The 1,045,610-nt window shown below is 40.1% G+C and overlaps 14 protein-coding genes, 1 long non-coding RNA gene, 2 other non-coding genes and 6 pseudogenes across 56 annotated transcripts; 10 read left to right on the forward strand and 13 right to left on the reverse strand.

The window, feature by feature from the left end:
* The first annotated feature begins 469 nt into the window (after positions 1 to 469).
* Positions 470 to 72,448, forward strand: LOC105475347 (solute carrier family 26 member 5). 3 transcript variants are annotated; one of them, XM_011730523.2, is made up of 21 exons: positions 470 to 609; positions 1,466 to 1,593; positions 3,574 to 3,702; positions 22,839 to 23,043; positions 23,529 to 23,668; positions 30,912 to 31,022; positions 32,437 to 32,603; positions 33,479 to 33,643; positions 36,347 to 36,499; positions 46,673 to 46,755; positions 51,484 to 51,631; positions 52,522 to 52,635; positions 54,050 to 54,127; positions 55,448 to 55,543; positions 55,759 to 55,865; positions 62,333 to 62,402; positions 63,548 to 63,640; positions 64,306 to 64,413; positions 65,064 to 65,264; positions 66,018 to 66,072; positions 68,228 to 72,448. In XM_011730523.2, the coding sequence occupies exons 4-21, from the start codon at positions 22,892 to 22,894 to the stop codon at positions 68,419 to 68,421; spliced, it is 2,235 nt and encodes a 744-aa protein (XP_011728825.1). In that variant the 5' UTR covers positions 470 to 609; positions 1,466 to 1,593; positions 3,574 to 3,702; positions 22,839 to 22,891; the 3' UTR covers positions 68,422 to 72,448. The 3 variants fall into 3 exon arrangements, with proteins under 3 accessions (XP_011728825.1, XP_011728829.1, XP_011728826.1); XM_011730524.2 differs by lacking the exon at positions 470 to 609 and having other exon boundaries at positions 659 to 1,589; XM_011730527.2 differs by lacking the exons at positions 470 to 609; positions 62,333 to 62,402; positions 64,306 to 64,413; ... (1 more) ...; positions 66,018 to 66,072; positions 68,228 to 72,448 and having other exon boundaries at positions 657 to 1,593; positions 63,548 to 63,632.
* A 2,227-nt stretch (positions 72,449 to 74,675) lies between these two features.
* On the reverse strand, positions 74,676 to 97,059 carry LOC105475351 (proteasome 26S subunit, ATPase 2). Its single transcript, XM_011730532.3, has 12 exons — positions 96,800 to 97,059; positions 90,598 to 90,635; positions 89,626 to 89,707; positions 88,435 to 88,534; positions 80,874 to 81,005; positions 80,022 to 80,094; positions 79,334 to 79,429; positions 78,471 to 78,635; positions 76,629 to 76,716; positions 75,217 to 75,419; positions 75,022 to 75,118; positions 74,676 to 74,934 (listed from the first exon to the last, which is right to left on the reverse strand). Exons 1-12 carry the CDS (start codon positions 96,867 to 96,869, stop codon positions 74,777 to 74,779), a joined length of 1,302 nt encoding a protein of 433 aa, XP_011728834.1. The 5' UTR covers positions 96,870 to 97,059; the 3' UTR covers positions 74,676 to 74,776.
* Positions 90,645 to 96,789, reverse strand: LOC139362775 (small ribosomal subunit protein uS14-like). The gene has a single exon (XM_071094732.1). It carries the CDS (start codon positions 95,973 to 95,975, stop codon positions 95,814 to 95,816), a length of 162 nt encoding a protein of 53 aa, XP_070950833.1. The 5' UTR covers positions 95,976 to 96,789; the 3' UTR covers positions 90,645 to 95,813.
* A 2,992-nt stretch (positions 97,060 to 100,051) lies between the features above and the next one.
* On the forward strand, positions 100,052 to 133,776 carry LOC105475349 (DnaJ heat shock protein family (Hsp40) member C2). Of its 3 annotated transcripts, none has more exons than XM_011730530.3 (17): positions 100,052 to 100,330; positions 102,637 to 102,827; positions 106,762 to 106,837; positions 115,283 to 115,381; positions 116,350 to 116,491; positions 118,494 to 118,574; positions 119,397 to 119,462; positions 120,082 to 120,173; positions 120,251 to 120,372; positions 121,295 to 121,444; positions 126,438 to 126,526; positions 126,619 to 126,688; positions 129,274 to 129,458; positions 130,197 to 130,297; positions 130,416 to 130,523; positions 133,214 to 133,368; positions 133,644 to 133,776. In XM_011730530.3, the coding sequence occupies exons 1-17, from the start codon at positions 100,267 to 100,269 to the stop codon at positions 133,716 to 133,718; spliced, it is 1,866 nt and encodes a 621-aa protein (XP_011728832.1). In that variant the 5' UTR covers positions 100,052 to 100,266; the 3' UTR covers positions 133,719 to 133,776. The 3 variants fall into 3 exon arrangements, with proteins under 3 accessions (XP_011728832.1, XP_070950834.1, XP_070950835.1); XM_071094733.1 differs by having other exon boundaries at positions 102,726 to 102,827; XM_071094734.1 differs by lacking the exons at positions 100,052 to 100,330; positions 102,637 to 102,827; positions 106,762 to 106,837 and adding an exon at positions 115,659 to 115,705 and having other exon boundaries at positions 115,297 to 115,381.
* A 147-nt stretch (positions 133,777 to 133,923) lies between these two features.
* LOC105475348 (peptidase, mitochondrial processing subunit beta) lies at positions 133,924 to 149,651 on the reverse strand. Of its 2 annotated transcripts, XM_011730529.2 has the most exons (13): positions 149,503 to 149,651; positions 148,309 to 148,449; positions 147,488 to 147,574; positions 146,311 to 146,440; positions 142,569 to 142,767; positions 142,103 to 142,182; positions 138,537 to 138,649; positions 137,190 to 137,333; positions 135,828 to 135,988; positions 134,593 to 134,678; positions 134,424 to 134,512; positions 134,192 to 134,267; positions 133,924 to 134,114 (listed from the first exon to the last, which is right to left on the reverse strand). In XM_011730529.2, the coding sequence occupies exons 1-13, from the start codon at positions 149,599 to 149,601 to the stop codon at positions 134,050 to 134,052; spliced, it is 1,470 nt and encodes a 489-aa protein (XP_011728831.1). In that variant the 5' UTR covers positions 149,602 to 149,651; the 3' UTR covers positions 133,924 to 134,049. The 2 variants fall into 2 exon arrangements, with proteins under 2 accessions (XP_011728831.1, XP_011728830.1); XM_011730528.3 differs by lacking the exon at positions 133,924 to 134,114 and having other exon boundaries at positions 134,115 to 134,267.
* A 99-nt stretch (positions 149,652 to 149,750) lies between these two features.
* Positions 149,751 to 151,450, forward strand: LOC139362776 (uncharacterized). The gene is made up of 3 exons (XR_011622072.1): positions 149,751 to 150,064; positions 150,504 to 150,615; positions 151,267 to 151,450. It is a non-coding gene; the product is annotated as an uncharacterized lncRNA (long non-coding RNA).
* A 42,049-nt stretch (positions 151,451 to 193,499) lies between these two features.
* LOC139362618 (large ribosomal subunit protein uL23 pseudogene) lies at positions 193,500 to 194,079 on the forward strand (annotated as a pseudogene).
* Positions 194,080 to 196,396: 2,317 nt separating this feature from the next.
* Positions 196,397 to 242,588, forward strand: LOC105475363 (N-acyl phosphatidylethanolamine phospholipase D). 11 transcript variants are annotated; one of them, XM_011730554.2, is made up of 6 exons: positions 196,706 to 196,893; positions 218,191 to 218,500; positions 222,374 to 222,428; positions 227,263 to 227,356; positions 231,729 to 231,843; positions 241,548 to 242,588. In XM_011730554.2, the coding sequence occupies exons 2-6, from the start codon at positions 218,207 to 218,209 to the stop codon at positions 241,671 to 241,673; spliced, it is 684 nt and encodes a 227-aa protein (XP_011728856.2). In that variant the 5' UTR covers positions 196,706 to 196,893; positions 218,191 to 218,206; the 3' UTR covers positions 241,674 to 242,588. The 11 variants fall into 11 exon arrangements, with proteins under 11 accessions (XP_070950082.1, XP_011728856.2, XP_011728851.2 ...); XM_071093978.1 differs by lacking the exon at positions 222,374 to 222,428 and adding an exon at positions 203,502 to 203,607 and having other exon boundaries at positions 196,836 to 196,893; positions 226,710 to 227,356; XM_071093977.1 differs by lacking the exons at positions 196,706 to 196,893; positions 222,374 to 222,428 and adding exons at positions 196,945 to 197,361; positions 208,945 to 209,062 and having other exon boundaries at positions 226,710 to 227,356.
* Positions 203,620 to 208,933, forward strand: LOC105475364 (large ribosomal subunit protein eL19-like; annotated as a pseudogene).
* A 2,661-nt stretch (positions 242,589 to 245,249) lies between the features above and the next one.
* Positions 245,250 to 270,018, reverse strand: LOC105475362 (armadillo repeat containing 10). Of its 2 annotated transcripts, XM_011730547.3 has the most exons (7): positions 269,679 to 270,018; positions 269,219 to 269,322; positions 260,630 to 260,778; positions 257,712 to 257,846; positions 252,053 to 252,229; positions 247,794 to 247,865; positions 245,250 to 246,833 (listed from the first exon to the last, which is right to left on the reverse strand). In XM_011730547.3, the coding sequence occupies exons 1-7, from the start codon at positions 269,828 to 269,830 to the stop codon at positions 246,579 to 246,581; spliced, it is 1,044 nt and encodes a 347-aa protein (XP_011728849.2). In that variant the 5' UTR covers positions 269,831 to 270,018; the 3' UTR covers positions 245,250 to 246,578. The 2 variants fall into 2 exon arrangements, with proteins under 2 accessions (XP_011728849.2, XP_011728848.2); XM_011730546.3 differs by lacking the exon at positions 269,219 to 269,322 and having other exon boundaries at positions 269,692 to 270,018.
* LOC105475361 (quinone oxidoreductase pseudogene) lies at positions 253,770 to 256,086 on the forward strand (annotated as a pseudogene).
* Positions 269,959 to 543,079, forward strand: LOC105475890 (F-box and leucine rich repeat protein 13). Of its 18 annotated transcripts, XR_011621591.1 has the most exons (22): positions 269,960 to 270,438; positions 290,488 to 290,591; positions 291,052 to 291,142; positions 315,747 to 315,814; positions 316,419 to 316,567; positions 317,616 to 317,725; positions 319,933 to 320,100; positions 375,245 to 375,340; positions 381,372 to 381,504; positions 419,754 to 419,806; positions 425,354 to 425,454; positions 438,141 to 438,270; positions 466,948 to 467,046; positions 467,575 to 467,692; positions 467,794 to 467,956; positions 477,240 to 477,359; positions 478,097 to 478,223; positions 501,488 to 501,571; positions 520,741 to 520,875; positions 530,567 to 530,730; positions 537,152 to 537,371; positions 539,262 to 539,397. XR_011621591.1 is itself a non-coding variant. In XM_071093958.1 (21 exons), the coding sequence occupies exons 1-21, from the start codon at positions 269,962 to 269,964 to the stop codon at positions 533,512 to 533,514; spliced, it is 2,832 nt and encodes a 943-aa protein (XP_070950059.1). In that variant the 5' UTR covers positions 269,959 to 269,961; the 3' UTR covers positions 533,515 to 533,962. The 18 variants fall into 18 exon arrangements, 17 of the variants coding, with proteins under 17 accessions (XP_070950059.1, XP_070950073.1, XP_070950068.1 ...); XM_071093958.1 differs by lacking the exons at positions 537,152 to 537,371; positions 539,262 to 539,397 and adding an exon at positions 533,373 to 533,962 and having other exon boundaries at positions 269,959 to 270,438; XM_071093956.1 differs by lacking the exon at positions 537,152 to 537,371 and having other exon boundaries at positions 270,175 to 270,438; positions 539,262 to 543,079.
* LOC139362488 (transcription factor NF-E4-like) lies at positions 367,210 to 374,521 on the reverse strand. Its single transcript, XM_071094064.1, is given in 6 exon segments — positions 367,210 to 367,524; positions 369,399 to 369,408; positions 369,664 to 369,847; positions 369,850 to 369,929; positions 370,106 to 370,200; positions 374,432 to 374,521. Coding segments are annotated over 6 exon segments (774 nt in total).
* LOC105475358 (leucine rich repeat containing 17) lies at positions 382,748 to 438,571 on the reverse strand. Of its 2 annotated transcripts, none has more exons than XM_071093984.1 (4): positions 438,211 to 438,571; positions 416,350 to 417,256; positions 411,552 to 411,707; positions 382,748 to 383,680 (listed from the first exon to the last, which is right to left on the reverse strand). In XM_071093984.1, exons 2-4 carry the CDS (start codon positions 417,119 to 417,121, stop codon positions 383,619 to 383,621), a joined length of 990 nt encoding a protein of 329 aa, XP_070950085.1. In that variant the 5' UTR covers positions 417,122 to 417,256; positions 438,211 to 438,571; the 3' UTR covers positions 382,748 to 383,618. The 2 variants fall into 2 exon arrangements, with proteins under 2 accessions (XP_070950085.1, XP_011728846.1); XM_011730544.2 differs by lacking the exon at positions 382,748 to 383,680 and adding an exon at positions 406,115 to 406,846 and having other exon boundaries at positions 438,211 to 438,569.
* LOC105475357 (family with sequence similarity 185 member A) lies at positions 441,051 to 609,352 on the reverse strand. 3 transcript variants are annotated; one of them, XM_071093985.1, is made up of 9 exons: positions 608,752 to 609,352; positions 606,602 to 606,711; positions 599,253 to 599,345; positions 595,491 to 595,629; positions 583,135 to 583,176; positions 577,874 to 577,969; positions 567,817 to 567,951; positions 544,440 to 544,501; positions 441,051 to 441,143 (listed from the first exon to the last, which is right to left on the reverse strand). In XM_071093985.1, the coding sequence occupies exons 1-9, from the start codon at positions 609,200 to 609,202 to the stop codon at positions 441,066 to 441,068; spliced, it is 1,206 nt and encodes a 401-aa protein (XP_070950086.1). In that variant the 5' UTR covers positions 609,203 to 609,352; the 3' UTR covers positions 441,051 to 441,065. The 3 variants fall into 3 exon arrangements, with proteins under 3 accessions (XP_070950086.1, XP_070950087.1, XP_011728845.1); XM_071093986.1 differs by lacking the exon at positions 441,051 to 441,143 and adding an exon at positions 525,362 to 525,680; XM_011730543.3 differs by lacking the exon at positions 441,051 to 441,143 and having other exon boundaries at positions 543,537 to 544,501.
* Positions 518,738 to 518,843, reverse strand: LOC112425559 (U6 spliceosomal RNA). The gene has a single exon (XR_003016679.1). It is a non-coding gene; the product is annotated as a U6 spliceosomal RNA (small nuclear RNA).
* A 270-nt stretch (positions 609,353 to 609,622) lies between the features above and the next one.
* Positions 609,623 to 800,793, forward strand: LOC105475354 (coiled-coil domain containing 146). 4 transcript variants are annotated; one of them, XM_071093973.1, is made up of 19 exons: positions 644,180 to 644,198; positions 651,687 to 651,853; positions 743,021 to 743,103; positions 747,046 to 747,255; positions 761,303 to 761,360; positions 763,124 to 763,300; positions 765,770 to 765,843; positions 766,755 to 766,982; positions 768,565 to 768,751; positions 779,895 to 779,990; positions 780,687 to 780,857; positions 784,603 to 784,691; positions 784,783 to 784,947; positions 786,260 to 786,484; positions 788,369 to 788,597; positions 793,214 to 793,342; positions 793,857 to 793,994; positions 798,640 to 798,888; positions 800,250 to 800,793. In XM_071093973.1, the coding sequence occupies exons 2-19, from the start codon at positions 651,698 to 651,700 to the stop codon at positions 800,451 to 800,453; spliced, it is 2,868 nt and encodes a 955-aa protein (XP_070950074.1). In that variant the 5' UTR covers positions 644,180 to 644,198; positions 651,687 to 651,697; the 3' UTR covers positions 800,454 to 800,793. The 4 variants fall into 4 exon arrangements, with proteins under 4 accessions (XP_011728837.1, XP_070950074.1, XP_011728843.1 ...); XM_011730535.3 differs by lacking the exons at positions 644,180 to 644,198; positions 779,895 to 779,990 and adding an exon at positions 609,623 to 609,809; XM_071093974.1 differs by lacking the exons at positions 644,180 to 644,198; positions 743,021 to 743,103 and having other exon boundaries at positions 651,722 to 651,853.
* LOC139355378 (mortality factor 4-like protein 1 pseudogene) lies at positions 653,471 to 654,781 on the reverse strand (annotated as a pseudogene).
* Positions 685,621 to 689,857, reverse strand: LOC105475355 (fibrinogen like 2). The gene is made up of 2 exons (XM_011730542.2): positions 689,115 to 689,857; positions 685,621 to 686,936 (listed from the first exon to the last, which is right to left on the reverse strand). Exons 1-2 carry the CDS (start codon positions 689,725 to 689,727, stop codon positions 686,230 to 686,232), a joined length of 1,320 nt encoding a protein of 439 aa, XP_011728844.1. The 5' UTR covers positions 689,728 to 689,857; the 3' UTR covers positions 685,621 to 686,229.
* Positions 800,794 to 815,841: 15,048 nt separating the features above from the next.
* On the reverse strand, positions 815,842 to 924,262 carry GSA (gamma-secretase activating protein). Its single transcript, XM_071093976.1, has 31 exons — positions 924,116 to 924,262; positions 910,497 to 910,573; positions 909,016 to 909,072; positions 901,555 to 901,624; positions 901,193 to 901,246; positions 892,506 to 892,594; positions 886,906 to 886,975; positions 885,649 to 885,698; positions 880,995 to 881,099; positions 880,515 to 880,574; positions 878,721 to 878,764; positions 877,733 to 877,818; positions 865,525 to 865,602; positions 863,794 to 863,871; positions 858,014 to 858,106; positions 857,668 to 857,885; positions 855,715 to 855,784; positions 855,090 to 855,172; positions 852,002 to 852,055; positions 835,033 to 835,161; positions 834,134 to 834,192; positions 833,399 to 833,430; positions 831,007 to 831,068; positions 828,462 to 828,557; positions 826,150 to 826,220; positions 825,541 to 825,635; positions 819,388 to 819,507; positions 818,511 to 818,572; positions 817,220 to 817,321; positions 816,960 to 817,059; positions 815,842 to 816,530 (listed from the first exon to the last, which is right to left on the reverse strand). The coding sequence occupies exons 1-31, from the start codon at positions 924,222 to 924,224 to the stop codon at positions 816,439 to 816,441; spliced, it is 2,565 nt and encodes an 854-aa protein (XP_070950077.1). The 5' UTR covers positions 924,225 to 924,262; the 3' UTR covers positions 815,842 to 816,438.
* On the reverse strand, positions 865,609 to 877,180 carry LOC139362475 (small ribosomal subunit protein uS5 pseudogene; annotated as a pseudogene).
* Positions 924,263 to 931,645: 7,383 nt separating the features above from the next.
* LOC112424887 (small nucleolar RNA U13) lies at positions 931,646 to 931,751 on the reverse strand. The gene has a single exon (XR_003015823.2). It is a non-coding gene; the product is annotated as a small nucleolar RNA U13 (small nucleolar RNA).
* A 23,154-nt stretch (positions 931,752 to 954,905) lies between these two features.
* Positions 954,906 to 974,875, forward strand: LOC105475892 (beta-1,3-galactosyl-O-glycosyl-glycoprotein beta-1,6-N-acetylglucosaminyltransferase-like; annotated as a pseudogene).
* Positions 974,876 to 1,045,610: the final 70,735 nt, after the last annotated feature.

Genomic DNA, 1,045,610 nt, shown 5'->3' on the forward strand with positions numbered 1-1,045,610 from the left:
TTTTTGAAAAAAACAAAAACAAAAAATCCCACACTTACATTGTCCTAAGGATTTCCTAAGTTTTCGAATGTTCCTGTACGAATCCGAGTCTCTATAATGACTGTAATTGAAAAGATAAGTCAGGGTTTTCTTTTGGTTCTTTTCCATTTTAAAATCATAAAACGCAATGTTTTCCACTTGAACGCTATACCTTAAGTATTGTGCTTGCTTCAGCCTCGAGCCTCTACTGACGTTCCACCTCAAGGCGACAGGAATGCCACCTGGAGAAACTCCTGGGCCGTAGAGGAAGAAAGCCGGTCTTATCAGAGTACTTTTGCTCGTCAAGAACAAGGTGTTAAATTCCAAGCACACTTTGGAAAGTTCTAGGTGCTTGGGAAGAGGCCCCTAGGGGGCAGGGATGCCCGCGCCCCGGCGTCCCACAGCGGAGGGTGGCTGCGGGGCCTGGCTTTGGTGGGGCGGGGCGGGCTTGTGTTACCCGGAGGCACCGGGCGCAGCCACCACTGCCCGCGGCGCCTCCTCCTAGAGCCGCACCTGGAGGCAGCGCGCCCGTCGAAGAGGCAGCGGCTGGGGAGCGCGGCGGGGCGGCTCCGCCCAGGGCAGCCCGGGCTGGTGAGTGCGCGCGGGGCCGGGGGTCGCGGTCCCTCGGGAGGGGGCTGAGCTGAGGCCCGCGGACCCACCCGAGCAGGGGCCCTCGCTGTCACCGCCTCTGCCTCTGCCCCTCTCTCCCGGGCTCCATGCCGCGCCCTTTCCCTAAACGAACAGACGACAGGGCTGACCTGCCCGCACTCTGCTGGTCTCTACGCCGGGAAGGAGAAAGTCTCACGAAGCGCTTTCCTTTGCAATCCCCGTCCCCTCGCCCTCTGCAGCTGCACACAGCATTTTTACTTCACGTTTGCCTCCTCGAATCCCTTCGGCGCTAATCCAGCCCTTTGCCGTTTCCAGTTTGGTTTTCATCTTTTTCTCGCGCGCCCTGGCTGTGCTCCGAAACACCCTCCTCTTGCCCTACGGTGGCCGGCACCAGACTCCTTGGGTCTGGCCTGATTTGTATCCAAACCGAATTACCCAAAACTAAGCCCTCAGTTCTGCCTCTGGCCCTCTCTCCGGAGACCGGCCGTGCCTCCTCCTGTGCCGGGCCGGGCTTGCCCGGCTTTGGCTGCCCCGAGCTCCCAGGGAGCGAGGCTGTGGTCCCGAGACTGGGCCCTCCGCTCAGTGCCGGGCAAGGCTCGAACCCCGGGTCTTCTACTTCTCCGCTCACGAAGGGACTGGTCAGAGCCTAACAGCCCTAAAATTTGGTATTGGCCCCCTGCCGGGAAATCCTTCTCCCTGCTAATCAGGCATCGCGGCAGCTGCTCTGCCATCATAGAGGCTCTGACACTCTGGACTCTCGAAGCTCGCGGCAGTGTTTATTTTTACGAGAGATTTAGTTGATCAGGAACCAATTGACTTGGTTAACTGCCTCATCTAGAGCGCACCTGCGCCGGGCTCAGCCGGGAAGGCGTGCTGGACGTTCTCAATGAGCTCCGAGACCTACAGAAGAAACAGCTGCAAGGATCCGATCTGCTAACTGTGAAAAAAGCCTCCGATACGCTGTAGGTGGGCAAAATTCTTTTCCTAGCTTCGATGAGTACTGTGGATTCTAGAATTTAAATAACATTCATGGAGACTCTTAAAACAACAAAAAAATGGCAACCTTTTGCGGGGACTGACTGAGATTTAGCTTTTTCCTATCTGAAAAGTGAACAGTGTGCACTAGATACAAATGTATTGTCTAAAGTGTAGGAATCTACAGCATAGAAATGCAGGGGAATTCGGAGTATGCAATAGGAAGTATCAACCTTTTTGAAAATGAAATTTAAAATGTGTTTTTGTCAGGCATTCCTTCTAATTACTGTAGTATTGCTTTGTATCAGAAGACTTTCAGACAGAGAACAGGAGGGAGGAGAGAGAAATTCAAACTAATTTGCATTAGAAAGAAAGTTAGGGCGAGGAATTCCTAGGTAAGGTTGCTATAGCTCATATCTTAAGTGCACTGTTGGAAAGCTTTCTAGTCTATTAGGTAACACCTGAAGCCCCAATTACGTAGCATTTCTTTTTTTCTCTCTCTTTAACTACTCTGAAACTGTACAGAGTTACACGTTCCTCATTAATTTATGAGCGAAACCAAAAGAATTGACTCAATCCAACAAGTATTTGAGGGCCTTTCGAGTAGAGGCGCTTTGCTAAGAACAGAAGAATGAAAGACTAAGGAAATTTCTAACAATCAGTGGATTGTCTTGTGAGGTGTAGATGCAGGTGTACACTGCCTATTTAACTGACAATCAAAATCAGTTGAGTTTTCATCTCATTCTAAATATCATGTGTTGCCCCCTGGTATCTTAATTTTTCTACCGTTGCAGGTAGTCTGCATTTTAGTAACCCAAGTGAAACAGTTTTCGAGGGAAATCATGATAAATAAGAAGTACATCCATATTCCCAGGTGTTCTCATTACCATTACATTAATAAAGTTAAAATCAAGAAAAATGAGATGATGATTTTCCTTTCTTTTGGTTTCAAACTAGTGAAATCTTGCACAAAAGAAGACACAGCATGAATAAATTTAATAATTTTGTGCCTCAAAGTATATTTTATGTAAGTCTATTCTTTTGGAGGATAGATCTAATTTCATGAACTCTTAATCCTTTTGAAGGCTAGTTCCAGGACCAACTTCATAAAATGTTTTATTGTAGGTACCAACAACTGTCAACATCATTATCTTCTCCCCACTTTCACCTTTGAAAACAATTGTATTCTAGAGGACTATGAAGGAGGGGACAGGTCTCTTTCAAAATCTGGAGAACACTAGGGACTTTATCCCCCCCAAAATAAAAAAGCACACCCATTCAAAATCTTGTACACCTTTCAGAGGATTCCTGGTGCCCAGGTTGTGAGAGCTTGCTTTAGAACGGGTCAGCGAATTAGTCAGAGGGTAGGTAGGTGGAGGGAAAGGGAAGTGAAGCAAGATGTGGGTAAATTCACAAACTGAGTGGATATGACTTAATTTACTTTCAAATGGAATAAATACATGGTCCCTTGAGTAAGTATTCTGTGAATGGGAAGTAATAATTGTATTATTTGTAAAAGACTAAAGACAGATTGGCCTAATTTTTTAATTGATCAAGGTCAACTCTTATCTTGAACATTATGAGTCTCTCATTTTTCTACTTTTCTTGCTCTTTTCAAGGCAAGTGCTCTAGGAGGATTTGCTCCCAGTACTGATGATGCCCCATTCGGGACACAATCTCTCATATGCAAACTTGTAGTCATGAATTGCTACATATGGGAATGGTCGAGTTCAAAAATTGAAATATATGTTTTTCACACCCTAGCAGTTCACCCTTAGGAAGAAGATATAATTATATATAATTAGCCTATCCCATGTAAACCACTCTGATAGCAGTAGCTGTGCCTTGGAAGGGAGTGGGTTGATATTAGGAATGAAAGGACAGCATTAAGAAATATTTTAGACATAGCTTCTTTCAAAAACACAAACCAGCAACTGCTGAATTAACTTACTTTTCTTCTTCTATATATAGGGCCAAGGAGCGAGCTCTACCTTCTTTAGCTCTCAGCCCCAGTAATCAAGGTTTCAGTGAACTTCACTGGAGCTCCCAGTGGGGGATCTTGTCCCCTGTCCTGACTTTTGTGCTGCACATTGGATCTGGGTAAGTAGACAGCCTCCTCGAACTAGTAAATTGGAGAGTGGGTCAGAGGTAGTGATGGATTTTATCCAGATCAAAGGATTCCTCAAAATTTCCAGAGATCTGAATCACACACCACTACTTGGAAGAAAACTATAAGAGAGAATACCAGAACCATCACACCTTACACTTACCTTTTAACTTGGATCGGGATCAGCCTAAGATATCCTTAGCTATCAACCAGCTTTGACTTACCGTATTCTTGAGTGGCAACTAGGTGGTGGGCCAACAACCCTAGAATGTCCTTGAAAGATGCTTATTGGATTTGTAAATTAATGGAGATCATGGTTTTAAGCCAAGCTCTGCCACTAACCAGGCATGTGGTCTTGGGCAAGTCACATGTCAGTTAAATTCTTTGGACCTTAATTTTTCTATGTATAAAATGAGGGTGCTATATGGCACCAGTGGTTCTCAGCAACTAATGTATAATTCCATTGCATTTGCATTGCCTGGGAGTTTATTTAGAAAAAAAAATACCCAACAGAGATTCTGATTAATTAATCAGATTTATTTTGAGGATAAAGTCCTTAGTGTTCCCTAGATTTTGAAAAAGACCTGTCCCCTCCTTCATAGTCCTCCAGAATACAAATGTTTTCAATAGTGAAAGTGTAGGCCAGGCTCAGTGGCTCACACCTGTGCTCCCAGCACTTTGGGAGGCTGAGGCGGGAGTACCATTTGAGGCCAGGAGTTCAAGACCAGCTTAGCCAACATAGCAAAACCCTGTCTCTACTTAAAATACAAAAATTAGCCAGGCATGGTGGCGCATGCCTGTAATCCCAGCTACTGGGAGGCTGAGGCAGAAGAATCAAACCCAGGAGGTGGAGGTTGCAGTGAGCCGAGATTGCGCCACTACACTCCAGCATGGGCAACAAGAGCGAGACTCTGTCTCAAAGAGAAAAAGAAGAGTGATGAAGGTGGGGAGAAGATAATGGACTGGCATAGGCCCAGGCATCTTTATTTTTTAAAAGTCCCCCCAGCAAATACTAATATCCAGTCAGGATTGAGAAAAGCAGGCCCACAAAATCCCTGGTAAACATAACCTGGCCCAGCATTGCACCTCCTCAGTGGTAACCAAACCTAAACATGCCTTTCTCAGAAGCAGTCCAGATCAAGCCATTTCAGGTTATTCAGGGGAGCTGCTGTGCCTGCTCACCTTTTTGATATTCCCACAATGCTTTGCTGACTTTGCAGCACCCGGTAGTTTTTGACAGTCTGAATTAGGTGTAACTCTGCCTATCCAGGATGATCAGCTGTTCCTAAAGGTCCCCAGAGACGATAACATCTCTGCTCTGGGTATCCATGCCAGTGTTTAATAACCTCTTGCAATTTTCTCCTTGAAGTGATCTGTGACTTGTTGAGGTGGGGAAGAAAGGTGTCAGCAGGGGATAAGCATGATCACCTTGATCGTCGCTGAAATGTGAGCTTCAGTGTCCAAACTGAGATAAAAAATGATCCTCACACCTTCTCAAGTAGTTGAAGACTATTGAGTTACCAGGGAGAGGAGAAAAAGAGCACATTGTTTACCTTAATTATTTCTTGGGACCTAATCATGTTGCCATTACACTGTAAATTCTGTAGATTTTCACACTTGGAAAATTCTTCTAGAGTTAGCACTTACTATATTGTAATCCATGAAATGTATTTGTTTACCCTACTCTTCTTTTAATCTCCTAATACTCTTCATATCCCAAAGACAAAAAACTGTGTGTATATGTGACTGTCAGATCAGTAAGAGAGACAGACATCAGTTGACCAAAAATGGAAAGGAGGAAAAACTGACAAGGGTAAGAGGCACGTGGGTTACCAGGAGCTACACTTAATTTCTCTCTTTTCTTTCTCGATTAGTCTTATCTCTGCTATAAGCCTATTCTCAACTTGCTGAAATGCAGGCAGATTACCATATCCCACCTGCTCTGTTGGGAGCAAGCCTCCCAAAATCTGGCCATAAACTGGCCCCAAAACTGGCCATAAACAAAATCTCTGCAGCACTGTGACATGTTCATAATGGCCCTAACGCCCAAGCTTGAAGGTTGTGGGAATGAGGGCAAGGAACACCTGGCCCGCCCAGGGTGGAAAACCGCTTAAAGGCATTCTTAAGACACAAAAAATAGCATGAGCAATCTGTGTCTTAAGGGCACGTTCCTGCTGTGGCTAACTAGCCCAACCTATTCCTTTAATTCAACCCAACCCTTCATTTCCCATAAGGGATACTTTTAGTTAATTTAATATCTATAGAAACAATGCTAATGACTGGTTTGCTTTTAATAAATATGTGCGTAAATCTCTGTTCAGGGCTCTCGGCTCTGAAGGCTGTGAGACCCCTGATTTTCCACCTCACACCTCTATATTTCTGTGTGTGTCTTTAATTCCTCTAGCGCCGCTGGATTAGGGTCTCCCCAACTGAACTTGTCTCGGCATGCTCCGTGTTGACAAATGTGGGCTTGTGGCCCTTGATTCCCGCATGTTCCCTGCAGCCTTCCATACACAGTGCATGCAGTACTGTCTCCAGGGGTGAATTGGCAGCCTGGACACACTTGGTCTAATCCAGCGTTGGCCAATCCCAGGGCCTGACTTAATTCTAAATCACAGCTTAGGTTGGAGCATATTTTATTTTTTCCTGGAGTGGAAAGCTATTGGCAGTAAAGTTTTTACCTCTGTATCTCAGAGGAGTGGCCTTTACCTGATGTCAAAAATCCAATGCAGACCTACAAAACCAGCTCAGCCCCCACCTCTCCAGCTGCCTAGAGCTGGTTGTACTCATTGCCAGTAAAAAACAAACAAAAGAAAACAAAATTCTAGGATTGGAGTCGTTTTATATGTTCATTGCTGATCGTTGTTCCCAAAGATTTAGTAGTATTGGGCACATGTTCTGTTATGTCATAATTTATTCCTGACCTACTTCTTAAAATGAATTAAAGTAGGAAGAAATATACCAGGAAAAGGTAGATTTGTCATAATTTCAACTCTACTGGAAACTTAATTATTACTAAACTCAATGGCCCATTTATGTGTTTATAAATAAAAATGTATCCTCCCATACATCTAGTTTCTTAAGATAATAAGAATAGGGTCGTGCTAGTCCTTAGGATTATCATTAGTTTGCTTTTTAAATCTTTACTTCCAAAAAGCAACACAATTTTGCAAAATAATTAGAAATGGTAAAATTTCTTAGCCAGTCCCTGTTTATTGAACACTTTTAACAACATCCTCAAAGGTAACAAGGGTTTTCATTGCTTCCTTTCTTGCATTTTTGTTTCCTTCCTTTCTTCCTAGAGTCATTCATTATCCAACAAATATCTAATGAGTTCCCCCATGCCCCTGACTTCACGTAGGTTACATTCTTATGAAGAAGGGAAGGGAGACAGAAAATAAAGAAGTAAACCATCATGTAGGTTAGATAGTGTTAAGTGCTATGGAGAAACATATAGCTCATAAAAACATGAGACTGTCTGGGAGTACAGCATCCTGGCCAGACATGTGCTTGGCATGTTCATAAAACAGCAAGGAGGCCATGTGCGGTGGCTCATGTCTATAATCCCAGCAATTTTGGGAGGCCAAGGCGGGCGGATTGCTTGAGGCCAGGAGTTCAAGACCAGCCTGACCAACAAGGTGAAATCCCATCTCAACTAAAAACACAAAAATTAGCTGGGCGTGGTTGCACACGCCTGTAATCCCAGCTACTCGGGAGGCTGAGGTGCCAGAATCACTTGAGCCCAGGAAGCAGATGTTGCAGTGAGCTGTGATTGCACCACTGCACTCCACCCTGGGCAACAGAGCAAGACTCTGTCTCAAAACGAACAAACAAACAAACAATAGTAACAGACAGCAAGGAAGTCCATGTGGCTGGAGCAGAGTGACAAGGTGGGAAGGCGAAGAAAATGACCCCAGCAAGGAAAGGAGCAGTGGACAAGAGTTTGAGAGGGTGCTAAAGATCATACAGGACCCATTTTCAGTGGGATACTTGTAAAGTGATGTGAAGATGGGGTTTCTTACTGTTTAGTTGAAACAGCAGCAGCCTGTGTTCTCTTTCTTCCTTGTTATACCTCCTGGATAGTCCCCCCGGCTTTCCTTTCCTCTCCAAATTAATCTCTTCCCATTCCTCCCCTTGTGCTTCCTTTCCCCCTAGGCTGGCTGCAGAGAGGGCTTCGGTTTCCCTTTCTCCTTGTTGCCCTGAAGATAAGCCTGCCCCTCCTGTTCTAAGAAATGTGCTGCTAGTTGCTAAATAATAAAAACTGTCAGGTAGCACCCCAACCAATAGTCATGAAAGAAATCTTAATAAACTTATGCAAAATATATTCCTTGTTTACACTACAAACCAGACACAAAGTGGTTGTGTTATTGTTGAGCTGAGTTGAGCCTGTGTGTTTTGTTGGGTCTGCACATTGTTTCACAAAAATGTGGATTGGTTTCCAACATTTAAACCAATGTTTAATGAAAATTGAGAAATTTTTTATTAAAATGTATTTTCAAGTTTTCATTCCAAATTGATGTCCTTTATGAAGTTCTAGAATAGGCAAAACTGATCTATGGTGATAGAAGTCAGAACTGTAGTTGCTGACATGTCAGAGATTGACTGGGTAGGGACACGAGGGAAATTTCTAGATAATGAAAGATTCTATTTCTAGTAGTCTGAAATGCACCGTAAACTCATACACTGATCTGTATAGTTCACTATGTGTACATGAAATCTCAATATAGGTGGGCTCGGTGACTCACACGTGTAATCCCAGCACTTTGGGAGGCTGAAGTGGGTGGATGGCTTGAAGTCAGGAGTTCAAGACCAGCCAGGCCAACATGGTGAAACCCTGTCTCTACTAAAATTACAAAAATTAGCAGGGTGTGGTGGCACATGCCTATAGTCCCAGCTACTTGCGAGGCTGAGGGAGGAGAATTGCTTGAACCTGGGAGGCAGAGGTTGCAGTGAGTCGAGAGTGAGACTCCATCTCAAAAAAAAAAAAAAGAAAAATTTTTAAAAATTATAACTAATATTTTAACTGACAAATTATAATTTTATACATTTATGGGTACAATGTGATGTTTTGATATTTGTATAAAATGGAGAATTATTAAATCAAGCTAACATATCCACCAACTTGCTTACTTACCTGGTTTTTATAAGATATTTGAAATTTACTCTTAGTTATTTTAAAATATATAGTCGACCCTTGGTCTCCACAGGTTCTGCAGATAGAGAGGGCCAACTAGGGACTTGAACATCTGCAGATTCTCATATCCATGTGGGGTCCTGGCACCACTCTCCTGTGGATATAGAGGGCTGAAATCACGGTTATGATTTCTATCACCATAGATTAGTTTTGCCTATTCTAGAACTTCATATAGAACATGAGTTTGGAAGGAGAACTTGAAACTACATTTTAATAAAAACTTTCTCAATTTTTAAATGTTGGAAACCAATGCAAATGTTCATGAAGCAATGTGCAGACTCAACAAAACACACAGTCCCCCTGCTGTGCAGTCGCTCTCAAAACCTATTCTTGTCTGTCTGAAACTTTGTACCCTTTGATTAACAATTCCCCACTCCTTCCCTCCCACCCCTCACCTAGCCTCTGGTCAACACCATTCTACTCTCTACTTCGGTGAGTTTTTTAGATTCTACATGTGAGATGATGTGGTATTTGTCTTTCTGTACCTGGCTTTTTTCATGTAGCATGATATCCTCCAGATTCATCCGTGTTACCACAAATGACACGATTTCCTTCTTTTTAAAGGCTGAATCATATTTTACTGTGTCTATAGACCACATTTTCTTTATTCATTCATCCATTGATGAACACTTAAATTGATTCCATGTCTTGGCTATTGTGAATAACGCTATAATGAACATGGGAATGCAGATATCCCTTTGACATATTGATTTCAACTCCTTTGGATATATACCCAGAAGTGGGATTGTTGGATCATATGGTAGTTCTATTTTCAGTTTTCTGAGGAACTGTGATACCATTTTCCATAATGGTTGTACTAATATACACTCCCACCAACAGTATACAGGAGTTCCCTTTTCTCTGCATGCTCACCAACACTTGTTATCATTCATCTTTTTGATGAAGGCCATTCTAACAGGTGAGGTTATACATCATCGTGATTTTAAAGTGCATTTTCCTAAATATTGGTAATGCTGGACATTTTTTCATGTACCTCTTGGCCATTTCTGTGTCTTTTGAGAAATGTCTATTCTGGTCCTTTGCCCACTTTTAATTGTGTTGTTTGTTTTCTTGCTATCACGTTATTTGAGTTCCTTGTATATTTTAGATATTAAGCACTTGTCAGATGTGTCGTTTGCAAATATTTACTCCCATTCAGTGGGTTGTCTCCTCATTTTGTTGTTTCCTTTGCTGTGCAGAACCTTAGTTTGATGCCATCCCGTTTGTCTGTTTTTGTTTTTGTTGCCTGTGCCTTTGGAGTCATATCCAGAAAATAATTGCCTAGACCAGCATTATGGAGCTTTCCCACATTTTCTTTTAGTAGATTTATAGTTTTAGGTCTTAACATTTAAGTCTTTAATCCATTTTGAGTTGGTTTTTGCATATAGTATGATAAAAGGGTCCAATTTCATTCTTCTGCATGTGGATAGCCAGTTTTCCCAACACCATTTATTGAAGAGACTGTCTAAAGGAAAGTTTTAAATGGAAGATCTACGCAACATTCAGCAATACCTGGATAGCAACTGACCACTTAGGGGTTGGCACATGCTTTCTAGATTAGCTCGGACACCTCGTCCACTTCTGTCATTTTCATTACCTACTTCCTTGTAGGTGGTATTGGTTTGTGATTCCTTTGGTAGACGCGTAGCAGTTTGGGTTTCAACTATCAGTGGGGAGCAAACCTGAAGTCGTTTAAGGCATCTCATGAGGAAACTGGATTTTAATAGAGCAATGGCTTTAAATTTGTGAGGAAAAATGATTTCGAACTTAGAATCCTATTGTCAATAACTTATCAAGTGTGACAGTGAAATGAAGACATTTTCAGACATTCAAAGACTCAGGCCGTTTACTTCTGAGTACCTTTTCTAAAGCAGTTGCCTGAGGATATGCTCCAGAAATGAGGGTATAAAGCAAGGAGGAGGAAGATGTGGAATTAGAAAGAGTGGAGCTAATCCACAATTCCAATGAAATAAATTGTAGGTTGACAGACGTTCACCAGGCTTAGAAAAAAATTAATACAAATTAGGGCAGATAGTGAGCTCAAGAAGAATGACTTTAAGAAGAATTAAGTAAATTTCCTTTTATAGATAGAAGTAGCAACGAACAATATTTGCATAGTTATAGAAATAATAGGAATTCAGCCTGGCGCGGTGGATCACGCCTGTAATCCCAGCACTTTGGGAGGCCGAGGTGGGCAGATCATGAGGTCAGGAGATCGAGACCATCCTGGCTAACATGGTGAAACCCCGTCTCTACTAAAAATACAAAAAATTAGCCGGGCGTGGTGGTGGGCGCCTGTAGTCCCAGCCACTCGGGAGGCTGAGGCAGGAGAATGGCGTGAACCTGGGAAGTGGAGTTTGCAGTGAGCCAAGATCGAGCCACTGCACTCCAGTCTGGGCGACAGAGCAAAACTCCATCTCAGAAAAAAAAAAAGAAATAATAGGAATTCTTCCTGGTCCAAGTGCAGCGGTATTTACAACTAATTGATCACAACCAGTTACTGATTTCTTTGTTCCTTCTACATTCCCACTGCTTTACTTGACTAGCCTAAAAAAATGATGATGAGGATGATGATGATGATGATTTTGGGACTTCTAGCAACCTAGAGGGCTAAGCTGACTCATTCAGATCTTCCTCCAGGACAAACACACACAAAAAAAGGATAAAACACAACAAATGTTCAAATAACCTTGAAATAAAGACTGTCAGAAAGATGCAGAGAAAAATGTTTAAGAAAGAACAGTAATAGTAAGAAATCTCACATGCAGCCCGAACCGTGGGAGTTTTTCTGTGGGATATAGACCCTGGAGTGTTGAATGATGAGGTTGTATCATTCAAACCTTGGCAGAAAATTTGGCTTCAGGCCCACAGGAGACCAGGACCATGGAACTGAAACACTGGATAAGCCTGGAGCTCTAAAGACCTGTCTAGTCCATTAATAGAGTATTAGGCAAAGTCTAACCACTATTTAGGGAAACAAGGAAGTCTTGTAGGCCTTGAGTGAAAGTTAAAAAAAGAAAGTCACCCTTGAACAATCAGAACCCTGGGCCAGTGCCTCATTCAGAAATTGGGTTCAAAATTATACTTCCTCTATGAATAAGAAGACTCAAACCATATTAAACAAACACCAACAGTAGTGAAAAGGTCCAGGACCCACTAAAACCGCCAGAACCCTGGCAGAGTAGACATGAAAGCTTCTAAAGACACGTCACAACTTAAGTGTACATGGAACATCCACAGAACCACTCCTCCCCTTCCACAATTAAATATGAGCTCACAATTTTAAAAACCTACAAATCACTGCAAGGGAGTGTCAGCAAACAGAACAAGCAGAAGAATCAGATCCCCAAGAATTTAAAACAATGGAAATAGATGAACAAGATCACAAGTGTGTTAAAAATTATTAAAAGAATAAAGAGAATTGAAAACAAAAGGAAAAATGGAACACCATGAAATTAGAACAAGCCGATTTCAAAAAGTATAGAAATGAAAAATATAGACATTAAATTTTTTAAAAAACGTAATGTCCTACTTAAACAACGTATTAGAGCCAAAAGTAGATTATTAAACTGGAAGCTAAATCTGAGAAGACTATCAACCCAATGAGATAAAAAGCTGGAAAGTGTAAGAAGTTAAAGCACACAATGACATGAGAAGCTCCAACAAATGTCTAATAGAAATTCCAGAAGGAGAGAGAAAAGGGAGAATAAATTGGTATATATTGGTTTTATAGGTAAAGGAATTAAAAATAGTAATATAATTTAGCAAAAATATAAGTGAGTAAGGAGACTTAAATGCTAATATTTCAGCTGGGTGCAGTGGTTCACACCTGTAATCCCGGCACTTTGGGAGGCCAAAGTGGGTGGATCACTTGAGCTCAGGAGTTTGAGACCAGCCTAGGTAACATGGTGAAACCCCGTCTCTACAAAAAATACAAAAATTAGACGGGTGTGGTGGCATGCACCTATAGTCTTAGCTACTCAAGAGGTTGAGACATGGCAATCTATTGAACCCAGGAAGTGGAAGTTGCAGAGAACCGAGTTCATGCCAGTGCACTCCAGCCTGGGTGACAGAGCCAGACCCTGTCTCAAAAAAAAAGTTAATTTTTCATGGTAAGCGTTCGTGAATAATATCTAAACTTGATAAGTAAAAAGAACAGCCATATGATTTTATTACTTAGAGCAGTAGTTCTCGATTCCAGAAAAGATTGGGAAATGTATCCTGTGGATGGAGAATGCTACTAGCATTTAATGTCAAGAACAGAGATGCTAAATGCATAGAACAATCCCACACAAATCCCACCTGAAATACCAGTTTCCCTTTCTGAGAATTGCTGATTTAGAGTTAATAATAAACTCACCAGAAGAATTAATATCAAAAATGATTCTAAGAAAATGGTGGCTGGCTACAGTGGCTCACACCTGTAATCCCAGCACTTTGGGAAGCCAAGGTGGGAGGATCACTGAAGCCCATGAGTTCAAGATCTGCCTGGGCACCATAATGAGATCCTTTCTCTATGAAGAAAAATTTAAAAACTAGCCAGCTGTGGTGGTGCATGCTTGTGATCCCAGTTACTCAAGAGGCTGAGGCAAGAGAACAGCTCGAGTGCAGGAGGTTGAGGCTGCAGTGAGCCATGATCACACCACAACACTCTAGCCTGGGTGACAGAGTGAGACCTGTCTGAGGAAAAAAAAAAAAAAAAAGAGGAGAGAGAGAGAGAGACAGGCAGAGAGAGACAGAGAGAGAGAGAGAGAGGGAGGGAGGGGGAGAGAGAGAGAGAGAAAGAGAAAGAAAGAAAAAGAAAGAAAAGAAAGAAAGAGAAAGAAAGAAAAAGAAAAAAAGAAACAAAAAAGAAAAGAAAGAAAGAGAAAGAAAGCAAGAAAGCAAGAAAGCAAGAAAGCAAGAAAGCAAGAAAGCAAGAAAGAAAGAAAGAAAGAAAGAAAGAAAAGAGAAAGAAAATGGTTGCTTCAGGAAATAGAACTCACATTGGGAAGAATGGGATGGAAAACTATTGTTTTTCATTATTAGTTCTGTCATAATACTTGCAGTTTTATCATGTGTATATTATTTTGGCTAAAGGTTATTATTTTAGAAAAAGAAATAACTAGTCAACCAGTAGATTCTCCTTTCATTTTTGCTTAAACTAGAGAACATTTTTCTATTAAAGTATCTGTCATTCAAACCTAAGCACCACTTTGAATTACTGAGCTTTTTACCTCAAAGAAAATTCTAAGGGCATATCTTGTGAGCATTAAAGATCTTTCAAGCGTTTCTAGCTGGAAAATAAATCTTGCTATTTATTAACTTACGGAGTCACAGCAAATTAGTGCTGGAAGGGATTCAACTTATTTAGTGGTATGGAGTAATTTCTCCATGGCAGAGTGATTTTGAGCAGTTTTGTATAGGCCAAAGGAGGACTGGGATACAGTCAAATAGCAAGAGCCCATGGCTGCAAATTGGAACCTGCATCCTGCCTTTCATGGACTTTAAAAATCTAATCCTACTTGACCTCTGCAGTTTTATTTCCTGTAACCACCCAAAGCACGATTTCTACCAGTACCTTTGGTATTCCATGAACATGTCCTATTAGCATTTACCTTTTCACATCTCTGTGCAAAATCACGTGCCTGCCTTTTTGTCTTCTATTCATTATTTGAGAGCCACTTCAAATTTAGCATCCTCTCCAAAGCCATCCTCTGGAACAGCAGGCAGAAGCCAGGACCTGTGGTCACCCTACTTAGATCAAGTAACTCGCCAGATGTCCCACCATAGTGGCAGAACCAGGACTTGAATTGAGATCTATGTGATTCCACAGCCTGTACTCCCGGCTGCCATTTACAGATAAGGAAATTAGGATACAGAAAGCTTGTATATCTTGCAAAAAAACATGCAGCTCTAAAGTGCCAGTTCTGGCTGGGTGCGTTGGCTCATGCCTATAATCCTAGCACTTTGGGAGGCCAAGGCAGGCAGCTTACCGGAGGTCAGGAGTTTGAGACCAGCCTGGCCAACATGGTGAAACTCCGTCTCTACTTAAAAAAAATTAGCCAGGTATGGTGGCACACGCCTGTAGTTCCAGCTACTTGAGAGGCTGAGGCAGGAGAATCACTTGAATCCAGGAGGCGAAGGTTGCAGTGAGCCAAGATTGCACCATTGCACTTTAGCCTAGGCTACAAAAGTGAAACTCCATTTCAAAAAAAAAAAGTGCCAGTTCCAGCCTTCAAACACAGTCCTCCTGAACCCTAAGCTATGCATAAGGAGTTGCCTCTATGGATATTAACGTGTAAGAGCCCTTTGGTAGAGGAATTTAAGGGGAGAAAACCACAATCACTTTTGCACCAACATAATATAAAAGAAGAGGGAAAGTACGGGCACAGCACAAGGCTACAGGCTATGGCAACCTTGGCCCCTGCCACTCACTCAAGATCATTCAGCCAACCAATGTCTGGGAAACAGCCGCATGCCAGGCTGTGTACTTGATGCTCAGAAAGAACAGTCCTGCCCTTAACGAGCTTACAGTCTACATTCAAAACCAGCTTGCATAGGTCTTAGGGCCTTTTGCTCTTTCTACATTTTGAGCCATCATAATTAATCAATGATAGTTAATAAGGGAAAACAGATAGGTAATATATTCTGGTTATGCTAACAGTCCAAAAAGTAATAAGAATAGAAAGCAGCTTTTTCAAATTCCTTTTAGGAAAAGCTGATACAGTCATAAGTGAAAATATGTTTTTTCTGGGTTCTAATTCATGAGACTTTTGCTATTTGCTGTCTACATTATAGAAAAGTTCACATCCTCTTATTCAGGGCAATGTTGAAAAAATTCATAATAAAATTTATTTTTGTTGTTTATATTGAGGCCCACAGAGAAGTCATGTGAAAGATATAGTAAGCTTGGGCATGTGCTTGCATATTTGGGATTAAAAAGTTAATATATGCATTATTAAAGTTATAAATGTGTAAATTATTTTGAGTAGATGGGTGAAGGTCCTTACTCTCTTCTGATGCCTCCAGTTCACAGAGAAAAATACTATTTCAAAACTTAAAGAAAAGCATTACTTTACTGATGATGGCTCTTAGTTTCAGACAACTGAATCCATTCTAGCTAGTTTAAGCACCAAGAGATTTAATTGGCATTTTGAAACTTGCCAAATACTGTTCCCAGAATGTTGTCACTGGAAACGTTTAAAGATAAGGAAACATAGAAGCAGAGAATAGTATAGTTGTTTCCAGGGACTGGGAGGAGAGAAAAATGGGGAGAAATTAATCAAAGGAAATCAAGTTAAAATTATGCAAGATGAAGAAATCCTAGAGATCCACTGTACAGCATAGTACCTGTAGTTGACCACCCACTGCTGTACACTTAAAAATGCACTAACAGGCCGGGCACAGTGGTTTACACCTGTAATCCAGTACTTTGGGAGACCAAGGCAGATGGATCACTTGAGGTCAAGAGTTCGAGACCAGCCTGGCCAACATGGTGAAACCCCATCTTTAGTAAAACTATTATACAAAAATCAGCCTGGCATAATGGCGTACAGCTGTAGTCCCAGCTACTCAGGAGACTGAGGCAGGAGAATCGCTTGAACCGGGGAGGTGGAGGTTGCAGTAAGCCAAGATGGTGCCACTGCACTACAGACCTGCAACAGAGCAGGTCTCTGTTTCAAAAATTTTTTTTTTAAATTCTGACAGTAGGTCTTGTGTTCTTATCACAAAATAATAATACATAAAGAGAAAAGCAAACTTTTGGAGGTGATGGATATATTTATGGCATACATTCCTCCAGACTCATCAATTTGTATACACTAAGTATATACAGCTTTTTGTATGTCAGTCATATCTCAAAGTGGTTTAAAAGTTAATAAAGATAAGGAAACTAAGACTCAGAGGCAAACTTTGTATGTTAATTCAGCAAGCATTTTTCAGCCCTAAGTACCAATCACTGTACAGAAATTAGTAGTATTGCGTTTCTCCTTTCATGAGGCTCACAACTATTTTCCCAATAGGCTGTGCATCAGTCTCACTCCATGAGCTTTAAAAAAATACAGATTCTAGAATTACTAAATTAGAATCTCTAGAGGGGGCTGGGCATAGTGGCTTATGCCTGTAATCCCAGCACTTTGGGAGGCTGAGGTGGGCAGATGACCTGAGGTCAAGAGTTCGAAACCAGCCTGGCCAATATGGTGAAACCCCATCTCTACTAAAAATACAGAAATTACCCGGCCATGGTGGTGGGCGCCTGTAATCCCAGCTACTTGGGAAGCTGAGGCAGAAGAATCGCTTGAACCCAGGAGGCAGAGGTTGCAGTGAGCCGAGATAGTACCACTGCACTCCAGCCTGGGCGACTAAGCAAGATTCCGTCTCAAAAAAAATAAAAAACTATGATGAAAAATGTTCTACATTACCTTAAAATTCCTCCCTTCATAGCTGTGGGGAAATAGACCTTGAAGCTCTAGGTCAGTTTGCTTTGCTATCATTAGTATTTTGTGTTTGAGGACCTGCCAGAAGATGCGTCCATTTAGGTAATCCTAGTAAGTGACTTTTCTCATGTAAGGATTTGTGTACTTTTACAATTTGGTGATTTATAATTTCAATCAGCACACTGGAAACTCTTTATCTGTCGTATAAGAGTCTGGTTATTTGATCTCCTAGTATTGGTTCCTTGGTTACTTTGCCTCTCTGCCTTTGATAAGATGGTTATTGATAGCCTTCGAGGCTTTAATTATTTAATCGTTGTTGATACAAATAAAAATTCCCCCAAAAGGACAGCCTTTCATTATATCTTCTTCTCCTTTCCTTTTCCAGTTGAAATGTCCTTGAACTACCAACCAGCTCTCTCAAAAAGGACATAGATTAATAGCCAGGGTGCCAGTATCTCAAAAATATTTGAGAAGTCGTCTCTGTGTCTCTTCCTAACCTACAGAGAGTTAAGGTTGCCAGATTTAGCAAAGAAAAATACAAGATACCCAGTTAAAGTTGAGATAAACAAAGAATATTTTTAATATAATTATATCCCATGCAATATTTGAGACATACTTATACTAAAAGTTTATTTCTTGATTATCTAACATGCAAATTTAACTGAGCCTCCTATATTTTCTCTGGCAACCCTACAGATAGTGCATATCTTAATGCTTTAGAAAATCCATCTAATGTTTTGAGATCTCAATTTGAGATTTGCTTCTAATTGAAACCCACAAGGAAATGGTTGTGACAGTTAAGACTGCATTTGCCTGAAGTATAGTGGATGTTACACGACCCACCTCCATACAACTCTCTTTTGTTGTGAGAATATAAGCATAGAAACAAGACTTTGCTTGAGAGACCTAAGCCAAATAGTACTGTTTTGTAATTTGTATTATTTTGCAGACACACATAAGTAAAGATAGTGCTACGATGCATTGCGCAGAATTTATGTACACCCTATTTAGTTTTTTTCTTTTTGTTTGTTTGGGCAGTGGGCACATGGATGGGTGGGTGAGGGTGTTTGTTTTGCCATCTCCTGAGTCAGTGGTTTTGAGCCTTAGCTGTACAATAGAATCACCTGAGAGCTTCTTAAGCTCTCAATCCGTGTCTGCTTTGCAGACCAATTAAACCAGAATCCCTGGAAATAGAGTCAAGCATCAGTATTTAAAACTGCCCAGGTGACTCCAATGTGCAGCCACGGCTGAGAACCAATGCCCTAAATGAAAATGGCAAATTTGAAAAAGCTCTTTTTACCACTAAATTATGTCCTTATTTTAATCCTCTTCCAAACTCATTTCATGTACTTTTCAGTCAGCATATTATGGCAATTACATTTATTATTTTGTATTATATCTTCTATATATGATGTATAATATCATAAAGCTTACTTTAAAAATGATTTCACGTGGCTTTAATCATGTCACTGATTCAGTATTAGTTTCTTCAACATCTATAATTGACTTTCATTTTCAAATATTTCTTTGTGATTTTTCTTACGTATTTTTCATATGTATTTCTCTCTCTCTCTCTCGCTCTCTCAGATTCTAAGCCAGTGATTCTCAACTTAAACGGCATATTAGAACCATCTTAGGATGCTATAGAGAAATGCCCAAGCCTGCCTCCTGGAGGCCATGCTATAATTGGTCGGGTGTGGAGCCTAAGCATTAGTGTTTAAGTACCTGAGGAAGTTCTGGGTTTAGCCAGAGTTGAAAGTCAGTGTTTTCAATATGTCAAGTACCTATCTAGCTGATCAACTGCATGTCCTGGGGAACTTTTAATACATAAATATAATTGCTCTGCTTAATGAAATAGAAGAAATTTTGAGGTTCTGGGAGAAGGAGAAATAAGGGAGTGGTAAGTGACCACCCTCTTGTCTTTATACTCTCAGATTCATGGGTGTCATGAGGAATTCCTGATGTTGGGGATAGCCAAAGGACTCTCAAGACTAAAGATAGAGATGCCTCCTATTTTAAGTGTTTGCTGTGCTTCAGTGTAAACCATTCTATTGCCCTGAAATCTCCAGAAAAGATTGCCACATACATGGGTAAGGGACACATGCTTACACCCACAAGTAGTGAATACCCATTGTTCGGGCCTCACCCAGTGGAAATCCTAACTGTGTAGGTTCAGGGTAAGGCCCTGAACCCAGTAATTCAAGCCCTCCCCAGACCACTGTGATGATTGGCCACATTTGGTCACCACTGCCTTGTAGGTGATAAAACATCCCTAGACATGATCATCATAATTCACCCAGTCGACAGCTGAGCAAACTCCTGTGGGGTAACAGGAAAATCAATGGTAAAACTGAGTTTCTGCAGCAGGAGAAAAACCAGAGTCTGATTCTTATTAAACCTTCCTCAGGTCTACCAGTTCCTTTTCTCTTCGAGTGGCCACATGAAGGAAGAAATTACCTTTCTGAAGTAGGACAAAAGAAGACTAAGAAGATGATGCCTACAAAGAATAATAATAAAAGTTTAAAGCAGATGTAATCTATAAGATGAAAGATTAGACAGGAAGCATGGCATGCATTATCAATAATCATAACATATCCATTCAAAGATTTCATTCACCCCCCAGTTACTCAGCACCTGCTAGGATACAAGTGCTGAGATAGGTCCTGGGAATTCAGAGTATGATATTGTCTCAAGGAATTTACAGTCTAGAAGAGTAGATTAATGATTCTATTAGAATAGAAGAATGGAAGAGTATACAAAGTAATATGCATAGGCCCATTTCATAAAGGATTGTAAGTGAGGGGAGACTTCACAGAGAAGCAGAAGACAGAACAAGGGTTTGGAAGATAGAATGATCAGGCTGTGGGGAAAATGGAAGGAGTGAAGGGAAAGAAACAACATCTCTTATTAGAATGAATTGAAACTCTAGATGGGCACAGAGGCATAAAGCAGCATGGTATGTTGCCTGGATGACAAATGGTTTTATAATGATGTCATGTAATGATCTGGAGGAGTTAGGGCAGGTGGAAGCCAGTGGTAGGGTTTTGATGTGTTGAACTCCACTCACACATCATCCCAGTCATCCTTGTATTTTGATGAGTTCCTAGAGTGGCCCTAAAGAGCTGGATGAGAGGTGGCCAACCCACCTTGCTAGTCTGAAACAAAAAATGTATAATCTTTATTTCTCGGGTTCTGCAATATTCTCTTTCTCCAGATTTACCATTTCTTAGTTCATATGAGCTGCTATAACAAAATGCTACAGACAGAAATTTCGAAACAATAGAAATTTATTTCTCACAGTTCTGGAGTCTGGGAAGTCCAGGAACAAGGCACCAGCTGGTAAGGGCCAGGTGTCTCTGCTTCCAAGATGTTGTCTTATTGCATCATCCTCTGGAGAGGAGGAACACTGTATCCTCACATGGCGGAAGGGACAGAAGGGATGAAAGGGGGTGAGCCCCCTCTGCTAAGTCTTTTTATAACTTAATCCCATTCGTGAGTGTTCTGGAGCCCACATGATCAATCAGTTCCTAAGGACCACACCTCATAATACTGTTGTATTGGGGGTTAAGTTTCAACTTGAATTTGAAAGAGACAAAAACAGTCAAACCGTAACATTTTAATATCATCCTTAATAGTAATTGGTTGCATTTGCTCCCATAATTTTTTTTATAGGCTCTTGAATTTTCAACCTCTTTCAACATAGGTATTTATTTTGCATAATATTTTGTGGTAGATCATACACAACCCTGATTTCAATTTGTTTTGTTTTGTTTGAGATAGAGTTTCGCTCTCATCACCCAGGCTGGAGTGCAATGGTGCAATCTCAGCTCATTGCAACCTCTGCCTCCCAGGTTCAAGTGATTTTCCTGTCTCAGCCTCTCAGGTATCTGGGATTACAGGCATGTGCCACCACTCTCAGCTAATTTTTTTTTTTTTTTTTTTTTTTTTTTTTTTTTTCCCCCAGTAGAGGCAGGTTTTCTCCATGTTGGCCAGGCTGGTCTTGAACTCCTGACCTCAGGTGATCCACCCACCTCGGCCTCCCAAAGGGCTGGGATTACAGGTGTGAGCTACTATACCCAGCCTTGATTTAAATTTGAATGTGATTTTATTTTGATGAAAACCTGAGTTTTCACTGTGAAGGAGTTGTATTGACCAACATTAATAGCCCTCACAATTCCACAGTCACCACACAAGCACTTAACCATGCGTTCACGTTAACCTCTGCCTGCTCTGCCATTAACTTCCTTCAGTTGGGAACACTGGCTTTAGTTGTTGTGCTTTTAATATTTTATTATGAGGTATGTAGTTCGAATGTACAGACAAGTACAAACAATCATGTAACAAGCACCAGTTTACTTACTAAGCAGCATAATAAAATCTTCATATTTTGCTGTCTTTGTGCCAGTTCTTTTTTTATAAACTAAAACATTGCAGATACAGTTAGTAGAAGTCCTCTATTATCCCTTCTTAGTCTCATTTCCCTCTCTCTAGAGGTGAAACCAACCTGATCTCAGTGTTTATTGTTGTCAAGAGTGGTTTTATACTTTTACTACAAATATATGTAATAACATATACTATTATTTTGTTTTTAAACTTTAAATAATTGAATCCTCTCAGTATTCATCTGTGCCTTACATTTTTGTTGAACATTGTCTCTGAGATTTGTTGATGACACATATAGATGTAGTGTGTTTCTTTTAATTACTATATAGAATTAAATTTATGAATATACCAAAATGTATTTTTTACTACATACAAGTAGACATTTAGATTTTTTCCAATGTTTCACTGTTATAAGGCTGCAGAAAACATTCTTGTACACATCTCCATATGCACAAATATGTTGTATTTTTATTCTTTAATCATTTCTTTTACTCATATAAGTAGTATCACTATGTAGCAATGAAAAAAACTATCAGTCATTCTAATAATCAAAAACATGACAATGTAATCAACTTCAAAACAATATTAGAATAGTGTGCTGATGTTTTAACTTATTGCCTTTCACAAAGGTCACCAGCAACTTCCCTCAAACAGACATATAAGCCTCAGCCCTGAACCATGGAATAATTTAAAGAGTAATCAACCATAAATATAGAATTGGAAGAGAGGCTAATATAGCTTTAAGAAACATTGAGTCAATTTAAGGACTGATCGTACACTTTTTTTCTATTTCCTTGACATATAGCTGGTCAAAATTGACCTGATTTGCAATTCCTCTTATGTGGACCTAGAGGCAACTGACTGTAGTATTTAGCCATTGCACTTAATATGAGCTTTTGTTAAAAGTACACACATTAACCATTTATTGCCCTGGGAGGGAATAAGTCACTTTTTTTTTTTATTGATTTTGATTTCATTAATTACTGCCTCCTATATACAGATCAATCCATTAGGTCCTCTGGGGTGTCCAAAGAAAGCCTCAGAAGAGCTTGGAACACCACAAAGAAGAGATGCTTAGGAAAAGTCATCAGTAGGATTTTGGCATGTAAAATGGATTTTTTCTTTTTTCCCCTAGTAACACTCAGGAAATGCTTGTCTCCTGCTATTAATGAATGATTTCAGAGTACTATGGATCATGCTGAAGAAAATGAAATCCTTGCAGCAACGCAGAGGTACTATGTGGAAAGGCCTATCTTTAGTCATCCGGTCCTCCAGGAAAGACTACACACTAAGGACAAGGTTCCAGATTCCATTGCGGATAAGCTGAAACAGGCATTCACGTATGTTGCATTTTAACCTGTTTCTGTTATTGTATCATTTAGTTATGAGAGGCGCAAGGTCAGATGTGTAAAGAAAATCTGTTTGGTGAAGTGGAGAAAAAAATGAATGCTGAGCCATCATGGTTTGCAAAGCTGTTCACGAGGTTCAGTCAGTGTTAGATATCTGTACACAGGCTTCATCATGAATTTCACCATATTTATTGAATTCCTACTATGCCTTTTGTCTGTGTAAATGTTAACATAACCAGCACGCTTTCTAATTCTCCACCCACCTTCAAAATACCTTTTGTGTCCCAGGAATATTCCAGCCACTCTCTTTTTTTCCCCACCCCTGACTCCTACCCTGTCTGGCAACATCCTGAATCACCAAGTGGAAATTTTTCCAGATTGCTCCTGGGAATAAGGAATGGAAAGTGCTTTGGTTTGAATTCTACAGAGATGTTTCTCATTTATAACTTTATCTCTGTCTGTCTTTGTCCTTTCAGATGTACTCCAAAAAAAATAAGAAATATCATTTATATGTTCCTACCCATAACTAAATGGCTGCCAGCATACAAATTCAAGGAATATGTGTTGGGTGACTTGGTCTCAGGCATAAGCACAGGGGTGCTTCAGCTTCCTCAAGGTTAGTAGATCTTTCTTTCCCCCCTCGCTGTCCTCAAACAAATGCTTGACCTTCTGTTTATTTCATCATGATTGCAAATTCATAATTTTTATCATATCTTTCTAGTAACCTTTACCTGTCTAAAGGTATTCTTCAGAAACATGTAATCCTTAAACCTATAATCTCAGCACTTTGGAAGGCCAAGGTGGGAGGATCACTTGAGACTGGGAGTTGGAGAACAGCCTGGGCAACAAAGTGAGACACTGTCTCTACCTTTGAAAAAACAAACAAAAACAAAAAACACAGCTGGGCATGCCTGTAGTCTCAGCTACTTTAGAGGCTGACACAGGAGGAGCATTTGAGCCCTGAAGTTCAAGGCTGTGAGGAGCTCTGATCATACTACTTCACTCCAGCCTGGGAGACAGAGTGAGACCCTGTCTCCAAAAGAAAGCTCCAGGGATATTAATAGTAGAAAATGGTGATACTGTTTTGCAGATCAGTACATTGGTCGGGCATTATCTTGCCACTTGCTAAGTCAGTCACTCAAGAAACATTTTGTTGTTATGGTTGTTTTGAAGGTTTGTGGCTTCTGAGTCCATATTCTAATTACAAGGGACCATGATATGCTAAATTCCTGTAGTATATTGCAGCAACCCTGTGATTTTATGTGTCATATAAGAACTTAAGAAAATATTCATTAACTTATTCATTAATTTATTCATGTATTCTAAATAGTACATGTTTATTAGGCACCTACCTGGCTCACTGTCCTCATGGAGCTCACTAACCATCTAATCAAGGCATGAGATGCTAAGCAGAAAAAAGCACATAGAAAAATTTTAATTACAATGATAAGCACAATGAAGGAAAAGATAAGGTATTGTGAAATAAAAATAGTGGATCTAGGGCTGGCTGTGGTGGCTCACGCCTGTAATCCCAGCACTTTGGAAGGCTGAGGTGGGTGGATCACCTGAGGTAAGGAGTTCAAGATCAGTCTGGCCAACATGGTGAAACCCCATCTGTACTAAAAATATAAAAATTAGCTGTGCATGGTGGCATGTGCCTATAGTCTCAGCTACTCAGGAGGCTGAGGCAGGAGAATTGCTTGAACCTGGGAGGTAGAGGTTGCAGTAAGCTGAGATTGTGCTACTATACTCCAGCCTGGGCAACAGAGCAAGACTCCATTGGGAAAAAAAAAAAAAAAAAAAAAGAATAGTGGATTCAGGAAATGAGGTTTGAGCTGAGACCTGACTCAGGTCAAGAATAAGAGAAAATGCATTTCAGGCAGAAGGAATAGCATGTGTGAAGGCACTGAGCAGGAAAAGAATTGGGTGTGGGACAAAGAATGAATGGAAAAGCATTGTTCTAGGAGTGTGAGGGAGCAGGGGGCAGTGGCAGGTGAGGTGGGCACAGGCAGGCCTGCAGAGTCTTCTTAGGCCATTTTTGGGTTTCATTCTGAGTGCAGTGAAAAGCTATCAGCATTACTTTTTATTTAGGTTTTCTTTGTGCATAAGTCTTCTCACACTGCTAATAAAAACATACCTGAGACTTGGCAATTTATAAAGAAAAAGAGGTTTAATGAACTCACAGTTCCATGTGGCTGGGGAGGCCTCACAATCATGGCAGAGGGCAAATGAGCAAAGTCACATCTTACATGGTGGCAGGCAAGAGAGAGCTTGTGTAGGGAACTGCCCTTTATAAAATAATCAGGTCTCATGAGACTTACTATCATGAGAACGGCAAGGGAAAGACCCACTCCCATGATTCAGTTACCTCCCACTGGGTCCCTCTCACAACACATGGGAATTATGGGAGCTACAATTCAAGAAGAGATTTGGGTAGGGACACAGCCAAACCATATCACTCTGTAAGAGGTCACTGAAGACTGCCGTGGGGGGAATGGATTTGGGTAGTGGGAGGGGTACCAGAATGGATGTGAGGAGACCAGGTAGAGGTGACAGCAGCTCATGGTAGGCAAAGGTGATAATGGCTTGAACACCTCTAGGTCAGCTGTCCAAAAATCAATTCCCTTGTAGCCAGTTTCCAAAAAATTGTCAAAAAAAATCACTTCCCCTAATGAGCAATTGGCTTTGTTTTTAATTTTCCAAGTGACTGATTTACCATATTTATTAAATCTGTTATACAAAATCTTGCAGATTTGGGACAGATTCCCACAATCATTTTGGTGCCATCACCCCAAGAATAGATAAATGGACAGATTCAAAGGCAGAGGCAAGGGCAGGGTGAGAAGCAGATAAGGGCTCAGTATCCAAAACAGGAAGCAGAAGTCAAACTGACATTCAGTCAAGCTGGACTGACGGAGCTGCAGGAATGTCTGCCGGCAACCACGCAAGCTCACACTCGAAGAACTCCTCAGGATTCTGCCTAGTTGAATTTTCACCGTCATTCTGCAAACTTATCTTCAACCAGCTGACCTTCTTCCATCTCGAACTAGAATGCTGGCTGTAAGAATGGAAAGAATTGGAAAGACATATATTTTGTAGGTGAGATCAGCAAAACTGGCTGCTGGATTAACTTAGAAAGAAGGAGGAGGGCGTGTCAACAATAACTTTAAGACAACTGGGCTTATGGGTTGGATGTGTGGAGATGGTGAAGAAGAGGGATGGTCAAGAATGACTTCCAGGTTGCGGTTTCAAACACCTGAGGGATGGAGGTGTCAATTGCAGACATAATAAAGATGACAGGACTGGGTATGGTGGCTCATGCCTGTAATCCCAACACTGGGAGGCCGAGGTGGGTGGATAACCTGAGGTCAGGGGTTCAAGACTGACCAACATGGTGAAACTCCATCTCTACTAAAAATACAAAATAAGTCAGGCATAGTGGCACACACCTGTAGTCCCAGCTACTTGGGAGGCTGAGGCAGGAGAATCGCTTGAACCTGGGAGACGGAGGTTGCAGTGAGCTGAGATTGTGCCAGTGCACTCCAGCTTGGGTGTCAAGGGCAAAACTCCATCTCAAAACATAAAAAATAATAAAAAAGATGACAGGAATAGGATTGAAGAGTAAGTCTGATTATGTTAAATTTGAGATGCTTGTGAGATAGACAAGTAGATATTTCATGTTTGTATTTAATATATGATGAGCCCAAAAGAGAGGGAGGGGCTAGAGATATCAAGTGTGGAATCTTTGACCTATAGAAAGCATTTAAACCATGGCAATAGACCACGGCACCTAGGGAGAGAATGTGGAGTGAAAAGAGAAGGGAGCTAAGATCAAGCTCTGTCCAACATTAAAGACCCAATACAGAAGGAGGAAACAGCAGAAGAAATAGAAAAGTATCTGGAAAGGAAAACTAGGAGTGTATATTATTACAGAAAGGAAGAAATTATTTCAAATCAGGGAATGATTCAGTAGGTGGAACACTGCTGAGATACACAGATCATCCCACAATCAAATTTGCATTGGAAAGGTATTTTTCTGCTCATTATTAATGAAGATAGATAAGTATGAAAAACAATATAGCAAAGATAGAGGTCTAAAAGGAAGTAAATACATTTCTTGTGATTGATAAATAATTTAAATTACCAAAAAATTTTGTGTTAAGCATGTCAGAGTGAAAGTATGCTCTTATCTCGAATTGTCTTAAAAATTCCTCTAAAATGACGATGAAAGGGGAAATGGTATAAGCTAGCAAGGAGGAAGAGCATGAGAGAGCAGACACAGTGGAACAGGAGAAATGTATATATGGCAAGCAGATGGACAAGTGGCAGCTGAATCATTAGAGTAGAGAAGCTTAAATGTAGGTACGTACACTACAAAACACTGGGAAATTGGAGGCTCCAAGTATTGTGAAAGCTGTAAGTCAGGCAGAAGGCTAAAAGCAAGGGAACTAGTTCAAAATCTTTGCAATCAGTAGCATCAATACACTCAGGTCCCCACATCTACATGATGCAGTGGATGGTAGGATAAAAATACCAAGAGATGTCAGGAAAGTTACCTAAAAGTCTGCACACTGAACTGTGAGTCAACAAAGTCTGTTCCCTTGCTCTACTTTGTTTGCTTCAAAGTGCCTGCAAAAAATCGTATAGCCCAAAGCAGATGGTGACCTATAAAAGACCCATAGTGACAAATAGAGGTCCCCCAGTAAAGATGCTGGCTGGCCACCCAGTTTTCTTACAATAAGGCCCATCAGTAAACAGAGAGCCAATACACATGAAGCTTCAAGAAAGAGACCAAACCATTCAAAAAAGAATTCATAAGGAACAGAAATAACAGGGCAAAATAAAAAACTTTATAGTATCCTAACAAAAACACATTGAGTCTCTGAAACAAAAACAGGATGCTATTTTGAAAAGAGCATTCAGAGAACAAGAAAGAGCTCATAGAAATCAAAAATGTGATAGCTGGAATAAATATTTAGTCAGGGTTGGAAGACAAAGTAGAGGAAATCTGGAAGTAGAAGAAAAAGACAGTAAGAGAGAAAACATAAGAAGACCAGAGGATCAAGCCTGATGTCCCATCATACATCTAATAGGACTTCCAGAAAGAAAGAAGAGAGTAAACAGAAGGAAGAAATGATCAAAGAGTAATCCCCAGGGCTGAAATACATGTGTTTTCAGACTGAGAGGAATCATAAAATACCCAGCAGAATAAATGAAAAATAAAACAAGGCACACCATAGTAAAATATAGAATACCAGGAATCAATAGAGGATCTCAAACTAGAAAGAAAAAAAGTCACATAATGAAAAGCTGAAAAAGTAAACATAATGGAAAATTAAGTTTGCATCTAAAATGGATAAATTGAGAAATCATGATACAAACATATTTAGAACAGTGTTTCTCAACTTCATGCCATTTACCCTGTTTGTTTTTGGGGGCCTGTCTTGTGCAGTGTAGGGTGTTTAGCAGTACCCCTGGCCTTCACCCACTAGATGCCAGTAATACTCACCCCCTCCCCCATCATCATAATCAAAAATGTCTCCAGACATCCCCAAATGTCTCCTGCCAGAAGTGGGGGTGGGGGAGCACTCTCCTTTGAGAATGCTGATTTAGGAAAATGGAGGTAAATAGAGAAAAACAGCTCCACGAGTTGGAAGTCATTGGCTCTGAGGAGCAAAACCTGGAGGAAGAGGGGTAAACAGAAAAGAGCTGGCTTTTCCAGAGAGCCTTTGCTGCTTGGCTTTTTAAATCGTATGCATGCATTTCTTTGCTAGAAATAAATTTTGTTAACAACATTCAAGTGACCGTGTTATTATACATGAAGTTAGGATGCTTTCCCAACTCTTGTTTTGCTAAAGCTGTCTCCTCCACAGCGTAACAGTGCATTAAATGAGTTTTTTAGTTGTCCCAGAAATTTGGCTGAGCCCCCAAAGCTGAGAACAAAGAGTGCTTATTGCCTATACATTTGGAAGAGGGATGCCAGTCAATCTATCCCGAACTATGAATGAATGACCCAGGCTCTCTTGAGTGTGTCACTTTTAACAGAATATATGAGGGAATGAGAAGACTGACTTGGAATGAGAATTTTCCAGGGAGAGGTTAAAACCCTATCCATTTCCCCTCCACCTGTAGTCAAGTAAGGAAGGACTGCAAGAAAGCTACTCAGAGCGCTGAGCCCCACCCCTGGAGTTTGTGGAGACTGCTGCCTAATTCTTGCATGAAAAAGTCCGGCTGCTCTAAAAAATAAAGTTTTTAAAAAACTTTCAAGTGAACCTGCACGTGGATGTTTATAGCAGCTTTATTCATAATTGCCAAACCTTGGAAGCAATCAAGATGGCCTTCAGTAGATGAATGGGTAAACTGTGGTACATCCAAACAATGAAATATTCAGTGTTAAAAAGGAATGAGATATCAAGCCATGAAAAGACATAAAGGAACCTTAAATGCATATTACTTCGTGAAAGAAGTCAACCTGATGTAGCTTAATACTGTATGATCCCAATTGAACGACATTCTAAAGAAGGCCAAACTGACCAGGCACAGTGACTCATGCCTGTAATCCCAGCACTTTGGGAGGCTGAGGTGGGCACATTGCCTGAGCCTAGGAGTTCAAGACCAGCCTGGAAAACATGGGGAAACTCGGTCTCTACAGAAATTAGCCAGGTGTGATGATGCACACCTGTAGTCTCAACTACTAGGGAGGCTGAGGTGGGAGGATTGCTTGAGACTGGGAGGTTGTGGCTGCAGTGAGCCGTGAACATGCCCCCGCACACCAGCCTGGGTGACAGAGCAAGACTGTCTTTAAAAAGACAGTAAAAAGATCATTAGTTTCCAGGGGATGGGGGGAGGGAAGGATGAATAGGCCACAGAGAATTTCTAACCAGTGAAACTACTTTATATCATACTATCATGGTGGCTACCTGTCATTGTACATTTGCATAGATTGTACCACACCAAGAGTAAACCTAATGTAAACTGTGGACTTTGGGTGATAATGATAGGTCAGTGTGGGTTCATCACTCGTAACAGATGTGCCCCTCTGGAGGGGGATGTTGATAGTGGGGGAGGCTGTGCATACATAAGGGCACGGGATATATGGAAAACCTCTGTATCTTTTGCTCAATTTGCTGTGAACCTAAACTGCTCTAAAAAGTCTATTTTAAAAAAAATGTGTCAAGGATGATGTGAACTGCCTAGGACAGCAGAGTGAGGGAAAGAGTCCTCCAGAGGGTGTGACCTGCACTTCCAAAGTTTCTTGGGAGTTAAATGCCAAGCTTTCCCATTGGATAACTGGGCATCCTGAAAGGTAACGAGGCTTGGCTCATTTGATAGGTACCTGCCCAAGAAGACTGCCTACAGGATGAGCATACGCCAGCCGAAATTACCTGGAAAGCCGTACCTTCTGATAAGAGTTGGAGGGAGGATATCTAAGAGTCAGGAGGAAGGAGCATTACATAGTTAGGGCATAGTAACTGGGAGTCCTTTATTGCAAAGGGGTCTCCAGAGAACCCACAAAATCACCCCATTGGAGAAAGAGCTCGCATTTGTGCATCAACACCAAATTACGATGGCACCCACTAAGATAAGACTTTTTTCTGCTTTTATCTAATTTGTGAAAGAATAAAGCAGAAAAAAAAAATCACCCACTGGCAAAAAGGAGATGACAATGGAAACTGTCTCAACCTGGACTCTGTCAGCACCAAGGTAAGATGATGTGCAGGATTGGGGTAGGGTAGGTTGCAGCTTAAATTAAGATGGGCTTCACTCGTTCATCAGAAATAAAGAACCAAGAGAAAAACACATGTAACCCCTCTGTCTTCTAATGATCTCCCATTTCTGTTCGGTTTTTAATCCCACAGGCTTAGCCTTTGCAATGCTGGCAGCTGTGCCTCCGATATTCGGCCTGTACTCTTCATTTTATCCTGTTATCATGTATTGTTTTTTTGGAACCTCCAGACACATATCAATAGGTAAAAGCTTATACTTGATATTCTACTACCTTCCCTTGTGTATTTCCAGCCTTTGCAATGTGCCAAGGAAATAGCATGGTCATTATTAAAAATTGTCTTAATAACAACTTTTGTTACTGCATGCACGACAGGTGCTTTAAAAACCTACACTCGGCCAGGTGTGGTGGCTCACCCCTGTAATCCCTGCACTCTGGGAGGCCGAGGCGGGCAGATTGCCTGAGGTCAGAAGTTTGAGACCAGCCAGACCAACATGGTGAAACCCCATCTCTTTGTAAAAATATAAATATTAGCCAGGCTTGGTGACGGGTGCCTGTAATCCCAGCTGCTCGGGAGGCTGAGGCAGGAGAATTGCTTCAACCCGGGAGGCAGAGGTTGCAGTGAGCTGAGATCGCACCACTGCACTCCAGCCTGGGCAACAGAACAAGACTCCGTCTCAAAAAAAAAAAAAAAAAAAAAACTACACGCCTCCCAAGATTTCTAGAACTTACAACTTTCTTATAATCTTGGAATAATAAAAAAGACAATTTTCTTGTGTAAAAGGGCAATTGTTGAAATCTGTGAAATGAGATAAATGCTTCATTTCATAATGTAATTTGCCAGCATCTGGTTTTTATTTTTATACTAATGGTAGTATTTCAAGTTCCTAATCGCTCTTCATGTATTTCATTTTTGTCGTATTTGGGGCTCTGAATTGTACATATTTTCAGTTTATCAGAGGCATATGGATTTCATAATAGTCCTGGTATTGCATAAGGCTACCACCTAGCACACACACACTTTCCAGATATCTACTGTTTGGTAACAAATACCCTCAAAATGTAGCAGCTTTACAACAACAATCATGTTTGTATCTTCCATAGTGCCTACAGGTCAGGACTTGGGAAGGCCTGGTCTGGATAATTCTTCCTCTCTCCCTTTTTCCTCCCCCTCTTCCCTCTTCCCTGCCTTCCTTTCTCCATGCAGTCCCAGGAATTCTCCACTTGGCCTAGTTGGAGCTTTCTTACACATGGTGACTTGGCTTCAGCAGAAGGTGGAAGTTGCAGCCCTTTTATTACCAAGCCTCGGAAGTCACACAGCTTCACTTCTGCATTCTTTTGTTTACTAACAAGTCAAAGCCAACCCAGATTCAAGGAGAAATTAGACTCCACCTCTTGATGGGGAAATATCAAGAAGAGTAGGTGGATGGAAGATATTGCTATGTCTATTTTTGGAAAATACAGTCTGCATGCACACACACACGGTTGCTCACACACCAGAGGCAGGACACTAAAGAAGGGAGCATAGCCTTCTTTCAAGCATGACTTCTTGACCTCAACTTTGTCTCTTGGTGTACTGGCAAAAACCCTATCAGATACTCTGAATTAGATAGTGTCCTTGAACCCTGAACAGGGATCTTCATGCTTCATTATTTCAGGTCCTTTTGCTGTTATTAGCCTGATGATTGGTGGTGTGGCTGTTCGATTAGTACCAGATGATATAGTCATTCCAGGAGGAGTAAATGCAACCAATGGCACAGAGGCCAGAGATGCCTTGAGAGTGAAAGTCGCCATGTCTGTGACCTTACTTTCAGGAATCATTCAGGTAAGGCTCAAAGATGGGGAAATGGACTGTCTCATTTGTTAACCTAACAGGTATCTATTGAGAGCTCTTAGCTAGTCTTCCTACACGGTGGGCGGGGTCTGCTGGAGAAACCCCAAAGCTCCGGGAGTAACTGCAGACCAACTGCATGCCTTATTCACAACTATGAGTGACCAGCAAGCAAGCTTCAGGTGGATGCTTTAAAGATCCCAAAAGCAAGACAAGTTTGACACAGCAGGATTGATTAGTGCTGGGAGAGGGTATTCCTCTCTGCTTGGAGGGAACAGCCAATGATCATGATCATGCACTTTAGTCTACATGATGAAGCATGCCCCCAGCTCCATGAGAGACAGGGAAGGCATTAGTGTGGCCAGTGCACTGTGGGACACCAAGCCACTCCAGACTTTCCTCTGTTTTCTGTATAACCAGTGATTGATTTGTTAGCTACTTACCCACTTCATGTACAAGTTTGCAGTATTAGAAAATGGTTCAGAGGCTGGGCGCAGTGGCTCACACCTTTAATCCCAGCACTTTGAGAGGCTGAGGCAGGTGGATCACAAGGTCAGGAGTTCAAGACCAGCCTGGCCAACATAGTGAAACCCCGTCTCTACTAAAAATACAAAAATTAGCTGGGTGTGGTGGCATGCACCTGTAGTCCCAGCTACTCAGGAGCCTGAGGCAGGAGAATCACTTGAACCCGGGAGGCGGAGGTTGCAGTGAGCCGAGACCGTGCCACTGCCTGGGTGACACAGCGAGACTCCATCTCAAAAAAAAAAAAAAAGAAAATGGTCAAGAAAGAACTTGTATATTTGCTGTGGGTCTTAACTTCCTGACCTATCATGTGATTCATTTGTTTCTTTGTCATTTAAAAAAAATAGTTTTGCCTAGGTGTCTGTAGGTTTGGATTTGTGGCCATATATCTCACAGAGCCTCTGGTCCGTGGGTTTACCACTGCAGCAGCTGTGCATGTCTTCACCTCCATGTTAAAATATCTGTTTGGAGTTAAAACAAAGCGGTACAGTGGAATCTTTTCAGTGGTGTATGTAAGTAAGCAACTCCCAGACATTCTGGTACTTGTTTTTTCTTCTTTATTTCCCCCACTTCTCTTCTGTATCTCTTTTTACTTTCAAGACTAATTTTTCTTTTTCTCCAGTAATTTCCATAAAAAAGGAAAAATTCATTTATTCTAAGGTTTTCTGAAAAGAGTGTTACAAAGAGGACTAAACCTTAAAATCTCTATTATTAATATGTGATACTGCCCACTTCACAAGGAATTTTTCGCTAGGTCTTTATTTGGTGACTACACCATCACTCTAATTAGGTGAAGAGAGAGCTTTTTCTTACAACCAAATCATAGTCTTTTTGGAAACTAACAAATAATTTAAAGGCATGAGGGGAGAACATCTCTCTCTCTCTCAAAAACTGCTAATTCAGGCCGGGCGGGGTGGCTCACGCCTGTAATCCCAGCACTTTGGGAGGCCGAGATGGGCAGATCACGAGGTCAGGAGATCGAGACCATCCTGGCTAACACGGTGAAACCCCATCACTACTAAAAATACAAAAAAATTAGCTGGTGTTATGGCAGGCGCCTGTGGTCCCAGCTACTCAGGAGGCTGAGGCAGGAGAATGGCATGAACCTAGGAGGCGGAGCTTGTAGTGAGCCGAGATCGTGCCACTGCACTCCATCCTGGGCGACAGAGTGAGACTCCGTCTCAAAAAAAAAACCAACTGCTAATTCAAACCGGCAAAAAAAAATAAGGCTGTAAAAGATTTAACTAACATAAATCTTTTAGTTACATAGACCCCTTACCAAACTCAGAGAAAATATAAATTATTTGCAAGCACTTAAGGAACAATGGTACTAACTGATCATGTTGAAATTGATCATGTGAAACTGATCACCAATTCTAAAAATTCACTGTTTTTTCACACAGTGCAATATAATTAAAAATCAAAAACTAAACATAGCTTTAAAACTCCCACATATTTAGAAACCAAAAAACATTTCTAAATGACCCATGAATAAAGAGGGAATTAGGAAATAATGAGCATTAATTGATAGAAGTACTACATATCAAAACCTCTGAGATGCTGTTAAAGCTGTCCTTGGAAAGAGGCCTGTAGTCTTTGTAGGTATTTATGTGCTAGGCACTGGGTGCCAAGATGCAGCTGTGAGCTGAGAAGATACAGGCCTTTCCCTCTGGAACTTTCAGTCCAGTGGGAAGATAGTAAACCTTTAATTGCATACATGTGTAATCAATTACAATTTGTGTTGCGTGCTATGAAGGAGAAGTACCAGCTGCTCTGAAAGTTAAATAGGGAGACCTTGAGATTAGGGGTCTAGGAAAGGCACTTTGAGGAAGTGACATTTAGATTGAGTCATTGGCCGGGCACGGTGGCTCAAGCCTGTAATCCCAGCACTTTAGGAGGCCGAGACGGGCGGATCACGAGTTCAGGAGATCGAGACCATCCTGGCTAACACGGTGAAACCCCGTCTCTACTAAAATACAAAAAAAAAATTAGCCGGGCGAGGTGGCGGGCGCCTGTACTCCCAGCTACTCGGGAGGCTGAGGCAGGAGAATGGCGTGAACCCGGGAGGCGGGGCTTGCAGTGAGCTGAGATCCAGCCACTGCACTCCAGCCTGGGCAACAGAGCCAGACTCCGTCTCAAAAAAAAAAAAAAAAAAAAAAAAGATTGAGTCATTGACTGGTTAAATGGAATCAGACTTTAGGAATATTCTCTAAATAACAAAATTCTTAGTCTCCCGTAATAGCTGTTACCGTACTTCTTACTCTGAGACTTCTCGAAATGCCTTGTCACAAAGGAAATAAACATACTGAGTACTCTAGGCATCGATAGGAAAGGGTGCATGGCCTGGGCTGAGCAGGAAGTCTACTTTATTGGGTTTCAAATGAGAATTGACTATATTTGAGGTGCCCGGTTGGTAACCCTGGGATATAATTAAGTGGATTTCTTCTCTAGTTCTCCTGGGTTCCTTTCCCAGACATCAGCACTCTTGACTTCAAAGTCCTGCTAACAATACTTTCTCCTTCTTTGAGCTCCTAAAAGCTTTTCTATGTATTTACCTTTGGAGTACTTTGCTATCAACCCTTAATTCTTTCCAAGTGCTCAGGACTCAGCTTCAGGGTTCCTTTTCTGAATTTAATATTACATTGAGACATCAGCATATGATAAGAATAATTGTTTGATAGGAATAACTATAAGGCTGGGTGCAGTGGCTCACACCTGTAATCCCAGCACTTTGGGAGGCCGAGGTGGGCGGATGACTTGAGGTCAGGAGTTCGAGACCAGCCTGACCAACATGTTGAAACCCCATGTCTACTAAAAATACAAAAATTAACTGGGCGTGGCAGCAGGCACCGATAATCCCAGCTACTCAGGAGGCTGAGGCAGGAGAATCACTTGAACTTGGGAGGCAGAGGTTGCAGTGAGCCAAAATCATGCCACTGCACTCCAGCCTGGGCAGCAGAGCAAGACTGTGTCTCCAAAAAAAAAAAAAATAAATAACAACTATTTAAAAAAAAAAAAGAGTAACAACTGTAAAGTTGTAGACTGGGTAAAAATACCTCCTAATTGGTGGAAGCTACAAAGAGAGATTTCAGCCTGAGAACTTTTAACTAGAAATACCCAGTGGAATGGCTGATGTGAATTAGTGCACTAGACAGTCTCTGTCTCTCTCAGGGGCAATTTCTTGATGTAAACATCCAGCGTTCACTGTGTTACAGAGTACAGTTGCTGTGTTGCAGAATGTTAAAAACCTCAACGTGTGTTCCCTAGGCGTCGGGCTGATGGTTTTTGGTTTGCTGTTGGGTGGCAAGGAGTTTAATGAGAGATTTAAAGAGAAATTGCCGGCGCCTATTCCTTTAGAGTTCTTTGCGGTAAGTCACCTTGGGTCAATGACCTATTCAGCTTCTACGACTGCATTTACTTATTTCTGTAAGGGATTTTGAAGTGGATGAAAGAAATTTTTTGCTCTCAATTCTGCCAAAAGAAGGTTACAATTTGTCGAAGAAATTTGACAAATTCATTGACAAGAAAGTAAAAAGAAAAAGCCTTAAAACATAGACACAGATGATTTTTTAAATTATATGTAAGACTATACATGAAAATTTTAACATTAATTATAAGTGATGGGGTTATGGAAGATTTTCTCCTCAAATTTTTGTTGGCTAATTCTTTTATAATGAGCACATATTACTTTAGTAACCAAAAAAAAATCCATTTCCGTTTTGACAAAGCAAAGGTTCCCAAACTTTCTCCATCCCTTGACACTCCTAAGCCAAAAGAAATACCTCACAGTTCCATTTATTAAGTAGTTAGTTCCAAACACTTTAATAATATTTATGATTAACAACTTCATAGTTGTTTTTAAAAATATGCACATAAATTGGAATAAAAATATTTTATTATGTTAAGTAACCACAATTATTTAATCATGGAATGCATATGCCTGATGGAAACTGCATAGATCCTCAAATCTCAGAATCAAAAAGGGCACTGCTACCCTCATTTCCTGTTCACATGAATATGTATGTGGTTCCTGCTTTTTCATCACAGCAACCACTGAACACCCAGCTTTGCAAAGATACGGCATTATTGAAAGGAACACAGTATTCAAACTGTGAACTACTGCCAACTAGAAGTTTGCACAGTGCCCAATAGATGTCACTGTTTCACTGGGGACCTTTTAATATCCAAAGTGTCCCATAGAGTGCCCTTGGCATCCTGGGACTTGTTTGCACATGTGTGGGAGCTACAAGGAGAAGAAATGAAGAGTAGGCTGGGTGTGGTGGCTCCACACCTGTAATCCCAGCACTTTGGGAGGCCAAGGCAGGCAGATCACTTGAGACCAGGAGTTCGAGGCCAGCCTGGCCAACATGGTGAAACCCTGTCTCTACTAAAAATACAAAAAATTAGCCAGGTGTGAAATGCACTTGTAAACCCAGCTACTTGGGAGACTGAGGCATAAGAATTGCTTGAACCTGGGAGGCAGAGGTTGCAGTGAGCCAAAATCGCACCTCGCACTCCAGCCTGGGTGACAGAGCAAGATTCTGTCTCAAAACAAATGAAGAGTATGTTTGGGGGTAAAGGACTGGCAAGATGGCCGAATAGGAACAACTCTGGTCTGCAGTTCCCAGCGAGATCAACACAGAAGGCAGGTGATTTCTGCATTTCCAACTGAGGTACCTGGTTCACCTCATTGGGACTGGTTAGACAATGGGTGCAGCCCAGGGAGGGCAAAATGAAGCAGGGTGGGGCATCACCTCACCCAGGAAGCACAAGGAGTCGGGGAACTCCCTCCCTTAGCCAAGGGAAGCTGTGAGGGACTGTGCTGTGAGGAACAGTGCATTCTGGCCCAGACACTATGCTTTTCTCATGATCTTCACAATGCACAGACTAGGAGATTCCCCTGGGTGCCTACACCACCAAGATTCCCTTGGATTTCAAGTACAAAACTGGGCAGCTGTTTGGGCAGACACTGAGCTAGCTACAGGAGTTTTTTTCATACCCCATTGGTGCCTGGAACACCAGTGAGACAGAACCATTCACTCCCCTGAAAAGGGGGCTAAAGCCAGGGAGCCAAGTGGTCTAGCTCCAGCGGATCCCACTCCCACAGAGCCCAGAAAGCTAAGATCCATTGGCTGGAAATTCTCGCTGCCAGCACAGCCGTCTGAAGTCGACCTGGGATGCTCAAACTTGGTAGGGGGAGGGGCACCTGCCATTACTGACTTGAGTAGGCAGTTTTCACCTCACAGTGTAAACAAAGCCACCTGGAAGGTCCAACTGGGTGGATCCCACCATAGCTCAGCAAAGCTGCTGTAGCCAGACTGCTTCTCTAGGTTCCTCCTCTCTGGACAGGGCATCTCTGAAATAAAGGCAGCAGCCACAATCAGGGGCTTATAGGTAAAACTCCCATCTCCCTGGGACAGAGAACCTGGGGGAAGGGGCAGCTGTGGTCACCGCTTCAGCAAACTTAAACATTCCTATCTGCCATCTCTGAAGAGAGCACCAGATCTCCCAGCACAGCATTCGAGCTCTGCTAAGGGACAGACTGCTTTTTCAAGTGGGTCCCTGACCCCCGTAACTCCTAACTGGGAGATACCTCCCAGTAGGGGCCAAAGACACCTCATACAGGAGACCTCTGGCTAGCATCTGGCGGGTGCCCCTCTGGGACAAAACTTTTGGAGGAAGGAATAGGCAGCAATCTTTGCTGTTTTGAGCCTTCACCGGTGATACCCAGGCAAACAGGGTCTGGAGTGGACCTCATCAAACTCCAGCACACCTGCAGCAGAGGAGCCTGTCAGAAGGAAAACTAACAAACAGAAAGGAATAGCATCAACATCAACAAAAAGGACGTCCACACAAAAACCCCATCTAAAGGTCACCAACAGCAAAGACCAAAGGTAGATAAATCCATGAAGATGAGGAACAACCAGTGCAAAAAACTGAAAATTCCAAAAGCCAGAATGCCTCTTCTTCAAAGGATCACAACTCCTCGCCAGCAAGGGAACAAAACTGGATGGAGAATGAGTTTGATGAATGCATAGAAGTAGGCTTCAGAAGGTGGGTAATAACAAACTTCTCCGAGCTAAAGGAACATATTTTAACCCAATGGAAGGAAGCTAAGAACCTTGAAAAAAGGTTACAGGAATTGCTAACTAGAATAACCAGTTTAGAAAAGAACATAAATGACCTAATGGAGCTGAAAAACACAGCACAAGAATTTCGTGAAGCATACACAAGTATCAATAGCCAAATCAATCAAGCAGAAGAAAGGGTATCAGAGATTGAAGATCAACTTAATGAAATAAAGCTTGAAGACAAAATTTGAGGGAAAAAAAGAATGAAAAGGAATGAACAAAGCCTCCAAGAGATATGGGACTATGTGAAAAGACCAAACCTATGTTTGATTGGTGTACCTGAAAGTGACGGAGAGAATGGAACCAAGTTGGAAAACACTCTTCAGGACATTATCCAGGAGAACTTCCCCAACCTAGCAAGACAGGCCAGCATTCAAATTCAGGAAATGCAGAGAACATCACAAAGATGCTCCTCACGAAGAGCAACCCCAAGACACATGATCATCAGATTCACCAAGGTTGAAATGAAGAAAAAAATGTTAAGGGCAGCCAGAGAGAAAGGTCGGGTTACCCACAAAGGGAAGCCCATCAGACTAACAGCAGATCTCTCTGCAGAAACCCTACAAGCTAGAAGAGAGTGAAGGCCAAAATTCAACATTCATAAAGAAAAGAGTTTTCAACCCAGAATTTCATATCCAGCCAAACTAAGCTTCATAAGCGAAGGAGAAATAAAATCTTTCACAGACAAGCAAATGCTGAGAGGTTTTGTCACCACCAGGCCTGCCTTACAAGAGCTCCTGAGGAAGCACTAAATATGGAAAGGAACAACCGGTACCAGCCACTGCAAAAACATACCAAAATGTAAAAACCATCGATACTGTGAAGAAACTGCATCAACTAATGGACAAAATAACCAGCTAGCATCATAATGACAGGATCAAATTCACACATAACAATTTTTTTTTTTTTAAACAAAGTCTTGCTCTTGTTCCCCAGGGTGGAGTGCAATGGCACGATTTTGGTTCACTGCAACCTCCACTTCCTGGGTTCAAGCAATTCTCCTACCTCAGCCTCCTAAGTAGCTGGGATTACAGGTGCCTGCCACCACGCCTGGCTAATTTTTGTATTGTTAGTAGAGATGGAGTTTCACAATGTTGGCCACGCTGGTCTCGAACTCCTGACCTCAGGTGATCCGCCTGCCTCAGCCTCCCAAAGTGCTAGGATTGCAGGCATGAGTCACCACACCTGGCCCACACATAACAATGTTAACCTTAAATGTAAATGGGCTAAATGCCCCAATTGAAAGACACAGACTGGCAAATTGGATAAAGAGTCAAAACCCATCAGTGTGCTGTATTCAGGAGACTCATCTCATGTACAAAGACACACATAGGCTCAAAATAAAGGGATGGTGGAAGATTTACCAAGCAAATGAAAAGCAAAAAACAAAAAATAAAAATAAAGAAAAACAGAGGGTTGCAATTCTAGTCTCTGATAAAACAGACTTTAAACCAACAAAGATCAAAAAAAGACAAAGAAGGGCATTACATAATGATAAAGAGACCAATGCAGCAAGAAGAGCTAACTATCCTAAATATATATGCACCCAATACAGGAGCACCCAGATTCATGAAGCAAAGTCCTTAGAGACCTACAAAGAGACTTAGACTCCCACACAATAATAGTGGGAGACTTTAACACCCCACTGTCAATATTAGACAGGTCAGTGACACAGAAAATTAACAAGCATATTCAGGACTTCAATTCAGCTCTGGACCAAGCAAACGTAATAGACATCTGCAGAACTCTGCACCCCAAATCAACAGAATATACATTCTTCTCAGCGCCACATCACACTTATTATAATATTGACCTCATGATTGGAAGTAAAACACTCCTCAGCAAATGCAAAAGAACAGAAATCATAACAAACAGTCTCTCAGACCACAGTGCAGTCAAATTAGAACTCACGATTAAGAAACTCACTCAAGGCTGGGCGCGGTGGCTCAAGCCTGTAATCCCAGCACTTTGGGAGGCCGAGACGGGCGGATCACTAGGTCAGGAGATCGAGACCATCCTGGCTAACAGGGTGAAACCCCGTCTCTACTAAAAAATACAAAAAGCTAGCCGGGCGACGTGGCGGGCGCCTGTAGTCCCAGCTACTCGGGAGGCTGAGGCAGGAGAATGGTGTGAACCCGGGAGGCGGAGCTTGCAGTGAGCTGAGATCCGGCCACTGCACTCCAGCCCAGGGACAGAGCGAGACTCCGTCTCAAAAAAAAAAAAAAAAAAAAAAAGAAACTCACTCAAAACTGCACAACTACATGGAAACTGAAAAAAAGGGGCCTGCTCCTGAATGACTACTGGGTAAATAACAGTATTAAGGCAGAAATAAATAAGTTATTTGAAACCAATGAGAACAAAGACACAACATACCAGAATCTCTGGGGCACAGCTAATGCAGCGGTTAGAGGGAAATTTATAGCACTAAATGCCCACAGGAGAAAGTGGGAAAATCTAAAATCGACACCCTAACATCACAATTTAAATAACTAGAGAAGCAAGAGCAAACAAATCCAAAAGCTAGCAGAAGACAAGTGATAACTAAGATCAGAGCAGAACTGAAGGAGGTAGAGACAAGAAAAACTCTTCAAAAAAATCAATGAATCCAGGAGCTGGTTTTCTGAAAAGATTAACAAAATAGACCATTAGCCAGACTAATAAAGAAGAAAAGACAGAAGCATCAAATAGACACAATAAAAAATGAGAAAGGGGATATCACCACTGATCCCACAGAAATACAAACTACTGGCCGGGCACGGTGGCTCACGCCTGTAATCCCAGCACTTTGGGAGACCGAGGCAGGTGAATCACAAGGTCAAGAGATCAAGACCGTATTGGCCAACATGGAGAAACCCCCTCTGTATTAAAAATAAAAAAAATTAGCTGGACATGGTGTCCCACGCCTGTAGTGCCAGCTACTAGGAAGGTTGAGGCAGAAGAATCGCTTGACCTGGGAGGCAGAAGTTGCAGTGAGCCAAGATCAAACCACTGTACTCCAGCCCGGGCAACTGAGTGAGAATGAGACTCTGTCTCAATAACAACAACAAAAAAAACTACCATCAGAGAATACTATAAACACCTCTATGTAAATTAACTAGAAAATCTAGAAGAAATGGATAAATTCCTGGACACATACACCCTCCCAAGACTAAACCAGAAAGAAGTTGAATCCCTGAATAGACCAATAACAAATTCTGAAATTGAGGCAGCGATTAATAGCCTACCAACCAATAAAAAAAAACTCCAGGACCAGACGAATTCACAGCCGAATTCTACCAGAGGTACAAGGAGGAGCTGGTACCATTCCTTCTGAAACTATTCCAAACAATAGAAAAAGAGGGAATCCTCCCTAACTCATTTTATGAGGCCAACATCATCCTGATACCAACACCTGGCAGAGACACAACAACAAAAAAAAGAAAATTTCAGGCCAACATCCCTGATGAACATCAATGCAAAAATCCTCAAAAAAATACTGGCAGACTGAATCCAGGAGCACATTAAAAAGCTTATCCACCATGATCAAGTCAGGTTCATCCCTGGGATGCAAGGCTTGTTCAACATACGCAAATCAGTAAACATAGCCCATCACATAAACAAAACCAATGACAAAAACCACATGATTATGTCAATAGATGCAGAAAAGGCCTTCGAGAAAATTCAACAGCCTTCGAGCTAAAAACTCTCAAATGAGGTATTGATGGAACATATCAAAATAATAAGAACTATTTATGACAAACCCACAGCCAATATTGCACTGAATAGACAAAAACCGGAAGCATTCCCTTTGAAAACCAGCATGAGATAAGGATGCCCTCTCTCACTACTCCTATTCAACATAGTATTGGAACTTCTGGCCAGGACAATCAGGCAAGAGAAAGAAATAAAGGGTATTCAAATAGGAAGAGAGGAAGTCAAATTGTCTCTGTTTGCAGGTGACATGATTGTATATTTAGAAAAACCCATCATCTCAGCCCAAAGCCTCCTTAAGCTGATAAGCAACTTCAGCAAAGTCTTGGGAAACAAAATCAATGTGCAAAAATCACAAGTATTCCTATACATCAAAAATAAACAGCCAAATCATGAGTGAACTCCCATTCACAATTGCTACAAACAGAATAAAATACCTAGGAATCCAACTTACAAGGGATGTGAAGGACCTCTTCAAGGAGAACTATAAATCAGAGAGGACACAAACAAATGGAAAAACATTCCATGCTCATGGATAGGAAGAATCAATATCGTGAAAATAGTCATACTGCCCAAAGTAATTTATACATTCAATGCTATCCCCATCAAGCTGCTATTGACTTTCTTCACAGAATTGGAAAACACTACTTTAAATTTCATATGGGACCAAAAAAGGGCCCGCATAGCCAAGACAATCCTAAGCAAAAAGAACAAAGCTGGAGGCATCACGCTACCTGACTTCAAACTATACTGCAAGGCTACAGTAACCAAAACAGCATGGTACTGGTACCAAAACAGATATATAGACCTGTGGAACAGAACAGAGGCCTCAGAAATAATGCCACACATCTACAACCATCTGATCTTTGACAAACCTGACAAAAACAAGCAATGGGGAAATGATTCCCTATTTAGTAAATGGTGTTGGGAAAACTGACTAGCCATATGCAGAAAACTGAAACTGAACCCCTTTTTTACACCTTATACAAAAATTAACTCAAGATGGATTAAAGACTTAAACGTTAAGACCTACAACCATAAAAACCCTGGAAGAAAACCTAGATAGTACCATTCAGGACACTGGCATGGGCAAAGACTTCATGACTAAAACAAAAAAAGCAATGGCAACAAAAGCCAAAATTGACAAATGGAATCTAATTAAACTAAAGAGCTTCTGCACAGCAAAAGAAGCTATCAGCAGAGTGAACAGGTAGCCTACAGAATGGGAGAAAATTTTTGCAACCTGTCCATCTGACATAGGGCTAATATCCAGAATCTACAAGGAACTTAAACAAATTTACAAGAAAGAAATAACCCCATCAAAAAGTGGGCAAAGGATATGAATAGACACTTTTCAAAAGAAGACATTTATACAGGCAACAAACATATGAAAAAAAACTCATCATCACTGGTCATTAGAGAAATGCACATCAAAACCATAATGGGATACCATCTCATGCCAGTTAGAATGGTGGTCATTAAAAAGTCAGGAAACAACAGATGCTGGAGAGGGTGTGGAGAAATAGGAATGCTTTTACACTGTTGGTGGGAGTGTAAATTAGTTCAACCATTGTGGAAGACAGTGTGGCGATTCCTCAAGGATCTAGAACCAGAACTACCATTTGACCCAGCAATCCCATTACTGGGTATATACCCAAAGGATTATAAATCATTCTACTATAAAGACACATCCACATGTGTTTATTGTAGCACTATTCACAATAGCAAAGACTTGGAACCAACCCAAATGCCCATCAATGATAGACTAAATAAAGAAAATGTGGCACATATATACCATGGAGTACTATGCAGCCATAAAAAAGGATGAGTTCCTGTCCTTCGCAGGGACATGGATGAAGCTGGAAACCATCATTCTCAGCAAACTAACACAGGAACAGAAAACCAAACACCGCATGTTCTCACTCACAAGTGGGAGTTGAACAATGAGAACACATGGACACAAGGAGGGGAACATCACACACTGGGGCCTGTCCATGGGTGGGAGGCATAAGGAGGGATTGCATTAGGAGAAATACCTAATGTAGATGACGGGTTTATGGGTGCAGCAAACCACCATGGCACATGTATACCTATGTAACAGACCTGCACGTTCTGCACATGTATCCCAGAACTTAAAGTATAATAAAATTAAAAATTTAAAAATTTAAAAAATGAAGAGTATAGGTGTCTGATCCAAATTATAGCAAAAAGTTCTAGCTATGAAAACAACTGGCTGGTGTAGCTCACAAGGAAACCAATACCTTCAAACTTTTTCTTTTTTTCAGTCTTGTCTATATGGCATTAGTACCTTTTAACAGGCAAAACAAAACAAAATGTATCTCTAACAGTTTCAAAACCTCTTCTCTCACTGGGGCTAGGCACAGAGTTCCCGTTTTGACTTCGAGTACAGCAAAAGGTTCTGAGCACCCTTGCGAGGGAAAGAAGGCAGGCAAGCCCCAGTTATGAAGTAAATGACACAGCTTGCCTCTCCTGCTTTGGGTTACTAATTCTGTTTCCTAGATTCCCTTTAAAGACTTTTCCATGTTTCCCAGGGTAATGGTTTCCCAGAATTCTAGAAAGTTTAGGGACAGCGTCTTTATGACTCCCTTTAAGTGTCAAATTTATTTTTTATTATAAAAATATTTTTTGAGTTTTACATTCAATTTTATAATACATCTATTTGTGTTGATAAGAAAACAATGGTTTAAATTACTTACCACTGTATAAAAGTAAAGCTCCAGGAGCTTAAGCCATATATATTGTGTGGATTTAAATATTCGAGGCACTCTCCTAGTTAGAGATGCACAAAAAATGCAATTAAGGGTGATGAAAATAATTGTCTTCAACAGAAAAGGATCCTTCCATCAAAAGAGCCAGAATCCCCCATGCCCCTGGTCTCCCAGGCTGCTGTTTCTGATAATAAGCTTACCTTATTATTTGTTTCCTGCAGTGGCCCTCCTCAGGAGGGACTGGCTTCCTTCCCTGGCCAGCTCTGATTTCTTCTCTGTTGGATAACTCTCTCAGAAAACTCTATAGGCAATAGTTCCTGGGCATGGAGCAAATTGCTATCTCACCTTTTGTTATGTTTCTCTTGTAACTCATTAGGGATTGTACTTTACACCCCAAGTAAATCTATGCCCTGCCAATCCAGGATGGCCTTATGTACTGTGACCCTCTGTTTGATGTACAGTTCTACCCTTACTTTGTAGCTGAAATGGGAGGAGACAGCTATGGGTTGCTGCTGGGGCCCTATCACCACACTTGGGGTTGCTGTCCTGGAAACAGGATCACCAGGAGGATTCTAAATCCAGACGTATGTTTTGTAATCATACAGTGTCATTTTACCACCCTCAAAGTACAGAGTTAAATATCCTTTATTTATAACGTTGTGGCCACAGACTCATTTCACCACCCTAAAGGTAAGGTCAACGTTTGAAAGGCTTTATGACCTTTTTCTGTTGCAGTCAATTAGCCAGACACCTCAGTGGAGAAAAGGACAAAGCATGAAGAAAATTCCAGGACATAAACTGTAGAGTTCATTTTAATTATGTGGGGTGGGTCATTAAGAGAAGTTAGAATTGTTGAAGCTAATGGTAATTCTTTTTAAATCTGAATGTTAAAAGTGAGAATAGATTTGACTTGACTAACATATTTGAAGCTGATTTTTGCAGTATTTGAACATTCATCTCTAAAGGTGCATTTGGATTTGTGTCTTTTTAGGTGGTAATGGGAACTGGCATTTCAGCTGGGTTTAACTTGAAAGAATCATACAATGTGGATGTCGTTGGAACACTTCCTCTAGGGTAGGAAAGTAGTTTTAAGTAACCATGTGACTGAAATAATCAATGGATCTATTGCCTCTAACTCTTACTTTAGTACCCTTGCAATGAAAAATAATCATTGGGTGCATTTTATTTTTAGTATTATTGTAGTAAAAAACACATAACAAAATTTTGTCTAAATCTTTTTTTTTTTTTTTTTGAGACGATGTCTCACTCTGTCACCCAGGCTGTAGTGCAGTGGCACCGTCTCAGCTCACTGCAACCTCTGTCTCCCGAGTTGAAGCGATTCTCCTGCCTCAGCTTCCCAAGTAGCTGGGATTACAGGCGTGTGCTGTCACACCCGGCTAATTTTTTTTTTTTTTTTTTTTTTTTTTTTAAGACAAAGTCTCACTCTGTCACCCAGGCTGGAGTGCAGTGGCGCGATCTCAGTTCGCTGCAAGCTCCACCTCCTGGGTTCATGCCATTCTCCTGCCTCAGCCTCCCAAGTAGCTGGGACTATAGGCTCCCGCCACCACGCCCAGCTAATTTTTTGTGTTTTTAATAGAGACAGAGTTTCACCGTGTTAGCCAGGATGGTCTCAATCTCCTGATCTCGTGATACACCCGCCTCAGCCTCCCAAGTGCTGGGATTACAGGCGTGAGCCACCGCGCCCGGCTAATTTTTGTATTTTTAGTAGAGACGGGGTTTCTCCATGTTGGCCAGGCTGGTCTCAAATTGCTGACCTCAGATGATCTGCCCACCTCAGCTTCCCAAAGTGCTGGGATTGCAGGTGTGAGCCACTGCGCCTGGCTTTTTTTTTTTTTTTTTTTTTGAGACCGAGTCTCACTCTTTTGCCCAGGCTAGAGTGCAATGGCATAATCTCGGCTCACTGCAACCTCTGCCTCCAGGGTTCAAGTGATTCTCCTGCCTCAGCCTCCTGAGTATCTGGAATTATCTGTGTGCCACCACACACAACTAATTTTTGTATTTTTAATAGAGACAGGGTTTCACCATGTTGGCCAGGCTGGTCTCGAACTCCTGACCTCAAGTGATCCACTCAGCTCAGCCTCCCAAAGTGCTGGGATTATAGGCATGAGCCACCGTGCCCAGCCAATCTTAATCATTTTTAAGTGTACATTTCGGTAGTGTTAAATATATTCCCATTATTGTAAAACAGATCTCCAGAACTTTTTCACCTTGCAAATCTACAACTCTGTACCCCTGAAACAAGAGCTTCCTCTTTTCTTCTTCCCCCAGCCCCTACTAACCACCATTCATCTTTCTGTTTTTATGAATTTGACTTCTCTAGATACCTCATGTAAGTGGAATCATACAACATTTGTCTTTTTGTGACTGGCTTATTTCAGTTAGCATAGTGTCTTCAGAGTTTGTCTATATTGTAGCATATGACAGTATTTTCTTCCCTTTTTAAGGCTGAATAATATTCCATTGTGGATATATACTGTATTTTATTTCTCCATGCATCCATTGATGAGCATGTGGGTCGCCTTTACCTCTTGGCTATTGTGAATATTCCTGCTGTGGATATGGGTGTGCAAATATGTCTTTGAGACCTTTCTTTCAGTTCTTTTGGGTATATACCTGCAAGTGGGATTGCTGGATCTGTTTTTACTTTCTTGAGAGGCTTTCATACTGTTTCCCATAGCAGTTACACCATTTTACAATCCCACCAATAGTGTGGTTTTCTGTTTTCTTTTGTTTTCCTAAATTTAATAGTTTTAAAAATCTCTCCTTGACTGACATAGGATTTAAGAGCAAAACAACCTAAATCCTAGCCTGCCACGTACTAGCTGTGTGACCTTAAGCAGGCCACTTATCTTCTCAAAGCCTCGTTTCCTCGCCTGCCAGATGGGCGTGGTAATTAGTGCTTATCTCAAGGGCAGTTGTGAGAACTACAGGAGATAATGCATGGAAGGCAGTGAGTGAACACCTGAACACACAGCATTCAAGTCATGTGAATTACTTATTAGTAATGGGTTCTAAGACTGTTATTTCAATGAGTTTTTAGTTTCTAATCATGTTACTTCTTTGCTTCATCTATATTTTCTAACTGTACATTTTAGAAACATATTATTGGCCAGGCATGGTGGCAGACACCTATAATCCCAGCACTTTAGGAGGCCAAGGCAGGCGAATCACGAGGTCAGGAGTTCCAGACCAGCCTGGCAAACAGGGTGAAACCCCGTCTCTAGTAAAAATACAAAAATTAGCTGGGTGCGGTGGCAGGCGCTCCTAGCTACTTGGGAGGCTGAGCAGGAGAATCACTTGAAACTGGAAGGCAGAGGTTGCAGTGAGCCAGGATCACACATGCCATGGCACTCTAGCCTGGGCAATAAGAGTGAAACACATCGCAAAAAAAAAAAATATATATATATATATATATATCTCTCTCTACTTGTCACTATAATTTCTACTTAATACCTTCCTTTTCCTATTGCATTGTACTCAAACATACTGCTTCCCTTCTATATGTGACAGCTTAACTTAAAAAAAAAAAAAAGACTTTACATTTCTGGAAATTGGCTACCCAGAAACCTTATCTTTCTGGAACATTGCCCAAAACCAAGTAGGTAACAAATACCTACCTACCTATCTACATACAATCATACCATTTCAGTTACCTGTGAGTCTTATTGCTCCACTGATAACAGACTACCCCAAAACAGTGACTTAAAATAGCCGCCATTAATTTGCTCATAATTATTTAGTCTAGGTTTGGCTCAGTTGGGTGGTTCTTTGGCAGGTCTCACTTGGGGTTTTTTATGCATCTGCAGATGTCTGCAGGTGTGACTAGTGTTGGAGGATCCAAGAAGGCTTCACTCACATGTCTGACACTTCAGCTGGAGTGACTGGAACAGGTGAGGGCTGGCTGGCATGTTCTCTACAAGTGGTATCTTCAGCAGCATTGCCAGACCTCTTTACATGGGGGCTCAGAGCAACAGGAAAGAAAAGCAGAGAATTTACCAGGCCTCTTAAGGCACTCATACAGCATCACTTCCACCACATGCTGTTGCTCAAAGCAAATCATGAGGCCAGCCCAGATATAGCTGGAGGGGAAACAGATTCCACATCTAGATTGGGGGAGTGTCATGCACATGTAATTACGTATGGGAGGAATGGAAGCAAACTACCACGCTTCTATGTACACATACATACACATATAAATGCATCTACTATAGACAAGCAGGTTCTTCGTGGTTTTGTCATACTTGGTAGATGAGCAGTGCATTTTGCAGTGCTCAGAAAGTGACAGTTGACTATTAAAGATCCCAGTCATAGCACTGTATCCTGTTTTCTTGTTTGTTTATTTACTTTCCTTAACTCATTCCAAAATATGTCCTTTTCTTATATTCTTATTCCCTTAGGCCCAAACCTGCTCCTAGGCCTTCCCTCTTAGTTCATGCCTTTGCAGCAAACAGCAGGGAAGGACAACAGATTTTATAGTCAGACCCCCCAGGTTTGACTCCCTGCTCCATTTTGGAAAATCACTTAACGTCTGTCAAAATCCATTTATTCATCTATAAAATGGGATAATAGTGGAACCTATGTAATGGGAGTGCTGTGAGGAAAAATGAGACGACTTATGTAAAGTATGTAGCAGGTAAACTCACCTTAATAGACACTAGGTTCCTTTCCCTTTCTTCCGCTCTTTCCTTACTCCATGACGTGAAACATCCCTTCCGTCACTGCGCTATGACGTAGTAAGAGAAATAGCTGTAGCCAAGCAGGTTCTTCATGGTTTTGTTGTACTTGGTAGATGAGCTGCTTGTCCTTGTACAAGTTGCTGAACCCCACTATGCCTCATTTTCTTCATCTGTAAAATTATAATGGTGCCTAGTTCACTGGGCCATTGAAAATAATTAAATGAGCACAGAACCTGGCAAAGAGAAGGCACGTAATGAATGCTTGTTATTGTAATAATTATAATTATTAGTATCAGTTAAGTTATTGCTATTATTGTTTAGCCCAATGCCTTGAATTGGAGCAGAATGTCTGAAAATTCCTATTGCCCACTTCTCCCCATAACATGCTAGGGAATCCCTATTCTGTTTCTTTAGGATAAGAATCCCAGACTACAAGTATGTACCACAAAAGCTGGGTTCTCCATTGTGGGATTCCAGGAGTCATACTTTTGTCTCCTCCAAATTCAAAAGATTCCTAGGTGACACCCAAGGAGTATAATCTTCTGCTGCTCCCTTCCCGTGTTACAAACTCAGCTAATTGGTTAGGAAAAAAAAAAAAAAAAAAACAGGAAGAGGTAGCAGACTCAGAGTCCTTACATCAGATGACAAGGGGGAGAAGTATGGGGTGCCTAGCATTGCCAGGACATTAATTCTCCTCTAAGGTAGCCCTTAGACTACGCTCCTCCCCATCCCAGGACTTGGGTTCAGATGCCTGGTGGCATCCGAGCACTTTGCTGACCCTCTCTTCTTCCTGCTTTCTGTGTCTTACACTTGCCATTACGGTACCATGAGGTATGAGGTTACTCCTTTTATAAATAAAACGGCATCTGATGTCTTCTGATAACCCATCCAGGTAGAAAGCTGCACTCTGCAGTTTGAGCCTGAAAAGATCCTCTCTGTGTCAAGGAGGGCCCTCCTTTTTTGCTAACCAGAGCAAATAAGTACCCAAACATTGATCACCTCATTTGCAGATAATACCCCCCTAAAATGCTTCCCTGCAGTCGCAGGGTTTTTTTTCTTTTCCCTTGTGGTCACAACACAAGTTAAAGTCAGCTTGACTTTTCAGGCTGCTACCTCCAGCCAATCCGGACACCAGCCTCTTCCACCTTGTGTACGTAGATGCCATTGCCATAGCCATCGTTGGATTTTCAGTGACCATCTCCATGGCCAAGACCTTAGCAAATAAACATGGCTACCAGGTTGACGGCAATCAGGTAAAGATAATCAGTTTCCTGCAGATGTTTCATAGCAGTACAATCACCAGCGTCGATTGTGGAAGTCACAAGAACTAATCTATCTTGGTAGAAAAACTTTTTTTTACTGGTGATTGTTGTATCTGAAGCATGTATTTATTCAACCTGTAATGTTATCCCTATTCTTAAAGCTCACAGCTTAGAATTAAATGTTTTTCCAGGGCGTTTTTGCTCCCCAGGAAGGCTTATCTTTGTTCATTAGAAGTTGGGTATATGATTCATCACTAACTCCACAATATTCTCTTTGTCACCTACTTTATAACACAGCCATAGATAAGGTGTTTAATCCAAACACTGTGACCTATAATGTTGACATAACAATGTCTATTTCAATACCTTATGTGTTCTAAGGAGAAACTAGATGCTCCACATTCATCTGAGATGCAGTTGTCAAACTAGAAATACCCAAAGTAAACCTAAGAGCAGGACTCGCCCCAGGAAGACACTGGCATGTATTCATTGACGAGCAATAGCCCAGGCATTAAAAAGATGCCAAGAGTCCTATACAACAATAACTTTCTCTTCGGCAATAAAAATAGTTTATCCCTTTTCGTGCAGTTTTCTTCTTAAGCATTAAGAAGATTTTGTAGAGGATGTGTTTGGAAAGAAGGAGGCTAAGCAGGGAGCTCAGCATTTATCTCTGACGAAATAAAAATTCAAAGCGTTTCCTCCCCCCACTGTAAAATATGCCATAATTCCTATTTTGAACTCATGCTAAACAAATTCTTACATCTGAAAGGAAAATGAAGAGATAGACTGTAGTGCTGACAATGTGTATTAAATGGGCTATTACGCTTTTTTTTCCTGAAGAATGACCTATCTCTTTTGTGTTTTGTTTCTACATGGAAAAGGAGCTCATTGCCCTGGGACTGTGCAATTCCATTGGCTCACTCTTCCAGACCTTTTCAATTTCATGCTCCTTGTCTCGAAGCCTTGTTCAGGAGGGAACTGGTGGGAAGACACAGGTGTGTAGATAACAGGCCTCTAAGACCTGGTGATATGGGTGGTAATTAAATTTTAATCTTTTGATTATATTCTGAACCCAAACAAAGCTACTCTGCCGGCCGGGCGCAGTGGCTCAAGCCTGTAATCCCAGCACTTTGGGAGGCCGAGACGGGTGGATCATGAGGTCAGGAGATCGAGACCATCCTGGCTAACATGGTGAAACCGCGTCTCTACTAAAAAATACAAAAAAACTAGCCGGGCGAGGTGGCGGGCGCCTGTAGTCCCAGCTACTTGGGACGCTGAGGCAGGAGAATGGCCTGAATCCGGGAGGCGGAGCTTGCAGTGAGCTGAGATCTGGCCACTGCACTCCAGCCTGGGCGACAGAGCAAGACTCCGTCCCAAAAAAAAAAAAAAAAGCTACTCTGCCTGCAGATCCATGCTCCAATGAGCTGTATAGTGAATCAGAGAAAGGCATGGTTGGTTGAAGTGAATCACAAGGAACTGAATCTATAGGAAAGAGGTATATTCTCCAGTTAAATTGGAAAGTTATGCAACGCTCGGCTACCAGTCAACCTCAAAGTTCAGACATGGGATGTTGTTCATGAAAGCCTGAGACTGAGTGTGGGCAGTATGCCAGCACCATCCAGTAGAACTTTCCACAGTGATGGAAATGTTCCATATCTGCACTGTCCAATATGGCAGCCACTAGCAACATGTGGCTCTTGAGCACTTGAAATGTGGTTAGTTCGACCAAGACCTGACTTAATTTTTAAAAATGTAAATGGCCGGCAGGGTGCAGTGGCTCACACATGTAATCCCAGCACTTTGGGAGGCCTAGGCGGGCGGATCACGAGGTCAGGAAATCGAGACCATCCTGGCCAACATGGTGAAACCCTGTCTCTACTAAAAATACAAAAATTAGCTGGGCATGATGGCGGGCGCCTGTAGTCCCAGCTACTCGGAAGGCTGAGACAGGAGAATCACTTGAACCTGGGAGGCAGAGGTTGCAGTGAGCCGAGGTTGTGCCACTACACTCCACCCTGGCAACAGATACTCTGTCTCAAAAAAAAAAAAAAAGAAATGACCACATGTGGCTACTGGCTCCATTATTGGACAACAGACACTTATCTGAACTCTTCTGGTGGCCTTTGTGGGTCTCAGATTGACACCAGACATCTTTTCCCCACCTCCGGAAAGGGCATTTTAATTAGGATATTTCAGCATTTCAGCTTCCATTTAAAAGCTGTAAGAAGAACCAAAACTTCAGAGAGGGAGTGGGATGGAGCTATAGGTACGTAGTGGTTTAGTTGACTTATTTGAATGCTTATTTTCTTGATCTTCCCATAGTAATTATCAAAAGAATAAAACCGACTTATGCCCTGCCTCTTATTCAGGTCTCCTAAAAGCCCCCTCCATGTGTCTTCTCCCATTCAGCTTGCAGGTTGTTTGGCCTCATTAATGATTCTGCTGGTCATATTAGCAACTGGATTCCTCTTTGAATCATTGCCCCAGGTGTGTATAATGTGGACTTGGGTGAAGTTTTTTTCATGTGTAGAGATTTTGCTATTTTATTTGTTTATGTTATTATGGCTATATTAGGGTTATTTACTGTAACCCTCACAGGATGGCATGAGAAAGGGCCAAGGCTAGGACCAAGATCTTGCTCTGTAACCTACTGACAGCTGCCTGCAGGAACTGGGGAAAGCCATCTTAACTCCTCTGGGTCTCAGTTTCCTTATCTGCAGCGTCAGAGTTTGGACTGGCTGATCTTGAACGTCCCTTCTCTCTTTGACCTTCTATGACCTTATACTTTCATAAAAAAATCTGAGGTGGCCTATACTCATAAGATAGTTACATGATGATACATTTAATCTAGTAGAGATCAGAAACCATATAGAGTAGAGACGATCATAATGTAGAAAGACCATAGGTGAAATAATTCCTTGAGTACCAAGTTTAATTCTGAACCTCTTGGCCACCATGCAGGTTTGCTATTAGGATATCAGACTGATTTCCGGCCGGGTGTGGTGGTTCACACCTGCAATTGGCATTTTGAGAGACCGAGGCGGGCGGATCACCTGCAGTTAGGAGTTCAAGACCATCCTGGCCAATATGGTGAAACCCTGTCTCTACTAGAAATACAAAAATTAACTGAGTGTGGTGGCATGTGCTTGTTGTCTCAGCTACTCTACTCAGAAGGCTGAGGCAGGAGAATTGTTTGAACCTGGGAGGCAGAGGTTGCAGTGAGCCAAGATTGCACTACTGCCGGGCGCGGTGGCTCAAGCCTGTAATCCCAGCACTTTGGGAGGCCGAGACGGGTGGATCACGAGGTCAGGAGATCGAGACCATCCTGGCTAACACGGTGAAACCCCATCTCTACTAAAAAATAGAAAAAACTAGCTGGGTGAGGTGGCGGGCGCCTGTAGTCCCAGCTACTTGGGAGGCTGAGGCAGGAGAATGGCGTGAACCCAGGAGGCGGAGCTTGCAGTGAGCTGAGATCCAGCCACTGCACTCCAGCCTGGGCCACTGAGGGAGACTCCGTCTCAAAAAAAAAAAAAAAAAAAAAAAAAGATTGCACTACTGCACTCCAGCCTGGGTGACAGAACAAGACTTCATCTCAAAAAAAAGAAAAAAGACTGATTTTCCAAGGCCCCTTTTAGCTAACCAGGTCCTGAAAATCCAAGTGTCCATGGCTTCAAAGCTACCATCAGTGCCATATAGGAAGTGAGTAGGGAGAAGACATGGGGAGGACAGCAGGAGGACAGTGAGGAACCAGCAAAGGGTACTCTGTGGACACAAGAGGAGAGGCATGGGGGATGTGCTCTGTTTCAGGCTGTGCTGTCCGCCATTGTGATTGTCAACCTGAAGGGAATGTTTATGCAGTTCTCAGATCTCCCCTTTTTCTGGAGAACCAGCAAAATAGAGCTGGTAAGTAACAAAGGTGATGGCTATGTTAATATGTCATAGAGCAAATATGATTATGCTAAGAAAAATGTGAGAAAGATAAGTTAATGCAGTTGTTATGTGCAGTATCCAGTTAGGCAAGGTAAAAGTAGCATGTGTGTGTGCACAGTTAGTTGCGTGTTTGCCTCTTGTGGGATGTTTAACATGGTTCTTCATCAAGCTTTCTGTCTTTTGCTTAGACCATCTGGCTTACCACTTTTGTGTCCTCCTTGTTCCTGGGATTGGACTATGGTTTGATCACCGCTGTGATCATTGCTCTGCTGACTGTGATTTACAGAACACAGAGGTGAGTGCCCAGATTTGAATGGGTGTGAGTATCCCGGCAGAGATTACAATGCTGACTTTGAGTGTAGACCAAAGTTTAAGTTGGTAAAAGTGGAGCCCTTTGATGATTTCTAGTTAGTATGAGAGGGAGTTGTAACACTCATGTAGACTAAATGAACAAAATGCCAATTAAAAAATTCCATATACTTTTGCCAAATGCTCTACTGTGTCACAATTTATGCTCCCATCAATGGTTATGTTAAAAGAGCCTATTTTCCATCATTGTTTCTGCCATTCCCGGTCTAGTGCTATGCAGGTTTATTTACCCTCTTGCAGTTTGTTTTGGCACCAGGTACTGACATGGGTTTCAATGACATGAAGCAAACTCTGACACCAAGTTATCATTTGCAGTCCTTCCATTGTCCTTTCCTCCACCCTGAACCACTATCCCTGTTATCTCTTCTCCCTAGTAGGAAGCTGAGCCCACTAGGGAAAGTATAAAATAACTTTTGAAAACATATGGTTGGGCACAGTGGCTCACGCCTGTAATCCCAGCACTTTCGGAGGCCAAGGCAGGCAGAACATTTGAGGTCAGGAGTTCAAAACCAGCCTGACAAACATGGTAAAACCCCATCTCCACTAAAAATACAAAAAAAATTAGCCAGGTGTGGTGGCGTGCACCTGAAATCCCAGCTACTTGGGAGGCTGAGGCAGGAGAATTGCTTGAACCCAGGAGGTGGAGGTTGCAGTGAGCCGAGATTGAGACACTGCACTCCAGCCTGGGCAACAGAGCAAGACTCCATCTAAAAATATATATATATATTTATGGGCTGGGCGTGGTAGCTCACACCTGTAATCCCAATTCCAGCACTTTGGAAGTCTGAGGTGGGAGGATCACTTGAAGCCAAGACCAGCCTGGGCAACATAGCAAAACTCTGTCTCTATCAAAAAAACAAAAACAAAAACTTTTTATGATAAATCACCATAAAGGTGAAAAGGAAACATTGTCATAGAAATAGCCTGGACTGGCCAGGTGCAGTGGCTTTTGCCTTGAATCCCAGCACTTTGGGAGGCTGAGGTGGGCAGATCCTGAGGCCAGCAGTTCGAGACCAGCCTGGCCAACATGGTGAAACCCCGTCTCTACTAAAAATACAAAAAATTAGCTGAGTGTGGGGGCGTGCACCTGTAATCTCAGCTACTCAGGAGGCTGAGGCAGGAGAATCGCTTGAATCCGGAAGGCGGAGGTTGCAGTGAGTCGAGTTCGTGCCATTGCACTCCATCCTGGGCAACAAGAGCAAAACTCCATCTCAAAAAAAGTTTAAAAATAAAATAGAAATAGCCTGGACTTTAGTCAGGTCCTGGCAGTACCTCTGTAAGCTCTGTGATTTTGCATACCTCTCAGAGCCTGTTTCTGCATCTATAAAATGGGACTAATACTTTCTACCTCATATAGTTACAATAAGGTTTAAATGACAAGGCCTACAAACAGCCAGCACAGTGCCTGAAAAGTGCCACACACTCTCCCAATGCCAGTGCCCTTCCCGCTTTCACACAGGGAAATGAAAATGAAGCTAGTGTGTTTTGCCTGTGGTTGCAAATCACATGAAATCTTCAAGTTGTGACTGCGGTGTGTTGAAAGGGCACTTTATGAGGATGTTGACCCCTTATCTGCAGGATGTCAGGATGCTCCCTACCCTCAAGGGTGGGAAATGAGCTCTTTCATCATCACAAATGACATAACAGAAAAATGTTAAGAATATGTGGGATTCTAAACTCAAGATAAGAATTTAACTACTTTTAATAACAAGTTCCAATACTGTTGCCCATATTTATCTAAAAGAAGTGTTTCCCATTTTTATAAAGAACATTATTAGTATATATAAGAGTTCTTTATCTCAGAACTTTGGTGAACATTATGGTTTTAAAATATCTGTAACTTTTGGCCAAGTGTGGTGTCTCACTCCTGTAATCCCAGGACTTTGGGAGGCTGAGGCAGGCAGATCAGTTGAGGTCAGGAGTTCGAGACCAGCTTGGGCAACATGGTGAACCCTCATCTCTACTAAAATTACAAAAGTCAGCCAGGCGTGGTGGCGGGCACTGCAGTTTGGGCTGGGCACAGTGGCTCACACCTATAATCCAAGCACTTTGGGAGATTGAGGCAGGTGGATCATTTGAAGTCAGGTGTTCAAAACCAGCCTGGCCAACATGGTGAAACCCCGTCTCTACTAAAAATACAAAAAAAGTAGCTAGGTGTGTTGGCGCACACCTGTAATCCCAGCTACTGAGGAGGCTGAGGCAGGAGAATAGCTTAAACCTGAGAGACTGAGGTTGCAGTGAGCCAAGATCACACCACTACACTCCAGCCTGGATGAAAGAGTAAGAGCCCATCTCAAAAAAAAACTAAAAAAACTCCAGTTTGGGCAATCTGGTAAAACCCCATCCATACCAAAAGTACAAAATATTAACCAGGCATGGTGGTGCACACTGTGGTCCCAGCTACTTGGAGGGCTGAGGTGGAAGGCTCACTTGAGCCTGGGGGGCAGAGGTTGCAGTGGCAGGTGTACTGGGGAGGTGTACTGCCACCATGCCCAGCTAATTTTTTGTAATTTTTGTAGAGATGGGGTTCCACCATCTTGGCCAGGCTGGTCTTGAACTCCTGACCTCGTGATCCACCTGCCTCAGCCTCCCAAAGTGCTGGGATTAGAGGCGTGAGCCACCGCTCCTGGCCTCAATCAGCATTTCATAATCCATCTTCAAAAAATTAGAATATAGGCCAAACACAGTGGCTAATCTCATGCCCCTAATCCCAGCAATTTGGGAGGCCAAGGCAGGAGGATTGCTTGGGGCCAGGAGTTTGAGACCCGCCTGGACAACATAATGAGACCCTGCCTCTACCAAAAAAAAAAATTATTTTTTATGTTATTATTTTTAGAGACAGAGTTTTACTTTGCCACATGGGCTGCAGTGCAGTCGCACGGTCACAGCTCACTGCGACCTTGAATTCCTGGGCTCAAGGGATCCTCCCATCTCAGCCTCCCATGATGGGCACACACCATCACACCTGGCTAATTTTTAAATTTTTTGTAGAGATGGGGTCTCACCATCATGCTGAGGCTAGTCTTGAACTCCTGGGTTCAAGTGTTCCTCCCACCTCAGCCTCCCAAAGTGCTGGGATTACAGGTGTCAGACTTTGCACCCAACCTACAAAGTTTTTTTTTTAATTTGCGAGTTTGTAGCGGTGCACACCTATAGTCCCAGCTACTCAGGAGGCTGAGGCACAAGGATCACTGGAGCCTAGGAGTTCAAGGCTACAGTGAGCCATGATCAGGCCACTGCATTCCAGCGTGGGCCACAGAACAAGATCCCATCTCTAAAAAAGAAATAAGCAAATAATAAAACAAAAGTAAATTTTTAAAGCTTAGAATACACAGTTATGAGTGCCTCAACAGGTGTAAGCAAGGTAGAGTGTGATAAGCATAAGAAATGCCAAATAAAACCCCATGGGATTTCATTAAAAGAGACTTTCTTGCTCTTGGTGTCATTAGGGAAGTAGTGAGGACTTGGCCTTCACTGGGAGCAATAGTATTGCAGAAATGGTGTGCCAGGGCACTGCAGATCATCAGGAAGGCCTGTTCATCTTCTACATTTGAAATCCTCATCCTTTGAGGCCCAGTCAGGGACCTCAACTTCCCCTGGGTACCCACAGCAATGCTCTCTGATCCTTCCCCAGCACCTTGCATGTGTCCATCTCAGCTAGTTGTGTACTTGTGATCCATGTGCCTATCCCCTGCTCTGCCTCCCCTGCGGCACTGGATTGCAACACATGGACGGCACTTTGAGTCTCTTAGAGGTTTTCTCATAATCGCAAACTCAGCTGAGAGCCTTGGCTCCTTATCTACAGTATCAGTCCTCAGAACCATATTTGTCCACAGATATCACTAGACTGTGAGCGTCTTGTCTGTAAAAGTGATGTTCCTGGAGTCTAGTACCAGGCACATTATTTGTGTTCTCTGAATGCTTATGGAGGGAATCTATACAGCAAAACAGCTAACACTTGTGTGGTATATTCTAATTTACAAAGTACTTTGACATTCATGCTAAGAAGCACCAGGACATAGTAGCAAAACTGTGGAATGTCAAATCAAAGACCTTGAGCCATATTCTGGCTCTGCCAAGCTTTCTCACCTTGAACAACTCACCTAATCCCACTGAGCCTCAATTGCTCATTTACATGACGGCAGGATTGTTAATAATGTTAACTATTATTATAATATTAATTATTAATAGTGCCCAGTAGCATTGTTCAAAGGATAGAATAACAGGTGTTCAAGATGTATCTGTCGTTATTACAGTGTCTAATTTGAGCCAGATGGTCCTACAAAGAGTTAGGAATTAGGAGTGGGCACAGTGGCTCATGCCTGTCTGTAATCCTGACCCTTTGGGAGGCCGAGGTGGGTAGATGACTTGAGGTCAGGAGTTCGAGACCAGCCTGGCCAACATGATGAAACCCCGTCTCTATTAAAAATACAAAAATTAGCCAGGCGTGGTGGTGCACACCTGTAATCCCAACTACTTGGTAGGCTGAGTCAGGAGAATTACTTGAACCTGGGAGGCAGAGGTTGCAGTGAGCCAAGATTGCACCACTGCACTCCAGTCTGGGCAACAGAGTAAGACTCTGCCTCAAAAAAAAAAAAAAAAAAATAGGACTCTCAAAAAATAATATTTAAAATCCATTCAGACTAAATTAAGAAAACTTCTATGCTAATTTGAGATTTTCATTTTCTCCCCACGCCCTCAGTTGACTACTCCCCTACCATGAGTCAGTGATTCTTGCTAATAACAAACAAAAATTCCCTCTCCTACTTTAGAGTTAGAGCAGAAAGACAGTTCTGTCTACTGAGTGGCATGAGGAGAACTTGTGTTACATATATCCCTGGCATAACTTGAACTCTGCGATATTCAGAGTTGCCTCCACCTCTAAATGCCTGAGTCTTTTGTCCTGACCAGATCATATTTGTGGTATGTTGTTGCAGGGAGGGGAGGTATAGGGTGTGTGATATGCATTGTGTATGTGGTGTGAGGTATACGTGATGTGTGTGTGTGTGATGTTATATGTGAGGTGTATGTGATACGTGTATAAGTGCATGATGTGTATGTATGTGTATTGTGTGTGTGTATGCATGTGTGTGGTGTGTATTGTGTTTCGCATGAAGGTTGTATATGCAGGTGTGTGTGTGTATGTATGTGGGATGAAGGTTGTATATGCAGGTGTGTATGTGTGTATGTATGTGGGGGGGTGTGTGTGTGGTAAGAGGGGTATATGGTGTGTGTATTGTGTATGGTATTGTGTGACATGTAGTGTGGGGGGTATGTATGCATGTGTGTGCATGTATGTGTATTGCCTGTGTAGTGTGTGCATGTGTGTGGTGTGTACACATGTATGTGTGTGGTGTGTGTATTATATATTGCATGTGTGGTGTGTATGCATGTGTGTGTATATGTATGTAGGGGTGTGTGTGGTGTGAGGTATATAGTATGTGTGTATTGTGTATGGTATTGTGTGTGCCATGTAGTATGTGTGTGTTTTGTATGCATGTGTGGATGTGTATGCATGGTATATGGTGTGATTGTGTATATTGTGTATGTCTGGTGTGTGTGTATTGTGTGTCTTTGTGGTGTGTATGCATTATGTGTAAGTATTTGTATTGTGCATGTGTGTGGGGTGTGTATGCATTGTGTGTATGTATGTGTGTGGTGTACATGCATTATGTATAGATGTGTGTATTGTGTATGTATGGTATGTGGGGTGTGTATACATTGTGTGTGTATTGTGTATGTGTGTGGTATGAGGTGCATGTGGTATGTGTGTATTGCACATGTGTGGTATGTATATGCATGGTGTGTATGCATGTGGGGTGTGTGCATTGTGTAGTATATCCGTGGTGTGTATGATGTGTATATGTGTAATATATTGTGTGTATATTGTGTGTGATATGAGGTATGTATGTATGGTGTGTGTACATTGTATGTGTGTGTATGCATGTGGGAGGTATTGTGTATTATACATGTGGTATATATGCATGTGTGTATATATATGTGTAGTATATCATGTAATTGTGTATTCTGTATGTGTGGTGTGTGTTTATTGTGTGTATATATGTGTGTGGTATGTATGCATTGTAAGTGTGTGTATTGTGTATGTGTGTGGTGTGTGAGGTAGGTATTGGGATGCATATGTGTAGTATGAGATGTACATTGTGTGTGCGTATCATGTGTGGTATGTATGTGTGTGTGTGGCATGTGATGTGTATGTGGTGTGATGTGTGTGGGGTGTGTTAGGCTTGGAATGGCACTGGGGACATAATATGTAAGGATCAAGCATTCCCAAATGCACTAGCAAACCCCAACCTGACGCAAACATACACAACCTCCTGTTGAAATCACACGCTGTGCCTCAACACAATGGTATTTAACACTCTCTGTCTTCAGTCCGAGCTACAAAGTCCTTGGACAGCTTCCTGAAACTGATGTGTATATTGATATAGACGCATATGAGGAGGTAGGACCTTTTTCTATCATTTAAAAAGGTTGTAAGCATGTGATGTGCTTGGCTAAGTACCATTTTTACCCAGGACAAAAAGTAGGGGTAAGGTGGGAGACATAGTGGTCAAAGTGAAAAGTCTGAGCTTTGATCTACTGTATGGATTCAATTTTATAATTTATACTATGCATTAACTACTCAATTTCCAATATTTATTTTTCCTCATTTTTTAATGGGAATAAGTATATATTGTGGAAATTAAAGTATATATTTATACAGTATTGAAACTGAAAGGATGGTTTGTGTGTGCATGGTTTTTTTCTGATGAATGTAAACCAGTGGTAAAATAATTTTAACCATGTAAAATGTAGGTGGTGGGGCTGTGGAATTCTCCCACTTCATTTTAATGGTTAAAATTATGGCTTCAGACTTCCTTGATTTTGAATGTTCTTTTCTTCTGTGGAATCTCAAAGATTTTTACAAAATATTTTAAAACTAGTTTTGTCTGTCTGTCTTGTCTTATGCTTGGGAAGAAATTCTCAGACTCATGCTAAGGTAGTAGAAAATGAGGAAACAAAATTCACTCTAAGGTAAAGGTGTTAGAATTGCTATTTTTTTCCTCGATCCAAAGAATTATATGCAGGATTACTTGTTTCCAGCCTGCCTCCCAGAGTTCCACGAGGATTCTTGATAAAATATTCACTCAGTTTCACTTGTGTCCATTTAGGATCCTTCCTGTGTCTGTGAATCAAACCAGTGTAAACCTCTGTTCACTTTATTTGCCTGCCTCTCACAGTCTGGGCAGCAGCCTTCCATCTCCTATCCATTTTCTTTTCTGTTTTTGAGTATTTTTCAGTTTCTTCTTTGTGTTTAATGGTAAAAATAAAACAAAGACTGACTTTTAAAACAAATGGAAAGATGCGCATGTTTAAAAGGTCTCTGTCAGTTCTGTTCAGAGCATGAGTAGATAAGAGTGACTTCTTTTTTTATCTTTGTGTGTGTGTGTGTGTGCGCGCGCGCTAGAGTGACACTATTTTAGCTAAGCCCTGAAAAGGAGACCTTAGCAACTTCTGCATTCATTTTCTATTTGGAGTGGGGAGGCTATGCAGTTTTCATTCTGAAATATTTCCATGTGTTAAATTCAGCAATATTTTACTCTTCAGGTGAAAGAAATTCCTGGAATAAAAATATTTCAAATAAATGCACCAATTTACTATGCAAATAGTGACTTGTATAGCAATGCATTAAAACGAAAGGTGAGTCATGAGAAATTGATTATTTCTGAGGGTGGGATTTGTGGGTTGACAGGGATATAAGGATCACTAGAATACCCTTGTATATACTATTTCATTTTCACTTTGTTTCTCCCTTTTATTGTAGTAAAAGATACATAACATAAAATACACTATTTTAAGCATTTTCAAAATATACAGTCCAGTGGGTGGCATTAAGTACATAAACATTGTGCAGCCATCACCATTGTTCATTCTCTCTTATCATATATATATATATAACTTTCCAAAAAAAATTTAAGAAAAAGTGAGAAAATAAGTTTAGGTTTCTTACTCTTGGGATCATATAGATTCCTATGGTCATATTTAGAACTCAACCCTACACCACCCAGTATATAGGAATACCTCCCTGTCAACCCACAGAGTGTCTTAAATATAACAACCTAACAGATCTGAGCCTGATAAAGACTGCTCTAAAAATTATCTTTAATACTTTAGCTTCTGGTTGTCTTGAATAAAGACTGAGAATAAGAAAGGCTACTAATGCCTCTGAGGGAAAAGCAGTGCAAGGGTTGGGGTGATAACCTGACACAGAAAGCAGTTAAATGGGGAGATTTGAAAGGGAGTGGCATTGGGGTGGGTCTCTGAGCGCCATGAAGTGATTTTGCTTATGTTGCTCTTCTGTAAAGACTGGAGTGAACCCAGCAGTCATCATGGGAGCAAGGAGAAAGGCCATGCGGAAGTATGCTAAGGAAGTCGGAAATGCAAATATGGCCAACGCGACTGTTGTCAAAGCGGTGAGTGGTCTTTTCATTGAAATATTCCCTTCTGTCTTGTTCTTCAGTGACTTCCATCTTTACTCATGACTGAAGTTTAAACACAGTATGAAGTTACTAAAAGAGGAAGGTTTAGAAACCACCTAAGTATCCTCTATATTTTATAGGCACCTGATAAGGTCAGTTATGAGGATGTTTCTGAAAAAAGTAAGGAAACATCATTTGAAAAAATAAAAATTAGGCAGTACTTTAACAGATTTTACCATTAGCACTTTGTCGTAGATTGATTCAGCTGATAGTTTAAAAAGCTCAAAGGCTGGCTTTTGCTGTTCAGGCATGCTAATGTGTGAGCCGTCGTACTAAAGTTAATGGAACTATTTTAGAAGTTAGCGGCAAATGGATAGATAACTGAGGAGAGTGGATTTTGTTGGACAAGAAAAAAAAGAGGAGGAGAAGGAAAAAGAGAAAATAAATTGAGTTAAAATGGAAAGTTATACATACATCCTTTTTTTGTTCAGTTACAAGGCTGGAATATGACAAATATTTTACAAGGGGTCTGGTAGAGTCAGTAGCTTAAGAATACAAGGGTAGATTTTCCATTATAAATCTTTCTCACAACCAGAAATGTGAGTTGTTCATAGAATTCTGATTTGGTTTAATTTTTGACACAGGATGCAGAAGTAGATGGAGAAGATGCTACCAAGCGGGAAGAAGAGGATGGTGAAGTAAAATATCCCCCAATAGTGATCAAAAGCACATTTCCTGAGGAAATGCAAAGATTTATGCCCCCAGGGGATAACATCCACACTGTCATTTTGGATTTCACTCAAGTCAATTTTATTGATTCTGTTGGAGTGAAAACTCTGGCAGGGGTAAGCATCCTCTTGAATGAGTCATTTAACACCTCTATGTCCAATGTCATACTATCAGCAAAATCAGGGAGGTGGACTAGGCTTTCTTCTCAACTCTTAAAATTATCTTCTGTTGCCGTTTATCACCTTTTGATTATGGAAAATTTCAAAAATATATAGAAGTAAAGATTTTAGTATATTGAACCCCCATGAACAATCACTCAGCTTCAACAATTATCAACTTATGGTCAATCTGGTTTCCTTTATAGCTGATATCCACTTTCTCTTCTTTTATTTTGAAACACATCCCAGTCATAACATCATCTGTAAATATTTTAATATCTATTGCTACAAGAATATTCGTTTTAGAAAACATTGCTGTAATATGCTGGGCTACTCAGGAGGCTGAAGCAGGAGGATTGCTGAGCTCAGGAGTTCAAGACCAGCATGAGTAAAATAGTGAGATGCTGTCTCTTAAAAAAAATTGTTATAGTTTTAAAATTATAATATTTTTAAGTTAATATAATAGTTTTATTATACTTAAGTAAAATTTAACAGTATTTTTGCTACCCCTTATTATCACTGCCCACATAAAAAGCAAAAGAAATACAAAATTATTTTTAATTGATTAGCTCAAAATACATCATTATTGAAGCAAAGCAGCTCAAGTGAATGAATTAGAGTGTCTTCTATCACTGAAAAACAATGGTAAAAAGAGACTTTCATCTGGCACAGAGTAAAGAGAAACTAAACTTTATTTCAACATTATTACAGATTGTAAAAGAATATGGAGACGTTGGTATATATGTATACTTAGCAGGATGCAGTGGTGAGTATACCTCTAAGATGGGGTGAAGCTTAATATTTCAGTTTTGTTTCTCTTATTTAAACAATTGCACTTGGAAATGTCCTGAATTTTAATTATTTTATAAAAATGAAAATTATTCCTCTGAAAAATCACTCTAAAGCCAGCTTTGAAATTAGCCACATGGAGGCATTCATATTACAAGTTACTTGTGACAACCCTCCTGAACTGGAGTTGGAGGAAAGGAACCAAGAAGCCATCGTTTATTCTAATATTAATGGCTGCTATAAATATAGTAATTATAATATATACATTACTACAGTAACAATTATCTAATGACTGCCATAAACAGTTACATATAATCATTCAGGTTGCTTGTTTCTCTGTCCAATGGTTTGGGAATACTTTGCCTGCTATTTTTGTTTTATATTACGTTTTGATTAAAACAGTGCTTGAGGCCGGGTGCGGTGGCTCACACCTGTAATACCAGCATTTTGGGAGGCCAAGGCAGGTAGATTGCCTGAGCCTAGGAGTTCAAGACCAGCCTAGGCAACATGGCGAAACCCCGTCTACTAAAAATACAAAAATTAGCCAGACATGGTGGTGCATGCCTGTAATCCCAGCTACTCGGGAGGCTGAGGTGGGAGGGTGTCTTGAGTCTGGGAGGCAGAAGTTGCAGTGAGCCAACATCACGCTACTACACTCCAGCCTGGGCAAAGGAATGAGAACTTGTTTCCAAAAAAAAGAAAGAAAAAGAATTTTTAAAAAAGGAGCCAGGCATGGTGGCTCACACCTGTAATCCCGGCACTTTGGGAGGCTGAGGTGGGTGGATCACCTGAGGTCAGAAGATCTAGACCATCCTGGCTAATATGGTGAAACCCCATCTCTACTAAAAATAAAAACTATTAGCCTGGCTTGGTGGCACATGCCTTTAGTCCCAGCTACTTGGAAGACTGAGGCAGGAGAATCACTTGAACCTGGGAGGCGGAGGTTGCAGTGAGCCAAGATCACGTCACTGCCCTCCAGCCTGGGTGAGGAGTAAGACGCTGTCTCATAAAAAGGAAAAACAAAAAAAGTAAAACAGTGCTTGAGGCTGGGTGTGGTGGTCACGCCTATAATCCCAACACTTTGGGAGGCCAAGGTAGGAGGAGTTCAAGACCAGCCTGAGCAACATAGTGAGAGCCCATCTTTATTTAAAAGAAAAAAAAAATTAATAATAGAAAAAGTGCTTGAAAATGAAATCTGCATAAAGATGCCAGTTTTCACCTGTAAGATTACCAAAAATCAAAAATAAATGACAACATGCTCCATAGGCATATGGTGGGAAAACGGGCTTTCTCAGACTTTACTGATGGTAGCACAAAATGCAACAGCCCCTATGGAGGGCAGACTGATATTAGCTTTCAAAATTATAAGTGCATTTACCTTTCGACACAGAAAATCCAGCAACATGCTGCATATGTTCAAAGTGACACATGTATGTTGTTGACCATCACAGCATTGTTATAAAACAAAAGAAAAAACTCAAGTACCAAACAAAAGGGACTAGTTAAATAAACTGTGTACATCTATACAATAGAATATGATGTAGTGATAAAAAATTAAGCAAAAAGGGTTCAGAATTAGATATATATGTTATATTTATAACATTAATATATATATTTTTATTTCTCACTTTTCTTATCCCCAAAACAGCTTTTTATATATGTGTGTATATATATGTGTGTGTATGTATGTGTATATTTATATATGTTTATATTTATATGTGTGTATGTGTATATATATATATTTCCCATTTTTCTTATCCCCAAATATATAAAATATGCTGTTTTGGGGATAAGAAAAGTGAGAAATAATAATACGCATTTATTTATATTTACATAGAGAAATCCTGGAAGAACACACAAGAAAGTAGTTTCCTGGGATTGCGGGTATGATGGGTGGAGACAGGAATTGGAGTGAAACTTTTCCTATAGCATTTTAATATTTAAACTATATGTGCTTGAACCCAGGAGGTGGAGGTTGCAGTGAGCTGAGATTACGCCACTGCACTCCAGCCTGGGTGACAGAGTGAGACTCAGTAACAAAAAAAAAGCACTATATGGAAGTGTTACCTTTTTTTAATTGTTGAAGACTGATACCCAGAGTGTGGACTAATTTTCTTTTCTTCTTTTAATAGCACAAGTTGTGAATGACCTCACTCGGAATAGATTTTTTGAAAATCCTGCCCTATGGGAGCTGCTGTTCCACAGCATTCATGATGCGGTTTTAGGCAGCCAACGTAGAGAGGCACTTGCTGAACAGGAAGCCTCGGCTGCCCCTCCCCAGGAGGACTTGGAGCCCAATGCCACTCCTGCCACTCCTGAGGCATAGATGAGGACCTCACCCTAGGATGGGGTTATAAGCCTCTCGTGAAGTTCATAATTTACACGTTTTAAATACTAGACACTAGATTTTTTTTTTTCCTAAGGGTAAATACTAGTAGTCGAGGCTTGATTTGGAGGGTGAATGACGCCTAGCAAGATGTATCGTACTTGTGTTTTTTTAATTGAATATTTCAAAGATAAATTGGCCTGCTGCCTGCATTTATTATGGAGAGGCATTTCTGCTACATTTTAGTATTATCTTTGTAAGCTAAGCACTGAAAAATTTATTTCAGTTAAGTACTTTTAACCTATGAATAGGATATGCTGTCGCCAGATAATTAGTGGTTCTTTGTTTTTGTACTTGTTGGTCTACAGACTGTCTATAACTAGTTATGTAACAGAAGAAAGAAACTGCAATTTTCTAGAAGTTCTTGTTTTAAAATAACCTTTTATTTATTATAGAAGCAATATAAATGCATTGAGGACATTTTTGAAAAAATAGACAAGCAAAAATAAGAAGATAAAACATTGTATTTCCACCAGAGATTACCACTGTTAACATCTTAATGTCCTTTCAGATCTTTTTCCATGCATATACATTTACATTTTTAACCAAAGTAAGACCACATCTATAGTGTTTTATAACCGATTTTTCTTTAATCAACAATCTCCACTTTCTCATTCCAGCACATTTTTTTGCCTTAGACCATATTTAAATTTCCCCAATTGTCCCCAAATTTGCAGTTGGTTTGTGCAAACTGATATTCATTCTATGACCTTACGTTGCAACTGGTCATGTCCTTTAAAGTCCCTTACGTCTATTTTAATCTAGCACGGTTCCTTTTTTATGACATTGACTTGTTAAAGAGACTGGGGCAGCTGTCCTGTAGAATCCTGTCTTGTGAATTTGCCTACTTGCTTTTTCATGGTGTTGTTTAACTTATTTTTATATTGCCTTTACTACCTGCAATCTGAAAGTTATATCTAAAGCCTTTATAGATTCAAATTAGAGCATTTTGTGCTAGATTATATCATAGATAAGATACATGCTTCATATCGCATCACTTCAGAAAACACGTAATATCTAATTGATGTACCATTAACTAATCTAGTGATCTAAGCTAGATGAGTGGATCAGCATGAGTCTGATCCTCCAGTTAGATTTTCCCCTTTGTGACTACAGACTTATCTGTGTGGTATTCCTTTGGCATTGAATGAATGTCCAGTCCCCCACTAGCCATTTACCAGGAGTTTTAACATTGGGTGGTAATTCTTTGCTAAATCATTAACTTTATTAAGGTTTGTGAGTAGGTTGTCTAGTTCTTTCATTTCTTCTGCATTTATTAGTTGATTGTTCTATGTGAACTATAACTTTCCCTTCTCCACTTGAGCTGTTGGTCATCCTTACCCACCTATAGTTCTACTAGCAGGGCAGGTTGAATGCTTTATTATTTTCATTTAATTATGAACTTCAAAGTAAATAACTGGTTTATTAGATGGTGACAAATTAGTGGGGTTTTTTTAGAGTTCCCTTTTCTGGTGTGATGGTGGTCTTGTGAATTTTGAAAGTTTTAATGGGTTTCAATCCATTATGTTCTTTTTGATGCTCAAAGTGTCATGACTGTGGCCAGTATAAGTCCTTAAAAGCTTTGTTATTGTTGCTACACATGAAGTAGCATTAAAGACCATGTTTTTAAGAAAACTAACCCCCAAGTGTAACTTAAATCTTCCTTAGAAGTTCATAACAACTATCAGTTCATTACACATCAAACTCAATGTTCAGCCTAGGAATAAGCATAATGCTCATCATACTCATTCCACAGTAACATGGAATGTCAAAGGTTGGAGGAGGATACCTTTAAACCAATTTGTCACTTTCAGTTGTTTGTAACTATCAGCTCACTATAAATCAAAGCATAGGTATTAGCCAACCTGTCTAAGGCCTCCTCTGCTAAGAGTTCCTGCTGATAGTGAGTTTGTTTTTTCTTTAATATGTTGTCTTATTGACATCTTGTTATAGTTTTCATGAATAAGATACTGCCAGGAGAAAGTAGTCAGATCCCAGTGGAATTGTTAGCATGGCCTACTTGCAACGAAACCCTGTGTATGTGTTCATGTTAACTCCTATCAGGTTTCTCACTGTCTTTACTAATTTAATTCAAAATAAACTCCTCCTTTTAATCAAAACTTTAGCTAATTCTAGAGTGGAATTTAGATTTGCTTAGTTATTTCCTTTGCAATCATCACATGAGATCAGATACATCTGCATTCTGATACAGACTGCCTTCTGAAAGAGCATGTAGTTGTAGAACTTCAGCTTACACTAGAAACTTTTGTAAAAGAGCCCATATCATTTCAGCCATTTAAGTAGAATTTAAGGATTTTAAACTATGTTAAAATACTTTGGCCGGGCGCAGTGGCTCACACCTGTAATCCCAATACTTTGGGAGGTCGAGGCGGGCAGATCACGAGGTCAGGAGTTTGAGACCAGCCTGGCCATCATGGTGAAACCCTGTCTCTATTAAAAAATACAAAAGTGAGCTAGGCATGGTGGTGCACACCTGTAGTCCCAGCTACTCGGGAGGCTGAGGCAGGAGAATGGCTTGAACCTGGGAGGCGGAGGTTGCAGTGAGCTGAGATCAGCAGAAAATGAGTCTGCTGTCTTGTGTAGATGAAGAAGAGAGGGTAGCAAACCCAGCCTGGGTGTCAGAGCCAAGATCCGTCTCAAAAAAAAAAAAAAAAAATTCATTGCACATTCTTTAGCACCAGCAGATACCGTGCTTGATAGATTGAAAGTAGTGTACAGGCTGGGCGTGGTGGCTCACACCTGTAATCCAGCACTTTGGGAGGCCGAGGCGGGCGGATCATGAGGTCAGGAGATCGAGACCATCCTGACTAACACGGTGAAACCCTGTCTCTACTAAAAATACAAAAAAATTAGCCGGGTGTGGTGGCGGGTGCCTGTAGTCCCAGCTACTCGAGAGACTGAGGCGGGAGAATGGCATGAACCCAGGAGGTGGAGCTTGCAGTGAGCAGAGATCGTGCCACTGCACTCCAGCCTGGGCAACAAGAGCGAGACTCCATCTAAAAAAAAAAAAGAAAGAAAGTAGTGTACAAAAAAAGGTATTTGTCTGTTACACATTTGTATTTAGCTTTACTGTTAAACTTTTAAACCGTTTTGAATAGAATTGTTATGTATATTAAAAGCACCAAGTCTTAAGGAGGGAAATATATTTTTGTTTTATCATTTTGCTTAGCATCTGAGAACGAGTGCATTTCAAAATACATTTCATCTGTATGTAAATATGTCAGAATGTTTTACTTAGAATTATTTCATACAGTGAAAATTTCCTGACCTTTTTTGTCTTACAGGCTTATCTCTGCCTTTCAAGGAAATAATGTGTAAGCCCACCTGTTCTTTCTGGGCCTTAATAGCTGCTACTGTATCTTCTATGTTTTTCCACCCTGATTCAAATTCAGGTTCATATGGTCCTATCAAAATGGGTATAATCTACATAATCTAAGGACTAGCCTTATTTTATGGCAATATATGGGAAAGCACTGTTTTGAAGAAGGTCCCGTAAAGAAAAGTCCTTTGACCTTCTCAAATCCTGTGCGGTATGACAGTGGTTGATCTCTGTCTCATGAATCAATGGAATATGTTTGAAAACGTTTGTGAAACAGGGCCCAGGAAATTCCAATCTATGTCTTAGACACTGACTCTGTATCAGTATATGGCAGCCGATAATGGGATCCCAATTGCCAATCTCATCTGCAGTGGAACCCGAGAAACTGTTAAGGGTATGGATCCTCTTCAAGCCCTGGAATAGCTCATTTTGTAGTTCGCAGGAAACATCTAAAACATCCACTCCGTGTGGTTTGATCCTGTGTCCTTACCTGTTTAGCAGAGAAAGACAGTACCAGCCTCTGAGTGTACACTTTTTGAGAAAATGAGTCTGCTGTCTTGTGTAGATGAAGAAAAGAGGGTAGCAAACCCAGTGAATCTGTCCTGGGGTGGGTGGGTGTGTTTTTGTGTGTGTTGGGGGGTGGGGGTGTGCCCTTGTGTGGGGATGAGGGAGGGAAGAGTATGTGGTGGGGAAGGCTCTATTATGTCTGCCCCTTTAAAGATAGTAAATCAATTTAAATTCTAAAATCAAACAGAACTTCCTCGGTGTGAGCCTGTATGCTTTACTGAGTGCAAAAAATGCTATTGGTCCTTTTTAGTGCACCTCACCCTTCAGGAGTGCCTTTAGGATTCAGGATGTTTGGATTCTTACTGTTCTGAATGCTCATAAAAGTTTGAGAACTGTGAAAGTATTATGGAATTCTTCAAACCAAAATGCAGGCAATGGTTGTGAAGCCCCTCCAATCCCAACAACACAATGGTAAAAGCTAGCCCCACACCAGGTAACGTGCCTGCTTAGTGACTTGGATTTTATCAAGTTTGAGCATCTTAAAACTCCACCTGGCCTTTGAGAAAGGTGTACCAGGCTTTTCATTGTACTGGTATATTGCATTTCACTTTACCTAACAGATAAACCTCAGAAGCATCATGAAAATTGAGTTTTTTAATAAACCTAATCACATTTTAATGTTGTTTTTAAACGGGATTCTACAATATGTATTTCTAAGGTCATAAATCCTTTGTATTCTAACTTAGCACCCTGACACATATATATATGTGTGTGTGCATCTACACACATGTATATAGACACATCTATTTTAGGTGGAAGAAGTTATTGGTAAATGTCTGTTTCATCTTTTTAAGTAGGGTACAAACATGCTGACCTAGACAATGTTGATGCTACCTGCATAAATATGCCTTGACAGAAACACCCAAATTTTTCAAATAGTTGATTTTATATTTGATGTGTAGCCAATTAGATTTTCCTTATGGACCTAAATTAATTATCACAATAGTCACTCTGTATCGTTAGAACAGAGTATGCTCAATACTATCTAATTTGAGTTGTCTTTAATTGGTATATATGAGCATGTGGCCATTACAAAGTGGAAAGACCTGAGAGTGTGTTCTAAATGCATACATTTATTTAATCAAAACATTCAAAAACATACATCTTCAGTCATTTTCTTGAGTATATTTTATTGTAAGCATAACCTGAAAATAGTTTGGTCTATTTAATTCCTCAAGAAAGACTAGAGCAGGGTTTAAAAAGATGAATTTTTCTGATCAAGTTCATAAAAATGAAAAATCAAGAATGTTGGTTGGATTTTATAAAGGGCTTTAATTTCTTGAAAACTTTCATAATTTTCCATATTTCAGTGCAACACAGCATTTTCTAGGTTGTCAACTTTTTCTATTGTAAATTTAAAATGTGTCCAACTTTATTTTGCAACTTATTTATGAATATCGAACTTCAATAAAAATATTCATTATTGTGCTTTGGTCTTGGCATTGGGGGAAGGGGTAATTGTGGTAGAAGATAGGATTTGGTGGTGGTTACACAGGAGATAATTTTAAAAAGATCTGTTGAGGATTCTAATATAACCTTTATTTTTAAAATACCTAACTGTAGACCAGAAGCCTAACAGACATTTTACCAAAATTTTAAACTAATTTGTAAAATGAAAGTAATCACTTTTCTGTATGAAGCCAATTCCGGATTTTCTAAATTAGATCATATGTACACACATCTTTTTTTTTTTTTGTCTTTTTTACTACTCTTTCACCTCTGGCTGAACATTTTTCTTTCTGCTTTATTGTATTACTTTACTGCTCATTAAAATCACTAATTCTTCCTGATTAATTTGAAATCAAATTGCAATGCAAAACATATACATCCAATGTTTCTCTTACTTTAAAAAAGATTTGGCCAAAGCTTTTATTATTCAACATGGTGGTGGGAAACTATCATAATGCATGTGGTCAGAAGCCTAAGTGAGCTACTTTGATGCGGGACAGAAGAGGATAATAGGAGCATAGGTAATGGAGCCGACAAACTTGGACCAGAAACCCAGCTTTGCCACTACAAGTAAGTAGGAAAGTTTATGAATCCATTAGATGAAGATCCATTTGATAATCTTCCTCAATGGACAGATGGGAGGATACAATGAGAATTTCTATGTAGAGCACCCAGCCAGCATATGCCCAGGATATAAGCCATCTAAGCAAGCACTCTGTTTGCTGTGAAACCCTTAAATGGGAGTGGGTCAAAAAAACAGTCAAAATATATTCTAACAAGCTTTTCTGTCTAATAACATTAGAGATCACCTTTTATTATAAGAAGAGATATGGAAACATACAATTTTGAAGCCATTTATTTGTTTATGAAGTGGTTATTAACAAGTCTATGTAAGGTTAGGATTCCAATCTAAAGTTTTCACCTGAAAGCCTTCAGGGTTCAGTTGTATGTCATGTAACGAGGAGTAGCACTGAATTTGGCATAAGACTTAATGACCTTATTTACAGCTTCCAAGAAATCCTTCTCGGTAGCGATTTTTCGCCGTGCTCTGATGGCAAACATACCAGCTTCTGTGCAGACGCTTCTAATCTCAGCACCTTTCAAACAAAAAGAAAATAAACAGGCTTAATTAAAGCAGCCTGAACAGACAGACCAGCAAATATAAGCAAGAACTTTCTACTTACCAGTGCTATTTGGACACAGTCGTGCTAACAATTCAAATCTGATATCTCTTTCAACACTCATCGAACGAGCGTGAATCTTAAATATGTGGGTCCGACCCTAAAAATGAGAGAATTGACAAATATGAAAATGCAAAAAACATCACAGGAAGAAAAAACTTCAAAAATCCCTTTCCTAAAATGAAATGATTTTCTTACCTCTAGATCGGGCAGGCTAAATTCAATTTTTCTATCCAATCTCCCTGGCCTCATCAGTGCTGGATCCAAAGTATCAGGTCTGTTAGTGGCCATCAGCACTTTAATATTGCCTCGAGGATCAAAACCATCAAGCTGATTGATCAGTTCCAACATTGTTCTCTGCACTTCATTGTCACCTCCAGCACCATCATCAAACCGAGCCCCTGAGAAGACAAAAGATAAGCTCTTCAAGTCCACTCAGAGTAGCACTATGCATGACCTGAAAGTACCATAAATCTCAGCTCAAATTATGCCCTCCGGAATAAGTGCATATCCCACTTTGAAGCAAATCCTGTAAGAACAGCCTGCGTTATACAAAACTAATTAGAAAGTGAACCTTTGCTTTCAAAAGTATTCATCACAGATTTACTTAACATTTTTTAAACTGCCTATGGGGCAGTTTTATGTTTTCAAAGTCTACCACATTTATTACTTAATTTGAACCTCTCAAAACCTCATGAAGTACACAAGGCAAGAATTATTCCCTTTATAAGATAAGAAAACTGAGGCTAAGAGATTAGTCAAAATAACTTGTCCTCAGGAGTTCGAGACCAGCCTGGCCAACATGGTGAAACTACGTCTCTACTAAAAATACAAAAATTAGCCAGGCATGGTGGCAGGTATCTGTAATCCCAGCTACTCAGGAGGCTGAGACATGAGAATGGCTTGAACCAGGAGGCAGAGGTTGCCGTGAACCAAGGTTGCGCCACCGAACTCCAGCCTGACCAACAGAGTGAGACTGTGTCTTTAAAAAAAAAAAAAAAAAAAAAAAACCTGTCTAGATTTCATGGCTAATACTGTATTTCCTGTGCACTAAGAAAAACCACCACCAATTGAATTATGCCCCAGTGCTTTCTTATGACATTAGATGATACTTCTCAATTTAGGAGTTGTTTAAAGTGTGGAAATAGGTGTTGTATGAATGAAATCACATATAGGTTGAGCATCCCATATTTGCAAATATGCAAAATCCAAAATGCTTCAAAATTTGAAACTCTTGAGCCCCAACATGATGTTCAAAGGCAATAGTCATTGGAGCATTTTAGATTTCAGGTTTTCATATTTGGGATACTCAATCAGTATAATGCAAGTACTCCAAAAGCCAAAAGCCAAAATACCTGAATTCTCAAACATTTCAGCTAAAGGATATTCAACCCATTGCACAAAAATAAAGGCTCTGAAAAATGGCAATGGTATATAATGTTTCTTCTTCCCTTTACAGTTTAGCAGTACTACTTATTAGATCTGTGGCGCCAGTGTTTCAGAGCTCATAGAAGAGTTATTGTTAAAATTCTGTATAAGAATTAACATATCACTTTAGAGTTTTCATGAAACCGAATCCTAAAGCAGTTCTCTTAACATATCATTCTCACCTCCAATAGCATCAATTTCATCAAAGAAGATAAGGCAGGCTTTTTTTGTTCTGGCCATTTCAAAGAGTTCACGAACCATTCGAGCCCCCTAACAAGAAAAATGATTTATTAATTCAAAATTGATTTTAAAATATTTTAAAGTAAATATAAAGTTACGCTTCAAACTTTTCAATATTTATTTTTAACAGTATTCTCACTCATTATTACCTAAACTTTTTTTATTTTTTTGTTTTTTTTGAGATGGAGTCTTCCTCTGTCGCCCAGGCTGGAGTGCAGTGGTGCAATCTCAGCTCACTGCATCCTCTGCCTGGGTTCAAGTGATTCTCCTACCTCAGCCTCCCGGGTAGCTGGGATTACAGGCATGTGCTACCAAGCCCAGATAATTTTTGTATTTTTAGTAGAGATGGGGTTTCAGCATCTTGGCCAGGCTGGTCTTGAACTCCTGACCTCATGGTCTACCCGTCTCAGCCTCCCAAAGTGCTGGGATTACAGGTGTGAGCCACCACGCCCAGCTGTTTTTATTTTATTTTATTGTTTATTTTTTGAGACAGAGTTTCGCTCTTGTTGCCCACGCTGGTGTGCAATGGCACAATCTTGGCTCACTGCAACCTTCGCCTTCTGGGTTCAAGCGATTCTCGTGCCTCAGCCTCCCGAGGAGCTGGGATTACAGGCATGTGCCACCACACTCAGCTTTTTCTATTTTTAGTGGAGATGGGGTTTCTCCATGTTGGTCAGGCTGGTTTTGAAATCCTGACCTTAGGTGATCTGCCCGCCTCTGCCTCCCAAAGTGCTGGGATTACAGGTGTAAGCCACCGCACCCAGTCTACCTAAACTTTTTTTAAAAAGACTGAAGTTTGCTCCCCAGTCCACCAAATTAATCTTGCTAGCCTTAAAATATTAAGTCATTTGCATGATTCTGTATCTATTAAATAGCAATAGGTTTCGGATCTGATGAGGTCAAATTAATAGTTAAATAAAGGAACCATTCTAATCAGTAAAACTTGAGTAAATAAAAGCATCTGATCTATCACTTGGAATTCCTGATCATTGAATTTGACTTGTAAGTTTTAATTAGGGAATAAAAGGATACTTCAACTCATGCAGCTCCGTATCTAATTCTTACTGTAAATATACGAATCATCAACAGGTTTCAGATACAATACGTATAGCCCTAGACTTATTCTCTAAATATATATATGTATATGGATGTCTACAAACATACAGACAACCTATGCTCTCACTTTCTCATTAGGACTGAAAACACTGCCCCTGAAGTAAAAGTATACTTTTGAATTCACTTACCAGGCATTTCCATAGAAAAGCCACATCTGTAGAAAATGTCATCCTTCTGAGGAGGGGGCATACTGGTTAAAATTTTAAGTGGTTGTCTATTTCCAAATGACCACAAAGGCAGCTTCTAAACTACTAATTACAATCAAGAAGTTTCAGGTCTCAGGCCGGGTGTGGTGGCTCATGCCTATACTCCCAGCACTCTGGGAGGCCAACGCAGATGGATCGCTTGAGCCCTGGGCCGCATGGCAAAACCCCATTCTACAAAAAATAGAAAAATTAGCTGGGCGTGGTGGCATGTAGCCATGGTCTCAACTACCTGAGAGGCTGAGATGGGAGGATCGCCTAAGCCCAGAGAGGTAGAGGCTGCAGTGAGCTGAGATCACAACACTGCACTCCAGCCTGAGCAACACAATGAGACTGTCTCAAAAAAAGAAAACAGAAATTTCAGGTCTGGATCCCTCGATGCAGAAGTGCCATTTTTAATTTCATTCATACTGTAAAATCTTTCACAGGGCTATATATTCTTTGACTATGATAAATTGACTTTACCTCACCGACGTATTTCTGTACAAGCTCAGATCCAATAACTCGAATGAAGCACGCATCAGTCCGATTAGCAACCGCCCGCGCACAGAGTGTCTTGCCTGTACCGGGTGGACCAAAGAGCAGCACGCCCTTGGGAGGCTCAATGCCAAGGTTTACAAACCTCTCTGGCTGTGATAGAGACAGAATTTTCACACTTACCACTTCTGTATAACAAAAATCAGACTACTTCTACATCAACAAAGTGCTTTTATGTTTAGTCTTTTATCCTGAAAACCATACTTTAATATTTAAATCAAAATTATTAAGTCCACAATCTACATACTTGGACTAAGTAAGAAATTTTACTTATTCTAAGACATAAGTTCTAAACTGGACTCATATCAATACATAAGACTGAATGGCTTTTAAAAAGCGCTTCTATTATCCAGTCTTAAAATATTTTCCTAATTTTAAAAAATTATGGTGTTTAAGGAACACAATTATCTGGTATTCAATATCCTAGTTTTCCATTATCCTCCCAAGTTTAACCTGCTTCAACTTAAGCCCCTTTCTTCTCGATGTCTTTTGAAGAACCAGTTTCTTCTATAATAGCCTGTAACATATTTAACATATTGCTAAAGGTTACACTGAGCCTCCTCTGTCACTGTAAACAGCAGATCTTTCTTTTTTAAATATACTTGACCATTCAATCCTTTTTGCTTGCTCTCCCCTAGAACTTACCAACTCTCCACACCTCCTCTCTCCACCCTCTCAAAAAAATTCTCATTAGGGAAAATAGTAAAAGCCATCTAATATACAAGCAATTTTAGTGCTCAATACACAAAAATTTATACAAAGAAATTTAAATACAACACTCAGCTACTTACATGAAGTAATGGGGTTTCAACTACTTCTCGCAATTTCTCAATCTGTTCCTTACAGCCACCAACATCACTGTATGTGACATCAGGTTTCTCTTCCACCTAAGAGAGGGACAGAAATGTACAACATACAGTCACAGGCCTTTTGGATACTGTCCAAATTCAGTAGAATAGACCTAATACCTTAAAAGAAAAATCAAACTCACAAGTGAGAATCTTAATAAAAATTGAATACATTGCCCAGTGCCCTGGTACTACTTGCTGTATTACTTATTATGACACTAATGAATGAAAGACAAACTAGTAAAATAAAGACAGGTGAGAGTCTGTCTCAAAAAAAACAAAAAATACTGCCAGGCTCAGTGGCTCACGCCTAGAATCCCAACACTTTGGGAGGCTGAGGCAGGCCAAAAACTTGAGGTCATGAGTTCGAAACCAGTCTGGCCAACGTGGTGAAACACCGTCTCTACTAAAAAGACAAAAATTAGCCAGGCATGGTGGTGGGCGCCTGTAATCCCAGCTACTCGGGAGGCTGAGGCAGGAGAATCGCTTCAACCCAGGAGGCAGAGGCTGCAGTGGGCCAAGATCACATGACTGTACTCCAGCCTAGATGACAAGAGTGAAACGCCATCTCAAAAAACAACAACAACAACAAAAACACATAGCCTTCCTTTTCCCTCCCATAGTTTCTTACCTGCATCATGGTAACTGTTGGGTCAATCTTAGGAGGCAATGGAATGTGAATTTGATATTTATTTCTGTCCACACTAAGGAAGTAAAAAAGACAGTCACTAATACATTCTTTAAGCTTTCAAAGTGATTTTATGTTTAGTCTTTTATCCCCAAAACCATACTTTAAGAAAACAAGAGAGAGACAGAATCCCTAAGGTTATATAAAGAGAAATAAAGAGAGCATGAAACCTGAGGATACTAAATTATATGTCTAATGTGGCAAACAAGAATTACAGAGAAATACAAAAATAGCCTGTGGAGTGCGCACATAGGTAGAGTTAAAAGTAAGGTAAAGAATGCTTTGGCTTAGCCAGGTGTGGTGGGATGCACCTGTAGTCCCAGCTACTGGGTAGGTTGAGGCTGGAGCATCACTTGAGCCCAGGAGGTCAAGGCTAAAAAAGAATGCTTTGTCCTAACAGCAACCAAACCCTTGAGGAGGGAGGGGAGATTTTTTTTAAATTTACTGAGTGAATTGTTATGGATTCTATAGACATTAACACACTTGGCATCATAACTATCCTAAAGCAAGTAGTCCCCCAACCTATACCATGTTACCGTAAATAGACTGGTAACCTCAACTCTGAAATTTGAAGCCATTCATAATAAACAACAGTAGGAGTAGGGGAGTCAGGGAAGCTGATGGGATGTTAGAAAGCAGATGCAGAAGAAAGAATTTTCAACTATAGTACATTACTAGATCATCCCTTGGTATTCCAAGGAACTCAGTTCATTTATTCACCACAAACCCAAGGATGTGAACGTGAGACAGCATCCTTAGTGAAAAAAAAGTATTTATTGTAAATAGAAATCTTACCCCACTCTCATCCCTTCTTCAATGTCAGTAGGTGCCACTTGATCACTAAGGTCCACCACAAACTTGGCAAACTGCTTTACGTTGATAATGTATTTTGGGTCCTCCGAATCAGCATTGATTATCTTTGTACACCTAACACAGCAAAAAGCTTGATTAGAATAAGGAACCTAAGCCACTAATAATTAATTCAACCAACTAGATTCTATCCTGAGTGTGCAAAATATAGGTATAAACTGGAACTACAGAAACTGGGACATTGTTAAAGATCCTTTTCTGTACTCAACTCTGAAGGTCCATTCGACTTTAGCCAAGCCATAAAATTTTCAAATACATTCTCCTGGAAAATTAAACCCAAATATCTCATCATTAAGAAGTTATCTGATTTCTTGATTTCCATAATTTATATTCCTTTATTATTAGTGATGCTCCTGTATATCTTAAGTTGCTCTCGTTTTCATTTTCCCTATAAAAAGATGGTCTTGTCTTACACCAAATTCAGTAATAAATGGGTTTTCATTCTTTTCCTGAGTTTATACTTTAAATCCGTTTTCTTTTTATTTTCTTTCCCTCTCTCTCTTTTTTTTTTTTTTTTTTCTTTTGAGATGGAGTTTCACTCTTGTTGCCCAGGCTGGAGTACAATGGCATGATCTTGGCTCACTGCAACCTCCGCCTCCTGGGTTCAAGCAATTCTCCTGCCTCAGCCTCCTGAGTAGCTGGGATTACAGGCAACTGCCACCATGCCTGGCTAATTTTTTTTTTAATTTTTAGTACAGACGGGGTTTCACCATGTTAGCCAGGATGGTCTTGATCTCCTGACCTCGTGATCCGCCCGCCTCGGCCTCCCAAAGTGCTTTTTCGAGACAGAATTTCACTCTTGTTGCCCAGGCTGGAGCGCGATGGCGTGATCTTGGCTCACTGCAACCTCCGCCTCCTTGGTTCAAGCAATTCTCCTGCCTCAGCCTCCCGAGTAGCTGGGATTACAGGCATGCACCACCATGCCTGGCTAATTTTTTTTTTTTTTTTTTTTTTAGTAGAGATGGGGTTCCTCTCGAACTCCCAAGGTCAGGCTGGTCTCAAACTCCCAACCTCAGGTGATCTGCCCACTTCAGCCTCCCAAAATGCTGGGATTACAGGCGTGAGCCACTGTATCCGGGCTTTAAATCCATTTTTATTGTTTTTGCTACTTTTTTTTCTTTTTTTAACTGAGGCAGTAGCAGCTTTTTTTTTTTTTTTTTTTTTTTTTTTTTTTTTGAGACAGAGTCTTGCTCTGTAGCCTAGGCTGGAGTGCAGTGGCATGATCTCAGCTCACTGCACCCTCAGCCTCCCAGGTTCAAGCAGTTCTCCTGCCTCAGCCTCCCAAGTAGCTGGGATTACAGGAACGCACCAGCACGCCCGGCTAATTGTTTTGTATTTTTAGTAGATATGGGGTTTCACCATGTTGGCCAGGCTGGTTTCAAATTCCTGACCTCAAGTGATCCACCTGCCTCGGCCTCCCAAAGTGCTGGGATTACAGGCATGAGCCACTGCACCCAGCCAGTAGAAGCTATTTTTAACTTAATTATATTCATTTCCATATGGCCTGGTAAAAATGAATTGATAATGCCACGTACATCACAGTATAAAAGTCAACTGCCTTTCCCCTTCTATAGTATCTATCTACTAAAGAAAAACAAAAACAAAAAACAAATCACATTAGAAAGCTGCTACATATGCAAGAATTACAGAGAAATATAAAAATAGCCTGTGGAGTGCACACATAGGTAGAGTTAAAAGTAAGGTAAAGAATGCTTTGACTTAGCCAGGTGTGGTGGGATGCACCTGTAGTCCCAGCTACTGGGGAGGCTGAGGCTGGAGCATCACTTGAGCCCAGCAGGTCAAGGCTAAAAAAGAATGCTTTGTCCTGACAGCATAATTGTTTGAAGGACTCTGTTTTCTGTTACCAACCACGTTTGCTATGGAAGAAGAATTATGCCTATTCTCTACCAAAAAAAAAAAGAGGCTGACCAAAAATCCTGAAAGGAATAACAAGAACAACAAACAGCAATAATACCAAACCCCGGGGAGAGGAAGAATCTGATTTCCAGAGGTGACACATTACATTATTTTAAATGTCTAGTTATCACCAAAAAGTTATGAGATGCAAAACATTATGAGATGCATTTTCCCTTATGTATGACATTATGGCTCATACATTAAGGGGGAAAAAAGCAGTCAATAGAAATCGTCCCTTAGGAAGCCTCGATGTTGGTGTTATTAAACAAAACTTTTTTTTTTTTTTTTAGACGGAGTCTCACTGTTGCCCAGGCTGCAGGGCAGTGGTGCGATCTTGTCTCACTGCAACTTCCGCCTCCCAGGTTCAAGCAATTATCCTGCGTCAGCCTCCTAAGTGTCTGGGATTACAGGTGCCTGCCACCATGCCCAGCTAATATTTTTATACTTTTAGTAGAGACAGGGTTCACCATGTTGGCCAGGCTGGTCTCGAACTACTGACCTCAAGTGATCCACCTGCCTCAGTCTCCCAAAGTGCTGGGTTTACAGGCATGAGCCACTGTGCCCAAACAAAAACCTTAAATCAGTACAAGAAATATTTTCAAAAAGCTAAAGGAAACCATACTTAAAGAGTTAATAAGAATGATGAGAAGAATGTCTCACCAAATAGTGAATACAGATAGAGAAATTAGACTGGAATATCATTTGGCCATAAAAAAAACTTCCAGCCATTTTTGAATATGGATGAACCTTGAAATATGCTAAGTGAAGGAAGCCATATACTATATGATTCCATTTAGATGATATGTCCAGGATAGTCAAATTCATAGACACAGAAAGTAGATTAATGGTTGCCAGGGGCTGGGAAGAGAGGGGAATGAAGACTTCTAATGGGTATCAGGTTTGTTTTTGGGGTAACAAAAATATTCTATTCTGGAATTAGTGATGATAAATGCACAATTTTCTAGATATTCTAAAAATCACTAAATTGTACACTTTAAAAGAGTGAACCTCATGGTATGTGAATTTTATATCAATAAGATTGTTATTTAAAAATTCATAAGCTGGCCAGGCAAGGTGGCTCACACCTGTAATCCCAGCACTTTGGGAGGTTGAGGTGGGCAGATGGCTTGAGCCTAGGAGTTCAAGACCAGCTGAGGCAACATGGCAAGACCCTGTCTCTACTAAAAATAAAAATAAAAAACAGCCGGGCATGGGGTGGTGTGCACCTGTGGTCCCAGCCACTTGGGAGGCTGAGGTGGGAGCCCAGGAAGCAGAGGGTGCAGCGAGCTGAGATCATGTTACTGCACTCCAGCCTTGGTAACAAACTGAGACCTCATCTTTAAAAAAAAAAAAAAAATTCACAAGCTAAAAATTACACATACACAAATTTTATCAAGATTTTTAAGCAAAGAGTATGAGACTAAAATCAATGGAAACTTTTTCAAATAATCTTTGCTTTCTTTTTTTTTTTTTTTTTTTTGAGACGGAGTCTGGCTCTGCCGCCCAGGCTGGAGTGCAGTGGCCAGATCTCAGCTCACTGCAAGCTCCGCCTCCCGGGTTTACGCCATTCTCCTGCCTCAGCCTCCCAAGCAGCTGGGACTACAGGCGCCCGCCACCTCATCCGGCTAGTTTTTTGTATTTTTTAGTAGAGACGAGGTTTCACTGTGTTAGCCAGGATGGTCTCGATCTCCTGACCTCGTGATCCGCCCGTCTCGGCCTCCCAAAGTGCTGGGATTACAGGCTTGAGCCACCGCGCTCGGCCAATCTTTGCATTCTTTAAGGCCTGGGATCTTGCAGGAGTGTGGGGCTCTTTAGCTAGTCTGTCTGTTATGAAAAATCTATATGAAAAGTTTCCCTCTAACTGCTTTACGAAAAAAAAAATTCCCCTCATACGGACTAGAGAAACGTACCTAAATTTTTTATTTTTCCATAGAGAGATAACATATTACAACCATGATATAAGAGCAGAACATTCAACACACACACACCAATGAAAGAATAAAGATGAGATCCTTGAAATCAAAAACCTGAGTTTTTTTTTTGTTTGTTTTTATTTTGGTTTTTTTTTTTTTGAGACGGAGTCTCGCTCTGTCGCCCAGGCTGGAGTGCAGTGGCCGGATCTCAGCTCACTGCAAGCTCCGCCTCCCGGGTTCACGCCATTCTCCTGCCTCAGCCTCCCGAGTAGCTGGGACTACAGGCGCCCGCCACCTCGCCCGGCTAGTTTTTTGTATTTTTTAGTAGAGATGGGGTTTCACCGTGTTAGCCAGGATGGTCTCGATCTCCTGACCTCGTGATCCACCCGTCTCGGCCTCCCAAAGTGCTGGGATTACAGGCTTGAGCCACCGCGCCCGGCCAAAAAACCTGAGTTTTTTTACCTGAGAAATTAAAAACCTGAGTTTTTTACCTGAGAAATTAAAAACCTACGAGAAGAAAACTGGGAGGAAAAAAACCTCAACAGAAGAATTCAAAGATAAAGAAAAGCTCATAGAAAGTAAAGTAAAAAGGCAAAACAAAGGAAACCAGGAAAGAAAGAGTAGCATATTAGAGGAGCAATCCTGGAGGCCCCATATCCAAATAAGAGAATTCAGGAGTGCCGGGCGCGGTGGCTCACGCCTGTAATCCCAGCACTTTGGGAGGCCGAGGCGGGCGGATCACAAGGTCAGGAGATCGAGACCACGGTGAAACCCCGTCTCTACTAATAATACAAAAAATTAGCCGGGCGCGGTTGTGGACGCCTGTAGTCCCAGCTACTCGGGAGGCTGAGGCAGGAGAATGGCGTGAACCCGGGAGGCGGAGCTTGCAGTGAGCCGAGATCACGCCACTGCACTCCAGCCTGGGCGACAGAGCGAGACTCCGTCTCAAAAAAAAAAAAAAAAAAAAAAAGAGAATTCAGGAGTAAAGGTCCAAGGAAATGGACGGAAAGAAATTAACAAATAGTTTCAAGAAGATTTGCCTTACTAAAGGATAAGAGAGCCCAGCACAACGGATGAAAACAGGCCAACACCAAGGCACATCACCATGAAATTTCAAAAAGAGAACAAGAGAAGACTCTAAAATTTTCAGAGAAAAAATAGGCCACATATACAGGACTGAGGATCAGAATGGCTTCAGAGTAACACTGGGAGGCAAAGGACAACAGAACGACACCTTCAAATTTTTGAAGAGAAAAGAACTTTATACTCGGCTAAGATACTTTCAGACATATGCAGTCTCAAAATATTACCTCCCAACTGACCCTTTTCCAGGAAGCTACCAGAGGATGTATTAGACCTAAATAAAGGTGTAAGGAAACCAAGGAAGAAAGACTAACAGTACACAAGCAACAGGAGGGAGGCAAAGGGAAATCTCCACAGTAGAGAAGTCAGACAACGATTGTCATTAAACAGGCATAAAGGACAACTGGTCCAAACCAAAGCAGTTCAGGAAGTGCTGGGAAAAACTTAAGGAAAATGAAACCGAGAGAACACCAGATGCAACTGAGGTATAATTGAGAGAAAACTAACAGATCTAATGCATCTGAAGAGCAGCTTAGACAATCAAGAGAAAGCGGGAGGTTGAGTTTATAACATATGCACAGAAAACCAGGCAAATGAAGAAACAAGACATTAAAACAACCACCACCAAAATAAGTGGCACAAGAAAGGAAAAGCAATCACAGCTTACCACTTGGCTCTTTGTGAATAGTATTTACATAGCCATAATCATATAAACACTGAATACTGATCTAACCAAAATTATAACAGAATTACACCAGAAGGATGTTGGGATAGGAAGGGTGTGCCTTCAACATGAAGGCAGAGGAAACAAAACAAAATCCTCATCTTCCATTGTGGGAAGCCAAAAGATAATACCTAAAACTAAAAAATCAAGAAGCAGGAATCTACAATACACAAGATATAGCAATATCCATTAGAACCATGAAAGCGAAAACCAAAATAATCAGCTAAAAAAGGTGAAAATGAGTGTCTGTAGGGAAGAGAAATTGGGAAATACAGTTGTTATTATTTAACTATTTAACTCTTTTTTTTTTTTTTTTTTTGAGATGGAGTCTCACTCTGTCGCCCAGGCTGAAGTGCAGTGGCACAATCTCGGCTCACTGCAACCTCCGCCTCCCAGGTTCAAGCAATTCTCCTGCCTCAGTCTCTCCAGTAGCTGGGATTACAAGCGCCCACCACACCCAGTTAATTTTTGTATTTTTAGTAGAGACAGGGTCTCACCATGTTGGCCAGGCTGGTCTCAAACTCCTGACCTCAAGTCATCTGCCCGCGTGGGCCTCCCAAAGTGCTGGGATTACAGGCATGAGCTGCAGTGCCCAGCCTGAACTATTTAACCCTTCAAAAACCATAATAAAACTAAAAAATGGATAAATAAATAAATAAATAAAGGGAGAAAAGATGGAAATTGGGAGGTAGGAAGGGTGAGTAGATGGGAAAGAAAAATAATCTTTAGCTTTTAGGAACTAAAAATAAAAACAAAATTTTTAAAAGGATCATAAACAGAGAATATGTTTATAGCCTTGAATTGGGCTAGGCTTTTCTGAGCAACATTAACACCCAAAAGGTATAATGGAAATACTGGTATATTTTATCTCCTAAAAATGTAAAACATTAGTACAACAAAAGGTACCAAGAAGTTAAAAGTGACTAGGGAAAAATACTTGTAGCATTACTTAAGAAAAGATAATAAGTATAATATATGAACTGTTTCTAAAATTAACAAGAAACAACCCAAGAACATGAGTAGTCAAAGAAATACAGAGGTTTAGTAAACACAAGAAGTAGCTATCACACTAGTAATCAGCACAGTACAAATTAAAATTATTTTCCCTCAAATGACAAAAGTGTAAAAATTGAAAACTGCATATCTTACATTCATCAGACAAATGGATATTTGCCTCAAATCCTCTCGGTAAAAGTATAAACTGGTCAAAGCAATTGTCACAGGATTTTAAAACTGTAATATCTTCGACCCCTAGAATTCCACTTGTAGTAAGCTAGCCTACAGAAATGTATGCACATACACTGAGAAACATTTAACATGAATGTTCACTACAGTGCTGTGTATAATAACAGAAATTGTTATAGCCTAACATCTACACATTATGCAATTTTTTAAAAACATGAGAAAAAAGAAATAAGTGTACCTATATTAAAGACACAGATTCCCAAAACATGTAGTTATGTCTAAAAAACAAAAAAAAATCAGGATATGTTTCTTGCATGCAAATACACACAGGAAGATACACAGAAAGAGGATTAGGAGGGCCAAACTATTTCAGTACTTATGTTTGAGGAAAGGGCAACAGGAAAGCAAGTAGGAGAAGGGAGTTTTTCACATCTTGCTCTACATCTTTTTGTATCATTTAAATCTTTTAAATGAATACACCTTCATGTATTTTTGAATAATTGTTTAAGGCATAAAATTTTAACCCCAGTTTTGTAGAAAGCTTTATTTACTTGGAATTTGGAATAAAAATACTTTATGAACTATTATATTATCCCCGAGACTCTAACATTAAGTGCTTGAAAATACAGACAAAGGGAAGTTGCCACAGAGCACCTGTGCATACCTGGCAACCTGTAAAGGCTGTTCACTCTGGAGTGTCTGCTTATCTGCAGCCAAATCCCAGAGTGCTGGTGGGGCCAGGCCAGTGTCAGATTCTTTAATACCTACATAAAGAAAGATGACAAAATTTACTAAAATGTAATGCATCGCCCTAAAATAAGCTTTCTGAACCTCGGCCCTCCTGACATTTTGCACTGAATTTCGTTGTGTGCATTATAGGCTGTTTAGTAGCATCCCTGGCCTCTCACCACTGGATGCCAGCAGCACCACCCTCTCTCAAAGTCATGACAATCAAGAATGTCTCCAGACATTGCCCAGTGTCCTCCGGGAGCGGGTGGGGGGTGTGGCAAAATCACCCCAGCTGAAAACTACTACCCTGCCCTAAAGTAATTGTCAAGCCAAAAATATAATGCCACATTTGATATTTTTGTGTAGGTCAAATGTAAAACTTCATCATTCAAGTTCCCCCAAAAAATGTTTCCAACTTCCAGGAAAGAGCCCAATTACTTCGAGCAAAACTATGCTGTGGATCTTATTTTTATCCAAAAAAGTTTTTCGACTTGTTAACTGAAGTTTACTGAACTGGGTTTTGACCAACAGAAACATTACTGGCTTAGAAGATGGTATTGTTGGCCGGGCGTGGTGGCTCAAGCCTGTAATCCTAGCACTTTGGGAGGCCGAGACGGGCGGATCACGAGGTCAGGAGATCGAGACCATCCTGGCTAACATGGTGAAACCCCGTCTCTACTAAAAAATACAAAAAACTAGCCGGGCGAGGTGGCGGGCGCCTGTAGTCCCAGCTACTCGGGAGGCTGAGACAGGAGAATGGCGTGAACCCGGGAGGCGGAGCTTGCAGTGAGCTGAGATCTGGCCACTGCACTCCAGCCCGGGCTACAGAGTGAGACTCCGTTTCAAAAAAAAAACAAAAACAAAAACAAAAACAAAAACAAAAAAAAAAAAAAAAAAGAAGATGGTATTGTTTCTTATTTCTTAACTGCATAAGCATTAAACCTGGTTGTAAAAAGCAGTGAAAGATATGGTTAAATGAGATCAGATCAAATTTCTTAACAGAAAGGAAGAATAACGATTTTTTAAAATCTGTAATCATAAAGGAGTAAAATCTGTAGTTAAACTCTTTTGATATTATTAACACATTACATTTAAAGGAAGGAAATGGGAATTTAAAAATACATACCAGTGAGCTCATTAATTTTCTTGAGAAGTTGCTGAATGTCATCTTCAACTTGCTTGATCTGCCTAGAGTAAGTGCTCTGACCCTAGGTGATGAAGGTCAGTTTAGTTAGAATATCAGGATATCAACAATTTATTAAACTACAGGCAAAAATTATTTTTAAGTTACAATTTCAATAGCTATCATTATCCCAAAACTTGTGAAGTAGAGAGGTGTTCCTGAGCCAATATTTCCCCCTAAATACACAATCCACTATTATGCAAGATAACAAATGAAAATCATGGCCAGGCATGGTGGCTCATGCCTATAATCCCTGTACTTAGGGAGGCTGAGGCAGGTGGATAACCTGAGGTCAAGAATTCAAGACCAGCCTGGCCAACATGATGAAACCCCTCTCTACTAAAAATACTAAAAATTAGCCAGGCACAGTGGCAGGCGCTCGTAATCCCAGTTACTCAGGAGGCTGAGGCAGAAGAATCCCTTGAACCCGGGAGGTGGAGGTTGCAGTGAGCCAAGATCGCGCCACTGCACTCCAGCCTGGGTGACAAGAGTGAAACTCTGTCTCAAAAAAAAAAAAAAAAATTGTGTGAAATTATGCAAAACTACTGACTTCTATGCATTAAAACTTCATTTCCAACTAATTCAGTAATACTTGTTAAACATAGTAAACACATGTAAATTATTTTAAATATCTTTCAATATAGTATCACATTTTAATCATGAATAGGATTAAAATAATACATAAACTGAGACATGCCAAAAACTCTGATCTATATACTTCAGGTAGGTAACTTCATTTAGTGAAAATTACAAAGAGCTGCCAAACATTCTAAGTATTTCGTTTCTTTTTATTTTTTGTTTGGTTTTTAAATTTTGGTTTCTTAACTTCTTCTAATTATTTTGGAAGGACAATACCAAAACAGCTTTTATTTCAACATAAAACATCTATAGTTTGTAGACACTGAAAGGACTTACATAAGTTTTTAGCAAGGCAATATCCCCCTCATCCAGAGCTGAAAGAAGAGAGACAATACATGAGATTCAAAAAGAAACTACAATTAACATTTTCAAAAAAAGAAACAAAAAGAAAAAAAAGAAACTAGAGCTGATCAACTTTTCTGTTCGATTCAAATTGTTTTAATTGAGGGCCAAAACTCAAGCAAGATTATGATGATATAAATCCAATCAAATAGTTCCTGGACTCAAGTAATTTTTATCTAACTGGGAGGAAGACAGATTTTTAAAAGTACATAATATACATGATTACCTATTTTATATAGTATTATGTAAAACACATCCATTAAGGATCTTGGTTAAATTATACCATATTCATACAATGAAATACAACGCAGGCTAGGTGTGGTGGCTCATGCCTGTAATCCCAGTACTTTGGGAGGCCGAGGCGGGCATATCACCTGAGGTCAGGAGTTTGACACCAGCCTGGACAACCTGGCGAAACCCCGTCTTTACCAAAAATACAAAAATTGGCCTGGCATGGTGGCACATGCCTGTAGTCCCAGCTACTCGGGAGGCTGAAGCTGGAGAATTGCTTGAACCCAGGAGGCGGACGTTGCAGTGAGCCCAAATCACATCACTGCACTCCAGCCTGGGTGACCAAGAGACACTCTGTCTCAAAAAGAAAAAGGAGATCCAATGCAGCAATTTAAAATGGTAACAGAACACAGGCATAGAAAGCAATCCAACAAATGCTATTCAGTGAATCAGGTAGGTTTAAAAAAAACCATATAATGTGCATATATTTTGTTTTTATATAAAAATCACTTAAAACACATGTGGAGAGTAACCTGAAATGGTGTTCTACGGTGGTTATCCGGGATTTCAAGTGATTTACAGTTAATCTTTTCTATTCACGAATTCTGCATTCCTGAATTTGCTTAGTTGCTGAAATTTATTTGTAATCCCCAAATCAATACTCATGTGCTTTCATGGTCATTTGCAAATAGGCAGAGTGGTAAAAAATTTAAGTTCACAGCTAAGAACAAGTCACTCTAACTTCTTGTTTCAGCTTTACAAAGATGACTAGAAGATGGAGACGGTAGGGGAAATGTAATGTAATCCAAGCAGTTCAGGCTCTGGGGCCAGGTGGACAGGGTTTGAATGCCAGCTCTGGCATCTGTTAGTGGGGTGACCTCAGCCAAGTCACTTAACACTTCTGAACTTTGTTTTCTCTTTTGCGAAATAAAGAAAAAAAGAATCTACCAGGATGAGTTGTTTTTAGGATTTAAGATTATAATCAGCCGGATGCTGTGGCTCACACTTGTAATCCCAGGCTGAGGCAGGCAGATTGCTTGAGTCCAGGCGTTCAAGACCAGCCTGGGCCACATGGCAAAACCGTGTCCCTACAAAAAATACAAAAATTAGCTGGGCATGGTGGTGTGTACATGTAGTCCCAGCTACTGCGGGGGCTGAGGCAGGAGGATTGCTTGAGCCCAGGAAGTGACAGCTACAGCAAGCTGAGATCGTGCCACTGCACTTCTGCCTAGGTAACAAAGTGAGACCCTGTCTCAAAAAAAAAAAAAAAAAGGATTATAATCTACGTGAGATGTATATATATATTTCTCCTAGGAGCAAGTGTTCAGTACTTCCTAATTCACGGTTCACAGCAACTGTATAGAACATATCTATCATGAAAAACAAGAACCAATCATACGATCATACATATTTTAAGGAAAAAAACGGCAGGCCTTTTTTTTTTTTTAAACTAGGTATGAGGAGAGGTAGGAAAAAGCATGCTTAGGTAATAGCAGCTAGACCAGGTAAGCTGAAACACAGTATACACATTAGGCAGTAATAGGAAATTAAGTAGATGGAGGTTTGGGGCTCTAGTGAGTTAGACCATAAATTCCAGAATGAGGTAATCAGGGCCACTACAGTCGACATTATAGGAAATGTGCCTTAGAAAGAAATAGTTCGCCAAGATATGAACAACAAATTGGAGTGAGGCCACTCAGAAGTCATAAGAACCTAAATAAAAATGGTAGCAATGAAAAGAGAAAGGAACGCTTGGATTAAAAAAAAAAAAAAAAAACCCTCAGAGGTAGAATCTACAGCACATGGCAAATGACTGAATGTGAGAAGCTGAGGGGAGAGGATCAAAGCTGATGCCCAGGCTTCGGACCTAGGTGCTACACAATAGACGTCACAATAGAAAGTGGTTGGCAGGGAGATACGAAGTTCAGTTTTAATTTTCTTAAGTTTGTGGTACTATTACCAGAGCAGAAAAGAGTTAACATAGCATGAATAATTGCTATCCTTTGAAAGGCCTGCTTATAAGGTTGGTTCTTGGCTCTTGTCTGAGAACAACGATTTCAGAGGGTTCCTACCATTCCCAGAACTGAAAAAGGTGGTTCACTGTGCTTAAAATGTTTATACAAACTATAGGGTTTATGCAGAACATTTATCTTCCTTCAGGGAGTCTAGAATTTTGGTATGTGCTAGGCAGAGATGCCTACATTACCACCCCATAATAAAACCCTTGGTGCCAGATCTCTAACAAGCGACCCTGGTTTGCAACATTTTACACAAATTGTCACTACCTGTTGCTGGGGGAATTAAGCGCATCCTGTGTGACTCCACTGGAAGAGGACCCTTGGAAGCTTGTGCCTGGTTTCTCCTGGACTTGGCCCCATGTGTCTTTTCTCTTTGCTGATTTTGCTTTGTATTCTTTCACTAAAATACATCATAGCCATGAGGATGACTACATGCTGAGTCTTGGGAATGCTCTTAGCATATTCCTGAGCCTGAGAGTAGGCGTGGAGACTATCCAACACGCCAGCATATCCTGATGCAGCATTCTAAAAGGCGGAGAGAAATCTGGCTTTAGAGGTCAGATGCTAGCTTGAGGATAAAAAGGTTGACTAAGGAAGCATATAGAGTCCAAGACCAGAATGGATGAAATTAACAGAAACAAAACTTTAGAGAAACTACGTGAGGACACAATGAAGGAAAGAAAAGAAGCAGGAGGATAAACGGGAAGGTTCAGCAAGAGAAACCAAGATAGGCTCAAAGGCTCAACAATGTCAAAAACACAAGGATTGGGATTGAGAAATACTAAAGATCTGGGAATTAAGAAACTATTGATCAGTTTCAACAGATTTATAGAGATAGAAACTAAAGTGCAATAAGTTTAAAAATAAAATAAGAGCCTGGCATGGTAGCTCACCCTTGAAATGCCAGTACTTTGGGTGGCCAAGGTGGGAGGATCACTTGAGCCCAGGAGTTTGAAACCAGCCTAGGCAACATAACAAGACCCTGTCTCTACAAAAAAAAGAAAAAATTGTTTAAATTAGCATGGCATGGTGGTGCACACCTATTGTCCCGACTACTAGGGAGGCTGAGGCAGAAGAATGGTTTTAGCCCGGGAATTCCCAGCCTGCAGTGAACTATGATTGTGCCACTGCACTCCAGCCTGAGCGACAGTACAAGACTGTCTCTAAAAATAAATAAATAAGTAGTAAAGAAATGTACTGTGGGCGAATAGTAATAGCTGCTATAAATCGAGATGATCATTGTATGAGACACCGTGATTAGAGATATATATTATTATCTAATTCTATATAAACCTGTGAAGTAAATACAATTATTTCTACATTACAGATAGGAACAACAGTTTCACAGAATTTATTAGACAAAACTCAAAGCCAAAATTCAAACCTAGGTCTTTCTAACTCCCAAGCCTGTCCTTTCTGCCACTTTTAGGCAGTGAAAGAAAAAAAAGAAAATGACTTGTAACTTCAGAGAGCAGGAAGATTTTCTCAACTATGTTTTTAAGATAAAATGGATATTAGCATGTTTACAAGAACAAAAGGGAAAAATTCCATAGGACAACAAATAGAAGAGGTAGTGACTGAAGAAACAAAGTCCCAGAGGAGGAAGGCATAAGATCAAAAACAGAGACGGGAAGGTTGCATATAACAAAGTGATACCACTTCCTCTAAGGCAGAATTAAAACAGAAAATGGAAAATGTCAGAGAAGTTAAGAGAACTCTTAAGTGGATTCTCAATCTTCTCAGGAGAGAAAAAAGTCATCAGTCATGAAGAAAGAGACTGAACTGAGGACCTGAAAAACTTGTAAAAGGCTTGAAATAACCACTCAAACAAAGTGAGTCAACAGGAGATTCACAAAAACTTAACTGCAATTAGGACCAAGTTGAGATCTGAAAGCTTAAATTGAAAGTAACTTAATCAGGCCAGGCGCGGTGGCTCAGGCCTGTAATCCCAGCACTTTGGGAGGCCAAGGCGGGCGATCACCTAAGGTCAGGAGTTCGAGACCAGCCTGGCCAACATGGTGAAACCCTATCTCTGCTAAAAATGCAAAAATTAGCTGGGCGTGGTGGGGGCGCCTGTAATCCCAGCTACTTGGGAGGCTGAGGCAGAAGAATCACTTGAACCCAGGAGGAAGAGCTGAGATCACACCTCTGCACTCCAGTCTGGGGAACAAGAGCAAGACTCCATCTCAAAAAAAAAAAAAAAAAAAAAAGGCAGGGGGGATAGGTATGAATAAACGCACAAGATCCTATATACATGTTAGTCATAACTGTATCCAAGGAATAAATGCGTTAATATTTTTACAGAATAACAAACCCAGAGAAACACACAGATCACTGTGCACAGATCAAATGATAAATCTCTGTGTCTAACTTTTCCAATAAATACTGAGTATCTCTGACATTTTCAGTGTCCTAAAATATTTTTAAAAGAAACAGTAGAATGAGATGAAGGTAGAAAGGAAATGCTTTCTTTTGGGGGAGGGTGTAAATGGAACAGGGTGCAAGGAAAAGATGAAGTTGTTAAGAAAGGGAAAAGTAAGAAGAAACATAAGAAATACCAAAAGAACATTTAAAACTAGCTTAAGGAACAAAAGGAGAAACAGCATAAAGATGAGATTACAAACGGGACTACTGGGAAGAAGTTATATCCAAAAATGGTGCGCATATCTCATGCACTGTAAGTTAAAGTATCAACTGGTACAATCTCCATGGAGAGTAATTTGGCACTTACAAAATCAGAACTCCATTTCTAGAATTCATCCTACAATTTGCACTTGTGTACTTGGTAAAAGTTATATAAACAAGATTATTCATTTTTTTAAATGTTTATTTTAAGTACAAAGAACTATCATGCTTCTTCATTGGGTAGATGCCTTGGATAATCCTTTGAAGGAAGATTATTTAGTCCAACTTAATGAAAGCAATATCCTTCGCATACTGAGGAAAACCCTGGCGGCACATATTGAGGCACATCAGACCGTGCCGGTTTGAACAGACACGACAAGAGCTATAACCCTGGCCGAATTTTCGCGGGTGGCTCCAGTACAGCTGCTGGTGACCCATCTTGCTCTCAAGAGTGCAACGAGGTAAAAGGTATTCATTGTTTTAAACAGCAACAAATTGGAAAAATCCAAATGTTCATCAATAATAGTTAAATACATTATTGTATACCCATAAAACGGGATACTATGCAGATGCAGAGAAAGTGACTACATGATAGGAAATTATCTCTTATATTAAAATTGTTTAAAATCGAGATGTTGAAGTATGTACAGCATGCTACATTTCTGTAAAAAAAAAAAAAGGAATATATAAGCGGACTTGCTTCTATATGTATAGAGTATGTCTAGAAAGATATGCAAAATGGCAACATTAGTTGCCTCTGTGGAGAAGTTGGTGGCTGGGGCCAAGGATGCCAGGCTTTCCAAATGTATCTTTTCTGCCTCTTGAATTGTGAACCCTGTGGCTGTATTATCTGGTCAAATAATTTTTTTTAAGAAAATTACGTCTCAGAATTATAGCTACACAGTGGTAGCTCCCAGCTGTCACAGGGGGAAGGAGGAGGAGAGGAAAGAGGATCAGGTGACCCAGCACCGCAAGGCAGAACTTTTCAAGGCCTGTTAGGCCAACCAGGGTGCGTGACTTCTTCAAGACCCGAGAGCTGAGAATGAATAAAAATGTCCATCAGCAGATGAATACAGAACTTGTAGTGGATAAGGGAGACTGAGAAGGCAGGCAAGTTAATCCGGCCGGCGCAGACTAAATTACTAGGGGCACAAAAGGGCCAAGGCACAGAGCCAGGAGCGGGAATCCAGCTCCTCTCCTGTGCCAAGGCAGCTCCGCTCCAGTCCCGCCCCAGCTCCGAGCTCCTGCCCATGTCAACTGACCTCGGATGGGCTTGTCGTCCTTCTCATCCTCTTTGGTCTTCCGCTGATCGGCACCGAGGTAATCCGGCATTTTAGCAGCTCCAAATGCCTCCTCTCCTTAATGATTACACAGCACCTTCCTTGCTTCCGGTGGTGTCTTCCCTTTCCCTTCCCCACCGGAAGTATATTGGGCTCAGGCGGGCCCCTTTACGCAGTGCTAGAGAGTCCGGAGAGAGCGCTGGGGGAAACGCTGTGGCACGCTGGTTTTTGGACTGATTACCTGTGAAAAGGAAACTACAGTGTTTGTAAAACGCCTGTCATATTAGACACAATAAGTAGTGGCCACATCTACAAACATAGTGAAGGTAATCTATTTCTGGTAAAGAGTTAATATCCAGAATATTTAAAGAACTCCTATCCTACCACCCAAGAAAACAACCTAGTTTTTTAAATGAGCAAATAACCTTAATAAACATTGCTCCAAAGAAGATATACAAATGGACAACATCACTGTTAAGGAAATGCAAATCAAAACCACAGTTGGATGCCGCCACACACCCATTAAGATAGCTATTATTAAAAACAAGCAAAAACAAAACAGGAAACGAGTGTCGGAAAGGGTGACCCTTGGTTCCAGCAGACGCATGCGTGTGCTGCTGGATAAAATGAAATCCTGGTGCACTGTCGATGTAAATGTAAAATGATAAAATAGTGCAACTGCTGTGGGAAACAGTACGATGATTCCTCGGGAAATTAAAAATAGAATTACCATGCCATCTGGCAATTCGACTTCTGGATATGTATCCAAAACAATTGAAAACAGGATCTCAAAGAGGTATTTGTGCATCCATGTTCATAAGCAGCATCAGTCACGACACCCATAAGGTGGAAGCAACCCAAGTGTCCATCTACGTATGAATGGACAAACAAAACGTGATGCACGCGCGCGCGCGCACACACCCACAGATATTATTCAGCCTTAAAAAGGAATGGAATTCTAGTATAAGCTACAGCACAGATGCACCTTGAGAACATTATGCTAAGAAAATAAGCCAGTCACAAAAAAGACAAATACTATATGATTCCACAAATATGAAGTACCTAGAGGTGTCAGATTCCTAAAGACAAAGTAGAAGGATGGTTTCCAGTGGGGAGTTTTCTCCACTGGTATAGAGTTTCAGTTTGGTTTGTTTGTTTGTTTTTCGAGACGGAATTTTGCTCTTGTTGCCCAGGCTGGAGAGCAATGGCTAAATCTTGGCTCACCGCAACCTCCGCCTCCCGGATTCAAGCAATTCTCCTGCCTCAGCCTCCCGAGTAGCTGGGATTACAGGCATGCGCCACCACGCCCAGCTAATTTTGTATTTTTAGGAGAGACAGGGGTTCTCCATGTTGGTCAGGCTGGTCTCGGACTCCCAACTTCAGGTGATCCGCCCACCTCGGCCTCCCAAAGTGCTGGGATTACAGGCATGAGCCACCATGCCCGGCAGAGTTTCAGTTTTGTAAGATTAAATGGGTATAGAGTTTCAGTTTTGTAAGATAAAAATAGTTCTGTAGGGTAGTTGCACAATAATGTGGATGTACTTAACATTACTGTACACTTAAAAATGGTGAAGATCGTAAATTTCATGTTATGTGTATTTTAGAACAATTTTTTAAAAAAACAAAACCCCCAGCCGGGCACGGTGGCTCACTCCTATAATCCCAGCACTTTGGGAGGTCGAAGCGGGCGGATCACGAGGTCAGTAGTTGGAGACCAACCTGGCCAACATGGCTAAACCCCGTCTCTACTAAAAATACAAAAATTAGCTGGGCGTGGTGGCACGCACCTGTAGTCCCAGCTACTCGGGAGGCTGAGGCAAGAGAATCGCTTGAACCTGGGAAGCGGAGATTGCAGGGAGCCGAGATCGCGCCACTGCACTACAGCCTGGGAGACAGAGCAAGCCTCCGTCTCAGAAAACAAAACAAAACAAAACAAAACACCCCATGACCTTAGAGTTAATGGTAAAACTCAATGGGAGGAGGTGTGAGGAAAAACATATATTAATATGACGAAAGTGGAGTCAGGTTACTTTGCACCTTGGAGCATGTTTTAACAGTGGTTGCATTAACAGGGATCAGGAAGAGGTTTGGGGGCACAAGATTAGTTCAATTTTTTTTTTTTTTTTTTTTTTTTGAAGACAGGGTCTCACTGTTACCCAGGCTGGAGTGCAATGGTGAGATCTCGGCTCACTGCAACCTCCACCTTCCGGTCTCAGCGATCTTCCCACCTCAGCCTCCCTTAGTTCAATTTTTGAAATGTCAATTTTGAAGTGACGATTTTATAATGCAGCAGATATACAGGTCAATTAAATGTATTTAATTGGCCTGGAACGGTGACTCACGCCTCTAATCCCAGAGTTTTGGGACACTGAGGCAGAACGATCCCTTGAGGCCAGGAGTTCAAGACCACCTTAGGCAACATAGTGAGACCCTGTCTTTCTTTCTCTCTTTCTCTCTCTTTATATATATATATATTTTAAAAGTTGCTTAATTGTGAAAATATAATGAAATTAGTAAATTAGAAGATAATTTACTAATGTCTGGTGGTCCTTGCTGAAGAATGGCACATGAAGTTTATTTTATTGAACGTGTTTCAGATACTGCTGTTGGGGGTGAGCCTTTACCCACTGTTTTTTGTTTTTCTAGTTTTTGCTTTTAACTACAGTCTTAGAAGGAAGCTTATAGTAATAATACAATTGATTTTATTACACATTAAACAACTCTGATTGGGGATATCTTGAATGAAAACTTCATTCCATTAGAACAGGGTAAAATATTGCTGGCCTTGGAATACAATCTAACACTAGAGAGAAGTTTCTTCTCCAAGTGAGTATTAAAATATATAATGCAGGTAAATTAGTAATAGCACGACAAATATTAGCTGCTATTATCATCATCAAGTTAAACACAAACGTATCACAAATACACGTACGTAATTCTCCGCAAATGTATATACTAGTCGTCGATACTGGTTCATAGTTATTTTCATTTTTTACTTAAAAGTGTAGCGTTCCTGGGAAAATCACTGATTAGGTTCAGATTAACATATAAAGCAGTAAGAACTTAAAAATAAAGATAATATAAAAAGAGCTGCTTTTAAAGGTTATGTTCTATGTATTGCACAGGGACGTGGAATATAATCGTTTTCATAGGAAAATTAACGCGCCTAGGAACCATTCTCTCGTGCGACTTGGTCTCCAGCCGGATCTCAGTCAGTGTGGAACTAGGTTGCCGCACACGTTGGCGAGGGTAGGAGGGTGTCAGACTGGCCTCCGCACCACGGAAGATCCATCCCGGAAGTGCTTACTGGTCGTCTCCATGCGCCGGTTCCTGGGCGTCGTAGAGTCAAGGCGCGAGGCTCGGACTGAGAGGTAGAGCTGGGGGGACCGTAAGCGCCCTCCGCCCGGGACGTGAATCGCTGCTCCCACCGGGCTAGACCCGGCGCCATCATGCTGCTCTTGCCAAGCCCCGCGGACGGCCGGGGCACCGCCATCACCCACGCTTTGACCTCTGGTAAGCGCCCACCCAACCCCGGCTCCTTCCCACCTCAGCCGCCCCTGCCTCAGTCCTCCGCCTTGGCAACCCTGGGCTGTCTCTACCTTTGACCCTGGCGACTAGCCCTGGGGCCGTGTGGAGCCGTAATGGGTGCGTTTTTGCTCCGTGTTTTAAAGTAATCCTACCCTAGATTAGAAGGAAGGAGGGTGAGGGGTGCCTTCCTTTTGCTCCTACCGTTGCTGCTTCCTTTCGCCGCTGCTGACTCATGGATTGGGCTGAACATTTCGGGACCGAACCCCCCAGTACCCCAGAAAGATTCACATAAGCCTCTCTTTGCCTACGGCGGAAAGACTACGCGCAGCCAGCACCCCACGTGCCTGGGGTCGTACAAAGCTTTGCTGCTGGCGGTCTCTTAAACACCTTTCTCCCTCTCTACGTTTGTTCCGGCCTTATTTTTTAAATGTCACAACTCAGACACCGCTCCTCATACTCGGTGTTAAAAGACTGTGCTGCTGAAAAGATCCGCGTAGATTTTGAAAGGCAGTTATTACAAGTGAAATTTGTCCTGCTGCTGTAGGTTTTAGATTTATGGCCCAGTACAGTCATGAGTATTGTAAACTTAAGAGTCTCCAGTTCCAGTCATCTACAGTAATTCCCATAGCCAGGTACATAAGCGTTTGTTGAATGTGATTTTGAACATTACCCATGGCACATGTTGCATTTGTGTGTCTCCGTGTGCCTCTTACAACTAGAGGAAAAGGCTTAAAAGGCAGTGTTTTTAAAAGCCACACACACCCCGTACTACAAGGTAGTACCTTTTTGACAGTGTTTTAATCCTCTCCTGTGTAAGGTGGAGGAAATCTTAAACTAAATTTTTCAGGGATTTTCCTTTTTCGAATTGCTAATATACACATGTACAGTGATTTACCGCCATTTCCGAGGAATAGATGATATCTTTACTACAAGTTTTTAATTTCAGAGCGTTTTTATGGTCTCATTCAAGCTTCCTAGGAACTGAATGAGATAAATAGGTATTGTTCCCATTTTATAGGTGAAGACATCCTGATTCATTTCAGGCCACACAGCCACTGTCAGACCTAGTCTGAAACCCAGAGTGTCTGGTTTCAGATTGAGAGCTTGTTCCGCTACAGCTTAGCTGCATTAGTAAATCCCCGTTTGCTGCTTGGAAAATTGTTTTCAGTACAAATTCTTGTTAGTGAATCCTTAAAATTTTTAAGAGCTATAGTTCAAGATTTTAATAAGTAAGATGGTTTGAGTTGGCTGGGTACGGTGGCTCACGCCTATAATCCCAGCACTTTGGGAGGTCGAGGTGGGTGGATCACCTGAGGTCAGGAGTTCGAGACCAGCCTGGCAAACATGGCAAAACCCCGTCTCTACTAAAAATACAAAAAAGTAGCTGGGCATGGTGGCGGGCGCCTATAATCCCAGCAATTTGGGAGGCTGAGGCAGAAGAATCTCTTGAACCCGGGAGGCAGAGGTTGCAGTGAGCCAAGATTGCACCATTGCACTCCAGCCTGGGCAACAAGAGCAAAACTCCGTCTCAAAAAAAAAGATAGTTTGCGTTGCTTTTAGATTTTTTATTTTTGGTGAGGCTAGCTCTTCGTGACAATTTATCACTATTTATTACTTTATTAAAATTATTTGTCTGGGCGCAGTGGCTCACACCTGTAATCCAAACACTTTGGGAGGCCCAGGCGGGCTGATCACCTGAGGTCGGGAGTTCGAGACCAGCCTGACCAACATGGAGAAACCCCATCTCTACTAAAAATACAAAATTAGCGGGGCATGGTGGTGCATGCCTGTAATCCCAGCTACTCGGGAGGCTGAGGCACGAGAATCATTTGAACCCAGGAGGTGGAGGTTGCATAGAGCTGAGATCTCGCCATTGCACTCCAGCCTGGGCAGTAAGAGCAAAACTCCATCTCAAAAAAAAAAAAAAGTGAAAAGATAAGTAAATAAAATAATTCGTCTAAAAGTCAAGCAGTTTGCAACATTTCTTCCTGTTCCTCAGCTTACTCTCATATCCCGAGAAAAGTACTGATTTATTGTTGACATTACTAAGTTTTTTTATGTTGTCAGATAACTGGAAGAGGTTGATTAAATACTCTTTAATACTAGGAAAGGATAATTTCTTGTTAACCCTCATGTAAACTGGATGACTGCAATTATTTTCTTAGTTGGTGGTTTTAAAAGTATATTCTTGTATCACTGTTTTGATTTTATTTCCTGAAAAAGTTAATTGCCTTGAAACAGATTTATTCCATGCAATACATTGAAGCCTCTCTTAACACTTTCAATCACAGCCTCTACACTTTGTCGAGTTGAACCTGTGGGAAGATGGTTTGAAGCTTTTGTTAAGAGGAGAAACAGAAATGCTTCTGCCTCTTTTCAGGAACTGGAGGATAAGAAAGAGTTATCTGAGGAATCAGAAGATGAAGAATTGCAGTTGGAAGAGTTTGCCATGCTGAAAACACTTGATCCCAAAGACTGGAAGGTATTTAATATCTGAATATTTTGTTCAGTCAGATGCTTTGTTAGACATAGTTTTCTTGGGAGTTTTCCATTAATAAACCGTGTTTTAAGATGGTTCAGCAAGATGACTATAATTTAGCATCTGTTTATTACTAAGTCTTGAGTGGGTTAGCACTAGCCATGAGATACTGTCTCTGCTGGAGAAATCCAGGAAGAGTTCACAGAAAAGATAATGTTTGCACTGGTCTTAAAAGGACAGGCGGCAGTTAGTGAAGCAGAGAAATGAGAGAAGTATTCTGGGCCGAAGGAGTAAGATATACAAAGACACAAAGGAGTAAAAGAATATGTAGTGCCTCTTGAGGGATCGATGAGTCGTACAGGGTACATGCAGTATGGTGGTGAGAAATCTAGTGTCCTTAAAATCTTTTGGACTCTAGACCAAACTCTGTTGTGTCCTTTTTACACCATGCTAAGGAAGGAATTAAAATTTATTTTGGGGACAGTAAGATGCCATCAAAAGTTTCTTAGCTAATTTTAGAAAAGTAATTCCCTTGGCAGTACAGAAAATTGCTTGAAAGGGGGCAAGGGACTGGAGGGGAAGTGAATAGTTTACTGTTACAGGGCTGGTGCACTAAGGCAGACCTGTGACTGAATCCTTGAACTTAGTGTGTGGCTGGGTTTTGAGGAAGAAGGGTCAGATTTCCTTTTTTTGGAGGTAGAATTGATAGGCTTTGGTGACCCTGGCTGTGTGGCACAAGAGAAAGGGAAATATTCAGAGGTCCTCCCCAGCATTAGGGCTTGAGTGACCTGCTAGAGTGTGAGGTCAGTAACCAGTGCTGGGATGAGGATAAGAATGTTTGTGGGAGGTGCTGTTTGTGTCCAGGTTTGGCTATGTGAAGACTGAGGTTTGGTACCATAGTGAAGCTGTCTAGTAGTTGGTTAGAAATTGGTCTATGACTCCAAAAAGAGGTTAGAGCCAAAGACTTTTTGAAGTCATTGGCACATAGTGGTGGTTGCTATGGGGAGTTGAATGACATCAGCAAGGGACAAAAGTATAAACAAATAGATAATGCTTTAGTAGCTACTTGTATAATAGTTAAATGTGTATGCTGTGGAATTGGAGTGCCTGAATTCAAATCTGGTTCTGCCATTTGGCGCACTTGGACCTTGGGAAAGTTCCCGGACATGTGTGTACTTCGTTTCCCTTGTTGCTACAGTGAGATTGTTACCAGCTCAGAGATTTATCTTGAGGATTAATAAAAGGATGCTTATAAAGCACTTAAGTTAGTACTTGCCACATGATAAATGCCAAACAAATAATGGATAAAAAGAGTTCCTATGTCATTGGTTGTTTAGAGGACTAAATGAGCTAAGGCATATGTATAAAACACTTCGAAAAGTAAGCACTCAGAAAGTGTTAGCTGATTCTTCCACCACCTCATCCATTAAAAAAAAAGAAAGAGACTGAACATTGAGGAGCATGGATATTTCCAGGGTAGGAAGAGGAGGAAAAACAGCAGAAGATACTAAGAAGGGTAACAGAAGTAGAAAGAAAACAAGGAAAAAGACACTTTGTTATTTGAAAAAAAGACTTCCTAAATATCAGGCACCGTATTCTTCCAGAAACTAAGGGAGGAGCAAGGGGGAAAAAGAGGCAGGGTGTGGTGGCTCACGCCTATAATCCCAGCACTTTCGGAGACTGAGTCGGGCAGATCACCCGAGGTCAGGAGTTCGAGACCAGTCTGACCAACATGGTGAAACCCCGTCTCTACTAAAAATACAAAATTAGCCAGGCGTGGCGGCGCATGCCTGTAATCCCAGCTACTTGGGAGGCTGAGGCAGGAGAATCGCTTCAACCCAGGAGGTGGAGGTTGCGATGAGCCAAGATCACACAATTGCACTCCAGCCTGGGCAACAAGAGCGAAACTCTGTCTCAAAAAATAAAAAGGGAAAAAGAGTCACATGTGTCACTGCTTCAGAAAAAGGTCAATCACATAACATGAAAATTTATTTTAAAAAACATTGTACGGGACATGGTGACACATGCTTGTAATCCCAGCTACTCAGGAGGCTGAAACAGGAGAATCGCTTGAACCTGGGAGGTGGAGGTTGCTGTGAGCTGAGATCGTGCCACTGCACTCCAGCCTGGGCAACAAGAGCAAAACTCCATCTCAAAAAAAACCACAAAAAACATTGGATTTGACAAACTACTTCAGTGCTCTCATTGAAAGCAGGTTGAGTAAAATGATTGGGAAGGCAAGAGATTACAGTGGATGAGGAGTGATTAGGAAGTGATGAAGTAGGACCAAATTGTAAAATACCCTTTCAAAGCTGGGTAGCAAAGAAAATGAGAGAAGATAGTAACTTGAGAAGAAGGCAGAGTCGGGAAAAGAACTGGGGAGTGTTGAGATCTATAAGAGGGAGAAGGTCTTTGGTATAGAAAGAAGTAGATTGTATCAGAGTAAGGTAGCAGGGTTCATTTGCTTGTTCGGTTTATTTTCATTCATCAAATATGGATCAAACACCATGTCAGATACTGTTCTAGGTGCTGAGGATACTGTACTGAACAAGACAGTATTACTGCTTCCACATAGCTTATATTCCAGTGACACAATAAGTAAAACAAGAACATGTAGCCGTAAGTGCCATAGGGTGACCATAAGCTATCAGCAGGTGCTAAGAGAAAAAAGGGGTCTTTGGTCAAGTAGGTTTGGAAAATGCTAGGTTTTACAGGTTTCCGTTTATTTTTTAAATCTAATTACAGGACTTCTCAGAGCCTTTCTTAGGCTTTTGTGCCTATAAATCATCAAGGAGGCTATATAATAGTCCACATTTACCCTTTTTAAAATTTATATTTTATTTTATTTTGATACAGAGTCTCACTCTGTTGCCCAGGCTGGAGTGCAGTGGCGCGGTGTCTGCTCACTGCAACCTCTGCCTCCCAGATTCAAGCAATTCTCCTGCCTCAGCGTCCCAAGTAGCTGGGATTACAGGCGGGCGCCACCACGCCCGGCTAATTTTTTTGTATTTTTGGTAGAGACAGGATTTCACCACGTTAGCCAGGCTGGTCTCAAACTCCTGACCTCATGATCCGCCCCCCTCAGCCTCCCAAAGCACTGGGATTACAGGCGTGAACTAGCACGCCCTGCCTTTTTTTTAAAAGACAGGGTCTTGGCCGGGTGCGGTGGCTCACACCTGTAATCCCTTGACCCTTTGGGAGGCCAAGGCAGGTAGATCACCTGAGGTCAGGAGTTTGAGACCAGCCTGACCAACAAGGTGAAACCCTGTTTCTACCAAAAATACAAAAATTTGCCGGGCATGGTGGTGTGCACCTGTAATCCTGGCAACTTGGGAGGCTGAGGCAGGAGAATTGCTTGAACCTGGGAGACGGAGGTTGCAGTGAGCCAAAATGGCACCATTGCACTCCAGCCTGGGCAACAGAGCAAGACTCTGTCTCAAAAGAGTAAAATCTTAAAATCATTTAAAAAAAAAAAAGGAAAAAAAGGGTCTTGCTCTGTTGCCTATCCTGGAGTGCAGTGGCATCATCACAGCTCACTGCAGCCTCTACTTACCAGATTCAAGCAATCCTCCTATTTCTGATTCCTGAGTAGCTGGAACTGCAGGTGCACACCACCACACCCAGCTAATTTTTAAAAATTTTTTTGTGGAGACAGGAATCTTGCTTTGTTGCCCAGGCTGGCATCATATTCCTGGGCTCAAGCTATCCTCCACCTGGGCCTCCCAAAGTGCTAGGATTACAGGCTTTAACCATGGCACCCAGCCTAATCCACATTTCTCAACCTTTATATGACCATAGAACCTGTTTTATACAGAACCTTTTACCAGACACCTGATGAAATGTCACTTTGGGAAATGCTGTATTAAGGTACCAGAACACAAGGGATGGAATATATTGGCTCCATTTCAAATTTGACTCCCTTTTGTGTTTTTATCAGAACCAAGATCATTATGCAGTTCTTGGACTTGGCCATGTGAGATACAAGGCTACACAGAGACAGATCAAAGCAGCTCGTAAGTACTTAGTTATTTTGAAATAATCACATATCTGTTATAGGAACACCCTATGCTTTAAGTACTTAGTTATTTTGAAATAATCACATATCTGGTATAGGAACACCCTATGCTTTTTAAAAGATACACGGTATCATAGTCTGCAGCTGTAACTACATTTAACAGCATGCGTTATATTGTCATAACAAGCAAAAAACCATGGTCTCCCTTGCCGTCAGAATCAGAAGAAAGCAATCCATTTTACGTGTAGACTTTCCCATTAGGGATAAGAAATTAGGATGGGTGTGTGTGTGTGGATACAGAATATTCTCCCAATGGCAAGCTTTTAAAAAATAATACTTTGCCTCTCTTTAGAAGTATGGCCAGCTGTACTTAGTGGATACTGCCTTTTTCTTTGTTTTTTTTTTTAGGTTATTTTGTAATCTTAGGTCACACCTTTATAGATATCACCCTGTCTTCTGTCCAAGAAAGTTGTCTGATGTTTTATTGTTGTTTTCATTGACAAGGTTAAAATTTGGCATGGGACAGGGTAATGTTGGGACCCCAGTCTTCATATGCCTTATAAAACACCATCCCTTAATGCTCCTAAATGTCCTATGCTTTGCAATCCTGTGGACATAATTTCTTATACACATGATCAGTTCAACTAATAAAGTTTAGTGAAAGAGGTAAGAGATGAAGGTGATCAGTTTTCTATCTTAGGAGAATGGGAATGTTCTGCCCTCCACTCTAGAGAATGGGTATTGAGGTCAGAGAGGGTAAGATTGTGGCCACATGGAAAAGGAGTAGGGAGTCAGGGCCTGTCAAGAAGAGGAGGAATTATACTTGAAGGAAGATGACTGAATAAGAACGCCTATGCTAAAAATTATTAGTCAATACTTAGTATAGTAGATGAACTCAAAATCGTCCCCATTACTGCTTACATTTAGGAAAATCACAGGAAACATTTTTTAACAAAGTGAAGGAATTTATCAGATTATTTTAAACCAGATTTGTTTAAAGGCTGGCATGATTCTAGACAAAGCATATGCTAGTGCATGTGAATAGTTATTCCAGTATACATAAATGCCAGAAAAATCCATTTGCCACATACAAGTGTTTGCAAAGTTTTACTATATGAAAGAATAGCGTTGGCCGGGCGTGGTGGCTCACGGCTATAATCCCAGCACTTTGGGAGGCCGAGATGGGTGATCACCTGAGGTCAGGAGTACGAGACCAGCCTGGAAAATGTGGTGAAACCCTGTCTCTACTAAAAGTACAAAAAAATTAGCTGAGCATGGTGGCAGGCACCTGTAATCCCAGCTACTTGTGAGACTGAGGCAGGAGAATCGCTTGAACCCAGGAGGTGGAGGTTGCAGTGAGCTGAGGTCGCACCATCGCACTCCAGCCTGGGCAACAAGAGTGAGACTGTTTCCAAAAAAAAATGAATAGCATAAAAAGACCAAATATGTCTCAATACAGATAAATTTGTTAATTAGAATTGATATATAACTGTGAAAATAGTTTGTGTTTTAAGGTGAAATAATTCTTTGTTTCTCAAAAGATTAAAAATGTGCAATAAATTGCAAAAGAAACATTCATTTGCTTCTGTTAAATTCACTCTCTTTTTTTGAGACAGAATTTCGCATTTGTTGCCCAGGCTGGAGTGCAATGGGGTGATCTCGGCTCTCTGCAACCTCCATCTCCTGGGTTGAAGCGATTCTCCTGCCTCAGCCTCCTGAGTAGCTGGGATTACAGGCATGTGCCACCACGCCTGGCTAATTTTGTATTTTTTTGTAGAGATGAGATTTCACCATGTGGGTCAGGCTGGTCTCGAACTCCCGACCTCAGGTGATCCACCCACGTCGGCCTCTCAGAGTGCTGGGATTACAGGCATGAGCCACAGCACCCGTCCTACATCCACTCTTTTTATTGGCCTTGTAGAAATAGAATTTTAGCCAGGCACAGTAGCTCACACCTGTAATCCCAACACTTTGGAAGGCCAAGGCAGGCGGATCACTTGAGGCTGGAGTTCAATACCAACTGGCTGGAGTTCGCCAACGTGGCGAAACCCCATCTCTACTAAAAATACAAAAATTAGCCAGGTGCAGTGGTGCATGCGTGTAAGCCCAACTACTTGAGAGACTGAGACATGAGAATCACTTGAACCTGGGAGGCAGAAGTTGCAGTGAACTGAAATTGTACCAGTGTAGTCCAACCTGAGCAACAGAGTGAGACTCTGTCTCATTAAAAAGGAAAAGAAAAGAAATATAGCTTTTGAATATGTATTCTCTAGCCAAAAGTTTTGTAGCACCAGTGCAGAGATTGTTAACAATAAGGGTAATTATAACTTACTCTCTACCACCCTTGCGGAATATTCCATCAGCCTTTATTCAGAAAGAAGCTGTCATTCTTGCACCTCTGTCACTATAAAACACAGTTGCTACTCCCTGCTTTCTGAAAATCTTTCTAAAAGTTAAAATGCAAAGTTACTGTTCGCAAATCTGTAATTATTAGCACAAACAAACCTAATGAAAATGGAAGTCTGGTACCATTTGAGGGCCTTTGAGTGCTTGCTTCATATTACAAGCAAAGTTATTTTTGTTGAGTATATTTTGAATGTCAGTAATGAAAATTAATTAAGTGTGAAGTAGGAGCCGGCTGTGCTGGCTCACGCCTCTAATCCTAGCACTTTGGGAGGCTGAGGCGGGTGGATCACCTGAGGTCAGGAGTTCGAGACCAGCCTGGCCAACATGGCGAAACCCCGTCTCTACTAAAAATACAAAAATATTAGCTGGGAGTAGTGACGGGTGCCTGTAGTCGCAGCTACTCGCGAGGCTGAGGCAGGAGAATGGCGTGAACCCAGGAGTTGGAGCTTGCAGTGAGCCAAGATAATGCCACTGCACCCCAGAAACTGGAAATCACCCAAATGTATAATAACATGGAAATAGATAAGCAAACTGCTATATATTTTGGTGCAGTGTAATACTAATCAGCAATTTTTAAAAGAACAAATTGCCAATACACAGAAAAACATGGATGAATTTCAAACCATGAATAAAAGAAGCCAGACACAGACATACTGTAAGTTACATCTACTTGAAGCTCAAGAACATACAAAAGTGGTGACAGGCATCAGAAAATGGTTGCCTCAGCTGGTAGAGGATGGGAGCCCAGTGGAAAAGGGTACAAGGGAACTTTCTGGATGATGGAAATGGCCTCTGTTTTCTTTTGGGTAGCAGTTACATGAGTGTATATGATTGCCAAAACTCACTGAACTTAATTCTTAAAATCTGGGCATTTATTTTATGTAAATTTTATCTCAGTTGAATCAGATAGATATGATTAAACAAACCAAAAATACCAGTCACTTGGGAAATTAAATATATTCTTTTGAGCCTAGACAGAAATAAAAATTATGCAATAGACTTCTTTTTTTCCACAAAAGTAAGATTACTGCTTTACCAAAACTTAAGGACTGGCAGCTAGAGCTGTACCTTAAGTAAATTCATTGCCTTAACCTATTCTGTTACTTTTTTCAAAAGAGGGAAAAGATAAGGTGGAAATTCAATTCAGAGGTTTAAAAGTATAGCACAAAGGAAGATGCAGGAAGAAAATAAATAAGACAATATCCCAAAATGGGTTTTATAAGAAGAATAAACAAATACAAGTTGAGCGTCCCTAATCCAAAAATCCAAAGTCCAAAATGCTCCAAATTGTGAGTGCCAGTATGACGCTTCAAAGGAAATGCTCACTGGAGGATTTTGGATTTTCAGATTTGGAATGGATGCTCACCCAGTAAGTATAATGCACATATTCCAAAATCTAAAAATATTTGAAATCCCGAACGCTTTTGGTCCCAAGCATTTCAGAGACAGGATACTCACAACGTAGTGAAATACACAAAGAATTAATCATGGTGGCTCATGCCTGTGATCCCAGCATTTGGAAGGCTGAGGTGGGCGGATTGCTTGAGCTCTGTAGTTCAAGACCAGGCTGGGCAACATGGCAAAATGCCATTTCTACAAAAAATACAAAAATTAGCTGGGCATAGTGGTGCATGCCCATGCTGCTCAGAAGGCTGAGATAGCGCTTGAGCCCAGGAGGTGAAGAAGCCCATGCAGTGAGCCATGATCACACCACAGCACTCCACCCTGGACAGTAGTAAGACCCTGTCCCCCTGCCCTCCCCAAAAAAAGAAACAAAAAAAAAGGATGAAAACATTAAAGTTACCAAAGGATTTACTCCTAAAAACAATTATTAGGCCCAGATCATTTTTCAGGTGAATTGTTTCAAGTGTTAAAGAATCAAAAATTCTAATGCTGAATATAAACTTGATTTTTTATGTTGTAATTGGAGAATCAGTTAATCATAAACTGTTTTGGAATAATTCATTTTGTTAAGTTGTACAGTTTAATGTAATCTGAGTATGCAAAACCTAGCAGAGAGCTCAAAAAATCCTACAAACAATTCCTATTAATATAATGAAAAAAAAAACCCAGTTAAAATGTTAAAATAATAGCAAATTCAAGAAAAGGGAATTTTTATACACTGTTGGTAGGAATGTAAATTAGCATAGCCACTATAGAAGATAGTATGGAGATTTCTCAAAAAATTAAAAATAGAATTACCATATAGCCCAGCAGTCCCACTACTGGATATTTATCCAAAGAAAAAGAAAACAGTATGTCAAAGGGGTACTTGCACTCCCATGTTTTTATTGCAGCTCTGTTTATAATAACAAAGATAAGGAATCCACCTAAGTGTCCATCAGCAGACTAATGGATAAAGAAAATGTATATGTACACAATAGGATACCACTCAGCCATAAAAAAGAATGAAATCATGTCTGCAGCAATATAGATGGAACTGGAGGTCATTATGTTGAGTGAAATAAACTAGGCACAGGAAGGCAAATATTGGCATGTTCTCACTTTTGAGAACAGTGGGAGCTTAAAAAGTTGATCTCATGGAGATAGTAGATAGAATGATAGATACCAGAGGCTGGGAAGGGTGTTGGGGGGAGAGGGATAAAGAGAGGTTGGTCAATGGACACAAACATACAGTTAGAAGGAATAAGTCCCAGTGTTCTGTAGCAGAGTAGGGTGACAATAGTTAACAATAATGTATTGTATATTTCAAAATAGCTAGAAGAGAGAACTTGAAATGTTCATAATACATAGAAATAATAAACACTGAAGTTGATGGATACCCAAATACCCTGACTTGATCATTATATGGTTTATGCATGTATCATGAATTATGCACAAAATGAGGCCAGGCGCAGTGGCTCATGCCTGTAATCCCAGCACTTTGGGAGGCCGAGCCGGGCGGATCATGAGGTCAGGAATTCGAGACCAAGCCTGGCCAACATGGTGAAACCCCGTCTCTACTAAAAATACAAAAATTAGCTGAGTGTGGTGGCAGGTGCCTGTAATCCCAGATACTTCAGAGGCTGAGACAGGAGAATCGTTTGAACCCAGGAGGCGGAGGTTGCAGTGAGCCGAGATTGCACCATTGTGCTCCAGCCTGGCCAACAGAATGAGACTCAATCTCAAAAAAAAAAAAATGGATTTTGTTCGTGTATTATGAACAAAATATCACATGTACCCCGTCAGTATGTACAGATACTTGTATTATGAAAAAATAGTGGCCAGGTGTGGTGGCACAGGCCTGTAATTCTAGCACTTTGGGAGGCCATGGTGGGAGGATCGCTTGAGCCCAGGAGTTCAAGACCAGCCTGGCCAACATGACGAAACCCCTTCCCTACAAAAAATAAAAAAAGTTAGCAAGGCATGGTGGAGCGCACCTGTAATCCCAGCCACTTGGGAGGCTGAGGTGGGAGGATCACCTGAGCCCAGGAGGTTAAGGCTGCAGTGAGCCAAGATCGTGTCACTGTGCTCTAGCCTGGGCAACAGAGTGAGACCCTGGCTCAAAATAAAATAAAATAACAAATGCAATTTAACAGTATACTAAAAGAATAATAGTGTTCATGAACACAGTTTCTCTCAGGTATCCAACTTAGGAAGTGTGTTAATATAGCAAAATTATACCTCAGATAATATTAAATCTATGTGATTTCCTAAGTAGGTAGTGAAAACACATACCACAATTTAACACCCATTCCTTTTTGATAAGAATTTTGAAAAGAAATGTAGTTAATTCCCTACTTTGATAACTGTTTCAGGCCCACAGCTAGCAAACTTTTAGCTATGTGGCATTAATGCTGTTACCTAAAATCTAGGGGTGAAGCAGCCTGCATTTTATTTTTTATGCGATTTTGGGAGTTTGGGTTAGTGAGTTAAGTTATTAAATAAGAGACAACTGTTGGAAACAAGAAAATAAATACATTTGTAGATAATATAGGATCTGTCTAGAAAAGCAAAAGAGAGTTAAGGGACTAGATGCAAGAAAAATAAGCAAAAATTACAGTTTTTGTAAGTTACCATCAAATATATAAGAAAGCTGTGGTCATTATAAAGATAACCGCAGGGCAACAATAAGTAACCAAAACAAGCCCTTGTAAAATTTACTATTATAAAGATAGTATCACAAATCAGTGGAATAGGGAAGGATTATATTAAATCACAGTAAGATTTTGAAAAATGACAAGTTTAGATACTTTCTTGGCTATATTAAAATTCCAAAAAGATTTAAAAATTTTTTCAATCTAACTGTAGGAAATATTAATGAAACTAGAACTATTATAAGTACTAGAAGAAATTATAAAAGAAATAATCAGTAAATGTAAATAAAAATGACTAAATTTTTTTTAAAACATAAGTGTTAACAAAACAGTTGGGAAAAAATTAGCAATAAACATAGTGAATTAGGAGGCAGCATTCAAACATGCTGAGGAGTCAGGCCGTCTGGGTTAGAGCCCGACTTGGCCGGAAATTTGAGCAAGTTGCAGTGGTAGTGGCTACGTAACATCTCTGTGCCTCGTTTTCCTCATCTATAAAGTGGAGACAGTAATAGTACTTTCTTCATAGGATCATGGAGAAGATTAACTGGTAAACAGGCCTTGCACATGTCAGCTACTCCATAGATGTTAACAGCTAGCCATTATTTATTGTAAAGTGACACACAGTCAGAAGAAAAACTGAGACAGCCCCTCCTTTTTCCCGTTAAAGAATGAAAAACAAAAAAATTGTTGACCACCAGTGATAATCACAAATTTTAAATAATTATACCTACTGTGGCTGAGGCTGTGGTGAAAGAATATTCACATAGGAGTATGAAATAGTATGCCTTTTGAAAAATAACTTGTTCCATTTCCACTCACAAAGTTCACTTCTGTGATTATATCCTAAGAAAGAATCCTAAATAAGGAAAAATACTTATATTTAAAATTATTCAAATTGGCATTATTTATAATAATGCAAAATTGGAAATGGCCCAAGTGTCCAACAGTAGAGAAATGCCTAAATTACAACAAATCTACTTGTAACACTGTATTAAGCAGTCATTTGAAAGAAAAATTTGAAGAGTTTGCAAGGAAAAAACCATGGAAAATGCAAATGCTATAATGTGAAATTGAAAAAAGCAGAATATAAATTAGTACATACGATTACACCTGAATTTTTTTCTTCTTCTTCTTTTTGAGACAGAGTCTCACTCACCCAGGTTGGAATGCAGTGGCGCCATCTCAGCTTACTGCAACCTCCACCTCGTGGGTTCAAGCGATTCTTATGTCTGAGTCACCGAAGTAGCTGGGACCACAGGCATGCACCACCACACCCATCTAGTTTTTGTATTTTTAGTAGAAACCAGGTTTTGCCATATTGGCCAGGCTGATCTTGAACTCCTGACCTCAAGTGATCCTCCCAGCTCGGCCTCCCAAAGTGCTGGGATTACAAGCATGAGCCACCATGCCCAGCCTACACCTGAATTTTTAAAAGCATATGCTTAAGAAAACAAAAATATCCATGCAGAAATACACCAAAATGTTAACAGTCACTGTCGTTGGCTAGGGGCACTTTGGCTAGTTCTTAAAATAATTATTTCAAGCTGGGTGCAGTTTCTGACACCTGTAATCCCAGCACTTTCGGAGGCTGAGGTGGTTGGATCACCTGAGGTCAGGAGTTCAAGACCAGCCTGGCCAACATAATGAAACCTTGTTTCTACTAAAAATACAAAAAATTAGCTGGGCGTGGTGGGGGCACCCGTAACCCCAGCTACTCGGGAGGCTGAGGCAGGAGAATCGCTTGAACCCGGGAGGCGGAGGTTGCAGTGAGCTGAGATCGCGCCATTACACTCCAACCTGGGCAACAAGAGCAAAACTCCATCTCAGAAAATAATAATAATAAATCAGTTTATAATTTTCACATTGAATAATCATATATTTTACTGTGGGAGAAAAGATTCTAATATTAGCCTTATGATTTTAGAAATGGTCTACATGTAGCTTATCTTTAGTTTTGGTGCTTAAAGTGACAAATTATCTCAATCCGACTGATTTTGTAGATAAAGCAATGGTTTTAAAACATCACCCAGACAAACGGAAAGCAGCTGGTGAACCAATAAAAGAAGGAGATAATGACTACTTCACTTGCATAACTAAAGGTAAGAAAATGCTTTAGAGTCAGGAATTTCTAATAGTAATTGTTATTTATTAATTGCTGGGATTGGGTTTCTTATGCATACTGTAGTTCATTCAACTATCCTTTGACATTTTAAAACATTTCAGTTATATCAAGTTATTTCTAATCATCACCCCAGAGCCTCACTACACAAAGTGAGGTTTCCCCAGCCAGCAGCATCAGCAACACCTGGCAGCTTATTAGAAATGCAGTCTCAGGCCCTGCCCCAAACCTACTGATTAAAATCTGCATTTTAACAGGATCCCCAGGTGATTCTTATCAGAAGCTCATCCTACAGTTAATTCATGTAAGTGTTCTATTTAATGATGAGAATACTAAGATTTTTTTTTTTTTTCGTTTCAGATGCTTTATGGGACTAAACTGTTCCTCAGATGTTTTGCTAGCCTAGTTTAAATCAAGAAGTTGATTATATCCTAGTACAGACCCTACAGTTACTTACTGCTATTTACATACACATCACTAAGCAAATTAATATAGGTTGCCACCATTTCCAAATGTTTCCTTAAATGTGATTTTACATTTTGATGCTAATTTTTAAACAGTTGTATGCACACCGTTCAAATTTACTCTTTGCCAGCTCTCTTACACAGTGCTCCAGAAGCCTAAGATCCTTCGATCTTTTACAACTTTGGGATCTAACAGTTAACTTACTAGCTATTTCTTTTTCCCCAGAGTCATCTGTTCTCTTGAAGGGTGGGTGATATTGTTTTGTCACTTGTCTACTAGAAAAATAATTAAAGAGTTAAGTCCAGTTATATCCAGTAGTGCTAAAGCTGTTGTTGCCTAAATTAAATCCTCCCCAACCTGCAAACAAAATTTTCAAATATGAAAATTAATGACTTTTATGTTTTAAGGAGGGAAATATTTGTTTTCTTGAAGAAAAAAATAGGTAAAGTTATGGTGATATGATCTTAACAATTTTTTTCTCAGCTTATGAAATGTTATCTGATCCAGTGAAAAGACGAGCATTTAACAGTGTAGATCCTACTTTTGATAACTCAGTTCCTTCTAAAAGTGAAGCAAAGGATAATTTCTTCGAAGTGTTTTCCCCAGTGTTTGAAAGGAATTCCAGGTGAGTTAAGGCATCCCTTTTGATCGTAGTGCCCTGTTGGCTTGTTTCTTGTAGTCTTCCAGGTTTCTGTTTTTTTCCCTCTGATAATAGTTTCATTTATAGATTATTTCCACTGTCTCTTCCTCCTCCTCCTCCTTCTCTGCAATATTGAGCCCTTCTGGTGAACTTATTGTTCTCATTTATATTGCTTTCTAAACAGAAGTTCTACATTTCCATAGTAAAATTTCTGTTCAATTTATGGGAGGTTTCTCTTTTAAATTTACTTGGGCTGGGTACAGTGGCTCATACGTGTAATCCCAGCACTTTGGAAGGCCGAGGTAGACAGATCACCTGAGAGCAGGAGTTCAAGACCAGCCTGGCCAACTTGGTGAAACCCCGTCTCTACTAAAATACAAAAATTAGCCGGCCGTGGAGGTGTATGCCTGTAATCCCAGCTCCTTCGGAGGCTGAGACAGGTGTTTCACTTGAACCCAGGAGACGGTGGTTGCAGTGAGCCGAGATCGTGCCAGTACACTCCAACCTGGGTGGCTGAGTGAGACTCCATCTCAAAAAAAAAAAAAAAAAAAAAAAAAAATTTACTTTGAGAGAAATAACAGTATCTGACTTTTATAGTGTGATTCTTACACTTAGGTGACAGTAATTTTCTATTCTTTGATTTCCTCTTTATGAATGGGTATACTATGACTCATTGTCAGTTGAGAAAAGCCTTTGTTCTTTATTTGATCATCTGATTATCATAAGGCTTCTTTGACAAAACATTATTTATATTTATGATTAAAGCATACATATTTCATTAAAGTTTGTTTTAAAATAGTGTGTACCAATATTATTTTACATCTTTTTTTTCCATCTGCGTTGGCAGGTTCCCTTAAAGCACATCTTAGCTGCACATTGGAATTACCTGGAGAACAGGAAGAACTCCTGATGCCTGCATTCCCCCTGGAAAGATTCTGATTTATTGGTTTGAATTCCTGTGGGGATTTTTAAGGCTCCCAGGTGATTCTACTGTGCAGCCAAATTTGAGAACCACTTCGGTTAGCAGTTTGGCGCCGCCTAGTATTTCCGCCATCTTCTCTCCCTTGGATTTCACGTTTATTTTTTGTTTTTGTTTTTGTTTTTTTCCTTGTTTATTTTGAGACAGGGTCTTGCTCTGTTGCCAAGGCTGGAGTGCGGTGGCACGATTTTGGCTTACCGCAACCTCTGCCTCCCAGGTTCAAGCAATTCTCCTGCCTCAGCCCCCTGAGTAGCTGGGATTATAGGAATCTGCCACCACTAATTTGTCTATTTTTAGTAGAGACAGGGTTTCACCGTATTGGCCAGACTGGTCTCAAACTCCTGACCTCAGGTGATCCGCTGGCCTCAGCCTCCCAAAGTGCTGGGATTACAGGCGTGAGCCACTGCGCCTGGCCACATTTGTTTTATAACAGTGCTGAGGTGGTAAAAAGGAGTAGTATATTTTTCTGTGTAATGATTTCACAGAGTAGAAAACGTGGATCAGTAGCAGCCTCAGGATCCTTTTCAGCAGTGATCGATGAAGTGCTGCGCCAAGAAATCTGGCTCTAAGGGGAAGGTGGTGGTGGTGATGGGGTAGAAATTACTTCCATCTGTGACTATTAACACTTTTAAAGGGCTAGGCCTACAGGTTGTTGTTGTGCTGCCTATTTAGGGACAGGAGCTTGGCAAAAGGAGCTAGCTGCCATTTTTCCTAGCCTGACTAGCAGCTGCTATGGCATTGTACTTTATAGAACTGAAGGTAACCTGTGATTAGAAGGCTGTCCCGTGTTTCTCTCCTCTCCCCAGTCCATGTCTGGCCTCACTTTTCACACGCCTGTGTTGTTTCATACCCCACTGCTGACTTTCCAGCGACATCTTCGAGTTGTAGAGTTTGTAGGGAAGGGAAATCAGAGGGATTAGTTAAAACTGTTGTTTTTAATAAATTGTTTGTTGAACTTTTGTACATAATTTTTGAAGAATTTTAAGAATATTTCCTTTGATATTTCAGATGGTCAAATAAAAAAAATGTTCCTAAACTTGGTGATATGAATTCATCATTTGAAGATGTAGATATATTTTATTCTTTCTGGTAAGTGAATATACTGTTTGTATGATGCTGTCATCTTTTAAAAAGAAAAGTATTCAATAAGTACTTGATTGTTTATAAATTAATTGAGATGGGCAAATTGCAGAACCTTCACTGAACAAAAGCACTCTGTTACCTTTGTGATATTTAGGCTTTTAAGATTTTCAGCCTGTTTTCTATTAATGAGATTTCTAGATATCAAGCACAAGACAGTAGTAAAACAGGAAAATTGGGGAGTCATTTGAATAAAAATCAGTACATTTTTATTTAGTTAATACTAAAAGTACTTGAGTTCATGAGGAAGGAGACAGTGCTATATGTCTCTGTAACTAATTCACTAATTTTTAATAAACACAATAGTTAGTGGCCATTTTATATGCGCTACATTTTCTCATCAAATGCCTAGTAAATACAAAAACAAAATCATGTAGAACAAAAATAACAAGATTTAGTTCTATCAGTTGTAATTGCTTTTACCTTCAGAGGATACAAACTGGAGATGAGATAACCACTACTAGGGTTACCTTCAGACTTGACAGACTGGCGAAACCGAAAGGCAAGGAAAATTTAAAAATAGGTCTTGGTCAAGCAAAAAACCTAACAAAGAAGAGACAGCAGGGAAGTGTGGTTTTGATTATGGAGTGATGCGTGCATTTTAGATTTTCATACCAAATGCAATGTCATTTAAAAAGGAGAAAGATTTGACCTTAGTTTAATACTAGAAGAGAAGAAAGGTATCTATTAAAACAACTTCATCCATTTGCATTAAAAGGAATTTTTTTCATTTGTTCTTTCTTGATTGTAAATTATTTCTGTCTATATTAGGTATAATTTTGATTCTTGGAGAGAATTTTCTTATTTAGATGAAGAAGAAAAAGAAAAAGCGGAATGGTATGTATGCAAATCATTAATAATGGAAGGTGTTTATTTGGTTCTCTGGTATTTGTGATAATGTAAAACTATGTCACATAAATTTTCTTTCAAATTTTTCTCTTTGTACATCTTTTTTAAACAATTTTTTAATATTTTGAAATCCTTTCTCACAAGTTAAACTAGGTGGGCCCAGATCAATAATTGGTTAGGATATGCTTAAGAAATTGCCAGGGAATATAACGTCAGCGCAGTTCAGCAAAATCTTTTTCTTCTGGTTGCTTAACCTAGGTTTTATTAGGTTTTGTTTGTTTGTTTTTTGTATGTGTGCAGAAATGCTTTTGACATGAATGCCCAAAAAATAACCAGAATTAATATTAAATAGAACCACTGTTTAGTCCAGGCCTGCTGGCTCATGCCTGTAATCCTAGCACTTTGGGAGGCTGAGGCAGGTGAATCACCTGAGGTCAGGAATTCGAGACCAGCCTGGCCAATATAAGTCATTGTTTAATGTTAGTAATGACACAGCATTTTAACCTTCTAGGATGTTATTTACATATTAATATTTTATAAAATATTACATTTTCCAGTCACAGTATCTATAAGCAGTAGTTTGTTTCCAGTATTTTCTGTTTTATAGTCGTGATGAGAGGAGATGGATTGAAAAGCAGAACAGAGCAACAAGAGCACAAAGAAAAAAAGAAGAAATGAACAGAATAAGAACATTAGTTGGTAAGTATAATTGATTTTTTTTTTCAGTCCCCTAAATGTTAGAAATTCAAAATGAGATCAACTTTTTCTTTTGGTAGACAATGCATATAGCTGTGATCCAAGGATAAAAAAGTTCAAGGAAGAAGAAAAAGCCAAGAAAGAAGCAGAAAAGAAAGCAAAAGCAGAAGCTAAACGGAAGGAGCAAGAAGCTAAAGAAAAAGTAAGACAACATTTAATGAAGGTGGACTTTAAATGTTTATGAAATCTTTAGATTATAAATCATGCTGCTATAAAGACACATGCACACGTATGTTTATTGCGGCACTATTCACAGTAGCAAAGACTTGGAACCAACCCCAATGTTCATCAATGATAGACTGGATTAAGAAAATGTGGCACATATACACCATGGAATACTATGCAGCCATAAAAAAGGATGAGTTCATGTCCTTTGTAGGGACATGGATGCAGCTGGAAACCATCATTCTCAGCAAACTATCGCAAGAACAGAAAACCAAACACCTCATGTTCTTACTCATAGGTGGGAATTGAACAATGAGAACACTTGGACACAGGAAGGGGAACATCACACACTGGGGCCTGTCGGGTGGGTGGAGGGGGAAGGGATAGCATTAGGGGATATACCTAATGTAAATAATGAGTTAATGGGTGCAGCACACCAACATGGCACATGTATACATATGTAACAAACCTGCATGTTGTGCACATGTACCCTAGAACTTAAAGTATAATAAAAAATTTTAAAAATACATCTTTATTCTTCACATCTATTTTTTTAAAAAACTATAATTTGAAAGCAGAGAATTGGGTGCTACTGTGAATGAATCATGACAAGTTGGTATAATTGAGAGAGATCTTCCTTACCAGCAAATTTTTATTGAGCAAAAAAAGGGTGTCATACGTTCCTTTAATATTATGTTTATTTCTAATGTTAATTTTACATTTTCTAATAAATGTCTATGGATCTTTACCAGCTGCCTTTCCCAGTTCATCCTTCAGTTTTCAATAAGTTTATGTTGCCTTTTTTCCTAATATAATTTATTAAAAGTTTAAATTTTAAAAAATATAAAGCATTTAGGAATTTTACTTTATTAAAATGATTTTACTCCCTTTTTTTAAAGCAAAGGCAAGCTGAATTAGAAGCTGCTCGGTTAGCTAAGGAGAAAGAAGAGGAGGAAGTTAGACAGCAAGCATTGTTGGCAAAGAAGGAAAAAGATCTCCAGAAAAAAGCCATTAAGAAGGAAAGGCAAAAACTTCGAAACTCATGCAAGGTATGTCAGACTGAACAAACACTAGGCACAAGTAAATCAAGTTGCTGATTAATCAAAAAACAGTTCTCTTTTTCGTTTTTTTTTTTAGACGGAGTCTTACTCTGTTGCCCAGACTGGAATGCAGTGGCGTGATCTTGGCTCACTGCAACCTCCCCTTCCGAGGTTCCAGCAATTCTCCCACCTCAGCTTCCAAGTAGCTGGGATTACAGGCGTGTGCCACCACGCCCAGCTAATTTTTTGTATTTTTAGTAGAGACAGGGTTTCGCTATGTTGGCCAAGCTGGTCTCGTACTGCTGACCTCAAGCGATCTCCCCACCTCAGCCTCCCAAAGTGCTGGGACTACAGGCATGAGCCACTGCGCCTGACCAAAATATTTCTTGAAAAAAAAAATATTTTTATTTATTTATTTATTTGAGATGGCGTCTCGCACTGTCACCTGGCTGGAGTGCAATGGCATGATTTCGGCTCACTGCAACCTCCGCCTCCTGGGTTCAAGCAACTCTCCTGCTTCGGCCCCCTGAGTAGATGGGATTACAGGCACCCGCCACCATGCCCAGCTAATTTTTTGTATTTTTAGTTGAGACGGGGTTTCACTGTGTTGGCCAGGCTGGTCTTGAACTCCTAACCTCGTGATCCACCCATCTCAGCCTCCCAAAGTGTTGGGATTACAGGCGTGAGCCACCTGCGCCCAGCCAAAAGAACAATTTTTAATTAAGTTGTTGTTGTTGTTAGTTGTTGTTGTTGTTGTTGTTGTTGAGGCAGAGTCTCAGTCACCCAGGCTGGAGTGCAGTGGTGCCATCTCGGCTCACTGCAACCTCCACCTCCCCAGTTCAAGCCATTCTCATGCCTTGGCCACCCAAGTAGCTGGGATTACAGGTGCACAGCACCACTCCCAGCTAATTTTTGTATTTTTAGTAGAGAGGGGTTTCGTCATGTTGGCCAGGCTGGTCTCGAACTCTTGGCCTCAAGTGATCCACCCACCTTGGACTCCCAAAATGCTAGGATTATAGGCATGAGCCACTGCACTTGTCCAAGCATAAATGTATTTCTTTTCTTTACTATGCAATTATAACTAAACGAGTCTGGTCGTGGTGGCTCATGCCTGTAACCCCAGCACTTTGGGAGGCCAAGGCGAGCAGATCACTTGAGGTCAGTTGTTTAAGACCAGTCTGGCCAACATGGTGAAACCCCATCCCCACTAAAAATACAAAAATTAGTCAGGCCCAATGGCATGTGCCTGTAGTCCCAGCTACTCGGGAGGCTGAGGCAGGAGAACTGCCTGAACCCGGAGGCGGAAATTGCAGTGAGCCGAGATTGCGCCACTGCACTCCCGCCTGGGAGACAGAGTTAGACTCCTTCTCAAAAAAAACAAACGAACAGACAACTACAACTAAACAGGTTTAATTTTATCTCAGTGTGTTTTTAACTTTTTCTAAATTTCACCTTACATATTTCAGTTTTCAACCCTGATAGTTTTTTTCTAAACATAATCATCTTACCATTATCAAACCAAAAAAAAAGTTAATATTCTGAAACTGTCCCAGCACTTTGGGAGGCCGAGGTTAGTGGATCACAAGGTCAGGAAATCGAGACCATCCTGGCTAACATAGTGAAAACCCGTCTCTACTAAAAATCCAAAAAATTAGCTGGGCATGGTGGCAGGCACCTGTAGTCCCAGCTACTCGGGAGGCTGAGGCAGGAGAAAGGCGTGAACACGGGAGGCGGAGCTTGCAGTGAGCAGACATCATGCCACTGCACTCCAGCCTGGGCGACAGAGCAAGACTCTGTCTCAAAAAATATATATATATATATTCTGAAACTGTGTCTATATTCATATCTTCAGTTATCTCAGCCATGTCTTTTTTTTTTTTTTTTTTTGAGATGGAGTCTTGCTCTGTCACCCAGACTGGAGTGCAATAGCGTGAGCTCAGGTCACTGCAAGCTCTGCCTCCCGGGTTCAAGCGATTCTTCTGCCTCAGCCTCCTGAGTAGCTGAGACTACAGGCACCTGCCACCATTCCCGGCCAATTTTTGTATTTTTAGTCAAGACAGGGTTTCACCGTATTGGCCAGGCTGGTGTAAAACTCCTGACCCCATGATCCACCCACCTCGACCTCCCAAAGTGCTGGGATTACAGGCATGATCCACCACACCCAGCCTCAGCAATGTCTTTTTATAGTTGGTATATTCAAATTAGGACCCAAATAAGGTCAATACAATATAAATACTTCAGTTGTTGTGTCTCCTGGTTGTTCTTAAGACCCTCTAGTTCTGTAACACCTCTGTATCACCACTTCTCCCCACCTCACACCATTGCCACTGATTTGTTGGAGAAACCAGATCATTTTTCTGAGAAGGTGCCACAATTTGGTTTTAGGTTGTTGCTTCCTATTGGTGTAAAATTAATTTTTAGCTTAGAAAGTTTTTTTAAAAGTTTTAACTTGTTTTTAAAGTTCTAAAAGCTTTCAATTTTACTAAAATGGTATCATTTGAGTGAGTACTGGCAGTTTTCATTCAAATACAGTTTCCACTAGAAAGTATTTACCAAAAACCCCGAAAGTTTTTAAGTATAATTTTGACCAAGAGCTAATTCTTATATTTTAAGCTGGTAAAGTCACAGGACAGTACTGTTCCTTACTAAACAACATTGAATGAATAAATTGGTGGAATTCCAAGCTATAATAGAGATTGCCACACAAAGAATATTGTGTACTATACCATTGTCCATTGTAGTTGAATCTAGCAAGTATGTAAATGTGTAATATGTATAGAAAAATTATCTTTTATGTGACTATCTAGAAGGCTGTAGACATGTATGGTCTAATATATGCTATCCTAAATCTTCAGATAATAATACAATTGAAATTAACTTGCCCCATCAGCTGACATTGAAAGAGGCTTAATAAAAATACAAGCACTTGTTTCTTTAGGCATTTTAATAAGGAAAAAGAAAATCCAAATTTGAAAACATATATATTTTTCTCAGATTCCACTGTATAGAAGATTGTTTTCAGAAGGATGCAGTGTTATCAAAGTGGTAAAGGGCATGGGCTCAGGGCAAGCCACCTGGGTTTGAGGCTATTCTCTGCTTACCTCTTACTAGCTGTGGGACCCTCAGGAGATTACCTCAACACTTTTGTGCCTCACTTTCCTCACCTCTTCTATAGTTGAAATGATACCTAGTCACAGAGTTGTGAAGATTAAATGAGATAATTCACATGTAGTGCTTGGCACATTCAGCAAGAACCTTAAAAGGCCAATCAGGAAATAAAGCTTGAATAGTTCTTAGAGATTATGCATAAATAAAAGTCCTGACATTTGGAAACTTTGTTTTCTTGCTCCTTTCTCACATAATTTATTCATTCAGAGTAAATACTCATCAGATTATCGTAAATCCGTATCTGATGAGCATTTACTATGTACCAAGCAGTTGTAATTGATGTGAATGTAATGATTGCACAGTTCTTTCAAGGAGTCTACTGATTAGTGATGAAAAGTAAACAAGCTATTCTAACACTTCAAGGTAGGTATTAGGATGAGAAGGTACCAAAAAGGTAGTCAAGGAAGGCATTCTGCATCTAGTAGGATTTAGCCAGGTGAAGCAGTATGTACACAGGATTAAGGATAAGACAGATGGAGTATTGAGAATGCAGAGATCCAGAGAAATGAGATTTAATGAACCAGGGGCACCTGAGGAGGTAAGGAGGAGCCTGGTCTTAAAGGGCTTTATACGTCTTGCTAAAGAGCTTACTCCGATCCTGAGTTGGTTTTGGTCAGGGTGCTGAGAAGACTAGAGGCAGAGAGACTAATTTAGGAGTCTTTTGCCACAATCCAGGTGAGAGAGTATTGTGGCCTGAACTCAGAGATGATAGGGATGGAAAAAGGTAGATGAAAGGGAGAGAGATTCAGGAAGTAGACTAGGCTATTGCCTGTTGGGATTGATTGTGTGTTGGAGGTAACAGGAGGAGTGAGATCTTTATATGCCTTGGTTTATTGCACGGAATACTGGATGGATGACGCTGGTAGCATTCAGGGAAGTAGAAAACAAAGGAGGAGGAAAAGACTTGGCAAAAATGATTTCAGTTTAGGGTGTGTTGAGCTTGTTGGGACACTCAAATGGAGATAACTCGGCACATGATTGTGTAAGTTCAAGAACAGGATTATCACAGACTCTTCCACATCTTGATAGCACTAGAAACTCTGCAGATATAGAAGATCACCCTGGGAGAGGGTATAGAGTGAGGAGAGTGGAGGCTGGGACTCTGGCAAAACACCAGTACATAAGGTACTGATAGAGGAAAAGAAGCCTGAGAAGGAGTGACCAGGCAGGTAGGAAGAAAATCAGTAGTGCTTTTGGAAGCCTAGGGAAGAGTGAATAGTAATAGAAGCACTGGAACCTTAGTGAGAGGCAGATTGCATGGATTAAGGAAGCAAGGAGAAGTGAGGAATGGGAGACATAAGTCTCAACAGCAGCTTAAAGCATGGCAAGTACTCGCCAGTTACTTCTTGTGCATCATGCTGTTCCATTCCGAGCATAGTCTTTAGTTAATTGAAATTTTTGCTAATACCTCTTGTTCCTAAGCACACACAGTCATCTTTTTAATTTCACATTTAAAATTTCCAGATTTTACAGTTTAGCACACATTGCAACAGGCCGCCAAACAAAGGGATTTTGAGTCATCATACAGAATTTCTTGATCCTTAAGTGATTCTCTAAGGAATCATTCTGACTTTTTATAACATCCCTAGGCATTCTTTTTTCTGTTGTGCTTCTCCTTGGTATGTACCTCCAACTTGGTATATAATGCCTTTTATTGCTAGGTGATCAGGGAGAGCCCTGGGAGGTACCGTGGAAGTACAGCTGGGGATGGGCAGAAGGCCATTATGTATGTTCACATCAGGAACTCCTGAGAGCTCATGCTTTGTAATTATGTTGATGGATGTATTTTTGAGTGTGAGTAGATATAAGATAATTTTTGTGTTTGTGCTTTTAGACCTGGAATCATTTTTCTGATAATGAGGCAGAGCGGGTTAAAATGATGGAAGAAGTGGAAAAACTTTGTGATCGGCTTGAACTGGCAAGGTATACCTATGGAACTGCTATTGAAGTCTTCACTTGAGCTTAGGATAAAGTTTCATTTCTTCTTTTTTTTTTTTTTTTTTTTTTTTCTTTAGCTTACAGTGCTTGAATGAAACACTCACATCATGCACAAAAGAAGTAGGAAAGGCTGCTTTGGAAAAACAGGTAATAGAAGAACACATCACTCCTGCCTATATGTAGCATTTAATTCTGCTTTTACCTGTTTCTTTACCTAATATATAAGTCACCAAGTACAAGCAGTATCTGATTTCTCTGTGTTGCCCACTGTTTTTTTGTTGTTGTGTGTTTGTTTTCTGTTTTGAGACTCGCTGTGTCGCCCAGGCTGGAGAGCAGTGGCACAATCTCAGCTCACTACAACCTCCGCTTCCTGGGTTCAAGTGATTCTCCTGCCTCAGCCTCCTGAGTAGCTGGGATTACAGGCACACACCACCACACTCGGCTAATTTTTGTATTTTTAGTAGAGACGGGGTTTCACCATGTTGGTCAGGCTGGTCTTGAATTCTTGACTTCATGATCCGCCTGTGTCAGCCTCTCAAAGTGCTGGGATTACAGGTGTGAGCCACCACGCCCAGCCTGTTTTTTGTTTTTGAGATGGGGTCTCTCTCTGTCATCCAGGCTGGAGTGCAGCTGGGGTTACAGGTGTGTGCCACCATGCCCGGCTGATTTTTGTATTTTTACTAGAGACAGGGTTTCGCTGTGTTGGCCAGGCTGGTCTCGAACTCCTGACCTCAGGTGATTCATCTGCATCGGCCTCCCAAAGGATTATAGGCATGAGCCACCACGCCCAGCCTGTGTTTTATGTAGTAAGTGCTGTTGTTGATTTAAGTTGGATTTAATGTGTATGGTTTTTACCATGCTTAGTGTTTGAATTGTGGTATCTATCACAATCATAGCTTTTGCAAAATCATCATTAGAAGAAAATAATTGTTTTGATTATTCCTTGAGTATTTTCATAGGGTAATAACATTTAGAACCAAAAGAGATCTTTGTTCTGTCTAGTCTATACCTTTTATTTTACAGATAAGAAAACAGGCCCAGAAATTCAATTCAGTTCAACAAGTATTAGTACCTACTATATATAACACTGTGCCTAGGTTCTTTTGGAGAAATGCCTAATGTTATTGCACCACAAAGGACTTAGGCTGAGAAGAACCTTAAGGACCAAAAGATGGAGAGCCCATAGTAAATGTTGTGTAGGATAGGAAGGGCCACAAGTTTAGTGGCCAGGGAAGGCTTGGTGTAGAGTTTGAACCAGCCTGAAAGGAAGGATAGAGTTAAAGTGAAGGTCAGAAGAATACCACAAACTATCAAATAGAAATAGAAGTATGAAGTATGGTTCAGCCTGGGCAACATGAACAAAATCTCTACTGAAAATACAAAAATTAACTGGCATGGTGTCATGTCCCAGCTTCTCAGGAGGCTCAGGTTAGAGGATTACCTGAGCCTGGGAGGCCACAGCTCCAGTGAGCTATGATCACATTGGTGCACTCCAGCCTGGGCAACAGAGCGAGACTTTGTCTCAAAAAACAGACCAAAAAAAAAAAAAAGAAAAGGTAGAACATTATGGGGAAAAGGAGTGGGAAACAGAGTTAGAAAAAGTAGAACCAGTTATCAGGTTTTTAATACCTTGTTGACTAGTTTCCATTACTGCAAATCTTTGATTAACAGAAGGTTCAACATTGTACTACTAATCTGACGTTTGTGGATAAGGTGCATCAGATAGATGTGACTAGTTGTGAGAATCTTACTTTAAGAACCTGCATTATGAGCTGGGCATGGTAGCTCATGCCTGTAATCCCAGCACTTTGGGAGGCCAAGGCAGGCAGATCCCCTGAGGTCAGGAGTTCAAGAGTAGCCTGGCCAACGTGGGGAAACCCCATCTCTACTAAAAATAGAAAAATTAGTTGGGCATGGTGGCAGGCACCTGTAATCCCAGCTACTTGGGAGGCTGAGGCAGGAGAATCACTTGAACCTGGGAGGCGGAGGTTGCAGTGAGCCGATATCACACCACTGCACTCCAGCCTGGGCAACAGAGTGAGACTCCATCTCAAAAAAAAAAAAAAAAGAAATAAAAAGAACCTACACTATGAACGCAATGATGGGAATCAAAAAACTTTTCAAAGTTAGCATTATTGAGACTTTACTGGTTCTAAGGAATTGAAGGGGAGAAATGAGCCAAAGATGACTCTAAGATAGCAGCTGACAGAAGCAACAAGGCAAATAAAGGTTTTCTTTTTTTACTTGTGCATGTTTGAAGGTAGACTAGAAGGAACAATGTAAATGGTACAACTTGAAAATAAAACAGGCCATTTTGCTATGCCTTCACCTTTTGTAGAGAATAAATGAGATTGTCTGCAGAAAGGGTGCTGCAGAAAGGGTGAATGAGTTTAAAGAGAGGTATGAAATGGCCTTGTGGATGAATAACTCAGTGAACCACAGACTTGTCAATTAGTGTCCAAGGCTAATGGAAGACACGTGACGTGAGTACTGGGAAGATCAGGCAGGCTGTGGGCAGTTCTTGGTCCCTCAGGCAGACCTATGCAGACTGGAAGCCAGAGCAGGAGAAGCCAGAGTGAAAAGCTGGTGCTTGTTTTTGGGTTGGCCTTGGAGAGGAGTATGGGGTCAGAGTGAGAATGACATTAAGAGCTGAGGATCACAAAGCCCTAGCCAGGAAGAGAGTGTAGAATAGCAATATACTTTTAAGTCCCTGACTTATGATATTTGTGCAGATAGAAGAAATAAATGAGCAAATCAGAAAAGAGAAAGAAGAAGCTGAGGCTCATATGCGACAAGCATCTAAGAACACAGAAAAATCAGCTGGTGGAGGTGGAAATGGAAGTAAAAATTGGTCAGAAGATGATTTACAATTACTAATTAAAGCTGTGAATCTGTTCCCTGCTGGAACAAATTCAAGGTACTGGTTTTAATGAAACTTTTCTTCAACTCACACTGGAGCCTGGAGATAATGTAGACAGACTCCAAATAGCAGCACTTGTTATCACAGAAACTTGCAGAGATAAATTCTGTGCCACAGCAGAAGTGTGAAAAAGGTACATTTTGAAGCTGTCAGTCTTACCCATTACACCAGTACACATGCACATACACATAGGACAAAATGCTTCAGCTTCTTAGGAAATTGAAGATCATGAGACAAATCTTGACTTATGTTGGCCTACTCTGTCATGGCTTGTGCTGGGGATTAGGTTTTCTGTAGTTTTTCTTTTACAGTCTTGCTGTTTGTTTCTTCCCACCTCAAGCCTGGAGCTTGATTTTAACTCCCAAGAAAGCCCTAGGGACCCAGCATCCCTAATTCTATAGATGAAACTGAGGCTGTTTTCAGAATGATTGATCTTCTGAAGAAATGTGTTAAAGTGGCAGTATACACAAATAAGTGGTTTTATTTATGTTGATTTGTACACAGAATATGTAAGATGTATGGACTTAAAACCAAGATTATATAGTTGAGTTAAACATATGAAAAGCAAAAACCCTAGTCCAGGCAACAGGAATTTATAGTAGCAGCATCATTAGACTACCAATTTGAGCTCATTCTATACTATAACCTTTCTGCAGTAAAAATCTAATGGTATTTGTTGTTTTGTTTTTCCTTAATACTATTAAATTATATTATTGGTATAATATATCCTATCAGATGGGAAGTTATTGCTAATTACATGAACATACATTCTTCCTCTGGAGTCAAAAGAACTGCCAAAGATGTTATTGGCAAAGCAAAGAGTCTCCAAAAACTTGGTGAGTTTTGAGAAGTCCATTTGTTACTTTAAACACCTATTTTTAAAATAACTTACGCAATTTAATGAAAGATTAAATGAGATGATCTGTTAAGTATTAAAAGTTTTTCATTTCTCAGACCCTCATCAAAAAGATGACATAAATAAAAAGGCATTTGATAAGTTTAAAAAAGAACATGGAGTGGTACCTCAAGCAGACAACGCAGCACCTTCAGAACGATTTGAAGGTAAATTTTGCTTTTCTAAAAGTAGAAAATGCTAGCCATGTATCTGTGCTGCTTGGATATACAAGACTTAGGGTTTATGTTCAGAATGATAGGGAAATAAAATGTTTAGCAGACTGGAAGCTGTAAGCAAACATTTCCAGGGCAAAGATTTACTTCACCTCACCATTAAAAATGGAGAATTACAGTTCTTGCATTTCAGATGCCATTAGAGAAGGGGGCTGTGTTTGTTTTTCTTACCAGGTTTTACAAATCAGTGTTAGAGGATATTATTGGGACAAAAGAATAGTATTTTATCGGGATAATTGCTCGATTTTGAGAAATGTACTGTAATTATATAAGAAAATGTCCTTATGTTTAAGGAAAAACAAAGTAGGAATAAAGAGGCATCATGTCTGTAACTTATGGTTCAGAGCAAAGTATGTCTGTACATATAGAGAAAAAGAATTAGCAAACATGAAAATGTTCACATTTGGGGAATGCAGGCAGAGTATACAATTCTTTCTACTCCTCTAAAATTATTTCAAAATAAAGTTAAAAATTGTTAGGGTTCAAAACGAGCCTGGGAAACATAGTAAGCCTCTCAAAAAAAAAAAAAAAAAAAAAAAAAAAACCCTGTTAGGGTTTGATATTGGGTGTTCTAATTTGATTACCCTAGACCAGTGCTTTTCATATTACAAATCATGACCCATCACTGGGTCATGAAGTCAATTTAGTGTGTCTTGAATAGAAAATTAGTGAGTGTGACACCCATTATATAGGTGGGTATACTGTAATGAAACTCTTGTTCATGTGTGTCTTTGTGTCTGGGGATGTGATACAAATTTTTTTCTTGCTATGAGTTTGAAAGCAGTTTATGTGAAAGAAGTTCTTTCACTTGATGTTCTGTGAGCCACCAGTCCTTTCTTAAACTAATCGCAGAAAGATGCTTTTGGATTAATAGACTTGACTATACATGATAAGCTGTTTCTTCTAAGAGTCCCAGTTTTACCTATCTTCTTAATCTTGTTTATTATCCCAAAATTTCAACTTAAAAGATATGAGACTCAGTGTTATATAGGGGAGGAAGATCACTGTTTGCAAAAATCAGGCGTAACTTGTTTGGCTGAGTTAGGCATTATTTCAGTTCTTTTAATAAAGGTAAGTAACAAGGCAGGGTTTCAGAACACCTGAAGGACACTTCTAAAGGGGTTTATTCTCCTGTGCCTTTATCTCCACAAAATACCATACAACAGGTATTAGCACACTAGTCTCAGCTCTTAGGGGACTTGTTTCCATGTTGGAGGGAAGTAGGCCCTGATACTTGTCCAGTCTGCTGTGAGGAGAGGTGACCCTGTGAAGGCAAGAGTGACTGACAGTAGTCCTTTGTCTTTTAGCATCTTTGCCTCTTTTATGGAAATGGGAAGGCTCCTTCCTCTTCAGTTGTACCATTAAACATCAACCTGGCACCATTTTTTGAATAGTGATTTCTCATAGGAATTTTGCAACAGTACATTTAATTTATTTTGGTATTGTGAAGTAACTGGAAAACAGCAGGAAATACTGCCATGTCACTTCCATCTTTTTTCCAAGAGAGGATATAAAATCTATGGTATTCAGGGCTTTAAACCAATATAAGGAAATTCAACAAGACTTCCTAGAACTTAAAAGTTACCTTCAAAAAAGCTTCTTATGTACCTTAGGTACCTTCAAATATTATACAAATTCTCTGCTTTGTTTTGAATAGGTAGTGGGGTTTTTTGGTTTTTTTTTTTTTTTTTTTTTCCTTCTTTAATTGGGAAGGAACTTTGGTTTCTAGGCTTAACTTTGTGATAGATCTCACAGGATGCAGTTTCAAGTAGTAGTCAGGGTACTGGTAATATTAAGTCTGTGTTGTCACTGCATAGTCTGAAATAACTAAATTGCCAGAAGTCCATTGACTTAACCAAATCAGCTCTCTGCCACTTAACATTCTCCTTTTACCTACACAAGTGGACTGTGTAATACTTAACATCCTTAAGAAATACATTTGTTTCTGACACACATCTTAGATGTTTTCTGAAATATTAAAGGTTTAGTTGAAAAACCACAATAGCAGTTACTGGAAATGTTCAGCATTGGCTCCCAAGATTTTAGCAGATGTGGTGAAGAGAACACCACACTACAACACAATCTAATCTCACCTTGCCCTCTTCGGCACTGGTACCTTGGGCACTTGGCTTAATTTTGCTAGGTTTGTTTCCTTCAGTGTAAAACAAAAATGGTTTCCAGGGTTTCTATCCAGCAGAAGTTTAACTGTGAGGAAGCTCTTTTACCTATCCTGTAAGGAAGTAGATTTATCAGAACTCTCAATGAATTGTGGTTGTGTTTTTGAGCCCGAGAGTCCAACAGTACTATAAATTTAAATATGGCTTTTTTCCAGTTTAGTGGGTATATTACATTAATTTATAAGAGATAAACAGTACAAGGCAGATCTTTACTCTTGTGTTTTAAAAAGCCTTTGAGATTTTATTTTCTGGGATGTGAGTCATCTAAAGTTTTTTCTCTTCTTAACACTCAGAGGGATATATGTATCTCTCATCTCTACAAGTTTATTTCAAAATGACACATCCCAGACTGAAATGGGCACTTAGCGGACACTTGTGGACCACAAGACATGTCTGGGAACATGTTCTGAACAAGACAGTTTTCAAATAAAAATTTTTCTTAAACAGGTCCATATACGGACTTCACCCCTTGGACAACAGAAGAACAGAAGCTTTTGGAACAAGCTTTGAAAACATACCCAGTAAATACACCTGAAAGATGGGAAAAAATAGCAGAAGCAGTGCCTGGCAGGACAAAGAAGGACTGCATGAAACGATATAAGGTTGCAGACTTAAGAGTTTATAGATTGTTGTATTTTAAATTTAACGTGGGTTATATATAGCTCACATTTTATGTCTATTAAGTGGTTAATAATATAGTGCTTATTTCAACACCAGTAGTTATGGGGCCAATATTATTAGGAATAAATGAGCAACCTTAGAAACTTTCTAGGCCCTGGCAGGCAGTGAAATCGGTATACTTAGTACTGTCTTATACCAAACACTAGATTAAAATGTCTGTTTTTAAATTCTGACAACTTCCTTTCTCCCTTCCTAGGAACTTGTCGAGATGGTAAAAGCAAAGAAAGCTGCTCAAGAACAAGTGCTGAATGCAAGCAGAGCCAAGAAATGACTTAATGACAATCTTTGTTGTATGTGCATTTTTATAATAAAACTGAAAATACTATAAACATTTTCATTCTTAAAATTATACTTATGGTAATAATTTGAAAGTATGCTGCTTCCAACATAATTTCTCAGAGAACAAAGACTGACCATTAATACAAAACAACCTTCAGAGGGGTAGTCTTTTTATCCTTTGAAAGTATGATACAGTATTTCATTCAAATTTCCAGATGTATATACATGTTTTCATTCAAATGTATATACATGTTCATTTTTATTTTTTTCTAGATCTCAGTTTTATAAATACATGTGTTCAAATAACCTTGATAACGAGCATTTTAACCACGAAGCCAACACATGTTACTGCAAATCTGTTTAAAATCTGGTAGTTGCTCAGTGGGACCTAAGGATTAAAAAGAAGACAGTTAATTAAAAGTACTTGGCCAACTTTTCGCATAGAAGAAAAGAAGCCAGGCTTACCAACAGCAGCAATAGCTGGACTCCTATTATAAATATATTTGGTACATACTTCTCGAATTGTCTCAGCATTCACAGCCTGAAATATGGAAGATACTGTCATTCAGCTTTTTGTAGTAAAGACGTCTATACCTGGAACTTTTTAAAACTAAAGCAAGATGAAAGATAAATATTCTCAGCTTTTGTAACAAGGATCTTTTTACACATGACCCAGTAATAACTCAGGACTACTTACATCAATTCTTGCTTCAAGCTCAGGGATGGGAATCCTTCTATTATAGCATAACATTTGCCTACCAATATCTTCACAAATTGGAGTTGAACCTGTTTAAAGAGAAGGAAAAATTAAGTATTGGAATATAGATCAACCATATGAAAATAGAAGCTATGTCTTATATTTTTACCATCAAGCTGCAACAACATGTTTGTTTTCAGGAGATTTTTGGCTCGTGCGACTTCACTTTCGGTGACACTTGTACAGAGCCGCATCCTAAAAAACATTTGGAAAAACAGTATTATTAAGCAGTTGGAAAATGTTGTATTTCATGAGTTAATGACCCAAGAATGATGATGCCGTAGTCTACACCTAACATACAGGTGATTATGATTTAATTCTAACCTAAGCAAAAGCTAAAATGATTATTTTCCCCAGAATTAATTTCTCAAAAATGATAAACATGTCTAATTACTCATTAGCACACAAAGGTTTAATACAAATGGGCTGATGACATTTTCAGAAATGCTTTATAAGCATCTTGAGACTACATGAGTCCCCATCTCTTGGGGTCTGATATGCTATGGGTTAAGTCAGTGGGTCATTCATTGGTTTCTAAAAACAATGAAAATCTTAACTTAAACCTAATTTTTAACTTAATAATTACATCCTAGTTGACTAGATTTAGAAAGATGTAAGCCAATTTAAGAATAGTGGAGGAAAGGAACCAGAGCTAAATGTTTTCCAAGAAGCTGTGAGCCTTTCTGCCCATCTACTGACTCAATATACTTTGTTTTCTTTTAGCAGTGGCAACTTCAGATTTACTTTCCTTTCAACCAGATTACTTTCAAAGATATTTTCCAAACAACTTCTAGTTGGCTTTTAAACTTTTAGGATCATCTTTCTGAGTTAACCTGCTTCTGAAAGATTAAAACTTTCAGCCGGGTACGGTGGCTCACGCCTGTAATCCCAGCACTTTGGGAGGCTGAGGAGGGTGGATCACCTGAGGTCAGGAGTTCAGGACCAGCCTGGCCAACATGGTGAAACCCTGTCTCTACTAAAAATACAAGAAATTAGCCGGGCATGGTGGTACACCTGTAATCCCAGCTACTCAGGAGACTCAGGCGGGAGAATTGCTTGAACCTAGGAGGCAGAGGCTGCAGTGAGCTGAGATAGTGCAACTACACTACAGCCTGGCAACAGAGCAACACCCCATCTCAAAAAAAAAAAAAGTCCTATAGTATAAATCAGCTTCACATCTTGAGGCTTAGGAAAAAACATCAGAAACCTTTAAAAACATGGCAACTACTGTTTATCTAGGTCTCTTAATTAAAAGGTAAAATTACCATAAATCACCATGAAGTATACAGAAAAAACTAGTCTAAAACGAATTAAAGGCAAAATTTAAATTACTTAAATTCTCACCATTCTTTCTGAACAACATGTAGCATGTCTGCAACAGTGGCTGGTTCACAAACCATATACAGTCCCCATAATCCTGTATCTGTGTAGGAAGTGTTGAAAGACTGAAAGCTATGGCAAAGATTGCCATGACAAGTGAGCTGGGCCAGCTTGCTAGATAAATTCTGTAAGGAAAAAAAAAATTCCAAGAGAATTTTAAGTACACATGTCCAAAATACAGAAAGGAAAATGGAGTGTGTGGAAAACAGTGAATATCCTTAGAGGCAAATTTCCTAGTTTTATTCAACATCTCAGTAGTACAGTTAAAATTCAGTATGACTAACAATTGTGCTTATTAATCCAGTGCACCCCCTGGAGAAATTCATGTTATAAAAGCAATGAATCCTTATAATTAATGTAGTAGCTATACCTACTTCTAAAACTAGACTGCTATTATCAACCCAATTTTTAGGGCTCTTGGTTACATACACTTAGATTCAAAGTTATATTGCATACAAAGCTTAAGATATTTAGATGAAATGTATTTTGGAGAAATCTATGAGTAAAGACAAATCTATACACTGTGTTTTGCAATAATTCCAACTTACAAAAAAGTTGCAAAAACAGTACAGAGAATTCCCTTTATCCAAATTCCCTGTTATTTTACCATGTTTGCTTTATTCTCTTTATACAAGTTTTTTCAACTGTTTTGAGTTTTAGATGTGATGCTTCTTGCCCCAAGTACTTTAGTATGTACTTGTGAAAAACAAGGAAACTAATTTTCTTACATCACCTCGGTATAGCTCCTCAGTATCTGTGGAGAACTGGTTCCCAGATCCCTGTGGATACCAAAATCCACAGATGCTAGAGCCCTCATGTACTATGGTGTATATAGTATTTGCATATAAGCAGATTGTCCTATATACTTTAAATCATCTCTAAATACCCAATCCATGTAAATGCTATGTACATAGTTGTTATACTATATGGGAAGTGACCAAAAAAAAGTCCATACATGTTTAGTACAGATGAAACCATCCATTTGTTCCCCCAAATTTTCCACCTATGCTTGGTTGAATCCATGAATATGGAACCCACAGATATAGAAGGCCTACTGACCATTAAAATTAGGATATTAACATTGATATAGTACTTCTAGCTAATTTTTCTGTCCTTATTCAAATTTTGCCACTAACAAACTTTGTGGCAAAGAAAAAAAGAAAATGTTTTTTTCTGGCCCACATGCAAACCAGGATCAGTTTATATAATTCACAGTACAAGGCTCTATTTTGCCACTTCAAAAAAGGATTCTTACAAAGAACTTGTATTTAAGAAAACATGATAATCTTCCATCTGTTACGGAAAATTTCTTTTAAAATCACTTACCATTCCTCCTCCAAAAGAGCGATCCCAGTTGCCAATCAGCGTGTTTGCAACCATGAGACAGATTGTATCTGGATGTGCCCAACCAACAGCTTCAACAGCTATTGCAAGGTGCGCCAAAGGCATCTTGTCATCCCTCACACGAATCTAGTTCAGATAAAGCAGGAGGACCTCTAGTTAAGATTAACATTATATAACATGCTTATTAACAAGAAAAAATCACCAGTCCCATTAATTGCAAAGTTAAAATGCACACCAGGACTCTCTCTTGATTTTTTAACTATCAGGCCTCATTACATTGTATAGTTTAGCCTAGAAGAAATTTCATGGGTTAAGGAAAAATTACTTTTCCCAACGCATTTTACTACAGACGGCCACCACGTGGTTTACCAGGTCAAAAAGGGTTGCATCATTTCACTGGTAGAAATTAATCCTTTGTGTTTGTCAATCTGAATTTTTCTATTTTTTTGAGACTCTGTCGCCCAGGCTGGAGTGCAGTGGCGCCATCTCGGCTAACTGCAACTTCTGCCTCCCGAGTAGCTGGATTACAGGCATGCACCACCACCACACCCAGCTAATTGTTGTATTTTTAGTAGAGACGGAGTTTCACCATGTTAGTGAGGCTGGTCTCAAAATCCTAACCTCAAGTGACACACTTGCCTCAGCCCTCCAAGTGCTGGGATTACAGGCATGAGCCATCACGCCCAGCCTCAATCTGAACTTTGCTATCGAAATGTCATATTGACGTTACAGGTTTATTTCTGTACTACAGTTCCAGGCAGCTGCCAATATCAGGGCATTTTCCAGATACTACGTTGAGCATCATTCTTAACATGGCAAACTAAGCCCCTAAAGAGGCTTAAAGCTAGTTGATAACTAGTAGATTCCCTGCAAGTTCTGGCTCTAACAGTTACTACCCCCTCCCAAAACATACTGTGGGCAAAACTGAGCCAAGAGTAAACCTGAAGTGAAAGTCAAAATATGGGGTTTAAAAGATTACTTCCAGATATTACAATATATAAATTTGCACAGTGCCAAAGAAAAAGCACAAAAAGACCAAATTATAAACTGCTCTTAAAACTCTGCTTCCTTTCAGACTAGAATGGAGAAATTTAAAAACAAAACAAAAAAAGCCTTGCTTCCTTAGGAAAGAAAAACAGGTGGTTAAACAATACAGAAGAGGAAGGAATCTTAAGCAAATGAGTACATCCTCTTCCCTTTTTCTGTATTTCAGTGTAAGCCTTTTATTCCATTTTATTCCTACTGGAAATAGTACATTTTGTTTACTTATGTGTAAATACAACACAAGGAATCCAAAAGGCTAAATACTAGCTGGGAGGCTTGCCCTACCTCACTTCCTGTGAATGTGCAGGGAGGCAGAGCTGGTATTTCTCCTTTGTGTGCGCATAAAGAGTCACCAAAATGAAACTTTGCTAAGTCAAGCAGTTCATCATGGGAAACACCTAAATTAAAAGAAAATATTTTCACATGTATCCAGCAGCAATATAGTTTACAAAAATCCCTAGGTGATATAATGTGATGTACATTACACATGAAGTATCTACACTCACTAAAAGCCATTATTTAAGAGTAAGCTCACATAGCACACCTATTTCCTTGGCATTGCAAAGCTTGAGGTTGCACAGCTTTCTCATTTTGTAGAGCAAATGACAGTTTTCATCAACAGACCAATGGTTTCACAGCTAAGAATAAGACAACTTGAAAACTCCACTTTTTACAAAATCATGTTCTATTATAAAAATTTCTGGGATCCACACTAGCAAAAAAAAATGCCAATTTTCCAATTTGCAAAAAAAAAAAAAAATTTTTTTTAGTGGAAAATACAAATATGAGCTCTATCTAATTTTTAAAAAGCTGGAGCTGGGCATGGTGGCTCATGCCTATAATCCCAGTACTTTAGAAGGCTGAGGTGGGAGGATCATTTGAGTTCAGGAGTTCAAGACCAGCCTGGACATAGCAAGAACATAGTAAGACTCCTGTCTCAATAAAATAAATTTTAAAAGCCGGGTGCCGTGGCTCACACCTGTAATCCCAGCACTTTGGGAAGCCAAGGTGGGCAGGTCACTTGAGATCAGGAGTTCAACACCAGCCTGGCCAATATGGTAAAACCCTGTCTCTACTAAAAATATAAAAACTAGCTGGGCATGGTAGCAGGCACCTGTAATAATCCCAGCTATTCAGGAGGCTGAGGCAGGAGAATTGCTCGAACCCAGGAGACAGAGGTTGCAGTGAGCTGAGATCACACCACTGCACTCCAACTTGGGTGACAGAGCAAGACTCTGTGTCTAAAATAAATAAAATTAAATAAATAAAGCGGGATACACAGATATACTATATTCTCTGCGCTGTCCTATCAGAACTCAGGAACAGGGCCCGGCGCGGTGGCTCATGCCCATAATCCCAGCGCTTTGGGAAGCCGCGGCAGGCGGATCACCTAAGGTCGGAGATAGACCAGCCTGACCAACATGGAGAAACCCCATCTCTACTAAAACAAAATTAGTCGGGTGTAGTGATGCATGCCTGTAATCCCAGCTACTCGGGAGGCTAAAGCAGGAGAATCGCTTGAATCCGGAAGGCAGAGTTTGCAGTGAGCCAAGATGACGCCATTGCACTCCAGCCTGGCCAACAAGAGCGAAACTCCGTCTCAAAAAAAAAAAACTCAGGAACAAAATAGTGTCATCTAAATTATTTCTGAATACATTAATAGGTATCCAAATGCAAAAACTTAGGAATTTCTTAAGACTCTGTATCTCTTACTATCTGAACTTGAGACCCAAATTAAGATTCTTTAACTTAATGTATAATTAAAATGTTAAATTATAATTTTATAATAAATGAAGCTAGGATACAAAAAACTATTTGGCAAATAAAAGCTATACATCCTGAAGATTAACCTAGAAGAGCTAAATGGTAGCCAAGACATAATTCAGAGGTCAGCAGAAACTTAAAACTGGCCTATTTAATTGAATTTAAGATGCAATCATTTGTAAGGCACATCACTTATATAGTATTTAAAATGAATACTAATTAATCTATAAGCATTAAACTAAAGATATCTCAACTTTGTCAAAATGAACCCATAAACCAAAGTAAAACAAAAAACTCATTTTGTCCATATGCCACCAACAATGGCAGAGAGGTTCGAGAAAGCTTTGTTGTTGAGGACCCATCTAACAAGTATCTTGTCCCATTTCCAAGACAGTTTCAAACACTTAAGCCCAAGTCTGCAAGAGCCAATTTAGAAACAGTGTTACTCAAGAGAATTTCAGAGTGCACTTCCTGCCATGTACAATGAAAGTAACATGATTTTTAGCTAGGCACTACAATGAATAACATGCTTGATATTTAATGTTTTCATCATCTTCATTACCCCCCAGGTAATTAGCTCAGAAATCAATCAAGAGCAACTAGAATTTTTAAATTACAATTTCTAAAAAGAGAAAAACTTACAACATGAAACAACACTTCACTTTGCTCTAATATTAAAAAATACAAAGAAATGAAAACTGGGCCGGGCGCGGTGGCTCAAGCCTGTAATCCCAGCACTTTGGGAGGCCGAGACGGGCGGATCACGAGGTCAGGAGATCGAGACCATCCTGGCTAACACGGTGAAACCCCGTCTCTACTAAAAAATACAGAAAAACTAGCCGGGCGCGGTGGCGGGCGCCTGTAGTCCCAACTACTCGGGAGGCTGAGGCAGGAGAATGGCGTGAACCCGGGAGGCGGAGCTTGCAGTGAGCTGAGATCTGGCCACTGCACTCCAGCCTGGGGGACAGAGCGAGACTCCGTCTCCAAAAAAAAAAGAAATGAAAACTGGAGACCAGGTGCAGTGGCTCACGCCTGTAATCCCCAAGCTTTGGGAGGCCAAGGTGGAAGGATCACTTGAGCTCAAGAGTTCGAAACCAGCCTGGGCAACATAGTTAAGAATCCATCTCTACTTCTATAAATATATTTTTAAAAGAAAAAAAACTGGAAACCAATTAAAATGTACTGTTGCCTAGATTCAGACTGCCAGGAAATCTGGCAATATCTGCTGTGAATTTTTTTTTTTTTCATTCATTGGCTTCAAACATGACCTCAAGGAAACCTTCTAAAGTCACCTGCATGTTTGGATTCCCATTCAGCATTCTCATGGCTCCCTATGTGCTTCTCCTTCCCAAAAATTAGATCTATTAAATGAATAATTGAACAAATCAAAGAATTAACATACCCATTCCATGCTTGAACAAGGACGAAGTTGGTTCTCAAGAAATAATTTAAAATCTCAAGAAATTCTCAAAGTACAGAATGCTATATTCCGACTCTCTCCCAGTTCACTCCTTTGCCCTTTTCTTGCACATTCTACTATGTACACTTATGTATTAAACAGTTCATTAAGTCTTTCTAGAAATAAAACCTACTTTTTTTTTTTTTTTTTTTTTGAGACAGTCTTACTCTGTCACCCAGGCTGGAGTGCAGTGGTGCGACCTTGGCTCACTGTAACCTCTGCCTCCCGGGTTCAAGTGATTCTCCTACCTCAGCCTCCTGAGTAGCTGGGACTACAGGTACCCGCCACCATGCCCGGCTAATTTTTCTATTTTTAGTATAGACAGGGTTTCACCATATTAGTCAGGCTGGTCTTGAACTCCTGACCTCGTGATCCGCCCGCCTCGGCCTCCCAAAGTGCTGGGGTTACAGGAGTGAGCCACCACGCCCAGCCTAAATGAAACCTACTTTAAAAAAAATAGAGAGAAAGTCTGGTTCCAGTGCTCCACATTCCCCTTACACAGTATCAAATACAGTTACTTGCTATGTAAATGAAAATTCTTAGGCTATCTCCCAACAGGATCAAACTAATAAGCACACCACTCCAACAACTGTGTTTAAAACATTTGTAGAAATTTAAATTGACTAACCTCCAGCAGCAGCAAGCACTATTCTTGGTCCCTTATAATGTGTGGTTATATAATCCACTAAGTCCTTACGACTTATAGATCTGTAAATGAAGTAAAACCATTTTTAAAGGAAACCAAAAAAAAAAAAAAAAAACAGATCTTCACATAATATACCTGAAATCAAATTGGACCATAACTGTATCCTAAAATGCAGGCAGAAATAGGATATAGACAACACATCAAAGAACTTCGACTTTTTTACATCAAGGAAAAAAGATTTGACACCATTACTGGTTTACTCCGAAGTACCTATGAACTCACATGCTTGGGAGCTAGGTGGGACCAAAATGTAGCTAACTACAATTTCACTTAGATTACCAGGAGGAAAATGACTTTTTGAAACATACTTTTTGAAAGTTTGTAAATGTTAATTTTCAAAATTCATAAATTCCCTTACCCACCAAGAAATTCTGAGAGTTATACCTACTTGATATTTTCTGTTGGTCCCAAAATTGTCCGTCCAAGTGCAGTATTTTGATAAGCTGTGGCATGAAGATAATCAAAAACAACTTCTTGTAAATTGGTTTCAACTTCTTGCATCTCTCTAAGGATTACTCCACGCTCACGTTCAATCTCTGCTTCTCCCAATGTGCTGTTTTGTATTATATCAGCAAGAATTTCTACAGCTAATTGAAAATAAAATACAAGAAAAAGCACCAGCAATCTTAACTTTCACTATTAAAATCTATTAAACCAAAATCAGAAATCATGACACTGACCCATCACTCAATACTAAATGATTAGCCTGGGAGAAAAACATCAGAAATACTTAACAGGACAAAATTAAAATTTCACATATAAACCCCTATAGTACAAAAGATTTTCCTTGGGGAAAAACTATAAATTTGCCATCACCTTGGAATGACCTACTTCAAAAATGCTATGGAAATTTGCATATTAATATAGACTGTTCTATATGAAAATTACAAAGTTATATATATTAGTCTGAAAATACCTAGCTAGGAATATACTGAGGGTTCAAACCACCCAAGTATTTACTGTGCAAGTTCCCACAGCAATGAGAGTGCTATGTTAAGAAGCAAAGAACTGACCAGGCACGGTGGCTAACGCCTATATAATCCCAGCACTTTGGGAGGCTAAGATGGGCTTCAGCCCAGGAGTTCGAGACGAACCTGGGCAACATGCCAAAATCCTGTCTCTACAAAAAATACAAAAATTAGCTGGGCGTGGTGGCATGTGCCTGTAGTCCCTGCTACCCAGAAGGCTGAGATGGGAGGATGGCTTGAGCTCGGGAGGCAAAGGGTGCAGTGAGCTGCGATTGCGCCACTGCACTCCCGCCTGGGCAACAGAGAAAAGAATCCTTATAATCTAAAATATGCCCCAAATGAATCACAGAATTGTGTGTTCTCAAACCCGAACTTGCAAAAAGCGAAAAGTGAAGTGGAATATGTCATATTAGGCCATTAAGCAATTTTATCAGAAAAAGTGCATACCTCTCCAGAAAAAAACTGTACTTCATTCTTGAAGTATTAGTACATAGTTGCAATCATAAATCTAAATTTCATTAATACTATTAATGTTATTAAATAAACTTACAATCTTAAGTTTCTTTTTTTCCCCTAAGAGACAAGGTCTCATTATGCTGCTCAGACTGGACTCAAATTCCTGAGCTCAAACAATCCTCCTGCCTCAGCTTCCTCCAAGTAGCCAGGACTAAAGGCATGCACTACCGTGTCTGATTTAGGTTTCATTTCTTACTCTACTATAAACTTTTGTTCCTTGTTTTAATTCAGTTCACTTTAAGGGGCACTGTCTCAGAAGTGATTATGTCCAAATACTAAGAACATGACAAAACAGACTATTATAGCAAGCTGTGGCTGAGATCATGACCAAAAGGAAAAAATTATGTGTAAAACCAAATAAAACCCATCTGTCCAGATGAGAGAACCAGAGTCTAGTAAAATGGGTAAGAAAGAGCCCACAGACAAATGGAAGGACAAGAATTCTGTGAGAAAATCCTCCGTTATGTGGGATGGGTGGTCTACACTGGTAGTTTCCAAAGGCGGGGAGGGGGGCTCCTATTTCCCAGTCTGTTTTAATCTGAATCTTTTTTTTTAAATGTATAGATACGTTAGTATAATAGCACATGTATTTAACTTACAAGTATACATACATCAAGGATATATGATCAACTTTCTTAACAATAAGTGATCATCATGCACACGTATGTTTATTGCGGCACTATTCACAATAGCAAAGACTTGGAACCAACCCAAATGTCCATCAATGATAGACTGGATTAAGAAAATGTGGCACATATACACCATGGAATACTATGCAGCCATAAAAAAGGATGAGTTCATGTCATTTGTAGGGACATGGATGAAGCTGGAAACCATCATTCTGAGCAAACTATTGCAAGGACAGAAAACCAAACACCCCATGTTCTCACTCATAGGTGGGAACTGAACAATGAGACCACTTGGATACAGGGTGGGAACATCACACACCAGGGCCTGTCGTGGGATGGTGGGAGCGGGGAGGGATAGCATTAGGAGATATATCTAATGTAAATGATGAGTTAACGGGTACAGCACACCAACATGGCACATGTATACATATGTAACAAACTTGCACATGTGCACATGTACCCTAGAACTTAAAGTATAATAATAATTTAAAAAAATAAGTGATCATAAAAACCTGGAGACCATTATCTAAATGTCTAATTATTACCTCATATACCAGGCTTCACCCAGGGTGAAGGGTGAAAAACCCCAAGTAAATCCCCAAAGTTGGAGCTGCTTTACCCAGGGTGAGGGCATAAAAACCCCAAGTAAATCCCCAAAGTGGGAGCTGCTTCAGAGAGCACTTCCATTTTGTATTCCTCAGGGAGAGCCCCTCTGCTTCTCCACTCCCACTAGCAGAGGCTCTACCCTTCCCAGCTAGATGCCAAGAAAAGGGAAAAAAGTCTTTTAACTTCACCCTTACTTTTTCTGTTTCTCCTTTTTGCCTTCCCTGTTCTGTGTAAATAAAGGAAGGAACTAGGCTGGAATGAACAACTCTTTAAAGAAGCTTGGCCTAGCCCTATGTTCTTGGTCCCTAATTAGTCCTGGGACAAAAATTGTCTCATTGGTTTTGTTATTCAAACACACCCTCCATAGTTGCTGTCATTTTTGTTTTAATGCAAAAGTTAGGATATCATATTAAGTATTTTAGTTATTTACAGGTGATAGGTTTCTTATTTTATTGTTTTGACAAAGCAAATGAATCTGGTAAGAAGACATGTACTTGAGTCCACAGTAAGCCACCTGATAGCTATGCAATCTTGGGCAAGTCAGAGTCTGGGTTTCGGTTTCCACAACTGCAAGGTAGAAACACCTATGCAGATCAAATGGATAATATATACACAAAAGTACTTGTGTAAAGTGCCATTTAAACATTATTAATGGCAGCCTATTAGGAATCCAAAACTGCAAAGTAGTAACTACAACTACAGAAGGACCTTAAAGGTTAATAATTTCACTAACGGCCGTGCACAGTGGCTCACACCTATAATCCCAGCACTTTGGGAGGCCGAGGCGCTGGGTCACTTGAGGTCAGGACTTTAAGACCAGCCTGGCCAACATGGCAAAACCCATCTCTACTGAAAATACAAAAACTAGCCGGCCATGGTGGCAGGAGCCTATAATCCCAGCTACTCAGGAGGCTGAGGCAGGAGAATCACTTGAACCCAGAACCCAGGAGGCAGAGGTTGCAGTGAGCCCAGATCACACCACTGCACTCCAGCATGGGTGACAGAGCGAGACTCTCTCTCTAAAAACAAAAATAATAATTTTACCAATTAGCTCTAAAACTGCTAAATTTTGTTGTTATTTCTTCCACTAGGAAAATGTTTTGTGTAATAACTTTTAAAAGAGTCAAAACAGTCTACAAATATGGTAACAAACTGCTGTCCTCTCAAAATATTTTATTTCCACCAAATAATCTATTTTATTGCTACATATTAATAAAAACAATCATCCATAATCTTACTATCTGTCATATTTAGAAAAAAAATAAGATCAGCTGTACCCTCACCCAGAATTCAGTTTCGTTTTTTCACATTTCTGGGACTTACTCTTTTACAACAGACATAATAAAAAGTACTCAATAATTTCTGATTCTCATGAAAATTATATTATCTGCTGTATAAATAATAACAATACCTCTTGGCAAGTCTTTAGAGAAAGCTTTGGCATAGTATACAGTCTGCTCTCTGGAGGTATAGGCATTGAGATGAGCACCCATATTTTCAATCTCAAGTTCCAGATCTAACTGGGATCTCTTTTTGGTGCCCTTGAAATAAAAGAGGAAAAATAAATTATGCAACCTCCCTTTATCCTTCATCTATTCTAAACACTTCAGATAATAAATACGAAGGACAATAAGTTAGTTTCGGCCAGGCGCGGTGGCTCAAGCCTGTAATCCCAGCACTTTGGGAGGCCGAGACGGGCGGATCACGAAGTCAGGAGATCGAGACCATCCTGGCTAACACAGTGAAACCCCGTCTCTACTAAAAATACAAAAACTTAGCCGGGCAAGGTGGCAGGCGCCTGTAGTCCCAGCTACTCGGGAGGCTGAGGCAGGAGAATGGCGTGAACCCGGGAGGCGGAGCTTGCAGTGAGCTGAGATCCGGCCACTGCACTCCAGCCTGGGTGACAGAGCGAGACTCCGTCTCAAAAAAAAAAAAAAAAAAAAAAAGTTTCATGCAGAGTCAAATTTGGTTTCTAAAGTACATCAGGTAAGGTACGATGGCTCACACCTGTCACCCCAGCACTTTGGGAAGCTGAGGCAGGCTGACTGAGCCCAGGAGATTGAGACCAACCTGGCCAAAACATGGCGAAACTCCATCTCTACCAAAAAATAAAATAAAATAAAATACATATATATACACACACACACACACACACACACACACACACATATATAAATAAATTATCCGGGTGTGGTGGCATGCACCTACAGTCCCAGCTACTCCAGAAGTAGATGTGGGAGGATGACTTGAGCCTAGGAGGTGGAGGGTGCAGTAAGCAGGTTGTGTCACTGCACTCCAACCTAGGCAACAGAGCCAGATCCTATCTCAAAATAAATTAAATTAAAAAAAAATAAGGTACATCAGGCTTCAGAAATGGTATACATTCAGATGACTCCTGCATCCCAAGAGAAAGTTTTCATTTCAACTTTACAAAGCAATCATCAGTACTTATTTTAGATACTGTCCTGGAAAAAAAAAACATAAAACATGTTATACTACTGAAAGAGCTCTCCCTGCCTCTAAAGAATGAGACTTAGTGCTTACTATCTCTTAAAGAGAGTGCATTTTTGTAAAGTTTTATAACTTGCCTTGAAAGCCATATGCTCCAGAAAGTGTGCTGTTCCATTATTCTTCTCATTTTCATATCTACTTCCAGCATCAATCCAGAGTCCAACCTTAATGCAATCAATGAACAATTAAATAAATCCATTTTATTTATTTGAGGTTGCAGGCAACAGTCTCCTTCCTTTTTCTGACAAGTGCTTTCTGGTCTTAACACTAAGATTTTCTTGATCTGAGTGAATTAACAGTTCATTCCTATGAACCATGAGATTTAAAAATTTTGATCAGGATACTGCTGGGTGCTACAAGTATCTACCTGCCACCTTCACTGAGGATTCTTTGCCCAACTCATTAACCCAGCCAATTAATAACCGTAGTATCAAGAACATTAGAAACTGTCAGAAAACTTTGGTTGAAATCCTGGCTCTGTCACGTATTAGCTAAGCGACCTGAACAAAACCATTTAACTTCTCTCACTTCCTTAACTATAAAACAGGTGTGAGGACGCCCACTACAAAGAATTGCTTTTTAGCAAATAAGACATCAGTAAAAACACCTGGCAGAGTAGCCCTGCAAATATACCTCTTTCATTATTATCAATACTACTAACAATAAATAATCCATAATAAGCTACAAGAACAAGATGCAGACAAGGCAACAGGATCCATATGCACCCTGTAACTAAGTATCACTGGAACAAAAGGTTCACAACTCATGGAAATCTGTCAAGGCAAAATAACTGCCACCCTTTTTGAACCACCAGCCAACAAAGAAACTAAAGACTAAAATCAACAATTTGCTACACTAAATGAAGGGTCACTTAGAGAAGGTTGCCTGAGTCACTTACTGTGCATGTTGAGAGCCCAGAGTCTTCCGAAGCCACTCTGAGTCCGCTTTCTAAACATGTTACTCTTGTTTCAGGAACATTCAGAACAACTTGGGTAGCAGCCTGTGTACTTCGTAATCTGTTCTCTCCAAAATATAATGACTGGTTGAGGGTAGGAAGTGGAAGAGACAAAGCAAAACACATTATCAATCCGATATTAAATGTTGACTTTAAAACCAAATCTATGTTAAACAGGCTCTCTCTATAAAAGAATCTTTCTTCTTGAATTTTGGTTCCACTGGGATCTCTGCCTGGCCTAGAAACGTGTCACCAGCCACTGTCCTAGAGCCAGCAACGTGATTATAAACATGCCCTTTCCTCAGGGAAGATGAGCAGTTATTATCATTACCCAGAGAGAAACTGACTTTATTTCACTACCTCTCCTAGAAATGTTTTATATTCATTATGCAGAAAACAAGCAGGGAAAAAAAAAAAGGAGAGAAAAGATGTAAAACTACCTACACACAAGACAGAACTGACACTCGGGTTTTCATTGTTCAAGAAAAGCAACAGGGTTTGGAAATGGTTTTTTTTTTTTTAAAAAAAAAAAAAAAAAAGAGGATAGGAAGATGGGCCGGATGTTCAAAATGCACCTGACTGGCTTGTCGGCCAGGAACTATTCGTCTTCCAGCAGTTTTTATTTGCCCTTATACAAAAGTCTCACATCTCTTTGCTGAAAGTCAGAGGCTCGCTCATGAGAAAAATGCAAATACATACAAAATTTTACTTCAGCGATGTCCAGGTTAGCGGGAAACCCAGCTGAGGACGAAGTTCAGTCATAGGCTAAAACAGAACTCTGGAGCGGTAACCATATTTCACTTTTTAGTTTTCCCCAATTTGCCAGCACTACGTTTTTAGTGGTCAAACATGCACTCCTCAGTAGCTGGCGGGAGGAGCCGAAAACCAGGGTCATCCCACACGTCACTAGCAGGTCTCCTGGCGGGTAGCCACAAGCCAGCCACCCCGGCCAGTTCAGCAGCCCCAGGCCGCCTGGCGCCCAGCGGGTCCAGGTCGAGGAGGCCCTCCCCGACCCCGCTGTTCGGATCTGTAGCGCCGACTCTCAGGTGCGCTGCGCCGGGTGCCGCGAGAGAGGCCAGAGCCGGCCCGACTGGGTCTGGCCCCAGGCAGCGCCCAGACAAGCAGAGGGAAGCTCACCCGTCCCGCAGCGCCGCGGATCAGGAGACTCTCGCTGAAACCCCAGAGCCGCCGCCGCGCCGCGGGTAACAACATAACTCGAGCCGCCGCAGCCGCCATTTCTGCTGGAAAGAAGGCGGAGGATGGAGGATGTGCTTCCGGGGTCGCGACCTGAGGTCCCAGAGCAGGAAGGCGGCCTCCACCTTGTGGCCGTGATGGGAATGACACTCCTCGAAGCTGTCGTGAAAGGAATGAGGGCCCGACCATGATGCTGAGCGGTCTTTACCAAATGAATTGGGGAGTCTGTAGAAGCCCCTGTATCATCAGTTATTTTGTTGATGGCCTACTAACTGAAGGCACAAATGCGGTGGAGTGAAAGATAATCTGATGTAATATATCTCACTGGTGGATGGAATTGATTGAAAACAGTGGAATAATATCCACAAGTCACTGCCTTTAAAGGAAAAGTCTACTGGGAAAGACAGATGCGGTGAGGGGAGGAAAAGATGTATCCATGTTGACCCCTATTCACTCTTCGAACCTCTACAGTATGGCTCATCCCATTCCATAGAAATTACCCTTGGTAAGGTCACTAACTGCTAAAAGTTGGACACTTTACAGACTTATGTTACAGTCCTGTTGGAGGATTTTACATCGTTGGCTTCTTTGAAATTCTCTTTTCTCAATATATTCTAGAGCTCCACCTCCTCGTAGTTCCCTCTGCACCTTCTTGGACTCCTCCTTATTCATATATATATATATATATATATATATATTTTTTTTTTTTTTTTTTTTTTTTTTTTTGAGAGGGAGTTTCACTCTTGATGCCCAGGCTGGAGTGCAATGGTGCAATCTCGGCTCACTGCAACCTGTGCCTCCCGGGTTCAAGCAATTCTCCTGCCCCAGCCTCCCAAGTAGCTGGGATTACAGGCATGTGCCACCATGCCTGGCTAATTTTGTATTTTTAGTAGAGATGGGGTTTCACCATATTCGTCAGGTTGGTTTCGAACTCCCAACCTCAGGTGATCTGCCCACCTCAGCCTCCTGAAGTGCTAGGATTACAGGCGTGAGCCACTGCTTCCAGCCCACAGATCTCTCAAGGAACTAAAAATTACAAATGTTTTTCTAACTCAGGTAGGTGCTGTTGTGCTCATTTTGCAATTAAGACACTGAAGTCAAATAAATAACTTGCCCCAGGTTACCCTGCTAGTAATAGGTAAACTCCAAAGACTGTGCTGTGAAACACTACATTTTGCCCTAAAAGTTGGCGTTTGCCAGGACTCGAGTCCTCTTCTACTGAACAGTCTCCCTCTGGGCTTTTCCCTCCACTTCAGGACCTGTCTGCCCAACCCAGGCCTTTCTCTTGAGCTCCAGGCCCACTTAACCATCAACTACTAGGAAACTACACTTGAATATCCCATTGGAACCTCAATATTAACTTGTCCAAAAGGGAATTCACTGTGGCCCCTGAATCTCTTCCCATATTTGCAATGCTAAACAGCCAATCATACCTCCATTCACCCAAAAATCCAAACCACCCGGAAGCACCTCTTTTTTTCCATCTTCCACGTTCAACTGATACACCCCTTTCCTGCCCCTTCAATCTACTCCGGGTCCATTGTCAGTTTTTTCACATTACTACCTATGGGATCTTTTAGAAATGCAACTATTACAGCAGTCCCATTGTGAAGAATCCACCAGGGGGCCCTTGGTCACAATAAAGTAAAGGGTCTTTAGCATGGCAGGTGGGGCCCTTCATGATCTGACTCCCATTTATCTTTTCAGACTCATCTCCCTCCACCTACCCGGCTGCTATGATTCACAGTTTCAGCCCACGAGACTCATGATGTAATGTAATAAAGGACGACCAAGGTTATTCCCTCATGTTTCTAAAACAAACGTGTGTTAACTGTAAATAAATACAAACATGCATACATATATACAAAAACATTTAGGTATAATCACAAGAAACACCTAGGAAGTTTTAGCAAGAACTTGTATTCAATTCTAATATACATTGTATTAATTTATTAGTCATTATTTATAGTCAATATCTTAGAACATAAAGCCTACGGAAATTAAGTGCACCAGAGTAGAGCCAGAAATCAAAGTACTCTGACTACTGACAAAATAGCCCTACACCCACAACAGTGTCCATTTCTTTTTTTTTTTTTTTGAGACGGAGTTTCACTCTTGTTGCCCAAGCTGGAGTGAAATGGTGCAATCTCAGCTCACTGCAACCTGTGCCTCCAGGGTTCTAGCAATTACCCTGCCTCAGCCACCTGAGTAGCTGGCATTACAGGCGCCCACCACCACACCCAGCTAATTTTTGTATTTTTAGTAGAGACGGGGTTTCACCAAGTTGACCAGGCTGGTCTTGAACTCCTGACCTCAAGTGATCCGCCCACCTCAGCCTCCCAAAGTGCTGGGATTACAGGCGTGAGCCACTGTGCCTGGCCTATTTTAAATAATTTCTTAACTGACTGGATTTTATTGGCAAAGAGCCGTTGTTATTTTGTTGTTTGGAAATTTTCATCACAGATGTCATATTCCTTTAATTCTTTCATGTTTGAGGATGTCTGCTTTTATCTTTATACTTGAATAACATTTTTGTCTGGACTTAATATTGCTGGGTCACAGTTTCATTTTCTCAGAATTGTATAAACATTACTCCATTATGTTCTTGAATTAAATGTTTTAGAGAAGTCTGAGGCTAGCCAGATTTTTTTCTTTTTTTACCACCCTTAAATGTGACCTGTTTCATCTGCCTAAAAACCTAAAAAATTATTTTATTCTTGAAGTTCAATAACAACTAGGCTATATCTTAATGTTGAGTAATTTTTGTGTCATGATTTTTATCACAATTTTCAAAAACATAGTATGTTTTCATTCTGCATGTTCACTTCTTCCTTCATTTTAGAGAAAGTCTCTTTGAATACATCTTCTGGCATTCCATTCAGTATGTTCTCTTTTCAAGGACTGCAGCTCTTCTTATGCTGAATGACTTTATCTGTCCTTCATATTTATTAGCATCTCTCTAACTGCTTAAGGCTTTGTCATTTTCCTCTACTTTTTTTGTGATTATCTCAAGACAGAAGTAGGCCTACACAAACATGCCCTACTAATTTTTGGCAAAGGTGCAGAAGCAATTCAATAGATTGCTTTGAAAGAATAGCCTTTCAACAAATGCTGCTAGAACACTTAGATGTTCATATCCACCGCTCCCCGCTCCCCAGTGAACCTGAACCTCACACTTTATATAAAAATTAACTCAAAATGAATCATGGATGCAAATATGTGACATAAAACTGTAATACTTTTAGAAAAACACATAGGATAAAATATTTGTGATATCGGGATAGACAAGGAGTTTTTAGACCTGATATCAAAAATATAATCCTTAAAACAAGATTAAGGCCAGGCGCAGTGGCTTACACCTGTAATCCCAGCACTTTGGGAGGCCAAGGTGGGCAGATCACCTGAGGTCAAGAGATCGAGACCATCCTGGCCAACATGGTGAAACCCTGTCTCTACTAAAAATACAAAAATTAGCTGGGCATGGTGGCACATGCCTGTAGTCCCAGCTACTCGAGAGGCTGAGGCAAAAGAATCGCTTGAACCTGGGAGGCGGAGGTTGCAGTGAGCCAAGATCATGCCACTGCACTCCAACCTGGTAACAGAGCAAGACTCCATCTCAAAAAAACCAGATTAAAAGCTTTCGCTCTAAAAAAGATGCTGTTAAGAGGATGAAAAGACAAACTACAGACTGGGAGAAAATATTTGCAAACCACATATTCAACAAAGGACCTGTGTCTAAATTATGCCAAAAAAAACCTCTCAAAAACAGTGAAAAAAAAATGGGCAAAAGACATGAACAGACATTTCACTGGAGAAGAAATACAGATGGCAGATAAGCACATGAAAAGATGTCCAATATCATCAATCATTACAAAATGCAAATTTAAATGATGAGATATCACTACACACATAGCAGAATGGCTCAAGTGAAAAACAGCAATAACACCACATGCTGGCAAGGATGTAGAAAAACAAGATCACTCATACATTACTAGTGGGAATATAAAATTCTAGAGTAGTACAGCCACTTACTATACAACCCAGTAATTGAACTCCTGGCCATTTATCCCAGACAGATGAAAACTGAAGTTCACACAAAAACATCTACATGTATATTCATAACAGCTTTACTTGTGATAGCCAAAAATTGGAAATAATGCAAATATCCTTCAACAGGTGAATGGTTAAACAAACTGTGGTACATTCTTACCATGGAATACTACTCAGCTCTCAAAAGGAATGAACTACTGATAAATGTGACAACTTGAATGGGCCTTAAGGGAATTATGACAATACCAAAAGGTTATATACTATATGATTCCATTTCTATAACATTCCTGAAATGACAGAATTATAGAGATGGAGAATAGACTAGTGATCCCCAAGGGTTGGACTGGGGAGGGGAGAAGGGCAGGGACAAGAGGGAGATGAGTATGGCTATGAAAGGGTGGCATAAGAGGTTCTTGAAGCGATGAGAGCATTCTCTATCTCAACTGTGCTTCTGGTTACACGAATGTACACATGATAAAATTGCATAGCGTTAAATACACACAAATGAACGCACATAAAACTGGTAAAATATGAATAACTTCAGTGTGTTGTATCAACATCAGTTTCCTGGTTGTAATATTGTTTCTATTCATGCAAGATGTTATCACTGGGGCAAACTGGATGAAAAGCATATGAGATCTCTCTGGATTATTTCTTACAACTGCAGGTGGACCTACAATTATCTCAAAACAAAAAATTTAATTAAAAGAAAAAAACGAGGTTACATTTCCAAAACCTTTTTCTTTTTATGGGAAGGGGACAGTGGGAGAAGAATACTGCTTTCTATCTGTTGACCATTATGTATTATAGTCATGCATTCAAGTACACACACACACACACACAAACACACACACACACACACACACATCACAAGGGCTCTTACACAAGTTGAAATAGGAAAGAATCTCAGAATTGTTCATCTGGCCATAACTAATAACATAATAAAGGGAACTTCAGATGAATTGGAGCAAAAAAAATCTTTGCATGTTTCATAAAGCGTTTCTGATCCAGCCTTTTCCACAATGGTTGCTGGTGATGAGGGAGCGATTAGTGTGCTATGAGATGTGTAATGTGACAGTTTGAGTGGCTCCCTGAGTCTCGCTGTGGTGCTGGCAGCCTTTGTGCACAGTCTGGTGTCATTGAAGTGCTTCAGCTTTATTCCTTTTTGTCTCCTGCCTCTTAATGGAGGTTACACTGAGTAGGAAGCAGTCCCTGAGTTGAATGTATAATCACCATGGGAACTGAGACTACAGTTAATCCCTGGGAATGTGGCCTATGGCCCCCATATGCCTTTTGTCAAAATCCTTCTTGTGCACTGTTTTTTTCTTTTTTTTTTTCTTTTTTTTTTTTTTGAGATGGGGTCTCACTCTGTTACCCAGGCTGGAGTGCAGTGGCATGATCACAGCTCACTGCAACCTCCGCCTCCCAGGTTCAAGCGATCCTCCCACCTCAGTAGCTGGGATTGCAGGTGTTCACCACCACACCTGGTTGATCTTTTGTATTTTTTGTAGAAACAGGGTTTTGCCATGTTGTGCAGGCTGGTCTCAAACTTCTGGACTCAACCGATCCACATGCCTCAGCCTCCCAAAGTGCTGGGATTACAGGTGTGAGACACTGCACCTGACCTTCTTGTGCACTTTTTAATGTTCTGAATGTTTCTGAGTTTGAGTGAGTGTATATGCCCCTCCCCGCGTGTGTATATGCGTTATTGGCTAGCCGATTTGTCCCTGAGGACAGAAGCAGAAGAAAATATGAGCACTTTGTGCAAACAACTTCACATCCTTCAAGCTTCTGCTTTGTGCCTATTAGGAACCAACTATTATATAATCAAGGAATTCTTTAAAACTCCCACTTATCCCCATGCAAGCCACTATATCTCTTTATAGGAAACTAAGCCCAGCCTGTATGATACCAGTGAAACCTGATTTTTTATCTTCGTCAACTTCATTTCTCCATGGTCTATGATGATTCCAAATTGTGAGGCTCTTTCTGTGCTCACTGGTCTTTCTGGCATGGTTGAATCATGAATTGCTTCCCCATTTTGTTCTCCAGAATTCATCTCTTTCATGCTCCTGGATTGACACTGGGTTGATGTGTACTGAGAGTTTCTGCCCCGACTTCCATTCACTCCACAAACCTTCCTGGAGAGTCTGTGTATCTGTTGTGGTGACCAGCAGGACCTTCTAGACAAATGTCTTGCTCTAGATGTCTCCAGGGGTACCTTTAGCAAGAGGCTTGGTAAGGTGGAAGTGGGGGAAAGGGAATAGAGTCCGGATTCTAATTGCATGAGGGAAAGCTTTAATAAAGATCTCAACACAAATTTTCAAGAATACCAAATTGCTTGGGTCCCAAAATGCTATTATTGAGATGAATATAAGATTCTTAACAGAAGTAAACTGAAATTTCCAACATCTGCTCAGTTGTCTGGTATCTGAAAAAATAATAGGAGATTCAGAAAATGCAGGGATGGTGATTTTCCAATTAAGTAACCTAGAGCATTGTTTTAGTATTGATTTCCAGGGAGAAAAGCTAGTCTACTCAGTTCTATTATCTATCTGCCTAGATCACCTTTATGCATCCTCCCCCTTTCACTCCTGACTGATTTCACCAGTTTTGGGTGGAGAGCTCTTATCTTGTGGTAGAAATTTAATAGTAAAAGTATATTTTTTTTAATTCCCACCAAATCTATAGGGTGGCATGAAACTCTTCTATTATTGATCTCTTTTTAGTTTTAGTTTGTGATAGGCAGAATTCTAAGATGTCCCCCCAATAATCCAAGCCCCTTTATAATCCCCTCCCTATGGAATCTCATTCCTATGATTAGGTTACACTATATGGCAAAGGTGAAGGGATTTTTCAGATGTCAGCAAAGCTCCTAATCAATTGACTTTAATTTAATCAACTAGGAGGTTATCCTGGGTGGACTTTACCTAATTAGGTGAACCTTTGTTAGAACAGCTAGAGGTAACAGATGCTCCCTGCTGGCCTTAAAGAAGCAAGCCACCAAGAGTTCTATAGCTGCCAGGAAATGAATTCTTCCAACAGCTTTGTGAACCTTGAAGAGGAACCCAAACCTTAGATAAGACCCCAGCCCTGGCTGATGCATTGATTGCAGCTTTGTGAGACCCTGAGCAAAGGACCCATTCTCGGACTCTTGACCCATGAAAACTGTGCAATAATGAAAGTATTGCTGTAAGCCACTAGGCTCATGTTAATTTATAATGCAGCAATATAGATAAACATCCCATTTAATCTCCAAAAGTGGCTGGGTGCAGTGGCTCATGCCTGCAATCCCAGCACTTTGGGAACCTGAGGGGGGCGGATCACTTAAGGCCAGGAGTTCAAGACCAGCCTGGTCAACATGGTGAAACCCCATCTCTACTAAAAATACAAAAAAATTAGCCGGATGTGGTGGCACGCACCCGTAATCCTAGCCACTCGGGAGGCTGAGGCATGAGAATCACTTGAACCCAGGAGACAGAAGTTGCAGTGAGCTGAGATCACACCACTGCACTCCAGCCTGGGCAACAGTGCAAGACTCCATCTCAAAAAAAAAAAAAGCCCGGAAATGTGGCAGGCTGTTGCAGAGTGGCTGTTCTGTTACCTTGCTTTCATTGTCAGTCTCTTTCAATATGCCCTACCAACTACACAGGGATAGACAGAAAAGAAAAAAAAAAAAAAACACTCAATATCAGGTTCTAAGTCTATATTGTGCATATCAAAGGAGTATAAATAGAAATCCTTACTCTTTCCTGCCAAAAATAAAAGTTTTTTCCCATCTAAGACATCTCCTGACCTCGTGATCCGCCCGCCTCAGCCTCCCAAAGTGCTGGGATTATAGGCATGAGCCACCGCACCTGGCCTCAAAATAATCTTGACCTGTTTTTCCCATATCTCATGATTTTTTAGCCTTGCTGATTTTTTTTTTGTTTGTTTTTCTTCATCTGTGCACATGTTGTTCTCTGAGCCTGGAATACTCCTCTTTGCCTACCCCCTACTCATCCTTCAAATCTTAGCTCAAAATAACTTCTACAGAGAAGCCTCTGCACATACTCTGTAGCAGATACTCCGAATAGCCCATCTACACTATGTGTACCCCGTTAGTGCCTCTCAAGCAGGGCAGGTGTGGCTGCTGTGAGCCACTGACACTTGCACACTTGCAGTTTTCTTCAGAGCGGAGACTTTGATTGATGGGAACTGCCTTGCTGAAAGATTCCTGGAAGTTTCTTCTAAGGTGGCTTTTCTGAGCCAATTATCGACAGATGTGGGGTAAAACCATTCAGGCCCCTTGTGTCTGAGTGGATAGACTTGGCCCTGCAATTCCTGCTCCAGAACTCCCTGTGGGGTCAGGCTGAGTCTAGAGTTCTCTTGAAACCACAACATTGCTCACGTTCTTCTCCTGCCCTATCCTGCTGCCCTCACTCCCTTACAAGTTTCTCCAGACAGCATGCCCTTCATGAATCACTGCATGAAAATGCCCACCTCAGATTCTGCTTCTAGAAAACCTACCTTACGACATCCCCAGTAGAAATGACATCCTTCGGCCTGGCGCGGTGGCTCACGCCTGTAATCCCAGCCCTTTGAAAGGCCAAGGCAGGCGGATCACAAGGTCAGGAGATTGAGACCATCCTGGTTAACACGGTGAAATCCTGTCTCTACTAAAAATACAAAAAAAAAAAAAAAAAAAAAAATTGGCTGGGTGTGGTGGCAGGCGTCGGTAGTCCCTGCTACTCAGGAGAATGAGGCAGGAGAATCGCTTGAATCTGGGAGGCAGAGGTTGCAGTGAGCCAAGACTGTGCCACTGCACTCCAGCCTGGGTGACAGAATGAGACTCTGTCTCAAAAAAAAAAAAAGATATTCCTCATTATTGTCTCATATACGCCCTCATACGCCCTCTTTTCCTTTATTGTACTTTTCAAAAATAGCAATTTTATATCTGTTTGTGGATTTATTCATTTTTACTGTCTGCCTATTAGCCATGAGGTTGATGAGCTGTGAGTTCTGTGAAGGTAGAGACCACACCTGTTTCATCTTCCCTTGTGTGCCCAGTATCAGCGGGGAGCTCAGAAGTCATTGAACGGGTGAATGAATGTGTGAGTTTGGTGTCTTTCTTCAAGACGAGTATGGCTTGCATGGAGTTTAGATAGGTCTCAAAGCCCCGGCCAGCTGGGGCACGGTGGCTCACGCCTGTAATCTCAGCACTTTGGGAGGCCAAGGTGAGCAAATCACTTGAGGTCAGGAGTTCAAGACCAGCCTGGCCAACATGGTCAAACCCCGTCTCTACTAAAAAATACAAAAAATTAGCCAGGCGTGGTGGCATGCACCTGTAGTCCCAGCTACTCGGGAGGCTGAGGCAGGAGAATTGCTTGAACCCAGGAGATGGAGGTTGCAGTTAGCCAAGATCACGCCACTGCACTCCAGCCTAGGCAACAGAGCGAGACTCTGTCTTGAAATAAATAAATAAATAAATAAATAAATAAATAAATAAATAAGCCCGGCCAAGGTTTAGTCTTCTAATAGTACTCCCTGCATCCCTGTGGCTCCTATTCACTGGGACCAAGCTAGGAGTCTCTTCTCCCAGAAAGCAAGAAATACATTCTGCACTAACAATCATGATTTCTGTGATTCTCATCAATTCGTACACCTGTATTCTATAGAGATTTTACAATAGTATGAGCCCTTTTGCCTCTTTGTTCATTCGTATTGAGATCTATATAACCCCTACTAGGTACAGGCACTGTTTTACTTGCTATTGCTATAACACTGTACAGCAGACAGGACCCCTACTGTCATGAAACTCAGCATCTACTAGGGAGGGGCAGTCACTGACAAAGAAGCAAACATAACAGGTAATGATGAGTGCTATGAGGAAAAGTAAAGAAGAATAAAGGATGCAGACACTCTGTTAGACAGAGGGGGCAGGAAAAGCCTCTTTCACTACAAGTAATTTGAGTTCAATGCTGCATTATAACACAATATATAGTCACAGGATAATAATATAGTAAGTACACTATATTCCTTTATGCATTTCTAAGTGGAGGCACTTAGAAAACAAGGTTTCATGAGCTTACTCTTTCTCCCTAAGTAGATACAGAAGGGAGGAGAACACAGTTATGGCCCAGTGGTGGTATTTGTCTATTCACCTTATAGTGATGAGAAAACCGAAGTTCAGGGGCATCAGGCCGCTCGCCCAACGCATAAAATAAGTAAAAGTTTGAGCTGTGAACCTAATCGAGGACTTTCTGACTCTAAAACCCATTTCTTTTCTCCCATTATGTTTTACTCCCTTAAGCTACTACTACTACTCTTACTTGAGTAAGTATTTATACTAAATATGGGCTAAATATTTATAAGTAAGTTTTAATACCTAAGCTCCTGTGCTTGAATAAATGTCATAACTAGACATAAACCTTAAAGTTCTGTTGGTCTATATGAAACATTGTTAGTCTATGGTATTCTACTGAATATATAATGTGTTGAACACGGATCTCGCCATGAATAAAGCAAGTTCATTGGAGATGATATTTTGTTTTGTTTTTGTGTTTTTCTGGTTTTGGTTGTTAATTGATGACTTAATAAGTCAGGGCTTATAAGTTTAATCATCTGTCTTGTTTGTTTGTTTGTTTGTTTTGTAGAGGCTAGGTCTCATGATGCTGCCCAGGCTGGTCTGGAAATCCAGGGCTCAAGCGATCCTCCTGCCTTGGCCTCCCAAAGTGCTGGGATTATAGGCGTGAGCCACCACGCCCAGACTCGACAGTCTGTTTTGTGTCTGGGAAAGAGTCATTATTAGTTATTTATTTACTTTTAAAATGTCAAGTTTATTTTATGCTTTATTGTTCTTAAAGCACATTCACATATATTATCTAGGTTTCTTTATATATCTATGTATTCGTGAGATAGAAAAAACAGGTATCAACATCTCCATTTTGTAGATATGGAAATCAGAGCTCTAAGTGCTTGCCCAAGTTTATATAATTAGTAAGGGAGAAATCTAAGACGAGAAACTAAAGTTGTGTCTCTAAATCCAACGATGCTTCACTATCCACTCTCTTTCAGTTGGAGGAAAAGCTATAAGCCCTGGAGGACAGGGGGTTTGTTCAGGGATGAGACGTTCCCCACTCCAACCACTTCTGAGTCAGAGTCTGGTCTGGTGGCCAGGGGGTGTGAGTTGGACGAGATCTGTGGATCTCATCTTGTGCCCCTCGGAAAAGTAATGTTGTGTTAACAATGTGCCCTGCCCCGAGGTCTGTTTCCCAATCCAGATATTAAGCTAATGGATAAAATGTTTCTCCAGGAACTCTATTCTGAACCATGTCAAAATGCATGAACCCAGCGTAAGCAAGTCTTTTTTTTTTTTTTTTTTTTTTTTTTTTTTTTTTGAGACGGAGTCTCGCTCTGTCGCCCAGGCTGGAGTGCAGTGGCGCGATCTCGGCTCACTGCAAGCTCCGCCTCCCGGGTTCACGCCATTCTCCTGCCTCAGCCTCCCGAGTAGCTGGGACTACAGGCGCCCACAACCGCGCCCGGCTAATTTTTTTTGTATTTTTAGTAGAGACGGGGTTTCACCGTGGTCTCGATTTCCTGACCTTGTGATCCGCCCGCCTCGGCCTCCCAAAGTGCTGGGATTACAGGCGTGAGCCACCACGCCCGTCTTGGTAGTTTAATATTTTAAAACATTACCAAATGTTATTAAGAAACCATCTTTTGTTTGTTGTCAATTTGTATCAATTGGATTTCCTGCTGGACCAATTGTTCCCGGTTCATCTGATGCAATTAAATATATTGGTGTCTCCAGTCTCACATCCTTAAACCCATCCTGATCCCAAGAGTTTACAGTAACTTTTCATTCTCTTCAGGATAAAACTAAAACTCTTTTTTTTTTTTTTTTTTTTGAGACAGTCTTGCTCTGTTGCTCAGGCTGGAGTGTAGTGGCACGATCACAGCTCATTGCAACCTCCACCTCCCAAGTTCAAGCAATTCACCTGCCTTAGCTTTCAAAGTAGCTGGGATTACAGGCATGAGCCACTGTGTCCAGTCAAAACTCAAATTCTCTATCAGGGTCCATCAGGTTTCCATAACCTGGCCTTGCCAGCTTCCTGCCCCATCTCTGGTCACTGTCCATTTGGCTTTTTTGGGGGGTTCTAGTCGTGCACAGCCTCTTATACTCCAAGGTACACCCCTCCACAGCTTCAGCCTCTTTGCCTTTGCTCAAACCATCTCTGCTAGCTCAGGGCTCTTTTCTTGCCAAGCTCTGCTCTTCCTTTGAGATTCAGTTTCGGCAGCACATTCACCAGAAGGGCTGGGCTGACCCCAACGCCAAGCTACAGATCCCTCCTGTGGGCTCCCGTATGCCCTGTGCCGTTACCATATTGTTTTGATTTTTAAATTTTCATTCTTTTATTTTTAATTCATAATACATTCATGTGGTTCAAAATTTAAAAGGCTCAAGAGAGTAAATGATAATGTACTTTCTTTTTACCCTGTCCCCTGGCCAGCTTTTCCCCTTACACAGAGGCAACCAACATTACCACTTACGTAAGAATCCTTCCAGAGATTGACCAGAATATCTCACAAATTTATGTGTACATCCTAAAATTCTTTGGCTTGCCTGCCTGCCTGCCTGCCTTCCTTCCTTCCTTCCTTCCTTCTTTCCTTCCTTCCTTCCTTTCCTTTTTTCCTTCCTTCCTTTTACACGAACGGTATCATACCATTAAAAAACATGCAGCTCTTGTTTTTTAAAACAATATATCTCAGAGAGAATTCCATAACATGGGACAATCATAAAGATCTTCTTCATTTTAAATATACAATTATATAGGATTCCACTGAATTGACGCCCCATTCTTTGTGTAACGAATCCCCAATTGATGGGCAATTAGTTTATTTCTAATTTCTTGCTATCAAAGGCAACGCTACAATAGATGGCCACACACATGCATCAGTTTGTACATGCCACATTATATTGAAATGATCTTCTTACTAGACTATCTCTTGGCTTAGGCTATTGGTTCCCCTGAGACAAGAAATGATGCTTTATGCATCTCCCAATTCACTTGCCTCTAGGAGGGTCTAGCATGTAGTAGGCAGGCAGTTAAAGTTGGTTAGACTGAAGGTGTTGTGTAGGAATCAGCTGATCTTCACGTGCTTTGCCACCCGAACAGGTCTGAGAATCACTAGACACGTGGCCCTTTAAAAGTTTGTTCTGATTATTCTATTTGCCTTCCTGCTCCCCCAACTCATTCCCGGTCCCTCTGTAACCTGATCTGTGCTCCGGATGGGAGCTGAGCCTTACTGACAGTGTAGTCTGGGTTCCCTGCCTCCAGCTTCCCTTGGGGTTTATCCAGTGGGAGGCACTCACAGGGGATGGAGGGCAGAAGCCAGAGACTGAGGTACGTCTTCCTGTTTCTTCCCTGCCTCAGGGGCTATGTCTTCCTCTGCATAGGACGACAGTTCTCTCAGCTCCAGCTCTCACAGGGCTCACAATACTGTTTCCTGCCCTTGCCTTCAGGGCCAGGATAGTGACAGCCACCCTGTTAATCCTGGGTGTTTCCTTAACCCCTTATGAATATGCCTTACCATGCCCACATCCCTGTAAATGATCTCGTCAGCTCCAGTTAAACTCTTCGTATGCAATTCTGTTTTCTGCCAGGACCCTCATAGATACAGGAATGTGGTGCAGTGGCTCACGCCTGTAATCCCAGCACTTTGGGAGGCCGAGGCAGGTGAATCACGAGTTCAGGAGTTCAAGACCAGCCTGGCCAACATAGTGAAACCCCGTCTCTACCAAAAAATACAAAAAAAAAAAAAAAAAAAAAAAAATTAGCTGAGTGTGGTGGCAGATGCCTGTAATCCTAGCTACTAAGGAGGCTGAGGCAGGAGAATCGCTTGAACCTGGGAGGCAGAGGTTGCAGTGAGCCGAGATCGTACCACTGCACACCAGCCCAGGTGACAGTGCAAGACTCTGTCTCAAAATATATATATATATATTATATATATAAAAAACAATAGCCTCTTAACCAGAGATTCTATTTAAGTATTGGTAAGGAGAGAGTTTCTCAATTGCATTTTGAAATATAATAAAAGCTAGTGACACAGACAAACTATAACGATCCCCCAAAGCTTTATAACAATACTAATAAAAGGTGTGGAAAGACAACCTAAAAATCCTCCTTGTTCCATGGTAACCACTTTGCCAGCACCAGTATTTATGATTCAGCCTGAAAAATGCGGCACAAGGTTTAGAAAGTATTTCAATAGCTTTTGCCTAGAGGTTCTTTACCTCATTGAGGCAGCAGATAGAAACTGAAAAGATAGAACAAACAAGTAAGACCAGAAAGGTTTTGTGGGAATTAAGCAGTGTTCTGCATTATACATTCCTTATAGAGTATATAGTGTTTTCAATGTGTGCATTTCTTGCATAGCTGTTCATTAGTGGGCTGTAAATTTTTTTTTTTAATGTCTATAGGTTACCCTCCAACCGATTAAGTTGAAAATAGTGTTTTTGGCCGGGCGCGGTGGCTCAAGCCTGTAATCCCAGCACTTTGGGAGGCCGAGGCGGGTGGATCACGAGGTCAGGAGATCGAGACTATCCTGGCTAACATGGTGAAACCCCGTCTCTACTAAAAATACAAAAAACTAGCCGGGCGTGGTGGCGGGCGCCTGTAGTCTCAGCTACTTGGGAGGCTGAGGTGGGAGAATGGCGTGAACCCGGGAGGCGGAGCTTGCAGTGAGCCGAGATCACGCCACTGCACTCCAGCCTGGGAGACACAGCGAGACTCCGTCTCAAAAAAAAAAAAAAAAAAAAAAAAAAAAAAAGAAAATAGTGTTTTTTCCCTTCCGATGATTAATCACTGAGTAACAGCCTGAAGAGTCTTCAGGGCATTGAGATTGATTCTTTGTACTTGTGAGTTGTAAGGAAATCTGGTTTCAAGTAAAACATAATGGCTGCAGATTGCAAGTTGTTCCCGTCATTAGTAAAGCTGCTTTTGAAGTTGGTGATTAGGATTTTCCTTCAGGGAGGATCAGGCTGCAATGTCTGTGCACACAGTTTTTGCTTCTAGACATTAACCACCAAGAATATTAAAAGACGTACAAAAAGTAGGCCTGTCACTTTGTCTCAAATCATTCAGCTTCTAACATAAGCAGAACCTTTCTCAGGCATAAAAAGAGAGTTTGAATGATTCATGAAATTCTTTCTCCACATTAAAAATAAAGAGATGAGGGGAATGACAAAGCAAAATGTTTCTTTAATTAGCAGCAAATAAATAGAAATTCCTTTGGGAAATATATGCCATATACACGTACATATGTGTATATGCACACACATACATATACATACAGGGAAAGTAAATGCTTTCTCATCTACAACTCTACCTAGAAATCTTTCTTTAAAACCAGTATTCATAAGGTATTAAATTTAATAACATGTTTATTTTACTTGTTTTTAGATAATTTACTTGGGCTTACCTCACATAAAATCTTATGTATGTATCTGTATTTCTCTTTTAAAATATTTCTTTTTTTCTTTTTTTTGAGATGGAGTCTCGCTCTGTCACCCAGACTGGAGTGCAGTGGTGCAATCTTGGCTTATGGCAACCTCTGCCTCCCAGCACTTTGGGAGGTCGAGGCAGGCCTCCCAACCTCAGCCTCCTGAGTAGCTGGGATTATAGGTGCCTATCACCACGCCTGGCTAATTTTTGTATTTTTAGTACAGACAGGGTTTTGCCATCTTGGCCAGGCTGATCTTGAACTCCTGAGCTCAGGTGATCCACCTGCCTTGGCCTGCCAAAGTGCTGGGACTACAGGTGTGAGTCACCGTGCCCAGCCTAAAAATATTTCATTTAGAATGGCATTGACATAGCAGTAACAGAATGCCTTTAGTTTTAACTAAGTAGGGATGCTGCATTCACACATTTGATTAATGTACTCTTTTCTGGTTGATTAGAGAGATGACAATATGAAAAATATGCCAATTGTTATGGTTGTATTATTATTATTATTTTGAGATAGGGTCTTGGTCTTTTGCCCAGATTAGACAGAGTGGAGTACAATGGCACAATCATGGCTCATTGCAGCTTTGGCCTCTCTGGCTCAAGCAATGCTCTTACCTCAGGCTCCCAAGTAGCTGGGACTACAGGCATGTGCCACCACGTGCAACTAATTTTTTTTATTTTTAGTGGAGGCAAGGTCTTGCTATGTTGCCCAGGCTGGTCTTGAACTCCTGAGCACAAGTCATCCTCCAGCCTCGGCCTCCCAAAGTTCTGGGATTATAGGCATGAGCTACCATGCTCAGCCATGTTATGGTTTTAAACCTCATAATGGTCATTTGCTCATTTTTTTACATTTGTGTTTTGATTCCCATAACACCTTACTATGTTGAGCTCCATCAAAGTGCGTATGATCAACTTACTGCAAAGAGGTAGGATAATATGACTGTGTTTCTATGGAAAGCTAGGCCCAATTTATTATCATTATTGTATATCAAACTGATGTTATTATTGTATATGCAACAATAATTTATCTTAGTTTTGGCTGCTATACCAAAATTACCATATATTGGATGACTTAAACCCTGGTCCATGGCCTGTTAGGAGCCGGGTCACACGGCAGGAGGTGAGTGGCAGGCAAGTGAGCATTACTGCCTGAGCTTCGCCTCCTGAGACATCAGCAGCAGCATTAGATTCTCATAGGAGCATGAACCCTATTGTGAACTGCACAAGGGATCTAGATTGAGTGTCTCTTATGGGAATCTAACCGACGCCTGATGATGCAAGGTGAAAGTTTCATTCCAAACCATTCCCCCTTCCCCCCCATATTCCATGAAAAAAACTGTCTTCCACAAAACTGGTCCTTGGTGCCAAAAAAGTTGGGTGCCACTGTCTTAAACAACATTTCTTTCCCACAGTTCTGGAGGCTGGGAAATCCAAGATCAAGGTGTTGGCAGATCCAGTGTCTGGTGAGGGCCCACTTACTGGTTTGTAGACAGCTCTTTGTGTTGTATCCACACAACGAGGATGGAAGCTAGCTTTCTCCTGTGTCTTCTTAAAACAGTGCTAATCCCGTGATAAGGGCTCTACTCTCACAACCTCATCTAAACCTAATTACCTCTCAAAGGCCCCTTCTTCAAACACCATCACATTAGGAATTAGGACTACAGCATGTGAATGACACAAACATTCAGTCCATAGCATCATTACTCAGTTTATACAGGAGTTTACAGTTTTGATGAAACCTTTCTATCCTAGTCCTTATAATTAGTCTAAAAAGCTAATATTATCACTGCTGTCTTACAGATGAGGAAATTGAGGCTCTGAGAAGTTAATAAACCTCCTAAGATCACATAGCTTGTAAGAAATCAAGGTGTGTCCCAGCATGGTGGCTCATGCCTATAATCTCACTACTTTGGGAATCCAAGGCAGGAGAATCACTTGGGCCCAGGAGTTTGAGATCAACCTGGGCAACATGGGGAAACCCATCTCTACTAAAAATACAAAAATTAGCTATGCGTGGTGGTGTGCGCCTATAATCCCAGCTACCCAGGAGGCTGAGGTGGGAGGATCACCTGAGTCTGGGAGGTAGAGGTTGAAATGAGCTGAGATGGTACCATTGCACTTGAGCCTGGGTGACAGAGGGAGACTCTGTCTTTTAGGAAAAAAAAAAAAGAAAGAAATCAAGGTGAGATGCTGAAAAGAACCTAGGGCTCTGACCAAATTCTGTGTTTTATTGACTCCACTATCCTAAGACATTATCTCACAAGATGACTGCCTAAGGAATTTCATTCCCACAAATTTGGCCTTGAATCTGGTGATACCGAAGGCATGAGTTCATTTAACACAATGAGGAAAAATGTGTTCAGGAAGACTATCCACAAGATATCATTCTTGTTCCATCTTAAAGAATCAATATAGAAGTAGGTGAAGTCTGTACTGGCATAGCACCACTTAGCGGGGCCTGGCATTCTGGTCCTTAAAAAAAGAATATTACCATTTGAATAACTAACACCATTTTCAGTATTTTTTTTTTTTTTTTGAGACAGAGTTTCACTCTTGTTGCCCAGACTGGGGTGCAATGGCATGATCTTGGCTCACTGCAACCTCCGCCTCCCGGGTTCAAGCAATTCTCCTGCCTCAGTGTCCCAAGTAGACGGCATTACAGGCATGCACCACCATGCCTGGCTAATTTTTTGTATTTTTAGTAGAGACAGGGTTTCACGATGTTGGCCAGCCTGGTCTTGAACTCCTGACCTCAGGTGATCCACCTGCCTCGGCCTCCCAAAGTGCTGGGATTATAGGCATGAGCCACTGCACCCAGCATCATTTTCAGTAACATTTAAGTGGTCTTTATTAGGTAGACTATACACTTCTATCTTCCTTTATTGAATTAGCTGAATAATCCTCTTAAGAATTCTTTGAGGAAGATATTATTGGCCCCATTTTACAGATGAACGCAAACCAATGCCTCAGCCAAGTAAAAATAAGAAAGCATTGTCTTTATGGATGAACCCTCAAAGTGGGAATCTGCAGAACTCTGAGCTTTGGAGGGTAAGAAAAATTTCAAGATAACAAGCAGTAAGGATCTCCCACCCCCACATAAGAAAGAATAGGGACAATTTTTCTCCAAATACTTGCTAGAACCAGCAGAAATACACCTTGATGGTAAAATGGTCGCTGTCTGCAGTCTGTGATTCAACTGTATGATCTAGATTCAGCCAATCAGGAAACCTATTACACTATGGACCATTTGTGGATTTGGCTCTAACAGCCTGTATCATCTCTATTCCCTGAGGCTCCATCCCAGGGTTGAACCCTTCTCTGTTAGATCAACATCCTATTCTCTGTTGGACAGTGAAGTCAGCTCAGTGCTCACTCTGTCTCAGAGACAGTGTTTTCTCTTAATGTTATTCTTATTCTTATGATCACATAGTAATTCAAATGGATGACTTATTTTTTAAAATAGCAGCTAGTGCACTTCCTAGTAAAGACTGATTTAGTTGGCCAGGCCTGGTGGCTCATGCCTGTAAAACCAGCACTTTGGGAGGCCAAGGCAGGTGGATCACTTGAGGTTAGGAGTTTGAGATCAGCCTGGCCAACATGGCGAAACCCCGTCTCCACTAAAAAAAAATATAAAAATTAGCCAGGCATGGTGATGGGCACCTGTAGTCCCACCTACTCGGGAGGCTGAGGCAGGAGAATCGCTTGAACCTGGGAGGCAGAGGTTTCAGTGAGCTGAGATCATACCACTACAGTCCAGCCTGGGTGACAGAGTAAGATTCTTGTCTCATGGAAAAATTAAAAAAAAAAAAAAAAAAAAAAAAGGCTGATTTAGTCATCCATTTACTCACTTCCCTTTTGGGTGCCTGCCTTGTGCCAGGAGCCATGCCAAACCTTAGGTGTCCAGAATGTTGACATGGAGCCTGTTGTCACGAGCTCATACTCTAGTCAGGGAGGCAGATAGGAATTTGGCCTATTCAGGGAGGTCAGGAAAGGCTCCTCTGAGAAAATGTCCTCTGAGCCAAGAAAGGAGAATTATTGTAGGCAGCAATGTAGGCAGAGGGTGCAGCAGAGACTGTCAGGAGGAGGAGGAGGATGAAGTCATGGAAGCCAGTGGGTGCAACCGGAAATGGGGCCGACAGGGTTTGGTGGGCCAGATAAGGAGCTTAGTCATCATCTTAAGAGGTGACAGACCCAAATTGTGTTGTACACGGGGACTCTGGCTGTTGTACATAGATGATGGATGGAAGGATGCCAGAGTGAGTGCTGGTAGACTAGTGAGATAATGACTGCAATAGTCTGTAGAAGCATAATCTAGTCCAGAAGATGCTGATTTTAAACTGTAGTGTTAGAAAGTTTGTCTCAGAGCTGTCTTCCACTACAGCTTATTTTCTAGTCACTGCTGTTTCCTTCCTTTCTTCTTCTTCTTCTTCTTTTTTTTTTTTTTTTTTTACAGAGTTTTGCTCTTGTTGCCCAGGCTGGAGTGCAATGGCACCATCTCGGCTCACCTCAACCTCTGCCTCCCAGGTTCAAGTGATTCTTCTGCCTCAGCCTCCCAAGTACATAGGCATGAGCCGCCACAATGGCTAATTTTATATTTTTAGTAGCGACGGGGTTTCTCCATGTTGGTTAGGCTGGTCTCGAACTCCTGACCTCAGATGATCAGCCTGCCTCAACCTCCCAATGTGTTGGGATTACAGTCGTGAGCCACTGCGCCTGGGCTTTTTTTTTTTTTTTTTTTTTTTTCTTTTTAGAGATGGAGGGTCTCACTATGTTACCCAGGCTGGTCTTGAACTCCCAGGCTCAAATAATCGTCCTGCCTCAGCTGCCTGAATAGCTGGGATCTGTAGATGCCTGTCACCGCACCTGGCCCTTTCATTATTTCTCTCTTCATTCAGACTTTTTCGCTTAGTCACTGTTGCTCAGTGTCACCCACAGCAGGGCCTGCTATAAAAATAGGTTGAATGCATTAAGGAATAAAGGAATGAACAAAAGATTGGTCATTGTACCAGCACTCTGCTTGTGAGAGAAAATGTTACACTTTGGAGCAGCGCCATATGCAAATAACTAATACATTTTTTTGTTGTTGTCTTTTGTTTTTGAGACTGAGTCTTGCTCTGTCGCCCAGGCTGGAGTGCAGTGGCACGATCTCAGCTTTCTGCAACCTCCACTTCCTGGGCTCAAGCGATTCTCCTGCCTCAGCCTCCTGAGTAGCTGGAACTACAGGCATGCACCACCACACCTGGCTAATTTTTGTACTGACGTTTTTGAAATTAATGTCTTAAATGTAACATGCTAACAGTGGCCCTCTAAGTCATGGGATTCCAAGTGACCACTGTTTCCTTCTTTGTGCACAAAGAAGACTGTGTTGGGTAAGAGCACATGCTCTAAACAGGCTGCCTGGCTTGAATCTGCTTTTTCCTTACCAGCCTACCTGGCAGGGCTGTTGGGAAAATTAAATAGGTTCATACATATTGTAGCACTTAGTACAGTAGCTGGCACACAAAGTACCCAGTAAGTTGTCATCATTATTTTTATTACTTTTTGTTTTCTAATAAAAATATTACTATTATATGCAAACAAAATTATTTTTCAACTAAAAGCATGATCGGTATTAAAATGTTAGCAGTGGTTGGGCGTGCTGGCTTGCGCCTATAATCCCAGCACTTTGGGGCTGAGGTGGGAAAATCACTTGAGCACAGGAGTTTGAGACCAGCCTGAGCAACACAGTGAGACCTCATGTCTACAAACAATAAAAAATAAAATTGCCAAGCAGGGCAGGCGTGGTGGCTCATGCCTGATCCCAGCACTTTGGAAGCCCGAGGTGGGTGTATCACAAGGTCAGGAGTTCAAGACCAGCCTGGCCAACATCGTGAACCCTGTCTCTACTAAAAAATACAAACATTAGCCAGGCATAGCGGCAGGAGCCTGTAGTCCTAGTTACTCAGGAGGCTGAGGCAGGAGAATCGCTTGAACCTGGGAGGCGGAGGTTGCAGTGAGCCGAGATTGCACCATCGCACTCCAGCCCTGGCGACAGTGCTAGACTCCGTTTCAAAAAAAAAAAAAAAAATTGCCAGGCATGTTAGTACATGCCTGTAGTTCTAGTTACTCAGGAGGCTGAGGCAGAAGAATCGCTTAAGCCCTGGAGGTCGAGGCTGCAGTGAGCCGTGATCATGCCACTGCACTCCAGCCTGGGCAATAGGTGGTAATTTTACTGCTTCTTTATACTGCAATGTATTTTTGTAAGCTTCCAGAGTAAACATGCATTATTTTACCATATAAAATGTTCTTTTTAAGTGTCTTCTTCCTAATTTGGATGACTGTCACCAGGCAGGTGGAAGAGTTAGAAAACAACAACACATGGTGCTGAAAATTTCCCCAGACACCCTGTCAGGAAGAAAGGATGGCTGAGCCGAGTGACTTACTGGATCTGAGTTGGGCTTACCTCCAGCACAATGTTGACAAAACAGTACCAATGATGCCTACTTCTTATTACTTTTTAGTTCCCAAACATAGTCAACAACAAGCTGGCAGCTGTGTGTGTGTGTGTGTGTGTGTGTGTGTGTGTGTGTGTGTGTTTTGAGAATTGGCAATATTACAACACTAATCTACAACCTAAATTGAAACTTTGTCTTTAGCGAACTGTTAAATGCTAAGAGCAGCTGAACTCTCCAGCTCTTTAACATATGAACATTCCAGATTAATTTAAAGCAATGACTCGCCTGCAACCCACAGCACTTTAACACTGTCATTTGCAGCCTCCATTACCATTTACAAGGTCCCCAGATCAAAGTTTAACCATTTTATACACTTCCGTGTGACCCTCAATTAAAGGCTTCAGAGAGTAGTTTTATTACCCTGATACTACTTCCAATATAAATAGGCAGGAGGAATAAATAGCATTCAGGAATTAGACCTGAAATTGGGTTGATACAGGTATTCAGAAGGCAGTACTGGGAGAAAGGTGCAGTCAGAGAGACAGAATACACTATTCAAACCAGGTGAGGGAAGATCTAACTCAAAGTAACTAGGATATCCCAACTGGTGGAGGACAAGACCTGGAAATCCAGAGCAGGAGATCCTTGAAAATCCAGGCAGTGCAACCAGAGAGGCTTGTTAGCAGGTGGCAGGACAGCAGTAATGGGCTGACCTAATGAGCAGGACCGTTGTCCTTCATCTTTTTTGTAGGGGTTGGGAAGTTTGACAAGAGGGTTGCAAAGAGAGAGACTCAGTATTGTGCAAGCACCAACACGCAGGCCCATGGATACAGGGCAGAGTTCCAGTTCTCAAAGCAGAAGCAGGTGGGCAGGAAAACCAGCAACCTGCATGAGTGGACATGAGGTCAGCAGGCCTAAACACTGGCCCAGGGCTGAGCCATCTGGTGGAGAGTGGGGCCTGGAGTGGGTGTAAGGTGGCATCAGACTTGGCAGGGATGAAGAATTAAGTAGTTGGAGACTAGATAGAATCTGACATTGATAAAAATAGCAACTGCTCACTGAGCACCTACTATGTGTTAGAATAAAGTGAGTTAGAATGTTGCATTCATCGTCACTAAACTTACAAAACCCCTACAAGGTAAGTGATATAGTTTGGCTCTGTGTTCCCACTCATATTGAATTGTAATCCCCAGGTGTCGAGGGAGGTTCCTGGTGGGAGGTGATTGGATCATGGGGGCAGTTTCACTCATGTTGTTCTTGTGAAAATGAGTTCTCAAGAAATCTGATGGTTTTATAAGGCAGTTTTCCCTGCTCTTGCTGGCTCTCTCTCGCTTGCCGTCATGTAAGACGTGCCGACTTACCCTTGGATTGTAAGTTTCCTGAGGCTTCCCCAGTCATGCGGAACTGTGAGTCAATTAAACCTCTTTTCTTTATGAATTACCTAGTCTTGGATATGTCTTCATAGCAGTGTGAAAATGGACTAATACAGTAGGTATTATCATTTCCATTTTATAAATGAGGAAACTGGGACTCAGAGAGGATAAATAATAGCTCAGGTCATAGAGTTCAGAAGAGACAAGCTGAGGTCCACCTGACTCTAAACTCGTGATCTTTCTACTACTCCATGAACATATTTACTCCTTATTGTATATAAGCCCAGTGGATTCCAAATGTTTTTGCTCTTAGAGGCAATGCCATGTAAGTAACATATAATTCATGTTAAAACGGTAACACTGTATTCATGGAAAATTAAGCTCAAGCCTCAAGCTGGTAGTATCAATAACATATATCTGTAATTCCATACTGCAGGTAACAGGGAAGTCTGTCATTACTTTAAGAAGGTGTAAACAATCCTAGCCGGGTGTGGTGGCTCATGCCCATAATCCCAGCACTTTGGGAGGCTGAGGTAAGTAGATTGCTTGAGGCCAGGAGTTCGAGACCAGCCTAGTCAACATAAAGAAACCCCATCTCTACTAAAAATACAAAAATTAGCCAGACATGGTGGCACATGCCTGTAATCCCAGCTACTCAGGAGGCTGAGGCAGAAGAATTGCTTGAACTCAGGAGGCAGAGTTGCAGTGAGCTGAGATTGTGCCACTGCACTCCAGCCTGGGTGACAGAATGAGACTGTGTCTCCAAAAAATAAAAGAAAAGAAATGAAAAGAAAAAGGCATAAACATTCCTGAAGTGACAGGGACTGGTAGGAGCTTTGACATTCTTGCTGGCCATTTTGCTAACTCTGTAGAGATCTTACAAGTTAACATCAGCTGGTAGCCATTGGAGCTTTATTATACAAAATTAGAGTCGTTTTAAAACAAAGACTAAATATTGTACGTTGAGGCAAATTGTCAACAGGCACAGGAATCCTGGTGGGAGGGTGTGAGATCATGGGCTTCTAAGAAGCACCCTGGGACACAGCCCCATTCTTCCCAAGCAAAACCAGCAGTGTCATTGCCAACTCCCCTAGTCAAAAAGTACAAAATACAGACATGCGAGGGGAAGTGTCTTTACCATTTGCAATCCCAAATTCCAGGATCTTGGTTTCAAAACTATATGACTATCTCACCATGACCCTATTCAATGTGATGAGAGAAATGAAGCAGGGAGGGAACAGACTGAGCCGAAGGGATTGAGACCAGCAGGTGCGCATCTGTGGTCTGATGAAACCAGATTTACTGACTCCAACAGAGGAGAGAAAGGGGCATCTTTGGGTCCCCTCTGAAGGATGCTGAGGATGCCAGAAGGGAAGTGGGGATCAGCTGTGCAGTGGGTGCTATTTCTTTTTGTGTGTGTGTGTGTGTGATGGAGTCTTGCACTGTCAACCGGGCTGGAGTGCAGTCACGCGATCTCAGCTCACTGCAGCCTCTGCCTCTCAGGTTCAATCAATTCTCCTGCCTCAGCCTCCTGAGTAGCTGGGATTACAGGTGTGCACCACCACACCCAGCTATTTTTTTTTTTTTTTGTACTTTTAGTAGAGATGGGGTTTCACCATATTGACCAGGCTAGTCTGTAACTCCTGACCTCGTGATTTGCCAGACTTGGCCTCCCAAAGTGCTGGTATTACAGGCGTAAGCCTCCACGCCTGGGCAGTGGGTGCTGTTTCTACAGCGGGTTTATGAGAAGTGGGGGTAGTCCAGGGGCTGGGTGCTGCCATGAGGTGAGGGTAGCCTAGCATTTAGGATCCCCAGTGAAAGATGGGAATTATAACATGGATTAGAAGCATCACTGGAAAGAAAGTAATAGTCACTCAAAGAGGGGGAAATTATGGCATTTTACAGCTGCTGCAAGACCCTGGGACAGACAACGCTTCCTGATAGCTTTGTGGCTGGCTTTATCTTTCTTTGTCCTCTTCTTCCCAGACTGACTCACAGCATGGCTGCCTTGTTCTTCCGTTCAAGCTGATTTTTCATCTTTCAGTTTTGGAAACCGAAGGGGTGAGGTCATCTGAGGAGGAAAGCTGGGAGATTGCCTTTTGTCCTCCAGGGGGCACTCTGACTGGCTGTGAAATCCCTATCTTCCTATCATCATCTTTGGCAGCTTTAGCCCCACCCTCTGAAGCAATGTTTGTGTCATAACCCCAATGAGAACACTGAAAGTATGCTTACAAATGACAAAAAGGTGGAGGGATAGAACCTCCAGATGACTGGACAATTTGTGAAACCTAAGTTCCCACCAGGCCCAAGCGCCTTGAAGAAAAGAGCTCCAGCCAGTGCCTTCTGATGCTACTGTATTCCCACCTCTGTTAAAACCAGATGGTCTCTCCCACCTCCAACACATCTCCCACATTTAAAACTCAACCAGCCTTCTAGTGCACTGCAAATAAAAGCCAAACTTCCTGATGATTGGGCCCTGCCTACCTCTCCAACTGGTTTCTGCTACTCTCCCCATTCCTCATGAGGTTCACCACTCTGGCTTTTCTGTTTCCTAACACCGACCTCATTCCTGCACCCAAGTTTTTGCCAGAATGTGCTGGAATGCGGGTACAAAGATTTTGACCAGAGTAACTCCTTTGTTCATACTGTGAGTCCCAGTTTAAATTTTATGTTTTCAAAGAGACCTTTCCTGTCAACCCTATTAGTTCTCTTCTCTCCAGCCTGGTCTCTCCATCTCTTGCCTTATTTTTTACCTAATGGCATTTATCACTGAATTATTATTGTTATTATTATTACTTTTTTTTTTTTTTTTTGAGACAGAGTCTCGCTCTGTCACCCAGGCTGGAGTGCAGTGGCGCAATCTCGGCTCACTGCAAGCTCCTCCTCCTGGGTTCAAGTGATTCTCCTGACTCAGCCTCCCCAGTGGCTGGGATTACAGGCATGTGCCACCACGCCTGGCTAATTTTTGTATTGTTAGTAGAGATGGGGTTTCACAACGTTGGTCACGCCAGTCTCGAACTCCTGACCTCGTGGTCTGCCTGCCTTGGCCTCCCAGAGTGCTGGGATTACAGGCATGAGCCACGGTGCCCGGCCTTATTTTTAAACCTGTTTATTGGCCAGGCGTGGTGGCTCACGCCTGTAATCCCAGCACTTTGGAAGGCCGAGGCGGGCAGATCATGAGGTCAGGAGATCGAGTCCATCCTGGCAAACACGGTGAAACCCCATCTCTACTAAAAATACAAAAAATTAGCCGGGCGTGGTGGCGGGTGCCTGTAGTCCCAGCTACTTGGGAGGCTGAGGCTAGAGAATGGCATGAACCCGGGAGGTGGAGCTTGCAGTGAGCCGAGATCTCGCCACTGCACTCCAGCCTGGGTGACAGAGCGAGACTCTGTCTCAAAACAAAAACAAAAACAAAATAAAACAAAAAAAAACTTGTTTATTGTCTTTCCTTCCCATTAGAATAAGTAATCTCTGAACAGAGGGTCAGAGTCTGTATCACCAGCACTATAACAACATCTGGCACACAACAGGTGCTCAATTCACATCTGTTGAATTAATGAATGAATATATTTTTGTCAAGTGACCCTATTATGTTGGCCACATCCAAGGGGACCAGGAATTGCTATTCTATCCAAATCATCTATTAGGCTAGTCATGGCAGAGAAGTAGCCTTGGAGTGGTCTGCATGAAAAATCTGCCCAACAGTGTGCTACAGATTGTAACTATCACATTTGTATTAATCAAATTCATATTAAGGGCATTTTGAATCTAAAATATAGAGGGAAGGCAGTAGAAGTAAACAGCTGCACAGGGAGCAATAGAAGCAGGGTTAATGGAAAAGCAGATAGAGAGGGGAACAAATACAAATGTAGGACCTAAAAAATGGGGGTGTTGCCGGTATTTGAACTAGCTCTCAGTTACTAAAGATGTTTGGGCCAGTTTGGGATTACCAAAGATGTCTAGAGCTATATCTGTATCCCAACTGCTAAACATTTGTCCAGTTTTCTGTGAGGTCCTTCCCTTTTATATCTTTCAGTAAAAACAGATTTTTTTGTTCCCATATGAATGAATACCTTATGGAGAAAAAAATGGTACCTAAAATGCCCTCAAAAGGCTAGGATGGCCAGGCGCGGTGGCTCATGCCTGCAATCCCAGCACTTCGGGAGGCCGAGGCCGGTGGATCACCTAAGGTCAGGAGTTTGAGACCAGGGTGGCCAAAGTGGCGACACACCGTCTTTACTGAAAATACAAAAATTGGCTGGCCTCCTGGCGCATGCCTGTAATCTCAGCTGCCCTGGACGCTGAGGCAGGAGAATTGCTTGAACACAGGAGGTGGAGGTTTCAGTGAGCTGAGATTGCGCCACTGCACTCCAGCCTGGGTGACAGAACAAGGCTCTGTCTCAAAAAAAAAAAAAAAAAGAGGCTAGGATGATGGACCTAATGTATTACATTAAGATTTCATAGGTATGAAAGCTCTCCATTTATGTTTAAATAATCAACTGTACCAATATGAGATTAGTAGAAGACAGGACTAAACAACCTAAAAGCAATTTTTTTCCCCATAATTGCAAGTTCAGTTTATATAAGCAAATCAATAGTACGATGACTAAAAAAAGTAAGTCAATCTTAGGTGACTTTTGTAAAACTATAGTGTCCTATCTGGGAAAAGACATCCTCCCTGTCCATTCTGCACATCCAGCTGCACATGAAATGGTATTCAGCTCTTTCAGAGAAATTTTATGGGCAAGGCCCCAGGCTGAGTCTGTTTGTTTCACCTCTGGAATTCAGATAGATATGTATGTGTCTAGCTGGCTGACAGACAAATGAGCCTCATGGGAGAGAAAGTGGAAAAGAATAGGCAGCTAAACGTGGCCCAGTTACAAAGCCTTAATTGTTGACGGAAGGAGTTATCTGGGCATATGTTTTGCTTGTCACTGAAATTTATCTCTTGACTAAGACAACAATCCCCCACCCCAACACCCACACTCCACGCACAAATTTACACCTGATTCTTAGAGGTTGTAAGTAAAACTACTAAAACAGCAATTTCGCCAAAACTCTTCAGGACTCTGGGGGCCTTGAGGTTTCTAAGCAACATGTCCTTGGTACTTGTAGAAAATAATTAACCATGTGGGAATACGAGTGGTTTTCCGGCTTTGCCACAGAACCCTGACCCATCTTGGGCTCTGGTGCATCAGTAATGGTACCCAGAGGTAGCAGAAGTGTCTGATGCAGGCCACAGAGCTGCAGGGAGTGGTGATGCTGACAGGCAGAGCTGGAACAAGAGGCCAGCTGCCCACACTGGGAGCACTGAGAGCTTCCCTTGCAGATTGCGATGAACTCTGACATATCCAGAAATACAAAAAAGGGTCGGAAAACACCAGCAAATGAATAGTAATTCAAAGACAATTGAGCTTGGAAAACAGAAAACAAGAAAAAATATGAGAGATGTCAACTAAACAGTTAAACTGTTTGGGAATAATTGGGAAGTGGAAAGAAAAAGTGGAAAGAACATTTGTAAAGTGCCTGGTCTTCATTCATTTGTTCAACACTAAGCCAAAGGCTTCCACATTTCTTATCTCATTTGATTCCCATAGATGTAATTCCTTCCATTTTTAAATTTTTATTTATTTATTTATTTATGTATTTATTTATGTATTTTGGATGGAATCTTGCTCTGTCGCCCAGGCTGGAGTACGGTGGCACGATCTTGGCTAACTGCAACCTCTGCCTCCCAGGTTCACGCAATTCTCCTGCCTCAGCCTCCCAAGTAGCTGGGGCTACAGGCATGTGCCACCACGCCTGGCTGATTTTTTGTATTTTTAAATAGAGACAGAGTTTCACCATGTAGCCCAGGCTGGTTGTGAACTCCTGAGCTCAGGCAATCCGCCCGCCTTGGCCTCCCAAAGTGCTGGGATTACAGGCATGAGCCACCGTGCCAGGCCATTCCTTTCATTTTTATAAATGAGAAAACTGAGGCTTGGAGAGTTTGAAGAATGTGGCTGATGTAATGTAGACAATAGGTGGCTGAGATGGGAATTGTGCCATACATTTAGCCACATGCTGCTACATGTTTAGCTACCAGCTGTCTGGGGAAAAAGAAGCCCTGGTTTGTAGTGTTTGCTGATTTCTGTGGTGTAAATACTTTTATTAAGGTTGGTTTCAAGCTCCCAACGTGGCATCATTAAACACAGTGCTAGGAAGAGATGCACATAAACAGCTCTTCCAAGTCAGTATGAGCCAACTCCAATATACTGCCTTACTGACCCCCAAGTCCATACTCTCCATCCCATCACGTTTCTTCTCAGGCTCAGACTTAGTCTCCATAGAGCAGAGGATGCAATAGTTAACGCCTAGGATTATATAAAAAATAGAATAGGGCCGGCATGGTGGTTCACACCTGTAATCCCAGCACTCTGAGAGGCTGAGGCGGGTGGATCACTTGAGGTCAGGAGTTCAAGACTGGCCTGGCCAACATGATGAAACTCCATCTCTACTAAAAATACAAAAATTAGCCACGCATGGTGGCACACACCTGTAGTCCCAGCTACTCATGAGGCTGAGGGAGGAGAATCGCTGGGGGGTGGAGATTGCCGTCAGCCAAGGTCGTGCCACTTCACTCCAGCCTGGGCAACAAAGTGGAACTCCATCTCAAAAAAAAAAAAAAAGAATAGGCTATCCTGAGGTGGCTGGCTTCCAATCCTAGCTGAGAGACTGCCAGGTAAGAAGTTGCAAAAGAAGAAGATTCATACATCAGATGAGAATTTTCAGCATTCCAAACCTTGCTGCACATCAGAATTACCTGGAAAACTTACTATAATACAGATATGAAGAGCACAGCATAGAGGTTAAAGTGCAGACTGGAGTCAGATAGCTTATGTTCAAACCTGGACCTGCCCTGACTGGTGATGTGACCTTGGGTGAGTTCCTTAATCTATCTGTGCCTCAGTTGCCTTATTGATAGATGATGATGATGACAATAATCATATTTACCTCACAGGATTTCTGGGCAGGTTAAATGAGTAAACGTTCGTAAAGTGCTTAGAACAGAGTTGGGCCGATAGTCAATACTATGTAAGTATTAGCTGTTATTATTGTTGTTATTACTGAGACCTCCTCTGAACTTAGGCCCATCTGTCTGTATTTTGAGCAAACTTCTCAAGTAATTTTTATGCAACCAGATGGGCTTACCCATAGACATCTGCAGAAACCATTGAAGTCTATGATTTTTGCTCTTTGGAAAGTTGAGCAGCTTCTTGTAGGAACCAAGACCAACTGAAGAGGGAATCTCAGAACAATCTTTGAGAATCTGAGACATTCTGTAAGTTCACTGTGGTTGCCTTGGAAAACCTTTCACAAATCTTTATACTTCCATAGAAACATCAGGTTGCAGGATACCCTATACCCCTAATAAAGCAAAATAAGGAATAAATAAAACTGAATCCACAAAATTTCATCTTAATGATGGCACAGAACATGAGTAGGGGTCATAGGTTAATTTGAATTTCTACAGAACATTATCATTTCTGCTAATTTTCCCCTAATGTACATTTACATGTACATTATAAGCCTATATTTCACTTTTGGCTCAGTTGGATATAGGGAGTCCTTAGGCCTCTAGCTTTGCTCTCTCTCTAACTTCAAGAACTAAAATAGAGGCCAGGCCCAGTGGCTCACGCCTGTAATCCCAGCTCTTCGGGAAGCCAAGGCAGGGGGATGGCTTGAGGCTAGGAATTTGATACCAGCCTGGGAAACATAGCAAGATAGCAAGACTCTACAAATATTTTTTTTTTTTTTTTTTTTTTTTTGAGACGGAGTTTCGCTCTGTCACCCAGGCTGGAGTGCAGTGGAGCAATCTCGGCTCACTGCAAGCTCCGCCTCCTGGGTTCACGCCATTCTCCTGCCTCAGCCTCCCCAGTAGCTGGGACTACAGGCGCCTGCCACCATACCCAGCTAATTTTTTGTATTTTTAGTAGAGATGGGCTTTCATGGTGTTAGCCAGGATGGTCTCGATCTCCTGACCTCGTGATTCGCCCACCTTGGCCTCCTAAAGTGCTGGGATTACAGGCGTGAGTCACCTTGCCCGGCCTACAAACATTTTTTAAAAATTTAAAAACTCTATGAAATATTTTAAAATTAGCTGGGCATGGTGGTACATGCCTGTAGTCCCAGCTACTTGGCAGGCTGATGCAGGAGGACCTGTGGGCCCAGGAGTTTGAGGCTGCAGCGGGCTATGATTGCAACACTGCTCTCCAGCCGAGCGACAGAGTAAGACTCCATCTCAAAAATAAATAAATAAATAAATGAATAAATAAAATAGAGACTAATTTGTTTTATAAGTGATTTAACCACCAGTCCTTGAGGCTGAAGAAACTTTGAACACACGTAATACACAACTCTGTCCACTAAGATGTAAATATATGTTACCTTGGACCACCAAGATGGTGGTCCTTTGTGCATTAGTCTGCTAAAGCTGCAGTAATAAAAATCCGCAAACTGTATGGCATAAACCACAGTCATTTATTTTCTCATAGTTCTAGAGGTCAGGGTGCTAGCATGGTCAGTTTCTGGTGATGACTCTCTTCCTTGCTCTGAGACTGCTGACTTCCCACTGTCCTCACATGCCAGGCAGGGAGAGTTAGAGTGGGGGAATCTCTCTCTCTGTATCTTTTTCTCTTTTTTTTTTTGAGACAGAGTCTTGCTCTGTTGCCCAGGCTGGAGTGCAGTGACATGATCTCAGCTCACTGCAACCTCCGCCTCCCAGGTTCAAGTGATTCTCCAGCCTTAGCCTCCAGAATTGTTGAGACTACAGATGCCTGCCACCGTGCTGGCTAATTTTTGTATTTTTAGTAGAGACTGGGTTTTACCACGTTGACCAGGCTGGTCTCGAACTCCTGACCTCAGGTAATCCACCCGCCTCGGCCTCCCAAAGTGCTGGGATTACAGGTGTGAGCCACCGTGCCCAGACTCTTTCTCTCTTTTATAAGGCCACAGTCCTATGGGATTAAAGCCCCACACTTATGACCTCATTTAACCTTAGTTATCTCCTGAAGACTCTTTCTCCAAATATAGTCACATTGGGGGATAGAGCTTTAACATAGGAATTGAGGGGAACATAATTCAGTCCACAGCACTGCACTTGGTTTCCAAGGGAAATTTTGACTTTGGAAGTAAGGGTTACATTTAAAAATTTCTCCCCACAGGCTATTGTTAATTGCTCAGTGGCATTTCTTTGGCAATTTAATGTCACATTAGACTTGTGGAAAGCAAGAAAGAAGATCGAATCTCTCCATCCAATAGGCATAAACCCGAGTCCTACCTCCACATCCCAGTAACCTTAAGGAAAAAGCTAATTACCTCCGTAAATCTCAGCTTCCCCATCTATAAAAAGGGTGTAATAATGCTTAGTGCCTGAATTTGTTATGAGGATTCAATGAGAATTGTAAAGCACTTAGCATAGTGTCTGGCACATGGAAAATATACAGTAAGTGGTACCTTAAAAAATAAGCTGTATCTCAAATGTAAAATTCTAAACCAACACAGATATATAGTATAAAACAGGAAAGGAGCACACAGAGTTAACTACATCATGAGGAGTGATGCATGATCAAAGACACACCGTAAATTAACATCAGTCTATGTATTGCAAAAAGTATGATTTCATAGGTTTTCTAGGTGTGTGAAATTGACAGCCTCATTTCCACTGAAAGAGGATTTTCAGCGTAGGTTTGTCCTTTGTACTTTGGATCAAGATAAAGGGACGATATATCTGGAGTACTTGAGGGGTAGAGGGAGGGTACTTTTATGCCTAAGAAGGAAAACTAAATGTAGATACTTTTATGAGTTGTTACTCTGAATGGTCTAAAAGGACAGAGTTGTTAAACAGCTACTATTAAATCCTAAAGTTGTCAGCCTCTGCCTAGAGCCATGCAAGGATGCAGAGCTGACAAATCGTGTGTGGCTGCTTGCCATCTACCCCAGTTAAGAGCTTCTAATCAGCAGATTGCTGTGTGAGGTAGCACATACTGTTAACTCCACTTAGAAACTGACTTTGAAGCAAGGTCAAGAGAGATGCTAAATTGCATGTGTAATGAGCATCTGAGGATAGCCTCAAATTGAATCATCACACAAATCAGCCCCATCTTTTTCTCCAAGACTCTGAATGTCTTGCTGAACCATGAATTTCCTGTTGCCTTGTCCTTTACCTCTATCCCTCCCCACTTCCCATCCCTGCCCACCTCCAGGTAAGCTCTTCAGAATTCAGGGAATAGTCATTCATCTCTTTATTCAGTTCATAGATAGGAGTGTCTGTGCCAAGCAGAGAAGTAGGTACTAGTTGTATAAATATGGATCATAGAGTATTTGCATATGCATATTTGCATTCACATTCTGATTTGGGAAACAGAAATGGAAACAAATAGTCACAATGTAATTTGATAACTGTCAGGCTTCTGAGCCCAAGTTAAGCCATCATATCCCCTGTGACCTGCACGTATACATGCATATGGCCTGAAGCAACTGAAGATTCACAAAAGAGCTGAGAGCGGTGGCTCACACCTGTAATCCCAGCACTTTGGGAGGCTGAGGTGGGCGGATCATAAGGTCAGGAGATTGAGACCATCCTGGCTAACACGGTGAAACCCTGTCTCTACTAAAAACACAAAAAATTAGCCGGGCGTGGTGGCAGGCGCCTGTAGACCCAGCTACTCGGGAGGCTGAGGCAGGAGAATGGAGTGAACCCAGGGGATGGAGCTTGCAGTGAGCCGAGATCTTGCCACTGCACTCCAGCCGGGGCAACAGAGTGAGACTCTGTCTCATAAAAAAAGAAAAAAAAAGTCCACAATGTCATCCTTAACTGATGACATTCCACCATTGTGATTTGTTTCTGCCCCACCATAACTGATCAATGTACTTTGTAATCTTAAGATGGTTCTTTGTAATTCTCCCCACCCTTGAGAATGTCCTTTGTGAGATCCACCCCCTGTCCACAAAGCATTGGTCCTAACTCCACCGCCTATCCCAAAACCTTTAAGAACTAATGATAATCCCACCACCCTTTGCTGACTCTCTTTTCGGACTCAGCCCGCCTGTACCCAGGTGAAATAAACAGCCTTGTTGCTCACACAAAGCCTGTTTGGTGGTCTCTTCACATGGATGCATGTGACATCAACTACTTTACAATTCTACAAAAGCACCAAGGCAGAGATGACCATTCTGCTTTGGGAAGGTGGGACAGCTTCTCAAAGGTGATAATTCTTGATTTGAGTGTTGAGGGATGTAAAGGCCAGGAATAAAACCCAATCAGAAGAAAAAACATGTACATAAGCTCAGATGTGCATGCAGTTGACATATAGGCTTCACGGTGAACAGGGAGGCTGAGGAGAGACTGTGACAGCAATAACATGTAAACATGAAATTCAAAGGTAAAATGTTTTGCCACAGTTCTAGCTCAATCTAGAGATCACGGTATGGAGTTGAGATCTATAGTCCTGTGCCTACTTATTAATGTTATATTAATTTGACAAATATTTTATGTATCATTATCAGACTTCAAAGATTGCTTAAAGGAAACTGTATTAGCTTTCTATTGCTGCTGAAACAAATTACCATCAACTTGGTGATTTGAAACAACACAACAGTTCTGATTGCAGACCAAAATCTGAAATCTGTTTCACTGGGCTACAGTCAAGGTAGTCAGCAGGACTGGTTCCTTCTAGAGGCTCTCAGGGAGGATCTGTTCCTTGCCTGTTTCAGCTTCTAGAGGCTGCTCGCATGCATTGGCTCCGATCTCTGTGCTGTTGTCACATTGCCCCTTTCCCCCTTTGACCCTCTTGCCTCCCTCTTTTAAGAACCTTGTGATTACATTTAGGTCCCAGATCCATCTGGATAATCCAGGCTAATCTCTCCATCTCAAGGTTTTTAATCACTCTGCAAAATCTCTTTTGCAATATAAGGCAGCATTCACAGATTCTGGGGATTAGGAAGTGGATATTTGGATGTTGGTGGTGATGGGGATTATTCGGTTTGCTACAGAGAACAATATTCTCAGTCTCTGTTAATGAAAAAAACCACACTCATGCAGAGTGCTTTTTTCCTATTTTTTTCTCTCAACAACAGCAACAATCAACACAGAAGACTTCTGTGACCCCAAAGTATGTGAAGAATTCTCTCCACCAGCTAGCAAGCAATCAATTCTGTACAGACATCAGCTGCAATCCAATTCTGGATTATGTCTACCTGGAAATAGAGTCAGATCCCACAGATTGAAAGCTCAGTCCCCAAGACTGCCCACCAACTTCAGACACCAGTCACAAGTCCAGGTGTGCAGAATGTCTGACCAACCAGCTTCAAGTTGGGGTTCCCACGACCCACTCTTTGGGTTTGATTAGTTTACTACAGTGGCTCACAGAACTCAGGAAAACACATTTACTGGTTTATTATAAAGGATATTACAAAGGACACAGATGAAGAGATGCACAGGGTGAAGTATGGGAGAAGAGGCGTGGAGCTTCCATGAACTCCCTGGACTCATCACCCTCCAGGGACCTCCATGTGTTCAGTTATCCAGAAGCTCTCCAAACCCTGTCCTCTTAGGCCTTCTATGGAGACTTCGGTGGATAGGCATGATTGTCAAATGTAATTGGACAAAAAAAGGAAAGATCCAGGCCAGGTGCGGTGGCTCATGCCTGTAATCCTAGCACTTTGGGAAGCTGAGATGGGCGGATCACCTGAGGTCAGGAGTTCGAGACCAGCCTGACCAACATGGAGAAACCCCATCTCTACTAAAAATACAAAATTAGCCAGGTGCGTGGCACATGCCTGTAGTCCCAGCTGCTTGGGTGGCTGAGGCAGGAGAATTGCTTGAACCCGGGAGGCAGAAGTTGTGGTGAGCTGAGATCACACCATTGCACTCTAACCTGGGCAACGAGAGCAAAACTCCATCTCAAAAAAAAAAAAAAAAAAAAAAAGGAATGATCTAATACTCATAGACTGGGTGGGGAAACTCAGCAAATCCTGTCTGTTTAGGTTCTTCTGGGCTCTTCTGCGTGGCATTCCTTCCTCCAGGGTATCAGGCAGGACCGTTTCCGAAATGAGGGTCTTCTGACCTACAATCAGATTGAAGTCCTGCCTTGGTTAGGTGAAAGGAGGGTAGGAGGAGATCAGAGAGAGAGATTCTGTTCTCTGAGGCCTAAAGCACCCCAACATGATAACAAGGGCTATGGGAGTTATGAGCCAAGAACTCCGTGTGTGTGTGTGTGTGTGTACACACAGAATGCTGGGCAGAAGAAGAGCTCGGAAGAATCTAAACAGAGAGGATTTGCTGGTTCTCCCCACTTAGTCTATGATCATTCTTTTTTGTCCAATTACATTTGACAGCCATGCCTATAATAAAATAGTATCACAGTCCCCACATTGGAAGCAGGTAGCAGATATACACCTGTTTGTGGTTGGGGACTTGGGAATTCAATTGTAAATGGTAAGTGCTGGGACAAGTAGCCCTCATTAATTACTCAATCTGTGGAGATTCAGATATACCTGAGGGGTTTGGTCCATTCTTTGTAGGGAAGAAAGCAATAGTCTATTCTTTCTCTGTTCATAATAAATGCCATTGTAGTTGAATTAACACTGTGCTGGAAATGTATTTGGCAATTTTACATGAGTTGGAGGGCTCCTTCTAAAATTTATTGTTTCTTCTTTCTTTTTCCTTTTTTTTTTTTTTGAGCCAGCGTCTCCTGTTGTCCAGGTTGCAGTACAGTTGTACGATCTCAGCTCACTGCAACCTCCACCTCCCAGGCTCTAATGATCCTCCCACATCAGCCTCTTGAGTTGCAGGGACTACAGGTGCACACTACCATCCCCGGTTAATTTTTGTATTTTTTGTAGAGACAGGGTTTTGCCACGTTGCCCAGGCTGGTCTCAAACTCCTGGACTCAAGCGAAACAGCTACCTCGGCCTCCCAAAGTGCTGGGATTACAGGTTTGAGCCACAGTGCCTGGCCTCCTTCTAAAATTTGTGTTAACTGATCACCGATGGCAGAGTTACATGATTGAGCATTGGAAGTGAACTTTTTTGATGTATAAACACATGAGGTTCAGTTTCTGACTCTGGATTGGCTGTGTGTACAATTCAGAACATGCTAAAGTCTCAGAGCAGAACTCCTTTAGAGCCAGGTAAGAGGACCCCTGCTCCAAGGCCTGCCCTTGAGAACCTACTCTGGCCTCCTTTGGCTGTGCCTCTCTCCCCACGTGTGCCAAGGGGACATGAGCACTTGGAGTCCAAGCTCCTTCCCCAACCACTCTTCAGGTATCCAGGAATTTGGGGTCTTGTTCAGAATGTTCCAAGTCTGCTTCCAGGGCCTGTACCAAAATGTTTCCCAGGTCCATCCTACTAAGGTCAGGAGGCAACACTGCTGTATGTACCCCTAGGCCTAGGGATGGCCAAGGGACAGCTCTTTGTTGGGGATAAATGGTGCTATGGTCTGAATGTTTGTGTCCCCCAAATTCATATGTTGAAATCTTAACCTAACAGAGGATGGTATCAGGAGGTAGGGTCTTTGAAAGGTGACTGGGGATTAATGCCCTTATAAAAACAGCCTGCAAAAAGCTCCCTTGTGCCTTCTACCATGTGAGGATACAGTGAGAAGTATTCATCTATGAACCAGAAAGCGACCCTTCTCCAGACACTGAACCAGCCAGTTAGTGCCTTGATCTTGGACTTCCCAGCCTCCAGAACTGTGAAGGAAAAAAATCCCCATTGTTGGTAAACCATCCAGTTTATTGTATTTTGTTGTAGCAACTTGAACAGACAGAGACAGGCTGAACTTAGACAATGGGAAGGGTCTGCATGGATAAGTTCCAGGCTGCCACTGAACAGGACAAAGCCTTGAAGACACAAATTCTGAAGAGTCTGAGAACTCAGTCTATCCTTATGAAGGTGTATCTGTCAAGGTAGGAGGACCAAATATCTTGCACTTAACAGTTGTTCAGCCTGCTTTATCCCCTTTAAATAACTAGACATGGGGCATGTGGGCTCAGTACTCTTACCCTGGGTCCTGTACATGCGAGTGGCAAGCCTGGCCAGAGCTACACTCACTGCCACAAATAGCAACAATTGTCAGAGGTGGCCACATCCAACCAAGCAGCACAAGCAAATCACCATAATGAGAAGGAATTGAGTTGAGGTTCTTTGGGCAGTAGGCTGAATCTAAAAAGAAGACCAATTAATCTCTCAAATCATGAGGACAGCAATAGCTATCTGAGGGCCTCAACATTCATGAAATAGTTTATTTGCTTAGCTGGGGTGAGGAGGATAAACAAGATTTAATGCCTTCAACATTAACAGTCAGTCTTCAGTGTTTAGATTTTGAAAAATGTCTGGTTCTTTTTTCTAAGTTCCAATCATACGATAACTATGTAATTCAGCGACATGGGAATGCGAGAAAAAATCTAAGAGAACAAAACAATGAGTGATTTTTCCTAAGTGGCATCCTTCCATGAAGATTCACACAAAGATTCATATTTTTGAATGACTTAGGTATAGGTGGGATCCTTTTTCAATGGAGAAAACCAGGGTGGGTTTTCTCAAAATTCTCCCGGTTGATTTAGCAATGAATTTCTCTGGATAAGCTAATTAACAAAGATTAAAACTGAAGTCTAATCATTTATTTATTTATTTCAGAGACAGGGTCTCATTCTGTTGCTCAGGCTGGAGTGCTATGGCATGATCAGAGCTCACTGTAATCTCGAACTCCTGGGCTCAAGTGACTCTCCTGCTTCAGCCTTCCGAGTAGCTGGTGTGCATTACCACGCCTGGCTAATGGTTTTGTGTTGTTTTGTTTTTGTTTTAGAGACAGGGTCTTGCTATGTTGCTCAGGCTGGTCTCAAACTCTGGCCTCAAGCTATCCTCCTTTCTTGGCCTCCCAAAGGGTTCGATTACAGGTGTAAGCCACCACATCCAGCCTGAAAGTCTAATAATTCTTAATCATAAAATATGTATTGGCTACTGTAGTTCCTCTTTTACTATTTCTTGTCTTTTTTTATTTTAAAAATACATCTAAACATTCATTGTTGTGATGAAAAGTAGCACACTCACTTGTATTATCTTAGTGCTGGGTACTTACATGTTCTTGAAGGCACAGAATTTTTCAAGGTGGAATAGATGATAATGATGGTGGACTAATCCCTTCATTTTTGAAGCTCTCCCCTGTATTTTTGTGGATATTAATCCATATGGAAAATAGCATTTCTAAAAAGCTATAATTTATATTTTTTAAATCACCAAACTAATCAGCATTAGTTATCAAGTTTAACTACCCGGGGCTTAGAGTTTACATTTTGAAGATCATATTCTGAGTCTTTTAGATTTAAAAAAATAGAAAAAGGAAAAGAAAGAAATTGGCCAATTATTAGTAAGATAAATATTACTTTTCTCACAATGGAAATACTATATTATCTGCCTAGCCTGTATTTTCCAGTTTCTGATAAATTCTAGATGAAATTCAAAGTGTGGTGTCACAATGACAGTATGTGAAACTACTCTTAAGCAGCAAAGGAGTTTAATTTTTAGTTATTTTCTTGTGTCAGCTGTCTCCCACAGTTGCGAATACTATTCTCTTAATAACTCTTATTATTATTATTATGCTATTTTTCAGATGAAAAAACACCAGTGATGTGGCTGGACTCCAGGGTGAATGGCCATGTCAGACCCCAGAGATGCTGCATCCTTAACCTTATTCTCCCAACTCAAAGATTCCCTAGGCATGGCAGGCTATGAAGCACAGCCACGAATCAAGGTGATGAGGGCTGGGACATTAAGTGGTAACCTGGATGGACAGTAGATTAGGAGGCTCCTCTAATGCCATATCACTGCAGGAGTCACAGAATGGCACAATTCAGGGAAGTCCCCTAAGTTGAATTGACAGCCATTTTGGTGGGATAGAGACTAAAGGTTGAAATTAATTTGATATCTAGAATGTGAAGAAATTAGATATTTTGGGCATGTATAAGTTTGTGCACTGAGATTCAAACTCACAATATCAATAATACAAAGCAGTGTATAATAAAGCCAAGCGATCAGCACAATGGCTTTTCCTGGAATTCAGAGGAGAGAGATCATTGAGAGCAATCAAAGAAGTTTTCCCTGGAGGATGGGACCTGCAACAATAATAGTACTACTAATAACTATTTATGGAGGGCTTGATTCTTTATATATTATTGATACGGTTTGACTGTATCCCCACCCAAATCTCATCTTGTAGTTTCCATAATCCCCACGTGTCATGGGAGGGACCCAGTGGGAGGTAATTGAATCATGGGGGTGGTTACCTCCATGCTGTTCTCAAGATAGTGAGTTCTCACGAGATCTGATGGTTTTACAAGGGGCTTTTCCCCTTTCACTCATTCTTCTTCTCCCTGCTGCCATGTGAAGAAGGACATGTTTGCTTTTCCTTCTGCCATGATTGTAAGTTTCCTGAGGCCTCCTCAGCCATGCTGAATTGAGTCAATTAACTATACTGGTCTCCAATTTTTTTTTTTTTTTCTGATGGAGGCAACCCAAATATCCATTGATGAATGAACGGATAAACAAAATGTGTTAAAATAACATACAATGGAATATTATTCAGCCTTAAAAGGGAAGGAAATCTGGTCACATGCTACAACATGGATGAACCTTGAGGACATTATGCTAAGCAAAATAAGCCTGTCACAAAAAGGCAAATATGGTATGATTGCACTTATATGAGGTCTCTGAAGTAATCAAACTCATAGAAACAGAAAGATGAGTGGTAGATACCAGAGGCTGAGGGGCTGGTGGGGAAGGGGAGGTCGTTGTTTAATGGGTGCAGAATTTCAGATTTGCAAGATGAAAAAGGTCCAGAGATTCAAATTGTTTCACAACAACATGAATATACTTAACACTACTGAACTGTACATTTAGAAATGGTTAAGATAGTAAATTTTATGTGTTTTTTGCCACAATAAAAAAAAGCATTGCTATAATATGAATGTTGAGGACTTTATGTTCTGAAAAACAAATAGTTCGAATTAAACAAACAGGCAGCAGATCAGATTTGGCCCTCCTAGTTTGCTGACCCATGGTCTAACATACTCCTACAACCCCTGTAACCTGCACTGTTCCTTCATATATTTTTCCTCAAAACCTTTTTATAGAGTAACAGAATGTTACAACTGCAAGTAGACATACAGACTTAGGGTCATTTTGGGGTGTAAGGGTATGGGGACTGGGGAATTGGGAGGGGTATTTTCCAAGGTGGGAGAGGTAGTAAACAGCAGAGCAGTTAAATTACTGTCCAGGCCAAGTGCAGTGGCTCATGCCTGTAAAATCCCAGCACTTTGGGAGGCCAAGGCGGGTAGATTGCCTGAGGTTGGGAGTTCGAGACCAGTCTGGCCAAAATGGTGAAACCCCGTCTCTACTAAGAATGCAAAAAAAAAAAAAAAAAAAAAAAAAAAATTAGCCGGGCGTGGTGGCGTGCGCCTGTAATCCCAGCTACTTGGGAGGCTGAGGCAGGGGAATTGTTTGAACCAGGGAGGTGGAGGTTGCAGTGAGCTGAGATCGCACCACTGCACTCCAGCCTGGGTGACAGAGTGACTGAGAGCAGAGAGACTCCATCTCAAGGAAAAAAAAAAAAGAATTTAGCTGCCCAAGATCTACTGCTGTTTGTAGTTATCTATAGATTCTTAATGATCAGGAAAACAATTTTTGATTTGACGGGGAGTGAATGCAGCATTTAGATGTGTCAACCTGAAATAATGAAAAGGGTCAGAATCGTGTTCTAAAGAGTTTATTCAAGCGAAAAGCTGGTTAATAGCCATTCCAGCTCACGCAGACTCCAGAGAAATGGGGTCAGTGCTCTGAAGTTAAAATTAAGTTCTTGCTTTTATAGGAAGAAGACAAAGAAATGTAACAGTATTACAACATTTTTCTATACAAGGCTGGTTTGAGAATTACAACACATTAATTCATTTGTTTTCTTTTCCATACAGCTTGTTTTCTTTATAGAGGATTTTCATTTTGTTTCCAAATTAAAAGAGTGTATTTAACATTTCATCTTAAGATAATGAGATAGTCATTAAGTCTTTGCCTGAGAAAGGTAAGAGGGAGGCTAATCTATAATGAAGATTAACAATGGAGAGGGAAGAGGTTTTCCCTGACACTCTTCAGTCATTTACAACATTTTACAAACCAATACAGATAAGAAAGAAGGTCTATAATCAGAGAAACAAAGTTTACAGCTGCCTGGTTACAGCTGCCTAGGATATAGCTGCTTTTCAGGCCCCATAATCACATTCTTTTAAGGCTCAAAATAATTTGGAGTTCCAACAGCTTAGATTTCAAATTACTTAATATCACAACTGAATTCCACAGGTGCCACTATAAATATACACTGAATTAAAAATACTCTAGTAATGAGTCCTCTAGTCCTCTGTGCTTTTAAAACTAGAGCTAGAAGAAAAAACGATGGTACTGATTACAGAACTTACCTTAAAACAATGCTAAAATTGTTTTAAATGTGGTTTCCCAGAAGTAATTTAAGTAGCACCTGATACTTTATAAAATGTTAAAATAATCCTATTTAATACAGTACTAGTCTCCAAGAAAAAAATTACATTGGCCACTAGTCACTTTTAGGGAATTGTGTAAATCTGTCCCTCTTCTTGACAGAATTAATGAACAATACAGGTAAGGAAGAAAGTCAATGAGATGTACAAAAATTAGCAAGGGAATATTTTAAATTGCTTCTTATGTAAACATTAAGTAACAACTTAGAAGACAAATAGTTATTATTTTCTGAATGTCTGACTTCCTAGGGGTGGCATAAAAGGGAAGGACACATAAAGCCCAGTTCAGCAGGCCAGGATCTAAAATTAAACCATGAGTAAAATGCTTAGGGTGCAATGTTCATTTTGTTTTGTAAAGTGAAGCAAGGCAAGCTAGAGGTTTTGCCTGGAGTGATATAAATTATTATACTAAACAGCTTCTTTCCATTATCTAGAAAAAACCCAACCAATTACACTTTAGAAGTCACGTTGAGCAGAGATTCCAACATAATCCATAAAGTTGATGTAGTATTCCAGGAGTTAACAAAGTACAAATGTTACTGTTTAATTAATACAGCTTCAATTATACTGTCAATGTTGTATTAAAAGACATTCCTCCTAGACTTTTCTGGTGTACACAGAAATATGCTTTTCTAAAGCACCAGCTCTCAATGAAAAACATCCTGTAAACATCTGTCTCTTTATAATATCTGTATGATATGCATAGAAAATAGCGAGTGAATACTTTAGATTGCTTCTTATTTAAATATAATACATAAATGCAACACACTAGCGTAGGTAGTATCCTAGCTCAGAAAAAAACAGCTGTTATAGACATTCCATGATTGTACATCATGGAAACTTGAAAACAGATTATTAAGTGATATTGGGGAATTGATGCTTTCATAGGTGGAATGATACTGTGGTTATGAAGCAAATGTCCTCATTCTTAGAAGAGATATGCTGAATTATTTAGGGTGAAGCATTTTGATGTCTGCAACTTACTCAAATAGTATTACGAAAAGGCATATCTATTACCTGTATATTTGGATTTTTTTCACAATAAAGAATGGGAGTGCCCTTTCCACAAGATGGCACAAAAAGATAAGAAGGAAGCTCCTGCCCCTCCTAAAGCCAAAGCCAAAGCGAAGGCTTTGAAGGCCAAGAAGGCAGTGTTGCAAGGTGTCCACAGCCACAAAGAAAAAGGTCTGTATGTCACCACCTTCCCACAGCCCAAGACACTGCGACTCAGGAGACAGCCCAAATATCCTCGGAAGACCGTCCCCAGGAGAAACAAGCTTGACCACTATGCTATCACCAAGTTTCCTCTGCCCACTGAGTCTGCCCTGAAGAAGACAGAAGACAACAAAACACTTGCGTTCACTGTGGATGTTAAAGCCATCAAGCACCAGATCAAACAGGCTGTGAAGAAGCTCTATGACATTGATGTGGCCAAGGTCAATGCCCTGATTAGGCCTGATGGAGGAAGAAGGCATAAGCTCCACTGGCTCCTGATTACAATGCTTTGGATATTGCCAACAAAATTGGGATCACCTTTGTTGCTGACCCAACAAAACTGGGATATTGCCAACAAAATTGGGGTCATCTAAACTGAGTCCAGCTGGCTAGTTCTAAATATATGTATCTTTTCACCAGGTACATGCCTCTTTGTCAACTTCTGGTTGGGCTGGGGATGCCACTCACAGGTACTGAGGTTGTAATGGGGCCTGGGAAAGACTCCTGTTCTTCTTATCCTTTCGGAACACTCACTTTGCCACTCCACCATGCTTGATTACTGAAGAGATCTTTGTGACTAGAGCTAGTTGTCCTAGGAAAACCAGAACTTGTCTCCATACTAGAGGGAAGAAAACAAGAAGCTGCCGAGTGGCAGTGGCTCACGCCCACCATCACTTTGGGAGGTCCAGGTGGGCAAATTAGTTGAGGCCAGGAGTTCGAGACCAGCCTGGCTAACGTGGTGAAACCCCCATCTCCACTAAAAATACAAAAATAAGCCGGGCGTGGTGGTGGGCACCTGTAGTCCCAGCTACTCAGGAGGCTGAGGCAGGAGAATCTGGGAGGCGAAGGTTGCAGTAAACCGAGATCCGGCCACTGAACTCCAGCCTGGGTGACAGAGCAAGACTCTGTCTCAAAAAAAAAAAAAAAAGAAAGAAAGAAAAAGAAAAAATAAAAGAAGAGGCTTTACAAGAACCCCTTCTTTTATCCCTGGAAGAGGCTGTGTGTGAATCCGATGCCCACAGTTTGAAGAGGATTAGCATTCATTTCAGGGGAGTGTGGGTTGGTTGGCTTTCGGGTAGCACTTTGACCTCGCACACCCATCTACTATGTCCAACTGGTCTGTCTGCTTCTCTCAGCCCTTATCCAATAAAGGACAAGAATTAAAAAAAAAAAAAAAAAAAAAAAAAAAAAAAAAAAAAAAAGTGGGAGTGAGGGGAACAAAGGGCTTTTTTTTTTTTTTTTTTTTTTTTTTTTTTTTTTTTTAAATACAGAGTCTTGCTCTGTCCACCAGCCGAGTCCCATCTCGGCTCACTGCAACCTCCATCTCTGGGGTTCAAGCAGTTCTCCCGCCTCAGCCCCCCTAGTAGCTGGGATTACAGGTGCGCTCCACTATGCCTAGCTAATTTTTGTATTTTTACTTGAGATGGGGTTTCGCCATGTTGGCCAGGCTGGTCTCGAACTCCTGACGTCAGGTGATACTCCCACCTTGGTCTCCCAAAGTGCTGGGATTACAGGTGTGAGCCACCGCGCCCAGCCTTTCTTTTTTTTTTTGGAAATGGGGTCTTCTCTGTTGCCCAGACTGGAGTGTAGTGGCGTAATCACAGCTCACTGTGGCCTTGATCTTGATCTCCCAGGCTCAATCGATCCTCCCACATCAGCCTCTGGAGTAGCTGGGATCACAAGTGCGGGCCATCAAGGTGGTCTAATTTTTTTTTTTTTTTTAATTATTATTTGTAGAGATGAAGTCTCGCTATGTTGCCCAGGCTGGTCTCCAACTCCTGGGCTCAAAGGATTCTCCCGCCTTGCCCTCCCAAAATGCCAGGATTACTTCTTCGTTGCTTAGTCAAGAACACTATGAAGAACTTTTGAGTAGTAACTTCAGCTTACCCTTTGGGTTTGCATGTATGCTGTTAGTTAGTTTTTTTTTCTTCTGTTGTACAAAGGTATTATTTACCTTGTGCAGTTTCAGCTCCACCCGGGCGCAAGCAGCTCTTAGTCACGCTTAAGTTCAGCAGCCACTCTAAACTAGCCTGAGGAGATAAAGTCCACACTTGATATAGTTCTTTACATTCCTGCAATGTCACACAGGCACATTCACTTTCAAAATGCAGAATAGTTTGGTTTGCATTTTTCTGCCAGTTTTATCTCCATTTAGAACTTGTGGTGGTGGTTTCTTTTTTGCCAAGATAACCCCAGAGACGAACTTTTTTTTTTTTTTTTGACCCCTGGCACACCCCAGGAGGACTTTTGTAATCTTTTTGCCCAACCACCCAATGCTGAATTTTACTTCGATCTGACTGTACTTAACTTTACTTCTTGAAACAACTAATTTCATTCTGCAGTTTAAAAAGCAAATCCAGTAAGAAACTCAGAATCACAACTGTAGGCTCTTTCGTAGTTATCCTAGCGTTAAAAAAGATGCAAATTTAGAAGAGAACCGTGTGTACCAGGGGGCTGTGATATCATTTTAAAAGTAAACGAGCACACAGTGAACAATGCAGTGCTGCCACTAATATTCAATACCTACTGCACAACACTTCAAATTACAGTTTAGTTTCTTCGCTACCAGGATCCTAGCGACATAGGCTGGAAGCATTCCAGTGCTTCTCGACTGTGATTGAGTTGGCTATGAGAGTCCATCAAAGGGTCTGCAGGATCCCATTTAGTTTTAGCAACTGTGGCTGGTGTCCAGGAATGTGTTCATGCGATCTGAAAGTAAGCCTCTGCCTTAGGACAGCTGGGGGGAACCAATTTGGTCTTAGGAGGGTCCCTGCAGAGTGTTTGAGTCGCAAGGCGGGGCGGGGCAGGCCGGGAGAAGGCTGCATGCCCCCAGGCGCTTCCTTTACCAAGATGGCTTCGACGCCCCGGCCCACCGGGGCGGCCATCTTGGTAAGGGTTGGAGAGGCAGGATGAGGGAGGCCGCTGCTGGCCCTGCTGTGAGATTCGAAGGTCATAATAAGGGAGTGACCCGGCGACGACTCGCCCCAAGGATGGCGAGGCGGCGAGCGCTGAAGCGCTGCCTGCAGCTGCTGGCACCCTCGGCGGAGCCGGCGAGGCGGGCGGGGGGTCGGAAGAACCCGGCCACCGGCCGCCGAGGCCCCTCCCGCTACGCGGGGAAGCTTTGCAAGGGGACTCTGTGGCCGGAAGCCGAGGAACAGAGGCGGCGCGCGCGCCCAGCCATCCCCATTGCAAGGTGAGTCCGCGCCCCCGCGCTCTCACCCCGCCTCTCTGGCCGCGCGCCCGCGGCCCGGGATCCCGAGTGCCCCGCAGCCCCGTGGTTTCTGTGGGACCTCGCGGGAGGCGGTTTTCTCCCGCCTGCTGTGTGGCCTCTCTGCTGCCTCATCCAGGGTCTCTGGGCAGAGTAGTCCACACTCCCGAGCCTGGGGTGGTTTGGGATTCTTCGGCGAAGTGGAGCGGTCTGAGTGGGTTTCCCGGTCCCCGAGCCCTCCCTCATCCCGGAGATGCCGCACTTGTGAGCGACAGGGCTTCATTTGAATTTTCGCACCTCGCAAGTTACGGAGCCTGCATCTCAGAAGCTGCCTGGGTGAAGAGCCACAGCATTATTTTTTTTTCTCTTTGGGAGAGTAGCTGTCTGGGATTTGATTGAGATTCCATCTTCCCTGCAAATTACCAGGTTCCATCTTCACTGATAGGAATACATGTGGGTTTATCTTCTTTCGGTTGTATGTAAATGAATGGGTCGACAACTTCCTCCTAGCAACTTATTGTTGCTTCATCTAGAGTATTTATCTTCTAAAAATCCATTCCAACAGGTTTCTCCCCTTTTATTTTGGAATAAGTGTACTTATTTGACTATGGAATGGAAATGAAGAGCAAAAAAAAAAAAAAGGGGGGGGCTAGCTGGGGAGCGGTGGTGGAAGGCTGTGCTTTCTTGAGTTTTCTGTTCTGTGGTTGCTTGCTTCTTATAAATTGGGAATTATTGCGGGCTTTTCAGAACACGTATTCAGATAGGTTTTTGTTTTTTTTTTTTTTGTTGTTGTTTGTTTTTTGCTTTTTTTTTTTTCCAAGCTAGAACTCGATATGGTCCTGGTAGTTGAGGTAGATACTCTTCCATGGGTTCCGGGATCACATGCATCGTTATACCTCAGTTAAACCTGGAAAATATTAAGGGAGTGAGTAAAGTTTATCGACCTTTTAAAAAGTCATTTCGTTCTTGTCTTTGCCTTTAGTGTACGTGGTTATATATACATGTTATAATATGAATGACTCACCTAGTTGGCTTTGGCTTAGCATGAAATGTTTGCTACTTGATAATTCTGATTAATTTGTCAAGGAAGTAATTCCTGAGATGCAGTTCTTCAAATTGAGAAATAATTTCCATGTTTGTTAAAAAATGGAAATCTCTATAACATTTCCATTTCTATTTTCAGTTACATTGGTTATGAATTAGCCGCAGACATGGACTTCGTTTAGAAAGAAGTTATGTAATCTTTAAAAAGAAAAGATTACCTATATCCCACAATAGTGTGATTTTTGTTGCAAGAAAATACTAGGTCTGTTAAAGAAGAAATTTAGGGTAAAAGTACTTATTTAAAATAATAATTTAAGAGAGAGATTGAGGGGTTACAATTTTTTAAGTCAACTGAAAATATAGTCAGGATTTTCAGAGATTTTATTTTGTTAACGTTCTGCAGGCTTTCCTGCTACAAGAATTATAGTAAGTCTCCAAGAGACAAAAATACTTAGTGTGTTTCTCATACCCTTATTTTCACTCATAATTCCAAATTATATTTTAGAAATCCTATATTGCAAAATTCTAATTTTAAAATTAGTCCAGTTATAACTATATGAAGAACATTTTAGCATAAGCATTCCATCGCAGGATTTTGGTTATGCTTTAGTTGATACAATCATCCTTGTGTTTGTTAGAAAGGGGTATTATGTTACTTTGAGTGTTGGTGAGTTTGGAAAACTGAGGGGATTTTTATGAACATTTAGTCTGTGTTTGGAAAAGCAGCAGTATTTGCCTTTAATTTTGTAGTTTTATTCTGCTTTTTCTTTGTAGTGATGGATAGCTGTGGATATAGTGAGTTTTTCCATTGCTTTCTACGCTTTCTAAATAAGAGTATAGCTATAGCTGGAGGACCGTTAATCTGGGCTTTTTAGGTTGAAATGCATAGACGTAAGTGTTTTCATTGAAGTGTTATTAGGGAAATGAACTGTGTGTATAATTAATCTTTAAAGAGCACTTTTATTCTGGAGGCCTGTGATGGCATGCATAAAACTGTCATTAAAATATCACTCGTGATTTCTAGCATAAGGTTCAAGTAATATATCATTCGAACGCCTAAACTACTGAAGAATTCTGTCTACAATTTATAGTGCTTTGCTTGATTTGCCTTTTGAATTTATTAACCATTTATTGTGTATTTAAGTATTTTGCTAACAGACTTTGGAGACAGATTACATATGAACTCATATATCCCCAGGGGCAGTTTTATGTTAGAGATACAGTCTTCTGCCACCTCAGCTGGTTAAAAAGTGTATTATAACTTTATCATTTACAAAGCTCTTTCAAGTATTTTAAATATATGTATATATCGAGAGAGTTTGATTTTATAGACATAAAATATGAAATTATTAGCCTTGTTCCACAGATGAGGAAAAGAGGACGCCGAGAGCCTGGGAGAGTCTGGTGATTTGGCCAAGGTCCCTTAGCTCAGCAGCCCCAGGCTTCAGCAGAATATATACACTGCAGACTCATGTTACACCGGGGTTCCAATGAAGCGAAAGTGGAGGAGTGTGGATCTGCAAGCGTTGGTCAGCAACACACTCATAGATTGCACCCCTGCCTTTGGGTATCAGGTCGTGAATGGTCAGTGCTGTTGGCTATGGAGGCACAGGTCTGGCATATAGATGGATCAGCATAATTCAAAATCTTGATTGAAAAACAACTCAGTTTGTACCTGCTACCTGGAACAATCCATTTTTCCTCTTGAAGGCGCAGACTCTTGTGTTTTATCTAATTTGGGCACCTTCCCAGATTAAGGGACAGTAATATATTGATTGAACAATAAATAATGAATGGCTGTAGACTTATGTGTGATTTTGTAATCTCTCTCAGTTACAAGAATGAATAAAGAAACACCAACCTTTCTCATTGTTACTAGCACTCTTAAACTAAACTGGTCACATCTTTTTTTTTTTTTTTTTTTGAGACGGAGTCTCGCTCTGTCACCCAAGCTGGAGTGTGGCGGGGCAGTCTCAGCTCACTGCCACCTCTGCCTCCTGTGTTCAAGCGATTCTCACGCCTCAGCCTCCTAAGTAGTTGGGATTACAGGCGTGTGCCACCATGCCCAGCTAAAACTGGTCACATCTTAATAGGACACTCCGATGACAGCAGTCATTTGTTTTGAAAGTTATTTTCTGTATTTTGAAGGTCCTTCGATTACAAAGATGTTCCCTGTTCAAGTTACTGTGTTTGTTCCTTTGGTTTGTTTAGAGAGCTCATGAAAAGCTCTGTAAACTAAGCTGTCTGTATATTCTGAACATGTGTGTGTGTGTGTGTGTGTTTGTGTGTGTGTGTGTGTGTGTGTGTGTTTTCCAGAATGTTGTGGTGCTTTATGGTTAAAGTAGCCAATGAAAACTTAAAGAGTTTCTGGACTCAAATTCTTTTTTTTTTAAACTTGAAGCCAAACTAAGTAAAATACCCCATATAAAGTAAAATGTGTCATTTATCTTCCTATGCTGATTGTATGCTCTTTCGGTTCCAAGTGTTTTTAAGCATAATTAAGGTGACAGCATGGCCGATAGATAGTCCGGGTTCCATCATCAGCCAGAGCTAGATCCTTGGAATGTCATGTAACTCTGCGGCCTGACTTGCTTTACCTCTTAGGTAAAAGGGTCACACAAGTGATGACTTCTGTCATGGAATATTCAAGTTGGAAGGGACCTTAGAGGGAATGTACCTGGTTCAATCTCTTTAATGTGCAGATTTTTAATTTCTGCCTTCATGGGAGTTTAGCCTGTCATGATTACCTCAAAATTGAAACATCAAAATTAGGCTTTTCCACCATTTCACAGGTATGAGATACTTCACAATTCTTGCCTGAAAGTTGATTCCTTTCTCAATCTTTCCTCATATAGTGTCTCACTTTTGTATGTAGACTAAATGCCCATTGTGTGTAAATGTACATGTGCTGTTTGGAGCCTGTTTTTTAGCTGGGTGAACGGTAATACTGGTGTACATATCGAATTCATCAGAATGAAGAATTTGATCTAATAAACATTTTTGGTATTCTTAGCAACACTGTCTTAGTTAAGCCTGATTATGTAGAGCATTATAATTTTTTTTCTTTTGCTTAGCCACCCGAATACCTTTACATCTTACTTTATAATCTTCATCTTCAATTTAGTTTAAACTGCCCACATATTTATAAATTTTGTTGAAGATATGACTATGCACTTATATGGTCACCTGAGGCATAGAATGATCAGCCCTCCAGGTTTTTCCAGAACCGAGGGAGTTCCCAAGATGTAGGAAGGTTTTTTTTTTTTTTGAGACAGAGTCTCACTCTGTCGCCCAGGCTGGAGTGTGGTGGCGCAAGCTCAGCCTACTGCAACCTCCACCTTCAGGTTCAAGCAATTCTTGTGCCTCAGCCTCCTAAGTAGCTGGGACTACAGGTGTGCACTACCACGCCTGGCTAATTGTTGTATTTTTAGTAGAGACAGGGTTTTGCCATGTTGGCCAAGCTGGTCTCGAACTCCTGGCCTCAAATATCTGCCCGCTTCAGCCTCTGAAAGTGCTGGGATTACGGGTGTGAGCCACCACACCTGGCCTAAGATGCAGGACTTTAAGTGTTAACACCGGGAAGTCCTCAGGCAAACCAGATATGTTGGTCCTCCTACCTGACAGTGTCTCTTTATGGGACTTGACTAGCCGTTCTCCCCAGCTTGAAAGATAACATGTTAGATGGTTTTATGCTGGATAAACTCAGACACCTTTTGAAAGCAAGGGAAATGTCTTCAAGGTACCATGTGTATTTTCTGTTTATGTGACTAAAATATGGGACCAATTATTTGTTGATGGTTCTTTTCAATGTAACTGTAAATTAGAAAAATTGAGCAATAAAAGTTACAGCATTTGAAACCTTCTTCATGTAAAATTAAAGGGGGCAATTATATTTATAAGAGAACTAGTATTTACTGAGCATCTCCCAAGTACCTTTTTTTTTTTTTTTTTTTTTTTTTTTAGGAGACGGAGGCTTGCTCTGTCGCCCAGGCTGGAGTGCAGTGGCGTGATCTCGGCTCACTGCAAGCTCCGCCTCCAGGGTTCACGCCATTCTCCTGCCTCAGCCTCCCGAGCAGCTGGGTCTACAGGCGCCCGCCATCACGCCCGACTAATTTTTTTTTGTATTTTTAGTGGAGACGGGGTTTCACCGTGTTAGCCAAGATGGTCTCGATCTCCTGACCTTGTGATCCGCCCGTCTTGGCCTCCCAAAGTGCTGGGATTACAGGCGTGAGCCACTGCGCCCAGCCCCAAGTACCTTTTAGTTTGAAAAAGGAGATAAAATTTTGTTGAAAGCCAAAAAAACAAAACAAAACAAAAGGCGAGTGTTGTCAGTGAGACTGTAACTGTTTGCTAAATGCTACTAACTTTAGAACCTAGGTATCTACTCAAGATGAATTTATTGAATTTTCCTCGTAGATTCAACATGATTAGTGGAAAGAGCATGGGCTTTGGCATCTGGTCAACTTGGGTTTCATCCCTAGATCAAACTGTTACCAACTTTATTGCTTTGTGCAAGCTATTAAACTCCGTGAGCCTCTTTTACATCACCTATAGCATGAGGATAATAATGATCTAAAGTGCTTGGTAAATAGTAAGTGCTTAGTAAATGATAAATGGACCAGGTGCCGTGGCTCACGTCTGTAATCCCAGCACTTTAGGAGGTCAAGGCAGGAGGATTGCTTGAGTTCAAGGCTACAGTGTGTTGATCAAGGCACCCACATATGGATTAGGAAAGCTGTATTTTGGGCATGTGTTACCATTAGTGTTTTTATAGCTCCCCTAAACCTAAACCTCCCAGTTATGGTAATCGTATCAGTTAGGATTAGTTTGCTGTGATTTGAAAGATTGCTCAAATATGTTTTTCCTACACATGAAAGAAATCCAAAGTTGGACAGTTCAGGCTTGGTATGGTGGGCCCTGAAGTCCTTGTAGCTCTCTTCAACGCCATTCTTAGGATGTGGCACCCTCCTGGCTCAAGATAGCTCCAGGTAGCCAGATGCAGGACAAATCAAGAAGAATGCCTCTCTCCCTTAAGGAGACGTATGGAAGCACCATAAAAGGCTTGTATCACATTGTTCAAAGTACTACCAACCTGGCCATCCCTAGCTAGAAGGCTGGGAAATGTCATCATTTAGGTGGTGCATAGTTAGCCTAAGTAAAACGGGTTCTGTTACTGAGAAAAAAAGGAAGAGAAGTTTTTTTTTTTTTTTAAAACACATGACAGATTAAAGAAGACTAGATTTTATGGTAGGCATCTTTTCGTCTTTACCACTGTGCTACCACTTTAGCACTATAGAATTTTAACTACTCATTTATTCCCCAAGACTTTTCCATTTTTATTTATTTATTTTATGTTTGTTTGTTTGTTTATTTATTTATTTATTTATTCTTAGACAAGCTTTTGCTCTGTCACCAAGGCTGGAGTGCAGTAGCTTGGTCATGGCTCACTACAGTCTTGACTTCCTGGGCTCAAGAAATCCTCCTACCTCATCCCACCACACCTGGCTAATTTTTGTGTTTTTTCTTTTCTTTTTTTTTTTTTTTTTAAGACGGAGTCTCCCTCTGTTACCCAGGCTGGAATGCAGTGGCACCATCTTCACTCACTGAAAGCTCTGCCTCCTGGATTCAAGCCATTCTCCTGCTTCAGCCTCCCAAGTACGTGGGATTACAGGTGCCCGCCACCATGTCCGGCTAATTTTTTTTTGTATTTTTAGTAGACACAGGTTTCACGGTGTTAGCCAGGATGGTCTTGATCTCCTGACCTCGTGATCCACCCACCTCAGCCTCCTAAAGTGCTGGGATTACAGGTGTGAGCCACTGCACCTGGCCTTTCTGTTTTTTTTTTTTTTTTTTGTAGGAACAGAGTCTTACTGTGTTGCCCAGGGTGGTCTTGAACTCCTGGGCTCAAGTGATCTACCTGCCTTGGCCTCCCAATGTGTAGGGATTAGAGGTGTGAGTCCCTGTACCTGGCCAGTTTTAATTTTTGTTAGCAGAGTTGGTGGGGATCCCCACTGTTGATTTTTGTCTCTCTGTCTTCTGGTCACTTTTGCTTCTATTATTTGACTTCTAGCAGGAGATCTTTTAAAAAAAACAATTAACTATATCCCAATGAAGAGTGATTAGGAGTTTAAGCTCTGGTTTTTTCATTTATTTATTCCATAAATATTGTGCACTCATTGTGTACAGGCTGCTTTGTGTTATTATAGACAATGTGAATCATTACTGATTACATTTCCCTTTTATTGACTTGGCTTCCTGGGGGCACAGAGTCAAATTTGTGACTCAGTTGGCTTGAGTACAAGCCTTGCCCTATCAAACTTTCTTTTTCTCTGTTGCCCAGGCTGCAGTGCAGTGGCGCGATCTTGGCTCACTGCAACCTCTGCCTCCCTGGTTCAAGTGATTCTCCCATTTCAGCCTCTCGAGTAGCTGGGATTGCAGCCTCCTGCCACTATGCCCGGCTAATTTTTGTATTTTTAGTAGAGATGGGGTTTCACCATGTTGGCCAGTCTGATCTCGAACTCCTGACCTCAAATGATACACCCGCCTCGGCCTCCCAAAATGCTGGGATTACAGATGTGAGCCACCATGCCTGGTCCCTGTTAAACTTTCTACCTAGCAACGTAGTTAGTCTTCCCATCCCACTGTATAACAGTTTCAGGATGATGCTGCCTCTCTAACTTGGAGTGCTGAACAGGAAGTAAGAGTGGGATTTAAAGCAGTGGTTCTCAACCCTGCCTGTATATCAGAAACACCCACAGAACTTTGAAAAATTACCTAGAGAAACTGCCCCACCTGACATTTTGATTCAGTAGCCTCAGGTGTAGTTTAAAAAGCTCCACAGGGGAGCTCTTTGCTTTCGCTGCTGTGGCCACAGCCATGAGTATACTCAGGCTTCAGAAGAGGCTCACCTCTAGTGTCCTCCGCTGTGGCAAGAAGGAGGTCTGGTTAGACCCCAATGAGACCAATGAAATTGCCAATGCCAACTCCCGTCAGAGGATCGGAAGCTGATCAAAGATGGGCTGATCATCCGCAAGCCCGTGATGGTCATTCCCAGGCTCCATGCCGGAAAAACACCTTGTCCCACTGGAAGTGCAGGCATATGGGCATAGGTAAGCAGAAGGGTACAGCCAGTGCCCGAATGCCAGATGAGGTCACGTGGATGAGGAGAATGAGGATTCTGCGCCAGCTGCTCAGAAGATACCGTGAATCTAAGAAGATTGATCGCCACTTGTATCACTGTACCTGAGGGTAAAGGGGAATGTGTTCAAAAACAAGCGGATTCTCATGCAACACGTCCACAAGCTGAAGGCAGACAAGGCCTGTAAGAAACTCCTGGCTGACCAGGCTGAGGCCCACAGGTCTAAGACCAAGGAAGCACGCAAGCGCTGTGAAGCACCTACACACCAAGAAGGAGGAGATCATCAAGACTTTGTCCAAGGAAGAAGAAACCAAGAAATAAAAGCCACCCCCCTTGTCTGTACATACTGGCCTCTGTGATTGCATAGATCCGCCATTAAAATAAAACAAGCCTTTATCTGCTTGCAAAAGAACAACAAAATCAAAAACAAAAAAAAAAAACACAGGTAATTCTGATGTACATTTGAGGTTTAGGGGCTTGTAACCGTGTGGACTGGAAATGATCTAGGGAGGATTTACATTTTGTTCCTTGTCTGTCACATACTGGAGATCAAATCCTTTCTTGAAAACCTGCATGGAAAAAGCAGATGGGGGAAACAATATGATAGTCGAGTCATTTGGGTAAGAGAGGCAAGAATACTGAAATGCTTTAGGGGAAACTTAGTTACTCGTGATTTAGGTAGAACTGGCCTTGCTTACCTATTTTGCCAGCTCCTATTGTGGGAAATTTTTCCTTTGAGCAAAAGAATCTGTTTAACTGGGGCTTCAAGCTCTGGGAAAAGTGCTGAGTCTGCATGTGGCCACTGTTAGTATCACGAGTTTTCAGCTTCTGCTCCTGGGGCCAGTGAAGGGAGATAAAGGGAAGTCAGGTTGATTATTATTTTTAGAACCAGGAGACTATCAGTGAGTCTTCTGAGCTAATGAGAGCCTTCTGGTGATTCCAGGAGGGTTAGTTAGGCCACAAGGAACTATGAGGTTGGGTAGGAATGCTGTTTTGTGTTAAGAGTTCTGTGAATTCCAATATCAGGCCTTCTGTTACTCAAATAGAAAAAAAACACATTCCAGAGTTTATTCTGTTTCAGTTTATTCATGCCATTTCCCTCAGCTCCCTTATCTCATTAGTGTAGAAATGCAAAAATGGTATACTTTTTTGTATATTAATGTATATCCTACTATCTATTTAAAACAGTGTTTACAGCATAGTAAAACAGTGGCTTAGTTATTGAGGGCTTACTATGTACTGTGTGCCAGAGACTGGGCTAAGAATTATGAAACTGAGGCTTAGTATGATAAGGGGCAAAGTTGGGAAGCATTTATTTTAAGATGTTTTTAATTTATTTTGCCCCATTTTCTGATAATGTGCTTTTTCCTGATAACCCATTCCAGTATATTTTAATTATATTCATTTTTAATACACTTTTATAATTTGCTACATACTTTCTGCTATTCTTAAACAGAGGCTACTGAATTGAACTCAGGGATCTTAAAGTCCCTTTGAACCTCAAGATTCTATTAACCTTTTGGGGATGTCTCTAGCCTCACTCTGACCCTGTTATTTACGGTGTACTGAAGACTCAGGAGATGGCTGAACAGAGTCTGGTGTAGTCGTGTCCTGGGCCTTGTTTCCCTGTAAAAGTCTCACTGTTCGTTTATTTTTTGTCAGTTACCTTTTTCTCACAGAGGATGGACCATGCATGACATTGCGGGCAGAATAACATGTCTGCCCTTTGCCAAATTCATTTGTAAGTGAATCAGGGGTTCAAGTAACCTCTCTAGTGACTTTGTTTCTTTCCATCACCTTCTCTGTTGCCATCAGGGCCCTTTAACTTGTTGGCTGAATTCAGAAAGTTCTGAGCTTTTCAGCGTCTCTGACCTGCTGGATCACAGGACTGTTGCTGTCAGTGTGAACGGCTCAGCCTAAGGAAAAGTATTCATCACCATCTTGAGAATTTGGCCAGTGTGTTTTGGAAATGCCTTATTCTGAAGTCTATACCATTTTCATTAAACAGAGCTGACACTTTTGTAAATGTGATACTGAGCCAAAAATCTGTATGGTTTGTGATTTTTTTCCCTAATGGATTTTGACTCCCTGGAGGTCAGGGCTTCATATTCTCCACAGCAAACTGGAGAGCTAGGATTTAGATAAGGTAGACGTTCTAACAATGTTTCTTAAACATGACTTTTAAAATGCTTTAAGTAGAAGCCCTTACAAGTAATATCTGGAATCTTTTTAAGTTTGAAAATGGCTATTTGTATCAGATTTATATGTCCCGGCTCTTAATAACCTCCTAGTCTACCTGATAAACCTGTGAAATTGCACTTTCTTCCAGTAGATAACTTTGCTGTTCTCAGGTGAAATACTTTGCTTATCCCTTGCCAGTCCAGCCTAGGGAAGGTGGCTGGACCTGAGCTGGGAATTTTATTTGAGGGAGTGGAAATAGGAGGGGTTGGCCAAGGCTGCGTTAGAGGGCACAGCTCTTTAGTGGCCTGAGCTGGCTCTTTGGTGCAGCCGAAGATTGTTAGAATTTTAGAGGTGGCGAGACTTTAGAGGTACAGCCCAGTTCTCTTATTTTACAGATGAATGAGAGTCCAATGATGTTAAGTGACTTTTTAAAGGCTGCAGAAGGCTGGGTGTGGTGGCTCACGCCTGTAATCCCAGCACTTTGGGATGCTGAGGTGGGTGGATCACCTGAGGTTGGGAGTTCAAGACCCGCCTGGCCAACATGATGAAACCCTGTCTCTACTAAAAATACAAAAAATTGGCTGGGTGTGGTGGCGTGCACCTGTAATCCCAGCTACTCAGAAGGCTGAGGCAGGAGAATCATTTGAACCCAGGAGGTGGAGGTTGCAGTGAGCCGAGATCCGCCACTGCACTCCAGCCTGGGCAACAAAAGCAAAACTCAGACTCAGAAAAAAAAAAAGGCTATAGTATTCAGTAGGGTCAAAGTTGGAACTGGACTGAAGTCAGAAAGAAGTGAAAAGTGTGCTTTTTTCCCTTCTTTCTCTGTCCTATCCAGGAGCTATGAAGACATGTTTCTCCTTTGCGTTTCTTTTTTTTTTTTTTGAGACGGAGTCTCGCTATGTCGCCCAGGGTGGAGTGCAGTGGCCGGATCTCAGCTCACTGCAAGCTCCGCCTCCCGGGTTTTTACGCCATTCTCCTGCCTCAGCCTCCCGAGTAGCCGGGACTACAGGCGCCCACCACCTCGCCCGGCTAGTTTTTTGTAATTTTTAGTAGAGACGGGGTTTCACCGTGTTAGCCAGGATGGTCTCGAACTCCTGACCTCGTGATCCGCCCGTCTCGGCCTCCCAAAGTGCTGGGATTACAGGCTTGAGCCACCGCGCCCGGCCTCCTTTGCGTTTCTTTACAGGTTATGCTTTAAATTGGAAGTTTTTCTTTTTGTATACTTAATTATGAGATGGAGACAGTAGAGAGAAGGTAGTCCCATTTTGGAAGCATTTTTTTTTGTTAAAATCTTGGCTCAGGAACAGTAAATGAACATTTTAAGATCATCTACCTGCCTGGCCAACATGGTGAAAACCCATCTCTACTAAAAATACAGCAATTAACCAGACGTAGTGACACATGCCTGTAATCCCAGCCACTCGGGAGGCTGAGGTATGAGAGTCAGTTGAACCTGCGAGATAGAGGTTGCGGTGACCTGAGATCGCACCATTGCACTCCAGCCTGGGTAACAGAATGAGACTGCATCTCAAAAAAAAAGGAAAGATCATCTGACATATTTAGGATGCATTTTCAAGTTTCACAGGCATCAACTTACTGTTCCTCCTGCCTTGTCCTCCCCCAACCTTTTCTTTTTTCTTTTCTTTTTTTTTTTTTTTTTTTTTTTGAGACAGGGTCTTGCTCTGTCGCCCAGACTGGAGTACAGTGGCTCAATTACAGTTCACTGCGGCCTTGACCTCTTGGGCTCAAGCAGTCCTCCCAGCTCAGCCTCCTGAGTAGCTGGGACTACAGGTACGCACCACCACACCTGGCCTGACCTTTTCAATTAAATACTTCTGTATATCATTTAGGTACAATTGATTATACCGGAAATGAACCTGCACTTTGTGCTTGGTATTATTTTTTAAGGTATTAAAGAGATGATGCCTATGTTATTTCAATAAATATTTTATGCATGTTTTCCAAATTTGCCATAACATGACATTTTAATTTGATCACCCTAAGGATTCCAGTCGTAAAAGGTATTTGTAAATGGGCTTTGTTCTTAAGCCAGCTGTTTCTCTTGTTTTATTGTTTTTGATTCTAATGAAAGCTTTGCTTTCTTACATATGGGGAAACCTCTTATTATAGAGAAAGCTTCTAGAGTGTTTTTATATTTTGGTGACTTAAAGTCTGTTAATAGACTGTATCCCAAAGATTCAGATTGCAGTTTGCATTCTTTCCTCTCAAAAGTATTTATTTGGGGCCAGACGCAGTGGCTCACGCCTATAATCTCAGCACTTTGGGAGGCCAACGTGGGCAGATCACGAGGTCAGGAGTAAGGTCAGGAGTTCGAGACCAGCCTGGCCAACATGATGAAACTCCGTCTCTACTAAAAATACAAAAATTAGACGGGCATAGTGGCGGGCGACTGTAATCCCAGCTACTTGGGAGGCTGAGGCAGGAGAATCACCTGAACCTAGGAGGTGGAGGTTGCAGTGAGCCGAGATTGTGCCACTGCACTCCGGCCTGGACAATAAGAGCAAAACTCCGTCTCAAAAAAAACAAAAAAGAAAAAACCAAACAAACTATTTATTTGGACTCTTAAATGCTTTTGGTTGGTTGGCATTTCTTTGTGAATTATTTGTCAAAATAATTTTTTGTCTGTAATTGGATGAAGGCTTTGCGACCAATTTAAAGTTTTTTTTAACAAAAGAAAATACATGTTTTTTTAAAGGATAACAAAACTTATGTACTTTTATAGACTTGTTACATAAAATTAAGGAAAGAAAAATGAAAAACATTGAGCAACTTAGGTTTTTAAAGCCATATGGAATTCTAGAATGTTTTATCCTTCACCTGAAAAACAACTCAATTAGATCAAAAAGTCCTATTTATCATATATTCTTTACTCTTCAATTTGCATATATGTGTGTGTGTGTGTGTGTGTGTGTGTGTGTGTGTGTGTATATAAGACAGAGTCTTACTCTGTTGCCCAGGTTGGATGGCAGTGGTGCGATCTTGGCTCACTACAACCTCTACCTCCTGGGTTCAAGTGATTCTCCTGCCTCAGCCTCCCAAGTAGCTGGGACTACAGGTTTGGGCTGCCATGCCCAGATAATTTCTTTTTTTTTTTTTTTTTTTTTTAGTAGAGACAGGGTTTCACCATGTTAGCCAGGCTGTTCTCGAACTCCTGACCTCAGGCAATCCCCCCACTTTGTCCTCCCAAAGTGTTAGGATTACAGGTGTGAGCTACTGCTCCCAGCCTCAACAATTTGCATTTTTTTTTTTTTTTTTTTTTGAGGTGGGGTCTCGCTCTGTCACCTAGGCTGGAGTGCAGTGGTGTGATCTCAGCGCACTGCAACCTCCGCCTCCTGGGTTCAGGTGATTCTCCTGCCTGAGCCTCTGAGTAGCTGGGATTACAGGCACGCACCACCACTCCTGGCTAATTTTTTTTTTTTTTTTGTATTTTTAGTAGAGGGTTTCGCCATGTTGGCCAGGCTGGTCTCGAATTCTTGACCTCGGCCTCCCAAAGTGTTGGGATTACAGGTGTGAGCCGCTACAACTAGCCAGCAATTTCCATATGTATAGCTCTTCCATATGTATAGTACTAACTCATGGTCTCCTTGAATGACTAACAGTCATTTAAAGAGACGTTTAGGAGTTACTATCTTTACTGAGCAGATGAATAAGCCCAAGTTTAGAGAGGCTGAGTTACTCCCTGCAAGCTAACATCTCTAGTTAATAGTAGAACTGGAGTCCAGTTTTTCTGACTCCTCACTAGTGTTCTTTCTATTCTTGTGAAGGTAAATTGTTTGGTGAGATATATAGATTTATATGTACATATATCCAAATGTATATTATGCATGTACATTCTATTTTTGATGCAATAATTGTTATTAAATGTCATACTCTCAGGTACTGTATATTAAACTTCTGTTTGCTTTGTTTTCTTTTAGCTTCTTAGCAAAACTGGTTGTTAGCAAAACTGGTTGTTTTGCTAAGTCAATAAAGTGTGGTAAGAATGAAGTTCAGTGATAACAGTGCAGTACTTTTTGGTTGATGAATGTTGTGTACATACCTCCCACAGAACATTCTCCCTCTTATTATCCAGTGTACTCCTGTGCTTGGACGTATCTGCCCTCCCACTGGTCCCCTAAATGCCTCTGGGAGTAATACCAGTATTGCCTGGAATCTTTTTGAATGCGAAGGATGTGAACTGTTCAATTTTACCCCCACTGAAGCCCTTTGCAGACGTTTCAGTGAATTGATGAAGTTTCTTTAGCCATGTTATCTAGCATTGTATCAAAAGGGCCCTTTCTCTTCAATAAGGATAAGGAGAGCAAATACAGAATTGTAAGTTTAATGTTATTTAGTCAGAGATATCTGAAAATACAGTTCTGAATACTTTCCAGATTTAACGTCAGCATCTTTGTTGTTATGTAATGGACAGGAACTCAATTAGTATTTATTAAATGTCTACTCTGGGAATGATGATTTACCACTTCATAATTGTTGGAATTGTTGTTGTCCAGTATGTTGAAATCCCAAACATATGTTGTACTACTCTGATTTTTTTCTTTAACTTTTTACATGATAAAGCAATGCATTCAATTCTAGGCAGTTGGCAAATCTTAAATGTAGAAAAAACAAAGCATGAAACATTTGCTTTTGAAATAGAAAATTCTTATTTTTTGAAAGCATTTTACCCATGTGTGCAGTTATTGAGAGAAAATATTTGTACTTGGCTGACTTGTCTTCACCAAATGTCACAGCTCAGACCTCTCTTTGGTTGGAGACATAGGGATAAGTCCTTCTGCTATTAAATAGGCAATTAATCTTTAAAAAATGTAGAGAATGTCCTTGATAATTACTAGATGGAATTTATGTTGTCCTTTTTGTAATAAGTTGTTCTTTAAAAAAGAACTTTTATTTTTTATATTTATTTATTTATTTATTTATTTATTTATTTTGAGACAGTCTCTGTTGCTCAGGCTGGAATCTTGGCTCACTGCAACCTCTGCCTCCCGGGTTCAAGCGATTCTTCTGCCTCAGCCTCCTGAATAGCTGGGACTACAGGCACACACCACCATGCCTAGCTAATTTTTGTATTTTTAGTAGAGATGGGGTTTCACCATGTTGGCCAGGCTGGTCTTGAACTCCTGACCTGAGGTGATCCACCTGCCTCGGCCTCCCAAAGTGCTGGGATTACAGGCATGAGCCACTGTGCCTGGCTAGAACATTTGTATTTTATATTTTTCACTTGTCACAGGGATTTGTTACCTTTAAATTTGCTTCTGGATTCTAGTTTTCTAGAACAAATTTAGCTATTTGGTATGTTTGTAACTAGCTGTTGTTCACAGAGGGAAAGAGGATGAGCAAATTAATTATGCTTCTGATTATATTTAATTACCAAGAGCAATGTTTTCACTCCTGTCCCAACATATTTATTTTCAAACACAAGATGCTATATTTCATCCATTTTGAGATAGACATTTTATTCACATTTTAACACCACTGATATCAGTATGTGTCGTGTATAACGTGTGACCTAACTATAATTGATAACATTTTTACTTCCTTAGTGGCAGATGACACATCAGGGTGCCTGACAATTTGTGGTATTTTTATTTATTTATTATTTGTTTAGATTGCTCTTTCAGATTCAGGGTATCTTTAATTGAATCAAAATCAGTACAATGGAAAGATCTTTATCAAGTTTTAAAGCACTTTTTGAAACACGGGTTGTTTACAATTTATGTGTACTCATGTACACATCTACTTTCAGTTGGTGTTGGCCTGAAATCAAGGGTGGATTATTTTCATTTACTTTGTCAATTTTGGAAACAGTTACATAACAAGAAATAGTTGGAAATTTGCCACATTTAATTAGAGAAACTCCAGCTAGATGTTAAGGGATTTGTCAAGCTTGAAGAGCTCAAACCTAGTTAATTTTAACAGGACCACAGAGACAACCTACTCTTCCTCATTCCTAGTTTTTCTGTCATTTTGTCTGTGGTGTTTGAGGATGACTGTTGCGGGATTGTTGCTGTGTCCTCTACTGAGTGCCCAGAAGACACTGGGGATGAGGAGCGTTCTTGTGTGACCCGCTCTTGGGCCGAGGCTCCTTTGTCACTGGGGCACTTGTTGGCAGAGCTTGTCATTTTGCACATTCACCAAATGGGCTTCGAATATTTTTCCTCCAGAAAAACCAGTCCACAGATTTTCAAGGCTCAGGTTTTATGTGCTTCTGCCCCTTCTTGCCCTTTCAACGGTGCATTGTGTGAAATGGTGCTTCATAGTTTCATCATTTTGTGTTGCTTTAACATCTGTTGTGGATGGCAATACATAATCCTGTGACTATCCATTTCCCCATACCCCAAAGATATTAAAACGTGGCAGTTGGTTGCCCTGACGTGGGTACATGATACATCTGAGGAAATAGTTTCAGGCCGTGTTTATGGAGCAGAGGAGAGTGTGGGTAGGGTTAGAAACACAGACCCTGTGAACCACCTGCTGACCTTTGCCCTCAAAAAACCCTTTGGAGCTTTTTTCGTTTTGTTTGGTTTGTATCAGATTTTTTTTTGGTTTTGTTTTTTAAAGAGCATTCCTGAAAACTGGACTTTGTGTGTGTTAGGGGAGGGGATTTGTTAGGAGAGGATGGCTATTTGGTAATGAGACCTGTTCCCATAGATTGATTGGGGTGAAAGACTGAGTGGATGGGAGGTGAGAAAATGGAGGTCGTGTGAATAGACAACTTTGAAAAAGCTTATTGTTTAGAGACAAGAAAAGATCACTGACCCAATTTTTTCTTCTCTCTTTTTTTCTTTTTTCTGTGTGTGTGTGTGTGTGTGTGTGTGTGTGTGTGTGTTTTGTTTTTTGTTTTTTGTTTTTCCAGATGGAGTCTCGCTCTGTGGCCTAGGCTGGAGTGCAGTGGCGTGATAACAGCTCACTGCAGCCTCAACTTCCTGGGCTCATGTGATCCTCCCTGTCAGCCTCCTGAGTAGCGGGGACTACAGGCTTGCACCACCACAGTGGGGTGGTTTTTTTTTTTTTTTTTTTAACCCCCAAAGCAGCCTGAATCCATTTCCTTTGGGTGTTAATGAGGACTTTCTCTTGGGTTCTTGCTTTCCCATGACCTCAAACCCTTCTCAAACTCACTAGGTCACAATCCACCTTGATTAGTGGTGCTGCCATTTTTGACTCTTCCCACTCTCCTCCCGACCAACCAGCCCTACAAAGTCCAAAATTTGTGACTATCCAAATACTCTCAAGTCTTACTGATTCATTTTCTTTATTGTCTCTTGGATTTATTTTGCTTTTTCTCTTCTCATTGCACTGCCTCCTCATCTTTTGACTGGGCTGCTATTCACTATTAAAAAATGGGGATTATAATACCTACCTTGAGGGTTAGCTAGGAACATGAATTTAAATGAAATATGTGAAACATGTGGCATGGTGGTTCAGTGTTATTGGGTGTTCTGGGCTTCTTCTGTTTTCGCTCAATCCATCTCCCAAGCTCCAGTTTTTGGCCACTTCCTTTCTTCTTTATCCTGCTACCGGAGTTGTCTTCCCTAAGTACACTGCTTTTTTTTTTTTTTTAAAGGAGTCTCCGCAACCTCCGCCTCCTGGGTTCAAGCGATTTTCCTGCCTCCAAGCGATTCTCCTGCCTCAGGCTCCCAAGTAGCTATGACTACAGGTGCATGCCACCACGCCCAACTAATTTTTGTATTTTTAGTAGAGACAGGCTTTCAACATGTTGACCAGGCTAGTCTCAAACTCCTGACCTCATGATCTGCTCTCCTTGGCCTCCCAAATTGCTGTGATTACATGCGTGAGCCACTGCACCCAGCCCTTAAGTACACTGCCTTTTAAGTGTGTTCAGTGTTTCCCCATTGCTTGCAGTGTAGCCCATCCTCCTTAGAGGGAGTCCAGGCTCACAATCTAGTCCCATCTTTACTGTCCAATCTTTTAACCCTTTATAGTCTCGACTGTCACAAACCTTCCTTGCTTTTTTTTTTTTTCCCCTCGAGACAGAGTCTCACTGTGTCGCCCAGGCTGGAGTGCAGCGGCGTAATCTCGGCTCACTGCAACCTCTGCCTCTAGGGTTCAAGTGATTCTCCTCCCTCAGACCCCCGAGTCGCTGGGATTACAGGCACATGCCACCACACCAGGGTAATTTTTGTATTTTTAGTAGAGACAGGGTTTCACCATGTTGGCCAGGCCAGTCTTGAACTCCTGATCTGAGGTGAGTCATCTGCCTTGGCCTCCCAAAGTGCTGGGATTATAGGCATGAGCCACTGCACCTGACCCTTCCTTGCTTTTTATGTCCTAGCTACATTAGACCACTAGATGTTGTTCAAAATCCTATTTTGACGTTGTCTTTGTGGTCTTTGAATCAAAGAGTCCTTTTTTCCTTTCTCCCTTATCCTTTGATTGTTTAAAACAATGAGCCAAACATTTATTAACATATTTGGTAGAATTGTGATATATATGTGCGTATATCTACATGTATATGTATATGACAAATATAGGGATCTCATAAGCTGTTTTATCATGACAAGGGGTAGCAAGAGGTCAGCTCTCCCACCTATTGGACATATTATCTGGTTGAGAAGTAACTTAAACTATTTAAACTTGTGCATTTTCATCTGTTAAATGAAGTGAGGTTCAGATGGATGGTCATTGTTTCTGCTCTTTGTAAAGTCCTTGGCCTGAACTTAATTATAACCCAGAAAAAGTGATTCTATGAGAGCTTACTCTCTGAGACCACTTTAAGTTCTAGAATAACTTAATAAAGAGTTTAGCTATAATCCTAGCACTTTGTGAGTTCGAGGAGGCAAGCAGATTGCTTGAGCCCAGGAGTTCCAGGTCAGCCTGGGCAACACAGTGAAACCCCATCTCTACTAAAAAATGAAAAAATTAGCCAGGCATGGTGGAGCACACCTGTGGTTCCAGCTACTTGGGGGGCTAAGGTGGGAGGATAGCCTGAGCCCGGGGAGGTTGAAGCTGCAATGAGCTGTGATTGAGCCACTGTATTCCAGCCTGGGTGACAGAGTGAGACCCTGTCTCAAAAAAAAAAAAAGAAAAAAGAAAAAAGAAAAAAAACAATTTAGATGTATGGCCAGTTAACAAGATTAGGGAAAAGAAGAATGAGCATTTGTGAGTGCCAAGTACGTTATGTACCTGTGTCATTTGATCCTTTGAAAGAAACCTCCCCAGGTAGGTAGATCGTTTACAGGGAGAAAATGGAGGATGAAAAAGAGTAAGTTATTTGCCCAAAGTATAAATCTTGTTAGACTCTCTCTTAACTCTTGGACTCTCCCACACACAGTGATGGCTGAGCAACAGCGTGTGCTTTAGCTTTAGTCTCAGCTGGGGTTTCTTTTCACAGTGATTCTTTAGATTACAGACTATTTACTCTAGACAATTTGGAAAAAAAGTTTTGGTTCTGTGTACGTGTTCATCCTAGGGTTTGTGTTTTTTCCCTTTCTCTCTGGGGCAGTATTTCTATTTAAACACCATTGTAGCCATAAAAATAATATTTGGCTTTCAGTTACTGTGCTCATTTCCTTATTTCCACTTATAAAATGTGCTATGTGTGTGCATTGTATTTAACTAATGAAACAGAAAGCAAATGTTTAACAGAATAAGAAAGAAATGAAATTCATGGCAGATATGTTATTTACCACTTTTGTGTATCTGGAGTTCTGTATAGTTCAAAATCAGGGATTTTAATGCCTTGAGTTAAGCAGTAGCAGTAGTAGCAGTAGTAGCAGTAAAACAAGGTCAGCAGCAACAGCTAACATTGATTGAGCTGTGATGGTGGGTTTATATGTGTGTTACTATGTTTCCAAGTGCTTTATTTGTATTACAGGTCTTCTCAATAACCCTAGGAGGCAAGTAACCTTCTCTCCATTTTATAGATGAGGAAATCAGGGTACAGAGAGGGTGGGAAACTGGCTCAAGGTCGTATAGCTAGGATACATACTCACTGACTTGGCAGTTCTGAATTAATTTAAATGTATTTTATTGATCAGTTAAATACATTATTGAAATGTTTCTCAGTTAATGTGTTATCCCCTTTCTAGGGATTTGGACTGGTTGTACTTTCTGGGGGCATTGGTTACAGAATATCTTCAGTGTAACTATGGCTAGGCCTAGTGGGGTATATATATGACTTGCTTGAATTACTAAATTCTCTCAAGGAACTGAAGCAGTCCTTACTATGCATTGTTAACAATAATGTTTTTTAAATACATGTATGAAAATATTATAGATTCATGAAGGTACATTAATTTATTCTACAAAACATCATTGAAATGGAAAATTTAATATGCTTACATGCTAACTGGGGAAATACGTTGTTTTGGATTGCAGGAGATAAAGGATTTTTTAAGGGCTTTTTGGCAGTTATGCTAATAGGTAAACTTCTTTCTTTCTTTCTTTCTTTCTTTCTTTTTTTTGAGACGGAGTTTTGCTCTTGTTGCCCAGACTGGAGTGCAATGGCGTGCGTGATCTCAGCTCACCACAACCTCCGCCTCCAGGGTTCAAGCAATTCTCCTGCCTTAGTCTTCTGAGTAGCTGGGATTACAGGCATGTGCCACCATACCTGGCTAATTTTGTATTTTTAGTAGAGATGGGCTTTCTCCACGTTGGTCAGGCTGGTCTCGAACTCCCGACCTGAGGTGATCTGTCTGCCTTGGCCTTCCAAAGTGCTGGGATTACAGGTGTGAGCCACTGCGCCTGGCACATCTTTCTTATTTAGCAAGAAGTAATACTGTATTCTAAAATTGTGCTTTGCAGGAAGAAAGTTTCAGCTAATACAGACATAATATTTTTATAAGTTTGGAGAAATTTTTATTGGCTAACAAATGGTACCTTGTGTTATGTTTGACTACCTTTATGTTCAACTCAGTATTTTTCCCCCTTTTTTTCAGTTCTTCACCAAAGGACATGGATGAAAATGAAAGCAACCAGTCCCTGATGACAAGCAGCCAATATCCTAAAGAAGCAGTAAGAAAACGTCAAAATTCAGCACGGAATTCCAGAGGAAGTGATTCTTCTAGGTTTTCCAGGAAAAGCTTCAAACTAGATTATAGACTAGAAGAAGATGTAACTAAATCCAAGAAAGGAAAAGATGGGAGATTTGTGAATCCGTGGCCAACGTGGAAAAACCTCTCTATTCCAAATGTTCTCAGATGGCTGATAATGGAGAAAGATCACAGCGGTGTTCCAAGTTCTAAAGAGGTGGCGCTTGGCTTTTTTGAATGCTTTATATTTGCTCTTAATATATGACTAATTATTTGAGCCCTTATATATCATAAGGCATAGAATTAGTCTGAGGAGATAAAGTGGACAGGCGTAACCTAGGCCCTAAAGTTCATCATTCAGTAACAGAGTGCATATAGGAATAACCAGACCTGATCTGGTGGCAACTAGAGGTAGGAACAGAGTGCTTTAGAGGTACAGGAAGGAACGTGATGCTCACAGGCAGAGCTGGAGGTGTCTTCACAGAGGAGATGAGTATTTCAGCTGGGCCTAGCCAACTAAAAAGTATTTTGACAGTGATTTTCCAGGTAGATGATGGCATGAACAAGGTCATGAAGGTGAGAAAGTGTATTACATGCTCTGGAAGGTAGTAGCCTGGTATGTGTGTGGAATATGGATTATGAGGGTGAAGGCACGGCCTAGAGTGCTTGGCTTTTAACCCTTGGATAAAGCTGCCAACACTGTGAAAGGGAGCTTCAGATGACCTTTCCAGACCTTGAAAAGTTGACTCTGGGTTCCTAGCCTTTAAACATACTAGTTTTACTTAAGATGATTCTACTTGGCCTTCTGCTATTCTGTTAGAATAGAGAGATCACGGTTTTGGGTTAAGTTGATTTCATGGTTTACATTGAGTATATCAATATTTTTCATTGGTGAACCAAGTAAATACTATGGCTGTGTCTCCTTTCCTTATATACCTCTCCCTCTGCCGTGTTAATAACATCTCTTTCATTTGCTTGACTTTCTGTGTATTTATGACGATTATTTTCCTGCCTCCCCTGGCCTCTCAGTGCCATTTTCCTGAGGGAAAGACTCTCAGGTGGTCGTTCAGCACTGGGCTGTAGTCTGAGCTGATGCCTTCCCAGGGTCTCTGCCGGCTTCTGTTCTAGGGTACCCTTCACCAGCCTCCTGGGCTCCCCTGTGTCTTCTATGGTAGCCCTTATTTTCTGCATCCCACTTGTTCCTCCTTCTGTGTCATTTTCTCATTTTGGTGGAGCATATTTTCAGTGAACTTCCTGAGAAAGGGTATATGGAAAGTAAGTTTTTTGAAAACTTGCTTGTCTGAAATGTCTTTATTCTCACTCATAATTGATAGTTTGGGTATAGAAGTTTTGTTTGGAAACAGTTTTCTCTCAGAATTTGAGAGTATTGCCTCCATAATTTTATTTCTAGTGTGGCTGTGGGGAAGCTCAGTGCCATCCTTACTCTTGATCCTTTGAACAGACCCTTTGTTTTCTCTCTAGAGACTTTGAGAATCCTCTCTTTGGTACTAGTGTTCTGAAAATTGCCATGATGTGTAGTTCTTTATTTATTCATTATGCTCTGTGTGTGGTGGGCCCTTTCAGTCTGAAAATCCATTTCCTTCACTTCTAGAAAATTTCGTCTATATCTTTGAAAATGTCCTTCCCTACATCTGCTTATTCTAAAATGACTATTAGTTATAGTAGTTCTATTTTGGACCTCCTGGATCAATTCTCTGTAATTTAAGAAAATTTCTTGTGTGTTTATCTTTTTAAAAATATTACATGGCCAGGTGCAGTGGCTCATGCCTGTAATACCCACACTTTAGGAGGCCGAGGCAGGTGGATTGCTTGAGCTGAGGAGTTCGAGACCAACCGGGGCAACATAGCAAAATGCCATCTCTACCAAAAACAACAACAACAACAACAACAAAAACCCAAAAATTTAGCCAGGCGCAATAGAATGTGCCTGTAATCCCAGCTACTTGGGAGGCTGAGGCAGGAGAATCACCTGAGCCTGGGAGGCAAAAGTTGCAGTGAGCCGAGATCACGCCACTACACTCCAGCCTGGGTGACAGAGCAAGACCCTGTCTCAAAAAAAAAAAAAAAAAAAAAAAAAAATTACATTCTGAGGAGTCGACCCCTGGGAGGAATGATGCTAGGTGCAGATGCAGTGTGGCTTTTGATGGTGCCTTATGGACAGTTGTGTCCCAAAGGAGGGATGAGAATAACTGCTGAGGTCCTAAAGAGCAAGCCTAACTCCAGCCATTGGCACACAGGCATTAAATGGAAACTTGGAAGTTGAAATGATAGAATCTCACTTGTCTAGACTAGCTTTATGGTTTTATTATTGGTAATGTTTTTATCCATTGATTGAGCGCAGATTTTTGGAGACCTTTTAAAGGTATAGAGAATCGGCTTGACAACAGTGCACATGCAGCAAGTTTTAAAGAAGCAAAGAACTAAAAATTCATGCTTGTCTCCGAGAAGTGCAGGCAGACCTGATTTCCTAGAGACGTCTAGGATTTTAATGACCACAGATAGCAAGCAAGCATGCAGCTTACCCCTTGATAGGGTCTCACTCTGTCACCCAAGCTGGAGTGCAGTAGAGCTTTGAGACTCATCACTACAGCCTCAAACACCCGGGCTCTAGTGACCCTCAGCCTCCCAGTGGTTTTTGTAGACAGCCTGATGGAGTTTCATGGCAGAGAAGATTAATTAAACAATGTCTTTCAATTTTAATAAATTTTGGCAATTCAAAACAAATTTATATTCTGAACAATTTCTTCAATAATTTGTTTCATTTTTATTTATTATTATTATTTTTGAGACGGAGTCTCATTCTTTTTGCCCAGGCTGGAGTGCACTGGCACAGTCTCGGCTCACTGCAACCTCTGCCTCCTGACTTCAAGCGATTCTCCTGCCTCAGCCTTGCGAGTAGCTGGGACTATAGGTGCCTACCACCACGCCTGGCTAATTTTTTTTTGTATTTTTAGTAGAGACGGGGTTTCACTGTGTTTGGCCAGGCTGGTCTCGAACTGCTGACCTCAGGTGATCCACCTGCCTTGGCTTCCCAAAGCGCTGGGATTACAGGCGTGAGCCACTGTGCCTGGCCCTGTTTGTTTCATTTTTAAATCTTGTGTCTCATAGAGTCGTAGGGATGACTGAAAATGTCACCATATACAATTTTTTATAAAACTAGAAAATATGAATACTCTGATCGCAACCATTCATAAAATAGAACTACAAGGACAGATCATAATGTTAACAGTGGTTATAATCTTTGCATGTTGGTATAATGATGGCAACTATTTATATTTTTCTGCATTTTCCAAATATTAAGAGCATTTTCTCTTATAATCAAGGAGTTTAAAAATACTGAGCCATTTTGATAGATCTTATACTCTTAATACACATGGCAAAAATGTCAAACATTAGCATCAATACTTAATTGAATTGGAGTTATTTTGGTAACACATGTATCTTTATTCAGTGTTCACATATATCTTATAAATATGAAAAAGAAAAATGTTATTTTTTAATTTAAAAATCTGAGTTGCAAATTACAGTATAGGTAGTAAAGTGTTCTAAGATGGTGAAAATGTACCTTCAGTTGGAAGGAAAGTATTACCTTGTCTTCTTTAAAAGTGATATTTTAAAAACATGGTTTAAAAGGATTTGAGTCACATCTTTCTTTTTTGTCTCATTAATACACACAAACACATACTCTTAAAATAGTAAGTATATTAAGAAGATATGAGTTTCATTGTTTAATTTTAATGTAAGTTAATATGTATGCCATTGAAGGAGCATGGCTTAGTGAAAGAGAGGTCTTTTGAGTCAGGAAGACCTAGATTTCACTCCTGATTGGGTACTTACCTCTTGTATGACTTTGGCAAGTTTCTTAGTGACCCCAGTCTGCCTTGGTCTGGTCATCTGTAAAATGGCAGTAATATTTGCTTCACAAATGTAGATGACACAGTGTACCTAAAGCACCTTGCAAAGAGTAGCTATTGAACAAATGTTAGGATTTGTTCCCTTTTCCCAAGAAAAGTAAAACATTAACTAGTATAGTGGTTAATTATGAGTCTTGGGATTTTCCATTTTGCAGCTTTCAAAAAGGAAGACCAGCCAAGAAAGTCTTGATCTAGCCATGAAAATGCCACGTGAGTGATTGGTTTCACCAAGTAAACAAGAATCCATCCTCTCCCTACCCCTTTTTCTATATGCTTTTTCTTTCTTTCTTTTTTTTTTAAGACGGAGTTTTGCTCTTGTTGCCCAGGCTGGAGTGCAGTGGCATGATCTCGGCTCACTGCAACCTTTGCCTTCTGGGTTCAAGTGATTCTCCTGCCTCAGCCTCCCGAGTAGCTGGAATTACAGGCATGCACCACCACACCTGGCTTATTTTGTATTTTTAGTAGAGACACGGTTTCTCCATATTGGTGAGACTGGTCTTGAACTCCCGACCTCAGGTGAGCCACCCACCTCGGCCTCCCAAAGTGCTGGGATTATAGGCGTGAGCCACTGTGCCTGGTCTATTATTATTTATTATTATTTTTTAATAGAGGCAGGATCTCACTATGTTGCCCTGCTGGTCTTGAACTACTGGCCTCAAGCAGTTTTCTGGCCTAGGCCTCCTGAAGTGTTGGGATTACAGGCATGTACCACAGCACCAGCCTTAAAATTTTAAAAATAGTTTTAACATAATATAGGCTTCACATATTTAAAATGCACAACTTAATGAGTTTTGACATATGTATATACCCTTGAAAAGATCACCACAATCAAGATAATGAACATATATATTATCCCCTAAAGTTTCCTTGTGTTCTTTTGAAATTTATACCCCCTTATTCTCCCAACCTGGACCCCAGGCTGTTACTTTTTAAGAAAACATGTTATTAAATGAGATTTAATGAGAAGAAGTATGTTTTACTACAGTGGGTCTGGCTGGGTGACCTTGCCTGAGTGCTGTAACTTCCCTAATTCATGGTTTTCTTACCTGTAGAATGGAGCTGGTTTATAGGACCTACTTCCAGTGTTGTGGTCAGTAGCCAGTAGCAGTTAGTACAGTGTCTAGCACATAAGCACTTCATAAACGGTAGCTATTGTTAATAGTATTTTGTTTTGTGTTATGCTAAAGTACTTGATACATTAGGTAGTTCATCATCATTATGTGCCCAATACGATGCCAAGTATGAGTACATAGTAGGTACTCAGTTTATATTCATTCCCTCTCCCTTTCCTCATTAATTCTGTATATACCACTTGGCATATATCATTGTTCACTAACCCTAACTACCAATTTTAAGAACTGATTGAAAGTTGACATTCATTCATTTACTCATCCATTCAACAAATTTTGTTGAGCACATGCTGTGTTTCATTAATCAAACTGAGCACTGAATGATTCTACCTTTCATAGGACATAGGATAAATTCTGTGTACTATAACCAGAATATCCAGAGGAGATGTGTGAATAGGGAGATACGGAAGTTGAGAGGCAGGAGTGAGTGCTTCCAGCTGTGGGACTCAAGAGATGGCCCGAAGGGATAAGGGGGAAGATAATTTAACCTGAGAAATGGGATGAATACTGTGCAGGGTTCTTGAGCTCAGTCTAGGAGTGGGAAGCAGTCTCCATGTAGATGGGGCACAGCACATGTGAAAGAGGAGCATGAAACAACCCGAGAGAATTGGGGCAGTCCCTGGGCAGCTCACTGCTGGGCTGAGGAGGTGAGACAGACTTTGTCAGGCAGTAGAGAGCCAGTGGAGATTTTGCAGCAGAGGAGACTTAAGTTATACCTTAAATTGGCTGTTTTTGAGGTGGCTCTTGTGCATGGATTGAGTTGACAGGCAGATAGTTGAGCATTCTGGAGAGCTTTGAATGTCTGAATATTTCTTAGCATCTTAACTAGGTTACTAGCTCCACAGAAATGCAAAAGATTGGTAGGATTGGTGCCTGGTTGGTTGTCAGGGTTGGAACTTGCTTGCTTCTTCTTTTGAAATACTTGTAGAGTGCTTATTATGTCCCAACCACTCCTAATTCTATCCTCACAGGAATGAAGCGTAGGTACAATTATTATACCCGTTTTTCAGATGAGGAAACTAAAGGTTAGAGTGGCTAAGAGAAACGTTTTTGTCCTCCACCTGTGCTGCTCCTTCTCTTCCTGTCCAGGCCTTCTTCCCATTCAGACTCTCCCATTGACCTCTCAGTTTCCCTTCACCAGTATCTCCCCATCTGTCCTCTCTTGTCTCTGTCTGCCGCTGTCTCCTTTGCTCAGGTCCTCATCTCTTCATATCCTGGCAACTGTTGTGACACTCTCCATGCCATCATTTGGACTCTAGAATTGTTTTATCTAAACATAATTGGGTCATGTCTTTGTGTGTGTGTGTGTGTGTGTGTGTGTGTGTGTGCATGCATGTGTACGTGTGTGTGTACGTGTGAGGGCAAGAAGATACTTCCTAGGCTGGGTGTGGTGGCTCACACCTGTAATCCTAGCACTTTGGGAAGCAGATCGCTTCAGCCCAGGAGTTCGACACCAGCCTGGGCAACATGGAAAAACCCACCCTGTCTCTACAAAAAAAAAAAAAGATGCTTCCTCATTGTCTTAGAGTGAAGTGTGACACTCAAGGCTTATTGTGTTTCCATCTTTATAGATTTAGTTTGTCCCCCTCAAACACCACATTCCTGTTTGGCTCTGTACCTTTGCTTGGGTAGTTTCTCTACCTGAAATGCCCTTCTTCCTTTTTTCTGCATCATGAATTTCTCATCATTCTTCAGGAACTCACACAAGTCACTGTGTCTGTGATGTCTTTGGCAACTGGGCTCTTCATTCCTCCTTATCAGGCTATAACATGACCTGTATTTTAACTACTTATCCAATACCATACCCTTTCAAAGTTGATTTAGTGGCAACTTACAAACATACATAAAGCAGTAAAACAAGAAATGGATGAGGTATAGAATTACTATACCTAGCCAGTCTAGGAGCAAAATGGACTATTAGACTAGAGAAATAAAATAAAGCCAAGAATAAAGTTAATACAGAAATATGTTCCATCATGTGCTGCACATTGCTGCAGGTGGCCTCAGCTTTTCCTCTGAACTTCCTAGTTAAAGAGAGAAGTAGCATGAAATCTTAAGAGTTTTCCCAGTGACAGAAATGACAAAGCCAGGTGCTCTGGAGAAGGAGAGTTTTTCCTGTTACGAGATGGGAGAGAAATGTTTCTGGGGTAAGTAGGAAGGTGGAGGTGGTACCAAGTCTGCAGCCTGAACACATGCATGGCAAGTTTCATGAGGTGGCTTCCTATGAGAGACCTCCATGCAGCTATATAGCATGGTACCAGAGCACAATTCAGTAAAAGAGCTTTATAAAAGCCAAGACTGTGATGCTGCAACCCACAACGTTTTGGCCTAGCTTAATCCAAGTATAAAATGTAGAATAAGCAAGGAATAATACTCTTCACACTTTGTTATAGTTATTGTTTTATACCCATTTACCACCCCCCTTACCTCAGTGATCAGCTTCTCACAGGAAGGGATCATATTCACGTTGGTTTGATCAATGGTAGAAAATCAGAAAGGTAAGGAATGAGGAAAACAATTTATGACTGTGATTTGTCCAGGAATCATCACAGCGCTCCATTTTGAAACTCAGAAAGTGAGATTCAGGCCAGGCACAGTGGCTCATGCCTATAATACCAGCACTTTGGGAGGGCAGGCCAGGACGGTTGCTTGAGCCCAGGAGTTCAAGACCAATCTGGGCAACATAATGAGACCCTATCTCTACAAAAAATAAAAAATTAGCTGGATATGGTGGTGCTGCGTGCCTGTGATCCCAGCTGAGAGGTTGAGGTGGGATGATCACTTGACCCTGGGAGGTTGTGGCTGTAGAGAGCTCTGATTATGCCACTGCACTCCAGCCTGGGTAACACAGTGAGAGCCTGTCTCAAACAAACAAACAAAAAAGAAAAATATCAGATTCATGATTCATGTCTGAGATCCAAGAGCTACAAATAAATGGTCATAAGCTTTCTTTACTATTTCCAGGGACTGACCTGCTTTTAAGGCAGTTTTTAGCAGCAAATACATCAGCTGAGTAGAATGGCAATAAAAAAATGACTGCATCTAGGCCAGTCTACTTCTGGCACTACTGAAGAGAGCCTTTAAAAAATTAATACATTTAGCAGCACTCAGAGTTTTAAATTTAATTTTCCCTTTTGCATTTGGGATGAAGATGATTACCATATTATCATGATTATTAAGTCAGATTCAGAAAGAAGTATGCATTTTCAAGAAAAAAGCAAAAGTGTAGCAAGTTTATTGAATAACTTTAGTTCTCTGAAAATAGCTCTTCTTGCTGTTATTTAGGTCAAAATGTGGACTATGATGATATAATACTTTTTTTTCTAACTACTCTTTTGTCTTGCTTTCTTTATACACAAAGGAACTTGACAAAGAACTCCCAGTGCTTAAGCCATATTTTATCACTAACCCTGAAGAAGCTGGAGTGAGGGAAGCTGGCTTAAGAGTCACATGGCTGGGACATGCCACTGTAATGGTGGAAATGGATGAGCTCATATTTCTCACGGACCCCATCTTTAGCTCTCGTGCTTCACCATCGCAGTACATGGGTCCAAAGCGATTTCGTCGTTCCCCGTGCACAATAAGTGAACTCCCTCCAATAGACGCAGTCCTTATCAGTCACAACCACTATGACCATCTGGACTACAATTCTGTCATTGCTTTGAATGAGCGATTTGGTAACGAGTTGAGATGGTTTGTGCCTTTGGGTCTTCTTGACTGGATGCAAAAATGTGGCTGTGAGAATGTGATTGAGTTGGACTGGTGGGAGGAGAATTGTGTCCCCGGACATGATAAGGTCACCTTTGTCTTTACACCTTCCCAGCACTGGTGTAAAAGGACTCTAATGGATGACAACAAGGTGCTGTGGGGCAGCTGGTCTGTCTTGGGGCCTTGGAATCGATTTTTTTTTGCAGGAGATACTGGTTATTGCCCTGCTTTTGAAGAGATAGGAAAAAGATTTGGACCTTTTGACCTTGCAGCTATTCCCATCGGAGCTTATGAACCAAGGTATGTAGACTTCCAAAGAAAACACTCCTGCTATGTGGTAAGTTAACTGAATTTAAAAGTAAAGCAATTATGATTTTTGTGACACTGTAATTTATGATTTTAATGGTGGACTTTGTTATACATGATTGGGGGTCGGTGGGTCAGATTCAGTTAGATTTTATTTTTAAATATTTTAAATTAAATATTTTTTAAATTGGCAAGTAAAAATTGTGTATACGGTGTGCAACATGATGTTTTGATATATGTATGCATTATGGAATGACTAAATCAAACTGTTTTACATGTGCATTATCTCACATACTTATGTTTTTGTGGTGAGAATTAAAATATTTTAATTATAGTTGTATCAGTTAAAAAAATTACTCAAAATCAGGGATGATGTTATCATGAAAAAAGGATCAAGGTTTAAAGAATTACTATATCTAGCCAGAAGTTCACATACCGTTCAACTACACTGGTCAGCCAGTAATAAAACCTACTCTTGTTCTTTTACATGGAGAATACTTTCTTTATATAACCACTTTTTGCTCCATAACTTGAGTGCCCCAATCCCCTGTCCTATAGCTCTCCTACATTTAGCAAAGAGAAAAAGCAGGGAATTGGCCTATAGCATTAGTCCTTGCTGATTGTTTTATTTCAGTCAGCACTGAAGTTAATCTGGTTATGGTGTTGTTGTGCTACTCATCACTCATCCTCCAACCTTGACATACTAATGACCTGTTTCAGAGCAGTGAAAGGTCACACTCTCATTGGACACCAAGGAGACTCATCCACTGTCTTCGTTTCCTTAATATTCTCTGTTTAGGGAAAAGAGAAGTGATTTCAAAGAATTAAATTAGATTTCAGTCAACTCTGGTTTATATGTGCAAATAAAGAGAAAACAAAACACTGATAGTAACAAAGCAATGGATAATTTAAAAAATATTTTATTCTATAGTGCATGGACAGATACATACAAAAACATTTTGTTTAGGTAATTCCATAAGCAGAAGAACAAGTATTTCTCTAATACATAGATTAATTGAATGAATCTAATCTTTTGTTTTCATCCGATTTTGTTATTTGCTAAATTTTTACATTCACTAAAACCATTTTGTCCCTATTTTTATTTATTAATGCTTATTTATCCCTTTTTTGTTTTTTGCTAGTTTCCTTATTTGGAGGGGCTAGATATTTTTACCCTTTTTTGGTTCTTGATAATGGTTAAAATGATTACAAATCAATATTGGCGCTTCAATTTTACTTTTCTAAATAGTTATAATTCTAACGAAACCTCTCAAAGCCTGTCAACTTGTATATTTTTAGAACTGTTACAAATCAGTTTTATATTTGTAACATACAATTGGTCTTTACTCGATGTATGTTCCTTTTTTGTTTGTTTGTTTGAGACGGAGTCTTACTCTCTTGCCCAGGTTGGAATGCAGTGGCGTGATCTTGGCTCACTGCAACCTCTGCCCCTGGGTCCAAGTGATTCTTCTGCCTCAGCCTCCCAAGTATCTGGGACTACAGGTGCCTGCCACCATGTCCGGCTAGTTTTTGTGTGTGTGTTTTTAGTAGAGACAGGGTTTCACCATGTTGGCTAGACTGGTTTTGAACTCCTGACCTCAAGTGATCTGCCTGCCTGGGCCTCCCAAAGTGGTAGGATTACAGGCGTGAGCCACCGTACCCAGCCTGATGTATGTTCTTAATAGATTAGAACATCTTTTATTTGTTGTTATGAAAATAAGTTTTCATATGTAGTAATATATAAATTTGTCACATATATTTGTGATGACAGAATGTGTACAACCAAATTTACTCACATAATCCCCTTTCCTGCTTGCGTTGCAGGCAAACAGGAAACAACTAAGATGGGAAAAAGACAAGGAGGCTATTATTTGCCCCAAGAGAGTTAAATTGTGAGAGCCTGTAATGTGTAATCTGTTTCTTTGGTTACTATTAACGGCTTTAGAAATAAGACATCGAATAAAGCTTGAGAGTGCTGTATAAATTTAAGATGTTTACAACGAAAACAACTTTCAATAAGATGCTTGGAATGTTTCATTCTTTCTTTAGGGAATCTCCTGTCACCAGGTATTCTATCCGAGTCAGTTAAGATTTTAAGTTTTTATTTTAATTGTTATATCAGAATAAAAATTTTAAATCTATTTCAGGTGGAAAGGAATGTATCTATCTCTTTGATTTGCACTAGGATTTAAAAAAATCAAGAGAGAAACAGCAAAAACCATTTTCATCTTTCCCTGAATTCCAAGAGTCAGGAGATATGGCAGAACAGTGCTGCTCTCATTTGCTGTTGAGAACACAGTGGCTTTGTTTTCAGGCTTCTGTAGGACCCAGCAGCTCCTAACAGTAAATATCTGTTGCAGATGGATAAACTTCTCCATGATGCCTTCTGTAAAGTGTGGAAGCTCCTGTGCTGAATCCATGTCTGTTGGTCTTCACTGTAGTGTTAGTTGTCACTGGCAGACTAGGATGTAAATAATGTGAACACAGTGTTGTTTTTCCTCCTTGAAACTGATGGCTTGGAAGGCAAAGGATTTGCTTGTAGACAGTACACTTTCTCCTTTGTATCAGGAATAATACTTCTTTCTTCTGAAAGTATTGGTTTTGTTTACTCTTGGGAGAATTCTATGAAAGTAGATGATGTTCTCTAAGCCTTGTCTTGTTTAATCCTCACATAATGGGGTAAATTTATATTTCATGGACAAAGAAATAGAAGCTCAGAGAATTTGAACAGACTTTCCAAAGGCATTCTAAGAACTGCAGGAGCTGGGATTCACACCCAAGCCTTCTGCTTCCTGAGCCCTTGCTCTTCCCAAGGCATTAGGCAGCCTTTCATTATTTCCTTAATCATTTACCCATTAGTCTGATGTTCTTGCCAAACCGAACACCTCATTGTTCAGTTTTATGGTTAAATAAAATTTCTTGAATAGTAATTGGATATTTTGGCTCCTGGTCTTTAAATTTTATGTACTAGTTTTTGTTTATTTTTGCTTTAGCAAGTTTTTACAAATTTGTATCAGCAGGACATACAAATTCTTTTGTAATTGGAGTTTTGGTTTTTATTTCTTTACCAACTATTCAGTTTCTTTGATTCATATCCAGGACTGTAAAATATCTACTTTTAAAAGTAACAGTGAGTCAGGACTTATTTCCCAGTCTCAATGGATAAAGTAAAAAAACTGGCAGCTGGGCACACTGGCTCACGTCTGTAATCCCAGCACTTTGGGACGCGGAGGTAGGCAGATCACAAGGTCAGGAGATCAAGACCATCCTGGCTAACATGGTGAAACCCCATCTCTACTAAAAATACAAAACATTAGCTGGGTGTGGTGGCACGTGCCTGTAGTCCCACCTACTCGGGAGGCTGAGGCAGGAGAATCACTTGAACCCAGGAGGTGGAGGTTGCAGTGAGCTGGGATCATGGCACTGCACTCTAGCCTGGGCGACAGAGTGAGACTCAGTCTCAGAAAAAAAAAAAAGAAAAAACTGGCAAAAACCAGCAGATGGTGACAAAAGTGATCCCTAGCTGCCCTCATTGCTCATTAGCCTAAGACACTCCCACCATCACCATGACAGTTTACAAATGCCATGGCAACAACCTAGAAATAAATTACTACCCCTTTCCATGGCAATGATCCAGAAATTACCACCCCATTCCTAGAAAGTTCTAAGTAATCTGCCCTTCAATTTGCATTAACCCATTCCCTAATTTACATATAATTAAAAGTGGGCATAAGTGAGTATAAATACAGTTGCCAACCCCTCATATGTTGCCAACTCTGAGTGCACTTACTGCCTATAACTTAGCCCTGCTCCGCAAGGAGCAGTATCATTTAATAAAAATTGCTGGCCAACACCACTGGCTTGCCCTTAAATTCTTTCCTTTGTGAGGCCAAAAACCCTCCTGGGCTAAGCCCCAGTTTTGGGGCTTGCCTCCCCTGCATCATCAGTAAATTATGTCTTCAGATAGATCCAGTAAAATCAAAGTATACATGAAACAAAAATCTCACTATTCAGAGGGGAGTTTGCTTGAGACTTACTTATTTTATAGCAATTTGTACAAAAAAGACTTTTGCTTGTTTTATTTTTCAGCAGAAAGTGTATTAAAGGGAGATGGTTTTGCTCCTGTGACTTACTCCTGTGCAGAATTTGTTTTGTTTTGTTTTTACAATCTAGCCTTGACCTGACCTTCAGACTTGGTTTCTAGCTCATCCTCCCCAAAATTGCATGCTTTATCCCAGTGAGTGGTTCTTAATTCTCAACATCCATAGTCCTGCACAGAATCTTAAAGTTTGATTAAATGAAACAGATTTTAGAATTTAGTGTATATCTCAAAGGTCAGAATTAAGAAATTGCCTTGTTTCATCAGGTGGTTTATGAAATACCAGCATGTAGACCCAGAAGAAGCTGTAAGGATTCACATTGATGTCCAAACAAAGAAATCTATGGCAATTCACTGGGGAACTTTTGCCTTAGCAAATGAGGTAAGTTTGATTGCGATAAAAATAACTGTGTGTTTGACCAATGATAGGATTCAGGCATCACTGTTCCCTAGTTTTCAGACCCAAGACTCTGGAATCAGATACTGCATACTCATCACAGTCACTGCATGAATTAGGGTGGTAAATCATACTAATTAGTAGAACAATACACACATATACAGTCAGAAAAAAAAAACAAGCTCATTGTGTTTTCTTTTGGCTTATTTCTGAAGTTAGTAAAGCTTGTGTTTGTATAACCAAAAATCTGTATGTGATCTGGAGAATAGAAAAGCAAGCCATCATGTCTCACCCCTCAAGCAGGCTCTCATGCTAGCAGAAGACAGAAGTCATGTATGTGATACAGGTGTTAGAAGGGGAAAGTGCTGTAATGTGGAACAGATGACATGGTCTCAGAATCAGGACGTTTGCTGATGGCAGGGATCAGAGGGAGCTTGATGGAATAAGTGACAGTTGAACTTGGCTCTGAGAGGGCAGGGAGAAAGGCATTTTCAGAGGAGGAAAGGGCAGAGCATAGGCTCGGAGGCAGCTAGTGTGGGGAATACTTGAATCAGTTCAGCAGGAGAGTGGAGGGCAACAGGGAGAAGTAAGGCTAGTGTGGAACTTTCAAGAAATATGTTCAGTAAACATTGACTCGGTGTCTGCTATGTGCCAGGCATAGGGATAAATGTGATTTTATTCCTAGATTAAAACACAAGAGCTAATTTTTCCTTAAGGCAGATGGACCCTAGAACTTTGCTACTAGCCTGGGTTCTGGGAGCAAGCAGAGGATAGTATAAAGCTTTCTCTCCTTTCCTGGATCCAAGGTCTTCTCTAAACAAAACTTAGAAATGTATGGTTAGGCCAGGTGCGGTGGCTCACACCTGTAATCCCAGCAATTTGGGAGGCTGAGGCAGGTGGATCACTTAAGGTCAGGAGTTCAAGACCAGCCTGGCCAACATGGTGAAACCCTGTCTGTACTAAAAATACAAAAAAATTAGCCAGGTGTGGTGGTGTGTGCCTGTAATCCCAGCTACTCGGGAGGCTGAGGCAGGAGAATTGCTTGAACCTGGGAAGTGGAGGTGAGAGTAAGTCGAGATTGTGCCACTGCACTCCAGCCTGTGCAAAAGAGTGAGATTTGGCTGGGCACCTGTGGCTTACACCTGTAATCCTAGCACTTTGGGAGTCTGAGGCAGGTGGATCACCTGAGGTCAGGAGTTCGAGACCAGCCTGGCCAACATGAGTAAACTCCGTCTACTAAAATTAGCCAGGCATGGTGGCAGTCACCTATAATCCCAGCTACTTGGGAGGCTGAGGCAGGAGAATAACTTGAACCTGGGGGACAGAGGTTGCAGTGAGCCGAGATCACGGCACTTCCCTCCAGCCTGGGTGAAAGAGTGAAACTCTGTCTCGAAAAAAAAAAACAAACAAAAAAACCCAAAAAGTGTGGTTAGTACTTGGCTTCTTTACTTTCTGTGCTATCTTCCATCCCAGAGCCTCTCTGCAGGAACCCAGTGTTTTCTTGTGGTTTTAAGTACTCCTCTGTCTCATTTATGGCCCGCTCTCTCCCAAAGATACAGTGTGTTCCAAAATTACCTAGTACACTGCCTGCCCATTCCCCCACTCCCTAATCAAAATTCCTGTGCCATGAGGCAGCAATCCTGAGCCACAGTGCAGCAATTCTTAGCCACTGTTGGGAGAAGGAATAGAATAATGACTAACCATGGGGTTGTGGGGAGGATAAATGAGAATATAAATGTGGGTGTGTGGGTGTGTATTTGGAGAAGGGAGAAGTTTGAGACTGGTTTCCAGTGCCATACCACTATATTTAGTGACAATTTCTTATTCCATCTGTATATGTGTGCGTGTATGCACATATTCCATATGTATATTCCATATATATGTGACTCAGATGAAGTAATGGTATTTTATTAAAGCTATGCAAAGAAAGGAATCAAGGTTGACTCCTAGATTTTTAGCTTAAATAGCTGGTTAGACAGTTGTGCTCTTTACTGAGATGGGGAAGATGTGGAGAGGATTAAAAAACCTGTCTTTGAGAATTATTGTATTATTCAGCCCTCAAGAATTATTCCTGTTATAAACCTAACCTCCATCTTTCTTTTTTTTTTTTTTTTGAGACTGACTCTTGCTCTGTCGCAAAGGCTGGAGTGCAGTGGTGTGATCTCGGCTCACTGCAAGATCTGCCTCCCGGGTTCACGCCATTCTCCTGTCTCAACCTCCGGAGTAGCTGGGACTACAGGAGCCCGCCACCACTCCCGGCTAATTTTTTGTATTTTTTTAAGTAGAGACGGGGTTTCACCATGTTAGCCAGGATGGTCTCAATCTCCTGACCTCGTGATCTGCCCGCCTTGGCCTCCCAAAGTGCTGGGATTACAGGCGTGAGCCACCACGCCCGGCCCATCTTTGTTTCTTAATGAGAATGTAATAAAAACTCATTTAGCTTTTAGCAATTTGGAATTTGTTCATGTTTTGATGTTGAATAAACCTCATGAGTTAGTTGAATTATAAAGTAGATATAATCTTCAGAGAGGATCTGTTACCCATTACTTTTTTTTTTTTTTGTTATACTTTAAGTTCTAGGGTACTTGTGCAGAACGTACAGGTTTGTTACATAGGTATACACGTGCCATGGTGGTTTGCTGCACCCATCAACCCGTCATCTACATTAGGTATTTCTCCTAATGCTATCCCTTCCCTAGCCCCTCACCCCCTGACAGGCCCCAGTGTGTGATGTTCCCCTCCTTGTGTCCATGTGTTCTCATTGTTCACCTCCCACTTATGAATGAGAACATGCGGTGTTTGGTTTTCTGTTCCCGTGTTAGTTTGCTGAGAATGATGGTTTCCAGCCTCATCCAGGTCCCTGCAAAGGACATGAACTCATCAGTTTTTATGGCTGCATAGTGTTCCATGGTGTATATGTGCCACATTTTCTTTATCCAGTCTATCATTGATGGGCATTTGGGTTGGTTCCAAGTCTTTGCTATTGTGAACAGTGCCTTAATAAACATACATGTGCATGAGTCTTTATAGTAGAATGATTTATAATCCTTTGGGTATATACCCAGTAATGGGATTCCTGAGTCAAATGGTATTTCTGGTTCTAGATCCTTGAGGAATCACCACTGTCTTCCACAATGGTTGAACTAATTTACACTCCCACCAATAGTGTAAAAGCATTCCTATTTCTCCACATCCACTTCAACATCTGTGGTTTCCTGACTTTTTAATGATCACAATTCTAACTGGAGTGAGATGGTATCTCAATATGGTTTTGATTTGCATTTCTCTAATGACCAGTGATGATGAGCCTTTTTTCATATGTTTGTTGGCTGCATAAATGTCTTCTTTTGAGAAGTATCTGTTCATATCCTTTGCCCACTTTTTGATGGGGTTGTTTTTTTCTTGTAAATTTAAGTTCATTGTAGATTTTGGATATTAGCACTTTGTCAGATGGATAGATCGCAAAAATTTTCTCCCGTCTGTAGGTTGCCTGTTCATTCTGCTGATAGTTTCTTTTGCTGTGCAGAAGCTCTTTAGTTTAATTAGATCCCAATTGTCTATTTTGGCTTTTGTTGTCATTGCTTTTGGTATTTTAGTCATGAAGTCTTTGCCCATGCCCATATCCTGAATGGTATTGCCTAGGTTTTCTTCTAGGGTTTTTATGGTTTTAGGTCTTACATTTAAGTCTTTAATCCATCTTGAGTTAATTTTTGTATAAGGTGTAAGGAAGGGATCCAGTTCCAGCTTTCTGCATATGGTTAGCCAGTTTTTCCAGCACCATTTATTAAATAGGGAATCCTTTCCCCATTTCTTGTCAAAGATCAGATGGTTTGTCAAAGATCAGATGGTTGTATATGTGTGGTGTTATTTCTGAGGCCTCTGTTCTGTTCTGTTCTATTGGTCTATATATCTATTTTGGTACCAGTACCATGCTGTTTTGGTTACTGTAGCCTTGTAGTATAGTTTGAAGTCAGGTAGCATGATGCCTCCAGCTTTGTTCTTTTTGCTTAGGATTGTCTTGGCTATGTGGGCTCTTTTTTGGTTCCATATGAAATTTAAAGTAGTTTTTTCCGGTTCTGTGAAGAAAGTCAATGGTAGCTTGATGGGGGTAGCGTTGAATCTATAAATTACTTTGGGCAGTATGGCCATTTTCACAATATTGATTCTTCCTATCCATGAGCATGGAATGTTTTTCCATTTGTTTGTATCCTCTCTTATTTCCTTGAGCAGTGGTTTGTAGTTTTTCTCGAAGTCCTTCACATCCCTTGTAAGTTGTATTTCTAGATATTTTCTTCTCTTTGTAGCAATTGAGAATGGGAGTTCACTCATGATTTGACTGTCTGTTATTGGTGTATAGGAATGCTTGTGATTTTTGATTCTGTATAGGAATGCTTGTGATATATTGATTTTTGTATCCTGAGACTTTGCTGAAGTTGCTTATCAGCTTAAGGAGATTTCAGGCTGAGGCAATGGGTATTTCTCAATATACAATTGTGTCATCTGCAAACAGAGACAATTTGACTTCCTCTTTTCCTAATTGAATACCCGTTATTTCTTTCTCTTGCATGACTGCTCTGGCCAGAACTTCCAATACTATGTTTAATAGGAGTGGTGAGTGAGGGCATCCTTGTCTTGTGCCGGTTTTCAAAGGGAATGCTTCCAGTTTTTGCCCATTCAGTATGATGTTGGCTGTGGGTTTGTCATAAACAGCTCTTACTATTTTGAGATATGTTCCATTAATACCTAGTTTATTGAGAGTTTTTAGCTTGAAGGGCTGTTGACTTTTGTCAAAGGTCTTTTCTGCTTCTATTGAGACAATCCTGTGGTTTTTGTCATTGGTTCTGTTTATGTGATGGATTACGTTTATTGATTTGCATATGTTGAACCAGCCTTGCATCCCAGGGATGAAGCTGACTTGATCGTGGTGGATAAGCTTTTTGATGTGCTGCTGGATTCGGTTTGCCATTATTGAGGATTTTCTCATCGATGTTCATCAGGGATATTGGCTTGAAATTTTCTTTTTTTTGTTGTTGTTGTGTCTCTGCCAGGTATTGGTATCTCTGCCAGGTTTTGGTATCAGGATGTGGTATCAGGATGATGCTGGTCTCATAAAATGAGTTAGGGAAGATTCCCTCTTTTTCTATTGTTTGGAATAGTTTTAGAAGGAATGTACCAGCTCCTCTTTGTACCTCTGGTAGATTTTGGCTGTGAATCTGTCTGGTCCTGGATTTTTTTGATTGGTAGGCTATTAATTTCTGCCTCAATTTCAGAACTTGTTATTGGTCCATTCAAGAATTTGACTTCTTCCTAGTTTAGTCTTAGGATAGTGTATGTGTCCAGGAATTTATCTATTTCTTCTAGATTTTCTACTTTATTTGCGTAGAGGTGTTGATAGTATTCTCTGATGGTAGTTTGTATTTCTGTGGGATTGGTGGTGATATCTCCTTTATCATTTTTTATTGCGTGTTTGATTCTTCTCTCTTTTCTTCTTTATTAGTCTGGTGAATGGTCTATTATGTTGATCTTTTCAAAAAACCAACTTCTGGATTCATTGATTTTTTAAAGGATTTTTCGTGTCTCTATCTCCTTCAGTTCTGCTCTGATCTTAGTTATTTCTTGTCTTCTCGCTTTTGAGTTTGTTTGCTCTTGCTTCTCTAGTTTAGTTGTGATTTTAGGGTGTCGATTTTAGATCTTTCCCACTTTCTCTTGTGGGCATTTAATGCTATAAATTTCCCTCTATACACTGCTTTAAATGTGTCCCAGAGATTCTGGTACATTGTGTCTTTGTTCTCATTGGTTTCAAAGAACATCTTTATTTCTGCCTTAATTTCATTATTTACCCATAGTCGTTCAGGAGCAGTTTTTTCAGTTTCCATGCAGTTGTGTGGTTTTGAGTGAATTTCTTAATCTTGAGTTCTAATTTGATTGCACTGTGGTCTGAGAGACTATTATGATTTCCTTTCTTTTGCATTTGTTGAGGAGTGTTTTACTTCCAATTATGTGGTCAATTTTAGAATAAGTGCAATGTGGTTCCGAGAAGAATGTATATTCTGTTGATTTGGGGTGGAGAGTTCTGTAGATGTCTGTTAGGTCTGCTTGGTTCAGAGCTGAGTTTAATTCCTGGATATCCTTGTTAATTTTCTGTCTCGTTGATCTATCTAATATTGACAGTGTGGTGTTAAAGTCTTCTACTATTATTGTGTGTGGGAGTCTAAGTCTCTTTGTAGGTCTCTAAGAACTTGCTTTATGAATCTGGGTGCTCCTGTATTGGGTGCATATATATTGAGGATAGTCTCTTCCTGATGAATTGATCCCTTTACCATTATGTAATGGCCTTCTTTGTATCTTTTGATCTTTGTTGGTTTAAAGTCTGTTTTATCAGAGACTAGGATTGCAACCCCTGCTTTCCATTTGCTTGGTAAGTATTCCTCCATCCCTTTATTTTGAGCCTATGTGTGTCTTTGCACATGAGATGGGTCTCCTGAATACAGCACACTGATGGGTCTTGACTCTTTATCCAATTTGCCAATCTTTGTCTTTTAATTGGGGCATTAACCCAATTACATTTAAGGTTAATATTGTTATGTGTGAATTTGATCCTGTCATTATGATGCTAGCTGGTTATTTTGCTTGTTAGTTAATGCAGTTTATTCATAGTGTTGATGGTCTTTGCAATTTGGTATGTTTTTGCAGTGGCTTATACCAGTTGTTTCTGTCCATGTTTAGTGCTTCTTTCAGGAGCTCTTGTAAGGCAGGCCTGGTGGTGACAAAAATCTCTCAGCATTTGCTTGTCTGTAAAGGATTTTATTTCTCCTTCGCTTATGAAGCTTAGTTTGGTTGGATATGAAATTCCGGGTTGAAAATTCTAAGAATGTTGAGCTGGGTGTGGTGGCTCATGCCTGTAATCCCAGCACTTTGGGAGGCTGGGGCGGGGAGATCACGAGGTCAGGAGTTCGAGACCAGCCTGACCAACGTGGTGAAACCCGGTCTCTAATAAAAATGCAAAAATTAACCAGGTGTTGTGGCACATGCCTGTGATCCCAGCTACTCAGGAGGCTGAGGCAGGAGAACTGCTTGAACCCAGGAGGTGGAGGTTGCAGTGAGCCGAGATTGTGCCACTGCACTCCAGTCTGGGCAACAGAGCGAGACTCTGTCTCAAAAAAAAAAAAAAAAAAGAATGTTGAATATCGGCCCCTCCTTTCTTCTGGGTTTGTAGAGTTTCTGCTCAGAAATCCGGTGTTAGTCTGAGGGGCTTCCCTTTCTTGGTAACCTGACGTTTCTCTCTGGCTCCCCTTCACATTTTTTCCTTCATTTCACCCTTGGTGAATCTGATGGTTATGTCAGATTCTTTGCATATATGCTGTTATAGTAACTGCCTCCTGTAATATAAGCAGATTAAGGATGTCCTTAACTTGGCAATACTCTAAAATTGCATATATAGCAACATCTAATTTATCTAGGGAATGATGAGTGGATTTCCTACATATATTTAAGCCCTAAAACTTAAATTACTAGTTTTGATGGAAACGAATTTCAAGCATTACATAATATGTACATTGCCTTTCAAGTGATCAGGGTCTTTGAATATATTCTATTGTAGTATATCATGAAACTGACCCCTGTAGGAATTTACAAGTTGTGTGTGGCTAGCTGCCTAGACCCTAATGGATCCGGAGTGCTGGGAGTCTTCTGCTTTTCCCACTTACTCATATTGATCTCTGATATACTTTGCTTTATACATAGTTGTTTTGTCCCATGGTATGGCATTTTTATCTCCCTTGTGGATGAAAGAGCTTGGACTATGAGCTCTCAGTCACTCAGAAGCCTTTCAGACCTACCTCCAAGGTTTTCTAGATGGTTGAAACAGTGAAGAATTGATCTATGAAGAAACTCAGAAAGATACTGCTAAATCTAGGCAGATTAAAGACAGAGGGTCTACTGCCAACTCTAACATATCAGAATTCTCACTAAATCCACACATCGCACTCCACACTAAAGTTAATGGCTTAACAAGTAAGTTACCAATGTAGGGTGACTGTGTGAGTGTGTCTTGTTGGCCGAGACTTGTAGAGCATGGGAGAAAGAGAATTTAACAAAAGAAGTTATTTTTCAATGGGAAAAAAGTTCATCATTTTGAAATCTCTTAAAATAATTTAGGAAATTATTTTAGGGGAAATTTCTTGACTTAAGGTATAAAGTTAAATTTTATTGATAATATAATTAGTGATCTTTTTCCTTTATATATAAAACAGATTAAAAGTAAATTCCTGTTATCAACTATCCATTAGTAAGGGGTTAGTTCTAGGAATATTGGATAACTAACACATAGTTAAAACTGAATATACTCAGTAGTCAGTCGAAAGGTATCCTTGATCTTTTTTTTTTTTCTTTGAGGTGGAGTCTCGCTCTGTTGCCCAGGCTGGAGTACAGTGGTGCAATCTCAGCTCACTGCAAGCTCCGCCTCCCAGGTTCATGCCATTCTCCTGCCTCAGCCTCCCGAGTAGCTGGGACTGCAGGCACCCACCACCACGCCTGGCTAATTTTTGTATCTTTAGTAGAGACAGGGTTTCACCTTGTTAGCCAGGATGGTCTTGATCTCCTGACCTCGTGGTCTGCCCACCTCGGCCTCCCAAAGTGCTGGGAACTACAGGTGTGAGCCACCGTGCCCTGCCGATCTTTAAACATAGCCATAAAACCTGGAACTGACCAAGGGGGAAAAGGATGACCTGTGTTTGGCCACTGTTACCAAACCTGTGCATTTAAGGGCTCAGGAAACTTACCTGGTTTTCCTTGTACATCATTGGCTGTCCTTTCTTATTCTCTGTTGCTAGTTCCTCCTCTCCGCTTGTTCTGAACAGTGCGTGCCGTAGGAGTCAGTCTATGGACCTCTTCTCTTCTATAGTTGGTTTATCCCTTGGGAATCGCATCCAGTCTTATGGCTTCAAATACCACCTATCTGCTGTTCCTCTCTAGCTATTTTTCCTCTATAATCCACATTTATATATCCAACTGTCTCCTTCACATCTCCACTTGGATATCCATTAGGTACCTAGAACTAAAGTCTGAAATTCAACTTCCTCATCTTCCCTCCAGCTTACTTTTCAAACATCTCAGGGCGACTCCCATTTGGCAATTACTCAGGGCAAAATCTTGACTCCTCTTTGCCACACACAGGTAAACCTTCAGATTATATTCTCTGGGATCCTCTTTCATTCTGTAGACTGGTTTCTGTATGTGACTAGACTTTTTGAGAATAACAACCCTTCTTCAGCCAAAACAATTTGCTGTAGTATTTGGCTACACACACACATACCCACCCACCCACTACAATCTCAAGATTTCTATATTTTTCAAAAATGTTGGTAACATGTAATTCTCTAATACCATCATCTTTGGCACTGATTCCGTTTAGATTGGAATTTCATATGGTGAAACCGTGATAAGATTTCATGCAATCCAGTGATGTTCAAAGTAAGATGGCACCAAATTTGACATACATGGTGTTGGCGTGATTTCTATCCAACCAACTACCTTTCTGTTGACTTATTTCATGACTCAAAACTGTATTAGAAAATGTGATAGACCCATTTGCTAATGCTTCAATTATTTTAGTTTGAACTGTTATTTGAATAATCTCCCAAATATGTGTATAATCTTTTCCTGTTTTTCTTCTTTCTACCTTTGGCCAGCATTACTTAGAGCCTCCAGTGAAGCTGAATGAAGCTCTAGAGAGATACGGACTTAATGCTGAAGATTTTTTTGTCTTGAAGCATGGAGAATCAAGATACCTAAATACTGATGATGAAAACTTTTAATAAATGTGAGCACAGGCACTTTTAATGAAAAAGGCATCATCTGAGTTTAAAAACAAATGAAAAGACTTAGAAATTCATGAATATTGTGATTCTTTTACATTTGGAAACAACTTCTGCAAGTTTATGTTTTATGTTTTGTGTAATAACTTGCTTCCTAATATGATCAGCTCATATACACTATGAGAGGGTTCAGGGGTGGGTCATTTAAATAATGAATTGGCTAATGTGAATTTTAAATCTCCTATCATGATATAAGCACTGCAATGGAAATGTTTTTACTAAAGCATTACACTTTTGTGGTAGTAGAATTTCCTGAGATTGTGAAAAACTGATATTGAAGACTCATTTTGTTTTTTCCATTCTTCAGGACCTTCTGCAAGGTGAGTCAAGCCTGTCTACCCACCTAGATTTTTTTCAGAGGCCTACAAATACAAGTATCTTTCTTATATGCACATTATAATAAATGATGAAATTCAGTCCAACATGCTTATTATAAACAGCAATTCTTGCTCTATCAAGATTAGCTTATATGCCAAATATTAAATATGGCTTATTTCAGTAAGCATAAAAACATAGGGGCTATCATTTTTAAAGACTTGATTTTTTCTGTTGTGGTAAAAATATATAAATACGTATTTGCCATTTTAAACATTTACCATTTTAACCATTTTTAAGTGTACAGTTCTTTCGCATTAATGCATCCATGACCAACATTCACTTAAGTTTTTGAAAGAGGGAACAGTATATTTTTTTTTCCTAGAGCCTTCAGATGAGAGGAAACAGTGTATTCTGTTGCACATCTACAATTCCCAAAAGACCTCTTACTTTGGGAGGCCAAGGTGGGTGGATCACTTGAACCCAGGAAGTCGACATCAGCCTGGGCAACATGGTGACTTCGTCTCTTATGGGGGGGGGGGGAATTAGCCGGGTGAGGTGGTGTGTACCTGTAGTCACAGGTACTTGGGAGGCTGAGGTGGGAGGATCACTTGAGCCCAGGAGGTAGAGGCTGCAGTGAGCTGTGATTATACCACTGCACTCCAGCCTGGGCGACAAAATGAGACCCTGTCTCGAAAGAAAGCCCTCTTCTTAGCTGAGCAGAGAACGGAAGGGGTGTGGCTATGAGAATATGATTTATGCCATTTTCTTTTTTTAAATCTAGAAGATCTTCTAAGCACAAATATAGCTACAATGAAGTATTTTACAGATAAAATGTTAATAAATGTTAATAGACCATATACTTTGAATTAAATTTTATGTTTTTAAATTTCTCTACACATTTTCTTTTTCCGGGGTCTCTTAGCTCTAAATATATCAATCAGATTTATAATTTTTTTTACATGATTCAGATGTCTTATATTTTTATATTAAATGAACCTTAAGCATGATTCTTTTGGTAAGCCAGTATGAACACCAGTGGTTATAAAAAAAAAAAAAAAAGTCAGTTGACGTAAGATTTAGTCCTAATAAGGGCTCTGTATTCACTTGATTATTCTGACCCTTCCTAAGGGAGGGAGTTGGATTAGATACTGCTGGAGGCCCATTCTGTATTCCTAATCCAGTCTCAGCACTTTATTCATACAAAATAATCAAAATAGGTTTTCTACACCAAATGCTACCCAGGCAGTGCTCTATAATTTACACATGTGTATGTGTAGTGCCACACGTTAGCCACTAAATCTGAACTTTTACCCTGCTTTCATCATGGATTTTTTGTGTAACCTGAAACAAGTCACCAATGCTCACTGTGCCTGTTTCCTCATTTGCAACAAGAGGATAATTCCGACCTACCTCTGAAAAATGTGTAGAATAAATGAGTTTTTAAAGCACTTTAGAAATATAAGGGAGAAAATCATTTCTTAAGATATCACTGCCTAATATAGATAGGTATATTTGAAAGCTGAATATAGGTTAATGCTTTTGATAATGTATTGTTCCTGTTGCAAATTTAAGCATCATATATTAGGAGACTAAACACTGAAAACAACTTTATTTCACTGATTTTGTAAATTGGAGTAATAGCCTAAATAAGTGTAAATAATCTTTATCAAAATTTAGTGTTTATCTACAAAGATGCGAATCAGTCAAGGGGAAATGTGTATGTAATGTGTGTATATATAATGTATGCGATTTTGGGGTACTAAAGCACAAAAAAATCCCCCATAAAACAAACCTTCCTGAAAAGACTGATCATAAACTTTTTCACTCCAAGTAGATGTGAATCAAGATGTTAGGTTTATGGTTAGTTTTGAGGTGTATTGCCCTAATACTAGCCAACTTTGTAGCCATATTCCTTGCTGCTGCACACCGAATTGAAAATCCATCTCTTACCTCTACTCTATGAAGCAAGCCAGGTATGTCTTGCTTAAGTATTTTTTCTCCATGAATGGCCTTAACATTATTTTGTATTCATATGTACTGTTTAACTGAGGGCCTCAAAGCACTTTAAACTGTTGTGTTCTATTTCCACTCATCTGGCCTGCCTCATTTTTCTAAGTCCTTTCATAAGCTGTAATTTTTTATTACCACTCATGTTCTTTCTACACTGACACTATTCATTAAGAATGTCAAGCTTCATCCCTACTTACAGAAATCTCACCTTACTGAGTGGGTTCCACTTTTTCATTTGTTATCTACATTTTGAAGGGCTTATGTGCAAAGTGAAAACAAATTTTGAAAAATAAGACAAATCCATTCTCTTTTTCAATTCAGTCTAATATGCATTGTAGTGTCGTTTAATCAGTCTTATCCTCTAAGTCAACTTTATTTTCCTCTTTGATTAGTGAGTACCCACACCAATATGTAAGATTTTATTGAAGTTTCCTGTGATAACCGAGGAACACTTTGCTATGCCTCACTGCCCAATAGGGTGGGTCATCAATTACGAGAAATCCCAAATTATAAAAGCCAACATATGCCGTGACCTACATAGGAAAAGAGGTATTTGTGCATCTTCTTTCTGGGTAGTTAAAAATTACTCCCTCTTTTCTCTAGCATTTTGACATTTCAGACTCAATGGTCTGATCTCTAGGGAGCGTGATTATTCAAACTAATGAGAGAGGACAAGACAGTTTTAGAATCCACTGCTGCTAAAGCACATTAAAAACAAATCCTGGTTTTCAATGTATGCACATTTTCATATTTAATTAATATGCGTTCATTAAATAGGGAGGTAAATTTGAAAAACCTGTTACAAAGAAATGTGCCTTTTGGGGAATGCATACTTTTGTTCATGTCTAGCCCACTGGGAATTTTCAGTTTTCACCTTATACTGACCCCTTTTTCTAATGTAAAAATATTCCTTCAAAGTTTGATTTCTGTATCAGGATAATCTTGAGAACACACATATTTCTGTTTGAGGATTTGTGACTTCCTATGGAAACAGTCTTGTATCTATGTATTTACAAATGAAATTTAAAGTATTCTTAAAGCTTTTGCCTTAAATACTGCTTGCATACTGATTTACTTAATGCTACGCATGGCAGGGGTTATAAATTTAAATATTATAAGACCTGGCTGAATCCCAGATATATCAATAAATTGTTATAGTAGCTTATGGAATAAAAATACTATTAAAGATAACTTTTCATACATTGTATTTTTAGTCAAGTAAAATATGGATGAAAATTAATAAAGTACTGTCAAGGGAAACAGTATGTATAACCTTGTGAGTGATTTTTTTCCTCTTTATTAAAAAAAGATTTTATAATTTGGGCTCATAGTAAAAAATTCAAACAGTAGAACAGTGTGTATGTAGAAGGCATTCCCCACTCCCACTACAAGAGTTTGGGTATCATTCTAGAAGTGTTTTGTCAATACATAAGCATTTTTCATTTACACACACACACACACACACACACACACGATCCCATATTCTTCTATAATTTGTGTTTTTTAAAAAAACCACCATATTTCATAGATAGCTTTCCACTTAAGCACATTCAGAGTTCCATCATTCTTTTTTTTTGAGACACTGTTTTGCTCTTGTTGCCCAGGCTGGAGTGCAATGGTGTGATCTCAGCTCACTGCAACCTCTGCCTCCTGGATTCAAGTGATTCTCCTGCCTCAGCCTCCCAAGTAGCTGGGATTAACAGGCATGCGCCACCATACCCAGCTAATTTTGTATTCTTAGTAGAGACGGGGTTTCTCCGTATTGGTCAGGCTAGTCCCAAACTCCTGACCTCAGGTGATCTGCCTGCCTCAGCCTCCCAAAGTGCTGGGATTACAGGCATGAGCCACTGTGCCTGGCTTCCATCATTCTTTTCCAAGACCAGAAAATTTATTTAACCAACTGTCTAAACATGGACATTGTGATTGATCCCACTATTTTATATATAACTTTCTTTACATATTGAACATTGAAGGGGAGTGGGTGAGTCCTAGGAAACATTCTCTCCTAAAAGTTTACATTTTTCACTGACTAGAAGTGACCAAAATAGATTATACTGACGAGAAAAGACTTTTGAAAGCAGTATGGTCAGGTTGGCAGGTGAGTGGCCTCAAGAACTTAGGATTTCATTGCTACTAAAAGAACAAGCTATGATAGTTCTGAAGCAACGATTTAGTCAAATACTGATGCTGTCTCAGATGAGTAACTGCAAATCACTTCAAAAAGTAGAAGGGTAGCTTAAATGTGAAAAAGGTTACTGCCACTTCATGTAGGGAAAATAACAAGTATTTGCAAATAGCAAAATAAAAAGAAAGAAACGGTTTCAGTACAAGCTCTTATACTCACTTGGTATCAAAACAGTCCAAAATAAATCTAGAAGCATGGCAAGTTATAGCTGTGTTAATGATGAAATGCGATATTTACTGTTTAAATTCAGCAGCTGGAAGAATCCCCTTACAAGGAAAATAGAAAATATGTTTACATCCAGACTGCATTACTCTTTGGAAAAATATGACCAATCAGATTTTCGGTATTATTGTTAAAACCTTTTCCTTCACCTCTGCATCATGGTGGTCAACTAAAGCTTTTATTTTCTGGGCACATTCTTCTCCATGTAACAGGAAAAACAGTGAACCTTCAGTGAAAGTAGGCTGCACAGCTAAATGGCCTTCTATTTTGAGGCAGTTATTTATATTCTGAAATAGTGTAAGTACTCGAAGAAGAATCTCCTTTGCTACGTGGCTGTCATAAAGGGAAAGGAATGATGAATCCACCTGAAATAGGAAACAATGAGTATTATTTTGTATTAATAATATATGAAAACATTTTTCACGTATATTTTAACATCTTAAAATTGCATTGAATAACATTTAAAAATTTTAAAATTCACATTTAAAATGTGAGTATCTCACATTTTAAAAATTTTGTCATAGAAAATTAACCCAAAATTGCATAACTTAGATGTATAAAACCTTATGTATCCCCATGCTGTATACTAATGGAAAAAAGGGAGTGTTTTAGCTGAAAAAATACAATTTCCTTGTAATTTTAGAGTGTGGTTATTTGGGAAAAACAACCATTTTTCTTTTTTAAGATCTGTCATATGGTTTCATGGGAACTCATTATTTCATCAAACATTTAGTGCCCATACACTAGAGGGCGCAGAGCTGGGTGGGGAACAGGGATGAGCAGATGAATATGATGGTTCCTTTTCTACAGGAGTTAAGCTCCATTCTATCCCAGCATTCAGACCACTTATCACAGCTTTTAATTACCTTGTTCACTTGTTATATATTTTTGTTTCTCCACACGACTGTAAGCTTCATGAGGACATGTACCATGTCATGCTGTGCTCACTGGTGTGTCTCATCTAGAGTCTAGCATATGCTGGGGACTCAGTACTGCTGTTTCAGTGGATACTAAGATACATGTAAACACAAACAGGTCCAGTATAAAAGATGGAATGGCACAATTGTACCCAAAATTGGGTAGAGAAAAAAGTTATAATTTATTGTTGCTAGGGTGAATTTTTAAAAATGTTTTTCAAAAGTAAGTAAAATAGACTCATTGCAAAAAATTTAGGAAATTCATATATACAAAACGAATTTAAAAAATTCTTTAATACTGCTCCTCAGAAAGAATCCCTGTTAACATTTTAGGTTAAATCTTTCCAGATCTGTCTGCTCAAATTTATATATGTATATATTTACAAAATAAACATATAAGCTATTTACTTGGGCATGAAGAAGTCCTTCTGTCATGGCTGGATTTTCAGACAAATTCAAAAGCAGTTTCAAAACTTGCACCTGAAAGAAGATGATACTGGCTTATCTCAGAGTGGCAAGCATGAATTTTCTCTCTCAGGCATGCTTTCTCTCACCATGTCTTCCAGGCCTGGCTCAAATTCTCTTTACTCCAGGAAACCTTCTCTATTCATTCTACTTTAAACATCTCACTGTGAACTCTTATAACACTTGGCACCACTCTTAAGAGAACCTATCACAGAGCAGTGTTATTTAAACCTCACTTTTCCAATTACACCGTTAGGGAGATACAGAGTATACTGCAAATGTCCTGCACTACTCTTAGAGAACCTATCAGAGATAGAGGTTTTCTATCACAGTGTTATTTAAACCTATTTTTTCCCAATTATAATGTTAGGGAGATAGAATATTGCAAATGTCTTCACAATCTACCCCCAACTCACATGCACATCCGAACAGATGGTAAGCTTAACATCTGTTAAATACACGATCTTTATTATGATTACTGTTAAGTGAAGTATGGCCAGGCATGATGGTGTCGACACGGCCTGTAGTCCTAGGTACTTGGGAAGCTCAGGTGGGAGGATCGCTTGAGCTTTCCCACCTTAATGATGTTCAAGCTCAAGGATGTTCAAATTCAAGCTATGATTGTGCCTGTGAACAGCCACTGCACTCCAGCCTGGGCAACATAGTGAGACCCTGAGACCCCATCTTCACCCCCCACAAAAAAGAAAGAAATATAATCTTTAAAACAACAACAAAAAAACTCTCAAAGCTCATTTCTACTTAAAGTATAAAAATTCTGGAACTGTTTGGTTACCAAGACTAAATACATAACAATATGGCCCCTTTTAGTAAGCTACTATGAATCTTTGAGGCTATCTTTTAATGTGAAAGTGTTTTACAATCATATAAAAAAGCACAGTGATAAAAACTGATTGATGGGTTGATTGATTGAGATGGGGTCTCCCTATATTGCTGAGGCTGGTCTTGAACTTCTGGCCTCAAGGAATCCTCTCACTTTGGTCTCCCAAAGTAACTAGGATTATAGGCATGAGCCACCATGCCCAGCAATGATATAAATAATAAGCAAATAAATGTTATTTAATGGCTGACTAGCTAAAATATCAGCATTCTTATCACTTATAACTGAAAAGTCAGTAATAAAAAGACTCAAATAGAACGCCTCTTTTTAAAAACAAAGGCCATGTGAAACCATACTTTCCACAAGATACCTGGAGCTAAAACAAGGAGCATAGAGTGGGGGTACTAACTCAGGGAAATGTGACAAATGTGCTCTTCACTAGAGCTGGGAAGGAACCTGGATATTATTTTGCAAAAATTTTTTATTACAAAGGCAACAGATGTTTACCATAGCACTTAAAAAAAAAATAGAAAAGCACAAAGAAAAAGAAAATTTACCCATATTTACATAACTAGAAATGATCACGGTTAAGTTTTGGTATTTTTGGCCAGGTGTGGTGGTGCATGCTTGCATTCCCAGCACTTTGGGAGGCCAAGGTGGGCAGATAACTTGAGCTCAGGAGTTCAAGAGCAACGTGGGCAACACGGCAAAACCTCGTCTCTACAAAAAATACAAAAATCAGCCAGGCATGGTAGCATGTGACTGAAGTCCCAGTTATTCGGGAGGCTGAGGTAGGAGGATTGCTTGAGCCTGGGAGCTCAAGGCCGCAGTGAGCAGAGATCATGCCACTGCAATCTAGCCTGGGCAATAGAGTGAGATTCTGTGTCAAAAAAGAGAAAAGTTTTGGTATTTTCTTTTTGATCTTTATGCGTATATCCTGTGTACTCACAATTCCTTTGATCATGTTGTAGATACTAATTTATTTGAGGATAACATAATACTTTGCTTAATTTTACTGTTTTTATCAAATATTTCTTTATTTTTAGAAAATTACTACTTGGTCATAACAAAAATTTTAAGTAATGAAAAAGAGAACAAGGTAAAAACAAAAGCCACCATGCTATTGGCCCCTTCCAATCCTCAGCAGTGACCACTGGTAACATTTCTTGAATATGCAGAGACTGTCTTTTTCAAACAGATGCTCTTAATAAATTAAGGTCTCTGGGAGTGAAAGAGTAAAGGAGACTTTTGACCCTTCTTTAGTGCACTCCGTGGAGGTCACTATCAGATCTCATCTGGCCTGACTCGCTGTCAGCAACACTAGGAATAAGTGTTAGAAAAAAAAAAACAAAACACCTGGTTCCAATGTCAATGAAGTTTCAATTAGAAAAACAGGAAGAAGAGGTATGAAATAGGATGGTTCTGAACTTATGACATAAGCCTGGATGAAGTCAAAATCTGACACCCACTAATAGTCATGAAGGCAGGTATACAACCAGGGAATAGCAACAGCAATAGCTATTTGGTACCCTGTATTAAAATCTGATGTTGCTACTCTTTGTAGAAAGGAGTTAAATATGAGAAATATATATATACATGTATATATATACACACACACACATACACACACAGTTAGAGTACAATTACAGATTGAACAAATATATGGATTTTGATTTGAAACCATATTGACATGTTTTTTTTTTTCCTCATCACATGCACCATCTTGTGGTGACACTAGGACATTTTAAACCATTAGTTTCGTTTTCATTGCGGATGTAACAAGCACACAGTTTATTTATGTTAATCCTCCGCTATCTGCATTTGGTTATCAATCAGTGGTGTACCCAAAAGGTTATCATAGTACAGTGAGATCCCTGACTTAAGCAAAGTAAGATATTTTAAAATTCATTTTAGTGGTTATTTACTAAGAAAATACCTAAATCAGACATACTTTCCCACTAACAAATGGATGACTATCCAAAAGTTTATTTGGAAGTTAGAACTTTAAACTCAATTTTTATGGAAAATCAATGTTGTAACTGGTGGCTATGTTCCAAGGCAGACCAAGAAAGCAAATTTTCTATCCTAGAAATACTGAACTAGCAATGTAATGGAAAAACACAACACAACAAAACAAAAATAGAACATACTATCGTGGTGTGGGTCATCTTTTAAAAAGTCAAAAAATACATGAAAATGCAGACGATGTCTGAGACAGATATATACAGCCCCAAGGCCAGACTTGCCTGGCTGAACTCAGCCTGACTCTGAACTCAGAGTTCCTCCAGAGTCAGGCAGAGGAGAGATTTCTCCTACAGAGGCAACAACATAAGAGTAAAAAGGGAAGGAGTTTCCACAGGGGTTCAGGGGCTGTAAGTTATCTTGCTCCACTGGAGACAGAGATGTTGATGCATGTTGGAAACTGCCCGGGAATGGTGCAATATTGCTGTAAGACTCTTACATTTAATTTTCAATACCTTTGGTACATCTTGGACCAGATCCAAACAAGTTTGGCTATTGGAAAAGAGAAAAGTCCACGTACAAACACCTTGGAAACATAAAAGCAAGACTACAGTAAAACTCTGCTGTAGTCACATCTTGATAACCTCAAAAATAACTGCAGTGATGTTGAATATTTGGAGTATGGCTTCACATTTGGTCTTTCTAAAATGCGTATGCATTTGTCTCTCAACTGTTCCAGAGAACACAGAGCAACATGGTAAAAAGCCTTGATGAACAATCAACCCAACTTATCAGAACTTTTAATTAGCCTACAATCTATTTTTATGCTACTTTTTCTTGAAAAATGGCAATTGATAAGAATGCACGCTAATATGAGAGATTTACTCAAGAACCTTTTTATAGGGCATCTCCTAAGGTCCTACTTAATTCAGCTCAATATCTGTTGCCTCTTATATCAACCTAACTGGACAGAGTGAAGCACTGAGACATCTTTCATTCATTCAATTCACTTCATTTACTACAACTTAAAAGTTGTTTTAGAAATATTTTTCAACAAATAACTGAATCAAAAAAATGATTTGTTAACCCCAAGGTAAGTAAAATATTCAACTAACCACTATTATTATTCAAAGACTCCTTTTAATCACAATGTTCCTATATTTGGTGGGGGGAAAGCTAGCTTCTGAGAAAACCAAATGAACATGAATCTGCTGATAAGTGAAACAACAGATGATCTTCACAAGTTAATTTCGCAATGGAGTATTTGGGACTAAATATACTTTCTTGGGCCCATGTGAGTTTTTAATAAATCTTCCTCTTCTTTGAGGCACATTAACTTAAGATAGGTGGCCTGCAAATACGATTTCAATGTTAATAAGCTTGACACAACAGCTCTTCATACCTTCGTGTTTCCATTTCCAGTAAGTAATACCTGGAACAGGTCTGTAATGTAATTGTGAAGCATGTGCTGGTGGTCATTGGTAACAGTCATGTTTGTCAACAATCTCAGTCCGGCCAGCTGCACAGCAGAGTTCAGAGGACCAGAGAAGACATCCTCACAGACTTGATTGATGTATATCTGAAAGCAGGGGAGGAATATGAGCATCTTAGAATCTCCAAAATTTTTCTACTGAACAGTCACTTTTCCGCACAGTGGAGTAAGGCTACTGCTCAGGATGGAACTGACTCCTCAAAAAATATGACATTTCCATCTGACCCTCAAATGTTGTTGACTTTTAAAAAGCTTCCTTTGGTAATTCCAGGCACAGTGCTTAGCATCTTACAAATACTCCTCACTTAATCCTGAAGACAACTCTAATGAGGTGGGTGTTACACCATTACAGCTTTCTTGCAGACAAGGACTTTTAAGTCTTTGAGGAGCTCGAGTCCCCTGCGCAATGTCAGACAGCAGGTGGGGATGCAATAGCCAAGCCCAGAGATCATGCTCTTAACAGCAGTGGCCTCTCCCTGGCTGGAGGCCTCCCAGCTTAGTCCACCTTTCTGTTTCAACTGGTCTGTGCACAGTAGGATCAGGGAAGATGAGAGGCCATTTTGTGTCACGGTAAGTACCTCAGCAGTAGTGTCTAGAGAGCTACATCATTTCTGAAGTAAAGAATGGGAGGATAATGTGAAACAGAATCTTTCCCTAGAATTAATCCTATCAAAAGTAAGCAGAACAAAATTATACTTGGCCTAAGGTTCTTATTTACCTAGGTGTGTGTATATATATATGTAATTCACCCCTTCATAATATTGTTAACTATCACTGGTAAAAAGTAATGCAATGCTGTAGTACTCCTGTATCATATATCACAGAACTAAACTCAGTGTGATGGAAACTTTTCTGAAACTCTATTTTCTGTGTCTGGCCATGAGCTTTCTTTTTTTCGGGGGGACAGGGTCTCACTGCCGCACAGGCTAGAGTGGCACAAACTCTGCTCACTACAGCCTTGACCTCCCAGGCTCAAGTGATCCTCCTGCCTCAGTCTCCAGAGTAGCTGGGACTACAGGCGTGAGCCACCATGCCCAGCTAATTTTTGTATTCTTTGTAGATACAGGGTTTCACCATGTTGCCCAGGCTGGTCTCAAACTGTTGAGCTCAAGCAATCCGCCTGCCTCAGCCTCCCAAAGTGCTGGGATTACAGGTGTGCACCACCATGTCTAGCCTGGCCATGAGATTTCTAGCTTAGAAAAATGATGTTTTACAGATAACTGCTATTCACGTAAGCAAATCTGAACTCCACCAAAAGTTCTAACTGCTAAGAAAATTTTCCTAATTTGAAGTGGTAAGAAGTTACCAATTGTCCCATAAACAATTATTAATTTTTTAAAAACCCCAAATGTATCCATGTTACCATAGAAACTAAATGGCAGTAAAGCAAAGAGAGATTAAACTTTTAATCTGGTTTCAAGATCTAAATTACATTTATTTTTAGAGACAGGATCTCACTCTGTCACCCAGGCTGAAGTGCAGTGGCATGATAACAGCTCACTGCAGCCTCAAATTCCCCTGTCTCAGTCTCCTGAGTAGCTGGGACTACAGGTGCATGCCACTATGCCCAGATAATAAATTTTTTTTTTTTTTTTTTTTTTAGAAATAGGGTCTCACCTAGCCTGGCCAACATGGTGAAACCCCGTATCTATTAAAAATACAAAAAATTACAGGCATGGTGGTGGGCACCTGTAATCCCAGCTACTCAGAAGGCTGAGGCATGTTGCTTGAACCCAGGAAGCAGGGGTTGTAGTGAGCTGAGGTTGCACCACTGCACTCCAGCATGGGCAACATGAGCGAGACTCCCAAAACAAATAAATGGGGTCTATGTTGCCCAGACTGGTCTTGAACTCCTGGCCTCCAGCAATCTCCTGTTTTGGCTCCCAAAGTGTTGGGATTACAGGTGTGAGCCACCACACCTGGCTGTCATTTACATGTGAAAGTCAACTGGTTCTCTTGGGTTACAATTTAATTATACATCCATCCTTTAAAAACAGGGCATTTATTTAGCTCTTTATAAATCATATATTTCTGTAAGAAGCTGATGTCTTTCAAAGCATTTCCTAAAATGTGTGGACTGTTTACAACCTTATTATATCTGAATCTTCTGACCATTTCAATTCTAATAACAAGTTTACCAAAGGGACAGCTTAGTTATTCCTGTAGCTGTGTCCACCTCATCTTGTTCTGTTCTCTTGGAATTCTCTCCTTCCCCAATTCTACCTGTAGAGTAACATTCTCAAGAGCCAGGTCAGACTCCACCTCTTACAGAAACTTTTGGATCAAATCTCTCCTTTCTATGTACTCAATAATGTTTTACTTACATTTTTCCTTAAAGGACTTCATTATGTTCTGCCTTGACTTACAATTATTTAAGAACTTGCCTTGTCCTTCCTTCCACCTTTCTTAGAACAAGAGTTGCGTCATGCTCATTTGCACCACAAAGCAGGAGTTTGATAAATATTGAATTGAAATAACATAATTTCCTAATATTGCATTTTTCTGCTGACATTATCTGACACTGACCTGGTTCCTTTAGCACCCTTAGATTAAACTGAACCCCAACTCCAAAAGTCTTGCTGGCTGCAAAAGTTAGAAGCAGCCTGGCCACCCTCCTTCAGTGGCATATGAAGAAGCCCTTGCAGATTTTGATTCCCACTCTAGAGCTTTTATCTAGATGACCACGGCAACTGAACAGAAGCTGATGAGAGCTGTTAGAGTGTTTGAATTTGGTAGACCAGAAGTCCTGAAACTCAGTCAGATGTTGCAGTACCAATTCCAAAAGACCATTAGGTGTAATCAAGGTTCATGCATGTGGTGTCAACCCTGTGGAGACATACATTTATTATGGCATTTATAATAGAAAACCACCTTATTCTATACTGCTGGCTCAGATGTAACTGGGGTAATGGAAGCTGTTGGAGGGAATGCATCTACTTTCAAGAAAAGTGACAGTTTTCACTACCGGCACAATCTCTCGGAGCCATGTGGAGTATGCTCCTGTAGCAGATCACACTGTTTACAAACTGCCTGAAAAACTGGACTTTTAAACAAAATGCTGCCATTGGTATCCCATATGTTACTGCATATAGAGCTCTGATTCACAGTGTCTGTATGAAATCTGGAGACTGGGTTCTGGTTCATGGGGCTAGTGGAGTTGCTGGAGTAGCAACATGCCAAATGGTTAGAGTTTATGCCTTAAAGGTTTGGGGCCCAGTTGGTATTGAGAGGGACAAAATGCTTTTGCAAAATGGAGCCCACAAAGTGTTTAATTACGAAGAAGTTAATTATGTTGATAAAATTAAGAAATGTGTAGTAAGAAAGGAACTGATGTGATTATTGAAATAATAGCTAATATAAATCTTAGTAAAGCTGTGAATTGTTTGTCATATGGAAGATGAGTAATAGGTGTTGGCAACAGTGGTACTATTGAAATAAACCCACGGGACACTATGGCAAAAAAGTCTAGTAAAATTGTCGTTACTCTATTTTTCTCCAACCAAGGAGGAATCTCAGCAATTTGCAGCAGCCTATCAAGCTGGAGTGGAAATTGGTTGGCTGAAACTTGTAATAGGTTCTCACTATATGTTGGAGAGGCCACCCAGGCTCACAAAAATCTCTCTTACGGCAATGGGGCTACTGTAAAAATGATTCTTCTCTTTTGATGATTAATTCTTTCATGGATTTCAGAGGTTGTCTTTTGCCCAGTTTTACTTACACAATCTTTTGTTTAATTAACATTCATTTGATCCAGTGAGTTTCTTATGTGAAAAAAGTAAGATTTTCCTTTGGAGAACTGAGGAAGTACAGTAAAATTTATTTTATGGCTGGCAATACATTTTTTACCTTCTATTTCAAATCAAGAAATCTTCATAGTACAAAAGAGCACGCTAGTGGTTTTTTGGCATTGGGGTGCATTCCAGAAATTCTTAACTGATACTTGATTAATTCTATACCTTTGATTAAAACATAATAATTCAAAATAAGGTTCTCAGTTTCCAAGGACGTCCAATCCTACTTACCTTTATAAAGGTTCTTTTGTATCTGATTAGCCATAACTGTATTGGACTCTAAAGATTTTCTGGACTAAAAAAAAACCCCTATTCCAAACTAATCTCATCTGGATCTTTAAGTCTTGTGGAAGGGCAAGAATATATAATTTCCAGGGCACTTTGCTAGTTTTCCAATATTTTCCCAAATATTAGAATATCCACTTCATTGGATATTCTAATTGATTGTCAATGACACCATATATTCTGTGAGGACAGCAACCTTATCTTTCGTATGACACTTGGTACATAGTCTCCAAACTGGTAATACTTCTTGACTGATCAGATTTTCAAAGTAGATTTAGAGTTACCTGTGTGTGATGGGGGTCATATATTTTTATTGAAATTAATAAGCTTACCAATTTGACACATTAAGAATGGTCTGCTTTTGCTTCATAGCATAGTAATCTGTAATTCTGTAGAAAATTAAATTTTCTAGTCTATATAGTACTTGCCTCTCATCACTTCTGCATAGCTCCTCACAGTTACTGCCTAACAGTGTTCTGGGCTGGAAGTTTTTATCTAAACTAAATACAGAGATTAACTCTTACAAATCTTGCCATCAATATTATGTCCAAGGAAATAAAGTTTGGTTATTTGTTGTTTTTTTCTTCATATGAGCACATCCTCCTGTCTCTTGTTTTGTGATTGTCTTGACCTGATTTGTTCTGTTGAATGACAATTTCTGGTTTGAACGTGGGAGTCCTGTTTCAGTAATGAACAGAAAACTGCTCTTTTCTATGACTGAGGGGTATCACTGGGTTCTGGCTATATATGCCATGGCTGAAGTGTTTTAATTGTTAGCATTTACCAAATTAACTATTTTTTTTAACAGGTTAACTGCCTTATAAATAACATTTTTGAAAAAAGCATTAAAGCAATGTCAGTAACGCAGGTTAGCATGTGAATCCTAAAATGAAGGATTTCTCTCCATACAATGACATAAAGGAACAGTTATTCTGTAAAAGTCAGTTTAATCTATTTGCACATTTGCCTCATCCACTGAAAGAGCTAAAGCATACAGTGACTTAACATTTTCCAATACACTCATATAGTACACTTAATTTCAAAGGCAAAACTAGCCAAACTATATGCATTAACAACCATATTTATGAATATGTAGCACTGCATATGCTCTCTGAATGAATGTCTTGTAATACTAGTTCTAGTTCTAGTTGGCACGAAGTCTTGTCCCAACTTTCAGCCAACTACATTCACTATTTGGTTGGTGCCTATAGCTTTAAGGCTATTACTGTCACCAGTGCCTGTGCCTGATGTAAAGTAGAGGATAACCTGTAGAATAAACAAGCATTATTTTACTGAAACAAAAGTTTTATTGTACCTCTTATTGGCCAGTTCAGGTCCCTCCCTCTTTTGTCTTATTCTCCATTCCTCTAAAGGTAATCCTTGGCTGTAAAATTACAAAGGATAGTCTACTGAAGTTTCATTACTCATCTTTTTGTTATTTTTTCTTTTATTTATAGAAAACCTTATATATTTGGGATTTTCAGTCAACTTACCTTTATCTTGATTTGATTTTCAACATTCACACTCAGGTTATTTAGTGCATTTAAAGCTTTCTCTTTAATACTCTGGTTGGAATGGTTGATTTTGTTTCCAACAATTGGAATACCACCCAATTCACGAATAATAGCCTATGAGGGGAAAAAAATCAAAACAAAACAGGACTGGGACTTCAGTACGCATCTCCGTTCACTGAATTCTTTGCATCCACAAATACAATTAAAAATTAATGGCTTTTTGGAAATATCTTTCCCATATACAAATATTTAATTCAGATTTTTAAAAAATCTCACTACCTATACGTTTATAGGTAAAGAAAATCCATTGAAAACAAAATTAAGATACAGAATTACTTAAACTACAGTGTTGAGAAATACAATAAAAATTTACAGAGGTACTATAGCGATCTTGAAGCAACTTACAAATAAAATTATTTTTCTTTGAGATGAGTTATATGACTTCTCCATTATAGGCAAAACTGGGAAAGTGTTACTATTTAGAATACTAAAGTAAGTGTTTTAATTTAGAATACTACAGTAGTGTTTTGCTAACATGTATTATTTGAAACACTAATCCCTCAAAATGTTAAGAGACGTTCCATAAAAATAAGGGGGGGGGGTTTTCCCATGGTTATATAAGTTTAGGAAAATCTAAGTATAACAAGAGTAAGCATGTTTCTTTAATATGTTCATGTGCATTGGGAATCTTGAAGAGGTGTGTGTTGATGATAGTATGTCTATGAACTATACACAAAAAGAGGGTCATTTTTCAGCAGTGGAAATGGTGGGAACACACTGATATCTTGCAGAATCAGATTCCACACAGTTTGAAAAATGGTACCCAGGGCCAGGCGCGGTGGCTTACACCTGTAATCCCAGCACTTTGGGAGGCCGAGGTGAGCGGATCACTTGAGGTCAGGAGGTCGACACCAGCCTGGCCAACATGGTGAAATCCCATCTCCACTAGAGATACAAAAATTAGCCAGGCGTGGTGGCTGGTGCCTGTAATCCCACTACTGGGGCGGTTAAGGCAGGAGAATCGTTTGAACCTGGGAGGAGGTTACAGTGAGCCAAGACTGCGCCACTGCAATCTAGCCCGGGCAACAGAGTGAGACACTGCCACAAAAAAAAAGAAAAAAAAAAAAAGAAGAGAAATGGCACCCAAATATTCAGAGGAAAAATAATCTGGGAGTTCTTATAGGTAGTTGCAATAATATGTTACCATGTACCTTTGCCTAAACATTGAAAGAAATAAACTGCTTTAATTCTTGTAAGAAAAACATGCTAAAAATGATTCTTGTCAAGTCAAGACATGCTATTCTAGCAGGAAAAAAGAAAAAGATTGCCATCATCTATCTACTTTTTACAAATAGCTCAATACTCCATTTTACCGTTAAGGGTGATCTTAGCATTAAAAGAGAAATAAACTTTCCCTTTACAATTTCAAGTTCTTTTAAAGGACTTGCAGTTACTAGAAAAGTTTTTTTTTTTTTTTTAACTGTACTGTTAAAGCAGATTAAGGTACTACAATTGATGGTGAGGGCACTGACCCCCGCTCCTCAAGAAAGTACTTCTTCTCCAGTGGGTACTGGCCTACTCTGACTGCAACTTATTTTAGAGGAATACAAAATTATGCCATCAGAAATACTCCTTTAAAGGTAGGCTAACACATTAATCACTAGCTATTGTTTTTGCTTGTCTAGTGGCCCTCTTTCCACGGGGGCAGATGTGGCATCTCCTCTGTTCCACACAATCCCTCCTGGGATTGTTGTTCACTTGTATTCACAGCCATCCCTGCTACTTAGCTGTAGGCTGCTCATGTGAACCAGGTTTCCTAAACATGGGCGATGGTCCCTTGATTGATCCAGAGATTGCCCCAGAGACTGATCCAAAGAGCACTGGATCCTAGAAGAACAACTGTACCTTTTGGATCATGAGCTACAGAGATGAAGGCTTAGAGAGGCTAGTGGCTTTCTTTCAACCCTTGTGAAGAAAACCACTTTGTGGCCAGAAAGATAAAGACCAATACATAAAATTGAGTGGCCATAAGCAAAGCCAAGAGGTAGAGAAAGAGAAAACTCTGGTAACTCTTTCTGCGACCTTGAACTGGACTCAGTTGTGTCTGAAATCTGCTATTCTTTGCTGTCTAAGTTAGCTGAGCTCAATATTTTCCCTTTAAAGCTTAAAATAATTTAAGGTGAATTCTGTCATTTATAACTGAAAGAGTAGGTAATACACAAAGATTCTCTATCTCTCTATACATCTATAGAGCTTTACAGTAAACCTTGCCATTCTGGAGAAAGCTGGGCTAAAAATACAATAAATTCAAAATAATTTTGTACTTATGACAATGTTAACAAAGGGCATTAGCTGAAAACAATTACAATTTTTTTTTTTAACTATTTTCTCATGCTGGACGGCTGTCAGAAAGAGTAGGAAGAAGGACATGTTCAAATTAAGCTCTTTAGTCTTAGTTTTAAGTCTCCATTTGCAGGAGCCATTTACATTGATTAGTGGTTATCAGAGTGTGGTCCAGGGACACCTGCATCGGAATCATACTCAGACCTATATACAATTTAAAGTATGTACTTAAATGTTAGATGCATTTATTGTTTTACTGAAGCACTGCTGAATTTTAAATAATTTAGAAGGCCATGAAATGCTAAACGTTCATTAGATATACTTACGAATGTGATGCCAGTGACCAACTTCATAGGGATCTACAATCACATTAATAATCATATTACTATTAGGCTGTGTTTTTCAGAAGTAAACATTATGTTTTAAGTATAAGTAGCCACATTGCACAGATGAGAAAATTGAAGCTCTGAGAGGTTAAGTAATTTATTCAGGGTCACAATTACTGCTAGTGTGTAAGAAAGGAAAGAGCCTGCTTGCTGAGTTGAGGTACTTACTTGGTTAACTGAAAAGGCTGCATTGTTACCCAAAGTAATCAAAGCTCTTTCAATAATTACAGGATCCTCAGTCGACTCCAGCAGGTAAAGGAGTTTCTGAAGTTGTGCAGCATTTAGAACATCATCATATGAACCATCAGTTAAGTCTTCTGCATAAGAAGAAAGTTATTTGAAGTTAATCTAAAATCAATATGAGATTTTTTTTTTTTTTTTTTTTTGAGACAGAGTCTCGCTCTGTCACCCAGGCTGGAGTGCAGTGGCCGGATCTCAGCTCACTGCAAGCTCCGCCTCCCGGGTTTACGCCATTCTCCTGCCTCAGCCTCCCAAGTAGCTGGGACTACAGGCGCCCGCCACCTCGCCCGGCTAGTTTTTTGTATTTTTTAGTAGAGATGGGGTTTCACTGTGTTAGCCAGGATGGTCTTGATCTCCTGACCTCGTGATCCACCCGTCTCGGCCTCCCAAAGTGCTGGGATTACAGGCTTGAGCCACCGTGCCCGGCCCCGAGATTATTTTTGAGACAGGCTCTCACTCTGTCACCCAGGCTGGAGTGCGGTGGCACGATCATGGCTCACTACAACCTTGATCTCCTGGGCTCAAGTGGTCTTCCCGCCTCAGCTTCCCAAGTAGGTAGGACCTGTGGTCCTAGCACATGCACCACGTCTGGTTAATGTCTAAAATTTTTTGTACAGATGGGGTCTCACTATGTTGCCCAGGCTGGTCTCAAACTTCTAACCTCAAGCAGTCCTCCTGCCTTGGCCTCCCAAAGTGGTGGGATAACAGTATGAGCCACTGTGCCCAGTCTGTTTTTTTAAATTTTAAAAACAATATCGAATACCTACTTGTATGGCAGGCACAGTATCAAGCACTTTACATCCTTAGGAAGAAGATACTGTACTACTCTCAATTTACAGCTGGGAAATGTAGGCTTATAGATACCAAGAAATTAGCCAATGGTCACTTGGCATATGGCTGTTAGTAAGACACTTCATGCAAACACTATATACCTCAAATGCTGATAACATTTTCTGTTTCTCCTTTTAAAAACCAGGTACACCCATCCAATGGAACAATTCCCTCTAAACAGATTAATTAGGAAATATGATTTGCGTTAAGGAGATCTTTTCTGAGCACATCAGATAGAAGGAAAGCTATGGGAGTAAACCAATCTTTTTGCTAGTGTGGCATTTTTGTTTGATTTATACAACAAGGCATGTTGACTAGGATACTAGAATAGTCCTGCTGGTGGTGATGACAAAAGAAAAGCTGACATTTTGAGGAAGAGCTAGGATAGCCAAATGCTGGATCTGCTCAATGATGTTCAGAACTTATGGCTGTACCTTAAAAAAAGTCCTCTTTACAGAAATCACCACAGAAATAACAGAAACCATTTTATAACACTCTTACTGGGGTGGTTGGGGGGAGGGGAAAGGGTAGGGTGAGGAGGAGGTTACACAACAATAGGTGCTACATGATCTCAAATCTGTGTTTTTTTCTTTAAGAAAAAACATACGAAATTGTTAGGCTGGGCATAGTAGCTCATCTCTGTATCCCAGCACTTTGGGAGGCAGGAGAATCACTTGAGGCCAGTGGTTCGAGACCAGTCTGTACAACATAATGAGACCCTGTCTCTATTTAAAAAAAAAAAAAAAAAGTAAATAAAAATGTGTGGGATTATGAAGGACTTTTATTTTCTACCCTGTACTCAACAGTACTGTTTTTTTTTTCCAATAAACATGTATTATTCCAATAAACATGTAACATAAAATAACTAAGTATATTGCTTAAAGAAGAATCACACGCAAAAAATAAATAAACAAAATAAAGGGACAAGTATAGATTATGTATGGGAAACAATATGTGATATGTGATATATAATATGTGATGCCCTGAGGAAGTCAAATAAGAAATGTTAAGAAAATGTCACAGCTACGAAGCCAGAATATTCTCACTACCAAGTCTTAATTGAGACCTTTTACTTTTGAATCCACTGTCGGCCTCATTAACACCTCATAAAACAGGGTTTCGCCCCAAGAATACTTGAAAAGATAAAGGAAAGAATGATAAAAACACAGCTTTTCAGAATGGAAAGAATTTGGGGTTCATTCAAACCTTTCATTTTACACAGGAAGAAACTGAAGCCAGGATTGTTCAAGGATCTGCCTAAAATCACAGCAGTAGCTAGAAGCAGAAACCAGAGAAATGAAAAATCAAAGTTACAAGTAAGTCACTTACTATTTTTTGAGACCCCAAAAATAAAAGGGTTTGCTTAATACTGTAACTGGCTCCAGAGTTTCCTACATAGCCCTGAAGTTGTATGATTTCATATACACACACATACATACACGTGCACATGCATGGCAGAAGTGTGATAAATTTAACTCATCCATATTTGAGATATTTCAAAATCATATTAATTTGTTACATGTTATCTCATAAAGTCATTTTTAAAAAGCTTACAGACTGGGTGCGGTGGCTCATGCCTGTGATCCCAGCACGTTGGGAGGCTCAGGTGGGCGGATCACTCGAACTTAGGAGTTTGAGACCAGCCTGGCCTCAGAGATGGTGAAACCCCATCTCCACTAAAAATAGAAAAAAATTAGCCAGGCATGGTGGAGGATGCCTTGTAATCCCAGGTACTTGGGAGGCCAAGGCAGGAAAATTGCTTGAGCCTGGGAGGCGAAGGTTGCAGTAAGCCAAGATTGCACCACTGCACTCCAGCTTGCGTGACAGAAGTGAAACCCTGTTGTTTTTTGTTTTTTTTTTTTTTTTAAAAAAAAAAGAAAGAAAAAAAAAGGAAAAAGCTTGTAGATGTATAATTCTTTATAAATAGCCATTTAAAATTTCTCTAGGGATTAAATCACTGAAAGTAAAATTTCACGGTGTTATATCATAGAATTTTCACTTGGTGGGAAGAGGCACAGTGTGGTAGTTAAAAGTAAGGCAAGGCTGTGGAGCCAGGTTGTTTAGTTCAAATTCCCAAATAAGCTACTCACCAGGTAAGAGACTTAGGCTCTCTCAGCTTCAGTTTACTCATCTGCTAAATAGGAGTTAATAGTGCCTACCTCAAAGCACTTTTGTACCTAGAATATTTAAAGTGCCTAGTATATTTATTATTTTCATTAATGGGACACAGAGCCGATTAATAGCAAAAGTGGCTTTAGTATCCAGATCTTTTTACTCCTACATTACTTATTCCCCCCAACCATTATTCCTCCTAGTATATTAAAAAAAATGAGCCTAGCCAGGTGCAGTGGCTCACGTCTGTAATCCCAGCACTTTGGGAGTCTGAGATGGGTGAATCACGAGGTCAGGAGTTCAAGACCAGCCTGGCCAAGATGCTGAAACCCTGTCTCTACTAAAAATACAAAAATTAGCCAGACATGGTGGCACGTGCCTGTAATCTCAGCTACTCGGGAGACTGAGGTAGGAGAATTGCTTGAACCCAGGTGGCAGAGGTTGCAGTGAGCCGAGATCGCGTCACTGTACTCCAGCCTGGGCCACAGAGCAAGACTCCATCTCAAAAAATATAGAATAATAATGATAATAATAATACTAATAATGAGCCTATATTTTAACTTTGTAAATTCTGTTTGAATTTCTAATAAAAACCATATATTGGCCTGGCACGGTGGCTTACACCTGTAATCCCAGCATTTTGGGAGGCTAAGGCAGGCAGATAACCTGAAGCCAGGAGTTCGAGACCAGCCTGGCCAACATGGTGAAGCCCCGTCTCTACTAAAAGTACAAAATTAGCCAGGAGTGGTGGCACATGCCTGCTGTCCCAGCTACTCAGGTGGCTGAGGCAGGAGCATTGCTTGAACCTGGGAGGCAGAGGTTGCAGTGAGACGAGATCGCACCACTGTACTCCAGCCTGGGCGACAGAGGAAGACTCCATCTCAAAACAAAAAAATAAAACAAAACAAAAACCATGTATTACTTTTTAGTAAAGAAATGTAAAACTTAAAACTCCAAATACATTTTACAGGAGGGCGATCATCAAATACTCAGCTCTTCCACTGGTGAGTTTTTGGACTACTATTACACAGGTGAGGCAGTCAAACACCATGTGTTCTACTTCCCATCTAGCTTTGTGCCAACAAGATTGTGAAAGAAAGGCTCAGTGGTTCGTTGTCTCCTCCAGTAAATCAAGGAGAAATTACAATTCTCAAAGGGAATGAAAAGTAACTACCACATTATAACACAGCAAGACAAATTTCAAGATAACTGTCATGGTTCAGAATCTTTCCAACTGTGAACACAATATGTCTGTTTATGTAGTCTTAGGCCCTTCAGTAAAATTATCTTCTCACTACAGAACTCCTACTTTTTAAAGTGAATTCCTAATTTTTAAAGTGTTTACAGCTATCATGAATGATATATATTTTTTGAAACAGGGTCTCATTCTGTTAAAATCTTTTCAACTAAAGTTTTAAGTTGTTACTGCATGTATACAAGAAGTTATTGGTCTGGGTATATTGACTTGTACTCAAGATATTCTATAAACTCATTGCTTCTAGTAGTTAGTTAATTCTCTTGGATTTTTCCAAGTAAATCATTATGCCTCCTACAATTATAATTCTGCCTCCTTTCTAATGTTTACACATGTTGCTTTTTTCTTATCAAGTTATGACTCCAGAAGATTGAATAATAGCTGTGATAGCAGACACTGTTGTCTTGAGTTTAATAAGGATGTCTTTAATAAGGATAACAGTGTGTCTATTAAATATAATATTTGCTTTCGGGTTTTGATGGATGCACTTCATTAACTTAAGAACATTTCTTTCTATTTATTCCTAACTTGCTGCAAGTTTTTATCGGAAATGATACAATTTTTTTTCTTTTTTTTTGTTCAGAGTCTTCGGCTATGGAAAGAAATAATATTTTAATGCCTTTTTACTATGAGGTCATCATGTGGCTTTTCCTTTTTCTAATATGACTCCTCCTTCCATGTCCATTTGGCCTTGGTATATTATTACTTTAATCCCCTGATAGATTTGATTTGCTAATATTTTAAGATTTTATATCTTTATTCGTAGTTGAGACAGATTTATACTTTTTCATACTATCTTTGTCAAGTTTTGGCATTAGACTGTTGGATGAATTGGGACTGTTTCCATCTTTTTCAATGCTCTCAAACCATGTTAGTACAAAAATTATTTTTATTTTATTTATATATATTTTTTTGAGAAGGAGTCTCGCTCTGTCGCCCAGGCTGGAGTGCAGTGGCCGGATCTCAGCTCACTTTAAGCTCCGCCTCCCGGGTTTACGCCATTCTCCTGCCTCAGCCTCCCAAGTAGCTGGGACTACAGGCGCCCGCCACCTCGCCCGGCTAGTTTTTTGTACTTTTTTAGTAGAGACGGGGTTTCACCGTGTTAGCCAGGATGGTCTCCATCTCCTGACCTCGTGATCCGCCTGTCTCGGCCTCCCAAAGTGCTGGGATTACAGGCTTGAGCCACCGCGCCCGGCCTTTATTCTATTTTATTTTTTAAGATAGAGTCTTGCTCTTTTGCTCAAGCTGGAGAGCAGTGGCACAATCACAGTTCACTGCAGCCTTGACCGCCTGGGCTCAAGGGATTCTCCCACAACAGCCTCCTGAGCAGCTGGGATTTCAGGTGCACACTACCATGCCTGGCTAATTTTTGTATTAAATTAGGGGTTTCGGCTGGGCGCGGTGGCTCACGCCTGTAATCCCAGCACTTTGGGAGGCCGAGGCGGGCAGATCACAAGGTCAGGAGATCGAGACCATGGTGAAACCCAGTCTCTACTAAAAATACAAAAAATTAGCCAGGCGCGGTGGCGGGCGCCTGTAGTCCCAGCTACTCAGGAGGCTGAGGCAGGAGAATGGCGTGAACCCGGGAGGCGGAGCTTGCAGTGAGCCGAGATCGCGCCACTGCACTCCAGCCTGGGCGACAGAGCGAGACTCCGTCTCAAAAAAAAAAAAAAAAAAAAAAAAAAAAAAATTAGGGGTTTCACTATGTTGTCCAGGCTGGTTTTGAACTCTGGGCTCAAGTGATCCTTCCACTTCAGCCTCCCAAAGGGATTAGAGGTGTGAGTTTAAAACAAAGACAAGATTGCCACTGCACTCCAACCTGGGCAGAGCGAGACTCTGCCTCAAAAACAAACAAAAGATCATCTTCTGAAATCTAAGCGTGATGACTGTATTAGTCCATTCTCATGCTGCTATGAAGAACTGCCCAAGACTGGGTAATTTATAAAGGAAAGAAGTTTAATTGATTCACAGTTCCACATGGGTGGGGAGGCCTCAGGAAACTTACAATTATGGTGCAAGGGGAAGCAAACACTTCCTTCTTCATAGGCAGCAGGAAAGAGGAGTGCGGGGCAAAGGGGGAAGGCCCACATAAAACCATCAGATATCCTGAGAACTCACTATCATGAGAACAGCATGGGGCGGGGGAACTGCCCCTGTGATTCAGTTACCTCCCACTGGGTCCCTCCCACGATGTAGGGAATATGGGATTACAATTCAAGATAAGCTTTGAGCTGGGCACGGTGGCTGATGCCTGTAATTCCAGCACTTTGGGAGGCCAAGGCAGGCATATCACTTTGCCAACATGGTGAAAACGCGTCTCTACTAAAAATACAAAAAAAATTAGCCAGGCACGTGGTGTGTACCTGTAATCTCAGCTACTCCGGAGGCTGAGGCAAGAGAATTGCTTGAACCCGGGAGGCAGCGGTTGCAGTGAGCTGAGATCATACCACTGCACTCCAGCCTGGGTGACAGAGTGGGACTCTTTCTCAAAAAAAAAAAAAAGATTTGGGTGGGGACACAAATCCAAACCATATCGATGACGAAATGAGCATTTCTTAAGTCTTCAGTGATAAAGGTGTAGCTTCAGGAAGAAGGGACTGTGAGCAAATTATTTTTTAAGCTGCCTTACCTAAGATAATGATGATTATGGGAACTGGTAAATTTAAGTTTAAAAGACTTTGTCCACATTTGTCAGGTTGAGTCAGTAAAACTGAGAAGATATCTGAGTCTAGGACACCTTCCCAATGTACTTATACAAAAATATTTCTGACATGGGAAAGAAAACAAATTAGGCTTTGTAAATGCTATGATTTGAATGTCTCTTGCAAAACGCATGTTGAAACTTAATTCCCAATGTGGCAATATTGAGAGGTAAGGCCTTTAAGAGGTGATTGCATCATGAGGGGTCTGTCCTCATGAATGAATTAATCCATTAATTATGGATTAATAATCATAATCATTGGATTAATGAGCAGGACTGGTGGCTTTATAAGAACAAGAGACCTGAGTCAGCATGTTAACACACTTGCCCCTCTGGCCTTGGGATGCCCTATGTCACAACAAGAAGGTCCATACCAGCTACGGCCTCTCAATCTTGGACTTTTCAGCTTCCATAACTCTAAGAAATAAATTCCTTTCTTAATAAATTACCCAGTTTCAGGTATTCTATTATAAGCAACAGAAAATGGACTAATACAGTAAGAGTAAATACAAATCTTAAAAAAAAAAAAAAAAAAGCTGAATTATACCTAGTGCCAAAAGTGAAAGAGACCTTCCCCTTCCACTCCCTTTTCCTTAAAGCATTCCCTCATGCAAACTTGTAATTACAAATCCTTTGTTGGCCAGGTGAGGAGGCTCCATCCTGTAATTACAGCACTTCGGGATGCTTAGGCAGGAGGACTGCTTGAGCCAAGTTCAAACCAGCGTGGGCAACAACACGGTGAAACCTGTCTCTTAAAAAAAATACAAAAATTAGCCAGGTGTGGTGGTGTGCGCCTGTAGTCCTAGTTACTTAGGGGGCTGAGGTGGGAGGAGCCCAGGGAGGTGGAGGCTGTGATTGCGCCACTGCACCGAGCCTGGGTGACAGACTGAGTCCCTGTCTGAGAACAAAACAAAACTCCTTTTCCTGTTTCTTTGATACAAATGTAAATCTTTTTAAAAGCGAAATAAGCATTTGGCCAGTTTTACAGCCCAAGAAAGTCTTTCTTAAAAGCTTTGGAGCCTACTCTTTGGAGAAAGCCTACTCTTTGAAACCTACTCTTCCAGGAAGATAGAGCCCCAATCTCCCCAGCTCTGTGAGTTTTTAGCCTGGGCACCTGGTTCCACATCATAAAGACATTTTTACTTTTCCTCTGGATAAAGGCAATTAGATAACAACCACCCCAATTACCAGTAAATTTAGGATAAACTACATGTAGTGAATGGTACTGTCAAGTCATCTTACTTAAGGACAAATTAGTTTTTATCTTGAGAACACGTACGTAATACGAAATCGGTTCTATCTGTCCAGCTACACTTAAAGGAATTAGAATTCTTCTTGCTATCCCATTAGCAAATTGCCCGTGATGCTTGAGACAATCTAGTTTGTGCTTACTCAACAATGACGCTGTTTAGTTCTCTTCTACAATTGTGGACAGGAGTTTCTTGGATGGCAGATATGTTATTTTAAATTATTTCCCTAACGGCTTCCATGATGTGAAACATGCCTCTGGAGGGTTTTACCGTACCGATCAACTTTTGGACAGAAACCGAATCTGGCATTTGTCCGCTGGGAGGGTGTGTCTCGCGCAGACAACTGTTCCCATTTCCAAAACACACACCAGGCTGGGAGGTCTTGGACCACTGTGACTCCCAGGTACCTCCCCTCTGAGGCCGGGCCGAGCGCCCGCACAACTGCCCCTTTGACGTCCCTTCTTCCAGGATACTTGCAAGCAGAGCTTCACTTATGGCTCCGGGCCCCTCAACAGCCCTTCCACAATCGGCAGAATCCCTTTAATTACACAAAGGCCCGGAACAAGCTTTAAAGTGAGAGGCCATCAACAGGCTTTTAAGAAACCTAATCCTCCACTGTGGCGCAAAGCTCAGGCAGGAAAGCCAGGACAAGTTTTCATATCAGGATAGTGAACAAAGAATGGGCGGCGGGGGCGGCGCAGCACCATGCACCCACACAAGTACTGCCTCTCCCTCTAGCTCGGCTCCTCATCTTACCCCGAGGACACGCAAGCCACCACCCAAGCCCGGGAAGACCCCCTGCCCAGTCCCCGCCCACCTGCCGGGCACCCCGCGGTCTCACCTGCAGACTTGGAAGGGCGCATCCCGAGCTCGCGGTCGCCCCGCCGCCGACGCCGGGTCAGTCTGTAAATGCAGTAGCAGGCGCCGGCGCCGAGGAGCAGGCCCGCCGCGACCCAGCCCGCGCCCCGGGGGCCACCCATTCTGCAGCCGCGGCAGAGCCGCCGCGCTGGGCCAGGGCAGGAGGCTCCTGGGGGCCAGCGCGGAGGTCTCCAGATCACGCGGGCCTAGCCGCCACAACAAACCGCGCGCGACCTGGATGTGGAGAAAGGAAATGGGGTCTGAGCTCCGCCTCCCGGAAACGGCTCAGCTCAAAGCCTATAACCGCCCACTCCAGCCCGGCGCCTCCCGGCGGCTTCTCCCAGGCGAGGCGGGGCGGGGCGCTGGACGCCAGGAGGGGAGGCTAGGACGGTGCGCCCCACGCGGAGACGCCGGGGCCCTGAACCCGGAGCCGAGCTTCCCGTCGCTTCTCCTGTGGCATGAAGCAAGCCTCCCTCCCTCCTGCCCCGGGCAGCGGAGCGAGGGGCGGTGCCGCGTCCAGCCCCGCCCCCTGGTTGCCAGGACAACGCCCGCACGCACCCGGCTCCTAGTCCCAGCGCGGGGAGGGTACCAGCGCAGCTTCTCCGTCAGGCCTTGGGCCATGGCCTCCCTACGCAATGCCAACCCGAGGCTGAAGAACTACTTCAAGGAGAACTATATTCCTCAGGTCTGCGAGGTACTGGACACGCGTGGCGGCGGACACGGACCGACGGTGGGGAATTAGAAGGGGGAGGAGTCAGGGAAGACGTCTCGGAGGAGGGACTAGGTTTAGGAGTTGAGGGAGGAGGGAGAAGGCGGGGCGGAATGCGAGAAAGTGAAGTCAAACTCAGACTTGTAGGCGATCTGGGCTGAAGATGCTGATCAGAGAGAAGACAGAGGGTGATGGTAGCTGCAAGTGGGGAATGGGTGACATCTCCCAGGGGAAATGAGCACAAGGCCCAGATCGGAAACCCCAAACTCAGCTTTTAAGGTTTGAACAAGAAGTGCCTGAGGAGTGGAGGAGTGAGAAAGAAATGCCAGAGAGGCTAAGGAGGAAAATCAGCAGACTGTCATTATGAAGAGTGTTGTCAGAAGTAGGGAGTAGGCTCTAGTCACCTAAGATAAGGACCTGGATTTTGCCCAAGGTGAGCCTGAGGTTTCCATGGAGCCGTGAGTGCAGAAAATAGATGGAGGTTAGCTGAGGGGAGAGTGGAAGCTGATACCTTTGGTCAGTGTAGTCAGCCCTTTGTGAAGGTAAGGACCCTCTCAACCGGGATTGCCTTTAGACAACAGGAAGGGCTACCCTTCCACCCCCATTGTAATAGGAGGGAAGGAAGACAGGAAGGGATAGATACTAGGTTTTGTAGGTTTTTGGGGGTTGGAAGCTGAGAACGTTTGCCTTTGTTGACCTCTTTTTTTCTCTACAAATAGTTGATGAGATATTTTCCAAGAATGTGCGTGTTTGAGTGGGGATGGGGCTGTTGGTGCAGTAGGAGGTTCGAGCAAAGATACGCTATGCGGGGAATGAGGGAGAGAGATGTCTAGGGAAGGAAAAAGGAGGTCCCAGCTGAGGGTAGTAACGCTCCTAGGCGGTTGGGAGGGCAATTTGGTAGAGACCCCCGTCTCCTTTTTGGATGGCAATTGAGAAATATTTATTAAAATGTTAAATACATGTACCCTTTAACCAAGCATTTCCACTTCTAGGGATCTACTTTAGAGAAATACTTGCACATGTGTTCAGAAGGATGTACAAGGATGTTCATTATAACTTTGTTTCATAGTAGAAGTAGTAAATGACCTAGAGTGACTAAGCGAATGAGGTATTATGTAGAATAAAGTATATCTGTACCTACTAAGAAGAAATGCCCTCCAAGACATATTATTATTATCGAGACACGGGGTGTTGGTCTGCCACCCAGGCTAGAGTGTAGTGGCTCCATCCTAGCTCGCTGCAGCCTCAAACTCCTGGGCTCAAGCCATCCTCCCACCTCAGCCTCCCAAGTAGCTAGGACTACAGGCATACACCATATGGCTGGCTCCCAACACATATTATTAAGTAAAAAAGAAAAAGTGCAAGTTGCTTAGCAACTGTCCATTCTGCTCTAGCTATCTGATTTCATGTATGTTGTATATGTATTTATGTGTACATATATGTGTGTGTATCTATCTTTAAGACAATAGTGCATGCATAGAACCTATGCCAAATTGTTAATAACAGATGTCTTGTGGAATGGTTTTGGGGGAGGAAACGGGGAATTCTAACTTTTTGCTCTACCCATAGCTGTATTGTTTTAATTTATTATAGTGAGTTTCATGTTGTACCTCTATACAATTGTGCTTGAAAATATGTAGGGAGAATGGTACCCATCTTCCCGGTTGTGTGATTTTTGTCAAGTAGCAGTCAGTAAACCAGATGTAGGTACAGAGATAACCAAGTTGACTTTGTCTGGGATAGGAATTTGCCAGGCATATATTAATAGAATAGAAAGGCAGTAGGTTAGGGAGCTAAGCTCCTGAGTATCTGAAGTGATGGGCCAAGGACTCTAAGGACTCAGTGGGAAATGAGAAAAGCATATGATACTGATATATGTACAGAAAATGGAGACTCCTAAGAGGTGAGTGAAGAGAAGTAGAGGGAGTAATTAAATGAGGGAGCTGGAAACATAGGAGGTGGGGGTCAGAAAGTGGAATGTTTATATTTACAATTCAGGGTGCGGCCATTCTGAGTGGTGATTCAGTCTGTGATATGGCGGTGCAGCAGGTGGAAGAAACAGACTTGAGTTGAGAGTCAGGGTACATCAAGGAAATGGTGGCCTCTTCTCATCTAGCCTGCCAGTTACTATAACATCACAAAGCTGCAATGAGGCAGTCCCCAGTTCCCCCTCTGGGTGAGAGCGCTCCTGGCTTGCCACATTGTTCTGCACCCAGAGAGGAGGCCCTTATATGCATTCCCCATTGTCTAAGATCATATTCTCCTGAGAAGTCCTTCACTCACCTCTGCTACCACACTAGCAGCAAGAACAAGGGAGCAGTCTTCTGGGCCCCACACACCCACCTTAAACGCATTACCTATTTCTCCTAAGAGACTATCAAGATGAATTCCATTCTGCCTCATATCTATTCTGTCTGTACATTTATTCATCTGACTCAATTTCCCAGATGGGTTTTATACTTTTTTTTTTTTTTCTTTTTTGAGATGGAGTCTTGCTCTGTCGTCCAGGCTAGAGTGCAGTGGCGCCATCTCAGCTCACTGCAACATCCACCTCCTGGGTTCAAGCGATTCTCCTGCTTCAGCCTTCCAAGTAGCTGGGACTACAGGCACCTGTCATCATGCTCAGCTAATTTTTGTGTTTTTGGTCGAGATAGGGTTTCACCATGTTGGTCAGGCTGGTCTCGAACTCCTAACCTCAGGTGATCCACCTGGCTCAGCCTCCCAAAGTGCTGGGATTACAGGTGTGACCCACCATGCCTGGCAGGTTTTATACTTTTCTAAAACTCATCTTCTGCAAGCTTTGGAATACATAAATAACCTTTCATTAAAATTTTCCCTGTATATTTAACCTCTTCTGAATTTCATCTGCCTGTCCTAAATAAAACCTGATTGTCTACCTACAACATCATTTTCCTGCAAATCTCTTGAATAGAGACTGATTTTTAAAAAATTCAGGCCTGGCTTGGTGGCTCATGCCTGTAATGCCAGCACTGTGAGAACCGAAGGCAGATGGATTTCTTGAGGCCAGGAGTTCAAGACAAGCCTTGGTGACATAGTGAGACCCTGTGTGTACAAAAATTAAAAAAAAAAAAAAAAAAGCTAGTTGATCATAGTGGCTCACACCTGTAGTCTCCACCACTTATGAGGCTGAGATAAGAGGATCGCTTGAGCCCAGAAATTTGAGGCTACAGTGAACTACGATTGCACCACTGCATTCCAGCCTGAGTGATGGAGCAAGACCCTATCTCTAAAAAAATAAAAAATTAAAAAAAATTTTAAACAATCCTGCTTGGTTCCCTGGGCTTACTGAATCTGTTGATAGATATTTTTCATCCGGTTTAGAAAATTCTTGGTTCTTTTCAAATAGTGCTTCTATTCAGTTCTCTCTTTTCCTTTTGGAACTCCAACCGTAAATATGTTAGCTTTTATTTTTTTTTTTACTTTGTTCTACACGCCTCTTTTGATTTCTGCTTTTTCCCCATTCTTTTCTTCTTTTTGAGCTCAAGTTTGGATCTTTTTCATTGGTGGTTTTCAAGTTTGCTAATTTTGTTTTATGCTGTGTCCAGTCTACTCTTAAATACATCAAATGAAATCTTAATTTTAGACATGTTTTTCAGTTCTAGAATGACAATTTGATTTTTAAATAAATTCTGATTATTAGAATTATGCATCTTTTCATTCGTTTTGCCTTTTTCTGTTTTCTTTATTTGTTCCCTCCAAATCTGTTGAAATTTGATCCCCAGTGTTGGAGGTGGGGCCCAGTGGGAGGTATTTGAGTCAGGTGGGCAGATCTCTCAAGAATGGCTTTGTGCTCTCCCCTGTGATAATGAGTGAGTTCTCCCTCTATTAGTTCACCCAAGAGCTGGTTGTTTAAAAGAGCCTCCCTCCAGCTGTTTCTCTTACTCCTTCTCTTGCCATGTGACATGCAGGCTTCCTTTGCCTTCTGCAATGAGTAAAAGCATCCTGAGGCCTTCACCAGAAGCCGAGCAGATGCTGGCACCATGCTTCTTGTACACCCTGCAGAACCCTGAGCCACATACAACTCTTTTCTTATAAATTACCCAGCCTCAGGTATTTCTTTATAGCAGTGCAAAATGGATTAACACACATGTTGATGGTTGTTATTTTAAAAGTATTGTTTGTTGCTCATGTCTGTAATTCTAGCACTTTTGGAGGCCAAGGTGGGTGGATCACTTGAGGCCAGGAGTTCGAGACCTGCTGAAACCCTGTCTCTACTAAAAATACAATAATTTGCCAGGTGTGGTGGTGCATGCCTGTAATTCCAGCCATTCAGGAGACTGAGGCATGAGAATCGCTTGAAACCAGGAGGCAGAGGTTGCAGTAAGCTGGGATCACACCATTATACTCCAGCCTGGGTGACGGAGTGAGACTGTGTCTCTAAAAAAAATAAATAAGATAAATACATAAAGTGAAATCATTGTTTGTTAACTTGAACATCCAGATCATTTGTGGGTCTGCTTCTATTGCTTATTTTCTTCTGTTGGTAATTCAAGACATTTTCCTGCCTTCGTACATATCTAGTAATTTCTTATTTTTATTGGACATTGTGTGAGAAAAGAACAATAGAAGCTCCAGATGATATACTCTTTTGCTAGCAAAGGTTCATCCTTTCCTCTCTATAGGGTGCAGAGCTCATGACCTCAGTCCAGGAAGGGATTGAGCTCTGTTGAGGTTGGATTATGGATTTATTTGGATTCAGTTTACATCTGGTTCATCCCTGTTCCTCAGACATAGCTCTTCTGGGCTTTTGATTGAGAAGCTAGCTAGTCTCTGTCTCCTCAGACTGAAAGATTGTGAGATTTGGTTTTGCTCTTCAGAGGTATTTGAGCTTAGCTCTTTAGTTTTCCTTCTAGGCCCTCAACTTTATTATATATGTTATATATAATTATACATAATATGTATATAATATATATTCTGTATTATATATTATATATAATATATGTAACAATTGGGGAATATAATATAGAATATATATTATACAACTTATATATTATATAATTATATACATAATTATATTTATATTATATATTATATAATTATATAAATTTTATAATTATGTAAATATATGTTTATATAATATATAATTATATATTATATAAATTTTATAATTATATATTATATATGTTTATATAATATATAATTATATATTATGTATATAATTATATATGTATATAATTGTATATAATTTATATAAATATATAATATATAAGATATGTTCTATTTAATATATATTCTATATATAATATATATTCTACATAGAATATATATTTATATAAAATATTCTATATATTCTACATATTCTATATATATATTCCCCAATTTAAAACTTTTAATTTAAAATGCAAACTTGAGGAAGGCATGAAAATCACACACAAGCCTGCCACTTCACACTTGGAGGGTTGCACAGCGGCTGGGCAAAGGTGCTCCTCACTTCCCAGACAGTCCAGCAGCTGGGCAGAGGCGCTCCTCACTTCCCAGGTGGTGGGGCAGCCAGGGAGAGGCGCTCCTCATTTCTCAGAAGGTGGGGTGGCCGGCAAAGGCGTTCCTCATGTCCCAGACCATGTGGCCACCGGTCAGAGGCCCTCCTCACTTCTCAGATGGTGGAGCAGCTGGGCAGGGGCGCTCCTCACTTCTCAGATGGTGCGGCCGCTGGGCAGAGGCGCTCCTCACTTCCCAGATGGAGCAGCCCTCAACTTTAAAATCTGGCAAGTACATTGAAGGTTATGCTGGCTGTATGTTTGAGGCAGGCTTCCTCTTCCTTCCCTGAGATTATGAAAGGCTCTGTCTGCCTTGTAGGAGTTGATGTTCTAGCTCCTCAGCCTCCTGTGTGAACACTCCCATAACTCACTGCCTTATGGGAGACAGTGGCCACACTTGGGGCGCCTCAAGTTTCTAATCTCGTGTTAGCCCCGTGCCACCACCTTAACCCTATTGATTTCTCTTCCCATTTGTAGACTTCCTCTGTCTGGGCCCAGCCCTGTCCTCTTTCCTACCCAGAACTGCACATGTCCTCAGGGAAAATAAACAGCTGTGCATTGTCAGCTCACTTCAGAAAATTTTCCTTCCTCTGGAATTCCATGGCTCTCCAATATCTTTTTTAAATGTGATTTTTGTAATGTATCCGTTTTTTTCTAGTTGTTATAGCAGGGTCATTGGACCATGGTGACTTTCCACATCCTACTCAGAAATGCAATCCTATGGAGACTGTCTTGTTTCACTCCTCAGTTAACCTCAGATCTAGAGATAGGTTAGATGTCTTCCTTGGCACCCCATTTCCACTTCCAAAGTACATATCTTCCCTCCTTTTTCTAAAGTCTCAGCTTCTTTGTAGTTCATAACGTCGGATTTAGCACTCACTCTCTTCATTATGTACCAATCTCTGTGTTTTGTTGGTAGCATTAGCATCTGGCTCACCATCTTCCTTTCCCTCTACTCCTGTCATTGTTCTTGTGGCCTCAGTATTCACAGGGATGTTCCATTCACATCCTTGACCTTTCTTCCAGTTATCTTTGCTTTCACCATTCCTCAGTCATTTCCTTCTATGATCATACTCTTAACCATTTTATCCTAAATTGCTGTACCATCTTCGAAATCTCCATGTCTTCATCCATTTGTCTCCTCATTTTCTAGCACACTCACATTGGAGCTTCTACACTAGCACTTCTTTAACTGACTCAAACCACCATTTCATTCTTTGCACTATCAAATATTACTCTCATGTCCTCATTTCTCTCTTTACCCATCTTAGATTCCTTGGTTCATCATTGTTGTAGATGTCTATTACCTAAACATTTAGTGATTTAAAGTAACAGTATTCATTTTATTATTGCCTCTCACAGTTATGGGAGTTGACAGAATGTTATTGCTTGAGATCTCTCATGCACTTACATGTCAGAGTGGCTGAAGTTAAAATCATCTTGAAGGCTTCCTTACTTACATGCCTGGCAGTTGATGCTGGCTGTTGATGAGGACCTCTCCTGAGGCTGGCAGCTAGAACATCTATGTGTAACCTTTCCGTGTGGCCTGAGCTTCCTCACAGCGTGGAGGCTGGGTCCCAAAACAGGTGTCCAAGAGACAAAGCCAAGTAAAATCTCCTTTTATAACCTAGCCCCGGAAGTTACTCGACATCACTTTCCCTGTATTCTCTTTATTACAAGTGGATTATTAAGACTAACCCATATTCAAGAGGAGAAGAATTAAACCCCACCTCTTTATGTAAGAAATATCATTTGTAGACATGTTTTTAAAATGTCACCATCATTATGATCACTTTCAAATACGATTTCTCCCTTGTTTCTCCCTTGTCCTGTTGATGTGACAAACACCTACCCCTAGTAAAACTCAAATATCCAGCAATCCGTGCTTACCCCTGAGAAATGAACATTATTTAAAGGAAGAACACACAATTAAACTGACTTGTGTCACTTTAGATTCAATCCTCAGTTGTCAAATGGGCTCTCAATATAAATAGTCCTACATTTCCTAGTATTTTCAGTTTCTTTCTTTTTTTTTTTTTTTTTTTTTTGAGACGGAGTCTCGCTCTGTCGCCCAGGCTGGAGTGCAGTGGCCGGATCTCAGCTCACTGCAAGCTCCGACCCCCGGGTTTACGCCATTCTCCTGCCTCAGCCTGCCGAGTAGCTGGGACTACAGGCGCCCGCCACCTCGCCCGGCTAGTTTTTTTTTTTGTATTTTTAGTAGAGACGGGGTTTCACCGTGTTAGCCAGGATGTTCTCGATCTCCTGACCTCGTGATCCGCCCGACTCGGCCTCCCAAAGTGCTGGGATTACAGGCTTGAGCCACCGCGCCCGGCCGCTAGTATTTTCAGTTTCTGACTATCCCATTACATCCACAGTGAAAGAGTAGACCAAAAAAAAAAAAAAATCCTTGGGAGGCCACGGTTGGCAGATCACCTGAGGTTGGGAGTTCAAGACTAGCCTGCCCAACATGGAGAAACTTCATCTCTACTAAAAATACAAAATTAGCCGGGTGTGGTGGTGCATGTCTGTAATCCCAGCTACTCGGGTCGCTGAGCAGAGGAATCTCTTGAACCCAGGAGGTGGAGGTTGCGGTGAGCCAAGATGGCGCCATTGCACTCCAGCCTGGGCAACGAGAGCAAAACTCCATCTCAAAAAAAAAAAAAAAAAACAAAAAACCTCACAGAATTCTTCCACTGAATATTAAAAAATCAATTGCATTTCAATTCACTAGAACCAAAGTTTTTAATAGTAGCTTTTAAAAATTACATTCATAATAGCCACAAAAAATAAAAGGTTTCTTAGGCCAAGATGTGAAAGACCTTTTGGGAGGAATTTATAAAATTTTATCAAAAGATGTTTAAGGTGACCTAAAGAAATGAAGTGCTCTGCCATGTTTATGAATGGGAAAATAACAGCATGTAATGTCTTCCCAGAAAATCTATACATTCAGTGCAATTTTAGTTAAAGTCTAAAATTTTTTTCCCCATAAAACTAGACAGCTGATTATAATACTGCAAAAATATTGAGGAGGAGAAAAGTAGCCCTTGACACCTAGAAGCTGGACCAGTGCCATGATCTAGACCTTGGCATTGCTTTGGGCTAGCATTATGTTAAGGCTTGTCGGTGCTGAAGGGACCCTGGAGGGAGATGGGGCTTCACTTCCTGATTCCTGTGTGCTTCCTCTCTTCTTGTTCACGTGACACAGCTGCCAAGAGCATGTGTGTGGTGCACCCAGTGGTGCCCACTCTTCAGCAAGTTTTGCTCACCAGCCTCAGCCCATTGCACCCCAGCAGGGGGTGTCTGCTCACTAGTGTGAGCTGCTGGACTCCTGTTCACCAAACCTTGGCCCGTCATGGCTGAGAACTGTCTCTGTCTCAAGACAACCTAATGGACTTTCCCACTATACCTCAGCCACACTCTACATTCTCTGAATCTCAGCCTTGGGGAGGTGGCTGCCCTCCTTCCAAGGTTATTTCATCTTTGGGTACTCTGTCTGTGCCACAACATGTCCTTTAGTGTTTTCTTTGCTCTCTCTTAGTAGTTATTCACTTTTTACTAGCTAGTAATTCTTTGAATTGCATTCTTTATTAGAATGTATTTATGAGATAGAATAAGTGTTCTTTATTCAAAATACAGGTGTGATTTCTGTCTCTCGACTGGACTCTGAGTGCTACAGGAGGATTAACTGGACAGGGACATGAGAACTTTCTGGAGAGTTGGAAAGAAACCACACCTGGGGTGTGGGTATTTTCATTATCAAAATTATACCAATAAGATTTATGCATTTGAAATCATGTAAATTTTACCTTAAAGTATAATTGAGAATAGGTGGGGGAAATGGGTAGATATATAGATGATACAAAAATCACAGAATAATAATTGTTGAAACTGGGTGATAGGTACGTAGGTGTTCCCTATACTATTGTTTATACATGTTTGAAATTTAAAAATCTACAATGAAAGTCATGGCTGGGTGTTTTTTTCTCAGAATGTATGTAGCTAGGGATGGATGGAATGACACCTTTGATTTGGCTGTATAGTCATTTTCTGTTTGTTTGGTGTATCAGTTATCTATTGCCATGTGACATACAACCACTTAAAGCACTTAATGGCTTACAACAACAGGAATCACTTAGTTTGCTTAAAAATTTGAAATTTTGACAAGGTTTTGCAGGGGGTGGAAGATCCACTTTTAAGATGATATCTTCTTTTGCGTGCCTAGCAAGTTGGTGCTAGCTGTTGGCTGGGAGTTCAGCCAGGTCTGTGAACCAGTAGGCTTGGTTCCTCTTCATCTGGACCTGCCCATGGGCTGCTTAGACTTCCTCACAGTATGGTAGCTGATTTCTAAGACCAAATGTCCCCAGAGAGAACCAGATAGAAGTTATATCATTATTTATGATCTAGGTTTGGAAGTCAACATTATTTCACTTAGATTCAAGGGGAGAGAACATGGAACCCATTTCATGATGGGAGGCATAACAAAGTCACATTGCAAAAAGAGCATGGAGGATGGGAGATACTGTCATGGCCATTGTGGAAAATATAATCTGCCATACTTGGCTTGTTCGTATAAGGGGAGTCAGATGAAGTTGGATCTCAAAGCAGTCTTTGAAAAGATGTAGATCACAACAGCATCACTCAGTAAGTGGATCTCAACCCTTCTGTAACTACCCCCTTTTCTTCTTCCTTTCCCATGTTGTCCAGGAGCAGATATCTACTGAGCATTTTCAAGTTACCTACGCAGCATCTACTTCCCTTTTCCTAGTATTTCCTCCATTCTTATTCTATACGCTGTCTCTTCCCTCACCTAGCCCATTTGCTTCAAGAAAACTGTCTATCCCCGTTTCTGGGGTTGGACCCCGACTGTCTCACAACAACTAGTGCATTTAGTTTCCCTGGCCATGATGTTTGTGACCACAGGAAGGTGGAAGGTATAGGGTCATGGGGGAGGGCAATATATAATCCAAGCTGATTTAGATCAGGATGCTGGTTGGATATACCCTCTCTGGATGTTAATGGGGAAGCACTTAGTCCTGGGAACATTGGCAATTACCTGTGTGGCCACAAGGAGAGAGAATTTTAGCATGAAGTGGATTCCACAAAAGGCCAATTGAGGAAATGGAAAGAAACCAGGCCCTAGTGACATTAGTAAGCCACTGGATTAAACCTACACTCAGGCCTCATCTACCTTTGAATTTCTTGTAGGAGCTAATAAAGTACATATTAAGTTGAGTTTGTTACTTGAAACCTAAAGCAAGATGCGGGGATTATTTTGTATTTGTAAGAATTTCCTGGGCCCCGCGTGATGGCTTATGACTGTAATTCCAGCATTTTGGCAGTCTGAGGCAGGAGGATTGCTTGAGGCCAGGAGTTTGAAACTAGCCTGGGCAACATAGTGAGAGACTGTCTCTACAGGGAAAAAAAAATAAATAAATAAAAATAAAAAAGATTGCCTAGGCTTCACCAATTGTTAACTGGGTGACTGAGAACATTTTCAAATCTCTCTGCTTCGGTTTTCTTTATAGTAAGATTCCAGATGGATGTGATAGAGGGCTTTATTTTCTAGAGTGGGAGAAAGAGCCATCGTGAAAGAGAAAAGTAGGAAAAGAAAATAGCAAACTGTGTCCTCAGGCAGATCAATTTTAGTAAAGAATACAGTAATCCTGGCCGGGCGCGGTGATTCACACCTGTAATCCCAGCACTTTGGGAGGCCGAGGGGGGCGGATCATGAGGTCAGGAGATCGAGACCATCTTGGCTAACATGGCAAAGCCCTGTCTCTAAAAATACAAAAAAAATTTAGCTGGGCATGGTGGCAGGCACCTGTAGTCGCGGCTACTCAGGAGGCTGAGGCAGGAGAATGGCGGGAACCCGGGAAGCGGAGCTTGCAGTGAGCTGAGATTGCGCCACTGCACTCCAGCCTGGGCGACAGAGCGAGACTCCATCTCAAAAAAAAAAAAATCTCTCAGTATCCATGAGGCATTGGTTCCAAGACCTTCCTTGGAGACTGACATTCAAGAATTTTCAAATTCTTGATAAAAAGTGGCATAGCATTTGTATAGAACCTATACACATCCTCTTGTATACTTTAAATAATCCTTAGATTACTTATATCTAATACAATGTAAACACTATGTAAGTAGATGGTATACTGTATCATTTAGGGAATAATGACAAGAAGAAACATTCTGTATGTGTTTCGTGCAGATGAAAATTTTTTTCAAATGTTTTTGATCTGTGGTTGATTTGAATCTGTGGATGCAGGAGCCATGGATATGGAGGGCCAACTTGCGTAGGAATGGTGAGGATCTGAAAGTGGACACCTTTATACTATTCGTACTGGTGTAATCCTTTGAAAGTCTTTGTGGGCTCTTCGAGATTCACACGTCCAGCTTAAAGACTGCTGGATTCTACGTTCAATTCAAGTTAAACAAGTAACTTAATTTTTTGAACAGATGAGGCTCTTGACACCAGCCAGCCTTTTTTCTTGGGAAACAACAAGAGTGGTCAGCTGAGGGGGGTACGCTAGGACATTCTGTCAGCAAATATTTGCTGGGCCTCTACCACGTACAGTTGAAAACACCTCAATGACTTCAACCACTTGGAGCTGTGACTCTCAGGCTGTCTCTAGCCCAAGCTTGTCTCCTGAGCTCTCTGAGCATTTATCCATTTGGGATGAGATTATACATTGATAATACTTTTTAGGAAAACAGTTTTGAAATATGTATGAAGATCTTTAATATATACCTTTTGATTCTATATTTTCATAGAAATCTATCTTGGAGAAATAGAGATGAAGATATTTACATTTCATCATTAAGATTCAGGAAAAATATATTTTAGAAATTCAAATTTTTTCTTTTTTTTTTGAGCCACATGAAGATACTCAGAGCCTGAACCTAGGTGGAAATTCTAGGAAAACTAAGTATTGCCTTCTGATCCCTCACACTCCCTATATTCTTCATTTCTGTCTCTCAGAGCTCTGCGATACTCTTTCTACCACTGCGGGAATTAGCTCAATGTGCCCTCTATTTTTGGATATACTCCTTCCCAAAGGCATTTGTGTTTTCAAAGAGATTATTAAGATAGGAGCTCGCATAGTAAAGCCTTACTGGTAGACCTTCAGACAGTGGGTCATCCAGAGATAACGTAGAAATCCTAGTTTCTCCCTCAGTTTTCTACTAGGTAGAAGTCAGTACATTGTTTACAGACAAACAAGGACTGCCCCACAGGGACCAAAGATGAGCTAGATATTATGGTGTACAAAAATATTAAGCAGATATACCTAGTGTTTGTATCTGAGAGGAAGAAAGCACTTTTCAAATGGTGAGCTCCAATTTCAGCTTAGTATAGGGAAGATGTAAAGAGTTTGCAAAACCAGATCTGTTCAGCAGAGGGGGTACTTAATCTACAAATCATGATTTTTAAAGCAAAGTTTTTTTTTTTTTTTTTGTAATGATGATTTTGTGAGAAGTTTTTATGTTTTATGTTTCTTTCAAGATTAAGCTGCCAATCAGGTTTTTTTTTTTTTGAGACAGAGTTTGGCTCTGTCGCCCAGGCTGGAGTGCAGTGGTGTGATCTCTGCTCACTGCAAGCTCCACCTCCTGGGTTCCTGCCATTCTCCTGCCTCAGCCTCCCGAGTAGGTGGGACTACAGGCGCCCGCCACCACGCCTGGCTAGTTTTTTGTATTTTTAGTAGAGATAGGGTTTCACCGTGTTAGCCAAGATGGTCTCGATCTCCTGACCTCGTAATCTGCCTGTCTCGGCCTCCCAAGTGCTGGGATTACAGGCGTGAGCCACCATGCCGGGCCAGGTATTTTTTTTGAGACTAATTGCTGCACGTATTTGTCAGAGATGCAAGAATCAGGAATTGCTGATTATTGAGCAAGGGACTGCCCTGCCCATTTAGGAGAGCAGGAGCTGGATACACTAACTCATTTTGCTGGACCTTGGGCAGGAAGGTTGTGGCTTCTCCAGAGGACAGTGATCTTTGCTAAATTCCCTCAGCCCAGCCAGGCAGTTTACATATGTAGTTCCTGAGATAAATCCACAGGACACTAAACAAAGGGTATGATTTATTATTTTTCCATTTACAATTTTCTTAGAGGGGATGAGACGGCTGGGACTGCTTCCCCACTGGGACAGACCCAGTCTGGCAGGTATCAGAGTCCTTTGTCTCACTCTCACCTCATAGAGCCTGCTGCTCTTCACCTGTCCTGTCCAGTCTGCTTTAAAAACCTTCAAGTCTAACAAAAAAAAAAAAAAAAAAAAAAAAAAGGAAAAAACAACAAAAGCCTTCAAGTCTGGTCCCGAGGGGCATCTTCCTCTTTCTGGGGTCTCATCTGAACATTGAAGCCAGTTGGCCTCTTTGAGTAATCTTCCAGAATATTCATTTATAGAGTTTCTAAAATAAAATTTTGACACCATCTATTTCAATGTTAAAAAGACATAAAAGCCCCTTTATTTTCAAAATTGTAACTTACTAACTTCCGTAAATACAAATTAAGATATCTCTCAAAACAACAGTATGCTACCTCCATCTCCATCTCACACGGGGATGGCGATCATTTGTGAGATACTGCTTTAGATATGTTTCAGAGGTTGGGGTAGGGGATAGGGAAGTGGAAGGAACTTATAACTTCCATAAATACAAAGTAAGGTATCTCCCAAAACAACAGCGTGCTACCTCCATCTCCATCCCACACGGGGATGGCGATCATTTGTGAGATACTGCTTTAGATATGTTTCAGAGATTGGAGTACCAGAACATCCTTTTCTGTTTCTTCACCTGCTGAGGGCTCCCCAAGAATTTGATAATCACTTTTATCTCTGCACTTTTGGAGTAATTATTTTTTATATTACAATATTACTATTTCAGCCCTCAGCATATTTCACTATGTTTATCTGAGTATCTGAAAAGCTAAACAAGACTTGCTCTCTTAAGTGTCTTACATTTGTTTTTGTGTGTCCACCCAGGGTGATAATAGTTACTATCTTGCTATTTATATTTGAACTGTTGGTCTATAGAGTTTTCTCCTAGCCATTTTCCACTAAATGCTTTTGTGCTAACATCTTCCATTAGGTGTGGTTTAAGTCAGAGTCAGTCTCTCTCTTTCTCTCTGAGTCGTCACACTGGACTTTGAGTAGTATAAGGGAATATTTTCAATTTCTTTTCTCTATATCTAAGTGTTTTCCTCTAATGAAGATGATAATTAGCAGTGGAATGGTTAAAAATAGTGATGGACTGGGCACAGTGGCTCATGCCTGTAATCCCAGCACTTTGGGAGACTGAGAGGAAGGAGGATCACTTAAGCCCAGGAGTTCAGGACTAGCCTGGGCAACAGATTGAGACTCCATTTCAACAAAAGAATTAAGTGAGTTTGGTGGCACATGCCTGTAGTCCTAGCCTCTTGGGAGGCTGAGGTGGGAGAATTGCCTGAGCTCAAGAGCTTGAGGTTACACTGGGTTGATTGTGCCACTGCACTCCAGCCTGGGTTACAAAGCAAGACCTTGTCTCAAAAAAAAAAAAAAAAAATACACACACACACACACACACATATATGTATGTGTGTGTATATGTATGTATGTGTGTGTATATACATATATAATAGCTTGCTATCATTATCTATTGAGTGCCTATTTTGTGCTGGACACTATTCAAAGCAGTTTTTAATTTTCGTGATAGCCCTATGGCATATGAACCTTTATTATCCCACTTTTTTAAGGAAACAAAAACAGAGATGTAATTTGTCAACGATTGAATGGTAGAAGATTGCACATCCCAGATTTAAACCAACTGGATTCCACTCTTTGCATTTTCTTGCTCTTTGAAAGATAGGTAGTAGGGGAAAGGAGTGGAAGCAACAGTCCTGGATAAACCCACGTTTGTCCTCAGGACCCAGAACATCCTTCAGAATAGATGAGAAATATTGGGAACTGAGTTTAGGGAAGTAGAACCAAAGAAAGTGAGGATTACGTAATTGCTTTGTGAATTTACAAGCTTGAGAGAGTCAATCCAATAATTAATTCATGTACTTTTTTGTCCTTGATTGTGCAAGTTTTTACTGAGAATATTATTAATAATATGATTAATGTTTTCAAGAGTCAAACATTAATCTTGTGGGAATGTTTGCTTATTTTGCCTCTGCTTACAATAAAGACTAAGTTAATGGTTTTGTGCTTTTTATATTCATTGGGCAGGGAAAGAGCTATTGATTCATTAACTGTGCTGTCTTATTGGCATGTAGCTATGCACTGTTCACTCAATACATAAAATATCATGTTATGCTATTTTGTCCAAGGGAAAAAGACAAACAGTGAGATTTCTTTATTATTATATTTTGAGACAGGGTCTTTCTCTGTCACCCAGGCTGCAGTACAGTGTTGTGATAATAACTCACTGCAGCCTTGAACTCCTGGGCTCAAGCAATCCTCCCACCTCAGCCTCCCAAGTAGCTAGGGCTACAGGTGCACGCCACCATACTCAGCTAATTTTTAAAACGATTTTTGTATTTTTTAGAGATGGGGTCTCACTGTATTGCCCAGGGTAGTCCTGAACTCCTGTCTTCAAGAAAACCTCCCACCTCGGTCTCATAAAGTGGTGGGATTATAGGCATGAACCACCATACTGGCCAACAGTGAGATTTCTTATGTGAAAAGTGTGCATTTCAACTCTGCTAGTTCCATATGCCTTTATTAGCATTTCAGAGACTTATCCTGTCAACCTGACTTCTGCAGGATAGCTTTTCAGGAAAAGTAGTTTATTGTAAGTGGAGCTTGGAAATATATATATAATCAATTTCTGACATACATTAACCAGATCTCAACTTTCTTAAAAATGTACCATAAAGCTGAACTTCATTTAGGTACTTATTCTCAGACATCAGTATGCATAGGAATCACCTGGGGAGCTTAGTAAAATGCAGGTTTCTAGGCCCTATTCTCAGAGACAAATTCATTCTCCAGTTGATTCTGATATAGATGTCTTCAGGGTGCCAGAATAAGATGGAGAAAAGAATGTAGAGTGGGGAGTACAAAAACTCAGTAGTCTGGAGACCCAGGCATAGAAGTGCTAGAGAGCAGATGGGCTTTTCACCAAGGATATTGAGGGAGCTGTGAAGTCTGATTGGCCTCCAGGTAATATAAGGCTTCAGCACTTTTTGTTAGGTCCCTGTAGGACTCACTCTTGCTGGCTCTTTAGGTAATAGATGACTGTTCAAATTCAGGTTGCAACTGTGGTGAGACCACTAATCTCCTGTGTAACTGTCTCTTGGTTTGGGGGAAAAGGAAGTCAGTCTGCAGGTGACTGAGCGCTTATAAGCAGTTAGTATGGGCTCGGTTTGAAGGCAGAGCTGGAGAGGGAGAGGGATCTAAATCTTACCATTCTGCCGTTCTCTAAAGGGCTGAGCTTCCTGCTTGCAGGCTGTATGCTAAGAAGAGGAGCATAGAGCTATTGCAAAGGGGGAGATTGTTATTATGCAGGGTCCAATTAGGAGAAATTACCCTTTCTAGTTTTGGAGGAACACTATGAGAATTGCTGAGAGTCTAAGACAAGACCCCAGGCCTAGATCTGCTGACACTTGGCCTATGGAGGTAGGAAGGACTGCTCTGTGTAACTCCAGTGATGGAGTTATTTTGTTCTGGAAATAGAGGATCAAGAGAAAAAGACAGCAGGAGTGGGTCCAAAGCATCCCGACTACCTGCAGCATGCACACTAGACCCCATCAGAAAACAGTGAACCACGAAGGGAAATGAAGAATTCCAGGTGGTTTCTGTGGGAAGTGTGCTGCAGACCTTTTCATCTGTCTCAAATGGAGAAAACATCAGTAATTCTGTATATCTTGCCAACACTTTTAACAAGAAGTTTCTTCTTTTGGGGGGGCCTCGTAAGGAAAATGAGACAGCAGCAACTTTACGAGTTCTATATATGTGCTTTAAACAGTATCTTAGATCCAGCAGGTCCGTTGTTTCCCACCTACGTGTACTGAGCTACAGTTTTTCAAATGTGTATACTCTGTAGATGCTGTGAATGATAAAATACAAATGTATTTTTAAGAGTTCTTGGCCGGGCGCGGTGGCTCACGCCAGCAATCCCAGCACTTTGGGAGGCCGAGGTGGGTGGATCACGAGGTCAGGAGATCAAGACCATCCTGTCTAACACGTTGAAACCCCGTCTCTACTAAAAACACAAAAACAAAATTAACCAGGCGTGGTGGCGGCGCCTGTAGTCCCAGCTACTCAGGAGGCTGAGGCAGGAGAATGGCGTGAACCCGGGAGGCGGAGCTTGCAATGAGCCAAGATCGCGCCACTGCACTCCAGCCTGGGCGACAGAACCAAACTCCGTCTCAAAAAAAAAAAAAAAAGTTCTTAAATTCACACATTTTAATGGTGGATTTTCTCAATCTCTTTTATGGTTGGGTCTAAGGAACTTTTTGTCCAAAAAAACAAACCCCAAAAAAACCACAATGAGTTTCTCATACTTTAAAAGGCTAGAAACCCCTGAAGTAAAGCATCATAGTTATGTCTTCAGATTGGCTGTAAAGAACTTACTCCTCACGTAATGCAAACCCTCATGGTACAGTGACTTTATTGTGTTGTTTATGATGGATTTTTAGACAGAGGCAAGATAAACTGCATTTTTGTTTTACTTTAGCAGAATATTAACACTGAATACAGAGTGGTATGTAAAAACACATTTACTTTAAAACTGTCACATTATTTGACTTTTTAACTGTATAAGAAAAAGTTTGCTGCTGCTAGAGTAAGCAGACAACCCACAGAGTAGGTGAAAATCTGTACATCCAACAAAGGACCAATATCCAGAATCTGCAAGGAACTCAAGCAAATTAGCAAGAAAAAACCAAACAATCCCTTCAAAAAGTGGGCTAAGGACATTAATAGACAGTTCTCAAAAGGAGATATACAGGTGGCCAGCAAACATGAAAAAATGCTCAGCATCACTAATGATCAGGGAAATGCAAATCAAAACTACAATGTAATACCACCTTACACCTGCAAGAATGGCCATAATCAAAAAACAGAACAAAAAAACCCAACAGATGTTGATGTGAATGCAGTGAAAAGGGAACACTTCTACACTGCTGGTGAAAATGTATGGCCGGGCGCGGTGGCTCAAGCCTGTAATCCCAGCACTTTGGGAGGCCGAGGCGGATGGATCACAAGGTCAGGAGATGGAGACCATCCTGGCTAACACGGTGAAACCCCGTCTCTACTAAAAAAGTACAAAAAACTAGCCGGGCGTGGTGGCGGGCGCCTGTAGTCCCAGCTACTTGGGAGGCTGAGGCAGGAGAATGGCATGAACCCGGGGGGCGGAGCTTGCAGTGAGCCGAGATCGCGCCACTGCACTCCAGCCTGGGGCACAGAGCAAGACTCCGTCTCAAAAAAAAAAAAAAAAGAAAAAAAGAAAAAAAGCAAATGTAAAGTGGGCTGGGCATGGTGGATCACGCCTGTAATCCCAGCACTTTCAGAGGCTGAGGCAAGCGAATCACATGAGGTCAGGAGTTCAAGACCAGTTTGGCCAACATGGTGAAACCCTGTCTCTACTAAAAATAGAAAAAATAGCCAGCCGGGTGTGGTGGCGGGCGCCTGTAATCCCAGCTCCTCAGCAGGCTGAGACAGGAGAGTCACTTGAACCTGGAAGGCAGAGGTTGCAGTGAACCAAGATCACACCATCGCACTCCAACCTGGGCGACAACAGTGAGACTCTGCTCGGAAAAAAAAAAAAAAAAGTAAACTAGTACAACCATTATGGAAAACAGTGTAGAGAGTCCTTAAAGAACTTTAAAGAACTAAAAGTAGAACTACCATTTGATCAGTAGTGGGATAGCAATCCCAAGACTGAGTATCTACCCAGAGGAAAAGAAGTTATTATACGAAAAAGATACTTGCACATACGTTTATAACAGCACAATTCACAATTGAAAAAATATGAAAACAGCCCAAATGCCCATCAATCAATGATTGGATAAAGAAATTGTGAGAGAGAGATATATATTACATCATATATATATGATGCAATACGAGTCAGCCATAAAAAGGAATGAATTAATGGCATTCGCAGCAACCTGTGATGGAACTGGAGACTATTATTCTAAGTGAAGTAACTCAGGAATGGAAAACCAAACATTGGACCTGGATGGAACCTGGATGGAACTGGAGACCATTATTCTAAGTGAAGTAACTCAGGAATGGAAAACCAAACATTGTATGTTCTCACTCATAAATGGGAGCTAAACTATGAGGATGCAAATACATAGAATGATACAATGGACTTTGGGGACTCAGGGGAAAGGGTGGGAGGGGGTTGAGGGATAAAAGACTACAAACTGGGTTCAGTGTATACTGCTCAGGTGATAGGTGCACCAGAATCTCACAAATCACCACTGAAGAACTTACTCATGAAACCAAATACCACCTGTTCCCCACAAACCTATGGAAATAAATAATTAAAAAACAAAAAAGCCCAAAACAAACTGAGCAATAAAAAGTTATCTGCTGCTTAGTAAAAACGTGAAAATTCAGACACGTTGATGCCATTTCCCTTTTTTTCCCCAGGCACTGTTATGTGGTATACTTGTTACATGTCCTGAGGATCCACTGAGTTATTTAGAGGGAATGATCATGGTTATAATCAAAAGTGGTCTTCAGAATCTTCTTTGGTAAGTATTGTTTTGATTCGTGATAGGGAAATTTTTTTTGTGAAGGAAAACTTTTATTGTACGGTAACAAAATAAGGTCTTGCCAATGAATGCTTCCAATCTTAAGATTGTTAAGGAATCCTTCCACAGGCTTTTCAGTTCCAAAGACACAAACCTGAATAATTTGCCCAGTGGTTCTCAACTTGAGAAATATCGTGTATTCTCATCAGTAACGTGTTCATAGGGCCAGTTTATTTCAAGTTGGGAATGAGGAAAGGGAGGCATATCCTCCTTTGGGGAACACAGCAAAATCTTGTGAGAGTAGTTTGAAAAAGTCCTCCAGGTGATTCTGATCTGCTTCTCCTAAGGGGAAATGTGTTTTCTTTCTCCTCTCTTTCATTCCATCTACAAGAATCACTGATTTAATTATGGAACTAATTAATGAAATTAATTTTGACTGTGTTTTATGATGTTATTAAAGGGATATGTGCATTGCTCCATCAATGAAACCAAACATTCGAAGATTGTCTGAAACTTACCTGGAACAACTTTTTGAATTGGATGATCAGCTGGTAATTATTACTAACCAAGAATATGCAAATATATATTTTAAACTTTGATGGAATTTTCCAAATGTATTTTATGGGAGGTGTGAGGTCAGACTGTTTTTGGTATTGGGGGCACCGAGAAAAGTGAAGGAATAGCCACACACATACACAAACGCATGCAAAACCACACCCATAGTAACCTTCCCAAATTTCCAGAAAGTATTTACAAAGGCATTTGTTCCTTCTCTTTCTGATACAATCTTTCCATTAAGTTTTCCCCCTTTCCTCTTTCTCCTCCTCCCATGCATCTTTATAAAGATAAAAATAGCATTATGGAAAGCTTTACAAGAGGATGTTTTCTTTCCTTTCTAATCTGCTTCCTTCTGTGTTCCATTCCACCGCCCATTCTCTCTGCTGTCTGTCTTCTCAGATTAGGTTATAGGGAATCATGCTCATGACGACATGACCAAAACATTAATGACATTCAACTTAAAAGCCAGATCTCATTGTTACTGAAAACTAGTGCCAGCAACTGGTTTTGATCTTGTAAAGAGGGCAAGGAAGTAATTCAGGACATGAAGACTTTAGAACAAAACTCATTTAAGGGAGGCTAACAGAGCAAAAGGAACGTGAAGAGAGAAATACTAGCACACATTAGATATGTGTGGAACCATGTGTGATACCTCTTTTTTTTTTCCCCCAGACGGAGTCTTGCTCTGAATGCCTGGGCTGGAGTGCAATGGCGCGATCCCGGCTCACTGCAACCTCTGCCTCCCGGGTTCAAGCGATTCTCCTGTCTCAGCCTTCCGAATAGCTGGGATTACAGATGCATGCTGCCTCGCCACTAAAATATAATTTTTTTGTATTTTAGTAGAAACAGGGTTTCACCATGTTGCCCAGGCTGGTCTCAAACTCCTGACCTCAGGCAATCCACCTGCCTCAGCCTCCCAAAGTGCTAGGATTACAGGTGTGAGCCACTGCGCTTGGCCCGTGCGTGATACCTCTTGATTACAGGGCTGTAGTTTGGTAGGCCCAGGTGGGTCTTGGGAGTTGCTATTGAAGTTGGATGTTGAAAAGTGGAATCAAAGCCATGTTCAAGGTGGGGGCTGAGAGTCAGAAACAATTTGAGGTATCTGTTTAGAAGGATGGGTGGTGAGTAACACTGGAAACAACAGAGAAACAATTAGAGGGCTGAGATGATTCTGAGGCACCAGTACATTGAGCAGATCCCATGTGTCCCATCCTAGTTGATCTGCATCATGGTGTGTGGGTGTTTTTACTGCACTTTATTAACCACAGACTTTCAATCTACTATGGAGTGCAGATATCTGCAAATTACTATGTTTTTGGAACTGTTTGGGGACAACCTCAGGAGCTGAGGGAGAGGCCTAGGGGACAGGATTCTGGGTCCTGCATGCCTACCCCTGTACTCCAAAATAGTTTTGGTTTCAGTATGATTTTGCTTGAAAAAAGCTTGACAGCCATTGCTAAAATATACTAGTTTTTGAAAGCCACTGATTTAGAGTGGTAAACCCTATCGTCAATATTATGACAAGGACCTTATATAAAGTCAGGCCAGCTGTCCAGTGTCCAGTGTCCAGCTAGAAGCCCATAGGGAATCATTTAAAAACTGCAGATAATTCTGGCCGGGTGTGGTGGCTCACACCTCTAATTGCAGCACTTTGAGAGGCCGAGGTGGGTGGATCACCTGAGGTCAGGAGTTTGAGACCAGCCTGGCCAACATGGCGAAATGCCGTGTCTACTAAAAGTACAAAAATTAGCTGTGCATGGTGGTGGGCACCTGTAATCCCAGCTACTCAGGAGGCTGAGGCAGGAGAATCACTTGAACCTAGGAGGTGGAGGTTGCAATGAGCCAAGATTGCACCACTGCGCTCCAGCCTGGGCGACAAGAGCAATACTCCATCTCAGAAAACAAACAAACAAAAACTGCAGAGAATGTCAAGAGACATCATAGCTACTTCAAACCTAAAGTTTTATTAGAAAAGGAATTGTTGGCTGGGTGTGTTGGTTCATGCCTGTAATCCCACTTTGGGAAGCTGAGGCAGGCGGATCACCTGAGGTCAGGAGCTCGAGACCAGCCTGGCCAACGTGGTGAAATCCTGTCTCTACCAAAAATACAAAAACTAGCTGGGCATGATGGCGGGCACCTGTAATCCCAGCTACTCGGGAGGGTGAGCCAGGAGAATCACTTGAACCCAGGAGGAAAAGGTTGCAGTGAGCTGAGATCGTGCCACTGCACTCCAGCCTGGGTGACAAGAATGAAACTCCGTCTCAAAAAAAAACCAAAAACAAAAGGGAATTGTTAGATCTATTTCATGGTGTTGAAAATGCAGAAGTTAAAATATTAAAAGCTGATCCAAACTTAAGAGTTATGACAGTTTGCCAAGGCATAGAAAAGGTGCCCACTTCATGTAATAAGTTGGAAATAATAGAAATGAGATAGGACTTTGCAAAAGCAATGAGGGAAATATTTGTTAAGGTTAGACATGAAAATGTGAATCTCCAGGTGTCCTAGGGTTGCTTGTTAGAGGGCTCAACCTAGCTTGGATCTAGATTAATTCATTTCTCCTCCACCCTTAGAGAAAAATGAAAAGTTTTTTTCTACAAAGAAGCAAAACACTTTCATCCTCAATGTTTTTGATATTTTAAAGTATATACTCTAAAGCCAGGCACAGTGGCATGCACTTGTATCCCCATGTACTTAGGAGGCTGAGGTAGGATAATTGCTTGAGGCCAGGAGTTTGAAACCAACCTGGGCAACATAGTGAGACCTCATCTCTTAAAGAAAATGTATAGTATACTAAATGAATATTGGTTTTACTTTTTTTTCATATGCCTTTCCTATGTAGTTTTCCATACCATTATAACTGGCAGTAAAATGATTTTTAATGTTTTAACAGAAAACTTCAAAGGTCATGAATAACTATAATTTTTCCCATTAATTACTGATTGCTTAATTGCAGGGTTTTTCAGTCTTACACTGCACAGTTCTGCACAGTGAGGACTGCCTATATGTGCTTGTTAAAGTGATCTAAATATGTCCTGAGAAGGACTCTGTACTTCTATATTTGAGTTCTTGTGGAAGAACTGCAACCTAGCTTAATAGGTAGACAAGATTGAAAACCTAACTAGGAGTATGTACCTATAACTATAGCTGAGACTTGGCCAATCCCAGCAACCATACTTAAACCATTCATACACCGCTGAGTGTTCAAACTGTGTTCAAACAAGGCAAACATCAGTCTGTAACCAATCTAGCTGTTCTGTACCTTACTTCCGATTTCTGTACATCATTTCTCCTTTTTGGTCTATAAATCTTCCACGAGGTGGCTGTGCTGGAGTCTCTGTGAATCTGCTGTGATTCTGGGGACTACCTGACTTGTGAATTTTTCGTTGTTCAATTAAACTCCATTAAATTTTATTTGGCTAAAGTTTTTCTTTAATCAGATAGTGTCAGAAGTGGGATCTGAAGTAGAGCTTCTGGCAACCCCCAGGAGTGCTGAGTGAACTGAACAAGCAAGGTACCTGCAGGACCCACTTGTGTTCACTGATCTCTCAGAGCAGCTGGGGCTTGTGGATAAGCTCTCTCTTGGATTTCAGAGCTCCACAGATTTGTGTTTTTAGCTCTCCAAGTTTCTTTGAGCCAATTTCTGATCCAAACAGGGTTTGGAAGTCATGACAGAAACTGAGCTGGGTCCAGGAATGGATTTGATCTGGGAATTAATTGACTTGGATCCAGTTAGAGGTCTCTTACACCTGACTGGTTCAGAAAGGAACTGATAGTAAGCAGTAATATTGCAGGATTATAAAACTTGACTTTTGAAAATTCACAGGGATTTTTATGTTCTACCCCTTTGTTTCATTTTTCTTGCATGCTTAGGTAGGAAAAATCATTGGCTCAGTTAATCAAGAGACCCTGAGAGTCAAGCCAATATTTTAAGTAAAAATGAGATCCTTAATTTCCGGAAAACTAAGTTCCTTCCAGCTTACATTAGGCCTGGGAGGCAGCATAGTCTTACAGAAATGGCAAAATCTTACTAAAGATAACTTACAGTGGAATGTTGCAAATGTACAACAATGCAATTAAGTATGTTTAAAAATAAGGGCTCTCAGTAAAGTCTCTTTCAGTTAAGAACAAGTTTGGCGCTATGGGATGTTAACTGCTATTCTCTTTTGATTAATCTGTCTTATACTTTTTGCTGACTGCTATAGGTGACAGTATTAGACATGTACAGGACCATGGGACATGGGAAGCTTTTTCCTCTCCAAAAGGGGAATCTTGAGAGCTGATGGGATTGCTGGAAAAGATCCCTTCACTACTGACAAGTGGCCTCCTGAACTTTTCAGTGTCACTGCAATGAATGGGTCTTGCTCTCGCCTCCCTGAGCTCTTCACTTTCCCCATCTTGCCACAGGCAATACTTTTCTTTCTCTTCCTTTCCTTTCGTATCTTTTCTGTTACTCAGGGCAGCCATCTTGCCCAGAGACCATGTACTGAAACTCCTAGTTGGAGGTTGGATTGAAGATGACAGGGGCCATCGGAGGGCAAATTTAAGCCTAACCAGTTTGATACTGGGTGCTAAACAGAGTGGCTAATGTCTGTGTTTTATCATATGTGTTTTGTTCTGGCCAAAACGAAAAAAGATCATTTTCTTTTATGATGCAGCTTGGCCCCCAGGGCGATGGTGTGGCAAGCTGGGTCACTAGAGCTGCTCAGGGAAAGGGAAAGAGAGCCCAGAAGCCTAGCATGCCAGTAAAAGGGTAAGAATTTCTTACCAGTCAGATTTCTGGCTTTTTCCCTCTTTTTCTTTGTGCAAAATGTTTAAATGAATGGTAAAAATCACTGTTATCTCCTATGTAAAGTTTTGATTCATACAAAAAAGAATTCTGAGGCTTGTCTTAAGCTCTAGTGAATCTGATGTGCTTTGTGTGTCTTTCTGTATTGTTTTGTCATAAAGAGGGGTACCTTAGGATAAAATGTGTGCCCAAAACCTCATAAGCCTGTTGTTCAAGACGACCCAGCAAACTGGTCAGTTACGTGTTTAGGAGCTTGATCTTATAGCCACGTGGCCATGCTTTCTCTTTTCACAATGGTGGCCCGGGTTCAGAATTCAATCCCTAGCTTAGGGGATGAGCCTTTCTGAATGATATTTGGGTGACCTTTGCCATTTTTTGATTCTCTTCCCCTCCACGAACTGTTTTGAATTTTCCTTTCTCAGAGCACCTGTGAGGTTACCTTGGGTAAAGTTTAAAAGCCAGAAATATCAGCTCTTTGGCCTGCGTAAAGTTGGGTAATAAGAAATTTTAAAAGGACTTTATTAAAGAGTGCTGTGGTTAAAAGTCAGCTTAATTAAAAGTGGATATTCAAGCTCTCAGAGCCTGGGACTCCTTGGGAAAAACATGAGGCACCAGAGACCCTTTCTTGGCCCTGTTCTTCCAAGAACTCTACCCTAAAGCCAATAATCTAATTAAGAAACTTAAAAACTGGCAAATGGAGAATATTAAACTACTGTAGTAATCTTCTTTGGTCTGTCTGTGTAGTTATATATGTGTTGTGTGTGTAGTGTTTGTATAAAAGAACTCTAATTGGTTTAAACAAAAAAAGTGCTTAAATATTTTGACAGAAAAATAAAAACTTTAATGCCTTTTAGTTCATGTAATTTTAGTCATCTTTGGGAAATAAAAACAGCTCTAAAGATTATTGATAAATAAATACATTTAGTCTAAATTATGCAGGCCAGGTATTAGGTTTGCTTAAGATTTTTAAGGCCATAAACTGCTTTGACCCTTGAAAATTGCTCAATTTATTTTGGAGACATTACATTTTAAATAAGGCCTGGGGATATGTGGAATTAGCCATGCCACCTAGCTACGAAAAGAAGGTTATAAAGAAAAGAGATTTTATATAAGGAAGGATCTTGTATAGTAAATTCTTGTCCTAAAGTAAAATGACTGGTTGTTTAAAAAGAGGGATGTTTAGGACAAGTCAGAAAGACCAAGCACATTGTAGATGGTCTATGTAAGTCATGAAAGGATTCATAAAAGAAAATTTATGTACCCAAAGTGAAAGTTGCTAAGAATTACCATTATAACATGTAACTGAGACTACTGAAAAACTAGGTTTACGTGCAAGGTGTGTGAGGAGAATGAAACGTGTTTTTGGTAAGAGATTGTAAGAATGCATGAGAATGTAAATTTTTACCTAGTTTAGAGGGTTAAAGGACTGTTTTAAATTAAATAGAATAAAGCTAAAGGTTTGAACAAGTTGTGGAAGGTTTGTAAAAATTAACTTTGTAAAAGAAATTCTATGTGTGAAAATATTGACTAAATTTAAAGGTGTATTGTTCAGTTTTTCTGTAAATTGAATATTGAAATAAAAGCACAACAGGTTTTTCTTAAAGCACTAATCTGCTCTTTAACAAAAATTGGTACAGTGTTATAAAAGGTTTATGAAAGTCTCACCTTATGGTCAAACTGATTAAGATTGGATAGATTTGTCTGTGAGGTTTTATTAAAAATTGGGGTTGACATTAATAGTCCACTAATGCAAGTCCACTAATGAAATTTGACTTTCTCTTTTGAACAAGATTTTCATGTAATGTTAGAAGATAATGAAAAATTTTTGTTTTGTTTGCCTTTTAAATACGCTACCAAAAAAAAAAAAAAAAAAAAAAGAAAGACAAAAGACAGATTGTTTGGAAAGCTAAGTCTTCCCTCTATCAATGAGTAAAGGTTTTTGCCTTTTAAAAAATTTTCTAGTCATCATTTTGGCTAAATGAATGACTTAGCCAACTAGACGTGGAATTCTAGTTCATAATATCAAGTGTTTTACAACTTTAACATATTTAATAGGCTTCCCAATATTTAATAGGCTTCCCAAAATTCAGCTTTAAAATGGTCTTTTCTGACCTCTAACTTTGGAATGCTACAGAGGGCCCCTGAAGCATCCAAAAGAGAGGTAAACAGAATTATTTAACATGTTAAGTTACATGGGAAGCGTTGTCAAAATAAAAATAATGTTTAATCTTCAGGTTATATTTTAGTGAATGATATTAATGTATGTTCTAAAATTGTATGGGGCCAGGCATGGTGGCTTATGCCTGTAATCCCAACACTTTGGGAGACCGAGGAAGGCAGATCACCTGAAGCTAGGAGTTTGAGACCAGCCTGGCCAACATGGTGAAACCCCGTCTCTATTAAAGGTACAAAAAATTAGGCATGGTGGTGAGCACCTGTAATCCCAGCTACTTGGGAGGCTGAGGCAGAAGATCACTTGAACCCAGGAGGCGGAGGTTGCAGTGAGGCAAGATCTTGCCTCTGCACTCCAGCCTGGGTGACAGAGCAAGACTCCATCTCAAAAAAAAAAAAATGTATAAGATTTCTAAAATTCTAATATGTCTGAGTATATACTATCAACCATAATTATGGTTATTATGTTAAGTTATTGTCTACCACAGAAATAACCAAATTTCCTTGTATAAAACTGCTAACCCAAGTAAAACAAAAAATTAATTAAATACCAAGAAAATACTTTGCCAAGATTTTCATGTTAAACCAGCTGATACTGAAATTGATTAGATATACAATTTGAACTCCATAGTCTAAGTCTAATTGCCTATGATAACCATTAGTTATCACTGCTATGAATTTAAATTGGAAAAACAACTGGTATTCAAGAGGACATAAGTCCAATATTAAACATAGACTCATGGAAGACCAGGAAGGCTATCCTGTCCTTCCTGAGCCCTTAAAGCTTTTGTTATTAAAGGCTCTGCATTCCATGACTCATCATGGAAAAAATAAAATCACCAAAATTGAATATATTGATATAATGACTTATAAATTTCAAAAATAGTTTAAAACCAGTGTTTGGTTCCATAATCCTGGGAAGATAATCAAACCTTCAGGTACGTTTGGCTATCCGATGGGTCATTTAAACATTTATAAAGGGAGTTCATTCAATTGTCATTTTCAATGCATGTTTTATGTTACAGTAATTATTATGCCGCAGTATATTTTCACCAGGTAAAGAAAGTTTTTATGGTTCATTGAGGACAATCAACTGCTTCACAATCTAGAACCTGAAGATTGGATCTTTTGAGAACATCAGAGAAACACTGTGCTTGCCATCCACACTGCAACAAAACTTTGGAACCTTGAACCTTGAGTGCATAATCTCACAACTGAGAAGGGTCCCTCCACACTCTTGGAACTGTACACCCATTGGAACCCTTAAGGTAAAACTAACCAAGAAAGTTTCTCCCCAGAAGAAGAAGACATCCTTGATGTAAACAGCTTTTCCCGAGATCACGGATCAAGACATCTACTACTATGAGACTCTTATCTTTGAATATTTTTTCCTTATTTATGCCTCTATAGCCAATAGAAATGAAGAGGGGGTCTATTATGTGCACTTATAGGGTATACTTTCATTCGTGAAGGATTTTGCAGCCAGCCTTATACATGAATAACTTTATACTTTGATGGATAAAAGATGAAGGCCCAACATAGGTGAGAAACTTTAATGGTACATATATCGCCTCGTAGTTAGTCAAAACTCCTCTTAACCCACATCATGGGTTAAATAGAACATTGCCAGGAGGCCTTCACTCTTCTAGAAGGACATCATTTGTTAGGTCCGTTTTCCGTGGTTTAGAATAAAAGAGGCAATAATTAGAAATGTATCCCTCATGATAGGCTGTATAGCAGATTCTAATGTAAAGTCTACTGTTACACAACAGACTTTAAATTCTCTTGTGAAAGTTATGCTAAATAATAGAATTGGGTAAACAGATTCTGACGCTTGTGGCCTGTGGAGAAATACATCAAATGTAGATTATAAAAATTCAGTTGTAGAGAATTAATGAAAAGACCACTTAAAGCAAGTAGACTCTTTATCCAGCTCATTCTTTAATCTATTTAATTTTAGGTGGTTTGGTTTATGGGTACCCTGGGTGAGAAGCATACTCTAAACTCTTGGTATTATCCTCCCGAGAGTCATAATAATAGTCTCCCTGGTGCACTGTATTCTCTTGAAGGTTTTAAATGCTTGTATGCAGCCATCTCTAGAATGTCAAATGGTCTCTCTTCAAATGGAAAGGCATGAGCTGAAAGAAATGTGTGACCCTGAGGATACTATAACCTATGAATGATGTGGTGAGACTGGAAACCCAAAATGATGGTAACTGAGAGTGGCACTAAGGCCCTCAATTGTGGTCACACTTTTACGTAAGTGAGAGCCTGACCAAAAAGGGGGAATCTTTTTTAAACAAAGTTATAGGAGGCCATTGTTTTGGACTAAGCTCATTCACTAGGCCCCCAACAGGCCAAACCAAACTAAAATGGGGTCACTCATGCTAAATGTGACATAATCAAATTAAGACTTTACGGAAACACATAGATCCTAGAACAGACCAGGTTTTGTTTTTCTCCAGTAAATAGGACATTCTAGCATAAAGAGATACCCATAAAGGGTACCTCTACTCATACTTGTTTTTACCTTTGCAAAACTCAGTGCTCTACAAAACACACTGTTTCCCAGTGTGTTTGAAGACCAAATAACTACTTTTACAATGATGATAGTGACATTGATAATTAAAGTTTTGGTCAATCTCTCAAAATTGAGAAACTGACCAAAAGCAGGGAGTTGTTAAAGTGAACTAAATGTGGCCTGAGAAGGATTCCCTGCTTCTATATTTGAGTTTTTGTGGATGAACTACAGCCTAGCTTAATAGGTAGACAAGACTGAAAACCTAACTAGGAGTATGCACCTGTATCAATAGCTGAGTCTTGGCCAATCCCAGCAACCATTCATACACTGCTGAGTGTTCAAACTGTGTTCAAATAAGGCAAACACCAATCTGTAACCAGTCCAGCTGTTCTGTACCTCACTTCCGATTTCAGCATGTCATTTCCCTTTTTTTTGTCTATTAATCTTGTTCCACCACGTGACTGCACTGGAGTCTCTGTGAATCTGCTGTGATTCTGGGGGCTGCCCAATTCATGAATTGTTCATTGCTCAATTAAATTCCTTTACATTTAATTCGACTGAATTTTTTTTTTATCAGTGCCTATTTATAAAGGATAAATATGTCTCTTTACTTAAAGAAGAGTGAATACAGCAAACTGTGAGTAAGCCAAATAGTAAAGAAAAAGTAGGAACTGCTCTCATAACAGTAGAAGGAAAGACAATTTCATTGTTTCGACTGTTCCAAGATGAAAGAATCAACCATTGTAAGGAGGAAATGAGCTTCACAGACTTGGTTCTCATTTCTTAGGAAATGAAATCTCCAGATGGGCCTTCTAACTACAAGAGAAAGCATATATAAAATTTTAAAAATCTTTTTATTATGGAAACATTTTAATACAACACAAAAGTAGAAGGAATACCATAATGATCACTCATCATCTAACTTGAACAATAATCAGCATTTTGCCAATCTTGTTAATTTCTTCTCTCTTCCTTCATTTTTGCCAGAGTATTAGAAAGCAGATCCCAGAAATTATATTATACTGTAGTGTGCATCTCTAATAAGATACTATATTTTTAGAAAATAGAAACACAGTGCTACTGTCTTATGAATGAATAACAATAATTCCTAAATGTCATCTAGTCCTGATTATATTCAGATGCATATTCTATATTTGAGTTTCCCAGAGTGTCTCAAAAATGCCTTTTTACATGTGGCTCTGTTCAAATCAGAATCCATACAGAGTCTGCATATTGCCCTTGGTTGTTATTTATCTAACGTCTCTTGTAATGGACAGGAATTCTCCTTGTCTTATTTTTTCCCCATGTGACTTATTTATTGAAGGAAACAGATAATTTGCCTTGTAAAATGTCCCACATTCTCACTGCTTCCTCTAGCGTCGTTTTACTTGCTCTGTTTCCTGTATTTCCTGCAAGCTGGTATTTAAATCTAGATGTTTGATTTCATTCAGGTTACCCACTACCAACTTTTTTTGGTGACAAGAATATTGTATAGAGCTGTTGTGTTTTTCCTAGTGCATCACATCAGGGAGCACACATGATCTGGTTCAACCACTTTTAATGAATTTTGACTCTTAGAGATCTTAATATAATTCCTTATTATTTGTATCCTACCATGCGCATATAATGATTTCTGAATAACATTACCACAGAACCACTAACAAAAAGACTAGTGAATGCAGTTTAAGAAGATTATGCAATTCTTTTTGCTTTTGAGATGGTATATTCAGCTTTGGTGTGGTGGCTCACACCTGTAATCCTAGCACTTTGGGAGGCCAAGGCAGGTGGATCACCTGAGGTCAAGAGTTCAAGACCAGCCTGGCCAACATGGTGAAACCCCGTCTTTACTAAAAATGCAAAAAAATTAGCTGGGTGTGGTGGCACACACCTGTAATCCCAGCTACATGGGAGACTGAGGCAGGAGAATTGCCTGAACCCGGAAGGCAGAGGTTGCAGTGAGCTGAGATCACACCACTGGACTCTGGCCTGGGCGACAGAGGTGCCATAATAAACATATGTGTGCATGTGTCTTTATAGCAGCATGATTTATAATCCTTTGGGTATATACCCAGTAATGGGATTGCTGGGTCAAATGGTATTTCTAGTTCTAGATCCTTGAGGAATCGCCACACTGTCTTCCATAATGGTTGAACTAATTTGCACTCCCACCAACACTGTAAAAGCATTTCTATTTCTCCACATCCCCTCCAGCATCTGTTATTTCCTGACTTTTTAAAGATCCCCATTCTAACGGGCATGAGATGGTATCTCATTGTGGTTTTGATTTGCATTTCTCTGATGACCAGTGATGATGAGCTTTTTTTTTTTTTTTGAGACGGAGTCTTGCTCTGTCCCCCTGGCTGGAGTGCAGTGGCACGATCTGGGCTCACTGCAAGCTCCGCCTCACAGGATCATGCCATTCTTCCACCTCAGCCTCCTGAGTAGCTGGGGCTACAGGCGCCTGCCACCGGGCCTGGCTAATTTTTTGTATTTTTAGTAGAGGCGGGGTTTCACCGTGGTCTCCATCTCCTGACCTTGTGATCCGCCCGCCTCGGCCTTCCAAAGTGCTGGGATTACAGGCGTGAGCCACCGCGCCCGGCCAAGATGAGCTTTTTTCATATGTTTTTTGGCTGCATAAATGTCTTCTTTTGAGAAGTGTCTGTTCATATCCTTTGCCCACTTTCTGGTAGGGTTGTTTTTTTCTTGTACATTTGTTTAAGTTCTTTGTAGATTCTGGATATTAGTCCTTTGTCAGATGGGTAGATTGCAAAGATTTTCTCCCATTCTATAGGTTGCCTGTTCACTCTGATGATGGTTTCTTTTGCTCTGCAGAAGCTCTTTAGTTCAATTAGATCCCATGTGTCTATTTTGGCTTTTGTTGCCATTGCTTTTGGTGTTTTAGTCATGAAGTCTTTGCCCATGCCTATGTCCTGAATGGTATTGCCTAGGTTTTCTTCTAGGGTTTTTATGGTTTTAGGTCTTACATTTAAGTCTTTAATCCATCTTGAGTTAATTTTTGTATAAGGTGTAAGGAAGGGATCCAGTTTCAGCTTTCTACAATTGGCTAGCCAGTTTTTTCAGCACAATTTATTAAATAGAGAACCCTTTCCCCATTTCTTGTTTTTGTCAGGTTTGTCAAAGATCAGATGGTTGTAGATGTGTGGTAATATTTCTGAGGGCTCTGTTCTGTTCTTTTGGTCTATATGTCTGTTTTGGTACCAGTACCATGCTGTTTTGGTTACTATAGCCTTGTAGTATAGTTTAAAGTCAGATAGTGTGATGCCTCCAGCTTTCTTCTTTTTGCTCAAGATTGTCTTGGCTATGTGGGCTCTTTTTTGGTTCCATATGAAATTTAAGGTAGTTTTTTCCAATTCTGTAATGAAAGTCAGTGGTAGCTTGATGGGGATAGCCTTGCATCTGTAAATTACCATGGGTAGTGTGGTCATTTTCACGATATTGATTCTTCCTGTGAATGAGCATGGAATGTTTTTCCATTTGTTTATGTCCTCTTTTATTGTGTTGAGCAGTGGTTTGTAGTTCTTCTTGAAGAGGTCCTTCACATCCCTTGCAAGTTGTATTCCTAGGTATTTTATTCTCTTTGTGGTAACTGTGAATGGGAGTTCATTCATGATTTGGCTCTCTGTTTGTCTCTTATTGGTGTATAGGAATTCTTGTGATTTTTGCAAATTGATTTTGTATCCTGAGACTTCGCTGAAGTTGCTTATCAGCTTAAGGAGATTTTGGGCTAAGACGATAGGTTTTTCTAAATGTACAATCATGTCATCTGCAAACAGAGACAATTTGACTTCCTCTTTTCCTAATTGGATACCCTTTATGTCTTTCTCTTGCCTGATTGCCCTAGCCAGAAGAACTTCCAAAACTTGTTGAATAGCAGTGGTGAGAGAGGGCATCCTTGTCTTGTGCTGATTTTCAGAAGGAATGCTTCCAGTTTTTGCGCATTTGGTAGGATATTGGCTGTGGGTTTGTCATAAATAGCTCTTATTATTTTGAGATATGTTCCATTGATACCTAGTTTATTGAGAGTTTTTAGCATGGAGGGCTTTTGAATTTTGTCAAAGGCCTTTTCTGCTTCTATTGAGATAGTCATGTGGTTTTTGTCATTGGTTCTGTTTATGTGATGGATTATGTTTACTGATTTGCATATGTTGAACCAGCCTTGCATCCCAGGGATGAAGCCACCTTGGTCGTGATGGATAAGCTTTTTGATGTGCTGCTGGATTTAGTTTGCCAGTATTTTATTGAGGATTTTTGCATTGATGTTCATCGGGGATATTGGTCTAAAATTCTCTTTTTTTTGTTTTGTTTCTACCAGGCTTTTGTATCAGGATGATGCTAGCCTCATAAAAAGAGTTAGGGAGGATTCTGTCTTTTTCTATTGATTGAAATAGTTTCAGAAGGAATGGTACCAGCTCCTGTTTGTACTTCTGGTAGAATTTGACTGTGAATCTGTTTGGTCCTGGACTTTTTTTGGTTGGTAGGCTATTATTGCCTCAATTTCAGAACCTGTTATTGGTCTGTTCAGAGATTCAACTTCTCCCTGGTTTAGTCTTGGGAGGGTATATGTGTCCAGGAATTTATCGATTTCTTCTAGATTTCCTAGTTTATTTGTGTAGAGGTGTTGATAGTATTCTCTGATGGTAGTTTGTATTTCTGTGGGATCGGTGGTGATATCTCCTTCATCATTTTTTATTGCATCTATTTGATTCTTCTCTCTTCTTTATTAGTCTTGCTATCAGTTTATAAATTTTGTTGATCTTTTCAAAAAACCAGCTCCTGGATTCATTGATTTTTTGAAGGGTTTTTTGTGTCTCTATCTCCTTCTTATCAGTTCTGCTCTGATCTTAGTTATTTCTTGCCTTCTGCTAGCTTTTGAATTTGTTTGCTCTTGCTTCTCTAGTTCTTTTAATTGTGATGTTAGGGTGTCGATTTTAGATCTTTCCCACTGTCTGTTGTGGGTATTTAGTGCTATAAATTTCCCTCTACGCACTGCTTTAAATGTGTCCCAGAGATTCTGGTGCATTGTATCTTTGTTCTCATTGGTTTCAAAGAACATGTTTATTTTTGCCTTAATTTTGTTATTTAGCCAGTAGTCATTCAGGAGCTGGTTGTTCAGTTTCCATGTAGTTGTGCAGTTTTGAGTGAGTTTCTTAATCCTGAGTTCTAATTTGATTGCACTGTGGTCTGAGAGACAGTTTTTTGTGATCTCTGTTCTTTTACATTTGCTGAGGATTATTTTACTACCAATTATGTGGTCAATTTTAGAATAACTATGATGTGGTGCTGAGAAGAATGTATTTTCTGTTGACTTGGGGTGTAAAGTTCTGTAGATGTCTCTTAGGTCTGCTTGGTCCAGAGCTGAGTTCAAGTCCTGAATATCCTTGTTAACCTTCTGTCTCGTTGATCTGTCTAATATTGACAGTGGGGTGTTAAAATCTCCCATTATTATTGTGTGGGATTCTAAGTCTCTTTGTAGGTCTCTAAGGACTTGCTTTATGAGTCTGGATGCTCCTGTATTGGATGCATATATATTTAGGATAGTTAGCTCTTCCTGTTGAATTGATCCCTTTACCAATATGTAATGGCCTTCTTTGTCTCTTTTTGATCTTTGTTGGTTTAAAGTCTGTTTTATCAGACTAGGATTGCGACCTCTGCTTTTTTTTTTTTTTTTTTTTTGCTTTTCATTTGCTTGGTAGATCTTCCTCCATCCCTTTATTTTGAGCCTGTGTGCATCTTTGCACATGAGATGGGTCTCCTGAATACAACACACTTGATGGGTCTTGACTCTTTATCTAGTTTGTTGGTTTGTGTCTTTTTTTGGGGCATTTAGCCCATTTACATTTAAAGTTAATATTGTTATGTTTGAATTTGATCCTGTCATTATGATGTTAGCTGGTTATTTTGCCTGTTAATTGATGCAGTTTCTTCATAGCATCGATGGTCTTTACCATTTAGGATGTTTTTGCAGTGACTGGTACTGGTTGTTCCTTCCCATGTTTAGTATTTTCTTCAGGAGCTCTTGTAAGGCAAGCCTGGTGGTTACAAAATATCTCAGCATTTACTTGTCTGTAAAGGATTTTATTTCTCATTCACTTATGATACTTAGTTTGACTTGATAGGGGATTCTGGGTTGAAACTTATTTTCTTTAAGAATGTTGAATGTTGGCTTCCACTCTCTTCTGGCTTGTAGGGTTTCTGCCGAGAGATTTGCTGTTAGTCTGATGGGCTTCCCTTTGTGGGTAACCTGACCTGTCTCTCTGGCTGCCCTTAACATTTTTTCCCTCATTTCAACCTTAGTAAATCTGGCAATTATGTGTCTTGGGGTTGCTCTTCTCGAGGAGTATCTTTGTGGTGTTGTCTGTATCTCCTGAATATGAATGTTGGCCTGCCTTGCTAGGTTAGGGAAGTTTTCCTGGATAATATCCTGAGCAGTGTTTTCTAACTTGGTTCCATTCTCCCCGTCACTTTCCAGTACACCAATCAAACGTATATTTGGTCTTTTCACTTAGTCCCATATTTCTTGGAGACTTTGTTCGTTTCTTTTCACTTTTTTTTCTCTAATCTTGCCTTCTCGCTTTATTTCATTAATTTGATCTGCAATCACCGATATCCTTTCTTCCACTTGATCGAATTGGCTATTGAAGTTTGTACAGGCGTCATGAAGTTCTCGTGCCGTGGTTTTTGGCTCCATCAGGTCATTTAAGGTCTTCTCTACACTGTTCGTTCTAGTTAGCCATTTGTCTAATTTTTTTTCAAGGTTTTTAGCTTCCTTGCGATGGGTTAGAACATGTTCCTTTAGCTTGGAGAAGTTTGTTATTACCCACCTTCTGAAGCTTCCTTCTGTCAATTTGTCAAACTCATTCTCCATCCAGTTTTGTTCCGTTGCTGGTGAGGAGCTGCGATCCTTTGGAGGAGAAGAAGCAGTCTGTTTTTTTGGAATTTTCAGGTTTTCTGCTCTGGTCTCTCCCCATCTTTGTGATTTTATCTACCTTTGGTCTTTGATGTTGGTGACCTACAGATGGGGTTTTGGTGTGGATGTCATTTTTGTTGATGTTGATGATATTCCTTTCTGTTTGTTAGTTTTCCTTTCCTTTTACCAGTCAGACCCCTCAGCTGCAGGTCTGTTGGAGTTTGCTGGAGGTCCACTCCAGACCCTGTTTGCCTGTGTATCGCCAGCGGAGGCTGCAGAACAGCAAATATTGCTGCCTGATCCTTCCTCTGGAAGCTTCATCCCAGAGGGGCACCCACCTGTTTCAGGTGTCTTTCGGCCCCTACTGGGAGATGTTTCCCAGTCAGGCTATATGGGGGTGATGGACCCGCTTGAGGAGGCAGTCTTGTCAGTTCTCGGAGCTCAAACGCCATGCTGAGAGAGCCACTGCGGTCTTTGGAGATGTCCGACAGGGATGTTTAAGTCTGCAGAAGCTGTCTGCTGCCTTTTGTTCTACTGTGCCCTGTCCCCAGAGGTGGAATCTATAGAGGCAGTAGGCCTTGCTGAGCTGTGGTGGTCTCCACCCAGTTTGTGCTTCCTGGCCTTTTTGTTTACACTGTGAGCTACTCAAGCCTCAGCAATGGCGGACGCCCCTCCCCCCTGCCAATCTGCAGTGTCGCCGGTAGATCTCAGACTGCTGCGCTAGCAATGAGTAAGGCTCTGTGGGTGTGGGACTCACCAAGCCACGCATGGGAGGGTATCTCCTGGTCTGCAGGTTGCTAAGATTATGGGAAAAGCACAGTATTTGGTCAGGAGTGCCCCGTTTCTCCAGGTACAGTCTGTCACAGCTTCCCTTGGCTAGGAAAGGGAAACTCCCTGACCCCTTGTGCTTCCTGGGTGAGGCAACGCCCTACCCTGCTTCAGTTCACCCTCTGTGGGCTGCACCCACTGTCCAACCAGTCCCAATGAGAAGAACCGGATACCTCAGTTGGAAATGCACCCGTCTTCTGTGTCGATCTCACTGGGAGCTGCAGACTGGAGCTGTTTCTACTTGACCGTCTTGGAAGCATGCCCAAAAATATTCTTTTACAGACAGGGTCTCACTCTGTCACTCTTGCTGGAGTGCAGTGGCATGATCATTGTTCACTGTAACCTTGAATTCCTGAGCTCAAACAATCCTCCTGCCTCTGCCTCCTGAGTAGCTGGGGCTACTAGGTGTGAGCTACTATACCTGGCTAATTTTTTTTTCCTTTGGTACAGACAGGGTCTCACTGTGTTGCCCTGGCTGGTCTCAAACTCCTGGCCTCAAGTGATCTTCCTACCTCAGCCTCCCAAAGTGCTAGGATTACAGGCATGACCCACTGTGCCTTTCAAAATAATAAAATATAAAATATTTTAAAATAATGCTGTCACAGAGGAGCACCATGTAAAAAAAACCCTAAAATGTAAATGAAAGATGTGGATTTGAAAAGTCTTACTGATAAACAAAGTTTAACTATGGAAAGGAAAGTTAATCTTAGGACCCTTAGGGGCTGGAGTTTTAATCATTTGGGAGAGGTAGACAGTGCCTGTGCCCCAAACAAAAATCAGTTGGTTGATAATCAGTTGGTTGATCCTGTATCCTTGTTGGCTTTGCAAAGATATTTCATTTCTTTTGAAACTGGGTACATTACTGTTATCTGATAGGGCATCAAAATAAACGTTACTGTAATCTGGAAGGAGTAAAAAATAGTGAAATGTGGAAATAATGAAGATGTGAGTTAGATTCATGTTGTTTAGGATAAGTTTAAGTGTAACATATAATAATGATATTTTTGTATATTCTGTCTGCTATTTATGGCATTTTAGGTGTTCTAAGGAATGGGTTTGTAAATTGTAATTGTAGTTTAAATTATTTCAGGGACTTTACTTAATGAAGTTGGTAACAAACATTACATGTTTAAGAAACATTGAGTTTCCAAAATTGTACTTATTTAAATATGTGTTTATTGATAAAAAGCATTGAAGTACAAATGTTAGTGAGCATTTCTGTCCAGGCACAAAAGCCCTTTAGGCATTAAAGACTCTTTGGGGCCAGGTACTGTGACTCGTGCCTGTAACTCCAGCATTTTGGGAGGCCAAAGTGGGCAGATCAGTTGAGGCCAGGAGTTCCAGGGCAGCCTGGGCAACATGGTGAAATCCCCTCTCTACTAAAAATATAAAAATTAGCTGGGTGTGGTGGTGTACACCTGTAATCCCAGCTACTGGGGAGGCTGAGGCATGAGAATCACTTGAACCGGGGAGTGAAGGTTGCAGTGAGCCAAGATTGTGCTCCAGCCTGGGTGACAGATAGAGACTTTGTCTCAAAAATAAAAAAAAAAAAATAAAAAAATAAATAAATAAATAAATAAATAATTTTCAGGATATCAAGAAATAAGAAAAATGACTTATCATGAAAAATTCAACACTTTATACCATGCATGCCGTGCTGCTATATATAAAGATATGTTCTCTCTGTATTAAAGACATGGCTTCTTTTTACTATTGTTATTAACTTTTAGGGCTTTTGAAAAATAAATAAAATCAGAGTTGGTAGGGATTTAAATTAGACATATCCATTCAACACATATTTATAATCCCCATTCTATTTTGCTACTATTATTCTAGAACAGCAGTCACCAGCCTTTTTGGTACCAGAGATCAGTTTCATGGAAGAAATTTTTTCCATGGACTGTGGTGGGGTGGTGGGGGTGATTTAAAGATGAAACTGTTGCACCTCAGATCATTAGGCATTAGTTAGATTCTCGTAAGGAATACGCAACCTAGATCCTTTGCGTGCACCCTTCACAGTGGGGTTCGTGCTCCTGTGAGAATCTAATGCTGCGGCTGCTGAGATGGAGCTCAGGAGGTAATGCTCGCTTGCCTGCTGCTCACCTCCTGCTGTGTGGCCTGGTTCCCGACAGGCCATGGACCTGTAACAGTCTGTGGCCTGGAGGTTGGAGACCCCTATTCTAGAATGATACTATGTGGGATGTAAATAAAGGTCATTAATGAAGTAAAGGCATGGTACTTTATAATATGGTGAATTATGTTAAGACAGTTTTGTATATAATCTTTTGATTCACAGGTTAACTGAGCAAAAAAGGGAATTGCTTGCTAGAAGAAAAATAATATTACAGTATGCTGAAAGCTAAAAATTATAATATAAAGTTAATGATTTACATTTATTTTACATTTGATTCTTGCCAGATTCTTAATACTTTACTAGGTACTTTATTTTATAGAACTGAAACTTTTTTTTTCTATAGCTGTTGTTTAAATGCATTTTTTTACATATAGTAAATGAATAATATCTTACAAAATTAAAAATTAATGGGACCAGTTACTACTTATATTAAGAGCCATAAATTTGGTATCTGTTAAGTCAACAGTAATGATTTATAATAGGATTTCATTATTTTTTCATTTAGTACAATACTTTCCCAGGTCTCACCAGCCTGGGGTACAACTACAGCAGTGTTAATAGGAGTATCCCAAATTTTGCTGCCTCTAGCTCCTGTCTTCATAACACAGGAGGTCAGTTTCCCCTCCAGTTCTACCCATTTGTGTCTGGGAATCCCAAAGCTATCCCATGTGAATTCAGGAATTCTTCCTAGTGTCTGTCTGGAACCAGTGAGGCCATCTGAAAGGGAACCCTAGAACTGCCACCCTGGTCTTCCTAAGAGCCCCAATGTCTGCCTGAGCTGGTGCTCCAGGCTGTACACCTGCAAATCCTTAAGTGCCAAATACTCTTCCTTTCCCTTGGCCTGCCGGCTTTACTCAGACCACGCTGGTTGGTCACACTTTTCACAAGATGCCATATTTTTCTGAAGACTGCTAATAACTCAAACTCATACTTCAAGACTAAAGCCACATTCGTTTACCTGCTGAAATAGTACCACTTTGTGGCAAGAACTTAAACTTTTGTTTTCCCACCAGCTTCGAAAGGAAATACCCCTCAGTAAAATTTTAATTTGAAGGATTGTATTATTTCAAAATTTGGCATAATGTAAGACTCTTGTAATATTTTTTGTATCACATTAGTTTAAGTTTGCAAAATTTAAAGTCACATGAAATTTGATGGCTTTGTGCTATGTGTGCTGTACAGTAGTGGGGAACATGCCTTTCCTTCACTTTGTATTGCACAAATAGTGCTGTGTGCCTCATGGGAGCAATTCTTTTGGATTCTGCCTGCAGTTCTTTCTTCCCTAAGAGTCAGACCCCCAATTCAGGTGGCAGAGACAGATGCCATGTGACTCCCCACCCCTATCCCCATTCTTGTTTTTCTTTCAGAGGATAGGAAAAGAAAAAAGAAACAAAAACAAAAAACAAACAAAAAAAGCCTTTCTTAGTCTCCTGTCTGTCAAAACAAAAATATTTAAATTGACTTTTAGAACTCTATGTGTGTGTGTGTGTGTGCACGTTGCGCGTGCGTGCTTGTGTGTGTATTGGGGGCGGAGGGAGAAAGAGAGACAGAGACAGAGAGAGAGAGAGAGACAGCAGAGAGAGAGAGAGGGTCTCACTCTGTTGCCCAGGCTGGAGTGCAGTGGCACAATCATAGCTTGCTCACTGCAGCCTCTATCTGAGCTCCAGTGATTCTCCAACCTCAGCCTCCCAAGTTGCTGGTACTATGGGTGCATGCTACCGTACCCAGCTGATTTTTTATTTTTAGTAGAGACAAGGTCTCACTATGTTGTCCAGGCTACTCTTTAAGTCCTGAGCTTGAGGGATCCTCCCACCTCAGGCATCCAAAGTTTTAGGATTGCAAGTGTGAGCCACCATGCCTGGCTGACTTTTAGAATGTAATATTAGACAGACCCAGGTAACAGAATCCATTAGATTTAGGCCAGTGTTAACCCACCTCCACAACTCATTAAATGTTGAAAATATAGAAAAGGAGAAGGAAAAACTAAAACTTTTTTTCTGTAGCTATTGAAATCCTCACATAGAGTTTGCAGTGCAAATATATGGTCCTTGTCTGGATTCTAGTTTGAACAAACCGTATAAGACATTTGGAGGCCAATTCCAGAGAGTTGGCTATGGCATGGGTACAATGATATTAAGCAATTACTGTTAAGTGTCTAAGGCAGGATAATGGAATTGTGGTTGCAAAGAAAATGTACTCATTTTTTAAGAGATGGACATTGTAAGATTTGGGGGATGAAATGTCATGTCTTAATATATATACTTTAAAATAGAAAAAGCAAGTATGGCAGAATGTTGACAATGTTAAACATGACTATGGGTATTAGGTGTTTATTTTATTTCTCTGTAAGTTTGAAATTTTAAATCTTTTTTTCTCCAACCCTGGCAGAGGAATGAAATTTTTTTATAAGCTATTTTTGCAGGACTGGGTTGTAATCATGCTACATATAATATCTTTTCAAAAAGAAATCAGTTTTATATTTCACTTATTTTTCTCTCCTAATCTATACAAATATGTTTCCTTGAAACTAGTGTGTGTGCTATTGTATGCTGCTGGAACTCAGCTTAAAAATTGGGCCTTAACACTCTTCTGTCCCTAGTGTACATGAGGAATAAGACATACTCTCGGTCATAATAGTGACTAATCACCGCAGTAATTCCTTAGAGCAGGTAAGAGTGGAGGGCTAAGAAATCTTGGGAAGTGAACCTGGGTAGTTTACAAGAAGTTTCACAGGTAATTCCAGCTGGCTTCCTGTCGGCCACTGGCCTAAAAAAGGAGTGTCAAACCCTAACTAAATATTATGAAAAATCTTTCACAACTAATTCATTGTTTATTTACACATTCCCACTCTTTAACTTTAAAAATCATCTCTTATGGTAGAATTTTTTTCTTTTATTTCCAGACTAGAAATTAACCTTACAGTGTACCTGGACTCTCAGAAATCATATTGTGGTGCACTGTCCATTCCTCCCTCACTTTATTTATAACTACAGGTGTCTGGGGACAGCAGCACTTGTGGTGTGAGTGTTATGTGAGGGCACTCTGAGGCCATCTGTAGCCAACACTAACTTGCTGTTTATCCACTGACTTCCCCACAAAGTTGTTACCAGAATCCTTTGCCCTCCATTTGTGGTAGTCAGATGGCAGAGAATTGGCTTGCATCTAAGCAGTTTTCTAATTCTGTTGATCGATCAATACATACATATTTGTTGAACTCCTACTCTGTGCAAAACACTGCTAGCTGGAATTAAAAGGTGAGAGGAAGAGTGTTTTCCAATCAGAAGCAGTTAAACAATATGCAACGACTATGAAGGGTGGGAAGCCATTGGCTGGAGTGTAGGTGGTGGAAACGTGAATGGAGGAAGTGAAGCCATGTGACTAAGTGGTCCAGGCATGTGCCCAATGGTTGGATTGGCCAGAGATTCCTTGGAGCTGCAGTGAAGTCAACACATGCCCACCCCCAAGTGGGGAATGGGGCATTACTGGGCTGGAGTCCTCTTGCATATTAGTCCCTTGGAGATGCTCTCTTAAAGTTGCTTTTCCCTGTGAAGAAAACAAGAGTATACCAATAGTAATAATAAGGAAAAAATCATGATTTTAATTGTTTCTCTTCTTCCTTCTTTTCCCTTCGCTCCCTCCCTCCCTCCCTCCCTTCCTCCCTCCCTCCCTCCCTCCCTCCCTCCCTCCCTCCCTTCCTTCCTTCCTTCCTTCCAAACTGGGAGAACAATAAATGTAAAGTTAAAGTAAAAATTTATGAAGAGAAACTCTTAAAAAATGAATATTAGAATAGCAAAAATTCTCGTATATTATAAATCGTGAATTAATGAGGATTTAAACTACTTCTTTCAATAATAGAATAGAAAATACCTCTATGCTCTTTTAAAGAATTGATCATCAGAAAAGAAAACTTGAGTTCAAATGGTGCTTGCTGAATTTTAATAATTCTTTTCAAAGTCATTATTACTATAATGTTTTGAACTACATTCATTTGATCGTATAATATACTCATATTTTATGACATATCATTTACTGTAGTTAGTTATTTAGGACTTTTCAGGTAATATCATCTAAAAAGAATCAGGCTCATGAAATTTAGGGACCTACAATAGTACTGAAAAAGTGTAATGTTAATGAAATTTGTTTGCCTCTGCCACCTCATCCCCTTCTTGGTTTTTATCCTGTCTGCTATAATATCCTCAATACTCCTTCTTTACTTATCTGGATTCCTTTCTTCTATAAAAATCTGAATTTAGTGAAGAATGACTTGAATCATTTATGTTTTCCCTCACTGTAGGCATAATTTGCATTTAATCTCCATCAAAAGTGAGGATTTTCACATGTCAGGGGTCCTGTGGGTCTTTCTTGTACATATATATGCCATATCTGTTAATTTAACAAAGTATTTACAGCAATGTGCAAAGGAGAAAACATTTGCCTTAGAAAAGTGGAATTCAGAATTCCTGGCTTTTGGTATAGATTTGGACTAAACTTACCTATACACCAAATAGTTGTGATTCATATGTTTGTATTTCTATATAGTAAGCAAAGTGGCAATAAAATAAGAGGAAAACTTAACACCACTAACACCTAACAGTAGCCATGTGCATATAATAAATATCTTAATATAATAATATCTTTACTTATTAAAGAATGCACAGAAGGTGTAGATGATTTCAGTTAGCTCTTGCCACATGTTGTTGTGAATAGTTTGTAAGTGATAAATTTGCATCTCTATAAGCATAGTCCACACTTCAGACTTTAAATTTATGTGGTTTTCCTGTTCCTGTTTGGTAAATGAGGAATTCCTCTATGTTGAAAAGAGAATCTCAGTTTGTATCCTTGAGAAAATCATTCTGTTTGATTCAGAATGATTCAGAAAATCATTCTGTTTTAATAGTGAACAGCAGAACTGCAATTCTATACTATTGTAAATATAGATTATCATAACAATGCCATGTTGCTTAACTCAAAATGTTTCAAACTAAGTGAGATATAATGGGAAAATATATCAAGCTGTGGTTTTAACTTAAAAAAATAGCTTATAGACATACACAAAATTCCAAAACATAAATGGTATATAATTCTTTCAGCCCATTCCTGTCTCCAACTGCCCAATTCCCTTCTGTCTTGGCATCCATTGCTCTCTTTTTCTTGAGTATCTTGCCGAGGTAGTCCGTGCATTCCATTTATTTCTAATATTGGGTATTTCAATTATTTATTTACTTTAGATGACTCCAGAATTGATGATAAAAGCCTGTAGCTTTTATACTGGACATTTAGTAAAGACTCATTTTTGGTAAGAATGTGATTTTTATAAACAATTTCTTCCTCTTTGTGTTTTTATTCTTGATATCCTCCGTACAAAGAAAAATTCACTTTGGGCCAGTTGTGCTGATTTTATCTATTTAATCATGTTTCTACCATTTTGTATTATATATTTCTGTTATATTTAATCAGCTTTTACTTAGTTAAAATATGTATTTTACTTCTTTAAGGTATAACTATCTTTTCTTAAAAAATAAAACTTTAAAATTAAAAATACAGTTTCACAGTCAACTTATCTGAAACCGTTGGAGCCAAATATGTTTTGGAATTTAGACTCCTTTTAAAAAAAAGACATCATTAGGTGGTTCTTTTGGTAAATTGAAATTATGACAACATGATTTCATCCCATGATTTCTTTATTTTATCCAAAAAGATATATGACTCATATAATCTCCATTTTTCTCTATTACTATTAGGAATTCTTCAGGTCATACCCAAGTTGTAGAAGTTTCTTTCTATGCTGTGGCTTTTGAGATCATAAAGGAGATGTCGTTCTTTGTTCCCCTTAATTTATTGACTGATATATTGCCCTAATATCAGAATATTATTTTTAAGAAAATGTCTTCTGCCTGCAGCACTTGGAGAGACATAGCTCGCACAAATGAAAATGTCGCCCTGGCTGAAAAAATGAACAGAGCAGTGACATGCTACAATTTCAGACTTCAGAAATCTGTATTTCATCACTGGCACTCTTATATGGAAGACCAGAAAGAAAAACTTAAAAGTAAATTCTTTCTTAGTAGCAATTACTTTTTGTATCGATTTATTGAAATAATAAAAAAAACTAACAGTTAAGCATACTTTGTATACTTAGAGAACCTGTCTTTTTTATGTCTAGACAATTGTCATGAAATGAAGGTAGAGCTGCTAATTTAAAAATACTTAATGAAATTTGTCTCAAAGGATTTTATTTTAATAGAAAACAGACATATTTAAAATCACATCTTGTGTGCATTTGTGTGTATGTATACATGAATATAAATAGAATCTACTATGAGCTTTTTTATGTAATAGAGACCTGGGTGGGTTCCAAATAATATGGACAGGTACCAAAAGTGACTATTTTTGTAAAGAGGTTTATGCTTTTTACAAATATTACATTTAATGTATATATGATGAAACTTAAAAATTATTTTCTCTTAAGACCTTGGGGGTTATACTGAGTGAGTGGGAGGTACATTAATGTGATCCATGCCCACTCAGTATAACCTCTGAGAGCTCTTGTCTTCCGGTTAGATTTTTTTGCAGCTCTCCTGATAATAACTTGTTGATGGCTGTTGCAAACCAGAGAATCATTTCTTTTTGACTGGCTGTGGTTGGTATCTCAGTTAGAGTGGACCCGCTGAAGATTTTAATATTAGTGTAATGAAGGGTTAGGAATGGTTAATCATAGGACATAAAATTAAATTCAAAGGCATTGGATCTAAATGCTACGTTATGACTGTATTTCTTATGAAAAAGTTTAGAAGTTCTGGTTTTACAAATAACAACCTTGTTTAAAAAAAAAGAAATGATACATGTCTTGAGATTTCTATTGCAGCTATTACATCTTAATTTCTGAGGGCACAGGTGATGTTTCCAGGTTGATAAAGTCTCGAGAGTACTAATGCTATCAAAAGTAATTAATTTCAAGTGTAAATAAAACCAAACAAAAATGATCAGATGTGACATTGGCTCATATTATAAACATGATAGAATATTAAATCACTTTGTGTTTTTTGGAAACAGCTATAACTATTAATATATACAGTAATCTAGTAAATTTCCTTCAGATACACTATTGCGGATACAACAGATCATCTATTGTCACAAGCTGTCCATTATCCTAACAAAATGGCGGAATAGAGCAAGACTTAAGAGTAAAAAGAAAGAAGATGAGCTGGTATTGTATATTGAAACAATTTTTTAAGAATCTGGATTTTTCAGTTATATTCATGTTGCCTCAAATAATAATGCTGTGTGTGGAAAATACTAAAATCCTGAATATTATCTACTTTTGAAGGGATTCTTGTTTTTTTTTTTTTTATTTTTATTTTTTTGAGACAGAGTTTTGCTCTTGTTGTCCAGGCTGGAGTGCAATGGCGTGATCTCGACTCACTGCAACCTCTGCCTCCCAGGTTCAAGCGATTCTCCTGTCTCAGCCTCCCAGGTAGCTGGGGTTACAGGCGCCTGCCACCACACCCAGCTAATTTTTTTGTGTTTTTAGTAGGGACGGGGTTTCGCCATGTTGGCCAGGCTGGTCTTGAACTCCTGACCTCAGGTGATCTGCCCGCCTCGGCCTCCCAAAGTGCTGGGATTACAGGCGTGAGCCACTGCGTCTGGCTGGGATTCTTGTTCTTTAACTTAATAATTTAAAATTTACTTCAGCTATTAGTATATCATTTCTTAATATTGGTTTAGTATGTTCAAAGTAACACTATGATCAGACATAGAAACATGCTGGATTTTTTTTCTGTAGTTACATTATTTAGTAGGAGATATTTTATTAATATTCTTTGAAATACAAAGTAAGGGTAAATAGGAAAGAGAATGTGGGGTGAAGTTAAATTCCCTTCTTTTGTGGTTGCCCCGTGGATCAATGCCCCCACTCGCCTGAATTTGGTTCAGATGTTGAGACCAACAATAGCACACACGCAGCAAAAGAGTATGAGGAGATTTATTACTTATGTATGCTTAAGACAGTGCTAGAGCCTGTGCTAAGCTTTAAGCATCTCAGAGGTTACTTGAGATGCTCTCCAGAAGTTTATAATGTGTAGGTTTTGAGCTGATGGTCTTGTATGCTGTCCTGTAGGCTTTGCCTTTTGCACACTACCTTTTCAGTGTTACCAGTGAAACAGCTCTACTTTGGGTACCTAACACTATATTAGTCTGCTCATTCAGTGCTTTCCACCACTCTGTATTATTAAGCTAGTGTTTTGATCACTGCCCTCTATGCCTGATCACTGATTGTCTAATAGTGAAATAGGTAACAGTACATGACCAGTCCACCCCTGTACACCTGCTTCAGCTAAACATCCCTGAACATAAAAATTAGCCAGGCATGGTGGCAGGCCCGTGTAATCCCAGCTACTTGGGAGGCTGAGTCAGGAGAATCTCTTGAACCCTGGAGGTGGTGGAGGTTGCAGTGAGCCGAGATCACGCCACTGCACTCCAGCCTGGGCAACGAAAGCGAAACTCCTTCTCAAAAAACGAATAAACCAAAAATCCCTGAGAGCAGGCAGTGTTGTTCTCTTAGTAGTCTCTGAATGCTGAGCATGATGTTTTGCACACAGTTGATATATATTAATATATATAATGTATATTGTATATACTATAATATTGTTAAGATATATGTGTATTATATAGTTAATTGTGTGTTTAGAGAACATTTTTTCTAGATACATGATTTATTGACCTAACAATCATTCTACATTCCCTTAAATGGAGGGAGGCTGGCAGGGGTATGCTGGGAGCAGAGGCAGGGAACACCTGTGTGTCAAGCGCTCCACATGTGTTCTTCCTCAGGCTCTAATATGTGTGTGTATATACACACACACACATACATACACACATATATATTACATTAATATATATTACCCCAATATTGTGTGTATATGTTTATGACTGAAATACTTACTACCTTTGTTTATTACACAGTTTTCAGAAGTGTATCAAGAGTTAAAATAGGGACTTCCTGTGATGATAAATTTGGCAATTTCCCAAATACATTACTTCTGACTTCCCTTTTTTGTTATCCGTATGTTAATCACCTTCACTCCATGCACCAATTACCAGTTTTATCATTGCTGCCAGAGCCTTGACTTTGTGGTCCTCACTTCCTCATCTGTGAAAGAGGGGACTAGATCAGCCTTTCAAGGTGGCTGCCTGTGCCAGTGTTTTATGACAACTAATGGAAATGATCTGTAATACTTTGGTGGTTCAGGGAACGTTAAACATGCTTATGAAAAATTATAGTTGTGTAGTAATGATGACAATTATAAATAATGTTTAATTTGTTCTATTCTTGTGTCAAGCACTGTGCTTTATGTCTGTCATCTCTCTTGATCGTTACAGCAATTCCATGGAATTTTAAAATTATTTTCATTGCAGATACTAAAACATGAACTTCAATTGAAAAAATGGAAAAATAGGTTAATACTCAAAAGAGCTACTGCAGAAGAATCCAATTTTCCTGAACAAAGTTCTTCTGAAGGCTCTCTTGTAGATGAGACTCTAAAATGTGACATTTCACTGTTACCTGAAAGAGCGATATTGCAGGTTTGTATGAATACACTATACATTATATACTATAATCTGCCAGGTGTGGTGGCATGTGCCTGTAATCCCAGCTACTTGGGAGGCTGGGACAGGAGAATTGCTTGAACCCAGGAGGCAGAGGTTGCAGTGAGCTGAGATGGTGCCATTGCACTCCAGCCTGGGCGACAATAGCAAAACTCCATCTCAAAAAAAAAAAAAAAAAAATATATATATATATATATATATATATATATATGTATACATATAATCCTACTGTTGATATATTGCATTCAGTTAGAATAAGGTTATTTTTGCCCATTATTTCTTCCTTTACAAATTACCTGTTCCTATCTTGTCTGTTTTTACATTGTAATTCCTATAATTTTCTTACTGGTTTGTAATAGCTCTTTATATTGGCAATATTAGCCCTTTGGAATATATTTGGAGATTTTTTTCCCCTACACTTGATGTTTGCTTTCAGTTTTGCTTGTGGAGTCTTTTGGTGACAGAATTTTTTTTTTTTTTTTTTTTTGAGATGAAGTTTCACTCTTGTTGCCCAGGCTGGAGTGCAATGGCGCAATCTTGGCTCACTGCAACCTCCGCCTCCTGGGTTCAAGCGATTCTCCTGCCTCAGCCTCCAGTGTAGCTGGGATTACAGGTGCCCACCACTACGCCCAGCTAAAATTTTTTCTATTTTTAGTAGAGATTGAGTTTCACCATATTGACCAGGCTGGTCTCGAACTTCTGACCTCAGGTGATCCACACACCTTGGCCTCCCAACGTGCTGGGATTACAGGCATGAACTACCATGCCCGGCTGATGACAGAAATGTTAAATCTTTGTGTAATAAAGTCTGTCATCCTTGCCCTAATTATTTCTCTCTCTGTCTCTTTTTAACTTTTATTTTAGGTTCAGGGAGTACATGGAAAGGTTTGTTATATGTAGGTAAATCGCGTGTCATAAGAGTTTGGTGTACAGATTTATTTTGTCTCCCAGGTTATAAGCCTGGTATTCAATAGATACTTTTCTGATCCTCACCATCCTCCCACTCTCTACCGTCAAGTAGATCCTGGTGTCTGTTCCTTTCTTTGTGTCCGTATGTACTCAGAAGTTTGGCTTCCACTTGTAAGTGAGAATGTGCAATATTTGGTTTTCTGTCCCTGTGTTAGTTTGCTTAGGATAATGGTCTCCAGCTCCATCCATGTTGCTGCAAAGGACATGATCTCATTCTTTTTAATGGCTGCATAGTATTTCAATGTATATATATATACACACCACATTTAAAAAAATCCAGTCTACTGTTGATGGATATTTAGGTTGATTTCATATCTTTGCTATTGTGAAGAGTGCTGTGTTGTCCATATGCAAGAATGTGTCTTTATGGTAGAATGATTTATATTCCTTTGGGCATATACCCAATAATGGGATTGTTGGGTTGAATGGCAATTGTGTTTTATGTTCTTTGAGAAATCACCAAACTGCTTTGCACAATGGCTGAGCTAATTTACATTCCCACCAGCAGTGTGTAAGCATTGCCTTTCTCTGTAACCTTGCCAGTATCTGTTATTTTCTGATTTTTTAATAATAGCCGTTCTAACTGGTGTGAGATTTACATTTCTCTAATGATTAGTGATGTTGAGCATTTTTTCATATGCTCATTGGTTGCGCACATGTCTTCTTTTGAGAAGTGTTTGTGTACTTTGCCCACTCTTTTAATGGTGGTGTTTTTTTCTTGTAAATTTAAGATCCTTATAGATTCTGGATATTAGACTTCGGTTGGTGTGTAGTTCACAAATTTTTTATCCCATTCTGTAGGTTGTCTGTTTATTCTGTTGATAGTTTCTTTTGCTGGTAGAAGCTCTTTTGTTTAATTAGGTCCCATTTGTTAATTTTTGTTTTTGTTGCAATTGCTTTTGGCATCTTCATTATGAAATTTTTGCCAAGTTCTATGTCCAGAATGGTATTTCCTAGGTTATCTTCCAGGGTTGTTATAGTTTTAAGTTTTACATTTAAGTCTTGAATCTATATTGAGTTGATTTTTGTATGTGGTGTAATGAGGGAGTCCAGTTTCAATATTCCGCATATGGCTAGCCAGTTATCCCAGTATCATTTATTGAATGAAGAGTTATTTCCCTGTTGCTTGTTTTTCTTGATTGTGTAGATGTGCGGCATTATTTCTGGGCTCTGTTTGTCTATTATTTCTGGGCTCTGTTTGTCTGTTCCATTTGTCTATATTTCTGTTTTCGTAACAGAACCATGTTGTTTTGGTTACCGTAGCCTTATAGTATAGTTTGAAGTTGGGTAATGTGATGTCTCCAGCATTGTTCTTTTCACTTAGGATTACCTTGGCTATTTGGGCCCTTTTGTGGTTCCATATGAATTTTAAAATAGTTTTTTTCTAATTCTGTGAAAAACGTCATTGGTAGTTTGATAGGAATAGCATTGAATCTGTAAATTGCTTTGGGCAGTATGGCCATTTTAACAATATTGATTCTTCCTATCCATGAGCATGGGTTGTTTATCCATTTGTTTGTGTCATCTGTGTTTTCTTTCTTTCAGTGTTTTTTAAATCTTGTTGTAGACGTCTTTCACCTCCTTGGTTATGGCTGGTTATAGCTGTATTCCTATTTATTTTATCCTTTTTTTGTGGCTGCTGTGAATGAAATTGAATTCTTAATTTGGCTCTCAGTGTGGATACAGAGTCTCACTCTGTCACCCAGGCTGGAGTGCAGTGGTGTAACTTTGGCTTACTGCAACCTCTGCTTCCTGGGTTCAAGCGATTCTCATGCCTCATCCACCCAAATAGCTGGAATTACAGGCATAGGCCACCAAACCCAGCTAGTTTTTGTATTTTTAGTAGAGACAGGATTTACCTATGTTGGCCAGGCTGGTCTGAACTCCTGGCCTCAAGTGATCTACCTGCCTCAGCCTCCCAAAGTGCTGGGATTACTGGCATGAGTCACTGTGCACAGCTAGTACAGTGATTTCGTATCCCAAAACTTTGTTGAAGTTGTTTGTCAGATTAAGTATCTTTTGGGCAGAGATTATGGGGTTTTCTAAGCATAGAATCATATTGTCTGCAAACAGGGAGTTTGACTTTCTGTCTTCCTTTGAGTGTCTTTTATTTCTTTCTATTGCCTGATTTCTCTAGCTAGGACGTCCAGTACTATGTTGAATAGGAGTGGTGAGAGAGGGCATCCTTGTCTTGTTCTGGTTTTCAAGGGAAATGCCTTCAGCTTTTGCCTGTTCAGTAGGATGTTGGCTGTGGGTTTTTCATAAATGGCTCTTATTATTTGAGGTATGTTCCTTCAGTGCCTAGTTTGTTGAGGGTTTTTAACATGAAGGGATGTTGAATTTTATTGAAAACCTTTTCTGCCGGGCGCGGTGGCTCAAGCCTGTAATCCCAGCACTTTGGGAGGCCGAGACGGGCGGATCACGAGGTCAGGAGATCGAGACCATCCTGGCTAACACCGTGAAACCCCGTCTCTACTAAAAATACAAAAAAAAAACTAGCCGGGCGAGGTGGCGGGTGCCTGTAGTCCCAGCTACTCCGGAGGCTGAGGCAGGAGAATGGCCTAAACCTGGGAGGCGGAGCTTGCAGTGAGCTGAGATCCGGCCACTGCACTCCAGCCTGGGCTACAGAGCAAGACTCCGTCTCAAAAAAAAAAAAAAAAAAAAAAAGAAAACCTTTTCTAAATCTATTGAGATGATTGTGTGGTTGTTTTTAGTTCTCTTTATGTGGTGTATCACATTTATTGATTTGTGTATGTTGAACCAACCTTGCATCTTAGGGATGATGCCTACTTGATCATGGTGGAGAAGCTTTTTGATGTGCTGCTGGATTCGGTTTGCTAGTATTTTCTTGAGGATTTTTGCATCCATATTCATCAAGCATATTGACCCAAAGTTTTCTTTTTTTGTTGTATCTCTGCTGGGTTTTGGTATCAGGATAATGATGGCCTCATAGAATGAGTTAGGGAGGCATTCCTCCTCCTCAGTTTTTAGAATAATTTCAATGAGAATGGTACCAGCTCTTCATTATACATCTGATAGAACTCAGCTGTGAATCCATCTGGTCATGGGCTTTTTCTGTTTGGTAGGCTTTTATTACTGATTAGATTTTTTTGTTTGAGACAGGGTCTTGCTCTGTCACCCAGGCTAGAGTGCAGTAGTGTGATCATGGCTCACTGCAGCCTCAACCTCCCAGACTCAAGCAGTAGTCCTCCCACCTCAGCTTCCAAGTAGCTGGAACTACAGGCATGTGCCACTATGCCTGGCTAATTTTTGTATTTTTCTGGTATAGAAAGGCCACTATGCCTGGCCTTTTTACAATCTTACTGTCATGGCTTACTGATTTGATTTTGGAACTCAATATTAGTCTTTACAGGGATTTAATCTTCCTGGTTCACTCTTTGGAGGTTGTATGTTTCCAGGAATTTATCCATTTGTTTTAGGTGTAGAAGTGTTCATAATAATCTCTGAGGGTTTTTTGTATTTCTGGGGGGATCAGTGGTAATGCACCCTTTGCCATTTTTGATAGTGTTTATTTGGATCTTTTTTTTTTTTTTAAATTAGTTTATCTACCAGTCTACCTTGTATTATTAATTCTTTCAAAGAAAAAGCTCCTGGATTTATTGATTTTCGTATGGTTTTTTGCCTCTTAATTTCCTTTAGTTCATCTCTGACTTTAGTTATTTTTTGTCTTCTGCTAGTCTTGGGGTTGTTCTTGTTTCTCTAGTTCCTCTAGTTGTGATATTAGGTTGTTAATTTGAGATCTTTCTAACTTTTTGATGTGGGTGTTTAGTGCTATAAACTTCCCTCTTAACACTGCTTTGGCTGTGTCCCAGAAATTCTGATATCTTGTATCTTGTTTCTCATTAGTTTAAAAGAATTTCTTGATTTCTGCCTTAATTTCATTATTTATCCAAAAGCCATTTAGGAGCAGGTTTTTAATTTCCATGTAATTGTATGCTTTTGATTGATAGTCTTAGCATTAATTTCTATATTTATTGCATTGTCTGAGAGCTTGGTTGGTATGATTTTGGTTTTGGGGAATATGGTGAGGATTGTTTTATGCCCAGTATGTGCAGTTGATTTTAGAGTATGGACCATGTGCAGATGTGAAAAATGTATGTTCTGTTATTTTCGGATGGAAAGTTCTGTAGATTTATATTAGGTCCATTTGGTCAAGCGTTGAGTTCAGGTCCTGAATATTTATGTTATTTTTCTGCTTCGATGATCTGTTCAATACTGTCATTGGGGGTATTCAAAGGTCCCACTATTATTGTGTAGTTATCTAAGTCTCTTTGTAGGTCTCTAGGAACTGGCTTTATGAATCTGGGTTGGGCACATATATATTTAGGATAGATAGGTCTTCTTGTTGAATTGAGTCCTTTACCATTATTTAATGCCCTTCTTTATCTTTTCTTGATCTTTGTTGGTTTGAAGTCTGTTTTGCATGAAATTAAAATAGCAGCCCCTGCCTTTTTATGTCTTCTGTTTGCTTGGTAAATTTTTCTCCATCCCGTTACTTTAAGCCTATAGGTGTCACTGCATGGGTCTCTTTAAGACAGTATACCATTGGGTTTTGCTTTCTACTCTGTGCCTTTTAATTGGGGGCATTTAGCCCATTTACATTCAAGATTAGTATTGATCCATGTGGATTTGATCCCGTCATCATGTTGTTAGCTGGTTATTATGCAGACTTGTTTGTGTGGCTGCTTTAGAGTATCACTGGTCTATGTACTTAAGTGTGTTTTTATAGTGGCTGGTAATGGTCTTTCCTTTCCATATTCAGTGCTTTCTTCAGGACCTCTTGTAAGGCATGTCTGTTGGTAACGAATTCCCTTAGCATTTGCTTGTCTGAAAAGTATCTTATTTCTCCTTTGTTTAGGAAACAGCTTGGCTGGATATGAAATTCTTGGTTGAAAATTATGTTTTTTAAGAATGCTGGATATAGGCCCCCCAATCTCTTCTGGCTCGTAGGGTTTCTGCCGACGGGTCTGCTGTTAGCCTGATGGGGTTCCCTTAGCAGATGACCTGCCCTTTCTTTCTAGTTGCCTTTTTTTTTTTTTTGAGTTGGAGTTTCGCTCTGTCACCCAGGCTGGAGTGTAGTGGCACAACCTTGGCTCACTGCAACCTCCACCTCCCAGGTTCAAGTGATTCTCCCGCCTTAGCCTCCTGAGTAGCTGGGATTACAGGCACGTGCCACCACGCCCGGCTAATTTTGTATTTTTAGTAGCGATGGAATTTCTCCATGTTGGTCAGGCTGGTCTCGAACTCCTGACCTCAGGTGATCCACCAGCCTTGGCCTCCCAAAGTGCTGGGATTACAGGCATGAGCCACTGCGTCCGGGCCTAGCTACCTTTTTTCTTTTCATTTTGACCTTGGAGAATCTGATGATTATGTGTCTTGGGATGGCCTTCTTTTGAGCATTTTTCAGGGGTTCTCTGCATTTCCTGAATTTGAATGTTGGCCTCTCTGGCAAGATTGGGGAAATTTTAATGGACGATATCCTGAAATAATGTTTTCCAAGTTCCTCGGTTTCTCTCCCTCTCTTTTCTCTTTCAAGGACACCAGTGAGTCATAGATTTGGTCTGTTTACATAATCCCATATTTCTTGGCGGTTTTGTTCATTATTCTTTATTGTTTTTTTCTTTATTTTCATCTGACTGAATTATTTAGGAGAGCCAGTTTTCAAGCTCTGAGATTCTTTCCTCAGCCTGGTTGATTCTGCTGTTAGTACTTACAAGTACATTATTGTGTTTTTCAGCTCTATCAGATCAATTTCTTTCTTTCTTTTCTTTTCTTTCTTTTTTTTTTTTTGAGACAGAGTCTCACTCTGTCTCCCAGGCTGGAATGCAGTAGTGCAATCTCGGCTTACTGTAGCCTCCACCTCCTGGGTTCAAGCGATTCTCCCACCTCAGCCTCCCGAGTAGCTGCTATTACAGGCATGTGCCACCAAACCCGGCTAATTTTTTGTATTTAGTAGAGATGGGGTTTTGCTATATTGACCAGGCTGGTCTCAAACTCCTGACCTCAGGTGATCAACCCACCTCGGCCTCCCAAAGTGCTGAGATTACAGATGTGAGCCACCACGCCTGGCCTGTTTCTTTCTTACAATGGCCATTTGGTCTACCACCTCCTGTATTGTTTCATTATACTCCTTAGACTTCTTCGATTGGGTTTTAACTATCTCCTGTATATTGATGATCTTCATTCCTGTCCTTATTCTGTATTCTACATCTGACATCTCACCCATTTCAGCGTGGTTAAGAATCATTGCTAGGGAACTAGGGCAATTGTTTGGAGGTAAGAAGACACTGGCTTTTTGAGTTGCCAGAGTTCTTACACTGGTTCTTTCTCATTTGTGTGGGCCGATATCTCTTTAATCTTTGAAACTGCTGTCCGTTGGATGGATTTGTTTGCTTTTTTCTTCTTTGATGCCCTTGGGGTTTGATTATAGAATAAGGTGGTCTTTTGACTGGCCTTGATTCTAGTATACTCCTGGATGTTGGAGGACCCCCCACCTCTGATTACTATCTCCATGCCCATGTTTCTTTTGTTGGGTGTTCTGTTCCACAGGGCTCAGTCAGGCAGGGGCTGCAGTTGGCATACAAGCCATATCCTTGCCAGATCAACCCTTGTCTTCTGTCTGTATGCTTCCTGGGAAAACATGAGATTGCCGGGGAACACAGATTGTAGAGAGGAATGAAGCTGGGGACCAGCCTGTCTGGGCTCAGCATGGAACCAAGAGAACCACTGCAACATGGGAAAGAGTGAGTGGGTGAGCGCCCCCAGGGGGATTCATACTCTCCACAGGGACCTGTGCAAAACTGGGAATGGCAGAATCCCCTTGGTTTCCCCCTAAACCTCCCTACTGCACTATAGACTGAGGTAGAATTCAGGCAGAAGTGGTACTGCTGGGTTGGAAGCTCTAGTGGGTGTGGCCCATCTGGCTATGAGAGGCAAGGGTGGGTGGAGTTGGCCACCCTGCCATCCAGGTCTTTCCAGGGCAATAGGAGGCTGCACTTCTCAGCAAATTCAAGCAGAAGTAGGATTGCTGGTCTCTAGGCTGTAGCAGGCATGGCTTACCTGTCTGCTGGTGGTGGTGGTGGCTGGGGACGCTCACCCTGCCATCTGGGTATTTCCTGGGACAACAGGAAGCTCTGCCCTCTAGCTGAGTTCACATAGGAGTGGGAACATGGGTCCAAAACATCTAGCAGGCATTGTCTGCCTGGTTACCAGTGGCGGGAGTGGGTGGGGTTGCACACTCTGCCATCCAGGTATTTCCCGGGACAGCAGGAAGCTGTGCCCTGCATTCGAGTTCATATAGAAGCAGGGCCGCTGAGCTGGAAGCTCTGGCACCTGGTTACCAGTAGTGGGGTGGGTGGGGTCATGGGCTCTGCCTGCCATCCAGGTGTTTCCTGGACCAACAGGAAGCTATGCCATCTGGCTTAGTTCACATAGACGTGGGGCTGCTGGGCTGCAAGCTCTAGTAGGTATTGCCAGCCTGGCTACCAGTGGTGGCGGCAGGTGGGGACACCTGCCCTACTGTCCAGGTGTTTCCTAGGACAACAGGAGACTGCACCCCCCAACTGAGTTCACACAAAAGTGGGACCACTGGGTTGCAAGCTCTAGCAAGTGTTGCCCACCGGGGTCCAAGTGGCAGAGGTGGGTTGAGTGGCTGGCTGAGTAAGGGCTGAAGCAGGACTGCTGGGCTGGAAACTGGTGCCTAGCCCTGTCCAGCAAGGAGGGGTGGAACAATTTTACTGCTTCCGGGTACTGCAACCGCAGCCTCTGTTGGGGCTGTAGTGCTGGTGCTGGTCTGCTCCAGGGCCCAAACCTTGTAGAGGTCCCCTTGCACTAAGGAGTTGCCCCTCAAAAATGTCTGACTGGCTTTCTGCCTCAGTCTAAAGTGTGGTAGCAGGGTGTTGGGGGAAGTCGGGGGGATTCTCCCATTCCCAGTCTTCCACAAGTGCTTGTAAACAGTGTGAATCCCCCTGGGGGCTCTCACCCACTCACCCTTTCTCATGTTGTAGTGGTTCTCATGACTCCATGCTGAGCCCAGACAGGCTGGTCCCCAGCTTCATTCCTCTCTGCAATCTGTGTTCCCCTGCTGCCTTGATGGATCGAATGTTGTTTCTCAGATGGTTGGCCTGCAGGGTCAGTGTTCACTAGCCCTTTTGTTTTCTGTGAGATTGGTGTACATGAGCTGTTTCTAATTTGCCATCTTGGCCCCTCACCTATTTGTCTTTTTAAATGTCATATTAGTATGTCATTCTTAGTTGTTTTTCTAAGCCATATCACACTCCTTCCTACACTCACGCAGCTATCTTTTTTTTTTTTTTTTCCTGTGAACTCCTGTGCCTCTGACTGCTAATGTTCCTTTTTTAATCAGTGGCTGCTCTAGGATTTACGATATGCATTTTAGATAGCATGGACTATCTTCAAATAATGTTATGCCACTTTACATTAAAGGACCTAACAAGATTATGCTTTTATTTTCTCCCTCCTGTGCGTTGTGCTATTATTGTCATTTATTTTGCTTTTATAGATTTATAAACTCTACAATATAATTTATTTTTGCTTTAAATAGTCAATTATAGGCCAGGCGCGGTGGCTCACACCTGTAATCCCAGCACTTTGGGAGGCTGAGGCGGGCAGATCACCTGAGGTCAGGAGTTTGAGACCAGCCTGCCCAACATGGTGAAACCCTGTCTCTACTAAAAATACAAAAATTAGCCGGGCGTGTTGGTGTGTACCTCTAGTCCTGGCTACTTGGGAGGCTCAGGCAAGAGAATCTCTTGAACCCTGGAGGCGGAGGTTGCAGTGAGCCGAGATCGCACCACTGCACTCTAGCCTGGATTACAGAGTGAGTCTCCATCTCACAAAAGAAAAAAAAATAGTCAATTACATTTTATCCAGCATACATTTTTCTGTTTTTAGCAATCTCAAACTTGTAGGAAAGTTGCAAACACAGTACAAAGAACATTTTTTCCTGAATAATTTGAGAGTAAGTTGCCGACATGATGCCTCATCAACCATGAATATTATTGATGTATTTCCTATAAACAGGGCATGCTTTTACAGTTGACAATCAAAATCCTCCCAATTCAGGTTTCTTCAGTTGTCCCAAAATGTTCTAGCAAAAGGACCCTGTCCAGTTCATATGTTGCATTTGGTTGTCATGTCTCCTTGGCCTCCTTCAGTTTGGAATAGTTCCCCAATCTTTCTTTAATTTTCCTAACCTTGACATAAAGATTAGGGATGTTTTATTGTAGAATGTCTCTCAATTTGGACTTGTTTTATGTATAATATCTGCATGAGTAGACTACTGTTAGGTGTTTTTGTTAGAAAGATCATAGACATGGTCTCATGACATCATCTCAGTGGCACAGGACTTGGATTTGGGCTGTTCACTTCTTCTTGGGCTCCATCTATCACCTGCCTTGGGCTCCAATACCCCACAATAAACCATGCCTCCTCAATTTGCCTTCGTTTTCCCACTTGGGCTCTGATATTTCACTCTAGGCCATTCCTCCTTGGAGACACCCTCCTCACTTTTCTTGAGCTCCAAACTCTGAGCCAGGATGGCCCACTGATTGGATACCCTCCTTTCCACACTTGTTCTGATATACCTGCCCTGGGCCACTTTAGCTCCTCCCATACCCTTCATCTGGCATGGATGCCTACTCTGCTTGGCCCAACCTAATGACTTTAGGATTGAACTATATGGGAAGGAGAAAGGAAAAGGGTAACAGAAGGGATTCAATTATTTTTTAGTGAAATTAAAACCCCAGAAAAACATATTTTATATTTCTCCACAAATTGTTCATTTTTGGTACTCTTTCTTTTTCTGTAGATCTGAGTTTTCATCTGGAGCTATTTTTCTTCAACATAAAGAACCTCCTTTAATATTTCTTGAAGCTCAAGTCTGTTATTGCTAAGTTTTCTCAGTTTCATTTTTCTGAAAAAGCATTTTGCCTTTATTTATAGAATTCTAGGCTGACAGGTTTTTTTTATTCATTCTATTTTAAGATACAATTCCATCATCCTCTGACTAGCATTGCTTTAAATTGGTTAGGGGCTAAATTTTTTTTCTGCTTTTGTAAGTAATGTGTCTTTTCTTCTTGTTGCTTTTAAGATTTCTGTCTTTATCATTGAGTTTTCAGCAGTTTGATTATGATGTGCCTTTATGTGATTTTCTTTATGCTTGTCCTATTTGGAGTTCATTGAGCTTCTTGGATCTGTGGGTTCATATTTTTAGCAAATTTAGAAAGTTTTCAGCCATTATTTCTTCAGCTATTTTTCTGTCTCCTTCCTCTTTTTTGGGACTCCAGTTATACAAATATTACATAACTTAGATAACTTAGTATTGTCCCATAGGTCATTGAGTTTCTATTCATTTTTTGTTAGCCTTGTTTTTCTTTCTGTGCTTCATTTTGAATAGTGGTTATTGCTATTTCTTTAAGTTTAGTAATTTTTTAATGCAAGTGTCTGATACACTATTAGACTCTTCCAGTGAACTTTTAAATTACAGATATTGCATTCATCTCTAGAAGTTTCCTTTGGTTCATTTTTAAAATCCCACTTCCCTTCTTTTTAAGTTCATTTTTTTTTCTTTATATCCTTGAACATTTTTATAATAGGTGTTTTAAAGAATCTGTTTACTAGTTCTGTTATCCTTGCAACTTCTCTGTGTTTCTATTTTTGGTTTCTCTCTTAGTTATGTGTCGTGTTTTCCTGCTTCTTTACAAATCTAGTATTTTTTTATTATATGTTGGATAATCTTATAGGTTATATTGTTGAGTGTCTAAATGTTGTCTTTCTTTGAAGAGAGTTGAATTTTGTTCTGATAGTCAATTTACTTGAAGATAAGTTTAATCTTTTCCATTTATATTTAAGCATTTTAAGGGAAAATCTAGAGTAACTTTCACACTAAGGCTAGTTTATCTCTATTTCTATCATGTGACATTTCTGGGTCTTTATTGAATGTCCCAAGTATTCAATGACACATCTCCAGTTTGGTTTGTTTTAACTTATAAATTTCTCAATCCTGTATGAACTGTACTAGTGACTCAGCTTACAGGTCCCTGGTATATGTTTTGTCCCTGGTAGATATTTTTTGTTCAGCTTCATGGTATCTCACTCTGTGCATACACAGCTTCGAATACAGTCAAAGACTCAAGAAGATCCATATGCGTATTTCTCAAGCTCTCATTCTGTGTAGCTCCCACTTTTCTGCCCTAAAATTCATTCCAGCCGCCTCAACAAACTTGAACTCCGAGATCTGTCTTCTTGGCTTAGTGAGACTATCTGGCATCCTTTCTTTCTTTCTTTCTTTTTTTTTTTTAAATTATACTTTAAGTTCTAGGGTACATGTGCACATCTGGCATCCTTTCTACCATAAGTAGCTAATATACGTCCCCAAGTAGTAAACCTGGGCTATCATGGATCTTGTGTCATTTTTTTCCCCTTCTTTTGGAGATCACAATACTGTGCTGCCTTGTTATCCAACATCTAAAAGCAGTTGTTTCATATATTTTTTCCATTTTTTATATTTGTATGTTGGGAAAGATAGCCTAGTACCAGTTACCTTGTAGGTGACTGTCTATAGTTTTCTGAACTTGCATGGTAGCCAACTTCAGCCATAATGGTTTCTGATTGTCCTTCTATGGGTTTCTTCTTTTTTTTTTTTCCAGTTTCTTACAGAGTTTGTCTAAACTCTTATTCTGAACTGAATGTTGTGTCCCTTCAAAATTCACATGTTGAATTCCTAGTCCTCATTGTATTATATTTGAAGACAGGGCCTGTGGAGAGTTGATAAAAAATTCAATGAGGTTAAAAGGGTGGGTCTCTAATCCAATAGAACTGGTGCCTTTTTAAGAAGAGAGACACCAGAGCTCTCTCTGCGCCATATGAGGATGCAATGAGAATGTGGCTTTCTGCAAATCAAGAAGAGGGCCCACAGCAAGAAATGAATTGACCAGTTTCTTTATTTTGGACTTCATAGCTTCCAGAACTGCGAGATATATTTCTTTTGATTAAGCAATCCAGTTTGTGTTTTTTTTTTTTTTTTTTTTTTAATGGCAGCCTAAGCAGACTAAAACAACTCTTTAATTTTCATCATGCTAAATCCCCCACTTCACTGCTCTTTGCCTTTACTTTCCATCCTTCTTCACTGAGAAAATATATGCCATCAGGTAGGAACTCCTTCAGCTTGCTTTCTTACCTCCTTCCTCAATCCTGTTTTTCTGATCTCCCTACCCTGTTTTCAGATGTACTTTCATCTGTACCTACTTTTCTTCCTTTTCTGTTCTCAAGAAATTTTGCCTATATAATGTGTGGTATTTATATCAGATGCTTTTATTTAATTTCTGCCATAGGTAGAGATATTATTTACTTTTGGGCCATTATTAATATCAGTTCTGAGTAAATGAATTGTGGTTGACAGAAAGCTGTATAATTAACTTTAAATACAAGATTATTTGTCAATATAATTTTTGTTGCCTCTTAAGCAAGGTACTCAATTGTCGACCCATACTGAATCATACCTGGAGGTCTAGGACTATGTTCCTTGATTTACAGGCCTATGTAAAATATTTAGCAATTAAGTGAATATATCGTAAGATTTAAGAAGTTAGCAAGTTATTCGAAGGAGTAATGTCTCCAAACTGGCAGAGTAGAACCAATCTGGCTTCATTCTGCCCCTCAGAAAATGAGCACCAGGATTATCACCATCAGTATCCCAGAACTCAAGTCTGAGGCTGAGTTGATCCCTGGGTATACAAAGAAATGAAAAACTCTCAGCAGACAGTAAGAGAAATGGACTTCTCTGTGATGCACTCCTCTGATTTACCAGGGACCATGCAGAAAATTCCTCCGCAACTCAATTTCCACACTGGAAAAAGTGAAATTGAGGTAGCCAGCCAGCCTCCCCACTATCTTGAGTTTCTTCGCAGGAAAACTGTTCTTGTGAAGGAACAAGAAGCATAGTGAGTGCCTGTAGGGAGAAAAACCCCTGAGAGCAGTTAGAGACAAAGAGCAACCTCAGCCCTTGAAATTCTGCTCTTTATCTTAGCCAAAGGAGACACTAAATCAGAGTGGCTGTTCAGCAGCACCATGCTCTAAGAGGCACACTGCATGGGTCCTCTGGGCACAAACCTCTAGCCAGTGTTCTTCTCACACAGTTGGAGTGTTCCCTCTGGGGCCTCCTCCACCAACCTATGATGGGCAACACTCTGAACGTTTGTGAGAACTGAGGCAAACCTGGATGGACTTACAGCACTATCTAGTGCTGAAAAGCAGGTAGCAATCTAGCATTAATGGAACTCAACAGGCAAACTGCAAAGAACCTCCAAGCAAACATATCTTAGAAAAAGCAAAACAAGCTAGACAGCAAGGACTGAAATAAATTACTAATTCTTCAGTGCCAAGCCACAGATACACATTCATAAAAACAGCAAACAGAGAACCATGATCTTCCCAAACAGACAAAGCAGGGAGCTAGTGATTAATATTAATAAGATGGTAATGTGTGAGTTTTCACACTGAGAATTAAGAATAACAGTTCTAAGAAAACTCAGTGACCTCCAAGATAACACACAAAAGCAGTTTATAAATTTATCAGATAAATTTAACAAGGATATTAAAAATTTTTTAGTGTTTTAAAAACTCAAACAGAAGAGATGGGCATGGTGGCTCAGGCCTGTAATCCCAGCACTTTAGGAGGCCAAGGTGGTTGGATTACCTTAGGTCAGAAGTTTGAGACCAGCCTGGCCAACATGGTAAAACCCCATCTCTACTAAATAAAAAAAATAGCCAGGTGTTACACACGCCTGTAATCCCAGCTACTTAGGAGGCTGAGGTACAAGAATCACTTGGACCCAGGAGGTGGAGGTTGCAGTGAGCCGAGATTGTGCCACTGCATTCCAGTCTGGGCCACAGAGTGAGACTGTCTCAAAACAAACAAAAATGGCCAGATACAGGGACTTATGCCTGTAATCCCAGCACTTTGGGAGGCCGAGGTGGGCAGATCACAAGGTCAAGAGTTTGAGACCAGCCTCACCAACATGGTGAAACCCTGTCTCTACTAAAAATATAAAAATTAGCCAGGTATGGTGGTGTGCACCTTTAATCCCAGCTAGTCAGGAGGCTGAGGCAGGAGAATTGCTTGAACCCAGGAGGCAGAGGTTGCAGTGAGCCAAGATCACACCACTGCACTCCAGCCTGGGCAACAGAGTGAGACTCCATCTCAAAAAAAAAAAAAACCCTAAAACAACAACAACAACAACAACTACACTTAAACAGAAATCCTGGAACTGCGAAATGCATTTGCTGCACTAAAAACTTCATTAGAAGCTCTCAATAGCAGAATGGATCAAGCAGAGAAAAGAATCAGTGATTTCAAAGACAGGCAATGTGAAAATATGCAAAGGAGAAAAAAAAAAAGAATGAAAAGGAATGAAGAATGCCTACAAGATATAGAGAATAACCTTTAAAGAGCAAATCTAAGAGCGGTTGGCATTCAAAGGGAGTTGAGAAAGAGCAACGGTTAGAAAGATTATTTAAAGAAATCATAACAGAAAACTTTTCAAACCTAGAGGAAGATATAAATATCCAAGTGAGGAAGGTCAGAGATCACCAAATAGATTCAACCCAATTACCCAATTAAGACTACCCCAAGGCATGTAATAAACTCATAAAGGTCAAGGTCAAAGAGGATTCTAAAAGCAGCAAGAAAAAAGAAGGAAATAACACATAAAGGAGGTCTGATTTGTCTGGAAACAGCAAACAGTGGAAACCTTGTAGACCAGGAGGGAGTGGCACAACATATTCAAATTGCTGAAGGAAAAAACTGCTAAATGAGAATACTGCATTCAACAAAAGCTTTCTTTCAAACCTGTAGGAGAGATAGTCTTTCCCAAACAAAAGCTTAGAGAATTCATTGACACCAAAGGCTTCTTAACAGGAAATGCTAAAGGAAGTTCTTCAATCTGAAAGAAAAGGACACGAATGTGCAAAAAGAAAACAGTTGAAGGTATAGAACTCACTGGCAAAAGTAAGTATTCAGACAAATTCAAAATCTTCTAATATTGTGTCATGGTGTGTAATCCACTCATCTCTAGTATGAAGCCTAAAAAATCTATTGAAAATAATAACTATAGCAACTTGTTAAGATATAGACAACATAAAAATACGTGAATTCAGACAATAAAAAGTCAAAATATGTGGTAGATTGAGTTAAGGTGCAGGGTTTAAAGTTTTTCCTTTGTTTGTGATCAAAGTTCAGTTGTAATCTGTTTAAAATAACTTGCTATTTCTATAAGATGTTTTTGGTAATTCTCATTGTAACTATAAAACTAAAACCTATAATAGATACACTAAAAATAAATAAATAGATACACTAAAAAAGGAAGAAAGGAGAGACCAGTTTGGCCAACAGAGTAAGACTCTGACTCTTATTTTTTCAATTAAAAAAAGTTGAATGAATTAAAAAAAAAATAAAAAACCAAAGTTGCTTTTGTTGTTTATTTCTAGTTTTATTCCATTGTGATCAGAAAAGATACTTGATATAATGTCAGCTTTTTGAATTTGTTGAGACTTGATTTATGTCCTAATTTATGGTCTATCCTGGAGAATGCTTCACATGCTAAAGAAAACATTGTATATTCTCCAGTAGTGAGATGAAATGTTCTGTAAATGTCAGTTAGGTCCATTGGTCTAGGGCGTAATATCACTCCAATGTTGCTTTGTTGGATTTTCTGTCTGCATGATTTGTCCATTACTGATCTATTAATGTTTGCTTTACATATTTGAATGTTCCAATATTGGGTGCATATATATTTACAATTGTTATATCTTCTTACTGAGTTGATTCCTTTATCATTATAGAGTGACCTTCTTTGTCACTTTTTACAGTCTTTGACTTGAATCTATTATATCTGATATAAGCATAGCTACTCCTGCTCTTTTTTGGTTTCCAATTACTTGAAATATTGTTTCGTTGTTGCTGTTGTTTTTGGACAGGGTCTCACTCTGTTACCCAGGCTGGAGTGCGGTGGCACGATCATGGCTCACTGAAGCCTCAACCTCCTGGGATAAAGCAATCCTCCCACGTCAACCTCCTGAGTAGCTGGGACTATAGGCACATCCCACCACACCCAGTTACTTTTTTTTGTTTTTTTTTTTTGTTTTTTTTTTTTTGTAGAGACAAGGTTTCACCATGTTGCCCAGGCTGGTCTCAAACTCCCAGGTTCAAGTGATCCACCGATCCACCTGCCTCAGCATCCCAAAGTGCTAGGGTTACAGGCTTGAGCCACAATGCCTGGACTGGAATATCTTTTCCTATCACTTCACCTTCAGTCTATATGTGCCTATATGTGAAATGGGTTTCTTGTAGGCAGTATATATCTGGGTCTTTAAAACAAAAATCTATTTGCCGCTCATTGTCTTTTAATTGGAGAATTTAGTCCATTTATATTAAATGTTATTATTGATAGGTGTGATGGTTAATATTAGGTGTCAACTTGACTGGATTGAGGGATGCCTAGATGACTGGTAAACTATTGTTTCTAATTGTGTTTGTGAGGGTGTTGTCAGGGGAGATTGATTTTTGATTCAGTGAACTAGGTGAGGAAGACCCACCCTCATTGTGGGCCCCATCCTGTTGGCTGCCAGCACAGCTAGAACAAAGCAAGCAGAAGGAGGTGGGATAAATTTGCTTGCTGCATCTTGTGGTTCTCTTTTTTCTTCCCTGCTGGACACTTGCTTCCTCTCTTCCTGCCCTTGGACATCAGACTCCAGGTTCTTTGGCCTTTGGACTTTCACCAGTGGCTTCCTGGGGGCTCTTGGGCTTTTGGCCACAGACTGAAGGCTGTAATGTCAGATCCCTTAGTTTTGAGGCTTGTGGACTTGGACTGAGCCACTATTAGCTTCTCTCTTTCCCCAGCTTGCAGATAGCCTATTGTGGGACTTCACTTTGTAATCATGAGAGCCAATTCTCCCTAATAAACTCCCTTTTATATATCCATATATTCTATTGGTTCTGTCCCACTGGAGAACCCTAACTAATACAATAGGTAAGGACTGACTACTGCCATTCTGTTACTTGTCTTCTGGTTGTTTTGAAATTCCTCTCCTTTCTTCCTTTTTTACTGTCTTCCTTCGTGCTTTTTCTGAATACTTACTTTTCTCTGGTGGTAATGTTTTAATTCATTGCTCTTTATTTTTAGTGTTAGCAATCCTCCTGCTTTGGCCTTTCAAAGTGTTGGGATTGGATTACAGGTGTGAGCCGCCATGCCCAGCCTAAACATGACTTTGGAAACTATACAAACACATGGATATTAATAACATACTCCTGAGTAATTAATAGGTCAGTGAAGAAATTAAGATGAGAATTTTTAAATATCTTAAGTTAAAAAATGAAAATAAAAACACACCGAAACAACATACCAAAATCTATGGGATACAGCAAAATCGGAACTAAGAGGAAAGTTTATAGCAATAAATGCCTATATCAAAAAAAGAAGCATTTTAAATAATGATGTACCTCAAGAAACTAGAAAAGAAGAACAAACCAAACCCCAAATTAGTAAAAGACAGGAAATAATAAAGATCAGGGCAGAAATAAATTAAGACTGAAAAAATGCAAATGATCAACACAACAGAAAGTTGTTTTTTTGAAAAGGTAAAATGGACAAAACTTTAGTTAGACTAAGAAAAAAAGAAGACTCAAATAAAATCAGAGACAAAACATGAAACATTGCAACTGATACCATAGAAATACCAAGGATCATTAGAGACTATTGTGAACATCTGTGCAAACAAATTGCAAAACATAGAAGAAATGGTTACATTCCTAGATACATGCAGCCTATCAAGATTGAACCATGAAGAAATAGAAAGCCCAAACAGACCCATAGCAAGTAATGAGATTAAAGCAGTAATATAAAGTGACCCATTAAAGGAAAGCCAGATCTGATGGCTTCACTGCTGACTTCTACCAAATATTTAAAGAATAGTTAATACCAATTCTATTGAAACTATTCCAAGAAATTGAAGAGAAGGGAATATTTTCAAACTTACTCTATGAGGCCAGCATTATCCTGATACCAGAACCAGACAAGGACACAACATAAGAAGAAAACCACAGGCTAATATCCCTGATTAGCATAGATGCAAAAATCTTCAACAAAATACTAGCAAATGGAATACAACAACATGGCAAAAATTATCATTCTCCATGATCAAGTGGAATTCATCCCAGGGATGCAAAGATGGTTCAACATACACAAATAAATAAACATGATACATCTCGTTAACAAAATCAAAGACAACCGTATGATCATTTCAATAGATGCTGAAAAAGCATTTAATAAAATTCAACATGCTTTTATGATTTAAAAAAAAAAAAAAAACCCTCAACAAAGTGAGTATAAAAGGGGCCAGGCGTGATGGCTCATGCCTGTAATACCAGCACTTTGGGAGGCCAAGGCGGGTGGATCACGAGGTCAGGAGATTGAGACCATCCTGGCTAACATGGTGAAACCCCGTCTCCACTAAAATTACAAAAAATTAGCTGGTCGTGGTGGCAGGCACCTGTAGTCCCAGCTACTTGGGAGGCTGAGGCAGGAGAATGGCGTGAACCCATGAGGCGGAGTTTGCAGTGAGCTGAGATTGTACCACTGCACTCCAGCCTGGGCGACAGAGCGAGACTCCATCTCAGAAAAAAAAAAAAAAGTGGGTATAGAAGGAATAAACCTGAAAAAATAAAGACTGTATATGGTGAACCCACAACCAACATCATACTGAATGAAGAAAAATTGAAAGCCTTTCCTCTAAGATAAGCAATAAGGCAAGGATGCTCACTTTCACCACCTTTATTCAACATAGTAGCCAGAGTCCTAGCCAGAGCAACTACACGAAAGAAAGAAAGGGTATCCACATTGGGAACGAGGAAGTCAAATTATTCTTGTTCATAGAGGACATGATATTATATTTTTAATTTTAATTATTATTATTATTATTATTTTCTTTGTAGAGATGGAGTTTTGTCATGTCGTCCAAGCTGGTCTCGAACTCTTGAGCTCAAAGAATTCTCCTGCCTCAGCCTCCCAAAATGCTGGTATTACAGGCAGGAACCACTGCACCCAACCTAATATTGTATTTAGAAAAACATAAAGACTCCACCAAAAAACTGTTAGAACTGATAATCAAATTCAGTAAAGTTGCAGGATAAAAAAATCAGCATATTAAAATCAGTAGCATTTATATATGCCAACGGCAAGTAATTTTGAAAAGAAATCAAGAAAGCAATCCCATTTACAATAGTTGCAAAAAATATAAAATATCTACGAATAAATTTAACCAAAGAAGTGAAAGATCACTAGAAGGAAGACTGAAACACTGATGAAAGAAGTTGAAGAGAACACACAAAAAATGGAAAGATAGCCCATGCTCATGGATTAGAAAACAATCAACAAAGTGAAGAGGCCACCAACGGAATAGGAGAAAATATTTGCAAACTGCCCATCTGAAAAGAGATTAATAACTCAAATATATAAGGAACTTATTAGCAAAGAGAACAAATAATTTTATTTTGAAATAGGCAAAAGATCTGAATAGACATTTCTCAAAAAATGACATACAAATGGCCAAAAAGTATATGAAAACATGTTCAACATCACGAATCATCAGGGAAATGCATACCAAAAGCACAATGAGATATCATCTGTTATCAAAAATACAAAAAATAACATGCTTATTAGGATGCAGAGAAAGGGGAACATTCATACACTGTTGGTGGGAGTGTAAATTAGTACAGTGATATGGAAGACAATGTGGAGGTTCCTAACAAAACTGAAAATAGAACTACCGTATGATCCAGCAATCTCACTGCTGAGTATAAATCCAAAAGAAAGAAAATCAGCATACCAAAGATATCTCACTCCCATGTTTATTGCAGCACTATTTACAATGACCAAGAGTATCTGTCACCCTAAGTGTTCATCAGTAGATGAATGGATAAAGAAAATGTGGTATATGTACACAGTGGAATATGATTAGGCATAAAAAGAAGAAGGAAATTCTGTCATTTGCAGCAATATGGATGGAACTGAAGGTCATGTTAAGTGAAATAAGCCAGGCACAGAAAGACAAATATCACATGTTATCACTCATTGTGGGAGCTAAAAAAGTGGATCTCATGGAGGTGGAGGATATACTGGTGGTTACCAGAGTCTGGGAAAGGTAGGGAGTATGGGGGGATAGAGAGTGGTTAGTTAATGGGAACAAAAATACAGTTAGATAGAAAGAATAAGAATTAGTGTTTGATAGTAAAGTTGGGTGACTGTAGTTAATAATTTATTGTATATTTTAAAATAGCTAGAAGAGGCTGGGCGCGGTGGCTCACGCCTGTAATCCCAGCACTTTGGGAGGCCGAGGCGGGCGGATCACAAGGTCAGGAGATCAAGACCACGGTGAAACCCCATCTCTACTAAAAATACAAAAAATTAGCCGAGCGCGGTGGCGGGCGCCTGTAGTCCCAGCTACTCAGGAGGCTGAGGCAGGAGAATGGCGTGAACCCGGGAGGCGGAGCTTGCAGTGAGCTGAGATCGCGCCACTGCACTCCGACAGAGCAAGACTCTGTCTCCAAAAAAAAAAAAAAAAAAAAAAAGCTAGAAGAGAAGAATTGGAGTCTTCCCATAAAAAGATAAATGTTGGAGGTGATTAATATCCCAGTTACCCTGATTTGATCATTACACATTGTATGCATGTATTAAAATATCACATGTACCCTCAAAATATGTACAACTATTATGTATCAATTTTAAAAAAGAAATTACTTCCTGGTGTTCTAATCCAATGTTAAGAAAGATGGTGCAAATCTATAATAAAAGCATGAATGTTTTCCTCAGGCCATTCATTTTGTATCTGAAAGTCAAATCTCTAAGCAGTTATTGATGAATAGACAAAAATGGCAAGCTTTCAATAACTATAAAAATATTCTAGTGCTGGTTGGACAGAAGAATAAAGGGATAAGGTTTTGGAAAATCTTAAGGCTTCATGTTTTTTATGAACACATCATCTTTCTTTTCATGGATCTCTCGGTCTAGTTATTTTCAAATATATCAGTGAGCACTGTCTTCAACTACCAATGTAAGAAAATATAACCAATGGTAAGACTTAAAGAAATAAGGGCTATTTGTTTCATATTACACAATGTGCAGAGAAAGGCAGTCCAAGGCTGGTCATCCACAACCAATAAAAATGAAGTCTTGTTAGTCCACAGTCCTTAGGATATTCTTGCTTGTCTTATGATTGCAATAAGTCTACTCCACCTCCAGCCTCATGTTCATTTATGAAGCCAGAGAGGGGAAAAAGCACAGTGGTAAAGGCAAGATGTTTGTTGATTTGTTTATGAGGAAATCCAAAGTTTCCCCAAATTCCCACAGTTGAGAATTTCATTGATGTGTTTTAGGTTAGAACTTTGTCACAAGGCCATGTTAAACTGCTAGGGAGGAGAGGACTTTGGGTGGAGTTTGAATGAGGTAATCGGTATAGTCTGTCTCACTGAATGTGGATTTGAACTGCCTGTCATCAGTATTTAAAAGGGAATTTTTCCTTGCCAGAAAAGATGTTGTTTGGGTTGCAGTAAAAAGGCAAAACAACAACAAAGGAACAATCACAGCAGATAAGAAGTAAGCAAGTGTTTGATAAGTCATTATATCAGTGCTGCAAAGGAACTCTGGTCTAATGCTCTTTCCTATCCCAGACCCCTGTGGTGAATAATTCAGAGACCAAAAAAGCCAACTACTGAAGAACCACAGCACCCACAGTCAGCAAATCATTTCATAATGGGATCCAGGGCCTAGAAAAGCTTGTATGTGGAAACAGCAACCATTGTGACAAACTATGAACTTACATATTTTCAGCAATCTTTTAGTTTGACAATATATTGATTAAAAGTCCAGGCTCACGACTCAGAGAGAACTGGGTTTATATCCAGTCTCAACTATTTACTAGCAAGATGACCTTGGGCAATTTCAGCCCTCTTGGCCTTTGATCTTTAAAACTACCTCACCCCCATTTTCCTACCAAACCCTAAACTAATAAAGAGTTTGGATTAATGTTAAGTTTTAGGTTCACTTTGGGAAAACCATTTCAGAATACGGGAAATGTGTAGAATTGCTGGGGAATGTTGCTCAGGACAGTGGAAATCATTGCCAGTTTTTGCATTTTATATATATATATTTTTTATTTTATTTTATTTTTATTATACTTTAAATTCTAGGGTACATGTGCATAACGTGCAGGTTGTTACATATGTATACTTGTGCCATGTTGGTGTGCTGCACCCATCAACTTGTCAGCACCCATCAACTCGTCATTTACATCAGGTAAAACTCCCAATGCAATCCCTCCCCCCTCCCCCCTCCCCATGATAGGCCCCGGTGTGTGATGTTCCCCTTCCCGAGTCCAAGTGATCTCATTGTTCAGTTCCCACCTATGAGTGAGAACATGCGGTGTTTGGTTTTCTGTTCTTGTGATAGTTTGCTAAGAATGATGGTTTCCAGCTGCATCCATGTCCCTACAAAGGACACAAACTCATCCTTTTTTATGGCTGCATAGTATTCCATGGTGTATATGTGCTACATTTTCTTTTCTTTTTTTTTTTTTGAGACAGAGTCTCGCTCTGTTGCCCAGGCTGGAGTGCAGTGGCCGAATCTCAGCTCACTGCAAGCTCCGCCTCCCGGGTTCACGCCATTCTCCTGCCTCAGCCTCCCAAGTAGCTGGGACTACAGGCGCCCGCCACCTCGCCCAGCTAGTTTTTTATATTTTTTTTTAGTAGAGACGGGGTTTCACCGTGTTAGCCAAGAGGTCTCGATCTCCTGACCTCATGATCCGCCCGTCTCGGCCTCCCAAAGTACTGGGATTACAGGCTTGAGCCACCGAGCCCGGCACATTTTCTTAATCCAGTCTGTCACTGATGGACATTTGGGTTGATTCCAAGTCTTTGCTATTGTGAATAGTGCCGCAATAAACATATGTGTGCATGTGTCTTTATAGCAGCATGATTTATAATCCTTTGGGTATATACCCAGTAATGGGATGGCTGGGTCATATGGTACATCTAGTTCTAGATCTTTGAGGAATCGCCATACTGTTTTCCATAATGGTTGAACTAGTTTACAATCCCACCAACAGTGTAAAAGTGTTCCTATTTCTCCACATCCTCTCCAGCACCTGTTGTTTCCTGACTTATTAATGATTGCCATTCTAACTGGTGTGAGATGGTATCTCATTGTGGTTTTGATTTGCATTTCTCTGATGGCCAGTGATGATGAGCATTTTTTCATGTGTCTGTTGGCTGTATGAATGTCTTCTTTTGAGAAATGTCTGTTCATATCCTTTGCCCACTTTTTGATGGGGTTGTTTGTTTTTTTCTTGTAAATTTGTTTGAGTTCTTTGTAGGTTCTGGATATTAGCCCTTTGTCAGATGAGTAGATTGCAAAAATTTTCTCCCATTCTGTAGGTTGCCTGTTCACTCTGATGGTAGTTTCTTTTGCTGTGCAGAAGCTCTTTAGTTTAATGAGATCCCATTTGTCAATTTTGGCTTTTGCTGCCGTTGCTTTTGGTGTTTTAGACATGAAGTCTTTGCCCATGCCTATGTCCTGAATGGTACTACCTAGGTTTTCTTCTAGGATTTTTATGGTATTAGGTCTAACATTTAAGTCTCTACTCCATCTTGAATTAATTTTCGTGTAAGGAGTAAGGAAAGGATCCAGTTTCAGCTTTCTACTTATGGCTAGCCAATTTTCCCAGCACCATTTATTAAATAGGGAATCCTTTCCCCATTTCTTGTTTCTCTCAGGTTTGTCAAAGATCAGATGGCTGTAGATGTGTGGTATTATTTCTGAGGACTCTGTTCTGTTCCATTGGTCTATATCTCTGTTTTGGTACCAGTACCATGCTGTTTTGGTTACTGTAGCCTTGTAGTATAGTTTGAAGTCAGGTAGCATGATGCCTCCAGCTTTGTTCTTTTGACTTAGGATTGTCTTGGCTATGTGGGCTCTTTTTTGGTTCCATATGAACTTTAAAGCAGTTTTTTCCAATTCTGTGAAGAAACTCATTGGTAGCTTGATGGGGATGGCATTGAATCTATAAATAACCTTGGGCAGTATGGCCATTTTCACGATACTGATTCTTCCTATACATGAGCATGGTATGTTCTTCCATTTGTTTGTGTCCTTTTTTATTTCACTGAGCAGTGGTTTGTAGTTCTCCTTGAAGAAGTCCTTTACATCCCTTGTAAGTTGGATTCCTAGATATTTTATTCTCTTTGAAGCAATTGTGAATGGAAGTTCTTCATGATTTGGCTCTCTGTATGTTACTGGTGTATAAGAATGCTTGTGATTTTTGCACATTAATTTTGTATCCTGAGACTTTGCTGAAGTTGCTTATCAGCTTAAGGAGATTTTGGGCTGAGACAATGGGGTTTTCTAAATATACAATCATGTCATCTGCAAACAGGGACAATTTGACTTCTTCTTTTCCTAACTGAATACCCTTGATTTCTTTCTCTTGCCTAATTGCCCTAGCCAGAACTTCCAACACTATGTTGAATAGGAGTGGTGAGAGAGGGCATCCCTGTCTTGTGCCAGTTTTCAAAGGGAATTTTTCCAGTTTTTGCCCATTCAGTATGATATTGGCTGTGGGTTTGTCATAAATAGCTCTTATTATTTTGAGGTACGTTCCATCAATACCGAATTTATTGAGCGTTTTTAGCATGAAGGGCTGTTGAATTTTGTCAAAAGCCTTTTCTGCATCTATTGAGATAATCATGTGGTTCTTGTCTTTGGTTCTGTTTATATGCTGGATTATGTTTATTGATTTGCGAATGTTGAACCAGCCTTGCATCCCAGGGATGAAGCCCACTTGATCATGGTGGATAAGCTTTTTGATGTGCTGCTGAATCCGGTTTGCCAGTATTTTATTGAGGATTTTTGCATCGATGTTCATCAGGGATATTGGTCTAAAATTCTCTTTTTTTGTTGTGTCTCTGCCAGGCTTTGGTATCAGGATGATGTTGGCCTCATAAAATGAGTTAGGGAGGATTCCCTCTTTTTCTATTGATTGAAATAGTTTCAGAAGGAATGGTACCAGCTCCTTCTTGTACCTCTGGTAGAATTCAGCTGTGAATCCATCTGGTCCTGGACTTTTTTTGGTTGGTAGGCTATTAATTATTGCCTCAATTTCAGAGCCTGCCATTGGTCTATTCAGGGATTCAACTTCTTCCTGGTTTAGTCTTGGAAGAGTGTAAGCGTCCAGAAAATTATCCATTTCTTCTAGATTTTCTAGTTTATTTGTGTAGAGGTGTTGATAGTATTCTCTGATGGTAGTTTGTATTTCTGTGGGGTCGGTGGTGATATCCCCTTTATCATTTTTTATTGCGTCTATTTGATTCTTCTCTCTTTTCTTCTTTATCAGTCTTGCTAGCGGTCTGTCAATTTTGTTGATCTTTTCAAAAAACCAACTCCTGGATTCATTGATTTTTTGGAGGGTTTTTTGTGTTTCTGTCTCCTTCAGTTCTGCTCTGATCTTAGTTATTTCTTGCCTTCTGCTAGCTATCGAATATGTTTGCTCTTGCTTCTCTAGTTCTTTTAATTGTGATGTTAGAGTGTCAATTTTAGATCTTTCCTGCTTTCTCTTGTGGGCATTTAGTGCTATAAATTTCCCTCTACACACTGCTTTAAATGTGTCCCAGAGATTCTGGTATGTTGTATCTTTGTTCTCATTGGTTTCAAAGAACATCTTTATTTCTGCCTCCATTTCATTATGTACCCAGTAGTCATTCAGGAGCAAGTTGTTCAGTTTCCATGTAGTTGAGCAGTTTTGATTGAGTTTCTTAGTCCTGAATTCTAGTTTGATTACACTGTGGTCTGAGAGACAGTTTGTTATAATTTCTGTTCTTGTACATTTGCTGAGGAGTGCTTTACTTCCAATTATGTGGTCAATTTTGGAATAAGTGTGATGTGGTGCTGAGAAGAATGTATATTCTGTTGATTTGGGGTAGAGAGTTCTATAGATGTCTATTAGGTCTGCTTGGTGCAGAGATGAGTTCAATTCCTGGATATCTTTGTTAACTTTCTGTCTTGTTGATCTGTCTAATGTTGACAGTGGAGTGTTGAAGTCTCCCATTATTATTGTATGGGAGTCTAAGTCTCTTTGTAAGTCTCTAAGGACTTGCTTTATGAATCTGGGTGCTCCTGTGTTGGGTGCATATACATTTAGGAGAGTTAGCTCTTCCTGTTGAATTGATCCCTTTACCATTATGTAATGGCCTTCTTTGTCTCTTTTGATCTTTGATGGTTTAAAGTCTGTTTTATCAGAGACTAGTATTGCAACCCCTTCTTTTTTTTGTTCTCCATTTGCTTGGTAAATCTTCCTCCATCCCTTTATTTTGAGCCCATGTATGTCTCTGCATGTGAGATGGGTCTCCTGAATACAGCAGACTGATGGGTCTTGACTCTTTATCCAGTTTGCCAGTCTGTGTCTTTTAATTGGAGCATTTAGTCCATTTACATTTAAGGTTAATATTGTTATGTGTGAACTTGATCCTGCCATTATGATATTAACTGGTTATTTTGCTCGTTAGTTGACAGTTTTTGCATTTTAAAGATTACTTTCTGCTATGGTGTTATGGATTATGACTATGCTTTTATTTATTTATTTATTTATTTATTTATTTATTTAGAGACAGAGTCTCCCTCTGTTGCCAGGCTGGAGTGTAGTGCGCCATCTCGGCTCACTGCAACCTCCGCATCCTGGGATCAAGTGATTCTCCTGCCTCAGCCTCCTAAGTAGCTGGAACTACACGAGCACGCCACCATGCCTGGCTAATTTTTGTATTTTTAGTAGAGACAGCGTTTCACCATGTTGGCGCCAGGCTGGTCTTGATCTCTTGACCTTGTGATCTGCCTGCCTCAGCCTCCCAGAGTGCTGGGATTACAGGCGTCAGCCACTGTGCCCAGCTTATTTTATTTTTATTTTTATTTTTGAGGTGGAGTCTCACTCTGTCGCCCAGGTTGGAGTGCAGTGGTGTAATCTCAGCTTACTGCAAGCTCTGCCTCCCGGGTTCACACCATTCTCCTGCCCTCAGCCTCCTGAGTAGCTGGGACTACAGGCACCTGCCTCCACACTCGGCTAATTTTTTGTATTTTTAGTAGAGACAGGGTTTCTCCATGTTAGCCAGAATGGTCTTGATCTCCTGACCTCTTGATCTGCCCACCTTGGGCTCCCAAAGTGCTGGGATTATGGACATGAGCCACCGTGCCCAGCTGACTATGCTGTTAATGCCTTCTTTCACCCCTGCTTCCCCCATGCTCATGGGAAGTAAAATAGAGCCCTTTGGGACCCAGATTTATAAAGTCTAGCAGAGTGCTCAAACCATAGCATGATCAAGCTAGAAGAGAGCTTAGAGATGTTTGTGCTAAGCTTTTCCCTTTTACAAGAGGGACAGCTGTGAATCTGATAAATTTTATGTACGAATCTGAAAGAGCCAAGCTCTCAAGATGAATTTTGAGTACCTAACTGGGCTGAAATTCAGCAGTCAAGTGGCCATTTGCTGACTAGAGCTCACACACATACTCTGAGTTCCCAGAAAACGAACACATCTGCTTAACTTTGGGTTGTCAGAGCTAACAGTTTCTGTCCACATGGCCTGAACCAACCAATAGAGTGTAGCCTGCCCTGACCAATCAGAAGTCAGCAGCATTGACTAATCAGAACTCAGCAAGTGTCAACCAATCAGAACTAAGCCAATTTGAATCGTGTATTTGCGTAAGAGAACCTGAGTGGAAAACTGGGTGGGAACTTTCACTATAAAAGTGAAACCCTCCTTTTGTTTTCTGGAATGTATCTTCTGTTTCCACTGAAGGCTGTGTCTTCCCTGTTTGCAAACTGTTCACTGGAATAAAGTCTCTCTTCTATAAATTCCTTTTCAGATAACTTTTTTCATATCCCCAAAGTCAGACAATTACAAAACTGGGGCAGGACCTGGTTTTTCTGTGTCCTTGGCTAAGCTTATAGCCTCTATATCTTTCTATTTTTTTCCCCTCGGAGAATTCTAAAGAAATAGAATATATATTAATATTTCATTCGTGAGACAGAAAGCAATAATTAAGAATATTATACATCTGTTTAGTTGTCCTGTCCTTAAAAAGACAATGATAACTTTTTTAAAGTTACTAAATCTTGATATGACAGAAAAAAATCCAGTATTATTTTTATAGGTATCCTCCTCAAAATTTCCCCAAATAATGTGCAGAATGTTCATTAAAAATGCACAATAAGAGATTTATATAATAGCATATAAACATAGAAGTTAATTATTCTAAGACTAATATCTTGAATGGTTGGGTTTGTTAGGCTTATTAGTGTATAATAGATTTGCAAAGTTAATTTTTTAAATCATACTTTTTAAATGGCATTTAATCTGTGGTTCACTAACTCTCAGGGACTTGAGAAGGAAAGGTGTGAAAACAAAAATGTAATGTGAATTTGGTCTGAACCTTATTTAAAATGTTTAGAAGTGTTTTTTAAATAAATTGAGGGTTTTTTTTATATACAGGCTGTTTAATGTTTTGAAGGCATAATTGAAACCAGCAATTTGGATTGGGATACAATTTGAACTTACTTGGAGTACACATAACAAACTGTAGTCTTGCATTTTAGGTTCAGTTACATCAACTCATGAAAACAAGGCAGGTTCTGTTTTGCAACCATTTTTCTTAGTATCATTTACCCGTTAGGAAATGCTGCTTAGTTAGCAGATGGTAGGGCTCATACACTATCAGTCAAACTGTTGGCCAAACTTAGAGCTAGTGGGAGGGTTGGCAAAGACTGCTTTCCGTGAAAGTACAAGTTTTTTTTTTTTTTTTTTTTCCTTCTGTGTAGTTTGGCAAGCAACACAGAGAAAAGCCTTATGCTGATGAATTTGGAAACTCTAAATAATATAGTTAAGTAATGCAGTTGTCTTAATAATGTAAGTATTGCTTTAGGGTTGTATTCATTTTAAACAACTATGACTTCTTGTTTGTAAAAGATATATGTCATGTGGACTTGCAAACGGTTATAAAATCACCTTCAGATTTTACTGTGTTGATGACTCATTTTCTCACGTGGGGAAGAAAAGAAACCTGGATAGCTATTAAAACTAGTACCATGTTGTAAAAGAGCCAGATGGTTCAGGCCTGTTTGATTAAATTACTTGGAATTACTTGTAAAACAAAAGAATATTTTCAGTGACTTTTCAGATCTGTGTTTTGATAACCTCAGGGGTCAGTCTGACCTTATTTCACCAATGCAGACAGTGGTTCCAGGTTTCATAGCTATGTACTGTGTGAACTTCAGATAAGGAAAGGTTCCACAACCACATTGCTCTATCAAGGAACTATGCAGATGTTGGCTCAAGTTGTGGTGTGGGTGAAAAAGCAAATAAAACATCTAGAAGTCACTTTGGGAACAGTTTATTTTTGGTGGAACATGCTCTACCCATAGACCTCACTTTCATCACTTTAGTCTTCATCGCTGTCTCTGTTAAGTGTTTACAGGCTGGGCGTGGTGGCTTATGCCTGTAATCCCAACACTTTGGGAGGCGGAGGCAGGTGGATCGCTTGGGTCCAGAAGTTCGAGACAAGCCTGGCAACATGACAAAACCCTGTCTCTATGAAAAATACAAAAATTAACCAGACGTGGTGACATATGTCTTGTAGTCCCAGCTACTCAAGAGGCTGAGGTGGGAGGATTGCTTAAGTCTTGGGAGGTTGAGGCTGCAGTGAGCTGTGACCGTGCCACTGTACTCCAGCCTGAGTGACAGAGTGAGACCCCATCCCCCTCCCAAAAAGGGAAAAAAGTTTACAAGTGATTTTGATCTAAAGTTTTCATGACTTTTAAATTGCAGAAGCAATTCTATTAATTTTAGCAGGACCACCCTTGAAAAATGATCTAGCATATGAAAGACCAGAAACTACACCACAGTAAGAGGCAGCCACATGGAAATGGAGAGAATGTGCCCTGGAGTCTGGGTAGTCGCTTCTGTCATTAGCTGTGTGACAGCTGTGGCTGGGCATGCTGCTTAATCTTTTTGTTTCTAAATTGTCTCATTTGTAAAAAGGAGATGATAGAGAATTTAAATTGGGAGTAACAAGATGTTTTTGGAAAGGTGGGTTGTGTCTGTGTTGTTGAGGCCTTGAGTATCCACTTAGGAGATGGGTTTTAACCAGTAGGCAATGAGGGACCATGCAAGCCAGTAACATGATGGCAGACTTAAAAAGCTGTTCTTTTTCCCCCTTTGCTGTTCTTCCTTCACCCTCCCCCTTCCCTGGGTGGGTCAAGGGGGTTGGATGAAGTCTGGAGGTAGACGGATTTCTGTAAGAGCACTGGGATGTTATCAGTGGGAAATAAAAAGAAAGGACCTATGTGAGAACCAAAGCATTAACAGAATTCTGGGACCCACAGTATGTGGAGTGAAAGAGTGAGTGAGGAGGCTGATAGGGCAGCATTGAGACTGGGTGACTGGAGGGTAGGAGGCTCAGAAATAATGCAGTCAGGAGCAGAGCCAGCTTCTTTATTGATCTCACAGGCATGACTCACACTGCCCGCCACTTATTCCTGACTCATGCTTCCTGTCTTGCTAAGTATTTTTCTTTCCATACCATACAATGTTCCATTGGAATGGTTGGTGGAGCCTAATTTATTTTAGCAGTTTACCATCTGTTTCAGGTGGCTCGTGATTTGCACTGAAGCCATTTATCAATTAACTCAAGAGTCCGTGTTTTATGTTCCGAAGACAACCCTCCTTTTACTGCACTACAAGGTAACATTAAACAGGAGAGAACTGCCAGCTTGCTCTTTCCCATGCCTTCCCTGGCCCTATTATCTTAAATTTCTTTTTTTCTATTGATTTATTCCTTCATGTATAAAAATGTGTTTGACTCACTCCTTTCCTATAAATCATTTCTCAATGCTGCTTCTCTCTTAAGTATTCTGTTTTTCTCCTGTTATGTGTTGGCAGACTTCTTGACACTACCTCCCACCTGCCCACTGCGACACTCAAAAACTGTTTTAAACAGTCCCTACCTGGGTATTCCAAAGGCACAAGCCAATTCATCATTACCAAAACAGAACTCATCATTTTCTTCCTCCAACCTTCCTTTTCCCCTATATCCTGTCCAACCCTCTCTCTTGTATCCTGTTTCTCAGTGAATGGCAACATCATCTACTCAGTTGACTTGGCCAGAATTTGGAAATATCTTTGACTTCTCTCTTTTACCCCCTACTGCATTTTTTTTCTTTTTAGCACGTAATTTCACTTTCTTTCTTCTCTCCATTCTCTCTGGCACTCATTGTCTATTAGAGACATTACTATCGAATTCAAAGCTTCTGAATTTGTCTTCTAGCATCTACTCTTGACTCTTGACTTTGACCACCTGACTTATTTTTCATTTGTCCACCAGAGTTGTCTTTCTCAGATCACATTTATTCGTGTCACTTCCTGGTTAAAATCTCTCTTGAACTCTGTTGGCTTTAACATGCTGCATGAGGTATTTCCGGTTCTAACCCCCAGTACATCTCAGCTTCATTCTACATCATTGCTCCAGAGGAGCCCTTGGCTGTAGCCACGTGGAGTCACTCTCTGTTACCCAACTGCAAGGCATCCTCTCTGGCCATATGCCTTCACCCATCACTTGCTCTCTTTGTAGGCTCTCTTCTCTTCTTCCTTGTCCTACTCAGTCCTGCTTAGGCTGAGTTCAGATGTCATCTCTTCCAGGAAGGCTACCCTTGATCCTCTGTCCTCTCTCTGTCTTCGTTAGTTACCCTTCCTCTCTGTTCCCAGAGTCCCTCCCTAGATACTTTTTACTCTCTTATAATGGCCTATTTTGTGTTTTCTTCTTGGACTATATGTGCCTTGAGGACAGGGACAGTGACTTACCTGCTTTGAATTCACACTTTCTAGATGCTCAATAAATGTTGGTTGAATGATCGAATGAAAAATGATGTTTTCTTTTCAGCTCCACTATTACAAACTTGGTCTCATCAAGGTCCCAAGAATTTCTTAATCATCAAATCTGATTGCCTATGATCCCTTCTTGTCTTGCTTTTTCAGTAGCATTTGATTCTGGGCTTCTGTGGCATGACATTTCCTGTTTCTTTTCTCTGGGAATTATTTCTCTATCCTCAGGATAGGTTTCTTGCTCTTTCCTCACATCCAGATGTTGGCCCTAGTCTGCACCTCCAGATGTTGACTTTGGCTCTCTCTCTTTGCCCTACATTCTCACTAGGTCATGGCAGTCACAGCTAGGCTTTCACCCACTACTCTCTGGTGTTGGCATTGATTTGGAATAATGATAAGGACATTTCCAATTTACCTATTATTTGACAACTTTAACCTTTTAAATCTTGATGAATGTGAAGCCAGTGCTACTTATGATGTGCAGTAATGTTGGGAGAATGAACTGGTTTTGGGGAAAGACAAACTTAATTTTAGATTCACCGAATTTGAAATGTCAATGAAGCATTAAGTTAGAAGGTCCTAGAAGTATCTGAAAAGTAAGAGTCACTTTCTACATATACAGCAATTCTACATATACAGCAATTTTAGAGTGATATGATCCAAACTCTTTTCCAGGAAAATATTCCTCACAGATGTTCTTGAGGTTTTAGAGGGCACCCTCTTCCGTATCTGAGTTTGGAACCAATTGAGAAATAGACAGATGGAAATGGACATATTATTTGACACAGCTGATAGGAGACTATGACTTAAGCTCAGTGACAAAGTATACTACTTCATTCCTTCTTTCCTGAATCAGATAGACTCGCCCCTCAGTCACTGCACAGCTGAACAACTGCAGGCCTCCCTGTGCTGCTGAGAGCAGACCAGGATGCATGCATCTTGCATTCAGGTCAAGGCAGGGTGGAGCAGGAGCTGAATTGTAAGCCTAGTTCTTTCTCCCAAACACTCCTCCTTTTTTCCTGGGAAGATATGAGGGGTAGAGAGAGAGAGAGGCCCAGAGTGTTTCTAAGGTGTTTCTAGGTAGAGATGTGAGGCCAAGGCAATGAAACATCTCTATTAACAGTAATGTTTATCCAGCATTTGGTCTAGTACTTTCTGTGCTGGAGAGTCTGTTGACTTTGCGACTCTTTCTGGTCTGTCTTGGGAAAGATTAGATAATTAGAAAGTTGTCCTTCAGATCAAAGCAGAGAAAGCGGCCTCCCCATCATCTTTTGTTTCTATTCCTTCTTCTGCATTCACAAGGAAGATCAAATTTGTCAGTTATTCATGCATAGCTTTCATTTTATTTTCTAGTGCTTTTGTGAGTACTTGTTTCCAGTTTACTCAATTGTTTGTTCCTCTGTGAGTTTCTAGTCTCAGCCTTCCCTGTCCCCATCCCTGCCACTCTCTTGGCTGCTGCCTTCTAAGAATTCTCTGTTTCTAGCTTCCTCATAAAGTGGGCTGGGTCATGTTTTCTCCCTGATTCTGAGTGGTCCCACCTTCTGAAGGGCAAGGAGCTCTCCAGGTTATAGCTTGCCTGGATCTCTTTATACCCTGATACTGAGCTCCCTCATTATTGTGTCTGTGGTTTCTCTTTAAGCAATGTGAGAGAAAACTACACAGGATAATGTGAATATGTAACCACATGATTTATTACTTAACACAGTCAGATCAGAATCAGTGGAACAAGCAGCCTAGGATGTCCCTTGAACACCCAGGTTCAAGTTAATCCTTTTACATGGAAAACACTTTCTCCCACGTAGAGATACCCAGGTCATTTAAGACTCTACACCAGTTATGGTTCTGCATCATGAAGGAGTCCTTTGTCTGAGCAGTAGGGAGCAGAGAATGCTCTCTGCTGAGACTCCTAAGTCCCCACTGTGTTCTTGGCTACATTCATTCTTGGGGTTAAAAGAATGTACACCATTCTACATTTCTGCCCTTTCCCGCTTTGTTTTGTTTTTCTTTTTCCCTTCAATATGGCTGATCTGTTTGGGTTTTTCCAAATTTTCTAATTTATCTTCTATTTTCATTACCATTTTTGCTGCTGCTCTGCATCTCCTATACAGTGGCTTCCTTCTCCAATTAGTTCTTCATACTCAGCAGTGTCTGCAGGTAGAAAAAATATTACAAGTGTGGTCTGATTAGTGCAGCATTCAGTGCAGGTATCATCCCCACACATTAAAGTGGACGTTCCTGAGCCTATCTTTACCCCTTATTGAAGCAGTGCTAGCTAGACTCACCACTGACCTGCAATAGCCTCTTCAGCATTAATTCTCTCTGGAAACTCATCCTCAGTGACAGTACTCCCACTTGGTTTTCTGTCCACCTTTTTGATCACTTATTTTAGGATTCTTTTAGGATAACGTATCCTCATTGCCTTCTTGTATGATAGTGTTTGTAAGGACTCTGTCATTGTTTCTCTGTTCTTCTCATTCCATCTTCACTTCCTGGGTGATTGCAAATACATGCTTTAGATTATAGTTATATGCTGTTTACTCAGGATTGCCAAATCTGTGTATCTCTAGCCATCTCTCTCTTCTAAGACCCAGGTCATTTAACAATGCCTGCTGGGTAACTCCACTGGAATATTTCACAGCACCTACCTCCTAGCATGTTCAGCTTGAAGCCATCAATTCGCCACCTCTCTTATGGGACTACTCCCCACCCCTCTGTATTTCTGTATTGCTTTCTTGGTAAATGGTGTCATCACTTGTCATCCAAATTAGAATTGTGGGAATCATCCTAGACTTCTCCTTTTAAAAAAGTTATCCACGGGCCGGGCGTGGTGGCTCAAGCCTGTAATCCCAGCACTTTGGGAGGCCGAGACGGGTGGATCACGAGGTCAGGAGATCGAGATCATCCTGGCTAACACAGTGAAACCCCGTCTCTACTAAAAAATACAAAAAACTAGCCGGGCGAGGTAGCGGGCGCCTGTAGTCCCAGCTACTCGGGAGGCTGAGGCAGGAGAATGGCGTAAACCCGGGAGGCGGAGCTTGCAGTGAGCCGAGATCCGGCCACTGCACTCCAGCCTGGGCGACAGAGCGAGACTCCGTCTCAAAAAAAAAAAAAAAAAAAAAAGTTATCCACATCCCATTAGTGATTAGTGTATGATACCCACTCAAGATGCATTTTCATTTAGGAATAAATATAAAATGGGATTTCACATTATTTCAAGTTTTGCCACATAGTAAGGCTTATGTTTCTATTTCACTATTTTAAATTCACCAAATTCAAATTTGTATAAAATGCATCCACACTACACTGAGAACTATGCTTGGATTTTTGCTATTAGTTATCTCATGTAATCCTCCCCATATCTTTGTGAGGTAGGTTTTTTTTTTTCTTCTATTTTGCAAATGAAATAAATGATGCTTGGGGAATTAGGTTAAATCACAGTGGTATGGTTGAATTTGGCCTACTGTATAAGCCCTTTTTACTTCATAGAGAGTGTGAATTATACTCCCTAATGTATGTGGGATTTTTATTTACAATTTTTAAATTTCAATACCTTTAGGGGTACAAGTGGTTTTTGGTTATATGGATGAATTATATACTGGTGAAATCTGTAATTTTAGGGTAACTGTCACCTGAATACTATACATTGTACACAGTATACAGTACATTTTTTTATTCTTCACCCCTCTCTTGCCTTCTCCCTTTCAGAGTCTCCAGTGTCCATTATACCACTCTGTATGCCTTTGAATACCCATAGCTTAGCTCCCACTTATAAGTGAGAACATACAGTATTTGGTTTTCCCTTCCTGAGTTATTTCACTTAGAATAATGGCCTCCAGTTCCATCCAAATTGCTGCAAAAGACATTATTTTTTATGACTTAGTTGTATTCCATGGTGTGTATGTATGTGTGTGTGTGTGTTGATCACATTTAGATATATATGGATATATACACACATACACACACACACACACACACATATATATCACATTTTCTTTACTCATTAATTGATGGGCACCTAATTTGGTTGATATCTTTGCAGTTGTGAATTATGGTGTGATAAACAGAAATGAAGCCAAATAGTTACAACCAACTGATCTCTGACAAAGCATACAAAAAAAAATATACTCCCTAGTATTTGGATGAAAATAAATGTTATATTTATTCCTTTACAATAGGCCCATCTGCTGCATGTCCCCACCGATTTAACCAGTAAATTCAATCTCAATCATCACATTCAGTTCTAATATCCTTCTGTCCCTGCTACTTGGTTGTGCAGGAGTCTTAGAGGTGTCTTACAGCCAAAGCACCCATGAAGAGAGCTGGACTGGAGTCCACATCCACATGGGCAGCCATGGCTATGCTCACTGCCTAAATCGACACAGTCTCTTGTAGGCGGGAGACACCATGGTTTCTGAGCCCAGCTTGGGCACAGGGACCATGGCCCTCAAGGCAGATCTTTTGATCATCAGTTGCCATGACTTTCTGATGGTGCCCATTAGATGGCCTGCCACATTTTAGGAAGGTCTACATGGGAATGTGGCACAAGTATCTGTCATGAGCCTCCATTCCTTCCCTAAGTCTCAGCAACTTTCCAACCTCCCCATCCCCACACACCAGCAACATTTTTCATAGATTGGCCCAATTTCTCTCTTGAAGGCTAGGTATTTTGTGGGGCTGGTTTGGCTTCTGATGGTTGGCAACTTCTGCTTTTGGCTCTGCCATGTAAATGCCATGAAAGGACTCAAATATTGGCACATAAACCTTAATGTCTTCCCATTTCTTCTGGCATCCTAAAGTAAAGAGAATAGGCAAAAATGAATATTTCAATAGATTATTTGCAAAGTGCTATGATGTCTCCTACTAAATGTATTGATGGCAGGGGGGCATTGTGCCAGGTTCCAGGGATGTGGGGTGTGGATTACTGAGTATCTCCCATGCATTCTAGGCACTGTTCACACATGCTCAACGTGTGTTATCTTGTTCATACTCATCCATTTTATGAGTGAATATGCCCATTTTATGAGACAAAGGCTTGGGTCATAGCAATTTAGTGGTGAAATTGGCATTTGAGATTGGGTTTGTTTGAATCTAAATGTTGTTTTTTTCCCCCAGTACATGATAATGCCCGTCCTTGAGTTTGTGTTAAACAAAAACTCTGAGGTCTTTATCTGAACTGCTGACTGGATGTTCTGCCTTGTGTCACTGCTAATCTCAACTCTAGCATAACCGTTTCTGTTATTCCTGTTCAATTTCATCTTGTTGATTTTGGTTCTGATTCCAATATTCAGTGAGTTAGCTATGTCTTCCAGCTCTGTGGAATTCACTGATTTCATAAACATGAATATAGCTTTATCTATGTAGAAAAAAATGTTGAACACAAATCCCATCTATTCTCCCTTTTGGGGAATCTTCCTGCTGCCCCTGAGTTGTAACATGCCTCTGTGGGTTGTTGGTTAGTTATCTATCCACAGTTTGTACCTTCCCACAATATCTTATATTGTGTGGAATGTGGAGTGGTTTGTTTGCTGGTTAGAAGCTTGCTCAGGAGCATAGCCACCAGGGTGGTGTGGGTTCTGGATAGTGTGAAGTGCAGACTTTCACATAGCTGGATGTGCTAGGGCATGGTCTACAGAGAATTTGACTATAGTTTAGAAGTTCCACCCCAGATGCATGCCAGCCAGGTGGTGAGCATAAAAGAATTCTAAACTGGTGGGAATCCTGCAGATAGGTAGAACACAGTGGCGTGTATATGAAGCCGTCAACACATCTTAGTGACAGGCAGGTGATCAGAGACTGGGTGATCAGGTGTCAGGAGTGAAGGTCTGTCTGCAGGGATAAAGGAGAGAGAGATGAGCACAAGCAATGCAGGACCTCAGTCAAGGGTAGGGTTGCCAGAATTAGCAAATAAAAAGAAAGGATGCCCAGTTAAATTTGAATTTCAGTTAAAGTTGTTATTTTTTTAGTGCAAGTATGTCCTGTGCAATATGTGGCATATACTAATACAAAAAATTTATTTGTTCTTTATCAGAAATACAAATTTAATTGGGCATCCTGTATTTAATGTGTCAACCCTAGCCCAGATAGAACTAGAAAATGGTATGCAGTTAGATTCCCCCATCTTTAAATTAAGATAATAATTGGCACATAGCGGGGTTATTCTAAGAATTAAAATAAAATGCCTAACACACAGAAGTGCACAACAAATGTCAATCCCCTTTCTATCTCCATACAATTGTAATCTTCTTTCCCTTCTTATTGAAAGTAGAGCATTGAAAAAAAAATCAATTAAGTAGTTGTAATAAATAAAATGTCTCATAAGCCCCAAGAATGAATGAACTGCCTTTGATCTGCAACATCAATCTTCTCTTGCCTTTGGACTCAGATTTGTACTGGAACTATACCACCAGCTCTCTGGGGTCTTCAGTGTGCCAGCAGAAGGTATTGGACTTCTTGGCCTTCATTCTTGTATGAGCCAATTCCTTAAAGTAATTATCTTTCTCTCTCAATATATATCTAATGGATGGATGAATAGATATGTAGATAAATAGATAGGTAGATAGATAGATAGATAGATACATAGATAGTTATATATATCTTCTTGGTTCTTTTTCTCTGGAGAACCCAGACTAATACAGATTTTGGTACCAAGGGTGGGTCTATAGGAACAGAATTTTAAGGATGAGTTTTTAGAATTGGTTTTTGGGTTCCTAGAATTGGCTTTCTAATGTTATCAGATTTAAAGATGCAAATGACTCTTTTTTCAGTGCTAAAAAGTGCACTGATGTTTCATGGTGTTATCTGGCAATAGAGATATGCCACATATCTCCATTGGATGTTCCCAATCAACCACTTATAAGAAGCAAGGAGCTGGTAATTGTGCATATGAAACTCTCAAACATTTCTGGAAATCAAATGAATATAATTAGGTTGGCTTGTTGCTCCTAATGTCACGAACAAAGTATTGAAAGTTCTTTTCAATACTCAGGAATGCAAATTTCCATCTCAAGTACTGCATAAATGACCTGAAAGCTTCCACATGTGCCCTGAGGGAGAGTCTTATCTCCTTTAGCCACAGGGCTGAGAGTCCTGAAAATCAAATGCAGAATCTCATCCTGTGACCCAGTTTTACAGTTATCTTGTCTCATCCTGTGACCCACTTTTATACTCTGTTAAAGTGAAGGCATTGACTGGGGAAGAATGGGTTTCTGACTGGGTGTGGTGACTCCCACCTGTAATCCTAGCACTTTGGCAGGCCAAGGCACGCAGATCACTTGAGGTCAGGAGTTTAAGACCAGCCCTGGCCAACATGGTGAAACCCCGTCTCTACTAAAAATACAAAAATTAGCTGGGCATTGTGGTGGGCACTTACAATCCCAGCTACTCGGGAGGCTGAGGCAAGAGAATTGCTTGAACCTGGAAAGTGGGGGTTTCTGTGAGCTGATATCACACCACTGCACTCCAGCCTGGGTGACAGAATGAAACCCCACCCCCCGTCCCCCCAAAAAAAAACCAAAATGGTTTTCTGTAAGTTGGAATGGGGACTTGTGGGAAGACCTTAATGAAACTGGGGACATCGAGCCTCTAAGTTCTGGTGAGTCTTCTTTGCTAGTGGAAGATGCAATCTTACTCCTAGTGAAAGTGGCCTCCCCACTCCCAGTGCTAGTGGCTTCTCCACCTCAGAAGGTGGTTAATGCTACATTGCATGAGGAAATTGTAATGTACTCCACTGAGGCAATTGCCAAGCAACACAATACTGATTTTTCTTAGAAATCACCCCTACCACCCCTCTTTGCTTCTAGTCTCATAATTAGACTCAAGTCCCAGCAGGCCCTTGAAGATGTGGGACAATATGTGACCCATGAGAAAGTGCATTACACTCCAAAACAACTACTTGAGTTTTCTAATTATAGAGACAGAAATCTGAAAAATATGTGGAAATGGATAATGAGGGTATGGGATAATGGTAGAAAGAAGATATAGTTGGAAGAGGCTGAGTTTATTCATATGAGTTCTCTAAACAGAGATTCTGCATTTATATTTTGGCACAAGGAGTTAGAAAGGGCTTTAAAGCTTGTATTAGTCTGTTCTCATGCTGCTAATAAAGACATACCCGAGACTGGGTGGGTAATTTATAAAGGAAAGAGGTTTAATGGACTCACAATTACACATGGCTGGGGAGGCCTCACAATCGTGGTTGCAAATGAAGGAATAGCAAAGGGACATCTTACATGGTGGTAGGCAAGAGAGCTTGTGCAGAGGAACTCCCATTTATAAAACTTCACAGCAAAAGAAATGCCTCAATGGGTCCATGCTCCTGGAATTCACTGCTTTTACAGTGAACACAGTTACACTGTAGCTTTGTTTCTTGTTTTTTGTTTTTTTTTTTGAGACAGAGTCTCGCTCTGTTGCCCAGGCTGGAGTGCAGTGACATGGTCTTGGCTCACTGCACTCCGCCTCCTGGGTTCACACCATTCTCCTGCCTCAGCCTCCCAAGTAGCTGGACTACAGGCGCCCGCCACCACGCCCGGCTAATTTTTGTAGTTTTAGTGGAGACGGGGTTTCACCGTGTTAGCCAGGATGGTCTTGATCTCCTGACCTTGTGATCTGCCTGCCTCGGCCTCCCAAAGTGCTGGGATTACAGGCTTGAGCCACCACGCCCAGCCATACACTGTAGTTTTTACCACTACTCTAAAGTAGCTGGTTTGATAGGATGGTGAAGTGGCCTTTGGAAGACTCAATTCCAGTCCCAACGATGGAGGAGTACCTTGCAAGGCTGGGGCAAAGTTCTCCAGGAATCTGTATATACTCTGAATCACAGTCCAATATATGATACTTTCCCTCCCATAGTCAAGATTCTTGGGTCTAGGAATCAAAGGTTGGAAATGGGAATGGCACACTCACTATTACACCTAGTAACCCACTAGCAAAACTTTTGCTTTCTGTTTCCATAAGCTTATGCTGCTAGCCTAGAGGTTTTGGCTCAAAAAGGAGGAATGTTTACACCAGGACACAATGATAGTTCTATTGAACTAAAAGTTAAGACTGCTACCCAACCACTTTGAACTCCTCATGCCCCTGAATCAACAGGCAAAGAAGGAAATTACTGTGTTGGGTGGAGTAACTGACCCTGACTATCAAGGAGAAGTGGGACTGCTACTCCACAGTGGAGGAAAAGAAGAGTGTGTCTAGATGTGCCTGGGATCCAGTGTTTGAATGCTGGGCTGTAACTACCATGGGTTGGACCCATATGGACCTGTATAGTCAAAATAATATTTTGGTTTTTAATGGAATTTGGGAAACATAGTTGCTATAGAGTGAATGTTTATGTACTCCAAAACTCAGACGTTGAACCTAATCCCCAGTGTGATGGTATTTGCAGGTGATGTCTTTGGAATTGATTAAGCCATGAGGGCAAAACTCTCATGAATGGGATTAGTGCCCTTATAAAAGAGATCCCAAATTCTCCTTGGTCCTACTGCCATGTGTGGACACAGTGACATGACTGTATATAAACCAGGAAGTGGGCTCTCACCAGACACTGAATCTGCTGGAGACTTTATCTTAGGCCTCCAGCCACTAGAACTGTGAGAAATAAAATCCTCTCGTTTATAAGTTACTCAGTCTGTAGTATTCAATTTTAGCAGCTCAAATGGACTAAGACAATAGGGGAATGCTCTTTAGAATACTATCTTCTAGAGAAAGTATGTTTTCTTTGAGAAGAAGTTTCGGACTCCTGGCCTGTGGGATGAGAGACTGGCCTGTGTGGAAGGTCAGAAAAAGAGGTGGGTAAGGGGGGAATTTGCACAGGAAAGGTGTGCAGGCAGTGGAATATGGGTACATACAGGGGAACAGATCAAATAAGTAAAAATTTTAGGAAATTCGGAGCCAGATTTTTTGAACTCGAAATATCTACCAGTATAAAAAGGAAGAATATTAAAATGGACCTTTTTAAACAAGCCATTTGTTCTTTCTCTGTATGCTCAGAAAATTGGTTCTATATTTCTACTGCTTTTCTGTGCTGCCACTTCTCTTTTCTAGTTGCTTTTACGTCTCTGAACGTAGGACTAATTATAATACTTCCTCTCTCTTCAAAAATACACTACAAGTACAGTACAGGTACAAAACTACAAGTATAGCTTTCAGGCCACCTGATCCACCATAATACCTTTCCAAGGCTTGTTGGCCATTTCAACAACTGATTTAATTGCTGGCATTTTTCTTGCCCTCCCCAGTACATACAGGCAAAAACTGAAGTCTTTACTTTCTTTATCATGTTCTTTGACACACAAAAGGTTTTCATTTTGATGAACTCTTATTAATTTTTTCCTTTGTTGCTCAAGCTTTTGGTGTCATATTCTTTGTTAAACCCAGGGTCATGAAGATTTATTTATCCCTATTTTTTTCCTGAGAGTTTATGGTTTTAGCTTTTTTTTTTGAGATGGAATCTTGCTCTGTCATCCAGGCTGGAGTGCAGTGGCACGATCTAGGCTCACTGCAAGCTCTGCCTCCTGGGTTCATGCCATTCTCCTGCCTCACCCTCCCAAGTAGCTGGGACTACAGGCCCCCGCCACCACGCCCGGCTAATTTTTTGTATTTTTAGTAGAGATGGGTTTTCACCGTGTTAGCCAGGATGGACTCAATCTCTTGACCGTGTGATCCGCCCGCCTTGGCCTTGCAAAGTGCTGGGATTATAGGCGTGAGCCACCAGGCCCAGCCGGTTTTAGGTCTTATAATTAGGTCATTGATCTCATTTTGAGTTCATTTTGCTATGTGGTGTGAGGTAGAGGGTCCAAATTCATTCTTTTACATTTGGATATCCAGTTGTCCCAGTCCCATTTATTTAAAAGACTTTTCTTTCCCCCATTGAATGTTTTACCACCCTTATTGAAAATCACTTGGCCATGATGTATGGATTTATTTCTGGTCTGTCAGCCCTATTCCATTGGTCTATATGTCTATCCTGTACCTTGATAATTTGCTCACTATAGATTTGTAGTAAGTTTTCAAATCAGGAAATGTGAGTCCTCCAACTTTGTTCTTTTTCAAAATTGTTTTGGTTACTTGGGACTCCTTGCCCTTACTGTGAATTTGAGGGTCAGTTTTTTCATTTTTGCAAAAAGAGCCTTTGACATTTTTATAGGGATTACATTGAATCTATAGATCACTTTAGATAGTATTGACATCTTTAGTATTTTTATTGTTTGTAGGGTCTGTTCTTTGGATATTTGATAGAATACTCTTATAAAACTCTTGGCTCATGTCTGTTTGGTGTTTATTCAGAGGCAGATTTTAAATTCTGATTCAATTTCTGTTATCATTGTTATGTCTTCCTATCCATGAACATGGGATGTCTTTCCATTTATTTAGGCTTTTAAAAACTTTTTTACAGCAATGTTTTGTAATTTTCAGTATACTGGTCTTTCATCTCTCTAGTTAAATTAGTTAAATTTATTCCTAGGTATTTTTATTAAAAAGTGAGATTATTCAATAAAATATTTCAGGCATGCAAAGAAATTTAATGAGCAACTGTACACTCACCACCCAGCTTAAGAAATAAAATGTAACATACAATTAAAGCCTCCATGACTGCATTCTCTTTTCTCCCTCAGAGGTAATTGCTGTCTTAAATTTAGTATTTATTATTCCTTCATATAATATGATAGGTAGAACATTACCCCACCCCTTACAAAGATGTCCACATCCCAGTCCTCAGAACCTGTGAGTATGTTACCTTACATGACAAAAGAGTCTTCTCAGATTTGATTAAGTCAAGAATTTTGAAATGAGGAGATTATCCTGGATCACCTGGGTAGACCTAATACAATCACAGAGATATTTATAAGTAAAGAGAGAGGCAATATTTCTTAGAATGCATCTCTCCAAGGGCCAGGTAAGCCCTAGCATCTCCAGCTTTTATGACCTAGACGTGTCTCCAAGGCCCTGGGACCCATTTCTTCTTGAAATGTAAATTAGGGATCTTCCTGACACCTTGGGATCTTGACTAATCCAGGCTGTGACCATTTGACGTTCTTGGGGAGGTAAGAGAATTTTGTTATTCTTTTGGATCAGAGCAGTTAACTTTTTGTCAGACAAATAACTGTTTGTCTACAAATAACTACAGATTTAATTTCAATAGTATGCAGAAAGTAAAATGTTTGTAAAGTAAGTGAAGGGTAAAATTACCTATATTTATATCATGTAGAGTTCCATGCCTCTGGAGGCTAGTGCTTTTTACAGGTGCACTGAGAAATCCAAGATTTATTTCCTTGCATTGATCTATCAAGTATTGAGATAGTTTTAATATTATCTTTCATTATAATTGTGGATTTGTCAGATTCTCCTTATCACTTTGTAGCTTTGTTGTTAGCTGCCTGCGTAGTTAGGATTGCTGTAATCTCTAGTGAATTGCTACCTTTAATTATTATGTTGTCACCCTCTTTGTGAGATAAACTTTAAAAATCCAACTAAAATATAATACAAAACTGAAGGGTTCTTGTATCGGTTCAAACCCCAAGAGTGTGCCAACAGACAACATGAGGCGGTGTGGAGCAACATGCTGTTTTAATGAGCGCCTGGGTACAGGCAGGCTGAGGCCTAAAATGGCGTCAGCACCAAATGAGTACGGGGCAGGGGTTTTATAGTCTTCTGTAAACAGGAAGTGTCCCAGTCTGATGTAAGTGCTATGTGGTACCCGGATGGCTTCTTTCTCAATCTTCAGGGGTATGTGTCTTCTGGCCAGGGTAGGTGTCTTCTGGCTGGCTGTCTTCCTGCTTCTGCTATCTTGCTGACTCACGCTGCTGGCACAAGTGGCCTTGTGCCTTGAGACTGGGCCTGAGAAGGAAGGAGTTATTCATTCCTTCAAGTTTTCAGGCTCTGGGGAGAATCCTTCATTCCTTTCTATTTGGTTATAGAAAAAAGGGAAAAGGGATGACTTTCTCAATAACTACTTCAGGCATGACATAGGGGGTGGCCTGGTCACCTTGGAAAAAGAAAACCTTAATTTTCTGGGTATTCTTGAGAGACGGGGTGGTATCCATCTTGTAATTGTAGCAGGAGCATTGTCTGGATTTTCTGGCAGTCAACTGTAGTTTCAACAAGAGTTGTAATGGCTTTTATTATCAGTGGGATAACACAGGGAAGAAACAGGAGGAGCCCGGTGATGAAGATTACTGTCCTTACCAGCATTTTAAATCCTTCTAAATTAGAGAACCACCCTCCTAGAAGGTTTGCCGGATCCCATCCTTTCCAGGTTTGGACTGGTACATGGGCTACTTTTCTGATGTTTGAAGCAATTTCTAGAACTGCTTTTGTGTTATCGTCTATGTTAAGACAACAATTGGAGATATTAAAGTTACCACAGACCCCACCCTCTTCTGCTAATAAGTAGTCTAGTGTTAGCCTGTTTTGATAAATTGCCACGCACATTTGTTTTTGTTGTTGTGCAAGCATTTCCAGGGTTGAGACGGTTTGGTTAGTGATTATCTTTAGAACAGCCTGTAGTCTAATTATTCTATTTAGCATATATATGGGAGTGTGATAACCCCATGAACCATCCTCCTCCCAAGTGGCAGGACCATAATATTTGATGATCCATTGTGGAGGCCACTCGTGCTCTTGCCATCTTTGGCTTCCTCCTACCTTTAAGGATCGTTTTTCTCTGTTTAAGTGATCATACGCAGGGACTCTGTGGGTGTTGGGGTTTTCCCACATAAAGGCAAAGAGGTTTTGGGAATCAGAGTGTAAAGGAATTGTGAAAAAAGCATGCTTTAGGTCTAGAACAGGTGGGAGGTTGGAATAGAAGAAAGAAGCCCCGGAGGGGTCTGGATTGATGGCATTGGGTACTATGAGGAACGTAAGTGGAGAGCAGTATGGAGTTTTTAAAGGATGCCTTGGAGCAGAGTTGGGCATGAGGGTAGGACTAAGAAAGGGTGAGTGAAGGAAAAGGTGTGCAGGGAGCAGAAAAGTGGAGGGGCTTGCTCACGGTTTGGAGGCTTGTTCATCAATTCCTACAAGAGAGACTTGGGAGGACTGGGTGGGTCCTGAAAAATTAGGTTGCCCCAGTATTAATTATTAATTTGAAAAACATACTGGCCTACCTGCCACCATCGGGGTTACCCTTGACTCGGATGAAGTGATGGTAGTTGCTGGGGCGTCCATTCCAAGGCACCGTCAGTCTTCAGCGGCAAGGCTGATGAGATCTGAGTGGGAGGTTTTGGCTGGCTCAGGAAGGGATGGGGGCAGTCTTTGCAGGGACCGCTCACAGTCCAACTTCCAGCGGGGTCCTCCACAGAGGGGGCATGGCCTGGTGGGCTTACCTGGGTTTGGGCATTGTGTGGGCCACTGGCCTTCATTGCCACACTTGAAACAGGCGTCAGGTGGAGATGGATTGCTAGGAGGCTTCTCTGTGGAGCTGCGGCCCCATGAGCCTGCAGAGCCCCTAATGGCGGAGGCAAGCATTTGGAACCCTGCCTGTTTTTGCCTTTTACTTTCCTTATCAGGATTGTTAAAGACTTTGAAGGCTAAATTAAGAAGGTCTCGTTGTGGGGTTTGAGGGCCGTCGTCAAGTTTCTGAAGCTTGCGCCGAATATTGGGAATGGATTGGGAGATGAACTGAAGGTTTAAAATAGAGGTTCCTTCTGGGCTGACTAGGTCTAGGCTGGTATGTTTTCTCATGGCTTCAGTTAAATGAGAGAGAAAGAGGGCTGGGTTTTCATCAGGACCTTGGGTGATTTCTGAAAGTTTTTCATAGTTTACCACTTTATGGGCAGCCTTTTTGAGTCCTGCAAGGAGGCACACAACCATGTGGTCTCAACAGCAGCGTCCAGAGGCCCTGTCTTGATAATCACAGTGGGGATCCTGGTTGGGGACTGCCTTTGCGCCAGTAGGCCGGGCAGGAGCTTGGTGATGAATTGTATCAGTGTGTGCCTGAGCTAGGGTCCAGATATAGCCCCAGTCTTCTAGGGTGAGGGTGGAAGAGAGGATAATTTAGAGGTCATGCCAAGTTAGTTCATAAGACTGGGTGAGGTACTGAAACTCTAATATAAGAGAGAGGGTCTTCTGGAAATGAACCCTTTTGTTAATTTGAGTGAGATCACTGAGGGAGAAGGGAACATAAACTTTAACAATACCTTCAGTTCCTGCTAATTCCTGAAGGGGGCACTCTAGCACAGGTGCTGAAGTAAGGGTGGGGCATGGGCCAAAGATGGCGCCTGAGCTAGTGTGGGTGGGAGAGAAGGAAGAACCTGGAAGTGGTTCCTGCTGAGGGTTTGAAGGGGGAAGGGGGATTAAGCTGATAGGCAGTGGAGGATAGATAGGAGCGTAAGGTGGCAGGATGGGTTTACAAGCTTCAGGAGAAGGCAGTGAGGAAGGAGAATGAGTACAGGCCATGGTAGAGTTGTCCTGAGGAGAGGACGGTGTAGGAAAAGAAGTGGTGATACTGCTGACTGGGAAGATGGCATCTGGGAAGATGAGGGCTGAGAAGATTGCGGCTGAGAAGATAAAGAGGAGGCTTGGGGGATTAAAGAAGACAGTTGAGAGGGAGAGGTAGGGGCTGGGAGGGGTGGACAGCAGTCTGCTGGATCTAATGAGGAGAAAGAGGTAGGGTTGAGAGGAGAAAGGCGATCTGGGTGGCGAGAATGGAGGATTTGAATAGGTGAGCAAGAATTACAGAGGTCGGGTTGTGATCTGAGTGCAAAAAGGGCTGGACAAAAGGAATTATTCCCCATTTCTCCAGTCGTCAGCAATAATTGCTTAAGTCAGTTAAAATTGTAAAGTCAAATGTTCCATTTGCGGGCAATTTGGACCCATTATCCAATTCATATTAATAGTGGCCAGTCTGAATTGCAAAAAAAGACAAGGCGCTTAGGGTGGATATCTTGCCTGAGGCCTAAGGTTTGCAGGGTTTTTTTTTTTTTTTCAAACGAACTGTCACCCTGTCACCCAGGCTGGAGTGCAGTGACGTGATCTTGGCTCACTGCAAGCTCCACCTCCCTGGTTCACGCCATTCTCCTGCCTCAGCCTCCCGAGTAGCTGGGACTACAGGTGCCTGCCACCATGCCCGGCTAATTTTTGGTATTTTTAGTAGAGATGGGGTTTCACTGTTAGCCAGGATGGTCTTGATCTCCTGACCTCGTGATCTGCCCACCTCAGCCTACCAAAGTGCTGGGATTACAGGCATGAACCACCGCACCTGGCCAGGTTCACAGGTTTTTTTTTTTTTTTTTTTTTTTTTACACAGGTTTTTTATGAGGCAGCCTAGAAGGCTGTTTTTTGGAATGGAGGATGGGGAGTTTCCCATAACGGAGGGTAGGCTCTGGAGAACAGGGAAAAAGGAGACCATCCTGGACGGCTGAAGGGAGACGATAAAAGGAGTGATTGTCACCACTGCCTTTTTCATTCCCGGAAAGGGATAAAATGGCTTAGAGGCGTCACCCTAAGACCAGATGATAAGCGAGTGCCTGGCACACATCGGAGCCTTCTTGGACCAACGCTGGATTTTTGGACTGGAGAAACCAAGAGAGGCCATGTGGATTTTTCCCTGTTAACCGGGCTCCCGGGAAACTTACCGGTAGATGGGATCAGTGACCGATGTGCATGCACAGAGAAGCGACTGGAGGCTGAGGAGCATCCTTTGTCCGGCTGCTGTGGTCTGCTTTCTGGGGTGGAGGGGTAGGTCCCCTGGGGACGTGAACTGGCGCCGCTCCCGGGTTTCAGCACCAGATAAAAGGTTCTTGTATCCATTCAGACTCTGAGAGCATGCCAACAGACAACAGGAGGCGGTGTGGAGCAACATGTTGTTTTAATGAGCACCTGGGTGCAGGTGGGCTGAGGCCTAAAATGGTGTTAGCACCAAAATGAATACAGGGCAGGGGTTTTACAGTCTTCTGTAAACAGGAAGTGTCCCAGTCTAACTTAACTGCTATGTGGTACCCAGATGGCCTCTTTCTCCATCTTTGGGTGTAGGTGTCTTCTGGCCGGCTCTCTTCCTCCTTCTGCTATCTTGCTGACTCACGCTGCTGGCACAAGTGACCTTGCGCCTTGGGACTGGGCCTGAGAAGGGAGGAGTCACTCATTCCTTCAAACTTTCGGGCCCTGGGGAGAATCTTTCAAAAATAAAATGAACACAAATGAAAGGAAGACTGATAACCATCATTTTACTCCCTACTTCCGTAAGTCCAACATTTTAAAATGTCACATATAAGTGAAATCATGCAGAATTTGTCTTTCCGTGCCTGGAAGAGCAGATTTTAAATGTTTTCTTCACACACAAAAATGATAATTATGTGAAGTGGTGATTTGTTAATTATTGACCTGATTTACTCATTCCACACTATAAACGTAAATCAAAACATCACATTTTACCCATAAATACATTTTAATTATTATTTGTCAATTAAAAATAAAACTAATAAAAGAAAATAGATAGCTACATTAATATTGGGGGAAAAACATTAAAGCAAAAAGCATTTTTAGGAATAAAATATTTCTGTCTTCTAACCAATGCATTTTGTTAAATTTGTTACGATTATTGATATACTTGGATTCATTTTTATCCTTTCATTTTATACTATTTATTATCTTTTTTATATGTTTTATTTTTCCCCTTTCCTGACTTTATTTGTTGACTTTTAAAAAATAAAAACATTTAAAGAAATTTCAATAGCTTCTGGGATAGATGTGGTTTTTGGTTACATTGATGAATGGTATAGTGGTGAAGTCAGATTTTAGTGCACCCATTTCCAAGTAGTGTACTATTCATTGAGTATTTAAATCTATCCCCTTTTTTCTACTTTCATGTTTTAGATGGTATACATTCTATTTCTACAATTTTACTGGTTGCTCTTAAATATTTTTAACATATTGTAGAAGGTAAACATTCTATTTCTACTATTTTACTGGTTACTCAAATATTTTTAATGTGTACATTTATTATTAAGGCCTAAAGTAAATTAATATTTATAGTTTCTTCTTGAATAATAATTGAAATTTAGAACACTAACTCTTGATTACTCCCTCTGGTGTTAGAGTGTTATTATTATCTATTGTTTTTGTTGCATCTTATTTTTCTACCCCCACATTAGTCATCATGATACTGTTTTATAAAGTTAATGGTTTTACCCATATACTTATTAGATTTTTTGCCCATTGTTATTATTTGCATTTCATGCCTTTCTTCTGATTTCAGTGTTCTTTAGAAATTCCTTTGTGAAGGGTCCTTTGGAAGCAGACTCTCAGTGTGTGTCTCAAAGTGTCTTTAAATTTTTTTTTTCTTTTTTTTTTGAGATGGAGTCTCACTCTGTCTCCCAGGCTGGAGTGCAGTGGCACCATCTTGGCTCACTGCAACCTCCGCCTCCCTGTTTCAAGCGATTTTCCTGCCTCAGCCTCCCAAGTAGCTGGGATTACAGGTGCCTACCACCACACCCAGATAATTTTTGTGTTTTTAGTAGAGATGTGGTTTCGCCATGTTGGCCAGGCTGGTCTCGAACTTCTGACCTCAGGTGATCCGCCCACCTTGGCCTTCCAAAGTGTTGGGATTACGGGCATCAGCCACCATACCTGGCCTTAAATTTTTTAGAGACAGAGTGTTGCTATGTTACCCAGGCTGGCCTTCAATTCTTGGGCTTAAGTAATCTTCTTGCCTCAGCCTCTCAAGTAGCTGGGACTACAGGTGTACTACATGCCTGGCAAAAAAGTGTGTGGTGTTTTTTTTTTTTTTTTTTTTTTTGAGACGGAGTTTCACTCTTACTGCCTAGGCTAGAGTGCAATGGTGCGATCTCAGCTAACCGCAACCTCCGCCTCCTGGGTTCAAGCGATTCTCCTGCCTCAGCCTCCCGAGTAGATGGGATTACAGGCATGTGCCACCACGCCCGTCTAATTTTGTATTTTTAGTAGAGATGGGGTTTCTTCATCTTGGTCAGGCTGGTCTTGAACTCCCGACCTCGGGTGATCTGCCCGCCTCAGCCTCCCCAAAGTGCTGGGATTACAGGCGTGAGCCACTGTGCCTGGCCAAAAATGTCTTAATACTCATTTTTGAGTTGTAATTTACTTGCATATGATATCTCAGATTGATAGTTTCTGCTGACTTCCACCTTATGTTGTTCTGTCTACGTGACAATCTTTTGTAAGTAATCTGTCCAATTGCCTGAAAAATTTTCCTGTGCCTCTTGCAGTTTCTCTATAATGCCATTGGTATATTTTCACTTTCCTGCTTGGAACTTCTTGTGCTTTTTGAATCTGAAAATTATTGCTTTTCATCAGTTCTAGAACATTTTAGTCTGTGGTATTTTTAAATTTTGCTTTGATTTTATTCTCTTTATTCTCTTCTGGAAATTCTGTAAAGATGGAAATTCTGTAAAGATGTATGTTGGACCTTTTCGTGTTATGTAATGTGTCTCTTAACATCCTTTATATTTTTCATCTCTTTATCTCCCTATATCTTATCCCGTGTAATTTCTTCAGGTACATATTCATTTGTTGAGTCTATTCTCAGCTGAGTTGCATCTGCTATTTAACTCACCCACTGAGTTTTAAATTTCAATAATTATATTTTTAATTTTCATGAATTTTATTTGGTTATTTTACAGATCTTCCCAGTCCTGTTTGACATTTGTCTCAAGAGTTTTATTTGCTTTTTATGTCTTCATCACTTTAAAGGTTTCTTTTGAATCTTGTTGGAGTTTCTTTTCCTCGTATGTTTTGCAGTTTTTGATTGGGAGCTTGTTTTTGGAGGGCTTAATCTGTGGGTATCCTGTAAGGCTTGGCTGGAATGTGTCTGTGTCTCTTTAGAGAGAATATTTATTTCTGCCAAATGTCCCAGAGTTATTACCAGTGGAACCTCTTTGCACATTAATATATCAAATCCAGTTACAAAGGTAATAAATTCAAATTGGATCCCAGGCATGATAAAATTTAAATCCCAACACACATCATCACTGGCCTTTGGTTATAAACTCTTTTTTTTCTTTTTTTCATCCATTTAAAAAAATATATTTATTATTATTTCTGTTTAACCCAAACCAAAAATGGTTAATATGGTTACAAATTCTTTGAGAGATTTTATTTTATTTTATTTTATTTGAAATAGCATCTTACTCTATTGCCCAGGCTGGAGTGTAGTCGCGTGATGATGGCTTACTGCAGCCGTAGTCTCCCAGGCTCAAACAGTTCTCCCATCTCAACCTCTAGAGTAGCTGGGACTAGGGACTACTTTTTAAAATTTTTAGTTGAAATGGGGTTTCACTATGTTGCCCAGCCTGGTCTTAAACTCCTGGGCTCAAGCAAGCCTCCCACCTCGGCCTCCTAAAGTGCTGGAATTACAGGTGTGAGCCACTGTGCCTAGCTGGAGATCTTTTTCATACCAAGCTAGATACCTTAGTTTTTGTTTTGCCAATAGGTAGATTTCTTTCCCCTCCCCTCCCCTCCCCTCCCCTCCCCTCCTGTTCCCCTTTTCTGACAGTCTCGCTCTGTCGCCAGGCTGGAGTGCAGTGGTATAATCTTGGCTCCCTGCAACCTCCACCTCCTGGGTTCAAGCAGTTCTCCTGCCTCAGCCTCCCAAGTAGCTGGGATTACAGACATGTGTAACCATGCCCTACTAATTTTTGTATTTTTAGTAGAGACAGGGTTTTACCATGTTGGCCAGGCTGGTCTTGAACTCCTGACCTCAAGCAATCCTCCTGCCTCGGCCACCTAAAGTGCTAGGATTACAGGCGTGATTTCTTTCTAACTGTTTAGTAATCCTGGATTTTTCTCTCTCTCTCTTTTTTTTTTTTTTTTTCTGACTCGGTTACAGTTACAGTCACACATTGCTTAATGATGGGGATACCTTTTGAGAAGTGTGTTATTAGGTGATTTTGTCATTGTGTGAACATCATAGAGTGTGCTACACAAACCTAGATGGTATAATCCAGTATACACCTGGGCTGTATGGTATAGCCTATTGCTCCTAGACTACAGGCCTGTACAGCATGTTACTGTACTAAATATTGTAGGCAATTGTAGCACAATGGTAAGTATGTATTTAAACATATAAAATGTATGGTAAAAATATGGTAAAAAACATTAAAACTGCACACCTATATAGGGCACTTATCAATGGAGGACTAGAAGTTGCTTTAAGTGAGTCAGTGAGTGAGTGTTGAGTGAATGTGAAGGCCTAGGATATTACTGTACACAACTACAGATAGAGTACTATACTTTATAAACAGTGTACACTTAGGTTACACTAGATTTATTTAAAAATTAAGTAATTGTGCTATGATATTACAATGGCTATGATGACTCTAGACAATAGAAAATTTTCAGCTCCATTATAATCTTATGGGACCACTGTCATACATGCAGCCCATCATTGACTGAAACATCATTATCCAGAGCATGGCTGTACCAGCTTTGTACAGGCCTGATGACTGTCTTGTGTCTCTGCATGGCCAGTAAAATCTGAACCCATTTTATTATGAAAAGTAGCAACCATCTTTATTGTTCCTCCCTCCCAAGTAACTATAGCGTGAAGCACCTTATTATCAGTCTGGGTTTACAAGGATTGGGTCCTTGCATATTTGTTTTACTTTCTTGACAACTGAATTATGCTTTTAAGAAATGTTTCTTTTAGCATTTATTGATGTTTTGTACCAGAAGGATTTCCTGGTTTTTTGGTCTACCACATTTCCAGAAGTAGAAGCCAAAATGTGTTTATTGCTCTTTCCCAGGAATCCTTTTTTTTTCTTCTCTGAGGAATACTACATCTTTAGAAGGAATGCAGTTCAGTTCAGCAGACGGTATTGATTGCCTTCTATGTACCAATGACTATTTATGGAAATCATTAGTTTTCTAGCAGAATTCTATCTTCATTCAAAAAATAAAACAAATATGCTTATCTTTCTCACCATCCTTCTGCAACTATCAATCACAAGGATTATATTATATAAAAAGAGTCAGCAGATAGGTTCCAGTACTTTAGATAAAACTCCTGTCTTGAGATAAAATTCTAGCACTTAAACTCTTGCTATTTGCAAAGTACGGATTACATTATCATTACTAATGCATGTGTGCACCCATGTGCGTGTACACACACACACACAGAAGGTAAGTGGACAAGTTACATCAAAGTTCACATATTTTTCAAAGTTGTGTATTTTTCTTTGTGTTTAGATTTTCTTCTACCTCAGTTTAAAAGATGTGATAATATGTGGCCAAGTTAATCATGCCTGGATGTTGATGACACAGCTGAACTCACTGTGGAATGCTGTAAGTAGATACTAACTGAACTATGTCTTCACACTAATTCTTAAAAGGAGAATGGACTGCTGTGAAGCCAACTGTTGTGGGACACCTTCTTCCCTGCTCTGTGGTCACCAGCAGCAAGTGAATTTGGTTTTCTTTTGTCCAGGCACAAGCCTGGGGGAAGAGATAAAAAAGATAATAATGCCATTTTAAGAGATACATCATTAGTATTTTAAAATGTAAATGGTAGATATAAATGAATATCATTTTTGGATTGAAACAAAGCTCCATTTTATTGGATAGTTTGTACTCCATTCTGGTTTTATTACTGTGTGCCTACTTCCTTTTCATGAGCATAGACTATATGTTGAGTCCATGACTATGGGAAAGATGTTTAGAGTGTGAGGTGTGCAATAGCTTTTTCTTAACTCATAATTTTTGGAAGGGTTATTTCCATTAAAAAGAGAGGATTATGCTGGGCACAGTGGCTCACGCCTGTAATCCTCGCACTTTGGAAGGCCAAGGCAGGTGGATCACCTGAGGTCAGGAGTTTGAGACCAGCCCAACATGGTGAAACCCTGTCTCTACTAAAAATGCAAAAATTAGCCAGGCACGGTGGCAGTTGCCTGTAATCCCAGCTACTCAGGAGGCTGAGGCAGGAGAATTGCTTGAGCCTGGGAGGTGGAGGTTGCAGTGAGCCGAGACTGTGCCACTGCATTCCAGCCTGGGCAACAGAGCAAGACTCTGTATCATTCAAAAAAAAAAAAGAAAAGAGAGGATTGGCTGAGCGCTGTGGCTCACGCCTATAATCCAAGCATTTTGGGAGGCCGAGGCAGGCGGATCACGAGATCAAGAGATTGAGACCATCCTGGCCAACCTTGTCTCTAAAAATTAGCTGGGCATGGTGGTGTGCGCCTGTAGTCCCAGCTACTTGGGAGGCTGAGGCGGGAGAATTGCTTGAACCCAGGAGGCAGAGGTTGCAATGAGCCAAGATCACACCACTGCATTCCAGCTTGGCGACAGAGCGAGACTCTGTCTCAAAAAAAAAAAAAAAAAAAGAGAGGATTACAAGGATGACCTTAGTGTACCTGGGTGATGGTATGCAAAACTGATAAGGGCAGAGGTTTTTGGAGTGGCCAGGGCTGATTGATAAACAATAACATTGATATCACAGTATTGCTAATATTGTCAGCTGAAAATTTACGTTTGTGAACATCCAATTGCCTGTGAACAGGCAACTTCTCATTGCCTTCTGAATAAAGTTACTGTTTGTACTAAAAATGCTGATTATAATTGTGCCACATTTGAACACTCACAAATAAAAGCAGAAATAGGAGGATGGAGCAACATACAATTGTGGAAAGAGAAATTTGCTGAACATAAAGCACTAACTTCCTACCCTGGCTTCATTCCTCACTGCCATGTGCTTATAATGCTCTCCATCTTTATCCAGTGAGGTCTCTGGGCAGAAGCGCTGGCTTTTTCTAACTCCTACCAGCTTCCTTAAGACATGTCATGATCGAAATATTGTATATATTCTTTCTCCTTTAGACCATTTGGATGCATTTTTTTCTTCTTTATAGGTTTTCCGAAGGAAAAAGCAACATCCCCAAATATCTGTAATGTAATTTAGAGATTTATCACTTTAAGCCAGTGGTTCTCAAAGTGTGGTCCTGGGACCAGTAGTATCAGCATCACCCAATACCTTGTTGGAAATGCAAATTCTTAGGCCCCATCCCAGACCTACTGAGTCAGAAACTCTTAGGGTAGCAAACAGTAATCTGTTTTAACAACCCCCTAGATGATTCTGATGCACGCTAACGTTCGAGAATCACCATGTTAAACTAAAAATAAAATTAAGACAGGAACACCTAATTTGTTAGCTAAGATAGGTTTGGTAAGATGAAATCAGTTCTTTTCTTGCCATTGTTGCACAGAGCGAGAGTAGTGCAACCGAGAATGGGATGGTGTCCAGATGCGATGTAAAGATGTTGAGTTAACTTATGAAGCTAGAGCCCCTGACACCTTCTCAACTCCTTTTAATTTCTTTAAGTTAAGTTTTAGAGCTTCTACAAAATGGCGCCAGGCCCCCTATTCATAGGTCAGTCTGAGCACGTGACATCATCAGTGCTTCAATCATTAGCACTAAGGAGGGGTTGTGAAGTCAGCTATTGACTGGACTTTAGACAACAGGGAAAATGTTGCCACTGAACATTGGTTGATGGTGTAAATGACCATGTTTGTTGATATTAAAGTATCTTACAAGAAACAGACAAGAGAAGTTGTTGGGGGATGTGTGCTTATTTGCTTATTTTTTATTGTTGGCTGAGTCCTCTCCTCAATGTCTCTTTGGAATGAGAAACACAAACATGTTTCAGGTTAAAAAATAGTTCTGTGGCAAGAATAGTACATAAGTGCCAGCCTAGGAGTTCATATTAGAAAATGACAGAGTGTATGTGTTTCTGCATGCATGCAGACACACTAAGAATGTCAAATATTGTGTTGTTTATTTTAGTCCTATTCCATGCTTTTTAAAATTTATGTACTCCATATTTTGTGTGCTTTGTCATGTCTTTTTGAAGTAATAATAGTAGCTAATATTTATTGAATGCTTTCTTATATGCCAGATGCTACACTAAGTATTTTATTTGCATTTTCTCAGTTTGTCTCTTCAGCCTCCTGAGTTAGGCACTATTATTTTTCCCATTTTACAGATGGAAAAAAACTAAGCCTTAGTTAAGTCATAGCCAACATGGTTAAATGGCTAGGATGGGATTCACATTCTGATCTGTCTGACTAGAAAGTATGTGTTCTTAATTATCAACTATTTATAAGGGAATGCCAGGTCTGCCATTTGCCTTTCCCCTAACTGGCAGCATAGAATTTCTCCTCTTAAGGTTCTTTAACAATGATATAACCTTGAGCTCTGAGACCCAACTTTCATAAAATGCTTGGCATTAATGAGTAATATTCATGAAGCGTTCGGGTCAAGTAAGTCCTCTAGATACTGTGTATTTTGTCCCTGAATTGAATCAGCCAACCAGAGAGCAGCACACTTGGACTCTATTGCTTTAGATTTTCTCTTTCTGAGTTGTGCTTTTTTGCCCTGAATTCAGCTTTTGTCCAGTGGTTTGTTATATGGAAGTCACTCAATTTATTTAATCTGTCTCCTATCGAAAGACATTTAGGTTGCTTACTATCTTTTGTTAATAAAATCCTGTGGTGAATATCCTGTTTCTCAGTGTTTCGTTGTATACATGTATGATTATATTGGCAGGATAAATTCTTAGAAGTAGAATTGTTAAGGCAAAGGTTGGATTCATTTATAATCACAAAATTGGCCAGGCATGGTGGCTCATGCCTCTAATCCCAGCACTTTGGGAGACTGAAGCAGGTGGATCATTTGAGGTCAGGAGTTCGAGACCAGCCTGGCCAACATGGTGAAACCCCATCTCTACTAAAAATACAAAAATTAGCCGGGCGTGGTGGCAGGTGTCTGTAATCCCAGCTACTCGGGAGGCTGAGGCAGGAGAATCACTTGAACCCAGGAGGCAGTGGTTGCAGTGAGCCAAGATCATGCCTCTGCACTGCAGCCTGGACAACAGAGCGAGACTCTGTCCCCCCTAAAAAATTATATATATGTGTGTGTGTGTGTGTGTGTGTGTGTGTGTGTGTGTGTGTGTGTGTAAAGTCACAAAATTGTGTGGAGTTATGGAGTACTTTTTGCCCCCAAATTTCCTTAGCTCTCTCTATTTTTTTTTTTTTTTTTTTGAGATGGAGTTTTGCTCTATCACCTACACTGGAATGCAGTGGCACGATCTCAGCTCACTGCAACCTCAGCCTCCTGGGTTCAAGCAATTCTCCTGCCTTAGCCTCCTGAGTAGCTGGGATTACAGGTGCACGCCACCACACCTGGCTAATTTTTGTATTTTCAGTAGAGACAGGGTTTCACCATGTTGGTCAGGCTGGTCTCAAACTCCTGACCTCAGGTGATCCGCCCTCCTTGGCCTTCCAAAGTCCTAGGATTATAGGTGTGAGCCACCATGCCAGGCCTATACTTTTTTTTATATCTGATATCACATTGTTATTTTAATTTATGTATCTCAACTCACAAGAGAGACTGAACATTATATGTCAGGAAACCATTTTGCATTTACGTTTTTTATTCTAATTTACTATATTTTTATCAGCCAACTCAAATCATTTTTGGGAACAAGCAAAAACGTATGTGTGTATGTGTTGAAATTTCCATACTGTACTAAATAGAACATTCAAACTAACATTTCAGTCTTTTTTTCTGTCTGGAAATGATGTGATGAAGAGCTTTTAGTACTAGACGCTTTAAAATATTTTAAATTTTTACATGAAACAGATCTTATTTCTTTTCAAATAATTTCAACTTTTGTTTTAGATATAAGGGGTACATGCTCAGGTTTGTTACCTGGGAATATCATGTGATGCTAAGGTTTGGGGTACAGATTCCATTATCCAGATAGTGAACGTAGTACCCAATAGGTAGTTTTTCTAAACCAGCCCCCACCTTCCAGTAGTCCACATAAATAGGCAGATGTGCTCCCATATTTATGTTCGTGTATGCTCAATGTTTAGCTTCCACTTATAAGTAAGAACATGCAGTATTTAGTATTCTGCTTCTGCATTAATTTGCTTGGGATGATGGCCTCTAGCTCCATCTGTGTTGCTGCAAAGGACATGATTTCATTCTTTTTTATGGCTGTGCAGTATTCCGTCGTGTATATCTACCACTTTTTCTTTATTCGATGTACTATTGATTGAATATGTGGTTGATTCCACATCTTTGCTATTGTGAGTAACACAGAGATGAACATATGAGTGCATGTGTCTTTTTGGTAGAATGATTTATTTTTCTTTGGATATTTACCCAGTAATGGGATTACTGGGTTGAATGGTAGCTCTGTTTTAAGTTCTTTGAGAAATCTCTGGACTGCTTCCCACAGTGGTTAGATTAATTTACATTCCCACCAATGGTGTATAAGTGTTCTCTTTTCTCCACAACTTTGCCAGAATCTGTTGTTGTGTGACTTTTTAATAATAACCATTCTGAGCCGGGCATGGTGGCTCACACCTGTAATCCCAGCACTTTGGGAGGCCAAGGCGGGCGGATCATGAGGTCAAGAGATCAAGACCATCCTGGTGAAACCCTGTCTCTACTAAAAATACAAAAAGTAGCTGGGCGTGGTGGCATGTGCCTGTAGTCCCAGCTACTCAGGAGACTGAGGCAGGAGAATCGCTTGAGCCTGGGAGGCAGAGGTTGCAGTGAGCTGAGCCAAGATCATGCCACTGCACTCCAGTCTGGCGACAGAGGAAGACTCTGTCTCAAAAAAAAAAAAAAAAAAAAGTCATTCTGACTGGTATGAGACAGTATCTTCTTTTTTCATGGCAGAGTCTTGCTCTGTCATCCAGGCAGGAGTGCATTGGTCTAATCTCAGCTCACTGCAACCTCCACTTGTCAGGTTCAGGCAATTCTCATGCCTTGGCCTCCCGAGTAGCTGGGACTACAGGCGTGCACCACCACCCCTGGCTAATTTTTGTATTTCTAGTAAAGATGGGGTTTTGCCATGTTGGCTAGGCTCATCTTGAACTTATGGACTCAAGTAATCCGGCACTTTGGACTCCCAAAGTGCTGGGATTACAGGCATGAGCCACTGTGCCCGATCTCATTGTGGTTTCAATTTGCATTTATCTGATAATGATGCGGAGCATTTTCTCATCTGTTTCTTGGCCACTTGTATTTCTTCTTTTGAGAAGTGTCTGTTCATGTTCTTTGCCTATTTTTATGGGGTTGTTTTTGCTTGTTGATTTAAGTTCCCTATAGATTCTGGATATTAGGCCTTTGTTGGATGTATAGTTTGCAAATATTCTCTCTCATTCTGTAGGTTGTCTGTCTGCTTCATTGATAGTTTCTTTTGCTGTACAGAAGTTCTTTAGTTAGGTCACATTTGTCTATTATTGTTTTTGTTGCAATTGTTTTTGGGGACTTTCTCATTTCTTAATGCATTTTGTTTATTCTTTTTAGATTGATTTTTCCACAGTGAAAAATGTGATTCCAGATAAATATATACTGTCTACTTTGCAAAGGTGGCGTTTAAATGTGCTGCGTTTGAATTTTCATGGTTGTCTTCTCCGACCCAAAACTTTCAGATCTGTCAGTAAGTATGTTCATTACAACTATTTGTCTTGCTTTCCTGTATCACAATTAAACAAATATACAGAAAAGCATAGATTAGAAAGGAAACTTCAGTGACAGTTTTAGGTCATAAGGATACCAATTATAACCATTTAAAAAGTGCATAATATAGTACAGCTTTTACTGTATTGTGTGCCCTGGGAGTTGGTTCTTTGTCTATTCTGGTTTTTTTTTTTTTTTTTTTTTTGAGACAGAGTCTTACTCTGTCTCCCAGGCTGGAGTGCAGTGGCACGATCTTGGATCACTGCAACCGCCGGCTCCTGGGTTCAAATGATTCTCGTGCCTCAGCCTGCCGACTAGCTGGGACTACAGGCATGTGCCACCACGCCCGGCTAATTTTTTTGGTATTTTTAGTAGAGACGGAGTTTCACCATGTTGGCCAGTCTGGTCTCAAACTCCTGACCTCAAGTGATCCACCCGCCTCGGCCTCCAAAAGTGCTGGGATAACAGGGGTGAGCCACTGTGCCCGGCCGGTTCTTTGTCTATTCTTGACTACTCTTTTGGGGTCTAGTATTTGTATATCTATGGATCATCAATTTTTTCTACTAACAATTAGAAAACATATTCTTACTTTTAAAAATCTAACAATAGACAGTAAAACCATCTTTTTTCACCTCCCTCAAACCTATTCACTTAGTCAAAGGCATCTGATGTTATTAGTTTTCTGTTTTTCTAAAATACATTTCTATATATGTGATTAAAAATACACAACTTTACAACATGAAAGGAGTCATATTGTTTTATATTTTCTTTTATGTCCTGAAAATCTCTCCATGTCAGTACATTTAGATTCACTACATTCTTTTTAAATACTGTAAAATTATTTTCTATGTTGTAGATGTAGCATGCTTTATTTAACCTTCTTCCTTTTGATGGACATTGAGATTATTTACAATTTTTTCCAAACTGACTGCTTTGTACTTCCATTGTGATATTTGTCTTTAACCTATATATCCTTTAACCTATATATTCTTTGAGATGCATTTTCTATCTATCATATAAGTATTTCTGGAAATGAAAGAAACAGTATATTTCAAAAAAAAGTAGACATTCATATTGACTCCAGATTATCGGGAGAACCCGCTCCCAATGTTTAACAAGGTTCTTTTTCTATTTCCTGTGTGTCTTGGCTGGGTTGAGAAATAAAGGGAAAGAGCACAAGAGAGAGAAATTTAAAGCTGGGTGTCCAGGGGAGACATCACATGTCGGCTGGATCCGTGATGTTCCCCGAACCGTAAAACGGACAAGTTTTTATTAGCGATTTTCAAAAGGGGAGGGAGTGCATGAATAGGGTGTGGGTCACAGAGATCACCATCACAAGGTAATAAAATATCACAAAGCAAATGGAGGCAGGGCGAGATCACAGGACCACCAGATGGGGTGAAATTAAAATTGCTAATGAAGTTTTGGGCACGCATTGTCATTGATAACATCTTATCAGGAAACAGGGTTTGAGAGCAGACAACCTGTCTGACCAGAATTTATTAGGTGGGAATTTTCCTCCTCCTAATAAGCCTGGGAGCGCTACAGGAGACCGGGGCTTATTTCATCCCTTCGGCTTCGACCATAAAAGACGGCACACTTCTAAAGGGGGCCGTTCATAGGCCTACCCTCTGGGCGCATTCTCTTTCTCAGGGATGTTCCTTGCTGAGAAAAAGAATTCAGCGATATTTCTCCTATTTGCTTATGAAAGAGGAGAAATATAGCTCTGTTCCATCCTGCTCACTGGCGGCCAGTTCAAAGTTACCTCTCTTGTTCCCTGAACATCGCTGTTACCCTGTTCTTTTTTAAAGATGCCCAGATTTCATATTGTTCAAACACACATGCTCTACAAACAATTTGTGCAGTTGACACAATCACAGGGTCCTGAGGTGACATTCATCCTCCTCACCTGACGAAGAAAATGATGGGATTAAGAGATTAAAGAAAGGCATAGAAAAACACAAGGGTATTGATTGGGGAAGTGATAAGTGTCCGTGAAATCTTCACAATTTATGTTCAGAGATTACAGTAAAGACAGTCGTAAGAAATTATAAAAGTATTAATTTGGGGAACTAATAAATGTCCATGAAATCTTCACAATTTATGTTCTTCTGCCGTGGCTTCAGCCAGTCCCTCCGTTCGGGGTCCTTGACTTTCTGCAACACCAGATAATGAGAAAGAATGTCAATATACATGTACAAATACCAGTTGAATAAGTCTAAAGATATTAAAGGGTAAAATGAAGTTGCATGAGAAAGCCATATATTGTATATAAAAGCTAATACCATTTGTATATAACTTTTCAATTTGCAAAATTATGTATATTTTTACCTTTTATTTTGAAATTTCAAACAATATACATTACTATAGATTTTTAAGTACACACACATATGGTGACATATAAAAAGCATGCATGAGAAAGAAAAACTCCAAATGCAAGACAGTGATTGTAAAACTGGACAGAGAGAGTTTAATGGAAAGGGGAAGAAGTGCACAAGGAGTTTCAACTGTGTCTGTACATTTTTAATTGAAAAAAGAAGTTATGCAAAATGGAATAGTTCTGATTGCTTATTGCTGGTGCTACACAAAGCTGTAGTTTTTTGTATGATGTTATTGTATCTGACCATGTGTTAAGCTTTCTTCTTGGTTTTAATAGTTTGTCAATTGATTCTCTTGAATTTTCTAGGTAGACTGTCGTATCTGGGACAGTTTTATTTTCATTCATGCCTATTCTTATCTCTTTTCTCTTTTTCTCATTTTATTACATTGCTTAGGACCTTTTTTGCAATGTTGAAAAGTAGCAGGGATATGCAGGAGTCGTTCATGGCTCCTTTTTCATATTTTTCATGAAAATAATGTTAATACATCTTTTAATTTCTGGGATACATCCTATATGGGGATATAATGCCATTTTCACCTTTATAGCAACTGTGTCCTGCATGTTCCTCATTCCGTCTGGTTACATCTGCCTTTGGATTTTTAGGAACTATTCGTTTCTGATCCACCAAGGCCATTCTTGCTTTGGTTTCCATGCATGTTATACATTTTTGAAAAAAAAATTCATTCTTGGATTTTGGGCAGGAGAGGGAAGCTGAATGTGTGCTTAGTCTGTCATTTTTAACCAATTTATTATGTTTGTAGTAATAAAAAGTTAATAAAATAATTATAAACCTTAAAGTGTTAGCCACCCAAACTTGCTCTCTCTGTCTCTGTTTTATTATTATTATTATTATACTTTAAGTTCTAGGGTACATGTACACAACATGCAGGTTTGATACATAGGTATACATGTATCATGTTGGTTTGCTGCACCCATCAACTCGTCATTTACATTAGGTATTTCTCCTAATGCTATCCCTCCCCCAGCCCCCTATCCCCTGACAGGCTCTGGTGTGTGATGTTCCCCGCCCTGAGTCCAAGTGATCTCATTGTTCAGTTCCCACCTATGAGTGAGAACATGTGGTGTTTGGTTTTCTGTCCTTGTGATAGGTTGCTGAGAATGATGGTTTCCAGCTTCATCCATGTCCCTGCAAAGCACATGAACTCATCCTTTTTATGGCTACATAGTATTCCATGGTGTTATGTGCCATATTTTCTTGATCCAGTCTATCATTGATGGACATTTGGATTGGTTCCAAGTCTTTGCTATTGTGAATAGTGCCGCAGTAAACATACATGTGCATGTGTCTTTATAGTAGCTTGATTTATAAACCCAGTAATGAGTTCAAATGGTAATTCTAGTTCTAGATCCTTGAGGAATCACCACACTGTCTTCCACAATGGTTGAACTAATTTACACTCCCACCAACAGTAAAAGCATGCCTATTTCTCCACATCTTCTCCAGCATCTGTTGTTTCCTGACTTTTTAATGATTGCCTTTCTAACTGGCATGAGATGGTATCTCATTGTCGTTTTGATTTGCATTTCTCTGATGACCAGTGATGATGAACTTTTTTTCATGTGTCTGTTGGCTGCATAGATGTCTTCTTTTGAGAAGTGTCTGTTCATATCCTTTGCCCACTTTTTGATGGGGTTGTTGTTTTCTTGTAAATTTGTTTGAGTTCATTGTAGATTCTGGATATTAGCCCTTTGTCAGATGGGTAAATTGTAAAATTTTTCTTCCATTCTGTAGGTTGCCTGTTCACTCTGATGGTAGTTTCTTTTTCCGTGCAGAAGCTCTTTAGTTTAATTAGAGTCCATGTTTCTGTTTTGGCTTTTGTGGCCATTGCTTTTGGTGTTTTAGTCATGAAGTCCTTGCCTGTGCCTGTGTCCTGAATGGTATTGCCTAGGTTTTCTTCTAGGGTTTTTATGGTTTTAGGTTAGACATTTAAGTCTTTAATCTATCTTGAATTAATTTTTGTATAAGGTGTAGGGAAGGGATCCAGTTCCAGCTTTCTGCATATGGCTAGCCAGTTTTCCCAACATTATTTATTAAATAGTCCTTTCCCCATTTCTTGTTTTTGTCAGGTTTGTCAAAGATCAGATGCTTGCAGATGTCTGGTGTTATTTCTGAGGCCTCTGTTCTGTTCCATTGGTCTATATATCTGTTTTGGTACCAATACCATGCTGTTTTGGTTACTGTAGCCTTGTAGCATAGTTTGAAGTCAGGTAGTGTGATGCCTCCAGCTTTGTTCTTTTTGTTTAGGATTGTCTTGGCAATGCAGGCTCTTTTTTTGTTCCATATGAACTTTAAAGTAGTTTTTTCTTCTGTGAAGAAAGTCATTGGTAGCTTGATGGGGATGGCATTGAATCTATAAATTACCTTGGGCGGTATGGGCATTTTTGTGATATTGATTCTTCCTATCGATGAGCATGGAATGTTCTTCCATTTGTTTGCATCGTCTTATTTCATTGAGCAGTGGTTTGTAGTTCTCATTGAAGAGGTCCTTCACATCTCTTGTAAATTGTATTCCTAGGTATTTTATTCTCTTTTGCAGCAATTGTGAATGGGAGTTCACTCATGATTTGGCTCTCTGTTTGTAAATGGTGTATAGAAATTCTTGTGATTTTTGCACATTGATTTTGTATCCTGAGACTGCTGAAGTTGCTTATCAGCTTAAGGAGACTTTGGGCTTCAATGATGGGTTTTTTTTAAATATACAATCTTGTCATCTGCGAACAGAGACAATTTGACTTCCTGTTTTCCTCATTGAATACCCTTTATTTTTTTTCTCTTGCCTGATTGCCCTGGCCAGAACTTCCAATACTTGTTGAATAGGAGTGGTGAGAGAGGGCATCCTTGCCTTGTGTTTATGTGATGGATTATGTTTATTGATTTGCGTATGTTGAACCAGCCTTGCATTCCAGGGATGAAGCCAACTTGATCGTGGTGGATAAGCATTTTGATGTGCTGCTGGATTCGATTTGCCATTATTTTATTGAGGATTTTTGCATCGATGTTCATCAGGGATGTTGGTCTAAAATTCTCTTTTTTTGTTGTGTCTCTGCCAGGTTTGGTATCAGGATGATGTTGGCCTCATAAAATGAGTTGGGGAGGATTCTCTCTTTTTCTGTTGATTGGAATAGTTTCAGGAGGAATGGTACCAGCTCCTGTTTGTACTTCTGGTAGAATTCAGCTGTGAATCTGCCTGGTCCTGGACTTTTTTTGGTTGTTAGGCTATTCATTATTGCCTCAATTTCAGATCCTGTTATTGGTCTATTCAGAGATTCAACTTCTTCCTGGTTTAGTCTTGGGAGGGTGTATGTGTCCAGGAATTTATCGATTTCTTCTAGATTTTCTAGTTTATTTGCATAGAGGTGTTTATAGTATTCTCCGATGATAGTTTGTGTTTCTGTGGGATCAGTGGTGATATCATCTTTATCATTTTTTATTGAGTATATTTGATTCTTCTCTCTTTTCTTCTTTATTAGTCTTGCTATCGGTCTATCAATTCTGTTGATCTTTTTAAAAAACAAACTCCGGCTGGGCGTCGTGGCTCATGCCTGTAATCCCAGCACTTTGGGAGGCCAAGGTGGGTGGATCACAAGGTCAGGAGATCAAGACCATTCTGGCTAACAAGATGAAACCCCATTTCTACTGAAAATACAAAAAAATTAGTTGCGCATGGTGGCAGGCGCCTGTAGTCCCAGCTACTTGGGAGGCTGAGGCAGGAGAATGATGTGAACCCAGGAGGCGGAGCTTGCAGTGAGCTGAGATCGCACCACTGTGCTCCAGCTTGGGCAACAGAGCAAGACTCCATTTTGAAGGGTTTTTTGTGTGTCTATCTCTTTCAGTTCTGCTCTGATCTTAGTTATTTCTTGCCTTCTGCTAGGATTTGAATTTGTTTGCACTTGCTTCTCTGGTTCTTTTAATTGTGATGTTATGGTGTCAATTTTAGATCTTTCCAGCTTTCTTTTGTGGGCATTTAGTGCTATAAATTTCCTTCTACACACTGTTTTAAATGTGTACCAGAGATTCTGGTACACTGTGTCTTTGTTCTCATTGGTTTCAAAGAACATGTTTATTTCTGACTTAATTTCGTTATGTACCCAGTAGTCATTCAGGAACAAGTTGTTCAGTTTCCATGTAGTTGTGCAATTTTGAGTGAGTTTCTTCATCCTGAGATCTAATTTGATTTTACTGTGGTCTGAGAGACAATTTGTGATTTCTATTCTTTTACATTTGCTGAGGAATGCTTTACTTCCAATTATGTGGTCAATTTTAGAATAAGTGTGATGTGGTGCTGAGAAGAATGTATATTCTGTTGATTTAGGATGGAGAATTCTGTAGTTGTCTATTAGGTCTGCTTGTTGCACAGCTGAGTTCAGGTCCTGGATGTCCTTGTTAACCTTCTCTCTCATTGATCTATCTAATATTGACAGTGGGGTGTTAAAGTCTCCTATTATTATTGTGTGGGAGTCTAAGTCTCTTTGTAGGTCTCTAAGGACTTGCTTTATGAGTCTGGGTGCTCCTGTATTGGGTGCATATATATTTAGTATAGTTAGCTCTTCTTGTTGAATTGATCCCTTTACCATTATGTAATGGCCTTCTTTGTCTCTTTTGATCTTTGTTGGTTTAAAGTCTGTTTTATCAGAGACTAGGATTGCAACCCCTGCTTTTTTTGCTTTCCATTTGCTTGGTAGATTTTCCTCCATCCCTTTATTTTGACCCTGTGTGCGTCTTTTCACGTGAGATGGGTCTCCTGAATACAGCACACTGATGGGTCTTGATTCTTTATCCAATTTGCCAGTCTGTATTTTTTAATTGGGGTATTTAGCCCATTTATATTTAAAGTTAATATTGTTATGTGTGAATTTGATTCTGTCATTATGATATTTGCTGGTTATTTTGCCTGTTAATTGGTGCAGTTTCTTCATCTCAGTGACGGTCTTTACAATTTGGCATATTTTTGCAGTGGCTGGTACCAGTTGTTTCTTTCCATGTTTAGTGCTTCCTTCAGGAGCTCTTGTAAGCCAGGCTTGGTGGTGACAAAATCTCTCAGCATTTGCTTGTCTGTAAAGGATCTTATTTCTCCTTCACTTATGAAGCTTAGTTTGGCTGGATATGAAATTCTGGGTTGAAAATTATTTTAAGAATATTAAAGTGCAGTATTTGGGCAGGAGTGCCCCGTTTTTCCAGGTAGTCTGTCACAGCTTCCCTTGGCTAGGAAAGGGAAATCCCCCGACCCGTTGCACTTCCCAGGGGAGGCAACGCCCTGCCCTGCTTTGGCTCGCCCTGTGTGGGCTGCACCCACTGACCAACCAGTCCCAGTGAGATGAACCAGGTACCTCAGCTGGAAATGCAGAAATCACCCGTCCTCTGCGTTGATCACATTGGGAGCTGTAGACCAGAGCTGTTTCTATTCGGCCATCTTGGAACGCGCCTTGTCTCTCTGTTTGTCTGTCCCTCTTTCCCTATATGTGTATACACACATATATACACATATGAAATATACATAGAAAATATACTATTAAATAAATCTAGATTTTCTGAAGGAAGGAAATGGACTCAAGATGCAACATTCAGGGTTTCAGTTTGACCTAAGATTTTCATGATAGCAATGGTAGTTGAATAGTGGAATGAGTTTCTGAGAAATAGCAAGGCATGCTTATCTGGAAGCTTTTGTTTATTGAGGTACATTTTATGTAACATAAAATTCACCTTTTTAACCATTTTAAAGAGTACAACTCAGTGGTTTTTATTATATTAACAATGTTGAGCAACCATCACTATTTAATTCTAGACCATTTTCATCAGCCCAAAGAGAAGGCTCATACCCATTCTGCCTTTTGTTTCTTTTCTTACACAATTGCTCATTGAGGAAGCTCCTATATATTCCTACTTTGCTGAGTGTTCTTATAAAGGGGTAATGGGATTTTGTCAAATGCCTTTTCTGAGTCAACTGAAATGGTTTTCCCCTCCTTCCTTCTATTAATATCATGTATATCACATTGATTGATTTTTTTTGTCTGTTGAACCACCCTTGAATTCCTGAGATCAGTCTCGTTTGTTCGTACATCATGGTGTATAATCCTTTTAATACGCTGCTGGACTCTGTTTGCTAATATTTTTTTTTTTTGAGATGGAGTCTCTCTCTGTCGCCCAGGCTGGAGTGCAGTGGCCGGATCTCAGCTCACTGCAAGCTCCGCCTCCTGGGTTCACGCCATTCTCCTGCCTCAGCCTCCCGAGTAGCTGGGACTACAGGCGCCCGCCACCTCACCCAGCTAGTTTTTTTTTTTTTTGTATTTTTTAGTAGAGACGGGGTTTCACTAGGTTAGCCAGGTTGGTCTTGATATCCTGACCTCGTGATCCGCCTGTCTCAGCCTCCCAAAGTGCTGGGATTACAGGCTTGAGCCACTGTGCCTGGCCGCTAATATTTTTAAAAGGATATTTGCATCTATATTTAAAAGGAATATTACTCTGTAGTTTTTCCTTCTTGTGGTGTCTTTGGCTTCCTTATCGGGATAATATTGGCTTCATCGAATGAGGTAGGAGGTATTTTTTTGGAAAGAGTTTGAGGATTGATGTTTGGTTTAAGATTTGAGGATTAAATGTTTGGTAAAATTTGCCCATGAAGCCATCTGGCCCTAGGCTCTCTCTTGGAGGTTTTTTGTTTGTTTGTTTGTTTTGAGATGGATTCTCGCTCTGTCACCCAGGCTGGAGTGCAGTGGTGCAATCTTGGCTCACTGGAACCTCTGCCTTCCGGGTTCAAGCGATTCTTCTGCCTCAACCTCCTGAGTAGCTGAGATTACAGGTAAGTGCCATCATGCCTGGCTAATTTTTGTATTTTGAGTAGAGACAGGGTTTTGCCACATTGGCCAGGTTGGTCTTGAACTGCTGACCTTAAGTGATCCACCTGTCTCAGTCTTCTAAAGTGCTGAGATTACAGGCATGAGCCTGGCCTTGTTGGAGGTTTTTTGATTGCTGATTTAGTATTTTTACTTATTATAGTGCTATTTAGATTTTCTGTTTCTTCTCGAGTCAATTTTGGTGGTTCATGTGTTTCTAGGAATTTGTCAGTTCCATGTAGTTTATCTAATTTGTTGGGGTACAACAGTTCATAATATTCTCTTATGATCCTTTTTACTTCTGTAAAGTCAGTACTAATGTACCCACTTTCATTTCTAATTTTAGTAATATTAGTCTTTCTTTTTGTTTTCCTGGTCAGTCTAGGTAAAGGTTTGCAAATTTTGTTGATTGTTTCAACCAACTGTTTGGTTCTTTTTTCATTGTTGTAAAAAATAGATATAAAAATTACCATTTTAACCACTTTTATGTGTACGGTTCTGTAGCATTAAGTATATTCACGTTCTTGTGCAACCATCATCACTGATGCATCTCCAGAACTTTTTCAGCTCACAAAACTGATAGTTTGTACCCATTAAGTACTAAATCCTCTTTTCTCCCTCCTCCTAAGTCCTGGCAATCACCATTCTACTTTCCATCTCTATGGATTTGATGACTCTAGGTGCCTCATATAAGTGGAATCAAACAATAATTGTTCTTTTGTGCCTAGCTTACTTCACTTAGCACAGTATCATCAGGGTTTACTCCTTTTAGCATGTGTCAGAATTTCCTTTTTAAGGGTAAATAATATTTCATTTTATGTATATACCACATTTTGTTTATCCATTCTTCCAATAATAGACACTAAAGTTGCTTCAATCATTTAGGTATTGCAAATAATACTACTATAAATATGGATATTCAAAAAAACCTTATTTTTGTTAATTCTCTATTTTCTATTTTCTGTTTTGCTTATCTCCACTCCAATTTTTTTTTTTTTTTTGGTGAGAGGGTCTCACTCTGTTTCCCAGGCTGGAGTACACTGGCATGATCACAGCTTACTGAAGCCTCAACCTATTGGGCTTAAGTGATCCTTCCACCTCCCACCTAAGTAGCTAGGACTACAGGTGGCCACACCTGGCTAATTAAAAAAAAAATTTTGTAGAGACGGGATCTGACTGTGTTACCCAGGCTGGTCTTGAACTCCTGAACTCAAGAGATCCTCCTACCTCAGCCTTCCAAAATGCTAGGATTACAGGTGTGAGCCACTGCATCCAGTCCACTTCAGTCTTTATTATTCTGGTTGACTTGGGTTTTGTTTGCTCTTCTTTGCTAGTTTCTTCAGGTTAAAAGTTAGGTTATTGACTTAAGAACTTTCTTTTCTTCTTTTTTTTTAAATTAACATTTATTTATTTATTTATTTATTTATTTATTTATTTATTTAGAGATGGAGTCTTGCTCTGTTGCCGAGGCTGGAGTGCAGTGGCTTGATCTTGGCTCACTGCGACCTCTGCTAGTAGAGACGGGGTTTCACCATGTTCGCCAGGCTGCTCTCGATCTCCTGACCTCAGGTGATCTACCTGCCTTGGCCTCTTAAACTGCTAGGATTACAGGTGTGAGCCACTGTGCCCAGCCATAAACTTTATTCTTAAGAGAAATTTCAGGTTCTCAGCAAAATTGAGCAAAAGGTATAGAGATTTCCCATATACCTCCTTCCCCGACACATACATTGCCTCCTCACTATCAACATTACCAACAAGAATGACACACTTGTTACAATTGGTGAAGCTATATTTACACATCATTATCACCCAAAGTCCATGCTTTATATAGGGTTCACTCTTAGTGTTGTATATGGTATGACTTTGGACAAATTTACAGTGATATTTGTGTTCGCCATTATAATATTGTGCTGAGTAGTTTCATTCCTTTAGGAATCCTCTGTGCTCTGCCTGGTCATCCCCCCTCACCCTGCTAGTTCCTGACAACCACCAATCTTTTTATTGTCTATATAGTTTTGCCTTTTCTGGAATGTCATATAGTTGGAATCATACAGTATGTAGCCTTTTCAGATGGGCTTCCTTCACTTATTAGTGTGCCCTTAAATTTCTTTTATATCTTTTCACGGCTTGATAGATCATTTTTTTAGTGCTGAATAATATTCCATTGTCTGAATGTATCACCAATTTATTAACTCACCTATTGAAAGACATCTTGGTTGTTTCCAAGTTTGAGCAAATATGAATAAAGTTGTTATAAACATTTGTGTGCAGGTTTTTGTATAGACAGAAGCTTTCAGCTCCTTTGGGTAGATACCAAGGAACATGATTGCTGGATTGTATGGTAAGGGTATGTGCTGTTTTGTAAGAAAGTGCCAAACTGTCTTCCAAAGTTGGCTGTACCATTTTGCATTCTCATCAGCAATGAATGAGCGTTCCTGTTGCTCCACATTCTCATCAGCAATGAATGGGAATTCCTGTTGCTCTATATCCTCATCAGCATTTGGTGCTGTCACTGTTCTGGATTTTGGCCATCCTAATAGGTGTGTGGGGGTATCTCATTACTGTTTTAACTTACATTTCCCTGATGACATTTGTTATGGAGCATCTTCTCATATGCTTCTATCTTTCTGGTGAGGTGTCTGTTAAGGACTTTGGCCCATTTTTAACCAGGTTGTTTTCTTATTGTTTTGTTTTTGTTTTTGTTTTGAGGCAGAGACTTGCTTGTTCGCCCAGACTGGAGTACTGTGGTGCAATCTTGGCTCACTGCAACCACACCTCCCCAGTTCAAGCAATTCTCATGCCTCAATCTCCTGAGTAGCTGGGATTACAGGTATGCACCAGCATGCCTGGCTAATTTTTGGACTTTTAGTAGAGATGGGATTTTGCCATGTTGGCCAGGCTGGTCTTGAACTCCTGACGTCAAGTGATTTGCCTGCCTCAGCCTTCTGAAGTGGTGGGATTACAGGTGTGAGCCACCATGCCCAGCCTGGATTGTGAGGTTTTAACCACCATACATAAGATATATATGTTGATATATGTATCTGAGGTCAAAATAGCCTGTAAACATTTTCTTTGTTTAAATTTTTAATATTTTGTGTCTAAAATATATTTCACATAGTATTTATCTGGAAGTGTACTTCTTAGTACCATTATCTTCATCACAGAAACAACTGAGCATTCAAGCCTGAGTAGACCTTGATCTTTTTTAAGGAAGCAAAGGTAATGTCTGTCTTAACTTGGTAATATTTTTAATTTACTGAAAATTATTTACTGAAAATTGTTTAATCAAACCCATTTTAATTCCAGCAAACTTGAGTGTATCAAAGATAAAAACCATTCTTAACACATGGACACATAGAGGGGAATGATGGACACTGGGGCTTACTGGAGGGTGGAGGGTGGAGGAGGGGGAGGATCAGCAAAAATAACTAACACATACTAGGCTTAATACCTGGGTGACTAAATAATCTATACAACAAACCCCCGTGACATGAGTTTACCTATATAACAAGCCTAATACATGTACCCTTGAAACTGAAATAAAAGAATTTTTTTTTCAGAGATGTTTTAGTTTTTCTGTTGTTTCTCCTGCCCCACCCCCACCCCCTACCCCAGCTAAGATCAGTTCATCTATTGGTGTGTGGAGAATTACACACATTTCTGGGAAGATTGGTTTTCTGACAGTTGGATTGAAGATAAATATTGGCTGCTCTTTTGGGCTGTTTGGCTGACTGAACACAACAGTTGTAATCCTTATACCAGTAAAATTTTAGAAAATTAAATGTAGAATGTTATCTTAAAATATTTAAGGCAGGGCACAGTGCCAAGGCACGTGGATCACTTGAGGCCAGGAGTTTGAGCCCAGCCTGGCCAACATGACGAAACCTTGTCTTTACTAAAAATACAAAAATTAGCCAGGTGTGGTGACGTGCGACTGTGGTTCCAGCTACTTGGGCGGCTGAGAAATGAGAATTGCTTGAACCCGTGAGGTGGAGGTTACAGTGTGCCAAGATCATGCCACCGCATTTCAGCTTGGGTGACAGAGCAAGACTGTGTCAAAAAAAAAAAAAAAAAAAAGGCTGGGCGTGGTGGCTCATACCTGTAATCCCAGCACTTTGGGAGGCCGAGGCAGGCGGATCACGAGGTCAAGAGATGGAGACCATCCTGGCTAACACGGTGAAACCCTGTCTCTACTAAAAATACAAAAAATTAGCTGTGCGTGGTGGCGGGTGCCTATAGTCCCAGCTACTCCGGAAACTGAGGCAGGAGAATTGCTTGAACCCGGGAGGTAGAGGTTGTAGTGAGCCGAGATAGCGCCACTGCACTCCAGCCTGGGCGACAGTGTGAGACTCCGTGTCAAAAAAAAAGAAATCCTTAAAAGGCAGATGAGGGCACAGACTTACAGAATTTAGACAAGTAGATCCTCATTATTGGCCAGGCATGGTGGTCCTATAATCCCAGCACTTTGGGAAGCCGAGGTGGGCGGATCATTTGAGGTCAGGAGTTTGAGACCAGCTTGGCCAACATGGTGAAACTCTGTCTCTACTAAAAATATAAAATTTAGCCGGGCGTGTTGGCGGGTGCCTGTAATCCCAGCTACCCGGGAGACTGAGGCAGGAGAATCACTTGAACCCGGGAGGCAGAGGTTGTGGTGAGCCAAGATGGTGCCATTGCACTCCTGCCTGGGTGACAGGGAGACTCCGACTCATTAAAAAAACAGATCCTCATTACTGAATCCCTTCGATTTGCCAATTTGCCGGAGCAGGAGACTCAAGATTTCTCAGAAACAGACATGAATTGATCCAAGGTATAGGCTCCAAAGGATGGAATGGTGAATGAATGAAAAGCAGTGCTGCTTAAAGTTGAATATCTTTTTCAGGTAACTAGGCATTAGGTCACAGCCAACTCACGACTCAGGAGGACTCTGTTTATAGTAAATCTTGTTTACTTCAGAAAAATCAGAGAATCTTACGACTAGGAAAGGTTGTTTTGTTTTGTTTTTAACTTATTTTATCCAAATACCCAAGTGATACATACATTCAAATATGTATATCTCAGGACAGTAGTAATTTTTACTACCATAAAATATACTGATTTTTGTAACCGTATGAACTTGTATTGTCTGTCGTAAAAAAGAGACATCCAAAGGCAAGTTACTAGAGTAACTGTCAAGTAAGAAATTGGTGGAAGAGGAAGTGTCTAATTGTTCATTCCATCATGAATCAACTACACTTCCCTGAAAAAGTTTAACTCCGATGTAGAAAAGGGGGCAAATCTTAAGGTTTGAAAATCCACTTTGGTCTTGACCCTGAGAGATGTTAGGAATGCCTACTGACTTACTTTTGGATGTCCTGGATTAATTTCTGTTTTGATGTGTTCAGGAGCTTTATTTCCAAATACATCCCTGGGGATTAAATTGAATATAAAAATCAACCAATAAAATCCCTAACTAGCCTCTAAAAATTATACCAGGAACAACTTGGGCCCTTTCTCTGAATCAGGTTTCATCTCATTTCATTCCAGAATCCTCTTGCCTCCAATATGATTCTCTTGTCACACCAGGCTTTTTCCATCATCAAATCTTGGCTCTTTCAGCTCCTATGTCCTTAAAATTTCACTCTGATGCTCATGAACAATAATAAATGAATTTGTAAATAAATGAACTTGTTACATCTCTCTGGTAACGTTTGAAATGTAATAGCTGGCTTTCATGCCTCATAGTGAACAATGTAGGGATTTGCATGAAGAAGTAATGTCTAAGTCCCCACCTCTGACCCAAACCACTGGGCAGAGTGGTTAGAACCTCACAATCCAGTCCAGGCTCAGTGGCTTACGCCTATAATCCCAGAACTTTGGAAGGCTGAGGTGAGCAGAACACCTGAAGTCAAGAGTTCGAGACCAGCCTGGCCAACATGGCAAAACCCCCATCTCTACTAAAAATACAAACATTATCTGGGTGTGGTAGCGGGCGCCCGTAATCCCAGCTACTTGGGAGGCTGAGGCAGGAGAATCGCTTGAACCCGGGGGGGCGAAGGCTACAGTGAGCCAAGATTGCACCACTGCATTCCAGACTGGATGACAGAGCAAAACTCTGTCTCAAAAATAAATAAATAAATAAAATAAATAAAATAAAAATAGAACCTCACAATCCAGAGTTATTTACTGAAGCATTAGCTCTGGCAGTTCTTCCGGCTTCCCATTCTGTTTGTTTTCTTATATAAATACAGATCTAAATGTCTTGGACAAAAGACTTTCTCCTGCCAACTGCCCTCATGAGTGCTCCCCCACTTTCCTGGTACCTGCTCCTCTTTGGGGTTTAGTTCTGGAAGTTCTGGTGCCAGACAGCCACAAACAAGGGTAACTTTTACAATGCTGTGCAGCCCTGCATAGCAGAAAGGGCTTAGGCAGATCTCAATGCTGGCCCTGCCACTTTCCAGCTAATTTTGTCCAAGTTACCGCAGCTCTCCACCTTGATTCCTCATCTATAAAAGGCAGACAGTATTACCTACCTCAGAGGGATTTTGTGAGAATTAGAAGTGGAATATGTGAAGCTCTTAGCACAGTGTCTGGCATGTAGCATGTGCTTTAAAAATGTGTGGCTGAGTGTGGGGCTTACGCCTGTAATCCCAGCACTTTGGGAGGGTGAGGTGGGTGGATCACTTGAAGTCAGGAGTTCAAGACCAGCCTGACCAACATGGTGAAACCTTGTCTCTACTAAAAATACAAAAATTAGCCAGGCATGGTGGTGAGCACCTGTAATGCCAGCTACTCGGGAGGTTGAGGCAGGAGAATTGCTTGAACCTGGGAGACATAGGTTGCAGCTAGCTGAGATTGGACCACTACACTCCAGCCTGGACAACAGAGCAAGACTCCCATCTCAGAAAAAAAAAGTGCCTAATATTATTTGTTATATACCATCTTCCATGCTTTGGGAGTTTGTGCAAATATCAAATAAGGTGGTTATTTGCTAAACTTTGTAGGAATACCTTGATAGAAGAAATGAAAACGTATTCAACTCAGCATGAAAGGAAATTGTATATTAAGAGGAAAAAGTAGTATCTCACTAAGGACGTGTGTATATTTCTTTTCACTTTATTTTTCTCTTTGTAGAATATGACTATCTAAATGCAAACTGATGGGATCAGGGTCTAAAATCCTCCACTGATTTCCTCTTTTGCTGGTGATCTAGTTCTCTAGGTGAGCTCATTTTAACCTGCAAACCCAAATCACGGGGCTTCTTTTGGGCACCACCTCCTCCCTCAGTGGCCTCATATTATTTCCTATATTTTATTCTGGCTTCATCCCAAATACTGCACCCAAATCCTAATTTCATTCTTTATTTTATGGTCCTTGACATACTAGCTTAGCAGGAAGGGCCCTTTCTCATGGACAGGTGGATTCCCAGTGTGAACCCCGCTCAAAACAAAAACAAAAAGAAACAAAAATGGTGTTTCCACATTCACCAGTGTTTATACCTCTTCAGGGCTCGTGCTTCACACCATCTACAGCTGTTAATCAGGGTCCTAGCTTCCAACCAGCTTCCAACATAATTCTCGCATTCTCTACTTACTGTTGTTTGTGACAGTTCTCTTTCGGGTCTAGCTTGACAGTGTTTTGCGAGGATCAGTGAAGAGTGGTTGAGAATTTGGATGTATCAGGACCTGATTTTGGAATGCACATAAATCAGAAATGGAAATTTATTTAATGTATAAGATGACTTACTGAAAAAAAGTAGAGGGGTGGGGAATGACATTTTATTATAGCAGCATTTGTATAAAATCATTTTGATCATCTTTAGGTAAGGGAGGAGACCACTCCTCATATCATCTTATGCCCAATTTCTGCCTCCAAAGAAAGAAGTAAAAACTAAAAGGCAGAAATGAAATGCACAGGCAGACAGCCTGGCGCTGCACCCTGGGCCTGGTAGTTAAAGATCGACCCCTGACCTAATCGGTTATGTTATCTATAGATTACAGACATTGTATAGAAATGCACTGTGAAAATCCCTATCTTGTTTTGTTCCGATCTAATTACTGGTGCATGCAGCCCCCAGTCACGTACCCCCTGCTTGCTCAATCAATCGTGACCCTCTCACATGCACCCCCTTAGAGTTATAAGCCCTTAAAAGGGACAGAAATTGCTCACTTGGGGAGCTCGGCTCTTGAGACAGGAGTCTTGCTGATGCCCCTGGTGAATAAACCCCTTCCTCTTTAACTCGGTGTCTGAGGAGTTTTGTCTGTGGCTCGTCCTGCTACATTTCTTGGTTCCCTGACCAGGAAGCAAGGTGAATGGCGGATGGTTGAGGCAGCTCATTAGGCGGCTTAAGCCTGCCCTGTGAAACATCCCTGCGGGGGACTCTGACCAGCCCGAGCTATGCGATCCTGAGAGCGCTCCCAGGTAGGCATTTTCCCTGGTGGGACGCCTTGCCAGAACAGTGTGTGGCAGGCCCTGGTGGAGGATCAACACAGTGGCTGAACGCCGGGAAGGAATGAGCACTTGGAGTCTGGACATCTAAAACTTGGTAAGACTAGTCTTTGAAACTTGCCCACTCCGTTTGAGTGGAAGCGTGGCCTGATCACCCAGGGCATGCCTTTATCGGCACTTTGGTTTTGGTTTTGGTTTTGACTTGGTTTGAATTGCTTGACAGGATTGGTCTTGGGAACTTGCCTACTCCATTTGAGTGGAAGCGTAGCCTGATCACCCACGGTGTGCCTATACTGGGCACTTTGGTTTTTGTTTTTGACTTGACTTGGATTGCTTGATACTTTGGTTTTGGTTTTGACCTGGCTTGGATTTCTGGATACTCTGATTTTGGTTTTGATTTTGGTTTGGTGCAAACTGCAAAACTGTGTGTGTGCCCTTTTTACCCGTTCTTTGTTTTGTGGTGTGCGTGTGGTGTGAGCGTGGTGTTTTGTCTCAAAGAAGCATAGGTTAGGCACAAATAAGCCCACCCTACTAGGAACTATGTTGAAAAATTTCAAAAAAAGGATTTAAGGGAGACTATGTAGTACTATGACACCAGGAAAACTTAAAACTTTGTGTAAGATAGACTGGCCAGCATTAGAGGTAGGTTGGCCATTAGAAGGAAGCCTGGACAGGCCCCTTGTTTCAAAGGTATGGCACAAGGTAACCTGTAAGCCAGAGAACCCAGACCAACTGGTTTTAGACCCCCCGCCCCCAACACACGGTGGTTGAGAGAACAGCAGCATAAGCGGCAGGCAGAGGCAAGGAAAGACCAGCAGAGAGAGAGAAAGGAAAGATACAGAGAGGACAAGAGGCAAAGAGAGAGGAAGAGACAGAGAGGAAGAAACAGACAAAGAGTGAGTCAAGGAGAGAGAGAGAAGAGAGAGAGACAGAGAAAGAGAGAGGCAGAGAGAGAGAAGAGACAGAGGCAAAAGGAAAATCAGAGAGAGACAAAGTCAAAGAGAGAAAGAAAGAGAGAAAGAGAGAGAAGGAAAAAAAGTGTACCCTATTTCTTTAAAAGCCAAGGTAAATTTAAAACCTATAATTGATAATTGAAGGTATTCTCGTAACCCTATAAAACTCCAGTACCACTTTGTTGTCAGTGTAAACAAGGGCGTATCCGAAAGCACTGAGACCTTCCTATCAAAAATCCTTTACCCAAAAACCCACGGATGGCCCAAATGCATTCAATCTGTAGCGGCAACTGCTTTGCTAACAAAAAAAAAAAAGGTAAAAATAAATAAATAACTTTTAGAGGAAACCTCATTGTGAGCACACCTCACCAGTTCAGAAGTAGCCTAAGGAAAAAAAAAAAAAAAAGGAAAAAAAAAGGAGGGGGGCGGAATTTATATAGAAAGAGTATTACATGGTAAATTTTTGTCCTGAAATAAATTAACTAGTTGTTTAAAAAAAGAAATATTTGTAATAAGTCAGAAAGTTGAGGCACGTCGAAAAATTGCCTGTAAAAGTCATGAAAGAAAAAAAAAGGTTATAAAAAATGTGTGTTTAAAAAATGTATGAAAAAAATGTTGTATAATTTAAAAGTAACTAGGCCTCCTGAATGTAAAACTATTGGAAAAAAAAAAACAAAACAGTTTATGTGCAAGGTGTATAAGAAAAGTAAAATATACTTTTGGTAAAAGGATTATAAAGAGGCATAAGAATGTACATTTTTGCCTACATTAAAAAGTTTTAAAAAATTATTGTTTTGAAGGTTTAAGCAAGTTTTAAAACATTAATTGTAAAGAAAATTCTGTGTGTAAACATATTAGCTAAAGTTAAAGAAATATCATCCAGTTTTTCTGTGAACTGGACATTAAAGTAAAAGCATAACAGGTTTTTCTTAAAGCACCAACCTGCTCTTTAGCAAAAATCATAGAAGGTTAAAAAGAGTCTATGAAATCTTACCTTATGGTCAAACATTAAAAATTAGATAAATATGTCTGCAAGATTTTATTAAAATTAGGTTTAACATTAATAACACACTAATATAAAGATAAAATTTAGCTTATCTGGTATAAAAATCATACGAGAAGCATTGTTAGATGTAAAATGGTATTTGGCTTTCTTTGGTTTAAAAACTAATAAAAATAGGTGCTAAAGGAAATTTCTCACTAAAAAGGCACTAAGGAGTATAAAGTCCACTGCCAAGGTCCCCACATTTAAAACAAAAGGTCAGTTTCTTAAAAATTATATACTTAGTTTATCTTCCACTTTCTTTTCTCGCAAAAAAAAAAAAGCAAAAAACTAAAAGTCTTTTAGCACATGTACCACCCCTAGAATTTCCGGTAAACCAGCACCAGCCTGAAGATCACGTTCTCATTGAAAGGTGGAAAGAAGAAAAACTCGAGCCAGCCTGGGAAGGACCCTACCTTGTGCTGCTAATCACCAAGACTGCTGTTCGTACAGCAAAAAAAAAAAAAAAAAAAAAAAGGAGGATGGATTCATCACACCCGAGTCAAGAAAGCACCACCTCCTCCAGAGTTGTGGGCCATAGTCCCAGGGGAAAACCCTACCAAACTAAAGCTAAGAAAAATTTAACTCTTTTCATCTATTCTATCACTTTTTCTTCTTTCCTCGTTCTATTGCTGACCATCTGGTTATTAACATAACCAAGTTGATTTTTCCTCAAACTATTGCATTTAATGCTTGCCTTGTTATACCCTGTGGGGACTTGCCAAGTCAAAGACAGCTCTCTACTTCAGAAAAGTACTTCTGTCCCTCCTGCTGTCCTCAGACTGGGCATTAGTAAACAAGGACTATTTAATCTGGGGAGATTTCGATAAAGACCCTAGTGCCAACCAGGAGTCTTGCCCCCCGATGTAGAGCTTTCATGCCATAGTTGGTCCAACGTTTTGTGGACCACTAAAGAGCAAGGATGGACTGCCCCAACCAGTTTTTGTTATTTCCTAAAACCATACATTCATTTTACTAGAGGAGCATAGAAGTTAAAGTCTTAAAACAAACTTTAGCAATTAAGACAGGATACCAAGATGCAGATGCCTGGTTAAAATGTATCAAATATTCCATCTGCATGTTAAACAAAAGCAATTGTTATGCATGTGCACATGGCAGGCCAGAGGCCCAGATTGTCCCCTTTCCACTAAGGTGGTCCTCCAGTCGACCAGGTGTGGGCTGCATAGTAGCTCTTTTCCCGGATTCTACAGCCTGGAGTAATAAGTCCTGCGAAGCTCTCTCTGTTATATCCCAAAGTCTGGCACCCTGCGGGTCAGCCCCCGAGGGCCATCCAGCCTGTCTCCCAACACTACGTTCACTTCATGTCTCTCACGACAGGGAGGAAACTTAGCCTTCTTTGGAGACCTGAAAGGATGCAGTGAGCTTAAGAATTTTCAGGAGCTTATCAATCAGTCAGCCTTTGTTCATCCCTGAGCGGATGTGTGGTGGTATGGTGGTGGACCTTTACAGGCACTCTGCTGAATAACTGGAGTGGTACTTGTACTTTAATACAGTTGGCTATCCCTTTCACCCTGGCATTTCATCAACCAGAAGGGAAAAAAATAAGACATCGTAAAGTGAGAGAAGTCCCTTATGGGTCTTCCGACTCTCATGTCTATTTAGACGCAATTGGAGTCCCACTAGGAATACCAGATCAATTTAAAGCTTAAAATCAAATAGCTGCAGGATTTGAGTCAATATTTTGGTGGGTGACAGTTAGTAAAAATGTAGATTAGATAAACTACATCTATTACAACCAACAGCAACGAGCTTTTCATGCATTAAAAGAAAAACTCATGTCGGCCCCAGCCCTGAGGCTGCCTGACCTAACAAAACTCTTTACACTCTATATGTCAGAAAGGGAAAAAATGGCAGTTGGACTTTTAACCCAGAATGTGGGTCCTGGCCAAGGCCAGTGGCCTATCTCTCAAAACAACTAGACAGGGTTTCCAAAGTCTGGCGCCCTGGTCTAAGGGCCCTAGCAACAACGGCCCTGTTAGCACAAGAAGCAGATAAACTAACCCTTAGGCAAAACCTGAATATAAAGACCCCCCATGCTGTGGTAACTTTAATAAATACCAAAGGACATCATTGGTTAACAAATGCTAGATTAACCAAGCACCAAAGTGTGCTATGTGAAAATCCCCACATAACCATTGAAGTTTGCAACACCCTAAACCCTACCACTTTGCTCCCGGTATCAGAGAGCCCAGTTGAACATAACTGTGTAGAGGTGTTAGACTCAGTTTATTCTAGCAGGCCCGACCTCCGAGACCTCCTTAAACATCAGTAGACTGTGAGCAGTACGTGGATGGGAGCAGCTTCACCAACCCCTGCAAAGTGACTCTGAAGAAGACGACAAGCCCTACCCCAGTCACACCCGGAAACCGAATGGTCCATGCACAGCCGAAGCATGAGGACATTCATCGTGGGACTCATTTTCCTTAAAGTTTGGACTTGTACAGTAAGGATTTCAACTGACCTTCCTCAGACTGAGAGCTGTTCCCAGTGTATACATCAAGTAGGACAAAAGGTTGCTACGGTCCTATTAGTTTATGGTTATTATAAGTGTACTGGAACTCTAAAAAGAACTTGTTTGTATAATGTTATTCTATACAAGGTATGTAGCCCAGGAAATGACCAACCTGATGTGTATTATGACCCATCTGAGCCTCCCATGACCACAGTTTTTAAAATAAGATTAAGAACTGAAGACTGGTAGGGGCTCATAAGCGATACGAGTAAAGTGTTAGCCAAAACAGAAAAAGAAAAAGGGTGCCCAAACAAGTCACCTTAAAATTTGATGCCTGTGCTGTCATTAATAGTAATAAGTTAGAAATAAGGTGTAGTTTTCTTAATTAGAAAAGAGGCTATCTGATAGAAAATAAGTACATCTGTCATAAATTAGGACTATGTGGAAATAAATGTAAATACTGGTCTTGTGTCATTTAGGCCACTTGGATAAAAAAATGAAAAGGATCCAGTCCACCTTCAGAAAGGAAAAAATGGCCCTTCCTATACTAAGGGACAATGTAACCCCTTAGAGCCAGTAATAACCAATCCCCTAGATCCTCATTGGAAAAAAGAGGACCGTGTGACCTTAGCAATCAATGGGGCTGGACTGGATCCTCGAGTAAATATCGTGGTTTGAATAAAAGTTTATAAACACTCTCCTGAGCCAGTATTTCAAAGCTTTTATGATAAACTAAAAGTGCCAGTACCAGAAATTCCATGAAAAACAAGAAATTTGTTTTTGCAATTAGCCGAGCACATAGCCCAGTCTCTCAATGTCACTTCATGTTATATAAGTGGAGGAACTGTAATAGGAGATAGGAAGCCCAAGAATTAGTACCTACGGACCCAGTTCCTGATGAATTTTCTGGCCCAAAAGAATCACCCTGATCACTTCTAGGTCCTAAAAGCCTCAATCATTAGACAATACTGTATAGCAAGAGTGGAGAAGGACTTCACCCTTCCTGTAGAAAGACTACATGGTGGAGTTCAAACCACACAGAGAAAAATCCATTCAGTAAATTTCCATAGTTGCAGACCGTTTAGGCCCACCCAGAATCCCGGGACTGGATGGCCCCCAATGGGCTATGCTGGATATGTGGACATAGAGTCTATGCTAAGCTGCCTGACCAACGGACAAGTAGTTGTGTTATTGGCACTATTAAACCATCGTTCTTCCTACTGCCCATAAAAACAGGCGAACTCCTGGGCTTCCCTGTCTATGCTCCCCGCAAAAAGAGAAGCATAGCTATAGGAAATTGAAAAAATAATAAGTGACCCTCTGAGAGAATCATACAATATTTTGGGCCTGCTACTTAGGCACAAGACGGCTCATGGGGATACCAGACCCCCATTTACATGATCAACTGAATCATACGGTTACAAGCTGTATTAAAAATAATCACTAATAAAACCGGCAGAGCCTTGACTATTCTGTCCTGGCAAGAAACTCGATGAAAAATACTATCTATCAAAATAGATTAGCTCTGGACTACTTGCTAGCAGCTGAAGGAGAGGTCTGTAGGACATTTAACCTTACTAATTGCTGCCTACACATAGATAATTGAGGGCAAGTAGTTGAAGACATAGTTAGAGATATGACAAAACTGGCACATGTGCCCGTGCAAGTGTGGCATGAATTTGATCCTGGGGCCATGTTTGGAAAATGGTTCCCAGCGCTAGGAGGATTTAAAACTCTTATAATAGGAGTTATAATAATAATAGGAACCTGCCTACTGCTCCCTTGTTTGCTACCTGTACTTCTTCAAATGATAAAAAGCTTCATTGCTACCTTAGTTCACCAAAATGCTTCAGCACAAGTGTACTATGTGAATCACTATTGATCTGTCTTGCAAGAAGACATGGGTAGTGAAAATGAAAGTGAGAACTCCCACTAATAAAATGAGTGAAAGTCTCAAAAGGGGGGAATAAGGAAGGAGACCACCCCTCATATCATCTTATACCCAGTTTCTGCCTCCAAAGAAAGAAGTAAAAACTAAAAGGCAGAAATGAAATCCACAGGCAGACAGCCTGGTGCTGCACCCTGGGCCTGGTAGTTAAAGATCGACCCCTGACCTAATCGGTTATGTTATCTATAGATTACAGACATTGTATAGAAATGCACTGTGAAAATCCCTATCTTGTTTTGTTCCGATCTAATTACTGGTGCATGCAGCCCCCAGTCGTGTACCCCCTGCTTGCTCAGTCAATCACAGTCCTCTCACACGTACCCCCTTAGAGTTATAAGCCCTTAAAAGGGACAGGAATTGCTCACTTGGGGAGCTTGGCTCTTGAGACAGGAGTCTTGCTGATGCCCCTGGCCGAATAAATCCCTTCCTTCTTTAACTTGGTGTCTGAGGAGTTTTGTCTGTGGCTCGTCCTGCTACATAGGTATGCACAAACAGCTATTGAAAGGCATGTAAAAATGAACCAAGTTTTTTTTTCTTTATTTTCAAAAAGCAGTAAAAACATTTATACAGGACATTATGAAAGTTTAATGCCATCATTAGGACCCAGCTGCTGCAGGTTACCAGTGTGGAATTGCATATCACCAGATGCTGTTCCACAAATGGACAGGCAAACAGGATGACAATTCCCTTGATTACTATAATAGTCACAATAATACTTAGCATAATTAAAGAAAGCTTCCTTTAGCTGGATTACCCTGCATAAATAGGCAACACAGTTAATCAAAATGTAAACATATGTTTTCTAACACCAGTATAGAAAATACAAAACTAATTGCAATGAGAACAATTTCTACCTTATCCCACTATAGTAATTATTACGCTTTGCTTCTTTGCGGTGTGATCTCTATGTTTTTTTTCCCATTCATCATCTTCTGTGTCCTGGTCAAATGACTCAGGATATGCTGGTAACTTGTCTTTGGGGCATTCTTCATAGTAACTTCTAATATATTTTCCCACAGACCACCCTTTGTATTCTTCAGGCGTTTTGCATTCCAGGCCATTAAAATGGACATTGTAGTGGTGCTTTAACCAGTAGTAGAGGTAGTGAATGTTGTAGTCACATCTCCAAGGGTTATCTCTGAGCCACAAGAGTTTCAAAAAATACAAGTCTTCTAATACACCATAGTCAAAGTTTTGCAGACTGTTGTTTGATAAATCTAATTCTTCTAAATGTGTGAGCCCTAAAAAAGCAGCTGGAAACAGAAAATATTTATTGAGCCTGAGTAATTGAGTTAATCACTGTATGGTATAGCAAAAGGACAAATACAAGTTTTAAAAAGAGGCTTAATTTTCCCCTTTGAAAATAAAGAGATTTCTCTTCCCTTCTTTTTCCCAGAGCTTTTACTCTAGAAAACTTTTAACTATAAGTACTTTCTCCTCCCTTTGAAATGTCTTTAAATCCTTTTGAAGACCAGATAGGCTTTTTGTCACCTTTATGATGCAAGAATGCCTTTTTCAAGGACCTGGGAGCTATCTCTTTGAAATGTAAACATCAAGGAAGATGGTACCGCCATCTCCCAGCTCTGGTGGGAGGGTGGGGTCCTAACTTTGGCGAGAACTTGCTTCCGGTTGCAAAACTACCTCCTGTCATGCAGACAGAAATTTATTTTTCTCTGAATAAGGCCAATAAGCTAACACAGATGGTCACCCCATTTATCAGGTAAAGTTAGGATGAATTTTGTGTGACAAAAGGTGTTGTCAAATCTTCCTTACGGACTCATTATTGTTTGTCCTGAAAACGTGTATGTAATGGGTAGTATCTGCTTGGCTACATAGGCGCGAGATTCCTGTAATGGGTGGTATCTGCCTGGTTCCATAGGGGCAAGAGTCTTTGCAGTCTCTTAGTGGATTGCCTGTGATATGCATCACATTCTAGTTTAATGCTTAGTCAATAATGAAAGTGTTTTCTTTCATTACCACCTTTATGGAGAGAGTTTCTGGATTGAAGGAAGGTTTTGTTTTTAATTATATTTCTCCATTGTAAACGTGTCTGACTGCAAAATTCTGAAATATATTGTTACTCAAAGCTTTTCCCTTGATTAGTTTTACTAGAATACAATATTCAGTTTTAAGTTAGCTTTTAAAAATGTATTTTGGGCTCATGTATTTTTTTTTTTTTTTTGATACTTGGGGAAAAAAGATGCTACAAAAAAGAGAAATGAATTAAGAAAATATTTCACATGTAAGACAAATGCAGATAAAAATGAAAAATGTGCTGGGTGGTGATTTGACAGTTCCCTGGGATATCAGTAACCCTGAAAATGCCTAGAAAACAAACTTTTCCCAGTGTTGGGGGAAGGGTTCTATTCCTGTAGAATCCCAAAACAAACAATTTTTTCCAACATTTTGAAAACATCTGGTTGTATTTTGGCAAACTATGGTAGCTATCAGCTTTGAATCCATATGTATTTAATTTTGCTGGAGGTTGGATAATTAAAACCAATACAAAATATAACTGAAAATAAAACAAAAAAAAGCTTTTTTCCCCCTCTAAGAGCAAAGAAGTCTACACTTGGGTCATCTGTATTCCAGTTGATATGGACCAGCCAGATACTCCAGAAATACAAATATTTTGTTTCTATTTCAAACATTATCTCATTATTGTTTTAAAATACCCTTGTAGAGCATAGCGTCCTTATTTTGAATTAGGAAAATATGTGGTCATACCATTACTATTAACTATTTTCATATTATCTGTTCTCAGAAAAAACCCATAATTCCCCCTTAAAAAAATAACTTTCTATTTTGGTACCAAGCAATGTCTTGGGGGTAGGGGACAAAAGATCAGCCCTTGTGTTCTGAAGATACTGGATTTTTTTCTATTTGCTAAAATTCTGTGAGTGAGTGATCTCACAGATTTACTTTTCTTGAGACATTAGACTTTGAGATTAAAAGCATATGTAAACATTCCTACATTTTATTTTGAAAGTGTTGTATATTGTTACTTAAACCATATATATTCAGGCACTTGGGAAAACTAGTTTTCGTCTGTTTCTTAAAGGAGGTAAAAAACCCCTAGTAGGGTATCTTCTTTCTCTTTTCCACAACAATATCTGGCATTTTATATGATTGTTATTCACGTCTTTTAAAGTCTGGCGACTCCCACTGCATTTGTATACTTACCAGCAAAAATCATTCAAGTAAGGCTACTTGTAGGGTTTCATCCCAAAGACCCTGAAATATAGGAGACCTTTCATTTTAAAACTTCTTTAGGTTATTTTGCCTTAACTGCTGAGATACTTTTTTGTTTCAAAAGAACTTTTTGTTCCAGGAAAGTGCTTGGCATTTGGTAGGTGCTTAATAAATATTTATTAATGTAGAAAATATGTTCCTGAGATTGAATTGAACAAAGAGGGAAAAGAGAGTACCACCACTGATGATAGAGACCATTTTGTGTCAGCAAGGAGCACACATTTGGTGAACAAGATTAAAAGACCTTCAGGGGATCCTAAGGACAGAAAAGGAATCCCTGCAATTATGGGAATTCCACAACTGATGAAAAGTATCAGTTATGGAAAACATGTGAAAAACATTAGTAGAAGCAAGGCAAGTCCATTTTGCACTATTATCTATCTCTTTGCATTGTCTTGTCATTTTTCTCAAGTTTTATTTATATACTAGTTTTGTTGTAACTGTTACTCATTACTTTAATACATTTAACTTAGGACATATAACTATTGTAATGTCTCTCTCTCTTTTTTTTTTTTTTTGAGACAGCTTTAAAACTTGGTTTGCATTGATAGTTGGTAAACTACGGCTTTGCTTGTAGATGACAGCAGAAGGAAATCAGACACTTGCCCAAGGACCTTTGGAATAGCTTTTGTTTGTCCTGCGATTCTTCAGTTTGTAACCACCCAATGGGATCACCTTGCCCGCTGCCTAGACAGAGTCGATTTATCAAGACGGGAATTGCAGTGGAGAAAGAGTAATTCACGCAGAGCTGGCTGTGTGGGAGACCAGAGTTTTATTATTACTCAAATCAGTCTCCCCGAGCATTCGGGCATCAGAGTTTTTATAGATAATTTGCTAGGTGGGTGCCTGGGAAGTGGGGAGTGGTGATTGGTCAGGTTGGAGATGGAATCATAGGGGGTCGAAATGAGTTTTTCTTGCAAGAAAGCGTCTCCACTTCCAGATTCTTTACGCTGTGCCCTGGCTTTGTGGACACAGCACTGGCTACCAGTGACTGACTTGCACACTAATATAATGCTTACTTCATTTGGGGGAAGGGTGTCTGTAGTATTCTCATTAACTGAGAAATGAAAATTGCTTTTGACTTCACAGTTCAAACATACTCCCAAGTTAGCATCATCTGTAACAGGCTAAGGTGTAAGTGTAGCATACTGCTGTCCCTTGGGAAATTTTAAAAAATTGTTATTTTCTAATTTTTAAAAAGATGTTAATTCTAAAATATGCCCTTGTGGCTCCAGAATGTTCATTCTAATTTTTCACTTTTATTGTGTTAAAATTCTAATGATCTATGAATGCTATTAGATTATCACAAAGAAAAGCAGGGAAAACAATTGTACTCAAAATGTTTATAACATTACATTACATTATTAATAATTTTAATAATCATTTTCATGGTTAGAACTTTTCAAATTGAAGTAGCCTAGTGAAAGCACTTGTGTGATATATGTTATAAATCTGGTCAATATTGCAGTAATTCTCAGTTCTTTCCAAATCCGATGTGTTTACTTAATTTACCAAGCTCATTTTCGCCAGTGGCTTTGCTTAGCAAATGGAGAAGAGATTTGAAGGACGGGAAAGAGAATTGGTCTTGATCTAGAACTAGATATAATATGTCTGGCTCTGGTTTGAGCATATTTTATCCTAATTTATGAGCTTAGTGCTTAGAAGTTTGTTTCTAATTTATTCTAAACAAGATGGGGCTTAATGAATAGCAAAGAAAATTCCAAATTTGAATTTCCCTTTAAAAATCACTACATTTAGTCCGGGCATGGTGGCTCATGCCTGTAATCCTAGCACTTTGGGAGGCCGAGGCAGGCAGATCATGAGGTCAGGAGATCGAGACCATCCTGGCTAACACAGTGAAACCCCGTCTCTACTAAAAATCCAAAAAAATTAGCTGGTCGTGGTGGTGGGTGCCTGTAGTCCCAGCTACTTGGGAGGCTGAGGCAGGAGAATGAAGCCGGGAGGCGGAGCTTGCAGTGAGCCTAGATTGCACCATTGCACTCCAGCCTGGGCGACAGAGAGAGACTTCTTCTCAAAAAATAAATAAATAAATAAATAAAAATCACTACATTTGGCCAGGTGCGGTGGCTCATGCCTGTAATCCCAGCACTTTGAGAAGCCAAGGTGGGCATATCACCTGAGGTCAGGAGTTCGAGACCGGCCTGACCAACATGATGAAACCCCATCTTTACTAAAAATACAAAATTAGCTAGGCACGGTGGCACATGCCTGTAAGTAATCCCAGCTACTTGGGAGGCTGAGGCAGGAGAATTGCTTGAACCCAGGAGGCAGAGGTTGCAGTGAGCTGAGATCACACCATTGCATTCTGGCCTGGGCAACAAAAGCGAGACTCCATCTCAAAAAAAAAAAAAAAAAAAAAAAAAAAATCACTTCATTTTAGCACACTACTGACCATTTGCCATATATTACTTTAAAAATCTATTCTATAACACACTATTTGGGCTAACAATAAATGGTAGTAATATGTGGTGTTACATACTTCATAAAGCAGCAGTTTGGCAAGTGTTTCTCTGAGTGCCAAACAACTCCTAATATAAGTGTCATGTTTAATTAAAACTGGTGCTTTATTATTTAGTTTAGTCCAGTTATTTTTAAACTAAATTTACTGCATATAAGTGTTGCCATAGAAAAAAAAAATCACAGAACACTTGCCACCCATTGAAGGGGCTATACAGGGGAACTTACTGGGATCGATGAATTCAATGCCATTGCTGCTGAGGTTTAATTTCTTCAGCTCATGAACATCTTCAAATTCCTTGGGTCGAAGTTGGTTGATTTTATTGTATGATAAGTCAAGTTTAACAATATCTGGAGGGATGTTGTTTGGCACTTTTTTCAACTCTGGAAAATTTAATAATATTTAGGTTATTATGCTCTTTTTGCCCCCATTTTCTCGGTCACCATTATATCTGTGTAATTGAAGAATCAGCTCTTAAAGAAAAGGGGTAAGGAATATCTAAAGCCAAAGAATGTTGGTATGAAACAAGCCTTAGCATGTGCTAAATCTTCCAGTGACTTCCAATCTCATTGTGATGAAAGCCAGAGTCCTCACTAAGGCCCTATAAAGCCATTAAGACCTGTAGGTCATCCTTGTCACCAGAGTCAGCACCTCCTAGGTTCTAGAAAGCAGCCTGTTTCTCAGGACTTGCTTACTGAACCCACATCTGCTGGGCTGGACATGAGGGTGGATGACAGAGCAACCATTGTAGGGCAAGCTAAAGTGGGTTAACCACAAATAAATGGGTAGAAAAAAAAGTTTATGAGAACACTCTGACACTCGGCCTAGGCAATGTGGCAGATCTGTGGGTGCTGGAAAAAGAATATAAACTGCAGAATCCATTTTGGGATTGTCAGCAGCAGTCCAGGGTAAAAATAGCATCCACAAGTAATACCAGGAAATGCAAAGCAAAGGCTTTCCTAGTGTGGCTTAGAAAAACACAGGAAAATCTCATCTGCTGTGTTGATGAATAGAAAAATTCTTTACTTCTTTTACCTTAGAACTTGAATGAGAATTGCAAATACTGATGCACAGTGTTTGCTTTTGATGAAGAGTATATAAATATACATTTCCCCAGACCAGAAGGAGAATTTGATCAATTCCCTTATTTCTAGTTCAGGTACTATGTGGTATGCACATTTCATATATACTGCTACCCCAAATTCTTGGTAAATGCCTCAACAAATACCATATTTACTTGATTATTACCCCTTACAAGCTTGCTCCTCCTCCAGCCAAACCTTGTTGATTTTGAGGAGGAAATTAGGAAATTTCTCCAGGTAGTTTCCCCATTTAGCAGGCTCTCTTGGTTGTCAGCCACCTCAGAAGTACTCTGAAAGCTTGTAATAGTAAGAAAAGAGACATAAATGGCCCTGTTTATTGCATATACAAAATTCTTAACTATTGTTCAAGCTGTAGTAAAATTGTGCCCTTAACTTGGGAGGCAGCTAAGGGTAATGTACCTGCATAACTCTCCCCCATCTGATGTTAGAAGGAAAATAACTCCTTAAAAATGGTAAACTATTCTGGTCAATGTGAAAGTAACAGCAGTTTAAAAACTCTGACTTTCACATATTCTTGGCAAATCCATTTACCTCAATATGGCATAAATATGCCTTTCAATTAGTCTCACATTTATTCCCTTTGAAAAACTAGGATTTCTTGGCAAAGTACCTGTTTCTCAGTGAATAAAGCTATTATTTATTTTTCTTGCCATTAGATATTTAAGGGAAAAATACATAGTGATTATTGAGGTCTGTGTGGTTGAACTGGCACATATTAGGTCCCCTACACACACCATCTGACTCATTACAAGTCAGCTGGGCAAGGCTCAACTCCGAGTTGGGGAATCTGTATGCAGGTTCTCTATTTGTGACCATGTGTATGTGGTATACTCGTACAGAACCTCAGGTTGTCACACTTGAATTCTAGCCATGATTTTTAACTTCTGTGTATTTTCACTTTCAAAGGTTGCAGTCCAGTTATCATCATCAATCTAAGGCACATGGCTCTGTGGCAGCCACTACCAAAGGGAATTTAATAAACAAGACTTTTCCCTTTGAATTTATGGAAATCAGCAATATAACAAAAAAATCATGAAATGAATCACTAGATTTATATAAACCATAGTGAAAACCATTTGTATTGATAGTATTAAAAGACAAAGCTACCCTTCATTTTTTTTTTTTTTTTCCTTTGAGACAGAGGCTTGCTCTGTCACCCAGGCTGGAGTGCGGTGGCGTAATCTCAACTCACTGCAACCTCTGCCTCCCGAGTTCAAGCGATTCTCAGGCCCCAGCCTCCCAAGTAGCTGGGATTACAGGTGCCCGCTACAATGTCTGGCTATTTTTTTTGTTTTTGTTTTTTTTGTATTTTTAGTAGAGATGGGGTTTCAACTTGTTGGCCAGGCTGGTTTCGAACTCCTGACCTCAAGTGACCCGCCTGTCTCTGCCTCCCCAAGTGCTGAGATTACAGGCATGAGCCACCGCACCTGGCCTACCCTTCGTCTTATAATCTAAAATAATAGGCTCTAAATTACATAGTCATTAACACTTGGAGAAACTTAAGTTGTTCTTTGATGACCCAATATTATATATGCTAAGTGTATATGTCATGAAACCTTATTTATATTGTGTTTCAGTAAATGATGTGTATTTTTAAAGCAGGGGGTATGAATTTATGGGGCATTTCTGGAAGGTTGTGTTTAGACAACAATAAGTTGAAGAAAGAAAGCAATAAAAATGTACTTATATTTTTATAAGCTGATGTTTTTCAAGATAAAAATATTATGGGAAAAAAGGAAAAAACACAAAAGCAGAAATAGGCTCACTGGGGGAGGGAATGGCCCAAGAGCATAAAAGCAGTGAAAAAGAGATATTTCCTCACATGTTATCTCTTCTTAGAACACAGTGTAGTCTCGTTGTAGAAGTTTTAAATCTTGTGTAGATGGTATTTTTCTCAGATAATTAATAAACTTAATACTATTTACTTTTCTCATTTACACCTGATACAACAAGTGCAAATTCACTGTAGCTTGAGGTTAGATCCTCAGCAATATCAAGTATTCTAACTAAAATCTAGGAGAGTAGCTTTGTATTAGTATTAAAAATATGTAATTCCAGTTTTCAATCTAAGCACCACAAAGGAAATTCTAATAAACATGCTCTTCAGCATGAAGCACTAAGGACTCAGCATAACAATATCCGGGAAATTCTACCCACTCTGGCTACAGAAAAACTACATTTACTTACTTTTCGAAATTCCCTAATGCTTGCATTGTTGAGGCAGCTGATTGTTTGAATATGCACAGATTAATTCTGGAAGATTGCAGGGTGAAGTAGAGCGCACATAGGCTCTGACTCAGGTAGACCAAGATTCACTTCTTAGCTTTGCTACTTACCTGTGAGACCCATGGTCAAGTGACTGAACCTCTTTGAGCCTCATTTTCCTCATCTGTAAATGGGAATGTTACTGTCTTCCTGGAAGTTGTAAACAGCATGTGTGTGGGTACCTGGAGCCTAGAATGGCATGTCCCAGGTTATGACGCTGTATGTAACTGCTCTCCTATGGGACTGAATTATATACCGTTCACAGGGTGTCTTGGTATGCAAACCTCCCTGTGCCACATGGCTGCTGTGGGATCTAACCAGGTGCCATCTTTACAGTTGGGGTGGGGGGCGGGGGAGTGGGGCGGTGGGGCAAGGCTTGAGCATGACTTTGCTGGTAAGTGGACAAATTTACTTCTGGTTCAGGTTGCCTGACAATGTTAATAAATTCCTGCCTAACATTCTCTTGGGTGGAGCCAGGACCTCCTCTCTGAACTTTCCCTTTCTCTTGCCCTTAAAGAAACAAAACATAGCAAAATTTCCCAAAATAAGTGGAAGAAATGATACCATGCTGTATATGAACCTCACTTAATGACATCTGGCTTTAATTTAATATTACAAATAAGTTATTAAACCATGCCAGAAATGAAACATATAGACATTGTTATATGGTTCGTTATTGTAGGGTAGATTAGCAGTTCCCAGACCACACTTTGAGAACATCAGTCTTCACTAACATGTCAAGAGCATTACTGAAATCTCCCATCTGTTTTCTTAGCTCATGACTTTATCTTGCATGTGCAAATCCTGCATAATACTAGCACAAGATTGCATCGGTTGCAAAACCCAGTAATGATTTGCAGGAAGTAGGTAATATTCTAGAAAGATTTCCTTAGTCTCATAGTTAGGTTAAATATTTTAAATTTAGTTCTTTAAATTTTTATTGTTTTATTCTGGGTAATTTGGAAATAATTAAGATATAGGACGTTAAGAGGCATTTATTAAAATCAGCTACTTGAGAGGCTGAGGTAGGAGAAGTGCCTGAACCCGGGAGGTGGAGGTTGCAGTGAGCCAAGATCGTGCCACTGCACTCCAGCCCGGGCAACAGAGCGACAGTCCATCTCAAAAAAAAAGGAGCATTTATTAAAACCTTGGGACTAAATGATAAGAAATACAGAAGCGCCATCACTTTCACTCTGTTTCAGAGTGCTCTCACAGTCCTGTTCTGCAAATGTTTTCTCTTTGAGGTTATCTTCTTACAGATGCACACCATGTTTTGACTTTAATCAGTGTAAGTCAGGTTATATAGATGGCATTTGTACTTATTTTCATACCCCTTGGTTTACCTACCTAAGTTAAATTGGATTTAAGATGAAAGGAACTCCTTACAGTGACAGCTTGCGATGTGCAAATGAGTAGAACCCAAATGGCTGCCCTACTGAGGATACCTCCTTCCCTCTTGTCATTGTCCTTTAATTACCAACTGCCTTGAGTCTGGACCCCAAGAAAACTTGGGGTAAATTCCATTGCCAATGGGGAAAGGTTTCTGGTGGAAGTGACATCGAGAATTCCAAGACATGGTGGGGTGTAGGGAGGATTATAAGATTCAAAGAGCATTTCAAGTTATTCATGAAAATGAAGAAGTAAGAAAAGTACAAACCTTTCCTTTTGCAGTCCAGTGTTTGTATGGGAAATACGTAATTGTGGCAGAAAGTCGAGTCCACCTCAGGCTTGATGACTGGGGGTCTCCCTGACACTTGGGGTTTCGGGTCCAATTGTTCCTTTTCTTCTTCATTACACAACTGTTCAGATTTTATCTGCCGTAGTTTTTTATTTTTTTGTTCTTGTGGACTTTCACACTTGGCGTAGTTCCCCAAATTCCGGTTCCTGGGAATCTGCAACATTGAAATAAGCGTTTCTATCTCACAAGTACAGTGCCAGGGGTTGTCATAAAGACGCAGGTAGCTCAAGAGAGGTGTATAAATGAACACTTCCTCCGTCAAGACTTTGATCTGGTTGTGCTGCAGTAAGAGGGTGGTGAGTTTGTTCAAACCAAAGAACGCCTCACTCTCAATTTTAGAGATCTCATTCTGCTGCAGATCCAGGCTTTTCAGCTTTTTAAACTTGGAAAACATGTTGTTCTTCAATATGCGGATCTTGTTTCTTGCTAGCAGCATGTGCAGCAAATCCTGAGGCCAACCAGGCAGCACATAAACTAATTTTCTTTCTTGACAATCTAAGTATTTCTCATGGAGATATGTGTACACGTCACACGGGAGGCTTGGTGCATAGCGTTTGACCGGGTTGGAGCCTCTCCGGCCTCCACCCGCCCGGCCATGATTCACTCGGCTTCTCACAGTGCTTGAGCTTGCTTTGCGCAGCTCAGCAGCTTTGCAAAAGCAGAGCAAGATTACAATGGTAACCACACGCATCCTGACATCCAGCTGGCCCCAATTACTTCGTGTTACAGACGGAACAATGAAAGTATTCCTTTGAAATCCAAGTTTGGGTAATCTTAACTAATGCAGTTCTGGAACAGTGAGACCCAGCTGCGGTATGTGGAGTCCCTAGGTTGAAAGAGAAAAAAATATATATTAAAAGTTAAGGCCCATTGCAAGCACTGTATTACTGACAGATAAGAACAGACTTTTTAAGGCAAAGGCCTTCTAGATCCACAGAACAGTGACATAGAAAGCTTCTTCCCCTCTTAGTTGTCTGGGTTAGAGGCTGAATGTTTATGCCCTGAGTTTGAATCAAGGGTCTCTTACCTGCTTAAGTACATCAACCCAGGTCATCTTCAGCATCTGTAAAACGGGACCAAGGGTACCTCCTAATATTGTTGAGAGGATAAAATAGGCTCATGCGCAAAAGATGCTTCACAGTGGCCACCCCGGGGGAAGTAGTCACAAATGTTAGGACTCAGCATGATTGAAACTGAAGCCTGTGGTTCATCATCACATCGGATTTAAGAAATTAAAAGAATTCTCCTTCTTTTAAAAGAACACAGCCTTGAGATGCACACACAAGGGTAGGACTTGAATGGTTGTCTTCCTGAGCTTTTTTTTTTTTTTTTCTCCTATCCTTTTCTGTCTCCCAGTCACCAACCATGTTGGGTGTGGGCTCCAGAGATGCTTGGAGTAAATGGCACTGTCCTTGTTATCTCCTGCACGTCTTGGCTCAAATGTTACCTTTTCAGTGAAAACTTCCTGTTCAGCCCTATTTTAAATCACACTTCCTCCCACTTGTTGGGTGCTCCCAATCCCTTTTCTTGTTTTATTTCTTCTCCATAGCACTTATCACCATCTGTCAAAGTAGATACGGTATTTCACTTCTTTTGTTTACTGTTAGTCTCTCCCCACTAGAAAGTAAACTCCTTAAGGGAAAATATTTTTGTCTATTTTGTTAACTGCTATATTTCCTTGTTAAGTATTTGTTGAACTGATGAATTACTCTCAAATAACTATTCTGGCCGGGTGCGGTGGCTCATGCCTGCAATCCCAGCACTTTGGGAGGCTGAGGCAGGCAGATCTCTTGAGCCCAGGAGACCAGTCTGAGCAGCATGCGGAAACCCCGTCTCTACAAAAAATACAAAAATTAGCCAGGCATGGTGGTATGCACCTGTAGTGTCAGCTACTTGGGGATGGGAGTGGGGGTTGCTGAAGTGGAAGGATCGCCTGAGCCTGGGAGGTTGAGGCTGCAGTGAGCCAACATGGTGCCACTTGCACTCTCGTGTGGGTGACAGAGTGAGATTCTGTCTCAAAAAAATGAAACAAACAAACAGAATAACTACTGTATTCTGTAAGAACATTTATTTTGTAAACTTATATTGCTTGGGAAATCTATTTTCTCCTTATTAAATATTATTGAGGACTTCCAGGATGTGCAGATTTTTAACAATTGTTTTCACTTTTTAAAATTCTGAAAGTATTTCTGGTTTGCATATATCACTTAGGATGCAGTCCATTCTTGGCAAAGGAAGAAATGTTCAAAATGGATTTATAACTACTAGCATGTCTGTTGTTACTAGCGTGGGGCTGTGTGGTTATGAGCAGCAAATGTGTTTTCTATTCGTTGTGACAGTTTGAACACCAGAATCGCCCTCTTGCCTGGAGTTTTCCTGCTTCATGGGGTCTCCACCTAGAATGCCTTCCCTTTTCTTTGCTTCAAGCATTCCTCCCAGTCACTGGTTTGTGTAGCCTCCCTAGCTGCTTCTCTTCTGTCTCAGATTTGGAGTTTTACTTACTGTCCACTGAGATGCAGGGCACTGGTTGTGAAGCACTTTGCCATCTAACTGTTTGTATACATGTCTCATTTTCCCCGAGAGATTATAAGCTGTGCACTGGCCTCTGGTCCCAGAGCTAGTCAGTTAGACTTTCTGACCTTCCACTTGTCTATTTACAATTCATTATAAATTTTATATAAGTCTGACCTAAACAAAATCATGTCAACTATTCTGTTTATTATTATATATGCTGAATTATTTATGATATACATGTTGAAGTATTTGAGGTAAGTGTACTAGTGTCTGCAACTTACTTTGAAATGCATACAAAAATAAGATGATTAAGGGATGTATAGAGAGATGAATGAGTGGGTGGATATATGATAAAGCAAATACAGTAAAAAATAGAATCCAAGCAGTGGCTATATAGATTATTTATTGTACAATTCTTTCCACTTTTGTATATGTTTGAAAATTTTCATAATAAAATGTTAAATGAAAACAAAAAAATAAAAAAGCAGGCACAAAAAACCAGATTGGTTTTCTTCAAGTGCTTTCAAGCTAAAAGCTCTGAGTATATAGTGTTTTTCCCACAGTAGTATTTTTCTCTTTTCCCCTTACTCCTATAATCCTCAAACAATAATAAACATGTCTATGTATTTTAATTCTGAAGCCCAAAAAAGTCATTTTTCTCGGAAAAGAAACCATATACTTAGAACATGTTACTTGCCAAGGTTTTTGTTTGTTTTCTAATGAATACACTGCATTCAATGTAGGATAGAAAAACTCTGTTTAAACATTTGCAATATGTAGTTTAGTGATGTATAACTTATTTCCTTCAGGCCACTGTAGGAACTTGCAAGAGCTGAATGTCTCTGACTGCCCAACATTCACAGTGAGTATAAGCAACCATTTTTACTGCTGTTTACATAGATTGACTTGCTACATTGGAGTGCCAATATGCAGAATAGATGCTTGTGTGCTTATTTGGGATTCAATGTGGAAAACAGCAAACTATGTTAAACATTGACAAGAAATTTTACTCCATCTGTACAATGCTAATGTTAATCATGTAGATGTATGCTCAGTGTTGGAGCCTCTGGAAAGTAGAAATTTTTCAATGACTACCCAAAGTGAACTGTATTTATATTTAATGGTATGTGTGTATGAGACAGAAAAAAATTGGGCCCCAGTAGACATGATAGGCTCATTTTATCTTCATGGCTATCAACAGCTGTACCAAAGAAGATGGAAATGAATATGTATCCCTAGTTGCTTTCTTCCTGGTTCCTGTCTCCAGTCTTTCCCTCTGTCCCCAACCTGTCTTCCATTCTGTGAGCACTTTATACTCTTTGTAAAAGGTGGATATGACTACTTCACTCTCATCATTCATCAGCTATACACACTCCCATCATCTACACAACTGGATAAAGCCAATGCCCTTAATATTACTCTACCTTGAAGACCCTCTGTGGTTTTGCCTCTGCCTCCCTTTCCAGCCTCACTTGCTTCAGTTTCTGTGTACACACTAATTTGCAGTGCCTACAGCCACTGAGTTTCCTCTGCTGCATGCTCCAAGTTGCTCCTTGCAGTTGTGCATTTGCTGTTTGCTTAGAATGCCCTTTCCCTTTGTCCCCAAGTGGTGCTTTCCTCTTTATCAGGCTTTAAGGCTTATTACCACCTCTTCTACCAAGACATCACTGGTTCCCAGGACTGGGGTCACTGCTGTTCCTCTAGGTTCCTATGATAAGTATCCTTAACCGTAGGGTTTCAGCTTCTTCCACTAGCCTAAGAGACCCCAAGGGCAGGAGATGTGTCTTATTATTTGTGGTAGTCATGGCACAACAGCACAAACTTTGGCATATCATATTCAATAATACTTAGTGAATGCAACCATCTGGAGATACCAAGTAGGCAATGGACAACATTGACTAGAATTGAGATCCCACCTTGGGTTGACATCTATGTATAAGTCATAATTAACATCATAAGAGTGAATAAGATCAATTTAGAAGGTATGAGAAGAGGAGAAGACTTAAAGTTGAGCCTTACGGAATGCTGACTTTTAGGAGCAGACAGAGGATATTCAGAAGGAATAGTAAGAGAAGTAGGTTGACAATGAAGAGGTATCACACAGTGAAAGTGAGTAAAGAGTTTCAGAAAGAACCAAAGTGAACAGGTAAGAAAAGGACTAAACAATGCATTGTAGATTTGAGAATCAGAAGGGACTGCCAGTTTTTGCTACAACAGTTTCATTGGGATATTGGAGCAGAAATCTACTTGAAATGAATTGTGAAGTGGACAAGAGGTGAGAAGGTGAGGCATTAGGCATAAACTGATCTTTCCAGAAAAGTGTCTTAGAGAGTGGTAGAAGGAAAACAGGGACAGGGAAATGGAAACAGGTTTATAGAGGATGATGGAGAGTCAGCTGCAGCAACTCACGGAACAAGTCCCTAAGGAGACAGGAGGTAATAGGAGGAAACGCCTGGCTGTGGAATGCCAGTCACGGGGCACCAGCTCCATCATGAAGGCCAAGCCCTCCTCGCTGGTGAAAAGACTGCATGAATTGGCCCCTTCCTGCTACCTCTCAGCCTCACTTTTACAGCCTCATCTTTCTAGTTTTTTCTTTCACATTTCTACTCTGTTTCAATACTGAACCACTTGGAAGTTCCCTGTTCATGTCATGCTGTTTCATTGTGTCCTTGAACGTGTTTTTCCATCTGCCTAAATGACTACCCTTCCTTCCCCACCACCCCTATCCCAACCTGGCTAACACCTGTTCATTCTTTAACACACTCTTCAACTCTACTGAGTCTTCCCATTCTCTTTTTTTATTGACCTTTAAAAAGCAGCTTTATTGAGATATAACAAATTTATATTTATATTGAGATTAAATTTACCCACTTAAAGTGTACAATTTCATGGTTTTGTATTTTTGCAGAGTTGTGTGACCATCACCACAACCAACTTCAGAACATTTCCCTCACCGCTAAAAGAACTCATGCCCATTAACAGTCACCCTTCATTTTCTCTCAACCCCCAGCCCTATGCAGTTCTATTCACTTTTTGACAGTTAATTTCTAATATAATTTAATTATTATTATTATTATTTTTTTGAGATGGAGTCTTGCTCTGTAGTCCAGGCTGGAGTGCAGTGGCGCCATCTTGGCTCACTACAACCACCACCTCCCGGGTTCAAGTGATTCTCCTGCCTCAGCCACCCAAGTAGATGGGATTACAGGCACGTGCCACTGCACCTGGCTAATTTTTGTATTTTTTTTTTTTTTTTGTAGAGATGGGGTTTCACCATGTTGGCTAGGCTGGTGTCGAACTCCTGAGCTCAAGTGATCCACCCACCTCGGCCTCCCAAAGAGCTGGGATTACAGGCGTGAGACACTGTGCCCAGCTGACAGAATTAATTTCTCTCTCTCCTGAGCTACATATGGTCTCAGTACTTCAACACAGATACTTCACACTGTGTATAACACTTACGTTTACATATATGTCTCCTGTTTTAGAACTGAGCACTTTGAAAATCCTCCTTTAGTAATTTTTCCCCATGAAATCCATCCCCCTAATTTCCACAGTAAAACATCTTTTCAAAACATAGAAGGCATTATACACAAATAGAATGTGTACAGAAAAATCTTAAGACCCTCAGAACTCCTCCACTCCTTGCCTCAATACACAGATTCAGCATTTAAATTAGTTGTTTAATCCCTGACCAGCAGAACATAAAGAACCACCCATAAAGAAACTAAGCATCTTCTCAGTGGCTTGTACTTTAATACAAATAAGCTGTTTCTTTATGTTCAAAAGTGCCCTTGAGGGTCATCCACAAGAAATGGAGGCATAGACAGACATGTCAAAGATCATATCAGAGAAAAAATGTTCTACTTTCTCTGGTTGCACTCTTTTTCCACTAGCAAAGTGAACGTGGGCTCCTTCATGAAGAAAGATTTTAAATCTTGACTACTACATTCTCCAGATGTCTGCCTGTGGTTATAATGAAGTTGTTTGTCAAATGGATTTACTCTTTCTGTGGATGTTTTAGCACCTACTATGTTAAATATGTTCTGCTAGGTGTTGGAGGGAATTAAAAAATGAATCATTTTTCAGTTCTTGTCCTCAGGGAGCTTCAGTTCTGTACTTGAGTAAAATATCAGATTCTTTGAGTTTGGCCCTGTAATAGGGAAGTTAAAACAATGCCATCTGCATTGAATTTGTGAACATCAAAGTCTTGTCCAATTTTGGAGTCTAATATTATACAGGGCCGATAATTTTATCCAGCTACATTTTACTATTGTTTTTCCCTTTGAGACGTAGACTGGGACACAGGCTTACATTTACGGAGTTGGGTAACATTCATTCAAAGAGCTTTGATTTCTAAGCTTGTCTTATGAAATATATTACATTCAGAAAGATTTGAGTACATTGAGGACAAATTCATAAGCCATTCTGCAATGTAGGTACTCAGTTTTTGCATTTATGTGTTCAAACATTTGGGGATTAAATCCTGAGTTCTTTTAAGTACTAAGAATGGGAGTGGTCTAAATTTGTTTGGATGTTCAAGCTTTTTCAGACAGGAAAATGTAGAGAATGCATTACCTCCTCATCTCAATCTGAGAATGGGAGTGGTCTAATTTTGTTTGGATGTCCAAGCTTCTTTAGACAGGAAAATGTAGAGAATGGATTGCCTCCTCATCTCAAACAGAAAGTCAGATTTCTTTGTGGTACATAAAGCTACTCCATCTTCCTCTTCCTGATCCCCACATTTTCATCTTCTTTGGGGCTGCCTCTCTGAGGGTGTTTAAGCCAGCTCTTTCTCCTCTCCTTGCCTCATCTCATTTGCATTTTGCCAAGGTCTTTCAACATGTGTATAATCACTTTGATACTTGATTGGCATGCCGAACGTTTCCAAAGACAGATTTTCTTTGTATTAAAATACAGTGCCACACATTATGGTTATTCTCTCGATTCTTTTTGGAAAAAATTGTACTGTACACATTTTGTGTATCCCCACCTATTCAAATCCTTCATTTTGGTGATGAGGCATCTAGAAAAAATGCTGACAGCTTGAATACTATAGTTAAGACTAGTGTTTATCAAAAGCTCTGCACTGGCCTCTCATGCAGCATGGGTGCATAGAACCTTTCCTATAGCAGAATCACATAGATTTACAGCTTTCAAATAGAATCTTGTGTTCTCTTTAAGGCATGGTTTGCTGCCCCTGTAAATCAACCAATTCCTATCTGAGTGTGATGGATGCTCTGACCTGCAGGATTTTATTATTTTAAAAATCCATGACTACTGGAAATAGTAATGAATGGAATGTTAAACCTCAATGATCCTGCTGAAAATAAACCTTTACTATCTTTAGTGGTGTTAGGAGTGGCCATATTTCTGATACAGAATTCTTCTCAGAACCACATCTTCTAGCCTAGTGATGATTTAAATCTCTTCCAGATAGATAGATGCAACAGTCTATTCTTTTCGGGACTGAGGTAGTGTCAAACATTGCATACACCACTAATACTTAAACTGGGTGCCCTGTTGATGTTCCTGGGGAGATTCATCAATCATTAAATAGAAACCTGTTGCTACTCATTGTATTTTCTATAGTGTTACCTGTACAAAAAGCAGCTTGTTGCAATCAATGCTTGAAATTCATCTGGTCTTGTAAATTTCATTGTAGGATCTGTGATTGAAACCTCTGTTTTTCTCTCTCTCTTATTTCATGGTCACAGTACTTACTCTCTTACTTCAGTTTTCAGCTTTCTGGGGAAAGGGTGCTTGAATCTTTGAGATCCTCCCCCACCCTAACCCCAACATTGAATCTCCTGCCCAACTGGTATGTAGCCTATATTTTATTTTAGCCGTCTCAAACTTACCATAAATCTGTTGAAAATCTGTTCAGCTATTTAAAATATTTAATTAACAGAACCACAGAAGCTTAATTACACACACACATCTATGTCTAAATGTATATGTGTATAAATATGGACTGTTACTAAAGTTCCACTGTTGAGAGTGTTTACTATTCCTGTCTTTCAGAATAATTTTAATAAGTTTAAAATGGATGAGTTTTTAATTGCTTTCCTGCATAGGAAGAGTCAGAAGTGTTTGACACTTTGACATTTGAGCTCAAATTTCTTGTGACAGAGTTGAACTTGCATGGGTTCACATTTTAATGAAGTGTCATTGTGATGGAATGAGACTTGATTTCCAAGGAAAGGGAAAAGGAGGGAGTAATGATGCTTTGAGCAAAAGCATTGGCTTCTATTTAATTTCATTTCAACCTAATAGCCGATAAAGAATATGAAGAAAGCAACTCTTGCATGTATTTTTTTCTGGAACAGGAAGAGGGATAATAGAAAGATAATAGGGAAATTGCAAAGCCTGATATAATTTGATAAGCGTCTCCCCTCTGTTTTTCATGCAGGATGAATCAATGAGACACATTTCTGAGGGCTGCCCGGGGGTCCTGTATCTCAATCTGTCTAACACAACTATCACCAACAGGACGATGCGACTCCTGCCGAGGTAATGTTGGTGTTATTTGTATGACACTGAAAATAATTATGCTCCCAAAGTCTCTGGCTTGCTCTAGCATTCTACAAAGGCAGTGCTCCCTTTATCAACACCCCACCACTGTGGCACTGCTACTCTTATAAGGGGAGTGCTGCTTTCAAGTCCCTAAGCTAGTGCCTAAACTGGTCTGCCTTGACTAGCATTTTTGTCACTCTTACAGCAGTGTGCCCAGTAGCTTGAGTTACACCTTGCCTGTTTCTTTCTGGTCCCCCATCCTGGGCATTTGAGCTCTCTGACTCTTATATTCCAGTCTGGTGTCTGGGACCTTTTTTTTTTTTTGAGACAGAGTCTTGCTCTGTCGCCCAGGCTGGAGTGCAGTGGCATGATCTCAGCTCATGGCAACCTCCGCCTCCCGGGTTCAAGCAATTCTGCTGCCTCAGCCTCCCAAGTAGTTGGGATTACAGGCGCCCACCACCACGCCTGGCTCATTTTTGTATTTTTAGTAGAGGCGGGGTTTCTCCATGTTGGTCAGGCTGGTCTCAAACTCCTGACTTCAGGTGATCCACCCGCCTGGGCCTCCCAAAGTGCTGGAATTACAGGCGTGAGCCACCGCACCCAGCGGACCTCTTTATAATAGAATGCCAACATCCTGATTACCAAACTTTGAACACATTTGTCCCAGATCCCTGTTCCCATGCTCTGGCTACCTGTTGAGATTCCCACCACCTCCAAGGAGCTTGACACTGGTTGTTTTTTACTGTTTATGGAGTTTTGACAACATTGGACATGAATATTGCTTCTCTTTTTTTGAGGAGAAGGGACAGAATAACTAAAAAGTTGACAGAATATTCAAATTCATCAAAAATTTTTCTTTTTAGTTTGTTTTCAAACAGGGTCTTACTCTGTCACCCAGGCTGCAGTGCAGTGGCACAATCATGGCTCGCGGCAGCCTCAGTCTCCTGGGTTCAAACAATTCTCCAACCTCAGCCTCCTGAGTAGCTGGGACTACAGGAGCATGCCACCATGCCCATCTAGTTTCTGTATTTTTCTGTAGAGATGGGGTTTCACCATGTTGCCCAGGCTGGTCTCAAACTCCTGGGCTCAAGTGATCTGCCCACTTGGGCCTCCCAAAGTGCTGGCATGAGCTGCCATGCCTGGCCCAATTATTCTTTATTTTCATTATAATAAGGCCAGTCAGGAAGGGTATATGATCACACTAGGAGAGATTCAAATTTGACTTTGGGAAAACATTTCTCAAACTATTGTGAAAGAATGAACTATTTTTGAGAACATAGCTTTTTAAAGTTCCTTTGAAAAATAACAGTGATGAGATATTTAGAAAAGCTTACACAGAAAATTCTGGGTGATAATTTTCTTTATCTTCTGACTCTAACCATTTTCTGCAAATGTGCCAGCTTAAGGAGTGGCACCATATTTTCTATTTATCCCACTAATTAAGCTGCCACAGTTTTTTAGTCAAATCTATAAAGCTTTCCCTGTGAAATTTCTTCTGACGCTCTTAAACATAGAGAGTCTTCCTCCTGTCAGGCATTTAATATACATTTGCTTATTTTTCTGTGTTCATGTATTTTTACTTAAATATATAATCAATCTGTAATTAATCTTGGTAGATGAATGAAGCGATGATCTAAATCAGGGGTCAGCAAACTACAACCCATGTGGCCCAAGGCCTAGTTTTTTGCAGTATATAAGCTAAGCATAGTTTTACTTTTTTTTTTTTTGAGACGGAGTTTTGCTCTTGTTGCCCAGGCTGGAGTGCAATGGCGCGATCTCAGCTCACCACAACATTTGCCTCCCGGGTTCAAGCGATTCTCCTGCCTCAGCCTCCCAAGTAGCTAGGATTACAGGCACGTGCCACCATACGCGGCTAATTTTGTATTTTCAGTAGATAGGGGTTTCTCTATGTTGGTCAGGCTGGCCTCAAACTCCTGACCTCAGGTGATCCGCCCTCCTCAGCCTCCCAACGTGCTGGAATTACAGGCATGAGCCACTGCGCCCAGCCTAGTTTTACATTTTAAATGTTGTTAAATAAGTAACCAATTATTTCAGCATCATTTATTGAATAAAATTTTTATTAAGTGATGTGTGATTCTTTCTTACATATCTAAAATTCTTTCTATTTATTTATTCTTTTTGAGATGGAGTCTTGCTCTGTCGCCCAGACTGGAGTATAGTGGCACAATCTTGGCTCACTGCAACCTCTGCCTCCCAGGTTCAAAGAGATTCTCCTGCCTCAGCCTCCCGAGTAGCTGGGATTACAGGCACCCACCACCATGGCTGGCTAATTTTTTTGTATTTTTAGTAGAGACGGGGTTTCACTATATTGGCCAGGCTGGTCTTGAACTCCTGACCTCATGATCCACCTACCTCAGCCTCCCAAAGTGCTGGGATTACAGGTATGAGCCACTGCGCCCAGCCCTAAAATTCTTATACAGGCAAGAAATACTTAAAACTCATTACTTTCTAATATTTTTCTGCATGTTACTTTACCTGTGTTCTTGTAGTTATTTATGTCCATTGTATCTCTACGGTGAAAATACTACAGAATGGAGTGCTACTGCACATTTCTTCCCAACTCCGTGTTTGGTGACCTCTCACTGATAGCTTGGAATTGGCCAATATGGAAGTATTCTATACCATGGAAAACATCAAACACTACAAATCAGGGCTTGATTTATTGTTCAGTTGATTGTTTAGACTTAAAGTGATAGAGAGCACAATTAATGAAGCAAATTAAATTTAAAAGTAGGTCATGTCTGTAGCCACAACATTGTGAAATAGCACAAAATATTGAGGAAATATTCTCTCAATACTTGAAAACTATTCTTTGATTTAGCAAAGAAGGCACTCACATCATTAACAAGCAGATTTTGGACATACCTCTTTGACATATATCACTTGTGTCTTATTAATGTTAATAGCATAATTCATATTGGAACTGTAATCATTCTTCAAGTTCAACCATTGGTTGGCTGGCTACATTTATAAGAGTTTCATTGACAAAAGTCAATGAAAACATTGTGTGAGAATTGATTGACTAAGTGGAATTAACAGTAAAGAATATTGTGTATTTTATCATTTGTAAGTTGCATGCTACACATCCTTTATATATGCAAAATAGTAAAATATAAAATTTAATGCACATACATTTATATGCATACTTTTTTTGGAAAGCCAGTTGTTAGATACTTATCAGTAAACCAATAATTAAACTAGGAGCTAATTTATATTTTTGCATTTGCATGATTTGATTTCTCTCCTTTTAAAAGTAAAAAAAAAATACGGTCATGAAATGACTTCTAAATAAGAATTTGGGAAAAGTTTGTGTAATTTGATAAGTATTGTTTTAGCTTTCTAAACCAATTATTCTATATTTGCTTTCCTCTTTCACTCAGTAATGTTTATTTATTTATTTATTAAAAAAAATTTTTTTTTTGAGACAGAGTCTTCCTCTATAGCCCAGGCTGGAATGCAGCAGCACGTCCTCAGCTCACTGCAACCTCTGCCTTGTGGGCTCAAGCAGGTCTCCTGCCTCAGCCTCCCAAGTAACTGGGATTACAGGCATGTGCCACCACACCCCGCTAATTTTTGAATTTTAGTAGAGACGAAGTTTCATCATGTTGGCCAGGCTGGTCTCAAACTCTTGACCTCAAGTGATCCACCCGCCTTGGCCTCCCAAAGTGCTGGGATTACAGGCGGGAGCCACCATGCCTGGCCTTCACCCAGTATTATTTAGAGCAAAATTTTTGGTTCTAAGTAGTTGAAGTTTCTTCAGTTGAGCTTCTGCTTTCAATTAGGCACTCTGGTCAAGAAATGTGGACTGAATTATTTCTACTTTTTGGAATTTATTGAGATTTCTTGGTATACTAGTTTATAATTAATTTCCAAAAGTCATCCATGGATACTTAAAACAGAGCTTCTTTTATTTTTTATTTTTTATTTTTTGAGATGGAATCTTGCTCTGTCACCCAGGCTGGAGTGCAGTGGTACTATCTCAGTTCACTGTAGCCTCCGCCTCCTGGGTTGAAACGATTTTCCTACCTCAGCCTCCCAAGTAGCTGGGACTACAGGCACGTACCACAATACCGGGTTAATTTTTGTATTTTTTAGTAGAGACAGGGTTTCATCGCATTGGCCAGGCTGGTCTCAAACTCCTGACCTCAGGTGATCCACCCACTTCAGCCTCCCAAAGTGCTGGGATTATAGGCAGGAGCCACTGTGCCCGGCCCAGAGTTTCTTATAGAGAACAAAATTTCTGGGTGTATATACATATAAATTCTTGATATGTCATTATAATAGTGATATATTAGTTGCCTATTACGATCAAGCTTCTCTTTATTTTGATGTTATTTTACAACTTTATTAACAAAGGTTAATAAGCATCATGTTTCATTACAAATTATAGCATTTATTCACATGAAGTGATATTCTTTATGCTGGTTGATGTTTCTTTGCCTTGAATTCATTTTGTTTTGTTTTGTTTTGAGACGGAGTCTCGCCCTGTCACCCAGGCTGGAGTGCAATGAAGTGATCTCAGCTTACTGCAACCTCTGCCTCTGGGTTCAAACGATTCTCCTGCCTCAGCCTCCCGAGTAGCTGGGATTACAGGTGCCTGCCACCACTCCAGGCTAATTTTTGTATTTTTAGTAGCAACAGGGTTTCACCATGTTGGCCAGGCCAGTCTTGAACTCCTGACCTCGTGATCTGCCCGCCTCAGCCTCCCAAAGTGCTGGGATTACAGGTGTGAGCCACCATGCCCGGCCTGAAGTTTTTAACTGCTATCAACATAGTTACCTTTGTTTTCTTTTGCTTGTTCTTTTTGTGGAATAACTACATTTCTCTGTATTTTTAATCTTTGTGATGCGGGATTTTAGGTTTATCTTTTATATGTAGCATGTAGCTAACTTCTATTTTTAAATTCATTCTCTTTGCCTTTTTAAGACAGCAGTTTAAAAGATCAATGTTTATTGTCAAAATTGAGTGTATGGGCCATGCGTGGTGGTTTGCTCTAACCCCAGCAGTTTGGGAGGCTGAAGTGGGCAGACTGCTTGAGCCCAGGAGTTTGAGACCAGCCTGGAAAACATGGTAAAACTCCATCTCTACAAAAAAATACAAACATTAGCGGGGTATGGTGGCATTCACCTGTAGTCACAGCTACTCAGGAGGCTGAGGTGGGAGGATCACTTGAACATGGAGGTTGAGGCTGCAGTGAGTCATGATTGTGCTGTGACAGAGTAAGACCCTATCTCAAGAAAAAAAAATTGAGTGTATGGTTTTATTTTTATCATCTTGTTTTATGTTTTGATTTTTATGTTACTGCACTGTACACAGTGTTTCTGTCTTTTGCTCTGTGAACTATGTTTACTTGTATATCTGAAGGTATTCAAAAGGTACATTCACATTCTGTTGTGTGTTCTAATTGGCGGCTATTGGCATATTTTTAAAAACATACTTTAACAGGTATTTATCTAATTACCAAAGTCAAGATGAAACAATAACTTTTGACTCCTCCTGTGTTACACAATGATCTAATACATTTCAATTGTCCCTCTACTTCTCCCTTGAACTTGACACCCCTTCACACCTACTCCCCCGTATGAACACACATGTTATTTGTGGTTTTTGCTAATCATTTAACTATCTTTTTAATATTGAATTGTAGTGTTTGCACTCAATATTGTAATTATATTTATAATGAGTATGTAGTCTTAACTCTAGGCCATGCATTGATGGTCTTTTTTCTCACAACTTACTTATTCTTTAGCCTTGATTTTGATTTATCTGATGATAACTGGAAATATAATTTTAAAAATCTTTCTTCAGTAAAGATGCATGAGAGTCAGATATTTTAGCCATTGATCTCTGAAAATGACTATTATCTTGGAGGATGAACAGAAACTTCTCTTCATGTATAGTTCTTGAATCATGTTCTGTATTTTATCTTTAAAACCCTAATGTTTTAGATATTGGTCAATAAACTTTGATATTTCAGTTTATAGAAAGTCTGAAGCTAGCATGTTTTTTGTTCCTTCATTGGTAACCTTTGTTGGTAACCTATTTTTTCCTGCTAAGATGCTTGCAAGACTTTCCTTTTCTCTGAGAAACTGAGGACATTCCCAACCTTAATTGTGTTCCTTCAATTAATTTTTCCTGGTACATTTTAAACCTTTTGAACACTAAAACATATTTTTTCTCAGCTAGGGAAGGCATTTTTCTTCTTTTTTTTTGAGACAGAGTCTCGCTCTGTCACCCAGGCTGGAGTGCTGTGGCCGGATCTCAGCTCACTGCAAGCTCCGCCTCCCGGGTTCCCGCCATTCTCCTGCCTCAGCCTCCCGAGTAGCCGGGACTACAGGCGCCCGCCACCTCGCCCGGCTAGTTTTTTTTTTTGTATTTTTTAGTAGAGACGGGGTTTCACCGTGTTAGCCAGGATGGTCTCGATCTCCTGACCTCGTGATCCGCCCGTCTCGGCCTCCCAAAGTGCTGGGATTACAGGCTTGAGCCACCGCGCCCGGCCTGGCATTTCTCTTCTTAATGCTTCTATCCATTTGTTCAGAGTTTATCATAAGAATCTCCTTTTATTTTTAGATCTGATTTTATTCCTTTGCTTCAAAGTTGTCTCTTTCATCATTTTTATCTCTATATGCCTTTCCATTAGCATCGTGTCTTCTCTATAGCAGTAATTCTTGAAATATATTTTAGGAACAGCGGCATTCTTGTAAATGCTTAATAACTGGCTGGTGGCAAGGGTGAGTAGAATCAAAAATTCCTAGTGTTTACTGATTTCTGTGGTGTAAATAATTCCACCATGGCTGATTTTAAGCTATCAACACAATGTCACTAAATGTGGAGTTGGGAAAAGATGCTAACAATTGACTCCCATGAGCTGGCGCAAGCTGACTCCAGTGACCCTGAGGTTTCTCTAACACTGTTTCAGGAATTCCTTAAGGTCCTCCAGTCCTGTAACATTGAATACCACTCAGTACTTTCTTTAGGCATTCTGTACTGTGATATGTAAGTATGTGTATATATGTGTGTATATATATGAATATATGTACATGTATGTATGTGCATAAACATAGAAAAAGAGTATTATACAATCCATAAATCATAGGTGAAAATCTGAACTTACAAAGTAGATGATTTGGGAGCCTTTATTTTGTTTCATTTTGTTTATAGACAGGGCCTTGTTCTTTCACTCAGGCTACAATATAGTATGATGATAGCTCACTGCAGCCTCAAACTTCTGGGCACATCCAGCTAAATTTTAAAAAATTTGTGTAGAGACAAGATCTCACTGTGTTCCCCAGGCTGGTCTCAAACTCATGGCCTCAAGCAGTCCTCTTGCCTCAGCTTCCCAAAGTGCTGGGGTTATAGGCATGACCCACTTTGCCTGACCCGGGGTGTGTTTATATCATATTACAAATTATTTTTAACTTAAAACATACTTATTTTCAATCATACATTGAAATAGCTTTTTTCCCTCCTTAGATTTGAAGGTAATATGACAGCTATGCATATATTTTTAGGGACATTCATTTTACAAATGAAGTTATACCTTTAGTAGGCAATAGATAGAAAAGTAGGACCCAAAATAAGAATTTTGTTTGGCTTTTCCTTCTAGTTCTTGCCATTGAGAGAATATTCAGAATAGATACTACTTGATACTGATTTTTTTGTCATGTAAAACAGTATACTAACTTATCTACGATAAAAATATATTTCATAATGATTCTGTTTTTGCTCTGTTTTCCATTGTTTCAAATAGGCTTGGATATGCAAAAATGTTCTTGAAACTGCAAATAACCAGAGAAATGTTGGTTGTTTCTGCTGTCATTCTCTCTTCATTGCCTTTAGTATTTCTTTCCAAAAAAAGTACTTGCCAAAAGAAAAATGTAATTTGTTTGTCCTTGGCAACAGTGATTTGCCAGCTTTTTGAATATTTTTTTCTCACTTCTTTGGGGACTTGCTCAGTTCTCTAAAGTTGAAAATGAGGGCTGCCTAAAGCTCATGCCCATTCCAGGAAATTTGTTGCCTCTAAATGTTTCCAGAATTAAACACTTTCTATTTATTCCTAGTGTCACAACCTAGGTGGCACTCTCAGCACCTCATCTGGCACAGTATCCTGGTGGTGCTGCCTCTGGTCTCTTCTCCCTTCAGTCTGCTGTGTCTCATGCTACAAGAAGTGTCATCCTGGAACAATCTTCTTATCATGTCTTTGACATGCTTAAGGTCTAGGTTCATCCCTCACTCTCTGTTAACATTGTCCAATCAAACTTCTCTGCCTAGGTTTCCCAAGAGAAGCCCTTAACTCCAGTCATCTGATTGCTGCATGCTTCACATTCCCTATAGCTGCAGTGCCTTTCTCCTTCTCATGGCTAATCCACAGCCTTCACACCTTAAGTCTCGCCATCTACCAGAAATCCAGTGATTTTTCCTTTGCCTGAATTCTAATAACAACATTCATTCACTTGTTCATCATGTATTGATCAACTCGTATGTGCAAGGTGTTCTGGGCATACAGTACTGAGAAAAGCTATTATGATCTCTGTTCTTTGAGTCTTAAATGCTATAGTGGAGTAGTATCCAATTGTTTTTTATATAGATGAACTGATCTTTCAGTTGGTTTGGAAATTTCTTATTGTCAGGGACTATCATGATCTATAGTCTCACCAGTGCCCATCAAAGTGGGGCAGACAGAGTAAGCTGTTGTCTTGACTGGACAACTTCAAGGTCTACCCTGTAAATAGAAGGCCAGATCACTCCATTTAGGTTTTCTGCAGAATTCTATTACTTGAAATGCCTCTGTGAAACCAAAGAACCCAACACTCAACTCAAAAGAATCCACATGCAAATTCCCTCTTTTACAGACTAGGCCTTGTCTTGGTGATTTTTTTAGAGAAATTTTTATTTAAGTACGTAATTTTCCATTCATCTTAGTAGTAAGTCCTTCAGGTGTTAGAAATTTAACACAACTTCAATTCTTTAATGGAAAAAAGCCAAAAGAAAGGAGAAAAAAACATTTGTAGTTTCTATAATAATTGTAATTTCTCTAAAGATTATAGTAATAGCAGAAAAATAAATAAATCACAAAGAGAGAACTCACAGCCCCCAATAAGAAACAGTTATCAAATAATTAGAAAAAGATAAAAACAAGCTGTAAACATTGCCTCAAAGCAGAATTAGAATTACCAAGTGTTCTGTGGGCTGGGAAAATGATGAATCAGATCTTACTCATGCAGGGGACACGCGTCTTTGCCAAAATTCAGAATAAAGAGTATCAGTATTGCACAAAATTTGCCACCTGTGATTTTGCTGTCAACTGACACTTTTCCCGTCCCTAGCAGCTTTAAGTCTGCAGAACTGTAAATCCCTAGAAAGGCCTACAGGGCCACTCAAGATTCCTGAGCTTTGTCTTCAAACTGACGGTTCCCATGAGGTTCCACTGTGAAAAGAGCTATCCAGGGACTTTCAGTCCAGGAGGCACTTAGTCTAATGAACAGCCTCTTTTATCTAAACCAGAGGTTCTTAGCTGGGGAGCAGTGGATTCCCCCAAGAGGATCAGGGATAGAATTCAGGAACTCCATGAATTTTAATGGGGGATATAAAAAAACTCATCTCGGCTAGGCACAGTGGCTCACGTCTGTAATCCCAGCACTTTGGGAGGCTGAGGTGGGCGGATCACCTGAGGTCAGGAGTTTGAGACCAGTCTGGCCAACATGGTGAAACCCTGTCTCTAATAAAAATACAAAAAAAATTAGCTAGGCATGGTGGCGGGTACCTGTAATCCCAGCTACTCGGGAGGCTGAGGCAGGAGAATCACTGAGTCTGGGAGGTGGAGGTTGCAGTGAGCCAAGATCACGCCATTGCACTCCAGCCTGGGTAACAGAGTGAGACTCCATCTCAAAAAAAAAAAAAAGGAAGAAACTCATCTCTACTTTCATTAAGCTGTAATTGAAATGTAGGTAAAAACTACAGAAGTGTTAGCAGTCTCTGGGACATTTTTATTCATATAAATCAAAAATATATTCTTACCACATTTCAGTTGTTATAAATATTTCAAAATATCACTGATACTTCACAATCACAGCAGTTACTAGAACTGCCACAAAATCTTATTTAATATGTTAATAAAGAAGCACATATATTACTATTCCACTCATTTTTTAATTTGAAAATTATATATTTCAATATAATTGACTGTTTTTATAATCTTATATATTTTATTTTATGCATTTAAAAACATTAAGCCAAGAAAGGGGTCCAGAGACCTCAGCTGACTGCCAAAAGCCAAAGGTGTCTGTGACATTAAAAGTTAAGAGCTCCTAGCTCAATTCTCATTTTTGATATTTGTTGACTGATCACATGGATTTAAAGAAATTGAATATAGGTGTAGATCGGCATATAGATTCAATGTGAAATCCCTCAAACTCTTGGAATTATTGTGTGCACCACTCTTGAAGGTAAGTATCCATTTCATTAAATGGAAGAATAATACAAACTCCATAAAAATAGTTAATGTGTTACTGTCATTTCACATAGTAGTAGCAATAATATTACATATAGTTTTAAATCTTCTACTATGTCCCTGCCGATTTTGATTGTTAAAATCACCCTGAAGATAATACTGTTATTTCTGTGTTCTCATTTAATCATCACACCTTTAAAGGGAACAAGCAGATCAGATTACATCCATGTTCCAGATGAGAAAACTGAGGTTCAGGAAAGCTGGAGGCCCCACAGTTGATCAGCGTAAAAAAAAAAAAAAAAAAAGATAGTATTTTAATCTCCACTTAACAAATGAGAAAACAATCTCTGAGAGGTTAGGGAGGTTGCAGTTAAGTTTCAGGGCTTGGATTTACATCTCGTTTGGCTGGATTCAGAAACCTTGTGTATTTTGCATTGTGTCATGCTGCCTGCCTCACAACTCCTTTCTACAGATTATGGAGCTGAAGGATTGCTAGAAATGACACCCTGGTGCGCCTCTCCCTACCCCAAGAAAATTATACTCAGTTGAATCACAGGGTGTACTCAAGGGAGAGGAAGATAACGCATTTCCAAAACTTTAGCACAGCTCAGTCCACTCCACAGCCCCAAGAGAGGGGGCGTGTCTTTGTGATATTAGCACTGCTTTCTCCTTCAGGCCCTGCCCACCTAGTCACTGGTGAATCCGAAACCTTCCCCCTCGCTCTGTCAAATCTCACGTACACAGCCATTCCCAGATCGGGACTTGTGTTCTGAATCAAGTAATTTGCTATGGAATGCAAATCATTATATCGTATAGATGTGCTTTCCAAAATCTGATTAATGGTCAGTGCTTGTATATCTTAGTTCCCATTTATGGGAAGGTAAACTTTATTCACCTGTGTGATTTTGAGAGGCAGAGAAGCATTTTCTCCTCACTTTTCATTCTTTTTGCTTTGTAATTTGCTATTAAGCTGTTGCAGATCACAAACTAAGAGCATGATTGCTAATTCTATTAGAAGACCAGGCAGTAGTGGGAGTCCTTGACCTCTTAAAAAGTACCAGGCTTTCCAGACACGGTGGCTTACGCCTGTAATCCTAGCACTTTGGGAGGCTGAGGTGGGTGGATCACCTGAGGTCAGGAGTTCGAGGCCAGCCTGGCCAACATGGCGAAACCCTGTCTCTACTAAAAATACAAAAATTAGCCAGACATGTTGGCACGCACCTGTAATCACAGCTACTTGGGAGGCTGAGGCAGGAGAATCGCTTGAACTGGGGGGTTGGGGAAAGCAGGGAGGAGGTTCCAGTGAGCCGAGATCTCACCATTGCACTCCAGCCTGGGCAACAAGAGTGAAACTCCGTCTCAAAAAAAAAAAAAAGTGCCAGGCTTCGGAGGGCTTGGAAAATTGTCCACAGAGTGTCCTCAAACTGCGAGCCCTCGCATGGTAGTACAGGCTCATCCTAACTACCCTCCTTTTTTCTGGAAGCTCTCATTTTGGTCATTGTGGTAATACCATATTTAATCTATTTCAACTCCAGCGAGATTTATAGTCTCTGATGTTGCTTTTAACTCTTCTCATGTGTTGCCCACTTATTTGCAAACTGGTCTTCTTAATCCATGCTTAAACTCTGCATATCAATTAGTCTTTCTTTAACTATAATAATGAAACTGTTACAAAATCATGCATATTTAAACCTATTTTTAAAAATCATTTGCTTATCAGATCTATTTTAAGAGCATGGTTATATTCAATTTTGCCTTCTGTCCCAAATCCTCACTCTCCTGTAACAGTCTCCATTTAAATGTTTACCAAGGATTTGTCCTTCTATATATTTTGCACATTATTTTGGTACTCCAGAGATAAAACCTAAAAGCAACAATAAACTCTGCAAATTTGGTTTCACTTCCAAACAATGTGATTGCCTCCCCCACCTCACACACACCAAAAAAGCTTTATCCCAGTCAACTTTCTTAAAAATCTAGGCAAAGATTATTGCATTATTAGTACTTTCACTTGAAATGTATTACAATTATGTGTTACTGTAGTCTCCTTTAATTAACAAGTAGAGAGTTAACAGTAAAGTTAAACGTTGAACATCTGCAAGAAGAAGAGTTGAATTTACAGTTTTCTTTGTCATAGTGGCTTAAGAAAGATTTGAGAGAACAACTGAAGTATAATACTTTCCTTGCTCTCTTTCTTGCCTTGCCTTTTCAGGCACTTCCACAACTTACAGAATCTTAGTTTGGCTTATTGCAGAGGGTTCACAGATAAAGGCTTACAGTACCTGAACTTGGGGAATGGATGCCACAAGCTCATCTATCTGGACCTCTCCGGCTGCACCCAGGTTTGTCTTTTAGTCTTCTCTTTGCTGCGGTGTGTGAGGAAGTTCTCCAGAGAACGGACTGCATTCAGCCCTCACGTTATACTAATGCTGTGCACGGACTGCAGCACACTTTTCAGAGGTTTTAAATTACATGGCCCCAGCTGCTGAAATTTTCCCCAGGATCTCTACTATAGGCTCTTGGCTTCCTTCCACTGGAGTGTCACACAGACAAACAGGCAGAGCTCATTGGATGAGGAAACGGACCACTCTTATGGAGACAGTCTGAGCACAATTCTAAAGCAGAATCCAAGTCCTGAAAACTCTGGAGTTGCTTCCAAGACACAAACAAAGGAGAGTGTTTTGAGGGAGAATTTTGCACGGGATTCCTGAAAAGTCAATTAACTCCCACATGGGTTTTTTTTTTTTTTTTTTGGGGGGGGGGTAAAATGCTGCAAGTGATAAATAGGAAAAGAAAATACAACAAAAACTTGTAATTTTAAAAATTGCATTGCACCCTTGGGCTGAATAACATGAAGATTTGAGATCTGTGTGGGAAAATATTTTAAGTTTGAGGGAACAGGACTTGGCAAGTTGGGCAGAAAATTGGGTAAAGTTGCGGAGGATAGGGCATGGCACTTTGGAAGTAGCTACTGCCTCATTGATAGTTTCTTCTGCTTTAATTTCAATAGATTTAAGCCATAATTCTTTTAACTTATTTTCTTCTGCTTTTCTGTGTATTTTATTAATTTGATGTCATAGTATGTTCATTATTCTCTGAGAATAATATAATAGCACAAGTGAAAACTGACTGAAATACTGATAGTTATCATTTCTTGGGTCATTACCGTATGCCAAGCATTGTGTTAAGTGCTATACACAGATCAGATTTACTCCTGATACAATGCTGTGTGGTATGTATTTACTATGCTTATTTACAAATGAAGCAACCAAGGCTCAGGGTGGTTGAGTAAGTTGTCCAAGTTTGCACAGCTGATGAAAGCACATGGTACTAATACAGTTTTAAGCATCTGTTGGTAGATACTGGGGCAGGCAGAGTCCCCTGGGAGAGCGGGAAATACAAGGGCAGCACAGGTCTCCCCCCCAGGATTCTTGAATGGATAGAATTCTTACCTAGTCACCACCACTGACATCTTGTGGTATCCTGATGCACTGGGTGGTCTAGAGGGAGTGGGGGGCAAGGAGGGGAGGATTCTAAGTTAGGGCTGTAAACATCTAACATTCATATTTGTTTAAAACTAATCTGCTGATGTGTAGCTTTTTAAACATCAACATCTACCATAACTTTATGACTGAGATGGCACTGACGTTCTCCTCAGCATGACTGAATTTTAGACTGGCTTCTTACTGACTCTAGGCCCTGACTTCTTGTTTTCTTGTTTCTTAGAACATTTGTTTTAGAAAACTTGGAATTATAAGTTCTTTCTCTGCCTCCTTTGACATTTCTTTTTAATAAAAGCTTCTTGACAGTTTTACAACTCAGGAAAGTCTTCCTCAAGGACCTGAGATCTATCCCTTTGATATATAATCATCAAAGAAGATATCTCTCAGTTCCTGTGGGTGGGTAGAAGCCTAACTTTGATGGGCACCAATTAGCAAATGCCGATGGCCTAATCCCAGAGAATAATATTTGCAAACTCAGGAACAACTTAATGTGCTTGACATATCCCACTGATAAGCCTCCCCCTTAAATATAAATCCTTCAGTACTTTTCTAACTTGCCCTTGTGCTTAAACCCTCCTCATGGTATGACTTACCTCCTTGTTCTTCTCAGTCTCTCAATTACCATGAGGCAATTATTGTAGCAACAATGCACAAATGTACACACAAGTGTCCTAAGGATAAATATTCTCAGACACAGTAAAGTTTAAATGAGAGGCTTCAAATCTATTACCTACTGCCCAGATATGCATACAAAACACACGTAATTGGAGGAGGTGGAGCAAGATGGTGGAACAGAAGGCTCCACCCATTGTTCCCCACCCAAGGACACCAAGTTAACAACTATCTACAGGGAAAAAACACCTTCATAACGTTTTAGGCTGGGCACGGTGGCTCATGCCTGTAGTCCTGGCATTTTGGGAGGCTGAGGTGGAAGGATCACTTAAGGCCAGGAGTTCAAGACCAGCCTGGGCAACACAGTGGGACCCATGTCTCTACCAGAAATGCAAAAACTTGGCCAGGCATGGTGGTGTATGCCTGTGGTTCCAGCTGCCTGGGAGGCTGAGGTGGGAGGATTGACTGAGCTTGGGAGGTTGAGGCTGCAGTGAGCTGTGATCCCACCACTGCGTTCCAGCCTGGGAGACAGAGTGAGACCTTGCCTCAAATAATTAAGTAAATGTGTTAATGCTTTTGTCTTGCACACCTGTATTTTGTTAGGAGTGTTGGCTGTCACCCTTATGGGTGAAAAAAGTTATCGTACCTTTCCGCCCCATGGTACTAACAGGACAGAGACCTCAGGTGTCTAATAGCTGCTTGGTGGTGGTAAGGGGCAAGGGGAACAGTGCATGGGGATTCACGTGGTGTCTAAGAAGGTGGAATCCAGCAGGGCACAGGCTATGTACAGTTGAGAGCCCGTGACAAACTGGAAAGCAGAGATTGGAGCCCGAGCCACCCTGAAGCACACGCCACGCTGAGAGCTTTTCCTGGGCATCACATACAGCACTCCATGTGAATAAAGACCCCCCCTCCCCACAATGCACAAAGGAAAAAAAAAAAGAAAAAGAAAAAACACCTTCATAAGAACCAAAAATCAGATGAGCACTTGTTGTACCTGGTTTTAACTTCATATGGCTGAGTCACTGAAGAGATAGAAACAGTAATCCTGAATTGCCAGTGCCACCCCTCCAGCATGGTGCAGAGAGCCTCTCCGGGCGCTGGGGAAGGGAAAATACAGCAATTGTGAGGCATTGAACTCAGTGCTGTCCTGTTGGATCAGAGAGGAAAACTGGACCAAACTCAGCTGATGCCCACCCATGGAGGGAGCATTTAACCCAGGCCTAGACACGGGAATTGCCAGTCCCAGCAGTCAGAACTTGAGTTCTGCAAACCTCACCACGGAGTGCTACAGTGCGCTATGCCTCCGGGTAAACTTGAAAGGCAGTCTAGGCCATAAGGACTGTAACTCTTAGGCAAATCCTAGTGCTCAACTAGGCCCAGAGACAGTGGACTGAGGGATACATGACATACTGAGACACCAACTGCAGCAGCCAAGGGAGTACTGGCATCACCCCTCAACCAGCTCCAAGCCTCACAGTTCATCGCTCCAAAAGAGACCCCTTCCTTTCCCTTGAGGAGAGGAGAGGAGAGGAGACGGAAGAGTGGGGAGGAGTTTCTCTTGCATTTTGGATACCAGCTCAGCCATGGCAGGATAGGGCACAAGTCAGAGTCATAAGGCCCTCGTTCTGGGTTCTAGCTCCCAAGTGACATTTCTAGACACACCCTGGGCCAGAAGGGAACCTGCTGCCTTGAAGGAAGGGACCCAGTCCTGGCAGCATTCATCACCTGCTAACTGAAGAGCCCTTGGGCCCTGAATAATTAGCAGCAATACCCAGCTACTACATTGAGGGTCTTGGGTGAGCCTCTATGACTTGCAGGCTTCAGGTGAGACTCAGCATATTACCAGCTAGGGTAGCTATGGGGCAAAACTCCTTCTGCTTAAAAGCAGTGGGGACATTGTCTTGCACCTTAGATACCAGCACGGCCACAGGAGGGTGGAGCACTAAGGCAGGTTCTTGGGGTCCCCGATTCCAGGACTTGACTCTTGACTCTTGTATGACAATTCTGGACCTGCCCTGGGCCAGAGGAGAGCCCGCTGCCCTGAAGGATGAGTCCCAGGCGAGGCAGCATTCACCACAAGCTGACTTAAGAGCCTTTGGGCCATAAGAGAACATTATTGGTAGCTTGGCAATACTCTTCATGGCCTGGGGTGGTGGTGGCTACAGGGTAAGGCTCCTCTGCCTTTGGAAAGGGGAGGAAGAGTGGGAAGGACTGCATCCTATAGTTTGTATGCCAGCTCAGCTGCAGTGCAGTAGAACACCAAGTAGACTTCTAAGGTTTTTGACTCTAGTCCCTGATTCCCAGAGGGCACCTAAGGACTCACCTGAGGTCTGGGGGACCTCACCACCCTGAAGAGAAGGACATAGGCCTGGCTGGCCTTGCCACCTGCTGATTGTAGAGCCCCAGGGCCTTGAGTAAACAATGGCAGTAGCCAGGAAGTGGTTACAGCAGGCCTTGGGCAAGACCCAGTGCTGTGATAGCTTCAGGTCTGACACAGTGCAGTCATAGTGGTGGAGGCCACAGGAGTGCTTGTTTCACTCTACTACCAGCTTTGGGTGGCTCAGAACAGAGAGAGAGACTCTGTTTGGGAAACAGAAGAGAAGAGAACAAAAGCCTCTGCCTGGTAATCCAGAGAATTCTTCCAGATCTTGTCTCAGACCATCAAGGTGGTACCTTGACAAGTGTGCAAGAACCACAGCATTACTGGGCTTGGGGTGCCCCCTAAAGCAGGTACAGCTTAGATTACAACACTCAAGTCCTTTCAAATATCTGGAAAGCCTTCCCAAGAAGGATGGCTACAAATAAGCCCAGGCAGTGAAGACTACAGTAAATACCTAACTCTTTAATGCCCAGACGCCGAAGAACACTGGCATTAATACCATCCAGGAAAACATGACCTTACCAAATGAACTAAATAAGGCACCAAGGGGCAATCCTGGAGAAACAGAGATATGTAATCTTTCAGACAGAGAATTCAAAATAGCTATGTTGAGAAAACTCAATGAATTCAAGATAACACAGAGAAGAAATTCAGAATTCTATCAGATAAATTTAACAAAGAGATTGAAATAATTAAAAAGAAATTCTGGAGCTGAAAAATGCAATTGGTGTATTGAATAATGCATCAGAGTCCTTCAATAGCAGAATTGATCAAACAGAAGGAAGAATTAGTGAGCTTAAAGACTATTTGAAAATATGCAGTCAGAGGAGACAAAAGAAAAAAGAATGAATCTTTATAGCAGCATGATTTATAATCATTTGGGTATATACCCAGTAATGGGATGGCTGGGTCAAATGGTATTTCTAGTTCCAGATCCTTGAGGAATTGCCACACTGTCTTTCACAACGGTTGAACTAGTTTACAGTCCCACCAACAGTATAAAAGTGTTCCTGTTTCTCCACATCCTCTCCAGCACCTGTTGTTTCCTGACTTTTTAATGATTGCCATTCTAACTAGTGTGAGATGGTATCTCATTGTGGTTTTGATTTGCATTTATCTGATGGCCAGTGATAATGAGCATTTTTTCATGTGTCTGTTGGCTGCATAAATGTCTTGTTTATTGCAGCACTATTTACAATAGCAAAGACTTGGAACCAACCCAAATGTCCATCAATGACAGACTGGATTAAGAAAACGTGGCACATATACACCATGGAATACTATGCAGCCATAAAAAAGGATGAGTTCATGTCCTTTGTAGGGACATGGATGAAGCTGGAAACCATCATTCTCAGCAAACTATCTCAAGGACAGAAAATCAAACACCACATGTTCTCCCTCATAGGTGGGAACTGAACAATGAGAACACTTGGACTCAGGGTGGGGAACATCACACACCAGGGCCTGTCATGGGGTTGGGGGAGGGGGGAAGGATAGCATTAGGAGATATACCTAATGTGAATGACGAGTTAACGGGTGCAGCACACCAACATGGCACATGTATACATATGTAACAAACCTGCACATTGTGCACATGTACCCTAGAACTTAAAGTATAATAATAATAATTTTAAAAAAGAATGAAAAACAAGGAAGAACACCTACAGGATCTAGAAAATAGCTTCAAAATGGCAAATCTAAGAATTATTGGCCTTAAGGAGGAGGTAGACAAAGAGATAGAGGTAGAAAGTTTATTCAAAGGGAAATAACACAGCCTGGCCAACATAGTGAAATGCTGTCTCTACTAAAAATATAAAAATTAGCCAGATGTGGTGGTGGGTGCCTGTAATCTCAGCTACTCGGGAGGCAAAGGCAAGAGAATTGCTTGAACCCAGGAGGTGGAGGTTGCAGTGAGCCAAGGTTGTGCCACTGCACTCCAGGCTGGGCAACAGAGTGAGACTCCGCCTCAAAAAACAAGCAAACAAACAAAAACCAACGAGATAATACCAGAGAACCTCCAGAAACCTAGAGAAAGGTATCAATATCAAAGTACAAGAAGGTTACAGAAATCAACTATATCTAACCCAAAGAAGACTACTTCAAGGCATTTAATAACGAAGCTCCCAAAGGTTAAGGACAAAGAAAGGATCCTAAAGGCACCAAGAGAAAAGAAACAAATAATGTACAATGGAGCTCCAATACATTTGGCAGCAAACTTTTCAGTGTAAACCTTACATGCCAGAAGAGAATGGCGTGACGTATTTAAAATGCTGAAGGAAAAAACTTTTACCCTAGAATAGTATATCTGGTAAAAATATCCTTCAAACATGAAGGAGAAATAAAGACTTCCCCAGACAAAAGCTGAGGGACTTCATCAACTGTCCTGTCCTACAAGAAATGCTAAAGAGAGTACTTCAATCAGAAAGAAAAGCAAGGAATAAATAACCACCTGAAGTTGCAAAACTCACCAGTAATAGTAAGTACACAGAAAAGCACAGAATTGTATTGTAACACTATAACTGTGGTGTGTAAACTACTCTCAAGTAGGAAGACTAAATGATTAACCAATTAAAAATAACTACAACAACTTTTCAAGACATAATCAGTACCATGAGATATAAATAGAAACATCAAAAAGTTAAAAAGTGGGGCAGGGGGACAAAGTTAAAGCATAGTGATATGGTTTGGCTGTGTCCTGGCCCAAATCTCATCTTGAATTCCCATGTGTTGTGGGAGGTAATTGAATCATGGGGGCAGGTCTTTCCCATGCTGTTCTCATGATAATGAGTAAGTCTCACAAGATCTGATGGTTGTATCAGGGGCTTCCGCTTTTGCATCTTTATAATTTTTTTCTTGCTGTAAGAAGTGCCTTTTGCCTCCCGCTATGATTATGAGGCCTCCCCAGCCATTTGGAACTGTAAGTCCAATTAAACCTCTTTTTCTTCCCAGTTTCAAATATGTCTTTATCAGCAGTGTGAAAACGGACTAATACACATAAAATTTTTATTAGTTTTGGTATGTTTGTTTGTTTATGCAAACAGTGTTAAGTTGTTATCAGGTTAAAACAATGGGTTTATAGGCTAGTATTTGCAAGCCTTATGGTAACCTCAAGCTAAAAATCATACAGTAGATACACAAAAAAGTAAAAAGCAAGAAATTAAATAATATCACCAGAGAAAATTGCCTTCAGTTGAAGAAGACACAAAGGAGAGAAAGAAGGAAAAGACCACAAAACAACCAGAAGACAGATAACAATATAGCAGGAATAAGTAAGTCCTTACTTATCAATAATAATATTGAATGTAAATGGACTAAACTCTCCAGTGAAAAGATATAGATTGGCTGAATGGATGAAAAAACAAGATACATTGATCTCTTGCCTACAAGAAACAGACTTCATCTATAAAGACACACATGGACTGAAAATAAAAGAATAGAAAAAGATATACCATGCCAATGAAAACCAAAAAAGAATGGGAGTCACTATACTTATATCAGACAAAATAGGTTTTAAGACCGAAACTATAAGAAGAGACAAAGAAGGTCACTAATGATAAAGGAGCCAATTCAGCAAGAAGATATAACAATTTTAAATATATATGTACCCAACACTGGAGCACCCAGATATATAAAGCAAATATTAGTGCTGGAGAGAGATGGACCCCAATACAATAGTAGCTGGAAACGTCAACACCCCACTTTCAGCGTTGGACAGATCTTCCAGACAGAAAAGCAACAAAGAAACATCAGACTTACTCTGCAATATAGACAAAATGGATCTGATAGATACTTATAGAACACTTCATCCAAGGGCTGCAGAATACACATTCTTTTCCTCAGCATATGGATCATTCTCAAGCATAGATCATATGTTAGTTCACAAAACAAATCTTAAAACATTCAAAAAAATCTGAAATAATATCAAGCATCCTCTCTGACTAAATGGAATAAAACTAGAAATTAATAGCAAGTAGAATTTTGAAAACTATACAAATACATGGAAGTTAAACAATATGCTCCTGAATGACCAATGGGCCAATGAAGAAATTAAGAAGGAAATTGAAAAATTTCTTGAAACAAATGATAATGGAAACACAACATACCAAAATCTATGGGATACAGCAAAAGCAATACTCAAGGAAGTTTATAGCTATAAGTGCCTACATCAAAAAAGAGGAAAAACTATAAATAACAATCTAATGATGCATCTTAAAGAACTAGAAAAGCAAGAACAAACTAAACCCAAAATTATTAGAAGAAAAGAAATAAAGATCAGAGGAGAAGTAAATGAAACTGAAATGAAAAAAAAATACAAAAAGATCAATGAACTGACAAAAAAAAAGATCAATGAAACAAAAAGTGGGTTTTTGAAAAGTTGAACAAAATTGACAAACGTTTAGCAAGATTAAGAAAAAAAGAGAGAAGATCCAAATAAATAAAATCAGAATGAAAACTGAGACATTACAACTGATACTTCAGAATTCAAAGGATCATTAGTGGCTACTATGACCAACTATATGCTAACAAATTTGAAAATCTGGAAGAAAGGAACAAATTCCTAGACACATACAAGCTACCAAGAGTAAACTGAGAAGAAGTCCAAAATCTGAACAGACCAATAATAAGTAATGAGATTGAAGCTGTAATAAAAAGTCTCCCAGTAAAGAAAAGCTTGGGACCTGATGGTTTCACTGCTGAATTCTACCAAACCTTTAAGGAAGAACTAATACCAATCCTACTTAAACTATTCTGAAAAGTAGAGGAAGAAAGAGTACTTCCAAAGTAATTCTATGAGGCCAGTATTACACTGATACCAAAACCAGACAAAGATACAGCAAAAAATAAAAAATAATAAATAAATAAATAAAAGAAAACTGAAGGCAATATCTCTGATGAATATTGATGCAAATATCCTCAAAAATATACTAGCAGACCAAATTCAACAATACATTAGAAAGAGCATTCAACATGACCAAGTGGGATTTATCCCTGGGATGCAAGGATGGTTCAACATATGCAAATCAATCAGTGTGACACATAGCATCAACAGAATGCAGGATAAAAACCATATAATCATTTCAGTTGATGCTGGAAAGCATTTGATCAAATTCAGCATCTGAATGTAGCATTACTACATTACTAGCATTACTCTCCTGGAGCAGGAGAGAAAAAAATTTTAAAACATTCAATATCCTTTCATAAGAAAGACCCTCAAAAAACTAGGGATAGAAGAAACATACCTCAACATAATAAAAACAATGTATGACAGGCCCACAGCTAGTATCATACTGAATAGGGAAAAACTGAAAGCCTTTCTTCTTAAGATCTGGAACATGATAAGGATGCCCGCTGTCACTACTGTTATTCAACATAGTACTGAAAGTCCTAGCTAGAGCAATCAGACAAGAAAAAGATATGAAGAGCATCCAAATTGGAAAGAAGAGGTCAAATTATCCTTGTTTGCAGATGATATGATCTTATATTTGGCAAATTCTAAGGTCTCCACAAGAAAACTATTAGAATTGATAAACAAATTAAGTAAAGTCACAGGATAAAAAATTAACATACAAAAATTAGTAGCATTTCTATATGCCAATAGCGAACAATGTGAAAAATAAAAATGTAAACCCATTTACAATAACCATACATTAAGTTAAATAGGAATTAACGAAAAAAGGAAAAGAAGTCTATAATGAAAACTATGAAACACTGATGAAATAAATTGAAGAGGACACCAAAAATTGGAAAAACATTCTGTGTTCATGGATTGGAAGAATTGATATTGTTAAAATGTCCATACTACCCAAAGCAATCTATAGATTCAATGAAATCCCTATCAAAATACCAGTGACATTCTTCACAGAAATAGAAAAAACAATCCTAAAATTTATATGGAACCACAAAAGACCCAGCATAGCCAAAGCTACCCTAAGCAAAAAGAACAAAACTAGAAGAATCACGTTACCTGACTTCAAATTAACTGAGGTAAAGTAACCACAACAACATGGCACTGACACAAAAACAGACACATAGACCAATAGAACAGAATAGAGAACCCAGAAACAAATCTATACACCAGCAGTGGACTCATTTTCAGCAAAGGTGCCAAGGACACACACTGAGGAAAAGACAGTCTCTTCAATAAATGGTGCTAGGAAAACTGGATATCCATATGCAGAAGAATAACACTATATACATAATGTATGCAAAAATCAAATAAAAATGGATTAAATACTTAAATCTAAGACCTCAGACTTTGAAACTACTACAGGAGAACACTGGAGAAAATCTCCAGGACATTGGTCTGGGCAAAGATTTCTTGAGCAATACCCCACAAGCACAGGTAACCAAAGCAAACATGGACAACTGAGATCACATCAAGTTGAAAAGCTTCTGCACAGCAAAGGATACAATCAACAAAGTGAAGAGACAACCCACAGAATGGGAGAAAATATTTGCAAACTACCCATCTGACAAGGAATTAAAAACCAAAATATATAAGGAGCTCAAACAACTCTATAGGAAAAATTCTAATAGTTCTATCAAAAAATGGGCAAAAGATGTAATAGACATTTCTCAAAGAAAACATACAAATGGCAAACAGGCATATGAAATTGTGCTCAACATTATTGATCATCACAGAAATGCAAATCAAAACTACAATGAGATGTCATCTTACCCCTGTTAAAATGGCTTTTCTCCAGAAGTTAAGTAATAACAAATGCTAGTGAGGATGTGGAGAAGAGAGAACCAAAGTACGCTGGTGGTGGGAATGTAAATTAGTACAACCACTATGGAGAACAGTTTGGAGGTTCCTCGAGAAACTAAAAATTGAGCTATCATATGATACAGCAATTCCACTGCTGGGTATATACCCAAAAGAAAGGAAATCGGTATATCAAAGAGAAATCTGCACCCCTATGTCTGTTGCACTGTTCACAACAGCTAAGATTTGCAAGCAACCTGAGTGTCTATCAGCAGATGAATGAGATCTAGTCATTTGCAGTAACAGGGATGGAACTGGAGATCATTATGTCAGGCACAGAAAGAAAAACATCCCATATTCTCACTTATTTGTGAGATGTATTAAAAAAAATTGCGGCTGGGCACGGTGGCTCAAGCCTGTAATCCCAGCACTTTGGGAGGCCGAGACGGGCGGATCACGAGGTCAGGAGATCGAGACCATCCTGGCTAACACGGTGAAACCCCATCTCTACTAAAAAATACAAAAAAAAGCTAGCCGGGCGAGGTGGCGGGCGCCTGTAGTCCCAGCTACTCGGGAGGCTGAGGCAGGAGAATGGCTTGAACCCGGGAGGCGGAGCTTGCAGTGAGCAGAGATTCGGCCACTGCACTCCAGCCCGGTCAACAGAGCAAGACTCCGTCTCAAAAAAAAAAAAAAAAAAAAAAAAAAAAAAAAATGCATATTCTCACTTATTTGTGGGATCTAATAAAAATCAAAACAATTGAACTCATGGGCATAGAGAGTAGAAGGATGATTACCAGAGGCTGGGAAGGATAATGGGCTTTGAGGGTGAGGTGGAAATGATTAATGGGTTATTAAAAAAAATAGAATAAGATCTACTATTTGATAGCATAACAAGGTGACTATAGTCAGTAATAACTTAATTGTACATTTTAAAAGAACTTGAGTGTAATTGGGTTGTTTGTAACTCAATGTATAAATTTTAAGGGGATGGATACCACATTCTCCATAGTGTGCTTATTTCACATTGCATGCCTGTATCAAAACATTTCATGTACCCCATAAATATATACACCTACTATGTACCCACAAATATTAAAAACAAAATAAATACTGCAAAACACACAAAATCTGTCTTTAAATTTCGAGCCAATATGTAAAATTTTGGAGTTTTCACAAAACATTCTAGAGTTCAAGATTCTCTTTAAAAATGGGAAGAACTAGCCGAATTGGACCTGCATTTCCATATGGCCACAATGGGCTGGAGCTAAGTCAGCCTCACTCCCTCCCTCGAGATGGACCACTGTTTGCCAGCCTCTCCTCCACTCAGTAAGGTCAGCACAAGCATTCACACCTGTACTGCTACCACTTAATCGCATTGCCTGCCTGGCCTCAGTAAGTATTTGAGTTTCTAAATGTGTAAAGAATTGAATTCCTTTCCTAATTACGTCTTAATTTGTAAGCCTCAAAACACAATGAAGTTAGCATTTCACATCATTATGCAAAACAATGTTAGTTTCTTTCATTCATCTCTTTTTCATTTCCATCTGTTCATTTAATAATTCAGTAGTATTTACCTCTAAGTGTCAGGCACTGTTTCAGGCACTAGAAATTGTGGAGTTTGATACTGAGCCCCTTTAGGCCCAGTGAGAGTAAGAAATGGGTTTGTCGTGAAGCACAGGTATCTTAGTAATTGTTGCTGCTGTAGCTTCATGAAGAACCGGTGAAGTTTGAATGTTACTGCTTCTGAGTGACTTATTAAGTCTTTTGAGGAGGCTCTATCTACCTCTCCAGCTCTGGGTGTAGTACAAAAATGGATTCATAGAAGGAAAATCGATAATTCATAGATTTTTAAGGTTTTCACCTTGAAGAGGTTCTCTCTTGGAAATTAGAATCTATTTTCTTTTTATAAATTTGGAATGTTGTATTAGGAAGTTATATGTTAATATATGTGACCAAGAAAAAAGGTCTCAATAAAACAAAAAGCCTTGAGAATGGGAGCTTACACCTAAATGCTTTTTGCAGGCGTTTGTTGAGTGCCTGATGCATACTGGGCACTGTGACGAATAAAACAGCCTCCCTGTCCTTTAGGAGCTCTGAATTAACATAAACAAAATATGTCATGGACTAAACTTTAATGCCAGCTGATGTTGTCCAAAAACAGGAAAAATGTATTCATATGATATTGTGAAAGAACTTTAACTATACTTCTTAGAAAAAATAAACGATGATGGAGAGCTGCAATAAAAAGTGAAAATCAATTACCTATGTTTTAGAAGTATTCTGCATTCTTTTGGGATTATTTTATTTTATTTTTTTGGGATGGAGTCTCACTCTGTCACCCAGGCTGGAGTGCTGTGGTGTGATCTTGGCTCACTGCAGCCTCCACCTCCTGGGTTCAAGCGATTCTCCTGCCTCAGACTCCTGAGTAACTGGGATTACAGGTGTGCGCCACCATGCCCAGCTAATTTTTGTATTTTATTGGCCAGGCTGGTCTCGAACACCCGACCTCAGGTTGCCCATCTCGTCCTCCCAAAGTGCTGGCATTACAGGCATGAGCCACCATGCCCAGCCTCTTTGGGGATTAGATACACACTGTAGGTTCTGTAATTAATGTGACTGATTTTCTAATGAATATCATACCTTGCAATTGTACTTACATGTACTGGTATTAGTATTTTCCCATGACTACTAGTCATTTGATCCAGGCCTGGCCAATCATAAATTCCATCTCCAGGGGTTAAGATTTGTCCAGGAAGGGCGTGTAACCCTAACAAAACAATTCAGAATCTTCCGGATACTTAACATTGGGAAATATAAATTCTGTGCTCCTTGAGGTTGCAGGGCCTGGAGCATATAGGTCTAGGCCACTTTGTGGTTCTCTTCTCCAGCAGCACAGAGGAAATTTGTTTGCTGTGGGAGAGAGAATGAAATCTTCACAAAGAAGCCTAGCAAGAGGGAGAGATGATGTGTTTGAAGAGAGATGATATGTTGTTTAACTGGACTTGCGAGTAAAGACATCATTCATTCCCATTCTAGCTAAGCTAGCTTATGTTGGGTCTCCATCATTGCAACTGAAAGAAACTGGTACAACTCTGGTGAGTCTATAATTTCTATTTAGCTTTCATTTGAGGTTTAAAAGAATAATTCCAGACTGGGCATGGTGGCTCACGCCTATAATTTCAGCACTTTGGGAAGCCAAGGTGGACAGATCACTTGAAGTCAGGAGTTCGAGACCAGCCTGGCCAAAATGGTGAAACCCTGTCTCTACTAAAATTACAAAAATTAGCCAAGTATGGTGGTGCACGCCTATAATCCCAGCTACCCAGGAGGCTGAGGCAGGAGAATTGCTTGAACCTGGAAGATAGAGGCTGCAGTGAGCCGAGATTATGCCACTGCATTTCAGCCTGGGCGACAGAGTGAGACTCTGTTTCAAAATAAATAATTAATTAAATTAAATTAAATAAATAAAAATTAAAAAATACTTCCAGATGTGCTTTAGGGAGAGCCTTACTCGAGAAAATAACTGAAGTGCAAGAGAGAAAGTTGTGAAGGTTTCTCACCATTATTCACATGCTCATATTTGAACGATATATCTGAATTTGTTGCTTTCAACATGCTTGTGATTGACCACAGAGTAATCCTTAACATCCAAGATGCCAGGTGAAATCTACTTCCCACTTTGCTGGCACTGACAGTTGGGACCTAATGAACAAAGAAACTTCCCTAATGACTTTTTTGGGGTAAGTTTGGCCAAAATATAATATAGGAAGTGACCAGGCACAGTGGCTCATGCTTGTAATCCCCACACTTTGGGAGACTGAGGTGGGAGGATCGAGACCCAGGAGTTCGAGACCAGCCTGAGCAACATAGGGAGACCATTTCTCTACAAATAATAAAAAAAGTTAGCTGGGCATGGGGGCACGTGCCTGTAGTCTGAGGCTGCAGATCGCGCCACTGCACTGCAGCCTGGGTAACAGAGCAAGATCCTATCTCAAAAAGAGAGAAGAAAAGTATACAAAGTGCAATGAACATTCATGTATGTTGCTTTTGGTGAATGTAGCAGACATTTTTTTTTTTTTTTTTTTTTTTTTTTGAGACGGAGTCTCGCTCTGTCGCCCAGGCTGGAGTGCAGTGGCTGGATCTCACTGCAAGCTCCGCCTCCCGGGTTTACACCATTCTCCTGCCTCAGCCTCCCGAGTAGCTGGGACTACAGGCACCCGCCACCTCGCCCGGCTAGTTTTTTGTATTTTTTTAGTAGAGACGGGGTTTCACCCTGTTAGCCAGGATGGTCTCGATCTCCTGATCTCGTGATCCACCTGTCTTGGCCTCCCCGTAGCAGACATTTTTGTTGGATATATATATATGTGTGTGTGTTTATATATACATGGATATATATACACACTATATATATATATACATGGGTGGATATATACACATTATGTGTGTGTATATAGGAGTCCAGTGGCTGGGTTGCAGGTGTGTGTGTTTGGCTTTAGTTGATATTGTTAGTTTTCAAAATTGGTTGTGCCATTCCTAATGACACTTTTATGATTTAGAAAACTTAGAGATGTGGTTTCTACAGGAAAGCTGATGCTGTGGCTCCCCATACTTACTTCCTATTTTTACCCATGTAATTAATTTTTATAGCAATGCTATAAGCATATTACAAAAGGAGTGGGAGAACAGCATTCAAACTTGGAGTGGATTTTTATGCTGATAAGTATTCATTCCTTCTCAGAAACTAGCAATAAGTATTTAAGTCATCTTATATTCACTTCCACAGTAACTAGGTTTCACTCAATTCCCCTTTTTTTCAAATATTTTTTGATCAAAGTGTCAGAACTCAATAAGGAGTTTCTATGGTGACTGTTCTCACTAAAATAAGTTAATAAGTTTAAAAATGCTGTGTTTCCTCTGCAATATTGTGCAGGGAAGAAAAAGAACCCAAGGGAAAAAAACATAACCAGGGATTTATATTTTATTTCACATTGGATTTATTTTGTTTATTTTGGAACTCAGATACCAAGAGCAGATTTAATTATACTCTCAGTTCATGGCAAACTTCCATAATCAGTCTGTGCAAGGCCCCTCTCTTGTTTATTTTTATTTCCTTTTGTTCATATTTCCCATTTCTATTCCCCTCCCCCTACACAAGCAACCCCTCTAATTTGTTTTATATGTTTCCTTAAATCTCTATGCATTCTTATGTTCTCATAAATTATATTGTGCTATAGATCTTTCTCTTTTCCTACTTTTAATAGTATTTCTTAAAGTGCCTCTTTAAGTTACCTCCTCATCTCTCAATCCTTTAAGCACAGAGGGCCCCAGGGTTCAGTCCTTGATCCATTTCCCTTCTCTGGTTATATCTACTCCCTTGATGATCTCATCTTGTCTCATGGCTTTATATCACCTACAATAATGAGCACTCATATATATATAAAATCATATATATACACACATATACCATATTTGCTCATATAGATACACACATATACATATATGTAATATATGTATTTAAAAGTATATATATCTCATATATATGACTTATGTATCTCCAACCCAGATGTTTCTCTCAAAATTTAGACTCTTGTATCTTAAAAAAAAAAAAAAATTCCTGCTCCTTGCTCCGCCTACAGTCCTCCCCATCTCAGTTAATGGCAGCTCCATCTTTATAGTTGCTTAGGCCAAAAATCTTGGCACCATTTACTATGGATTGATGGAATCCATTGTTCATTGATGAAATGAACAACATTTATATGTTGAAGTCCTAACACCCAATAGTACCTCAGAACATGACCTTATTTGGAAATAGGGTAATTACAGATGTAATTAATTAAGATGAGGTCATTAAAGGTGGGCCCTAATCCAGTATGATGGCTGTTCTTATGCAAGAAGGAAATTTGGACACAGACACAAGCATACAGGGAGAATGCTTTGTGAACCTGAAATGGCCATCTGTAAGCCAAGGAGAGGGGCTTGGAACAAATCCTTCCTCCCAGCCCTCAGAGGGAACCAACTTTACCAAATTCTTGATCTCAGAATTTGTGCCTCCAGAACCAGAGAATACATTTCTGTTGTTGAAGCCATCCAGTTTGTGGTACTTTATTACAGCCAATCTAGCAAACTAAGATATTACCTTTGACTGTTTTCTCTCACGCCACATCCACTCTGTTAGGAAGTGCAGTTGACTATTCCTGCATAATCTAATCAGGATCTAACCATCTCCACAGCCACCACCCCAGTCCAAGTCACCATGATCTCTTGCCTGGTTATTGCAATAGCCTCCTAATTGGCCTTCCTGCTTTCACCCCTGCCTCCTGCAAGTCTGCTTTCAACACAGTGTCTAGAGGCATCCTTTAAAAACCCAAGTCAATGTCCTTCCTCTGCTTAAATACCTGGCAAGCCTTCTTATTCATTTAATAAAAGAAAAGCCTTGGAAGGACCTACAAGGCCCTGAGAAATCTGCCTCATCTTCCAGTTGCCCCTTTGACAGCACTTCCTGTTCTCCTTCTTGCCCACTCTGCTGCAGCTACACCGGCTTCTTTTCTCTTCTTCAGAAACATAAGCAGGCTCATGCTGCAGGGTTTCACACTGACTGTTCCCCCTGTCTGGAATCTTTCTACAGATATCTGTATGGTTAACTTCCTCTAAGTCTTTCCTTAAATATTCCCATGAATGAATGGATAAAATGTGTTAGCTAAAATGCTCCAAGGAGATTCACATTAGTTCCCAGTTCATTTCAGAGCTCTTTAAAATATGTCCATGTTTCTCTCAGAGTCTCAGAATGGAAAATATGAGTAGGAGTAAGAGTTTTAATGGAGAGAACAAAGCCATCCTACTTGTACATGAGAAGGTGCCAATTGGGAGGGTGATGATTCCTGGTTTTACTTTCCCTTTATCCTCTGCTCTGTTTATGTGTAACTCCAAAGATTCTCCCATTGACATTATCATGGGGTAGCCACTTTCCCTACAGATTCATGTATCTTCAACTGTGTGCAATGGTGGGTTATGGCCCTCTGCAGGAAGCCAAGCATGGAACAACCACAGACATGCTGGGAAGCAAGGCTGGGGTCCAGCAAAACTCAGGCTCAAACCCAAATGCCTAGAAGCCAACAACTCTTGAATGTGGAGTTGGAGAAGAAGCTGGATGAAAAGTGAGGAGTTTGGACCATGTTTCAGATTTATATGTTTACATTTAGGATAGTGAAACCAGACAGTAGGGGAGCTTGCCATAGGGGTTTCTGCTTTGGTGCCTCCCCGTTCTTCATTTCCAGCCTCAGTTGTTTCACTAGGCTCACTTTTTGCCCTCTGCCTGGACATCCTGCTACTGTCCCTTTCCTCCATTCACTGCATTAACTTGCACTTATCCTTCAAGGTTCTGTTCAATCACAGCCTTCTCTAGAAGGGCCTTGCTAAGCCATTCCTTGCCCTACTGCAAGCTGGGTTAGTATCCCTCTTGTGTATACTTTTATCATTGTACTTTTCATTAAGCATTCTCTACATATTCAATTATCTGCTTGCTTGTCTGCTCTCCTCCCCAAGGTGAGTTCTTTGAAAACAGGGATGGTGCCTTATATAATTGTGTATCTGTATCCTTAGCAAATAATACAATACCTGGCTCATAGTAGGACTTTGATAAGCTTGACGAATGAATGAGACTGTGGCCAGGGTCAGGGCGTGCCTCCCCAGGGTGTGTTTCAGAGATGCCTGTTACGTAGTGGAGAAGTTGGTAACTTGCTAGAGCAAGGCTTGGTGATCTCTTTTCTTGGTAAGGTCGAGTCTGATATTTCTTTAAATTTATAGGAAGAAAAGTGCCTAGGAAGCTATGAAATATAAAGTGAAAGTATTTTCTGTCTCTCTCTCTCTGTCTTTTTATTTTTTAAGAGACAAAGTCTTTCTCTGTGACCCAGGCTGTAGTACTGTGGTGTTATCATAGCTCACTGTAGCCTCAAACTCCTGAGCTCAATGGATCCTCCTGCCTCAAGCCTCCCAAGTAGTTGGGATTACAGGCGCATGCTACTAAGCCTGGTTAATTCTTTTCAAATTTTTTTTTTCTAGAAATGGGTCTTGATATGTTGTCCAGGCTGGTCTCAAACTCCTGGGCTCAAGCGATCCTCCCACCTCAGCCTCCCAAAGTGCCAGGATTACAGGGATGAATCACATGTGCACTCTATTTTTTCACCAATTATATTTTAATCACTATGCACAAATCAACAAAAAATGAAAAGGGACAGTATTCTAGGAATGTTTGAATGATTATAATAATCAGTGCAATAATAATGGCTTATCAGTTCTTGTACTGTTAAATCTCTCTAGAGCCCACAAAACTTAAAGGTAGGCTGTACAAACTGCAAACTGAAGATTCCAAGGTCATTTCAGTTCTCTCTGGGTTACATAAATTCCAACCTTCCCCTTTCAGAGAAGCAGAGATCATGGAAGGTCTTACTTGTTCACCCCTGGGATTTGTGTTGGAGGTTGGAGAAAGCCACACAGGCATGTCCAGGGATGAATGTACTAGCCAAATTGAATGGAGATTGCATAAGCAAAGCAAGAGTCAGGGGAGGAATTTCTTTGTCTCTTTCTTTTCTTTTCTTTCCTCTTTCTTTCCTTCCTTCCTTCCTTCCTTCCTTCCTTCCTTCCTTCTTTCCTTCCTTCCTTTTTCTTTCTTTCTTTCTTCCTGTCTCTCTCTGTCTCTCTCTCTCTCCCTCCCTCTCTTTCTCTTTCTCTGTCTCTCTTTATTTCTTTTTCTTTCTTTCTTTCTCTTTCCCCTCCCTCCCTCCCTTTCTTCCTTCCTTCCTTTCTTTTTCTTTCTTCCTCTCTTCTCTCCCTTCCCCTCTCCCCTCCCCTTCTTCTCCCCCTCCCCCATTCCCCCCTCATCTTTCTCTTTTTTTTTTTTTTGAGACGGAGTCTTGCTCTGTTGCCCAGGCTGGAGTGCAGTGGCGCAATCTGGGCTCACTGCAAGCTCCGTCTCCCGGGTTTACACCATTCTCCTGCCTCATTCTCCTACCAGCAGCTGGTACTACAGGCACCCGCTGCCACGCCCGGCTAATTTTTTTGTTTTTTCAGTAGAGACAGGGTTTCACTGTGTTAGCCAGGATGGTCTCAATCTCCTGACCTTGGGATCCGCCTGCCTCGGCCTCCCAAAGTGCTGGGATTACAGACATTAGCCACCGCGCCCACCCTCTCCTTTCTTGAAGTTAGGAGACCTGGGATCTATTTCTTGTTATGCCACTGACCAGTTATGCAACCTTGGAGTTACTTGGTTTTTCTGCCTCAATTCCTTCACCTGTTGAATGGCTAGGCTGGGCGAAATAATCTCTGAGGTCTTTTTCAGCTTTAGGATTTTGTATTTCTGTATGGTAACTAGACAAGATAACCAAAAAAGGAGCAAGAGTGGGGGTAAAAGAATAATGAATCTCATTTTGGAAGGGCCAAATTTCAGGTTCCTGTGATACATCTGGGTGTAAATGACAAGAATAAATTGGAAGTAGAAGTCTGGTCCTTGAAAGAGAGCTGGGAGTGAAGGTATAGATTTGGAAGTCTGTCAATAAGTGTTAATTGGAACAACAAGAGTTTTGTGAACAGCTAAACCAGTTGTGAATGAACAAATTATGTATCAAAATGAATTGGAAACAGTTAAATTCAAAATTGTAATGCACTTATATTTGGCTGATTCCATTTTCCTTTTTTCTATGGAATAATAAAGGGCAGGAAAAGCCTGACTTTTTAGTGTTGGCTGAATTCTATGGTGTAAATACTCTCACCATGGCCTATTTTAAGCTACCAACAGGAGGTCACTGAACAGGAAGTTGAGAAGACATATGCAGTAGCACATTATTATGTAATATTCTAGGGAAACGATAGACATTAATATCATCAAGAACATAGATAATGCTAGTGTGGTAAAATAATGAGGAAGTGATACATATTGAGTATGTACAACCTTGGTTTTTAATATAAGAATATAATTTGTGAAACTATAAAGTACTATACTGCATATAGTAAAAAAAACTGTTGCATTTTGTATTTGAAAAAATATGTGGTTTTAAGTATCATTTAATAAGGAGGAGTTCTAGTGGAAAAGTAGTCATGAGTCAAAAAACTCACAGTGCAATTCCTGCCTTTCTGGGTCAGTTATTGTGTTTCAGTTTCCCTGTTAGAGGAATGCTTTGTGTCCTTTCTGAACCAGACTTCAACCTGTGTTGAAAAAAAATTGTAGAATTTATGAAAACATTTTTATATGTCTTATAAATAGGACTTACATACATTTAAATGGTTGTTAAAATTATTCATTGGAACATAACGTAGAGTTATGTTCATAGTGAAAATTAAAAATTAAAATAACAAACACCTATTGTTTAACATCCACAGGTTAATATAATCTCTTTGTAGGCAAAATGTATAAGGATGTTTATTATATTAAGTGGTAAAAATGAAACATCTGGCAACAATTTTTACATCTTGAAGAATGAGATGACAAAATGATGAGTCTCAGGGGACTAAGATCATGTTTCCTATTCCTGAAAAAAAGGTTTGAAAAAAATTTTATTCTTTCTGGAAACATACTTATTTTGGTTTATTCTATTCTCCCTATCTTGTGAAGTGACACAGAATTTCATGAAATGTTCACAAAACTCTATTTTGGTCTTGGACCTGGGTGAAGCATGTGGTTAGAACTGTAGCTGTAAAGCCACCATCTAGTTCAATAAATCTAGACAAACCAAGTAGCTCTGTGGATCATTGTGTTGTAAAAAGAAAGTATTATGGTTGTGATTCTCTCAGTAATACAAGGGAAACTATGAGCAATTTGGCCACTGGTTGAGGAGAAGAACCAATTAGTGTATTCTAGACAAGAATGGTGAAGTTTAGGATGAATCAGCCTGCTTCTGACAGATCCCAGCTCTGAGTCATTGTGCAGTAAATGCACACAGAGTTGGCAAGCATGCAAGCCTTCCTGGCATCTGTAGGCTTCACTCAGCTTGTGTCCTGGTTCCTCATTCACACTGGAAAAATAATTTTTTTAAATATTTGATTGTCCAGTGTTTTTATGTAAATATGGCAATGTGTAACAACTGACCATATTGACTGCCATCCCTTTGAAACTACTAATTCTCATTTATATTCTACAAATAATTCATTCAACAACTACTTGGTCTATTAACAAACACTCTGCACCAGGCACTGTGCTGTACTGTAAAGGATACAGTGATGGCTAAGATGCTGTCTATGCTTCTTGGCAAGGATACTAGACATGTGTGCAGGTAACTGTCATATAAGGCAGAGGATATAAAATGCAGAGTGTAGACTACAGGCTTTGGTGCTCAGATGTAGGTTCGAAACATGTCTACCTGAGGTGATCAGGGAGGGCTACCAGGAAGAAGTGCATAGTGAATGGATAGGATTTCAGACCATAGAGATGGGGATGACTGTGAACCATATATAGACCTGGACAATACAGGATCATCCAAAGAGGGGTTGGCAGGACCTCAAGAAAGACAATTACCAGACCCTTCTTCCTGTCCCTATAGAGGACATGGTATTTGAGAGTCTGTCAAACCCTTGTAGCACAGTCCCTGGGAAATGTTGCTATTAAAGATGCTTGTGGTGCATTTGAATGCAATAAAACTATGTTCCATAATAGTTTTGAAGGAAAGCTTTGTTTTTCTCTCCAACAGTTCATTCTGCTTGCTAAGTCAGGCTCCTTTGAGGTCACTAAGAGGACATGAAGAATATATGGATATGAATAAAGTCATCACACTACCTATTAGTCATTGGATGCAATGCTGTGAGAATGTGAGAAACAGCTGGAGGTGGTACAGGACCACAGCATGGCCATGTCTATCTCAGATGGATATTTCCAGCTGCCTTAGAGGGTCTAGCTCTGCATATATGTCTTTTCTGTGCTGCTGAGCTAGCCGACTCACAGGCACTGTTGTAAAGGAGGTGTGGGAAGTGGAAGCTTCGTATGATGTTATCATCTGTTTGCTAAATCTCTTCCTTTTTACTACCTTAGAGTGGCAAAGAGGGATCTGAGCTAGTCCTTTGTGCTTTGCACTTGGTCTTTAGTGAGTACGTGGCTCACTGACAACTCATTTCCTTTACGGACAGGTCTGTCTTCTCATGATGATGGGGTGAGACACACCCAGAGGCAGCTGGAGAGAATTTAACTGATCACCAAAGCTCCTCTGCCCTCATCAGCAGCAGTAGCTGTCTGCTGGGACTTGTGGTTGGAACACCACTGGTGAGACCAAGTTCCTCAACTTCCCAATCAGTGGGGGCTTAACCAGCAAAGGACAGGGTGGCAGGGCTCCAGTTGGTGTCAAAATGGAAGCCAAAATCACTTTACAACCAAACAGGAATCGGATTTCAGGTGTAAAAATCCTACGCAGAAAACACACAGATATCAGCCTGTGATGACACCTGGAATTTTAACTTGATAAAATATTTTGCTTTTGCCTTTAGAGAGGAATTTTTAACTTCAGTCTTATATCTCCATTATTTTAGGAAGAGAAAGGACAACTAATGGTTGCTTGGCCTAAAAGATTCTGGGAGGAATATGTGAGTCATAAAATATTAGCCAAATATCTTTTTGGATATTCTAATATAAACTATGTGGAAAACTAAGTACTTCATGCCAGGACAAAGCTAAAGAGCCCTTCTCAGAGCCCTACCCCCTACCCCCCACTTTCTGGATACTAATCTTATTGGTTGACAGCACCAAGTTCTGGGCTGTATTGTAAGGAATCACCCAGTTGTGGCTGTTTTTTGCTATCATTTTCGCTCTTGTTCAGGAAATCTTGACATGAACGTGTTACAAAGAAAGCAAGAGAGAAAAGATTGTTTGTTTTATGGAAAACTTTATTAGAGATACTAGTGTTAGGGTTATGAACTAAGGTCTGGGATAAGGGGGGAATTTAGAGTTGTCATCAAAAACAACAAAGGATGAGCTCATGTCCTTTGCAGGGACATGGATGAAGCTGGAAACCATCATTCTCAGCAAACTAACACAATGAGTGACACTGCATGTTGTTACTCATAGGTGGGAATTGAACAATGAGAACCCTTGGACACAGGGCGGGGAACATCACACACTGGGGCCTGTCGGGGGTGGGGCATTGGGGGAGGGATAGCATTAGGAGAAATACCTAATGTAAATGATGAGTTGATGGGTGCAGCGAACCAACATGGCACATGTATACCTATGTAACAAACCTGCACGTTGTGCACATGTACTCTAGAACTTAAAGTATAATAATAATAAAAAAATAAAAACAAACAGAAAACAGTTCTCAAACCTTGGGTTGTGTGTCATAATGGGAAGAGGTGGCCTCTAGCCTTGGCTCTGCCACTGCTATGTGACTCAAGATAATCCATTCATTCATTCATTCAACATTTCTGGAGCAGCCATTCTGTGTCAGATGCTATGTTCAGCACTGGGGCCACGTTGTGAGGAATAGATAAAGAACCTGTTCTCCAATCACACAACTTCTCCGAATCCCATTTCTTTGTTTGCAATGTGAGGGCTGCACTACAATGAGCTCTCAAGACCCCCTACCCCTGCTTCTTGATTCTTTCACGTGGGAGCAAAATGTGCCCAGAAAAACAATAACAGGAAAAGTGATATCAATATTACATGCCAGACGTTATGCTAGCTAATCACTTTTATATACATTGCCTCATTTTGTTTTCTCAAGAATTTTCTAAAATAGGTATTATTATGCTCATTTTCCGGGTGAGGAAACTAAGAGTTGAGAGGTTGAGCTGCTTTTTGTTATAAGCAAGAAAGAGGTAGAGCCAGACTCAAAACCAGCTTAGCTAACTCCAAACTCAGCATTTTTCTCTCCTACTCTGTTCATGTTTTGAAAAGCTCATTAATCTCCCCTGGACTTTGCTCTGGGATACTTATAAAAAATTTACTCAAGAATTCATGGCAGTACGAATATAAAAAGAAAAAGAAAAGAAAATAAACAAAAAACCTACCTCATTATTGCCTTACCGGTTTTCTGCTAGCCTTCCCTCCTTCCTTACCTCCTCAACTTTTCTTATTCATCCCAAGAGTGATCCTGCCACGTCAGCCAAGACCAGCATCCCCACTGCTTTGAAGGAAAATAAGGCACACACAGATTGCAGGAAGAGTTATAAAGAGTCATGGGCCATTTATTAGTTGGTGTTTCCCTGCAAGGAGAGGTCTATGGTAGGAGATGATTCAAAAACTGTCCAAGGGCTTTCTTATGCTATCTTTTCCCCAAAGATGCCTTTTTCTGTTTCTCTTTTTTTCGGACTATACATGGTCACTGTAGAAAATTTGAAAACTATCTACTCTTCAGAGATAATCACTCTTAGTATTTGGTGTATTTCCTTCTGTGGTGGTTAATTTTATGTCACCTTGGCTAGGCTATAGTGCCCAGTTGTTTGGTCAAGCACCAGTGTAAATGTCATTGCAAAGGTTTGTTTTGTTTTTATTTTTAAGATGTGATAAATATTTTAATCAGTAGACTTTGAGTAAAGTGGACTACCCTCTATAATGTGGGTGAACTTCATTCAGTTGAAGATGTTAAGAATAAAGACAGGTCTCCAAGACTGAGGTTTCCTGAAGAGGAGGCAATTCTGCTGCAAGACTTGCAATGTAGAAATTCTGAGTTTCTAGCCTACGAGTCTGGTATACTGATTTCAGATTTGCCAGCCCCCACAATCACAGGGCCAATTCCTTAAAATACATCTCTAACTCTGTCTCTTTCTCTCTACACAAACACACACACACACACACACACATACGGATGTTTGTGTGTGTGTGTATGTGTGTGTATATATATGTATGTATGTATATATACTTGGATGTAAGTATATCCTATTGGTTCTGTTTCTCTGGAGAACCATGACTGATATACTTTGTTTTTGCTCTTCATTTCCTCTCGATTAACACTTTTCAAACTGTCATGTCTGTGTGTAAATCACCTGTCTTGTTCAAGTGCAGCCTCTAAGTCAGTGGTGGTGGGCTAAGATTCTGTGTTTTGGACAAGCTCCCAGGTAATGCTTATGCTGCTGCTCTATGGACCACATTTTGTGTAGCAAGGCCTTATATAATCAACTTTTTCTTTTAAATAATGTCATGAGCTCAGTTATTCTCCTAAAACATTAACTTGTAACTGTATTGCACTCCATCATACGAGTTGCCATAAATTTGTTCAGGCTTTAGAAACACATTTCCCAAAGGCTGTTTAGAAAAATTGTCTGAGTATAATCTTACCCAAAGGCCTGACTTCTGTAGCACAATAGAAAAATACTAGAAATGTAGAAAAATTGTCCAAATATAATCCAACCCAAAGGCCTGGCTTCTGTAGCAAATCAAGCCTGCATGCTCAGCCCCTGGCTTCAAGGGCTTCCCTTAGTGGTTTTTTTTGTTTGTTTGTTTGTTTTTTGTTTTTTTTTTTTTCTTTTTTTTTTTATTTCAATAGCTATAAAAATTCCCTTGGCTTTTGTCTGGGTGCTTATATTATTATTGTCTGCTGCGAAGGGGAACCTACTGAATACACATGGTTCTCAGAAGCCATTCATACATTCCTCCATTTATTCATGTAATAATATTACTCAATTATCTCATCAGTTGATGTTATAAGCACCATGCTGGGAGCTGTATACAGGGGATTCATTTAATAACCAATCATACAATGAATGTAATTGCAGTTATGATAATTACATGGTGATGTAAGTATATAACAAGAAACTGCTCTAATCTAAGGGTCAGGAACACTTCCTAAGGAAGTGACATTTGAGTTGAGCTCTGGTTGTCCTGGGGATATACCACTCAGTTCCTTAACTTTTGGCTAGTCCTTTCTGAATAGGTGGAGGCTTTGATGACAGAACCTTGGAAGTCACCTTTAGTGAGAGGTGGCACACATGAAGTCTCCAAAGGTCTCCAAAGGTCTCCCTAGAGGTCCATTGTAGTTGCTGCTCCTCATTCTCCCTGTCATACTCTTCTGGAGATGACACTTCAGGGGAGTTCCCCTTATGTCTGCTTCTGGGCAGCATCTCAATTTCCCTTTACTGAATCTGAACACAATCTGATTTCCCATCTGTTACAGGAAATACAGTCTAAATAAGAAGTTATCTTAAGGTAATTCATCATAGGCAAATATTTTGATCTTTGAATCAGTCATTATTTCAGACACTTTCTGCCACTGCTCTTTCTATTAATGTGGGTAATGATAGTTGAAAAGAAAGAAATCGGTACTACAAAGCTACAGTAATCAAAACAGTGTGGCACTGGCATAAGGATAGACGTATAGAACAATGGAGTAGAATTGACAGTCCAGAAATAAATCTATACATTTATGGTCAATTGATTTTTGAAAAGGGTGCTGAGACCATTCAATGGGGAAAAGAATACTTTCTTCAGCAACTGGTGTTGGGGCAACTGTATATCCACATGAAAAAAAAGTGAAGTTGGACCCCTACCTCACACTATATATAAAAATTAATACAAAATGGCCAATAACCTAAATATAGGAGTAAAAATAATAAACCCTTTTGAATAAAAAATAGGAGGTAAATCTTCATGACCTTGGAATTAGCAATACATTCTTAAATATGACACCAAAAGCGTGAACAACAAAAGAAAAAATAGATAAACTGAACTTCATCAAACTTAAAAGTGTTTATGCATCAAAGTACATGATTTTAAAAATGAGAAGACAACCTACAAAATGGAAGATAATTTCAAATCATACATCTAATAAGGACTTGGTATCCAGAATATATGAAGAATTATTACAACTCAACAACAAAAAGACAAACAACCCAACTAAAAAAAAAAAAAATTGGCAGATAACTTGAACAGACCTTTTTCCCAAAGAAGATATACAAATGGCTAGCAAGTACATGAAAAGATACTCATCTCATTACTCATTAAGGGGATGCAAATGAAAATCACAGTGGGGTACCACATCAAGCCTACAAGGAAATTTATTTTAGTGGGAAATAAGTGTTGGTGATGTGGAGAAATTGGAGCACTTACAGATTTCTGGTGGGTAGGTAAAATGGTGCAGCTCCTATAGAAAACATTTTGCTGGTTCCTTAAAAATTAAGCATAGAATTACCGTATGACCCAGCAATTCTCGTCCTAAATATATACACAAAAGAATTGAAACCTGATATTCAAACAAATAGATGTACATGCATGTAGATATTCAAAATATCCAAAAGATGGAAACAATCCAAATACCCATTAACAGATTAATGGATTTTTAAAATGTAGTTTTCCCATTGAATAGGGTATTATTCAGTCATAAAAAGGATTGAGATGTTCATGCATGCTACAATGTGCATGAACATCAAAAACATTACACTAAGTGAAAGAAGCCAGGAACAAAAGGCCACATATTGTATAATTCCATTTATATGAAATATTCAGAATAGGTAAATTTATAGAAACAGAACAGCGATTAATGATGCCAGGGCCAAAGGAGTATAGGCAGCAATTGCTTAATGGGTACAGGGTTTCCTTTTGAGTGATGAAAATGTTTTGGAACTACATATAGGTGCTGGTTGCACAACATTATGAATGATTAAATAACTTATGTAAGTGGTTAATTTTTTTTAGTTAAAAAAATTTTTTTTTAATTATTTCACCTCAATAAAAAATTAAATAATAAAAAAAATCAAGATTAGATTCTTTCTTTCCCTCTTGTGTCTGCCATATTTTATGGTTAATTTTAAAACATAGTAACAAAATTATAATGTATCTTTGGTTATTACTCCCTTGGGTTTTTATCATGCTAATGCATTCTCCCATTATTTTCTACTTTGTACAATTCAGATTTCAGTCCAAGGCTTCAGGTACATTGCAAACAGCTGCACTGGAATTACGCATCTTACCATTAACGACATGCCAACTCTGACGGACAACTGTGTAAAAGTAGGTAATTGGAAAGTACCTTTTCTTTTCTGTCCCATAAGATAGATATATGTTCTAATGGCTTGAATTACTGAAAAATATGAATGGACTTTTCATTTTAGTTATTTTTTAATAGTAATAAAATCATTTAAAAGTTTCCACACATACACATACCCTTGAAAACATTTGAATCCTTAAATATCCTAAGAAACCTTGTTTCACAGTTAGGATTTTTTTTAGTGATGTTATAGCCTAAGCATAAACTTTGAGTTCAGTTCTCCATGCTAAGCTGCCAAATGTAGTAATTTTTTTCAGTAGTCCATTTCTCATGTTTTCCCATACTCTTAGTACATGATTTAATTCTGATTCTTCCACATTACTGAAATGTAAGTGTGTTAAAATGTATTGAAAAATCCAGTTTTCTTTGAAATTAGGAAAATTATTAGTTAACATGTCTGTCTCTAATATATTGAAGGAAAAAATGACTTCATTAGTTTGCTAAACCTGTTCTGTACCCTTGATTAATTTAATCATTTTTTTCTTCTGAAGGCTTTAGTTGAAAAGTGCTCTCGTATTACATCGCTGGTTTTCACTGGTGCACCGCATATCTCCGATCGTACTTTCAAAGCTCTTTCTACTTGTAAACTCAGAAAGATCCGATTCGAAGGTCTGTTATATTAAAAATGTGGTTCAGCATTATCATTTACTTTTACTCTTGTGGCATTATAAATACAATACTTGTCTTTTCTTCTGTTTTTTTACAAACAGGAAATAAAAGGGTTACTGATGCATCCTTCAAATATATAGACAAGAATTATCCAAATCTCAGTCACATTTATATGGCTGACTGCAAGGGAATAACAGACAGCAGCCTCAGATCCCTTTCACCTTTGAGGCAACTGACTGTGTTGAATTTGGCAAATTGTGTAAGGTAATGAGTCATTCAGTAATATACTCAAGAAATGTTGATTATCTAGTATGTGCCAGGTCCTCTCCTACGGAACTTATGGTTCGTGGGGTAAACATGAAAGTCAGGAGTCCAAGTGTTAAAGTAGAGGTAAGTGCAGAGTTCTGTGGTTATAAGAAAGAGGCCTCCCAACCCAGATTGATTATATGGGGTGTAGGGAGAGCTCAGGATATGAGGAATTATGGACCCTTGTAAAATTAAGCAAACTCACAGGAATACTTACAGGCTACCTTTCCTAATGAGGGTTTCCATAGCTAGTTCAGTTAACATGATCTTTTCCATATGGACTTTCTGACTTGCTTATGAAGAACCAATCTCACCGAAGGTTTTTCCTCTTGGGTACTGGTTAGATTTTTCGTCTGTGTAGAATTTCTGACAAATGGACAGAGGGTGGGTTCTTATTGAAATTCTTTCTTTAGCTGGTCCACTATTGGACTACTCTCCTGGTATTCTCGGGAGCAAATTCTGTTTTTATTTATTTATTTATTTATTTATTTATTTATTTATTTATGTGAGACAGAGTCTCACTCTGTTGCCCAGGCTGGAGGGCAGTGGCATGATCTCAGCTCACTGTAACCTCTGCCTCCTGTGCTGAAGTGATTCTCCAGCCTCAGCCTCTTGAGTAGCTGCGATTATAGGTGTGTGCCACCCCACCTGACTAATTTTTATATTTTTAGTAGAGAGAAGGTTTTACCATTTTGGCCAGGCTCGTCTGGAATTCCTGACTTCAAGCGATCCACCTGCCTCAGGCTCCCAAAGTGCTGGGAATACAGGTGTGAGCCACCACACCCAGCCAAGGATCAAGAGGGTTCTTGCTGAAACCCCTTCCCCAGTGGGTAGCTCAGCCTCTTACCTATGTAGGATTCTTATAATCTTATAGGACCAGATAATAACAAAATAGCATTTGATCCACAAAATTATACTTGAGCCACATTAAAGTTGGCTAATATTTGGGAAAGCACAAGTCAGCATAATAATCTAAGCTACACAGAATCTTTTATTTATTCATTTTTATTTTTTAAAGACAGGGTCTTGCTCTGTTGCCCAGGCTGAAGTACAGTTGCACAGTTACTATAACCTTGAACTCCTGGGCTCAAGTGATCCTCCTGCCTCAGCCTCCCATGTAGCTAGAACTACAAGGCACACTTCATCATATCCAGCTAATTTTTAAATTTTTCTAGAGACAGGGTCTCACTATGCCCAGGCAGGTCTTAAACTTCTGGCTTCAAGTGATCTTTCCACCTTGGCCTCCCAAAATGCTGGGATTATAGGCATGAGCCACTGCACTGGCCCACTACATAGAATCTCAACCTATGTTGCTTATTATTAAAATGGGAAGGCAGCATGGGTCATTGGGAGCTGGAGGAGATATAAGGGTTTGGAATGGAAAAAACCTGGATTAGGAAATGAGGGCTCCAGCCAAGGGCCAGTGAAGAATTAAAGACTCCTGCCAACAGCCATGTGAGTGAGCCTGAAAGCAGACCCTATAGCCCCAGTCAAACCTTCAGATGACTGAAGCTCCAGCTGGCATCTTGACTGCACACTCATGAGAGACCCTGAGCTAGAACTACTCTAGTTCACTTCCAAATCCCTCAGATCCAGAAACGGGGAGATAATAAATATTTGCCATTTAAGCCACAAAGTTTGGATCAATTTGTTACATTTAATAATAACGGTGAGATGCAGACACAGACACACACACACTACATAAGTGTGTGTATCAACTAATTCTATCTGTATGAATATGTGAAATACAACTGAATTTCATTCTTGTATTTCACGCAGGCTTCTGCAGGTTTTTTTTTTTTTTTTGAGATGGAGTCTCACTCTGTCACCCAGGCTGGAGTGCAGTGGCACAATCTTGGCTCACTGCAACCTCTGCCTCCTGGGTTCAAGCGATTCTCCTGCCTCAGCCTCCCAAGTAGACAGGCACCCACCATCATCCCTGGCTAATTTTTGTATTTTTGTAGAGACAGGGTTTCACCATGTTGGCCAGGCTGGTCTTGAACTCCTGACCTCAGGTGACCCACCTGCCTTGGCCTCCTAAAGTGCTGGGATTACAGGTGTGAGCCACTGTGCCTTGCCTAATTAATCTTAAATGGAAGTTTTCTGCCTCCAGAAGTAGAGGTGACAAGACACTTCAAGGGGCTCTGCCAAAAATAGTTCAGATCCTTGATTAAATATATTTTCAATATATTGCTGAGCTCACAAAGAGTAAGAGAAATATCCAGTAGCCCTGAATCCCCTGGTTCTTTTCTACTCTCTCAATGAACAAATTCACTGAGATGAATAGTGAATAACCAGCAAACATAAAAGGTTGAGCAGCTCTGAACACAAATGTTATGACAACAGTTGCCTTTGAGAGAATCAGCTCTGAGCAAGACTCAAAGTAGGGAAGCAGAACCTGAGACTTCTGCAGAGTTTGTACCTCTTTAAGGGGGACAGAGTGGTCTCAGGTAGGTAGTTCCTGAGCTCCTGGAAGAAGTTAGCACAAAGCTTCTCAGGCTAGAGATTAAGATCAAATAAATAGGTACTCAAAGTCAAAGATTGCCAAAATGCACAAAGATACAAATCACCATGAAAAAGAGTCACAGAAACAGCAAAATACATTTGACCTTCAGGTAATTCAGATATAGGAATTGTCAGACAATTAAGTAGCCATGTATGAAATGTTCGAAGAAATAAAAAATGGAATCAGAAATATGAGCAGACAACCAAACAGGATAAAACAATTAGATTTATCTGGGAAAAAAACCTAACTTTTAGAAACAAATGATGTAATATAGTTATTGAAATAAACAATGGATTGCTGATCAGCAGATTAGAACTCACAGAGGAGAGAAGTATAGAGCTGGAAGATCATTCTGAAGAAATGACAACAGAGGGAGGATGAAAAAATATATAGGGTAAAAAGATAAAGCTTAGTATTGTAAAGGTAAACTGAGGCTGGAGCTGAACTGGGAACAAAGACACAAGGCAAATGGCAGTGAGAATAGCCTTTATTAGGACTCGCGGGTGAGGTTTCTCAGTCCAAAGGTGCGGGCCAAGGAAGTCGCGCTGAGGGAGGAGGATAGGGGCTTTTTATAGCCTGAGAGGTAAGGAAGCTGGTTGTGCAAACAGGGCCTGGGGGGTCTTGAAACTACTAGGGCAGGAGTTGAGTAAGGGTCATGAGGAAGGGGTCTTTGGAAACTGTTAACTGAAACTGGTATTTATGAACTTGTGGAATGCAGGTGAGCTGCAGGTCATGGGGGAGTGTGGTTGCCCAGCCGCAACTCTGACGCATGTAAGTCTGTGGGTGTGTACAAGGGTGAAGGGAGTCTTTAACGAAAGGCCTGCTACGCCGGGTAATGCCACCATGTTGGGTCTAGATTCCTGCCTAACATTCTGACCTCTTTCTAATAAGAAAATGGGGCGACGTGTTCATCTGGCTGCTTTCTGCTGGTATGGGTCGTCGTGGGGTTCTTCGGAGGTCGGAACTCGGGTATAGGGGTGGAGCAGCATCTGATTGAAAGTGACCTGGGAGACTTCTTTCATGCGGTCCTAGATGAAGCAGAGGACACAGGGAGCTATGAGTAGCAAGAAGCCAATGATTAGTAAGGGGCTTAGAAAGGGTAGGACTTAACCGGCCACAGACGACTGCCACCACGTAAGTGAGGGCCTTGATCTGAGGTTTTTCTGGTGGAGTCTTTCCTGAATCTTTTCCAGAGTGAGGAGATTGGTTTCTACTAGTCCTGACTCATTGATGTAGTGTTCGGCTGGGAAGGGGAAAGGAGGGGGTTAGGTTAGAGGAGTTAAAAGGGCTGGGTAAGGGTACCACAACCAGTGGGGGCTTATTCTATCTGCTGTGAGGCTTTTTGTAGTGAGTGTGAGGAGTATGCCTAGGTAGGTGACAGAAGGGCTGCAAAGTTGAGCCTTAGCCAGGGTAACCTGATAACCTCGGTCACCTAGAAAATTTAAAAGTGTAGCAGTATCTGCAAGGGAGCACTCCTAGGAAGGACTACATAGTAATAAGTCATCAACATACTGCAATAGTGTGCTGTGGGTTAGGGGACAGAGGACAACATCCATTGCAGTGCCTGTCCGAAAAAATGGGGGCTATCACGGAACCTTTGAGGCAAAATAGTCCAAGTCAGCTGGGAAGAAATATGAGTGTCTGGATCTTCCAATGTAAAAGCAAACAGAAAGTGGCAGTCTGGGTGTAGAGGGATGGTAAAGAAGGCATCCTTCAGGTCAAGGACAGTGAAATGGGTGGTGTCGGGGGAATGCGCAAGAGGAGTGTACATGGATTAGGAACAACTGGAAAGGTAGGGACTACTGCCTCATTGATGAGGCGTAGGTCCTGCATGAGACGATAGGCCCCAGAGCTTTTCCGTACAGGCAGGATAGGAGTATTGCATGGTGAGTTGGTGGGAACTAGAATGTGCTGTCGGAGCAGGCGTGTAATGATAGGTTTTAATCCCTGTCGATGTTCAAGGGAGATAGGGAACTGGGGTCTAGAAGGAAACTTGGAAGAGTCTTTTAGCCGGATGCGGACCGGAGTATGGTGCTGGGCAATGATCGGGGTGGAGGTGTCCCACACCTTAGGGTTAATGGGGACTGGAAACGGGAGTGGGGGGTCAGCCTGGCGGGGTTTGTCAGGTGAGAGAAGGGGGAAGAGGAACGTGAGGTGTGGGGAGGGGTTGGGTCGGAAGTGAACTGAGGCCCCTAGCTTGGAGAGGAGGTCTCATCCTAACAAGGGAACTGGGCACGAAGGAATGATAAGAAATGAGTGCAAGAAGAGGGAGCCATCTAGGTGGCAAGACAGAGGAGGAGTCTGGTGGTAGGTGTAGGGAGTGCCTTCAATTCCCATGACTGTGACAGTGGAGGGGTGGCTGGGGCCACTGAAGGAAGGCGAAACAAAGTAGGTAGCCCCCCGTGTCCATAAGGAAGGATATGGACTTACCTGCTACCTGGAGCATGACCCTGGGCTCGGCGAGAGTGAGAGGGGTTCCCGAGTCTGGGTTCCCGAATCTTCGTCAGTGTCGAGGAGCTGGAAGGCGCCTCCAATACCTGGAGGAGGGTCGTCATGTGGAGGTGCAGCAACCGTCCTTAGGTTGGGGCAGTCTGACCTCCAGTGGTCCATCCGCCGACAGTTCGGACAGGGGCGAGTTGGCTCCTTTGGGTTAGGGCACTGCCTGGCCCAGTGGCCGTCGTTGCCACACTTGAAGCAGGCACCAGATGGCGCTCGGGGAGTACCTCCTTTCTGGGAGCTCCTGGAGCCAGCTGGCCTCAGGGCTGCTACCAAGGCCTGGGTTTGGAGTTGTACCTTCTGTTTTAGCCTGGGCTGTCATTGGGCCTTGGCTGCTTCCTCCCTGGAGTTGTAGACCTTGAAGGCCAGTTTGACTAAATCCTGGATGGGAGTTTGAAGGCCTTCCTCCGCCTTTTTAAATTTTTTTGGATATCAGGGGCCGACTGACAAATGAAATATGAGGCCAAGATGGTTCCTCCTGCTGGGGAGGCAGGGTCAAGGCGGGTGTACTGAATAAGTGCCTCAGTCAGCTGATTAAGAAAAACGGCTGGATTTTCATCTTCGCCTTGGACTACCTCCTTTAATTTGTTAAAGTTGACTGATTTGTTAGAGGCTGCCTGCATGCCAGCAAGAAGGCACTGAACCATCATGTCTCGGTGGCGGTGGCCTGCCTGCCCTACTTGGTAGTCCCAGTCGGGCTCAGCCGAGGGCATTGCCTCAGTGCCAACTGGCATGGCAGGGTCAGTTAAATGAACCTGGTTAGCGTGCTGCCTGGCTGCCGCTAGGATGCGTTCCTGCTCCTCAGGAGACAGGGTTGAGGTCATAATGACATGGAGGTCGTGCCAGGTGAGGTCATATGCCTGGCATAGATACCTGAACTCTTTGATATAACGAGTAGGATTGGCCGAAAAGGAGCCTGCACGCTCCTCAACCTTAGACAAGTCTGCCAATGAAAACGGCACATGGACCCGGACTACTCCTTCGGCGCCTGCCACCTCTCATAAGGGACACAGGAGGTCGGTCCTGGACCGAGTATGGGCTGAGACAGGTGAGGAAGGGGAGGAGGTGGAGGTAGGAGAGGCAGGATCTGTCAGGTTTGGTGGGGACACAGAAGGGGTAGAGGGAAGGGGTGGTGCCGACGAGGATGGGGACAACGAGGGGTTAGGGTATGGAGGGGGTTGAGTGGGGGGCCAAAGAGGAGGCAGGGAAAGAGTGTCAGGAGGCTCAGAGAAGGAGGAAGAGTTGTCCTTCTCCTTGGCTGAGGGAGTAGATTTCGCGAGCAGGACCTGGGCCAACGAACATCAGGCACAGAGGTCTGGGCGAGAACGCAAGTCCTAGAAGGCCTGAACATAGGGTATCTTGGACTATTTGCCTAGTCTCTTACAGAAGTTGGTCAGATCTGTGAGAATGTTAAAGTCTAGAGTGCCTTCTGCAGGCCACTGAGACTGATTATCCAATTTATATTGCGGCCATGCTATTGTGCAGAAGAAAATGAGCCGCTTTCATTTTATGTCTTGGCTGAGACTTAAAGTCTGGAGATTCGCCAAGAGGCACCCCAGAGGAGATTTTTGGTTTGGTTTGGACTGGGTAGTTCCTATGGTCTCAAGGCGGGCAGTCCGGAGGCAATGGGAGCGTCCTCTCACTGCCACGTGGAGTGCGGGGTATGGTGGCTTTCAGGGAGGTTGGATGTCTCCTAGTCCCTGGTGCCAAGGTCACAGCTGACCAGAGAGAGCCCCTGACGCAGCCACGCGTTTCGGACAGGGACTCCTGGAGGGAACCTTCAGAACGGGGGGAAAACTTACCCAGCAGTGATCGAATTGAGTCCTCCAGGCTTGAGGAGGGGATCCTGGCTCGGGGAGAGGACAGCCTGCCCGACCTAGCAGGAGTCCGGGGAGGGGTCTCCTCCCGGGTTTTGGCACCAAATGTAAAGGTAAACTGAGGCTGGAGCCGAACCGGGAACAAAGACACAAGGCAAACAGCAGTGAGAATAGCTTTTATTAGGACTCGTGGGCGAGGTTCCTCGGTCCAAAGGCGTGGGCCAAGGAAGTCGCGCTGAGGGAGGAGGATAGGGGCTTTTTATAGCCTGAGAGGTAGGGAAACTGGTTGTGGAAACAGGGCCTGGGGGGGTCTTGAAACTACTAGGGCAGGAGTTGAGTAAGGGTCATGAGGAAGGGGTCTTTGGAAACTGTTAACTGAAACTGCTATTTACGAACTTGTGGAATGCAGGTGAGCTGCAGGTCATGGGGGAGTGTGGTTGCCCAGCCGGAACTCTGATGCATGTAAGTCTGCGGGTGTGTACAAGGGTGAAGGGAGTCTTTAACAAAAGGCCTGCTACGCCGGGTAACGCCGCCATGTTGGGTCTAGATTCCTGCCTAACAAGTATCAGAGTTTTAAGGTTTTAAAATGTATATATAAGAGTTAGATCTAAGATAGTAAGTTGGAGAGTTAAAACAATATATGTTTTTCTCAAACACACATCAATCCTTTAAAAAATCAACCATCAACAAAGTTTAAAAGCAAGTTCCAGCAACTTTCAAACTATTTTTATCAACAAATGATACTCTCTCACTACAAAGCAATTAACTCAGGAATCAGCAACAAAAAGATAAATTAAAAATACATATTTAAAAGAATTTAAAAGTAAAAATCCTAACGTGTCAGAATCACCTGAGGAGCTGAATAAAACTATAGACGCCCACGGGGCACAGTGGCTCACGCCTGTAGTCCTAGCACTTTGGGAAGCTCAGGCGGGCGGATCACGAGGTCAGGAGATCGAGACCATTCTGGCCAACATGGTGAAACCCCGTCTCTACTAAAAATACAAAAAATTAGCCGGGCATGGTGGCGGGCGCCTGTAGTCCCAGCTACTCAGGAGGCTGAGGCAGGAGAATGGCATGAACCCGGGAGGCAGAGCTTGTAGTGAGCCGAGATCGCACCACTGCACTCCAGCCTGGGTGACAGAGTGAGACTTGGTCTCCAAAACAAACAAAAAACAAACAAAAACTGTAGTTTCCCAAGCCCCACATCAGAGCTATTGAGTCTGAATCTTTAGGGTTGAAACCCCAGCTTGTGTATTTAAAAAAAGAAAAATACAAAAAAAAAAAAAAACCCCAGCATGGATACTTTTGATACACACCTAGGTTTGGCCCTAACTGCATTAACCAATTAATTTGGATCATTACCTCAATAATCTTTTCCATTGACTTTTAATCCTTTCTTGACTATAATATGAATTTCTACACACACACACACCCTTAACTGCTTTCCTAGGTGCTGGCACACTCCCCCTCTTACAGGTGGAAGGTGGGTTGATAGGCACAGCAGGCATCCACTTACTATGGCTCATTCAGCTGAAACAGGGTATCTTTTGTCTTTACTGCTCAGTTCTTTGCAAATCTGAACCAACAGGGGATGTAACGGATGTCAGCAATCAGCATGTTTTGCTCCCAGTGTTCTTCCCATCTGTATGCCCACTTGTAGAGCTGTTGTGAAACTGCCTCTTAGGATTGCATTGGTGGAAACTCCTGTCCTGCTTTATTTCCTGAAATGCTTCCTAGAAGGATCTGGTGGTTCTCAAAAGGAATTAGAAATGAAGATTCCAATGGAAGACAGGGAACTGATGGGCCAAACGAACATCCAGCCATTTATAAAGCAAGATCAACATGGTAGGGGTATGGCACTGACACACAGAAGTTTCTGATTAGGATAGTGTGGGAAGGCTAAGGTCAAGGTCTTCTTCCAGCATCAGGTTTTCTCTGATTCAGAAGGAAAGAAGTCAAAGGGCTCATGTTGGGTTTCCTGTCTAGCAAATTGACCTTGTGTTTAGTGAAAATTTCTCCAAAATCCTGGCAGTAGTTTGACTGTTAGTCTTGGTTCTCACTCTTCTAAGTTTTGATCTTTTTCTTTTGCAGGAAATGGTATCAGGGACTACTTAACTTGATCACATTTTAACCCAAGAGAAAAAGATCTTGAGGGCCATCTGTCTTATTAAAAATTATGAACAAAGGAACAGAAATAACATTTTAATTAATACTTCTCCCATTCCTCTCATTTCTACTTTTTTCTTACATTAAAATCTATATAATCAAATTTAGTTTTAAAATATTGACAAAATACCAGTGTATAGATATTACCTTGGTATTTTGGAACTATGTTGGGTATGGTAGCTATTACTTTAATACTATTCTATATGTTTATATATAGAATCACATGTAAAGTTTTTCTCACTCTTTCCTACAGAATTGGTGATATGGGGCTAAGGCAATTTCTTGATGGTCCTGCAAGCATAAGGATAAGAGAGCTAAATTTAAGCAACTGCGTGCGGCTAAGCGATGTCTCTGTTATGAAACTATCTGAGCGGTATGATAAACAGTCTTTTACATCATATCATTAGTAATTGTATATTTGATAATAGGAGAAATGAGACACCTAAAAGCAAAGATTTCATGACATTGGGGGGAACATCAGAGATGCCCAGAAGCTGGTTAAATATTCAGTGAAACCATGTGAAAGACATATGAAGTCACAGATTGGACCAATTTTTAAATTATATTATTATATTTAAATTACATCTGAGATGGAGTCATTCCTGAAATAATGAATATCTAGATATGAGTGGCTGTACTTTTTCAAGGAGATTATCTCTAATCTACTTTTTCAAGGAGATTATCTTTACTCCAGCATTTTCCAAGGGGTATTCTGGCTGGTTACTTTATTCTTGACTCCCCTCTTGTCAGAGGTCTTGTACAATTCCTGTAGCACACTTGTAAGGGATAAGTAGGGATCTTAACTTGCACTTTTAGAGGTCATTCATTGTGGTACTTACATGATAGTTTTTATATGTATGTGATATATTTTTTCCTTGTAGAAGTCGCAATATGAAACTAAATTACAGAAAGTCATATAATAATCTACTGCCCTTTCATCCAGCTTTGTAATGTCAAATTACTTTTTACTTTTAGTCTTACTTTTATGTTGAGTAAAGGAAAATCCTTGCTTCAATACCATTTGTTTTCCCAAGAGAGTTTTTATATGAAGAAATTGCTTACTGACAATATGATTGACAGCTAAAATTAATTCATGCTACTTTCTTTTAGCTGCCCTAATTTAAACTACTTGAGTTTACGAAATTGTGACCATTTGACAGCCCAAGGAATTGGATATATTGTGAACATCTTTTCCTTGGTATCGATAGATCTCTCTGGAACAGACATCTCTAATGAGGTAAAAAAATTCAAAACAGTACAATGACTTTTGTTTTCTATAATGCAATTATTTGCTATTTTGTAAACAATGGAGAGAACAACAATATGTTTTATTTCTTATCCTATTATGAAAGTGAAGTTTAGGGATATTGTTTCTAGAAGGGTGATAAAAAAGTTTCTTTGTGAATCAACAGTCATGTTTCTCTGTTTAAAAAAATAGCAAAATATTGTATTTGGAGGAAAGTCATGACAGATCAGAGTATGTCATGATAATTTGAGATTTGTTTCATTATAGAAGTTTTGGAGATAATATATGTTAGATGGCTTAACTATATGTTTCTTACAGATTGCACATTTTATAAGACTGCCTGAATGCCTTGAGATCTAAGTCTTTAGTTCAAGACTATAAGTCTAGAAATGGCCTCAACAAATCTACAAAAGGATATATTTTAAGGAATTCATTTCCTGCAAGCTGCTGATTGTATTCATCAGGGTTGAGACTCAGGCCATATCCATCTTATCCCTCTGGGACTGCCCCATTTACTAATCAAAAGGAGGATAACCCTGAGAGATTTGTCATGTTTCTGAAAGAACTAAATGGGCTATAGTTATATTAAGGAATATATGGACTTCTCTTGAAAATCATGCATTTGGAGGGATATAGGAAGACAATATCTTATATCCTATATCCTTCCTATATAGGAGGGATAGCCCCAGTGCATCCTTTAACATGAACTGTTTCTTTCCGCTTCTCACTGCATTGCAGACATCTGTGTTATGTGTTCATCCTTCGTCAACATTCAGTGGAGTCTTTTAAATGAAGGACTAGATCTGTTCATTGGTCTAGGTTCTTTCCTTTCTTTATCTATGAATGAACTTGGATTCAGCCTCCTTTCTGCTAGATGATCTCCTCTTCCCTTCCATATCATCCATGAGTTATAGGAGATTATGGGTAGGGAGCAGTATCATGGAGTCAACTCATTATGGCAGGGTCAGTGTCTGGTCTTCTCAATGTTGTCTTCTGTCCAAGCTGGAATTCACTGAGATGTACGAGGGCCCATTTGGTGTTTAGTTTCCTGTCCAGGTGGATCCCGGATGTCTCTTCCTTGTTCCAACTCCAAGGCCCCTTCAAGTCTTCAGGCTTCCCTGTCATGTCTGCCTTGCTCGGGGCTCCTCTGGGTTTTTCTGCGTCATGGAGATCCTGTGAGGCTGTCTTAGGTCCACAGTCCTAGACACCTGCTGGAGACATTTTCTTGCTCCCGCATCATGGATGTTTTTGCCCCCAAACCCATGACTCACCCTCCCCTTGCTCTGCTACACAGTGACTCACACAAGTCAGCTGGATTCCAGAGTAGGGTTGGTGCTTGTGAGACATTTGTGAGTGATTAAAGGGCCAGCAGAAGGGATATTCCAGGGTTTTCCTCTACCTTTCTTTGCATCATCATCATCAGCTGCATTTCTTTAGTGGTATACTCCCCTCTAAACCACAGGCCTGCTGTGGTTCTAGCTTCCCTGAATGACCTTGACCTCTGGGCTTCTATAACATCATATCTTCCCATTGTCCTTCCAGCATAGGGACAGTAGTGGCTTCCTACTGCTGCTAAGTTCTAGATTTTGTCACTGTCCCATTGGCTTCTCAGTTTCTCTACCACCTATGTAGACACTCCCCCATTAAAATTAAATCTCAGTTTTGAATGCTCAGGGTTGTTTCTCCTTTTCCCATTGACTCTTAACTGATGCAATGACGAGCACAGGAACACTCTGTCTTACTGCTTTTATCAACCCTCCTGGGAAAGGTGGAATGGGTTCCCATCTACTTAGGTCCCCAAGCCTACCTGGGGGTTCCAACTTTTTCTCTAGCTGGGTAGAGACTGAGAAGGTCTAGAACAGAGCCCCATATGGTGAATTTCTCAGCATTTGCTTCCCTCTGGCTCTCCCCTCCCCTCCTCTTTTCCCCTGTCCTCTCCTTTCCTCCTCTCCCTTCTCATCTTCTTCCCCTCCACCTCCTCTCTCCCCTCTTCTCATATTTGCTCCTCTCCTTTTGACATAGATTATTTTCCTAATCTGAGGGTGGAAAAGAATGTTCCAACCGATTACATGGTTTTGAAAAATGTTATGCTCCAAGTCTTTCAGGGCTTGGGCTTTTGAAGCTTAAAGGCCCAGGATTTTTCTCCTGTGTTCTTCTGTAAGAACCTTTTCCTGACACATAGGAGTAGAATGGCCAGCTGTTGTCTGAAGGGTCACAGAGTGACGAGAAGTAGAGAATCAAAGCACATTATAAAACACATCAAAATATGATTCCCCCACAGCACTTACCACAAGGCTGAAGTGCCTGGGGAATATTTGTTGACTGAATGGAGTAAAGGTTAAAATGCTTATTTAGTTTTTAGCATTTGGGGAAAGCTCAGGTTTTATTTTTAAAGACTGTATATTAAAATTTTATCTACAGAGGACAAGTTAAAAACTTAGGAATATAGGCCAGGCACAATGGCTCATGCCTGTAATCCCAGCACTTTGGGAGACTGAGGCAGGCAGGTCACTTGAACCCAAGAGTTTGAGACCAGCCTGGGTAACATGATGAAACCCCATCTCTACAAAACATACAAAAATTAGCCAGGTGTGATGATGCGCACCTACAGACCCAGCTACTCAGGAGGCTGAGAGGTGGGAGTATGGCTTGAGCCCGGGAGGTCGAGGCTAGCGAGCTGTGATTGTACCACTGCACTCTAGCCTGGGAAACCTGGGCAACAGAGTAAGATCCTGTCTCAAGAAAACAAAAAACAAAAAACTTCGGAGTATAGCCTTGAGTTCTAGTCTCTGTTTTTATTTTCTTCCGAAGCATATATGTAATTTAAGAGAATTGTAAATGGATATCTATGGGGAATTATACTAATTGTTTTCTGCTACAAGATTGAAAAATAAGTCTTCTGTTGTTTTCTTCCTCCAAGTCAGTTAAACTCTGATCTAAAAAGCAAATGATTGACAATTACAGTGCTACAACAGCTGAGGAAGCTAACCTCAAACAGTCAAATTAAAATGAGTCATCCCGGATGTCAACTTGGGCAGCTAAACACCAGCCTGATTGATTATAGGTCTGAGTAAGTGCAAATTTGACTACAGACATAACATTCAGGATTTAAACTGGAATGTTGCAGATACCCAGCAAAGATCAAATGTGACCAGTTGTGCCATTTGGGGGAAAATTTCCCATATTTTCTAATAATTGTGTTCATTCTCAATTCTTAATGGTGAATTTTCAGTTAGAATCACACTACTCATTTAGTTAACAAGTATTTACTCTGACTACATTGTGCTCAGTGCTGAGAATACTGGAATGAACAAAACAGCCATGATTCCTCCTCCTAGTACTTACATTCTAGTGGGAAGACAGGAGTGGGGCAAGTGGTTACACAGTATGATGAGTGTGGGAAACAGAGAGGGGAAACCTAACCTGGCTCAGAGGACTTCTTTTCCCAGAGAAGAAAGGATGTTCTGTGAGCCAGAGAAGCAGCCTGCACAAAGGCATAGAGGTTTAAAACTGTGAGACATCAAGAAACCCACACATTTGGGTATGGCCTGAGAAGTATGGTGAGAGATGATGTTTAAGAGGTAGACAGGGATCAGGTCATTGAGGGTCCAGAGGCCACATTAAGGAATTTGATCTCTGCTCTTTGGGCCGTGGAAGGACATTCAGTATCGTCAGAACAGTAATATGGTCAGATTTTTTTTATTCTGAAAAGGTCACTTCTATCTGCTAGACAGATATGGGAATCATAGATGCATAGTGACCAATTATAAAGCAGTCATCCAGGTGAAAAGTTATGAACGCCTGTGTTAGGGAGAGGGCAGTAAGCATGTAGCAAAGTCAGCACAGTTGGGAGACACTGAGGAAGAAGAAACAATGAGATAGAGCTCAACTGAATGTGAGGATAAGGAAGAGAGGGAGCAAATCAAGGATGGCACCAGAGTTTTGGCTTGAGCATCTGCATAAAGGATGGTGTGCCTTCCTCAGCTATGTCTCTTACACAATCAGGGAGCAGGTTTGCTGCAGGTTGGGAAAATGAACATGTTTAGTTTGATTCACTTGCAGGACAGCTTTATAGAGATGTAGCTCAGGAAACCAATTGAAATTCACACCTCAAAAGTAGAAGAGCTTTTTGGGGTTGGAGAGCTAAAGGGACATTGTGTTCTGAACAATCATGAAAACTCAAGAAGAAGTGGATCAGCAAAGGCAAAAATCCAGACATTTAGAAATCCAGAAAGATGTTTATTGGAGAGAACTAACTTAAATGGGGGAAGCAAAGAGGAGAACACAGTTATTTCAAGATTTATATGTTTCTTATAACAATCTTATTATCCTCAGTTATTCCTTTTGTGGAAAATAGTGAATCATTTATTGTATCATCCATGAATAAAAGTTGTTTAGGAAGTTACCTACCAAGTACATATTAGGGAAAGAGGAAATATGTCAATTTGCCTCTTCTTATATAAACAGGATAGGGTTCTAAGTGGGAGAAATAGCTTACTAATGTGATAATATCTTAAGGTATCTTTAGAAATCTTTAATCTCCTACAGCTTTTCAAAATATTCACTTAAATGGGCTATTATTCATTCCCTTCCTGCTCCAGAGGATTATTTGAATATGAGGTTATATCTCCATGTATGTGGGAAAATATTTTCTGCTACTTAATCAGATTATCATTTACTAAAGACCACAGGATCCATGGTGAGGGCAGTTCAGTCTGTTACTTAAGTTGCCTTAGTCACCACCATATTTGTTGTTTAAAGGAAAAGTGAGTCAGAGCAGTCTCCCAGACAGTGTGCTTAGACAGTGGTTTAAGAACACTCTTTTATTTGCTTGATTTTCAAAAATTTTTATTATGAGTACAAGATCTTCAGTGCCTGTTACGTAGGCAATCTCCTGCAGTTCCCTCACTAGAATATCAGATCCATGAAGACTGAAACTTTGTTTTGTTTACTGCTGTTTTCCCAGAACCCTGGGAAGTAGTAGACACTTGATCAATACTCATTGAATGAAGGGAAAAAATGCTAGGCTCTAGGATTAACAAATGTGAGTAAGACCTATTTTCTGCAGCCCAGTTTGGAAGGGTGGGTGTGGGCAATTTAGATGTGATGGGGCAGGCATAGTGATAGAGGTGAGAAGAGGAAAGCATCTCTTAATTCAGCCTGCCCAACACAGAAGCATGTGAATGTATCCTTGTTCAAGGAACTTGATTTAGCTTAGTCCTGCTAGAATACACTATATAAAAAGATATCATGGAGGGAATTTCATGCTCTGTCAAGGAGATTGGACTTGCACTAATGGGTGATGTGTAGGGGAGTCATAGTCATAGTCAGCCTTCCATTTTAGGTAGATTATTTGGGTTGTTCTCTGGGGGACAGACTGAAGAGGAGAAGGACTGGGGGCAGGGAGGCAAGTAGGAGGTATTTTAGTAGTTAAAGGAAGAGATGAGGAGTTCTTGAACTAGGTCAGAGGCTTGAACAAGCATGGAAAGGACATATTGAAGCATGTTTAGTAGCTAAAACTGAAATAACTTGGTGATTGATTATTGTGGAAAATGAGGACCTGGGTGGAGGGATGGGAAGATAAGAATTGACTTAAAAGTTCTGGCTTTGGAATAAAAAATTTAAGAATTGGCCAGGTGTGGTAGCTCACACCTGTAATCCTAGCATTTTGGGAGGCTGAGGTGGGCAGATCACTTGATCTCAAGAATTCAAGACCAGCTTGGCCAACATGACAAAACCCCATCTCTACAAAAATACAGAAAAAAAAAATTAGACAGGCATGGTGGCAGGCTCCTGTAGTGCCAGCTACCTGGAGGTCTGAGGTGGGAGGATCACTTGAGTCCAAGAGGTCAAAGCTACAGCGAGCTGAGATTGTACCACTGTACTCCAGCCTGGGTGACAAAGTGAGACCCTGTCTTAAAAAAAAAAATTAAAAAAAAATTTTTAAATCTGGCTTTGGGTGGATGGAGGTCCTACCTCTAAAAAGAGGTAATATAAGAGAAGTAACAGGTTTTGAGGGAAAGATGGTTTTAGTTTTATCAGACTGAGTTAGAATCTGTGGGATATTCAGGCCAAAGGATTGGGAGAGAAATGATTACCAGACCTGCAGATGGGGGAGTCACTCTCATGGAGGTGTGAATATGGCCAAGATCCTCAAGGACAGCGTAGGGGCATGAGGAGAAATGTACTCCCAGGAAGAATGTAGCAGAACACCAGTGCTTAGGGAGTGGAAAGAAGAAGATAAATCCATGAAGGAGACTAAAGAAAGAAGGTCAAAAAGATTGTAAGAGGACCAGGTGATGTAGTCAAGTGTGGAGTGTAATGGGAATAACAACAGTGTCTAATAAAACCAAGAAATTAAATCGGAAAGACAAAAATTAAAGAAAAATTTTTTTTAGAGACAGAGCCTCACTCTGCCCCCCAGGCTAGAATGCAGTGGCACCATCAAAGCTTACTGCAGCCTCGACCTCCTAGGCTGAAGCAATAGTCCTGCTTCAGCCTCCTGAGTAGCTAGGACTATCGGCAAGTGCCAGCACACCCAGCTATGACCAAAATTTGAAGGAACATTTACTATTAATTAAAGAAACCTCTGTCTACCACTCCAGGACCACTTCATGCCCCTGCTCAGCTCATTTCCTTTCCCTCAGCCCCACTGCTCTCATTTAGCTCCTCAAGCCAAATCCCTTCCTACCTCAGGACCTTTCTGTATGTTACACCTCCTGCCTGGGTCTGCGACTCCTTCCGTTCTTCATGTGCCTGGGTAGGGGCAGATGCTAAGCAAGTAATCACTGATGATAATGACAACAAAGCATCTTGACATATGTTAATAGTGCCAGTTTTTACATTTATGACATTATTTTTTCTATTATAAATATTGGTCATGTTGTCCATAATTATCAGAAAATCACACTTCTCAATCTAGATCATTTCAAGGCAATATCAATGGGTTTGTATTACGGATTCATTCTTTAAGAAAACATAAATCATATGGTGATGTTAATGTCTCTAGATTTTTAAAAAATAAGTGTCGTTTAGTTCCTAATGTGTTGTATATTATCTCTGCCACATTACAGCATAGTTCCCTAGGGGAGTGTTACCTATTACTATTATCACAGTAATAATGGGTCTTAAATTACTGACAGCATACAGATTATTTTCAAATTGAATTGCAAAAAGAAGAACTCTAATTGAATATTGGCATGCTGTTTCCATGTTAGTTTTAATTGTATGTATTATAAGGCTATCTAGTTTCAGCTATTTCTAGCCAAAAAATCTATTACTAAATACTAAAATAGAAAGAAGCCAATGTGAGAACTTTAATAGTCATTGGTAGAGTCTAATCATTTCTTATAACTGCCCATCTGCCTCCTCTCCATCCCCACTGCCCCTGGCTTAGTTCAAGCACTATTTCTCATACTCACCTTTGCTGCAGGGTTAGCTTCCAGCATGCAAATCTCAGTCCGTCTATAAAAACAGACACACAGACCAGTGGAACAGAATAGAGAAACCAGAAGTAAGCCCACACATTTATAGCGAGCTGAGTTTTGAAAAAGGCACCAAGAACACACATTGGGGAAAGAACATTCTCTTTAATAAATGGTGCTGGAAAACCTGGATAGCTACATGCAGAAGAATGGAACTAGATTCCCATCTCTCACCATATACAAAAATCAACTCAAAATGGATTAAGGACTTAAATGTAAGAGCCAGAAATATGAAACTATTTGAATAAAGAATAGACGAAACACTTCAGGACATTGGTTTGGGCAAAGATTTTTTTGGATGGTATCTCAAAAACGCAGGCAACAAAAGAAAAAAAATAGAAGAATGGTATTATATCAACCTAAAGAGCTTCTGTACGGCAAAGGAAACAGTGAGCAGAGTGAAGAGACCACCTGTGGAATGGGAGAAAATGTTTACAAACTATGCTTATCTGACAAGGGTTCAATATCCAGAATATACAAGGAACTCAAACAACTCAATAGCAGAAAAACAAATAATCCGATGGGCAAAAGACCCGAATAGGCATTTATCAAAAGAAGACATACATGTGTACAGCCAACAGGTACATGAAGACAAACTCAACATCATTAACACCAGGGAACTGCAAATCAAAACTGCAATGAGCTGTCGCCTCACGCCAGTTAGAATGGCTATTATCAAAAAGCAAAAAGTAACAAATGCAGGCGAGGATATGCAGAAAGGGGAACTCTTATAGACTGTTGATCGAAATTACAATTAGTATAGCCATTGTGGAAACATTATTGAGGTCCCTCAAAAAATTAATAATAGAACTATCATATGATCTGGCAATCCCACTACGTGGTATATATCCAGAGGAAACGAAATCAAGCCAGGCACAGAGGCTCATGCCTGCAATGCCAGCACTTTGGGAGGCCGAGGCAGGCAGATCACTTGAGGCCAGGAGTTCAAGACTAGCCTGGCCAACATGGCGAAACCTTGTCTTTACTAAAAATACAAAAATTAGCTGGACATGGTGGTGCATACCTGTGATCCCAGCTACTTGGGAGGCTGAAGCACGAGAACTGCCTGAACCCAGGAGGTAGAGGTTGCAGTGAGCCACTGAAGCACTGCACTCCAGCCTGAGTGACAGAGTGAGACTATCTCAAAAATAAAACAAAACAAAACAACAACAACAAAAAACCCACAAAGGAATTTAAATCAGTATGTCAAAGATATATATGCACTCCCATGTGCACTGCAGCCAATATATACAATCAGCCTGAGTGTCCATCAATGGATGAATGGATTAAAAAATGTGATATATATATGCACAATAGAATACTATTCAGCCCGAAAAGCGTGAAATCTTTTCATTTATGACAACATGGATGAGCCTAAAGGACATTGTGTTAAATGAAATAATCCAAGCACAGAAAGATCCAAGCACAGAAAGACAGATATCTCATGATCTCACTCATATGCGGAATCTAAAAAAGGGGATCTCATAGAAGTAAAGAGGAGAATAGTGGTTACCAGAGGCTGGGGAGGGAGTGGTGAGTGTCTCACGTGTCCGTGTGAAGAGATCACCAACAGGCTTTGTGTGAGCAACATGGCTGTTTATTTCACCTGGGTGCAGGCGGGCTGAGTCTGTAAAAGGAGTCAGCAAAGGGTGGTGGGATTATCACTGGTTCTTATAGGTTTTAGGATAGGCGATGAAGTTAAGAGCAATGTTTTAGGGGCAGGGGATGAAGCTCACCAAGTACATTCTCAAGGGTGGGGAGAATTACAAAGAAACTTCTTAAGGGCAGGGGAGATTACAAAGTACATTGATCAGTTAAGGTGGAGCAGAAACAAATCACAATGGTCATCAGTTAAACTATTTTCACTTTTTTTGTGGATCTTCAGTTGCTTCAGGCCATCTGGATGTATACGTGCAGGTCACTGGGGATATGATGGCTTAGCTTGGGCTCAGAGGCCTGACAGTGAGGGGGAGATGAGGAGAGGTTGGTCAATAGGTACAAAGTTACAGTGAGATAGGAGGAATAAGTTCTGGTGTTCTATCGCACGGTAGGGTGACTGTAGTTAACAATAATGTATTATTGTATATTTCAAAGTAGCTAGAAGAAAGGATTCTAAATGCGCTCATCACAAAGAAATAAATGATCAATGAGGTGATAGATATGCTAATTACTCTGATTTGATCATTACACAATGTCCACATGTGTCGAAACATCACACTGTATCCCATAAATAGGCACAATTATTTTGTGTCAGTAAAAAGCAAAACTTAAAAAATATCTGTCTGGGCATGGTGGCTTACGCCTGTACTCACAGCACTTTGGGAGGCCGAGGCAGGCGGATCATGAGATCAGGAGATTGAGACCATCCTGACTAACACGGTGAAACCCCATCTCTACTAAAAATACAAAAAAAAATTAGCCAGGTGTGGTGGCAGGCGCCTGTAGTACCAGCTACAGGAGGCTGAGGCAGGAGAGTGGCGTAAACCTGGGAGGTGGAGCTTGCAGTGAGCTGAGATCGCACTACTGCACTCCAGCCTGGGTGACAGAGCAAGACTCCGTCTCAAAAAAAAAAAAAAAAAAAATTATATCTGTCTGTCTGCCTGCTGCCTATCTATCTATCTATCTATCTATCTATCTATCTATCTATCTATCTATCTATCTATCTATCTATCTATCTATCTATCTATCTGAGCCTATCACTCCCTGGCTCAGATTTCCTTGGGGACTCCACACTGCTTACAGTATCAATGGGCTGGTAGAGCAAGCTCTTCCTGAGGTGGCCCTTGCCCACCCCTGCAGCCCTACTTCCAGCTGACTCCTGCCTCTCATCCTCAGCTCCAGAGACACAGAACTGACTCTCCTACAGCTCCTCAAACATGCTGTGTTCTTGTTTCCCCATCTCTACAAGTTATTCCCTCTGTCTGAAACACCCTCTCCCCTACTTGTCCGCCTAGTAAATTCTTCTTCTTTTTGTTTGTTTGTTTGTTTGGGTTTTTTTTTTGGATACAGAGTCTTTCTGTGTCACTTAGTCCAGAGTGCAGTGGCATCATCATAGCTCACTGCAGCCTCAACCTCCTGGGCTCAAGCGATCCTCCTGCCTTAGCCTCCCGAGTAGCTGGGACTATAGGCACACACCTTCATGACTGGCTGATTTTTCCATTTTTATTTTGTAGAGATTGGGTCTTGCTATGTTCCCCAGACTGGGCTGAAACTCCTGGACTCAAGTGATCCTCTTGCCTCGGCCTTCTAAAGTGTTGGGACGATAGGCGTCAGCTGTCATGCTTGGCCTTGCTTATCTCTTAAGTTTCAGCTGTGGGGAAGCTTTCCTAGAATTTCTGGGCAGGCTTAGGATCTCCTACTTTGTGTTTCCACTGCACTTCCTATATGTCTCTACTGAAGCAATCAGCTCGTTATATTCTAGTATCTGTTCCATGCCTGTCTCCCTATAGCACTGTAAGCTTCCCAAGGGAAGAGGCTGGATCATCCCGTCTTTGGGATGCCTAGCAAGATGCCTAGTTCGTAGGAGGCACACAAAATGTTTGATCAGTGAGTGAATGAATGAATCTGGCACGAGTTCCTTCCTCTTAACAAAACATTTAAGGCTTCTTTAAATTCCACATTGTCTCAGATATGGTCTGAGCTGGAGTGAAAGCACTTACAGCTGCGTGTCTTAAATCTGATGATACACTTGAAAGAGACCACCCATCTGCATGGAACACACACACAAATAAAGCCTGAATCCAGGGAAGCAAAATCTCTAAAGCAGGAAACACATGAAATCACTTGGGATTCAAGAAATAGGAAGAATGAGAGTTGAAAGGAAGCAGGGTAGTTCAGAGACAAATGGATTTGCCATGGATTTTCAAAAAGTACATAACAAGAAGTCTGCCCAATTATGGGCTTTTGGTTTTTTTCGTATGGAGCTGGACCTCTCCTAGTCCTCCTCAGGCCCTTCTCTCCAGCCAGTGGCCTTATGTGAATCTGCTGGTCCCATCGCGCAGTGATAGTGGTTCCTTCTCACAGAGGTTATGGTCCATTGTCTCCTGTTTCTAGCAAAGTGCCTACTAAAAACACTGCAAACAAAAGTGACCAACTTGAGCCTGTCACTTCCCTCAAGATGGATCTTTGGCAGCATGACTGTCCTCTCTACCTCCATCAGGTAGGAGGCAAGCAGTCTCAAGGCCAGGTGATCTACTTCCAGGTAACAGAGATGCCAATTTTCCTTCTATGAGCATCACAATACAGAATCTATTTCTGTGTGGTGATCAAAGCTGGCTTTCCTTTAGACTTGTAGGTCAATAAATTAGGTCAGAGAGGTTGATACATTTTCAAAAGAAATGTGATTACAAAATTCATACTAACAATTGATTAAGTAGAAATAAACAAAAATAATTGAGAAGACTGGTAGTTCCAGCTACCGAGGAAGCTGAAGCTGGAGGATCCCTTAAGCCCAGCAGTTTGAGATCAGCCTGGGTGATACAGCGAGACACTGTCTCTTAAAAATTAAAATAAAATCAGCCGGGAGCAGTGGCGTACCCTGTAATCCCAGGGAGTATTTGGGAAGCCAAGGCGGGCAAATCACAAGGTCAAGAGATCGAGACCATCCTGCCCAACATGGTGAAACCCCGTCTCTACTAAAAAAACCCACAAAAATTAGCCAGGTGTGGTGGCACATGCCTGTAGTCCCAGCTACTCGGGAGGCTAAGGCAGGAGGATTGCTTGAACCTGGGAGGCAGAGGTTGCAGTGAGCCAAGATCGCGCCACTACACTCCAGCCTGGCTATAGAGTGAAACTCCATCTCAAACAAAAACAAACAAAAATAAATAAAATAATTGAGAAGAAAAGGTACATTATATTTATAAAATCCTAATTACTAACTAGAGAAGAAAAGGGAAGATTGCTTGGGAGATGAAGATAAATTTTCAAGAACATTGTACATGACAGTATTATCAGTGAATTTAGAAGGAGGATGTGCTCATTGAGATAATACATATTTCCAAGTATAACTTTTGTTCTTTATTTCTGAAAGAAATGTGGTATGCAATACCAAACAGAGCAAATCTTTCAGAAAGAAGCATGTGAAATGTAAGTCCTGATTCAAACAATTCCAAATGGAAATACTTTTCATCCAAAAATTCTGAGAATATGCCAGCAAGATAAGAGAAAATTGAGTCCATATAAATAAATAATTTTATAAGTAGACTGATTCACTCAACAAATATTTACTAATTGTCAGCTATATATCCTACACATTGTTAAGTTCTGGGAGTACCAAACTGAAAGACAGAGTACTGGTCTCAAGGTATAGTCTAATGGCAAAATAACAACAACAAGAAAAGCAACACCACTGTATAGTTAAAAGTTACTAAAAGTATGAGTTCAGAGTATGGGTTCATATCTTGGCTGGTGCCACGGCACTTTGAGACCGCAGGCAAGTTACTCAATTTCTCTGTGCCTCCATTTCCTTCTCTTTAAAATGGTGATTATAATATTACCTACCTCACAGTGTTGTTATGAGGATTAAGTAAGGCAGTGCATGTAAACTGGCACATGGCAAGCACTCAATGCATCTTAGTGATTATTTATTTGAATTATGACATAATGAGATTTATTTGCTGAAAAGGAGATGGAGGCATTGCACCACAACAGCATGGATAAGTTGGAAAATGAACACTTGATTGGGCGTGGTGGCTCACACCTGTAATCCCAGCACTTTGGGAGGTCGAGGCGGGTGGATTACCTGAGGTCAGGAGTTCGAGACCAGCCTAGCCAACATGGTGGAAGCCCATCTCTACTAAAAATACAAAAATTAGCTGGGCATGGTGGCGGGCACCTGTAGTTGCAGCTACTTGGGAGGCTGAGGCAGGAAAATCGCTTGAACCCAGGAGGCGGAGGTTGCAGTGAGCTGAAATCACGCCATTGCACTCCAGCCTGGGCGACAAGAGCAAGACTCCATCTTAAAAAAAAAAAAAGAACACTTGTCTCTATTGTCTCTGTGGAGGAGTCAAGGGAAGCTTTTCAGTTTTTGAGGTGCAGCTGGAAGCTGGAGGAAGAAGCAGGTGAGAAGGCCTGGAGGCATGAGGAGGGTTATGTGTTGGGATCCACAGATGACTCAGTTCTGTCAGAGCATGGCCGGAGAAGACAGGGGATGTGGTGGGAGATGGGGCTGGAGAAAGAGATGGAGGGCAGAATTTGGGTGGCCTGGAGTGCCCTGCACAGCAATTCAGGCTACATGCAGTATGTAGTAGGAGCCATTGAAGAACTCTGAGTAGAAGAATAGGACAGATTTGTGCACAAGAAACATAACTCTGGTGGCAGTGTGGATGATCTATTGAAGAAGGGATGAGCAATTGCAATGACAGCCAGAAATAGTGAGGTTTTGATGGTGGCGGCAGATTTGAGAGATATTTAGGAGGTAGCTTTGGTAGGGCTTAGTGATTGTCTGAATATGGGGAACAGGGAGGCAGAGAGGAGACATACACAATGCTCAGGTTTTTATTTGGTCAGTTGTGAATATGGTGGTGCCATGAACCAGGAAAAGAACCTAGGAGAGTAATTAGGGTATGGAGACAAGATGCTGAATTCCATTTTGGACAATTTTAATACTAGTACTAGCACATCTCTCTTTACTATGGGCCCCTTTGATTCTGGGTGACGGAGAAGACAAACACCCATCTGACTTTTGGAATCTTTGTTTTTGTTTTGTTTTACTTTGTTTTCCTCAGGATACCTGGAACCATAGGAATTCAGTGTGTTCAAATTCAAGCATTTCTGAAAGAAAACTTACACAGGATTTTCAATACCATCCCCCTCCGGTTTTATACCCTCTATCACAGCAAAAACTTATACCCTGTTTTATCCTTAAAAACAAACAAAAAAGGCATGAAAGAAGCCTTCTTATGTTTACTGACTGTCAGGGGCCTTTTTAGATTTCCCATGATCTATACCCCCAATAACTACATCCTGGAGTGCTGGGTGCCCCATTCCATCTTATTTCATAGAGTGCATTTTCCAATATGCTGAATTCAAATATCAAATACCCTAGGTTATATAGATTTCCCATATAGAGAAATTGGAGCCCTATAAAGAGGGTCATAAAGGTACAAAATGCAGAGGAAGGAGCAATGTACTTAAATCAAAGGAAAGTCCATCACAAGCATTCATCTTTCACCAGACTCCTGACTGAAGCTAGCAGAAAGAATAGGAAGAGCTCAGTGAAATCTCATGGCTTCCAGTTTGAATTCTAGTCCTCTGAAAGTAACAGTCTTGAGTTAGAGGGGCCTATGACACATTCAGATGTCTAGTTATCAGTTAGCGAACAAGATCTGTAGCTCAGGAGAGAGATCTGGGCTAGATCTAGAGATGGCTGAAGTGGTCAAACCCATGGTTGAGAGATAGAAAGAGAAGAGAAGATCAAGTTCCAAGCTCCAGGGAACATCAGTATGTATTGGATAGATATGAAAGATGAACCTACAAAGGAAACTGAAAACGAACATCCAGAGAAGTAGGTGGAGAAAGAGGTCAGAGTAATATCATGAGAAACAAGGAAGATGCTATTTCAAAAAGCAGGCGATGGTCAGCAGAGTCAAGCTTCAAAGCCGGGTCAAGTAATATGAAGATAGAGCAGTATCCATCATTTGTAAAGTAAAACTGTTCATCTATGTATATAATACTTGTACATGTTAACATTCATAGCTGAGTACTTTGCTTGAATATTAGTGCATTTGTGCTGATAGTTTGTTTAGAATAGAAAGTAAACTAACCAGAACTGTGTGGCTTTGTATAAAGAAATAAAGCCTAGTGTTAATATTTTATATACTTCTTTGTTGATATACAAAAATATTCAATAAGAGACTTATATATTGGGTTTTTCTCCTCCAAATTATGCTATTTTCATAAACATTAATAATACTAAAAGAAATATGGATAATGAAAAAACGTATCATTGCCCACCCTCCAAAACATCCATTTCTTTTTTTTTCTTTTTTCTTTTTTTGAGACGGAATCTCCCTCTGTCGCCCAGACTGGAGTGCAGTGGCGTAATCTCTGCTCACTGCAACCTCCGCCTCTGGGGTTCAAGCGATTCTTCTGCCTCAGTCTCCCAAGTAGCTGGGACTACAGGTGCAGACCACCACACCTGGCTAATTTTTGTATTCTTAGTAGAGATGGGGTTTCACCATATTGGCCAGGCTGGTCTCGGACTCCTGACCTCATGATCAACTCGCCTTGGCCTCCCAAAGTGCTGGGATTACAGGTGTAAGCCACTGCGCCCTGCCCAAAATGTCCATTTCTTTTAATACACATATGCATACACTATACACACACATATGAAGATGTGATCTTTTCCTTTTTTTTGGAGACAGTCTCACTCTGTCATCCAGGCTGGAGTGCAGTAGCATGATCTTGGCTCACTACAACTTCTGCCTCCCAGGTTCAAGCGGTTCTCCTGCCTCATCCTCCTGAGTAGCTGGGATTACAGGCACCTGCCACCATGCCCAGATAATTTTTGTATTTTTAGTAGAGATGGGGTTTTGCCATGTTGGCCAGGCTGGTCTTGACCTCAGGTGATTCATCTACCTTGGCCTCCCAAAGTACTGGGATTACAGGCATGAGCCACCGTGCCCAGCCTGCAGATGTAATTTTGTATACTGCTTTTTGAACCTAAGTATGTTACTATATATTCTTTATAACAAACACTTCTCATGTTTGCAGAATATTCTGTGTGTACTATGACATCTCAACAAATTACTTTTTAAATAAAAAGGGGTACCTCTTCTAATGAAGAGATCTATGGTAGTCATCTTCTGAACCAAGTGGCCCAACAGCATCACCAATTGTGGAACAACTGGACATATGTGCCTCCCAATGGGATGCTATAATAATTCAGGAGTATTTTTGCAAAAAAAGCTTACCTTGAATCTAATCATAAGGAACAATTAGACAAATACAGAATGTGAGACACTCTACATAATAACTGGCCTAAATCCTTAAAAAAAGTCAATGTCTTAAAATAAAAATAAAAAATAAAAATAAAAAAAGACTAAAAAGACATGATAACCAAATCCAATGCACAAATTGGGTCTTGGATACAAAAAAATGTGCATGTTGACTTTGTACTAGATACTATGGTATTACTGTTAATTTTCTTGGGTGTCATAATGCTATATATGTCTATACTATATATACATAATAATACTATATAGTTACATAGGAAAATGTCCTTATTCCTAAGGAGATGCACATGAAATATTCAGGGATAAAGCATCATGATATCTGAAACTTATTTTCAAGTAGTTCAGAGAAATTTATGTATATTTGTGTATATATACATGTGTGTGTCTATATATAACTATATATATAAACTATGCATATGTATAAAAACTTTGTTCATACATATATATAAATAAAATATGTATGTTCATATATACACTTAACTAAATAAATGCGGCAAAATGTTAATAATTGGTGAATTTATGTAAAGGGTATGTCGGTATTCTTTGTAACTATTCTTTAAACATTTCTGTACATTTGAATATTTTCAAAATAGAGAGTTGGGGAAGCATGTTTTCTATTTATGTTGGTGATAGTCTAAGCCAGATGTAGTATGACTCAGCCATATAGTAAGTACATAACACCCACACACACGCGCACACACACACACACACACACACAGACACACACACACAGAGCATTCCAATATTTGGTAACTAGTTCATTGCTGTTGTCTATGTACATCAGCTAAACAATTCCAGATGAAAAAGTGTGGGGAAAGTGTAGTGTTCAAGGATTTGTCTGCTTTCAAATGTCTGTGTGCATGTGTCTGTTCCTGGCAGTGTTCCATCTTCCCTCCCACTACTCCCAGTGACCCCAGACTGAACTACTTCCCAACAACTCACACTTTCCACATGAAGTCTCTGTTCAGGCTGTTTCCTCAGCCTGAAACACTGTTCTCATTGTTTCACTCGTCAAAATGATACTTAATCTTTAAGGCTTGATTCAAAATCTCCTTCCTCTGTGAAACTCTTTTCTAGACTGCCACCTGTTTCTTCCAACTGGAAGCATTCATTCCCTGCTGTGTGGTCCCTATAGCTCTCTTGAAACACATACTTTATTCCTTCTGTAGAGAATGAGTTGGTACATAAGGAACCTCATTATAGTGACTTATGTACCAGCTCATATTCCCCAGAGAGAGAAAGTTCTGTTTAACTCTGTTGCATAGGATGAAGTCCAGATTCCTTACAATAATGTACAAGGTTCTTGTGACTTGGTGCCTGCTTCCTTTTGAGCCTTATGTCTTGATATGCCCCTCAATGAACCTGATACTGGAGATATAATGAAGCCAATTTTCCACTCGGAATTCCTGGGCCCCTAAGATTTAGGCACCTTAATTCCATTAGCGATGGAGGAGCAAAGTATTCCCCAGGATTCCTGTGAATTTCTGGTGCCTCGCATTCTCATGCAACCTGTAATGCTGGTGACTTCTCCAGGCCACCACTCCAGCTGCTTTCCTCTGCACTTCACCTGACCATGAAATGTAGTCCCTTTTTATGCTTTGGGAAAATAAGAGCAAAACCTCTCTCCAGTAAAAGCATTCATGAGTTTGGCTGACTTATGAGGGAGACCAAGGACGATTTCCATTGCAATGATGCCACGGTTTTCCTGAAAGGTAAGCATCAATCTGCCTTTTGCCCCACTGAGGCTGAGTCAGTCTATCTTGCTGTTACCTCTTGCCGCCTCATTTTTGGCTTGTCTTCCCACTGTACTCTTCCCACTCCACTCTTCCTGTCCCTCCCAGAGCTAAAACCTTGGCACCAGAAATCTGTAAAATGTAAATGTCACTTGTTTCAGAGAACACCTCCTAATTTGGAGCATTTATGAACCTCACAGTGCCAAATAGAATATTTACCTTTTTGGCTCTGACATTCTTTAGGTCACTAAACTAAAAAGCTTCTGAGTAAAAAAGAAAAAAAAATTAAAAGTGAATCCTGTTGCCTGAAATAGTGTATTTCACTTATTCAGCAGTGAAATTCACTGGTCTCCTGTAACCAGCATGAGGCAATTTTTAGTGGAGACCTCATCTCTGCCAGCTCAATTTGTTGCTGCTCAGTTACAAAGATGTGTTTACTTCCAGGAGAAAGGGCTTCAAGTTACTTGTCTAACACATGAGCATGGTGACATCTCTTGCTCCCTGTTTGGCTAATATTTTGGTCATCAGGGTCTGAAGTTGCTAACAAAAATATATTAAAAGTGGGTAATATCTATATTCATCTTGGACTGAAGGATGCTGTAGGAATATTTTCTGAGTTTTATTTACTTATACAATTATTACATCAATCTTTTTTTGAACACTTTTTATTGAGACATAATTCACGTACCATAAAACTCACCAATTTAAAGTATACAATTCAGTGGTTTTTAGTATGTTTGTGGTGGAACCACCACTAAAATCTAATTCCAGAACGTTTTCTTCACTCCCCAAAAGAAAAGCCCTTCCCATTAGCAGTCACTCCTTATGCCTGTCCCACCCCTGAGCCCGCTCTAGGCAACTGCTAATCTACTTTCTGTTTCTATATATTTGCCTGTTCTGGACTCTTCTTCATACAGATGGAATCAAACAATAGGTGGCCTTTTGGGTCTGTCTTCTTTTACTTAGGATGACATTTCTGTTGTATGGACATAACATATTATATTTATTCTTTCATCAACTGATAGATTGATGTTTGGGTTGTTTCCACTTTTTTCTTTTCTTTTTAGTTGACACATAATAATTGTATAATTTGTGGAATGCAGAGTGTTATTTCCTTATGTAATGATCTAATCATGGTAATTAGCATCCATCACCTCAAATATTTATCATTTCTTTGTGTTGTGAGCATTAAAGATCCTCTCTTCTAGTTTTTTGAAAATATACAATAAATTATGGTTAACTATATTCACCCCACAGTGCTGCAGAATACCTGAACTCATTCCTCCTATTAAACTATAATTTTGAAATTGTTAACCAACCAATCTCCATCCTCCCTCCCTGCCACTCTTCCCATCCTCTAATTCCCACAATTGTACTCTACTTTTTCTTAGCTCCCACAAGTGAGGACATGTGGTATTTATCTTTCTGTGCTTACTTTATTTTGCTTAACATCATGTCCTCCAGGCTTATCCATGTTGCTGCAAATGACAGGATTTCATTCTTTTTTTTTGTGGCTGAATAGTATTCCATTGTGTATATATACTACATTTTCTTTATCCAGTTGTCTGTTGATTAACATTTGGGTTGATTCTATATCTTAGCTATTGTGAGTAGTGCTGCAGCAAACATGGGAGTGCAGATATCCCTTTGATACACTGAGTTCCTTTCCTTTGGGTAAACACCCAGTAGTGAGATTGCCGGATCATATGATAGTTCTGTTTTTAGAGAAATCTTTATGCTGTTTTCCATAATCGCTGTATTAATTTATATTCTCACCAACACTATATAGGAGTTTTCTTTTCTCTGCATCCTCACCAGCACTGTTATTTGTTGTCTTTTTGAAAATAGCCATTCTAACTGGGGTGAGATGACATCTCATTGTGGTTTTGATGTATGTTTCCCTGATGATGATTTTTCATATATTTGTTGACTATTTGTATGTCTTCTTAAGAGGTTGTTTGGAGGTTCAGGCAGGTAAGTGCAGCTACTTGTATACCCTAGACCAATAACCCATATCCTCCTCCATCAGGGTTGGCTATCCTCTTTGACTGAGCATGCAGCTTTGGGGAGGGACACACATGGAAGAGTGAGGGAAGAGGGGGACACCTGCCTAGCCAGCCAGATCAGCCGAATCAACCCTGGCGATCAGTGGGGTGACAGATATCACAGCCACATCGCCCTCACATATGTCTTCTTTTGAGAAATGTCTGCTTAGTTCCTTTGTCCACTTTTTAATCAGATCATTTGTTTATTTGCTGTTGAGTTGTTTGAGTTCCTTGTATATTCTGGATATTAGTCCTTTGTTGTATGACTAGTTCACACATGTCTTCTCCCATTCTGTAGGTTGTCTCTTTACTTTGTTGATCGTTTCCTGTGTTGTGTATAATCTTTTTAGTTTGATATAATCCCATTTGTCTATTTTTGTTTTTGTTACCTGTGGTTTTGAAGTCTTAGCTATATAAAATCTTTGCCAAGATCAGTGCCCTGAAGCATTCCCCCTATGTTTTCTTCTAATAGCTTTATAGTTTCAGGTCTTATGTTTAAGTCTTTAATCTATTTTGAGTTTATTTTTGTATATGGAGATACAGGAGTCTAGTTTCATTCTTCTATATACAGATATCAGGTTCTCCCAGCACCATTTATTGAAGAATGCATGGATTTTATTATAAATAGTGCTGCTATAAACATTCATGTACAAGTCTTTGTAAACATATGTTTTCATTGCTTTTGGGTATAAACCTAGGAGTAGAATTGCTGGGTCATAGTATAACTCTATGTTTAATTTTTGAGGAAATGCCAGACTGTTTTCCAAAGTGGCTGGCTCATTTTACATTTCCACTAGCAGTATATCCAATTTGTCCACATCCTCATCAACGCATTTTATTATCTGTATTTTAAATTATAGCCATCCTAGTAAGTATGTTGTGGTATGTCATTATGCATTTATCTAATGGCTAATAATGTTGATCCATTCAATTTTTAGGCCATATGTCTTAATGAACAATTACAGTGATGAGACAGGCCGGGCGCGGTGGCTCACGCCTGTAATCCCAGCACTTTGGGAGGCCGAGGCGGGCGGATCACAAGGTCAGGAGATCGAGACCACAGTGAAACCCCGTCTCTACTAAAAATACAAAAAATTAGCCGGGCGCGGTGGCGGGCGCCTGTAGTCCCAGCTATTCAGGAGGCTGAGGCAGGAGAATGGCGTGAACCCAGGAGGCGGAGCTTGCAGTGAGCCAAGATCGCGCCACTGCACTCCAACCTGGGCGACAGTGTGAGACTCCGTCTCAAAAAAAAAAAAAAAAAATTACAGTGATGAGACAAGGCATTCCATCTTAATATTTTAATTTTTAATGATTTTGAATAAAGTAATAAGGAGCATATATGCTGTTATATGTCATATTTAGCAAATGCACTTCATTTGTGGCTCATCTTTAAAAATTCTAACTTGACTACATAAAAGTGAAATCTAAGTGAAAACTTCAGAGATAGTTTCATAGGACAAATTTTCTATAGGATACTAAAACATACTTAGCTATTATCAAGTATAGGGTAAAGAGACAAACTTTGCATCTTTTACTTGATATTTGTGTTCAAACCATTTGGATTCTATTGGGGAATATCTAAACTCTTCCAATTCTTTTAACATGAATAAAATAGCATCCACATCTGGAACCCAGACTACATGTGATGGCTCTGCAGGGTTTGGTCAGACTTTGTTTTGAAACAGGGAGGCAGAAAACATAATGGGTTCCTAGCAAAAGATCCACAGTCAACAATAAAATTGAAAGGATGAGGTTGCATAGAAGAAAAATATATTCCTGAAGAAACCGAACAAACAAATGAAAATTTATGGCACAGGAATAAATTCAGCATAAAATAAATGCAAATAAAAGTTTTTAAAAAGTTAAACGAATTCACAGATTTTATTTTGGAGTGGTATGCCATACCATTAAAAGAAATTAGAAATCATAGTTTAAGCAGAGGCTTAAATAAAACACATTTTTCTTAATCCAGACTTTTGTTTGTTTGTTTGTTTTTAATGAGAAGGCCCAATCTGTGCATTGGGAATTTAAAAAAACAAAACAAAACAAAAAAACAAAAAAACAAAAACAAAAACAAAAAAAACCAGAAAAAAACCAAGATATAATATTTGCATAGCCCATTTTCAACTGTGGTCCAAATGTTGTATTTAAGATCAATAAAATATAAACCAATCCTGCAAATAAAATATAAAAAGGACAAATCTATGTGTCATTTCTGGTATTTTCCCTGCCAGCCAGCCGTGGAATCACAGAATGGCGGGGGTGGGAACAACCCTTCTCTTGTCCATGTAGTTTAGGAAGCACATTGTATGGGATTACATAAAAGTAATGTGATCCTGATTAAAAAACAGAACGATGGCATTAATAAGCCACATTCGTCAGTTCCTTATCTGAGTGTTGTGCCAGTAAATTTGGGGAAAAAATACTGAGAAATGGGACAACACAATCACACATAAAAAAATTAAGGCTGGAAGTGCAATCTCTTTTTTTTAATTAAAAAAATCCAAGGCTTTTAATCTGAAAAAGAAGTGGTTTATTACTGAATGATTATCTGTCTCTAGGCCTTTATATAAAGATCTATTCTCTTCCTCTTCAAGGGATTAATCATTATAAAATGAGCTAAAGATTTTAAGATGTTTTGGTTAGGCATAAATAAAAATATATTAACAAATAGGTTCTTTATCCACATGAAGTGTCTTCAAAATAAATTAGTAAGTTGGATTTGTTTATATTGATTCAGATAACATGTATCTGGAAACAAGTGGCAAGATAATAACCTCCTAAGGGAGTTTTCTGACTCTGGGATTCCATAAAAGCTTTTGTAAAACATTAGAGACAACCTGAAAATTTTACTTAATGGCATTGCCTAACCTAAGTGGTCTTATCATTTGTTAAGTATAAAGAAATATGACAGCAGCTAAAATTTTTTAGTTTTCATAAATGATTTTTTATATTGTCAGTTTGTATAAATGGTTATTGGAACTATATATTCCATACTAAATGATAATCACAAATGATCTTTATATTAAATATTTTTAGGGTTTGAATGTACTTTCCAAACATAAAAAATTGAAGGAACTTTCTGTATCTGAGTGTTATGGAATCACTGATGTTGGAATTCAGGTAAGATCATTAAGATCATCTGTTAGAGAATTAAGATTGAAATTTTTCAAAAAATTGATTAATTCACTTTATTTCTTATTTCCATAGGTTTTTGGGGAATGGGTGGTGTTTGGTTACATGAGTACATTTTTTTAGTGGTAATTTGTGAGATTTTGGTGCACCCATCACCTAAGCAGTATACACTGTACCCAATTTGTAGTCTTTTATTCCTCACTCATTTCCCACCCTTTCCCCCAAGTCCCCAAAATGCATTGCATCGTTCATATACCTTTGCATTCTCATAGCTTAGCTCCCAATTATGAGTGAGAATATACAGTGTTTGGTTTTCTATTCCTGAGTTACTTCACTTAGAATAATGGTCTCCAATTCCATCCAGGTTACTGCAAATGCCATTATTTCATTTTTATGGCTGAAGAGTATTCCATGTACACATTCCATACACACACATATATATATGTATGTGTGTGTGTGTGTGTATGGAATGTGTACATGGAATATATATATGTGTGTGTGTATATATATGTGTATATATGTGTGTGTGTGTGTGTATATATATAAAATCACAATTCTTTATCCACTCATTGATTGATGGACATTTGGGTTGGTTCCCCAATTTTGCAATTGCGAATTGTCCTGCTATAAGCATGCTTCTGCAAGTATCTTTTTCATACAATGACTTTTTTTCTTCTGGGTAGATACCCAGTAGTGGGATTGCTGGATCAAATGGTAGTTCTACTTTTAGCTCTTTAAGGAGTCTCCACACTGTTTTTTATAGTGGCTGTACTAGTTTACATTCCTACGAGCAGTGCAGAAGTGTTCCCTTTTCACTGCATCCCTGCCAACTTTTATTATTTTTTGATTTTTTTGATTATGACCAGTCTTGCAGGAGTAAGATGGTTTCACATTGTGGTTTTGATTTGCATTTCCCTGATCATTTGTGATGTTGAGCATTTTTTTCCATGTTTATTAGACATTTGTACATCTTCTTTTGAGAATTATCTGTTCATGTCCTTAGCTCACTTTTTGATGGGATTGTTTGGTTTTTTCTTGCTAATTTGTTTGAGTTCATTGTAGATTTTGGATCTCAGTCCTTTGTCAGATGTATAGATTGTGAAGATTTTCTCACACTCTGTTCATTGTCTATTTACTCTGCTGTTTCTTTTGCTGTGCAGAAACTTTTTAGTTTAATTAAGTACAAATTGAATAAATTTTGTGGGTCATAGTAGAAAAAAAAGAAATGGATTGGAAATGTAACAACACATATGTGATCCTAGTTGAACCAAGTTCAACTCCAGGCTCTTAGTTAGGTCTCCACAGCCAAAGTGATTGAGATTTATTTTCCCATTTTTCCCTGTCTACTTTCTCCCTTCCTCATGTCAGATTCAAAACAAACAGGGATATTTTACATGGAGAGTGATGAACTGCAATGTGGTAAAAGTCTTCTCATATAAACAAAGTATTCTGTAGATAGAAATGTTATAGAATCTAATCATTGAAAGTTGGGGGAGTTTGAAAAATTATGCCAGACACTCAACAGTTAGGAACTTAAGTTACTCAAACATACTTGCTAGCATCCTTTATGGGAATGGGAAGCATGAGATAAGTAATTGGCTAGGATAAATGATTACATGCTCAATTGATTCTTCAAGAGCTTGCAAGAAAAGTAAAATTCCTAGACCTACTCTTCAGTGATGTGCAGGAAGTCATAAAGTACATACTGTGAGCAAGCCACAGTGTAATTTTTCCATCACTTTAAGCATATCAATGTGCTGTTAGAAAAAAACCCAAAGTTATTTGTCATACATGTATTGAACAAGAAGGGAAGCAGTAACCTAGGAATGCAAGCACTGAAACACATTGGAAGTTCTAGATAAATGTGCCTTGAGAGTTTAAAACCCCAACCACTCATAAAAGCCTGAAGCTAAAGTAGAAATAGAAAGAGAGAGAGAAAGAGAAAGAGACAGAGAGGGAGAGAGAGAAAGAAAGAAGAAGAAGGAAGAGGAGAAGGAGAAGGAAGAGGAGGGGAGGAGGAGGAAGAAGAAGAAGAGGAGGAGAAGGAGGGGAAGGAAAGGGAAGAAAGGAAGGGAAGGAGGGAAGGAGGGAGGGAGGGAGGGAAGAAAGAGAGAAAGAAAAACCTATAAAAGGGTTTATCCCACAAGTAGGAAGATAATGCAATAAAAGCTGAGAAGTCCCCAGAGCATGGCAAACCTGAAGTTATCTCTGTCGATTTGAAGTAGACTTTCCAAGAAGTTTTAACATGACTAATAGGAGTGTTACAATACCATCTCAACTGGTGGGCTGTAGAGGATTCCAGCTCAAAAGATGCTCTAGACGTCTAGCATTGAATTCTAAACTTCTGGAGCTGAAAGAATCTTAGAAACATCTAAAGCAACTCCCTAATGTTAAGGCAGTAGGAATAAAAAATTACATCAAAGGCCAAGAGGGCTGAAATGACTGGCTCAAAGTCTTATACCTTCTCAGCAAACTAATTCAGTAACAGTTTTACGGAAATGAAAGGTGGAAATGGAGAACTGCTGTTCTGAATGGTTGATTGACAGTTTAGTGAGAAAAAATGTTTTCAAATTATTTTTGCTGTTTCTCACTGGGTCTGAACAATGTAATCATACTTGAGGGAATCTACTTTAAGGAGCATTAGTGTCACATAATGTCAATTTCTCCCAATTTTAGACCAAGGGTACTGATGTCCTAAGAAGTCCCTAAGCAATCTGCCTGGTAGTATATTCAGTACTGTAGAGTTAAATAAATGAACACAAAACACATATCCCAGAGAGGACTAGAAAATTCCGTATTGGAAAGATTGTAACTCTTTCATAACAAAAAGGATTACAAATCATTTAGATGTATGTAACCTACTAAGAGAAAAAGCTGAAAGATTCCTCTAAAGTTAAGCCATGATTTACCTGCTGCAATTAATTTAAGGGTTAAACATACATTTATACAAAGCTTTATCTATGAATATGATATAGTCAGGCTTTCAAAAGATCTTTGACAAGGTGATAGACTAGAAAAAACCGTTTAAAATATTAACATTTTTAATACTGGGTTATATTTCTCATATCAATTATATTTGACCAATAACTAGAAATCATTTAGGAGTATTGAAACCTACCATGGTGATGACATAGTCTCTTAATATGCATCATTGATTAATTTTTAGATGCTCCTCTCATCCTTGGGATGAAGGAGTATTGACCAAAGTTTGATGTTAAGTATCAGGAGACCAGTGTTTTCTGTCATTTCTTTTTGATTCTGTGGGGTCCAGACATTTTTCTTTTCACTCTTTGGAGCCTAAAAATTGTACTATGTTTAGGTGCTCTGAGATTGTAGACGAAAGCATTTACCCATTTGCTAACTATATGACCATACAGCTGACTTCTGGCATATCTTTAAAACAATGTAATCTTTTACAAACTGACATGTATTTATTTTCAGTAATCTAAAAGATTAGTGGTTCTACTCTTGAGTTCATGAACAAGAAATTTTTCTTTTATTTTCCTTAATTTTTTTCTAAACAAAACAAAACAAGATACATGTGCAGAACATGCAGGTTTGTTCCATAGGTATGCATGTGCCATGGTGGTTTGCTGCACCTGTTGGCCTGTCCTCTGAGTTCCCTCCCCTCACCCTCAACCCTGAAATTTTTCTTTTTCATCATTTCTCATCCCTCTTTTTCCCCTCCCTGCTTTTGGTATGTGTGTGTCTGTGTGTCTGTGTTGTGGCTTTTAACCAGTTTTACCTCTTCCAAGGTTCATACTTCTGGCCTGTGGTAATCTTTCCCCTTGCCTCCTCTAGCCCAATTATTAAGTCCCAAAAGGGAACAGACAAAGCAGGGGGAGGAGAAAGTGACATACAAACGAATTTCACAATTCCTTACCTGGATTTAGAAAGAGAGGGAAAGAGAATAAAATAAGATGAGTAAATTGAGATGTTCAGATTATCCACACTTTATCAAGAATGCTCTCTCATTACTTAGAAAAGGTAACTATAGGAGAGATTCTGTTTTTAGCATAAGACGTTGAAAACTTATACACTACATAATTCACTTAATGAGAAAAATGAATAAATCTTTTACCCTGGTTAGGTTTTGCAAGAGTTGTGAACATAATAAGAATAAAAAATTACCTCATTTTAGTGTTTAGTGGAAACCACAGCACATACAGAGTCATTGTCTGGAGCCTCAGATGTATTGACTTTTAGGATCTGGCTTTAATTACTTTCTCCAACTTTAGTTCTTTTCTGAGAACAACAGACATTCAATGATTATGTTACACTAAAATTATTTGGTGCTCTTGAAAGGCATTTTGGAGAAGATGTTTGATGCAGCTGTAACTGAGCATTTCTTAAGAAATCGTTTTCTTGAGGATTTGATGAGGTCAGTTAAATAACAGATGGCCAAGTATGGCAAAGGAATTGGCTTAAATGCAGTGTTACAGTACAGAAATATTAGAAGTTCCATCTTACTAAGTTGTTTTGATAGAACCAATGGAATAAATCCAATTATTTACTCTGGTTACTTTTTTTCTGAGACGGAGTTTCACTTTTGTTGCCCAAGCTGGAGTGCAATGACACGATCTCAATTCACTGCAACCTCCGCCTCCTGGGTTCAAGTGATTCTCCTGCTTCAGCCTTCTGAGTAGCTGGGATTACAGGCGTGCACCACCACGCCTGGCTAATTTTTTGTATTTTTAATAGAAATGGGTTTCATCATGTTGGCCAGGCTGATCTCGAACTCCTGACCTCAGGTGATCCACCTGCCTCAGCCTCCCAAACTGCTGGAATTACAGGGGTGAGGCACTGTGCCTGGCCTCTGGTTGCTTTTTATACTCTTAATCTAGTTTGCATTTCTCATTCCCCTTTCCTAGAATGAAGCATAATATAAACACGTTTATATAATATCCATACACATAAATGTGTATTTTTTATGCAGATTATCTTTGAATGAAAATCTTGCAGCTAGACAAAAATTTCTAATTATTTCAGTGTTAGTAGGTTGAGGTAGTTGATTAAGAAATGTCATTAGTGGGAGAAAATCAGGTTTCATTAGGATGCACCAAAAGGACTGGCAGGTGTGTATACAGTGAAAGTGTGCATATATGTGTGTTTACATGCAAATATATGTAAATGTACATCTATGTCTAGTATATGTAGGTAAATTAAATATATGTATACACCTTGGTATATATTACATCATATATATGTCAATGTGTATATGTGTTACACCCAAATTATGTATAGAGACATGCTATATGATTATACATTTCTAGGCTAAAACCAATAGATGATGGTCAGTATTCAAAGCAAGTAATAAAAATTGGTTTATTGGTCAGGTGCAGGGCTCACACCTGTAATTGCAGCACTTTGGGAGGCCAAGGCAGGTGGATTACCTGAGGCCAGGAGTTCAAGACTAGCCTGCCCAACATGGTGAAACCCCGTCTCTACTAAAAATACAAAAAAATTAGCCAGGCATAGTGGCGCACACCTCTAGTCCCAGCTACTCCGGAGGCTGAGACAGGAGAATCGCTTGAACCCGGGAGGCGGAGGTTGCAGTGAGCCGAGATTGCACCACTGCACTCCAGCTGGGTGACAGAGAGAAACTGCATCTCAAAAAAAGAAAAAAAAGAAAAAAAAATGGGTGTTAAAGAATTACCTTTTTATCTATATTTTATTTAAAAAATTAATCATCCATTTAAATGACAAAGCTCTTTTTCTTGTGGAAGTGTGTGGATTAGTTCTCTGATAGCAAAAGTAATAATATAATTTAGGGAATGTGGGACTAGCTGTCAAGAGTCCTAATTTTTATTCCAATTCTGCCTCTTACATGGCCACGTTTTCTTAAGCAATTCACTTAGCCCACAACAATTCATTCCCCTATAGTGACTATAATTATGAAGCAGACAGGAGCTTGCACACTGGAGCAGGGGTAGGCTTTTTTTTTTCTGTCAAGTTTTGAAGCGTCAGGTAGTTTCTGTTTTAGGCTTTGCAGGCCATACAGTCTCTGTTGCAACTTCCCAGCTTTGCCATTGAGCATAGAAACAGCCATAGACAATATGTAAATAAATGAGAGTTGCTGTATTCCAATAAAACTTTATGGACACTGAAAATTTGTATTTCATATCATTTTCACATATCATGAAATATTATTATTCTTTTGCTTTTTTGTCTACCATTTAAAATATATAAACACCATTCTGAGAGTGTAGGCCATACAGAAGAGCTACAGGTTAGCTGAGAAGGTGGACAGCCACCGTCAGTGAGCATTGAGTCTGTGGCTGTCATAAGCAAATGCTTTTTGTGCTCTCTACCCTGCAGCCTGGTGGGCTGGCTGTGCTTGCATAGGTGGGGCCTGTGGCTGTCCCAAAGTTCAGGCACTTTGGTCATGTCCATTACGCTTGTGAACGATTCTTAAGCTTCCTTACTACAACACTGGGATATTATTTGCAATTAGCAAGTTGGAAAGAGCTTAGATGATTAATTAGGCTACTCCATACCTGCATGTAAGATCATGCTCAAATCATCTCATTTCAGTTTTTTTTTTTTTTTTTTTGAGATGGAGTCTTGCTCTGTTGCCCAGGCTTGTATGCAGTGGCATGATCTTGGCTCACTGCAACCTCCTCCTCCCGGGCTCAGACCATTCTCCCACCTCAGCCTTCCAAGTAGCTGGGATTAGAGGCATGTGCCATCATCCCCAGCTAATTTTTGTATTTTTAGTAGAGATGGTGTTTCACCATGTTGGCCAAGGCTGGTCTTGAACTCCTGACCTCAGGTGATCTGCCCGCCTCAGCCTCCCAAAGTGCCAGTATTACAGGCGTCACCCACCATGTCCAGCCTCAGATTAATTTATTTTGTGAAAATGTGACATCTTGTTCAGTGATAGAACACAAAACATTTTGGATTAGACTTTCCATGTAGAGGACATGGATAATCTGTTTGTTTTTTGAAAACAGAAATCATTATAATTTTTTTTTTAAATGATGAGGCTAGGTCTAGTGGGGTTAGGCAGATATAAGCAGAAAAATTCAATACTATGTGGTGGTTGTCAGCTAATATCAATTTAGCACTTACTACTGCCAGGCACTGTTGTATTTCCCATGTATTAATTTCCTACTTTATGAGGTAGGCAATACTTTTAATTCTATTTTATAAACTGGAGGTTCCAAGAGGTTAAAAAACCACTCCCAAGTCATAAAACAAGTAAGCACATGAGCTAGTGTATAAAATGTCTAATTCCAAAAGGATGCTTTTAGTCATAATGCTGTGATAAAGGCATGTAGGAGGCTATGGGAGGATTTGGGTGAGGTACCTAATCCAGCATGGGAATGCCAGGGAAGTTTATCTGTTAGAAAAATCACTTTAACAAGGAATGTGGAAGTTGGATTGAAGAGCAGAAGGGGAAAAGGAGACCTACCAACAGTGAAGGTAGGAATATAAGAGGTTTTTGTTACAGTCCAGGGGTGAGAGGATAGCAACCTGAACACGGGAAGTAACAGGGAGGCTGGGGATAGGGAAACGGATTAGAGAACATTTAGATAGCAAAATCCATGAAACTGTCAATAGTTCAGATGAGGGATGAGTGTGAAGATGTGGTTAAAGACGATGTCCATGCATCTGACTTCTCTGCCAGGAATATTGGTGGTATCCCCACTTTCAAGCCCTATGAACTACCAAGATTGATTCAGTATTTTGGCACTTACTGTTGCCAAAATATCTCTTCTTCTGAGTGTGTGATTTATAGGAGATATGTATATTTTGGTCTTTGTCCACAGTCCTGGCCCAGAGCTCCTTAAAGGGCTTGTAACTTTCTGAGCAATAGGGGTAATAGGTATCTTTTGTTCTAATATTTGGTCTTTGACCATGGTTCCTGATGCAGAACTCCTAATTCCTTGGAGTTTCCTGGGTGTATCTTCTGTTCTAATGAGGTGACTCTTGGTGAGTTCTTGGTTGGGGACTGGTCATGAGAAAGGCCAGGCCATGATTAGAATCTTGGAACTTTCTGCTCTATTCCCCATCCTTTGGGAAGGTGACAGGGGCTGGAGATTGAGCTAATAATTGATGGTGTCTACATGACGAAGCCCCCATAAAAATCCCTGAACTACAGGGTTTAGAGTACTTCCAGGTTGGTGAACACATCCATATGCCAGGAGAGGGATGCACCCCAACTCTGTGGGGACACAAGTTCCTGCACTCAGGACCTCTATACCTAGCCCTGTGTACCTTTTCGTCTGCCAGTTCATTGGTATCCTTTATTATATAATAAACTGGTAAACATGTTTCCCTGAATTCTTTGAGTTGTCCTAGCAAATTATCAAGCCCAAGGAGGTAGTTATGGGAACCCTAATATATAGGTGGTTCATTTGAAGTCCAAATGACAACCTGGGACTTGCGATTGGCATCTGAAATCTACTGGGATTGAGCTCTGAACACGTGGGGTCTGTGCTAACTCCAGTTAATGTCAGAATTGAATTAAATTATAGAACATCCAGTTGGTGTCACAGAATTGGTTAGTGTGCGGAAAAACGCGCACATCTGGTATCAGAAGTGAAGTGTTCTGGAAGTATTGAGAGTGGTGTGACTATAGAGAAAAAAACATTTTTTTCCCCATTGTGTATGGCATGATTTTGTCTGTGTTTCCTCTAAGCTCTCTTCGCCCCTCCACTCTTAGGACAGAGTCTTTTAGGCATTCTCCCTCCCACTCTATCTCTAGGTTTGTGGCAGCAGCAGGCAGGCTAAGGGAGCTCTGTTTGAATTTGTTTTTACTCTAATTATAAGTAATTTGAAGGTTGTATTGTTCTCTTAATTTTAGTAATGATGAATATATGGGTATTGTTGCAGTTTTATTTCTTTTCTCTTTATATTTTCTGGTTTGGAGGGGAGGTGAAGATTCAGACTTAGATAATCGTCATTGTTTTCCAAACCCAAACATTGCTCCCTCTTATCTTTTATTAACTATAAAAGATAATTAATAAATGACTCTGAAATTAATTATGAAAAAGTATCTCTAACAGAGACAGTTCATCTGCTTTTTAAAGCCCTGAAACCAGAATGCAGTGTGTAGTATTTATAATTACACCAAGGAAGGAAGTCTGTGGTAGTGGTTCAGCCTCATCTGCTCTCTTGTCTTTTCTGCCTGGTTGCTGGCTGATACTCTTCACGAGCTGGTTTAGTAATACCTTACAGATGGCACCATCGATGAATTTTAAGGGTGTCACCTAGGTCAGCGCCCTGTTGTCTGATGATCACTTAGGTATCTGACTTTGGCTTGTGGGGTATAAACAGCAGTAGAGATACTAGAACCTCCACTTCTCTCATTGTCCTCTTCAGGCTCCATCTTTTTTGAGACCCTCAATCTTGCTCTAGCTGCTTCACACTGGATTTTTAAATTTTTATTATTATTATTTTTTATTAAGATGGAGTCTCGCTCTGTCGCCCAGGCTAGAGTGCAGTGGCACAATCTTGGCTTACTGCCACCTCCGCTGCCTGGGTTCAAGCAATTCTCCTGTCTCAACCTCTGGAGTGGCTGGGATTACAGGTGCCCACCACCATGTCTGGCTAATTTTTTGTATTTTTAGTAGCAATGGGGTTTCACCATGTTGGCCGGGCTGGTCTCAAACTCCTGACCTCAAGTGATCCACCTGCCTTGGCCTCCTGAAGTGCTAGGATTGCAGATGTGAGCCACCATACCCAGCCTTTCTTTAAAAGCAGTTGCAGGTTTTTTGGTGTTTTTTTGTTTTTGTTTTTGAGATGGAGTTTTGCTGTTTTTGCCCAGTCTGGAATGGCATGATCTTGGCTCACTGCAACCTCTGCCTCCTAGGTTCAAGTGATTCTCCTGCTTCAGCTTCCCAAGTAACTGGGATTACAGGCATGCGCCACCACGCCCGGGGAATTTTGTATTTTTAGTAGAGACGGGGTTTCACCATGTTGGTCAGGCTGGTCTTGAACTCCTGACCTCAGGTGATCCGCCTGCCTCAGCCTCCCAAAGTGCTGGGATTACAGGCCTGAGCCACCACACCTGGCCTACCACTTGAAGTAACATGCTTCTTCTCTCCCTTAATCTTCATAAACTTTTATGATATATTCTCTTAGATTATAAACTTTTGATTTTTAAAATTTGCCCTTTGGTAACAGTTATCTTGATTTACAAATAGAAAAGGAAGTAGAGGAGGAGGGATTTGGAATGAGGGACTGGGAAGGGCGGCAACCATGTGGCACAATCATAAGCTACTTCATAGTTGGGAGAACAACAGAGCAAGAGTCATTGCTGTTCATTTGACTTTTGGTCTGACCCAGGAATGTTCAGTAAGTTGAGGGGCTCCAGGCATAGTCCAAGTGGAAACTGAGGGTTCAGAGTTCTGAGTCTTGTACTCTGGACTATCTGTGCTACGGAACTGAAATCCCTAGAATTTGTATGGAACATCTGTCTACATGGATACTCAGGTCAGAAAGGCCCAGGAGTACCTACCTCATTCAGCAACAGTCCAGTCAAAATCTTCCTCCCCCACAATGGCCTATGACCAGCGTGTTCTGGACGTTCCTCTCTAGAGTGTAAGAAGGGTTGAGTTCATGTGCCGTAACAGCAAGAACTGGATTACTCTCCAGTGACTCTCTTCTGATCTCAAATACTTACTTTGAATCACTAAGCTTTGTAACTAGTTATAAATGTTGTTTGCGCAAGATTCTCATCAATCATTCTCATCAGTTGATAGACTCCACCCCCTGGTGCTCAACCAAAGTTGATTATGGTAGCCTTTGACACATACTGACTTGTAATGCCAAAGATGGATTAGATGTATTGGCTCCATGTAGCAACAATTTTTTTTAAAGAACTCAACATTGATTTCTATTTGTTTTCCAAGATTAAGTCATTCAGTAATTATCAGAGCATGAGATTTCAATAACTCCACCTCTTCTCTAGGGTTACAAGTTGTGTTTATGGTTCGCAACAGAAGCAACGGAGGACTCCTTTCCAAAATGACTTTAATTATTGGCCTTTGTTGCAGCAGAAGCTCTGAAATCTCTTGTATGGGGAGGTGGAACGTCCAGATATTTGGATCTTTTATCTCTTACCATATTGCTTGGCAAAGTCTCTCTTCTCATCCAATACTCCAAGTTATGATTAGGAAATAATTGACTAAACTGTCTATGATGGAGATTCCAGAGGGCCTCTGGTTTAGAAGTGTTTTACAGGTTATTGGGAGAGGAAACTAAGGAATTCCTCTGGTAGAATGAAGGGTAGTGGGGATATCTGGTAGCTTATGGAGAAAGCAACCCCCCACAAAACCTGAAATAATTAAGAGTTTTACTGTGGAAATCTGTGCTGCATGGCTATCCATGCCAAGGATAGTTTCCTAAACTTTATAATAGAACAACACACCCCTGGAGACCCAAGACACCTGGAATCAACTGGAAGTCACAGATAAACTCTTGCCAAGATACCCAGGCATTATTTCTTCAAAGCCCATGAGCAAAAGAAATAAACAGTATTCTCTGTGGCTCCTGACACTAGTGTGTTTCTAATTGTGGAGGCAGTTCAAAAGAATTAGAAATTTGCTAGACTTCAAAGGATGTGGGATTTGACAGTTCGTCAGTTTCCCATTGTCTGTAAGGTTCCAAGGGATACTGGAGTCATGGGTACTATGTTTTCTTGGCTGAAAAACAGCTGAAGCTGAGAACACCCCACACCAGTCCTGGCTTCTTGCCCACTCCCATTGGGGAAGAACCACTCTCAGACAACTGAAGCACTGCTGAACTTGCTAAATGAATGTGCACATCTGTTCTTTTCATGTTGAGGATCCACAGAACAGAACTAAAAGAGAATGTGTTAAAAGGAGGATAATCAATAGGAGCCCTCTCCCACTCTTTAAGCCGCCCCTGGAATATTAGTTTATCCTATGTAAGATGAAACTTGCCAAAAGTTAAAAAAAAACTGTCAGATTGTCTGAAGGCAAACATAAAAAAACAGGGAAAATAAACATCAGAATGTTTGCTTCTTTTGTTTCTTAAACCTCTGTTTAGGTTTTTGATATGTTTTTGATCCTTCTTCTATGTGACACACCTAGGCTTTGCTCATTGTGTCTCGCCTGACATAAACAAATGCCTGTGGCATGTTTCACAGGAGCTATGATTTCTCCTTGTTATAATTTGTAATAACCCTCCCTATCAGTTCCAGTTAAATTTTGTTTATTATATTTCCTCATCCTAAAGCCCTCATCACATACATCACAGATAGGATCGTTCCAGGATCTCTCTGGTTCACAGACAAAACCCAGGGTCCATGTCTTCCAAGAGCTTTTAGAATACACATTTTCTTTTCATCTTCTAATAGGCCTGTGAGATAGGTAGACAGTTATTTTCATTCTCCTCTTATATATGAAGAAACTTGAGGTTAAATGACTTGTTCATGGTCACATAGATACAATTTCAGATTCCAGGCTCTGTTTTTTTCCATTAGACTGGTAGCCTCCCTTGATTAGATCACCTCTTATTCTATTATGTCCACAAATGGGAGGTGAAAGCAGTACTGATAATAGTTCATGAACTCATTATCTCTTAGAGATCCTTAAATGGAGGAGGTCATAGGATGGTGTGACTGTCCTTACAGTAAACATTTTGAGTTGTCATTTTCTTGGGAAACACTAAGAACAAAAGGTGAGGTGTCTGGCTGTGCAAATAGACACCCATCAACTCTTTCAGGCTGATTATTTTAGCTTAAGGAATTCCCCCACCTTTCTTGTCCCACAGAGGACCCTGGACTGGTGCCAGGTGATTGGGCCACTAGGCACCCTTTTTAAAAATAAACTTAAATAAATGGAAAAAGTGTGGGTTATGCCACAGGCAACAAGAAAAATATCTGATTGCCTTTTGGGTAGTCCAACCCTGGTTCATTTTTATTTTGGAGAGAAAATCTAAAACCTGAAGCTGTTCTAAAATTTTTCTCAACAAATTCTAGTTACCAAATACAATTCAAAGATATTTTGTTTTGGTCTTTTCCTGGTCATCTTTCCTTTTGGTTTTCCCAATATACATTCTCTTTCACTGCTTACCCTTTCTGTTCTTTAATTTCTTCCAATTTGCCTTCTTTTTATGCATCTGTGATATTTTATATGTTAAAAATGATTCCCTTATTTTTACAAAATGCTCAGGATCTGTGCAGCCAGTAAGCCATCAAGATTTACTGGCAACCAAAGGTGTGCTGTTGGGTAGGCATCTCCAGAGAAAGTACGTACTCCAGCAAATGAATAACACAATTTTTTTGATGTGATGAGAAAATATTAAAAGTCCTAGAAATGTTAGATTTATTTTTTATCTCATACATTTTATTTTATATGTTTAAATATATGATATATATTTGAATAGTTATATGCCTATATAATTTACAAAGTACATTAATATACATTTATTGAAAGCGTATGCTCAAAATATTTTTACTAGGCCAGGCACAGTGGCTCACATGTGTAATCCCAGCACTTTGGGAGGCCGAGGTGGGCAGATCTCTGAGATCAGGAATTCAAGACCAGCCTGCCAACATGGTGAAACCCCATCTCTACTTAAACATACAAAAATTAGCTGGGCGTGGTGGCAGACACCTGTAATCCAAGCTAGAGGCTGAGGCACGAGAATCTCTTGAACCCGGGAGGTGGAGGTTGCAATGAGCCGAGATCATGCCACTGCACTCCAGCCTGGGTGACACAGTGACACTCTGTCTCAAAAAAAAAAAAAAAAAAAATTTTTTTACTATGGTGTTCATGATTTTTAAAATTTGGCAATCAGCCACAGAGAAGCAGTGCATACAAATAATACTACTAGCTACTATCTACTGACTGCTAACTATGTGCAAGGTACTGTTCAACTGCTTTATTCATATTAACTCATTTAATCTCCCCAACAACTCAATGAAGTAGGTGCTACTCCTCATATTAAGTGACTCCTATGTTATTCCCACGCCACAGATGAGAATATTGAGGGGTAAGAGAGGTTGAGTAACTTATCCATAGACACAAAACATCTCATGGCAGGATTTGAACTCAAGCCAGTGGGCCCCCAGACTGTGCTCTTAACCAACCCTGTATGCTGCCTCTGGCAGTTACTGAGCCAAGTGAGAAGAAGGACAGGGCTTAGTATTCTGAGGTTCATCTAAGGAAGCTCATTCTCCTCACTCCTGTGCTGAGAAGCATTCTTCATTCATTTTGGATACTCTCTCATCTTGAACTAATTCTGCAGGCCAGGTGTTGGCAAAGATAAATTAGACATGGATTCTACCCTCAAGAAGCTACAGTCAATGCAGAAGATAAGACACTTATATGAATAACTATAATACAAGTAGAAAGTGAGAAAGTTGCCTGGGCGTGGTGGCTCATGCCTGTAATCCCAACATTTTGGGAAGCCAAGGAAGAAGGATCACTTGAGGCCAGGAGTTCGAGATCAACCTAGGCAACATAGCAAGACCCTGGCTCTATAAAAATTAAAAAATTAGCCAGGCACAGTAGCATGCACATATGTGGAAGACTGAGGTAGAAGGATCATTCAAGCCCAGGAATTCGAGGCTACAGTGAGCTATGATCATGCCACTATGCTCCAGCCTGGGCAACAGAGCAGGACCCTGTCAAAAAAGAAAGAAAAGCTTATAAGAATTTGAGAGCGCATTTCTTCCACAGGGAAGAATTGGGGAAGACTGTAGAATAAACCACATTTGAGCTGGTATGAAGCCAAAGTTTATCCCTCAAATCACCATCTAATTTTGTAACAACTTTCATCATGAAAGTGTCTTTGGAAATATTTGTTTTGGTCCTTGGCCTTGTCCCCCTTTCCCTTTCAGAGTCCTCTCCATGTTTTAAAACAGTGAGCTCCTCTGAGGCTGGGCCTTCGCTAAGCCTTGCTTAGCCTGGTTTCCCTGGCAGGGAGGGTAGGAATGCAAGAGTGGCATCTCCGGGAGGGGCAGCTTCAGGCTCTGCAGAGTTTAGTTGTGGTGCCAGGCCATGACCAGTCACACTTGCTCTGATGCCCAGTGGGAACAAGGCCATTGTTGGTGGAGTGTAGTTCTGCATCTCATGGGATATGCGATGTAGATATTTTGGGCCTCAAATACGAGGCCCAAGAAACTGAAGTTTTTGTATTTAGTTGATCTCTTAAAATTGTGGAAGTTGCATTTTAGCCTTTGGGGCAGCCAAAAATGTCTTCATTATAGAAAATGGTTCTTGCCAGCACATTTTTTCCCCAGAATTACCAACAAACAAGGAAAAACTCCCCAACTTTGCAGTAGAATTAATTGGGACCTAATGAGGCGAATAGTCAAGAGATGGTGTTACGGGTCTGCAGCACAAAGTGAGCTTTTCTAAGGCTAGAAGCTGCCACCTGTCGAAGTGGTTTAAATCAGGATTTTGGCAGAAGCACATTATTGTGACAGTCAATCAATGTGAGTGAAATTCAGTCTCCTCTACATCCCCTATTTAGGAATGTAGTCATTAAGCCCCTACACTGTGACTCAGCTCAGAAGACACAAGAAGGAATGATCTAACTCGCTAAGAGATATGGAAGTTTTCTTCCAGATTGTTAACCCACAGCAAAATTGGCTGATACACGGGAGAGGAGCCAAACTTTATAATGTTAGCATTTTATCTCTGTCTTTACTGTAAAAGATTTTGACTTGGAAGAAACTTAGTGTTGTATTTTCCAAGAAAAGAAAATCGGCAGCATGGATAGAAGTATGATTCTGCAGCACTGGAGCCAGAAGTGTATACTGTAATCTTATCTGTAGGGGGAAATGGAATTTCATGAGTGATTATGTTGAAACATGCTTGCAGATTTAAGTACTTAATATGACTTATATGTGTTTAAAGGAAAACACAGATTATAAGAGGGGAAAAGTTCTGACTTTAGTTCGCCAATCTGCCGCTGATTTAGCATAAAGCCTTAGACCAATTTTTGTGCCTCAGGTTTTCCATGGATGAGAATGGTACCATGAATGTATCATAGACCTTGTAATCATTTTTAAATTATTTTAAAATTTAAAATCTCTGAGAACATTTGGCTTTAAAGAATATTAGAGCTTTTAAAAAGGCATAAGGCAGAATTGATTTGAGCAGTCCAAGACATTGGCAGATGCTACTGAAGAGGATTTGCAGACACAAAGAGCCTTGAATCTACCTTTAAAGCTTGTTTCGTCCTTCAATAAATTATTCTTATAGTTTAAATATTCTTTCTTGCTTTAATTTTTCTCTGGTTCCTTTAACTCTGTCCATTCTCTCTAACAATGTTAATGTCTCTAACAAGGGAAAACAATGTCACTTTACTCCTTGCAACATAAAAATTCTTGTATTATTAAAAGAGACTTCTTAATTTTCTTGAATACATAAAGGATCAATGAACCAACTAGTATTTATTGAACACTTACTGTGTTCTAATATGATGTTTGGGAAAGGGCTATGAAAGCAGATTTCCAGGCAGTACAAGAGACTTACTGCATTCTTATTGAATCTCCAAACTGAGATTCAAGGCCACTGATTGCAATAATTCAAAGGTAGATTCCTTTCTGTACCTCCTTGGGTGTGCCCCACTATGTTGATTATCTGCAGCGACAGGTCCCAAGCTATCTCCTGACAAGCTGCCCCTTCTAATTTTTGCCATCACGTAGTTGCCAGACAAGACAGATTTTCATGCAATACAGGAATTAGTCAAATACCCTAAGTGCTGAATCAGTTGAAAAAGACAAGTTCTGCATGAGATCAAAGAATGAATCACTGTTGGCTTTGTGGTCAGGAAAAGATGATGACTTAGGGTTAAATAACCAATATCTTTCAGTTTTTCTCAAAGTACAATACATGTGTGCATCTTTATTATTATTGGTGTCATGTGCAAATCCTGACAGTAGTTAACATTTATCTTATTCTTTTTAATGGCTTTAAAATTTCTAACTGACAAATAAAAATCGTATATATTTATGAAGTACAACATGCTGTATACACACACACACACACACACACACTGTGGAATGGTTAAATCAGGCTAATTAACATTCATCACCTTACATACTTATGATACTTTTTATGGTGAGAACATTCAAAATCCATTAGCAAATTTCAGGTATACAATACATTATTATTAACTATAGTCATCATATACAATAGATCTCTTGAACTTTCTCCTCCTAACTGAAAAAAAAAATTAAATGTTTCACAAATCTGTGTCATCCTTGTTCAGGGGCCAGGCTAATCTCTGTATTTTTTTTCAATTTTAGTATCTGTGCTGCTGAAGTAAGCACTAGTTAACTTTTATGGGGTCTTCACTATGTGCCAAGCACTAGCCAATGTGCATACTGCCTCTCAACTATAACACAGTATATAAAATCTTAGAGATAGCTAGAGAATCTATTTTGTGCTAAGAGCCACATCAGGTATATATATATTATTTCATATAATCTACACAACCACTCTTTGATATGGGTATTATTATTACCATTTTGCCCAAGGAGACACTGGGGCTCTGAGAGGTTCAGTAACCCACAGTAGCAGAGCCAGGCTTCTCACCCCACTCTGTGTGATGCCACAGTCCTAGTTTTAACTGTTAGGCTACACTGCCTCTCCTGGAAATCTTCCCTATTCTGTTAACTTGCTAAAGAAAATAGCTGGCTAACTAGTTCTTTCCAAACTTCCTTAGGGCTAAAACAAGAGAAAATTGGCATAAGCAGTGGGAGAGAGGCCCACTGGTGGTTTTACCTGTAAACTGTCATTCTGATGCCCAGGCACTGACCCTTCTCTTATTCCTGAGAGGAAAATCACATGTAGTCCAATGGACATCTATTTTTACATATAAATAAGAAGTGTCTTTAGTAACCCACTAGGGTTACTAGTACTTACAACTGAAATTAATGGTAAACTATCATTTATTGAGGTCTCTAACTTTGTATTCTAAGAGGAGCTGCTTCATAATGAGGCAGAATCCTTAAGAGTGATTGAGCACATGTAGTTATTATAATCTCACATTTTGGGGAGGAAATTTCCTCCCTCTCTTTCTTTTTCCTTACTTCTTCTCTCTCTTTCTTTCTTTCTCTCTCTCTCTCTCTTTCTTTCTATCATGGTTTCCAATTTCCACTTCTATTGCTTTTTAAATATATTTTTGCAATGACAGGTTTACTTTTGTGGATCATTTTGTTCTTGTATAACTGCTGAGTTGTGAACTTCTAAGTGTTATGTCCTCATGGATTCTTATCACTGAGTTATTTTTTAACTGAAAAGTAGGAATGAAAATTAAGAAGTATTGATATAAAGGAATGATTTCCAGGCCTTTTTCTAGCCCTAGATGTTTCAGGTGAACATTTCAGCATTTCGAAACAATGCTAGAGAGTAGATATTATTTTCCCTAAGTTAAAAAAGAGGAGCTCGGCACGGTGGCTCATGCCTGTAATCCCAGCACTTTGGGAGGTGAGGACGGTGGCTCACTTGAGGTCAGGAGTTCAAGACCAGCCTGGGCAACCTAGAGAAACCCCATCTCTACTAAAAAAAAAAAAAATTAGCCGGGCGTGGTGGTGCACGCCTGAAATCCCAATAGGCACAAGAGGCACAAGATTCACTTGAACCTGGCAGATGGAGGTTGCAGTGAGCCAAGATCACACCATTGCACTCCAGCCTGTGCAACAGAGCAAGACACTCAAAAAAAAAAAAAAAAAAAAAAAGGAAACTGAGGCTCAGAAAGGTAATAGCTTGCTAAGATTTCAGAGGTAGTAAGTGGTAGAAATGAAAGTAAAACTCGTATCTGTCTGATTCCAAAGAATTTGTTCTTTCCATTACATTCCACTGTCAATCTTGGAGCGTCTGCCATCTAATCTTACCCTCAGATTTCTTTTCTTCCACTCATTTGGCTGAATGTAATTAATAATTACTGACCATGTGAGTCAAATTTCATTAGACCTAACTTCAAGAAAACCAAATTTTGTTAGCAAGTATTTGAATATCACTAAGCTGTTAAGCTGCTTTGTGAATATCTTTTGCTATAAAGAGATGTTGGATGTAACATGGGTTTTTTAAAAATTATTTTTTGGGGGCATCAAGATCTAACATCTGTATTTCAGGGACTGAAATGTACATTTAATAAGCTGCTATTAGTAGGATAGCTCTAGATGACTAAAGAAAAGAAAAAATTGACCTTGGAATTTCTTGCAGGCATTCTGCAAAAGCTCACTGATCTTGGAACATTTGGATGTCTCTTATTGCTCCCAGCTGTCAGATATGATTATCAAAGCACTGGCCATTTACTGCATTAACCTCACGTCTCTCAGCATTGCTGGCTGTCCAAAGGTATGTGCAGGAGTCAGGGCTCAAACATGTTCAATTTAAGCACTGCCATGGGACAAGGCAGGACAGCAGTCAGGGCTGGACTCAGAATGTGTTTTCTTTGCCATGGTTGAGGTATTCATTGGATTTTTTTTTTCTATCCTCAGATTGGAAATAGCTTATGATTCCATTGGTGTCAAAGTAGAATTTTCCAAAAGTTAAAAATATAATTTTCATACAAATATAAACATGTGTCAAAGATTTCTTTAATTCACTAATGAGAGGACCAACAAAATGACAAAGCCAGTACGTAGAGCATTTGAATGAACTTAGTATTTATAGGAACTGATGAAAGAATGTTGGATTAAGAGTGTTAGGTTAGATCTAAAAATGTCTTACAAGTTATTAAATCTATAACCTTGGGGTTACAGTTTCTACGAGATACAAATAATTTGCATCTTTCCTGGACAAAAATATAACAATTAACATATAACTTCATTGAGCTGGGGCCTTAGTGAACAGTAAATAGTATGTCAAACAAAGGCATGATTTCCTACAGAATTCTCCAGGTAGGCCTGTTAAACAGTGTTCTAGGTTGACACTCCAAGGACATACCATCATCTTTTGTGTTATTTTCAAGCGTTTTATAATTTTTCTGAACCTCTGTATATAAATGAAGTACTCATTATGAAAAATTTGATCTACATATAAAAGCTTAAAGAAGAAAGTAAATATCCATTGTCCTCTCATCACCTGGACATAACCATTGCTGGTATTTTATTCTTCTAGATTTTTTTTTCTGTGCACAAAGAGATTAGAAATAGTTATAGAAAGTTTGTGTTTTGCCTTTTTTAAAAAAATAATAGAATCATACTTTCCAAAATACATTGTAACCTACTTTTTAATATACTATGGACATATCTCCATGTAAAGAACTAGAGATCTCGGGTTCTGGATTAATAATAGTAGACTGCATATACACATATAATTTTGTTCCTCTTGAAACCCTACCAAAACTAGACATGAAGAGTGAGGGCCCACATGGATAAGGAAAATAGGAGAGGAGATAAGAGCAACACAAATTTGGAAGCTTGAAAATAGATGGACTAATTTAGCAGACCAGAAACTGCTTTGAATCCTAAGCCAACAGTAGAGAAAGCTGGAAAAAAAAATCTGATTTACACCACAATCTTCAAGCTTGGGAGCACCGTGTACCATTGGAACTGGCTTAAGAGTGGTGATGAAAATAATAATGACTGAGTTAGAGATTCTTAAGAAGTAGATAGATCTCTATATTCCACCTTCTGCTCCATAAATCTGGGCAACTGTCTCTCCCCACCCTAAACAGAAGCTTGGAGATTTATTTCCTAAATTCTGTTTCTTCATCCCTGACACTATGGATATTTTGGACAAGATAATGCTTTGTAGTGGGGTGTGTGTGTGTATCCTGTGCCCTGTACATGTTTAATAGCATGCCTGCCCTCTACTCACTATATGTCAGTAGCACGTAAGATCCCATCCCTCCAGACCTTACCAAATGTTCTCTGGTGGAGGCGAGGGCCAAAATTGTTCTTTAATTGCCCACTACTCTAGAAATAGTAAAACAGAGGGTTGCTAGGCTAACTAAGTGACTGAATGCTGAGTGCAGAGATATTCAAGCACTTTTTCCAACTGAGCATCAAGAACTTGGTGGCCAGATCTTTTTCTCCAGGTGGGAGATTGGTAGCCTCTTCTCTGGGAACCCTGACTAGCCCAAGATGAAAGACCTAAAATAACTGACGGCTGGGTGGGGGGTTCCCAACAAATAACCTACCTAGATCATCCTTCATTGAAGCTTACAATAGAGATGCATGTACTCAGACCTTCCGATTAGTTTTTAGTCCTCCACTCTTAATCATGAACAAAAGGATTACCAGACATAAGAGGAAGGTCTCTAAAGTGGAAGATACTGATCAACACAAATTAACAGGAAAAACTTGGAGTTAGCAAAATATGAAGAAAGAAGAAAACTAAGAAATCTTTTTGAAAATCCTCAGAAATTACAAGGTTATTAACAATCTTGTTCTATTCTGTTGTGCACACTGAAGGTTTTTGTTTACTAGAGCATCCACATCAACTCTCAAGATGCCCTATGCTTTATTTAATCTAGAAGTTCAGCTTCTATGTTGTTTGGTTTGTATGGTTAGCTAATTGTACTGCAATAAAAAGGAGGAGGCGGCAGGGAAAAAGATGTGGTAAGCCATGACAAAACTAAGCCAAAAAGTTCACAGCAAAAATTATTTTTGTTTAATAATATACTTGTTTAGAACTATGGGAACCAGATGGCTTTCTGGTCAGCATCATCTGGTTCTATCAGTGAGCTGGGTCAAGGGACCCAGAACACTAGCAGCACTGACCAACTGACTCTCTGCAGCTTAAACAGTGACAGTTCACCAGGATTCTTGCGTTCATAGCACACAGACATATGGGCAACACATGGTTTAGTGAGAAATGAGAACTGCTCTGGCTGTAAAGCAGGCACAGATGGAGACTGGGTTTCTTAGTGGCTCTAAAGCAGAAAGTAGGAGAATGAGAAAAGAAGAGGCTCCAGTGCAAACAGAAAACAGGGCAGAGGATTTTGTTTGTTTGCTTGCTTTGGTTTTTTGTTTTTTGTTATGAAGGTTGAGGGAATTCCTTCTGTAAACTGTGCATGGATATTGTCTTGCAGCCCAGAAGCTAAGGGGGATGTTAAACAAATATGCATGAAATGCATCACTCTATATCAAAAGTTTAGAGGGAGAAAGAGGAAGAAAGTGGAGTTGATTATTTTAGAACTCGGATATAAAGGAGTAGAAAGATTTAGCTTTACCATCTGAATTAATTCTGGTCACACTGTGAGTCAGATGAGCATCCTGATTCAGATGTGGGGCCCATCATCTGGACCAATCTGAATACTCCTCAACTCACCCTGAATTCATAAGGCTGTGGTCCAGCCTAACATATTCCACTTATGTCGATTTTGATGAGCCGTAAAACATGTTGGTATCTGGTTCATCATTCTGTGCCAGGTTTCCCAAAAGTCCACAGGTGAATTTTGAATGGTCATCTTATCCATCCCCAGAAAGGCCAGCTTTTCCTTGCAACTACCTCACCTTCAAGGTCAGTCAGTAGTACTGTGACCTCATCCTACTCGACACTAAAATGCCAAGGAAAACAAAGATAGCTGCAAATCAGAGGAAAAGCTGGTTGTTCTGGGGCCAGTTCAAAGCACTCAGCAGTGCACTAGGCCCTGTGATTAACACTGTCACTTTTGACCCTCATGACTGATGTGAAGTAGGAGTTAGTAATGATTAGAAAGAAAAGGGGGTGGGAAATGAGAAAAATTAAAGCGAAGCCCTGAACAAAATGTCTCTGCAATACACCTCTGAGAGGGATAAGGTAAGTGAAAACAGGCCAGTGCTTTAGAACTGCATTTCTGTCCTAAAAGCGTAGGTGACGTGAAGCAGGTCCATTGTGCACTGGTTACCAACTTGTCTGAGTCTAGTGAGACAGGATTCCTGGAGAGCCTGTTTCCCAAGGCTCAGGAAAGCTGCTCAAGATGGATGAAATCTCAACTGTAAATGTTCCACTTGCACCACAGCTGAAGGACTCTGGAAGGTGGACCACCTTGGGTTTTATAACCTGGGGTTCACTTGACCCACTGGGCTGAAGCACAAAGATGTCCTGTTTCTCGGGGGAATTGGAACAGAGCCTGGCTGTTCCAGTCAGTACCCCCTATCCTCAGTCTCAGGATGTTACATCCCAGCACATTCTATAGTTATGCTTGAGAATGACGATCTACAAAAGGGAGAGAAGGGGTGTGCCCAAGGTTACTTGAACTGTCCTACAGGTGAAATACATCTGAGAAGGTGATTGAGCCAGGTCACAAAGCCCGGCTGCTCTTCCCTAAGGCCCCGGGCTCAGTTAAAGCTACACAAACTTGTGAGCTGGGAGAAATCCCCAGGGCATGCACAGAATTTCTCTTATACTAATATGGTAAAACATTTTACCCAAAAAGTTTATTATTTGGAGAAATGTCTCCAGACCACTGAAACACTGGGAGATGAGAGTAAATACTATTTTTTGTCTGTTTTAAATTACCCTCATTTTACAGATGGGGAAATTAGGAGTGGAAAGGTATAGAGTATTGAGCAAATAGGATTTAGTGAGGTAACTTTATCCCAGTTCCACAGACTTGTAATGTAATGGGAGAGGAGTAAGAGATTTGCTACTTCTGGGATTCCCCATGACAACTCTACCCTTTTCAACCTTTATTTTCTTAGTGCAGCTGGCTAACATGTTTGGAAATTCTTTCAGCTTCGAGGTTTTAAAATGACCATAAGGAAAATCAATTAGAGGTTTCAAAATGGTCATAAGTTAAAGAAATGATCAATGGGTCACATTTTACTATATATTACAAAGGGTGAGATTTCTGGCACATGGTATTGGCTGATCTATTGCTATGTAACCAGTCACTCTCAAACTTGGTGGCTTAAGACAACTACGTTTTATTTTCTCACAATCTTATGGGCCAGGAATTTGGGCTGGTTTCGGCTGCGTGGTTCTTCTGATAGTGGTTGGCCCCAGGGTTGCCCAAGCAGCAGCAGTCATCTCTTGACTCCCCTTAGAGCTGGTTGGCCTAGGGGACCCAGCTGGGACAGCTTCCTCCTGCTTCATGTGGTCTCATCCTCCAGCAAGCTAGCTGAGCTGCTTCAAGGGCAGTAATACACTCCAAGAGGCTAAGGGCTAAAGGCAGAAGCTGCAAGGCATCTTGAGGCCTGGCTCAGAAGAATATGACTTCTGCTCCATTCCTTTGGTCAAAGCAAGTGACAAGGTTAGCTTAGATTCAAGAGGTGAGGAAACAGACTCTACTTCTTCCTGAGAGTAGCTGCAAAGCATTTGTGGCCATTTTTAATCTACCACAGCTACATTCTCACAAATAAATGAAAATAATACAATAGAGCTCTTAGGAAATAGCCAAATATAGCATAATATAACATAATATGCAAGAAGATAATTTCCTAAGAGCCTCTCCCTCTCTTGGAAATATATCTTATATATTATATGTTAGATATATTTATTATATATTAGATATATTTATTAGATATATATATTTTATATATATATATGAGACAGGGTCTCACTCTGTCTCCCAGGCTGTAGTGTAATGGTGCAATCACAGCTCACTGCAGCCTTAACCTCCCAGGCTCAAGTGATCCTCCCACCTCAGCCTCCTGAGTAGCTGGACTACAGGCATGCCCAGCTAATTTTTGTATTTTTTGTAGATATGGGGTTTCACCATGTTGCCCAGGCTGATTTCAAACTCCTGGGCTCAAGTGATCCTCCTGCCTCAGCCTCCCAAAGTGCTGGGATTACAGGCATGAGCCACCATGCCCAGCTTATATTAAAAATATTTTTATTATATTTAAAAGCCCTCCCACAGTTCAGGGGCTTAACAAAAAGCTAGAGCAAAAACTTGGACTCTCTTTTTTGGCCTGACCTTTAAAACACATTATTTCTTACTGCATTAGATTTTCATTAGTTAATGTCTCATGAAACCAACTGTCATTAACCTAAAAGTTCATTTTGTGGACTATTCAGCCCCTTTCTTGCCGTCCATCTTCAAGGCAGTTTTTTCTTGGGATGATCACCAGAAGTGCTAGTAAAATTACCTGACTTCCAACACAATCAAAACAGGACTTGGAGGGGAGGGGGCAAAGGGGAGGAGAAACAAAAGTATAATTCAGCAAACTGAAAGCCAACAGTCAAGTTCTCTTTTGTATAAAGAGGTTCTACTAAAAAAAACAAAAAAACAAAAAAAAAAACCTATCCCATATATTAATGGCAAAGGAAATGAATAATCAAAATTATAGCTACCATTTATTGAGTGCTTTCTTTATGCTAGTCACTGGTCACATACATGTTCTTCTTTAGTTCTTTGGCAATCTTGGGTAACCATTCTACAAATGGGGAAACTGAGGCTCAGAGAATTTAAGCAACTTATACCTATGGTCACAATTGAAGAGTGCCAGAGCCAGGGGATTCAAATCAGAGAAAATATTACTAGTAAACGATGTGGAAAAAGATCCAACATAAGAAAGAAATCCAACTTAAAACATTATTATTTGAAGTATCATTTATTACCTACCAAATTGCACATTTTTTAATGGTAATGCCCAGTGGTTGGCAGGGGGTCAGTGAAACTGGTCCTTATATTGTAGATAGCATTATAGATGGGTTTAATCCTTTTGTGAAGCAATATGAAAATACGTAAACAAGAGCCACAAAAGTGGTCATACCTTGTCTTTGCCCACTTTCTGTTGTGTATAACAGAATACCTGAAACTGGGTAATTTATAAGAACAAAATTTATTTAGTAATATTACATTTCTGGAGGCAAGGTCAAGGTGGAGCATTTGGTGGAGAACCTTCTTGCTGGCAAGGACTCTCTGCAGAGTTCTAAGGCAATGCAGGGCATCACATGGCAAGGGAGCTGAGCATGTTAACAGGCTAGTTCAGATCTTTCTTCTTTATAAAGTCACCAGTCCCACTCCCATGATAACACATTAATCCATTGATGAGAGCAGAGCCTTCATGACCCGATCACCTCTTAAGGGCCCTACCTCTCAATACTGCCACATCTTGGATTAAGTTTCAACATGAGTTTTGGAGGAAACAAACATTCAAACTATAGCATACAAATCCACTTTCTGAAATCTATCCTAAGGTAAACAGTCCAAAACTTGGAAAAGACTATATTTATGAACAGTCATCAAAATGTTATTTAAATAGTAAAAACTTAAGAACAATGGAAATGACCAGAAATATGTGAATGATAAACTAAACTACATCTACTAAATAAAACATTTTATAATAATTAAAGATTGTGAATATGAAGACTGTGCAGTAGTATGAGAATGCACTAGGAAAAACAAAAAAGCAAGATGAAAGCAAGGTTTGGTGGTGTGCAGCTATGTTTCCAGCCCCTTGGCAGGCTACGACAAGAAGACAGCTTGAGCCCAGGTGTTCCAGGCCAGCCTGGGAAACATGGTGAAACCCAACTTGAAGAAGAAAAAAAAAAAAGGCCAGGCACGGTGGCTCATGCCTGTAATCCCAGCACTTTAGGAGGCCAAGGTGGGCGGATCACTTGAGGTCATCAGTTTGAGACCAGCCTGACCAACATTACTAAACACACAAAAATTAGTTGGGCGTGGTGGTGGGCGCCTGTAATCTCAGCTACACAGGAGGCTGAGGTGGGAGAATTGCTTGAACCTGGGAGGCGGAGGTTGCAGTGAGCCGAACTCGTGCCACTGTACTCCAGCTTGGGTAACAGAGGAAAAAAAAAAAAGGGAGGATGCAAAATGAATGTAATTACTATATTTACAAATCTGTTAATGGGGATAGGAATGGGGAACTAGCAAGAAATATTCCAGAACACTAAAAGTAGTTATGTTAAGGTGATAAATTTGTAATTGTTTTCTTTTGCTATTATTGCTATTTTTTGGCAATGTGCTTATATTATTTCTAAAATATAAAATAATTTCATTTAAAAATAAACCAAAACATTTTTTCAAGGAATCAAAAGTAGTTGTGTTGGAAGTAACACAATCTGCCCAATGAGGCTGAGATCAGGCCCTTATATCTGGGAGTTAAAAATGTAGCAAAGTTATTTCCATCTCCAGTTTCCAGCCCTTAATCCATAAATCCCAACGACATCACGTCAGTCATTGAACAACTTGAGCTACTGATCTGCAGGAACTGTCAGGCTCTTTTTCAGCTCTCCTAGTATCAAACCAAACCTGCTACTCTGAACTCCACCTTCCCTGGACTTTTCCATCACTTTGTTGTCCCTCCTTTTTTCTACAGTTCTGAGGGCTTTTTTTTTTCTTTTTCTTTTATCAATGACATCAGATCCTCAGAGATCAACCTATTATGGCAGGAATGTCTGAGACATTTTTGTGGAGTCAGTTGTAATGTTTAACCTTGGTCCTGAGCGTGTTCTGGAAACAAAGCATGTTTAGACAATGACAGCATCTCTTTTTCCAAAGTTAAAAAGTATATATTTCAAACTGAAGTGTTTTTCTGGATAATTCTTTTTTTTTTTTTTTTTGGATAATTCTTTTAACTTTATGTTAAAACAAGAGCCAAGCCTCATGGCCTATGTCTTCTAGAATATTCAAACATTTAAAATAAGAAATTGAACGCAGTTGGAAAAAAATTCCTTTGGAGAGAGTAATCTAGTTGATTCTGCAGCAAGGCTCAGTTTAGCTATAAATTTGAAAGCTAGTCCTGGAGTGAGTGAAATAATCTAAGTAGTATAGTTGAATTACCTCTGTAGGACATCTGGGCAAAACTGTGAGATGTTGGAACCCTTGGCAGGATATTTCAGAGTGGGATTTGGGTAGTATCTGTGGCTTCTGCTTCTCATTCTCCCCTTGCTTCCAAACATCTGTCTGGCCTACTTGTCCCTTTCCAGAACTAGGTTACTCCATCTTTTTTACATCTAAACGAACAGTGATGTCCAGGTCCCTTCTCATAGTAATATGAGCCTGTCTGCAGATTAACTTTGGAGGATATATATTTTGTAGTTTTGTAACATGTAATGTTATTAAACATATATTTTCACATTGATGATGCCTTAGAGAGGATTTTAAACTTAAAGCCAAATCCCATCTCTATAGCATTTCATAAGTTGCTCATATTGGTGTAACAGGTATTACTAAAAAATTTTGATGAAGTTTCCCATCCAAACCAGAGGACTCTTAAATGAAAATAACAGCAAGATCACAACTTTGTGTGTGTTTTGGGGGGGGGGGAGCGTGTGGGGCACAGGGTCCCGCTCTGTCACTGAGGCTGTGTCACCCAGTGCAGTGGCGTGATCTTGACTCACTGCATCACTGACCTCCCAGGCTCAAACAATCCTCCCACCTCAGCCTCCCAAGTAGCTGGGACTACAGGCACATGTCACCATGCCCAGCTAATTTTTGTATTTTGTATTGGGAGTTTCACCATGTGGCCCAGGCTGGTCTCGAACTGGGCTCTAGCAATCTGCCTGCCTCAGCCTACCAAAGTGCTGGGATTATAGGCATGAGCCACCGTGCCTTGCTAAGATCATAATTTCTATTGGTGCTACTTGAGGCAGATATTTTACTGTCCTGACCTTATTTGGAAACAGCTAAACAACTCACTTGAATTGTAGGCCCATTATGTGACAAGCTGGGGGAAAGAGAATTTGCAAGTGTCTGATTTTGTTACTCTATTTGTTATGAATTGAATGTTTGTCCTTCAAAAATTCTTATGTTGAAACCCTAACTCCCACTGTGACAGTAATAGAAAGTGGGGCCTTTGGAAGTAAACAGGTTTAGAAGAGATCATAAGGGTAGAGCTCTCATGATGGGATTATGGCCATATAAGAAGAGAAAGACTAGAGCTCTCTCTCTCTCTCTGCCATGTTAGAAGATAGCAAGAATGGAGGCATCTGCAAATAAAGAGGGACTTCCCAAGACACCAATTGCAGCTACCTCTATCTTTATCTTGATCTTGGACTTCCCAGCCTCTAGAACTGTGAGAAATAAATGTTTGATGTTTAAGCTACACAGTCTGTGGTAGTTTATTATAGTCGCCCAAAGTGACTAAGGCACTGTTCTTCCCTGAGATAGTGTTTGAATAGCCAGTACTTACTTTGGCTCTGTGTTCAGATTACTGACTCAGCGATGGAGATGTTATCGGCAAAATGCCATTACCTGCACATTTTGGATATCTCTGGTTGTGTCCTGCTTACTGACCAAATCCTTGAGGACCTTCAGATAGGCTGCAAACAACTCCGGATCCTTAAGATGCAATACTGCACAAATATTTCCAAGTAAGTATGTACCTGACTATGACAAACTTTGAGAACTACTTTCTGAGAAAACATAGTATATGGCTATAAGGTTCATAATACATAGCAGCTTTCAGTGTTAGGAAGTTTCATTTCATTTTATTTTTTGCCTAATTGAAGCTAACATTGTGAGCTGTTCTAAAATGGCCTTTGTGGTTTCCTATCCCTTTTCCAGTAGGCCTTTTACTTTAAGCATCTTCCCTTCCTTGACTAAGCAGGTGTCCAAAGCTTTAACTCTAGCTCTTTCTCTGCTCATTTCTCAAAATACAGTCCATTCAGTTAATCTCCCCTAGAGGATTATGAGAATCATCTGATTAAACAAGCTCACAAGTTTTTGCCTCTTGACTGAGGGCAAAAATGTGCAAGTATTTTAACTGACCTGATAAAGTAACATATGAAATGCTTAAAATGAGAATCCTTGACCATTCCCTGAAATAGAAGATAAGGTTCTATTGGGCAGGTGTGAAAAATTAATACCAAGAATTAATATTATCAAAGTATAAAGTGCACAATGTGGCCCACGCATGTAGATTTCACAGAGGAACTTTCTTAATTAAGTAGTTATGGCATGAGCTGAACCATGAGCTCTGGTTACTTGAGGCCTGAGGAAGAAAATGGTTTCTTATCCAAGGAAGTGTGAGTTAAAATGAAATGGAAAAAAGAAAGAAAAATTACTTGTAAAACAGCCATTCCCACTGGGCCCAGGCCTGCAGTGGGAGGGCAGCCAGCTGGAGCTGGATCAGAGAGAAGGGGGTAGGTTCTTGAAAATTTTTGAGGAGGGGTGGAGACTCAACCCTTCATGATAGGTCTGGAGATAACTCTGATATGAATACTATTAACCTCATTTAAAGAACATACAATGAAATAGGGTCCTAGGAGTCTCTGCCAAACTTGTTAGATTATTAACAGACAACTTTGGGCAAGATGACAGTGAATGAATAATGTGTTACTCAAAGGAGTTTAGCTTCTAATCTTTTGATTGTATTTTGCCAATCACTATTTATAAGAGGTAATATTACTGAACTTCTAATAAGTAAGATTCTAGAATGAATGGAGATTTTCTGGCAAGGGGCTCTTTGAACCTAATCATGGTGTGATGCTATGGTTTGAATGTGTTCCCCCAAGTTCATGTGTTGAAAATTAATCCTCAATGCAACATTATTGAGAGGTGTGACCTTTTCAGAGGTGATTAGGTGATGAGGGCTCTGCCCTCATGAATAGACAAATGCTATTATCGTGGAAGTGAGTGAGTTATCATGGGAGTGGGTTCCTGATAAAAGGATGAGTTAGGGCTCCTTCTCTCCTGCTATGGGATGATACAAGAAGGCCCCTGCCAGTTGCTGGCACCTGATATTGGACTTCCCAGCCTCTATAACTATAAGAAATAAATTTCTTTTCTTTATAAATTACCCAGTCTGTAGTATTCTGTTATAGCAACACAAAATGGACCAAGACATATGGGACACTGAAGTATGATTAATATAGTGACTGGTCAAGAAGACCCAGGATATCCAGTAACATCCGAATCCTGCCTTTAACTGCTCAGTCTTCTTGCTGGGTCCCTAGATTTAATAAATATACGTGCAAAAAAAAAAAAAATAAAACAAGGCATAGTAAGACTTGGCTACTAGCTGGGCTTTGTCCCAAAACCCCAATGCAGAACTCTAATTAACCGGCTATAGCTATGAAAAATTCCATTGTCTAAGCCGTGACAGCCAAAGGCCTATTTTGTCTTCTGCAATCAAACTTGGCTGTCCCTATCCACAAGAAGCAGGCAGAGACTTGGCCCTAATGCTTAGAAAGGGGCTGGTTTTGTGTGTGCACTTCGTTGTCTAAAGAGGCCATACCACTACCCTTTAGTCTCCCTGAAAGCTCCACCTTTGCTTAGCTCTAGCAGGAAAGAGGCCTAGAATCCCTTGATTCCATCTTTGTCTAGCGATGGAGAAAGACAGTCCTCACTGCAGAGTAGCTTGGAGAGTCCCAGTGTTTGGACTAGTAAGGCTCCAGAAACATCTGTCTTTATGTCCAACATCTAGGAGAGGGTGCTACTTGTCAGTTAGGGGGCTCCTGAAATACCCTGGCCTCAAATTTTTTGATTAGAGAAGTGGTAAGGAGGCCTAGTTGCAGGCAGCTTTTTGGGATCAGCTCTGGGGGCTCTATTTTGCATTTAAATCCTTTGGTGGAGTTGGAAATGCACAGTGTATGTAGACCCTTCAAAACTCAAGCCCTTGATGATCTCTAATTCCTTACCTATGCTCACTCTAATCAGGGCCAGTGTGGCTCCCTCAACTGCAGAGGCTTTGTCTTGTCTGGGTGAAACAGAACCTTTGGCAGGTGGGATAAGAGAGATTTTTCTGGCTTGGGAAGAAGCTCAGTGACTTTGAATCACAAAGCAATGCTCTCCACATGCTTGATTCCATTTTGAACATGAAAACAATGTATGGTGCAGCCCTTAAGATCCAATTACAGCTGTCAGAAGAGGCTGTTTTATACATAAATTCCCTCATACTCAGTGGAATTTGAAATTACTGCGCCAGCTTTGCAAATCAAAGAGGTCTGCTCAGCTCACCCTTTCTGAACCAGAGGAGTAGCAAACTTTTGGTCAATGAGCAAATTGGCTGTAGCTCTTTTGCAGGAGAGTTTCCCACAGAAGATATGTCTGGCATTCTACCAACCCCAGAGTCTGAAGTGTTTCCAGGAAGTGACCCCAGAAGCGCCATGTGGATGCAAGATAAAGGCTCCTTTATTTCAGGGAGGAATAAGTAACAACTATGATCAGAAAACATGACAAGCTGTTTGAAGCAGCTGTGACAGCCAGCCATTCAATTTATGGCCCTCTGTGGGGAAAGGCAACAAGGTAGAAGGAGTGAGAGAGAGGAAGAAAGACCTTCACAATGGCCCCCACAACCCAGGAGGGCCTGAACCACAGAGAACCTGAAGAATTGTATAGTTAGCGAAAAGGCTAATTCAAGAACAGAAAACCAAATAATGCATGTTCGCACTTATAAGTGGGAGCTAAATGATGAGAACACATGGATGGGAACAAGACACACTGGGGCCTGTTGGAGGGTGGAGGGTGGGAAAAGGGAGAGAATTAGGAAGAATAACTAATGGATACCGGGCTTAATACTTGGTGATGGAATGATCTGTGCAGCAAACCACCATGGCACATGTTTACCTATGTCACAAACCTGTACATCTTGTACATGTACTCCTGAACCTAAAATAAAAGTTGGAAATAAATTTTTGAAAAAAGTAAAGGAAACTTTCTGGTGTATTTGCATCTGGAGCCCAAAACCTTCAATTCTAGAGAACGAGTAGAGTAAGTCTTAGTGGCCTTCAGAGCCCCAGATCACAGTATGAAGATTCCTGGAGGGCCTTCTTAGCAGTTGCTAGAAGCGTAAACTCGAGCAATTCCTACTCTCAGGCATTCTAGGAGATCTGTGTTGCTAAAACATAAAACTCTTATCAGAGTTCTCCTCTCCAGCTCATGGAAAGGTTCAAGCCTTTCTGATGTGGAACTGTTGACTTTTATTATCGGTATGAACAAATAATGTTATTTAACAATTATTTGCCACGTACTGTGCTAAATCCTATTTTACAGATATTATAGAATCCTCACAAATACACTTTATCATCAAAATGGATAAGGAAACTAGTTTAAACAGGTTAAATAACGTGCCCACAGCCACACAAATAAAGAGAGCCCTACTTTGTACCTAGGTCATACTGTGCTGCTTTTTGCCTTTAGATTACATTCTCAAGCTTTTTGAAAGCTCTGACATTCAAGGGATGTGGTCAGTAAGGGGAGACACGTGCTCTGCTGTGCCCAATTTATGTCTGATGCACATTTATAAGACAGGCTATGGATTATGAGCAATCCTTGGTGGTGGCTCCAACATTCCCTTTTTTTGCCTACTCAAGAGATTAGAAGGAAATGTGAGCTAGGGCACACAATGTTACTACAGGGCTAACCCTGAATCCCTTTTAATTTATAAGAAACAAAAATCACTAACAAACTTCAGTACAGTGTTGTTATTAACCACCTAATGTGAAACATTACAACTGTGACATATCATGTTTGAGAATCACTGTTCTATACTGATCCAAAGAAACCTCTCTCACCAGGTTAAATAAGTAATGATGACTAACCACTGCAGCAGATTGGTTCAATTCCCAAATCATTTCATACAGGGTCTCACAGTCACTTAGGCCAAAGCAGAATGGAATGCAGTCAAAGGATTCCATATGTGCTCTATGAAATTTAGAACACACAGTGGTTCCTAAGAATACATTTTCTTTTCAATATTTCCTAGCTCCTATGTGCTGATCATACTACAGCATCAAGCTATTAAGACAGAAAGGGGAGGGGTGGGGGGAAGAGAGAGAGAGAGAGAGGTTTCTCACAGAAATGTAGTTTCTACATTTTTAACGTTCCTGATACCATTCAAAATACATGTGTAAGAGCTTCTGCACAGCAAAAGAAACAGTCAACAGAGTAAACATAATGGGAGAAAAATATTCGCAGATTATGCATCCGACAAAGGTCTACTATCCAGAATCTAGAACTTAAATCAACAAGCAAAAACCAAACAACCCCGTTAAAAAGTGGGCAAAAGACATGAATGGACACCTCTCAAAAGAAGACATATAAGTGGCCAACAAACATATGAAAAAATGCTCAACATCACTAATCATCAGAGAAATGCAAAATTACTCACAATGAAGTATCATCTCACACTAATCAGAATGGCTATTATTAGAAAGTCAAAAAATAACAGATACTGGTGAGGACATGGAAAAAAGGGAATGCTTATACACTGTGGTGGGAATGTAAATTAGGTCAGCGAAAATGGAAAGCAGTATACAAACTTCTCAAAGAACTAAAATAGAATTACCATTTAACCCAGTAATCCCACTACTGGGTATCTACCCAAAGGAAAATAAATAATTCTATCAAAAAGACACCTGCACTTGTATGTTTATTGTGGCATCATTCACAACAGCAAAGTCATTGGATCAACCTAAGTGCCTGTCAGCGGTGGACTGGATAAAGAAAATGTGGTACATTCAGACCATGGGATGCTACACAGTCATAAAAAATAATGAAATCACGTCCTTTGCAGCAACATGGATGCAGCTGGAGGCCGTTATCCTAAGTGAATTAACACAGAAACAGAAAACCAAATACTGCATGTTCTCACTTAAAAGTGGGAGCTAACCATTTGGACATAAAGATGGAAACAATAAACACCGGGAACTCCAAATGTGGGGAGGCAGGGAGGATGGTGAGGGTTAACAAAGTACCTACTGGGCATCATATTCACTATTTGGCTGATGGGTTCAATACCAGCCCAAACCCCAGCATTATGTAATACACCTACATAACAAACCTGCACATGTACACCCTGAATCTATTTTTTTTTTTTTAAAGGTACATTTGTGCAAACACACAGCTACATAGGATGCTATGATAAAGAACTCAGAAAAACCTTCTGGCAGTCACTTGCCGATCTCTTCTCTTGGCAAGGTCCTGGGTCTTAGGATAGTCAGTCCATGTGAGGATGCCAAAGGTGATGAGGACAGCTAGTCATGGCTAAGGCTTTTCTGAAGGGCAGGCAAGAAGTGGAATAGGGAATAGTCTACACTAGTATCCATAGCTCTCTAAAAATAATCCTAGATTTGCTCCAGGACAGATTCATATTTTCTGTTTTTCCCTAAGACCACCCTTGTTGTGAAAGCACTTAAGACTAAAACAAGCCCTAAAGACACACCAGGTGGAGGAAGCCTTAACCTCCCAGAACTTGAGTCTGGAAGGAGAGTGCGTCTGAGATCTTATCCTTTGCTCCCCTCCAGTCAGTAAGGATCACTTCCAATAGTCAGGGGACCCACTGATGTTTGGTTTCACTAAAGCTGTCTGTGGGTGGACTGGAGAGCAGAGCTGGGGTAAGGGGGACGGGGATTAAGGAATGAGTACATTAAAGAAATGTGTATACCAGTGGGCACTTCACCCATGGCTGGGGTTCAACATGCAGCTCATTTCGATTCTGTCCCATCACACTGCATTAAAGGAGTTGTCTCCCTGTTCACTTGCTGTTTTTCTTATATTAAGGAGTCAACATTCTCACCTTTCTTTTTCTTATTTTTTCAAACCCCCACTACTTGCTAATTGTTTTATATCACAATTACCATCTAATTTACCCTGGCTTGTAGCTGACTAAGCAACCATAGCACTCAATATTTACACATTCCCAGACTTATCATTAGTAGTACTTATCCTCTTACCAGTTATCTAGAACCCTCAGAACTGTTGCTCTTCTGACATTAAAGGTAAGATGTAACTTAGTGAATCAGGATTTGCAAATCTTTTACTCCCTAAAACAAGCATTTCCTTTTCCTGCAGGTCAAGATCATTGTTGCCTCTAACTGTGCTACTCTTGTACTATAGTAAACATCAGTGGCATTGAATGATTATGAACAACTGAGAACTGCAGGGTGTGTCCAGAACTCTGGTGTTTGGGAGGCAGGAGGCAGGAGGGTGTTGGAAATAGGAACATAAGAATGCCCTTCTAGACCAGCAAACCAGCAAAAGCCAAGAGGGTTAAAGGACTTCCCTTCTTGGTGTAAGCTGCTGAAATCTCTCGTTTGAGCTATTCATGATAAGTTTCAGAAAGTTGCAAAGAAATGTAATAAACTCTTAAGTAACTTACTGCCTTCTTAAATAAAAGGAAAATGACAAAGTTTAAAATTATAAATAGTTAATGCCATGAAGCTATGTAATAGAAAGAAATTAATTCTATGATCAACTTCCTGTAGATATTTAGAGGAGGAGATGATTGGGTTTGAGCCATTTCCAAGGAGGCTGGATTGGTTTGGAGTTTTGAAAAATGGATAATGTTTAGGCTGGTAGAGGTGGGTGAAGGGTAACAATGGAGCCTTGCTGTTTAGGACACTGTTTACTCACATGAAACTGATGGTGCCAATGTTATATGCCTCAACATTTGGTATTACGTTTCAGTAAGTCTTAGGGGGAGAAATGTTCAGACAGTGTGTTGAAAGATACGATAAGTTCACCTTTATAGAATTGAAAAGGGAGAAATATCATTAGGAGAATAATATGGGAGAAGCAAAAGATATAAACCCATTACTTTTGCATAGTAATGTTCTACGATGAGGATATATAAAGATTACATAAGAGGTTTAAAATGCAGGATAGCACCTTTAAAAAAGATAAAAAAATTAACAGAATGCAAAACATTATCTTTGACAATAAACTTATCATTTTCAAAACTGAGAATAAATATTTCTCTGAAGAGAATAAACTTGTTTGCCAAGTTTTAGTCCATAGGGATTGGTGGCTTCAAACTAGAAATTAGTATATGATCATTGCTTTTACTCAATTTGTTCTTTAAAGTATGTAGAAGTTTTGTGTGAGAGCAGATATATCAGTTAAAAAGCAATGTGCTTAGAGGCAGAATTAGCAATGCTTTGGTTATCTCCCTGTTGAGTTTGGTTACAATTATTTTAATACATCTAAAGTTCAACTTAACTGTAACAGCAATTTAAACTGCTATCTCTGTGTTGTTGGGGTTTTTTCTTCCTATTTCATTGCCTTACCTGAACTCATATCGCCATTCAGCACAAACTTAACTCAAAGTGTATGGTAATGCCAGCTCCATATCAATGACTCAGTTTCCAGACTTTTGCAATTAATAACTCAATGTAACATACAGCAAGAGTGGAGAAGGTAGTGCCTTCATGGGTAAACATCACAGTTACTAATTTCTAATCCTACAGAAGTGGTCAGTTGCTCATCTCCTTTTTAGTACTAATCTCGTGATTCAAACCAACTTTCTAGGAAAGGAAATTCTTCCTTCTGTCCTCACAATGGCTTTGTTTTCAAGTTAGACATACTTTTTTTCTGATGCCTTCTTTACTTTATTTCCTCCTAAGAAAGACTATAACAGTATTTTTTAATCACTTTGGTCATGGACACCTTTGAGTCACAAACCTCATAAAAATGTGTATTATAGACAAAACTGCATGAACTTTCAGGGAGTACATGGACCTCCCTGAAGTTCATCCATGTAGTCAAAAGGGATCTGTGAACTCTGGGTTAAGAGCTCCTGGCCTGGTGCATGGTCAGCCTTCACAGGTAGGGTGGTTAGGTTACTCCCTCATCAGAGAAACTAGAAATACCAAGGAAGGGGCTTACTCAAAGCAGTGTAAATAAATAGAGGCCTCAGTGTTCCTCTTCCATGGCCATGTGTAGTTTCCTTACCCATTCACTGTATCTGTTAATTTCTGAAGTGGTTGAATCAGAGCTACTGAGGCTTTGGGACCCTCTTTATTTGTACATTTACCCATCTCCTCACTCTCAGCAAGGCAAGAGAGGTCTGATGTGAATTCAAATTGTGACAGTGAATTCTCTAACTCCAAATTTGGTTGAGTTTGAAAATTCTGCACTAGGGATTACTTCTGCAACTAGCTAATGCTAAGCACTGTTATTACAGGAAGGCAGCTCAGAGAATGTCATCTAAAGTTCAGCAGCAGGAATACAACTCTAATGACCCTCCACGTTGGTTTGGCTATGATAGGGAAGGAGACCCTCTTACAGAGCTTGACAATGTAACACCATCTAAAGGAGCCTCAGAATTAACAGTGGAAAAGTCAACATACAGCAGTGAAGAGCAAGCAGCGTGACCTTCAGCCTCAAGCAGGAAAAACAACAAATCAAGAACTTGACAAGTTTTCTCCATTTGTTGCAAGTATGTTCACTAGCTGAATCTCAATAACAATGTAAACAAGCAACAAACCATCTTCTGATTCTTATTCCAACTACAAATATTTCCAAATACATCAGTAGTTCTTCTGTCTAAATAATCATGATTTAAAAAAGAAGCCAGGCCGGGAGCAGTGGCTCATGCCTGTAATCCTAGCACTTTGGGAGGCCGAGGCAGGTGGATCATAAGGTCAGGAGTTCGAGACCAGCCTGGCCAACATGGTAAAACTCCATCTCCACTAAAACTACAAAAATTAGCTGGCTGTGGTGGTGAGCGCCTGTAATCCCAGCTACTCGGGAGGCTGAGGCAGAGGACTCGCTTGAACCTGAGAGGCGGAAGTTGCAGTGAGCCTAGATCACGCCACTACACTCCAGCCTGGGCGAAAGAGCAAGACTCTGTCTCAAAAACAAAACAAAAAACAAACAAAAAAAAGAAGCCAAATCAAGTACTGACTACATAAAATTTCTGCCTAAATTTAATCAAACCAATAGTTTTTTGATGAGATTATAAAATGTAAAGTTATATGAAACAACCCTGAGAGATGAGATTTTTTTTTATAAGAAATTAAGAAATTTTTCTCTAGAAAGGAAAAAGAAAGCAGAGATGGCCATATGTCAAACTAAGAGTTTGAGCCAGGGCCATAACTTTAAGGATCTGTGGTGCTTTATAAAGTTTTATAAAGAATACAGACATATATTAATATTTTCAAAGGAAATGTGGCTTTCCAGACATTTAACAACAAAAGAGAACTAAATGCCACCAATTAACTCTGGACTTATCTCAACATTTGACTTAGTCAGGGGCAAATTAAATAGAAACTAGAACTATCTGAATAGAAAGAATGTCCCTGCAATGTCTCAGAAAGATATTTCTTTAATCAAATTTGCACAATGGAGGAATTCTTAAACTATGCTATGCCAAAAATGATGCTCCCTCAATTTTATGCTAGGAAGTATGGGTTATTAATTGCATATCTACATATTAGTTTTTAATAAGCTTTAATCTGTGGGTTTTAGTATATGTGCTGCTGAAGCCAGCACATCTGTGGGTTTTTACCATTATTTGATATTATGTAACACTGATGTTGACACAGTCCAAGAGAAAGCACAACTCTGTTCTGACTGCTGCAAACAAGCTATGTCAGCAATATCAGATCAGCCTTTTAACCTATTTCCTCAATTACTTATCTCTCACGTGGAGTTCTCTTTTTGTATTCCACAAGTTTCAAACAAGGATTAAAAACTTAAAGCATCGTTACTTTGAAAAGTTTTAAAAAGATTGTACAAAGTATTATTATAGGTTACCCTGTATTAGCTAAATGCTTTTAGTAATTCTCCCCCACTGAGGTTGATTTGCAAAGTTTTTGAAATAAGGTAATATTACTTAGCTGTGGAAAGGTTCTTAGGAGTGGGCACACAGGCAACAGAATCATTTCAATGGGAAGTTTTAGAACCATAGCCAAGAGACATAAGATGACATAAGAGTACGGTTTTAACCTAAATTTGGAAATTTCTGGCAGCTGCATTAAAGATGTTTTCAAAAATCTGATTCCTAAGTGCCCATGCACACAACTGGAGGAACTTATAAAAGAGGCAATTGCTTTCTAAAGGAATGACACCTGCCCTGGGAAGACCCCGGTAAGAAACACACCCTGTTACGTATTCTCCAGAAACCTAGCAGGTTGCTTTACATTCAGAGCTTGCTCCAAAGCTCTTTGAGTAACATCCTCTCTTAAACAAGAACAGAAGACACATTCATTCATTCCAGGGAGACAAATTTTACAGCTACATAAATGAAAAAAAGGAGTAGAAAAAGTGAGCTATGAAAGGAACCAAGAAGTAAGGTATACAGGTAGAGAAATCTTTTAAGTTCTCAGTGCAAAGTACTCAAAATATCAAAGATATTAGTTAGGTCTTTAGCCCTTAAACATTTCATATTCATAGGTCTGTGTCCAAGAGAGTAAAATATTTCAGCTTTTTCTTTTTGTCTGGGACTTAACAATGTGATCCAAATATGTACAATTCCATTAATAGTTTAAATATAGTTGACTGCTATTATGCTTATGACTTTTCTGGCTGTGATTGGCTAATTTATTTTTAGTCATGAAAATGTTTATGTAATTGCATGAAGGTGAAAAAAGATTATAAAAATTGCCTCACTGCCACACAGTTTCCTCTACTTAATAGTATAACACACCCCAACCATACCAAATATACCAATGTGTGAGTATCTTTCAGACTTGTATACATTCTCATTTCATGAAGGGTGAACTAAAAGGAGACTTTGAGATACCCTACAAAGCTGACTTTTGTTTCATAAATAAGAAGTTAAAAACAGAACTCTAAAGAAATGGCATATTAATGAAAAGGAGGCTGGGCACAGTGGTTCATGCCTATAATCGCAGCACTTTGGGAGGCCAAGGCAGAAGGACAACTTGAGGCCAGGAGTTCGAGACCTGATGAATTTGTAAGACCCACCTCTATAAAAAATTAAAAAATTAGAGCAGGCATGGTGGTGCCTGTCTGTAATTCCAGCAACTCAGGAGGCTGAGGCAGGAGAATGCCTGAGGCCAGGAGTTTAAGGCTTCAGTGAGCTATGATCATGCCACTGCACTCCAGCCTGGGCAACAGAGTGAGACCTCAGAAAGAAAGAAAAAGATAATCATAAATAATATTTGGAAAGGTTTGTTAAAAATTAAATGTTTAAGAATGGACTTCTCCTGGCCCAGTGCAGTGACTCACACCTGTAATCCCAGCACTTTGGGAGGCCGAGGCAGGCAGATCACATGAGGCCAGGAGTTCAAGACCAGCCTGGCCAACATGGTAAAACCCATCTCTAGTAAAAATACAAAAATTAGCTGGGCATGGTGGCGTGCACCTGTAATGCTAGCTACTCTGGTGGCTGAGGCATGGGAATTGCTTGAATCTGAGAGGCAGAGGTTGCAGTGAGCCAAGATTGTGCCACTGTACTCCAGCCTGAGTGGCAGAGCAAGACCCTGTCCCAAAAAAGAAAAAAAAATGGACTCATCTTAATCATAAAAAATATAATCCAAGCGATTTAGGCCATTCTTGTTTTGCTATAAGGAATACCTGAGACTGGGTGATTTATAAAGAAAAGAGGTTTAATTGGCTCACAAGGTTTAATTGATTCTGCAGGCTGTGAAAGCATTGCATGGGCACCTGCTTGGCTTCTGGGGAGGCCTTAGGGAGCTTTTCCTCATGGCAGAAGGCAAAGTGGGAGCAGGTACATCACATGGCAAGAGCAGAAGCAAGAGAGGGGGAAGATGCCCACACCTTTAAACAGTCAGATCTTGTGAGAACTCACTATCATGAGGATAGAACCAAGAAGGTGGTGGTAACAATCAGTGAGAAATCTGCTCACATGATCCAATCAGGCCCCACCTCCAACACTGGGGATTACATTTCATCATGAGATTTTGGGGGACAGATATCCAAACTACATCACCAAAAGATAGGTCTGGTCTTATAGTTATAGTATTATATAACTTATTTATTTATTTTAATTAATTTTATCGAGACGGAGTCTCACTCTGTTGCCCAGGCTGGAGTGCAGTGGTGTGATCTCGGCTCACTGCAACCTCTGCCTCCCAGGTTCAAGCAATTCTCCTGCCTCCGCCTCCCGAATAGCTGGCATTACAGGGATGAACCACCATACCCAGCTAATTTTTTTTTGTATTTCTAGTAGAGATGGGGGTTTCACCATGTTGGCCAGGCTGGTCTCGAACTCCTGACCTCAAGTGATCCATCCACCTTGGCCTCCCAGAGTGCTGGGATTACAGTCATGAGCCACTGTGCCTGGCCAGTATTATGTAATTTAAATATTCCAGGAATAGAGATATTTGAAAGAAATTAAATTCATAAAATATCTTTATACAGTATACCTTTATAAAAATCTGTCTTCATACATCAAGCTATAAAATAGCTGTTTCTTTCCTCCTAATGAGCTATATCTTAAATTACACAAAAGATATTAACAATCAGTAGCAACTGCTTCACATACGTGTTTTTTATTTACAGCTTAAATTTACATTGATGCCATAAGAGGTACTAAGTAGAAAACCTGTCATGTGAGAGCTACATTATAAAGAATTCTAAGCTAATTGCCCCCACATGATGGATGCCTTTGTATAATCTCCTTCCCTTGAGTGGGAGTGGAAACTGAATGCGATGGGCCATCACTCCTATGAATGTTACATTATATGGCAAAACAAATGTTATCCTGGGTGGGCCTGACCTAATCGAGTGAGCCCTTTAAAAGTATATATTCTTCCAGCTGGTTGCAGAAGAAGTCAGATATTCAAAGCATGAGAAGAACTCAGTGCATCACTGCTGGCTTGAAGATGGAGGGGCAACATGAGAAGGCCTGTGGGTGGCCTCTAGAAGCTTAGAGTGATTGCTGGCTGACAGCCAGCAAGAAAATGGAGACCTCAGTCATCCAGTCACAAGGAACCGGATTTTCCCAATAATCTGAATGAAGTTGGAAGTAGATTTCTTCCCAGAGACTCTAGATGAGAACTCAGCCTGGCCAAAATCTTGATTCTAGCCATGTGATTCCCTGAGCAGAGAACCTAGACATACTGGGCTCTTGGCCTACACAACTGTGAGCTGTAAATGAGTATTATTTTATGCTGCTAAATTTGTGGTAATTTGTTATACAGCAGTAGAAAATGAAAACAATAGCAAAGTACACATTTTGAAAAAGCCTCCCAAAACAGTTCACCAGTATTCATTCTCAATTTGTTGTTTTCAACCTTTATATGAACGGTGGGATTTACATTTTTGTAGTCACAGATCTGCGAATCATTGTTAAAAATCATAAATCCAAATCAAATCAGTCTTAGTCCTGCAGTTTCAGGGACTGAAACCAGCTTTGCCTTCTAAAACTTACAGTGCCTTTTGGGGCATCAGCCTTAATCCATTTTTCACGTTTGCTTGCTTGATTCATGAGTCCTAAAATACATAATTGCATAAAGTTATATCAAGAGCATTAATTGACCACATAGATCCTAGCAACACATCTATAAAACTGAAAAACACCTTAGAACATCAAGAATCTTGGTAAAGATAGTCTGAACTGGGAAAGAGTTGCAAAGAGGTTATCTGGGCTTGCTCCCCTCCATTCACTTTCTCAGAACAACCCTGCGAGGGAGGCTACTCTGTGTTTTGTTTTGTTTTGTTTTGTTTTGTTTTGTTTGAGACAGAGTCTCGCTCTGTTGCCCAGGCTGGCGTACAGTGGCACGATCTCATCCCACTGCAGCCTCCGCCTCCTGGGTTCAAGCGATTCTCCGGCCTCAGTCTCCCGAGTAGCTGGGACTACAGGCACGTGCCACCATGCCCAGCTAATTTTTTTGTATTTTCAGTAGAGACGGGGTTTCACCATGTTGGCCAGGCTGGTCTTGAACTCCACACCTCAGGTGATCCACCCACCTTGGCCTTCCAAAGTGCTGGGATTACAGGCATGAGCCACCATGCCCAGCCTACCCTGTATTTTTTTCTTTTTTTTTTAAGTAGAGACGGGGTTTCACATGTTGGTCAGGCCAGTCTCAAACTCCTCACCTCGTGATCCACCAGCCCCAGCCTCCCAAAGTACTGGGATTACAGGCATGAGCCACCACGCCCGAGCTCTGTTTTTTATTTGTACAGGATGAGTATCCCTTATCTAAAATGCTTGGGACCAGAATTGTTTCAAATTTCAGATTTTTTTTTTTTTTGTAATATTTGGAGAAGACATACTAGTTGAGCATCCCTAATCTGGAGATCTGAAATCCAAATTACTCCAATGAGCATTTCCTTGTTTCATGTTTTGGAGCATTTCAGATTTTGGATTTGGAATGCTCAGCATATATTATTTTTAAATGCAGTCTTAAAAAAGTGCTTTACTGGAGTATAACTGACAAACTACATGTACTTAAAGTATACAATGTAGTAAGTTTTGACATAGGTAAAAATCTGTGAACCATATCTCCTTAATCAAGATAATGAACATATTCATCACTCCCAAAAATGTATTTGTATTCAAGTGCAGTCTTTCCCTCATGCTCCTCCCTTCCTGTCACCCTCCAACCCCCACCCCCTTCAATCACTGATCAGCTTTGTAGCACTATGGATTTGTTGCTTTTTCTAAAATCTTATATAAATGGCATAAATGGGAGTATACAGTTATGCACTTTAAAAAAAAAAATCCATCTTCTTTAATTCAGCATAATTATTTTGAGGTTCATCCTCAAGTGGACCATGTATAGGTAGTTTCCTCAACGCTTGCTCATTAGTACTTTGCTGACTGTTCATGGCACCTTCCGCAATCCCCTCTGTGCAGCTTGCTCCCCTCCGGAACTTTCTCTTACGAACTCTGGGCAGCCCTGTCTCTCCAGAAGCTCAGCTCAGAAGCTCAGTCTCCTCTACTCAGGCAGTCTGCTGGGCTCTGCCTGTGCAACCTCTCCCTGCCCTGCAGCCTGGAAACTCTTTCAAGGTCATAGGCTGTGGCAATCACAAAGCTCTCCTTGTTTGTTTCTCAGATCTATTCTTCTAGTTCTATGTTTTCTTTACAAATCAAGGTTATAAAGGTGTTATATGTCCTCTGGAGTTCCACTGCAGTTCTGGATTTAAGAAACCAGTCAAATTGAGATAGAGCAGGGACTGCTTGTAGGGGCCTGTGGGCCCTTCTCAAGCACAAAAATTAAAAAAAAAAAAAAAAGAAAAAAGAAAAATCTTGGGTTCGTTAAAACAATTCCAGGCACCTACCTAAGTAGCCTTAAAAAGCAAATAAGCAGGCAGGTGAGGTGGCTCAAGCCTGTAATCTCAGCACTTTGGGAGACCTAGGTGGGCGGATCACCTGAGGTCAGGAGTTTGAGACCAGACTGGCCAACATGTTGAAACCCTGTCTCTACTAAAAATACAAAAATTAGCCTAGTGTGGTGACAGGTGCCTATAATCCCAGCAATTTGGGAGGCTGAGGTAGGAGAATGGCTTGAACCAGGGAGGCGGTGGTTGCAGTGAGCCGAGATCATGCCATTGCACTCCAGCCTGAGCAACAAGGATGAAACTACGTCTCGGGGGAAAAAATAAAGCAAACGAGCAACTTAAAAACAACAACATAATAATAGCTTAAAACAATAGCCAAAAAGGTTAAAATAGATGTCTTCTTTTCTATAAGAACCAAAGACAAAATCTGAACATATGTCTCTGAGTTGTTTCTCAAAAACCTGGACCCCCACACCAAACAGATCTGCTGGAACGTGGACTTCAGATAAGCGGAAGCTCAAGACTAAACTCTGACCATTGTACATTTCTCAGGGGCCTGGAGAAGGTCATGCCCATGAGCCAGAACTAACATTCTTTTTTGCAGATCCCAAATTTTTAGATAAAGCTTCACTTCCTTAACCAATCAGAAATCAAAGAATCTTTAAATCCACCTATAACCTGCAGCCCCCCTGCTTCTAGATGTCTTGCCTTTTTAGGTCAGACCAATATGTAGGTCCCATGTATCAATTTATGACTTTGCCTATAACCTTTGCCTCCCCACCTTTATTTTAATTAATTTATTTTTTAAATTTTTCCATAGGTTATGGATGTACAGGTGGTGTTTGGTTGCATAACTTCTTTAGTTGTGATTTGTGAGATTTTGGTGCACCCACCACTTGAGTAGTATACACTGCATCCCATTTGTAGTCTTTTATCCCTCACCCCCATCCCAACCTTCCCCCCAAGTCCCCAAAATCCATTGTATCACTCTTATGCCTTTGCGTCCTCATAGCTTAGCTCTCACATATCAGTGGGAGCCTATGATGTTTGGTTTTCCGTTCCTGAGTTACTTCACTTAGAATAATAGTCTCCAATCTCATCCAAGTCACTGTGAATGCCGTTAATTCATTCCTTTTTATGACCGAGCGGTGTTCCATCATGTGTGTGTATATATATATATATATATATATATTCCACAGTTTCTTTATCCACTTGTTGATTGATGGGTATTTGGGTTGGTTCCTTGATTTTGCAATTGCAAATTGTGCTGCTATAAGCATGCCTGTGCAAGTGTCTTTTTCGTACAATGACTTCTTTTCCTCTGGGTAGATATCCAGTAGTGGGACTGCTGGATCAGATGGTAGTTTTACTTTTAGTTCTTTAAGGAGTCTCCACACTGTTTTCCATAGTGATTGTGCCAGTTTACATTCTCACCAGCAGTGTAGAAGTGTAACCTGATGACCACATCCACACCAACATCTACTTTTTTTTGATTTTTTGATTATTCTTGCAGGAGTAAGGTGGTTTTGATTTGCATTTCCCTGATCATTAGTGATATTGAGCATTTTTTCATATGTTCATTGGCCATTTATATATCTTCTTATGAGAATTGTCCAGTCATGTCCTTAGCCCAATTTTTGATGGGATTGTTTTTTTCTTACTGATTTGTTTGAGTTCGTTGTAAATTGTGGATATTAGTCCTTTGTCAGATGTATAGATTGTGAAGATTTTCTCCCACTCTGTGGGTTGTCTGTTTACTCTGCTGACTGATCCTTTTGCTGTGCAAAAGCTCTTTAGTTTAATTAAGTCCCAGCTATTTATCTTTGTTTTTATTGCATTCTCTTTTGGGTTCTCGGTCATGAAATCCTTGCCTAAGCCAATGTCTAGAAGGGTTTTTCTAATGTTATCTTCTAGAATTTTTAGTTTCAGGCCTTAGATTTAAGTCTTTAATCCATCTTGAGTTGATTTTTGTGTAAGGTGAGAGATGAGGATGCAGTTTCATTCTCCTACATGTGACTAGCCAATTATCCCAGCACTATTTGTTGAAAAGGGTGTCCTTTCCCCACTTTGTGTTTTTGTTTGCTTTCTTGAAGATCAGTTGGCTGTAAGTGTTTGGGTTTATTTCTGAGTTCTCTATTCTGTTGCATTGGTCTGTGTGCCTATTATTATTATTATTATTATTTTTTTTTTTTTTTTTTTTTTTTTTTTTTTTTGAGACGGAGTCTCGCTCTGTCACCCAGGCTGGAGTGCAGTGGCCGGATCTCAGCTCACTGCAAGCTCCGCCTCCCGGGTTCACGCCATTCTCCTGCCTCAGCCTCCCGAGTAGCTGGGACTACAGGCGCCTGCCACCTCGCCCGGCTAAGTTTTTTTTTTGTATTTTTAGTAGAGACGGGGTTTCACTGTGTTAGCCAGGATGGTCTCGATCTCCTGACCTCGTGATCCGCCCGTCTCGGCCTCCCAAAGTGCTGGGATTACAGGCTTGAGCCACCTCGCCCGGCCCTGTGTGCCTATTATTATACCAGTACCATGCTGTTTGGTGACTATGGCCTTAAAGTATAGTTTGAAGTCTGGTAATATGATGCCTCAGGATTTGTTCTTTTTGCTTAGTCTTGCTTTAGCTATGTGGGCTCTTTTTCAGTTCAATATGAATTTTAGAATTGTTTTCTTTCTGTGAAGAATGATGGTGGTTTTTTGATGGGGATTGTGTTGAATTTGTAGATTGCTTTTGGCAGTATGGTCATTTTCACAATATTGATTCTACCCATCCATGAGCATGGGATGTGTTTCCATTTGTTTGTGTCATCTATGATGTCTTTCAGCAGTGTTTTGTAGCTTTTCTTGTAGAGGTCTTTCACCTCCTTGGCTAGGTATATTCCTAAGTACTTCATTTTTTTGTATTGTAAAAGGGGTTGCATTCTTGATTTGATTATCTGCTTGGTTGCTGTTGGTGTTTAGAAGAGCTACTGATTTGTGTACATTCATTTTGTATCTTGAAACTTTGCCGAATTCTTTTATCAGTTCTAGGAGCTTTCTAGAGGAGTCTTTAGGGTTTTTGAGGTAAATAATCATATCACCAGCAAACAGTGACAATTTGACTTCCTCTTTACCAATTTGGATACCCTTTATTTCTTTCTCTTGTCTGACTGCTCTGGCTAGGACTTCCAGTACTGTGTTGAAGAGGAGTGGTGACAGCGGGCATCCTTGTCTTGTTTCATTTCTCAGAGGGAATGCTTTCAACTTTTTCGCATTCAGTATTATGTTAGCTGTGAGTTTGTCATAGATGGCTTTTATTACATTGAGGTATGTCTCTTGTATGCCGATTTTGCTGAGAGTTTTAATCATAAAGAAATGCTGGATTTTGTCAAATGCTTTTTCTGTATCTATTGAGATGATAATGTGATCTTTGTTTTTAATTCTGTTTATGTGGTGTATCACATTTATTGACTTGCATATGTTAAACCATCCCTGCATTCCTGGTATGAAACCCACCTGATCGTGGTGGATTGTCTTTTTGATATGTTGTTGGATTCGGTTAGCTAGTATTTTGTTAGGAATTTTAGCATTTACATTCATCAGGGATATCAGTCTGTAGTTTTCTTTTTTTGGTTGTATCCTTTCCTGGTATTGGTATTAGAGTAATGCTGGCTTCATAGACTGAATTAGGGAGGGTTCCTTCTTTCTCTATCTTGTGGAATAGTGTCAATAGGATTGGTACCAATTCTTCTTTGAATGTCTGGTAGAATTCTGCTGTGAATCCATCTGGTTCTGGACTTTTTTGGTTGGTAATTTTTAATTACCACTTCAATCTCCTGCTTGTTATTGATCTGCTCAGGGTATCTAATTCTTCCTGATTTAAGCCAGGAAGGTTGTATCTTTCCAGGAATTTTTCCATCTCTTCTAGGTTTTCTAGTTTATGTGCATAAAGGTGTTCATAGTAGCCTTGAATGGTCTTTCATATTTCTGCTCCCATTTTGTTTCTTATTTAGGTTATTTGGATTTTCTCTCTTCTTTTCTTGGTTAATCTTACTAATGATCTATCAATTTGATCTATCTTTTCAAAGAACCAGCATTTTTTTCATTTATCTTCTGTATTTTTTTGTTTGTTTCAATTTCATTTAGTTCTTCTCTGATCTTGGTTATTTCCTTTCTTCTGCTGGGTTTGGGTTTGGTTTGTTCTTGTTTCTCTAGTTCCTTGACATGTGACCTTAGAATGTCAGTTTGTGCTCTTTCAGTCTTTTTGATGTAGGCATTTAGGGCTATGAACTTTCCTCTTAGGAGGAAAAGTAGCCTTAGGTGGCCTTTGTGGTATCCCAGCAGTTTTGATAGGTTGTGTCACTATTGTCCTTCAGTTCAAAGAATTGTTAAATTTCCATCTTGATTTTGTTTTTGACCCAGTGATCATTCAGGTGCAGATTATTTAATTTCCATATATTTGCATGGTTTTGAAGGTTCCTTTTGGAGTTGATTTCCAGTTTTATTCCACTGTGGTCTGTGAGAGTGCTTGATATAATTTCAACTTTCTTAAATTTATTGAGGCTCATTTTGTGGCCTATCATATGGTCTATCTTGGAGAAAGTTCCATGTGCTGTTGAATAGAATGTGTATTCTGCAGTTGTTGGATGGAATGTTCTGTATATATCTGTTAAGTCCATTTGTTCCAAGGTATAGTTTAAATCCATTTTTTCTTCATTGACTTTCAGTCTTGATGGCCTGTCCAGTGCTGTCAGTGGAGTAATGAAGTCCCCAATTACTCCTGCTCACTTGTGGTGTCCACTTGCATGAAATGCCTTTTTCCACCCCTTGACCTTAAGTTTATGTGAGTCCTTATTAGCTGAGTCTCTTCAAGCAGCAGATAGTTGGTTAGTAAATTCTTATTCATTCTGCAGTTCTTATCTTTTAAGTGGAGCATTTAGGCCATTTACATTCAATGTTAGTATTGAGATATGAGGTAGCATTCCATTCATCATTTTATTTGTTGCCTGTGTACTTTGGTTTTTGTGTTTTTGTTTTTTAAACTGTATTTTTGTTTTATAGGTCCTGTGGGATTTATGTCTTAAAGAGGTTCTGTTTTGATGTGTTTCCAGTATTTGTTTTAAGATTTAGAGCTCCTTTTAGCAGTTCTTGTAGTGGTGGCTTGGTAGTGACGAATTCTCTCAGCATTTGTTTATCTGAAAAAGCCTGTATCTTTCATACACGATGCCTAGTTTCGCTGGAAACAAAATTCTTGGATGAGAATTGTTTTGTTTGAGGAGGCTGAAGATGGGCCCCAATCCTTTCTAGCTTCTAGGGTTTCTACTGAAAATCTGCTGTTAATCTGATAGGTTTTCCTTTATAGGTTACCTGGTGCTTTTGTCTCACAGTTTAGATTCTTTGTTTTGTCTCAACTTTGGATAACCTGATGTCAATGTGCCTATGCGATGATCTTTTTGCGATGAATTTCCCAGGTGTTCTTTGTGCTTCTTGTATTTGGATGTCTAGGTCTCTAGCAAGGCCAGGGAAGTTTTCCTCAATTATTCCCCCAAATATGCTTTCCAAGCTTTTATATTTCTCTTCTTCCTCAGGAACACCAATTATTCTTAGATTTGGTCATTTAACATAATCCCAGACCTCTTGGAGGCTTTGTTCATAGTTTCTTATTTTTTCTTTGTTGGATTGAGTTAATTCGAAGACCTTGCCTTTGAGCTCTTAATTTCTGTCTTCTACTTGTTCAATTCTATTGCTGAGACTTTCCAGAGCATTTTGCATGTCTATAAGTGTGTCTGTTTCCTCAAGTTTTTATATATTGTTTTTTATTTACGTTATCTATTTCACTGAATAATATTTCTCCCTTCACTTCTTGTATCATTTTTTGGATTTCCTTGTATTGGGCTTCGTCTTTCTCTGGTCCCTCCCTGATTAGCTTAATAACTAACCTCCTGAATTCTTTTTCAAGGTAAATCAGGGATTTCTTCTTGGTTTGGATCCATTGCTGCTGAGCTAGTGTGATTTTTGCGGGGTTGTTAAAGAGCCTTGTTTTGTCAGAAAACCAACACTTTTTTTTGGTTCTTTCTCATTTGTGTAGGCTCTGTCAGAGGGAAGGGCTAGGGCTGAAGGCTGTTCAGATTCTTTTGTCCCATGGGGTGTTCTCTTGCTGTAATACTCTCCCCCTTTTTCTATGGATGTGGCTTCCTGAGAGCCGAGCTTTAGTGATTGTTATCTCTCTTCTGGATCTAGCCACCCAGCAAGTCTACCAGGCTCTGGACTGGTACTGGGGGTTGTCTGCACAGCTTTCTGTGATGTGAACCGTCTGTGGATCTCTCAGCTATGGATACCAGCACAGTATTTTGGGTGTCTCTTGGGTCCTGTAGGAGCAATCTGCTTCCTTCAGTGGGTCTGTGGGTCCTCTTGGGTTTACTGATTTATTCCTATGGTTGTTCTGGAGCTAAAATTCATGATGTGAGCCTCTACATGCTGCTCTGTCTGTCTGAGTCGGAGCTGCAATCTAGTCCTGCCACTCCCGGCCACTGGGCTCTCTCTACCTGTAAAAACCCTTACTTACAAGCCATCTGAGAGTTCGGGTGGTAAGTATAATCTGCCTGATTCTCCTTGCTTGGTCCCTACAAACAAACGCTTTCCCTTCTCGTGCTACAAGCCTTGGTTTAGATATGGCCTAGACACCTAGTCTTATTACGCCGGGTGAGTGGACCTCTGTTTGGTTCAATAACAAAATCTGAACTGAGGAGAGTTGTGATTACATATTGCATTTCATCATAAATATTTTCTGTGTCGAATCCAAGCACACAAAATACAGAATGATCCTCTTCCTCAGTACAGTTTTTCCCTCTGTTATAATAGTACCATGATATTCTCAGCTGAAGAAAAGGTGCTAGGTGCTTGTACCATCTAATCCTTTTGTCAAGTGCTTTTCTGATGCAAATTATTCTCTGAATTCTTATCTCTCCTTTTCACTCCGAGCCATAATCTTGTCTATGTCCTGGAGCTCATTGCATCTTTCCCAGAACACAGTTGAGTATTCAACGACATCCTGTAAGGTTTTTCCCTCTTATTCTCTCGCTATATTTTCAGTATCACAACCCCGTTTTAATTAGCTTTGATAAGATGGTTAAAATATCTTAGTCCAATTGGTAAATCCCTGTGTTTACTCTAACCTTCATCAATAAGGGGTTCAACTTTATTAAACTGTTCTTTTTCTGTGCCCATGCTGCATTAGGTAGGTCATGATTTTGAGGGACCTTGCACCCAGTTCCTTTTCTGTAATACAGAGTTTCTTTTTCTAGTAATTAAAATAAATGTTGGGCTGGGTGCGGTGGCTCACACCTGTAATCCCAGCATTTTGAGAAGCCAAGGCGGGCAGATCACCTGATGTCAGGAGTTTGAGGCTAGGCTGGCCAACATGGTGAAACCCCATCTCTGCCAAAAATACAAAAATTAGCTGGGCGTGGTGGCAGGTGCCTGTAATCCTAGCTACTCAGGAGGCTGAGGCAGGAGAATTGCTTGAACCTGGGAGGCAGAGGTTGCAGTGAGCCGAGATTGTGCCATTGCACTCCAGCCTGGGCGACAATAGTGAAACTCTGTCTCAAAAAAATAAAATAAAATAAATGTGGAGGAAAGATCTGGAAATCCTGAAATTTTTGTTTTTCCAACTTTTTCTTCTTTTTTTATACCATTTAGCACCAATAATAAAGCATCAATAATAGTAAGGCTTTTCTAAATATCTGAGATCTCTTCCTTAATGTATTATTTATCACCTCCCCAATAATACATTTCTTACTTATGGAGTGAAAAGCCTTCAACCTATTTCCTTTTGCAGCAATAGAGGCCAAGCACAGTGTTACTGCTCTCAAGAAAAAGAACACACAAGCAATTTCAGCTTAGAGACAATACTCAAAAGGGAGGACAGTTTATAAAATTCCATTTAGGTTGCTTGAAAATAGCTTTTTCTATCTTGCCAATAAATAATTTACTGAAACTTCTTTGCACTTTGACCTGAATCTGTGGAGACTCTATTCTATTAGTAATTTGTAAAGTTTATAAATTTCTTCCTACAAAAGTTTTTCAACATATATTGGAATTTGGGGTTTCAGAAGCCTTCCTCCTTATTTACTTCCCTTTGTTGAAGGGGTGGCCTGCCCCTCCACACCTGTGGAATGAGAGACTTGAGAAAAGAAATGAGACACTGAGACAAAGTATAGAGAAAGAAAAAGTGGGCCCAGGGGACCCGCGCCGGCACCGGTCTCTGAGTTCCCTCAGTATTTATTGATCATTATCTTTACCATCTGGGGGGGGAAGGGGAAGTGGCAGGATAATAGGATCATAGTAGGGAGGTCAGCAGTAAGACATATGAATAAAGATCTCTGTGACATGAATAAGTTTAAGGAAAAGTGCTGTGCCTTGATATGCATATGTAAACATCTCCATAAACCTTTTCAGTGCATAAAGAGCAGCATTGCTGCTAGCACATCCCACCTTCAGCCCTAAGGCGGTTTTCTCCTTTCTCAGTAAATAGAACATACAATCGGGTTTTACACCAAGATGTTCCATTGCCCAGGGACGGGCAGAAGATGCCAAGAGGCCTTCTTTCCTCTTATACTAGTCCTCCTCAGCACAGACCCTTCATGGGTGTCAGGTTGGGGAACGATCAGGTCTTTCCCTTCCCACAAGGCCATATTTCAGACTATCACATGGGGAGAAACCTTGGACAATACCTAGCTTTCCTAGGCAGAGGTCCCTGCAACCTTCCGCAGTGTATGTGTCCCTGGGCACTTGAGATTAAGAGAATGGTGGTGAGTTTTAACCAGCAAGCTGCCTTCAGGCATTTGTTTAACAAAGGACACCCTGCACAGCCCCATATCCATTAAACCTTGAGTCACCACAGTACATGTCTCTTGCAAGGACAGGGTTGGGTGTAGGGTTACAGATTAACAGCATCTCAAATACAGAACAAAATGAGTCTCTTATGTCTACTTCTTTCTATATAGACACAATAACAGTTTGATCTTTCTTTTCCCCACACTTTGCCAATTAAAATCACACTATGTTTCTTTGACCAAGAAATGGGAAAATGACTACTCTATCCCTATGCAGTGTGGTTCTACTAAGGGCAAGGAAAGGCTTCCTAAGACATGTGTTTAACTCTGTAATTTGCTCTCAAAACTCCTGCCCCAATGTACCCAAATATATGAATCTATATGTTCTTTTTATTTAACCCGACATGTACCTGATCTATTCTGCACTAGCTATCAACAAAGACAGGGCTCCAGGAAGTAACTTGCGGAATTGTCTTGTTTAAAAATAGGATTAACAATCTTCTTGGTAAAGTGAGCTTTTTCCCACCTCCCTCCCCACTCCCACTTCTAACCCTGGAACAGTCTTTGTTTATGTACATTTGGTTCAGAGGGATACTTCTAGTGCTGCCTTATTATTAATAATAGCAGATTAAAAGTCAGTGCATCAGGGTTGGAGGATTCTCTTTTACACTACAAACACTTTGGGCTGCCCACTATAGGAAGTGCCATGCTAAGTATATTAGGGAGGTTCAAAAGATGTAAAAAGACACACCAGTGCTCTCACAAAGCTTACCAACTCACTAGGAAAATAAATCATACACTATGAAACAACATAAAAGTAATTACTCTGAAATTTTATTATTTTTAACACATACATTTCACAAACAAAACCTTTAACACCACATACAATTCCATAACAAAATATTTTAATTTTGTCAACTTTTTTTTTTTTTTAGATGGAGTCTCACTGTGTCACTCAGGCTGGAGTGCAGTGGTGCGATCTCGGCTTACTGCAACCTCCACCTCCGAGGTTCAAGCGATTGTCCTGCCTCAGCCTCCCGAGTAGCTGGGACTACAGCCACATGCCACCACACCCAGCTAATTTTTTGTGTTTTTAGTAGAGATGGGGTTTCACCATGTTAGCCAGGATGGTCTCTATCTCCTGACCTCGTGATCCACCCACCTTGGCCTCCCAAAGTGTTGGGATTACAGGCGTGCACCACTGTGCCCTGCATCAACGTTCTTTAACTTTTTACAGTCTTCTCTCAACAAAAGTGTAACCCAAGATACCTTGACAAGAAATCTTCCAGATAAAAAAAAATATTTTTGAGCTAGTTTTAATGATGCCTATCCACTAAATTTTCTCCCAAATACTTGGAATAATAATAAAATCAACAGTACTCTAGGCAAGAGTATACCAAGGAAATATACAATTCTGTCCAAAAAATAATCATAATAGTTTCTTCCTCAAATCTTTTCTTCTGCAATGTCTAATCCCATCCATTGTATTTTTCATCTCAGTCACTGTAGTTTTCATTTATAGAAATTCAATTTTGGTATTCTTTTTATATCTTCCATGTCTTAAGTGAACAAGTGGAATACAGTTATAATAACTTTTATTTTCCTTCTCTGCTAATTTGGTCATCTGTGTCAGTTCTGGGTTGGTTTCAATTATTCTCTTCATTATAACTCATGGGTTCTTTTGCCCTTTGCATGTCTGATAATCTTTGATTCAATGCTAGATATTGAAACCATCTCTGTAAAAATCATAACTGAGAAAATTATTACAGTGAAAGAGCTCTGATGTAACCAACTCCATCTTGCTTCTAATCTCGAAGCTGTCCTTGTTCATTCCTAGGTACAGGCTGAACTAACTGTTGGGAGGAACTTAGTTTATAGTTTAGCTTTTAAACCAAGACAATAACAGCCATTTCCCAAACAAACCCCCTTCCTGCCCGGGGACTAGACTGCCTTTTCAGGACAACAAATTAGCCAGAAGATTAGAAATTGTGGTTTAGGAGTCATGCAGCTGGAAGCTGCAAGATTCTAAACCTCCCCAAATTGCTCCTGCGGATAACATCACCATTGTAAAACCTAAGATCAGTGCTTGAGATATTTTGCAGACCCTAAACTCAATCAATCAGCTGGCATAACCCAGATTGATAAACTGGCTCATCTGATCTTGTGGCCCCCAGTCAGGAACTGACTCAGCACAAAAAGACAGCTCTGACTCCCTATGATTTCATCTCAGATTGACTAATCAAAATTCCCAACTCGCTGGCCCCCTATCAAATTATCCTTAAAAACTCAGATTATCAGATTCTCATGGAAACTGATTTAAGTAATCATAAAACTGGTCTCCTGCATAGCCATCTCTGCGTGAACTTCTTGTTCTCTATTGCGATTCCCCTGTCTTGGTAAGTTGGCTCTTTCTAGGCAGTGGGCAAGGTGAACCTGTTGGGTGGGTTACAACATTGTGATTTTACTTTGTTGAGTGCTGGATACTTTTGTATTCCTGTAGATCTTCAGCTTTGTTCAAGGATGCAGTTAAGTTACTTGGAAACAGTTTAAGCCTTACATCTCTTGCTTTTATAATTTGTTAGGCAGTTATAGAGTGGTGCTCAGCCTAAGACTAATTGTTTCCCACTACTAAATGCTCTACCCAATGCCCCATAAGTTATGATTTTCTTTCCAGACTGGTGGGAAGAACAGACATTATTCCTGGACCTGTGTGAGCACCAGGTTCTATTCCCTCGGGTACTTTGTCCTATGAACTCGGTCTTGATCTTTATGGACTCTCATCTTGATCTCCCTAACTCAGGGAGTGTTCTAGACTCCAGAGCAATTCCCTTTTCCTGTACTGGAGCCTGGAGACTCTCTCAAGGCAGTAAGCAGGACTCATCTTATTTGTTTCCTAAATTTGCTTAATTTTTAAATTTTTTTTGTCACTGTTTCAGGTGGGAAGGTAAGTCAGACCCTTTAGCTCCATCCTGCCCAGAAGACTTCATTATTTTTCTCCCTCTCCCTTTTTCTCTCCCCCTGCCTTCTTTCCACCCTCTTTTTTAACTTCTTATTTTGAAATAATTTCATACTTACAAGAAGTTACAAAAACAGGTACTGTGTACCCATCACTCAGTTCCCCTAATGGTGACAGCTTCTATAATTATACTGCACTATCAGCTTCTATAATTATACTGCACTATCAAAACCAGGAAATTAGCTGGCAAATTAACTGGACTATAGACCTTACTCAGATTTCACCAGTTTTTATATGCATTCATTTTTTGGGTATGTCTTTGTATATACTCATGACATTTTATCTATCACATATATAGATTCATGTAACCATCATTTTAATCAAGATATGGAACTGTTCTGTCACTACAAAGGAAGTCCTTTGTCATGTCCCTTTAAAGTCATACTCTCCTTCTCCTTCCCTAACCTATGGCAACCACTTGTCTATTCTCCACATCTTTAATTTTGTCATTTCAAGAATGTTATATAAATGGAATCATAGAATATGGAACATTTTGAGATTGGCTTTTTTCACTCAGAATAATACCCTTAAATTCTCTTCAAGTTGTTTACATCAACAGATTGTTCCCTTTATCAGTGAATTACCTTATGTGGACATACCATGAGTGATATGAACATTCAGTCATGGAAGGATATTTCAGTCATTTCCAGTTTTGGGATATTACAAATAAAGCTGTGAACATTTGTGTACAGGTTTTTGTGTGAACATAATTTTCATTTCCCCAGGATAAATACCCAGGAATATAAATGCTAGGTGATTAATGGTAGTTTCTTTTTTGTTGTTGTTGTTTTTAAGAAACTGCCAGACTGAATTATAGAGTAGCTGTATCATTTTACATTCCCACCAGTAATGTAGAAGAGATCCAGTTTCTCTGCACACTTGCCAGCATTTGAATAATCAGTATTTTTAATTTTAGCCATTCTAGTAAGTATGTAGTATTTTATTCTGGTTTTAATTTGCATTTCCCTAATGGCTAGTGATAGTAAATATCTTTTTGTGTATTTATTTGCCATCATATATCTTCTATTGGTTGCACTGTTTCTTAAATGTTACAAGATTAAACTTTTATGTGCATGAATCATGTTTTCTTCACTACCGGGGATAGTTCACTTAGGATAAGGATTTGGCTATGGTTTAATATTTCTTGAATGACCAAAATAAATACAAAAACAATAATAAAACAAAACTCCATAGTCATCACAAACAGAGCTCATATGCTCTAAGATTGGGGCCTGCACTTTGAACTCTAGTCTAGGGATCAGCAAACTATAGCTCACAGGCCGAATCTGACCAGGGGCCTGTTTTTAAATACCCTGAAAGCTAAGAAGGGCTTTTATTTTTTACCTTTATTATTTATTTATTTATTTGTTTTAGAATGGAGTCTCCCTTTGTCGCCCAGGCTGGAGTTCAGTGGCGCGATCTCAGCTCACTGCAATCTCTGCCTCCTCGGTTCAAGCAATTCTCCCTGCCTTAGCCTCCCGAGTGGCTGGGATTTCAGGTGCCCACCACCACACCCAGCTAATTTTTGTATATTTAGTAGAGACAGGGTTTTGTCATGTTGGCCAGGCTGGTCTCTTAACTCCTAACCTTAGGTGATCCGCCCGCTTCAGCCTCCCAAAGTGCTGGGATTGCAGGTGTGAGCCACTGTGCCTGGCCAGGCTTTTACATTTTTTAAGGGTTACTGAAAAACAAAAAAAAAAATATGCAACAGAGTCCATATGTAATCTGTTAAGTCTAACATATTTACTATATGGTGTTTACAGATAAAGTTTGCAGATGAATGGAAAGAAAACCTGATCTTTTTTTGGGGCAAACATTAGCAACACTGACATCTGATTACCCATGATACTCTCAAGATCTTACAGTTTAACAAAAAGGTGGGGAAATAAAAACACCATAAAAGCAGGTGGGCGCAGTGGCTCACGCTTGTAATCCCAGCACTTTGGGAGGCCGAGGTGGGCAGATCACGAGGTCAGGAGGCAAGACTATATGGTGAAACCCCGTCTCTTGATACAAAAATTAGCTGGCCGTGGTGATGGGTGCCTGTAGTCCCAGCTACTCAGGAGGTTGAGGCAGAAGAACCACTTGAACCCAGGAGGCAGAGGTTGCAGTGAGCTGAGATGGCGCCACTGCACCCCAGCCTAGGCGACAGAGAGAGACTCCATCTCAAAAAAACAAAAACAAAAACAAAAACCACCACCATAAAAGCACCATGACTTGAAAACAGTTCCTCGATTAACTCCCTGTCAAATATTTTTAAGCAGATAGCTATAAGCCTTATAGCATTCTTCATTCTGTTATTGAATTTCTTCCATGTGGTCCTGAAATATATATACATTGCTGACAAATTCATGTGCTATAAGCTTTGAAAGACCAAAAACTTCAGTGGGTTCTAAACTCAGAGCTATTTCCAAGAGTTAGTCATATCAAAAGACTGGATTTTTCCCGATTTGGAGAGAAAACAGTGTCTCCAGGTTTTTAAAGTAGCATTTTATGAGCTTAGTCTCATTTCAACCTCTTTTCCAACCCATGAACCAGTATTCCGTTATAAATAACGATTCCATTGTATGTTTACTCTCTGGTCTTTAGACAAGCTAAGAACTCTTTTCTGACTTGGTGGTTCATTTTGATCCCAAATGAATTTATTTTTTATATGCTTTATATTTCCAGTTTTACTAAAACGAAGTAAACCCAGTAGTGCTAGCTTCCCTACCATCCAGACAATGACAAACACCAGTCCATTCACTGGCAACACACTTTACCTCTAATATTCTTTGAACATTTAAATATCTAAATCATGGAGCTGTAAAGACAAAAGGACTTTGTACCACATGCATACCTGGGCTTGGAGACTTGATGTATACCACTGTCAAGTTTCATATCTAAGTTGATGAACCAAGTCTAAAACCTAATAGAGAAGCCACCTTATTAGAAGTATCTTCCCTAAGCCACTCACAACATGTTAAATTTGCCACACATGGGTAGGGGACAAAATTTAGAATCAAGACTCTCATAAAGATTAGAGAATGCAGCCCCAATACACACTTGGGTATAGCTTTTTAGTAGGTAAATATTTCAGCCTGAGAGTCTCAGGTTTCCTTTTGACTTCAGAGTAACACATAATACATGTAAATCATGGTAGGAATTATACACCTGAGTTATTTACCAGTGACAGCAATAGCAAAGGAAACCATGGAGCAGGAAATCAAATAAAATTATAGAGCTGACACATCAAAACCCTGTGGGAAGCCAGAACCTAAGGGACTAAATTTTACTGGCATGGTTTCTTACAGAGATTATCTAGAAGTCATGCTGCAGATAAAATCCAGGCTCTTAGCAATAAGAGTTATTTCTGTTTCTATCCCTCATGGGCTCTATGAGGAAGGCCCAGATGAGCTGAGCTCAGCTGCCTATAATAATAGCTCACATATAAAGCTGCTCATTATTTCCAAAATTTGGTTTCAGACTGGAAATCTCCACAGAAAAAAAGAAATCTGCCTTGATTTTCTAGGCCTCTTAAATTATTTCATCCAGTTGATACATAAGACCTGTGGCTGACTGGGCACCAAATAGTTTTAAAACCAAAATGAAATATGGAAGTTTCTCTTAAACCCAATCACCTGTTCACACTCACAGCTCCCTCCAGAGACTGCTGCTCTCTTCACCTGAGGTCCTGCTGCATAAATTACTTTAATGGATTTAATTTGCTATCAGAGACAACCTACAGATCTATCTGGGTACCAACCTTATATGATAGTCTGTGCTACTCTGCAAAACGATGCTTGATCAGTACCTAGATTCTTCCACTGTGAACAGGAAATAAACTCATCATTCTGTAATTTGGCCCTTCCTGGTTCAGGAGGTGGGGCCAGAGTGTAAGACATAACAACAAGTAACACACAAAAAGAACTCAGTAGGCTAAGGTGCTTCATAATAACCAATGGGTTAAGCATGCAGCTTCCTCAAAGCATTCATTCGTCTTTGTCTTCAAGCAAAGGTTACTGAAGGCCTATTTATTTGATGACCTTAAGATAGCTCACTATGGAGTCCAGGCCTCTGTACTCCTTCTCCTGAATTACTGCAGTAACCTCCTAAAAAGCAAAAGTTTTTTTCTCCTTCATCCACCATTGTTCCTTCTCATCTATTCCCACTCAACATTCAGAGTGATCTTTCTAACACACAAATCTGATTATGTGAACCCCAAATTAAAACCTCCCAAGGGCTTCCCAATGCTCTTAATATAAAATCCAAACTGTCCCATATGATCTGACCTCTCCCAAACTCTCCTGCCTCCTTTTATGCCACTTTCTCCTTCACTCTCTATACTTTGGCCATATTTGACTTCTCTCACTTCTCACCTCTGTGTTCTCACAGTACAATGTACATACGTTTATGCTAACATTGATCCCATTGTACTGTATTCTCTGATTTGCCTTTCCTCACTAGAATGTAAACTCCTCAGAAGGCAATGAGACCATGCTTTATATTACCCTTGCACCCCTAGTTTCTGGCAGTGCTTGACTCAAACATTTGTTGAGTAATTGAGCAAATAAAGAAAAATAGAGAAGACAGGAGAAGGAAGACATAGGCTAGGGAAAGATAATTTTGTTTTTAAACATTAAGTTTGAGGTGGCACTGGTTTAGTGGAATAGAAATGGGCAAGAACAATAGAGATCAGGTCTGCAGGTATTGATTTGGAAGTTATATACACAGAAATAATGACTGAAGTCATGAGAATAGTTTTAAAACGAAATCTAAATTTTAGAAAGACATATGATTCTATGAATAAGTGAATAAAATATGACAAATTACCTTTAGCTTATAATTCAAACATGCTTACATATGCTAATAATTTTAGTTATGCTGTGACTCAGAGCACAGTTAAACAAACGTGTATTATTGTTTTAGACTACTGGGACCAAAAATAGGTAATTCTCTTGGCTCCTTATCAAATTCAAGACATTAGATCACAAGTTGATTCTTACTATATTTGATATCCAGTCTTTGCATCATAATGTTTCAGTCAACGAGGAACTATAGAAATGACAGTTGTCCCATAAGATTATAGAAGAGCTAAAAAATTCCTATTACCTAGTGACTTTGTAGCCATCCTAATGGTCGTTTAAATGTAACACACTACTTGTGTTTGGGGTGATGCTGGTGTAAACAAACCCACTCCACTGTCATATAAAAGTATACCACATATATTATGTGTAGTTCATAATACTAGATGAGAATAAATGACCATGTTACTGATTTATGTATTTACTACACTTTTTGTCGGTATTTTAGAGTGTACAGCTTCTGCTTATTTAAAAAAAAAAAAGTTAAGATACAATAGCGTCTCAGGCAGGTCCTTCAGGAAGTATTCCAGAAGAAGGCATTGTCATCACAGGAGATGACAGCTCCACGTGTGTTATTGCCCCTGAAGGCCTTTCGGTGGGACAAGATGTGGAGATGAAAGTGATACTGATGTTCCTGACCCAGTAAAGGCCTAGACTAATGTGTGTGTTTGTGTCTTAGTTTTTAACAAAGTTTAAAAAGTAAAATTTTAAAAAAATTAACAATTTTAAAAACAGAAAAAAGCTTACAGAATAAGGATAGACAAGTATATTTCTACAGCTGTAAAATGTGTTTGTGTTTCAATCTAAGTATTATTACAGAACAGTCAGAAAGTTTTTTATTTTATTTTTTCTGAGAAGGAGTCTCGCTGTGTCGCTCAGGCTGGAGTGCAGTGGCGCCATCTTGGCTCACTGCACCCTCTGCCTCCTGGGTTCAAGGGCTTGTCCTTTTTTTTAAAAAAAAAGTTTATTCTTTTTTTTCTTTTTTTTTTTTTTATTATACTTTAAGTTCTAGGGTACATGTGCACAATGTGCAGGTTTGTTACAGATGTATACATGTGCTATGTTGGTGTGCTGCACCCATTAACTCATCATTTACATTAGGTATATCTCCTAATGCTATCCCTCCCCCGTCCCCCACCCCACGACAGGCCCTGGTGTGTGGTGTTCCCCACCCTGTGTCCAAGTGTTCTCATTGTGCAGTTCCCACCTATGAGTAAGAACATGTGGTGTTTGGTTTTCTATCCTTGCAATAGTTTGCTCAGAATGATGGTTTCCACCTTCATCCATGTCCCTACAAAGGACATGAACTCATCCTTTTTAATGGTTGCATAGTATTCCATGGTGTATATGTGCCACATTTTCTTCATCCAGTCTGTCATTGATGGACATTTGGGTTGGTTTCAAGTCTTTGCTATTGTGAATAGTGCCACAGTAAACATACATGTGCATGTGTCTTTATAGCAGCATGACTTACAATCCTTTGGGTATATCCCCAGTAATGGGATGGCTGGGCCAAATGGTATTTCTAGTTCTAGATCCTTGAGGAATCACCACACTGTCTTCCACAATGGTTGAACTAGTTGACAGTCCCACCAACAGTGTAAAAGTGTTCCTATTTCTCCACATCCTCTCCAGCACCTGTTGTTTCCTGACTTTTTAATGATTGCCATTCTAACTGGTGTGAGATGGCATCTCATTGTGGTTTTGATTTGCATTTCTCTGATGGCGAGTGATGATGAACATTTTTTCATGTGTCTGTTGGCTGTATGCATGTCTTTCTTTTGAGAAGTGTCTGTTCGTATCCTTTGCCCACTTTTTGATGGGGTTGTTTGATTTTTTCTTGTAAATTTGTTTAAGTTCTTTGTAGATTCTGGGTGTTAGCCCTGTGTCAGATGGGTACATTGCAAAAATTTTCTCCCATTCTGTAGGTTGCCTGTTCACTCTGATGGTAGTTTCTTTTGCTGTGCAGAAGCTCTTTAGTTTAATTAGATCCCATTTGTCAATTTTGGCTTTTGTTGCCGTTGCTTTTGGTATTTTAGACATGAAGTCCCTGCCCATTCCTATGTCCTGAATGGTATTGCCTAGGTTTTCTTCTAGGGTTTTTATGGTTTTAGGTCAGACATTTAAGTCTTTAATCCATCTTGAATTAATTTTTGTATAAGATGTAAGGAAGGGATCCAGTTTCAGCTTTCTACATATGGCTAGCCAGTTTTCCCAGCACCACTTATTAAATAGGGAATCCTTTCCTCATTTCTTGTTTTTGTCAGGTTTATCAAAGATCAAATGGTTGTAGATGTGTGGTATTATTTCTGAGGGCTCTGTTCTGTTCCATTGGTCTATATCTCTATTTTGGTACCAGTACCATGCTGTTTTGGTTACTGTATCCTTGTAGTATAGTTTGAAGTCAGGTAGTGTAATACCTCCAGCTTTGTTCTTTTGGCTGAGGATTGTCTTGGCAATGCAGGCTTTTTTTGGTTCCATATGAACTTTAAAGTAGTTTTTTCCAATCCTGTGAAGAAAGTCATTGCTGGCTTGATGGGGATGGCATTGAATCTATAAATTACCTTGGGCAGTATGGCCATTTTCATGATATTGATTCTTCTTATCCATGAGCATGGAATGTTCTTCCATTTGTTTGTGTCCTCTTTTATTTTGTTGAGCAGTGGTTTGTAATTCTCCTTGAAGAGGTCCCTCACATCCTCAAGGGATTCTTTCTCCTCAGCCTACCAAGTAGCTGAGATTACAGGCTCCCACCACCATGCCTGCCTAATTTTTGTATTTTAGTAGAGATGGGGATTTCACCATGTTGGTCAGGTTGGTCTCAAACTCCTGACCTCAAACGATCCACCCGCTTCGGCCTCCCAAAGTGCTGGGGTTACAGGCGTGAGCCACGACACATGAACTAAAAAAGTTCTTAAAAATTTAAGTTTATAAAGTAAAAATGTTCTTTGGGAAGTTGAGGCGGGAGGATCACTTAAGGCCAGGAGCTGAAGACAAGCCTGGGAAACATAGCAAGGCCTCATCTCTACTAAAAATTTTTTTAAAAATTAGCTGGGCATCATAGTACACACCTGTAATCCCAACTACTAGGGAGGCTGAGGCAGAAGGATCACTTGACCCCAGAGTTCGAGTTTATAGTGAGCTATAATTGCACTCCAGTCTACACAACAGAGAAAGCAGCTATCTCTAGAATAAATAAAGTAAAAAAGTTACAGTTAACTAAGGCTAATTTATTATTGAAGAAAAAAATAAATTTAGTGTAGCCTAACTGTACAGTGTTTATAAAGTCTATAGTAGTAATGTCCTAGGCCTTCACATGCACTCACCACTCATCACACTGACTCAGTCAGAACAACTTCCAGTCCTTCAAGCTCCGTTCATGGTAAGTGCCCTATACAGGTGTACCATGTTTTATCTTTTATACCATATTTTTACTGTACCTTTTCTGTGTTTAGATATACAAATTCCATTGTGTTACAATTACCTACAGTTTTCAGTACAGTAGCCTGCTGTACAGGTGTAGCCTAGGAGCCATAGGCTACCAAACAGCCTCAGTGTGTAGTAGGCTCTACCATCTAGGTTTGTATAAGTTCACTCTATAATGCTCACATGACAACAAAATTGCCTAATAACACATTTCTCAGAATGTATCTCTGTCATTAAGTGATACATGACTGTACTTAGATTTTCATCAAATTTTCACCACATAACTATGAGTCTGCCCATTAGGCAGCATGCAGTTAGATCTGGGAGTGTATAGGTATTATTTTTATTCCCGTTATGTTTTTTGTTAATATTCTATGAATTTTAACAGAACTTTCTTAATTTTCATGACATATAAAATGAATATCTAACACTGAAATTTGATCTTACGAAGACCACCCTCTCCTACTCCCCTATTCTTCCTTTTTCTAGTTGGCATCTCGTGCCTTTAGCTTGTAGCATTCATCCCTATACACGGTCTAATTGCAGTGTCCTCCTTGATGCCATTCTGTTAAAATTTAAAGGAAAACTTCACCAGCATTAATTTTTTTATTCATTAAAACAACAAACCTTGGCCAGGCGCAGTGGCTCACGCTTGTAATCCCTGCACTTTGGGAGGCCGAGGCGGGCCAATCACCTGAGGTCAGGAATTCGAGAGCAGCCTGGCCAACATGGCAAAATCCTGTCTGTATTAAAAATACAAAAAAAATTAGCCAGGCGTGCTGGTGCATGCCTGTAGGCCCAGCTACTCAGGAGGCTGAGGCAGGAGAATCGTTTGAACCCGAGAGGCAGAGGTTGCAGTGAGCCGAGGTCACGCCACTGCACTCCAGTATGGACAATAGAGCGAGACTCTGTCAAAAAAAACAAAAAAAACCTCAACCAATGACAAATCTTAAAAAAATAGTATCAGCCACCAGTGTAGCCAGATATAATGAAAAATGTACAAAAGCTATTCACATTTGTGGGACTGAGAATTTGTTGTTCTAAAAGAGTACACTTAAAATGTACATACCAAACAAAATTCCTATTTACTCCAGTCATACGAAGTTAGTTTTAAATTTTGCATTATAATATATGTATTCAGTTTATTTTTAAGTTCAAGAATTAGAAAGCAGCTCTTCTAGAAAATTTAAAAATCAATTTTACCCAGTGACAGGACTAATGAGTGTTCCTAAATGATTTAATGAAGTCTTTTTAAACAAAATGTCTGTATCATATTAATGATAAGCAACTAGAAGAAAAAAAGATGTCAAACATGAGAACGTAATAATGGAAAAGTATAAAAAAGCTAAAATTTCCGTTAAGTGTACCACATTTCTACTTTTGTATGGAGAATGGCTATTCATCTGACATAGCAAAATGCAGCCTCCTTACCAGTCACTGTTACAACATCATCTTTATGAGCTTCAGTCATTTCCTGAATATGGACTTCTGAGTTCACATCAACCTCTTTCCCTGATAACTGTAAATGAGCTTCAAGTGAAGATGGAACCTTGACAATAATAGAACCTGTAATAAATGTAAAGGAGAGTTTAGTAATATAAAGAAATCAAAAGTACCAGAGTCTATTTTAAATTTGACTGAAAGGGTAGCATTGCTCCTGGGACACTGTTTTTACTCCTCAGCATACAGTATTTATTTAAACCTTTTCCTTATTCCCAGGTGCTCAAAGTTCTCTTACTCTCAAGGCATTCATGGTAACTTCCATCAAGAATATGAGTTATTAGCACATTATTAACTACTAGTTCTTCTTTTGCCAGTAGAACTACCCAGCTCATCCAACACCAGAAAGTGAGTAATTTATTACACATGTAGCTTATAGATAGGATTTACCCTTGAGCATTTAATATGAGCCAGACCCCTAATTACATTATGTTTTAATCCCCATATTAACTTTATGAGTTTTTTTTTAATTATACTTTAAGTTCTAGGGTACATGTGCACAGCATGCAGGTTTGTTACATATGTATACATGTGCCATGTTGGTGTGCTGCACCCATTAACTCGTCATTTACATCAGGTATATCTCCAAATGATATCCCTCTCCTACCCCCTCCCCACAATAGAACGCGGTATGTGATGTTCCCCTTCCTGTGTCCAAGTGATCTCATTGTTCAATTCCCACCTGTGAGTGAGAACATGTGGTATTTGGTTTTCTGTTCTTGAGATAGTTTACTGAGAATGATGGTTTCCAGCTGTATCCATGTCCCTACAAAGGACACGAACTCATCCTTTTTTATGGCTGCATAGTATTCCATGGTGTATATGTGCCACATTTTCTTAATCCAGTCTGTCACTGATGGACATTTGGGTTGATTCCAAGTCTTTGCTATTGTGAATAGTGCCACAGTAAACATACATATGCATGTGTCTTTATACAACATGACTTATAATCCTTTGGGTATATGCCCAGTAATAGGACAGCTGGGTCAAATGGTATTTCTAGTTCTAGATCCTTGAGGAATCGCCACACTGTTTTCCACAATGGTTGAACTAGTTGACAGTCCCACCAACAGTGTAAAAGTGTTCCTATTTCTCCACATCCTCTCCAGCACCTGTTGTTTCCTGACTTTTTAATGATTGCCATTCTAACTGGTGTGAGATGGCATCTCATTGTGGTTTTGATTTGCATTTCTCTGATGGCGAGTGATGATGAACATTTTTTCATGTGTCTGTTGGCTGTATGCATGTCTTCTTTTGAGAAGTGTCTGTTCATACCCTTTGCCCACTTTTTGATGGGGTTTTCTTGGAAATTTGATTGAGTTCTCTATAGGTTCCGGATATTAGCCCTTTGTCAGATGAGTAGATTGCAAAAATTTTCTCCCATTCTGTAGGTTGCCTGTTCACTCTGATGGTAGTTTCTTTTGCTGTGCAGAAGCTGTTTAGTTTAATTAGATCCCATTTGTCAATTTTGGCTTTTGTTGCCGTTGCTTTTGGTGTTTTAGACATGAAGTCCTTGCCCATGCCTATGTCCTGAATGGTATCACCTAGGTTTTCTTCTAGGGTTTTTATGGTATTAGGTCTAACATTTAAGTCTCTAATCCATTTTGAATTAATTCTCATATAAGGAATAAGGAAAGGATCCAGTTTCAGCTTTCTACTTATGGCTAGCCAATTTTCCCAGTACCATTTATTAAATAGGGAATCCTTTCCCCATTTCTTGTTTTTGTCAGGTTTGTCAAAGATCAGATGGCTGTAGATGTGTGGTATTATTTCTGAGGGCTCTGTTCTGTTCTATTGATCTAGATCTCTGTTTTGGTACCAGTACCATGCTGTTTTGGTTACTGTAGCCTTGTACTATAGTTTGAAGTCAGGTAGCGTGATGCCTCCAGCTTTGTTCTTTCAGCTTAGGACTGTCTTGGCAATGAGGGCTCTTTTTTGGTTCCATATGAACTTTAAAGCAGTTTTTTCCAATCCTGTGAAGAAAGTCATTGGTAGCTTGATGGGGATGGCATTGAATCTATAAATTACCTTGGGCAGTATGGCCATTTTCACGATATTGATTCTTCCTATCCATGAGCATGGAATGTTCTTCCATTTGTTTGTGTCCTCTTTTATTTCACTGAGCCGTGGTTTGTAGTTCTCCCTGAAGAGGTCCTTCACATCCCTTGTAAGTTGGATTCCTAGGTATTTTATTCTCTTTGAAGCAATTGTGAATGGGAGTTCACTCATGATTTGGCTCTCTGTTTGTCTGTTACTGGTGTATAAGAATGCTTGTGATTTTTGCACATTGATTTTGTATCCTGAGACTTTGCTGAAGTTTCTTATCAGCTTAAGGAGATTTGGGGCTGTGACGATGGGGTTTTCTTAATATACAATCATGTCATCTGCAAACAGGGACAATTTGACTTCTTCTTTTCCTAACTGAATACCCTTTATTTCTTTCTTTTGCCTGATTGCCCTAGCCAGAACTTCCAACACTATGTTGAATAGGAGTGGTGAGAGAGGGCATCCCTGTCTTGTGCCAGTTTTCAAAGGGAATGCTTCCAGTTTTTGCCCATTCAGTATGATATTGGCTGTGGGTTTGTCATAAATAGCTCTTATTATTTTGAGATACGTTCCATCAATACCGAATTTATTGAGAGTTTTTAGCATGAAGGGCTGTTGAATTTTGTCAAAGGCCTTTTCTGCATCTATTGAGATAATCATGTGGTTTTTGTCTTTGGTTCTGTTGATAGGCTGGATTACGTTTATTGATTTGTGTATGTTGAACCAGCCTTGTATCCCAGGGATGAAGCCCACTTGATCATGGTGGATAAGCTTTTTGATGTGCTGCTGGATTCAGTTTGCCAGTATTTTAATTGAGGATTTTTGCATCGATGTTCATCAGCCATATTGGTCTAAAATTCTCTTTTTTTGTTGTATCTCTGTCAGGCTTTCGTATCAGGATGATGTTGGCCTCGTAAAATGAGTTAGGGAGGATTCCCTCTTTTTCTATTGATGGGAATAGTTTCAGAAGGAATGGTACCAAACCTTCCTTGTACCTCTGGTAGAATTTGGCTGTGAATCCATCTGGTCCCGGACTTTTTTTGGTTGGTAGGCTATTAATTATTGCCTTAATTTCAGAGCCTGCTATTGGTCTATTCAGGGATTCAACTTCTTCCTGGTTTAGTCTTGGGAGAGTGTGAGTGTCCAGGAAATTATCCATTTCTTCTAGGTTTTCTAGTTTGTTTGCATAGTGGTGTTTATAGTATTCTCTGATGGTAGTTTGTATTTCTGTGGGGTCGGTGGTGATATCCCCTTTGTCATTTTTTATTGCATCTATTTGATTCTTCTCTCTTTCTTTATTAGTCTTGCTAGCGGTCTATCAATATTGTTGATCTTTTCAAAAAACCAGTTCCTGGATTCATTGATTTTTTGGAGGGTTTTTTGTGTCTCTCTCTCTCCTTCAGTTCTGCTCTGATCTTAGTTATTTCGTGCCTTCTGCTAGCTTTTGAATGTGTTTGCTCTTGCTTCTCTAGTTCTTTTAATTGTGACGTTAGGGTGTCAACTTTAGATCTTTCCTGCTTTCTCTTGTGGGCATTTAGTGCTATAAATTTCCCTCTACACACTGCTTTAAATGTGTCCCAGAGATTCTGGTATTTTGTATTTTTGTTCTCATTGGTTTCAAAGAACATCTTTATTTCTGCCTTCATTTCGTTATGTATCCAGTAGTCATTCAGGAGCAGGTTGTTGAGTTTCCATGTAGTTGAGCAGTTTTGATTGAGTTTCTTAGTCCTGAGTTCTAGTTTGATTGCACTGTGGTCTGAGAGACAGTTTGTTATAATTTCTGTTCTTGTACATTTGCTGAGGAGTGCTTTACTTCCAACTATGTGGTCAATTTTGGAATAAGTGAGATGTGGTGCTGAGAAGAATGTATATTCTGTTGATTTGGGGTGGAGAGTTCTGTAGATGTCTGTTAGGTCTGCTTGTTGCAGAGTTGAGTTCAATTCCTGGATATCCTTGTTAATTTTCTGTCTCATTGATCTGTCTAATGTTGACAGTGGGGTGTTAGTCTCCCATTATTATTGTATGGGAGTCTAAGTCTCTTTGTAAGTCTCTAAGGACATGCTTTATGAATCTGGGTGCTCCAGTATTGGATGCATACATATTTAGGTTAGCTCTTCCTGAGATGAATTGATCCCTTTACCATTATGTAATGGGCTTCTTTGTCTCTTTTGATCTTTGATGGTTTAAAGTCTGTTTTATCAGAGACTAGGATTGCAACCCCTGCTTTTTTTTGTTTTCCATTTGCTTGGTAGATGTTCCTCCATTCCTTTATTTTGAGCCTATGTGTGTCTCTGCATGTGAGATGGGTCTCCTGAATACAGCAAACTGATGGGTCTTGATTCTATCCAATTTGCCAGTCTGTGTCTTTTAATTGGAGCATTTAGTCCATTTACATTTAAGGTTAATATTGTTATGTGTGAACTTGATCCTGTCATTATGATATTAGCTGGTTATTTTGCTCGTTAGTTGATGCAGTTTCTTCCTAGCATCGATGGACTTTACATTTTGGCATGTTTTTGCAATGGCTGGTACCTGTTGTTCCTTTCCATGTTTAGTGCTTCCTTCAGGATCTCTTGTAGGGCAGGCCTGGTGGTGACAGAATCTCTAAGTATTTGCTTGTCTGTAAAGGATTTTATTTATCCTTCACTTATGAGACTTAGTTTGGCTGGATATGAAATTCTGGGTTGAAAATTCTTTTCTTTAAGAATGCTGAATATTGGCCCCGACTCTCTTCTGGCTTGGAGAGTTTCTCCCGAGAGATCTACTCTTAGTCTGATGGGTTTCCCTTTGTGGGTAACCCGGCCTTTCTCTCTGGCTGCCCTTAACATTTTTTTCCTTCATTTCAACTTTGGTGAATCTGACAGTTATGTGTCTTGGAGTTGCTCTTTTCGAGGAGTATCTTTGTGGTGTTCTGTGTATTTCCTGAATTTGAATGTTGGCCTGCCTTACTAGGTTGGGGAAGTTCTCCTGGCTGATATCCTGCAGAGTGTTTTCCAACTTCTTTCTATTTTCCCCGTCACTGTCAGGCACACCAATCAGACGTAGATTTGGTCTTTTCACATAATCCCTTATTTCTTGGAGGCTTTGTTCATTTCTTTTTACTCTTTTTTCTCTACACTTCTCTTCTTGCTTCATTTCATTCATTTGATCTTCAATCACTGATACTCTTTCTTCCAGTTGATCGAGTCGGTTACTGAAGCTTGTGCATTTGTCACGTAGTTCTCGTGTTATGGTTTTCATCTCTATCGTTCTTTTAAGGACTTCTCTACATTGGTTATTCCAGTTAGCCATTCGTCAAATCTTTTTTCAAGGTTTTTAGTTTATTTGTGCTGGTTATGTCGTTCCTCCTTTAGCTCTGAGAAGTTTGATCGATTGAAGCCTTCTTCTCTTAACTCGTCGAAGTCATTCTCCATCCAGCTTTGTTCCATTGCTGGCGATGAGCTGCGTTCCTTTGGAGGGAGGAGATGCGCTCTGATTTTTTGAATTTCCAGCTTTTCTGCACTGCTTTTCCCCCATCTTTGTGGTTTTATCTGCCTTTGGTCTTTGATGATGGTGATATACTGATGGGGTTTTGGTGTGGGTGTCCTTTCTGTTTGTTAGTTTTCCTTCTAACAGTCAGGACCCTCAGCTGCAGGTCTGTTGGAGTTTGCTGGAGGTCCACTCCAGGCTCTGTTTGCCTGGGTATCAGCAGCAGAGGCTGTAGAAGGTAGAATATTGCTGAACAGCGAGTGTTGCTGTCTGATTCTTGCTCTGGAAGCTTCGTGTCAGGGGTGTAGCCAGCCGTGTGAGGTGTGAGGTGTCGGTCTGTACCTAGTGGGGGATGTCTCCCAGTTAGGCTACTCAGGGGTCAGGGACCCACTTAAGCAGGCAGTCTGTCCATTCTCAGATATCAACCTCCATGCTGGGAGATCCACTGCTCTCTTCAAAGCTGTTAGACAGGGACATTTACCTCTGCCGAGGTTTCTGCTGCTTTTTGTTTAGCTATGCCCTGTCCCCAGAGGTGGAGTCTACCAAGGTAGGCAGGCCTCCTTGAGCTGTGGTGGGCTCCACCCAATTCAGTCTTCCCAAGTGGTTTGTTTACCTACTTAAGCCTCAGCAATGGCAGGTGCCCCTCCCCCAGGCTCGCTGCCACCTTGCAGTTAGTGCTAGCAATGAGGGAGGCTCCGTGGGTGTGGGACCCTCTGAGCCAGGTGTGGGATATAACCCCCTGTGTGCCATTTGCTAAGACCCTTGGTAAAGTACAGTATTAGGGTGGGAGTTACCCGATTTTCCAGGTGTTGTGTGTCTCAATTTCCTTTGGCTAGGAAAAGGAATTCCCTTCCCCCTTGCGCTTCCCAGGTGAGGCGATGCCTCGCCCTGTTTCAGCTCTCGCTGGTTGGGCTGCACCCGCAGACCAGCGCCAACTGTCCGACATGCCCCAGTGAGATGAACCCGGTACCTCAGTTGAAAATGCAGAAATCACCTGTCTTCTGTGTCACTCATGCTAGGAGCTGGAGGCTGGAGCTGTTCCTATTCAGCCATCTTGGGCGTGCCCCCATGAGGTATTATTATCACCTCAGTTTTACAGATAAGAACTTGCTCAAGTTCTCACTAGTGCTAGTCCTGGAACCTAGACTCAGCTCAATTATTACAAAGCCCATGCTTTTAACCACCATGGTATTTCACACATTGCTATCCCATCATAGTACAGGACTTGTGACCTCATCATTATAACACAACTAGAACACTGAGCTCTTGTGCTTTCAGATATGTCTTGTGTGTAACAAAAAATAACAATAGAAAAGGATTATTTGAATTCCAACTCACTAATATTTCTTTTGAGTATATTACAGGCTTTTGGATAAGATAAGACACTCAACCTGAATTTCCATACAACCTGGCTGTAATTCAAGCTTCTAAAGGAGTAAATCAGGAAAAGTACTCTGTTAGGTATGGAATCATTTTTCAAAACAATTATGAGGGTTGCATTGTAAATTCACCAACACACTCCTATTTCAGAAGTTTTTCTTTCTGTTTTTCATTAAATAAAGTAGGCAAAAGGCCCCTGCCATAAAGCATTAACCCATCTCTGTGGACTAAGATGGTCAGGATGGGGTTTAGGATGCATTTACTTATGGGTGACAGTTTTCCTTCCAATCTGGCTAACATCAGCTTAAGCTTCCTTAAGTCATTTCTTAGTCTTCCTAACTGGATCTAGAAGTTTGAGATAAGCATGATGAACTGTTCTGTTCTAAAACAAAATTAGGGAACAACGCACATCACTACAACTAGTTTATTTTATTAAGAAATAAATTGCAGCCAGGCACGGTGGCTCATGGCTGTAATTGCAGCACTCTGGGAGGCCAAGGTAGGTGGATTGCTTGAGCTCAAGAGTTCGAGACCAGCCTGGACAACATGGCGAAACCCTGTCTCTACCAAAAAAAGAAAAAAAGAAACTGGGTGTGGTGGTGCACAACTGCAGTCTCATCTACCTGGATGGCTGACCTCCCAAGCTTAGGTGATCCTGATGAGGCTGCGGGGAGCCATGATCTTGCTGCTGCACTCCAGCCTGGGTGACAGAGTGAGACCCTGTCTTAAAACCAAAAACAAAAAACCAAATTGCTTTCCAGGGTTCAAATGTAAACTACAGACAGGAGATTCCCATAACAACATATGAGGGCTTTAGGAAAAAACAAAACAAAAACAACCCTGGAAGATTTCAGGATAAATAGAAGATATGTTTTTCTACCAAACATACTTTCAAAAGTAGAAAATCATGGATTTAAAAAACTTTTTTTGTAGCGCTTGATATCTCTAAATGTATGAAGTTTCAAGTGTACTAACTTTATGAACACTTGTCTCTGTTCTTAAATGCATAACATGATCTTAGATTTTTGAGATCTTTAAAAATGTTAAGCAACACAAAGATTTCTACCCCATCTCCCTCCACATCTTTAAAAACCAAAAATCACCACTACCAAAACTCCATTACTGTTTGTGAATGAAGAATTTTCATGACTTGAAAACCTTCCTAATATCCAGTCTTTAACACTAACTTTTTTAGAAAGGAGAGCTCTTGTTGTGTTCTTTAACCTCTTTTCACTTCATAAAGTTCTTCATGGTTGACATCAGTATTATCCTCTTAAAAATTCAAATGTGAACTAACAGCACCATTTATTGAAGGCATATTATTTTAAAATTAGTGATTTATCCCAAGGACAAAATGTTAAGTGGAAAAGTCAGTACTCAGATTCAGGTGTGACTCCCAGGCCCAAGCATAGCCTTTCTGAATGAATTAAGAAGGTCACTATATTAATTTTCATAAGGTGAAAGAAAACAAGCATTATATATTTTTCCACATCACAAAATGGTGAAGACCTAAGAGACTCCAGTGGCTGGCTCTGAACCCTACAGCAAGACAGTGGCAGAGTTGGAATGGATTCCAGATGTCTTTGCTAACCATTAAGAAAGAGTTACTGAATAACGTTCCATTAGTCTAAAAAGTTACTGTTCCCAAGTGTATTGAGAATTCGGAGATCTGAAGTAAGACAGAAATCTTTGTTTTCAGTTGTCTTTAAGCTTCTGCCAGTAACATGGTCCCAGTAGAAGAAAACATAAAACTGTAATCTTAATCAAAATTTGCAACATCAAATACTATTTCAATAGTTTCAAATACTATTTCAATAGTTTCAAATACTATTTCAAATAATACTAAAAAATATTTTAAGTGAATAAAGACTAACAATCTTCAAAAGTTTTACAGTTTCCTGTTTGTTTTATTTTGCCTACCATGCAAAACATTAAATTACTTTTATGTAAGAGCTGCTTATTCAAAACTTTGTTCTTACTCTGTTACTAGTTATATTAACAATATATCCCTTTTCTCCTTGGATCTTTGTAATAACGGAGTACAATTATATAACTTACATGCCATTTATAATTTACCCTGAAGAGTATTACCTAAAGCTCTTAGATTTAGTGAGGACATAAGTTTATCCTATTTTAAAGGGAGAAAATATGATATTGAGAAATCACACCAGTGTATCAGCAATAACTGAGGTTTCAGACCTCTGTGTTTTGCAGTTTTCACACTGACAAATTCTAGAGATGGATTAAAAAAAAAACTATTAAATCAATATGGTAAAGAAACTACTAATAGCAGGAACAATCAGTCTCTGTGAGGAAATATTTTCCTTGTTAAACATCTGGCCAACATGCAAGAGCTTCTAGACTATTTTAAAAATTTTTTTATACAGAGCTACAGTTCTTAACTTTCTGCAGCCAAGCCACTTCAGCCCCTATGGCCAGCCTACTTCACCCAAGTCACTTGTCAACACGTATGTGTACATCCATGTGTGCAGAAGAACAGACAAATTCATATTTAGCTTTCAGATGAAAAGTATACCATTTTAAATGAAAGAGTTGGACTCAGAATAAGTTGTGTCAGAAGTTAAATGATAGAGACATATCCTAAGTCTTGATACTTTAAGAGACTAAATAATCACTTTAGAGGACCTTCCTGTGTGATACTTTTATTTAAGGATCACACTTTGAAAACTGTTACTCTATACTGATTGCCTGAGAAGTTCCTTTTACAGGCTGGCAGAAAAGCTCCCAAAAGAGTGTATGGCAGCGTTTTTCCTTCAAAGATTATTCTATTTCAGAATAGATTAAACTAAAAAATTCACAGAGTAACATTTTAAAATTCTCATTTTTGAGAATTTTTGTTTGTACTACAAAGAGAAAGATAGTCTGCCTGGCTATCTATCCCAAAAGTTGTAAAGATCATTGGTCTAGAGAGCCAGCAGACCAGTGCCTTTAAATCAGGTTCTATCTGAAGATATTTTCTTGAAATCACTATGTCAGTATAGATAATTTGACCATCTGTTTCCTGAGTGTTACATAAACCTTCCTTACATCATATGTCAAAATAAAACATTCCAGTTCACTAACCTTCACTAACCTTTATGGGATTTCAATTCCACTGTCCCCAGTTGACTGACATAAACATCTATAGCACCCTGATGAGCTGAGGCTTTTAGACATCCAGAAGATGAATCTAGGAAGAAGAAAAACCATAAGTAAAATCATTCTTACTTGATGAATGGAATTATAAACTTGAAACAAAAGGCTCTGCTTTAGCACTAGGATAAGGGGCTAAGAATCTTGCAAGGTTTAGTATTTCCTCATAACAATGCCATTGTTTGCACTTAAACGTAAACAGTATCAGAAATCTAGAAATCTATTAAACTAGACAACTAATTAAAAAATCTATATCTACATTAACCTGAATAACTTATCTCTAAACATTTACTCTAAAACTTAATGAATAGGAAGGAGAGTCTGCAAGTAATGGATCCTGAAACCACTAAGCACCATGGATATTTTTAGTTTTTTATCATGTTGACACATTTAGTAAACTTTCAATAATTACCAAAGAATTCTACCTCATGTATAGTCACATACAAGCAGTAGCAAGGCTAACAAAAATCAAAACCTCTTATAATTTCTCCTTGTAGCAAATTTGCTAATACTAAGAAGTACTCCTAATAGTAAAAGATTACTCTACATAAAGTTGTTGAATTTCTTTTTTTCTGTAGAGACAGGGTCTCGCTATGTTGCCCAGGCTGGTCTCTGACTCCTGGGATCAAGTGATACTCCTGGGATTACAGACACAAATCACTGTTCCTGGCTTGCTGCATTTCTTTAGGGGGCAGAAGGACAGGGAATAATTTGAAGAATAGCTTGTTTATATCTAATAATTCTTTTCAAGTTTCTGGAATTGAACAGGTATCGTTAAGTGTGGATAAGAAAATAATAAAGGTAACCCTGATTTGACATTCAAATTTCCCTATGTTGTTGATGACTCCACTTTTCAATCAACCAGTATTTCAAGTTCAAGTGAAAACAGTCAGAAATAAGGAAGTAAGAAAATGAACTTGAAGAGTCAGTACTAAGTGGTTTTTCCTTCTTCTCTTTCTCCCATGGCAATTGAATCTTTAATTTAGTATTCTATCTGACTGCCTGGAGAAGGCCAAAGCATATTCTTTTTAGAGAAGCCTCTTAAAAAGCATATTTTATCAGGAGGTTTTATTACTTCAAAGTGGAAACAAAGTAGGGAGTGTGGTGAAAACTATGCCAAAAATATACTTTCTACAAAACAGAGAAAGAAAACAGTTGTGTGTGTGTGTGTGTGTGTATGTGTATATATATATATATAGAGAGAGAGAGAGAGAGAAAGGAGCCAACATTTTTCTTTTAAAAAAATATTAACTGACTTCAAACAAAGACAATAAATTTGGAATAAACTGTGTAAAATCTGGCTCCCATATCATTTATAATAATTTATTTCCAATCTATAATGGAAAATGCCCTTTATCAGATTCAATTTATTTAGTTTTCAAGTGTCAAAAGTAAACACTGACGTTGGGAAATGAAACCACTAGAAATAAATGACACAGAATAGCTGGACAAAATGAACATTTCACTGCTTATGTACCAACAGAACTCCTTTTTAAACCTCTTACTGCATCCTAAAAGAAGCCAAGTAAAAATTACATTATGCTAAAAAAAAGAAAAGTGCAATACACAAGGTGTGTATTATTCCAGTTTGAACAAAATAAAATAGCTGAAACATTAGTTTGATTTCTCGCTTTCTCAAGGAGGGGAAAAAAAAACACGGAATTTTTATGTGGCTCATAAACAATAGTTTCATTTATTTTTCCCTCCAAATGAGAAATAAATGACAGCTAAATAATTATATCCTAAGCCACAAAGTAATTATATTCTCATGTTATTTGTACTGATCTCTAATAATGGCTTATCCTTTGGAGGCTGTCAAAAAATAAAAAAATGAAAACTCAAGATGTTTTCGAAAAAGAAGGCAACGGTGATACTTTAAAACTATGTAGCAAAACAAGCCCTATTTTTTTGTTTAACACAAATTATCACAACCAAAATTAATTATCAAGAGTAAAATTAAGACTTCATCCACAGAATTTCATTCTTTTGGAGTTTACATAATGGAGAAATTCTATAGATCTGGGAGAAAGTCCTGTAGATCTAATGTATAGCATGGTGACTGTAATTAACAATACTGTACTGTAAACTTGAAATCTGCTAAAAGAGTAAATCTTAAACAAATTTTCATCATACACATAAAATGGTAATGAGGTGAAGTGACAGATATGTTAACTAAACTGACTGTGGAAATCATTTCACAATATATATGTATATCAAATCATCATATTGCATGTACACCTTAAATATATATGGTTTTGTCAATTATGTCTCAATAAAGACAGTAAAAGGAAAAAAAAAAAAAACACCAAACAAAACAAAAAACAAAAAACACAAAAGAAACCAAAATAAATCTACATTGTAATGTGTTTAGCTCAGTGCTTTGAACATGGGCACTGAGTAAATGATAGATATTTTAAAGAAAGGGCCAGGTGTGGTGGCTTATGCCTGTAATTCCAGCACTTTGGGAGGCCGAGGCAGGAGAACTGCTTGAAGCCAGGCATTTGCGACCAGTATGGGCAACAAAGTGAGACCTTGTCTCTATTTTTTTAAATAATAAATAAGTAAATAAAATTTAAAAGAAAAATCAGTTAGTATAGTTGGCCATATTAATAAACTAAAGGAAAAATGATCATTTCAATAAATTGAGGAAATGTATTTGACAAAATTCAACACTCAAGTCACAACCAAAGAAAGTAAAAAAAGAGAAACTTAATTTAAGCAAACAAGGAATAAAAGGTAACTCTCCCAATCTGATAAAAGGCATCTGTTAAAAATCTATAGGTAACATCACACTTAATGGTAAAATAGTGAGTGCCTTCCCCCTAATAGTGGGGACGAGGATAGGGATCAAGTGCAGGGAACCACACTCTCATCACTACAACTCAACGTTATACTGAAGTTCATAGCTCGTCGGAAAAGGCAAGAAAAAAATTAAAGTAATAAAGATAGGAAAGAAAGAGGTAAAACTATATGTACAGATGAAAATGTCTACTCAGCTAGGAAAGGATTCTAGATTCGAGAAAACCACTATTAGAAAGAATAAATTTAGCAAAGTCACAAAATACAAGGTCCATATATAAGAATTATTTATATATGGGCCGGGCGCGGTGGCTCACGCCTGTAATCCCAGCACTTTGGGAGGCTGAGGCGGGCGGATCATGAGGTCAGTAGATCGAGACCATCCTAGCTAACACGGTGAAACCCTGTCTCTACTAAAAATACAAAAAAAAAATTAGTCGGGCGTAGTGGCGGGCGCCTGTAGTCCCAGCTACTGGAGAGGCTGAGGCAGGAGAATGGCGTGAACCCGGGAGGCGGAGCTTGCAGTGAGCCGAGATCCCGCCACTGCACTTCAGCCTGGGAGACAGAGTGACATTCCCGTCTCAAAAAAAAAAAAAAAAAACATTTGTATTTACATATATCAGCAGTAGACAATTAGAAGCAAAGTCTTAAAACCTGTCTCATTTATAACAGTGTTAAAAACACAAATGAATTTAACTAAGTGCCAGACTTCTACGTTGAAAATTACAAAGCAATGCTGAGAAAAATTAAGGAAGATCTAAATAAATAGAAATAGCTACCTACCATGTTCATTAATTGGAAGATTCAATGTGATTCAGTGCAATCCCAAACATAATCACAACTGTACTTTTTGGTAGAAATTGACTGGAAAATCAAAGGACCTATTATATCCAAAGCAATCTTTAAAAGGAACAAATTTGGAAGACTTCAACTACCTGATTTACAGACTTACCAAAGTTATAGTAATCATGATATTGTGGCACTGGTATACGGCTCAACAAACAAATCAATGAATTAGGAGCAAGAGATCAGACATTGAGCCACACTTATATGGTCATTTGATTTTAGACAAGGATACTAAAGTAATCCATCAGAGAAAGGAAGTTTTTTCAACAAATGGTGATATAAAAAATTTTTTTAACTGACAATAATAAATGTTGATGAGGATGTGGAGCAACTCAAATTCTCATACATTGTTGATGAGAGTATAAAGTGGAACTTTGGGGAAAAGGTCTGGTAGTTTATCATAAAGTTAAACACAGAACCTACCTAGTCAACTCAGCAATTCCACACCTAAGTATTTACCCAAGAGGAAAAAAATATATAAATCCCTAAAATGACTTACATTAGTATATTCATAGCAGCTTTATTTACAGTTGCCAAAAAATTAGAAATAGCCCAGGTGTCCATCAACAGTAGAATGAACAAATTAAGCCTTCTAATAGCCTGCTTTCACTTCTGAACCCTTCTGGTACATTATGAAATAACAGCTAGGTTGTTCTTTTAAAATATAAATTATATATCACTTCCCTAACATCCTGTTATAGTTGGAATAAAGTCTGAACTCTTGCCCTGTCTCCAAGGTCCTAAGATCTAGTCTTACTTACCTCATATCCTACCACTTTCCCCATAAGCCAGCCTTCTATCCCCTGAAAATAATAAACTTCCATTTTCAAGGCCTGCACTTGCTGTTCCTCTATCTCGGGAGCCCTGTATCCAGAATTTTACATAACTCTTTGTCATTAGTCTGGCTTTAGTTTAAATGTACCCTCTCCAGACCACCCCCAATTGCCTAACTGATGTAGCTTTCTTTTCCCCAATCTCTATTCAGTTACCCTTTCTTATTTCTTCATTGTACTTACCACAAACTAAAATTACCTTTTGTTATTTATATGCTTGTTGTCTTTCTTCCCAGGGCTCAGAGAAGTGAGGTCTCTGAACACAAAAACTATGTCCTGTTGACCAACATGTTCCCTAGTACCTAAAAGAATTCTTAATACATGGCAGATACTCAGTAAATATATGTTGACTAACTAGTTATTGGTATTCACAAGGTTGTCTTCAAATGTTAACACATTTGGAGACCAATAAACAGTGACATTATTTATATCTTTCTTTCAAAGACTTAATTTAGATATTTGAAGAATTCAAGAAATTTATAAGATCTTTCTTTCTTTTTTTTCAGAGAAGTTTAGCAAGAAATATAAGACATTTCTTAATATTAGCTCAGGCAATTTTTTTCGAGTAGACATAATTAGTACATTAGTTCTGCCTATATTTGACTTGTGAGCCTGTCAAGTTCATCAGTTAAACTGTAGACTTCATTTATTCTAATAAAGTCATCACAAATATACCTATTTTTAAAAGTGGGCAAAATACATGAACTAGTAGCTTAGCACGTACCTACTGTGATGTTACCCATCTTGCTTTGTAATGTTATATTACCTGCAAAAAAAGAAAAAGATACTTTCATGTACTAGAGACAATCTAGAAAGGAACTGTGATACATAGCAATGCTAAAACATGGATGAATATCTACAATGTTATTTTTGTGGGCAATTTTTCCCAATATCACAAATCCAGTCAAAGATTTAGCTGTAGTTCTGAAATAACTAGCCTTAGGTACCTCTGCAAACCTTCTTTCTCTACTACCAAACCTTAAGCTTTTATAGCATAATTACAAATCACCATACCTACTGGCACAGAGGAAAAACAATACTTCTAAAACCCATAAGTGAAAAAAAATTACTGAAACATAATCACTATACATTTTCAACCTAAATATCAATGTATTTATCAGATCACACAAAGCCAAGTTTTCAACCAAGTAACACTAAAATATGGTATGGAAAAAAAGAATTATGTTTATTTTTCAGGCCACTTGCCATGTCTATTAAAGTAGTTTCTGGGCCAAGAATTAAAGTGGTTTGAGATACAAATAATGAATACATGGAGGTATGACTAACAAAACAGAACAAAGAAGCTTCAAAGGTTTCCGTCTTAGTGAAAATATGTTTCCCATGATAGGTATGGAATATTGCAACCATTCTTCCCAGCCCCTTTCCCCTAATACCAAAAGTAGTAGGATTATTCTTCATATGTGTGTTTGTATGTATAAGTATTCCTAAAATCAGGAACTCATATTTATTCTACTGAAAATATAAGCAATAATGTTATCTCTTCTAAAATAATTCCAAAACTACACTAAAAAGTAAAGGAATAACTTTGGCTTCAGAATTAATCTTCAGTAAATTCATTTTATCTCATTTCACATACCTTATGAATACCGACTTATATCAGTATCTGGGAAAAAGCAAAAAAGGCACTGGATTCATTTACTCAACAGCCAGATGCACCTGATTGCAAAAATCCATCTAAAGGTCTAATATACCATCATATTTCCTGTGAGTATATGAACAAGGAGTATATTTGTGTATGAATAAAAACTTGGTTTGTGTACTGAAGCTTATAGGATTACTATTTTTTTTTTCATATTTTAGATTCGGGGATACACGTACATGTTTTTTACCTGGGTATATTGTGTGATGCTGAAGTCTGGGGTACAAATGGTCCCATCACCCACGTACTAAGCATAGTACCCAATAGATTTTCAACCCTTGCCCCATCCCTCCATCCCCCATCTAGTAGACTCCAGTTTCTATTGTTGCCATCCTTATGTCCATGATTATCCAATATTTACCCCCCACTTATAAGTAAGACCATGTGGTATTTGGTTTTCTATTCCTGTGTTAATTCACTTAGGATAATGGCCTCCAACTGCATCCATGCTGCTGCAAAGGATATAATTTCATTCTTCTTTATGGCCACATAATATTCCATGGTGTATATGTACCCCATTTTCTTTATCCAGTCTACCACTGATGGGCACATAGGTTGATTACATGTCTTTGCTATTGTGAATAGAGCTGCAGTGAACATGTTGAGTGCATGTGTCTTTTTGGAAGAATGATTTATTTTCTTTTGGATATATATCCAATAATGGGATTGCTGGGTTGAATGGTAGTTCTGTTTTAAGTTCTTTGAGAAATCTTCAAACTGCTTTGCACAGTGGCTGAACTAATTTACATTCCCACCAACAGTGTATGAGTTTTCCCCTTTCTCCACAGCCTCGCCAGTGTCTGTTGTTTTTTGACTTATTTTTAATAATAGCTATTCTGACTGGTGTGAGATGATATCTCATTGTGGTATTGATTTGCATTTCTCTGATGACTAGTGATTTGGAGCAGATTTTCATGTTTGTTGGTTTCTTGTACGTCTTCTCTTGAGAAGTATCTGTTCCTGTTTTTTGCTCATTTTTAATAGGGTTATTAGTTTTTTGCTTATTCATTTAACTTCCTTGAAGATTCAAAGGAACAAAGGATATTAAACCTTTGTCAGATGCAGAGTTTGCAAATATTTTCTCCCATTCTGTAGGTTGTCCATTTACTCTGTCGATAATTTATTTTGCAGTGCAGAAGCTTTTTCATTTAATTAGATCCCACTTGCTTGAACATGGCCTATAAATGAATCTGAAGGGGTGACTCTAAAACCTTTTGTTAAGACCCCAGAAAGATGGTGGTACCTCATGGTATTAATCAGTTACACCAAAAAAAAAAAAATTTAAAAAGATTAAGATCTCACAGATCCTCTCAATCAAATAGACCTAGAAAGCTGGAGGGCATTAACCTCAATATTGCTGCAGAAACCCATATTTTGAAAAGATTTTTGGATGTGGCTTTTGTCCAATGGAATGAAAGCCAGTGAGATTCACAGAAGACTGACAAAGTTTTTGAGACAATTATATCAGTAAATATTGCCAACTTGGACTGAAGGGGACAGTGACAGTACAAAGTGAAACGAGACCACTGGACCCTCAGAATTCTACTAGCAGGAAGCAGACTGAGAAAACTACTCAACTGTAAAGATGTGCTACATTTCATAAAAAAGGATGAATGACCAAGAGCTCAGTGGTCGAAACCTAGAACCATGAAGAATTATTCCCAGGCCTTGAGATCTAATAAAAGAACCTCTAACATTTGCCCACCTGAAAAAATCACTATGGATCAGTGACTCCTTTGTGCCTCCCATTTCAACAAGAAAGTCCACAGTCATTATCCAATGCCTGTCCACTCTGTTTGGTGTGTAGGTGATGTGTGTGTGTGTGTGTGTGTGTGTGTGTGTGTGTGTGTGTGTGTGTGTGTATGTTTAGGGGGTGGGTAGACAATTTGTCTCTTTAGTTCATCAGTCTTCAGATTCGCACCTGAGGAGCTTCATTTTCACCTGGAGCTGATTTTGATGCAGAGATTCTGGTCTTTCAGCTGATGCATGATGGGATGATACTTTTGGGAACCTTGGGAGGAAGAGAGTATATTTTGCATGTAGGAAGGACATGAATCATTGGAGGGCCAGAGGACACAGTGGCTATCCAAAACCTCATAGAATATCTGGAAAGATGCACACATGAAAAGTTAAAAATCAGTATATATTAATAATTTTAATATCCTAAGTGGACAGCATGACTCAGGTGCCACAGCACTTACAGGAAAGAGACTAAAATGACCTAGCTTGGACAGGGAGGTTTAGTCATATAGAAGGTATCACTTGAGCTGAAATTTGAAATGTGAGTAAAATGTTAATATGCTGAGAAAAAAAACATTTCCTGGGAAAATAAATCATATAAGCAAATGTAAAAAAGCAGAGCTATACATACTATGTTTAAATAATGCAGATCAGATAGGCTGGAGCAATGAGGCAAGTCTATGAGGACAGGAATCACATCTTTCTTATTTAGCTTCATATCTGGAAACTTAGCACAGTGCATAGTACATAGTAAACACAATTATTTTGTGAACAAATAAAAAGTTTGGAAAAGTAGGCAAAGAGCAACGTGTGGTAGAACCACAGAGTGCTAAGTCTACTGACTATCCTACACCAAAAATGTCAGTGAACAATTTCAAGATGGATAAAAATATAAGAAAACCATGCTTTAAGGAGATTCCCCTAGTGTGAGACAGTGGGTGTTTCCATACTCAGCATTCTCTTTACTGCTTGTTGTGGTTTGAATGTTCCCCCAAAAGTTCATGTGTTGTAAACTTGGTCCCCAATGCATCAATACTGTGAGGTGGGACCTTTGGGAGTTAATTGAGTCATAAGGGCTCTGCCCTCATGAATGAATTAACCCATTCATGAATCAATGGATTAATGGGTCATGGAGGGAGTAGGTTAGCTATCACAAGAGTGGGTCTGTTATAAGAGCCAGTGTGGGTGTCTCTCATGCAGCCTCTCTCCATATGAAGCCTGAGCCATTTCATGACTCTGCAGAGCCCCTATCAGCAAGAAGGCTCTCACTAGATGCAGCTCCTAGACCTCAGACTTCTCAGCCTCCAGAACTGTAATATATAAACTTTAAAAATCACTCAGTCTCAGGTATTCTGTTATAGCAACAGAAAACAGACTAAGACACTGCTCTAACTCCTGAACAATAAAAGATGAAGCAGACAGGTCCCTGATATTTGTAACTTTATTAATAAAGAACTATGATAAAGTTTTACAGTCACTTAGCTAGTGAATCCAGTCACCCACTCATCAAGGCAATGGAGCTTTACTATTTTACACTAGAGTCTTTAATAATGCAGTAAAAATTTACTATTTTTTTAAATAAAAGTATGGTCTTTTTTAAAAGGCCAATCATTAGTGCTTGTCACAAAAGTGAGGAGGTCTTGAGAAAATAATGATTCTTTGAACCAGAAAATAGAAGTTTTAGATCTATACGAAATGAGGGTCAGTTGATTATAGTGGGACCTATAGAGTCTCAGATAACATTCTTCATGAATGTTAGAGTCCTACTGTATACTAAAAGCATAATGGAGCAACAACAACAAAAACCCAAGGAATTAAGGAATCATTTCAAATACTGTATAGTTATATACTATATAGTTATACACTTCAAAATATTTTTGTCAATTCTAAATAAAACAGTAAACAAAAACTTATTTTCAACTCATATCAAAATATTTAGAAAATCTCTACCTTAAACAGAAATATTCTAAAGTCATTAGAAAACACAAAATGGATGCCTTGCCTCAAATGCATAGTGGAATAAAGTATTATATTTAAAAGTATACAAAGCAACAAAATGGGCATTATTAGCAAAATTTTCTATATTTTGGTTTCACCTACTTCATATCACTGAAAATAATAAATTAATTATTTGAGAGGAGTAAATCTTAGTAAAAGTTTCTTTCCAATAAAGCAGACACCAGATGGTCTGTAATAACTATGTGTGCTTACCCTACTCTCAAGTTATATAACTTTTCCACAAATCCCAGTATTTGAGAAAATAGATAGTTTTTCTTAGCTTGTAACCTTTCATTCTAGCATGGTCAGAGGAAAAAAATATGTAATCAATTTAAAGATAAACATTGGTTTATTTTTCTTCACCAAAAGAAATGTGATTATGGTTAAAGCACATATAACTCTTATAATCCAAACAGAGTAATCAAGTATCCTTAGAGATTAAGTCATTTTGTGTTTTTTGGTGGGTACGGGTGGGGAGGTGGAAAGGCAGACACTTGTATTTGCAAGCCACAGTGCTAAATGTTAAGAATATAGAGATGAATAAAACATAATCGTTGCTCTTGAGGAGTTTATGATTAGGCAAGGATTTGTAGAAAACCAGAGATAAGGTAAGATGCTTTAGCTGAGGACTGAAAGATTTAAAAAGTCAAGAAGATTTTTAAAAAGCTAGGAAAAGCATTTCAGGCAGAATATAAACAGTGTGATCAGTATGATCAAAGGCTCTGATCAAGAACTCAGAGTTATAAAACAGGTAAAAATGTGTATAGGAAAAAAGACTGTAACTCTGGAGACAAAGCATGGAGGGGACAAAGAAGAGGGAAAAGGGAAGTTGGGCACGTCACTAAGGCAGTAGAAAACGGTCTGAGTAAGAGAATGACATGTTCAATGTGCATCACTAATAAACTACTTTAGCTGCAGTGAGGAGAAATGGAATCTGAAGAAGGCAAAGCTGGAGGCAAAGTTATTGCTAATATCAAGGCAAGAGGTCACAAGGGTCTAAAACAGAAGTGTAGAAATTAGCAGGAAAAAGGTGAGATAGACTGAAGAACTATTTAGGAGATGAAACGTGCCTAAACTTGGTAGTTGATTAGATGTAGGAGATGAGAAAGAAACAGGAAGTTAAGACCACTGCCAGGTTTATAGCATGGGAATTGGGAACATGGCAATATCAGAAACAGCAAATGAAAATAAGGAAAGAGGACACATTACAGATGACATTCAGGGACTGGGAAAGAAGGAGAAAAAGCTAGAAATGTTGATCCAAATGGCTATGTCTACCTGCCAGATGGAGGTATAAATTAGTCGGGGCTAGAGACATAGATTTGAATAATCAGATTTGAAACACCCTTGTAAGGGTAGTTCAGACTCAAAAGTATACAAGATGCCCAAGGAAAATATGTAGAGAAAGAACAATAGGACAAGGATGAAATCCTGGAGAATACCAATTATCACAGAGGTGAAAAGAGAAGGAATATATAGACATTTGTGAAAGAGCAATTATAAATATATGATAGAGACTGCCAGTGCCCATTAGTATTTGTGTGCCTCTCTTCTTCCCTAAGAGTACTGCTAAACTACGTATCTCAGCCTTTGCAGTTAGATAAAGCCATTTTAAAATATTCTGTCCAAAGATCTATGGGCAGAAGTAATATATGCACTTCTAGGCCTGGTTTCTGAAACTTCTTCCATGATCCTCTAGGCTTTCTCATTCTTTAAGGAAGACTTCGAAGTCACAAACAGGATGGTAGCATCACCTTTACAGGAAAAGACAAGTCTCTGAATGTCTCTAAGGAGCTGCACTTAGGACAGACACTGTAGGAAATATCAATATTTTGGGTCAGAGGTCTAAACCCTGAAAAACCTACATGGTTTGCACCACACACAAAAAAGCTGTAATTCCTTTCTAGTATTTCATATAAAAAAGTTGTGGCCAGGCGCGGTGGCTCAGATCTGTAATCCCAGCACTTTGGGAGGCTGAGGCGGGCAGATCACCTGAGGTCAGGAGTTCGAGACCAGCCTGGCCAACATGGTGAAACCCTGTCTCTATTTAAAAATACAAAAATTAGCTGGGTGTGGTGGCAGGCACCTTAATCCCAGCTACTTGGGAGGCAGAGGCAGGAGAATTGTTTGAACCTGGGTGGCGCAGGTTGTAGTGAGCCGAGATTGAGCTATTGCACTCAAGCCTAGGGGACAAGAGTGAGACTTCTCTCAAAAAAAAAAAAAAAAGTTGTATGTGTCCAGATTTGAAATTAAGTATCAAAATGATAATTAAATTAAAACTTCATAATGACCTAGGCTAGGAATAAATACTAGAATTTCAATAAAGTATTTTCATGAACATCATGAAAACATCTATTTAATCCAATAAAAGCTTCCGTGTTTTAAAATTGTATATTATTTCTGACTCTCTAAGTTTACAAAGCAGATTTATAAGTTTATCAGTGACTACAAGTCCTTCTTAAAGCAGATTGGGACATTTCTTCTGAAATTTTGAGTGCTATCAAAAGTTATCACCTGTGTTTCATACAGTTCATATAAATTGTACTTCTTGAAAATTTCAAAAATAAAAAAGTAGTTACTAAAGGAAAAGTTTATGCATGTATGCCAAATCTTTGAAGAACAAAGGACTTTTGAAGTGCAGAGAAAATGAGAGAACTAATACTCAGCAATTTATCTAGCAAGATATGTTTCCAAAGAACTTAAAATAGAGCCTAAGTTACATAGAAAATCTAAATATTTAAAACAGAGTTTTATTCATTAATCACTATTCCAAATCATAACATAGGTTTTTAAAATGCATGAAAACAAGTAACATGAACACTCTTATATCTTAATCAAATCAATTTGTTTAAATTATAGGTTATAAATAAAACCAATCCTAGCAAACCATTTCAAGGAAGTTTTTCATTGTCTCCAATAGAGTCAGGATACCATATTTATATTTAAAAATGTATTTTGTAGAGTACATATAAGTACATGCATGTATTATACATGCATAGTATTCTTTTAAAAGTATCAATATTCAAGTATCAGAATTTAATAAAATATTATTCATATAAAACCAAATTTAATTTTTGATTTAGAAGGAAATCAAGATAGTAAACTGTCATAAAATTTTACATCTAAACACAAGCTATCCAAGGACCTATTCTCCCACTAGATTCCCATCGCCAGAAAGTGAATATTTAATAAGTCAATGAATAAACTGGTTTATTCTGTAGAAGGCATACACACTTAATAGATGTGATTCAACCACATGTACAAATAGGAAATATGACTAGTCAATTAGCTTACTCAGTTTCTTACATATAAAATATAGTTAGCTTACATGTAAAATATGTAATCTTACATATAAAATCTGACATATAAAATATATAAAATCTTACATATAAAATATAGTTAGCTATACTTAAAAATTTCACTTGAAAAAACACTTAGGATAAATTATTTTCTTCTCTAAATATAGGAATCAACTTACAAGGCCAGGAAAGATATATTGCTCTTTTCATTACTCTTTTCCTCATTAACGGGCATGCTCTAAGTACTCGGCACTAGTATGTTATGCACTAGTATGTTAAATGTTGCCTTGTCATCAGGGTATATAAAAAAATTGAAAATGCAGACAAAAAATAAATTTCATGCTCTTGCTTCATTTCATGGAAGACTTAGAAGCCACACACTTAAGACAGCACCATCACTTTTATGAAAGGAGTCCAATTCCTCAATGCCACCATGGAGCTAAGCCTAAACACTGTATGGAACATCTACATTTTCGGTCATAAAGCACAATAAATGTCCTGAAACTCAAGGAAGTTATAATGTAGAACATAGCTGAAGCAGTGCATCTGTGTTATAGTACTGTCTTCCTGGAGGAAACATCTCTAGAGTGAGCCAGGAAGCCCTCAAAGTGATGATGGAATTTGGGGTTGCAATCAAGTTCACTGTTTAAAAACCTCTCCTAGAAAGCCAAGAAACTAGGATCAAATCCTTGCTATTCCACTAATTAACTTGTGGAGTTGAGAGTAAACAATTAGACATTTCTAAGTCTAGTTTTCCTCATCTGTAAACAGCCAATCGTTGATTAAGTAAAAGGGGCTGGCCAATTTAGGCACTCAATACATGTTTGCTTTCAACCTCCCACCCACCCACTACTCTACAAGTAGAGTTTGTAGGCACAAATTCTAAAATCTACCAAAAAGAAAGTTACTGCATTATATTTGTGTATACATGGTTTTTACAACATCTATATGTTGGGGTTTTTTTCCTGCTCTATCTGGAAAAAAATTAGTTTAAGCCTTGCTTATAAGAAAAAAGAAGCTAAAGTAAATAAGTCCTGGACAAGAATACATATATTCTCAGTTTGTTTTCTGTAAGTCAGATGTTTAGAAATAGCAATATATTTTCCTGTAAAAACAAGTTTTAAGATTCTCAAGCCAGTTTATTTAAATATAGCCAAAATATATACCTAATTTGTGTTATATAACCATCAGCATTTAGAACAAAGAATTCATTGAAATATATATCCAGAGTTCTAGGTTGGGAAGATCTTGGGAGAAATAACTCCCACAAAAATTCCAGGAGCTAGAAAACTGGGACTTACTTTCACCAGCCATGACTAATTTCACCCACCAGGACGTGACACTAAAACACTGCCTACTTTCCTGTACCGCTCCCATCCCAAACCCCAAACTACAAACTCCAAACGCATGTTCATGCGATAATCCCTTAGGACAAGGATGGAAATAGAGGTGACAGAGGAGAGGAAGGCAAGAAACTTAGATGTGCCTGAAGAGTGATTTTTTAAAAGTCGATGCACTGGGGTGTGTCCATGGAATGAAGAGGGGTTTCCTGTCTTATTTCTCTCTTGTATATGCTGAAAAAACAAAGCAGAGTGAGGGTCAAGGACTAGGTGGAGAAAGCAAGGCTGATCATGGAAGTTTTTCTACAGTTACTTCTGTGAAAGTAACCATAATTTGAAATTGGATTAAATATTCCCTTCCCCTACTCCTTCTCATTGCTGTACTAGTATTACAAAAGAAGCTGTGAGAAACAACTAAAAGAGTTCATTGCATTGAGGCAGGGTGATAATGGACCACTGGAAATGAGGTGGGAAGTCACATCCCAAAGGCGATGGTAGTGACTGAGAAAATAAGAAAGTATATTTAATCCTTCTACTCTGAGTTCTTTAACGACAGGTTTCATTTCCTGCCCAACTTTGCACCCTTGGTGCCTGGAAATATGGCACACAGTAGGTGGTCAATAAATGTGTCAAATGAATGAATAAATATAACTGTAGTGGATGCTGTATTCCTCATCCAGATCCCCCATCATAACTGAGGGCTTATTTTCCTAGCTATTGGGAGTATTGCTGGCAGACAGCCCTCAGCTGTCAGCCCTCTTTGGGAATTACCTAGGGAATAGGAGCCATTTCGGCCCAAGATCATACTCCTTCCCGGGGCAGCTTGCATCTAATGATTGGGGATATAAATGTCCAGCTCCTCTCACCCCACTTGAGACAACTCTGAGGGACCATCCCAGCTTCAGAGCTCTCTGTGTGGGTTACTGAAACTGTATCACAGTCCAGCTTCTCCCATGGAAATCTGGCTTTCTTCCTTTACATGGCATTGGTCCCAAGAGGCCTGCCTAGTAAATCTGCTGTGCTCAAATTTCCATTTCAGAGTGTCTGCTTTCAGGGAAATTCAACCTGAAACAATAGTCCAAAAGAGGATCTAGATTTAAACCAACTAAGGAAAGGTATCTGATTTCATATTAAAGGTCAGTAAATATAAAAAGGCTTTATTAAGGCTAAGGAATTAACTTTGTTTTCTAGCAATGTATTTCCATTTTAGCTACTTTAAGTAATCAACAGACCTAGAGTACTTTGAGGACTGCTTCAAAAAAGACCACCTGTTTTACTACCATGTAGGCAATTAATGATAAACCGTACCAAATTCAATTTATCTAACTTAAAAGAATGCAAAGAAAGAAACATTATGAATTTAGTGTTAACATGGTGTAAAGCATTGCAGAGAACAGAGCTGCTTTTCCTGGGGATGTTAATCTACGTCTGACTTGATAAGGAATTGTTTCTCCACTAAAAGCTACTAAATACATTAAGCACTGTACTTTTCATTATGATTAAGATAGTTAGAAATGCAATGCTTATATAAAAGTCACTTTTAAAATATGAAGAGTTACAAATGACCAGATCTACTTAATGTACAACTGAATAAAAAAGAAATAAATGAATAAGTAACAACACCATTTGCTTCATCTGGATACAGCTCCATATGTACTTAAACTATTTTGGGTTCAAATATTACCTTAACCTTGTAAGAATGCTTGAGGTTTAACCATTAAATTGAGGTTCAAGAACTATTTCAAGCATATAAGTATGCTTTTTAAAAATATTTTTTTAGAAGACTACTTGCCAAATTGCTACATAGCATGATTAGCACTAACCATGCTTTCTAATGCCACTCTGTAACTCTTGCTTACAACTAAAATCTGAGGGTTTTGCCAGAGTATACAGATACCAATATCAAGCTTTACTATAGAGGTGAAATGAGTGGACCATATATGGAAAAAGTCTGAATCTCTACTTCCTGGAATATGGCCCAAAAGGCACTTAGCAGATGTTTTATACTGGATTAGTGATTATTAATTCTATCTGTATATATTTCAGAAAACATACTTGGATTTGAATCATCTGCTCTGTGGAAATTCAAGAAGCAGGCTGAGTGACACTGAACACACGCATGCCCTTTGCCATATTACCTCATCATTATACTCTTCTTATTTTCCTTCAATAATACAAACATTAACTATGTAATATTTCTTGCAGAGACAGGATTTAGAAATCACAAGAGGATACTTATCAAAGAAAATGGAAACAACAGGGTGCTGAGAAAACCTGGTACCAGTACAAATGCACACAAAACATTTAAAACAAAATTAGTATCAGCGTTGCTATAATTACATTCCACCAAATGTTTCATTAATTTAACCCTCAGCTTTCTTATGTTAACATAAAAGCAATCACTCAGTACCCATCTTTACCTAACACTGCTTTTACTTCATCTCCTGCATATATTTCTTGCTATTTGTTTCCTATTGTAAGAAAACACAGGCTGGATGCAGTGTGGCTCACACCTGTAATCCCAGCACTTTGGGAGTCCAAGGGGGTGGATCACTTGAGCCCAGGAGTTTGAGACCAGCATGGGCAACATGACAAAACCCCATCTCCACTAAAAATACAAAATGTAGCTGGACATGGTGGCGCACACCTGTAGTCCCAGCTTCTCGGGAGGCTAGGGTGGGAGAATCACCTGAACTTGAAAGGTGGAGGTTGCAGTGAGCCAGTATCATGCCACTGCACTCCAGCCTAGGCAACAGAGCAAGACTCTGTCTCAAAAAAAAAAAAAAAGAAAAAAGAAATGCATTAAAAATTAGAATTACTATTAGTTCCATATATAACAGCATAATCTTTAATCTCTTGCCCAAATAAAATTAAATTAGCTTTATGAGTCATTTTATTTTTACATTTTTTTAAAAAGATGGTTAGTCTGCATTTCATTATTTAAAAGGCCAGTTTCCTGATCCTTTTTCAACTACAGAGAGTCATCTCTTAAAATTTATGCTATGTGGAAAGTCTGAGATGTATCATGCCTTTGTCAGCTTACCATGAACACTTCCTAATGTAATATCCCCAGCAGCAGAAGACAGAAATGATGATTCTGTATAAAGATACTTGGCTTTCAGCAAACCATCTTCAGTAGATATAGTAACAGAACTTCCCTGCAGTTTATCTATGGTAACAGCCTAGTAAGAGAAATACTAATTAGTTCATTATAAAACAAAGACTGGTAAAAAGCCAAAATGTTACCTGTGGAATTAGCGGGTAACTACATAAAATGTTACTACCTAGTACACAATCACTTTATTGACTGTGATTCCCTACCTCTAATTACGAGATTCTGAGCAATAGTGCATTCTCTGTAGAATATGGAATAGATCCAATATATTCCCCCATTGACTTACATCTCCTTTAATTTCTCTTAATAATGTTTTATATGTCCTATATAAAATTCTTAATCTTTTATTAGATTTATTCCTTTTACATATTTTTAAGTGCTATTGTACAAGGTATCTTTTAAAATTTCATTTTATCCTTATTAACTTTGTATTTGATCTTAATCCAACAACTTGACTAAACTCACTAATCCTAATAATTTATCTGTACTTTAAAAAATTATATATGTGTTACTATACTGTCTACAAGTGATGGCTTCATTTCCTCCCTTCCAATCCTTATATTAATACTTTTTTTCCTGCTTTTTCCTTCTTTTTCTTGCCTTAACCATCTGTCTCAGGCCCCCAATTCAACAGTGAATAGCAGCTAGCAGAAGCAATGGGATAGCAGGCATCCTTGTCTTATTCCTGTTCTCAAAAGAAAAGTTTACAACATTTCACCATTAAGCATGATGTTTGCTATAGATATTTTTAAAATGATTTTTATCAGATTAAGGACATTCCCTTCTATTTCAACTTTGTTTTATTGTTTTTGCTATTTAAATCATGAATAGGTTTTGAATTTTAGCACATACTTTATCTGATTCTATTGATTTATCATGATTTCTCTCTGTTAGTACATTAATGTAGTGAATATTCTATTATTTCTAGAACTTTTCCACTTGACCTCTAATAAGGCAGTAGCTTTCCACCAAACTAAACGGAAGGAATTTAAATTTACCTATTTAATGACAGAACAAAAAGTAGATTTAAAAATCAGTACCTTCCTGACAGAGGTATTGCTATAAATTTTCTTTTCTACATGAAAAGAAAAATTTTTCATTTAGTTATTATGAATATACATAAATACACATACGTAGTTCTTACAAATAATGAAAATCAAGTTTTAAGGAAGTACTGGGGCTTTGTAGCCCAGACTGAGAGGAAAACTGACAACTATGTCATCGATTCACCAAATAGTCAGACAAAATGGGTTTCTATGTTCTTTGTTAAGTTATAAAACTAAACTTAGACACTAAAATTAATACAATTTAAAAACAGCCATGTAGAATAATGATGCTATTATTTATAGTGCTCATTTGATTCTCACAATCTTGTTAAGTGGACAAAGCAAATATCACCATCCTGTTTGCTGAATAATGAAACAGTCTCAGGGAAGCTAACTGGTAGGTCTAGAACTGGTCAAGTTATCTTTCCTGTGAATCCTTTACCTTTGTCATCATCATCGTGGTAAGCATTACATTAGACTTAGCTATGGGCCAGATGTTGTTTTAAGTACGTTACCTGTATTAACTCATTTAATCCTCTTAATAGAAGATTTTTTGAGTTAGTTCTATTACTATTATCCAATTTTCCAAAAAACTGAGACACACAAAGGTTAAGTAATTTGTCCAGTTATAGAGCTTAGTGAATGGTGGAGCCAGAATTCAAACACAGGTGGTTTGGCTCTCAATGTATTCTGTGCTCTTAACCAATTCACTATGTTTGTCTCTCAAATATCCAAATCACATTTCTATGAAAGTTGTATATTAAAAGTTAATAGATTTCACAAGTATTTTATGTTTTATAAAAACTACAAACTTAGAATTATACATTAAAAATCAATACTATACATAATAAAAATAGAAAAAAACACCTAGACTGATTCTTTTTTTTTTTTTTTTTTTTTTGAGACGGAGTCTTGCTCTGTCACCCAGGCTGGAGTGCAGTGGCCGGATCTCAGCTCACTGCAAGCTCCGCCTCCCGGGTTTACGCCATTCTCCTGCCTCAGCCTCCCGAGTAGCTGGGACTACAGGCACCCGCCACCTCGCCCGGCTATTTTTTTGTATTTTTTAGTAGAGACGGGGTTTCATCGTGTTAGCTGGGATCGTCTCTCAATCTCCTGACCTCGTGATCCGCCCATCTCGGCCTCCCAAAGTGCTGGGATTACAGGCTTGAGCCACCGCGCCCGGCCTAGACTGATTCTTTAGTACATAACAAAACTCAATCAAGAAATAAAATTGTATAATAGCAAGTAAAATACATGAATATTCAATAAGCCATAAACATTGGAACAAATAAATAACTGAGAGGAAACAGTAGCCAAGATATTCAAAGTAGCAAATGATTAAGATTTTAAATTCTTTAATACTTATATTTTATTATAAATGTTACAATATTCTAGTAACTTATTTCAATAACATTAGCCATCATTTACTGAGTTTGAAGGGGCTGTAAACTTGTCTAATTTCCCTCTTGCACCAAGACCACAGCAATCTAAAAAGTAAAACTAAATGCCATCTCAAAAAAGCTGCAGTATAAGGCCACACAGTGTCTTTCAACACTTTCCTAGTTTAATTTACACAGTATTTTTAAATGTTTAGGTTTGAACAACCTCCCACGGGGTCTGAGAGAAAGGTGATGGAAGATAAAACAACAGAAACAATTACTGTTATAATCTACCTTGTTTAATTATGCCAATAATAATCTACATATAAAATATGCTCATAACTCCTCCCCACCAATTATCTGAAAATAAAGCTGACTATGGAATTTAGCAAATTTGTAGGAAGGTGAAGGAAGATAAAACAACAGAAACAATTACTGTTATAATCTATCTTGTTTAATTATGCCAACAATAATCTACATATACAATATGCTCACAACTCTTCTCCACCAATTATCTGAAAATAAAGCCGACTATAGAATTTAGCAAATTTATAGGAAACAAAAAGACTCTTGCAAATTGTGTAAATGTAAAATAAAAGGAAACTTTTTCTCAAAGATATATTATCAATCACATATTTTAAATGACAATTTATAATGCCAAAATTATACCTTTACTCTTAATACTATGCTAAATGACCAAAGGCTACAAAAGGAGTTGATTAAAAAATACAAACTATCTTTCTATAACAACTAAAATCCCAATAGCTGCTAAAAACAAAAAAGCTCTGAGAGAGCAATAAAGCTATCTAATGGTGCCACCTTGTGGAAAATACCGAAGAAAGCTGAGTTTTGAAACACCCCTCAACTTGCCTAAGGGCGAAGTAAAAAGGTCTTAGAAAATACTCAAATAAACCTAACACAAGAAAAATCCAATCCAGTTACTGGTGATATTACTTAATGATCTATTTTAATCTATGATCATAAAAATAAAAGTCTTTTCAGAACTAGAGTTAAATAGTAAGCATTTAAGTTTTTATTGATTAGGAACTAAGTAACTGTCAAAAGTATTAAACCACAAACTAAAACTTAAGTTGTATATTATTTAATCACTTCAATTTCAAATTTGAATTTACTTATGAACTAAAATGCATTAAAAAGGGAATGTTATGCTACGAACTTTGTAGAACCTACCCACTTGGTGAGCCAAATGGAAGCAAAGTTGCAATTAGTAAAAAAAAAAAAAAAAAAGAAAGTTGCAATCTTACACTTTTATCTGATGCATGAATATCTATATTTCCATAAACTGTTCCCAGACAGATCACTTTGCCTCCTTTTGTTTGAACATGCAATTTTTGACCCTGAAAGACAAATTAAAAAATACATATAGTGAAAAAGAGAGTAAGTTTGACTTACACTAGTGAAATATTTTCAACATTTCTGTATTAATACTGACAAAGCAACAAAAGAATAATAAGGAATGATATAGAAACTCACTGCTTCGAATAATGACATCAACTGGAAAAAAATGTCAACTGCTATTAAAGGGGTTAAATAAGCCACCTGGACTCAAAGGGAAAAACAAGAGATACTTGGGTATTCTGGTAGCTTCACTGAAGAAGGACTTGGGAATCAAAAATCACTGTGACCAGCTAACTAAATAAATCACTGTGACCAACTAACTAAATATCCACAGTGATGAAGATGACAATAATAATCATTGTTACTGTTCATCATTAATAACAATAATAGTTATCACTTACTTGGCATTTTCTCTGCACCAGATACCATGTTAGCTACTTCACATGAACTATCATTTAATCCTCATGACAAACCAGAGAGAGAAGTATTACATTTTCCCCATTTTACAGAGGAAGAATACCAAGATTCAGAAAGGTAAATCACTTTATCAGGGTGACACAGGGAAAAAAACCCAAAACCGAAAGTAACAATTAGAATCAAGCTCTGTACGATTCCAAAGCCAACATGCTTAAGGCTGGAGTGGTCTGAAGGACAGAATACACTTAGGGTAACAGCCCACTTAAACCTTCTAGCGCAACACATCCCAGAAACTAAGTAAAAGTGCCTCCGAGCACAAAACAGCAGTCACAAGCCAGTTAGCCTATTCTGCAAGACAGAAGACAAAAGTATGTGTGTGTCAGTGACTTGGTTTTGGACATGGAAACTATGGCAAACACTACTATTGGCTCACCAAAATCCATTTTTTTCCAAAGTAAAACAGTATAGCTTGACCCATGGCAAGACCACATTTTCCAGCTTCCTTTACCTCTTATGTGTTGTTAAGCTCTTACTAAGGGAACGTAAGTGGAAATGCTATATGCCATTTCCAGGTTGGTGCTTTTAGAACAAGTTGTGCCTTCTCTGTGCTCTTCTCATTCCACCAAGTGGGTCCAGAGAATAACAAGGCTCTAAAAGATGGCAGAGCCGGAAGATGGAAGGAACCTGGAATCACTGAATGAAAAAGACCCACCCACACACCTGGACACAAGTAAGAAATAAACTCATAATATATATGAGCCATTAGATGTTTGGTCTGTTGTTGTTTTTTGTTTTTGTTTTGAGATGGAGTCTCGCTCTGTTGCCCGGAATGGAGTGCAGTGGCGTGATCTCAGCTCACTGCAAGCTCCGCCTCACGGGTTCAAGCGATTCTCCTGCCTCAGCCTCCCACGTAGCTGGGACTACAGGCACCTACCACCATGTCCGGCTAATTTTTTGTATTTTTAGTAGAGATGGGGTTTCACCATGTTGGCCAGGATGGTCTCGATCTCCTGACCTCGTGATCCTCCCACCTCGGTCTCCCAAAGTGCTGGGATTACAGGCATGAGCCACTGCACCCGGCCTAGCCTGTTTTTTTTTTGTTAGTTTATTTTCCCTTAATCATTATATATGTCTTTAGTTTTGTTACAGTTATAAAGAGATAATAGGTAAATAGCAGAAGCTGCAGAGGGAAAAAAATAGCAAAGGAAACTCACCACTATCATCAGCAACTGCAGAGAAATATCTAAAAAGCAGGGAGACAAAAACTCAAAACAACTATATGGCTTCTAGTTGCTTTACTTAGGAGGAAAAATAGTAAAACCTTAGGTAAAATAGCCCAGGAGTAAATTTCAGAAAATTTAGTGAAGAGGGCAAAATTACTCATTCTTAAAAAGATCTTGGCTGGGGTGCAGTGGTTCATACCTGTAATCTCAGAATTTTGAGACACTAAAGTGGGAGGATCACTTCAGGCCAGGAGTTTGAGACCAGCCTGGGCAATATAACAAGAACCTTTCTCTTTAAAAAAAAAGAAAAAAAAAGCCAGGCATGGTGGCACATGCTTGTATTTCCCAGCTATTTGGGAGGATCACTTGAGCCCAGATGTTTGAGGATTCAGTGAGCTAGGATCGTGCTACTGCACTCTGGCCTGGGCAACACATGAAGACCCTGTCTCTTTAAAAAAAAAAAAAAAAAAAAAAAAAAAAAAAGGTCTGTATTATAGCACAGTTAACTATGTTATGTCCAGAGACATGAGTCTGAAGTCAAATTATATTTAATATACTCCTTATCAAATATGCGATAAGCCTTTGAAAAGACTATCCCCAAAGCACTTGTTGTTTTTATTTTTTAATTACTTTTATGTACAGAAAACTCAACAGTGTACACTTAACCCAGTTTCGTAGCAAGTTCTTTAGCCTTTGTCTTTTCGAGCTTGGCAATGTGAGCCACAGACTTGGGACCCAGGACATTGCCGCCCCAGTGACGGTGGACCTCGTTGTATCTGTCATTGTAATTCGTCCCAATAGCTTCCACCAGCTTAGCCAAAGCTCCTTTGTCTTCCGAGTTAACCTGTGTGAAGTCAACAATGGTATAGGTCTTCCTGTGAACTAGACATCCCAGTATTGCCTTCCCCTTGATAATGCAGCAAGGGGCCCCCATTTTATGACATAGGACGGGCAGGAAAACAATCAGCTCGATGGGATCCATGTTGTGCGCAATCACCACCAGCTGAGCTTTCTTGTTATCCACCAATGTGGTGACGGTGTTAACTCCTGCTCGAAAGACAGGTGGTCTCTCAGTGGGGAGGTCCCTTTGGCCGCAACTTTCTTCTTGGCCCTGGCCAACAGCCTCTGCTTCTTCTCTTGCTTTGTATCTGGTCTGTATTTGTGGGCCAGCTTAAGCAGCTGAGTAGCTGTTTGGCCGTCTAGGGCCTAGGTGAACTGGTTAATCGCAGGAGGCACTTTCATCTGCTTATAGAGGATGGCTCTCTGCCGCTGCAACCTGATATAGCGAGGCCATTTCACAAAGCAGGTGAGGTATCTTTTGGGCTGGATGTCCTGTCCAATGCCAAAATTCTTAGGCCTTTGCTCAAACAGGGGATTCACTGATTTCTTGGCCTCCTGCTTCTTCACAAAAGCAGGGGCCAGAGCCAACTTCTTCCCCTTGGCCTTCTTTCCTTTCGGCATCTTGGGCGACAGCAGGAGCACACTTGTTGTTTTAAGTCAAGAACTCTTAACCAAGCTCACATGAACTTACAAAATTATAAGCAAAACTTCATAGATATGTGCATTTTTTTCTTAAGGAGATAATTATTAGATTTTCTAAGAGGTCTAAGGTTCAAAAATAATAAGAGCTACTGTTATAATTTAAAGCTCATGTAATTCCCAAAAAAATGTGAAATTGATTATAAAATGTTTAAAAACATAAAACCAAATAGTTAAATGTTTAAATAAATCAGAAATTATTTAGAAAACAAATTACACTGCATTTAAAAACTACAAATGTGTGACATTCAATTAGTTAAGGGTCTGTTGCCTAAAAAGTTCACTTATCGGCCAGGCGCGGTGGCTCAAGCCTGTAATCCCAGCACTTTGGGAGGCCGAGACGGGCGGATCACGAGGTCAGGAGATCGAGACCATCCTGGCTAACACGGTGAAACCCCGTCTCTACTAAAAATACAAAAAACTAGCCGGGCGAGGTGGCGGGCGCCTGTAGTCCCAGCTACTCCGGAGGCTGAGGCAGGAGAATGGCGCAAACCCGGGAGGCGGAGCTTGCAGTGAGCTGAGATCCGGCCACTGCACTCCAGCCCGGGCTACAGAGCAAGACTCCGTCTCAAAAAAAAAAAAAAAAAAAAAAAAAAAAAAAAAAAAAAAAAAGTTCACTTATCTTATTCTTTTTTTTTTTTTTTTTTTTGAGACAGAGTCTTGGTCTGTCGCCCAGGCTGGAGTGCAGTGGCGCAATCTCGGCTCGCTGCAAGCTCCGCCTCCCGGGTTTGCGCCATTCTCCTGCCTCAGCCTCCTGAGTAGCTGGGACTACAGGCGCCCGCCACCGCGCCCGGCTAATTTTTTCTATTTTTAGTAGAGACGGGGTTTCACCATGGTCTCGATCTCCTGACCTTGTGATCCACCCGCCTCGGCCTCCCAAAGTGCTGGGATTACAGGCGTGAGCCACCGCGCCCGGCACTTATCTTATTCTTAAGGATGCTGCACAAATGTGGTCTTACCATATGTTTTGCCTGGACAATAAAGAAAGGCGGAAAGAGCATGAGCTTGGAAATCAGAACGACCCAAGGTCAAATCCCAGCTCAATTTTTTTATCTATGTGAACGCAAGTGAGTTCCTCAATCTCTTGGTGCCTTCTAGTTTCTTGCTTCATAAAATGGAGAAAATTCAAGCATTAAATGAAGGTTTAGCTAAGATTCCTGGTACATAATAAGGACTTATTAACAGTAGTTATTATTATTGCTATAAAAATTTTATTATGTAGGGCCGGGCATGGTGGCTCACACCCGTAATCCTAGAACTTTGGGAGGCCAAGGTGGGCAGATCATGTGAGGACAGGAGTTCAAGACTAACCCTGGCCAACATGCCTGGTCAAAATTAGCCGAGCATGATGGCAGGTGCCTGTAATCCCAGCCACTGGGGAAGCTGTGGCTGGGATAATCACTGGAACCCAGGAGGAGGAGGTTGCAGTGAGCTGAGATCGTGCCATTGCACTCCAGTCTGGGCAACAGAGGGAGACTCTATCTCAAAAAAAAAATTTTTTTTATTAGGTAGATCAACTATATTTCAAGTCCTTAAGTTAATGAAAGAGAAACATATTAACAGGTGATCACTAATTCAAGGTAATGATATTGTATGATACTTAAAACTTAAACCAGATATTTTACCAAAGTGTTCTCATTTGTGAATTGAAGTTAGTTAAATCCTATGATCTCAATGATAATTCTCTTAACCCTTGGTATATCATTAGTATCCACAAGCCTAATTTTTCATGAATTTCTTGTTTTGAGCTATTTTATTTGTAAGAACTGATATTTTATGATTTCTGTTATTTCTTGGGAGGTCTTTCAAGAACAAATAGAAAATGTACTTACTTTTAAAAAAATAGAACAAAACTCATTCTAACCTGTAATTACCATTATCGGTCCACTGGACTCTTATAAATCTAAAATACATTATGGGATAATAGTGTTCTTATTTCATTTATTGTATTTTTTTGCTAATTCATCATCCTAGGAGTTATTTCATCATTATTCATAAATTATTCCCAAATATGTTTTTTAAAAACACTAAAATAATAAGAAAACAGAAGAATGATGGACTTGCATAAAGCAATCATTCTCAACTGGAGATGATTTTATCTCCAGAAGACATTTGGCAATGTCTGGAGACATTTTCCCTTGTCACAACTGAGGAGCATGCTACTGGCATCTAAAAGGTAGAGGCCAAAGATGATGCTAAACATCCTATACTGCACAGGACAGGCCCCCACAACAAAGAATTACCTGGCTGAAAAGGTTTATAGTGCCAAGGCTAAGAAACCATTTCTAATTTTATGCCTACAATGGCATAAAAGAAGAAAATCAACAGAGAAAGATCTTTCAGAACTATCAGATTAATCAAAACATAAATGCAGAGACAGCAGTATACTAGATTCTAATTTTGATCGTGAAATTGGAAATCTCAAACTCTTGAGTCTTCAGAGGACAAGTCTAGATTAGTTTTCTGAAACTTAAGTATCAACGACTGAACAAAATATTTCTAAGGACAAAAAAGAATTATGATATCCTTACCCAGTTAGTCATTCAACATGAAGACCTTATTGCACAATGTTTTACAACAAGAATCTGAACCAACTCATTGTGCTAAAAGGACTTGTGATGGTAATGTGAATCTTTTATGATATTTGTGCCACTAAATTTATTTGAAATGATTCACATGTGGACAGATGCTGATAGCAGATACGCAAATAAAGGTGGATGAAAGAAAAAAATGTAAAAATTAAAAATGCATCAAATTATTAATTCTAACTAGTGTTTAGAAATCTAAAAATGAAAATATTTTGCAATTATGAAGCAAAGATGACTGACTTCAACAAAACTGCATGCTTTCAAAGTTCACAAAAGTATCAAGTTTTGACTATGCAAATGCAAGAAGCACTAAGAGTAACGATAAGCTAGTACCTATCAGAGAGGTATTTCAAACTATTTACAACTGACACCAGTCTAATTTTTAAAAAATTAAATATAGGTCAGGCATGGTGACTAACACCTGTAATCCCAGCACTTTATGAGCCCAGGGCAGGAGGATCAATTGAGTCCATGAGTTCAAGACCAGCCTGGGCAATACAGTGAGAGCCTGTCTCTACAAAAAAACATTTTAAAAAAATTAGGCAGGCATAGTGGCGCCCACCTGTGGTCTCAGCTACCTGGGAGGCTGAGGTGGGAAGATCGCTTGAGCCTAGGGGGTTGAGGTTACAGTGAGCCAAGATCACACACTGCATTCCAGCCTGGGTGACAGAGTGAGACCCTGTCTCAAAAAAAATTAAAAAATAAAAAAAAAATTAATTACAGCCAGACGCAGTGGCTCATGCCTGTAATCCCAGCACTTTGAGAGGCTGAGGCGGGCGGATCACGAGGTCAGGAGATCAAGACCATCCTGGCCAACATGGTGAAACCCCATCTCTACTAAATATACAAAACGTAACTGAGTATGGTGGCACATGCCTGTAATCCCAGCTACTCAGGAGGCTGAGGCAGGAGAATTGCTTGTACCAGGGAGTCAGAGGTTGCAGTGAGCCAAGATTGCACCACTGCACTCCAGCCTGGCAATGGAGTAAGACTCCATCTCAAAAAAAAAAAAAAAAAGTTAATTACAAAACAAGATGAATCATATGTTACTTTGCACAAATAACTACTTAATCCTTAAGTAATGAGCTACCTAGTACATTAAAAATGTGATTAAAGTAATCTAATATTTAAGCACATTTACAGTGCATAAAGATTCTGCCTTACTCTTTAATAAAATAGAAGAAAATCATTCATGGAAACTAAAATTTCTTTAGTAAGATTTCAGAATACTAGGAAAATACTATTAGTATCACTGTACACTTTGAAATTAAATGAAAAAGAAATTTGAGGCAAAACCTCAAAACTGCTATAACCTCTGTACTTTACTAGAACTGATTTCAAGACAAAATGTTTGCCAAGGACTTTCTGAGAGATGAATAAATGACAATGTTCTGAAAAATAGAAGAATCTCTTGAGTTTGATAGTACGATTCATAGCTTAAGGATTTTAAAAAAATAACAGTGAAATAAAATTAGAAAAATGCTATACCTTAACAGACTGCAAGACGCTAGTCCCATGCTCTGTTTCAATTTTGCAATTATCACACTCAATACTTTGAACTTTTACACAGCCAGACCCTGATGACTTGATATCTAAACCTAGAAGTCAAAAAAGAAGAAAGCACGTTAGTACTGCAATTTATAAGCTCCAAAGCATTTTAGTACCCCCAGAAATCCAACTCCTCAGTTATGTCCATAATATTGCCGAATCCTGGAAAGGGCATACTCTAAAGGTAAGGGGTCTTCTATCATGGCAACGGGACCAAATACAATAGCCTTTCTGCCAGTTTTTAGAAACAGAGCAGTTATTTCTACTGGCCTAAATCATCTAAAGAGAACTAACATAGATGGGAAGTAAAGGAGACTGCAATTCTGGTAAGTACTCCTGTGAAAGACTGTAGAAGCCTCTTGCCCAGTATATATGATCATGACTTAGGTTTTCAAATCCTATGTCTAACCTTTCATACCTAGAAAATGAAAATATTATCATGCAGCTATATCACAAGGTATTTGAAGTAATTTTTTAAAAATGGGAACAACTTTGGAAAACCTAATATATACTATTAAAACTACAAGATCAGGCCATGAGCAGTGGTTCATGCCTGTAATACTAGCACTTTGGGAGGCCAAGGAAGGAAGATTACCTGAAGCCCAGGAGTTCAAGACCAGCCTGGGCAATGTGGCAAAACTCCATTTCTACCAAAAAATAAAAATATTAGCTGGGCATGGTAGCATACACCGTAGTCCCAGCTACTCAGGAGGCGGAGGTGAGAAGGTCACTTAAAACCGTGAAGTCGAGACTGCAGTGGGCCATGATTGTGCCCCTGTACTCCAGCCTGCGTGAAAGAGTGAGAGAGATGCAGTCTCAAAAACAAACCCCCACAAGATTGTGGACAAATGGAAGTGGTATATGAAGAAAGTTTGGAAAATAAGGAATCACAAATGCCATCCTTGGCTGTCTATTTAAGATGTAACTGCAGGCATCTCTGTATACAAATTTTAAAAATTAAAAACACTGATATTTAATTTGGAATTAACATAAATATTGATGATTTCTCTTAAAGTAGACAAGACCCACCCCCGCCCCACTGGATTCCTGAAACCACAGATAGTACCAAATCCTATATATTCTATGTTTTTTCCTATATACATATCAATGACCAAGTTTAATTTATAAACTAGGCATAGTAAGAGATGAGCAACAATAATAGAGCAATTATAACAATATACTGTAATAAGTTATATTACTGTGATCTGCCAAAATATCTTAATATTTTCCTACAACAGTTGAGGCAGGTAACAAACTGAGAAAGCCAAACGGTGGATAAGGGAGGACTACAGTATCTGCTATTTGGTGCAACTGTAAGCATTATAAAAGATGATCTTAAAAATGCTAAATGCTATTATTATTATCATCATCATCAATATCTTCCTTCAGTTGCAGGAAGAATAACAGTCTGGGGAGCCCTTCCTAGAAAAGTGTGTGTACACAGTGGCTTGCCATTTAGGAAATAACGCAGAACCCAAAAACCTAGGAAAGGTTATTTTGCAGGCATTATTATTGAAGTTTCCTAGGCAGGCTTACTATGTGTTTTTCTTCAAAGCTTGTTACTCATGGAAAACTTAGGCCAAAAAGAATGGAAACATAACAGTAAGAAGCTGGGTGCCTGTCTCAAACCAAATACTCAAACCAGGTGATAAACGGAACATCCTATTGACAGGGCTGTTTTGGGACACACCCCCAGGCTGTGAGTAAGGGGAAATGTAGATGGACTGCCATACCATTGAATGAATTGTCAAGAAACTTCAACCTTGAAAAATAAGCCAGTTTGCTAATGACAACAGGATAAAGGAGAACACAAGCGGCTCCAGAAATATAATTTGACCTGGATTATACCAAATCATGTTTCCATTCGATGTATAAAATTTCTATAACAAATTTTTAGTTAGGCAACCTAATTTTTAAATACTACTCGGATACTCAAGAATAGAACAGAGGAAAAGGTGCATTTCCGAAGGTGCCAACTGTAAATTAGGTTTAGAAAGCCAGGACCAATGAAAAGTGCAAGTCGACCAAATTTAGTAAGTTCACTGTGCGTGCCCTGGGACCCAAACCCGTTTTCACTTCATTTCACTTGCCAAACTTCAGGGGCGCGTTCACCTCCACGAACGCCTGGGGGTCGATAGTGTCAGACAAAATGGCCATCTCCTCCAGAGCCTCGTCGTACTTCACCTGCAGGCCGTCCAGGCCCCGCGCGCTGCCCTCCACGCCACACACCGCGACCAGCACGCGGTCGCCATCCGGGTAGGTGAGGGGGTCCAAGGGCCTCACGGCCAGGTGGCACGGGAGCCGCGCCCGCAGCCGACCGAACGGGCTCACCTGCAGCGTCCACTCCTTTAGAGTCCGGCGCGCCGGGCCAGGCGGAGGGACCTCAGCCTCCGATCCGGGCCAGGGCTTGCCCCGACCTGAGCCGTACGGCCTGGCTTGGCAAGCCCAGGAAGCCCAGCGCCCAGCGCCAGCCCACAATCGGACCTGACGGAGACAGAGACGGAGGCAGCCAAGCTCCCAACCTGAGCAGGGGGCAAGCATGGCGCGCCCCTCTCTCCAGTCCTTAGAACACTTCAGCTACAGGGAGGGTCACTTGCCACGGCCAATCGACTTGGCCACTATGCCGCCTCAAGTCAAATAGGAGATGTCTGTCAGGGTTTGCTGAAGCAAGAGGGAGCCGGTTCGCTTGACTAGGCAATTTAAACATCAGCCACGCAAGCCCCAGAGGCAAGTTGCAATTTGAAAGCTGTAAACTCTGACCCGGACTCCTAGCCTACGCCCGCCCCTTTCGCTAAGGCGGACGGGATAGGTAGTTGTAAAGGGGTGGAACATCGCAGAGCTCTCGCATCTTAGAAACCACATATCCCAGGAGGCAATGCGCAGGGGAGCGCGGGTAAAAGGGCATGTGTTAGACTCCCTGGGAAAGGCGGGCGCCCTTTGCCTCAAGACCATTGGCTATTGGAGGGGCGGTACATAGGAGTCCAACTGGCCAATGGAAAGCACGAAAGGGGCAACGTGGGTAAAGCTGCGCGGTCACCTTGGATACCAAGGACGCGACTTCTTGTTTGGCGAGGGTGGAGCTTCGAAGTGAGACCCAGGAGGCCAAATCCCAAAAAGCCTAAAATAAGGATCAGGACCAAGGGAAGGGGTAAGAAACTGCGCTTTTTAAGATGACAACTAGGTGCAAACTAGGAGTAACCTCTGTGGGTGTCAAGACCCATGCTTCACTAACCTAGTGCAGGCGTCTCCAGGGGATAGAGAATGCCTTGGCAAGAGAGTAAAGAGCCTTTACTCTTGGTGCTTTTTGAGGGAATTGCCTCTTTGGAAGTGTATTCCCTCCTATATTTCAAATATAGGAATAGAGTACTGGCTCCTTCCTGACCCTAAGTGACCTTACTCTTTGGGTTTTAATTTGCTCACTTTAAAAATGAAGATAATAATACTTGCCTTGCCTTGCCTCAAAGGGTTTTTGTAAGGATCAAGTAAGAAAATGGATGGGAACGTGGTGCACAGTCTACAAAATTACCGTGTAAAGTACTGCATTTTTATTTCAACGTACTTAACATTGATTCTGAGTTACCAAGAAAATTATGAGAGATCAGAACTTGTTTTGAAAATAGCATTGATCTCTTTGACTACAAATGATCCTCAGTTTTAGAGTGTTTAAAAACAAAACAAAAAAAAGACACAAAAAAGGGAGTTACCATGGTGCGGTGGAAAGAACAGGGACAAGGGTCAGATTATTTTCCTGGCTCTGCCACTGCTTCATCTGTGTCACCTAGACCTGTTTCTTTAGTTTTAAAATGAAGAAAGATGGTTCTCAATGACCCTACAAGGGGTGTGTGTGTGTGTGTGTGTGTGTGTGTGTGTGTGTGTTTACCTTGTATAATTCTATGGGAAGTAAAGTAATGGGAACAGAAAGACTTATTTTCTTCTTTCCTGCCTGGTTTCTCTCTCCCCTTCTGTGCCGCTACTTCCTCCTAAAATTTATTCCCTAAATTATTTAGCCAAGACACCTGCAAACACTAACGTTTCATAAAATGCAAGTGCCTTAAAAAATTGAAGCTCTTGCCCAAGTACAATGACTAGAATTCCTGGGGCAATCGTGATAGACAGACTGGGCTAACGCCCTCCTGGGTACAAGTCTCAGGTACTCTGCCAGCCACTATCTTTTTAAAAATTCAGTGTTTTCTTAAGTTATCATTGCCTCTTTTCTGTCTTTCTAGTCCTTCTTCCCTCCTCATTCCTCCTTCAGTGAGGACTGACTCATTATAGGTGCTAGCTCAGGTTCAGCAAGGGCCCACTGCAATAGTTCTATTCTTGCCTTTGTGTTTCATTGGTTATAATTATTCAAAATAATCTTCAAACTATTTTTTAGTGAAAACTGACAGGTGTAACTTTGAAAAGAAATTTGAAAAAGGCACTGGTTTAAGGAAGTTGAGAATGTACTCAAATTTTCTGTAGAGGCACTAGACATTTTTAGATTAAATATTAATTCTTAATAGATAATTCTGTTTATATGGTAATTTTTCCTTTTCTGAGACAAACTAAGTTAATGGAATTGGCAACTGAACTATAATTTTCTATGTAGCATAATCATTATTTTACTTTTTCAAAAAACAAATAGAATTGATTGAAAATTGACTTTTCTGATCACATGAGGTTGAAAATGGAGAAAATTATTATTAAGATTGATATAAAATATTTAAAGTTATGGACATTTAAAAACAGTATAATGAGTATCAAATCTGTCCACATATAAACAGTGATTAATAAAAGTTATATCTTCCATCTATATGACATAGTTGTCAAACCATGTTCACATGCATCATCTCACTGCATCCTCGCTAATTAAGTGGGAAATTATTCTCCTCATACTATAGATGAGGAAACAGATTCAGAAACATTAAGATTAAGCAATTAGAAGATCTGGCCCTTTTATCACTCTACCAAAATGTCCTTCTATTTTCCTGACACCTTTGAAGAAAAAATGAAATTATTCACCTCATAAGTAGAAAATTATATACAACTTTTTTCTCCTTATTTAGAGTTTGTTTCTAAGATATTTTCACATCTTAGTTTTAAAAAGTCATTTCTGTGGTCATGAACATATACTTCTGGTAGGAGTGTTAAGTTAGTACAAAATTTTTAGAGTTCAATTCAGCAATAAGCATGAAAAACTTTTTCCATGACTCAGAAATTGTACTTTTGGGAATGTAAGCATAAAATTAGGGATACTCAAGAAATTACATTTTATAGGGTTACTTGTAAAAGAAAATAATTGCATCAATTTAAATGCTCCCTGGCCAGGTGCAGTGGCTCATACCTGTAATTTCAGCACTTTGGGAGGCTGAGATGGGTGGATCACCTGAGGTCAGGAGTTCAAGACCAGCCTGGCCAACATGGTGAAACTCTGTCTCTACTAAAAATTAAAAAAATTTGCTGGGCATGGTGACGGATGCCTGTAATCCCGGCTACTCAGGAGGCTGAGACAGGAGAATTGCTTGAACGCAGGAGGTGGAGGTTGCAGTGAGCCACAATCACACCACTGCACTCCAACCTGGGCAGCAAGAGTGAAACTGTCTCAAAAAAAAAAGTTAAATGCTCCCAAATAAGAGAGTATTACATGAATTATTATATATCTGATATATTATGCAACAATTTAAACATTATATCTTGATATGGGAAATATTCCATATATAAAGTGACAAGAATAGATACAAAATTGCATGTACAGTATGATCCCAATTGTGTAATAATAATAATAAATTTAACATAGAATTATACTTTACAGAAACAATTCCAGAGGGATATATACTACTTGATAACAGTGGTTATCTTTAAGCAGTGATATGATGAGTGGTTACTGCAATTTTTTGTGTGTTATCAATAGTGAAAATATATTACATTTATATAAGAAAACAATTTTAAAGCATTTCTTCGCATATATTGTTTCCTAAAACTGGCTCAAATAATCAGATGGGCAGAGGATTTCTTACCATCTAGATGTAAATGTCAATTAATATTTTATTAAATGATTTATGTTCAAAAAATGGACAGCAGAGGTCATGAGAGAGTTTTCAGAAGAAAAGGTAACCAAAACAAAGAATTCAGAGAAAAGCCATAAGAATTTAACTTTCTGATTTATAAACTATTTTAAAAATATATCTTATGACTTCTATTATTCTTGTGAAATATTAATAAACTCAACAATCTTAACTAATAACTATCAACATTGAGAAGTATTTAATGAATATATATAGGTACTAATTCTATTTGAAATCTCTATGTGAAACTGCAAATAGACACAGTTTTATTTCTTCCTTTCTAATCTGTATGGCTTTTCTGTTCTAGTGTTATTGCACTGGCTAAGACTGCCACTACAATATTGAGTTGGAGTGGCAAAAGCAGAAATCCTTTATTTATTTCCTATTTATGAGGGAAAACATTGGGTATTTCAACAACAATTAGGAAGTTAGCTGTAGATTTTTAAAAGATGCCCTTTAGCAAGTTAAGGAAGTTTAATTTCTAATTTGCTTAGACTTTTTATCATGAGTGAGTGCTGCATTTTGTCAAATGCTTTTTCTATATCTATGAAGATGAGCATATGGTTTTTCTTCTAATTTATTGATGTGGTGTATTACAGTGATTGTTCTTCAAGTGTTTCATTCCCTCAATAAACTACATTTGATCATGTTATTGTCAGGGAGCTTTGGGATGTCAATTTCCTGGCCAGAAACCTTTGTGACCACAGCACCTTTGCCCAAATTCTTGTTCTGCATCCAGGAAGAATAAGGTACGCAGACAAGTGAAGGGTGAACAAGACGAAGATGAGCTTTATTAAGTGTTACAAGAGCTCAGAGGAGACCCACAGTGGGTAGCTCCTCTCTGTAGGAAGATCATCTGTCCAGTGTTCAGTTCTCATTAGAGAGGAGGCCCTGAAGAGGGTAGCCCCTCTCTGCTACTGGTTGTCCGGTTGTTTGCAGCTCTCAGTGGAGAGCAGGCCCTGGATAAGGTGGTTCCTCTCTGCCCGCAGGTTGTCTCTGAAGCTCTCAGCAGAGAGGGTAGCTCCTTTCTGCAGCTGGTCCTTACATAATGCCTCCACCCTTTTCATCCTCTGGCCAGCTTCTGCCCTGCTCTGGCTGAGCCTAGGGCTTTTATGGACCTCAGAGGAGAGGAAGTACATGCTGATTGGTCCGTGGGTAGCCATGGGCTGCTGGAAGAGGCCCCATGAGTCTCCACACTGGTCTGCAGGATGGGCAGCTGGCCCCCAGCCTTCAGGCCCTCCCTGGACTGAAGGTAGGGCCTTTCTGGGGACCTGCCCCCTTCCGCCCAAGAATCTGCCTGCCTCCTGCTGCCATTCATGGCCCCAGGGCTCAACCCCAACCTCACTCCAAGATCTGAGCCAGCTCCAGGAAAGGAGAGAGGTCAGGCAGCAGGAGCAGACACCCCAAGCCTGCAGGGATTGGGGGGCCTTCCCAGGCCCCAGAGGGTGCAGGCTACAGAGATGCCTGGGTCCTGTGGGTGAGAGGGCAGTGGCGGCTGCACCCAGGGAGCTCCTGCACGCCAACTCGGAAGGGGCGGGACTCCCCAGCTCCTGCCTACTCCGTGTAGTGGGAGGCCCAGGTCTGCAGCTGCTGGTCGGGCGGCTGCAGCTGCACCCAAGAGGGCAGATCTTGCCTGCTCCCAGCCCTGCGTCAAGAGCACAGGGATGCTCCGATCTACAGCTGCGGTTTGGGCGGCTGTAGCCCCGCCCAGGAGGGTGGGCTCCTGGCTGCTCCGTGGGGTGGGAGGCCTGGGTCTGCAGTCCCAGCCTTGCCTCCCTGCTGCAGCCAGCGTGACGGCACCAGCCACTGCCATCATTATCTTTTCTATAAATTGCTAGATTCAACTTGCTAAATTTGTGAGGATTTTTACGTATTATTTTCATGAAGGATATTGGTCCAAAGTATTCTTTCATGTCTTTTTCTGGTTTTGATATTAGGGTAAAATTAGAAGGGCAAGTGTTGCCTCTTTTATTTTATGGAAGATTGTTAGAAAACTGTTAATATGGTTTAGCTTTATTTATCCTGCTCAGAAGTCAATATGCTTTCTTTGTCTAAAGTCTCCAATTTATAGATCTTCAGACTTTCCTTGCTCTTTCTATTTTTTACTTTTGGAGCTCTCATTTAGACATATATTTTAATTTCTCATTCTGTCATCCATATCTCTTAACTGTGTTTACAAGATTTATGCCTCTTCATCTTTTTGTGTTTCATTCTGGATGATTTCCTCAAATCTATGTTCCAATTCATTAATTCTTTCCCAGTCTTTGCTAATCCATTGTTTAATATCTGCATTGAATTTTTCATCCCAATGACTATATTATCATTTCTAGAATATTTCTTTGGTTCTTTAAAAAATCTGTTTTCTCTTATTTTAAACTGCCCTGTTCATTTTACTGTGGTTTCTTTACCTTCTCTTGCCTCTTTAATTATTTTAAACATACTTATGTGAAATTATTCTTGTCTGTTCTGTTTTTAGGTTGCTGTTTCTCTCTTGCTACATAAACAAACTCTGTCTCATGGTGGTTTATTTCCTGTCATGGCTTATAAATTTTTATTTATAGCTCATCTTCAGCAGGAGTTCTCTTTTCTGAAAATCCCTTACATTCTAGATTATAATAAAAATTTTCTTGTTCCCTCTAGAACAATTTTGGACGTGCTTCAGTCAGAACTTGACCAATTTCCATGGTCATGGGCCAGGTTTTTTATTTTTATTTTCTTTTGTTTTTGCTTCATTTCCTTCTGCAAAGTAACTCATTCATACAAAAGAATAAAGTATGAATAAAGTCTAAAGAATAATAGTAAAAAGAACATCTTTATGCCTAACACCCAGTTTAAGAAATAAGACATACCAATAAGTTTGGGTTTCGTTTTTTCTTTTTTCCTCCTTTATCTTCTGGCTTTCACTTAAAAGCAGGCTGAATTGAGAACTGTGTAGAAGAAAAGGGGCTCCTGCCACACAGAAAGTGTAGGGAAATCCCGATTTTTTTTTCTTTTCTTTTTGGTCTGCTGGCCGTGCCCCAAGGCCAGCTCCAAACACGGATTTGCACTGCCACTGCCAAGCTGTGAAGATTCCTAAGAATAAAAGAGACCACTGTCTCTCTGAATAGAGGAACTGGAAAGAAAGTGTGTGGGGGAATCCTCATACTATTTCTCTTTTTTTCTTGATATTTTACCTCAAGGGCAGCCCCAACTACTTGGAAGTGAATGGCAGCATAAGGCAAATCTTTAAGACAGCCTGATCCTTCTGGCCATAACAAAGGGGGCCCACAAAAACCATACAGTGTAGTAGAAATCCCATGTAGGAGAGAACTGGTGATCCTAATTCTGTGTTTGAAACTACGTAAGTAACAGGGTCAGCCCTACTCCTGCACGAACGTGGAGTACAGTAGGCCCCTCTTTGGCTTTGCTTTCTGAGGTTTCAGTTTCCCATGGTCAACTACAGTCTGAAAATATTAAATGGAAAATTCTGGAAATAACTCATAAATTTTAAATTGCACACCCTGCTGAGAAGCATGATGAAATCTTGCACTGTCTCATTGCATCCTTTGTGCAGCATATCCACACTGTCTATCCCACCCGCCCAACTGTCACTCAGTAGCTTAGCTGTTTTGGTTATCAGATTTGCTGTTGTGATATCTCAGTGCTCGTATTCAAGTAACCCTTATTTTACTTAATAATCACTCCAAAGCACAAGAGTAGTAATGCTGGCAATTAGGAGATACCAAAGAGAAGCCATAAAGTATTTCCTGTGAGTGAAAAGGTGAAAATTCTCAATTTAATAAGGAAAGAAAAAAAGCTATATGCTGAAATTGCCAAGATCCAAGGTTAGAATGAATCTTCTGCCTGTGAAATTGTGAAGAATGAAAAATAAATTAGTGCATAGTATATGTAGTTTGGTACTAATCCTGGTTTCAGTCATCCACTGGGGATCTTGGAACATATCCCCCATGGATAAGGAGATACTACTGTAATCTCTACTGATCTGTCTACAAGTTCGCTGATCCTTCTCCTTGCTCAAATCTACCATTGAACTCCCCCAGCGAATTTTTCAATTATTATAATTTTCTACTTAGGAATTTCAATTTGGTTTCTTAAAAATTTCTACTTACTGATATTCTCTGATGAATTACATCGTACTCTTCTTTAATTCTTTAAACATGGTTTCCTTTCATTCTTCAAACATATTTATAACATCTGCTTTGAAGTCACTGTTAAATCAGACACCTGCCCACTAGTCACTTAGTAGCCATCTCAGTTATCAGATCAACTGTTGATGTATCTCAGGGCTTGCATTCAACTAACCCTATGTTACTTCATAAGGGCCCCAAAGTACAAGAGTAGTGATGCTGACTACTTGGATATACCAAAGAGAAGCCATAAAGTGCTTCCTTTAAGTGAAAAGGTGAAAGTTTTTGACTTAATAAGGAAATAAAAAAATCATATGCTGAGATTGCTAAAATCTATGATAAGGACAAATCTTCTATTTGTGAAATTGTGGAGAAGACAATTTTGTACTAGTTTTGCTGTCACATCTCAAACTGCAAAAGTTATAGCCACAGTGCTTGTATAGGATATATAGGGTACTATCCACAGTTTGAGGCATCCACTGGGGGGGGTCTTATAAATGCATCCCATGCAGATAAGGGGAGGACTACTCAAGAAAGCATAGTTAAGGCTTTGAGAAATGAGCTATGATAAAAATACCACAAAGGTCTCAGAACAACTCGCGAGTGTTGCATGTAATGTACAGACCCAAAGAGCATAGCAAAGGCTTTGTAAGCTAAATATTGGAATTACTGTCCCTGAAGGCATGACAGAACTTGTGATCTGAGCCTGACCAGATTGATTGCTTAGTAAAACAAACAAACAAAAATCAATATCTTTAGAAGATTTTAGCAGGACTCAGAGCTTAGAAGATTTTAACAGGACCCAGAGCTTCACAGCCAGCATCATATCCTTTTCTTTTTTTTTTTTTTTTTTTTTAATGGAGTCTCACTCTGTCGTCCAGGCTGGAGTGCAGTGGCGCAATCTCGGCTCACTGCAACCTCTGCCTCCCAAGTTCAAGCGATTCTCCCACCTCAGGCTCCCAACTAGCTGGGAGTACTGGTGCTTGCCACCACACCTGGCCAATTTTTATAGAGATGGGGTTTCACCATGTTGGCCAGACTGGTCTCAAACTCCTGACCTCAAGTGATTCTCCCACCTTGGCTTCCCAAGGCTGGGATTGCAGGCATGAACAGCATAATAGTCAAATTGTCCATCTTAAAATCCCAAATTACTCAACATATCAGTAACAGGAAAATCTGGCCAAAATTTTCAAAGGAAAAGATACCACCCCCAAATTATCAAAGACTATTTACAATCGCCAGAAACCTTGAAACAACCCAAAGTTCTCTCAGATGTGAGTGGAAAAACGAACTGTAGTACATCCACATAATGGAATGCTGCTCAGTAATAAAAAGTGACAATTGGTACACACAACAAAATAGATAAAAATCGCAAGAACAGGCCAGGTGCAGTGATTCACGCCTGTAATCTCAGCACTTTGGGAGGCCGAGGTGGGCTAATTACTTGAGGTCAGAATTTCGAGACCAGCCTGGCCAACATGGCAAAACCACATCTCCACTAAAAATACAAAGATTAGCCAGGCATGGTGGTGGGTGCCTGTAGTCTCAGCTACTTGAATGGCTGAGGCAGGAGAATCCCTTGAACCTGGGAGGAAGAGGTTGCAGTGAACCAAGATCATGCCACTGCACTTAAACCTGGGCAACAGAGCGAGACTCCATGTAAAAGAAAAAAAACAAACTCAAGAACATTTTACAAAGTGAAAGAAGCTATACTCGAAAGATTACATACTACGTGATTCCACTTTTATGATATTCTGGAAAAGGCTAAATAAAAACGATGGGGAGCAGATCAGTTGTTGCCAGGAGATACATGTGGAGGTAAAGTTTGACTGCAAAGGGGTACTGCATGAAAGAATTTACTTTGGTCCAGGGGAAGGGAAAGAACTGTTCTGCATCTTGATTGTAGTCATGGTAACATGCGTACAAGCATTTGATAGAATGCACAGAACTGTCAACAAAGAGAGTAATTTTTACTCTGTGTAAATTTAAAAGTGAATTTCAAAAAATCATGCATAAAAAGAAAACACCATCTGTGAAGCAGATGACCTTACAAGTGAATTCTACCAAATATTTTAAGGGAAATACTACCAGTTTTACATAAACTGTCTCAAAAATTAGAAAGGAGAGAACTCTTCCCAACTCACTTAATGAGGCCAGTATCGTCTTGATAACAAAATTAGATAAAAATATTGCCAGAAAAGAACTAGAAAATAATCCCTCATGAACACAAAAGCAAAATCCTTAACATTACATGAGCAAATCAAAATGAATAATATGGGAAAAGGATAATGCATCATGGCCAAGTGGGGGTTTATCTCTCAAATGCAAGATTAATTTTATGACCAAATATCAAGCAGTGGACCAGGTGTGGTGGCTCGTGCCTGTAATCCCAGCAGTTTGGAAAACCAACGTGGGAGGATTGTTTGAATCCAGGAGTTCAAGATCAGCCTGGGCAATATAATGAGTCTCAGTGTGTACAAAAAAAAAAAAAAAAAGAAAGAAAAGAAAAAAATTAGCCAGTCATGATGGCACACACATGTAGTCCCAACTACCCAGGACACTGAGGCAGGAGAATCAGTTGAGCCCAGGATGTCAAGGCTGCAGTGAGCTGTGATTGTACCATCACACTCCAACCTGGGTGACAAAGTGAGACCGTGTATCAAATAAATAAATAAATAAAATTAAGCAGTGTAATTCACCACTCACAAACTTAAAAAAGGGAAAATGTGATTATCTCAATAGATTTTTTAAAAAAGTGTTTGATAGGCTGGGCATGGTGGCTCACGCCTGTAATCCCAGCACTTTGGGAGCCCAAGGTGGGTGGATCACCTGAGGTCAGGAGTTCGAGACCAGTCTGGCCAACATGGCGATACCCCATCTCCACTAAAAATATAAAATTAGCCGGGCATGGTGGTGCATGCCTGTAATCCCAGCTACTGGGGAGGCTGAGGCAGGAGAATCACTTGAACCTAGGAGGCAGAGGTTGTGGTAAGCCGAGATCACACCACTGCACTCCAGCCTCAGTGACAGAACAAGACTCTGTCTCAAAAAAAACAAATTTTTTTTGGCAAAACTCAGTGTCATTCCTGATAAAAACTCTCCACTAACTTGAAAGAGAAGAGAACCTCCTCCAACAGCAGCCATCTATGAAAAATTTATACTTAGTGCCACACTTTAATAATGAAAGACTGAATGCTTTCCCTTTGAGATCTGGAGCAACTTTTGTTGTTGTTGTTGTTGTTTAGAGATGGAGTCTCGCTTTGTTGCCCAGGCTGGAATGCAGTGGTGATCTTGGCTCACTGCAACCTTTGCCTCCTGGGTTCAAGCAATTCTCTTGTCTCATCCCCACTTAGTAGCTGGGACTGCAGGTGTGCGCCACCACACCTGGCTAATTTTTGTATTTTTTAGTGGAGACGTTGTTTTGCCATGTTGGCCAGGCTGGTCTCGAACTCAGGTGATCTGCTCGCCTCGGCCTCCCAAAGTTCTGGGATTACAGGCATGAGCCACCGTGCCTGGCCTGGAACAACTTTTTTTTTTTTAACCACTTTTATTCAGCATTGTACTGGAGGTCCCATACAATGCAATTGGACAATAAAAGGAAATAAAAGAGCTTCTGGTTTGGGATTCTTCATGTAAGGAACTTGGTGCTACTCCATCCTAACAAATAAAAAGCTGAATAGACTGAAAAATCAATTACATATGTCTAGGTACACACACACACACACACACACACACATACATGCTTCTATATGAGTAAAATTAATGACAGCAATGGTATAATTGGCAGGAGGGAGTAATTGTGATTATTTTGTTATTATAAGGTGAAGCAGTACACAATTGTCCCTTGGTATCTATGGAGCATTCATTCTAAGACCCCTGTGGATACCAAAATCCACACATACTCAAGTCCCTCTGCATACCCTGCGTAAGACAAAAGTTGGCCCTCTGTCTTGGGGGATTTTGCATCCTACAATCTGCATTTGGCTGTGGATGCAGAATTCTATAAGAGGGAGGATTGACTGGATTTATTGAAAAAAATTCTTGTAAAAGTGGACCCATGCTGTTCAAACACATATTTTGCTAGAGCCAAATGTAGTGTCATTTGAAAGTGGACTAGGATTAGTTGGAAATTAATACTGCAAATTTAGGGCTACCACTAAAAGAAAGAATTATAAATCAAATGCTGAAAAGGAGAGAAAATTGAATCATATAAAATGCTCAGTTAGAACCACCAAACAGAAAAAGAGTGGAAGACAAAAATAAGAACAAACAACAAGGGCAATCAAAAAAAAATAGTAACAAATATGGTGGATAGTAATCCAACTACAGCAGATCTTCAAATAATGTTGTTTTGTTCAACATTGTTTTATAGTAATATTGACTAAAAAAATTAATTTCTGGCTAAGGCCATTGTGTGTGTGTGTGTGTGTGTGTGTGTGTGTGTGTATGTGTGTCTATGGAGCATGCATGTTCTCCCCACATCTGCCTGGGTTTTCTCTGGGTACTCTGGTTTCCTACCACATCCCGAAGATGTGCATGTTACGTTAGTTGGAGACTCCAAATTGTCCCTGTCTAAGTGAGTGTGGGTTGGGGGTGTGTATGTGTATCCTGCAATGGAATGGCATCCTGTCCAGGGTTGGTACCTGAGCTGCTGGGATAGGTTCCAGCTAGCTGAGACACAGAACTACAATAAGTGAATTGGAAAATGAAGACATAAACAGATACAAATTATTGCAAAATAAAAATTCATAAAGTATGTGATAATTATACAAATGCACAACAATAAATGCACTATGAAAGCACTCAGTAAGCCCACCATATTTGTTGTTGTTTGTTTTTGAACTGCATAGTGGTAGAAGGTGCTTCTCACAATGTTTTCTTTACAAATATTTATTCCTTGATTTAACCCATCACAACTACAACCACCATTGCTCACTGGTTCACCAAAAATTGAGTAAAGAATTATCTTGCTTTTCTTAATCTTTCTTAAATATATGTATAGCCCGCATTTATTTCAATTTTTAATGTTAGAAGTGTTTTGAGTCTTTATTTAGAAGTTTGGGTCAGGTGCAGTGGCTCACACCTTTAATCCCAGCACTTTGGGAGGCCATGGTGGGTGGGTTGTTTAAGCCCAGGAGTTTGAGACCAGCTTGGGCAACATGGCGAAACCGCATCTCAACAAAAAATACAAAAATTAGCCAGATGTGGTGGTGTGCGTCTGTAGTTCCAGCTATTCAGGAGGCTGAGTTGGGAAGACTGTTTGAGCCCAGAAGATTGAGGCTGCAGCAACAGAGTGAGACCCTGAAAAAATAAAAAGGGAGAAAGAAAGAAGGGGGGGGGGAAGAGAGAGAGAGGAAGAAGAAGAGAAAAGAGAAAAAAGAAAGTTGGTAATGTTTTTCCATAAGAACTCGTTTATGTCAGATAGCCTATAGTAATACTGGTTTTGTTATGCATTGTCTTGCTTAAAGTCTCAGTTTCTGAGAGCCTGTCAACAACATTAAGTGAGGACTTAATATATATCAGTAATCACTTTGAACAGCAATGATACATGCACCAATTAAAAGACAGAGATTGTCAGAGTGGATGAAAAAAAACAAGACCCAACCATAGGATGTCTACAAGAAATCTACTTTAAATATAAGACATATACATTAAAAGTAAATGGATGGAGAAAAATATACCCTGTTAACACTAATCAAAAGAAAGCAGAAATAGCTATATTAATTTCAAACACAGTTGACTTCAAAAAAGGAAAGTTATCAGTGATAAAGGCATTATATAATGATAAAGGAGTCAATTGTCCAAGAAGATCTAATAATCCCTAACACATGTGCACTTAACAAGAGCATCGAACTAGGTGAGACAAAAGTGATAGAGCTGCAAGAAGACATATTTAAATCCACTATTATAATTAGAGACTTCCACATCCCCCTATCAGAAATGGACAGATTCAGCAGGTAGAAAACCAGTAAAGACACAGATGAATTCAACAGCACCATCAATCAGCTGGATATAATGGACATCTGTAGACTACTTTATCCAACAACCACAGAAAACACACTCTTTTCAAGCTCACATGGAACATTCTCTAAGACACATTCTGGGCCATAAAACAGCACTTAACAAATTTAGAAGACTAGAAATCACTCAGTGTCTGCTCTCTGTCTACAAAGGAATTAAATTAGAAAGCAACAACAGAAATATAACCGGAAAATCCCAAAATATACAGACATTAAACAACACATTTCTAAATAATACATGGGTCAAAGAAGGAATTTCAAGACAAATTAAAAAATATTTTGAGGCTAGGCATGGTGGCTCATGCTTATAATCCCAGCACCTTGGGAGGCCAAGGCAAGAGTATTGCTTAAGCCCAGGAGATTGAAGTCACAGTGAGCTATGATTGTGCCACCACCTGTCTCAGAAACAACAGCAACAACAACCACTGAAACCCTTTCAATTCGATGAAAGTGAAAACAACATATCAACATTTGTGGAATGCAGTGAAAGCAGTGTTTAGAAGGAAATTATGTAGTATTGAATGCACATTTTAGAAAAGAAGAAAGATCTAAAACTGTTTCCACCTTAGAATACTAGAAAAAGAAGAGCAAGTTAAATCCAAAGTAAGCTGAAGAAAATAAATAATAAGAATTAGAGCAGAAATCAATGAAATTGAAAACAGGGAATCAATAAAGAAAATAAAATGAAATGAAAAGCTGGTTCTTTGAAAAGATCAATAAAATTGATAAGCCTCTAGTGAGTCTGATTAAGAAAAAAGAGAGAAGACACAAATTACTAACATCAGAATGAAAGGGGGGACATCACTACAGAACCCATGGACATTAAAAAGATTTTAAAAAGGAATACTATGAACAGCTCTGTATCTACAAATTTGGTAACTTAGAAAAAATGGACCAATTATTTGAAAGATGTAACATTCCAAAATCCATATAAGAAGAAATAGACTCTCTGAATAGGCCTATATCTGTTAAATAAATTGAATAAATAATTAATAACCTTCCCAAATAGAAAGCACAAAGCTCAAATGGGTTTACTGGTGAATTCTATCAAACCTTTAAGGAAAAAATTATACTAATTCACTATAATTTCTTTTGGTAGATAGAAGAATACTTCTGAATCACTCGGAGGCCAGCATTATTCTAATGCCAAATCTAGACAAAGACATTAAAGAAAACAAAATTATGGACCAATGTCTCCCATAAACACTAAGTGCAAAAATCCTCAACAAAATTGAATCAACAATGTATAAAAATAATTATATACCACCACCAAGTGGGATTTATTTCAAATATGCAAGGCTGGTTCAACACTAAAAAATCAATAGATGTAATCCACCACATCAACAGGCTAAAAAAGAAAAATCGTATGACCATATCAATAGATGTAGAAAAATTATTTGACAAAATGCAAAGCCCATTCGTGACAAAAAACAAAAACTCTCAGTAAGTTAGGACTAGAAGGGAGCTTCCTCAACTTGCTAAAGAATATCTATGTAAAACCTGTAGCTAACATCATACTTAAAGGTGAGAAACTAGAAGCTTTTCCACTAAGATCAAAAAACAAGGCAAAGATGTCCCCTCTCACCACTCCTTTTCAATCCTCTGCTGGAAGTTATAGCTGAATGCAGTAAGACAAGAAAAGTAGGTAAAAGATATAGATTGGGAAGAAAAAAAATAAAACTGGCTTTATTTGCAGATAACATGATTGTCCATGTAGAAAAAGTATCAACAACAACAAAAAACTCCTGAGACTAATTAGCGTTTATAGCAGAGTTGTAGGATGTAAGTTTGTTTTGCAAACATCAATCACTTTCCTACAAAGCAGCAATGAACAAGTGGAATGTGAAATCAAAAACAAAATATTTCCATTAGAACTCCTTAAAGTGAAATACTTAGGTATAAATCTAACAAAATAAAGATATATAAGGAAAACTAAAAAATTCTGATGAAAGAAATCAAAGAACCTAAGAAATGGAGAGATACTTCATGTTCATGGAGAGAAAGACAATATTTTCAAGATGTTAGCAGTTCTTCCCAAATTGACCTGTAGATTCAATGCAATCCCAATCAAAATCTCAGCAGCTAATTTTGTGGATATCAACAAAGTTATCCCAAAGTTTATTTTAAGAGGCAAAACACCCAGGATAGCCAACCCAATATTGAAGAAGAGCAAAATTGGAGGACTGAAACTACCCAACTTCAATGCTTACATATAACTCAAATATATGTAGGTTCTGTGTCTTAGTTCAGGCAGCTGTAACAAAAATGCTATAGACGAGGTGGCTTAAATAACAGAAATTTATTTCTCACAGTTCTGGAAGCTGGGCATTCTGAGATCACAGTATTGCTGGTGATACTGACCATACTGGCATGGTCAGTTCTGATGAGGCCTTCTTCCTGGTTTGCAGACAACAGTCTCCTTGTTATTCCTCATATGGTGGAGATAGAGAGGAAGGAAGCTATATAGCTACAGTAATCAATACAGTGTGGTACTGGCAAAAGAGTAGACAAATAGGTCAATAGAACAGAATAGAGGTTTCAGAAATAGGCCCACATAAATATAGTCTGCTGAATTTTGACAAAGGAATAAAGGCAATACAATGGAGTAAAAGATAGTATTTTCAACAAATGGTGCTGGAGGTGGACACTTGCAAAAAAAAAAATCAGGTATTAGAAGAACTGGACATGTACATGCAAAAAAAAAAAAAAAAAGAATCTAAACACAGATCTTACACTCTTAACAAAAATGAACTCAATGGATTTTGACCTAAATGTAAAATGCAAAACTATGAAACTTCTAGAAGATAACATAGGAGAAAACCTAGATGACCTTGGGTTTGGTGAATACTTTTTAGATACAACTCCAAAGGCATAATCCATTAAAGAAATCATTGATAAGCTGAACTTCACTGAAATTTAAAAGTTCTGCACTGTGAAAGACAATGTCAAAAAATGAGAAAACCCACAGGCTGGGAGAAAATATTTGCAAAAGGCACATTGATAAAGGACTATTATCCAAAAAATACAGAGAACTCTTAAAAAATTCAAAAACAGCAACAAAAAGATGTAAAAATGGGCCAAAGACCTTAACAAAAATCTTAGCAAAGAAGACATACAAATGGCAAAGAAGCACATGAATACATGCTTCACATTGCAGGGAAATGCAAGTTAAAACATAGTAAGATACTATCACACACCTATTAGAATGGCCAAACTCCAGCACACTGACAACACTAAAAGCTGGCAAGAATGTGGAGCAACAGGAACTTTCATGTATTGCTGTGAAAAAGCAAAATGCTATAGTCACTTTGGAAGATAGGTAGCTTCTTACAAAACTAAATATACTCTTAACATATATCTAGCAATCATGCTCCTTAGTATTTATCCAAAGGAGGTGAAAACTTATGTCCCTATAAAAGTCTGCACATAGATGTTTACAGCAGTTTTATTTGTTTATGATTGCCAAAACTAGGAAGCAACCCAGATGTCCTTCAGTAGGTGAATGAATAAATAAACTTTGACACATCCAGATGATGCAATATTATTCTGTAATAAAAAGAGATGAGCTGTCAAGCCATAAAAAGACATGGGGGAAACTTAAGTGCATATTACTAAGTGAAAGAAACCCATCTGAAAAGTCTACACACTGCATGACTTCAGCTATATGACATTCTGGAAAAGGCAAAACTGTGGAGACAGTAAAAAAAGATAGTGATTGCCAGGGAGTTTGGGGTGGGTGGGGAGAAATGCATAGGCAGAGCATAGAGGATTTTTAGGGCAGTGAAAATGTTCTGTATGATACTATAATGATGGATACCTGTCATTACACATTTGTTCAGATACCTAGAATGTACAACACTAAGAGTGAACTCTAATGTAAACGATGGACTCTGGGTGATTATGATGTGTCAATGTAGTTTCATCAGTTGTAACAAATGTGCCACTCTGGTGGGGGATGTTGATGATAGGGGAAGTTATGCACCTATGGGAACAAGGAGTATGCCGGAAATCTCTGTACATTTCTCTCAATGTTGCTATGAATCTAAAACTATCCCCACCCCCCAAAAAATAAGTCTTAAAAAAATCACTTTAGAAAAGAAGTAAAATTGTCTTTATTCACAGACAACATGACTGTGTAAGTAGAAAACTGTAAGAAATCTATTAAAAAGCTACTAGAACTAAAACGAAACTTTATAAAGTTATAGGATACAAGGTCAAAAACAAAAATCATTTTCTTTCTTTTCTTTCTTTCCTTCCTTCCTTCTTTCTTTCTTTCTTTCTTTCTTTCTTTCTTTCTTTCTTTCTTTCTCTCTCTCTCTTTTTTTTTTTTTTTTTGACGGAGTCTTCCTTGTCACCCAGGCTGGGAGTGGCACAATTTCGGCTCACTGCAACCTCTGCCTCCTGGGTTCAAGCCATTCTCCTGCCTCAGCCTCCCCAGTAGCTGGGATTACAGGCATGCACCACCACACCTAGCTAATTTTTGTATTTTTAGCAGAAACAGGGTTTCACCATGTTGGCCAGGCTGGTCTCAAACTCCTGACCTCAGATGATCTGCCTGCCTCGGCCTCCCAAAGTGCTGGGATTACAGGCTGAGCCACCGTTCCCAGCCAATCAATTGTATTTCTAAGAACTAATAACAGCATTTGGAAACTGAAATCTTAAAGTCACTTACAATAATATACAGAATATGTAATAATTAGAGATAAACAACAAATATATTCAGGTTCTGTTGTCTTAGTTCAAGCAGCTATAACAAAAGTACTATAAACCAGGTGGCTTAAACAACAGAAATTTACTTCTTACAGTTCTGGAAGCTGGGCATTCTGAGATCACAGTATTGCTGGTGATACTGATCACGCCGGCATGGTCAGTTCTGATGAGGCTTTCTTCCTGGTTTGCAGACAACAGCCTTCTTGTTGTTCCTCACATGGTGGAGATAGAGAGGAAGGAAGCTGTTTTGTGCATCTTCTTTTAAGGCCAATATAATTTGGGGGGATTACTGTGACCTAATTACCTCCCACAGGCCCCATCTGGAAATATCATCACATTGGAGATTATGAACTTCTGAAGGACGCATTCAGTCCATAGCACCCGTTCTCTGAAAACTATATAACATTACTGAGAGAAATTAAAGCAGAGTTAAATAAGTAGGGGAAAATACCATATTTAAGGGAAATCTAATTCAATATAAGATGTCAAATCTCCCCACATTATTTTTAGTAGAGATGTTGATTGACATATTGATATCAATATTGGTATTTTGATATCACAATGATATGTTGATTGATATATATTGATATATTGATTCATCACCATCCCAGTCAAAATTCCATCAGCCTTTTTTTTTTTTTTTTTTAATACTTTAAGTTCTGGGATACATGTGCAGAATGTGCAAGTTTGTTACGTAAGTATACCCGTGCCATGGTGGTTTGCTGAACCCATCAACCTGTCATCTACATTAGGTATTTCTCCTAATGCTCTCCCTCCTCTAGCCCTGCACCCCCTGACAGGCCTCAGTGTGTGATGTTCCCCTCCCTGTGTCCATGTGTTCTCATTGTTCAACTCCCACTTATGAGTGAGAACATGTGGTGTTTGGTTTTCTATTCCTGTATTAGTTTGCTGAGAATGATGGTTTCCAGCTTCATCCATGTCCCTGCAAAGGACAAGAACTCATCCTTTTTTATGGCTGCATAGTATTCCATATTGTATACGTTCCACATTTTCTTGATCCAGTCTATCACTGATGGGCATTTGGGTTGGTTCCAAATCTTTGCTATTATTAACAGTGCTGCAATAAACATACATGTGCATGTGTCTTTATAGTAGAATGACTTATAATCCTTTGGGTATATACCCAGTAATGGTATTGCTGGTTCAAATGGTATTTCTGGTTCTCAATCCTTGGGGAATCACCACACTGTCTGCCACAGTGGTTGAACTAATTTACACTCCTACCAACATGGTAAAAGCATTCCTATTTCTCCCTATCCTCTCCAGCATCTGTTGTTTCCTTTTTAATGATCGCCATTCTAACTGATGTGAGATGGTATCTTGTTGTGGTTTTGATTTGCGTTTCTCTAATGACCAGTGATGGTGAGCTTTTTTTTCATATGTTTCTTGGCCACATAAATGTCTTATTTTGAGAAGCCTCTGTTCATATCCTTTGCTCATTTTTTGATGGCGTTTTTTTTTCTTGCAAATTTGTTTAAGTTCCTTGTAGATTCTGAATATTAGCCCTTTGTCAGATGGATAGATTGCAGAAATTTTCTCCCATTCTGTAGGTGCCTGTTCACTCTGATGATAGTTTCTTTTTCTGTGCAGAAGCTCCTTAATTTAATTAGATCCCATTTGTCAATTGTGGCTTTTGTTGCCATTGCTTTTGGTGTTTTAGTCATGAAGTCTTTGCCCATGCCTATGTCCTGAATGGTATTGCCTAGGTTTTCTTCTAGGGTTTTTATGGTTTTAGGTATTGATGGAATGTATCTCAAAATAATAAGAGCTATTTATGACAAACTCACAGCCAATATCATACTGAATGGGCAAAAGCTGGAAGCATTCCCTTTGAAAACTGGCACAAGACAAGGATGCCCTCTCTCACTACTCGTATTCTACATAGTATTGGAAGTTCTGGTCAGGGCAATCAGGCAAGAGAAAGAAATAAAGGGTATTCAAAGAGGCAGAGAGGAAGTCAAATTGTCCCTGTTTGCAGATGACATGGTTGTACATTTAGAAAACCCCATCGTCTCAGCCCCAAATCTCCTTAAGCTGATGAGCAACTTCAGCAAAGTCTCAGGATACAAAATCAATGTGCAAAAATCACAAGCACTTCTATACACCAAAAATAGACAAACAGAGAGCCAAATCATGAGTGAACTCCCATTCACAATTGCTACAAAGAGAATATAATACCTAGGAATATAACTTACAAGGGATATGAAGGACCTCTTCAAGGAGAACTATAAACCACTGCTCAAGGAAACAAGAAAGGACACAAATAAATGGAAAAACATTCCATGCTCATGGATAAGAAGAATCAATACCATGAAAATGACCATACTGCTTGAAGTACTTTGTAGATTCAATGCTATCCCCATCCATCAAGCTACCACTGATGTTCTTCAAAGAATTAGAAAAAACTACTTTAAATTTAATATGGAACCAAAAAAGAGCCCATATAGCCAAGACAACCCTAAGCAAAAAGAACAAAGCTGGAGGCATCATGCTACCTGACTTCAAACTATACTATAAAGCTACAGTAACCAAAACAACATGGTACTGGTACCAAAACAGATATATAGATCAATGGGACAGAACAGAGGCCTCAGAAATAACGTCACATATCTACAACCATCTGATCTTTGAGAAACTTGACAAAAAATAAGCAATGGGGAATGGATTCCCTATTCAAGACATGGTATTGGGAAAATTGACTATCCATATGCAGAAAACTGAAACTGGATCCCTTCCTTACACCTTATACAAAAATTAACTCAAGATGGATTAAAGACCATCAAGCTCTTTCAAAATAGAAATTGACAAGCTGCTGGCTTCTCAATTTGGAAATGCAAAGTATCTAGTATAGACAAAACAATTTTGGAAAAGAATTAAGTTTGAGGACTTATAACACCTAATTTTAAGACTTATTATAGACTGGGTGCAGTGGCTCATGCCTGTAATCTCAGCACTTTGGGAAGCTGAGGTGGGCAGATGACTTGAGGTCAGGAGTGCCAGATCAGCTTATTCAACATGATGAAACCCCGTCTCTACTAAAAATACAAAAATTAGCTGGGCATGGTGGCGGGCACCTGTAATCCCAGCTACTCTGGAGGCTGAGGACGAGAATCACTTGAACCTGGGAGGTGGAGGTTGCAGTGAGCCCTGAGATTGTATCACTGCACTCCAGCCTGTGACAGAGCAGAGCAAGATTCTGTCTCAAAAAAAAAAAAAAAAAAAAAAAGAAAGAGAGAGAGAGAGAGACTTAGTATAAAGCTACAATAATAAATACTATATTTTACTAGTATAAGAATAGACACATATGGAACAGAATAGAGTATAAAAATAGACCTACATATATTTGGTCAATTGGTATTTTAAAAGGTGCCCTGATAATTCAATGGGAAGAAGATTTTTTTTCAACAAATGGCAGGAACAATTGTATATATATGCAAAAAAGTGAACATCAACCCTTACCATACACAAAAAATTAATTTGGAATAGATTAAAGATCTAACTATAAGAGTAAAAACTATAAAATTTCTAAAAGGAAATATAGGAGAAAATCTTGTGATGTTGGGTTTGGCAAAGATTTTTTTTTTAATTCAGGATAATCTGTAAGATTTCTTTTATAGAATATAATAAGTGTGAACCACAGAAGAAAAAAAAACCAATAAATTAGATTTCACCAAAATTCAAAAGACACTGCTAAGAAAATGAAAAGGCTAGGAGACATTGAGGAAAAATATTTGCCAAACATATCTGGTAAAGGATTTATATCCAGCATATACAAGGAACTCTCACAACTTAATAATGGGAAGACAACCAATTATTTTTAATGGATAAAAATATCTGAACAGATACTCTACTTAAGAATATATATAAATGGCAAAAAAAGCATATGAAAAGATATTCAACATAATAATGCCATTTTGGAAATGCAAATTAAAACCTTCAGATACTAGTACAATTTCACTAGGATGTCAAAAATTTGAGATACTGACAATACCATGTGTTAACAAGGATGTGGAGCAGCGGGAACCCTAGTGCATTGTTGGTGGGAATATACAAAGGTACAGCCACTTTGGGAACCAATTTGGCTGTTTCCTATAAAATTAAATATATGTTTAGATTATGACCCAGAAATTCCACTCTTGGTATTACCCAAGAGAAATGGAAACTTGTAGTTACATGAAGACTTGTACTCAAATGTTCATAGCAACTTGATTCATAGTAGCTAAAAAGTGGAAACAAATCAAATGTCTATCAATTGGTGAATGGCAAATAAAATGTGGTTTATTTATGCAATGGAATTGAACTCAGCAATAAAAGGAATGAAATACTGATACCCACAACAATGTAGAAGAATCTCAAAAACCTTACACTAGATGATACAAGCCAGACACATCTATAATTCTGTTTTAGTTTGATCTGCTATGAAAAAGTACTGTAGACTGTGTGGCTTATAAACAACACAAATGTTATTTCTCACAGTTCTGGAGACTGGAAGTCAGAGATCAGGGTGCCAACACAGTCAACTTCAGGTGCAGGCCCTCTTCCAGGTCGCAGACTGCCAGCTTCTCATTGTAGCCTCACATGGCAGAAAGCAAGCGAACTGTGCGGCCTCTTATTACAAAGGCGCTTCCACAGGTTCCATTCCAACTACCATCACATTGGGGTTAAATTTTAACATATGAATATTGGGGCGAGGGACGTAAACATTCTGTACACAACAGATTATCTTTACATGAAATTCTAGAAGAGGCAAAACTACTAGTGGTTATCATGTGCCAGTGAGTGAGCGGATGGGAATGGGAGGGGATAGGGTGAGGGACTGATTGTAAAGGGGCATGAAGAAATTTTTAACACTTTATTTATTTATTTATTTATTTATTTATTTATTTATGTGTTTAGAAAGTGCCTCAGATAGAAAGAACTTTTTAAGAGTGAGAGAAACTTTTGTGGTAGTGATCACACAGCTGTCAACATTTGTAAAATCTCATCAAATTGTACACTTAAACTTGTGAGTTTTATTGCATATGAATTATACCTCAAAAAAGCTAATTTAAATTAAAAAAAAAAACCCTTTATTCATGATTCCCTTTCCTCTCCTCCTCCTGGACATGAGGCCTGTGTTCAGGGACGTTAGATAGCGCTGTGGTTTCAGGCTGGTTGTCCGGCCGACGGCTGGTGTCTGACCATGCAGGCTCCTCCTGAGATGTGCATCCACCTGGGTCTCAGATGTGGGTCTTAATGCTGGCGTCTTCTGAGAGTTCTGTATCCCCACCTGGCTCGCAGTTGTCTGGTGCACAAAGCTTTCTGGATCAGTGTCCTTTCATCCCAGTTTCAAGGACTTTTGTGGGGTAGTGCTCCCAACCAGCCTCTGCACCTCTCCCGTGCCACTCTGTGACCTCTCTTGTGCCCTCTCTGCCTAGTCATCTGTGCTTCATCACATAAAGAAATGAAGATGGTGATGGCTCTGGAACCTTGCCACTTTTTCCAAGTACCACCTGGGAAAGGAGGCACATTACCCCCTTGATATTCTTGAATGTTCAGGTTCCACCATTTCCTTTCCTAAGACTTGTCCTGGGTAGATGAGGTACCTCAGAGGCTTACACTAATTTGTTTTTCTCACCAACTCTCTTTGTTCTCCAAATCAGAGAGATCTATTTATTTATTTTTACTTTTAATTTATTCTTCCAATGAAAAGGTAGGAAAATTGGCTTGGGAAATATTATTCTAACTCTATAATTAATGTCAGAGCCATTACCTTCAAAGGAAGAAAATAAATTGAGTAAGGGATGCTGCCCAAGGAAAGAGAAAGACTAAAGTGGAGATCTGCCAAGGGCCAGTGAAAGCCTCAGAACAGGAAATACTTACGCAACAAAAAGAGGAGGCTATGAAATTTGTAGACATGGGAGAGGGAACTTTGCCTACTTCACTTGTTATCTAAGGTGGCTCTTTCCCTGACTTAGAGCTGACTTGTATTCTTTTAAAGTCTTTTCTTTAATGGTGTTGCTCCCTTTCCCCTGATCTAATAGCCTATGTCCTATACACCCTTTCTTATCCCAGATTTAAATGTTTCACAGTGAGAACTGAAGATAAGGTCTTTTAAGGCTCTCACACCAAAGCCTAAAGGAGTGCTCTGGGACAAATTCATGCCAAAGAGGACCCAGACCATCTTTTCCAGCCTATAGATAACTGAAATATTTGGTCCAGCTCCAGGATGACCTGTTTTTATTTGTTCCTTGTCAAAATAATGTAAGGTACATTATGTATGAAATAAAATGAACAAGGCGCTGGTGGGAGGGAGTTGACATTTATCGAGGCCAACATGCTGAGATCTGGGCTGAGACACATGCATTGTCCAATTTAATCCTCACGATAACATTGAAATCATCTTGCAGTTTAGGAAACAGCTACTAAGAGGTTGCATATTTTGCCCAAAGTCACCCAGGAAGGAGAGGAATGAGATTCAAGCCTAAATTGATGGACTTCAAAGTAGTTCTTTCCATGACCCCATGCTGCCATCCTGGTAGACTAAGTCAAAACCAATAGTCTCAGTTTCAGATAAAAGAAGCAGCAAGGTGGAGGAGCAGGTGGAAGAAGGAAGGAACCTGGCTAATAGAAACCAGTGGTGGGAAGCAGTGATAGTCCATATTTCATGGAGGTCTTTGCTAAGCAAACAGATCCATCTAGGTCCACAGTTCCTATTAACCAGGGTGTGAGAAAGAGGAAAGGGGTAAATGAAAAAGCAGGTTTGCAAGGCATTAGATAAGATATATAGACCAGTATTGTGATGTTATACACATCCTTTTTGGTATCGTCTTTAAAAATTCAAGTAAGGAGGACAGTGGGACTTTTCTAATGTGTACATTTTCATAGCAAGCAAGAGGAGTGACCTCCAGTGTGAGCATTCTAGATTGCATCCAAACAGGCAGAATTTCTGCTTTACAGACCTTCTAGAAGACCGTCAGCTTTAGACCTACCCGGGCATTTCAAATCTCTTACAAGATTTGGAACTCTTAGACTCTGCTCACTGCTAAATTATTTGGAAACTAATTAAGGGAACTGATAGCGCCTTTCAGGCACCTTTTGAATTTCTGAGGCCTGCCTAAACTTGCAGAATGACTGTAAATTATTACAGATGTAAGAACAGTGTTTCTTGCCACACTGTGTATATTCGAAGGTTGTCCTTTTGTTTGTAACTATAGCAACAAGTTCTATAGCCCACTGTTTTGCTCAGCTCAGCCTTGCCACCTCAGGGACTGCCTAATAATTGCTGCTCAACAATAATTTGTCTTTAACTGATTTACACTGTGTTGGCTTGCTTTTTCTAAAAGAGTCCTAGCCTTAACACTGTTGCAGTGACAGAAGTCAAATTGTGTCAGCCCGCCTGTATTGTTGATCCTGCTTTTGGCTATTGAAGGCCAAGAGGGAAGGGCTTTGCTAAGACCACAGAGAGAGTCTTGCATGGTATAATAGGAAAGAGTGAGGGATTTGGAGCCAGGTGACATGGGTTTAAATAAATACTGCCAATCCTTGCTGTGTGATCTTGTGCACATCATTTATACTCTCTGTCAATTTCCTCCTGTACAAAATGGAGGTAATTCTTATGGTATGTGGTTGTTAGGACAAATGAAGTAATACAAGGGAAAGTTTTGTTTAAATTGTAAAGGGTTATATAAATATTATTATTAGGCGCACTGAACAAGAGTGCTTGCATGCTGACAAGGGCAACCAGGAGGGTGTGTTGGAAACACATCCTGTCTGTTTCTATGGCAGTTCTGCCTCATGTAAGGTGCTGCCCCGTGATAAGCCCACATGTTATACCTACTCAGAAATAAGTAATACAGAGCTTGTTTTGATTATGTAGGTTTCCGAGAAGAAAGGGAATAAATGTATAAGATGCTTTAAAGAGAGAGTGAGGAACTTTTCTTGGGTCTGTGCTTGGGTTATGGTAGGAGTGGGCAAAGAAAGGCAAGGGGATGGTGAAATGAAGGAGAAGGCGTAGAGCTCTCTCAGCACTCTTCCATCCTCGGGAGGGGTGCTGATTCTATCATAGAGCCTTGGGTTCTCCACCATCATGTTGCAATTAACAGATTCCTCATGGATTACACATGCACATAATCTAAGATGTAACTGTTTAACACGTCTGAACATTAACTTTAAAGGCCAGATATGCCCTTGAAGCTTTCTTTCAGAGGTTTGCTATTTGTGTGTTTGTGTGGTTTTAATTGAAGGTAGTTCCAACCCCACTGTTACTTTAACACTTCAATTATGAGGCAATTTTTATCTGTACATATTTACTGCAAGAGTTTTCATTTTTCCTTTCCTTTAAGATTCTTTTTGTTTTTCCTGTAGGATTCTTTTCTTTTCAGGATTCTTTTTTCAAAAGTCCTCTGTATCATTTCTTTCAGGAAAAAAAAAATGTTGTGGTTTGATTTGTTGGGTCTTTGAATAACAACATTTTTACTTTCTTTCTTAAAAAAAGCATCTCCATAAATATATATACCTACTATGTACCCACAAAAATAAAAATAAATAAAATAAAATATGTATCTACATCTTAAAAAATGTTTCAAGCCTAACTTTGTCTTTGTATGGTAAAAATGTGCATAGTATAATTGTACATAGAATATAAAATATAGGCAGGAATAACTGCAATAATTTTATCTGTGGCATTTAGGACTATTAAGTTAGTTCTATCTGACATTGTTGCTGTTGTCCATTAAACGGATCTGAGGTATGCCTCATGTCAGATTGGCTGCCCAATATTCTGAGCCTGTCATATAGTGGACCAGAGGCCCCGTAGGATGAACCTTAGATTTTATAGACTTTCGATGTTATCTCCAAAAGATAATATACATGTAATTACCAGAGATACACTGACAGAATTGAAGGCACTTGTCATACAACTTTATACCAGAATTTTTGTAACCCAGTTTTGACTATTCTGTGTTTTTTTTTTTTTTTAACATGTTAGGAAACTAAAACAAAACAAAACAAAACAAAACATTGGAAGTGCCCCAGAGTTCTCCCTTCCTTCAAGGGGTCAGCTCTGAGTTCCTGTAGAAACATCTTGTAATTAACCTTGTAGAAACATCTTGTAATTAACCTTGTAGAGCAATGGGCTGCTGGGGGAAGGAGCACCCAATCTTATCTTCAGGGCAGTCAGAAGAGCCAAGTCACAAAAAAAGAACAGGCAGGTTCTATGTGGGGCTAGGAGAGAAAGAAATCATATTCGACTTTACATTACACCCTGCTGTTTCTAAAATGAGCAAAACCTGTGCTTGTTCAGCGATGAGTAATATCGAAAGACAGTGTGGTTTTCTGCTGCAGCTTTCTTGAAGCATTTCCATTTTATTGTCCAAAAGTCACATTGTTTGTGCATCCTGCCCCATTCTCTGGAGCATGCAGTATTTGATTTTTACACATGCTCCTTGTATCTATCTAGAAATTTTTCCTTAAGAATTCAAAATCAAAACGATGATCACCAATGTTTCGTTTGAAGAAGAGGAATTACTGATGTGTATTACAAAACAAGGGGTACCCTGCAATGTTTATTGCTTAATTATTCTTTGTGAAGCTTCCTATTTTGGCTTATTCATGTCCTCTGCTCTCTTAAAATCCCCTTAAGACCACATCCTCTTCTCTTCAGACTCCTACAGCATCGCGTGGTACTGCCTTGCCTCCTTCCAGTGGGGGCCGCTTCTCTACAGAACTTGCTATGCCGGTGGTGCTCCCTATAAGTGTGCAGTGTGTGGCCACCCTGTTTTTGTGGTTCAAGTTATCATAGCACCAATTTCAGTTAAAACTTTTAGAATTTTATGTCTGTGATTTTTTTTTTTTTTTTTTTTTTTTTAAACAGAGTCTCTCGCTCTGTCACCCAGGCTGGAGTGCAGTGGCGCGATCTCGGCTCACTGCAAGCTCTTCCTTCCGGGTTCACGCCATCCTCCTGCCTCAGCCTCCCGAGTAGCTGGGGCTACAGGTGCCTGCCACCGTGCCCCCGCTAATTTTTGTATTTTTAGTAGAGACGGGGTTTCACCGTGTTAGCCAGGATGGTCTCTATCTCCTTACCTCATGATCCGCCCGCCTCGGCCTCCCAAAGTGCTGGGATTACAGGCGTGAGCCACCGCATCCGGCCTGTGTCTGTGATTTTTCATTAACTTGTCTTGCTGCTGGTCTGTGGGTCCCCTCAGGTCAGGAACCTTGTCTGGTCTTGCTCAACACTATCTCCTACCGATAACACAGTGGCTGGGTCCTAGCCTCCAGATTGTTTCCTTGCCTCTAAATTCACACCTTTTCCAAGCCATTCTTCTCATTGTCAGCAATATCTTTACAACTCCGCCATAGCTCCTAATGCCCAGAGTTGAAGTCCCAAATTCCAGGCTACCAGTTGCTTTTTCAGCCTTATGTACTTTCCTAAGAACGTTGCTTTTTATTTGTGCTTATTTTACCTCAGCTTATGTGACAGAGAACTAGTTCTTTCCCTGCCTTCCTTTCTCTTCAGATTATACATTGTTTGCATATTTGTAAAGTCTTTATCTTTATAGGAAAACTCAATAAATATTTACTTAATTGATTTAGGCGTTCTGGAGATATAAGTCTCTAGAATTACCATACCTGACAGCTATGTAGTTCTTCCTATGCCAGGAATTTAAGGTGTTATATTAAACATTCTCTGTTTATACCACTGTAGCCTGAGAATATATTTTATTCTATTATTTTCTTTATAGCTCTCAATCATATTGCCTGCAATATAGTAATGTTAATACAATGGGCTTTGCAATCCTATATTAACTGTCTTTGGATATTTATTGTTTTTTTTTTTTTTTTTTTTTTTTTTTGAGACAGAGTTTCACTCTGTTGCCCAGGCTACAGTGGAGTAGCACTATCTTGACTCACTGCAACCTCTGCCTTCCGGGTTCAAGCAATTCTCCCGCCTCAGCCTCCTGAGTAGCTGGGATTACAGGTGCCCGCCACCATGCCTGGCTAATTTTTGTGTTTTTAGTAGAGACGGGGTTTCACCATGTTGGCCAGGCTGGTCTCTAACTTCTGACCCTGTGATCTGCCCGCCTCGGCCTCCCAAAGTACTGAGATTACAGGAGTAAGCCACCATGCCTGGCCATATGTTTATTGTTTTATCCATTAAACTTTGTTACCTGGTTAAGTCCTTTCTTGCCTATTTAATTAGATTAATTAGTGTTTTCTTTGTTTTAATTCACACAGGCTTTTTAATATTTTCCTTTGTTGTGTTTTCTGTCACTACTCACTCTTCATCTTTTCCTTTTTAAAAAAACACATTATTGAGGTATGGTTGATGTATAAAATACTGTACATATTTATTGTATACATCTCAATGAGGTTGGGGATAAGTATACACCCATGAAACCATCAACCATCATCAATCTCATAAACATATCTATCACCTCCCAAAGTTTTATCCACCCCTGTGTTATTATTTTTGTTGTTGTTTTATCATAAGATCTACTCTCTTAGTAATTTTATGTATACAAAAGAGTATTGTTAGCTACAGGCGCTATGCCGTCTAGTAGATCTTCAAAACTTATTTATCTTGCATAGCTAAAATTTTGTACTCTTTAACCATTGCTCCCCAATTTCTCCTACCCCAAGTCCCTGGCAGCCACCATCCCACTCTGCTTCTATGAGTTTGACTACTTTAAGTTCCATATTTAAGTGAGATCATACAGTATTTGTATTTCTCTGTCTGCCTAAATATTTCATTTTCTATCCATGATGTTGCAAATGGCAGAATTTCCTTTTTCTATGGCTGTAAAATGTTCCATTGTATACATATATCACAATTTCTTTGTGCATTCATATGTCCATGGAAATTTATGTTTATTCCATATCTTGGCTTTTGTAAATAGTGATGAAATGAATGTGGGAGTGCCAATATCACTTTGAGATCCTGATTTCAATTCATTTGGATATATAACCAGAAGAACTACTGGATAATAAGGAAGGTTTATTTTTAATTTTTTGAGGAAACTTCATACTGTTTTCTATAATGGTTTTACCAACTTATATTCCCACTAACAGTGTACAAGGGTTTCTTTTTCTTCACATACTCATCAACAATTACTATCTTTTGTTTTTTCAATTATAGCCATCCTAACAGGTGTGAGGCAATATCTTATTGTGGTTTTGATTTGCATTTCCCCAATGGTTGGTAATGTTGATCACCTTTTTATGTACTTGTTGGCCATTTCTATGTTTTCTTTGGGAAAATGTCTATTCAGCTCCATTACCCATTTTTAATGGGATTATTTGAGTTGTTGCTATTCAGTTGTATAAGTTCCTTGTGCGTTTTGGATGTTAACCCCTTATCACATATATAGTTTGCAAATATTTCCTCCCATTCCATAGGTTGCCTTTTCATTTTGTTGATTGTTTCTTTTGCCGTGCAGAAGTTTTTTAGTTGGATGTCATCTCACTTTATTTTTCCTTTTGTTGTCTGTGCTTTTGGTGTCATACCCAAAATATCATCACTAAAACCAATGTCAAGGACCTTTTTCCTATATTTTCTTCTAGGAGTTTTATGCTTTCAGATCTCATGTTTAATTCTTTAATCTAGTTTGAGTTAATTTTTGTGTGTGATGTAAAACAAGGGCCTGATTTCATTCTTTGGCATGTGGATATCCAGTTTCCCTAACACCCTGTATTGAAGAATCTATGTTGTGCATTCTTGACATCCATGCCCAAAATTACTTGACTATATATGCATTGGTTCATTTCTGGGCTCTCTATTTTGTTCCATTGGTCTTTTTTTTTTAATGCCAGCACCATACTGTTTTGATTACTATAACTGTGTCTACAATTAGAAATCTGAATATGCGATTTTTTCTAGCATTGTTGTTCTTGCTCAAAGTTGGTTTGGCTATTTGGGGTCCTTTATGGTTCCATATAAATTTTAGGATTTTTTTCTATTCCTGTGAAAAAATGCCTTTGGAATTTTATAGAGATTGCAGGTTGAACCTGTAGATTGCTTTGTGTAGTAAAACCATTTTAACAATATTAATTCTTCTAAACCATAACATGGGATACCTTTCCATTTATTTACGTCTAATTTCTTTCACTGGAGTTCTGTATTTTCCAGTGTACAGATCTTTCATGTCCTTGGTTAAATGTATGCCTAAGTATTTTTATTCTAAAGGTTAAAGTTTTTCTGATGATCTCGATCAGAACTCTCTTGTAGTATCTTTTAGTTGCTTCCCTATGTAAATACTTTACTTGCTCTAAAATATTTAGAATGTTTTCAGAATAATAGAGATTGAAAACTTTGGCAAACTGAGGAATTTGTACAAATTCAGCATGGTACTTATCATTTGTTGCCCAGGGAAGCTGTATCATATTTAAAGGTGCAGTGCTCTGAGAAATTGTCTGAACCTAAGTTTTCAAAGTTAATACCATCTTTATTATAAAGATTTCAAGGCCAGGAGTGGTGGCTCGTGCCCGTAATCCTAGCACTTTGGGAGGCCAAGGCAGGTGGATCACCTGAGGTCAGGAGTTTGAGACCAGCCTGGCCAACATGGTGAAACCCCGTCTCTCCTAAAAATACAAAAATTAGCCAGCTGTGGTGGCACACGCCTGTAATCCCAGCTACTCGGGAGGCTGAGGCAGGAGAATCACTTGAACCTGGGAGGCAGAGGTTATTGTGAGTGGATAATGCACCACTGCACTCCAGCCTGGGAGACAGAGCAAGATTCTGTCTCAAAAAAAAATACACATATATACATATTTTTAAAATAAATAGATGTACTGTACTATACTTTGCAACCCTTTCAAAATAGCAGAAAATTGGAAACATTCTGTATGTTTATAAATAGGAAATTGAGTAACCTATAGTACATCTATGCAAAGGAGTGCTATGCAGCTATGAAAAGGAATGAGGTCTATCTCTGTATATTCCTCTAAAGTTCTTTAGGATATATTATTAAGTCTAAATGTCTAAGTTTTGTTTCAAAATAATCTAGAGAGTTAAGAGGGGAAGTGGAAAGGTTATAGATAAAATTGCTCATGAATTGATATTTGTTGAAGCTGATTAATGCGTACGTGAGGATTCATTGTACTAATCTACTACTTTTGTTTATATTTGAAACACTTTTCTTTTCTTTCTTTCTTTCTTTTTTTTTTTTTTTTTTTTTTTGAGACAGAGTCTCGCTGTGTCTCCCAGGCTGGAGTACAATGATGTGATCTCAGCTCACTGCAACCACCACCCACGGGGTTCAAGTGATTCTCCTGCCTCAGCCTCCCAAGTAGCTGGGATTACAGGCGCACACCACCATGCCTGGCTAATTTTTTGGGTATTTTTAGTAGAGATGGGGTTTCACCATGTTGGCCAGGCTAGTCTTGAACTCCTGACCTCAGGTAATCCACCTGCCTCCGTCTCCCAAAGTGCTGAGATTACAGGCATGAGTCACCATGCCCGGCCTTTGAAACACTTCTTAATAAAAAGGTTAAAAATAAGATATAGCCTAATGTTCTGAAGGAAATATTTTTCTGGGATATTCATTCACGTTTAATATCCACGAAAGGATTGAGTATACATATTTTAGTTTATTCACAAAACAAATTTAAATATATAGCCAAACCATTTTTAGCTGCTTGAAGATTTAAGCAATAAACTGTGATTACTTAGCAAATATAAAGTATTGTAATGTCATAATAATAATAGTTATTAAAAAAAAACACTATAGGCACTGAAAAAAGCGAACGTGTGTTAAAGGAAGGGAAGTCAGATGATACCACTGGCTATTAACATCACATAACAACAGACAATCAGATATTTGGAGCCTCCTGATGGAAGTGTATGTTACCACCTATGAAGTATTGTTGTAGCAGCAGGAAGAGGAAAACAAGTACATGTATAATTTACGGCTGTGGCAGAAAATTAGAGACAGCAGAGTAGAAGCTCAAGTCCAGAGGCATTATCATGTTTAATCTGCACATCTTTTTGAAACATAAAAATTAGTTGTTGTTTTGTTTTACTAATTTTACCCCATTTTAGAGAGGAGTAAATTTAATGAATAAATGATATGTCTGTGACCACCTGACTAACACATTCAAGAACCCAGAACCTACCAAGCCTTCTGGCTTCATATGATAGAACATGCTTTCCATGTTATAGAGTGAGGCTCAGTGTCATCAAGAAAGAGCCAATCCAATAAGATAGACATGAGAAAGGATACATATTCAGCAGAAGATTCAGACCTTAAAAGCATCTTTCAAAGCAGTTCATGCATCTTTCAAAAGCATCTTACAATTGCAGTTATCTTCTCTGGCAAGAGAAGAGTGTAAGTATGATATTCTGTTGATTTAGTGAAGATTCATGTATTTCTGAGATCAAAAAGAGCTGCTGATGATATTGGCATTCTCTTATACAATGGAGGCATTTTACCCACTCTCTCTCCAGAAGGGCAGTCATCCCAATGTCACCAAAGTGGGCCAATGGAGGCCTTGCTGACTAAGACAGAGTTCTTTTAGAAACTTCTGTGGATCTACTTGAATACATGGCCAAATCAATGGCTAATATACAGGGCCGGCTTCAGCTTCATAGATGTATGACCTACATAGTCACACAAAGATCTGCTCTCAGAAGAGCCCTGCACTTGTTTTAATGCTCTGCTGTCACCATTTTTAAATACTTAAAATTTTATTTTTGAGCTTGAGTTTTGTAAATAAAGTCTGTTGGGACAATCGCACATTCACATGAGCAGCACAGATAGGCCAGGAAGCAGTGTGCACACGCACAGGCCTGAATCAGTGGCTGCAGCAGAGGGTGTGGGTGCCAAGCAAATAGGCCTGTGGCCTGGTGCTCAAAAGCATGCATCAGAGCAATCTGAGGTATCACAGAGTCTCAAGGCAGCCAGGCCAGCACTTGAGTGCATGTTGGCAAAAGCAATGGCAGCAATAGCAGCAGAAGCAACATGACAGCAAAAGTAATAAGGACAGCTACATCAGTGATGGCCTCAGGAGAAAGAAGAGGCTCTGCATGGGGACAGTTCTAGAACCTACCATGGGAGGCTGGTCCCCAGCACCTGTCCCTGTGGTATTTGCACATATAATAAGGAAAGAAACTATTGGCACTCATGCAGAAAACTTTTTTAGTAAAATATTACAAAATAAAAGCAAACACACAGACATTGCAATAAAACATGTCAAGGAGTTATTAGAATTATTCAGAGAGTTTAAAATCTCCAGTTTTGAAAACTGCTATAATATTGCAAATCAAATATCCATAAGTTTAGGAATTGAAATTAAAGATGATTGCATGTGACAGAAAATAATACTTTTCTAAGCTTGAATAAAGCTTATAAAGCTTTGAATAAATGAAGTATGAACAAGAAAGACCATTTTTAATTTTATTTTTTCTTTGTAATGGAACATACAACAATAGAATGCATATAAGCAAGTGTTTTATACAAAATATAAAGCCACTTTTGGATTATTGCACAACCTCCAGAAGTTACCAAAATTGTTAGAGGACACATTAAAATGAATGTTGAGGGGGGCGGAGCAAGATGGCCGAATAGGAACAGCTCCAGTCTCCAACTCCCAGCGCGAGCGACACAGAAGACCGGTGATTTCTGCATTTTCAACTGAGGTACTGGGTTCATCTCACTGGGGAGTGCCGGACGATTGGTGCTAGTCAGCTGCTGCAGCCCGACCAGCGAGAGCTGAAGCAGGGCGAGGCATTGCCTCACCTGGGAAGCGCAAGGGGGAAGGGAATCCCTTTTCCTAGCCAGGGGAACTGAGACACACAACACCTGGAAAATCGGGTAACTCCCACCCCAATACTGCGCTTTAAGCAAACAGGCACACCAGGAGATCATATCCCACACCTGGCCGGGAGGGTCCCACACCCACGGAGCCTCCCTCATTGCTAGCACAGCAGTCTGTGATCTACCGGCAAGGCAGCAGCGAGGCTGGGGGAGGGGCGCCCGCCATTGCTGAGGCTTAAGTAGGTAAACAAAGCTGCTGGGAAGCTCGAACTGGGTGGAGCTCACAGCAGCTCAAGGAAACCTGCCTGTTTCTGTAGACTCCACCTCTGGGGACAGGGCAATAACAAACACAGCCGAAACCTCTGCAGACACAAACGACTCTGTCTGACAGCTTTGAAGAGAGCAGTGGATCTCCCAACACGGAGGTTGAGATCTGAGAAGGGACAGACTCCCTGCTCAAGTGGGTCCCTGATCCCTGAGTAGCCTAACTGGGAGACATCCCCCACTAGGGGCAGTCTGACACCCCACACCTCACAGGGTAGAGTACACCCCTGAGAGGAAGCTTCCAAAGCAAGAATCAGACAGGTACACTCGCTGTTCAGAAATATTCTATCTTCTGCAGCCTCTGCTGCTGATACCCAGGCAAACAGGGTCTGGAGTGGACCTCAAGCAATCTCCAACAGACCTACAGCTGAGGGTCCTGACTGTTAGAAGGAAAACTATCAAACAGGAAGAACACCTACACCAAAATCCCATCAGTACATCACCATCATCAAAGACCAGAGGCAGATAAACCCACAAAGATGGGGAAAAAGCAGGGCAGAAAAGCTGGAAATTCAAAAAATAAGAGCGCATCTCCCCCGGCAAAGGAGCGCAGCTCATCGCCAGCAACGGATCAAAGCTGGACGGAGAATGACTTTGACGAGATGAGAGAAGAAGGCTTCAGTCCATCAAATTTCTCAGAGCTAAAGGAGGAATTACGTACCCAGCGCAAAGAAACTAAAAATCTTGAAAAAAAAGTGGAAGAATTGATGGCTAGAGTAATTAATGCAGAGAAGGTCATAAACGAAATGAAAGAGATGAAAACCATGACACGAGAAATACGTGACAAATGCACAAGCTTCAGTAACAGACTCGATCAACTGGAAGAAAGAGTATCAGCGATTGAGGATCAAATGAATGAAATGAAGCGAGAAGAGAAACCAAAAGAAAAAAGAAGAAAAAGAAATCAACAAAGCCTGCAAGAAGTATGGGATTATGTAAAAAGACCAAATCTACGTCTGATTGGGGTGCCTGAAAGTGAGGGGGAAAATGGAACCAAGTTGGAAAACACTCTTCAGGATATCATCCAGGAGAACTTCCCCAACCTAGTAGGGCAGGCCAACATTCAAATCCAGGAAATACAGAGAACGCCACAAAGATACTCCTCGAGAAGAGCAACTCCAAGACACATAATTGCCAGATTCACCAAAGTTGAAATGAAGGAAAAAATCTTAAGGGCAGCCAGAGAGAAAGGTCGGGTTACCCACAAAGGGAAGCCCATCAGACTAACAGCAGATCTCTCGGCAGAAACTCTCCAAGCCAGAAGAGAGTGGGGGCCAATATTCAACATTCTTAAAGAAAAGAATTTTAAACCCAGAATTTCATATCCAGCCAAACTAAGTTTCATAAGTGAAGGAGAAATAAAATCCTTTACAGATAAGCAAATGCTTAGAGATTTTGTCACCACTAGGCCTGCCTTACAAGAGACCCTGAAGGAAGCACTAAACATGGAAAGGAACAACCGGTACCAGCCATTGCAAAAACATGCCAAAATGTAAAGACCATCGAGGCTAGGAAGAAACTGCATCAACTAACGAGCAAAATAACCAGTTAATATCATAATGGCAGGATCAAGTTCACACATAACAATCTTAACCTTAAATGTAAATGGACTAAATGCTCCAATTAAAAGACACAGACTGGCAAACTGGATAAAGAGTCAAGACCCATCAGTCTGCTGTATTCAGGAGACCCATCTCACACGCAGAGACATACATAGGCTCAAAATAAAGGGATGGAGGAAGATTTACCAAGCAAATGGAGAAAAAAAAAAGCGGGGGTTGCAATACTAGTCTCTGATAAAACAGACTTTAAACCATCAAAGATCAAAAGAGACAAAGAAGGCCATTACATAATGGTAAAGGGATCAATTCAACAAGAAGAGCTAACTATCCTAAATATATATGCACCCAATACAGGAGCACCCAGATTCATAAAGCAAGTCCTTAGAGACTTACAAAGAGACTTAGACTCCCATACAATAATAATGGGAGACTTCAACACTCCACTGTCAACATTAGACAGATCAACGAGACAGAAAGTTAACAAGGATATCCAGGAATTGAACTCATCTCTGCAGCAAGCAGACCTAATAGATATCTGTAGAACTCTCCACCCCAAATCAACAGAATATACATTCTTCTCAGCACCACATCGTACTTACTCCAAAATCGACCACGTAATTGGAAGTAAAGCACTCCTCAGCAAATGTACAAGAACAGAAATTATAACAAACTGTCTCTCAGACCACAGTGCAATCAAACTAGAACTCAGGACTAAGAAACTCAATCAAAACCGCTCAACTACATGGAAACTGAACAACCTGCTCCTAAATGACTACTGGGTTCATAACGAAATGAAGGCAGAAATAAAGATGTTCTTTGAAACCAATGAGAACAAAGATACAACATACCAGAATCTCTGGGACACATTTAAAGCAGTGTGTAGAGGGAAATTTATAGCACTAAATGCCCACAAGAGAAAGCAGGAAAGATCTAAAATTGACACTCTAACATCGCAATTAAAAGAACTAGAGAAGCAAGAGCAAACACATTCGAAAGCTAGCAGAAGGCTAGAAATAACTAAGATCAGAGCAGAACTGAAGGAGATAGAGACACAAAAAACTCTCCAAAAAATCAATGAATCCAGGAGTTGGTTTTTTGAAAAGATCAACAAAATTGACAGACCACTAGCAAGACTAATAAAGAAGAAAAGAGAGAAGAATCAAATCGACGCAATTAAAAATGATAAAGGGGATATCACCACCGACCCCACAGAAATACAAACTACCATCAGAGAATACTATAAACACCTCTATGCAAATAAACTGGAAAATCTAGAAGAAATGGATAATTTCCTGGACACTTACACTCTTCCAAGACTAAACCAGGAAGAAGTTGAATCCCTGAATAGACCAATAGCAGGCTCTGAAATTGAGGCAATAATTAATAGCCTACCAACCAAAAAAAGTCCAGGACCAGATGGATTCACACCTGAATTCTACCAAAGGTACAAGGAGGAGTTGGTACCATTCCTTCTGTAACTATTCCAATCAATAGAAAAAGAGGGAATCCTCCCTAACTCATTTTATGAGGCCAATATCATCCTGATACCAAAGCCTGGCAGAGACACAACAAAAAAAGAGAATTTTAGACCAATATCCCTGATGAACATCGATGCAAAAATCCTCAATAAAATACTGGCAAACCGGATTCAGCAACACATCAAAAAGCTTATCCACCACAATCAAGTGGGCTTCATCCCTGGGATGCAAGGCTGGTTCAACATTCACAAATCAATAAACATAATCCAGCATATAAACAGAACCAAAGACAAGAACCACATGATTATCTCAATAGATGCAGAAAAGGCCTTTGACAAAATTCAACAGCCCTTCATGCTAAAAACGCTCAATAAATTTGGTATTGATGGAACGTACCTCAAAATAATAAGAGCTATTTATGACAAACCCACAGCCAATATCATACTGAATGGGCAAAAACTGGAAAAATTCCCTTTGAAAACTGGCACAAGACAGGGATGCCCTCTCTCACCACTCCTATTCAACATAGTGTTGGAAGTTCTGGCTAGGGCAATTAGGCAAGAGAAAGAAATCAAGGGTATTCAGTTAGGAAAAGAAGAAGTCAAATTGTCCCTGTTTGCAGATGACATGATTGTATATTTAGAAAACCCCATTGTCTCAGCCCAAAATCTCCTTAAGCTGATAAGCAACTTCAGCAAAGTCTCAGGATACAAAATTAATGTGCAAAAATCACAAGCATTCTTATACACCAGTAACAGACAAACAGAGAGCCAAATCAGGAATGAACTTCCATTCACAATTGCTTCAAAGAGAATAAAATACCTAGGAATCCAACTTACAAGGGATGTAAAGGACCTCTTCAAGGAGAACTACAAACCACTGCTCAGTGAAATCAAAGAGGACACAAACAAATGGAAGAACATACCATGCTCATGGATAGGAAGAATCAATATCGTGAAAATGGCCATACTGCCCAAGGTAATTTATAGATTCAATGCCATCCCCATCAAGCTACCAATGAGTTTCTTCACAGAATTGGAAAAAACTGCTTTAAAGTTCATATGGAACCAAAAAAGAGCCCGCATCTCCAAGACAATCCTAAGTCAAAAGAACAAAGCTGGAGGCATCACGCTACCTGACTTCAAACTATACTACAAGGCTACAGTAACCAAAACAGCATGGTACTGGTACCAAAACAGAGGAACCAATGGAACAGAACAGAGTCCTCAGAAATAATACCACACATCTACAGCCATCTGATCTTTGACAAACCTGAGAGAAACAAGAAATGGGGAAAGGATTCCCTATTTAATAAATGGTGCTGGGAAAATTGGCTAGCCATAAGTAGAAAGCTGAAACTGGATCCTTTCCTTACTCCTTATACGAAAATTAATTCAAGATGGATTAGAGACTTAAATGTTAGACCTAATACCATAAAAATCCTAGAAGAAAACCTAGGTAGTACCATTCAGGACATAGGCATGGGCAAAGACTTCATGTCTAAAACACCTAAAGCAACGGCAGCAAAAGCCAAAATTGACAAATGGGATCTCATTAAACTAAAGAGCTTCTGCACAGCAAAAGAAACTACCATCAGAGTGAACAGGCACCCTACAGAATGGGAGAAAATTTTTGCAATCTACTCATCTGACAAAGGGCTAATATCCAGAACCTACAAAGAACTCAAACAAATTTACAAGAAAAAAACAAACAACCCCATCAAAAAGTGGGCAAAGGATATGAACAGACATTTCTCAAAAGAAGACATTTATACAGCCAACAGACACATGAAAAAATGCTCATCATCACTGGCCATCAGAGAAATGCAAATCAAAACCACAATGAGATACCATCTCACACCAGTTAGAATGGCAATCATTAAAAAGTCAGGAAACAACAGGTGCTGGAGAGGATGTGGAGAAATAGGAACACTTTTACACTGTTGGTGGGATTGTAAACTAGTTCAACCATTATGGAAAACAGTATGGCGATTCCTCAAGGATCTAGAACTAGATGTACCATATGACCCAGCCATCCCATTACTGGGTATATACCCAAAGGATTATAAATTATGCTGCTATAAAGACACATGCACACGTATGTTTATTGCAGCACTATTCACAATAGCAAAGACTTGGAATCAACCCAAATGTCCATCAGTGACAGATTGGATTAAGAAAATGTGGCACATATACACCATGGAATACTATGCAGCCATCAAAAAGGATGAGTTTGTGTCCTTTGTAGGGACATGGATGCAGCTCTAAACCATCATTCTTAGCAAACTATCACAAGAACAGAAAACCAAACACCGCATGTTCTCACTCATAGGTGGGAACTGAACGATGAGATCACTTGGACTCAGGAAGGGGAACATCACACACAGGGGCCTATCATGGGGAGGGGGGCGGGGGGAGGGATTGCATTGGGAGTTATACCTGATGTAAATGACGAGTTGATGGGTGCAGCACACCAACATGGCACAAGTATACATATGTAACAAACCTGCACGTTATGCACATGTACCCTACAACTTGAAGTATAATAATAATAAATAAATTTAAAAAAGTGAATGTTGAATAAATTTACATTTAAAATTAAATTCACAGAGGAAGCTGGTTTTTAGAAAGAGTTAAATCTTTTTAGAAACTTGTTCTATAAGAATCATCAGCTCAAACGGTTATATTTTGAAATGATTTATCAGAAATTTATCTAAATGTTATCACAGCCTATAAATATTCTTATAAACTTCAGTGAAAGATACATGAGCAGGAAGATTCTTCTCAAATTAAAAATTGCCAAAAATTATGTATGATCTTGCATTTCCCAAGAGCAACTCACATCACTTTCAGTTTGATCAATTAAAAATGAAATTACAATGAGTATAAATTTTGATGATCTAGTAAATTAATTTGCAGAAAAGTGAGCCAGAAAAATCTTATGATTAATCAAGATATTATTGTTATTTTATTATATAAAATTGTGACATCAAAAATATTTTCTTAGGATTCATTGCTATTCACTTAGTTTTTGTTGCTATTCATGTATTGCTATTACCCCATCACATTTTATAATAAAATATTTTTAAAGGGAAGACTTTTTATATATTAGTAACTTTCAGAGGACATTTTTCTGACATTTTGACAAGGAATCCCACATTTGTTTTTTTGTACTGGGTCCTGCAAATTATGTAGGTCACCCTGCCAATATGATTTTAGGAAGAAAAATTTCTGAAGCTGGTGTTAGCAGTTGCCCACAGCAATTACAGAAGAACCTCAGTTTTGCTCCTGTGGGACTTCGGTTTTGGACAAACTAACCTACCAATAAGGAGTGAATGAATTATTGTTACTGCATTGATTTAGTATTAAGCATTTTATTTCTGAAAATTCAAGTAAACTTTTGCAATTGTAATATTCTTTGAACATTAGAAGAAGAGCAGAACTTGTTTGTCCCATTGGCAATTATTTTTAGCACACATTCTAAGTATGTTATTTGTGAGGTGTTGAAGGTAAATGGGTAAATAAGAATATAATTTCTGTTCTAAGAAGTCCAATAAGGTAGACAATATGAAAAATAGTAAATTACAATACAGTATTTTAAGCACTTTTCTACAGAAATATGTACAAGGTATAGATTATAGAGGTATCAGAAAGCACACTTTGCTTTCTGATAATAGGATAGCTGGAGAGGTTTCTGACTTCTTGTTGCATAAATGTCTAGGCTGATATTGACTTGCATTCTCATTATAATTCGTATATATTTTATTTTCCAATTATTGCAACAGTAGCATACTTTTAAAAATAAGAATGATTGATTTGAATGCAACAGTAGAGAGTATCTTTGCAAAAAAGCAGTCTTTTACAATGAGATTATAGTTTCCTGATTTGTAGTTTCATTGAAGAATAGCTTATTCCATTTTTTTGCTTATTTTTATTATTTTCCATTAATTTTACTTTATAAGTGAAGACACTCCTAAATAGCCACATATGGATTAATTTTATTTTAGAATCGTGAAAAATGGAAGACAGTAGCACAGACACAGAAAAAGAAGAGGAAGAGGAGAAAGATGAAAAGGATCAAGAGCCCATTTATGCCATAGTGCCCACAATTAACATTCAAGATGAGCGGTTTGTTGATTTATCTGAAACTCCAGCTTTCATTTTTCTGCATGAGGTATATTTTTCTTTATACGTTACTGCAGTAAAACCCAACTCAACATGTACTTAAAAATTCAAATGAAGCCAATATCATTATCAAAATTCTTTATTACATATATCCTGTAGGTGATATTTACAACTTGATACACTAAAACAAAATTGTCCCTGCCTTTTCTTCCAAAAATTTATCATGTAATTCTGAGCCAATGCAGTAGTGTAGGTTCTGATACTTTCGTAGCATAAGTATTAGCATATATATTCAGTCAGTTACATACATTTCTTGGGTTGGTACCTGAAACGAAGATTTCTTTTATTATTGCATATACTACATTTACTTCCATACAATGAAAAGATCTTGTCATATGATAGAAAGAATATATATTTACCTAACTAACTATAGTTACTGCAATGGAGCACTGAAATCTGCTGTTTTCTATCAGCAAATAAGCAAAAAGGGGAATATGATGAATTATATATTCTCATTATGTGAACTTTAAAAAGCAAGATGAACGTTTAGGAAATACCCATATATGGGGAGGGTTTTTTTTTTTTTTTTTTTAAGTAATGGCTGACTACATATTCAACTGTTACCTGGTCATGCCTGACAGCTATACTTTAGAAAATGATTTAAAGGACATTGGAATTTCAGATGACAAACTTTATATAACTGAATAAAACATTCTAAGAAATTTGATAATCATAGTAAAAAATAAGTTTAAAAAGTCTTAAAGCAAAAACAGAATTTATTCAAAACCGAGAAGCAAAACCAAATTGGAACAGAATGCAATAAAAAAGTAATTTTTAAAATAATAGTGTTATGGCCCGTAATCCATAACACTATTATTTTAAAATAATCCCACTATTTATTATTTTAAAATAATAGTGCTGTAATCCCAGCACTTTGGGACCCTGAGGCGGGTGGATCACGAGGTCAGATCGAGACCATTCTGGCTAACACAGTGAAACCCCGACTCTAGTAAAAATACAAAAAATGTGTGGGCTGGGTGGCTGGCACCTGTAGTCCCAGCTACTTAGTAGGCTGAGGCAGGAGAATGGCGTGAACCTGGAAGGCAGAGCTTGCAGTGAGCCGAAATAGCGCCACTGCACTCCAGCCTGAGTGACAGAACAAGACTCCATCTCAAAAAAAAAAAAAAAAAAAAAAATTGTGTTATATATGTGTGTACAGGATCTAAATTGCTAAAGTGTTCACTTTTTCTACAGTTTTGACTTTTTCTTTTTTTTTTTTTGAAATTTAAAGAAAAAATTTATTGAAGATCTGAAAAACAATTCCTAAAAGATTGACTTTTCCAGAAAACTAGCTACACAATGCATTGCGTCTATCATGTTAAAACGTGCATTAGACACAAATACAAAAACCATGAAACAAGCCACCATTCTTCAACAATTTGAGCAAAGATAAAATGCCTAAGTAACAACATAGATGACTTGCAAAGGATGGGCTCTTTAAGCACCATTAAAAAAAAAAAAAAAAAAAAAGGAGCACAAATGGATGAGTGTGTTCAGTTATATACACTGAATTGAACCTTTGGCACTAGGAATCAGAGCATTTTGTCATATAGCATTAACACGTATTATAAAAGTACGTAGTGTCAAAGGAATAGAACCACCAGCATTCAAAAGCAGCTTTGTCAACTAGGCAATAAAACACTCTACAGCATATCCCTCCTGTTGTCCATCATTGAAAACACTGGCAGCAAATTTGAAATGAAAAAAAAAAGAAAAGAAAAAAGGAGCTATTACCCCTTTTATTTTCTCTGTTTAAAAATCAAACAGAAAACAAACATCAATTGTTATACACTAACATCTTCAAAGCACATCGTTTGTACAAGAGATAGACTAAGAACAAAAATGTGTTTACGGAGATCCAAACGTAAGTGAGTGAGAGTGCCTCTCACACAGCTTTCCGATGGTACTCAGGAGGAGCCACTTCGTAATCGCTGGCACTAAACAAAGTTGCAGAATTCTTTGCCAGGTACTTTAGGAAATCATGAAGATAATTGAGTAATAAAGCAAGGCTCTTCTCATCCAGAGGTGTATAGGCCAACATTGCTCCAATTCGTACAAATAATCTGAGGAGATGTGGCGCTCCATACACCTGGGACATGGGTGCATCGGGATGATCTGCAAGAATTTCGGCATACTGTGGTCTCTCAAATTTGTAGAGTGGCTGGGTGCCCAACATTACGTTGAAGTATTCTTTTATCCCTGCCACAACTTCATTAACCGCATACTCCTTATTATCTGTGTTTCCACGAGATTTCTTGTAATTTGCATATTCCTCAAGAATGGAATCCACATTCTTCTTGGCAGGAAGATAAAAGAGCTGTTTTTGCCTGGTAATTAAGTCCCAGTCATCAACAAGCCACGGTTTTAGCTCTTCAGGAATCTTTACTTTAACTTCAACTCTGTTCATGAATGTTTCCTCATTTTCAACAGTAGGATCTACCCGGGCCCTTTTCTTCCGAGGAGGCTGAGGGGTCTCACTGGTACTGCCACCATCTCCATTTCCAGGTGTTTTCTGTTTGTTCTTTTTTGTTTTCACTTCAACATTTTTCTGTTGCAGACCAGATGTCTTCTTTCCTGGGGCAGCCCCTCTCATCTTCCCCTCTGCATACTGCTCCTGATTGGCTTTTTGAAGTTCTCGCTGTTTCTGCAAATTGGTGTCCACGTATTTGAGTACTCTGCTCTCTGGAACCCACTCATCCCAATTTTTATTCCAACCACTGTAATGTATAAAGTATTTCACTTGTTTGTCCTTTATGGCAGCCTTTACACACTTTGCTTCATAAAGAAGAGGCCCATGAAAGCACAGCACTCGCTCACCCTCCTGGAATTTAGGCTTCGGGTCCTGCTTCGGCGCCATTTATAAGTGATTCGCCGCCTCCTCCTTCTCCCACCACCCCCGACTACCCGACTTTTTCTTTTATTTTGACATAATTTCAGATATACAGGACCGTTGCAAGAATAGTGCAAAGAATTTCCATAGTTACTTTGGAACTTAAACCCAGATTTCTCAGATGTTAACATCTTACCACATTTGCTTTATCCTTTTCTTTCTATCTTCTTGTTCTCTCAACCTCTCTCTTTCTCTCTCTCTGAAGACACGATGCCCCTTTACACCTAAATGCATCACTGTGTTTCCTAAAAATATATTCATTCTCTTAATCATAGTACAATAATATCAGGAAATTAACACTGATATAATACCATTTTCTAATCTACATACCTTATTCAGGTCTTGCCAGTTGTCCCAATAATGTTCTTTATAGCAAAAGAAAATTCCAGATTATGTATTGCATTCAGTAGTCATCTCTTTAGTCTCCTTTAATCTGGAACAATTCTTCAGGATTTCTTTAGTTTTCATGATATTGACACTTTGAAGAGAAGAGGTTGTTTATTTTGTGATTTTTTTTTCAATTTGGATTTTTCCCATTTTCTCATTATTAGATTCAAGTTATGTATTTTTGGTGAAAATATAAAGACACAATGTTGTATTCTTCTCAAGTGTCTTCTACCGGGAACACATGATGTGCCTTGTCCCACTGCTAGACTTGTTCATCTTGATCACTTGGTTAAGGTGGTGACTTCCAGATTTCTCTTTTTTTTATTTATTTTTCTGTTTGAAATTAATAAGCACCTCAAGAAGAGATACTCTGAGACTATGTAGTTGTCTTACTCCTCTTAACATTTTCACCTACTAGCTTGGGATTTATTGGTGATACTTACCCAAATCAACTTTTGTTATGATGGTTGTCAAATGGTGATTTTCTAATTCCATCATTTCTTCTATATTTCTTAGGTGGCTTTCTACTATGAGGAAGAACTTTCTCTTCTTTCCTTATTTTTTCATCTGTTTATCAGTGTGGACTTATGGTTTCTCACTGTCATTCCTTTTCATGCTCTGATTGTCCCACATTTGGCCAGTGTACACCCTTCAGGTAGGCTTACTTGTCCTTCTGATATGCTCCTGTGATTCCTTCTGCACTTCCTTTCTGGCACAAGAATGTGTTCTGGGCTCATCTTGTATTTTCTTTGCTCCAGTCATTTCTTCGAGGATCCCTAGTTCCTTTTACTGGAGAATGATATTTGGAAACTAAGATATTAATGCTGAGTATGGTCATTGCTCCTAGAATGTCATAGCTTCTAGCCCCTGTCAGTGGACAGAGCTAGAAAATAGATTTATGAATATTTATATCCACACAAATTTAAATCCATTTCTACATCTATCTTTATATATTTTTAAATCTTTTATTTGAGATACAGGGCATACATGTGCAGGTTTGGTACATGGGCATATTGCATTCAGGTGGTAAGCATAGTACCCGGTAGGTAGTTTTTCAACCCATACTCCCCTTCCTCCCTCCACTCTCTAGTAGTCTGCAGTGTCTGTTATTCTCATGTTTATATCCATGTGTGCTCAATGTATAGCTCCTACTTATAAATGAGAATATGCAGTGTCTGGTTTTCTTTTCCTGCATTAATTCACTCAGGATTATGGTCTCCAGCTCCTTCTATGTCTCTGTGAAGGACATGATTTCTTTTTTTTTTTTTTTTGAGACGGAGTCTTGCTCTGTAGCCCGGGCTGGAGTGCAGTGGCCGGATCTCAGCTCACTGCAAGCTCCGCCTCCCGGGTTTGCGCCATTCTCCTGCCTCAGCCTCCTGAGTAGCTGGGACTACAGGCGCCCGCCACCTCGCCCGGCTAGTTTTTTTTTTGTATTTTTAGTAGAGACGGGGTTTCACCGTGTTAGCCAGGATGGTCTCGATCTCCTGACCTCGTGATCCGCCCGTCTCGGCCTCCCAAAGTGCTGGGATTACAGGCTTGAGCCACCGCGCCCGGCCGAAGGACATGATTTCATCCTCCTATATGGTTGCATAGTATTCTGTGGTGTGTGTATATATATATATATATAAACACACTTTCTTTATCCAATCCACCACTGATGGGCAGCTAGATTAATTCCACATCTTTGTTATTAATAGTGTGGTGATGAATGAATGTATGAGTGCATGTGTCTTTTTGGTATAACGATCTATTTTCCTTTGGTTTTATACCCAGTAATGGGATTGCTGGGTTGAATGGTAGCTCTAAGTTATTTGAGAAATCTCCAAACTGCTTTCCACAGTGGCTGAACTAAACTAAAGAGCCTCTTCACAGTAAAAGAAACTATCAACAGAGTAAACAGACTATAGAATGGGAGAAAATATTTGCAAACTATGCATCTGACAAAGGTCTGATATCTGGAATCTATAAGGAACTTAGACAAATCAACAAGCAAAAAACAAATAACCCCATTTAAAAAAAGGACAAAGGACATGGATAGACATTTCTTAAAAGAAGACATACATGTGGCCAACAAAAGTAGGAAAAAATGCTCAGCATCACTATCAGAGAAACACAAGTCAAAACCACAATGAGATATTATCTCACACCAGTCAAAATGGCTATTATTAAAAAGTCAAAAACAACGGATGCTGGCAAGGCTATGGAGAAAAAGAAATGCTTATCTTTATATTTTTAAAACCATGATTTCCTTCCTCTAATCTTAATATTTCAAGTGAAGGGTTCACATTTCTGTTAAAATCCATCATATGTCCAACTTTGCATTAGGACTTCTACTTCACCACTACCTTTAATAATCAAATCAAAAATAAGGCTAAACTTGTGTCATAAATTTGTTTGATACAGCAGTAGCTACCAAAGACATTGAATCAACATACACTTATGATATAAACTCATGCATTCTTAGGTCTGACATAAGTTGTTTGAAACCCAATCATACCCAATCTTTGTACTAGTTAAAATAACTCATCCCCACGTGGTTGAGATATAGCCCACTTGTTTCTCATCCTGCTAATCCCAAACCCAAAACACCCCACAGCTGCTAACCATAATAAACTTAATGGTCAACACCAGAGTCATATAAATAAGTTTCCCCCTTCTGGCGTGTTTTCCTTAAATCAGCCAATCCACAACTCCTGTGAGAAGACCAGAGTGATAATACCCATATACCTTAATAAAGGTGAGGTTCCACAGCTGCTCTCTCACTCCCCACCCACTGCTGAGCTCCCTGCCACCTCCAGACTTATCTGCGCTCCCCATCAGCACCCCTAAGCTGTCAGATCTGTAAGTAGAAAATTTCTTCTGTTTCATGCGTTTGATTTCACCTTTTCATTGTTGTCATTGTGTCTTACATGACTGACACACAGGAACCTGACGCCCTGTCCATCAGGGCTCTTCTAAAGAGCAGCTATCTTGGCTTATGGCCACTCTTCACAGAGAGACCTTAAGACCAATTTATAAAGCCATAACAGTAAAAATCACAACAACTTGAGTTTATTTGTAGCAAAAGTTATGCTAATAGTAAAAATAATCTTCAAGGTTTTCTAAGCTAAAGATAAAGGTTTGTTTTGCAAAATTAACTTAGGATAACTTCTCATGCATATTGATCCTCAATCTAACAATTTAATAAATATTTCAAGAATCTCTCAATATACATGGATGCACAAATTATAGTTATTAATTGCTGGGTATAACAGGCCTCTGATAATTATATCCAAGAGCTTTCAATAATAGTTTCAAACAACTGTGCTACCTACCCTTTTGGGTAGTATCAATATCAGAAATTTTACTGCCTGAGAACTCCTCAAACAAGCGATAAATTGCAAACTTTGGGAATATTCAGAATTATTGGCTTCAGAAAACTTTATTTCCATAACACCACCACTAAGATATTGTTCTTAATTGGCATCTGTAGCTTTATAATCCTTTTAGGATTCTTCGAAAATCCATGGGTCTCACAAGTTTTTAACCTACTGTGTGTAACCTACTTTGTCTTCCTTCAGTTGTCTTTGTCCTCTAACCTACTTTGTCTTCCTTCGGTTGTCTAAACAGAAACTGTATCTGCAAAAATGCAGATGACGACTGAAGGAAAGCAGTCAGAAATCCACTTCCAAGGGTCCAGGTGCTTGGCATAACATTGGAAAACGCAGAAGCTGCTTACAGCATTCGTTACTAATGCTATTTGCACAGTTGGCCCAGGCCTGCCAAGTTGCCATGCATGGGTGTCATGCTCTCGTCTCATATTGCCTGAAGAATGTGTTCAGTAAGACAGTCACAGGCCTCTGCAATTTATACCCAAACTACTTTTACAATGTAGTCATTCACTTAGATTCTCGGGATCTACTCTTTGTTGTTCCCCTTATCAGGGACTTTCCCACATTTAGAAAGAATAACTTCAGATGTCTAAGGAAACTGGCATAAATTCAAAATACATGATGTAAGATCATGGCTATCCACCAATCTGCCTAATCACATTGCCTCCATTGCTTTTAAAGCTATGCCATTCATACTAAAACACCAAACAAAATGCTTGCATAGACTGCACTTTGCAACCCCCGAGTCTGTTCCTAACCTTTGAGATCCTGGCTCAAATCTCATGTCCTTCAAGGAACTGCCTGAGTAGCCAGCTCACAGGGGTTTCTCCAACCTCTCAACTCTTCTCACATCACTTGGGGCTTAGTTATTAACAGATATTTATTGACTAATCGTCATAAAATATTTTGCATAGAAAATGTAGAGTCCCATTGAGAATACATGGACACAGAGAGGGGAACAACACACACCAGGGCCTGTTGGGGGGTTGGGGGCTTAGGGGAGGGAAATTAGAGGGTAGGTCAATAAGTGCAGCAAACCACCATGGCACACATAGACCTATGGAACAAACCTGCATGTTCTGCACACGTATCCCTTTATTTTTAAGAAGAAAAAGAAAATTTTAGAGTTCCCCACTGACATTATGATCACATTAAGCAGTAAGACCTAACAGGGCAGGAACTACACTGTGTTAATTCACTCCTTGGGATGAATGTTCAAAGTGATGCTTGGGGCTGGGCGCAGTGGCTCATGCCTGTAATCCAGCACTTTGGGAGGCCGAGGTGAGCAAATCACCTGAGGTCAGGAGTTCCAGACCAGCCTGGCCAACATTGGCGAAACCCCGTCTCTACTACAAATACAAAAATTAACCAGGTGTGGTGGTGCATGCCTGTAATCCCAGCTACTCAGGAGGCTGAGGCAGGAGAATTGCTTGAACCTGGGAGGCGGAGGTTGCAGTGAGCCGGGATCACATCATTGCAGTCCAGCCTAGACAACAAGAGTGAAACTATGTCTCAAAAAAAAGGGTGATTAAGTGATGCTTGGAAACCAAGCCACACAACTCCCATCTGTGTGGGTTAATGTGGGACACCTGCTTCCCAAATTGGCCAGTGCTGCCTAACTATGAGGGCTGGTACTCCAGACGTTTTTTGTCCTACTGAGTATTTAATCCTGTCCCATTTTCTTTATATTGTTAATTTTTTTGTTACGGTATAACATATAGAGTAAACCTCACAAATATTAAGTGTACAGGCCAGGTTTATTTTTTATTTTTATTTTTATTTTTTGAGACGGAGGCTTGCTCTGTTGCCCAGGCTGGAGCGCAGTGGCGCTATCTCGGCTCACTGCAAACTCCGCCTCCCGGGTTCACGCCATTCTCCTGCCTCAGCCTCCCGAGTAGCTGGGACTACAGGCGCCCGCCTCCACGCCCGGCTAATTTTTTGTATTTTTAGTAGAGACGGGGTTTCACTGTGTCAGCCAGGATGGTCTCAGTCTCCTGACCTCGTAATCCGCCCGCCTCGGCCTCCCAAAGTGCTGGGATTACAGGCGTGAGCCATGGCGCCTGGCCAGATCAGGTTTTTCACATTTGCCTATAACCAACATGTCCATAACTGAATTTATCATTCTTCTCCCAATCATCTATGTTCTTTGTCAGTTTGAGAGTTAAATATCTCCTTTAAATATGTATCTCATTGATTTAACTCTTCTCCCACCATGTTCTCAGTCTGATCAGGATCTACTTCCAGGAACCTGAGGTCTCCTTTGAGACCTTCCCGGTCGTTGCTCCCACCCAAGATAACCACTATATTGGCTTATATATTAGTTTGCCTCCTCTTGAACATCATATAAATGGAGTCATATAGTATGTTTTTCTTTGTGTCTGGCTGTTTTTGCTCACTTTTATAGTTGTGAGGTTCATTAATAGCATTATGTGTGGCAGTAATTCCATTCTTTTTTTATTGCTTCTTAGTGTCCTGATGATATAGGACAGTCAAGCCCCCAAATTGAGGCTTAGCTTGGGAAGATTGTTGGTTCTTGGCTTCAACCATGTAGAATTCAAGGGCAAGCTGGTGGTGTTAAACAGCAGCTTTTATTGAAGTGGCAGTGAACTGCAGCAGCAGAGGTTCTGATCCTTGTGGAGCAGGGCTACCCCATAGGCAGTGTACCTGGAATAGCAGCTCAGAGGCAGTTCTGCACTCATATTTATATCCACTTTTAATTAGATGCAAATGAAGGACTGGTTTATGCAGAAATCTCTAGAATGAGGGTGGTAACTTGCAGGTTGTCGAGTTGATGCCATGGAAAGGGGCAGTAACTTCCCGGTGTTACCATGGCAATGGTAAACCGACATGGCACACTGGTGAATGTGTCTAATGGGGGAGGTGCTTCTGCCTCAGACCTGTTTTAGCTAGTCCTCAATTTGGTGTGAGGTCCAAGCCCCGCCTCCGAAGTTGAGTTCTGCCTCCTACCTCACTACTATGTAAATATACCCTAATTTGTTGATTCATTCTATTTTGTTTACAAAAGTATTATTTCCTGTTTTGAAGATTATGAATAAGATTCTGTGATCATTCTTATGCAGGCCTTGTACTTAAGAATGAACTTGTCTTGGGTGTATACACAGGAGTGGGGTTACTCTGTCATAGTTTAGGTTTGTATGCAACTTTAGTAAAGACCTTCAATCAGTTTTTCCAAAGAGGTTGAACCAGCATACACTCGGATGGGTATTTTGTTAGATGCTCTCACACGTCCAGGGTTAATATAAGTGATAGCTTTCATGGTATTCTCTAGTTAGGATGTCTACTTCTATCTGTGTGTGCTTATGTAAAGCAGCACTGATTTATGAATGTGACCTCAGTTGTCATGGGTCAGTGTGTCAGATGTTGAACTTTTCCAAGTCTTGGAGTCTGTAAAATCATTTTTGTCTTAATGCTATGAGTCAAAATCAAAACATTATATTATTTCGCCTAAGCGAAATAATTGGCTCTTTGCTTTTTACCAAGAACCAGGCATTTCCTCCCTTCATTTCCTGAAAATAATTCTTGTGCCAATCATTGTTAAGTAAGTCTTTGACCTGACTTAGCCAAGGGGTGGAGAAAAGGAGGCATAGGAGCATTGCATTTGGGAGGCATAAAAGGGAGAGCCAACATTGTAGGGAAACACCAAGAAAGTAAAACTATGAATCAAAATAGAATACGAAACTAAAAGTAGAGTGTGGAGGTATACAGATCATCATGGGCAGTGACGAAGATGGATTAAGTTGGTTGATATATAACCTTTTCACGAAAACATGTTATATATAAAACTATGAACTGTTGCACTTCTTACAAAATATGTAATGGCAGCATTTGTGTCCAAGTTTCAGTTGCATATCAGATTTGATGAGTATTAAGATGTCAAGAACCTTGTGAACAATAATTTTGGACATTAAGTCAATTTATTTAAAAGATAAGATACAGCATTCACTATGTGCCAGGCACTGTGCTAGATGTTTATAATTATTATTGCTAAAGCTACTGAAATTAAATTCATCCCTTCAACTCCTCCTTGGTTTTGAGCACCTCCTGTGTGCTGGATTGTCTTAGATACCATGAGAATTTATGGACATAAAGCATAAAAAGGTTCCTATTCTTTAGAAGCATTATTTGTGAACAAGAAGATTGGAATATTAAATGTCAACAAAAGACATGATTGTGGACCCAGAAGATACAAGTAGTGTTACCAGAAGCTTGATCGCTGTGGGATGAGATGGTCTAGAAAGATTTTTAGGGCAGTAAGACATGAAAGGGGATATTTTATCCACATACACAGGGTCCACTATGAATCTGGTTTTTTTTGTCCATACCCATATATGCACATACTTGGAATATCTTCATGTAGATGACCCCAAAGTACCTCAAACTAAACATACTCACAACTAAATCCATTATCCTTCTCCCAAACCTAACTCTGCTCCTCGGTTCTGTCAGTTGGTTCTCTGTTAATATCTCTTGAATTTGTGTTTCTCCATTCCTACCACCTCACCAGTTAGAATGCCATTTCGTGATGAAGATGTGAAGAGAGACTGCACAGTGGCAGTGGCAATGAGGAAAAAGGAGTGAATACATTTAGGAGAGATATTAGGGAAGTAAAAAAGACTTGGTGTCTTTTAGACTTATATAGACTTAGTGTCTATATACTTAGTGTCTGAGTGGATGGAATGGGTGAGAAAAAGAATCTAAATTGATGCTTGGCATTCTGATTTAGGAAATCAGCCAAATTATGGCACCATACATGAGAGTTCAGAAGAAGCAACAGGTCTGAAGGGAATGTCCAGTACGTGGATCTGAGCTTATGGGGCACGTCTCTGGCTACAGGTGTAGACACAGTAGGTTCTTGATATAGTATTCAGAATGCGTTCTGAAAGACTTGCAGCTTGATACCTATGTATATTTAACAACACAGTCTACTACTGTATTTAAAAAAAGATGCTGCCGTTGTTTACCTAATTTCATACTTGTAAAATTATCTTTTTTACAAGGATATTCACATTTTCAAAAGATGCTTTATTTTCTATATATTTTGTTCTCTTAAGGCTGGTACTAGGTAAATAAATGCTGGATTTTTTAAATAATTGTTTTTGAGATGAGGTCTGTCTCTGTTGCCCAGACTGAAGTGCAGTGACACAATCTCAGCTCACTGCAACCTCTACCTTCTGGGCTCAAGCAATCCTCCCACCTCAGCCTCTGGAGTAGCTGGTACCACAGGCACATAACACCAGGCCTGGCTAATTTTCATATTTTATGTAGAGATAGGGTTTCACCATGTTGTCCAGGCTGGTCTCAAACTCCTAGGCTCAAGTGATCTACCCACCTTGGCCTCTCAAAATGCTGGGATTACAGGTGTGAACCCCTGCACCTGGCCTAAAATTTTAATTACTGAAAGTATTGGTGCTCTGCTGATAAATTAATAAAAGCTTAATTTATTTTGTAGGTTGGACTTTCTATAGTTACTAATGAGCTTCTTGAGATAATGCCTAATGATATTTCAAAAATTTTTTAAGGAATTAAATATTTTCTATTTTTTTATACCTTATTTAACTGGTTACAAAGATGAAAAGATAAGAACCCCACCCTCAAGGAGCTTACGAAGTAGTTTCAAGTATGTAAATTTACTTTTCAGAATGATTTTGTAATAGGAGTTTTGAGATATTGCTATTTCCATCTTAAAGATTCTGGAAGATTGAGACTGCCCTGGGTTACACATCTGGGTGGAATTTGGAACCCAATCTTCCATTTCCTGCTTTAGCACACATTTCACTTGACATTGTTCACTTGACATTCACACATTTAAACACTGCTATTTTAGGCTTTACAATTTGACTTTTAAAGTAGACTGTGTATGAAAACAAAGATAAATATGTAACACTCTGTTTAAATATTTCTAGTATGTTTCCCATCCTCTCCTTAGTTATCACCCCTCACTAACAGCTGTACTTATAGGCTGTGCTTTAAAAAATGACTAAGTTTATTTTATAAACCTTCCTGCAAATCTTGCTATTATTGGCATGTTTTCACTTTTCCTTCAGACATCCAGGCACCCTTGCAAGAATAATTTTTCAAGATTTTCTTTGGCTGTCAAGAATCTTTAAAGAGACGGATAGTTTATTGAACAGTACAGATAAGTTCTATTGTTCCCATATTTTTGTTATTATTGTTTTTACTCTGACAGTGGGGTGGAAATTTAAAAATCTTTCCAGTATGGAAGAAGACCTTGTAATGCACTTAAATATTTGAGATACCAACATACCTTAAATCCATTTACAAAGATTTAATATTGATGCTAAGATTATAAGAATACAGGCCATATTCCATTTTCCTAAGTAGACTAATACCCCTCAATTCAGTTAAATTGTACACTGCAGAAGCAGTCAGGGTAAGAGGAAAGAAGGCACTGTGTTAGGGTGTCCTCCTCTTGGCACCTTTAAAATGATAAACGTGGAGATTGATTTTGGCCAGGAATCTGGGGTATTGTCAGAACAACTCTATTTGAACAAGCTGTGCTTAGCGGTAAGAGGGAGTCAGAAGGGTGCTGAAAATCGGGCACAGAGAAGAAGAAAGATAAAGAAAAATTGGTCCTTTACCTCCTCACAAACAATCTGTGAGATTATCTTCCTTTACTCATTCTGAAAAATCTTTCCTGAGCGTCTACAATATGCCTGACCCAAAGCTAGGAATGGGAGGAAAACGCAGCAGTGGCCCTACCCTCAGTGGCCCATCTGTCCCTCTGTTTGTGTGGTTTATTTGCCTCTCTTTTCCTTTATCCTTTTCTAGTTCTTTACTGACATAATGAGATCCTAGTTTGTATGTGTATGTGCATGTTTGTTTAATTATATAGTTAATACAGTTTTAATCACCTCTTTATTTTTCATTGTTTACCACTGTTGTAGCAACTTGATTAAATATTTAAAATAATAATCTAAACTTTGATACTGGCTTTTTAAATAGTCACTGACCAGATGTTGCTCTTCAAAATAAATATTAGGAGAAATAATAGTATTTTTTCCTTTGAGAGAAGGTTGGCTTCGGAAAGCTCGTGGCTCTTAGTAGTGAATGTGCATCTTGCAAAACAGTGCCTTTAGTAATGCAATCACTATTTTAATGCATTGGGGACTAAAGATGGAAGCTTAAGGATTAAAATAAAATACCTTTTTCAACAAAAAGAAGTATTAATATATAGGTAGACAGAGAGAGGGTACTGTTGTCTGTTGGGTAGATTCCTTGGCAAATAAACAGAAGGGAGTAGGACTGGGAATTTGTCCATCTGGTAACCAGACTTACAGGTAAATCAGTTAAATGAGTTAGCAGTAGTCAACCCAGAAAAGTTAGCTAAGACAAGGCAATTACTGAAGTGTTCATTAGGCAAGCAAGATTAGGTTCTCAATGGTCAAGCAGTGAGATGCAAGCCAGACTGGGAAGTTAAGGAACAGAGTATCAGGGAATCATAATAAAATTGTAATAAAATTTGTTCAGCCATGGGGCTAGTTTTATTTATATAAAGCTATTTTAATATATAAAATATATACATAGTACAAAATCCAGAAGGTGCAGAATAGTAAACAGTGAAAAGTCAGCCTTCCACCCCATTCTACGATCTAAACTGCCCCTCCCAAAAGGCAACCATAATTAGCAATCTTTTATATAGCCTTATAGAACATCTATGCATAAAGAAGTGGTAGTATAATATACACACTTTTTTTCACATATATATACAATTTTTATTTTTTTTCATTGCCTAGTATTTCAAGGCATGAATGGAACATACTTTTTAAAACTAGTTCCTTATGAGACATTTAGGTCATTTCCAATCGTCTGCTATTACAGATAATGATAGAGTGACTAACTTTATACATGTATCATTTTATACTGGAGTAATCATGTTAAAAGGTCAAATTCCTAATAGTGGGATTGCTGGGTCAGTGGATTTGCTCATTCAAAAAAACCTTTGTGATAAAATTATACTATTTTAACTGTTTTTAAGTGTACCATTTGTGTTAAGTATATTCACATTGTTGTTCAGCTAATCTCTAGAAATTTTTCATATGCAAAACTGAAATTCTACACCCATTAAACAACTCCCCAGTTCCCCTTTTCTCCTACTTTGTTTCCATGAATGTGTCTACTTTAGATATACCTACTGTAAGGAGAATCATACAGTATTTGTTTTTTTATGAATGGGTTATTTCACTTAGCATAATGTCATCAAGGTTCATTCATGTTGTAGCCTGTGTCAGAATTCCTCTCCTAAGATGGAATAATAATTCATTGTGTGTGTATACATATATATACACATACCATATAGATACAATATACAATATATATGCACCCATATATATGTACCATAAATATGTACCACCATACACAGACAACCCCCCCCCCCCATATTTTGTTTATCCATTCATCCACTGATGGACACTTGGGTTGCTTCTACCTCTTGGCTATTGTGAATAGTGCTGCTATTATGATAGGCATGCAAATAAGTCTTTAAGATCTTGCTTTAAGATCAGGTATGGTGGCTCACACCTGTAATCCCAACACTTTGGGAGGGTGAGGCGGGTGGATTGCTTGATCTCAGGAGTTCATGACCAGTTTGGGAAACAAAGTGAGACCGCAGCTTTTACAAAAATACAAAAATTAGCTGGATATAATGGCTCATGCCTGTGGTCCCAGCTACTTGGGAGGCTGAGGTCAGAAGATGGCTTGAGCCTAGGAGGCAGCGGTTGCAGTGAGCAAAGATCATTCCATTGCACTCCAGCCTGGGTGAAAGTGAGACCTTGTCTCAAAAAAAAAAAAAAAAAAAAAAAAAAAAAAAAAAAATCCTGCTTTAAAAATTTTTGGATATATACCTATAAGTGGAATGGCTGAATGATGGGTTATGGGTTTGTGTATTTAAAAATTTTGTTTTTATTGCCAAGGTACTCTTCATAGAGGTTGTAGCAATTTGTGTTCCTACCAGTAATAAATGAGTGTCTCTTTACTTATACCAGCACTGTGTGCCATCTGACTTTCTGACCATTGTCACTCTGATAAGGAAAAAAAAATGTTATTTCATCATAGTCTTTTAAAATATTTTTATTAAAATAAGTGGAATGGAGTTTTTCATATGTTTACTGTTTAAAATGTATATTAATAGGAAATTTGAGATATAGGAAGGCACACAGATCAGGGGATAATTGTCATTGAAATGATAGTTTATTACTCACAGTTCCTGAAGGAAGGGACACATCATGTCACAGTGGTGAGTAGGGTGTCACATGGGAAAGTGCGGTTGGTCACAAGACATAGGGAGAGGGCTGAATTGTGGGCAAGAGCCTTTACTGTGGTTTTCAAGATAAGGAAGAGATGAGGTGGGGGTAAGCAGGCCTAGGATTGGCTAGTTTGAATACTTTCATTGAGCTTTGGGCCCATTCATAAGGGCTGTTCCTAGTTCCTGTTCCTGAAACCTGGCACTGGGGTGATAAAGGTCAGTGGGGGTGTAGGTTCTGGATTAGTCAGTTGGCATTTGAAAAGTGTGCCCTCAGGAGGGAGGAGGAGGTGAAGGTAGGTGACTCAGACATAATATAGTATCAGGTTTTCCAGAACAAGGTGTATGCAGGTGACGTATGTAGGGCAAATGTTAAAGCAGCAACTATGCTGAAGCAAGAAATGTAGAGCCTTAGTACATGTAGGGTTTTAGTACAAAGACCCACTTGTAATTATTTTTTGTGTGAATTCTGCTCACATTTTTTTTCCATTTTTTCCATTGAGAAATTTAGTTTTTTCTCATACATTCATAGGAACTCGTTATACATTTGAAAGTAGGCCTTTGTGTACAACACACACTGCAAAAATCTTCCCGTGAGCTTATTGTATTTTGAGTTTGCTTATGATAGTTTTTCCCCCATGTGGAAATTAATTTTTTTATGTGCTTGAATGTATTGACCTTTTCCTTTGCAGCTTCAGGATTTTGTGACATACCTTAAAGACTTGTTTTTCTGAGGTTATAAATATGTTTCCTGTGTTTTTTCCTGGTATCTTGATGGTTTATGTAATCATAGTTTCACCTTTGTTGAAGGTAGTATGTTGGTGCCGGGGAAACAAAAAGGAGATACAAGCAACAAGGTTAGAACCTAATGCCAAGTTATTACCTTCTGAGGCAAAATTTCTTTACCTCTTTTCAGCCTGTACAATCCAGGTGGAGGCAAACAGATACATCTGAGTAGCAAAATACAAAATAGAGAGGCACAAGAATTACCTGACATTAAACCTCAGATTAGGAAGATAGGAATTTTACTATCTATAAAGGCTACAACTAAGAATGGACAGGCTCAAAATATCTTAAATCTTAATGGTTTGGAAAGAAAAAAACCCTGATCCCTGGGGGGTGGGAGAGTGATTGAGTAAAAATGGGTCTTAGGTCTAGCTTTGTATGTTCTAGCTGTGCAAACTTCAAGTCATTTAAGTTCTCTGAACCTCACTTTATACTAGTAAAACATTTTTCAGCTTATAATACTTCAGGGATACCTCACTGCCTACCATGATTGTTTTACCATCTTTTAAAATTGCTTTTATCACTTTTTCCCCGTGGCAGTCTTACACAGAAGCACTATACATAAAATAGATTTGAGGCCGGACGTGGTGGCTCAGGCTTGTAATCCCAGCACTTTGGGAGGCCAAGGCAGGTGGATGGCTTGAGCTCAGGAGTTTGAGACCAGCCTGGGCAGCACAGTGAGACTCCATCTCTACCCAAAACAAACAAACAAAAAACTACCAAAAAAAAAAAAAGTAAAAAGACTACAGATGGCATGGTGGTGCACACCTGTAGTCTCAGATACTAGGGAGGCCAAGGTGGGATGACTTGAGCCTGGGAGGCAGAGATTGCATGAGCTGAGATCAGACCTCTGCACTCTAGCCTGGGTGGCAAGGCCAGACCCTGTCTCAAAGTAGAAAAAATTCGGATGTGGTGGATATAGAGGTGAGGGATGTAAAGTGAAGGCTCCTTGTTCTCCCCTTCACCCTATCATCGCCACCAACCCCACCACTCCCAGGCCCCCCACCTTAAGGAACCACCGGAGAAACCCCTGCTCTGTACAGATAATTCGTGAACTGAATAAAACCGAACCTTCTGCCTCCAACCTTAAAACCCATCTCAACACAGCCTAAAGGAAACGAAGCCTTGGAAAGCAATATGGCTGTGCTGAAGTCTCCTTCAGGAAATGGAGGCATGACTTCCACAGCATATCAAGCAGCAAAACCTCCCCAAATTCCTCATCACAGCAACCTCTCCCACACCTCTTTCTTCTCTTTTAAAATCTCCTCAGAAACAGGCCTTCCCACCCTCAGGCTATGTATTTCTTCTCTGTATCTTTGTCCATCTTCTCCTTGATCTCTTTGGCCATTTCATTATTTTGGAAAGCAGTCTTCAGAGTTCCTTCTACTTTTTTTTCCCACCCAGTATCCCATCATCACCTCATAAGTACAGACACAGAACTGAGCAATTAATAGGTGGCAGAGGGAGACTGTAGATACTCTTGACTTTTTCTCTGCCTTATTATAAGGATTAAGTGTCACCATCTTGACCTCATAGTCAAATCCCTCTACAATCTGATCCATCATTTTTCTCACATGCTCCAGCCAAATTAGACGTATTATTGTTTTCTTAACTAGCGCCTGGTTTTCCACCCTGCTGATGTCTTTGCTCATCCTGCACCCAGGCCAGGAGTGCTTGCTTTCCCGTGTCTGTGCTTCAGAATTCTACCTATCTTTCAAGGATAGCTGAGATCTCATCTTTTCTCCCGAAGCATCTCCCTTCCTGACAAAATGTGATCACTTCTGCTTCTGCATCCTCTCCGCATAGTGCTTGCTCTGACTTCATGTCACTTATTTTCTTTCTTGTTTTTCAAGCTAATCTGTAGTAGCTTTAGGAACACTGAGAGCAGGAAGCACATAGTATTCTTTTTGATGCTCCTTGTGAACTCTTAGCTCACTGTTTTGCATATAGTTATGCTAAGATTTTTCAAAAGACCAAATATACCTAGTAATTAGTAAAGCCCCTTGCTAAAATAATCACATTACTGCATCACTATTTTAAAGCAAACTTAAGAAATTTATTCTGGATTTCTGAATGTGTTTCCTATATCAAGCCAACCTAAGTTCTCGTGATTTAAATGTTTAGAACCATCATACATCTCTTCCAGTTTTATTTTTCCAGCTGAGCCCTCAAAGGGATATGTGATAGGGAGGCAATGATTTTCAAATATTTTTTGAAAGATAAAAAATACTTTGCTTCAAGTGAAATTAGAAATGAAACCTCATGATATGGAATAAAAGCAGAACTGTTCCAGCTAAATAGTGTTTCACACATTATACATTCTGCTGGCTTCTTTCCCAATCCCTTTCTTCAGCGTTTTGAAAATACGTCTGCAGGAGCTTAGGGCCTCTGGGGACACAGTAGGGTCTCGACTCTAGCAACTCAGAATGTTAAATACCAACCCTGCTTTCATCATGAAAGTATTGGGTCTTTCCTATCCAACTTTCATAGTTATCCATGATATCAGGGCCTTTCTAGGTTTCTAATAGTTGGCTTGATCAGGTTGAATAAATTTATTCCATATAGGACAGAAATTTAAAAGTCACCATCACCAACACAATTTACTTGTAAATGACACATTCTGAAACAATTATTTTATCTAACAAATGAAAATAAGGACTTTGCTGTTTACACAAAAAGTCTTTGGCTTCCAAAGAACTCACAAAGTCTTTGTACTTAAGCAGAATTTGTTCAGCAAATTCTGCCATGTAACCATGGGAGTAAAATAGTGTTTGGAGAGCATAGAAACTTGTTTGCCCTTTCTGTCAGGGTTGTTGTAAATTTTGACTTAGCTGCAGGAAGAAAATAATTTTTAACCACTAGGTTAAGTAGGGACATTAACACACTTGGAGATATATTAATTTTTGAAATATCTCCTGTTAGCAAAATATCGTATAGTTGTTTTGATAAAATACAGAAAGAGATGTTTTACCTTAAGCAGAGATACAACTGGAATCATTTTCCACTTCCTGGATTCACACAGAAAGTCTAGGGAGGATGAAACTGAAGTTTACTATATGCATCTATTACCCATGGAAAATTAGTCCACTTCCTGACCAAGAAGTTCAGGACAGCTGAAAATGGATAATTATCTACAAGTGATAAACAGTTTGTAGATAACAGAGGCTTCCCTCCGCTCCCCCAGGGAAGACTTTTAGTGAGCATAAAGCATTGCCTCCTTATTCCAGCATTAATCATAGCAAACAGAGATGACACTGGAAATGCTCCTAGGGAAGTGTCCAGCACATAGTTGGCGCTCAGCAAGTGACAGCTGTTTATCATTATTAGTATGCAGAAACAAGAATCTCTAAAGAAAATTAAAACAGGTTAGAGTCACTGGAAAAAAATATGATATTACATTACCGAATGGGACAGAAATACAAGCAAATAATTTTGTGGACCCTTTGATAAACTTTTAAACATGAGCACAGATTGCTTGCCTCTTGTAGAAAATGGGAAAGTGGTAGGGTTTGGCTGTGACCCCACCCAAATCTCATCTTCAGCTGTGGCTCCCATAATTCCCACATGTTGCAGGAGGAACCGGGTGGGAGGTAATTGAATCTGGTGGTGGTCAGGGTGGGGGGTGGTCTTTCCCCTGCTGTTCTCGTGGCAGTGAATCAGTCCCATAAGATCTGATGGTTTTATAAATGGGAGTCCCCTGCACAAGCGCTCTCTTGCCTGCCGCCATGTAAGAAGTCCCTTTGCTCTTCTTTCATCTTCCATGATTGTGAGGTCTCCCCAGCCATGTGGAACTGTGAGTCAGTTAAACCTCTTTCCTTTATAAATTACCCAGTCTCTGATATGTATTAGTAGCGTGAGAACAGACTAATACCTAAAGCAAGCCAATTTTCAGAGATAAAAACCAAGCAGATCTTATGTGTTCACAGGTATGCTGCACTTTGTATAAAGGGGGTCTTTTGTAATAGAGAAGCAATTCATCATAAACAGTATCATTCCCCTTAATTACTCAGAAAATGTTGAAAACCAGAGATGAAACTCTCAGATTGAGAGCTTAGAAAGTTATTACTTTGAAAAAATCTTACTCAAAATACTATGCATATAGCACCATGCTATTCATGCACAGAGTAAGCAAATGGTAAATATTAATTGGATTCCAATAGTAATATCAGTTATTTTGAGGAGGTAAGACAAAGTCTTGCTTGTGTATTTTGAAATGTGATTATTTCATTTTAAAAGGAGAGTATAGGCCAGGCGCAGTGGCTCATGCCTATAATCCCAATACATTAGGAGGCCAACATGAGCAGATTGCTTAAGCCTAGGAGTTCGAGATCAGCCTGGGCAATACAGGGAGACCCTATCTCTATAAAAAATAAGTCGACCATGGTGGCACATGGCTGTAGTCCCAGCTACTCAGGAGGCTGAGGCAGGAATATCGCTTGAATCTAGGAGGTCAAGACTGCAGTGAGCTGTGTTCACACCACTGCACCCCAGCCTGGGCAACAAAGTGAGACCCTGTCTCAAAACCAAACAACAACAATAACAAAAAGAGTATCTATTCTCAGAGATTAGTGTAGATTTCTTTGTGACATGACTAATAAGATAATACCGATCTTGAGAGACCATGCTATGTCTAAGAAGATGCAGAGCACCAGTTAGCCAGAGTATGATTTTAATTTATTTACCTCTGAGAGTTGAGATGAGTAAAGATGCAGAGGCAGGATTGGATATGGGCATGGGGACAGCAGGCTGGCTGCTGACCTGATAGAGAATTTGTCAAGAAGTAGAAAGAGCAAAGTCTGAATAGGTGAAGAGGAACCATTCTGTGAGAGTGTGGAAAAGAAGAAAGGCAGTAAAGAAGGAACAATTAAAGGAATAACAGCAGCACTGATAACAGAATTTGTTGTAGGGGAATTAAATTAAAATTTTATTACGGCAAGTTATTTTATATAACATTGCTTAAAACTAGCTACTTATTGGCCCATAGCGATTTTTGTTGTACTGACTTGACTTTTTTTTTTTTTTTTTTTGAGACAGAGTCTCGCTCTGTCGCCAGGCTGCAGTACAGTGGTGCAATTTCAGCTCACTGCAACCTCTGCCTCCCAGGTTCAAGCAATTCTCCTGCCTCAGCCTCATGAGTAGCTGGGACTACAGGTGCATGCCACCACACCCAGCTAATTTTTGTATTTTTAGTAGAGACAGGGTTTCACCATATTGGCCAGGCTGGTCGCGAACTCCTGACCTCAGGTGTTCCGCCCACCTCGGCCTCCTAAAGTGCTGAGGTTACAGGCATGAGCCACCGCACCTGGCCTGTACTGACTTTTGACTACATGTAAGAGCTGCATATCTACTTTCTTTTGGTGGGCACACGTTATATGTTACATATTATAGCAATTATGTTATAAATAACATGAAATAACATGTGTAAGCATGTATGTGCCTCATCCACAAGGGAAACCTACCCATATACAGAGAGTTACATTCACTTCAATCTGCAGCTGGACCTAACATTTAGTGAAAATTGCCAGATTTATTTGTAGCCATTCCATGTTAAGACTTTGAAAGCTATTAAAAATATGAGATATAGGTTACTTCTAACTTGGATAACTTTTTGAAAACATTTATGAAAGACTAAGTTTTAAGATCATTAATGTTAAAGGGTGGAACAAGATTGCCAAATAGAAGGCTCCACCAATAGTTTCCCCGACAGGGATGTCAATGTAACAACTATCTACAAAAAGGAAACCTTCATGATTACCCCAATCAGATGAGTTCTCGCAGTACCTGGTTTTAACTTCATATTGCTGAAAAAGGCACTGAGAGAATAGGAAAGACAGTCTTGAATCACCAATACCACCCCTCCCCAACCCCTGAGCAGCGGCCACGTGGCACAGAGAGAGAATCTGTACACTTGAAAGAGGGGGAGATTACAGGGATGGTGAGACATTGGATTGAACTCAGTCTGTCACAACAGAAAGCAAAACCAGGCTGAACTCAGCTGACACCTGCCCAAGAAGGGAGTATTTAAAGCAGCCCTAGCCAGAGGGGAGTTACACATCCCAGTGGTTGGAACTTGAGCTCCAGCAAGCCTTGCCACCACAGGCTAAAGTGCTCTGGGGCCGTACAGAAACTTGAAAGGCAGTCTAGGCCACAAGGACTGCAACCCTTGGGTGAGTCCTAGTGCTGAACTGGGCTCAGAGCCAGGGGACTTGTGGGGCATGTGACCTACTGAGACACCAGCCAGGGTGGCTAAGGGAGTGCTTGCACCACTCCTCCCTCAAGCCCAGGCTGCATGGCTTGTGGCTCCAGAAGAGACCCTTTCCTTCCACTTGAGGAGATGAGAGGGAAGAACAAAGAGGACTTAGTCTTGCATCTTAGATACCAGCTCAGCCACAGTAGGATGGGGCAGCAGTCAGAGTGGCATGGCCCTCTTTCCAGGCCCTAGCTCCTGGATGACATTTCTAGACATACCCTGGGCCAGAAGAGAAACTGCTGCCTTGAAGGGAAGGACTGAGGCTTGGCAGGACCTTGCCTGCTGACTAAAGAGCCTCTAGGCCTTGAATAACCAGCAGTGATACTCAGGTAGTACACCATGGACCTTCAGTGAGACTCTGAGACTTGCTGGCTTCAGGTACCAGCTTGGCCACAGGTGAGGAGAGCAACAAGCAGGCTCTTGGGGTCCCCAATTCCAGGCCTTGGTTCTTGGGTGGCATTTCTGGACCTGTCCTGGGCCAGAGAGGAGCCGCCTGCCATGAAAGGTGACTCCCAAGCCAGGCAGCATTGAGCACAAGCTGACTGAAGAGATTTGGGGCCTTCAGGGAACATCCGTGGTAGCCTGACAGTACTCCTCACGGACCTGTGATGGTGGTGGCCATGGGGTGAGGCACCTCTGCCTATGGAAAGGGAAGGGAAGAGTAGGAAGGACAGCATCTCATGATTTGCATGCCAGCTCAGCCTCTGTAGAGAAGAACACCAGGTAGACTTCTAAGGTTTTTGACTGTAGTCCCTGGCTCCTGGACAGTACCCCTGGACCCACCCACCCAGGGCCTGGGGAACTCACTGCCCTGAAGGAAGAACACAAACCTGGCTGGTTTTACCATCTTCTGTTTGTAGAGACCTAGGGACTTGACAGAACATAGGTGGTAGTCAGGTAGTGGTCACAGTGGGCTTTGGGTAAGACCCAGTGCATTCCCAGTGGTGTTAGCCACAGGGATGCTTGTGAACACCCTTGTGTTCTGTTCTAGGTGTCTCAGAATATAGAAAGACACTTTATTTGTTTGGGAGAAAGTAAAAGAAGAAAACAATAATTTCTTCCTCATAATCCTGAGAATTCTTCCAGATCTTATCCAAGACAATCAAGGTAGTATCTCAGTGAGTCTGCAAGAACCACAGTGTTTCTGTTCTTGAGGTGCCCCTAAAGCAGATATGGCTTAGATCACAATACCCAAGTTCTGTTTCAAATATCTGGAAAACCTTCCCAAGAAGGACAGGTACAAACAAGCCCAGACTGCAAAGACTACAATAAATGCCTAACTCTTCAATGTCTAGTTACAGACAGACATCCACAAGTGTCAAGACCATCCAGGAAAACATGACCTCACCAAATGAACTAAATAAAGTACCAGGGACCAATCCTAAAGAAACAGAGACATGTAACCTTTCAGAGAGACAATTCAGAATAGCTGTTTTAAGGAAATTCAAGATGATACAGAGATGGAACTTGGAATTCTATCAGATAAATTTAACAGAGAGATTGAAATAATTAAGAATCTATTGATGAGAGATGTGCAAGTCAAAACTCCAATGAGATATCATCTCATCCTGGGTTTAAATGGCTTTTATCCAAACAACAGGTAATAACAAATGCTGTGAGGATATGAAGAAAAGGGAAGCCTCATACCCTGTTGGTGGGAATGTAAATTAGTATAACCACTATGGAGAACAGTTTCCAGGTTCCTCAAGAAACTAAAGCTAGAGCTACCATATGACCAAGCAATTCCACTGCTGGGTATATACCCAAAAGAAAGGAAATCAGTATATCAAAGATATATCTGCACTCCCATGTTTATTGTAGCACTATTCACAATAGCCCAGGTTTGGATACAACCTAAGCATCCAACAGATGAATGAATAAAGAAAATGTAGTACATATACACGATGGAGTACTATACAGCCATAAAAAAGAATGAGATCCCATCATTTGCAACAACATGGATGGAACTGGAGGTCATTATGTTAAGTGAAATAAGCCAAGCATAGAAAGACAAACTTTGCATGTTCTCACTTATTTATGGGAGATAAAAATTAAAATAATTGAAATCATGGACATAGCAAGTAGAAGGATGTTTACAAGAGGCTGGAGAGGGTAGTGGGGAGGGCAGGGGGTAAGTAAGGATGGTTAATGAGTACAAAATAAAAATAATGAGACCTACAATGGGGACTACAGTCAAAAATAATTTAATTGTACACCTTAAAATAACTAAAAGTATAATTGGATTGTTTGTAACACAAAGGATAAATGCTTGAGGGGATGAATGTGCCTGATAAATACTTCATCTGAATTAAATTTAAAGGAGTTTAATTGAGCAATGAACAACTCACGAATTGGGCAGCCCCCAAAATCAGAGCAGATTCACGGAGACTCCAGGGGTGCCTTGTGGGATCAGAACAAATTTATAGACAAAAAAGATAAAGTGATGTATAGGAATTGGAAGTGAGGTAACATAAACAGCAAGATTGGTTACAGCTCACTGTTTGTCTTATTTGAATGCAATTTGAACACTCAGCAGTCTGAGTGGTTGAAGTATGGCTGTTGGGATTGGCCAACACTCGGCTATTGTTACAGGTGCATGCTATTAAGTTAGGTTTTCAGTTTTGTCTGTTAAGCTAGGTTAGTGTTTATCCACAAGGACTCAAATGTAGAAGTATGGAGTCCTTCTCAGGCCATATTTAGTTTGCTTTAACAATTCCCCCCTTTTGGTCATTTTCTCACTTTTGAGAGATTGACCAAAACCTTAGTCATAGATGTTGCTATGACTATCATAAATGTACTTACATAGTTTTGAAACCCACTGGGAAACAGAACAGTAGGTTTTGCAAGGAGGGAATAAGGACTGAGTAGAGGGTACCTCCTTATGCTGGAACATCCTGTTTACAGGAGAAGAAACAAAACCTGGTCTGTTCTAGGATCTATGTGTTTTCTTAAAGCCTTAGTTTGATTATGTCACATTTGGCACAAATGACTCCATTTTAGTTTGGTTTGGTTTGTTGGGGCCTAGTATATAAGCTCAGTCCAAAATAATGGCCTTCCATTTTGTTTTAAAAAATTCCCCCTTTTTGGCCAGGTTCTCACTTAGGTGAGAGTGTGACCAAAACTTAGGGCCTTAGCACCATTCTCAGTTACCATCATTTTGGGTTTCTGGTCTCAGCATGTCATTCATAGGTTACGGCGCTCTCATGGTCACCCATTTTTCAGCATCTGTCATTCCAGTTGAAGACAGACCATTTGACATTCTAGAGATGGCTGCATGCAAGCATTTAAAACCTTTGAGAGAATACAGCACACCAGGGAGACTATTACTATGACTATTGGGAGGATAATGCCAAGAGTTTAGACTATGCTTCTTATCCAGGGTCCCCATAAACCAAACCATATAAAAGTAAATTAAAAAATGAGCTAGAGGAAGAATCTACTTGCTTGACTAAATGGCCTTTTAATGAATCCTCTAGAACTGAATTTTTATAATCTACATTTGATGTATACCTAACGATAGTATGGACCCGTAACAATAGCTGAGTGTTGGCCAATCCCAGTGGCCATACTTCAACCACTCATAGATGCTGAGTGTTCAAACTGCGTTCAAAATAAGGCAACTGCCGAGCTGTAACTAGTCTTAGAGTACTAGTTTCTGTACCTCACTTCCGATTTCTGTACGTCACTTTACCTTTTTTGTCTATAAATTTGTTCTGACCACGAGGTACCCCTGGAGTCTCTGTGAATCTGCTGTGATTCTGGGGGCTGCCTGATTCGCAAATTGTTCATTGCTCAATTAAACTGCTTTAAATTTAATTCAGATGAAGTTTTTCTTTTATCACCCCAGTTACCCTGGTGTGATTATTATGCATTGCATGCCTCTATCAAAATCTCATGTAGCCCATAAATATGTACACCTACTATGTACCCACAATTTTTAAAAAGATCATTAGTGTCTCTAAAATAAGGAAAAGGGGAGTAAAACTAGTCTCTGCCCAACTAAAGGTTTATAATCCTAGCAAACTAGTACTCTAATGAATTTAAATGACCACAAATGATTCCTCAAACTTGGGCAGCACACTGCTAACAAATGAAAAGTTTTTTGATCTGTGGCCTAGTTCATTTTCTTTTGCTATATGCATATGTGTATCTACATATGCACAAGTACGTACACACGCACTGTAGTTACATCACAACACCCCACTCTCATAAGGTGGTATCTCCAAGAAGATGCAGTATTTGAGGCTTCAATCAGTCATCACCCCCTCATTTCGCTGTCAAGTGTCTTCCTAAGTCAAAAGAAAAATTTTGTAGAATACCATTGTGTAATACCATGATGATTTTTTAAGACATCTAGTAACTCAACAAAAATACTGTTGCTGGCAGAAGCAAGGAAAAGCAAATCTATATCTAACATAATCTAAAATAAGTGTCTATTGCAATGGGAATGAATATCTGCCTTCTCCATAAAGTGTCACTGGTACCTCTCAAATGACATCATTACAGGGTGGATGGGTGGGATGCAACTGGGCTGCCGCCTCATCTCCAACTTCTACAAGGCCAGCTTGTGCCAGGGCTGTTTCTGTAAAAGTCTGCTGCACATAAACTTATTTACTAGGTTATCTAATCCCATGGATTCATTACCATCTGCATTCCAGCATTTCTCAAATGTGTTTCTGAGCCCTAGATGTCTTTCCTGATCTTCAGAGTAATATTCAAATGCCTATATCCACTTGGATATCTTTGAACTTACAATATTCAAAACTTCGGATTCCAGCCTCCCACCCCACTCCATTCCACTCCTCACACACTTTTCAGACAGGCTTCCCCTGCAGATTTCCCCATTTCTGTTCATGGCAGCTCCATCCTTCACAGTTGCTCAGACTAAAATCTTGTAGTTTTCTGTAATGCCTCTAATTGTTATTATCTACCACTGACTGACCTTTGATCACCAAATTTTGTCACCTCTACCTTCAAAATAGATGTATCTCACTGCAACCTTTCATCATGCTTTCATCATCACTTACCAAGAATATTGCAAACATTATCAAACTGATGTCCTTGCTTCAATCCTTGTTTCCCTACAGACTATTACTACTTGGCTACAAAAGTGACTCCTTTAAAACTGGTTGAGATCATGTCTTTCCTCTGCTCAAAACCCTAAATGGCTCTTATCTACTCAGAATAAAAGGCACAGTCCTTACCATGGCTTAAAGGCCTAGGTGATCCGGTATACCACTCGCATCCCTTGTTCATCCCCAACCACCCAAGCTGTCTCTGATCTCATCTCCTCACCACCCCAGAGCCTTTGCTGACCTTCAAACATGGTATCCACTCTCCCAGACTTGGGGCTTTTGCACCTAATATTCCCTTTGTTTGAAACACACTTATCCCAGACATCTGCCTGGCTTGCGCACTCATATCTTTATGAGTTCAGATTTCACCTCCACAGACAGGCCTCTTCTGACTGCCCTATATGAAACAGCACCCCCTTTTCTAGCACTCCCTTATTAATGTATGATGGTATTTATCATGTATTTGTCTCCTCTGATAAATATTTACCATATATTTGTCTCTACTACCCACTGCACGAGTATAAGATTTTTTATCTATGTTGGTCACTGATGAATCTGCAGCCTCCTAGAAGACTGACACGTGGTGTGCACTCGATGAATGAACTAAGGCTAACTTTACCCCAGCATTTCCATCTCCATAAGTCTGAGTTCTAAAACATTTCTGGCTTCTCAATTTGACTTACCATGAGCTGCTATTGAATGTAGGTTTGTATTAACTAAGCAAGCAAACAGACTCAAACATGTCTTCTCAAGATAGCCTATTTAATCTATAATTTCTGGTAAATATACCTATACCAGTAAATTTAGTCACATCTAAAATTGTTTCTTCTTAGCAACCTCAGTCTCTCTCTACATGTCTTGTCCGGCCTTCTGCTGATATAAGTTAGCAAAGTTGTGCAAAGCCTTCTCTTTCCATTAGACTTTAGGATTGATATTGGGGCATGTCCTGATGGCACATCTGGAGATGCTGATGAGTGGGATGAAGGAGCCTAAGGGAGAATTTGGAGTGTTCCCCCAGGAAAGAAAGCAGCAGTGCCCTCCTGCAAGAGGACATCTTTATCAATGTCAGGGGAGGGACTACTTCAAAAAGCAAGGAGGGCCCAGTCATGTTTGGGAACTCGGAATATTCCAGGTTTTCAAAGTATACCCATTTCCTCTCATTTCCACCTCTTTCCAGTCAATCAACAAAAGAGACCTGGCAAAATTAAGACTTAGTAGACATTGTGATCTGGAAATGCACAGAATGAAATTGAAGTTGGGAATTGGCCACCTCGGCTTGTTACCTCTGGGGAGAGGGACAGGATTGAAATTGAAGTGGTTTGTGAAGGAGTCTTTATTTTAATCTGTAGCTTCTTAAAAAATTAAAGGATTCATGCATTTTATATTAAAATTAATTTCAAAATTATAGTATAAGTAGTATGAAAAATAGTGCTTTTTTCTTCAGGAATTCAGTAGGCTGGAACAATCACTATTGGGCAGGCACAGCAATATGGCTCTGTGTGACATGTCCCCACAGGCATGTTCCTAGGACCCCTTCTAAAAATTTGCCACTGTTATGTTCCCAGTCCCATGGTATACAGTAAGTCCTCACTTAACATCATGGATAGGTTCTTGGAAACAGCAACTTTAAGCAAAAACAACATATTGTATGCCATAGGAACTTCATTCTTGTTTATGTCAGTTAGCTTATGGTAAAATTGGTTTTCTTACATGGTATTTTGTTTTAACGTCGCTGTTTCCGAGAACCTATCAACAGCGTGAAGTGAAGACTTACTGTATTTGATCCTGTCTTGCCATATTCTCCCTGGCTGTGATTGCTTCTCACCTATGTTCACAATCTCTCAGATCCTCAGATTTGACCCTACCCATTACTTCCCCAGTCATAACTGTGGCCTCTTTAGACTACAACTCTTTCTCTGTGGCAACATATTATTAATCACTTTGAATAACAATACTCATATCTCAAATTTCCTTTACTCCTATTCAAACAGATTGATTTCAGGATAGAACTTAGACAATATTGAATAATAGATAATAAAGAATATATAGGCTGGCATAGGATCAAGGCGAGGTGCCAGGACCCCACCTACTGTCATCAGAGAACTCTGCCAATAAGAGATAACTATTTAGGGCCGGGCGCGGTGGCTCACGCCTGTAATCCCAGCACTTTGGGAGGCCGAGGCGGGCAGATCACGAGGTCAGGAGATCGAGACCATCCTGGCTAACACGGTGAAACAGAGCGAGACTCTGTCTCAAAAAAAAAAAAAAAAAAAAAAATTGAGGATGATTTTTTGTATCTGTCACCCAGGTTGGAGTGCAGTGGCACAATCTTGGCTCACTGCAACCTCTGTCTCCCAGGTTCAAGCAATTCTCCAGCCTCAGTTTCCTGAGTAGCTAGGACTACAGGCATGAGCCACCACACTTCGCTAATTTTTGTATTTTTAGTAGAGATGGGGTTTCACCATGTTGGCCAGGCTGATCTTGAATTCCTGACCTCACATGATCCGCCCACCTCGACCTCCCAAAGTGCTGGGATTACAGGCATGCGCCACTACACCCAGCTGGTGATGATGATTTTTAAAATATATTTATATGTGTTCTAGGTGCTTTATATATATTGTTTAATCCTCTCAATAACTCTAACAGGCAGATTCTATTACTAGTCCTATTTTATAATTGAAGGAACCGAAGAACATTAAGTGACTTGCCCAGGATCATACAGCTTGCAAATAGTGGAACTGAAATTCAAACCAGGAAGGCCAGCTCCTGAGTTCCCGCTGTTAATCATGGGTGATAAGACAAAACCCAGTGAAGAAAGAGGATGGCATTTTATCTAGACCAAGGAAACAGTATACTAAAGGCAGTGAAAACATTAGAAAACATGGTTTGTTTGAGTACAACAAGGCATTTAGTATGGCAGAAGTATAAGTAGTAAAAATCAGTTCATGAAGGGACTTATTTGCCAGATTTTATCTTACGGAAAATAAGGCATTGTTGAAAGTTTTAAGTGGGACGATAACATGATCAGAATTGTACTTTTGAACAATCCCCCTGGTAGGGATGAAAGTTGGACTGGAATAGACTGAAACCAGAGGTGCAGACTATTCAGATGTGTTTGTGTTGTCCTGAGGATATGATGAGGGCTAACCAGAGCAGCAACACTAATAACGGAAAAAGAGGAGAGGAAGTTGAATGCCACAAAATGAAACCGAAACTTTTGTATTTCAAATGTTTCAACAGTATTCTAGAGAGAAGTAAGATAATGGTGTTCCTCTATTTGCCTCTGACTTCTTGTTAATGAAATAGTACTCATTAAAGTCTTGGGAGTCACAGATATTGTTTAGCTTAGGTAAGCATTTTACAACTTTTCAGACACAAGTACATAAATATTATTTTACAACCAAAAATATTTAATGTTTCCAAATTGAAGAATAGATGTGATAATTAAATCTTTTATAAAGTTTTAAAAAGACATGAAACATAAACCTAATTATACATAAAAGAAAAGAATTTTAAACAAGAGCTTATTGTGATGACATTACTCATAACTTTTACCTTTAAAACCTTTTCTTGAGTAGCTATTCAAAAGTAAAGACCGCAAATTTTGTTGCTCAGATATTTCTTATGTTTTGTATATTTAAGCTCTTTATTTATTGAACAGATGTGTCATTAATTGATTTGGAGCATTACTATTAGTAAAATTTGATTTTTTCCCTCAGTCATCGGTAAATCAGCTCCACCTGGAATTTCTAAGGACCCAGTTTTAGTCAATATTTTCAAGGAATGATAACATCAGAAATACAGTCTTAATTAAGATAACAAATATTAGCCATCAAAATGGAACCAAGACAAGATTCTAATGTTTGTAAATAGTCAATCCATATTTGTGAACATTAGCATATGTTAGTGAATAGTTAAGGCAAAAGACTCTAGCAGATAGCTATTTCCATCAACATGTTAAATGTTATAAAAGTCTAGAATTATTGGTAACATGAAATGATTCCAAGACGGAATTTCTGTGTTACAGAATTTACTAGAAAAGTGCTGTGAAAGTAGAATGAAAAATAAAATGATCCCTTGAAATAATGCGGAAAGATAGGACAAGCTTTTGGATATTTACATAGATTAGTGAATTAGGTGCAAAATTCTCCTGAAGTTATACCTAGTTCCCATTAAATCAGTGGACACTCTGGATATGAGCATATATACCTTTCTTTAGAACTGTATTTTGTGATAAATCCATTTTTACTTACAGGAATTTACTTAAACTTATACACACATTAATTATATATACTAAATGAAAACGACCTTATCTGAAACAAATACATTGTATAATATCAAAACGTTTTTAGTCTTTTTTAAAAAGCAAAAAATGAAAAAACAACATTAGTTACATCATTTACATTTGGTATCCCACCTAATAGATACACAGCTTTTGAAATCTACAATATTTTACATTTTGGTCATCATTTAATGCTATTTGCATTGCTCTTGCTTTAACATTTTAATAGCATTTGTGATATATCATGTTTAACTGAAAGCTTTGGGTTATGTATTTTAAAGGAATATCTCTTTTTGACTAAATAGTTCTGTAAGGGCCTAATATTTGAAAAATTAATTGTTACCTGAAGCAATGATCCTCCCTAATCATTTTAAAATAATGGGTAAAGATGCATCTTTGTAAATATATTTTGAAAACTTGGTTAGTGTATTAGAAACAGACATCAGAAACTTAAAAATTTATTTCTAGGACTGGCATACACTACAGCGAATTACTTCAAATGTTACTCTAGAGCATTTTTTAAAATATGAAGAATATTGCTGTTCTCTCTGAGATGATCCCTTTTTTACAATGATGAAATTAAACACATTTAAAAAGTCTTTTAAATATTATATATAGCATTCCAGAATTACTGAATGAATTATAAAAATTACAGATATTTCTGTTTGGGTAAAAATCTCTCTCTTAATTTCTAATAGTAAAATAAGCAATCTACCAGTCAGGGTTGAAATATATAGTATTTGAACTACTGTTCTATATATTTCAAAATTCATGTTTTCTATTTGTCCTAGGAAAACTTAGCCTTCTATGAAGTGAATCACTTAATGATATTATTGCTTTGGATATAAAATTGGCCTCAGAGTATTATAGCCTATAAGTAAATGCTTCATTCCCCACATACCCCTAACCTGCCAGAAAAAAACAAAAAACAAACAAAAAAAACCTACCAGTAGTCTAGTACAGTAGTGAGCAATCTTAAATTAAAAGCTATTGTTTACACAGAGCAGAGGAAGACAATTTTCATGTTAAAGCAGTTTTCAACATCAAACATCTAAGGAGTTCTAAACTGTAAATGAATTACCTTTAAACCTGGTCTTCACAGTTACATTGCTTTCTGAATGTAGCATAATGTGACATTATGCTACCACATTTTTAAACGGTTTAAATGATAATTATTTTACATTTCATGAATGATAGATGAACAAGTTTAATTATATATGTATTAGTTCCCTTAGTCTGCGAACTAAAATGCTGTAGGGTTGTTCTGTTGCAAAGTAAATGCTAAATAAAGTTTATCTCAGAATGAAGATTACCCAAATAATTATAGCCTGAAAAGGGTGATATACCTTCAGATGAGCTTAAATCATGGCCCAAATACAGATAACTTAGTGTAGAATCTAGCCTACTGAATAAAATTTATTATTTTTTTGTTTGAGACAGAGTTTCGCTCTGTCACCCAGACTGGAGTGCAGTGGCTCAGTCTTGGCTCACTGCAACCTCTTCCTCTCAGGTTCAAGTGATTCTCCTGCCTCAGCCTCCTGAATAGCTAGGATTACAGGCATGTACCACCATGCCCAGCTAATTTTTGTATTTTTAATAGAGACAGCGTTTCACATGTTGGCCAGGCTGGCCTCAAACTCCTGACCTCAACTGATCTGCCCGCCTTGACATTCCAAAGTGCTGGGATTACAGGCGTGAGCTACCACACCCAGCCAACAATTATTTTTTAAATATAGCAAGTAATACAAGCAATAGAAAATGTTTCAATTAATAGAAATTAAGAGAATTATAAATAAATCTAATGTATAATTCTCAATATTCCTAATTGCTTGCAAGTGTCCAGTGGATAACAGCATAACAACAAAGGACCCCTTTAAAATGCATTGTTTTTCAGCTTTATTTCAAATGCTGTGTAGCATAAGAACCTAGCAGTCAGACATCATTTTTTAGCTATGAAAAATATGAAACAAGGCATATTCTAAAATGCTGAAGGAATTAATTGTCCTGTTAGATAACGAATACCTGGAGGAATGAACAGAGTGATTTATGGCTTAAAGTGCTTGGGTCTGATCATCATCTTAGCCTCTTTGAAGGAGGACTTGTAGCCACCAGGGTGTGCCTCACTTACACCAGGCCAGGTGCCCCAGAAAATCCCATTACGGACACCTCTGTATTTTTGGTGATAATATTTGCCATTTAAGTTTGCAGAAAGACATGCGTCAAACCACCAGCCTGAACTGTAGTACAGCCCACAGTTCCCAGAAGGATATCGATCATTGTCTTTATCTGGGGTGGTGAAAAACTTCAGATCATGGTTGTAATGTTTGTTGAAACGTAACGCATCTCCAGCTGTGCCATTATAGTTACCAACGTGTAAACGGTATTTGAGAAACTCATTGGCCACGTAAAACTGATCATACAAGGCATATAGTTTGACACCATTGAAGTCTTCAAGATCTATTCTCAGAATCATTTCCTTACTCTTGGTCAGAAGATGAATTTTATCGTTCCCCAGCCAAAATTCCCTTCTGAGGTTTCCAAAGCCTGCTTTGTAGTCTTGCCATGTTCTGGTGAAGTTGGTGCTCCCATCGAGACGTGCCTGCAGCACTGTCCAGCCTCCCCCCATGGTCTCCATGTCACAGTAAACTTCAAAGCTACGATTTTTGGGATCAGGTGTAACTCTGTAGGTCTCACTGCTTCTTTTGCCTATTGCATAGTAGTCAGAGCAATCTTTATATATTAGATGTTGAACTGAAGAGGAAGAAAAGGAAGGCATTGGATCTTGTTAATAGAAACCATGCATCTGAAGAATTCTTTATATGTACAAAAGCAGTTTGATAATTCAATCAATGGCAGTAATGAAACTTTACTAAACTTACTTGAACCTGTTTAGCAAATGCTTGTTAAGGCCTCAGAAAAAGAACCTGATGTTATGAAGCAGAAAGGACCTCTAATATACTCTTGGTTGGTAGTAATAATGACAGCATCAATAGCAAACAACAATAAGAAAATAATAAATTACAGTTTTAATAATTTAATGTTATTTAGTGAGGCCTACCTATATGTTCTAGGCATGCTGCCAGACTGGATAACATTTTCATACTGAATCTGAACATTGACCTTATGATGTAGGCATTACTGCCAGTCTGTATGTGAGGATATTTAGGCATAAAGGTCAGTGGCTTGCCCAACTTCACACAAGCTTTAAGTGGCAAAGCCAGGACACTAACTCAGATCTGGCTGGCAGCAAAGCTTTGTTCTCAATCATTGCATTCCTTGGTCCTAAAAATCAGATGATTCCTACTCTCCCAGAACTGTATTCCATGCATACAGAGGAAGCATAGGCTTCTATTGTCTTTCACCTAAAGGGGCTGATAGCCTCTACTGTCAGAAGGTTTTATAGGATATATTCCAAATGATGTGTTAAAATCCTAATGGATAGCGTTGATCATAAATTCATGTTTATTTTACTTGACAGCTATATAAAGAAGCTCAAGTGAAAAAGAAATATCTTTTTCAATAATATACCAATATTCTTATTCTGTATTATCTAGGAAAGTAGCCACTATTTCACATGTTGGGTTTCTAGAAAGAAACAACAGGTGACTATTTTGAGGATAAGCATAATAATCAGTAACAAAGTTCTGTATGAATCAAAGACATATTTACTCCTAGATAGTTTTTGTTAAAATGTGTGACAAATAAGGTAAATTTAATATGAGATACCCTAAGGCATACAAATCTATCCCTGTATATTTAGAGCTCAGAATATTCAGTTATTTCCCCCAAAACATTTAGAAGAAAAATAGACAATAGAGTCTTGTTTATATCATGACAAGTTGCCATGCAGCATCTAATCTAATGTATACCCACAGATGTCACCTAAGAGGTGAACCTCAGATTCGCAGTGTGCCACATACATTCAGATGCAGGTTGCCAGGAGTATTAGCAACAGAGGTCCTTGAAAATATGACCCTTCCCTCCTTCACTGGCAGATGCCCTGGGGATGGAGCATGCCTGAGATATTGTCTCTAAATGAAAGTGATCTCCGCCCTGTCCCTTCAACCTCACATTCACGGTAAGTAGAGGTCCAAATGCAGAGATGGCTTTCCCAAGTATAAGGAGACAGCAACAGTGGTCCCAGTGACTCAGGTGAAAAGCCAAGGTTTGGGGAGCCAATGCCACTGTTAGTTCATGGGTGGAGTAGGCGATTAAGTCTGTGGAATTTCGCATGTGTTTATTAAAGTTAATTCAAGTAATTTGGATGATGAGGATGGGTTCTACTTTTATCTGCTTGAATTCTAACTTCAGGTAAAAGAGAAAGAAATAAGAATATATTCCTTCCCTTAGTGGCATGCCAAAACTCTCCCCTTAAAACATTTTTTGTGCCAGTAGGTCTCAAAGCAAAAATGTTTGCACACGTATGAAACTGCTTTTATTCCATCTGTAAACTCTCCCATTTTCTCCAGATAGTTGGGATTAAGAACTACAGATTAATTGCTAAAATCTTTCAAAGACCTCTTTAGCCATGAGAAGTGGCAGTGAGCCAATCACAAGAAAAACTGATTTCCAACAAACAAGGCACAATTGTGAATCTTATCTTTATTGTTTTCAAACACCTCATTGAAGAGACAAGTTAAATGCACTAAAACATCAAGAAATTCTCTCTACTTCCGCCTGCATGTAGGTCTGGCATTAGCAAATAAGATCTTAAAATTGAAAGTGACTTCTAGTGGATACAAAACTATGATTTTTATAATTAGGTCATATATTATTTATGTGGTCATATTTGAGAAGATAATTACTTTTCCTGTGCACCTTGATAAATAAAAGACTTAATCTGTCATCTATTTAACTTAGATTAATGTTTATAGATACTCTCTATATAACATTTATGAACATATGATAAGAAAACACTATTATACATACCTGGACGTGACTGTATTTGTTCTTGGCTGGGACACTTTGAACATTTGCCATCCAAACTATTGACAACAAATGTTAGATTTGCCACTTTGCTGTCAACATAATTTTCTATGTTGTTCATATTTACAAGATTCAGCTTCTCTAGGCGACCATGAAGTACATTGATCTCCTCTTTGGCATTCTTTAGCTCAGAGGACAGCTTGTTAACCTCACTCTCTAATTCTCTAACTCTGTTATCACCAACCTCTCCCGGGGCTCCTGTACTGGGTAACAGCAGTCCATTTCTGCCTGGGTCTCCGTTGTCATCAGCCTGCAGCTTGCAGTCTTGGCAAGATTTCTTTAGACTGTTTACGATTTCCTTGAGGTTCTGGACTTCTTTGAACACCTCCTCGATCCTGCTGAATTGCTTCGGGAGCTGAATAGTCAAGGGGGGCAGGCTTACCTGGTAGGGGCACTCCCCTGCCTCTTCGCATTTCCCTCTGCTTTCTAGTCTCACTGGGCAGATGTCCTTTGCTCTTTCATCTTGAATTTCTTCTGTTTCATTGTTTGCCACAACCAAAAAACTGTAAGTGGCAAGAACAGCTGAGCTCAGCCAGTACCAGTTAGCCAGCTTCATCTTTACAGTGCCGCTCACCCCAGCAGGCAGTGTGCAGGACTGGAGCTGCTTTAATAGCGGCAGCTGCCTGAGTCAGGCTTTCTGTGTTCCCAGAAAAGGGTGGGAGCGTTTGCATCACAAGTTTTAGAAACGCACAGGAAGAGGAGATAGCCCTCATCAAAGGCAGTTTGCCAAAAACTGTAACTTACTCTCAATAGAAATAACATGCATTGAAATTATTATAGTCAAATGTACATAGTCAACAAGAATCACTTTCATACTATATTTTATCAAGCATAAGAAAAGTCTTACATTTCTAAAATAATTTGGTATACTTACGCTTGAAGTAAATAATTATACTTCACTGGAAAAACAGTTTTTAAAGATAAAAAGTAAGAGCTAGTTATCCAAACTGTCTGCAGAACAGAAATGTTACTAAAATGAAAATGGTCCTTTTTTCTTCTTAGAATGGGGCATGGCAGAGCCTGTATTTTCTTCATGTTGGACTTTCAGGTGAAATCTTAAGCACCTTTAGAAGTTTCTAAGTATAACAAAGTACAGCTTTCTGACTATTGTAATTGACTTTTGCTTCATCTACTTGAAAAAGAGAAGAAAACTGGTAGAGAAAAAAGTGCTACTTTCTATTCCTTTTGTAGCATAGTGTATATAAATGTCTTAAGTGCCTACGACCCATTTAAAATGACATCATTGTCTTTCATCAAAACCAATAGCTGCCTCCTTTGCCCTTGGACATTTTGGTAATTGTACTGTCATCTTCCACAGCTGCTCAAATGTGAATCTTTGAGCTGTGCCAGTCTCCGTCCTGAACTTCTCTTGCCTATAACATCTTTGCCCTTTCTTTCTGCAGGTAGCCCTGGCAGGCCGGCCTCTTGCTTCTGTCTCCACGCTGGTTCCTCCATCTGCTCTCTGGGCCACTTGGTATATCAGCTTGTTCAAAACATGCAGTACTAATGATAATCATTTTGTAACTTTCTCTTCAGAGGCTGAAGTCAGGAAAGAGGAACAGCTTCAATTAGAGAAACCACCTCCTTTTAATTTGTTTTGCATGTTGACATCTCATAAGATTTCTTGTTTAAAAAGGGTTTTTTTGCTTCAAAAATAATTTCAAAATGACTGACAAAATGACTGACATGGGCAAAAATCTAAATGTTTTATTGTATTACTTAAAACACTCTGTAGCCTATATCATATTTGTTTCTTTAACCTGATTTCCTGTGACTTTTCTATATATCCTCTTAATTTTAGCCAAATCCTATTCACGTTCTCAAAATGTTGGCAGACTCTCTTTACACTTCCGTGACTGTGTTTATTCTCGCATACTCAGGAGACCTGGCTTCCAACCCTAGCTCTACCTCTGATGGTATAAACAGATCATCAACGTTACTGAGCCTTTGTTCCTGTAGCTGTAGCGGAGGAATTTAGCTATGTCTTCCCTCGTACAGGAATGATAGTTACGCAAACTTGGAGCACTTGGCTGGGCGTGGTGGTTCACGCCTGTAATCCCAGCACATTGGGAGGCCGAGGCAGGTGGATAACCTGAGATCAGGAGTTCGAGACGAACCTGACCAACATGGTGAAACCCCATCTCTATTTAAAAAAAAAAAAAAAAAAGTTAGCTGGGCGTGGTGGCGTGTGCCTGTAATCCCAGCTACTCAGGAGGCTGAGGCAGGAGAATCGCTTGAACCCAGGAGGTAGAGGTTGCAGTGAGCCTAGATCATAGCACTGCACTCCAGCCTGGGCAATAAGAGTGAAACTCCATCCCCCCACCCCCACCCCACCCCCCAAAAAAGAAAAAAAAAAAAAACTTGGAGCACTTAAGAAAAAAAAATGCAGTGTATAAATGTAACATTCTTCCCAAACAAATTGGTCAAACATGTTCTACACACTTTATGACTTATTTTCTTCCATCTTCATACAGCTCTTTCAAAAATTGTTTTTCTCTTCATTCCATTCAATATATTCAATTTTAGACAAAAACTTTTTAGCTAAAAATATCTATTTAATCCCCTAACACCTAACCTCATTTCTCTCTCCTCACCTATTTTCAAGCTGTGACACTTCCCTTTTGGGAAGTAAGAAATGAAACAATAGATAATTTAAAAAAGGAGAAATGGTGACAACATAGGTTTAAAAAAACATTTTGTCAAGTAGAAATATATAGGAAAGATATTTAGTTTCTAGTCCTTAAGGGCATTGTTAAATGTCCTTCACTGACTAGAGTATAAATCCCTACATTGAGTTAGTAAAGTATTTATTAAGGATCTTCTGTGTACTCAGCACTATGCTAGAGCATATATAAGATGCATGCCATAGGCACTTTCATTCACTCATTCATTCCTCATACATATATTGATATCCTATATATTTACTCATTATAAATTAACTCTGCGCCCTCTGCATGCAAAGCCACTATTCCAGGCACTTGGTCCACACTGGTGAACAAATCAGACAAAAATCCCTTTTTCCTTCTTAAAAAGGGGCATTAAGGACCTGGTATTTTCTTCACGTTGGACTTTCAAATGAAATCTTAAGTACTTTTTAAAGTTTCTAAACCTAACAGAAGTATAGCTTTTGGACTCTTGTAGTGGGCTTTTGGTTCATCTGTTTGAATCAGAAATTTGCATGTCAAGCACTGCTGCTGGTTTTTGGCTAGTCACACCCCAGTTAACCAAGGGCCAATGGCACAGTTCCACCTAAAAAGCTTGGATGCGCTTTCAGAACTGGCTTCTGTCCTTTCAGGATCCATAAAAATTCCCCGACATATGGGTACAGAACTGCTCTATTGACCAGTTTCATTGACACTGATAGGTGATCTGCTAGGTTCTCGGTTTAGAAAGTCATTTGGCCACTGACTGGAAGGCAGATGCTAAGTGACTACCACGTGAAAGAGGCTCGACTCCCCTAATAAGTGTATAGCTCATGGTGGCAGGGTGTTGTGCTGCCTCGACAGTTCCTACCTGCACTTGCAGATGAGCAAAGAAAGGGCTCAAAGCAATAAATGACTTGCCTGGTCATTTTACAGTTTTCAGTTCTGGTTTTAGAGTTTTTAAGAGACAGCTGGAATTTGAACTTGTATGCGATTCAAAGTTCATATCTTTTCTCTTTGCCACATTGCCACGTAGGAGGAAAGATAACATGGGGAGGGTATGTTAGAACTACGTGGAAAGCCTGTGCTTAAAGCAATGCTTGGATAATGGGGAGCCACTGAAGGTTTTTGAGCAAGGAAAATAAAACCTTTCCCCCACCCCTAGGATTACTTTTGGGAATGAATCTTCTGCTAGAAATCAGTGGCAAATGGCATTTTAGGTGAGAGCTAGTAGTGTGGTAGCAGGCACTAGATAAGAGGTGAACAAGTGTGGAGGCAGGAGGGGTAGAAAAGGAGATGGAGGCATTATTGCCAAGGCGTGATAGAAGCCATGGGATCTGATAAGTGGTGAGAACTAGACGGAGAGGGAGAACTCTGAAATTTGCCTCTGATTGCAGTTAAATGATAGCATTCTAATGACAGAGGTAGCAGTAGGTTGGAGAGATTGTAGTAGTATTTCTCTTTTCAGTACATTGGGTTTTAAGTATTGACAAGCCACCAAATGGAAATATCAAGCAAAGAGTGGACATCTAGGTATGAATATTGACACAGAATAGATGTGGATGTCAATTTGAAATCACAGGAATCAAAAGGATGGCCAAAGAAATAGGATGAGAACCAGGACAGTACAGGAGCATCATGAATACCAGGAAAAGAGAGGGTTTCAAGCAGGACTAGGCCATCAGAAAATTGAAACCTGAAGAGCTGACTTGTCCTTCACTACTAGGAGTTACCACCCTGTGACTTGACCTTCTGCCTCTTCCCTCTTGCTGAAAGCCCTTCTGGATTCTCTCATGCTGAGCCTACCCTGACTCCTAGTGTCGGCTGTTTATTCCTCATGGCAGTGTCAGAATCTTCCTTTCTACCCCGAATCCATCCTTGACCCAGCACTGACACATACTCACTTATAGACTTGTTTTTTAGATTTAAACAAATTATTTAACACCAACACATGGTGGGATTTTAAAGTAGCAAGATTTATTTCTATAAGCCACATATGAAATTTTACTTTCATTAGCCTATATTCACATGTTTAGACTTCCTTTTTGCTTTCACAAAGTATATTTAAGAGAGGATCTGCATTTTCTATACCTGGATCAGATTCCTAAAGTAAATTTTTGTTTCCCCTAATACAGGTTTTTTTTTTTTTTTTGAAGGAAACCCTTTGTGTTTCTACTTGTACCAAAAGAAGAAAGTAAATTTAATGATAGTCATATTTATAGTATTGAGAGCCTTTCATTGATATTAAGCTTATTAATTTAACATTTGTAGTTTCTGATTTATTAAACTCAGAAACCTTTAATTGCTCTTTAAAGAATATGTGCTTTTCTGATAAGAAAATTAAAACATTCACTTTTTAAACTACTTAATTTGAAATGTCAACAGTAAATATTTATTTTAATATTCCTTAGAGGTCTTAGTCCTTGTTCATTATAAATTTCGTGAAAAGAATTTTAAAAAATGATTTCCACAACCCACAGAACAAGAATTGCCTGATTTTGGTTAAAGCTAGAATAATAGTTGGTAGGCTCTGTGTATGACTTGCAGGTACTTCATTCTGGCATAGATGAGAGATTCAGACTAGAAATCTTCCAGTATGGACCTACAATGAAATATCTATTATGGGAATCCTTCAGATTTCTGGATCAACTGAAGTATAGGGCAGAAACATACAGATATCCACTATTAATGAAACTACAGAACATAGTTATCCAATATGCTGATGGCACAGGTCTTAAGTGGGAGTATCCAGGGCCTCTCAGATTGAAATTTTATGGAACTGGAATATTCCACAAGAGTCTTGGAAAGTTCATTAGTCAATACTTATCAACAAAATCAATTCTTACGTACTCCACACCAAGCCAGGGATCATGAAGGATCCAAAAGGTTCATGAGATATGACATCTAATTTACTGTAATTTCCCTAAATTTCCAGAGACTTAGGAAGTTTCATATAACCAGCCAGGTGCTGTAGCTCACACCTGTAATCCTAGCACTTTGGGAAGCTGAGGTAGGAGAACCACTTGAGGCCAAAAATTCAAGACCAGCTTGGGCAACATAGTGAGACCCTGTCTCTACAAAAAAATTAAAAATTAGACAGGCATGCTGGCGTGCACCTGTAGTCCCAGCTGCTCAGGAGGCTAAGGAGAAAGATCGCTTGAGCCCAGGAATTTTTATTTCTTGTATTGGAGATTGATCTTAAGCTGCTGCTTATATTCCCAAAACAAAACAAATAATAAAATCAAAGTAAAGAAATTAGGAGAATCCAATGTGGCTTTCTATATCTTGCCTTCATTTCTCATATTCATGGTAGTTGTTTCCTATAAAGTCATTGTGAATACTGAATTAGCAAATACTGAACCATTGCTCCTAACGTTAGGTTTATTTTTGTTAACCAATCAATATATAACCTTATTTTAAGTGCGTTTCTGTTTAAAGACACCCTATTTAATATATGTTATTCATTAATGTAGAACTAACTCATGGCCAGCAGAACTATAATTCAAACCTGAAAGAAGTTTATCTAACATATGTGTTTTTTCCATCAGACACATCACAGCCATCTTGAGCTTAAGAACTTGGGCATGCTGGTTCATGCCTGTAATTCCAACACTTTGGAAGGCTGAGGTGGGTGAATCACTTGAGCTCAGGAGCTTGAGACCTGTCTGAGCAACGTGGTGAAACCCCATCTCTACCAAAAACACAAAAAATTAGCCAGGCATGGTGGTGCACACCTGTGATCCCAGCTACTTGGCAGGCTGAAGCAGGAAGATCACTTGAGCCCAGGAGGCACAGGTTGCATGAGCTAAGATCATGCCACTGTACTCCAGCCTGAGCAATACAGTGAGACCTTGTCCCAAAAACAAACAAACAAACAACAACAACAAAAACCCCTCTAGGCAGTACTTCAACACTACACTCAGGGGCCGTTTTGTTTTATTATTTCTTAAAATGTCTTTTATTTCAGCCACATTCTCCAGATAAGTCAGAGGCCATTTTAAACAGTGAAATCACCAACAAAAAGCACAAGAATGTGAAAAACATGACACTAATTAAATAGACTGCATAGTGGATACCAGTTTGCAGTATGAGATCTAAAAGAAGGCAGAAAGTTGCCTTCTTTGACTTCAGCTGGGTATATATGTATTTGGCAGATCAACATATTTGCCACCCTGTGCATGCCCATAGATGATCCAGAGGTCCCACAAGTATTAATTCTAGGGTTACAAATAAATTTTAGACAGTAGGCAAATCACAAAGACAAGATCCATGAATAATAACGATTGACCATAGATTGTTACAAAATCCAGGGCTTTAAATTCTTGAAACTGTCTATATATTTATTCTAAGATGCTTAATTTGATTTTACCTGCTTATCACTTGTGTTTTTTGGGGGTTTTGTTTATTTGTCTTTCTTTGGCATTTTGAAATAATATATAGCTAGGGGCACTGGCTCACACCCGTAATTCCAACATTTTGGGAGGCCAAGACAGGCAGATCACTTGAGGTAAGGAGTTCAACCAGCCAGGCCAACATGGTGAAACCCCATCTCTACTAAAAACATAAAAATTAGTCAGGCAGTGTGGTGTGTGCCTGTAATCCCAGCTACATGGGAGGCTGAGGCAGGAGAATCGCTTGAACCCAGGAGGCGGAGGTTGCAGTGAGCTGAGATTGCACCACTGCACTCCAGCCTGGGTGACAAAGTGAAACTCCATCTCCAAAAAAGAAACATACATATATAAACATGAATTTATATAATATATAACCTATTACATATTTATGTATTGTGTGTTATATAATGTCATGCCATATATAACATTGTGAGATATGTTATATAATCCATTAAATATAAGTTTAGTCATAAAATATAGCTTAGAAATTTAATATTTCAGTTTATTCATAAATAATAGTGTTGCTGAAACAATTAAACTACTGTGGCAAAGTGAAAATATTAAACTACGAATTTCCCGCTAACTAAATAATTTCATGCCAATGCATGTCTTTTAAATGCTGGTCATTGCATTCTTTGAAATTCTTTTTTTTAAAGATTCTTAAGTTTATCTTATGAGACATAGATGTCATCATGTGAACTCTCAATAAATGTTAATTGAAAGGCCATTTCCACTGTGCTGGTAACTAAAGAAAATTTATTAAATGGAGTAAATGTTGTAGTTTTAACAGTAAACATTGGAATACATGGGTATCTCCTCATCTAAGTTCTTCTAAGGAAGTCTTTTAAAACATGATTTAAAGTATAGCATTCTGAGGTATAGCATTATCTTATTTATTTTTTCTTGTTCTACTTCTAGTTTGATATTTTGTATGATTTAAGTCATTTTCTGTTATTTGCAGTGAAAACTTTTCAGGGTAGAAAAACTACTTCATGATTATTATCAACAGATGTAAAATTGCTTGACCCTTATTTTATATGAAACTACCCACCATTATTTGACACAACTTTTTCTGCTTGTGTATTTAACACAAAATTATTTTGATAGTGTTTATTTGTAGGCAGTATTTTGACAATTGATACAAAGTTCAGCTGTAACAATTGCTATTGCACAAGAAAACAGCAAAATAGACACATAAATTGTGTCAGTCATATACAAATAGAGATTTAAAATAAATCATTTATTACTGTGATCATCTCAAAAAATAGAAAGATATAATAGAAAAAAAGAGCCTTAGGGTGATAGTCATTGAATATATGTTCTTAGTGAAGAGCCTTCCAGTAACTTTCTTGCCACTGAACTAAGCCTTAACAAGCTAGGCCTTAAGTTTCTTATCTGTAATATGAGATGGTCTGATTAGAGATCTGTAAGGTCCTTTTCAGGTGTAACATTTTATGATTCTAAATGTTATTAATTAGAAGCAATATAGCAAAGCAGATCATCAAGATATAAATTCATACTGTACTTTAAATCATTAATTCCACTAGAAAATGTACAGATCTACTTCTTTTTAGCTACTCATCCATTCAACAAACAGTTATTTTGCATTTATTGGACTAGGCTGTATACTAGCCCTGAGAATAATAAGGGTGAAAAACAGACACATCCCTGACTTTGTGGTGCTTTAAGTTGCAGATGAAGGCATTTCAAGCCAGACCCAGCCTTGGGCACAGGCAACACCTTATGTGGGGTTCAGTAAGGACACCTTTTCTGAACCCCTCAGTTCCCTTTCACTTTGTCACATCATTAGGTTCTCCTTTTGCTAACTCCAAAATGGACATTTTTAGAGTCATTAATTCCAAATTAGACCACAAAGTTGGCACAGTATCTACGGTCATGAGTCTGCTAATGACAGGAATGTGTTCTGAGAAATGCAGTGTTAGGCAATTTCTTTGTTGTGCTAATATCACAGAGTGCACTTAAACCTAGATGGTATAGCCTACTACACACATAGGCTATGTGGTATAGCCTGTTGCTCCCAGGCTGCAAATCTGTACAGCATGTTATTATACTGAATACTGTATACAAGTGTAACACAATGGTATTTGTGTATCTAAACAGAAAAGGTACAGTAAAAATATAATCTTATGGCACCACTATCCTATATGTGGTTCACTGTTGACTAAAACATCTTTCTGCAGCACATGACTATAACTACTGCTATGTTAGATATATGCTGCCTGGACAGAGAAGATAGCTTCCTCTTTCTGTCCTTCATTCTGTTTCTCTTTGTCTTTTAACATACTTCCCTAACTACTGCCACTCCAAAATCTCTCATTTACAAATCAGAGAAATGAAGGGTCTCACTCTGTCACCCAGGCTGGAGTGCAGTGCCATGATCACAGCAGCTCCCTGTGGCCTTAACCTCTTGGGCTCAAACAGTCCTCCCACCTCAGCTGCCCAAGTAGCTGGCACTGCAGGCATATGCCAGCATGCCCAGCTAATCTTTTTAAGAGATGGGGTCTCACTATGTTGCCCAGGCTAGTCTAGAACTCTTGGGCCGAAGGAATCCTCCTGCCTTACCTCCCAAAGTGCTAGGATTACAGGCATGATATCTAGGCAGGGACACAAAGCCAAACCACATCATTTCACCTCTGGCCACTCCCAAATCTCATGTCTTTCTCACATTTCAAAACAAAATTATGCCTCCCCAGCAGTTCCCCAAAGTCCTTAACTCATTCCAGCATTAACTCAAAAGTTCAAATTCAAAGACCCATCTGAGACAAGGCAAGTTCCTTCCACCTATGACCCTGTGAAATAAAGAACAAGGTAGTTACTTCCAAGATACATGGGAGTACAGACATTGAATAAACACACCCATTCCAAGAAGGAGAAATCAGCCAAAACAAAGTAGGTACAGGCCCCATGCAAATCCAAAACCCAGCAGGGCAGTCATTACATCTTAAAGCTCCAAAAAAATCTCCTTTGACTTCATGTCTCACACCCAAGCTACACTGACACAGGGGTAGGTTCCCAAGGCCTTGGATAGCACCACCCCTGTGGCTCTGCAGAGTACAGCCCCTGCACCTGCTTTCATGGGCTAGCATTGAGTGCCTGTGGCTTTTCCAGGTGCACAGTGCAAGCTGTTGGTGGATCTACCATTCTGGGGCCTGGAGGACAATGACCCTCTTCTCACAGCTCCACTAGGCAGTGCCCAGTGGGGACTCTGTGTGGAGGTTCCAACCCCACATTTTCGCACTGAACTGCCCTAGTAGAGGTTCTCCATAAGGGCTCCACCCTTGCATCAGACTTCTGCCTGGACATTCGGGCTTTTCCATACATCCCTTGAAAGCTAGCCAGAGGCTCCAAAACCTCAACTCTTGCCCTCTGCATACCCACAGGCTCAACATCATATGGAAGCCATCAAGGCTTGGGGCTTGTACCCTCTGAAACAACAGCCCATGCTGTATCTTGGCCCCTTTTAGCCATGGCTGGAGCTGGAGCAACTGGGACACAGGGTGCCATGTCTCAAGGCTGCACAGAGCAGTGGGGCCCTGGGCCTGGCCCACAAAACCATTTTTCCCTCCTATGCCTCCAGGCCTGTGATGAGAGGGGCTGCTGTGAAGGTCTGTAAAATGCCCTGGAGACATTTTCTTCATTGTCATGAACATTAACATTCAGCTCCTTTTATGCAAATTCCCACAGCTGACTTTTAATTTCTCCCCATAAACTGGAAGTTCTTTTCTACCACATGGTCAGGTTGCAAATTTTCTAAACCTTTATGTACTGCTTCCCTTTTAAATATAAGTTCCAGTTTCAGATAATCTCTTTGTGTACACATATGAGTGTATGCTGTTAGAAGCAGCCAGGGCACATCTTACATGTTTTGGTGCTTAAAAGTTTCTTCCACCAGATACCCTAAATCATCTCTCTCAAGTTCAAAGTTCCACAGATCCCTAGAGCAGGGGCACAATACCACCAGTCTCTTTGCTAAACCATAGCCAGAGTGACCTTTACTCCAGTTCCCAATAAGTTTCTCATCTCCATCTGAGACCTCCTCAGCCTGGACTTCACTGTCCGTATCACTATCAGCATTTTGGTCACAACCATTCAACATGTCTCTAGGAAGTTCCAAAATTTTCCTCATCTTCCTGTCTTCTTCTAAACCCTCCAAACTGTTCCAACCTCTGTCCATTACCCAGTTCCAAAGCTGCTTCCACATTTTTAGGTATCTTTATAGAAATGCCCCACTTCTCTGGTACCAATTTTCTGTATTAGTCCATTCTCACATTGCTGTGAAGAACTACTTGAGACTGGGTAATTTATAAAGAAAAGAGGTTTATTTGGCTCACAGTTCCATAGGCTGTACAGGAAGCATGGGTAGGGAGGCCTCAGGAAACTTACAATTATGACCGAAGCAAAGGGGAAGCCAGCATGTCCTATATGGCTGGGGCAGGAGGGAGAGAGTACGAAAGGGGAAGTGCTACACAATTCCAAACAACCAGATCTTATGAGAACTCACTATCTTGAGAACAGCAAGGGGGAAATCTGCCCCCATGATCAGCTTCCACCAGGTCCCTCTCCCAACAGTGGGGATTACAATTCAGCATGAGATTTTGTCAGGGACACAAAACCAAACTATATCAATCTTGTAATAGTTTTTAATCTTTTAAAATTGTGAAATATATTAGATATACATTAAGGTATCTATAAGTGTATAATTCAGATCAAATACCCAAGTAACCACCACCCAGGACAAAAAATGAAACATTAGCTCTCAGTAATTCCTCTTATGCCCCCTCAGCCACTCTAACATAGCAACTATCCTAACTTTTATTATCATTTTTTTCTTGTGACTCCTCATAGTTTTACCATCTAAGCATGAATTTCTAAACACCCTCCTTTTGCTGTGCCTGTTTTTTAAACTTGGTGTAAATAGAATCATACAAAATAGATTTTTTTGTGTCTGGATTATTTAACTCAATGTTATATTTGTGAGAGCCATCAATATTATTGCATGTATTTTTCTATTGTATGTTTAGTCCTCTATCTGTTGTATCTCTAATTGACATTAGGATTGTTTCCAGTTTTCAACTGTTACACATAATGCTTCTTGAGCATTCTTGTACATGTCTCTCCATATACTTGTACATGCACCTTGAAGGGTTATTCACCAAGGAATGGAATTGCTTTGTTACAAGGTTTGTGCTGCTTCTACTTTATTTTTTTATTTTTATTTATTTATTTTGGGACAGCCTGGGTGTCACCCAGGCTGGAGTACAGTGGCATGATCTCGGCTCACTGCAACCTCCACCTCCCGGATTCAAGTGATTCTCCTGCCTCAGCCTCCCGAGTAGCTGGGACTACAGGCATGCTTTTTCACGCCTGGCTAATTTTTGTATCTTTAGTAAAGACGGGTTTCACCATGTTGGCCAGGCTGGTATTGAACTCCTGACCTCAAGTGATCTGCCTGCCCCAGCCTCCCAAAGTGCTGAGATTACAGATGTGAGCTGCCGTGCCCAGCCTATTTACTCTTTTAAACACTCACTTCAAACAAATAGCCAATGTCATGCTTAATTGTGAAACTCCAGGAGTGTTCCCATTAAAATCAGAAATAAGGAAAGGGTGCCTGATATGAGCATGATCATTGCATATAATTCAGAAAATGTTTACCAAGGCACTTAGAAAATGATGCATACATATGGGAAAGAACAAATGACCATTATCTGTAGCTGACAAAATGCCTACATAAAAATACAAAATAATATTGTAGTACAATAAGATGACCAGTTACAATATAAATATACAAATATATAGCTTTCCTATTTAATAATAACAAGTTAAAAAACATATTGAAGAAAAAATCCCATTCACAGTGATATGTCTCAAATAAGTAAACAAACAATAATAAACAAAAAAGAAAAAAAGAGTAAATTCTCCATGGTTATTGGCTAAGCCTGTAAGTGTCATTAGCAGATTCTAGCCTACAGGGTGAGAGGTAAGGTAATGTGGCAATGTAATAGAAAATTGTGTTTAAGAAGCTGGACCATTTGTCCCATAAATTTTTCCATAATCTGGATTTTGCTTATTAGTAAGCCTGTATTTCCATTATATTCATAGAGCCTTAGTGCATAAATGTTTTATCCAGGTCACATTTACATTTTTTTCTTTTTTTTTTTTTTTTGCCAAGGCTGCTTTCTAGGTGGTGCCATGAACTTTGTTTGTTGTTGTTGTTCAGGCTTTTATTAAATTTTGTTATTGTCACATGTACATATTTATGGTTTACATAGTGATGGCTTTTTGTGTGGTGGTGGTGCTGGTGGTGGTGGTTTGAGGCAAGATCTCACTTGGTTACCCAGGCTAGAGTGCAGTGGCACAATCAGAGCTCACTGCAGCCTTGACTTCCTGGGCTCAAGCATCCTTCCACCTCAGCCTCCCAAGTAGCTGAGTCCACAGGTGTGCACCACTATGCTTAACTAATTTTTTTTTAAGCCTTTAGTAGAATCAAGGTCTCACCACTTTTCCCAGGCTGGTCTTCAACTCCTGGTTTCAATCAATTCTCCCACCTCAGCCTCCCAAATTACTGGGATTACAGACATGAGCCACCTTGCCCTACCCATAGTGATATTTTGATACATATAATGTATAGTAATCAGATCAGGTTAATTAGCATAGCTGTCATCTCAAACATTTATCATTTCTTTTTAATTATTTTAAATTCAGAGGCTATATGTACAGGTTTGTTACACAGGTATATTGATATAGCATAATGCTGGGTTTAGCCTTCTATTGGACCCATCACCTAAATAGTGAATATAGTACCCAGTAGGCAGTTTTTAGACCCTCGCTGCCCTCCCTCCCATTCTGAAGTCCCCAGTGTCTATTGTTTCCATCTTTATGTCCATGTGTACCCATTGTTTAGCTCCCACTTATAAGTTAGAAAATGCAGACTTTGATTTTGTTTCTGCATTAATTCACCTAGGACAATGGCCTCCAGCTGCATTCATGTTGCTGCAAAGGACATGATTTCATTCTTTTTTATGACTGCATAGTATTCCATGGTGTATATGTACCATATTTTCTTTAGTCAGTCTTAATTGATGGACACTTAGATTGATTCCATGACTGCTATGGTGAATAGTGCTGCAATAAATATAGCAGTGCAGGTGTCTTTTTGATAGAATGATTTCTTTTCCTTTGAGAATCCCAGTAGTAGGAGTGCTGGGTCAAATGGTGGTTCTATTTTTAGTTCTTTGAAAAATTTCCATGCTGTTTTCCATAGGGACTGAACTAATTCCAACCAACAGTATATAAGGATTCCTTTTTTTCCACATCCTTGCCAGCATACTATATTTTGACTTTTTAATAATAGCCATTCTGATTGGTGTGAGATGGTATCCCATTGTGGCTTTCATTTGCATTTATCTAATGATGACAAGCATTTTTTCATATGATTGGTCACTCATATGTCTTCTTTTGGGAAGCGTCTGTTCACGTCCTTTGCCCACTTTTTAATGAGTTTTTTTGTGTTTTGCTTGTTGATTTAAGTTCCTTGCAGATTCTGGATATTTGTCCTTTGTCAGCCTGATAGTTTGCAAATATTTTTTCCCGTTCTGTAGATTGTCTGTCTGCTCCATTGATTGTTTCTTTGCTGTGCTGAAGCTCTTTAGTTTAATTAAATTTCATTTGTCAATTTTTGTTTTTGTTGCATTTGCCTTTGAGGTCTTAGTCATAAATTTTTTTTCTAGTCTAATGTTTAAGAGTTTTCTTTTAGGATTTATATAGTTTGAGGTCTTACATTTAAGTCTTTAATCTCTCTTGAGTTAATTTTTATATATGGTGTACAGTTTCATTCTTCTTCATATGGCTAGCCACTTTTTCCAGTACCATTTTTTGAGTAGGATGTCCTTTCCCAATTCTTTCTTTTTGTCAGCTTTGTTGGAGATCAGTTGGTTGTAGTATATGGCTTTATTTCTGAGTTCTCTGTTCTGTTTCATTGATCTGTGTGTCATTTTTGCATCAGTACCATGCTATTTTGGTTACTATAGCCTTGTAGTATAGTTCGAATTCAGAAAATGTGATGCCTCTTGGTTACATGAACTTTCATCAGGAGGCACATGATATTGGTTGTCTCCCTTTTAGTGATGTTACCTGCTATTGATAATCCTTGCCTGGGTCTATTAATTCATTAGGGATTTTAAATGACAATATTAGAATACTATTATTTTCTCTTCATTTATTAATTAGAATCCTTCTAAAAAGAGAAACTTCCACTCAGTTATTTGGTTACCCTGTTGTAGAGGCATGATAAATGCTTGATTTTCAAGTTTTCAGAATGATTAATTGATTCCCCAGTATCCTTCAAAGGTGAGAGGTGTTGGGGGGTGTTTTTGTTTTTTTGGAGTTTTTTTTTAAGTATTACTGTGAACTCATTTACTTAAACATAGTTATTCCCATCCTTTGTAATTGTTAGCTCATTGCCAGTCCTCCTGGCCCATTTTTGGGGTAGTAGGAGCCTTTTGACATGACTCCAAATCGCTTTGACATGATTCTAGTAGTCTTGGGTAGATTTCTTGCTTTCTGATGTGATAGAAGCATTGGAGGCTTATTTGTTTCCATGCTGAAAACTTGGAATCAGTCATTTCTCCAAAGGAGCCTCCCCTTTTTCTTTAAGTGGGAAATGGTATTTAGAGACTAGAATCTCGGAATAAGAGGCACTCATTGCTGCTAGGTTAATCTCTGTTTCTATGCCTTTTTAATGACAGAACTAGGAAAGATAATGTATATATAAAATACATCATAATATTGCCAATTCAAAGTCAATAATTACACAGGGAATTTATTTTACCTCTTCAGTCTTACAGATGTCTCTTTTCTCCACATCAAAATACTAGTTTTCAATGACATTATGTAATTATTCATTGACTTTATCACATAGTGTACACATAACTGTTTCAGAATAACACTACTACCAACAATGTGATTATAAAAAAATAGTTGCAGGTCTTTTTGTCCTTAGGGTAAAATCTACTTAGGATTCCTATTCAAATTGGAATGGTTCCTTTCCATGAAGTTATACTTTGATACATAGTTATATTCAATTGGTTTATTTTTTCAAATTCTAATAATTGCTTCTTAATTTAATAAAGTACTACATTGTTCTAGATCATATCTACAAAACAAAGTATATTTAAAGAATTCCAGCTTGTATCCCTAACCACCCCCCACCCTGTTTCCTCCTTCTTCCTATAATAACTCATTTTAAGGTTTATCCTTTCATTATATTTGTAAATGTCATTTTTTAATTCATAGTATAGCTTCTGTAATTTAGGAAGATTTGTGCTTTTGTTATAATGGTTATTTTTATATTCATACCATTATATAATGACTTTGTCCCCTCTTTTTTTGTAATTTTGACCATTATCTCTTACTTTTATACAATAAGTTATAGTGCAATTAGCTTCGTCACCCTCCATTCCTCACAGCATTAATTTGACATAGTATTCTTCTTTGGATACTGTCCACCTCCAGATGGTCTTTTATGCCTGCCAAACTGGGCTACCTAAAGTTTTCTAAATGTGCTTCACACTGTCTCTATGCCATCAGCAAGATTATGTTATTCATTTATAAAAACTAGTAAGTGAATCAGTTATAGGATCAAGTCCCTACAAAGCCTCAGGCCAGCTTTGTGACCTTGCTCAAGTTTCTCAACCATCTTGAGTTTGGGAATATACTGGTGAAAAAAAGATGGAAATGGACCCCTCTTAATGGAATTGTCAGTCTTTTATCTCACTGGAAGCTAGAAATTATGCAATTTCTCAAGTTTATTTTTGTCTGGATAACTCCTCTCTTAGAATCCCTAGTCTGCTGGTGCTTAACTTCCCTGGAAATAATTTTCTCATTTGCCTACATTACTGGATGTTTACTTCCTATTTGGCTCAAACCTTTGCTAAAATAACTGCTGGGGCAAGTTTTTCAGAATTTGTCTGCATTTCCCTCACAAATTATAATTTGCTTTTTTGTCAAAGCTCATAAAGTACGGTGCCAAAGGGATCATTAACTGCAAGGATAACAGATAAGAGAAAGGTTTTCATGTTAATTGAATGTTTCCTGTTTTTCAGCCCTAACAACATTTAGCTGACCAACACATTTTCTCACAGTGTCTTCATAATCTTTTTAACCTTTTTTTGTTCTATGATGTATGTTTTGTTGTATTGAAAGTACACATTAATATCCAAGTAGCAAAATCTTTTACTATAATTTTAAAATATTTTGATTAGTGAACAAAGGATCAAATTCACATTTATATCCCGGCCCGTGGGATAGTCAGTGTAGGCCCTGGAGGAGGGAGTGGGAATTTGGGGAACAAGAGACACGAGAAATGGAGACAAGACAGTGCTCTGATCAAGTCTCGTTTAATGGCAGTAATGCAATGCCTTATATACATTTGGAGGGGAAAGGGTTGGGCTAAGGCGGAAATGACCTCATTGTGGAAGGCGTGGCCAGATAGGCTTCGGTTTCTCCGGTCGGACGTCATGTTGCGCCTGCGCAGTCAGGTAGTCTTTTCGCGGGCGCGGGAAAAATGAATGAAGAAGAAGCAGGAAGAGCGCCATCTTTTAATGGCGGTATTAATACAGGGAAGAAGGTAAATCTAGGGAGAAGGTGTGGGGTGGAAATGAAAACAGCTCAGGCGTTTAATCTTTAATTATTATTCGCTATGGCCGGGGCGTGCAGCTCCGGACAGGTCCCCCTTTTTATATTTTTATGATAAGAAAACCCCTTGGGAACTGCGCCTGTCTTAGGTTGGGTCAACTCACCCCCACCTTCTAGGCCCGTCATGGGATAAGGCAGCAGCAAGGGCGGCCCTCCTGTCTTAGGCTCCGATGGAGATAGTGTCCTCTTACCCGTCATTGACTGTCCAGTTCAGCACACAGGGGAGGTGGTCTTATTAAGGTAAATAAGACTCACCATTGTCAGTCATCTCAAGGCGATGATAATGGACCTGTATAGGTTTGGCCTGGAAGGCCTCAATTTGTTGTCTGACAAATGCCATAAGCTTATTAAGGATTATAGGCCCGAGAGTGAGGAAGAGTAGAAGAGTGAGTAAAGGACCAAGAAATGGCAGGAGATAGGGGAGAAGTCCATCGAGTCCAGTCCATAGTGGATTGGCGGCCAGGCCTTTTCTGCGCTTTTCTAGTTCTTCTTACAAAGTTTTTATCTTATCTCTGACGATTCCGGATTTGTTGGCGTAAAAACAGCACTTTTCCTGTAAAGCCAAACATATCCCTCCCTGTTCTGCCGTTAACAAATCTAGACCTCTTCTATTCTGGAGAACTACTTCAGCTAACGAGTCTACTTGATCTTGTAGATCCTGTATAGTACTAGATAAGGTTTGTACGTCGGAAATTAATTGATTGGATAATTTGGTATATTGGGTTAGTGAAACTCCTAGGCCTGTGGCTCCTGTAGTAAAAGCAGTGGTGATTCCTAGTCCAGCCAACAAGGGAATAAATTGTATGGCTCGCTTCGGCCTATAAATAAAATGTTCAATAGCGGGGATGGGGATAGGTTCATCTCCAGGGATGATATCAATGTCGGGGAGAAGAGTGGCCAGAACACAAAGCCCTGTCCAATTTGTAGGTAGATACGTATATGCCATGTTGTTTCCACAAACGAAAACCGAGCCATTTATAGCACACAAAGGGTTGGTGGCATTGATTATGGAAGTACAGTTGCCAAACACAACATAGCCTAAATCAATTTCTTTAGTGTTATTATATGATGGTGAAAAGAGGCAAGAGGAATTAGAAAACGTCATCGGTTGAACTAAGGGGGGGGGGTAATAGGACAGGAATTATTTACTAAGGATTCATTTGAGTAATTGACATAGGGCAATGAAAGGTTAGGTATGGCTAGAGGAATAGGGGGGCCCATTTTAAGACAAAGCCAACAATCGTGGGCCAGGCTTCCGTATTTTGTAACAGCCAATGGATGCGTGATTGAGTGTAGGGCTGTATAATGGTAGAGGGTTCTATTCCAAAGTATTTTCTACTGTTTTCTCTTCCCAAGATAATTAGATCAGCTATGGCATCATAATAAAGCAACAAAACCTTTTTAGGGGAGGAGGGCAGGTGTACCCACATAATGGGATTGTTCTGCCAAAATAGGCCAGTAGGGGTTATAGTTGTGTTAAAAATAAGGAATATTAATGGCTGAGAATAATCAATACCGGTAACAAATTGTGTTGCAATGGCATGTTCTACCTGTTGGAGTGTTATTAATGCTTCTTTAGTAATGGACCTGGCGGATTTTGGATTAGAGTCTCCTTTTAATATATCGAAAAGAGGTTTTAACTCTCCTGTGGTGAGCTTTAAGTACAGTCGAAGCCAATTTATGTCTCCCAGTAATTTTTGGAAATCATTTAAAGTTTTTAAATGATCACGACGTATAACGGCCTTTTGATTAATGATTTTGGGTCCATTAATCTGGAAACCAAGATAAGTGTATGGATCTTGTAATTGTACTTTTTCTGGGGCTATTTGTAGTCCGGCTGCTGTTAACTCTTGTTTGAGTTGGGCGAAGCACTGTAAGACTTGTTCGCCAATTTCTCCTGCTATTAAAATATCATCCATATAATGTATAATATACATTTGTGCCCATGTTTTTCTGACTGGCTCTATAGCGGCAGCTACATATTTTTGACACAAGGTAGGACTATTGGCCATACCCTGAGGTAAGACTTTCCATTGATAGCGCTTCATTGGTTGTTTAAAATTTGTAGATGGAAGACTAAAGGCAAATCTTTTCTGGTCAGCAGGGTGAAGGGGAATTGTAAAAAAGCAATCTTTAAGGTCAATAATGATTTTAAAATATTTTTGAGGAATCGCAACCAGTGAAGGCAATCCTGGTTGTAAGGCACCCATAAGGACCATAGTGATATTTACTGCTCTTAAATCTTGTAAGAGTCTCCATTTACCAGACTTCTTTTTAATAACAAAAATAGGTGTATTCCAAGGGGAATTACTTTCCTCAATATGTCCTGCTGCTAGTTGTTCCTGCACTAACTGTTGGGCAGCACTTAGTTTATCATTGAGTAAAGGCCACTGATCAACCCAAACGGGCTCATCTGACTTCCAAGTAATGGGGTCAGCGCACCTTTGGGGTGCAGGTATGTCAGTGGCCTGAGCTAAAAATTTCCAAACCCCTTTTTATCAAGTTGTCCTGAAACCAGTATAGGGTGTGGGATACCATTCTCTCCTTTTCCAAGACCTTTACCAGGGGTGTATCCTTGAGTTAACATTTATGCAGTAACTATATCATTTGGACTACACATTATAATTTTCATTTGAGAGAGTAGATCTCGCCCCCAAAGGTTAACAGGTAGGTAAGGGATGACAAATGGCTTAATGAGGCCTGAATTGTTTTCTTTATCTGTCCATGTTAGGTATTTAGAACTTTGTTTAGGATTACTGCTTTGTCCAATTCCTCTCAAGTGAGTTAAAGTTTCTGTGGTAGACCAATGAGAGGGCCAATCTTCCTGTTTAATGATAGTTACATCAGCCCCTGTGTCTATTAGTCCAGTGAATGCCTTCCCGTCTAACCATAAGGTTAGAGAGGGTTTTTGATTTGTAATTGGTTGCACCCAATATATATCTGATGATCCGAAACCTTTTATATTTCTATTAGAGTATTGGATATTATTATCTGTTTTAACCAAAGGTAGCAGGAGTAACTGAGCTATTCTAACTCCTTGAGGGACAGTAATAATACTATCAATAGCTCTGGCCATAATTTTAATTTCTCCTTCATAATCATTATCGATAACTCCAGGGAGGACTTGTAAGCCTCTCATGGTGACACTACTTCTTCCTAAAAGTAGCCCAAAAGTGTTAGGTGGTAAGGGTCCATATATTCCGGTATTTAAGGTTTGCGGTCCCATGTCAGGTGTTAGTATTGTGTGGGAGGTGGAACTGAGGTCCAATCCTGCACTTCCTGGGGTTGCTCTACTAAGTTTTGAAATGGATTGCTGTTGCTGGCTGGAACAAAGCTGACTGCCCCATATGCTTGTTTCGGGGCCTGAGGCTGGCCCCTCATCCTGTTTCCCTGCCTGGGGGGTAAAGGATTTCCTTGACTGTCAGTTTTAGATTTACATTCGTTTGCCCAGTGCCTTCCTCTTTTACACCTTGGGCAAAGGCCTGGGATTTTTGCTTCTGGACTCTTATTTTGGTTTTCACAGCAATCCTTTGCAAAGTGTCCCCTTTTACCGCATCTAAAACATCCCCCTTTATCTTTACCTTTGTTAATGAGGAAATCTCTTACTGTTTGGCCGCTAAAAGCAGCGGCCATTGCTAGGCCTTGTTGATATGAGGGCCCAATATCTGAACAAAGGCGAATGTATCCTGTTAAATCTGTTTTCTTTCGATAAAGTCTGATTGCCACTTGGCAGGCGGGGTTAGCATTTTCATAAGCTAACTGTTTAACATAATCTACACCCGTTTCTGCATTTCCAAAGATTCTACCTGCCGTGGTCATAAGTCTATGCACAAAGTCTGAAAATGGCTCATCGGGTCCTTGTTTAACCGCTGTGAGCGAGGCCCCTGGATCTCCTTTAACGGGAAGTTTTCTCCAGGCTTTTGTAGCAGCAGCCTGGATTTGTGAGAACAGTTCAGGGTCATATTGCATTTGGGCCTGAGTGTCTGCATAATTACCTGAACCAGTTAACATATCAAAATCCCAACCGTTTCCTGCCTGTTGATTTAGCTGTATCTCTACAATTTTCAAAGAACTCTGACTTCCAAATCAAGTGGTCTCCCCCAGAAAGAACTGCCCTAACTAAGGTATTCCAGTCTGTAGGAGTGAGCCAATTCTCAGCTACAGATTCCACTATAGCAAGAGTATATGGAGCAGTAGCCCCATACTGAGAGGCAGCAGTCTTTAACTCTTTTATAATAGTAAAATCAAATCCAGTATGATGCCTCCAAGCCTGTCCCTGTTCATCTATGGTTTCAGTGACCGGAAAAACGTCTTTGGGGGAGGAGTCTTCTTTATGTCGGCTAGCAACTAACCCCCCTCTTGGAACATGTTGTCCAGGCCGCTGAAGTGGGCGCAAGGAACCCTCCATAGCGTCTGAGTTAGGCATTTTTTCATTTCCTGTTTTTAGCTTTTGGAGCCTAATTATCAATGATTGATGTAACTCTTCAAGTTTAATCTGTTCTTCTAGTTGAGCAATTTTTTGCTTTAATTCTTCTTTGGGATCTATTGCTGCCATAACAATGGGCGCAGAAGCCTCATTATGTGTCTTATTATATGGGGGTGGGTATGAAGAACAGGGAGGCAAATCAGGGTTGTGATATTTAGCCGCCTCTTCCTCTAAATCATCCCAATTTATATCCAATTGATTAGGCTTATTAATTTCCTCCTTTTGAAGCATCTGTAAAATTGGGTATTTTTTTGGTTTGTTTTCGTGTGGTATTTCTTTATCTGTTACAGAAGGAGACTTGATTTCCTCATGATCACTTTCGAGGGAAATGAGATCTTCCTCCGTATCTTGCGGAGGCTTTGTGAGGTTAGAGCGGGAGCTAACCTTTAAAATATGCTCTGTCTGAGCGACCGCAGCCATGACTTGTGGATTGGCCTCCTTCTTATCTATTAAATCTTTAATGAGGTTCCAATAAGAGAAGGCGGTTACAGGAATTTTTTCTGGCCCAAAAGTATTATAATAATCCTGAAAACAATCCCCTACTCTACGCCATCTTTTAATATCAATAGTTCCTTCCTGTGGGAATCAAGGGCAAGTGTCTTTTACAAAATCAAAAAATTTAAACAAATCATTACCTTTAACCTTTACTCCTCGTATCTTTAAAGCCTCTTTTAATTGTCCTACATATATTTGATGTTGGCTTAATTCTTGTCCCATTTCGGACGCGTCACTTACCTTCGATTCTGACGCGGCAGGTTCCCGCGGTGATCGGAAGAGTTTGACTCCTTTTGTCTTCGTTAGCAGTCGACCGTCCTTTGGCGTCCTCTTCCTCATGGAGTCCCTCGTTTCCAGGTCCCTGTTCGGGCGCCACGTATCCCGGCCCGCGGGATAGTCAGTGTAGGCCCTGGAGGAGGGAGTGGGAATTTGGGGAACAAGAGACACGAGAAATGGAGACAAGACAGTGCTCTGATCAAGTCTCGTTTAATGGCGGTAATGCAGTGCCTTATATACACTTGGAGGGGAAGGGGTTGGGCTAAGGCGGAAATGACCTCATTGTGGAAGGCGTGGCCAGATAGGCTTCGGTTTCTCCGGTCGGACGTCATGTTGCGCCTGCGCAGTCAGGTAGTCTTTTCGCGGGCACGGGAAAAATGAAAAAGAAGCAGGAAGAGCGCCATCTTTTAATGGCGGTATTAATACAGGGAAGAAGGTAAATCTAGGGAGAAGGTGTGGGGTGGAAATGAAAACAGCTCAGGCGTTTAATCTTTAATTATTATTCGCTATGGCCGGGGCGTGCAGCTCCGGACACATTTATATGATCTTTTCATTAAATTATCAAAGGTTAATAGGGAAACAGTAAGAAAATCTCTAGAATTTTAAAGTATTAAGTTCTAAACATCAAATGATACAGTCATATAGCCTTATACTCAGATAGGTACAGAGATAGGCAAGAGAGACAGACACAATCCCAAGGAATAAGACATTCCAAAAAGTTTGTGCAACAGTTTTAGAACCAGGGAGCCATTCTTTCAACCAAGTGAATGACATTTTCTACACACACACACACACGTATACACATATGTATACATATGTATATATGTATGTATACATATATGTATACATATATACGTATATGTGTATATGTGCATACATATGTATATACGTATATGTATACATATGTATATACATGTATATGTGTGTATGTACATACACATATACATGTGTGTGTATACACATGTGTGTATATATATACATGTATGCATATATAAAATAGAAATTCAGCTACATACTCATTTGTTTTAGAAACAAAGAGCCATGGCATTATAAATATATATGAAAATATATACATATTTGTGGAAAAAGTCAACAACTTCAAAATATTTTCTACATATATATCCTTGTTAACTATATACACACACACACACACACACATATATATATAGAGAGAGAGTTATATAAATATATAGTTCTATATGGGTGTTGTCATGTGTCACTTAAGAGGGATATGTTCTGAGAAAAACATTGTTAGGCTATTTAATCATTGTGCAAACATCATAGAGGGTACCTTACACAAACCTAGGTGGTATAGCCTACTACACCGTTAGGTTATATGGTGTAGTCTATAGCTCCTAGGATACAAGTCTGTACAGAATGTTACTGTGCTGATATTATAGGCAACTGTGATACAATGGTAAGTATTTAAGTATCTAAATGTATCTAAACATAGAAAAGGTACAGTAAAAATATGGTATAAAAGAAAAAGACATACCTGTATAGGGCACTTACTGTGAATGGAGCTTGCAGGACTGGAAGTTGCTTGGGGTAAGTCAGTGAGTGGTGAGTGAATGTGAAGGCCTAGGACATCACTGTACTGTGCTATAGTTTTATGTAACTGACAGTGTAATAAGTTTGTTTACACCAACATGGCCACAACCACATGACTAATGTGTTATGCTACAATGTCAGGACAACTACAGTGTCAGTAAGCAATAGGAATTTTTCAGCTCCATTATAATTTTATGGAACCACCATTGCATATGTGGTCCATCATTGACTGAAATGTCATTTTGCAGAACATGACTGTATGTACATATGTGTGTATATTTATATACCTATATATAAATTATAACCTTTGTAATTTATAAGGTTATAATTTATATATAAATTTTATGTATTAAATATTATATGTAATAGATACATATGTATGTATATATAAATTATAAAGCAAGATACCAATCTCAAATGCCCACAAGGCCCATAAATCTATCATGAGTGAGTCAAATAGTTGTCTTGGTATGTGTGCACACATTGAATGAATGGGTCAGACTGTGCCCCTTTTTAAAAGCGTACTCTTATGGTAGCTCTGAAAGCCAGTCTCTGCTAAATGCCACTTGATTGCTGCATTTGCAACAGTGAATCCAGTGGAATATGAATCCAGTGTCATCAAGTGTAATAATTTTTGAAGAAAAGTGAAAAATTCTGATTTTTATGGTAAAACCTACCAATTCTCTCCCTCTCTCTCTTTTTTTTATCAGGGTCTCACCCTGTCACCCAGGTTGGAGTCCAGTGGCATAATCACAACTCACTGCAGCCTCCATCTCCCAGGCTCAAGCAATCCTCCCATATCAGCCTTCTGAATAACTGCTTTTTTTTTTTTTTTTTTTTTTGGTAGAGATGGGGTCTCACTATGTTGCCTAGGCTGGTCCTTCACTGTTGGGCTCAAGTGATCCTGCCTCCTCAGCCTCCCAAAGAGCTAGGATTATAGGCATCAGCCACCATGACTGGCCCCAATTTTTAAGTGTTGCCAATGAATTCTCTATTTTTTTAAAAAAAACTTGTGCACACTAAAAACACCTGCAGAGTGTAGTTATACTGTTGGTTGTTAATTTGCAATCTGTGGTGTGAAATACACTACCATGACATGAGTAAGGTCTATCTTACATATTTTAAGAGATTTAAATACTATCTTACCTTCTTTTTCTGATATAGAAATCATAGAAATTGTTTATATATCCTTAAACTCTTATAAACTATCAGTAATAACTGGAAATGTGGCCTTTCCATGAAATGAGGCAATTTGTTTGCCAGAAAACACATTAAAATATTTTGTAATGGTCAATTTTGTGAACTAGAAACAGCTGTGTTTGGTGAAATGTTTGTTAGAATCTATTTTTTAAACTTAAAAAAGTTTCCTTTCTACTTTGTTTAGGTATCAAAGTTTGGTATCAAATGAAAAAAGTTCAAATTATACTTATGTATGGTTCTATTGGCTTTTTAAAAAACTAAGATAAACTGAAGAACTGTGTCTCTAAATATAATACAAAACAGATTTCTTGGAAGACTGTTAATTTCTGAATATTCCACCCTTTTCCAAGGAAATTCCAGGATAATCTGTTATGAAATTATGATGGGAACTAGCTATTTTCTGTTACAAGTCAATTACAGCATTTGAAGAAATTTATTTGGTAGCTAACTGGTTCACATTAGTACATAAACTAAAAGATTCTGAGGCTCTAACTTTAGAACTTTTAAATGTAACACTTTATTATTGGGAGAGCCAGCCCCCAATATTTAAACATAGGTTCTTTTCTATTTTCCCTAAGTGTCAGCTAGTCTGAGAAATAAAGAGAAAGAGTACAAAATAAATTTTACAGCTAGGTCTCCGGGGGGTGACATCACACGTTGGCAGGCTCTGTGATGCCCCCTGAGCTGCAAAACCAGCAAGTTTTTATTATGGATTTCAAAAGGGGAGGGAGTGTATGAATAAGGTGTGGGTCACAGAGATCACATGCTTCAAAGGCAATAAAATATCACAAGGGCAGAGAGGCAGAGTGAGATCACAAGGCCAGGGTGAAACTAGAATTACTGATGAAGGTCCATGTCCTGCTGGGCACACATTGTCACTGATAAACATCTTAACAGGAAACAGTGTTCAAGAGCAGACAACCGGTCTGACTAGAATTTGCCAGGCTGGAATTTCCTAACCCTAGCAAGCCTGGGGGTGCTGCAGGAGACCAGAGCGTATTTCTTAACTTATCTACAACTGCATAAGACAGACACTCCCAGAGCAGCCATTTTAGAGGCCTCCCCTGGGAATGCATTATTTTCCCAGGACTGTTCTTTGCTGAGAAAAAGAATTCAGTGATAATTCTCCCATTCATTTTTGCAAGAAGAGAAATATGACTCTGTTCTACCCGGCCCTGCAGGCAGTCAGGCCTTATGATTATCTCCCTTGTTCCCTGGAAATTGCTGTTATCCTGTTCTTTTAGGATGCCCATATTTCATATTGTTCAAACACACATGTTTTACAAACAATTTGTACAGATAACGCAATTATCACAGGGTCCTGAGGCGACATACATCCTCAGTTTACAAAGATGATGGGTTTAAGAGATTAAAGTAAAGACAGACATAGGAAATTATAAGAGTATTGATTGGGGAAGTGATAAATGTCCGTGAAATCTTCACAATTTATATTCTTCTGTCGTGGTTTCATCTGGTCCCTCCGTTCGGGGTCCCTGACTTCCCACAACACTTGATAATACCCATTTAGTTATTTTTAAACTTCCGTTCTTTTGCTCACCAAAAAGTGTTAGGATTCAAATACTCAGATGTTGAATTTTCTGCTTTACTCAGGGATTTGAATCTCTTTGATATTTAAATTTGGCCCATCAATCTACTGAAGTGATTTCCATTGAGTAGCTATAGGCTGAGTTGTGTGTTGTTGGAGGCAGATCACATTGAGTTGAAGACTGTGTTAATCCAGTCTCCATTGCTATAAGGAAATATGTGAGACTGGCTAACTTACAAAGAAAAGTGGTTTAATTGGCTCGTGGTTCCACAGGCTGTACAGGAAGCATGGAGGCATCTGCTTCTGGGAAAGCCTCAGGGAGCTTTTACTCATGGTGGAAGGCAAAGCAGGAACAGACATCTTACAAGGCAGGAGCATGAGCGAGAGAGAGGAGAGGGAGGTGCTGCACAGTTTAAAGCAACCAGATCTCATGAGAACTCTATAATGACACAGCACCAAGGGGATAGTGCTATACCATTCATAAAGGATCCACCCCTATGATCCAGTCACCTCCCATCAGACTCCACCTCCAACACTGGGTATTACAATTCAACATGAGATTTTTTATAGGGACACAGATCCAAACCACATCACTGACTTTGCCTGGATAGCAGTGTCAGGAGGAAATGTGTGACAGGTTTTCGATTCAAAGGCTTTTAATATCCATTCCAAACTGTATAGTGAGTGTGTATTCTACATACAGTCAACATACAGTATTTGTCATGTCATTCATGACAAATATCAAATTTATGTTCTTCTTCCTTCATACACAGGCATGCACATATACACACTGTTTAATTTGCTGGTGTTAGTTCTACGACTGGTCCAAATCACATGTGGATATGGAAAGGGAGCACCACACATTGTGATTTCCTTTGGTGATATGTGCAACCCTTCATGCTGCAACCCCACCCTGATACATAGCCATAGAGTCTTCAGGCATGTGCTGAGCACCCGGTGTGTGACATGTACCATGCAGGGTTCCTAGGACACTAGAATGATCCCTGGTTTCAGAGTACTTCTCATCTGATGGACAGACATGTGCACATGATTTCAACACATAAAGATAAGTGCTCTCATGGAGGAATGCATGAGAGATGGTGGCCTGATTCGTTCAACATTTTCGAGTACCTGCGTGTCTGGGAGTGTTCTAAATGCTCAGGATCTATCAAGTGAACAAAAGAGGCAAAGATATTCTGCCCAAAACACAACACTTGCAGAAAACATAAAAGGGCTCATACCTGAGTTCTGAGGTTTTCTCTGTATTTACATGACAAATGAGAATTTTAGTGAACAAAACTGAATGGCTTCTATACACTAGCAATAAATGAGCCAAAAAATGAAAGTGAGGGGAAAATTTCATTTTCAACAGAATCAAAAAGAATAACTTACTTGGGAAATGATTTAACAAAGAGTAGACTTGCCTAAATATGTGGCCAGGATTTCAAGCCCCCTTACCAGTGAATTAGCAAGAGTAGAACTCAAACATCCTTATATTCTGCTCCCAAGTTCCATTTTATGGTATTAATGGGGAAGTTCAAGTTGCAATTTTGAGTTTTTGTTCTTTTTTTAAAGACTACTTCTGTGAGTAGCCGTGAAAGACTTCACTGTTCATCACAATCTGCCTGGCAGAAGGGGAAGTGAAGGGCACTTGGGGATGCCTCCATGCTAAATGCACTATTATTGACGAATACCAGAAAGAACACTGGGTGAAACAGCATCTTCAAAACTTGAAGGTGGGGCACCAGAGGTCCCAGACTTTGTTGTGGGGGAGCACCTCTGTCCCCACACTGAAGCCTTGCAGCCTAGAGCTGGGGTATACTGACTGACAGACAGCTAAGAAGGGAGGTGCTCTCAGCACATAAAAGGGGGCTTGAAAGGTGGGTGTCCACTACTACTTGGCAGCATAGAAAGCAGCCAAACCCAGAGATTCAGCCCACTGTTCTCTGGGCTCACCCACATTTACAATGACAACACATAGGACAAGGTCAGGGAAGTGGTTTTTGTCTGTGATCAACAAAGTGAGGTAACAAATGACCAGCTATGGACATGTTCTTCATACATGTGTAGCCCTTGTATGAGAGATGCTCTGATCTCTAAAGGCCCAGGCTCCATTTCTAGTTTCTCACTGCCTGAGCCCACTCCAGGCCTTTAAAGGTGCACTAGTGGTGGAGCCTCTGCCTAGGAAGGATTAAACACTGATTAGTCTGTCACATCCTGCAACAGAATTCCTTCTGGTAGCCAGGTCACTCCCTGCCTCTTCTGGTTAATGTTTTGTGACTTTATTCTAGTGGTTTTATCCTGGCTCTGTTTCCTGACTCTGACTGTGTTCTGATCCTTAAGTGAATATGCTTCACGGCTTTGGCCCTGTTAGGTTCTTTCCTCTTACCATTGGTGCAGTCTTTGAAGTTCTGACAGAGGCATATGGGTTTCAGTCTGGCTCATTTCCTGCCTCTCGGGCTCACAGCCACTCCAACCTGCTACCATCTCCCCCCAGGATCCTTGGAGGTAGAAAGGAAATAATTTTAAACATGGGTTAAATGATTATTAAAGGTCTAAGCAACTGCAGTTTCACTAGGATAAATGTGGGTGCTTTAAAGGGAATGACACTTATTGGCATGGATGTGTTTAGGCATGCTTTTAATTTATTTGACCATATGTTTATCTTAAAATTATTGCAACTTTGAAGTCATACATGTGGCTAAGCACCTTCATTATTCACCCACCATGCCCACCGCATTTGCTGTCTTAACTCTTGGGAGGCCCTGTTTGCCCTCATTGACCTCCCCCTCACATTCCTGTGGTGGCCACCAAAGAAGGAACAAACAGCTGTGAGAGAACAGTCCCAGAATTCTCTGCTCATCCTGTGAACCTTGCCAACCACACAGAAGGGAGAAGAGTTGTGAGCAAGGCAGCTAGTTTTGTAAGGCACACTTTGCTCTTCCAGGCCTATGGACAGGCCAAATTACCTTGCTATGCTCCATCTCTTACATTTGCCTTCTGTGACAGATAAGTTGCAGTGGAAGTGGTGAATAAACATGAATTCTTTTAACTGCGTCGTTGGTTTTAAGATAAGCTTAGATCAACAACAGTTTAATGGAAATTATTAAGCACTTACAAGATGTCAAATTATGTGTGAGGCCTCAAGGATTAACAGAGCAGGGTTCCTGTCATCAAGGAGTGCACAGTCTAATGGGGGGGTAGATGTTTAAACATGTTGACCACAGTGTACAATGTGTGCAATAATAGAGGCATCTGAAAATACAGCAGCAGTAGGGAGAACTAATCGATTCTGCCTGGAGGTGTCACTTGAAGGAGCCACAGGTGGTGACCACTGAGTTGCTTTAAAGGAAGAATAGGGGTAATTGGAGTGTTTTGAGTAGATAAGAGAAAAGAAATTGCAGATAGGTAGAAATAACATGTAAAAACATGGTATGGTAGATGGCCGAATAGGAACAGCTCCAGTCTACAGCTCCCAGTGTGAGCGACACAGAAGACGGGTGATTTCTGCATTTCCAACTGAGGTACCAGGTTCATCTCACTAGGGTGTGTCAGAGAGTGGGTGCAGGACAGTGGGTGCAGCCCACCGAGCAAGAGCCGAAGCAAGGCAAGGCATTGCCTCACCTGGGAAGCAGAAGGGGTCAGGAAATTCCCTTTCCTAGCCCAAGGAAACCGTGATAGACAGCACCTGGAAAATTGGGACACTCCCACCCTAATACTGCCCTTTTCCAAGGATCTTAGCAAATGGCACACCAGAAGATTATATCCTGCACCTGGCTTAGAGGGTCCCACGACCATGGAGCCTCCCTCATTGCTAGCACAGCAGTCTGAGATCTAACTGCAAGGTGGCAGCGAGGCTGGGGGAGGGGCGCCCACCATTGCTGAGGCTTGAGTAGGTAAACAAAGCAGCCTGGAAGCTCGAGCTGGGTGGAGCCCACTGCAGCTCAAGGAGGCCAGCCTGCCTCTGTAGACTCCACCTCTGGGGTCAGGGTATAGCCAAACAAAAGGCAGCAGAAACCTCTGCAGATGTAAATGTCTCTGTCTGACAGCTTTGAAGAGAGTAGTGGTTCTCCCAGCACGGAGTTTGAGATCTGAGAACGGACAGACTGCCTCCTTAAGTGGGTCCCTGACCCCCAAGTAGCCTAACTAGGAGGCACCCCCCAGTAGGGGCAGACTGACACCTCACATGGCCAGGTACCCCTCTGAGACGAAGGAGCCAGAGGAACGATCAGGCAGTAACATTTGCTGTTCAGCAATATTCACTCTTCTGCAGCCTCCGCTGCTGATACCCAGGCAAACAGGGTCTGGAGTGAACCTCCAGCAAACTCCAACGGACCTGCAGCTGAGGGTCCTGACTGTTAGAAGGAAAACTAACAAACAGAAAGGACATCCACACTAAAACCCCATCTGTACGTCACCATCATCAAAGACCAAAGGTAAATAAAACCACAAAGATGGGGGAAAAAAAACAGAGCAGAAGAGCTGAAAATTCTAAAAATCAGAATGCCTCTCCCACTCCAAAGGAATGCAGCTCCTCGCCAGCAACGGAACAAAGCTGGACAGAGAATGACTTTGACGAGTTGAGAGAAGAAGGCTTCAGGCGATCAAACTTCTCCTAGCTAAAAGAGGAGGTAAAAACCCATAGCAAAGAAGCTAAAAATCTTGAAAAAAGATTTGACAAACGGCTAACTATAATAACTAATGTGGAGAAGTCCTTAAATGACCTGATGGAACTGAAAACCATGGCATGAGAACTACGTGATGAATGCATAAGCTTCAGTAACCGATTTGATCAACTGGAAGAAAGGGTATCAGTGATAGAAAATCAACTGAATGAAATGAAGTGAGAACAGAAGCTTAGAGAGAAAAGAGTAAAAATAAATGAATAAAGCCTCCAAGAAATATGGGACTATGTGAAAAGACCAAATCTATGTCTCATTGGTGTACCTGAAAGTGACGGGGAGAATGGAAGCAAGATGGAAAACACTCTGCAGGATATTATCCAGGAGAACTTACCCAACCTAGCAAGGCAGGCCAACATTCAAATTCAGGAAATACAGAGAACGCCACCAAGATAATCCTTGAGAAGACCAAGTCCAAGACACACAATTGTCAGATTCACCAAAGATGAAATGAAGGAAAAAATGTTAAGGGCAGCCAGAGAGAAAGATCGGGTTACCCACAAAGGGAAGCCCATCAGACTAACAGAAGATCTCTCGGCAGAAATTCTACAAGCCAGAAAAGAGTGGGGGGCCAATATTCAACATTCTTAAAAGAATATTCAACCCAGAATTTCATATCCAGCCAAACTAAGTTTCATAAGTGAAGGAGAAATAAAATCCTTTACAGACAAGCAAATGCTGAGAGATTTTGTCACCACCAGGCCTGCCCTACAAGAGATCCTGAAGGAAGCACTAAACATAGAAAGGAACAACAGGTACCAGCCATTGCAAAAACATACCAAAATGTAAAGTCCATCGATGCTAGGAAGAAACCGCATCAACTAACGAGCAAAATAACCAGCTAATATCATAATGACAGGATCAAGTTCACACATAACAATATTAACCTTAAATGTAAATGGACTAAATGGTCCAATTAAAAGACAGACTGGCAAATTGGATAAAGAGTCAAGACCCATCAGTGTGCTGTATTCAGGAGACCCATCTCAAGTGCAGTGACACACACAGGCTCAAAATGAAGGAATGGAGGAACATCTACCAAACAAATGGAAAACAAAAAAAGGCAGTGGTTGCAACCCTAGTCTCTGATAAAACAGACTTTAAACCAACAAAGATCAAAAGAGACAAAGAAGGCCATTACATAATGGTAAAGGGATCAATTCGACAAGAAGAGCTAACTATCCTAAATATATGTGCACCCAATACAGGAGCACCCAGATTCATAAAGCAAGTCCTTAGAGATTTACGAAGAGACTTAGAGTCCCACACAATAATAATAGGAGGGTCTAACACCCCACTGTCAACATTTGACAGATCAATAAGACAGAAAGTTAACAAGGATATCCAGGACTTGAACTCATCTCTGCACCAAGCAGACCTAATAGACACCAATAGAACTCTCCACCCCAAATCAACAGAATACCCATTCTTCTCAGCACCACATCACACATATTCCAAAACTGACCACACAGTTGGAAGTAAAGCACTCCTCAGCAAATGTAAAAGAACAGAAATTATAACAAACTGTCTCTCAGACCACAGTGCAATCAAACTAGAACTCAGCATTAAGAAACCCACTCAAAACAACTCAACTACATGGAAACTGAACAACCTGCTCCTGAATGACTACTGGGTACATAACGAAATGAAGGCAGAAATAAACATGTTCTTTGAAACCAATGAGAACAAAGATACAACATACCAGAATCTCTGGGACACATTTAAAGCAGTGTGTAGAGGGAAATTTATAGCACAAATGCCCACAAGAGAAAGCAGGAAATATCTAGAATTGACACCCTAACATCACAAAAGAACTACAGAAGCAAGAGCAAACACATTCAAAAGCTAGCAGAAGGCAAGAAATAACTAAGAGCAGAACTGAAGGAGATAGAGACATGAAAAACCCTCCAAAAAATCAGTGAATCCAGGAGCTGGTTTTTTGAAAAGATCAACAAAATTGACAGTCCACTAGCAAGACTAATAAAGAAGAAAAGAGAGAAGAATCAAGGAGATGCAATAAAAAATGAAAAAAGGGATATCACCACCGATCCCACAGAAATACAAACTATCATCATAGAATACTATAAACACCTCTACACAAATAAACTAGAAAGCCTAGAAAAAAAATGGATAAATTCCTGGACACATACACTGTCCCAAGACTAAACCAGGAAGAAGTTGAATCCCTGAATAGACCAATAACAGGCTGTGAAACTTTTACACCATTGGTGGGACTGTCAACTACTTCAACCATTGTGGAAAACAGTGTGGCGATTCCTCAAGGATCTAGAACTAGAAATACCATTTGACCCAGCCATCCCATTACTGGGTATATTCTCAAAGGATTATAAATCATGCTGTTATAAAGACACATGCACACGTATGTTTATTGTGGCACTATTCACAATAGCAAAGACTTGGAATCAACCCAAATGCCCATCAATGATAGACTGGATAAAGAAAATGTGGCACATATACACCATGGAATACTATGCAGCCATAAAAAAGGATGAGTTCATGTCCTTTGTAGGGACATGGATGCAGCTGGAAATCATCATTCTCAGCAAACTATCACAAGAACAGAAAACCAAACACCACATGTTCACACTCATAGGTGGGAATTGAATGATGAGAACACTTGGATACAGGAAGGGGAACATCACACACTGGGGCCTGTCGTGGGTGGGGGGAGGGGGGAGGGATAGCATTAGGAGATATACCTAATGTAAATGACAAGTTAATGGGTGCAGCACACCATCATGGCACATGTATACATATGTAACAAACCTGCATGCTGTGCACATGTACCCTAGAACTTAAAGTATAATTAAAAAAACAAACAAACAAAACAAAACGTGGTGTTGTTTAGGAATTGTATTAGTTTTCTGTGCTGCCATAACAAATTACCACAAACTTAGTGGCTTAAACACAAATTTATCATCTAATAATTCTGTAGATCAGAAGTCTAAGCTGAGCCTCAGTTGGCTAAAATCAAGGTATAACCATGGCTACATTCATTTCTGGAGGCTCCAGGGAAGCATTTAGTTCCTTGCCTTTTCCAGCTTCTGGAAGCCACCTATGTTCCTTGACTCATGACCACCTTCCTTCATAGTCAGCAACAGTGGGTCAAGTCCTTCTCATATTTCAGATCTTTCCTCCTCCTCCTTTCATTTCATGTCTGAAATCCAGCCAGGAATGATTCTCTGCTTTGAAGTACTCACATGATTGGATTGGGCTCACCTGGTTAATCCACAATAATCTTCCCATCTCAAGGGGCCATTCTTAATCAAATTTGCAAAGTCTCTTTTGTCATGTAAAGAGAGCCATCCACAGGTTCCGTGGATTAGGACATGCACATCCTGGGGAATGCGGGGGATTGTTCTACCTACCATAGGAACTGTAGTTGCTATTACAGAACTGAAATCATCATAGGAGATAAAGAGAGGGAGGAGACAGGTTTGGAGAAGGCGGCAGCTACCAGATAATGAAGACCTTTGTACACCATGTTAAGGAGCCTAGACTTAATTCTGAAGGTGGTAAGATCCTTTGAAGGGTCTGAAGCAAGGTGAGAATTGTGTTTCGATGGAGCAGTCTGCTGGCAGCATACAGGACAGACGCAAGGAGGACAAGTGAGGAAGTCCTCAGTCAGTTTACTAATTTGATAGTGTACTAGGAGTCTGGTTACTACAGGTTGGTAAGTGATGAAAGGGGAGGGAATGAAGGGACAGAGCAGAGACTACTCTTTTGAGAAGAATTGAAGTGAAAAGTCAAGGAGAGAAAGAAGGTAATTAAATGGGAGCACAATGCCCGAGGTGGATTTTGTCTTGTTGGTTTTTGAAATGAGAGAGATGAGCAAATTTATAGGTTTAAGATAATAATGATTATAATAAACTAGCTAACACTGATTAAGACTTTATTTGTGCACTAAGATACTAAACTACATGTGTACATTGATTCATTTTTTGTGTCTCTTACAACTGAAGAAACCAAGGCAAGGACTAGTTAAATATCACTTCAAGTTGCATAATTTAAAAAAACAGCAAAGCTGGCCAGGCATGGTGGCTCACACCTGTAATCCCATCACTTTTGGGGAGACCAAAGCAGAAGGATTACCTGAGACCAGAAGTTCGAGATCAGCCTGGGCGACATAGCAAGACTCCATCTCTACAAAACATTTTAAGAAAACCTAGCGGGGCATGGTGATGCACACTTGTAGTCCTAACTACTTGGGAGGCTGAGGCAGGAGTATCGCTTGAGCCAGAGGAGTTCGAGGCTGCAGTGAGTTATGATTACACCACTGTACCCCAGCCTGGGCAACAGAGCAAGATCTTGCCAAAAAAAAAAAAAAAAAAACCTTGCAGAGCTATAATTCAAAATAAGATCCACAAGTGATGTGGATCACTTGTGGTAAGATCCTTTGAAGGGTCTGAAGCAATGATGTACTTGACTACTAGACTATGCTAGCCAGTAAAGAAGAAGTAGGGCCGGGTGCAGTGGCTTATACCTGTAATCCCAATACTTTGGGAGGCCAAGGTGGGTGGATCATCTGAAGTCAGAAGCTCAAGACCAGCCTGTTCAGCATGGTGAAACCCCGTCTCTATTAATATACAAAAATTAGCTGGGCATGGTGGCAGGCACCTGTAATCCCAGCTACTCGGGAAGGCTGAGGCAGGAGAATTGCTTGAACCCGGGAGGTGGAGGTTGCAGTGAGCTGAGATCGCGCCATTGCGCTCTGGCCTAGCCAACAAGAGTGAAACTTCATCTCAAAAAAAAAAAAAAGGAAGAAGTAGAGATTAAAAGGAGAGAAGCTATCACTGATGACTCAATGCCTAGGAAAAGGTAGGAGAGCATATATTTGAAAGCACAGGTGGAGAAGGAAAGGAATATGTGGCCTAATATTTTCTGTGAACGAGTTAGACGTGTGAGAAAGCTAAAGCTTGAGATAACAACCTATGGGAAAAGTCAAAGGAAGCAGTGCTGAGAGCTCAGCTGCATTTGGAAACAACTTCAAATGGCTATGTTGTTTATTTCCAGCAGTGAGAGGGGAGCAGGCGAAAGGGAGATGAGAGTGGTAACCATTTATACTTTCGCATTTATATTACCTTCCAAAGCATGCCAGCCATTCCCCAGAATGAAGCCAACCCGCTAGGTAATGTCAAAGTCACAAGAACAGGGTAGGCAAATAGCTATGACCACCTTGGACAAATCCAGGTTCCCTGCACACACCCACGCAAACACCTAATTGTTTCCTCATGCTGACCCCCTTCCAGATAAACTCACTTGGTAAAAGCTCTTACTGAGAGCTTTTACTTTACTTGGAATGTCCTAGAATTTCAATTTTTGAAATTTTTTCCATATTATTACATGTCATCCGTGAATCATGAACTCTTTTTAAACTTTATCTCTAGAGTAAATGTTTCCTTCCAGTCGCATAATTGCCAGCAGGGCAATTCAGTAACACAGAATCTATTGTGAAATCATATTTGTGAACTTATGACATTATAGCTAACCTTTCATTGTGTATACTCTTTGACAATTTAAGATTGACCTTTGTGCTGTATTTCTTAGATTCTGCATTTTTGAAACATGACAAACTTGAGTTCTGTACCCATTTGTATCATGCAATGTGAAAATGCAACCATTTTCCATGTCTGATACTGTTTATGAGTGAAGCATTTTTATCCGCTAAAACTTAGTGTGAAGTTTCTAACCAGGAATCGACCTGCTTAAAAAGTTCATAATTTCACAGAAAAGTCTCTTTTTGACGGATGTTGACATCTAGATTATGATTTTTTATGTTTAAGGTGGCTAAAATCTATTCTCCACACTTTAGTCTTTTTAAGAGATATTTGTTTTTTTAGAGGAGACCAATATAACAAAGTTTATCACCTAACATTCTGAACATCTATGACTTGACCTTCTCCAATTTATGTAGAAACTGCAAGGACATATCACGTGTTGTACCCTGTCAGCTTTCTTTTTTCTGGTTCGTAAGGCACCAAAGGTCAGCAGAATGATAGAGACAGAAAACAGGAAAAGAAACCTCTGTAATTTTCCTGCTTTTCTGTGCCCCTAAAACTTGCCAACATGCATCCTTGGCCCACCTACAATTCGGCTTCAAACCATTGCTGTTAAATATGGGACTCAACTTAGGGAAAATACAGTTGAGCATTCACTGAGTCAGAGCTAGAATCTGGCTTTATCTGCCACTAGGACCTGATCACAGTACTCTCTAGCTTAAAATTCTGTTCTAATTCCCTCTTGTTTACAGCAATAGTCTGCAAGCACATTTTTAATAGCCTTTTGCTATTAAAAGTAATACATATTGGAAAAATTAGAAAACACAGGCAGGCAAAAATAAAAACATAAAAGCAGCACATTCTTACTACCCAGAGCATATCATTTTAACATCTTAGTTCTTATCCTTCTGGATCTCTCTATATTTACATACTCATATGTAAAATAAGATCATCTTCTATGGATGGTTCTTGCTTTCTGGCTTAACAAGGTGTCTCAGCTTCACTTTGTGTCTTCCCTATACCAGACCTGTAATCAACCATTTTCTAACCCTTGCTGCTTGCTTTTAGTGGGAAATAAGATTAAAGACCAAAACGTATTAGCGGGGTACTCGTTGTTAATGTGGCATTGTTTCTAGACCATTATATATTTTTTAACCTTTAAGTTTAGTGGTACAAGTGCAGGTTTGTTACATAGGTAAACTTGTGTCATGGGGGTTTGTTGTACAGATTATTTCATCACCCAAGTATTAAGCCTAGTACCTATTAGTAGTTTTTCTTGATCCTCTCCCTTCTCCTCCCGTCCACCCTGTGACAGGCCCCAGTGTGTGTTGTTTCCCTCTATGTGTCCATGTGTTTTCATCATTTAGCTCTGACTTATAAGTGAGAGCATGTAGTATTTGGTTTTCTGTCCCTGTGTTAGTTTGCTAAGGATAATGGCCTCCAGTTCCATCCATGTCCCTGCAAAGGACATGATCTCATTCTTTTTTATGGCTGCATAGTATTCCATGGTGTATGTGTACCACATTTTCTTCATCCAGTCTATCATTGATGGCCATTTAGGTTGATTCCATGTCTTTGCTATTGTGAATAGTGCTGCAATGAACATATGCATGGATGTCTCTTTATAATAGAATAATTTATATTCCTTTGGGTATATACCCATTAATGGGGTTGCTGGATCGAATGGTATTTCTGTCTTTAGATATTTGAGGAATCGCTACTGTCTTCCACAATGGCTGAAATATTTACATTCCCACCAACAGTGTATAAGCGTTCCTTTTTCTCCACAACCTCACCAACATCTGTTATTTTTTGACTTTTTAAAAAATTTTTATTTTTAGTTCTGGGGCACATGTGCAGGATATGCAGGTTTGTTACATAGGTAAATGTGTGCCATGGTGGTTTGCTGCATCTGTCAACCCATCACCTAGGTGTTAAGCCCAGCATACATTAGCTATTTTTCCTAAAGCTCTCCCTCCGCCAACTAATAGTAGTCATTCTGACTGGTGTGAGATGGTGTCTCAGTGTGGTTTTGATTTGCATTTCTCTAATGGTCAGTGATGTTGAGCTTTTTTTCATAAAATTGTTGGCATTGGCCACATGTATGTCTTCTTTTGAAAAGTGTTCATGTCCTTTGCTCACTTTTTAGTAGGGTTGTTTGGCTTTTTCTTATAAATTTACATTCCTCATAGATGCTGGATATTAGACCTTTGTTGGATACATAGTTTGCAAAAATTTTTCCCATCCTGTAGATTGTTTACTCTGTTGATAGTTTCTTTTGCTGTGCAGAAACTCTTTAATTAGATCCCGTTTGCCAATTTTTGTTTTTGTTGCAATTGCTTTTGGTGTCCTCATCATTAAATCTTTGCCTATGTCTGTGTCCTGAATGGTATTGCCTAGGCTGTCTTCCAGGGTTATTATAGTTGTAGGCTTTACATTTAAGTCTTTAATCCATCTTGAGTTAATTTTTATGTATGGTGTAAAGAAGGGGTCCAGTTTCAATCTTCTGCATATGGTTATCCGGTTATCCCGGCACCATTTATTGAATATAGGTAGTCCTTTCCCTATTGCTTGTTTTTGTCAGGTTGGTCAAAGATCAGATAGTTGTAGGTGTGCAGTCTAGGCTATTTAATGGACAAAGCTAGGAAAAAAAATTTTAAGCATGAGTTCATCCTTTGTATTTGCAATTTAATTTTAATTTTGTAGTGTTTTCACTAATTTGATTTTACAGTTGTATCTCTTTTACACAGAAAATTGATTTCTAATATAATTTACATTAAAATTAAGTTTTCTTGAGTTCTACCATAAAATTCACTCTTTTAAAGTGTTTTTAATGGCCTTTAGTGTATACACAGAGTGTTATAGTCATGGCCTAATTGTAGAATATTTTCATGACACCAAAGAAACCTTGTGCCCATTAAAAGTCATTCCCCTCCCACCAGTTGCCTTACATGTAGGAAACCACTAAATCGACTTTCTGTCTCCAAAGATCTGCCCACTCTGGATATTTCATATAAATGAATAACACAATATGTGGCCTTTGGTATCTGGCCTCTTTCACTTAGCATATAGATTTCAAAGTTCACCCATGTTATAGTAGGCGTGAAGACTCCATTCCTTTTTATGGCTGAATATTCCATCCTATGGATATATATTTTGTTTGTCCATTTGTCAATTGATGGACTTGAAGGTTTTTTCTTTTTTTTACTATTATGAAGGATGCTGCTATAAACGTTCGTGTCCAAGCTTTTATATGAGCATGTTTTCAACTTGAGTACACTCTTTGTTTTTTCATGTGGATTTGAGTTATTGTCCCTTCTTTCCAGCATGAAGAACTTATTTTATTATTTCTTATAAGGCAGGTGTGCCAGCAATGATTTTCTCTAGTTTGGTTTATATTGGAATGTCTTTATTTTCCCTTCCTATTTGAAAGATGTTTTTGATGGATATAGGATTCTTGGCTGACAGGTGTGTGTGTGTGTGTGTGTGTGTGTGTGTGTGTGTGTGTGTTTTTTCTTCACTTTGAATGTGTCAAGTCACTGCCTTCTGTCCTCCATTATTTTAGATGACGAGTCACTCTTACTGTGATTCCCTTGTACATAATAAGCTGGGGGTTTTTTTGTTTGTTTTTGGTTTTTGGCCACTTTAGAGATTTATCTTTATCTTTAGCTTTCAGCAGTTTGTGATGTATCCAAATGTGAATATCTTTTTTTTATTATTATTATACTTTAAGTTCTAGGGTACGTGTGCACAACGTGCAGGTTTGTTACATATGTATATATGTGCCATGTTGGTGTGCTGTACCCATTAACTCGTCATTTACATTAGGTATATCTCCTAGTGCTATCCCTCCCCACTCCCTGCTCTGCACAACAGGCCCCGGTGTGTGGTGTTCCCCTTACCGTGTCGAAGTGATCTCATTGTTCAGTTCCCACCTATGAGTGAGAACATGCAGTGTTTGGTTTTCTGTTCTTGCGATAGTTTACTGAGAATGATGGTTTCCAGCTGCATCCATGTCCCTACAAAGAACATGAACTCATCCTTTTTTATGGGTGCATAGTATTCCATGGTGTATGTGTGCCACATTTTCTTAATTCAGTCTGTCACTGATGGACATTTGGGTCGATTCCAAGTCTTTGCTATTGTGAATAGTGCCGCAATAAACATACGTGTGCATGTGTCTTTATAGCAGCATGGTTTATAATCCTTTGAGTATATACCCAGTAATGGGATGGCTGGGTCAAATGGTATTTCTAGTTCTAGATCCTTGAGGAATCACCACAGTGTTTTCCACAATCGTTGAACTAGTTGACAGGCCCACCAACAGTGTAAAAGTATTCCTATTTCTCCACATCCTCTCCAGTACCTGTTGTTTCCTAATTTTTTAATGATTGCTATTCTAACTGGTGTGAGATGATATCTCATTGTGATTTTGGTTTGCATGTCTCTGATGGCAAGCAATGATGAGCATTTTTTCATGTGTCTGTTGGCTGTATAAATGTCTTCTTTTGAGAAGTGTCTGTTCATACCCTTTGCCAACTTTTTGATGGGGTTGTTTGTTTTTTTCTTGTAAATTTGTTTGAGTTCTTTGTAGGTTCTGGATATTAGCCCTTTGTCAGATGAGTAGATTGCAGAAATTTTCTCCCATTCTGTAGGTTGCCTGTTCACTCTGATGGTAGTTTCTTTTGCTGTGCAGAAGCTGTTTAGTTTAATTAGATCCCAGTTGTCAATTTTGGCTTTTGTTGCCATTGCTTTTGGTGTTTTAGACATGAAGTCCTTGCCCATGCCTATGTCCTGAATGGTATTACCTAGGTTTTCTTCTAGGGTTTTTATAGTTTTAGGTCTAACATTTAAGTCTCTAATCCATCTTGAATTAATTTTCGTATAAGGAGTAAGGAAAGGATCCAATTTCAGCTTTCTACTTATGGCTAGCCAATTTTCCCAGTACCATTTATTAAATAGGGAATCCTTTCCCCATTTCTTGTTTTTGTCAGGTTTGTCAAAGATCAAATGGTTGTAGATGTGTGGTATTCTTTCTGAGGGCTCTGTTCTGTTCCATTGGTCTATATCTCTGTTTTGGTACCAGTACCATGCTGTTTTGGTTACTGTAGCCTTGTACTATAGTTTGAAGTCAGGTAGCGTGATGCCTCCAGCTTTGTTCTTTTGACTTAGGATTTTCTTGGCAATGTGGGGGTCTTTTTGGGTTCCATATGAACTTTAAAGCAGTTTTTTCAAATTCTATGAAGAAAGTCTTTGGTAGCTTAATGGGGATGGCATTGAATCTATAAATTACCTTGGGCAGTATGGCCATTTTCACAATATTGATTCTTCCTATCCATGAGCATGGTATGTTCTTCCATTTGTTTGTGTCCTCTTTTATTTCACTGAGCAGTGGTTTGTAGTTCTCCTTGAAGAGATCCTTTACATCCCTTGTAAGTTGGATTCCTATGTATTTTGTTCTCTTTGAAGCTATCGTGAATGGGAGTTCATTCATGATTTGGCTCTCTGTTTGTCTGTTATTGGTGTATAAGAATGCTTGTGATTTTTGCACATTAATTTTGTATACTGAGACTTTGCTGAAGTTGTTTATCAGCTTAAGGAGATTTTGGGCTGAGACAATGGGGTTTTCTAAATATACAATCATGTCATCTGCAAACAGGGACAATTTGACTTCTTCTTTTCCTAACTGTATACCCTTTATTTCTTTCTCTTGCCTGATTGCCCTAGCCAGAACTTCCAACACTTGTTGAATAGGAGTGGTGAGAGAGGGCATCCCTGTCTTGTGCCAGTTTTCAAAGGGAATTTTTCCAGTTTTTGCCCATTCAGTATGATATTGGCTGTGGGTTTGTCATAAATAGCTCTTATTATTTTGAGATATGTTCCATGAATACCAAATTTATTGAGAGTTTTTAGCATGAAGGGCTGTTGAATTTTGTCAAAGGCCTTTTCTGCATCTATTGAGGTAATTACGTGGTTTTTGTCTTTGGTTCTGTTGATAGGCTGGATTATGTTTATTCATTTGCGTATGTTCAACCAGCCTTGCACCCCAGGGATGAAGCCCACTTGATCATGATGCATAAGCTTTTTGATGTGCTCCTGGATTTGGTTTGCCAGTATTTTATTGAGGATTTTTGCATCGATGTTCATCAGGGATACTGGTCTAAAATTCTCTTTTTTTGTTGTGTCTCTGCCAGGTTTTGGTATCAGGATGATGCTGGCCTCATAAAATGAGTTAGGGAGGATTCCCTCTTTTTCTATTGATTGGAATAGTTTCAGAAGGAATGGTACCAGCTCCTTCTTGTACCTCTGGTAGAATTTGGCTGTGAATCTGTCTGGTCCTGAACTTTTTTTGTTTGATAGGCTATTAATTATTGCCTCAATTTCAGAGCCTGCTATTGGTCTATTCAGGGATTCAACTTCTTCCTGGTTTAGTCTTGGGAGAGTGTAAGTGTCCAGGAAATTATCCATTTCTTCTAGGATTTCTAGTTTATTTGCATTGAGGTGTTTATAGTATTCTCTGATGGTAGTTTGTATTCCTGTGGGGTTGGTGGTGATATCCCCTTTATCATTTTTTATTGCATCTCTTTGATTCTTCTCTCTTCTTTATTAGTCTTGCTAGCGGTCTATCAATTTTGTTGATCTTTTCAAAAAACCAACTCCTGGATTCATTGATTTTTTGAAGGGTTTTTTGTTTCTCTATCTCTTTCAGTTCTGCTCTGATCTTAGTTTTTTCTTGCCTTCTGCTAGCTTTTGAATGTGTTTGCTCTTGCTTCTCTAGTTCTTTTAATTGTGATGTTAGGGTATCAATTTTAGATCTTTTCTGCTTTCTCTTGTGGGCATTTAGTGCTATAAATTTCCCTCTACACACTGCTTTAAATGTGTCCCAGAGATTCTCGTATGTTGTATCTTTGTTCTCATTGGTTTCAAAGAACATGTTTATTTCTGGCTTCATTTCGTTATTTTCCCAGTAGTCATTCAGGAGCAAGTTGTTCAGTTTCCATGTAGTTGTGCGGTTTTGAGTGAGTTTCTTAATCTTGAGTTCTAATTTGATTGCACTGTGGTCTGAGAGGCAGTTTGTTGTGATTTTTGTTCTTTTACATTTGCTGAGGAGTACTTTACTTCCAATTCTGTGGTCAATTTTAGAATATGTCGATGTGGTGCTGAGAAGAATGTATATTCTGTTGATTTGGGGTGGAGAGTTCTGTAGATGTCTATTAGGTCTGCTTGGTGCAGAGTTGAGTTCAATTCCTAGATATCCTTGTTAACTTTCTGTCTCATTGATCTGTCAAATGTTGACAGTGGGGTGTTAAAGTCTCCCATTATTATTGTATGGGAGTCTAAGTCTCTTTGTAAGTCTTTAAGGACTTGCTTTAAGAATCTGGGTGCTCGGCCGGGCGCGGTGGCTCAAGCCTGTAATCCCAGCACTTTGGGAGGCCGAGACGGGCGGATCACGAGGTCAGGAGATCGAGACCATCCTGGCTAACACGGTGAAACCCCGTCTCTACTAAAAAAAAAGATACAAAAAACTAGCTGGGCGAGGTGGTGGGCGTCTGTGGTCCCAGCTACTCGGGAGGCTGAGGCAGGAGAATGGCGGGAACCCGGGAGGCGGAGCTTGCAGTGAGCTGAGATCTGGCCACTGCACTCCAGCCTGGGTGACAGAGCGAGACTCCGTCTCAAAGGAAAAAAAAAAAAAAAAAAAAAAAAGATTCTGGGTGCTCCTGTATTGGGTGCATATATATTTAGGATAGCTCTTCCTGATGAATTGATCCCTTTACCATTATGTAATGGCCTTATTTGTCTCTTTTGATCTTTGATAGTTTAAAGTCTGTTTTATCATAGACTAGGATTGCAACCCCTGCTTTTTTTTTTTTGTTTTCCATTTGCTTGGTAGATGTTCCTCCATTCCTTTATTTTGAGTGTATGTGTGTCTCTGCATGTGAGATGGGTCTCCTGAATACAGCACACTGATGGGTCTTGACTCTTTATCCAATTTACCAGTCTGTGTCTTTTAATTGGACCATTTAGTCCATTTACATTTAAGGTTAATATTGTTATGTGTGAACTTGATCCTGTCATTATGATATTAGCTGGTTATTTTGCTCGTTAGTTGATGCGGTTTCTTCCTAGCATCGATGGACTTTACATTTTGGTATGTTTTTGCAATGGCTGGTACCTGTTGTTCCTTTCTATGTTTAGTGCTTCCTTCAGGATCTCTTGTAGGGCAGGCCTGGTGGTGACAGAATCTCTAAGCATTTGCTTGTCTGTAAAGGATTTTATTTCTCCTTCACTTATGAAACTTAGTTTGGCTGGATATGAAATTCTGGGTTGAAAATTCTTTCCTTTAAGAATGCTGAATATTGGCCCCCACTTTCTTCTGGCTTGGAGAGTTTCTGCCGAGAGATCTTCTGTTAGTCTGATGGGCTTCCCTTTGTGGGTAACCCGACCTTTCTCTCTGGCTGCCCTTAACATTTTTTCCTTCATTTACACTTTGGTGAATATGACAATTATGTGTCTTCGAGTTGCTCTTTTCGAGGATTATCTTGGTGGCATTCTCTGTATTTCCTGAATTTGAATGTTGGCCTGCCTTACTAGGTTGGGGAAGTTCTCCTGGATGATATCCTGCAGAGTGTTTTCCAACTTGGTTCCATTTGCCCCGTCACTTTGAGGCACACCAATCAGACGTAGATTTGGTCTTTTCACATAGTCCCATAGTTCTTGGAGGCTTTGTTAATTTATTTTTACTCTTTTTTCTCTACACCTCTGTTCTCACTTCATTTCATTCATTTGATCTTCAGTCACTGATACTCTTTCTTCCAGTTGATCAAGTCAGTTACTGAAGCTTGTGCATTTGTCACGTAGTTTTCGTGTCATGGTTTTCATCTCTATCAGTTCTTTTATGGTCTTCTCTGCATTGATTATTCTAGTTATCCATTCATCCATTGTTTTTTCAAGGTTTTTAGTTTCTTTGCGCTGGGTACGTAGTTCCTCCTTTAGCTCTGAGAAATTTGATTGACTGAAGCCTTCTTCTCTCAACTTGTCAAAGTCATTCTCCATCCAGCTTTGTTCCATTGCTGGCGATGAGCTGCATTCCTTTGGAGGGGGAGGTGCACTCTGATTTTTTGAATTTCCAGCTTTTTTGCACTACTTTTTCCCCATCTTTGTGGTTTTGTCTTTGGTCTTTGATGGTGATATACTGATGGGGTTTTGGTGTGGGTGTCCTTTCTGTTTGTTAGTTTTCCTTCTAACAGTCAGGACCCTCAGCTGCAGGTCTGTTGGAGTTTGCTGGAGGTCCACTCCAGACCCTGTTTGCCTGGGTATCAGCAGCGGAGGCTGCAGAAGATAGAATATTGCTGAACAGCGAGTGTTTCTGTCTGATTCTTGCTCTGGAAGCTTCATCTCAGGGGGTGTACCCAGCCATGTGAGGTGTGAGGTGTCGGTCTGCACCCAGTGGGGCATGTCTCCCAGTTAGGCTACTCAGGTATCAGTGATCCACTTGAGCAGGCAGTCTGTCCATTCTCAGATCTCAACCCTCTGTGCTGGGAGAACCACTGCTCTCTTCAAAGCTGTCAGACAGGGACTTTTACATCTGCAGAGGTTTCTGCTGCTTTTTCTTTAGCTATGCCCTGTCCCCAGAGTTGGAGTCCACAGAGGCAGGCAGGCCTCCTTGAGCTGTGTTGGGCTCCACCCAATTTGAGCTTCCTGGTGGCTTTGTTTACCTACTTAAGCCTCCACAATGGTGGGCGCCCCTCCCCCAGCCTTGCTGCTGCCTTGCAGTTAGATCTCAGACTGCTGTGCTAGCAATGAGGGAGGCTTGTGGGTGTGGGACCCTCTGGGCCAGGTGCGGGATGTAATTTCCTGGTGTGCCATTTGCTAAGACCCTTGGTAAAGTGCAGTATTAGGGTGGGAGTTACCTGATTTTCCAGGTGTTGTGTGTCTGTTTCCCTTGGCTAGCAAAAGGAATTCCCTTCCCCCTTGTGCTTCACAGCTCTGCTTCAGCTCTCGCTGGTTGGGCTGTACCCACTGACCAGTACCGACTGTCCAACACGCCCCAGTGAGATGAACCTGGTACCTCAGTTGAAAATGCAGAAATCACCCATCTTCTTTGTCGCTCACACTGGGAGCTGGAGGCTGGAGCTGTTCCTATTCGGCCATGTTGGGTGCCCCCCTGTGAATATCTTTTTGTTGATTCTACCAGGGATTCTTTGAGCTCTTGAATATGTTTTTATCCCATTTGCAAAGTTTTTATTTCTTCAAGTATTTTTTCTGTTCTTTTTTTCTCTGGTTCTCCCATTACATGTAATTTAGTGGACTTAATGTCCTCCATTTCTGTGACAATCTGTTCGTGTGTCTTCATACTTTTTCTCTCTGTTCTTCAAATTATATACAGTAGTCCCCACCACCCCATCTGCAATTTTATGTTCTGCCATTTCGGGTATCCGTGGTCAACTATGGTCCAAAAATATTAAGTGGAAAATTCCAGAAGTAAACAATTCATAAGTTTTAATTGCATGCTATTCTGAGTAGTGTGATAAAATATCTCATGGTCTCACTCCATCCCACCTGGAATGTGAATCATCCCTTTGTCCAGCATGTACACACTATGTATACTACCCACCCATTGGTCACTTAGTGGCTGTCTTAGTTATCAGGTCCACTGTTGCAGGATTGCTGTGCTTGTGTCAAGTAACCCTTATTTTACTTAATAATGGCCCAAAAGCACAAGAACAGTGTTAGTGGCAATTTGGATATGCCAAAGAGAAGCCATAAAGTGCTTCCTTAAGTGAAAAAGTGAAAGTTCTCAACTTACTAAGGAAAGAAAAAAAAAGTTTGCTGAGGTTGTTAAGATCTACAGTAAGAATACATCTTATCTGTGAATTGTGAAGAAGGGAAAATAAATTTGTGCCTAGCATATATTGGTTAGGTACTATCCATTCAGGGATCCTTTTGGGGTCTTGAAGCACATCCCACATGAATAAGTGGGCACGTCTGCCTTCTCAACTTATCTACACGTTTACTGATTCTTCTGCTTGCTCAAATCTACTGTTGAATTCCTCCAGTGAATTTTTCAATTATGATTTTCTACTTAGGAATTTCAGTGTAGCTCCTTAAAAATTTCTTATTGACAATCTCTATTTGATGCATTGTCATCATACTCTCCTTTAATTTTCTAAACATGGTTTCCTTCATTCTTCAAACATATTTATAATATCTTCTTTGAAGTCTTTGTTAAATCTAACATCTGCATCCTCCCCAAGGAAGTTTCTGCCTGTTTTTTGTTTTTTTTGGGTTTTTTTCCTGTGTAAAAAAGGGCTAGGGATCTCACTATGTGGGATGGGGGTCACACTTTCTTGTTTCCTTGCATGTCTCACAATTTTTCATTGAAAATTGGACATTTTAGGTCATATATTGTAACAACTCTGGATTCTGATCCTTCCCAGGCTTATTGATGCTGTTTTGTTCTTGTTCTTGTTGTTCATTTATTTATTTGTTTAGTGACTTGGCTGGACTAATACTATGAAGTATATTTTTCCCCCACAGTAGGCAGCCTCTGATGTCTCTGCTTAGATAGTTGTCCCTTGTTTTTTAGTTTTTAAATTTGAGTTCCTAGGGGTTGCCCTGGGTCAGTCACTGATTGGTCAGAGGTCACGCTTAAGCCCCCTGGGCCAGTAAGGTTTTCATCCTTTTCCATTGGGTCTGTGTGTGACTTGGGAGCAACTTTTGAAGTTCAAGGAGTTTATATACCTGCCACTTTCAACTCAGGGACTGACAGCTTGGAAGTACCCTGTCTAGTTGATCTTGGGTGGCCACAGCCGTGGGCTTTTCCACAGTCTCCTGGACCACCAGTATCAAGTGTGAATTTTTTTACTGTCCCTCATCCCAATTTATCTGTTAAACTTCTGCTGGTCTGCATCTATTAGTATCACAGAGCTATTGGCCTACTCTGTTAGCCCTTATGATATCTATTTTTCTATGTCTATTATTTTTTGCATTGCTCTGGGACATGAATGTACTACACTCTGTTCCAAATAAAGTCAAAGGCAGGGCTGCAGAGCTGCAAGTCCTCACAGCTTGCTCAGCCCCCAGCCTGGTTAGGGCCTCTGTGTTACTGAGCAGGAGCTGGGGATATGGGAAACTCTGTTTTGTTTGCCCTGCCAAGGGTCTGCCTGTAGAGCAGGACATTAGGGTGTGAGTACTGGCACTACCAAACAGCGACAGCTGCCCATGCGGAAGAAGGGGAGGATGAGTGCTGAGTGCTACCGTTTCCTAGATCTTCATCTGGGATAGATCTTGATCTTCAGCAATAGGAAAGTGGGGTACATGGGCACCTCCCTGGCTGCAAGCCTGCCCAGAATAGTTCTGAAACCTGGAGCTAGAGGGATGGATGCAGCCCATGGTTCAAATGGCAGTTTCTTGCTGAGCTTCAGTAGATTTTATTGAATAAGTGTTTCTCAATTTATTATATACCCTTAGGTCAATTTCCAGATATTTTAAATGGTAGTCTTAGATTATTTTGACCAGTTAAATCAGTGTTTCTTTTCTTCTCTTTTCTTTTTTTGAGACAGAATCTCATGCTGTCACCCAGGCTGGAGTGCAGTGGAGTGATCTCAGCTCACTGCAACCTCTGCCTCTGTGGTTCAAGCGATTCTCCTGCCTCAGCCTCCCGAGTAGCTGGTAGTACAGGCATGTGCCACCACGCCCGGCTAATTTTTTGTGTTTTTAGTAGAAATGGGGTTTCATCATGTTGACCAGGCTGGTCTCGAACTCTTGACCTCAGATGATCTGCCTGCCTCGGCCTCCCAAAGTTCTGGGATTACAGGCATAAGCCACTGCGCCTGGCCAAATCAATGTTTCTTTGAGGGAGAGAATTCATCAAGCTCTTCATTGCACCATTTTGGAAGTCCCACCCACCCCCTGGATTGGTCTGTAATTTATAATTTTACTTATTTGCTTTAAATCAGCAGTCCCCAACTTTTTTGACACCAGGGATCAGTTTCTTGGAAGACAATTTTTCCATGGAGTGGAAGGAACGCTTTTGGGATGAAACTGTTCTACCATAGATCATCAGGTGTTACATTCTCATAAGGAGCGCACAACCTAGATCCCTCACATGTGCATTTCGCAATGGGGTTTATGCTCCTGTGAGAATCGAATGCCACCACTGATCTGTCAGATGCAGAGCTCAGGTGGTAATGCTCACTTACCCACTGCTCATCTCCTGCTGTGCAGCCCAGTTCCTAAAGCCCAGGGGCTGGGAACCCCTGCTTTAACTTGCAATATTAAAACACTGCAAAATGCCAGATACAATCATTTACTTAAAATAAAACCACAGAATGTAGTTTCAGTATTCTGTCATTTCTTTTGTATCTATCTCTTCAAACTTTGGCCTACTTTAAGGCAGGGCCTATGTTACATTCATTTCTGTTTGTATTATGCAGGGAGCATTAAGTAGGAAGTAATGGTCTTTTCAGCTTAAGAAAAAAGCTAAATACTATCTGTTTTTTGAATATATGAATCCACAATTACTTTACCCAGTAGTGTACCTTCAGAAGCTGAGTGATTAGCTAGTTACTAGGCTAGCCCCTAGTTGGTCTTCATTGTACACATATACATACAAACACATACTCACATATTTAGCTTTTCATAATCTTTTCCCAGCAACTTTTCTCCTTTAAGTGTGTCTACTTGTAAAGGCTTTTTTTTTTTTTACTTATTAGATTTTAAAGGCGTAGTAACTATGGTCTGTACACTTTGGGAAACCAATGAAAATATTTGAAACATGAAATAAATTCTATATTGGCTAAAAAATACTGCAGAACCAAAATAAATGTCTGTAAAATGTGACATTAAGTCTACTTACCAACAGCAATTCAACAGTTAAAAAGTTACAAATAGGCCGGGCGCAGTGGCTCACACCTGTAATCCTAGCACTTCGGGAGGCCAAGGTGGGTGGGTTGCCTGAGCTCAGGAGTCGAGACTAGCCTGGGCAACATGGTGAAACCCCATCTCTACTAAAATACAAAAAATTAGCCGGGCGTGGTGGCATGCGCCTGTAGTCCCACCTACTAGGGAGGCTGAGGCAGGAGAATTGCCAGAACCCGGGAGGCAGAGGTTGCAGTGAGCCGAGATTGCACCACCGTACTCCAGCCTGGGCAACAGAGTGAGAATCCATCTCTGGGGGAAAAAAAAGTTATAAATAAATTATATTTAAGGTGGCATATGAGTAGATTTTAAGATATTTGATATAGGTAGAGTATCCTCAAAGGTCTTAAAGATCTTGTTCACCATATTTCACCCATAGATTAAAGAAAAAAATGAGGACTGTAGGGATTGGAAGCCAGGCCTGGTACCAGCTAATATGGCCCTCAGGAAAGATCCCGAACACTTTCACAAAGAAGAGAGAGTTTCATAATGTATTTAACATTTTCTACCCTGACGTGGGTAGAAAGACCGTGAAACCCCACTGTATACACTCAGACTTTTGCATTTTGATAGCTTCATTCATTCATTTGCTAACAAATATAAGCAATTTACCTAGCACCTATACTGTGCCTGGGATTCTAGTAATACTTTGGCTGAGGATACAGTGAAGGACAAGGTAATCTGGGCCCTTTCCTCATAGATCTTATATACTAGCTGGGGAAGTATAAAAATGTTTTTAATAATGTAAGTAAATTTATTCTTGCAGATTGTAATGTTATGAAGCACAGCGTTCTTTAGGGGAAGGAGTAAGTACATGTGGTAATCTTCCTTAGATTTGGAAGTCAGAGAAGGACTTCTTATGAACTGATATTTAAGCTGAGGCATGAAGAAAGAGTTGGAGTGAAGCGGAGGGAGTGAGGAATGACTAATCAGAGGCCCTGGAGAAAAAGAGAGACTCACACACTTGTGGAAATCAAAGGCAGCCAGTGTGGCAGAAGCACTGAAGCACTGGGAGCCTGAAGAGGGTGTTGTGTAAGGAGGCTGTGGGGGTGTTGGAGTCAGGCAGGACCTCAAGGTCTTGAATACCAAGGGTCTTGAATTTTATTCCATTTGAAGTGTTTCGAGCACCCAGCATAACATAACCTTGACTGATTTTTAAAAAGATCTCCCTGAAAAATCTCCCTGGCAGAAGGGCAATTAGGAGGTTTTGTAATCGTCCAACTGAAAGATGATGAGACTTGGGCCAGTGAGATCGGGGAAGGGAGAGGAAAGTGGATGGATTCAATAAATACTTTAGAGGTAAAGGCCAGGCGCAGTGGTTCACGCCTGTAATTTCAGCACTTTGGGAGGCCAAGGCAGGTGGATCACCTGAGGTCAGGAGTTCAAGACCAGCCTGGCTAACATGGTGAACCCCCATCCCTACAAAAAAATACAAAAAATTAGCTGGGCATGGTGGTGCGCCCTTGTGGTCCCAGCTACTCGGGAGGCTGAGGTATGAGAATCGCTTAAACCCAGGAGGCAGAGGTTACAGTGAGCCGAGATTGCACCATTGCACTCCGACCTGGGCAACAGAGTGAGACTCCATAATAAATAAATAAATGAACGTAAGAACAACTGGGTTGAAAAACACAAATACTCTCTTTAGTTCTATTTTGATACTGTTGCTAGCAGTTGAAGTCAAACCTAATACAAATGCTCATTGCATTACGATTTTAGGATGGTAAAACTTTAGTGTTTGACGATGTTTTATGATGTCTGTTAACTAATTATCACCTAACTCAGAGAACAGATCAAAAGTCATTTTAACTAGAAATAAAATGGGAATAATTAGTACCTCTTTATGCATTGGAAAACTTTCCATGCTTCTTTGACAGCAGAGGCAAAGGCATCATGGTACAAGGGAGTGATTGTGGGTTTTTGGAGCTCAACCAGCTCTACAATTTTGAACAAATCATTTTTCTAAACTTTAGTTTCAAATGGAGAAGATAATCTTTATTTCACATTATTTTTAAGAATGAAATAACTGATGGGCAACACATACTCTAATAGCTGTTCAATAACCATTCATTTTCTCAATTTACAAATAGCCTTTCCTATAATCTACACTATTCAGATTATTTGTTAAACCTTGAATTTTTTTTTAGAATTACAAGAATTTAACTCAATTCTCTTAATTTCCAGACAAAGAAATAACAGCCTAGGGAGATGAAGAGACTTGCCTGAGGACACAGAATGTACTGGGGGCAGAATAGAACCAGCACTATTTTCTCCAAACACCTGGCATGTTTCCAGTACACTACATTGCCTCATGTGTCTCCTCTAATGTTGAATGGAGGATTTTATAAGATATCCATATATCCATTCCATCGCCTGCTTAAGAGACTAAAGAGGGTGGTGATTAATAGTGACCCTTTGTTCTCTTTGCTAGTTACATGCTATGGGAAAACTTCCTGGAACCAGAATGGCAGAGTTAAAAGCCAAGTATACCTTGCTGCATGACGCCGTGATGAGGTACGCAGTTTACCAGTATGGAGACATGATTAATCATCTTTAAATTTCTTACTGGTGATGAGACCTGTCTTCATTTGCATTCCCCCATAAGCAGACCCTGAGGCAAGGATTTGCGTTCAGATAGTTTGAGAAGTGATACGAGAAAGCATCATGAGCAAGTGGCGAAGTGCAACTGGGAAGGAAGGAATCCAGCCTTGAACGGGCCATGTTCATCTGAGAGTTTATATGATGGGCTACTGGGGCTCAGCCTCACAGAGGAGCCTCTGAGTGGCTCACCTCAGCACTCTCCCCCTGAAGGGTGAAGAAACTGGAATATTTGCCCACCAGTTTCCACCATTCATTTTATTACAAATTACTCCCAGGGAGATTAGCTCTTGACACTTCTAGCTTGCCCTTTGACAAACGAAGCAAACTTTGATGGCCAGAGACAGCTCTCAGGCAGAGGGACACAGGTGCTGCTGACATATGGCAACTGTCCACCAAAGCTGCCGGTGGGCAAGAGGATTCTGGTGGGACACTGACAGTCTCTGCATAGGCCACACCTGCAGGACCCTTCTCCCATGTCTGTTCATCACTCAGAGGTGTAGATTCTCCAACAACCCCAGCCTAAGTCTGCTGAGACCCTGTCTTTACTTCTCACCTCCTCCCCAAATCACAAGCTACTTACCTTGCAAGTCCCAGTCAGCAACAGGTCAGAAGAACAGGCTATCACAGAAGAGTGCAGCAAGCCTGCCTGAGCACTGGCTATTAGCCACTGGGAATTAAGAGGGCAGGGGAGTGAAGAAAAACCCTAATGTGCTGTGATTCTTTACCACTCCAAAGCCTCTTTCTTTCCTTTTCCCCCGTCTTGTCTCATGGCCTTGCATGATGTCTTCATCAAAAGCCAAGGAGCAACAGCAGCAGATAGAAACTCCATGCTGCCACTCCCCAGCCGTCCTCTCCCCGCAATTCCTAATCACTGCCCCTCCTTCTTATCTTGCCCAGAGATATTTGGCTACTTTGAGGGTGAAAGCATGAGGGAAGAGTGAACAACTTTGAGAAGAGGAGAACTGCATTCCTATGCAAACTTCAGGTGCACCCAGGTTCCTCACACCCCTCCAGAGCCCCCAGCCTTCGTTCCTTGTCCTCAAGCCCAAGCCAAGTCCTCACCCTCACACCTAATGGAGGTTCCATTCCCCCATAGCTGGTCACGCCTGCCAGTGTGTTATCAGAGTCCTCAATACTCAGGAATTTTGAGATTTTAAGTGGAAAGTCTGGAGTCACCTTTTACAGCATATTCACACTGCTTAACTGAGAGGAAATGCCATGCAGTTCTCTGGGCATCCCTCCAATCCTCTTTGCAAACACAAGGAATATCAGTGTTTCCTGCCCTCTGGATAGCTCTTCTCTAGAGCCCAGTGGAGATTTGCAGGGTGCTTTGACTTAACTTCCTCCTCCCCTGGCCCGCAACTCAGCTCCCTGGCCCCTAGTGACAAGTAGCAATACAGGACCTCAGCTATGGCGTTATTTCTTCCTCTTCCAGGTTGTGTTGCAAAACAGTTAACTTCCCTTCTGCTACCCACATTTTACCTCTTGACCACTTAGTTCCCTCTATTGCCATTGCAAACACTCACCATTCTCTCCTACTCCCAATGCCTGGTGGGTGGGAAAGATATGAAGCAGACGTTAACATTCGTGCTGCTAGGACTGCAGCTGGGCAGATATAGCCTGGAAATATTGAACTGAAACTGAAGGAGTCTTCCATAGAAACTGTGTTATAAGAGTTGTTAAAGTCTCTTCTACTGGTGTCATGTTTTAAGTACATGTGGGTAAGTTGCCATTTGTGTTCTGGCTGGAACCCTACCACCCTGTCCTTTCTGTGGAGAAACAGGCACTGTAGCCTGGGCCAACAGCTTACAATTTCACTAGCTGAAGCCTGACTTATTAAGGAGATCAGATAACTTTAGATTTGCAAAGTTTATTAGTATACATGGAAATTGAATTATAGGAGAATAATTGCAGCTTTCATTAGTGAAAATTATTTGAGGTTTCATTGTAGCTATTGTTATTGCTGTTTGGTACCTAACATCATGCCTGGAACGTGTTATGTCTCAGTAAATGTTTTGCTAGATACTGTTGAGCAAATAACATTGTAAAACCTGGGACAATGGATGTATCTGTACTGAATTGAGAATATCACAAAGGTGAGGCAGGCACAAGGTAACTTCAGTTGAGACTGGCTTGATCAAGTCATTGGGCGTCTGCAAATGAGCTGGAACTTGAAGATTTCTCTTGGTGAGGACAGTTGGTGGGGAGCACACATCAAAAGAGAGCTCTGGTTCTAAAACAGGAAGTGGTGAGGGCTTACTTCAAATAGGAGAGGTAGCTAATATAAGGGTTTCTGGGATATACGAATCCTATCTACTGGTAAGGTTGGGGCTGTTGCTAGCTGATGCTAGCTTGCAGCATAGAGGAGTTCTACAAGATACTGGAGATTACACCATGTCCTTTTTCTACATCCTCTGACAGATGTTTAGTCCTTTTCCCTACATAGGGCCAAGGCCATAGAACATAACTGGGATTGTAGGAATCTCCCTCTACTGTGACCTTCAAGTCCAGCTCTAACCAGTGTCCATCTTAGAGTCAGAAATCTATAAATTTATTTATATTCATAATTGTGTATAGGAATTTCTCTTTCTAGTTTCCTAATAAAGTGTCTTTAGAAAAGTTTCTGTCTTAGTTCACTAAGTGGGGAGAGATTTTCCTACAATTACGTTACAAGAATTCAAGGGAGCTAGGGTTGTTTGGGGAGTCCAAGGGGAAATCTCCTCTTTCCCTATCATTTATCCCCTTCTAGTAAGTCATAATCATTCTTCAAAGTCAAGTGCAAATGTCACATTCCCATTGAGTGATCCTTTTTCTGTTGTCTCCTGCTGTCGTGATCTGGACACCAGCAGTAGTACTTGTCATCTGGTATTCCTCCCTATCTGCCAGATTGTAAGATTCTTGAAGCTAGGAGCTAAGCCTTATTCACCTCTTGCACCTAGCCTAGTACAGTCATCTCTTGCTATCCATGGGGGATTGATTCCAGGAGCTCCCGCAGATACCAAAATCCATGGATACTCAAGTCCCTGATATAAAATGGTATAGTATTTGCATGTAACCTAATCACATCCTCCTGTATACTTTAAATCATTTCTAGATTACTTGCGATACTAATACAATGTAAATGCTATGTAAATGGTGGTTATGCTGTATTGTTTAGGGAATCATGACAACAAAAGTCTGTACATGTTCAGTAAAGAAACAATTTTTAAGTAAACATTTTATTTTGGAATAATTTTAGATTCATAGAAAAGTTGCAAAAATAATATATGAAGTTCCCATATATCCTTCACCCATTTTCCTCTAATGGGAGCATCTTACATAACCATGGTCGGTCAAAACTAGGAAGTTAACATTTGTATATGACTATTAATTGAACTCCAGATGCTCAACAGTTTTTCCACTAATGTTCTTTTTTTGTTCCAGGACCCAATGCAGTATACCCCACTATATTTAGTCCTCATGTCTGCTTGATCTCTGTGACAATTTCTCAGTGTTTCCTTGTTTTTTTAAAATCACGTTGACAGTTTTAAGAGTGCTAGTCGGGTATTCTATAGAATGTTTCTCAGTTTGGGATTTTTCTCATATTTAGACCAGAGTTAGGTGTTTTGGAGGAGAATACCACAAAGGTGAAGCAGACTCGATTTTTTAACAAAAATTTTCCCTTGTAGTTGATTGAATCCACAGATGTGGACCCACGGACATGAAGGATCAACTGACTTGGCACAAAAATGTCAGAGTTGAGCTGAGCCCAGGAGTGGGGAGCAGCTATCCTCACTAGACCCCCACAGGAGCCACAAAGGGAACCGAGGGTGTACATGTCTCATTACATGAGTCTCTGTTTTTCATGTAACTCAGCACACAAGAGTCAGAGGTCCAACTGCTACAGAATGCCAAACGTTTCACTGAGCAAGTACAACAGCAGCAGTTTCACCTGCAGCAAGCTGATAATTTTCCAGAAGCATTCTCCACGGAGGTCTCCAAAATGAGAGAACAACTTCTCAAGTATCAAAATGAATATAATGCAGTGAAGGAAAGAGAGTTCCATAATCAGTACAGATTAAATAGGTAAGTGAACAATGCTCTCCAGCACACTGAAAAGTCATTTCCTCATAAATAGAAAAAAAAAAAATGAGATGAAGTTGGAGGTAACTGAAGGAGTAGGAGACAGCAATATGATGATGATTGCAAGCCTAGTTCTCTTGAATCCTTAGAATGGAATGGGAAGTCCCTGAACAAGAAAATTACACTTCTCGAATAAAAGCTCAGGTGACAGAGATGCCTGCTGTGTTTTTCATGTCAGGAAAGCCATCTCATTGACAGCTGCAGCCAAAGAACACACTCCATCAAACAAGTTCTTAGCGCTCCCTTGCCCTCCCCCTGCCCTGGCAGTGGCCCCTCATGCGTGCAGTACCAGAGCACGCATCTCTGCATGGTGGGCGCTTCTCCCCACATGCGTTTTCCAAACAAGCCTCCGTGAGCTGAGGTTCACATCTCATCTGGCCCACTCTATTCTTCTAAGAGAACAGCAACAGGACCACATACGCAAACTTCATCTCCTACTACTAGGCTATTCCTCAGGATCAAGGAGAAAAGGTACATCCTTTTGGAAGACACATTTACTTACCCAAATTTAGAGGCGTCATTTAGTGAACTAAAGCAGACATTAAGTGCTAAAAGGGGAAGTGTTATTTTCAAAATCTCTTCTAACTTTCCTCCCAGGGAGTAGCAAGTCAGTGGAAGGGTTTGTTCAGCAAGTCATACTATTTAGATTGAATTTGAAAATAATGGCAATTCAAGTTTTCTGCTGTGGTGTGCTGTGTGCTGTGCCTGGGTACAGGGGAGAAAGCAAAACCATTTCTCCTAGAGTTTGTTACCATTTAAGGTGGCAGAACTTTCTCTGGCTATTTTTAAGAGGTGGACTTCTGACAGTGCAAATATAATTCAGTCCTTCCTAGAGATAAGCAAATGACTTGAGCAACCTCTCGAAGACCTTAGAAGCCCTGGGTTTAAAATCTTCTCTTTGGGGCCTATTTTTTCACTGGTGGTGGGTGTGGGTGGGGTGTGAATAAAGAAGGTCAGTTTAATCAAGACATCCTATTCGGGGGGGGGAAATGGGAGGTTTTTTGTCTTTCAATCTAAACTTGTTTCAGGCTTTCCAGTGACATCTATAAAAAGAAAGCCCAGCTATTTCTGTGCTCTGTAAGTGCTCTTTCAGTTGAGAAAATACTGAAATTAAAACAATTGGTGGTTGTTCATTAGTATTGAAAATGTGAATGCTTGACATTTCCGTGAAAGAGTAAGAAGAACATAAGTCAGTTGATATTTAAATTGTTTAGAATTTCCAACTATTCCTGCCAAGAGAAAAAAAACAAAAACAAAAACCAGAACTGTTGCCCTTTAGGTATAGACAGGCAGATTATTCACTGAGATGGGAAGGAGACAATGCCTAGTGACCTGCGGTGAATAAGAACATTCAAAATGCACATTTGCAGAAATGTTTAGTATGTATTCTTTTTGAATTTATAATGTATCATTCTTAAGCTTGAGAAGATTCCCTTGCATTCTCAAATATTAACGGCTCAAGAACTAACAAGCTTATTTTCCTAAAAATAATGGTGATGCTAAAAGAAATAGCAGTAAAGAATGATAGGCTCTGCATTTCATTGCCTTACCATATTTAGTATCACAGTCATGCACCTCATAATGGTGTTTCAGTCAACAATGGACTGTCTATATGATGATGGTCCCATAAGATTGCAATGAAGCTGCAAATGTACTTTTGCCTAGTATTTACTATTTGATACATTTTATTTTGGAGTGTACTCTTTCTACTTCTTAAAAAATATATATTAACTGTAAAACAGCCTCAGGCAGGTCCTTCAGGAAGTATTCCAGGAAAAGGCATTGTTATAGGAGATAACAGCTCCTAAATACCTTCCAGTGGGACAAGATGTGGGGGCAGAAAACAACGGCTTTGATGCTGACGCTGTGTAGGCCTAGGCTAATGTGTGTGTTTATGTCTGTTTTGTTGTTTGTTTGTTTTGAGACAGAGTTGTGCTCTGTCACCCAGGCTGGAGAGCAGTGGCATGATTTCGGCTCACTGCAACCTCTGCTTCCCGGGTTCAAGCAATTCTCTGCCTCAGCCTCCCGAGTAGCTGGGATTACAGGCACCCATCACCACGCCCGACTAATTTTTGTATTTTTAGTAGAGATGGTATTTCACCATCTTGGTCAGGGTGGTCTTGAACTCGTGTATGTCTTTGTTTTTAACAAAAAATGTTGTAAAAGTAAAAAATTTAATTAAAAACCTTGTAGAATAAGAATACAAAGGAAGAAAATATTTTTACACAGCTCTACAATGTGTATTTTAAGCTCTGTTATGAGTCAAAAGCTAAAAAAAGTAAATTTTGTAAAGTAAAAAAGTTACAGTACATTTATTATCAAAGAATAATATGTTTTATAAATGTAGTGTAGCCTAAGTGTACAGTGTTTATAAAGTCCACAGGAGTGTAAGTAACGTCCTAGGTCTTCACATTCACTCACCACTCACTCACCCAGCCACTGACTCACCCTGAGCAACTTCCAGTCCTGCAGCCTCCATTTATGGTAAGTGCCCTAGACAGGTGTACCATTTTTTATCTTTTATGTCGTATTTTTACTGTGTGTGTTCTTTGTTTAGATACACAAATACTTATTGTATTACAATTGCCTACAGTACTCAGTCCGGTAACCTGCTATGCAGTCTATAGCCTAGGTGCGACAGGCTTTACCACACAGCCTAGATGTGTAGCCGGCCACACCATGTAGGTTTGTGTAAGTGCGCTCCATGTGTTCACACAGTGATGAAGCTGCCTAACGACGCATCTCTCAGAATATATTCCCTTCGTTAAGCGACACATGACTGCACATGATACAGAAACCAGTTCCCTCAACACCCTCCCACTGACCTCCGTCCCCCTGGAAAAAGTAGATATTTCCATCCCCACATAAAAATAAAGAGATGAAGCTAATGAGAGAAAACTATTCATCTACATGTACAGATGACATTTGTCAGAACAGCACAACAGACTCTCATTGAGTGTCTAGATAATAGAAGCCCAAAAAACTAGCACTCCTCCACCCAATATCTTCAGGAACTTCTGAATCACTGGCAACTACTAAGAACAACATATTGTTCCAATACTCTAGAGAAAGGATTTTGCTGTGTAATTTTGTCGATTTTTTTGTGTATGTTCACATAACATAAACCTTTTAATAAATGTTAATAAATCTAATTATGTGGTTGGTTGGTTAATAATTAAATCTATGTTGCAGTAGTTTCTGGTTCTGGATTAATAATGACTTGATAAGCATGCAGTTCAGGAAATAATATGTAGTCTATTTAAAGTTAAATTAATACATTATAAATAATAATAAAGTAATGAAATGCTGCTGAATTTATTTTTTGAAACAAAACAGGAGTACTTACCTTTATGAACAGTTTGAAAATATTTTTCAGTACTCTGTTCAACCTTTTCCTTGCCTTGACTGTGTTACCTTTTGGAGCTTCCCTGTTTTCTAGTAATTCCTAAACTTTGAACAGCAAATACATTGCGTCTTTCGTGCTACGTCTGACGCATTCTGACCAGTCTTGGGCAGCTGGGGGAAACAAGGCTGTGGTGAGCTGGCACTGTCCATTGCGCTGTGAACACGGAGAGTGAGAACACTCAGGCCACACACGTGCAGGGTTGTCCTGACGTGACCCTGACTTTAGTGACTGTTGACTCTCCTGTGGCTGGTTCCTGTGGTCCTTGTTGCACATTCAGGGTTTATTAGTTGTTTTCCGTTCTTGGTCCAGTGATGATAGCAAAGTTGGAAACAAGAAAAAACAGATCTGGTAAGAAAGGAAAGGAGGAATGATCTTAGCAATGCATCTGGAATTCCAGAAAATTAGAATGTGACAGGCATGTAGGTACTTAGGAGTAGTCACAAGGAAAAACTCATAGCTAGAACAGATTTTACCTTAACTTAAAAAAAAAAAAATCTTTGCTCTTCTGTGGCAACAACTATCTTAAAAGAACTAGCTTAGAACAGATTTCTCCGAATGTGTTTCTCATAACTCAAAGAGAAGCACCTGAGACACTTGTTTGAAAGGCAGATCCCATCCAAAAAGTAATGATTATGATTTTTGCCCAAGCCCACCGCCGCCACCCAAAGTGACATTTGCTTATGTGACTCTGACTCACATTACAGTTAGAGGACCATGCGTTCCAAAGGTGGTTCTCAGCCCTGACTGCAGGTCAGTCACCTGAGTCTCCTCTCGGTGATCATTCAGTCTACGCGTAAACACTTCCAGTGACAGGAAGCTCTCAGCCCCCCACGGAGGCTCATACCAACTTTGGAAATGCTCCTGCACTTAAATGGTTGTTGGATTTGTTTATAAACCTACCTTCTTGCAACTTTCACCCATCCATGCTGGTTCTACTCCTGTGATGAGTAATGCCTCTCACACATGTCAGCATATCAGGCTTTTCCTGCATTATCTCTTCACCCATAGATCCTTAAAACCAAAAGCCTTTTGACCTTGCTTTAGAAAGGAAGTAAATCCTAAGGAGCTTTGATGTCAAAGCACCCCTTAGTCAGGAAAGCTGACTAAAAATGTCAGATTTAAGTTTTAACCCAAGTTTGAAAGGTTAGGAGTTAATACATACCAGGAGGCACAGAAACAAAAACATGTTTTTGCCCCAGTAATCCCATGCAAAAGTGATAATCCAAAAGGAGAGAAAAAGATATAATGCATAAAGATATTGATATTTATGAAAGTGAAATATTGGAAGCAATCTGAATTCTAAAAAAGTGTGGAATATTTAAAATAATGCATTCCAGAAATGCATTCTTGATACTGAACCTCTGTAGTCAGAGCTGTATTTGTGTGTCAGTTTAGCTTTGACTGTGTGACTTTGGAAAAGTTGCTTAACTCCTCAGTTTCTTCATTTGTGCAACAAAAATAACAATTCCTACTTAGCAAGGTTGTGAATTTTAGATGTTATGCATTTAAAACACCTGGCACACAGTATGCTTAGTATATGATAAATAATATTTAAGATTATTTTATTATGGTACATCCACCCAGTAGAAAGCCTTGAAAATAGCTATTATTATAAAGTGTGTTTAGCAACTTAGGAAAATATTTTAATTAAATGTTAGGTAAAAATGGATTCAACCACACATATACATTTAAAATAAGTTTATTCAAAGATAACAGGGAAAATAAAAATGATCAACCATGTGTGATGGAGTAGGATTATAATCTTTTTTTTTTTTTTTTTTTTTTTTTTGAGACGAGTCTCACGCTGTTGCCCAGGCTGGAGTGCAGTGGCGCGATCTCGGCTCACTGCAAGCTCCGCCTCCTGGGTTCACGCCATTCTCCTGCCTCAGCCTCCTGAGTAGCTAGGACTACAGGCGCCCGCCACCGCGTCCGGCTAATTTTTTGTATTTTTAGTAGAGACGGGGTTTCACTGTGGTCTCGATCTCCTGACCTTGTGATCCGCCCGCCTCGGCCTCCCAAAGTGCTGGGATTACAGGCTTGAGCCACTGCGCCCGGCCGGATTATAATCTTTAAAAGTAGAAAAGTACATTCCTTTTAGAGGAAATAAGTCAGTATTTCTTAATTAAAAAAAGAAAAATGTATGATAGAAATGTAAGTTTTAAATGTCCTAAAGAATTAGTCATTTTATGTTTGTTTAAACATAAAAATATATTTAAAGAAAAGACCATAAGTCACATCTTGTGAAAGAGCTTGCTGTCAACCATTTTGAAACTCAGAAATACTCAGGTTGCCTTTGTAACCAAACGATAGTAGCACACTACCACCCCCTGGTGGCAGCATGCCCAAGGTGTAGGATCAATACCTGGGAAGTAAAATATCACTAATGTATATATGCAAACTCTAAAAGCAAAGGCATAACTATTTAAAGATCTAAAAAACTCAATTTGTGGTCTAGACAACTAACCTACATTAAATTCAATGTGACACATTTATTACAAAATTCATCTACATTATTGCAAATAAAATGTCATAAAAATAACATAATCCCATTAGAAAGTGGGCAAAGGACGTGAATAGACATTTTTCAAAAGAAGACAAATGGCTAAGAAGCAAATGAAAAAATGTTCACCACTAATCAAAGAAATACAAACTAAAACCACCATGATATATCATTTTAAACCAGTCAGAATGGCTATGATTAAGAAAAACAATAATAAGATGTTGGCGGAGTGCTGAGTAAGGGGAATACTTATATATTGTTGCTAGGAATGTGATTGCTAGAAGCTCTATGGAAAACAGTATGGATATTTCTCAAATAACTAAAAATAGTACTGCTAGTCCATCGGGCAATCCTACTACTGGCTATATACCCAAGAAAAAGAAATCATATCCAAAAGATACCTGCACTCAGATGTTTATTGCAACTCTATTCACAATAGCAAAGATATGGAGTCAACCTGAGTGTCTGTCAAGAGACTGGATAAAGAAAATGTGACATATATATACAATGGAATACTATTCAGTCATAAAAAAAATGAAATTATTTCTTTTGTAGTAACATGGATGGAACCAAGGCCATTAAGTGAAACAAAACTCACAAACAGCCAAATAGCACACATTCTCATAAGTGGGAGCTAAGTAATGTGTACACGTGGACATAGAGTGTGGAGTAGTAGATACTGGAGTCTTAGAAGGACGGGAGGACAGAAGGAGGGTGAAGGTGAGAAATTACTTAATGGGTATACATGTATATAATTTAAGTGATGGTTGTACCAAAAGCCCTGACTTCACCATACTGCAATATATCCATGTAACAAAACTGCATTTGTATCCTTTAAATGCATACAAATGAGAAAACCTGGTGTGCATGTGCTTTTAGCTCATTTTCCTAGATCTACGGGCTAGTGGGATCTGCTTATTTGCTATAACCAGTGAACATAATTGTCTGTGTCTTCTGTTATTTCATATGATTTTTCAAGTGTGATCAATACAAACTTCAAAATCTTTCTATATTGGAAAATCATATGACTTCTTTGGCACTTAATAGCCATTAAATGCAGACTAGCAAGAAAAATGAAAAATATTTCTCTTAGACTTCTTCAGGAAATCTAGTTGATAAAACAGTTCAAAATACAGTTATTGGAAGAAATACGCAATTATATCAAACTCATTTTGTTTAGAACATTCAAGCTATTTGAAGCAGTTGCTAAAATGTCATTCTAGCATCATGTCATCTTATTAGTTAAAATTATGAACTTTTTTGTATTTTCTCATGAACAAGTGAACAAAACCATATGTTCCCATTCATTGTCTGTACTTTCTAATGTTTTTATTTTGTTTGTTAATCTCAATTTATAATGATGACTGGCTTTTAGAAAAACTGACATTTCTTTCTAGGATGCCAAGTATATCCAATTGATTGATGGGATTATTGAGTTTGACTATGTCCTTAACTGATCTTCTGACTTGTGCATCTGTGCACTTTTGATAGAGGGATGTTGAAGTCTCCAATTGTGAGAGTGGATTCATCTACTTCTCCTTGCACTTCTATCAGTTTTGCCTCATGTATTTTGATGTTCTGTTGTTAGGTGCATATACATTAAGAATTCATTGGCCGGGCGCTGTGGCTTTCACCTGTAATCCCAGCACTTTGAAAGGCCAAAGCAGGCAGATCACAAGGTCAACAGATCGAGACCATCCTGGCCAACATGGTAAAACCCCGTCTCTACTAAAAATACAAAAAATTAGCTGGGTGTGGTGGTGCACACCTGTAGTCCCAACTACTCAGGAGGCTGAGGCAGGAGATTCGCTTGAACCCAGGAGGCAGAGGTTGCAGTGAGTCGAGATTGTACCACTGCACTCCAGCCTGGTGACAGAGCAAGACTCTGCTAAAAAAAAAACAAACGAACCAAAAAAAATTAAGTCGTCTTGAAGAATTGACTCTTTTATCATTATATAAAGCCTCTCTTTGTCTCTGATAACTTTTCTTATTCTGAAGTCTGTTCTGTCTGAAATTAATTTAGTGACTCATCATTTTTTAATGTTAGTGTGGCATATCTTTATCCATTTACTTTTAATATATATGGGTCTTTATATTTAAACTGGATTATTAGCAGACACAGCATATAATTTGGGTCTTTTTTTTTCTTTTTGGATCCATTGTGACAATCTTTTAACTGACATTTAACATGATTACTGTTGTAGTTGGGTTAGTATCTTCTACCGTATTTTTACTGTTCTGTATTTATTGTGCTTGTTCTTCATTCCTGTTTTTGTTCCCTCTTTTTATGCCTTTTGTGGTTTTAACTAAGCATTTAATGTAATTCAATTTTCTGTCCTTTCTTAGTATATCAGTTGTACATCTTTTTTTTACTTCAAGTGGTTGCCATGGAGTTTGCAATATACATTTACTAATCTAAGACCATTTTCAAATAACACTATACCACTTCAAGTACTTTTTAACAAAATAGTCCTATTCTTCCTTCCTATCCCTTGTATCATTGCTGTTATTTCACTTACACATGGACATACATAAATATATATGCATATATAATTGAATACATTGCTGCTGTTATAAATTTGAACAGTGTTATCTGTTATCTCAAGAATAAGACAAAAGCTTTTCTTTTCCCTTCACTGATTCCATCTCTAATGCGCTTCATTTGTGCAGAACTGAGTTTGTGACCTACGTAATTTTCCTTCCCTCTAAAGAGCTTCCTTTAACATTTCTTGCAAAGCCGTCTATTGACAAACAAATGTCCTCAATTTTTATCTGAGAAAGTCTTTATTTCTCCTTACTTTGGAGAATAATTTCACAAGGTACAGAGCTTTAGGTTGGTAGTTTTTTCTCTCAATACTTTAAATATTTCACTCTACTCTCTTCTTGCATGTATGGCTTCTGAGGAGAAATCGGATGTAATTTTCTTTGTTCCTCCATAGGTAAGTGTGGTTTTCCTCTAACTTCTCTCAGGAATTTTCATTATTGTTGACTTTCTGTAATTTACATATGATATGCCTAGATGTTCTTTGAGCTTCCTGGATCTGTAGTTTATTTTCCTGCATTAATTTGAAGGAATTTCTTGTATTCCTTTCTTTCTTCTCCTGGTATTCTTGTTATGAGTATGTATGCCTTTTGTAGTTAGTTGTCCCAGAGTTCTTGAATATTCTGGTTTTTTCCTAGTCTTTTTTTTTTTTTTTCTTTTTAGTTTGCGTAGTGTCTACTAAGATATCTTCAAGCTACGAGATTCCTTCCTCACCCAAGTTCATTTTGTTAGTAAGCCTGTTACAAGCATTCTTCATTTCTGATAAGTGCTTTTGATCTCTAGTAGTTCTTTTCTTTTTTTCTTTTTTTTTTTGTTGTTGTTGTTGTTGTTTGTTTTTGAGACAGAGTCTCACTCCATCGCCCAGGCTGGAGTTCAGTGGCACAATCTCAGCTCACTGCAACCTCTGCCTCCCGGGTTCAAGAGATTCTCCTGCATCAGCCTCCTGAGTAGCTGCGATTACAGGCGGCCGCCAACGTGCCCAGATAATTTTTGTATTTTTTGTAGATGGGATTATTTCACCATATTGGCCAGGCTGGTCTTGAACTCCTGACCTCAAGTTATCTGCCCGCCTGGGCCTCCCAAAGTGCTGGGATTACAGGCATGAACCACCACTCCTGGCTGAGTATTTCTTTGTTATTTCTTAGAATTTCCATCTCTCTACTTACGCTGCCCATTTTGTGATTAAGTTTATCTGTTAGCGTTCTTAGCATATGAGTCATAGTTGTTTTAAATTCCTGGTAATTCACACATCCTTGCCATATCTGGTTCTGATGCTTGCTCTGTCTCTTCAGACTGTGTTTTTTGCCTTTTAGCGTGCCTTGCAGTTTTTTTCTTGATAGCCAGACATGATGTACTGGATAAAAGGAACTGCTTTAAAGAGGACTGCAGGAACATGGTGGTGAGGTGTGGAGGGAGGGGAGCATTCCACGGTGCTATGATTAGGTCTCAGTCTTCTAGTGAGTCTGTGACTCTGAACTGTGAACTTCATCAATACTTCCCACCACCCTCCAAACCCCCTTAGGAAAGACAGGATGGCTAGAGTGGGCTGGAATCAGTGGAACCCTTTCTCCCTGTGGAAGGCTACAGCCAGCTGGAGTTGGGTGTTTCACTTCCCTAGGTCAGTTAGACTCCGATCAAACCCCAGCAGGTTAATTATAGTTGCTCAGGGCGGGCCTGTTAAAAAGAGCAGAATACTCTGGCATGTCAAAGTACTTCTGTTTCCCTCCCCTGCTGGAACACAAGGAGATTTTTCTGATACTCACTGAGAAGACTTGGTTAAGCTCCTGGAGGTAAAACTCACAAAACTGTGTCCCACTGGGGATTTTTACTCTCAGACATGTCCACGCCAAACCTCCAGCAATTCATCAATTACAATTTAGATTTTTCTACCCAGCACTGGTTCCTGCCCAAGTTTCTGCTTATAGGTGTCTACTCCAATAAGTTGTGATTCTCTGTATTCACTTTCTGTGTCTCCAATTTTGGGGAGAGTAGTTTGCCCTGTGTGTGACCTCACTTCTCTTATGGGTATGAGAAGAGCTGTTGATTTTTCAGTTTGTTAAGTTTTTTACCTGTTAAGGTAGAGTGGAGCCTTTAAGCTCCTTACATACAGGAATGGAAACCAGAAATATTTTGCTTTTCCTTTACTAGTCTCTCATTTTCTGGATTTCTAAATTTTGAAATCCCAGAAATCAGTCCTTAGTTCTCTTCCTGTTTCTATCTACAATTTATCCCGAAGTGATCCATCCCATCCAGTCCTATGATCTTAAACATCATCTCATGGGCTGTGATTCCAGGTAAGATGGGGTAAGCCCACTTCATCCTGTCTCTCCCACTAAACACAGCTATAAAATCGAGTGGAATGCATGAGCGTCTATTTGAGGACCCTGAAAAGTAAATCACGTACAGGCAGGTTGGGGAAGAAGGTCAGGATTAAAAGTAGCATTGAGCTGTGGTTAAGTTATTATTTTTTCCCCTCTGGTATCCCCTAACCTGAATGCTAACCTGCATGAAATCCAGAGACGAACACTGACCTGGAGAGAGAGAGCTCCAGGAAAAGCCCTTTAATTCTGGCTCAAGGAACAAGCAAGGAACTCAAGATGCTCAGAGAGAGTCCAGACCCCTGTTTAGCTTTTAATTCCTCTCCACTCTCTCATACCTCAGCTTCCAAGCAACACTGAGGCAGCAGTGGCAGAGTCATATGTGATGGGAGCCCACAGGAGCCAAAATACTGGGGAAGGGAACCTTTGGAGCTGTGATTCTCAAGAGAATTAAAAAGTCCTTTTGCTTGCTTGCTCTTGTGCTCTTTCTCTCACACAGATGTCAGTAAATTTGAAGATAAATAAAAATTGTCCAATCTGAACAGAGAAAAAAAAATTGAATAAAAATGAACAGATCCATGGCCAGGTGCGGTGGCTCACACCTGTAATCCCAGCACTTTGGGAGGCCGAGGCAGGCAGATCACCTGAGGTCAGGAGATTGAAGCAAGGCTAGCTAACATGGAGAAATCCCGTCTTTACTAAAAATACAAATATTAGCCGGGCATGGTGGCACGCGCCTATAGTCCCAGCTACCCGGGAGGCTGAGGCAGGAGAATTGCTGGAACCCACGAGGGTGGAGGTTGCAGCAAGCCAAGATCACGCCACTGCACTGCACTCCAGCCTGGGCGACAGAGCGAGACTCCATCTCAAACAAACAAAAATAACAACAGATCTATAGGCATCCATGAGACAACAGCAAAACATCTCATTCATGTCACTGGAGTTGCAGAAAGAGAAGGTATATGATTATGAAAAAAAATTGAAGTAGCAATGGCTGAAAACTCCCCAAGTTTGGTGAAAGAAAAGCCCATAGATTCAAAAAGCTCAATGAGCCCCAAACAGGGTAAACTCAAAGAAATGTGTTCCAAATGCATCACAGTAAAACTCGAAACTGAAAAATGAAGAAAAAATCTTGAAAGAAGCAAGAAACAGGTTTCAAGAATGATGCTCATATTTATAATTTTGAAAATTAAGTGAATTGAAATGCCATTACCAAAAGAAGGAATAGAAAAACAGTAGGTTTCAGGTGGGAAGATAATGAGGTTTAATTTGAGGGCCCTTTGATATACACAACTGGAATTGCCCAGTAAGAAACTGAACATAAAAATTTGGAGCTCCAGGGAAATTCTGAACTGGAAATAAGGATGTTTAACTCATCACTGTAACTGGCACTGTGGAAACGGTATACAGAATAAGAAAAGGAGAAGTTAGGCTTCAACTAGGCTATGCAGTAAGAACAAATCTTAAAATCTCAGCGGAAGAACTGAATGAAATTTTGTTTCTGGCTCATAGCACAGTCCAGTGCAAGTCATGCAGCCACCTCGATCCTAAGCTTTGCCAGCTGGAGCATGTGCCTTCCAAGTTCAACACGGCTGGGGAAGACATTTGTTACTTCCACTCACCTTCCTTGGGCAAATTAGTCCAATGGCCCCAATCCAAATGCAAGGGAGACTGTGAAATATAGTCACCCTGTGTGTCCAGGAAGGGAAAATGGTGCAGCAAACACATGGCAATGGGTCAGGATAGAAGTGACAGGATAGAAGTGTAGACAAGGTGTGCCCACCTGGACTGCTTATGAGTTCATGTCACAGTTTTAATAGCTTGTAGTGGAAACAAAAGTAAAAATAGTTGTCCTCAAATACCCATATCTAATAACCACTTAGACTTGGCTCCTGGTCTAAATCTGCCCTTCACCTGAAATACTCATTCAGTCTCTTGTGTATCCATGTCCCTATCGCATCTGGATCTCTGAAGTTTCCTCTGGCTCTAGCATTCGATATAACTCAGGAATGCAATTGTCACACACAACTGAAACTGAGCTCTTCAAATAACCCTTCACACCTTTGAACAACTGTGGACTCTTCCCTTCTGTGATTTCTGTGAGGGTTTTCTGCAATCTGGATGTAGAAGAATGTGGTGCAACAGGTCATTCTGAGTGATGATCTATTTGCATATGCATGCCCGTATCTCATTCAGCACATACATCATTTTAAATAAAGAAGATGGGAACAAAACTAATTTCAGTTGTTCCATTTATTCATATTAATTTTTACTGGATGGCAACTATATGCAAGCACTTGTTAAGACGATGATGCAGTGGTAAATTGGGAGCTAGGTTTTCTAGTGGGGAAATGTGTAACACAATGTCAGGTCATGATGAATACTATATAGAAAAGTAAAGCAAAACGAGGAAAGAGTTTGAGGACTGTTGGTACTGTTTTAGATGGCCAGGCACCTCTATGAGAAGGTGATATCGGTACAGGTCTGCATGAACCAAGAAGTGAGCTATGCAAAGATCTGTGGCGAGAGCATACCCGCTGGAGGGATGAGATAGGGCAAAGGCCCTGAGGTAGAAACAAGCTTGGCAAGAAAGCCAGTGTGACTGGTGCCAGAGAGTGGCAGGCCGTGAGACTACAGAGGCAGATGAGGCAGGGCCATGTAGGTGTGGGAAAGGAGTTCAAATTTTGGTCCAGGTGTGATGGGAATTTACCAAACAGGGAAACGAGGTGATCTATTTACATGTCAAAAAATCACTGTGGTGTGGGTGGAGAATTGACTTTAATGGGCAAAGGTGGAGGCAGGCAAAGTAGGAGATCAATTGGGAGGCTGTAGTAGGAATCCAGGCAGGCACTAGCCCAGTCCAAGTGACATAAAGAAGAAAAAGCCCAGAGCTTGCCAGGAAGGACCCTGTGTCCCAGGGGTAGGCCCATGGTCCCCAACATTTATAATGTGCTGAGGTAATTCCTCTAAGTGAGTGTGTGTTCACAAAGTTATGGGAGTCCTGGGGAGGAGGGAGCACCCCAATGCACCTGTGATTCAGGAAAACCATCATAAAGAATGGACAGCAGGTTGCCTGGCAGACAAGCATGGGAATGGCATTCTGGGATGAGAAGATAGAAAGTTGTTATTACAGAAAGAATTTATTTCTTTGTACCTTTTACAGAAAGAACTTATTTCTTTGTACTTTTTCAAACTTGATTTTTTTTTTTTTTTTTTTTTTGCAGCTTAAAGGAAGAAAAAATCATCATAATGAAAGAATTTGAGAAGATACCAAAGCCAGGAGTAAGTCTTAGATGATATAGAGTTTCTTAAATACAGCTGGATTCAATCATCCCTTTTTATAAATATTGTTTATCACAACAACCATATCCTGAAACAATTTAAAGATTCTAAAGTCTTAACTGTGAATGATGCTGAAAAGACTAGCTATATAACTTCTGGAGTACATATAAGTGATGCCTATTATAGACCTTAGCAACTTGGCATCTAATTTAGGCTGTATTTAGTTGGACAATGTCTGCTTTGTTTCCAGAAGAAAAAAAGATTCTGTGGTTGACACTAAAAATATTATTTTGCTGTAGCTATTACAGTCATAGCTCTCTGAACATCTCAAGTTATTACAATACATTTTTACAAAGAAAATGTATCACTTGTCTGTTCCTGCCTAACAAACCATCCCAGAACTTAGTGGCTTAAAACAACCACCATTTCGTATTTTTCACAGTTCTGAATTCTTCTGGTCTTAGCTGGCCAAATTGGGGCTGGGTAAACTAGGATAGCTCCATTCATATACCAGCCATTTGGCAGGCTATTTGGTCTAAGGTCACATGTCACTAGTTGGTCACATGATGATGGAAGGGTTTCCAGCCTCAAGAAGGAACAAACTCCAATATGTAAGACCTTTTTGGGTCTCTGCTAAAATCATTTTTCGTGATATCCCATTGGCCAATGCAAGTATTATAACATGACCAAGTCTAGAATCAAGTTGGCCCTACCTTTTAATGGGAAGAATGATCAAGTAAATGCAAAGGGACATGCATACCCCGGAGATAGGAGGAATTTGTGGCCACTTTTTACAATCTATTATAGAAAGTAAATGGAATGATCACCATACTTTGCACTCCTTCCACCTTCTGATAATCCAAAAGTGTGTTGGTGGTGGTTTAATTCCAAGGCCAGCTCACCAAAAACCTGTTTAGCATAGAGTAAAATACTATTAATTCTAAATAAGTATGCCAAACCATCATTTACAACACAGATTTTATGGGAAAAACATTTTGAAATTTCATTCAGATCCTAGGATCACCAATGATGCTCTCACCCAGCAGCAGTGGGAGGAGGGAGCTATACAGAAAGCCCAGGGCAGGCTAAATAGACCCAGCACTGAGTCATTAGTAACAGTAACTGTAGACCTTCTCAGTGTGAGAAGGCTTCTCTCCCATAAGTCAAACACTCCACAGGTAATCAGACATGAGACAAAGATCTTCGATGATTCTAGGGTAGATGGTATTTGGGGAGAATGTGCATGAGCTAGAGAAGTAATATCAATAAGAAAGTGGGGGATTAAGGAGTGCAAAGTGTTGGGTATCCAAATATGAACACCTTTATCTTTAGTTCCCATGTGACTCAGGTTAACCATAAGTCAGATATTCAAAGATTATTTGCATCTGATTTTGTCAGATCACAAAGCTACTAGAAAACAGACTGTACATTTTTTTTCACGTCCTTGGTATGAAATAAAAATTAACACAAAAAATGAAGCATTTTTAAAGTAGGAGAATAGAAAAGAGCACTAATAAAAAAAGAATTCAAATCTAACGTGTTTAATTATACATGCAGTATCATTATCATGCCTTTGTTAAAGATGTTGGCAATCACAAGTTGCATTTAGCTTTGTGAGAAATCATTTAACTTTGTGAGAAATCATTCATGAACCTCAAAACAAATATAATCAAAATGGTGAGTGAAATTAGTTTTAATTCAGTTTTTAGGTAGATAAATGTTTGTTCAGACTATATAACCTAATCATCTCATGACTTTTAAAGGAAATGGAGAAGAAGATGAAAATATTGAGAGAAAGCACTGAAGAATTACGTAAAGAAATAATGCAGAAGAAATTAGAAATTAAAAATTTACGAGAAGATTTGGCATCTAAACAAAAGCAGTTACTAAAGGAGCAGAAGGAACTAGAAGAATTGTTGGAACACCAGGTCGTCTTAAAGGTGTGCTACTTGCCGTTAATACTTAAACATTGTGCCTTGCATGGATATAAAAGTGTGTGGGTATTAAGAGTAACCAGCAGGTTGAATAAAGAGGGGTACTGTCTCACAAACTGAAATGTCTGTATTGCGATTGATCCTATCAAACTAAATCTAGGCTCTGGGAATTCACAAAAGACCTTAGGGTATTTGGGAGTATCACTCTAATTTGGAGCCTCACCCTGTGAAAAGGTCTCTCCTGACCTCACCAGACATTTTTGGACGTTAGAAACGAGTGTCACAAACAATTGTTTCCTTGAAGAACAACCATGGCCAGGTGCAGTGGCTCACACCTATAATCCCAGCACTTTGTGAGGCCAAGGCGGGTGGATCACCTGAGGTGAGGAGTTTGAGACCAGCCTGGCGAACATGGTGAAACCCATCTCTACTAAAAATACAAAAATTAGCCGGGTGTGTGATGATGGACGCCTGTAATCCCAGCTACTCGGGAGGCTGAGGCAGGAGAATTGCTTGAACCCGGGAGGTGGAGATTGCAGTGAGCTGAGATCGCACCACTGCACCCCAGCCTAGGTGATAGAGTGAGACTCTGTTTCAAAAACAACAACAACAACAACAACAACACACACACACACACACACAATCAAATTGTCCTAACCTCTCACATATATTTGTATTACCTTATCCTTGTCTGTTTGATTGCATTCCACTTCCTCTCACTATAAAAGGGATGAGAGTCCTGTATTTATGTTTTAGGAGATAATGAATTAAAATTCATTTTACTTTGAAAGATGTATAAATAACTCTCAAAACAGTTTAACCTAGAGCTGTTTTAAAAACAACATCTGAAACTCATTGGCCTAGGGGATCATGGTGATACACTTTGACCTATTTTTCTGTAACAGTCCTAGAGCAGTCAGCCAAGATGTACCCAGCTGCTGAACAGAGCACAGGACCCTAGCAGAGATGGATTTAACAGGAACCCAGTGAAGCTTAAGCTTCAGGCCCCTCACTTGCATGAACCTCTTCCGAGATGCTGTACCTAAGTTAGCATTTGTAATTTTTACTCTTTTTCTTAACGAGGGCCCTCCAGATGGTACAAGTTTCTGCCCCACAAAATGTGATCTGCCCCAGGACTGAGCAAGATCCCACAGAGAAATGTCTCGCCCACCACACTGCAGTGACGGATTCAACCTCCCTGCATGTGTGTTACCCCGGCTCCAAAGTCCAATGACATGCTTGGGCAGGAAGGTGCTTGTCTATAACCCTTGCCATGTACATAAGACTCTTGAGACTTCAACTGAACCTCCCGTGAATCCACAGAGCATAGTGGGAGGTGTGGTGTTAGACGAACTTAGCTTCTGAGCTCGGCCTTGCCACTTACTAGCTGTGTGACTTCGGGAAACTTATTTAAGTTCTTGTAGCATGAGTCTTAGGCAGGGCTCCCCAGAAACAGAGCCTAAGACAACTACTAATGGAAGGAGAGCTCTAAGGAGAATCCTATAGGAGATGGAGGAAAGCAGGATAGAGCTGGGGAAGAAGATGGGCCAGAATACAGCTGCTTCAGGAGAACTCTAGTCTCAGCCTGATCCCATGGAGAACTCATGAAGTCATAAGTTACATCATGGAGGCTGTTGCACCCAGAGGTGGGGGTGGGGGGTGTCTATTAGATCACCGCATCGGTTAGTCATTGGTTGCAGCTTGCTCCCCTCCTCCCTCCACCCCCTGGCTCCCATTCCTTCACAAGGCAGCTCTGCTCAGCCAGTGACAATCTGATGGAGAGGAAATTAAGCATGAACCATTAGCAGTCATCCCTGCAGCATCTGGAGGGTGGGTGGGCAGATGGGCCCTGGCTTAATGATGGTTCAGCTTATGATTTTTCTACTTTACAGTGGTGTGAAAGCAGTATGCATTTAGTAGAAACCATGCTTCAAGTAGCCATGCAACCATTCCATTTTTCACTTTCAGTATTGAATAAATTACATTTATTATACAGTATTCAATAAGTTATGTGTATTTACTGTGTGGCACTCAATACTTTATTATATAATAAGCTTTGTGTTAGGTGGATTATAGACTAATAAAAGTGTCCTGAGAATGTAGGCTAGGCTAAGCTATGATTTCAGTAGGTTAGGTGTATTAAATACATTTTCGACTTAACATAGTTTCAACTTACAATGGGTTTATTGGGATGTAACTGCATGAATGTGGAGGACCATCTGTACCTCCATAAAGGGAATCTGGGCAGAAGACCAACAGTATTTGCTACACTCAGCTACCTCCTCTTCAAAAGGATAACAAATACAGCTATCTTACAAGGTCATTGTGAGTATTAAATGGGATAATTAAAGCACACAGGGCAGATGGTAAGTATCTACATATCGTAGTTCCTTTCTCCCTCATATTTAATTTTCTTGTCTTAATTGCTTCTACTCGAAGACCACATAATTTAACATGATTTCATTTCTTTGCTAGGATGAAGTGGCCCACCATCAAACCATTCCAGTACAAATTGGAAAAGAGATAGAAAAAATAACACGCAAAAAAGTGTATGATTCAATATTTTTACTTTGAATCCCTCCCAGTCCAAGTTATGTGTGCACACTGAAACGAGAGTACTAACAACTGACATGTTAAATTACTATGATAATTTTAGAAATGTCTGCTTTTGGCCGTGTCTAGGTTGTTTATATCAAGTTCTTTAAAAGAAAGTAATGCACCAAATTACTATCATTCATAATATTTATGGCTTAATTACGGGTCAAGATTCTGTTGCCAATTTATAAATCATATTTTTATGGAGAAATTCAATTGACTTTAACAGGGCTGTACATGGGATAGATTATGTGAACTGGTTAGAATTTCATGGTCTAGAAGTATATCAGCCAGGCAGCAGCCCAAAGACCAAATAATAGTAACTCCCCACTTTGCCACCCATTCATGTGTGTAACATCCCTCAGATGTTCAGAGTAGATTTGGAGGCAGAGGTCATTGAGGAAATTCTCAGTGTTTAGAGGAACCAAAAAAGATAAAAGATTTTAAGTGAAGATGCAAAAATTCTGGGAAAACAATATGATTACTCTGGTGACTAATCTTAAGAGGAAAGGGAAAAATTAGGCAGGCACTAGTAACTGTTCTAAAAACTAAGCTCACCAACACCAAAGTTGAGAAACTCAGATCAATTCCAGGAGGCTGGTCAGGATGGGGGCTGAATCACAGGAGATGGTAGCAAATTGGGATCTGCAGAGAAAGTAGGGAGGCTGGGCAAATTCCTGCCTTCCGTGGCACTCAGTGGAGATGCCGTCTAAGTCCCATCCATCTGTGGTCTTTACCCACTGCTGAGATCATTGAATTTATGATTATCTCTTCTGCTGCCTGGTTAGAAAGCAAGAATAGGTAAGGCCAGCATGGCCTCAAAATAAGGCAAACGTGTGTGTGTGTGTGTGTGTGTCCCCTACAGAGAAATGGAAAAGAAAAAAATTCTCTTGGAACAAGAAGTCAAAAACCTAAATGACTCCCTAAAGAAAGTTGAAAACAAGGTTAGTGCTATAGTGGAAGAGAAGGAAAATGTAATAAAGGAAGTTGAAGGCAAACGAGCCTTACTTGAAATCAAAGAACGAGAACATAACCAATTGGTCAAGCTATTGGAATTAGCCAGAGAGAATGAAGCAACTTCATTAACTGAAAGGTTAGTTATATTTATGTATGTTATGTTCTGTCATCTAAATTTTTCTTCAATTTATACTTGAGAATTCAAAACATAATCTTACTTTGGTGTTGAGTCATTAATATTTTTAAATAATTTTAAGTCAACTTTCACCATTAATATATTATCAGATAAAGCACTTTGAAGTATTTTTTGATATTTTACTCATACATTTTCTCAATTTTCTGTTACCAAATTTTCAGGACAAAATCTGCTATATGTTGTATGTTTCTGAATGTGCCTTTGGAAAATTATGTGACTGGAGTATGTTATGTTTAGTTCAGGGATTTTGCCAACAAATCAATGATATTTCTTAGGCCATCTTGACTTTTTTCTAATAGAAGTGATTTCATGGTGTAATTCTCTAGGAGAGTTTTATGTCCTGCTTTTTTATTTTATTTTATTTTATTTTGAGATGGAGTCTTGCCCAGGCTGAAATGCAGTGGTGCGATCTCAGCTCATTGCAAGCTCCACCTCCTGAGTTCAAGTGATTCTCCTGCCTCGGCCTCCCAGGTAGTTGGGACTACAGGTGCACACCACCATGCTGGGCTAATTTTTTTTTTTTTTTTAAGTAGAGACAGGGTTTCACCATGTTGGCCAGGTGGTCTCGATCTCTTGACCTCATGATTTCCCGCTTTGGCCTCCCAAAGTGCTGGGATTACAGACGTGAGCCACTGCGCCCAGCCTATGTCCTGCTTTTAAGTAGAATTTCAAGGACACTGGAGGCTTCTATCTCTGCTAATCTGTTATTTTTTGGGGAGTGAGGGTTATAAGACTGCAGTTCTAAATGATACCAACTCACAAACCTAGTTGCCTTTGGCATTATTTACAATTTATGATTCCAATATCAGAATAGTTGTGTATGTATATACTGAGCATGCTGTCTTTTATTAAACTTTTATTTTAAATTCAAGGTTACACATACAGGTTTGTTACAGGTAAACTTATGTCATGGGGGGTTGTCGTACAGATTATTTTGTCATCCAGGTATTAAGCCTAGTACCTATTAGCTATTTTTCCTGATTCTTTCCCTCCCTCCTCCCACCCTCCACCCTTCGAAAGGCTCCAGTGCATGTTGTTCCTTTCTATGTGTCCATGTATCCTCATCATTTTGCTACCACTTATAAGTGAGAACATGTAATATTTGGTTTTCTGTCCCTGCACTGGTTTGCTAAGGATAATGACCTCCAACTCCATCTACATTCCTGCAAAGGATATGATCTCATTCTTTTTTATGGCTGCATAATAGTCCATGACATATGTACCACATTTTCTTTAACTGGTCTACCATTGATGGACATTTAGGTTGGTTCTATGTCTTTGCTATTGTGAATAGCACTGTGATGAGCAAACGTGGGCATGTGTCTTTATGATAGAACAGTTTATATTCCTTTGAGTATATACCCAGTAATAGGATTACTGGGTCGAATGGTAGTTCTGTTTTTAGGTCTTTGCCAGAAGAGATTGGGAGCCAATATTCAACATGCTGTCTTGATAAGTTTTGAAGTACATTTAGGACAGCTGATAACAAATCACTTTCATATTCTTCCTTTACCTGGAGCAGAGGGATATTGGATCTGAATTTACGCAACAGTCTCATTGACAAGCAGAACTACCATGATGAACTTTCTCGTAAGCAAAGAGAGAAAGAACGGGATTTTCGCAATTTAAGAAAGATGGAACTGCTCTTGAAAGTGTCCTGGGATGCGCTTACACAAACTCAAGCAATGCATCAAAGGCTTCTATTAGAGGTGAGGGCTGTAAACTATCATCTGATTTTTAAGCTCGGTGCTAACTTTTGAAGTAAAAATATTTTAGGAAGCCGTTTTTGCTGCCAATAGAGAAGAAGAAAATACAAGTAACAGAGAAAAGGTAATTTTCAAATGCATCAAGCCTATTATGAAATCTATAGTCCTATAATGTTTTGTAATCTCATTTTGCTAACCCAAGATTAGGGAAATGTCTTGTTTGGATCAGTTGTTCATCAGCCTGACCTGGGGAAGTGACTGGGTCATCCAATTCTAGAAGAGCTAGAGGGTTCACTGCAGAGTGGGGCCAAGTGGATCATTATTTTCACCAGTTGAAAGAGTCAGATCCAGCATGGTGTCATGGCAGACTATAACAGTGAAGGACTAGGTCAAATTATGTGGATATAGATGATCAGCAGCCTGCACTTCCAACTAGCCAAGGGCAATCCAGAACCCAGTGCCAGGCTCCTGGCTATTTCTGTGCAGAGTCGGAGGTGTTCCAGTCAGAAAATGCTCAAGACAACTGTTACCTGCCTCTGTGTTCCCAAGTGAGGGGTCCTGTTGCCCCTGGTTGTCTCCTCTCTCAGAGGGCACTCCCTGTGGTAAATGACCAAGCACCACTGAAAGGGCAGAGGATGCTTGAGAGGGCTGCAGCCTTGTGCTAGAGCCTTCCTTGAGCGAAAAAGGGGTCAGCCTCTGAGATGAAGCAGCTAGGTATATAGAAACCTTTCTGATTCTCTTCAGGACTGTCATGCTCCAGAAACTTATGGAGGGTCACGACCTCAGAAATGTGAACAGGAGTTTCCAGCTGTGGTAGACACCTCTGATCCTAACCTACGCCTAGTTCTCCTTTCCTCCTGGGCACATAGAAAGTTTATACTTCCTTGCACCCTTTGCCGTTGAGCAGGGTCACATAACTCATTCTGGCCAGAGGATTGTAGACAAAAGTGACACACATCACTTCCAGCCTATTACATCTAGTTACCAGTGTGAGACCCTCTAGCTGTTTTTCCCTCTCCTGTGGTAACTGTGGAAGTGCATGACGCCATGGAGGTGCTATAAAATGGGAGCAGCCGGGAATGCTGAGCCAACAGTGGTCTCAGAGTCCTCTTGATTGCCCACAGGCTTTGTAGGAAACAGCTTTGGTAGTTCGAAGCCATGATATTTGGGGGTTATTTCTGTAGCATAACTTAGCCTGTCCTAACTGAAAGACCAACCTTAAGGAACATGTGTGAAAAAATTGGTTAGGGTTATAAGTGTTACAAACAGCTAGGACTTGGACTTGGTCTTGCTGTCAGATGGCACTTAAAATCTTCAAGAAGTTTTCTGGCCGGGTGCGGTGGCTGCTGCCTGTAATCTCAGCATTTTGGGAGGCTGAGGTGGGCAGATCACTGAGGTCAGGAGTTCAAGACCAGCCTGGCCAACATGGTGAAACCCCGTCTCTACTAAAAATACAAAAATTGGCTGGGTGTGGTGGTGCATGCCCATGATCCTAGCTACTTGGGAGGCTGAGGCGGGAAAATCGCTTGAACCCGGGAGGCGAAGGTTGCAGTGAGCTGAGATTGTGCCACTGCACTGCAGCCTAGATGACAGAGCCAGATTCCATCTCAAACAAAAAAAAGAAGTTTTCTGTATCTGTGAGGCAAAATGTACTTTTATAGTCTTTTGCAAAACAAATAAAACATGTATGTTCTACTATATATGTGTTTTTATAAATATTATTTTATATAACTGTTATACATAGTATATTTATGATATATATATACTTCTTATTTAATCATTTTATTGCAGTTCCAACAGGTAGATTTATTTGTATCACTCTGAAATCTCTTTAACTGTAGTAGTGCTTTTTGCCTTAAAAGATTGTTTGTCTGATCTTAGTATAATAATATCAGTTACACTATCTTTTGGCCTGTTTAGAGTCTGCATGGTATTATTTACTTTCATTTTGTTTTTCCTTTTTGGAGACAGTCTTGCTTTTCTGCCCAGGCTGGAGTGCAGGCACCGTCTCAGCTCACTGCAACCTCCACCTCCCGGGTTTAAGCAATTCTCATACCTCAGCCTCCCAGAAAGCTGGGATTACAGGCATGTGCCACCATACCCGGCTGATTTTTGTATTTTTAGTAGAGACGGGCTTTCACTATGTTGGCCAGGCAGGTCTCAAACTCCTGACCTCAAGTGATCTATCTGCCTTCGCCTCCCCAAAGTGCTGGGATTACAAGTGCGAGCCACCGCGCCCAGCCCTATTTACTGTCACTCTTTCTGTGTCCTTATTTTGGTGTGTCTCATATACACAGCACATACTTTTCAAAATCTAGTCTGATAAATTCTGCCTTTCAATTCTTGTATTTAGTCTAAAAATTAATATTTAATGTAATTGTGGATATATTTGACCTTATTCTGTGATATTACTTTTGCTTTCTCTGTGTCCCATCTGCTTTATGTTCCACTTTCTCTCCCATATTTCCTTCCTTGGGATTAATCAACATTTCATATTGTTCTGCTATCTTTGTTTTAGATATGCCTCTGTTAGTTTTACATTATGTTTCTATTCTTCGGGTAGTTACCCTGAAGATTACAACAGTCATCTTTGACTTACTAGAATCCAATATAAATTATTTGTATTTTTACTCCTTCTAAGACAGCACTAATACCTTTGATGATTTTAACTCTGGCTTACCTTTGCAACTCTCATGCCCTCAAACATATTTTTATTCCAACTTCCCAAGTTATTCTTGTTGGAAGCATTGGTTTACTGCAAGCTACTCCATCTTAGCCCAAAGCATAGCATGTTAGGATGTTAAATTGGAACTTTGGACAAACACAGACCCTGTGGCCACCCCACCTCAGGCATAGTAATATTTATAGTAGACAGCAGGTATAATGTCCATTCAAAGTACTAATGGAAACTTCAATGTGATGAATAGGAAACTCTTAAAACCAGCAAGTGTTGCTTGTACTAATAAAACAATTCCTGTTTTTTGATCAAATAACTGTTTGGTAAGATTTCTTTAAACAATGGGATAAAATGTATAATTGCCTTTAATAACAATTTTGGTAGTTATGGTAGTAAGTAAAGTTAATCCATTCAATATGTTTCTAATGCTGAGTCATCAAAGCATTCTTTTTAATATTGAAGAGTAAGGTAACCTAAATAGAAGAAATAATTCGTCTCATAAATTAATAGTTCTTAGCTCAAAAAGGGTTATACATTGGTAAAAATCACAAGATTGGTTCTAAAAGACTACACACACAAAACAGACTTAGGTTCACTTCTACCAGAAAATCTAGATTAAGTACCATAGAAGGGACACATAAACATAATACACAATGTCATCCTACTAGTTCCACTTCTAGTTACAATAGAAAATTGTGACGGACCATGGTCTCTGCTGACAGCCAGAAAAAAATCAATAAACTGAAAATCATATATTTTTAGGAGACATATGCAAATAGGAAGTAAATTCCACAAAGGCATCATCACTTCCTGGTGAGCAGAAACAGGTGGCTTTTTGCCTCCCTGAGACATTTGCCAAGTCTAGGCCTGGGCATGTGGAAGATTTGCCTGCTATTGGCAGAGAGACTTTGCTGGGATTAGGCAAAACCATCAGAGCTTTTAATGACTATGTGCATTGGCATGACAAACTGGAATTCCTTCAGCAAAAACATCATACTCTCATGTCATCGCACACATTACAGTGTACCTCTGCATTTAAACACGGCTCTGATTGACTTCCACTTGGCATTGAAAAGAAATAAAACCATGATTCCTGGGATTTTGCTCTGACACTCACCATCATATTGTAGGGGTTAAAATATTGTGAGTCTGTAAAGTTATTCGCTTTCTAAACATAAGATCATGTCCAAAATGGTGACAATGACAAAGTCATCTTACCAAGTGATGATGACACTTTCTATATACTATAATTTTTCTTTCATTGTAGTTTTCTAGCAATTTCATCTCCCTTTGCTCTGATTTAAAAGTGGTTCTGCATTTTTCTCTCTTCATGACTCATTTCAGTGTTCAAGGCAATGATAACATGCTATACTGAGGAGAGCTTCACCTTTGAGTCAGGCAGAGTCAAGTTCAGATTCTAGATCCATTGAATTCCTTCCTATGTTAGTTGTTTCCAAACCTTTGAACTGGGATTATTGCAAAAAATGAGTGATTACAAATGGGAAAATGTGTGGTACAGAGAAGATACTCAGTAAATATTGCCATCCTTCCTTTATACATATGAACTCTTTGAAAGGCTAAAGTAAATGATAGTCAGGATGAGACTGTGAATATGGCTATTTGATTCCTATGGAGAAGATGGCATCATCCTCAGACCCTACTGATGAACCCCGGAAATGCCTCTCGGTACCCACTCTACATTACCTGAATGACTGCGCCTGTACACCAGCTGTTTTCCTTAGGTCCAGCTCCTTTCATGTCCAATTTTTCTTCCATTTTGCTAACAAATTTATATTCTTAAGTGACACATTCATGTGTCACTCACCTGCTCAAGACATTCAATGGATCCTTAATTCACATAATCACAGAATGAAGGAACCAAGAGGAATCTTAAAGATCATACTATAAAAGCAAATAGGTTTCATCTCAAATGCAAGCTCCCTCCATTTGGGGGTAGCTCCCTAAGTGATGATATTGCAAAGGATTTTTTTTTTTTTTTTTGAAACAGAGTCTCACTCTGTCACCGAGGCTGAAGTACAGTGGCACTGTCTCAGTTCACTGCAACCTCTGTCTCCTGGGTTCAAGCAATTCTCCTGCCTCAGCCTCCCGAGTAGCTGGGATTACATGCACCCACCACCACGCCTGGCTAGTTTTTATATTTTTAGTAGAGATGGGGTTTCACCATGTTGGCCAGGCTGGTCTCGAACTCCTGACCTCAGGTGATCCACCCGCCTTGGCCTCCCAAAGTGCTGGGATTACAGGCGTGGGCCACCGTGCCTGGCCCAATATTGCAAAGGATTCTGAGGCCCAGTGCTGACTTGTTAGATAGGAGCTCTGTAGTTGATTGGTGATGTCTGCCCCAGGCATAGAAAGAAAGATTGTCCATGTATTTCCCATTCCTAATCAAGTCATCTTCCTAATCAAGTGCAGTTTCTTCAACCAATTCTTTTGGTATATCTTCATACCCCAAGTAACATGCTTATGATGCTGCTACTTGAGTTTTCAGTTGTAGACTTGATCTTTGTACTTATCACTATAAAAGATGAGGATTCAGCCCTCTTTAGACCCCTGTTCACCACACATACGTTTCTTGTCCCTCTGTATACACAGTATCCTCATATAATTTTGATTAGTTCAGAATTTAGTATTCACATTATTATGAATATATAAAGGCTATTCATGCCTGAGCCATGTGATATTATATAATTACCCTTCCTTACAAAATTTTTTGTTCCCAGGAATTTATAAACATCCTGTTTTTACACTTTTATAGTTTTTGCTGTGCTTATTAGTTCAATCCCAAATTCTTCTCCAATTATATAAATCTCCTCTCAGTATGTTAAAACACATTTGATGGCCTATTCATTTACTCTTCTTGAAGAAGTCTCTGCTAAGCCTCATCAATGACCTCTAGCCAAAGACTAACAGGAATACACCAGTAGTTGAATGAGCTGAGTTTATTACACATTGCAGCAAGGGAGAACACACGCCATGGAGAATTGTAGGGAGTCTCAATAGAGGGTATTAGAAAGGACGTACAGGATTTGTGTCATGTGACTTGAGGAATGGTATAAAGAAATGGGACTTTGCCCTGAATTTGGATGTTCTCAGGAAATGAGAGTAATTCTGTGGTCAAGTATCTTCAATGTTACTTAGAAAAAGAAAAGATTAGATGGAGGCTAAAGCTATGATTGTTAAACAAAGCTGTACATGGAGAATGTATGGTATTTTGTGGCTTGGATCATGTTCATGTTTTTGTCTATGTTCAAATACAGTTATGGAGTGGCCTTGTTTTTATCCTGATCCATCATAATTACAGAGTGGCTTTGTCTGAAGTTGATGTTCTGGGCAATTGTTTATGTTCAACAGGAGAATATCAAGGCCTATGTATGAGTACCAGTTCTGTTCCTGGATATCAGGGGCTGCCTTTTTCTTTCTCAGCCTTCTGACTTGTTCCAAAGTAGTCCCATTTCTCTATGTGCTTACTGCACTACTCTCATCATAGGAGCCTTACGCCGTCATCTTGGTGATGCCCTTCACCTCTCTTCGGACTCTATCTCATGGGTCTCATCTATTTTATTCTCTTAGCTTACCCCCTTTTGGAGGAGGGGACATGCCTTCCAGTAGCTTCATGAGAAAAATGCTAGTGAAAAAGTAATTGTTTAAGACTTTGTGTGTTGGAAAGTATATATCAGAAGACCTTGCATGCTAAAAAATATTTTACCCTCACACTAGCCACAGACAATTAATACTTTAATTGGATATGGAATTTTACATTGCAAATCATTTTCCCTCAGGAAGAAGGCATTCATTAACTGTCTTCTTCATGTCATTCTAATTACTGATCCTTTATTTGAAACCATTTTTTTCCATGCTGGGAATTTGTAGGATCACTTATTTGCCTCCAGAATTTTTACATTTTACAATGATGTTCCCATTGTATCCATTGTGTGGGGCACTCAGTGGGTTCTCTTTCAATGGAAATGTATGTCCTTCCAAAGTTTTGATACTTTGTCTATAATTATTTAATTTTGTCCATTTGATTTTCTCTGTTCTGTCTTGGATTCCTTTTACGCAGATGTTGGACCTTCTAAAATAGTCCTCTAATTTTCTTGTCTTTTTTCTTTTATTTTCCATTCTTTTTTGTCATTTGACTTGCTAAAAGAGAAATTTCCTCAGTTCCTTTCAACCCTTCTATTTTTTCATTATGCTATCATATTTTATATTTCCCTGTGCTCTCTTTGTTCTCTGAATGTTTCTTTTTCATAGTGTCTTTAATCTCTTATCTCATTGAGGCTATTAATGATAGTTTCTTTTTTGTTATACTTGTCCTAAATAAGACTTTTCTTCATGTTTTTTCTGTATTTTTCTTTTTTTGTTTGTTTTTTGTCTCTTTGTTATTAGAAACTTTCCTCCAATATATGGTAATTCTTGGCTATCTGCTTATATTTAAGCATGGGATGCTATAAATCTATTTGGAAGCTGTCTGTGATGGTGAGGCTTGTCACTGTAGTTTAATCTGACTGGACACAAAATATGTAAGGCATGGCCTTTGACCGAAGAGGAGTTTGCAGTGGAATGCACACAAGTTGTTCAGATTTTAACAAATATTATAAAAGCTATTTATATTATGACACTACTAGCTATGAAGTCCACAAAATAGCACCCATAGAATATAAAACTAAGAGAAATTAAAATGTATTAAAATCCTTTTCCTTTGTTGATTTTAAGGAAAATCTGTTTTTGTTCTAGTACAGTTTCAGTGAGAGACGAACTTCCTCTTTGACCCTGTGATTTATAATTAGCCCAGCCACTGCCCACAGCTGACAGCACTTGAAAACAGGAGTGGGTCAGGCCCGGCACTCCCAGCCCAAGTGAACATTTTTTCAGACTTGCATGCAATCCAAAACTAAAAGAGATAAAAGGTGAACATGAAGAGCTCTGGCTATTCTTCAGAATGTATTTCCCCCCGGAGACAGTTGTTTGATTCTCCTATGGCATTTGACTTGTACGTGGAGACTCTCCCAGAAACTCAAGGTACAAGCCTCACGAAAGGTTGGAATGCTTTAGAAAAATATCAAAGTGTTAAACTGAGGTTCACTGATATCAAATAATTGGGATATTTACAACAACAAATAATGTCTAATTCCTTAACTTCAATGAAAGTTACCGATGATTATTCATGCATTGAAAATGCCTGGAAGAACAGACACCAAAACTATTAATAGCGACTCCTGGGGGAGTAGTACTTGAAGTATCAGAGGTAGGAGGTAGTTTTTTTTTTTGTTTTTTTTTTTGTTTTTTTACTTTACACATTTCTATTGTTTGGTAACAATAAATACATTTTTAAGTGTGAAATGCTACACTATAAAAACTAAAAGAACGAACATAAGCTTACAAAACTTGATATATGCAATTTGGGGCTCAAAAGAAATGGTAAATATCTCAAGTAACTCCAGGCCATGTAATTAGAACTTTGACACTTGATAGTTATTTTCTTCCCACATTATTGGAGACTTCAGTCTAACTCCAGCCTATTTTCCAGATTACCTTAGGAAGGTTTCCTTTCAAAAGAAACACCTATTAGGTTAGGTTTGCAATTTGGCCTCAACAAGTTAACAGAAACTCAACTGTAATGATTTTGCTAAATAGGGAGTTGCTTTACTCACTTAATAAAAAGAACACAGGTAGGCACAACAGGTTATTTCACATAATGAAAAGTCTAGGATCCTTTTAGCTCTCCTTTCAGTCAACCTTTGTGTGTACATTTGTTTCTCCATAGTCAGAAAATGGCTATTCCACCTTTAAGCATAAACTCGCACAAGGAGGAGAAAGGGCAAAGAGCAAAAGACATGCATGATTGCTGGCTTGGCTGTTCCTTTTAACAGGAAAACAGCCACTTTCCCAGGACCCCTCCTCACAGACTTCCACTTACATTTCATTGGCTTGTCTTAGCTCATATGGGCACACCCAGCTGCAAAGAAGTCTGAGTACTCCTGGATACATTGCAACTCTGAAAAAAATGTCATTCTGTTGCTGTCATGGTTAATACTAAATGCCAATTTGATTGGATTGAAGGATACAAAGTATTGATCCTGGGTGTGTCTATGAGGGTGTTGCCAAAGGAGATTAACATTTGAGTCAGTGGGCTGGGAAAGGCTGACCCACCCTTAATCTGGGTGGGCACAATCTAATCAGCTGTCGGTGTGGCTAGAATATAAGCAGGCAGAAAAATGTGAACAGAGACTGGTGTAGCCTCCCAGCCTACATCTTTGTCCTGTGCTGGACCCTTCCTGCCCTTGAACATCAGACTCAAAGTTTCTTCAGTTTTGGGACTCCGACTGGCTTTCCTTCCTCCTCAGCTTGCAGATGGCCTATTGCGGGACCCTGTGATCCTGTGAGTTAATACTTAATAAACTCCACTCCATATATATATATATATATATATATACACACACACACACACACACACATACACACACAGAGAGAGAGACACAAAGTAGATAGATTGATAGATATAGATATATGTCAGGAGATATAAAGAACCCTGACTAACACAGTTGCTAAGATCAAGGTGGAGGGTAGCAGGACGCTCTGCTACCAATGGCTTATCATGTCACCTCTTCCACAAGCCAAGCCTACCTAACTCCTGCCTGAAACTAGAGGGCTGGGCTTTATGGAGAATTGAAAATGGTATCAGAGAAGCAGTTGCGAGTTCAAAAATGAATACAATTTATTGCAGTATTTGTGTTTCAAAATATTGGAAATAACCAACGTGTCTGAGACCTCAAGCCGGAAAAATCTGTCGAGAGCCTTTGGTTGATGTAGTAGCTAGTGAGTGTGCTCTCATCATATTTTCTGTCAAAACCTTATAAGGGTTCCTGGTCCCTGCTATCATTCACGTTTAGATCTGCCTACAGCCGGGAGCAGAGCATGAGGACAGCCCACTCCAGGCACACCTGTAACAGAGAATCAGACAGGGACCCAGGATGTTTGCTGGAGTTCCTCTATCCGGGAGGTCTTAACTCGACTTTCCTAAAGGAGAAATCAACTCTTCCTTAATGAATACTCACCTCTTCCAGGAAGGCTTTCCCGATTGTTCAATTCTATACTGAGTTCTCCCTTTTCCAATCTGCTGTAGCAATTTTGTTTGTTAAGCCCACAAAACTCTGTATATTGTTAGACATGTTTCACAAGACCATGTCTCATTTTCCCAAGTCCAGTGTGTGCATCTCAAGAGCTAGTGCTCCAGGGTAGGAGACCCGATGGAAAAGCAGGACATGGACAACTGAGGGTACAGAAGGTGCTACTGAAGATACCCTGGCTCATGGATGATGGGGCATCCAAAGACACACTTTAGTGACTCTAATGTAGCAGCATGATCCTCAGAAAGATCCTGTTAAGTAACCTTCAAATCACTAGACAGTGTGATATTCCTTTCTTGGGTCAAATTTTGGCCAGTATTCAACCTTAGGGCCTACAAGTGTGTGCTGTCACAGTAGGAACTGAACCACATCAGATTGGAGTCATGTGCCTTCACAGTGTAAATAGCCAACTCTAAACTTGCTCTAAGTCAAGTAGGCTGTAAGCACCCCAAGATGACCCTCCCTGTAGCCTTGAATGGTACCCTTTCCCCATCAGCTGCTACGTGTACAGAAAGGTAATGGTGAAATTTTAGGTATCAACCAAAAAGTTGAGGCTTTTCTTTCGTGTAAGAAATTTCCAGCTACTAATCAAATGACTACATATAAGTAGCAAACTATCCCCACTATTATTAATAAATCACATATTTTTCTTTATCCTGTAAGATTTCATAAACGTACTCACATTTTATAGTAACTATAATTTGAATAGTCATACTATATTCATGTCTCCAAAGTGCTGGGTCATGAGGTAGGCAGATCATGGGTTCCAAGTCTACCTCCCTGGGTTTGCACCTGCACCACTGAGGCAAGTTACTTAAATGTGTTTGTGCCTCATTCTCCTCATCTGCACAATTGGAGAAAATATTCCCCACTTTGTGAGGGGTATTGTAAGGATGAAGTAAGATCATATATATAGGCGTTTAGAACCTTGCTGGACACTTAGTTTATGTTCAATAAATGTTAGCTATTAAGATTTATTTCTAAATAATAAAACATTTGCAGCTGGCAAATTATCGATTTTTGGCAGGTCTTTCTATTTTAATTTGCCATGGCTTATAAAGAATATTTGGCATAAAGGGAAGTTCCTGTAAGATTGAGACTCATGATTTGCCCAGCATTTTCAAAAAGTGTGTGATGAAGTTGACTACATGGCAGTGAAGATTTTTTTTTAGACAGAGTCTCGCACTGTCGCCCAGGCTGGAGTGCAGTGGCATGATCTCGGCTCACTGCAACCTCCACCTCCCGGGCTCAAGCAATTCTCTGCCTCAGGCTCCCAAAGATTTATTTCTTACATAAATGCGTGTTTTTAAATTTTGATTTCCAGATTGAAGCTATCCCTAAAGATGATTCTACATTATCTGAGAGAAGGCGAGAGCTTCACAAGGAAGTTGAAGTAGCTAAGAGGAATTTGGCCCAACAGGTTAATATCAACATTCATTTAAGCTTCTATCTAAGAAGGGTTCGTACAAAGTTGTGTTTTTAACAGTGCTTCACAAAACCTTATCAATAAGAGAGTCATCAAAGAGAGTATGATCCTGCTTAATGTGGGTATATTTCTTCAACTCAAAGTCCACTCCAATCCTACATTAAATTTGAGAAAAAAGAATATGTTTGAACCAGAAAAAAGTATTCAAAGGAATGAGATTTTTAAATTATGGGTTATTGATTACATTAAAAGTAAGTCACAGATGTTTTATTTCACCAATGTCTAATTTCAAATTTTCTTTTGTTTTTATGTCTCTTCTTTTTCTTAGTCACTTGAAAATACAGTCTGAATAAGAAAAGGTTCTATCATGTTAACCCACTGATTTTTACATTATATTACAAAATAAAGGGAAAAAATGAAGCTAAAACAGCATTACTTTATTTTTTATTTTTATTTTTTTATTGAGAGGGATCTTGCTATGTTTCCCAGGCTGGTCTTGAACTACTGGCCTCAAGTCATCCTCCTGCCTCAACCTCCCAAAGGCTTGAATTGCAGGCATGAGCCATCACACCTGGCCTGTTTGTTTTAATAAAATACATTTTGTATAGGAAATAAAAAGGTAGTCTGAGATACTAGCTTTATTGTATTCCTTCAATTAAGTTATAATATTATCTGTGCTTTTTTCAAAAGAAAATTATATCTGAAATGGAGTCTAAGTTAGTAGAACAACAACTTGCAGAAGAAAACAAGCTTTTAAAGGAGCAAGAAAACATGAAAGAGCTGGTATTCAACCTTGTCCGCATGACTCAAATCAAAATTGATGAAAAGGAACAAAAGTCCAAGGATTTCCTGAAAGCTCAGGTAACTGCATTTTTTAAAACCATTTATTGATAACTACAAGAGTTCGGGGTAGCCTCATTTGAATGCAGTGTGCATTAGAAAGCTATACAATTGACCCTTGAACAACATGGATTTGAACTGCATGGGCCCATTTATACACAGATTTTTTTTCAACCAAATGCAGATCAAAAGTAGAGTACTCAGAATACAAAACCTGCATATATGGAAGGCCCACTTTTCTTATCGGTGAATTCCACAGGGTCAACTTTGGGACTTGAATATGCTTGGATTTTTGTATTCTCAAAGGGACCTGGAACCAGTTCCCTATGTATGCCAAGGGATCGCTATAACTGTGCCTCTCCTTCAAGTACCAGTGACTATAAATCTTCCCTAAATGAGATTCCATCACGCACTGAAAGATAGTCCCAGGATTCAATTCACAGTAGTCAACAATTTAGAGGGGAAAGGAGATCATTGACAATGAGCAGAGGATTTGAACAGATGGCAGTTTCAGTAAGAATGGGTGCCTCCCGTGGACAGGGCTGGCAGCTGCATAGGCTGCAGATATCATTTAGTTTTCACTCCCATCTCAGACTCCACTGTGATTTGTCCAGGAACAACTCAAGAGTGGTAGCATTAGATAGCTGTCCCTCCCAACTTCATCAAGATGGCATCATTTAATCGAATGCCAGATACCCTTAGTTGCTGCATCACGCTGTGATTTTCCTGGGCCTCCAAAAAAGTGCCAGTGCAACATTCCCCCCTAAAATCAACAATACAACAAATGGTAAAACAGCCCTCCTGTCACGCCAGCTAAAATTCTACCATTAACCATTTATTCCATATAAGGATTATGTCCAGATCATGCCCAGAAGCTCCCTGTTAAAAATGAACAGGATATTACATATTACTAAAATAGAAGAATTTATCAGGCCAGGTGTGGTGGCTCATGCCTGTAATCCCAGCACTTTGGGAGGCCAAGGCAGGTGGATCACTTGAGGTCAGGAGTTTGAGACCAGCCTGACCAACATGGTGAAACCCCATCTCTACTAAAATACAAAAATTATCCCGGCATGGTGGCAGGTGCCTGTAATCCCAGCTACTTGGGAGACTAAGGCAGGAGAATCATTTGAACCTAGGAGGTGGAGGTTGTAGTGAGCCGAAATCGCACCACTGCACTCCAGCCTGGGCGACACAGCGAGACTCCCTCTCGGAAGGAAGGGAGGGAGGGAGGGAGGGAGTTTATCACATGACCCAGATGTGGTCTGTTTCCAAGCACACCCTTTGTTCTCATTCTAAGTATTTACATGGAATGGCATTTCTTCTCACTCTGCAGCAAGAGCTCACTTACACCAAAGCATTAGTGAGCAATGAGGTATGAAGTATATTTTTGCAAAGAAGACTTGAGGAGAAGATCTACATTGCACAGCCCACTGCAGGCACTTCACATCCCCCTTTCACTGTTTATTTTTCCACTTTAATATTTAAGAAACTAAAAAGTTCAGCATGGCTGGCACATGGGAAGATGGGGAGAAAAGATGTCAAATAGTGAGACCAGAGAGCAGGAGAAGTCAGATGATGAAAGTTACTTAATCCACGTTAAACAGTTGAGACTCCACCATGAAGGCTGCAGCAACAGTGAAGTTCATGGGGTAGTTGGATTTCACCAGGTAAAGAAATGGTCAGGGAGGACAGGATGAAAGAAAGGCAGCTTGAGAGCACATGGTGGTTGAGGGGGTAAGATGCAGGAGTAGGACAAGGAGAGGAGAGAGGAGAGATGTGAGAAGGCCATCTTGGGCCAGGAGCGGTGGCTCGTGCCTGTAATCCCAGCACATTGGGAAGCCAAGGCGGGTGGATCACCTGAGGTCAGGAGTTCGAAACCAGCCTGGCCAACATGGTGAAACCCCATCTCTACTAAAAATACAAAAAATTATCCTGGCATGTTGGCGGACCTATAATCCCAGCTACTGAGGAAGTGGAGCAGAAGAATCACTTGAACCCGGGAGGCGGAGGTTGCAGTGAGCCGAGATTGCACCACTGCACTCCAGCCTGGGTGACGGTATGAGACGCCATCTCAAAAATGAAAAATAAAAGGAAGGAAGGAAGGAAGAGAGGGAAGAAGGGAAGGAAGGAAAAGAAGGAAGGAGAAAGCCATCTTCACCAGGTCAGGGTCTGGGATGGGACTGGTCCAGAATAACATTTTCAAGACAACTTGGTGTTGGCTGGGAAGATCCCACTCAAGTGAGTCTTTCCTAGTTAGAAACTTCCTCCCTTTTCTCTTTAGAAATTATAGAAACACTAGAGGTATACTGATTTGTTAAAATAAACACTGATCTGTTTTACGAATTAGATAATTTTCAATTAATCTCAAAAACTGATGTACATGTTATCTACGTGTGACTAATCTATGTAAAGCAAACCTCATTATTAAATGAGTTAATTCATATTAAACCACAAAAGACAATTCTTCTTGAGATATGGAAATTGATAAGGTACAAATGTTTATCCCTTGAGTATTTGTAGCCTTAGGAATTAGTGCATGAAACATTACCTGTACTCAGCTGCGATTTTCATAAGAAGGCAGTCAGTCTTACTATTTTACGTTCACATGGCATCCACATCCCTAAAGACCAAGGTGAAGAAAAAAAAACAATGTCGCTATCACTCCCAAGACAGAATAGATGACACTACATTTTCTCATCTGTTTTATTATTCATGTGTACAGTTATTTAAATATTTGTTTCTTCCTGACCCCTATTCTCATGGAGAACAACATTAGAAAAATGCTACACATCAATCTTGGCTCTACAGCTAGTTTCTTTCGAATCACTCATACCAAATGGGCTTTGCTCTCGGTCCTTGAGAGAAGGCTGACAAACTATTTCCTCTGGTTTCTACCAGCAAGTCCTTCATTTTTGAATACGTTTCTTATCCCAGATACAAGAACCAGTATCTTTAGATTTAAAGAACATAACTAATGTATTTAGCACTTGATATATTTTTTAGAATTTTAGAAATGTAACTGCTTTCTTTTAAAATATTTATGTGTAACACCTCCTTACAGCTGGTCTCAATATGATGCTTTATTGTGTAGGAAAACACCCCACATACAAAATACTGCAAAGCACTTTAAAATCATTTCTTCAGTCTCTGACAAAGCACCACAGAGAGTTCAGTTTATAATACCACCAAATCTTATTAGGAATCCTCTTTCTTCATCTATCTTCCATAAACTCTATGCTCACCCATTCCAGCTGTGTAGTTCAAAATCACTCTTCCTCTCTCTCAAAAGTCCTCCAAACTTTTCCTCAAACCCAACCCATGCAGGCTTTTTGATTTTTCCCTTCTCTTGTTTGTTGTCTTCCTTAGGTAACAGTTAACAGTTTGTCTTAGCCAATGTGAATCAGTTCAGCTAGCCAGGGGATTTTCAGACCTTCACCCTGATCTATACAACCCAGCAAGCCAAGAAAGACTTTTGAGGGACAGAGTCTTACTCTATCACCCAGGCTGAAGCGGAGTGATGCGATGGCTCACTGCAGCCTCAAATTCTTGGGCTCAAGTGGTCCTCCCACCTCAGCCTCCTGAGTAGCTGGGACTACAGGTGCATACCACCATACCCAGATAATTTTTTTATTTTTGTAGAGATGAGGTCTCTCTATGTTGCCTAGGCTGGAGAATTGTCTTTAATGGAAGGGAATGATATGGAATAGAGCTGGGAGTGTTCATATGTTGTTATTTATTTGACATTTTTTTTTTTACATTTCAGCAAAAATATACCAACATTGTTAAAGAAATCAAAGCAAAGGATCTTGAAATCAGGATACACAAGAAGAAAAAATGTGAAATTTATCGGAGGTAAAGTAATTATATGGTGTTTTACCTATTTAGGTGAGAAAAAAACCTGATGTTTATTTCATAAGTTTCAGTAAACGCTTTGTATTTACAGACTCAAAGAGTTTGCTAAACTGTATGACACCATTCGAAATGAAAGAAACAAATTTGTTAACTTACTCCACAAAGCTCATCAGAAAGTAAATGAAATAAAAGAAAGGCATAAAATGTCATTAAATGAACTTGAAATTCTGAGAAATAGTGCTGTTAGTCAAGAAAGGTAAGTGTTATAACTACTGGCCTTTCAAAGGCTTGTTTTCTGGTTCATTTGAACTCTAAAAATCCTGGGGATAATACAATAGAAAAGAGGCAGAGGCTGCAATGAGCCAAGATGGTGCCACTGCCCTCCAGCCTGGGTGACAGAATTAGACCCTGTCTCAAAAAAATAAAAAAATAAAAATAATAGTATTTTAGAAAGCCAGAGAAAGTGCTTGTTCAAGCATCTTGTTTTATAGATGATAATCTATCATGCTTCTACTGTTTGGGAGTCATTTTTTTAACGAATGAAAAACTGTAACATATAACTGTGCTTACTACGATGATTTTAGAAAGAAAAGAAATTAGAAAGAAAAGCACAAATCTAATAATTGGGATTGGGAAGTTAGAAAACAATCAAATCGTTTGTTAACCAACATCCCCTGGTTGTAGATTTAAAGCATCTAATGTGTTGTGGGAGGCAATACATTATAGCAGATTGGTGAAAGAGGTGGTGTCCAGACTCAAATACCACCCCTGCCACTTACTACCTGTGTCACCTTGGACAAGCTGCCTTGTCTCTCTGAGCTCACCTTCCTTATCCATACAAATAGTCCTTATTTCATATGACATTTTACTATGAAATGAGCTAATCCATATAAAAACCACTCAGAAGAATGTCTGGCAAATGGTTGTTTTCTTCATTTATTATTTACCATATGCCAAGATCTGCTGGACTCTTTCACCTATGTTAGTAAACAGTACACGATCAGGGTATAATCTAATTTTCTGGTGGCCATTATTGCCCAGTTTCCTTCAACAAAGCGATTATAAAGTGGCCTCATTTCAGGGGTCGGGGGTGGATGAAAAGAAAAATATAATTTCCCAATCAGGTTCTCATCCAACTTGAAAATGAAATACATTTATGGAGGCCATGCATTCATTCAGCATTTATTGTGGCCATAGACTGAGTCAGGTACCACCTTATGTCCAATGGATATTATTGGATATAACCATCTCTGTCCTCAAGACAGCAGTCTCCTGAGAATGACAATAAATGAATGACTGCAGTCTCTTGCTTTCATAAAGCGGGGCAGCAGAATGCTGGGGCACAAAGTAAAGATTTTCTAATCTGGAGGAGAGAAAATCTGAGACCTGGAAGGATTATGAAAATTCCTGAAGAGTATTATAAGATGAATATCATTATTACTAGCATCATCATTTCAAGGGCTACACTAAAGCAAGGTCTGCTTTGATAGTGCTTGTGTTTCAGAAGCCTTCATTCCTTTTAAATAAAGAAAATTATCATCTTACCCATTGTCTTATTATTTTAAAAGAAAGCTACAAAATTCCATGCTGAAACACGCCAACAATGTTACCATCAGAGAGAGCATGCAAAACGATGTGCGCAAAATTGCATCAAAACTTCAGGAAATGAAAGAAAAGAAGGAAGCCCAGTTAAATAACATTGACAGACTTGCCAATATGATCACAATGATCGAAGAGGAGATGGTGCAGCTTCGCAAAAGATATGAAAAAGCTGTTCAGCATCGAAATGAAAGGTAAAAACCAGGTGTGAGAACAGAGCACCAGGGATCCAATTGAGGAATGTCACCTCTTTTTCTACCTAGACTTGACAGTGAATAGTGAGGGAAATGTGATATTCAGGTTTCATTAGCCTTTGGAGAGAAGGGACTGTGTGTTGCTTCCCTTGAAAATAAGAAATGCTGTCCTCATGCCGGGCACAGTGGAGTGATCCCAGCACTTTGGGAGGCCGAGGCGGGGGATCACTTGAGCTCAGGAGTTCAAGACCAGCCTGGGCAACATGGTGAAACCCTATCCCTACTAATAAAATACAAAAAATTAGCCAGGTGTGGTGGCGGGTGCCTGTAATCCTAGCTACTGGGAGGCTGTGGCATGAGAATCACTTGAACCTGGGAGGCAGAGGTTGCAGTGAGCCGAGTTCGCACCATTACACTCCAGCCTGGGCCACAGAGTGAGACTCTGTCTCCAAAAAAAAAAAAAAATAGAAATACCATCCTCATAAACAGGCAAAGAGGAGGGGTTTGGGGAAGTTGCTTGCTTGAAGATCAATGTCCTTTCCTAGGTGGTCATTCAGGGCGCCTCTTATAACATCAGATTCTTTCAACATAATTGACATAAATAAGTGTGGAACTTGTACCCATTTTTGTGGTAGGTTTGGTCTTATTATATTTACTCAGCCATTCTCCTAGTTCATTTGCTCAGCAAGTTAGTAAGACCTTTAGGAGTAGCATTATTTCTTCCAGGCTGTAATTATATTATTAATCAATGTTTACTTCAGCAGTTCCCCCAAGTTACTTATGCTCTGAGAAACAGGAATGTGAAATTTGCAGAGCCCTGTGATAATGACATCTGGTATCAGAATTTTTTAATCAAACTTTGATTGTGTGCTTTTCTGTATAAGGCATTAGAGTGCTAGAACTTGAGAGTACAAAAATGTGGTACAACATTGCTCCTGGCTTCGGTTATCAAGAGAACTTGATCCTGAGCCTTTGAAAGGAAAACAGACAAAATATAGAGCTGGGATTAGCCAAGTACAACCACGTGCATGCATGTTTTGAGGAAGGGGAGTCATAGATAGAAGCAATTAAAGGAGGAACTCTGAAATAACAGATATGCATAGTGTGTGGGAAGACCTTTAGGGTCCTTTGAAGAACAGCAGATTTTCAAAGGGCTGGTAGGTTTTTCTCCAGGGGAGAAAAAAAATACTATTTGGCTCCTGGCACAAACCAAAGCTTTTGGACAAACAGTGTACACCCAGGTGCTACTCAGATCAGTGGGGCATGATCAGCCATGCAGACCAAAGCTGCTAGGGTTAGAACATTCTTACATTGTTTCCTCCCCATATTCTTCGTTCAAGGAGGGGTCTTTCTCCTGGCATGATTACAAAGGATAGATTTTTGTCTGTTTATGGGGAAATTACAATCAGAAATATTCAACTTGAGAAGAAACTAATGGGCCTAGCAACTTAATGTAGAGCAGACTCACACCAGAACTACATTCCCTGGCCCCCTGCCTGTGTGCTTCTGGCCAGGCCTTAGTTGGCAAGTTTGACCCGAGAAAAGGATCTGCAGAAAATCAGACTATGGGATCACTTTGTTTGTGCATTGGGAATGACATTCTTTCCCACCCCGGGAAAACCTTTGGGACTTTCAGAGACACTGTGGCTAGCCAACCACATGGTCGGCCTCAAACTTGAGAGGCTCAGTAACCCTCCTATCCCTAGAGAAATCCAAAGTGTGGATGTAATTTAACTAGAAAGCCATTGGTGACTATCTGTCATCCTCTGGAAGTATATGCTGTGTTGATGTATATCTTGCATCCAAAGCCAGAGGGAATCACAATGACTAGTAAAACGGTGGTCTCAATGCCCACTTAACCTCTACCTCTGAATTTGACCACAGTGGCGTTCAGCTGATAGAGCGGGAAGAAGAAGTATGCATTTTTTATGAAAAAATAAATATCCAAGAGAAGATGAAACTAAACGGAGAAATTGAAATACATCTACTGGAAGAAAAGATCCGATTCCTGAAACTGAAGATTGCTGAGAAGCAAAGACAAATTTGTGTTACCCAGAAATTACTGCCAGCCAAGAGGTCCCTGGATGCCGACCTAGCTGTGCTCCAAATTCAGGTGGGTGAGTGATCACAGGACACTTCCTCAGACCATTTATTTTTTTCCACCTTTATTAGTTTGTAGATGAGTTCTTGCATGTAAACCAAGCCATACTATTTCTAGGACCTGTAAGAATCCATCTTGTTTAAAAATGCACATGAATGCTGCTCTAGGGTGGAATCTGCGCTTCAGGCATCCAGACTCCACATTGTCTTTTTTTTCTCATGAGGCATTTTCTGCCTTTCTTAGAATTTAAAGTCTCCCAGGACTTATCTCTAGCTCAGTTTCCTCATAGCTCAAACTTCACTGATCTAGACTCTCACTACCCTCAGCATATTCATGTCGTTGCTGCTTGCTGGATAGATCTTGAGGATGAGCCAGCACTCTTTTGATACTCTGGCCCCCAGAGCAAGAGATTGTCTGGAGATTGTTGCTTATTAGTAGTTGGCAGTCACATATAACTTGACTCTTTATTAACCACTGTAGTTCTATGATAGCTTAGTAACTTGGCCTCTGACATGGCCTTTTTTAAAGTGGATAAATCCAAAAAACTAAAACATGAAAAAACAAAATAAAATATGAATATAAAGCTACTTTCTTCACATGTGTTACTAGGGGTTTATTCTTCATAGAAACTTTTTAAAATTAAACTGAAATCTGTGTAGCCTAAACTTGTTCCCATTAACTCAATGTAGCAGGAACAAATTCTAACCTATAACATTTTTTCTAAAATGTCAGGTTTGCATTTGGATTTTTTTTCCTGATAATAAAGTTAAGATATGTGGTGAATGAAATTTTGTAAAAGTATAAAAATTATAAAGAAGAAAATAAAATTGTACCCCCAAGATACAATTACTGTTAAAATTATCAGAAATCTGGGAGAAATCCTTTCATTTGTTTTCTAGGCGTACAAGTAAATGTTTTCATTAGCTCATGCCCTGGACAGTTTTGGGCCCCCCTCTTTTTTTTTTTAATCATGTCAAGGGGATTCATAGGATTTCATGGGACTATATGATAGATCTGCTTTCATATTTTATGCCATTTGAATGTGCATATGCTGTATAGATAATAGCCTCTTTCAGTTTGCACAAATATGCCAATGTTCTGATTTCAAGTATTTTTTTTTTTTAATTGAGCCATGAGTTCTTCCATTCATTTCTTCAGTAAGTGTAGCCAGATTCAGATCAATTGGCCAGAAAGTCCCCCTAAACTCCCACAGGCCTCCCCAGGCTTCCTGGAGCTCTGACTTCTGCTTCCAACAAAGGTTCATTTGAGGGATCGCCCATCAGCCTGCATACATAGTGCCTGTGCCACTTCTGTGCCATGTCCGCAAAGGCACAGGACTGACCCCTTCCTCAGGCTATACCTACACAAGACCATTCATGTCAGACCTCTGTGGACAGACTTTATTAAAGATGTGGGGCAATGGTATGTGGGGTTACATTACAGAAATGCAAAGCCCTTCAATTAGATATCAGACATCCATGCTCTTCTTGGGGGCACTCTATCACTGGAGACACTTCCCTGAGTGCTAATACTCTGTACTGCACCCTTGCCTAGCTCAATTTCACTGGCTTGTCTTTCACCTCCCCTCTCCCTCCACAGCCTCATCATCCCAGACGGCCCCCAGGAACTCCATACTTGCCCCCACTTCATTTTACAGAAGAATTTGGCTCTCTCCGGCTTTTTCCCAAAATGAAGCTTCAGGTCTATCTTTTCCCATCCTACACTATCAAGATGCAGAGCAACATAAAAGAACTTTAAATTCAATAAAATCTGAAACAGAATAATTTCCTCTCTATTGCATAAGCATATTCTTTGTGTTCACTGCAAATCAATACTTCCATTCAGTGGATAAATTGTTCTTAGAAAAAAAAAAATGTCATTTTGTTATATAAAACCAATTATCTAGTGTGAAATGTAAATTCGCTTTTACCCAAGAAGGAAATATTATACATTTCATAACACTACACTCCCTACCTGATGGTGAACTTTGATCATTTTGATTGCACATCACCTGAGACATGCAGACTATGTGTTATCAGTTATCTGCTCTACCGGAGTGAATTCTGATTATCTGCTCAGCACCAATCATGTGTACCCTTGAAGGATGTGCTGTGGAATTTCTAGCTTCAGGCAAGCCGTTTCTGTGCCCTGTTCTGCAGTGCCAGATCCCGGTCATATCCTGTTGTTTTTTACAGCCACAGTGTCTTTTTTTTTTTTTTTTTTTTTAAGTCTTCCCCCTTTTTTGCATCATTTTCAGAATTCTCTTAAGGTTTGCATTTTTTTCAGTTGTCCAGAACAGTTTTTAATTGTCCAACAGTCTAATCCAAGGATTATCATGAGTCTGTTCTCCTGGTTCTGTAATGATAGCTCAATTTTAGGCACCTTGGAAGTCACATGAATTACTTTGGGACACGAAGACACTATTTTACATAAACAGCATGAACAGTTTTTCCTCAAATGCCAAAGGAAAACTAAAATCGAGACACCCCTTTATAAGCAAGCACTGTATTTTTGTTTCTTATTTAGTTTCCTAATTAAGAAAAGGGAACATTAAGTATTGTTAATAATAAATACAACAAATGCTTGATTACATATGTATGTATACTTCAATTCTGTATTAAGGACATTTAAGGAATGTAGATACCGGAAAAAGGACAATGTTAAATTATTGATCACCATTTATAATTCTTTCTGTAGGGAGGAGGAGCATAAATTTTAAAAATGCTACCTGTATCCGTCTTTTTTTTGAGACAAAGTCTGGCTCTGTCGCCCAGGCTGGAGTGCAGTGGCTCGATCTCAGCTCACTGCAACCTCCACCTCCCAGGTTCACACCATTCTCCTGCCTCAGCCTCTAAAGTAGCTGGGACTACAGGCGCCCGCCACCATGCCCGGCTAATTTTTTGTATTTTTAGTAGAAACGGGGTTTTACCATGTTCACCAGGATGGTCTCGATCTCCTGACCTTGTGATCCGCCTGCCTCGGCCTCCCAAAGTGCTGGGATTACAGGCGTGAGCCACCGCGCCCGGCCTACCTGTATCAGTCTTAGACATGTTGTAAAATACCATAAATACATTATCTCACATGATGGATCAACCCCGTGGGACTGAGCTTTTTCTTCCTATTTGACAAGTGAGGAAACTAAAGTTTAGAGAAGACAAATGATTTACCTGAGATTACACAGGTATTCAGTAGGAAAACTGAAAAATAATGCTTCTTGATTGTCACCTCTCTCTCCCTATAAGACAAAAACTAGGTGTGGCTACCCTTCCTATTTAGGAGTAGCCATGTTTCTTCATTCACCTCCAAAATCTCACTGATTCAACAAATACAGTTAATACATATGACACTATATTAGGGATTTAGCAGAAAAAATACAAATAGCCCAAGCTGTTCCTCACAGAGCATACATTAGGTAGGTTCAATGATTAAGAATGTTTTTCTCCTTCTTTGGGAAGCCATTAAACCCATTGCCAGCCAAGTGTTTCAAAATGAAGTCCAGCGTGTTGTATGCTAGTTACCCTGGTCTTTGTAACAACCTGCAATGAAGAGGTGAAGGTTGTGTATTAGTTCATTTGCATTGCTGTAAAGGAATACCTGAGGCTGGGTAACAAAACGAAAAGAGGTTTATTTTGGCTCATGATTCTGCAGGCTGTGCAGGAAGCATGGTGCCAGCATCTGCATCTGGTGAGGGCCTCAGGAAGCTTCCAATCATGGTGGAAAGTGAAGGGGGAGCAGGCACGTTGTGTAGCGAGAGGAAGCAAAAGAAAGAAGCCGAGGAGCCAGGCTTTTTTTTTGTTTTTTGAGACGGAGTCTCCCTCTGTTACCTAGGCTGGAGTGCAGTGGTGCAATCTCGGCTCACTGCAAGCTCCGCCTCCCGGGTTCACGCCATTCTCCTGCCTCAGCCTCCCGAGTAGCTGGGACTACAGGCGCCCGCCACCGCGCCTGGCTAATTTTTTGTATTTTTAGTAGAGACGGGGTTTCACCATGTTAGCCAGGATGGTCTCGATCTCCTGACCTCACGATCCGCCTGCTTCAGCCTCCCAAAGTGCTGGGATTACAGGCTTGAGCCACCGCGCCCGGCTGAGCCAGGCTGTTTTTAAACAACCAGATGTCACTTGAACTCACAGAGTGAGAACTCACTCATTATCATAAGGACAGCACCAAGCCGTTCATGAAGGCCCCACCCTGCCCCCATGACCCAGACACCTCCCACCAGGCCCCACCTCCAACATTGGGGATCACATTTCACTCAACATGGGATTTGGAGGGGGCACATCCAACCATATTAGGCTGTATACTTGGAGCCCTGCAACCACGCAGCATCCCATGAACATGACACAAATGGGAAGCAATCAAGGGTTGCTTGTGAAATCAGCTTTTTCTATGACCCAGAAGGCACTGCCTCACCTTGTATGGTCAATTGTAGACATCATCATTGCAGTACCATAAATGAGCAATAAACGTCACTTAAGCAGGTCCCATCTGATGGGGTGTTAAGAAAACAGAGTTCTCTTCTACCCTTGTCTGGGTTGGTCCTCCTGAAAAACTCTGAAGACCCTAGGCAATGTGATTTTCAAATTTACTGAGCTAGAGAATTCATTTTAAAGTTAATGTTTTTTTCTTAATAGTTTTCACAGTGTACAGACAGAATTAAAGACCTGGAGAAACAGTTCATAAAGCCTGACGGTGAGAACAGAGCTCGCTTCCTTCCAGGGAAAGATCTGACCGAAAAGGAAATGATCAAAAAATTAGACAAGGTAAACATTCTTGCTTAAAATTGCATCTGGTAGCCCCTTGTTGATGTAGTTCACAGATACCTACGGTACTGTTTCATGTTATGCTGACAGACCTATCCTTCGTTATTCGAGTCACTAATATAGTCCTTTCGTTGTAATCTAGTCATACATTCTAAGCTTGATTTAGACACTTGACAAAAGAAGTTCCAAACCAGTGGTTTTGAGATTCCGAAGGCACCTTTCTCTCATGGCCCAAAGGAGTAATTCTGGCATCTTAAATGGATTAATTTGTCTTCCTGATGGGAACACATCAGAAGAATGGTGATGTGGATGCTAGATAGAGCTGAGGGGGCCCTACTGTAACTCCCAGAGGTATCTACAGGGGCTGGGGCAGGGGAAGTCTTGACTTAACCCAGCTCTAAACACTTTCCAGAGGTATTTTGTAGGGGTAGGGGGAAATAGTGCTCTAATTAGGAAATAGGATTTTGTCTTGGATGACATTTTTTCTTCCTCTTGAAACTATTTTCAAACATAGCTGGAACTACAACTGGCCAAGAAGGAGGAGAAGCTGCTGGAGAAGGATTTCATCTATGAACAGGTCTCCCGGCTCACAGACAGGCTCTGCAGCAAAACTCAGGACTGCAAGCAGGACACGCTGCTCTTAGCCAAGAAGGTAGGCCTGAGACCCTGCCTTTTCCCTTCTGCCCCTGCTCCTTTATTACCTTTTATTTTCCACAGACTGATAGATTTATTGAGGGAAGCACTGGAGAGATTAGGCTTTATGACTAGGGAAACTTAGAAAAACGGAAGGATGACTCAGAATTGTCCAAAATGTTTCAATCTTACTCCCTGAACGAATTCACTTCGCAGTGGCAAAACTTAAGCTTTTAAATGACAGTATTCAAGTTTCACTTAGCAGGGCAACTATCCAACTATGACCGTTATTATCTTTGTATCCCATGCACAAAGTGAAATCCTTTCTAGTTCCTTTTAAGCGGAGCGCCTCACTTATCCAGTGATCTTAGTAGGGACTGCTCCAATCCAGAACTCAGCCAGAACCCAGAAATAGAAAGGGACTGTTAAGAGAAATGCAGTCACACAACACCCAGACCAACTGCACCACGGAGGTGCCCACCAGGCACCACTGGTGAGGAAAGGCCAGGAACACAGAACCCCTTAATTTAATAAGCATAAGAGGCTAGGATGGCAGATCCAAAGCCTCAGGGTGGGGGTGGGACTGCTAGAAGCTGCACTGAAAGGAGCAGCCAGCAGAGCCCCTAGAAGTCCCCCTAGACTCCCACAGGTCTCGCCAGGCTTCCTGTGGCTCTGAGTCCTGCTTCCAACAAAGGTTCATTTGGGGAATTGCCCCATCAGCCTGTACACCCAGTGCCTGTTCCATTTCTGCGTCATGTCTGTGCACGCATGGGACTCCCTCCTTCCTCAGTCTACCCCTACACAAGACCATTCATGCAAGGCCTTTCACGCGTACTATAGAGCCATCAGAGGCTTGGCCACTCACCTGGCCTCTGGGGTCCTCTGGAGCATCCCGCCAGTACAGAGTTCAGCCAGTCAACAGTAATTACTGAACACCTGCTATGTGCTACACTCATGCTAGGCATGAGTTCAGAAACAAAGGGGAAGGGACACATTGTTTACACCATAGGAAGCTCACAGGGTCTAGTAGGGAGAGACAGATGAAAACAGATAATGGTAATACCCACACCAGAGACTGTGGGCTCCTGAGGGCAGCCATTGTTCCTTGTTCTTATTTTCCCCAATGCCTAGCATATACCAGGCTCTAGAAAAACACTTACAAGATGAATAACCAGTTCTGTTTCAGAAGCACATGTGGCACACTAAACAAGAAATGATTGTAAATCTTAGACTACCTTTGCCATTTTTATTTGACTCTTATGCTTCTGCTCTGATGACTTCCATGAATAGACTGATCAGGCCAGTGGCAGGTATGCAAATCACAACTTTGCCTCAAACTAAGGTAAAGTTGTGAGTCACACGTCTGCCACTGGACTGATGCTAAGGCTTAGTTAAGTTCAGGCACTTTGCCTGAATTAGCATGTCTGATATTCCTTTAAATAAATGTTGTCTGCCTGCCTTTTGCAAAATGAATTTCCCTTTCCTTGGGGGAAGTCATTTTCACTGAGGCCTGACTTATCAAAGCTGATGGCAGAGTTGCCTGGAAGGCAACAGTAATGCTAGGGAAATGTACATAGCGGCCACTTTCCATAGCCAGGAAAGCTCCAGCACAGCTGAGTCCTAGTCTAACAATCATTCTCCCCTTTCCTTTCCCTACCTTCCATGCTCTCCATTGGCTTCTTCCTCCTCCCCAGATTTCACTGCCCCCTCCATTTGAAATGATAATCTCATAGTAGGCAGAACTGGAAAGTAGAAAGACATTCAGATTCCAGATCTATGATTTATCAAAACTAGCAAATGGCCTTGAGAAAGATGGACAAATGATCTTAAAACTCAGTTTTCTCATCTGTGTAATGGGTGTGATAGCCGAAGTTGTTGCAAGTATTACACAGTCGAACACATAAGTGGCCTAGCCACATTAAACAAGATTGCACATCTCATCAAGTCCTCACTCCTCCTAGATAGCTTATGGCTCCTCTTGCAAATTTCCCAACAGAAGTGGGAGCAGAAAGTGGGAAATCTCAGTTAAGACTTGGAGCAACCCAGAATAATACGAAGCTTTGTTTTCTAATTTATGGAAGAGAAGGGAAGTTGGCTAGTTACACAGACGGACATACACACTCAAGTGTGCAGTGGTTGAGTGGAAAATGACTCCCCCCAAAGAAAAGGAAATTCATTTAAAAAAGGAAAGGCAGCAACATTTAAAGACACATCAGACATGATAATTCACTCAAAGTGCATTAGCTTATCTAAGTCTTAGCATTTCTTATTTTATGACTTAAAGTTGTGAATTGCACCAGTGCTGCTGGACTGATCAGTCTGTTAGTGGAAGTTGTCAAAGCTGAAGTGTCAAAGTCAAATAAAAATGGCAAAACTTACGACTCATTGAAGTTTTTAGTGGTAGTCATTTTTATTCGATACATGCTTCCTAAAAATTAGTTCAGTATAGAAGTCATAAAAATTTATATTACCTACCATTAAGGAGGCAAAATTTGTATATAATAATCAGTTATTACATTTTCAGAGGCAGGTAAATCACTAGCCATAACATTCCTCTAAGCAGAGGTACAGATGTGACCGGATATGCTCTTTAGGAGAGGAAGGTATTCAACATTAGGTGTAGTATTTGGAAGCTCATTTGCATGTCCCAATTTATCCTGGTCCAAGAACAAAGAATGAAACAGACTAAGAGTTCATTCATTCCTTCATTCAGAAAATATTCAACTTTAATTTGGGGGCAGGGGTGCCTCTTATATTCCAAGCACTGTCCTGAGCACTGGGACTATGATGATGAGTAAAACAAATAGTCCTTGTCCTCATGAAGAGTACATTCTTACAGGATAACAGACTAATCAAATAGAGAAAAACATGTATCATATCAGCAGTGAGACATGATGTGAAGAAAAAATAAGGCAAGGTAGGCGGAACTGGTGAGTGTTGCCAGGTAGAAGGTATCACCACTGAACTGCCCCCTATGGCTATCACACTAAAGGATTCTACCATTTATAAGACAGAGAGATTACAGGAACCCCTAATTCCAGTTTTACTTCTTTCCTGCCTTTTGAGATTTTTTTTTTTCCAATTAGTGCTATCTTTTAACTGTATTAATGCTAAATAGCTGATATTAATAGGTTTAAAAAAAAAAAAAGATCTGGTCGCAGTGGCTCACGCCTGTAATCCCAGCACTTTGGGAGGCCAAGGCGGGTAGATCACATGAGCTCAGGAGTTCAAGACCTGCCTAGGAAACATAGTGAGACCCCATCTTTACGAAAAATACAAAAACAAATAGCCAGGCGTGATGGTGCACACCTGTGGTCCCAGCTACTTGGGAGGCTGAAGTGGGAGGATCACTTGAGCCTCAGGGACAGAGGTTGTAGTGAGCTGATACCACACCACTGTGCTCCAGCCTGAGTGACAGAGTGAGACCCTGTCTCAAAACAAACAGACAAAACACTCCAGGAACAGCTCTCATTCTAAGTTATTGACTAAGTTTTCCCCAGCTCGGCTCATGCATGTTTCTGACCTAGTAATGATGCACACCAGGAATTATCAATAACGCCAACATGTCAGTGTGACAGTTTTCATTTAAAAAGTCATTTCAGATGCAGAACTTCTGCTGATCATCTTACATAAGCAAAGAGGAACGTTAGTTCTACCAGATTTTTGCCCCTGGATAAGTGACAAACTAATAACGTCAAATTAAGCTAGAATTTAGGCATCAAGAACACTCTTGGCTGGGCACAGTGGGTCATGCGTGCAATCCCAGCACTTTGGGAGGCCAAGGCAGGAAGACTGCTTGAGCCCAGGAGTTAAAAACCAGCCTTGTCAGCACAGCAAGTCCCCATGGCTACAAAAATAATAAATTAGCCAAGTGTGGTGGTGCATGGCTATAGTCCTATCTACTTAGGAGGCTGAGGCAGGAGAAGCAGTTGAGTCCAGGAGTTCCAGGATGCAGTAGGCTGTGATCACACTACTATACTCCAGTGTGAGCAACAGAACAAGACCTTGTCTTTATTTTAATTTAAAAAAAAAAGAACATCCCTGGCTGGGCGCAGTGGCTCCCGCATGTAATCCCAGCACTTTGGGAGGCCAAGGCAGATGGATCACAAGGTCAGGAGATCGAGACCATCCAGGCTAACATGGTGAAACGCCATCTCTACTAAAAATTTAAAAAGCCAGGTGTAGTGTTGGGCGCTTGTAGTCCCAGCTACTCGGGAGGCTGAGGCAGGAGAATGGCGTGAACCCAGGAGGCAGAACTTGCAGTGAGCCAAGATCACGCCACCGCACTCCAGCCCCGGCGACAGAGCGAGACTCCGTCTCAAAAACAAACAAACAAAAAAAAAAACATCCTTTCACCTCTCCTTCTCACCTCTTAAAAATGCTTAAAAATGGGCACTAACCTATTCTCCTTAATGTTATCCACCTTGAAATCTAGTAACTAGATAAACAAATCCTTTTCTTGTTCTCTCCTTGTCCTTACACAACCAGGGCGTTCGGCTCAATCTCTGCAGTCTCTTCCAGTTCTTAATTTCTGTGAATTCCAAGTTAGACCCTCCTTCCTTCAGGCAAAAATGCACCCCACCATTATAGACGGCCAGCAGCCTGCCATTTTAAGTCTTCGTGGACCGCATACATAGACTAAGCCTTGGGCTCTTTAATTCTAGATGAATGGCTATCAAAGAAGGATAAAAAATGCAACTGAGAAAATGATGGCTGTTGTTGCTGAGCTGTCCATGAAACAAGCCCTAACCATTGAACTCCAAAAGGAAGTCAGGGAGAAAGAAGACTTCATCTTCACTTGCAATTCCAGGATAGAAAAAGGTCTGCCACTCAATAAGGAAATTGAGAAAGAATGGTTGAAGGTCCTTCGAGATGAAGAAATGCATGCCTTGGCCCTCGCTGAAAAGTCTCAGGTAGGCTTTGGCTCCTGTATTGCTTTTCTAAAGGGTGCCAGCAGGGGCTGCTTTCAGGGGGTCATTCATCCCACAGTATAAGAAAAATTTCCCCACTCTACCACACACAGTCCCAACAGTCATCAGAAGTGTGTTTAAAGATATTCTATAGATAAGTCAAAGTGCAGTAATCCAGAGTGCCACAATACTCACTGAAGAACACTTAGCAAGCACAGGTCCCACCCCACAGCCTTACATCCTGGGCTGCCGAGGCTGAACATCATGGCCTTCCACCAGCATAGTGACGACCAGGCTGGCATCGGTCTTGTCTCTAAGTCTCCAATCTCTGTCTTGGCACCTCTGCTCAGACCACACCTGACTGTTCCATGTTCATCTGCTGTGGCCTCCACAGCATACAGTGAGGCCTCCACCCACATTATAGTTGCCATGCCTTCTGCAGATGCTCGATGTACATCATAGGCCTCAGCGGCCCCCCTTTATTTTCCCACCTTAGTCCTCTGGCCTAACGCTAGGTCTATCACTGACTCCCCCTGCAAGTTAGATACCAGATCTTCTGCCTACCCCCATGACCTGTCAGTATTCTTAGACTGGAATTAGGCATCTCTTTCCAAGGAGTCTACATCCTCCAGATGTACAACTCACTCAAACTGTCCAGTGGATGTCACCAAAAAGGTCCCTATTTGCTCCTGAACCCAAGACAAAACTGCATTCAAAACACACTAGGAATACCTGAGCACAGGTATAAATTACATGATTTATAATTTCCGCACCACCTGGGACTGTTCCTTTTAGGGCATTCAGATTTTACCTGTGGTGTCCCACTGTCATTTATCAGAGGGCTTTTTAGTGCAGTAAGTGATTACTCTGTTTTCCAGAGGCACAGGCAAAATCTCGAAAACGTTGCGGCTCAGAGCAAGCTGGTGACCGTTTTCCTCCTCTGGTTGCACTTTACTCCTCTATCTCTTCCATTGTAATATTTGCTCACCAATGACTTACCAAAGGAAATATGTTGCTCTGCCTTTGTCAAAAACAGGGAAATAATTAGTGCTTGATGACAGATATTGAGGTGGAAACATAGTTAGGACCCACGAAGCAGTCTTTGAAAAACCCTAAACTCCAGGAATAATGTGATGCTGAAGCATACAGCCCATTCCAATGAGGGGTGTGTGTGTGTGTGTGTGTGTGTGTGTGTGTGTGTGTGTGTGGTGTGATTCCACCCTCCTACTCCTCCCATCCCTTTGGGGAGTATCAGCTAGCACAGTCAAAGACTGTCCAGGCCAGCTGCGTCTTTTGGGACCTAAGGATAAAGTGACTTCACCAGAGTTTTCAGAGAACTGAAAAGGAAAAATCATTCTTTGCAGGAGTTCTTGGAAGCAGATAATCGCCAGATGCCCAATGGTGTTTACACGACTGCAGAGCAGCGTCCAAATGCCTACATCCCAGAAGCAGAGGCCACTCTTCCTTTGCCAAAACCTTATGGTGCTTTGGCTCCTTTTAAACCCAGTGAACCTGGAGCCAATATGAGGCACATAAGGAAACCTATTATAAAGCCAATTGAAATCTGAGTAGGTGAACAAATCCAGGCCTCTCAAGGAGAGGACTTCAACCAGGCTTCCTTGTACCCACAGGTGAAAAATGTGAGCATAATACTTCCAATTTTATTGATAAGTAAGGTAACCACAATTAGTCAACAACAGAGTACAACATGGTTTCTTTTTACCTACCAACTACTATACCTTTCATGACATTGAATAGGACACAGAACTGTCCTACATTTATATGTCAAAGTATATATTTGAATTGCTTATATTTTCTTTTTCACTCTTTATGTTGAGTACATTCCAGAAATTTGTAGTTGGCAAGGTGCTATAAAAATGCACTAAAAATAAATCTCTTTTCAATGAAGTACAGAAATTGGCAGAGTAGTCTTTGTTTATTAAAGAAAAAACAAATACCGTTCAATCTACACACTTTAAAAAGAAACAATGGCTATTTGAAAAGGAAAATATCTCAAGTATTGCAAAGGCATAACTCACTTTGTCGAATAAGAAGTAGCACTTAATCTTGGTAAATCTAAATTATGTAAAGTAGTGAAACTTGTCATGGCTGTTTGCATTTTTTTTCATTTTACTTTTTTGACTAATAATAATTGTACCTACTCATGGGGTACATAGTGAAGTTTCAGTACATATAATGTATAGTGATCAGATCAGGGTAATTAGCGTATACATTCAAACTTTATCATTTCTTTGTGTTGGGAATATTCAGTATCCTCCTAGCTGTTTGAAACTATATATTATTGTTACCTATAGTCATCCTACAGTGGTATAGAACATAGGACTTATTCCACCTATTTCACTGTAATTTTGTGTCTATTAACAAATCTACCCCATTCCTTCCTTTCCTCATCCTTTCCCCTAACCTTCCCAGCCTCTTGTATCCGCTGTTCTACTTTTAGCTTCCACATGAGTGAGAACAGTTTTTTGCTTACACAAATGAGTGAGAACATGTGGTGTTTAACTTTCTGTACCTGGCTTATTTCAATGAACATAATATCCTCCAGTTCCTTTCACGATGCCACGAATTACAGGATTTTGTTCTTTTTTGTGGCTGAATAGTATTCCATTATGTATATGATATGTATGTGTGTGTGTGTGTAACTCCCATTTTCTTTTATGTGTTTATCTGTTGTTGGACACCTAGGTTGATTTCATATCTTGCCTATTGTGAATAGCACTGCAGTAAATATGGGGGTGCAGATGTCTCTTCAGTATTCTGATTTTCTTTCCTTTGGATAAATTTCCAGTAGGGAGATTGCTGGATCATATGTTAGTTCTATTTGTAGTTTTCTGAGGAACTTCCATATCATTCTTCATAGTGACTTCTCTAGTTTACATTCTTACCAACAGTGTATATAAGAGCTCCTTTTCTCTGTATCTTTACCAGCATTTGTTATTTTTTAACTTTTTGGTAATAGCTATCATAGTTGGGGTGAGATGATACCTCATTTTTTTTTTATTTCTATTTCCCTGATTTCCCTGATGATTAGTGATGTTGAGCATTTCTTCATATACCTGTTGGCCATCTGTATGTCTTTTGAGAAATGTCTGTTCAGGTCATTTACCCATTTTTAAATCAGATTGTTGTTTTTGTAGTGTTTTTTGGTGTTAAGATATTTGAGTCCCTTATTTATTCTGGATATGAATCCCCTATTGGATGATTAGTGTGCAACTATTTTCTCTGATTCTGTAGGTTGTCTTCACTCTGTTGTTTCCTTTGCTGTGCAGAAGGTTAAAGTTTGATGTAATCTCATTTGTTTATTTTTGCTTTTGTTGCCTGTGTTTTGAGGTCTTATTCATAAAATATTTTCCCAGGCCAATGTCCTGAAGCATTTCTCCTATTCTTTCTTCCAGTAGTTTTATGGTTTTGGGTCCTATATTTAGGTCTTTGATAATTTTGAGTTGATTTTTAAATAGGGTCAGAGGTAGGGGACTAGTTTCATTCTTCTGTATAAGGACCTCCAGTTTCCCCAGTACCATTTATTGTAGACACTGTCCTTTTCCCAATGAGTATTCTTGGCACCTTTGTCAAAAATCAGTTGTCTATAGATATGTGGATGAATTTCTTGATTCTCTATTTTGTTCCATTGGTCTATGTATCTGTTTTTATCCCAGTGTCATGCTGTTTTGGTTACTAGAGCTTTGTAGTATATTTGAAATGTGGTAGTGTGATACCTCCAGCTTTGTTCATTTTGTTCAGGATTGCTTTGGCGATTTGGGGTCTTTTGTGGTTATATACAAATTTTAGGATTGTTTTTCTTATTTCTCTGAAGAATGCCATTAGTTTTTTGATAGTGACTGCAATCTATCTGTTGATTGCTTTGGGTAGTATTGTTGTTTTGTTTTATTTTATTTTATTTATTTTGGGAGACAGAGTCTCACTCTGTCACCCAGGCTGGAGTGCAGTGACATGATCTTGGCTCACTACAGCCTCCACCTCCAGGGCTCAAGTGATCCTCCCACCTCAGCCTCCTGAGTAGCTGGGACTACAGGTGCACACCACCACACCCAGCTAATACTTTTATTGTTGTAGAGATGGAGTCTCACTGTATGACCTAGGCTGCTTTCAAACTCCTGGCCTCACGCAATCCTCCTGCCTCAGCCTCCAAAATGTGCTAGGATTATAAGTGTGAGCCACCACACCAAGCCAGAATGGCTATTATTAAAAAGTCACACACACAAAAAAGATGTTGGTAAGGTTGCAGGAAAAAGGGAATGCTTAACACTGCTGGTGGGAATGTCAAATTAGTTCAGCCACTTCGGAAAGAATTAAAAACAGAACTACCATTTAACCCAGCAATCCCATTACTGGGTATATACCCAAGGAAAATAAATTGTTTTACTAAAAGCACATGTGCACTTGTACATTCATCAAAGCACTATTCACAATAGCAAAGACATGGAATCAACCTAGATGCCCATTAACACTGGACTGGATAAAGAAAATGTGATACATATACACCATAGAATACAGCCATAAAAAAGGAATAAAATCACATTCTTTGCAGCAACATGGATACAATTGGAGGCCACTGACCTAAGCAAATTGACACAGGAGCAGAAAACCAAATACTATATGTTCTCACTTAAAAGTGGCAGCTAAACAATGAGTACACATGGATATAAAGGTGGAAGCAACAGACTATTAGGGAGAAGAGGGAGGGAGGTGGGGAGAGTTGAAAAACTACCTGTTGGGTACTATGCCCACTACCTGGATGACAGGATCATTTGTACCTCAAACTTCAGCATTACATGATTTACCCATGTAAGAAAAAAATCTTCTTTAAAGGTTCAGTAGAATTCAGCAATGATACCATCTGGATTTTTCTTTGTTGGAAGACTACTTTATTTTATTTTACATTTTATTTTATATATTTTATTTTATTTTATTGTTTTGAGACAGAGTCTTGCTCTGTCACCTAGACTGTAGTGCAGTGGCCAAATCTTGGCTCACTGTAACCTCTGCCTCCCAGGTTCAAGTGATTCTCCTGCCTCAGCCTCCCAAGTAGCTGGGATTATAAGCATGCACTACCATGCCTGGCTAATTTTTGGAATTTTTAGTAGAGACGGGGTTTTGCCAGGCTGTTCTCAAACTCCTGGCCCTGAATGATCCACCTGCCTTGGCCTCCCAAGGTGCTGGGATTACAGGTGTGGAAGATGTTTTATTACTGATTTAATCTAATTGCTTTGTATTGATCTGTTCAGGTTTTCTAGTTCTTCCCTATTCAACCTTGGCAGATTGTATATGTCAAGGAGTTTATTCACTTCCTCTAGGTTTTCTAACTTGACATATAGTAATTCAAAGTACCCTGGAATTATTTTTTGTATCTGTTGGGACATCCCCTTTTTTGCTCTTGATTTCATTTATTTGGGTCTTCTCTCTTTTTTCCTTAGTCTAGTTAATGGTTTGTTGAATGTGTTTATTTTTTTTTCAGAAAACCCACTTTTTGTTTTGTTGATCTTTTGTATTTTTTTTACTCTCAATTTCATTTATTTCTGCTGTAATCTTTATTATTTGTGTCTCCTACAATTTTGACTTTGATTTGTTCTTGATTTTCTAATTGCTTGAGGTATATCATTAGGTTATCTGAAATCTAGTTTTTTCATGTAAGCATTTGTTGCTATAAACTTGCCTCTCACTACTGCTTTTGCTGTGTCCCATACGTTTTGGCATGTTGTGTTTCCATTTTCATTTGTTCCAAGGAATTTTTAAATTTCTTCCTTAATTTCTTATTCATTTTGGTCATTCAGGAGCATGTTGTTTAATTTCCATGTATTTGTATAGTTTCAAATGTTCTCATTATTTATTTCTAATTTTATTCCATTATGGTCAGATATTTGATAGATTTTGATTTAAAAAATAAATTTGGAGGCCGAGCGCAGTGACTCATGCCTGTAATCCCAGCACTTTGGGAGGCCGAGGCGGGCGGATCACTTGAGGTCAAGAGTTTGAGACCAGCCTGGCCAACATGGTGAAACCCTGTCTCTACTAAAAATATAAAAATTTGCTGGCCACGGTGGCACATACCTGTAGTTTCAGCTACTTGGGAGGCTGAGGCAGGAGAATGGCTTGAACCCAGGTGGCAAAGGTTGCAGTGAGCCAAGATTGCACTATTGCACTCCAGCCTGGGCAACAGAGTGAGACTCCATCTGAAAAAAAAAAAAATTTTTTTTTGAGACTTGTTTTATTTCTAACCTATGGTCAGTCCTGAAGAATGTTTCATGTGCTGATGAAAAGAACATGTATCCTGCATTTCACCTGTTGGGTGAAATGTTCTGTAAATGTCTGTTAGGTCCATTTGGTGCATGGTATGGTTTAAATCCAATTTTTCTTTGTTGATTTTCTATATAGATTATTTGTTTAGTGCTGAGAATGAGGTGTTGAAATCTGCAACTATTTCTGCACTGGGGTCTATCACTCCCTTTAGCTCTAATATTTGCTTTATATATCTGAGTGCTCTGGTGTTGGGTGCATATATATTTATAATTGTTTTATTGCTGAGTTGATCCCTTTATTAGTATATAATGGTCTTCTCTGTCTCTTTTTAGAGCTTTTGACTTGAAGTTTGTCTTGTCTCATATAAATATAGCTACTCCTGCTCACTTTTGGTTTTCATGTGCTTGAAATATCTTTTTCTATCCCTTCACTTTCAGTCTATGTGTGACTTTACAAGTGAGGTGAGTTTCTTGTAGGCAGCATACAGTTAGGTCTTAGTTTTCTTTAATCCAATCAGTCACTTGATATAATTTATTTTTTAAGTATAATTTTAATTAATTTTTCCATAAGTTATTGGGTTACAAATGGTATTTGGTTATAGGAATAAGTTCTTTAGTGGTGATTTGTGAGATCCTGGTGCACCCATCACCCAAGCAGTATACACTGCACCATATATGTTGACTTTTATTCCTTGCCCCCTCCCACTCCCCCGCGAAGTCACCTAAGTCCATTGTATCATTCTTATGCCTTTGTGTCCTCATAGCTTAGTTCCCACATATCATTGAGAACATACGATGTTTGGTTTTCCATTCCTGAGTAACTTCACTTAGAATAATAGTCTCAAGTCTCATCCAGGTCATTGCAAATGCTGTTAATTCATTCCCTTTTATGACTGAGTAGTATTCCGTGTGTGTGTGTGTGTGTGTGTGTGTGTGTCTATATATATGTATCACAGTTTCTTTATCCACTCATTGATTGATGGGCATTTGTGTTGGTTCCATGATTTTGCCATTGTGAATTGTGCTGCTATAAAAATGCATGTGCAAGTATCTTTTTCGAATAATGACTTTGTTTCCTCTACATAGATACCCAGTAGTGGGATTGTTGGATCAAATGGTAGTTCTGCTTTTAATTCTTTAAGGAATCTCCACACTGTTTTCCATAGTGGTTGTACTAGTTTACATTCCCACCAGCAGTGTAAGTGGGATTCCCTGATCGCCGAATCCATGCCAGCGTCTACTGTTTTTTTCTTTTTTTGATTATGGCCATTCTTTCAGCAGTAAGGTGGTATCGCATTGTGGTTTTGATTTGGATTTCTCTGATTATTAGTGATGTTGAGCATTTTTTCATATGTTTGTTGGCCATTTGTATATCTTCTTTTGAGAATTGTCTGTTCATGTCCTTAGCCTGCTTTTTGATGGGATTTTTTTTTCTTACTGATTTGTTTGAGTTTGTTGTAGATTCTAGTTATTAGTCCTTTGTCAGATGTATAGATTATGAAGATTTTCTCCCACTCTGTGGGTTGTCTGTTTACTCTGCTGACTGTTCCTTTTGCTGTGCAAAAGCTCTTTAGTTTAATTAGGTCCCAGTTATTTATCTTTGATTTTATTGCATTTTCTTTTGGGGTTTTGGTCATGAAATCCTTGCCTAAGCCAATGTCTAGAAGTGTTTTTCCAATGTTATGTTTTAGAATTTTTATAGTTTCAGGTCTTAAGTCCTTAATCCACTTTGAGTTGATTTTTGTATAAGGTGAGAAATGAAGATCCACTTTTATTCTCCTACATGTGGCTAGCCAATTATTCCAGCACTATTTGTTGAAAAGGGTGTCCTTTCCCCACTTTATGTTTTTGTTTGCTTTATCAAAGATCAGTTAGCTGTAAGTATTTGGGTTTATTTCTGTGTTCTCTGTTCTGTTCTATTGGTCTATGTGCCTATTTTTATGCCAGTACCATGGTGTTTTGGTGACTATGGCCTTATAATATAGTTTGAAATCAGGTAATATGATGCCTTCAGATTTGCTCTTTTTGCTTAGTCTTGCTTTGGCTATGCAGGCTCTTTTTTGGTTCTAGATGAATTTTAGAATTGTCTTTTCTAAGTCTGTGAACAATGATGGTAGTTTTTTGATGGGGATTGCATTGAATTTGTGGATTGCTTTTGGCAGTATGGTCATTTTCACAATATTGATTCTACCCATCCATGAGCATGGGATGTGTTTCCATTTGTTTGTATTGTCTATGATCTCTTTCAGCAGTGTTTTGCAGTTTTCCCTGTAGAAGTCTTTCGACTCCTTTGTTAGGTATATTCCTACGTTTTTGTTTTTGTTTTTTTTTTTTGCAGCTATTATAAAAGGGATTGAGTTCTCAATTTGATTCTCAGCTGGGTCACCATTGGTGTATAGAAGAGTTACTGATTTGTGTACATTAATCTTGTATCTGGAAACTTTGCTGAATTCTTTTATCAGTTCTAGGAGCTTTCTGGAGGAGTCTTTAGGGTTTTCAAGGTAAACAATCATATTGTCAGCAAACAGGGACAATTTGACTACCTCTTTATCGATTTGGATATCCTTTATTTCTTTTGCCTGATTGCTCTGGCTAGGACTTCCAGTACTGTGTTGAAGAGGAGTGGTGAGAGTGGGCATCCTTGTCTTGTTCCAGTTCTCAGAGGGAATGCTTTCAACTTTTCCCCATTCAGTATTATGTTGGTTGTGGGTTTGTCATAGATGGCTTTTATTACATTAAGGTATGTCCCTTGTATGCCGATTTTGCTAAGGATATTAATCATAAAGCGATGTTGGATTTTGTCAAATGCTTTTTCTGCACCTATTGAGATGATCATGTAATTTTTGTTTTTAATTCTGTTTATGTGGTTTATCACATTTACTGGCTTGCGTATGTTAAACCATCCCTGCAACCCTGGTATGAAACCTACTTGATTATGGTGGATTCTCTTTTTGATATCTTGTGGATTCAGTTAGCTAGTATTTTGTTAAGGATTTTAGCATCTATGTTCATCAAGGATATTTGGTCTGTAGTTTTCTGTTTTGGTTGTGTCTTTTCCTGGTTTTGGTATTAGGGCGATGTTGGCTTCATAGAATGGATTAGGGAGGGTTCCTTCTTTCTCTAGCCTATGGAATAGTGTCAAAAGGATTGGTACCAATTCTTCTCTGAATGTCTGGTAGAATTCTGCTGTGAATCCATCTGGTACTGGACTTTTTTGTGGGGGTAATTTTTTTGACAGAGTCACTCTTGTCCAGGCTGGAGTGCAGTGGTATGATCTCAGCTCACTGCAACTTCTGCCTCCTGGGTTCAAGTGATTCTCCTGCCTGAGCCTCCAGAGTAGCTGGGACTACAGGCATGCACCACCACACTTGGTTAATGTTTGTGTATTTAGTAGAGACAGAGTTTTGCCAGCCACATTGGCCAGGCTGGTCTCAAACTCCTGACCTCAAGTGATCCACCCGCCTCGGCCTCCCAAAGTGCTGGGATTACAGGCATGAGCCACCGCGCCCGGCCTTTTGTTGGTAATGTTTAAACTACCGTTTCCATCTTGCTGCTTGTTATTGGTCTGTTCAGGGTGTCTAATTCTTCCTGATTTAAGCTAAGAAGGTTGTATTTTTCCAAGAATTTACCCATCTCTTCTATGTTTTCTAGTTTATGTGCATAAAGGCGTTCATATTAGCCTTGAACGATCTTTTGTACTTCAGTGGTGTAAGTTGTAATATCTCCTTTTCATTTCTCAGTGTGAGGTTATTTGGATTTTCTCTCTTCTTTTCTTGGTTAATCTTGCTAATGGCCTATCAATTTTATTTACCTTTTCAAAGAAACAACTTTTTGTTTCATTTACCTTTTGTATTTTTGTTTGTTTCAATTTGTTTAGTTCTGCTCTGATCTTGGTTATTTCCTTTCTTCTGCTGGATTTGGGTTTGGCTTGTTCTTGTTTCTCTAGATCTTTGAAGTGTGAACTTAGATTGTCTGTGCTCTTTCAGACTTTCTGATATAGGCGTTTAGGGCTATGAACTTTCCTCTTACTATACCTTAGGTGTATTCCAGAGGTTTTGATAGGTTGTGTCATTTATTGTCATTCAGTTCAAAGAATTTTTTATTTTCCATGTTGATTGTTTTTGACCCAATGCTCATTCAGGAGCAGGTTATTTAATTTCCATGTATTTGCATGGTTTTGAAGGTTCCTTTTGGAACTGATTTCCAGTTTTATTTCACTGGGGTCTAAGAGAGTGCTTGATATAACTTAAATTTTCTTAAATGTATTGAGGCTTGTTTTATGGCCTATCATATGGTCTATCTTGGAGAAAGTTCCATGCACTATTGAATAGAATGTGTATTCTGTGACTGTTAGACGAAATGTTCTGTATGTATCTGTTAAGTCCATTTGTTCCAGGGTATAGTTAAAACGCATTGTTTCTTTGTTGACCTTCTGTCTTGTTGACCTCCCTAAGTGCTGTCAGTGGAGTTTTGCAAGTCCCCCACTATTATGGTGTTTCTGTCTATCTCATTTCTTAGGCCTATTAGTAATTGTTTTATAAATTTGGGAGCTCCAGTGTTAGGTGCATATATGTTTAGGAAGTGGAGCATTTAGGCCATTTAGATTCAATGTTAGTATTGAAATGTGAGGTACCATGTGAGGTATCATGCTCTTTGTTGCCTGTGTACTTTTGGAATTTTTTTGTTATTTTTTTTAACTTGTATTTTTGTTTTATAAGTCTTGTGTGATTTATGCTTTAATGAGATTGTGTTTTGATGTGTTTCTAGGATTTGTTTCAAGATTTAGAGCTCCTTTTAGCAGTTCTGGTAGTGGTGGCTTGGTAATGGTGAATTTGATCAGCATTTGTTTGTCTGAAAATATCTTTCCTTCATATGTGATGCTTAGGTTTGCTGGATACCAAATTCTTGGCTGATATTTGTTTTGCTTGAGGAGGTTGAAGACAAGACCCCCAATCCCTTCTAGCTTGTGGGGTTTCTGCTGAGAAGTCTGCTGTTAAATCTGATAGGTTTTCCTTTCTAGGTTACCTGGTGCTTCTCTCTCACAGCTCTTAAGATTCTTTCCTTTGTCTTAACTTTGGATAACCTGATGACAATGTGCCTAGGCAAAGATCTTTTTGTGATGTATTCCCAGGTGTCCGTTGTGCTTCTTGTGTTTGCCTGTCTAGGTCTCTAGCAAGGTCAGGGAAATTTTCCTCGATTATTCCCCCAAATACGTTTTCCAAGCTTTTAGAATTGTCTTCTTTTTCAGGAACACTGATCATTCTTAAGTTTGGTTGTTTAACATCATTCCAGACTTCTTGGAGGCTTTGTTCATATTTTATTTTTTTGTCTTCATTGGATTGGGTTAATTTGAAAACCTTGTCTTTGAGCTCTGAATTTCTTTCTTCTACTTGTTCAATTCTATTGCTGAGACTTTCCAAAGCATTTTGCATTTCTGAAAGTGTGTCCAAAGTTTCCTGAATTTTGTTTTTTCTTTAATCTTTGAATATTTCTCCCTTCACTTCTTGTATCATTTTTTGGATTTCCTTGCATTGGACTTCACCTTTCTCTGATCCTTCCCTGATTAGCTTAATAACTAACCTCCTGAATTCTTTTTCAGGTAAATCAGGTATTTCTTCTTGGTCTGGATCCATTGCTGGTGAACTAATGTGATTTTGAGGGGGTGTTGACCAGTCTTGTTTTGTCATATTACTAGGGTTGGTTTTCTGGTTCCTTCTCATTTGGGTAGGCTCTGTCAGAGAGAAGGTCTAAGGCTGAAGGCTATTGTTCAAATTTTTTTTGTCCCACAGGGTGTTCCCTTGATGTAGTACTCTCTGCCTTTTCCTGTGGATGTGGCTTCCTGTGAGCCGAACCACAGTGACTGTTGTCTCTCTTTTGGGTCTAGCCACCCAGCTAATCTACCTGGCTCCAGGCTGGTACTGAGGGTTGTCTACAGAGTCCTGTGATGTGAACCATCTATGGGTCTCTTAGCCATGGTTACCAGTGCCTGTTCTGGTGGAGGTGGCATAGGGTGCAGTGGACTCCATGGGGGTCCTTAGCTTTGGTGGCTTAATGCTCTATTTTTGTGCTGGTTGGCCTCCTCCCACCAGAAAGAGATAGCACTTTCCAGAAAGCATTAGCTATAGTAGTGTGGAGAGGAACCAGAGGTGGCTGTGGCCCTAGAACTCCCAAGATTATATGTCCTTTGCCTTCCACTACCAGGGTGGGTAGGGAAGGACTATCAGATGGGGATGGGGCTAGGTGTGTCTAAGCTCAGACTCTCCTTGGGCAGGTCTTGCTGCAGCTGCTGTGGTAGAGGGGGTTGAGATTCCCAGGTCACTGGATTTGCGTACCTAGGAGGATTACGGCTGCCTCTGCTGAGTCATGCAGGTTGTCAGGGAAGTGAAGGAAAGCCAGCAGTCACAGGCCTCACCCAGCTCCCATACAAACTGAAAGGCTAGTCTCACTCCCACGGTGCCACCCACAATAGCCCAAAGTCTGTTTCCAGGCGGAGGGCAAGTTGGGCTTGAAAACTTGCCCAAGGCTTTCCGCCTCCCAGCTGCAAAAGAAAAGGGCTTTAGTTCTTTCCCCGCCTGTGAAGTCTGCAAGCCGGTTTCGCACTATCCCCAAATTCTGGCCAGGAGGCTTCTGGCCCCGTTCAAATTGTTACAAAGTTCAGCTAGAGAAGTCCTTCTCCCTGTGGAGTCTTACCCCCTGCTCCTCTGGCCGCCCTCCTGATGGATCCCTGTGGTGCCAGGCAGGAATGGGCTGCTTGGGGATCCAGCGAGCTCCCAGTGCCTTTCTGCTACTTCCTCTACCCCTGTATTTCACTCAGCGCGACTCTAACTTGTCTCAGTTCCAGGTAAGGTCGGGAACTTCTCCCACAAACAGACATTTAGCTTCTCCAGTGGGGGTGTGTGTCTGGGAGAGGAGGGTCTCCGTTTCCCACTTCCACGATTGGGGCACTCACAGTATTTGGGGTGTCTCCCAGGTCCTGCAGGAGCAGTCTGCTTCCTTCAGAGGATCTGTGGGTCCTCTCAGGATTGATGGTCTGTTCTTGTAGTCGATCTGAAGCTAATATTCATAATGCAAGCCTCTGCATGCTTCTCTTCTGGAGCTGCAGTCTAGTCCTGCATCCCATCTGCCATGATCCACCCACTGAGTCTACATATTTTAAATGGGGGATTTAATCCATTTACATTTTAGGTTATTATTGACAGGTGAGGACTTACTCCTGTCATTTTATTGATTGTTTTCTGGTTGTTTTATTTATTCTTTGTCCCTTCCTCTTATTTACTTTTGTGGGTAGATGGTTTTCTGTAGTAATAAGGTTTGAGTCCTTTATGTTTGTGTATTGGCTCTACGGATGAGTTTGCCAGTTTTGCATGTTTTTAATTTTTTTTTTTTTTTTTTCCTGTAGAGACAGAGTCTCACTATGTTTTGCAGGCCAGCCTTGAACTTGTGGCTTCAAGTGATCCTCCCCACCTCAGGCTTTCAAAGTGCTAAGATTACAGGTGTGAGCAACCATGTCCAGCCAGTTTCACATATTTTCATGAGGATGGTGATTGTCTTTTCACTTCCAGATGTAAGACTCCCTTGAGTATTTCTTATGGGATTTCATGTAAGGCCTGTCTAGTGGTGATAGATGTCCTTAGTTTTAGTTTGTCTGTGAAATATTTTATTTCTCCTTCATTTGTGGAGGATAGCTTTTCTAGATATAATATTGTTGGCTTTTTTTTTTCCTTTCAGTACTTTGATGATATCAACCCATTCTCTCCTAGTCTGTAAGTTTTATGCTGAGCAATCTGCTATTAATCTAATGGGGTTTACCTTATATGTGACTTGACATTTTTTTCTTGCTGCTTTTAGCATTCTTTATTGTTGCCTTTTGATAATTTGACTACAATGTGCCTTGGAGATGACTTGTTTGGCTTGAATCTATTTGTGGTTCTTTTAGCTTCCTGGACCTGGATGTCCACCCCTCCCTCATGACTTGTGAAGTTTTCTATTCATTACATATGTTTCCCTCATCTTTTCCCTTCTCTTCTCCTTTTGGAATGCCCATAATATGATTACTTGTTCACTTAATAGTTTTCCATAAATCCTATAGGCTTTCTTCATTCCTTTTTATTCTTTTTACTTTGTCTGCCTATATTATTTCAAAATACTTGAAGTTTAGAGATTCTTTCTTCTGCTTGGCTTAGTCTTGTTGCAGCCCTCAATTGTGTTTTTCATTCATTGAATCCTTCAACTGTAGGATTTGTTTGGTTCTTTGTTGGATTTCTCATTCAAATCATGAATTGTTTTCCTGATTTTGTTGAATTATGTATCTGTATTCTCTTGAATCTGAGTTTCCTTAGGATTATTATTTTGATTTTTTGGCATTTCCTATATTTTGTTATAATTGGGGTCTGTTACTGGAGAATTATTGTTTTCCTTTGAAGGTGTCATGTTTCTTTACTTTTTCATGTTTGATATGTCCTTACATTGATTTCTACGCATCTGGTGGAAAAGTCAGCTCTTCCAATTTTATGGAGGTTTCATAGGGAAAGACTTATTTGTATAAATGAGTTGTGGGGTGTCAGTTCAGTGGAGTGCATTGGCCTTCATTCTAGCTGGAAGGAGACTAGTGTGCTATCTTTAAAGTTTCTTCAGCTGCAATCCACACTAGTGATGTTTCTCAGTGGCCTAGTTTGAGAAAGTATGTGGCAACTGGGGTGGGCTCACCAGGCTATTTTTCAAGTTGAGGGCAGATGCCTGCACATGGTGGATCAGTCAGCTTGGAATCTGGCTTGCTGGAGTTGGAGCCACGGAGCTTTTACTTTGGCTAGGAACATGGGCATGTGGTTGCTCAGCCTAGGGACGTGTCTGCCAAGGGCAGCCCATGGTGCTGTTTCTCACGCCCAGAATGCAGGCACAAGGCTGCATGGCTGGCCTAGGGGCACATTTGCTGATAGTGGCCCACAGGGCTGTTTATCATCAGGCCTAGGGCACAGGTGCAAGTCTGCTTGGCAGGCCAGAACATGTGCCTATGAGAAGCATCCTATGGGGCTGTTTTTCAGGCCTGGTATGCAGACGCACAGCTGGTCAGCTGGCCTGGAGGCATGTTTGGTAGGGACACCTCACAGGGCTGTTTCTCAGGCCTGGGACATGGTCATACAGCATCTCAGCTAGCCTGGGTATGTGTCTGCTGAGGGTGGTCCACAGGACTGTTTCTCTGGCTCAGGACACAGACACATAGGTGCTCAGCCAGCCTGGGAGCAGCCCATGGAGCTGCTTCTCAAGCCCAGTATGTGGGTGCAAGGCTGCCCAGCTAGCCTGGGATCATGTCTATTAGGGGTAGCCCATGGGGCCATTTCTCAGGTCCAGTTCATGGGCACACAGCTGCTCAGCAGGCTTGGGGGGTATGTCTGCCAGGGGTGGGCACAGGGCTGTTTCTCAAGCCCATGACATGGCTGCATGACTGTTTAGCTGGGCCAGCGGTGTTTCTGGAGGGAAGGGGGTGAAAGTATCTTTATTTCATACTGGTAGCGTTATGAATTTTATTTTGCAACTCTGGGAGTGAGAAATATTCCATCCCTTTATTTTACTAAATTCATCTGTACAAGGTCCTAATCCTGCCAGATTTAAAAGAAATTTAATCTCTCTCAGCCTAAATCTAACCTGCTTGGTGAGTCATAAAGCAATTACTTGGAATTGCCTTTGAAAATAAGAAATACTGCATATTTAAACATAGTTCCTGTATTGTAGGAATTAGTAACCTCATTAGGGATTCAAAAATACACACATAGGAAGTTTGAGCAACCTAAGAATAGAAGAATAACATCACAAAGGGAGGGATACTTAAATATTACAATGCATGATACTGGCTCAGAAGGAAGATGCCACCAGGTGCTAGAATGGCCTGGATCACAGAACTGTTTATCTGACTCGTAAGCATGAATAAGATTTTAACAGACAAGAAGGGAATCCAGGTGTGCGAAATAACCTAAAGCAAGGCTTGGAACTAAGACAAGAATTGTGTTCAAGGCCCAATGAACTGACCTGGCTGGAAGAAAATGTTCATATTGTATAAGGCAGGAATTTGGGATACTTTGCATGTCAAGGAGTTTGAATTTTATCCTATAATGAATGGCAAGTTATTAAAAGATTATGAGCAGAGTGACCAGATCAAACTAGTGTTTTTCTCAAATATATTTAAGATAAATTTAGACCTTAGGGAGCAGCTAGAACAATCCAGGTATGCAAAGAAATGAATGAAAGCAGGGATTGAAAGATAATGACCTTATCAAGAGAAAGAATCAGCATTGCATTGACTAGGCTCCAAGATTTTGAGCCTAGTCATTGGTGACCATGAAGTATTTGACCAAAAAGGGTAATTCTATAAGAGAGGACAATTTTTAGAACAAAATTATTTTAGACAGGAAGTTGAATGATCATACCAGCTAATGATATTTATAATCATTAAAATCTCAAGTTCAGTCTGAAGACAGAAAAGCAAAGGGTTGTGGGCTGACCTTGGGCTGCAACTGTATTTGTGGGTTAGAATGAAATCACTATAGAAAAGTGAAAAAAGGAAATGGTAGAATGAGTTAGGTGTCACATGGTGGCCTTTGAAAAAAAAAAAGTTCATAGACTCATGATTCTTGGCTTCAATAAAAAGGCTACATTCAAACAACAGGGAAAGTCAGGCCAAAACTTTGTTTTCAGGTTTTTTAATGACAAAATATTCCTAAATCAACGTTTTATAAATATAAAAAAATTAAATACATTTCATCTGAATTCACAAAGACAAACCCTGCTGTAAATACTAAGTACAAATTATTCTGTGCTGGACATGGCAAATCTGATTTAGTACAAACTCAGTTTTTAAAAGGAATCTCTTTCCAAATAGTGTTCTTACATAACATTTAATTTTCTTCTTCTTATTTCAATGACACACCTCGTTTTTGCTTTTCTAAGCACTGTTCCCTACATTTTTAAAGCATATTTTATTTCAGAGTGCAACTAGCTTGTGGCCTATTAAGCTACTAGGAAGAGCATAGTTTATGCCACTGTATGCCTTCTTAGACCATTTATCATTTCTCTACACTTGGTTGCTCAATGACTATTCAAAATTGGAATGTGATACAGCAGTTATAGTTCTGTCTGAACGTGTACCAACCTGAAACTCAAATGGCTGAACAATTTCTTAGTTTTGTTACCAATTTTAAATATTGCTAAAGGATTCTCAACAGGAGTAAGGTTAATGAGCAAGATTAAAATGGCAGCAGCAGATCCAATTGCGTTTTCTTTTTCATAAGCCTAAAAGCATTGTGGTGTGTTTCAGAGCTGCTTCCTCTACAAATTCTGCATCCACATTGTCATGTCCTTCAAAAGGATACAGGGCTGGAAAAACATGGGGAGGGGGCAGGGAAAAAGAGTTACTATGGGGCCATGAAACATTTATAACTTTGTGCTCACAGCTCATTAAAATCATAATTATATTTTAGTAAAATGATTTTTTTGAGAATGTGTTTTTAAATTTTATTAAACTTCAGCACCAAGAACATTTGCATCAACCAAATGGACTTTAAACCTCTTGACTCTTTTAAAACTTCAGAGGTGATTATTTGGTAATTTAGGTAGTAAATTGTGTACTGCTAATGTAAACCAACTGCTATAAGGGCCTACTTGTATGTAAAAGGATTTTGGAAAGAAAACAGTTCACAGAAGTGAATAGGGAAGGACTGATGTGTCAGTTCACAGAAGTGAATAGGGAAGGACTGATGTGTCAAGGGAAAAGTGGAAAGACCCTGAGAACAGGGAGTAAATTACCTTGATTGGAGGACTCTATATCTGTCAGAATTTCAATGAAGTAGTTCAGAGGCAGAAATTCTACACTGAACGATGACTTGTCAATCATAGAATTCCGAGGCTAAAAGGGAAACCACTTCAGGTGTAAGTTGGTTCTCCACAATAAGCACAATTTTAAAATAAAGTGATAAGAACTATAATTGCTGTCCATATAGATATGTTGTCACGGGCAAACAGGATCCTAAAAACATTTAGTTGGCTGTGCTTTCAGAGAAACTCACCTGTTTCTTATAGTTCTGAAGCAGTCGCGTCACGTGGTTCCGTGAAATGATGTTAGAACTCATAGGATGATCCCAAAGTCTACAAATCTTCTGACCAATAAGCTATTATGCAAATTGAAAAAAAGTAGAGAATATACAGCACACTATATTAAGTAAACATACCTTATATCTATTCATAATTATAAAAGCATTATTCCAAAGTAGCTGGTTAGCCTAAGACAGGCCCTTGATGATAAGGACCCTTGGAGAAATGCCATGTTCCTATGAAGTTTCAATGAGGGAGTAAATACTCTCTCAAATGCTACATTGAGGAAAGTGGTTTATACACTGATGTTGCCAAACCCTTTTACTGAAATGGAGTTTATCCGCTGCTCTTCAAAACCAGAGATGGGCATGCCAACTCTGATGTTTTGACAGGAAACTAAGGGGTGTACGCATGTTTATATCAACTTCTCTGCCATTGTCTCACCTAGAAAATTTTAATTCCCTAAGAGTACTGGGGAAATAAACAGATTTGGAGACCAAACTAAATATTCAGCAATGTTCCCCAGAGAGATCTAGCTATGGAAAATATGCTTTGTTTTCTATTCTTGCCTTTGCTTCAGTAAGCCTGTGAGTGAGGGGGAAGGGCTACTACAGAGAAGGGCGATTAGGTCCAGAAAGACAACAGACAGCTGTTCGTGAGAGGACAGTGCCAGAGGTGCAAGTGTGCAAGGCGTGTACACAGCAGATGGAGCTGGCTTCAGGTCAGGAAGTTTGCAGAGTTAGAGGCTCGAAAGACCCTGCTGTGGAATTTCATATTTTCATAGTATCTCTGACTCTGAGTGTTGATATTCCCTTGTGTTTCTCATTCTTCCTTTCACCCGGGAATGTCTTCCTACCATGGTAGAAATGCAGTAAGGGGAAATACCGTTCTAGAACCTTCTGTCCTCACCTGTGTTCAAATGTATCCAATTTAAATCTGTTTAAATGCAAAAGCACGTTTCCCCTCTCCCTCCCTCTCAGACTCAGATGTAAATATTAGTGTGGTTTCCTAAGAGGCGAAAATGGCTTAATGTTCTCACTGGACTGTGCCAAGGCAGTGCAGAGCCAGAGGAGCAAGTGCTTTGTAGGCCCAGTGGGAAACAGCTGACAGAGGGCTGGGGACGGGTGGGATTTCTTGGAAGCATTGAAAAGTGAAACGATTCAATTGACTTTAACCCAAAGCAAGTAAATGCTCTTCTTGCAAGAAGAAACTGAAGGAGGGTCATGCCAAAACTTAGGGAGAAAATAAAATGTAATTCAGGATTACCGGTGGAAGCCGCAAAATGATACTGAATTTCAGTTTTTCATTTTTCTCTGTATTGTCCAGATCTACAAAAAAGTTAGAGATTGGCAAATGAAACAAATACCTGTTTTGATACTTCAGCAAGTTAATATTAATACTTGAGTGGTTCATCTTGATAAGACATATCCCAACTGTGTAGTCTGAAGCTAATCTAACAGCATTTTGGAAATTTTACTCTGACTCTCTGAATAAAAAGGGATTTTTCTGTAACAGGCTGCCAGGTACAAAGCAATTTTATTGACTAACTTAAAACAGAAGGTACCTTGAGGAATGACAAATGCTTTCATATAAACAAATATCATCTTAAAATACAATTGAATTGAGTGATTATACTACAGAATTTAAAGTTCAAATCCATATAAACATTGCCCCTTTCAATAATTTTCCTTGCATTTCTAGTCTAACTTTGAAACGACAGCATTAATAGCTGAAAGTAAGCCATTTCGTGACATTTTCTTGAGAAACGAGCCTGCAGAGGCTCCTAGCCTCAAGTGCCCTCTTGCACAGAAAAGGAATCTAATAGTTGTATGTGGATTGTAAAGTCCCTTAGGACCTCTTGAAGGGCTAAGACACTTTAAATGGGCCCAAAAGATGATTACAGGGAATGGATTGTGCTCACAGGACCAGCTGTATAATTTGTGGGGCTCAGCATAAAATGAACATGAGCAAGCCCTTGTTCAAATATTACTAAGAATTTCAAGATGTAATGCAGCATTAAACTGAAAAGGGGACTCTTAGTGCAGCCAGGCTCTTTGTGACTGCACAGGTTGCACGCCCAAGAAGCTAGCCTTGGCGGTGCTCTGACTGGAACTAGCACTCTGGCAAACTCAGGGCCTCTTACCTTTCATGAGCCTTACGACAGCTGTTTCAGTGAGAAGCAACACTCCACTGTCAATGCAATGCAGCAGGTTATGCAAAGGGAGACAGTGGACCCCGAGGATGGTGTGCAGAGTATGAAAACCTAGGATGAGAGATCCGGAGGGTAAACGCAGTCAGCCAACAGCTCCAGCAGCCCCCAGGGAATGGATTAGATCATGTTAATAAAGCACTTAGTTCAGTGCTTGCTGCCTGGAACCAACTAAATTTCTTGAAAACAAGGTCCAAGTTTCCTTCTCTGTATTATTCATAACTAAATATCATGCTGGGTCTATACTAAGTTTCTGGTAACTATACATTCCCTGCTCCTTGGGTCCATTCCTATGCAAAAAGAGAGCAAGGCCTGCTCAATGGTTTCACAGTTTGATATGTTTGTGATTCTACAGTAAGGTAGCGAAAGCGTACAGAAGCACTTCAGACTTCATACGTCCAGACTAAAAGGTTGTTGGGATGAGGACCTTTTTGCTGAAGGGAAACAAATTTGGACCAGAAGAGAATAGTTTATATGGCTGATCTCTGGGTATGCCCCAGAGAAAGGCTTTTAGAGTCTACTTGGACTAAAGTATAGTAAAGAAAGAATTAAAACAATATGGCCAGATAGCAAATTTATAGGAATTCAGTGGAGAGGCAGGCATTCTCAAGCCTGTCTCATGGGTAGAGCTACCCACAAAAACCCAGATCTCTAAGTATGCTACTATTGACAAAGATAAGAACATCATGCATGGGAGAAGGTATCAGACCAGGAGAGAATCAAAACAGCTCTCTTGGAAGTGATGGCATTTGTGGGGAGCTTCAAAGGATAGATGCAATTCCTATGAGTGGAAATGAGCGGGGACAGTAGAAAAAGCCAGGTTTGGCATGAGCAGCCCTAGGCCAGAATCCTGCTCTATTACTCACCAGCTGCAGGCAACTAAGCCTTTCTGAGCCTCCATTTCTTCATCTCTAAAATGAAACCACCAGTACCTTTCCCACAGGCTGCTTTGAGAACTACAGCCAGGTCTATGAAGAGCCTAGCATGCAATATAACAATCGCAACCCATACTGGGCATGTACCAAGGCTTTCAAACTGTGTACTGGCTCATCTGATCCTCATACAAAACTATGGGGTGGGAATTACTAGATTCCCACTTCATAAGTGGAAAAGCCAAAAGGCAAGATTCACAGGAGCTAGGAAACTTGCCCAGGATCCTATAAATAATAATGTGTAAGTTGAAATTGCATCAACTGTGTGAGTGTAGTGTAGGCTTTCAACCATAATATCACTGTTACTCAATAACTGGCAGCTGTGTTAATAGAACATGAACAGAGGGAAGATGAGAAAGCATAGGGCATATTCAGAAAATAGTAAATGGTCCAGGTGGGTTGGAATCATATTAGGAGAATGATTAAGAGGTAAGGTTGGAAAAGCTAATTTATTCAGCACATCCCTTCCACACACCTGGCAAGGGGCTAAAAGTACAAAAATAAGCAAAACAGGCACAATTGCTGCTCCCATACACCTTACAGTCTGGTGGGGGAGACAATTACAAAAAACAGACATTTAAAAAAATGTGACCAGTTCTATGCTTGTGAGTGCAGGTGACAGAGGTTGAATGCTGAATGACAGAGATGTATTAATTTGAGAGACTGAGGAGGCAATGAAAGTTTTTAAGAGGGACAGAAAGAAGATTTACCATTGGGATATTAATATGGCAACAGGAAAGAATGAGTTGGAGTAACAGTTTGCTACAGAAGTTATGAAGACCTATAGAGAAGCTATTGCCTGAACATGGATCAGAGGTAACGGAGGCACTGAATCAGAGAGGCACGGTAACAGGCACAGGCTTCGCAACTGATTGAATGTGGGAATGACAGAAGAATCATAGCCTGCTCTTGGGAAGGTACCTGGCAAAAGGATGATGCCCAATGAGCAGGACTTAGATTCAGAGAAATCATGGGATTTTCTCTCTCTAAACATGAATCACAAGCCATGGGGCACAGTCCTAAGTCCTTGTAACATCAAGGGTCAGATGAAGTACAGGCTCTGCCCACAAGCATGTGTTAATGGGCTAACAGGATAAGTCCACTAGCTTCCTTGAGTCCAAAAAAACTCCACTATTTTACTAATTAACAACAAAGTTTTTCAAATGGATTTGGAAATTCTTCACAAAACTATTAGTAAAAAAAAAAAAAAAGTTACAAAATTATTTCTGAAGAAAAGTTTACACTACATTATTGATCCTATTGATTTTCTGGATTCAAATTTCCCTCTCCAGCCCTGTGTTCATATCCTAAAGATCCCTGATGACCCTTCATCCTCTATCCCCAGGGCACAGTCCCAAGTTCAGGGACCTGTTCTTGGCCTCTGTACATCAGCTCTGAGCAACAGAGCAAATTGGCTATAATTAGTCATCAGCTCCACCCAACTTTAGTCCTCATCTTCCAGGGCTCCTGGCCGCCTCTGGCCAGCAAGTGCAATATAGTTCCTTTTTTTAAAAGCAAATGCCCTAGCTCTAAACCCTGACTTCCTTCTTGTGGTCCCCATTATTCCCTTCTGAACTTTAACCAATTCATGTTACAAGTTTCTGACAATTGTTTAACTCAAATAGTCCTCATTAGTCCAGTAGGCCTGGAAAGCAAGCACTTACACATGTGCATGTAGAAACACCCTGAATTCATACAAGCATGCACGTGTACACACACACACATGATCCAGTGTCACTTCCCGCCCATCTATTTCCATGTCACATGATGGAAATAAACATTTAAGAGAAAAGGAGAGAGCATGGAATACTATGCAGCCATAAGAAAGGATGAGTTCATGTCCTTTGCAGGGACATGGGTGAAGCTGGAAACCATCATTCTCAGCAAACTATCTCAAGGACAGAAAACCAAACACCACATGTTCTCACTCATAGGTGGGAACTGAACAATGAGAACACTTGGACAAGGGGTGGGGGGAACATCACACACTGGGGCCTGTTGTGGGATGGGGAGCTGGGGGAGGGATAGCATTAGGAGATATACCTAATGTAAATGACAAGTTAATAGGTGCAGCAAACCAACATGGCACATGTATACGTATGTTACAAACCTGCACATTGTGCACATGTACCCTAGAACTTTATAATTTAAAAAAAAAGGAGAAACACCTTTTCCTTACCTGACCCAGACACAAGCCATATGTCTACTTATAATTCTCAACCGCTATGGATAACATTTTTCTATGTTTTCCCTTATCCCTGTGAAGGAATGTGAGTTGGGTAGAAAGTGGATTTTTATCATCTCCAGGCATAACAATGTCCCCCATAAGTTTCATTTATTTTCAAAAGAAGCTTGAATATCTGTAATGAACCAACCTGAAACTGTCAATCCATTTCCCTACAAATTTTTTGTGTTAACAACAAACAATTAAGAATTTAAGTCACCAAGGTAGTTTTCCTGAAATCCTTCACTCTTTCTAAGGTGTACCTCGTAACTCATATTCCATTGGGATAATTTTAAACCATCCATTCCCCTCATGAATGGTCACTTTCAACTCCTTTTGTACTGCCTCTACAGACAGACATTAAATAAGGTGGATGAAGAATGAAGGATTCCAAACCGTATCAGATGTTTCATAAATTCAGAGAAGCACACGCTGTAGGGATTCTTTAGGCCCATAAATAGCCCATGTTTCAATATCAACTAATTCAACTGGAATATAAAATTCAAGCAGCAGCATGGATTTTGGAGCCAGACTGCCTGGATTTGAATATTGGCTCTGTCACTTAATAGCTATGTGACTTTAGGCAAATTACTTAACCTTTATGGCCTCAGTTTCACCATCTATAAAATGGGAATAATATTAAGTGGAACCACATGAAAGTGCCATTTTTGTTGGCCAAAAAATGGTTGGGCACTGACAATTTAATGTGGTCCAATTTAAGTTTCTACCAGTTACAAATTTTATGAAAATTAAGTGTACTAATTTGTGTGTACTTTCAACGGTACCTGGCACAAAATGGGTATCATATATATGTTGACCTAAAATGAAGGAATGAACAAATGATGAATGGATGAATATATATGAATGAAGTAACTAAAAATCAGCTGATATGCAGTTACAGCAATCATAAAGTTTAACACTCATTAGAACTTATATGCAATAATAAACCCATTCATATACAGGCAACTAATCTTCAAAAGCACCAAGAACACACAATGGGGAAAGGATTGTGTATCTCTGATAAGTGGCGTTGGAAAAACTGTCCACAGGCAAAGGAATGAAATGGGACCCTTATCTTTACCATAAACAAAAGTCAACTCAAAATGCATTAGAAAGTTAAATGTAAAACCTGAAACTGAAAAAACCCTAGAAGAAACATAGAGGGAAAGCTTCTCAACATTGGTCTTGGCAATGATTCCTTGAATATGACATCCAAAGCACAAACAATGAAAACAAAAATATGTAAGTGGGACTACACCGAACAAAAAAGCTTCTGCACAGCAAAGGAAACAATCCAAAGAGTAAAGGCAAAACCAACAGGATGACAAAAAGTGTTTGCAAACCATATATCTAATAAAGAGTTAGTATCTAGAACATATAAGGAATTCAAACCTCAATACCAAGAAAACAACCAGATTGAAAAATGGGCAAGGGACTTGAACAGACATTTCTCCAAAGATTACAGACAAATGGCCAACACTTATATGAAAATATGCTCGATATCACTAATCATCAGGGAAATGTACATCAAAACCACAATGAAATATCACCTCACATCTCTCAGGTTGGCTACTCTCAAAAAACCACAATCTAAGTGTTGCCAAGAATGTGGAGAAATTGGAATCCTTATACACTGTTGGTGGGAATGTAAAGTGGTACAGCCACTGTGGCAAACAGTATGGAGATTCCTCAAAAAATTCAAAAAAAGAATCAATATATGATCCAGTAATCTCATTTCTGGATAAACATTCATAAGAATTGAAATCAGGATCTTGAAGAGATATGTATATACTCCCATGTTTATCGTAACATATTCACAATAGCCAAGATAGAGAAACGACCTAAATGTCCATTGACAGATGAAGAAAGTGTAGAATGTACAGTGGAGGATTACTCAGCCTTAAAAAATGAAATCCTGTTCCATGTGACAACATGGATGAAACTTCAGGTCATTATGCTAAGTGAAACAAGCCAGTCACAGAAGGACAGATACTGCATGATTCCACTTACATGCAGTATCTAAAGTAGTCAAACTCATAGAAACTACAGAAGGTAGAACGGTGCTTGCCAGGAACTGGGGAGGAGGGGATAGGTAATTGCTGTTCACCAGGTATAAAGTTTCAGCTATGAAAGATGAGTAAGTTCTAGAGACCTGCTATCCAACATTGTACCTATATTTAACAATACTGTATTGTGCATTTAAAAATTTGTTAAGAGGGTAGGTCTCATGCTAAGTGTTCTTACACAATAAAAAAATGAACTGATATGTAATGAGCACAAGAGAGTTTGTAGCTAACAGGGGCTTATTTCTCATAATAGATACTGATGTCTATGTACATCTTCCCAACTAGACTCTTACTAATCTTTGTCACTGCTCTAATTTCTAGCACATTACCTGTCATGTCATAGTTACTCAACAAATGTCTGTTGACTAAATGAACAAATGATCAATTAAATGAATGACTGCATATACATCTCTCAAGGTTGTTTTGTGGCCTGACTTGATCCTATTTAAAAATTCGAAGGGAATTTTTTAGCCTCCAAGAGCATAAGAATCAGTTCAATTCTTGGCACTAAGCCAGACCCACTTCCCAGTGTTACTCTTCAGACATCTCAATCAGATAAACTAGGCCTGGTGACATCAGAGACAGAGCTCCCTGAATTAGCTCCACTGGTTCAAATTATCCTAGAAAGCTGCATGGGGTAAGCCTAGGTTCCCTAAAGTTAGTAATAAGCTACAGCATAGTTTAGTAGTCAGAGGAGCTCTGGTCAGCAGAGACCAACCTAAGGGCCCATCACTCACAGTGACACCAGACACACAATTTCTCATACACAAGTCTCATCATCAAACTTACAAAGTACCAAAGGCAAGGGCCCATATGAAGAAGAAATAAATTTATTACACCAAAGGACAAAAGAGCCAACACTTACCAGGAGGCAGAGGTAAAAACAAACTCTTTGTAGCTTCGAGAATCCTGGTCATGATGTGAAAAACTGCAAATTCAGCAGCACTGCCACGACTGTTGCTGGGTTAAAAAAAACAAAGCATGTTAGCCAAGGAGCTCATCTGTGACACCCCATTTGTCCTAAGCAGGGGCTTTGAGTACTACACAAGGGTTCATGCTAATCATGAAATGCTGTGCCTTGTAGAAAGCCCCATAAATATGACTGTGACCGTCATCCTAATGCCTAGAATTTAATCAGAGTAGGCACATATGTTACACATTGTATTAAGTAAAATTCCCCTTCTTGGCAGTACTGGGCTTATTTGTCCCTCCCCTGTCACCAACCATGTGCCAGGGAAAGAGGATGGGTAAAGTAACAGGGGCATAACATTTTTTTTAATTTTAGCTTTTATTATATATTAAAGGGTACACATGCAGGGGGGCATAACTTTAAATGCTGAGTATAGAATTAAGCTAGATGGTGTTGGAGCTGGTGAGAACTGATTTGAACTAGTACATTTCAAAAGGGTTCTGCTAAAACAGAGTTGTTTCCACTCTTTGTACACCATGATAAAAGTGAGAAATACTTGCGTACAAGTGGAGAATGCAGGAATGAAGATTATGTTTCCTCCAACTGGTTTCTAGGATGTGGCAAATGAGATCCAGCTGGAGGGTGAAGACAGTCCATTAACCATTGCTCCATTCCTTCCCTCAAGGGCTCCACAGCTAGGCCTCCATAACTCAGATAAGCATTTCAGGGCAGCTGGCATTCAGGCTGTGCCCAGACACAGAACTAGCTTTTCTGAGGTCAATTCTAATGCACTGAACCCAGAATGGAAAGACTGAAAATGTGCACCAGAATCTAACAGAGCATCCTCTGTCTGTGCGAGTGGTGCCCCAGCTCAGCCTCCCCAGCCCAGCTAACTGGCCCCACCACTCACACTTCCAGACCCTCATCCATCGGTGAAGGTAAAGTGCTACAGGGTTTGCTCTAGGCCTGTCACAATGCAAGAGTGAACAGTGGTCAGTCAGAAGAAAAGAGACACAGAATGGAGGTCATGATCATGAGCTGTGGAGTAAGACTGGTATCAAGTCCAGATTCTAACATTACTAGTTGTGGAACCCTATAGAGGTTACCCACCCTCTCCAGATTGCAGTGTCCTCATCTGTAAAGTAAGGGGAAATATTTCATAGGGTTGTTGTAAGAATTGGTTAGCACACTGACTGGAACTAATCAACCAAAGTAGGTAGCCTTCTTTGTCTTAGAGCTCTATCCAGAAACCCATTCTAACTCTGCAATGAGTTTGCCAGCAGAAAAGCAGTCCCTATGGAGCTGTTATCGGCCATGAATCCACACATTGTGTGGGTTAAAAACAGGGGGCAAAGCAGAAGGATCTCCATAGACTCACAGGCAAATGCTATCCTCAGTGATACACATCCTCAGTTTCTCCTTGGCTGAAATCAAGTAAGTTGTAACCAATATAATCAGGTTCTGCAGCAACTTTCTTGGATATGTTTTAGAAAGGATGCCCGCCACTCTCCTTAGAGGGGAGCAGAAGGCATGACTAGTGGCTGCTGGGCAGGGGCAGGGAGATGTGGCCTCAATCAGTGACTGCTGAATCAATGTCAGGGACCTTGAGTTTTCTGAGACTTCATATGTATCGTTTCTGGGCCTGTTGGTTCTACAGGCTGTTAGCACAAACTGGTGTTAAAACTTATGTTATTAACTATGGAGAAAAATGACGATTGAATGGAAAACCTTCTTAGCACTTTGGGAGAAAAGATTTCAAGTCAACAGAAATAAAGGTGATAGGTGGATGTGTTAAATTACTGTGTGTTGTGAGTTTTTAAAAAAAGCAAGTTAATGTCAACATGGGGAGGATCAGTAACACATTCATAAAGTGAGTTCCTTGGTACAGTTCTATTGAGAGGAAGACTTAAGAAATATTCAAATCTCTGATTATAAATATCACTACATGAGAATACTAACTTCTCCAAATATATTAAAAACTATGAAACTCAAACCTTACTATAGAAATTCAGATATATTATGAAGAAACAACACTAATGACTGCAATAAAGGCAGAAAACTTGAAAATTAAACATGAAATGATTAAATGAGGATTATGTCTAATAAATTTAATAAATCTTCCAGAGTTCAGTGGAAAAATATATGTTCACACACTGACTTATTTGCATACTGATCTTATACAAATTTGGGGAAATAATGGAGTGTTTTCTCTTTCTGTGCAAATATGTTTTTTTGAATTTGTCCAACATTATTTCTAGATTCTAAGCAAGATCAGGCCTCGACTCTATATGCTTTTTGAAAGACTCAAGACAACCTTAAAATTCCATCTAGTCATATCACTACTATTCACACATAGAGTGGTGTTACAAATCTGGATCACAAAATTTCAGTAAGTGGCTACCAGGTAAGGAACTGCCAATCTCAGTCTCACATGGCAGTATTCATACAAGTGAGCTAGAATCTGGCCTAGTTAGGCCACTGGAACTAATTAAGATTTGAAGTTCAAGTTCTCTCATGTCTGCATAAACCTCCATGTAGAGAAGTCATTCCTTACTGTTTAATAAGGAGCTGGAAGTTGCCAAGACGAGATATCAACATTTGGCAAGCATACTAAATTCACTGTCCTATGCTTCCATGGGTGTATAATCAGTATTTGAAGGGAGGGCAAGAACCCACTTTCCACACCAAATGCTCTTTTGTTTATGGTCCTTGTTTCCCTTTTCTCAATCTATAGCACCAAGTGCTGGTTTAAGAACGGGAGATCTCCAAAAATCTAATTTGAAACACACATAAATGGGTTCACTGAACCACATTTTCAGAACTATATGGGGAGTGGGGTGAAGGGGGATATGAGGAGAATAAAAAGCAAGACCAACCAGTTTTGAAATGTAGTCCAGAACCATCTGTTCAATTTTCTTCTTTTCTACACCCTGTAGGTGTCTCAAAAAATGGTCTTTTAGCTCAGACACCATCTGAAAACAGGATATGCATTAGATAAGTCACAGCCTACCCACACATACCTGCAACTGGTTTGAATTAGATCCACTTATTAACATTCCTCATCAATATAAAAAATATTGGATCTGAAGGTCCCATCAACGGAAATGCATAACTGTCAATATTTCTCTGGTGTGCATAAATAAGGGGTCCCCAACATTTGCCTCAAAATGAATTACTTATGATTCACCCAAAGCCCAGTGAGCGACTGTGAGTAAGGCTCTAACTCTGATGAGAATCCTCCAAAGAAGACAGTGAAAGTCACCAACTTAGAAGTCACAGGCTTTGGGATCTACCAAACGATGGAAGTCTACTGCTCCTAGAGTCCTGGGGGATTAACAGGAACAACTCTATACATAGAATGACTGAGCCAATGGGGGCAACAGCTTTGGGTGTTTTGGAAGGAGAGAGGCAGGAATAAACGGGAAATAATCAAGTACTTCCCTCTCCACAGTGGCCACAGACACTCAACACAGCCCCTTGACATGCAAAGGTAATGAAATATTCATTCTGGTGCCTCCAAATAGGTTTGTTTCTAAACTCACTTTGTCTGATCATCCTTGGGCCTCCCCACTCCCCCAACCATTAACATTGCAGCCCTCCCCACCTTTTGCTTTTCTCCTCCTTCCTCCTCTGCCTTTTGCCTAGACAACACGCTCAGCAAGAGCAGGATGCCAGGGCCATGTTTGTGCCAATAAACAGCACAAGGGAGTTGTACAGCTTATATCACCCATGCACACATCTTCTATTTTAGCAGATTCACATTACAATACCCTGAGTAAAACCGAGTCGACAACCTTCCAGGCCAAGACATAGTGGTATATTATTTCAATTCAGTCTCATGCATGTGCCAATTAATTTGGCTTTAAATAAAAGATGTTTTCTGTGTAATACATAGTGCATACTTCTTTGTGCTTTTCAATTTTTCCATGAAGATAAAAATTAAAATCGCCCATAATCCTAACACCTACATTAGTAATTGAGGGTTATTTTTTTCTTTTCCCTGGTGTGCACACCCATTCTAATGTTGCATGTTTGTCGTATAAACATTGTTTGCCATATTTTTTTTTTTTCTTTTTTGCTCTGTCACCCAGGCTGGAGTGCAGTGGTGCGATCTCAGCTCACTGCAATCTCCACCTCCCAGGTTCAAACCATTCTCATGTCTCAGGCCTCCCAGTAGCTGAGATTACAGGCGTGTGCTACCATGTCCAGCTAATTTTTGTATTTTTAGTAGAGACAGGATTTTGCCATGTTGGCCAGGCTGGTCTCGAACTCCTGACCTCAGGTGATCCACCTGCCTCGGCCTCCCAAAGTGCTGGGATAATAGGCGTGAGCTACAGTGCCCAGCCATGTTTGCCATACTATTTTAATGGCTGCGCAATATTTAATTTTATAAAAGTACCATAATTATTTCCTTCTTGTATATGTGAGATTTTTCTTTTACTATTGTTGCCATATCTAAACTAACCTCTCCTAATATATTAAAAACTATGAAACTCAAACCTTACTATAGAAATTCAAATATATTATGTAGAAACAACACTAATGACTGCAATAAAGGCAGAAAAGTTGAAAATTAAACCTAAACTAATAAATAGATTATCCCATTCTTAAGTCCATATGGTATTAAAAATATGTTATTAGGCTGTCCAGATGTCTCTTTAATCAGCTTTTTAAAGGTTTTGGATTTATTTACAAATTCTGCTTTTCAATTAATTTATTTTGATTTATATTTCTTTGGTCATCCTAGTATTATGACTTCTTGAGAAAAAGTACTTTGTTCTGTTGTTTTTTTGTTGTTGTTTTGTTTTGTTTTTTGAGACAGTCTCCCTCTGTCGCCCAGGATGGAGTGCAGTGGTGCAAATCTTGGCTCACTGCAACCTCCACTTCCTGGGTTCCAGCGATTCTCCTGCCTCAGCCTCCTGAGTAGCTGAGATTACAGGTATGCACCATCATGCCCAGCTAATTTTTGTATTTTTAGTACAGACAGGGTTTCACCAAGTTGGCCAGGCTGGTCTCAAACTCCTGACCTCAGGTGATTCGCCCGCCTTGGCCTCCCAAAGTGCTAGGATTAGAGGCATGAGCCACTGTGCCCAGCCTGTTATGTTGTATTTGAAATCCCAAATACAAATGCCACAAAGATGCAGCTCTTTCCTTTTTTAAAGCACTCTCAACGCTATACACTCCTTATCATGTTGTAAATTACATATGTATTGGTGTGATTCATGTGTGTCTTCCCTCCTGACTACATATTCCAAGAGGGCAGAAATCATATGGGTTGCTTACCACTGGACACACAGGGTCCATAATGCTGGCAAAACATACTTGTGTAAAGAATAAAGAATAAGATCAGAATGAGAAGCCCACTGTAACCCTTTCCCCTTGTCTTAGGGTCAGTCCCTAAAGAACCCACATACCACTTACCAGCCCCATGAGCAGCCGCTGGTGGCTGTCTTCCTCCTGCAAGAGGGGTGTTAATCTTGGCCCTGAAATGAAATAGAGGATTAGTTAGGCTCTGAGCAGTTTTCATGAGATGGGTTAGAGGAAGAAGAATCAGCCTGGGTTTCCGTTCTCTGAGTCATTGGGAAAACATAACACTTCCCTGACAGGATGAAAATTTTTCATCACCTAAGTGTGACCTACTCCTACAAGGTGAACTTATCAGAGCCATGTGAAACAGGGAATGACCAAGAAAGGAAGAAAACACATTCCTCAACCCCAGTAGGCTCTAGCTTTGATTTTTGTTTAACACTAAAACTCACTGCTAAGAACCTCTGCTCCACTGAAAACAGAGGGACTTGGGCCTTCTCTTAACCCTTCTGGGATCATAAACTGAGGGAACAGGGCTCAGTGGAAGGACTGCATGGCTCCTTTCTACTTTCTGAACCCTGTAGTTCAGTAGCCTTGGGAGTTACTGAGCTGAGGGGGCCAGTCAATTACTGCAGCAAATACTACTAACTGGCACAAGTTATCAGACTACAAAGGTAGCTAGGAAAAGGTGGAAAAGTGATATGCTAAATGAAATGGTACTTTCTCCACCGTGATTTGCAATGCACACTACAGTGTAGTAGCCCTAGGGGCAGACAAACCCAGTTTTGCTGGAAAATCTGCCCCAAAGCACTTCTAACATCTTTGTATTCCATTCTTTTCTTCTTAAATACTTGAGATCCAGTGCCAGGCAAGAGGGTAGAACCACCCTGCTCAGTGGGCTGGCAACTCCTTCTGGGAGGGGATAGATATCTCTTGACCCCCTGGGATAAATCTTCCCTGGATCCCACACAACCCTTCTGATTGATATGAAACAATTTAACATGTGGATCCAACAGCCCTGCATTTCACAGAATGTTCTGTTTCAGGCAGTGACATTCTTTATGGGGAACTAGTATATGCAAAGCATATGCGAGGAAAGGGAAGAGTTTCCTAAAGTGCATTAAGAGAGACTGACTAGTAGCAGGATGCAAACGGCCTTGACACATAGAGTAGCTCCATAAGCAGGGCAGGAGGGGTGGCATGACAGAAACCTCGACCAGACTAGCAACATTCCCCGTTGCAAAACCCCCAGCAATGCAAGGATGGTATGCCTGAAACACACACACGCATGCCCCTGTCTGGCAGGGCAGATCCCCTGGCTTCAGGCATTGATGGCCTGGTAAGGCAGGGGCTGGTTCCTCCTGGTCTGGTCAGTGAGCCCAGGCTCTGTCAGCCTAAGCTGGATGACAAGTGCACTGTCACAGTTCACTGTGCTGTGTGCACAGTTGCAGGAGGTGCAGCAATGCACAGTATAAAATAGTTTCCATTAGAGTCACCCAACATCCAAGCCCATAAAACAGGATTGGGATATAAAAACAAAAGCTTATTTAATGAACGCTGACCTTCATGAGGCATGGAAGTGTTCTTCTGGCAACTACAAACAAGCCTATGCCTGAATATGCTCAGCATTCCCCTCCCCTCGTTTCACCTGGCCAAGTCCCCTTTGTTTATCAAGACTTAACTCACATGTCAGCCCTTTGGGGAGCCTCTTCCAACCTCCCTCCCTCTCCAGCCATCCCCGCTCCTGACCTATCCTCTCACTCCCTACACCTACAGATTACATAATACCTGTCATTTGGTTTAGAAGCCACACGTTAACATTTCTTCCTTACACACTAAGGATAAAGGAGCCACCTCAGGTACCCACATGCGCTAAGCACTATGCTAGGTGCTATCTGCATTACCCCAGTTAGTCTCATTTTCTCCTCATTCCCCTGAGGAGGACAGTGCACAAATGGTTAAGTGACTTGCCCAGGAGCACTTGGTTCACATGAGGCCATGCTGGAATATAAGTCCAGCTCTGTCTAGCTCTCAAGCCTATGCTCTTTCCACACTGCTTACCTGGAAGCTCCTCATCTTTATACCTCTAGGACCTGTGTGCCCAATTTTTAACCAAAATGAGAGGCACATACAAGGCAAGACCTGGTAGGATCAGACAGCTAGAAAGCAAGCAGCGCCAAGCCAAGGGAATTGCCAAAATGCATCCTTGTGGGCACAGCCAGAGGGCAGCTCTGTATGACAGGAAATAAGGAGAACCGCAAGGCAATGCATCACCCAGGGACTCCCACAGCAAAAGCACATTCAGCAGCTGTCCCCGGAGGTCCTGGCGCCTAGACAGACATGGGAAGAGCTGTGCAGCCACTCTAACAACAAGATATTAAAAGGTGCTGCCTGCACCACACTACTGGAAGTGATTTTCTTGCCAACCCACAGTGGTAGGAAGAACAGTGCTACAAACAAAACACTGACTGAAACCCAGAAGGCTTTATTACAGATCTTTTCTTACCCAAATTTCTTGCTTCTAGGTTAGAAATCACCCTACGAAGAAATTAGCCATGTTATTCATAGACAGCATTGCTTTTAAAAAATTTAAAGCCACATTATACAAAGATATCCTCCTTTAAAAATGCATAAAAACCACTGTAGAAACTATTCTTAGGCTGCTGAAAATCATTTCACTACATTTGATCAATGTAGTGAAAGCCACATTAGGCAATTATAAAATCTCAAAACCCTTTAGTGCCAACAACAGCAATAATTTAAAACAATTGTAGCTCTCAGTTATTGAAAATAATGGGGACAGAAAATAGAACAGAGGTTGGAATGGGGCCTATACTTTTAGTACTCTGAGATGACTCATATATCCAGAAAATAGGCTTTCAAAATAAGAGCAAGCTCACTAGCCCATTGACACTTAAAAAAAAAAAAACAAACAAACGAGTATTTGCCTTTTTCTCCTAAAATGCTCACTAATAGGAAATTTCTTTACCACTTATCCATTGTAAACATCTATCCACAGGTTACAAGTCTATAAGGTTCAACATATAAGCTTTTCCCACTAGAAATTCCAGCAACAAATTCCAGAATAGGGTCCAAGTGGATGCGTTTGTGAAGCTGACAATATCATTTTGCTGGGGATATGCAACAAAAGTAAACTACTTCTATAAAAGGTAGCCAACAAAACAAAGTAATTGTAAATGTTAACCATCTTACAGATACGATAACCTCTAATTTCACTTACTTTATTGCATTATCAAGAATAGTCCTCACGTATGCCGTGGACCTTCTTTTTCCTGTTTTCTAGGAGTGAGAACACATCAGGAGTATGGAAGGTAAAGGTTTTATTGGTGACTTTTCACATCAAGGACATAATGCAATACAGTTAAGAGCATCAGATAGCAGAAATATATTTTCCAGGTAATCAGAACACCTAGATTTTTCAAAAAGTTTTAAGAAACATTTTATTCTGAAACAATTACAGATTCACAGGAAACTGCAAGTCAACTATATACTACATACAACAACCCTAATCTATGTGCAGCGATACTAGAGAGAGATCCAATGTACCCTCCACCCAGTCTCCTCAGTGCTTATATCTTACATAACTAGAGCACAATATCAAAATCAAAAATTGACATTGGTACAATGTGTGTCATTCTATGTCATCTTATCATGTTTAGATTCATGTCCCACAAGATACCACCACAATCAAGATAGAGAACTCTTCGATCACCCCTAAAGATTTCCCTAGGTCGCCCCTGGACAGTGAGTCACATCCACTATTCTCCCTCCAACTACCCCAACCCCTAATGACCACTAATTGGGAACACCTAGATTTTTTAAAATCAATTTTTAACTACGTAAGTAACCTGAGAACACATCTGAGATGTGGATATTAATCGTACTCTACTATGAATGTGCTGTGTGTCCCTTAAACTTTCTGCTCTTCAGTTTCCTCCCCAGGAGAACAGAGATCATAGAAGCATCTCTGCCTACTGAGATCAGTAATGACAACGTTCGAGTGCCTGGCAATTGAGAACAGTGCTGCACATGGAAGCCAGCCTTATGATTTAAAGGCATCGCCTGGATCCAGTCCACTATGCCTGGCAGCTGGCTTTGTTCTCACTGACCCACTCATACCTCTTCAGAGATCAGGTTGTGCCACTCTCTCCTGACCACAATGTTGTTATAGTGGAAGTGTGGCTTGGCATACTTAACATATTCTAGGTTGGAGTTCAGTTTTTCCCAGTAGCCCTTAAAGTTGAGCACCTGTAGGAGACAAAAACATCAGTGGCCTTCAGAGGCAGGCCCAGTGGCCCAAACCACCCAGCGAGTATCACGCACGCCTTATTTCCCCAGCTCTCATGGCCCACGTTTCTGAGTGAATACATTCCACAGAGGATGGCATTCTAGACCCAATAGGGATTCTCAAATAGACTTAAAGGATCTTGTTTCCCCACTTCATTTTCTATCTTTTTGGTTTTGTTTTGTTTTTTTAACCACATAGAGAATTGCTGCTCACTTCTCAAAACCAACAGGACTTCCCTGGGTTGAGGCTTAGCAGGGAAACCTGTATTAAACACATTGAGTCATTTCCTCCCTAGAGCCCTGTTTTTATGACTTAGGTGGTGTCAACAGTGCCATGTTCACTAAGACAAAGTTCATTAACATTTGGATAAGTAGAGTAGGCGTACTTTCCTGCTAAACTTATTTACTCCCAAGGACATTTTTCAAAACCTAGGAATCAAAAACAGATAAAATGAACTAATTTTACATTGTCACATACACCAAAACAGAATTAGTCAGCATTCTATCTAGATCTTTGAATTATTGATATAATTGTACTACCCTGAAGCAAGAATGTATCCATTATATTCATTTTTAAATAATAAAATGCAATGTTAATACATTCTTAGTGTTGAAGGATATTCTGACACAAACCAAAAAAGGTAGACTTATGATACTTTTTGCCAAAATATGTGCATTTACAAATGATTTGATTGGGGCCAGAGATGTAATGTGTGGTCATAAAACTAAGTGAGCTATTGCCTGCCAAGGTGACAGACTTGGCTGAACTGCAAGAAAAATAAGAAAACTTAAAAAACAAAAAACAAAAAACAAAAACAAAAACAAACCTCGATCAAGAAAAATGCCCTCATGTTAAATTATAGCACATTATTACCATTTTTATTCAAAAGACAGTCATAATTGGTTTGAAATGTATTTTGGAGTATCAGTAAAGTGAATAACATAACATTAAAACTTGCTGTTTCAGAAGCCTGAAATGCCCATCCAGCCAACATCCCTCCTCCCAGAGACAGAAAAAACTCTTGCCAAGAAAGTCTCATTTCCAGGGGAAAACATGAATCAGATCCCACTCCTCACTTGACTCACCTCACTCATCTTTTCTTTCCCTTTCCATTTAGTTATAATGAATGTACACTTATCCACCCTTTGGTTCTTCTTTGTATTTAAGAAAAAAAAAAAAAAAAAAAGACAAGACAAATCCTGTAGACGTTTGACAGAATTAGGTCCCTGACTGGAAGTCTCTAAAGATTTCTTGCTGTCCTAATCTGGGCTCAGGCACAGGAGTGCCAAAAGCCAGAACACTAATTGGTGTTGTGGTGACATCTAGCGTTCTGTTGAGCTATTAACTCCTCCTGCTTGGCCACAGGAGTCCCACCACCCACGCAGTTCACCCAGATGTTGCCCAGGACAGGATATGGAAGGGGAGAAAGTCAGGTGCCCTCTACCTGTCATCTGGCCCCATCCCCTCAAGTCAAATGCTATCCTGTTGTTAGAAGTCCCCACTCCCTGCAGCTCCTAAGAAAAGATCTCGCCCAAATTACCTTCCTTCTTACTCCATTTTTAAAAATCCCTTTCCTCATAACCTTTTGGGGAGGTAGGCACATTTTTCGTAGTTTTGTTTTATTTTAAATTAACAAATAATTGTATACATTTATGGGTTGCAATGTGGTGTTTCAATACATGCATACATTGTGGAATTATCAAATCAGGCTAATTAGCATAGCCATCTGTCTGCTAAGAAGAAACAGATCAAACAGAGCTCGCCACATGTCCGTGGACAGGCTTTTGAGGGGCTCCAGCACCCACTGCCTAAATGTAAAACAGAGCATGTGTTTGTATGAGTGCTCTTCTGGGGAGACAGTCTATAGCTTGCACCAGATTTTCAAAGAAATCCATGGCCTAAAATAGACTAGAGTTAGAAGGAAAAGGATCTGAATTTAAAATAAAACAAAAATTAAAACTTACATTTAAGTAAGAAATACTGTTAGCCAAACATCCCAAAAATATTTTCACATGAACTTACATCGTTTTCAGAGAGGTCACTGACCTAATATAGATATTAGAATATCTATAATATCTTACAGATATTAAGATGATACAGAAAAAAAATCTATGTCACTATATGGTATCCACTAGAGAAGTGATAATTTTTCTCAGTTAAGAAATGCAGCCTGGTGCGATGGGTCATGCCTGTAATCCCAGCACTTTGGGAGGCAGAGGCAGGCAGATCACAAGATCAAGAGATCAAGACCACCCTGGCCAACATGATGAAACCCCATCTCTACTAAAAATACAAAAATTAGCTGGGTGTGCTTGCATGCACCTGTAGTCCCAGCTACTTGGGAGGCTGAGGCAGGAGAATCACTTGAACCCGGGAGGCGGAGGTTGCAGTGAGCCAAGATGGCACCACTGCACTCCAGCCTGGCGACAGAGCGAGACTCTGTCTCCAAAAAAAAGAAATGCACAGAGATCATTGTAAGTTGGAAAGTCTATTTGAGACAGTGAAGGACAAGGAAAGGATGTTCCAGGTGGGACTCTTAGGTGTGAGCAAAGACAGAGACTATAACCTGGATTCGGGGCTCAGATCTGAGCCAGAGCATTAGAGCCAACAGCACTTCATTCTCTATGGTGAAGACAATACCCTCCAGCATGGGCAACTCCCAGCCTCAGCTGCCCATTGGAACCACCTGGGTCCCATCCCCAATTTGATTTAATTGGCCTGGGGTGTGCCTGAGCCTTATGAGTTTTACAAGTTCCCCCAAGTGATCCTAACATTCAGCCACGACTGAGAACAGTGAGCATGTTCAAGTAATCCTGGGCACCCCACCCTCAAACACTTAATTCAATCTATACACCTCTAGCTTATTGTGTGGTTTTAAAATAGGAGATATAGTTGAAGAGGTAGTTAGGGCCAAATCTTTGAGGGATTCTAAATGCCAAGGTGACGCCAGCATGCTCATTATCCCAGAGAATAAAAGGATCTCCCACATAACATTTTAGATGCTGTAACCCAGAATGGAGGGGAGGGGAAGGGAGAGTTGAATCTGCACAATCCCATCCTAAGAGCCAAGACACACCATTGCACCACCTATGCTCTAGGCTGAGCCTGGTCAAGAAACAACAGATGCTGGTGAGACTGTGGAGAAATAGAAATGCTTTTACACTGTTGGTGGGAATGTAAACTAGTTCAACCATTGTGGAGGACAGTATGGCGATTTCTCAAAGACCTAGAACCAGAAGTATTATACCATTTGACCCAGCAATCCCATTGCTGGGTATATACCCAAAGGGATACAAATCCTTCTATTATAAAGCTACATGCACATGTATGTTCACTGCAGCACTATTCACAATAGTGAAGAAATGGAATCAATCCAAATGCCCATTAATGATAGACTGGATAAAGAAAATGTGGTACATATACACCATGGAATACTATGCAGCCACAAAAAGGAACAAGATCATGTCCTTTGCAGGGACACAGATGGAGCTGGAAGCCATTATCCTCAGCAAACTAACACAGGGAGAGAAAACCGAATGCCACTTGTTCTCACTTATAAGTGGGAGCTGAACAATGAGAACACATGGACACAGGGAGGGGAACAACACACACTCGGGCCTCTTGGGGGTTTGGGGGAAGGAAAGCATCAGAGTAAATAGCTAATGCATGCTGGGCTTAATACCTAGGTGATGGGTTGATAGGTGCAGCAAACCACCGTGGCATACGTTTACCTATGTAACAAACCTGCATGTCCTGCACATGTATCCTGGAACTTAACATTAAAAAAAAAAAAAAAAAAAAAAAAGGATGAACCTGGGAGCACAGGAAATCACTGTCAATCAGCTAGCACTTATCCAACAAAGCAAATACTGTACTCATCAGGAACAACAGCACCACAAAATGAAAGCCACAACCGCCCAAAAAGCCCATCACCAGCTACTTGAAAAGAGCTAATAAAGCTTTAAAAATAAAACACAAAAATGCTGTATAAGAAACATACCCATGCCAGGTGCAATGGCTCATACCTGCAATTCCAGCACTTTGGGAGGCCAAGATGGGTGGATTACTTGAGCTCAGGAGTTCGAGACCTGGGCAACATGGTGAAAACCTGGCTCTACTAAAAATGCAAAAAATTAGCTGGGCATGGTGGCGTGTACTTGTAGTCCCAGCTACTTGGAAGGCTGAGATGGGAGGATCACCTGAACCTGGGGAGGCAGAGGTTGCAGTGAGCCAAGATCATGCCACTGCATTCCAGCCTGGATGACAAAATGAGACTGTCTTAAAAAAAAAACCAAAGCAAAGAAAAATACCCCTGAATTAGAGACAATGTTAGAAGCAATCAGATCCTCAAGGAATGACCTAGAAGCATTTTCCTACATAAAGGGGAGTTTTTTCTCGTAGGATGACCTGAAATAATTGCCAAACACAGCCCATCACAACTATTCACTGAACAAAAGAACCAGTGGGTTACATTAAGGAATTGTTTCCCATTTATTATTTGGATTGCTGATTAATCCAAAAACAAACAAACAAAAAAACTCTGTGGTACTGGTTCATCTGCAAATTACTGCCAGAAAAAAAAAAAAAAAAAAATCTGTCTTTCATTTCTAAAAGGCCCTCTGGCTTTGGTCCTACTTCTGCTGATTAACCAGCATCTTCTTACAGAGGAGTCGGCCAGCTCAAAGAGAACCATTTCCTCTGTGTGCCAGGACTCAACTAGCACAGCTAAAGCATCATCCAATTTGGCTCTTCAGTGGATCCCATCTCAGTATCAGCTTTTACTTACAGCCCAGAGAAACACAGTGACCCACTACCTCTAAGCACTGACAGAATAAATAGAAAATGTTTGTGTATACATAAAGCTAGGAAGGCACTAAACTAAGATGCTCTAAACAGGAACACTCATTCACAGGGTAAGTGACCAGAACTCCTAAGGCTGCCCACTTAGGGAAATGCATGCTGCAATTTCAAGGTCTCCTGAATATAAATGGACTCGCTCCTTATCTCGCAAAAATTTCCACTTACTTGCCCATCTGGGTAGTTTCTATTATTTTCAATGGGTTGAATTTTTTTCTAAAAATGAAATCACTAAATATGGCTCTAAACTATTCCATCTCACAATCAGTTTATGCCCTGAGAAAGTCAATGCTAAGCTCTTTCCCTCCTCTCAGTCTTGAGAATTAAAAACACTTGTCCCCAACCAAAACTATGAATAAGACCAGCACAGTGTAGTAGCTGGTAGAAGAGGAACAAAAACAAGAATCCTCCACCCTGGGTCTGTTCCTCAATTTCATCATCTAGGAAGTAGCCTGAAGACACCCCCATTGGTACAGAAACAACAGGAATGAAATCACTAGCCTCAAGCTCTTCTTTTTGTTTTTGTTTTTTTGAGATGCAGTCTCCCTCTGTCGCCCAGGCTGGAGTGCAATGGCGCAATCTTGGCTCACTGCAACCTCCACCTCCCAGGTTCAAGCAATTCTCCTGCCTCAGCCTCCCGGGTAGCTGGGACTACAGGCGCCCACCACCATGCCCAGCTAATTTTTGCATTTTTAGTAGAGACAGGGGTTTCACCGTGTTGGCCAAGCCAGTCTCGAACTGCTGACCTCAGGTGATCCACCCGCCTAGGCCTCCCAAAATGATGGGATTATAGGCATGAGCCACCGTGCCCAGCCAGTATCATCTTATTTTTTTAATCTATGCTAATCTACCTCTAATTAGTATTTTTTTGTTGCATCATAAAATTAAGGTTTATGGTATCCACTGGCCTCACTATAATTAACTGTTCCAGAAAATATGTGCAAACTGAACTTAGGGAAATCAGTATTTCCCACATAACCAACTAACACGGCTATTGATGCTACATCTTTGTCAAAGCAACAATTTTTAAAAATTGTAAACTATTACATTGTAATTATACCAATACTTCAGACCACTAAAAATCTTTTTATTTAAGTGATCATGGTTGTCTGTATTGTGGGGGTCAAGTCTTTTGTGCTTTTGTGTCTTTTGTGCTTCACTAAGCAATTAATTACACTCACGCTGTGCCCAATTAAAACTTCGTGTTTTGTTTGTGAGGTGGAGTCTTGCTCTGTCACCCAGGCTGGAGTGCAGTGGCGTGATCTTGGCTCACTGCAACCTCCACCTCCCAGGTTCAAGGAATTCTCTTGCCTCAGCCTCCCAAGTACTGGGGGTTACAGGCGTGCACCACCATACTCTGCTAATTTTTATATTTTCTATAGAGACAGGGTTTCACCATGTTGGCCAGGCTGGTCTCGAACTCCTGGCCTCAAGTGATCCACCCACCTCGGCCTCCCAAAGTGCTGGGATTACAGGTGTGAGCCAGCGCACTCAGCCTAAAACAGTTTAACACCAGTGAAAAAGCAGATAAGTCTCTGAATGGAGAGCAGCCCAGGTATAAACTACTCTTCTCCCAGTTGCTCAGGGACATCAGACGACTGATAGACATTGGCAGTAACACCCTCACATCTGAGTGGCCATAAGTAGAAAGGAGCAGTAAGTTTTTGTCCTTCCCAGTCTCCGAGTCAGGTAATCAACAATCTCTAACAAGTGACTAAATACAGATGTCCAACTTAAAGACTGTGGTAAAAATATCCCATTTCTCCATTTGTATCATGCTCATCTTTATACTTATATTTATTTTCCAGTTTTAAAAACTCATACATGCTTCCTGTGGTTGAACAGTTTTAATGGTTTTTCTTCTCATAAAATGAAGGGCAGGCCAAGTGTGGTGGCTCATGTGTGTAATCCCAGCACTTTGTGAGGCTGAGGTGGGATGATCCCTCGAGGCCAGGAATTTGAGATCAGCCCCAGCAACATACTAAGACCCTGTCTCCACAGGAAAAAAAAAAAAAAAAAAAATTAGCCAGGCTTGGTGGCGTGTGCCTGTGGTCCCAACTACTTGGGAGTCTGATGTGGGAGGACTGCTTACGCCCAGGAAGTCAAGGCTGCAGTGAGCCACTATGGCACCACTGCACTCCAGCCTGGGTGACAGAGGGAGACCCTATCTCAATCAATCAATCAATCAATCAATCAAAATTTTTAAAAAATAAAAATAAAATCAAGGGCAATTTTTAGCCTTTTATGAAAGTTGCCGTTTCCCTAGAGCAATCCATAGTTTACAAAGGGATAAAATCATTCTTAGGAAGGACACTGTTAATGACATTCCTTTTAAGGCAAGCACCTTGTTTCAATATATTTCCTGTTTAGTGTTTTTAAATGACACCAGTCATTTTTAAAATGACTTTGAGAACTATTTATAAGATGAGAAAGTCCTTTGTCTCTCTAAGGAAGATTTTCTGATTTAACTGGTTTATCCTGCCCAAGATGTTCATATAGGTCTTAGTCTGTTACAGCAGCTACACCAAAATACTATAAACCAGATGGCTTATCAGCAAATTTATTTCTCACAGTTCTTCAGACTGGAGCGCCCAAAATCAGGTTGTGGTCAGATGTGGTGTCTGATAAGGGCCCACTTCCTAGACCTCCATGTGTTCACTGTAACCTCATGTGGCGGGAGGGCAAGTTGGCTCTGTAGGGTCTCTTCTATGAGGGTACTAATTGCAATCGCCAGGGCTCTGCCCTCATGAACTAATGACCTCCCAAAGGCACAATGTTGATAAGGTTGTAGTAAAACTGGTAAACTCATAAATCCCTTGTAAATGTAAATTAGCCCTTGTCAGGCCTCTGAGCCCAAGCTAAGCCATCATATCCCCTGTGACCTACAGTATACATCCAGATGGCCTAAAGGAAGTGAAGAATCACAAAAGAAGTGAAAATGGCCAGTTCCTGCCTGAACTGATGACATTCTACCATTGTGATTTGTTCCTACCCCACCTTAACTGAGCGATTAACCTTGTGAAATTCCTTCTCCTGGCTCAGAAGCTCCCCCACTGAGCACCTTGTGACCCCTGCCCCTACCTGAAAGAGAACCCCCTTTGACTGTAATTTTCCACTACCCACCCAAATCCTATAAAATGGCCCCACCCCTACCTCCCTTCGCAGACTCTCTTCGGACTCAGCCCGCCTTCACCCAGGTGATTAAAAAGCTTTATTGCTCACACAAAGCCTGTTTGGTGGTCTCTTCACACAGACGCAAGTGACATTTGGTACCAAAGACCTGGAACAGGAGGACTCCTTCGGGAGACCGGTCCCCTGTCCTCGCCCTCACTTCCGTGAGGAGATCCACCTATGACCTCAGGTCCTCAGACCGACCAGCCCAAGGAACATCTCACCACTTTCAAATCGGGTGGGCGGTCTTTTCACTCTCTTCTCCAGCCTCTCTTGCTACCCTTCAATCTCCCTGTCCTTCCAATTCCAGTTCTTTTTCCTCTGAAGTAGAGACAAAGGAGACACATATTATCTGTGGACCCAAAACTCCGGTGTCAGTCACAGACTCTGGAAGACAGTCTTCCCTTGGTGTTTTAATCACTGCAGGGAGGCCTGCCTGATTATTCACTCACACTCCATTGGTGTCTGATCACCATGGGGACACCTGCCCACATTCACCCAGGCTTGGTGGCATGTGCCTGTGGTCCTGGGGTCATTCACCCACATTCCCTTGGTGGCAAGTCAATTACAGGGACACTTGCTTTGGCTGCTCACCCACATTGCAGCCCAGGGCTGCTCACTACACCCCACTTCTCTCTGTGTCTCTACCCTCTCTTTTATCTGGGCTTGCCTCCTTCACTATAGCAACCTTTCACCCTCCATTCCCTCTTCTTCTCCCTCAGCCTGTGTTCTCAAAGACTTAAAACCTCTTCAACTCTCACCTGACCTAAAACCTAAGCACCTTATTTTCTTCTGCAACACTGCTTGGCCCCAGTACAAACTCAATAATGGTTCTAAATAGCCAGAAAACAGCACTTTTGATTTCTCCATTTTACAAGACCTGGATGATTTTTGTCGAAAAATGGGCAAATGGGTCTGAGGTACCTGACGTCCAGGCATTCTTTTACACATTGGTCCCTCCCTAGTCTCTGCTCCCACGCGACTCATTCCAAATCTGTCTTCTTTCTCTCTTGTCTGTTCCTTCAGTCTCCACCCCAAGCTCTGAGTCCTCTGAATCCTCCTTTTCTGCAGACCCATCTGACCTCTCCCCTCCTCCCCAGGCTGCTCCTCGTGAGGCCAAGCCAGGTCCCAATTCTTCTTCAGCCTCCACTCCCCCACCCTATAATCCTTTTATCACCTCCCCTCCTCACACCTGGTCTGGCTTACAGTTTCCTTCCGCGACTAGCCCTCCCCTACCTGCCCAACAATTTCCTCTTAAAGAGGTGGCTGGAGCTAAAGGCACAGTCAAGGTTAATGCTCCTTTTTATTTATCCAACCTCTCCCAAATCAGTTAGCATTTAGGCTCTTTTTCATCAAATATAAAAACCCAGCCCAGTTCATGGTCCATTTGGCAACAACCCTTAGACGCTTTACCGCCCTAGACCCAGAAGGGCCAGAAGGCTGTCTTATTTTCAATATGCATTTTATTACCCAATCCGCTCCTGACATTACATAAAGCTCCAAAAATCAGATTCCAGCCCTCAAACCCCACAACAGGACTTAATTAACCTCACCTTCAAAGTGTACAATAATAGAGTAGAGGCAGCCAAGTAGCAACATATTTCTGAGTTGCAATTCCTTGCCTCCACTGTGAGAGAAACCCCAGCCACATCTCCAGCACACAAGAACTTCAAAATGCCTAAGCCACAGCGGTCAAGCATTACTTCAGGACCTCCTCCCCCAGGATCTTACTTCAGTGCCGGAAATCTGGCCACTGGGCCAAGGAATGCCCACAGCCCAGGATTCCTCCTAAGCTGTGTCCCATCTGTGCGGGACCCCACTGGAAATCAGACTGTCCAACTCGCCTGGCAGCCACTCCCGGAGCCCCTGGAACTCTGACCCAAGACTGACTCCTTCCCAGATCTTCTCAGCTTAGCAGCTGAAGACTGATGCTGCCCGATTGCCTCAGAAGCTTCCTGGACCATCACAGATGCTTTCAGTAACTCTTACAGTGGAAGATAAGCCTGTCCCCTTCTTAATCAATACAGAGGCTACCCACTCCACATTACCTTCTTTCCAAGGGCATATTTCCCTTGCCTCCATAACTGTTGTGGGTATTGACGGCCAGGCTTCAAAACCCCTTAAAACTCCCCGACTCTGGTGCCAACTTGGACAATATTCTTGTATGCACTCCTTTTTAGTTATCCCCACCTGCCCAGTTCCCTGATTAGGTCAAGACATTTTAACTAAATTATCCACTTCCCTGACTATTCCTAGGCTATAGTCACACCTCATTGCCGCCTTTTCCCCAGTTCAAAGCCTCCTTCACATTCTCTCCTTATATCTCCCCACCTCAATCCACAAGTATAGGATACCTCTACTCCCTCCTTGGTGACAGATCACGCACCCCTTACCATCCTATTAAAACCTAATTACCCTTACCCTGCTCAATGCCAATATCCCATTCCTCAGCACACTTTAAAAGGATTAAAGCCTGTTATCACTCACCTGTTACAGCATGGCCTTTTAAAGCCTATAAACTCTCCTTACAATTCCCCCATTTTGCCTGTCCCAAAAACAGACAAGCCTTATAGGTTAGTTCAGGATCTGCACCTATCAACCAAATTGTTTTGCCTATCCACCCCATGGTGCCAAACCCATATACTCTCCTATCCTCAATACCTCTCTCCACAACCCATTATTCTATTCTAAATAAACCTAGTTGACCCCATAGATCCTAAATCCTTTCCCCACTTCCCTTTCCATTCCTTAAAAAACAGCTCCCACACTAGCTCTCCCTAACTCATCACTCCCTTTTCATTACACACAGCTGAAGTGCAGGGCTGTGTGGTAGGAGTTCTTACAAATGAGCCAGGACAGCACCCTGTAGCTTTTCTGTCCAAACGACTTGATCTTACTATTTTAGCCTAGCCTTCATGTCTGCATGCGGCAGCTGCCGCTGCTTTAATACTTTTAGAGGCCCTCAAAATCACAAACTATGTGCTCAACTCACTCTCTACAATTCTCATAACTTCCAAAATCTATTTTCTTCCTCACACCTGATGCATATACTTTCTGCCCCCCTTCCACTACCTCTCAGCAAGCCAAACTCATTGCCTTAACTCCAGCCCTCACTCTTGCAAAAGGATTACATGTCAATATTTATATGACTCTAAATATGCCTTCCATATCCTCACCACCATGCTGTTATATGGGCAAAAAGAGGTTTCCTCACTATGCAAGGGTCCTCCATCATTAATGCCTCTTTAATAAAAACTCTTCTCAAGGCCACTTTACTTCCAAAGGAAGCTGGAGTCATTCCCTGCAAAGGCCATCAAACTGTGTCAGATCCCATCACTCAAGGCAACGCTTATGCTGATAAGGTAGCTAAAGCAGCAGCTAGTGTTCCAACTTCTGTCCCTCACTGCCAGTTTTCCTCCTTCTCATCGGTCACTTCCACCTACTTCCCCACTGAAACTTCCACCTATCAATCTCTTCCCACACAAGGCAAATGGTTCTTAGACCAAGGAAAATATCTCCTTCCAGCCTCACAGGCCCATTCTATTCTGTCGTCATTTCATAACCTCTTCCATGTAGGTTACAAGCCACTAGCCCATCTCTTAGAACCTCTCATTTCCTTTCCATCATGGAAATCTATTCTCAAGGAAATCACTTCTCAGTGTTCCATCTGCTATTCTACTACTCCTCAGGGATTGTTCAGGCCCCCTCCCTTCCCTATACATTCAAGCTCAGGGATTTGCCCCTGCCCAGGACTGGAAAATCAATTTTACTCACATGCCCCAAGTCAGGAAACTTAAATACCTCTTGGTCTGGGTAGACACATTCACTGGATGGGTAGAGGCCTTTCCCACAGGGTCTAAGAAGGCCACCACAGTCATTTCTTCCCTTCTGTCAGACATAATTCCTCAGTTTGGCCTTCCCACCTCTATACAGTCCAATAATGGACAGGCCTTTACTAGTCAAATCACCCAAGCAGTTTCTCAGGCTCTTGGTATTCAGTGGAACCTTCAGACCCCTATCATTCTCAATCTGCAGGAAAGGTAAAATGGACCAATGGTCTTAAAAAAAACACACCTTACCAAGTTCAGCCACCAACTTAAAAAGGACTGAACAATACTTTTCCTACTTGCCCTTCTCAGAATTCAGGCCTGTCCTCGGGATGCTACGGGGTACAGCCCATTTGAGCTCCTGTATGGATGCTCTGTTTTATTAGGGCCCAGTCTCATTCCAGACACCAGCCCAACTTGAACTGCACCCCAAAAACTTGTCATCCCTACTATGTTCTGTCTAATCATACTCCTATTCACTGTTCTCTACTACTCATAAATGTCCTGCTCTTGTTTACACTGCCGGTTTACACTATTTCTCCAAGTCATCACAGCTAATATCTCCTCATGCTATCCCCAAACCACCACTCTTAACTCCCTTTTAGAGTGGATAGATGATCTTTGCTGACAGGGTACACTCCAATACTTTCACTCTGATGAAGTCCTATTCTTTACCTTTATATTCATTCTTATTCTTGTTCCTGTTCTTATGCCACCCTCTTCCTCCCCCCAGCTATGTCCACCACACTACCAATCTCACTCACTCTCTCCTAGCCATTTCTAATCCATCTTTAACAAATAATTGCTGGCTTTGCATTTCTCTTTCCTCCAAAATCTCTGAGGCCTCAACTTACTCACTGCAAAAAAAAAAAAAAAAAAAAGACTCTATATTTTTAAATGAAAAGTGTTGTTTTTACCTAAATCAATCTGGCCTGGTATATGACAACATAAAAAAACTCAAGGATAGAGCCTAAACTTGCCAACCAAGCAAGTAATTACATTGAACCCCCTTGGGTCCTCTCTAATTGGATGTCCTCCCAATTTAGTCCTTTAGTATCTGTTTTTCTCATTCTCTTATTCGGACCTTGTGTTTAGTTTCTCGATTCATCCAAAACCATATCCAGGCCATCACCAATCATTCTATACAACAAATGCTCCTTCTAACAACCCCACAATATCACCCCTTACCACAAAATCTTCCTTCAGCTTAATCTCTCCCACTCTAGATTCCCATGCCTCCCCTAATCCTGCTCAGGCCTCTGAATATCAGGCCTCTGAACCCAAGCTAAGCCATCATATCCCCTGTGACCTGCACGTACACATCCAGATGGCCTGAAGCAAGTGAAGAATCACAAAAGAAGTGAAAATGGCTGGTTCCTGCCTTAACTGATGACATTCCACCATTGTGATATGTTTCTTCCCCACCTTAACTGAGTGATTAACCTTGTGAAATTCCTTCTTCTGGCTCAGTAGCTCCCCGGCTGAGCACCTTTTGACCCCTGCCCGAAAGAGAACAACCCCCGTTGACTGTAATTTTCCACTACCCACCCAAATCCTATAAAATGGCCCCACCCCTATCTCCCTTCGCTGACTCTCTTTTCAGACTCAGCCCACCTGCACCCAGGTGATTAAAAAGCTTTATTGTTCACACAAAGCCCGTTTGGTGGTCTCTTCACATGGACGCGTGTGACATCCCTTTCACTGAATATCAATTTATCATAAGAATCAAATGCTATAAAAATCGTCATAGCCTTTCACCCAATATTACTTCTGGGCTCTTAACCTTAGGGGAATAGATCAAAAGAAAAACTATATGTATAAAAATATTCACTTTGAGAGGCCAAGGTGGGCAGATCACCTGAGGTCAGGAGTTCAAGACCAGCCTGACCAACATGGTGAAACCCCACCTCTACTAAAAATACAAAAATTATCTGGGCATGGTGGTGCACGCCTGTAATCTCAGCTACTCAGGAGGCTGAGTAGAACAAAACAGAAGAACAATTGAGTTAAGGCACTGCAACCCAGCAGGGCATGGTGGCTCATACCTGTAATACCAACACTTTGGGAGGCCGAGTTGGGAGGATGGCTTTAGCCTAGGAGTTCGAAACTAGCTTGGACAACATAGTAATTCCCTGTCTCTACAAAAAAAAAAAAAAGTTTTAATTAACCAGACATGATGACATGCACATGTAGTTCTAGCTACTCAGGAGGCTGAAGGAGGAGGACTGCTTGAGCCCAGGAGTTCAAGGTTGCAGTGAGCTATGACTGTGTCACTGCACTCTAGCCTGGGTAACAGAGTGAGACCCTACCTCAAAATAAAATATGACATACTTATTGTGGTGTTTTGTATGTATTAATTTTCATCCACCCACCCCTGGTTCATAATGCCCATAGCCTTTGTTACAGCCTACTGTTATAATATTGGGTGTTTTAGGCTTCGGAACCAGGACTAGTCTCAGGAAACTCTCTCTCCTGCTTTCCTTTCACCTGCCCTAAGGCAGGACTCTCCCCCCACCACCACTCCCCACCACCACCCCCGCCCCACCCCCCTACCTTTCTGATTGTGGATCTTAAGACCCTCCCCTAAGAGGGCCCCACCTTATACCCTGGAGGAAAGGAATGCTTCCATAAAAATCCCAGAGGACTGGGTTGGGGAAGTTTCCCCATAGCTGAACAGGTGGAGGTTCCTGGAGGGTGGTGAGTCCAACGAGGGCCTGGAAGCTCCACGCCCCTTCCTCCAGACCTTACTCTATGCATCTCTTCATCTGTATCCTTTGCAATATCCTTTATAATAGGCCACTAAACATGTTTCCCTGAGTTCTGTGAGCCACCCCAGCTAATTAACCAAACCTAAAGAGGTTTCGTGGGAACCCCAACTTGAAGACAGTTGGTCAGAAGTTCCAGAGGCCTGGACTTGCACCTGGTATCTGAGGGTATGGAAGGTAGTCTTGGGGACTATGCCCCCCAACCTGTGGGATCTGACACTGTCTCTGGGTAGGTAGCGTCAGAACTGAATTAGAGGACACCCAGCTGCTGTCTGCTGCTTGGTGCGTGAGGAAAGAATTCCCACACATTTGGTAACAGAAGTGTTTTTCTGTGTTGATTATTGTTGCAGTGCGAGAGAGAGAAAACACAGTTTGGACAGAGTTTTTCCTCACACACTTATTAATTTAAAATAATAAAAATAAAAAGACACTGCCATCCAGTGGAATCCTATACAGTCATTAGAAATTATAAGTTTACATAGCAACATGAAAAAATGTTTACAATAACATAATTTCTAAAATTTATCTAATATCTCTAGATCACAATTACTACTGGGTAAAATATGCATACCTATAACAAAAGCCAAGAGGAAATGGGGGAGAAGAGACAGTTGGTACATTAGGCACTATAGAATTGTGGATGATATTTCTTTCAAAATTTTTCTTCACTGGTTTGTTGTCCATTAAAAAAATTATGGTCTGGCATGGTGGTTCACACCTATAATCCTAGCACTCTGAGAGGCTAAGGCAGGAGGATGACTTGAGGCCAGTAGATTGAGATCAGCCTGGCAACATAGCAAGATCCCATCTCTACAAAAAAAATAAGAAAAAATAAGAAACTGGATGGGTGTGGTGACTCATGACTATAGTCCAACTACTCAGGAGGCTGAGATGGAAGGATTGCTTGAGCCCAGGAATTAGAGATTTTAGTGAGCTATGATCATGCCACTGCACTCCAGCCTGGGCAACAAAAGGAGACCCCATCTCTAAAAATAAAATAAAAACACATTATGGATTTGGTAAGACTAGTGGAAAGGGCAGAAACAATAAACAATAAATAAAATGAAAGGGTGGAATCTTTTAAAACACCTTTTAAACTATTAACAAAACCTTTCTTTTCTCTTCATCTTCACATGTTAGTAGGACTTCACAGCAGTCCCATGCTTTTGCCTGGAAACACAGATCATCAGTCTATTTTTAAGGGATTCTTCTTAAGACCAAAACCTAGAACCACTAACCTGGGCCCCGATCTGCGCTCTCTCGCCCGCAGTGAATCACTGTGACCTCAAATGCCACAGCCTTCCCCCAGCTGCCCAGGCCTAGCTTGCCCTTCACAGATACAAAAGAATCAAATGGAAATAAAAGGCATCAGCACCCGGAGCTCCCTGCTGCCAGAAGTTGAGATTTCCCAGTCTACATCAAGCTATGATTAACAGGAGGCAATGCCAAATGCCAAAAACAACAAAGGAGCTTCAAGGAAACTGCACTAAAATACTCCCCCTAGTTTTAACGACATACATATTATTTTCTACTCACTGCACCCCATTCTCATATGGTACTCCGAAACTATTCTGAAGCCACCAGGTTGCAGAAAGACACTAACAGCTACAGCTTAATGTTCAGAGGTTGATGGAGACCACGTAGTGGGCCAATACAGATCACTCTTGAGAAACAAAAAAGCTGTTTTTAGAACCAGAAGGAAATTAGATAATCCTAGCCCACATTATTTAATGGTTTTAAGACTGGAAATTCTGTGTGTGTGTGTGTGTGTGTGTGTGTGTGTGTGTGCGTGTGCGCGCGCGCGCGCGCACTCATTTTGAGGGAGTAATAGTTGTGCAAATAAAGTAAAAGCAGCTACCAGCCTCTCTAAAGATCATCTACCAGACCTCCCTAGTACAGCCTGGCCTGAGGCACAGTTTTGGAAGGTTTAAGTTGAGCACCGTAATTCTCTTCTATCTTCAGGAAACTTCCTTCTTCAAAGAGCATTCCTGAGAATTGCCATACTATCATACTCAGTGATCACTCACCCATGTAGGAAGGATTCTCCAGAAAACCCACCCTAGTGCCTCGCCCTCCCCGCCCCAGCCAATTTGCAATCCCTTTTGGAACCACCATAATACTCAGGCAGCAGAGCTTTAATCATGTGTCTGTACTTTCGTTTCTTGCTCTAAGGGACCTACCTTCATAAAAGGCAATGCAATGTCTTCTGTCACAAGAGTTATTCCAGGAATTTCCTATAGTGGGGAAAAAAACACACACACCGCTGCTCAGTGTATGAGCTACCACTAGCTCAAGCTTTCAGGGAGTGTTTTCTGCACAGAAAGAAGCTAAGGGCAGCTTCCAGTTTCTAACCTCTACTTTAAATAAACCTTGGAGCACATAAATAACAGTGAATATAGCCTAGCCTATCTCTTGCCTCCAGAAGGAACGTATTCTTTAAAGTCACAATTATAATAGTTGACAGGGTCTCTAAACGAAAGGAAAAGACAATTACAAAGAAATAGAGAGCAAATAGGGTATTTTTATACATTTCTATTAAAGAACAAATGAGGCAAATTATGTTTGCACCAAATGTAATGATAAAGAGGAAATGTTTCATTATCAATACTCCTTCCTCTCTTCTTTCACTTAAATGTATTATAGTTGGCCCCTACCTCACTAGAAGGAACCAAGACTAACGGAATTCTTGCATGACTTGGCTGGATAATTGTTCTGTACCTCATTGTCCTCTGTAATTTCAGAGGTAAGAGCTCCCCATAAAAAAGTTTCTGCAGCAGCCAGGTGCAGTGGCTCGCACCTGTAATCCCAGAACTTTGGGAGGCCAAGGCTGGCAGATCACTTTAGATCAGGAGTTGGAGACCAGCCTGGCCAACATGGTGAAACCCCGTCTGTACTAAAAAACAAAAAAATTAGCCAGGCATGGTGGCGGGTGCCTGTATTTCCAGCAACTCAGGAGGCTGAGGCAGGAGAATCACTTGAGCCTGGGAGGTGGAGGTTGCAATGAGCTGAGATTGTGCCATTGCACTCCAGCCTGGATGACAGAGCAAGACTCCATCTCTAAAGAAAAAAAAAAGTTTGTGCAGCGCTATCATCATGGCAAATCTGAAAAGTGAACAATTCATTTCAAGAAGGGCAAATGATAGCATTCTGCTAACTAGTGAGCGTTAAAACAGAAATTTAATGAAATGATAAACTTTCAAGATTGCCCTTTATTCACTATTACTTTGAAAAGTGTATCTGTATGTTAATTATGTAAGTAGCCTCTCATCTGGTCAAATCAGCTTCCATTTCCTTAAAAAAAGTAGGTAAGTATATAAGAAAATATTTTACGAGATGTAATGTAGAAATAAAAATTGATATTTGTCTAGAATTTAAATGACCGAGATTTTACTGAGACAGAATATTCCTGTAAAAAAAGGGTATCACAGTGACAGAGAAATACATTTTCAGAACATGCAAACAACTAAGTTCTTCATTGTGACAGTTGAAAGCTGTGATAAGAATCTATTGTGAGCTTCATTTATCACTACAGAGGATACCTCAAAAAAAAACATTAAAATTTCATTACGGTTTTAGGTTATAAATGGCATTTTAAAAGAGGTATAGTTGTTTGCAAAACATAATTCAGGATTATCTATTTGTAAGGGCATCATATTTTCTATTATCTTAAAAAATCCAAGTCAGTTGTCTCCTACAAAAGTGTGAAGTCCATGTTTTCTCCTGTGGCAGCTTTTTATTAAGGTTGTAGCATTAAGAACATTTGCAGATTAGAGAAAAATAAATGATTTACATCACAGCTAATGATAAGCATAGACTCATAGATTTTTCAAGATTAGAAGAGATCTTTAAGGTAACCTAGTCCAATCACAAGAAGTTTAAAGCAACATGGCAAACTCCAAGATTAGTTCAGTACAGGGAGGTTATAACCACAGGTTTCTTTATATCGCTCTTCTTGTGGGACTTACTGATGTCACCCTGTGCGTGTCCACAATAGCTGCTCCGCCCTACACAATCTTGAGAAGTGCAAAAGAGAAGCGTTACCCTCAAGGTGATATTCTCACACCACATCCAGTTAACATGTGGCTCAGTCTTTTAACACAACCCTGGGAACCAGTGGTCCCAACTGCCTCCTGGACACTTTGAACACAGGACATAACAGTGGGGGGTTGGTAAGGGAGGGAGCGGAGATGTGCATTTCCTGACTCCAGGGTGGTGTAACCTGCAGACTTCCTGTCGTATGACCACAGGGTCTGCATGTCTATTCACATGTGTTCCGAAAGAAAAAAGTGGGCACCTAGAGCGGGAACAAGCTCAGGCCTTTCCCTTAAATTCTAAGGTGAGGCATAAAAATCTAGTAACTATGACAGTAAAAGACAAAGAAAAGGCCTTTAGGAAAGTACTGCCACTGTGCATACCAAAACTTTGGAAAGTAATCAAACACACTTGATACATCTTTTTTAAGGACTATACTTAGACAGGGTCTAAACATAAAGTGTCACCATTTATCCTAGTACATCTTTTCCTATGACTGTGTTAAATTTGACTTATTTTTCTAAATACCTTTTTGATATAAACTTCTGCCTCAAAAGCAAGCATGTAGTTCTAATATCTAAATAAGAAACAAGAGGCAGAACTTTTTCAGGCACAGCCTATGCATGGTTTTCACTTGCTGGGCCAGCAAAGCTCTGTCTACTGTACCATATTCAAGAGAAAATGAGCAGTGTTTTAGCTCAACACATCCTAATTTAAAAGGAGGGAGTCTGAACCGACAGGGAGAAATAGTCAGTTGGGGTGAGTGTGCCTAAGATTGCTGACTTTTACTGATCCTGAAGCTCTAGAGTTATTACAGATTTTTTAATGGGGCAGGAAAAAGAGGTCATGAAGATCCTTATCTACCAAGTATAATAGCAGCAATGCACCCATTCCTCACTTACATAAACCTAGTACATATCGTAATCCACTCTAGTCACTTAGAAAATAAAAATACCATGATAGAGGTTTAGTTCTGCCTGGTAACAGGAAGAATAATAAATACCCTGTTTACCTGCTCCTTCGGTTTTACTGTTTTTATACAAATACTTTTGGCCAATAGCAGGGATTCGCTATTACTTTTCTGCCAAAAAAAGAAAAAAAAAAACAACTCGGTTCTTTATCAGTCAAAACAGTAGTGAAATCACGACCCTGATGACTATAAGAGGGGTGTCCAACAACTGACCCACAACTGGGAATTGATTTTATTTGCACACAGCATACACAGTGTTAACTTACTGTATTCCAAGTGAGCACTGAGGAATGTGGCAATAGTTTGTCCATGTTACTTGTCTCTGAATATACACTCCAATATGAAGAAGCTGAGTAGATTTTTTTTAAATGGGGGAAAAAAGATGTGGTTTAATAAGATGATGACAGCATTGTAATTCAACCAAAACAAGCAAACCAACAAAGTTTTCATTGTCTTATCCCTCATCCTCAAAATGGTAACCATTATGATTTTATCTACTGACTAAAATTTTCAGGTTCTGCTTTTTACAATGAGAACAATAACTTAGTACTATATCTACCCAAATGACATTATGTCACTTCATACGAAACCAGCCAACAAAAAACTGGGCTAAGAAAGTTACATCTTACTGGAAAAAAAAATCACTAATAAGGTTATAGAATCAAGATCCTATCTTGTATCTCATCAATCTCTGTACAGCCATAGCTTCTTAGAAAACCACAAGAGAATGAAATTTAATTAGCTGCTGACTCCGATAGAGTTTTTTTCTTTTTTTTAATGTGCTCCTAAGCAGCATTTGGACAGGTTGAGGCATTCATTATCAACTTACTGCTTTCCCTCAAGCAAAAAGGTCAAGTATTCAACTTAAGGTGCAATATCAGCAACACTTACCAATTATAAATTCCTGAATGAGGTCAAATGAATGGCAGGCAGAGACATTCTCAGAAATCCATTGAATAATCTTTAAAAAGTCAGACAAAACTCTGTTGGTATTTAAATCTGCTCTCTGCCTCCACTACCAAAGAAGTACAAATATACATGAAGCTTTTGCATTCTATACCTATTTTAGAATTGCCTAAGAATATACTCACTTCTACACTATCTTCAAGATACATAATGCAATTCTGGGTAGGTAAAACAGCATATTATAAGTGAGATCCTTTTCATACATCTTTTAAATAAATCTCCTTGGCTGGGAACCAAATAAACGTTCTTCAACCTAACGTTTGCGCAAGAATAGGTCATGTTATAGCAAAGCACCAGTGGAAAGAGCTGTGGGATCCAGGAAAAAAAGCAAAACAAAACCACTAGGCTTGGAGGCAGCAGAGCTGGGTGTGAATTCCAGCTGGTCCTCAGTGTGAATACGGACATACCAGTTAACCTTTGTGAGCATCACTGTACTGTCTTCCGAGGAGGGATAATTCTTGCTCTACCATCAACTCTCTCATCTCCATAATCGTCCTCACCTGCTGGAGGAATGTTTGCCATCTCAGCACTGACAGATAATATAAGACACACCTAGCTATGGTGCACACTTGCACTTCTGCTCCTACCAGTAAGCTGTTTTATTCAAAACCTGTTTATGCTATTGTACTTATTTTCAAAATTAGGTAATACAATATTACTACAGACAAGTAAAATGTGGATGCAGAGAGTGTCATTGGGTCAGTAAAAGCTGAATGTTTTGGAAAGAGTCAAAGGCATGTCTCTAAAACACTAGAAAACTAGGTTCAGGGGAAACAACTAAAAAGATTGGGTAAAAAAATGCCTGGTATACACAGATTGCTTTGTAAGGGTCTTTAAATCACTATATCCTTAGACATAAAAATTTTTAAAAAGTAACAAGAAGTTAGAGGTAACTCATTACTAGTGCTTTTATGCAAGAAAAATGATGTTGCACTTCAATTAGCAGATGCACGAAGAAAGGCTTGAGTCAAAGCATAGGTGAATAATGTACATTTTAATGTTTTAGGTTAAAATAAAATGTCTAATGTCTCTTTTTTTTTTTTTTTTTTTTGGTAGTTAACCAGCCACTCATTGATCTTAACTACATCTGATAAGGAGATTTCTCTGACTTCACAGGATAGCTGTAAAATAACACAGAAAGTGTGTGGATAAACTTAATAAACTCTAATGTGAAATACAAATGTAAGCTATTTTTATTATAAATGTAATAAATAATCTGCCACAGATTTTAGTCCTTTTGATGATTATAGATCAAATACAGACCAGGAAAAAAAGTAGATATTTAAGAAGCGCATTATTTATGGAGCTCTTCATTGAAATGTTACTGACACAGCTAAACATTTATTCCCAATATGGAAAAGGGAGTACCCAAAAGAACAGAAACACCCTGAGTCTGAGACCTGGTAGGGATCCATAAAAAAGCAACACAAAAGACGATGATGTCAGCAGAAAGGCCATACACCTCAATTAATTCTAACTAAATAAAAATAACTCCTGACCATTTTCTTTCTTTTTTTTTTTTTTGAGACAGAGTTTCGTTCTTGTCGCCCAGGCTGGAGTGCAATGGCGCGATCTCGGCTCACTGCAACCTCCACCTCCCAGGTTCAAGCAATTCTCCTGCCTCAGCCTCCCAAGTAGCTGGGATTACAGGCATGCACCACCATGCCTGGCTAATTTTGTATTTTTAGTAGAGACAGGGTTTCTCCATGTTGAGGCTGGTCTCGAACTCCTGACCTCAGGTGATCCGCCCGCCTCAGCCTCCCAAAGTGCTGGGATTACAGGCATGAGCCACTGCGCCCGGTGACCATTTTCAACCACAAAATAAATAGGTTCAGTGTCGTCTATCTGTACATTTTAAAACATGAGCTATCTTCTCACCTGGCCTTCCAGGAACCGCGTGCCTTGACCGCAGTAGAGCGCACAGTGCAACGCGGCCATCTTCTCACAGTCTAAGCGGGTGTTCTGCAGAAGCTGTAATAAAGATGACTGGCTGAGCAGTGCTCTATAGAGCTTTCCAGAACAACAATCCAGTACCAGGGACCCTGACAATGACTGTAAAGGGCAATGAGGTAGCATATCAATCATTTCATTATTTCCTGGCCAAAAAAAAAAAAAAAAAAGTAGATCAGCAAACAAAAGAACCTCCTTTCACCCAAACATAAATTATTAAAGTCAAAACAAACTCAAATAGGCCATCTCTACAAGAGAAAAACTATAACCGTACCTGTCAGAAAAAGACTGTGGCAGATCAGGTCTGGATGTTGAACATTAAGTAGGTGGAAGAAATGACCAGGTAAGTAAACAGCCACATAATAGTCTATAGAAGAGAAAGATTTACATCATCTACATGTGGTAAGAGCTGCACAGGTACAGAACGTCACATTATCCCTGCCTTTCTCTGAATATTTCAAAAGGCAAAAGTTTTACCAATTTAATAAGCTATCTAATGACAGTCCTTTTTTTTTTTTTTTTTTTTTTTTTTTTTTGAGGCAGAGTCTCGCTGTGTCGCCCAGGCTGGAGTGCAGTGACCGGATCTCGGCTCATTGCAAGTTCCGCCTCCTGGGTTTATGCCATTCTCCTGCCTCAGCCTCCCAAGTAGCTGGGACTATTTTTGTATTTTTTTTTTTAGAGACGGGGTTTCACCGTGTTAGCCAGGATGGTCTTGATCTCCTGACCTCGTGATCCGCCCGTCTCAGCCTCCCAAAGTGCTGGGATTACAGGCTTGAGTCACCGCGCCCGGCCTTTTTATTTTTTATTTTTTTTGAGACAGAGTCTCACTCTGTCACCCAGGCTGGAGTTGCGGTGGCGTGATGTCGGCCCACTGCAGCCTCAAACTCCTGGGCTCAAGTGATCCTCCCCACCTCAGCCTCCCAAGTAGCTGGGACTACAGGCCCCAACACCCCACTAATATTTTCTATTTTTATAGAGATGGAGTCTCACCATATTGCCCAGGCTGGTCTTGATCCTGGGCTCAAGCAACCCTCCTGCTTCAGCCTCCCAGAGTGCTGGGATTACAGGCATGAGCTACCACGACCAGCCACATTTCTCTTACTAGGTAAACCTCATTTATTTCTATCTTCGGCTAATTTTCTTCAGATATTTAGCCATGGTTATCTTAATTTATACCTGCAGTTTTGTTTCTAAGTGATTTGTGGCTTTATGTGAATCCAAATGACCTCAGAGCAAATTAGAATAAAAAATATCAAGCAACATGAATTATTCCTTAATCTGGTAGGCTGGAAATAGCTTATATTGGGAATTTTCTTCATAATTTCTGCCAGTTTGGGGAAGCTCTAAAATTTTGTTGCCCATGTTCGTCCACTGATCATCATCATCATCAGCAGCAGCAGGAGCATTTTGTTTAGAAAACCTTTAAATCAATATTCATCAGAACAATCTCTGCAGACACACTGACACTTTGTGAAGTACTAATTTATTTCCTTGCATATCAAGCTGACTAGAATTCACACCTTCGATCCCTGCACTAGATATTTTTGTACCAAGAACATTTGTACTCAGATGGAGACAAGGTATAAAAAAATAGGTTTCTGGAGAATGGAAGGGTGGAAGTAGCCCTTGCCAATACTTTTTCTAGGATCTTAAAAAACAGAAATTCACACAGTAGTAATTTTATATAGATGGAACATTTAAATTATAAGTGAGCCAGCTAGACTCCTTTTCCTGAGAAGTGAAGGAACACATGCTAATCATTTGCATAGAAGGCGTTCTGTGGAAAGGAAAGAGGATATAGAACTCAAACCAGTTGACTTAGAAGTGTCCTTTCAGTCAACGTGGATTAAATGATGCTAAAGCGCCTAGCACGAATGGTGGCAATCATCTTATTATGGCAACACTTTACCAGCAAAAACACAAACAAGAATATAGTGGGACATAATGAAAAGGTATCGGCATCAAATGACCTAGTTACCTCCCAGCTGTACCACTTAACTAGTTAATTAGGATGGCACTATATCCGTGGGGAGGTGGCATTTGAAAATATATGACCCTGATTTGGGTAGCCACATCACTGAGGCAGGGAGAGGGAGATTCCTATTTGGCATTTGGTGAGTGGGCTCCAGTGATGGATGTTCAGTCCCTCAATGAGCAGGGAATTATTGTCTCACCAAAAGGGTCAGTAGTATCTGTGGTAGGCTGAATGATGGCTCCTGAAGATATGCACATGCTAATCCCCAGAACCTGTGAGTAGGGTAAAAGAGACCTTGCAGATGTGACTAGGATCTCGAGATGGGGAGACTATCCTGGAATATCCAGGTAGACACAGGTAGGCACAAAAATCCTTATGAGATGGAGATTTGACTAGAGAAGAGAAGACGACCATACGATGAGGAAAGTAGTTGGAATGAAGGGGCCACAAGCCAAGAAATACTAGCCTCTAGTCAGGGGTGTCCAATCTTTTGACTTCCCTGGGCCACACTGGGGAGAAGAACTGCCTTGGGTCACACATAAAATACACTAATGACAACTGATAAGCTAAAAAAATTTAAAAATTAAAATCTCAAAAACAATGTTTTAAGAAAGTTTACAGATCTGTGTTGGGCCACATTCAAGCCATACTGGGTTATGTGCAGCCCATGGACCAAGGGTTGGACAAGCTTGCACTAGAGGCTGGAGGGAGGACGCAAGGAACAAATTCTTCCCTGGAGCCTCCAGAAGGCACCAGTCCTGCCCACACTTTGGTTTAGCCCCTTCAAGACTCATTTCGAACTTCCAACTTTACAGAACTTTAAGAGAACGTCTGTGGTGTCTGAAACTCTCAAGCCTGTAATCCCAGCACTTTGGGAGGCTGAGACGGGCGGATCACGAGGTCAGGAGATCGAGACCATCCTGGCTAACACGGTGAAACCCCGTCTCTACTAAAAATACAAAAAAAATAAGCCGGGCGAGGTGGCGGGCGCCTGTAGTCCCAGCTGCTCAGGAGGCTGAGGCAGGAGAATTGCGCGAACCCAGGAGGTGGAACTTGCAGTGAGCAGAGATCCGGCCACTGCACTCCAGCCTGGGCGACAGAGCGAGACTCCGTCTCAAAAAAAATAAAATAAAATAAAAAATAAAAAATAAAAAATTTGTTACAGCAACAATAAACGAATACAGGATATGCTAACTAGCCCGATTTGATCATTCCACAATGTATACAGGTATCAAAACACCACATTGTACTCCATAAATATATACAATTACTATTTGTCAGTTAAAAACAAAATAAGGTAGGGTATTATTTTTATTGGCTGGGCACGGTGGCTCATGCCTGTAATCCCAGCACTTTGGGAGGCTGAGGCAGGTGGATTACTTGAGGTCAGGAGTTCAAGACCAGCCTGGATAGCCTGGCAAAACCCCATCTCTAGGAAAAATACAAAAAATTAGCTGGGCATGGCGGCATGTGCCTGTAATCCCAGCTACTCAGGAGGCTGAGGAGGGAGGATAGTTTGAGCCCAGAAGCCAGAGGTTGAAGTGAGCCAAGATCATACCACTGTACTCCAGCCTGGGAAACACAGCAAGATCCTGTCTCAAACAAACAAACAAAAAGTTTGCTAGGAAGATTTGATGAAAGAACTCTGTATCAATTTATTATATTTTATTTGCTGACTTTTCTAATAAAGATCTTATATGGAGAAGAAAAGGTACCACACATAAGCAGAAGCTATATGTACACTCATACGCCACATGTAAAATGGACACTTTAATTCTTATAATTTCAAGAAAATAATTTAATCACCTATATTTAGTTAAAACTTTAATGTTTGAAAACATTTAGACTAAAGTTTTACATTTTTAAAAATATATCAAAAATGCTATAAGATAAAAATCAAATTCTATGAATAAATATGTTTAAATTAAGTACTCTAGGATTGTAACACTGACAACACTAATTATCTTTTCTAGTTTGGGCAGTTATGTTGCATACCATGTGGGTGACTGATGGGATCATTTCACTTCATTTTCTCTCAGTTTATTCTGGATTGCATTAGAGAAAAATACTAAAACAACACCTCTAAACAAAATACTTGATAAAGTTTTAGTTGAAATAAAATGCTAAGAAAACAAAATAACAAAATGTTTAAAGAAACTATTAATAGGCCAAGCGCACTGGCTCACACCTGTAATCCCAGCACTTTGGGAGGCCGAGGCTGGTGGATCACGAGGTCAGGAGTTCAAGACCAGCCTGGCCAAGATGGTGAAACCCTGTCTCTACTAAAAATACAAAATAATTAGCCAGGCATGGTGGCGCACACCTGTAATCCCAGCTACTTGGGAAGCTGAGGCAGAGAATTGCTTGAACCCGGGAGGCAGAGGTTGCAGTGAGCCGAAATCGCGCCACTGCACCCCACCCTGGGCGACAGAACAAGACTCCATCTCAAAAAAAAAAAAAAAACTAAGAATAATCTAGGGTCCCTGATAAAAGACACTGAAGTAAGCCTGAGCACAGAGCTCACTCCTTCTGAGACTCAGTTTCGTTATCTGTAAAATGGGGATAATATCACCAATCAGAATTGCTGTAGGGAACAAGATAACAACTAAAACACTTAACATATAGTACTCATTACATAAATAGTAGCTCCTTACTTATAAATATATCTTTCTTATATAGAAGTGTTTGGGGTTCATGGAAAATTTCAAAAAGTTATTCTTTAATATTTTCATCAATATTAGCCCATTTTAATAGGGTGACAGTCCAGGGAAATTGCATGTAGTTAGTAGCCAAAAATATATTACTCAAAAAAAACAATATTGTTGTCATAAAAATTACCTGTAGAGCAGTTTTAAACTGGGCTATGATTTTGTGCCTATAAAACGTGCTTAAGAAGGAAAGACAACATGTGAAAAATAGCCTATTTTTACAAGCTTGTATTTCTGGCCTCTCCACATGCTGAAGACCACAGATTAAATCTTGCCTGCCCTTTGCAAGTCATTCCCAGGGATGAAAAAAGGAAGGATACCTTTGCCCTCCCAAAGTGCTGTTTTCTTAGTGGAAAGTTTCCCACATCACTCTTGAGATGGGATGCTGATAAAGCATTGCTGATAAGAATCAAGTCCCAGACCCAGGAAACCTTCTATAATATTTATCTCTCTCATCACAGGAAGCAGTAGAACCAGGCTTCCCTAAGGCAATTTCCCACAAATTCAGAGATCATGTTTAAAATTTGCCCATACTGGCCCACTCAGCGTAAGTATCCAACCTCATCAACAGTAGCATTCAAAATAAAAATCACTTTGCTCAGTTTCCTCACATTGCACTCTCCCAAACATGCGTCATGACAGTAGACGGACTGTGGAATAGGGATGGAAAAAGATATCAAAGAATTACATGCTCTAAACCTGAAGCTCCTTTTTTAAAGGAAATGTTCCATATGCCATGTTCCATATGCAAGCAAGTAAAGCATTACTTAGTCTTGTGCTAAACTTTGTGCCCCACATCCCAACTGGCATGGAAAAGCAGCTTTCAGGCAGGAGGTACAACAAACCCTTTCTTTATTTTCTTCATTATACTCAGGTTCCCTTCACCATATTTACTCAGTGAAAACAACTCAAGCTGATCCATAAATCATTAATGGGACTTGGAAGCTTTTCAAGATTAGCAACAGGAAATAGACAATTTCCCAGGGGCCCCTGTCCTCTCTATAATCAAGGGATAATATGATGCATTATTTCTCATGGGCTATTTGGGAATATCTCATACAAGTCATCATTTTTATGCTAACAAATGGCTTTTTAGGCTGCTACCAAAAAACATAAGAAAGCTCACAGCCTAGGTTCTCTAAAAAGGGAAGATACATCCCCCAACCCTTTCAAGCCAAAGGCTAAGGAGTTGAGAGGGAGGGGTGTGTTCCAGAGAAAATCTTCTCTTGTCAGACTTCAAGTGGGTCATTGACTGTCATCACAATCCAAGTCTCAAAGAGGCATGAGAAATGGGATAGTATAGAAGGCTGAGGTATATCATGCCCAGGAAGAAGTGTTCAGAGCAGGGGGTGTGATCTCTCCATCACTCACCAAGGTTGAGAAAAGTAATGCCCTTTGTCACGTGTGAGCCAACATTCTCAAGAGAAGTAGTGAAGGTCTTGCTGTGTCCTGCAAAGAGAGAACAAGAAGCCAGAGAATGTTAAACAAAGAACTGGAACTCCACCCAAGGCAGTGACTATGTAACACACTAAATTTTCAGTGACCTGAAACTGGTAAGTGGGCATCTTCAGACTTCTAGATTTCATGGTTCTCCTCATTCTCCAAAACCCAGCACTGAAGGCGGATAATCTGAGGGCAGTCACACTCCAGTAGTTGTTCTAGGCTTATTATAATCTTAGACCATGACAGGTGGATTGTTCAGGGAGGGGAGGATCTGAAGGAATTTACTTAAAGATCCAAGAGATAGAGATGACCACATGGCTCATTGGCCCTCATTCCTCAAGGCTCACTGCCACACACATGCAGTCATTAAGACCCTCTGAGACTTCTCCAAATCACTTACAAATCCCACTTTTAGGTAGGAAGGGAATTAGTCGAGCTAACAACCTCAGTATATTGGCCTTTCCTCTCTACTTTCTAACTCTTAATCTTCAGAAAAGTTTTATTTACTGGCTTTGATCAATAGATTAACGATTAGAAAAATGCATGAAAATTTTCCACAAAAATCTCAAACTTATACGACTTAAGTATGAATAGTATATATGTCTAGTTCTGAAGTTACTTTAGTTTTTCCATTAAGTTCTTAAACTTTTTTACCTTGATCTCTAACCTAAGGAGGTAATATTAGGTCCATCTATAGAATAAGCAGCTCTGGTGTGGCTTGGCATAATTTTTTTAAATATTGGAAAAATTTTCATCTTTAAAAAACTTTAAATACACCCATACTATATACTGCACAAATACTCATTTTAAGGAACTAAACAAGCAAAACAATTACTCCTTAGTTCAAACTAAAAACTATTACAGGGCACACTGTGATCAACTACAGAACCAGGAGAAAACAGGCATTTGACTGCTGCTCCCTAGACTGTTTATCAATATCTTGGGCCATAGATGTGTGCAATGGAATAAATGTATCTTAGATCTAAAACCTGTTGAGGTCTGAGATCATGGATGCTTTTAACTAAAACCCTATGTAACTCTGTAAGTTAAATCTATAGATACTTTCCAATTAGCAATAACTAAAAAGCAAATAAACACACTTTGGGTAAATACCTCCCTCAGGATTGGTCCACAAGCTTAGAAAAATATATAGGCCAGGATAAAAATATACAATATATAAAAATAACTAGCTAACTTGATATTCACCATTGGCAACTTTCTTCAGGAAATATATATCCTGTAAGTATACAGATATAGAATGAACTAATAAAAATTGATTCAATGGTAATCTCAGCCGGGCATGGTAGCTCACACCTATAATTCCCACACTTTGGGAAGCTGAGGCGGGTGGATCGCTTGAGCTCAGAAGTTCAAGACTACCCTGGGCAACATGGTGAAACCCCATCTCTAAAAAAATACACAAATTAGCTAGGCATGATGGAACACGCCTGTAGTCCCAGCTACTTGGTGGGCTGAGGAGGAAGGATCACCTGAGACCATGAGGTTGAAGCTGCAGTGAGCAGTATTCATGCCACCGCATGTGACAAAGGGAGACCCTGTCTCCAAAAAATTACTAATAACACTGTTAAGAGCTATCTAATTTGCTACTATTTGGAAAAAGTTATCATGTAAAAGTAACAAAGAAGACATGAAAAGTACCTTTATGAATGTAAAACACTGAATATGTGATTTGTTCCCAAGAGGCACACTTCGGGCTGTAACATACACACAAACTTCCTAGAAGAAAGTATAGTAGAGTTTAATCTATGTCATAAATAAAGTTTCCTAAACCACTTAAACTTACTTCTATTCCTTTAGATGTCCTGCCTCATCTTACCTCACAGATTATTCCCAAGTCCTAGAAGTGGTCTATTAACAAGTTGCTAAGAAATTTCAAAGCAGTAATTTTTTAGCGCACACTATAAGCAACGTATTGTGGCAGGCTATTGAAGGATAGGAAAATGAACACAGATATACTCCTGCATATGAAATCATGGGGTTCTAGACAGTTTCCAAAGCCTCATGAGATTCTCCTAATATGCATGCATTGTCCTTCCTTATCTAGTTTGTCACCTTCTAATTATTACTAACAGCTATGAACACCAGTTTATCAAAAACTGTGTTCATTTCACAGAGTTTCCAGTCTCTCGTTTATCTTGATTGAAAGGAAAAGTGTGATCTATCTTATGGGTCAGTAAAAACAAATGTGGCATATGAGTCCATATCCATCCATAATTGAGTCACTGAAGGCATTGGCCCAAGGCCAAAGGAGAGCTCTTAGTATAGAACGGCCTTTCCAGGTAAGTCTTGACCCCCTTCACTTACCCCATCACTCCAGAACACCCTCAGCTTTCCCCACCTCTCTCAATGTGTGAAACTGTACATTATCTCTAGCAGCTGCTGCTGTATGGACTAATGTCCATCAGTGACCGACATACAAATGAGGACAATATGCTTAAACACATATGTCTATTCTAATGTATTTATTTGATTAACTGAAATAGGAGATTGACAGGTAGAAAGTAACTCAAAAAGGAGTCAGGAAACCTGAGTTCTAGCCCCAGAGCTAATGTTAACTAGCTGTGTGAACTCAATCGCTACTCTACTTCAGTGGATTTCAGTATTTCCTCTACTTTACTCCATTAGTTTCTTTATCAAAGAATCATGGTAGAAAAAAAGTCAATTTCCTCTAAGAGGGCTATTTAAGGACGTTTATAAGCATTCTGTTATAATATTTGTCAATTGTGACTTTTTAATGACATTTAACACTGCAAAGTATTGTCAGTAGTACATTTTATTGCAATTATCTTAAACACAAAATAGCAAAAAATAATTACTTCATCAGATAACATGGTAACAATTCTATTAGATGTAAAATGACCGTTACCTTACTGAGCACACAATAACAACTTTTCTTTACAATTACAGCCAACTCACTGAGAATAAAAGTAATCTATCACTAAAGTATAAACAAAATAATAATTATGAGAGTTACAAAAGTCTCATATACCACTTGGACTGCTTTCATACAGTAAACATTATCAGCAAAAAACTACTGGTTTATCCATTGTTTTATAGACTATAATCACAAGGAACATGAAATTGCTTTTAAAAAGACAGACTATAGACTCTCTAGTAATAAATAAAAATTAAAACAAGGCACCATAATTTTCCTTTAGAAGTAGTTTTTTTGTTGTTTTTTTTTTTTAGTAACAGGCTTAATTCACTTTATTTTTCTTGTATAAAAACCGTATGTTGTAGCCACAGCTGGAGCCTGGGTCCACTGCACGGAGACTCTGGTGTGGGTCTTGACAAGGTGGTCAGTGAATTCCTGATAGGGAGACTTGGTAAACACAGTCTGCTTCCAGAGGTCAGGGGTCAGGTAGCTGTAGGTCTTAGAGATGGCATCAAAGGTGGCCTTGGCGAAGTTGCCCAGGGTGGCAGTGCAGCCCCGGGCTGAGGTGTAGCAGTCATCGATACCAGCCGTCATGAGCAGCTTCTTGGGCACAGGCGCTGAGACGATGCCAGTGCTCCTGGGTGCAGGGATGAGGCGCACCAGCACAGAGCCCAGCAGCCTGTCACCTTGCACAGGACGGTGTGGGGCTTGCTGATCTTGTTCCCCCAGTAGCCTCTGCGCACCGGGACGATGGAGAGTTTGGCCAGGATGATGGCCCCACGGATGACGGTGGCCACCTCCTTGGAGCACTTAACACCCAGGCCGACGTGGCCATTGTAGTCCCCCATAGCAACAAACGCCTTGAACCTGGTGCGCTGGCCAGCACAGGTCTGCTTCTGCACCGGCATAATCTTCAAAACCTCGTCTTTGAGAGAGGCCCCCAAGAAAAAGTCAAGGATCTCAGATTCCTTAATGGGCAGGGAGAAGAGGTAGATCTCCTCCAGGGACTTGATCTTCATGTCCTTGACCAAGCGGCCCAGCTTGGTGACGAGCATCCACTCCTTATCCTTGGCCTTGCCTCCGCGAGCTCCGCGGCCTCGGCCCCGGCCCCGGCCCCGTCCACGGCCGCGACCCCAGCCCCGGATGCCACTGCCGAAACCTCCGCAGAAGCCACCGCGGTTCCCCACCCCAGGGCCACCAGGGCCTCCCGGCCTCGCCCCCCCGCTGCACTGCACCGGCGTCATCCGCCATTTGGTGTTCTCTCGGAGAAGCAGAAGTAGTTTTTTAAATGATAATGAATACTGTCAAGGGAGTATGTGCTTCTTACACAATTCTCAAATAGTAGTGAATGAGTGAACTAATACAATATCTCAGAAAAATTGTTTCACAGAGGATTAAATATATTCATACCTTGCATTCACCTAGTAGTTCTTTTAGGATTCTATCCTGGGAAATGAACATGACAACATAGATCATAACCTCCACTCTAAGAAATTATCTGCACTCCATCCTTTAGAGAATGAAAGTTGTTTTTTCTCATTTGGAAAAAAAAGTGAGATGTAGAATAAATGTACCTAATTATATATTCTAAGAACCATATCCAGAACTTACAAGCAAATATTTCCAAATTGTTAGGCCATGCTTACTTGCCCCACCCAATCCCAAAGGGAAAAACAGACACAGCAAGGTGAAATGGTATGTACTCAGGCTCTGTGAAGCTATCCAACAGAACTTTCTTTGACAATGGAAACGTTATATACCCGTATAGTCCAATATGGTGGCAACTAGCCACATGTAGTCATTGAACACTCAAAATGTGGATAGTACAACTGATGCACTATTTATTTGAGACGAAGTCTCACTCTGTTGCCCGGGCTAGAGTGCAGTGACACAAACATGGCTCACTGCAGCACTGACCTCCCGGGCTCAAGCAATCCTCCCACCTCAGCCTTCCAAATAGCTGGGACTACAGGCGTGTGTCACCATGCCTGGCTAATTTTTTTTTAAGAGATGGAGTCTAGGTTGTCCAGGGTGGTCTTGAACTCCCAGGCTCATGTGATCTTCCTACTTTGGCCTCCCAAAGAGCTAGGATTTCAGGATTTTTTTTTAAATTCTATTTTAGATTCAGGGGTACATGTGAAGGTTTGTTATATAGATAAACTCCTATCATAGGGGTTTATTTTTACAGATAATTTCATCACCCAGCTATTAAGCCTGGCACTCAATAGTTATTTTTTCTGCTCCACTCCCTCCTCCCACCCTCCACCTTCAAGAAGACGCCAGTGTCTGTTGTTCCCGTGTTCATGAGTTCTCATCATTTAGCTCCTACCTGTAAGTAAGAACATGAGGTATTTCATTTTACCGTTCCTGCATTAGTTTGCTAAGGATAACAGCCTCCATCCATCTCTATCCACGTTCCCACAAAAGACATGATCTCATTCTTTTTTATAGCTGCACAGTAATTCATGGTATATATGTACCACATATTCTTTATCCAATCTGTCATTGATGGGCATTTAGGTTGATTCCATGTCTTTGCCATTGTGAAAAACACTACAGTTAACATTTGCATACATATGTCTTTATGGTAGAATGATTTTTATTCCTCTAGGCATATACCCAGTAGTCAGATTGCTGGGTCCAATGGTAGTTCTGCTGTTAACCTTTGAGGAATCGCCATACTGCTTTCCACAATGGCAGAACTAATTCACACTCTCATCAACAGTGTATAAGTCTTCCCTTTTCTCTGCAACCTTGCCAGCATCTGTTTTTTGTTTATTTGTTTTACTTTTTAATAGCCATTCCGACTGGTATGAGATGGTATCTCATTGTAATATGTATTTGCATTTCTCTAATCCTCAGTAATATTTTTTCATATGCTTGCTGGCCACCTGTCTTCTTTTGTAAAGTATCTGTTCATGTCCTTTGCCCACGTTTTAATAGAGTTGTTTTTGTCTTATAAATTTAAGTACCTTGTAGATGCTGGATACTAGGCCTTTGTCAGATGCATAGTTTGCAAATATTTTCTCCCAATTCTGTAGGTCGTTTGGTTTACTCCATCAGTTTCTTTTGCTGTGCAGAAGCTCTTAAGTTTAATTAGATCCCATTTGTCAATTTTTGCTTCTTCTGTGATTGCTTTTGATGTCTTTGTTATGAAATATTTGCCCATTCCTATGTCTAGGATGGTATTGCGTAGGTTTTCTTTCAGGATTTTTATGAACTTGGGGTTTTACATTTAAGTCTTTAATCGATCTTGATTTGATATTTGTATATGTTGTAAGGAAGGGTTCCAGTTTCAATTTTCTATATATGGCTAGCCAGTTATCCCACCACCATTTATTGAGTAGGGAGTCTTTTCCCCATTGCTTTTGTCAGCTTTGTTGAAGATCAGGTAGTCATAGGTGTGCAGCCTTATTTCTGGTTTCGCTATTCTGTTCTATTGGTCTATATGCCTGTTTTGGTACCAGTACCAAACTGTTTTGGTTACTGTAGCCCTGTAGTATAGTTTGCAGTTGGGTAATGTGATACCTCCAGCTTTGTTCTTTTTGCTTAAGTGTGCCTTGGCTATTCAGGCTTTTTTGGTTCCATATGAATCTTAAGATAGTTTTTTCTAGTTCTGTGAAGAATGTTGTTGGTAGTTTGATAGGAATAGCATTGAATCTGTACATTGCTTTGGGCAGTATGGCCATTTTAATGATATTGATTCTTCCTATCCATGAGCATGTTTTTCCATTTGTAACTTCTGATTTCTTTGAGCAGTATTTTGTAATTCTCATTGTAGACCGCTTTAACTTCCCCTCGCCGGTTAGCTGTATTCCTAGGTATTTTATTCTTTCTGTGGCAATTGTGAATGGGATTGCCTTTCTGATTTGGCTCTTGACTTCACTCTTGTTGGTGTAAAGAAATGCTACAGATTTCTGTACATTGATTTTGTATCCTGAAAGTTTGTTGATGTTGTTCATCAGTTGAAGGAGCTTTTGGGCTGAGACTATGGGGTTTTCTGTAGCATCATGCCATCTGCAAACAGGGATAGCCTGACTTCCTCTCTTCCTATTTAGGATGCTCACTTGCCTGATTGCTCTGGCTAGGACTCCCAATACTATGTTGGATAGGAGTGGTGAGAGGGGGCATCCTTGTCTTGTGCCAGTTTTCAAGGGAAATGCTACCAGTTTTGGCCCATTCAGTATGATGCTGGCTATGGGTTTGTCGTAGATGGCTGTTATTTTGAGGTTTTCCTTCAATACCTAGTTTACTGAGAGTTTTTAACATGAAGGGGTATTGTGTTTTATCAAAAGCCTTTTCTGCATCTACTGAGATAAACATGTGGTTTTTGTCTTTAATTCTGTTTATGTGATGAATCACATTTATTTAATTGTATATGTTGAACCAACCTTGCCTCCCAGGGATGAAATCTACTTGATTGTGGTAGATTAACTTTTTGACATGTTATTGGATTCAGTTTCCATGTATTTTGTTGATTTTTGCATCAGCACTCATCAAGGATATTGGCCTGAAGTTTTCTTTTGTTCTTATGTCTCTGACAGGTTTTTGGTATCAGGATGATGCTGGCCTCATAGAATGAACTGGGGAAGAGTCCATCTTCCTCAATTTTTTGAAAGGGTTTCAGTAGGAATGGTACCAGCTTTTCTTTGTACATCTGGTAGAATTCAGTTGTGAATCCATCAGGTCCTGAGCTTTTTTCGGTTGGTAGGCTATGTATTACTGATTCAATTTGGGAGCTTACTATTGGTCTGTTCAGGGAATCAATTTCTTCCTGGTTCAGACTTGGGAGGCTGTATGTGTCCAGGAATTTATCTGTCTCTTCTAGGTTTTCTAGTTTGTGTGTATAGAGGTATTCTTAGTAGTTTCTGATTATTTTTATTTCTGAGGGGTCAGTGGTAACATCCTATTCGTCATTTCTAATTGTGTTTATTTGGATCTTCTCTCTTGTCTTCTTAGTCTAGCATGGGTTCCTGGAGTTGTACATTTACTCACCACTTCCCTGAGTGGCAGAGGTTCCCCTGGCCCTGTGTCACTCCTAGGTGGGCTGTCATCCTGCCTTGCTTTTCGCCATTCTCCATGGGTCAAGCTGTTTCCTTGATTAGTCCCAATGTGAACATCTGGATGATTCAGTTGAAGGTCCTGCATTTACTCCCCCCTTTTGTTCTTCCTTGTGACAGTGGCTCACATTAGCTGCTTCTAGTCAGTCCAGGATTTTTTTCTTTAATTTTAATTAATGTAAATTTAAATAGCCGTATGTGGCTAGTGGCTGCCATACTGGACAACACAGCCCTAGAGCACTGGTTCTTAACCCTCACAGCACATTAAACTTACTCGGGATCACAGATGCCCAGGTTCCACCTCAGAAGAATTAAGTCAGAATCTCTGGGGGTGTGAGACTCAGGTATTTGTATTTTTTAAAGCTCACTAAATGATTCTAACGTGAACCCAGGTTGAGAACCACTTTTGAAATCAGCAGATTTGGATGTGAATCCTGCTTTTGGTTTACTAAGTCTATTGCCTCAGGCAAGTTAATTAAATTATCTAAGCCTCAGTTTCCTCATCTGTAAATAAAGAAAATATAGAACTTATTTCATAGGGTTCTTGTGAGATAATTAAATAAGATATTGTGTATAAAGAGATTGTTATTGTTAGATTGTTAGTTGCAAAGAAGTTATATCTGGCTATAAAGGTTAGCTGGTATTATTATTCCATAACAGTCTTGCTGCTATTTACAAGCTGGAGGAAGTCACAGTTTGAAAAAAATAAAGCATGCTCTTAAGGGTGTATCCAAAGATTTTTAATGAAATTCATCAATGATGAAGATAACATCTCAACGTTGGCTAGCCTTGGGGAAATCATTTGGACAATGAAAACTATCATGGACAAAGTTTTCCAAGGGAAATTATCTCATTGGAGCAATTATTAAAAGGCTCTATAACATGCTAAAACATAGGCCTAATATGGGAACTTGTGAAGAGCAACTCTTGCAGTTATATGAATAGGAAGGAGAATTTACACACTTCCCTACTCACTACCCTCCCAATACGTGGTGCACGAGAAAGAATTATAGCCACTGACTTAGAACACACAAGAGCACTACAGCTTCAGAGCTGACTATTAGACAGGGAAATAGTAAGATATGCTTTCAATGCTTAGAAAGTCTGATTTATCCTTTTTATTCGAAAAATCTATATAAACTCATGTTAAATAATACACAAGTGGCCTGACAGCAGCAGTGGCAGCAGCACTTTTGCCCACCACCAATCTCATGGGCACGCCCATCACCCAGATCGTAACCTCTAGTTCCTTGGAAGACAGCCGTCTTTATTTCTTAGTGCTGGGAAATTCAGGACAAATGTTTTCAAGAATATAAAAAGTAATGCTGAAAGGACAAAATAGCTTCTGATGACCAAAATGTGACAGCAAAATGTCAAATATTATTATATCATCATCATTAATGTAAATAGTTGAAATAAGTTTGTATAAGGGCCTAAGTTTATCAGCATTCCTCTCCTGAACCACAGTTTCTGGCCTCCATGGCACTGGAGAATTCAGCTTTCTACTATAGAGGGAGTCACATATAGCTTAGACTCTTTGCTTCCTTCTCCAATACTATTTTGCTGGAATAGATTTTGTTTAACAACAAAGGTTTAAAAAAAAAACCAAAAAAACAAAAAAAAACCACTTTTGAAGAGTAATATGGGAAACACATGAACAATTTATTAGTCAAAAAACAAAAGGTTGCTTCTCTGGCTTGTTTCATCTTAAATCTGGAAGCATCTCATTTGAAACAGGCTTTTTTTTTTTATTTTTTCAAAGCTGATTGTGAAGAGCGAAGTTTGTTTTCTACCCTTCCACACACTGCTGAGAAGGGGAAAAAACAGACTCTTCCACATTTTATGTCAGATAAACCTAACATTTTATTAAATACGTCATAATTAGCCCCATTTATAACTTACAGCTGGTAATGGTCATGAGAAATGCCTGTGGAAATATAAAAAGGAATAAAAAGCCACACAGGAGTAAAGCCTAAAATGATCGTTCATAACCAACAGATTTAAAGTAAAGTACCAGGGGCCGGGCGTGGTGGCTCACGCCTGTAATCCCAGCACTTTGGGAGGCTGCGGTGGTCGGATCATCTGAGGTCAGGAGTTCGAGACCAGCGTGGCCAACATGGCGAAACCCTGTCTCCACTAAAAAAATAAAAAAAATTAGCCCATCATGGTGGTGTGTGCCTGTAATCCCAGCTACTCAGAAGGCTGAGGCAAGAGAATCACTTGAACCCAGGAGGCGGAGGTTGCAGTGAGCTGAGATTACTCCATTGCACTCCAGCCTGGGCAACAGAGCAGAACAAGACTCCGCCTCATTCATAAATAAATAAAGCAAAGTACCAGGGAAGAACCCACCCTGATCCCTCCATGTGAGCTCTGGATCCCATTCCACCTTCTAAGCAAATTCATTGTACCAGTTATTCCTCTCCGCTATGTATTGTCCTGTTTCCTCTCCACTCAATATATGCTGTAAGCATTCAAACATCCTAGAGTCTCTACTGTCTTAAAATATTCCCTAAATCCTATTTCCCTGTCCAGCTGCTGCCTCTCTCATGTCTACACATACTACTATGACTTTTTTCAATTCTCATATGCCACTTAACCCAGCACAGTCAAGATTTCACCTCAATTCCACAACACAAACAGCTCACAGTAATCTTCATGCTACTAGACACAGTGGACTCCACCTCTCACTACCTATTCAGTCATTTCTTTGTGAAACTACCCTGTGCCTTCAGCTACTACAATACCACACTTGTTTTGGTTGTTGCTTTCTCTCTCTCCATTCTTTTTTCCTTTTCCTTTGGATGTTCCACCTAACCTTTATATATTTATGTTCCCAGATCTTATTCATAAGTGTCTTCCCTCCTGAACAAACACTCCCCCATGGCTTCAAATGCCAGCTATATTCTAACAGTTTCCACATTTATTCATTGCCAGTCCTGACCCCTCTTCTAAGCTCCAGATCTTTTAGTCAACATGTCCAAAACAAAACTCACAATCTTCCTAAGCTCCATCAAAACCCCTATACCTCAGTAAACTACACTACTGTTCACTCATTTACCGATGCCAGAAACCTGAGAACCATTCCTCTTCCGTGTAATTTATAGCAAATTATCTTAATTTCATCTCTAAAATGCATCCCAATCCCATCTAGTTCTTTTCACCTGTACTGCCCATCCTAGTTCATCCTTATTTCAAATGTAGGACTAGACTTAACTGCTTATCTTCCCACTTTTTCTCTTGCCTCCTCCAACCCATCCTCCATCTTTTGCCATTTTTTTTTTTTTTTTTTTTTTTGACGGAGTCTCACTCTATTGCCCATGCTGGAGTGCACTGGTATGACCTCAGCTTATTGCAACCTCTGCCTCTTGGGTTCAAGTGATTCTCCTGCCTCAGCCTCTGAGTAGCTGGGACTACAGGCATGAACCACCACACCCAGCTAATTTTTTGTATTTTTACTAGAGATGGGGTTTCGCCATGTTGGCCAGGCTGCTCTCAAACTCCTGACCTCAGGTGATCCACCTGCCTTGGCCTCCCAAAGTGCTGGGATTACAGGCATAAGCCACCGTACCCGACCCAATCCATCCTCCATACAGCAGCCACAGTGATCTTTTGAAAATATGTATCTAATCATGTCATTGCCTGCACAGATGCTTTGGTGAAGGAGTATCAGTGAATCCTAAAACTGACAGGTGAAAGGCTGAGAATAGAATAGTCACATGGTGACAAAGTACCCTCCTACAAATTACTAATTCAGAGGTTAAAATGTGCCTTCATAAGGGAGACATACAGTGGTTACCACTTAACCAAATGACCAGACTTAGCATCACTAACAGTAGGACATCTTGACATTATAGGCCTCCTGATCTGATAAAAGCGAAGTTCACAACATCACCTATGAAGTATTCTCACTAAAAATGCTTAACTTATGTCTAACTGTGCCTTTACTCAGTTGTGCAGAGCTTCCAATTTACAGGAAATGTATAGAGGAAAAAGTTAAATGCCTATGTAAGTAAACAATTGGATAAATCCAGAATGTGGATCATTCCACAAGACAAATGGGCTGGACTCTTCAATATGTCAATGAAAAGAAAGGCAGGGAGTACGATGTAAGAATTGTTGTACATTAACAGACTATGAAGATTTAAACAGCCAAATGTAATGCATGAATCTTGATGGAATCCTGACTTTAAAAGTTATATACATACATATTTATTTATATATACACACATATATATGCACATGACATTTTTGAAGAAATTATGAAAATTTGAATAGAAAATAAAGTTTATTGACTAATGTGATAATTTATTTCAGTAATAAGGGAACAGAGATTATGTAGAAGTGTCCTTAATCAAAGGAGGTGTGTGCTAAATTATCTAGTGGTTAGGTGTTACGATGTCTGCAACCTCCTTTTGAATGGACTTGGTCAAAAAATAAAACGATACCTATATATAGTGAGAATGATAAAGCAAATACTATAAATATGATTGTATAAGTAAAAGGTACATGGATGTTCATTATATTTTTGAACTTTACAGTGAGCTTGTGCATTCTCAAAATAAATTGTATAGTAACAAAACATACCCTTCAATGACTTCTCATCATTCTTAGGATAAAGTCTAAAATCCTCCCATGATCCACAAGGTCCCATATGGCCTGGCCCCTGCCTACCTCTCCAGCTTTCTCTCTCTCACTCACTCTACTTCAGTGACATGGTCTTAGTTCATACATAACCTTCAAGTCTCCACTGAAATACCACCTCCTTGAGCTCTCTAGGACTGGTGTATGAAGGGATGAGTACAGCTGAGGGATACCTGAGGTGGACAGGAAAAGGGGGAATGGATTATGCAGGAATGAAGTGGTAAAGGGGGCAATTTTCAGGACTAAGAATGGAATGGGATGGAATAACTTGGAAGGAGGCAGAAACAAAGATGGACTGGCTGAACTAGAACATGGCTGAAGATACTAGTATCTTCTATTAAACCTTCATCATAAGTTTTCATGACTTTCTATAACGCTCATTCATAATATGATTTTATTTAAATACTAAGTGTGCACTTGTGTAATGTCTAAAATCTGCGCCAAATAGTAACCTTTACGCTAATAAAGATTAGGGCAGTTTTACTTATCATATCCCCAACACCTAGCAAACAGTAAGTGCTCAATAAATGTTGGCCTAATGGGTGAATATCCCACAATAATTTGACTTCAAAGGAATACAATTTTAGTCCAAATGCTACTTAACTCAAGTAGTAAATGTCCATTAAAGTTGAGATATTAAAAATGGCTACTACATGTAGTTATCAGAGCTGATGATTTAGATGATTATTAAGGTTAATGAGCAGTTTTTCACCAGATTTATTGAATGTAATCATATTCATCTTCTCTCATCTTTAGGTATTCTTCTTTTCCCTCTGCTTTTTTTCTATCTATAAAAACTGGTATTAAGAAACAAAATATTTCACATTAATAACTTTATGTCAAGCTCTGATTGTTAACATCAGTAGGCTGCAGCATGGCTCTTAAAGCCAGGTACACAAGTTTAGAACCAAACACATCAGTAAGCCTGACCCAGAAAGCACAGCTATCGCTGTTTGCCATTTGTTAAAAGATGAAGCAGGTGAGAAAATGTAGATTGGTTAAATACAAATCCATCTTCTCTGTTAGAACCATACAAATAATAACTACTAGAAGAAAAATTCTGCTGTTAAGAATAACTGTGGCTTCCTCAATACAGACAGTGTATATTTAAAATTAATGAAGATGATTTGATATATGACAATCCATATGATCACCAACATAAAAATGTAGCTCTGTTCTATATTCAGACTCCATATAGCTAAAGGATGAGTAAATTTTGTCTAGAACTCAAGTACAGTTGAATAAACTGATAAATATAACCCTAGTTTACCTGTACGGTTGGTAAAAACACACAGAGTCAGGTGTTTGGATAATTTTTCTCGGTCTTGATGGTAATCACATCCAAAGTTGACAAGTCTAAGAACACAAAGAATGAGAAATTATTGTATGCATTTAAAAATACATCCCTTCATAAAGGATGTGAGTAACCACTAAATAATATACCCACAGAAATAGAAACACATTCCTGAGAAATTTAAGTAGATAACGTTTTTTTTGGTTAATAAATTATGTAGTTTTTTCAAAATACACGGTATATAAATGGCATTAGCCTAATAATAAGGAAAAAATATTACTTTCATCTTACATTTTTATAACTTTTCTGATATAGAGTAATGCACACACTAGTTTCAAAGTAAGCAAAGCTAAATGTTCATACATGACGAAATAAAGCTAGTGAAATACTTAACAGTTCAGGATTATCATTACTCCAATTTAGAAAGATTTTCATGTCTTCTACATATTGATGGCCTTATGCTTATTTTTTCAGAAGCATCTCATGTTTCCGCCACATGTAAAATAGAGTGGAAAAAGGAAAAAACCTTGTCTTTTGTGTAAAAAGGAAAACAGAAAAAAAAAAAACAATAAACTCAGCTGAGCTACAAGTGGATTGACCTGTGACATCCTCTTTGATGGCAATAAAAAGGGTTTCGATGTTTGATTCCCAATGTAGCTCTCTGACCCATCGAATCCTTCTATTTAATCACAGGGAGAAGGGTATATCCATATATCAAAATAAATGGAGATGCACTACAGAAATAAATGGCTAAGGAAATCAATACAATTGACTTTATATGTAAAATCCTGGGTTCATGTTTGATAAAGTTGTTTATATTTGCTATGGAGAATGGGAATACAAAAAAAGATGGACACAGTATATCAAACTTTCTTTTTATCTGCATAGCATAAAGTAGGAATAAATATAATCATTTTGCCCACAAGTATCTATAAAAATTAGTAACGACCTATGAATAACTTACTTAAATCCTGAGTTGCTTAATGATACGTCCAAGGGTACTTCAAACTGTCAAAAAAAATCAGAAGAAAATGAACCCACAATGAAAGTGATGACAGTTCTGAAAACCAGAGCAAGCCCAAGTAAACCAGAAAAATATTGTGCTTGCCTAATAATGAAATGTAACCATCATTATCTTCAGAGGTTGTACTCCAAATCCATTGCATAGAAAGTCCATTGAAAATACTCTGGATGAGCTTGATGTTTATTTATTTCTTAAAGGGTTAATGCTTGACAAACTTTGTCTTAGATTTGAATATCAAAAACAGGTTGTACAATAGACCAATTGGAAGCAACCATCTTTTACAAGACATAGATGACTGAGTAAGAAAGGAAGGACTGGGTGTCTTTAAAAGGAGAGTAGATGAGCCAACAGAAGCGCAGGATGGGTAAGTGTAATTCTTGCAATGACATAACAATGTGTATTAGACAGCAACACTAGTCCTACTCAAGAATAGGCCAGCACGGTGGCTCACACCTGTAATTCCAGAACCTTGGGAGGCCAAGGCAAGTGGATTGCTTGAGGTCAGGAGTTCAATACCAGCCTGGCCAACATAGTAAAATCCCATCCCTACTAAAATACAAAAATTAGCTGGTCATGGTGACAGGTGCCTGTAATCCCAGGTACTAGGGAGGCTGAGACAGGATAATTGATTGAATCCAGGAGGCAGAGGGTGCAGTGAGAAGAGATCATGCCACTGCACTCCAGTCAGGGCAACAGAGTGAGACTCTGTCTAAAAAAGAAAAAAACAAAAAAACAAAAAAACAAAACAAAAAAAACAACACTGTATTGCCCATCACAAAGATATTAAAGACTCTTCACCACAATGCTAACTTTTTAAAAATCTTTTAAAAAATTCAAATTCTTAAATTTACATTTTCCTATTTTTAGAAGTTTTTTCTTTTTTTTCCATTGATGCAACAAATGCTAACGTTCCAAATAGCTTTTTCAGGGGTAATGCTAGATTTTGGTTAAACTATACCCTCTGATTGACTTGTCTCTTTATTCTCAAATCCACCATCCTCACAAGTCCTTTTGGGTCAAATAACTTGTAACCCCTTAAAGCTATCTCTTACAGACCCCAAAAATTATTAGGTTGGTGTAAAAGTAACTGCAGTTCTTGCCATTACTTTTAAATGATTAGAAACCGCAATTACTTTTGTGTCAACCTAATACCTTCTACTAATCCTCACTTACACGTGTTTCTTTGATATGAAGCATTCAGTTAGCGGACATTTCTGGTGTGTGTTCTTCTAGTGACCTAATGAACTGGATTTGTTATGGAGTGGAAGCCTGGAGATGGCAAGAACTAATTTTACTTGCTCATACAAGTGACTAACACAAACATCAGGAATGCTAAAGCGCTGCTCCTAATAACAATTCTCTTAAAAGAGGGTAATGTATCGGCGGTGGCTCACGCCTGTAATCCCAGCACTTTAGGGGGCCGAGGCAGGCGGATCACGAGGTCAGGAGATCCAGACAATCCTGGATATTACGGCGAAACCCCATCTCTACTAAAAATACAAAAAAATTAGCCAGGCAGGGTGGCAGGCGCCTGTAGTCCCAGCTACTCGGGAGGCTGAGGCGGAAGAATGGCTTGAACCCAGGAGGTGGAGCTTGCAGTGAGCCAAGATCACACCACTGCACTCCAGCCTGGGGGACAGAGCAAGACTCCATCTCAAAAAAAAAAAAAAAAAAAAAAAAAAAAGAGTAATGTATCATAAACTTTCCTGTAGTGTGATCATTTTCTGGACTTACCATTAAGTTATAGCTCTCATCAGCATAAAACTGGATACATTTTAAGATACTCCTTGATTTCTAAAAGAGAAAACAGAATGGCATATTTATTTAAAAACTAGGAAAAAAAGAAAAGGAAGCAGTCAAGAAGCAAACAATTATGAAAATCTTTTCATCATTATGTTTAATAAAACTTCACTGACTATTTCACATCAATGAAAATGTAGTAATTAGTGAACTGCAGTAATAATGTCAAAATCAAATTGTTCTTATAAAAAAAAGTGCTGGGGCCAAGCACTATGGCTCATGCCTGTAATCCATGTTTTAGGAGCCTGAGGCGGGAGGATCACTTGAGCCCTGGAGTTCAAGGCTGCAGTGAGCTATGATCACACCACTGCGCTCCAGCCTCAGCAAGAGAGCAAGACCCTGTCTCTAAAAAAATTAATATTTTTGTTAAAAAAAAAAAAAAAAAAAAGGAGTGCCCATGAACTAGTTTTTTACCTTCAGGTCAATGTAGTATAATCTCTGTTCTGACATATCCCACTGAGCCCAAACGAAATCCTCAGCTATTCTGTCTCTCGGGAGATGGCCAGAATTTTTAATCACCTAAAAATGAAAAAAAAAAAAAAAGGTATGAATAACTTTTAAGGAGAACATATCTGGAATTCATAATTATTTTCCATGTCTATCTTTACGATACGTGTAAATATTTCCACAGTTCACTGTTAGAAGCTCCCCACCCCTAGCACACACAGTCTTTCCAGAAATGTTTTAAGACATCATTTCATTGCCTCCTCTTCTTCCCACTTATAATATATGATTGTATTATTGCTCTTAGTTTAGCAGACAGGCTGAGGCTGTTGAAGACAACACCACACCTCCCACAAATCAATAGCTGCATTAATAGAAGATTCAGAACTTACTGTTCTGTACCTAACTCTCTCAAGTCAAGCCTCTGCAGACAAGAACCCTCCACTACCAAAGACAAAGGCTGTGATGCCAAGGAAAAACTCAGGCCTGGCAGTGGAAAGTAGTAGACAATGACCCCAGTTTGGCCATAAACCAACCATGCAGCTTTGGGCATGCCTCTCACCTTTATGTCTCCCATGATGAGTACGATGATATTGCCCATCTCTCAGCAATACCTAACTACTCATTCTTCAAGGCCTGACTTACACATTGTGTCCTACACAAAGCCTTCCCTCACATCCCCAAGATGTAATATAATCCTCACCTGTTTTCCCATGGTGCATTGGCATGCTTCTATGACAATTACATTTTAATTAATGCTATAAGCCTCCCGCAATGAGTACACACTCTTCTACAACACGTTTCTTTTTTTTTTTTTTTTTTTAAGAGGGAGTCTCGCACTGTCGCCCAGGCTGGAGTGCAGTGGCCTGATCTCAGCTCACTGCAAGCTCCGCCTCCCAGGTTTGCGCCATTCTCCTGCCTCAGCCTCCCGAGTAGCTGGGACTACAGGCGCCCGCCACCTCGCCCAGCTATTTTTTTGTATTTTTTAGTAGAGAAGGGGTTTCACTGTGTTAACCAGGATGGTCTCGACCTCCTGACCTCGTGATCTGCCCGTCTCGGCCTCCCAAAGTGCTGGGATTACAGGCTTGAGCCACCGCGCCCGGCCTCTACAACACCTTTCTATTACCAATGCATTGATTGTTTCTAGCATGTAACAGTGCTCAAGGAATGTTTGTTCAGAAGGCGGAAAATGGGCCGGGCACAGTGGCTCACGTCTGTAATCCCAGTACTTTGGGAGGCTGAGGTAGGTGGATCACCTGAGGTCAGGAGTTCGAGACCAGCCTGGTCAACATGGTGAAACCCCATCTCTACTAAAAAAATACAAATATTAGCCAGGCATGGGGGTGCACACCTGTAATCCCAGCTAATCGGGAGGCTGAGGCCAGAGAATCACTTGAACCCAAGAGATGGAGGTTACAGCGAGCCAAGATTATACCACTGCATTCCAGCCTGGGTGACAGAGCAAGACTCCATCTCAAAAAAAGAAAAAAATCCTTTTTTATGCCTTCATGGAATACTATGCAGCCATAAAAAAGGATGAGTTCATGTCCTTTGTAGGGACATGGATGCAGCTGGAAACCATCATTCTCAGCAAACTATCGCAAGAACAGAAAACCAAATGCCACATGTTCTCACTCATAGGTGGGAAATGAACAATGAGAACACTTGGACACAGGAAGGGGAACATCACACACCAGGGTCTGTTGTGGGGTGGAGGGAGAGGGGAAGGATAGCATTAGGAGATATACCTAATGTAAATGACGAGTTAATGGGTGCAGCACACCAACATGGCACATGTATACATATGTAACAAACCTGCACGTTGTGCACATGTACCCTAGAACATGAAGTATAATATAAAAAAAAACAAAACAAAAAAACAAAAGGCAGAAAATGAAATAAGGTGTACAAGAGTAAATTGCCAAAGATATTATAAGTATAAAATATTTGTTTACTAAGTAACAAAGTCAGAACTATGGAACTTTAAAATCAGGAGATTCTAGAAACCATCCAATTCAATCCCTTAACAGGTAAGAAAACTGAGGCTCTCAGCACTTAGATTAGGCCGCATAGTTAGTTCAGCAAGGTCTGGAATCTATGTCCTGGAATCCTCCCAGTGCCCTTTCAGTGCATCAGCTGACCTCAAAATAATTTAACAGAAGCAGTTAAGAATTAACTTTCCTCAAAATGCTTATTAAGCAAAAGTAACCTACATTGAGATAGATGAGTAAAGAATAAAGACAGGTTGGGGTAGAAGAAATGAAGAAAAAAGAAACACCAGACTGGTCCATGTTCATGCCTAAACCCTCCCTAATCCTCACAGGGATTTCTCCACCCATGGTAACTTAGAACTTGAGGGGAACCATGTGGCATAAAGAGTTGTAAACCACTATTTCCTGCTTACCCTGTCCATTACATTTAGACAAGAGGAAAGTGATGCCAGAGAAAAGATCCAAGAGGACCTGTCTGTCTCTAAACTTTGGGCAATCATTTTTCTGAAATTTGTTGAGCTGGAGTAGATTTGAGAACCGTTCCAGGTAAAGGTATGTACTAACAAGAACATGAATGTCAGATTGTGGCATACCCAGGTTCAAATCTCAATGTTGTTTCTCTCTAGAGTCACCTCATCTCTGTGAGTCTTGGCTGCTGTCTTCTCTGTAAAAACAGGGATAAGCCTAATACCATCTCTATCATGTAGGGATGTTGCGAAGAATATGTGGAATTGCATATTCTTTGCAACATCCCTGCATGATAGAGATGGTCTTATACTTACGCTGTATGAAGCTGTCATCTAAGCCTTTAAAAATGAGGGCAGAAGTACTTCTTGGAAGAACACATGTGAATTAAGGAATGCTAAAGCTGTACCATCCTGAATAGCAGAATCTTTTCTGGGCTGCTGACAGGTGTCCCCTCCATCACTCTTTCCAGTATGTGTCTGTCCGCCTCTCTCTCTCTGCTCTCAAGCCCTCTTCTAACCAGTCAGTCCCCTGTCTATGCTCATTCCCAGTTCCTGACCCCAACTTGCTTATTTATTTCTCTTCTAAATTCTCATCACTGGCTTTGGGATTCGGCCTTGATCTTTCCTCCTGGGCTTGACCCTCTTCTGACCCCTGGCCCTGTCTGTCCTTGTGCTCCCATCCACTTAGCCCCTGCAGGACAATGGTAGCCCAGAGCTTCAGTGACACACTTTCTCCTGGCAATTTTCCAGCCAGGCTTCTTGATTCAAGGCTTTCAATAGCTGATACACAATTTGTAAGTGCCATTTTCTGTTTCAATTTGTTCATTTAACTTTAAAATCTTCAGAGAAACATTAAAATTTTCAGAGACAATTTTGATGCAGACTAAATATTGAAGAAAATCATTTTTAATATCAGTAACATATTAAGATCCTATATAAATTATCAAGAAAAAGCCCAGTAGAAAAATAGATAAGGATACAACTAAACAATTTTCAAAAAAGCAAATCAAATAGCCAGTATGCTGAGGAAAAGATGGTGAAATGCATCAATATTAAGGGAGATACAGACTGAGATATCAGCTTAAACTCATCAAATTGGAAATTTTTTAAAAGGTAAGTATACCTTTTCGTGATATGAATTGAGGGAAAACGTACTCTTAAATTTTGCTTCAAACATTGTCAATTGTTAGAATTTTTTTGGAAAGCAACCTGGAAAAATCTGTTGGAATTTATTAAATGGATATACCCATCAAATACTCCATCCCTGAGGATTTAGCTCAAATAAATATATGTACCAATACATAAGGCTATAGGAAAAAAAAGTTTAAGATGATTTATAACTCAAAAGCAAAAACAAAAAACTGGCAATTTAGTGAATGTCTATCCATAGCAGAGACTATTATCTGCTTCTAAAGAGAATGAATTGGAGCTATTCTAGTTTACTTGCAGGTAATTCCACAAAGCTGAATGAGTAAGAAATGGATAATAAACCCCTGGGTGGGTCAGAGGTGGGGGTAGGAGATTAGTATTAGTATGGAGAAAAGTATGATACATACCATGTTGTGAACAAAAGAGATTAAAAAAAAAAAAGGTACATGTGGAAAACAAGCAAAAAAATTACACTCTATGAAACCCATATATGGTATGATATACAGTATGATTGTATATATGGTATAAATATATGGTATGATCCCATGATATGCATATATGTACATACAAAAACTAGAGTAAATAACCAATTAGTTACATCTCTATTTTAGTAACCCATAGGGATACTCCTGATCTTTTTACCTGCTAAGCAAAAGCAAACACAAAAGCAGCAGGTAAATTTATGTATTATGATTCTACTTTGGTAAAAACAATTGAATCCCCACATACAACCTTACACAGGTTTGCACGAGCAAGGTAAAAGCTGTGGAAAGATACACAGGCTGTTATCAGCTTCTTCAGGATACTGAGATTGAGGGTTGAGATAGAGAAAAATGGGATAATTAACTTCATATATATTTGTATCATTTCACACATTAGAACAGCAAGTCTATACTTCAAAAGTTATCAAATAAAGAAAACATCATATATCAATAACATTAATTTTCTTTAGCAGTCTAGTAATGTAGTTCTTTGTGGATCAAAAACTATGAGGCGAAAAGAATTTCAAATCTTTACCACTCTATTTCCATCTTCTTGGGCAACATGGATACGTAATTGCTCAATATCTTTAAAAGAAAAACAGAGAAAGATAATTTAACTTTAAGGAAACATATGAGTACTATTTTTGCCTAACACTTGTAAAAACATTGTTATAAAAGCAATGCAGATTAAACAACTGGCCATAAAAACAACATTATCACAAACTGTAATCTCACAATAGAGGTTCAAAAACTTTTTAAAACCCATTTTTCTCCATCCTCCCTTTACAGTTAATTTCAAGTCCTGCATTTATTCTGCTCCTCCATATCAACAATACATGAAGCATTTAGCCCACCTGCTTCCCTGGGTTCCCTCAGCAAGTACTTGGCTCCCCTATACCATCAGTGTTGTCTAGGGCTAACAAGGGCTTACTTAGCAGAGTTTATCTCCAATTCCCAAATACCAAACAGTTGTTTTTATGAACATACCAGATAAAAAACTCATTATACGAGATATTTTGGGGAAGCATTTTAATAGAGGTCAATTTCACTTGAACAAAACCCTGAACACTAAAGACAGTCTGTGTAGATGGTCCCTTTCTATTGGTAACAATTTGAATTCAGCCATATTTACCTTCTGCTGGTCCTAGTTACAAAACTGAACACGAGCTTAGACACTGAACAAAGCCTTACCCCTCAAGCCTGTCCTTCCAACTATAAACTAGCAGTTTCATCTTGTAATGCGAAAGACAGCTTACAAGCTCCACTAGTAAATTTTGTCCTTCCTCTCCCTCTCCTAACTTGAAATCATCGTGGAAGGACATAACCTTTTATGTCCTAAACTTATTTGCCTCTACCTGAATTTGTCTAAGTTAGTAGGTCTTCTCAAGTTCTGACATGGGATTCTTCTAGCTACCATAAACTTCCCCTCTCTCCATCCAAGCATCTCCATATTATAGTTATCCACTGTGACAGACACCCAAAAGACAGATGAACTAAAAATGACAAAAATGACCTGTTCTACAAACATTCTACCATGGGACAAAATTGCAAATCCATGTATGCAAGAGCCCATCATTCCCAGGATGAGAAAGCTGAACAGAGCCAAAGGGAACAACACTTGGGGGCCAAAGGAAAAGCCCTTCCCAAGGAATTTCAGGTCTCATATGGACATCAAAGTTCAGTGGACCCTCGGCAATGGCAGGTGGATATCTAGAAGATTCAATCATGTCCCACACTAGGAGACGATATGCCATTCATGAAATTCCCATATTCCACCTAAAGATACACTTACATTTCTCTTCTGAAATCAGTAACAGATGGTTCTCTGGAAGAGGATGACTTTCAACATGTGGGTAGAGAAACTGTAAAAAAGAAATTAATCATAATTGTAAGCAACTATCTTGCTTGAACAAGTATTTCCAAAGTTGTGCTTGATGACTGTACTATTAAAGATCATTGAAGAAACTGGGAATCACAGAAGAATTTAGGGAAATCACCTGCACACACACATTTCAGGTCAAAGCAAACAAGAAAACAGAACACTGTCAGGACCTCAGCTTTCGAGAGGGGAATTGATCTCAAATACAACACTATCTTCACTTATTTAAACAGTAAGGCTTCTGGCTGGGCACAGTGGCTCACACCTGTATCCCCAGCACTTTAGGAAGCCAAGACAGGCAGATCACTTGACCTCAGGAGTTCAAGACCAGCCTGGGCAATATGGCAAGACCCCATCTCTACAAAAAATACAAAAGATTAGCCAAGTGTGGTGGCATGTGCCTGTAGTCCCAGCCACTGAGGAGATTGAGGTGTGAGGATCATTTGAACCCAGGAGGTGGAAGTTGTAGTGAGCCAAGATCATGCCACTATACTCTAGCCTGGGTGATAAGAGAGCAAGACTCTGCTAAAAATAAAGTAAAATAAACAGTAAATGTTAAAGTTGAAGCTATTTCTAGGGATGGTGCTTCCTATCTGGAATATCTGATTCTGAAACCAATCAGAAATAATGCAAACAACATTTATACAGAATGTTCTATTTCACACACACACACACACACACACACACACACACACACACACACACACACATACACACACACACATACACACACACACACACATACACACACACACACACACATATCAACATAGTCTTTGTGCAACTAAACCTAGTATATAATTTGAGAGCCAAGTAAACATATTCCCCACGACAACTTCCAAAGTCCCACACCCGAGAGACAAAGCACAACATAACCAGAACTTGTCAAGAAAGAACAGTGAGTCATGGTGTCACACGAGTTGAGGATTTACAAGCCTGAAAGCACAGAACGACTGTCACCAGGAAGAAAAGGCTTAAGTACACCCCATTCCTCTTCCTCTGTGCTCTCCCATATGAGCCCACCACTATGTGTCTGTTTGCAGGACAAAGCAGGCTGCCAGCAACACAAGTCCTGACCCCGTCAGCTGTGATAATGAGGAAAAACTGGTCACAGGATGACTCAAAAGGGCAACTGTAAACCAGTCGTTTTATTTTGCGGCATGAAAGACCCGTGAATTTTGTTCTTTTCCTCACCCAAAACTTGTAAATAATATAAAAGGGCATAACTTTTATGTCCCAATCTCTCAGTCATTAGTCAGACTAAACTTAGGACAATTTTTTGTTATTTCCTAGTGCCCTAACTTTGCATAATATCAGATTAAAAATAGTACTAGTCAATTTTTGGAACATTTATAGTTGAGTTCCCTTTTGGAAATGAAAAGCAAAACATATGCTTCAGAGCAATAAAGTCAAAATTATAAAATAGCAATGCAAAATTCAGCTACAAAAATAATACAGAACTAACTGTCTCATAATTTGGAAAATGTCTCATATCAAACAAGATACTTTGTATACCGGAGTTGAGGAAAAGCAGAGATGAATGACACCACATACAGGATAGGAGAACAAATGTTCAGTGCCTCAAAATATGGAGATATCTGCTCCTACAGAAGATGGTATTGCCTCCAGCTCTACAGAGGTGGCCAGGGCATGCCTGCTTAGGAACGTGACATGGACTGAGGTGCTGAAGAGGTGTAACTGCCAACCTCTAAACCTCTGCCTGGGTTTCCTGTGACAATCAGGGAGAATGTTATTTTTAAAGTCTCATTTAGGTAGGTGTTGTTTTTCTTTCTATTATAAGGTGTTCCTAGAGTAAGGCCTGGAAACCAAAAGCAGACAGGCTTCAGACACAGCTCTACAAAAGCACTCAAGGTGATAACAAACAATTTGGGGAGGGCACAGAAGCATGGAATTTAATCAGTGTTAGTTTTCAATATTTAAGAAAGCAACCTGAGAGCACTGCTTTATTTTTTGAAAAAAGCCAAGAACATAAAACAATTTCTGGGCTATGTCCTAACAATTGGAAGGTCTGGATCTATCTATAAACATGCCTTTTAAATATTACTTGAAAAAGCAAGACAGTGAGTTATTATATTGAATCACATAATATACACACTACAGAACAAATGAAAATCCAGTGTTTGGTAAATGGATGCTTGTGGCTTAGGATGAAAATCCTAGTGACAGGATCTTACAACCAAGAGTATGGATGAGTTACTTCGGGAATCAGCAGATTATATTTACTTAGGAAAATTTACCTTCACAAATAAGGAGCTAGACTTAGAATGAATATTGGTCTTTGGAGGTCTGTAGTCTAGGTGTGTAGAGGGTGTGGAATTACCCACTGGAACTATCTTGAAGACACACCTCGTGCTGAAAGGGAACACTCAAAGGGTCCCGGATTGGGATCCAAGCCCCACCTGCCACTGTCCTCCTCTGTGTAGGTGGTCAAGACTACACATGCAGAGTTAGGGAAATGTGCTACTGGAAATCACCATGGATGTTTTTATAAGAAAAAGGAAATTGATCCCAGGGCAAGACCAACTCAATGGACAGTAGATGTCATTTCTCTAGAGGCAGGAGGGAGAAGGTGGGGATTTGCCACTGGGGTTTGGAGGAGTTTCTCTCTCCAGAGGCATAGACACAGGGGCAGGAGGCAGGGCTAGGGACTGAGATGGGTCCACAGAATGAGTACAAGTTTTACTTTATTTGGGTGGGGACCTTTCCTTTGGCCTACAGATGCTGTCCTGTTCCACGTACTTTTAACTTTTTTGTTTTGGTTTTTTTTTTTTTGAGATGGAGTTTTGCTCTGTTGCCCAGGCTGGAGTGCAAAGGCACAATCTTGGCTCACTGCAACCTCCGCCTCCCAGGTTCAAGCAATTCTCCCACCTCAGCCTTCTGAGTAGATGGGATTACAGTAGTGCACCACAATGCCTGGCTAATTTTTATATTTTTAGTAGAGATGGGGTTTCGCCATGTTGGCCAGGCTGGTCTCAAACTCCTGAGCTCTGGCAATCCGCCCTCCTTAGCCTCCCAAAGTGCTAGGATCATAGGCATGAGCCGCCGCACCCAGCCACTTTTTTTTTTAAACTGAGTTCACATAACATAAAATTTACCATTTTAACCACTTTAGTATATACAATTTCTGGTAGTTTTTAATATATTTGCAATGTATACAACCACTTGCTTTTAAAAACTTTTCCCCTTTCTATGTTCCAATTCCCTTTAGTTACCCCAATCCTTCAGTCATGTCTCCACCATCTATATGGCCCTAAGAAGATGCTGAGGAAGCCAAAGAACAGACCAGAAAAGGGAAGTGTGCTCTGTCCCCCAGCCGCCCCACACTGACGACAGTGTAGACAGAGTAGCTTCCTGAGGGTAGGGGAATGCAGCTTGGGAGCTTCAGGCTAGGCCATGTCTGGAATTGAGGAGTGACCCACAGTGCTGTCAGGAGTGGCTGGGAAATGTGCAGCTGAAAGGACTGGCTGACATGGGAGGACCCTGGGCAGACAGAGACAACCCTCTCCCCTAACCCACTGGAATAGGGAGGCCCATAGGCTGGAGGCTGGTAGTAGCTTGGGGGACAGAAAGGCAGACACTTTGAGTGGTGCAGATTGACTCCAGCTAGACCAAAAGAAATGATATTTTGACCCTGTAACAAAACGTGAAATTAGGCGAAAGGAAATTATGCTGTAGCACCGCATGAACACATACAGTTGATTCAAATTATTTGTAGTAGTTATGTTCTGTAACATCACCACAAATGCTGTATACTGAATACTGAACCATTGTTTCTACGGAAAATACAAAGGGAATTGATCACAATTCTGAAAGACACAGTCCCAAATGCCATATTCTAAATATTGAAATCCCAAAAGATCAAAATCCCAAAAATATAATTCTGGAAGATAATAATTTTAAAAATTATTTAAAAGATGTACTGATGGCCAGGTGCGGTGGCTCACGCCTGTAATCCCAGCACTTTCGGAGGCCGAGACGGGCGGATCACGAGGTCAGGAGATTGAGATCATCCTGGCTAACACTGCAAAACCCCGTCTCTACTAAAAATACAAAAATTAGCCGGGCACGGTGGCAGGCACCTGTAGCCCCAGCTACACGGGAGGCTGAGACAGGAGAATGGCATGAACCTGGGAGGTGGAGTTTGCAGTGAGTGGAGATCGTGCCACTGCACTCCAGCCTGGGAGACAGAGCGAGACTCTGTCTCAAAAAAAAAAAAAAAAAAAAAAAAAGATGTACTGACTTTTTTAAAAGAAGAATTATCTGAGAAGCAAAACACAAAAGAACACTTCATAGTCCACTGTATACAATAAAATAGGCAATAATAACATACACAGTTTTGAAGGTATAGACACTCGTGTATCCTAACTATCCTGTGATCATGACTTTTGGGACTTTAGACATCAGGGATTTTCACCTTTCAGGATTTCAACATTTAGGATTATGTTGTTCAGGATTGTCTTTTGGGATTATGATCCAAACCCAAACAAGGATAAATTCTTGGAAGCCTCTAGTCATAATATGTTTGTCAATAGATCAGTATATAACTTTGTTTTGTGTGTTTCTATTTAAAGACACTCCTTAACCTCATGGCCAACAGCACAGTAACTCATGCCTGAATGAAGCTTATCTGAAACACATATTTTCTCCCTAAGGCATCTGACAGTCTTCTTGCACTTAGGAACACTAGACAGTGCCTCAGCACTATGCCTGGAAGCCGTTTAAACAGTGAAATCTCCAGGAAAAAGCACAAAAGATGGAACTAGGCCATGAAAACAACCGTCATTTTAGTATGAGAGCTAAAACAAAAAAGGCAGGGCATCGCCATGTTCAACCTCAATTGCGAATGTGCATGTTGGGTGACAAATTCTTTCACCATTCAGCATATATCTGCAAATAACTGGCCAAGTACTATGAGTGTTTAATTTAGGCATTCCAAATAAATTTTAGGAATAGTAGAATTTGCAAATATGGAATCTCCAAATAATGAGGACTGACTATATCTATGCCATCTACACTATACATGCAGTTTCTGCATCAACTCATAAGGTTGATAAATTCAGGGATTAAGCCATTTAATCATAGATATTTAATCTGTCAACCATGTAAATACATTACACAGACCATTTTAAAGCTTCCCTTAAATGTGTTTAATAATTTATAATATTTGATATTTTACCATGAGAAAATATTAATTATATTTAATATTTGATATTTTATGAGAAAATATTCAATATTTGATATTTTATCATGAGAAAATATTACATTACTATGAAACAAATGATAGTATGACAGAGTTGGTGGAGCTAGCTTCGAGTTCTTAATTTCCATGCTTGCAAAGAAAGAGCAGATACTTCCAGTCGCAGTAGTCTACAAGACTGTTCTGAGGAGTAAATACGATAATGATAGAGTGAAAGTACTTTGTAAACCCCAATTCTTCCAGGCTGCATACCTTTTGATTAATGAGGTAAGTGATGAATAGCATGCTTACTTACCTGAACCCAAATATAGCTATCCACAGCCTTCAGAACCTTCACATTGTTAACAGGGTGGATTTCAACCAACAAAGTCAAGCACTTTGATCCTACAGAGAAAAGAAGGGTTTTAGTAACAAAGATTATAATATCACACATTATTTTTTCCAAAGCAAGAAGGAAGAGCAATTTCTGATAAATCCTACTACGGTGACTATAAACTATTAAACCATTCTATCATCCTAAAGTCCTGTGAGGAGACTGAAACTGTACACCTGTTCCTAGTTTTACTCTCTAGGATGTGTGGTAGCTCCAGGACCCCAAAAGAGCAATCAGCCTAGCAAAGGACCTGCCTTCCACATCCTCAGGAGCCCTGAAGAAGCTGCTTTTTATTATGAAAACCACAGGATACTCAAGAAATGCAAATGTGAAAAGGGAAGTCTTTGAACAGCCCTGGAAACAACAGTAGATACAAGGGAGACAAATTTCAGGTTATAATAATTTTGCATTTACAGAAAAGCATCACAATTAAAACACAAGCGGCCTCTGAAATCAAAGATCACTGTATATTACTTTGCACTCTCACCAGCAACGTGTAAAAGGGCCTAACAAACAGGTTTCTAATGGATATCATTTTTCCCAATTATCACAATTCTATGATTTGCAAAAGCAGACATATCTGAACTTTCCAAAAATATAAATATGTTAACTATTGTATAACTATTCTACCAGGGGAAAATAAAAGGTAATTTTCTTAAAGTTTGACTTTAAAGTTTGACACTTCTACAAATCCAAGAGGGACACAGAAAAGATCTCAAGGGAGAAATCAATATACACGGAGTGAAGAAGTTGTTTGCGCTCATTCCATGCCATTTTTAGCATAGCTCCACAAGCCCTCTAGGCTTTTAAGTCTAAATAAACACAGTGTGATTCTGTGTCACTCCAATTCGGCAGCACAATGGCAAATATTGTTTGTGTAGGAAAATAAAATGATTTCTGATACGTGAACATGTTAAGGCCGACAGTATCTATCAGTAGGACATAGGCTGGGTTTCCCTCGGGGACAGTGGTACAGCACTGATAATGACCCACTTATTTCTTCACTGTCACATCTAGCAAATGCCATAAAAGACAGCAATCAGGAGGAAGTCCATGGACACGGGCTTCCCCGCATGGAGTTACCAAAGATACCTAAATTTAGGTCAAGGTTCTCCCTCCCCCAAGATTAAACTGTAGAAAAGAAGGACTGGCCTTATATTTGAGCTTTTATTGAGATTCTAATATGATCCAGTGTCTCTCAGTGACTTCACTGTGAAAAATAACATACAATTTGGGGAGGGCACAGAAGCGTGGAATTTAATCAGTGTTAGTTTTCAATATTTAAGAAAGCAACCTGAGAGCACTGCTTTATTTTTTGAAAAAAACCAAGAATGTAAAACAATTTCTGCGCTATATCCTAACAATTGGAAGGTCTGGATCTATCTATAAACATGCCTTTTAAATATTACTTGAAAAAGCAAGACAGTGAGTTATTACATTGAATCACATAATATACACACTACAGAACAAATGAAAATCCAGTGTTTGGTAAATGGATGCTTGTGGCTTAGGATGAAAATCCTAGTGACAGATCTTACAACCAAGGGTATGGATGAGTTACTTTGGGAATCTGCTTGATGACTCAAAAAATGGCTCCAGGAATAAGAAAGACATTGGTGTCAAAGATATTTGTGAAGAAAAATAGAATAGAAATGCTCTGTTGAGCGGTGAGTATGAGGGGGAGAAAATGAATTTCTCTTATTGTTATTTTAAATGTATATGACTAAATTAGCATATTAAATAGTACAAGCTGACATTTTTTGACCTAAAAGTGTGTGTGTGTGTATGTGTATGTATGTATGTGTATATATAAATATATATATATATATATAATTTTTTTTAAATGAGATTGAGTCTCACTCTGTCACCCAGGCTGGAGTGCAGTGGCATGATCTCGGCTCACTGCAACCTTCGCCTCCTGGGTTCAAGCAATCCTCCTGCCTCAGCCTCCTGAGTAGCTAGGATTATAGGCATCCGCCACCACACTTGGCTAATTTTTTTGTATTTTTAGTAGAGATGTGGTTTCACCATGTTGGCCAGGCTGGTCTCGAACTCCTGACCTCGTGATCCGTCTGCCTCAGCCTCCCAAAGTGCTGAGATTACAGTTGTAAGCCACCGCACCAGGCCAAAAGTTTATGTATTTTAACTGGGTGGGGGGAGGGGGAACCTTTTGGGGGAGAAAGAGGAAATTTTCTCATTAGAAAAATAATCACAGCCGGGCATAGTGGCTCACACCTGAAATCCCAGCAATTTGGGAGGCTGAGGCAGGCAGATCATGAGGTTAGAATATTGAGACCATCCTGGCTAACACAGTGAAACGCTATCTCTACTAAAAATACCAAAAAAAAAAAAAAAATTAGCTGGGCATGGTGGCACACGCCTGTAGTCCCAGCTACTCGGGAGGCTAAGGCAGGAGAATCTCTTGAAACCAGGAGGCGGAAGTTGCAGTAAGCCAAGGTTGCGCCACTTCACTCCAGCCTGGTGACAGAGCGAGACTCCATCTAAACAAACAAAAAAATTAGCTGGGCGTGGTGGCACGTATCTGTAGCTACTCGGGAGGCTGAGGCAGGAGAATCACTTGAACCCAGGAAGCGCAAGTTGCAGTGAGCTGAGATCGCGCCACTGCACTCCAGCCTGGGCGACAGACAAGGCTCCGTCTCAAAAAAAAGAAAAGAAAAAAAAGAAAAAGAATCACCATATATTTGGTCTTTTTTTTTTTTTTAAGCAGGAATTTGTACCCAAATGAGATAGCCAGCTATTAGCTAGATTTTCTTATCTTTAAAATGGGAAGATCTTTCAAGGCAAAAAAAATCTTTCTACACTAATTTTTCCCTTCTGGAGTACAACCTAGACATTTGACTAATATTACTAGCCTAATAAGAGTAAACCTTTGTAGATAGGTTTGCAACATACCTTGTGCTCTTGATAACATACCATGTGCTTTCACAGTGAGAAAGGAAGCATTGTGAATTAAGATTCTAGAGACATCAGTTCTAGTTTCAGTTCTGCATTATCCTGGTATTTACTTCACAGCAAATCACCAAGCTTTCCTAGGCCTCAATGCCTCATTATTAAACATAATAAAACATGTGGGGCAAGGTGCTCATACCTGTAATTCCAACACTTTTGGAGGCCAAGGCAGGAGGATCACTTGAGGCCAGGAGTTTGAGACCCACCTGGGCAACATAGTGAAACCCCATCTCTACAAAAAAATGAAAAAAATATTAAGAACTAGCTGGGCATGGTGGTGTGTGCCTGTAGACCCAGCTACTCAGAATGTTGAGGTAGAAAGATCACTTGGGCCAGGGAGTTCGAGGCTGCAGTGAGCCATAAGAGTGTCAGTGCACCCCAGCCTGGGCAACAGGGCAAGACCCTGTCTCAAAAATAATAATCAGAATAAAATGAAAGACCAAAGAACCAGATTACTTCTACAATCCCTTTCAGCCATAAAATCCCATTATTCTATGAGGTGCTAAATTAAGAATTTTGATGGCCGGGAGAGGTGGCTCACACCTGTAATCCCAGCACTTTGGGAGGCCGAGGCAGGTGGATCACCTGAGGTCAGGAGTTCAAGACTAGCCTGGCCAACACAGGGAAACCCTGTCTCTACTAAAAATACAAAAATTAGCCAGGCATGGTGGTGGATGCCTGTGGTGCCGGCTACTCAGGAGGCTGAGGCAGGAGAATTGCTTGAACCTGGGAGGCGGAGGTTGCAGCGAGCCTAGATCGCACCATTGCACTCCAGCCTGGGCAACAGAGCAAGACTCCATCTCAGAAAAAAAAAAAAAAAGAATTTTAAGAATCAAGATATCAGTGGAGACTGGACACAATGGCTCACACCTATAATCCTAACATGTTGGGTGGCTGAAGTGGGCAGATTGCCTGAGCTCAGGAGTTCAAGACCAGCCTGTCCATCCCCTCTCTGCTGAAAACACAAAAAATTAGCCAGGCATGGTGGTGCACACTTGTAATCCCAGCTATTCAGGAGACTGAGGCGGGAGTATCATTTGAACACAGGAGGCGGAGGTTGCAGTGAGCCGAGATCATGACACTGCACTCCAGCCTGGGTGACAGAGCAAGGCACTGTCTCAAAAAAAAAAAAAAAAAAAAAAAAAAAAAAAAAGATTATCAGTGGAGACTGGGAGACCATCACTGAAGGGGAAGACAGGACCAGGCAATGTCTGGATACCACAAGGAGAGACAACAGGATCAGGCAGAGGGATAGACATGACATGAGGAGAACGGAGGTGAGCCAAAGACCGTGGTGTGATCCAGGCACACGCTGTGAAATGGTGACAAAGATGGAAGAGTTCAGTATGGCCTGGTTCTGAAGGAGCTCTGGTTATTCAAGCTCTTGAACCAAATCACAGCTTCACAGAGCGTCTGTGACACTTGACTGTCTATGATGGTGAGAGGGAGCTCTGGAAAATCTCAGTAGCAATGGGGCCCCTGACCCATGTGGTCACCCCAATTGCTGCCCAGTGAGGATCTGCTGTGACTTGTAGCAAATGCAACTCCACAGGGGAGGATGAAGGGGACAGCCAGAACCTGGTTTGCTATGGAAGGCTATTTTCTCAGTAAAATATTAACTCTGCCATCTCTACAGCCAAGAAAAGGAACACTACTGATTAAAAAAAAGAAAAAAAACTGCACTGTAAAGTATGTGGATCAAAGAAGCCTGTTTACATAAAAGATGGTGCAATTTGTCTCATCTACTGTGGAAAAATCTCATTTTAAGCAACAGTGTTAAACCCCACCTGAGACAAACCACATCTTATAATCTAATGGCTTGTAAGGCCATTTGATGGACAGACAAAATAACCTTTCCAAATATTCATTCAAATAAAATATTCTAATAAATCCTATAGTGCTTTCTGATTACATCATCTGAAATCTTTACTGAACAAAATGAAATCTTCCCATGATGAGCAATATCTATCATATACTGATGACTCCTAAATGTGTCTCTCCAGCCCCGACCTCTTACCTGGCCTTCTGACTCATCTCCAAACTCCACCTCACAGCTCCACTGGGATGTCTATTAGGCATGTCAAACCGAGCAAGTCCAAATGAAACTCTTCTTTCCTGCCCCTCCCATGCATACATACACACCCACATGCCCTTCTACCTGTTCTAGCCAAAAAACCTTACAGTGAGTCACCCTTGACTTGTCTCTTTTTCTCATATTCCCATCAAATCCGGCAGCATGCATGTGTGTGTGTGTGTGTGTGTGTGCGCGTGTGTGTGTGTGTGCGTGTATACATATATATACATATATATATATATATATATTTTTTTTTTTTTTTGAGATGGAGTCTTACTCCATCACCCAGGCTGGAGTACAGTGGTGTGATCTCTGCTCACTGCAACCTTTATTTCCTGGGATCAAGCAATTATCCTGCCTCAGCTTCCCTAGTAGCTGGGATTACAGGTATGTGCCACCACACCTGGCTAATTTTTGTATTTTTAGTAGAGACAGGGTTTCGCCATGTTGGCCAGGCTGGTCTCAAACTCCTGACCTCAGGTGATCCACCTGCCTCAGCCTCCCAAAGTGCTAGGATTACAGGCGTGAGCCACTGTGCCTGGCCAAGCAGCCAATCTTGAAAAGTTGAGAATACATCCAAACACAGTCACTTAGCCCTTGCTCCATTTCACCAGTCCAAGCCATTAGATTATAATAGTTCTCCCCTTGCCCTGCTGCAGTCCATCTTCCACACAGCAGCTACAGCAATCCTTTTATGAAGCAAGTTAGATCACGCCCCTGCTCAATATGCATATCGCTTCCCATTTTACTATGAATGAGGGCCACAATCTTTACAATGGCCTCCTTGGGTCTATGCGATCTGTCTGCACCTCACCTCCTTTTTCCTTTGCCCTCAGTTCCTATCACTCTGCCCCTTGTTCACTCCACTTGTCTCACTGACCTCCTCACTATCCTTGAACAGTGAGTCTACTAAGTATAGTCTGTGATGACTGTTTAATCTTCCAGAAATGTGCTTTCCCCATAGCCTCATGCTTGTTCCCTCCCCACCTTCAGGTCTCTGTTTAAACACTCCCCTAATGGCCTTTCCTAGTATCCTTCCCCAAATAAATTAATTGCACTCAAATCTCTGCTTCAGACACAGTGTATGGGGAAATTCACACTCAGATAAGAACTTATCTCAGGCAGCAATATAACTCTAGGATCACTCTAGCCAGGGTTGGCATAAGGGACTGGGAAGAATGAAACAGGGAAGAAAAGTATACCAGTAAATGGGGCATTATCAAATTAGTGACCACCTTGGATTTTAAGCTGCTTGGAGTGCACCTCACAATTACCCACTTTGGAGACAGAAAGGAAGATCATTTATCTTTCAGCTCCTTGCCACCATTGGTCATGGATTATTCTCCTGGGCATCATGCCCAACCATACTTCCAAGCTGTACGTGTGTAGGCAGTAAATAGATTTTCCCAAGCGCCCTGGGCAGAAAGCAAGACACAGGTAGGGCAGCTGAGGCGAGGCACTGTCAGACTACACCTAGGCAGAGCTGGCCAACATGGTAAAGTTTTGAGGTATCCAATACAACAACTAATAATGTTCATTGCACTGTTTTTAAAGATGCAAGCAGATAATCTCACTATAAGTGCATCAAACTTACAAGACTGAGCAAGCATCCCTGAATAGACTTTAATGTTGTAATCAAGTAAAGTTTAAAATTGGCCTGAAAGTAAATGTTATATTCTACATAATCATAAATGACCACTGTTCTGTGTGACAGTCAGGCATATATGGTGCACAATAGATAGATGTAAAAATATAGTTACTACTCAGTTTCCCAACATAATAAAGAATTTTTAAGGCCAAAAAAATAAGGCTCAAGAAGAACTGGGAGGCACAGGAGCCAACCCAAGGTTCTATACAGAGACCCACCCTCACCACCTCCAGGAACACAGCAGCTAGGCCTCTCCTCTTCTTGGAGAAAGGGGTCTATTAGCCCAAAGGTCAGGGCCATATCCTGGGGTTCTGCCCATACCCTTGTTTTAAGGGTCAGCACACCAATGTGCCAGATCATATTTTACTTAACCCATTCCAGTTCCGTCTCCTCTGAAGCAAGCCCTGTGCTTAATTCTAAAAGGAGCAGAGAGTGCTGACAGTACTGGGAAAAGGAGGACATGGCACTGAAGAAGGAAGGGGTTGTTGTTCTCAGTATATCATGGCAAGAGGAGGGTAAGGATGAGCAATACAAATTATGAGATTTCAGGTGAGCCTCCCGCCCACCAAATAAAACAATTTTACTGAGGCCCCCAAGAAGTCCCATCCAGACTCAGCTCTGGGGAAATGTGTGTCATAAGAAGCCCAGGAGTGCCTCACAAGCCTCATGTGGAAAGTAAGTACAAAGGGTTTTTCCATCACATGCAATGACAGGAAAATCCATCTGAGTGGTAACTATGCTAACAAAAGAAGTAATTTAAGAAGGAATTTAAGCGTCAAATAAACAGAACAGATGGAAAGCACCTGGGAGCAGAATAGTACGAGATTGATAGGAGACCCACTAGGCCAGCAGTTGACCAATGGTAGTCACAGGCTGGCTCCAGCCCACAGGTGGTTACTATTGTCCCAAGTAGCATTTTTAAATATATTCAAGCCAACATTTACAAATTCGATCTTTACAAAAAGCTCCAGACTTCCATTGATAAATTGAAAAGCCAGTTCCACTGGACTTGCTAGTGACAACAAAAAGCTAGAGCTGAGTAGTGGCTCCCCCTCTTGAAAGTCCCCCACGGGGCATCCCCACCCCACTACTAGTCCCTATAGCTCTTGAACTTTTTTTTTTCCATTAAATAAAAAAAAAATATTTCTTGGTTTCTATGTTAAAAATGGGAAAAAAAACAAAAACAAAAAAACACAAAGACATTCTGCTGGTCACTTGATTTTTTTTCTTACATTCAATCTACTTCACATATTTACATGGTCTCTCTGGCCAATGTATGCATTTGCAGTTGAAACCCTAGACCAGACTGAAAGCCCCATGAGGGTAGATGCTATACCTCTCTTACACACCATTGTATCCCCAGCACCATGCATAGTGTCTGACCCACAGCAGGCACTCAATACTGTTGAGTTATAGACAGAGGGATGACTTACAGCACTTTTTAAAAGGTGGTGGGGAGGGGCCAGGGAGCATCACACAGCTACAAAACTATAAAGTGGGCCTTGGCAAATGAGCAGAATTGATCTTCAGTATTGGTATACTACTTACAATGTGTTAGGTACTAATCGATACTTAACCAGATATAAGAAAAGATGCATTCTTGACTTTCCCAATCTTTTACACCAACATCTGACCATAGGTTTCTACTTCAGCATTTATTTAGCCTGCAGGTAATAATTACCATCTTAATACTTCTGTTAAATCACTGTTAGATCATTGTCTGTACTTTTCTGTTTGCTTGAAAAAAATATATATTTTTTAGAAGTCTTGTTCATGCTTGACATGACCTTTGTCTTTTATTCTGAGATACAATAAGGCTATTTCTAAAGATGCTTGAAATCTTATTTAGTAGTATAATAAATCATCTACCAATAACCTTCATCTACCCATAGGTACTAAAAAGTGTAATTTCATTACCTGGTTGAAGTTCGTTCCTTTTTCCTTCTTTAGTAGACTGAACTAAACTTGCAGCTAATGGAAAAAGAAAAAAAAATTCCATTAGCAATTGATCCATATGGTGGCTTGTTAAAGCTTACCATTTTATACCTCAAATAGATGAGGGCTCAAAGAGATATGTCAATGGAAGATAAGGGCAGAACACAAAGCATTCTTTTTTGTAGGTATACCCTCCATATTCTTTATTTCAAACTTAACTTGTCAAGAACATTTCTTTCTCAGAAAATCATTGTTATAGAATAATACTGAAAAAATCTAATACTTTGAAACTCTTAAAAGATGTAGTTCAGTTCTTGACATGTAGCAGTAAGAGCTCAACTTACCAAGCAAAGTTCTTTCACTGTTGACAGAGCAACTGAAAACTTGCAAGTCTTTCTCAAAGGTATATAGAAGCTATTAAAACAAAAGTATTTTTTAGTTTGAAGTTTCATACATTAAACAACAATTATATGAACATAAATTCCCATTGAGCTCTGTGCTAAGTATTACCGGGGCAAAATATTTCAGTAAAGAATGAAACTAATTTAGCTATGCTGACACATTCCAGACTACTCTTTACCAAAAAAAAAGTTTGCTATTGTAAGCCATGTTTGGCACTGATATTTAGCCATGAGACAACCAAGTATAGTGGTTAAGAGCATAGACGCTGGAGCCCAGCAAGAACCAGGTTCAAATCCTGACTCTGTCACTTGCTAGCTGTATGACCTTGGATAAATTATTCAGCTTCTCTATCCCGCCATCAGTAAAACACATCTACTCTAGGATTGTTAGGAGGATCAAGTGAGATCATCTCTATGAAGCACTTAGTGCAATAAGCACTCAAATGTTAGCTATTGTAATTACTGAGGTAATTAATTACAAAATAATCATTAGTTTTCTTAGCCACTGTCACAAGTGCATCTCCCATAGGCCTTTCATATTTAGAGGACCGGGAAGGTAGTCTTCTTTAATTTTTTTCCTTGTTGTTGTTTAAAATGTTCCAAATGTTGCAAGATTCCATTTTCTTGAATATTAAAGAAAATGAAAATGCCCATGTAGGAGGACGTGATGTGGAGATTGAGGAACTAGAGAACACCAGTTCTATTAGGCAGGCTGTCTTAAAGAACACCCAGAGGATAAGGGAAAGAGACAGTCTTAGATCTCAGAAGACAACAGCCTAAGAGAAACAGTAAATAGTATAAGTATTAAGAAGGTTACTAGTACCTGCACCCTAAAAAAGTATCGAGAACACACAAGACCCCCATAGCTAGAAGTCGATGGGAAAAGCTAGCAATGCTAGGGGACAACTGATTACGGAAAGTGAACTTCCAGTTAATCAGGTACTGAATTCATGTGAGAATTTTTGGTTTCCTTTGACTCTTGCTCTAACTGAGGAATTCTAAATTATTACTAAGAAGAATCTAATTCTAAATTATTACTAAGAAGAATGGGTACATACACATAATTTTTAATGTGTTATCTTTTAATTACAAAGATAACATAAGTATAGTCTCAATGTTTAAAAGATGGAAACGCTATCAAATAAAAAGTCAAAGCCAGACTGGACAACATGACAAAATCCTATCTCTAAAAAAGTTTTTTTAAAAATATGTCAGGCATGGTGGTATGCCTGTAGTCCTAGCTATTTGGGAGGCTGAGATAGGAGGATCACTTGAGCCCAGGAGGTCAAGACTGCTATAAGCCATGATTGTGTCACTGCACTCCAGCCCAAGTGACAGAGGGAGACCCTGTCTCAAACAAAAATAAAAGGTCAAAAGAAATAGCAGTCCTTCATACTCAGCCACTCCCAACTCTCTTCCAAAAGGAAGCACGTTTATAAATTGTCTATATTTATGCACTTATGTTACACAGTTACATTGCAAGTTTTTAAAAAACATAAATGGAATGTATTAAATGTATTATTCTGACAACTTGCTTTTTTCATGTAACAACATGTTTTGGAGAGCCTTCTGTACCAGTACAGAAGTCTTAATCCTTTAATAGCTGTATCAATTTCCAAAACTTACTGATGGGCATTTAGTATGCCTCCTACATTTAGGTAATATAATAATCCAATGAACCTTTTACATAAACCTGTGTGAATCTGTGCAGATATTTCTGTAGAATCAAAACCTCAAAGTGGAATTTCTAGGTCAATAGGTGTGCAAGTATCAGAAGTCTTTAACTCCAAGCATCAAAAAATCTTCCCCAATCTAGCTTAGGCAAAAAGACAATTAGTGGCTCATGAAATTGAACAGAATGGGGTGTTACTTCAGTATTGGCTTGATCTAGAGCTGGAAATACCCATTCTCCTAGCTTTCTGGGTTCAATACATTTGTCAGTCTCCACACAATAGAGCTCCAAGTTCTATTCCCCAAAGTCACAGCAATTCCAACCCAGTGAATTCACTTATCACCAAATCCAATGGAAAAGAGAAGAATCCATGTCCCAAATTCCCAGCAAAGTATTCTCTTTTATCCAACCAGTTTAGGTCATGTTCACTCTTGTATGCACTACCAGGGAAGTCCTACATGACAGAAGGTGGGAGAAAGAGGTGGAAGAGGGTGAGGAAGGAAAGCTATTGGCACTGTGCTTATGCTTATCCCATTACTTATGCTAATGGGAAGCATAAGTAATACATTGCTTCTCTTTTGCCGATTCCAGGGTAAGACCATTAACTCAAAACTAGAGGTGGGGCGGGGCAAAGTGGAGTCAACCCACTTATCCCTATTGCTCCCACCAAGTACAGTTTTAAAACCCTGGACATATATTTTTTTAAGTTTCAAAGACGACTCTGAAATGCAGAGAGAAGGCAGCAGACTCTTTAGGGACCCCAGATCCTGATGAATGACATAGTGGCGAGTTCCCTGGGTTTTCCTTTTGTGTCATACAGCCTAGACTCGGAGCTAAAGGGGTGAAAACAACAGAAATACTGATGGGAGCAGACAAAAACACACACACATCCATGCTTTCTAGCCAAAGGAACTGGAAAGGGGAAACATAGCAAGAGAGAAACTTTTTATTATAACCACCCTAACTGCAGCTAAACACCACGAAAGTAAATGAAACCCCACTCCCATCTCTATCAGCAAAGTCTGCATGGGGAGCTTAGACTCCCACCTTTGCCCAGCTATAACAAGGCACCCTTCCCCCTTCTGCAAGATGAGTATCAAAGAAGACCAAAAAGGAAATCAGAACTTTCATCCATTCCCAGTGTTAAATAAGCCTTCCCCCACTAAAAGTGCCAGAAAAGCCACATGGATCCTGGACTCCCACCCAGACTCCAGTAGTAAAGAAGTCCCTTTCTACCTCCTCACTGGGATGGTGTCTGAGGTGGCTGAATGGGAAGCCAGAACTTTCACTACCACCCAGTGATAATGAGGCCTTCACCTACCTTTCCCCCATCCTGCTCCTCTGCAGTGGTATCAGTGGAGGCCAAGTGGGGAGACTGAAATCCCATTTCTGTCTGGCCATAACAAGACACTTCTCTCCACTAGGGTATCCAAGTAGGCCAAGTGGGGAACCTGGACCTTCACCTGGCACAACCTAGCAGTAGTAGGTTGTACCACCAACCCCACTAATTCCCCAACAGGTAAATTATCAGAGGTGGCATGCTAAAGAGAAGACTTAAATAAGATCCAGAGTTCCATAATGTAGTCCTCAAAATGTTTAGCATACAATAGAAAATCTCATGTCATACCAAGAACCAGGAAAATCTCAAACTGAATGAGAAAACAATAGGTACAAGCACTGAGATAACAAAGATATTGGGATTTTCTGACAAAGATTTTAAAAATGGTCATAAAAATGCTTCAATAACTAATAACAAGTATGCTCGAAACAAATGAAAAAAGTCTCAGCAAGAAATGGAATATGTAAAGAAAAATACAAATGGAAATTTCACAGCTGAAAAATACAATTACCAATTTTTTTTTTTAGGCTCAACAACATAGTGGAGAGGACATAAGAATCAGTGAACTTGAAAACAATAGAAGTTACCTAATTTAAATGATAGAAAACCGAAAAATAAAAGAAACAGAACCTCAGAGATCCGTGAGACTATAACAAAAGATCTACCATTCTTGTAATCAGAGTCCACAAAAAGCGAAGAGAAACAGATTGGAACATTAAGAAAAAATATTTGAAGAAATATTGGCTAATGACTAAAAATGTCCCAAATTTGGCAAGAAACTACAGATTCAATAAGTGGAGTGAACCTCAAACAGGGAAAATCCAAACAAATCCATACCAAGACACAGCATAATCAAACTTCAGAAAACTAAGGAGAAAGAAAAAATTTTTTTCAAAAACGGCAAAGAAAAAAAGTGACATCTAATGGGGGGAAAAATTCAAAAGACAGCAGATTTCTCATGAGAAACCAGAGAACCCAGAAGGAAATGGCACGTTTTTCAAGAGAGGAACAAAAAGAACTATGAATCCTGAATTCTACACTTGGCAAAATTATCCTTCAGTAATGAAAGGAAAAAAAAGACATTCTCAGATGAAGAAAACTATGAGAACTTGTCATCAGCATACTTACCCTAAAAAAAATGGCTAAAAAAAGTTCTTGAAAGAGAAAAGAAATGATAAAAGGAATGTTAGAACATCAGAAAGAACCATGGAAAAAGCAAATATACAGGTAAACACAATAGACTTTCCTTCTCCTCTTGTGTTTTCTAAATTACGTTCGACAATCGGGGCAAAAAGTATAACATTGCCTGATGTGGATCTTAAAGAATGTATAGGAAATATCAAAGACAAAAACACGGGAAGGCAAAGAGACTTAAAAGGAGATAAGAGTTCTACACTTCATGGCCGGGCGCGGTGGCTCAAGCCTGTAATCCCAGCACTTTGGGAGGCCGAGGCGGGCAGATCACAAGGTCAGGAGATCGAGACCACAGTGAAACCCCGTCTCTACTAAAAATACAAAAAATTAGCCGGGCGCGGTGGCGGGCGCCTGTAGTCCCAGCTACTCAGGAGGCTGAGGCAGGAGAATGGCGGGAACCCGGGAGGCGGAGCTTGCAGTGAGCCGAGATCGCGCCACTGCACTCCAGCCTGGGCAACAGCGTGAGACTCCGTCTCAAAAAAAAAAAAAAAATAGTTCTACACTTCATTTGAACTGGTAAAATTTCAACACCAATAGATCTTGTGGTGACGGAATAACTCTTTCTTGATTGCAGTGATAATTACAGGAATCTACACAAGTGATGAAATGGCATAGAACTATATGCACACATTCTGCTGACATTAATTTATTGGTTTTAATATATTATCCTATAGTTACACAAGGGATGTAACAATTGAGAGAAACTGAGTGAAGAGTACACAGGACATTGCTGTACTTGTTTTTCAAATTTAAAAACTAAAAACTTTTAGAGAAGGATGGGTAAGCATTAAGACTGAGAAACCATTATCCCATCCTGAAGCTTAATTACCAAGAGAAAGACTTTTTTTTCCTCTTGATGGCACCATCTTTCTCACGGTGGCACCTTTGCAAGGAAAAATATAGTGCTTGAAAAGAATTTTAGGCTGGGTGTGGTGGCTCACACAGTAATCTCAGCACTTTGGAGGCTGAGGCAGGCAGATCACGAGCTCAGCACTTTGGAGGCTGAGGCAGGCAGATCACTGGCCAAAATGGTGAAACCCTATCTCTACTAAAACAACAACAACAACAACAACAAAAATTAGCTGGGCATGGTGGCACACACCTGTAGTTCCAGCTACTTGGGAGTCTGAGGCAGGAAAATTGCTTGAACCCCGGAGGCAGAGGTTACAGTAAGCTGAGATGGCACTACTGCACTCCAGCCTGGCAACAGAGACTCCATCTCAAAAAAAAAAAAAAAGAATTTTAAAGCCCATCTAGATTTGGCATACAAATCCATTCCTTCAACAAAACCATCGAAAGGTCAGTCAAAAACACATATGGGCTGTAAGGGTTGTGCTTATGTGGAGAAGAGATGGGAGAAGGGGAGGGTTTGTTTAGCAACTATGGTTCAGAAGCAAAATTTGCCTGTTTACAAAGCTAGTTTAAATTTCCTATTAATGTATCCTTTGGCCAATTTATTTTCTGGACTAATTTTCACATTTTGGAATTCAAAGCAGCTTTGTCACCGGAAAATTTTTGACAAACAGCCACTCTGGAGGGAACCTATTACTATCAATCCATTGAAAAATATTCACTGCACTCCTACCACTCACAGGCAGTAAGCTAAAGGTAACCGGGATGAAACACATTGGTATGCAAAGTGCTCCTACTGTCAGTGCTCACAGTCTTGGGAAATGTGAGCAGAATATGACCACAAAAGATAACAGCAGTCACCACAACTGGATTGGGAGAAGACAGACTATGGTGTCTCCTCTCAATCCATTTTTTTAGAATACATGCCACAGAGAAATTAAGCAACAATTGCACTGAAAACTTGATATTTTATTCTCTTTCCCTAGACTGTGTATTGTGAAAGACTTTACGTTGATCATCACTGTGTCTCCAGCACCTGACAGGGAAAACACTCAATGTTTATTTGTCGGATCAGTGAATGAGTGAGTGAATGAATGAATGAATGAATGTGAAAGGGGTGGAAGAAGGAAGAGAGAATTAACCAAGCAGCATATTGGAACCCTGAAGAGTAAGGCGACCTGTAAGAAATTTCTAACGGATAAAGGACATTTAAGTTAAAAAATGTCCAATATTCAATTCTAAATTGTTTTTACATAGGCACAAAATTACTCCCTCTCATTTGCTCCCAGAATTAGACAAAGTCGCCTGTCACATCAACCAATGCCTTATGTGAGTAATCTGGGGAAAAAAATAAGGAAAGGGGTTCCTTGTCTGAATCATTAAGAAATAATGAGAAACAAGACACGTGAAGGTTAAGCAGAAGCAGAAAGAGTCAGAGGTCATTATACGATGATGTGGAAGTACACAAATCTCAAGGAGGACACTTGACCTCCTACTTTCTTACAGGATACTGAATAATTTGTTTGAGCCAATTTTACTTAAATCTCAAAGGTCTAAGAGACTTCACCTTACTATTTGGTTCAATAGTCCTTGTGTTTTTTATTTAAGATAATAGGACCAAGAGATCATTAAGGGATAAGAGAAGGAAAGCAAAGAAATACAAATTTTTAGAAAATAAAGTTGGTATTCCCACTCCTACATATGCATACAAAAGAATTTTAAAATAGCCACGTATACAATAGTGTTCATAATAGATAAATGTTAGAAACAGGTGCCCATCAACAAATAAAAGAATAAAACTGTTGCATATACTGTGATAACTGATTGCATGAATTGGTGTTATTCTGTCATACTCAATTGAGTTAAATCAAGAGATCAGGAGAGGAAAAGAGAAGCACACGGGGCACAAGTGCCTGGCCAGGTGTCTTGCAAGCCAGCTGCCAAAATGACCAAATGCCATAAACTTAAGAATAGCTTCACCTAGTAGCTACTGAAACAAACTGCCATGGCTCTGAAACTAGTTTTACCTACTGCTTTCACACACCAGTGAGATCTTGCCAGGTCCTAGAAACTTTCCTATTGCCAGTGAGTTTTCTTTCAAAGCCATATGTAACATTGCTCTTTCTGATAAAAACCCCCAAACTTTCTTAGTTCTTTGGACATACCAAAGACCACCCCGGCCTGTGTGCATGTCTTAAATTGCAATTCTGTTTTTTCAAATAAAATGTTTAGAGAAAAAAGAAAATAAAGTTGGAATTTATGTCTAGAAAAAGGAGGAGACAAAGAAGAAAACTCTAACGGCAGTAAAGTAACCAACGAGTAATCTATGATTTATGGTGATTTTTACCTCATTTTGTCTGGTTTGACAATCATATAATCCAAAGATGACATTTCCCTTATCATCCTAAAAAAAAATTAAACAGATGTTTATTAAATGTCATTGTTTAGGAAGTTAGAATGTTACTAGTTTTAAAACCAACCTGCAATAGCTCAATCTTAGCAGTAAGTACTTTAAAAGAAGCTTTCTGTGCCTGTCAGAGGGGCACTGAATCCAGTTTAGCTAGTCATTTGGGCTCAAAGAATGAAATGCATCAATAGTGTAGAGCTCAGTGAATTTGGGGAACTGTCTAGTAGGACTGAGCATGGTGAAGGAGTAAATCTTTTTATACTTCCACTTATGTCTTTGAAAATATACACATATGATAGATAATAGGGATGCCTAGGACAAGTCCATAGCATTCTTATAAGTAAAACATTGTGAATCACACAATTCCTTAAAGGTACCATTCTAAGACACAACTTACAATAATTATTTCTACTTAAATAAAAGCACAGTGATGTAACTGTGCAAAGCAAACTGGCCACTTGAATTATTCATGTGTGCTTATTATAGTAAAGCTAAATTTTCCTTAGAACACTTGACATTGAAAACACATTGTTAAATAACAATGCTGCACATGCCTGTAGTCCTAGCTACTGGGGAGGTTGAGGCAGGAGCTCAAGGAACCTACTTGAGCCCATGAGTTTGAGGCTGCAGTGAGCTATGATTATGCCACTACACCCCAGCCTGGGTGACAGGGTAAGACCCTGTTTCTAAAAACAAAATAATAACAATGCTTCAAAAGTCAAGTCCTAACATATCTACGTCTGAAGAGACTAATCATATTTAATATTTTCTCCAATGATAAAATGTTAACATATTATTTAGGTTTAAACATTTTTACTTGGCATTTTTTGTCTAGAAAATGAAATTGTTCATTGATTCAAAATTTGAGTTATTATGTCAGATATGCCCATTTAGTTTTATTTTAAAATGAAGAAACATTTAATACTAATTTTTTTTTTTTTTTTTTTTGAGACAGGATCTCGCTCTGTCACCCAGGCTGGAGTGCAATGGCACAATCTCAGCTGACTGCAACCTCCACCTCCTGGGTTCAAGTGATTCTCCTGCCTCAGCCTCCTGAGTAACTGAAACTACAGGTGTGCGCCACCACGCCCAGCTCATTTTTGTATTTTTTTGGTAGAAACAGGGTTTTGCCATGTTGGCAAGGCTGGTCGCAAACTCGTGACCTCAAGTGATCTGCCCGCCACAGCCTTCCAAAGTGCTAGAATTACAATGTGAGCCACCATGCCCAACCTTATACTACTAAATTTCAATCACTTTATTCAATCTCACACACACAAAGCCATAAGTTAAGATTAAATGCCAACAAGTTTATTCATTACCCCTCAATAAGATACAGTATAGAATTCTGTAAAAAGAGAATATAAATGATTAAAAACAGTATATTTTACATCTTACCACAATAAAAAAGAATATAGACATACCTTAAATGTATAAATAATATTTCCATTTCTTTCAACATTTAATACACGTAAGCTCTCATAATCATTTTCTAAAACATCTGAAATGATAATAGCAGGTTAATACTCAGCAGAAGATGGTTAGAAACATATCTAACCAATATATTAGTAAAGGAAACCAAATATAAACATATACTAATAATTCTATTATATAAAACTTAAAAACAGGCTAAACGAATCTCTTTTATTAGAAGTACAAACAGTAGTGACCTTTAAGGAAGGAGAAAGCCATAGTCATTGAGAGGTATCTCAAGTGAGCCTTGTTAGGTGTTGGTAATGTTAAATGTCTTGGGTATACTGATATACTCTATGATAACTCACTGAGCTGTATGCTCTTTTCTGTGTGAATGTTATACAATAAATTTCAAGTATCTGTTAGTTTTTGCTTTATGCATTTTGAGGATACATCATTAAGGGCATACAAATTTAGAATTGTTATAGCCTCCTGGTGGATTAACCACTGTTAGGCTCTAAGCTGAGTGCCAGCTGTCTGAGTACTCAATTAAAACAAGATTAAAAAGTTAATATTAACTTTTTAACAGTCAAGCTTTTAATCACTTACTGTGATGCTATAAAGCAAGAGGCTCAACAAGAGAAAGTGCTAATGTCCCTGGTCTATTTTCTCCCCATGGAATGGTGCCGTTAGCCAAGGGTCAAGTGAATCAGCACAGATATGGAGCTCTCTTCACTATCGAGGGACCCTCCCAAAAAGGTTCCTGCAGTATCATGGATCCAGGTGCCAAGGGTAGGGAGAGGGAGAAGAGCTAGGAGTGGAAAAATATTTCACTGGAGTAGAGAAAAAGCAGTCTTCAAAGCTTCCCTCTTCCACCTGCTAAGGTGGTTTTAGTGGTTTAGAGGCACCTGAGAAAGTTCTCTGCTAAAGGCCTCTGATAAAGAGGCCTCTAAATGAAGAACCTGGGCTAGGAATGCAGCTATCTGTAACAGTATGGCTGGCCAGCGGGGCCTGAATCACACCCATAACTCATTTCAGGGACTACGGTGCATTGGCCACACACCGAGTCGGATTTGAGGAGGGCAGCTTTCTCCCGTAAGGCCTGTCAGATAAAGTCTTTGTAACTACACATGGTTGGGTCTGAAAAATTACACATAAATTTTTAAAATAGGAGCTGGATTAGCAACCCTTTATTCATTATACAACGTCCTTTATTTCTAATAATTATTTTTACTTTAAGGTCTACTTTGTCTGATATTAATATAACTACATCAGCTTGGTTAGTGCTTGCATAACTTTCTGTTATTAATATTCCTGTGTCCTTATATTGAAGATATGTTTTATAAGCAGTATCTACTTGGGATTTTTTCCTCCAATCTGACGTTCTTAATCTTTTAATTGGGGTATGTAGTCCATTTACATCTAATGTAATTACTAACATATTGGGTTGATATTTGTCATATTACTATTTGTTTTCTATGTGTCTCACCTGTTGTACTACTCTTCTGGACTAAGTTTATGATTTCATTCTATTACCTATTAACTTGTCAGTTACATGTTTTTGCTATTCTTTTATTAGTTATACTAAAAGTTATAACATGCATCCTTGACTTATGTTTTAGTATTACGTGATGCAAAAAAAAATCTGAAGCAACTGAAACTCTCATACATTGTTAATAGGAGTATAAATTGGAAAACTGGCAGTACCTAGTGAATCCGAACACATGACTCAGCAACTACACTTGTACATATATCCTCAAAAGAAATATATACATATATTTAGCAAGGGACCCATAAGAATGTCTATAGTACTGTGGTACATTATTGCCCAAACCAGAAACCCAAACTATCCATTAAGTGAAGAATGAATAAATTGTGTTATATCCAAACAATAGCACAAAACAATGAATTAACATTCTGCAATAATACATATAAAACTGAGCAAAAGAACCTTCCCCACCACCAAAAGAAGGTACAAATTGTATGTTTCAATTCATACACAAGTTTTCGATAATAGGCACAACTAATCTACAGTGTTAGATAAGTGACTACTAGAAAGGACCATGAAGGACTTCTGAGGTTCTGTTAATGTTTTCCTTGCTGTTCTGAGCCCTAGTTGCATGAGTGTGCTTCACTTTGTGAAAATTAACTAAGCTGTGAACTTATAACTTGTGTCCTTCTCTATATGAAAGCCATATTTTGCGGAAGGACATACAGACTCTTTACAAAAAACATGTAACTTATAAGTTAACTGACCATCTTTCTTCTAAAATTTTAGGATATTTCTCCTAATTCTACAGTTAAAGGATTTAAACATTGGTAGATTCAGCATTGTAATTATCACTAATTGGGCAGAAGTGTGTATTTTTCCAATTTCCTCAAAAGTTATCCATAATTATGGCCAGGCACAGTGGCTCATGCCTGTAATCCCAGCACTTTGGAAGGCTGAAGCAGACGGATCACTTGAGGCCAGGAATTCAAGACCAGCCTAGTCAACGTGGTGAAATCCAATCTCTACTAAAAAATACAAAAAATTAGCTGGGCATGGTGGTGCACACCTGTAATCCCAGCTACTCAGGAGGCTGAGACAGGAGAATCACCTGAACCCAGAAGGTGGAGGTTGCAATGAGCTGGGATCGAGCCATTGCACTTCAGAGCAAGACTCTGTCTCAATAAATAAATAAATAAACACATAAATACATAAATAAAATTGCTTAAATTTGACTCGTTTTTACATTATGACAAATTCTAATATTAAGACAAAACATATGCAAAATATCTGTAACTCAGCAAATTTCTATCTATATTCCTAAAAGGAAAAGACAAGATAAAAAATAAGGATAATTGGTGAGCTGGATACCGGCACTGGAGCTGGACGTGGGAAACATTTAGAGAGAGGAAGAGCAGGTTTCACTGAGAACTTAGACATCATCCTGAGATCTCTCTTCCCTTCCCCTCACAAGCAGCAGCTTTGTGCATCTCCTAGGGGCAGGGCAAAAGGATAGGGCAAAGTGTTTTCTACACATGGGTATAAACGTTTGTCAGTATATTGACATGTATATTGAGATGTCAGACTCACTTCACACCGAAGGATAATAAGGATAATAATTTGGTCTCTTAGGGGACTAGGATTTAAATAATCAGTTTATGGGCCAAGCATGATGACTCATGCTTGTAATCTCAGCACTTTGGGAGGCCAAGGTGGGAGGATGGCTTGAGCTCAGGAGTTCAAGACCTGTCCGGAGCTGCACGCCCCGGCCATAGCGAGTAGTAGCTGACGATTGAAGACGCCTGAGCTATGTTCGTTTCCACCCCACACCTTCTCCCTATCTTTGCCTTTTTTCCCTGTATTAATACCTCATAAAAGATGGCGCTCTTCCTGCTTCTTCTTCACCCATTTTTCCCGCGCCCGCGAAAATTACTACCTGACAGCGCAGGTGCAACATGACGTTCGACCAGAGAAACCAATACCTATCTGGCCACGCCTCCACTATGAGATCATTTTCCCCTTAGTCCAACCCCTTCCCTTCCAAGTGTATATAAGGCACTGCATTACCGCCATTAAACGAGACTTGATCAGAGCACTGTCTTGTCTCCATTTCTCGTATCTCTTGTTCCCCAAATTCCCACCCTCTCCTCCAGGGCCTGCTTCGACTATCCCGCGGGCCGGGAGACGTGGCGCCCGAACAGGGACCTGGAAACGAGGGACTCTGTGAGGAAGAGGACGCCAAAGGACGGTCGACCGCTAACAAAGACAAAAGGAATTAAACTGATCACCGCGGGAACCTGCCGCGTTAGGATCGAAGGTAAGTGACGCGTCCGAAATGGGACAAGAATTAAGCCAACATCAAATATATGTAGGACAATTAAAAGAGGCTTTAAAGATACGAGGAGTAAAGGTTAAAGGTAATGACTTGTTTAAATTTTTTGATTTTGTAAAAGATACTTGCCCTTGGTTCCCACAGGACTTGCCACTTACACTTACAATGATATAATCGTTAAATTCCAGACCGCTTATACATCAGCTCAGCTGGTCGAATTGCAAGCTATAATTGCAGCACTATCAGCTTTTCCTTGTCAGCCACTTAACATTTACACAGACAGCACCTACCTGGCTCATTCAATACCCCTCTTAGAGACCGTGTCTCAAATTAAACATATTTCAGACACAGCTGACCTATTTTTACAATGTCAACAACTTATTCGAAAAAGGACTACTCCCTTTTTTCTTGGGCATATTAGAGCACATTCAGGATTACCGGGACCTTTAACACAAGGTAACGCAACAGCTGACACAGCAACAAAAATCATAGCCACAGTCACTACAGACAATTTGCAACAAGCACAAAAAGCACATGCCTTATATCATTTAAACGCCCAAACCTTAAGACTCATGTTTAAACTTACCAGAGAACAAGCTCGACAAATAGTTAAACAATGCGCCAACTGCATAACGTATTTACCTGTTCCCCATCTAGGAGTTAACCCCCGAGGACTCATCCCCAACGAAATTTGGCAAATGGACGTTACTCACCACTTAGAATTCGGTCAACTAAAATATATCCATGTATGCATAGACACCTATAGTGGATTCATCAGTGCAACCCTCCAAACAGGAGAGGCCACCAAACATGTCATAGCTCATTTATTACACCGCTTTTCTATTTTAGGAATACCCAAACAAATCAAAACAGACAATGGTCCTGGTTATATAGCCAAAACCTTTTTACAATTCTGTAATACCCTACAAATTAAACATACCACAGGTATTCCCTATAATCTCCAAGGACAAGGTATAGTAGAAAGAGCTCATCTGTCTTTAAAAACTGTTATCACAAAATTAAAAGGGGGGAGCTGGTACCCTGTGAAGGGTACCCCTAGAAACATACTCAATCATGCCCTGTTTTTCCTTAATTTTTTAAATTTGGACAGTCATGGAAAATCGGCTGCCGATCGTTTCTGGCATCCTGAATCTCAAAAACAGTTTGCAATGGTAAAATGGAAAGATCCACTTGATAATTCATGGCATGGCCCCGATCCAGTTTTAACTTGGGGAAGAGGCTCAGTATACATCTTCTCACAAAAAAATGATGCAGCCAGATGGCTGCCTGAAAGATTGGTAAGACAAATAAATCATAACCATTGTCAGTCCAGGGAAGATAAATCTCCCTGAGAAGTTCTTTCCTTTTTGTTTTTCAGAAAATGAAGCCTAACATGAGATTCCTTTGGAGAATAATCGCTCTATATAACATAGTGACAGTCTATGCAGGTTTTGGTGACCCTCGTAAGGCAAGAGAATTAATACGAAAACAATACGGCCAGCCTTGTGATTGCAGAGGGGGACAGGTATCTGAACCTCCGTCAGACAGAATCACCCAGGTGACTTGCTCGGGCAAGACAGCTTACCTGATGCCAGACCAGTCATGGAAATGAAAAGTGCTGTTTTTACGCCAACAAATCCGGAATCGTCAGAGATAAGATAAAGACTTTACAGGAAGAACTAGAAGAGCGCAGAAAAGGTCTGGTCGCTAATCCCTTGTGGACTGGACTCGATGGACTTCTCCCCTATCTCCTGCCATTTCTTGGTCCTTTACTTACTCTTCTACTCTTTCTCACTCTCGGGCCTATAATCTTTAATAAGCTTATGGCATTCGTCAGACAACAAATCGAGGCCTTCCAGGCCAAACCTATACAGGTCCATTATCATCGCCTTGAGATGACTGAAAATGGTGAGTCTTATTTACCTTAATAAGACCACCTCCCCTGTGTGCTGAACTGGACAGTCAATGACGGGTAAGAGGACACTATCTCCATCGGAGCCTAAGACAGGAGGGCCGCCCTTGCTGCTGCCTTATCCCATGACGGGCCTAGAAGGTGGGGATGAGTTGACCCAACCTAAGACAGGCGCAGTTCCCAAGGGGTCGTTTTCTCATCATAAAATAATTAAAAGGGGGACCTGTCCGGAGCTGCACGCCCCGGCCATAGCGAGTAGTAGCTGACGATTGAAGACGCCTGAGCTATGTTCGTTTCCACCCCATACCTTCTCCCTATCTTTGCCTTTTTTCCCTGTATTAATACCTCATAAAAGATGGCGCTCTTCCTGCTTCTTCTTCACCCATTTTTCCCGCGCCCGCGAAAATTACTACCTGACAGCGCAGGTGCAACATGACGTTCGACCAGAGAAACCAATACCTATCTGGCCACGCCTCCACTATGAGATCATTTTCGCCTTAGTCCAACCCCTTCCCTTCCAAGTGTATATAAGGCACTGCATTACCGCCATTAAACGAGACTTGATCAGAGCACTGTCTTGTCTCCATTTCTCGTATCTCTTGTTCCCCAAATTCCCACCCCCTCCAGGGCCTGCTTCGACTATCCCGCGGGCCGGGATAAAGACCAACCTGGGCAACATAGCAAAACCCCGTCTCTTAATAATAATAATAATAATAATAATAATAATGCTTATGGCTAAGTAGCCCTTCACAATTTAGAGAGTTCTCATTTCTATCTCATCTGCACTGTACAAGGTATTCCAGGCCTACTACACTTTTCAATGAGATAATGATACTTGACCCATATACAGTGAAAAGGTGGCATAGACTGAACTCAAACCTAGAAAAAGTAAACAGAACAATGAGCTGAGTGTTCTATCAAGCTTACAATGAGAAAATGGGTAATTACTCAAAAGTCCTTTGAAAGGTAGATACTGTAGACATCTAAAGAGAACTTCAGTGAGTTCTTTTTCATCCTGTACATGACTCCAAACTTCTGGAATGCAATGTGTCAATATTTTGAGTATTTTTTTTCTTTCAAGATTATAAGTATGCTGGGAGAGACCGTCTCAAAAGTACACTTAAAAGGTTTCAGCTAAGATAAGAAACTTCTTTACAAGAAATCTTGCTAAATCCAATTTACTTGCAAAAGCATATCTATTTTCAGATTACTATAACATTAAGAGGAAAAAATTCTCCAACAAACGCAGATTACAATAAATGACACATGCTTATCCCATTAAACTAGTGGTTCTCAACTCTGGCTGTCTTAAAATCATTGGGGAGCTTTTAAAAGAACACTGATGCCCCAAGCCATACCCAGGACAGTCTGATTTTATTGAGCTGGTGTGGAGCCCACTCTCTGATGTATATGTATGTGTTTTAGGTTCCCTGGGTGATTCTAACGGGCAGCCAGGGTTAAGAACCACTGAACTACAAATGTACATTACATATTAAGCAGTATTCGTTAGAGGGCATAACTTGGACCATCTTATAACCATGACAGAGAGTTGAAAGAAATAAAAATAATGTTGTCATGGGAGCATTAGGTAATAACTGCAGGGCTGAATAACCCTGCAGTTAAGTACATGGTTCACATTTCAAGGACATTTGAAATAGACAAATTTGGTAATGTTGCAAATCCAGAGACCAATGTCTCACCACATACTATTAAGCCATCAGCCCTTCCTCCCTGGACTAGTTGCCCATGTCTTAACACACCCTTTTAAAAGAAGTATTCAGTAACCTCTTTGCTTATTCATTCTGACTCTTCTCCCAGTAGTACATCACTGGAAAGTCCAGAGGAAGAAGTTTTGCAATTTCAAATGAGGAAATGTGGTTTATTTTCACAGTTTAGTGTACTCAGTGCTCATGAAGAAAACAATGTAGCATTTTGATAGATACTTGCATAGGTAAACCTATAAAAGAAAGGAGAGTACCTAGATATTGAAGGTATTGGCAAGGCATAGCTCTTGTAAAACAAAAGCTGGTTGGCCAGATATTCTCATTAGTTTCAATCTATTCTTTCTCAAACAAAAGTGATTTCACTTTACAGGAAGAGGGTTTGTCAAATGTGTACGTTTAATGATTTTATTACAAAAATCAAAGTATTTGTCTTTCCAGTAACCATACTTAAGGAAAAAAATGTCATGCAGCCTCATACAAAATTTTGAACTAGTTCCTCATACATACATCAAGAGGTGATAAAATATGATTATGCCTATAACATTATTATTCTGTAAATAATTCATATAAATCCTCAGGCTCAAGATGACCAGTTATTACAATTCCTAAACCTATGCAGTAAACATCATGTGATTTATATTTCATATTCTGAGTAAAATGAAGTTAAGAGAGAAATGAGAATTAGAAAAGGAGACCAGGAAAGAATTAGCAGAAATAAAAGTAAAAAGGACAGATAGTGGCAAGAAAATAGTTTAAAAAAAAAAAAAGTGAAAACAATGTGACTAAGGTAACCTTCTGGCCCCCAAATCAATCTAGGAATATATAGGAGGCAACATAAAAAAAGTACTATTCTTGAATCAGTCACTTGGTAAAATATACCACTTCCCTGGCAAAGATTACAATATTTGAAAGACAAGTCAATCTGGTGTTTCATAAATCCAAGACTAATAAAAGCAGGCAAGAAAATCTACATCCTTTCCAGTCTTCAATATTGACATTTAAATGTCAGAAAACTTACATATTGTGGATCTTATTTTCTTGAAGATGTGATCAATCCCAACAAGGGATTGAGCACTGGATGCAAAAATCAACATGTAAGATCTGTTACAGTGCTGTATACCAGCAATAGTTACATCATGCCATGTTTTTAAGTGTGCTAGTTATGAGAGCAACAAAAAATAACCTAGGATGAAATCTAGCAAAACATGTGCAGAACCTTCATGGAGAAAATTCTAAGACTTATTAAGAGTCATTTAAAAAGATCTAAATAAATAATGAGCTATACTTTATTCATAGTTAGGAAGATCCAATATCGTAAAGATGCCAATTCTCCCCAAGCTGATCTATAGAGGCAATGTGACTAAAGGAAATCCAAATCAACTCTTCTGTGAAATCTGACAGGCAGATTCAAAAAAATATATATGAAAAAGCAAAGGGCATACAACAGCTAAGACATGAAGAATACTAAGGTGAGGGGACTTACCCTACCAGTTCTCAATACTTATCATACAGCATAGTTATTAAGATGCTGTCATGGCCTGGCATGGTGGCTCACGCCTGTAATCCCAGCACTTTGGGAGGCCGAGGCGGGCAGATCACTTGAGGTCAGGAGTTTAAGATCAGCCTGACCAATATGGTGAAACTCTGTCTCTACCAAAAGTACAAAAATTTGCTGGGAGTGGCAGCGCATGCCTGTAATCCCAGCTACTTGGGAGGTTGAGGCAGGAGAATTGCTTGAACCTAGGAGGCGGAGGTTGCAGTGAGCTGAGATCGTGCCACTGCACTCCAGCTTGGCGACAGAGCCAGACTCTCAAAAAAAAAAAAAAAAAAAAAAAGTTATCAAGTTGAGATAAAGGAACAAAATAAACTCAGAAAAGGAGACCTACATAAGGCAGCTTAATGTGACAGAAGGGGCTTTGTTGTGAGAACTAAAAGGACTATTTGGTTGATAATATTGAAACAATTAGCTATTAATATTTTTTTAATTGGACTCCTACATATCACATAAAAATAAATTCTAGGTGGATTAAAATCAAAATGTAAAAAAGTCATAAAGCTTCTAAAAGTTAATATTAAAAATGTCTTCACGACTTCAAAACAGGGAGGACTTAAGAGATCCTAAAAGGTACAAACTATAAAGAAAAACTCCGCCGGGCGCGGTGGCTCAAGCCTGTAATCCCAGCACTTTGGGAGGCCGAGACGGGCGGATCACGAGGTCAGGAGATCGAGACCATCCTGGTTAACACGGTGAAACCCCGTCTCTACTAAAAAATACAAAAAACTAGCCGGGCGAGGTGGCGGGCGCCTGTAGTCCCAGCTACTCGGGAGGCTGAGGCAGGAGAATGGCGTAAACCCGGGAGGCGGAGCTTGCAGTGAGCTGAGATCCGGCCACTGCACTCCAGCCTGGGTGACAGAGCGAGACTCCGTCTCAAAAAAAAAAAAAAAAGAAAAACTCCTAATTTAGACTACATTAAAATTAAGAACTCCTGTTTATCAAAGGCACCATCACAAACTGAAACAAAAGTGATAGATTGAGAGAAAAATATCTGCAACATATGTGATAAACAAAGAACTAGAATCCCAAAAACATAACTCCTAAAAACAATCAATTAAAAAAAATAGGAAAGTGGACAAAAGGATGAATAGACATTTCACAGGCGGGGAAATTCAAATAGCCGGTAAATACATAGAGATGCTCAACCACGGAGCACAATGAAACAATTAGTCCTACCAGTTTGACAAAAAAAAAAAAATTTTTTTAATGCTGAACTGTCAAGGGCTTGTGAGGATAGTGAGTATCAGAAACATTTCCACACCACAAATTGGAGTGTTAATAAGTACAACACTTTGGAAAACAATTTGGCACTGCCCAGGAAAGATGAAGATGTGCACAGCCTATAACTCAGCAACTCCGCTTTTAGATATACATTCTAGAGAAACCTACGCCTGTGTGCACCAGGTGGTAAAAGTACTGACCATATAGCAAACCCCAGAAACCCCCCAAAAGCCACCCACTGGAAAAATAAGTTGGGTTTCCTAGGAAGCACTCTGAGACAGAGTTTACTACGCAGTATATTCATCAGGGAGTGCTCAGGAAAGTGGGATTAACACCCGTAAGAGGAAGGAGAAGGAAGCAAGTCCTGGTAGGGTGAGAAGTCCAGCAGCAATGCAGGCCCAATATCCTCAGGTGACCTTGGGCCTACCACAGAGGAAGCTTCAGAACCGAAATGGAGTTGTCCCATGTTCAATCAAAATGGCCAGGCCTTTAAAGCCCACTCAATCTCATGTGGTCCATACCCAAAAGGAAGTGAAGTTGGGTAGGGCAGCCCTCTTGCCAGGCAATCCCTGAAGGGGCTGACAGTTGAAGACCGCCTGCTGACCATACTCACAGCATCTGGGACAAACTCTTCTTTGAAAGGAAAATCTAAGGGGTGCATCTCCATGTCCACCATCATGTTGAATTCACACGATGGAACACTATATGGCATTAATTAATACAAATTAATAACTTGCAGCTACCCAGTCAATATGAGTACATCTCACAATATTGAGAAGGAAAATAAGCAAAAGGAATACATACAGTATGCTTTAAAGTTCACAGGCAAGCAAAATGAAATATTTTGCCGAGGGAGATATACATATGGGCTAAACTACAAAGTCAAAGTAATGTTAAAATATAAAAATTTAAATGGTTGCTAACCTAGGAGGTGAGGATGAGAGAAAGAAAGAGAATCAGAAAGGAGCACATAAGAGCCTTCAAGAATCTTGACATTGCTGTATTTTTAAGCTGGGTAGTGGGTACATGGTTTTGCTTTGGTTTTTTATTATTTACAGATACATGTTAAAATATTCTTTTATGCAGCTGTTTTGATTTTTAACAAATATCTTCTTTTATTTCAGGAGAAACCATTTTCTCAAAAGTTCAACCCAGAACCAGGAGCAAATGCAGTAACCAAATCTGGTCTCTTTCCTCCTTGACCCCTTTTTGACCAAAATGCTATCTTATAGGCACAGAATTTCCATGGCTGACTTAGCCCAGCTCTCTGTTTTGTCAGGAATATGTCATACATATTTCATGAGAATTACTTAGCATCTCTAAGAAAACTTCAATTGTATTTGTTGATGTAAAAATATTAAGGCTTCAAATTTAGAAAGCAAGTGTGCATAGAGGAGGCATTACAATGGTACAATTATTCATAATTTACATTTGAAAAGCTGGAACTTTGAAAGGATAATGATTTGCACAAATGTATGTAGTAACTGCTGTGCTAGAAATGAGACAGAATCTCAGATTTCCCTGCCACTGCTATAAATTACAGAACAGGAATTAATTTGTGTGGGGGTATTTTTGAGCTACCACCCACTGGTGATTATCAGAGGTGATAATTATCTTAGTATAACAGGGCTAATATCTTGCCAAGATATTTGCTCTGAAAGAGCAAAATACTACCAGTATCAGAAAAGCTAGTATTTTCAGAAAGTACCTTCTGAGGACCTAGAGCTATCTGTTGTTTAGTGGAAGGTCAATACACAAGTTTATATTTCTTCAGAGATGAGCGAAAGATACAAGGAAGCCAGGTCCAAGTGGATCACACACAGCTTTTCAAGCACAACACACATTACTGAAACGTAAGACTGTGGCATTTCACACTTCATCTAACTTCTCATTTGCAGACACCTGCCATTTAGCAAAATAAAGTGGGAGTCCAGAAAAAGGAGTACTTCGTGGTAAAAGACAGAGCTGCCTGTTGTATTTCAAAAAATTAAGCCTTCAAAAACTTTTCAGACATTTGGGCGACTTTTTTTTTTTTTTTTTTTGAGATGGAGACTTAACTGTTGCCCAGGCTGGAGTGCAGTGGCGCGATCTCGGCTCACTGTAACCTCTGCCTCTCAGGTTCAAGCGATTCTTCCGCCTCAGCCCTCCCGAGTAGCCGGGATTACAGGCGCGTGCCACCACGCCCAGCTAATTTTTGTATAAAATTCTTCTTTGACCACCCTCCCCACCTCGAAAAAAAGTAAAGCCTTACTAATCATGACACTAATGCAAACTCAACGCATACGCTACACAAACATATAACTCCTTATTTGGAACTAATAATATTCCAAGCCATGGAAACCTACAAATAATTCCGCTATAGTCACAGGAGAGTGTGAAGATACAAGATAGCAACGTTGGATATGTAACTTACATCAATAAAAATTTCACCAGCGTTTAGGGAAAGGAGTTGTATATGTGGGTCATTTAATAACCACTTCCGAAAAACCCACTTCCAAATTTACCGAAGTGGACAACGCCCTACACGCAAGGTGAGACCCACAGGCATCGCTGCTTTGAAGCTGCATGTAAGCTCTGAAGCTCCAACATTTACAGAAGACTTTAAAAACTTTGTGAGAAATCACAACGTTCTCCTTCTTTAAAGCAGATCAGTGCTGGGAAGGCTCAAAAGTCACTTTCACTCCCTTACCGAATCATCAAAAAGCCCCGAGGTGGCTGGACCGGGAGCCGAGCATCTCGCGCGCAGCCCCAACCTGCACAGGTGCGGAGCTCGGGGGCGCCTGGGGGCTCTCGCTCCGCAGCCCGCAGCCCGGAGGCGGCCCCTGCCCTCTCGCGCCTCTAGCGCCGAGCCCCGTGTCCCCTGAGCCACGGACACGGTTCAACAGAGGCAGAAACACGTCTCGCAAATGTGGGGACAAACTGTTCCACTGTTGGATATAGGGTGGTTTCCTTGGTGGTCACGGATTCTTTCTCAAAACGTGAAGCTTCCAGGAGCACCCCTGTCTCGGCAAAGCCCCTGCGCGGCCGATGAACCCCGCGGGAGGTGGGATGCGACCGCTGGGCTGAGCACGACCCTCTGCCCTCGCCGTGAGGTGATGCTGAGGGAACCGCCAGCGTCCCGGGCCCTCGGCCAACGGAGAATTGCCGCGGGCCGGCAGCGAGCCAGGCGCCTCAGGCCCCGCCGCCACCTGGCCCGGGCTCTGCCCCCAGACCTTCCGCTGTGGCCGGGTGAGGGTGGCAAAGCCAAAACAGCCCTCTGAGGAGGGGAGCGGCGCCCTCGCACCAGCCTCCACAGGGCGGCAGGGCTCCGAGTTGCTCCCCGCCGGGTCGGAGCCCGGTGGCTATGAGGGACTCCCACTCCCCGCCCCCACCCCGCCCCGACGCGCGCCTCCAGCACCTGCGCCGCCGCTTCCGGCCTCGCTGGCCTCGGACGCCGCCCGCTGCGCCCGCAGCCACGGGAGCACGTCCTTCCCGAGGTCGAAGTCGGCGACGAGGCGGAGAGCCATCGCCCGGACACGGCCACCGGGCGGCTCTGGGGCCCCGCGCCGCGGGCATTCCCGGCCCCGCGCGGCCGCCTCGCCCTAGCGTCCCCGCGCCCGCCCCCTCCTTCCTCTCCCCCGCCCCCCGCTGCTTTCGGTTCCGCGGCGCCCTGGCCTGAGAAGTCCCGGCACCACCTCCTCCTGGCCCGCGGCCCTCAGCCGCTGGCGGCCCGCACCTGCCCCTGAGCCGGGCATGGCGGGTAGGGGTGGAGCGGGGAGGACCGGGCGCCAGGACCAGGCCCGCCGGGGCGGGAGGCCTCCGCGCGCACCCTCGGGGCCGAGGATAGAGGGCGCAAGGACGTGGGCGCTTCAGGGCCCTGGCGAGGCCGCTAGCCCAGTGGCTTTCAAACCTGGAGGGTAGGCCTATTTTCTTTATTCCCCGAGTGACCACTGTGCAGCAAAGTGTGGAAACCACTTGGCTTCAGAGAGCTGGGTCCCCTGGAGCAGTTCAGGGTCACCACAGAAGTAGGCCGTCTCTTAGGCCTATTCGCCCCAGCTTCGAGGTGGTGGTGCTTTATTAGTGTTATTAAGGTAATGAGTAGCAACTGGGAGCAGGTGACGAAGGTGATCCCATTGTAAGAGAAACGCTAAAAAGGGTTAATCCGCTTGATACAAACAGCGTCCTTTTTGTCTTTTAACTCCCTGCATTGGTTCGAGGAAGCTGAATTACCTAGGATTCCCCCTGCGGAGATATCTTTAAAAAGTGCTCTCATTCTTACAGGGGCACATGTCATCTTGGGTGCCTTCTCACCTCCTTCCTACTCCCTACAAATAAGTTCAGTGTTTTCATAATCTCACCACTCCTCAGCGTTCTCTTCGTTCAGGTGCACACCACTGGTACACTCATTGGTTGGGTTACTGCTACATCCCATTCATCCTGAACATCGACGCCAGGTTATTACTCTCCTCCAAACCGGGCTTCCTCCTATCTCTATGCGGAAGACCTTGAGTAACAGCTCACTGCCCCGAGATAATGTGTCTTCTCTTTACCAGAGCCTTCACTCCTTTTCATTTAGAAGCTCAAGTCCAGGCTCACTTGGCTTAAGGAACTTCTGACTCCAGCCTCCTTCCTTACAGAAAAACCTCCAGGTCCTTCCAGCCTGGCCACAGAGCCTTCTCCTCCCAACAGCAGCCCACAGGGACCTCTCCAACCCTAACCTCCTAGGGTAACGTTGCTAGTGCATCTCATTTGATACAGTACTCCCTTGAAACATGAAAACTGAATCTTAAGTCTCCATGCAAACCCTCTGCCCTTTGCCTCCCACCAGGGGCTAACAGAGCACTCTAGAAGGTGCTCGACAATTACTGAAGAATGAGTGAATACAGTAATAAAGAATGCTTTTTCACATATTTCCCGAAGTTAAGGTCTGAAAACTACTTGTATTGACGTCATCTGGGGCACTGTTTTACAATGCAGACTCCTGGTCTCGAGTCTACACCTAGGCAAGACCCAGAAATGTGCATTTTACCCAGAGCCTCGGGTGATTCTTAGACTAAGTTTGAAAACTACTCCAACTAAATGTAAAAGTCTTGAATTTTTTCCCCCCTAGAGACATGTTAAGATAAATGCCTAATGAAGCTACTAATATTGTCAGTGAATAAAAGGAAGACCACTGGAGCCCCTGAGGAGCTAATGCAACTACTATTTCATATCAAATAAGCTTGTTGCCTTTGTCATACAGGAATATTGTTTGCCAATTTTTTTAAATTCAATACATTTCCATTGTTTTTATTTTTGCAGTTAACTTTATATTTTATATTTTATAGTCAAGCAATGATGATATAAAAAATTCTCTTCAAATTAAGTGAAAAAGCCAATGTAAAGAAGGTGAGAAATAATAAGATAATAAAAGAAAGATGTGACCAAAGTCATGAGGGTGCTATATGAAGGCACATGTATCAGTTAGGATTAGATTCTCCAGAAGTTAATAAGAACTCAGATTAACAGTAAATTAAACACACAAGTTTTATTCTGTCACCTATCTGGAGGTAGGCAGAATAAAGCTCTTAGGACAGGTTCCTGAATTTATCAGGGACCCAGGCTCCTTCCAGTTCTTTGCTCCACCTGATCTTGAGTGTACCCTTGTCCTCATGATCCAAGAGGGTTGCAGAAGCTTCAGCCTTCATGTCTGCATTCCAGAAATCACAATGGGAGAAGAGGAATAAAAAGAGGATGCTACCTCTCTTTTAAGGATACTTCCCAGAAGGTCTACACAACATTTCTATATATGTTTCACTCACCAGAATTTAGTCACATGGCCAAATGTGGCTTTCAAGGGAGGCAAGGAAATATACCTGGCCAGTGATGTGCCCAGATAAAACTCAGGACAGTGTTACTAAAGAAGGTGGGGAAAGTAAATGTTCAGAAGCAATTAGAGATCTCTGTCAGAGTATGATGCCCAATTCTGGCCACTGAGTTGTAAGGAAACCTCTGCTATGACAGATCTCTCTATTCTTAAAACAAGAGACATGGGAAAAGATGGTCCCTTTCAGTCTTTAGATATTTTGGGGTCTGGATATGATTGCTGGAATTTCCGATACCTAGCACACTGAAAATGGAGTCATTGGAGTCAGAAGACTCCAGAGAACTACAGAGAAGAGAAACCTTGGTATATTATTTTTGGAGCCATCCTCTGCCCTTTCTGATATTAGAGATGATGAATTTCCTATTATTTAAATGATATTGAGTCAGATTTTTACTTGCAACCAAGGGTTTCTATTTTAAGGAGTGATCATTTCAAACTTTAGGACACAGGCCAAAGAGCACTATAATAACAGGTTTTTGCTTGAACACTTATTAGAGTCATTCTATATTTTGTATTGTTTTATTAACATAAAGTGAAGTTATGCTGAGGGAGTAGGCTTACAGGAAAAAGCTCAGATAAGCAAAAAGAGTTTGTTGTAAAACCCTGATAACCTAAGGGCCTCTGGATTAGATCACCTGAAAGCCATTCTATGTATTATGTAAGCCAGTCTGAGTTGAGTTTTCTGTTACTTGTGCCAAAAGCATCTTAAATCAGGGATTTTCAAACTTTAATGAGCATTCAAATCACGTAAGGATTTTTTTTTTTTTTTTTTTTTTTTGAGACAGAGTCTCCCTCTGTCGCCCAGGCTGGAGTGCAGCGGCGCGATCTCGGCTCACTGCAAGCTCCGCCTCCCAGGTTCACGCCATTCTCCTGCCTCAGCCTCCTGAGTAGCTTTAGTAGAGACAGGGTATTTTTAGTAGAGACAGGGTTTCACCGTGGTCTCGATCTCCTGACCTTGTGATCCGCCCGCCTCGGCCTCCCAAAGTGCTGGGATTACAGGCGTGAGCCACCGCGCCCGGCCACACCTAAGGATCTTGATAAAAGGTAGATTCTGATTCAGCAGGGTGAGGTGGTGCCAAAGAGTCTACATTTTAACAAGTTTCCAGGTCATGCCAAAGCTGCTGGTCCACAGATGACATTTTGAATAGCAACATTCTGCTACTTAATGTGAGGATCTTTCCACCTCGGTATTGCTGCCTTACTGTCCACCATAGAGAGGGCCAGGTGAGGATGTGCATGGAAGGGCTAGCTTTGAAGATACACCAGAGCTAAAGGTCTGTATCTGGGGAGAAATCTAAAATGGAGGTAAATACTGATTCCAGAAGTTTGAACCATGCCATGGGTCACAAGTTCTAGTGGCAAGCCACAGAGAATCAGTAAGCTAAAGGGAGGAGATAAAGGTGCTTACACTATAGTAGATATGCAAGCACAAGGCAGGAAAAGAGGTGAAGCAGTGCAGTGAATCAGAATCTTCAAGGTGATGATTCTTGTGCACACTAAAGTTTGGGAAGCACTGGCGCTTTAAATGGGGGTTGTTTTCTTTCTTTCTCTTTGTGACTGGATTACTGAGTTTTAAACCTGTGTTGATTTGTTGCAGAGCAGAGACCTCACCAAGATGCAGTAGGCAAGGGGGTAGAGGAATATGAGTCCTCCAAAACATACTTACTCTGTGCACAGCACAACATAGCGATCCTAATAAAATAAATGGGCATCCTAAAGCAAGGTGATCTACTTTACATACGTTCGCTAACTTTTCAGTGTTCTCCTTAGTATAATTTCAAGAACAGTATTAAAGATTTGCACAAGAGAAGATGAAAACAGATGTGGTTTTTCTAGAGAATTTTTAAAACTACATAAGATGTTCAAGATGAATAATTCCCAAATCGCCAATTCCAAGTGCTGTTATAATACAGATGTCTTTGCAGTCATTTCATAGCAGTTTTTAATTCTGTCCTAAAAATGAAGCACATTGGCACCCTACATATTTTTTTCATCTAACAGTTTTGTTTAGATATGTTTTAAAATAGAAGATATAGTCCCATTTCTTAAGAGTTACAAATGGAATTCCAAGGACTATCCCAACTCCTGTTAACAATAGTTTTCTGTGGGGAATGTAACTCAGTGAAGGTTGTTTTTTTGTTTGTTTGTTTGTTTTTGTTTTTGTTTTACCCTTAGGCACATGTTAGCTTTTCAATTTTAAAAACTAGCTTAATTTTTAAAAATGTATCTTCACTCTGATTTTGACTATAAAATTATTGTTCAGCCTTTAAGGGATCATCTTCCTGACAACTTCTGCTCATTTTTGTCCTGTGTAGTTGCATAGATGGCTACATGCTCAGGGCCATCATATATTGTTTGTTGTGGTTTTTCTTTGTTTGTTTGTTTGTTTGTTTGTTTTGAGACAGGATCTCACTCAGTTGCCCAGGCTGGAGTGCACTGATGCGACCTCAGCTCACTGTAACCTCCCGCCTCCCGGGTTCAAGCAATTCTCCTGCCTCAGCCACCTGAGTAGCTGGGATTATGAGCACGCACCACCACACCCAATTAATTTTTGTATTTTTAGTAGAGACAGGGTTTCGCCATGTTGGTCAGGCTGGTCACAAACTCGTATATTGTTTTTGTTTTCTTAGAAAGCTGACACTGAGTTTAGCAATGATTAATAGAATAACTCTTTAAATCTGCTTGGCTATTATTTATGATGTTAGCACTCATCCTGAAATTTGTTGAAAAGAAGACTGACACAGATTTTTTTTAAGGAAATGTTCTATGGAATGATAGCCCTATGACTTGGCAGGAAATAAAGAACTGCCATTTAACAAGATGGGCTAGACGACAGTTCAAATATTCTAAAGGAACTATATCTGATTTAATCAAAGGACAGGGCAGAATTGAGGTGACAATAGAGTACTAAACACTTCTGAGGGCAAGAATGCTTCACCAAGTTCCTTTTAAAGTTTTGTTGATGAACAAATATTAACTGTATGGAATTACTGTATCTCAAATAGAACAATGGAATGTACAAAATATGAAGAGATCATCTGAGAAATATATAATCATATGAAATTTATGTTCCCATCTATGATAACTCATTTCATAGAATAAATGAATACATGGATTTTAGTATCATTTGTAATGGCCAAGAAGGAAAGGATATTATATTCTGTATCAGTCAGAAAACACTCCATTTTAAGTGGCTTGATTCTTCTCTTATTGAAACTGTATCATTTTCAAACAGAAACTTAATCTTGTGATTTCCACACAAATGTTCTTCCCCTTTCCTCCTTTTCCTTCCTACTTTTCACCGTTTATTCCTTCCCCTGCCCCTTCTAAACAATTCCATCCTAAAACTACCAGAGTAGACAAAGAAAAGCAAGCCTCTGCACAGGGGTTTGGAGCAAGGTGTTGACCAAAATTTGAATGTCAGAACTCAAGCAGGGAGAAGAGGTTATCCTTGGGGAATGGTGTGGGGACTAGGGAATGGTCACCCAGCATGAGATGTCAGAGTCTAAGTAGAGTGAGAAGGGTGTCCATGTGGGCCATGTGGCTGGATGAGTGGGCAAGGAGTGGTTTTTCAGCCTGGAGTATCAAATTTCACGTGGCTTAGGGCATCTGCCAAGGAGGGGAGTGGTAGCTAAGATGAGGTTGAATGATTTAAGAGAATATATTAAGAATAATGTGACCCATGTTTCTCACTGGCAGGCAAAAGAGTCACAAAAAAGAAAAAAAAAAAGCTGTAGGGTTGGATTGGAATTATAAGTATTGGGTAAACATAGTTTTTATTTATTTATTATTTATTTATTTATTTTTTAGACGGAGTCTCGCTCTGTCACCAGGCTGTAGTGCAGTGGCGTGATCTCGGTGCACTACAACCTCTACCTCCCGGGTTCAAGCGATTCTCCTGCCTCAGCCTCCTGAGTAGTGGGGACTACAGGCACGCGCCACCACACCTGGCTAATTTTTGTATTTTTAGTAGAGACAGGGTTTCACCATGTTGGCCAGGATGGTCTCGATCTCTTGACCTCATGATCCGCCCACCTCGGCCTCCCAAAGTGCTGGGATTACAGGCGTGAGCCACCATGCCCAGCCAACATAGTTTTTAATACATAGATGATGATAGGGAGATAGAGGGGTAGATATCATAATAAATATGCCTATGCATATATGCACATACACGCATATATTCTCTAGTTCTGTCCTCTGAACATCAGGGAGCAGCAATGCCCCTATATCAATCGACACACCTGGCACAAAGAAAGATGAACCTGGAACACCTTCTAGTGCCAGAAAGCAAGAACATGCTGAAAGAACCATGAGGATATGTCAGAAGGACACAGGAGCCAGAGTGAATGAAACCCCTGTTGCAAAAATGGTAACAGTGAGAAAATTATGACAGTGAAAGAGATCTGACCTAACCGACTCCATCTTGCTTCCAACCTGCAAGCTGTCGTTGTTCATTCCTGGATGTAGGCCAAACTAACTTTGAGAGGAACTTTAACTTTGAAACAAAGATGATAACAGCCTTTTCCCAAAACATACCCCCTTCTTGCCTGTGGTTATATAGGAGTGTCCGGAGCTGCGTGGCCCGGCCATAGCGATTATAACTGACGACTGACGCCTGAGCTCTATACATTTCCACTTTATGCCTCCTCCCTAGATTTACTTTCTTCCCTGTTCTGCTGTCTCATACGCCGGTACAAAATGGCGCTCTTCCTGGTTCTTCATCACCCATTTTCCCGCTCCCGGGAAAATGATCAACTTACAGCGCAGGCGCCATCCCGCGCCCGGGAAAATTACCAACCGACGGCGCAGGCGCAACATGACGTCCCACGGAAGAAACCGAGGCCTACCTGGCCACGCCCACCGCAGGGCCACCATCATCGCCCTGGCCCAACCTCCGCCCCTGCCGGTCTATATAATGCATTACACTGCCACCAATAAACGAGACTTGATCAGGATACTGTCTTGTCTCCATTTCTCGTGTCTCTTGTCCCCCCGAGTTCCCACTCTTCTAGGGCCTACATTGACGATCCCGCGGGACGGGACATAGGAGAATGTTCTTTTTTTAAAAAAATAGTTTTTTTATGTCAGATGGGTAATGTCCCAACATTGTACCAAGATTCGAGGGTGGCACATGTCACATGTGAGCATGTGAACACCCAATCATCATGCTTATGAACTACGAAAGGATCAGAGAATATTCCTGTTTGTACAAAATACATCCTAAATTATCTGGGAGTAATGGGACATCAGATCAGCAGTTACTCTAAAATAGTTCAGAAAAAAAATGTTTCCTATATTGAACTCCCAACTTTTCTGTAAGTTTGTGATTGTTTCAAAATGGAAAAACAAAAAATTTTTTTTTGAGACAGTGTCTCTGTCTGTCAGCCAGGCTGGAGTGCAGTGACATGATCACAGCTAACTGCAACCTCCACCTCCTGGGCTCAAGCAATTTTCCCACCTCAGCCTCCAGAGTAGTTAGGACTACAGGTGTGTACCATCATACTCGGATGATTTTTTAATTTTTTTGTAGAGACAGGGTCTCACTATCTTGGCAAGCTAGTCTTGAACTCCTGAGCTCAACTGATCCTCCCACCAGGTCCTCACAAAGTGTTGGAATTACAGGCAAAAGCCACCATGCCTGGCCTGAAATAAATATATATATACTTTTTTTTTTTTTTTTTGAGACAGTGTTTCGCTCTTGTTGTCCAGGCTGGAGTGCAGTGGCGCAATCTTGGCTCACTGCAACCTCCGCCTCCCAGGTTCAAGCAATTCTCCTGCCTTAGCCTCCTGAGTAGCTGGGACTACAGGCACGTCCCACCGTGTCTGGTTAATTTTTTGTATTTTTAGTAGAGACAGAGTTTCACCGTGTTAGCCAAGATGATCTCGATCTCCTGACCTCGCAATTCCCCCGCCTCAACCTCCCAAAGTGCTGGGATTACAGGCGTGAGCTACCGCGCCCGGCCAAAAAATATTTTTAAAAATCATAAATGTTATCAGAAGGACTGGTATTTCTGAAGTCTCATGAAGTTTTTTTCTTTTTCCCCCGCATAAGGAACTATCATCTCCTATCGTGCTGTAGGCAAACTTTAGTGACATGGGTAAGTTTGATTTAAAACACTGAATTAAAAGATGCAAGGGCTTTACATTAGATTGCATTTCCCCCCACTGTACTGCAAACCCCTAATGAAATTAACCCCATTTATTGGCCTTGTGTTGTATGAATTCTCCAAAACTGGCTGAAATAAGCCATAGTCAAATAACAGGAGAAGCTTAATGAAAAGTGTTATGTTTACCTTTTAAATGACTGTCCTTTCCTCTATAATAAGAAACTTCCATTAACTGGTCTCAGGAAAAAAATTACTAAAATCAAACTTTTTTTGCAAAAATAATCATATGACTTAATTGCACAGGGAAATTGATGACAAGTAATAAATAATATCTATTACAGAAATATTTTCATTGAAATATACACATTGACTTCCTGAAATCCTTTGTGAATTTCATGAGTAGCACTTAGCCATTTTAAAAGAAATGTATGACAGATATTTTTGTGTGTGGCAGATTTTTAATGTCCAACTGCCATGTGTTCTGTACATAGATTTTTTTTTCTCAAATTTCTAAACACAGTGGAAGCCACCAAAAAGAATATCTGAAGCAATTCATTAAAATCTTGGCAGCCAGACCCCAGCTCCCGCTTTCCCTGAAAGCTCCCTTTAATGAAGCTGAACCGTGTCCCAGCAATTCACTCCACAGAAGACCTACTGTCACCACCTCTGAAGAGGCAATTCCTGGAGGAACCAAGTCAGCCAATCGAGAGTCCTGAATAAGCAAGAACTAAGTAAATAAATTATCATTTCGAAAGTGATGGGTTAGTGTGCTCTTTTGAATGCCCCCTAGGAAAATAAATTTGAATAAAATTAAATATTTTGTTGTAAGATGTAATGCTCAAATTCAGGGGATTCTCGTGTCCCTCTGGAGAGTGTCAGTTGTTGGGGGAGGAGGGAAATGCCAGCTGTCCTATGGCTGTTGAATCACAAGAGCTTATTTTCTTTGATAGGATTTTACTTTGAAAATATGCTGTAGGTGATCATAAATGAAGGATGTGTCTCCTTGCTAAGAACGTTACATCTTTCTGCATTTTTCACCTGTTTGTGGCTCTGCATGTTGTTTTTTTCACTGCTGTTCCCTCCAGCCGGCTTTGATAATGAGGGCTGGGAAATTTTTCCTGATTCCAGTGCTCCACGGGAGCCTCTTCCCTCCCTCCGGTCTCCTCCCAGTGGCTATCTCTTTGGTGTCTTTGTTCCCAGCACAAAATAGTCCCTGCTAGCATTGATCAAAGTTCTGTGAATACACACTGACTCATTAGCTACTTAAAGATCTTCGTTAAGCAGCTTCTTCTTTGAAATTTCAATCGTGGTTTATTTTTTATTTATCTTAGCGTGAATCACAATATACAAAAGAAACCTGACTTAACATGGGGTATAAAAGAATTACCATATCATAGAAAATTGTTTTGAAAAAGATTTTACTGCGCCAAAAAAAAAAAAAAAAAAAAACAAAGTAAACCTCTGAATCTTTCTTTACATGAATGCTAATAATACAGACAACTTTAGAGAAATTGAAACTAGCCCAGCCTGTTCGAAAGGGGATCCAAGCAATTCATCACCAAAACGGCCACAGCTCAGCCCTCTTAAAACCCGTTGTTTTCTGAAAATAATCTGCAGAAGTATTGAGATTCGTAGGTAATCTTTTAAACATTTTATGAAGGATTCCATTCGTTTCCCTCTTATGTTTAATTTTTTGAACTATGTTTAATTTAAACTGTCTTCATTCTCAAAAATCTATATCTTTACCAGATTTTAAAAGAGACTACCTCCTCCACCACAGAATTTTTCTTTAAAAAGACAATCAGCATGTTTATCTTTTTAGTCAAGATCCATCTCTGGGTCTGCTGGAAGAGAGACTATGAAGACAAATTAGAGCCCATGGGAAAGCGATACCTCTGTCCCCTGCGTGGAAGCAGCATGCCATCAGAATGCTTAGTATTAATCGCAACTTGAACCCCATAATGTGTCACCTTTCTCCTCAGGGCCTCCAGCTTTCCAAATGTCCATCTAATCTGTGTCCACCCCCGGGAGCAGATAGTACAGTTTCCCGTCAGGGTGTTCTTTGATAGTATCAAAACTTTGTCACTTAAGAAAAAGCCTGATATTTACACCAGGTTGGCCAAATGCTCAGCTAAGTCTCAAGAGGGTAAAGAATTTCAGGCATTAAAAAAAAAAAAAAAAGGAAGAAAAGAAAAAAGGCCAGCAATAGAGTCATGTATTTAGTACTTGACTCAGAGTTAAGAGGCCTGGATTCTCGAGGCGGCCCGGGCATGAACCGGCTCCGAGACTTTAGGCAAGTTGCTTAACTTCTCTGAACTTGGTTTTCTCGTTTGTAAAATAAAAGAAGTTGAACTATGATCCCCAAGGCCCCTTTTGCTTATCAACAGTGCTGATTCTTAACTATAGTAGCAATAAGATCATCAAATTCACTTCCCAATCCCTGTCACCAAGTTCATATGCGGAGACAGAAACGGGCTTAGGAGAAAACTGCAACCTAGTAACCAAGGAAACATGAAAATTTTAACAGTGAAAGACATCCTGTGTAGCAAACTCTGCAAAGTAAACCAGGAAAATAGAATTAAGGATTAAGAAATAGGCCGGGCGCGGTGGCTTATGTCTGTAATCCCAGCACTTTGGAAGGCTGAGACAGGAGGTCAAGAGATCGAGACCATCCTGGCCAACAAGGTGAAACCATATCTCTACTAAAAACACAAAAATTAGCTGGGTGTGTTGGCGGGTGCCTGTAATCCCAGCTACTTGGGAGGCTGAGGCAGGAGAATTGCTTGAACCCAGGAGGTAGAGGTTGCCGTGAGCCAAGATTGTACTACTGCACTCCAGCCTGGTGACAAAACAAGACTCAGTCTCAAAAAAAAAAAAGAGAAAAAGAAAAGGAAAAACAAAAGAAATAGTAGGGAGAGTTTTCAGAAACTCTCTTCTACTCCCCAACTCACCCTCAAAAATCAAATTGTAGGTTTCCCCACAGATCACTGGAAAAAATGCTTGATAGTTCTCTGGGGTAAACTCTTCTATTCGATCTAAGATTCAGCTCGTGTTAACTTTTGCTTCAAACGTCTTAGTCAAGATTGCTTTTACTGTCAGAAAAATCCAAACTCCTTACATACTGATTATATGCAATCTAGGTAAGCCAAGCCTTCCACCCTGTCTGCCATTCAGAAGTCTCTTTCATGTATGTAGCTGAATAGTAATCTCATAAAATAATATTGGAATGAATAAAGACCCAGATGTCTCAGGTTGTTCCATCCACGCAGTTTCCTCCTTCTCCTTCCTATATTTACATATTAATTTTAAGTCACGGGTGAAAATTAAAGCCTGCTCTCTCCCAGTCTCTCTTTGATATTGCAAAGAAATGTTACAAAGCTTCCTAAGGGAAGGTTTCTTGCAGGAAATAGTGACTCCAAGTATGATTAGTCCCCAAATCTGCCTGCTAGGCTGAGTGAAGAGGACTGAAATGCTCTGTGGGTCACAAGGTCATAAACCTCACGAAGCTGGCCACACTGTCAGGCATTCTCCGCCAAGGACTGGGGGATGTGGGTTCCTATTAGAAGCCAGGTCACCACCAGCTGAAATTGAAACATACATCATAGTCACATCCTGTTTAAGAGAAAGCCAACTTCTATTTCCTGGAATTGCTTTTTATCTGAGGAGAGGGAGTGATTGGGGTGTAGTTAAGGGTGGCTAAGGTGCAGCTCATCCCTTGGAATGGGAAGCACACAGGTTAACGGGGGATGTTGGGGACTGCCCTGGAGCATCTTGTCTCTCAACCATCTCTAGCACATTTCTCACCCTCCCTTGTTCACCTCTCCCAAGTTCATGAGTGAGCATTCTGGGCACAGGGAGGTCAAGAGGCAAAGGGGGGAAAGTAGTGGGAAGGGTAGGTGAGATGAGAGAGGGTAATGATAGGGATCAAATCCTTTTTAGGCCTCCTGTCCCTTGTTTTTCCATCTTGGAGAAAAGCTCAAGCTCCAAAATTGAGGGCTACAAGAGCAACAGAGAGAAGCTTTGTTTTCATGACTGGCACAAAATATGAATCACAAGTTAGAATATCTCCTGTTTGAGCATTTTATCTGGAATGAGCTCTGAATCCCAGAGGAGGAGTTTCTCCTCCAAAATACAAGTCCTGAACTGGCTCGGAAAGAGGAGCACCCTCTAATGAGTTGGTGGGATAAGCTTTGTGCTCTTTGTGATCAGCCACTCCCCATACAGCCCATAGGCTGGCCGGCCCATCCCAACCTTGCTATCACCCTGGGGAATGCCAATTCTAAAAGGCACCTGTATGGAGGGCTTGTTAAAACACTGATTAATGGGCTCGACCCCACAGCTTCTGATTTGCGTCTCTAACAAGTTCCCACGTGATGCTGATGTTGCTGGTCTGGGGAACCACACTTGAGAACCACTAACCCAGCACATAATAGGCATTTAACAAACATTTGTTGTTCATCTTCACAATGGGAAGTCAAGGATGAGTGCTGTGGAACGGAAGAAAATAGGAATCATCTCATTCTGGATCTCTGAGTTTATAAGTATTTGTTGTATGTTTCCTGTTTCCCATACTGCTCATGCAATTTTAGCTATTTTCAGGAAACAGCTGTTGCTTTCCACCTTGAAAGACAATGAAAACTTAATAATAGGTAAAATGATATTTTGGAAGAAACTGATGTACCTTATATATCTGGGACAGCCTTGCCTCTTACATAATTGACAGTAGACATTGTAGGGATTATGTAAATTGACTTGATTTTCTTTTAAATCTTTAGGAAGACTTATCAATTAAAGAGGTCTAAGTAACTTGCCAAGCTTTACACAAAAACTTTTTTTTGGTCAGAAACATACATTTCTGACCTGAATTTTTTTTTTTCTGACTGAAGTGATCACTTTTGATCATAAGTCAGAAAACTATTGGGGCAATGTGGAGTTTAGGATTGCTGCTTACTTCATGCCATTTCTTCAGCCCATCTCCTTTAGCTTCAAGGCTGAACACAAATGAGTTAAATGGAAATGGATTACTTAAAACCTACATTTGTGGCTCATTTTCCATTCACCAAACTCTCTTCTTCTTCCTCTTAGACATACACACTTTGGGAAAACCTCACAGAGCATGAAGAGCCAGCTCTTTCTTTTTTTTTTTTTTTTTTTTTTTTTTTTTTTGAGACAGTCTTGCTCTGATCTGTCACCCAGGCTGGAGTGCAGTGCAGTGGCGGGATCTCAGCTCACGGCAACATCCACCTCTCAGGTTCAAATGATTCTTGTGCCTCAGTCTCCCCAGTAGCTGGGATTATAGGCGCACCCCACCACGCCTGGCTAATTTTTGTATTTTTAGTAGAGATGGGGTTTTGCCATGTTGGCCAGGCTGATCTCAAACTCCTGGCTTCAAGTGATCCGCCCGCCTCGGCCTCCCAAAGTGCTGGGATTACAGGCCTGAGCCACAGTGCCTGGCAAAGCCAGCTTTTATTTAATGAAACTGAATAATGCATATTCATCAACATATCGATAACTGGAATTAAGATTTGCAAGGATCACTGCAACGACAATATATATTCTTGCAACTATACTTCTCCATGCTCAAAAAGCTTTATAGGCTTTCAAAATGAATGTCTGTAACATCCCTCTGAGGTAAATGAGGAACCGGTGTAATTATCTTCTCTTCACAGATGGACAGGCAGACACAAAGGAATGGACTGAATCAGCCAGGAAGGGAATCAAGCTAAGGACCCAAATAATTCTAATACAATCTGCCTGTCTTCTCAGTGCTGCTTTCCTTTGATGCATGAAAATCTGTGTTGTGGGAAACTCTGAAGGCATTGTTTTTGTATTCTTCAGTGATGTAAGAAACAAAACTCTGTATGACCATCTAAAGAGAGCAAGGGATGGGACTGGTAAATATGGGTGGCAGCAGGGCAAGTCTATAAAAACCAAATTTAATTTTGCTGGATAATATGATCAAGGTCCTTCAAGGCTGGATTCCATCAGCATCTGATCAGCCAGCAGCATGCTGTTATTTACATAAAAGCAGGCAGAGAAGGGGTAATATTAAACTAATAGACATTATCGTATGGCTGCAAACCTCTAAAACAATTCAACATTTGGGAAGTACTGAGCAACTGGAAATTTTTTCAATGACAATAGTTTTCAGTGCAACAGGCTTAGAAATCTGCTGTCTCTGGCCAGAAGCCAGATTGCCGACACAAAACAGCAGAGCCACAGACCCCAGTAAGGGGAGAATAACAGCAGCCCCAAAACTGGCACTACTAACCCTGTTTCGTATGACGCTATTTTGTTAAGAAGAAATTCATACTCCAAAAACAGGGTCGTTTAGGAATTATAAGTTTTAATGATCTCACCTTTTAAGCAATGGACACATTGACAGGATCATCAACCAGAAGGCCTGGAAGAGTCTACACACTGCTGACTTCCACCAGGCGCCTCCACATACCCCAGCATCTGAGGTCGTCTGGCAGCAAAAGCCCCAACTTACCAGAGACCTCATTGTTCCTGTCCCTCAGACACAGTAACTTCCTGAAGGCCAGTGACCTCCATGAAAACTCCCCTGCCCAGATGCCTCCATCCCAGAGATCGTGAGACTGCAGGAAATGAAAGGCTGCAGCAGGGAGAGGCCTCAAAATACAATGGTTTGGGCTTTTCCTTTTCTATAATACTGTTCTTTACCAAGTGGAGTACATTTTGAAATGCAGAATTCAATTCAAGGATAGGACAGAAATACACAAAATTCTTGAGAGAGCCAGAGATTATAATATGGGTAAACTATTATTCTAAAAGGTATTAGGGTCCAGGCATGGTGGCTCATGCCTGTAATCCCAACACTTTGGGAGGCCGAGGTGGGTAGATCACTTGAGTCCAGGAGTTTGAGACCAGCCTGGGCAATATGGTGAAACCCATCTCTACAAAACTACAATAAATGAGCCCAGTGGGGTGGTGCGCACCTGTAGTCCCAGCTACTCGGGAGGCTGAGGTGGGAGGATCGCTTGAGCCTGGGAGACCGAGGTGGCAGTGAGCCCAGATCACGCCACTCCTCTCCAGCCTGGGCGACAGAGCAAGACTCTGTCTCAAAAAAGTAAATAAATAAATAAAAAATTATAAAAAGTATTAGCCTTAAAATTCAAACAATAAAAATAAAGGAAGGGTCTTATTTATGCAGTTCCTTCTAATGTTTTGAGGTGGATAAGGTAACATAATACATACACAACTACCTACGAAGACTGATTATGTAAAGATACAAATAGGTATTTAGAGGGAGGGGTCACTGTTCTAATAAAATAAAACTTACAGCTTAATCAGACACATCTGATGTTATACTTAGTTGTTTGTGTTACATGGTAATAAGATAGAGCAGTAAGGAGATCACAGAAATGACTGGAATTAGGGCTATTTTACACTGCTTTAGGTTTTTTCAGGAGTTTTGTTGTTGTTGTTACCTTGATAGTTGAGAATCTTTACACCAGCAATATTATTAGTCCATCAATCAATATTACCAGCTTTCTATAATACCATAAATTTTTTTGATTATCATCATTCACACAGATATATTCACACTGGGGGGTGGGGAAAAACAGGACTGGATCCAATTTCTTTTCACCCAGAGATTTCCTTGTTCTTCCCCCACAACTTCTGTCCATGTGCCTCGTGTGTCTTCATTCTGCCAGCTCTCACTATGTACGTTAGCAATTTTTCTTAAAGTTGTCAGGTCAAAAAAAATCATCCAAAGAAAAAACAGGCTGGGCGTGGTGGCTCACGCCTGTAATCCCAACATTTTGGGAGGCCGGGGTGGGCAGATCATGAGGTGAAGAGTTCGAGACCAGCCTGGCCAATATGATGAAACCCCGTCTCTACTAAAAATACAAAAATCAGATGGGCATGGTGGTACGTGCCTGTAGTCCTAGCTACATGGCAGGCTGAGGCAGAAGAATCGCTTGAATCCGGGAGGTGGAGGTTGTGGTGAGCCGAGATCGTGCCACTGCACTCCAGCCTGGGCGACAGAGCAGGACTCAGTCTCAAAAAAAAAAAAAAAGAAAAGGAAAAACAAACAAAAAACTTTCAGGGCCCTTCAATTAGCTAAATCAGAATCTCCGAGAGAAAGGCTTAGAATCTGTATATTTAACAAGCAGCACAGGTAATTCTTATTAAGTGAGTTTGGGCAATACGCTATTATAGGGTCCATATTTTCCAAGTCAAAATCAGAGCTCATGGATTTTTTTTTAACTGGTTAGTGAACTTATTTACAAAACGATCTCCTGAGATATACTTACCTCAAATACTTTTATAAATGAGATGGAATACAAATACATGGTTTAAAATGATAGATATTAAATTGCATTTTGGCATATTTTATAAAATTTTTTATTCCCCCCAGAAGATGGCAGCTGGGTGTGGTGGCTCACGCCTGTAATCCCAGCACTTTGGGAGGCCGAGACGGGCAGATCGCAAGGTCAGGAGATCAAGACCATCCTGGCTAACACAGTGAAACCCCGTCTCTACTAAAAATACAAACAATTAGCCGGGCGTGGCAGTGGGAGCCTGTAGTCCCAGCTACTCGGGAGGCTGAGGCAGGAGAATGGCGAGAGCCCGGGAGGCAGAGCTTGCAGTGAGCAGAGATCGCGCCACTGCACTCCAGCCTGGGCGACAGAGCGAGACTCCGTCAGAAAGAAGGAAGGGAAGGGGAGGGAAGGGGAGGGGAGGGGAGGGGAGGGGAGGGGAGGGGAGGGGAGGGGAGGGGAGGGGAGGGAAGGGAAGGGAAGGGAAGGGAAGGGAAGGGAAGGGAAGGGAAGGGAAGGGAAGGGAAGGGAAAGGGAAAGGGAAGGGAGAAAGGAAGAAAGAAGATGGCTCTACCCGAAATGAGAACCAGAGCGAGACTCCGTCGAAAGAAAGAAAGAAAGAAAGAAAGAAAGAAAGAAGGAAAAAAGGAAGGAAGGAAGGAAGGAAGGAAGGAAGGAAGGAAGGAAGGAAGGAAGGAAGGAAGGAAGGAAGGAAGGAAGGAAGGAAGGAAAAGAAAAGAAAAAGATGGCTCTACCCGAAATGAGAACCATCTTGAATGTATGGCCCCTTTCTAGCCACGAGTTCTGAAGCAGCAGGGGTCAATGCTCAGAACTCCCCAGGGCAGCTGGATACTAGTAGGGGAGACAGTCAATCCTGAGCAAGGGGGTGTGGGGCTGGGGGCATGACTCGGAAGAGCAGGCCAGAACGGTGGCACAGAAAAAAGGATAGGAGAATAAAAACAGATTGGATCCCAGGCATCTGAGAGGGAAAGGGATAAAACATGTCAAAATTAAGGAAGGGGCTAAGAATGTGTTGGTGGTGGTGGTGCAATCACCCCTAGGTATTCACCACCTTCCACAGAATATACACTCTGAAGTCGTGACGACTGTCATTTATCCAGCATACCCTTTGGATACAGAATAGGGTTAGAGAAGACAAACACCATGTCTTCAGTTTCTTAAGTTCCTTCCCTAAAAACAACCAAAGCAGACTTATTTTCAGAGCCACGTAAGACATAATTGGTTATCAAAAAAGCAAGATGGACTGTCCCCAAAGAAATATACATTCCCCTAGGAAGGAAGAAAATATTCTTTATTATGTACTTGTTCTATGTCAAGTACTGTGGAAGGTACTCTGATGTATGGGTCTGATATTCATTCCACAAATTCTTCTCAAGGATCTCTCAGGTGCTAAGCACTGGATTAGGTACTAAGAATACAGAACAAGAAAGGGATGGTCTGTGCCTTCATGAAACTTACAATCTAGGGAAGACAGACATTTAAAATAAACACATATGAGATCTCAAGCGGCAATAAAAATAAAAATAACTAAATAAACACATAAATGTGAGTTGTGTGGCGGGTTTAAAATGGGTAGCCATATCCCAGATGTGCTGGAATATACTTTTAACTTTTCTGATGGCGTTCAACTTAACTCTTGCATCCCCTTTCTGCTAATGAAAGGAAAATTAACTCAATCTTGTCATTTGAAGATAACTTAGCCTCTTTCAGTATAAAATTAGTCAGTATTCAAAGTTCTCCTCTTCCTTCTTCTGTTTCTTTTTCATGAGGATGGCCCAATTTCCTCCAGAAAGCCTTAACTATCCTCCAGCATCAGGGCACAGGGGGCTTCTGTGGTGTGGTTGTCCACATGGCCCTTGCTGGGTCACATACATGCATCCGCTGAGGTGCTCTTCATCAAAAGTGGTATCTGGCGTTCATTGCTGGTGTTCATGCTCCCTGCCATTGCTTCCAGTCCCAAAGTTCACACATGCCGTCTTTCCTGGTTCCATGGACACCCTGACATTTTTCCACTACCCTCAAATCCCTCAGAACTCAGACCCTTTCAACAATTTCCCCACACTATCCTGGAATGTGCAGGGTTCTGTAACGCTGTCCTTGGCCCATCTGCATTTCAAACTTGAGATGCTCCTAAATAAGTGCAGTTATTATAGTTACCTCCCTTGGTTTTGCCCCAACAGGAAACAGGGTGCCAGGGGCTTCTCTTCAGTATCTACTAGCATCTATACTCTCACCTCTTCTGAATCTCTTCTTCCTGTCTATTTGGAGGACTGACCACACTGTTAATACGACAAGCCTATGAAATGAAGAAATAGCCCAAACCTCAGTTAAGGGTGAGAATCAAGTAAAGAATGGCATACATATGGGATAACCTTGGCCCAGGAACCTAGTTCTTCTTCCCAGGGGAGGAGAACAGGGGAAGGAAGAATTGAATTTGACTTGGTGCTTAGTCACAAGAGAAAAAGTTCCCATCTAGAAATAAATATCACAAATTATCAAATGTATATTTTCCTATTCCTAGCTGGAAACCATGCTTGTGGTGTTACACAGAACTCCTGGCCAGGCACAGTGACTCACACCTGTAATCCCAGCACTTTGGGAAGCCGAGGCAGGCAGATCATGAGGTCAGGAGATCGAGACCATCCTGGCTAACACGGTGAAACCCCGTTTCTACTAAAAAAAAAAAAAAAATAATACAAAAAATTAGCTGGGTGTGGTGGCGGGTGCCTGTAGTCCCAGCTACTGGGGAGGCTGAGGCAGGAGAATGGCATGAACTCAGGAGGCGGAGCTTGCAGTGAGCCGAGATCCGGACACTGCACTCCAGCCTGGGTGAGAGAGTGAGACTCCGTCTCAAAAACAAAAACAAAACAAACAAACAAAAAAGAACTCCCTTGTGCTCAAAGTTACATTCATGCACTCCTGACTTTTCTAACTATAAAAATGTCAAAGTCTGCTACAGTTTCATCCTGACAATTTCTGGGAAGGAAAAGTAGAGGGTATTCTGAAAAGATACAGCAAGAGGTCCAATTTAGATTAGAGAACAGGAAGGGACTGGCACAAGAGAGACAAACTTTCTCAGCCTGATAGCAGCTAACCCAGTCACAGCGCCCACAGGCAGCTGGGATCCACCAGAAATGCTGGTTTCTCCGACTTCCAGTTGTTATCACTAGTGTCCAAAATTAACCAGCAAAATTAAGTGAAATCTGATAATAATATGCATGAACATTTCCTTTAATGTTTCAAGCTGGCTTGTAACTACACCATGGGCATGAAAGCAGCAAAATCCAGACTGCAAGTAAAGCTACAGCTCAAAAATCTGTTTTCTTCAACAAATAAATTACAAGGAGAATAGAGAGAGAGAAGTAACATGCAGATCAAAGAGAAATCATCACAGTGTGTGGCACTGGAGCCTGATTTTCTTTAAAGTAACTTTAAAGGTTGCTGTTTTTAAAACAATGGGAAAATTGAATACTGATGGCCTATTTGATGATTGTATGGAATTTGTGTTACAATTTTGGGTATGATAATTAATCTTGTGGTTATGTTTTTCTGAAAGTTTTTTAATCTTCTAGAGAAATATGCTTCAACGACCAGGCACAGTGGCTCACGCCTGTAATCCCAGCACTTTGAGAGGCCAGGGTGGGCAGATTGCTCGAGCTCAGGAGTTTGAGACCAGCCTGGCCAACATGGTGAAACTAAAAATACAAATATTAGGCCATCTCTTCTAAAAATACAAATATTAGGCCGGGCGTGGTGGCTCACGCCTATAATCCTAGCACTTTGGGAGGCCGAGGTGGGCAGATTGCCTGAGTGCAGGAGTTTGAGACCAGCCTGGGCAACAACAGTGAAACCCTATCTCTACTAAAATATAAAAAATTAGCCAGGTGTGGCAGCGTGCACCTGTAGTCCCAGCTACTTGGGAGGCTGAGGCAGGAAGATCACTTGAACCCAGGAGACGGAGGTTGCAGTGAGCTGAGATCACGCCATTGCACTCCAGCCTGGGCAACAGAGTGAGACACCGTCTCAAAAAAAAAAAAAAAATTACAAATATTAGCCTTCACTGTGGCGGGTGCCTGTAATCCTAGGTACTCAGGAAGCTGAAGCAAGAGAATTGCTTGAACCTGGGAGGCGGAGGTTGCAGTGAGCGGAGATCGGCCGAGATCAGGTCACTGCACTCCAGCCTGGGCGACAGAGCGAGACTGTGTCTCGAAAAAAAATAAAAAAGAGAGAGAGAGAGAATATGCTTCAAATATGTAAACATGAAATGTTATGATGTCTGTAAGTTGCATCAAAATAATACCAATGACGGAGTGGATGAGGAGATAGATAGGAGAGGATTGGCCTCAGGTTGATGTATATTGGGCTGAGTGGTGGCTACATAGGAATTAATTATGCTATTCTATCTACTTTTCTGTGTATTTAAAATCCACCACAATTAAAAATTTAAAAACATAAAAGCCAAAACTAAAATCTGCCTTGTAATTCTCCTCTTCATACATGACTATGTGAATAGACAAGTACCACTAGGCACGTTGTGTCAGTGGAAAATAGTTGTCATTTTTCTTTATGACTATGTATTAATATATACACACATATATATTTAGTCTTACATACACTTACTGCCTGTCATCAGTCCAGTGTCATTCAACGGACCTAGGTTCCCGGGTTCCGCTTTACTGCTTCCATATTTGTGTGTCTTCAAGCATGTAGTTCATGTTTCTCACTTTTAACTCCAAATGGTGATGTTGTCTGCTTTTGGGGTGGTATTGGGAGAACTGGTGATGGAACATTTAAAGTAGTTTAGCATTATGCAGTATACTAGAAGGATGTTAGGGACTAGAGCTGGTTTAATATCTGTTATTAGTCCTGGCTCAGCCATTGGTCGGTCATGTGAAGGTGCAAGTTGAACAGCTCCTTTAACTTGGTTAGTTCTCAGTTTCTTTACCTGTAAATGAAGTGTTGAGCCTGCTCTCCAAGGTCCTTTAGGCTCCAGTACTCCATGATTCATTAAATTTTATTACAGAATATTATAAAAGCTTATCATATAAAATACATTGCTTTTTTGCTCATAAAGAAGAACATGGTGTATATATATATATAGATAGCCTGAAGAGCATAAGTTAAATATATTCATTTTTGTTTTTATTTTGGTAGAAAGTGATTCTTAGTCTTCTATAAATAAACAGAATAAATAATATTTAACCACAAATGACAGTAAAAGTTCAGTTCATATCACACTGTAAGTTAATCAGGGTTATGACTAGGATTTCAAGACTGTGAAATTATATGGGAACATAGAAATTAAATTATTCTTATTAATCTCCATAAACACTAGAAAAAAGTCAAGGAAACATTTTTAAAAATAAACCAACAACATAATGGTTAAAACTGAAAGAAATGATGATAGCAGCATTAACAATATTAATAATTGTGGTAGCAAATTTTTATTTCACTCTTGCTGTAATATAGTAAGCACTATTTTAAGCAGTTTGCATACATTTGACTTGTTTAATTTTCATAATGATCTTAGGAGCGGTTATTATTATTGTCTTCATCTCTAAAGTGAGGACCCTTGCCCAAAGTTATAGAGTCAGTTTACCTGTAGGGTGTTCTGTGAGTATCAGGTAATATTTGTGAAGTAGTGTATATGAAAATGCTTTGTAAGCTGGACGTGATAGCACGTGCCTGTAGTCCCAGCTACCTGGGAGGCTAAGGCAGGAGGATCACTTGAGGCCAGGAGGTTGAGGCCATCATGAGCTATGATCGAATCTGTGAATAACCACTGCAATCCAGCCGAGGCAACATAGCAAGACCATGTCCCTTAAAAAAAAAAAAAAAGCTTTGTAAAGTGACAAACATTTTAAATGCCAAACAGGTGTTAATTACCATTATTAGAATTAGGCGGAAGTTTAAATGTTTTACATATGTTTAATAATATAAGATGAAAAAATAGTAAAATATTTTTAAAACATTGGAAAATCTCATTGCAAAAAGAGACAAGACATGCCTAATGAAATAATAGACTAGGCAATGATCATCAATGGCAGCCAAGATAACTAGGCGAAAAGCCAAAGGCAAACTTCATGATGAATGTATCTGGCGAAAACTCTTAAACCCACTAATAAATGTTAACATCAAAAAGAGAGATAACCAGACATGATGCCTTCTGAGGGAGATACGCAACTGCACCCTTTGGTGAAAAACCAAAACCTGAATCTGATCAAGATCCTAGGAAATACTGGGGACAAAAGTACACGAAACTGTTGTACAAACTAGAGAAAAGAATCAGCCAAATCCAGAATATGAGAATCATTATAGGACAAATGTCCTTGTTTCTTCAACAAATAAATTCCGGGGAGGGGGAAGGAGGGGAGAAAAGACTTGTTGTTTTAAAAATATTTGAGAGGCATGTCTAAAATGTATTGTGTGTAGCCCTTCTTTGGATCTTTTCATTTTTAAGTTTCTTAATGGTGTTTTCTGAATGTTGTAAATCACTTTATTGGGGGTATGATTGGCATACAAAATACTGTACATAATTAATGCATACAACTTGATGAGCCTGGAGATAAGTATATATCTGTGAAACCATCAGCACAACCTATGCCATACACATATCCATCACCTCCAAGTTTCCTCCTGCCTTCCTTATTTATTTATTTAGAGTGTGTGAGTGTGTGTGTGTGTGTGTGTGTGTGTGTGTATGTGTGAGAGAGATAAAAACACTTAGACCTTGTTTGGATCTTGATTTGAACAAACCAATTATTTAAAAAACTATGGGAAATGTAAGTACTAACTGGATTATTTAGTGATACTAAGGAATTATTGTTATTTTAAAATGATATATAGTATTGTGGGGTATTTTTGGGCAAGGCCTTACCTATTGGTGTTACAAACAGACATATTTACATACAAAATAATGTATTTATGTTTAGCTTCAAGAAATTTAGTGTGGGAAGGAAGTGAATACATAGATTTTAAAAGACTGGGCATGAGTTAATTATTGTTAAAGCTAGGTAATATGTGCATGAGATTTCATTATAATACCCTGTCCATTTTCATATATATGTTAATTTTTCTATAATAAAAAGACTAGAATATAAAGACAAGATGAAATGGTTAAAAATAGTCCATAGAAGCAGAAAAGAATATTATTATTTTGAAATTGAAGATACTGCAGCTAAATTTCACTTTCTGTAGGTGAAGCGAGAAATTGCATTGCAAAGTACTCTTTAAAAAAAGACAGAACCATTAGGGATTTGTCAATTTTGTTTCCCTTTCTTTGTTTAATTTAGGAATCAGGAATTTTTTTTTAAAAAGTCTACATAAATCTATTATTTAACAAAGATATTCCCTGAGCACACACTAAATGCCAGACTCTTGTCTTACTGTATACATTTGATGAATTTCAGTTACTGTGTGAAATCCAGCTGGAGATGCCAAGACAACACCCACAAAGCAATTAGAAATCAGAACAGGACAATACTGTAACAAAGACAGCTAGCTACTCCCCAGATTTGTGCTTCTCTTCCGTAGAGAAAAGTAGTTCCAGGGATACAGACACCCAGCCAGGGGGTACATTTCCCAGCACAAGGTGGAGCCCTGTGCCTGGTTCTCACCAGCAGAAGTGTTATGCCACTTCTGGACTGAGGTGGCAAAGAAGCAGATAGACTGTCCTTTCCAACTTTCAGCAAATACCAATGCCTGGGGCAACTCTGGGAGTTTTGTGTTGAAGATGGTAAAGCCTCCATCACCCTGAGTCTCCAAACGGCTGCAAAAAGCACAGTGCTCCTTTTCCCCATCCCTGCCCCTGATGCACCATTAATTATACACTCTCACCTGTGAATAGCAAGTATAACTTCTACGGTGTTAAGCCACTGAGATTTTGGGTTTTTATCTCTTATAGAGGTTAGTTCATGTGTCAGTTGCCAAGTGGGATGTTACAGTGTATATTCGGAGATTAAGAAATCACTGTAATCACAAAATGTTTCATGGGGAAGGTGGAGCTTGAGCTGGAATTTTTTTTTTTTTCTTTTCCTTTTTTTTTTTTTTTTTTTTTGAGACAGGGTCTTGCTCTGTAGCCTAGGCTGGAGTGCAGTGGTGCGAACTCAGCTCAGCTCACTGCAGCCTCTGCCTCCCAGGTTCAAGTGATTCTCACACCTCAGTCTCCTGAGTAGCTGGGACTACAGGCGTGCACCACCATGCTCAGCTAAGTTTTGTATTTTTAGTAGAGATGGGGTTTCACCATGTTGCCCAGGCCAGTCTCAAACTCCAGACCTCAAGTGATCCGCCCACCTCGGCCTCCCAAAGTGCTGGGATTACAGGCATGAGCTGGCACACCTGGCCTTGAGCTGGATTTCGAACAATGAGTTGAAAGTGACTAAATGGAGAGGACGGAGAGTGGGCAGGTACCAGGATAAGGAACCAACATAGGAACCACGGCAGTAATTCACATGCAGCTAGAGGAGAGTGAGACCATCTTGATGAGTAGGTGCAGTTGGGGAACAAGGGAAGTAAGGATGAAGAGGCAGGATGGAATCAAGAGCATGGAGATTCTTAGGAATTCAGGATCTGATTCAGTGACAACCACTTCTGAATTAAAAGGATGAAGCTTTTGGAGTAAAAGGATGATTTATGAAAGGCCTATATTAGCAACATCCGTGAGACAAAATAAAGGAGATGGACCTGAGAGAAAAAAAAAGATTAGGCTACATGACTAGCTAAGAGGATGTTGCAACAATCCAGTTTTGATATAATTAGAGACCACATTGGCAAACTCAGTAGAAAGGAAGGGTGAATGTGATCATCATCTTAAAGAACAAATCCACAGGGATTGACAACAGAGAAAAAAACACGAACTCTAACATTTATTAAACCAGAAGTGTGTCTAGTTCTAACGCCCAAAATTGTGAGTTCTATTATTTTGGGTATTATTTAATCTCGTTGAGTTTGTGTCTTCTGTCAAATGAGAGGAAAGAACCAAATGACCCGAAAGTTCTTTTCACCTGTAAAAGCCTATGGCTATAAAGTCATGAGTTGAAAAAAAAAAAAAAAAAAAAGAGTAAATGACATATTCAGTAGTAGGAGGCAAAGAAGGGGGAGTATACCAATGTATGATTGAAACATAGTTTATTTGAACTGGAACTGGTCCTCTATACTGGATGTTTGAATTGTTACCAAGCTTTTGTATTACAAACAAAAGTACTTTAACTCTCCTAGATTTTCAATTACACCTTGGTTTTAAGAACTACATCATGAGCTGGGCAAGGTGGCTCACACGTGTAATCCCAGTACTTTGGGAGACCAAGGTGGGAAGATTGCTTGAGCCCAGGAGTTAGAGGCCAGCCTGGTTAATACAATGAGACCCCATCTGTACAAAAAATACAAAAAATTGGCCAGGCATTGTGTCATGTGCCTGTAGCCCCAGGTACCCTGCAGGCTGAGATGGGAGGATCACCTGAGCCTGGGAGGTCAAGGCTGCAGTGAACTGTGATCTGTGGGTGACAGAGTGAGACCCTGTCTCAAAACAAAAATTAAAACTAAAACTAAAAACTAAATCCTGAATATGATAACTTGCCACAACAGTTACACTAGATGCAGTATTAATTCCCTCCCCTCTTAGAGATGAAGATAACTAAAGTTTATTTCCTAATTATAAAGATTTAAAAACGTGAAAGTATTTGGGGGAAAAATGAAGACTTTGCAAATATAAAGTATTAACATCAACTTTGTTATTACCATCAAGCACAGATAACACTAGCTACTTTTTTCCCTAGATAACTATGTATAAAGTAGCTTTAAAATGTGTTTTGGGGTGGGCACAGTGGCTCATTCCTATAATCCCAGCACTTTTGGAGGCCGAGGCAAGTGGATGGCTTGAGCCCAGGAGTTTGAGACCAGCCTGTGCAACATATCAAAATTCTGTCTCCACAAAAAAAAAAAAAAAAAAATGCACAAATTAGCCAAGCATGGTGACATGCACCTGTAGTCCCAGCTACTCAGAAGACTGAAGTGGGAGGATCGCTTGACCCCAGGAGGTTGAGGCTGCAGTGGTCTAAGATCACACCACTGCACTTCAGCCTGGGTGACAGCAAGACCCTGTCTCAAAACAAAAAAAATTTTAGTTTTCTTTTTTACAATTACTCTTAGGCTTGTTTCATTTTGTATTACTTTATAAACAGACCCCTAGATGAAACTGTTTTTAAAAGTAAACTAAGAAAGTGAGCACTACTTTCCATCCTGAAAATAACTACTACTAAGGGCAAATAGAAAGTACAGTCTCTGACACTCAATAGTTTTCTAGTACTCCACCATTGCCTTGCCATGTATCTAAGAAAGATACCACCTAGCCGGTATGTATTTCACAAACTTATAAGGATCTTTAGACAAGCTATATAGACAGTGTTAGACACGGGTTCAATTATACTACAGAATGAAGACCAACATGGATGAAATCAAAGGAGAAATAGGTTCACAAACATATATCAGACAAGAGACTGGTATCTGGGGTATATAAAGAACTTCTATAACTCAATAACAAAAACGTAAAACATCCACTAAAAAGTGGGCAAATATTTTGAACAGACACTTCACAAAGAATGGTTGATAAGCATATAAAAAGTACTGAACATCGTTAGTCATCAGGAAATGCCAGTTACTACCACAATGAGACACCATTATGCATCCACCAAAACAGCGAAAATTCAAGACTGACAGCACCAAATGTTGGCAAGAATGTGAAGCAACCAGAATGTTCAGACATTGCTGGCAGAAGTGTAAAGTGGCATATTCATTTTGGAGACAGGCCTGGTAGCTTCTTATAATACTAAGCACACACACATTCTATGACCCAGCAATTTCACTCCTAAATATTCAAGAGAAATTAAAACATAATGTCCACACAAATACTTGTATGGTAATGTTCTCAGAAGCTTTATTCATCACAGCCGAAATCCAGGAACCACTCAGGTGTTCACCAATAGGAAGACGGATAAACCAACTGTGATATAGTCAGATAACAGAATATTACTCAATGACAAAAAGGAACTATTGATGCACACAAAAACATGGATGAATTGCAAAAACATTGTGCTGAATGAATAGTCTTACCCATAAAAGTGCACACTTTATGACTCAATTTACATGAAGTTCTAGAACAGGCACAGCTAATCTATCATGGGAAAAAATTACAACACTGTTTGCCTGGGGCTAGGGGAGGCTAAGAGATCATATTACTTGAAGAAGAAAAAGAGCAATACAAAAATCTACTTAAAGGCTGGGCGCGGTGGCTCACACCTATAATCCCAGCACTTTGGGAAGCTGAGGCGAGCAGATTGCTTGAGGTCAGGAGTTTAAGACCAGCCTGGCCAACATGGTGAAACCTTGTCTGTACTAAAATACAGAAATTTGCCAGGCGTGGTGGCACGCACGTGTAATCCCATCTACTAAGGAGGCTGAGGCAGGAGAATCATTTGAACCCGGGAGGCAGAGGTTGCAGTGAGCTGAGATCGTACCACTGCACTCCAGCCTGGGTGACAGAGAAAGACTCTGTCTCAAAAAAAAAAAAAAAAAAATCTAGTTAATACACATACTGAAGCCTTTGGAGATTATACTACTATCTGCAACTTATTGCATCAAAAAATTAAAATGGATTGAAGGATGGATAAATAAATAGTTGGGCAATAAAACAAATATAGCAAAATGCTCATTGTAGAATATGTATGGGTGGGTATGTGGATATTCATTGTACAATTATTTTGACCTTTCTGTATGTTTGAAATCTATCAAAAATAAAATATTGAGGAGTGTAAGGAAAAAAATGGGATATCTTCAGTTGTATTTCTTATGATGCTTGATCAGAAGATAACAATTAATAAAATAAATGTTAGAACAACAGGAAAAGAGGGATTTGGACATAAAATGGGGTTAGCTAACATTTATTAAGCTCCTGATTCCCTAAGGTGCCATTGGCTTTTTGTGAAAAATATTAAATTTAATGAAGGTGTTAAAATGTGGACACTGATGTCAGATATCCACCATTCAAGGGATTTGTCAAAAGAAAGTCAGTGTGGGGGCAGGTGGAGAAAACTACAAAAAAGAACAAAGGAAATAAAACTGAATTAAAGGGAATGGAGAAAAAGAACAAAATGTACATTTTCATTTTGACCAATTTCTTAAGAAAGCAGAATGGCCAATTTTGAACTTCATAGAATCATGGGAGTGGTGTTTTTGTACACACATTTTTGGTTCCTAATTAAGTGTTTCAGTGACCTGTACTATTTGGCTTGAACTCCTGGCCTCAAAGCAATCTTCCCACCTCAGCCTCCCAAAGTGCTGGGATTACAGGCCTGAACCATCACGCCAGGCCTGAGATGTACTATTTGAATACTTCTAATCAAAATGGTTGCAACAGACAAATAAGTACACTGATTTTCATTTTTAGTATCTGTTGAAACAGTAAGCAAGGTGAATGTAATTGCAGACCAAAGGGGAGGAAATTTTTTAAAAATCAATTGATAGGATTGAGGTTGGTGGAGAAAAAAAGTGTTAAAGCTTAATAGAGAGGAATGATGCCTGGAAGACTAAGAATAAAGATATAATCATTAGTGAAATATACACCTGTCCATAATGATGTATTTGTCTCATACATTTCTCAGAAGAGATTTTCTTTGAGCCTTAAACCCTGAACTATGCTATGTCCCTTAGGATATCACAGAATAATGTAAATGATGAGTTGATGGGTGCAGCACAGCAACATGGCACAAGTATACATATGTAACAAACCTGCACGTTATGCACATGTACCCTACAACTTAAAGTACAATAATAATAAATAAATTTAAAAAAAAAAAAAAAGGATATCACAGAATGTCCTATTTTTACTAATCTCAGACCTAAATACTAATCTTTTCTCTCACCTGTTAGAGGATAATTTAAATTAGCTTTATTGATTGCAGAACTAGACATGTATTAATATGTCTTTTATTGCCCCTGACCTACCAGATCATGAGAAGTATCTGAAGTATAAAATAAATGCAGAGTGCCGCTGGTAAGGGGTTTAAATCACAAGTGCAAGATTGGTTTAGTTTCTATTTTGCAGATTCTATTAATTCTACAAAGAAAATGGCTTGCAATATATTTGAACCACAATTGTCTGCAGTCTGTAAACATAAGGAATCTTAAATCAAAGGACTTAATCAATTCAGTACATTTCCATTCCTTTTTCAAGATGGAAACTCAATATCCCACTGCTACAATTATTTGACTGTCTTGACATATAGGCGGCAATCTTTTAAAAGGCAATGCTAGAATTTCACCTAGTTAACCTCATTTTGAATGTAAGTATTTAAATTTTTTAATTGCTGAATTAATTGTTCATGTTATTAAAAATTGTCATTCGGGTGTGTTGGCTCACGCCTGTAATCCCAGCACTTTGGGAGGCCAAAGCGGGCGGATCACTTGAAGTCAGGAGTTCAAAACCAGCCTGACCAACGTGGTGAAGCTCCGTCTCTACTAAAAATACAAAAATTAGCAGGGTATGGTGGCAAGCGCCTGTAATCCCAGCCACTCGGGAGGGTGAGGCAGGAAAATCACTTGAACCTGGGAGGCAGGGGTTGCAGTGAGCTGAGATCGCGCCGCTGCACTCCAGCCTGGGTGAAAAAGCGAGACTCTTCACACACACATATACAAAATTGTCAAAATATGGAACAGAATTTTAAAAAAAAATTTTTTTAAATTTAGAAAAGCGTCGGACATGAGGATCTGAAAAGTGATTTTACTTGCCACCTAAAACATGAATATAACTTGCCTTCTGCACTCTCCCTGGGCTGGACCGGCCCTTCACGGTGACGCGGACCTGGAGCCGGCCTGGGCAGCTGGAAGGTAACCGGGCTTGCCTGTGGGTGGCTCAGAGGCCCTGATCGCGTGCACATGCGCTTGCGGGCTGACTGCTCAGTGGCTTCCGCGGGATATGCAGCTGCGAGCGGGGTTCAGAGGCTTCAAACATCTCAGGCAACAGTGGATGGCTTTCTCGCCACCCCTCTACCCTTAGAGTATGCATTGGAAAGAATTACTGAGCCACTTGGTATCAGGGAGTGGGTGTAGGAAGGAAGACGATATTTCCAAACCGAATGAAAGCATATCTTTCAGTTACCAGTGGCGTTGGTCTGGCTTTACCTGGTCACTCGGGCTTCAGTGACAGCTGCACAAAGAATGTTTTTTTTCCTAGTAAAGGGGTTGGGGGCAGGCAAGGGGTGAGAGGTCAGAGGCCTCAAGTCACAGAGGAGGTGCAGGACCAGCGGACTGAGATAACAGCTATTAGGAAGGGCACTGTTTTATGTACACATTCATCTCAATAGTCACAACCACTTTACGAAGTAGTTACTTTTATTACCCCTTTTGCACAGATAAGGAAGTTGAATGTTAGAGAAACTAAGTAATTTGCCTAAGACCACCAGGAAGTCAGTAGCGGAACCTGAACTCAAACTCAAGACCACAAAGCCCTGCATTTAGCCTTTACACTACAGAAATGGACTTGAGCCTGAATGCCTAGGAAAACGTCCCAGAGGGATTAGAACTTAGGATGGGTAGTAAAAGTAGTAAAGATTGGCTAAACACCCAGCAAAGGGGAGAGCTTTCTAGGAAGGGAAGAGCAGAAGCAAAAGGACAAAAGCAGGAATGCTTCTTGGTGGAACAGTAAGAGAACAGACCTGACTGGGTTATTGGATTTATTCTATGATGAGTAACACCACAGAACTTAAAGCCCATTCCTATCCATCTCATGGGTGACCAGAATAATCCTTTTAATAAGAGAAAAGGTATTATAATGCCTATTTGCATATGCAGAAATTAAAGATCTAAGATGATAAGTGATACCTCCATCACATGTCCCTCCCAGAACGAGGCTTTTAGACATTTGCTCCTTCTGCCTTGAAAGCGCTTCCCCTCCTCTTCACCTTATTAACTACTGCCTATCCATCAGCTCTCAATTCAACTTTGACCTGCTAAGAGAGCTTTAGCTGACTTCTCTTCTCTGGGTGAAATCCCTGCCTAGTGTATACACTCATTGAACCATGTACCTCTCCTTTGTAGCATGTATCATGACTGTATTATTCTATTTATTAGTGGGAATAAATCAAGAAGAATAAATAATTGAATAAACAAATTAACAGAACCCAGGTTTGCCTAGGGCTGTTGCTCATGTTTTCCACATGAATATACTATCTTCAAAAGGTACAATTGAAATATCTGAGGCTATATTACCTGGAAAAAGAAAAATTAGGGGAGAGGATATGACAGCTGTCTTTAAATATTTGAAAAACTGTCATGTTGAAGACGGATTAGACATATTCTGCATAGCTGCAGAGAGCAAAAGACAAATGGGGTGAAAGTCCAGGGAGGCAGATTTCATTGTAGTATAAAGTGAAAAATGTAACAATGAGACCTGTCCAAGTATGAAGTGGGCCGTCTGTTAAGGAGGTGAGTAAACAAAAGCTGGAGGAACACCTGTCAGGGGTGTTGTAGAGGAAATTCCTGTTCTGATCAGGAAATTGTTAGCCACGTAGGCCTTTCCAAGCCTAATAGGCTTCTCTAGGTCTGGGAGGGACTTGAAAGCAAAATTTAATTTGATTTGAAGTGACCTCATGGAGAGAGAGCTGCAATGAATAATCGTTCTTATGATGCCCAGCTAACACTGGGCTCTTTAAAAATATGCCTGCGTTTGTGAGTGTCCACTTCTGTGCCTGTTGATGAGGTCTTTGAGAGGCAGCATTCCAATGGAGTTAGGGCTGTGCAGCTGCCACTGTGACTAAACAGCAGAGAACACTCCAACGTACAAGGGAGCAATTTCAGGGTCATTCCCCCTCCTCCAAGCAGACACCCCCCAACCAACCTCCAGTACACATAAACACAAACACATCTGTACACTGGGAGCTGCTGCTGTCTGCTGAGATCTCAGTGTGTGCTGAAAGATCTCCTTCCATACTGCAATTGAAAGCTGTCCCTTTTCCCAGCTACTGAACGCTACCCCTGATGCGGAGAACAACTTTACAGCAGTATTTCTCTCTCCACATACAAGTCCGATAATCAAAAGGACATTGAAAGAGAAGAAAACTAAAAATCACCTTTTTAATACATTATTTCTATCTTAAACTCACACAAACAAAAGCCTTAAAAATTATGTGGAGGCTGAAAACTAGGAATCCTGATCTGGAAACTAAGGTCTCATGTTGCCAATATTTGGATGGAGGTGAGCTTGCACAAGATCTATAAATTGTTACATTTAGCAGGTGCAGGCCTGAACCAACAACAACAGCTTTTCTGTGGAGAAATATAATCTGATTGTCAAATAACCAGCTTGCATATTTTGGAATACAACCCATCTGTGAACACTCTAATTCGATAAATTGTAATGTTAAAATTACAGGAAAGATTATCACTTATATTTCAAACCAGTGTCCATTTTGCTGTATGATATTTGGTAATCTAATCATTAAATGTTTGTTGAGCATTTACTATGTGTCAAGCACTATGCTAGGCACTAGGTATAGGGAAGTAAACAAAATGGACATGATCTCTAATGTTATAGGATTTATTATCTTATCTAGATAAAATAAGCACCAAATTAATACATAATTAGAAATTATGACAACTGATAATGAGGGGAAATGGTCAATAAGAGGGACTCCTAAAATCATAGCAGGCTTTTCTGAGAAGACATTTAGCTGAGAAATTAAGAGTAAGTGAGAATTAACCTCAGGAAGGGTTAGGAAAAAGACGTTCCTGACAAAGGAATGTTTCCCAAAGCCTTGCAGCAGGAAAGCATGTCATTCATTCAAGAGTCGAAAGAAAGGCTGGGCATGGTGGCTCATGCCTGTAATCCCAGCACTTTAGGAGGCCAAGGCAGGTGGATAACCTGAGGTCGGGAGTTCAAGACCAGCCTGACCAACATGGAGAAACCTTGTATCTACTAAAAATACAAAAATTAGCTGGGCGTGGTAGCGCATGCCTATAATCCCAGCTAGTCGGGAGGCTGAGGCAGGAGAATCTCTTGAACCCAGGAGGCAGAGGTGCAGTGAGTGGAGATCGCGCCATTGCACTCCAGCCTGGGCAACAAGAGCCAAACTCCATCTCAAAAAAAAAAAGAGTTGAAAGAAAGCCAATCTGAGCAAAGAGGAGAAGCCCAAGATGATGTTGGCGGAAAAGGCAGGGGCAGACTCTACAGAACTTTGGAGAACATGTTAAGGAAACTGCAGGTTCTAATAAATGCAATGGGGAGCCCAAAAAGAGGGAGTGATACCATTTACATTCTTAAAACCATCTTTCAAAAGGCCGGATGTGGAGAATGGATTAAATGGAGGTAAGAGTCATGTCTCTTTCTCTGTAAGCTCCCCATTTCGAAAAATGACAACTTCCAATTTACAGCCATGTTAATGTAGTATACTTAAAGTTATTTCTTTTAAATAATTATAAAAGTTTAACCTCCCACACATTTTTTGCTTACTAGGCAACTCTCTCCCAAGGAAATATACTACCACTAAATGAGTGAAAACTGAAGTACTTTCTATTTGGGCAATATAAATTCTAATATACATTGAGAATGAAGGTAAGTTACCATTCAAGGCAGAGGAAGAGGTAAAAATAAATGCCTTTTATGTGCTATTGCGTTCAGAATATTATCTCTATTTTATAATCAGAGGAAACTCTGCATTTCATTGAAGATGCTGGGACAGAAACAGCCAGAAATAGATGTTCTGCATTCTTGACTTTATTCTGTTTTTGTTGCCCAGTACCACTTCCTCCTGTGGAACACATAAGAGCAGCAGCGAGTCCTTTTCATCATTCTCATCAAATTTGAATGTAGGCTCCTGGCAAAAGTGAGTAAGTGTGTAACTGGGTGATACAATACTTTTTTTTCCCTTTTTGCGGAGAACAGGGTATTGCTATATTGCCCAGGCAGGTCTTGAACTCCTGGACTTAAGCTATCCTCCCATTTCTGCCTCCCTAAGAGCTGGAATTACAGGCATGAGCCACCACACCCGGCCTCCAATACTTTGAAAATAATATGGAGTTCTCTTACTGCTCTGAGAACAAGCTCCTCAACATGCTATTTCATGCTATTTTTTTCAGGGCAGAGGGCAGAATAGAAGCATATCTTAAGAAATACAAAGACAAAAGAAATACTCAGCTTCTTGCATTCAAAATAGGATCATGTAACAATCTAAGTTATCTTCCAAATTCCTAATTTCCTCCCCTCTTCCTGACCAAACCCACAAGGCTCATTCTCAGCACCTTTTTGTTTGTTGACTTGTTTTACATGTTGATATGAGGGTTCACCCTTTATGGAAGTAGGATGCTACTTTAGGGGAAGCAAAGGAAAAGTTTGCTCCCCTCGAGTCCCAGGAAATTGTGAAAAGAAGAAAAAGAAGTAGCGGCCGGGCGCAGTGGCTCAAGCCTGTAATCCCAGCACTTTGGGAGGCCGAGACGGGCGGATCACGAGGTCAGGAGATCGAGACCATCCTGGCTAACACAGTGAAACCCCGTCTCTACTAAAAAATACAAAAAACTAGCCGGGCGAGGTGGCGGGCGCCTGTAGTCCCAGCTACTTGGGAGGCTGAGGCAGGAGAATGGCGTAAACCTGGGAGGCGGAGGTTGCAGTGAGCTGAGATCAGGCCACTGCACTCCAGCCCGGGCGACAGAGCAAGACTCCGTCTCAAAAAAAAAAAAAAGAAAAAAAGAAAAAGAAGTAGCAAGAGAGCAAAAGAAAAGAAGAGTTAGTCAGACACATATTCTGAGTTCCCCTCTCAGTGAATTGGATTAAATCTGTGGTTCTCAAACTTCAATGGGCCTCAAATCACCGAAAGTGCTTTTTAAAACACAGTTGTCCGAACCCCCCTCCAGAATTATTGATTCATTAAATCTGAAGTAGGACTTGCATTTGTCACAAGTTCCCAGATATTGCTAATGCTGCTGACCCATGGACTATGCTTTGAGAACCACTGTGTTGAAGAAATCCAAATAATGCCAAGGTTAAAGGATTCTCTTGTCCTTGATTTTTTTTATTTTTTCCCCCCCTTGATTTTCATGTAATGCTCAGGAAAGAGATCATCTCTACAACTGACCCATGCTCAAACCTGCTGAGCAGCCAAATCTCCCCAACTCATCCCACATCAGTGGGGACATAAACCACAACCCTCTTCCCTTTACACCAGGGCATCTTCTTAAGGACAGAAACAGGATGGGTGAGGGCATCTCAGAGATTGACCATTTTTTTCCTAGAAAGACACAGCATTCCCTAGGAGACTGTTTCAGTCCCAAAATCTAACAACTCTTAAAACATTGGACAGCTGGTCAAGTTTCTTTCTCCTTCATTCCCCGTGTCAGGTTTCATAAGGCCTCCTGATTGCCTCTTCCCTTTCTCACAGACTGCAATGTGAACCTGTTACAGGAAAGGGGTTCGAATCCAGACCCCAAGAGAGGGTTCTTGGATCTTGCGCAAAAAGTTCAGGGCAAGTCCATAGAGTAAAGTGAAGACAAGTTTATTAAGAAGATAAAGGAATAAAAGAATGGGTATTCCAAGACAGAGCAGCCCTCAGGGCTGCTGGTTGTCCATTTTTATGGTTATTTCTTGATTATATGCTAAACAAGGGGTGGATTGTTTATGCCTCCCCTTTTTAGACCATATAGGGTAACTTCCTGATGTTGCCATGGCATTTGTGAACTGTCATGGTGCTGGTGGGAGTGTAGCAGTGAGGATGACCAGAGGTCCCTCTCGTCACCATCTTGGTTTTGGTGGGTTTTGGCCTGCTCCTTTACTGCAACCTGTTTTATCAGGAAGGTCTTTATGACCTGTATCTTGTGCTGACCTCCTATCTCATCCTATGACTTAGAATGCCTGACCGTCTGGAAATGCAGCCCAGTAGGTTTCAGCCTTATTTTACACAGTTCCTACTCAAGATGGAGTTGCTCCGATAAACCCAGTTGACATGGTAGTGAGCCATCTTCAGCAGTGTGGATGATGAAGACACCACCTTCCAAATGGTAACACCACAAGTTAGATGTGGAACAAGCCTTGGGTCTAGACACTGCCAAGCCACCTTACAGACTTTGGACTTTTACTTGTTTGTCATTGTATGTTGGGCCCATTTGATACAGCAGTCTAATCTGTATGTCAGTCAGGTCAAATGGAATGAGAGGCATAAGTGATGTGAGACTAATACATGAAGTCATTGCAGTGCTTACAATTATAACATCCTTTCCCTATGTTATACTCTTTTATTTTTTTGAGACGGACTCTCACTCTGTCACCCAGGCTGGAGTGCAGTGGCACAAGCTCAGCTCACTGCAGCCTCCGCCTCCCGGGTTGAAGCGATATTCCTGCCTCATCCTCCTGAGTAGCTGGGATTACAGGCATGCACCACCACACCCGGCTAATTTTTGTATTTTTGGTGGAGACAGGGTTTTACCATGTCAGCCAGGATGGTCTCAAACTCCTGACCTCAGGTGATCTGCCCACCTTGACCTCCCAAGGTACTGGGATTACAGGTGTGACTGCCGCACCTGACCTTCCTAAATCATACTCTTATTCACTGATGGTCAGTGATCTCTCCAGGGCTTCGGCTAGATTAGTCCTTTGATGTTTCACTTTTCTTCTCATTTCCAATTATTCTTCCTTTTCTTTCTTGACTATTGTTTGTCTATCATCATTGCATTTTCTTGAGTCTAGTGATCTGTGTAATTTTACCTCATGTTTTAGTAGCATTTCTTCTACAACTGCCTTAAGAGTCGTTACAAATAACTTACACATTTTTTTACAGCTGTTAATACTTTGAAATATCAGAATAAGTCAATAAATAATCAAAATAGTACCCTTTTTTTTTTTTTTTTGAGATGGAGTCTCGCTCTGTTGCCCAGGCTGGAGTGCAGTGGCGCAATCTCGGCTCACTACAAGCTCCGCCTCCCAGGTTCACGCCATTCTCGTGCCTCAGCCTCCCAAGTAGCTGGGACTACAGGTGCCCGCCGCCATGCCTGGCTAATTTTTTGTATTTTTAGTAGAGACGGGGTTTCACCGTGTTAGCCAGGATGGTCTCGATCTCCTGACCTCGTGGTCTGTCCACCTCGGCCTCCCAAAGTGCTGGAATTACAGGCATGAGTCACCGTGCCCAGCCAAAATAGTACACTTTTAAAAGATTTTCATTATCAACCTTTCACTTCTAAGGTTAACATTTATGAATTAACAGGTATGGATTTGATTAAGGTAATAATGCAAAAATTATATCCAGTAGAATCTTGGACCAACATACCTAAGAATAAATAAATAAATACATTTGTGTATGTGTGTGTGTGTATCCCTGAAATTTTATATTTGTATACATATGTATATAATAGACACAGATGATTTTTATTGAATAAAAAATCTTATATAATAGATACAGGCTCACATTCTTACGCATTTAATAGTCAAATATGTTTTAATCAAGTTGGTTCCTTTGTAAACTCAATATGCATTCAGATTATGTTAAATATTCTTAACATTTCTATTTTTTCCAAAATAAAGTATTCTTTGTAATAAAAATTAACTCCTAGACATTGGGACTATATCAGACACTATATGAATGCTAAGATTCATTCCTGAATGAATGCCAATTTTGAAATATTTTTCACTGTAGAAGTCACAGTCCTTCAGAATATAAGTCACCAGTAAGTGCTCTGAATTCCTTTCTGAACTGTCACATCACTGATTTAGTTAGACCAAGAATAAAACAATTGGAGGAACAAATACATGTCTCAATTTATCTCATCCTTCAGCCAACAATGTAATATGATTTTGTAACTCCCTCCATTCAAAGCACCAATAGCCAGACAGTGCTCTTTCCAAAAGAACAAACGTACGAACAAATGCAGCTTAAAAAGTAAAACAAGTACTCATAGCATCATCAATACAAAATTATAAAAACAAGGCAAATTTTATTTCAAACATTTTAGAGTGCTTTTAAATATTGTTTCAGAAGAAGGAAATAAGCGTATGTATTCTGCTAAGCTCTAATGCTTCAGGAACCCACAAAACAATTATTTTATCACCCTAGCCAGCTACTGATCATAGAGATGGGATCAGATGCCATGATAGAGACCAAAACAATGAACCTTTGTGACCAGTTACAGGAATACAACAAACCCAGAGACACTGACATTGCCGGGAAACCAGTGCTCAAGACAGAGCCAGTAGTTAGAAATCAAAAGAGCCTTCATGAGTTATGGATCACACATATCCAGGAGTTCAAAGCGAGTCTTGAATCACATGGATAACGAAGGCCAAAACAAAGCATAGAATCAAGACAAGAAGGGCCAGGCGCAGTGGCTCACGCCTGTAATCCCAGCACTTTGGGAGGCCGAGACGGGTGAATCACAAGGTCAGGAGTTCGAGGCCAGCCTGGCCAACGTGGTGAAACCCCGTCCCTACTAATAATACAAAAAATTAGCTGGACGTGGTGGCAGGTGCCTGTAATCCCAGCTCTTCAGGATGCTGAGGCAGGAGAATTGCTTGAACAGCTGGAGGTTGCAGTGAGCCGAGATCGCGCCACTGCATTCCAGCCCAGGTGACAGTGGGAGACTCCATCACAAAAAAAAAAAAAAAAAAAAAAGACAAGAATTCAGAACCATACATATGAAGCCCCACACTGACTGTCCTGTCCATTAGTCATTTGAGTGAATATAGCTGCAGCAAGAATAGTGTGTGTTAGCTGCAGATAAATTAGTCCCAGCCATTCCTTCCATCATAGTGGTCTTCCCAGACATTGGGAACAACATATGCCATTTATTTTTCCCACTATCCACAGTTAAGGACTCAGGAGGAAAGCCAGATTGGTTATAAACTAAATAAAGAACTTATATTTTATCTTCATGTCTAAGTTGCATTATGAGTCAAATTCCCACCCTACTAATAGCTAATGAGCTATTGGCTGGACTTCAAGTAGAATCAAAGAACAAAGTAAGTTTGAAATTTGGCATGGGAATCTCCAGTTAGCCAGAAAAGTACCAGGAGACAAAATTACATATAAAGAAAATCCATCCTTTTATTTTTTATAGCTTTATTGCGATATAATTCACAGACTGTACGATTCACCCACTTAAAGTGTAAAATCTGATGGTTTTTAGTATATTCACAGATTTATACATCTATCACCACAATCAATTTTAGGACATTTTCATTACCCCAAAAAGAAGCTCCGCTCCCCCCACCATCATTGCAGGCAACTGCTAATCTGTTTTCTGTCTGTATAGAGTTACCTATCTGGGCATTTCGTATAAACAGAATCACACAACATATGGTCCTTTGTGACTAGTTTCTTTTACTTAGGTTGTTTTCAAGGTTCATCCATATTGTAGCATGTATCAGCATTTCATTTCTTTTAATTCATGAATAGTATTCTATTTTATGGACATACAACATCCATCCATCAGTTGATGGAAATTTATGTCACTTCTACTCTTTGACTATTACGAATATCACTACTGTGGGCATTCATGTACAAACTCTTATTTGGACATATGATTATTGTTGTTGTTGTTGTTGCTGTTGTTGTTGTTTTTGTTTTGAGACAGAGTCTTGCTCTGTCGCCAGGCTGGAGTGCAATGGCGCGATCTTGGCTCACTGCAACCTCTGCCTCCCGGGTTCAAGCGATTCTCCTGCCTCAGCTTCCTGAATAGCTGGGACTACAGGCATATGCCACCATGCCTAGCTAATTTTTTTTGTATTTTTAGTAGAGACGGGGTTTCACCATGTTAGCCAGTATGGTCTCGATCTCTTGACCTCGTGATCTGCCCGCCTCAGCCTCCCAAAGTGCTGGGATTACAGGCATAAGCCACCATGCCTGGCCTGGACATATGTTTTAATTTCTCGTGAGTGTATCTAAGAGGAGAATTGCTTGATCATATGGCAACTCTATGCTTAACTATTTGAAGAACTGCCAGACTGTTTCCCAAAGTGGCTGCACCATTTTTCACCCCACCAGCAGTGTATGAGTTTCTCCATATTCTCATCAACACTTGTTATAATCTGTCTTTTAAATTATAATACCCCATCCACCTTTTACAAAATCTTATGCAGTTCTTCTGGTTCTTTGGACCTGTTCATTGAACTAATTTCCTGGTTAGAGAAACCCACTTAAAAAAGGCAAAATACTGAGCACATTCTTGCCTAATGGTCAAGCAGGAAAGAAAAGGCCAGAATTGGCAAAATGTCTAGGGGAAAAGGGGGGATGAAGAATACATAAAGCAATGCCCAGTCTCCTCTGACTATAAACACAAAAGAGACCTGGCATTGCAGCTGCTTCTACCTGAACTCATTCCAGGAATGGCTAGGGCAGGATATGTAGGTAAGAAAAGATGAGCAAGAGTTGGAACATCACTCAAATTAACTGGAGAGGAAATATGGAGCCAAAGTTGGGCTCAAACTATTCTCTCCCCAACTCCTATTTGGTATTTTTTCACCAAAGAGCACATACTGGAACCCTTTGGGGGTCTCTTCTACCTTTAAAGTTCTATAATTTCATCATTTTCTTCTGGTAAGTATACCTTAAGTTAATTGTGCAGTGTATCCCTTATATGAACAGAAGACTGTCTCAATAAGATTCCTTTTAAATGTTTTTAATGCATTTTAAAAAATATTTTTACTTTTAATGTTTCCTGAAGCTACACTGTCTATAGCACTGGTATTTCCCAAAAGTCACTAAAAGCTCCTGAAAGTCCAACTGACAGAAAAGATGGATTTGATTAAAAGGAAAAAAATACAGAATATAGTCCTTGGAAAGTACGCTGATTTGTTATTTAGCCAGCTAGAGAATTGTGCTGTTTTGCTCTTGGGAATTGCACCATGGAATAAAATAATTTTGTTGAACTGCAATATAATTAAAACATCTGAAAATATAGGAAAAGATGAATTAGAAAGATGGAGGATTCAAAATAAGGAGGACCAATTCTAAACAAAATACCAAGCAACCAAATCAGAAGATACTAGAAGGTGTTACACATGCTCTTCCTTATTTAACATGGAAGGAAACTGCAAGTAGTATTGCACTAATAAGGCACTTCCTGGGGCCTAAAGTTACCAGTTTTTCAATTAAACAGACATTTTTTGTGCACCCACTATAAGCCGGGAACTTTGCTTGTCTCTAAGGCTGCCAAAATAAATAAGACAGCCTCTGCCAGAGAAGAGCAACAGAGGGCTCACCCTCTGCCAGGCAAATGAAAACTTGTTATTCAGCTGCAATTCCCTGAGATCATTCTACAGCTATGATAGGAAAGAATGAGAGTTGAAATTGTGAAAAGAAACGATCTACAGTTACCTAAGCTGGGGGTGAGAGGAGAACCTGGAGAGGGGTGGCAAGGGAATTGGAGGGAGAGGGCCTGATTCATGAACTCCATCTTGTAAAGAACTAGCAGGATTTCACCAAGCAGAGATGGGCAACAGGCATTTCTGTAACATATTGTAGTGTCACTGCAAAGGTTTTGGAGATTTATAAGTTTTCACCATATGAAACTATCAATAGTCAACAATTTTTTGGCCTACAAAAATACATATTCATATGGTTCAATCCAAAACAAAATAATCCCCTTGAGTATGCCAAGTGAATGTTAAAACCTGTAGGAGAATTAGTTAGAAAAGTGGTTTGAGTCAGAGTTGGAAGAGCTTTGAACTGAAGTAGTTTCACCTTTATTCTATAGGTGATGGAGAAGGCAATTCACAAAATAACTTTGAACAAATAGCCAATAAATGTATGTTTAAATGTTTAAATAATTTCAAGTTTAAAGAAAACTATGTATGATTTTCAGTGCCACGAAGGAAAACAATTTAATGTTAACATTCAATGTCAATAAGGACTCAAGAAAACAGGATGTTTCCTTCTATGGCTGGGTGTGTAAATTAGAATAAACTTTCAGGAAGGCGATCTGAATACACCGTGACCTAGCATTCCACTTTGAAGACTTTATCCCAAAGAAAAAGTCATGGATATTAAAAACTAACAAACAAAACAACTTGGAGGCCAAGGTGGGTGGATCGTTTGAGGCCAGGAGTTCAAGACCAGCCTGCCCCAAATGGCAAAACCCTATCGCTACTAAAAATACAAAAGTTAGCCGGGTGTGGTGGCGTGTACCTGTAGTCTCAGCTACTTGGGAGGCTGTGGCAGAAGACTTGCTTGAATCCGGGAGGCAGAGGTTGCAGTGAGCTGAAATCACACCATTGCACTCCAGCCTGAGTGACAGAGCAAGACTCTGTCTCAAAAAAAAAGGAAGTTCAGCCACCAGGATTTCCTTGATGTTCTAAAGTAGAGAGTTGTGTAAATAAAACATGAATCATCCTTATAATTGAACATTATACAGCTACTTTAAATGCTTAAATAAATATTTAATGACATGAAATTTTGTTACATGAAAAAATTAGGTTACGAAACAGTATGTGTATCAGTCAAGGCTCTTAAGAAATAGATCAGACTGACTAGGTTTGAGTTTCAGAGCTACCATTTATAGTCACAGGACCTTGGACAAATAACCTAATCTCCCTGTAACTCAGTTTTATCTCTAAAATGGGGATAACATCAGTCCATAACTCATTGGAGTTTTGTAAACGATTAAATGAGTTAATACACATAAAGTCCTTAGAAATTTGCCTGGCACATATTAAACACTACCTAAGAGTCAGTTATTATTAATATCATTAATATTTGTTACCGGTATATTAAGTCAACTTTGAAGCTAATTTAAGAAGCAAAGGTGGGAACAGAACCATCAAGGCAAGAACCATACCCAAAGCATTCTGCAGAGCTGGTCCATGAAGTCACCACTCCAGCTGCCAAGCACTGACCCCATAGCTTGCACTGCCAAGTCTTTGGGAGCTGGACACTGCATATTGCCTCAGAACAGCTGTGTCTGCTGCCACTGGAAACCGGATGCAGCTGCTATTGCTGCTGTGGCCCTGGCCAGAGCGGATTCTGCATCATCCCTGCTGCTTTGAGTCACCAGCCCCTGAACCAAAGTCAACAGAGGATTCATCTGCTTGACTGCACCAAGTCCCCAAAAGCAGCCAAAGAAGTTGAGAAAAAACAGAACTGGGCGTTTTTATTCTATAGAAAAGGCAACTTCTGGCTGGGCATACAGGTTCATGCCTGAAATCCTAGCACACTGGGAAGCTGAGGCAGGTTTGAGCTGAGGAATTCAAGACAGCCTAGGAAACATGGTGCAACTCCATCTCTAAAAAATACAAAAATTGGCTGGACGCAGTGGCTCATGCCTGTAATCCCAGCACTTGGGAGGCCAAGGCAGGCGGATCACGAGGTCAAGAGATTGAGACCATCCTGGCCAACATGGTGAAACCCCGTCTCTACTAAAAATACAAAAATTAGCTGGGCATGGTGGTGTGTGCCTGTAATCCCAGCTACTCGGGAGGCTGAGGCAAGAGAATCGCTTGAATCCAGGAGGTGGAGGTTGCAGTGAGCCAAGATCACACCACTTCACTCCAGCACGGGCGACAGTACAAGAGTTGGTCTCAAAAAAAAATTTAAAAATAAATAAATAAATAAAAAATCAGCCGGGTGTGGTGGTACACACATGTAGTCCCAGCTACTCAGGGGGCTGAAGTCGGGGGATTGCTTGAGCCTGGGAGATTGAGACTGCAATGAACCATGATTGCAGCATTGTACACCAGGCTGGGAATCAAAGCGAGATAAAATAAAAAAAGAGAAAGAAAAAGAAAGAGAGAAAAGAGAGAGAGAGAGAAAGAAAGAAAAAGAAAGGAAAGGAAAGAAAGAAAGAAAGGAAAGAAAGAGAGAGAGAAAGAAAGAAAGAAAGAAAGAAAGAAAGAAAGAAAGAAAGAAAGAAAGAAAGAAAGAAAGAAAGAAGGAAAGAAAGAAAGAAGGAAAGAAAGAAGGGATTTTTCTTTATAACATGGGGGAGTCAACAAACTTAGAAAGCAAATTTATACATTAGGTAATAAAAAAAGATAAATGATCCTTTTTGGTTTTAAAAATACAGATATAACTGGAATGTGTATTTTCATGCAAATAAAGAAAGGAGTAAAAGGATACACATCAAACTGTTCATGATTAATCCTGAATTGACCATTATGGCTGATTTGAATGTTTCATCTTCTGTCTGTAACTTTCCAAATCTTTTGTGACATAGAAAAAAAACAAGACTGAGCAATATCAGATCTCTATTTTTGAAAGAGAATTGAGTCTTTCTTAGATATAGCTATGGACTAGAAAGTGGAAGACTAGATTCAGATGGACATTGTTATCTCAGAGCAGGACCTTGCTACTCCAAGTATAGTCGATGGACCAGAAACATTAGCTTGACACAGAAACATATTAGAAATGCAGAATCTCAGGCCCCATCCCAAATCTAATGAAAGCAAAGAAGGAAATGAATCAGCAGATATTCGAGAAGTATAAGCAACAAGACTTGACAATGTGAAGAAACTCATAAAAGATTACAAGCCTTAAAAACATTTCCAAATTTAGAAGTAGGCAGGGTCATTAACAGAGACGAATTACTGGAACAGGAGCCAATTTTTTGTTGTGTTTTTATGACAAGGTCTCAGTCTGTCTCCCACTCTGGAGTGTCATGACACGATCACAGCTCACTGCAGCCTCGACCTCCTGGGCTCAAGTGACCCTCCCACCTCAGCCTCCCAAGTAGCTGAGAACACAGGCACGCACCACAATGCCCAGCTAATTTTTCAATTTTTTGTAAAGACCGGGTCTCCCTATATTGCCCAGGCTGGTCTCAAACTCCTGAGCTCAAATGATACTTCCAAAGCCCTGGGATTACAGGCGTGAACCACTGTGCCCAGTTGGTTTAGACATTGAGAACTCAAAAGATGGCCCAGTGAGGGAAACATAAAATTAGGGCCAAAAAGAAATGTCAAAATTAGGCTTATAAAAATGAGCGTAATCTAAGACAAGGAGATAACAGAAGCCGTAACAGTGGATATAACTTCTAACGGAGAACATGCAAAGCAAGATAAGAAATCCAAGCAAGATCCTTTGGTAAGCCGGGCGCGGTGGCTCACGCCTGTAATCCCAGCACTTTGGGAGGCCGAGGTGGGCGGATCACAAGGTCAGGAGATCGAGACCACGGTGAAACCCCGTCTCTACTAAAAATACAAAAAATTAGCCGGGCGCGGTTGTGGGCGCCTGTAGTCCCAGCTACTCGGGAGGCTGAGGCAGGAAAATGGCGTGAACCCGGGAGGCGGAGCTTGCAGTGAGCCGAGATCGCGCCACTGCACTCCAGCCTGGGCGACAGAGCGAGACTCCGTCTCAAAAAAAAAAAAAAAAAAAAAAAGATCCTTTGGTAATATGTAAATTTTGGAGACGGGGAGAAAGAGAAGTCAGAAAATGAATGGCCAAAACTAACATCATCAAGAGATTAAAGTATCAAAGAAAACAAAGGACAAGTATTTCATTATTATTCAATTCTTTCCTCCTTTCATGACAAATTATGAGTGGTTTACACAATTATACTTACACGTAAAAGGACAGTAATGGATTAAAAGAGATCTCAATTCTAGAAACACAGAATGGCCAAAATACTTGGGAGGGGGAGGATATGGAAGAGAAGGACACTAATGCCTTGGATGTTATACTAGTTCTCGTCATTGGAAGATATCAAAAATTTCATAGCTTTTATTTTGTTTTGATGAAAATTTCACAGTTTTTATAGTGTTGCAAATCAAATAAGACCATGACTTACCTTTGTTTCATTCATTCATTCAGCTGACATTTATCACGTACTTGCTATGAACCAGGCAGTCTTTGGGGTGTTGAGGATACAGCAGTTAACAAAACAGACAAGTCCCCTTGCCATCATGGGCTTACATTCTAGAGGGGCAGACAGGCAATAAACAAAAGAAATAAGTAAACATATTGTGGGTCAGATGGTGATAAGCACTATAGAGAAAGGGATAAAATGTGGGATAAGAGCTGCCATTTTAAAAGATGGGACAGAGAAGACCACTGGGGAGATGAATAGACCTGAAGGAGGTGAAGAAGCCACTTATTCAAGTGTCTGAGGAAAGAGTATTGCACAGCAAGGCTCTGAGGCTGATGTGGCCCTGGTGTGGTCAAGGAGGCCAATGTGGCTGGACTGAGGGAGCGAGGAGTGGGCAGGAAAAGAGGACAGAGGAGTAAAGGCCTTCAGAGGTTTTTGAGCAGGTAAATGACATTATCTGACATGGATTTTATCATTCTGGCTGAATCTATTCATCTATCTATCTATCTATCTATCTGTCTGTCTGTCTGTCTATCTATGAATGATATATCTATACCTGTATTTATATAGATATAGATGCATTTTTTTTGAGACAGGGTCTTACTCTTTTGCCCAGGCTGAGTGCAGTGGGGTAATCTTGGCTCACTGCAGCCTCAACGTCCCAGGCTCAAGCAATCCTCCCACCTCAGCCTCCCAAAGTGCTGGGATTTCAGGTGTGAGCCACTGTGCCCACTGGTTGCTATTTTAAGAACAGATTGAAGTAGGAAAACCAGATAGGAGGCTATTGTAAATACCTAGCCAAGAATAATGGTGACTTGGACCAGGTACCTTTGACAGTTTTGTGTTTTTCAGATAGGTACCATTTTTGTTTTTCTTCTAGTATATCCTAAGAAAGTGGGATGGGAAGAGGGATGAGAGACTGTGTGTGTAAGCAGAGAAAGAAGTGCAGAACTCTCAACTCTTCTAGTTACATAATTTCTATGTATTTCACAATCATCCTCAGCCACACAGAATAAAATGTGTAAGCAACTTAAACATTTAATATGTCTAAATATTTAAATCTTCTAAATTATTACAGCTTCAAGGAAATGTTAAAAACAAAAACTAAAAACCATTATTATCACTATGTCAATAAATGTATAGTTAGGCCAAGGTAACAATAAAAGAACCTGATCATTTATTTTAAAGACATGAGCAATATATTTGAAATGTAGAGTCACTAAATAATGAGTAGTTCTGAAAGGTATAATTTTAAACCTTCCACTCTTTCAATGCTATAATTAAAACAAAAATGAAGCAGAATCTAGAGAGTCCACACACAGACTTGGATTACATCAGGACACAGAATTTGTTTCTTCTATGGATCCAAGACCAAAGGCTTCATTTATTTGCTAAAGATTAAAAGGATAAACCATTATTTATCATTTTAAAGTACACAGACAACCAAGTCAAGTTAAATGTTGATTCAGAGAAGAGTTGTCAACACTACATTAACATTACCCTAGTTCTGTAGGGTGCTTTATTGTTTACAAAGCACTTTAACTACCATTATTTCATTTGAACCTCACAATAGACCCATTAATATCATAATTCTTAACTTACAGATTAAGAAAACTAGTCTCAGGGAGGTTAAGAGATTTACCCAAGGGCATCCAAGTCACTAGCAAGGGCCAGAGCTGGAAACAGAACCCTCACTTCCTAGTCCACTGTTTTTTCTTTTTTCTTCAGTAAGTGTGTTTTAATGCTATAGCAACGGTCTTTCAGGATCAAGATAAAAGACATTTCAGAAGTATTTAAGATTGCTATTATTTAGCAATTAACAACATAAATAAAACAAATGTCATGAATGCATTAAATCATATACAAACCCAGTAAAATTATAGTATTCTTTCAAAGTCATTATCTCCTTCAAATGAAACAAAGCTTCCTATGCCAAGTTCCAGCTTAGGAAGGATTTGTCACAAACTAAAAGTACATTGTCAATCTAAGGAATAGGATCGAAAGGACTCTGAAGAGTAAAGTGATGGAATGGTGACCCAAACACCCAACACGCTGGAGTCCACTGCTTTTTATACTGTACCAACCTGCATTCTTTTCCAGGTATAGAAGAGGCCACAGTAGGAGAATGGTTTTCTTTGTGTGGGAATTAGCCAGATCTGCAAGACTAAAGGTAGAAAGCAGTACCTATGGAAAGGTACCAGCTTGGGAATAATAGTCTTATGGTAAATACTGTTGTCCCCATTTAATGTTGGAAAAAAAACAAGGAGCAGAGGTTTGTTCTAGGTGAACAGTGGCTCTTCAATTATTCAGGAGTGGTTTGCCATTTAGGCTTACCTTGATCTTTTTCACTATTCTCCTTTATGGTTCTTGCTTATCTCCTGGCCTGCTCGTTAGCACCTCCACCAGAGGGCAGGAAGAACAGGAAGAGAAGCATGTGTAACCGGTTTGATCAAAAAGTTGCAATAAGAAAACTTATGTCATTATCTTAATTTAGGCTTTGGAGTCTTTCTGGATTTCAGTTACTAATGTGACCTTTGCCAACATTCTTCTAGATAAACCTAGAATAATCAATGCAGTAAAATGATTTCCTATAAATAAAAATCATCTACTTCTAATTGTATTGTTCAATACAATATTACATATATTGAACCTTATATAACACTTAAATTTATTTAGAACTCATTACATGCACTAACTTCGTATAACATTTTTAACTTGTTTGGAATTGGTGTGAACTTCTCTAAAGGCATATCAAATGCTCCAGAGCTTAGAAAATAGAATCGATCCTGGCCGGGCGTGGTGGCTCACACCTGTAATCCCAACATTTGGGGAGGTTGAGGCAAATAGATCACCTGAGGTCAGGAGTTCGAGAACAGCCTGGCCAACATGGTGAAACACCGTCTCTACGAAAAACACAAAAATTAGCCAAGCATGGTGCTTGAACCTGAGAGGCAAAGGTTGCAGTGAGCCAAGATCACACCACTGCCCTCCAACCTGGGCGACAGAGTGAGACTTCTTCTCAAAAAAAAAAAAGGAAAAAAAGAAAAAAGAAACAAAGTCTCCTCCACAGCAACTTCCTCAGCATTTCAAACAATGATCAGGGACTTTTTTTTGTTAAGGGTAGTCTTCTAGGCTTCAAGCACCAACAGATTTTCCCTCCTTCATGGCCTTGAAGGTTGTCAGTTTGCATTTATCGGAAGTGCAAAGATATATTAAAATAAAGAACAGCACATTTAGAATTAAGGAAAGTCTGGATCATTTAGTGCTCTGATTCCAGGCGACATCCGGCACCCATTGTGGTACCTGTGCTTTACTCTGCATGGAGAGAAAGTGCTGGAGTGAAAGTCTGGCCCTGGAGGTGCAAGAAGGTGCCCTACTGTGCTACTTCTGCCAGACAGAGCCTTGAGGGGCGGAGGGTGAGGTTTTTGCATCTCTGTGGAGTGGTTCAGGCTGATTGCAACTGCATGAAGGACCTCTACACAATGAGTACAGACTAGGGTACTTGACAAATCTTTGTGGTATGGATTTTGCTATTCAAACCAACCTGGAAATCTGCAGGAAGCTCAAGTCATTAATGGGTAGAAACAACCTGGGAACTGAGAGGATGCTAGTCAGTAAGGAAGAAAGGTGGAAAAGGGGGTATGCAGTTATTAATGGAAAGCTGACAAACATGGGGACTGTCAAAATGTGTCCTCCACTCGAAACATCTCTTCTTTCAGGCAGTGCCTATTTTGTGGTCAGTAGGGAGGATGTGGGGTATATGCTAGAGAATGAAAAAAATTTTAAAGTTTATGGAGTAGGCCCAAGACACATACAGCAAGTATCTCTAGGCCACTGTCCAAAGGATTCCTGAAGTCCCCAGCTCACTCTCCTTAAGCTATAATTGTGACTTGTCTGATATGCACGCAGCTTGTAGGTTTGCCAAGTGGCGGCACTTTGAGGCCCTCCTCACCCACCTGCAGTAGGGTCCATGTGCACTCAGTGTGATTTTCAGAGCTGGCACCTTGAACTGGATGCTACGCAAGCACCATTTGTTTGCCAATAAGCTTGACATGGACGGTGACCTCTTTGCCATCCAGTGTTTAGATGAGCATCTGAGATATAAAGCTTTGAAGACTTTAAAACACTGGCCACTATAGGCAATTTTAGGAATAAGAAGAAGAATGCACAAAATTGACACTATCTGTTTCCTCTTCTTTGTCAATAAGCACCAGGAAAATTGTATAGGGCCCTCTTTGGAGCAAGGACTCTAAGTCATCGTGTCAGAGAAGCTGCCTAGTTTTTGCAGAGCACAATTGGCTAGAAAGGTTGGAGCATTAAGTGTTCATCTGGAGTTAACGTGAGGGGGAAGTATCATAAAAGTAGCCGTGAAGCCAGGGCTTCACAGGTCTTCACATTCTCTTCTGAAGAGAATGGGCTGAGGCGGCTGGAGAAGAGGCTGACACAAAACAATCAGCCTGTTGAAAGAGCTCAGGGGCTGGATGCAGTGGCTCACCCTTGTAATCCCAGAATTTTGGGAGGCTGAAGCAGGAAGATTGCTTGAGCCCAGGAGTTCTAGTTGCTGTGCCTGTAGTCCCAGCTACTCAGGAGGCTGAGAGGGGAGAATTGCTTGAGCCCAGCAGGTTGAGCCCCCAGTGAGCAGTGATCATGCCATGGCACTCCAGCCTGGGTGACAGAAACCCTGTCTAATAAAAAGAAAAGGCCAGGCGTGGTGGCTCACACCTGTAATCCTAGCACTTTGGCAGGCTGAGGCGGGCAGATCACCTGAGCTCGGGAGTTCGAAACCAGCCTGACCAACATGGAGAAACCCCATCTCTACTAAAAATACAAAATTAGCTGGGCGTGGAGGCGCATGTCTGTAATTCCAGCTACTCAGGAGGCTGAGACAAGAGAATCGCTTGAACCCAGGAGGCAGAGGTTGCGGTGAGCTGAAATTGCGCCATTGCACTCCAGCCTGGGCAACAAGAGCAAAGACTCTGTCTCAAAAAAAAAAAAGAAAGAAAGAAAAAGAGCTTAGGGACTTAACAAAGTTAGAAGATTTCACCTGTGCCAAAATTATTTAGAGAATTTTAAATGTGACAATTGTCCTGGTATGAATACATTTACAGCAACAAATTATCATAAAGATATAATTTATCTCATATATTTATTAAAATAGAGACTTGATTTTACTCTAAATGATCCTTGTAAATAATTTCTTTTCTGCTATAACATTGGCTTAAAATTGGCTAGATTTAAAGGTAAAGAATTTTTTAATTAAAAAAATCTGAACTAACAATTGTCACAATTAATCTCATTTTAAAGTCAGTCCATGTTGAACTTTTCTGGATTATTTACGCATTGATTATTTTAGCATACATTTACAGAATGCCTACTATGTGCCAGGCGTTATAGTAAGTGCTGAGGGAAAAAGATAAAGAAGACACAGATCTTTCCTCTGGAAGGTCTCAGTCTAGAGAAAGACAGACAATTGCATTGTAGAGCAGTGATGAAGTAAGATTTAGAGTAAGACGAAGTATGCAATGGTGTATGCATCAGAATATGCAACGGGCACAAAGGCTTAACACCAAACTGGAGGAGTGGGTACAAATCAAGAAAGGAGATGGTTGCTGAGTAAAGGATGAATAAGAGTTTCCCACATGAAGAAGTGAGGAAAGTCAGTTCAAGAAAGAGGTGCAGTATCTGCAGAGTTAGGAAAGTGTGATGACAAAGTGAGGTGAGTTTAGGGAAGTAAAATTGGTTCAGCATGACCAAGAAGTTATATTGGGCTGGCACAGTGGCCCACGCCTGTAATCCCAGAACTTTGGGAGGCCAAGGCAGGCGGATCACCTGAGATCAGAAGTTTGAGACCAGCCTGGCAACATAGTGAAACCTTGTCTCTACTAAAAATACAAAATTTAGCCAGGCATGGTGGTGAACGCCTGTAGTCTCAGCTACTCGGGAGGCTAAGGCACAAGACTCGCTTGAACCCAGGAAGTTGCAGGGAGCTGAGATCACGCCACTGCACTCCAGCCTGGGTGACAGAGTGAGACTCTGTCTCAACAAAAACAAAAACAAAAAAAAGCGGTTATATTGGAGCAAGGAAGCATGCTGGCAGATAAGGCTGAACAGAAGGGCAGATGTCAGATAATGAAGAACCTTTTATGTCATGCTAAAGATTTGAATTTTGTTCTGAAGGCAATGGGAATTCACTAAAGGTGTTTTATTTTATTTATTTATTTTTTTTTTTTGAGACGGAGTCTCGCTCTGTCGCCCAGGCTGGAGTGCAGTGGCCGGATCTCAGCTCACTGCAAGCTCCGCCTCCCGGGTTCGGGCCATTCTCCTGTCTCAGCCTCCTGAGTAGCTGGGACTACAGGCGCCCGCCACCTCGCCCGGCTAGTTTTTTGTATTTTTTAGTAGAGACGGGGTTTCACCGTGTTAGCCAGGATGGTCTCGATCTCCCGACCTAGTGATCCGCCCGTCTCGGCCTCCCAAAGTGCTGGGATTACAGGCTTGAGCCACCGCGCCCGGCCTCACTAAAGGTGTTTTAAAAGAAGAAGGTCATGATCAGATTTGTGTTTTAGAAGGTCAATTTGTTGGCAGAATAGAGAATCAATATTGGAAACAGGAAAACCAATTAGCAAGCTGGTGCAGAAACTCAGGTAAGAAATCACAATGGCTAGGTCTTTCTGGTCATGGTCATTATAAATGCTTGTGAAAATGTTTAATCTCCTTCACTGGGGTAAAATTCAGATTAAAACAAATAATACTCATTCTTATTTTTGAGTCCTAACATTTTAAGTTGAACTCTTCCCACTCTCTTGAAAGCAAAAGATTCTAATAGTCTCATCTCAACATTTAGTACCTCTTTTTCTGAATTATAAAATCACCATTTGTTAAGAAGGTAACAAAAAAATGGGGATGTGGTTCTTTAAAATTACAGCAATTTCACATATCTGCACCACAATGTACTACACCTGTTCATACACCCACCTTCTGCCATTATTAATAGTCTTTTGCTTTTACAATTTTCCATTCAAACCTCATTTTTAAAAACTAGGGTGACCACCAAATTGGGTGAGTCACTTTTACAGTCAATTCTTATGGTTAGTAGAATTTCAGTTCTCAGTTTTGTTTTTAAATCGTAAGAGTTATCCTAAGTGTCCAAAAATGTAATTAAGTCGTATCATCCACCTTCTTAAGCATATCAGAAGAAGGCAAGGAATTTTAACCCAATATTAATTCAAATTTAGGACTTGAGTTCTGTACTATGATAGGTGTGATTTGAAGTAAAATGTACTCACAAATGTTAATTTGCGTAAGTTTGAATCAAATGGGAAAAGCACAACTCAATAGACTTTATGGAGATAAGTTGTAAACAATACTGCATTAGTGGGAAGCTTCTGCAAGTCTATTAAGTTCGTTAAATGAGACATATTTAGGCATGCTTTTAACTTGAACCTTTTGTTTTCTCCATATGCCTTGAATGTAATGCTAAATTACTGTTGTCCTAATAAATATCTGTAAGTCTATTACCAGTGGCACTTAATGGTTAAACTAAGAAATGATGAGAAATAGAGTTTTGAAAATTCCCCACTCCACTAACAACTTCATAAGGAGAGATTCAGAATTTCCAAGACAGAAATTTGGGCCTTGGTTTATATAATAGATGAGTTCCCATAATTTGAATTTATAGGAGAACTCCTGGAGATTATTTTGCTTAACTCCCTGATATTGAGGAAGTGAAGACTAGAGAATTTTCTGATGCAACCAGTGTGACAAAACTTATTGGTAACTGCCCTAGAATCTGGGACAGAAGTCTTCCCAAACCTCCCTGCCTTCTTTTCCATGATCTTATAACCAACTTAGCTAAGCCAGAGAATTCCTCCTAGAGAAGAAATACTTTTTTTAAATAAAGTTAGTAATCATACTAACTTTATAAAATTATACTATTAAAAAGTATAAAAATTATACTACATTTCCTATAAATTCTGACAATAATACCTCTATTTAGTATACCCATGGGAAAATTTATTCAAGCAATTCATCCATCAAGTTTGAATTAAAAGGGTTTGGAGGTTGTGTGAGGACATAACCTGAGTTGATCAAAAGAGCTAAACTAAAAATAATTTGGAAGTTTTTTTTTTTTTTTTGAAATATCAATGAGACTAAGCTGACCATGTCTTGTGGCTCATAGACTTAGAGATCCCATTTTAATAACTGAATGGGGGTAATGGGTTATCAATCAGATGTCTAAACTGAGTTGTTCTATCTCATCCTGACTCAAGGGGGTCTAAAGCCCAGCCACTTCTAATATGTGATTTTGGAAGTTCTAATTATGGTATTACTTCAATTATTAAAAATTTCCAGCAAACGGAAAGTGGAGGCCTTACAGGAAATTGCACCAGAGGCTTTCAGTGGAGCCCCAAACAGGAACATTCCTTGTCTCATCTTCTTCCACCATCATGGACTGTAAAAAGAAGAGGGGAGATGATCATGCTAAGGACATGACGTACAAGAGTCCTTGGACTTATTGAGAGTCTTGGTCTCCACACACAATATTCAATTAAAATGGAGAAACATTTGGCTGCTTAATGGTATTCATTTTCATATGGGCTGGGTGGGGTCCTCATGCCAAGGGAAGTCTAAGCCATAAAACAATTACTCAAGCCTTTGTGGCTGAGTCATTATCGTTCAAGAATCAGGCTATTCATTAAAGAAAAACTTACCTTCTGAATCTTAGTCACACTAAAAATCCTTTTCATTAAAGTGGAGGCAACTCCTCATCAATAACAGAAGGGAACTGACATTTGTGCACCTGCAGTATGTTTTGCATATTTCCTCATTTTCACAATAGCTCTGTCAGACATGTATTACCCCACTTCGCAAATGAAGGAACAAATTCTAAGAAAGGAAGAAAGTGACTCCAGGTCACTTTCAGAAGACTGATCTGTCTGAACTCCAAATCAGAAGATTGATCTGTCTAAACTCAGAGTTAAAGTCCTTTCCACCATGCTCTGCTCTTTACCTGATATAAGAAGAGCCAGAGGATCCCAAAACCTTCATTCAGAGTGAAAATATATTGTAAAATCCCATATCCTTTGGGTATGAAGACAGTTGGCCTTGCTATGATGCCATATTATGCCCTGTGCATTTTATCTGCAAAATCTGCCGGCTATCCTGACTTCAAAGAGCCAGAAAATATCTCCAGCTATGATTAAGTAACTCTAGGGTAGGTGCTTAAGAAATGCAATTTAATTGCTGGGTGCGGTGGCTCACGCTTGTAATCCTAGCAGTTTGAGAGGCTGAGGCAGGTGGATCACAAGGCCACAAGTTCAAGACCAGCCTGACCAACATGGTGAAACCCCATCTCTACTAAAAATACAAAAATTAGCTGGGTGTGATGGCACATGCCTGTAATCCCAGCTACTCAGGAGGCTGAGGCAGCAGAATTGCTTGAACTTGGGAGGCAGAGGTTGCAGTGAGCCCAGATCCCACCACTGCACTCCAGCCTGGGCAGCACAGCAAGACTTCGTCTCAAAAAAAGTAAAGAAAAGAAAAGAAAAGAAAGAGAAAAAAAAAAGAAAAGACACACAATTTGATGATGCTGGGAACATTTGTTTCACAGCCATCCAACCAGACCTAATCCCAGTTTCATTGTATTGAGATTGTCAGATGCCAAAAGTAGTGACAATAAGGGGCCAACGCAGATGTTATAACAAATTAACAAGGGATGATACAGGCCAAGAAAGAGTTGTAAGTGTTTGAGGCATACGTTCAAGTCCTCTAACCTTGTTGACTAAAAAAGGCTGTCAGAAAGTAAAGAGCCACAGAGACAAGACAGCTGAGCTCCCAGCAGTATCTGGCTTTATCATCAGTAGCTTCACTGCTGTCTGGCTAAGCGTTTAGGCTGGCTTTCCCATGCAATGGGATCATGTAAGATGGAACATTATTAGGTCATGTCCAGTTTACTAGAGCCAGTCAAGTGTGTTCTACTTTTAGAAAAAGAGGAAGAATCTCTGGGCCCCCACCCCCTTAAAAGACCACAGAACAGCCAGCCTTGGGTCAATTAGAATGACAGTGTCTTGTTTTTGTTTACCCCACATACACCAGGAAACGTCTCTGGCACTACATAGGCCCCCTTTTTTTTTTTTTTTTGAGACGGAATTTTGCTCTTGTCACCCAGGCTGGAGTGCAATGGCGTGAACTCGGCTCACTGCAACCTCTGCCTCCCAGGTTCAAGCGATTCTCCTGCCTCAACCTCCCGAGTAGCTGGGATTACAGGTGCCCACCACCATGCCTGGCTAATTTTGTATTTTTAGCAGAAACGGGGTTTCACCATGTTGGTCAGGCTGGTTTCGAACTCCTGACCTCAGGTGATCCACCCACCTCGGCCTCCCAAAGTGCTGGGATTACAGGCATGAGTCACCACTCCCAGCTCATAGGCCACATTTTTATATTACTAAACTTGGAATAACAGTAGCAGGGTATTTTTTCATCATAGTCACAAAGGTAAATATCACAGACCTGTCTAATTGTGAAGATTCATACACATTAGGTACATTTTACCAGTGGGAATTATCTGCAAAATAAGCCTGTTATGAAATACAGTGATGTATTAAAGGGTCTTCCAATAAATGTGTTAAAATATAAATATGTAAAAACTGAGAAGTTTCTACCAAAAACCAAAGGACGCGCAAACAGCATTTTTACATGGGGAAAAAAATGTTCACCATCACACTGATAAAAAAAATAATAATAAAAAAGATGGGCAAAACAAAATTTGAATGAGATTTTTTTTGCTTCTAATACTTAAAAATTTACAGTATTCAATGCAGGAAAGGGTACGATGAGGATAGACTTCCTTATACTCAACTGGTAAAAATATAAATTCTATGAGCTCTCCGGAAGGAAATTTACTAGTGCATTTCAAAAGCCTTAAAATGTTCATACTGCCTCTGAAAGTACAACGGTATTAGAAACTCTGGGGTGGGTCCAAGCAACCTGTGTTTTAACAAACTATCCAAGCGATTTTTATGCACACTTAGGTTTGAGAGCCACTGCCCTAGGGACTCTCACCCAGTCCCATGGCTTAATGGCTATCTGCTATAGATTGAATGTTTATGTTCCCCCAAAATTTATATATTGAAACCTAATCCCCAATGTGATGTTATTTAGATGTGGGGACTTAGGGAGGTGATTAGGTCATCATGGTGGAGCCCTCATATCACTAATCTCTTATAAAAGGAACCTCAGAGAGCTCCCGTATCCCTTCCATGATGTGAGATTACAGTGAGAGGGCACAGTCTATGAACCAAAAGGCAGGCTCTCACTAGACACCAAATCTGCTGGTGCCTTGATCTTGGACTTCCCAGTGTCCAGAACTGCAAGAAATAGATTTCTGTTGATCATAAGCCAGCCAGTCTATGGTATTCTCTTATGGCAGCATGAACAGACTAAGATACCATCTCTAGGCTAATGGATCCTAAATCAACGTCTGTATACCACATATTTTTTCTGAATTCCAGGCCCAAATAACCAACTACCCACTTGATATTTCTATTTGATATGTCATAAATATTTCAAAATAAACATTTTTAACATTAAGTTCAGATATTTCTCCCTAAAATCTTCTCTACCTCCAATGATCCCAATCTCCACAAATGGCACTATCAATTCTGCCCAAGTCAGAAACCTCAGTTTATCCTTGACTCCTCTCCCTTTCTTCCACCTCATCCCTAAATCCAATCAAGCACAGTCTCCTAAAGGTTAAGATATTACTATGCATTGAATTGTGTTCTTCCCAAATTCATATATTGAAGCCCTAACCCCTAATATAACTCTGTTGGGGGTCTTTAGGACATTATATAATTAGGTCAAAGGGTGGGGCCCTAATCCCATAGGACTGTGACCTTATAAGAAGAGGAAGAGATTTCTCTGTCTGTTTTGCTTTCTCCCTGCCATACGTGGCCACAGCAAGAAGATATCTGAAAGCCAAGAAGAGAGCCCTCATCAAAGACTGACCCTGCCAGATGTTAATCTGGGACTTCCAGACTAAGAGAAAACAAATTTCTATAGTTTTGCCACCAGTCTATGGTATTTATTATGGCAACCTAAGAAGACTAAGACAAATATCTATAAGCTGTCCATTTCTGTTCATCTCTGCTGCTACCATCCTATAGATGGAAACTCCACAGTTTCCCTCTAGATCAGTCTCACACTCTTCAAATCATTCTCTATACCCAGCTAGAGGGATATCGTCAAGTCAGGTTTCTGTTTAAAATCTCCAGTGGCTTTCCACTGTCTTTTAAATATGGCCCAAATACTTAACATAGATATGTCAGGATGCTGTAAGAAATATTAAGTGGTGGTCCCCAACCCCATTCTAGTACACTGATCCCTTCTGTCTCTTCCTCTAAACACTTGCTGCCCTTGGTATTTGCATCATTTCACCACCACCATCCTGGTCAGCCTGCTCTAAGTTGGAAAATACATGACTCCTCTCCCCAGCCCACTTGGAATCATCTTTATCTGTGAGACTGTGCTCAGGTCCAACTCTCAGGCCCCCCATGCAGGCCCTGTAATATACTCTTACTCAGTGAGTATGCTGTCCAAATTTTTCTAATGCCTAGCTTGTTAATTTTTTGTTTTAAACTTAAAAGCCAAAACTTTTAAGTTTCTGTTCTTGACTTTCTTTGGGATACTTCCTTTGTCTCCTAGGGAAAAATACTCCTTGGCTTACAGCCCAAGTGGCGGAGGGTTTAAGGTTGACAAAGTTCTAGGATTAAAAAGACATCAATTAGGGCTGGGCACAGTGACTCATGCCTGTAATACCAGTGCTTTGGGAGGCTGAGGCAGGAGGATCACTTGAAGCCAGCAACATAACAAGACTCTATATCTACAAAAAATTTAAAAATTAACTATTCATAGTAGCAAAGACAGGGAATCAACCTTGGTACCCATCCATAGTGGGTAGGATTAAAAAAATGGTACATGTATACTGTGGAGTACTACACAGCCATACAAACACACACACACACACACACACACACACACAAATTGGCTGGGTATGGTATATTACACCTGTAATCCCAGCACTTTGAGAGGCCGAGGCAGGTGGATCACTTGAGATCAGGAGTTCAAGACCAGCCTGGTCAACATGGTGAAACCCCATCTCTACTAAAAACACAAAAATTAGCCTGGCATAGTGGTACACGCCTGTAATCTCAGCTACTTGGGAGACTGAGGCAGAAGAATCACTTGAACCCGGGAGGTAGAGGTTGCAGTGAAGCAAGATCGTGCCACTGCACTTCAGCCTAGGTGACAGAGCGAGACTCTGTCTCAAAAGAAAAAAGAAAAGGAACAAAATCATGTTCTTTGCAACAACATGGATTCAGTTGGAGGCCATTATCCTAAGCAAATTAATGCAGAAACAGAAAACTAAATACCCTATGTTCTCACTCATACGTGAGAACTAAACATCGGGTGTCTATGGACATAAAGACAGAAACAACAGACACTGGGGATGACAAGAGTGGGGAGGAAGGGTGGCAAGGGCTGAAAAACTACCTGTTCGGTACTGTGCTCACTACCTAGGTGACAGATTCAATCATACCCCAAACGTCAGCAACATGCAATATACTCTTGTGACAAACCTGCACATGTACCCCTTGAATCTAAAATAAAAGTTGTTAAAAAAAAAAAAAAGTTAAAAAAAAATTAGCTGGCCATGGTGGCAGCCTATAGTCTGAGCTACGCGAGAGGCTGAGGTGAGCGGATTGCTTGAGCCTAGAAGTCTGAGGCTGCAATGAGCTATGCAGTGAGCCACTGCACTTTAGCCTGGGCAATAGACTGAGACTCTGACTCTAAAAAAACCCGTCAGTTAGTACTCTGCAAATTACCTTAATGCATTGGCTAAAATGTCCTATACTATTTGACCTCTATGTATAGCTCACCACTCTCTTCGGCTTTGTTGGGGGAAAGCCATGTGGACTTTTAGTTCCGTGAATAGACTGTGCTCTCTGCCACCTTTTGGCCTTCACACATACTGACCCATCTACCTGGAAGACTTTTTTCCCCTTACCTCTGCCTGTTCACTCTCCACGTCTTCATCTAAATATCATTTCCTTAGGAAGAACATCTTCGACCACATTTATATAAGATGAGGTCCCCTGTCAAACATTCCCAGCATACTTAGAATTTCTTTCAACCTTTAATTTATGCACTTATTATTACTTACAATTATTAGTTTAATGTCTATCTGCCTTTGTCTCATGGAACTTAAGCTATAAATTCCACGTGTCTGTTTTGTTCTCTAAAATAATCTCAGTGTCTAAAACATACTGTGTTCAGTATCTATGACTGACACCAAGGTTAAATTATTTTTGTTTAGATTTCAGAATTAGGGTTCTCACACCATATCTGCTTATCTGCAGTATCCTAAGATTGCAAAATATGTTGTTTAAAAAAAGTTGCAAATGCAAATTATCCTGAATGGATCAGAATTTTAACAATATTATGCAAACAATACAAATCAGGAATAAACCTGTTTGCTTACATATAACCATTGCCCATATACCCTAGTTTTACACTTTCATCTCTATCAGAACAGTCTCATTGTTCTCATGGAATTCAGGCAACAACTTTAGAATAAACCAATGGTATATATTTGAACTTGATCAAGTAGCGTTACAGTAATGAAATACTATTTCTGCATAAGATTTCACTTGAAAACAGAGCTTGAAAGCTACTTTAAACAGTGGCTTTAACTCCTAGAGAAAGCAGAAACAGGACTTTTACAATAAAGTTGGAAGAAGAATCTAGAGTTCTCCTTTACACAAAGATCTGTGAGACACCTGCAGGAGCATCATTATCTTACCTGAGCTGGTTTGTGACCAGCTGAAACATTTACAATAATACTCCTAGTCTTGGTTTTTATTCTTCTCTATTGCCCTTATCCCACATAATCTTTCCTTCTCCAATTTACACAACCAAGATAAATTTCTCAGTGGGCTGGAGGAAAGGAGGAGAAGGATTAAGGGAGGGGGAAGGAGAGCCCTAAGGGAAAGAGCTGGGCCACAAGCATCTCCTACGCAACTTATAACACAGATTTGTCTGCCACAAATCTTTTCACTTTTCTGCTTTACAACCCAGTAAGAAATATAAGTATATTTGACTCCATGTCATATTGGAAATGATACTAGATTTGTTTGTTGTTGTTGTTTTTAACCGAGTCTCGCTCTGTCACCCAGGCTGGAGTGCAACAGCACGATCTTGGCTCACTGCAACCTCCACCTCCCAGGTTCAAGCAACTCTCCTGCCTCAGCCTCCCCAGTAGCTGGGATTACAGGCACGTGCCATCACGCCTTGCTAATTTTTGTATTTTTAGTAGAGACAGGGTTTCACCATGTTGGACAGGCTGGTCTGGAACTCCTGACCTCGTGATCAGCCCACCTTGGCCTCCCAAAGTGCTGGGATTACAGGCGTGAGCCACCGCGCCTAGCCATGATACTAGTATTTATGTCATCTTCAGGACGACCGTGGTTTGAATCACATTAATGAAATAATTTAGCTACAGCAGTGATTCTCTGAAGTCTCGACAGAGAATCTATTACTAATCAACTTCCAGACCTGAGTCATCAGATCCATTACTAGCTACCAACAATATAACATCTTCACTTGGATATCAAACCCAACATGTCTCAAAGGGAACTCATTATCTTACTCCACAGACTGGTTTCACTTCTTAATTTCCCTGTGTGAGCTAGTGCTACAGTCATAATCCCAGTCAGGCAAGCTTACAACCTAGGGCTATCTTTAACCTCTCTCTTTTCTCATTCTCACAGTACAGGAAGAGGGAAGGAATTACGACCTGCTGTCTGTTCTACCCACTAACATGGGCTAGACACTGACATCAGAGAGTTGTCAAGGTGTAGACCAAGGTCCTTGTGCGCCAGAATGCCCTGTGGTTCTTGTTAAAACTGCAGACTTCCCACCATACCTCAAACCTACTCAATCAAGGTTGGGTTGTGGAATTGATATTTTAAATTAGATTCCCAGGAAACTTTTAAGGCCAACTCGAGAGAATCAGTGCTCTAGAGGAAATGACCCAGTTATAGAGAGACACACGTGGAAGAGCAGCAAGGTCAACAAGGCACCCTGTCCAAAGGGCACAATAAAGATTCAAGGGGAAGCCCTCGAGTCCTAAGCAGGTGGATGAAACATAGAAGCAGAAAATTGGTAGGTAAGGGGTCAGCCCTTTTTTCTTTTTTTTTTTTCTCTGTCACCCAGGCTGGAGTGCAGTAGCAGGATCTCAGCTCACTGCAACCTTCGCCTCGCAGGTTCAAGTGATTCTCCTTCCTCAACCTCCTAAGTAGCTGGGACTACAGGCATGTGCCACCACACCTGGCTAATTTTTTATTTTTTTGTAGAGACAGAGTTTCACCATGTTGGCCAGGCTGGTCTCGAACTCCTGCCCTCAGGTGATCCTGCCCGCCTCAGCCTCCCTAAATGCTGGGATTACAGGCATGAGCCACCACGCCTGGGGCCAGGGTCAGTACTTCTAAGCTCACATTTACATCTGTTTGTGAATAGCCTTCACCAGGGTAGGGCAGGAGAGATTCTAGTTCCCCAAAAGTTGGACCAATCAGAACAAGTCATGCCAGAGCCTAGTTCTAAGCATTGAAGCACACAGGGGAGGAATAGTAGCAACTCAGGTAACAATGTGGCATTCCAGGGTTATCACTGGCTGGTTGGATCCCAGCTCCCTTTGACAAGAAAGAGACTTAGGGAACAATACAGGAGGCAGGGGGCTAGAAGGAATCATTGAGGGTTTCATCTGTATCAGCCAGGATTTGGTTGCCAATAAAAGAAACCATTTTAGCTATTTTAAACTTATAGAGATTTAATATAATGAACTAGGAGCTTTCAAAATTACTGGAAAGGCTGGGGAAACAGGCCCCAGGCTGAGCTTCCAAGAATGATTGCCAGAAGTGCCTACCAAGGTAGCTATTTCCTGTGCCATCCTCAGAAAACTGAGGACTGATCAGAAATCACTCCAGCCTGGCAACAAGAGCAAGACTCGTCTCAAAACAAAAACAAAAACAAAAACAAAAAAATGCCTAACCTCCTGGGAATGCAGCCCTGTAGGTCTCAGTCTTATTTTACCCAGCATCTCTTCAAGATGGAGTCACTCTGGTTCAAACAACTCTGACAATGTCACCTTTGTACCACTTCTCTTGTCCAAATACCACATTCATACATCTGTTTGGCAGAGGCTGGGTCACATATGGAATCTGACAGAGTCTGAGAAATGAAGGCTGCAACTCTCTGTCCTGTAGCACACTACAAAGGAAAGAGGGGTAGAGCTGTATAGGCCATATGTGATATCTCTCTAGGCATCTAGTCAGCTATAAGCTTCTCCACTAGAATGAAAGTTATCAGAAACCAGGGACCTATTGTTTACCATTTTAGGGGCCCCAGTACTTCACAGAATGTCTGATGAATAGTTGAAGTGTTGTGGGGGTGGAGAAGGAAAGAAGGAAGCAAGGAAGGAAAGAAGTTCAAGATTAGGTCAGGGCAGAGTCTACAGGCAGAAAACAGGAAACTCAGTTTTGATGGTATTTAAAACCTAAAATGAAATGAAGCAGCAACGGACACTAATAATTCTTATTTCCTAGTAGTGTTTGCTTTTAGTCTGTTTCTCTTCATTTCCATGCTGGTGAACTTAACACAGTTGAAATTCCTTAAGTCTGGAAAACATCAATTGTCTCCTAACTGGTACCTTGCCCAATTTATCCCCATTCGTCCCCATTCTAGTCCATTCCACACACCAATCTCTGGACGGGGTTTCCTAAAACATGGTCTTCCAACATTTTACTTGCAAACACCTCTAAAAGAATTTTGTAAAGCTTGTGTCCTCTTGCACATTTTTAAGCTGACATCTAAAATTCTTCATTCCATGTTAAAATAGTTGCAAAGGATGTAACTTCCAATGTTCTGTAAATATTGTCATTTTAAAATAAAAATATTATAGCACTTTAAAAAATATATCTAATATAATCTAAATACCACATCATCCCTTTTTTAAAAATACATGAACAAGCTGTTCTTTAATAATCAGAAATGTTGTATCTTTCCTTTTTCTCCTTGAACTCATATTTCTATTCTGCTTCCACCAAAAAATTGTATCCTAGTATTACGTTTTTATTCCTAAAAGTCTTTTTATCAATTATCTTATCACAATAAAAGTATATATGTTGAAATTACTTCCTGTGACCATGAAGCTATGTTTAAGAATTATCCTGGATTGAGATATCATCTCAATTATTATTATAATACTACTGACGAAACAACATGAATATATTACAACTGTTGATAAGTAATTATTAAACAGAAAAGTAAATTTTAATTTAAATCTATCTCTTAACTAGCTAGATGGAGCCTGGATGGTTTTGCTAAAATTGGGTCAGGTATCTTAGACAAAAATTACTTACTATATTGAGACAATCTGTTTCATTCCCCCACCTTTTTCTGTTTTATTATTAATGTAAATACTGAGAAAATTTGTTTGCATAAATAAGTAGGTAGGAATAGAAACAATGCTCTTAATTCTTTGCACTCTGTCAGAATCATGTCAAAAATCTTGGGGCAATCTAGCATCAAAAATTATTTTTTAATTATCTATTAGGTGGCAACTCAATTGCAGACCTTCCTACAAAGTTCTATAAATTGCTTATTAATAGCAAACTAGGAAACCATCATTGCAAAAGAATTTGTTATGCATTTATTAATGTGACACCAAACATAGATGGAATTGGAAGCAATTATCCTAAGTGAAATAACTCAGAAACAGAAAGTTAAATATTCATGTTCTCAGTTATAAGTGCGAGCTAAACACTGGGTACACATGGACATATGGAGTGGAACAATAGGCATTGGAGACTACCAAAGGTGGGAGGGTGGGATGAGGATAAGGGTTATTACCTACTGGTAATAACCAACAGGGTAATGAGGTATCCATCACTTCAAGCTTTATCCTTTCTTTGTGTTACAAACATTCCAATTACACTCTTTTAGTTATTTTTAAATGTACATTAAATTATTGTTGACTGTGGTCACCCTGTTGCACTATCAAGTACCAGATATTATTCATTCTAACTATATTTTTGTAGCCATTAACCATCTCCATTTCCCCAACCTCTGCGGCCCCCACTACCCTTCTCAGCCTCTGGTAACCATCATTCTGCTCTCTATCTCCATGAGTTCAATTGTTTTAATTTTTTAGCTCCCACAATTGAATGAGACCATGCAAAGTTTGTCTTTCTGTGCCTGGCTTATTTCACTTAACATAATGACCTCCAGTTCCATCCATGTTGTTGCAAATGACAGTATCTCAAGGAATCTACAGTTTTAACAAGCACTCCAACTGATTCAGATGCAGGTGGTCCTTAGGTTCTACTTTGGGAAACATTCACCTAAAGGGGAAGTATCCTGGAAAATATATAAGTTGAAACTTGCAGAGGTGATTTATAAAACGAAAATATTAACAACTAGGGTGTGTTAATTAAGCTGGATTTGGGGCAAGGAGAACCACTACAAAATGCATATATATGAATTCAGTGTCGATTTAAACAGCACAACCTTGCCTATGGTAATTAATTCATCTCCAAGGGATCTCTGAGGTCCAAAGGTGAGCTCACCCTACACCCTTGAGTCTGTGTGCTCTCCCGGGGAAAAAGAGGACCCACTGAGTTGCCTTACCATTCTTGTAACAAAACATTTTATATACTAAAGCAGGGCTAAAGACATCACACTATATAAGCTACTTTACAGGCTAAACAATTTGATTAAAGAGGAACCTGGTTTTAGCAAGATCTTTACTGTCCAAGAATGCCTGGAGTTCTTTAAAAAAAATTTTTTTTTAAACAGGTGGAGTGAGGGTGCTATAAAGAAGATAAATCAATATAAAGTGACACACTGTAACAGAGAGAAAAATATCTCTACATTTACGTTTGTTAGTATCTATCGTTTTGGGTTTTTTGGTGGGGCAGGGGAACGGAGTCTTGCTCTGTCACCCAGGCTGGAGTGCAGTGGTGCGATCTCGGCTCACTGCAACCTCCGCCTCCCGGGTTCAAGCAATTCTCCTGCCTCAGCCTCCCAAGTAACTGGGATTACAGGCATTCACCAGCATGCTCAGCTAATTTTTGTATTTTAGTAGAGACGGGGTTTCACCATGTTGACCAGGCTGGTCTTGAACTCCTGACCCCAGGTAATCCACCTGCCTCGGCCTCCCAAAGTGCTGGGATTACAGGCGTCAGCCACTGGGCCCAGCCACATTTGGTAGTATTTATTCACTAGTGTTCGTACTATAGTTGTGCTGTAAAATGAAAAACAGCAACAGGCTGAAATAAGAAGTGATGAACTATTTGGCGTAAAAGAATTTCTGGTAAACATTCACTTATTAGATTTGTAGTATGTGTTCAATTGTGTACTTACCTTTAGAATTACTAAAATATTATTTATCTACATATAAATATATATTAAAATTTTTTTTACAGGAAAGGTATAAGGTCTTTATAAACATTCAAATTCCCCTAACCTATGGAGTGGATAATAAACTGATTATTGTGTTTTGTTTTGTTTTTTAGAGGTGGGGTCTTTCTTTGTTGTCCAGGCTAGAGTGCAGTGGCATGATCACAGTTCACTGCAGCTTCAGTCTCCTGAACTCAAGCAAACCTCAGGCCTCAGCCTCCTGAGTAGCAGGGACTACAGGCATGTGTCACCATGCCCAGCTAATTTGGGCGTCCCACTATGTTGCCCAAGCTGGTCTCGAACTTCTGCGCTCAAGCGATTCTTCCACCTAGACCTCCCAAAGTGTTGGGATTATATGCGTGAGCCACTGCACCCAGCCTAGGTGATTTTTTTAAAAACATTTTGTTCTTAAACATTCCAAACATATGCAAAAATATACTAGTACTTTTTGAAACTGTTCTGGTTTTCAATCCTTAATTTACTTCTAACGCTGGGGATTTTTTCTTTCTTTCTTTCTTTTTTTCTTTCTTTCTTTCTTTTTTTCTTTCTTTCTTTCTTTTTTTTTTTTCCAAATTCAGCTGTGTATACATTTTTGTTTGTTATATTTTATCCAGCATTTCTAGTTATATGCTGGAAAGTCTATATATGCCTAATATTATTTCATCTGTACTCCCCACATTGCCCTCTCCTCCCCTTACTGGATTATATTAAAGCATATCTCACATCATCATTTTAATCCTTATTATTTTAGTATATATCTCCAAAAAGTGACTTTCTAAAAAACATAACCACAACATTATCATACCTAAAACATTAACAATATGTGACTATTTTAAAATACCCTAGAGCTTGCACATCCAAAGGAGGGTTCTCTTCAAAGAATCATCTTAAAAGGCTATAATTTCTCAAAACATTTTTGGATACCTCTCAGGATTACTTTCAGGACTAGCAATATATTCTTTTAAGTATCCCGAATGGTGACAAATCTTCACTCTTCAAGGATAGATTTGACTTGAAAATAGCTGAAAAGTCTTTAGGAATAAACCCTAATGAGCGGTTGGAGTAATCGAACTGGTTTTGTTAGAGTAATACCCACAGAGGCACGAGGTGTGTCCATTTCATGAAAGGAGTCTGATGCTTGTAAACTAGCTCAAAAATTACCTACTGGATGACCAGAGATGCTAGACTAGAGAAAGAGGAACTCTATTGCATCAGGAGCTGAGGCAGGAGTGGATCATAAGAGGAGAATGTGAGAGGCAGCTGAGAGAACCAGCCAACTGGCAAGAGGGAGTTATGCTTTATCTTTGTACCCTAAATTCCAATGATTCCAGGCCCCTTTCTGGGTTTATCTTGCATTTCAGGCCTCCTTCCTTTTGCAAACAATGTTCCCTGTGATTGGAATGCCTACTCCTACTGGGTGGACCCACTGGATGGATCTCTAGTCATCTTTTAAGATCTTGATCAAATTATTATCACATTATTTGACTCTCTCTGGTGCAGTGAGTTGTTCTACTTTCTGGCCCAGTTGTACTTTGTAGGTGGCTCTTTTAACATCTCTGTGACTGTTTCGTATTATTCAGATACGTATATAGTCCCCCAATAAGACTGGGAGTTTCATTTTTGTATCTTTGGCATATAGACAGGGACTGGCACATAGTGGGGCTTCAGTAATCATTTATTACATAGATATGATTAATAATCTGCATATCTTTATATGGGTTAGACCCTGAAATATCCTCATAATATAACAAAGCAATTGTGGGCTCTAAACATCTTAGAACAAGGTAAAGAAGAAAAACCTTATGTAAGAGCAGTTTTTGCAACAGAATCCCTAGAAGTTTCAGATCTTCACGGTGGAAAATTACAGCACAGAACTGCCCAAAGATATGCTGGAAATTTCATTCCCTTTCTTTTTTTTTTTTTTTTTTTTTTTTGTGACGGAGTCTAGCTCTGTCGCCCAGGCTGTAGTGTAGTGGCATGATCTCGGCTCACTGCAACCTCCACCTCCCGGGTTCGAGCAATTCTCCTGCCTCAGCCTCCCAAGTAGCTGGGATTACAGGTACCTGCCACCATGCCCAGATAATTTTTGTATTTTTAGTAGAGACAGGGTTTCACTGTGCTGGTCAGGCTGGTCCAGAACTCCTGACGTCGTGATCTTCCTACCTCGGCCTCCTAAAGTGCTGGAATTACAAGCATGAGCCATCACGCCTGGCCCTTTCCCTCTCTTTTTAAAAACACATTTTCCAAACCCGTTTTTTGAGATTAGACTTATTTTATTTTTCTTTGAGGGATTAATGTTTGAAAAGTTAGTGAATTAAGGCCGGGTGTGGTGGCTCACACCTGAAATCTCAGCACTTTGGGAGGCCGAGGTGGGTGGATCACGAGGTCAGGAGTTCCAGACCAGCCTGGACAACATGGCGAAATCCCATCTCTACTAAAAATACAAAAATTAGCCAGGCATGGTGGCGGGCACCTGTAATCCCAGGTACTGGGGAGGCTGAGGCAGGAGAATCACTTAAACCTGGGGGGCGCAGGTTGCAGTGAGCCGAGATTGTGCCATTGCACTCCAGCCTGGGTGACAAGAACAAGACTCCATCTCAAAAAAAAAAAAAAAAGGAAAGTTATTGAATTAAGTACAAATTGAAATTGAGTTCAAACTTAGTTGATTCACATTTTTCTCAAAATAGATTTAGAAGGCAGAACACAAAGCATAAAAATAAATCATCTGGCCGAGTGTGGTGACTCATGCCTGTAATCCCAGCACTTTGGGAGGCCAAGGCGGGAGGATTGCCTGAAGTCAGGAGTTCGAGACCAGCCTGGTCAACATGGTGAAACCCCATCCCTATTAAACATACAAAAATTAGCCGGGCTTGGTGGCAGGCACCTGTAATCCCAGCTACTTGGGAGACTGAGACAGGAGAATCGCTTGAACCGGGGAGGTGGAGGTTGCAGTGAGCGGAGATCATGCCACTGCACTCCAGCCTGGGTGACAAAGAGCAAAACTCCATCTCAAAAAAATAAATAAAAATAAATAAATAAATAAATCATCTACTTCAGAGGAAATAGATGACTATCAGTCATTGTGTGAAAACTGCAGAAATTTGATACAGTTCAAACTAACACTTAATATGCTCTCTTGTCAGGACCATTCATATACTCCTCTTTCTCTCCCACCTTCTGCCCCAGATCGAGAACAAACCCATTGACTCCGAATCAAATGACCAACCTGGCCTTTGGCCTTAGTAGGAAGTAAAAGCGTCTCTTCCGGGGTTGTATCAGTGGTATGTGCCGCACCTAACACACCTGCAGCATAGTCTTAGGATGAGGAAGAAGTTTGTGGGTAGCCCAGGTGGGTAGAAAGGAGATAGAAAGAGCCACCTGTAAAGAACAATTGCATCTGAAGTCACCCGTTCTTGGCTGAACCTGAATTTTATCAAGACCATAAAGTCCTCTGAGCCCTAGCTGGCTCACAACATATTTTCAAACTAGTTTGTTTTTTTTTTTTTTTAATCACTGAATCCACAGAAATTTTTACAATTCTTCTTGTCAGGTGGTAAATATTCTATTAAACCGTGTTTGTATGGAAATAACCTGATTTGTATATACAAGAAACAGAATTGAATTAGTTGAGCAACAGGTTTGCTTGGTTCTCATGGTTACATTGCACAACCTGGGCAAGGCATCCCATAACACAAAAGATTGTTATAATTCAACCCGGAAATCCGGCCGGACCACCCAGGTACTTACAAAAGCAGTTCAGCCTCCACAACATAAGAATGATTTCTCTGATTTCATGACACGTGGCCTCTTGGATCCTGTGACCATTTCTCAACTGGAGAATATATTAAATAAATTAGCACTTGCTTTTTGATAGTTTCATAAAGAAAATTTATTGGTTTTTTAAAAATAAAAACAGAATCCAAAATCATAGCTTAAAATGAATGCATGCAGGCCGGGCGCGGTGGCTCAAGCCTGTAATCCCAGCACTTTGGGAAGCCGAGACGAGCGGATCATGAGATCAGGAGATCGAGACCATCCTGGCTAACACGGTGAAACCCCGTCTCTACTAAAAAAAAAAAGATACAGAAAAACTAGCCGGGCGAGGTGGCGGGCGCCTGTAGTCCCAGCTACTCGGGAGGCTGAGGCAGGAGAATGGCGTGAACCCGGGAGGCGGAGCTTGCAGTGAGCTGAGATCCGGCCACTGCACTCCAGCCTGGGCGACAGAGCGAGACTCGTCTCAAAAAAAAAAAAAAAAAAAAAATGAATGTATGCACACGAAGTTGAGAACATAGAAATGATGCAACAAGTAACAGTACCATTTTATTTTGTTTGAAAAAATAGCATATTTTAATTATCACATATAAAAAATATCACATTCCTAATAAAGAGAGTAAAAGTGAAACATTCAAGGCCCCCTTTCACCTTTTTTTCTCTTTTGGAGAAGGGTCTCTTGCTCTTTCGCACACGCTGGAGTGCAGTGGCATGATCACAGCTCACTGCAGCCTCAATCTCCCAGGCTCAAGCAATCCTTCCACCTCAGCCTTCCAAGTAGCTGGAACTACATGCAGATGCCACCACACCCAGCTAATTTTTTAATTTTTTTGAGACAGAGTTTCATTCTTGTTGTCCAGGCTGGAATGCAAAGGCGTGGTCTCAGCTTACTGCAACTTCCGCCTCCCGAGGTCAAGCGATTCTCCTGCCTATGGCTCCCAAGTAGCTGGGATTACAGGCGCCGGCCACCACGCCCGGCTAATTTTTTGTTTTTTGGTTTTTTTGGGTTTTTTTGAGACGGAGTCTCGCTCTGTCGCCCAAGCTGGAGTGCAGCGGCCGGATCTCAGCTCACTGCAAGCTCCGCCTCCCGGGTTCACGCCATTCTCCTGCCTCAGCCTCCCGAGTAGCTAGGACTACAGGCGCCCGCCACCTCGCCCGGCTAGTTTTTCTGTATCTTTTTTTTTTTTAGTAGAGACGGGGTTTCACCATGTTGGCCAGGCTAGTCTCAAACTCCTGACCTCAGGTGATATGCCTGCCTTAGCCTCCTAAAGTGCTGGGATTACAGGCTGAGCCACCGTGCCCTGCCAGTGAAACCCCTTCTCTACTGAAAATACGAAAATTAGCTGGGCGTGGTGACTCACGTCCATAGTCCCAGCCACTCGGGAGGCTGAGGCAGGAGAACCGCCAGAACCAGAATCTCAGAGTAAGCCGAGATCATGCCGCTGCACTCCAGCCTGGGAGACAGTGAGACTCCATCAAAAAGAAAAGAAAAGAGAGAAGAGTCAGGAAAGTAGCACATTTAAAAATGAGTCTAATAGTGTTATGTAGAAATAATATAAAATTTACTAATCATGAGGTTATCCTTCCTTGGTTCTCAGTGTTGGTTAGGGCTTAGTTATAGCAATGTTTCTGCTTTGACTTTTCACGTTAAAAAATGTGCACATTTTACAGAAATATAAGAAAAATAAATGCTTATGGATACGGTGCAGATTAATTGGAGATTCCAGGAAAAGCAACCAAAATGTTTAAAGGACATATAATCAGACCTATAAGAACAAATTTTTAAAACTGAGCTTACTTCTCTACTCTGCATTTCAGAACTGTTAGCATGAACTGTAATGAAACAGAAAGTATTTCAGATGAAGCCATGCAAATATCATTTATGGAATCAAAGATAATTTGGACTATAGTATCTAATAGTAATAATAGATATTATTTGCTTTATGAATGTAATCTGCTAAACACTTTATTATTACTTTTTTTTTTTTTTTTTTTTTTTTGAGAGGGAGTCTCGTTCTGTCACCCAGGCTGGAGCGCAGTGGTGCAGTCTCGGCTCACTGCAACCTCTGCCTCCCGGGTTCTGGTCATTCTCCTGCTTCTGTCTCCCGAGTAGCTGGGACTACAGGCGCCCGCCTCCACGCCCGGCTAATTTATTTTTTATTTTTAGTAGAGACGGGGTTTCACCGTGTTAGCCAGGATGGTCTCAATCTCCTGACCTCGTGATCCGCCCGTCTCGGCCTCCCAAATTGCTGGGATTTCAGGCGTGAGCCACCGCGCCCGGCTTTTTTTTTTTTTTTTTTTTTTTTTTTTAAGACTAAGTCTTGCTCTGTCGCCCAGCCTGGAGTGTTCAATGGCGCGATCTCGGCTCACTGCAACCTCCACCTCCCGGGTTCAAGCTATTCTCCTGCCTCAGCCTCCTGAATAGCTGGGACTACAGGCTCACGCCACCACGCCTGGCTAATTTTTTTGTATATTTTTTAGTAGAGACAGGGTTTCACGGTGTTGGCCAGCATGGTCTGGAACTCCTGACCTCAGCTGATCCACCCGCCTTGGCCTCCCAAAGTGCTGGGAGTACAGGCATGAGCCATGGCTCCCGGCCCTGCGATTTCTTATAGCAGTGTTTTGTAGTTCTCCCTGTAGAGATCTTTCACCTCCTTGGACGTATTCCCAGGTATTTTATCCTTTTGTGGATATTGTAAATGGGATTGTATTCTTGAGTTGGCTCTAATTTTTAAAATAATTGTTATATAGAAATGCTACTGATTTTTGTACATTTAATCTTATATCCTGAAACTTTACTAAAGCCATTTTTCAGTTCCAGGAGTCTTTTAGCAGAGTCTTTAGAGTTTTCTAGGTATAGAATCACATCATCTGTAAAGAGAGATAGTTTGGCTTTTTCTTTTCCTATCTGAATGTCTGTCTTTCTTTCTCTTGCCTGACTGCTCTGGCTAGTATTTCCAGTACTAAGTTGAATAGGAGTGGTGAGAGTGGGTATCCTTGGTGAGAGTGGGTATCCTTGTCTTGTTCCAGTTCTCAAGGGGTATGCTTCCAGTTTTTGCCTGTTCAGCGTGATGTTGGCTGTGGGTTTCTCAGAGATGGCTCATTACTTTAACGTATGTTCCTTTGATGGCTCTAGCCTGTTGAGGGTTTTTTAAATCATGAAACGATGTTAGATTTCATCAAAAGCTTTTTCCATGTCTAATGAGATGATCATACGGTTTTTGTTTTCAATTCTGTTTATGTGGTGAATCACATTTATTGATTTGTGTATGTTGAGCTAACATTGCATCACAGGAATGAAGCCTACTTGATCATGGTGAATTAACTTTTTGATGTGCTATTGGATTCGGTTTGCTCATATTTTGTTGAGGATTTTTGCATCTGTATTCATTAGGAATACTGGCCTGTAGTTGTCTTGTTTCCTTGTGTCTTTGCCAGGTTTTGGTATCAGGGTGGTGCTGGCTTCATAGAATGTGTTAGGAGGGAGTCCCTCTTCCTCAATGTTTTGGAATAGTTTCAGTAGAATTGATACCAGCCCTTCTTTGTACATCTGGAGAATTCAACTGTGAATACATCTGGTCCTGGGCTTTTTTGATTGGTAGACTTTTGTGTTACTGTTTCAATACTGGAACTCAATATTGATCTGTTTGGGGTTTCAATTTCTTCCTGATTCAATCTTGGGAGGTTGTGCGTTTCCAAAAATTTATCTATTTCTTCTAGGTTTTCTAGTTTATATGTGTAGAGATGAGGATCTTTTGTATTTCTTTGGGATCAGTTGTAATGGCACCTTTGTCGTTTCTGATTGTGCTTATTCTAAACTTACTTCTAAGCAGGCCTGAAAGGAGATAATATTAGCCCCAACTGCTAATATTATTCAGTAAGAAGCATTTTATTCCTTAATCAATAGGTGCTTACTCTAAAAAGTAAATACTTGAGGAGAAAAAAGTCTTTTTAAAATTATTCATACTTAAATGAAAAATATTTAATTCGATAATCACTTTTCTCCACTCTTAATAGCTCAAAAGTAGTTGTTTTGATGGGGAATGTGAAGAAGAGGGATAGAATAAATTGGGAGTACTAAAATTTCCAGGAGTGACCAGGCTGAGCTGGGCATCAGAGTGGGATTACTGTCACTTAAAGAGCATGGTGAGCACATTACAATTTGTTCTAGTACTTCACATGGCAGTAGCCATTCCCTTGAGAGTTCGGTAAGGCTCCCTCGTGACCGAATTTTGTGTAGCTTGTCCCAGTGGCACAGCAAGCAGAGCCAGGAGAAATGTGGTGGATTGTATATGGTAAATGCAAAGATGAACTTCCTGTTTATAAGGATGAGAAACACTGGAACCAGCTCCTTAGAGAGAGAGAGCTTGTAGAATCTGCATCCTAGAAGAAGTGGCTCTCTCATAGGAAAAAGTTATTTGATAGAAGGCAGCTTTGTGGAGTGTGTACACTTAACTGGACATGACCGAAGATAGTAGGGGAGGATGACCTTTGCTTTGAATGAGAAGCAAAGGAGTTGCCTTTTTTTTTTTTTTTTTTTTTTTGAGACGATGTTTTGCTCTTGTTGCCCAGGCTGGAGTGCAATGGCGCGACCTCGGCTCACCGCAACTTCCACCTCCTGGATTCAAGTGATTCTCCTGTCTCAGCCTCCTGAGTGGCTGGGATTACAGGCATGCACCACCACGCCCAGCTAATTTTGTATTTTTAGTAGAGACGGTTTCTCCATGTTGGTCAGGGTGGTCTCAAACTCCCGACCTCAGGTGATCTGCCCGCCTCAGCCTCTCAAAGTGTTGGGATTACAGGCGTGAGCCACTGCGCCAGGCCAGGAGTTGTTAAAAATGAAATACCATGAGTATTCATTTCTGTCCAAAGCAAAAAAAGACCCTATCACATTACACATGATTTTTATTCTGCAAGAGATCTAGTAAACAGACTATCCAGAGAACCTTACAGTTCAGGCCTACAGATCTGCTAATATTTCCTTTTAATGGGCAAGTTCTTGTAATTGTTTTCGATAACAAAGGTACTTCCGATGGAAACTGATAAAGAACAGGCTACTTTGGGGGAACTTCATACTCCTAAAATATACCTTTATGATTTCTCTAAACTCCCATGTTGCCCTCAACAGTTTATAAGCATGTGACAGGAAAATAGGGGAACTACGAGAGATGTGGGTGGGGAGCCCAGTAAAGCACAAACACCTGGATCTTGTTCACTTCATTCACTGATGATTAGCCCACTGCCAGCAACATCCTTCTCTCCAGGTATTATCACAGCATCCTCTTCTTTACTTACTAAAATGTGAATACCTACAACACACTCAGCAAAGAATTCAATTGAACAAATAATTTCACATCTTATTCTCATTTGAAAGCACATTAATATATTGTATTTCAGTTTCTACATACGTAAAATTGGTGTGCTGGAGGAGTTTGAACAAACTAGATGATCTGTGAAGTCTCTTTCAATTCTAAGATTATAAATTTCTTTTTCTTTTTTCTTTGAGACAGAGTCTCGCTCTGTCGCCCAGGCTGGAGTGCAGTGGCACGATCTCGGCTCACTGCAGCCTACGCCTTGCGGGTTCAAGCAGTTCTCTGCCACAGCCTCCCAAGTAGCTGGGATTACAAGCGCCCACCACCTCGCCCAGCTAATTTTTGTATTTTTAGTAGAGAGGGGGTTTCGCCATCTTGGCCATGCTGATCGTGAACTCCTGACCTCATGATCCACCCGCCTCGGCCTCCAAAAGTGCTGGGATTACAGGCGTGAGCCACCACGCCTAGCCAAGATCATAAGTTTCTGTAGTCTTTCCAGGCTGACAGTGCTGCTTTTGGACTATCGAGTTAGATCTGGCCCTGCCACTTTCTTAGTGAGCGACTTTGGGGAAGTTGCCTAATCCCCTTTGGAAACAGCTTCCTCATGTCATTGCTATCATTATCACACTCATGTGGTGCACTTTGTTGGCCAAGTTACTTAACTTGAGTCTGTTTCCTCATATACGAGATGCTGTGGATGGGATTAAGAACACATAAAGGTTGGCCCGGCGGCGCGGTGGCTCACGCCTGTAATCCCAGCACTTTGGGAGGAGGAGGCGGGCGGATCACAAGGTCAGGAGATCAAGACCATCCTGGCTAACACAGTGAAACCCCATCTCTACTAAAAATACAAAAAAAAAATTAGCCAGGCATGGTGGCAGGTGCCTGTAGTCCCAGCTACTCGGGAAGCTGAGGCAGGAGAATGGCGTGAACCAGGGAGGCAGAGCTTGCAGTGAGCCAAGATCGTGCCACTGCACTCCAGCCAGGGCAACAGAGCCAGACTCCATCTCAAAAAAAAAAAAAAAAAAGAAAGAACACATAAAGGTTGAGCATCCCTAACTTGAAATCCAAAATTCTCCAAAGTCTGATACACCTGACCCCAAGAGATGGATCACAGTAAAAATGCAGGCATACAACACAGAGTTTATTCAACATCTCCAAGGGGAAAAAGAACCTTCCACCCCACTTCGGCTGCAATATATATTTTCTGTGCATAACCATATTCCTCCATGAAAGCACACCCATAAAATGTAATAAAATGGCACATGTGTAGGCCAGATGTGCCAACAGCAGGTTCCCCAAAATGCCCTACATGTGGTAAAGACCTACATGCATTACTCCTTGTGTTTTCTTGTTTATTTTCTGCTCTGTGGTGTAAAGATATTGTTGAAAAAATGTTCAAAAGGCCTGCAGTTACCAAAAAAAGAGGAAGCATTTATGTTTATAGGATACCACAGAAAATCAAGCTGTTGGAGAAACTGGACAGTGGTGCAAATGTGAAACATCTTAATAGAAGAGTATGGTGTCAGAATGACTACCATATATGTCAGGATAAACAGTTGGAGTTCTATGCTAAAAATGATGAGTAAAAATTAGTAAAAACAGAAAAACACTGCACAAAACTAAAAATAATGATCTTGATCATGTATTGAAAAATTGGATCAGTCAGGATGCAGTGAACACTTGCCACTTAATGTCATGCTGATAATGAAATGAGCAAAGACTTATCATGATGAACTGGAAATTGGAGGGAACTGTGAATATTCAATATATCTGGCTGCATACATTGAAGAAAAGACACAACACTAATTTTTTTACAATTCAAGGTGATAAAGCATCTGCTGATCATAAAGCAGCAATGATTGACGGGCATGCCCAAGTTATCGCTGATGAGAATCTGACACCAGAACAAGTCTATAATGCTTATAAAACATCACTGTTTTGCATTACTGCCCCAGGAAGATACTGTGGCAGGCAAAAGCTTATGTCCTCACTATTTTAAAGGAGTGGATTTCTTACCAGACCATTATTATGCTAACAAAAGTTCACAGATCACCAGGGACATATTTTCTGATTGGTGTTCCAGATATTTTGTACCAGAAGTTCATGCTCACTGCAGGGAAGCTGAACTGGATGATGACTGCAAGATTTTGTTATACGTGATAACTGTTTTTTTCATCTTCCTGCTGAAATTCTCATAAAATAATGTTTATGCCATCTACTTTCCCCAACATGTAACTTTATTAATTCAGCCATGTGGCCAGGGTATCCTTAGATCAATGAAGAGTAAATATAAAAGCACTTTCCTGAACAGCATGCTAGCAGTAGTGACGAGAGGTGTGGGTGTGGAAGGTTTGCAAAAGGAGTTTAGCATGAAAGATGCCGTACATGCTGTTGCCAATGCTTGGAAGACAGTGACTGAAGATACAGTTTTCATGCCTGCAACCTCTAACCTGTGACTATGTGCAGTGATGATGATGAGCAAAGTAATGGCTTTGAAGGATTACATATGTCAAGTGAGGAAAACAGGAATGTCTGACCTCTTTATATATGCAAAATAATATACCTTCAGAATGCATCAGTAAGCTGCAAGAAGTAGATATCAAAGAAGCTTTTAACATTGATAATGAGCCTCCAGTTGTTCATTCATTGACCAATGGTGAAATAGCTGAAATAGCTGAAATGGTTCTGAATCAAGATGATCCAGATAGTGACGATGAAGATGAAGTCATTAACACCAAAGAAAAGGCGCCTATAGAAGACATGGTTAAAATGTGTGATGAATTATTGAAGGACTAGATCAGTGTACATTCATAATTGAACAAGAAATCATGTCAGTTTATAAAATGAAAGAGAAAATTCTAAGACAAAAACCATTATTAATGAGACAGATAACTCTGGAGGAAATTTTCTAAAAAGCCATTTAGCAGATTGCCTCCCCATCTCTGGAGCACCCACCTCCCTGGTCCTTCAAGTGCTTCTGATGTTTCTTCTCACCTAAAAAAAATAAAATAAAATACAGTGTACAGTCACTTTTTGTTTGTTTGTTTTGTTTTTTGTTTTTTGTTTTGAGACAGAGTCTCGCTCATGCTGGAGTGCAGTGGCATGATCTTGGCTCACTGCAGCCTCTGCCTCCTGGGTTCAAGCGATTCTCCTGCCTCAGCCTCCTGAGTAGCTGGGACTACAGGTGCACACCACCACACCCTGCTAATTTTTGTATTTTTTATAGAGACAGGGTTTCACCATGTTGGCCAGGATGGTCTCAATCTCCTGACCTCGAGACCTGCCCGCCTCGGCCTCCCAAAGTGCTGGGATTACAGGTGTGAGCCACTGCGCCCAGCCTACAGTGACCTTTTAATCAAAACACAGCGTCATAGGTGGAGACAGCAAGCCTGCTGTTGTTTGTAGTTGCTGTCATTTAGCAGCCAGTGCAGGTATTCTGGTGATGCTACTGTGCTGCTTAGTTATCCTGAACACATTATTTTTCACTGTATTAATGGTAGGTCATTTTATTTGACTGTTAATATTTATATGTGAATAAGTATAAGAAAATGATGGCTTTTTGGTAGCATATAAATTCAGAGGAACAATAGTGATGCCAAACAACCATGTATTTCCACATGAGTGGCTGAGACGGTGACACCTTTGCTTTCACATTGTTTAATGTATACAAACTTTGTTCATGCACAAAACTATTTAAAATATTGTGCAAAAGTACCTTAAGGCTATATATATATATAAGGTGTTTATGAAACATAAATGAATTTCGCGTTTAAACTTGGGTCCATCCCCAAAATATCCCAATTATGTATATGCAAGTATTCAAAAATCTGAAAAAATACAAAATCTGAAACACTTCCGGTCCTAAGCATTTTGGATAAGGGATATTCAACATGTAAAATCTATCAAAAATGTTGGGAGGCTGAGGCAGGCGGATCACCTGAGGTCAGGAGTTCAAGACCAGCCTGGCCAACATGGTGAAACCCCGTCTCTACTAAAAATATAAAAATTAAGAGGGCGTGGGGGTGGGCACCTGTAATCCCAGCTACTCGGGAGGCTGAGGCAGGAGAATCACTTGAACCCGGGAGGCAGAGGTTGCAGTCAGCCGAGATCATGCCACTGCACTCTAGTCTTGAAGACAGAGTGAAATTCTGTCTCAAAAAAACAAAAAAACAAAAAAAAAATTAAAAATGTCCACCATAATGCCTCATACAAGTCTCTTGTAGGAGAGACTCAATAAAGTTAATATCATCCTTTTTGCTGACTGTCTTTGGAGAGGCTCCTCATCTATTTCAAAGTAACATCACACAAAATTTACCACAAAAGCAAGGGACAGGAGTTGAGAAAATTGTTGCGTCTATGCTTTGGAGTTAAATATAGGTCTTGCATTTCAACATTTTATTTTTCATCTTTTATTACCCATTATGATCAAAACTACCTGGCATGTATAAAACTATGGACTATGGAGTTAGATCCATATGGACTACCTGGCATGTATAAAACTATGGACTATGGAGTTAGCTGTCTGAATTCCCAAAGCCAATGTTCAAATAAATACATATGAACTTGACCAGAATCACCTGCTTTTATCAGAAATACAAATGGCTGGTTTAAATAGCCAGATACATTTTATGAGAGTCTGAAACTTTTTCTGAAATTTTTTTTTTTTTTTTTTTTTTTTTGAGATGGAGTCTTGCTGTGTCACCAGACTGGAATGCAGTGGTGCGATCTCAGCTCACTGCAACCTCCAACCCCCTGGTTTAAGTGATTCTCCTGCCTCAGCCTCCCGAGTAGCTGGGATTACAAGCACACACCACCACACCCAACTAATTTTTGTATTTTTAGTAGAGACAGGGTTACACCATATTGGCCAGGATTGTCTTGATCTCCTAACCTTGTGATCAGCCTTCCTCGGCCTCTCAAAGTGCTGGGAATACAGGCATGAGCTGCTGTGCCCAGCCTTTTTCTGGATATTTTAAATCCCTTGCCTATTATTATTTTAATTGTTTGTATTCTTAGCAATATAAAATGTTCTTCCCAAACTAGACTTACATAATTTTCTTTTTTTTATTTAGACAACAAATATTTATTAAATAACTATAATATGAAAACAATGAAAACAAAGATGCACATGGTTATTTCCCTTTGAAGACCTCATTATGAACAAGCATGCAAAAAAAAAGGAAAGGTCATTTTGTGACCAATTATTGTGACCAATTATTTTGGGATTAGGATGTGTGTTTAAAGGAATAACATATGTGTGAATAATTCTGAGATGAGCAGTTACAGAAAATGTGACTAATTCATCCCTATAACTTTACAAACTGCATTTATTCATGTTGCATCTTACAATGAATGCTGTGCAGTTCTTTCTATCTGAAAAGCATGGATGGATACTAGCCAAACATGCATTCACTCCATGCTAGTTACAGAAATAATTTTAAATAATAATTTAGAAAACATACAAGTGAGTACTACACTTCACAAAAAAAACTTTCTTAATAGATATCTGAATATATAGTAAAAAAAAAAAAATCTGCCCCAAAGTTAATTATGTTTTCAAAACAAAATAATAATGTTTTAAAGTGCTAAAACAAAGAGGCAAAGTAAAGAAGAGACTTCGTAGAGCTCTCAAGTTCTCTATTAGAATCTCTGCAGGAAGAGTTATTCTACTTAAATGGTAACCTAAGCTATCCCACAAAATTCTCACTTTCACTACCATGTTTTAATTTTCTCCATAAAATTTACCACAGCTGTCATAATACATATGGCAGCTGATATGGTTTGGCTGTGCCCCGACCCAAATCTCATCTTGTATTGTAACTCCCACAATTCCAATGTGTTGCAGGAGGAACCTGGTGGGAAGTAATTGAATCATGGGGGCAGGTCTTTCCCATGCTATTCTTGTGATAGTGAATAAGTCTCACAAGATCTGATGGCTGTAAAAACGGGACTTTGCCTGCACAAGTTCTCTCTTTGCCTGCTGCCATCCACGTAAGATGTGACTTGCTCCTCCTTGCCTTCCACCATGATTGTGAGGCATCCCCAGCCGTGTGGAACTCTAAGTCCAATAAACCTCTTTCTTTTGTAAATTGCCCAGTCTCAGGTATGTCTTTATCAGTAGCATGAAAACAGACTAATAAGGTAAATTGGTACCAGTAGAGTGGGGTGCTGCTGAAAAGATACCTGAAAATGTGGAAGCAACTTTGGAACTGGGTAATAGGCAGAGGCTGGAACAGTTTGGAGGGCTCAGAAGAAGACAGGAAAATGTGGGAAAGTTTGGAACTCCCTAGAGACTTGTTGAATGGCTTTGACCAAAATGCTGATAATGATATGGACAATGAAATCCAGGCTGAGGTGGTCTCAGATGGAGATGAGGAACTTGTTGGGTCCTGGAGCAAAGGTGACTCTTGTTATGTTTTGGCAAAGAGACTGGCAGCATTTTGCCCCTGCCCTAGAGATTTGTGGAACTTTGAACTTGAGAGAGATGATTTAGGGTATCTGGCAGAAGAAATTTCTAAGCAGCAAAGCATTCAAGAGGTGACTTGAGTGCTTTAAAGGCATTCAGTTTTATAAGGGAAGCAGAGCATAAAAGTTCAGAAAATTTGCAGCCTGAAAATACGACAGAAAATAAAATCCCATTTTCTGAGGAGAAATTCAAGCCAGCTGCAGAAATTTGCATAAGTAACAAGGAGCCGAATGTTATTCCCCAAGACAATGGGGAAAATGTCTCCAGGGCATGTCAGAGGTCTTCATGGCAGTCTCTCCCATCACAGGCCTGGAGATCTAGGAGGAAAAAGTGGTTTCATAGGCTGGGCTGTGTGCAGCCTGGGGACTTTGTGCCCTGTGTCCCAGCTGCTCCAGCCATGGCTGAAAGGGACCAATGTAGAGCTCAGGTCATGGCTTCAGAGGGTGCAAGCCCCAAGCCTTGGCAGCTTCCATGTGGTGTTTAGCTTACAAGTGCAGAGAAGCCAAGAACTGGGGTTTGGGAACCTCCGACTAAATTTCAGAAGATGTATGGAAATGCCTGGCTGTCCATGCAGAAGTTTGCTGCAGGGGTGGGGCCCTCATGGAGGACCTCTGCTAGGGCAGTGCAGAAGGGAAATGCAGGGTCAGAGCCCCTGCACAGAGTCCCTACTGGGGCCACCATCCTCCAGACCCTAGAATGGTAGATCTACTGATAGATTGCACTGTGCGCCTGGAAAAGCAGCAGATACTCAACACCAGTCCATGAAAGCAGCCAAGAGGGAGACTGTACCCTGCAAAGCCACAGGGGCGGAGCTGCCCAACACCATGGAAACCCATGTCTTGCATTAACATGACCTGGATGTGAGACATGGAGTCAAAGGGTACCATTTTGGAACTTTAAGATATGACTGCCCCACTGGACTATGGACTTGCGTGGGGCCAGTAGTTCCTTTGTTTTGGCCAATTTCTCCCATTTGGAATGGCTGCATTTACCCAATGACTGCACCTCCATTGTATCTAGGAAGTAACTAACTTGCTTTTGATTTTTTACGGGCTCATAGGCAGAAGGGACTTGTCTTGTCTCAGATGAGACTTTGAACTGTGGACTTTTGAGGTAATGATGAAATGAGCTTAGACTTTGGAGGACTGTTGGGACCCCATGATTGGTTTTGAAATGTGAGGACATGAGATTTGGAAGGGGCCAGGGGCAGAATGGTATGGTTTGGCTGTGTCACCACCCAAACCTCATCTTGAATGGCAACTCCCACAATTCCAATGTGTTGTGTGAGGAACCTTTTGGGAGGTAATTGAATCACAGGGGCAAGTCTTTCCCATGCTGTTCTTGTGATAGTGAATAAGTCTCATGAGATCTAATAACTTTAAAAATGGGAGTTTGCCTGCATAAGCTCTCTCTTTGCCTGCCACCATCCACATAAGATATGACTTGCTTCTCCTTGCCTTCTGCCATGATTGTGAGGTATCCAAAGCCATGTGGAACTGTAAGTCCAATTAACCTCTTTATTTTGTAAATTGCCCAGTCTTGGGTATGTCTTTATCAGCAGCATGAAAACAGATTAATACAGCAGCCTATCATAATGATTAAGAGTGCTGTGTAGAGCCTCCTGGATCATTCAAATGAACATACTTTGATTTTTAATGTGAGTGAAAGAGGAAGCATTAGAGGGTTCAAGTAGAGAAATGAAATGATCTGACTTATAAAAGGATCGCTGTATGCTCTGTGGATAATAGTACTGAAGCAAAGGCAGGAACAAGAAGATCAAGCAAAAAATGGTATAATCAAGAGGTGATGAAGATTTGGAGCTGGGAGTGGCAGTGGAGGTAGCAGGCAGTGGACTTCAATCTTTAGCATCTGAGGCAAAGACAGCAAACAGCCTTATAGAGAATATTCAACCAGCTCCCACAATTACAGGTCAGATTCCTTTAATATATCCCTTTCTTAATAAATAGAAGAGGGAGAGAGGAGTGTAGGGGGGACAGGAATAGAAGATGGGGAGGGAGAGGGAATATTTATGTGTACATATATAATACATATTATATGTATGTATGTATGTATCTCTCCTCGTAGTTCTACTCTCTGGATCCTGAATGATACAGGAAGTGAGGAAATAAAGATATTCTAATCACTGATTTGCTGGGAGTAAGGAAGTCTACAGGAAATGGAAGAATTAAGCACGACTGAATTGGATGACTGGATGGTGGTGGGATTTATGACTCATGTAGTTTTGTTGAAGCTTTTTACTTTGTAAGTGCATATCTTCACCTTGCTATAGGTAAAAATTATCTATAGATTTCATGAAAATTTTAGTTGAATATAGAATTTAATGTGTATACATATCAGAGAGAGAATTAATAGTAAGTATAACCCTTCCTTAGGCCAGGTGAATGTGCATGTTATATATAAATACTTAAGGACCATCTAAAGATGAGATATGTTCATGAAAATTCTAGGGCCTGTACAGAACAGGCATATATGTCATAACATCAGTAAGTACTGCCTGAATAAATGAAAATAAGAGATCTCAGAAGGTTTGTGAGTCTTAAAAATGTGTTGTATTCAATATCGTTGTTGTTGTTTACTACATGGGATGCTCCAAGAGGCATAGAAATTACTAAGTCTATTACCGTTCACATTACCATTACCCCAAAATGACAAAGTCAATCTGCATTTCTTCAGCTTTCACAGAAATCTATTTAACATTATGTTCTTAAACTTTTGCCAAAAGCCTATGTGGAAATGACCACATGAGGGATGTTTTGGTATTTTTTATAAAATTGTAATTTGATGATAATTGTGTTTCTTCAATGTCCTTAACAAGATCCGTGAGGTAAATTCGTAGAGTTGAATGCTAGGCAATATTTATTTCTTCTTCTTCTTTTTTTTTTTTTTTTGAGACAGAATCTTGCTCTGTCGCCTAGGCTGGAGTGCAATGGCACGACCTCGGCTCACTGCAATCTCTGCCTCCCGGGTTCAAGCAATTCTCCCTGCCTCAGTCTCCGAAGTAGCTGGGATTACAGGCACCTGCCACCATGCCCAGCTAATTTTTGTATTTTTAGTAGAGACAGGGTTTTGCCATGTTGGCCAGGCTGGTCTTGAACTCCTGACCTCAGGTGATCTGCCTGCCTCAGCCTCCCAAGGTTTTCTACTAAATTTTAGCAGCTATTCATGCTTAAGTTTTCAGGTTAATAATTCACTATCCCTACGCCTTCCAGTCCTACCACTCTATTCCTAAACTGAATGTTGTTCTTTTTCTCGTGTGTTTTTAAAAAAATATATGCCTCTATACTTTATTATAAACTACTTCAAATCTTTTTAGAATGAATACAGATAAATAATTATACATTGTGAAACTTAATCCAAATTAAAATCTTCTTTTTTTTTTTTTTTGAGACGGAGTCTGGCTCTGTCACCCAGGCTGGAGTGCAGTGGCGCGATCTCGGCTCACTGCAAGCTCCGCCTCCCGGGTTTACGCCATTCTCCTGCCTCAGCCTCCCGAGTAGCTGGGACTACAGGCGCCCGCCACCTCGCCCGGCTAGTTTTTTGTATTTTTTAGTAGAGACGGGGTTTCACCGTGTTAGCCAGGATGGTCTCGATCTCCTGACCTCGTGATCCGCCCGTCTCGGCCTCCCAAAGTGCTGGGATTACAGGCTTGAGCCACCGCGCCCGGCCTAAAATCTTCTTAATTTAGCAATTCTTATAATAAAAGCTAAAATTATGTCTGGGTACATAATGTTAAAGCTTAAATTTGAAGAAAACTCTTGATAAACAATACTCTAACAGAAGAGGTAAATGCTGGGAATGTGTGTTTATTTAGTAATTTACTGCCATACTGTAGTGACAGTATAATGGTTGTTAACTTCAAACATATCAAACAGCTCTAAATGGAAATATGTACACCATTAACGCGATGCCACGTATTCCACATACTCTAGAAAATTTCTTTAGTTATTACTATAAATCATTTTATTTTACAGCAAAATTTTTAAAAATCTTAAATCTTCCCTGGATTTATAGTAGAAAAAAATAAATCTGACATATTTCTGGGCATGGTCTCCGAAGTTTTTATCTGGATATAGTCTTGTGAGGTTGATTTTGATTAACTGAATATTTGAAGCCATCTTGAAATATGATCCTTGTCGGTCCAAGAGCTATGTAAATTTTTGTTGTCCTCAGGAACACCCTAATGATCACTTTATTGGAGCATTTTCCTCGACTCAGCCTTAGTGACATGCATGCATCAGAAGGGCTTTAGGTACAGAAGCCACTGTGTAAGAACTAGAGCACCTGTGCAGTCACACATAGACATTTCTATGATACTGGTTGGTTGTAATAAAATTAGAAGTCAAATCTTCCAATCACATCATCTGTGAACTCTGAACTGGCTACATATGAATAAGAGAATATCAGCATTAATATCACTGGTGGGAAGTATAAATGCAAGAACAAAAATGAGAAGAAAGTGCCCTCTGAGTGCTGACACCAGATCATTTTTGGCCTCTCTTAAATAAGCTAAGCCTCTTCGGGGTCAGTTCCAAGAGCACCATGAAAGAAGGCCAGTTCTAAAATTAATACTCTGCTAATCATTTAATCATTTCATAAAAATTGAATCATCAAGTGATTGAAAATAAATGGGCAGGACGCGGTGGCTCACGCCTGTAATCCCAGCACTTTGGGAGGCCAAGGCAGGCAGATCACGAGGTCAGAAGATCAAGACCATCCTGGCTAACATGGTGTAACCCGTCTCTACAAAAAAATACAAAAAAATCAGCTGAGCGTTGTGGCGGGTGCCTGTAGTCCCAGCTACTCCGGAGACTGAGGCAGGAGAATGGCGTGAACCCAGGAGGCGGAGCTTGCAGTGAACCGAGATCGTGCCACTGCACTCCAGCCTAGGTGACAGAGCGAGACTCCATCTCCAAAAATACAAAAATAAATAAATAAATACAATAAATTACCTTCATTTTCTTTTTGATTTTCTATTCAGGAACCCATGTTACTTAAGCAACTCTATTCTTGCAAAAGAAAGTCAATCATACCCCTGACTTAGAAAATAATTAAAACACATATATGTGCTGAGAGAAGTATGCTGGTGAGGAATACCTGAAAGATATGATATCAATTCATTCCTTTAGATAAGCAGTCACAAACTCGGATCAATATAGCCCATGGAATTATTTTGTTTGACCCACACAATATTTAAAAATAATTTAGCCAACACTGAAAAATTGAGGTGTCAGATATAGAAGATCTGGCAACAATATAATGGTATCCCCACATGGCAACATCTGCTGGAGCTAAAAAATGGCTGCTGCTCCATTTAGTTAGGGCCAGAGTTTTTCAGTGGTCACAGTCCACATACACGCGCGCGCACACACACACGTGCACACACATGCACACCATCATCTCATAGGCAGCAGGCTTTACTCACTAAATTACCTACCTGGCTCGTGTAGTCATCGGCATTTGTGATTCCTATAAATATCCTAGTCAGTCAGATCAGCAGAGAACTGCATGCCAGGCTCACATCATGCTGCTGCCGTTTGTGTATTATTTTTACCAGTTTCACTCTGGTGGTTTTCATCAGCCTATATTTAGGGATGTTAGAAGACAACCTTAAAACCTCTGTATTCAGCTATAGTTAGTGTAGACTGCATGTTCTTTACTAAGCAGTATCTTCTGTGAGAACCTTTAGGAGAAATTTTCTTCTGGCTTCATTAAGAGTACTAGTTACGCTTGTCCAGAGCAATTTGTTTGCTTTTCTCTCATAAAATGTGTATCTTGCGTATCTCATCAGCTTAGTCTCTTCTTACAGATTGCTAGAAAGTCTAGATGCTAATTTGCAGCCTATTCTTAGCAAGTATATAGGGCTCAATGGTGTGTGTGAACTCTTGGCTGCATCTTATACCAACCAACTCTTGTTCTTCACTTCAGTCTTTTCTCTCACTGTATTTAAAAAGCAACATCATATTTTAATAGAGGAAATTAAAAAGGCAGCAAAAAATGAAAAACCTAGAGAATTCATTTTACTGTTTAGTTTTTAAAGAAAAGTAATACATAGCAATAGTTAGAAGATTCAAATAGTATAGAGAATAAATTAAAAATCTTCCCCCTCCCCTCTGTTCCTCTTTCTCAAAGGTAACCACCTGCAGACACACACACACACACACTTCTATTTACATATCAAAGTATAGATACATCATCAAGGGAGCAAAAGAAGTTCCCTTTCAAATGTTTAGCCTTTTATGGGAAATAGTTTAGGTCTATTTTTAGGAATGCTATTTTCTTGCTCTGAATATTGTAATTATTTTATAATTCACATTACCAGATTTTCTTTCAAGTGAAAAAAGATTTCACAAAAATATTATTTATAGGACAATTAGGAAAATAAGAATATTTGATAATACTAAAAAGTAACTTGTTTTTTGGATGTGCAAAATGGCACTATGATTATGTTTCAGTGGTGGAGTCCTTATCTTTTAGATAAATGTACTAAATATTTTCAGATAAAATATGCTACTTAGGACTTCAAATAATCTGAAGTACAGAGAAAACAAAATTAGTTGATAATTGTTGAAGCAGAACAATACATATATGGGCTTTATTATACTGTTCTAGCAGAGTATGTGTTTGAAATCTTCCACAATAGAAAGCTTAAAAACTTCATAGGTATATTACATTTATTTGAAATGTGATAAAATAGAGTTCTTAAAATATCACCTATAACTTCTCTGAATGTATATTTTTCACAGTATCCAAGAAAAAAATTTTTCAAGTTATAGAAGGTACTAGTTTACAATCCAGAAAGCAATTTATTTATTTATTTTTTTTTGAGACGGAGCCTCACTCTTGCCCTGGCTGGAGTGCAGTGGCACCATCTTGGCTCACTGCAAGCTCCGCCTCCTGAGTTCACGCCATTCTCCTGCCTCAGCCTCCCGAGTAGCTGAGACTCCAGGCCCCCGCAACCGCACCCGGCTAATTTTTTGTATTTTTAGTAGAGACCAGGTTTCACCGTGTTAACCAGGATAGTCTCGATCTCCTGACCTCGCGATTCACCCGCCTCGGCTTCCCCAAGTGCTGGGCTTACAGGCATGAGCCACCATGCCCGGCCCCAGAATGCAATTTTTTAATAACAGTTTTGTCGAACTGTAATTCACATACCATGAAAAATGCACCCTTTTCAAATGTATCTCCAGTGGTTTTTAGTATTTACAGAGTTAGGCAACCGTCACCACAATCTAATTTTAGAACATTTTCATCAACCCAGAAACCCCATGCTCATTAGTAGCCTAGCACTGCAATTTGATTGCAGTATCACTGCATTGTCATCTTTTTTTCTCTACTCTTCTGTGCTGATATCTAATTATCTTTAAAGCATTTGTCCTATCAGAAGAGTAAGATCTCAACTGTGGCAATTCCTTTCTTCTCACCTCCTCATCACATCCACAACATAAAAAGAACAGTCACCTACAGTAGGCTGCAGTGAGTGTTCCCAAGTATAGTTTTCCTAAAAGAGGATTATGTAGAGTGTGACCATATGTCATGCATTGGCCAATGGAGTGTGAGCAGACATGATACACAAAATGTCTGAGCAGTAGTTTATAAGACATTGTGAGTTTCTACCAGCTCTCTTGTTTTCATTTGGTTAAAATGTCAACCTTGATTTCACTTGCAAATGTGGTTATCCATTGGTGGCAGCCTGGTTATTCAGTTGCTTGATTTTTTTTGGGTGGAAAAGGAACAGGAGTGTGAGGTGAGGGTGTCTGCTACGCTTTTCTCATTGAGAAAATAAAGGAAGTCATGCTTTTATCCTGGTGTCACTTCCTGTTTATAGGCTAAAGATGGAATTGTCATTATGCTTTGGAAACGGCTTATATATTCTTTTGTTTCCACTGTTTCATGAACAGGATATGGCATAGAGGGATTTTTGCTTAGTTCTGGGATGTTAGAATGTTTACATGGGAGCAACTATAATCAAAAGTGAATTTCAGGGTAAGTTGATATGGCTTTTGTGGAAGGCAATTTGGTAGTATTTAAAAGAATTTTTATAGATATTATTTAACATAAATTATAGAAATTTATTCTATAGAAACACTTTTACATTTATTCAAACATCTGTAAGTAAGGATATTCACCGAAATGAAAAGATTTAAATGTCTTTCAATAAGAGTATGGTTTAATAAGTTATGGTACATTCGTATTGTGAAATACTGTATGGTCTATTATTTTGAAAAAGATGTAGATTTATATGTGCTGAAACATTTTTAAAACCTGTATGATTTCCCTATATTTACATAAATGTGTGTTTACATATATATACATATGTGTGCGTGTATAGATAAATACACACACATATATATGTACAGAAAGACATATATATAACATTTATAAATGTTTTGAAAACAGATTAAATAGTGTCTGGAAAAATCATATTAAAGCAGAATTGAAGGGGAGGTTAAGAGAGATGTTCACTATGTATTTTACGTTGTTTTAATTTTATTTATTTATTTTTGAGACAGAGTCTCGCTCTGCCACCCAGGCTGGAGTGCAGTAGCCCAACCACAGCTCGCTGCAGCCTCGACCTCTGGACTCAAGGGATACTCCCAGCTCAGCCTCTCAAGTAGCTGGGACTACAGGTGTGCACCACTGTGCCTGGCTACTTAAAAAAAAAAAAAAAAAAAAAAAAATTGTATAGGCGGGGTTTCCCTATTTTGCCCAGGTTGTTTTCAAATTCCTGGGCTCCTTCCTCAACTTCCCAAAGTGTTTGGATTACAGGCACTAGACACCATGCTCAGTCTTTACATTATTTAAAAAACTATTTATAATGAGTGTATTTTACTTTATTTTGTTCATTGAAAATATATGTAGAAAGTGAATGACCACTGGCATGATCTGAGCCGGGTGTGGTGGTGTGCAACTGTAGTCCCAGCTACTCAGGAGGCTGAGACAGGAGAATTGCTTGAATCCAGGAGGTGGAGGTTGCAGTGAACTGAGATCACCCCACTGCGCTCCAGCCTGGGCGACAGCGAGACTTCGTCTAAAAAAAAAGCGCAATATGATCTACGACTGCACACAAACACACTGTTTTTATCTAAGTAAATCTAAAGTGATTTGGGGGGCTTCTAATAGATTTTAGGGTCTTCAAGTTTTATTACATAGCAAGTTCATTTCTATTTAGATCGTGTGTTTACTTATTTAGACGGTATTATGTTTAATACGGCCGGGTGAGGGCTGGCAGTAGGAAGGCCTCCTCCAGCCCCTCCTTGGCACTACCTGTTTCATCACATTGGACAAATTATTTTAATCTCTTGAAGCCTCAGTTTCCTCATCTGTAAAATGATGTTGGACTACATAATTTTAAGAAGTTTCGCCCTGCTTTCAGATTCTGTAATTCTGGTATTTTGCGACATCCAAAACTCAAATGAGGAAAACATTAGTTAGAGGGGCATGAGTATTAATTGTGATTTGTGAATGCACTTTACATAAATTCTGAATTTTAAAGATGCTATTAATTTTACATTTCCATTAACAGAAGGGAATAGTAGTGTGAATCATCCAGAATAGCATAATTTAAAAGTCATTTACGGTTAGCTTTAGAATATCTTAAAGTATCAGATAATTTCTGAGCAAATATAATAATTTTTGTTGTATTTTATTTTAATATTAAAATGATTCTCCATTCTCTAAGTGACATTTGTAGGCAATATGATAAACCTGCAAATGTTTTTGAATAAAAGAAAAAAATGTAGAAAGTTAAAAGTTGACTTAACCTAGAAATGTTATTACCAAAAATTGCAAATACCTTGTTCAGTGTTGAAACACCACTGTGAATATATAGGTAGCGCTTCATGGTGATTAACAGCATCAATGTTACTGTCAGACAGACCTGAAGTTACCTCATGTAAGTTATCTAACCTGTTTGGATTTTAGTTGCCATTTCTGTAAAAGGGGACTGAAAAATTATACCTGTTTGTAGGAGGTGATTTGTAACAGGTGATTTGAAAATTAAATTAAATTAAATTATAAGGCTGGGTGCAGTGGCTCACCACTGTAACCTCAGCACTTTGAGAGGCCGAGGTGGGCAGATCATCTGAGGTTGGGAGTTGGAGACCAGCCTGGCCAACATGGTGAAACCCTGTCCTACCAAAAATACAAAAATTAGCCAGGCACAGTGGCACACACCTGTAGTCCCAGCTACTTGGGAGGCTGAGGCAGGAGAATTGCTTGAACTTGGGAGGCGGAGGCTACAGAGAGCTGAGATCCCACCACTTCACTCCAACCTGGGCAACAGAGCAAGACTCTGCCTCAAATAATAAATAAATAAATGAGATAATATAAGGAAAGCACACCGTACAGTGTTTGGCATATAATGTTTGCTCAAAACAGCTGATTTCTTTCTTTTTTTTTTTGTCCTTAAACACAATATTTACTCGACTCTTCACTTACAAATAATATACTGGTATATTGTTTGGTATATGTTGTAAATCGAAAGTATCATAGGCTTTATGATTAACAGTGCAATTCTAAAATTTAAATGCCTGTGTCCAAACGTCAAATCTGCCACTTGCATACTATGTGACCTTGGATATCTGTAAATTAGGATGAATGATAACTAATTCATAGAATTGTTAAATGTATTAATTCAAATGAAATAATGCATATAAATGATCAAAAATGTTAGCTACTGTTACCATTCATTAGCTATAGAAATCAATCATCTAATATTGCATTTAGTGGCAGACCAACATACAAGAGAACATTGTTCTCTTTCTACTTCTTCATCACTCCTGCCTTATTTTGGTCTGCAAAATATCCCAAGGTGGAGGTACCTCTTCATTAGGCCATCCCAAGGTGGAGGTACATCTTCATTAGGCCATGGGATCCTTTCTTTGATGGGACTTTAACAAGCATCCTTGAAGAAACACTCATGAAACTAAGTTTATAACAATGACTTTTTTTGTTAAGTGATGAACCCAGGAATATCTGTTTTGCTGCCTTTTTAAAAAGTCTAATGAGCTTACCTGTAGCAAATAGAAACACAAAGAGCTGACCCAAGGCCGTCGAAGGCAACTTCTCAACAGGAAAATCTAGACAAAAATCACTGTTATTATTATTATTATTATTGAGACAGGGTCTCACTGTTGCCCAGGCTGGAGTATAGTGGTGCAATCTAGGCTCACTGCATTCTCTGCCTCCCAGGCTCGGGTGATTCTCCCACCTCAGCCTCCCCAGTAGCTGGGACTACAGGCAAGCACCACACACTCAGCTAATTAAAAAAAAATTTTTTTTACAGAAACGGGGTCTCACCACGTTGGCCAGGCTGGTCTCAAACTCCTGGACTCACGCAATCCACCTGTCTTGGCCTCCCAAAATGCTGGGAGCACAGGTGTGAACCACTGCTCCCGGCCTCACTCTAATTAATTTTAAAACCTCATCATATTGGCAGCATTCTTTTTCAAAAATGATAACCTTTCTGTACACCAAATGTAGAATAATCCATTCATTTATTATTCTCTTTTTACAACCTATATTATGTTAGTAGATTCCTACCCATTTTTCAAAGCATAACTAAGATAATATCTCCCCTGTGAGACTGGCACCAACATTTCTTCCATTTCCCAGAAAGAACCAGTCCTTCCCTCCATTTTTGCTTAAATGGTAACTCAGAATTAGCAGTGTTTATTTATACAGCACTTAACACCAACAATCATTTCCTTGTTTGTTTGTTTTCTCCTGTTGGGATGGAGCTTACAAAGGTCTTATTCTGCAGCATATTCTTTGTGTTTAGTTTTGGCCCAACTAATTTCTGTTTTGTGCTTGGCCTGCCCTCCTTTGTAGAGTCTATGCTTTTCTCATTTGGGACATCTTTCCCTATTTTGAAAGAGATTGAACCTACAATTTGGCTTCTTGACTCTGTCAATTACATGGCTTATTTATTCATTTTCAACTCTTCTTGCTCTTCTGGCTTCTTAGCACACATTTACTTTAGATGGTGACTTTTTTTTTTTTTTTGAGACAGGGTCTTGTTGTGTTGCCCAAGCTGGAATGCACTGGTGTTGCAGCTCACTGCAGCCCCGGCCTCCTGGGCTTAAGCAGTCTTCCCACCTCAGCCTCCTTGAGTAGCTAGGACTACAGGCATATGCCACCATGCCTGGCTAATTTTTTATTTTTTATTTTTTTGTAGAGATGGGTTTCATTTTGTTGCCCAGGCTGTTCTCAAATTCCTGGGCTCAGGCAACCCACCCACTTCAGCCTCCCAAAGTGCTGGGATTACAAGTGTGAGCCACCACGCCTGGCCTGATGGTGACATTTTTAAAAGCCTCTTGGCTTTCTTTAGTTTGGAAATTGAGGAAGAGATGGTTAGTTGACTCTTACACTCCCTCCTTTATATGACAATAGAAACCCCAATTTTCAGTGAGCACATGATGACCCAAGGAAAAGACTACATTTCTCAGCAACTCCTGCAAATGAGTATGACCCTATAACTAATTTATTGCCAATGATAGATGTGTGTCAATGCCCTCCACCCAAAAACCACAGGACTATGCTAGTGGTTGAATAAGGTGGGTTTACTGCTTGTTGTTATAAGAGAGAACACACACCATGGGGAACTATGGGTGTCTCAGTAAAGAGGGTATTAGAAAGGCTTTAAATAAGATTTGCCTTGCTTTAGACGATTTTAGGAAGGGCTGAAGGAACCAGAGCTTTACTCTGGATTGGATGCCATCAGGAAGCAAAGGCAATTCTATGATTGGGTATGTTAAAACATTTGATATGAAATGAAACATAGTTAGAGCTATAATTGGTAACAAACCATATTAGGCAGAACAGGGAGATATTTGGTCACTTTGCAGTTTGGACAATGTTCATGTTTTTGTCTGTATTCAGGTATAATTATGGTGTAGTTTTGTGTTTATATTGATCCATCATGATCACAGAATGGCTTTGTCAAATGTTGGTATTCTTTGCAGTTGCATATATTTAATAGGAAAACACCAAGTTTTACTGTGACTGCTCGGGCACCTCTTAGATGTCAGATGCTGTTTTCCTCATTCATTTTTTGAGACAGGGTCTCGCTCTGTCACCCAGCCTGGAGTGCAGTGGCACACTCATAGCTCACTGCAGCCTCGATCTTCTGGGCTCAAGTGATCCTCATATTTCAGCCTCCCCAGTAGCTGGGACTACAGGTATGTGCCACTACACCCAGCTAATTTTTGTATTTTTTGTAGAGACAAGGTTTCACTATGTTACCCAGGCTGGCCTTGAACTCCTGGGTTCAAGTGATCTGCTCACCTTGGCCTCCCAAAGTGCTGGGATGAGCATGGTGAGCCACCATGCCTGGCCATGCTTTTCTCTTTCTTACAGGTAAGCAGAGTATGGCAGTTCATGGAAACCTTCTTTATAAGACAGCTGATGGGTCCTTTGCCCCTGATTATCCTTTTTTTCCTTCAGACAGACTGGAATGTGGTTGTGATGACTGGAGTAGTCCAGTTGAAACATGAGGTGACTTTGGGAATGGAAGCTACAAGAGTCCTGGGCCACCTCAGCTCTAGACTAAGCCATTGTTATTTCGGCTTTTTTACTCACAGCTGAAGCTATTCCTGACTGATACAGGGATCTAGTGGTAAGTTCTTTTTTCAGTGGGTTTAAGGTTGGTTTCGTATCTTTAAGCTGGATAGATTGTCAGATAACTGACTTAAGTGTCAGAACTAATTACCTTTGTACAAATGGAAGGACATCATAAATCTGTATCATTGTAAGTTAAAATACTATGACTTGATGATGACTATTTGCTGAGATACTGTGACTTTTCTAATATGTAATGATAATAACAGTAATGCCACTTTTATTCTCCATGGCGGTTGAGCCTAACACTTTTGGCCATAGTACATTGATTTAGGTTTTAAAACATGACACTAAAAAGACTAAAAAAATTAATTTAATTAATAAGTTTAAATATGAGAAAAAACAAACTAGTTAAATTTACTCAATTTGGTCAAAATGTCTGTTTTAAATCTGCTATATCCCTTGATAGTTTTCTGTTACCTGAAGATATTTTCAAGTTGTCTTTTTATTTTTTTAATTACAGACATACAGAGTTGTTTCATAGTCTGTGGATCTGTTTCTAATATCTGCTGTTTCCTTTGAATCTTGCTCACAGGACCAGATTTCCTTATGTGCCTGAATATCTTTGTGCATTGCTCATTGTACTTGAAAATTTGTTTTATTTTTATTTTGTGGGGGTTAGGCTCCATTCTACAAAACAGAATGAAAAGGCCAAGAGGGGCAAACTACCTGAGGTCAGAAGTTTGAGACTAGCCTGGCCAACATGGTGAAACCCCATCTCTACTAAAAATACAAAAATTAGCCAGGTATGGTGGCAGGCACCTATAATCCCAGCTACTCTGAAGGCTGAGGCAGGAGAATCACTTGAACCCAGGAGGCGGAGGTTGCAGTGAACAGAGATCACACCACTGCACTCCAGCCTGGGCGACAAAAGCAAGACTCCATCTCAAACAAAAAAAACAAAAACAAAAAACCAACCCCTGCCGGGCACAGTGGCTCACACCTGTAATCCCAGCACTTTGGGAGGCTGAGGCGGGCGGACCACGAGGTCAGAAGATCGAGACCATCCTGGCTAACATGGTGAAACCCCATCACTACTAAAAATACAAAAAATTAGCCGGGTGTGGTGGCACTTGCCAGCTACTCAGCAGCCTGAGGCAGGAGAATTGCTTGAACACGGGAGTTGGAGGTTACAGTGAGCTGAGATCACACCACTGCACTCCAACCTGGGTGACAGCACAAGACTCCATCTAAAAACAAAGCAAAACAAAACAAAAACCAGAATGAACGCTCCCTGAAAAAAATTATTTAAAGTAATAATTTGAGGCCAAGGACAAAGGTATCTTCCTCTAGAGAGGATTTCTGTTTATTTCTGGTAGGGCCTAAGGCTCCTGCCGATTGGAGACCATCTTAATTCAAGTTCAAGGCCTGAGATTCCATTTGATGTAAACCTAACTGGTGTACGGAGCAGTGGTTTATCTCTGGTTTACCTTGCCCAAAAAGGGTATTTTTTTGAATCTCAATTTACTATGTGAGTCTAAATTGCCGATTAAAGTGCCTGCTCTGTTCGCCAGGCACTTTGATTTCTCTGTCCCTGGTCCCACAAGGCTATCAAAATGATAGTTCAAATTTACTAGGGATCAGCACATGCCTTTAGCAAATGGCTTCTGTCCTCATCAACTTCTCGGAGTTCCAGTTTTCCCAGGTCTTCAATGTTTTTAAACTACTTCTTTATATTTTTTCCAGCATTTCTAATTACTTTTAGTAGGAAGATTGGTTCAGATAACTTGGCCTACCATTATCAGTCAAAATATTTATAATACTAAAACTCATTATTTTTTGCTTATTTGTTTTTCCTAAATTTTCTGCAAGTACATACATGTATTACTTTTTGAATAAGAAAATAATCAAGTTATTATAAAAGCTATAATGCTAGCAGGGTGTGGTGGGGCATGCTTACAGTCCTACCTATTGGGGAGAATGGCTTGAGCCAGGAGGTTGAGACTGCAGTGAGGCCATGATCATGCCACTGAATTCCAGCCTCCACCACACAGTGAGACCCTGTATCAAAAAAAAAAAAAAAAGGAACAAAAATACTGTAAATACTCTTAGTCCATTTTATTAACAAATGCCGTTTTGACCCCATTGATGGAAAAAATATTACTTCCTTATTATTGGTACTATTTGTCATACTATGCGTATAAGTATATACTTATCATTAGAACTATTCGCCAGAGTAAACAGACAACCTACAAAATGGTAGAAAATATTTACAAACTATGCATGCAACAAAGGCCTGATATCCAGAATCTACAAGGAACTTAAATCAACAAGCAAAAACCAAACAACCCCAGCCAGGAGCAGTGGCTCACGGCTGTAATCCCAGCACTTTGGGAGGCGGAGGCGGGCGAATCACGAGGTCAGGAGATTGAGACCCCTGGTTAACATGGTGAAACCCCGATTCTACTAAAAATACAAAAAATTATCTGGGCGTAGTGGCAGGCTCCTATAGTCGCAGTTGCTCAGGAGGCTGAGGCAGGAGAATGGCGTGAACCTGGGAGGCGGAGCTTGCAATTAGCCGAGATAGGGCCACTGCACTCTAGCCTGGGAGACAGAGCCAGACTCCGTCTCAAAAAAACAAACAAACAAAAAAAAACAACCCATTAAAAAATGGTCAAAGGACATGAACTGAGACTTCTCAAAAGAATACACACATGTGGCCAACAAGCATATGAAAAACACTCAGTATCACTAGTTAATAGAGAAATGCAAATCAAAATCAAAACCATGGTGAGATACCATCTCACACCAGTCAAAATGGCTATTTTTAAAAAGTAAAAAAATAACATGTTGGTGAGGTTGTTAAGAAAAGAGAATGCTTATACACTGCTAGTGGGAATGTAAATTAGTTCTGCCACTGTGGAAAATAGTTTGGAGATTTCTCAAAGAACTTAAAACAGAACGACCATTCAAACGAGCAATTTTCACAATAGCAAAGACATGGAATCAACCTATGGCCATCAACAGTGGACTGGATTAAAAAAATGTGGTACATATACACCAAGGAATATTACGGAGCCATAAAAAAGAATGAAATCATGTTCTTTGCAGCATGGATGCAACTGGAGGCCATTGTCCTAAGCAAATAAATGCAGGAACAGAAAACCAAACCCCAAATGTTCTAACTTATAAGTGGGAGTTAACAATGAGTACACATGGACACAGAGGGGAAAAACAAGGCACTGGGTTTTACTTGAGGGTGAAGGATGGGAGGAGGGTGAGAAGTGAAAAACTGTCAGGTACTATGCTCACCACGTGGGTTATGAAATCATTTGTACCCTAAACCCCAGTGACACACAATTTACCCATGTAACAAACCTGCATGTGTACCCCCGGCATCTGAAAGAAAAGTTTGAAAAAAAAAATTTACTCTTACATTGTAAGTCTTGAAATATTTCATTTACTTATATTTTTTGTTTTCTGTGCTTGTATTTTAGAGGTAAAGTTTCTTTCATTACATAGAAAATGCCAATTTTTTGTGAAATTTTTTCTTTTTTTCTTGTCTCTAATGAATTCATAGACATGAAAAAAAGAACTATTGTTTGACATCACATAGTAGCTTATGTTATTATCTTTTTCATGAATGTGCCTTATTTCCTCTAATCAGTATTAAATGCCTGAAGGAAATCATGTCTTATACATCTTTGCATTCTCCATAGTATCCCACTCAATATTGTTAGGTTAATCGTGTTTCCAAAGTTTTGTGAAACTTTGTGACAATTATTTCAAGCATAAAACCAGTTTAGCAAGCATTGTGAAAAATAGAACACACTAACATGTATGGAATAACAGGAAGACATTGCCATGCTATGGTTTTCCTTCCTGTATGTACTCTACATTTTGAGTGTGCTAGATACTTTACAGATTGCAGAGCTGATTTTCAGGAAGTTAAGATTATTCAATGCCTGAGTATTCAATTTGAAGACTACGTATGTCTTTTAGACATTATATTTCCAATTAATACCTCCAGTGAATGTCAACTGGGAAAATGAGAGGAAACTCAAGTCAGCTGATGGAGGCTTCCTATTAATAGCTCTGTAGAAAAGTATAGTAGGGAGTTTGAAATTATTATTGAAGATGAAAATGAGGAAATACCCATAGACTGATTAGCTGTACCTGAGACATGTTTATTTAAACATGTACATTCTAATGATAGTATTTTTATTCAGAGAGACCTTTGATAAAAGAGAACCTAGATGAGACAACAAAGTAATTTTTATATCCGGTGACTATACACTCCTGATTTTTCATAACAGTTCCCATTTTAAATATTATGTCTGTTTTTAGTGCCCAACATGTCCTACCATGTATCCTGATTTATGACATAAATATGTCACAATATTTATAGGAACATTTAAGACACTTTTGAAAAGTCTCCTGGTGAACTTCATCCAGGTACTTCCAAGAGACATAAAGTGGACTTTAGCAATTGATCCACAACCCTTCCTAAGAAATTTTACAACTTCATATAAATGTATAGAATAAAACCTCTTGTGCTATCTATTTGGGGTTAATGGAACCACCATTCATTCAGTGGGAAACTGAGAATCATAAGTCCTCCCTCTCAGCCTCTTCACCCAGTAAGTCGCTTATTATGGATTGAATGTTTGTATTCCCCTCAAAATTCATATGCTGAAGCTCCAACCCCCATTGTGATGGTATTAGGAGGTGGGGCCTTTGGCAAGAAATTAGGTTTAGATGAAGTCATGAGGGTGGAGGCCCCATGATAGGATTAGTGCCCTTATAAGAAGAGGAAGGAAAACCAGAGCTCCGTCTCTCTCGTTAAGGATACAATAAGAAGGTGGCCATCTACAAGCCAGGAAGAAAGTCCTCACCAAGAATTGAATCTTCTTGTACCTTGATCTTGGACTTACCAGCCTCCAGAATAATGAGAAATAAATATCTGTGTTTAAGCCACTCAGTCTATGGTATTTTGTTATAGCAGCCTGAGCTAAGACATTTCTATATCTTGTACCATCCCTTCCCAATTGGCCTCACCATTTATCCTCCACAGTAAGCCGGAATGGTCTCTGAAAGAGCAAATACATTTGTGTTATCTCTGCCTTAAGATAATCTTCCGTGACTTCCCATTGCTGCAGCAGCGGGAGTAAGCTCAAATGTCTGCAGGGATAGCTAGGTAACCTAAATATGGAGGGGTGAGCCTGAGGAGACAGAAGACTAGAGAATGTATATCTTTTTAAAGACATTCAAATTCAAGAAGAAAAACCGACACCAAACAAAGAATATTTGTGGGCAAGATTCCTCCTGTGGGGTGAGAGTTTCAATTATTTTAACTTGTTAGCATGGTAGAACAAGTATCTTCATTATCTGGCTCCTATAAACATACATCATCCCCTCCAATTATTGTCAACGGTGTGCTGCTCTCCAAAATTGCCAAGCATTTTTGCCCATGCCACTTCCTCTGTCCAGAATGTCCTACTGGTGAATTTCTACTCATCCTTGAAGGCTTCTTACTTCTGAGAAGTTTTATTTGATATACCTAAGCTGAGATTAGTATTTGTCTTCTGCATTCCAGAACACATATTCATATGCTGTTTAGATATACAACTTATCTCACTGCTATAATTAGCTTTTATGTCTGTTTCATCTAAACACCACACACATAGCTCATGGTGAGTGTTGCATTCATCTTGGTGTCCCCAGCATTTTACATAGTACCTACGCACAGGCACTTGGAAAACATGCTGGATAGACAGATGGCCTGCTTAACTAAATGAAATGACTGATCCAAACAGTATTTTAGAAGAAGTGCAGTTTTCAACATTTCAAGTGTACAGAGTAGGTCCACCCACCGACAAAGTGTTGCCAAGTGGAAGCCACTGTCAGAAATGTATTAATGACAGACAAGTCTTAGGTGTGATTGGCATACTCATTTATGTGAACAAATGAAGCCAAAGGAAAGCACCCTTAGACCAACCTTCTTCCTTCCCCAGCCACATGGAAAGAACTTGCATGCTAATGGTCAAAAGTTGGAGCTGGGAGTCACAGATTCCCAGTAGAATTTCAGCATTACCATCTAAAAACAGTGAAATTTCAGGCAAGTTACTTAATCTCTCTAAATCTGATCATCTTGTTTATAAAATAAGCATGATAATAGTACTTACTTCATAGGTTATTATAAGGATTAAATGAGAGAAAATATGTAAAGCATTTGGTATAGTATCTGGCACATAGCAAGCACTCGACACATATTGATAATTCTGGTAGGATAGTATTTTGAGATATTCACATTTTTTTCTCCCTTCATTTTCCCCTTTCTTTCTACATCTCACAAAATTCAAAGAGCTAGTCATTTGTTCACTGTCTCAGGGGAGGCATTACAATATGGTAGAAAGAAAACAAGCTTGTAAGTTTTCTGCCTTTTATTTCTGAAAGTCCTGGAGAGGTTGAGAAGATTCAAGTACAAAGTATCATGGCCAAAAATGAGGAGAATTTCCCCAAGACAAAAACAAAATATCCGCAGGCTGAAGATGAAGGATAGGAGGTCGACAAATAGGTCTGTATTTCTAGGAAAAGAGGAAAGTTAGGCTTTGCTTCCTGAGCAGAGACTAGTGGAAAGGTGCAAGCCCAGTGAAGGAATAGCTACATGGTATGTTGGGGCAAACAGGGACAGAAGCAACCTCACAAGAATTTCCATACTCAAGTGCCTCATGAAACAGCAGGATTCCTGTGCTTCTGGGGTACTATGTAAGCAAAAGACAATGTTTAGACCTAATGGAGCCATGCTTTATTAGTTATATATTCTGTATAACAAATTACCACTTGAAAACTTAGTTAAAACAAGAAACATCTCACATGCTTTCTGTGGGTAGGGAATTCAGGAGCGTCTTAGCTAGGTTGTTCTGGCTCAGAGTCTCTCATGAGGTTGTAGTCAAAATATCAGCCCTGGCTGCAGTCATATGAAGGCTTGACTGGGGCTCGGGAGCCCACTTCTAAGATGGCACATTCATGTGGCTGGCAAGTTGGTGCTGGCTCTTGGTAAGAGGCTTCATTTTCTCATAGGAATCCTTGAGTATCCTCATGAAAGGTAGCTGGGTTCACCCACTGAGAGACATCCAAGAGAACAAGTCAGACATCACCATGTCTTTTCGGATCTAGTGTCACAAGTCACACACCATCACTTCCCTGAATTTTTTTTTTTTTTTTTTGAGATGGAGTCTCGCTCTGTCGCCCAGGCTAGAGTGCAGTGGCCGGATCTCAGCTCACTGCAAGCTCCGCCTCCCGGGTTTACACCATTCTCCTGCCTCAGCCTCCTGAGTAGCTGGGACTACACGCGCCCGCCACCTTGCCGGGCTAGTTTTTTGTATTTTTTAGTAGAGACGGGGTTTCACCTGTCAGCCAGGATGGTTTCGATCTCCTGACCTCGTGATCCGCCCGTCTCGGCCTCCCAAAGTGCTGGGATTACAGGCTTGAGCCACCGCGCCTGGCCACTTCCCTGAATTTTATCACAAAGACCAACATTGGTATGACATGGCAGGAGACAACACAAGGGCGTGAATATCAGGAGGTAAGAATCATTGGGGCTATCTTGGAAGGCACCACACATGACAAATGGGGTGGCAATTGTCTCAGTTCTACTGCTTAATTAGCTGAACAAGATGCCATAATAATACCTGACAACTTGGCCATGTGTAAGGGACCAGAACCTAGAATAACTAGGGGAAGAGAGAAGGCGTAAAGGATTGCTCTTTTTTTGTCAGTCTGGTGGGATTATAGGCACAAAACAGAATCTAAACAATTAGAGAAAGTAATGTCTTGTTTCTTGCACATTTAAGTTTATGAATAATGGTAGCAATTACCATTATTATAATAAATGAAGGAGTAACTGTATTTTTGCATCATTTTTCCCAAGTGGTTCAGGGTGACACCAGTTCCACTAGGTCAGTAATTCTCAATCTTGCAAATATAGTAGAATCAACTGGGAATAGCTTCTGATTTAATTGATTTGGAGCAGAGCCATGGAGCTTCCGATTTAACTAATTTGGAGCAGGGCCTGGGCATCAGTATTTTTTTAAGCCCCATGGGTGATTCTAATATGTAACCAAGATTGGGATCCAATGCCTTATGCAAATTCAAGACCTTCTTGCTACTTCAAACATCTATGATTCTATCAGGAGCTCGCCATATAGGAAGCTGGCTCATTCTCACTACAACTGTCTGGGATTGTTTTCTTCATAAACACTAGAAACACTTGTCAGTAACATTCTACTTGAGAGAGCGGAGCAAAAGCTAAACTTTGCTAAAAATAAACAAATAAAACAGAACCAAGGGCATCTCAGTTGGCATTGTATTCTCTAACATAAAGCAACTCTGCCTTTTGTCCCTATCATCTTCAGCAACTAGTCAGCACTTAAGCCTTGTGCATCAACTATAATCTCATAATCTCTCTTTCTGTCTCACACACACACACCTCCATGCCTCCCCCTCTTTTATTGTATTCTTACTTGACTTCTTTAAGGTATCTGACACTTAAAATATATTTATTTCCCTGGACTTACAAGACCTATCTCTGGTTCTTTCCCTATTTCTCTGACAACTTCTTATTGTCTTTTGCTAGCTTCTCTTTCTCTACCTGCCGCTTAAATGATAGTGTTCCCTAAGATTCTGTTCCTTATTCTCTTTTGATCCCATTCTATATTGTTTTCCATGGGCAAAACTCACTCCCAGCAGTTCCATCTACCATCTATTTACTGAAACTCCCAGATCTTTATTTTCCAGTCAATACTTTTCTTGTGTTCCAGACCTGCATTTGTAGCTTCCTGTTAATTAAATTACCTCAAACCCTGAATGCTCCTCCAGGTTCTCCACGCCACCTCTTGACATGCTTCTCCTCCTTTAATTCATATCTTACTAAATAGCACAATACTTCTTATTTTTTAACCTGATGGTTTTATTTGCTTTGTTTTCCCCCCTAGCTTTATAGAGATATAATTGACAAAAATTGTGTATATTCAAAGTGTACAATGTGATGTTTTGATATATGTATACATTGTGAAATGATTTCCACAATCAAGCTAATTAAATTCCACAGATATGTTAATATCCATAGATCCATGGAGAGATCTACTCTCTTAGCAGGCACCATGCTTCTAATCATTTAAGGTAGAAACCAGGAATCACCCAGAACAGAGGCTGCAACGCCTGCTTATTGACTAAACTTGTTTTTATTTGGTCCAGGAAGTACTTTAAAAAACTTCAGGCCAACATTTAAGATTTGGGAGATTTCACAGAAGAATACAGATTTAGGCTTCTCTTTAAAAAACAGAAGATGATGAGGCAACACTACACTACACCCTGCCTGCATGGAACAACTGGCTAGAGATGAGTAGCAGATGAGCTCGTGGTTCACATAGTCTTCATAGTGACCACAAAGGATGCTGAAGCTCCTTTCATTCATTTATATACGTTTGCCTGGCTGTTGAATATATCTGAGATTGTGACTTCTCTCCTTACTCATACCTCTCACCATACCTCCCTCTACAATTGGTTAGGAAGCCCTACAGATTCTAGCACTTCTCTAATCTGTCTTCCTCCTCTTCATCTTGATTGCTACATTCTTAGTTCAGGATCTTGACTTTGCTTATATGCAGCATGTAACAGTCTACCTCTAACTCCATCACTAATCCATTGCTGATAAACCAGTAAAATGAAGTGATGTTATTATCCTGCCTGAAGGCCTTCACTGGTTCTCTACTACCTACACGATAAAGTTCAAATTCCTCTAGTACATGGTACCAGGCCATCCATGCCCTGACCCCTGCCCACCACTCCAGCCTTATCTCACTTCACTCCCACAGTAGGTAGTCTATGCTTTACCCCTGCCAAACAATTCTGCTAGCCAGGTGGATTATTTCAAACCTCCAAATCATGTTGCTCTTTATGCCTTAAAAAAATATCTTAATGCTACCTACCACCCACTTGGCCCACACAACCACCATCTTAACTTCAGATATTCGGTTCAAGTGTTACTTTCTCTTTAAAGACTTTTCTACCTCATTCCCAATCCCATAGGTAAAATGACCATTACGCTCCCACATCCATCTCCCCACCACCCTCGTCCCCTGTAAGACTGCTATCCTGGTGACTGTAACATATCATTGTATCTACTTGTTACTTGTTTGTATACCTATTAGAATGCAACTTCCTTAAAAGTAGTGGCTATCCCTTATATATCCTTATATTTCTAGATCCATGTTTAGTGCATATAGCTGCTTAATAGATATTGCCTGAATGAATTAAGGATTACTTCAAATGATTACTTGCAAGTCAGTTATTGTCTTAAGTAGGTTGATCATTTTTCTGTAATCATGTTTATACTATATCACTGATCTGCTTTTACTCAGGGATTACACAAGGGTAAATATTTTAGCTCAGTTCAAGCAAATTAACTCAATTTTTGAAAAGGTAGGAGTTCAAATCAATGACATATATTTGTATTAACAATGTTTCCCCAGTTTTATTCTTAAGAAATATATCATATATTGCCCCTAATACCTGGGGGCAATATGATTGATGAATAATGTTATAATTTAGGCTATTATACCATATGTAGGAGACATATCAGTGTGACTTATGGGTATGGCTTATAAATAACACTGGGTTACAGCTATCGATTCTCTTAATGAAGAAAAGAATACAACAGAAATTGGCCGGGTGCGATGGCTCATGCCTGTAATCCCAGCACTTTGGAAGGCTGAGGCGGGTGAACTGCCTGAGGTTAGGAGTTTGAGACCAGCCTGGCCAATATGGTGAAACCCCATCTCTACTGAACATACAAAAATTAGCTGGGCATGGTGGTGAGTGCCTGTAATCCCAGCTACTTGGGAGGCTGAGGCAGGAGAATCACTTTAACCCTGGAGGTGGATGTTGCAGTGAGCCGAGATCGCACCACTGCACTCCAGCTTGGGTGACAATAGTGAAATTCCATCTCAAAAAATAAAATAAAATAAAATAAAAATAAAAATAAAAAGTTACCATGGAAAAATATACTTTCCACACTTAAATTCAAACTTAATAAGCAGGGCTGCAACATAGGAAGGTTCTGATGAAATACTTTATCTTGGCTATTTCTGTGATAATTTAGCTCTTGTAATACCTTGAGTTCAGTGTAATGATATCAGTTCATCATTTGAGTTTTTCAAAATGTAGAAGTTCAGAAAATTATGTTGGATTTGTTTTAAGACTAGAACCTATTATGTAGAATTTTTTTAAGCTCTGAGATGGCAGATAATTTCTTCCAATTTGTCCTGTTCTCTTAAAATTGGAGGATAGTTAATTGAGGGTTCCAGTTAGTTAACCTCAGGTGAACTAAAGTTCTATGTTTAGTGCTTCAAATCTTTCCTTTAAAAATGTCAAAAGTATTTATGTATGAATAAAATGATTTCTGAGGTTTGCTTTAAAATAATCCAGTGGGGAGAAAGTAGAAGGGATTTAGATGAAACCAGACTGATGGTGTATCAATAATTATCAAAGGGTGTTAATTTTACGATTCTCTTTACTTTTACACATTTGATATTTTCCACAATAAAAAGTGTTGTTTTGTTGTTATTGTTGTTGTTTTTGAGACAGGGTCTTACTCTGTTGCCCAGGCTGGTGTGCAGTGGCGTGATCAAGGCTCACTACAGCCTCAACCTCCCCAGGCTCAGGCGATCCTCCTACCTCAGCCTCCCAAGTAGCTGGACTATGGGCGCATGCTACCAAGCCCAGCTAATTTTTTGTAGAGATGGGGTTTCACCATGTTGCCCAGGCTGGTCTCGAACTCCTAGACTCAAGCGATCCACATGCCTCAGACTCCCAAAGTGCTGAAATTACAGGCATGAGCCACCATGCCTCGTCTTCACATTCTTTAAAAGTTTTTTTGTTTTTTGTTTTGTTTTGTTTTATAGTTAGTGTATTTTACTTTAGTTATTTTGTTCACCACAAATATATGTAGAAATTGTGGCCAGGCACAGTGGCTTACACTTATAATCCCAGCACTTTGGGAGGCCGAGGCAGTTGGATTGCTTGAGTCTAGGAGTTCGAGGCCAGCCTGGGCAACATGATGAAACCCTGTCTCTACAAAAATACACAAAAAATTAGCTGGGCTTGGTGGCATGTGCCTATGGTCTCAACTACTTGGGAGGCTGAGACTGGAGGATTGTCTGAGTTTGGGAGGTTGAGGCTGAAGTGAGCCAAGATCGCATTACTGCACTCCAGCCTGGGTGGCAGAGTGTGACCCTGTCTCAAAAAAAAAAAAAAAAAAATTAAATGCAAGGTCTGAGATTTAGTATTTTTTGAGAAACTACCATGTACCAGACATTTACTATGAACTTGGGAGAGATTTATTAGCTACAAGGATAGATCTCTACATTAAGGAGCTCACAACCTAGATATATAAACAAACCATTATAAGGCCATGTAAGGGCTAAAATATTGTGTTAAATGTATGAAGTGTTACAGGAGCAAAGAAAGACAGACATAGGCAAAGGGCTGAGTAGACATTCCTCCAAAGATATACAAATAGCCAAGAAGCACATCAAAAGATGTTCAACATCATTAATCATTAGGAAAATGCATATCAAAACCATAATGAGGTACCACTTCGCATCCAGTTGGATGGCTAAAAAATTTTTAAAGGAAAATAACAAGTGTTGGCAAGGATGAGAATAAAATAGAACCCTTGTACAATTTCTGGTGAGAATGTAAAATGCAGCTTCTGTAGAAAATAGTTTGGTTCTCTACAGAAAACCATGATCATAGGAACACTATTCACAACTCCCCAAAAGTGAACACTGCCCAAAAGTCCATCGATGGATGAAAGGATAAACAAAATGTAGTATATACATATAATGCAATATTATTCAGCTTTAAAAAGGCAGAAAATCCTTTCATAAGCTATAACATGGATGAAACTTCAAGACATTACACTAAATGAAATTGGTCACAAAAAGACAACAAAGTGTGAGTCCACCTATATGAGGTATCTAAAATAGTTATAGTCATAGAAACAAAGTAGAATGGTAGTTACTGGGAGCTAAAAGGAGAGGGAAATCGAAGAACATTGTTTAATGAGTATAAATGTTCAGTTTTGCAAGATGAAAAGGTTCCAGAGATCTGTTGCACAACAATGCAAATATATTTAACCCTAATGAACACTTAAAAATGGTTAAGATAGTAAATTTTGTCATGTGATTTTACCAGAATTTTTTAAAGGCAAGATACTGCTTAACATAAGGTTATACATGCACTGGAACAATAAAAATTCTAAATACAAGATAATGGTTATTTCTGGGGAGAGAAGGGAAGAACTCTATAGGCATCTCAACTCTATCCATACTGTTTTCTTACTGAACATCTGAGGCAAATATGCAAATATTAAGATTTGAAACAAAACATTATGCAAGTGAAAGAAGCCAGACACAAGAGGTCACATACTATTATATATGATTCCATTTATATGAAATATACAGAATAGGTAAATCCATATAGACAGAATGCAGATTGGTGATTGCCAGGATGTTAGGCGGAGGAAGGAGTAGGGAGTAACTGTTTACTGGGAATAGGGCTTCCTTTTGGGGACGTGAAAATGTCTTAGAACTAGATAGATGTGGTAGTTGCACAATATTGTGAATGTACTAAATGGCACTAAATTGTTAACTTTAAAATGGTTAATTACATATTATATAAATTTCGCTTCAATTAAAAAAATAAAGGGCCGGGCGCGGTGGCTCAAGCCTGTAATCCCAGCACTTTGGGAGGCCGAGACGGGCGGATCACGAGGTCATGAGATCGAGACCATCCTGGCTAACCCAGTGAAACCCCGTCTCTACTAAAAAAATACAAAAACTTAGCCGGGCGAGGCGGCGGGCGCCTGTAGTCCCAGCTACTCGGGAGGCTGAGGCAGGAGAATGGCGTGAACCCGGGAGGCGGAGCTTGCAGTGAGCTGAGATCCGGCCACTGCACTCCAGCCCGGGCGACAGAGCGAGACTCCGTCTCAAAAAAAAAAAAAAAGATAAAATAAATAAATAACAATAATAATAATAATAATAAGGAAAGGGAGAATTTCAAGGAGGAATGGTATTCACTGAAAAGGGTCAAATGCTGCACAAGAGTTAAGAAGGATGTACACTAAGAGGTCATGAGATTTGGCAAGTAGGAAGTCCTTTAGGAGAAATGTGCCAGTAGTCAGACTGTTGCGGGTTGCATGAGATCGGCAGCAGTTTGTGGGAGTCCTCAGCATTTTGTAGGATAAGGAGAGTCACTGAAGGGAAAAAGACTGACGATAAAGGAGAGGAGATATTTCTACAGCAAGAGTAGGAAGAGACATAAAAGGGTAGAGAGGATCAACAGAATCCTAATAGTGGAGGGAAACGAGTAAATTATAGGGATAAATTTGTGTGATTTTCCAATTTCACTTGGAAAGGAGAAAATGAGTTAAAACTTAATAACTCTTATTTTTTCTAAGAATGAAGAAGCAGGGTGTAGGGCTTGAAGAGAGTGATAAAGCCATGGGAGCTGACCAAAAATGGATAAAAGGGCTGTCTGAGCAGCTTTGAGGGCTTTAGTGGAAATCATAAATATCTCCCTCGCACACACAAACCCACAATTAAAAAGTTCAACTGTTAAAGGCATTGCATGATTAATAGTATGTCTCACAAATTGCTCATTAAAAATAAAACCACTGCTTAGACTCAGCTGTATGACACATGATACTGGATTTGTGAAATATTATGAATATACTTAAAAATAGTATTCATGTAACACATAACAGAAAGATCACTCAGTGAGAACTACGGAAAGAGAGCAAATTGGAATCTACTGAAGAAATATTAAATACCAAACATTCAGCTAGAAAAAGAAATGAAAAAATCTCTAGGAGACAACTTACTACTGAAGAAAGATATAAGTAAATATTTCACCAGAATTTTGAAATAATTGAATTATTTAAAAATTGACAAGGAAAGGGCAGTTAATGATTGCCTTGATAAATTACACAGCTAATTTCCTTTTTTTTTTTTTTTCGAGATGGAGTCTCGCTCTGTCACCCAGGCTGGAGTGCAGTGGCTGATCTCAGCTCACTGCAAGCTCCGCCTCCCGGGTTCACACCATTCTCCTGCCTCAGCCTCCTGAGTAGTTGGGACTACAGGCGCCCGCCACTATGCCCGACTAATTTTTTTTGTATTTTTAGTAGAGACGGGGTTTCACCGTATTGGCCAGGATGGTCTCGATCTCCTGACCTCGTGATCCACCGTCTTGACCTCCCAAAGTGCTGGGATTACTGGCGTGAGCCACCGCGCCCAGCCTACATAGCTAATTTCTTTGGGAAAAAAAAAAAAAAGGATACACCCTAAAGTTTAAAATAAACTATTTTAAAAGTATACTTTTAAAAAGCAACTGGTAGAGCATATTAAATGGAAATTTAAAATAATTTTAAAACCATAAAATGCTTTGCTAATTGAAAACTGAGATTAATCATAACTAGCTATTAACGGTGAATACCTTTTAACAAATTTTCAACTACTGAGCCAGGTGCAGTGGCTCATGCCTGTAATCCCAGCACTTTGGGAGGCCAAGGCAGACAGATTGCTTGAGCTCAGGAGTTTGAAACCAGCCTGGGCAACATGGTGAAACTCTCTACAAAAAATACAAAAATTAGCTGGGTGTGGTGGCATGCGCCTTTGGTCTTGGCTACTTGGGAGGCTGAGGTGGGTGGATCAGTTGAGTCCCAGAGGTCAAGGTTGCAGTGAGCCATGACTGTGCCACTGCATTTCAACCTGGGTGACAGGGAGACCCTGTCTTAAAACAAAACAAAAACCAAAGTTTCAACTATTGAATGAATGTGAACATGACTAAAAAATGGGCCTCTTGAAATATGATATTCACTGACAAGGTAAGGTAACCATCAAATGATGAAATATAATATGCACATTAGGTGCCTTGTAGAATTCTATGGGCATTAGAAGATTTTTGCATAATATTATAGTGAATCTTGGAAATGAAATTTCCCTCTATAGATTTTAGTTTAGACTTGCATAGCTGCTAACAACACCAATTATTTGTTTGACTATAGGCTAAATAGCAGAGTTGAAAGAAATCTCTTCTTTCTAGTTGGCAACACAGAAACATCAAGTGCAAGATTTTCACAGAATAGTGAATATGATAAAAATATAAAATCATATTGGAACTTTAAATACAATTTTTTAACTGCAGTACAATATATCTAACATAAAATTTATCATTTTAACCATTTTTAAGCGTATAGCTCAGTAACATTAAGTACATTTACATTGTTGTGCAACTATCACCACTAACCATTTTTTTTATCATCTCAAACTATATATTTTATTTATTTATATTGTGGTGAAAAACACATAGATTTGCCATATTAACCATTTTTATGTGTAGAGTTTACTAGTGTTGAGTATACCTGTATTCACATTGTTGTGAACAGATCTCCAGAACGTTTTTATCTTGTAAATCTGAAAATCTATACCCATTAAACTCCCCTTTTCCCTTCTGCCCCCAACCCCTGGTAACTACCATTCTATTTTGTTTCTATGAATTTAACTACTTTAGATACCTCAAATAAGTGGAAGCACATTTTTTAAATCTAAAATATTAGCGGTCACTGAAGAAAAGGGATTTTTTGCTTGTTTTGTTTTGCTGGCAGTTTGGCTTGACCTCAATCAATAAAGTGAATGAATTTTATATGGCACAATTATATTTCATAAGCTTTGTTAATGATCCATTCCTGAATACAGAAACCAAATGTCATCATGTTGAAAAACCACTAATTAGATGGTCAGATAGTATTTGACTTCGAAGTTATTTATAAAATTTTAATTTTTCTTTGAATGTTAAATGAAACAGCACAAGAAGTATGAAATAGAAAGGTTAGAGAACAGGGTGGATTTAATGACTGTATTCTCTTGCAGTTAACATTAATTATTACTGTATGTAGCCTTTGTTGTGTAACACTCTTAAGTTTTCATTGAGTGGAGAATTACCTGGGTTTTAGTTCTAGTTCTGCCATCTATGTGATCTTGGGCAAATAATTTAATTTCTCTAAAGTTATGCATTATTATCCTTACTAGTTTTCTAATGCATAAAAAGAATATAGGGTTGGGTGCAGTGGCTCATGCCTGTAATCCCAACACTTTGGGAGGCTGAGGTGGGTGGATCACCTAAGGTGAGGAGTTAGAGACCAGCCTGGCCAACATGGTGAAACCCCATCTCTACAAAAAAAAAAAAAAAAAAAAAAAAAAGAGCCAGGCGTGGCAGTGCACACCTGTAATCTCAGCTACTCAGGAGGCTGAGGCTGGAGAATCACTTGAACCCCAGAGGTGGAGGTTGCAGTGAGCCAAGATTATACCACTGCACTCCAGCCTGGGGAAAAAGACAGACTCCTTCTCAAAAAAAAAAAAAAAAAAAGAATACAATAATACCTGACCTACCCACTTGAGGGTAGAGTCATAAGGATAAACAGGATGTGATACATGAAAAAGCTCTGAAATATTAAGCTTTGAAATATATATTAAATATTAGAGAAATTTCATCCCTTCTAAACTTCTCTCCATTTTTATGTGTCTTTCTTCTGAAAATTTTATGTTACCGTAGGAAACTAAAAAGTTATGCTCCCTTACTGCCAGTTTCCTATTTATTAGATGACACATTTCAACAAAAAACTTAGATTAAAAAATGGTCAACATTTGCTGGGACTATGGCTAGGAAGGAATAAAAAGGATACCAGGATAAACAAGAATTTCCCTAGCTTCTCATTCACTCTTTCATAACCTCCCACCCAAAAGTCCGTCTTAAATACAGTTTCAGAGTATGGAGAGGACTGAGGAATGTAGAATGAAATTACAGGTTAATATTAGAAGTGCCACTATGGGAGACTCTCAGGAATGGTTTCAACCTTCACCTGCAGTTTCACTTAAATCACACCAGGTATAGAATCATTGTGACTCAGTGGTTTACGCAACAATCAGGAAACTCAGGACCTGTAAGCTTTGGCCATGTGTCTGACATTTGTTTTCCACAAGTGAGCTAATCATGTTCACTCACTGTGCTTCATTTAGCTTTTATCTATTAATGAAGAAAATGATATGAAATTACTTCCCAGGGTTGTTAAAAAAAAAAAAAAAAAAAAAAGAACAGAACTCACAAAGAGCTATAAAATGCTGTGAAAGCCATAACAAAGGTAGCTTTTATGAGTATAGATGTGAAAACACCCCAAAAGTTAAAATTTCCACACATTTACAGCATTAATTTTACCTGAGCTAATGGGAAAAAAAGGTACTATGAACATTAGACAAGTAGATCATCCTGAAACCTCTTTTGGATTATTAGTTTTAAATTCCTTCCCACTCAGACCTTCACAAAAGTAATAAGAAGAGAGATTTTTTTAAAAATATGAAATTTAGCTTTCTTCTCATTCCTCCTGTATTTACCCAGAGTGATGTAGCTACTGAGTAGGAAAAGTGCCTAAAGAGATGACGCAGGAGGTAAAAAAGCACAAAACCCAGAAATCATTAACTGTCTTTAACCAGTTCTTATTTTGAGTTTTGTTTTCCTTTTCTTTTTGAGACAGTCTTGCTTTGTTGCCCAGGGTGGAATGCAGTGGGATCAGAGCTCACTGCAGCCTCAACCTTCCAGGTTCAAGCAATCCTCCCACCTCAGCCTCCCGAGTAGCTGGGACTACAGGTATGCACCACCATGCCTGGGTAATTTTAAAATTTTTTTTGTAGAGATTGGGTCTCACTGTGTTGCCCAGGTTGTTCTCAAACTCCTGGGCTCAAGCAATTCTCCTGTCTCAGCCTCCCACAGTGCTGGGATTGCAGGTGTGAGCCATCGCGCCTGGCCTATTTTGTGTTTTCTATGAGTAAGTATATAGTACACCACCGCTGAAACATTATCTCATTAAGCCAGCACCAGGTGGCTTTCCTAGAAGAGGAAACTGATGCTTAGACAGGTTAAGCGACTTACCCTGAACAAGAAATGGAACAGGTTTTTGAACCTTCATTTCTCTGACCTCAGAGCCCATGCTCTTTATTATGGCCCTACTCTGTTTCAAGAAAAGCAAAATTTACTTATGGAATAAATGTCAACTGAACTTCCCCTGAAAGTTTATTGGAAGTCAGATTACTCTGGAGATTCTCCCCAACTCCCCCATGGCCATATGGGTTATGTTGTGACATACCCACATATTGCTGCATGTCTGCTTAATGTTCTTTCCTTTAATTTTTCTTTTTTTAATTTTATAGATATGGGGTTTCGCCATGTTGGCCAGGCTGGTCTCGAACTCCTGGCCTCAAGTGATCCACCTGTCTCGGCCTCCGGAAGTGCTGGGCTTACAGGTGTCAGCCACTGAGTGCGTCCCAATGTTCTTGTCTTAATCAGATTCTTTATACTTTCTACTCTCTCTCAAAGCTTCAGATCGCTAATTCTACTCCATGGCATACATTCATCTTCTGCCCTTGCTGCATAATGACTGACTCTAGGTTTCCAAATTCAGATTCCTAAGAGTGAGAACTGATTGGCCCAGACCATCTTCTTATACCAGGACATAGTTGCTGGCCAGTCTCTATGGGCTGATTAACTTCTCAAGTGCCCACTTAGCTGTGACGGAGGATAGACAGAGCAGTAAATTTCCCTGAGACTATAGTGTAGGTAGGTGAGCTTTCTAAAGCTGGACCTACCATGTGCCATTTTTAAAAATCTCCCAAACAAGATCTGCCTCCTTCCAACCAGCTTTTTTTCCTGAGATAGGGTCTTGCTCTGTTGCCCAAGCTAGAGTGCAGTGGTACAATCATGGCTCACTGCAGCTTGGAACTCCTGGGCTTAAGCAATCCTCCTGCCTCAGCCTCCTGAGTAGCTGGGACTATAGGTGCATCCCATCACACCTGGCTAATTATTTTATTTCATAGTGACAGGGCCTCCCTATGTTGCCCAGTCTGGTCTTGAACTCCCAGGCTCAAGTAATTCTCCAGCCTTGGCCTCTTGAAAGTGCTGGGATTACAGGTGAGAGCCACTGCACCTAGCCTCCTTTTCCTTTGATTTGCCTGTTTCTATTAAAGATATTGCCATTCTTCCCACAATCTGGGGTTGAAATTCTAAAAGAATTTTAAAATTCAATAGACTTAATTTTGTTGGAAAAGTAATGCATGCACATGGTAAAATATTCATAATATAAATCAGTATACAGGTTGGAAATTGTTTCCTTTCTACCAAAGATTCTCAAGATCCTCCTAGAGGCAACCATAGCTAACAGTTTTTAAAGTATTCTTCAGAAAAAGTCTATATATGTTCAATTTAAATATTATATAACTGGAAGAATACTATAAACACAATGTGTGCCTTGCTTTTCTCATTTACAATAAGCATATCTTTGGTCCTAGTCCATGTTAGCACATATAGATTTTTCCTTCTTTTTTTTAATGGCTTCATAGAACTTCATTGCATATATGTAATTTTGTTTTTTAACCACTGCCTTTTTGTTTCTTGTTTTTTTTGAGACAAGGTCTCCCTCTGTCACCCAGGCTGAAATGTAGTGGTGCGATCATGGGTCATTGCAGCCTTGACCTCCTGGGCTCAAGTGATCCTACCACCCCAACCTCCCAAGCAGCTGGGACCACAGGCACATGCCACCATGCCTGGCTAATTTTTCATTTTTGTAGAGATGAGGTCTCACTGTGTTGCCCAGGCTGGTCTTAAACTCCTGGGTTCAAGGTGGTCCTCCTGCCTCAACCTCCCAAAGTGTTGGGTTTACAGGTGTGAGCCACGGTGTTGGGACTTCAACCTTCTTTCCTGTTCTGTAAATCAGTCACCCCCCAGTTCTATGAGTTCTTTAAAGTCTCTCTCACCTCCATCTGTGTCTTTGTATTTTGCACTTGTTACTTTTTTTTTTTTTTTTTTTTTTGACATAGTGTCTCGCTCTGATGCCCAGGCTGGAGTGCAGTGGCACAATCTATGCTCACTGCAACCTCTGCCTCCTAGGTTCAAGTGACTCTCCTGCCTCAGCCTCCCAAGTAGCTGGGATTACAGGCACCCATCACCACGCCCGGGTAATTTTCGTATTTTTAGTAGAGATGGGGTTTCACCATGTTGACCAGGCTGGTCTCGAACTCCTGACCTCAAGTGATCTGCCTGCCTCGGCCTCCCAAGGTGTTGGGATTACAGGCGTGAACCAGGGCACCCAGCCTGCACTTCTTACTTTTTCTTTTTTTTTTTTGATACGGAGTCTTGCTCTGTCACCCAGGCTGGAGTGCAGTGGCACGATCTCGGCTCACTGCAAGCTCCGCCTCCTGGGTTCATGCCATTCTCCTGCCTCAGCCTCCTGAGTAGCTGGGACTACAGACGGCCGCCACCACACCTGGCTTTTTTTTTTTTTTTTTTTTTTTTTTTTTAAGTGGAGACGGGGTTCCACCATGTTAGCCAGGATGGTCTCGATCTGCTGACCTCGTGATCTGCCCGCCTTGGCCTCCCAAAGTGCTGGGATTACAGGCGTGAGCCACCGCGCCCGGCCACTGCTTACTTTTATTTTTGTTGCTTCATGTATTGGCTCCTAATATCTCTCATTCCCTTCTCTCTCATTCACAATTTATCAAAAAAAGTACCAGATTACTATTTTCCTCATTTCCCTAATTTTGCTTCTATCCTCAGAAACCTCTTGTGGCTCCCATGCCTACAGTATCAACATTCTCCAGAGCCTAGTCTACTTTGGAGCTTTCACATCTATACAAACGTTCTACTTCAAACTTCTGCTTTGCCGTCTTCATGCTTATCACTTCTCTTGCCTGGGCGTTCTACTTCCTGTTCAAACCTAATTTAACTTACCCTTCAAGGTCTACCTCTGTGACCACCTCATCCTGACAGCCCGGTCCACAATTCTCTCTCCTCGGAACTGTTAAACCACTCATTATCTGTATCACTCTTTCACATTTATTAACTTAAAGTAACTAAGAGTTTATTGTTTTTCCTGTCTCCTGAACTAAGATGTTCATTCCTTAGGAGTAGGAGCCGTCTCTAAGACATTTTTGTATCTGACACACACGGCATAAACCCTCATATGTTGATATGTTAAAAAGCCATATGTAGATTGAAACAAGACCTAAATGTATTAAAAAGAAAAAAAGCCACTTTGAGAAGGCGGGGCGGGTGGATCACGAGGTCAGGAGATAGAGACCATCCTGGCAAACACGGTGAAACCCTGTCTCTACTAAAAATACAAAAAAATTAGTCGGGCATGGTGGCGGGTGCCTGTAGTCCCAGCTATTCGGGAGGCTGAGGCAGGAGAATGGCGTGGAACCCGGGAGGCGGAGCTTGGAGTGAGCTGAGATTGCGCCACTGCACTCCAGCCTGGGCGACAGAGCGAGACTGCTAAGCCTTTCCAAAGAACTGCAATCCTGGCTGGGCTTGGTGGCTCACGCCTGTAATCCCAGCACTTTGGGAGGCCGAGGCGGGTTAATCATTTGAGGTCAGGAGTTCAAGACCAGCCCGACCATCTCTACTAAAAATTCAAAAAAATTACCCGGGCGTGGTGGCAGGCGCCTGTAATCCCAGCTACTGGGAGGCTGAGGCAGGAGAATCGCTTGAACCCAGGAGGCGGAGGTTGCAGTGAGCCAAGATCGCACCACTACACTCCAGCCTGGGCGACTAAAGGAGACTCCGTCTCAAAAAAAAAAAAAAAAAAAAAAAAAAAGAATTGAAATCCTTGGAGATAGTTTACACAAATTTTCCCAAACCTAGCAGTAGATGCCAAAAGTAGCCGCTGAGAACTGAAGAAACTCTCAAGTGTTGCAAGAAAGAGAGAGAAGCTTGCCAGTAAGAGGAAACATGTTTAAAAAGACTAAAAACACCAGCCAAAATGGGACTCAATACCTTAAACAAGTAACACTTCTCACCCAACACTATACCACACGGTAGTAGACTGTTACACAACTTGTCCAGCATATCATCTTTACCGATCACTGTCTGGTTGGTACATTGTTTTGAACCATCAAAAGCGGAGGTACTCCTGATCATCTTTCCATTTCTCTGCTTACAGTCGAATTTCTCTCCCATTTCTGAGGGGAAAGGGCCATTTACAGTAAGCATGATCAAGCCGTGATTCTGGCATTTCCTCACATCTGGTGAAACTGAGTCTCAGTATCTGGTTAAAGTAAAATACTGCAGGCCCTTTTTTCAAATAAAGTTTACCTTAGAAATTAAATTATTCCTCTAAGTGAATTTTTGAAATACAGAGCACAACTGTATCTCTTTGCATGCACACACGTATATAAATGCATAGGAAAAAATTTGGAAGGGCATAACTTGAAGTGCATTTCTTTTCTTTTCTTTTCTTTTTTTTTTTTTTTTGGAGACGGAGTTTCGCTCTTGTTGCCCAGGCTGGAGTGCAATGGTGTGATCTCGTTCAATGCAACCTCCCCCTCCCGGGTTCAAGCGATTCTCCTGCCTCAGCCTCCTGACTAGCTGGGATTACAGGCATGCGTCACCACGCCCGGCTAATTTTTTGTATTTTTAGTAAAAACGGGGTTTCAGCATGTTGGCCAGGCTGGTCTCGAACTCTTGACCTCAGGTGATCCTCCCACCTCGGCCTCCCAGTGTTGGGATTACAGGCATGAGCCATCGCGCCTGGCTTTCCCCTCCTCCCTCCCCGAGACGGAGTCTCGCTCTTTCACCCAGGCTGCAGTGTGGTGGCACGATCTCGGCTCACTGCAACCTCCACCTCCCAGGTTCAAGCGATTCTCCTGCCTCAGCCTCTGGAGTACCTAGGACTGCAGGCGTGCATCACCACACCCGGCTTTGTATTTTTAGTAGAGACAGAGTTTCACCATATCCGCCAGGTTGGTCGGGAGCTCCTGACCTCAAGTGATCCGCCCACCTCGGCCTCCCAAAGTGCTAGGATTACAGGCGTGAGCCACTGCACCCGGTCTGACGTGCCTATTTCTGGGGTGGATATATTAGTTGGATTATTTTAAGAGAAATATTTTCCTTTTTTTGAAGAAGTAAATAAACTGTATCCTGTTACACCTATTTTCTTTCTTTTTCTTTTTTTATGAGACAGGGCCTCAGTCTCGTCGCCCAGGTTGGTGTGCAGTGGTGTGATCACGGCACACTGCAACCTCCGCCTCCTGGGTTCAGGTGATCTTCCCATCTCGGCCTCCCAAAGTGATGGAATTACAGGCATGAGCCACCACGCCCGGCCTACACCTGTTTTCTTCTATGAGTTTTTCACTAAATTCCATAGTGCTCCTAACTTTCATCTAAGAAAGTATTCTACCACTGATATTTCCTATTATAACCAAATTCCCTGCTCTATACAAAAACGTTTGTGGGTATAAATGATGAAATTCAGTTCACGGATCAAATCCTTCAGTTCTGTCACATTGTGAGAGGCTACTGTTGTGAAAGTAAAATAACTTGTGTTCTAGTTACGGCTCTGCTAAGAATACTCTGGGGGATGTCAGGAAGTCACTTTATTTGTAAAATGATGAGTTAGACCAGAATAAATTCTCTGATAGAAGTTTACAAAGATGAATAAAGATTTATAGGCCAGGCACGGTGGCTCACGCCTAGAATCCCAACGCTTTCGGAAGTTGAGGGGGTGAGGATCCCCAGTGCACAGAAATTTGAGATCAGCCTGGGCAACCTAGTGAGACCCCTTCTCTACCAAAACTAAACAAATAAATAATAAATTTTAAAAATGTATTAGCTGGGCTTGGTGATGTACTGAGGTAGGAGGATCCCTTGAGCCCAGGAGTTCAAGGCTGCAGCGAGCCGTGATCATAGTACTGCACTATGGGCGATAGAGCAAGACCTTAGCTCTGGAAAAAAAAAAAAAAAATTTAATAGATTTATAAATAAAGTCCATTCTACTGAGGGAAGTCTCTTATTCAGTTATGAACTGCTGCGAACCTCAAGGCAGGAAGGCAAATTTCCTTCAGTTCGGCAAACACGAAGATCCCACACCCGCGTCATCCGGGAAGAAGGCACTCCGAACCTCAGGCGCTCACTCGCCAGGTTTAAGAGGATGCGCAAATAATAAAAGTCCTCTCACCCAGGAAGCGTTTCACTTCCCTTAGCTGAGCCACACTCCCAGGTGCCGAAGCCTAATTGCTATCCACTCTCACCAATCCGTTACCAAAATGAGCATCTACCTGCTGCGAACGT

The sequence above is a fragment of the Macaca nemestrina genome, chromosome 4 (assembly GCF_043159975.1).
Source record: "Macaca nemestrina isolate mMacNem1 chromosome 4, mMacNem.hap1, whole genome shotgun sequence".
Classification (NCBI taxonomy): Eukaryota; Metazoa; Chordata; class Mammalia; order Primates; family Cercopithecidae; genus Macaca; species Macaca nemestrina.

What these genes read in the sequence shown, in the direction of transcription:
- LOC105475358 (XM_011730544.2), bottom strand. Translation starts at nt 417,121, where the DNA reads ATGCGTGTGGTTACCATTGTAATCTTGCTCTGCTTTTGCAAAGCTGCT. An exon ending in ACTGGACTGCAAAAGGAAAG is followed by an intron (nt 411,708 to 416,349) that starts GTTTGTACTTTT and finishes TAAATTTTCCAG; the next exon opens with AGTTGAAAAAAGTGCCAAAC. An exon ending in CATTGAATTCATCGATCCCA is followed by an intron (nt 406,847 to 411,551) that starts GTAAGTTCCCCT and finishes TTCTGTTTCCAG; the next exon opens with CTGCTTTTTTAGGGCTCACA.
- LOC105475354 (XM_071093973.1), top strand. Translation starts at nt 651,698, where the DNA reads ATGGAAGACAGTAGCACAGACACAGAAAAAGAAGAGGAAGAGGAGAAA. An exon ending in AAAATAACACGCAAAAAAGT is followed by an intron (nt 765,844 to 766,754) that starts GTATGATTCAAT and finishes TGTCCCCTACAG; the next exon opens with AGAAATGGAAAAGAAAAAAA. An exon ending in CCCTCGCTGAAAAGTCTCAG is followed by an intron (nt 798,889 to 800,249) that starts GTAGGCTTTGGC and finishes CATTCTTTGCAG; the next exon opens with GAGTTCTTGGAAGCAGATAA.
- LOC105475349 (XM_011730530.3), top strand. Translation starts at nt 100,267, where the DNA reads ATGCTGCTCTTGCCAAGCCCCGCGGACGGCCGGGGCACCGCCATCACC. An exon ending in CTTCACTTGCATAACTAAAG is followed by an intron (nt 115,382 to 116,349) that starts GTAAGAAAATGC and finishes TTTTTTTCTCAG; the next exon opens with CTTATGAAATGTTATCTGAT. An exon ending in AAAGAGTCTCCAAAAACTTG is followed by an intron (nt 130,298 to 130,415) that starts GTGAGTTTTGAG and finishes TTCATTTCTCAG; the next exon opens with ACCCTCATCAAAAAGATGAC.
- LOC139362775 (XM_071094732.1), bottom strand. Translation starts at nt 95,975, where the DNA reads ATGGGTCACCAGCAGCTGTACTGGAGCCACCCGCGAAAATTCGGCCAG.
- LOC105475348 (XM_011730528.3), bottom strand. Translation starts at nt 149,601, where the DNA reads ATGGCGGCTGCGGCGGCTCGAGTTATGTTGTTACCCGCGGCGCGGCGG. An exon ending in TCCGCGGCGCTGCGGGACGG is followed by an intron (nt 148,450 to 149,502) that starts GTGAGCTTCCCT and finishes ACCCTCAACCAG; the next exon opens with TCATTATATTTTGGAGAGAA. An exon ending in GCACATTCACAGGAAGTGAG is followed by an intron (nt 137,334 to 138,536) that starts GTAGGGCAAGCC and finishes TATCTGAACTAG; the next exon opens with ATTCGTGTGAGGGATGACAA.
- LOC105475355 (XM_011730542.2), bottom strand. Translation starts at nt 689,727, where the DNA reads ATGAAGCTGGCTAACTGGTACTGGCTGAGCTCAGCTGTTCTTGCCACT. An exon ending in ACAAATACAGTCACGTCCAG is followed by an intron (nt 686,937 to 689,114) that starts GTATGTATAATA and finishes CTTCCTCTTCAG; the next exon opens with TTCAACATCTAATATATAAA.
- LOC105475363 (XM_071093981.1), top strand. Translation starts at nt 218,207, where the DNA reads ATGGATGAAAATGAAAGCAACCAGTCCCTGATGACAAGCAGCCAATAT. An exon ending in GTGTTCCAAGTTCTAAAGAG is followed by an intron (nt 218,501 to 226,709) that starts GTGGCGCTTGGC and finishes TTATACACAAAG; the next exon opens with GAACTTGACAAAGAACTCCC. An exon ending in CTTTTGCCTTAGCAAATGAG is followed by an intron (nt 231,844 to 241,547) that starts GTAAGTTTGATT and finishes ACCTTTGGCCAG; the next exon opens with CATTACTTAGAGCCTCCAGT.
- LOC105475351 (XM_011730532.3), bottom strand. Translation starts at nt 96,869, where the DNA reads ATGCCGGATTACCTCGGTGCCGATCAGCGGAAGACCAAAGAGGATGAG. An exon ending in GAAAATTAATGAGCTCACTG is followed by an intron (nt 88,535 to 89,625) that starts GTATGTATTTTT and finishes TTCTTTATGTAG; the next exon opens with GTATTAAAGAATCTGACACT. An exon ending in CAACAGTTACCATGATGCAG is followed by an intron (nt 79,430 to 80,021) that starts GTAAGAAACTAT and finishes TCCCTCTCTTAG; the next exon opens with GTGGAAGAGAAACCTGATGT.
- LOC105475347 (XM_011730523.2), top strand. Translation starts at nt 22,892, where the DNA reads ATGGATCATGCTGAAGAAAATGAAATCCTTGCAGCAACGCAGAGGTAC. An exon ending in GAACCAGCAAAATAGAGCTG is followed by an intron (nt 55,544 to 55,758) that starts GTAAGTAACAAA and finishes TCTTTTGCTTAG; the next exon opens with ACCATCTGGCTTACCACTTT. An exon ending in GAGTGAAAACTCTGGCAGGG is followed by an intron (nt 65,265 to 66,017) that starts GTAAGCATCCTC and finishes ACATTATTACAG; the next exon opens with ATTGTAAAAGAATATGGAGA.
- LOC105475890 (XM_071093958.1), top strand. Translation starts at nt 269,962, where the DNA reads ATGGGGTCTGAGCTCCGCCTCCCGGAAACGGCTCAGCTCAAAGCCTAT. An exon ending in CCAGAAAGAAAAACTTAAAA is followed by an intron (nt 316,568 to 317,615) that starts GTAAATTCTTTC and finishes AATTTCCTTCAG; the next exon opens with ATACACTATTGCGGATACAA. An exon ending in TGAACTCACTGTGGAATGCT is followed by an intron (nt 375,341 to 381,371) that starts GTAAGTAGATAC and finishes TATTCTTTTTAG; the next exon opens with ATTGATTTTTCCACAGTGAA.
- LOC105475357 (XM_071093985.1), bottom strand. Translation starts at nt 609,202, where the DNA reads ATGCTTGCCCCCTGCTCAGGTTGGGAGCTTGGCTGCCTCCGTCTCTGT. An exon ending in GCGTCTTGCAGTCTGTTAAG is followed by an intron (nt 599,346 to 606,601) that starts GTATAGCATTTT and finishes TTTGTCTTTCAG; the next exon opens with GGTCAAAAATTGCATGTTCA. An exon ending in TTCATGCATCAGATAAAAGT is followed by an intron (nt 595,630 to 599,252) that starts GTAAGATTGCAA and finishes TTCTCTTACTAG; the next exon opens with GCTGTTACCATAGATAAACT.
- LOC105475362 (XM_011730547.3), bottom strand. Translation starts at nt 269,830, where the DNA reads ATGGGTGGCCCCCGGGGCGCGGGCTGGGTCGCGGCGGGCCTGCTCCTC. An exon ending in TCTGCAGGTGAGACCGCGGG is followed by an intron (nt 269,323 to 269,678) that starts GTGCCCGGCAGG and finishes TCTGCTTGCAAG; the next exon opens with TATCCTGGAAGAAGGGACGT. An exon ending in GTCCAAGACCTCCCAGCCTG is followed by an intron (nt 260,779 to 269,218) that starts GTGTGTGTTTTG and finishes CTTCTTATGCAG; the next exon opens with AAGACTTAACTGATGGTTCA.
- GSA (XM_071093976.1), bottom strand. Translation starts at nt 924,224, where the DNA reads ATGGCTCTCCGCCTCGTCGCCGACTTCGACCTCGGGAAGGACGTGCTC. An exon ending in GTTTTTACCTCTGCCTCCTG is followed by an intron (nt 819,508 to 825,540) that starts GTAAGTGTTGGC and finishes CTCTCATCCTAG; the next exon opens with GTTTTCATACTCTGCACACC. An exon ending in TTCAGAACTATAAGAAACAG is followed by an intron (nt 817,060 to 817,219) that starts GTGAGTTTCTCT and finishes TTTCCCTTTTAG; the next exon opens with CCTCGGAATTCTATGATTGA.